This window comes from Myotis nattereri (genome assembly GCF_964212035.1).
Source record: "Myotis nattereri genome assembly, chromosome: 15".
NCBI lineage: Eukaryota > Metazoa > Chordata > Mammalia > Chiroptera > Vespertilionidae > Myotis > Myotis nattereri.
The window spans coordinates 6661995-7790951 of NC_138090.1; the positions used below are offsets into that span (position 1 = coordinate 6661995).

Below are 1128957 nucleotides of genomic sequence, written 5' to 3' on the forward strand. Positions count from 1 at the left end.
GGATGGTTGTAATGTGCAGAGGAGCTTGGGAAGGAGGGCCTGGCAGGCCCAGGGAGAGGCCTCCGCAGGCCCAGGGAGCCTCACGGTGGGAAACTCACCAGTCCTCCCTGTGGGTGCTGGGCCCAAGCTGCCAGGCCTGAGCGGGGGACACAAGGCCACTGTCTGGCCACCTGCTGACCCAGCCAGGCCAGGGCTGGCCCCAGGGCTCCGGGGACCCAGAGGAGGGTGAGTCTGGAAACCCTAGAACAGTGGTTCTCCACCTTGGCTGCACATTAGAATCACCTGGGAATCTTTTTAAAATCCTGATGTCTGGGCCTCCTCCTCCGGAAATTCTGTTTCTTTGTTACTGACATTGTGGCCCCGGCCCATCACAAAGAAACAGAATTTCCGGAGGAGGAGGCCCAGACATCAGGATTTTAAAAAGATTCCCAGGTGATTCTAATGTGCAGCCAAGGTGGAGAACCACTGCCCTAGAGGATCCTTTGGTAGGAAGGCCAGCCTTCCCAGCAGGGAATGGGGGGGAGGCTGGGACCCCGGCTCCCAGGCCCCCGTGACAAGAAGAAAAGGCCTTATTGGACTTGGGACAGGGGCCACCCGGGAGCGCCTTCCAGCCCCAGACGCCTTCGAGGTGAGGAGATGTTTGTTCCACTCCCAGCTCTGTGACTGGCGGCTGGGTACGCGGGCAGGTCCCCTGGCTGCGGGGAGCCTCGGTGTCTGCGTCGGTAAAGCCCTGTGACCACGCAGCTCCTGTGGCCTGCAGACCCTGTCATTGTGAGGGACAGGAAAGATGACGGTTCATCCGGTCGCCGCCCCCCATGGAAACGCGCTGTCAAGGCCCCCCCCGACCCCCCCCCCCCCCCGCCTGCTCTGTCAGCCCCGGTGGGCGAGGGAGGCGATGGCCGCCCACAGTTGCCTGAAGGTGCGCCCGTGGGCCCATGAACGGAGGGTGACTTCTGGGGCTGCGGCGGCCTCCCAGGAAGAGGCCGCCGGGTCAGTCTGGCCCTGCCTTTGCTGCTGGTTTGCTGAGAACGCCAGAAAGGTCTTCCCTCGCAGGGCTTCAGTGTCCCCGTCTGTAAAATGGACCTGGCATGGCCCCCGCTGTCGGACGCTTCCACTCTGTCCCCTTCCCAGCCTCAGGCCCTCAGCGGTGGCGAACCTTCTGAGCTCGGCGTGTCAGCATTTTGAAAAACCCTAACTTAACTCTGGTGCCGTGTCACACATAGAAATTTTTTGATATTTGCAACCACAGTAAAACAAAGACTTATATTTTTGATATTTACTTTATATATTTAAATGCCATTTAACAAAGAAAAATCAACCAAAAAAATGAGTTCGCGTGTCACCTCTGACACGCGTGTCATAGGTTCGCCATCACTGCCCTAGTTCAAGAGCCTCGGGGAGGCAGAACCTTGGCTTCTCCATGGGGGCCCTGGAGGGCTTGGCACAGGGGTTCGGGGGGGATTCGGAGAGGATGGCAGGGCCTCTGTGGGCGCTGGTCCCGCCCTGGTCCCCAGGCCTGGCCTGCTCACTTGGCCCCTAGAATCCAGCGTCGATGGCACTTACTCATCTTCAGAGATATTTCTGTCCAAGTGTTTATCGCGGCTGCCATGGCCTGGGGTGCCTTCTTATCATCCCCACCAACCAACCACACACTTCCCGACCCTGAGGTCAGCCCTCACAGCTCCTTACTCTGCCCCTCTCCTCCCAGTGCCAGTCCTCCGATGCCCTCTTCTGTCCTCCCTTCTGTCACCCTGGCCCAGGAGCCAGGGGCTGAATTCAGGGTCTGCCGTGGGGACCAGGCTTCCAGCCTCCCATGGCCCTTCTCCTCGGCCTGACCCCCCCCCCCCCAGACCCTTACCCAGAACAGGTAAGGCGGGTGATGCACCCCTTCTAGGAAAGAGGACACGGGTCCCCACAAACCTGGGGCCTGCTAGCAGCTGTCTGTCCTCACCACACAGCCTTGTGGGGGCTCCCCCTTAATCCAAGCCTGGGGAGTCAGGAAGAGGAAAGAGCCAAAGGAACAATGGCCAGGAGTCTGTGAGTCCAGTCATATCCTCCCCTCCATCCCTCCCTTCCTTCCTCCTACCCTGCGTGGGGGATGGGCTTCTGTGGAAACAATAACGCCTCTGGTAATGATAGCTAAGGGGTATTAATCCTTCCTCATGTGCCAGGGCCATGAGCGGTTTTGCCTCCTCATCTCCCAGCAACCTTGCCAGCTAGAGATGATTAGTACCCGCATAGCAGGCACTAGGCCTGCCCCCTCTCACCTCTGCTGGATCCCGTAATCGGCAGTGCCCCTCCCTCCACCCATCCCTCCCCCCCCCGGCCCCCCTGTGGGTGTGGACCATAATGGCTGCACCCTTTCCCCAGTGGACTGCCCCTTTACTGACTGTCTCTGGCAGAGATGCCTGGGCTGGAACCCCTCCCTCCCCCACCCACAGGCAACACCCATAGCCAGTGACTGGCAGATTGGCAGATATGGGTGTAATGGGCCAGTCCCCTGCTGCTTGGCAGGACAGACTCTTGAGTGAGACAGGCCATTACCTGGCCACCTGCGGCTCTAGGGAACCCTGAGAAGGGTGCATCTGGAAACCCTCGTGGTCCTCAACCTTCTGGCCCTTTACATACAGTTCCTCATGTTGTGACCCAACCATAACACTATTTTCGTTGCTACTTCATCACTGTGATGTTGCTACTGTGATGAATTGTCATGTAAATATCTGATATGCAGGATGGTCTTAGGCGACCCCTGTGAAAGGGTCGTTCGACCGCCAAAGGGGTCGCGACCCACAGGTTGAGAACCTCTGCCCTAGAGGGTCTTGGGTGGAGAGTCCTGTGGCTCATACTCCAGAGCTCCCCACGCGCACGGGGCAGGCTGGAAGCAGCCGTTCCTGAAGCCACATTCTTGTGTAGCTTCTCTCTCCACCCTTTTCTGCCTCCCTTACTCCTCAGTAAGTCACTTTTATAGACACTTGTCTTGGGCTCTGCTTCTAGAAGCCTCACCCAGAGCATCCCCATTCCACAGATGAGGCCACTGAGGTGCCAAGAGATGAAGTAACCTGATCAAAGTCCCACAGCGGTAACTGGGAGAGACTCAAACCCAGGGCCCTGGGGCCAAGGTGTTTGCTCTGATCCAGAATCAGATGCCGCCCCTGCCCTCGTGGTGCCCCCAGCCCGCTGAGGGGGAAGCTGCCCGCCGAGAGGGAATGGCCGCGCAGAGTGGCAAGACCTGGCGTGGAGGGAAGGAGAGAGCGGTAAGGAGGGCAGCCCAGTGGCGGGCCTGGCTTGGTAGGGAAGGCAGCCAGGAAGGCCTCCCTGAGAAGGGAGAAGGGGCGGGGTCTGGAGGGAGATGGAGGGGTTTGCAAGGTGGGAAGAAAGGGAAGGGCACTCGAGGTAGAGGCAGAGGATGTGCAAGGTGGGGTGTTGGGAAAGAGGCCGGGAGGTGGGGCTGTGAGTGTTGTCAGGGTGTGTGCGGGCCAGGGGGGGCCTGGAACCAGAGGGCAGGGACCAATCTGACATGCGACCTTTGAGCCTTTCTTGGACACCTGCTTGTGGAAGTCATAGGACATGGCACGACTTGCCCTTGGAAGCTGAGAGGAGGTTGAGAGAGAGAAAAGGCGAGACCAGAGTGGAGTCTGAGAGATAACTCGGGCCAGACGTGTGTGTATGTGTGCGTGCATATATGCATGTGTTCTTGCATGTGCATGTGTGCTTGCATGCATGCATGTGTGCGGGGTGCGCATAGGCATGTGTGTGGACTGGAGGTGGGGCTCTCCAGCAGAAGGGAGCAGCCAGCACCAACGCCCTGGGGCTGCAGTGAGGGAACTGGCCCCCTCCTCTATCCTCTACCTGCAAGGACTTCTGGGATAGCAGGAAGGAGGCTCCAGGAGCATAGCCATGGGGGCAGTGGAGGGGGTTGTCTGCTGTCAACTTGAAGCCCGGGTGAGTGACACTCCCATAGAGACCCCTCAGTGAGACCGGCAGCCCGACCAGGCCTCCAGGCCCGCCCCTGCCCTCTGCCCTCTGCAGCCTGGACCTGGGGTGGCAAGACCACTGGCCTGCAGATCCGCACGCTGGGCTCCCTGTGGGTGTGGCTGAGTGACCCTGGGCCTCTCCTGAGCCCCTGTCTGAGCACCCACGGATGCACTGGTGATTGTTAGAGGTAACCCTTGGTACCGAAGGCCAGGGGACCCTGTGCTGAAATGCAAAGATTAAGGCTTGAGGTTTATTAGGTTTTATTTTCTTTGTTCCGTCGGCAGCAGCTCTGCACTCTTGTTTTTTCATAAAAAGGTATACATTTGAGTAAGACGAACCTCCACATTCACGTGTAAATCAGAAACTGCTGGCCACGGGTGGGGAAAGTGATAGAAGCACAGCGACCGGAGATGTTTTTCTTATTCTTTGAAGAATACCCCGACCCAAATAACTACGAACACGGGAGATGAGCATGACAACCAGTAAAGGGAAGGCAATAGACATATGCGATTTTAAAATGAATTTGATCAGATAACACATGCATACAGTACGACATTCTAAAGCTTTGCCCAGCCGGTGTGGCTCAGTGGTTGAGTGTCAACCTATGAACCAGGAGGCCACGGTTTAATTCCCGGTCAGGGCCCATGCCCAGGTTTCTGGATTGATCCCCAGTGTGAAGCGTGCAGGAGCCAGCAGATCCACGACTCTCTCTCATCACAGATGTTTCTATCTCTCCCTCTCCCTTCCTGTCTGAAATCAATAATATATATATATATATTTAAAAAATAATAAAAGCTTCCCCTTCCCAGGGATAATTGCTTTTATGTTTCTTTCAGAAATCATCATGTATTTAGAAACACACACTGTTATTTTTTTTCTTACACAAATGCAGCTTACACTAGACGGTGATGGCGAACCTTTTGAGCTGGGCGTGCCAGCATTTTGAAAAACCCTAGCTAAACTCTGGTGCCGTGTCACATGTAGAAATTTTTTGATATTTGCAACCATAGTAAAACAAAGATTTATATTTTTGATATTTATTGCATATATTTAAATGCCATTTAACAAAGAAAAATCAACCAAAAAAATGAGTTCGCGTGTCATAGGTTCGCCATCAGTGCCCTAGACCCTGTTCTGCCCTGGTTCTTTTTTTACAAAATATATTATATCTTGGGCATCGATCCACATCATTCCACTTAGTTCTGCCGCTTGCTTTTCGCGGGCTGCGTAGGCTTTCAGTGTATAAATGCTCCACAATTGATGGCCATTTAGGTAGGTTTTTTCCAGTCTTTTCCTACTATAACTAAGGCCACAGTAAATATACTTGAGCATTCGTGACTATGCGAATTACGAAAATACCCATGGGCTAAATACCTGGGCATGGAATTGCTAGGTGTGGTTATGTGTTGGGAGGTACAGGTTGTATCTGTTTACACTCCTACAGCAATGCCTCAAAATGCCAGTTCATTCCCAACCTTGCCATGGAGCATCCTTGCCAGCCCACGGGCTGGAAAATCCGATACCTTCTTTAGTTTGAATGTGTGTTCCCTGTGAGGTTGGACACCTTTTCACATTTTGAAGAGCGATTTGGATTTCCTTTTTGGTAAACGGTTCGTGCTCTTTGCCCACTTTTCTATCAGGTGGTTACTTTTTTCCTTATTGATTTGTAGTGCGTCTTGAGATATTAAAACATTACGCCTTTGTGACGTAACTAGCAGATGTTATTTTCCAGCCTGTCGTCTGTCTTTTCACTTTGTGTGTGGTGTTCTTTGTCACTGCGACAATGCTGATTTATATCTGGTCGGTTTCATGCGGTTTTTCTTTGTGATCTCGGAGTTCTGTGTCATGCCTGGCTAGGTCCTCTCTACTCTGCATTATTTTTAAGACTTTTCCGCATGTCCTTTTTCAGCATTTAAAAAATTTTTAACTTTTCAGTTGTGAAATATAATTCAGGAAACATGCAAAGAAAATGAAAGATACAGCTTTATGAATTGTTGCAAAGTGATTATCTATATTCTCGTAATACTTTCATGGTTTAACTTTTTACATTATATCTGGCCCCCATCTAAACTTTATTTTGGTATACTTTGAGAGACAAAAATCCCTCTTTATTAAAAAAGAATATATTTTTAAATGTTCATGGAATAGAATATTTTTATTTATTTCAGAGAGGAAGGGAAAGGAAGAGAGAGATAGAAACATCAATGAGGAGAGAGAATCATGAATCGGCTGCCTTCTGCACACCCCCCACTAGGGATTGTGCCCAGCTGGGAACTGGACCATGATCTCCTGGTTCATTGGCTGAAGCTCAACCACTGAGCCACACCAGTCGGGTGGACCCAGAAACATTTTAAATGCATATGAGGCAATCCCAGAGTAGTAGTTGTGAGAATTAAAACAGAAGGTCTAACTAAAGGCACACGCCGGGCACTTAGCAAATATTCATTACGTGTGTTCAACTTGTGTGACCTCAGTTCTAGTGAAAATGTAGGTTTGTCCCTGGGACACACATAAAAACGTTAAACTAAAAAGTAGAATAAAATATATCCTCAAGATGTAGAAATTACTTTTTTATTGGAATTTTCAGACTCTGTCTGTCCTACTTGATGCAGATATTTATCCTCATTTGTTGCCTTCCAAAGTCCGTTTTAGGTATTATTCGAGTTGTGTGGGAACTTCCATTTCTCTTGGGCATTGCTGGTGATTTCTGTGCTTACTCATCATTGTGGATTTCTCTTCCTCACATATTGAGGAAATGTCTCTTCTAGTTTTTACTGTAAATATATATATGAAATTGATTTCAGAGAGGAAGGGAGAGGGAGAGAGAGATGGAACCACACTGGGGAACCAGCCTGCAACCCAGGCATGTGTCCTGACTGGGAATCTAACCATGACCTCCTGGTTCATAGGTCAGTGTTCAACTGCTGAGTCATGTCAGCCAGGCCATATATATATATATATATATATATATATATATATATATATATATTTAAATCAAAACACACCTTTTAAAAAGCTCAAATGGTATAAAGTGGTCCAAGAGTATGGTATAAAGGGCTCTCCTTGGCCTGTGTCCCCCAGGCCCCTCCCTAGATAATCCTGTCATGCTTCTCTCGTAGCCCTAGAGCTGGTCTCTGTATGCAAGGACACATACACACACCACACACATTTAAAACATACACGTGTGCAGCTTTTGAAATTTGAATTTACTTACTAATATACGTTGGGGCTTGATGTTTTTGTGGCTCACCCCTGTTGATGAATAATATTCCATTGTGTAGATCTACTGAAACGGAGGGTCCTTATGACTTGCATTAAATTTATTTTTATTTATTTATTTATTTATTTATTTTAATGACCTCTTTTTTTTGTTTCTTAATCCTCACCCAAGGATATTTTCCATTGATTTTTAGAGAGAGTGGAAGGGAGAGGGAGAGACACAGAGAGAGAAACATCTGTGTGAGAGAGACACATTGATTGGCTGCCTCCCACACACATCCCGACCAGGGCCAGGGATCGAGCCTACAACCGAGGTGCGTGCCCTTGACCAGAATCGAACCCGGGACCCTTCAGTCTGGGGGCTGACGCTCTATCCACTGAGCCCAACCAGCCAGGGCTTAAATTTCGTTTTAAATCCTACCTGTAGAAATAGAGCGCTCCCTCTCTCTCTTCACAGACCTAGCCTTTCCCCCAGATAATCAGCAGCCCCGGAGGCAGGAGAAGACAGAGTCCGGACCTGAGTCGTGGGCAGGCTAAAGGTCATGTCTTGTCCTAAATTATGTTCTAGCCTCGGAGCCCTAAGGTGGAGTGGGCCCCTGCGGGACACTGGAAGAGACGTCAGCAGGGTGCCGTGCCTCCAGTTGGACACGCCGCTTGCGAAGCTAATTGGACCCTGCTCGGATGTTGTCTGAAGCTGACCACTGGGTATGTTGGTTCTGGGGCCTCTTGGGAGGGACTCTGGTGCAGGCCAAGGTCAGACAATGCCTGTGACTGGCCCTGGACAACCTGTTTGGGGCCACAGAGCGATCCACGGTGTGCGGTGCCTCTGCTGGGCCTGGGTGTGTGTGGGAAGGAACCAAGCTGTGCACCAAGGCCAGCTTTTACCAGCCGGGTCCCGGGGGAGCTCAGCAAATGTCGCCGGGGACACCACGTCTAGCTGGGTGCTTGCGCACCTTTGTGGCGGGGCAGGGTCTCAGGGAGTCATCAGGGGGAGGCCGGGAGGGTTTATCAGGCCCAAGCAGACCAAGATTTGGCCGTGTGAAGGGAGGGCTCTGCACCAGTGGGGTGTGCGAGGGAAAAGGGCCCCGTCCTAGAGCCACACAAGTCAGTCTGTCCCAAAGTCTGCCAGGAGCCCAGGCTCAGCAGGGCGGGCCACTGGGAGTCAGGAGAAGGGGAGGTGCCAGTCAGTCTTGGGGGAATGTGGGCATGTGCCCCATCTTCCACTCCAGAGCCACACAACTCAGTTGCCCAGGATCCTGCCCAAACCTCAGCCGGGCAGAGCCCCCAAGACTCCAGAGGGGGCGGGCTGTGGGGAGTCAGAGTGTAGGGCTAGCGGATCTCCCGAGACGGGTAGGTAAGCAAGGCTTTCTCTCCACTCACTCTTGCCTCTCTCCATTTCTTCTGCTAGAATTTGACAGTTTTGTTTAAAGAAATGTCATTAGTGCCCCCAGTACCTCTTTTCTTTCTTTTTTTCCCATTGATTTTTAGAGAGAGTGGAAGGGAGGGGGAGAGACAGGGAGAAACATCTACGTGAGAGAGACACATTGACCGGCTGTCTCCTGCACATGCCCTGACTGGGGCCGGAGATCGAGTCTGCAACCGAGGTAGGTGCCCTTGACTGGAATGGAACCCTCCAGTCGGAGGGCTGACGCTCTAACCACTGAGCAACTGGCTATCATTTTTTTTTTCTCCTTATTTCTAACCGCAGTACTGACCTCTGTTAAATGGAACATGCCCCGTTTATGTGGCTTTATCTAAAGTCCTGGGACTTTGTAGTTACCTTCCTCACGTTTCTTATATAGACGATCAGTGCACAGACTGGTCCTTCTCCTTTCTTTGTCGTCCACCTACTTTTCCACCATCTTTTCTCTTGTCCATTCCACCTTGTCAGGCAAAATCCCTACAGCTGTATTCGGTACACATTTGTGCCAGGACGTGAGTGACCGATGCCTCTGGGTTTTCTTATTGAATAGAATATTAACTCTCAGTTGTTTAGAACTGCTTCCAGTTTGGCTCAGTGGATAGAGCATTGGCCTCGGGACCAAAGGGTCCCAGGTATGATTCTGGTCAAGGACACGTACCTTGGTTTCAGGCTCCTCCCAGACCCGGTTCCTGGTTGGGCCTCGTGCAGGAGGCAATCAACTGATGTGTTTCTCTCTGTCTTTCCCTCTCTCTTCCACTCTCTCTAAAAATCAATGGAAAAATATCCCTGGATGAGGATTAAAAAATAATAATAAATAAAACTACTTGCTGATGTAATGAGAAAGAGATAGCAAATCCTGACCTTTCTGGAATTTTATTGGGAAAGGCAGCTGGCATCCGTGGTGAGGATTATTCCATTTTCCTCCCAACAAGTGGCCTGTAGTGAGTCGGCCGTGTTTGAAGGGCTCACTGTGACACCCCGAGTCACTGTAAGGTGGATGTCCGAGTTGGGGTCACCTCCTCTGGGCCAGGTGTGGCAGGAGGTGACCCCGGGAGGTGAGCAGTGCTAGTCCAGGGACAAGAAGAGCAGGGTCTGTGCCCGAAGGTGAGGGGACTGTTTCAGGTCAGACGAAGGGCAGGGCTAAGGGCTGGTGCCTTCTCCACAGCATTCCCCTTGCATTCTGGGATGCTGTGGACAGCACCCTGTCTCCTCTCTCCTTAGAGGCCTGCCCTATGGAAACAACCAGCAAATCCAGCTCAAGGCACAGGACTCGGCCCAGGTACCCATGAGACTGTCTCCACGGACACCCTAGAGCATCTATGATGAACCAGGAAGCCAAGTAAGTCATCTTTCCCCTTTTCCTCTCTGTTCCTCCCGTTCACTCCTTCACTCCCCCACCCGCTGCCAGGACTGCTCCCTACCCAGATTGGCCCCACTGGGCCTGTCCCCAATACAACAAACCTACACTTAGCCACCATTCATGAGAGTGAACATCAATGGACACAAAATCAGCAAGGGCCTAAGATAGCATCTACTCTGCCTATTTTATAGATGGCCTAACTGAGGCCCAGAGAGGGAAGGGACTTGCTGAAGGTCGGTTGTGAGTGTGTATCAGCCAGGATGGGCTTGTTTATGCTGCATAACAAACAGCCTACAAAGTCCCAGTGTCTTATGAGAACAAACGTTTATTTCCTCCTCGTTCTTGTTGTGAATCAACTGGGACCTTTGTCCACATTGCCCTCTTTCCTGGGCCCGGTCTAAAACAGCTGCCACGACCTGGAGTACTGCCAGCCCCTGTGGGCTTCCACCTCATGACCCAATATGGCTGCCCAAGGCTCAGTCATCACATCATCATTCCAGCCACAGGAAGCAGCAAAGAAGGATACACAACACTTCCACCTACGTCCCATTGGCCAACACTTAATTACATGGCTGCATCTAACTGCAAGGGAGGCTGGAAATAGAGCCTGTTCCAGATGACCAGGGAATCTTCAGGGGTTCTGGGACTGAGGAAGAAGGGGAGGACAAATTTTGGGGGACAAGTGCTTAACTCAGACAGAGAGCATCACAAAGGGGTCCATGGGAACATATGAATAAAGCATTCCCAGGACACCATCTACAGGGAATGAACTAGGCCATTTCAGAGCCAGGACACAGGCACAGTTGGCTTCCCCCCAGCTGCCTTATCCCTTTGCTCACCTATCTCCCAGTTCACCTGTCCCCCCAGCTCACCTGGCCCCCAGCTCATCTGTCCTCAAGCTCACCTGCTCCCCAGCTCACCTGGCCCTAGCTCACCTGCACCCCCAGCTCATCTATCCCCCCAGCTCACCTGTCCCCACAGCTCACCTGTCCCCCAGCTCACCTGTCCCCACAGCTCACCTGTCCCCCAGCTCACTTGTTCCCCAGCTCACCTGCCTACCCTGTCCCTGCAGGGCCAGCTCCTCATGGACCCCATTAGCTTCCGGCTGGGCACCAAGAACCAGTGGGGTCGGCTCGTGAGTCTGCTCAGCAATGACCCAGAATGGCTGAGTGCCAAGGTGAAGTTCTTCCTCCCCAACATAGACCTGGGCTCCAGGAACAAGGACCCAGACCCCACACAGAGGGTCCTCCTACAACTCAGGGAGCTGCACACCCAAGGCCTGGCCACCTGGCAGGCCTTCATCCACTGTGTGTGCATGGAGCTGGAGGTGCCCCTGGAGCTGGAGGTGCAGCTGCTGAGCACGTGGGGCCATGGAGACGGTAAGGGCGTGCACGAGGGGTGCAGAGGGGCCCGGGGAAGACGCTGCCCCACTTGAGTCACACAATTGACTCAAGCCAGGAACACGATTCCTTGTTTCTGGACACTTCCTAGAGCAAATTCCCTACTGCCTCCACATCAGCTGGGGACCTTCCACCTCATACCATCCCAGTTGTCCAGGGAGGCGGGATGCCAGGAGAGAAAGAATAGGTGACTCCTTGCAGCCAGGAAATGCCAAATAGCCCATAATGCCCCAGAGCGTGCTTCTTGCAACGAGGTCAGAAGCAGGCGCAGGGAGAGCCCTCTGAGCTGTACTGCTGGTTGCAGATTGAACCTGTTCAGGTCCGGGGGCATTTCTCGGGCACCTTCTGCTTTTACAGCGCCGTGGGGAGATGGGGAGGACTCACGCCATGCCTCCACCACAAGGCAGCGTGCAGGAAATGCAGGGGGCTCACCGTGTGCACAAACACATGCACACGCGTGCATGCATGCATACACACATGTGCACACACATACCCGGCCGCGCCCAAACCTACATATACACCCACATTTCTGTCTCCGGCTGCCTTCTCGGCTCATCACCAAGCTGTGCCCTCCACAGATCGCTGAGTGTAAACTTGATTTCTCCCTCGCTGGGGACTCACCCTTTGGGGTGATCCCTGAGGCAGACATCAGAGCTGGTCCCAGCACATCCCATGTGTATTATACTCTCCCCCCTCTCTCTCAGGGTTTCCCGGTCCTTCGGAAACGGGTGCAGAAAGCCAACCTGAACCTCTGCTCCACCTCGGTGAGGCCTGGGGTTGGGGAGCAGGAGGGGGGGTGGTGAGCATGTTCGGTTCCCACGTCAAACCCAGAGGAGGCTGCTGGCAAGTCCCAGCCATTTCCCATAAACCATCCTCCTCTGCCCCTGATGCACCTGCACATGCCCCCCGCCCCTTTCCAAGCTGGATGCCTTTTATTTGTTTTTCTTGCCTCCTTGCTCTGGGTAGCAGTTCCAGGACTGTGTTGAATAGAGTTGGTGAAAGCGGGCATCCTTGTCTTGCTCCTGATCTTAGAGGAAAAGCTTTCGGTCTTTCACCACAGAGTATGATGTCCACAGTGGGCTCGGAACCTTTATTTCTATAGATGTGTGGACTCTTTACTTAGAGGTGTGCATGGCAGAAACATCAAGCTCTGACAGGAAACATCCAACCCATCATCCCAGCTCCCCCACAAAGCCAGACTGTTTGTCCTGGTCCCTGGTCCCTCCTGGCCCTTCTCACTGAGCTGCCTTCACTCAAACCCTGAGTGTGGGCCCACTTGTCTGCCTGCCTCCTCTTTGTGGAGCGGAGCGCCCCACAGTAGTGGGTACCTACCTCCTTGGCCCCGAAACCTCACCCCTTACGCTTTCCTTCATTCTTTCCAGGCCTCAAGCGCCCTCGTCAGAGCTGCGGGTCCTCACCCCGCCGGAAGCAGTTCAGGAGGCAGCAGCTTGGTGGGTGCCAAGGCGGGGAGGGACCTGAACACAGGGATTGGATGGCACTGGGGCCAGGACACAGATCCTGGACTCGGTCCCCTGCCGATGAGCCTCCAGGGGCTTCGTGGCTCTTGTAGTCCAAGCTTCCACGAAAGAAGGATCGAAGGTCCTGGGTGGGCAGAGGGGAGGGTGGCGTCTGGCCAGGAGGGGCCTCCCCAACAGGCCGCCCGGGGGGCTCCTCCGGAGATGGCTCAGCTGAAGGAGCTGGAGCAACCCAGCAGGTTGCAGCTTTATCATTTAGCTACTTCCAGGGACACCCTATGTCCTCAGGGCTGAGGGGCCCCAGGGAAGTGACCATCGTAACCTCAGGCCTGGGCCCTCATTGGCCAGTTTAGAGGTAAACAGGATACCAGGGAGAACTCCCCAAAAGCAGAAGCCCTGAGGCACACGGGGAGGAGACATGGGGGTGCTGAGGACTGGCCAAGGGGCTAGAAGAGACCGAACTTCCCTTGTTTTCCACCAGGTGTGCAGAAGAGTCCTTGTTCCCCACCAGCTGGGAGACCCAATGGGATATAACATAGACTGCTACCTCAGGTCCCCCAGCCAGGGCTCTCGCTGGCCCCCAACAGTGGCCCCAGTCCCTTCTCTGGTTCCACCCCAGATTTCCCAATAACTCAGCAATTCTAACGTCAGTACCTGGCCCCGTGGGGGGCCCAGTTCCCACAGTTCTGATTGGTCAGTGCTGGACCTACAGGTCGTTAGCACCGCCCTCCCCCCCTGCCCTGGGCATTACAGAACTGAAATGGTGGGGAGGGGCACAGAGTTCTCAGATATTGCAGGAAGAGGTTGTTCTGATCAGAAGTTGCAAAAAGAAGAAGTTGCAAAGGAAGTGCCCTCTCCCCTTTCCCTATCTTATTGAAAACTACGCCACCCATGCCGTTGCCAAACACAGAGCCATGATCCCCGCTTCGCACCTGGTTAAACAGCTGCCAGAGTCTGCTTCGGCAGAAGCAGTTCCTTCTAGGGATTTGGGTGGCACAAGAGCCCCTGGGTGCTCCTGCGGCCCCCCGCCCCCTCCCACATAACACAGCTGGGGCTGTAGGATCCCAGCAGCCAATACTGGGATGAGGTTGGGGGCGAGGGGAGGTCTCAGCCTCATGCCATCTCCCTGCCCCCAGCAGAACTGGCCAAGAGGTACCTACAGCAGCTGAGGACCTCGGCCCAGCAGCGCTATGGCGGCGAGCTCCCGGGGCCAGGGCAGCCCCTCACCTTCCACCAGGCCTACGTCCCCCCAATCCTGCAGTGGAGCCGGGCCACAGCACCCTTCAGCACTCAGGAGGGGGCCGTGCCGGGGAGCCCCAGGGCTGAGGATGGTGCTGACGTGAGCCTCCAGGACCTCTTCGGCCCCAGGGCGGACAAGGGCCCGAGGGTGATGGTGCTCCTGGGGAAGGCGGGCATGGGCAAGACCACGCTGACCCGCTGGCTCTGCCAGAAGTGGGCCGACGGCCAGCTGGACCGCTTCCAGGCCCTGTTCCTGTTTGAGTTCCGCCAGCTCAACCTGCTGGCGGAGGCCCTGACGCTGCCCCAGCTCCTGTTCGACCTGTACCTGCGCCCCGAGGAGGGCCCCGACGCCGTCCTCCAGTACCTGGAGAGGAACGCCAAGGGGGTCCTGCTCATCTTCGACGGGCTGGAGGAGGCCCTCCACCCCCATCCCAGCGGGGAGACCGCGGGCCCCGAGGCACCAGGCCCAGCCCTCGTCCTCTTCTCTGGCCTGTGCCGAGGGACCCTCCTGCCTGGCTGCAGGGTCATGGCCACCTCCCGGCCAGGGAAGCTGCCAGACTGCCTGCCCACCGAGGCAGCCACCATCCACCTGTGGGGCTTCGACGGGCCGCGGGTGGAGGAGTACGTGGGCCGCTTCTTCAGCAACCAGCCGGCCCGGGAGGCGGCCCTGGCGGAGCTGCGGGCAAACAGACACCTCCGGGGCATGTGCGCGGCGCCCGCCCTGTGCCGGATCGCCTGCCTCTGCCTCCGCCATCTGCTCCCGGACCTCTCTCCGGGCCAGTCTGCGGCCCTCCTGCCCACCGTGACTCAGAACTACGTGCAGATGGTGCTCGCCCTCAGCCCCCGCGGGTACCGGGCTGCTGAGTCCCTGAGGGGCCTCGGGGAGGTGGCCCTGAGGGGCCTGGAGACGGGGAAGGTGATCTTCTCTGCAGGAGACATCCCTCCTGCCATGATGGCCTTCGGGGCTGCCCTGGGCCTGCTGACCTCCTTCTGCGTCTGCACAGGCCCCAGGCAGCAGGAGCCGGGCTATGCCTTCACCCACCTCAGCCTGCAGGAGTTTCTGGCTGCCCTGCATCTGATGGCCAGTCCCGAGGTGGACAAAGACACGCTCGCCCGCCACGTCACCCTCAATTCTCGCTGGCTGCTGCGGACCAAAGCCAGACTGGGCCTCTGGGACCACCTCCCCATCTTCCTGGCGGGTCTGGCATCCTCTGCCTGCTGTCCCTTCCTCTGCCACCTGGCAGAGCGGGGTGAGGCGTGGGTGGGTGCCAAGCAGGCCGCAGTCATACAGGCGCTGAAGAAGTTGGCCACGCGCAGGCTCACGGGGCCCAAGGTGGTAGAGCTGTGTCGCTGTGTGGGCGAGACACGGGAGCCGGAGCTGGCCAGCCTCATGGCCCGAAGCCTCCCCTGCCAGCTGCCCTTCCACAACTTCCCGCTGACCTACGCCGACCTGGCTGCCCTGACCAACGTCCTGGGGCACAGGGAGGCCCCCATCCACCTGGATTTCGAGGGCTGCCCGCTGGAACCCCGCTGCCCTGAGGCCCTGGCAGCCTGTGGGCGGGTGGAGAGTCTCAGGTGAGGAAGGGTAGTGCAGGGACCTGGACTTTGGGGCGAGTGGAGGTAACCCACCTGGCAGACCCGCTGCGGGAGACTGGGTAGGACTCGTGGGTACCAGGGAGGACGGGCCCTTCCTGTCCCTTAGCCTGTGACGCAGTCAGGGGCACCGTGCCTCACCAGGACGTCTGGGGTCCATTGGGTCTCCTCTTGTCGTGGGATCTGGATTGTCAGTCTGCCTCTCTCAGCCATGGGCTGGAGCCGCTGATCCGGGCTGTGCTGCTCGAGGCTCTTTGACTTCAGTGTTATTTAACCTCTCAGCCTGAGTTTCCTCATCCCTCAAGTGAATCAGTAATAAAACCGACCTCATAGGGTTGTTGTGAGGTGAGATAAGGCATGAGAAACACTCAGCACAGCTCCTGGCCCACAGGAAAGGCTCAGTATGTGTAGCAGCTAGAGAAAAGGCTCAGCTGCAGGAACAAAGAACCCCTCACCCCACCCTCCCCAAAATAGAGTGGATTCAATACCGTAGCATTTTCTTTCTCTCTCCGGGAATACTCCGAGTCCAGGTCCGTGGGATTGCTCAGCTCCACATGGTCGCAGAGTCCTGGTTCCTCCCATTCTTGCTCATCGTCTCCTTGGGCATGCGGATCTGCAGGGTCAAAGCTGAGGCAGGGGCCTAGCTGTGCTCTGGCTTGGGGGAAGGGGAAGAGAGGTCACGGATTGGACGCACTCCGTGCGGTAAAGCTCATTCCTGGAAATAGGGCACATCTCTCCAGGCACATCCCAGTGGTGAGAACATGCTAGTAGCCAGATGGCCACACTGAGCTGCAAGGGAGGCTGGGAAATGCCGCCTCTGGCTGAGAAACCATCTTCCCGGGTATAGCTCCGTGCACGGGGGCTGGGTTTCCGTGGACAGTTAGCAGTCTCTGCCATGATATGTATTTGTTACTACTACAACCATTACAACAACAGCAATAACAGTCACTGCATTTTCCCCTGCTAATTCTCACCTGAGGATATTTTTCCATTGGGTTTTAGGGAGAGGAGAAGAGAGAGGGAAAGACCGAGAGAAACATCAATGTGAGAGAAACACATTGATCGGTTGCCTCCTGCATGAGCCCTGACCAGGGCCTGGGCCAGGGAGGAGCCTACAACCGAGGTATGTGCCCTTGACCAGAATCAAACCGGGGACCCTGCAGTCCACAGGCTGATGCTCTATCCACTGAGCCAAACTGGCTAGGGCAACAACTACTATTAACGTTACTGTATTCATTCGGTTCCTTCTGTCAGAGGAGGGGTGGGCGTGACCTCTAAGCCCTGCCCAGCATTGATTATCTGCCACCTTGCCTCCCCCTGTGGCAGCTTTAAGAGCAGGAAGTGTGGGGATGCCTTTGCAGAAGCCCTCTCCAGGAGCTTGCCGACAATGGGGAGCCTGAAGAAGCTGGGGTGAGCCAGGACTTGGAATGGAGAGGGGTCCTCCGCTGGGGATGCCAGAACTCTCCTCCCTTCCCTCAACCCTACGCAGGGCAGATCGGGCCTACCTCCCTTCCATCCCCGCTTCTCCCATCCATCTTTGCTTACCCTGTAGGTTAGCAGGAAGTAAGATCACTGCCCGAGGCATCTACCACCTGGTGCAGGCTTTGCCCCTCTGTCCACACCTGGAAGAGGTCAGGTGAGTGATCTCCCGGAGGGTTCACCGGCCGAGGGAAGAGGTCACGCCCAGGGCTCGCATGTTCAGGGGCCCTGACGGGTAGTTTTTCAGTGTGGCTCAGAGAGGGGAGGCATCAATCTAAGAGCTGGGTGGGGCTGGATCCAAGCTCAAGGCTCCTAACGACCCCAGACAAGGGCTTCTCTCATCCAATATTTTGGGCCATTTTGAAGGAGGTTGAGTTTTGAGGCCCCCTTCCCTCTTTCTGTGACCCTGAGCGGGGGATGGCAGTAAGTAGGCTGGTGTTAGGCACTGTGGGTTCACATAAATGCATGAATCATACGCACACCTTCACATTCATGCACAAATGCATGAAACATACACACACGTGCACTTGTCTGCTCTCTTAAGTACATGCCCCACATACATGCACACTCGAAGGTGTGCATATGTGCAGTGCACACACACATGCACACTTAGACCCACATACATACTCCTACCTGTGTCCGTGATGAGTGGCTGGAGAAGGGTGGGGCCAGGGCGCCTCCTCAGCAGCTCACAGGCGGACCCAGTGCCAGCTGGCACCTTTGTGAGCTTTAGAAAAGGCACCCCTTCATCCCTAGGTGCAGCCTAGCACTAGGGTGTGCCTCTTGCGTAATGGAGCATTAGCTGGGCCACAGGTCTGCTCTGTCCCTCCTGCTGGGTGTCTCCATGCATGCTCACTGTGCCCGATGGAAGAAAAGATCAAGATCACCCTCAATAATTAGAGAAGTAAATGTCAACAAATTCAGCATTTCCAAACATGTTTCCTGACCAGAGCGGTCACACACAAAGGCACCGCGAACTCTTCAGTTCTGTCCCTCCAGCCTGGAACCCGGGCAGGGCTGGGCTGTGGATGCCAGGAACCTGGGCAGGAGTCCAGGCAGGAACCCGGGCAGGACTGGGCTGTGGATGCCAGGAACCCGGGCAGGACTGGGCTGTGGGTCCCATTTGATGGGTGAGGCATGTGAGGTCAGAGAGGAAGGTGCTTGGCCTAGGGCTCTGGTGAGTCAGGGCCAGAGCTGAGGCCAGAAGCGGCATTTCCTGCATCCCAGCCTAGACCACTCATCACCTGGGAGGCAAGAGGCCCTGATGAACTTGAGCCTCAGGCACATCCCAGACGTTTTCCTGAGAGCAGGGTGCTGGGTCTCCTCATCCCACCTCACGAAGCCTTCCTAGTCCACCCGCTGGGTCCCTTGGGCCACCAGAGGGACTGAATGAGGACTGTATCGAGGCCGGCAGAGGGCCTTGCCTCCTAGCTGGACCTATTGAATCCCATGGAGCAGGTCACCAACTCCTTCTGGGACCCTGTGTTGTGTCTCCCCCATGAGGGTGGCCATGCCCGTCCCTTGCCAACTGGAGCTTCTAAGGGCCCCCACCCCAGAGCTGAGGGACTTGATCTCCCTTGTAGCTTTCAGGACAACCAGCTCAAGAACCAGGAGTTGCTGAGCATCGTGAAGGTCCTCCCTTGCCTGCCGACGCTCCGGAAGCTTGAGTAAGCGGCCTTTCCACCTGCCTGAGTCGCCCTCCGACCTTTGAGAGCAAAGGTCTGGGGCCCATGAGATGGGGGACTCACTCCTGACACCTTTGCCTCAATCATGCAGCCTGAGCCACAACAATGTCTCCATGGCGACCCTGCTGGGCTTGACCGAGGTGGCAGTCACGTGCCCGACTATCAGGATGCTGCAAGTCAGGTGAGCAGAAGACGTGGGAGCCTGGCCTTCAGGGTCTTGAGAAAAGAGGAGGGGCTGGGTAAAAGAGGAAGCCCTAGTGTGCAAGACGGCCATGCTTGAGTCTGTTTTACTCACATCGGTGTGTCCAGAGCCTAGCTCGGGCCTGGTACCTGGTACTCAACAAGTGAATGAATGGAAAGATGGATGGACGGACCAACAGAGGGATGAAGGAATGAATCAACGAAAGGGGAAAAAAAAAATCTAGGAAGTACAGGCATAGCCCGGAATGAGGCGCCGCGTTTCGCTCTCCGTGGTGCTGAACCAGCGCTGCCTGTTGGGTCACGGGCAGGTTCAGTGTTATGCCTCTTACTCCTGAAACACAGGAACTCCTATAAAATCAGTGCGTTCCTGGTTTCTATGATCTCTCTCGTGAAAGTTGTTTTCCTGGCTTTTTGAAACACTGGGTTCGTCAAGCAAGGGCATCGTCACCCTTGTACATGTCTGATTTGGGGCACCTTAGCCGGTTTTGTGATTGTCAATCACAAAGTCGGCTTCCTCTGGCGGTTTGGGACTGCACGGGGTGCGCAGGGAGGGGGTGAGGTGCTGGTTTCCAGCCCACGGGTTTCATGGCTTGGTGTCTGGCCCTGCAGGGAGGCGGACCTCATCATCCTTCTCTCCCTGCCCACAGAGACAGCTGCGGAGCTACCTGGGTAAGAAGTTAGGGAGGGAGCTGGTCTGGGCCCAGGCAGTTGTGGGGAAAGGTGGCCAAGGGAGCTGAGGGAGAGCTGGGATGTGGGGATCTTCCTTGCTGCTGCTGCTGCCCTGAGAAGTGACTGACTGCTCAGAGTTGGCAAAGGACTTCCGCTCCCAGAGTGAGCCAGCCCCTTGGGGTGGGGGTGGGGGAGGCGTGAAGAGACTTCAGATGGTGTTACTAAGTGGGGGAAAGTCTCCAAACTGCAAAAAATAAGGGGGGGGGAGGGGAAGGCTATTATGGTGCCTACATCTTACAGTTGTCCTGAGCATTAAACAAATTAATACATTAATGCTTAGAACCCTGCTGGCAGCCAGCTGGCACTCAAGTGCTGGCTCTTCAGCTGTGCATGGATTCCAGCTTGGCCAGCCCTGGGTGGCCAACGGAAGGGAAGTTGCCTTTCCGTGAAAGAACATTCGGACGGTGCTTCCCCACACCACTCCCAGCTGAGACCCCGAAACAGATGACCCTGTGTGTCCCTGAGCAAGTCCTTCCCCGGCTCTGAGCCTCACGTCCCCTCTCCCATACAGTGACTCAGTAGGACCACTGTCCTTCTCCCCCCAACCCCACCCCCGACTGTCCAGAGAGGTGGTACCCAGTACGGTAGCCGCATGGGACTATTTAAACTTATATGAGTTAAAATGAAGTAAAATGGGCATTTCATGTCATCACTCACATCAGCCACGTTTCAGGGGCTTGTTGGCCATAGGAGGCCAGTGGCTCCCACCACGGGGGGCCCAGATACAAAACCTTTCCATCGCCCCAGGCAGTTCTGTGGATGGCACTGATCTCCAAGTCAGTGTAAACGTGGCTCACACTGTCCCAGCTTCTCTCCCGCCCCAGCCCTCCCCTGGCCCAGGGGGAGGGAGCCTGGAGGTGCCGTGGCTTTCCACAGCCTGACTCACGTATGGCCTGTGTTCCTGGCCTTCTGAACCGCGGATGGTACATCTACACGTGGAGACCATGGCCCTTACACAGCAGCGGCTGCCTTTTGCTGAGCTTCACTTTTGTGCCTGTGGTCACCCCATTCAGTCCTTCTGTCACTCTATATGCCAGCTATTGTCATTTCATGTCAGAAAGGAGAAAATGGAGGCTCCCAGGGGTGAAGTGACTTGCCCAAGGCCGCACAGCTCTCTATGGCAGAGTCAGCATTTGAATAAAGGTTCCATTTGACTCCAAACCGCCTGCTCCTGCTGCGTCGCTGCATAGTGCCGTGAGCACCTCCAAGCAGCCGGCTTTGTTGCTCATTCACTGTGTGTCGTGCTAAGGAGTCTTCAGCCCCTAGAAGCCAAGAGCAGAGTCTGAGCTCCCCAGCCCAGGCCAATGTTGGACTTGTTCTTGCCAGATCCCCAGCCCTACGGGGAAGCGCCGGCCAGAAAGAGGCTCAGAGCAGAAGCTTGGCCCTCAGGTACCTCAATGGGATCCATGGCCTTCGGAGGAGGGATGTGATATGGGTGGAGGGTGTCATCCCAGGGGAAGGGCAGCGGGGAGGTGGGGAGGAGAAAGGGGAAAGCAGACCTGGGGCAGGGAAAGGACATGAATAACCCGTCCCGGCCTGAACAAGGAGCATCTGGCACAACAACGGCAACAGTAACTGTCATTTAATGGGCCCTCGCTGTGTGCTGGGCACGGTGGTATTTTATATCCATCACCTCGTTGTTATGCTTTTGCAAATTCTGCAAAGTCCACATTATTGTTCCCATTTGACAGAGGGGAACATTGAGTCTCAAATAGCTTACGTGCCTTGTCCGAGTTTACCCAGCGACTGAGAAGCAGGGCCAGGATTCAACACCAGGTCTGTCAGCCTCCTGGCTCCCCCAGGTCCCATGCCTCGTGGCGGGGCCAGGAGCTGGAGGAGGCATCGTGCAGCTTCTTGTCCTGAGCCCCTCTGCCCCCTACGCCACCCCAGGCTGCAGAAGTGTTGCCTAACCATCAGGGATGCGGAGATGCTCATAGCCCAGCTCCGGGAAGGCCCCCTCCTGGAGGAAGTAGAGTGAGTATCATGGGGCTCTCCGGGGCAGAAGACGGGAGGGCATGGCAGGGCAGGGTAGGAAGGGCCTCCGTTTGGGGTGAACAGTGTGGGGAAGATGCCTCCTTAAGGATCTGGGGGAAGCTATTATATAACAGCTACCGCTTCCACCTGGCCACCTCCACCTGGCAGGGTGTGACCTGTGTGTCACTCCTGCCTGTCCCCTTCGCTCCTTCCCGCTGCTCAGGATGAAGCCCGAATCCTAAAACCTGTGTGATCCGGAACCCTGCTCCCAACCCCCAAACCCCATCTGACCCCGCCCTCTGGTCGGTCTTCCCTCCAGACACACAGGCTCTCCCTTTCCGGTCCTCAAATGTACCCTTGGTGTACTGCTCCTCCGGCCCCATCTCTCTCCGCCCCTTGCTGATTGAACTAGTTTCACTAGCCTGCAGCTCCAACATCAGGGAAGCCTTCCCTGACCCCAGACCAGGTCATATGCCCCCATCATCATGAAGCTGGTCACAAGAAGTACTTGTGTAGGTTGTGGCATAAATTAGTGGTTGAGGGCAGGGCCGTGAAGTCAGGCTGCCTGGGTTCAAACCACAGGTCCGCCTTTGAGCAACTGCCCTAACCAGTCTGAACCTCAGCGTACTCATCAGTAAGATGAGGGTAACAATAGCGCCCACGTCCTAGGGCTGTTAGGGGGTGTAAAAATGCCATCATTGCAAAGGCCCCTAGGACAGTGCCTGGCAGGTCGTACACAGTCTTTTACACTCATTATTATGAAGGATCACTTACCCGAATGATGCTTTGCTGGAAGTCAATGAGGGGGGGGCGTGCATGTGGAGGGCTGGGGAGGGACCCCCCAGCAGCACAGGCAGCGGGCCCCTCTGTCTCAGCCTCTCAGGGAACCAGCTGGAGGACGAAGGCTGTCGACTGGTGGCAGAGGCTGCCCCCCAGCTGCGCATCGCCGGGAAGCTGGAGTGAGTGGCCCACCCCACTGTTGGGTAACAGAGCCCCGAGAGTCCCAGCGGGCCCCCATGCCTATCATCACTGAGGGAGCTGCTCCCCACTGCCCCCCACCCCCACCTTCTTCAAACTCCTGCAAAGTCCGAGTGGCTCAACCATGCCCTGCTTTTGCCTCTGACGTGAGCCAATTATGAAAACCCCTGGTAGAATGGGTCCCTTGCATTCTAGTTTGTCCTTACAACAGCCCCCGGTGGAGTGGGATGAGGTGGGGTGGAGTGTTGCGTTGAGCCAACGTTGGGGGATGGGGTGGGTGGGTGCTGGGGTGTTGGGATGGGATGGTGGGGTGGGAAGTGGTGTGTGAGGCTGGAGGTACAGTGTTGGGTGAGGGGTGGATTGTGGGGGTGGTGGGATGGAAAGAAAGGGTATTGAGCTGTGGGGCGTGCTACACTGTTGCACGGTAAAGTGGGGGTGCTGTCTGGGTGGCTTGTGTTGGGTCTTAGCATGTGGGCTGGGGTGGGGGTGTTGAGGTTGGGTAACTGATGTGGAACCTTGGCTTTGTATTGAAATCCTGGCTCTGTCATTTGGTAGCTTTGTGACCCTGGGAAAGTACTTTCACGTCTCCCAGCCTCCGTTTCCCCACTTGTTAAATGCGCTTAGAATGGTGCTATGAGCTATGAGCATCTCCACCGAGGCTCCGAGGGGCGAAAGCCGTGGGTCGGTTCTGGTCACTCAGCTGGAGAACTTGATTCTCTGAGTGGGGCGGGGTCCTGCGTCTCTCGGCTCATCCACCTGAGCTGGAATCCTTTGAGAGCCCCTGGCCAAGGACCCAGGACACCCCAAGAAGGCCAGCCCGGCAGCGGCTGAGCCAGGAGGAGGGGACTGGGGACTTCAGCCGCCTGCTGATGGCTGCCGCTCCTCCTCTCCACAGCCTCAGTGACAACGGGCTCTCGGTGGCGGGGGTGCCCTGGGTGCTGAGGGCAGTGAGCACGTGCCGGAACCTGGCAGACCTGCACATCAGGTGAGAGCTGGCCGTGGACGCCTGTCACCACACCCCCCTCCAGCCCAGAGCTCCGGCTCCTCCCATCATTCCCGGTCCCAGTTGCCTCCAGAGGGAGGGACCTAACAAAAGCACGATATGGCTGCAGGGTTAGTATGGGTGGTGCAGACAGCACACATAAGCATCTAACGCGGCATTTTTCTAACAAAGCTTTTCAAACACACTCCAAGGTAGGGAGCGCGGTATAACGAACACCAGTTCCCACCAATAATTACCCGCACTGTGTCACTCTCGCAGCATCTGTCCCTTGAAAACCTGATTTTTAGAAGAAAATTTGTCATTTTAATCCCATTTTTAAGAACAAGAAAAAGGAAAAGAACATTCACTGCATTAAAAAGCAAAATATTTTGAAGGACGCTCTCCCAAATGTAGTCAGTGGTCGTTGATACGTGGGAGAGACGGGGGTGATTTTCTTTTTACTTTATTATATTTTCTAAGTTCTCCATAGGGATGAAGTGGGACTTTTATAATGGGGAAAAATATACATAAAAAAATACATACATTCGGTTTGCAAGGCGAGGTTAGGGATGCTGGGCTATAAGTCACAGCCGCCTGTGGATTCTCAATGTCTGCCCTGACCTGGCAGCGACCTCCCTCTGCTGGGCAAGCAACCTCAGCCCAGGTGCCACCAGTGGACAGAGGGAGGGTTTCAGCCCGAGGCCCAAACCACAAAGGCCACAGCACTGAGGCTTTCTTTCAAGGGCGTGCCCGGAAGCGAGGGCTGATGATAGTTTGAAATCTGTGAAAGAAAGTCTTCAGGCCCCGGGGAGCTCAGAGGGTCAGGGGAGGTCAGAGGAAGTGACCGCAGCTAGAGGCTGGGGGATGGCAACCAGGAGGTTTCTCCAGGTCAGGCTAAAAAATGACCCGGGCCCTGGCCAGTTTAGCTCCGTGGAGAGAGCGTCAGCCTGCAGACGGAAGGGTTTGATTCCGGTCAAGGGCATGTACCCCGTTGCAGGCTGGATCCCCTGGCCCCAGTCGGGGTGCGTGCAGGAGGCAACCTCTCTCACATCAATGTTTCTCTCTCTGTGTCTCTCACCCTCCCTTCCACTCTAAAAATCAATGGAAAAATATTCTCAGCTGAGGATTAACAAAAAAACAAAAACAAAATGATCCATCGCAGCCGGGACTCCATAAGCCTCTTGCCTCCTCCCTCTCTTCTCTCCGCAGCCTCATGCACAAAACAGTGGTTCTCACGTTTGCCCCAGAACCGGAGGAGCAGGAGGGGACCCAGGAGAGGTAGGGCCCCAACACCATCCCGACCTCACCCTGGGCCAGGGCCACCCCCTCCCTGGCTCCCACAGCTGCTCAGTGCCGCTCAACTGCCAAGGAACCTTGGCATTCACATAGGCTCAGCAAGCCAGCGGGCACAGAGGGGGATGCAGCCCTAAGGGGAGGGTCAAGGGACAGATGCTGTCCCATCCCCTAGTGGCGCCTGAAGAGAGCCCTGTGATTCAGGATGGAGATGGCACCTCGCTGGGGCAGGCGCAGGGTAGCCCTTGGGCCTGAACCCGAGGATCGCTGGCCTACGCGTCTGATTTTGGCCAGAACTTCTGGCTTCCTTTGGCACAAGGACCCTTAGAGAGTGTTTGCCTCCTCCAGGGTGCCTTCCTGGATTGCCCCCAGCCCAGCACATAGGCAGAGACTCAGCTCTGTGCTCCTCAGTGTCCACCTGCAAGGTCTTCTGTAGGGTCTGAGCTTTCGGAGGCTTGCCTGAAGCTGAGGCTGGCATCTCTGAAGGCGATGATGATAAGGAGGAGGATATTAATGATGCTAACGGCCAAGGTTAATGGAGCACCAAGCACCAAACTAAGGCAACTCACGTACATTCTCCAGTAAGAGCCTAAGTGATTGTCCCAGGTGACACAGCCAGGACACAGAGGAGCCTGGAGGAACCAAGGTCTGGCGCTCTCCAGGCCTGGGTGGAGACTGCATGGTGGGAAGCGCGTTTGCTCAGCCTGGCCTGGTGTGTGTCTCTCCAGAGCTGCGTTTCTTGACAGCCTTACACTCCGCGTGTCCTCTGAGCTGCCCCCAAGCTCCCCGAGGATCAGGTACAGTGACAACCTGCAGGGCCTGGGCGTGGCTCCGGCTCCCTCCCTCCCTCTGCATGAAGCCTGCCCCTGGCCCCCAGCCCCAGCTGCTCCCTGGATGACAGGATCTGCTCTAGCCAGGAGTTGGGGCCTGGCTTCCCTGCCTTCCACTCTCCTGCCCAGCCCTCCACAGTCACCTTCCCCACCAGCCCCCCCTTAAGTGCCCCCAACTTCCAGCAGCTGAGGGGGTGTGGGAACTCTGGGCAGAGAGCATGGGGGGCTTGCAGCCCCTTCTTTTCCGGTCCTGAAGCTCAGCTCAGCCCCCCAGGACGCTCATCAGTTCTCCTCTGGCCTCTCTCTTCTCTGTCCATCTGCCTCTCCCTCCCTCTGTCTGTCTCTCTCAGATCATGTCTGTCTGGTTTTCTGTGGACCTTTTCTCATTGTCTGTTTGTCCTCCTCCGACACCATGCACACATGCGTGTGTGTGTGTGTGTGTGTGTGTGTGTGCGCATCTGCGCTCTCTCTCTCTCTCTCTCTCTCTCCTCTCTTTGTCTGTCCATCTTGGTGTCCCTCTCACTGTGCCTCTGACTCTGGTTTTCCTCTGCCTGTGTGTGATGTCTGTGTGTTATGTGTTGGTCCTTCTTTGTCTGTCTGTCTGGGTGCCAGATGCGTCCGCCCCAGTCCCTCCTGCAAGCCTGTGTGCTTGGGGCCAGGCCCGCTCTGGCCTCCGTGGCGGGGCTGCAGGGCTGTGGTTCTGCCTCCGCAGGCTGACACACTGCGGTTTGCAAGCTGAGCACCTGGAGCAGCTCTGCAAGGCCTTGGAAGGAAGCTGTCGCCTGGGCCACCTCGAGTGAGTGGCGCTGTCGGAAGGCGGGTGGGTGGGGCTAAGCAGTGAGTGAGAGCTGGGTTTTGTTTTGCTTTTTAAGATTTGGACCTCCTGCTGCAATAGAGAATCTGGTGAACGTTGTGCCTCTTCCCCCTAGAATATAGGTTCCCCCACACTTGACTCCCCCTGAAGCCCATCCCTGACCCCCTCGGAGTCACAAACCCCAGGATAAGAACCTGGGGGAGACCCCAGCTGACCTAGCGCCACCTGCTAAAGTCTGGCCCCACCACACCGTGTCCAGTTTCAGGAGAAGCGGAGTGATTGAGGGGATGGGATGGAGAGACAAAACTCCTGCTCCCCCCTCCCTCCACCAACCTGTTCTCCCCGCCCCTCCCAGCTTATCAAGGAATGCTCTGGGGGACGAAGGTGCGGCCCAGCTGGCTCGGTGGCTCCCAGCGCTGGGCGCTCTGCAGTCCTTGAAGTGAGTAGCTGGCTGTCCTCATGGCGATGAGGGGATGTGGCGGGGCGTGGGGGGGAGGGGCGGGCAGTGAGGGGGGCTCTTCTTATGTCCCATCTCTCTACCTCCATGGCTTCTCAGAAAGATTAAATAAGAAAAGGCATGTCTGTTGCCTGGCCCAGTCCCTGGCACGTGGTGAGTGCTCAGGAAAGGGCGTGATTCTCATTCATATCGAGTCTGGCATCGGTGACTCAATGGTCCAGCTTCTGATTTAAGGTTTCGCTTCCCGAATCTGTTCCTGGGAGGCCCAGTCGCCCCGGGCAAGGCAGGTGGGAAGTATGACTGATTGATGTAGAGGCTGGCAGCCATTCTGACCATGGGTGCAGGGCGGGGCTGTTGGCTGGGTGCAAGCTGGTAGGCAGAGAGGATTCGGATCCCACAGGACACCCAAGCAGGGTGCCCGGGGCATCCGGAGGACCTGGCAGAGATGGGAGATTCTCAGAGGGGAGGTCTGGTAGGAGGCCAGGAACCCCAGCCTTTGCCGGCAGCGACCAGACTTCCCGGGCCCTGAAAGCCTCCTGTGTTCTTGGCCCCACATCCCCTCCTCCCAAGCTCTTCTGGGACAAAGCTAGAGGAGCCCTGGAAAGCGGTCCCAGGTCCCAGGTCCCGGCGTGACCTTGAGCAGGTTCCATCACCTCCTGAGCCCTGGTTCCCGTCATTAACACATAAACAGTAGAGGGGCTGTGCTCTGGCTCCAACCTTAGAAGGAGTCTGTGGCCTGAGGCCCTTCCTGCTCCGACAGGCTCCCCGGGATGCTGGGAAGGAGAGGATGGGCGAGGAGGAGGGCCTCCCCACTGCAGGCAAATGCTGTGTGATGGGAGCTTTCGGGGCAAATCCCCATGTGACCTTCTCCACACAGGATGGATGCCGAGTCTGACCCCGGGCCTGCGAGAGCCTGCAGGCACCCACCAGGGCCCCCGTCCCGAGGCGGGCGTCCTTAAATGGCAAAAAAAGCCACCACGACAGGTGGACAGACATTGGTCACCGGGCACCACCCCCCTTTATCGGGGACAGACATTGGTCACCGGGCACCACCCCCCTTTATCGGGGACAGACATTGGTCCCCGGGCACCACCCCCCTTTATCGGGGACAGACATTGGTCACCGGGCACCACCCCCCTTTATCGGGCGCCTAAAGGCACTCCCCACGTTCAGAGGGAGCCACGGGGTCTAATGGCAGCTCTGTCACCCGTGTGTCTTGTAACTTTGGGGGAGACCTGGCTGCTTTATGGGCCTCGGTTTCCCCATCCGAGGGGGGGGCTGGAAGAGGCGCGCTCACCTATGAGAGCTCCTAGCGAGTTTCGCCGTCCGGACGCGGGGCCCGCCCTCCCCTGCCCTGTGCTCTGACCACACAGAGGGTGCTGTCAGTCTTGTCACTTGAAACAAGACTGGGTCCCCTGCCGACACCACGCCTGTGATTCCCCAGCCTCAGTGAGAACCGCTTGTCCCTGGACGCTGTGTTCAGTTTGGCCCAGTGCTTCTCTGCGGTGCCCTGGGTCCTCCAGCTGGACATCAGGTGAGTGAGCCTCAGGGCCCTGCCCGGCCCCGTCGTCTGCATTCACCACAGGCATCCTCAGGGCCCGCGGGGTCCCGGGTCAGTGTGTGTGGGATGGGTGGCTGCTGAATGAATGAATGAATGAATGAATGAGTGAATGAGTGAGTGAATGAGTCTGTGAATGAATGAATGAATGAATGACTATAGCCCCAGGACACTCAAATTTCTCCATGGGACACAATCCATGGACTCCCCCACTCTCTGGGTTATTCTGGGAGACTTTTTTGTATATATTTTTCTTGAATTCAGAGAGGAAAGGAGAGAGAGAGATAGAAACATCAATGATGAGAGAGAATCACTGACCCGCTGCCTCCTGCACACCACCCACTGGGGATGGAGCCCGCAACTCAGGCATGTGCCCTGACTGGGAATTGAGCCTCCTAGTTTATCGGTCAGTGCTCAACCATTAAGCCACGTGGGCCAGGCTGTTCTGGGAGACTTTTAAGAAAACTGGGACCACCCTTGTGACCACTGAGTGCTCAGGGACTCGCTTTAATTGTGGGGTCTCTGGAGCTGATGAAACTATAGAAGGGCAAATGCACCCAGCCACACAGCTCTGGGACATGCAATGTAGATCATGCATGCTTCCTTGAAAGGCCTGCCCATCCCTCCCCTCCCCCTCCCAAGAGTGGGCAGTGTGAGAGCAGACAGACCAGGTTCAAATCCAGGCTCACCGGTTCCCTGCGGCACAGCGTCTAGGAGGTCACTGAGCCTCTCCACGCCTCAGTTTCTCCATCTGTAAAATGGGGTAAGAACACTTCTTTACCTCACAGTTTTCGCATGAGACTCAGCGGAGATCATGTGGCTGGTGTGCTTTGTATGTGCCTTAATGCATGCAGCGGTTGTCATATAGTTACTGTGGTATTTGCTGAGAAAGAATGCAGGCTGCCCTCCAGCCTCCCCTTGACCTGGTCAGTCTGCCCTCGTGCCCTTGACCTGGTCAGTGGGCCCTTTGCCTGGTCTCTGATTGCTGCCTCCCTTCTGCCTGCAGCTTCGAGAGCCAGCACGTGGTCCTGAGAGGCGGCAGAAGAGCCAGGTGAGGGCGGAGAGCTCCGAGGGTGAGGCGGGCTCCCCTTTCCCTCTGCTCCCCATTTCCTGGAGGAGCCCCCCACCCCAGACCCATGCGGACCACTGTCAGCTCCAAAGTAAACCCCCCTCCATATGAATTTGCAGGAATCCGCTGCCTTCACCCTCTTGGAAGAAGCCAGCGCAGAGGGAGGGAGGGGACGCTGGGTGGCAGGCACCAGAATGGAGCTGGGCTGGCAGCTGCCGCTGTGGGGGAGGGAGAAGGAAGCGTCCGGGGGACTTTTGCAGCCTCTGCAGACTCACAGTCTCTTATGAGTCACTGCCCTTTCACACCCTGAGGAGCTAGGAGCGCATCTGAGAAGCCAAGAGCCGTTGGCGCTCTGAAAGTTTCCGCGTCTTTGCTGTGAACAAAGGGCAATAGTGACTTCTCGCAGGTGCTCCTGGCTGCCCGGCTGCCCCCTGGTGGGCACCTCGGTTTCGCTCAGCAGGTTGGCAAGCACCAGAGCCACCTGATGCGGGTGTCTGGGCTGCTGCGTCCCTTCCCCAGGTGGCTTCTGAAACCAGGGCTGGCCTCGGTCTAGGGCTTCTATTTCTGGGGATCCTCTGGGTTTTTGAGGCCCACAGTGTAGAGGCACAGGGAGACGAGTCATGTGACAGCCACATCTGTGATCAGAGTGAGGAGAGGCTCTGTCCTGGCTCCCCCTAACCTGTCAGGGCCGCCCCCGTGGACAGGTGGGCCTCAGATTCCCCATCTGTACAGTGAGGGGGTTGATTGTCTTGAGGGCCCCTCCCTGCCCCGACTGATGAGCCTGAGCTTCTAACGTGGATGATTTAAACTTTCCTCTCCAAACGTTTCCCTGCCCAAGGCGTCTGCCGGCCCGCAGCCCTCCGCCAGAGTCCCCCGCCCAAGCCCAGTCCTCGGGGTCCGGTCAGCGCTGCGTCCCCAGGAGCTTCTGGTACCTTCTTACCCACGTCTTGTTTGGGGGTAACCACAGTGGGGAGAGGGCTCAAGGAGTGAGGAGAGCCTGGAGGGTCAGGCGGGGATTGGGAGAAAGGAGAAAGGGAATTTGAGAGAAGGGGAGAGAGAGGGTGAGTGTGAGGGCTGTGGGCCCTGCACTGATTTCTCTGAAGGCTTCCAGCTCCCCCACGAGGGGCTATGGGACCTGGCGGGCCCCTCCCTCTCCTGGCCTCGATTTCTTTTCTTTGTTTTTAAATATATTTTTATTGATTTCAGAGAGGAAGGGAGAGGGGATAGAGAGGAACATCAGTGATGAGAGAGAATCACGGACTGGCTGCCTCCTGCACGCTCCCTGCTAGAGATTGAGCCGGCAGCCCCGGCATGTGCCCTGACCAGGAATCAAACCGTGACCACTTAGTTCTTAGGTTGATGTGCAACCACTGAGCCATGCCGGCCAGGCCTGGCCTCATTTTCCTCACATAAGAAGAGACACCCTGCCGAAACCGGTGTGGCTCAGTGGATAGAGCGTCGGCCTGCGGACTGAAAGGTCCCAGGTTCAATTCCGGTCAAGGGCATGTACCTTGGTTGCGGGCACATCCCCAGTAGGAGATGTGCAGGAGGCAGCTGATCCATGTTTCTCTCTCATCGATGTTTCTAACTCTCTATCCCTCTCCCTTCCTCTCTGTAAAATCAATAAAATATATTTAAAAAAAAAAAAAAGAAGAGACACCCGAGGTGGGGCTGAACAGGGTTGTCCTGAGGAGGGGGAGGGTGTCCAGGTGGCCGGCCAGCTTGCACAGAGGCCCCGAGGAGGGAAAGCTGGGCTTGTGGGCAGCATTTCAGTGTGGCCACAGCATAGACAGGGAGCGTGGAAGCGAATGAGGGGGGGGCAGGGGAGGAGAGGAAGGCTCTTTGCTTTTAGCCTAAGGGTAATGGGGAGCCACAGAGGGTTTCAGCACGGGGGTTGGGGGGGCGTTGGCTGGTCAGGTTTGCATTGCTTAAGCATAGGACGCTGGCAGGGGGAAGAAGGGTGGATGGGAGGCAAGCGGGGAGGCGGGGGGTGGTAAGTGGACCAGGTGAGTGGTGGTGGCCGGACTCAGGCAGGGCTCAGTGGAGAGCACAGAGGGGCTGGAGAGGGCAGCTGGGCACTCAGAGGGTCAGAATGGTGGGGATGGGGGGCTCTGGGAGACTTGGGGGTGGAGAGCGTACCCTGTGGGGGAGGAGCTTGCAGCCTGGGGAGGAGCTGAGAGTCCCTGGGGCTGCACGGGGCGCCCCCCCCCCCAGCCTTCTCTGACCCCCTGCCCTGCCTGCTGCTCCTTTTCAGCCTCAGGGAGTGTCGCCTGGAGGCCCTGAGCCTCACCCACCTCTGCGAGGCTCTGGAGAAGTGCCCGGGGCCCCTGGAAGTCAGGTCAGTAAGAAGGACGCAGCCCCGTGACCTGGGGGTGTGGGGTGAATCTTTTCTGGTTCCTTCCCACCAGATCTCACAGCCCAACCCAGCCGTGGGCAAACTACGGGCCGTGGGCCGGATCCGGCCGTTTGAAATGAATAAAACTAAAAAAAAAAAAAAAAAAAAAAAAAGACCGTACCCTTTTATGTAATGATGTTTACTTTGAATTTATATTAGTTCACACAAACACTCCATCCATGCTTTTGTTCCGGCCTCCGGTCCAGTTTAAGAACCCATTGTGGCCCTCGCGTCAAAAAGTTTGCCCACCCCTGGCCCAACCCCATGAGAGTTCCCTGGCCCATTGCTAGAAGCCTCAGTAATGAAAACACTTTCGTTCTGGAGACTACCAAGCACATGTACATCAGAGAGAGTCATGTAGTGGAGCCTAGTTCCGCTCTACCTACCTCCGTAAGTCGTCACTCCGTGGCCCAGCGCACACAGGGGCACACGCATGCACCCCAAACACCTCATTTTAAAAAAATATATTTTTATTGATTTCAGAGAAGACAGGAGAGGGACAGAGAGCTAGAAACAGTAATAATGAGAGAGAGTCATGGGTCAGCTGCCTCCTGCACACCCCACACTGGGGATGGAGCCCGCAACCCGGGCCTGTGCCCTGACCGGGAATTGAATGGTGACCTCCTGGTTCATAGGTTGACGCTCAACCACTGAGCCACACCGGACCTGCTCTCTATTTTTTTTTTTTTTTACAAAACCTATTGTTACAGAACAGAAAGGGTTTGTCCATCAGGTGCTAGCAGAGCCAAATACTGACCCCAAGAACCGCAGGGGAGAGAGATGGGGTATTTTATTCCGAGTGCCCCTCCAGGAGAACGGAGGCTAGTGCTCAGATGCAGAACTGCCCCGTGGTGTGTGGGTTACAGACCCTGTGGGACAAAATGACAGGACAGGGGCGTTAGGGTTGGGGCTGTGCTGGGAGCTGACTGGCGGGCGGAGATGAGGTAATGAGTCATTTCTCTGAGTCATTTCACAGTTGAGCACAGCTGTGAGGTGTTTCCCAGGGCCCCTCTGTCCGGTCTCATGGGAAAGCAGCCGGGGGGGTCTGTTCCACCTTAGGGCTCGGGGAGCCGAAACTTAGCAGGTCAAGGTGTGATTTTAGCCGGACCATTACCCAGCCTGGTTTCTGCTGCCTCTGGGGTGGCTGATTATCCGAGGGGACGGTCTCTTAGAGGAAGAGGGAGAGGGAGAGCCAGAGGGAGAGAGTTCTAGAGCTAGGATTTTCAACTAAATGTAGTCAACGTCATAGGACCCTAAAATAGCACCATTATTTTATGACCTATTAAAATCCTCAAATATCCCATCAATGTTTCATTGTCCCTGATGGCTTGTGTTTTGCACACGGTGTTTGCATAGTCGTGCCTTTTGATACTAACCCTCCAAAGTTTGCTTGTGCCACAAATTATTCAGACACACACACACACACACACCAATGTCAGAATCTAGATAGACATGCAGGCTGCTCCCAGTATTTTTTTGTTTTGGTTTAATTTATTATTATTGTTGTTGCTGCTGCTGTTGTCGTTGTTGTTATTATTATTATTAGCACTGCAGCCAATGCTGCAAAAAGCACTCTTCTTAGAAGTCAAAGAACACGAGTCTGGCATAACCCAGCATTTCCCATCGCATATGACCGTCCTCTCCCTCTAGCCTCCGTGATCAGCCAGGGACCTGGTGCTCAGAGGGAATGTTTGGGGCCCGGCTCTGGCTGTGTGGCCACGCTCCTAGCTGTCCCCAAGGCTTCCCCACGTCATTCAGATGTTCTGTCTCACAGATTGTCCTGCGTGGTGCTGAGCGACCAGAGCCTGGACGCCCTGCTGGGGCACCTGCCCCGGCTCCCCCAGCTGAGCCTCCTGCAGTAGGTGTTTCCCCCAGTTTGCTGTGCAGCCCTGGCTCCTGCATTGCAAAGCCACCCCTCCCTCCCCCGCCCTCCTTCTCCTGAGCTGTGTCATCATTATATCTGTCACAACTGGGTGCTCGAGTCTACTTGCAGCTCTTTCCTCTGACTTTATCCACCTTCGGGGGTGTTATTTGACCCCTCTGGGCCTCAGCTTCCACATCTGATAAGTGGGATTAATATTCCCCCAGGGATGGGACTCCAAGACAGTTGTTTCAAAGCGCCTTGAAGAATGACAGGCCTGTGACAGGTGGGCTGTGGGGCTGCTCCCCACCCACAGAAGTCACCTGCTTCTAGAAAGGGACTCTCCAGAGGCAGGTCATGCTCACGCCACACCACTTTTTAAAGGCCACCGTGCACATTCAGAAAAGGGAACTGGAGTGGCCTCCCTTACAGTATTTAAAATTCTGTGTTCTAGTTTCAGCTCCGACTGGTTAGAATTTAAAAAGGATTTACTTTCAATCTTCTAGCAGGTGGGAGAAGCTGCAGCGGAGACGGAAAAATACAACAGGAAAATAAATCGTGTCATTCATAATAGCAACCTAAGTTCTAGTGCTAAGGCTCCCGGGACACCTGAGCTGGCTCACAAACACCCAGGCTCTCCATCCTCCTGAGTCCTGTGGAAGGGAGGGAGGGAGGGAGGGGAGGAGGGAGGGAGGGAAGAGACGGTGGCTTTCCAGAGGTGGGCAAATTCAGCAGAGCTCACGCCAACCCCCACAGCACCCACTCTGGTCCTACCCTCAGGAGAGAACGGGTCCGGCAGGCTCCTTCGGACACAGAGGGTGGCGGGTTAAAATGAACAGGTGCAAAACTTCAGACCAGAGAGGGACGTCTCTATGCCCCAGTCACACAGCGTCTGTCTTTGGAGCCAGGTGGCCAGCCTGACTGTCCCCGGGTCTTACACTTTGTATATTACTCAGTCATAGTGCTTATGCACTGCTGTGGGCCAGGAGCTGTTTGGGGTGCTGGAGACACAGCGGGGGGCGGGGGGCCCGCTTGGGGTGCTGGACACACCACATCCTGCTCCTTGCCACCAAGACTCGCCTGTTAAGTCTGTGCTTGAGGGAGAAATCTATAATAATAAAAGCATAAATGCTAATTAGACCAGACGTCCTTCCAGACGAAGCCAGGGCTGCGAGGGAAGCCCGGGTCCCAGGTGCCAGAGGGAAGCCGGTGCCGGCAGGAGGGGGAAGGAAGGCCTACTCTTGCATGAATTTCGTGCACCAGGCCTCTAATATAATAATAAGGAGCTTAGGTATCGGTTAGGCAGTGCCCACACTCAATGTAATTAAACCCTCAGGACACCTACAGAGGAAGGTAGACCATGAGTAGAGGCCTGTGTTGTCCATGTAGGGAAACTGAGGCTCAGACAGCTTGAATGACTCACGCAGGGACACACAGCCAGTAAGCAGAGCTGGGGCTCAAACCCCAGCCTGCTTGACCCCAAGCCCTTATGTGTTTCTCTTGAGTCCCCGCTTCCTCATTGCGGTGCTGCCCTCCCTGCCCCCGGTTCCTGCCCGCCAACCTGTCCCGGCTCCTTGCCCACTGAGCCTGCCCGGCTCCAACTTGCTGACTTGGGGTCGCCTCTTCCCTCCTCAGGCTGAGCCAGACGCCACTGTCCCCGAGGAGCCCCTTTCTGCTGGCTCACCTCCTCGGCCTGTGCCCACGAGTGGAGAAGGTGGATCTCAGGTGGGCATTGCCCAGGGGCAACGGGGCTGGTCTTGGGGGCTGTGCCTGAAGCCTGGTGGGTGTGAGGGGTAGGATGGAGGCAGTAGGACCCACATCAGAGCCTGGGCTCCTGGAGGAGGGGTGCCTCCTGGGGGCATCCAAGGCTGTGGCCAGGTGGCTGACCCAGGTACCGTGTGCTCCAGGTCCTTGCATGATGCCACCCTGTACTTCAAGTCTAGCGAGGAGCAGAAAGGCGGGCGCTGTGGGTAAGTCCTGGGGCGGTGCCCTGGCAGCCAGTGGATAGTGGGACCAGGAGACCTGCCTCCTGGTAGCGAGAGGACAGACAGCGGAGACTGTGCAGAGAGCTCCCCAAGAAGGACCTGCAAGGGGACTTGTTTCCTCCAACGTGAAGAAGCAGGGCTCCAGCCTGGACAGGTAGCTCAGTTGGTTAGAGCAGTGGTTGGCGAACTGCGGCCCCTTGAGTGTGGCTCTTCCACAAAATGCCACATGCAGGCGCGCACGTACAGTGCGATTGAAACTTCGTGGCCACACTCAAGGGGCCAAAGAGCCACATGTGGCTCGTGAGCCGCAGTTTGCCGACCACTGGGTTAGAGCATTGTCCCGACGTGCCAAAGTTGTGGGTTCGATCCCTAGTCAGGGCCATATAAGAACCAACCAATGAATGCACCAATAAGTGGGACAACAAATTGACGTCTCTCTCTCTCTAAAAAAAAAATCAATATAAAAATAATTTAAAAAGGAAGCAAGGCTCCAGAGAGGGTGGGCTTTGTCAAGGGCAAAGGGGTACACGTCAGACTGGCCCAGAACTGAGAGCTGGAGGAAAGGGACTTCATAACCGCCCACCAGGCTTTAATCCCAGCTCCACGAGGCCTGGCACTTGGGGCAAGTTCCTTGACCTCTCTGATCCTCGGCTCCTGCTGCTGGAGACGGGAGACCCCGTGCTGCAGGGCGCTTGCAAGGATCACATGAGGCGACGTGTCAGGCACGGGTGTCACATGTGCCAGTGCCCCCCTGCTGACTCCGGGGCCAGTGCTCTGTGGTTGCGGGCTGGGGGGGGGAGGTGTTGCGTGGAGGCAGGCTAACGGGAGGGTGGCCTCTGAGGGCAGGGATGACATTTCTGCCACTGGCTCCTCAGAGCCCTGGACCAGACCCTCTGGCTGCACCTCAGCTGTGAACAAAGAAGCAGAAGAGCTGATATTTGTTGAGCTTCTGAAGGCACCATTCTTTAGAGGAGGAGGAGGAGGAGGAGGAGGAGGAGGAGGAGGAGGAGGAGGAGGGGGAGAAGGAGGAGGAGGAGGAGGAGGAGGAGGAGGAGAAGGAGGAGGAGGAGGAGAAGGAGGAGGAGGAGGAGGAGGAGGAGGAGGAGGAGGAGGAGGAGAAGGAGGAGGAGGAGGAGGAGGAGGAGGAGAAGGAGGAGGAGAAGGAGGAGGAAGAGGAGGAGGAGGAGGAGGAGAAGGAGGAGGAGGAGGAGGAGGAGGAGGAGGAGGAGGAGGGGGAGAAGGAGGAGGAGGAGGAGGAGGAGAAGGAGGAGGAGGAGGAGGAGGGGGAGAAGGAGGAGGAGGAGGAGGAGGAGGAGGAGAAGGAGGAGGAGGAGGAGGAGGAGGAGGAGGAGGGGGGGCGGGGTGAGGAGGAGAAGAAGGAGGAGGAGGAGGAGGAGAAGGAGGAGGAGGAGGAGGAGGAGGAGGAGGAGGAGGGGGGGGGCGGGGTGAGGAGGAGAAGAAGGAGGAGGAGGAGGAGGAGAAGGAGGAGGAGGAGGAGGAGAAGGAGGAGGAGGAGGAGGAGAAGGAGGGGGGGGGGTGAGGAGGAGAAGAAAAGAGAGACATCGACTTATTGTTCCACTTATTTATGCATTCATTGGTGGAGTCTTTTTTTAAAATATATTTTTTATGGATTTCAGAGAGGGAGAGAGAGATAGAAACATCAATAATGAGAGAAAATCATTGATTGGCTGCCTCCTGCACACCCCCTACTAGGGATCGAGCTCACAACCCAGGCGTGTGCCCTGACCAGGAATCTAACCGTGACCTCCTGGTTCATAGGTTGATGCTCAACCCCTGAGCCACGCCGGCCGGGCTTAGCTGTAGTTTTTGACTCCTGTCCTAGCCCAGCGATAGTTCCCAAGTCAGAGGTTCCCGAAATGTAGGACCCTGACCGGGGTGGGGTGGTTTTTAGGGAGTTGGGAAGATAGCAGAGTCAGTGTTCAAGTTCATTGACTCCTTCAAGTTCATTGACTCCTTCAAGTTCATTGACTCCTTCGTGAGGTCACGATTCCGTGTGTCTACGACCAGGAGGAGGTCTCGGTGGTGTGTTAGCGGGTGTTTAACACGTCTCAACACTAAGCTCCCTTTTAAAGAGAGAGAGAGCCCTCGGCAGGTGTGCGTCTCTGGCTGGGCTTTAATGCTGGGCTTTTGCTCTCGTGTGTTCTTACGCTTATGGCCTGTGTGTGGCACGTGATGCCAGTTTCCCATCTGAGTGGGTGACACGGGGTTTCCTTTCACAATAAAGGAATTAACCCAGAATGAGCTGACTTGAAAATAGAAAGTAAAAATAGGGTACAAGGGGATTTAGGACTGTGGGGAAAACAAGGAAGGAAAGTAACAGTGATAAAAATGTGAAATATGGATTTTAGGAACTTTCTGATTTTAAGATTTTTTTTTCCCTCAGTTGCTGGCTGGTCACAGGCTCTTCCTCTGCCTTGTTATATAGTTGAAGGTTAAGCCTTTCAAAGGCAGATTCGCCACTCGTTTTCATTCCAGCAACAATAGCCTTCTCAAGAGTAGATCTCACCCTGCTCCCTACCCCATGACTTTTCGTTAAAATGACTCTGAGTCCTAGCTTGTGTGGCTCAGTTGGTTGGGCGTTGTCCCGTGCACCGAAAGGTCGCCGGTTCAATTCCTGGTCAGGGCACACACTTGTGGTTTGGGTGATGTTTCTCTCTCTCTCTCTTCCTTCCTCTCTCTAAAAATATACACATATTAGTGGCCTGGCGCATGAAATTCGTGCACATTAAAAGGGAATTAAGTAGATCCGCTCCAGGCCTGCTCAAGCCACGCCGTGGTGGCTCAGGCAGGCCCCCCTGACTGTGTCCCCACCCAAGTCCCTGGCCCTGTTCCCGCCCACCAGCTCCTGTGCACATGCAGCCCGTTGACCGGACGTGACTGGGACACCGTTAGGACCAATTAGCATATTACCTCTTTATATAGAGATAGAATTTTTAATGACCCCAAGAGCTGGCGTTCTCCAGCTGGAGGTTGAGTCAGACAGCTTTGCCCCTAGAGGTGCTGACTCAGTGGGGCTGGCTGAGTTCGCAGACTTTGCATCTCAGCAAGTTCCCCCTTCGAGAGCCACCTCCCCAGAGGGAGCACAGGGGCGCCAGTGGGGCCGGCTGTGGGGAAGGTGGAAGTGGTGGAAGTGGATAGCCCCAGAGAGTCCAAGCTTGGGGGAGGCCACACCAGGACAAGCCAGGGCGGAGTGGGTCTGAGTGGCTCACCGCCCCAGCTCTGGCTCGTTCCCCCTCCCCCAGCAGGTTCACGGGCTGCGGCCTCAGCCAGATGCACGTGGAGCCACTGTGCGAGTTGCTGAGGAAGTGTGAGGACCTCAGCCAGCTGGAGTAAGTATGAGGAGAGGAGCAGGGAGAGCAGTCTGGGAGCAGACACCTGGGTGGCACTGGAGGTGTGTGTGTGTGTGTGTGTGTGTGTGTGCGCACTCAACCCCAGCCCAGGACGGTGGGTCACACCCTTAAGGTTTCTCTGTACCATGGTATCCCTCCCACCCACCCCTACTCCTGCCGTAGTGGAGCTAGTTCAGAGTGTGCCTGGATCTAAGTTGGGGAGCCCTTCATAAGGGCCACAGGAGCCCGTTGGCCTCGCGTTGAGCAAGGCATCGGAGCTCTGCTGGCTGATGGGGACTAAGCGAAGGGTCCATTGGTTTGCCTGGCAGGGGGTTAAAGGTACCACCTGCCTCAGCCTGAGCGGGGTCCCGGAGCCAGCTGGGCGGGGACTCGTGAGCCTTCGTGCTGTTGAGAAGCGGTATCCATGGGGCCTGCCTTGGGTGCCCAAATAGTGCAGCCCCCACGTGGGTAGAAAAATAAAATAATAATAATAATAGCAAACACTGTTGGGCACTTCTCCACTGGCCTAAGTGCCTTAGATCGTCTTTTCGTCCTTCCGACAAACCCAGGTACTATTATCACCATTTTGCACATGGAGAAGCTGAGGCTCAGAGAGTTTAAGGACTTGCTCAAGGTCACACAGCTAATACAATGTGGAGTCTTTTAACAGCGGGCAGGGAGTCCAGCTAAGGGCCTGCAGGAGTGAAATAGAGCTGTACAAAAAAATTAAATTAACTTCCTGTCATGAGGTGGCCAAGAAGAGAAATGTGGCTGATGAAAATAATGTATTTTATTTTTTTAAATATGTTTTCCATTGATTTTAATAATTTTTGTTGATTTTGGGGGGAGGGAGAGAGAGAGAGAGAGAGAGAGGGAAACATCAGTGAGTGAGAGAGAGAGATATCTATCGGCTGCCTCCTGCACGCCCCACACTGGTGATTGAGCCTGAAACCCAGGCGTGTGCCCTGCTTGGGAATCAAACCTGCGATCTCTTGGTGCATGGGAAAATGCTCAACCAACTGAGCCACACGGGCCAGGACAAAAATTATGTATGTCAGCGAAAAAGGACTAAGCAATATATCTTTTGAGTTTTTCTCTTGTTTGTTTGCTTTTTTCATTGTAGAGGGCACTTTTTCTTATTTTAAAGATGATTTTAAGGGGCTTTGTGAAACAAGCTAATTTTTACAGTATCTCAGGAAAAGACGAAATAGATAAGCCTCGGGAGTGTCAAAATCAGGGGCAAAATGAGTTCAAAGATGCAGGACAAAATCAGATACCGCAGGCAGGCCCGTTATATTGTTCCTACACTGTGGCTAAAACCCCAGGCTGCTCCAATGAAGGGAAGTAAGAAAGCACTCAAGCCCACTTTCCGATATTGCATTCCCAAGTTAAAAGAGGAGCTCTATTGGGTAAATACAGCCCCCAAATACCTTTTTTCTGAATTTACTCTGGTTCCAAATGGCAGCTCCCAACTGACGCGGGCCAAGGGCATAGTCAAAGCGAACTGGGTTTTCTTGAACTCCCGCAAGCCTGCTGGAGTCCTGGGAGTGGTCAGCAGCTATTGAAGGGGAAGATGAGGACTGGTTAACTGTGGTGCTGGTGAGGGGGATGGTGACGGGGACACAAAGCTGTTGCATGGTGGTGGTGGTGGTGGTGGTGATCATTGGCGATGATCCTAGTGGAGATGGTGGTGGTGGGGTGGTGGTGGTGGTGATAATTGGTGATGATCCTAGTGGAGATGGTGGTGGTGGGGTGGTGGTGGTGGTGATAATTGGCGATGATCCTAGTGGAGATGGTGGTGGTAGTGGGCTTGGGGAATTCAAGGAGTGACGATGGGATGAAGCTGGTGGTGGTGATGGTGATGTTGGGACGGAGCAGCGCTGACTGGCAGGGGTGATGTGAAGGTGGTGATGAGGGTGCTGTGTGGGTGGAGTGGCAGTGATGCAGCTCTGACCGTCAACCGCCTCCTCTTCCCTCCTACAGCCTGTCAGCCAACCAGCTGGGTGACGACGGGCTCAGGTGCTTGCTGATGTGTCTGCCTCGGTTGCCCATCTCGGGTTCTCTTGAGTAAGTGAGGAGCAGCCTCAAGGACAGCGAAGAGGAAGCCTTCCTGGGCCCAGAGCATGGGTTTGGAGGGATCTTTTTATATATGTGTATACATTTTTATTGATTGATTGATTGATTTCAGAGAGGAAGGGAGAGGGAGAGAGAGAGAGAGAGAGAGAAACATCAATGATGAGAGACAATCATTAATCGGCTGCCTCCTGCATGCCTCACACTGGGGATCAAGCCGACAACCCTGGCATGTGCCCTGACCAGGAATCAAACCATGACCTCCTGGTTCATAGGACAGTGTTCAACCCCTGAGCCACACCGGCCAGGCGGAGCGATCTTTTGAGGGGTCCCCAGAGAACTCCAGAGGACAAGGATTGGGAGGGGAAAGGGGTGATTCTTACCTTGACACCCCTAGTTGGGCCCTTTCCTCCTCCTCTCGTTGCCCACCCTGGGAAGAGACTTCATCAGACAACCAGGAGCGGCTGCGACTGAAGCTTGGTGACTCCCGCTGACTGTGCGGGGAGCGGCCATGCACCCCTACGCAGCTGACGCCATGCATCCCTACGCAGCTGCCGCGGGATCTCAGCTGTCCCAGCTCGTGGTCCACCCGTCCCTAAATCTCCTCTGACCAAATCCACGGGACACGAGTTTAGAGATGTCCCCACAGCAGGGAGGGTCCCAGGAACTCATCCACACTCTCCCCTGATCTCCCCAGGGAGCTGGGAGGCAGGCGGCCAGGGCCAGGATACAGCCCATTGCTAGGCAACAGAGCTGGGTGCTCTGTGTGGGGCCGGAGCTGCCAGCCTGGCCTGTCCCAGACCCAAAGGCCAGCAGGCCCAGAGGGTGCAGCTCTGGAGGACGCGGGGGCCACACTGCCCGTACGGAGATGGGGCCCTCTGGCCTCTCCCTGGACTCCAGTGCCTCCACCTGGGGAATGGACACTTGGACTTGAAGGTCTCTCCTCCTGGAAATGACAGCTGGAGGGGAGGCAAGCGGGGCTGGGAAGGGCTCGTGGAGGTGCTGCCCCCACACCCCAGCCCAAACCTCGTTTCTCTTCCAGCCTGAGTGGCAACAGCATCTCTCAGGAAGGTGCCCTATGCCTGCTGGAGACCCTCCCTTCCTGCCCATGTATCCGGGAGGCCGCCATGAAGTAAGACATTGGTGCCACTTGCAGCTGGTGGGGGGAAGCAAGGCTCCCACACGTCGCGGCCTTTGTCTGTGTGACTGGGGCTGGGGGCCCACAGTTTCCACGCTCTGAGCCCCGCATGCCAGGGGGCCAGGGAGGTCACGGGGGAAGGGCAGGCGTGAGTGTGCTTGCTGGTTGGGGTGGGGTCTCCTCTGTTCAGGAAGGGCCTCTCCCTCATGGCTCCCCCAGCCCCGGCCCCTGCACCCCAGCCCCTTTCTCTCCGGCGCCCCCTGGCGCCTGGGTGCTGAGGGTGCTGGCAAGCCTCTGGCTTCTCATACCCTCTCTCTGCAGCCTGGGCGCTGAGCAGAGCTTCCGGATTCACTTCTCCCGACAGGAGGAGGCTGGGAAGACCTTGAGGTAACTGCTGGTCTGGGGTGAGGGGGCCTGAGGGGTGGGGGGCTGACTCTGTGGAGGCTCCATGCCTCCTCCTTCACCGGGCCCTCTCCTCCTTCACGCTCTCTGCCCCTCGTGTGCTCCCAGTGCCCCACACTGTGCCTCTTGGCCAGGGGCTAACTCTAGGTCTGGAGGCTCAGGGTTAAGAGCTTGGACCCTGGAGCCACCTGGGGGGTAACTGCCAACTCTATCACTTACCCGCTGTGTGACTTTGGACACGGGACTTAACCGCTCTGTGTTTCATTAGTACAATGTTCCTCGTCTGCAAAATGGGGATATGGTAGGACCATCCCCCTTGGGGTTTTGTGAGGATTGAATGAGTTAATGGGTATAAAGTTCTTGGGAAGGGCCTGGTTCATTTGCGTGCTCTGTCGGCTATTGTTATTGTTATTATTATTACTAGAGGCCTGGTGCATGACATTCATGCACTCGGTGGGGACGGGGGGCCTGTGCCCTCTTGCAGGGCAGGAGCCCCCCCACCGCTGCTGCACTCGCCAGCTGTGAGCCCCGCTCAGGGCTTCTGGCTGAGCGGCGCCCCCCCGCCCCTACCCCCCCCCCCTGTGGGAGCGCACTGACCACCAGGGGCAGCTCCTGCGTTGAGTGTCTGCCCCTGGTGGTCAGCACGCATCATAGGGGCCGGTCGTTCCGCCGTCCGGTTGATTTGTATATTAGCCTTTTATTATATAGGATTTACCCCTCAGTAGCCTTGGCCTCCGCCTCTCTCCACCGCTGCCCTGGGTCAGTTCCTCTCCATGTCTGACTTCAGTGTGATCACGGCCTCCAAACTGGCCCCCTGGGCCTGGCCAGGCCTCCTCCACCCATTCACCCCCAGCACCGGGGTTAGCCAGTTTCTCGGTCCGTGAAGGTCACTGTTGGGATTCGGTGAGCTCCCGCGCTCCTGCTGCCACCCGGAGACTCACTAAGGGACTCACTTCTAGCACTTTCTCGGGGGGTGGTCTCTCAAAGAGATGGGGGCTCCCAGGGCAGGAGCTGCACCGTTGGCCTTTGCTCAGGCCCTGGTCCAGGCCTTAGCACTCAGTGGGGGCCCCCCAAAGGCCCTGGGGGGCTGGGAGGAAGCAGGACAGCAGCTGGGACAGAGTTCACCCAGGCTCTGCCCTCTGCCCCCTGCCCCCTGCCCTCAGGCTCAGGGAGTGCAGCTTCAGACCGGAGCACGTGCCCAGACTGGCCGCTGGCCTGAGCCAGGCCTGGCACCTGACGGAGCTCACGTGAGTTACGGGCCAGCCCGTGGGGGCAGCTGAGGGGCGGGGCTCCCTCCTAGGGCCACCGTCTAACCTACCTCTGTCCCAGGCTGAGCCGGTGCTGCCTGGGCCTGCAACCCCTGACCCTGCTCCTGCATCTGCTGAGGCGGCCGGAGGGGCTGCTCCGGCTCAGGTAGCGTCTTCCTCTGTGCCCCTGGGGGAGGGGGCGGGGGGCGTGAATGAGGGCAGGGCGGGCACTGGGGTATGGGTCCCCCCGGATCGTGCCCTGGCCATTTCCTGCACCCGGAACTCTGCCACCTGGACACAGAGCCGACCTGCCCATTGGTCCCAGAGACCCGCTCAGGCACACAGAGAACCTGCCTTCCCCAGGGCGAGGTCTAGGCTTGGGGCCTTCAGAAAAAATAAAAAAAGATGCTCGGCCAGTTGGGCTCAGTGGTTAGAGCGTTAGTCCTTGGGCCAAAGGGTCTCAGGTTTGATTCCCGGCCGAGAGCATGTACCTCAGCTGCAAGCTTGATCCCTGGCCTGGTTGGAGTGTGAATGGCAGGCAACCAATAAACGTGTCTCTCTCACATCGATATTTCTGCCTCTCTCTCTCTCTATACCCCCTCCTCTTCCTCCTCCACTTTCTCTAAAAAAAAATAATAATAATTTGGAAAAATTATCCTTGGGTGAGGATTAACAAAAAAAAAACAAACCTCCAAATGGCATCCAGTTGAGGTCAGAAATAACATCCAACAAATAGCGTGTTCGTATGTCCACTCCTGTCATTTTAAAACCTTCAGAAAGAGACAGAAGACACCAAAAAGGAGAATCATTTTGAAAACTCATATCCCATCACCTAGGTTCATATTTTTCCAAATTTGCTTCATTTTTTTATTTCCGCCAAAGTGTTTTATATATATCTATATAGATATATAGATATATAGATATATAGATATATAGATATATAGATATATAGATATATAGAGATATAGAGATATAGAGATATAGAGATATATAGATAGATATAGATAAATAGATATAGGTATCTATAGATACATATAGATATATAGATAGATATAGATAGATAGATATACCTATATATCTATCTATCTATATCTATATCTATATCTATATATTATTCATTTTAGAAAGGAAGGGAGAAGGAGAGAGAGAAACACCAGTGATGAGAGAGAATCATTGAAATATTGAAAACTAAAGAAGAAATAAAATAAAAACATCACGAGAACGCCACCATCTAAACAAATACCATTAACATTTAATATAGTTTCCTCATCTCTCTCTCTCTCTCTCTCTCTCTCTCTCTCTCTCTCCATACGTATTTTTCCTTTCCTCAAATAGGAAACTGCAATCTTGTTTTAGACACCGTTTTGTTTCCTTCTCTTTGCGATGTAACATTATGTGGACCTTCAGTTTAATCTAAAAATATTATTTAAAAATAACATTTTCTGTTTGCATCGTTGCAATAACAGCTGGGATGAGAATGGCCATTTCCTGTGCTATGCTTCTGCCTGGTTGTATAATGTTATAGTTTTGAAATAAGCAAAATCCCCCAAAGCCTCTAGGACTCCCTTGGCACTCTCCCCCCTCCCCCCTCCCCCCTCCCCCCTCCCCCTGCTTACCCAGGGGACCTTTGTCTGTGTCCGCTTCTGCGACAGGGTGGAGGAGCCGTGGATGGGCAGAGCGGGGGTGCTCACCCTGCTACAAGTCTGCGCCCAGGCCTCGGGCAACGTCACCGAGATCAGGTGGGTCCAGGGAGGAGGCCCCCTCTGAATTCTTCATCGCCCCATGGCTGTTGGGACCTTCCCTCACCTGGACGTTAGTCTCTTGTTCTGTGGGGTGAGAGCCATGTCACTAGTGAGTTCTCTGGGTCCCCACGGTGGCAGGCGCTCCAGGGGCACCTGTGGGGGGCTGCACCCTTGTTGGGACTGGCACAGAAGTCAAGCCGCAGTGCCAGGAAGGGGAAGGCAGCCCCAGATCAAGACAAGGGGCCGTTGGAGTGGGGAACCTCGGAGAGAAGGTGGGGGCGGGTGGGTGGGTGGGAGGTAATCAACCAAAGACCTTGTATGGACACAGACAATAGGGTGATGAAGGCCTACGGCTGGGGTGGGAGGGGTGGGCTGGAAAGGGTCAGTGGGGGAAAGGGGACATATGTAATACTGTCAGCGATAAAGAATTATTTTTAAAAAAAGACAAAGGGCCGTTGGCTCTCGGTGACACGGCTGGGAGCCCACACGCGTCGCCGAGAAGCGGCCCCTGGGTTACAGTAACACATCGCGGCGCTGTGACCCGGCGTGGCAGAACGATGTGGAGTCGCCAAGAGCCAGGGCTTTGGGGGCCCACTGACCTGTGTCCGGGTCCCCACCGGGTCCGGGAGCTCCGAGCCAGGGGGCTGAGCAGCCTGGATCCCGGCTCGGCCAACACGGGGAAGGTGCCGCGGCCTCACGCTGGCCCCTCCTGCCCCGCAGCATCTCCGAGAGCCAGCAGCAGCTCTGCCTCCAGCTGAAGTTTCCCCGGCAGGAGAACCCAGAGGCCGTGGCCCGCAGGTGGGACCCAGAACCTGGGGCCCCCAGGGAGCGGCTGGGGATGGGCTGGGGTCTGTGCTTCTGACTAGTGTTTCTCGTGCCCCCGCTTGGATGCCCGAAGTGTCTACCTGGCCCAGGAGGGCTGCTTGAATCTGCCGCTCCATGCTGTCCATCCGGCCCCGAACCCCAGCCTCAGCTCCAGGCCTCCCTTCCAGCTCTCAGTTCCCCGAAACCACCCTGCTCCCTTTGACCTCAGGGCCTTTGCACAGGCGGTTCCCCCGCCTAGACGTCCTCTTCTCTCTTCCCCTCTTCCTCCTCCTTCACTTGGCTAACTCCCTCTCGTCCTTCAGGTCTCAGCTTAAATGCCACCACCTCAGGAAGGCCCCTCTGGACCCCCAGACTTCGTCAAGTCCCCCCGTTATCCTCTCTTTTGGAAATTAAGTGTCATCCTTATGGATGAATGCAGCCTTGCCGTGTACAGACCAGAGCTGGACCCCAGCCCCAGCTCCCCTCCCCGGCTAGGTCCCCGGTGCCGTGAACAGCCTGCACAGCTGTACCAGCTCCCCTCTGAACCCCTCCTTCCCATAATTGAATAGTAAATGGTGGGACTTGATTTGATTGGCATTTATACGCCCCCTGAAGGGAAGGTCCTTGCCAGCGGGGGCTGAGTCCCTCATACTGATCCAGGTGTTCAGAAACGGCTGCCTCCCTCCAGGTTGGCTCGCTGTGACCTCGAGACCCACCACAGCCTTCTTGCCAGGCAGCTGATGGAGACGTGCACCTGGCTGAGGCAGCTCAGGTCAGCGCCCCGAAACTGTCTGGGCCCCAGTGTCCACTCCGGGCCACGTGTGAGAGGCTGGCCGGGCCCGGATGGGGATGGGCAGAGCCTGGGGTGGTGCCAGACCCTGGCATGCCTGCTTCCCGTGCAGGAGAGAATCTCACTTGGCCGGTGGGGGGCAGCCCTAGGGTGACATGGGGAGGGGGGGGAGGCGGCCCCACTGGGAGCTCTTGGTGGGCTTTTCCCCTTTCTGAGCCTCCCCCTCTCCATGGGACTGATGATCCCTGAGGTCGTCCAGCCTGACATGCCTTGGACTATGCTTGGCCCTTCAGCTTGTCCCAGGTGACCCTCTGCCACGCCAGCTGCCAGCTGCTGCAGAGCTCCCTGCTGCCCCTCGCGGAGCTGAAGACCTTCCGGTAAGCGGACAGGCCGGTCCCCAGGCCACAGCTCTGCCCACCCCGCACTCCCCACGCCTGAGCTCAGGGGGACCCGGTCCAGATCCCGGGGCAGGGACCCAGCTCAGCCCTGGAGCTGACGCCAGGGTGTGGCTGGTGTCAGGGTGTGTGTTCATAGACGTGGTCACAGGCAAGAAAGGAATCGCCCTTCCCACACCCTTTATGACAGTGGTTCTCAATCTTCCTAATGCCGCGACCCTTTCATACAGTTCCTCATCTTGTGTTGACCCCCAACCATAAAATTATTTTCGTTGCTACTTCATCACTGTGATGTTGCTACTGTGATGAATCGTCATGTAAATATCTGATATGCAGGATGTATTTTCATGGTGACAAATTGAACATAATTAAAGCATAGTGATTCATCACAAAAACAGTATGTAATTATATATGTGTTTTCCGATGGTCTTAGGCGACCCCTGTGAAAGGGTCGTTCGACCCCCAAAGGGGTCGCGACCCACAGGCTGAGAACCGCTGCTTTATGACTTGGAAATCATTGCAATCTAAGCGCAAAGCTGTGAGAAGACGGAGAACTTCCATGTACCATTCTCCCAAATTCATCCTTCGTCAGGATTCTTCTCACATTGGCTCTCGTCTTCCCTCCCTCTTCCCTCACCCCTCCCCTCGCTCCTTCCCCTCTCCCGCTTTCTCCCCTTTTCAAACATTTCAAAACGAGTTGCATAAGCATGCCCCTTCCTCCCTGAACATTTCAGTGAATTTCCTAAGAGGACAGTGTTTCCCAGGATCCAGAAAAAGCTTGAAATCTCACACTAACACGCTTCTATTATCTAAACTATAGTTCATATTCCAGTTTTGCCCATTGTCCCAATAACGATGTTTATTGCACCCCCGCCCCCCCCCCCCGCCCTGCCCTGGACCACACACGGCCGTGAGTTGCCATCTCCCCTTGGGCTCCTTCATGTGGAGCAGGCCCCTGGCCCTTGGGTCTTCCATGATATGGTCATGACAGCCACACGCCGGTTACTCTGTCCGCCGCCCGCAGCCTGGCTTGTCCGACGCCCCCTCGAGCTGAGATGCAGGCTCTGCATGTTGGGCAGGAGCATCTCAGAGGCTCCGTGTGTCCTCAGCTCGTCACATCTGCACGTCCGTGACGCCTGTTCGTCCCCTGACCGGGGACGTGAACTGTGAGCACCTGGTTTAGGTGGCATCGGCCAGGTGCCTTCAGTCCCACAGCTCCTGTTTGTTTTCTCTTTCTCGTCAGCAAGTGCCTTTGACGGAGCTGCGTTAAGTTCCTGTAAACTTCCTGTTCTGCCTCACACTTTCACCCACGGAGTTTTGGCATCCGTTGGCCATTCTTGCCTGAACCAAATAACCAGTGTGATGGTTGCAAAATGAGACTTTCCTAATGTTCAATTCTGTGTTAATCCCACTGTTTGCATCCCAGAGAAGGTCTCCTTTGCCAATATGTCTTTTTTTTTTTTAATACTTTTTTTTTTTTATTGATTTCAGAGAGGAAGAGAGGGAGAAAAACAGCAATGATGAGAACCATTCATCAGCTGCCTCCTGCACGCCCCCTACTGGGGATCAAGCCCACCCCCCCACCCCACCCCCCACCCCCCGGGCATGCGCCCTGATGGGAATCAAACCGTGACCTCCTGGTTCGTAGGTCGGCACTCAACCACTGAGCCACACTGGCCGGGGCGCCAATGAGTCTTTAACGCCGCTCCATACTTGCTTCTTTTGTTTGTTGTTGTTGTTTAAATAAAGGCGTAGAGCTCATGGACATGGGCAGTCACTAGCTAGAATGACAGTGACGCCCACTGATGGCGTAAGTTGTGAAGCTGCCCTCTGAATGATGATGGTTTAGGAAAACAACTAGTCCAGCCTCCAGGCAATCTCTCAACTTGCTGATTCCGGGGGAGAGATTTATGAAGGAAAGGAGGACCCCCTCCCGCTTCCCCCCACTTGCTTGCCCTCCGCCATCAGCATTCAGAGCCCCCAAGACCCAGAGCTCCTGCCTGACATGCTGCCCTCTGACCCCCACCAGGCTGGCCTCCAGCTGCGTGAGCTCCGGGGGCCTGGCCCCCCTGGCGTCTGGTCTGAGCCGCTGTCCCCACCTGGAGGAGCTGGAGTGAGTCTCGGGGAGGAGGGGTCTGGGAAGGGCTGGCCCGCTGAGGGCCAGGGGTGGAGAGGATAGGGAGGCGGGGCTTTGGGGAGCTGGGGAGTGGACATCAAGGGATCGCGTTCTCCCTGATGAAGCCCAGCCCCTCTGGGTGTGGCCTGGGGAAGGCTGGGCGCTGTGTTCTTGGTCCCAACTCCACCCCTCATTCAGAGTGTCCTGGGCACAAAGCTGCGCCTCTCCAGGCTTGCATGCCTCACCTGTAACCTGGTCATAACCCTCCTCTGCCCAGGCGGCTATGGATGAACAGAAAAGACCACTGTGGGTGGGGGGTGGGGGGGTTGTCCCTGGCCTCCTCTTTTGCAGCCCTCACTCAGGGCATCATTTCTTAGCCCGGTCAGTTGTGACGGCCATGCCCCCTCCTCAAGGACCCCGGAGCCTGACTGTTGGAGCCAGGAATGCCCCCAGGGAGCCTGGACGGGAGGGGTGGGCTAGGATGGGCTCCTGCGGGCACTGAGGGGTCCGGGGCTGGGCAGGCTTGTCTAACCCTCCCCTCGCGCCTGGTCCCCTCCCCCCCCCCCCCCCCACAGCTTGTCTAACAATCAACTTGGCGAGGAGGCCTCCACGGTGCTGGCGGGGGCCCTTGAAGGCAAGAGCTGGCTGAGGAGGCTCGAGTAAGTGCTGCGGTTCATGCCGGGAAGGGCTGTTGGGAGCAGGCCTAGCCGCCCTGGCAGCTTTTGTGACCACGAGCTGTCCGACCCCCGAATGGCCTGGTGAGCTGGGCGCCCTCCTCTTTACTCCCTGACCTGGCTCTGAGGGCTGTCACACGCTCACTCACCCCAACCCACCCGAGCCAGAGACGCACGGGCTCACGTCTCAGGATATTACAGGGCGGCTGGCTTCAGGCTTGGCTGGATCCAGGTTCTATGTTTGTTCCCACCCCACCCCCGCCTTTCTCTCTGGCTCTCTCCCTCCCCACCTTTTTTGTTTGTTTGTTTAAATCCTCACCCGAGGATATTTTTTCCCATTGGTTTTTGTTTTTTAGAGAGAGTGGAAGGGAGAGAGAGAGAGACAGAGAGAAACACTGATGAGAGAGAGAGAGACACATGGATTGGTTGCCTCCCGCATGAAACCCAGGCGTCTGCCCTTCCGTCCGCAGGCCCACGCTCTAACCACGGAGCTAACTGGCCAGGGCTCTCTCCCTCTCGACTTCGTTCTCAGGCAGGCTGTTCCTGCAGCTACAACTACGGGTACTTCCTCCCAGCACCTACCCCAAAGGCCTTTGGTTGGCGCTCACTGGACCAGGGCGGGTCACATGGCCATTCCTACACCCATCACTGTGGCTCTGAGCACGCCGTATTTTGATTGGCTCGATCTGGGTCACGGGCCCACCCAATGCTCTGGACTTCGTGGGGGGTGGTATTTCAGGGTGCTATTCACAGAGCAAAGGGAAACAGAATCTGGGCAGGAAAATCAATCCACAGATGTCCACTGCCGTTTGCCTACCGTCTTTTTTTAGGTTCTGGCAACTTTTATAATTTGGCATTTATAGCCCAGAAGTGGCCTAGAAGTTATAGTTTTGAAATAAGCAAAATTCTTAGAAACACCAGAAACAGCCTTGGTCTGCAGGCGAGGCCCCATCTCACACAGACTTAACAACATCTAGATGGAACATTTAACAGGGGATCTCCTGCTTTTAATCTCTGAGTTCTTCCCATGACCAAACATACACGCTCGCTCTAAAGTTCGTCATGGTAGAAATATGCAGCGGCGGACATGTGATCCCTGAGGGCGACATTCCAGGGAAAACGGCTCTGAAAGGACAGATGGTAACCTTTGCTCCAGATCACTGACCTGTGTTTTGGATACAGTGCAGAAGTGGCCTCCTGACTCGTTGCTTCTTCACAATGAAATTCCCCCCCTTTGGCCCAGGGATGGGGGTGGTATTAGGGCGACTTTGACCAGAAGGCTCACGTGTCTTCCCACTGAACTGTCCCCCTCCATGTGCCTGCCCTCTGCTCAGCCTCCCTGTCTCTGGGGGCTTTTGTTTGGAGGGTTGGAGGCCAATGAGGTAATTCATGGGCTCATGTATGCATCTGACAAATATGGACTCACCTGGGCACCTGGGCCAGGACCCGGAACTAGAGGTGCTGCAGGGAACAGAGCAGACCTGTGGCCCTTTCTCTTCTCTTTTTTTTTTTTTTTAAATATGTTTTTATTGATTTTAGAGCAGTGGTTCTCAACCTTCTGGCCCTTTAAATACAGTTCCTCATGTTGTGACCCAACCATAACATTATTTTCGTTGCTACTTCATCACTGTCATGTTGCTACTGTGATGAATCGTCATGTAAATATCTGATAGGCAGGATGGTCTTAGGTGACCCCTGTGAAAGGGCCGTTCGACCGCCAAAGGGGTTGCGACCCACAGGTTGAGAACCGCTGTTTTAGCGAGAGAGGAAGGGAGAAGGAGAGACAGAAAGAGAAACATCCATGTGAGAGAAACATTGATTGGTGGCCTCCTGCACACCCCCTACTGGGGATGGAGCCAGCACCCCGGGCATGTGCCCTGACCGGGAATTGAACCAGCGATCTTTCGGTGCACAGGACCGTGCTCAACCACTGAGCCACACCAGCCAGGATGGCCCTGAGCCTGGATATGTGGTCGCTCCGGTTACTGATCAGTAGTCCGGGTCCCGTGTGGTTCAGAAATGGAGCTGCTGCTGGGATGGCTGTCATGATTCGTGCCGGGAACTGGCGTTCGGCTTCCCCAGGGCAGTTTTGTGTGCGATACTTTGGCACCGTGTGGATGGAGGTGGCTGCCTGGGCAGCTGGCATTGCCAAGCACTGAGGCCTCAGGCAGCTGGACTGACGGGCCTCGATCTGCACGTGGGGCCCAACCCCAGCAATGCCAAGGCCTCCTCTGGCTCCTCCCCTCCAGCCTCAGCCACTTCCCCCTGGACGACTCCACCCTGGCTGTACTCCTGCAAGGACTGAGCCACATGACCCGCCTGCAGAGCCTCTGGTGAGTGTCCCAGCGGCCCCATGGGCGAGTGGGAGGATTCGATCTCCAGCTCCACAGGGACCACCGGCCCAGGATGCACTGAGCCCCTGACCTTGGGACATTCCGGCATCCTGCCAGCTGGTGCCACTCCCCTTGCCTTTCAATGCCACCAGCTCCCTCCTGGCTACAAAAGTGGCCTGAGGGGTGGGGGCCAAGTCCCAGAACAACCAGCCCTCCGTGTGCACAAACTCATCCTGCATCTGGTTCCCTGGGTCCGGTTCGCCTAGATCAGCGGTTCTCAACCTGTGGGTCGCGACCCCTTTGGCGGCCGAACGACCCTTTCACAGGGGTCGCCTAAGACCATCCTGCATATCAGATATTTACATGACGATTCATCACAGTAGCAACATGACAGTTATGAAGTAGCCACGAAAATAATGTTATGGTTGGGGGTCACAGCATGAGGAACTGTATTTAAAGGGCCAGAAGGTTGAGAACCACTGGCCTAGATTCTGCGTGTCTAACCAGCTCCCTCGAGGTACCTCTTCTGGGCCCCAGACCACACTGAATAGTGAAGGTCTAGACCAGCGAGTTCAACCTTTTCCATCGCGTGTCACACACAGACGAATTACTAACATTCTGTGGCACACCAAAAAAAAATGTTGATGTGACCCAAAAAAGTGTATAATTTTAAAAAATATGTTTTTATTGATTGTAAAGAGAAAGGAAGGGAGAGGGATAGCGAGATAGAAACATCACTGATCGGCTGCCTCCTGCACACTCCCTACTGGGGGTCGAGCCTGCAACCAGGGCATGAGTCCCAACCAGGAGTCAAACCGGTAACCTCTTGGTTCATGGGGCGACGCTCCACCACTGAGCCGCGCCCATTGAGCAAGGGTATAATTTTGATTCATTCACACCAGACAGATGTTATTGTGTTGGCTGTTGTCATTTTTTTTTTTTTTTTGACAATCTAACAGAAAAGAAGCCAGTGCCCTTGACTGCATAGTCAGGTATGGCCTGTTCTTGTATGTGCCCTGGCTGGGATTGAACCCACACCCCTGGCATATCAGGACGACGCTCTAGCCGACGGAGCTACCTGGCCAGGGCGGGTGCTGCGTGTTAAGCACTCCTGCGGCATACGTGTTGAAAATCTCTGGCCTAGACTCAGATCTGGTGACCTTGACAGTCTCCCCTGCGGCCCTGGCCACTTTGATAAACAAATATCACGCGCTCTTTCCATGTGATATTTCAAAATACAAAACACGATGACTAAAAACAAACCTAAGCCCTGGCTGGTTTGGCTCAGTGGACAGAGCGTCGGCCTGCAGACTGAAGGGTCCCAGGTTTGATTCCAATCACGGGCACATACCCCAGCTTGCGGGCTTGATCCCCGGGAGAGGGCGTGCAGGAGGCAGCCAATCAGTAATTCTCTCTCATCATTGATGTTTCTATCTCTTTCTCTGTCCCTCTCCCTTCCTCTCTGAAATCAATACAATTATATTTTAAAAACACACACACACACACCCAAGCATGACACCAGGCATTGCTGTGTTCTTATCCCCGTCCACGCCCCCACCCCTCCCTCCACCCCCCAGCACTGCAGAGCGCTAGGAAATGAGGTCAGAGGGTTTGGGGAGCAGAGCATGTGGGAGCAGGCCATTTCCCCCATAATTTAACGGAAGGCAGATGGCTAATTTTAATTTGCAAAAGAAAACAACCCTCAGACAAATAGCTAGTGTGGGGCTCAGTTTGCATGGGCTGCGTTGTTTAATTTTTTCCCCACTCCCAGGGGCAGGGCTCAGGCAGGGCTCAGAAAAGACACTCGTCGGGTTTGAGGATAAGCCACCATTTGCACGGATTAGCAGAAGATGCCTGGGGGACTGTTTGCCTGAGTGTGGAACCCACATGAACTTGGCACTTGGCGGGGCTGGCTGGAGATCCCTGATGTGGGGCTGAGGCCAAGTCGGCTCAGACCAGGCCACGTGGCCTCGGCCGCCAGGCCCGCAGTCCCTAGACATGTAAAGGCTTCACGAGCTGTAGAGTCCGTAGCACAGCCCCTGCCGAGGCCTTCACTCCTGACGATGGCCTCCTGGCCTGTTCCCTGCTTCCCCAGCCTGAGTGGGGACGACATTGGTGACGTCGGCTGCTCCCGCCTTGCCAAGGCCCTCAAAGCCGCCACCAGCTTGGAGGAGCTGGGGTGAGTTGCCTGTCCCCGCCCCCGGCCCCAGAACATGTTGGCGGGCGGGGGAGGGGGGGGGAGATGACAAAAGCAAGAGGCTCCTTGAAGACACTCCTCACGTATTGGTGACACTCGTCCCCTCGCCCCTTCCTGCGCGGCGTAACCCCAGCCGTAGGGCCCAGAAACCCAATGGTTAGGATGTGAGCGTGTTGATGGCAGCAGGAGGCAGTGAGGGCAGACATCAGGCAGGACGTCGTAAACACGGGATACGAGCTTGGAGTCGTCACCCAACATAGTGGGAGGGCCTTTATCAGTGAGCCGAGGCCTTTCTCCAGACGTTAGCCTCCTCCTGGTCTGGGATGGGGATGGGGATGGGAACCTACCAGCTGGGGGGCAGGCGGATGCTTCCGGTTCTGCTGTTTTTCTCTCCAAGCTTGAGCCACAACCAGATTGGAGACTCGGGTGCCCAGCACTTGGCTGCCGTCCTGCCCGGGCTGCCTGAGCTCCGGAGGGTAGAGTGAGTGGCCAGCCCTCCCCACAGGGGCCCTCGGGGGCCGCCCCATGGTCTGAGGAGACCCTGGCTTCTGCCTCGGGCTGAACTTCAGCTTCAGTGCCCAGCCAGTGGCGCTGAGCTACCTCCCGGCCTTGCTCACGTTGGGACCTCGAGCAGCCCAGCCCCTGCCCCTCTCTGGGCCTTTCTGCCCCACCGGGCTGGGAGGGTGTGCCGTGGGGATGCTGTCTCTTAGGGCCCCAGGAGATGGGGGGGTGGAGGAGGAAATGGGGGGTCCGAGGATCTGATGTCTGCCCCCCTCCCTCCACAGCCTCTCAGCGAATGGCATCTGCCCGGCAGGGGGAGTGCGGTTGGTGGAGTCCCTCGCCCTTTGCAAGCACCTGGAGGAGCTGATGTGAGTGTGCCCCGGGGGACTGGCCTCCGCCCTCTGTGTCCCCAAGGCCCACCTGGCCCTCATCTCCCCCGGGAGGTACAAGGCCGGGGTCTGAGGCATCCAGCCAGGGGCTCAGCCTCATCCCTTCTCTTCCTCCAGGCTCGGCTGCAATGCCCTGGGGGACCCCACAGCCCTGGGGCTGGCCCGGGCGCTGCCCCCGCGCCTGAGAGTCCTGCAGTGAGTGTTCCCGCCTGTGGTGTGTGCCGGGCTAGTGGGCGGGGCTCCCCCATGAGCGCTTGGGGGTCAAGGTCCTCGTCCCTTGAGCTGCCCTGCCTTTGGGCAAACTGGCGTGTACTGGGCTGGCTGCCCGCTCTCCCGCCTGTTCCTCCCCCCCGCCTCTGGAGTCTGGGGAGCCTAGCCCAGGCTCGGCCACCGCCCCTGTGTGCCCATGGCCGGACCCTGCCCCTCTGAGTCTGTTTCCTCATCTGCAAAAGAGTTACAAGGCTCCTGAGCGCATCTCTGAGGGTGAGCCAGGACGTGTCAGCAGAGGGCCGTGCGGGAGAAGAGCGTTCAGCCGCACGGCCAGCACTCTAGTGTGTGTCCACGGTCTCGCTGAGCCTCGCAGCGGCCCTGGGGGGCTGGGGCTTTATTTGCTACATTTCCAGGCAGCAGAACTGCAAGCAGGAGAGGGGTGGAGAGCTTACCTTCCTAACACATGGAGCCAGGCCTTGAACTTGGGATCTCGGACTCCAAAGCCAGGGTCCTTGATACGTCCTGGGTCCTGTGTGGCTGGGGATGGCTGTTACCCAGAGACCGTCTGAGGTCTGGCGGTATAGCCTGAGACAAGGCTGTGAGAGGGGGATCCAGCCCCCCAGCCCCCACATGGTTCCCCAAGACTCCCCTCCCCCCTCCCCTTTCCCCAGCCTGCGGTCCAGCCGTCTGGGCCCAGAGGGGGCGCTGAGCCTGGGCCGGGCCCTGGACGGATGCCCGCATTTGGAAGAGATCAGGTGAGTGGGCGCCGTGGAGCCTGGGCACGGGGACGGGAGGGGGCGTCGGGGGGCTCCTCTCACAGTGTCTCTGCCCCTCAGCTTGGCAGAGAACAGCCTGGCCAGACAGGTCCCCCACTTCCGTCAGGGGCTCCCGCGGCTGAGGCAGATAGAGTAAGTAACCCCGGACTCCCTGGAGCTGGGCGGGAGGGAGGGGGCAGCCCTCTCTGACACCTGGGAAGGCCTTTATTTTTATTTTTTAATGTTTTTATTGATTTGAGAGAGAGGAAGGGAGAGGGAGAGAGAGAGAGCGAGAGAGAGAGAAAGAGAGAGAGAAACATCGATGAGAGAGACATCGTTCTGCTGCCTCCTGCACGCCCCGTCCTGGGGATCGAGCCTGCAACCTGGGCATGTGCCCTGACTGGGAATCGAGCTGGTGACCCCTCGGCTCATGGGTCGATGCTCAACCACTGAGCCACACCAGCCGGGCGGGAAAGCCTTTGAAGCGACAGAGGCCTCAGGTCCGGGGGAGCCTGGGCCCAAAGGGGGCACTTTTCTAAGACTCCCCTGTGCCCGGCCCCTGGCTACTCCGCTCCCACCTGCTCCGGGCACAGCAGGGGGAAGGGGCTGGGGAGCTGCCCGACTCAGACACCTCCATCCCGTCCCACTCTTTCCCCAGCCTGGTTTCCTGTGAGATCGACGACCAGGCTGCCAAGCTCCTCGCTGCCGGCTTCATGCTCTGCCCGGCCCTGGAAGAAATCCTGTGAGTGCTGGGCACCGGGGCGTGGCCCTGGCCTGCTGTGCCAGGGAACTGCTCCCTTCCCCCCAGAGCCCTCCCGCGGCTAAGTGGGAAGGTCATTCTTGCTCAGTTCTCCTCTGGAGGCAGTTTTCACACTTGAGCTGCGAGTGGCACAGGTGGGCACTGTGTCCACGGCCTCGCGTGCCTGTGTCCCCGCCTGTGAGTGGCGGGAGGGGAGGTGGACCAGCTGGTCCCTAGGGGCTCTTTGCCCCAATCTTCCCTTTGGGAGGTGCCTGGCCTGGCTTATGGGACCTTGATTTATAAACCACCTGTTGGTAGTGAAGAGGAGCTGAAGCCAGCAGGCCCCCCACCTGCCCACCGGCCTTGCCCGCACCCCCACCCTCTTGGCAATCAGAGGCGTTCAAACCTTGCCCGACTGGCGTGGCTCAGTGGTAGAGCGTCGACCTATGAACCTGGAGGTCACGGTTTGATTCCCGGTCAGGGCACAAGCCTGGGTTTCAGGCTCCATCCCCAGTGTGGGGCGTGCAGGAGGCAGCCGATCCATGATTCTCTCTCACTATTGATGTTTCTATCTCCCTCTCCCTCTCCCTTCCTCTCTGAAATCAATTATAAATGTGTGTGTGTGTGTGTGTGTGTGTGTGTGTGCGTGTGTAGAAAAATAGGCAACAAATAATAACACAAGAGGTGCATGGATGTGACAAAAGTCACGATGGAGCACATGCATGCTGGGAGTTTGGACCGTTACAAACCACGTGTCCTGAACTCTGGGGACAGCCAGGTCCGGAGCTGCCTGGGTTCTGAAGGATGACCAGCCTGGGAACGGGTTTGGGGGAGGGAGGAGTCTTCAGGGAGGGCACACGGCGCCCATCGGGGACTCTGGAGCCTGTCGGCCCAGCCCTCCCCTCCCTGCTCTCCTGATGCCGACGGGGCCCCTGTCCTGCAGGCTGTCCTGGAACCTGCTTGGGGACGAGGCGGCTGCCGCACTGGCCCAGGTCCTGCCTCGGATGCAGCGGCTGAAGAGTGTGGAGTAAGAGGGGCCCATCCTGGGAGGCCAGGGGCGGGCGGGCCAGAGGGGACCTCCGTCCTGGGTGAGCCCAGCGGCCATGGACCAGGCCTCTGCCTCCAGGAAGCCCTCCTTGCCTAGCCCTAGCCTAACCCTAACCCCTAGACCCTAAGCCCTAATCCCGTAACCCTTAACGCTTAGCCCTTAAACCTTACCCTCACCTTCACCTTTGACCCCTGACCATCGACCACCTGACCTTTAGATTTGACCCCTGGCCTTTGACCCCTGACTTTGACCCCTGACCCTTGACCCTAACACTTGACAGCTCTAACAACCCTAACCCTAACCTTAGAGCCTAATCCAGCCGTGGGCAAACTACGGCCCGCGGGCCGGATCCGGCCCGTTTGAAATGAATAAAACTATTCAAAAAAAAGACCGTACCCTTTTATGTAATGATGTTTACTTTGAATTTATATCAGTTCACACAAACACTCCATCCATGCTTTTGTTCCGGCCCTCCGGTCCAGTTTAAGAACCCATTGTGGCCCTCGAGTCAAAAAGTTTGCCCACCCCTGCCCTAGTCCCTTGATGCTAGACCTTGACCCCTGACCACTGACCTTTGCCCCCTATCCATTGATCTTTGACCTTTACCCCCTGAACTTTGACCAGTGACCCTGACATTTGACCTGTGATCCATGGCCTTTGACCCATGACCTTTGACACCTGACCTTTGACCATAACCCTCAACAGCCCTAACAACCATAACCTTAACCCTAGTCCCTTGACCCTAGATCCTTAACCACTGACCCTGGACCCCTGACCTTTGACTCTTGACCCCTCATCTTTGACCATTAACCTTTGACCCTTGACCGTCTGTCTCTCCCCTTCCTCTGCTGTGCCTCGGGAAGTCTGGAGAAGAATCGGATCACAGCGGACGGAGCCTGGCTCCTGGCTGAAGGGCTGGCGCGGGGCTCTGGCATCCAAGTCATCCGGTAACGGACGTGCTGGGGCCAGGACGGTGGTGGGAGGCCTCACCGACCTCCAGTGTAAGGGGACCCGGCTGGGGATTGTCAGGGAGACGTGGCCACTCCACCAGGAAGCTGGCCGCAAGTAACCCTGTCAGGTTCCGTCGCTGCCGTCCCCACTTGTGCGACTGCATCAGTGATTCGACCTCCCCCAGCCTCACCCCCCACCCCCCTACCCCACCCCCACCCCCTGTCTATAGGATGGGGCTATGACCGCATTCGCCGCGGAGCTGCCGGGGGACCCGATGGCGGGATAAGGCACTGAGCACAGCTCTGGCTCATGGCCAGCACTCGCTGTGGGGGCTTTAACCAGAGGCACCGCGTCCGGTTGGGTGTGTAGGCTGTGCCCTGCGCAGGGGCCTCGCCTCTCAGGCACCGTGCACCCCGCGGGCACGCTAGACGGCTGGCAGACAACAGTGAGGCGTTTTGTCCTCCAAAAACCACTAGGTCGTGAGCATTTCAGACGATGCAGGTAAAGTGCCTTTAGGAAGGGAGCTTGAACCCTAGCCAGTCGGGCTCCGAGGACAGAGCCTCAGCCTGAGCGCTGAAGGGTCCCGGTTCGGTTCCGGTCCAGGGCACGCACCTCGGTTGCAAGATTGACCCCTGGCCCTGGTCAGGGCACGGGAGGCAACCAGCCGATGTGTCTCTCTCACGTAGATGTTCCTCCCTCTGTCTCTCCCCGTCCCTTCCCTTCTCTAAAAGTCAATGGAAAGATGCCCTCGGGTGAGGATTAACAACAACAGAAAGGGGAGCTTTCCCTTGCTTGGCGGGTGTCACATGAGCCGGGATCACCGGAGTGGACGTCGGGGTGGGGGTGGCGAGCACCTTCTCCCTGGGGGCCCTGCGGGTCTAACACCTGCCTCTGCCGGGTGTCTCTGGACACAGCTCTCCCCCTGCGGCTCGCTCTCCCGTCTGTGGGTGGGACGGAGGGCAGAGACGAGAGGACGGTCTGAGTGCCTGTGTCTGTGTCCCGCAGCCTCTGGAATAACCACATCCCCCCAGACGCGGCCCAGCGTCTGCAGAGCCAGGAGCCCCGGCTGGACTTCGCCTTCTTCCCCAGCGAGCGGCAGGCCCCTCGGGGGACTTGATGGCCCCCTCACACCGTTTGGATCCAGCCCAGTGATGCCAACGTGCACTCGCCTGGATGGAGGCTCAGGAAGAGCCTCAGCGGGCGCCCCTGTTCCCTGCCCCTGGAGGGAGGGCCACGCGTGTCCTGCTACAGTCTTCAGGGAGGACTTTCAGGAGCCTCATGTGGCCAACGGACTACCTTGCATCACACGTGACATGCATGACCGGGAGGATCATGTGGCCTAATGAGGGTGTCGTGATGTGATGCATGACACAGGAGGTCACACGTGGCAGAGTTCCACGTGACATTGCATGGAACCTGCAGGGTGGCCTGTGGGTCAGTGGTCAGGGGTCCTAGCCCCACACATGGTAGGACACATGATGGGTGGTTCGTAGAAGGCACATGACCAATGTCCATGTCATAGGACACGTGGCTGGCCCGATGCCCGCAGGCTGGTCCAGGAGCTAATTTATTACTTTTTACAAACCAGGTGTATATTTATAGATTGCACTTCCAGAGCAGCTAAGCCACGGCCTGTCTTCCACTCGGGACTGGGGCGAGGGGAGTGTCTGAGCACTGACCGGCCCCGTGAACCAAGCCAGGGGCTCAGCCGCGAGTCTTCAGGATGAGCCTCAGTTCCCCCATCAGTAAACTGGTGGCCAGTCCCCTTAAGTGCTGACCTGCGCGGACTGTGGGCCCAGGTCCAGGCGGAGCCAGCTTGACCTGTGGATGGAGGGGGCCCAGTGTCCGGTGTGAGGGACGAAGCCAGGTCTGAGCTAATGAGGCAAGGCCGTGGGGCCCAGCCACTACCTCAGCGGGACCAGGTGGGCTCCCAGGGGCCGCATGTGCTAACGGTGTTCCTGTTACTCCCAAGAGGGCGCCAGGATGTCCCTGCTACCCTCGAAGCCACGTGTGACCAATAAATGTGATGGCTTCCCGGCCTCTAGTCTGAGTCGGATGTGTCCCAGCGCCTCCGCGAAGTCAGAGTGGCTCATCCCCTGCCCCGGGGCCCGGAGAGCAGAGTAGACCACGGGGACGAGCACTGGCCCGGGAGTCAGGGGTCAAGTCTGTGCTCTGTCTGCATGTGGTCATTCGATCGTGGGCAAGTCGCCTCCTCTCGCCAGACCTCACCTGCCCCGCGAGGGTGTTAAAGAAGCTCCACGTGTCAGCAACCTTCTTTGTTTGGCTTGCATTCCATTTAAACTCTTTTCTGAATTCATTGCCAATATGTAGAGTCGGGAACTTGTATATCAAAATGCAGACTTTCAACTTGTCTTAGGGGCTAGTCCAGCATTCTCAGCAAAGGAGAGAGCTAGAGAGAAAAATGGGTTGCCTCCCGCACATGCCCCGACAGGGTGGGGGTGGGATGATAGTCAAGTGGTGGTGGGGGTCTAACCTGCAACTCAGGTATGTGCCCTGGACCGGGAATTGAACCCATGACCTTCTGGTGTGCCGGGCGGTGCTCTAACCACTGAGCGCTCCTTTAGATGTGGCACATATCCCTCCGTTCTCTGCAGTCCCATCCACTCTCCAATGACCCTCCCTCCCATTCGCTGCTTGTCTGGTTCTTGTTAGAACCTGGAAACTTCTGGCTTAGAGGGTTTCCACAGGCAGGTGGTACATTAGAAACATGTCTTTGAACGTCGGACGGGCATCGAATGGACTATGGTGTGACCCCAAAGCCGAGGCTATTTCTGTACAGAAGTTAGAAATAGTCCCTGAGCCCCGGGACCTTGGGAGGGGTCAGGGAAGCAAGGTATGCAAAGTCCCTAGTATGAAGAGGTAGCTTACATGCTAGTAGCATCCCCCTTTTAGGGTTCAGTACCATGTGAGAGGAAGAGATGCTTGGAATGATAGGAGAACAGCACCCCCTCCCGGTCACCTGTGGATCTCGGAGGAGCCTTCCTCAAAAGCGGCAACGCATTGTGAAAAGCTGGCAGGGAAAGTGCAGTTGCGGCTGAGCACCACTAGAGGGCAGGCTGGCCCAGGTTTCTGAGATCACTTCTTTCCCATTTAGACCCAGAAGGGAGTTGGATGCGGGGACTGCCCCCCGCCTGGTAGTGGCTCACCTGGAGGCTCAGCCCTGATCTTTGCCAACCTCCACATTGTCCTTTACCCCCCTGCTGAGTGTGAGGAGAAAGTCCTCTGGCCGAGTGCCAAACACCCACACCCTGTGCAGCGACACCCTAATGGGGTCAGGGTCAGGGCACACCGGGCACCAAGTGAGGCCACCAGCCTAGTCATGGGAAACGGGCTGGGCAGATCGAAGATCCAAGAAGTTTACCTGGAAACTTTGAGCCCAGAATTCCATCTCCCCTTCCCAGGAAATGATGCCAAGGTGACCTTGGGCCCTCAGGGTGCACCTTCATGCCAAGGGAGTTGTGCTGCCTTTGGTGCTTGCCCGAGACTGGAGGGTGAGCCCCTCAAAGCCTGCCCATGCCGTGCCCAGCCGGCGTGGCTCAGTGGTTGAGCATGGACCTACGAACCAGGAGGTCACGGTTTGATTCCCGGTCAGGGCACATGCCCGGATTACAGGCTGCACCCCCAGTGTGGGGCGTGCCGGAGGCAGCCAATCAGTGATTCTCTCTCATCGTTGATGTTTTTCTCTCCCTCTCCCTTCCTCTCTGAAATCAATCAAAATCTTATTTATATATTGAATTTTATTTTTTATCTTTATTGTTGAAAGTATTACATAGGTCCTCCCTCCCTCCCCCCATTAATTGCCTTCAGCCCACTCCCATTCCCCCCACCCAGGCAATGAAAAAATATATATTTTTAAAAAGCCTGTCGATGCCTTGACGGGAAGTCCTGGCTGAAGAAGGAACAGCACCAGCGGGAGCGCCAGGCCAGGGGAAAGGCACAGGCAGCACCCGGAGCTCAGGGGCAGCTCTTCACCTGTTGCTCATGCGTTTTACTTTCCTCTCTCCTTCTTTCCCTTCCATCTCCGCCCAGGCTCTCAGCTCCAAGACCCTTTCAGCAGCCGCCCGGAGAAGTCCCAGTGTTGTCAGCCTCAGGTCGGCGGGCTCTCCCCTTGTTCATTTTATTAAGAACCTGCCTCTCCTGCCGCCTGCCTGCTTGGAGGGCTGGACTCTTTCTTTTCTTTTGTTGCTTAAAATATATTTTTATTGATTTCGGAGAGGAAGGGAGAGAGAGAGAGAGAAACATCAATGATGAGAGGGAATCTTTGATCGGCTGCCTCCTGCACGCCCCCTGCTGGGGATCGAGCCCACAACCCTGGCATGTGCCCTGACTGGGAATCGAACAGTGACCTCCTGGCTCATACCTTTGCGGCTTTTCTCCCCTACTCCTCCCCCAGCCCCCAACCCCCACCCCAGTTTTACCGAGATACAATCAACACACACACTGTAAGTTTAGGGAACAACATGGTTGTGTTGTAGGCAGCAGGAAGGTGTCTGACCAGTGGGGTCAGACCAAACCTGGGTTCAGCAACCTGGGTGCTTGGGTTCTGGCTAGGAGAGAATTCAAAGTCTAGAGTCTCTAGACTCTAGAGACCCAAACTGTAAGAGAACATCTGAGGGGTAAGTTACAAGGTAGAAGAAGTAATTCCTGGAAGAAATGGGCTTGGCGAACAAGTTCCAGAGGTAAAGGAAGGGCCCCTGGAGCTTGGGGGCGAGGAAGCGACTGGTAAGGTGCCGGGGAGGGAGGGGGAGGGGGAAAGGGAAGGAGGGAGAGGGAAGGGTGTGCTCCCTGGAGGGAGAACACATGGCTCCTCCATCCTAAGGGTCTTAAGGGTGGAGTCTTTGGGGGCGGTCCCAGGGGGAGGCCTCGATAGAACATTCAGCAGCTTGGCCAGGTGGGTCCATTCAGGGCGGTGGTCTCCACTGGTTGGTTGGCCGGCACCAGGGCAGCTGGGCCTGAGGTCAGCCCTGGCTGCTTTTGTTGCTTATCTGAGCCCCGAGCTGAAAACCAACTGTAATCTCCAGGGAGGGACGGTCAGGGGGTCCCAACCGAGATTGCAAGGTCAGAGATATGCAAGGGGAGGAAAGGACCCTGGGGGCGAGGTCCCCCCTACATTTGTTCTTTGCTTTCTGCCCTGGTGACCTCTGCACCTGGCCCATCGTCCTTGCTCTGCGCAAGTCTGTCTAACTGCCTACAGCATCCCCCCCCCCGCCCCCCGCAAGGATCTTGCCTCTGAACTCTCTCCGAGAAAAGGGGCATCAGGGTCTTTTGTAGCTGCTTCCTGCTGAAAAGGGGGGGGGGGCATTTTATTTCAGAGCCAAGAGATCCTTGCTCTCTGTCGGAGGGACAGTGGGGCCTGGGCATGGAAGGGGGTGGCGATGGCGTCTCGAGGTGGTATTCCCTCGGTCCGAGTAGGCTTGCAAACCTGGTAGAGACCAGCTGTGTTATAAATCTTAGTGTTATTGGGGAGTCGATTTACATTTTGGGGAGGAGATTCTCCTGCCCGAGGATTGATTGGCGGCACCAGGCCAGGGGGCGTTATTCGATGCAGCTGGTCCTAGGTCAGCCCTGGCTGGCTTGGTTGCTTACCTGGGACTGGAGCTAAAAGACAGTTAACTGAGGCTCAGATGTTATCTCTGGGCCTTTCCATCTGGGCGACCTTCTGGACCTGGCCCATCATCGTCCTGGCTCTGCGCGCGTGTGTCTAACTGCCTATAGCGGTCTGACGTCCATGCATTGTGCAATGACTCTCACAAGAAGTTTAGTCGACATGTTGTAGGCAGCGGGAGGCCTCAATAGAACATTCAGCAGTTTTCCAGGTGAGTCCTTTCAGGGTGGTGGTCTCCGCTGACTGATTGGCCGGCACCAGGGCCTGAGGTCAGCCCTGGCTGGTTTTGTTGCTTCTCGGGGCCCGGAGCTGAAATACAGTGCAGCCTAGATGTTATCTCCAGGGACGAACGGTCAGGGCGTCCCAACCGCATGGCCAGTGATGTGCTAGGGGAGGAAAGGTCACCTAGGGTCAAGGTGCCGCCTCACATTTGCCCTTAGCTTCCTGCCCTGGTGACCTTTTTTTTTAAAAAATATATATATTTTATTGATTTTTTACAGAGAGGAAGGGAGAGGGATAGAGAGTTAGAAACATCGATGAGAGAGAAACATTGATCAGCTGCCTCCTGCACACCCCCTACTGGGGATGTGCCCGCAACCAAGGTCCATGCCCTTGACGGGAATCGAACCTGGGACCCTTCAGTCCGCAGGCTGACGCTCTATCCACTGAGCCACACCGGTCAGGGCCCTGATGACCTTCTGTACGTGTCCTTGCTCTGCTTATATCTGTCCAACCGCCTACAACAGACATCCATCATCTCACATAGACACAGAAATAAAAGGAAACATGTTTTTTCCTTGAGATGAAAAGTCTTAGGATCTACACTCTCTTAACTTTCAAACGTCGAGGCTCTTACTCCCACACGTGCAGCCCCAGCTTCCTCATCTGTACAGTGAGGAGATGAGCAAAATGAGGCAGGGCACCAGGACCCACTTTCTCCAGCTCAAAGCCGACCTTCCGGTTCACCCTGCACTCCCTCGGGGAGGGTCTGACTCCTGTCGCCTGCTTCGCCTGGTTATAGTTGTGCAGTGCTTCGCCATCTGTGGTTTCCTCTAGTCTCGACCCTTCCCCACAATTTCAGCAACAATCTCCCCGTTTCACAGATGAGCCCAGAGAGGAGCCACACCTGCCCAAGGTCACACAGCCAGTATTCAGTGGAGCTCAGGTTCCAATCCTGGAGCGAGAAGGAAAGGAGGATGTTGGGGTGGTCCAGGCTGGGGATTGAACTGGTTTGTGGGTCTGTGTGATCAGAGAGCAGGGTGCTGGGCAAGGTGGGAGGGCTGTGCACCCTTCCAGGCCCAGCTTCTGCCCGAGCCCCAGCCCCACCGCTGAATGGCTAAGGCCAGGTCTCAGGGTGGCCGCCCCAGGCACAGCTGGACACACCCTTGGGACACATCCGGAGCTTCCTGGAAAAGACCTCGCAGTGGCTGGTTTGGTAAAGCTCTTCCCGGGGCTGGGCTGGGCTGAGCTGAGGAAGTTTCCGGGCCAGCGGTCGTGCTTGCATCCCCGCCCCCACCCATGTGTCTCCCAGCCCTGGGAGCTCAAGTCCTTCCTCACGTGGCCCTTGGCAGCCACGCCTTGTTCCTTATCCCACACGGGCTGAGCCCGACCTGGCTGCCCAGGAGCCGACCTCTGCCCAGAGGAGAAAGTCACAGCAGAGGAGCCTTCAGAAGAGAGCAAAGGCCAGTGGGGTCCCCAGGTCCAGTCACTGGATTGGGAGCATCAGTCTCCTGGACCCCCCAGTCCACCACCCTACCCCCCGTCCCCAACACAGATCTCCAGGGCCAGGCTGGGGCTGACCGGGTCGGTGTTCCAGCTGACAATTCCAGCTGTGGTCCCAGCTGATAGCAGCCCCGATGGCCGGACGTGTGAGAAAACCTTCCAGAGAGCTCCAGCCCCTGTCATCTTCTGGCGTCAGCCGTGCGAGCAAACCTGAACAAGAACTGCCCTCGCAGAGCCCAGACGGCCTCCGGAGCCGTGAGAGATGCTTAGGTTTGGGGTGATGTGTGATAAATACTGTGTCGCCCTCCATCCTGCCCCCTCCCCCACACCCGCAGCGCACTGAAGTGTGTGTCCAGGCAGCCCTGTTATCCTGGCGTGTTTGTCCGGACAGCCTGGAACGTGGACACAAATACCCAGATGGCAGGTGCTTCACACACACACACACACACACACACACACACACGCCCAGAGATAGGCCTAGTTAGGGAAATTCAGGCCGCCCGCTGCTGCAGAGAGGCCTCCACCAGGGTCAGGAGAGACTGCCTCCGACCTCTGGCCGTAGCGGCCTTGTGTCGTGTGTGAGGAGAGGACGGTGTAAATCCACTCTCCTGGGCACTTGGACTTAAGCGACTGACCTCCGGGCTCTCCTGACCCCCGACATTTGTTCGCACAGCTTTATTGAGATGTGACTCCCAGGCGGGGTAGAAGGCACCCCTTGAAAGTATCCAAGTCAATGGTCTCGAGAATACCTCCATTTTTGTGCAACCGCCACTAGGATCAGATTTTAGAACATTTTTAATCATCCCCAAAGAAACCTCAGACCAGCAGCAATCACTCCCCACGCTCCCCGCCAGCCCCAGGCGACCACTTGTCTGCTTTCCGTCTCTGTGGACGGGTCTAGTGCGGGCATTTCAGACGTGGAATCATGCGTCTGTGGTCTTCTGTGACTGGCTTCTTTCACTTATGTCTTCAGAGTGCATCCATATGGCATGGACATCAGACCTCTCTGTGGCTGAGTCACGCTCCATGGATAGCTGGGCTGCCGATGTTTGGCCCTTCCTCGGTTGGTGGGCATTTGAGTCGTGTCTGCGTTTTGGCTATCCTGACTCCTGCTGCAATGAACGTTCACGGACAAGCGTTTGTGCAGCCACATGTCTTCATTTCCCTCGGGTATTTTCCTAGGAGTGGAATTGCTGTAACCTCTGGCCTTTATTCTCTGTCCCCTTGGCCAGGGATGGTCTTGCCCCTGGCCAACTACCTCATCCCCGGGTCTCCTAGAGGGAGCCTCACTGACCCCATAGCTGAGGGGGTCTTCTGTGCCACCCCACCTCCAACCTTTGCACTTTTCACCTGGTAATATGATTGCCTGAGTCATAGGGCTTGCCCCTGGGGTGGGAGGGGTTGGGGGGGGGGCAGGTGAGCGACTTGAGGGGAGGGACTCTGCTTGGGTTCACCATTGTCCATCTCCCTGACTGGCCCTCCTGCTTTGCAGCAAGGAGAGGAGAGAGGTTCAATCAGGTAGGGCTTCCTGGAGGAGGTGGGGCTGGAGCTGGGTCTCTAGGTTGGTTGGCTCCTTTACTGGGCTGAGGGCTTTGAGGCCTTTGGGTGGAAGAGAGATGAGGAGAGCTTGGAGAAAGGGGGGGGGGGGGTGGATGGGGAGCAGGCAGGCGGAGAGCGAAGCCCAGAGCCCCAGGGCTTTTCAGTGGCCGCCCCTCTAAGGCAGCAAAGGCCAGTGGCTCCGATGTGAAGGAAGGTTGCAGGCTGCGGGTGAGACTCCAGGTTAACCCTCAGCTGCCTGAAACGCAAACCCACAACCCCAGCGCGGCAAGTGAACTCTCAGGGCCTCGGGGCCACGGCTGTGGACCTGGCCTTGAGGTCTGGGGACAGCTTCTCCCCCCAGGATCCGGTGCAATGAGGCTCCGTGGTCTGAGACAATGAATGGGGGGGTGGGCACATCAACCCCGCTGAGTGGCGGGCAGCGTGAACGCCCCGCATTCTTAAATGGACGCCTCGTTTCTGAAATGAAGGCCTTCCCAAAAGGGGTTTTCAGCGCCAGGGTCTCCGGGACCCGCTTCCTGGCCCCCTCCTGACGGACGAGCTCCGGGCACCGTTCAAACGGCGTCTGTCTGCTTGGTCGGAGGAATACGTGTCCTCTTCCCAGTCTCCGGAGGCAAGAAAATGCCCAGCTCTTTTACTATCGGAAAGAAAAGAAAACACTGCGGTCCCCGTGCTGCCCCGAGGCCAGCCCTGCGGGGTCCCCCCACCCCCCACCCCCACCCCGAGGGCGCGGCGCCGAGCCCTTCAGCCCTGGGGCCCGAGGCCGCAGGCGGCGCCCTGAGCGCACGGCGTTCCGAACTCGGGGCGCCCGCGGCCTCGGGAGGGTGCAGAGCAGCGGCGTTCGGGTCCGCGGAGCCCCAGCCTGGCGCCATCGGACCCCGGATTCCCAGCCAGGCGCCATCGGACCCCGAATTCCCAGCCAGGCGCCATCGGACCCCGGATTCCCAGCCAGGCGCCATCGGACCCCGGATTCCCAGCCAGGCGCCATCGGACCCCGGATTCCGGCCTCGAACCTTCGGGCCCCGCGGCGCGGAGAGCCCCGAGGGCCAGGGCGCGCCCGCCGCGGGCGGGACAGTGTCCCCGCCACGCCCGTTGGGAGCGCTCACCCTCCAGGAAGCGCCCGCCTCGCCTCCCCGCTTCCCTCCCCACACCCGCCCCTCGGCCGGGGGCGGAGCCCGAGCCACGGCTGCCGCCCGCCCGGCCCCGGGGAAGGACCGGACCCCGAGCGGCGGGAGCGCACGGAGCTGGCCACGGCCGCGCGGGCAGCGCCCTGAGCCGTCCGGCGCCCGCGGGCCCGGCGAGCAGCGGAGCCGGCGATGCCCCGGCGCCCGGGAGCGCGGGCAGCGGCGGCCGCGCAGTGAGGGCGGCGGCGCCCCGGGACCCGCGGTGAGTGGGGCCGGGCGGGCGGGGCGCCCCGGCCAGAGCTCAAGTTCGGCCTTGGGGCTCGGCTTCGGGCGGGTGGGGAGGAAGCTGGGTTCCGCCTCGGAGGCCGGCGGTGCCCCGAACCCCGCCACCCGCGCGCACCCGGACTCCGCTCTGGGGTGACTCAGCTCCGACCCGGCCACTCGGGGGCGCTCCGGCTTCACCGGCTCCGCCGAGGGCAGGGGGCGGCCTGGGGGGCGGGGCCCGGCGGGGCCGGAGGTGGGGTGCGCCCTCGGGGGTCAGAGCCCCGCCGTCTTAGGGACCCTCCTAACCTTCCCGAGGGGCCTGGGGGCGTCCAGCAGTGGAGTCCCCGTCGCCGTCGCCGAAGACTTGAGGTCGGGCTGGCTCTTGCCTGGCGCGGGCCCCTCTTCTCACCCCCGTACCCCGCCCCCAACACCCCCACCCACCCGCACCCCAGGGAGCTGCCCGAGAGCCAGCTCCCAGCCCCGAAGGGGGAGCGGAGAGGGAGTGGAGCTGACAGCTTCCTAGAAGTCGAGTGTGTTTGCAAACTAGTTTTTTCGCCAAAGCTGTCTGACACCTGTGTGTTGGGGGGGGGGGGTGAAGAGAGACGGGGAAATGCTCTTTCTTCCTTCCTGTTACCCGCTCCCATGGCAGCGCTGCCTCCAAGCACAGAGGAGTCTTCCCTCTTCCCTTCTCTTCCCAGCCAGCCTCCAGCCGCCACCTCCCACCCCATTCCACAACCCGCTTTGGGGAAGGGTCTCCGTCCAAGGAGGGTGTGATTTGCCCAGGGTCTCAGGTGGCCCTGGAACCCAGGGCTCTGGTAGCCATTTGGGGTTCCTCTTGTTGCCTGTGACACCCCCTGCCACCCACCCCCCCCCCCCAGCCCTGTTATGTACTGGGTGTAGTGACAAGGGCAGAGATCTGAGAGGCCTTTTGTTTTATCTGTACTTAGTCTTTTTTTAAAATATGTTTTTATTGATTTCAGAGAGGAAGGGAGAGGGAGAGAGATAGAAACATCTATAATGAGAGAGAATCATGGATCCAGCTACCTCCAGCTCCTGCAGGCCCCCCACTGGGTACTGAGCGGGCAAACCGGGCATGTGCCCTGACCGGGAATGGAATCACATGCCCTGACCGGGAATGGAATCGTGACCTCCTGGCTTATAGGTTGATGCTCAACCACTGAGCCACCACGGCTGGGCACGCACTTAGCTTAGTTTTTGCTTGCCTAGGGTTGTGGGCTGTCACAGGTGGAGGGGGGCTTTTTCTGGTTCTTGGGGCACCCACAACTTCAGTCACTGGGGGGAGGAGCTGTAACCTTCCAGGCTGCAGCCTGTGTGGCCAGCCCTGCTGGGGAGCTTTGGGAGACCTGGGTCTGAACACGCACCCAGCAGTGCTGCCCCCCACGCAGACCCTCCCTCCCCTCCGAATCCCGGTCCTCATCTGTGAAATGGGCACATGGTCCAGGCCTGCGCCGGGAGGCTGCAGCCAACAGGACTCAGAGGCTTCATTGCAGTCCCTCTGGCACGGGGCCCAATGACCCCGTAAGCCTGGCACCGCCCCCGGTGGGCAGGCGACATACTGGCCGGAGCGGGAGGGGTCACCCAGGCAAATTTCTTTGTGCAGAGAACCTGGGGCTAAGACTGTGGACACAGGGTCCTTCTCAGCCGCTGCCACTTCCTGTCTGTGTGCCTTGGGCTGGGGGGCGGGTTGCCATCTGTAAAACGAAGCAGAGTATGACAGTCAGTTTACAGGGCTGCTGAGAGCTGGAACCAGGGCTGTGGGGGGCAGGTGTCCTGCAAAGTGGGGTGCGCTTCATGAAGCCGGTGTCTCTGGTGGGGTTTCCAGGGAACTCGGGGTCAGAGCCCAGCTGGTGTGGCTCAGTGGTTGAGTGTCGACCCAGGAACCAAGAGGTCACCAGTTGGATTCCCGGCCAGGGCACCTGCCTGGGTGGCGGGCGTGCAGGAAGCAGCCAATCAATGAATGATGCTCCCCCTCTCATCGGTGTTTCTATCTCTCCTCCCTCTCCCTTCCTCTCTCTCTAAAAATCAACTTAAAATATTTAAAGTGAAACAAAACTCAGGGTCATAAGAAGAGGGTCTGAGGAGAACGTCAGTTTCTATGCCCGTAAAGTCGTGAGAACAATACTCTACCGGGAGGTGCGAGGATGGAATTCGATGGCACGGGCGGGCTCATAGGCCGGCGCTGGGACTGGTCCACCATGAGCAAGCGCTCAGTAACCATTGGCCGCCGGTGTCGTATTCATGGGGATGTGAGTGCGCCTGAGGTGGGTAACTGACTGCATTTAGGATTCCTTCTGGGGTTTTCTCTGCTCCTCCCTCGCCCACCTCCTCCCTGGAGTGAGGCACTTTGGGATCCAGATGTTCGACTTGGGGCTGTGCCAGGGGCAGAGGCAGAGTGGGAAGGTGCCACCATGGGGAGATGCCCAGAGATGCCCACGGGGAGGGGGTGTGGTCGTTCAGTCGAGGGCTCCCATTTCCCCTCCTCGGGGCGGCCTCTCTGGGCTGAAAGGAGTGAGCACATCGAAGAGCAAAGAGCATCCTCTGAGAATTCCCTCCCTCCTGCAGAGCAGGGAGCCTTGTTGTCGCCAGGTAAGGTCCCCTACTGAGAGGCCCCAGGGTCCCATCTGCCTGATGCAGGTCTCCCTGGGGTCTCCTCCCTCCCTTACAGGGGCTGCCGAGTCAGGGGCAATCTTTTCAGGAGTCCAACCCCCGACTCCTGCGCAGCCCCCTGCTGGACACAGGGAGGGGGGGTTCTTGTGAGCTGGGGAGCAGCCACTGGAGAAGGTGGCGATCTTGTCCCACCCTCACAAATGGTGCGGTCGTTGGTTGTCACTCATCAAATAATCGAGCAGCTTCTCTGGGCCGGGGACTGTGCTGAGGAGGCAACCACGGAGCTCCGCGTGGAGTGTGGAGACAGGGCAGACAAGCAGGAGGCAAGCTGCCGCTGGGGGAAATGCCATAAGGAGAACGAAGGGGAGTGAAGTCATTGCGATGGGCAGGGGTGCCTGAGGGTCAGGGGGGGCCTCTTGAGGGGGAGACAGTGACATTGAAGCTGGGACGTTCAGCTGTGGCATTGGCCTCTCCTTCATGGCTGTATCTCAGCTCACCTGCTGCCCAGCAGCGGATATGAGTGAATGAATGAATGAGTGAATGAATGAATGAATGAGGGAGAGGAAACAGCACATGTAAAGGCCCTGGGATGGGAACATGCTCAGTGTATCCCGGGACCCCATTCTCCCCACAGCCCAGCTCTGCCTCTTTCGGGGGCTCTTGGGCATGGGGCCTGCCCGCTGTGCCCTGGCTGTCCCAGCACAGGAGGGGTACTCAGCTCCCAGCAGGTGATGCTGTCCAGCCCCCCTCCTGCTGGGCCCTAGCAGGCTTTCTGAGTCACACCCCGTGGCCCCTGGGAGGGGAGCAGTGTGCGAGGGAAGGGCGCCAAGCTGCCTGGTGTCTGGTTTGCCTCAGACTAGTTGAATGACGCTGCCAGAGCTGCCCTAACAAAGCACCACCACCTGGAGGGTCTAACCCAGCCGTGGGCAAACTACGGCCCTCGGGCCGGATCCGGCCCGTTTGAAATGAATAAAACTAAAAAAAAAAAAAAAAAAGACCGTACCCTTTTATGTAATGATGCTTACTTTGAATTTATATTAGTTCACACAAACACTCCATCCATGCTTTTGTTCCGGCCCTCCGGTCCAGTTTAAGAACCCATTGTGGCCCTCGAGTCAAAAAGTTTGCCCACCCCTGGGCTAAAACAACGGAGATGTCCTCTCGTGGTCTGGAGGGCCAAAGTCAAGGTGTTGACAGAGCCATGCTCCCTCGAGGCTCTAGGACAGCCGTGGGCAAACTACGGCCCAGGGGCCGGATCCGGCCCGTTCGGCTGTTCTATCCGGCCCTCGGAGCCGGAAGAGCGGAGGGTTCTCTTGCTCTCCCCTCCGCTCCTTCACCAGCAGCAGTGTTAACATGGCAACGTCAGGAAACAGGGCGCAGCTCCTTCTTCGGAGTCCAGTTTAAGAGCCCATTGTGGCCCTCGAGTCAAAAAGTTTGCCCACCCCTGCCCTAGGAGAAGGTACTTCCTCGCTCTTCTGGTAGCTGCAGGCATCCCTTACCTGGTGGCCGTGTCACCCCACCCCCAGCCTCCTTCTCCCGGCTGCCTTCCCTCCGTGTCTCACGCTGTCCTTCCCTAAGGACGCCAGTCACATGGGATTATGGACACACCCTCCTCCAGGGTGACCTCATCTTAACCAGTTACATCTGCACCACCCCCACTTCCAAATAGGACCACATTCTGAGGTCCTGGGGGTTAGGATCCCCTTTTGTTGGGGGGGCAGGGAGGGACACAATTCAGCCCCTAATGGGCAGGTGTGGCATCACCTCTCTGTACCTCAGTTCTCTGACCTGTAAAATGGGGCGATACTCACAGGGCCCATCTGCCGGGTTGCAGGGAGCCCAGGAGCTGGAGAGCAGATGGCGATGTCCTTGGGCAGAAGGACTTGCCAAGGAGGGCCTGGGTCCCCGGGTGTGGGCCTCTTGCCTGGGGTGCAAGAGTGACCCCTGCTCACTGGGTGAGATGGGGCGGGTGGGTGCTTTTCAGCGTAGCAGGGTGTTTGTGGGTGGCTGGCGTGAAAGCCAGCTCGCTGCCAGGAGCCATTAACAAAAGGCAGGAGATCCCATCTGCGGGGGATGCGAGCAGAGGCTGCGGGTTCGGGGAACGCGGAGGGGATTCAGGCACTGGGCGAGCACAGACGACTCTCAGGCCTCATTCACCTGGAGACGCTGGGCAGGAGCTGGGGCTGGGAGCCAGGCCCGCCCCACCCCAAGGTCCCTGTGTTAGAGTCCCCAGGGCTGGAAGGAGCCCAAGCCCTTGACAGGCAGGGGACCAGGCACAGAGAGGGGAAGGGGCTTGCGGAGGGGCTTGCGGAGGGACTTGCGGGAGCTCTCACAGCGCTGGGAGCCCCTGTCCCCTAGGCCTCCCCATGGTAATCCCCTGGGGGAGGGGGGCACCACAGGGTGGAGCCACAGGGCTGTGCCCCAGTCCCCAGTCTGAGGCTGCCCCAGAGCCCCCTTTGAATGAAGCCAGACTTTGACCCATGGTCACGGTCACCATGCCCTCCATCCATTAGCTGGTCCACCCTCCGAGCCTGGCCAGGCCCGCCCCACCCCAAGGTCCCTGAAGTACTCTCCGAATCCCAGAGCACATCCACGCCCTTCCCCGTGGTGTTTCCTGGGAAGCGGGAGGTGAAGGAGCCGAGGCTGCGAGGCTGGACGGGGAGGCCGTGGCAGAAGCAGGTCTGAACCCAGCACCTCGGGGACCCCCACCCCCAGAGGCAGAGCTTGGTGCTTAGAAGGGGGATCCAGAGAAGAGCCTCCCCCTGGGTGTGGCCTGGTGGAAGCCGGGGCCTCAGGGGGCATGGGGCCATCCCTGCCACAGCCTCCTCCCGTGCATGCGGCTGTGTCTATATTTATCCCCATAATGGCCCGGCTGCCTGTCGGGATCGCGGTGTCTTCTGAGCAGCAGCCTGTGCCTCGGCGAAGGTGGAACGGTGATTGGAGTCGAGATGCCGCCCCCCACCTTGATGAGAGCACCCGCCTGTTCTCTGGGGGCTGCGCCTGCCTGGCAGGAGCCGGCAGCATTAGGTACGCAGGGAGGCCCAGGGAGTATGAGCAGCTTGGGGTGCACCCCTCCCCCAGAGAACCAGGGCTGTGGGAGGTTGGGGTGATGGGACTGTGGCTGGCATCAGTATGTGGCTGGAAGGTGGGACCAGGTAAATGCTAAAACCTTTCAGCACAAGAGATTCCAAGAATCCATGATTCTGATCATTCCAAGATGCTTTGGTTCCTTTCCCCTTCACTCTTCCTCACTCTTTTTCTTTAAAAAAAATATATTTTTATTGATTTTAGAGAGAAAGGGAGAGAGAGATAGAAACATCAGTGATGAGAGAGAATCATTGATTGGCTGCCTCCTGCACACCCCACATTGGGGATCGAGCCCACAACCCAGGCATGTGTCCTGACCGGGAATCGAACCATGACCTCCTGGTTCATAGGTTGACGCTCAACCACTGAGCCATACCGGCCGGGCATTCTTCCTCACTTTCAACAAACGTTTGTCTGACTTCCATGCTCTGCCTCTGTGCTAGGAACAAGAGAGATGAAAATAAGATTCAGTCCATCTTTAAGTTCAAGCGAGGGTGACTTTTCCTAAGCTGGTATTCACAATATGGGGACGTCGTAAATGACTGGGGCTCAGGAGGGACTGTATAGAGGAGTCCCTGAGTTATTTTTAACATTTTATTCAAGTGCAACCTACAAAATCGAGCAGATTTCCCACAGGTACAACTCAATGTCCATTCGTAAACCCCAAACACCTGTGTTAGCAGCACCCAGACCGAGAAACAGGTACCTGCCTTCATTGTGGGCCTCCTCCGATCATTGGAAGGCCTTAAAAGCAAAGGCTGAAGTTTCGCCAAGAAAAAGGAATTTAGCGTCAATACTGCAACACAGAAACCTTGCCCAGTTTCCAGGCTGCCTGGCCTGCCCTGCAGATTTTGGAGTCAAGACCACTATATCAACAGTCCCCTGAATTCCCAGCCTCCTGTCTGGCCCATAGATTTCCGCTTGCCAGGCCCCACGATCACGTGAGCCAATTCCTTAAAATATATTTTGAGCCCTAGCTGGTGTGGCTCAGTGGATAGAGCATCAGCCAGCGGACTAAAGGGTCCCAGGTTCGATTCCGGCCGAGGGCACATGCCTGGGTTGCGGGTTTGATCCCCAGTCAGCGGCAGGCAGGAGGGCAGATGATCAATGATTCTCTCTCATCATTGATGTTTCTATCTCTCTGTTCCTCTCCCTTCCTTTCTGAAATCAATAAAAATATATTTAAAGTATACATATATACTTATTTAGATATCCTATTGGTTCTGTTTCCTCTGGAAAACCCTGCTGTCATTTGTCTTCCTGGATCTTCTTATCTGGGAAGTGGGGTGAAGGAGATAACTTAGATCTATCCCAGGGGTGGGCAAACTTTTTGACTCGAGGGCCACAATGGGTTCTTAAACTGGACCGGAGGGCGGGAACAAAAGCATGGATGGAGTGTTTGTGTGAACTAATATAAATTCAAAGTAAACATCATTACAAAAAAGGGTACGGTCTTTTATTTCAATAGTTTTATTCATTTCAAACGGCCCGGCCCGCGGGCCGTAGTTTGCCCACGGCTGATCTAGACTCATTCAAGACATGTTAAAACCCTGCAGGCTCAGTACATGCAGCCACCAGGACCTGTGGGACCGATATCTGGTTAATCGGGGCTCCGGTTGACAGAGTGTTACCATCTAGGCCGGAGGCTGTGAACTGACAGGTCTGGCCTTTGGGTGCTCTTAGCTCTCTGCAGGATCACCAGGCACTTGTGGAGGCACAGGGAGATCCGTGCCAGTCTAGGGGCTCCGACTGAGCCCGTCTGGGCGGGGACCCTGAGGCTGCCCATCTGGGAGCCGCATTTGGAGCAGGGAGAGCCTCGGGCCACCCCGGGGCCTCTGCTGTCAGTGATTAGATCCCACTGAGCAGGACTTGTGGGCGAGGACCCAGCAGCCCTGAGGGTGCTGGGGGCCACAGCCCAGGAGTGTAGCACCCTGGAGGGCTTGTGGGTGCGGGTCTGAGCCTCTTACTCCTTTCCTGCCCCCTGCCCCCCTGTGCATCACCTTGGCATCCCTGCCAGCTGAGAAGGGGAGCCCAGAGCCACATTTCTCAACCAGTTTAAGCACCTTGCCCCCATTACATAAACCATGCACTTCACACATCTCCTGAGGTTTTGACCTGCCCCTCCCCCCGCCCATACATCAAGAATCACGGATAAGAACACACCTTATGTAGTGTTCTGAGGGCTGTGCCTCACTTCATCCTCACAATGCCCCAAGAAAGCACTCTCATTGTTCCTGTTTTACGGAGGGGGAACTTGCTTGAGGTCGTGCAGCAGGTGAGCAGAGCCTGGGCTGTCTGAGTCCAGAGTCCATGTTCCTAACCTCTGCACGGTGCCGGCAGGTTCTGTCTGCAGAGCGGGGGGGCCGGTGTCGCTGGAACAGAGGGAGCGAGGGGAAGGTGGCATGAGGTGGGGTCACGTCAGGCCGGGGTGACGGGAAGCCACTGGAAGGTTTCCAGGTAGATCTGTGGTAGCATCTGATTTGAATATTTAAAGATTCCCCCTGGCTCTGGTGTGGCAGAGAGTTGGGACTGTCATGGGCCAGGGCATGGCTGAGCGTGAGATGACGGGGCCTGGCCGGGCCAAGGCAGGGACATGGGAGATGAGGTTGCAGCTTGGAGGTGGAATCGGCGGCAGCAGTGGGATAAGGGGGTGAAGGAGAGAGAGAGGTCAAGGGGATGGGTCCTGAGGCGGCTGGCTAAAACCAGAATATTCTGGACCTGTGGTTCAATGCTGTGCTTCTGCCTAAGTGACAAGATGTCCTCTAAGCTGGGGCCCGTGGACCCTGTGGGGGCCAACACCGGTGTCTTGCTTATTGCTGCTCGTTGCAGGGAGCGCAGGAATGTTTGTTGAGTGACTGAATGGGAACCCCTAAGCCCTGCCTTCTCTCTGCCTCAGTGAACCCATCTCTAAAAGAGACTACTAATTTGTTTCCCTGCCTTCCAGCCACTTCCCTGGGGGTCCAGTCACCCCGGAAGGCCTGTGCCCATCTGGGCCAGGAGTCAGCACCATCTGTGAGCAGGCCCTGGCTCCCCGTACCCCCTCTTCAGCCTGAAACCTCAAATTACCTGTGGGGTGGGTGCTGCACCCAGCAGCGTCTCCATCTCGCATGGCAGGCCCAGCCCTCCCTTAATGACACCTTGCCCGCCTGCCCTCTTTGCTGGGGTAGGAGGGGAGGGGGCCCGGCCGGCCTGAGCTGTGGTTTCTTTTTCCATTGCGTCAGGCCCCCGGGTCCCGCCCGCCCGCCTGCCCACCGCTGGGCTGGCGCAGAGGGGCCCACTCTGACCAGGCCCGCCCCAACTCTGGACATGATGTGCTCCCCGTTTCGGGGATCCAGAGGCTTCCAGCCAGAGGGTGAGTTGGGGCTGGGGGACCTGCCCCGAGCTGGGGGAGGAGCGCCCCTTCCCTGCCCACCCATCGCTGACTGGCTCAGCTCACTGGCTCACTCTGGTGCCTGGGAGCCGATCTAGGGAGTGGCAGTGGCTCAGGGAGCCCAGCCCAGCCAACCCTCCCTGTGACCTGCCCTCCTGCCCCTGCCCTCAGCCAGGCCCAGCCAGTGAGGGGCAGGAGGGCAGGTGAGTGATGATGGTGGCTTGGACCGGGTGTGGGGGAGGGGAGAAGTGGCCCCAGAGTGTTCATACAAGAGCTCGCCTTTGCATGTGCTCTTCGGGGACATGTGTGTACATGCCTATGTGACCATACACACGTGTATATATGTGCAAGGAAGTGCACGGACCTGAGTGTGTGTCCCTGGGACCCCTCAGGATGAAAATAGAGCTGTCTGACTTGGCAGCAGGGGGAACGGGGGCCCAGGTGGCATCTAGCATGCCAGGAAGGGGCCTGTGAGGTGGAGAGGAGGTGGGGAGCTGGAATGCACCCCATCAGTGATGATGGGAGATGCAGGGGTATAGACAGGGTGACCCTAGAGAAACTGCTGACCTTGGGCACCCTGCGCCCCTCTTAGCCTTTCGCCTGGCTGACTCCCCAGCTCTGCCCAGCTGGGTCCCAGTGCCCCCACCCTGGTATATAGAAAGCCCAGCGTTGGCCTGGGCGTCTGGAGACCCTGCCCACATCCTGCCTCTGCTGTTTCCTGGCACTGCCACCTCGGGCAGGTGACTTCTGTTCTCTCTTGGCCTCAGTTTCCTCATCTGTAAAATGGGTGACTGTCATGCCCCACCCCCGCCTCTGGCATAAGCAGGCATTCTCTCAGCCACAAGGCAAGATGTCCATTTTGGACATGGCTCTCCCCCACCCTCCGGGGGTCATGCTCACCCCTCCCCCACTGGGCACGGCACCCAGCTGCTCGTAGTGAAAGGGAGTGCGGCTTCCAGCCCCTCCATGGAAACTAATTTTTACACGAGGAGAATAAATCCTGCCGGCAAATTGCAGCGCTGCCCTGCCGCTCCGGGCTCATGTGATGATCATGAGGTTCTAGGGACAGACGGTAAGGGGAGGGGATGAGCACCGGCTTTGTCCGTGTCCAGATCCTCTCATGCGGGCAGGCCTGGAGGCGCTGTCTGGAGAGGGCCAGGGGCCTGGCGCCTGCCCCACGCTCACCTGCAGACGGCCTGAGACTGCCCCGATGCCCCCAGAGGGGCTGGCACTCAGAGAGTGGCCTGTGCCAGGGTCGGAGGGAGGGGGAGGGCGCAGCACTGCCGCTGTGGCTGCGTCCTCCCTGCCTGGATGCCAGCCACCTCCTCGCCAGCCTCCCTGCTGCCTCTGTTTAGCCTGACAGCCCTTTCTCCCCTCAGGGGCCAGAGGGAGCTTTTAAAAACAGAAATCAGATCCTGTCACCTGTCTGCTTAAACCCTGCCAGGCTTCCGTCAGGCTCAGAATTAAGCCCCAACTCCCTGCAGGGACTCCAGCCCCGGAAGCCTGGCTGCTGTTCCCACTCTCTCAGCCAGATGGGAGCTCGAGGGCTGCCCTGACAGTCTTCCCCCTGCAGGACCCCAGTGCTGGCACAGTGCTTGGACCGAGCAATGCTCAGTACACACTCTAGCGGGAGTGAGCGAGCCTCAGTGTCCTCCTCTGGAAAATGGGGCCATAATGGCCCCACACGACTGCAGGGTTAGAGACTGCAGGTCGAAGTCAGGGCTCAGAGCACAGAGAGTTGGATTCGTCGTCGTCCCCAAGGGAATACCCTCCTCTCACCTGCCTCTCGTTTCCTACTCAACAGCAAGGGGGCAAGATAGTAGTCAAGGAGTTGGAAGCTGGCCTTTGTAGGTAAGACAGGGGTCCTCAAACTTTTTAAACAGGGGGGCCAGGTCACTGTCCCTCAGACCGCTGGAGGGCCGGACTATAGTTTAAAAAAAACTATGAACAAATTCCTATGCACACTGCACATATCTTATTTTGAAGTAAAAAAACAAAACGGGAACAAATACAGTATTTGTATTTGCATGTGGCCCGCGGGCCGTAGTCTGAGGACCCCTGAGGTAAGAGTTACTCGTCCACATGGTGATGGGCCTGTGTTAGCTAAACATGTACCAGGGGAAATAAGATCTGATCACAGGCGTGTCCAAGACTGTGTCCTGCTGTCTCGTGGGCAGATGGGGAAACTAAAGCTCAGAGAGCCCAAGGGCGTGTCCATAGGGCCCGCGACCTGTGGGACCAGGGCTCCCTGCCACCCCTTGAGTCGGGCTTCTCCGCACTTGCTCCAAATGAACACCTTGCACTTGGAGAGGAAGAGCTGCTTACAGCGAGCAATGCCAGTCATTAGCCTGACGGTGGGAGAGGCACATAAGGCCCAGTGCATGGAATCTTGGGAAGTTGTGCACAATGAAAGGGTAAACTCTATGGTGAGGATAAGGACCAACTCATGGAAGATCTGAGGGTTTATTTGTTCATGATTTATACACTCATGCCTTTTTTTAAAAAAAATACTATTTGCCCTAGCTGGTTTGGCTCAGTGGATAGAGTGTCGGCCTGTGGAGTGAAGGGTCCTGGGTTCAATTCCGGTCAAAGGCACATGCCCGGGTTTCGGGCTTGATCCCCAGTTGGAGGCATGCAGGAGGCAGTCGATCAGTGATTCTCTCTCATCATTGATGTTTCTCTCTCTCTCTCCCTTCCTCTCTGAAATCAATAAAAATATATTTTAAAAAAATTCTATTGATCTTCAGAGAGAGAGGAAGGGAGGGAAGGAGGGGAGACAGAGAGAGAGAGAAACATCAATGCGAGAGGAAACATTGATTGGCTGCCTCCTGCACACCCCCTACAGTGGATGGAGCCACAACCTGGACATGTGCCCTGACCAGGAATAGAACTCCACACCGTCCGGGGCACACTCATGCTTTTATTTTTATTTGAATATATACTGCGTGCATCCTACGCAGCAGTCACATGCTTAGGCCAGGGGTACAGGATGAGCGAGATAGACAATGAGCAAGGTCAAGTTTTGGATAAGTTGCCAGAAGTGAGCTTCCGAGTGGCCAAAGCAATGAGGGACCCCTGTCATTACAAGCTCCACTTTAGCCACAGGCTGCCAGCGTGTGAAGTACTGGGGAGAAGCCCAGCTTTTCCTGGTAAAACGAATGTCTGGGATGCCCACGCCAGTGTGATTTGTTGCTGATCCGACGGGGGCAACTTGGACCTGTGTGTATCTCATAGGTAAAAACTGACCAGAGCGGAGAATAACTCCAAAGACACACTGAACACATTGACCAGAGTCCCTCATTTCCTGCGTCCTCCTTTCTCCGATCTTTTGCCCACATATACGCCCCTCACACACACACACACACACACACACACACACACACACACACGTTTCCTCATCTCTCTCTACCCACATCCTCTGTCTCTCTACCCAGGTGGTGTGGTAGATGTCGGTTCCCTCTCTCTGACACCCCACTCCTATCCCCGCAGACTGCCAGGAACTGTTGCCGCCACCGCCGCCACCCCCCATGGCCCACATACAGGGTCAGGGCGCCCCAGCCGCAGGGGCCGCCCCCATGGGCTCCCAGTACTGCGTGTGCAAGGTGGAGCTGTCCGTGAGTGGCCAGAACCTTCTGGACCGGGACGTCACCTCCAAGTCTGACCCCTTCTGCGTCCTCTTCACAGAGAACAATGGCCGGTGGACTGAGGTGAGCCCCTCCATGCGGGCCTGTGATGGGTGGGGGTGGCTAGGTGTCTGGGGAAGGGGCTTCTCCTGGATCCTGGGGCCACTCGGCCAGGCCCTTGGAGGTAATTGGAGTGTGGGCTGGGGACTTCTTAGAAAATTGTTAGTTACTCTTAAAATTAAATTTTAACCCGGCTGGAGTGAGTGGCTCAGTAGTTGAGTGTGAACCTATGAACCAGGAGGTCAGGGTTTGATTCCCGGTCAGGGCACACGCCCGGGGTTTCAGGTTCCATCCCCAGTAGGGGGCGTACAGGAGGCAGCTGATCAATGATTCTCATCATTGATGTTTCTATCTCTCTCTCCTCCTTTCCTCTCTGAAATCAATAAAAATGTATTTTTTAAAAATTAAAATTTATTTAAATATTACTTCAAATATATTTGTATTTAAATTACTATAATTATAACTCATAGATTTAGATTTATACATATACAATTCGCACACCGCTGGGGTCCCTCGGCCTGGCCTGCACCCTCTCGCAATCCAGGACCCCTCAGGGGGATGTCGGATGGGCCGACACTGGCAGTCCGACATCCCCCAAGGGATGTAGGAGTGTGAGAGGCGGCAGACGCCTGGGGCACCGCTCCTGCTCATCCCGGCTTCGCTGCACCTGCCACTACCAACCACTTGTCGTGCTGCCGCAGAGGCAGGAGAGACTCGTGCTGCAGCAGCTGTGCTTGCCAGCCGTGAGCCGGGCGTCTGGTGCCCGTTGGTCAGGTGAGCGGCACTCCCACTGTGGGAGCACACTGACCACCAGGGGGCAGCTCCTGCGTTGAGCGTCTGCCCCCAGTGGTCAGTGTGCGTCATAGCTACCAGCCGGTTGTCCGGGTGACTGTTTGACCGGTCGCTTAGGCTTTTATATATATAAATAATTTTATATTTATTATTTTATATTGTAATATTTTAATTATTATATATGTAGTTAAAACCTTAGGGTTTTATAAAGTGCTTGCTTCCACTTTTAAATAACGTACCCCACTTATTCCTAAAGGAACACACAGTGAGGGGCAAACAGGGATGGGGGGACCCAGGCTTTAGTCTCAATGCTGGCCCAAGGCCCAGTTCTGTCACTCCTTGCTGTGTGGCTTTGAGCAGGTGGCTGTCCCTCTCTGAGACTGTCTCATCTGTGAAATGTGGATCTCCCCCCCCCCCCGCCCCCGCCTACCTTGAGGAACCCAGAGCTGGGGATGTCAATGGGGCCACAGCCAGGCACGTCGGAACTGGCCTGAGAACTTTGTACTGAGAACTGGGGAGCGATGCAGGTTGAGGAAGGACATTGAGAAATCCAAACTGTTCAGACTTTCCAGTCTTAACTATTGCTTCGTTCCTATTCCCTAAAGGGTCTATGCTCATTGTAGTAAATTTAGAAAAGCCAGATGGACTGGAAGAAGAAAGTCAGAATAGTGGGGAGCCTGCCTGTCAGGGAGAGCCTCTGTTAAAAGTGGGCACTCCCACCCTGGCTGGTTTGGCTCAGTGGATGGAGTGTCAGCCTGAGGACTGAAGGGTTCCGGATTCGATTTCCGGTCAAGGGCATGTACCGCAGTTTCAGGCTCAATCCCTGGGCCATGCGGGAGGCAAACAATCGATGTGTTTCTCACATCGATGTTTCTCTCTCTGTCTCTCCGCCTCCCTTGCACTGTCTCTAAAAATCAATGGAAAAATACCCTCTAGTGAGGATTTTAAAAAAGCTAGGTACCCAGCTTCCAGATAGTTCTATATGAGTATAGGTTTTCCAAAATATGCATCTGTTTGTCATCGTAATTAAGCAGGCCACAGGGGACGTCCCACTGGACATACTGTGGTTGACAAAGACTTTCCACAGATGTTGGGTCCTTACGAAGCCAAGGAAATGTGCTGAGACTGTTGACCCATTTTACAGAGGGGCAACTGGGGCCCAGAGCCGGTAGGGACTTCTCTGCGTCACCCAGTGCTTTGGAGATGCAGCCAGAATTGGGAGGTGGGACGTGGGGTCAGTTGAGGACTCCTGGAGGGGGGTGGGTAGCTCCAGGCGTGAGGCCAACCCCTCTGGAGCATCCTGTGCCCTCTGCCAGGTCCCTAGAACCCGTGCCCCCCCACCTTCCTTGACTATCTCCCTCCCACCCAGGCCAGCCACCCTGGCTAAAAATAGCCCAAGATCAAGACCTCTGCCTGCTGGTCCAGCCCTTGAAAATGGACTGGGTGGGAGGAAAAAATCAACACAGCCCAAGCCCCAAAATAGACGGACACCCAGACTCCGCGGTTTGGGGCCTCCGTGTGGAGCGGCCAGAGGGCAGGGCTCCTGTCCCAGCCCCACCACTGACCCACAGTACCGGCCCTGTCCTCACCCAGGCCTGGTTTCCACAGTGGGTGGGACCTCTGGGGCTGCACAATTCCAGTATTGACATTCCAGGATTCCGTACAAGGCACAGACGTTTGCCCTCGGGGCGTGGGGAGCCCAGACCCTCCCCCTAGGGATCCCTCCTTCCTGTTGCCTCTCTCAGCTTCCATGTGAAATGTGGCTTGAAAGGGGATCCTCTCAAAATAAAAAGAACTAAAACCACAGAGAGTCAAAGCCTTCATCTTACAGAAGTGGAAACCGGGGCACAGATGAGGAGAGGGACTTGCCCTCTGTCCCTTCTGTAGGCAGGACAGGGCCCGAGCTCTTATCCTGGCACCTGGGTATGGAGCCAGGGCCAGAGAGTTATGCGTGTGGGTGCTGGAGTCAGACCTGGGTTCAGATCTTGGCCCTGCCCCTCTAGCTGTTCCACTTTGGGTCAGTCACTCAACCTCTCTGTGCTTCAGTGTCCTCTGTGAGCTGAGAGCAATGCTCGCTGCAGCCGTCCAGGTAACTGGCCAGGTGCCTGGTACAGAGTCGGTGTCCGCGAGTTGGCAGAGTGATTTCCTGCAGCCCGAGAGGGGTTGAACTCTGACCCCCGCTTCCCTGCCTCCCCGCCAGTACGCCAGGACAGAAACTGCCATCAACAACCTCAACCCCGCTTTCTCCAAGAAGTTCGTCCTCGACTACCACTTTGAGGAGGTGCAGAAGCTCAAGTTCGCCCTGTTCGACCAGGACAAGTCCAGCACACAGCTCGACGAGCACGACTTCCTGGGCCAGTTCTCCTGCAACCTGGGCGTGGTGAGCCGGGCCCTGCAGGTGGACAGACAGTCCGTACCCTCCCAGATGTCACCCTGCTCCCAAGGACAGGGCGGGCCCTTGGACAGAGTCTCTCCTGCCTGGCTCCAGAGGTGGCATCACAAAGACAGATAGCTTGAGGGGCCAGCGGGCAGAAAAGGGGGGCAGTAGCCTGGTGGGTTTGGGGCCAGGTGACGGGCTCGTATTAGAAGCCACTGAGCACAGTGCCAGCCAGATGTGGCCACACAGGAAAGGGGGGCCCCACGTGGCCAGAGCTACTGATTGTTAGAAGCCATCAAGCGTGGTCTTGACTCTGGGGTAGGAGGATCCCCCCAGAAACCAAGACACCCAGGGAAGTCCTACTCTGGGATGGGCTTGCTGTGTGACCTTGAGCAACTTCCTTTCCCTCTCTGGGCCGCACTTCCCCATCTCGCTCAGTCCTTGGTGAACTTATGGAGGGTGGGGGTTTGCAGGGCTAGGAGCCTCTGACACAATCATCCTTTGTGACTGTGGACACTTAGACAAGCCCCAGCCCCTTCTGGGCCTCGATGCCCCCCCCCCCCCCCCCCCCCGTATTTCACCTGGGGATAATGTTGACTGCCCAGCCGACAGGGATGGTGAGGGAATAAAATTAAAATTCCTTGGAGAGGTCCTAGTGGAGACTGAAATGCCCTGGGCCTTGCAAGAGGTGATGCTCAGTGAGAAAAGCAAGGGTCCCACAGTTATGTAAGAAGTGGGGTGCCTCCATCAGGGTTCCCGCCGGCCTGTGTGTCCACACCCTCAAAAGGTAACTGAGACCAGAGCTTAAGGCTGAGTGGTCAGCGGCAGGGAACTGACAAGGGAGGGGAACCCTTACGCAGGACCAGACACCAGCCAAGCAGGGCCACCCCAGCCTGGAGGGAGGGGCAGGGCAGGAAGTGTGGGCAGGGCTGGTGAGAGCTGTGGCTTCCACTGCAACGGAGCCAGGGCAAGGAAAACAGCTCCTGCCAGCCCTCCGCCAGCCTCCTCCCCGCCTGCTCTCCCGGCTCCTGCTGGCACCCCCACTGGCTGAACCCCCACAAGCCAGAGCACAGGGAGCCGGGTGCTCTGGGCCCCCAGGGACACAGAGAAGGCGGAGAAGCACAGGGAGGGGACTGGAGAGAGAGACCCGCGTAGGGGGAGAGGAACATGCTCGTATGGGCACAGGAACCCTGGCCTTTCCCCTAAGAAACAGAGCCAGGGTGGCCCCCGAAGGGTGTGGGTGGAGTGGGCAGAGGTGGTGGGAAGGCAGCTTGGCACTGTGGCCCCTTTTCCCTTCAGTGTGTGTGGATCACTGCCGCAGGTGTGACTGTATTTCCTGGGCAAACCAGTGAAAATACGGAGACAGTTGGAGCCTCTTCGTCAAGGGAGGGTGAGGTCGGTTGGATGGCTTCAGGGGAGGCAGTTAGGGAGCTAAACCTCCCACAATTGTCTCCAGATGTGAGCCTTTTCCTGGGGCAGCCCGGTCCGTGGGAGTCAGGCGTCAGGCTGCTGGGCTCCCATCCCAGCTCTGGGACCTCAGGCGAGTGTCTTAACCTCTCTGAGCCTCCATCTCCCCGGCAGCCCAGTGGGGTTAGCAGTAGCTACCTTCTGCCTCCCTTGAGCATCGCGCAGCGGGAGGTGTAGCCAGCGCCTGGCATGGAGCAGCCAGCTGTGAGTGCTTGAGCATCTTTCCTCCTCGCCAACCCTCACGGAGCTCCCCTCTCCCCTCTCTCCCCGCAGATCGTCTCCAACAAAAAGATCACTCGGCCTCTGCTGCTGATGAATGACAAGCCTGCCGGGAAGGGCTTGATTACGGTACCAGCCCCCCCTCCCCGCTGCACCCCCTCCGCTTCGGCCGGCTGCCCTCCCCCATCAATGGCTGCCGGCTGCCCTCCCCCATCAATGGCTGCCGGCTGCCCTCCCCCATCAATGGGCCGCTTCCCTGGCAGATAATTACCAGCTTTGTTTGGAGTAAAAAGGCCCAACTTACAACTTAGCAACAGGTCTCTTAGCAACGGGCTCCCAGCTCCACACATGATGCATAGGGGGCCGCCAAGCTGGGGGTAGCGGGGTTGTCAGAGGCCCCCCCAGCCTCCTACTCCCGGGGCAGGTGCGCTCCTACTCTGGAGGCCTCCAGAGCCCTCCCAGCGCCCCCTCCCAGCGCCCCCTCCCTGCCCTGGCCCCTGCCTGTCCTCCGTTGGGGGTCTTTCAGGGGCGCCTTGCCAGGCAGAAACGGGCCTGTGGCTGCAGCGCGCAGTGATTCTGCGATGCGCAGTGATGGGCGCGATGCGCAGTGATTCTCGGCGGTGCTCAATGATTCTTGCTCAGGTCCTTTTCGGGATGAGCTCCTGCGTCCTCCCAGATTCCAAGAAGGCGGAGAAACCCCCTTTGGCAGATGAGGGGACTGAAGCCCAGAGAGGAAGCGCCCTCGGGCGGGTCAGCTAGTGAGATTCTCTCCTGGAATGTCCCCTTCAGACCCCAGGTGACTCGGAGAACTGGCCACACAGGAGGGCGTGTCACTCTCCAGTTCTGGAGCCTCCCTGGCTCCTAAGGGCCGCGGAGCCTTGCGGTCAAGGCTGTGAGGGACTCGCCATCCCCACCTTTCTTTGCTGTCTTGGCTCTTTTACCCCCTTTGTGTATGCTCCTTGGTGTGGAGGCAACTGAATTCTTGCACACTTTGCACATGCCCCCCCCCCCCCGCCCTTATCCACTGTCCTGCCACCTGGCAAGGCCTCTCCCCACCTCCCTCCACCTCTTGGGGTTCAGAACCTCCCCACACCTGGCCTTCACAAGCCAGCTCCCCTCCTGCTGGAAGCCACCCAGGTGGACCCCACCGCCTGAGGTGCCATCCCCCAAGCATTTCCCCCTGTCCCAGCCAGGCCTCAGTTCCCTCCTCCGTGCAATGGGTGCAGCAATGAGGCCCACCCTACAGGGTGCTGAGCGTGTCTCAGCTGGAGGAGGAGAAGGGAGGCAGGCGCCCAGCCTGGCCGGTGTCTGTGGTTCTGCAAGCATGTTCGGGGAGGCCATCCTGGAGGTGGGGGGAGGGGAAGCCCTAGGCCAGAGAGGACCCAGCCCACTGCACTGCTGTGGACCCGAGGGCCTGCCCGGCCACGCGGGGGACAGGGAGAGAGAAAGGCCCGGAGAGGGCGCCTGGCAGTCCCAGGGAGACCCAGCTGGTCCGTCGCTGTTTGGCTGGGGCCAGAGAGCCATCACGGTGATGGGGGAGGCGTGGGGAATGGGTGACAGTGTGAGTGGAGAGAGCAGAGGGAGCTCAGGTGGCTTCCATCCCGGCCCTGGGCCTCAGCCGAGTAGTGAAGTGGCTGGAATTCCTGACACCGTGGTGTTTGGACCCTGGGGCGTGAGGGGGCCCAGGACCTCTCCCCAGGGCTCAAGACCACCCCTCCTGCCTGGTGCCTGCTTTATCTGCCCTCGCCATCCCTCTCTTGAGCCACATGGGGTCCCTTTTTGATTCCTCATATCCAGAGGGGTTACCCCACTTTCCAAAGATGGAAACGGAGGTGTTGAGAAGACAAGAGACTTGCCCAAGGTCACTTGGCACTATCCCTCCCCTCCGTTCCCCCTCGTAGCTCTGGAGAGTTAACTCCTGGGGCACCCTATGCCCACCCTGCCTGGCAGGAGGCCGGGGAGTCTGAGGCACAGGTGCTGAGCCGCGCCCCCCCCCCACCCCGATTCCTCTGGCCTCACAGATCGCTGCCCAGGAGCTGTCAGACAACCGCGTCATCACACTGAGCCTGGCGGGCAGGAAGCTGGACAAGAAGGTGAGGGGGGCGGAGGAGGGGGTTCTCCTTCCGGGAGCAATTGAACAACCCCAATCCCAGGGTTGTGGGGCCTAGACCTGGAACTTCTGGCCGCCACCGTCATCACCCCCCACCAAGGGACAAGCCCATAGCACAGGGCTGTACCGGCCACGCCCACGTAGGACCTCTTCACCATTAAGGTAGTGAGTTTCCCATCACTTAGAAGTATTCAAGACGTGGCTCCTTGTCAGGAGCCACTCCTTGGGAACTCCCTACCTCACTTTGTGTAAATGCTAGGATCCTTACAGTAACCTACGGGGCCCCACCTGGTGTGTCCGCAGCCCCAGACCCCCTGGCCTCACCTGTTTCACTCTCCTCATTGTCATTCCGCTTCTGCCAGATCAGCTCCTCCTTGTCCCAGAATTACACAAGGTGCCCTGCTGCCTCAGGACCTTTGCACATGCTGTTCCCTCTACCTGCAATGTTCTTTTCCTTGAATATTCTCATGGTGGCCCCTCGCCTCCATCACGCCTTTGCTCTTGTGTCACCTCCTCAGCAAGGTCTTCCCCAAAACTGGAATGGTCCCTGATTCCCCCCCACCCTTGCTTTACTTGTCTTCTTAATACTAATCACTGCCTGATGTACATTATTATTTATTTTCTGGCTCCCCCACTTGATTATAGACTCTTTAGAACGACACTCTTAACTTAAATCAATGGATTTTAAAAGGATAGCATATCCCATCGGTAATGTGCTTGGGAGAGTTGCCATTTTTTCGGATTCCCACTAAATAAATGAGAATCACGTCCTGCCAGGGGCCTCCTCTTGCCCTGGGAACAATCACCCTTTTGAAGTCCTGCCTGGTCTACAAAGCTGGCCTCCTGCTCCCGCAGCTCCACCCTCAGGGGCTCCGAGTACAAGTGTGGGAACCCGGGGTGGGGTGGTTTCTCCGGGGAGGCAGTGGGTCCCAGGGGCTGCAGCAGCTCTGGCCTCTCGCTGAGCCCCGCAGAGGCCAAGGGAGGGGGCCAGGCTGGCTCTGCCCACAGCCGCCCCCTGGCCCTGGGCGGTGGAGGCAGCCGGCCACAAACCCCCTCCTGGCTGAATGTGGCAGCTGCGCCCCCCTCACCTGCACCTCCCGCTCCCTCCAGGACCTCTTCGGGAAGTCGGACCCGTTCCTCGAGTTCTATAAGCCCGGGGATGATGGCAAGTGGATGCTGGTCCACAGGACGGAGGTGGGTGCGTGGGGACCGGAGGTCTCTAAGCCGGGGGGTCTCCAGTCCAGTCGCCCCCAACGGCCGAGAGAGGGCTGTGCAGTCACAGCCAAGCAGTGCCCAGGGGAGCGTGATGGTGCCTGAAGGACTTGTTCTCCCTGCCACAGGGATGCCCACTTCCGTCCTCAGAAGCGTGGCTGTGGGTCTCTCCATCTTGCCACTCCCTGTCCCCACTGGGCTGCTCTGACCCCAGCGCACTGCTGTCCCCTGGCCCAGGCCCACCCTTGCCCCTCACTGTCCTGCAGGTGATCAAGTACACGCTGGACCCTGTGTGGAAACCGTTCACCGTGCCACTGGTGTCCCTGTGTGACGGGGACATGGAGAAGCCCATCCAGGTGAGGGGGGCCCTGGGAGCCCTGCTCCCCACGCTGCCACTGCAGCCTTCCCGTCTACCCGAGGCGTCCTGGCTGCCCTGGGAAAGCTCTTTTTTCTTTTTTTAAAAATATTTTTATTGATTCCAGAGAGGAAGGGAGAGGGAGAAAGAGAAACATTAATGATGAGAGAGCTCCTACTAGGGATCAAGCCCACAGCCTGGGCATGTGCCCTGACCAGGAACCGAACCATGACCTCCTGGTTCATAGATCGATGCTCAACCACTGAGCCATGCCGGCCAGGCAGCTCTTTCTTACTCAGATGGAGAGAGAACCCATCTGGGGGGAGGGGGAGGAGACCCGGGTCCTGGCCCTGCCCAGCCCCTGAGTGACCTGGGCAGTGCTTCCAGCTGTGTGGGTCCCTTCTCTAAAACAGGGTGACTGCTGTTGTCCCCGAGGGGTTTGCTCAGGGAGCTGAGAGGGGCTGGAGGGCTCCTCTTTGGGGGGGTCAGCTCTGGGGTGACCTCACTGGACCCACCCCAGGTCATATGCTACGACTATGACAATGACGGGGGCCACGACTTCATCGGCGAGTTCCAGACCTCGGTGTCACAGATGTGCGATGCTCGCGATGGCGTTCCGGTAAGAGGGGCGCGTGTGTGTGACCCCAGGACCTCCGCAGGGGCCAGGGAGAGGGCACAGGTTTTGGAATCAGGCAGCCTGGGGCTCAGATTTTACTTCTCTGGCTGTATGACCTTGAATAAGACATCCAGTCTCTCTGGGCCTCAGTTTCCCCATCTGTCAAATGGGGGTGGAGTAGAGTGGGAATTAAATGAAATGAGACAGGGAAAGTGCCTAGCACATAGCGAGCACTCAGGAGCTGCCCATATAACTAACCCTGAGAAGCCAGGCCCTGGGTGCCAGTTCTGGGCTCATGAGTGGATATGACATGGATGTGTTGTCTTGGGGTCGGGGTAGAGGCAGCTCTCCTACCTTGGGGAGCCACAGCTTGGTGTGAACCCAGGGGGCAGGACCCATTTCTGGGTGTGGACATCCAGGAAGGCTTCCTGGAGGAGGCATGCTACCCCTGGTCGATGCTGTGGAGGGGATTCTGGGGTCCAGAGGAGGGTCAGTCCCCAGGCAGGCCCTGAGGTGAGCTTCTCTCCCTCCTCCCAGCTGGAGTTCGAGTGCATCAACCCCAAGAAGCAGAGGAAAAAGAAGAACTATAAAAACTCGGGCATTATTATCCTGCGATCCTGCAAGGTGAGCCAGCGGGGAGTGGGGGAGGCACAGGGCAGGGCCGGTTCTGCCAGTCCCGGTCCTGGCTCTGTGACTTTCGGAGCCGAACCTATGTGGGCCTCAGATTCCTCATCTATAGAATGGGGATGTTGATGAGGTAAAGCATGGGAAGGGTTAGTCTCATATCACATCCCTGGGTGGAGGTCTTGGAGGACATGAGATGACCCTATAACATTACCCATAACTTTACAGACCACATAACAGCTGGAGATGTTCTCTGTCATACAATTAGTAGGTGTAACTGATGCGCTGGGTCCTGGGACCCCGCCTGCAATCATTGTGTGTGCATGTGCGTGTGCGTGCGTGCGTGTGTGCGTGTGCATGTGTGTATGTGTGTGTGTGCGTGTGTCCCCACTGGGAACCCTTGCTCTGAGGGCTTTGTCCTAGAGGTCTGGGTTTTGTTGTAATCAGGTCCAGCTCTGTCCTCTGCCTGTTTTGGTCTCCTTGACCCTGCTAAGGTTTCAGGGTGCAGAGCAGCGGCTTCAAGGTCATCCGTGGAGAGTGTGGCCCAGTGGAGGGCCAGCCCTCGGGCAGGGCGGGGACCCACTGACTCCCCGATTCCTTGCAGATAAACCGGGACTACTCCTTCCTGGACTACATCCTGGGAGGCTGCCAGCTCATGTTCACCGTAAGGCTCCCCCCTCCCCAGTGAGGGTCATGCAAGAGGGACTTTCCGGGGCCCAGGGCTGTGTCTGCCCTGGCGGGTGGGCCTGAGTCCGGGCTTAGCTGCAGGTCAGCGCGTGGCTGCCCACCCCACAGAGTTTGCTGGCAACACCCCTTGGGAAGGAAAAAGCCAACTTCCCCCTCGCTGGCCACAGGCCTTGCTGCCTCACCTGCTCCCTCCCTCCCTCCTTGCTCAGCTCTTTCCACACCGATGCTCACTCTTCCCCCCACATGCCAAACCCCACTCTGCCTTAGGCCTTGCATTTGCTCTTCCTTCTGCCTGGAACTCTCTTTCCTGGAAGGCAGCTATGCTCACCACTATACCACCAACGCCTTCAGGAACTCTCTTTCCTGGAACCTTCTGGTGGCCGCCCTGCCATCCTGCAGGCGGGGCATGGAGGTCGCCCAGTGAGGGGACCTTGTCTTCCCTGTTGCTCTTTCTAGTTCATCCTTTTCAGGGCACTTGCCCCTCTAAGATGATCTGAAGCCTTTCTTGCTCATCCCTGTTGTCCAACCTCTAGCTTATGTTTCTGCTCCGACCTCCAGTGCCTAGCACAGAGCAGACACTCGATAAATACTGCTGTGGCCTGGAGTGTGCCCTGCAGACTTCTGTCCCGGGTCCTCACTCCAAGCGGAGCCTCGGGCCCAGGGGAGAACCTGCTGGTCCCATGCTCTGCCCACCTCCCCACCTGCCTCACGGCCTCCATCACCACCTCTAGGTCCCTGAGGCCTGGAGGTCAGCTGCAGGGTTAATGGGGTTGGGGGATTGGCCCTGTTGACTGTAATTGTCTGGTTACCGCTGCCCCCTCACCCACAGAGAGGCCAGGCAGTCCCATTCCTCCCGCATGCATGTGCCCACTCAGCAGATGGGCACTGAGCACCTCCTGGGTGCCAGGCTCTAGCTGTGCCCCTGCCGGGGTCCCGAGAACTAAGACATACCACCCTGACCTCAGGGAGCCAACCCGCCCCACAGCCACTGAGTCCTAAGGTGGCCGTCTCCCCCACAGGGTCCCTGTCCTAACCCTCAGCGCGTGGCTGCCCCTTGGTGCTGCCCTGCAAGGTCTGGGCTGGGCTTCCCTCAAGGCTGAGAGCTGGTAGAGCCTGGATCCCTGGCCACTGTCAGCCCCAGTCCCTGTGGGGCACCTGCCCGGTGCCAGGTGCCCAGCCCTGGACCCAGTCCTGCTGGGCATGCGTCTTGCCTGCAGGTCTGATTGGGGAGGTGGGCACTGCCCTACCTGGCAGCCTCAGGTCCCAGGCCTCTTAGTGGTCTGAGGGGTGAGGAGGAGTTGGCTTGGGGTGGGTGAGTGTCTGGGAGAAACGGCGGCCTGCCTGGCTCTGTAGGTGGCGGGAGCCTCAGGATAAAGGCCTGGAGATGGGGAGCCAGGGAGCTGGGAGGGTGAAGGGGAAGGAATTTGGGCTCTAAGTTGGCTTTGCACCCCGTCTGGATAATAGACTTTATGCTCAGGCCACGGTGAGCCACAGCTGGCGTGAGAGCCAGAGGAGTGACACAGGTGTCAGACGGCCTTATGGGAGAGGAGCGGGCTCCCCGTGTCCCGTCAGCCTCTCTGTTCCCCGTGGGTGAGAAGGGGAGCTGGGGTCTCTGCTCACACCGGGGGTGTCTCCTGCCCACCCTGCAGGTCGGGATAGACTTCACAGCCTCCAACGGGAACCCCCTCGACCCCTCCTCTCTGCACTACATCAACCCCATGGGCAGCAACGAATACCTGTCGGCCATCTGGGCCGTGGGGCAGATCATTCAGGACTACGACAGGTGAGCAGGGGAGGGACTCCGCACGTCCGTTCAGCTCGGCTCCAGCCTACGCAGCTGAGACGTGGCCCCCCGCCTCGGGGAGTTTCTACCTGAGCGTGAAGATGGGGGAGAAATCATTGGGGTTTCCACAGACCAGTTTACAAGTGAGGCAGGAGCTACGGGAGCTCCAGAGAAAGAGGGAGCCGGGGTGTCGGGGAAACCCCCAGAGAGAAGGGGCCATTTGAATTGGGCCTTAGCGGATGAGGAGGAGTTCGCCACGGGGAACAGATGGAGGAGAGGTGTTCCAGGAGCGGGCGCACAGGATTGAAGGTGGAGTGGCCAGTGGTCAGTGGCCAGAGCTGGGGGGGCAGGGTGTGAGGGAGGGCAGGTGGAAGGAGATGAGGCTAAGCGCCAGGGCCTTGAATGCCAACCAGGGTTCTCCTTTCGGGAGAACGTTCCCAGCCATGAAGGAGGGCTGAGTGCCTTTCACTTCCATCGTGCCTGGTTTAGTGGCTGCATGAGGCCCCGGTGTGAGAAGGATCTAGAAGCTGCATGCAGGCCCATTGGTGAGACGCTCTGTGTCTGCCACAGTGTAGATGGGGTCAAGCCACACCAGCCACCCAGAGGCACGTCTGCGCTCGAGGGTCCTTTGAACAGAGGTTGGCTAGAGGGGGTGAGCTTTCTCTGTGAGTTGCAGACAGAGGGCCCAGCTCTGGGGAGGGGCCTGGGAAGGGCGAGGGCGGGTGGGTGCAGCCCCTGTCCCGTAGTCTAATGGTGATTTTTTTTCTCTCTCTCTTATCAGTGATAAGATGTTTCCCGCTCTAGGGTTCGGGGCCCAGTTACCCCCAGACTGGAAGGTAGGTGAAGCCGGACTCCTGGCCGAGATGGGATGCGAGTGTATCTTCCCAAGATTTGCTTTGGAAAGGTCTGGCGCTCTGCCCAGCCGCCCTGCCTTTGAGTTGCCCCCAAACCCATGCTCCTTTCTCATCCTGAGCCTCCCACAGAGCAGGACAGGGACGCTGTCTGCCCCCCAGTACCCAACTCTGGCGGGGCGGGGGGAGATGAGGAGGATACCAGACTTAGCAAATAAAAACACAAGACACCCATTGAATTTCAGATGAACAAGGTGTGGGTTTTTTTTAGTATAACCATGTCCTAAATATTGTCTGGGAAATGCTTATACTAAAATATCCATTGTTTATCTGAGATTCAAATTTAACTGGGCATCTGTGTTCTGTCTGGAAACCCTAAAGACAGGCAGGGTCATGAGTGCGGAGATGGGACAGCATAGGCTAGAGGAGGGCCCCAACCCCTGCCTGGGAATATCAAGGAAGGCTTCCTGGAGGAGGCGTGGTCTAAGCCAAGAGGGGAAGGGAAAGTAGGGATTCTCAGAGTGACTGGGGGTGGCGCTGGGGCAGGGAGCGTGGCAGAGAGAACAGCCTGTCAAAGTCTGGGCGGCAGAGGAAGCAGGCCAGTTGGAGGAACAGAGGGAAGGTGGGCGTGATGGCCTGTCTGTGGAAGATGGGCAGGACGGAGAGAGAGGAGGCTAGAGAGTGGGGGGCAAGCCCTGCAGGGCCTCAAACGCATATTAAAGAGCAATGGGGGCTGCTGCGGGGTCCACGTGGAGGGTTATAATCCAGGTGGCACTTTTGAAGGCTGGCTGCTGGGCGGGGACTGGCTGGGGTGAGGGTGGGCAGGATGGAGGGATGGAGAGAAGGGACGATGGCCATTTTACAGGTGAAAGAACAGAGGTTCAGGTGACCTGCCCAAGGTCCCATTTGCAGCAGGGGCCTCGATTCCAACCGGGCAGATGGACTCTGAGGTTGATTCTCAGAAGCTGCAGCCCCTCTGATGAGAGGCCTGGGGGGGGGGGGTGCGCACAGGGGCTCCTGCCCCTGCGTGTCTGTCCCAGCCAGTGCGCCCGCCTGTCCACGTTGCATGCCCTCTCCAGAATGAGCGTTCGCTTCCCACCCTCCCCAGGGAGGATGATTTTCACCTGGAGCTTCAGAGAGTGGCCACGGGACCTGCTGGCCATCCTGCGGCAGGGGGCAGGGTCCTGCAGGACCAAAACGGTGCCGGTGCGGTGGGGAGAGGGGGCAGGGAGGGCTGGTGCTGGCAGGCCCAGCAGGAGCCTGTTGCTAGGACACCAGCCAGCTTTCAGAGAACCGCTCCGTGAGATGTTCTCTTGCGCAAAAGCCTCCTTGAAAATGTCACAGGGCCACTCTCGGGAGACCGGGGCTTGGCCAGGCTGGAGTGCCCCGGCGCTGCCCGGAGGGAGGCCGGAACCACGGAAACAGGCGGGGAGAGGACGGAGAACTCTGTCCCATCCTCCCTGCCGGGCCTGACCCCTCCTAGCACCCCCTCCCTCTCATTCTAACTGGCCTTGCTCCTGCCAGGAGCCTCTTTCCTTCCTTTCCACCCCAGGGCCTTTGCATGGGGCCTTCCCCAACCTGTTGCTCCCTTTCACTCACTTCCCACAGTGCTTCTCAGGGAGAGAGCAACCCCTACCCCATCGCCAGGCCTTCTGTGCTATGGGCCCCTCCTCCCTGCGGGGCACTGTCCTCAGGGAACTGTGGTCACTTCTGTCTGTGTGGGCTCAGTGCTGGGGGGGAGGGGGCACTGGCTTCCTCCTCGCTGTGCGCCTGCTCCCGGCATGCACTTGGGGTGTGTGTTTGTTGACAGTGAATTTGGGGCCCAGGGGCCTGTGTAGGCAGAGGTGTTCGTTCTGAAGCTGGGAGGAGCTAGGAGGACTCGCTCCCTGCACTGGGGTCTCCGTTCCTCCCTGACCTGGGCAGGGGCTGAGGGCTTGGACCTTCGAAAGGAGCCAGAGTTAGATGAAGGGAGAGATGGGGCAGAAGGAAGGCCTGGTTGGGGAAACGGAGGCTTACGGAGGGCAGCTCTGAGGTCGGCTCCCTCTACCATCTGAGCCTCCCTCTCCAGTCCTGCCTCTGCCAGGGCCCCAGGGAGCGGTGTCTTAAGTAACTCACGGAGCAGGGCCTGGAGAGGGCCAGGTGAGGTGAACGGGGACCATTGGTTGTCACGGGCCACGGGGAGCCCCAGGACAAAGACCTGTGCCCAGCCGGTCCCCAGGGGCCCCTAATCGGCTTGGTGTGGCCTCCGGGCAGCTGGTTGTTTACCGGCGTTTTTCAGGCAAACCAGGGCAACAAGCGTGGGAGGGGCTGTGCACGGGCAGCACGGACACCTGTCCCCCAGGCCTGTTCCTGGCCCCGCTGTGGCTCACTCATGTGACCTAGGCATCCCTTGGCTCTCTCTGAGCCTCAGCGTTGCCACCTGGGAAATGGAGCAGCTGCCGTAGGTAACCTGAGAGGCCCCAGGTGGAGGCTGACCTCCCACAGCCCCACCCACTTGACCCCAGGCCACGCCCTCCCCCAAAGAGGGGAAAGGAGTTGGGGATGAAGAGGTTGGGAGGCCGAGAAAGGTAAATATCTGTCCCCCGCATCAGGGGGGACTTTTCCCCCTTGGTCTCTAAAATCTCCTAAAATCTGATTTTGTAGGAAATCGTGGGCCCAAGGGAGACCTGTTTCCCTGGCAACCGTTTTCCTCTCTCAGCCCCCTCCATGCAAGCCCCCCTCCAGATCGCTGTAGAGGCTCATGAAGTTGCCATGGCAACGAGGACCTGTGGGGGGCGGCCCTACACCTGGAGCCCAGACTGGGGACAGAGGAATGGGGACCTGGGCAGGGCCAGGGCCCAAGAGGGGCATCCAGGGACTGGCTCCATGCCAGGCACTTAGGGCTGAAGGAGCAAAGAACAGAACCCCGCACCCCCAGACAGGGAGGGGTCTCCTCCTCAGGCCTCCTGCCCACCCTCCCCTCTTGGCGCAGGAGGGCTCCCTAGGGGCTGGCGTCCAACCCCATCTCGAGGCGTGAGGGGCCTGCGTCACTAGCCTTGGCCCCTGGCTGCCCCTCTCCGGGCCTCAGTGTGTCGGTCTGTGAAGTGGGGGCATTGGACTCCCAGCGCCTCCACTGTGGTGTCAGGAGCTAACGCGTGCGTCTGGGGTGGTCTGTGCCCAGACGGGAGCTCCCCCTGGGCCCGACTCTTCACCCTCCTAATTAAAACCCTCAACGCAAGGCAGGGGCACCTGCTGAGGTCCGTGGGTTTATGCAAAGTGAGCGCAGGAGGCGGCCTGGCCTTCCGTAGACGGGAGAGCATGGGCACATTCTAGTCCGCGCTGCGTCTGTTTCATCATCTAAAAAATGGGGTAATAACTGGCTTTTCCCCACTGGGCGATGCGAGGAAGGAACGAGGGGGTGACTGGGAAGCAGGAACATGGGGCGTGGCACGCGGTAGGGAAGGGGGCCGAGTGGGGAGTTGGAACCGGCTGGAGGAGGGAGAGTGGGGGGACCCCCTTCTGAGCTCTGGCTCTCCTGAGGCCTGGGGTTCTGCAGCCACCCAGTCCCACCTGCAGCCCCGATGGGGTCTAGTTCTGGTGCGTGCGTGTTCCCCAAGATCAGGGTGTAATGGTGACAGGGTGTGCGGGGCAGCCTGTGGTGCAGGGGAGCTCTGGTTCTGGCCCCAGCGCACGCGAGAGCTGGTGATGACGGGGCACTCTGAGCGCTCCTAGGCCCGCCGTCTCAGAGGCACCTCTCCCCACTCAGGCAGCCCCGATCCTGACGACGGTTTGGGGTGATGGGGAGGGGTCTCGGGGGCCCTCTCCGTGTGGCTCAGACCCAGCAGTGGAGGTCAAGCAGATGTGGGGGCATCAGTAGCCCTGACCTCGGGGAGGGGGGCAGTAAAGAGCCAGGTGCCCACAGAGGGAGTCTGGGTGCAGCAGGGGGGTGGCCTGGGACCAGGCTTGGGGCCAGGAGGCCGCCAGCTGAGCATCTTCTCTGCATTTCAGGTCTCTCATGAGTTTGCCATCAACTTCAACCCCACCAACCCCTTCTGCTCAGGTGAGCGTCAAGCCTCCCCACACCTGCCCTGGGTTTGCGCTGGGCCACCTTCCTGGGCGGAGGGAGGGCGGAGTACAGGTCTACAGGCTTCCGTACTTTCCTCCTCTCCCCTCCCCCTCCGGCTTTCTCAAAATAAGCAAGATGGGGGCTGGAATTGCAGGTTGGAGTCGGGCGGTCCTGGGTTCAAGAGTAGCTGCTGCCCTTTCCTGGCTGTGTGACCTCGGAGAGATCCCTGCACCTCTGAGCCTTTGGCTTCTCACCTGCCCTAGGAGATGTGATACCTGCTTAGCTCACATCACTGTGGTCAGGTGAGAATTCAGGAGAGCGCTGATCGGAAGCCCTGGGTAGACCAGGAGGGGGTAAGGGTGGCAGATTACATCCCTGCCTCTCACCTCCTGCCAGCTCTGGCTGGGAGGGCCTGGCCCTGCCCCACTCCGCCTTTCACGGAGAGCCTAGGCACCCAAGGGTTGAAGGTTGCCTGGGGCAGGCAGTGGGCGGGCAGTCTGTGCTCAGCCTGTACCCCAAGGCCTCAGAGGATTTCTGAGCCTCAGGGTCAGTCAGGAAAGTACTGGAGGAGGAAGAGGAGCTCCAGGTGGGTATGGAAGAGGGCGGTCCTGCCATCGTGGGACTTTCAGCCTAGGATTTGGCCTGGCTGAGGCACCCCCCTTCCTGGGGGAGCCCCAAAGCTGGCCTGGTTTGTACTTGGAAGGGAAAGGCATCAAGTCCCCAACTTGGGGACGATGCTGACTCAGAAGCCACATGACCCTGCACTCCTGTCTAGTTTGGGGCGGGTCTCCAGAGATATTTTGTCCAAGTGCCTGTTAGTCACCCTCACCGCTGGCCAGAGACCTGCTAGAGAGGACCACAGGGCAGGCGGGATATTCTCGGGCTCAGAATGGTGGCTGTTTACAGAGCACCTACTGCGTGCAGGGGCGGGAGAAGCAGCTCCGTGCCCCCAGCAAGCCCGAGCAAAAGCCACAGCGTGTCCCAAATGGACTTCCTGATGGCTCCCCGGGGCCCTGATGTGTCATCGCAGGCTTTTCCAAGCCTGCTGTACCCCCTCCCGCCAACTGCCCAAAGGTAGATTATCAGTCTCATGAACGGGAAACGGGCTCAGAAAGATTAAACTTGCCGCAGGTTCCACAGCTAAGAAGGTGCAAAGGCAAGATTTGAACTCAGGTCCATCTGACTCCACATTCGGGGCTCTTTATACGGCCCAGCCCCGCCCTCCGGGAGCTTCCAGTGGGAGCATTCGGGGTGAGCAATTGGGATGAGAGAGGGTGCGGGCTGAGGGAGCACCCGGCTGACCTAGACTCTCGTCTCCGAGGCAGGCGTGGACGGCATCGCCCAGGCATACTCGGCTTGCCTGCCCCACATCCGCTTCTACGGCCCCACCAACTTCTCTCCCATCGTCAACCACGTGGCCCGGTTTGCGGCCCAGGCCACGCAGCAGCAGACGGCCACGGTGAGTAGGGGCCCGAGACAAGCCCCTCCCCAGCTCTGAGCCTGTTTCCTTTCTGAAATGGGAGAGGGAAAGCTGCGGGGGTGCTGGGAGCATCTGGGGCAACCTGAATGGGACAGTGTCTGGGACTGGCCTGGGAGTGGCTTTTCATAAAATTCCTGGGGCTTTGGGCTGGAATTGTTTGGATGCCTGCAGCCAGCCAGGCCATTGTCCTGCCCAGCTATTATCCGCTGGAGCCAGCTTTCAAAGGAATGGAAAAAAGACCCGCATTCTTGTTTAAGGGAAAAACCAGGAGGGGGAGTAGGAAGGAAGCCAGCAGCCCTCCACGGCCCTTTCACCTGCTGAGAGCTGGTAGGACTGAGGTGGAGGTGGGGCCTCTACTGCCCTCTGGCTGGATCCTAGGTCTGTGGGGGGAGCCTGGGCCCCGGGAGGGCCAGGAAGGTGCCTGTGTGTTCTGGGAAACTGCTGAGGGCAGAACTGGCCCATTCTCTGAGCAAGTCTGCATCCTGACCAGCCCTAATCCTCCCAGCACTCCAGCCACTTTATGACCTGGTCCTCCCTTGGGAGCCAGCTCCCTCCTGTTGCCCACCCCAGCTCGGGCGTCTCCATCCATCTCTGGGCTGCAGGAGAGGGGCCAGGGCGTGTCTGTTGGCTCCTCTTACACCAAGAATGGCTACTAATAGGTCTCTACTTCTTCCCAGTCCTGGGTCCCGTCTCACCTTGCGCAAAATATGGGGACGGTGGGCTGTCCTATGGTTCGGCCCTGTGAGAAATGGCTCACCTGTCTGAATTCAAATGACGGACTCGGAGACGGAAGTATGGTGAAAATGAGACCTTCAATACCCTCTCGAGAGGGGGCGTCCGTCCCATTGTACAGGCACACCTGGTGCAGCCAGCATAGCCTATTAATTTAGTCCCTCCTCCGGTTCCTCATTGGCTGAGGAACATGTCGCCTAGGCCTTGCTGTCTCCCACTGGGCCATTAAAAAAAGAAAAATTGGGCTGAGGCCTTTCTAGCTGCCTCCACCTCCCCTGTCTAGCTGAGGCAGACGCCCCGGGGTTTCCACCATGATGCTGGCCCACAGGCAGTTCTTGGTTCCTCTTCCCTCCTCCCTCCATTCTGTCTGCCCTGGGGAAATTCAGCAAATTCCCTCAAAAGCCAGCCATGTGAAGATGGATCACAGAGGTCCATTTCCTGCAGTCCCAAGCTCTGGGGGCCCCCAAAACCCTGTTCATACTCCAGCGCCCCCACATCATGGCCGTGTGACCCGCAGCAGGTTGCTTAAGCTCTCGGACCTGTTTGCTCACCTGAACACTGCAGGTGATGGCACAGCACTTGCCTGCCAGCAGCACGGGGCGGATTCAGCCAGATGAGCATGCACAGCGTCCCACGCACAATGAGCGCTCGGAGTGTGGGTGGCTGCGTCTTCTGGGGCCGTCTCTTGGGCCAGCATTTGGTGATGCCGAGCACATTTAGGCCCGAGGCAAAAGAAAACAATCGGTGCATTAACTGATACTTTTATACAGCCGCTTTGGGGGGAATGCTTGGTGTGGCTTCACCCTCCCTGTTCCCAGGCACACGCACACGCATGCCCACGCACAGGAAAGAGAGCAGGTGGTAGGAAGTGTCTCTCTAGGCAGAGCTGTACTCCATTCATTCACACAACACATCTTTTGTTTTTAAATATATTTTTTATTGATTTCAGAGAGGGAGAGAGATGGAAACATCAATGATGAGAAAATCATCAATCAGCTGCCTCCTGCACGCCCCCCACTGGGGATCGAGCCCACAACCTGGGCAAGTGCTGTGACCGTAATTTGAACCATGACCTCCTGGCTCCTAGGTCGATGCCCAGCCATGCTGTCTGGGCCACACAACCCGTCTTTACTGAGAATATTTCTGTGTAGTACAGGGGGGGGGGGGGGGGCTCTGTGATACGCAAGACATGGCCTCTGTCCTCCCAGAGCCTACAGTCTGGGGGGGGGGGGGGGGCGGGCCAGAGAGCAGCAACCGAGATGTAAGGCGATTAAGCTACGGTGACAGAAGTAGAGTCATAAAGGTGGCACCCGACCCAGAGGGCGCAGGAAGGCTTCTTGGAAAAGTGATGTCCAGGCTGAGACTTGGAGGATGCTTGAGAGTTAGCCTCGAGTTGTGTGTGTGCACCTGCATGTGTGAACATGCGTGTGTGCATGCATGTGGAGCACCCCAGATGGAGGGAACAGCATGTGCAAAGCCTGGAGGCATGGTGTGTGGGCATAACTGAAGGAGAGTGTGGTGGGAGAGGGCTGAGCCAGCTCCCACAGGGCCGTGGGGAGCCACTGAAGGGTGTTAAGAGGTTCTGGTGGGGCCAGAGGACTCCTCCCACGGGCCTTCATTTTCCCCTCTGCTCTGGCCCATAAGACTCGGGCCATCTTGTCCATGGCCCATCCTGGTTGGCCTCCTAGGTGTCTGGTGTTCCCGTGGAGGGGACCTGGGAAGCAGCCTGGACCCTGGGAATTTCCCCCCTCCCACTCCCACCCCAGGGCCCTCGGCAAACCCACTTCTCAGAAATAAGCCAGGGAGTGCAGACTGACTAGAACTGTGTGGTCAAGTCAGGTTCTTATCAATCCCATCACAACGTTAAATGGGTTGGTGGCTGGTTACAGCCCTAGAAACCCAAAGAGCCTCCGGCAAAGGCAGAGGATGCAAGGCGGTCCCTGAAGGGTGCTGGGAGTCTGGGTTTGGGGTTCAACCTGACAGTGATGGGCTGTTTCTGGAGCACAGACAGGGTGAGATGGCCTGTGAGGTGGAGGAGAGGGTACAGGGGGCTATCCTGAGGATTGTTCAGGGTGTGGGGGAGGTAGGGGTGCCCCAAGGAGGAGCCCCATGGGCAACGCTGCAGTGGAAAGAGCTCACGGTGGGGGGAGACCCTCAGGTGGGTTTGGGAGCTGAGGTTGGGAAGGGTGTGCCAGGCGGAAGTAAACCAGAAAGGCTCCCATGGAGGTGGGACATCTTGGGGTAGCGCAGACCAGGACTGTCTGTGGGGACAGCAGAGCCCCTTCCCCCCTCCTACTGCCCGGCTCTGCCCTTCATTCTCCTCGTCCACAGCCCCTCCCAGGTCCCTTCTGAGCTATCTTGGAGGGTGGGGGGGCGTAGACCCCTGGGGTTGTAATGAACCCTAGAGGCTCCTGGACAACCTGGGCTCTGCCTACGATGGGCAAGGAGCCCAGGACTTCCATTGCCAAGGCTGGTGACCCCAAGCTGAGGACAAACGTGAGTGTGGGCATTGTGACGAGCTGGTTGGTACCCAGCAGGTGAAAGTCCAGTGCCACGGCTCTGGACCTCGCCCTGGGCTGCTATGTTGGACACTCTGGCCTCCTGACGCTAGGGTGCTGGGTGAGGGTGCAGGCCCCACTCCTGGAGAGACAATGCAGGCAAAGGAGGGCGCTGTGGGAAGAACCCCAACGTTGGAGTCAGCTAGGCTTGGTTCAGAACTGAGACTGGCTGGGAGGCCTGAAGTCACTTAACCTCACAGTGCATCTTCTCTAAAGGAGACTTGCAGTGGGAAGGTGCCAGGGAGGGCCTGTGCAGGCCCTGTGTTCACAGGGACTTCCTCACCCAGATAGTTGGTGCCCACTGCCCTGCAGCAGCTCAGGCCCTGTCCGTGCCCACCTCCCAGGACAGGGCTGAGGGAGGCTCAGGCCTGCGCGCTCCAGGTCTCCCAGGGCAGACGTGTGGCTGACTGCATGGGGAGCCAACAGGGCCGCGAGGGGTGGAGGATGGGAGGCCTCTTTGCCAGGCCTCTCAGTTCCTGTCTTCTTGCCAGCTGGGTGCCCGGGAATATTTCTGGTGGGATGGAAGCACCCGACTTAGGGAAGGGTTGCTGGGGTGGGGGGCTGGCAGCAGCAGCCCTCCACTGCAGGGGTTCAGGCCACCATCTCCATAGCAACAGGGATGCCCAGTCAAGGGTTTGATCTCTTAAAGGCACAGTGCAGGAGCCAGCCTACTGCTGCCAGGACTGGGATTAGGACCATGGGTTCATGCCTCCATGTGACTCACCCCCTCCTTCCTTCCAGTTTGTGCTTGGGGGACAAGCAGGAGAGCAAGGCATCCTAGGGGCTGAACTTGTATCCCCTGTACGTCCCTCAGGGAGCAAACGGGCGTGAAGGTGGCCAAATGCTGACCTGGGGGCTGACTTGGGCCTGCCGTCCACGACCTTGACTGGTCTGGGCCCCAACTTCCTCTCCTGAGAGGCGGAAGGGTCGGCGTAAAAGGCAGAAGCTCTAAGCAGAGATTAGGCAGCTCCGAGGGCTCCTCTATTTATGGAGGGAAAACCGAGTTCCCCCGGAAAGGGGCCAGAGGGTGCCAAGGACAGAGCCGAGTTGAAAACGAAGTCTCGGGCTGAGACTGGGTCGCGCTTTAAACGGACAAGAGGGCCGCAGGGGCCCCGGTACTGAGGTGGCTGGGACCCGGCTACAGCTGGGGACACTTCCTCCCATGGGTCCGAGGGCTGTGAAGGGCGGGGATGGGATGGGAGGGGGAAGGGGCCTCAGGGCCCTGTTGAGTGCCCACTGACCTCCCCACAGCAATACTTCATCCTCCTCATCATCACGGATGGCGTCATCAGTGACATGGAGGAGACGCGGCACGCCGTGGTGCAGGCTTCCAAGCTGCCCATGTCCATCATCATCGTGGGCGTGGGCAACGCCGACTTCGCTGCCATGGAGTTCCTGGACGGGGACAGCCGCAGGCTGCGCTCCCACACGGGGGAGGAGGCGGCCCGAGACATCGTGCAGTTCGTGCCCTTCCGAGAGTTCCGCAACGTGAGTGGGGGCCAGGCTGGGGAGGGGCGTCACTGGGCCCCAGGAGCCATAAAAACCAAGGATGAAGCTTGGGATTGTCTGCCCAGTCCTAGGCTCCCCCATCCTCAGCTCCACTGGCTGAGCATTTCCTGCGGGCCTACTAAGTGCCAGGTGCCATGTCAGGCCCTGCCCTGGACAAGACCATGTGATACTGTGAACACTGGCTTCAGAAGACCTGCCCTCTAACTCTGACCAGAAGTCAGTTACCCGCGTGAGGCAGATCTCAGGAGACAAAGGGGCAAGAGCAAAGGCCTAGAGGTGAGAGGCTTTCCTCATACACCTGGCCCGGCCGCCTCACGTCCCAGATGGGAACCCGGCCCCTCTCAGGACGGCTCCTCTCCCTCAGGGCCTCCGCAGGGAGGACTGGCTCCTGGAGGGACTGTGCCAAGTGCAGGTGACCCCAGGTCGGCCCGCGGGAGGCTGTGGCTGGGCCCATGAGGAGCCTCTCAGATGCCACCCTGTACTGCCAGCCTGGGGCCTGCCTTTTATCTGACCAGAGGCACACTGTGTGGCCTTGGACAAGTCCTTGACCTCTTTGGGCCTCAGTTCTCTCAGCTATAAGGCCCCCCTCCCCCTTCCCCCACGTGCTCTGGCTCAGCAAGTACCAGCAAGAACGGACCACTCTTGCCCTAGCCAGTTTGGCTCAGTGGATAGAGCATCGGCCCTCAAACTGAAGGTCGGGAGTTCAATTCCCGTCAAGGGCATGTACCCGCCCTGCTCCCCTGAAGGGCTCGTTTGGGAGGCAACCAATCAATGTGTCACTCTCACATCGATGTTTCTCTCTCTGTCTATCCCCCTCCCTTCCACTCTAAATATTAACAGAAGAATATCCTTGGGTGAGCATTAACAACAAAAGAACTGACCGCTCTGTTGTACCGGTGGTCTCACATCCCTGCCCAGTATCCTCCGGGTTTGCCTGAGACGGTTCAGTTCCTTCTCTGGAGCATTAGCCGTCTGAGGACAAATGCCGGGCACTGGCCCTCACTCATGCCCACCGCAGTGACCGAGCACCCCGGTGCCTGGGTGTCCAGCAGCGAACCAGTCACGGCCCACTGATGCCAGCCAAGGTGCTGGGGATGTGTTTGCCACACGAGTAGGCTGTGCAGCAGCTTGCCTCCCAAGGGCTCTTGACCCGAAAAGCCCCCCCCAGACAAATTCTTTCTAAAATGTTACTCCCAGGCACCCCAAGTGCTCAGGGTAAGAGTTACACTTAGTCCGGCTGGTGTGGCTCAGTGGTTGAGCATCAACCTATGAAACAAGAGGTCATGGTTCAATTCCCCATCAGGGCACATGCCCAGGTTGTGGGCTCCATCCCCAGTGGGGGGCGTGCAGGAGGCAGCTGATCAATGATTCTCTCTCATCAGAGATGTTTCTATCTCTCCCTTCCTCTCTGAGATCAACAAAAATATATTAAAAAAGAGTTACATATAACTCGAAGGTACTGCTAACGGTGGGACTTCAGGCAGGGCCAGGGATGAGGGACGCCAGTTTAGACAGCCTGGCCCCAGCCGATCTGTCCAGGGACGCCTTCGGGAGCAGCTCTCTGAGAAGAGTGCCCCTCACAACTTCTGCTCAGTAAGCCTTATTCTCTCCCTCTCAACCCCCCTCCACCCTGCAGGCAGCAAAAGAAACCTTGGCAAAAGCCGTGCTGGCGGAGCTGCCCCAGCAAGTTGTGCAGTATTTCAAGCATAAAAACCTGCCCCCCACCAACTCGGAGCCCGCCTGAGCCAGCCCCCAGCAGCAGCATGCGCCAGCCTCCCGCCCGCCCCAGGAACGTGCACGCTCGCCCTGCTTCCTTACGGGGGCTTTTTTTTTTTTTTTTTTTAACCGATCCACATTTATTTTTTACAATCGGACCTCCACCCCCGTGTCCCCCAGCCCAGCTGGGCTTCCTTTGTTGGAGTCGACTGGTGATGCTTCCAGGCCAAACGGGCCTCCTCTCCTCCTGTCCCCGCCACCCCTGAGTATTGAATGTACTTTGTATAATTTTTGTGGAATTATTACTGTTATTAAAGAGAATAAAATTTTTACAATCATGACTAGCTGCCGACTGAGAGAACGTGTCCCTGGCTCACACTCTGCGCCGCAGCCCGCACCTAGTTCCTGCTCCAACAGCATCTGCTCGTTACACTCGGGGTAATAAGGAGGCTCAGGCGTCCCTGTGTCAGCGCCTTCCTCAGCCGGGACCCAGTGGGCTCACTGCACAGGGAAATGAACAGGAAAAGTCCTTCCCCAGCAAGCCTTCTGTTTGGGGACCTGCATCCCACATGAACAGGAAGACTTCTGTTGAACTGGGACGGGGCCCGGCACAATGCACATGCTCAATAAACTGTGGGTGAACAGAATGCACAGGCCCCACCAGCGACTGGGTTTCCTGGCCCCTGCAGAGCCCACACCAGTGTTTCGGATGCTCGAAAAGGGCTCAAGGAGCCTGTGTATAACCAGTAACTGACATTCACATTAAGCACCATTTATACTGGAGTTCCCCCATGTTGGCCCAGCCAGCACCACATGGTCACCACCTTCTTCCTCTTGGTCCGAACCTACACACACAGGCCAGCAGTCCCTGCCACCCATCTGCTGCCCTTCCAGGCACCTCAGACACCGGTGTCTGCCTGTGGGAAAGGCTCTCTGGCCTCAGGATGCCAACAGGGCTGCTCTGGGCTCAGACCACGACACCAGCCAGGAGACCCTCCTCTGAGTCCCCTGCCACCCACAGTTCCCGGCCCTCGCCCACACAACGCATCTTTCTCTTACCCACCTCCCCTGGGGGCCCACACAGAGGCCTGTGTAGAACCAATAACGGACGTTGACAGTAAGCGCCGTTCCCCGCTCCGTGTTTAAGTGCTTCGCAGGCATAATCCTGATGAACCCTCCCAACAGCCCGTCCAGGACCATTTCAGAGACGCGCACACAAGCAGGCAGCTGGTCGCATCTCTCAGAGGCAGAGCCAGACCTTAGATCCGGGTCTGGCAGACTCCAGAGCCCACACTTGCCCGCTGCATTGAACGTCCTCCCTGAGCCCTCCAAGGGTCTCTGCTGCAGCTGTTAGTTTGTGCTTCCTCTCTACTGGACCTGGGAAGCCACTCACCTTGACCTCTCCCAGGTCATGCTTACTAGTGGGGGCTACACCTGGGTGGTGCACCAGGCAGGGTCCTTTCTATGGGTGCCTGGTGACCTCAGGAGCCAGTGTCTACCTGGTAGAAGTGAGTGAGGGATATCTCCATCCTAAATTTTCTTTGCTTTTTCATCCGAAGTTTTCAATGCGTCTGCTGATTCTGTAGCCACCAAAAGTCAGCTAAAATATCCTGTAGGGACACCCTTGCTTCTCCTGAGAGGGCTGCAGGGCTGCCTGGAGCCCTGATCCCCCCAAGGACATTGGGGAGTCACACAAAGGTCTCCTTGCTGTTTTTCTGGAGGGGCTGAAGATGACAGCTGAGCCATATACCCACGGCTAGGACACCCGAGCCAAGGAACCGCGTGTGCCTGAGCAATTAACATTTAGCTGAGAGGGAAGCGCACAGAACCAGCTGCTGGTGGCAGCTCTGACGACCAGATCTGACCCTTCGTCCTGTCAGTGTTCTCGCTACAACTGAGGAATGCCAGCAGGATGCACAGACCTGCCACAAAGCACCACAAAGCACCACTACCGGGAGCTTCGGCCCCCGCCTGCACACGGGGAGGCTGGCCTAACAATGCTGATGGGATGGCTACTATCCACTGAGCACTGTGCCAGCTACCACACCGAGGAGCTACCTAGGTGACCTCACCCTTGCTAGGAAGTTGGTGTCGCTGTTATTCATCGAGGAGGAAACAGGCCCAGAGGTTAAGGGCCTTGCTCAAGTGACCCAGGTAGTGCATGTCTGGTCCAAGCTCACAGCCACTGTGGCACCTCTACGGAAGGTAGAACCGGGCCAAGTTCCCAGGAAGAAGCAGGGGAAATGTCTTGGGCAAAGGAAGCGTCTCTCTTGGACGGAAAGAAGGCAGCCAGAAGGGAAGACCCTGAGGCAGAGAGTGAAAAAAATGCCAGGGACGAGCCTGAGACACATCTAGTTCGGGCCTGACTTGCAGTCCAGGATACTCCTGACAAAAGCTCGCGCACCCGCCCCACCCCCTGAATGCGAAAAGCCAGCCGTCCCTCCTCCCGAAAAAGACATAAACAGGTCACGGCCACCTCGGTAGGTCCAGTCACATCAGCCTCCCTGTTCTTCACCGATGCCGTGGTTGCTTTGAATTTCATGCTCCCCTTCTCCCCGCCCAGGTGGGTGACAGGGCCACAGCTAGAGAGGGCACGAAATGACACAAACTAGATCAGGGATGGCAAACCTTTTGAGCTCGGTGTGTCAGCATTTTGAAAAACCCTAACTTAACTCTGGTGCCGTGTCACATGTAGAAATTTTTTGATCTTTGCAACCATAGTAAAACAAAGACTTATATTTTTGATATTTATTTTATATATTTAAATGCCATTTAACAAAGAAAAATCAACCAAAAAAATGAGTTCGCGTGTCACCTCTGACATGCATGTCATAGGTTTGCCATCACTGAACTAGATAATCCAAATAGAGCTGGCAATAGGATTCCTCACAGATGAGCTTTCTCCCTTGCATAGTTCAAGAGCTGTGAGGATACTGCCAGTCAGGCCCTAGCCCGTGTGGCTCAGTTGGTTGAGCACTGTCCCATGCACCAAGAAGTCAGTCGCTGATTCAATTGCAGGCTTGTTCCCCAGTAGGGGGCGTGCAGGGGGCAGCCAATTGATGTTTCTCTCTGACTCTCCTTCTCTAAGATCAGTAAAAACGTTTTTTTAAAAACTTTGTACCTTTTATAAAAATATATTTTTATTGATTTCAAAGAGGAAGGGAGAGGGAGAGATAGAAACATCATGACGAGAGAGAATCACTGATTGGCTGCTTCCTGCACACCCCACGGTGAAGACTGAGTCTGCAACCTGGGCATGTCCCCCAACCAGGAATCGAACCGTGACCTCCTGGTTCATAGGTCAGTGCTGGTCAGGCTCAATAAAAACATTAAACATAATCATAATTATTGCCACTCAAGATAACATAAGCAAGTGTAAAGAAACCCACTCTGAACTTGGTTTTTATCCCTCAGGACTAGTCATAAAACCCGTTATCTATTAAGACAGGAGCAGTGCTTCCTCTGTTTTCCTGTTCTCTGGGTCTGAACCACACGGTCTCCACTGGATGCTTTACAAGGCTGCTTCCTCCACTGGACAGACCAGGTCCTGCTTTGCTATTCGGGATTCCCACAGAGCCTGTGTTTCATCCCAACGCCCCACACTAGCCGGTACAACAGAATACGATCAGTGATCACCGGCGATTCTCAGTCTCGCCTGAGACACACACGTGAGCAGAACTCTGTCTGAAGAGCCTCAGCCTTCGCCACAATCTAGCTGCTCTGGTAGATGGGGAGGGAGTTGGGAGCACAGATTCAGTGCAGCAAAAGCAAGAGCCTGTTATTAGCCCTCAAATTTAGTATGTTTTAAATTCCTGCAATGCTTTGTTAACTTCCTCCAACGTAACAGAGGCCGTGAGGCCGCGTAATGGCCTCTTATTCAGTCACACCACACAAAGAGGGTGCCTCTGATTCCTCGGTCTGCCTCCTGGAACGTTCTGTAATCCTGACAGCACGGGTCGCAGGGACAATGAAGCAGAGAAGCAGAAGGTGCCTACGTCAGCTTTACCTACACGCCTTGTTTGTTAGAATGGAACCGACGTGCCTGGGCAGCCGGTCAGGAACAATTAGCACAGAGTGGCTTCTAAAACGAGGAAGAAACCTCAGGCATCAGCTCCGGGTGAAGGGGAGCCGCCATCTGCCCATGGGCACTGGAATGCCACTGCACGGGAAGGGGGAAGGAGCGGGTTGGATGAGATCCAGGGCCTCTCTGCCCACGTTAACACCGAGCAGCTTCTCTGCCTGCCAGCCTCACAGTGTCACACATCCTGTGTGTCTCCGTCTCACACCCGAGGGGGGAGAAACAATTGGCGTAGGAAGCCGGGGGAAAGAACCCGCACAGGCCCGTTCTCCTGAAGCAGGGGGCCTACAGGTTTGGTTTGGTTAATCCTCACCTGAGGACATTTTCCCTTGATTTTTTAGAGAGTGGGAGGGAAGGGGAGAGACAGAAACATCTATGGAAAGAGACACATCAACCGGTAGCCTCCCCCACACACCCCGACCAGGGCTGGGGATCGAGCCTGCAACCCAGTTATATGCCCTTAACCGGAATCGAACCCGGGACCCTTCAGTCCACGGACTGACACTCTATCCACTGAGCCAAACCGGTAGTTTTTTTTTTAAAACTACCTCTGTCCTTGAGGCCTCCATACCAGTCTCCCTCCATCCTTTTCTCCCTCCGTCTCTGAGACACAGAGGTGGACCAATACCTCTAGGTCTTGGCGGCTCACCCGCTCGGAGCTGCTCTGTGTGGGAAGGGAAAGGAGGAGAGGCAGCAGAGAAAAGGAGGGAAGGACCAGGGCGGCACCTCTAAGCTAGACATAGCTCCCAGAGTTAGAAGCCACAACTATAAAAGTATCAACCAAAGAGGAACCTCGACAGAATACAGAGCATAGTCCGAATATGCGGGCGGGTCCCCTAGGAACCCAGGAGCCGCCAAAACTAAGCCATCTTGTCCACAGACCTAGCAGCACTTGTGATTTCTGCCTCTGATAAAATAAGGCCTACGTCTGCTTCTCTAAGGTTTAGTCTTTTTTTTTTCCTTTTAAAAAAATATTTTTATTGATTTCAAAAAAGAAGGGAGAGTGAGGAGATAAAAACATCAATGATGAGAAAGAACCATTGATCGGTTGCCTCCTACATGCCCCAGCCTGGGGATCAAGCCCACAACCCAGGCATGCGCCCTGATCAGGAAGTGAACTGTGACCTCCTGGTTCATAGGTCGACGCTCACCACTGAGCCATGCCAGCCAGGCTAAGGCTGAGTTTTAAATGGGATTAGCTAAAGGGAGGAGAAAGACTTTTCTCAGAGTAAGGAAACACCTCACAGTGAAAGATGAGTGCAAAGGGACACGCCCTGCAGATGTAGTTTTTAATCTTAGTCACACAACATCAAGAACTGGTTGGTTCCAGGGGAGTGCGCCAGTTCATTACCTGGACCAGTTCTCTCCGTCCCATCGCCACAATGCAGTGCCACCAAACAATGTGTTCATCTAGGAGAGAATGTTTAAAAGAATGGCCCTTGCTTCCCTGTGCTGTTCAGAAAGGAAAAAAACCAAACCAAACCAAACAAAAAACCACAAGAAAGCAACATAACCCAAACCCTGTACCAGCCAGCTGCCCTGTCTTCCCAGGGCGTTTCCAGTGGGGTTTCTGCCGGGCCCTGACCCCACCCCACATGAGTGAGGAGAGAGGCAGGGGCCGGACTGGGCATCTGCACCGGAGTGGAAAGAGAAACCAAACACAGGTGGGCGCCGGCACATTTTTAGACGCGGTTAGAATGTCCCGGTGTGCACAGGAAGCAGGCAAAGAAGTTTTCTGAGGGAGGCAATGCCTGCAGGCAGATGAGCCATCTGTGTACTCTCGGGGAGGAGCTCCCTGGATAAGGACACAGAAGCTAGGGGGCCTCGAGGAAGCTGTTGGTTCGGAAGATGGAGGAGACGATCTTGCCGGTGGCGTTGATGGTGCCTTCGCTGTCCGAGCTGGACTCGGAGTCGCTGCTCCCAGAGTAGGCGCCCAGGCCTGGGAGGATGCCGATACAGACCGCAGCCGAGGGGCAGTGGATGGAGGGACCACTCAGGGACGTGCTTCCAAGAGACACGCAAGACGAGGCTTCTGCAAAGGAGGAGGGAGGACTTTAGCTTCATCACCCTCTTCCACAGTTGATGGTCTGCTTTCCATGCGCCAGGCACTGTGCCAAGGGCTTTCCCAGGGAAGCCTCAAAACCAGCCTGTGCGGGCGACACTACTGTCACCCTCTAGCTCACCTCCTCCTTTACATCTGAGAGAGCGGAAGCCACAGCCAGAGATCATTTTAAGACCCTGGGGAATGTCACCAAGTGTGGGGCGCGGTTACGGTGTTTGGGCCAGGTTCAAGTCTCGGACTAATGAAAGGACAGGGTCCTCTCACTGGCACGTGCAAGTCCCAGCTGGAGGGCAGGGCCCACCCAGCACAATTATAGCCAACGGCTGTGGTTGTAAGCTTGAACCTATGGTCCAAACACGTAACCCCAAGTAGAGTTCAGGTGCATGTAGTTGAGTAGGGTTGGAGCTCACGAGAATGCTGTAAACAACGTGATCACGCCCCCGCTTTGCCTCGTGACACCTGCTATAAAATAAAGACACGGCTTGTGGGCGCTGGCGCGGTCTCCTCATCAGGGAGCAGCGTTCCACCGAGACCCAGCTTTCATTCTCTTATCTGTCTTTCCTTAATCCTTTCACCCCGCGCGCCCCCCCCCCCGACTCAGTTTACCTTTGGCTGCAACAACCAAGTAGGTCGAGGCCCTCTTGCCCCAGGACACCCCAGTTACACTGCCACCTCAGTGACAGAGAGCCTCAATCTAGAGAACGCAGGCCTTAAAGATTAAAGGAAAAGTTAAGAGGTCCACTCCTCCTTCTTCCTTCTAAATGTTCCCAGCCTCACTCAGCCATTACAACAACCGCCATGCAAGTTTGAGCCCTCATTTTACTGGTGAGGGAGGTCAAACCACCTGCTAGGTAAAGGCCCCTTAGAGGAGAAAATGTTAAACTAAATCTGAACCAAAAAATCATGCACTGAAAAGATTCCTGAGCTCTTCACTGCAGAGGAAGAGCTGGAGTTCAAACTTCACCATCTCAACTGACAAGGGTACTATATTCTAGGGTTTGTCTTAACGAAGCCCGAACTAATAGCTCATGTAAATACCGAAAGGATACATGGTTCCTAGTATATAAAATCGGGGGTAAGCAGGAAATACACTGAAAAGCTCAGAGAGATCGCAAATGCCCCGGCACAGAGGTCAGGACTAGAATATATCTCCTTTTCTTACTGGAAGGTCTAATAAGGGGGAAAGCTGCTAAGGTAGGCAGCGTTAAAAGAGGGAGAGATAGAAAAGTGGAATGAGAGCTGACAGTGCCTGCAGAGATGGCCGTAAGGCACAAGAAAGTAGAGGCAAGTATCTGTAACAAATATAAAAAACTTACAAGGTATAACAAGTTCTTCTGAAACCAACCAACCAATAACCAAATGGAAAAGTGGACAAAAGACATGAACAGTCACAGAAAAAGGAGATGAATTTTAAACACAGGAGAATAAACAATATGTAAGAAGGGAAAGGAAGGGGAACAGGCATCTTTCTATTTTGCTGGGGGAGGGGCGAGGGCAGTTCAGCAATGTCCTTCAGTCGTACATGACGTTCCTACGAGACCATGCCCCGCAGCACTGCCGACAGCAGCAAGTGTGCAGACCATCGAAACGTCCATCAATAGGGGATCATTTAAGCAATGGACCACTCTTCAGCTGCCAGGAAGAGTAAACATCTCTGTTTACTGTATCAAATGGTCCACAAAACACTGTGCTAAATGAGAAAGACAGGGGTGCGTGTAAGGTACAATTTGTGTGTGTGGTGGGACATGCCCAGGTTTATGCATGATAATGTCTGAAAAAAAGACATTAAAAATTGGTAACAGGGGCTGCTCTGGGGAAAAAAACTCAGTGTTTGGGAAACAGGAGAGACAACTTTCTACTCCACACTCCTTTGTCCCTTTAGAATTTTCTATTATGTGCATATACTACCTATTCAGGCAAATTTTTTTTAAAGGTAAATGCAAAAATCCAAAGAGCATCCTGGGCCACTTAAATTAGGGAGGATCAGTCCCATGTCTCGGAGACCACAGGCATCCAGTATTACAGCCAGGAGGGCGGGGGACCACTGGGCAGCCCTAGAGACAACAGGGATTGCTTGTCTATATTCTCCTCTAACCATGAGTCTCCGCAGGACAAGGGTTCTTTCTTCCCCATGCCACCCACTGGGCATACAGCACAGGGCCTGGCACAGAGCGGGCCAGTGCCCACAATGTGTGAGAATGCAGGAAAATGTGTTCAAGACATGGAAGCGTTTCACTGCAAATGGCAAAAATCTTTTTTGGGGGGTGGTAAAAATGTTGGGGGGTGGACATGACATTATACTGTATGCCATTCACTGTGTTAAGTTACATATATAATGTACTTTCAGTATTCTGTTAGAAAAATATTTAGGATATGAGTCAGTTACTTAGAAAAATAGCTGCTCAGTGAGATTTGACATTTTATTAAGTATTTCAGGGTGACTTTCTTAGAAAAGAAGGACAAGTGTAAAGTACCTGTGAGGACCAGAGCTGGCCGAAGGGAAGGGTGGACGGCAGCCTCAGAAAGGCAACCAAAGATCTAGAACTCCGTGGCATCAGCAGAGTTCAAGCCAAAAAACCAAATCTCCCAATTATCTAGGAGGTTTCAAGAAAGAAAAGAGACTACGCCTCTGACAAATTTCATTCCAAAAGCAGTTAACTGTCCAAAAAGAACAAAATGGTGCCCTCTGATCTCAGCCATTTGGTGAAGTTTCCTGCCAACTTCTGCAATTGCAGGACCACATTGTCACAGCAAATTAACACTGAAAATTACTAACAGAGAATGTGCTTGCGATTCAGACAGCTGCGTGACTTGAGAGGAGATGGGGTCAGCGTGTGCATTCTGCGCAGAGCTCAAGCCCAGAAGCTCCAGTGGGGGAAGCCTGCCTCTCCCTGGGGCCACAGAACTATCTTCTGGGGGACCAAGGGGACAAATCCTCCTACTGCTAAGGACAAGACCCTGAAGCAAGACACAGCAGACATTTCTCCTGTGTGGCCTTAGCTCCTAGCAAAAGAAGGTATTTCTTGCCCAGCTTCTGCTGTACGAACGGAAGGGGGAGGAAGAAGGCGTTTAGAATGCCAAAAAGGATGGCTCTGAACACGTGTGCGCCTCACTGTAAAGACCCCCCCGTTTTCCTTTCCACTGACTCACGCAAATACTTCCTACCAGGGACTAAGCACCAGATGCAGAGCTACGAATTACCTGGCTGAGATATGTTTAAGACTTCCATGAAGTATACACAGTATACACTTATGCTATTTAAGCAGCCACAGTATATTCTTTTTGACCTAATAACTCCATGTATTTAACCTGATATTTGTGAATATGAAAAACGATGCATGTATAGGATTATTTAATACAATATCATAAAAGTGAAAGCTATCTAAACGTTCATCAATAAAAAATGGGATAAATATACTATGTAAAACCATATGATGGAATACTAGACAGCCTTAAAAAGGAATGAAGAGCCTGGCCAGTGTGGCTCAGTGACTGAGCATCATCAACCCACGAACCAGGAGGTCACAGATTCCCAGTCAGGGCACATGCTTGGGTTGCAGGCTCCATCCCCAATGTGGGGCATGCAGGAGGCACCCGACTGATGATTTTCTCTCATTGATGTTTCTCTCTCTGTCCCTCCCTCTCCCTTCCTCTCTGAAATCAGTAAAAATGTATTTTTTTTAAAAACTAGATTATACAGCAAAAGGTATCAGCAACAGTTGGCCATTACCGGTGCTCAGCAGATACATATTTTAAAATATCCATTATTTTTTTGAGAGAAAATAAATTAAGCCCTGTTTTATGGATGACCCACTGAGTTTAGCTCAGACTCTCAATCCCACAGGGAGTCAGGGGTAGAACTGAAAACACTCTTGAATTTCCCATTCTTGATCCAGCACCCAGGATACACTCACCTTCACTTACAACTGTGCCACTTAATGCAGTGTCAGATTTGATCACATAAAAGTAACCACCAAAGAAAGTGTAGTCCTGGAAACTGTATTAAAACGAGGCTCACTCCAATCCAACCATCAGCAGGAGCCTGGCATCCTACCTCTCACTGGTAGCAAGCCAGGTGAAATCAAGAAACTTGACATTTGGGAAAACAGAGAAAAATGCTTTGTGAGAAGAGGTGATATGACCAGGGCTCTGGCTGTGGACGCACTCCTAGGGAGCACAATGGCCACTTATCAGTCCACGGGGTTCTAACACAGTACTTTGCAGGGCAGCTGACATACTCTTGGGTATAAATCCTGCTTGGTAAAAAAAAAATTGGTGAATTAAGTTTAGGTAGGCCTGCTTAGAGATAAACGCCGTCATTCGTAAGTGCAATGCATTCCAGCGCTTTACTATTTGGTGTTATGAGTAAAGAACGAAGTGAAAGCTGCCACCCACCTTGATTCTTGTCATCTGGGTCAGGGTCCGATTTCAGCCTTTTTACACTGTTGCCACTCTCTGAGCTGTAACAGAAAACAGGGTGATATGAGCTAAGTCCAATCTTGGGGATCAAAGCTTTGGGATCAGGAGCTCCAATAACCATTTATATGGCTCTGAGGCAGCCTCAAGGAACTAGAATAATCTGAAATAAAAAGTCTTCATTTCAGAGTCTCCCCCTGGTTATAATATTGGTTATAAAGACAACTTAAACCCCTGACCAATTCAAGGGATAAAGTGTTATATCTACAACCGTTTCCTACACTTCAGATCCTTTGTTGTCCTTATCATTCATTCATCTTGGATAGAACCACAGACGGATTTCAAGACTATCTGGACATGTTCATAAGTGACAAAAATTTAGTTTAACTTATTAAAGACCGAAGGAAGCATCTTTAGTTACATGCTAGAGATTCTGAAAGTCATCCAAAAGGCCTTCATTAAAAGATCATCTAAACAGTGTACTTCAACGAGGAAGGAAATAATCCGAGAAGGACTTAATTCCAGAAGGAAGGAATGGTGGGGGAAAAAACACCAAAAACCTGGCAAATACAAATATAAATCTAAACACAATGTTGTCTGTATAAACACACACACACACACACACACACACACACACACACACATCTAATTTGTGGTGTCAAACATGATCATACTAAAGTCCTAAGCATGTAAGAAAGGAAGAAGGTGATTATAGCTCAAAGTCCTAAGGTTGGTGTATAATTTTGCAGGGAAGTAAGATAGCGATTTACTTTAGGTTTTCCTAAGTATGCTGGTCAATTGCAAGGTTGGCCATCAAAAGAACAGAAATAGAATACCTAAATCCAAACTAGTAGTAGGAAGAAAGAAAAATTGAATGAAGTAATTTTTAATCTTAATTTTTTTTAAAGCAAGAAGAATACAAGAAAAAATTCTTTAAAGACAAATAACATTAAGATAGTAAAAACTGTATCGCCCTGGCTGGGTAGCTCAATTGGTTGGAGCATCATCCCAATACGCCAATGAATCAACCAATGAATGCATAATAAGTGGAACAACAAATCGATGTTTCTCTCTCTCTCTCTCTCCCCTTTTTCTCTCTCAAATAAACAATTTTTTTTAAAAACTATAAAAAATCCTAATAAATCCAACCCTACCAGTAAAAAGATCAACAGACTAAATTGTAAATCAGCTACATAGGACACACACCTAAAAACTTAACAAAATGAGACAATTCCAGATAGAGTAACAATCAGAAAAAAAAATACTAACAACTTTAGTTAATGTATTTGAAACAAGACAAAATGGGTGAATTCCCAGAAAATAAAACCAAATTAAACTGACTCAAAGATAATCTTAGTCCTATAATCATAAAAATTTTAAAGGGGAGACAAAAATGATTTTATCTAGTTCTACTAAGCTTTCACAAACTAGAACACTACCAACTTATACACACTCCTGAAGGGAAGAAGGAACACTCCCTGAATCATTCTCTAAAGCTAGTTTTCATTTTCATGTCAAAATCAGATAAAACTGGGGGGGGGGGAGGGGGGATACAGGCCAGTCTCCCTCAAGAACATAGATTCAACAACTGATACAAAATATGAGCAAAACAAGCCAGTGGAGTTAAGAAAAGTAACAATATATCACTGCCAAGCTGGGTTTCTCACAGGAATACAACATTAGAAAAATCTATAAGTTCACTTTTTCTCTGTAACAGAATAAAGAAAAAATTATTTGATCAACTCAAAAGCAGAAAAAGAATATGACAAAATTTAACCGTTAATGGCTACAAAAGAACCTCTTATCAAACTCCTTAACTTGCTTTCCAAAGGATATCTGAAACAAACAAAAACGATCAATACTAATCTTAGAAGTGAAAGTTATAAACATTGTGTTTAAACTAGAATGTGTGGAGTTGTTTCTAACATTTTCCCGGTGGTCCTAGCCAGTGAGGTCAGATAAGAAAAAGGAATTAAAAAACACAAGGAAGAGAATAAAACGGTCATTCTTTACAGATGGTAACTTTCTACATAAAAATTTCAAAAGAATCCACTGATAAATTATTAAAGTTAATAAGAGCTGGTGGCTGGATGTAAATATTCCATTGACTGCATTTTTACACACCAGCAGCAAAAATATACATAAAATACTTAGGAATAAATTTAAGAAAAAATGTGCACAACTTTTTTTAATATATATTTTTATTGATTTCAGAGAGGAAGGGAGAGGCAGGGGGGGTGGGGGGAGAGAGAGAGAGAGAGAGAGAGAGAGAGAGAGAGAGAGAGAGGGAGAGAGAGAGAGGAAAAAGCATCAATGATGAGAATCATTGACTGGCTGCCTCCTGCCTGCCCCCCACTGGGGATTGAGTCTACAACCCAGGGCGGAAATCAAACCATGACCTCCTGGCTTATAGGCCGACACTCAACCACTGAGCCACACCGGCTGCGCTATGCATAACTTTTTTGAAAAATAATTATAAGACTTTATAGAATGACATTAAAGGAAATCAATAAATGTAGATATATGCCACAACAGGAGGACTCAAATCCATAAAGATCTGTTCTCTCTATAAATTTATCATGCAATTTAAATAACATTCCAATAAAAATGTCTATAGAGATTTTAAAAGAACTTAAATCTAAAATTTATATGGAAGAACAAAGTGGCCAAGAATAGATATGACTTGCCCAACCAGATATCAAGATTTATTATAAAGCAACAATAATTACCCAGAATGGTACAGGTCCAACAGGTCCAACAGATCCAAGGACAAGGGAAAAAGACCCCTCAAACAAACCGATACAGCCAAAACTGGTTTGGCTCAGTGGATAAAGCGTCAGCCTGTGGACTGAAAGGTCCCAGGTTCGATTCTGGTCAGAGCATGTACCTTGGTTGCAGGCACATCCCCAGTAGGAGATGTGCAGGAGGCAGCTGATCGATGTTTCTCTCTCATCGATGTTTCTAACTCTCTATCTCTCTCCCTTCCTCTCTGTAAAAAAAATCAATAAAATATATTTAAAAAGCAAAAAACAAAAACCTATACATGTATGGAAACTTGTTATAAGACAGAGGTGATATTAAAGACTCCTGGGGGGAGCGGATACACATATTTAGTAAAAGCTGCTAGAAAATTTGCTTTTTGTTTCAAGAAAAAAATTGAAATGGGATCCCTACCTCATACCCTTCACAAAAATCAATGACAGATGGATTCAAGACTACCATGTGAAAGACGAAACCCTAAACTTTAGAAGAAAAACTATCTTATGACCTCAGGGTAGGAAGAATTTCATGAACAAAATATAAAGTGATCTAACCATAAAATAAGTGGTAGATTTGACCACCTTCAAACGGTACAAACTTCCGGTTATAAAGTAAACAAGTCTTGGGGATGTAATGTACGGTCTGGTGACTAGTTAGTAATACTGTATTGTATAGAGACTAGTTATAATACTGTATCGTATGTCTGCAAGTCGCTAAGAGAGTAGATCTTAGTTCTCATCACAAGAAAAAAAATATTGTAACTATGTGTGGTGATGGATGTTAATTAGACTTAAATAAACTCCCAGACTGACTCACTCAACTTATTGCACCAGAATTTGCGTGAGGCCTAGAAGCCCATTAACAAACGCCCAAGTGATTCTATAAACCCAGGCTGGAAACATTAGGAACTCCGGCCCCAGGAGACTCATTTATCACCTTGCTACACAAAACAATAAATGATGTAGTTTCAAAACCAAAAAGGGGTTATATGCATGTCACCGAGTACGCTAAGGACTGTATGGGAGACAGTTATAAGACCCATTCTGCTGGCTGCAGACACTGCTGAGGGACTGCCCACTGAGAAAGCCCTTTCTAATGGACTCAGGCCCAAATCCTGAAAGACACTGGGCCAAGCAGGAGAGCTTCTGTGAAAATGTGAAAGGAATAATTCCTAGCTCGGGCAATGAGCCTCTTTAGGCTGCTGATCCTCCTCCCTCTGCTGCTATCTCATAACGACATTTTTACACGTAAACAATGTTCTAGAACAACTGCAGCCGATGGTGTGCCAAACCACAAGACTGCATCAATACACTCTGTTCAATACACGTGGCTGGCTGACAATACACCATATTGATTTTCCTAATGGACTGCACTTAAAAACTTTATATCATTTTGCCCGTGGTATGGTGGTCAAATTGAAATAACCAGATTTAATCGCTTTGGTGCCATTGAGGATTTGGAAAGGGAGGAGCGAACATAACAAAGAACTTACCCAAATCTCTAGGCCAGCCGTGGGCAAACTACGGCCCCCCGCCTGTTTGAAATGAATAAAACGGAAAAAAAAAAAAAGACCGTACCCTTTTATGTAATGATGTTTACTTTGAATTTATATTAGTTCACACAAACACTCCATCCATGCTTTTGTTCCAGCCCTCCGTCCCATTGTGGCCCTCCAGTCAAAAAGTTTGCCCACCCCTGCTCTAGGCACTGCTGCCACCCCCCAGCAATCACGCGGAGCCCAGCCAGGTCTGTGACCCTATCACAGGGCCATGTTCTTACAGCCACAATGCCTTTGCTCAGGGGTGGGCAAACTTTTTGACTCGAGGGCCACAATGGGTTCTGAAACTGGACCGGAGGGCCGGAACAAAACCATGGATGGAGTGTTTGTGTGAACTGATATAAAGTCAAAGTAAACATCATTACATAAAAGGGTACGGTCTTTTTTTTTTTTAGTTTTATTCATTTCAAACGGGCCGGATCCGGCCATCTCCTTTCTAAAGCCTTCCTAACTTCTCCAGCAGGAGCACACGCCCTCCAGGCAGCCTCAGGTGTCTCTTCTTCCCTGCTCTTCTGACTCCCTGAACAAATCCTTTCACAGACCTTGCTGCCTCGTTTGCCTAGAAACACAAATGCCCGACTACTACCCTCCACCTCTCCCATTATTTTGTGGCCTTGGACAAAAGTTTTCAGCCTCTCACTCTCGGTGTCCTCACCTGTAAGTCACTTGTACTTCACACACTTGTGGAGGAGGAAGAGGTGAGATCATGCGCAGAAAGCACTTAGCACAATGCCAGGCACACAGCAGGCGCCCACGGCAGAGCAGCCATTACTATGCTGAATGAGCAGTCAGAGGCCAGGCTCAGAGGCGACAGACCATATGAAATTGGGAAGGGGGAGCCAGGGGAGGCTCCCGAGGGAACTTCACGGAGACTCACGCTTAGCTCTGGCTATCATTCCAAGAGGCATTTCAGAGGACACGGTCAGAGGGAGATTTAAGCTGTGCAAGTGTCGGCTGACCTCTTATGCTTCACAGCTCCCGCCAACAGCTTTGCCTGGGAGAACTTGTTCTTGGTTTCTATGGGTTTCATGGCCACTTTCTTCTCCACTTCCTTCTTGTTTTCTGGAGCAATTCCAACCTTGTTGAGATTACTGTGAGTTACAGGTTAAGGGTCCAACTAAGCAAACGGGAGAGCTGTGCCAGGACAATGATGAATTGAGAAGGAATGCAAATCTAATCCACCAGCACTTTGGCTCTGCCAAGTAATGTTTAGCCTACTGATTTGAAAAAGCCCTCCCCTTTATTCTGCCAGTCAAATCCAGCTGATTTCAAGAGAAATGAAGGTGAACACAGAGGAAGATGGCAAATCAAGCATAAAATAATATAGGCAAGGGAACTTCCCCCTCCGATTCTCTATGAAAATCTGAGTACAGCCAGAAAACCTGCTACTACCGAAGACATAGTCGTTATCATGCTCGTTGGGGAAAACAAAAATCTTAAGGAATATAAACGCAACAGAAAAAAATATGGCTTCCCTGAAAATGTTTGCTTTTCCAATTTTGCAGAATGTCCTATGACTATTAATGGCATCGATCTTAGACACGACGAAGACTACCTCCTACTCTGCTGGTGCAAGGCAACATCAAAACCACTTAAGTTCATTAAGAAACAGTCTTCGTGTCGATCAGTCACCACCCCCTCTCCTGTCAAAGCCTCCTAGATGCGGACCTCCAGAGGCCCAGGAACCAGTTTTAAATCCTCCCTCAAGGTGATTTTAACAAGAAACCCCTGTGCATATACAGCACAACCCAAGAACCAAAAAGTTGATTTTGAAGCATAACCTGTTCCTGGTAGCATCGCTTTTTTCATGCTTGATGTCAATCTCTGGCTTTCAAGGTCTGTCACTTTCTTTTGTTCTCTCTACCTGCCTCCTCTCCACCTTCCCTTCCATTCTCTCACAACCTATTATGCAATAGATAAGTGTTCCAACAGGGTGCAACTTCTTACTTAAGACGCAGTCGAGCCCTCTTGGAGCAATAGTGACATCTAGTGCCCAAGGAATCTTAGAAGTGTATATTATCAACCCCAAGAGGTGGGGATGGGGTGGGTGTATGGTCTAAGCTGCTTATTTGTCTTTAAACAATGGAGAACACTGGATACCAGAAATAAGGAAAGCCTAATTCTTATCATTTTCCAGGCACTATCTCTGTTCTTATGAACACCAGTTACCTTAAATATTTGCAATATTCAATGGGGATTATGCATTTGGTTCAATACTACTGTTTCATCAGTTTCATGTTTTTAAGGTCATTATGGGAACAGATAGGATATTAAGACTAAATGTTCATCCTTTTTAAGAATAAAAATGGAGAGAGAGAGAGAAGCATCAATCAGGTGCCTCCCGAATGCACCCAGACCAGGGATTGAACCCAAACCCAGGGATGTGCCGACTAGGAATTGAACCCGAAACCTTTCAAGGCATGCGAGGACGCTCCAACCGACTAAGCCACCTGGACAGGACTGTAACTATAATTTTTTAAAAAATATATTTTGATTTTTTTTACAGAAAGGAAGGGAGAGGGATAGAGAGTTAGAAACATCGATGAGAGAGAAACATCGATCAGCTGCCTCCTGCACACACCCTATTGGGGATGTGCCCGCAACCAAGGTACATGCCCTTGACTGGAATCGAACCTGAGACCCTTCAGTCCACAGGCTGACGCTCTATCCACTGAGCCAAATCGATTAGGGCTGTTACTATAATTTTTAAGTGCATCAATAAACAGTTTAAATTTGTAAAAAGAAAAAAAGAATAAAAATGAGCCCTAGACAGTTTGGCTCAGTGGATAAGAATGTTGGCTTACAGACTAAAAGGTCTCCGGTTCGATCCCTGGTCAGGGCACATGCCCAGGTTGTGGGCTTGATCCCCAGTGGAGGACGTGCAGGAGGCAATGGATCACTGATTCTCTCTCATCACTGATGTTTCTCTCTCTCCCTTCCTTTCTGATATCAATAAAAATATATTTTAAAAAGAAAGAGCATAACCTATAGACACAGACAATAGGGTGGTGAAGGCTTGGGGAGGGGTAGGTGGGGGAGGGCAACGGGGGGAATTACATATGTAATTCTTTCACAATATTTATATTAAAAAAAAGAACAAAAAGAAACAGATTTTATCTTTCTAGTATAGAATGCCAAAAACCATGAGCATGCTGTGATTTTTCCCTACAACTCCAACATTAAGGAATAGAAACTCAAAGAAAATTCTTAATATTAAATGTTGAAAAATAAAACAAATTGGAATTAACACAATGAAAGTACTCGTGTATTTATAATACCAGGACGCAGACAAAAAAAACAACACTTAATTTTTTATTCTTTTAAAGTGAAGAAAAGTGTTCATCCTTTTCTTTTGGGGGAGGCAGGGAAGAAGGGAGGAAGGTGGTAATATTATTTTTGATCCATATCCAAATCATAAGCCATTTTTTCCCATAAGTCCCTCTCCTGTAAAATGCTTTAAATACACAAACACACCTCAAAACTCTCAAGGAACTCATTAAAAGGCATTTTTTAAAAAATTACAATTCTTAACGCATAATGTGGCTAAAGGAAACTAGAGGTCTGCTGTTTATATGGCACAAACCACAGCTTATTTGTATTCACAAGTATCACATTATAAAATGTATCATATTATAAAGGTCAGTTAAAGCCAAGAGCCAAGAGCTTCCATAAACAAATGTCGAGTCCTCCAATTCCTACCTCAACATGTCTCTGGCTACAGTCACCCTTGGGATGAGTGCATATACACCAGTGAGTTGGAAGGCTTGCTTTTCTTCCGTTTTTCTAAATAGTCAGAACTTTCCAAGATTCTGACAAAAGCCAATACCCCTGAGGCCCCGTCAAGGTGGCTGTAACGTTACCAGGACAGGAAAGTTTCTTTGGCCTCACGGCTGCCGTTCATTCTTCCCTTTGAGTTGGAAACCGAAGGGCCTCTCATCCATAACCAGCACTGCTTTCCAGAATGCTGCTTTGGGAGGCACTCGGTCTTATTTGCTAGCCTAGCAAACTAAGCACATGAAACAGGACAATTCATGTGAGACATGTCATTAATGTCCTTCCTTAGCGGAAAAAGCCTGGTGCCTGAAACAATGCCATACACATTCTGCCCATGTCTGCAAACCCCAGTGTGTACTGCTGTTCTCGGGTCAACAGAGGGGAGCTTCCGAATAATCAGTCTCCATCCTCCAGTTGGGATTGAGGGGTAACTTTCCATCAGCTCCTATCTAAATGTTACACCAGAAAGCCACTAGGAGAACTAGGACGGGAAGCCAGGTCTCTTGCTACCAATTAAGAGGTTTTGTGACACCATGCTGCCACCTTATTTCAATCACCGTCGCCTTGATTTAAACCAAATCCCGAGGAGCCTTTGCACACTTTCTCCCATATAACTCTTTAAGAGAACCCACTGTACACTGTCTGCAAAAAAATATCAACACACACAGCAGTGTCACATCACTCGGAAGTGAAGCCCGCTCAATCGCACTAGTGAAGTTATTCAACATATAAGCTTTGAAATATTCAAATAAGATTTCTCATAGGAGGCCTGGCCAACATGGCTCAAATGGTTGAGCACTGACCTATGAACTAGGAGGTCACGGTTCGATTCTCAGTCAGGGCACATGCCCAGGTTGCCGGCTCGATCCCCAGTGTGGGGTGTGCAAGAGGCAGCCAATCAATGATTCACTCTCATCATTGATGTCCCCCCCCCCCCCCGCCTCTCTCTCTCTCCCTCCTTCCCCCTCTGTAATCAATTAAAAAATATATATTTTTTTAAAGAAACCAACCCTCTTCCCTTAAAAAAAAATTCTCATAGGAGAAAAAAAAACTAGGGTGGTCTTATTAACCTCTCCTATGAGTCATTCATTACTTTATCCAAATATATACCAAGAAACCACTACATACCAGGCACTGAAAAATCAGTGATGGCCAAGTCCCTGTTCTTATAAAGCTTACTTTACCTTCCAGCAGGTGAGAGGCAAAGAAACCAAGACTCAGGTAGTGACAAGTACTATTAAAAATGACATTATAGACAGTGATGGGAGGGGGTGCAATTTTAGGTGGGCTGCTTAGGGAAAGTCTCTATTAGGAAGGGAGATGTGAACTGAGATCCGAGGGCCATGAAACGAGCCTTGTAAAATCTGAGGGCAGAGCATTCATGGCCAAGAATGCAACTACAAAGGCCTTGGGATGGAAACACCAAGTTCGGTGAGAGGAACATAGGAAGGCCAGTGGGCTGCAGTACAGCAAACACTAGGAAGAGTGAGCTCAGATGCAATGGGGAGGGGAGTTGGCCTAAATAATGCTGAGCCCTGTAGGGCCTGGTAAAGAATGTAGACTTAAGTTTAAATGCAACAGGAGGTCACTAGTGCTCCAACAGTAAAGTGACATGATCCCATGCATGTTTTCAAATGTCCCTGAGAAATGACTATTGGAGACGAGAGAAGCAGCTGAGGCTAAGTTCACGGCCACAGCAGTCCAGAGAAGAGTCGATGACTGCTGCAATGGCAGTATAGAGAGCAAGAGCTACACAGATTTGGAGCACATTTTGGAGGTAATTTTTGACCCAGGTACCTGGAGGTATGGGAGTACCATTACTGAGATTGGGAAGACCAGAAGAGATTTGGGGGGGGGGGGGGGGAAGGGCAGTATGACGAGGGTGGGGTTGTGAGGTGTGGAATTAAGAATTTTGATTTAATCCAGTTACATTTGGGATGTCTATCAGGACATTCAAGTGGATGTTAAAAAGGTAATACTGAGCCAAAGCAGTCATCTTTGTTGCTGCCTCTACTCCTCTATGGGGACAGACCAGGGAAGGTTACTAAGGACACAAGAAAGTTGCTAAACATTTTATTTGAAAACTCAGAAGCCAGTTTTTGCCCTAGATGAGGTTTACTGCATAGCCCATCTGTTTCGGAGCCTAATCTCAAAAGGCAAGAACATCCTGGTACTGATTATTAGGATTTAGGCCTTTAGTTAATTCTAAAGGATTTGGATTTCTGATTGCAACAGATTCTTACATGCAACAGAACTCCGTAGATCAGTACCAGTGAGTTATTCAGTCATCAAAATATCACCATTGGAAAGGCCGTCGTGGCTCAATGGTCCAGCACTGACCTATGAACCAGGAGGTCACGGTTCGATTCTCGGTCAGGGCACATGCCCAGGTTGCGGGCTCGAGTAGGGGGCGTGTAGGAGGCAGCCAATCAATGCTTCTCTCTCATCATTGATGTTCCTCTTTTCCTCTCCCTTCCTCTTTGAAATCAATTAAAATAAAGACCTTCATTCTATTTATAAAGAAAGCAAAATCATAGCTGTTGACGGGAAAACTGACACCCTCTCTCAAAGTACAAAGGATATTCTGTATTCCTTCAGTTCTTTCAGTTCTTCTTCTCTTCGCTGCTTTTCTATTAATTCCTGCTGCCGAGAAACCTCATCAAGGAAGTTGGTCTCATCTTCATCTAAGCCTCTTACCATGTTTTCTGAGGAAATAATTTTAAAAGAACACTTAGCAGGCAGGCTTACGGGAAAACACAGGCAGATAAGATTTTTCCTTTTCCTCTTTTTTTTTTTTTAATAAACGGCAGATCCTTCAGGGGATAAGAGGAAGGATTCTGTAAACACCATGGCTTTGGGATAGATAGCATGGCATAAAATCAAGGCATTTCTCCCATTACTAGATATTAGCATAGAATGAAAATGGGTATCTTGAGCTCTAAACAAAATGCTCAATGTGATCTAGAAGGCAGAAGTTTGTCTCTTTCCCAGCAAACCAGCATTTAGAGACTAGATAATCACAATTCCACGGCTAGTTAGAAAAAGTACTGCATGAGGTAAACGTGCGTCAAAAAGCCCCCGCGGAGACCCTTGGACTCCGTGTTTTCTGAAGCTTACTGAATTTGAACTGCTCCTCATACTCCTGCTGCTTCCTGTCTTTCTGTTCCTGTAGCCTTTCATATAGAGACCGCGGGTCATACACCTCCTCTGGACATTCTGGAAGGGAGAGAAAGGGAGAGAAAGAAGGGGGAGGGGGATTAGCTATTTTAGAACTCTTTCATATTATTTTGGAATCACAAAGGATTATAAAGATCAAGTCAAGTCCCTGCATGAGCTGAGGGCATGGATGACACAAAAATAGTACAAAGTCTGTAGCTTCCCTTTGGAGCTCAGAGCCAACTGTCAATGTCACTGTCTCAGTGGTTCGGATCCTGGACCCACCTGTCTAGATAGAACAGACTAGTGGGGTAGAGTGAAAAGGGCAAGGGCATGATTAACATGGCTCTGCTTCCCGCTGTGGAGGCCTAACACAGGCTCCTTCACCCCTCTGAGCCTCAGTTCCTCTACTCTAGAGTGAGGACATTGGTACCTCCTCTGCAGGCTTGTTGTGAGGATTAAGACCATTATGTTGAATGGCCAACTGTAAGCCCATATACCTTCTGGATCTTCAGGTTTTCGAACTTTCTCCCATTCTTCTTGCCTCCTTTTGCGCCGTTCATCTAGTTCTGCCTCAGTCACAAACCTCTTTTTGATAACAAGGTTACCATCATCTCCTCCATCCATAATGGAACGATCAGTCTATGGAAAACAAACAAAATATTTCAAGTGAGAACTGCAATTAAAATTCTACAGAGAAACAAGAAGATTTAGCTCTCTCACCCAGCAATGGATTACCTCAAAATTCCCTTTGACCTTGAATTGAAGAAATCCCCAAATAGTCTAATTTATAGATCACTGATGAAAGCACTTGATTACATTTTCCCTAATGTATGAAGTAGTTTTAACAACCCTAAGTTATCTACAAAGTCAGCAAGAGGATCTGGAATAATTCTCATTACATGTTACTCCACAGTAAATCTTACACTGCAAATATTTCTGTCTCTCTAATCTAGACCGATTGGCCTCCTGGCCACCCTATTTCCCAGTTCGCATTGTCCTTTATTTCTGTAACATCTGACATTGTTCTTTCTTGAAATTCCTGTTTCCAGGACATCACACTACCTCGATCCACCTGTTCTTATTTTCAAGTAGGTTCAAAATGGAAAATCTCAGCTATTTAGGGAGCCTTAGAGATCAGGTCTGGTCTATAAAGCAGGAAAGTGATCTGCTTAGAGGCACACAAAACATGAATGGAGAAAGTGAGACTAGAAGAACCCAGATGTCCCAACTTCAGATTCAATGTACTCTGCACTACACTCAACTCCTCCTTCATCTCTTTCCTGACCTCCCTTCCTTCCTTAAGTTCCGTATCTGTGCCACTTAAGTTTCTATCTTCAATCCTGTTTTCTCATTCCCACGATGGCCTCAACCACTTTATGATTTCTTGATGCAGAAGACTTCCAACTCCCAATCTATATACCTCTACCTGAAACTCTCAGAAAGGAGCGGGGAAGGGACTAAAGCTATAGAGGAGTGAGCATTACTCCTTTTAAACAAAACTTTTCTGCTTTTCTTTGCTGGGGTCTTTCCTTTTGAAGAACTGTTTTGTGCTCTTCACAGAACCACATGTAACAAGAAAGCACACATTCTGCGCCACTGGCACGTCGATTCAATGTCCATTTCAAATTGATCCCTAATAGCCAACAAAATACGTCTGCTGGTAGCATGAAAATAAGTAGCAGCCATTTACTGAGCTCCACCGTGTACTGAAAACTTTTTATGTATATTACCTCATTTACACTCACAATGACACATGAGAAATATATCTCTTTACTGAGGAAGAAATTGCGGCCCTGAGTTAGGTCCGTTGTCTAAGGTGATACAGCTGGTGGATGGTAGAACTGAGACTCAAATCCAGGCCTGACATCAAAAATTCATACGCACTTCACCATACCCCTCTCCTCTCCAGAAACCAGGGCTCCTGGTTGAAAAGGACATGTCAATTTCAGCTTTCTTCCTAAATCAAATTCCAGTGCTGAGAATGTTCTTGCAACATTTTTCTTTAATAAAGAAAAGAAAGCTGAGAAAATAAATCCAAACATTCAGAACAAGAGAGTAGTCTCAGCCTGAATCCCACTGTTACTGAAGTTCAGTTTAGTGTAACAATGAGAGATTTTTTTTTTTTTTGAAAATTTACTAGAAAGAAAACTAAATCAACCAACAGAAGCTGTTGCTCCCACCTAGAGACCACAGCCTGGACACTTCGATGTTTCATCACTCCACCTCTCCTCCCAGAAGCCTGTTACAGAAACAGAATTATGCAATCTCTGTGAACATGCCAAACATTCCTCCATTCTGCAGAATGACCTCTTGTGAAACAGGAGCCAGCATTTTCTTAAACATTCCTGGCAGAGGCAACGTCAGCTATGAATGACTAATGGATGAGAGACTACTAGATCCTCAGTTTCCCCCTCCTTATCCTCTATTAGCGGTCGCTCTGCTCTCGTTCCCACCCTATATTGGCAGTCTGGTTTCTTCCCCTCACCCTATTTCCTGGTAAATAACTCAGAGTGGGATGGGTCCTTATCACGCACCTAATCTGATTCTCCATCTGGTATCTGAGATTTTCATCTAACTCATATTTAAAAACTTCAAGATGGGCCACCACAATCCCTCCTTGAGCAGACCTGATAGTATAGTTCTTCCTCAAACTCAAATTTGTCTCCCCACAAATTCTACACATTGGTTCAATCCTCTGGGAAATAAACAAAAGGAGCCAAATCTTTTTTCAACATGACAATACTTCAGTTCTTTGAAGACAACGCCCATGTTCCTCCTATTTTATCCCTTTTCTGGGCCAAACATCCCTAGTCCCTTCACTCTTATAAGTGGAGAAAAATAACAGTGTCTCAAAGCAGTGGCTTACTTTACCAGGTTGCATATGACTTAAACCTGGGAAATAATTATTAGAATCTGGTAATGCCACTGGCATCTCTACTCTCATTATACATTTTTTAAAATGAAAAGCTATCCTATATAAGGCTAATACGCAAATCGACCAAATGGTGGAAGGACTGGTCGCTATGACGTGCACTGACCACCACAGAGGCAGATGCTCAATGCAGAAGCTGCCCCCTGGTCGTCAGTGTGCTCCCACAGGGGGAGTGCCGCTCAGCCAGAAGCCTCCACGGCAGCGCTAAGGATGTCTGACTGTCGGACATACCCTGAGGGCTCCCGGACTGCAAGGAGGGCGCAGGCCGGGCTGAGGGACCACGCCCCGAGTGCACAAATTTCGTGCACCAGGCCTCTAGTGTATATATATAAAATGCTAAGTAACCAACCGTAGGTCCATCTGACCAGCCTGTACACATGATGCGCACTGGCAATTTAAAAATAAACGTTGACTTGTGCATGTACAATATATATAAAGCTCTCAGAATGGATATTATTGAAATCCCCCATGAAATGATTTGTAATGGATCTATTATTGAAGCTACCTTTGGAACTAGTATATCTATAGGTAATATTAAAAATATATCTAAACATGAGATTCTTTGTCCTAAAAATGAGCATGTTCATAAATTAAATGAAGAAATTTTGGATATACTTGATGGAGATTTTCACACCTATATGAGTGATGATTCCATTGATTCAAAATGGATGATGCCGAGAAGGAAAATTTTCCCATTGAATTTCTTAATAGTATTACTCCTTTGGGAATGCCGAGTCATAAATTAAAATTGAAAGTAGGTGCAATCATCATGCTACTGAGAAATCTTAATAGTAAATGGGGTCTTTGTAATGGTACTAGATTTATTATCAAAAGATTGAGACCTAACATAATCAAAGCTGAAGTATTAACAGGATCTGCTGAAGGAGAGGTTGTTCTGATTCCAAGAATTGATTGGTCCCCATCTGACACTGGCCTCCCATTTAAATTAATTCAAAGACAGTTTCCTGTGATGCCAGTATTTGCGATGATTATTGATAAATCACAAGGACAAACTCTAGACAGAGTAGGAATATTCCTACCTGAACCAGTTTTTGGACATTGTCAGTTATATGTTGCTTTCTCTTGAGTTCGAAGAGCATGTTACGTTAAAGTTGTAAATACTTCATCACAAGCCGAAACCGGTTTGGCTCAGTGGATAGAGCATCGGCCTGCGGACTGAGGGGTCCCAGGTTCGAGTCCGGTCAAGGGCATGTACCTGGGTTGCGGGCACATCCCCAGTGGGAGTGTGCAGGAGGCGGCTGGTCGATGTTTCTCTCCCATCGATGTTTCTAACTATCTCTCTCCCTTCCTCTCTGTAAAAAAATCAATAAAATATATTAAAAAAAAATACTTCATCACAAGGAAAATTAGTCAAGCACTCTGAAAGTGTTTTTACTCTTAATGTGGTATACAGGGAGATATTACAATAAGTTTAATCAATTTACCAGTCATTGTTTTTATCAATATTGTTTTTATATCATGTTTTTGTTATTTTTATGTCATGTTTTTATTGTTTATTAATCAATTTATATATTATTTTCATAAACATTTTACCGATTTTCTTTCATCTCTGACACTTCTATTATAGAGAAAGAGCGAATAGTGATATTAAAATATTTCTTCTAATTAATTTCCTTTCAATGTGCATGAGTCCATACACTGGGCCACTAGTAATACATATTAATACTGGAAAAAAATCTTCCAATGGGCCAAAATAAAATCTAGAATCTTACATGCTTTCTTCTAATTTAAAAACTCAGAGACTCTTAAAATTTATTCTTATAACTCAAAATTAAGAAAGGAAAATCATTTATTTCATGACCTGCTGAGTTTCTGGAAAGAGAAGACACTACCTTCATTTAACTTTAACAAGGATCCCTGAAACTCAGGGACAAAGTCTTTAGGATACTTGTCAAAAAGGGTTTGAACTTGAAACAGAAACTCTAGAGCAGCGATTTTCAACCGGTGTGGCACAAGAATTTTTAAAACATGCAGTACCTGACTATTTAGTCAGGGGCACTGACCTCTTTTCCCTTAGAGTGTCAAATAAAAAAATGACAGTAGCCAACACAATAGCTGTCCAGTGTGAATGAATCAAAATTATACCTATTTTTTGTCAGATCAACAAAAAACATATATTTTTGGTGTGCTGCAGAATTTTAGTAGTTTATGTATGCCATGAGATGAAAAAGGTTGAAAATTGATGTTCTAGAGAAATAAGGATCTTCCCACGAAATTCTTACTCTTTTTCCTCAATATCTTTCTTGTGTTAGAATTCAACTTCTACCCGAAGAGTTGAGTCTGTGCTGTTACCCATCTTTCACACACAGACACAAAATCAGGAATCATAGTTGCTTAATGAAAATAAGGCAAAAGCACAGCTCTCAATGGGTTGGCTTCCTGAAAACACAGTCAGCCCTAGCTGGTCTGGTTCAGTAGCTAGAGCGTCAGCCTGCGGACTGGAGGGTCCCACGTTCCATTCCAGTCAAGGGCACATGCCTGGGTTGCGGGTTCAATGCCCAGTAGGGGGCGTGCAGAGGCAGCTGATCAATGATTCTCTTTCATTGATGTTTCTATCTCTCTCGCCCTTCCTTTATGTCCATAAAAATATATTAAAAACCCAGTCAGTCAAAACTAATGAATACTTATGAAAGTCTGCTCTTTAAAGCTAATATTATAATCCTGACATTCTCTTGATTCCAAAACAAAGCTAGGTGGCCACCCCAATTATAATGAACTTGTGAGTTTAAAAGAGACAAGACTAAAACACAGGCTGCTTTATCCATCTCTTTCTTCTACCTGCATTCCTTCTGTAGGTCCTCGTTCCCTGGCCCAACACTATCCCTCTTTGCCTTCAATATAGCCTTCTGGCTAATTAATTTGGTCATCTGCTATGCTTGGAGAGGTCAAAGACAGGGACAGTACATGCTCATGAACAAGTGGCAATACTCCTGAATATTTTGAATATTATTCAGAATATTCTTTCTCCAGAAATATGCAGGTCTTTTCAGAATTCCAAACTTCAGTCAATAAATACTGTCAAGAAATAAGCTTAACTTCACTACAACCCAATGTAATTAAAATAAATATATAGCGAATACCTTCTTTTCCATCTTCTTACCAAGAGGGAGAGCAGGTCATGATAAAGAGTATAAAAGACTCTAAAATCAGAGACTGTGATTTGAAACCTGGTTCTGCCACGTACCCACTGTAAGACCCTGGGCAAGTCACTCAACTCCTGAGCCTTCGTTTCCTCACGCACAACTGCACTCACCAAAGGGGACTAAAAGAATACTGCACAACATAAAGCTTTTGTGAGAATGAACACCTAATTCATGTAAAGCACTTCAGTGTTTGGCACATGCTTAAAGATGCTCTGAAAGGCCTGCCATTACTACAAAGCACTACGCTAAGCTCTGGACAGGCTGTGGGAGTGAGAGAAATACTGTATGCACTCGTGGGGGGGAGACATAAATAAGTCAGTGACATAAATAATCCTGACACCTGAAGTGGGGAAGGGATCACATCAAACCGAGAGGAATCAGACATATACCCACACTCCCTTTTTCCTCGCTTTCTTATATAAGTTATATTGTTTCTACTTCCTAAAGACCTCTTTTTAATCCACTCTTCTTTTTCTTTTTTTAAGAGAAGAGTCCTTTCCTTTCTAATCTATTCCTTTCAGGGCCTACTCTTGCATGGACTACTGCAATAGCATTCCATTATTCTCCGTTTCTCCTCCCAGGCCTATCACAGCCATTTCCACCTCTCCTACAGCACTTACCCATTCATTTTATCGTTCATGACTGTTCCATCAGCTCTTTGTATCCACAGTGTAATAATAAGCACAGTGTCTGGCATATATTAAGCATGTAATAAATACTTACTGAATAAACCAACCATAGAGGATTGGAAGAATTTAAGTAGGGAAGAATGCTCTCACATAAATATTTCTAGATGTTGTCTGATGTAAGTTATAGAGAAGGGTAGACATAAAATAAGTGTTAGCTGAGGCTTCTATGTCCCATGGGAAATTCTATTCAAACATCGTATGATTTGTAAAGTAGGAAACACAGGACCAAAAATTAAATCACTTTATTATAATTGATGTCTTCTTCAAGAATAACTCTCATTATTCTCACTTCATTTCAACTGGTTGAAAAATGCTTTTACACAGGTTATTAAGTATTTCCCACACAAAGAGTCCAAAATTCATTCACTGTTTATTCCGCAATAGGAAGGTGATGAGTACCTACAATTCATTTACCTCCTTCTGGAAATGACAGAAAAACCGGAAGTTAAAAGTATTTATTTCTAATTCCTACTGCCCAGCTAAATTTTTACAAGTCTCATTTCTCTCCTTTGTTTGCTAAAATAATTGAAAACAAAACAAAATATAAATAAATAAAATCCTAGGGTCCAACTATAAAGATTCATGTGGGAATACTTGTTTTGTCCTGTGTTTAATTTTAGAAAGAATGTTGTCAACGTTCCTTTACTCACATAACTTTTTTCTTCAAGGTGACCTGAGTTAAAAGATCAAACTGAACATTACATTATTTTAAAAAGAAGTAAGTTCTTCAAAGAGGGAATTCATGGAAAAACCATACCAAAATCACTTTGTCCAAACTTCAAAGTGTCAAACTGATACAAATAAAGAACATAGTTTTCACATTTGTTTGACAGCCAAAAAAAACAAAGTTCTTATATTTCAAGCCAAGTAACCGTAATACACTGATCTACTGTGTTTGCACTGGAGACTGTGGTATTTAATTTCCAGGTTTGTGGGACAAAATGGGCTTAGTGTCTCACATAGCATGACACATAAGTTTTAAGATACAAAATTTACATTGCTGCGTGCAAAAATAATTGCTATTGCTGAACTAAAAAATTATTCCACTTAGCTAGTGCCATGATAGAAGCTAAAGAGATCTGGTTTCCTATGGAATTAAATTTTGTGATGGCAGACTACTTAAGTGTTTGCAGCACTGACCACCATACACCCTAATTCTGACATTATTTAGCAAGTGTAAAAATACATCAGGGGAACTCTGTGTTAGGGTGTTCGAAAGCTTCTCTCTTTGAGTAGCAAAAGCAACAGAACAATACACTTTCCTTTATTTCAAGAGGAAGGGTGAGGGAGGGAGAGTATCAATGATGAGAGAGAATCAGTGACTGGCCTCCTCCTGCACACCTCCCACTGGGGATGGAGCCCACAACCCAGGCATGTGCCCTGACCAGGAAACAAACCATGACCTCCTGGTTCATAGGTTGACAATCACTGAACCACACCGGCCAGCCAATACACTTTCTTTTTGTCAATATAGTTAAGCACTGCTCTTTCTATATTTCTACCCTAATGTTCAAGTCACAACTATGAGGAATTCTCCATCTGGAAAACTCAGCTATATTTCAAGTAAAGACTGCTTTCTGGCCATAAGGCTCTTCTACCAACTACAGTCATTTAGATCAAGCCAATTTTCCCCCTATTACAAAACTTCGGAGAATGACAACTACTAACAGAGAACACTCTGTTAGCATTTATTAGTAGACAAAGTAATCTTCACTTTTCTAACAATGACGCTTATTTAACCTACCCCAGTACCAAAGGAAACTAAAAGAACCTAAAAATGAGGGTACAACATAGCAATTTAATTCATATTTAAAATTATTATGAAGAACAATTGGTATAACCTTCTTATCGTTTAGGCATCTAAAAAACACATGCAATAAAGTTATTTTTTGCCATAGCTGGTTTGGTTCAGTGGTTGGAGCAATGACCCATGGACTGACTGAAGGGTCTCAGGTTTGATGATCCTTGGATCCCAGCCCTGGATGGGGCTCATGAGGGAGGCAACCAGCTGATGTTTCTCTCTCCCTCTCCCTTCCATTCGCCCTTAAAAAAAAAAAAATCAATGGAAAAATATCCTCAGGTGAGGATTAACAACAGAAAATTATTAAAACAAAACAAAACACACAACACACCTATATATGCATTTGTCTTCCCGTAACATGAGAAGTGAGTCTCATTTATATGTGCATTTACCTGAATTCATCTACATGCACTGGGAGAAAAAAAGAGAGAGCTTAAATTATTGGTTCCCTGAGCTGATCCTCGGTTCCCGAGTTCATGCGTGCCACTCAGTGTATAAACACTTCCCTCACTGTGTATGAGTCTAATATTAGTTGTATCTGTTACATATTGTGACTCCTAAATGTAAACCAACTACTTCATCTGGGGCTCACAGGGAGGAAAAACAGCATCTGTTCCAAAGCTGGAGGAAACCTGGCCATGGGGGAATTTTGCTGCGCTGGTATGCCTACACCCATCATAATGCTCCCCGAGATTTTCGAGGGTAGCTTTGATCATTTTGCATCAGGGCTGGCTTTGGAACCTAACCCACACTAAGTCATACCTCCCCTCCCCCAGGCTTTATATAACTCCTCTCAAGATCAAATTTTTTTTAAAAAGAAAGAAGTAAAGGCTTTGCATTACACAACCACACATAAGGTCTACTAACTCATTCAGTTGTATTTTTGAAGTCAGTTTTTACAGGGGACCTATTACGTGGAAGGCACAGTGCTAGGCACTAACCTGGCGCTCAACTATTAACAAGTGAGGAACTCGCATTCAGTAAGAAAGAAGGTTGGCACATGAGCAATTTAGAAAAGCAGAATAAGAGTAAATGCTGTAAGAAAATAGAAGCTTAGTTCAGAAAAGGGAGATTAGGAAAAGCATGAGGGAAGCTTAATTTTGATAGTAGCTGTGACACTGCGGTGAAAAGTGGTGGAAATTTGAGGCATACAAAGAAAAACAATCCGTAACTTGAGATTGCCAAAAATCACAAATTTCACATTCCAAAATCAAAACGAAAGGAAGGGTGCTTTCATTTCCAGAAATAGTGAGGTAATTGACACCAATCCTGTACTTCTATGATAAAAAATAAATTAAATAGCCTTAGCCCATTTGGCTCAGTGGATAGAGCCTGTGGCAAGAAGAGTCCTGGGTTCAATTCCAGACAAGGGCACGTGCCCAAGTTGCAGGCTCCCATCCCCAGTATGGGGTGTGCAGGAGGAAGCCAATCAATGATTCTCTCTCATCATTGATGTTTCTATCTTTCCCTCTCCTTTCCTCTCTAAAATCAATTAAAAAATATGTTTAAAAAATTAACTAATTTAATTAAATAACTGGAAGAAATTTCTAAAGTAATTCTTAAACAGAAAAGCTAACAAGATAGTAAAGAATTTGCCCAAACCTTAGCTGGGTTGGCTCAGGGGATAGAGCATTGGCCTGCAGATTGAAGGGTTCCAGGTTCAATTCTGGTCAAGGGCACACGCCTGGGTTGCAGACTCAGTCCCCAGTAGGGGGCGTGCAGGAGGCAGCGATCAAGGATTCTCTCTCATCATGGATGTTTCTCTTTCTCTCTCTCTCTCTCTCTCTCTCTCTCTCTCTCTCTCTCTCCCCCCCCCCTTTCCTCTCTGAAATCAATAAAAATATATTAAAAAAAGAAAAGAGCCCTAACGGGTTTGGCTCAGTGGATAGAGCTTCAGCCTGCAGACTGAAGGGTCCCAGGTTCGATTCCAGTAAAGGGCATGTACCTTGGTTGCGGACACATCCCCGGTAGGAGGTGTGCAGGAGGCAGCTGATCGATGTTTCTCTCTCATCGATGTTTCTAACTCTCTATCCCTCTCCCTTCCTCTCTGTAAAAAATCAATAAAACATATTAAAAAAAAAAAAAAGAAAAGAAAAGAATTTGCCCCAAATCCAAAACCAGAAATAGAGCCACTATCCAAACTTGTTTTCATCCTAAGGGTTTCTCTGACCTTAATGCTGTTGTTTTGGTGCCTTTGTGAAGCAAAAGAAACTAAACCCCAAATAGGATGTGAAGTCTGATAACCATCGATTTATTTCTCCATGTTAACTTGGTACGCCAAAGAACTACACCTTCAAGGTAAAAGTGAAGTGGGAAGAAAAAGAGCATAAATAATGAGCAACAGAAACAGACTCAAAGGGAATTCAGACAGTCGATTTAAAACATTCAGATTATAAAACTACACTTATCACGTGTAAAGAAACAAAAACCAAGCCTCAAAATTAATAACAGGGAACAAGAAGCTGTAAAACCGTGGTAGAGCACATTTGAAAAGACCAAATAGAACTTCATGGAAAAAAAAATGCAGTAACTGAATTTAAGATTTCAATGGATGAGTTTAATGGCACATTAGAAATAGATTAGAGAATTAACGAAAAAGAAATTATCCAGAATGTAGTATAAAAATAATAAAGTGAGAAGAGAACAGAGTAAAAAGGTCTCTGTTAAATCAGTAAAGAAGATAAAAACAATGGGGCAGAAGCAACAGATGGATATAAAATGGCCGAGAATTTGAGAGATCTAATGAAAGACACTAATCCACAAATCCAAGAAGTCTAACACCAAACAAATGCAGAAACCCGAAGATATAGACTGAACAATCTTTAAAACACCCCACAGTGAAGAGGGAAACAGGGCCTATTTAAGAATGAAGTGGGATCCAAAGGTGATCCCCAGTGAGCACACTGCCATTGCTTAATTCAGCTGCCACCCAGGTGTCATTCCACTATGGCTGAGCTGAGCCTATGGCTGAGCCAGGCACTTAAATTACTTTGTTTACCAGATATGTGGTTTTCCATTTCTGAAGCGGCATCTTGACTCTAACCAAACATCAAGATTCTTAGATGGTGAAAGGAAAGACTGCTAACCAGGTAGAAGGTCTTGAGGTGATTCTCCCTCTCTAAAATCCACAAAGAAACTGCCCACTGGGGTAAAAGGCACCAAGACTTCAGGTGAGAAAGATTAACTGGCCATCCTCTGCTTGCAGACCCTGAAAAACTGTTGACAGCTTAGCTCAAGCTGCATTTGAAAGACTATAGATGCTGCTTTGATCTCAGCTCAACTCTTGTATCAAAAAGGAGTCAACGCGCACGGACTCCTTTCCAGGATTTCAGAAGCACTGTCCTCCGAACCATTTTATGGGGTCCCTCTGAACACAGCAATACACCAAACAGCTGAAGAAATCAACACGTCTTACCTCGCAGCCGGTACCCAAGAAGTCATGGGGAAATCTGACCACCAGGCCCGGCACCTGGTTTCCTGCGTCCCACTCCGGACCTACTCAGTCAGACTATCCGGGGATGGGATGGGGTCCGAGCATCTGCGTTTTAAAAGGGCCGCAGAAGAGCTTGTTTTCTACTAGTTCCAGAACCACTGCTAAGTCCGAACAGGCGTCCTCCTCTAACCCCCGGGCGGACGTTGGCATCCACGTGGGCCACCAACTCTCCAGCAACGTGCTTCACCTCTCGGTCTCAGCTGCTTAAGTTTTCTGCAAAAACGAGCACGCTCCAGCGACTGATACTTGGTATATAATAAAAATGTGCCTCCCGTCTCACATGCTGTGAAAACACCATTTCCAACCAGGCCTCCCCACAGCTCCCGAGGAGCCGGGAGCCGTTCCAAGACCTTAGGAACAGAGCCAGCTCCTCACCTGGAGCCCTGGTGGCCCCACCTCGTAGAGAAGGTGCAGGGAAGCCAGCAAGAAGCCCAAAGTCCCCATTCCGCTGGAAACGGCCAGGTATCCTCCCCGACTCGACCTGGAGGCCACCCCGCGGGCTCCCTCGGCCCCCCTCAGGCTGCGTGCTGCAAACCTCTGGCCCCGGCGGCCAAGGACACTGGGCGAGTGCACAGGCTGAGAACAGGCCTGGCCCTAAACCTCAAGCCAGACACAGCCCCCCATCTCCTCGGCGAAGAAGCTGGAGCCCAGGTCTCGCAGCCTGGCCCGGGCCCAGGCCACACTCACCTACCGACGCGCGGGAGGCGGGACACCCTCTCCTCGGTAGCGCTCACCCCCGAACCTCCACCGCCAACGTCAACGCCGCTTACTTTTTAGGGGTTAATAAAAAGAAAGACCAGAAAAAGAAAATAGCCTTTGCTTTTGTATTCCTTTTGACCCTTCGGGGCTTCCTGTTCCTCGCCGCCACAACAAAAGTCCACGCCGCTTCCGGCGGCGAAACCCAATCCGCGACTCTCTTCCTCCCCGGGAGTCCGATGGAAATCCGGTGCCCGGAAAGCAGGCGGGAGACACTGGATTGGGCCATTCACCCCTCAGCCAGCGGATTGGCCAGCTCGCGCCTGGGGGGCGGGCCGGGCCGTGAGATCACGTGATGCCGCCCAGGAAAGATGATTGGTTGTCAGGGAGAGGGATTGCCACCGAGGAAGGGGCGTTTCCTAGGGGACTGAAGGCGGGCCTGGGGCGGTACGGAGCGGGGGTGGGCCCGGCACGTAATGGCAGCGCCGTGGCCCCGCGTCCATCTTTACCGCTCTCTCGGACCTGTCACAAAGGAGTCGCGCCGCCGCTGCCTCCCCCTCTCTCGATCGGACCTGGGAGCTGGAGCAAGTCAGTGCCGCAGCCCAGCCGCCGTGCCCCGGGAAGCCCCTGGGGACGCGGAGCGGGGGGAAGTCCGAGGGCAGGGGACGTCTCGGGGAGGGAGGGGACAGTCCCCGAGTCTGCGGCGGGGAGACCGGACTGGGGTCGGGGGAGGCTCGGGGAAGGGGCCCCGGAAGGGCGGCGTTTGGCAGAGCCCGGGGAACAGCCCGGAGATTCTCCACGGAGGCCCGCGCGGAAGGCGCCTGAAGAGAGGTTCCTGGAAGAGGGTGTTCCCCCTTTAGGGGGATGTTGACCGGAGGAGGTGCTCGGGGGTCGCCCTTCTGAGAAGGCCGCGGCGAAAGGGGCCCAGGTGAGAGGCAGGCAGCTCCCGGGAGGCTCCTGACATTTTAGGAGGGCTCTCAGGGGTGTCCGGGGCGGAAGGGGCAGATGGGAGGACGCTCCGGGAGGGTTTCCTTTTGTGGAGTTTGAGGTTTTAGGTGGCCCGGGTGCGAAGCAGACATTCCCCCGGGAGCCATAAAAATGCCGCGGGGTGGAGAGATGCCTCGGGGAGAGAGAGGGGGGCTAGGAGTCTGGAGCCCGAGCTAGCGGATTCCCGGAGGCCCGACGTGGAAAGCGGGCAAGGGCCTCGGCGAGAGGGGCTCGCTGGGCGGTTCTGGGAAGGAGAGACCCCGCTCCGCGGGAAAGCCTCGGGGAGGATCGGTAAGCGGGTAGCAGGAATGGCACGCCGGTCCCCTCGGAGCCTGACCCGGGGTCTTGACCACGGAATCCAGCTGCTTCGGGGCTTCGTGCAGGTGGGGTGGGAGGAGTCCGTTCCCACCGAGGCTCCCTGCGCGAGTCTAGATCCAGCTTTGGCCCCCTCCCGGCTGCCTCAGTTTCCCTGTCTTTGTCGGGGGGAGACATCGAGGCCGAGGTGGTTCCCCCGAGACTGCAGTGCTGCCCTTTCTGAACGAGGCTGACCTCCTCCGAGTGGTGCACTTTGAACTTTGAAGGGCTGGACGCCTCAGACAAGTGACTCCACCAACCCAGGTCTGTCCGGTAACGTCACACGGTGTGGCAAGGACCGTGATTGTGCCACCGGAGGGCCTGCTGTTGAGGAAGGAAAGTGGAGGCACTTTCTAAAGCAAAGCTGGGTCCAGCGGTTCTCAACCTGTGGGTCGCGACCCCTTTGGGGTGCCGAACAACCCTTTCACAGGGGTCGCCTAAGACCATCGGAAAACACATATAGAATTACATATTGTTTTTGTGATGAATCACTATGCTTTCATTATGTGCAATTTGTAACAAGGAAATTGGGGGTCCCCACAACATGAGGAACTGTATTAAAGGGTCGCGGCATTAGGAAGGTTGAGAACCACTGGTAGATGGAAGGGATTCGCGTTCACACAGGAATGGTCCATCACTTCGGGAGCCATGCGGGACTGAAAGCGTCCAGGTTCACAGCTGCGTAGGCACTATCATACTCCAACCCCAAGGTTCCCACCCCTGCGGCGATGGGGGTGGAGGGATTCCCAGTGTTTGCTCAGAGTTTTAATTTACTCTGAAATGCTGGTGGTGCTGGCAGGAGGCAGCCCTAGAACATAATCTTTTTCCTTCAGGAAGTTTGTCCGCTGACCGCTGACATTTTCTTCCATGTAATTTCATCTCAATAATGTAAACTACCTCCCCTTTTTTCATATATATATATATATATATATATATATATTGTATATATATAATATATATATTGTTTGTTTGTTTTCATGGCCTTTGGATGTCTACAGGTAGGAAATCTTTCTTCCTTCCTCGGGTGTGATTTTGTAAGTGAGACTTCCTTTTTCCTCCATGGACATTATGCCTTCCTATAGTAGTTTCAAACTAAAGATGAGCAATTGCTTTTAAATCCCTCTTCCACAATGGTTTGTTTTCCACCACCGGTAGAGTTTGCATTTCCTGGGGTGGCATCCTGCTGGGTGGCTCCTCTATGAGGTGAGAAGACACTTGTGTCCAGGTGTGACATTTTCCTGATGTCTAGTTAGTGGCATCTGTTAGAGTTGGTTTTCCAAATATTCACTCATTTATGATTTTTTTGAAGCTTGTTGCTTTTCAACAAAAAGCTGACTCGTGTTTCCTGTTTTTCTGGTCTTACATTTCATGGGTCTTTTAAAAAAGAATCACTGTGGTGATTTTGTAAGGTTTCTCATTTTCCAGGATACACGTTGTCCTGACCCACTGCCTAATGTCTGTCTGTGACCTGCTTTTGGCTGTTTACACAAACACTTCATTATTTCTGTACTCCGTGATTATTTTTAAGTTATTGATTATAGGAAGTTGTCCTAGCATACCCTATGTGGACTTTTTCTGCTTTGTCAGCAAAATAACTTTTCACTTAGTAAATTGGCTAAGAATCAAGAGGAAATAAAAACTTAACATTTTGTATAATTGTCTGCTACTCTGTAGTGAATGGGGAAGAACAACAACTCTGAAGTATGTTTTGGCAAGAGAACAACAACAAAAATCGTTGTGGGTTCCTGAAGTGCATTTACAACAGTTTATTTCAACTCATAAGCTTAATTCGGTCTGTCAAGAATTGCCTATACCAGTGATGGCGAACCTATGACACGCGAACTCATTTTTTTAGTTGATATTTCTTTGTTAAATGGCATTTAAATATATAAAATAAATATCAAAAATATAAATCTTTGTTTTACTATGGTTACAAATATCAAAAAATTTCTAACTTAATCAGAGTTAAGGGTTTTTCAAAATGCTGACACGCCGAGCTCAAAAGGTTCGCCATCACTGGCCTATACCTTCCCTAATAATAATTTGTTATAATGAAAGGAGACGTCACGTTGCATCCTTTAAAATACAACTCTCTTGGATACTCTAATAGCGATCTAGTTTGAGAAGTTATTAGGAATTCTTGAGGACGGAAATCACTACTTTAAATTGGAGATTTTCTGCTTTGTGGTGGGATCTTTATAAAGTAGGAGGTGATAGCCACCGGGTTGCACCACAGATGGGAACCACAGTGGAACCAGTAATGTATTTCAAAAGAGTTATTTGGGGAAGTAAGCTCTCAATTTAGCTTCTCTCAAATATTTGATATTTTCAAGGCATTTACCATTGAAATTGCATGGTTATCCCCTCCCACCCCCTGTATTCAAATTAGAAAATTGAAAAATAGAATAGTCAGGAAGTAGTGAACCAAAACTTGGGCCACAGCCTTTAGGAGACTTACAAGTTTTAGGAGTGTAAAAGAAAAAGCATTTTCCCTTTGGTTTATCTATTCAATAAGTCAGCTTCTGAAATAGTTATCTTGCCAATCTTTATGGTTAGAAAAAAAGCACATATTTGTTATACTTCACTCTCAGTGTCCATTCCAAAAGGAAATGCTTGCTTGCTGTATTTTTTTCAGCAAGCAAGAGCATGTTTAAGAGCATATTTAACTGTGGGTAACTGTGATACATACAGGGCTAAATGAGGTAAAGTTAATCTTATAAACAGTGGGGGGCTCCCCTTTCTCCCTTTCTGAGTTTTTGAAAACCAAGAATGCATTTTAAGATAGCAAAGAATTGATGCACTCCTTAAGTTTGTTAAGGAATGAACTCTGCTCATAGCTTTCTTATTGCTTGAAATTATAGTTTCCAGGCATAATTTCATGGGTCCTATACACATCAAATAGAAGGCTTGAAATACCTTACTTGGCCAGTTTATTATTACCTCATAGTTTAATGTTACAGTGTTAGCTTATTCTCACCCCTTCTACCTTCTGAAGAATCACGTTTTCTCTCCGGTGATCCCTTGGTGCCTTGGTTCCCAAAGTCTGACTCCTACCCTGCCCCACCCACCTTGTGGGAAGAGCAGCTCCTTTTTTCCGATTCTTATTGCTTCATAGTTATTCATACTTACACATGCCTAAGGGCTACTTATTCATAACCTACCAAGTGAATCATTAAGAGTTGCTAAAACATGGTGTTCAGAAACCAAAACCAGCACAGCAGAGCTTACTGCTGTCTGACACCTTGTTCTCCCAGGACGCCTGGCCTGGGAACCTTGGCACCGGGCAAAGCTGCTTGCGTGTCACGTGCTCATGCGCGGAGAGCGGTTCCTTCAGTCATCGGAATGGTGCTTGTTTTCCATGGCGCTTCCTCTTGTGGTTTTTGGTGGTTTTGTTTTTCAGCAGAACTACTATTAGCTTCGTTATCAATTTAATTTATGGGCTTTTGGTTTACCTTTCACCGTGGTCAGGGTATTTGTGCCAACAATCTCTGGCTTATAATTTAAGACATGAATGTGTGGCAATGCAAATATAAACCCTCCATACCCTTTTTGCTAACGCTGATATGTAGTCACCTAAAAACTTGCTAGGACAGAAATACTTGATGTTACTAAGTTCCATTTCCACTGGAAAAATGGAGGAATGAGAGGCCCGCTCCTGGTGAACCCGGGGATGCTTTACCCGGAGGCTCCATGGGCGGGATCAGGTTATGGGTCGGGCCCTCCGGGTGTTGTCTGTTGCTGTCCTTCGTCTCTTTGCCAAGAGCATGAGGGACCTTTTTTTTCCATCTCTGCTCAGGGCCTGGCATGTAAGCATTATAATCATATTTATTGAATGTTTTTTGTTTTTCAAAGTGGTAAGTATTTTGGAAACATTCTCTACTTTTACAAATTTTAGAATAAATTCACTTAATGTCGTTATTGAATACCTTTTAGCTTATGGGTATCCAACTGAGTGTTTTCAGACACCATTTTAAGTAGATTTCATTAAGCAAAGTGTTGCTATCCATGCTGTTTATACATTTTGTTTGCTTCTCTTAATAGTAAAGAGTTTTCTTTATTAGAAAAACCCTATCCTTCAGGTTATGAATCATCTGTTTTAATAACACATCTGTATGAGTTCCTATTATTTTGTCTCCTGGGGGGAAAATCCCGAGCACGGTGGAGTGTTATGTTTTTCTCCTTTGTGCTCCAGCCATCATTAGCACTTACCTCAGTTCTTCTGTAGTGTTTTCTTTTGGGTCCAAGGCAAAATTTTCAGTCTTGAGACCTAGCAGGGACTATTTACTTCTCCTTTTTTCTTTCTTTCTCTCTCTCTTTTTTTTAAACTATTATTTGCTTCTGGGAATTTCTTAATCTATCCCAACCCTAAATTTTACACTTTAATACATTTTTTGAATGCTGAAAGAATTCGTCTTATGTTTCATATAAGACTGTATTCTATAATTAATTCTTTTTTTTTTTTTTTTTTTTTTTTTTAAATATATTTTATTGAGTTTTTACAGAGAGGAAAGGAGAGAGATAGAGAGTTAGAAACATCGATGAGAGAGAAACATCGACCAGCTGCCTTCCTGCACACTCCCCACTGGGGATGTGCCCGCAACCCAGGTACATGCCCTTGACCGGAATCGAACCTGGGACCTTTCAGTCCGCAGGCCGACGCTCTATCCACTGAGCCAAACCGGTTTCGGCAATTAATTCTTTTTAAAATACATTTTTATTGATATCAGAGAGGAATGAGAGGGAGAGAGAGATAGAAACATCAATGATAAGAGAGAATCATTGATCGGCTGTCTCCTGCACATCCCCCACTGGGGATCAAGCCCGTAACACGTCCACCTATGAACCAGGAGGTCACGGTTCAATTCCCAGTCAGGTCACATGCCCAGGTTGCAGGCTTGATCCCCAGTATGGGAGTGCAGGAGGCAGCCGATCAATGATTCTCTCATCATTGATGTTTCTATCTCTCTCTCCCTCTCCCTTCCTCTCTGAAATCAATATATATGTGTGTGTGTGTGTGTGTGTGTGTGTGTGTGTGTGTGTGTATTTACATATATATTTTTTAAAGTTGACTATACTTCAGAAAAATAAAAGCAAAATAAAAATAAGAGCAAATATATTTCTGGATAAGGCTCTCTGTCTTGATAGGGTTTGAGTTACACAGGTGTATGTATTTGACAAAATTCTGCACATATATGCATAGCACTTATACATTTCATTATATGTAAATCTAACCTCTAAAAATATATTCAAGCCTGGTTAGTGATATGTATTCTGAACTATTTAGGGGGAAGTATACTGATGCCTGTAACTTACTTTGAAATGCATAAAAAAAAATGGGATGGATGGATGATGGGTAGAGATGGATAGATATGTGATAAAGCAAGTATAGTAAAATATTAATGGTAAAATCCAGATGGCGGGTATGTAGGTGTTCACTGTAAAATTCAACTTTGCTGTGTGTATGAAATTTTCATAAAAAAATTGGGGGCTAATAAACATGCACAAAGAACTATCACTCATAAGACTATCTTAGGAAAACATCCAAAACATTTTCTAATGAGAGAAAATCATGAACATTTCCGGTGCATTATCTATTGTTACTTTTTATGCTCTGTGATTTAGCCTTGACGGGTGAGAAGTGAAATGGAAAAAAAACACTGCATCCTGTAACACTATTTGGGAATGATAAAGCGAAGATGACAGCAACAGTAATTTCACGCCCACAGTTTGGTTTTTATTCCTATGGCCATTTATTTAACCAGCCTCTCCTTTCTTGGCAACATAATCCTGAGGTCTTATTTTCAGAGGAAAGAAAGTGTTCTTAATGTCACTGAGCTGTCTTATGATCAAATGCAAGCAAATATTTGAAGAGCTGAATCATTGATTCCTGGACCATTTGTTAGAGAGGATTAGACCAGTTGGCCAGATGTCTCTTGTGGTGAGCTGTTTATGGTGGTAGAGGTCTGTGTTTTGAGTACCAGACCTCATTGCTTTAACACAAAACTTACTGAGAACCCGAGTTTGATTTTCTTTCCTCTCAGAGCAGCTTTATAAAATATATAAAATACAAAAATCTAATAAATCATAAATAAGACAGAAGGGGAAGGAATAGTCTTTACTTTCTTCTTAAAAAAGAGTCAGTCCTGGTCGGTGTGGCTCTATTGGTTGGAGCGTCATCCCATACACTAAAAGGTGGCAGGTTCGATTCCCTGTCTTGACAGGTTGCACACTTGATCCCTAGTCAGGGCATGTGGCGGGGGAGGACAACTAATCAGTGTTTCACATCAACATTTCTCTCCCTTCCTCTCTCTAAAATCAATTTTAAAATAGAATAAATCAAAATTAATACTATTCAGAGAAATAGATTCACAAAGGAAATGCTTGATTATAATTATGCTCTTGCAGAAAAATTGCTGTGAACAATTTAATGACTTGAAAAGCATTACCATTTAGATGGTGAGAAGTCTTTCTGCTAAGCAAAGGCATCTGGGGGTATCATCATCATTAATACAATCGATAATTGCCATATCCATGGATGATTGCCATGGCCGCAGATTTAATAGTTGTGTGTGTTTAAATTTTGTGACTAGCTTGTCTTTGGCCTCAGATGGACTTGACTGACCATCTAATGCTAAGTAGTCTTCAAAGTTAAGGTGAAGGATGTAGGCATTACAGGTTTACATAATCTCTAGTCTTATTCATTTTCTCCTTCATTCAGTCTGTCAGCCCTTGGATGACCTTGCCCAGGAGCAAGGTACCATCTAGGTCTAGGTTCATTACGATGCTCCATAGGGTACATCTGGTGAGACATATGGGGAGCTGTTTTACTCATGTGTTGCTGTGCATTGTACATGATGACTAATGGAGGTAACTGTGTCCTAGTGGGTATTCTGGCTGGCCACTCCAAATATAGTCAATTCATTTTCCTGGAAAGAAGGTTAACTTTTTTGAACCCAGAAGAATCACCCATTCGTGTTTCAGTTTGTCCCTTCATCCAGTCAGTAGTAGGTCCTGCCTCCTGTGCCAATTCTTTGTTAGGTTCTATATGCAGTGATTTCCAGACCTGGTCCCAACAGAATCACCTGGGGAGCTTCTTTTTAAAAAAAAAATATATATATGTTTTTATTGATTTTTTAGAGAGAAAGGAAGGGAGAGGGAAAGAGAGATAGGAACATCATCTATCGGCTGCCTCCTGCACGCCCCACACAGGGGATCGAGCACACAATCTGGGCATGTGCTCTGACTGGGAATCGAACTGGCGGCCTCTTGGTTCCATGTTCAACAGGTGAGCTACACTGGCCGGGCATCACCAGGGGAGCTTTTAAGAAAGCACTTGCTTGGACCACATCCTAGAAATTCTGACTCTGGCTATTTGGAGTGGAACCAGGAGTTTGAAAAGAAGTACCTAAGGGCTTTGAATGCTCATCACCTTTGGGATGATTAAACTACAATCTCTTCCCAGGTGTAGTCTAGAAGTATAGCTAAGTAAAGGTTATTTCAGTACAAGGTAGATGAGTTCTAGAAAAGATAAACTATTTTGTTATCTTAGTGCTCTTTTTAAAAAAATATATTTTATTGATTATTTAGAGAGAGGAAGGGAGAGGGATAGAGAGTTAGAAACATCGATGAGAGAAGCATCGATCAGCTGCCTCCTGCACACCCCGTACTGGGGATGTGCCCGCAGCCAAGGTACATGCCCTTGACTGGAATCAAACCTGGGACCCTTCAGTTTGCAGGCCGACGCTCTATCCACTGAGCCAAACCAGTTAGGGCTATCTCAGTGCTCTTAAGTCAAGTCTTACTCCAGAGTCCCACCTCCCAGATTATTTTACCCCTGATTAGCTAGGTCTCATTTTCTAAGAACATCTTGCATTTGGGGATCCTTTAGGTATAGGCACTGTGCCATTTGTTTTATAAGCACTGTTTGATTTAATCCTCCCAGTAGCACTGTGAGGTGTAAGAAGTATTACTCTCTCCCTGTTGTAAAGTGTGTCTATAGTGAGGGTAATTAGAATGCTTAGCTGTCAACATTGCAGGCCGGGCCCTGTGCCCAGTCTTTCTGACTGCAAAGCCCCTCCCATGTGCTGTGGTGGCCTCTGGCATCCTGTACCAGCTCTGGAGCCTGAGTGTTACTGTCTTAAAACAATGGTCCACATGATGCTTTTGGAATGAGATAAAGCCTCTACAGAGTAATTGTTTAAGTTCACGGCCCAGGCTTTTGCCTGAAGTATTTATTCACAGTTTGTTCTCTGAGAAAAGTATCAGGAGTGACAGCCTTTTCTGGAGGAAGAGCTATAGGTTTTTAGTGCTGCATAAATCGGAAAGCTCATGCACTCTGCTTATTTATGTGCCCTGCCTTTGGCTGTAACTTCAAAAGCACTCGATATATGCTCATTTCAGAACGTTTCAAAAGATAATAGCTCATATTTTTTCCTTTATGTTTTATAGCCTTACCTTTGAAATGCCTCACAGCTTCTCCCACCTATTTCATCTCTTCTTTACACCGGGTCTTTACGGCTCGTTCTTAAAAAAGAAAGTCTTTGGTTTTGAAATATTTGAAAACTTTTTTTTTTTTTTTTACTCATTTTTCTTCTCTGACAAATTTGGTAGTTGACATCATTTTCTGGGTTAAATAAGGAAAGTGACTTAGAAGAAATTGACCCAAGCTACACTTGAGTTCAATTTGGAAATAGAAAAAAAAACAAAACCCACAGTTTTTGTCTTCTCACCTCCTAATTTAGTCATATTTTGAAAAATGCCTGTTTGTATGTATTGGATATCTTCCACTTACTTTGAGACTATACTAAATGGAGAGCTGCATAGATTAATTATTCTACATTCAGTTCATATAAGCCTTAGCGAAAAAGTTTTGGATAGAATAAAATTTAAAAATTTGTGATCCAACAACTTTTTAACTCACTGCTTTCCTCACAAGCACTCCCAATACTTTTTTTAACTTATTCCGAATAGCTTTACAAGAGTTGACATTTTCTTTGGATTACAAAATCCGAATTTTTAACCGGTTGATTGTTAATCCGCACTATTAACGGGTTAATGATTAATCCGAATTTTTAACAATTAATGGTTAATCCGCATTATTAACCGTAATAATTTGGATTTTGTAGTCAAAGAAAACTTGATAATCATCAAAAGTGCTTTATTCAAAGTAATGTCTATCGCTAGCTACACATTTCCCCCATCTTCCAGGTAATTTGCGGATACCATCCCAATAGAACTTTTCTTGTTTTGAGGCAGACCATTCAGAGACCCAGTTTTCCACTTCTTCGTACGTTTTGAAGTGCTGCTCAGAAAGCGCGTGTGCCAGCAATCGAAACAAGTGGTCATCTGAAGGAGCAAGACAACAAAATAGCATACATATCAAATCGCATATATATCAACATATGTGTAATTCCATCTATTGAAAAAAATCAGCATTATTTATATTTTATTGATTTTTCACAGAGAGGAAGGGAGAGAGATAGAGAGAGTTAGAAACATCGATGAGAGAGAAACATCGATCAGCTGCCTCTTGCACATCCCCCACCGGGGATGTGCCCGCAACCCAGGTACATGCCCTTGACGGGAATCGAACCCGGGACCTCTCAGTCCGCAGGCTGACGCTCTATCCACTGAGCCAAATCGGTTTCGGCAAAAATCAGCATTATTAACCGGTACACCTAGTGCACACATACTTTCTATCGCCATCTTATCTGTCTCTTTCTTCAAGCCCACTCCCACTTATGAGCAATAATTAAACTGGACAAATGTTTCAAATAATTTGTTGCAAAATCTGTTCAAATAATGGAAGTAATTTTTCTCTTGTTTCTAATCCCACCGAATTATACATTTAATTTATGTTTATTCCTGAGCCATTGCTCAATATCAGAGGACTTAATTGTAAATAAAGCAAATGTTTAGTGTCCATTTGAATCTTAATGGGTCCAGGTCTCGGCATGACTTTTTACTTTTTGCTACCAGCCCCATGTCAGTCTCCTGCTTCTAAATCTTTCTTTCTAGACCTAACCAGGTTTTTCAGTTTAATGAAGAGCTAGTTCTATCATTAGGTTTTCAGTGATAAACAGACTGTGTGGGGTGAGAATGGCCAGCCACGAATTTTTGGAGGACAGGGACCGTGCCTTGTTCTCCCAGGGCCACATGGTGCCTGACCCGAGGTGCTTGGTCAGTATTTTCAAAAACAGACGGTGCGTCCTTATTCTTAACTGTGCAGCAGCTATGTCCTACAACAAACTGATCATTGTGAAAATGCAACCTTGTTGCGTCTGCCTTTCCCCAAACAGAATCTGGCTTAGATAACAGAAAAACTTTGTAACTACTTGTATGATTTCTGTAAATTCTCAAGAGAGCCTCTATGGGAAACCACTGTATTTGGGTAACTTAAGTGGAACGCCCTATCTTTTCATTCTTCTTGATATCAAACGGGTGCTATCACAATTTTATCATACTTTTTAACAACAAACCTCTGTAATTAGATATTTTATTTGAAACATTAAATTTTCTCATACATGTAAAGTAAGAAAGGAGGCAATTGATTTTTTTATCCAAGAAAGGAACTCTTGAACAACTGTACACATTTTTCTAATGTAGTTCTATATATAGAACCACACATACTTTGTAAAAAAAATCAATGGTAACTCCTATGGTTTACAAGGATATGGTTTAGCAATCAATTTTATAATGTAATGATAACAGTGATTGATTGTTCATTCTCTCGTGCAGAGATACCTCTTTGAGTCAGAAACCTATAAAAATAACCAAAGACAATTCTTCATTGCAATCCTACTGTCTATGAAATCAAACTAGAAAAGTTTGAGTCATTGAATAGCCACAACCTTTGGTTCATTTTCCTTTTGTTTTTTTCTTTTTCTTTTAGAGCTGCTGCTGGATGACCAGGATTCCCTGTAATTGAGAATGTTGGAGATCAACTCCGCAACTTTCTTCAGCGATCAGTTGTTAAAAACAGATAGGATGCAAGTGTCTCAACCCCGGATTATGAAAACAATACTTGGAAAACCGAAAACTATCTAAATGATTGTCTTTGGTTGGGCCGTGTTCTTAGCAAGCAGAAGCCTGGGCCAGGGTCTGCTGTTGACTCTTGAGGGACACATAGCCCACTTCCTGGGGACTGAAGGTGCTGCCGCCGCCATGGGGAACTCCTGCATCTGCCGAGATGACAGTGGAGCGGAAGATAGTGTTGACACCCAGCAGCAACAGGCCGAGAACAATGCAGTACCCACTGTTGACATAAGGCACCAATCCCGGGATCCTGTTCGGCCACCAAGGAGGGGCCGAGGACCACATGAACCACGGAGAAAGAAACAAAATGTAGATGGGTTAGTGCTGGACACACTAGCAGTCATACGGACTCTTGTAGATAAGTAAGTATCTGAGTAACGGTCGCCCTCTATAATGAAAAGTGATCTGCCAGGAACCATAATTCTTGGACTCCTTCGCTTCACAGGATGTATTCGCCAAGCTTTGAGCTCATAAAGCAAGGGAGAATATTTTATTTTTCCTCTGGTGGCAGAGTATATTTTACAGTTGGGTGTTTTTACTTACTAACATTTACTCCCAACTGGAAATGTCTAAATATTTCTTTTTTTTTTCTTTTTCTTTTTTGTCAATCCTCATCCAAGGATATTTTTCCACTGATTCTTAGAGACAGTGGAAGGGAGGGGGAGAGACAGAGAGAGAGAGAGAGAGAGAGAGAGAGAGAGAGAGAGAGAGAGACATCGATGTGAGAGAAATACATCAATTGATTGCCTCCTGCACATGCCCTGACCGGGGCCTGGGATGGAGCCTGCAACTGAATTATGAACCCTTGACCAGAATCAAACCAGGAACCCTTCAGTCCTCGGGCCAACACTCTCTCCACTGAGCCCAAGTACTTAGTCTGACTAGGGCTGTCTAAATATTTCTATAGCAAAAAACACTAATTAAATCTGTGGTCTTTATAGGGAATATAGTAAATATGAAGTGAGTTTGTATTGCAGGCTACAATAGGAAATGGTTTCACGAAAACTCACTTTTATCCTGTCTACTCCTCTGACCAGAAATTCAGAGCATACCTGCACGCAACTTGTGTTGGCATCTTAAGAGCATAGATCAGCCAAAACCAGTTTGGCTCGGTGGATAGAGCGTCGGCCTGCGGACTGAAAGGTCCCAGGTTCGATTCCGGTCAAGGGCATGTACCTGGGTTGCGGGCACATCCCCGGTGGGGAATGTGCAGGAGGCGGCTGGTCGATGTTTCTCTCCCATCGATGTTTCTGACTCTCTGTCTCTCTCCCTTCCTCTCTGTGAAAGGTCAATGAAATATATTTAAAAAAAAAAAAAAGAGCATAGATCAAGGAGTGTTCATCTCCCTCCCCTTTTTAATCTCCCTATTTGGTCCTCTCAGATCCATTTGGGAAAGTTGTAAGTGGAAACTGCAGGACACACCTGTACCTGTTTTGCTTCCCTCTGCTTTGTCCAACTCTTAAATACGGCATCTCAGGTTGAATAATGGCGAAATCAAAGGGCATTGTTCAAACTGAAAAAGCATTTTAACTGAACCACAAAGTTCAGTAGTTAGGAGCAAAAGTTTTTGAATTTTTGATGAACCGTGATGGACCAAGATTCAAATTCTAACCCAGCCCCTTCACTAGCTACATGACCCTGGGAAGTGACTTCTCTAAGCCTCAGGGTCCTCATCTTTAGAAGGGGAATAATGCCTTTCTTAGAGGGGTTGTCATGAGATAATAACAATGCTTTTTATAAGTTATATCTGAATTGTTTTTCCTTCAAGCTCTGCTAGTAAATTTGATTGTCTAAATATTTGATAATCACGTTTTTAGAATGTGATTTTGTTTAGTTCCTCAAAAATCATAGCATAAAGCAAAGTATACCTGTGCATGTTATTTTAAGGTGGGTTTTTTGTTTTCCCTGGTAGAAAGAAATTTGTTCTGCACATCTTTTTAATGTATTTTTATTGACTTTTAGAGAGGAAGGGAGATGGAGAGGGAGAGAGAGAGATGAAACATCAATGATGAGAGAGGATCATCTATTGGCTGCCTCCTGCACACCCCACACTATGGATCGAGCCCTGACCAGGAATCGAACTGTGACCTCCTGGTTCACAGGTTAATGCTCAACCACTGAACCACGTGGGCCAGGCTGTTCTACACATCTTTTTATCTGCTATGGAACATGCTGGGGGAAAGTGTTTCTTATACATATTCTCCATAGTTCAGAAAGGCCTGACTGAGTTCATTAAAACCAGCCTTTGCAGTAGTTCTGAATTAATTTAATGTAATCTTAATATGTTTGTAGGAAATACCTATTGAATAAATCTATGCCATTTACATCTTCCAAACTCAAGCAAAGGACTAGAAGCTGTTATATAAAATTTCTTCATGGTGAAATTTAAAACATACCATAAAACTGTAGTGAAAAGTTGTCCCTCCCAAATAAGGAAGTAAACCATAAGCAATGCTATTTAAGTCCATTGGAAAAACCGATACAGAATAGATTTTGCCATATATTTTAAAAAGTGATTCAGAGAGTCTGGGGGCAATGTAGGAGCTTTATGTATTTTTTAAAAAGATATCTTTTTTTTTTAACATATTTTATTGATTTTCTACAGAGAGGAAGGGAGAGAGATAGTTAGAAACATCGATGAGAGAGAAACATCGACCAGCTGCCTCCTGCACATCTCCCACTGGGGATGTGCCCGCAACCCAGGTACATGCCCTTGACCGGAATCGAACCTGGGACCCTTCAGTCCGCAGGCCGACGCTCTATCCACTGAGCCAAACCGGCTTCGGCTAAAAATATATCTTTTATTGATTTCAGAGAGGAAGGGAGAGGGAGAGAGAAACACCAGTGATGTGAGGGAATCATTGATCGGCTGCCTCCTGCAGGCCCCACACCGGGGATTGAGCCAGCAACAGGGACATGGGCCCTGACCCGGAATTGTACCGTGACCTCCTAAGTTCACAGGTTGACGCTCAACCACTGAGCCACACCAGCCAGGTGCAAGGTAGGAGCTTTATTTCCAATCTTCAGCAAATTATAAGAGAACTTGCTGATAAAGCACATACTTCACTTCCATGAGGCAAGTGATATACACTTGAGTAATCGGGTAACTTGCACCTTAAACCTCTTGTGCTGAGTTACAACTTTTCTGAGGGTAGAAAACTGTGTAGAACAAATGTGAAGGGCCACGTTGGAGGATATAATGGCAAAGCAGGGTTCGGTCAGTCTCTAAACAGTCACATAGCTTGCTTTTTAGAAACTACTGGAGGAGAAGAATTTTATAACATAAAGTTTATAAGGCTTTTAAACGACATGAAAGATAGACGGGCCTAGTGAGAATACACCTAAAAGGGTGTCTGCAGTTGTAAAATGTATTTATTGTTCTCCTCGTTACTTAGGAAAGGGTGACGCTGATCTGACAGGAGAGCACCGTTCTTAATAGAGAGTTTCTGTAGCAGATACACTGTATTTTTTTTTTAATCATTCTTTTAAATAAAAGGTTTTTAATGATTTTAGAAAGAGGAAGGGGGGGAGAAAGAGAGAGAGAGAGAAACATCAATGATGAGAGAGAATCATCGATTGACTGCCTCCTGCACGCCGATTGAGACAGCAGCTCGGGCTCGGGCATGTGCCCTGACCAGGAACCGGACAGTGACCTCCTGATTGACAGATCAACACTCAACCACTGAGCCACGCCAGTCGGGTAGAGGGTAAACTTTTGTTTGGAATTGTCATTTCTCATTTCTTCAAGTCTGATGTCTTGAATGTTTGTTTTTCAGTGATCAGGAACCTCCCTATTCAATGATTACATTGCACGAAATGGCAGAAACAGGTATTTTTAAAGTTTTTTAAAAAAAATACTTCCTAATGAATTAATGATTATGAAATTAACAATTATAAAGAAATGTGACCACTTTTTAAATAAATAAATAAATAAAAGATCCCCCAAATACTTAACAGTATGACAAAGAAAAAAATCCCTTAGTATATGGAAATTTTCTTAAACAAGGGATAGGAAATGTATATTGCATCCTGAATATGTAGCTGTACCTCTCAGTAATAGTTTTATCTCATTGAAATTATTACCAGAAAAATTTTTTGGCATTGATGGATCTTTGACCATAACTCTTCTAGAATGGGAAGAATAATTTTTCTCCCTCAATTTGCTAAGTATAATTCTGAAAATAGAGCCAACTACTTCAGATACTTAATCTTCTTGATTAACTCCTATGTCATAAATAAAATGCCAAAAACTTTTAAAATCATATTTTGAGGCCCCAGGACCATAGCTTGAATTTTCTCCAGATAAAGCTGCCAAAAACATCACCAGACTCCTGTAAATTTGGATTCTTTGACTCTACCATGATTACTAGCAATTGATGACTATGTCCATGCCAGATGTTAGCTGCTAAAACGTTACAGGATGAAGGTCAACAGTGTTTCTATTTTAATGTGAAGTCATCTTGGGTCATAGGTTATATATTTTCACATTTTTAAAATAGTGGCTCCATCATGTAATCTTCTTGATTTGCTCTTAGATGAAGGATGGTTGGACGTTGTCCAGTCTTTAATTAGAGTTATTCCATTGGAAGATCCATTGGGACCAGCTGTTATAACATTGTTACTAGATGAATGTCCATTGCCCACTAAAGTAAGTTAATACTTATCTTTTATGAAACTGTCATCTGTGCTTAAACACAGGATGAATGACCACAAGGAATATTTGATGTAATGCATTTCCTCTTTATGCACTTGGTATCTGTTTTATTCAGTATTAATTTCATTATATAAACCAATGAAGTGCTACATTCTCCTATCAGTAGCTCACTATACAGCTTTAGTTTAAAATTTTAAAAATGTTAAAAATGGAGGCATTTAATCTAAAATACAGTCTTTGGAAACTAGAAGAGAGGAATCAGTTGCTGAGCTGATTTTCTTATATTTAAACAATTTCCTCGTAACAAAAATTTTACACATTTTCTATTAAGAAAATAACTGTTATACTGAAAGCACTTTTGAGTCTTACTCATACATTAAAGATTATATAACCTTGATTATCCCTTACATAGAACAAAAGTTCAAACTCTCATTGCCTTAGTCCATATGCTCTGTGGAACCCTTTTTTAAAATGCTGGGTTCTGGCATCTTTCATTTGTTTAAACCTCATACCTTAAGGTCCAACATTGCAAAACAGTGTGGACAAAGGGAAAAGTCTTTGGCCAAGTCCCTGATGAATTGACTTGCTTAGGCTTATAAGAGGTTTGTTTCTATCCTAATTTGTCTCAAAAGTTCTGGTGAGATTTATTCTTGCTTGGTAAAAAGATAAAAATTTTTAAAGTAACTTTTTACTTCAGCATCACTAGGCCCTGTTGTTATAAATTATAATGGCACTTGGGTAGATTTATTCTACCCAAAGATTTCATGATTCAAGAGTATATAGCATAAATTTGGTATGACTGTTACATTTTGAATGGAATAGAATTTAGCAATTTATGTGAGACAACTTTCAGGTTAATCAAATAATAGTTCCCATCAATAATGGTATATCGGGTACATTATATCATTTCTGTGTGGTTATTCTGAGTTAACACCTCATTATAGCTTTTGCCTATGAGGATTATCTTGGGGGTGGGGGGACCTAAGTAGTGTATTTATGAAATCCACTTGTTCATTTTTGATTTTAGGATGCACTCCAGAAATTGACAGAAATTCTGAATTTAAATGGAGAAGTAGCCTGCCAGGACTCAGGTCATCCTGCCAAACACAGGAACACATCTGCTGTCCTGGGCTGCTTGGCCGAGAAACTAGCAGGTAACTCTGGAAAGCTCCACCAAGAAGATCTTAAGTTGTTTGACAGTAAGGGGAAGATTGCACTGCAGGGCTAATAAGTTATAATGGTACCGGAAAGAAGAATCTCCCCCCATCGGCAAAATTGAGGGACAAGGATAACGATAAAAAGTACACAAAGGCCACGGAGGTGAATGCAATCTAATTAAGCTTTGAGGATTTTCAGAGGGAAATTTAAAAAAACAAGTAGTACGTGCTTGCTTTAAAATTAAGAATAGGAGAAAAGGCTGAACTTAGTATAACAAAGATTCTAAAAGCTTAGCTAGGTGATAGAGACATAAAAGGTAGGGGGAGAGGAAAAAGAACTTTAAATTGGAGCAGTTCCTGAGAAGAGAAACAGATATTTAACTTCTTTATGAATAGTACCCATTTTAGGAAGGTTAACATTCAAGTACAGGGGGCTAGCTGGCTATATCACGTGGTGGAAGGAGCAGTGGCTTAGAAATCAGAACAAATGGGTGCTGGTTCATACTCTGCCATGTGCTCCCCAAGTGGCCTGGAGTAAGTCGCTTCCCTTGGAGGGGGAAGGGCGTGGGAGGACTCAGTTGCTCATCTATGATTTGGGGATAGTACCAGTCCCCTACCTCGAGTGGGAGACTTGAATAAGATCATGGGCAGGAGAGTGCTTGGTAAGAGTTCTACCAAAACAATTGTATTGTAACTAGTTACTGTTCAAAAAATAACATGGAGCATTTAATTATACCCAGTGTTTGTTGTATTCGTCTAGGTCCTGCAAGTATAGGTTTACTTAGCCCAGGAATACTGGAATATTTGCTACAGTGTCTGGTAAGTGAGACATCAAAGCTAGTTATTCTTAGCTGTTTAGAATGGTGCATTTTTCTAAAATGGCCAGCTTAGCCATTGGCACAGAGAATGGAATCAGTTATAAATGTTATAAATTTTATTTGCAGGTGTTTCCTGAGTGTTTATTCCCTCCTATGTTAAAAAAAAAAAAAAATGAGGGTGGGATAGGAATTTATTACAAGCGAAAACAGCTGGGCTGGGCTGGTTTTAAATGTAGTCACAAGATAGCAGCTATGATTGACTTATTGTGTGTGTCCTTAGAGTCTACCAAATGGTAGTAGGGACACCGCTCCCCCCTTCCCACCCTCTACCCCGTGGAAACAAAATTACATGGCACTCCAAACCAGGAAACCTGCAGGCCAGATTCCCAGTGTATCTAAATCTCTAGTCCTCCGCCCCTCCCCTGTGACTAAGGCTCTTAAAACTGTTGTTGGGGATTTGATGTATTGTCGGGGAAGGTTGTGGTTTGCTGGTTGTGGTTTGCTGCGTCTCTGCCGTCAGACCTCACACTGCTGGGCTGCAGTCTGTATCTTTTTAGTTAATTTTGCAGGGAGCACTGGCCTTCAAAAGCTGAAAGACCTTTTTCAGTACTACTAGTATGTGATGTGGACTTAAAACATCAACATTATGTTAGGGAACCAGTCTGGGGATACGGAATTGTATACCAGTTCTTTGCCCTGGAGAAGTTTCCTGGTTAGTTGAGGGAACAAAACTACTCAGACAAGACAGTAAGCCTCCATTTGTGGCAGGATATGATCAAGGGCAAAATCGCTTCCTTCAGACCACATGCTGCGGGTTCTGAGGTGATAGGAGGTGGGAGCTATGGGTGGTGCTGGCGGGAGAGTCCTGGGCTACAGGCTTCCTGAGGAGGATGGGACTTCATGGGCCACACGCTGAGGATAGGAGTTGATTGCGCACACAGGGAGAAAAAAGTGAGTTTCTGGGCTAGCGACACATCACTGGCAGAGCCCAGAGATAGACAAGACCGTGTTCCAGAGAACTGTCTGCTTGGAAGATAGTGTTCAGAGACATGAGGACATAAACTGAGTTAGCCAGAGGGGAGGGCCTAGGGCCTGAAAAGCCAGACAGTGGGGTATGAAGCAGGGTGCTGAGCAGGCTTGCAACAGGGGAGGATGGTGGTTATATGAGCTTTGCAGAACCCAGTTGGGCACCAGGGAAGTGAGTGGACTTGTTTGATGTCCCAGAGCTCCTAGTAGCTGTGTGAAAGCATGGCTGTGAGATGCGATGTTAAGCCGATAGACCTTTCTCTATAGGTGAGCTCGTGGGACGTGAACTGAAATGTAACGGAAAGAGCTCGCTTGCTCTCCCGCCTGCCGTCAGCATGCGGCATTCCTTTCAGAGAACAGATTGACAACTAAGCCTCTAGCTGTTAATTTCATTATTATTTTAGAACCCAGCAATGATGAATTGTTCCTTTTAGGGTGCTGAATAAAAAGTCATTTTTTGCTACAATTCTAGGTTTCTGTTTGGCTTGCTTAAATGAATGTAAGAATCAGTATTCTTTTATTTAATAAAGCCCTAATATAAATGCTACTAAGTAAAATAACATAGTGCATTTAACCAGCTACTTCTGAAATTTCCATAACTCTAAGTGAACCCCGTAACCTCAAGACAATAACATAAGACTCAAAGAGACCCTGTCTTGGTTCTTCATTACTAACAGTATTAGCAAAGGGATAATGGAGGCCTGGAATGAGTAAAACCTTTCTGACTGCTCCAACCAAACTCTAGCACATATTGCGTAAGAAGAGGAAGTTGATAACTTGCCACCTCTGCAGGGAAATGATGTTTTTGTTTTTTGTTTTTTTATCTTTTGTTGTCTTTCAGAAGTTACAGTCCCACCCCACAGTCATGCTTTTTGCACTTATCGCACTGGAAAAGTTTGCACAGACAAGTAGGTATAGTGACTTCTTGCACTAATGATCTATGTATCGGTTGTTAAAACTCTGATTTTTCTCAGTTACTGGATGAGTTTACGCTTGGAACCCCATGGAACATGCATACATCCTGTTTTTGTCTGTGTAGACACCTCAAGGCCAGTAGATGTACCAGGGACAAAGGCAAGAGGTTCTCTCACCTGAGAATCAAAACTTCGTGACCATGATTACCCACTTTTTGTAGCTAAAAAGTTAGCGACGAGGTTGCTACTTTCTAGAAAATAGAGCTCTTGAGCAATGTCATTATTCTAGTCTCCAAGTTCTCTACCTTTCCTCACTCCTTCCCACCACTCATCTGTCCAGCAATTCATCTTACTCTTTCATGGTTCATTCAAGGTTTACATCTTTCCAAACAGGTGAAAATAAGTTGACTATCTCTGAATCCAGCATTAGTAACCGGCTTGTCACGTTGGAGTCCTGGACCCATGATCCCGATTATCTGAAACGTCAAGTTGGTTTCTGTGCCCAGTGGAGCTTAGACAATCTCTGTAAGTTTCCATTCCCAAACTTCCTCCTCCCCCCCCTCTCCTCCTCCTCCTCCTTCTTTCTTCTTCTTCTCCTCTTCCTCCTCATCGTCCTCCTCCTTCATTTTCATCATACATTTTTATTGATTTCAGAGAGGAAGGGAGAGGGAGAGAAAGATAGAAACATCAATGATGAGAGAGAATCATGGATCGGCTGCCTCCTGCACGCCCCCTACTGGGAATCACGCCCGCAACCCAGGCATGTGCCCTTGACCAGAATTGAACCTTGGACTTTTCCGTCTGCAGGCCCATGCTCTGTCCACTGAACCAAACCAGTTGGGGCCCAAACCCATTTCTTACATAGGGTCACTGGCCTTCAGTTTGTAACAGTGAGCATGAGCCTTTCCTTATAAGGACCTCTACTTGTAGGTTGGCTGTATTCTAGCAGAAACATATTCTAGGGGCCCTTCAGACAGGCATGATATGGAAGGCTTCTGGTTCCAGCACTCTCCCCTTCTAAAACTTCTACTGCTGCCCTGTTTCCTGCTGCATCAAGGCCATTCATCAGATGGCACCATGTGGTCAACTCTTCCAACACACTGTCTCCTGCTGTCCTACAAGCAGGTCCCCATCCTTCTACCTCTGGGCCTGTTCCCTCACTAGGCATTTCCTCTCTTTACTCTTCTCCCTGTCCCATCTTGGCTCTTCAAAACTCAAGTCATGGCCCAGCTGGCATGGCTCAGTGGTTAAGCGATGACCTATGAACCAGGAGGTCACGGTTCGATTCCAAACACTGGTCAGGGCACATGCCCAGGTTGCAGACTTGATCCCCAGTAGGGGGCATGCAGGAGGCAACCAATCAATTATTCTCTCTCATCATTGATGTTTCTATCTCTTTCTCCCTTTCCCTCTCTGAAATCAATAAAAATATATTTTTAACAAATATTTTAAAAAAACAAAACTCAAGTCATGTCTTATCTACACAACAGGGTTGCTCCTGAATTTTCTCTTTTTCTCCGCCAAGGGCTGCTAGAATAAAACAATTTTACCAGTAGCTCCTCACTTCCCATCCACAGTGAGCACTGTGCTGAAACGCAATTGGACATGTAACCCCTGCTGCTACCGCAACATTGTGGGGACTGGCTTAGCGCACAGCCTGTGTTCTGCCAGTTAAAGAATAATTCTGAAAAACTACAATTCAGATTTTGTTGCATATAAAATACAGGCAGACCTCTTTTTATTGCACTGGGAAGTCAGAAGATTCATGTGACTTGCTTTATTGCAGCATCTGGAACTTCATTGCAGTCTCGCTGAGGCCTTCCTGTAATGACTATGGGGAGAAAAGCATAAGTCCAGCAGTGCTGCCTTCCCCAGCGACATATGGTAGTGTAACCCCAAAGCCAAGGTTGTGCGTCCCCCTACCAGCCCTGCCACCCATGAGCACCTCCGCTTCTGAACAGGAATGGCGCTGAGCCATAACTCTGGTTTCTTCCCACAACAGTCGGGCTGAGCAACATGACACTTTCTCTTTTGCAGTTCTGAAAGAAGGTAGGCAGCTGACCTATGAGAAAGTGGACTTGAGTAGCATCAGGGCCATGCTGAATAGCAATGATGTCAGCGAGTACCTGAAGATCTCGCCTCATGGCCTGGAGGTAAAGCTGCTGCACGTGGACTATTGCGGGGTGGGGTATCTTATTCTCATTTTCATGCCCTGGTTCTGAACAAAAGCAATTTCCTGCAGAGGAGACAGAAATTCATTTCAGAGAGCGGTTAGAGGTCCAAGTGGCAGGAGAGAGAGTGTTGGGGTATCATTTATCCTTTAGATCCCACATAGTACTGTACGTATAGGAAGCACTGTGATATTTATTGACGGTTTGGTTTAAATATGTCCATCTTTCTTCTCTGCCATGTTATCCAGCTAAAGGTACAAAGTCTAGTGTTTCTAAAAGAGGCCCTTCCTTTTTTTAACCCCTGCAGAGCCAGTTGGATTGGGGCTAGTGCTTCCTCTCCCCCCTCTGTGTTGGAAATGCTCTGGCCTGTGGTGAAGGTTGATGAGAAAGCTGCTTATGATGAGGCAGGCGCCAGAGGCACCAGGCATGTCCAGATTGAAGAGCTGTTTGGGGAACGGCTGCAGACAGCTCTTTGATCTTCTGTATTGCCGAATGCTTGATGTAGTTTTCTGCTTTCAATTATTTTTAGGTACCGCATCTTATACCCTTCAGCATCCTTCTCTCCCTCCATATTTAGTACAGGTTAAGGCAATGTTTATGCATTTGTAAGAGATTCTACTGTGAGAGCGAAGCTCTGTAGGTATTTAAAAATGAAGCCAGGAGCCTTCCCTACCTCTTACCGCAGCCATCTTGGAGATCTTCCCATCCTGCTAGAATCCCTGGAAATAAAACTGCGATATGGTGTGTGCTCCAATCGCCTTCGCACTTTTTGTCACCGAGGTGCACAGAGAAGGAAGCAGTGGTCCACCAGGAGCGTTCAGAAGGAAAACACACGCAGCCTTCCGAGCTGCTGGTGTCTGATGGGCTTCAGGCATTGAGGGGGCCTCTCTTGCTCTTTGGTTTTGCCAGGCTCGCTGTGATGCCTCCTCTTTTGAAAGCGTGCGTTGCACCTTTTGTGTGGATGCTGGGGTGTGGTACTACGAAGTAACTGTGATCACTTCCGGTGTCATGCAGATCGGCTGGGCCACACGCGACAGCAAATTTCTCAATCATGTGAGTACCCGGAGGACTGCCATGGGTGTGGCGGCAGTTTTTAGCTGAGTGGGTAGAGACACTTATTTTTCAGATAGGTTTGCACATGCCGGGGTTGTGGGGTCGATACCCAGTAGGGGGCGTGCAGGAGGCAGCCCGTCAGTGGTTCTCTCTCTTTTGTTTCTATCTTTCCCTCTCCCTTCCTCTCTGAAATCAATAAAAATATGTTTTAAAAAAACCCAACAACACTCTTTCCCGAAACATAGCAGGCCTTGCTAATCTCCTGGGCCGTCTCCCTCCAGGAAGGCTACGGCATTGGGGACGATGAGTACTCCTGTGCTTACGATGGCTGCCGGCAGCTGATTTGGTACAATGCCAGAAGTAAGCCTCACCTGCACCCGTGCTGGAAAGAAGGTATTCATTCCTCTCCATCATGAAATTATCAGTTAGGTCAAGACGTTGCTTATTATGAAGCATCTATTATGTTAGGCCTTAAAATGTTCTTATGGAAGAATATTCAGTATGAAGAGGGTTAGTTCGCCTTCAAAGCTCCTGCCATGGATGGGAAAGGTATTCACCTGCTAAATTCACCTCTGGTGGAGCCCTTCCTTCAGCAAAAACATCTCAGAATATAAAAGTCTTAATTTAGTGGGAAGTGATCATCTTACAATTAATATGAATTCTAGTTTCCTCTCTGGGTGTATGTTTTGAATCAAAGCAGCTATGGAGATAGCGAAGATACTGAAAGTGTAATGAGGATATTTTACATTTAAATGAGGATATTTTCAGAGACCAGATGGCTGAGGAATAGGCACTGTTCAGTGGACACATGCTGGCACCTCTGGCGCAGCCTTTAAGGGCAGCTTGAGCACTTTCGGCCTCGAACACGTCTGCTCAGCCTCCCTTCTCCAGACGGCAGCCTCAGGCTGCTGCAGGGGACACAGACTTCCAGAAACTCAGTCATGGCTCTAGGATGTTTGCAGGAATGTATCTTAGCAACAGTATGATCTTTCTCACCCCATTCAATTTTTGTTCCATCCGCTCTGCAGTATCTAAGACCCTGGACCCATGAAAACATTTATTAGTTAAAGATTCAAGCAGGAAGTCAGAGCCACACAGTTGGTTTGTTTAACACTTAGATGGAAGGATCTAAGGTTATTGAGTCTTTTCACCCCTCGCCAAATACAATGAAAAGAGGCTTTCCCTGCCACAGCACCATTGCACTGGAGGTCGATACTCCCCGGGGGCCTCCTGATGCTGTGCCTCAACCATCACCACCACCACCACCCCCTCCACACACACACACACACATTGGTTCTGGAGACATAGCATCAAATGGTAGGGGATGGAGCCTCTGCAAAGATTTTATCCCCAGCATTGGACGAGATAGGGGATATACCCCAGCTCCTTCTCCAAGCCTCTCTCTCTCTCTCTCTCTCTCTCTCTCTCTCTTTCTCTCTCAGTTTCTTGCCCCAGTCTGCATTATAAATGTAAACTGAATTTTCAGGCATGCTAAGAGAGCAGGAAATTGACCCCTGCCGTGCAGGGTCGGGGGTCAGTTAATTAAAGTGATAGTGTAGGAAAGAAAAAAACCTTAAAAGTCAAATATAAGCCTTCATTTGAATGGCTTGCAGGTTCTTAAAGAAGGAATATGACACTTCATGTAACAGAGCATAAGATAGAGGCACTGTCTACAAAGACTGTGTAATTTGTTTGTTTTTAAATAATTTTACAAAGGATTACTTAAATAATGTGTTTATTATAAAATTTTGGAAAATAGAGGAGGGAAGCAAAATGAAACTAAAATCCCTTGTAATTCCACCATCCAGAGATTTTTTTTAAAAACACTTAAAATTTGATGTAAATATGTTACATAATTATACGATGTTAATACCTCAAGGTTGAATAATTACATTTTAACCTTTTTAAATTACTATTATAAAAAAAAATATGAACCATTCTGGATATTCTCAGGATAAATACTTAAAGTGGAACTTCTGGTAAGGGGGATAAAGAATTTCATTTTGTAAATGTTTTGCTCTATATTACCAGATTACCCTACACTAGCAGTGAGTGCCTATTTTTCTTATCATCGTTGTATAATTTCATGTGTTCACCTTTAAGAATTTAAAAAGCAAAAACTTGTCCAGCTGGTGTGGCTCATGGTGAGCGTTGACCTATGAACCAGGAGATCATGGTTCAGTTCCTAGTCAGGGCACATGCCCAGGTTGCGGGCTTGATCCCCAGTGTGGGGTGTGCAGGAGGCAGCCAATCAATCATTCTCTCTCATCACTGATGTTTCTCTCTCTCCCCCTCTCCCTTCCCCTCTGAAATATCTATATAAAACCCTGAGACACTTAGCAGAAGCCCAGTGCATACACCCTCACCCTAACACTGCTTTGCTTTCTCCTGCAGGAGATACGGTAGGATTTCTGTTAGACTTGAATGAAAAGCAAATGATCTTCTTTTTAAACGGCAGCCAGCTGCCTCCTGAGAAGCAAGTCTTTTCGTCTACTGTGTAAGTAGCTTTTCCCTTCAAAACCTTGAGGACATGCACAGAATGCACTTTTTACAAAAAAGTTAAGAGTTATTCTGAGAAAGCTCACTTTTTTAATTTAATTTTATTTATTTTCTTTAATATATTTTTATTGATTTCAGAGAGGAAGGGAGAGGGAGCGAGAGATAGAAACATCAGTGATGGGAATCAGTGACCCACTGCCTCCTGCATACCCCCCACTGGGGAGCAAGCCTATAATCTGAGCATGTGTCCTAACTTGGAATCTAACCTTGACCTCCTGCTTCATAGGTCAATGCTCAACCACTGAGCACACAGCCGGGCCGGAATGCACTTTCTCCAGAAAAAAAACTTTGTCCATTTATATAGTCAGGTGTGATGAGACACCATTTTATTTCAAGTAATTGGGGTTCCATCTGATCATACCTAAAGTCACCTCAAAGTTTGACATAGGAAGATAAGGGCAGGAGATCCTGTCCCCCTTTCCGCTAGGATGTGACTGATTCCAACTTCGGAAAACCACTTCACATGTGAGCGTTGCCTTGTTTTTATGAATTTTCTTGACCTCTTGCTTATTTTTTTCTGTAGATCTGGATTTTTTGCTGCAGCTAGTTTCATGTCGTATCAACAGTGTGAGTTCAATTTTGGAGCAAAACCATTTAAATATCCACCATCTATGAAATTTAGCACTTTTAATGACTACGCCTTCCTGAGAGCTGAAGAGAAAATCATTTTGCCAAGGTAAGGAGTCTGCAGACCAGCTCCAGACTTCCTCGTGTATCTCATGAGAAATTACAATCGTTTCTCAGAAGCTTTTTTCAGCTTCATACAAATAATTTTGAAAACCTGAGTAAAATAGCAACTTCCTAGGAAATAGAAATTACCAAAACACATCCCAGAAGAGATAGAAACAAAACAGTTATTACAAAATTAATTGAAAGAAATCAAGAGCTATGGTCCCAGAGAGCACCAGACCTAGGGGGTTTCGCCGGAGAACTCCACCAAATATTTGGGCAACAGATCACTTCTCTGCTATTTAAAATATTGCAGAACCCAGAAGGAAAGAGCACTTCCAAGTAATTGTTCTGAGCTGACTAATATTAGTTATAAAAATCAGACAATATAACACATTGCACACACACCAAAAACACCTGCGGGGGCGGCGGGGGGGGGGGTTCTGGGTTGGTAGGTACATAGGTACAGGATGGTTACCATTTAACATTTACAGTGACTAGAGGTTGTATGTGGGCAACAAGCCAACTCTGAGGAGTTGCAGATGCTCCACCCAGGAGTAAGAAAAGAAGATTACTCTAACATTTCAATTTCTGGTATCTCAGATGCCTAAGAACATGGGCAGGGCTAATTAAGGTACAGGTTAACCTGAGGAATCAATAGGCCTGGGATGTGACTACCTACGGTGACCTGCCCAGTGAGGAGTTTATGATCAGCTCATCCTGTGTGGATACTGTCAGTCACGACTTGTCAGGCCTGCCCTGTGCTCCCAAGCAGGTCATGTCTGCTGTGTAGTTCTTCTTTCATTCTTAGCACACACACAGCATTTTCAAAGCATTTCCTGGGCCTCCCTGCTCACGGGCCCACTTCTCTCTCACATGCTGTGTTTTCCACTCAGGCACAGGCGTCTTGCTCTGTTGAAGCAAGTCAGTATCCGGGAAAACTGCTGCTCCCTGTGTTGTGATGAGGTAGCAGACACACAGCTGAAGCCATGTGGACACAGGTAAGAGGGCTTATGTGAATAGTTCCTGTTTTGTACGTTATATTAGGCAGTTTCATCGTGTCCTTGAATTGCTTTTAGAGTGTCCAGTTTCCTAGCTGTTCATCAAGTTCACTGTGTGAAAGTGGGCTAAATAAGGAGCTCAGTCGGGCAAGGAGCGCATGGCTGTCTCCAGAGCGTACCTGAAGCAGAAGCAGCTGCTTGGTGCCGAAGGCCTTTCTTTTCTCAGTGCTGTTTTCAATAGTGTGCACATCACAAAACGTGAAACGTTTAATGCTATTTCTGATCTTCGCGGGCAGTCCCTCTTAGTTGTAGAGCCTCCTCATATATTTATTATTTATCCTCTTAACCACTGAGCAGGCAGCGCCTCCCTGCCATCTAACCACACATCAGTTGTCTGAGATGAACTCGAAGGGCAGCCTAGACCCTGTAGAACAGAGTGGCTAAACATCAGCAGGACCAGCAAGTATGACAGTCCCCAGGAAGGCCCTCCCAGCCCGGGCTAGAAAGGGGTTGGCAGTGTGCGGGCCCCCGCATGCATGCTGACTGTATGTGAGCAGCTCCCTGTAATTCAGCACAGCCCGTGCCCTACCTGGCTCTTATGTCTGACGTAGCTTTAGCCACCAGGCCTCCCAGGGTCCAGAGCCTGGAGTGACGGACCCGTTTGTCACCCCCAGTGTGCCTCAGCCTGAGCCCTGACTCTGCCGTCTTTTGAGATGTGTTGTTATCTAACGGCTGTTAAGGAAAGTGCATTCAGTGTACCTCACGTCACCCTTATCTGTACCAGTCTCTCTCCTGAAAGAAAGGTTCACTGGCTCCAGCTGCGGTTGCTCCTTGATGTCACCTCCGCAGCCAGGAATTCCTCACTTTGAGCCCCTTTGGAGGTTTTAGTTATCAGGGCCTCACAGGCAGATGCAGAGTTTAAAGGTTGGGTAGCTTGATACCCTTTTTGATCTTTGTAAGTATGTTAAGATCCCAAACAAACAGCGGGATCTGGTCTTCATATATATATGAAGACCTCTTCTATATATATATATATATATATATATATATATATATAGAGAGAGAGAGAGAGAGAGAGAGAGAGAGAGAGAGAGAGAGATTGATTTCAGAGAGGAAGGGAGAGGGAGAGAAAGAAACATCAGTGATGAGAGAGAATCATTGATCGGCTGCCTTCTGCACGCCCCCCCATGGGGATAGAGCCTGCGCAACCTGGGCATGTGCCCCAACTGAGAATTAAACCGTGACCTCTTGGTTTATAGGTCGATGCTCAACCACTGAGCCACACCAGTCGGACCAGGATCTGGTCTTATTCATCTCTGTGCTCTCAGGCCCTCTCAGTGGTTTTTGCACATAATAAGGGCTCATGAATGAAGGCTGAATCTTAAAACTTAGAACCAGCAATCTTAAATATGAGCACAGCTTCCTTAGTAGACAAATCCAAAACAGCATCGAGGAGGAAATGAGAGGGAGACTTGTTATTTATTTATATATGTACTTCATTTTATTAGCCATGAATTATTACTCTTTCAATTAATAAGCTTGTTAACATTTTCGATCACATCGGTCAGTCTGGCCTCTTGATGCGTTAACTTAACTGGCGTTTGTCTTTCTCCGCAGTGACCTGTGCATGAATTGTGCCTTGCAACTGGAGACCTGCCCATTGTGTCGGAAAGAAATAGCGTCTAGAGTCAGACAGATCTCTCATATTTCATGACACACGGGAAGAGACACACGGACTTATTTCTACTCAATTCCAGCCAGTGTGGAAAAGAAAAAGAAAAAACCCATCTCTAATCAGTTGTACGCACATTGAAACTTATAGCCATGGCCAGATTTTATGCTAAAAATGGTAGTTTGTCAAAGACAAAATTCACTTAGAATCTAACCCAACTTGCCAGCCCTGAGAAATTCCTTTCAAGGCCAAGGAAAGCTGAGCGCTAACAAGTGAGGCCTGTGGTACTTCCCTGAAGAGATAGGGGGCAGCACCCTCGCGAGTGCGGGGGCCACACTGGATTTCTCCACGTTGGGTTCGTTTGATTGTCTAACACAGGATGTTTTGTCTCATATTCTGAAGTTTTATTTGGACAGAAGGTCATTATGGAGAAGTAAACGGCAGCATTGCTGGGTTGAGTATAACTTCCCTTTGGTCAGAGATAGCGGTGTGTTAAGTGTGGCTATTGCACTGTAAAACTTGAATCTATAAAACTAGAACCACACAGGTCAATACTACGAGCAATTTGGAGAGCCTGAAAGAAGGTGCACAGACTGTAGAAAACTCCCCAACTTTTGATATTTCAGTGATTCCAAAGAACATTCTAGTTTTTTTTAAATGCAGAAAATCGGTGGTATTTTCACATTCATGGTGTTTCTATCCAACTTCAGTACCCACATTTCGTGAGGAAAACATGTTTTAACAATGCAGGATGAATTCTTGAATTAATTGCAATGTTTGGAGAAAATTTGGTATTTAAGGTATTTTTAAGGTACCATCAAATCAGGTTTTTGGTTAAAAAAAATTGTTTTTAATCAGTATTGTTTTTGAAAGTAACATACTTTGAAACGCTTGAACTAACAGTCTCAGAAACTCTTAGAAGACAGTCTGAGAGCACGTATTCCTGTTGTTTTGCATAAATAACATGTTTGAATGGTGAATTCAATCATGGATTGCTGGCTGTATCTCCATCAAAGTGTTCCTCCCTCTCAGGGTCTCTGGTGAAGACCTTCAAGAGTTTGGTTTTTTTCTCCCAGAAAATTGGAAGGTAGAATTGTAAATCCATAGAATTTACTTTATAATGGTGTACCTCAGCAGCTGCCTTTCGATTTATGCCAAGTCCTTACTGAGTTTATACTTGAATAGTAAATATGTCTTCTGAGTTTTACAGTGTCTTAAACTCAATGCACATTTTTCTCCCTTTCCTACCCTTTTTTGTTTGTAGTTCATTAAAATGTCCTCTTACAGTGCTGGTTTCTTCCTGGCCGTACTTGTTGGGGTGCTGGATTTTCCCATGTCGTTAGTCTTCCATAAATTCAAAAATATATATAAATATAAATATATATATATATGTTCTTTAGCTTGTGGTGAATACAGTAATTTGCATTGAAGAAATAAAACATTTGTTGCCTTTTTTTAACTAAGATTTCACAACTTTCATTGGTCCCTGCTGCTAAAGCTCTAAGACAGCATACTCTCCGGTGTAAGGGCCACTTTCCAGAGTAGGATAGAATCACGTGTTAGAATTAAGACGTGATGTTAATCACTGTCCATCCAGCAAATCTTTATTCTGGGCACTTGTATACAAAACAGATCTGTTCATGGAGCTTGCTTACATCTGGTAGTGGGAAGAAGACCACTGAGCAACACCAGCTGGGCTACTTTTCCAATTCTTCTAGACCAGTGGTCGGCAAACTGCGGCTCACGAGCCACATGCGGCTCTTTGGCCCCTTGAGTGTGGCTCTTCCTAAGCCTTAGGAGTACCCTAATTAAGTTAATAACAATGTACCTACCTATATAGTTTAAGTTTAAAAAAATTGGCTCTCAAAAGAAATTTCAGTCGTTGTTCTGTTGATATTTGGCTCTGTTGACTGAGTTTGCCGACCACTGTTCTAGACCATAAAACAAGGATTTCAATATTAAATTATTCAGGATGGAAGCAAAGTTGTAATTTAGGAGTTGCTTCAAAGGGAAAGACATTTACTCCACATAGAAGAGAAAAAATTGCCAAGCTATGTGGAAGAGGGTAAACAATGATCTATATTCTGTGGTCTGTAAGCATTTTAAGAGAAATGGAAAGCTAGGCTTTTGCTGATGGTATATTGTACCAGAGAGAACAATATGTAATATATATGTTTTTTATTATTTGTTTATCGTCAAGTCATTCATTAGATTGTTTTTTACCCTCGCCAGAGGATATGTTTTATTGATTTTAGAAAGAGAGACATCCATGCGAGAGAGAAGCATCAATGGGTTGCCTCCCGCATGGGCCTTGATCGTGTATTGAACCCTCAACCTTTTGGTGCACAGGACAACGCTACAACCAACTGAGTCACCTGGCCAGGCATGTAATTTATATTTTTTATTTCCTGGAAATACCCCCAGGATTCCAGCCAGCAAAAAAAAAAATGTTTCTAATGAATTGCCACTTTTTTTGAATGATACTGCTAAAGCAAGGTAAAGTCGTGATGCCATTAGCTGAACACCAGGAACAGGGACTTGGTGACAGAAACAACTTCACTTGCAGAAAATGATATTTTCAACCATCTCGAATCTGTATCCAAGAAAACAAACTATCCAACTAGGATCGTTCTTCTAAATAGTGTACATTTTTTTTGCTACTCCAATTATTAATACCCACAATCAAAGGATTTATGGAAAACATTTTACATATTCAAGTAAATGTATTTTTTATACCAGAAGGCCATCATTCAGGTTTTTTCCCCAGAAAAGTATCTTGTTCTGATTTCCAGTATTGTTTGACAACTTGGGGATTGGGGCCTTCCATAGGGCATGATGAGTAAGACAGGAGTGAGCCTCCTCTCAGATTCCAGCCCCATACTGTCACTTCGCACAAGTATGCAAGTACTTCCAAGCCTGGGTTTCCTGATATATAAAATCGAGATGGTAATTCCTCATGGAGTGTTTCTTTTATTTATTTTTTTTTAAATATATTTTTATTGATTTCAGAGAGGAAGGGAGCAGGAGAGAGAAGATAGAAACATCAGTGATGAGAATCATTGATTGGCTGCCTCCTGCACGCCCCCTGCTGGGGATCAAACTTGCAACCAGGACATGTGCCCTTGACCAGAATCGAACCCGGGACCCTTCAGTCCACAGGCCAATGCTCTGTCCACTGAACCAAACCAGCCAGGGCTGGAGTGTTTCTTTTAAATCAGTTTCAAGCATTTCACTTTTTTTATGCACTTCTATTGGATTTATTGGTCTAACACTGGTTAACAAAATTATGCAGGTTTCAGGTGCACAATTCCACAACACACCATCTGCACACTGAACTGTGTGTGCACCTTCCCAAGTCTCCTTTCATCACCATTTACGCCCCACCCCCACCCCCCACCCCATACTCTCCTCCACCTCCCTCCTCGTTTCAAATATTTCAAAAAGAGAGAATGTGTTTATAAACGTTTAGCACCAATATTTGGCACGTGCCTGACTAAGTGGGTACCTATGATTATTATCTTTATCCCCATTTGTTTTAATAGCCAGAGAAGGTGAAGTAGATTAAAGATGGTCACAAGTTCTTGAACATTCCTCCCGTCTATAAATGAGCTTTGTGGCCTCTCAAACTGGTGGGCTTCGTGCTTGACCAATATACTTCAGGGGAAGTGGTACTGTGCCAGATTCCTCGTCCCAGGCCTTTACGTGACTGGCCGCTTCCACTTCCTGCCTCTTGAGGTATTTGCTCTTGGACCCAGCCACCATGGTGTGTGAAAAACCAAGGGAAGACCTACATAGAGAGGAATTGGGGTCCCTCCACCCCAATCCTTTCACCACCATCCACACAGAGCTCCCAGCCAAGAGCCAGCACCAAGTTTGCAGCCATGGGAGTGAGCTTCTGGGAAGAGGCTCCTCTAGACCCATTCCACCTGCCCCAGCTGAGGAGGAGTGGAGCAGAGACCAGCTGTCCCTACCAAGTCCTGAAAGTGCAGATTCCTGAGCAAATTAATTGCTTTAAGCCACTAAGAGTTTTGGGTGGTTTGTAACAGTGATAGATGACCAGAACAGATGAAATCATCGTTTCCTCCTCCACTCTGATCCCATCCATGATTTAGCAGTAGAAAGGGTGAGCAGGCCTGGCCTGGGTAGCTCAGTGGTTGAGCTTCAACCTGTGAGCCAGGAGCTCATGGTTGCGTGCTCTATCCCCAGTAGGGGGCGTGCAGGAGGCAGCCGATCAGTGATGATTCTCTGTCATTGATGTTTCTCTTGCTCTCCTCTCCCTTCCTCCCTGAAATCAATAAAAAATATTTTTTAAAGAATTGTGGGCAAGTTCATTTAGTCCAAAAGAAATAAGTGGTTTATAGAGAAAGTAGGTCATGAGGAAATTTGCTGAGTTTGCTCCGAGCTGTGTGGCCAGTGCTTGACTTAAACAGAACTCGGCCCCGGTTATGCAGCAAACCTTTCCGGATGCCTGGCTTCTCTCTGGTGCTGCGCAGAGTTGGTGCCTCTGAGATACCATTGTCCTGATAACAAACCCCGGTACCCAGGCACCACACATTCGGCCAAGATGTATAAATGCGACCGGAGAGACGATGCCCAGTGGTCCAGTCATGAGGAATGTGCTCTAGGGAATCTTTTTGGCAAAATTTGGCAGCATTGGAGGGGACTTTTTTTCTGATTGCGTTGCTCGAAGGGGTTCTATCAACTTTCCTCTCGCCTAATTGGGCCAAGAGACCATTTACTGCCGAATCTTTATGATGTGAATACGCGTGACGTACAGACACCCACTTCTTGCGATGATGCTTTCCCTCCACGAGAGGGAGTAGCTGCCTTGCACATCGGCAATTATCTGCTTCCAAAACTAAGGACTGCCTCTCAAGACATCTGCTATGTATAGTGCTCTCAAAATCCGCTGTAAACTACTTCATCTCCTTAAGTCTTGTCACTTGCAGATGGGGAAACTGAGGCACTTGGCTTGGATTCCTTCCATAAAACGGGGGCGACGTGAGATGTAATGGCCGCACTGGGAGAAACCACGTCACCGAGCCCTGGGTGCTCACGGAGGCCCAGCTTCCACCCCCTCCGCCCTCCCCTCGCCCCACCTTCCGCGACTTCCCATGCTTTTCCCTCACTTCCTCCTCTCGTTTGTCCCGCCCCTGGCTCCGGGAAATGCGCGTCTGTGATTGGCTGGCGGGCGTTGCGAGGCAGCGGAAGAGGTTGCGGTGACCATGGTGACGGGAGGCGGGCGTCTGCGGCGGCTGCTGACGCTCGCGCGGAGGCCCGGCGGGCAGAGGTCCGGCCCGCGCGTGGCTAGGCCGTGACCCGCCCGTGGCCTCGGCGGCACGGCCTCCCCGATGCCCGTTGGGGCTCTGCGGGGCAGAACGGAGGTTGCGTCCGGGCCGCGGGCCGGGTAGGAGGCGGACGGGCCGGCTCGCCTGCGCGGGGTGGATGCGGCGGCGGCGGGATGGACACCCTAGAGGAAGAGAGCTTCGTGCTGTCTTCGTAGGTGACCCTGCCCGGGCCCGCTGGCGCTCCGTCTCGGCCTCTGCCCTTAGAAACGGGTCCCCTGGCGGGTGGGGGGCTGTCAAGGCGCCGCCCCAATCCCCGGGGTCGGTTCGGTCGCTGGTGCGACCCTTGGTTCCGGCCCGGAGGACTGGAGGGCAGGGCGGGTGTCACGCGTTGACCAACGCCTCCATCACAATCCCCCACCCCCGCCTCCGCTCTTCCGTCGTCGGCCAAACCTGGCGGTTGGAGCTGCCGAGGCCCGGCCACGGGAGAGGACCCGCCAGCACCACGGCTCCTGGTCTCCGTGCCCCCTCCCGGCCGGCATCGCCCGCGCCGGGTCCCGGGTCCGGGCACCAGCCGAGGGGTAGGCTGCCGGCCCAAATGTGGTGAGCGGGCCCCACGGGAGACGTGCGGAGCAGCCGTGAAGATGTCCTATGCGACCCTTTATTTGTCCCATTTTGTAATTCTGTGTGTCACATCGGGTTTTCTGGAAAGTGGAGGCATTGCTGTTCATCTTGGATGTCGCAGATGCGCCCAGTGGGTTTTATTCTCTTTGGAATTGTTAGATTAGACAGTAATTAATTCTGAAGCTGAGGGATAGGACGCCTATTTCGCTCTCCATTTGTGTGTGTGTGTGTGTGTGTGTGTGCGCGCGCATGCATGAAAATGTACATAATTTTTAAAAAACACGATTTGAAACAGCACCTAATCCAGGCTTGTTTTCCAGCTCCTCCGCCTCTGATGCAGAATTCGACGCTGTGGTTGGCTACTTGGAGGACATTATCATGGGTAAGCCTCTCTGCCAGCGTGGCCTGTGCGCTTACATCTCAGACCCGTGCTTTTAAGGACACAGAGTTAATTTTTAAGAGAGAAGACATCGAGCTGCGTATAGATTTTAACGTAGCACAGTGTAACGTTAAACCCTACTGTGATTTGTCTTAGAGGCAAACAGCCCATACTGCTGAACACGGCAAATCCCCACCGATTCTGGCCTCAGGAAGGAACTTTTCAGGAAAGTCGACACCTAGAAGTTACGGGGCTCTTGGCAAAACTTCAGGAAATATTGATCTACCTTACATCAGAGACGAAGAGCAATTCAGTTTTTTAGTTTTTCCTTTTAACGTTTTCATACGAAGTAATGCCATAACCGTAGCGCACATGCATGAATCAAACAAGGTATTTCCTGTTTGTGGGTTCATTTTGGCACCCATAATTCCTACTAAGGAATTGGCATCAAAGGTTTAAGGCACCTGTGGGAGGGAGAAACTTAAAATTTGAGACAATGTTGTCTATTGACTTCAAGTCCTCTGAGATTGAGGAACAGAAGGCTGCGATTTGGTGTGACTCGCTGTGTCTCTTACTCTAGTTTAGTCTGAAAATCACTGACCGAGTTTTTGTATGTCCAGGTAGGTATGGTAAAGAGTCATGCCCTTACCTGTAAATACAGGTGTTTCACCACTAAGCTCTCATTCCATGTGGATCTGAGGGTTTGGGGGGGGGGGGGCTACTGAGGAATACTTTGAGTTCTTTTGCCTTTTATGGATACCCTGTGCCCTGAGGGAAAATGAACTCCTGTAAGCCCAGACTATCACAGACTGGCTACGGCTGTTGTGTATATTTAAGTACAATTTTTAAAATACTAATAAAAAAGCCAGTTTGGCCCTAAACGGTTTGGCTCAGTGGATAGAGCGTCCCAGGTTCAATTCTGGTCAAAGGCACATGCCTGGGTTGCGGGCTCAGTCCAACGTGCAGGAGGCAGCCAATCAGTGATTCCCTCTCATCACTGATGTTTCTTTCTATCTCTCGCTTCCTCTCTGAAATCAATAAAAATATGTATTTTTTTAAAAAGCCAGGTGGCTAAGTGGGTCTCAGAGTGTCAGCCTGCGGACTGAAGGGTACCGGGTTTAATACATTTTGCCTTTAAAAACCTTTAGTGTTCTCTCCTGGAGACTAACTGTTGAGAAACCACTTCTGACATGTAACTCCTGCCTGTTTGTAAATCAGAATGGTTTTTAGTTTGCATTAAAAATACTGTTTTTTATTGTGGTTCAGATGACGAGTTCCAGTTATTACAGAGAAATTTCATGGACAAGTACTACCAGGAATTTGAAGACACAGAAGAGAATAAACTCATCTACACGCCTATTTTTAACGAATATGTAAGTGGATTTCTATTTCTCTTGCCAGAGATTACGATCTCATTAAAATGTGAATTTAGAATCAAAAGATGCTGAAATTTGCTTGATTTTCAAATCTGCCACCGTACCTTGCCAGGAATTCTGTTAGAATCTGGTTTAGTTCTCATCTCCTGTCACTTTCCCACACTCAGCTTTTGGGGCTGTTTTTCAAATATGTGATGATTTCATTAACTTCTATTTTACAAGCTGTTTGGCTTTATCATAATCCTGATTTCAGTTACAATACGTGGGGCCACCACACCAGGCATTTATTTGACCTTTTGGCTTTCACACACTCCTTTCCTATTACTCACCCAGGTATGTATGCCTGTCAGGTGAACTTGAAAGCCAAGACCAACACCGCTAACTAGTGGGTAGCAAAACCAAGACTAGAATCCAGGAACTTCCATCCTTGACCCGTGGGTCTCCCCCCTCTGTCAAGGTCAGGGCCTCCTGGAATGATACCATCTGGCTGAGAATGGGTTTGAGCCTCTGGAACCTTCTTTTCTTAACGTAGCAGCTCGGCAGTCCGTGCAGGTTCCCTCAGGCCAGGCCTCAGCTTCTAAGGACCCTGGATTGCCTCTGTCCAGAACTTCTGTGTCTGTTCTGCACAGATCCCACCTGCCCAGGAAGAAAAAGCCACTTCATTCCTCACTTGCGGCCAGGGGTGGGGGGAGCCCTGCTGCTGCCCCTACTGGTCGGAGCGCGTGAGTGTTGTTCCAGTAGAATGACCGAGCGCCTCTCCGTCCGTGGGCCAGGCGTCCACTAGGCCAGGAGCTGTGTTTTGGTCTCTTTGGTGTCCCTGGCACTCACCACAGGCCTGGCACATGGGGTCGGCTCTTAGGACAGGCTTTCTGAAAAGCAGTCCTGAGGCCTGACAAGATCTTTCTCACTTAGATTTCTTTAGTGGAAAAGTACATCGAAGAACAGCTACTGGAGCGGATTCCTGGCTTCAACATGGCGGCCTTCACGACCACCTTACAGTGAGTTGAGCTTGACTCTGTGTTTTGCCTTTTTCACCTCCCTCCTCCTTCGGTCTGGAAAAAAAGACCCTCTTTCTTCCAGTGCTTGATCATCAAGGCTGAGAGCGCTTGGTGGTTGGGTCCCGGGTAGAAGGGCCTCAGAACCTTTGACCAAAGCCTTGAAGAGACAGTGTTCACCATTCATTCGTGAAGCAGCCACCCTTTCCTTTTGCAGGCACCACAAAGATGAGGTGGCCGGTGACATATTCGACATGCTGCTCACGTTTACCGATTTTCTGGCTTTTAAAGAAATGTTTTTGGACTACAGAGCAGTAAGTCACCTGTTTTTCTTTTAATTTTGTGTTTTTAGTAAGTCACTCTTGCCTGTTCCGTTGGCCACACTGAACCACTTAGAACATTCTAAGAACTAACACAAACCACCTCCCAGCTTCTCCCTGTGAGCTTGGCCAGTGGCACCTAGTGGGTGTCAGCGAGCTGCTGTCCTCCTCCAGCCGGGACCTGGGATCCTTACCGAGGAATCCCATTCTGTGGTTAAGACTGACCGTGGCCAGTGCTGAGCAAAAGTGCAAATCACCCCCCCCCCCCCCCCCCCGTGCTCCTGGTGCCCCACACTCCCACCCTGAGCGCCTCCTTCCCCAGGCGGGCTCTGAGCGAGGGAGTTTTATGTCTTGCCTCTTGAAGTTTTTGTTTCCCTTGCAGGAAAAAGAAGGCCGGGGACTGGACTTAAGCAGTGGTCTCGTGGTGACGTCACTGTGCAAGTCATCCTCCCTGCCCACTTCCCAGAACCACCTGCGGCACTAGGTCCCTTCCAGCAACGAGATTGTTCAACATCAGCCCAGGGCACGGGGGAGGCGTCAGCTACAGCTAGCGACAGGATAGATCTTGGGGAGACCGGCTCTGTTCCGCAATCCTTCGTTAACATCAAGTATTGATGGAGGAAAAAAAAATGGTATGACCCTCCTGAGACCCGTTTCTTCAGAAAACCCTTGTGTTCAGTAACCCTAGTGCTCCTCCCTCGGTGGGCATCTCTCTCGGGGGCTTGAGTCAGCGCCTGTGGACAAGTCCACGTCCAGCATTCCACCTGGGGGCTTGCTTCCCCCGCACACGTGTTGGGGTGTCGCACCCATGGGTTTCCCTGGTTGGGAGCATTTATCTAGGGTGTTCCTCAAGCTGCTGCCGGACTTGAAACTTCTGGAGCTCCTATCACCGAGAGTCTTGGCTGTCAGAGTCACCGAGAGAGATGTCCTTTACCTAAAAGCTACATGTCCGAGTCAGCGCCTGGTCTCACATCCGCAGTCCCCGTCCCCGTGTCACTGTCTTCCGGTCCTGATGTAGCCCCCCGTTTCCAGAACTCTCCTTTAAGCATTTTTGAAAGAAACTATTTTTATAGATGAATACTCAGGCTAACCTAGTGGATATAATCTTGGAAGTTCCACGATTACCCACTTCAAGATCAAAGTATTATATGCTTTTTAGTTGTTAGTGCCCCGAAAGCGGAGGCTCCGTTGGCTCCGCAAGTGTGTGCTTCCGCTGGAGTAGGTCAGGCCCCTTTGCTCAGCATGTGTGTTCGTGCAGGCTCGCGCCAGCTTTTTCTGTATAAACCGCGTGGTTAGGTTTTCTGTTGGAACAGAGGGTCTGCAATGCTTTCCTGTCCAAACCTTCCCACCAGCGCAGTGTCTGCTGGTTAGCTCAGCTCCCGGTGTGCACCTTAGATGTTTTTGAAAATAAAAATAAGACTCTGTACTGACTTCATGTGGCTCTTCTGGTTTTAAAGGATGAGCTGTACAGAGGCTGTGTTTTCTGTACTGATGTGGCGCTCTCGTTAAGTGCTTTTGTATCGTTAAGTAAAATTGAGGTGTTTTGCAAGAACCAACTCAGACAAGTTCTTCTGTCTTTATTTTTGTAAAAAACAAAAAACAAAAAAAAATGAAAACAGTCACCACCAAGCATATGACAACTCACCAGGCAAGGCCTTGATGCCCCGCCTCCATGTCCCAAGTGTCCAATCAGCAGGGTCAGGGAAGCAGCCCTATTGACGGAGGCTTTCCCCAAACGGGCTGTTACAGACTCGGGCTTGGGAAGGGAGGGAGCCTCTGAGACAGGCTTTCATCATTGAGAAGTTGCTTAAAGCCAATCTGCTCTAAATAACCTTAAGTGTCCCTAGCTGGTTTGGCTCAGTGGATAGGGGGCCTGTGGACCAAGGGTCCTGGGTTCGATTCCGGTCAAGGGCATGTACCATGGTTGCAGGCTCCGCCCCAGCCTGGGCCCTGGTCGTGTGCAGGAGGCAACCAATCAATGTGTTTCTCTCACATCGATGTTTCTGTCTTTCCCTATCTCTTCCATTCTCTCTAAAAAATCAATGGAAAAATACCTTGGGTGAGGATTAACAAAAAAAATTAAAAGTCACTCTTTTAAAAAAATACCCATAAGTGTGAAATACAGGGAAGGAAGAGCACGCTGTCAGAAAAGTCTCCAACGACATGTTGGCTTGGGGGAGGGTCAGGTCGGAATTGTGTTTTAAGGACCCGGCACGGTTTCGTGAGCTTGCTCCGCGCTCCTGGATCAGAGGCTGTGATGACGATAAATACATGCTGCTGGTTAGGCTTGTAACCATAGGGTGGGCGGGGGCGGCAGGGCCGGGGCCCTTGTTAGTGTGCTTAGTGCTGGGGAGAAGGCGGGGCCCCGCCTCGGACGCTGAGGTCCTCTAGACGGAGCAGACAGCGAGCCCGCGTCCCCCGTCACCTTCTGCGGAATAAGGGGGACGAGTCTTGGCTGCTGGCTCGCTCCAGTCCACGCGCAGGCGACCCGGCCGAGCCGGAGGAAGGATCGGATGCCTTAGGAGTGTTGGGTGAGCCCACATCTGACGCTCAGACAGGAGCAAGTGTCTTCCCTTCTGGGCTGACCCGCGTGTGACCCGGCTGCAGCCTTCAGCCCCACGGCGGGCCGCGGTCAGGGGTTTAGGCATAGCCGCCAGCCATCTGACTGGTGGCCGCGTTGCTGCCGACTCCTCGCCAGGCCTGGAAGCTGAAGAAAGCGCTCAGTCCGTACGCGATCATCACTAAGCACGAGAAGAACTGAAAGAGGAGAGGGGACACCTCGGCTGAGTCATCCGCAGCGCGGCTCGGGGGAGGGGTGGTGGCAGTGGCGCCAACAGGAAGCGGGCAGCCTGGGGCAGGCACAGTGGGGCCCAGGGCTCCTCCATGACCCGGACCAGCTGCTCCGGCAGCCACACCCTCCCCTCAGCCGCACACTCATCGAGCTTCTAATTGCTGGGGGCTGATGGTGCTGACATTCCATTCCAGCGGGGGGACCCTTAGCCACGCAGACAGGTATGTGACAGGCAGCTGGACAACACGCTAACAAGCGTCATGAGGGGCAGGAGCTACGTTAGACACGAGGGATTTCGTTTTTCAAAAGGCAACATTCCAAAGCTACCCTAGGAGTCTTCCGGAATCCGTTCGTGGGAGAGCCTGTGACTCCCCCGAAGTGGTCTAAACCAAAAGGTCTGTGCATGTGCCCTTTGCAAGGTACGGACGGGGGCCATAGTTTTTAAGATTCTCTGGTGGGGGTGGGGTGGGGCTGCTTACAATCCTACGTCAGTGAGTTGCAATTGACTGACAGCCAAGTTCAAAGGTTAACCCAAACTTCCATGCACCACAAGGTATTTCCCAAGCCTGGTGCTCCTTCAGGCCTTTCTGTTAACTGGGGGGGGGATCGAAGGCTGGGCTCCCCTGAGACCTGCTGAGTTAGGACGAGAACTCGGGAGGTGGCAGGTGCCCGGCCTCAGACCAGGGAGCAGTGGGGTCCAGGGGCACAGCCCTCGCTCTGGCCAATCCCCGGTCACTGCTGAGCCCCAGGGAGTCGTACTCACGGAGGCGGCTGCGCGCTGGTTGTATTGCCGGGTGCCCTTCAGGGACGTCTGCTCCACCGACGCGGAGCAGGTGATGAAGGCCGTGACGTAGAGAACGGTGGCGCCCATGTTAAATGCCATCAGCTGGGGGCGGGAGAAGAGAGAGCTGGCTGGAGACACGAGACTTCCCTAACTGGGACCTCATGGCTCCCACCTGCACCCCCCCCCCCCCGGAGCAGCCAGAAGGGGCTGGCCCTTGAGGATGGGGATGGAGACACCTGAGCGGAGCACAAACATCAAGGCTGCGAGGAGCTGGTCGGGGTCAGCGACATGCCCAGCGGGCAAGACCCATTCCCCCTGGCAAGAGGCCGAACCCAGCCCGCCACTGAGTGCAGCCATCAGCTAAAGACTCCAGGCCGCTCCTCCATGTCCACGCAGGGCCGAGCCCAGGCCCCCTCCCCCGCCCCTTCCCACTGCAGGCCTGGGGGTGGGGGGTTCCACATCCCGCTCTGTCCCAAGTGGGAGGAATCTGTCCCCCTTTTGGCCACATTTTAGGCTCAAGGCCCCACGTCAAATGCCAGGGTCGGGACCCAGCAGGATCCTGAGCCAGACTGGCCAGGAGGACCCTTAGCGGACAGCCAGGCCCAGGGGCCTTTTCTCCAACCCGTGGCCCCTGGAGCCAGTCCATGGTCTTAACAGAGACTGCGAACTGGTGGGCCTCAGACATGCTCGGTTCATCCCATGGTTTATTTATAAAATCACCAACATTGTGAAATTCGATTTCATATGAAAACCTGAAGATTTCATAAAATCAATCATAAAATCCAAGGAGATCTGGCACCAGGCGGCCTGCTTCCCACTAACAGCCGTTGGAACCGAGTAGAGGGGGTCCCTGTGGGCCGATGAGTACTGGGCTCCCCCGAACCCACTCCTAACCCACTACACATATCTTTTTTTTTTTTTTTTTTAAATATATTTTATTGATTTTCCACAGAGAGGAAGGGAGAGAGATAGAGAGTTAGAAACATCAAAGAGAGAGAAACATCGACCAGCTGCCTCCTGCACATCCCCCACTGGGGATGTGCCCGCAACCCAGGTACATGCCCTTGACCGGAATCGAACCTGGGACCTTTCAGTCTGCAGGCCGACACTCTATCCACTGAGCCAAACCGGTTTCGGCCACTACACATATCTTGCCAGCCTGGTAAAATCCCAGAAAAAACCCCAACTCAGCAAGCCCAATCCAGCCTCTGGGAAAAGGCCTGGGAGTGTACGAGATGGCCTGCGTCATGGCCTGGGAAAGGAACCGCCTGCCATCAACCGTGAGGCTGGAGGCAGTGGGGCCCCTCCATCTCCAGGGCCATGGGGCGGGGGCTGGACCCCCTCCTCGCCCCAGGACGTTCCCTGCAAGCCCGGCTCCTGCTGCAAACGCTGCCTGGCTCCTGCCAGTGATGTCAAGATCCAACAAACCCGGTCTGTCTTGAGGATGACTCACGTTTCCTCGGTTTAAGAAGTCATTGAATTGCAAACAATGCTGCCTGGTCCCAGGCTTGCTTGTCTTACAATCATGTGCCTCTCTCTCCTCTCGGCTCGCTGGGAGCCTCAGAGCCCAGCTGCAGGGGTTTTCCGGGTCAGAGAAAAAAGCCAGCACTTTCTCTGCGTCCGGCCCAGGCGCTTCCTGTGCCCGCTCTGTCCTGAGGAGCCTGACCTGGGCGAACCTGGGACTCCACCCTCGCCCGCTGAGGGGCTTCACCCTGGAGGCAGCGGGTGGACACCCTGCTGCACCCGAGCGCATCCTGCACACCCCGCCCCGCGCGCGCCCCGTGCCCCGCGCACACCACATGTACACACCGCCCCGCACACACCAGGCAGCCTGGGTATTCCTGCCAGGCCAGCCCAGCCTCCAGAGACCCTCTGCCACACAGGCTCAAACTCCAACTGCCCCCAAAAGAAAAAATATATTTAAGACTCCAAATGGCCTCTGGTCTTTCCAGCCAACAGCCCCTGATCTCTACTCCCTTCCCCCCGAGAAAGCCAGGCCCATGAACTTCCTGGCTCCACTCCCAGTGCCCAGAAAAACTGGCCACCAAGCCATCCACCCCCGACCCCCCCACCCCCCACCCCCCACCCCCAGCTCTGCGGGCTAGCAGAGGGCCCCAGAACTGCAACCATCCCACCCGCCACCTCTCATTTCGGGGAGGTCACACCCACAGCTCAGCCTGGAGCCCCCCCCACCCCAGACTCACCACCAGCGGCCAGGGCACCCTGTACACTTTCATGTGCAGCTGGAACAGGTAGAGGACGAAGAGGGCGATTGTCACCAGCCAGAGGAAGACAGCGACGAACATCACCCAGCCGTAGGCCGGGTACAGGTGGTACGGGGTGTCGGCGATCAGGGCCCACACCAGCAGCCCCAGCGCCTGGAGCGGAGAGAGAGGGTCGAGTCTCGCGGAGCGCCCAGCACTCGGGCCTGATGCTGGCGGGCTCCCTCACACTTCCATTTAGTCGAGAAACATTTACTGGCGCCTCCTGCACAGCCCTGCGAACCAAGCCCTGGCCTGGTAGCGTCCTCCCCTTTCAGTCTCAGCCGAATGCTGCCGGCTCAGGGTCCCCTCCTCCACTCTGGGTCCCAGCACTCTCTTTGGGGCTCCCACCCCCCAGGATGGACATTCTGTTTCTTCCCCCGGACTGTGAGCTCCCCAAGAGCGGGATGCCTGTCTCACACAGAGCCAAGCTGTCGCCCCCCCACGGAGGGTGGGCCCTAACACCTGGCAGACTGTGTAGCTGCTACCAGCACGGACCCTGGAGAGACTGGCTGGTTTAAAATGTCCCTGCCCCTCCCTCCAACCCCCGCCAGCTGAGTGACTTGGGCACATCTGCCAGCTCTCTGCTTTGGTCGCCTCATCTGAGTGTAAGGACCACACCTGTGTCCTAGGGCTGCGTGAAGGACCCGGGATCTCTGTATGGAAGTGTTTGCTTTATTTATTCCCAGCTCTCCAGGCCACAGGGATCCACACAGCCCTTCTGGGGCGGGGACGGGGGAACGGACGGACAGTAAAGGGTCTGTCTGCTCTAAGGCAGGGAGCTCAGGGGAGGCCCCTCCAACCCTCTCTTCAGTGAGTCTTTATTAGCCCATCCCCCAAACAGAAACAGGGAAATGTGCCCTGGTTATCGGGGCCACCCCGTGGGTAAAGGGCAGGATTCGAACCCAGACCTGTCCTCCTCTGGAACCAGGCCCCTGAGAGTTACTTAGTGGTGTGTACAAATGAGGACATTTCAGCTGGCTAGAGGGCCAGGCCCCTGGGCACCCAGGCTTCCCACCCCGGCCCCACCCTCCCGCCCAGCCCAGCCCAGCACAGCCTCTGGGAGATGGAGCTGCTGGATGCGCAGCGGGAATTTCTCCTGTTCCTTCTGGCCCCACTGCCCTGGCCCAGGTCCAGGCAGCCGCCTCGGTTTCTGCCCTAGAACAAGGAAGGTCCATTCCTCCATCGGAACCAGACGGACGGGTTCCCTGCCACCCCCATCTCCTCCCTCACAGCCCCAAGCATCTGACGGGAGCACCCCCACCCAGGGCGCCAGGACACCCTCCTCAGGACAGGGCACCCCCACATTTGTTGACACCTCTGCCGGCCTGGGTGGCCCTGCTGGGGATCCATATTCCAGCGGGGAGAAGGGACCAGAGACTTGTCTATAAAACAGTAAACCCCACTGTTCAGAGGATGAGGGATGGACCCCAACTGCCATCTGCCTCCAGGGCTGCTCCGGCCCCTCTGCCCCGACCCCCCGGGTTCATTCATTCAACAGGTACCTGTGGAGCAGCCAGGGCTCTGACTGAAACAGACAAAAGCCCTGCTCACCGGAGGGAGAGGCGCTAAGAACCCAAGACACAGTGAGATGGAGGGGGTCCAGGGTAAGGGCTAGGGGAGAACCCCAGCTGAGAGGGAGAACCCCAGCTGAGAAGGGAGAAAAGGCGGCAGGGTCACTTGCAATTTTCGATGAGAGGCCAAGAAGGATCTCAGTGGGAAGCAGACACCTGAGCAAAGACGGAGGAGGGTGGGGGCGGGGAAGGGGGGGGGAGCCCTGTGGGAGGAGCAGAACTTTGCCTTTACACCTGGGACCCCGTCCCTGGCCTATATGTTCACCTGCCCCTACATGTTATAGGCAGACAGATGTGAGCAGAGCAAGGGCCATGGGCCACGTCCAGGTCACCAGGGTGAAAAGCCCCAGGTGCCCAGCAAAGGGCGATTGCAGGGTGGGACCTCGCCCCCAGGTGACCTTCCCTCCCCTAGCAGATGGCTGACCTTTCTTTCCTCCCTGCAGATGACATCCAGGCCTCAGTTGGATTTCAGCTCCGGGCCCAGATAAGCAACAAAACCAGCCTCGGGACCAGCTGCATCGGATAACAACCCCCTGCCTGGTGCTGGCCAATCAGTGGAGACCACAACCCTGAAGGGACACACCTGACAAGCTGCTGCACATGCGCTTGAGATCTCCCCCTGGGACCCCCCTAAAACCTGCGCCCTTGAAACCCTTAGGACGGAGGACCCAGCACACGCTCCCTCCTGCGAGCGCCCAGTGCCTTCCCCTCCCCCCCTCCCCCGCCACCCGCCTACCCGCCCTGCACGTTACCAGTCGCTTCCTCGCTCCCCAGCTCCAAGGGCCCTTCCTTTACTTCTGGAACCCGTTTGCCAGGCCCATTTCTTCCAGGAATTACTTCTACCTTGTAACTTACCCAACAGATGTTCTCTTACAGTTTGGGTCTTGCTCTGAATCCTTTTCTAGCCAGAACCCAAGCACCGAGGTTGCTGAACCCAGGTTTGGTCTGACCCACTGGTCCGACACCTGGTGACGTCCCCGCTGCCCACAACACCATCACACACACACATCGTCGAGGCTTACTCTTACACACAAACCTCCTGCCCTTACTCCTAAACTCTGAGGCCCCCGCAGCACCTCCTCAGCCAAGCGCTATCGATAGAGAGAACTCTCTGGAAATCTTAAAGGTGCAGCCCCTTCCCCCCTTTTTTTCTAAAAACCTAAAGATTTCAGGTTAGACATTTTCTCTTTAAATGAGGACTGTCAAAAAAAAAGGCACATTCACGTATGCCCCAGGACCTTTGCACCTCCCAAAGAATTTCTAAGCAAGTGGATAACAGAGATATTTTTGTTAAAGTCACCTGCGGAGACGAGGGAGATTCGTCACCAATGCCAGACCAAGAGGCATGCCTCCATGAGGGTGGGCCCTAATCCAGGGACTGGTGTCCTTCTAAGAGGGAAACTGGACACAGAGACGCAGAGAACGCCACGTAAAGACGGAGGCAGAGACTGGAGTGATGTGTCTCCAAACCAAGGACTGCCGGCAACCACAAGGGGCTGGGAGGCCTGAAGCAGACTCTCCTTCCGAATCTCCGGGAGGAACCGCCCTTGCCAGCACCTTGGTTTTGGACTTCCAGCCTCCAGACTGCGAGAGAAGACGTTTCTGTGGTTTTAAGCCTTCCCGTGTGGGGTGCTTTCGTTATGGCAGCGCTAGGAAACGAATACAACTCTCTTGGCTGCTCTCTGAACCTGCGGGCGGATGTCCTGGTCTGATTTAACTGTGGGACGCTGGCATCGGTTCTTGGCCTATTCACTCTCTGCGTTCAAGCTCTGATCCTGCCACCTTCCTGGCTGCACGACTTCGGGCAAGTTGCTGGACCTCTCTGCACCTCCATGTCCTCATCCTCAAAGCGTGCCTACCTCCTGGGGCAGTTCTGAGATGTCGATGGAGAAATATACAGGAGGTGTGCAAGAGCAGGGTAACAGTTGTTCATATGGAAAAAGACGGGCAGGTTAGGATTATTACAAGCGCTTTAATACAATACAAGCGCTTTATTACAAGGCAACTGTCAACATACCTTTGCCCACCTGCATATAAGGTACTTAGACCAGCACCCAACATAGACTTAACACTCAATACCTGTTCTACCGTCATTGCCACGCTAAGAGGTGTCAATGTGGTTTTCCAGTCCATTCTCTGTGCCTGGAGTCCTTGGGTCTTAATAGTGTGTGCAGTGCCCAGGGGTGTGAGGCCCGGCGAGATAATGAATGTATCTCAAGTTAAGCACCAGGCACGGTGCCTGGCAGATAAGGGCCCTGTGCCAATGTGGGTCCCACCCATTGGTCAGAGACGGGCTTAGCCGAAGGGGGCGGCCCAGGTGCCTCCTGGAGCTGCCCTCCTGCTCCCCACAGGCTGAGGGTCCCTGAGCAGAACGCTTTACACCTTTAGACTTCAGTCTTTCTCTCTGTACAGTGGGACCTCAGTCTGAGGCCTGACACCCCTCTACACAGGCCTCCTCCAGGATGGCCCAAAGCCCTCTTTCCCATCAACCCCACGAGTGCTAAGCTAATTCCTCTCTTGCCCAAAGAGGGTCACCCCAAGTCTGCCTTTAATCCTCCCCACTCCCTGGGCTGGGTCAAACCCTTGCAGATTCGCTGTGTGGCACTGGGGGAATCACCTAACCTTTCTGTTCTGTTTCGTCATCTGACATGTGAGGAGGTGGGGTGGGGGGAGTGGGGTGTGTGTGCTGTGCAGGACAGTTCCAAGCTGCAGTGGGCATGAGCGGCCATGGGGCGTTAGGGAGAGTAAACCTGTGGGAGGGACAGCGTCTCAGAGCCTGGAGGCGGACACTGGGGTTTTGAACTCAGCAGCCGCCAGGCAGGCAGGTCACAGAAGTGACGAAGGGGCTCCAGGGGGGTGGGGTCTGTGGCGCTGGTGTCTGAGGGAAGGCAGGCCTGAGGCAGCCAGAACTGCTAACTCCTCAAGCGACACTGGAATCTGAATTTCTAAAAATCTTCAGCTTTTTGTTGTTGTTGTTAATCCTCACATGAGGATATTTTTTTCCACTGCTTTTGAGAGTGGAAAGGAAGGATGGGGGTGGGTGGAGAGAGAGAGAGAGAGAGAGAGAGAGAGAGAAAAATACACTGACTGGTTGTCTCCTGCTCATGCCTGGACTCGGGGCCAGAAATCACCCTTAGGTCCTCGGGTGGACGTTCTAACCACTGAACCACCGGCCAGGACAAATCTTCAGCTTTTTAAACATTGAAAAGGAAACCAAATGTTTTAGAAAAGTGCAGGGGCCACCCAGCATCGCCCAGGACTCCCTTCCCCCCACTGCACCATCCGGGAACTGAGGCCCATGGGGAACCTTCTCCCAGGGTCCCCCCTCGCAGGGACACAGCCGGGCATCTGAGGACACTCAGCACTTGGCTGGCCAGGCCCAGCCTCCACCCCCGCCCTGGCCCTTCTCCCTAGAGTGAAAGGGACTTTATGGGGACAGAAAGCCACCTATTGTGCCACAGGAGACAAAGGCGCAGGGGACAGAGGCTCCAGGCCCCCGGGCTGGCCACAACCACCCCACAGGCCACCCCACCCCTGTGCCGCGGGGCCGGCGTGGGGGAGGCCGCTCGGAATTCCCGCGCTCACCCTGAGCATCTTCCCTCTGAGCATCTACACCAGCGGTTCTCAACCTGTGGGCCGCGACCCCTTGGGCGGTCGAACGACCCTTTCACAGGGGTCGCCTAAGACCATCCTGCATATCAGATGTTTACATGACGATTCATCACAGTAGCAACATGACAGTGATGAAGCAGCAACGAAAATAATGTTATGGTTGGGTCACCACATGAGGAGCTGTATGTAAAGGGCCAGAAGGTTGAGAACCACTGCTCTACCCTCTGAGCATCTACCCTCTGAGCATCTACCCTCTGAGCATCTACCCTCTGAGCACCCGAGAACCACAGCTGTGCAGGGGCCAGAGCAGCTTCACAACCTGCAGAGCTCACTGCCAGCCCGACTGCCAGGCCAGCACAGGGCATGCGGCATGCAGCTCCCTAAGCCTCGCTTTCCTTTGCTGCAAAGTGGGCGTGAGTCACCAAATCCAGTCCTTGGGTCATCGAACAAACACCGGAGGGCCGCTCCAGCCCGTGCCAGGCGCCCAGGCGCCTCAGGGTGCCCGCCCCGGGGAGCTCCCGGCCTAGGCTGTCACGGGAAAGGGATGACAACCGGTCGGTCACCTTCAGGGCTTTGCAAAGGCGGCCTTTGTCACACTACCTGCTATTCCCGACTCACGGGTTTCAGAACTGAGTTGTTTTTTGTTTAATTCGCAGAACCTGAACTTTGGCCCTTGCCTTCCTGCCCTGACCTCTCCGTGAGAGCCTGAGGTGCCACCCTGGCCCCTCCCCTTTGGGCAAACAGGAGGGTCCACCCCAGTCCAACAACAAAGGACCTGTTAGTATCCAGGCTGGAGCTCACGGGGCTGCCAAGAAAAGCAGGTTCGCCAGAACCGGTTTGGCTCAGTGGATAGAGCATCGGCCTGCGGACTCAAGGGTCCCGGGTTCGATTCCGGTCAGGGGCATGTACCTTGGTTGCGGGCACATCCCCAGTGGGGGGCGTGCGGGAGGCGGCTGATCGGTGTTTCTCTCTCATTGATGTTTCTGGCTCTCTATCCCTCTCCCTTCCTCTCTGTAAAAAAATCAATAAAAAAAGAAAAAGAAAAAAAAAAGAAAAGCAGGCTCACCGCCCCCCGTCCCCCGCCCCGCATCAGGTTCCCATACATCATGGGGACCAGGGCAGGACCCCTGCAGCTTCCCCAGACCACGTGTGAGCAGGACATGGGGACCCGGTCCTCACTGAATCCCACCACGAACAACTCACCAGCTGACAAGCAGTGGCCAGCACCTGGCCTCGCCATGTGTACAGAGCAGCGACTGTCCACCACCCGTGGGCAGCTCCCCGGCCCTCCCCCGCCGGCCCCAGCCGTGGGCCTTGCCCTCTTCCAGTTACAGATGATTAAGGAGACAGCCCAAGGTCACCCAGCCAGTAGCACTACCGCTTGCCGCTGTGTGAGCCCGGGAAAGTGCCTTGCCCTCTCTGGGCCTGAGGGACCTTCATGTGGCCCCTTCCTGGCTGTGGCGGTACCTACAAACTCCCTGAACGATTTTTTACTCAATTTTCATGTATTTGAAAGAGTTTTTGATAAGTTATTTATTTTTGAAATCTGTAACATATATGACTTTTAAATCACAAAAAAGTGGGAAACCTGCATCCTCTATCATAATAAAAAGCTGGCTATAAAATTAAGTACAACAATGTATAACATTACTATATCCTAGACCAGTGATGGCGAACCTTTTGAGCTCGGCGTGTCAGCATTTGGAAAAAAAAAACCCTAACTTAACTCTGGTGTCGTGTCACATATAGAAATTTTTTGATATTTGCAACCATAGTAAAACAAAGACTTATATTTTTGATATTTATTTTATATATTTAAATGCCATTTAACAAAGAAAAATCAACCAAAAAAAATGAGTTCGGTGTCACCTCTGACACGCGTGTCATAGGCTCGCCATCACTGGCCTAGACAGACACAGTTGCCTGCCAGGGCCCAGCGCACCCTCTTAGGAAGGGGGGAGGTGGGATGGGAAGGCGGAGTATGACAGCCTGGTTCTACACAGAATTCTTTCAAGTTCTACACAGAATTGCTTTATTACCTCGGGGTGAGAAAGTCCTCACTGGGAACCAATTGCCAGAAGCGGAAAAGAACAAAAGAAATTCAACAGCATAAAAACAAACGTGTGAGGCAAAAACAAAACAAAACACCATGAGCAGAAAATAAAAAACTAGGGAAAAACATCTGCAAATTTTGTCGGGCTTGTAGCAATGGGTAATACACGGCCCCACGAGGGCGAGGAATACAGACAAGGAAATACAAACGGCTCTTAAACGTATTTCAAAAGGCCAACCTCACTCATAAGACGACGACAGAATCATCTGCACCGACGACAGAAGAATGCTAACCCGATGCGCAGCTTCGCCCATCAGACGGGGGCACGTGAGAGGCAGGCTAATTCACCCCGGTGGGGAGGCCGGAGGACAGGCGCTGTCCCCGGAGGCACACTGGGGGGACAGGAGTGTCACCCCTACAGGGGGCATTTGGCAATCTCTGTCAAAATCATGAACACAGCCCTGGCCAGTTTGGCTCAGTGGATAGAGCGGTGACTGAAGGGTCCCAGGTTCGATTCTGGTCAAGGGCACAGGCCTGGGTTTCGGGCTCGATCTCCAGCAGGGAGCGTGCAGGAGGCTGCAGATCAAGGATTCTCTCTCATCATGGATGTTTCTATCTCTCTCCCTCTCCCTTCCTCTCTGAAATCAATAAAAATATATATTTTTAAAAATCACAGACATCCCCGCCCCCAACCCAGAAGTCCCACTCTGGAAACGTGGGGCACAGATGCCCTCGGGGGCTGGCCCAGCAGGGTGGGCTACAGCAAGAGGAAAGCCCAAGTGTCTATCATCGAGGGGGGCGGGCCGGCAATTCACACCTCAGCTGCACAATGAGACCCTCACACAAGCCCCCTTCCACACACACAGACCAAAGGACCGACAAGGCACATGTCCAAGGGAAAAGGGTGCAGAAGGGCGTGTGTGTGTGTGTGTTTATGTGTGTATATGTGTGTGTGCGTGTGTGTGTATGTATATGTGTGTATGTGTGTGCATGTGTGTGTATGTATATGTGTGTGTGCGTATGTGTGTGTATGTGTGTGTGTGTATGTATGTATGTGTGTGTGTGTGTGTATATGTGTGTGTGCATGTGTGTATGTATGTGTGTGTGTGTGTGTGTGTGTGTGGACTTATACCCCTTGGGTAAAATGGGGAGAGGCAGGCATCTACAGCCACATTTGCGTAGATCTCCTTAAAAACAAAAGGGCACCTAGCAAACTGAGAAGAGAGGGCCAGCTCTAACCAAGAGGGACGGGGATTTCTCACTGCGCTCTCCCACTCCATTGGACTCCGGAGCGTTGTCAATACATCACTTATTAAAGAAAGTAAATAAAGGATTAAAGAAAAGGACGCACACGGTGCGATGGGCACTGGGACAGAACATCTGGGTGTATTGCCTGAGGGTGGGGGGGGGAGCATGGCTGGGCACAGATTCTCAGGGTTCCCATTGGTGCTTTTTTAAGTGGGGATGCGGGTTCTGTGCAGAAATATTTACCAACTGGCCCTGGAACCCCACACACATATTGGTGGCTGCCTCGCAGGCCCGGCCAGGGAGAGACAAGAAAGACCAGAAAGACCGTATTTCCATGGACCACCCTTGGTGCCGTTTGAATGTTTGGCTTTTGTCAATCATTTTGCCAAACCATTTGTTAAATAGGTTCATCAATAGAGAACGGCTAAAAGAGAGGGGCTTCCGTGACGCTATGGGATACCCCCTGAAAGCGCGTTAGAAACGAGGGAGGCAGCTCTGCATGGCAGGCGCACTGGGTGTGAGAAAAGCAACTTCCTGAACAGAGGATACAGGATAAAGCCATCAATGTTTTCTTTAAAAGCACCGGAAAAAGATCTGCAAACACCCCACAACAGTGGTCCCCTTGGGGAGAGGGGTAGGTGATCCAAGAATAACTTTAGCCTTATCTGGAGTAGGTTTTTATATTTTTAAGGAGGGTGTGTTCGTATATTTATAACATAATTATAAATTAATTGGAAGTAAGTCAACATCCTCCTAGCCACAAGTGGGGAAGGTAGGCGGAGCTAACGATACCAAGCTTGGTTTGCTCTGCGACGGAGGAAGCCTGTGAGCTTGCAGGGCCTGGAAAGCAGCACCCAGGACACCGAACCCACAAATCCCAGCGCTAAGGAAAGCCCCAGGGGGGACCCCAACACTGCATTCCCATCGCAACCAACCTCTGCTCACACCTCTCAGACCTGAACAACCTCAGCGAGGCAGTCTCTTCCTGGAGGCCATTGACCTTCAGGCCCCGCCCTGCCCCGCCCCTGGAGACGAGCTGGCCTGCCTGCTGGGGCTGAAGGCAGAGCCAGGGTCAAGGAGGAAGAACTTTCTAACACTCCCAAGTGCCCCGGGATGGAGCAGGCCGCATCGAGAGGGACTGAGCTCCCTGTCTCTGGAAGCATGCAAGCTCATGTTGAGCATGCACCAAGGGACCTCTGGTAGCAAGCATAAGTGCCCTAGGATTCTATGACACTGTGAATCCTAAGTGCCCTCCATCCCAAAATACTCCACGGTAAGACCTTGGTAGACATTACCTTCCACGATCCTCACAATCCCACAGTCACCATTTTACAGCCAAGAAACTGAGGCTCAGGGAAATTAGGGAACTTACCCAAGATCACACAGCCAGGAAGGGGCAGAGGCAGGATTTGAACCAAGGGCTGTGCTCCCACCAATACTCTCAGCATCACCCGCCCTGGACTCTGGGTCATTGTGATGGAACATAGGTGAGGCTTCTGATCTGTTTACTCACCTACAAACCGGTCTCCCAAGAGGTAGGACAAGAGGAAGGATGGAAGGTGCCAAACACAATGGCACTGTTGCCACAGGACATTCACACGGCTTCTACATCTTGGGCCTGGAGGGTGCCCTGGCATGAGCCTATGGTCTGTTCTGACCCTCCTTCCTACCGCCTCCTCCTTCCATTTTACCACACCCTTTAGCTCGCACTTCTGTCAGGGAGCCTTCCCTGAGGGGCCCTGCTCCCCTTCTCCTCCAAAGCATAGGAACACCCATCCCCCAACAAAAAACAACACACTCAAAACGGGAAGCAGAGCTAAAGCCAGGCTTTGACTTTCCAGATCTGAGTGCAAATCCCAGCCCTGCCACCTTACCCCACAACCTCGGGTAAGTTCTTCACCCTCCCTGAGCCTGCCGCCCATCATCTTCCTTCCCAAGACTTGGGGAGGATCTTAAAAAATAATAAACATATGGTCACGGAACGGCATCCGCTTTACGCTTAGTCTATAAAGGCTTTGGGGTCAGCCAGAAGCACAAATTAACCCCACCTTCCACGACATTCTTACACCCTGTAGCCACACAAAAATCGATCTGCAGCATCCAACCTCCAGGTTTTTATCATCAAAAGAGTAGTCTCTAGATCAAACGTGCCTGCTTCCTTTTCCACGATGCTATCTGCGCAAATTCGCCAAGTTTCCCCTTTTGCCCAGGCTGCTAGGAAGCTCAACAAAGAATAAGAGCCTTAAACTTGCTGCAAATTGCTGGTACGATGGTCTCTTTGGGACTAATGTTCACTTTGGAACTAGATAAGGAGGGAGGGTTGATACATCAGTGAACATTGAGGTTGGTTCTTTAGGACACATTTCATACGAGGCAAAGAGAGTATCTCCTGCGCCCACGCCTCTCCTCCCAACACACACCTGGGCCACTTCATCACATCCCGGGAAATGGAGAAGCAGCTCTCATCTTCCCATTTCCCACCTCCTCTAGGCAGCCTGTCCTTCAACAGCGGCAGACCCTGTGCCTGGTGGGAGCATAGCTGAGTGTGATCCCCAGGGCACAGGCCAGAAAAGTCAGACCACTCAGGGCTAAGCTCCCCTAGGGAGGAGGGCTGTGAGATCTCGGCAAAGAACTGACCTCGGAGCCCCAGTTTCCTCACCTGTAAAAGGGGGAGGAGTAAGAGGATATAAAGCCCTTTGGGTCCCTGACTAGTGGGAGCTATTATTATGGATTCCCAGCAGATGGTGGAACCTGTTGAGTGAACCCCTCCCCCATCCACAGCCTCAGACCCAACGGAACTGCCCGTTGCCAGAGAAACAGCTCAGGAAGCAGCTTCTCCCAGAAGCTGATTGGTGAAGGCACTAAAAGGAGCGGATCTTCAGAACTCTGATGGGAGACCCTCATCCTCTGCACCCCAAAAGGCCACCCCAGTCACACCCAGGCCCTGGGAGTCTAGAGACCTGAGTGCCAATCTCCACTACAGGACTGCGTTCCATCGAGACCTCAGTGTCCACATCTGTGTGATGGGACCCAACTGTTCAAGATTGGTCTGCTGAGCCCACAGAAGACCCCCCCCTCCCCGCAACGTCAGAGACACAGGCCTCCCCTGGAGGAAGCCACAGGTCCTTGCAGGTGTTAGGTGTTAGGGACAGAAATAGAGTATTGAGGACTAGCTATAGTTACAAGAAATCATGCCCTGTTGACCGTGATGGCCGTGTTCAGATTAAAGAAAGGACATTCTAACCTGGCTGGGGGCTGGACGCCCCGGGGACCTGGGAGTCAACCTTGGAAGGAGTCCTTTTGCTTACTTCCCCATGTGATCTTCGTCCTACCCAATATAAGCTGCTGGTTTACGGGGGGCGGGGTGCAGAGCAGATTTTCGGGGCGACCTGCGGCTCTCCCATGCTGCCGGCATTATTGGATTCAACCCCCTGTCTCTGCTTAATTGGCCCCAGCAGTGCCAGGCAGCCTGCGCCCATTGGTCGTCTGGTTTCATGGGCACAGCAGGAGGCTCTTCTTATTGGAAATCCCTCTAATTCCACGTATTCCAATCCCCATTGTTCTAATGCAAACGGAGCGGATGCTTAGGTCCCGTCTTCCCAGAGCTAACCCTAGGCATCACCCCAGCCCAACGCCATCCCTCTGGGGTCCCACACCTCCTAAGCCCGCCAAGCACACGGCCACCTGCTCAAGGCCCTGGGCTTCTGGCCACCCCAGAAACAAATACTCCGAGTCCACGTTCACCAACCTGTTGGCGACTCTCCCCCACTTCTTTTCTGCTTTCGGGTCCCCACACCTTAGTTCACGGGGCACCCCGCCCTCTGAACACCCTTTCCCTCCCGGGCCTCGGATTTCAGGGAAGTCCTGCTCCACAGCCCCCTCTCCTCCATGACGCTTCCCGGACTCAGAACTGACCTACTTCTCCGCCCTTTCCCACCCCTGGGACCCGGCTCCCCGCCTGCCCCCGCCCCCCCCCCCGCCCCCCGCCCTTCGCAGCCACCCAGAGCCTCGCCCGCAGCCCTGCTCCAGATCTGAGGCAGTCCCCGGCCGCACCCCTTCTCCAAAGCAACTCCTGGAGAAGAATTAAAAAATGTAGATTTTCTGGGCCGCCCTTCCTGAGATTCAAATTCCAATTCCACATTTTTTCCGGGGGTGGGGACCAAGGAGCTACAATTTAAACAACCCCCGCCGGGAGAACCTGAGGCTGGGCTGCAGGAGGGGGGCTCCCAGGGAGAGGACCGAGAACCTGGGAAACCGAGACAGCACTGACCTAGGAGGCTGAGGGGCGCCAGGAGGGAGGTCTGTGCTCAGAGGACCCCTCCTTCCAGCCTGAGCCTGGCGACCTGCTAGGACGCAGCGGTGGGGGGCCGGCGGGGGAGACCCTAAGGAAAAGGGGTCCCGGCCCACCTCCGGGTCCCCCGTATTCCTCTAAAAATGGCCCGGGCCCTCGGTCTGGGTAGCAGCCACCCAGCTTCCCGAATTGCACCCGAGGGCACTTAGTGGAAGAGAGCTAAGCGCCCCACCCCCTCCGGCCAGGGACTAGTGTGGAGGGGGGACGGGCGTTCCCACCGGTCGGCCGTCAGAGAGTCTGGAAGGCACAGGTGTCTGGGCCCCGGCTTCCCGCAAGTCACCCCCCGGCGCTGGGCGCGGTATCTCGGTCCGCGAGGCCGGCCAAACCGGCTGCAACCCGGCGGCTCAGCCAGCGCAGGCCAGACGGGCCCGGCTCCCGCGGGGGCGCCCACAGGGCCGGGCCGAAGTTCAAGCGCTGGAACCGATGCGCCCTCTCGCTTAGACCGGGGTGTTCTGGGGTGCGGCCCCGCGGACAGAGCTGGCCGAGACGGGACTTGGATTTCGGCTGGGTGCCCGGGAGCCTGGGGCACTGTCCTCTCAAGGGCGGGGTGCCCGCGAGCCAACCCAGAGCCCGAGTCGTACGCGGGGATCGTGGCGTCTGTGAGCGCGTCTGGGGGTGGCCTCGGGGGACCCCCTGGGGGGGGGTGATGGGGCGTTGGTGGCCTCTCTGAACACGGGCGCACCGTGCGTGTGCGCGCAGGGACGGCGACGGGGACTCTCGAGGCGAGAGGGTCCCAGGGTGATCTCGGGGGCGTCGGTGCTCAAAGCGCCCCGGGGAGGACACGGCGTGTGGGGCGCGTGTGGGCCTGGTTTGGGGGGTATGCGGTGCTCAGGGCCCCCCCGGGGGCTCCCATCCCCTGGGGGCCCGGCGCCTCACCAGCTGCAGCAGCATGAGCACCCCGACCACGGAGCGCACGAAGTCCAGGTCCGGGCGCAGCGCCGACACCGAGGCGCCGGCGCCCTGCGCGGGGCTGCTGGTCCGCGTGCTCACTTTGGACGGGAACTCGGCCATCGCGGCTCCGCTCGCCTCCCCGAGGTCGCTTCGGCCGCCGCCGCCGCCCCTCCCGCGGTGGGTGCCGGCTCCGGCGCTGCTCCTCCCGGGGGAACCCGCTCCGGCCGCCGCTCCCGGCGCTACGCGCGGCGTCGAAGGAGGGATCCTGGAGCCGCCAGGTGCGGCCCCGGCCCCGCCCCGCCCTCGCCGCGGACCCGCCCCTTTAACCCTTCGCTCGCCGCCCGCAGGTCCAGCCTGGACACGCACGAAGTCGCGTCGTCCCACTTCACAGACGGGGAGACTGAGGCCGCAGTCCGTGAAATGGTGCCGCCAGATAAGCTGCGCGTCCTGCCCCGGGGGAGGCCGCCCGCGAGGACTTTGCACCGTGGCTCCGAGCCATCCTCGCGGGGAACAGCTACCGGCGCGCTCCTGGGTGTCTCCAGGGCGCTGGGCGCCGTTGGCCACCCCTGAGCCTCTCCTTTCTCTTCCCTTAAAGCGGGATCAGCATCCCGGGGGACCGAGCGCCTGCAGGGGAGGGTCTGTGTGAAGCGGGGGCGCCTGTGGCTCAGTGGATGTGGCTGTCACCTAGGAGCGCGCTGAGCAGTGACTTAGATCTCTCAGCCTCCGTTTCCGCGGGATGAGAAAGGACTCCCTCACCGAGCTGTTGTGCAGAATAAACGAAGCCCCTGGCACGCAGTGGGGCGGGGTGTCACTTAGAAGGTGGGAGATGATGGCCTGAGGCGGGAGGACGCCGGACAGTCTGAAAGGGGATCCCTGGTGGCTGGGGCAAAGCGAGTGAGGGTTCCAGGCGACACCTGGGCAGGGACCGAGTCACTGAGGGCTACTTGGTCTCCTGTGGCTGCCTGAACGCATGATCATGAACTTGGTGACTTAAAAGAACAGAACAGCCTTCTCACAGGTCTGGAGGCCAGAGTCTGAAATCAGTTTCCTGAGCCAAAGCAAGGTGTCAGCAGGGCGGCTCTTCCCCCTCGAGGGTGTAGGGGAGAGTCTGTGCCTGTCACTTCCAGCTTCTCGTGGTGGCTGCTGGCCTCCCTGGACTTGTGGCCTCATCACCTCAATCTCTGCCCCTGTGGTCACATTGCCTCCCCTTCTGTACCCATCCGATCTCTCTCTGGTAGAGACACTTGTGGGTGGATGAAGGCCCACCCCGGTGATCCAGGGTGATCTGCCCCATCACCAACCTTAACCTTTCTTTATGAAGAAGAAGGTGCAGGTTCCGGGACAGGGCCTGATGTCTTTTGCTGGCCATTGTTCATGCCACAGAACAGTGGAATGAATTTTATTTTAGGCCCGCAGTGGTTCTCAACCTTCCTAATGCCGCGGCCCTTTAGTACAGTTCCTCATGTTGTGGTGACCCCCACTTTCATTGTTACAAACTGAACATAATGAAAGCATAGTGATTCATCACAAAAACAGTATGTAATGATATATGTGTTTTCCGCTGGTCTTAGGCGACCCCTGTGAAAGGGTCGCGACCCACAGGTTCAAATTTAGGGCCTGACGGTTTCGAGGGGCAAGACCTGACTTGACAGTGTCACTGGTTGATGCTGACTTGAATGCTTGGCCCACTCAACCGGATGTTTGCTGCTCCCTCCTGATACACCTGACTCCCCCCACCCTCCCACTCCCATCCCCCTAGGAGGTGCTCAGGAAATGAGGGGTGCTTCTTGGTAGCTACAAAAGCATTACCCAGAGACGAGACTCTCTGCTCACTGCCCGAGCCCAAGTGCAGAACAAAGTGCCTGGGCAAATGCTTCATGTTATTACGACACAGAAAACAATATGATGATTGTTTCCCAGGCAGATTCCAAAACAATAGAGTGGTTTTGTGTTGGTTTGGGTTTGGATTTTGTTTTTTAGCTAATCCCACTTTCATTCCTTTCAAATGGCAGCGGGCGAGGCTCAATCCCGGCATTGTTTTTTACTGGGACGTTTTCTTCGAAGCCAACTTTGTTCACTGCTCCCCCCACCCCCAGTCAGAAAAAGTGGGAAGGGACCTGTCCGCAGGCGGGGGCCTGCCACCCACCCAGGGTCTCAGCTGGCGCCATGGGAGCCTAGATGAGGAGGTGAGGCCTGTTTATTCTCAGGGCTGGTGCCCCGCCCCAGGGTCTGAGCAGGCCATGGCCGTGATCACCTGAAGCACACGTCTAGTCTCAGTTCTCACTTCTGCACAGGCTCCCTACTCTGACCAAGCCCTGATGGGGCACTGGGCCTGCCCCACCTCGGGTGGGTGGGGCAAGCTGGAGGGGCCCTGAGCAAATGTTTACTGTGCACCTTGGGTGTACCAGGCACTGGGAGCAGAGCTGGGAGCCCTCCGACCAGACCCCACCCTCAGGGAGTCTGATGGGAGAGACAGTGTAGATACCCGAACCCACAGGTCAATAGATACATGATTACCAACTGTGATTACCTTACTCCAGGGAGAGAGCAGGGCACCTTGAGAAAAGAAGAGTAATTGGGGTTGGGGTGTCATTCACATAGCTGCATCAGGGAACGTCTACATATTTAAGCAGAAGTCTAAAGGACGGATGAGAATCAGGCAGGAAAAGAGTACTTCAGGCAGAGAAATGTGCAAAGGCCCTGAGGTCAGAAAAATTTGAAGAAAGACAGAGGTTATGAGTTGAGGGAATTAGGAAGAGATGAGGTTCCAGAGGCAGCCAGGGGCCAGATCACCTAGGGTTCAAACCCTCAGGAACGGAGTGGGTTTTATTATTTTAAAAAAACACACACACAACAACAGACCACTAGAGGACAGTTATAAAAATTAAAATAGAATTACAGTCTCTATCCCACCTCTGGGTATATAGCCAAAAGAATAGAAAGCAGGGCCTCGAAGATATATCTGTACACCTATGCTCATAACATTATTCACGGTCGCTAAAAGGCAGTAGCAACCCAGGTGTCCACCAGTGGATGGGTATATCAACAACACATGGTATATATGTATTCCACAGTGGAATACTGTTCAACCTGAGAAAGGGATGACATTCTGACACATGCCACATACAACATGAACTTGGAAGACATCCCAAGTGACATAAGCCAGTCACAAAATTACAAATACTGTATGACTCCACTTACATGAGGTATCAAGAGTAGTCAAACTCGCCCTGGCTGGGTGGCTTAGTTGGTTAGGTTGTGGGTTCCATCCCCGGTCACTTACAAGAATCAACCAATGAATGCATAAATAAGTGGAACAACAAGTTGATGTTTCTCTCTCTCCCCCCTCCCCCTTCTCTCCCTCCCTCCCTCCCTCTCCCCCTCCCTCAAATCAAAAGAAAGAGAGTAGTCAAACTCATAGACGTAGAAAGCAGAATGGCTGCTGCCAGGGGCTGGGGGAGCTGAGAATGGGGAGTTAGTGTTTCATGGGGACCAAGTTTCAGTCTGAGAAGGTGAAAAAGTTCCAGAGATGGGATGTAGTGATGGTTGCACAACAATGCAAGGGCCACAGAACCGTACGCTTAAAAGTGGTAAATTTTATGTTATATGTATTTTTTCGCAAAGAAAAAAAATGTTTAAGTCTTCCAATTAAAAAGCATTTTAAGTGCACAAGGGGTATGTAGATACGGAAAACAAGGTAATAAGTGCCTGAAGTTTAGGAAACAGTGATCTGGTCAAGCTCCTTCCTGTCACTGTTGGGACATCTGTCCATCTCAGAGGAGCACAGAATTTAGCTCAAGTTGCACAATGAACCGGTGTGACCAGGGGCCAGGTGGCTCTTCTTGTTACTGAGCATCTCCGTGGGGTTGGAAGTGGGTGTGCATGAACAGCGTTGGTGGGCTCTGTTGATGGCAGGCCAGCACCCATTCTCTGCACGGCCACCACGCCTGAGCTCCCTGGGATGGGAGAAGACGTGAAGCTCAGGGTAGAGGTGCCATTTGAACAGAGCCTTGAAAAGAGCAATTTGAGAAGGGGCATCATTCCAGGTGGGTGATACAAGAGCAAAGGGTGGGCCGAAACCGGTTTGGCTCAGTGGATAGAGCGTCGGCCTGCGGACTGAGAGGTCCCGGGTTCGATTCCGGTCAAGGGCATGTACCTGGGTTGCGGGCATATCCCCAGTGGGAGATGTGCAGGAGGCAGCTGATCGATGATTCTCTCTCATCGATGTTTCTAACTCTCTATCTCTCTCCCTTCCTCTCTGTAAAAAATCAATAAAATATATTAAAAAAAAAAAAAAAAGAGCAAAGGGTGGGTACCAGGATGCTGAGTATGTTGGCTGATGGCCTTTGTGATGTCTCCGTGTTGAGATGCAGCCAAGGCTTGGCCGGAAGGGGCAGGTGCCTGCAGGGCCCTGCCAGTCTCCTCTGGGCCAGTTATTTATCGGCTCAGAATGAGGCAAAGGTCAGACTTGGGGTTTGGTTATTTCCTCTGCCTGGACCCTTCTGCCTCTTGGAATAGGGGCGAAGGTTGTTTGGAATGGGAGCTCCAAAGAAAGGGCATTAGGATGAACTATTTGTTCAGTGATTCTGTGGCTCAAATTCCTGAGAGATGTGGCCAAGCCAGGGTTTGGGTGAATCCACCTCATTCTGCCCAGGTGCCAGCTGCACCAGGAGGTCTGCACCGGGACTTCCTGTTGTTTGCGTTCATTCATTATTCAACCTGCACTCCTTTAGCTCCTTCTCCACATTTTGTGTCCTAGACCCTAAGGATTTGGGGGCAAAGAAGACTCTGACAGCCCTGGCTGGGTAGCTCAATTGGTTAGAGAATCTTCCAGATGCACCAAGGTTGTGGGTTTGACCCCTGGTCAAGAGACAACAAATTAATCTCTCTCTCTCTCTCTCTCTCTCTCTCTCTCTCTCTCTCTCTCTCTCATCAATCAATCAATTAAAAAAAAAACTGGTTCAAAGGAGAATATATGTATACAGGGTGGAGCAAAAGTAGGTTTACAGTTGTAAGTACACGAAACACACAGTTTATTCTTGTATTATTATTTTTCGTATTATTTTTCACACGAACAACTGTAAGCCTACTTTTGCCCCACCCTACATATCTCACGATCAAGAATGCTGAAGGGAATTTGCTAATAGATGCAAAACTGGCTTCTACCACAGGGTGGAATCAGTCACATCTTACCAATGTTTATTTGCATTTTTATGACCTGAATTTTAAATGGTTTTAAATAATATATTTTACTTAACGCAAATATATTCAAAATGTTGTCATTTAAACATGTGATCAATATAAAAAGTTAATGAGCTCTTTCACGTTTTCTGTACTACGGTCTTCAAAATCCCACGTGCATCTTACTGCTCGGTAGACACACAGTTAGTGGCCACTACATTAGCACAGCTCCGGACAATACCTAATATTCCATTGAAAGAACGTCCAGGAAACATTTTGCCTTTTCCCAAGTCTTTTCCAATTTTTTTCTGACAGTTTTTTAATTAAAAAAAAAAAATGACACGAAGTGACTGTCCAGCCTTGTCGAATGCCTCCAGGGATGGGGAATGTCACCATCTAACGGGGACCCCGTCTCCTTTCCAGCAAGCCCATTCTTTAAGGATTCCTTCCTTTTCACTTACCCAACAATATCTCGATCCACTCCATCGATAATATTAGTCGTTAATAAACAATATAAAAACTTCAGGTTCAGAGGACTCGGCAATATAGTTTCGTTTTCGTTATATCTATGTTTATGGCTTTTTTTTTTACTGATGGCAAAGGAAACTTTCCGTTTTTGCTCAGGCTACAATGTTTCCGCTTAAAAACATGTTAAGTAGGAAAAAGACGGAACTAGTTTTAGAATAACGGCAGGGACCGTGTAGCTGAACTACCACAACTGATTCTCAAACCGAGTCACACTGCGCTAGAAACTACATCCTAATTACAGCCTCCCCTCCAAGCAAGTCAGGATGGCCGAGCGGTCTAAGGCGCTGCGTTCAGGTCGCAGTCTCCCCTGGAGGCGTGGGTTCGAATCCCACTCCTGACATTAGCTGCTTTTTTTTTTTTCTTTTCTTTCCTCCCAAACTCTTAACGAAAGTGTGTACATTGGACTACGCTATAAAAGTTTCACAGTACACGGAGCGGGACTTTCTCTTTACAGTCTGGAGTTTAGTAAATATCATTAGGAAGAAAATGCCTGTTAAGAAGAAAACAGCTGTTTTTTTAAGAAGATTAAAAGAGTATCCAAACGTGTGACATTTCACCTAGTTGATTTGGAGTTACCGCTGAAAAGCGGAAAAGGAGTCTTGTCAGGAGTGGGATTCGAACCCACGCCTCCAGGGGAGACTGCGACCTGAACGCAGCGCCTTAGACCGCTCGGCCATCCTGACTGCACGGCTTCAGCTTCTCCAGAAAACCTTTCCGGAAGATCTCTAGTCTACGCATGCGCACGTGTATGAAATGGTTGCGCTCGGGGAGAGGCGGAGCAGGGCGCCGAGGCGGCGACAGAGGGCGCGCACAACTCGTTGAAGAAGAATCTGAAAATCCCAGAGGCCCGGGACGACTCCGCCATGCATGCATTTGAGCTTCCGACATGCATTCATTCTGCATGCATGCATGTACTATTCACATCAGTTTTGAATCTTGCATGTCTGCAACATCCTGGATCTTTCCGCACAACATTTCCTTGTGAGTTTTCTACTGGCTAATAGATCTGATTGCTCCTGGCACCTGTACCCCATTCTCTTTCCAAACGTTCTTCAAAACCGCAGCTTCACATTTATATGTGTTTAACTCGCTCAGGCTCCGGGTTAGCTGAGTCCCACAGCCGCACGGCCGCACCCACCCTATTTCTGACCGTGACCCCGGTGCCCACACCGCGATTGGCGTAAGGCGGGCTCCCAGACAACGTCTGTGGATGAATCCCTGCTCGCCGCCTCCTGCCTGCATTATGTTATTTCGTGACTCCTGTCTCCCCCCATCCCGCTCCTAACTCTGGGGGATCCGGGGCCCCACCTTCCGCCCCTTCTTTTCCTAACCCCTTTGTACCCATCCCTAAAATATAAATTGCCCTGGATATTACAAAAGGCGGCAGCATTTCATTTCCTGCGCATTTCCTCTGTGCCAGGCACTCATTTAGTTGCTGTGTACAAAACAATTTCTGCCTTCAAGATACAGCCCAGCGTGGGGTGAAGGCAGAAAGAGAAGAAATAAGTGAATAAATAAATTCAGGTGCTGGTAAGTGCAAGAAAGAGGATGTGTGAGGATATTTGTAAGAGACTTTGGGAAAAAAAAAAAAAAGCCCAACAAGAGAGCCGGTGTCTCGGTGTCTCGGCTGGGGCACCAGTCCCAGCGATCTGATTCTATAGGGGTCTGCACCTGTCATCACCTCTGCATGCGTTGACTCCTGTCCCGGTGTCAGGACCCCGTTCCCTGCTCTGGGCATTCGTCCAGTTTAGGCGAGGAAAGTCCCCTGAAGTCAGTTGGGAAAGTCTACCAGCATCAGGGGAAGTCCCAGCCTGGCCCTTCCACGGCTTAGTTCCAAGCCGTACAGACCAAGTCAGGCCGCGGACTCGGGATCTGGTGCTCAGCCAGCCAAGGGGCCTGAAAGGAGGAGTCCTAGAATGCCCCTGATGTTGGCACAGTCTCCACCTCTGCCTGGGCTTTAGTGGATGGCTCCTTCACATCCACCGTTTCACTTCGTATCCTTAATAGCACCAGGGCACAGGCTATCACTGGCCTCATTGTATAGATGGGGAAATAAAGCTCAGAGAGACCAAGTAACTCACCGAAGTTGCACAGCTGAGCCGTGGAGCCTGATGTTTCTGGCTCAGTACCCTTTCTTGAGAACTGCTCTGGGTCTCAAATTGTCATAGGTGCTTTCTTTACATTTTCTCCTAAAAAAAAAAAAAAGAAAAGAAAAAAGCCATGAGGGCTTGCCAGCTCAGGTGGCAGCCTTGACTTTGAGATGTTATTTTTAGTCCTGTTTTTATTATTGGAGACTTAAAAATGAAAAGATTGGCTTTCCCCCGCAAGCCGGTCCAAGCAGCATGGCCACGTTCCAGGCTCTGGTTTCCTTGGCCATGGGTGGGGACAGAGGCCGCCAGGCGCCTTCAGCGAATCCCTGCCAAGGCCCTGGTTTGGGCATCTTATTCCACTGAGGGGAGACACCAGGGGTGCAGTGGGTAAAGCCGGCTAGATCTCTGTTGGGATGGCACAGGAACTGTCAGTCCCTCTGGAACCAGAGCCAAAGACCACAAGACCCCCATTTTGCATGGAGAGAGGTGGGCAGCCCAGTTCCCCGATCTTGAATGGGTCACGTGGACAGTGGTGACCAGAATGGACTGAGCCCAGGAGCTCACATCCAAGTTCTCTGGATTGCTTACCATGCCTCCTAGACTTTCGGTCACCCCAGAAAGAGAACCCCAGGAGTGGGAGAGACTGTAGAGCTTGCCACTCTGAGAAGCAAGGGGCACCAGCCAATTTTAACTTGAGGCAGCCTATAAGCGTGTGGATTCTGGAACCACCTGGGTTCAAATCCCACTTCTGCCATTTGCCAGCTCTGTGATCATAGCGGAGTTTCTTAGCCTCTCCGTTCCTCAGTTTCCTTATCTGCAAAATGGGTTTAGGAATAGCATCTGCCTCTGAGGGCTGTTGTAAAGTTACAGAGTTCCCTCATGCTGAGCATGCAGAGTGCCTGGGACAGAATAAATGCTTTCTAAAAGCTCAGGAAAATAAAGCAATGCACCATTTCTTGCGCCTGGTGAATATTGTGGGGGCAAGTTGTCACCTGCCAAACCAGGGGTGGGCAAACTTTTTGACTTGAGGGCCACAATGGGTTCTTAAACGGGACCGGAGGGCCGGAACAAAAGCATGGATGGAGTGTTTGTGTGAACTCATATAAATTCAAAGTAAACATCATTACATAAAAGGGTATGGTCTTTTTTTTTTTTTTTTTTAGTTTTATTCATTTCAAACGGGCCGGATCCGGCCCGCGGGCCGTAGTTTGCCCACGGCTGTGCTAAACTGACTTTGCGGAAAGAGTGTCTACAGCGCCTTTCCCGCAAGCGCAGTAGATCTGACTGCCCCATTCGAGCCAGCCTCGCTTACCTTTTCACCCTCATCTCCACCTCCAGCGCCCACCCCCGTCCTGCTGTGTCTGGCTTGTGTTATATTTTGATTGGACAGTGTGGGCCCCGGTGGCTCCCCTGTGAGGAGCAAGAGAGCAGAGCCTACCCAGGTAAGGGTGCAGTCCCACCAGAAAAGAACTCCAAGGATGTCAAAGAGGAGAAGGCTTGCTGGGAAAAGGTGGGCAAAGAAGGACAGGCCCATCTGCAGGGGTGCAGAGGGAGGGGGGCATTCCATGGAGGGGGCGCGGCATGAGCGCCGGCCCGCGAGTGGGACTGAGCAGACATGGGTCTGAGAGCTGATGGTATAGAGGAGCCTCAAGGGTTAAGATGAGCCATGGATTTCTCCAGGGAAGACGGGGATCTGGGGAGAGGGCAGTACAAAGGAACAAACAGTCCATTTCCCCTTCAGCCACCAGTTGTTTTCCGTGTGTGTGTGTCCTGAGGACCCAGCCTTCCGGGGTCTGATCTGGTCCCAGAAACGCAGGAAGCCAGCATCGCAGGCTCTGTCCGAGGCCCAGGCCCATCACGATGGGGCTTCTGAGGAGGGAGAGGGGCGCTCCGAGTCTGGCAGGGGCTGGAGCCAACGACCGCAGGCCTTTCCCACCGGCACAGAACCAGAATTTCAGTATTTCCTCTGGAAAATTCTCTCATCCTCAAATAGCCCCGTTTCCCTCTGAATTTCGGGTGCGCGCTAGCTTTCTGACTTCGCAGCGGTTCGCCGCCCTCCCTTTTGTGGCTGCTGGGTCCGCAGCCTGAAAAGCACGGTTATGTTTTTAGTCCTGGGAACCTCAGCAAGGGACAGGCCTCACATCGCATCTCGGTCGCAGGTTGCTCAGCCCTGGTAGGGCCGCTTGCGGGAGGCCACTGATCCATGTGTCTCAGTCGTTTCTCTACCCCCCTCCCCCGTCCCCTCATCCTTTCCTTCCACTCTCTCTAGCAATCAATGGAGAACATATCCTCAGGCGAGGATTCAAAACGAAAAGAGAGAGAGAGCATTGCCGACGCCTCCTTCGTTCCTGGAGGTTTCAGCAGGTGCACAGAGCAAGTGTCTCGGGTTATCAAGCTCCCCATAAACAGGAGAGAGCCCGACGCAGTACTTTGGGGGTCAGGCGTCTGCTTTGCCAAAGGAACTCAGTGCCATCACCTGGGGAGAGGGACTGAGAAAGGCGGTCCCGCTCTCCGGGGTCCTGGCATTTCTAATCATGAGCATGTGTGACGCTGATCGTGAACGAGAGATTCGAAACAGGCATGTGTGCCCTGGACGCCCTCGCCGCGTTTCTCAGCCTGGGCCGATGCCCATGGTTCTGATAGATGCCCGCGGTGGACATGGCCAGGGGCCAGGGCGCGGGGTTGTTTGCCAGGGCACAGGGCTGAGTCTGGGCAGGCTGAGGGGTGAGGGTAGGGGGGTGTCGCTGCCTAACTTCAGGAGGACAGGCTGCTGCGGCCTGGTCTGCATTCCTGGCCAAGGAGAATGGAGCCCAGAGACACAGGACGGAAATCACCTGCAGAAACAGCTCCTCGCAGCCGACAGGGTTAAACTGCAGGGAAACTTGCCTTTCACATACCTGCGTGTTGTCCTTCCTTTGATGTTTGTTTTCCTAGCCCGGGCCCTTTCCCAGTGAGTCACAAATGCTCTTATCAGAGGTTATTTCTGGCGAGGGAGGGAGAAGGATTTGGATTTCGTTTCCCTTTCTGTGCCTTTCAGCACAGGCTTGGCTTTTCAAACCTTATATGTCTTTCCGTCCTCCCCCCCACCCCCCACCCCCAACCACCAGCAGGAAGTCTCCCTTTGAACTCAGGGTGTTCAGAGGAACACCGCAGTCACTGCTACCTAATTTATTTTTCTAGGTTACCAGTTTATTACAGAGGATATGACAGGGCCCAAATCGACACCGCGCTGAAGAGATACAGAGGGTGGGGTCCAGAACAGAGGGGCTTCTGTTCCATGGAGTTGGGGCTGAGCACAGAGGTGGGTGGAGGCATTCTGGTTCCCAATGCGGAGACTCCTCAAACTCTCCTCTTTCGGGGTTCCCCGGAGGCTGTACGCATAGGCACGACCCACGAACTCATGGGCCATTGGGGACTGAGTCAGCCTCCATCCCTCCTCTCTCTCCTTGGCGACCAGGCAGTGGGACCTTCCTCTATTCATGTATCTTTATTTTTAAAATGTGTTTTTATTCATTTCAGAGAGGAAGGGAGAGGGAGAAAGAGATAGAAACATCAGTGATGAGAGAGAATCATGGATCAGCTGCCTCTTACAGGCCCCCTGCTGGGGATCAGGCCCACAACCTGGGCCTGGGCCCTGACTGGGAGTCAAACTGTGGCCTCCTGGTCCATAGGTTGATGCTCAACCACTGAGCCACACCAGCCAGGCACCAGGCTGTCGTTTTAACCACCACTGCTCTGCTCCTTGGTGCGGGGACGTGTGGCCCTAGGAAGGAGGGTGATGACGTAAATACTTCATAGCAGTTGTTATCCTCAATAGGATGCTGTTACTTGATGACGCTGCTCCTCGGGGCCTGGCAGGAAGAGGGGAGGTTGGGATACAGGGTTCAGGACTGTTCCTGGCCCCGCAGCAACGAAGGCAGAGCAGCCAACCGTCTTCCTCCTTCAGGAAGGTGACTCACGCCTTCCGCCCGGCAGTCCAAGTCCAGCTGCAGATCCCAGGCCCTTGGCTGGCATCGCCGGCAGCTCCCAGTTTCTCTCCCACCAACTGGGCGTGGAGGGAAGGTCCTGGGTGATTTCCCTGGGCGGGGATGGATGGGGATTTCGGCGGTCAGAGGAGACGCTCATGCCTGGGAACTCTGGAGATGGGGAAACTGAGGCCGGAGCGGGGCAGGCGTTTGTCTAAGTGGCACAGGAAGTCGGAGGCCGGAACCAGGAACAGCTCTTGCAGAGCTGAGTGCTGTGTGCTCGAGGCTGGCAGCACCATGATATGGGCCAGGCCCAGGGCCTGCCGGGAAATGGCTGTGGCTCGGTGTGGAGTGAGGTCACGACTGGGCACAGACAGCCCGGTGTGGCCACTCCACGGAGGAAGAGGTGGCAGCCTGGTGGCCAGAGGGCGGTGCCTGGGATTCTGTTTGGTGGGGGAGGCGAGTACATCCGGGAGAGCACTGGGGTGGGCCTGGAAAGACGCTCCGGGCCAGGTGGAGGGTGAGGAAGAGCTTTCCAGCAGGAGGGAACAGCATGACCAGAAGCTCAGCGGCGGGGTCTTGCCCAGGGACTGTGAGAGGCAGGCGAATGGAGGAGTTGAGAGCCTAGATCTTGGAATCAGACTCTCTAGGTCTGAATCTGGGCTCTCTCACAGCTGTGGGCCTTGGTAAGCATCCTAAGCTCTTGGTCTGGTTTTCTTCTCTGTAAAATGGGGGGGGGGGGGGGGGAGGGGGATTGTTCCCACCTAAAAGGACTTTTGTGAGCATTAAATAAATTAATCCGCATAAGAGAGCTAGGCCCGCAATGACCAACTGCTGCTGTTGACATCATCATTAGTCCAGGAGCGTCCCAGTGGGGTCCAGGGCTCTCTCTTCTGCACTTGGCTCCACCTTGCTCTTTGGGGCTCCAAGACCCCTCCCCCCACCTCACTCTGTATCTGAGACCTCGGAAGGGTGGCCTGGAGAGGGGGGTGGATTCTGGGAATAGGACTAGCGAGTGGAGCTTTCGGAAAATCCCAGCTGTAGTATTGGGATCCAGGAGTTAGGACAAAAGAGAAGCGGGGGAGGTGGAAGTATAGAAAGGGGGGCCACTCTAGACAGAGCAGAGCGACACCCCATCCCACGCAGTGGCCCTCTTGCAGGGCAGTCAGCTGGAGAGGGAGGTCACAGATTTATGGCCATTTGTGACACAAGGATTGGCCCAGGCCTCCCACGCGGGGACATGGAATGTCCAGAAACCACTGGGGTTGGGGGGCAGGAGGAGGGTGGAGCCGCTGGGGCTTCCTGGAGCAGCTCAGCCCCCAACTCTGGTTAGGGGCAGGCAGGGAGGAGCTCAGAGTCACCAGCCCAGCTTGACCCGCCCGGCCGTATGGAGCCAGAAGAGGCAGCCGCCTTCCCAAGGTGACTCAAGGTCAGTGGAAGAGCCCCATGCGAGCCCCTGTCTTTGAGGGGCAAGATGTGCTCATGGCTGGGGTGGGATACGTGACAGGGACACGTGGGAACGAGGATTTGAGGAGATGGAACTGTGTTTAGGGACCCATGGGGGTCCTCTGCTCTCAGAACAGGGGCTCCTGCTCCCGATGCCAGGCACTCGGCCGACCTCTGGGACGCGGCTTCTCTCTGGGTGGAGTTTTCTCTGTGGCTGCTGCTGCTGCCGTCTCCCAGGTCAGCCGTGGCTCCCACCTCCTCACACGCCTCCCTGGGCATGGCCCCTGCTCACCGCTCTCTTCTCCCTGTCAGAAGCACAGCGGGGTCTTGGGGGAGGGGCTGGCACCCCAACGTGTTCTCCAAGATGGGTGCTTTCCCGGCAACTGTCTTTCCAAGTGAGTAGTGACTTAATTTCAAATTGGTTTATTTATTTCAAAAGAAACAAGTACACCTACTAAATTTATCTTTGAAATCAGTATAACATGCTATCTTAGTCATCTCCGGTTGCTATGACAAATACTTGCTGGCTTATCAACAGCTAAAACGCATTTCTCATTGTCCTGGAGGCTGGAAGTCCAAGTTCACGGTGTCAGTATGGTTAGGTTCAGGTGAGGACACTCTTCCGGGTTGTAGGCTACAGACTTAGTTGAATCCTCGCATGGCGAAAGGAGGGAGTGAGCGGGCACTCTGGCTCCTTATAAGGGCACTAATCCCATTCACGGGGCTCCATCCTCAGGGCCTAATTACCTCCCAGAGGCCCCACCTCCAACATCGCAATGGGGATTAGAGTTCATAAAGGAAACCCTCCATGAAAAAACGTTTGATAAATCAGACCACATGAAGGCTAAAATTTGTGTTCATCAAAAGACACTGCTGAGAAAGTGAAAAGTCAAGTCAAAGAGTGGAATTTAAAAACTCTTGTCCAGAATATGTAAAAAACACACATACAAAAACTCCTTAAAAAAATCAATAAGAAAACAGACTACGTAAGGGGGCCCAGAAAGGTCAGACATTCTTGAACCCAACTTTCACTAAGAGGATTTTCAAGTGGCCAAAACACAAAACAAAGCCAATTTGAAGTGGTGTTCAATTGCCTTAGTCACCAGGGACATGCAAATGGAAATAATGAGGCACCTATATGCACCCATCATGGCTAAAAAGAAAATGAGACAGTGCCCGAGTACAACTGGAAATTCCATGCACTGCCGATGGAGATGTACCTCGGTACATTGTACATCTGGGAAAAGTCTTTAGCAGTATTTATGAAAGCAGAATGTATGTATGACCCAGAAATTCTACTCTAAGATACATACCTCAGAGAAATGTGTCTAACAAAAGACCTCTAGAAGAATGTCCATGTTAGCAGCATTTATAACAGCTCCAAACTGCAAACGTCTATCAAATGTAGGATGAGTAAATACCATACTTTGTATATTCTTTTTGCTTGGTTTTGTTTTAGCCGGGTCTTTTTATTTTATTGTTAAGCATACAGTTCAGTAATTTTTAGTAAATGTACCAAAAAGAGTGATGCAACCATCACCACCATTAAATGAATCACCTTCTCTATAGATTTGCCTCTTCTGGAAATTTCATCCGCACGGAACCACCCAACATGTGACCCTTTATGTCTGGCTCCCTTTGCTTAGCCTAGTGTTTCAGCGGTTCATCCATGCAGGTATCAGCACTTCATTCCTTTTCATGGCTGGATAACAAGGGCATTGTATGGGCATACTACGTTTTGTTTATTCATTCATCCATGGGCGGACATCTGGTTGTTTCCACTTTTTGCTATTATGAATTATGCTGCTATGAATATTCTCATTTAAGTCTTTGTGTGGACAAATGTTTTCTTTTCTCTTGGGTAAATGTCCCTAGAAGTGCAACTGCTGGGTCATGTAAAAATGTTATGCTTTCCTTCTTAAGAAACTGCCAAGCTTTTCCAAAGTGGATGCACCATTTTGCATTTCCAGCATCAATTTATGAACGGTCTAGTAGTTTCATCCTTGCTACCAGCTGTTATTGTGTGTGTGTTTTTATTATAGTCCTTTTTGTGGTATGAGATAGTATCTTATTGTGTTTTCCTTTTCTCTAATGACTAAAAACGTTGAACATTTTATCATGTGCTCATTGGAAGTTCATGTGCCTCCTCTAGTGAAATATCTATTCAGCTACTTTGCCTGCTTTTAAATTGGATTATTTGTCTTGTTGAGTTGTGTTTTATATTTTTAGGTACACATCTCTAAGCAGATCTAGAAGTTGCAAATATTTTCTAGTGATTAGATTTTCTTAATGGTGATACTTAAAGTTTTAAATTTTTATGAAATTCAATTTATTAATTTTTTATGGATTGTGTATTTGCTGTCATAGCTGCAAAATTAAATATTTTCTCCTGAGTTTTGCAGATTTAACTTTACATTTAGGTCTCTGATCCACTTAATTTTGGTGTGATGGATGGGATCCAACTTTATTCTGTTGTATGTGGGTACCCAGTTTTCCCACCACTATTTATTGGGGGGAAAACCCTATTCTTTTTCCATTGAATTACCTTGGCTCCTTTGTTGAAAAAATCAATTGGCTATAAAGGTAAGGATTTGTCTCAATTCTGTCTCACTGACCTATATGCCTATTCTTATTCAGTCCCATCCTCTATTACTATAGGTTTATAGTAAGTTTGAAATTGGGAAGTTGTGTCCTCTAACTTTGTTATTCTTTTTCAAGATCATTTTTGCTATTCTAGGACCTTTTCTTTTAATATAAATTTTAGAAACAACTAGTCAATTTCTGCGCACATGCTCGCGCACATGCTCGCGCACGCACACACACACACACACACACAAGCCTGCTTGGATGTTGCTAAGAAGTGAGTTGGACCTATGGATCAAATGGAAGAGAAATTCCCTATAGACAATGAGTCTTCCAATCCATAGACAGAGAATGTCTTTCTATTTATTTTTATTTCTTTAATTTCTCTTGGTAAAGACAGAATTTTTACTGTACAAATCTTGCACTGTGTTGGTTACATTGGTTTCAAAGTATTCTGTTCTTTTGGCACTGTTGTGAATGAAATTGTCTACCTAATTTTATTTTTAGATTGTTTGTAAGTAGTATGCAAAAATACAGTTGATTTTGTATATTGATCTTTTAGCCTGCAATCTTATTGTACTACTATTATTTTTTAGCATTTTTTTTGTAGTTCCTTTAGGATTTTTTGCATATAACATCACGTCATCTGCAAATAGGGATCAATTACTTCACTTTTTCTTTTCTTGTTTTTTATCTGAATGCCTTTTATTTCTCTTTGTTGCTTCATTTCTGGGCTAGAACCTCCCATAAAAGGTTGAATAAAAGTGGCCAGAGCAGAAATCCCTCTCTTCTTCCTGATCTTAGGGGGAAAGTCTAGTTCTTCATCACTAATTATGGTGTCAGCTGTGGGTTTTTCATAGATGCCCTTTGTCAGATTAAGGAAATTCCCTTCTATCTTTAGTTGTTGTGTTTTCTATCATGAAAGGATGTTAGATTCTGTCAAATTCTTTTTCCGTCTATCGGGATGATCATGGGAAGGCTATTTGGAATAGAGAATGAGAAAGTCTTTGGCCCCCAAACACCCTGGGAGGGGCAAGTGCCACCAATCGCCATGTCACAGAACTGGAGCCCGGGTCCCAGGGACACGAGGCTTGGAGGCCCAGGTGCCAGAGTCCCAGTGTCTGACACAGGCACAAGCCACGCGAGACACCCTCTGCCAACAGGCTTTCACGCGCCTCTTGTTCATGGCACAGGGACACGGCACACGGGAAACCCGGGAGCCAGGCCACATGGCCGAAGGGATCAATGGAAGGTGCCGGGTTCCTTGCTTTCCTAAGGGATTTCTTCTTGGAAAAGAGCAGTTATGATTTCATAATGGGACTTGCTCTCGGAGTCCAGGCCAGAGCGAGCTCCTCGTTTGGATAAATCCTCTCCTGGCCTGGCCACCGCTCCTTGGAGGACGCCCATGCCTCTCAAAGACTGGCTGGCTCGTCTTCAAGCCTGCGTCCCCCTTCTTCTTGGACACTCGGTTAGATAACGTTTCCCAGCCTTCCCTGCGGCCAGGGGAGGCCATGCGTCTGAATCTGGTCACTGAGATGTGAGCAGGACTCGCGCGCTCAATTTCCAGACCTGGACCGTAAAAGCCTCCCGGGCCCTGGCCCTGCTCCGTCTTCCCCTCCTCGGCTCCCTGTGGGTGAGCACAGTGACCTGTCAACGGCAGCAGAGCCGCAGACGGAAGGGGTCCCTGAATCTCACCGGAAAGGTGCCCATTAGTCAAGAGCACCCCTGGTGGACTTCACCTGGTGAGAAATAAACTCTTATGTCTGAGCTGGTTTGTCACAGCATCTGGTTAGCTTACCTGATTTTACCGGTAGGGTTTTGTGTTTTTTTAAACTGTAGGAGATCTTTTAAATATCTTCTTTATTGCTTTCAGAGAGGAAGGGAGAGGGCTACTGGGGATCGAGCAGCCCGCAACCCGGCATCTAACCGTGACCTCCTGGTTCATAGGTCAACGCTCAACGCTCAACCATTGAGCCGGCCAGGCCAGAAGATCTTTACTATCCTTCATGAATTTAATAAATTTTCCAAACCCACAGAAATCCAAACTATCTTCTTATACCTCTGTCAATGGGCCCAGTGTTTCATCTCCTCCCCCGCTCTGAAGGGATCCTCCTGCTGTGAATCTATCGTCACAGGGGATTCCAAAGGAGCAGAGGCATCGGAGACAGCAAGCATAGACAGTCCTTTGGAGTTTTCCTGCAAAGGTGCAGTAGCAGAGGCAGAGGTGGGGTCAAGGCACTGTCTCCTTAAGACGGGAGAAAGGACAGCATGTCCCATGCAGACGAGAGTGACACAGTAGACAGGGGGACATGTCGATAATGCAGGAAAGAAACGGGAGAACGGAGGAGTAAGGGCCTTGAGGAGGAGAGGGAATTAGTCAGGAGAGAGGCGGAGGCGTGCCGTGGGTAGATGCGGTGGTTGTTGCGGGTGTGATCTTCTGCAAACTTCTGTTTTCTCAGGGAAACAGGAGTCACCATCATCAGCTGAGCTGAGGGTCAGGGAGCAGGGGTGAAGGTGGAGGGGAGGGGAGGAAGAATGAGATGGTTTAGGACAGTGAGAGAGCAGACAGCCAGGGCAGCATAGCAAGACCTTCAGGCAGCCGGAAGGACCATTGGTGACCTCGCATTTTCACGTGGCCTGACGGGGGGTTTCTCTCCAGCCGTGTGCACCTTGCAGGGGCAGCGGGTGAGGCGTTGGGTTTCCCCCTGGTTGTGTTTTTGTCAGGAGGTGGCAAGAAGAATGGGAACTGATGTGATTTGGGCGAGAGAGTTGAGGGTATTGACACGAATAAGGAGAGAAGTAAGGGCCTGAGGGAAGAGCAAGGGACAGGGAAAGGGGGCAGGATCAGTCTGGGTGGGATGGAAGGACGATTGGAATTGGATACTCAAGATAAAGAGCTGGGAGGATAGATGGTGGGGGTTGGAAAGCGGGGGTTGGAAGCCGAGATTATGCAAGTGTGGCTCCTGGTAATGAGGTGGTCAAGGGTGTGAGGGGCTGAGGTAGGTGGAGGACATGTTCACAGGAGCAGAGGGAGTCAGGGAGCTGAGAGGGGGCGATGGCTGTCGCCGTGAATGTGACAGAATCATGTGGGAGAGAATGACGATGAGCCGGGAGCTAAGACTGTCCCCGGGGTGGGGTGACCCTGGGCGTGTGAAGATGGCTGCACAGGAGTGGAAAGGAGCCTGACAAAGGAATGACGGACGCACTGATGCGCGCTATGTCCTTGAAAACGCGGGCGAAGTGGAAGGAGAGTCACAAAGACCACACGGTGCGGGGTTACACGGAAATGTCCACGGAAGGCGGCCTCCCAGAGACAGAAAGGAGACGAGGGGTGGTCAGGGGCTCGAAATAGGAGGAAATCAAGAGTGACCGCTGATGGGGGCGGGGGACGAAAATACTTTGGAATTAGCCGTGATGCTCAGATACCTTGTGAATATATTAAAAACCGCTGAATCACATCCTCTGAAGAGGCGAGCTTTGCAGCATGTGAGTTACATCTCCATTTATGAGCAAAGACCAAAAACTTGGGGTCAAATACAGAGTCCTTCTGTGTGGCCCCGCCAGCTGGCTTCCGTTCTCTGGCCTTGGTGCCTCATCCCAGGGGACCGTTGCTCGGGCTGGGCCGCTGAGATGGAGGCCACACGTGGCTCGCCACTCCCACGTGCACCTCTGTTCCTAATCAGAGGGCAGGGAGCTGTGAGAACACAGCTGGGCTCTGGCGTCGGATCTGAGCACCAATTCGGGCCCCACCACTTGCTAGCTGTGAACTCTTCTCTCTGAGCCTCAGTTTCCTGGTCTGTGAAATGGGGATGATGATGGCGGTCTCTTCTAAGTGTTGCTGCGGGAGATGATGAGATAGTGAACATAAAATACAAGACACAGGTCTAGCATGGGTGTCTTCTTCTTCTTCTTCCTCTTCCTCTTCTCCTCCTCCTCCTTCTCCTCCTCCTCCTCCTCCTTCCTTTTTCTTCATCATCATCATTATTATTGTGGTGGTTGTCATTGTAGCCATTTATTCTCTCCCATTGTTTCCTTCTTCCTCTCCACCCCTCTCTTCCCATCCAGCCCAGGATTTCCCAATTGCCTCACAGTCTACTTGTCTGGCCCAGGTGGTGGTCTGGACTCAGCTTCGGTCTCCCCGGCCCTCTCTTGCCTCCCTCCTCACTCACAGGGTCCAGACTTGCCAGCCCTGCATCAGGCGCTCGGATAAATGCGCTCATCCTTCTCTCCAGCTCCTGGGACAAGAGGGGGTGCTGACCTGCTCCCACCCAAGGACACAGATGGCAGGATGCTCCCGGGAGGCTTCGGTAAGGCTCGCAGCCAGATGCTCAGAGAGAAATCAGGGGCCCATGCGAGCCCTCTCCCCGGGGGTCCCCCTACCTTTGCTGAAAAGAGGAAGCTCTAAGGCAGCTGCTCTGAGCGGGACTTTCTCTTGGCAAAAGCCCAGACTCTCTACTTCTAGGAATTGGCCCACCGGCCGCCCTCCCCAGGGGCTGTGCTGGAGGAGGGTTTTCGCCATGATTGAAGGCCTGGGGAAACACCCAAAGTGTCCATCAGCAGGGACTGGCCGCACACAACCCGCCCGGCCGTGCAGTGGAAAAGCACAGGCCGCTGGGAGCTATGGAGCTAAACACCGGTTTAGGGAACCGATCCCAAGTAAAAAAACACACGGTACAGAGCAGTATGAGCTCCGTGCTGCCCGCCCCCGCCCTCCCTCGCTCCCTTCCTCTTTCCTTGTCTCTCCTCTTCTTCCATTTCTCTCAAAGGAACACCTTCACAGATGTGCTTGCAGATGCATAGACCAGTGGTTCTCAACCTGTGGGTCGCGACCCCTTGGGCGGTTGAACGACCCTTTCACAGGGGTCGCCTCAGACCATCCTGCATATCAGATATTTACATTACGATTCATCACAGTAGCAACATGACAGTGATGAAGTAGCAACGAAAATAATTTTATGGTTGGGTCACCGCATGAGGAACTGTATTTACAGGGCCAGAAGGTTGAGAACCACTGGCATAGACTGTTCTGAAGGAGAAATCCTTAAGCCTGTCTGCCTCTGAGGCAGGGAAATGAAACAGGGTTGCGGAGGGGTGGTGGGGGCGGGGGGAGGTCGGTCAGAGGCGGGACCATGCCTTTCCAGCCCCCCCTTTTTGTGCTGCGTGAATTTCACATTTTATCCCTTCGAATAGGCCAGTTATGAGCGTGGAAAAAGGTCACATCCGACCGAAGGGTATTTATTTGGTGGAAACTAAGTCTCCCCTCCTCTGATGACCCCCCCCCCTCCCCGCCCCCCTTACCCTGTTGCCTTCCTCAGGGGTCACAATGCGGCCAGCTGTGTCTCTTTCCGGCTATACGCTGTGCATGTGTGTAAATGCGCGTTCATACGTAGCTAAGTACATTCTTATTGTGGTGAAATGCATACATCACACAATGGACCGTTTTGACCATTTCTAAGTACAGTTCAGTGGCACTGAGCGCGTTCACACTGCGGTGCAGCCATCGCCGCCATCCATCCCCGAGCTTTTCCATCTTCCCAAGCTGAAACTCTGTCCCCAGGAAGCACGAACCCCCCATTTCCCGCCCCCAGCCCCCGGCACCCACCATTCTGCTGCCTCTATGGACTCCGTGACCCTAGGGACCTCATGGAGGTGGAATCACACAGGATCTGTCTTTGCACCGGGCTTATTTCTCTCAGCATGATGGTCTCCAGGTTCATCCATGCTGTTGGCTGTGTCAGCGTTTCTTCCTTTTTCAGGCTGAGTAATAGGCCGTTGCATGGATTTACCACGTTTTTAAAATCTATTCCTCTGCCAATGGACATTTGGTTGATTCCACCTTTATAGACTTTTTTTTTTTTTTTTTTTGTCTTCACTGGAAGATATTTTTCCACTGATTTTTAGAGAGTGGAAGGGAGGGGGAGAGACAGAGAGAGAAACATCGATGTGAGAGAGACACATCGATCGGTTGCCTCCCACACTCGGGGCGAGCCTGCAGCCGAGGTACGTGCCCCTGACTGGAATCGAACCCTGGACCCTTCAGCCTGCGGGCTGATGCTCTATCCACTGAGCCAAACTGGCTAGGGCTCTATCCTTTTTAATGAAAAAAAAGAATTTAAACAAAAGGAGAAGGAAGTCTGGGGGGAAGAGGACCTGTTTGGGGAGCTTCCCGCGAATCGCAGCGAGCACAGAACGTTCCCGCCGCATCGAGCATGTGCAGGCAGAACATCCCCTTCAGGGGCACCCGCCGGTGCTTCCCCGCCTTCGCCGAGAGGAACTCCCCTTTCCTTTCTTTGAAAGCTGCCCCTGCATCCTGCCGGGGAGCTCAGGGCGCCCGAACGCTGTGCCTGCCTCTTGTCCAGCTCCAGGGGGGCCCAGGGCCCTGGGGAGCAGAGGTTGGCCGGTGACACTGTGGCTCCCCCAGGGGAAGGGGTGATGGTGGCAGAGGCCGAGGCAGCAGGAAGGGCCTAGGGCCCTGGGAGTCGCTGGGGACGCGGGCGCTGTCCGGGGGGGGGAAGCCCCTGAGCCTACCCCATGGAGGGCCTCAGCCCTGGAGGGCCCCTTGTAAGAAACCCCCATTTCAGACCAAGAGCCATAGACCAGTTCTCTGTCTGCATTTGCAGTCCTCCCAACACAGCCCACTCTTCAAAGAGGACTTCCACATTCAGAAATGCTTCCTCTTTCCTCCCCATGTTTTCATTAGGGAACATTTATATATATATATATATATATATATATATATATATATATATATATATTATTGATATTTTTACAGAGAGGCAGGGAGAGGGATAGAGAGTGAGAAACATCGGTGAGAGAAACATCGATCAGCTGCCTCCTGCACGCCCCCCCGACTGGGGATGTGCCCGCCCCCCCGACTGGGGATGTGCCCGCAACCAAGGTACATGCCCTTGACTGGAATCAAACCTGCGACCCTTCAGTCCGCAGGCTAACGCTCTATCCACTGAGCCAAACCGGTTAGGGCTCGTTAGGGAACATTTTTAAACAAAAGTTGTTGGAGTAGTTGAGTGATCACAGCCACCACCTACCTGCAGTACTGTTAATATCTTTCATATTTGTTTTGTCTCTCCCTTTCTCTCTATGGGATATTAATATACCCACACACACATGTACGCACATGTCCAATATATGCGTGCATGTACACATAATGTGCACATAGGCATACATGTGCACAGGTTATACAATATGCATGCACATATGCATATATGTATGTACATATATACACAATACACCTACACATTCATCTACACATACACATTTCCTCTGAACATGAACTCTTTGAAGATAAGGGCATCATGACCTTCATCCTTAAATACTTTAGCATCTCTTGGAACAAGAACATTCTCCTATATACTCTCTAAGTCTTTTTTAAAAAATATTTTTTTATTGATTTCAGAGAGGAGCGGAGAGGAGAAAGAGATAGAAACATCAATGGCCAGAGAGAATTATCAATTGGCTGCCTCCTGCATGCCCCCCACTGGGGATTGAGCCTGCAAGCCTGGCATGTGCCCTGACTGGGAATTGAACCATGACCTCCTGGTTCATAGGTCGACGCTCAACCACTGAGCCACACCAGCCGGGCTTAACATTTGAATAGAGCAGTGGTTCTCAACCTTCCTAATGTCATGACCCTTTAATATAGTTCCTCATGTTGTGGTGACCCCCAATTTCATTGTTACACATTGAACATAATGAAAGCATAGTGATTCATCACAAAAACAATATGTAATTCTACATGTGTTTTCCGATGGTCTTAGGTGACCCCTGTGAAAGGGTCGTTCGACCCACAAAGGGGTCGCGACCACAGGTTGAAAACCGCTGGAATGGAGTGTGTTCTCTACCATGTGGTAAAGCTTCTGAGAGTTCTTAGCCTAAAGTCTTGACATTTCCCCCAAGAGGAACTTCGGTTCTGCTTTAGAAGTTTCACGTAAGTTAAAAATCTTCATCAAATGTCACGATGCGGGAGGCGACGACACAGGACACCACACAGACGGGCCAGTGACCAGTTTGTATATCTAGAAACTACTTCTCCAAGGTATTTGTGCCGGGGTGCCTAGCCTGTCCTGCTGGACTGTACAGGTCCGAGTCGCCTGAACCTCGGCCAGACCTTAACGTTTCAGCGTTATTAACAGCTGCCTCCGGGGCAAGTCCAGGTGGCTGGGTTATGACAAATGTATCTTCACGGAGGAAAACCAGGGTCGTCAACCATCTTTAGGAATGCCCCCACCACGGCCTCTCTCATTTGTCACGCAGCAAATCCCACCTCTGTCCCCTGAAATTCCCCTGGTTTCATTCATTGCAAGGGGATTTAAAAGACAAAGACGTAAAGAGCACTTTACATGAGCACGCAGCTCCCCTGTGAAACACTCAGCATCTTAAGTATCACCTCCACGTTCTGTCTTCTTCTTCTAGTGCCTTAGACGCTGGCTTCGGGGTTTGTGCCACGTGTGGAGGTGGAGGAGTAACAGCCCATTCAGAACTGCGCTGTGAGCGGCTGCTTTCGTATCGCTCAGCAATAGAGCCCGTGTGTCCGTGAGGACTTCCCCAACCGCCTTACAGATGCCCCACAACACGTCTCCCGCCTTCTCCCTTTCCCGGCGTGTGAGACCAAAGGGCAGCCCTGGTGTCCTGCTGGAGCCCTGAGCCCGCTCTGCATCCCAGCCATCCTCCCACGGCTGCTCCGCCAGGGAGATGGCGCTGCCCTGAGCATCAGGGTTGTGGTGTTTAAATTCCTCCTGCAGTTGCTGTCCTGGTTGCTTTTTATCCTGTTTCCTGGCAGAGTTGTCACCTGCTTCGGTTTCCATGAAGTCTTTGGACTGGGTCCTGCCGTTGCATCGACCACTTGATTCTAGTTTTGTTTGTCTTTTTCAATACATTTTATTGATTTTTTACAGAGAGGGATAGAGAGTTAGCAACATTGATGGGAGAGAAACATCGATCAGCTGCCTCCTGCACACCTCCCTACTGGGGATGTGCCCACAACCAAGGTACATGCCCTTGACCAGAATCGAACCTGGGACCCTTCAGTCCGCAGGCCGACGCTCTATCCACTGAGCCAAACCAGCTAGGGCTGTTTGTTTGTCTTCATTCTGCTGGTGATCTCTTCCATCCTTCCCGAGCAGGACACAGGCATCAGAGGTGCCTCCTGGACGCGTCCCCTGCAATGCAAAACGGCCCTGGAAGTCCTCAGAGCGCTCGCTGCCAGCGAGTGGAGGCCCAGAGAGCCTCGCTCTGCACACACAGCAGCCTTCGGCACTTCACGGCACCTGTGGCTTGTGAAAACCAAGCATCTTCTCTTGTGAACACTAGCCTTCGAAAATTAGCCATTCTTCAGGGGCCGCATGCACGCCGACGATCGTCCCTCCTCCTCCTCCTCAACTGCCTCGGCTGGCAAGTTTGTCTCCTGCAGGTCTGCAGCTGCTGCCGCTGCCTGGGAAGGTGTAGATGCCACTTTCCCTCCGGAGGTCTCTCCCTGCCCCACCCCCTTGACCACATCACTCACCAGAGTGGTACATTCGTTACCATCAGACACGGCACAGCACAGTCCCTCGTGGTCCATCGTCTACGTTGGGGTCACTCTTGGTGTTGTCATTCTGTGGGTTTGGACAAAAGCATAATGGCGTGTCTCCGTCACGAAGGTATCACACGGAGTAGTTTCACTGCCTTAAAAAGCCCCTGTGCTCCTCCTGTCCATCCCTCTCTCCACCCCGCATCCCTAGCAACCACCAATCTTTTTACTGTTTCCATAGTTTCATCCAGAATGCCCCACCGCTGGCATCACGCCATACGCAGCCTCTTCAGATGGGCTTCTTTCACTTAGTACTACGCACCTGTGGTCCCTCCGTGTCTTTTCGTGGCTCCATCACTCGTTTCTTTTCAGCATTACGTACTAATGCCATTCCCTGGGCGCACCACGGTTTCCCGATCCATTCACCTACTGAAGGATGTTTCTAAGTTTTGACGATTATGAATAAAACTGCTACCGTGTGGATTTTCGTGTGGACATAAGTTTTCAGCTCCTTTGGGTAAATGCCAAGGGCCGTGATCTCCGGATTGCATGGTAAGAGTGCGATTCGTTTTGTAAGAAGCCACCAATTGTCTTCCCAAGTGGCTGTGCCATTCGCCTTCCCACCGGCAGCGAAGGAGGGCTCCTGTGGCTCCCCAGCCTCCCCAGCATTTGGAGTTGTCCGTGTTGCAGATCATGGCCGTTCCGATGCGTGTGCAATGGTACCTCGTTGCTGTTTTAACTTGCCTTTCCCCGGTGACATAGGATGTGGAGCATCTTTTCATTTGCTTTAGTTTTCTTTTTTATTGGCAAAATGTACATGGCATCCAATGTACCATTTTAACCATGTTTAGGTGTGTAATTCTGTGGCATTCAATACACTCAGATTCTGTGCAACCATCACCATCGTCCATCTCCAAAAACTGTTCGTCTTCCCCAACTGAAACTCTGTATCCATCGCCTAATAACTCCTCATCCCCGCCTCCCTCCAGCCCCTGGCAACCACCGTGCTGTTGCTATGAACTGATGACTCTAGGGCCCTCTGGGATGTGGGCTCACAGGGTGTCTGTCTGCTGTGATGGGCTTTGGGTCACACCTTCGACAAGAGGTTTTCCCAGGTGATGCTGTGCGCTTCCGATGCAAACCATCAGGAGGCCTGCGCGCCTCTCCCCTTAGCTGCCGGCCGCTCCCCACCCACTCTGCCCCAGCTGCTCAGCTGCCCACCCGCCAGGGCCTTCGCACGCGCCCTTTGCTCCCCGCAGACTCCTTCGTATCTTCCGGATTTCGGCTTCAGTGTCACCCCCTCGTAGATGCTTCCCTGCGTACCCCCAGCCTCTTCCCCATAGTCACCTTCTCTGTTTCATTTTCTTTACGACGCTCTGACAACCGGACATGACCATGTTTGGTAGTTGTTTGTCGTCTGTCTCCAAGGTAAACGTCATGGAGCAGGGGCCCGTTTCCCGCTGTGACCCCAGGTCATGGGCCGGGTCACGTGGCCGGGTTTCAGGCAGCACACTCTGTCGCTGGCACCCCATCTCCTGTCTGCGTCTGACCCACGGTGACTCCAGGGGGCCATTCAGATCATCCGGCAACTCTCTCTACCTGACTGGCCTCAAACACACTGCAAAGCCCCCCCACAACCCCCCGCCCCCGTTTTTTTAAAAATATATTTTATTGATTTCTTACAGAGAGGAAGGGAGAGGGATAGAGAGTTAAGAAACATCAATGAGAGAGAAACACTGATCAGCTGCCTCCTGCATACTCCCCACAGGGGATGTGCCCGCAACCAAGGTCCATGCCCTTGACTGGAATCGAACCCGGGACCCTTCAGTCCACAGGCCGACGCTCTATCCACTGAGCCAGACCGGTCAGGGCTGCAAAGCCCTTTTGAAATGCAAGGTCACAGTCACAGGTTTGGGGAATTAGGAAGTGGGCAGTTGTTGTTTTTTGGGGGGAGGGTGGGGGGGCATTATTCTGTCTGCTAGAGGACTCCGTAAATACTTGTGGAATGAATGATAAATGGACGGGCGGCTCCCTTCATGAATGGAATGCTGAGTTCTGAATCCCAGGCCTGGCTCAGCCACTCCCTGGCTGTGAGACCTTGGGCCAGTCCTCTTCCTCTGAGCTTCTGTTTCCTGCTTCATTAGCTGTCCCCCGGGCACCCACTGTGTACCCCACTCTTGGTAGACACTGGGGATGCCGAGACAAGGAAAGGAGACCCCTGCCTGCCGAGAGGTTGGCTTCTGGGGAGGGGCCTGGGATGGGAAAACCTGACAGTCTTCTCAGGCCCACAGTTAGGCCACCTCAGAGAACTGTCAAGTCAGAGTGGGTGGGCCCACCTAGCAGGTGACATTTCAAAGGGCTCTTGACGCATGAGTAGGAGTTTATGCGGTAGAGAAGTGGAAAGGGCATGGACGGCCTGGGGCAGGCCACTGACCTCTTTGAGGAACTGGGAGGAGTGTGGCTGGAGCCCAGAGGGGGTGGAAGCATGTCTGGAAACGAGGCCTGAAGGCCACGGTCAGGAGCTTTGGCTCTGCCCTCAGCTCATGGGACCACAGCAGGTCTTGAAGCACAAGAGATAGGGGTGCAGCTTGCCATCTAGACCACCACCAGGTAGAGAGGGGGCTGAGGGCCTAGGGCAGGGGTGGGCAAACTTTCTGACTCGAGGGCCACAATGGGTTCTTCAACTGGACCGGAGGGCCGGAACCAAAGCATGGATGGAGTGTTTGTGTGAACTAATATAAATTCAAAGTAAACATCATTACATAAAAGGGTACGGTCTTTTTTTTTTTTAAGTTTTATTCATTTCCAATGGGCCGGATCCGGCCCGGGGGCCGTAGTTTGCCCACGGCTGGTCTAGGGTCCGAGCCTGAGATGGAGGTGGCCTGGGCTGGGCAGGGACATTGGGGATGGAGCGAAGAGGACAGCTCAGCCGGCGTGGCTCGATGGTTGAGCGTCGACCTATGAACCAGGAGGTCACGGTTCGATTCCTGGTCAGGGCACATGGCCGGGTTTCGGGCTCCATCCCAAGTATGGGGCGCGCAGGAGGCAGCCAATCAATGACTCTCTCTCATCAATAATATTTCTGTCTCTCTCTCTCCCTCCCTCTCCCTTTCTCTCTGAAATCAACACACACACACACATATATATATATTTATTTATTTAAAGAGAGAAAGAGAACAGAGCTGAGATTTAGGAAGTGGGAAGTGGGACAGGGTGAGGGGTTGGGAAGGGCGGGTGAGGAAGAGCTCAGAGGCGGCTGCGGGGGAGATGGGCGAGATGGAAACATCTGTGGGAGCTCCTTGCAACTGTTGAGCGGCCCACGAGCTGGCCCGGGTGGGACTTTGTCAGAACCCCGAGGAGAGGCTGAGAAGCAGCCCGTGGTCTCGCAGGCCTCTCCCTGGAAGAGAGATGGGTCGTGACCGCCAAGGGCACAAGATGGCCTCAGTCTGCTGAGGGCTGGGGCCGTTGAGCGCCCGTCCACATTCTCGCATCATTTACCAACAAACACGGCGGCTCCCAGGTCGGGCTGTGGCGCCATCTCCCCATTTCCAGAGACACACGGGGACGTGAGCAGGGACACATGCGATGGACCTCAGGGGCCCGGCTCACGGGGGATTTTGCAAGTCCCTGGAGACCCAGAGGGTGGAGGGTGGGGGTCCCCTCTGATGGTTTCCAGCCACAGAAAATTTCCTCCGATCTGGAGGAAGCGGGAGTTCTTCTTTCAGAACATCGATGTCAATCTTCTTTGCTCACCGGTGACTAAGTGTGGCTGAAGCTGTGGGTGTAGACGGCGCTTAAATAGCAGACCTGTTGTCTTCCGGCGAGAGCAGACACCTGGCTGGGACACCGGACAGGAGCATGGCCGGCCTGCAGACCCCGCTCCTGGCTGCCCTCCTGCTCCTTGCTCTGGCTCCTCAAGCAACCGAAGCAGGTGAGGCTGGGGAGAGGGAGGGCTCCCTGCAGAAGCCTGGGTTGCACCCTGGGCATCTTCCTCGTGGAGTGGAAAGACACGGGACTGAGGGCAGACACCCCAGTCTGCCGCTGGCTCTTGAACTCGTCCCATTGCTTCTCTGGGCCTCCGCTTACACATCTGTTAAATGGGTCGTCTTGGAGGCTTGAGTGCAGAATCGGTCTCAGCAGGGTTGGGGGGTGTGGAAGGCATGGCCTTGGGGTCCTCTACTCCAGAGAACTGGAGCATAGGGCCCTTGGGGTGTAGAGAAGGCCCGCTGAAGACGGACACCTGGGGTGGAGGACAGAAGCTGGGGCCTGGGATATTCCCATGGAAAGGTAGCTGGCCCTGCCTCCCACCTCCCCATTTTTGCTCCAGAACCTGCCCTGGGATCCTGACTTCTTTTTTTTTCTTTTTTAAAAATTGATTTCAGAGAGGAAGGGAGAGGGAGAGGGAGAGGGAGAGAGAGAGATAGAAACATCAATGATGAGAGAGAATCATAGATCGGCTGCCTCCTGCACGCCCCACACTGGGGCTTGAACCCACAACTGGGGTGTATGCCCTGACCAGGAATGGAACTGTGACCTCCTGGTTCATACGTCAACGCTCAACCACTGAGCCGTGCCTGGGATCCTGTTTTTTTCACGCCAATGTACCTGCTCCTGCCCTGTGTGGGTAGGGAAGGAGCACTGGACGGGAGTCAGGCAGCGAGGAACAGTACTGCTCAGGGATGGGGTTCCTGTGCGTCCCCTGCCTTAGAGGCCCCCAGAGCCAGCGCTGTTATCACCCCCTCGGTCAGAGGAGGAAGTTGGGCCTCAGAGACGTTCAATGGCTTCCCTCAGGGGGCGGGTGACTCAGGGCAGAGTGGGCCTCGAACCTTGTCTCCAAGGTCGTGCTGTGCGACTGGGGCAAGTCCTCCCCCTCTCTGGACTCAGCCTGTCCACGGAGGGGCTGGCATGGCTGTGCACTGAGCGGGCTTCTGCATTCCCCGGGTCCGCACTGCCCGTTGGCTCAGCAGAGCTGGTGGAGCAGCCACCCACAGGCTCCCGGTGATGCTGGCGCCCACGGGGACCTCGCCTTGAAGAGCAAGGCCCCTGTTCAGAGGCTCTGGGTTCCGCCTGGAAGTGTAGGGCATTGTGGATGCTCAGCTGTTCTGCATCCCTCGCCCTTGACCTGACCCACCTGGAGTAATGACGTTGGGCCCTTCGTGGCTTCTCAGAGGCCCAAGATCGGGGACATTGAGGGCCCAGAATCTCCTGGACACCGACCTTCCACATGAGAACAGAAAAGCTGGGTCAGAGGCGGGGGCGGGGAGACCTCCCTGCGCCCAGCCTGTGTCCCTCTGAGCGCCCCTCTGCCCCAGGCCCTTACGGAGCCAACGTGGAGGACAGCGTCTGCTGCCGGGAATACGCCCGCCGCCCGCTGCCCCCGCGCCTGGTGAAGTATTACTACTGGACCTCGGACTCGTGCCGGAGGCCTGGCGTCGTGTGAGTGGGGCGCTGGGGAGGCAGGGACCCCGATGGATGCAGCCCAGGGGCTGGTGGGCGGGGAATGCAGCTGGGCATTTGTGGACGGGCTGGAGTAGGTGGCTCAACCCAGGCTTGGGTGTGCCAAGAAAGGAAGTCATGCGGTCATTCAAGAAATATGATGGGGCTCTGCTATGTGCCAGGCAGCGTGCCAGGCTCTGAGGCTGCAGAGCTGAAGAAGCAGGTGTCCCCATCCCGCGGGCGTGGTGGTGTAGGCAGTGTAGAAGCTATAGGACATGGGGTACAGGGTAGCTGGTGGGTGGAGCCAAGGAGGATGCTCTTATCAGCAGCATCTTGGACCCTCCCCAAGGCAGCTGATCTTCCCAGAACAGTATGAAACGCTCACACTTATGAGTGTTCGGCCTGGGCCAGGCACTGTGACCGCATGGAGTCCTTGCCCCTCACAGCAACCCTGCGGGGAGGTGTGCTTATCCCCACTTTATAGATGGAGAAACAGGCTCAGGGAGTGACTTGCTCCCCGTGGCCCAGACTGAGCCAAGATTCCCGGGTCCTTGTTCAGGCCTGAGCCTCACTTGCCCCATCAGGATCCCCAAATGACCACCTTTGTTTATTTTTGTGGATCACATTTGTAGAGAGTGCTTGCTGAGTGCTAGGCACTGTTATTAACACTTTATAAACAGTAACTCATTTAATCCTTGAAACAACCTTATGTGGGAGGTGCTGTTATGATCCCCTTTTTACAGGCGGGAAAGGGGCACAGAGAGGTTACTGGGCCTCTTGAGCACCGCAGGGCACAGTCACAGTAAGTGGGAAGTGTCATGCTGGCATATACTAGATGCTCAATAAAAGGCAGCACACGTGTGATCTTTGGACTTCGAGGTGGAGGAATGCAGCTTGACAGAGGGGGAGATTGAGGGCTGAACCTTGCCCAGCGTCCCACGGGAGGCGGGGCAGGCTGCCCACAGGCCCAAGACAAACATCGCAGCCTTCTTTGTTCTTCCTGCTCATTGGTGGTCTGTGGGATGGGGCAGGGCAGGGAAGTGGGGGAGCTAGGAGCCCCCCGGCCCCACGGACAGCCTCCTTTTTAAGTCATATTTTAATTCTATTGGAATCAAGTTATGGGTAGCTTGAGAGCAAATAAGCTAAAATTGAGAAAGTAGGTGTTTGAGGTCTTTAATCTGAAAACCAATCCCAGAAATATGATTTATCTACATCACTTCATTTAATTTATCTATTTATTTTTATTTAAATTATTTATCGTTTAAAGTATAACATAAGTCGCCTTTTCCCCCATTCACTTCTCCCCAGATGCTCCCCTCCCGCCCCCCCCCCCCCCCCAGGCTCCTCTTGAAAGTCAGGAAGGAAGTCCTGGGCTGAAGGATATCCTACCAACAATGGTGCGGGCAGAGTGCCCTGGGGCCCAGCATGGTGTTTGCCGCGGCTGGGCGAGGGTGGGAGCCTTTGCCCACAATTGCGGTGTGATGCTGGGCCAGTGTTCACCTCTCTGTGCCTTGGGCCTCTCAGGGGGGCCTGGGTGGGGACACTCACCAGAGACATTGCCCCTAGTATCCAGCTCACGGCGAGCACGGTGAGGCCGAGCTTACCAGCTCCGGCACTCGGGCAAGTTGCTTTGCCTCACTCCCCGCAGCTAGGAAGTGGATAGAATAATCTGACCTCATAGGATTGCTGTAAGGGTGTATTAAGAAAATTACTGTTAAGAATTCAGGCCAGCCCTAGCCGGTTTGGCTCAGTGGATAAAGAGTCGGCCTGTGGACTGAAGGGTCCCAGGTTTGATTCCAGTCAGGGGCACATGCCCGGGTTGCAGGCTTGATCCCCAGTAGGGGGCGTGCAGGAGGCAGCCGATCAGTGATCCTCTCTCATCATTGATGTTTCTCCCTCTCCCATCCTCTCTGAAATCAATAAAAATATATTTTTTAAAAAGAATTCAGGCCAGCACCTGGCACAGTTATATAGGGCCTACCATCTGCTGTGCATCCAGTTTATATTAACTCACCAAATCTCATCAGAATCCTATGAGGTTGGACCACAATGATCATCCCTATTTTACAGACGTGGGAACTGGAAGTTATAGGACTTGCTAACCAGTCACAGGGCTAGGATTTTAACCCAGATAAGTTGGCTCCAAAGTTCATGCTCTTGGCCCCTGCCCAATGCTCTCTCTCCCAAGGCAATGTTTGCAATGACCATGAGACTCCAGGGCATTCGGCTCCCTGGCCTGACCAGGCACTCAAGGCTGAGGCAGGGACTACCTGGGAAATTCTGATGCTCACACCCCTCCTCCTTAAAAAAAGTGTTTGCATACAGCAGGCAGCTCATAAATGCTAAGGTGGCTCATAAATGTTAAGCTGCTCTATATAGAAGGCATCTCTACATACAGTAGGTGACTCATAAGTGCCAAGCCTTCCGGGTGGGATGTGGCGTCCTCCCTGCATGTCTCATTGTCCCCCCCCCCGGCATCTCCTCCTTCCAGCTTGCTAACCATCAAGGACCGGGAGATCTGCGCTAACCCCAGGGTACACTGGGTGAAGAAGATTCTCCAGAAGCTGGACTAATGAGGAAGGGTCCTGCCCCGATGTCCATGGCCTTGGCTCCTCCGGGAAGGTTCACGGAGCCCTACCTTCCTGCCATGACAGCTGCGCCCCAGCCAGTGACTCTGTAACCCCCGATCTCCATCCCTACTCTCATCCCCGCTCTTACCCCTCCAACCCAGCCTCTGCCCCACTGTAGCCAGTGGGTCCACAATTCTGGTCAGTCACTCCCCTGCTCAAATCCCTCCCATGGCTCCCCATTGCCCTAGGCTGAGGTCAGAGCGCCCGAGCTTGGCACCAGGCCCTCTGGATCCTGGTCGCATCTCCGTCTCCAGCCCCATCTCACATCCCTTCATGCACGTTGGATTCCAAACCAGCGCCAATTACATTCCTACTTCCGGGCCGTTGCCTGTGCTGCCTGACACCCAGGATGTCCCCCCATCCCTGCAGAGCCCCACCAGCCCTCCAAGGCGTCACTCAGACTAAGCAGCCAGTAATTGAATTTCAATTATTTTATTTTTTTTCCTTTGATGCTACGTTGGCAGAGTCCGTGTCTGTCACTTTCTACCAAAGAGTCCTAAGTGACTCACTATTTCTGAGTAATTGATTTCATTTTTTAGACTTCCACTGGCCCTCTGCCCTTCTTAACAGCCCTGGTTACAGTCTGCCCAGAATCCTCGATGGCTGGACCAAGGTCCACCCCCGAGTTACTTTGTCTCCTGGCCTCCAGGACAGAGCACAGGGCCGGGCTCCAAATCAGGACCCAGCAGACTGAATCCATAAAAGTAAGGCCCCTCTCCCGCCCCCCAAAGGCCCTCATACATCAATGCCGAGGCCACAGGTCATCCAGGGAGCTGGGTCCCTTGTGAAGCCTTTAATTTGCCCAGGTGCACCTTTCTTTCCCCATTTTACCTCTGTGCTGGGTCTCTTTACCCTTCCTGCTTCCCTCGGGTTTTTACTGCTCCTCCAACCTCCCAAACCCAGGCCTGACCTTTTCAGAGCCCCTGACTTTCCCTTCCTGTTTCCCCAAATAGCTGACGACCGAATTCACGCTATGGTGTGAATGACTACCCTTGGCTTGGTATTTAACTCGAGTTAAATTTGTATATGAGAAGAAGGCAGCCTGGCCAGTGTGGGTCAGTGGTCGAACATTGACCTATGAATCAGGAGGTCACGGTTCAATTCCCGGTCAGGGCACATGCCCAGGATTTGGGCTGATCCCCAGTGTGGGGTGTGCAGGAGGCAGCGGATCAAGATTCTCTCTCATCGTCGATGTTTGTATCTCTCTCCCTCTGCCTTCCTCTTTGAAATCAATAAAAATATATTTTAAGACAAGAAGGCAAATGCTTAAGAGGCCATGTGGATGATTGGGAGGATTTTAGGAGCTGGGGGGAGGGGACAAACAGGCAGAGCCCTGGGAGTGGGAGGTGGGGTACAGTTAAGTGAAAAACCCCTGGGTGGAGGCCATGCTCTGGTGGCTGGGGCCAGGCTAGGGACTGGGACGGGATTAGTACACACTCCTCTTCCCTCGTGTCCACCCAGAGTACTTGTCTGCGGGGCAGGAGAAGCATCCGGAAGGGCACATGTCACGGATTCAGGCAACGGGAACTCTCACTGGCCGGGTGTCCGGAGCAAGTTGCTTTGTCCCGCTGTTTCCACCTCTGTGAACGGGGGGCATAAAAGCAGATGTCAGTGCCTGTGGCTGCGAGAATCAATGAGCTGAGAAGACACAGCAGCCCAGTCACAACATGAGCGGGACTGGGAGAGGCGCTTCCTCGAGGGGGACATGCAAATGTCAATAAACTCACAAAAAGATGCTCAACATGAGCTGCCACCTCACACCCATTAGGATGGCTATTATTAAAAAAAAAAAAAAAAAGCAAGGCTGTGGGGGTTCTTGTCCCGGCATTAAGAAGGGTTCAGCCATCTGGAGAAGGCTGTGCGTAGATTAATAAATAGGAGTCCAGAGACGAAGCATAATTTTGAAAGGCATTTGGGGGTCAGAGGAGCTTAGCTAAAGGAGCTAAGTTCTAAGGCAGTGATGGCGAACCTTTTGAGCTCGGCGTGTCAGCATTTTGAAAAGCCCTAACTTAACTCTGGTGCCGTGTCACATATAGAATTTTTTTTTTATATTTGCAACCATAGTAAAACAAAGACTTATATTTCTGATATTTATTTTATATATTTAAATGCCATTTAACAAAGAAAAATCAACCAAAAAAATGAGTTCGCGTGTCACCTCTGACACGCGTGTCATAGGTTTGCCATCACTGTTCTAAGGTCTTAAGTCTAAGGTCTAAGGCAGCGGTTCTCAACCTGTGGGTCACGGCCCCTTGGGCGGTCGAACGACCCTTTCACAGGGGTTGCCTAAGACCATCCTGCAGATCAGATATTTACATGACAATTCATCACAGTAGCAACATGACAGTTAGGAAGTAGCAATGAAAATAATGTTATGGTTGGGTTACAACATGAGGAGCTGTATTTAAAGGGCCAGAAGGTTGAGAACCACTCTGTTTCCTCGTCTCAGGACCCCATGCTTTGTATTAACACAATTTATCCTGAGGCGAGGCAGAGATATACACTTCAAAGAGTCAGGGTTTGGTACAGAGTCCATTGTCAGAATGGGGGAATTAGCCTAGTTCAGGTGTTTGGCCAGTAGGAGGCAATAACATGTAGATTAAAGATGCCCTTTAGCTGTCTGGCAGCCAAGAAATCAATTTAATGTATCCTATTCAGGTTTGGGGAAACGCCCTCAGCCATTCCCAGATGCAGCCCCGCTGTCATGCTGGAATTGGTCTCCGGCACAAGGCTGGCGAAGGCGTGGAGAAATTGGAGCCCTTGGGGTTGGCCGTGGGAATGTAAGATGGTGCAGTCGCCGTGGAAAACCACATGGTGGTTCCTCAAAAAATTGAACATCGCATCGCCATCTGGTCCAGGAGTTCCACTTCTGGGTCTACACAGAAAAGAACTAAAAGCAGGGATTCTAACAGATATCCCATGTTTACCTTAGCGTTCCCCACAACAGGCAAAAGGTGGAAACCACCCATCCAGGGGTGGATGAATCAGCAAGATGTGGTGCCTACCTGCAAGGAAACAGTATTCGGCCTGAAGAAGGAAGGAGACTCCTTCCCGCTACAGCCTGGATGGACCTGGAAGGCGTGATGGTAAGTGGAATGAGCCAGGCACAAAGGACAAATACCGTGTGGTTCCCGGAGCTGTCAAATTGTTCAAGACAAAGAGAGGAGTGGTGGTTTCCGGGGCTGGGGAGGAGGGGGTGGGAGTTATTGAATGGGCCCAGAGTTTCAGTTTTGCAAGAAAAAACAAGTTCTAGAGATGGATGTGGTGATGGTTGCACAACTGTGTGTGACTGTGCTTAATGCCGCTGAATGGTAACCTTAGAAATGGTTAAAACGGTGAAGTGTATGTTGTCCATATTTCCCAATAAAAAGGGTGTGGCTGTGTGTGCACACAGAGGGCATGGGGGCAGCCCTCCTTATGGGCCAGAATGTGAGCTGGGCAGAGCTGGGTGGGGCAGGGGAGAGCTAGGCCAGGCTGCCCCCACCTCACTGGCCCTCCCGCCGCTCCTACCATTCTGGGACCCGCAGGAGTGCCCTGGGCTCCCTGCCAGGCGCCCCGCAGCTGTTTCTGTTCTGCTTCCCGGGTCCGGGGGGAGAACCCCTCATGTCCCACAGACACGGGCCGGCTGCCTGCTCTCTGGGGCACCCGGGAAGGTGTGGGCAGGGACACCCCCATCCCCTCACCCCACTGACCCGAGAGGAAGCCCTCTTTGTTTTTTAAAAATATGTTTTTATTGATTTCCGAGAGGAAGGGAGAGGGGGAGAGAGAGAGAAACATCAGTGATGAGAGAGAACGATTGATCGGCTGCCTCCTGCACGCCCCACACTGGGGATCAAGCCCACAACCCGGGCGTGTGACCAGAATCCAACCGTGACCTCCTGGTTCAGAGGTCGAGGCTCACCCCCTGAGCCACTCTTTCCTACTGCCCCCTGCTGCTCCACTTTTCGTTTCTTTCTTTTTAAATATCTCTTTTATTGCTGAATGGCTCCACTTGTCAATCGGCCGTGTGGCTCTCCTTACGCCTCAGTTCAGAGCCGTCCCAGCTCCTCTGCCCAGCAGCATCCTCATCCCTCGCTCCAGCTTCAGTGTCCAAGGCAACCTCTCTGCCCACTCCTTCCTCGGAGCCGAAGCCATCGGGCCACTCCCCGCCCGCAGAGGTCTGGCACTTCCCACCTGGGGCGGCTTTCCCTCCGCCCGCAGTGGTCTGTGTGGCAGGTGAGTTGCTTATGATCACGAAGCAGACACCTCCAGCAGAAATCTGTTAGGAGAATAACATGTCAGAGGCTGATGGATGTAAGATGCCGCTTGAAGAACCCGGTGTTACTCACAGGGGATTCTTGCCAAAGTGGCGGAGATCTAATCGAGCCCGTGGCTCTGACTCCCCATTTACAGGAAACACGGAGGTTAGGGGAAGAAGCTAGATGACTTCACAAGGACATAATTAGATCAATTAAGAAAGAGAACAGAGTATAGGACAATGGCTTTGACTCTTCGGAGAGTCAAGCCATGAAAAATGAGTTGGGAGGGCCATTGCAGACTAAAAAGAAATAACCCTACGCTATGCATACACCTAGATTGGGTCCTGGTTCAAAACTTTACAAAAAGAAAGAGAGAAGGAAGGGAGGGAGGGAGAGAAGGAGGGAGGAGGGAAAAGAGGAAAGAGGAAGGGAGAAGCAACAATAAAACACATTTTGGGGGACAATTGGAGAGATTTAATGTTAACTGAAAATTACAGGACATAGAGGAATTATTATTCATTTTTCGGGGGAGATAATAGTTTACTTATAAAAGACACTATCTTTACACTATGGAGATGCATGCTGATGTATTTCGGGGCAAAGTCTCAGGCATCCATAATTCGCTTCGAAATGGAAAAGAGTCGGAGCCAAGATGGACAAATGCTAATCATTGAATTTAGATGGTAGAGATATGCTCTTTGTCCCATTTCTTCTGTATTGTCTAGAAGCTTTCTAAATGACAATGTGAAAGAAATAGAGCAAAGCTCGGCCCTCGGTCTCAGCGTCACCTCTCTCACTCTGCCTTCTCTGCCACCGACATAAGAATGAATGCTCTCGCCATAACCTGTTTGGCTCAGTGGACAGAGCGTCGGCCTGCGGACTGAAGGGTCCCAGGTTCGATTCTGGTCAAGGGCATGTACCTTGGTTGCGGGCACATCCCCAGTGGGGAGTGTGCAGGAGGCAGCTGATCGATGTTTCTAACTCTCTATCCCTCTCCCTTCTTCTCTGTAAAATAATCAATAAAATATATATATTTTTAAAAAGAATGAAGGCTCTCCCTCCCCCAGATCTGCGCCTGCTTCCCCCTGCTGAGCCGGGGCTCCTTGGGGCGAGGACGTTGGCTTATGGATTTGCCCACCGCAATGCCAGGCACGCCCCAGAGCTCAGTAACAAACACTAGTCGCTTCTGCGTGTCTCGCGGTGAAAGTCCGTAGTTGTATTCACTGCCCCAGCGGCTGATTTGCTGAGGTGACTATTGCATCCATTTCACAGGTGGGGAGGCTGAGGCTCAAACGGGTTAAGTCACTTGCCCACGGTTGACACCCCTCATAGGAGGTGGAGTCCGGTTTGACTCCAGGCCTGGCTGAGTGGAAAGCCTGGCTGTTGGGTCTGGATTGAATCTAAATACCACTAGTCTTTTCTTTCTTTTTTTAATCCTCAGCGGAGGATATTCTTTCCATTGATTTCTAGAGAGAGTGGAGAGATAGAAACATTGTCGTTTTTAAAATATATTTGTATTGATTTCAGAAAGGAAGGGAGAGAGCGATAGAAACATTAATGAGAGAGAATCGTTTTTCTGCTGCCTCCTGCACGCCTCCTACTGGGGACTGAGCCCAAAACCTCTACTGGGGATTGTGCCGTATGGGCCCTGAGTGGGAATCGAACCGTGACCTCCTGGTTCATAGGTCGACCTCTAAGCCACACGGGCCGGCCAAGCTACACACAGTTAGTCTTTAACACCCTGATGAGGTGGGTGGCGTGACCATTCCAATTTTATGGGAGGAAAAACTGGGCTAGAAGAGGGCAGGAGACACCCCCAAGGGCTGAACCAGTGGTTCTCAACCTTCCTAATGCTGCGATCCTTTAATACAGTTCATGTTGTGACCCAACCATAAAATCATTCTTGTTGCTGCTTCATCACTGTCATGTTGCTACTGTTATGAATCGTCATGTGAATATCTGATGTGCAGGATGCTCTTAGGTGACCCCTGTGAAAGGGTCGTTCGACCGCCAAAGGGGTCGCGACCCACAGGTTGAGAACCACTGACCGCTGAACAAAGAAAAGCCGTGCTGTTTTGACGCCTGTTTCACACCAGGCTCTGAAACCAGCACCTTGTGGGTATAAACTCACTCAATCCTCACAGCAGTTCTCAACGTGGGGGTGAAGAGAGGGGGGGCCATCTGGTGGTCATGAGCTCGGACCCCAGAGCCAACTGACTGGGGCAAATCCAGGCTCCCCGCCTCCTGGCTGGTGATCCTCAAGAAATTCCCTAACTTCTGCATGCCTCAGTTTCCCCATCCGTAGAAAGGACCACCAGGGCCCTGCCAGTCTGGTCCCTTCCGGTTTGCTGGCTGGCAGCATTCTCTATCCCTCGGCCCCTGCCCTTGGCTTATTGCCTGCGGAGGAGCTAGGGCCCCAGGCCAGACCCAAGGGCGAGTCCAGCAGAAGGGAAGAGAAGAGGCCCTTTGAACCTGAGCAGTCCTCCCGGGCAGGTTCCGGTTTGAGGAGCCATTCTGAGCAGCAGCCCAGGATCCCCAAGACCTGGGCCCTCTGTTTCTAAGGCAACATCCTGTGGAATCTGGCTGCCTGCCTCTCCCCTCCCACCGCCCGCCCGCCCGCCCGCCCGCCTGCAGGGGAGCCAGGGGCGGAGACAGAGCAGAGGCAGCGATCTCATTAGAAAACCCCGAGCGCCTGGCGCTAGAGACACAGTGCCCGCCTGGCCCCCTGCCTCGCCTCACCTGGACCTGCCTGGACCCCTGCCTGCCCTCGGCCATGGCTGTGCATCCGCTGTCCTGGCTGCTCCGCTTGGCTGTCCTCTGCCATCTAGCCCTGCCGCTGGCCGGTGAGTGGGGTGGGCGTAGCATGAGCAGGGAGGGGGCGCCCCAGCCCCACGCCTGCCCCTCAGGCCCGGCATCAGGGCACCAGACCCTTCCTACGTGAGGCTGAGGTCTGTGGCAGGCCCGCTTGAGGGATGTGCCTCGGGGCTAGGGGGGGTGGGGGGATGCGGCTCAATGAGGAAAAGATTTGGCTCCATGAGCAAGGCGGCTACTGCTTGGAGCGCGGGGGGAGGTGGCGTGGGAGGCACAGGGGGCCAGGTGGGTGTCAGGAGGCCGGGGCTCGAGCAGGGGAGGTGGCTCCTGCCCGGTAGGAGCCTGGTGGGACCAGGGTTAATATGTAACCCGAAGTCCTGAGCCGCAGCCTGGCCCTGGACTAGACCACAGTTGGGACTTTCTCCTGCCCTGATGTCAAGGCCACCCCAGGAGTCCGGGTCCCAGGACCCATGGATGTCAAGGTCATGGCAGCTCATGGGGTGGGCTCACCACTCTTGCTCTGGTCTGTAGCCTTATCTCCCCCCTTGTACGGTCTTCCTCCTCCAAGCACAGCTTAGAAAATGGTGGTCCAGGCAGGGTCCAGGGAGGGTGCCTCCAGTCACTTGCCTTCTGGAGCCTGGGACCTGGCAGGACATCCTCCATCCATCCCACCTGCCACGGGTAGGTTGGGCTCAGAAACTGGCCTGAGGGTACGGTCGGCAAATAGGGCCGGAGAGGATGGGCTGGGTGCAGGAGGGAGCCTGGATGCCGCTCACGCCTCTGTGGCCACCTGAGTCAGCCCCATCCTCGGGGAGTACCCAGGCCACCTGGCAGGTTGAAGCTCAGAGAGGGTGGCAACCCGCCTTAGGACACACAGCGAGTGTGGGAGAATGAGAACCAGCCTCCAGCTTCCAGAACACCTCCGGGCGAACACACCAGTGGGACAGGGAGGAGGCAGGTGAGGGTGGCGGAGGTGGCGGAGGCGTCGGAAGCCAAGTGTTGCTGGCTTCCTGCTTCCTGGTCTGGAGGCCAGAGCCCCAAGTGTTTGGGGATTGGGAGCCCGGGGAGGGGGAGTCAGATGGAGGCGCTTTGCCGTGACCTGAAGGGGGTCTTGCCCTCTTTGGTCCCAGCCACCGCACCTCCAGACCGAGTTCTTGCCTCTGCGTCCTGAGGTTCTGATGCCTTGGAGGGCGTTTTGGAAGTGGGAGGAGGAGGAGGATTATTTATAACAGTGCAGGGGCGGGGGGGGGGGGGGGGCTCCAAGGTGGGCGGAGAGGGGACCCAGCCTAGGGCTCCAGGACCACCAGGTTCCCGTCCCAATCTCGGTCCCTGACTTTGCTGGGAGATACTTGCGTTATTTCGACCTTTCTGAGCCTCCGTTTCTCCTCCCGGAAGATGGCATTGGGTCAGGCGCCCTCCGAGTCCTTACCCACGCTGACATGTGTGGCTCTGAGCAGCCCCTGGGAGCCCTGCAGGACTGGGGCGGGGGTGGGGGGTGGTCTACAAGCCAGAGAGGCCCTGGGGGCGGGAGGTGGGGGGGTGCCGGCAGCTACGTCAGTTCCCAAATGAGGGCTTGCGGGGCTGTGCCAGGCAGAAGGCTCCGCTTTACATAACAAACCTGCAGACACAAGTCACAGAAATTTTCTCCCTGAGCCCTGACGCATTCACTCCCACTCAAGCCCCAGCAAGAAAGAGAAAAAAAAAAATCGGCTTTAAGCTGCTGTAGAGAAAAAAAAAATCGGCTTTAAGCTGCTGTAGTCCGCCTCCCTGCTTAGCGGTGAGGGGCGGATGGGGAAGGCACGGGAGGATAAATGCGGGGTGTCGGATCCAGGCCCCCGTGGGACTGAAATAAAAATGTCTCTCCTTCTCCATTGGTTGAGATGGTCTATGTCACACGGTGCTTCTGGGTGCATTTTGCTGATTCATTCAACTAATATTTCTTGGGCACTTATTATGTGCCGGGCACTGTTCTTGGTGCTGAGACAAGATCAATGAGTAAAACCGCCCAAGATCCCAGGCCTCGGGCCGTGAACATTGATTGGTGAAGGTAGACAATACACAAAATAGATCAGTAAACAATTTGATCTGTTAGAAGGAGAAAAAAATGCTGTGATTAAAAAAAGGGGGGGGGAAGGGAGGGTTGAAATTTTAAGTAAGGGGCCAGGGAGGCCTCCCTGAGGAGGGGGCACTGAGGGAGGTTGGGAGGGAGACAGGTGGGTGCAGGGGGTGGGGGGGACGGGGGGCGGGGTAGGGCATGTGGATATCTCCAGGGCAGTGGTCCGCAGTGAGGGTTTGCCCCCAGGGGAATATCTGGCAATTTCTGGAGATATTTTTGGTGGTTCTAAATGCCCCACCATTTTTGGTTGGGGGGTGCTCCCACCAAGAGGATAGAGGCCAGGGATGCTGCCAAAGGCCCTACAGGACACAGGACAGCACCATGACAGAGGGCTACCTGGTCCGAAAGGTCAGGTGTTTGCTGTTGAGGGAACCTGCTCTGAGGGTCCAGATATTGGAAAAGCTTTATTCTCACAACCACCCTGTGAAGCGGGGATTATCGTGCCCATTTCACAGGCCAGGGAATCGAGGCTCGGACAGCCCAAGTGTCTCATCCAGGACACACACCTAGCATGGGCTCAAGCCCTCTATCGCCTCACTCAGAGACCCAGAACATTCCTGCCCCTTCCTGCCTGTGGCCTTTTCGAAGTCCTTGAGGACAAGCCTTAGAGGCACCTCCTCCAAGAAGCCTCCCGGATCACTTGTAGCAGGGAGTGGTCTGTCTCTCCCTCGTGTAACCCTCAGCACAATCGGGATATATGTGGAAACACGGTGTTTCACCCTGGAAAAGTGGGGTGTCTAGGACCTGGGAAGACAACCAGATCTGGCACTAAGCAGCTGTGTGGCCTCGGGCCTGTCATTTCGCCTCTGATTCTCAGCGTCTGCATCTGTGAAACGGGGATAACCACCCCCTCGGCAGGGCTGTTGAGAATTAATGAGAGCAGATGTGTGTGTGCTGAGCACAGGCTCTGACACACAGTAGGTGCCCAGTAGGAAGTTCTCTGGTACTTTGTGGGATGTCTTAGCTGCCCATCAGGCTAGGAGCTTCCTGAAGGCAGCGGCAGGCTTTGTTCAACCCGCTATTCCCGGCAAGATGGAGGCTTAGCGTTTGTTGGTTGCGTCAACACAGCGACCTGATAGCATTTATTGGGATTGAGGTTCTCTCTCCAAGTGCAGCACCAGCGCCTGTGGGAGGAAGTTTAGGGTTAAGGACAGAGGACCTGGGTCTTTGTAGATATTCAAAAGTAATTCAAACAAATGGTGGCTGAATCAGGACATGGATGGATGGATGGGTGAGTGGATGGATGGATGGATGGATGGATAAATGGGTGGGTGGATGGATGGACGGATGGATGGGTGGATGGGTGGATGGATGGATGGATAAATGGGTGGGTGGATGGATGGACGGATGGATGGGTGGATGGGTGGATGGATGGATGGATAAATGGGTGGATGGATGGATGGATGGATGGATGGATGGATGGATGGACAGATGGATGGATAAATGGATGGATGGATGGATGGATGGATGGATGGATGGATGGATAAATGGGTGAATGGATGGATGAATGGATGGATGGACAGATAGATGAAGGATAGGTGAGTGGGCTGATGAAGGATGGATGAGTGGATAAATGAGAGGAGGTGGAGGATGAGTTGCAGATGAAAGGTGGTAAGTGGGTGAGTGGGGGCTGTGTAGATGGATGGATGGGGTAAGCAGAAATGGGTGGGACGTAGACATGGGTGGATGTGGGATGAGTAAAGGATTGACAAGAGGGAGCAGATAAATGGACAGATGAATGGATGGATGGATGGATAGATGGATGGAGGATAGAGGAATAAGTAGACTGAGGCATTATTTCACTTAGTGAATCTTTATTGAGTATCCACTTTGTGCTGGAAGACATTATGACACTGAGACAGACAAGCTCCCGCCCTCCTGAAACTCAAGTGACAGATCGTAAATGACTGGCTGGCCGGAGGCACTGTCTCCATTGACAGGAGAGAAAACTTCAGTTCCAAGAAGGAAATAGGCCCCTCGGTTAGTCACCCAACCTTCCCTGGGCAGGCCCTGGAGCAGGGCGGGCCAAGGGCATTCAGGCACCATGGCAGAGGGTGGGGGCTATGGGGACAGGCTGACTCTGTGGCTCCTTAAAGCCCCCGAGGTGGACAGTGGCCTTCCCCCTCCGGGGAACTTGAGTCCAGAGAGCGAACTGACCTTACCTAGCTCCCCCCTCCTGCCCAGTGGGGCACCTTTTCTCTGCGGCTTTTCCCAGAAAGACACCTGCCAGGCCAGTCCAGGGAGCTGCCTCCTGGCTCGGCTCACCAGGGCCTGGGGGCGCTGCAGCTGGGTGGTTCAAGGTCCTGCCAGGGGAGAAGGAGGGAGACAAGGCAGCCAGGGGATTTTCCCAAGAGAGAAAGGCAGCCAGCCCATGACTCAGGGAGCAGCTGCTGGGAGCACCCCCTCCCCACCCCGGTGCATGTTTGCACGTCCACATACATGTACCTGTGCATGAGCAATGTGTGTTTTGGTGGAGCCCAGGCACCAGCTGGGGCCTGCAGCGCCCTGCAGAGCTAGACAAGATCAGCTGCTCTCTCCACTCCGCTGTGTGTGTGTGTGTGTAAGTCCTGACTCTGGATTTTTGCAAAACCTTCCAGGGTCTTGCTTCTGCTGCATATGACCTTGACCCAGAACTGAAACTCAGTCTCTTCCTCATTTTTGACATACCCCTGCCCAGCTTACACCAAACAAAGAAATTTTACTGAAGATTTTAGCGGGGGGAGAGGGGGTGTTGGGAATGCAATGCAAACCACTTCAAATGTTTTATATAAAATATTTGAGTTCTCAAGTGTCTGTTGAGTCACCCTCATCCTGTCTTGGGGTTTCTCTCTGACTCCATGTGGTTGGTAGCCAGCCATCTGCAGACCCCTGCTTCCCCAACTCTGCTCCCACCCCAGGCACCCCCTTCCTCACAGAGAAAGGAACTTCCATGTGAGAGAGAAACAGTAATCGGCTGCCTGCTGCACGCCCCCTACTGGGGATCGAGTCCACCAGCCTGGCATGTGCCCTGACCAGAATCAAACCCCGACCTTCTGGTGTATAGGACAATGCTCAACCACTGAGCCACACCAGCCAGGAGCACCTGGTTCTTAATGACAGAACAAAGGATGGTCTACGAAGCAGACCCCTCCCCACTGTTCTTAGAGGAGGCTGTACTTTTAAAAAAATGTTTTATTATATTATCTGCTACATGTGCCAGGTTGTATGTATTTGTATGTATGCCTGTGTGTGTGTGTGTGTGTGTGTGTGTGTGTGTACTAGAGGCTCAGTGCACAAAATTCATGCACTGGGGGTTGTGCAGGAGGGTGGTCTCTTAGCCTCGCCTGTGCCCTCTTGCAGTCTGGGAGCCTTCGGAGGATGTCCAACTGATGGCTTAGGCCCGCAGTCAGACATCCTTAGCGCTGCCTGCTGTGGAAGCTGGAGAGGCTCCTGCCACCACCACTCGCCAGCCATGAGCCTGGCTTCTGGCTGAGCTGAGCTCCCCCTGTGGGAGCACACTGACCACCAGGGGGCAGCTCCTGCATTGAGCATCTGCACCCTGGTGGTCAGTGAGCATCATAGCGACTGGTCATCCTGCTGTTTGGTCAATTTGCATATTAGCCTTTTATTCTATAGGATATGCCACTGTGTTTGTTGCTGTGTATGTGTGTATGTGTGAGCATGTCACGGATAGGCACATGAGATGTGATGGCAAGAGGGCTGGGTGTGTCTCAGAGGTCGTGGAAATCCATGAATATGGACACTTGAGAGGGACGGGGGAGGGGGTGTATGGGGGGGGGGTGATAGTTGAGCAGGTGACTTCCTGGGGTAAAGGCAACAAGAGTGGCATATGGGCAGCACCACAGGCCCAGGAGCATGATGGGAGCCAGGCCTGGTAGGAGAGCCTGTCCTATCACTTCCTGGCTGCGTGAGCTCCGGCAGATCCCTGTCAGTCTCAGACTCGGCCCCTCTGTTTACAACAGACCAATTATAGCAACTTAATTCTTGAAGCTAAATACTTACTATGCGGCAGGCCATAAGAGCTTTACCCTGTGAGGTAGATACTGTCATTGTCCCTATTTTACAGGTGGGGAAACTGAGGCATGGAGAGGTTTGGCCAGGGACGGACGGGGTGGGGGGCAGGGTGGAGGGCTGAGGTCAAGGGCCTTGAAGGCCAGGTGTGCAGGGCACTGGCTCTTGGGTGGTGTGGCTGGGACCAACTGTCATGGGGCTGAGAAGCCAGGTGCCCCCAGACAGTTCTGCTGACTGGAGGCCTCTGTGGGCTCAGGACAGCAACACAGTGTCGGAAAATGCAGAGACATGTGCGACGCAATGGCAATGACCCGGGAGATCCCCCTGAGACTCCTAGCCAGCTATCGACGAACGGAACCATCTTGCCGCACACCTGCCATCATGTAGGTACCACCCTCTCAGCCTCTGCATCCCTGTCAGGCCCTGGGGACCGCCCCCGACCTCTGATAATGCATGTCCACCTCCTCCCAGCCCCACCCGGGCTCCTGGCCAAGGGCCTCCTGCTTGCCCCCTCGTTGACCTTAATATCCGTGCCGCAAGCAAGGTGGGGAGCGGCTTCCTGCATGGCCTGTGGCCCGGAGCAGCCACGAAGGCTCCCTTCTCCTGGGCCAAAGAACGTTCTCTGCAGCTCCGGAGCCTGCTGGGCTTCCTGGGGGAGGTACGGCCTGGGGGTCTCGAAGTGCAGACTCCAGAATCCAACAGGTGTGGGCAAATCCTGGCTCGGCCACTTGCAGGCTGGTGGCCCTGGTCACAGAGCCCGCCCGCCGCTGCAAAGTGGGTGGTTGGGAGGATGAAAGGAGATAATGTAACTAACGTGCTTGAGAGGTTGCCCGGAAGCTGTGATGGTAAGATTGGCATCCCCATGTGACAGGCGAGGAAACAAGATCTCTATGAGACTCTGGGCAGGGACCCAGCCAAGCCAGCTCCCCTCGGCCGTGGGGACCCCTGGCCCCTTGGCTGCTTGCTCCTCTGGGGTCCCTCTTGGGTACTGCCCAGAGGCCTGGCAGCAAGAAGTGGGCCCAGCTGGCCTGGCTCAGTGGTTCAGCGTTACCCTATGAACCAGGAGATCACATGCCCAGGCTGCAGGCTCCATCCCCAGTGGGGGGCGTGCAGCAGGCAGCCGGTCCATGATTCTCTCTCATCATTGATGTTTCTAGCTCTCTCTCCCTTTCCCTTCCTCTCTGAAATCAATAAAAATATATTAAAAAAGGAGTGGCCAGTGGGCCTTTAAAATGCAGGCTTAGCTCGGAGAAGCCGTGCGCTCCCATCGACCGCCCATCGAGTGTGCAGTTGCTGCAGGAGCCCTCTCTGCCGCCCCACCCCCACCCCAGGCTTGCTGCCCCGGGCTCCCCCACATATTTGCTTCCGTTTCCTAGGGGCAGGGGAAGTGGGAAACACCGGGGAGGGTCTCAGCCGGGGGGCCGCACAGGATCACGCTGGCCTCCTGGACAGCTGTGGCGCCCAGCACACAGGGCCCGGGAGCGGTCCTGTTACCCTGGAGGCTTGATTTTCTCTGCAAAACAGGGATGAGCGCGGTAGCCACCTCGCAGGAGGGGCGAGAGGCGCAGGCCACGCACGGAGCAAGGGCCGGTCACCTCTGGGCCGTGTCCCGGCTGCAAGCCAGCCACACCGGGCTTCAGAGGACACTCAAGGTTTGGTGGCACTCGGGGCCCCAACGAGGCCACCACATACAGGACTGTAGCTGCTAGGTGTCCGTTCAAGCCGAGACACACACACGCTAGGAGAGAAGGGTCGCGGTCCAGAGGGAGGAGAGGGAGACGGCCCGTGACATCGGTTCCTCTCCAGGGTGAGGGGGTCCCACCAGGGAGCTTGCCAGTCACTCACCTGGCGGCAGAGAACACCTGTCACCGCTCCCTCCAACCAAGACTCCCAGCCCAGAGCCCCCACCCCAACGGCAACGACAATATTAGTAAGATATTAGCAAGATCGTTATTCCGCGGTTACGGATCTGCTCTGAGCCAGAGGCCTTGTTTTACTTTCGCTTGCTTAATTTTTTTTCTTTTTAAAAAAAGAAAGAAGAAGAAGAAGAGCTGAAGAGCATGATTTATTTGGTAATCCTCACCGATAATATTTTTTCTATTGATTTTTAGAGAGTGAAAGGAAGAGAGGAGGGGGGGAGGGGGATGAGAGAGAGTTAGAGAGAGAGACATCGATGTGAGAGAGACACATCGACACATCATCTGGCTGCTTCTGGTCCCGGTCGGGGATTGAACCTGCAGCCAAAGTACATGCCCTTGACCAGGAATTTAACCGGTGACCTGCAGGTCGGTGCTCTAACCACTGAGCAACCGGCCAGGGCCTGAGCCAAGTGCTTTACAAAATGTTTGTTTTTTATAATCATAAGACAGAAGCAGGGTGACCCACTGGTCCCCGTTTGCCTGGACTCTCACGAAGAGGCCTGCATCCCGGGAACCCCCTCAGCCCCTGTTGTCTGGGTGGCTGGTCACCCACAGAGAGCAGGGATCACAGTTCCACCTCCCAGGCGAGGACACAGAAGTTCCAGGGGCCGCGGTCCCCCAGCTAAGCTCACGGCCAGTAGTCAGTGGCCGGGCAGGACTTGCAGCCGGTCTGCTCGCCTGCGGGGCACTGGCTTGGCACCCCCACCCCATGGCACCTGGGCATCACAGGTCCCTGTCTTCTGTCCCCGCAGCTTTACGACCAAAGGGAACAGGACACCCTGTGCGGACCCCAAGGAGGACTGGGTGAAGAAAGCCATGGAGTATCTGGACCGCACGGCCTCTCCCTTCCACGAGAGACAGGTCGACCCCAAGACTTCCCCGTCCACCAGGGGGACAGACCGGTCTCCGGCCTCAGAGCCCACGGCCACCACGGAAAGCAGCAGCCAGGGGTCACGCTTGTCTGCGCCCACCTCACCGGCTCCGGATGGAGGGCCTTCAGGTGGGCCCGAGAGAAGGGAGCTTTCTGGTGTTGTTGCTGCCACCACTGCCACCACCACCACTGCCACGTCCTGGCAGAGCTCTTACCAGCCTACAGTGGACCTCGGGACTGAGGGAAAGGCCTTTGAAGCTGCCTCTACCCAGGCCCTCTCCACCCAGGCCCCCTCCACCCAGGCCCCCTCCACCCAGGCCCTCCCCACCGATACCCCCTCCACCCAGACCCCCTCCACCCAGCCCTCATCCACCCAGGTCCCCTCCACCCAGGCCCCCTCCACTGATACCCCCTCCACCCAGACCCCCTCCACCCAGGCCCCCTCCACCCAGACCCTCCCCACGGATACCCCCTCCACCCAGGCCAGCTCCACCCAGGCCGGCTCCACCCAGACCCCCCCCACCGATACCCCCTCCTCCAAGGCCCCCTCCCCGCAGGCCCCCACCATTTCACACACAGCCCCAGACCACGGGCAGGACCTCACGCCGGAGAACCCTCTAGGGTCCAGTTCAGCTCACACGGATGCTGTCACCGGGCCCGGCAGCACGCCCCGTGTCTCCGTGGCCCCCAGCAGGGAGCCAGTGGCCACAGGCAGCTGGGCCCCCACGCCTAAGAACCCCCAGAGGCTGGGCATCCTCAGCACCCCCGTCACCGAGGCCACCCGGAGGCAGGCGGTGGGGCTGCTGGCCTTCCTCGGCCTCCTCTTCTGCCTGGGGGTGGGCATGTTCACCTATCAGAGGCTCCAGGGCTGTCCGCGCAGCGCCGTGGGGGACATGGTGGAGGGGCTTCGCTACATCCCCCGGGGCTGCGGCAGCAACTCGTACGTCCTGGTGCCAGTGTGAGCGGCCCACCTGCCTGGGTCCAGATGTTCCACTCAAACAGCTGCCGGGGGTCCCCCATCCTCACTCCTCCTCTCCCCCAAGGGCCTGGCCCGAGCCGGGATGATGGAAGCAGGGAGGCAGGATCCCCCAGGGAGGACTGTCCCCAATTCCTGGCAGACACAGGGGGCCCCTTGGCCATCCATGACCTGCTGGAGGCAGAGGGGGTGGCTCCGAAACTCACCCCAATGCCCCCCGAGTCGGAGAACTCTTTTGCTGCTGGCTGCTTAAAGGTTCCCTTTGACCCTGTCCCAGCCCCAACAAACGATTATTTATTGAAGTGTCAGCCCCTCCAGCCCGTGTCCCCATGTAGGTACCACGGTCGTCCCTCCCACAAATGTGTCTCGGCCAGGCCCTTCTGCACACTCCCTCCGACCTCATCGCGTCTTGTGGCCCCGCCGCAGTCGCCAGTCACCCGGCCGCCTGCGGTGCTAGCCCCCCGCCCCCTGTACAGAGCCCACGCCCTAGCCGGGACCTGTCTTTTCCTGCATGAGGCGGGCGTGGTGTCTGCTGGCACTGCCCTCAGCGAAGGCTCAGCCGAGTTAGGCTCCGTGGGAACCGGAGACGAAGTCGCCTGGCTGTTTAGACTGCTTCCCTCCTCCGTCTGCTGAGCAGGGAGGGGACATGGACTCTGAATGTGAAGCCCGGGGTTCTAGGCCCAGGCCCACCACCAACCTGACGAGGCATCTGCCCCTCTGGCTTCCCCTCTGTGAAAGGACACAAGGACTGCAAATATGTGGCAATGACCTGTACCCCGACGGGCATCCCTACGTGGCCAGAGGCCCCTGTCCCCAGATCCTGGGTACAGCTTCACCGTCCGCCATCAACAGAGCACCTTAGCCCGTCTCCACCAGCCAGGGAGGCAGGCGCTGCCCTGTGACCCAGAGGGCCTGGCAGCCCAGGCCTGCCCTGTTGCAGGGAGTCGGCACTGTGGGCCCCAGAGTGGGGGCTGGGCTGCGGTACTGGGGGGGGGGGGGCAGAGACCAATCTTAAAGGCCCCTTCCTGACTTGGAGAACAGCCCCTTTCTGTGTCCACCAGGAGTACAGGAATACTGAGATGGCCCTGGTGACATGTGACAGGCTGAAGGAGGAGGGGAGCCTGCAGGCTCTGGGGAGGCTGAGGCACTGCCTGGGGGCGAGGAGGGAGGGCAGGGCAGGGTCCAGGAAGAAACTGCAGGGAGCAGTCACACTCCCTGTTAGGGACTCGGGTCCAGCTTTTGGTCTTTCTACCTGCAGCCCGGGCTCCCCTGCCACCTCTCTGGCTCCCTGTCCGCACGCTATCTCCTCCCTTCACCTTTGCCCCCACGGCTGGCAGGGCCAGGAGTGTCCGTGACGTTTCCCACGAGCTCAGAATCCACTGCTGACACCTGAGGTCCCGTGTTTATTCTGAAAGGAACTCTGCCCTGTGGGGAGGGACCCGAGAGGGGAGGGAATTGTGTGTGCGGGTGGGGTGGGGGGTGGGGAGGGGGGTTAAGGGGTTCCTTTTGGCCGCTGAGGATGCAGGCAGGCCTGGGTGAGGCTGGCAGCTGTGGCTGGCCAGCACCCCACCCAGAGCTGGACCTGCAGCCCTCCCCCCCCTCAGGGTCTCTGATGGCAGCTCCCCACCTCCCTCTGATTGTCCCCAAGACTGACCCTTGCCCTCCACCTGAGAAGCCTCCCAAGGGTGGGGCTCCCTCCAGGTACAGGTGACACATCCCTTTACAGACGGATGCTCAGAGGGAGCAGGCACAGCTCTGGTCCATAAAGGGAGGGCCGGGCCCGCCCGCACCCCCCTGCTGGACATGGCACCCCCTGATTGGGCCTGGCTTGAGTCGGGGGCACTTTTGGGAAAACAGCAGGTCTGAATGCACTTTTACAGGCTCCTCCCAGCTGGGAGCCTTCAAGGGGAGGGGCACCCATGATGGGGTTCCCCTCCTTTGTCAGAAAGCAGCTGGGGCAGCTGGTCCCCTTCCCACGGACCTTGTTAGCTCCCCCGCAACGGGACATGGACAAGGACAATTTGGGGAGGACTTTAGAAGGAGACGGTTGATCCCTTTGCTTTTCCAACCCCATCACCAATGTCTGTGCCATTTTGTATTTTACTAATAAAATGGGAAAGTCTTGTGGATCAAATCAAGGTGCTTTTTCTAGGGGGCGAGGGAGGGCTTAGAGCCTCAGCTGGGATGACACAGGGGAGGGGACAAGTCTCCCTGGTCAGTCCTGGAGACCCCTGTCTCCAGTCCCCGTGGGGCACGGCGGCAGGTACTTTTACAGTCAGCCCCGGAAGGGGCGCTGGGGACAGGGGTGAGGAGGGTGGAGCCCTGGCCTGGCTCTGCTCTGCGCAGCTGTGTGACGCTGGGCAGTGCCTTCGCCTGTCTGCGCCTATGCAGATGCCGGTGTGAGGCCCCTTTGGGTGGCTCCCATCCCTGGCGGGGATCAGAACCCATTATGAGGCAGCCCCCCCCCTTCCCCGGCCACACGCCTACTGAACCGCCATCCTGGTGACCTGGTTGGCGTCATAGGCGCTGCCATGAACAGCTGTGTAGGTTGGAAACTACACGAGATGCCCCAGGCCGACTCCAGCCTCTTGATACACAGTATTTCATGGGTCCCGAGACACACATTTTTTTCACATTGTGACATCTCTGGGATTAAGATTAGTCCTATAGGCCATGGCTTGTCATCATTCAATGAACAGGTCTCTCTTTCCTCATTAGTTCATTAAATATCAGAATGTCCTACAATCAATGGCGTCTTAGATCCTATGTCTACATGATGTTTTTAAAACTTAGAGCCCTGTCAGTGTGGCTCAGTGGTTGAGCATCAACCTATGAACCAAGAGGTCACGGTTCCATTCCCAGTCAGGGCACATGATCCCCAGTAGGGGGCGTGCAGGAGGCAGCTGATCAAACCATTCTCTCTTCACTGATGTTTCTATCCCTTTCTCCCTCTCCCTTCCTCTCTGAAATCAATTTTAAAAAATTGAAAGAAAATTAGAAGTAGAGGCAACATGCACGAATTTAGAAATTACACCCTTAAACCGACTTTTCTACCTTCTCTCAGGTGACTCAAAAGGTCTGCCCTCCACACAATGGACTAATGGACGGTAACTAGGGCGGAGCCTGAACAGCAGCCACCCCTTGAGATGGGGCCGGCCGGGGTGGCCCCAGGTCTCTACCATCCCCTCCACCCCAAAGACATTCCACCTGCCCTGCCCACTCCCACCCCCAGGAAGGAGTTCTGCCCCAGGCAGGGTTCCAGCCCCCACAACCTCTCCCCAACACACCCTTCCAGCAACAGGAAACACCCACTGACAGAGGCTCTGAAATGAAGATATTTGTCCCTGTCTTCTCATCACATGCTTAAGGAAGAGGCTGGCTCAGGGGAGTGTGCCTTCTGGCTCCGTCCCTTCCCCAGGGATCCTGAGGTATTTGTGATTAATTTCCTCTTTCAGTTACTGAGCTAAACTTTAGCTGACACGATTTCCACAATGAAAGCAGAGCTTGATGGAGAGTTGGGGCCTCTGAAATCTTTGCCAGGACTATCGGGGCTCTGAGATAAAGGAGAATAATAAAAATAGCCATTGTTTGTTTCCTGTTCACTATGGGCCAGGCAATGTCCTAAATTCTTTCTTTTTTTTTTTTTAATACTTTTTTAAATTGATCTCTGAGTGGAAAGCAGAGGGAGAGACAGAAATATCGATGGTGAGAGAGAATCATTGATCAGCTGCCTCCTGCACGCCCCCTACTGGGGATCGAGCCCACAACCTGGGCACGTGCCCTGACTGGGAATCGAACTGTGACCTCCTGGTTCACAGGTCAACGCCCAGCCCACACCGGCTGGCCTGTGCTAAATGCTTTATGTACGAGGGTCCCCATCGTACCGATGGTTAAAGTAAAGCTCTCGAAGGATATGCCCCTTGCCCAAAGGTCGCACAGCCTGTCCACAGCCGAGCTAGGATATCGACACCATTATAATTAGCTAGTTATTAATAATAGGAAAGGAGCGAAGGGAAGGCCAGTTATTATAGGCATGTTCCCTGGGGGGAGGGCACTGGGCAAAGGGAAGGTAAACACATGCCCAGGAAAGTCGGGGTGGCCTAGGGCTGACTGTCAGTCACACCTGGGAGCAGAAGCCACTGCAAACCCTCAATACTCAGGCCCCAAACAAAGGAGTTTGCTCTCTTAGGACTCGTGTGAGCCTGAGCTTGTGAGCGCTTTTGCTCCTGCTTCCCTGCATTTGCCCACAGGCCCACGGCCCCATGGACCCCACACACAGTGGACTGACGGGCGGTAACTAGCCTGATGCTGCACTGGACCCGGCTCCAACACAGAAGGGAAACTGGACCCCGGCATTGCCTCCAGCTCCCCTGAAGCTCCTGCGGCCCTTCCAGGACGGGACTACGGGGAATGGGGCTTTGGAAACCCAGGGGCGTCATTCCACGGAAATAAAGCTTTTTCCCGAATCTCATCCTCCACGGGGACCCCCGGGAAGGTTATTCCAGGGCACCCCAGAACCTCACTCCCCCTAGCGACGGGGAAAGACGGGGCATGTTCTTCTCCGTAACAGTGTGACCCCAAGTCCTCCTCCAGACCTGGAATCCTCATCACTGTTTCTGAGAGTGTGAGCCACTCGTTCCTGAAAGTACAGGCCCCTATGTCTCTCTTCCTCTCCTTTCCTCTCTGAAATCAATAAAAATATATATTTTTTTAAAAGTACAGACCCCCCGAGTCCCATTTCAGACCTACTGAACTCGGACTCCAGGCCGGGTGGGCTGGGAATCTGCACCTTCAAGCTCTTGCCTCCGTCCCCACCTGCTCCCTCTTCTCTCTCCCTGCCTCCGCCCTGCACTGCCCTCGACACGAGGAGATTTGGTGGCGCCCGAGGTGTTAGAGCCCCTGCACCAGGTCACCCCACTCCCACCTGCCCACGGTTTGCAGTCCTTTCAGCAGCAGCTCCCTATAGCCTTTTCATCTCTGCCCTTTGCCGTTAGTACCCCCACCTCTCCCTACCCCTCCCCTCCCCTCCCCTCCCCTCCCCTCCCCTCCCCTCCCCTCCCCTCCCCTCCCCTCCCTACCCCACCCTCGTGGTCTGTGTACATTCCCCAGAAAGGGTGAGGCCAGACAGAAAAAACAAAGAAATGAATAGCCGGGAATTTCCAGCGTAACGCTGGATTATAGGTGCTGGGAGCCACGGGGTGTGTGTGTGAGTGTGTGTGTGTGTGTGTGTGTGTGTGCTCGCGCACACACATGCCTGTTGTTCCCGGGTGTGCGAGAACACAGGCCTCATTCGCTTCTGCTCAGTCACATGCTTTCTTGGATACTGTGTTGGCTGCTGGGGTTTAAGGAAAGATCTGGTGCCAGGCTGGCTTTTCCTGCAAGCGTCAGCAGCCAGACACCTCTGGGGGCGGGGAGGTGTTGCCTCTGAACCCTGGAGAATTCCAGAGCGGGGTGTGTTTTGCAAGAGAGGCCCCTCTCCTACACTCAAGGGACCTGGTGCCCCCCGAGGACAGACTAGGCTTCATTTGTAGCAAGTATCTTGCTTTTTAGCGAACAGGAAGGGAATATAACATGGGGCTCTCTGGCTGGGTGACTTTGGGCAAGTTGCTTAACCCCTCTGGGTCTCAGGCTTCACCTCTGTAGAGTGGGAATAGTCACGGCTTACCTCGTGGGGGAGGATGTCATGAGATAATCCTTGCTAAACACTTAGTAAAAGGACATGTTGGCAGCGAGCTCTGGGTAAATAGAACCCACGATTGTGCAATGGTTATTCCCAGAGGGTTTGAAACATCCCATTCCCATCAGCTTTTGTTATTGGACAGCCGAACAAGACTATAAAATCATAGGGCTTCTATAAAGACATGCAGTCGTCTTCGTTTTCAGTAAAGTAGGGTGAAAACGTGTCACAGTGTCATTAGGCAGATAAGGATAATTTGTATACAGTGGGGCCTTGACTTACGAGTTTAATTCATTCCGTGACGGAGCTCGTAACTCAAATTACTCGTATGTCAAATCAAAAAGTGAACGAGTGAGACGCGTGATGCTGGGCTGATGTTGTGGTGTTCACTGTGACGTTCGCTGCGCCAACTAGCGGTGGGGTATCTGAAGCTGGCTCGTAACCCGAATTTTAGCTCGCAACTCAAAGCAAAAAATCGGCCGAGAGACGGCTCGTATCTCGAAAAACTCGTTAGTCGGGACACTCGTCAGTCAAGGCCCCAATGTATTTTTCCCCCTAAGCTAACCGTTGTTGTTCAAGTTGATGTAACTTTTCTTCTAAATTGCTTTGGAACTTGGCAAGGTCAAAACTCACGAGTCCCAGTTCATTAAAACCAGACCAGCAAGAGGTCTGAATCTGAGACTTGGACAGAAAGGAAAGTTTATGAGTTTTCAAATCCTGGGAGACTGCGGGAGTCAGGCTACCTGAGACTTTCTGGCTTCCTGCCCTCTGGGCACGGAGGAAGGGTGCTCTTTCTGCACCCTTGGGCGGTGGGGTGATGGCCTAATGACCACTTCTGGCCAGTGAGCTGGGAGTGGAAATAACATGTGTCACAAGATACAACCTTCAGTTGCTGGTGAGAAAACATCAGTCCCTCAGGCCCAGCCCCTGGCCTCCTGCCAGAAAGTGATGGCACCGTTACCCAGAGTTCCCCACTGAATGTGACTCAGGCGTCCAGCCATGGAAAGAGCCTCAGCTAACCTCTGTGGAAGCCACAAACCTGATGGTTTTAAGCCATTCCTATGAGGTGAGTTGTTATTGCAGCATAACCTCGCCTATCCTGACAGATGGAGCCACCAGGAAGAAAAAGTGTGTTGTTTCCTGTACTCAGTAGGAATGACTTGCCAGAGCCTGCATGATGCTGCTAAAAGGCTCGGAAACATCCCCACTGGGGGATAGGTGGGCTCTCCGTGATGTGATTGGCCCCCTGCATTCGCTCTCCTTGCAGACGGAATCAAGGTCAGCCTTCGCTTGGCGAGCTGTCTATGGGCTGACTTGGAATTCTCACTGAATTCTTACTGACTTGGAATTCTCACTGAATGGGGTTGGAAAGAAGAAACTTTCTGTGGTTTCTCTGAACCACATTGGCGTTCAGGTGTTCTAATGGCTCAGAGACGCTGCTGCTCACTTTATAGCAGACGAGGAAGTAAATGGGAGGGAATGTTGACAGTACTAAGCACCAGCTGTTTGCAGATGATCTGGATCAGCCAGTCCTTCATTTACCTCCCAAGCCCAGAAGCCTGACCAGGGTAACCTGGGCCTGTTGGCACAGGAATCTGGCATTTTTGCACCGATGACGTGCACTTTCTGTCATTGTTTTCCTGGAGGATTTCCATTGGTCCTCTGGCTCCAGCCTTGTTTCTCAGGACTCTGGTCCCCCTATTCTCACTCCCCAACACTTTTGGCCACACATTCGCTTCTGCTCTCAAGTCAACCTTCTCTCTCGCACCTCTGAGCCATGGTACTAGCTGTTCCCCTGTTGGAATAACTTCTCCCTTCCCTGTTCTCCTGGCCAACTCCTACTCATCAGCTTAGAGGTCGCTTCCTCCGGGAGGCCTTCCCTGACTTCTCAGCCTAATGAAGATTCTCTGCGATGAAGACTCACACCCTCTGTGCCTAGCAAAACCCTCAGGCCACTCAGCTATACCTGCTTGTTTCACTGCACTTCCGTAAGATCCGCGAGGGCAGGCATGTGTGTCTCTCGTTCCCCTTTGTGCCCCCATGACCACCACGTGTCCTGGGAGGAGTCAAGGAGGGGAAAGGCCACTGTGTCCATTGGCACGGGCTGACCTGGCGTCTGTCTCACGTGGCTTTCTAATTTATGGGAAGCCCACCCGTCCATGGGGGGACCTGCATTCCAACGCATATCCTGATGAAAAATACTTTACTACCGCAAAGGCTGTCAGAGACTGAAAGTGGCCGTCGGTACAGATGCGTCCACATCACCCCGGAACCCCTCTGACCCTCCACCATCACATCCTGGCCAAGAACTTGCTCCCAGGCCAAGCCTGGACTCTCCCCCCGCCCCAGGAAGTCTGCACTGGGTCAAGTGCCCTGGGGACAGTGCCCGCTCCTTGCAAAGTTCACTGTGCCCGTCACACACCACTGTGAGACTTTGAAAGAATTTTCTCATTTAATTGCAGTCCCAGCTCTAAGATAAGCCCTGCTAATCCCGAGGCACAGAGAGATGAGAGATTTTACCCGAAGTCACAGAGCTAGAAAGTGACTTAGTGGTAAGTCAGCAGGCAGTCCAACTCCAGAGACACCACTGTTTCCTGTAAATTGTAGTATAATAACATTATATAGTTGTATATTATATAATTATATCATTATTATAACTGTATAATCAATAGTATTGTATGGACTAGCTCACCATGGTGCAAAGAAAGAAATACACGGGCACCTGTCAACACACATGACTCTCAAGTTCAACACGGCTAGATGTGGGCATCCAGACATAGGAGGATAATATTACTATGAGGCTTAACCACACGCATAAACACGGCTATACATGCTTAAGGACACACACGCATTCGTTAGTAAACTATGAAGAAACGCATGGGGCTAATGGACGCCCAGTTAGTTCAGTTTCCATTAGTCCACGGAGGGATGGATGAGGAGGGGCCTCAGTGGACGGTAATAGTTACCTCTCCACCTGGCGGTGGGTACGGGGTGTGGATCAAGATGCTGGTGCCCCACGCACAGCCCCACTCCCTTCAGCTGCTTTCACGTCTAACTTGAACTCGGGCGCCCCCGTGTGGTCAGGCAGAAGCTACCTCCTGGGACGTTGACTGAGGTCACACCTTTGCTGGGCTTCCATCCCTTCCCCGCCTTCATGCTCCCACTCCATCTCTCTCGGCAGCACACCCCTAATGAACCCAACCTGAGACAATGCAGAGAGCCGAGCACCCCCTCCCCAGTCTGCGGCCCGTGGGGAGGGCAGGAAGGAGGAGGCGCTGGCTGGGGGAGGAGGGATTGGATGGTGAGAAAGACGCCAAGGCGTAGATAGAAAATGGAGGGGAAAGGCGGCCAGCTCCCTAAGTAAGTCTATACATTCGAAGGGATCCCCATGAAAACACCAAATCATTTGCGGAGCTAGATTAGACACTTTAGTTTCACTTAAAAATAAAAAAGCAAGGAGTCGGGAGATCTGAAAGGAGGCGGGCGAGGCAGGAAGGAGGGAGGACCCAGGGGTAAGCCAGTGGGGATGAGGGGGGAGGCCCTGAGTGTGGAAGGACAGGCCACAGCCCGACTGGCCCTGGCCGAGAGGCTACTGAGATGCCTGCTTCTCTCTGGAAACGGTGGGGGGCCTGAGTCTCCTCTGGGGGCCCCTGCTTCCCCAGTTGGACGGACCCCGCTCAGCAGCAGCCTGCACCCTCGGCGCCCCTGGGAGAGCCCTGATCTTGGTAGAACTGCGCCGCATGTCAGGTCGCCAAAGGCTGCAGGCCCTTTCCTTGCTGGCTTTTCTGCAGTGGCTGAGGTTGGACGGGAATGGGGGTGGGGGACCCCCAAGCCTTTTAAAAGGGCCAGATCCACAGGCTCCTTAGAAAGGGTGCCTTAGTCTCCTTCCTGTGGGCCGGGCTCTTAGCGCTGACCCTGGTGCTGAAAACACCTTCCTGGGAGCACAGAGGGTGCCGTGGCAGGAAGGCCCCCCACCCCCACCCCCACCCCGTCCCAGGCAGACTGCAGCAGACTTCTGACTTCTACGGTGGTTGAGCATCAACCTATGGACCAGGAGGTCAAGGTTTGGTTCCCAGCCAGGGCACATGCCTGGGTTGCTGGCTCGATCCCCAGTGCGGGGCGTGCAGGAGGCAGCCGATCCATGATTCTCTCTCATCGTTGATGTTTCTATCCCTCTCTCCCTCTCCCTTCCTCTCTGAAACCAATAAGAATATATTTATTAAAATAAATAAAGAAAGGAAGGGTCTGCTTTGCACCTTGAATCGGTCACTGGGCAGTGCAGCCTGAATTGTCCCAGTGGGTGGGGAGGCCAAAGGCCTGCCTGTGGAATAACTTGGAGCAAAAGGCCCCAGGAAAGGGTGAGTTGGACTCTAGCAGTGGGTGAAAGGAACGGGTTTACGGGGCTGGAGTGCGAGCCCAGAAGGACCCCTGAAGCCCAGGCTCGAGAGAGACGGAGACAAGCCCAAGGGGAAGGGGGAGGCTCAATGAGAAGTGTTTACAGACTCGGCTTCAGCCTGGTCCATTCCCCCTATCCGGTCTCATCTTGCAGCTCCCCAAAGTTCAGCTTCCGCGAGGGTCAGTGTGGTCTCTCACTAGTGACTCGCTTTGCTGCTCCTGTCCTCTTCTTTCTGGACTAGCCACCCCTCGAACCAATGGACCAGCCACTGATGCACCCACTCACCGAACCAACACGCAGGAAGGGAGGGTCTGCCATGTGGCAGGGAACGAAAGGGACAAAGGCCTCTGCCCATGGAGCTACATGCCGTGCAGGTGGGAGGCAGGCAGCGAGCAGCAGACAGAATAAGCAGATACAGTAACGGGTGGCAGGTATGGCAGCAAGAAAGAACAAAGAGAGCGGAGGAAGAGGCGGGGAGGTTGCGATCTTAAATAGGGTCGGTTCCATGGAAAGGTGACATTTAAGCAAAGATTTGAAGGAGGTGAACAAGCGAGTCAGGCAGGTATCCAGGGAAAGAACATTCTAGGCGGAAAGGACAGCGTGTGTGAGCATCCGAAGGTGAGAGTGTGCCTGGGTGGTTGAGGCACAGTGAGGAGGCCAGAGTGGTCCAGACGAAGCAGGAAGGGAAGGGGGGGAGCAGAGCATATAGGGTCTCCTGGCCACTGTAGGGTCTCTGGTGTTTCCTCTGAGTGTGATGGAGAGCCACGGGGTGTTATGAACAGAGCACACTCCCGTTCCCTGTGGCCACCGTGCTGAGAAGAGAGTGCAGGGGCGAGGATGGAGGCAGGAGGCTGCCAGGAGGCAGCGGAGGGGCCCCGGGGAGAGATGACGGGCTCTGGATAGACGCTGAAGGTAGATGGGAAGTGGGGGTGAGAGAAAGAGGTGTCAAGGATGGCACCCTGGTTTCTGGCTGGAGCAACTGGAAGGAAGGGGCTGGTACAGAATGGGGGAGGAGCTGGTGAGGGGGTGGACGGGGCTCAGAAACCCAGCTTCAGACTTGGTGGGTGGGAGACGCCTGTTCAACGCGTCGAGTAGGCGGCTGGTGAGAGAAATTTGGGAGTCACTGGCATAGAGACATTTAAAGTCAGGAACATGGACTATTTGCCACATAGATGCACTAAGGCAGCACCAACGGAAGCACCTAATGTAGTTGTGATTATTATGTGGAAACGGAGGCTTGGAGAGAAGCCACTTGCTTGAAGTCTCACAGCTCATTGATGACAGAGCTAAATTCACACCCAGTTGGTTATCTGGCTGAGGGTCTGCTCCTGGCCCCTGGCCTGAGAGTGACCTCTTGCTTAACCCTCTATGGCATCTATACTAATAAAAGCCTAGGTGGTCCTTGCGCCTTCATGTGTGACATCGTCACAAGATGGCCGCACGCACAGCAGAGGCAGGGCCCAGCGGCCACTCTGTGCAGTGAGGCCTGGGGGTTCCGTGGCTCTGTGGGGTGCGCGGAGGAGGCGGGTCCCAGTGGAGGAGGCGGGTCACGGCTGGGGAGGGCAGTTGGGGGCGATCAGGCGGGCAGGGGAGCAGTTAGGCATCAATCAGGCCAGTAGGAGAGTGGTAATGGGGCAATCAGGATGGCAGGCAGAAGCACTTAGGGGCAATCAGGCAGGCAGGCAGGCAAGTGGTTAGGAGCCAGCAGTCCCAGATTGTGAGAGGGATGTCCCCGATTGGAGAGGGTGCAGGCTGGGCTGAGGGACACCCCACCCCCCCGCACGAATTTCATGCACTGAGCCTCTAGTGTCATATATGAGCCATGGATAGAATTTGGTTCGAGGGGTGGCTAGTCCAGAAAAGAAGAGGACAGGAGCAGCAAAGCAAGTCACTAGTGAGAGACCACACTGACCCTCGCGGAAGCTGAACTTTGGGGAGCTGCAAGATGAGACCGGATAGGGGGAATGGACCAGGCTGATAGTAGGGCTTAAAGATGGGCCTGATGAGTTACGAGTGGAGGGGGAGAGAAGCAGGGCGCCATTGATGGTTCGTACGGAGGGCTGTATGCTGTGAGAGCAGCCCTTGAGGAAGACCTATAAGACACCCGCATACTGCAGGCTGACAGGGTCAGCAGGGACCAGAGAGGAGGCAAGTTGTAGGTACTGTGAAGGATTGGGGCCGAGCCACTGAGAATGAGGAAGTGAGGAAGCTGAGCATCACCCCAAGACATCACGAGCACAGTCTGGGCCTGATGCGCTGCGGGGGCTGGAGGCGAGGAATGAGTAAGGGCAACGTTCCAGACAGGCGCGGGGCAGATGAGGAGGCGAGGAATGACGCTGGCCTGAACTGAAAAAGGGGAAGTGGGTTGAGGCGGAACTTGGTCTGGCCTCTTTTGTCCTTGGGGTTGAGTGAACCGTGAGGGAACAGATTTCTACTCCTCGGGAGCCTACAGTCTGCTCAGAGCTGGCTAGACCCCAAGGTAGATAGACCTAAGGCATCTGCCGGTGCAGGCAAGAGGAGGCCAGGAGGGTGTATTTGATCAGTCACCAGTCAAGGCTGAGGACAGAGATTTAGGGAGAGTCCATCCCAAGGCCAAAGGCCTGCGTGGATGACGTCAGGGAGGGAGAGAGGGTTGCTCCAGGGGAAACAAAGCCCAGGACAGAGCGCCAGGCAAGCTTCCGCCACTTGCCAGCTCCGGTGTCCTTGGGTCGATTTCTTAACCACTGTGGTTGGTCCGGTTTCCTCATCTGTAAGCTGTGGCTGGTAGTTCTCACTGCCTAGGGCTGTAGTGAGGGCAATAGAGACTCATAGATGGAACTGCTGAGGACCCGCCTAATCCGCGGTGAGAGCTCAAGGATGGTACAGAGAAGAGACCACAGAGAGCTCACCTGGGGCAGAGCCACGTTCTGAATCCTGTGGGAGGGATATCAGGAAGGCAAATGGCCCAGCCGCAGTGGCTCAGTGGTTGAGCCTCGATCTATCAACCAGGAGGTCACGGTTCGATTCCCAGTCAGGGCATATGCCCAGGTTGCAGGCTCGATCCCCAGTAGGGCGTGTGCAGGAGGCAGCCGATCAATGATTCTCTCTCATCATTGATGTTTCTGTCTCTCTCTCCCTCTCCCTTCCTCTCTGAAATCAATAAAAGTACAGATGAGGAGAGTGAGGTGCATAGAATTGTCCTTGGTCACACAACCAGGAACAGGCAGAAGAGGGGCTGGGCCCACAGCTGTAGATCATGCTTCCAGAACATCTGCTGGTAACCACTGCCCCTCGGTGCCCTTTGTGAGGGGTTGGCATGTCCAGGGAGTGGCCGTCGAGGTTTGCGAGGCCCTTAGAGAGTGGTGTCCCTAGAGTCTCAGGGCCAGAAACCACATTACTAAGAATTAAATCACATGTAGGTAAAGAGGAAATAGCTGTGGGAGGTGTACACAACACATCGGAGGAGTTTGTTCATGAGTGAAAGGAGAAATAGGGGGGCAGCATGTTTGGTGTTAGGAGGAAGGGGTGCTGGGGTCAAGGAGAGGTGTTCTGGGAGCAAAGAGATGGGACCACGTCATCAGCAGAGGGGAAGGGGAACATGGGATGAGAGGGTGTGAAGAGCTGAGATGTGGGAGTGTAACTGAGGGGAGGATGCCCTTTGGGGGTGCAGAAGGAATGAGGAAACAGAGGAAAGTGGGAGCTGAAGAAGGACATGAGGGTTTAAGCTGCAGTCTGAAGGAGGAGAGAAGTGAAAAGCCACCGCTGAAACAATTAGGTTTGGCAGGAGGCAGAAATGGCCGAACCCACAAGGAAGCTGTGAACTAGATGGACAGGGAGCCAGAGTGCCGTGTTCAGGTTCCTCTACCTCATCCTTGGCAGAGGACTCAGGTGTGCCTCATGAACTGGTGGGAAGCACTGGACCAAAAATAATTAGGACTGGGGTGAAGGAGCCCCTGGCTGGAATGCAAGCTGGACTCCTGTTGTAGTTCAGAAGCTTGTAAGTGTCCATGCATCGATCCATCATCCATCAGTCCATCCATCCATCTATCCTTCCTTCCTTCCTTCCTTCCTTCCTTCCTTCCTTCCTTCCTTCCATCATCCATCAACCCATCAATCCATCCATCCATCTTTCCTTCCATCCATCTGTCCATCATCCATAAAACCACCCACCCATCCATCCATTCGTCATCCAAAAACCCACCCATCCATCCATCCATCCATCAACCCATCAATCCATCCATCCATCTTTCCTTCCATCCATCTGTCCATCATCCATAAAACCATCCACCCATCCATCCATCCATAGTTCCTTCCTTCCTTCCTTCCTTCCTTCCTTCCTTCCTTCCTTCCATTCATCCATCCATCCATTCGTCATCCAAAAACCCATCCATCCATCCATCCTTCCATTTATCTATCCATCCATCTTTCCTTCCATCCATCCATCCATCCATCCATCCATCCATCCATCTATCTTTTCTTCCTCCCATCCATCCATCCGTCATCCATCACCCCATCCATTCTTCCTTCCTTCCATTCATCTATCCATCTATCCACTCAATCACCTACCTCTGCATCCATTAAATAAACATATTTTATTGAGTACCTACTGGGTGCTAAGTCCTATAGTTACAAGTTGGAACATAAAAGAGATTCTATTTTCAAGGAGTTTGCAGCAATAAACCAACAATCACAATCCAATGGGAAGAGCGTGATAAGGAAGTTTGTGACCTGTGCGGACACTGAGGAAAGTGGGGACTGAAGGGAGGAAGTGAGGGTTTACGCTGCAATCCGAAGGAGGGTGGGAATGGAAGGAAGTGGGGTGTGAGAGAGTGTTCTAGACAGGAGGAACAGCCTGTACAAGGGCTTGGGTGTCACTGAGAGCCTGGCTTTCCCAGGAACTGAAAGAAGGCTGGCATGGCTAGAGCAAGTAACAGGGTGTGTGGGGGCAAAAGTTGATGCTGGAGAAGTTGGTAGGACTTCCATCTGTCCATCATCCATAAACCATGGATGGATGGATGGACTTCATCCTGAGAACACTGGGAGGCATTGAAGGATTTCTGAGAGTGGGGAGCCTTGCTCGGTTTGTGTTTTGGGCGTTAGGAGGAGGACAGGCTAGAGGGCACGCCTGGAAGCTGGGCGCTGCGTGGGGGGCCCTGTCCAGCGGAGAGATGGAGGGGGTGGCCATATGAATGGTGGGAAGGAGATGGAGTCAAGACACATCCAAGTGGCTGACTCAGAGGTCTTGCTGATTGAATGTGGGAGTTGAGGGATGACCCTTGAGGCTCTGACCTTGAGGAATCAAGCAGACTGACAATGAGTCAGAACAACGGACTCACCAGTGAGCAGGTCAGGCCCTTGGGACAGGGGAGCCGGACATGCTTTGGGCTCGGGGGATGGTAAAAACATTCGAGGCCTTCACATCTCAGCCCCCCTGGGTCTAGCTTCAGCTGGGAGAGGATGGAGCTGAGTAGACAAAGGACTAGATCCTCACCCAGATGCTACCTGAGACCCCCGGCAAGTGCTTGCACCCCCTGGAGCCTCAGCTGACCCGGCCGTGACCTGGGGTGACAACTTATGCCATCGCTGTTGTGTGGGCTTGGAAGGTGATAAGTTGCTTCTACCCCAGCAACCGGTCCCCTGCTCTGCAGCCAGGGGCGAAGTTCTTGGTGTGACAGCAGCATCCCTGGTCCCAGCCCAGCCCACAGGAGAGCCAGGGGTGGGGCAGGAGCCCTCTCTCCCTCCCTTTCAGGGTAAAGGACCAGGCTGAATGGTTGGGGGGGTGGGGATGTGGACTCCCACCAGTCAGAGGTGTTGAGACGGAGTCAGCATGGCCGCGTCCTCCCACGCAGGCCCAATTTCCCGCTGACTGTCCTCACAGGCCCCGTCTGGTTTGTTTCCCTGCCTGAGCCCTTATCTTTCCTCCACCAGGAGCTCCCCATCCCCGACAGCCCCTCCACAGACCTCTGGGTCACAGAGTCCACACAGCGCCATGAAGGCCTCGAGGCCTTATCACAGGCCCAGGCTCCAGGACACCCGTCTGGAAGGTCCCTTAGAATCCGTGTCATGGCGGGAGGAATAAGCCGGTTAATCCCTGGTGAGGAAACCACCTGAAAATGTCCCTGGTCTCCGCGGCCTCCCAAGGGAGGCCGGGAGGTGTGCTGGCCTCTGCGGTTTTTCCGAGGCCCCTGCTCAGCCTCACCTCCTCCTCCTCCGGTCCCCTGCTCGCTCTGCCAAGCCTCATGGAAAGCCCGCTGTGTGCCAGGCACTGTGCTGGGAGTGGGGACACAGGGTGGTGGGCAGAGAGACACGCCCCGTCCTCACAGAGCTTGCTCTCCTGGGGGCACATCCAGGCTCTTTCGTCCTCCAGCATTTCAAGTTGTTTCCCTCGTTTATCTCTGCACATTCTGTCCTCTGCACCTTTGCTAAGTCCTTTGCTCATGAGGAATGCCTGGCCCTCCTTCTCTTGGTATAAATCCTCCCACCCACAGCGCCCAGCTCAATGGCCTCCTCCTCCAGGCAGCCTCCCAAGTTGTCCAGTAGCATCCTCTCCCCACTCTGGGCCTCACGGCCCTTTATCTCACCTGCACATCCCTATGTGGACCAGGCCTTGCTCCTCCAGCCTCACCAGCTTCGAACTCCCCCAAGAGCAGGGGCTGCATCTGACCTCTGCCTGCCCCACAGCTCCAGCCCAGCCAGGCATACAGCAGGCGCTCACTGGCCCTCTTGCTGCTCTGTCCCTCCTCCCTCCCCAGCCAGGCAGCCTGCAGCAGCCCAGAGCTAGTGCAGACCTTCAGTTCCTGCTGCTGTGGCCCGTTCCCCTGAAGGGACAGGGGAATTCGGGTCCTTCCAGAGAAAAGTTCTGAGTCTTTGGCAGAACTGGGGGACTCACAACCCACTCGGGAGTTTCCCCGGCTGTGGGGGCCGGGGCCTTGCCATAAACAAACTGCTACTCCATCTCAACAGCCCCCTCTTGTCCAGCACAGGGCACCGTGCACAAAGGACCCCTTGTGGCAGGTGGAGAAGCCACAGGTGGTGGGCAAAGCCACTGGGCAGAGGCCACGGGAACAGAGAGGTCAGGAGACACTCTACCCCACAGGGCAGCATCAGCAGACACACTCCCTCTGCCTCCGCGTGGGACCCAGACCCTCCCCACCACCTCTGGCTTTTGTGTTTCCTCTGGGCCCAAAGCTCTGCCTCCAGGCAGGAGGCCCCTCTCCCCTCTCCTCCATTGCATGTGCAAATGGACAGCTGTCTGGGGGACACAGGCATGGCCCAGCCAGGCGGGCAGGGGGCCAAGAACCGGCCCAGACTGTGGCTTGAGGAGTGGGTGCGGTTAGGGGCCTCTGGCAGGTGATGAGGAAAGCAGAGAACTGTGCCCATTGTGACGGGCCCCTGGGCCAGCCCAAATGCCCCTCTGCAGATGGTGAAACTGCAGATGGTGAAGCTGAGGCCCAGGGAGGGTCTGTGAGCAGTGAGGCCGAGACCGGGAGAGGGGATCCTGCCCACAGGAGGCTCTGCCATGGACGGGGCGACTCCCTGCTCCCCGGAACTGAAGCAGCCCAGCCTCCCAAGGTGCCCTGGGGGAGGAGGAGCACCTGGCTCTCCCGTGGTCCAGTCCAGAGTCACGGTTTCCTCTCCAGGGTTCACAGCTGAGCACCTGGTCCCAGTGGAGTGAGTGGGTTTCACAAACACCACCTGCCGTTATCATCCCTGGTAATGGCATGTGATTGCAGGGGCGGTGTCATTCCGAGCTGCCCCCAGTCCCTCAGGGACAGGGTGGAGCCAGGCCTCGGTCCCAAGTGTCAGGATCAAAGTCCAGAGCTGCCCACCTGGAGGTAGGCGGGGCTCTCACCTAATGAAGGGGCTCTCCTGATCTGGCCCCGGGAGCCCTAAGCAGACGATTGGCCATTTTCTCCGCTGACCCGATGCACGGATGCCGTGGCCATTGGGTGCATGGGACTTCTTCTCCGGGCCTGGCGAGGGCTGGACCCTGACCAGGTGTCCCACGCAGACGCAGACTCGGCTCTACTGGGAGCCAGAGGCGTCCTCGCTCAGGTGAGACCCTGCATTTGGGGGAATGTGCCTTCCCAGGAAGACACATCAAATCTGCGCTAAAGGATGATTAGAAACGGCTAGACTCTGCCTTCTGTGGCTCAGGGGAAGACCCTGAACTTGAACTTGGGAAAGCAGCCACGACCAAAGTTGTCTGGGCCTCAGGCCTTTCTCAGAATGAGATGGTCCTCCCTGCAGGGAGTTGCCCGTGTGCACGTGCACCCGGCTGGTCCCCCGAGGAGAGGAGCCCCTTTTGCACCCGGAGCGCCTCCGGTCCCAGGTTAAGCAGCCTCTCTCGGCCCCTGCCTGGCTGTCCCCCTCCCAGGGCACCGTGCACAAAGGGGGTTCGAAGCAGGACAATTCCAGTCGAGGATCAAGCTTTTTCTGTCCTAAGAGGAACCAAGAAATGTCTCTGCAAAAGGAGAAGTGTGTCGCCGTGGCCCCCGGATGAATACCCCACCTCTGTCCCCACTTGAGCCCCTGTTCACTGGAAAGCCACAAACATTCCAAGCCTGGACTTCTACAGAATCATCTCAAGTTCTTCGAACTCCACTGGTCCAGGGAAGGATGGGAGGAAGCGCTGATGGGCGGGGCCAGATCCCAGCGAGGTTAAATAGGTCACCTCCACCCTGGGCGCCCATCCTGTCTCCCCCGGCTGAGGGACCGCACGCAGAGACCTTCTCTGGGCTCCAGCACCATGACCCCATGGAAGACGCTGCTCCTGCTCACCCTCCTCCTGGGGGCTTCCTTGCAGGTCGCCCGTGCAGGTGAGAGGGGTCGGGGGACAGGGGCGGGGAAGATGGACACACACACATTTGTGTGTTATTTGCAGCTCACTCATTCCTGCAAAGATGTGAGAGGTCAGCAGCAATAGGATTTTGAGGGAGGCGTTGAGAGAAAAACAATGATGAAGGGGAGGGGGAGGAGGAGAGAAGGCTTGGTGAGGGCTCCCACATCTCACACTCCGATGGTGTGAGCCGCTGGCTGTGATTGTGTTTCAACAGCGCAAAGTGAACAATTCTAAGAATTTGTCAGTGTGTGTTTAATGAATGGGTTTTCCATACCCCGAGGGAATCGGGTTCCCAGAAGATGTGAGGAGAGGTTTTTACATTCAGTTGGGAAAGGAAGGCTGAAATCAGACACAAGCTGGCGAGGGCCTGCCCAGCCCACGGGGCAGCCTTTGAGGTTATCTTGTCAGGGGCCACCTTCGGCGGCTGTGTATGTGTTCTCACTCCTGTGAAGCGAGCGCTGAGCACCTCAGCCCCGAGTGAGCCAGACCAGGTTACAGCCTCTGGATGGTCGAGGGCAGCCGGGCTTCTTAGGAAACACGCTGGTATGGTAGTAACGAAGCCACACGTCTCCAGCTTGTCTCTGTGCAAGTGTCAGATATTTGTCGCTGTGCAGAGATGAGGGAACTGAGCCCCTGGGCCTCCGTCTCACCATCCGTCCAATGGGGGATGAAGGCACCTGCCTCAGGTGTGCTGGGGGACCGTGTGAGCTGTGCGGAAGGCTCAGCCCGGAGCTGGCGTTGAGCGTGCACTCACAGATGCATACACAGACACGCATGCAAGTAAGCATGCACCACTCCCCCAAACACGCACAGGTACACACACTCAGGCATATGCACACACACACACCCTCCCAAGCACACACAGATACATGCACATGCACACACACACACACACACACACAGGAGCTCCCAAAGCCCACAGAGACCTTAGGCACATAAATGTGAGCATGTGACACACAGACACGTGCAGGCCCTCTACATGCTCCCCACACAGAAACACACTCACAGATCCTGCCATCAACACACACACACACACAGACGTGCACAGACTCCTCTCCAGAGACGGACAGACACACACACAGAGACGTGCACAGACTCCTCTCCACAGACGGACACACACACACACACACACAGACGTGCACACAGACTCCTCTCCACAGACGGACACACACACACAGACAGGCCCCTGCCCACAGCACAGGTCTCACACCTGCTCCCGCCTCTTCCTCTGCAGCTCGAGGGATCAACGTGGGCCGGGAGTGCTGCGTGGAGTACTTCAAAGGGGCCATCCCTATGCGGAGGGTGGTGCGGTGGTACCGGACCTCGGAGGAGTGTCCCAGGGCTGCTGTCGTGTAAGCCTGCGCCCCCGCCCCGATCCTGGGGGCTGAGCATGGGAGAGGGAGGTCCTGGAGTTTCCAGAAGGGCCACTGGGAAGGAGAGAGGAGAGTGTGGCCTTCACGTGCCCTCTGTCACCCAGGCCCTGCCCCTGAACCCACTCCCCGCCCCCCCCCCCCCCCCCCCAGTTCCCAGTTCCCGGGCTCTCTGGAAGGGAAGTCACTGAGGCAGAGCCTGAGGTCCCAGATTTCCTACTGACCCCGTGTGACGTCCGCAAGTCCGGCAGGCACAGGACGAGGCTGCTGGGCTCTGTGGAGCCTTCTGCCCTGACGCCCCCCGGCTTTCTCCCTCTGTAGGTTTGTAACTGTCCAGGGCAGGTCCATCTGTGCGAACCCCAAGGAAACCACGGTGAAGAAGGCGATCAAATACTTGCGAACCATCGTGAAGCCACATGACCCCAGGGTCCAGGAGTCCTGATTTCTCCCTGGACCATGTGGAAACTTCCGGTGCCTCAGTGTGCACTACCCCAACCCCCCCGCGGCCTGGGTCCAGTGGGGGCCGCCCAGGGACGGAGTACCATCCCTTTCCCAACTGGAACCGAGGCATGAAAGGCCCCCATTAAAGTCTTTCTGCCGCAGTCTGTGTCAGTGTGTCTGTCCCCCAGGCTGTCACATTGCTGGCCCCCTGGATGGTCCTGCCCCATCCAGGTCAGAAAGGGAGCTGAGGCTCAGAGGGACCTGGTGCAGGCCACACTCGGTGAGGGAGGCCCTGGTGTGAGAGGCCTAGGCAGGGGTGGGGCTGAGGTAAGAGCAGGGGGGGTGGACGAAGAGGCTTGGCAGACGCCCCCCCCCCCCGGGGGTGCATGAGCAGGGAGAGGTTCTGGGGAGCATTGTCTGGGTCCTCTCAGGTCTCTTGTCAGACCCCTGAAGTCCCCAATCTCCTCCCAGACCAGCCTGTGCTCACCTGTGACCTCTTGCCCAGTCCCCTTAAGTCTCTGACCCAATTCCGCAGACGTTTCCAGCTGGGGAGCTCCCTGGCCTGGGGGTTCCTGCAGCCCCACCCCCATCTTGCCCACCTCTCACTGCAGAACCTTTGCAAGACCCTCAATGGTCTGCTCTCGACTCCCAGCGGTTGCCTGCAGTCCCTCGCCCGGGATCTCACATCACCGCACTGGAGGCGAGAAACCCTCGTTCTCCGGTTCTTCTAAAGGCCCAGCACTCAGGCCAGGCCCACTCAGGATACTCCTTCACTGATGGTCCCTTAGGGACTTCACGCCCGCAAACCCTCACTTCTGCCACATGTGATCTCGCCATAGCAGTGAGGGCCCACCATGCTCACAGGCCCCGCTCAAATGCAAGGACAGGCATCCACTGGGCGTGGGGGGCTAAGGGGCGTCCTGGAACTCTACCCACCACAGGGGCTTCGCAAACTAGAATCTAGCCACACCCGTAACTGAGCTCCACCCGCTGGGACCAGGAGAAGCAAAAGCAAGCTTCGAGCACTAAAACCAAAGAACGCTTTTATTTATTGGTAAGATAGGAAAATCCAGGGCTCTCAGACCCACACTCTCTCCCAACTATTTGGCCAGACCCACTCCGAGTCTGTGAGGGCGGTAACGAGAAGGGTCTCCTGCGCAGAGAGGTGAACTGTGGGTTCAGGTCTCTGTCCTGCTTCCTCCAGCCAGGACTCTTCTAAAGGAGCCGAGAGGCCCGGTTCCTACAAGGACCAGCCCCACCGTGCGGGACACGTCTCCAAAACAGCAAGTTCTGTGGTGCAAGCTGAGTCTGCACGGCTGTCAGACACCACACACATCCCCTCGTCACAACTGATCCGTGGAAGTACACGAGTTTAATAGTAACTGCAGATGAACAGAACACAGGTGCAACACACGAAAACACGGGTGGGGATGAGGGGGACAGGGACTATGATCACAGCAACCCCTGAGTGACTCCCTTGGTGCCCTGAGGTGACGAATCCCTTGACTCACGTCACCAGGAACTGCACGGTGCGTAAGCCACCAACTCCGTAAGACACGTAGCGGAGCCCGCTGAGCACAGAGTAGGGCAGGGCCCTGCCACGGAGTTAATACTCGGGGAGCCTGGGCGCGGAGTGTTATGATCAGCACGTTGGCCCCAGGAGGGGGACCTCTCCAGGACACACCCGATTCCCTAACACTATGAGGAACCGGCCAGGACACCTTGGTCTTTTGATCCACAGCAGCACTACACACCCCGGCACCCCACAGCCGGCTTCACTCTGCCTAAGCCCCTCCCTGCACTGGGTCTCGGAGAGAGGGAGCCACTGCAGAGACAGGGTCTGAGGCAGGATGGCGGAGGAGCCGTGTGCCCGCGGGGCCCGCCTAGGCATCGCTGAGGTTGCTGTTGCTCAGGAGCACCTGCTCCCCGGGCTTGAAGGCTGGCATCCCGAGGTAGGGGCAGCTGGCGCAGCGGAAAGCGTCGCCCAGGTAACACTGTGGACATAGTAAATATACGATATATTGTAATATACTGGAGAGACCATCACACGGGGAGCTTATGCCAGGAATAGGGGCTAGGACGGGATCCCTAATTTCGTGTTATGGCCTCAGCGGCTGAAGGAAATGGCTGGGTGCATCTGTAGGTCCCCTGGGGGCCCAGACACAAGAGAGAGTTTTTTTGTTTTTTTTAAAATATATTTTATTGGTTTTTTACAGAGAGAAAGGGAGAGAGATAGAGAGTTAGAAACATCGATGAGAGAGAAACATCGATCAGCTGCCTCTTGCACATCTCCTACTGGGGATGTGCCCGCAACCCAGGTACATGCCCTCGACCGGAATCGAACCTGGGACCCTTCAGTCCGCAGGCCGACGCTCTATCCACTGAGCCAAACCAGTTTCGGCAAGAGAGAGTTTTAAAGATCTCTGCTCCTATGAGAACAATGGCCTAGAGAAGCTCCTTAGGCCATATTTCTATATTCTCAGCATTCAAGTACCAGCTGAGCTCAGCCAAACGGCTGAAAAACCTCAGGCCCACCAGGAAGTAGGAAGGGACAAAAATAAGAAGCAAGAGCCCCCGTCTGGGCATGGGCATGCTGACCCTCTCTTAAGAGATAACCGTGCTGCCCCATGAAGACCTACATACATGTTCTCACGTGTTCACCGATTATTGAAATATTGGGCAGGAAGTTCCTTACAGTGGGAGCTAGTCTGTGTGGCGTTCAGAATGACACCCGAGACCGCTAAGGATTGGGAAATACTAAGCAATGATACTTACGTTTCCACAAGCCGACTTGGGTTGGGAGCTCGTCTGTGCCCGGGAATTCTCTTTTTCCAGTTCTTCGGCAAGGCCACACGTGCTGGGGAATCAGTAGCTGATGAGTGAGACTGGCCACCCCCCAGAAACCCCCAATCCTGGCAGTACCAAATGTACGCAGACTTTCCTCTCCATTCCTTCCCACTGACTTCCCGGGAGCTGCTCTGCGAGATTCTCAAAGAAGCCGGAGCAGAGGACCCTGCCGATCTTTCCTCCCTGGGAGCCTTCTCAGATATGGAATCTCCATCTTTCCTTGTCTACTCAGGTTGGGGCTTCCTCTTCAGTTCTTCACAAATAATATATTGTCTGGGGATTCACATGTAGGTGGTTAAACTATCCACCTACATGTGAAAACTGGTTGAGCATCAACTTATGAACCAGTTTGATTCCCAGTCAGGGCACATGCCTGGGCTGTGGGCTCGGCCCCCAGTAGAGAGCGTGCAGGAGGCAGCTGATCAGTGATTCTCTCTCATCATTGATGTTTCTATCTCTCTTCCTCTCCCTCCCTCTCTGAAATAAGCATGCAGAGGCGGCTGCTAAGGTACCAGTAATATCTCTGGTTCTTAACCTGGTGAGGCGTACCTGGTGTTCATTTTACTGTTCTCTAGAATGCACCTGCAGGGAGGCCCTGCTGTAATCAGAGAGCACGGTGACTGCGGGACGAGAAGCCAGAAGCACCTGGACCCTGCTGCGGGCAGCACTCACCAGTTCTTGCAGGCCTTCCTCTTCTTCCCTTCTCCGCAGGAGGGGGCCCGCAGGGAGGCTGGGTCTGGCTTCTTCAAATCCTCTGGGTCCAGCAGCTCATCTGAGTCAATGAGATCCTGGGGAGTGTGGAAGCAGTGAGTGACACGGCCATACTCTCTGCTAAGGAGAGGCGGAGGCGGCCACGGGTGGAGGCAGCAGGGTTACCGCCTGTGTAAGGCGCCTGCCATCCTCCCTCCGGCTGATGCTCGAGTCGGGGCTGAGCACCACAGAAGATGCACTAGGCTGTGAGGGGACTGGGAACCAATTTACACTGGGAACAGCTGGTAAATGAAAAATACTTCAATAAACACTGCCTTTATAATTATTCAAAGTGTGTGGATACATTCCTGGGACACCCTGTATGCATAAGAAGGCCTGTCTGGTGGAAAGGGGAATAAAATATTTTCTCTAGAATTCCGGAGAAATGGGCCGATATGATACATGTGTTGTGTAATTCTTTGATAAACGCGTGGACAGGTAACCTGTAAGTTCTATGAGGGCACGGACCATAGCCTACTTTGCTTGCCACGAGAACTTCGATAGTTGGAGAAGTGAACAACTTTGTTATGGAAGCGCCAATCAAAGATGGAGCATGGCTTTGAAGACAGCGAGTGTCAGTGATTGGCCAAAGGAGCCAATAAAAACATTTCAGCTGACAACTCTTTTCAAGTTTGCACATGCCCACGAGCGTCTTTAATGTATCGCCTGAAGTAAGAACAAGAAAATCTGTGGGGAAAACATGCTGAAAAGAAATGTCAAAGGCCACTAATGGGGAGGTGCCTCCTAACTGAGAAATGCCGGTGACAGGCACAGCCTCAACGCTGGGCTTTAAACACCTTCACAGCCACGAGTCCCGAGCGGCCGCTCCCAACCAGAAATACGCATTCCCAATGTGGGGGCTAAAGGAAAGCCATCAACAGGTGCCGCCTCACCATGCTCTCATCCTCCATGTCATTGGCCGAGAGGGTCCAGAGTTTGGCAGCTGCAGGGTCCACAGCAGGCTTCACTGAGTCCAAGCAGAAAAAGAAAAAGAGCTCTATTAAGAAGCCTGACACAAACTACAAGCAAACCTAAGTGCTTTCTATTGAGAGATTCTGTGCAGAGAACATACTGGACTGAGAGTCAAAAGACACGGGTTCAAGGCCCAGCACCACCACTTACAAAAGGCAGGACCTTGGGCCGATCGCTCACTGTGATAGTCACAGAAGCCATCCTTTTTAAAAAAATTGCTCTGTACCAGACATTATATAAAGCATTTCACATACATCATCTCATTTAATCCTGCTAACAACCTTAGGAGGGAAGCCTCTGTCATCCTAACTGCATAGATAGAAAGCAGGTTTGGACACTTGGGCCACAAAGCCACACATGCCATTCTAATGCTTTCACTTCCACTCTACATTGCTTTCTCCTTTCTCTTAATTTCCATCCTCAGAACACGGACTGATGGTACTCCGTACACCTACTGCAGGTGATTGAAGATGAATGAGAATGTGACAGAAAGCATGAGCACACAGCTTCAGCCTCACATAAACCGGTTACACACAAGAAAACAAGCTCTGGAGCCAATGCTGGCAGTGTAACAAATCGGTGGCAGGAAACCTCACACTTCCTGAGTTCCTCTACAGGACAGGAGAGCCCAAGAAGGGCCAGAAAAGGGCTGAGATCCCAATTCAGTGTGAGGCCTGGCCTCAAATGGGCCTGGGGGTAAGAGCACCCCCTAGTGGTCACTGTCACAACTGCATGCTCGGACCTTCCACTGGGCAAACTGCTCATCTGAGCTGTTCCCACCATACGGGACTATGAACCCAAAGGTTACGATTCCCAAGGGTTGCTTGAAGGTGTAAGTAAGCTGGACAGTCAAAACAGAGCTGTGTGACCGGATGTATACGCCTTTGCACACCTCAGAGCTGGGACAATTTTCTCAACCTGGGCGTTAAAAAACAGCGATAGGAAATGCAAAGCAGGGTCGGGATTGTAATTTTCTGAGCAGAAGAAATGTTTTTACAAGTGTCTTAGGATCCTCAAAGGAAGAAAAGCTAACTCTATTGGCACAAAGACAGAGGACACATGGGAAGAGGAGCAGGGCACTCCTATCTATCATGACACCACCATGAGGTCTCCTGAGGATAAATATCAAAATTCTGGGGCCTGGAGAGACTTCAATAACTAAGCTCTGTGACTCAGGCCTCTAAAATCCGGAGGCCTTGCCCAGCCGGTGTGTCTCAGTGGCTGAGCATTGACTCATGAACCAGGAGGTCATGGTTTGATTCCCCGTCAGGGCACATGCCCAGGTTGTGGGCTCCATCCCCAGTAGCGGGAGTGCAGAAGGCAGCTGACTGATGATTCTCTCTCATCACTGATATTTCTCTCTCTTCCTCTCTCTGAAATTAATAAAAACAACAACATAATAAAATCTGGAGGCCTCAAGTGTCCTCCAGTGCAGAAGGGCTGAACTAGATAATATCTATGCGTTAGTTCTGTTGCGATCTGAACATGCCTAGGACAATAGTACAATAAGCATTCTTCCATTTTTAGAGGATTAGTCCTTCCTTATTTCTTCCATTTGGAAATGACAGAAATGAAGGAAGGACTAATCCTCTAAAAATCTATCACGTCATTCAGATTTCTGTCTCAATTCCTAATGTGTCCTTCAGGCCTATTCAGACAAGAACGTCCCGTCTTACCTGAAGGAGAAGACTTCTTGGCAGTAGAAAGCTTCAGTTGACTAGAAGAACCCACTTCAAAGTTGGGTTTTTTGCCTGTGATTTGCACAGAGACCAAACTGTCACTATGGTAACCCAGATGTTCTCGGACAGACTGTATCTCCTCAGGGCTCAAGGACTCCCGATGCAGCTGGAATTCAAGACATCAAAAGGATCAGGCCACACTCCTCCTACAAAATGATGTTCTAAGCCCACCTATATGGGCATCAAATCCTAATTTCTGTGTTTAAAGTCAGCGGTCGCCAACCTTTCGCACCTCACGGACCACTAGTGTCCACGGGTTGGCCACCACTGCTCCAAAGGTTTCCTTAAACCAGCGGTCACCAACCTTTCGGACCTCACGGACCACCGGCTGGCGACCGCTGCTTTAAGTAGTACATAGGGTAACAGCGGGAGTAACAGACATCACCTCATGGTCACATCAGTTTCTCACTGATCATAACCCTAGAGTGTAACTTTTGTGTCTATTTTTACTTTGGGCCTATTTTACTTAGAGTTTTAAAACTTTCCAAAGTTTTAAAACATTATCAAATATCTGTCTACTAGGCATAAGGCACTGTGCGATTCATTGTGAGGGTTGGGTGAGTATTGTGAAGATGAATCAGACATGGCCCTGTTGGATAGGATCTAAGCCTGTAGTGGGGAAGCAGACCCACCATAAAGACAGTGAAATTTAGATTCTGAGAGGAAAAGAACCACAGGGGGAGGGAAATGCTTTCTACGTGCCTTGGGAAGTAGCAGCAGACAGTAAAAATAAAAAAATGAGTGGGGGTGCTGTGTCTTTAAAACAATAATAACCTTGTGTCTAACAATTATAGAATGGTTAAACGAACCACAGCCCCCCTATAGCACTGACTACTGTTACATCATGAAGACGAACAAGGGATGATACACTCAGATGGGTAAATGTCCAAAAAGCTAGTGACCTAACAATGTGTACATATGACCTTACTGACATTAAGTAATGACATATGTATATACGTGTGTGTGTGTGTGTGTGTGTGTGTGTGTGTGTGTGTCTGCAAATACATAATGAATGGTTTCCTCTGGGGAGAGACATGTGAGCAAGGACTGGGATGTCATCACTTCATGTTCAATATTCTTCAGTATTAACTGAATTTTTGTGAGCATTCCTTATTTTAGAATAAAAATGGAAAACCTTAAACTAAAAAGAAAAATAAAGAGTGGGCATGAATAAATTAAGGTCTTCAGTCATGTAGCAAATCAGTGGTATAATGGCTCTCATTATATTATTCTTACCTCACATCTAAGAAAATCTCAACATCAGAGAAGAATGTAGAAATATAAACACCTCTATTTAATTAAAATATTCCTACTGAACTGTCAAAAATGGGGTTTCCCCTCCAACCTCCACCAGCCGCCCACCAAATATCTGAGGATGATCTAGGTGACTGCCCTTCCCTGGGGCCTAGGACTGGCGTCCACTAAGAGATCTGTGCTCCGCTCTGCGGCCTCAGCGGGCAGCACCACTAACCAGCACTGAGACCGGAATAGGCCCCACCCACCTGGGCCCCAGCCGAGCCTCTTCAGGGGGGACTATCCCAGAGGTTTTGTCCCTGGAGGCTTCATGTATCTCACATGCAAAGCACTTCCCAGCTTCGTTCCTAGTCTAAGCGAACTGACCACCTCCCCTTCAGGGCTGGTATTTCCCCGGTTCTCTCTGTATTGTCTACGAAGAGGTACGTACTAGGTTAGTGACCCAGGGTTAGGTTCCCGGCAAAGAAGGCTGTCTCCCAACATACCTCTTTCACCTCCACAAGACCAGACAGAGTCAGGGCCGAACACAGCTTAGACGCCGTCTTCACTTTGCTATCGTTAACTGCCAAGAGGAAAACCCCAATCAGCAGCTTTATAGGTGAAAGCAGGAAAAATAATAAAGGCTCTATCCTGTTTGGGTCATCAGGCATTAGAACAATAATAACCTTTTCTGTTTAATGTGCATACATTTCGGTGATATTTTAATTTGACTTGGTTATTCAAAATTCTCTTACCAGTACTCCTAAGTTTTAGATAGTAATTCCATTATTGTTTCTTATAGCTCTCTGCTTCTTGGAAATACCAAGCCTTCCAGGGTTGTTAATGATTAGAAAGAGGCTTAGAAACTCTAACGTAACAAGTATCGGGTTATCTTTTTATACTTCTGATGAAAGACACTGTGTTTATCACCCAACGTTTACATTCCCAGCAACGTTTTTATATCTCCACATAAACATCTTCATACACTTCAAAATATTTTCATTTCTATTGGTGAAATAAGTCATCACATTTTGATGCAAAGTCTGGTTAACAAATGTTAAAATTCAGAATTATATAATTCTTTGACACTTTACCACTTGAACAAAAAAGAAAGGTTTTTATTTCCTGAATTCCATCATAGTTTTCCATGAATCAATAATTACCTCATCACTCCCACATTTCCAGTCACTATATTTCAACTACAACTATGGATGTACAGGATGTTTAAAAAGTTCAGCGATGTCTCGAGAACCCATCAACCTCACTTCCCCCATGGTAACATCTTATACAATTCTAATACAATATGAAGACCAGGAAGCCGACACTGATAGTCCACAGAGCTTATCCAAATTTCACCAGATTTACATGCACGTGTGTGTGCATATGTGTGTGTGGTTCTTGGCAATCTTAGCACACATGTAGCTTAGTGTAACCAATTACCACAAGATATAGATTGTTCTCTGACCATAGGAGCCCCCGTACTAGCCCTTTACAGCCTCACACACCACCTCCCAGACAGTCACCAATTCGTTCTCCGTCACCTGTAACTTTGTATTTCAGGAATGTCGTATGAGCGAAATCAGACAGCATGTGACCTTTGAGACTGGCTTTTTCACTCAGCACGATTCCCTTGGGATTCATCCAAGGTGCTGCACATATGAAGTTTGTCCCTTTTACTGCTGCACGGTTTCCCATGGTACAGACATAGCAAAGGTTAACCATTTGTTCACCTGCTGAAGGACCCAGCCATGTTCAGATAGGCAGTTTCCTTCTATTTTACTACCTCCTGGGTCAGAGATCACACATTTCTTCAGATGGGTAGCTTCAGATTTTTTACAATAATGTATATCTAATGATAAGATCAGCTGTAAGAATATTGATTTCCAAATGGTAGCTCCTGCTCAGAGAGATGCAGCAAGCATAGGCACAGATGTAACCCTGCGAAAGTCCCGTCTTTCAGATGAAGGCTTCCTTACCTACAGCTGTCTCCACTGGCTCTTTCAGAAACAGACTTCCCCCAGGCCGAAGGATCCGGGCCATCTCAGCCAGAACCTCAGCACTGTGCAGAGTGCAGCTTCCAGGAATTGCACCGGCTAGAATAACGTCAAAGCTAGATTCTTTGTGTGCAGCTGAAAAGAAGGAAGACGGTGTCAGCAATCACCTGGACACCAGGAGCCATCTCCCAAGCCCTCCGAGCCCGCACCAACGCCACGCCTGGCCCTGTAGAATGCACACCCACCCGTCCAGCAAATGCGATTAGACCACCATTGCTAGTATGAGGGGAAAGGACACTGCTGCCCTGCTCTCCCTCAGTCTTACTACTTTCATATCCTTTGATACGCTCATGGGAAGAAGTCAAAGAGGAAGCTGAAGAGTAGGCTTTAAAAGAAAAAGTGGCGTAGCTAAGAAAGAAACAAGAACGTGCTATACCAGGGGTCCTCAAACTTTTTAAACAGGGGGCCAGTTCACTGTCCCTCAGACCGTTGGAGGGCCAGACTATAGTTTAAAAAAAAAAACTATGAACAAATTCCTATGCACACTGCACATATCTTATTTTAAAGTAAAAAAACAAAATGGGAACAAATACAACATTTGTATTTGCATGTGGCCCGCGGGCCGTAGTTTGAGGAACCCTGAGCTATTCAAATCAACCACACTCCTGAGTCCACTGTGTCTCAACTGAAAACAGCAGGGTGACAGGCCACTGCCATCATGTGCCACCCAAACAAAAACTCGGTTATCTTATCAGAAGTGCAGCACTCCCGTTGAAAGCTCCCTACTTTGCCCCACCCCGACCCTGTAAAGACAACCTGGGTAGGTACTTACATTGCAACAGCTGGTTGATGTTTTCCACAGACACTCGGCCCTCACTGCCGGTTATGGCCTGCAGCTTTTCCACCAGGTCTTTCAGAGCCTCAGGCGGGGAGGGCTCATCCCAGACCACCGCCACGGACTGGCCAGCCGAGATCCCAAAGTCTGCCATTCCTGCTGTGTGCACACCTAAAACCACCGGCAAAAGGAGAGTCAGGGATGAGCAGAGACGAAAGCGCAATTTCACCCACGAGGCACCATCGAATGTGATTAGAATCACAACCTAATTCTGACCGGGAATGCAGACCTTGTTAGAGATTCTTGCTGTCAATACCAGAGTTTGAATAAATGAACGAGCTCGTTACCCCAAGGTTTCATAACCCCAACATACCCAAAACGCAGGCAGCCTCCTCAGAGCACCCTGACTTGGCAGTCAAGTAAAGAGCTTGAAGGCAGAAAGTTATTTCCTCTCTGATATGAGACAGTTCAGCTTGACCAGAATATATAACAGGCAGCACACTAATTAGGCAGAAGTATGACTCAGCAAGAAAGGCAAAGAAATTGGCAGACAACCCAACCACAAGCTTAATGTGTGTGTTTTTTTAAAGAGACAAGTTATTAGGTTTGGCAAGTTGAATATTTTCCCTTTTAGCAAAATATGATCAACGTATCAGTGATCAACAGTATCTACTATGTCTTTCTTTAATATTTAGTATAGCCAGGGTGTTTAAAAACACGTTACATACATGATCTCAAATGAATCTCAGAAACACCTTAACGTAGGCATTATTCCCATTTGACAGCCAGGAAACAGGCCTCTGACTGTGCCCAGGTCACACACTAGTAAGTGTTGTGTGGATATTGTAAGAGCTGGGGTTTGAATCCAAGTCCACATGACTGTAAAGCCAGGGCTTCCATCCTATGGAAATTTCCCCACATGGGTCAACTTTCTCTTCCACTTGATACTCAGGCGAGTATAGAATGAAATCGGATCAGGAGATAGCACTCTACTTAGTTCCTCCTTTCTTTCTTAAATATTAATGCCACAAAGTTTCCGACTTAAAATAGCTCCAATAAATGACATCAGGACAGAAGCTGTGGTGGGGACATCAGGGTGAATCAGTCTTATGCTGAACACTGTCTTCTGCAGAGGTGGCTGTGACAATTATACCACCATCGACACTCTGGGACAGAATTTAAGCCGTGTCCATACGTTCTTCCTTCTTTAAACATGTTGACTTCATGCCCTGGCCGGTTTGGCTCAGTGGATAGAGCGTCAGCCTGCAGACTCAAGGGTTCCGGGTTCGATTCCGGTCAAGGGCATGTACCTGGGTTGTGGGCACATCCCCAGTAGGGGGTGTGCAGGAGGCAGCTGATTGATGTTTCTCTCTCATCGATGTTTCTAACTCTCTATCCCTCTCCCTTCCTCTCTGTAAAAAATCAATAAAATATATTTTTTAAAAAAATGTTGACTTCAAATGACTTGCTCCTCTGCCCCCAAAACAAGCCCAGGTTAGCCAGTCATCCTTCACCGCTGCAGCACTCTGGTTTTGCTGCTCACTTCTGAAAGGAGCTTTATCCGAAAGGTTTTCTTTTCCAGAGCAAAAGCAAAACTCCTTCGTCTTCGGGATTCAGGTTCTCTACAATCTGGCTCCACGTGTGTCTCCACCTCTCCAAAGTGAATTTTGCAATTTTGCTCTATCATGCCTTTTATCGAGTTTCTTCCGTGTGGAATGAATACTCTTTACTATCCTGACCTGGCTGCAAGTCGCAGTAAGAGGCTGCCAAGTGTTATTAGACAATCAGGATTCCTTAGTCACTGAATTATGGTTTTCAAATCCCTAAACAATGCACAATCATGAAATAAAAACTTTTATCTTATTTACTTTTTAAAATTCTTTTTTTAAATGTTATTTATTTCACACACAGAGAGAGAGGGAGAGACAGAAACATGAGTGATGAAAGAGAATCACTGATCGGCTGCCTCCCATATGGCCCCTACTGGGGATCAAGCCTGCAACCTGGGCATGTGCCCTTGACCAGGAATCAAACCCTGACCTCCTAGTTCATGGGTCAACGCTAAACCACTGAGCCACACCGGTTGGGCAATAAATAAAGACTTTTAAGGCTTTTACTGTCACATGATACACATGATACTGAGGAAGAAGCTTTGCAAATCTTTAAGGTGAGTGACTTGAGATCAATCTCCTCACATTTAAGAACCAGCCAGGGAAGACAGAAATATGGATTGCTGGGGACTGTTATAAGACACAAATGACATGTTTCTAGAATGATAATGGTCCTGGCTGGTATGGCTCAGTAGTTGAGCATTGACCCATGAACCAGGAGGTCATGGTTGGATTCCCAGTCGGGGCACAAGCCCAGTTTGCAGGCTCAACCACTGAGCCACATGGGCTGGGCTCAACCTGTGCCTTTAGAGGTGGAGTAGAAGTCACTGTCATGGCACTGGACGTCTCTGTTAACCGCCTCTCCAACTCTAACTGCTGCACACACATGCCCGTGGCTCTTCTAAAACGTTCCTGCAGGCAGTGACAGCAGATGTCTCAGAATAACTTCTGGAGATACACCTGCTTCTTTTTTTTTTTTTTTAATGTATTTTTATTGATTTCAGAGACGAAGGGAGAGAAAGATAGAAACATCAATGATGAGAGAGAATCATTGATTGGCTGCCTCCTGCACGCCCCCTATTGGGGATCGAGCCCACAACCCCGGGCATATGCCCTCAACTGGAATCAAACCTAGTACCCTTTGGTCCGCAGGGCACACCTGCTTCTTTTTAAGGTACCGAGTTAACATCAAATCTTGAGGCATTTGTCTCCTCTTAAGGAGGAACGGGGCCAAAAGAAAGAACTAAGGCCTGGCCGGTGTGGCTCAGTGGATAGAGCATCGGCCTGCGGACTCAAGGGTCCTGGGTTCGATTCCAGTCAGGGGCATGTACCTTGGTTGCGGGCACATCCCCCGTGGGGAGTGTGCAGGAGGCAGCTCATCGATGTTTCTCTCTCGTTGATGTTTCTGGCTCTCTATCCCTCTTCCTTCCTCTCTGTAAAAAAACCAATAAAATATATTTAAAAGAAGAAAAAAAAGAAAAAACTAAGATTGACGTTTGGGTATTGGTTCAAGTAAAAAATCAAATCCTTTTAAGTCAGGTGCATAAAAAAACCTGAGAATCCTTCCTGGGAGGTATGGCTCATCAGTTGAGCGTTGACCTATGAACCAGGAGGTCACAGTTCGATTCTTAGTCAAGGCACATGCCGGGATTGTGGGCTCAATCCCCAGTGAGGGGCATGCAGGATCAATGGTTTTCTCTCGTCATTGATGTTTCTCTCTCTCTCTCTCTCTCTCTCTCTCTCTCTCTCTCTCTCTCTCTCTCTGAAACCAATAAAAACAATATTGAAAAAAGAAAGAAAAGCCTTAGCCAGTTTGGTTCAGTGGATAGAGGACTGAAGGGTCCCTGGTTTGATTCCGGTCAAGGGCACGTACCTGGGTTGCAGGTTCAATCCCCAGCCCTGGTCAGGGTGCTGGGGGAGGCAACCAATCAATGTGTCTCTCTCACATCGATGTTTCTCTCTCTCTCTCTCTCTCTCTCTCTCTCTCTCTCTCTCTCTCTCTGTCTCCCCCTCCTTCCACTCTCTAAAAAATCAATGGAAAAGTATCCGCAGCTGAGGATTAAAACAAAAACAACAACAAAAACCGCCTGAAAATCCTGACACCAGAAAAAAAAATTTTAATTAAAATGAACTGACTGAAGCTCATGAATATATAAATACACACGCAGAGGGGGATAAAGGGGGATAATCAGCAAGGAAACAGGACACTCAAAGGAAAAGGAAGATTGTCACCAGGCAATTCGGTGTGTGTCAAGAGTTAAGGGTTACAAACGCTAGAATATCCACCTGTGGACGAAAGGAGCCATATGCTAAACCTGGACAAGCTTAGGGGAGGCCTGCATGGTGGCCTTGCAAACTTAGAGACCTACAGTAACCACAAAGGATGGTCTGAAATGGGAACTTCTTCAAACTACAAGCAGTTTACTGTGGGTAGTCAGGTCCCACGGCAGTATTTTTCCCTAGCAAAGGTTAACCTTCGCCCATTTGTGTCTAGAATAACATGTCTTTGCAAAAACAAAGTGATTTCCCCTTTTCCAGACCCCTCAAAGCACAGAGACCACAAATCCCCTCATCATCACTGTCGTCCTGATGGTTGTAGACTGTTGCACCCACAGAAGCACAAGAAGTGTGTCCATCCTTTTACTTTTTATCCAGTTCCAGAGGTTTCTGGCTGTGCTTTCTCCCGCCACCCCCCTAATCCATCACCAACGGATTTCGTGTAACCCGCTTAGGACTCCTCCTTTGATTGTAATGTACAAAACAAAGTGCAAAAGCGCCAGCCTCCGGAGCATTATCTTCAACCCACTGAGAGTCAGCTTCCCGGCAACTGTCAACAGTTTGGCTCAAATAAACTCACAAAAATTCTTCACAGGATTGAATGTTTCTTACGTGAACACACAGAAGAGGCTCATCTGAAGATAAATGGACAGAACTCAGGAAAAAAACAACCCATAGAGCAGTGTTTTATGGAACTGGAGAGATGGGTGTGAAATTTTAACATTTGGGGGGTTTTGGCTTAGGAGGGCTTCGCCCGCTCTCGTGCAGGGGAGGCCAAAGTGATAGGCAAGCACTCAGGTTGGCAAGGCGTGTGCAAAGCAGACAGAGAGACCAGGCGGGGTCTGACTGCAAACACAAACTTGACAGAATGACGTGCTCAGCTCCTGGCACCCCTACTCCTCCACCGATCGTCCTCCTAACGCGAAGCTTCCTGACAACAGAAACCCCCGCGCGGCTCTGCGAGGACAGTGGTTTGAGGCCAGTCCGTGACCTTCCGGGGTCACCCAGGGCTGGGCACCCCGTGTCTGACCTTCCGGGGTCACCCGGGGCTTGGCACTCCGTGTCTGAATGAACGCCGCCAGCCTTTCCCAAAGCTGCAGGTCCTACAAATCACCCAGAGTGGGGCTGGTGTCAGAACCGGGCTCCTAGAGGAGACCCGCATGCAATGAATGAACCAACCCTCCAGGAGAAAGGCCTGGGCGTCCGACCGACCCGCAGGCATCCCCCGTGGTTCCTCCCATCCGGCAAGTTTGGGAAACAGCTGATTAGAACCAACTCATCACCTCAGAGCAGTGGTTCTCAACCTTCCTAATGCCGCGACCCTTTAACACAGTGCCTCATGTTGTGGTGACCCCCAACCATAAAATTATTTTCGTTGCTACTTCATCACTGTAATGTTGCTACTGCTATGAATCGTCATGTAAATATCTGGTATGCAGATATTTACATTGTGACAAATTGAACATAATGAAAGCACAGTGATGAATCACAAAAACAATATGTAATTATGTATGTGTTTTCCGATTGGTCTTAGGCGACCCCTGTGAAAGGGTCGTTCGACCCCCAGGTTGAGAACCGCTGTCTAAGAGGTTCAGGAAAATCACTGGCTCCAAAGTACCACCTGGAGGTTCCCCCAACGACCGAAACGAAACGCCTTCCGTTCGAGACGTGGGACCGAGGCCCAAGGTCACAACAGCTGGCCACGGGCAGAAGGGGGTCTCCCACCCCGGCCTCTGGGACCCCGGCCCGGGCGCTTCCTCCCGATCGCGGTCCCTGGGGCCTCGGCCGAGGCAGGCGGTCCAGGAAGGACCAGGGCCACAGCGCCAGGAGCCCGCGGCCGACAAGACCGGTCCGGCCCCTCACGCTGGATTCTCAGGGCAAAAGCCCGCCATGGTCCTCGGGGAGGTGGCCAAGGCTAGTTCCCACCAAGTGACACGACTGGGACGAGGACATGGGAGGGTCTGGGGACGAGGGTGGGCCGGGAGGGGACGACCAGGGGAGGTCGTGTTCCTGGCGGCACCCAACAAGCGCTTACCTGGTACCCGGGACGCCCTCCTCGCGTCTCCGCAGCCGCCGGCTCCGCGCACGCGCTTCTCGCGAGAGGCGGGGGCTCCCGCGGAGCGTGAGGGCGGAAGTGGTTGCGCTGACGTCGGAGACGTGCCCGCTCCCAAGATGGCGGCGGTGTCCAGCGCGTTCGGCCGAGCGGGCTGGAGGCTCCTGCAGCTGCGGTGCCTGCCCGGTGAGGGGGCGGCCGAGCCGGGGAGCGGCGGGGAGCGGGGAGGGGGCGCGAGGCCGACCTGGGCGGGGTGCGGGGCGGAAGAGGCCGTGGCGGCGGCTCGCGAGCAAGGTGAGGTGAAGGGCACGGGCGCGGGGCCGCCGGCGTCCCGGGATGGAACGGGCCGTCTGGCTGGGCTTCTGCCCCGAGTCAACAGATGCGAGGGGCCAAGAGCCGCGGAGCAGGGCCTCTCCCTCCCATTTAATGGGCTTAACGAAGCCCCAGAGAGGGCTGTGGGTGCCCAAGGTCACCCAGCTCGTGGTTGCGGAACTCGGCCCCCGTCTCCTAAGTCCCTTCCGAGGGCGCGGGGCCGGGAACACGAGGGACAGAGGTGGAGGCGACCGGAGAGAGCACCTTGGCCTCCGTTTCCGGTCAGTCAGCGCCCCCCCACGTCGGTAATTCTGTGATCCCCTTGCACCGCCTTGGCCGCTATGTAGTCAGGATTTTTGTTGATACATCCGAGTTCTTAAAAAGACAGGCGTTTACTTAAAAGAGGAAACTTTGTATCGTTGGCATAAATGGATTACTAGACCCAATGTGACACATTAACAAAAATATATGGCTAATAACATAATAAACATTCTCCTGCATTTCACCTAAACTCTCCTAAATCACAGTGGTTCCTTCAGAACCTCCCTGTCCTTTTCAACGTACTATGGATAGTCGCTCCCTTTTTTCTATACATACACTAAAAGGCAGGTGTTTTCACGCCTATCGTGCTGTGTTTTTTAAATCATTGTTCCCGCCGAAACCGGTTTGGCTCAGTGGATAGAGCGTCGGCCTGCGGACTGAAAGGTCCCGGGTTCGATTCCGGTCAAGGGCATGTACCTGGGTTGCGGGCATATCCCCAGTAGGAGATGTGCAGGAGGCAGCTGATCGATGTTTCTAACTCTCTATCTCTCTCCCTTCCTCTCTGTAAGAAATCAATAAAATATATTTAAAATAAATAAATAAATAAATCATTGTTCCCTGAGGGACCCGGTAGATTTTTTTTAAAAAATGATGCCCTTTTGTTGTTTTTATACAAAACTCCACAAACAAAATATGATTAGTAAAAGCAATGCCTGTGACCCCGCAAATCCACTCCTAAGTATTTACAAATCCCAGAGGAAACGAAAGCATTAGGTCCACAACAAGGTTTGTACAAGTACGTGCGTAGCAACTTCACTGATAATAGCCAACCCCGAGCCAGCCCAGGTGTCCACCCGCAGAAGAGTGTATCCTCACGGAATACTACTCAGCAGTAAAAAGCAACCTGCTGGTTTACACAAAAAGCATAGCTCAACCTAAACAGTGTGTTCCACCAAAGAAGCCACATAAAAATGACAGGCTGTGCGGCTGTATTTAGACGAAGTGCTAGGACAGGCAAAACTAGACGGGAACATTCAGAACTGTGGGTAGGGAACGGCTGGGAAGGAACATGAGGGCCCTTGCAGGGAGGTGATCACCTCTAGATGGGGGTTCAGGTTATATAAGTATGCATTGTCAAAATTCAGCATTGGCACGTTTCAGACTTTTGCATTTCATTGTATATAAATAGCTCAATAAAGGAACAGAAGATATTAAACTCTGCCTCATAGAGGCACGGTGAAATGTTTAGAGATGAATAAATGTTTAGAGATGAGGCCTGCAACAAATGTATCAAAATACAAAACGAATTAAAGGAAGAGTGTGATGGCTGCATATAGAGTATCTGGATGGTGGATATAAGGGCATTCATGCCACAATTCTTTCAACTTGTTTGCAGTGTTTTATAATACAATGTTGGGAAAGAAAAAAGTATGAAGTGGTGCTTTTCCAGAAGCCCTTTCCTAATGTGAATGAAGGGGGTGTTGCAATATTGCAGATGAGAAAGCAAACATCATATAAACACTGGGGGTCAGTACTCAGACCTTCTAATTTGTAGTCCAATGCTCTAGCCATAATATCTATAATAATAAAAGGGTAATATGCTAATTAAACTGGACGTCATTCCGGACGTCCTTTCTGACGAAGCCGGGCCGGAGGGAAGCCAGCCCGGGTCTGGGTGCCTGCAGGTGGCCCAAGGGAAGCCAGCCGAGACCCAGGTTCCTGCCAGTGGCCAGAAGGAAGCAGCCCGGGCCCAGGTCCCAGGTGCCTGCTGGCAGCCAGAGGAGGGAAGCCGGAAGCTGGGGGAAGGAAGGCCTACTCTTGCACGAATTTTCGTGCATCGGGCCTCTAGTATAAACGTGAAACATTTCCAAGTCACTGTCACTTTTTGTTTCAGCCCCACTCCCATGGAGCAAGTAATGGAGATCATTCTTTTTAATTATTATTCTTAATTTGCCTCCTTTAAAGTCACGCTCACAGGGATGAAATGGCTTGCCCATTACCACACAGCTAACAAATGATGGAAACAGGCCTAGAAGCAGGTCTTCTGTTTTCTGGCTCAGACTCTTGTCTCCACGTCATGTCTCAAGGTTGCCAATTTACCCTGAATTTTGCCTGAGACCCAACACTTGGATAAGTGGTGCTGGAGGGGACTCTGCCCTCTTACTGTCCCCATCCCTGTACCACGGTAGGTCTCAAAGGGTCTTCTCTGGGGAGTGTCGCCGACTGACCAGTCCTGCTTCCGTTTCAGTGTCCCGCTGCCAGCCAGCCCTGGCGCCACGCGCCTTCCATGCGTCAGCTCTGCAGCTGAGGGCTTCTGATGAGCGGACGCCCCGACCTCCCCCTCCTTTTTCTCAGCAACATTCTGAGACGCAGGGGGCGGAAGAACCCAGTCCGGAGTCTTCTCGTCCACCCCCCAGGTAGGCACCAGAACCCTGTCGACCCATTTCTGGCCACTGCGTGCTTGGGTACATCTGTTCTCCTTCCTCTCTCCTCTCTTCTTTCTCACCTTTCATCATGATCAGACTATCTTTGAAAGGAACCTCCTGTTTTTTAATGAAAATGGTGCCTGTACATTGTAAAACATCTAAACAATACAAAGAAGTTCACAAAAATTACTGGAAATCACAGATCCAGAAATAACTCTGCCAACATTTTTGTTACTATCTTTTTTAGATGTTTCTGTAAGCATATTTCATATGTAAACTTACGTATATAATAATGGTTAATTACAGCCCTGGCCTCTATGGCTCAGTTGATTGAAGTGTCATCCTGTGCACTGACGGGTTAAGGGTTCAATTCCGGGTCAGGGCATATACCCAGGCTGCTGGTTCGATCCCTAGTTAGGGTACCTATGGGAGGCTACCAATCAATGTTTCTCTCACACATTGATGTTTCTTTCTCTCTCTCCATCTACTTTCCTCTCTCTCTCTCAAATCAATAAAAACATCCTTGGATAAGGATTTAAAATAACAGTCATAATAATTAATTATATGTGCTCTTTCAGAATCTGTTTTTTCACTCTGTATACATTTTTAATATCTTTTCACGGTCATTATTTTAGTAATTGCATAATATTCCAGCAAGCTGTGGTACCAAAGTTTGTTTAACCTATCTTTTATTGATGAATATTTAGATTTCCTTCACTGGTATGAAAAACAATGTGATAAAGTGTGTGATTCTCAGCAGTGGGAGCACTGAGTCAAAGGATATGCACATGTAGCATTTTGTTACATATGTGGGGCCAAATTGTCCTCTAGAAACATAATTTCCATTTCCATTAGATATTTTTTCTTAATCCTACCACTGAGAAGTTCCTCTAGCTCTGAAATTAAGTATCCCCAGTCATTATTCTGGTCTCCTGTTTAACATACTTTTCATTTCAGTTCAACAAATATTTTTTTGAGGATCTACTTTGTGCCAGACCCTGTGGATAATATGACCACTGTTTCAGACCTCATGGTGTTACCGTCTGGTGCAAATACAGATAAAGAAACTGTGCTGAGGGCTAGAAACAGGGAATCCTGGGAGCTGCAGGAGCACGTGTCCTATGGCATGACGTCCTCACTCACTGCTGCCTGCTCTCAGTGAGCATACGGGAGGGGAAGGATGATAGAGGTTTTACCGTGTTGGCACTACGATACCAATACACAAGCGCAAATGTCCTCCCAACATGTGCTTACTAACTAGTAGCTATGGTTTCTGCTCAGCCTCATTTTGCATTCGAGGCAGCAGGCAGGAGGATGAGGTGTGCAGGGCTCTGTCCCCATGTCTGCCTCGGATTTGGGTCTCAGGTACACAGACCAGGGCGGCGACGAGGAGGAGGACCATGAGAGTGAGGAGCAGCTGCAGCACCGCATCCTGACAGCAGCCCTGGAGTTCGTGCCTGCCCATGGGTGGACGGCAGAGGCAATTGCGGAAGGAGCCCAGGTGTGTGTAGGTGAGGGCAGGGCAGCCTGACCAAGATCAGCCGGGAGGGAGTTCCATCAGCCAAAGCAGAGGCCTTACATCAGCCAATGTACCGCCCAGCTTAGAACCCTCGCCCCTGTAGGATTTTCTGGGTGTTTTTTTGCTTGTTTTTTTTTGCAGGGGGAGGTTCTTTATTAGTAAGGTGAAACTAGGTTCATTATAAAACTTTTTACTATAAAAAGAATATAAGCTGGAGTTGGTTCTTAGGAGTAAGGTTCTAAAGGCAGCCCATGTAAAGAATTGCCTGTGACAAAAATGACCATATTTCATTGACTCTAAGATGCCAGTGGTTGTAAGAAGCAACATTGTTGTATGCATCACGGAAAAAGGTAAATGCCGCCTTTAAACTGTGACATCATCAGTTGTACAATTCACACTGATTGTTTAAAATGAAAAATATGTGCATCTTAGACTTGATGAAATACGGTGTTTGAAAACGCCCAAGAAGGCACCACTTGGGAGAACAACACGCTGTATTTTTCTCAGTAAGTCTAATACATTTGCTCCTGCATTGGAATAGACTGGTAGATTGCCCTCCAAGAGGGCTGTGTACTTCCACCAAAAGAGGCATTTCCCCACTCCCCACAGGGGGAGTTTCTAGTTAATGTTTTTATTTTGTTCCTTTTTCTCCTTCTGTCTCTGCTGCTGTCAGGGTTCTGCCTCCAGCAGATGCACAGCAGTTGCTGTAGATGGGGAGTAGCAGGGATCTTTGTGGCTTTGTTAACTTCTTGACAACTCATTAAGGAAAGCTTTGTTGTTGTTTTTCATTTTTATTCATTGATTTTAGAGAGAAGAAGGGAAAGAGAGAGAAACATCAATTTGTTGTTCTACTTATTGATGCATTCATTGGTTGCTTCTTGTATGTGCCCTGCCCAGGGATCGCACCCACAGCCCTGGCTTATCAGGGGAATAATTAACTGAGCTACCCAGTCAGGGTCTTGTTGTTTTTTGAACAACGAAGTGACTCCATTTCCAAGAGAGAAATTAAGTGAATTGGTAAAGGAAAGGGTTATGAGCATCTTCCCCAGCCCCTTATTATGTTAGTTAGGCCTCCAGGTTACAAGTGTCAGAGTTCCACTCTGACTGGCTCAAGCAAGAAGGAATGTTTTGGCTCATTTAGTAACAAAAGTCTGGAAGTAGCTTGGGCACAACATTCTTGGGTTGTGGGGCTGGGGACTTTCTCTCCAGCATATCTGCTCCGCGTTCCTCTCTGTGCTCCCAACAGCAGGGGTAATGTATGTAACGTGTTTTAAACACCCTGGCTATACTGTCAGTCAGCAGGGGTAATGTATGTAACGTGTTTTAAACACCCCGGCTATACTATCAGTCAGCAGGGATAATGTATGTAACGTGTTTTAAACACCCTGGCTATACTGTCAGTCAGCAGGGGTAATGTATGTAACATGTTTTAAACACCCTGGCTATACTGTCAGTCAGCAGGGGTAATGTATGTAACGTGTTTTAAACACCCTGGCTATACTATCAGTCAGCAGGGGTAATGTATGTAACGTGTTTTAAACACCCTGGCTATACTATCAATCAGCAGGGGCCTCCCATGCAGGACTAGGAGTGGCTCAGCAGCCCCCGTGGAGAGAGCTCCTCGTTCCCATCAGTCCTAGCCAGAGTCCCAAGGCGGTTTCTCCGGGCCTGGGGTTGCTCGCGTGCGCATCTTTGAGATGGCGCTGTGAACTCCCGTCCAAGTCTGCAGCACGCCAGGGGCTTGATGGAGTGTGGGTAGCTTCACCCACGTCTCGCGGATGAAGAATGAAGAGTGGGGTGGCCCCCTGAAAACAAAGCTGCTGTTACTAGAAGAGGCACCAGTGGCGAGCGGGCAGCACATGTCCACTACACGTGCCGCCCCCGTTCTGTTCTTCCTCCGTAGTCTCTGGGCCTCTCCAGTGCAGCAGCCAGCATGTTCGGGAGCGATGGCAGTGAGCTGATCCTGCATTTTGTGACCCAGTGCAACGCCCGGCTCACCCAGGTGCTGGAGGAGGAGCAGAAGCTGGTACAGCTGAGCCAGGCAGAGTAAGTCCTGTGGCGTTGTCGCTCAGGGTGGCAGCTAAGGCTCGAGTGACTCAGGCCCCACCAGCTGTCCCTAGGAGGCCAGTCCAAGCAGAGCCAAAAGGGGCATTCAACAGCCCTGCTGCGTCCAGGGGACTGACTCACAGGCAGCCGCCTGGCTCGGACAGCTGTCGGCAGGCCAGCGCCCGGAGCCAGCCGGCCTCTCCCCCTGTGCTAGCACCGAGCCATGCCTTTGACCCAGAGACGCATGTTTTCTTCTCCCTCTTCCAGGAAGAGGAAGACAGACCAGTTCCTGAGGGATGCAGTGGAGACCAGACTGAGAATGCTGATCCCGTACATTGAGCACTGGCCCCGGGTACAGAGTTCATATTCAGGCCCCCACGCAACAATGTCTTCAGATGGATACCTGCCAGCACCTTCCACTCGGAGCACTGGGCGCGGTCAGGCCTCAGCTCACTGACCCCACAGGCCCAGGGATGCTCCGGGCACGTGGCAGAGCTAGGTTTCAGATTGGGGGGGGGGGGGTGCCAAAGAGAATAACTCGGAGCCTTCTGTGTCTCGGTCCCTGGAGATGTGAGTGGCCTGGGTGCTGGATCGCGTCCTGGGTGGGGCCTTGGTGGCCCGAGTGTGCCCGCAGGTCTTCAGTGAGTAGGAGTCCATGAAGGAGATGAGGAAAGTCAGCAGATTGTATTGGCCATGTCGTGAACAGGCCTGTCGTGTTTCAGATCTCAGGGGACTGGCCTTCTTTTCAGATTGTCAGTGTGAGGCTTGAGGATTGGAGTTCCTTCCACGGGCTTTCCTGCCCTTCTCTGAAGCTTCCTTTTCCTCTTTCAAAGCGTGTCATAGGGTGCGCCCTGTTCTCAGTTAAGCAGGTCAAGTCGAAGCACATCAGAGGAACGCAGGGCCATCTGGGGCCCCGTCCAGCTGGGACTCTGTTGAACACGTCATTTCAGTCAGTCAGTGGACACACGGGAACAGCCAGGCCGGGTGTGTAGGGAGCACGGCCGAGTGGAGCCTGCCTCCTGCCAGACCTGGCGCCTCGACTCGTTCCTCCTCACGATTCAAGGGATGAAAACGAGTGCGTTAGGCCTGGCTGCCTGCTGGTGCAGCACGTTTCCTCCTGGGCTCCTGGCACCGAGAGGACACTTCCCAGCCCATCCAGGGCCTCTCTGTCCAAACCCCAGAGGCCCTGGCCGAGGACTTAAGTTGACAAAGTGGCAAGACCTTGTACTGTCAGGAGGTGGTGTCTGCTGATGGAGGAGTCTGGGTTGTGCCATTGCTGTATTAGTTGAAGGATTAGTTTCAGATAACATATCAACTTGAGTTGAGCAGAAAGTCACGGGGAGGAACTTACTGAGGCTGCAGTGGGACAAGAGGAGGAACGTGACCTAGAATTTGGACCTAGACACCACTCCCAGATTCCCTTCCTATCTCTGCTTCTTCCTCCATGTGACCTCCTCATCCTCACTCTCAGTACTCAGAGCGACCAGGCCAGACCCTCTGCTGTCTGCATTCCCAAGTCCACATGCTGGGGATTGAGGATCTGATTGGGCCAGGAGAGGAGGATGGGCCCTGGTCCCCATCGGCTGTGGTCAGGGTTGTTCGCTGCCGGGGGGTGGGAGGTGGGTCTCAGATGCGAGCTGGGCAAGCCCCCTCACGTAGGTCAGCGGAGAGGTGAGGCACCAGCCACCCAGGCGCGGTTGTCCCCTGTGTGCTGTACCTGTCCCCATCCTTCCCGCAGGCCCTCAGCATCCTCATGCTCCCTCACAACATCCCGGCCAGCCTGAGCCTGCTCACCAGCATGGTGGACGACATGTGGCATTACGCCGGGGACCAGTCCACTGACGTGAGTGCTTCTGCAGGCCCTCGGGGCACCGGGAAAAGCTTGGGTTGAGCATTTCTTCAACAAGTTTGTGAAATTTCTTTGATCACAAATCCCTTCAGGGGCCTGCAGCGCCATGCCCATCCTGGTAAGGAGAGGCTGAGGTGTGAGGGAGGGCCCTCTACAAGCCACAGTGGGATCTAGGTCACCCCATGACTGGAACCAACACTCCAGGCGCAAACCAGTGGTGCTTCCTCCCAACCTGCAGTGGTGACAAAAGACGTCAGAGGGCCTTGTGATTGGGCTGCTATTTTATAATGCCCCCCGCCCCCGTCTCCTCAAATTTATATTCTGCAGCAGAGTTTCGCCGTGTGACTTTCATGAGACTGATTTTTTCTTTTTAATGCCATGGAGACACCATTGCTTTAAAAGGAAACTCCCACCCCCAGCCCATCTTGGCCTGCTTTGCTAAGAAATCAATAAGCCTTTAAACAGGCACCAGGAAAGAATGTGACTTGTGAATGCTATTATATTTCTGTAAGGAAGTTTTTAAAATGTATACCTTTATAAAAAGAAATTAATATCCAGGCTGGGGAGGCAAAGAGATGCCCGCCCCCCCGGCTCTAACATAGTGCTTTAATAAACTCCCCCCTGCGGGAATATACCAGCAACAGAGATGGTAGCGAAATGAAATTAGAAAGCAAAGAAATTAAAGGAATAAAACACGGAGCAGCCGAGCCAGTGCTCTGAAGAGCAGTTTCCCCGGACAGTCGGCGTCGCTAAAGGACTTGCCTCTCAGCGTTTCCTCGCTGTTCCCATCGGTCCGTGATGCCCAGCCGTCACTTGCCGTGGAACACACTACAGTTTGCTCATAACTGGCTGACCACAGAGCCTCCCCGCACTTAGATGTCCTAAGACTGAGTCTTTTCGCCAGCAGTTCCAAAGGAACAGATGTAGCAAAGTCACCTGCATGCTTAGTAAGCTCCAGCCTCCTGGCACTCCAGATCCACTGACTGAACGCTAAGAGGCTGGGCCCAGGGGCTTGCTTTTTTTAAAACATTTTTTTAAAATCCTCATCTGAGGATATGTGTTTATTGATTTTTAGAGAGAGAGAGAGACATAGATGTGAGAAAGAAACATGGATCGGTTGCCTCCTGTACGCTCCCCAACCCAGGTATCGAACCCACAGCCTAGGTATGTGCCCTGACTGGGAATTGAACCCACAACCTTTTAGTGCATGGGACGACACTCCAACCAATTGAGCCACCCGGCCAGGCTGGGAGCTTGCGTTTTTAATTTCCCAGGTCATTCTGATGTACAGCCACGTGGTGAGACAATAGTGTTGTCCAGAGAGCCGTATGTATCTGTGAGGGAAAGAAGAAGTCAGGAGGAAGCCCATGCCTGCCTGTGGCTTTGGGCAGAAACCGCCCCGATTGCCCCGCCCGCAGCAGTCGCGGTGACCCGCCTGCCTGGGTGGTTTTCTTTGCAGTTCAACTGGTACACCCGCCGGGCTGTGCTGGCTGCTATCTACAACACAACCGAGCTGGTGATGATGCAGGACTCCTCCCCCGACTTCGAGGACACTTGGCGCTTCTTGGAAAACAGGATTAACGATGCAATGAACATGGGCCACACTGCCAATCAGGTAGTGGGGCTAGCCATTCGGGAAGCCTCCTCACCAGGCACCCCGTCCTCCTCGGGTGACAGCGGGGCACTGTCTTTCTCTTGCTCCCCTGTGGCCTCAGCTGACCGTCCTGAGGGCCTTCCCTGGGAGCTGGGCTGGTTCTTCCTCATAGCAGCCTCTCCAAGAGCCACACTTGGCCCATTTGTGGCTGTGTTGTCTGTAGGCTCTTCCTCCAGTACACAGCCCTCTTGACTCCACCTGTTGGGACCAGTAGGCCTGCTGGTTTGTCCTACCTGTCTCACCTTGGCTTGTGGTGGGGGCTAAGAGAACCTGACTCTGACTCCTCCTAGGTGAAGTCCACTGGAGAGGCACTGGTGCAAGGACTCATGGGTGCAGCAGTGACGGTGGGTACTTCCCTGCTTATCCCTGCCCTCCCCCATCCCACTCTGGCCCTGTGCTGCTTATTTACTGTATCCCTGACCCCAAGTAGTTCTGTAGCCTTAAACTGGAAAGCTTAAGTAATGAGACTGACAGCGGTGCAGTCCAACTCTCTTGATTCCAAATACAGTGGGGCCTTGACTTACAAGTGTCCCGACTAACGAGTTTTTCGAGATACGAGCCGTCTCTCGGCCAATTTTTTGCTTTGAGTTGCGAGCTAAAATTTGGGTTATGAGCCAGCTTCAGATACCCCACCGCTAGTTGGCGCAGCGAGCGTCACAGTGAACGCCACAATATCAGCCCAGCATCACATGTCTCACTCGTTCACTTTTTGATTTGTCATGAGTAATTTGAGTTATGAGCTCTGTCATGGAACGAATTAAACTCATAAGTCAAGGCCCCACTGTATCCTACCTCTTTATTTTCTACTGGCTGACTCCCTGGACCCCAGGACATCAGATCACAGCCATGTGTGCTGCTTTGAAAATCCTGACCTCTCCCACTGAAGTCCTGGGGCAGGGCACGGCCTTAGCACTCTCTGTTTCCACCCCTTTCTCAGCTCAAGAACCTGACAGGTCTGAACCAGCGCCGGTGAGCAAGAAGGAGTATAAGCTAGCGTGCCCAGAAGAAAACCTGCGGATATATTTAAAGGACATTGAACAGTATGAAGTGCCAGCACAGGACAGGACTCTGAGTCACCACCACAGCCACCTGGAAGCCACAGGGCACTTGATGATACAGTTGTAGCCCGGGAGTGGGCCACTTCCTCAGTTCCTAGTACCAAGCCCGGCTTCCTGATCTCTTTCTGCAGTTGTGTGATTGACAACTGAGGCTGTCATCCAGCGTTCAAGCCACAGAAACCAGCACGGCCTGTCTCACAGGCGCCTTGGTCATATCTTAACCTTCCTAGAATGCTCTCTGGGACTCCCAGGTCAAAGTCAGGGTCTCAAGCTACCCCTGTGGCAGCTGATCCACAGCACAGCACAGCACAGGCACGTGCACCCAGAAGTGTCCCTTGCGGCCTTTTTCCTCTCCAGCAGCCTGAGATACTGCACCTGGGACCCCCTCAGAAAGCTGCCACATGAGACAGGTGCCTGCTGGACAGTGGTTCACAGCCCGGCCCGGGGTGTGATCTCAGGCCTGGTGTCGCATTACACCAGCGTGCGTGCAGGCTTATTAGTGAACTTAGACTCTGTAAAAATAGTAATAAATATGTTTGAATCCATCTATTGTTGTGTAGTTAGTTTGCATCCAGACCATGGCAGGTATCCAAGAGCCCAGAGAGAGACAGCAGTGTGTGGGAAGGGTTTGAGGCTGAGTTCTGGGCCTGGTGCTGCCTAACAGTATGACAGCTCTGCATCTCTGGGCCCAGGCTTCCCATCAGTAAAATGGGAGTGACAGGGGCCTTTCCGCTCACCGTTAGCTCCTTTGGCTGCGCTTGTCACCATTTCAGTGATCCAGTCTAGCTTTAATAATTTTCTTGGCCTCCACTGGCTGGGCTCCTTTTGCAAGTCTGGTTAACTCATATTGGTCAGCTCAGGCTGCGGGCGGGAAGGGAAAGGGTATATACCTACCATTCAAGTTTGGTTGGCTAAAGTACACTTTTGTTTTTCCATAAATGTACCAACTTCATTCTTTTAAAAGACATAGTATTCCTGTGTGTGTATATTTCACCAGGCCTCTCAATGGACAATTACTTTTGTTTCTTTTTTGATGTTACAAACTGCTGCAGTGATCATCCCTGTAAATGTATCTTTGCTTAAAACTTCAAGCATTTCTGCAGGATGAATTCCTGGAAGCGTTATTGTTGAGTCAAGGGTGTATGGGTGCTTTGCCAAATCACCATCCTAGATTTGGCAAATCACCAACTGGTGCATTGAAACCAGGTGGTGGGATAGAAACCACGAGCCCGGGGCAGTCCCGGCCTCCGAGCAGTAGGCGGTGCTGTGGGCGCGTCTCCGAGGAAGCGGTGGGGGCCGCGCTGACCGACTTCCGGCACCTTCCTGTGACTTCCGGTGCGGGGGCGCGCTGCAGGGTTGACGCCGGCGGCCCGCCGGGCGGCGGAGCGCGATGCCGTATGCCAACCAGCCCACCGTGCGGATCACGGAGCTCACCGACGAGAATGTCAAGTTCATCATCGAGAATACGGACCTAGCGTAAGGCTGCTGCGGGGAGCCGCGGGGCCTCCGGAGCGCCGGGGGCCGAAGCCGGGTGCGGGGTGGGAGGGGGACGGGCCGAGCCTGCCGGTCCCCTGCGCCGTGCCATGGCTTTCGCTTTGGGAACGGGGGGAGGGGCGGGGGGCGGGGGGGGGGGGGTTGTCGAGGCTGCGGTGCCCTCACGCCGCTTGTTTTCATCCCTCAGGGTGGCCAATTCTATCCGGAGGGTCTTCATCGCCGAGGTGCCCATAATAGGTAAGCGACCCCCGCTTCCCAGACTCACCCCCACCCTGCGGTCCCCAGACCACACGCCCTGGGGCCTCTGCCTGCAGCCCTGGTTTGGGGGAGGGGGGAGGGAGTGTCGCTGAGAAAGCAGCGATGCTGGAGGCCGGATCGGACCCTGAGCCTCTGGCCACCTCCCGGGCCCCCAGGGGCCGCTTACACTCGGGTCCACGCGCAGTTTGCATTGGTGAGGAGCGTGGGTGCAGGAGTCTGCGAACTGGGGTTCGAATACTGTGTTCACTTACTGTGTCTGTGAGACGGGGCACGTTTTGAAACGGGGCGGTCCATTTCTCCGTAACGGTGGGACGCTAGTAGTACCTGCCATGGCAGGGATGAAGGAAGGTCATCGCTATTAAGTGCCTGACGTTTGAGGAGTGTTCAGTGCTGCTAGATGGCTTTTTTGTTGTTGTTAGTCCTCACCCGAGGATATTTTTTCCAGTGATTTTTAGGGAGAGTGGAAGGGAGGGAGAGAGAGAGAGAGAGAGAAACATCTATTGGTTGCCTCCCGGACGCAGCCCAACCAGGGCCAGGGATTGAAACTGCAACCGAGGTACGTGCCCTTCACCCGGAATCGAACCTGAGACCCTCCAGTGCACAGGCCGGCGCCCTAACCACAGAGCCACGCCGACCAGGGCTGCTAGGTGTCTTTTTCTGAATGTGTGTCTTCAGCTGCATTTATGGAACATATAAGTGCCAGGCAGCGGCTGGGCGCTGGGAATGCAGAGCTAGCTGCATAGTGCAGGGCTCTTGCCTTCATAGAGCCCACAGTGAAGGTGCAGGGGAAAGATGAGCCCACAGGCAACATGAATGCAGGGTAGCCTTGGACCAGTACTGGCAGAAGCCGAGCTCCAGTGCTGTTGGCTTAGAGGAGGGAGGATCTGTTTTCGCTCTGGTTCCAGCCACAATGCTCCAGGTATCTTGCAAATTTGCACACATACTACCAATATTTTCTGAGCGTCAGCTTAGAGAGTTTAGGAAAAGGAAATGGAAGTCAGCTGCTGCAGCAGGTGTGCCTGCTCCTAAGGAAATAAGCGGGCCAAATGGGTAAATGGGAGGATGTCTCTGGGCCCTAGTTTCATCAGGAGTAAAATGAGGGAGTTGCACTGTATGGTGCAGCCCTGACGTTCCAAATCTAAATGCCACTTTCCCACAAATTCAGTTCCGCAAATAAGTGAGAACCTGCTATGTTCCAGGCTAGAGCTAGGAATTACAAAAGTTAAGTATCTGAAGACCCTGCCCTAAGGGATTTTCAGAGCTTGAGGTAGAGATAAGACACGCATAAATATACACAAGGCACAGTATGGCAAGGGCCTTAAGAGAAATCTGGGCAGAATTTTTTAGGGAGGAGCTTATAGGGAGGGTGAACCTGAGGAGGGGCGGTGAAGGATTAAAGAAGACAGACAAGAGAATACAGTTGGGGCCAGGTAGGATCACTGTGCCTGGATGAGGAAACAGTGACACGGCCTGTAAGCCGAAGCTTTATTTTATAGTCAGATCACCCAAAGCAAAGCAAGGGGAGTGGTCAACATGTTTGCACGAGTTTCAAATCTATTTCGTTCCTCAAGCCTTGTTTTGGCAGCACTTGCTGCACCTTCCACAGCCCATTAGCTACCTAGGAACAAGGGAGGACTGTGAGGTCAAGTTTAATTGTGCCAGGAGGGCTCTGCCCTCCAAGCTGGGACTTGTATGTGGCTCTGCCACAGGTCAGTCCGAGGCTTGACCCTATAGCCGCTCCCTACAGGAGGGAGTGATGGTATCTGTATCATGGAGGCTCAGAGGATTTTAACCTTCACTGGAGAGGGCAAGGGCATGGCAGAGGGAGGTGCAGGTGTACCAGGGCAGAGACAGGAAAGATTGGCTTGTCCTTGTTTGACGTGGGTTGAGGGAGGGAAGCAGTAGGAAGCGTGGAACGAAGCAGGTGGCGCTTGGCTGTGTCTGGGCCTCCTCCCACCTCCATTTCCAGTTGCTTATACCTCTTATTTGACAGGTGGGCTCCAATGCCATTTGCTCTATGAATTTGTTTACATGCAGATGAGAATGAATGAATGAATGTGCTTAAGTCAATCAAATGTGTGTGAGCATACAGTCCTTCCCCTCCTGCTAGCTCATTGCTGGTGGGGACTGGGTTTTATACTGAGTATGCCTTGCCCATTGAAGGAATTCTGTCAACATTGGTTGATTGAGTAGTAATATCTATCTATATATATAAAAGCCTAAGTGACTGGTCGACCAGTCGCTTTGACAACACTGACCACCAGGGGGCTGACGCTCAACACAGGAGCTGCCCCCTGGTGGTCAGTGCGCTCCCACAGCCAACCTCCCACAGCTAGCCAACCTCTCTCGGTCCCCATTGCCCTGAGGGACCCCACCCATGCACGAATTCGTGCACCGAGCCCCTAGTAGTATTGATAAAGGGTAATCTGGTCATTATACCATAAAATGAGATATGGGCTAGATGTCTGTGTTACCTCTGAGGCTTTCCTTAGGATTTAAGTACCCAAATAGTTTGTGTTCTTGGAGTTCATGTTGGCATGAGTAGCAGACATAACGTGCTTCTCACAGGAATATTCAGCTCAAAGAAACGTGTTCCCACTCCTGTACCATTCACTAGGTCGTTGTTTTTCTCTGTGGTACAGGGACCCTGCATTAACCCCTCCTGAGCAGGGAAGGGGGGTGTGGTGCGTGGCGTTTGGGTGGTTCTGGTTAAAATGCAGGTTCCTGGACCCTGTCCCAGAGCTGAGTGAATCGGTCTGGCGGCCTGGCCCAGGCTCTGCTCCGTACACGCCTCAGGTGATTCCTGCATCTTGAGACCCACGGCTGTGCTGGTAAGTCTTGAGGTGAATTTGGAGGCTAAACTGCGTGTCTGCTTCCTTCACGTTTTAGCCATTGACTGGGTTCAGATTGACGCCAATTCCTCCGTCCTTCACGACGAGTTCATCGCTCACAGGCTTGGTGAGTGCCCTTTGGGAAGGTGGAAGGGTGGGGGCTGTGTCTGGTGTCAGAGAGGAAGCCTCCTCGCTGCCAGGGGACTTCTAGGCTCTCCTTTTGGCTTGGCTGCTTGGCCTTCAGAGTGCTTTTCTGTCTTCCAGGGTTAATCCCCCTCACCAGCGATGACATTGTGGACAAGCTGCAGTACTCCCGGGTACGCTGGGGGATGGGGTGGCCGGGGAGGCGGGGCCTTCCGTTCTCAGAGGGACTTTCCTGACGTCTCGCTTCTAGCTTTTAGAAAGACAATGTGGAGATGTTGTCTAGAGCCCACGGCAGGCTTTGGTCCTTGGTTCTGATGGGCCTCGGGCTGATTAGACCCACAGGCATCAGTCACACAAGGGCAGGGATACACTCGAATGCCCATGTACACAGCGGGGGCTGGTCCCTTTCAGTCTGATCTGTTCTGGCTCTGCTTTCCAGGGCATCTCTTCCCAGTGACGGGGGCCTAGGAGGTTAAAGGGAGTCAGCAGGAGGTTGGGGAGGATGGAGGACAGGAGAGGGAGTGAGACCTGTCCACAGAGCAGCACCCAGAGACCGGAGTGCTGGTGGCTGCCAGATTTGTGACTCACCCAGTAGGTGATGCTAGTAAACCTGGCTCCTTCCTCCAGGGAGAGAACGGGACAGGATAGGGTTACCTGCATCCCCCCATCAGGACTGCATTAGGTAATAGCTTGAGAGTATTCCCTTTTGGTGGCTTTGGGCCCATCTGCTAATTCCCAAGGGCATGTCATTTCTGTGGTGGCTAATTTGATATGTCCTATGAATACAAATGTATATATGTATATAAAATTCTTTAAAAGAAATACTCAGGAAAAATGTGCAGCTAATATAACAGATACTATGCTCTCATTTTGTCACATTTTGCCATATTTGCTTCACATCTTCAGATTTTTGTTTTTAAGAAATAAAGCATCAGATATTGCTGGGACAGGTGTGCAGCATGTCAGCTGAAGAGGCATTTGGCAATATCTCATATAAAGATAGGCACGCCCTATGGCCTAGCCATGCCCTCCATTAATTTGTTAATATATTTTTATCGATTTCAGAGAGGAAGAGAGATTGAAGCGATCAGAATCATTGATCAGCTGCCTCCTGCATGCGCCCTACTGGGGATCAAGCCCACAACCCGGGCACGTGCTCTGAGTGGGAATCGAACTATGACCTGGTTCATGGATCGATGCTCACCAACTGAGCCACACCGGCTGGGCCAGTGATGGCGAACCTTTTGAGCTCGGCGTGTCAGCATTTTGAAAAACCCTAACTTAACTCTGGTGCCGTGTCACATATAGAAATTTTTTGATATTTGCAACCATAGTAAAACAAAGACATTTTTGATATTTATTTTATATATTTAAATGCCATTTAACAAAGAAAAATCAACCAAAAAAATGAGTTCGCGTGTCCTAGGTTCGCCATCACTGGGCTGGACTATTAAATTTTCTCTAGTATTACATTTACTGAAAGATGGAATGGTCCTTTTTTTTTTTTTTTTTGCTTTTCTGAAAATCTGTAGAAAAGTTGAAGAAGCAGAATGATAAATTTCCAACTACTTTTGACCTTTGTTGCCAATTGTTAATATTTTGCTACATTTGCTTTATTTTACACATGTATGCGTGTATATGTGTGTGTGTATATATACATGTATATATGTATGTAAAGTTTTTTTGTTTTAAGAAAAGGTCAGTAGCCTAGAATTTGAAAGGTACTTCTTCCCAGTTGCCTTTATTTTAAATGACTCTATTCCCGAGCTAGTCCATGGAGGCTGAGCTAGAGGACGCTGCCGTTCTCTGGGAAGGACACGCCCAGGGCCAGGCTTAGATGTGGACAGTGCGTGTCCCAGAGGCAGCCCGGCAGCTGGCGGGTGTGGAAGGAACGTCCGGCACACACGGTTGTCTCTAACCTGGGAAGTGCCTGCGGTGGAGAAGGTTACCAGATTGACAGCTCCCAAGGGTCTGGAGACTGGTCAGCCCTTTTCTAGACGAAGCAGTAGGAACTGGGGATCGCAAGCAGGGAGCTCAGGATCCGCCCTCCCCACACTCAGCCTGCTCTCTCCCTGCCTCAGGACTGCACGTGCGAGGAGTTCTGCCCCGAGTGCTCGGTGGAGTTCACTCTCGATGTGCGGTGCAACGAAGACCAGACTCGTCACGTCACGTCTCGAGACCTCATCTCCAATAGCCCCCGGGTCATTCCAGTCAGTGTCTGAGGACAGCCCTGCCCAGGCCTTTTGCTCTTCTTCTGCGTGGGCCGGACTGGGGGGGGATTCGCCGAAGGCACCACCTTGCCCTGTGTTACCCCTGATGCCTGGACATGCTCATTCTGGGCTCCTGGGGTGGGCGGACATTGTTGGTGCTGTGTGTCCTCTGTCGCCCAGGCCCCCTTAAAAGGCCGTGGTATAGCCTTAGCTGGTTTGACTCAGTGGATAGAGTGTCGGCCTGTGGACTGAAGGGTCCTGGGTTCAATACCAGTCAAGGACACATGCCTGGGCTCGATCCCCAGTAGGGGGCATGCAGGAGGCAGCCAATCAATGATTCTCTCTCTCCCTCTCAGATCAATTTTAAAATAAATAAACAAAAGGGCACGGTACTGTTTTGACAGAGGACTGTCACAAAGCCGTGAAGCAGGGGTTGGAGCACAGGCACCAGCACAGATTGGTCCTAGTAGGCACTCCTGTCCTCACTCGTGGGCATCCTGCCCCTGGTTGGCAGGTTGCGATCTGGAAGTACTGGGAGGTACTTGCCAGAAGAGACCGGGAGATGAGCGGCTAATAAATGTCTCTGTTTGGGCTCCGGCAGGTGACATCCCGGAACCGAGATAATGACCCCAATGACTACGTGGACCAGGACGGTAAGGGGCTGGCGTGAGTGTGCAGATGGCTACTCGACCTGTTGGTTGGCAGAGACCAGACAGCCTCATGCTGCCTGGTCACCTCAGCTGGCCTTTGGTCTGTTTTTCCAGATGTGTGTGGCCCTCAGGGGCACTCCAGGTTGATGTGGGGGGACCTTGCCTCTGTGGCCCCCGCACCAACTCTCACCTCTCTCCACAGACATCCTCATCGTCAAGCTGCGAAAGGGCCAGGAGCTGAGACTCCGCGCCTACGCCAAGAAGGGCTTTGGCAAGGAACATGCCAAGTGGAACCCGACTGCAGGGGTGGCTTTTGAATATGACCCCGACAATGCCCTGAGGCACACGGTGTACCCCAAGCCAGAGGAGTGGTAGGTTCCCGCTGGGGATGAAGGCGGGCGGTTAGAGGGGGTGGGGTAGGGTGGACATGGCTCCTAGTCCACGTCCATGGCTCCTAGTGACCCAGATGGGCAGACTCACTACAGGCACAGGTGCCTGGAAGCAGCAGTAACAACCGGGTGCTGACCTGTGTTTGACCTCAGGCCAAAGAGCGAGTACTCAGAGCTGGATGAAGATGAGTCCCAGGCTCCGTACGACCCCAACGGCAAGCCGGAGAGGTAAGCGCCTGGGCCAGCACGATGGTGAGATGTGTAGGAACGTAGTTTGGTGCAGGCCCTGAGCTCCGTGGCCCTTTCCCTCATGTCCCGGCTTCCAGAAAGCTGAAGAGGGGCTGAAGACGGCTGAACCCAAGATGGGTGCGTCCCCCTGTAGTCACTGAAAAAGAGGGGCCTCCGGTTATGCAAGCGCTTCCTGTTCTGGTTTGCAGCATCCAAAGATGGGGTCAGATCAGGGCCAGAAACTGACCAGCCTTCTAGGGAGGAACAGACGCTGGCCCGTGCAACCCGCTTGTTCATTTTCCACTTTCTCAGTGCGGGACACGTCCATACAGAGGTGTTTGGGGGGTTTCACAGGATCTTTGTGAGGTGACTGTAGCCTCTTTGAGGTCCTGTAAAAAGCACTGTTTGTAAGAGGATGGAGGTCAACCCTGGGGCAAGGTTGAGTTCCTGGTGGGAAAGGAGCTAAGCAAGACTCAGGAGGGAAAGGGATGGCCCTGGCCAAGCTCAGGCTCACCAGCCCCTTGGGCGCCTCTCAGGTTTTACTACAACGTGGAGTCCTGTGGCTCTCTGCGCCCTGAAACCATCGTCCTCTCAGCCCTCTCTGGGTTGAAGAAGAAGCTGAGTGATTTGCAGACCCAGCTGAGCCACGAGATCCAGAGTGACGTCCTCACCATAAATTAGCCGCAGCTCATCCGCCTGAGCGGAAAAGGATCCGAGCAGCAGCTGTGTGCAGGTCTCCTGAGGCCCTCCTCGCCCCTGAAGTCCCGACAGCTGTACTTAACTTCTTGGCAAGCCATCAGCACCAACTGGAGGTAGCAGAGGGGAAGGTGCCCCTCCCAGCCTTGCTTGGTCCCAGGTCGATTACGGGGGTGCCCCTGGTATTTGAGGCAGGACAGTCCTTCACTGAGCATGCAGCATCCTGGCCCTGCCTGCTGATGGCGAGTCTCCCCAGGACCCAGACCTCCCTCCCCCTGGTCTGCTTGTAGAGGTTGTACTGCTTCCCTGTTGAAAACCACTGCGTTCGACCCTCCTCTTCTGGTCATTTCAGCTCTTGACTTCCTTTCTGTGTGAAAATTAGCATTTCACAGTTGTACCTTAGTTTCCGCTGTTAGGATTGAGTGTTCAAAGTCTCATTCAGGCCGCCTACAAACCCAGCCCCTCCCTGCCCATGGTCAGCCTACACTTCCCTCAAATTCCCAAGTGTCTTTAGACCCTGGCTGCTCCTCCCCACCCCACCCCACCCCACAATAAACCCTGTATTTCATTCTCTACCCATCAGTTATGACTTCGCTGCCAGTGATCTGCTTAATTAGTTTGGGGTGGGGAGGGAAGGGGAAGGGAGAGGGTGGGGTGGGAAAGGGCCTCAATGAAGGTCTGGCTTTGACCCCTTAGTCCTGTTGGGAGGAACATACCCAAAGCAGTTAATTAGGCAGCCTGGCGGGAGGCATGGGAGAAAACCGCAGATACAGTGCAGAAAGGAAGGGATATTTATTAACAGTAGAGTTTTTATTTTTGGCAATAAAGAGCACAACATAATCTCCTTCATGCGTCATCGTGCTGCTCGCTGAGCCAGCAGCTCCCCCCTCCAAGGCCTCAGCGGGCTCTCCTGCAGGCCTATGCCTCTGGTGGTCGCTCCCTGCTCCGTTCAGAGCTGAGCTGGCTGTGGCCACCCCCTTGGCTCCAGGGCTCTGCTGGAGGGGCCTCCTGCCACGACTTGGACAGTGGTTATTTACATCAGGGTAACAAGGTCTGTTCCCACAAAGCAGAACCCGAAGTATTTTTTTTAAAAAAAAAGAAACAACACACATAACCGAAGGTTTGATGTGGATAGAAAGATAGCCCTTCTGCCCAGTAGTCAATAAATACCAGCACTAGAAAGTCAATTGCTTTAATTGCATCTCAGCAGGGAGCCTCAGCACCATGTGGGGAGGAAGTGGAAGGGCTGGTTTCTGAGTCCTTTCTGGCCGGAGGGTGGCCAGACCAGAGAGGGGCCTCTCCTCTCCGCAGGGGCACTGCCGGCCCAGGTCAGTGAGAGGGGGCCGCAGGGCAGCTCCCCACTGCAGTCCTGCTGGCCCTCCCTCCTGGCCTGGCCGCCTCCCCGGCTGAGGTCACCAGCACTCCTGCCCACAGGGATCTTCTCAGCCTACAAAGCAGGGAGGAGCCTGGGCAGAAATGTTCTTTTTCAAACCAGCTTTTCACCTGAGGTGTCAACCAGATGTCAGCAGGTGGCACCGCATGAGTCCGGATCCTTCCGGTGCCACTGGGCCCAGAGGAACTGAGAAGCCACTTGCTGTCTTAGCCCTTGGCCCCCGGGAGAAGCCTGCCGACAGCACCGGCCTTGAGTTCTGATTGTCTGCCTCCGGCCCTGGCAGCTCAGGCGAGTCCTGGCAGCGGGAGGGCTGTGCCACGGAGGACATTCAGAGCCAGCCTTGGTGGCCCGGTCATGGGATTCAAAACTGTATGTGGTGGCAGGGAGGGACGGGGAAATCTCGTTAATACAGGATATGTCATAAGCCGTATATATTAAAATCATCAACAGTAAATAGTCCCACGGTAGCTCCAGCCCCTCACACATGCTCAGGCAGTGTGGCCAGCCCTCTGCCTCGGTCCAGCCTCCCCCGTGGGGGCAAGGAAGGGACAGCGGCTCCCTTTCTCCAGGCGCGTGGCCAGTAGCCCCCTGAGGCTGTCCTCAGCGCGCAGCGGGCAGCCCCGCAGTCATGGGTGCACGCCAGCCCGGCTGTCACTGGGCGGGGGTCCTGGCCTCGCTGCTGTCCCCCTGGCTGGGCTTTGGCTTTAGCAGGATGAATCTGTCGAGGAGGTCCGTTTCCGAGCTGGCCTGGGCTGCCCCATGCCCCTCACCTGTGGACACAGAGGCAGGCTCAGGACTCGGGTCCAGGTGGGAAGGTCCCTGCCCAGAAGGCCTCGCCTCCCACAGAGGCTCGCGGCAGGTGGCCAAGGGGCGCTGCAGGGACTCACCACCATAGCTGGAGGCCTCGGCGATGTTCTGGGAGCCCGTGATGTGGTGCCAGTAGGCACTGCGGGGCAGCATGGTCGTGGGCGTGCAGGGGTAGGAGTAATGTTCCGTGCCCTTGTTCAGCAGCTGGGGGCCAGAAAAGGGGGTCCCTCGCATTAGCCCTGGGGGCAGTGGCTTGCCTCCAAGCAGCCAGCCCAAGACCCTGCCTGCCTCTCCTGTGGGCACGCTAAGAGGAGACCCCCTGGCACACTCCAGGTGCTCAGCCTGCCCGCCTACCAGCCTCCCCCCTACCCTAGGCCGAGACGCCCACTGCCTCACCCTCACATTCTTCTCCATTTCTAGCAGGACCCGCTTGTGCTGCTCGGCGATGGCCAGGGTGGCACTGTGGACCCGCTGGTAAATCTGTTCCCCTTCCTGCGTCTGGAAGGTGTAGAGCCCTTCCCCAGCGTCACACATCCTGGGGACACAGTGGCATGGAAGGCAAGGTGGTGGGGACCCCCTGGCACCCACACGTGCTTGGTTGGGCTCTCCAGTACCCCGGGCCCTCTGGGAAACAGGCAGGCTGTCACCCTGGGGTCTGACCCGCGGCTCGAACATTCTGAGCGGTTTCGATGCGCCTGGTGGTGGTCTAAATGCTCTACAGGAATGAGCCCATTCATTTTCTCCCCTCTGCTCTGTACACCGTTAGTTTCCTCATTTCTAGGGGTTTTCTCAAACCATTTTGCAGTGAGGAAACAAGCATACAGACGGTAAGTAACTTCAAGGTTACACAGAGGATTACACAGAATTCAAGCCTAGGCACGCTGGCTCCGAGTTCACGCTGTGAACCCATCCTCTCCACAATCCCATGGAGTTAGGTACTTTCTTGTCTCCTAGGTGACAGACGAGGAAACAGGCTCAGGTCCACAACCCCGGGGCTGGTGTCAGTGCCAGCATTTGATTTGAGCCCAAAGAGTTTGATTTTGGTAAACTCGCACTTGACCTGCCGGCTGTGAGCCTCAATTAGTTCATCTGTAAAATGGGAATATTATGTTCCCTTTGGGGTTGTTACACCAATAAATAACTTCAGCTCCCAGCACAGTGCCTGACCTGGAGTGAATGGTGGCAACGGTCATGACTGTGGGGAGACAGGGTTGGGAGGTAAGAGGGTCCTACCGGCCAGCCTCGAAGGTAAAGCGTGTGGTGTCCCGGCCATAGCGGCGCAGTGAGCAGAGGGGCCACGAGACGAGCTTCACGCGGGGGTTGTGTATGTCCCAGAGGTAGATGTTCTCGTGGGTGATCTGCAGCTTGCACTCGCCATACACGTCCAGGTTTGGGCAGGGTAACAGGAAGACATTGAAGCGATCTGGAGGGGAGAGGATGAATGGGCCGAGCTTCCCGGGGAGGCCTCCTGTCCCCTCCTCCCCACCACCAGGCCTCACCTGTCTGCTCACACTGCACCCCTGGGGCCAGGAGGTCCGGCTCTCCCAGACTGATGTCGTTGAGCCGCGACCCCAGACACTCCACAGACAGGGTCTTGTACCACTCCTCCGCCTCCAGCTCTGGAGAAATGGTACCTTGTGAACTGCAGGCTCAGGGTCCCCGGAGCCCACCCCATCTACTCGGCCTGAGTTAGCCCGCCCTGTGAGGCAGGGAGGCAAGGCCAGTGAATTTGGCCTGTCTCCCCCTCATCCTGGGGGCCTGCTCACTCAAAGGCACCCCAACCCTCATACCAGCCAGAGCCAGCCCTGCCCTGCCTTCTCCAACTGGTCCACTAAGCACGGCCGGCCCCGTGGAGGCTGGAGCGAGGTCTGCGGCCCCAGCTCCTCACCTGAATCGCAGGTGAAGGTACGGGCCGAGTCGTCGGTGAAGATGATGGCCACCGCCTGCCTCTTAGTCTCCTTCGGGAGCCGTGTGACGCACTTGACATTACTGATCTCGGTCACCTGGAGTAGCATCCACAAAGGACTCAGCCAGGTTGGAGCCCCTCTCCCGCACCCCCACTGTTCTGCCACCCCCAGGCGGGTGCTCTTGGACCCACTGCTTACAGGTTAGGGGCGCTAGGGCCCAGGCCCCTCACCTTGGGGCAGCCTCGGAGGCACACGGACTTCTCATCCGGGTACTTCTCCAGCCGCTGGGGCCCCTTGCTGGAGGACTTCCGGAACACCAGCCAGCACCTGCGGTAGATCTGAGGGGCAAGACGACAAGGACCAGGGCTCAGGCTTTCGTTCCCAACATGGCCCTGCAGTGACCCTGCCTGCCGCAGGGGGCAGTGCCGCCCAGCCGTCCGGGAGGCCCCAGCCCAGGAGAAAGCCTGGGACAGCTGACACCAGCAGGACAGTCATAGGGAGAGTGTGTCCTGTCCCCCCCTCATTGAAAGGCAATGATTTCTTGGCTGCTCGGAAAGGCTGGTCCGCAGGTGCACTCGGTTTACTGTGAGCTCGGCTCGCAGTGAACAGTTGACCTTTGAACCACAGGTTTGTAGCACGGGGTCCACTTACACGTGGATTTTTTTTTTCCAATAAACATACAGCATATGTATCTGTGGTTGGGAATCTGGTGCAGAGGCCCGCCTGGAGGCACTGTACTCGGCCATGGGATGTGAGGGCCTTGGGCATCCGTGGATTTCGGTACCTGCGGGGGCCCTGGAACCAGTCTCCCGCAGATACCGAGGGAGAGGAAGAGTCAGGAGACCATCCTGTGACGGAAGGACCGACGTGTGTTTACGGAGCGCCTCTTATTGGCACGTTTTGGTATTCGCACTCTACACAGCTATTCGGGGTCACTCCTGAGGCCGGTTCTATTATCTCCACTTTGTAGATAAGGAAACTGAGGCACCAAAAAGTAAAGTAACAGCTGATAAACGGTAGTCAGGCTGTAACAGGCTGTCCAGACCCAGGGCCAGAACTCGGAGCCCACGCACACCAAGCGCTGCCCGGGCTCCCGCAGCACCAGCCACAGCAGCGGTGCGCCCGGCGCAGGGACCAGCCGCTTCCACCGCCAGCCTGCACGTCACAGCCCTTCACAGCCCTTGTTCTCGGTGCCGGGCAACACCCCCTCGACTCCAGGAGCTTCCACTCACACTCTTCATTCTCTAACCAGCCCTGGGTGGAGGGGGCAGGGACAGCTGCCTGTGCCAGCTGGGAAACCGGCGGCTCTCAAGGTAAAGGGACAGAGCCAGGAACCTGGGGTGACCCGGAGCACAGTGCCTGCCCCATCAAGGGTCCCTCCTTGTCCAAATACTGCCAGTGACCCTGTGCCCAGGGCCGAAGAGCCAGGGAGGGGCAGACCACTCTCCAGGGCTACAGGGCAACGTGAGGGGTGGCCCTCGCCACCTGCCCGCTGCGCCTCTTCCATGGCCCCTCCTTCCTGGCTCGGGCTCTCTTACGGCCCAGGGTCTGGCTGGAATGCCCCTCCTCTTTCAGTGGGCACTCCAGCAGCCTGCAGACCCACTCCCCAGAAATCTCTGGTCTCTCACTGGCAAACAGCAGGGAGGCTGAGGGGCAGAGCAGGGCAGAGTAGGAGAGGGCGCCTCCGGGCCATAGCCCCAAGCCCCGCCCCCTCCCCAGCCCTGCTCTGCCACACAGGCACCAGGCCTTTGGCGGGCAGAGTCCCAGGGTACAGGGGGCCTAGGCAGCCCCCATCCCATGGTCCTGGCTCAGCCCCTGGCCTATCTTCCTAAACCACAGCCGGCCTCCTGTGGACAAACACTGTTTTATTCTCAATCCTCACGCACATCCTGGTAGCCTCGTTAACAGAGCTCTGAATGGCCATATGACGGGACCCTGAATGAATGGATGGATGGATGCATGACCCAGATATGCCCTGCCAGGTTGGGCTCCGTGCAGCCTGCAGCGTCAGGGGCAAAAGGCCTGGGGGGCCTGAGCACCCTGGTTGCCTGGTTACAGGGAGACACACACACACACACACACACACACACACACACACAGCCCCAGGGAGCCACTGCGCTCAAGAGCCCTCCTTCCCCACTTCTCACAGGTCTTTGATCAGTACTTCAGAAAGACTGCAGCGCTCAGCCTGGAGGAAGGCCCAGGCAGGGAGGGGGCGCCTGATCTCTTCCAGCCCCTCCCCCTCACCTCTGAGCTGAGACCATAATGGCTGTCCTGAGGGGTGACTGCAGTCCCTCATATCAGTCTGCATAGAGAAGCTCAAATCGCTGAGGGGGGAGACCCCAGATTGGGCCTCGCCATGTCCCAGCTCCCAACCCCCCTTCCCCTGGCTGTGCCCACCTTGGAGGGTCCCAGTCTACCAGCACAGGTCCGACACTAAACCCCGTGGCTGCCTGCCCAGTGGCTTGCCCTCCACATGGGCTTTATCCTGAAGGCGCCCCAGCCCAGCTAGTGCCTGGGACCTGCTAGGTCTGGGCCCACAGGGAGGAGGAGCCACACTAGAAACTGGGCCCCTACCCACTCGGCCTTCCCACCTCAGCCTCAGTCTCTCTCTGCGTTCTGTGCTCCAAGTGGGCGCCAGCCCTCTCTCAGGGCAGAGGCAGTGGCTGAGAGCCACGGAGCCCAGGCTCCTGGGCTGGGGCCCAGGATGGGACACAAACCCGAATTCCAATAAGGCTGCAAACCCCCACCAGCTCAGCTGCTGGAGAGACAGACATACCCCCACGGGCCCTCAGGCAGGAGGGGGATCCCCTCTCCAAGGCCAGCGCTGCTCGGTCCAGGACCCAGACAGGGGAGCTGGTTTGAAGCCCTGCTCCTCCCCCACCCCACTCAGGCCGGGCCAGGAAGCTGGAGCAGTCTGATCCCACCCCCACCCCATCAAGGCCATGGGCAGGGAAGAAGGGAGGGACCAGAGGCCCAGGTAAAACACCTGTCACCAGGGTTTCCATCCTACTGGGAAGGGCAGCTGCCAGACCCCTCACTGGGGGGTGGGCGTGGGGTCTCAGAGGAAGAGGGGCAATTCCTGGACAGCCGCACCACGATCATGAAGTTGGTCCCTGCGGTCCCTGCCCATGCCCTCTGAGGGTCTCCGCGGCAGGGCGCGGGAGAGGGTGCACACCCAGGGGCCCGGGGCTTCATCTCCACGGGCCCTCCAAGCCCCAGCTTGGGGCCAAACACCGAGCACAGGCGAGCAACTCGGAGCCACGGGCCCCAAGTTCTCATTCACAAACCACACGAACATCAGCCTCCGCACCCCTCACACCAACGCGCACCCCCACAACCAGCCGCCGTCCTTTTCAAACACTTCTTTCACGGTGAGAGCAACAACCGAAGACCCGTAAATAAATACCCACACACAGACAGCCATGGGAAGCAGCGGCCGGGGAGGCACTTAAAAGAAAAGAGGCCAGGAGAGGGGAGGGGAGAGGCAGGGAGGCGGCCGGGAGGGGAGGAGAGGGGACGGGAAGCTGGTCTCAGCGCACGCAGCCCGGCATTTCCAGCGCTGCCGGCCCCCCCGGCCGCTGCCCTGGCGACAACTTCAACAATAGCCAGGAGCTGCCGGCACATCGGCCCATCGGCTGCCACCACTGGCCCAGCCGCTGGGATGCCAGCCATCCTGCTGGGGCGGGGGCTGCCGCAGGCAGGGCCGGGCCCAGGCACCCATGCCAGGCAGCCCACTGGCCAGAAGCCTGGAGGCAAATGCACGATGCCGGGCTGTGGACCCCCAACCCGCCAGGCTCCAGAGCAAGTCCTCCGCACCCCTGGGGCGCCCGTCCCTCGGCAGGGCCCTAGGAGGGGGGCTCACCCCGAGCTTCCTGCTCTTCATCTTCACGTAGCCTTGCTTGACGATGTCGTTGAAATTGGTCGCCATGGTTTCCCCACCTTCTCTGGGGGGCAGGGCCTGGCCGAGGAGAGGGGAGGGATGCCCGCCCAGGTGGCGGCCTCGGTTTCCGGCTCCTCCGATCACCTGTTCGAGACACTCCTTCGACGCTTCCTCGCGGTGAGAGCCGGCCGCTCCTCACCTCGCCCGCCTCAGCATTGTTCCAGCAGCTCCTGCGCCCGGCGCCGGCTGGAAGCGAAAATGACAGGGAGCTTAGGCAGTGACATCTTTCTCTTCCCTGGCTGTCTCGCTCTTTTTTCCTTCCTCTTCCCACACTCCTCCCTCCCTTCCCGCCCCCCCCCCTTCACCCGCCCTTCTTCCTTCCCTTCCCTCCCCACCCCTGGACGGCAGAACCATTCAGGAAAACCAAGGTGGAGGCGGCAGCGAGGAAATGGTCCAGCCCAGGCCCCTCCCTCGAGGCTGGGGCTAGCGGTTAACCCCTTCCTGGCAGGGCCGTGCTGGGGCCGCACTGGAGGCGGGGCCGGTGGCCGGGCGCTGCTGTCCCGCCCAATCTCCTGTTACAACTTTGGGGCGGACGCGGAGGGCAACTTGCCCCCTTCGTGCGCGGGAGGCCCACGGGCACCTTTCCAGAGATGGGGGTGGGGGTTCCCCAGAAGACGGCACAGAGTCTGGGGTCTGAGTGAACCCCACGTTCCCTGAGGTTAAGAACAATTTGCCGGGCCGGTCTCAGCAGATCCCACCTCCCCATCCCGCTCCCCCGGCCCTCCTATACCTGGTTCTCTCCAGCCCCAGGCAGGAAGCTGAGAATGGGCACCTCCAGCCCACTGAGCCCTGCCCCAGCCCTTGGAACTCTTCAGCAGCTCCTCTGGGTGTTGCTCCCTGGGTGGGAGGGCAGAGTCCAGCGGGCGGGCCCCCAGATAAGCCTGAGGAATGTGCTGGGCCTGCTGGAGGTGGCCATTGTAGAGCTGCTGCCTCGCCCTGGCCGTGCTGCTGGGAAGCTCGGGGTCTGGCCGCGACATGCAGTGCCCCAGGAGCACGGGCAGGAGAACTAGCCGTCACTTGGGCCTGGGGCAGAGGACACCGCCAGGATGACAGTGAGGGGTGCCCAGGGGAAGTCGATAATGGGGCGGGCAATGGGAGTGCCAGCAGGGGCCACTCCGAATCAGATAATGAACAGATAACTCAGACTCAGCCATGGGGTGGGGGTGTCCTCAGGGATGACCCAGTTCAACACCCATTTTACAGACGGGAAAATAAAGTTGCTCAGAGAGGCTAAGCGGCATGGCTGCGGTCACCCAGCAAGCCCGGGGCACAGCCAGGGACAAATGAGAAGTTTCGGGGTGGGTGATGGGGCCAGGCCCAGGGTGGAATGTCCTGCAACCACCTCTGGCTGCTCGCCACGACCTCAGCCCTTCCTGCCGTCCAGACTCAGGGCCAGGGCTGTGCCAGCCACATGCCCCCCATGTTTCCAGGACCGCTGGTGGGAAGGAGCAGCATTTCTGGAGTCAGCGGGGCATCTGTGCTGCCAGGACAGAGCCTGGGGCAGGCATGCTGCTGGATGTGCCAGCAGCTTGGCATTAATTAATCTCCTGGAAGCCTGTCTGTTAAGTCCCTAACAAGGGAACAGATGGGACGGCCCCCCTGGGCACACGCAAACAAGGCTGGCAACGAGGGTGACGCTCCCCGATCTTACCCTCTTACCCGCACACTGGCAGCCTCCTCAGCCCCACCTCAGCGCCTCCCTGCCAGGTCACTCCCTCTCTCCTGGCCCCCGGATCCAAGACCCTCCCAAGTGGGAGGCCCAAGTGGTCTGCTTCATCCTGTAAAGTCTGGTCTGGGGCCCGCTCCCTGGCACTGGCCCCCAACAGCCCTGCCTCACCTGGGCTCCGTCAGTCAGAGATGGGTCTCCACGGCCTGCCCGGGGGCTGCCTTGTCTCCCCCCACCCCCCAAGCAAGGAACAGCTCCACAGAGTCCCCTCCAAGATGACAGCAGGCTGGCCCCGGCTGTGGGGCCACAGCATGGAAGGCCCCTTCCAGAGCACACGACAAGGGAACACCAGCCCCGGGGTTCCCTCACGGCAGCCCGCAGGGGGGCACAGCCAGGAGCCTGAATCCAGCTGGATGGGTAGCTTGGGCAAGCCACGTCACATCTCTGTGCCTCAGTTTCCCCGTTAGTAAAAAAAAAACCGAGGATACATCACCTACTTTTTTTGTTGTTGTTAATCCTCACATGAGGATATTTTCCCATTGATTTTTAGAGATTGGAGGAGAGACAGAGAGAAACATCGATGTGAGAAAGACACACCAATTGGTTGCCTCCCGCACGCACTCCGGGCTGGGATCAAGCCTGCAACTCAGGTACATGCCCTTGACCGGAATTGAACCCGGGACCCTTCAATCTGAGGGCCGATGCTCTATCCACTGAGCAGAACCAGCCAGGGCAAACCCACCTGCTTTAAATGAGAAAATAAATCCACCAGGCTCCTGCCCGCCCACTTTGGAACCAGAGCTTCTGCCTCGGAAATCAGGGCCGTTTTCATTTCAAGAGCTGCCGCCCAGCCGAAGGCTGCGGAACCACCATCACCACCCATCACCCACCTGCCCAGGGTGGGCCTCTCCTTCCTGGCGCCACCAGCTACCTTCCCAGCGGCATCCGCTCAGTGACTGGGTTGCCACGCTCCCAGGAGCACCCCTGCCGTGTCTGTCCATAGGCCCACACCTGACCCTAGAACCAGACCCACAGAAATACCAGCAGACGAGCAACCTTCCATGGGAAGCCTGGGTGGCAAAGGGCAAGGGCAAGTACAGCAAAGGGGATTGGGGAGGGAGGGAGGGGGGAGAGCCAACAGACGGACCACAGATTTTCAGGCGATGGGATCAGGTGGGGCAGTGGGGGGCCTGGAAGCAGCCGGGCCCCAGAGGGAATGCGTGGTGTTAAGCTGGAGAAATGGCCCCAGGTGAGCTGTGCAGGCCAGGAACTGCTGTCTGGGGCCACTTCCCCTTGTCTCCTGAGCCCCCACCGGCTCAGCCTCTCACCAGCCTGCAGCAGAGAAGGTCTGTTCTGAGCACCCAGAGAGGCTAGGCAGGGTGACCAGCAGCCCCCTCACCACTGCAGGGGGGACAAGGGCCCCCATGTCCCGTCCCACCTGAGACAGCACCAACCCTGCCCCCCTTCACAGAGAGCAGGGCTGAGCCGGCCCTCTCCCCAGGAAAGGGCAGGTGTCCTGTGGGAGGGGGCAGGGGGACTCTGTGGTGCCCAGCAGAGGGAGGGCTGGGGCTCCCCTGCCCAGCTGCCCCATGGGGCAGCCTCCCTAAGCACCCCCTCTGAGCACCTGGATTCTGCCCGGAGGCTTTGGCTCCAGAACAAACGCTACGCCTGCTGTTGGCAACCAATGACAGAGCAGCGGTGCTGCCTGCCTGGCTGGGCTTCCCACCCGTGAGAGATGGGATCTTATCAGGGCTTGGGGACATCCCTACCTGGACACCTGGCTCCCGGTTGTCTCACTCTCTCCACCCCGCCACAGAGACCCCGTGGGCAGGATTCTCACCAGCACCAGGTCTGGCCCTCTCTCCCAGAGTGTGATTTATATCGGATCCAGGAGGAGTCCCCCTTCTGCCTCCCTCCGCCCCCTCCCCCCCCCCCCTGCAAATTCCCACAAGGAACCACTATCTAAAACACTGCAGGCCTCATCCAAAGGTGGGTGGCAAAGAGATCGAACACCCAGATGGGCAGAGGAACCATGGGGGACATCTGAACAGTCCTGTCTCCTGGCCCTTAAGTTAGAAAAGTGATGTTGTTTCCACACCAGCCAGCCGCTCTGCTCTCCCCTGGTCCCCGCCCACCCCACCCTTGCCTCCCCCTGCGCTGGCCTTTCTCCTTCTTTTTAATTTTTATTGATTTCAGAGAGGAAGAGAGAGGAGAAAGGAAGGGAGAGGGAAAGATAGAAACATCAACGATGAGAGAGGATCACTGATCGCTGCCTCCTGCACGCCCTCCTACTGGGGATGGAGCCTGCAACCCCGCATGTGCCCTTGACCGGAATTGAACCTGGGACCCTTCAGTCCGCAGGCCGATGCTCTATCCACTGAACCAAACCGGCCAGGGCCCTGGCCTTTTTTCTTTCTCAACCTGCCTAACTCCTGCCCACGCAGAACACTGCTGCTGTTCCCTGCCTACAACACTGTTCCCTCAGATGGTCCCAAGTTCATTCTGCCACTTCATTCAGGTCTCAACTCAAAGGTCGCCTCTTCGAGAGGCCTTCCCTGACCACCCTGGCCACAGGAGCCCCGCCAGTCAGCCTCTGTCACAACATCCGGTTTCACTGTCCACACTACGCACATCATGGAAGGATTTTCTTGTTCCTTCAACAGCTCATTGGCTCCTTGACGGCTCAGGCTCCTAGAACGCCCTCGAATGTCTGCTCCCTGATGCCTTGTTCTGTCTGGTTAACAGCTCCATCCCAGCACCTAGCTAGGATGGTGCCTAGTGTGGAGTGGGAGCTGGATATCTGGGAACCGAAAGCAGGCTTCTCTCCAGGACTTGTCCTCGTCCTGTCGCCCGCTACCCCCTGGCCGGATCCGCTCACCGTCCACAGGTGTAACTTCCAGGGTGTGAGGGGCCCCACCTCCCTGGACCCCAGGGCTTCCCCAGTGCCCATGGTCATGGCCAGCAAACTGTTGTTCCTGGGGAAGCAGCAGGGCACCAGACCCACAGCTGGTTCAACGCTGCCTGGGGGAGGAAACGCTGCTGACACTGGCCAGGCCTGGCTGGGAGCCTCTCCCCACCCCTCCAGCAGGGTGGCTGGGTGAGGTCATGACCAGCCCCGCTGTCCTGCCGGGAGGGAAGGGCTGGGAGTAGCCAGCTTCCAGGCACAGAGAGGCAAGCGGCTGGCCAGGAGGGGGCACAGCTCTGGGACCCACCCCTGGTGGGGGGACAAGAATGGCTGCATGGAGGCCCTGCTCTGCTCACATCACCCAGTTGCCCAGACTCCACCCCTGTCCCTCTGCAGTGACAGAAAGCATTGGACTGGAAGCAGGGCCTTGGCGGTCCTGGGGGAGGTGGACAGGAACCCCTAGGGCCAGGGGAGAAAGGTTCAAGGACAGCAGACAGCTGGCCAAGAGTTTAAGTTGTAGGTGGGCAGTGGGGACAGGTGAAGGTGGGCAGTGGGGGCAGGGGAGGTGGGGGTGGTCAGTGTGGGGGCAAGGGGGGTAGAGAAAAGTGTCCTGGGATTTGGGGGAGCTGAGAGAGCAGGAAAGTGGGGTGCAGAAAGTGGGGGCGGCCTGGCCTGGGTTATGCCCCTGGGGGACAGCAGACCTGGGGGCAGGGAGCAGAGGGTCTGGGCTACTCGGATGGGTGTATGTGGGGTCGGGGTGAGATCAGGACGAACCCGGGCCCTCTGCAGAGGGGGAGCTCAGGGGAAGTTTCTAGGGCCTGGGTTGACTTTGGGGGAGCGGGTCCCAGAGCTCCCCGCCCTCTGCCTCCGAATAGGAAGGGCTTCTGGGCCCCACCTCCCCGCCTCGCGCCCCTAGTTACCTGGGAGCCGCGGCCCGGGCCGGGGGCGCTTGCAGGGCGTCACGGCGGGGCCGGCGGTGGTGGCGAGGTGGCGAGGCGGCGGCGCCGGGCTCCGGGCGGAGACGGCAAGGAGGCGCGGCCGCCCGGCTGGGCTCCGGCGGGGACTAGGGTGCGCTCCCCCTGCGCCCCGCCCCGCCTCTACCCAGCGCCGGCCCTGCCCACGCCCCGCCCCCGCCCCGCCCACGCCCCCGGGGCCGGCCCCGCCCCCGCCCCGCCCCCGCCGTATTCCTCTGAGCCGCAGGGCACTCGCCGCCGACCTCCCTCCACCCCCTCCCCGCGCGCCTCCGCGACCCGAACGTCGCCCTCGGTGCGGGGCTCAGCCCACCACCCCTCTCTGGGCCCCAAATCCTGATCTCACAGCGCCTCTCAGCCCCTGGAAGCTGAACTCCACATCAGCTCCCCGCCCCCCAGTTTCATCTCCCAGCCTGTTCAGGACTCGCACCCCCCCATTGCTGCCCTACCCCCTACAGGACTCCCTGGACCCTCATAGCCCAGTTGCCCCCAGGACCCCCAGGGACCTCCTTAGCGCCCCGCTCGGGGCGCCCCCACTACACCCACCCCTCACACACGTAGCAGCATCAGCGCCTCCATCTGATGCCAGCTCCCCTAGAGGTGGGCCTCCTTGCCTCCCCCAGAGCTCCCATTCTGCCCCCCCACCCCCATCCCAGACTTTGCCGGGTCCAAACCCCATTCCCCTTGGTCACCCCCACACACACACACACACACTCGCTCACCTCACTGCCCCTCCAGTCCCTGCAGGTGCTGGGTCACTGCCCAATGGGCTCACACAGCCCAGGCGGGATGGGGAAGTCACAGGGGCCTCTCCTGGGGGGAATGCCTCACCTCCTAGTTTCCAGCCTGCGCCCTCTTACACCCGCCTTCTCACAGTGACGTCCTGGGCCGGAGACACCACATCACCTGAAATTGGTTAGAAATGCGAGCTCCCGGCCCCAGCCCAGCTATGACGTCAGACTGGGAGCAGCACCTGTTTTCCAAAGCCCCCAGGTGTCTCCCATGGCCGCTCACCGCTGCTTCAGACCAACTGCGCGGGACAAAACCATTGTCCAGGTTGCTCGGAGGGGCAGGCCTGATGCTGCCAGGGTCCCAGAACCTCGGCATCACCCATGGGGTCCAGGCCCCCGCCTCTGAGACCTGGGCCTCCTCCTTGCTCAGGGAGCTGCTTCTTAGGGAGCTGCTTCTCTTCCCCCCAATTTCCCTGGATGGTCCCCGTGACCATGAGGGGAGCCCCACCGACTCCTGGAGGCTTCCTGTCCTGGGCCTGAGCTCAGCAGCCCCAGACTTCCCGGGGAGGAGGTGGCCGCCCCAGTCCCTGCCGCCTAAGCTCGACCTCCTGGCCTCCCCAGGCCTCTTCCAAACTTGACCCCACCTGCTTTGCTTCAAACCACAGCCCATAAAGCCCCCAGCACTTGATCCATCAAAGAAAGCTGTTTCGCCACCAGGAACCTCTGGAGGAATTTTGGCCATCCCAACACACACACACACACACACACACACACACACACCCCCACACACACACCCCAAAAAACTGTTCTCAATAAAAACTTACCTTCTCTAGAGCGGCGTTTCCCAAACTTCCTCACTCTGTCATTCTCATATTATTGCTCAAGCCACTCTCCGTCTGTCCTATAGGCACCTAAATTTTTTTTTCATTAAACTTTTTGAGGTATTTGTAGATTCCCACGCAATTATAAGATAGGATACAAAGCATAGAGGGGATAAAGGGTGATGGGAAAAATAAAATGAAAAAATAAATAAATATATATATAATACAGAGAAATTCTGTGTACCCGTTCTAGTCCCTCCAGTGGTCACACGTTGCAAAACCAGAGTACAATATCACAGCCCAGATATTGACATTGAAACGGTCAAGATATTGAACATTTTCATCACCACAAAGTTGCCCTTTTACATCCACACCCACATCCCTCCCACTCTCACACCTCCTTAACCTCTGGCAGCCGCTACTCATTTGTAACATCGATGTGGTCGTTGGTAACATTTTCTCAAATGTTATAAAATTGGAGTCATAAGTGTGTAATCTTTGGGGGCTTCGCTTTTCTGCATTCAGCATAATTCTTTTTTTTTAAATATATTTTATTGATTTTTTACAGAGAGGAAGGGAGAGAGATAGAGAGCTAGAAACATCGATGAGAGAGAAACATCGATCAACTGCCTCCTGCACGCCCCCCACTGGGGATGTGCCCACAACCCAGGTACATGCCCTTGACCGGAATCGAACCTGGGACCCTTCAGTCCGCAGGCCGACGCTCTATCCACTGAGCCAAACCGGTTTCGGCTCAGCATAATTCTTTGGCGGTTCACCCCAGGTGTCACATGTATCAATAGTTCATTCCTTTCCCTGCCGAGCGGTATTCCATGGTATGGATGTGCCACAGTGTGTCTATTCGTACACCCATCGAAGGACATCTGGGTTGTTTCCGCTTTGGGGCTATTATGAGTAAAACTGCTATAAACACTCAAGTACAGGTTTTCATGTGAACATAAGTCTTGACTGCCTAGGACAGTTACTGGGTCCTATGGTCATTGCATGTTTCGTGAAAAAACTGCCAAATTGTTTTTCCAGAGTGGCCATACCATTTTACATACCCACCAGGAATGGATGAGCGATCTAGTTTCTTCACACCCTCGTCCGCATTTGTTATTGTCACTACATTTTTCCCCCCAGCCTTTCTGATCAGCATGTGGTGATATCCCTTGGTGGTTTTAACTGGCATATTCCTAATGGCTAATGATGATGTTGAACATCCTCTTGTGTGCTAATGTGCCACAGGTATATCTTCTTCAGGACAATATTTCTTCATGTCTTTTGCCCATGTTCTAATCTGAGTACAGTATTTGCTTTTTTACTATTGAGTTTTGAGAGTTCTTTGTCTATTCTAGATACTAGTCCTTTTTCAGATACACGGTTTACAAACGTTTTCTCCCAGTCCATAGCTTAGTTGTCATCCACCTAACAAGGTCTTCCACTAAGCAGAAGTTTTTCATTTCAATGAAGTTCAAATGATCAATTTTTCCTTTTATGGATTGGGCTTTCGATGCCATGTGTACGAATTCTTTGCCCACACCTTGATCCTACAGATTTTCTCCTATGTTTTATTCTAAAAGTTCTATAGTTTCATGTTTTGTATTTAAAGCCTGTGATCCCTTTGGAGTTACACTTTGTCTGAGGTGTGAGGTGTGAGGCTTGGGTTGGTGTTGTGTTTTTTTTGTTTTGTTTTGTTTCTTTTTGTTTTGCCTATGGATGTGCAATTGTTCCAGCACCATTTGTTGAAATGTCCCCCTTTCTCCCATTGAAATGCTTGTGCAGCTTTGTCAAAAGTCATTTGGGTCTGCCCTAGCCAGTTGGCTCAGTGGATAGAACGTCGGCTTGTGGACTAAAGGGTCCTGGGTTCGATTCCGGTCAAGGGCACATGCCCAGGTTTCGGGCTCAATCCCCAGTGGGGGCATGCAGGAGGCAGCCAATCCATGATTCTCTCTCATCATTGATGTTTCTAGCTCTCTCGCCCTCTCCCTTCCTCTTTGAAATAAAAAATATATATTTAAAAAAAAATCACTTGGGTCTATTTTGGGTTCTCTGCTCTGTTCCATTGATCTATGTGTCTATCCTCTGCTAAAAGCACACGGTCTTGGTTGTAAGTTATGAAATCAGGCAAAATGACCCCTCCCACCTTATGCCTTTTCAAAATCGTTTTAGCTAGTTTAGTTCTGTTGCCTTTCCATTTACATTTTAGAATCATCAATATACTTAGAAAATCTTGGTAGGACTCCAATAGAAATTACATTAGACTTATTTACCAGTTTGAAGAGAATTGACATTTTTACTATTTGAGTCTTTGATTCCTTTCATCAGTGTGAATGTAGTTTCATGCAAGTCCTACAGACGTTTTGCTAGATGTATACCCAAGAATTTAACATCAATTTTGGCAAATTTAAATGCTATTATATTTTTAACTTTGCTATGCATGTGTACGTTGCTAGTGTATAGAAATAAATGGTTTTGTATGTTTATCTTGTACTTTGCAACCTTGCTGAACTCTTATTAGTTCTAGGAGTTTGGGGACTTGGGAGTAGATTCCTTGAGATTTTCTACATAGGTAATCATGTCATCTAGAGTTTTCTTTCTTCCTTTCCTATCTGTACGTATTTTAGTTGCTTTTCTTGCCTTATTGCAGTGGCTAGATCTTCCAGCACTATCTATACTAATAAAAGGGTAATATGCTAAATAGACCAGGAGACCTTCTAGGAGACCTTCCAGATGTTCTTCCAGACAAAGCCATGGTGGCGTGGCCAAGCCAGAGGCGGTTAGGGGCAGGCGATCAGGCCAGGAGGGGAGGGCAGTTGGGGGTGATCAGGACGGCGGGGGTGGGAGAGCAGTTGGAGGAGGGCGGGCCGGCAGGGGAGGGCAGTTGGAGACAATCAGGCCAGCAAGGGGAGCAGTTAGGCGTCAATCAGGCTGGCAGGGGAGTGGTTAGGGGGTGATCAGGCTGGCAGGCAGAAGTGGTTAGGGGCAATCAGGCAGGCAGGCAGGTGAGCGGTTGGGAGCCAGCAGTCCTGGATTGTGAGAGGGATGCCGATTGGAGAGGGTGCAGGCCGGGCTGAGGGACACCCCACTGCCTCAGATTCGGTGCATGAATTTCATGCACCGGGCCACTAGTGTTGAATAAAAGCAGTAAGAACTGACATACTTGCCTTGTTCTTGATCATAGGGAAAAAGCATTTCGTTTCTTGAGTGGAGTGTTCTATCAATACCAATTACACCACCTGTTACCTGGTGGGGTTGTTGAGTTCTCCCATATTTTTGGTGATTACCTAGTTGTTCTATCAATAGTTAAGAGAGGGGGGTTGATCCTTCCAACCATGATTGTAAATTTGTCCATTTCTCCTGCAGTTCTAACAGTTTTTGTTTCACATATATTGCAGTTCTGCTGGTTGGTGCATACACAGGATTGCTATGTCTTCTTGATAGATTGTCCTTTTATTATTATATACTTTCCCTCTCTGTCTCTGTAATTTTCTTTCCTCTGAAGTCTAGTCACTCCTGCTTTCCTTTAGCGCTTGATTAATGCTTATATGATATATCTTTTTCCATTCTTTGATTTTTAACCTACCTGTATCATTATATCTGAAGTGAATCATTTGGAGATAACATATAGGTGTTTTTTTTTCCTTTTTTTTTCCCATATAGTTTTTTTTTTTTTTAATGTCATGCTTTTTAACCCCAATCTGCCAATATCTATCTTTTACTTGGTATATTTAGACCATTTGCAATGAATATAATTCTTGACATGGCAGAAGTTTCAATCTACCTTTTATTTTTTGTTTTCTGTTTGTTCTCTGTTTTTCATTTCTGTGCTTTCTTTTTTCTGCCTTCCTGTCAGCTACCTAAACATTTCTTGGAATTCCATTTGATTTACCTATTTTGGTTTTTAGTGCATCTATTTGTATAGCTTTTTAGTGGTTGCTCTAGGTATTACATTACGTCTATATAACTTTTCACAGTCTACTGGCGTGATAATTTTGCCAGTTTGAGTGAAGTAGAGAAATCTTACCTCCCTTTAGGTCTCTTTGCCTTCCCAAATTGGTAATATAATTGTCTTTAAGATTCGCTCTCTATACATTTGGAACCACATCAGATAGTATGGTCATCTTTGCTCTAACTATGGAACATAATTTAGAGAATTCAAGAGGAGAAAGCAAGCCTATTGTATTTAACCATATCTTCACTTCCCATGTTCTTTCACTTCCTCTAATGTTCCACGGCTCCTTTTATAGTTTCCTGTGTTTGTAGAATTTCTTTTAGTCATGTTTCTCTCTCATTGATGTTTCTAACTCTCTATCCCTCTCCCTTCCTCTCTGTAAAAAAATCAATAAAATATATTTAAAAAAAAAAAAAGAAAAGGAGTTGAGCAAGTGTTAGAGAGGTGCTACGCCCACACTGCCACCTGGCTGAGGCCCTCTCCTTAAGAACGGGGTCAGAGGGTGGGAAGAAAAATGAGTAGGGAATCGCTTTCTCATAGTTCACCCCATGTCCGTCCGGACCGTCTTGTGGAGTGTGACCCGCACCATTCTACTGACCATGGTGGTGGTGGTGTGAGCCCATTCTTGGGGAAACACCGTTCTAGCCTATTGAACCTCACGGTAGCAATCCAGGGTAGCCACCAGAACCCCCATTTCACAGATAGAAAAACTGAGGCAAGTAGCAGAATCTGCCCACGATGATTCTGGCAGCCATGCCAGGACTTGAAGAGGAGATGGTGGAGCCTCTGTTTCTTGGGGCCTTGACATAACCTAGAAGGACAGGGATCCCCAGTCCATGTCCATCCCCACGGGGCCTCCTGCAAGGTCCTCACTCCCCCCACCTCCCTCCCCTGCTCTTCACAGAGCAGAGTCCCCCGGATCCCACGTAAAGAATCCCAGGCAACCCCACCCCATCACAGCCATCAAACTGGTGGATTCTTTTCAATGGCTGTTGGTGAGAAGTTGGCGTTTGAGAGAGCCCAGGGCCCCTCCGCTGCACGGAGCACCGAGATCTGGGCCCGTTTGTCCATTAGGATGAGGCCCTGAACTGTCTCCCTCCCCCCAGCTCAACACTGACACAAACCAGCCTCCAGGGAACCTTCACATCAAAGGACTGACCCGGAGCGGGTGCAGAGGAAGGAGACGGGGCCCTCTTGCTCCCTCTGCTTCCTCCAGAGGCGGCTGGGGAAGGGGAGATTTCCGAGGGATGCAGAGAGCAGCTCTCGGGAAGGTGGGGCACCCAGCCCCGGCACCTCCCAGGGCACGGTGCTCTCTAGGCTGCTGTCCTGAGCGCAAGTGTGATGAGTGCTACGCGGACAGCAGGCCTGGCGAGTGTTCCCCGGACAGGCATGCCAGCCAGCAGCCTTCCCTCCGTCGCCGACTCACTGATTCAGTCAACAAACATCTGAGCACCGCTCTGTGCCCAGGCTCTGAGCGCTGGGGACGCCGTGGTTGACAAGAGCACCCTGTGCCCTTGAGTTCACGGGCGAGTGTCAGTGACAGGCATCGGCCTAAGAACCCCACAGCTGCAGGTGCAACTGTGGAAAGGGCAGCGAGGGCCGCCAGGTGCTGGAAGAGGCCGGGGAGGTCTGACCTGTCTGGGAAGCCAACGGAGGAGGAAGTGACTCTTAAGGTGAAAGCAAATGGGAGAGTTACCCCAGTGGAGACGGGAGGGAGAGTGCTGTGAGTCAGCGCGTGCAAAGGCCCTGGGGCAGGAGGGCCTGCGCTGGAGAGAGCGAGTGTGGGAGGAGGCCAGAGCGGCTGGAAAGCAGAGGGAAGAGGGGACGCAAAGCGCTCAGGGAGGCTGCCCACGAAGAGACTTGAAGGCCAGTTCAAGGGTTTGGTCTCCTTCCTGAGTGACGGGGAGCTAATCAGCCATTTCGTTTTAAACAGGAAACGGGAAAGAATCCAATTAGCATTTTTTAAAAATCCTTCAGGCTGCCCTTAGAGAATAGATGGAGGGCCTCAGTGGGCTTGTGGGGAGCCAGGCAGGAAGGGAAGGTGAGTCTTACAGGAGGGAGCTGGTGGGGCTGGGGTAGGGAGGGGGCTGGTGGCAGGGGCAGATCTGAGAGGGCCTCCGAATGTCAAGTGCCCCTGCTCCCCGGCGATTGGCCGCTGGGAGCCGGGAGGGTCGGGGATAAGAAAGAAGCAAGACGATGACCCTGAGACTCACATTATGGCTTTGATTCTTCCAGCCCACCACCTACACCACATTCAGATCTGACTTCTCACTCCCCCTCTTCTGTCTGAAGGTCAGGCCAGCCTCCCCCTGGAGAAACACACCCTCGTTTCGTCATTTATTTAACCAGCCCCGACCGCTGGCCATGTAGCTGTCTCGTTCTTGCCTTTGTAAACAGTGCCGCGATGGGCACTTGTGTGGCTAAATATTTGCACCCACACTTAAGCATTGCAGACTTCCTTAGGACCGCCTTCTAGGAGGAATCTGTCTTTGTTTCAGCAGCATCTTGCCAAGGGGATCTCTGCCCCGCTGCCCTCAGAGGCGGTGCTTGGAGGGAGCAAACCTCCCCAGAGCCCAGAAGGTCAAAGCCGTGCACCTTCCATATCCGCTGCCTGGAAAACAGCCTATTGACCGAAGGCGCTAGGAACCCCCGGATCATGGACATGAGTTTGTGCCTCGTTTGCTCTGCGGTGCCCATCCTTCCACTGGAGTGGCACTTGTCCAGGGGAGACAGAGGGATGTGAGGACCACCCTGCCTCCCCAGGATCTGAAATGCCTGGAGCAGTCATCCCCCCCTACCCCCTAAGCTGCTCATCCCCTGTGCTGCCCACCCCCCCCCCCCCAGCCCTGCATCAGGGAGGAGAGCCAGGGGAGTTTCTGAACTGGGGGACTGACCATGGTTAAAGGCGGGGCGCAGTCCTGGGACCCACCCTGTGGCCATTTCCTGAGGCTGGTCGGTCCCTTGATAACGAAACCCACTTACTATGGGGCCTGGTGCATTAAATGAAAATGTGGGACCCCCTTTAAAAGCTATTAATAATTTCTTGTGGTGGGGGAGGCGGAGGAGGGTAGGTGGAGGTGGAAGATGGCATAGAGCAGTGGTTCTCAACCTTCTGGCCCTTTACATACAGTTCCTCATGTGACCCAACCATAAAATTATTTTCGTTGCTACTTCATCACTGTAATGTTGCTACTGTTACGAATCGTAATGTAAATATCTGATATGCAGGATGGTCCTAGGCGACCCCTGTGAAAGGGTCATTCGACCGCCAAAGGGGTCGCAACCCACAGGTTGAGAACCGCTGGCATAGAGGGCTAAATGGTGATGGGAAAAATGAAATGAAATTTTAAAAATTATTAATTCCTTCTAGGTGGCAACAATAGAGCATCACACCCAGTGCGGAGCCCTGTGACCCCCCATGCCCAGGAGGCCCGCGCCTGCCTGGCCAGCCTCTCCCTCCCAGAGAAGAGGCCCCAGGAGCATGGGGTGGCAGAGAGAGAGCGAGGGAGGCCAGCTCACGGGCAAGACACGTATGAAAGGGCCCAGGCCCAGGCAGCCGAGGCTGAGCCCATTTTCGCTGCCGCTGCTGCCGCCGGGGACCCTCTGGGGCTCCGTGGAGGCTGGCTGGCTGTCAGGCTGATGCAGTGGACGGAGGGGTGGCGGAGACACAGACGCAGCCCGGACCTGCAGACAGGTGCACGCGGAACACCTTGCAGCCCCAGGCTTTGCAGCAGAGCGTGGAGCTGACTCAGAGCCGTCTGGGAGGGAGGGAGGGAGGAGAAAAGACGTGGCCAGGTCACCTTGGGGAGGGCTGGGTGGGCATCGATTCGAGGGCTGCTGCACAGCCAGGAGAGGGAGCCTAGACGTCCCGGTTCTGCACTCACAGCCGCCCCTGGAGACGGGCCAGTGTCACCCCCCTGCACAGATGAGGAAACCGAGGCCCAGAGAGGGAAAGTGGCAGAACCCAGAGCTCCCGACTCGCACTCACCGGCACTCCCTGGTCCACTTCCGGCAGCCAGGTCCGGATAAGGACAGAGCCGGAACAGACGCCTGGAATAGTGGGCGCCTGGCCTTTAGTGGGGCGGGGGGGGGGGGGGCGAGGGGCGGGGCCCAGGGGTCCCAATTCCCTGGGTGGGGGCTCTACCTCACAGCAGTTGCCCCCTGGAGCCCACACCTCCTGCTCCTCCAAACTCCACAAAGGCTGTCCCCTGGGGCGGGCGTGTGTGTGACAAGCCTGGTCTCAGGCCACAGCCCCTCTCCTGGTCCTGGGCGGCCCCCAGGTGTTTGTCCCTGGCGCCTTGGTTGCCCTTTTGGAAGCAGCCCTTCCACTCCATCTGGGTTTGATTGTCCATAAAAAAATTAATGGTGCCGGTGAATAAAGCAGCATAACGACAGAGGAAGGCTTTTTAGACAATCAATTAAAAGCCTAGCAGAGGGATTATCTCACTGAAATATCAATTTTTAATAGAGCCGCATCTCTGAGTTTCCTCTCAAAAAACCTGGCATAGTCCGTTTGCCTGCCCTGGGTTATAACTTCACCTCTTGTTGCCTTTGACCGACCTGAGCCTGCGGGCCGGCCTTGGGCGTGAGAGGGGGGCGTGGAAGGTCATTCCTTCAATTGGTTCATCCACTCGCTCATCGTGCATTCGTTCACCAGATGCGTAGCGAGCTCCTGTTAGGTGGCAGGCATAGGTGCTGGGGCCACCAAGGTGGCCACAAAGGACCACATTCTAGCCTTCAGGGGACTCGCGGGTTAGCCAGGGAGCGGAAAGCCAGCCCCAGCCAGGTGGGTAAGTCGGTAATTACACCGGGAGAAGCCAGCCATCTGGAACCATCCATGTCAAGGGACCGAGCGGAGGTTCATGGGTGTGTTACATGCAAAGCACAGAAGCCTCAGGTTTAGTAGTTACCAGCATCCGCGCAGGAGAGCGGGCGGTGGAGGCCCTGGTTCAGATCTGCTTCTTAGCTGCTCTGAGACCTCAGGATGCGGCTAAGGGTCTCAAGCTTGGTTTTCTCACCTGGAATCACCTCACTGGCTGTCATGAGCATCAAAGGAAGTAACAGGCAGACAGCCTGGCGTAGCATCTCTTTGCTCTCTCTGACTCTACCCTCACTGCTTGGCAGCTACCTCAGTTTACCCCTCAGGGACTGGGCGATCAGATAAACTTGATCTGATAGAGTAGTCTCACCGGCCAGATTCCCAAGGGATTTTGTTACGAACCTAACTCCCGTCTGTCAGTCGCTGGGGAGGGGAGCGTGGGGAGGGGAGGGTGGTCCAGGAACAAAGGGGCCTTTGGTCTCCCAGGGGTACCCCCAAGCCCCACCCCATCCTGGAATGACGATACCTGGGCCACTGGGCGAGTCATCAGGCGGAGGTTTCTGTTATTGGACTGAGAGCGGGGGGAGCTGAGTGTGGCTGAGGGGAGTGGTCCACGCGGGCAGAGTTAGATCCTGGACAAGGATCTCCCCCCTCCAGCGTGGATGGTGCGCCTCTCCTGGTCTCCACACAGACATGGCAGGCGACCTTGACGAGAGTGGACAAACAATACTGCTGGCTGCTGACGCCCATGCTGTGGGCTTGACAAGTGTCCTTTCTAATCGTCGGGGCACCGTGTGGCACAGGTGGAAACTCAGGCTCAGGAGGCGGAGCTTCTTGCCTGGCTGGGGGTGCAGGAGAACCTGCACCTGTTTGGCTGCTCTCTCTCTTGAGTTATTGTAATGAAGGTCAAAGGCGTGAAGGAGTAAGACCTTCCTTGAAGGATTGGGCTTCCCACGAGAGGGTGGCTGGGTGCCCTCGGAGGAGCTACTTTGCTCAGTGGGCCTCAGTGTACTCACCTAGGAAATGGGTCCCCTCCTCCTACCTGCCCAGGTGGGCGCGGGCTGACAGGGCCTTGGGGAGTGCCCTGCAGGGAAGGGGGCTGAGGACAGCGTCTGTCTGCACCAGCTCACTCTTCTCTCCCTCCCTCCCTCCCGTGAACATACGGAGACCTGCTCTGAGCCGGCTCAGGCCCGGGCCGAGGACTGTCGCCGAGAGCACGTGGCCTTTGCAGCCGTCCTGATTCGATGCCGGCCCTGTCATTTACTGGCCGGTCCCTTTCCTCTCTGGGCCTTGGTTTCCCCACCTTGTTGTCCACCTCCTGGGTCATTGTGGCGATGACAATGAAAGGCACCACCGAGGGGACCCGGGCTCTGAAGGCTCCGCTCCTTCCCGGGGATCCCAGAGTCCTGGAGGCGCCTAGACATCCAGAGGGAGCCTAGACTGTGCAGCAGCCCTCAAATCGATGCTCCTCTCAGGCGAGGAGCCACACGGTCATTGTGAAGCCATCACCCAATCTGACCACGGCTGCTCTGGCCCAGGGCAGGTACAAGGCGGTGCCGGGAAAGCCAGTCCCAGCCAGTGGGGGAGGGAGAGACGCCGACAGGGTAGCCAGGGGCTGTGCACTATATCCTAGATCAGCAGGGACCTGAGACCACGGCCGCTTGGGGAACGTGCTTAAGAGCGAATCTGGAGCACTCCACACACCGGATGTGGAGGAGGCTGTGTTTGCCCAGCGGTGGGAGCCCCGGCTGGTTCCTCAGTGGGGGAGGGGCGGCCAGGATGCTCCTCTGACGTGGGGGAAGCCTGGGAAATGGGAAAACCGGAGGAGGCCTCGTGTTTACACCTCTTCAGACCCCCTCTCCAGGGGCCGGGGGGCAGTCTGAGCACCGTGGAGGGCGCCCCCAGAGCATCTGGGCCTGTGGGCCGCCAGGACTGGGAGGCTTTCCAGGGAGCCCCGGCTCTACTGGGAGGCGCCCGCCTGGGGCCTGGGAGGCAGCTGGCATCGCCTAACCCTGCAATTAGCAGCTGAGGAGGCTGGGTGGTGGTGGTGGTGGCGGTAGAGTGTGTGTGGGGCGGGCTGACAGCTACAGCTGGTGCTGCCTCAGCCTCCGGCCCCCTCACTCACTGCCCCAGAGCGGAGGGGTGCCCGCGTGGCTGTGGGCCCCCAGGCACAGGGCACTGAGGTCTTGGGAGGGGATGCAGAGCATAAGGAAAGCCAGAAAAATAACAGTAACAGTAAAGTCATATTATTGGACGTGGGTTTGGACAAGCCGGTTGCTTTTGTTCCCATTTTACAGATCAGGAAACAACAGCCTAGAGAGTTACAGGGGCTTGCTAGAAAGCTCACAGCCCATCAGGAAGCAGCTGGGTCTAGAAGCCAGGCTTGTCTGGAGGGCTGGGGCGCAAGGGACTCACTCTTGGGTACGGGTTTGAGGCAGGGAACCCCAGGGCTGGGCAAAAACCACCTCAGCTGGAGAGCTGGGGAGGCCGAGCCTTTAGAACAGATTCCAGGGCCCTGAGCTTCAGGCTGCAGGGGGAGGAGGGGCAGGATCTGGCCGAGCCGGTTCTCCAGCCTGTCCAGGCACCTGAGGAGGCGGAGGCGGGACCGGCTACCCCCGGGGCGACTGTGGCTTTCTTGGAAGGCTTAGCTGACCAGCAGAAAGACCCAATAGAACCAGTCCAGCAGGTATTGCAGTGGGACTGGGGTGGGGAGCGGGGAGGTCGGGGGTGGGGGTGGTTCTGGCTTTAACCTTTAACCATCCCATCCATCCATCCATCCATCCATCCATCCATCCATCCATCCTTCTTTCCTTCCTTTTAGGATGCCCACTAGGCCCAGGGCACTGTGCTGGCTGCCGAGAGGAGTTTTTGCCCCATAGGACAGAGCATCTGGTGGGGCCGGAGAATCAGACAAGTGACAACCCACTAATGCTCTCAGAATGAAGTGAAGGGCTGGTGGGACCCTGGTGGGGGAGGGGCCATCAGGCTGGCAGTGAGGAAGCTCATCTTGGCTGCAGGGCCCTGGAGGGGGGCTGGAGTGGCACCGCGTGGGGCCTGGCCTTGGAGGGGCATCGTGAGGAGTGAGGGTCTGGCCTCGGCAGCTGAGCTGGAATGAGGGTGTCGCCACTCACCAGCTGTGTGGCCCTGGGGTCGTCACTCGCTCCTTGGAGCCTCTGCATCCTCAGTGGGAGCTGAGAGGATGGCAGTGCCTGCCTCACGGGTAGGAAAGCCCATGGCATGGCTCAGGACCTAGCGGCCGTCCCTGAGTGGTGACGAGGAACCTGTCAGAGTTCTGAGGTCCGAGTGACACGTGGACACGCCCTGCCGCTGTTCACGCTGCTCCTCTCACTGTTTCCTCACCTGGGCACAGCGGGAAAACACCCGCAGGCCTCCAGGGGCCAGGCAGTCACAGCAATGAGGTGGGTGTAGGGTGAGGCTGCAGAGCCTGGTGGGGACCTCGGCCCACGGGGTAACTGTGCCCAGGGCAGGGGGCACCCGCCGCTCAGCCCCGCAGCTGTGTCCGTGCGGGAGTGTGAGCTCAGTGCCTCCAAGACGCTGCCTTCTCAAGAGAAAGAAAGCTCTATTTTTATGAGAAAACCCCATGACTAATATTAGCGATGCATTCGTTTCTACAGCATCGTGCGAGCCAAAGCTGCCACTTCTGTTGGCAGATGCCGCCCCCACCACCATGACCGCAGGGAGGGGAGACCTGCGCAGGGAGGTAGCCCGCAGTCCAGGCCCGGACCATCTTGCAGCCCTTTGTCTGTGGCTGCCGCCCCTTGAGTCTTGGGTTTCCCTTGGATAAAGGAGGTGGGAGGCCAGACCCCCTCCTCACTGACATTCTCCGGAGCCGCCCCGCCCACAAGCAGGGGCTGGAATGGGGCCCCTGCTCAACACTATCTCGCTGGAGGTGCCAGGGAGTCTGGGGGAGCCAGCCGCTGGTCTGCTCTGTGTCTGGGAATGGCATGTCTGCCCGGGGGCCTGGGGCGGGGTGGGAGGGTGGGGGGCGCGGCTCTCAGGGCTGCTGTCAGTGAGGGCCTGGTTCCTAGCTCCCAGGGGTCAGAGGGCAGCATTTTCCAGCCTCTTCTGGGGCCCACTTCCTGTTTGGGAGAGAAAACAGAAAGACCCCTGGCAGGAAATGGTCTTCTTCCCGCAGCCCCTTTTCCAATGGCCCTGGCTTATGGGGAAAGACCCACTGCGGGGGTGTGTGTGTGGGGGGGAAATCCCCATGGCTGGGTGTCCCCAACTCCATCCGCTCCCCTTGGAGCACAGGAGGGGACAGGGGCCTCCCTGTCATGACAGCAACCGCCACCTCACAGGCATCGCTAGTTTAGGCCTGGTAACAGGCAAATACTCAATGCCCGGATTTGTGACCCCCAGCTGGGCTCCTGGGCCTGCCTCTCCCCGCCTGTCAGCCCCCAAGGCTCATGGCTTCCAATGGTTGTGGCCTCAGGGGTCCCTCAAAATCCTTGGATGCTGCTCCCCACCCCTAGCAGGGAGCCCAGCCTCTCCTTGCACACCCCTGACACAGGGAACTCACCACCTCCCGCCTGCTAGCACAATTCTGACGGAGCCTCCAGTCGTAGAAATCAGGCACAGGGGCTTCTCTAAAGGGTCTCATCACGGGCAGGTGTCTCGAATGCCACCTCGACTTGCCAAGGTTCAGAACTGTGTGCTGCTGTGTTAATAACAGTTCCCACCAGGTTTAATATAGGTCTGTTGGTTACAGAGGACTTAGAGATTAAGTATCCAAAATAAAATGAAAATTACCTATAATTTCACTACCTAGAGCAGGGCCGGGGAAAAGATAAAAGGATTTCTTATTTCTGGTGTTTACACTTACTTCTGGGTAAACTACCAGTCACCTGAACTTCATCCCTCCCAGCTGGCATATCCCTTCTCTCCAGGGCATACCTTCGAGTCCTTCAATAACAACGAACCTTTACTGAGCTCCAGATGACCCCACCTGATTCTCAGGATGGCTCTGTGAGACATCGGATTTACAGACAGAGAAAGTGAGGCTCAGAGAGGGCAAGTAACTTCCCCAGAGTTGCACAGCCAGGAAGGGGCAGAGCTGAGATTTGAATCCATCCATGCCAGACTTAAGCCTCCTCTTCTCCAGAGAACACGTGCACCATCCTGTCTCCTTCCCCTCACAGGAGCTGGATCCCGGACCATTCCGCAGCTCAGATGTTCATCCGTTCATTCTTTCTCACATTCATGCACTCATTAAGTCACTTGATCTTTTTGAACTTACGTTCGGTGCCAAGTGTAGGCCCATGCTGTCCCCTACACCGCCTGCCCAGATCTCAGGACTCCACCTCAAGAACCTCAACTCATTTATTATTACAAAAGACTGGGTTTATCACATTGTACTATGAACAGCTCCCGTCCAGTCCCCAAGGCTCAGAGAGGCAGCCTGGGTTGGGGACCCAGTGACTCTCTCTTGACACCCCATCCGCCCTCCATGGAAGTCCTGGCAGGTGGGGGAGCCTACACCAGGCCTTGGGGCGGTATAGTGTTTATAGCACCAGGCATATATATAAAAATATATCTATATATATAAACATAGGCCGTGGCTTCCCTTGGTAGGGGTGCTCCCAGGGTGAGGACAGGCAGCTGCATCAGTGAGTGGCCGGTCAGCCCGAGCACCCAGGGGGGCTGTGGCCTTGGGCCAGTCCTGCCAGCCCTGGAATTCTAGGCCACCTGGATCTGTAGGTCCTCGTCCTCGTCCAGGTCGCTGGCTCCATCCCCGGCCTCCTCAGGGCCAAAGCGAGCGCTGCTGCGGATCTTTCCGAAGAGGGGGGCGTTCTGCTGCTGCCTTCGGAGCCTGGGGGTGGGGTGGGGGTGACAGCGGGGTCAGGGCGTGGGACTCATCCCACCGCCGCTGCCAGGCACCAGGCTGGGCCTTTTACAAACATTACCTCATCACACCCTCCTCCCAGAGGTCCCTGAAAAGTCAGGAGGTGCTATTATCACCTCCATTTTACAGACAAAGAAACTGAGGCAGGTGAGCAATTCGCGAGCTGGGTGTGTGGGGGGGTGAGGGGGGTGGGGGGGATGGGGGGGGATGGGGGGGATGGGGGTGGGATGGGGGGGTGCTGGGGGCTGGGAGAGGTGAGCGGCTGCCCAAGGTCACACTGCTGGGAGTCCAACCCCAGCCCGGCTCCAAAGACCACAGGGGGGCCTAGGGGGGGTGTCTCCGCCCCCTACATCCCCAGTGTCTACAAGAAAGCGCCCCACCCCAGTTCCTCTCACATTAAAGTTCCAAAGCCAACATGTACCAGGCGAACCTGGGCCCTGGGAAGAGCTGCAGAGGCGGCGATACCCATCCCCCCGCAGAGTGGCTGCCTGGCGGCATCTTACAGGAAACATGAATTATTAACATGGCGGGAGGGGCGCAGCCAGGGGCCTCCATTACCGCGCTGTGATTTAGTGCGCCGTCCCCGGAACATTAAAGCACGAAAAGTTGGAAAAGAAAATGAGGCAGCGGTCCTGGGCGGCCGCGCCCTCCCCGATGGAAGCACTTGAGAGGCTGGGCAGCGCCTGCCTGTCCATTTTGGGAGTTTATGGCTCCCGGAGAATGCGGCCAAGGCGGCAGGAGAGCCCTGGGGCCAGGCGGCCTTTTACGGGGTGCGTGCTGGGGCGGGGGAGTGGGCAGAGCTGGCCAGACACAGCCAGAGGGACCTGGACTCATGCCTGGGCCCCGGCCCAACACTTGAGAGGTCACATCCCAAGCAGAAGGGGAAACTGAGGCTTGGTTGGCCATGTCACCCAGCTGTTAGGCCTGGCTCCATAGGCTGTACCCTTCCCAGAAACTCCGCACACAGCAGCACATAGTAGGCGCTTAGTACATAAGGGCTCAGATGGCAGATGGCCAAGGGTGGGGGTGTGGCTGTGGAAGGGCCGACCCTCTAGTGCCTTAGTTTCCTCATCTGCCGACCCCCTAGAAAAAAAGATCTCCCCCTTCCCGTCTTACAGGGGCTCGATTCTTGCAGCACAGTATCTGACCCACGATGAGCGCCCCCACCCAGGAGCCACAGTAACAGCAGCAGCTGGCAGTTGTCCAGCTTTCATGATGCGCCAGGTACTTTTACAAACACACACCAGCTCCTTTCATTCTAACAACCAAGAGGTAAGAGCTGCCATCGTCCCCATTTTACAGATGCGGAAACTGACACAGAGAGGGTCAGTCAGTGCCCCAGGATCACACAGCAAGGAGGGCCAGGGCCAGGATGCCCACCACCCAGGCAGCCTGGCTGCAGAGCCCAGGCTTCCTCTAGTGCATGAAATAAGAGGAGGGGGAGTAAGGGCCTGCCTGGGGCCCAGCCCAGGAAGAGTGGGTCAGGGTTGTGGTTATGAGGTGCCCCAGGTAGGGGGCTTGTGAAGTGGGGAGGGCTTGGACCTGGTGCTCCCTGATATCTTATGGCTCTCAGGGGTGTCAGAGAGAGGGTGCTGGGATGGGGGGTGGGGGGAGAAAGGCAGAATGTGCCGGCGGGTTCCCCAGACCCTGCGGTCTGTCTGAGGACTCGGGCCCATCATCAGGCTGGGGGTCCTCCAGGTCCTCTCATCCCAGCTGGCCTGGGGTCCACCCAGCCCAGGACCCTGAGGGCTGCTTGTTTTTCTTGTCAGTGGCTTCTCAGGCCCATGGGCCCTACCTATTACCCCACCTTGGCCCTGACCTGTTTGGCCACCCTTCCTGCTCTCTGGCTAGAGGAGACAATTCCAGGGTCCCAGCTGGTCTCACTTCCTGCTCTCATTCCCCTTCCCTGGTTTCCTGGCCCCGGCCCTTCCTGCCTGGAGGGGACAGGATTTTGGCCCCAGGGAGCCCGGCCCTCTTCCTTCTCCCCCTTCTCCTCTAGTTGAGCTCGGGACCCTGCCCCGGAGGGGAGGAGGGGGGGGGGGGGTTTCCTTTAGCTGGAAGTCTTTCTGCCCTGCTTCTGTGCCCTGGCCAGGAATCCTCTCCCTGATGGAGCCCCATCCCCCCGGGGGTGCACGTGGGGGCCCACCTGGACTGCACGTGCTCTAGCTGCACCTGCAGGTTCTCGCTCTGCTCCGTCTGCTCGTCCAGCGACCGCTGCAGCTTCCGTGCCTGGTTGTGGGCCTCGTCCAGCTGGGGGGCGAGCAGGGCCAACAGCATGGGTCACCTTGGCTGGGCCAGCCTGGCCTGCCTCCTGCCATTCGCCCGTGGGGCTGTCCTTCCTGGAGAGCAGGCCCTGTCCTCTGAGGCCTAGACCAAGGCCCACCTCCTCCAGGGAAGCATCCCGTGTGCGCCTCTCCACCCCTGTTGCCCCTCCCTCCTAAACCCTCCCCTCCTCCCATACTCCAAGCTACTGGCCCATCCATCAACCCACCTACCCATCTACCCTCATCCATCTGTCCATGTGACCATTCATCCATGGAACTATCCATCTGCCCATGAAGATACCACTTACCCACTCACCATTCATTAATCTACTTAGCCACCCCTTCACCTTGCCTGTCCACGTGTCCTTCCATTCTCCCAGACACACCTATCTCTCCATCTCTCCATCCTACTGTCCTTCTTTCCCTGTCCATTCATTCTTCCTCCCACGGATCCAGTCAGTGGTCTATCCATCTTTCCACTGTCATCCATCTTTGCATATACTCACCCATCATCATCCATCGATCCACCCAATCACCCAGCAGACATCTGTTGCCACATCTCATCCATCCATCCTTCCTCCCGCCTTCTCCCTCTCCCATTCATCTGTCCACCTGGTCCCTCATCCATCTGCTCATCCATTCCTGGAGTGATCCTTCTGTCTTTCCATTTAACCACCTACAGTCTACCCACACATCCACCCATTAATCTATTCAACCTCTCGTCAACCTCGTCTGTCCATTTTTCTTCCCACCCTCCTACCCACACACCGATCTACCATCCATGCACCCATCCCCCACCCACCCTCTCTACCCTGTGCACATCCTGAGAGTCAGGCTCACGCCGCGCGCGCCGGGGACTCAGCATGGAGTGACGCTCCTACCGTAGCTGGCCGTCTGGAGGCCGCCCTCCGGGCCCCGCGGCGCTCACCTCGTCCTCAGCCTGGGCCAGCTCCTTCTTGAGCTCCTCCACCCGCAGCCGCAGCTTCTTCACCTCCGCCTCGTGCTGCTCCACCCGCCGGTTGGCATGTGCCAACTCTGCCACCTTCTCCTGGAACTGTTTCTTCAGCTTGCCATGCACGTGCTTCAGGTCTGCCAGCTCCTGCAGGAAGCAGAGGGGAGGGGAGGGCTCAGTGTCCGAGGGCACCGTGTCAGGCAGGTCTAGGGGCGCTGGTGTCCCCTCTCCCCAGAATCTCTGCACCCGGTGTCTGAAATACCAGCACTAGAGGTCTGGCTGGGCAGCTGGAGGCTAGAGGTGCCATCCAGTGAGGTGAGAAGGCCTGGGTGGGTGACTCAGTGGCTCCATGTTGCACGTGTAACTTTGAGGTGCCCAATGGGAATGACATGGGAAGTCCAGCAGGCTATTGGAGCTGAGTCAGGTGTTTGGGGAGGGATGAGGTCTGGAGTCTTCGGTGCAAACATCTGTTGCATAAATAGAAGGGCTGTTGAGGGGATTGGACAAAAAGGGCTGTTGACATGATGGACAAAAAGCACGGGCATAGGGCCTACAGTAGGTGCTCAATAAATGCAGGTCTGCAGTGATCACTGAGCCTGACCCAGAGTGGGTGCCCAGGAGGAGCAGCTTCTGTCCTTAGCTGTCATTTCAGGGGTCCCCGGGTCCCTGTGGGCTGACACTGGACACGCAGTAGGGGCTCTGCCCTGGCTGGATGGGGAGGCAGGGCCACCCCGGTCCTGGCCACGCCACCCACTGCCCCACCTTGTTCTTCTCGAAGAGCGCAGCCTGGCTGGCCCGCAGGTCGCAGTCCAGTGCGCTGGCTGTCTGGCGCCGCCGGCGGGCCAGGGCCTCCTCCAGGTCCCCGACCTGCGCCCGCAGCTTCTTGTTCTCCCGCTCCAGGCCCAGCTTCTCCGTCTCCAGCCGCTCGCGGCGACCCCACTCGGCTGCGTTCTCCGCCTGCAGCCGCTCCATCTGGAACAGGACAGGACAGGGTGAGGGTCCCTGGGGAAGGGGCACGGAAGGGCCGGAGCTGGCCTCCCCCCACCCCCCACTCCTCCTGGAGTCATTTCTGGCTCCAGGAAGCAGGTCCAGCTGCAGTGGCTATAATTAACCTGGGCTATTTCACGTGTGCAGGATGTGAGGGCGCTTCTGGTCTCTGTGTGGGAGAGGAACTGCCCCCTGCAGATTGGGGTACCCCCTGGGGTGTGCCTGGACCCCTTAGAGCACAAGCCTCTTTCAAGGGCCCCTGGACCCCCAGTCCTCCCAGGTCCCAGGCAGAGGCCCCACCTCGCCCCTCAGCTCAGCCATCTTCCTGTCCATGCTGGACCTCGCCCCCAGCTCGTCCTCCAGGTCTTCGGACATGCGGCCCAGCTCGTCCTGGTGAGCCTCCTTCAGGATGCTGAGCTGCGGGAGACAGCCCAGCCTGGTTACGTGACCAGCACCCAGAACCAGCTCTGAGAGTGGGCACTGGTGCCCAGCAAAGAGGTGGTACCCAAATGGGCCACCGGGTGTGCAGAACGGACCTTGAATCTGACCACTTGTAGGAAATGACATCTCTCATTTCCTACCTCATTACCATCTAGCCGTCCAGTCTCCCCTCCTAGCCCCTCATCAACCCATTTTCCACAATAGTCGCCTAGCGCAGTGGTTGGCAAACCACGGCTCGCGAGCCACATGCGGATCTTTGGCCCCTTGAGTGTGGCTCTTCCACAAAATACCGACTTCTGCGCACGGGCCACGAAGTTTCAATCGCACTGTATGTGCACGCCCGCATGTGGTATTTTGTGGAAGAGCCACACTCAAGGGACCAAAGAGCCGCATGTGGCTCGCGAGCCGTGGTTTGCCGACCACGGGCCTAGAGTGAGCTTTTAAGAAGATAAATACAATCGTGTCCCCATCCCGGGTTCCTTAGGGTAAGGACTGACCCCTCCCTACGGTCTCACAAAGCCCTCCCACCTCTTTCCTCTAGTTCATTGTGTGGCCTCCTTTCTAAGCCTCAAATACACCCTGTCCACCCCAGGGCCTTTGCACATGTGGCTCCCTCTGCCTCATACACTTTTTCTGAGGTATTTTGCAGCACGGACTCTTCTCATTCTCAGGCTTTGGCCTAAATGCCCCCTGCTCAGGGAGGCCGCTGTCCTCCCCACCTGCAGGGGGTGCCTCCTCCACATGCCACCCTCCCTGCCCCACCAGAATGGGAGCTTGGGAGGACAGAGAGTTGTCTGTCCACCTTTGTACCCCTGTATGGCCTTGGCGTCGGGGAGCCCTCCATGGACACTGGCTGAACACAGTCTGCGTGTGGGGGCAGGGTTGGCCGCATCAGAAAACCCTGGGGCGCTTTGACATAATGCAGAGTCGCTGTTGACAGCAGGGAAAGCCAACAAACTACCACTCCGTGCCTGTGATGACAGGGATGGCCTTGCATACATATGGTGAGGGAAAGAAGTCAGATGGAAAAGCGAATCTTGGTAAGTAATCTGTGAGACTGCCCGTTTGTGTTTTATCACTTTCCGCAAATGATCACACTTCACAATTTGGGAAAATTAAGAAGACAGATTCCTAAACCCAAGTCCCAAAGAGGATGATCCAGGAGGATGAGGGTGGGTCTGGGAATCTATTTTAGGAGCTTCCCTAAGGCCAGGGTCCCTTCCCCGGCAGATGCAGGCCCTGAGGTCTGTGGTCCTCCCGCCTTCGGAAATGCACCCGATCCAGCCAGCTTTCTCGGGGTGGCTGTGCCCCCTGGTGGCCGTGGGGGCCTGCACAAGAGGCGGGAAGGGCTGCCTGCTCTGAGTCCGCCGTCCTGTGCTGGTGAAGCTGAGTCCCCTTTCTGCTGGCTGGAGCCTGTTTCCTCACTTATGAAATGGGGACAGCCCCCTGACGGCCACGAGGCTTCAGTGAGACCTCGCACACAGTAGGCACCCACTGAATGCACCATCGGACGCCTCCCCTTCGTCCTGGTCTACCAAGCTCTCCTTGCAACCTCACCTCTCACTTACTACCCTCCAGCCACGCTGGCTCATTTTCTGGACAACGATAGGCTTGTTCTGGCCTCAGGACCTTTGCATTTGCGGTGCCTTCTGCTCGGACTTTGCCCCCGTATCTTCTCAAGCGTGGCTTCTTCTAATCCTCTTAGGTCTTGCCTCAAACGTCACCTTCTTAGGCCTTTCCTGACCCACCACCCCATCGTTATATTGCTTTGACTACTTCGTAGCTCATGAATGTATGTATCTGCCTGGTTCCTGCCAGTCCTCCCCTGATCCTCTTCCTCAAGACAGGGACATTGCCCACCCTGGCACTCAGAACAGTGCGTGGCCGGTGCTTGACAATCAATGAATTCCCTTCTTTTATGCACTCCCACTGCTGAAATTCAACAGCACAATGCTGCTTCCTCCAGGAAGCCCTCCCTGGTCTCCAAGACTCACTTGCTTGAGCATCTCCTGCTTGGTCTTGCTCAGCTCCTCGTACTTTATCTTCCACTGGCTGAGTTCCCCCTCCAGCTTCTCAATGTTCCTGCTCAGTGCCAGTTTATCCCTGGGGAGGGGAGAGAGAGAGGCAGACATGAGGATGAGCCCACCGGCGCCCTCTGCTCAGAGTCCTCCTATGCACTCTGCACCTGCAGAACCCATGGCCAAAGTCCTTGCCTTGGCATTCAAGGTCCTGGCATCCCACACTGAGGCAGGCACCTGGTTTTGGATTTCTCCTGGAACTATACCCCTCCCACGAGTGCATGGTGTGAGGAGGTGACCAGGCCTCCATGGCCCTGACCACCCCTGGCAGATGCCTCCCTCTCCCTGGGACCCAGGATCATTTGCCAAATAGGACCCCGGCTGCTGTTTCAAGTACTGTGGTTCCCGGCCAGGCTTGGCTTGAAAACGTGGTTCTGCAGTTAGAAAAGCTGGAAAACACTGTTCAATGACCCTCGGATCTAGGGGTTCCCCTTGTCATCATCACTGGGTGGGATTCCCAAGTTCTCCCATGACCCTGTGCAGGAATGAGGCGCCATGGTAACAAGCACGATGCCTGGCTCCAGCACATAGTAAGTGCTCAACCAACAGCTGCACTTACCGTTACTCAGCACGCTGCGCTTCCCCATCCCACACCACGCCCGGCTCCCTTTCTGAGGGTCTAATATTTCGCGACTCAAACACAGTGTTCTGAGAGGAGACAATGCCACCCTCTGGGAGGCATGTTAGAAATCCATGGGGATGTTTTTCGTTGTCACGATGACAGGGTCATAGTGGGCAGGGACCAGGGGTACCTGATATCTGGCAGGGCCCAGGACATCCTGCCCATCCAGGAATTACGCTGCATCTGGTAATGTGTATATGACATCCTGGGGGTAAAAAGGATCTCGAACCTCATTCTGATTTGCATATTACATATTATTTCTATTAATCTATATATATAAAAGCCTAAACGACCGTGATGACCTGCTGGTAGCTATGATGCACACTGACCACCAGGGGGCAGAAGCTCAATGCAGGAGCTGCCCCCTGCTGGTCAGTGCGCTCCCACAGCCAACCTTCCGGGATCCCTCCCCCCCAGCCTGCTGGCTCCAGTCACCCCAGTTGGGACTGGGTGAGACTGTCCCAATCGCCCGGATAGCTGGCCAGGCTGAGGGACCCCACCTGTGCACGAATTTGTGCACCGGGCCTCTAGTAATAATAATAATAATAAAACAGAAAACTATCATGGGGTCCTTGGGCAGAGCACACTGTTCTAATGCTGCAGGATTCAAGCCCAAATAGAACCACTCCCCTTCGGCAAGTCTCACGCTCTGTGACACTGATGTTCATGCTGTGGTGCTGGGGGTGCCCAGCCCACCCCCCTGGCACCTGCCGGCCCACCCCTCTAGCACCTGCCTGCCCACCCCCCTGGCACCTGCCTGCCCCAGCACTCACTCTCGTTCCTTGAGCAGCACCTTCTGGGACTCATCCAGCCGCAGTCGTAGGGCAGTCAACTTGGAGGCCTCCTCCTCCATGGCAGCTGTGTCCTCCCAGGGCAGCCGGCTGCGCTCCTGGCGGCCTGAGCTGCCCCGTGGGCCCCCGGTCCCCGCACTGCGTGTCTCCCAGCAGCCCTCAGGCTCCTCTGGTCTGCTCTTCAGCAGGCTCTCCACCAGCTCCAGCTCCTGCGGGGACCAAGGTAGAAGCTGGACCAGTGGCAGCTGAGTCCTCTTGGCCTCTCCCAGGCCCTGGGTCTGGAATCAGCCTGGTGGGTAAGCTTGGGCAAGTCACACAGCCCTTCTGGGCCCCACATCCCTGTTTTGTAGCCTGCCCCTGCATCCTAGAAACAGGGGGACACAGCCTCCTCTGGGCCTCCCCTTTCTCCTGGAACTGCACAAGAGTCGGCCACTAGGGTTCCCTGCATCCTAGAAGATTTCCCAGGAGAGGTAGTAAGCTCCCTGTCACTGTAAGCATGCAAACATATGCTGGGGCATTGGTGTGGATCAGTGTAGAAGCAGGGGATTCCTACAACGAACAGGAACTGAATTTCTTCAAAAGGAATTCTGGCTTTAAGGTCCCATTTTTCAGGTGCAAACACGAAGGCATGGCGAGATAGGTGACACGGTAGAGATGCACAGTAAGGCAGCCCTGTGAGCAGAACCGGCTCCCAGACAGGAAGCGGCGAGGGATTATTAACCCAATGCCAAGCCCCTATCCCCTCTGCCCCCCCCCTGCTCTGCCCCTGTCCACCCCCAAGGCCTGCCTTGGCCACAAACCCCAGACACCCTGTTCCAGCCTGCCTTCCCCAAGGCCCCTCCAGACGAGGGGGCCACTCCCTTCCCTGTCTGGCTCTCCGTGTCCCTACTGGACTGGGACAGTGGCTCCGAGGATTCCCCAAGAACTGAGATTCTCCTCCTCCTGTATCTCAGAGTCTGGCGGGGGGGGGGGGGGGGGGAGGAGGGGGGCGCGGTCTCAGGTGCCACCTGGTCCAAAGCCCTATGTCACAAACAGGGAAACAGGGAGGGAAGGGACTTGTTCTGGTCTCAGAGCAAAGCGGCTGGGCTGGCAAACAAACTCAGTCTGCAACCCAGGGCTCTCCCCGCCGCACCTGCCACCTCCTGGGCTGTGACTGACAACCAGGACAAGGACAGGACAGGAGGAGACCTGAGGCTGGCTGGCAGGGGCTGTCATGGGCTGCCCCACAGCAGAGCAATGACTGCCGCCCCCAAACACCAGGCAGGCCCGGGGAAGAGGGGGCTTCAGCTCCCAGGAGGTAGCAGGGCCCACTCCAGCCTACAGGGGTGAAGGGAGCTGGGCACGGGAGGGAGGGGACTTGGCAGGAGAGGAGAGGGGCAATCAGAATCTTAGAGTCTGGGGATGGAGCTAGAAGCAACCCCAGCCTGGACTCTGTCCCTAGATGGCCTCTGGTGACAGGCTTGCTGGCTCAGGGGGACGCTGCCCTCCACACCCACCATCAACGCTCCAGCCAAACTGATTATTACCATGGACTCTGGAGTTCACCTGGGTTCAATTCCCCAGCAACTTGCCTCCAGCTGGGAGACATTGGGACTTAACCTCTCCGCCTTGGTGTGGTCCTCCATAGAGCAAACACCTCCGGGGGTTGCTGTGAGAATGAACTAGATCAGTGATGGTGAACCTATGACACGCGAACTCATTTTTTTGGTTGACTTTTCTTTGTTAAATGGCATTTAAATATATAAAATAAATATCAAAAATATAAATCTTTGTTTTACTATGGTTGCAAATATCAAAAAAATTTCTATATGTGACACGGCACCAAAGTTAGGGTTTTTCAAAATGCTGACACGCCGAGCTCAAAAGGTTCGCCATCACTGCACTAGATGATGCACACAGAGCTGAGCCTCCGGGTAGGTGCCCACTGACTGACAGGAGCTGTTGCTGCCAGTTCCCCGATGTACCAGGTGCGCCACTGCCACACCTGGAGGGCCTACCTGTCTTCACTTTTCACAGCCAATTCCTCTGCATCCTCTTAGTGACTTAGTCTCAGCTTAAACGGGACCGCTTTCGGGAGAGCCTGATCCTGGACTCTTCCATGTTCCTAGTGCCTCCCAGCCCCCCCACCCCTCGGCTTTAATTGATGCTTCTTGTGTTTACCTCACCCCCCAAATTCAAGTTGAACGAATGAATGGGCTCAGCTCTGCTACTGATGGATGCCTTCCAGGCAAGTACTTAGTTAGATCCTACTCTGGCTCAAATGGGCTGATTCCCTGGTGCTGCTGACCACTCAGGTGTGGGAATGGAGGGACCACCAGAACCCAGGACTCTGCCCCAGGGGTCTCGGGAACGGAGGTGACTGGAGCCCCCCACCAGGGTCAACCCACAGGAGTGAAACCTCTTAGGGCACCAGGCCCTCACCATTCCTGGCTCTGGGCCGGGCAGCCTCCATTTCTGCCCACATCAGCCAGCCCCTCCCACTTTCGGACCCAAAGGGCTAGAGCCCCGCCCGGCAGCCCCGCCTCCTCCACACACCTGGCTGCTCTGGGGCCTCTCGGACCCCACGTCGCGCACCGGCTCGTGCTCCCGCTCGGGCTCCGTCTCGGGTCCGTCGGGCGTCGGGTCGGCGGCTCCGCGGGCGCCCCGCAGCCGCGCCAGCTCGCGGCCCCGCGCCTCGCACTCGCCCTGCGCCTCCTGGCGCTCGCGGCGGGCGCCCGCCAGCTCCTTGGTGAGCGCGTCCAGGCGCTGGCGCAGCTGGCGCACTTCCTCGCGCGCGCGGTTGCGCTCGGCGCGCACCTTGCTCCACTTCTCCCGCCAGTTGGCCGTGCAGTCCGACCACCAGCGCATGGTCTTCTCCATCTGCGCCGCCCGCGCGCGCGCCTCCTCCAGCTCCCGCAGGCGCAGCTCCTCCCGGCTCTCCCAGTCCCCGTCGGCGAGCAGCGCGGGCGCCGGCGGCAGGGCCAGCGCGGGGGACGGGCCCGGGGAGGGCGTGCCGCTGGGCGGCGTGGGCGGCAGCGAGTCCACCGGCCCCATGCGCTCGGGTGACGGGCTGCCGAGGATGGTCAGAAGGCTGCCTTTGGACAGCTGCGGGGAGTCGGCCAGCCGGGGGCTCGGCCCGTGGCTCATGGTGCAAGCGGGCTGGTGGGCCCCGGACTTGAACTTGGGCTGGACTCAGGGGCAGCGAGGGCGACGTCCGGCAGCTGCGATACCACTGTGCATGATGACACCGCTACCCCCTGCTCTCCTGGCCACCGGGAGGGGGGTGCCTCCGGGGACCTGTGGGAGGGCGCACCGTTAGTAGGCTGTGGCACCGCCTGTCCTCATCTGTAACAGCAGCCATGGGGAGGGCATAACCGCAGAGGGAACAGCGCGGCAAAGGCAGGGGGAGAGGAAATGGTGGAAGAACCCTGTGAGGCTGGAATGGTGAGCAAGGGCCTGCAGCCGCCTTCTCACTGGTCTCCAGACTCCCTGCTTTAGTCCCTTCAACGTGCTGTAGTGGCAGCTGATCTGCAGTATTGATCTGCTGTCCCTGACCTTCAGGTCCCCTCTGACACACTGGGCAACTACTACTCCCCCATCTCCATCCATGCTGGCCCTCCTGCCTCTTCCTACACTGGGCCAACTCTTCTCATCCTTAAAACTTATCTGAGATATCACCTCCTCCCAGAAGTCCTCCTGGATCACCTCAGGTCAGGTGATCGACCCCTGACTCCTGCCTGCTCCCCATTCTCACCCCAGCCTGTGAGTTTGCTGAGGCCAGAAGCTGGTACCTGGCCACTGTTTTAGTCTTAGCACATGATGACAATGACATTTGTGGAGGGCCCACTTACAGGCCAGGTACCATGCCTTATGCGAATTATCTCATTTATTTATCTCAACAGACTCGAGAGAAGTGACTGACATTTACTGAAGAGGAGAGGAAGGCTCCACAAGGTTAAGACCCAGAGCTGACAGATATGGTATCTGGGAGTCCAAATGCAATCTCTGGGGAGGTGTCGGGCTCTGCAGTTCATAGGCCACATCCCCTTTAAAATAAATCAGACACATGGCCCTCCCTGTCCATAACCTGCCACATTCTCCCTCCAGGTGGCCTCCTGACCACCTCCGGCAGCCCATGGAGACATCGTGACCTTCCTTCCCCGGCTCAGCTAGCCTGTCCCTCACCCCAGCCGCTAAGGCCCACCCTGATCTCTATCCCTTCCTTTTCAGAGCGACCAATCGGAGCACTTCTCAACCCTGGCTGGTCCCCACACTGCCTGCCAACCCTGTGTCCCCTCTTCCAGTCTCCAACCCCCTCACTCTTGGCAGGTGATCGAATGTCAGTGAAAAGGTAAGCCACCAGATTGACATTCCCTCCCTGCCCTGCCCCAAGCCCTCAGGTCCTCTCTTCTCTGTCCCTAACAGGGTAGTTGCTTTAAATGCAGTCTCCGGGCCCCACCCCTAGAGAGTCAAGTTCAGTAGATAGGGGGCTGGGAATTGTATTTTAATAGTCCAAGTTTAGGACATTTGGGTATTTGTGATGCCTTGTCACCGCCCATGATCCATACACACAAATGTATACGTCTCAACCCCAGTAATATCTGCACAAAGTCATGCACCCAGACACAGCCATGCAGGTGAGGTTCCATTTCCCAGAATGCCACTGACTCCCCAAAGGACCCCTGGCAGGCTGAGTGCCCTCTCTGTGACTCAGTCTCTCTCCTGTGCAGTGAGGTAGCTGGCTGTGACCCCATGTGTGTTCACAGACAGCTGTGCACACCCAGGCACATTGGCAGGTACCATCCATCCCCCATCCCATACACAGAGACACAGGCAGACACGTGCACACTCAGAGATGGACCCGATGCACGCACAACTCTACGGATGCACAGAGAGATGCTCACCTGTAGAGAGTCCTGGACACACGTGAAGGCATACACATGCCAACACACGGATGGATACACACAGAGACAGGCAAAGACACTCACTGCTAAGTGGATGCACACACTCACACACACACACAAACATGCCTACGGACACTCACTCTCCTCTCCCCATTTTCCTGGCCAGACTCCACGTGGAGAAGCTCTTGGAAAAGCAAAACAATGTGAGAGCCCGCGGGGGAGGGGAAGGCGGCAGGAAATCCAAGTGCCAGCCAGGCAGCCTGGGCTGTGCTAGAAATGGGGGGTGGAGGCGGGGAGGGGTTCCTGGGGCCCAGGCCCTGTCTGCTGGGCCCTTCCTGCAGCCCCTAAACTGAGAGGGTAACAGGGAGGGGGCCACTGCCACACCCTCTCTGCCTCTGGGCGGGGCCAGGCCTGGCACGGGCTCGGCAGGGAGGGGGTGGCCTGCTCCTTCCAGGAATCCCAAGCCTGTCACAAAAGGGGCAGGGCGGCGCCACCCAGGCCCCTAATGGCTTCCAGGCGCCCACGATAAAGGCAGGGGTGAGCTTCAGGCTCAGCTCCTGTGCCCCTTTTTGGCAACCTGGTCTGGCCCTTCCTGGGGGTTGGGGGAGGAGGAAGGACAGCAGCGGGGACAGAGGGGATCTGAACAGCCAGCCCTCCTGCTCTTCTTCCAGTGGCCCCCGGAGGGTGCATATGCCCACGTGTGGGAAGGAGTGGGGGCCCGGGTCCCAAGGTTGGTTTTCTGGAGAAACCCATCCCCTAGCCCACCAGGAACCCTGCACACCCACAAATTCAACTGGACCCTGCGAAGCAACGCACCCCTCTTCTCACCCCCCACCACCCCTCTCACATAACACAGCCTTGGGGACAAAAGCTCACAGAGCCCTGGTAACGCGCACACTCACACACAACACAGGTCCAGCTTGGTTACGGAGACAGGCGGCCCTGCCCGCTGCCCTTACCCTCCAGGCTCAGTGTCTCCTTCCCATCGCTGTGCCTTTATGGGTGCAGGGTGGCTTCCTGAGCCCCCCAGGAAGCAGGTCCTCACCCCTCCAGAAGCAGGTCCAGGAGGTTCCAGCCACTGCAGACCACAGGGACACGTCCTCACTCCACCTTCCCCTCTCCTGCCTCCCACCAGCCAGATGGCTCTACTCCTGCTCTAACCCTCAGACTCTGAACGCCCCCGCCCCCAAATCCTTCAAGCTCAATCCCCTCACCCTCAGGAAATGCCTTGACCTTCCCAGCCCCACCGCCTGCCCAGGGAGCACAGCCCTACAACCCTCCACCGCCAGAGCTGGCCGGCTGCCCGCTTCTTGCAGCTCAGGCCTCCGCCCACCCAGGCGGGACTCTTGTGCCACCCAGAGCTTCTAGGACAGGCCCGGCATTGAGGACTGGCTTCAATTTGGCTGGGAGGGTGGAGAGCAGAGGCTGAACTGTAACCTGTGTACCCTTAGCTGGGCAACAGGGCTGAGTGGGACCCAGAGCTCCCCAACCCCAGCCCTCAGCCATCCTCACTGCTCCAGACAGCTGCTGGCCACACTCTAGAACGGAAGCAAGAATGCTTTCACATGATACTTGCTTCAGGCTAGGCCCTCATCAGGTTTGTCTACAGGAAGTGATCAGTGGTTCCTGCTGCCTGTGGACTGGTCTGGAACATCTCTCCCTTGTTTCTCTACCAGCAAACTCCTACACATCCTTCAAGACCCACCTTCAGTTTCCACTCCTCTGGGATGCCTTCCCTGACCTCGTAACAGATTATGTTAATGATCCCAAAGCACTGGCGCCTCCCTCTTTTTCAGCAATGGCACATTGTGAAGTCCACAAGGGCACCTTGGTCTTGCGGGCTGTCAGCACAGGGCCCTGCGAACAGCAGATGCTGCATTAATGCTTCCCGGGCTATGGACGGAAGATGGACAGGTAGGAGTCCCCTTGCGACCAGGGAGAGTTGAGTCATTCTAAGGATCAGGAGTCACTTTGTGGCAGGCTCCGAGACAGGTAGGTGCCTGAGCCTGCCTGTGGCCAAGGTCAGGGTCAGAGGTCATCTTATGGCCAAGTCAGTGGTCAAGCCTCTTACCTGAAGAAGCCGAATAGGCCCATAGAGGGACAACGTTGTGTTTTGTCCTAAGCATGTTTAGATGACTCTCAATATCCAATGAGGGGAGTGAGCCATGCTGAAGCCTGGATGGGGGCCAGCTGGGGGGACTAGGGGTGTGCCTGGTGGCCCAACTCCTCCCTCCAGCTCAGAAACCCCCTGTGTCCCCCCCAGAACCTTTCAGGTGGCGCTATGGGGCTGGCCCAGGGCCACAGGCCTGGCTGTGGGCAGGGAGCAGAGCCCAGCAGGAAACCGCAGAGGACAGCCTGATTGGATAAGTGCAGGGTCCCAGGCTGGTCAGCCACAAATTGTGGGCACCTGTCTCTCTGACCTGCTGCCTGGGCTCCAGCCACTGGACCTGCAGGAGAGGATGGAGGGAGGCAAGCGGAACCTGAGCCCTGGGGTGGGCACCCTTGGACTGTCTCAGATACCCCCATCTCAGACGGAGGAGCTGCAAAGATAGGCCGGGTCACTGACTATAACATTTCTTTACAAATGGCCCCTCCGAGTCCGAGGGGAGCAGCTACTCCCCACATCTACAGAGGACCAGCAGCAAAGTAGTGTGTGTGTGTGTGTGTGTGTGGGGGGCTGTTGGGGCACCTCTACAATGGGGTCCTCATGCATCTGGCCAAGCGGTCAACCATAACTGTTATGGAAGAGGGTGGGAGCCCTCGGTGGGGGTCTCAGCAGCTCCTCGATCTATTCATGTTTGCAGAGAAGACATCCCTCGAGTCCCACTCTGCCACCGCTATGCTGTGTGACATCTGCAAGTCCCTATCCTCTCTGGGCCGGGCTTCTTACCCGAACGATGGGGCAGGGCGCTAACCAGATTCCTAGAAGCTCTGTCCAACAAGTGGGCAGACCTTGTGCCAACTTGAACCAATCCAACGCCACAGCCCTGAACAACCCTCGCTCAAGAGAGAAGCCGAAACCCAGGCGGGGAGCTGGCTGGTCGGACATCCCCCGTGGGCACATCAGAGCGGCGGGCACCCGGGGCCCCCTCCTTTCTCCTGGCACTTAGCCGTCGCCCCACCTGCCCCGGCTCCCTACGGAAACTCGCTTTCCGCCTTTCCCCGGCCTGAATCCCCACTTCCTCGCCCCGTCCAGGACCAGGGCAGGGCCGCCCCGCACCCCCTAGCGGCGGGCGGAGGGGGCTCCCGGCCGCGCGGCGCTGTCCCGCCCACCACACCGCGAGGTCCCCATTGGCAGCCGGGCGAGGGGGCCCGGGCTCCGATTGGCCCGCGCCGCCCGTCCATCCCGCACTCGCCCTGGTGACTACGTTGTGTCCCCCGGGAGAGTTCCAAGTTCTGCCCCGCCCGCAGCCCCCTCCCGTCCGGCCGGGCATCCCGTGGGCGGCCCTGCACCCCCACCCCCCGACCCGCAGCCCCTCCGCACCGGAGGCCCAGGGGCCGGACGCGGGGGAACCCGGGGAGGCGGCTAGGAAGTTCTGCTCAGCATTTGCTGCGGGCGCAGGAGCCCCCCGCTGCGCCCCTCTCTCCAGCACGCCCCCAACTTAACCCCTGGCCTCCCGCGGAAGATCCGCGGCCTGGAGGGGGTTCCCGGGACGCGGGGACTTTCCGCCCCTGGCACTGCCGCTCCCCGCTCACCTCGGCCAGGGACCCGCGGGCTCCGGACGTCCGACCCGCCGCTGCAGGGCGGAGCGGGCGCGGGGCTGGCTGCGGCCGTCGCCGGGAGGGCCGCGGAGTCTCCTCCTCCCTCGGGGGGCGGGGGGGTGAGGGGAGGGAGAGGAGACGGCGGGGGCGGTGGGGCGCCCGGCTAGCTGCAGCCGGGCCGTGACCCTGGCCCGCTGAGATGCTGGGGTGGGGGCGCCCGCCCAACTTGGGGGCGAGGGGCGCGCGCCTGGGCGGCGGGGTCTGCTACAGAGCGGGCGGGACCCCGACGGAGGCCCCACCCCCGCATGGGGCCGAGGGTGGGGGGCGGGAGGCAGGGGCCGGAGACCCCGCGGGGCTGGGCTCCGCTTTCCCGCCTCAGGATCCCGAGCGCCAGCGAAGGACTGGGCACCCCCCGCCCCCCCCCCCCCACCCGCAGCAGTGGGCCCTGCGGGTCCCGGGCTCAGCACGTGGAGCCCCAGGATGACGTTCACTTTTGTTAACTGCTTTCTGCTCCCGAGCGGACATGGAGCGGCGAGGCTCGGCCGGCTAGGGCCCAGACGCCTTGAGAGTTTGGGGGGTGGGGGGTGGGGTGGGGGGGTGTCTGCGGATTTGGCGGGAAGGGGCGGGGCAGATCTGGGAGGGCCCCTCACCGTATACTGTGCCCTGGAGGGCAGACTGGGGTGAATCCTTCCAGAAAGAACCAAAAACTCAGAGATAGTGTGTGTGTGTGTGTGTGTGGGGGGTGGGGGGGGTGGGGGGGCGGGGACCTGGCCGCATTGGGACTTGACCTCGAAAAATAAACCAAAAAATGCCGAAGATATATTAGTTTTTAACCCATTGCACGCCTTAGAATGATGGAAGCATCAAAAAGGTCATTTTTTTGCAAAAAAAAATATTTGAGGGTTCCAAACCCAAGGATCACTCTGAGTCCTTTATTGCTCACGCAGTCCTCTCGGGAAGGTCAAGGACTTATCTTACAGAGATTTTCTTCCTCTGTGGTTAGCGGCTGCTCCTTTCTATGGCATTGCTTCCATCGGCTTTCCGAAACCCCCCACCTCTTTTGCAAGATCTGCAGTTTCACTCTTCTTCATTTGCTTTGCGTTCCTATGGTGAAACCTTGGTAGCTCCTGACAGCTAGAGACCGATTTCGATGGGGATATGCGATGTTTGAGAGGGAACTAACCTGTAAATGTTGCTGCCTGGGCTCCAAGGGCAGCTTAGGGTGCATCTGGGACCTGTGAGGTTTAGATAGAGAGGACGCAGAGGACCCGATGTCCCCATTTTAAAGCTGGGGGGATGCGCAGGGAGGCCGTTGGCTCAGACATACCCAAACCCCCAAAGCCACTAAGCACAGCCTTGGACCAAGAGCCCAGAGTTCCTTCCAGAGTTCCCAGAGGGGAGGCAGGGAGGAGGCGGAGGAGGTGAGTTGATGGTGACCCTAAGCTCCAATTGTAGCGCCATTACAGTTGGGTCTTCCCTCTTAAGAGAGGAAGCAAAAATACTTGTCCTAGCCTGAGCAGTGTGGCTCAGTGGTTGAGCTTCGACTCATGAACTAGGAGGTCACGGTTCTATTCCCTGGTCAGGGGTCAGGGTTGGGGGCAAAATCCCCAGTAGGGGGCGTGCAGGAGGCAGCCAGTCAATGAGTCTCTCTCATCATTGATGTTTCTATCTCCCTCTCCCTTTCTCTCCCTCTCTCTGAAATCAATAAAAACACACTTAAAAAAATACTTGTCCTGCCCTGACCGGTTGGGCTCAGTGGATAGAGCGTCGGCCTGCGAACTGAAGGGTCCCAGGTTCGATTCCGGTCAAGGGCATGTACCGTGGTTGCGGGCACATCCCCAGTGGGGGGCGTGCAGGAGGTGGCTGATCGATGCTTCTCTCTCATCGATGTTTCTGATTCTCTGTCCCACTCCCTTCCTCTCTGTGGAAAATCAATAAAATATATTTTTTTTAAAAATACTTGTCCTAGGGATGTCTCTTTCAGAGTGTGGGATTGGGGGAGCCACCCATTCTTGGAACCACGATGGGTGCTGACCGTAGGCTTGGCAGTTCACATGAATTACCTGTTTTACACCCACCCTGTGAGCTGGGCGTCGTTAACACCATCTCCTAGTGGAAAAGTGAGGAGCGGAAGTCAAGCGGCAGGCCCACGGTCACACGGCTGGGGGCTCAGAGCCCAGATCTGACTCAGTTTACCAATGTCACCCTGTTCCTAAAACCACACTTCCAGGCAGCCTTCAGATGAAGTGCTAATGGGGTGTCAGCCCCCAGGGCCCACCCCCCAGGAGTTTCTCTCCCCAACTCAGCTCCGTGGGGCTTTAGACTGAGGCTTGTGTCAGCATTTCCCACACTTCTCTGTCCTGTATCTGCCACCATTTTTGCCATCAACACTTAGCACTGGTGCCATTGGTTACTTAGCTTATCTTTTTTTAAATCGTTTTACATTCTAGAACATTACATGTATTTTAGGGATGGGAAATTTGTATCAGTTGGCATAAACAGAAGAAAACCATAAACATAAATATCATGTAAGCGAAACATCTTTAATCCAGCTAGAGACTTTTTCTTTGTTAAAAAGGGGCATAATATGTGCACCCACCTTTACAATGGCCAACAGCTAGAAGCAACTCGGGTCTGCTGGTGAAACAAAATGTAGTGCATACAAAGCAATATTGCTCAGCTTTAACAGGGGAGGAAATTCTGGCCCATGCTGCAGCATGGATGACATCATGCTAAGCCAGTGGTTCTCAACCTTCCTAATGCCGCGCCCCTTTAATACAGCTCCTCATGTTGTGGTGACCCCCAATTTCATTGTTACAAATTGAACATCATGAAAGCATAGTGATGAATCACAAAAACAATATGTAATTATATATGTTTTCCGATGGTCTTAGTCGACCCCTGTGAAAGGGTCGGTCGACCCCCAAAGGGGTTGCACCCCACAGATTAGAACCGCTGTGCTAAGTGAAGTAAGCCTGCCACGAAAGGACAAATACTGGATGTTTATGTGGGGTACCTAGAGTAGTTAGATGCCTAGACAGGAAGCAGAATGTGGTTGCCATTCCAAGTTATGTTATGCTAGATGCAAAAAGACAGTAGAGGGGTTCAATTAAGGTAAAGAGTGGCTTTTGTCAGGGAAGATCCTAGCCTCGGACGTGACTACCTGCCAGAAACTGCTTGTAGTTAACAAGTTTTAATTTCAGACCATCCTTGGTGGTTACTTTAGGTCTCTGAGTTTGTAAGGCCGCCACACCGGCCTCTGCTGAGTTTTAGTATGTGGCCCCTTTTCAACCAAAGGAGCCACTCGCTGCTGGCTTTTGAGCTGGGGGGTGTCTTGGCCTGAGTTCTCTTCCCAACTGAGCCGGAGCCAGGTGAGGCTGGCACAGATCCCGGAGGGAAAACTGGGCTTGGGTCTAGAGGACCTCCTCCCAGGCCCTGAGAGCAGCCGCCTGGGCTCGCACGCAGCCCGGGAGGAAGGCTGCCGGTGCTGCAACCCTGGTGGTAGCCAGGAAACCTCAGAAAGGAAGGGCCTGGAGGTCAAATCTGGGTGCTGGTCACGGAAAACTCAAGTGCAGACCCAGCGGGAGGGTGGGCCAAGGGTCAGGACACAGGTCATGGGGGACCCTGCAAAGCCTTTGCACTGCAGCTGGGGTTTGGGGGGGACCTGTGCTCCCCTGAAACCTCCCTGCCTCCCAGGGGCAGCTCCCCTCTCCTTCCCACAGAGGCCGCCTGAGCTCCCTGTGGGCTGGGCTTAGGCTGATGCTGGAAGGTCCCCGGGCTGCGGGCAGAGAAGGGACCATGCTGGGACCTGCCCTCTTCTCGTTGCTACACCCCGACCCCCAGGGGTAGGAAGCAGGTTTCTGAGTCAGAATTTTCCCAGGGAGTCTGGATGGGGCCCAGACAGGGGAGAGACACTGTCTTCCCACCAACGCATCGGACACCTCCCCCTGTCCCTTAGGGTCCCCGGGAGGAAGTGGCTGGTGGAGGACAGGCTTGTCCAGGCCCCTGGATCGAGGAGAAGCTGGCCAGCCTTCCAGCCCCACTCTTCTGGCCACGTTTGCTGAGCCCTGCCCTTGCTGAGTCCCTTCCCCAGGGGCTCTGTCCTTGTCCGTTCCAGGCCTCAGGCTCCCCACCTGTGGGTCACTGAGGGCTTATGGAGCACTTCCGGTGACTGCAGCATCGCCTTGTATAATAAGTCCCACACTACCCCATGCCGTGGTGCTGTCACTATGTCCGTTTTACAGGGGGAAACTGAGGTTTCAGTGCCAGGCAGGTGTCTGGAAATGGTGGGCCTGGCGTTTGAACCCAGGCAGTCTGCCCAGCCCTTGCCTGCGGTCCTTGCATCACCAATCTCATCGACTGTCAGGTCAGGCAGGGGTCATTCTCCCTTTCCTACAGATGGGGAAACTGAGGCTCAGAGAGGTGGCGCCCCTTGCCCACGGCTGCAGAGCTGAGGTGGGCCTTGGAGCGCGCTGGCCAGCCTTCCTCCCTCCCCCACAGACTCCGAGCACCCCCCTGCTGCAGGCCCCGGGTCTCCAGATCAAAGGCGGATAGCTGTCGGTGCAGAGGAAGCAAAAGGCCTCTGGCGGGAAAGAAGAAGTGAAGCTAGAGCGTGGTATGCGGTGGGGTGAAGAGAGCAGAGAGAAGTATAGGGGTTTGCGGGCGTGGGGTGAACAGAGCAGAGAGGAGATCCCGGCACTAGGTGCTACTTCCCCTTCCTCCTGCAGAGGGGAGAAGGCAGCGAGACTGCAGGCAGACCAGGCGGACGGCAGCCGATTCACAGGTCAGCTCCTCCTCTGGGCCTCTCTCTCCCCACTCCCCAGCTCTCTTCCTCCTCTGCAGGTTCCCAGCAGGCACTGGCCAGGCCCCGACCCCGGCGGTACTAGGCTGGGGACTTGCCCGGAGCTGCAAGCCTGGCACCTACCTTCATGCGGTTCACCAGTTTCTGGGCTCCCCGTGGCAACTTTGGATGGAGGGGAATGTAGAGATGGATGTTTTTTTGGGGGGGAAAAAAGGCAATTTAAATTAAGGGGTGGGTAGGTGCTGAGCTCAAATGTTAACTCTCCCCCTGTGGCCTGGGGCAAGCTATTGGACCTTTCTTTTCTGGACCTCAGTTTCCTCATCTGTCAAATGGGGCCAGTCCAGTTACCTGCACTTCAGGTGACCAGATCCAGTGCTGGCAGAGGGTTTGTTTGGCTGAGCAAATTGGAGCAGGGCAGTTCCTCTTGCAGGGGCCCGGACTGGAGCCTGGGGACAGAGCGTCCCAGGGAAACGGCTCCGGTGCTGTCTGGGTCTCAGACGCCCTGTTGGGCTTGGGCATGGTCTTGCTTTCCCTACCTGTGAAACGGGCCAATAGCCGCACCTGTCAGAGCTTGTCTGCAGAGACCATGAGGCCAGGGTGAGGCCGGAGGTGGGGCTCCAGCTGGTGGCTGTCAGGAGCAGCTGTTGGAAGCGATGGGTGGGGCTCTGCAGGCCCTGATGCCTTGGGGAGAGGGTGGGCTGCGGGTGCGGGGTCAGCTCCCGGAGGAAGGCAGGGGCTCCCGAGATGTACTCCTGGCCAGGGCCCTCGGATCAGGCGCTGATTCCCAGGCATGTGCCATGGGAAAGGTGGTTTGAGTCTCCCTCTCCCTGGGAAATGGGTCTCCGTGGCCTCACGTTACAGATGAGAAAACCCGAAGCGCAGGGAGGTCAGGGTACTTGCCGGGGGTTGTGTTGGCGTCACAGCTCCGGCGCTGAAAACCGGAACTGGCTGTCAAATTTGCATCCTCCAAAGGCTCTGCTGCATGGGTCTCCTTATCTCTCTGCTGGCTCAATAGGGCCTCACTCGCCCACACAGCAGCTCAGCTCCTGGGAGGCTGCCAGGGGCGGGGGCAACTTCTGACTTGGAGTCTGGAGCCCTGGGCTGGAGTCCCAGCTTGACCTCTGGGGAACACCAGGCACACCCCTGTGCCGTGCTCAGCCCCCCCCCCGCCCCCCGCCCAACCACCCCTCCACCCCCCACCCCCCACCCCGCCCATTGGAACCCCCTTGGAAGTCAGGTCATGGATTCCTGTTTCCCAAGGGCCCTCTGTTAGGTGGATGCCAAGAGGAACCAGCCCAGCTGAACAAAGTGAAAGTGAACGTGGTGGGTGGGGTCTGCAGGCAGGCTCACCAGCTATCTCAGCGGGTGATGAAAGAAAATGAGATTGGTTTAAGGGAAAGGGGGTGGGGGATGGGCTCTCCAAAGGGAAGGGCTGCCCAGCACCCAGCCAAGCGGACCCTGGGTGGGTGATGGCAGCAGCCAGGAGCTGCAGTTTCACCCCGATATGCAGTCCCTGGCGGGACACTTGTCCTGAGTGGGTCTGGGGGCTGAGTGGGTGGGCGTGGAATGCGGGCTTGGAATGCGGGTGGAATGCAGGTGATCAGGTGTCTTCAGGATAATTTCCGATCCTTGTATGGTCTGACTCCTGGAGTCCAGTGGGTTTTTTTCTGGTCTTTTGTTCTCCTGTGGCGGGAAGCTTACAAATGGCCGTTAAGGATTGTATTGCCCTACAGTCCTAACATCCTCTGTTATGAATTGCAGGGCAATGGGTAGATGGAGGTGGCCAAGGGTGTGGGGTGACAGGGATGGCGGTTGATGGAGATGGCCAAGGGTGTGGGGTGATGGGGGTGGTGGGTTGATGGAGATGGCCAAGGGTGTGGGGTGACGGGGGTGGTGGGTTGATGGAGATGGCCAAGGGTGTGGGGTGATGGGGGTGGTGGGTTGATGGAGATGGCCAAGGGTGTGGGGTGATGTGGGTGGTGGGTTGATGGAGATGGCCAAGGGTGTGGGGTGATGTGGGTGGTGGGTTGATGGAGATGGCCAAGGGTGTGGGGTGACGGGGGTGGTGGGTTGATGGAGATGGCCAAGGGTATGGGGTGATGTGGGTGGTGGGTTGATGGAGATGGCCAAGGGTGTGGGGTGACGGGGGTGGTGGGTTGATGGAGATGGCCAAGGGTGTGGGGTGATGTGGGTGGTGGGTTGATGGAGGTGGCCAAGGGTGTGGGGTGATGGGGGTGGTGGGTTGATGGAGATGGCCAAGGGTATGGGGTGATGGGGGTGGTGGGTTGATGGAGATGGCCAAGGGTATGGGGTGATGTGGGTGGTGGGTTGATGGAGATGGCCAAGGGTGTGGGGTGACGGGGGTGGTGGGTTGATGGAGATGGCCAAGGGTGTGGGGTGACGGGGGTGGTGGGTTGATGGAGATGGCCAAGGGTATGGGGTGATGGGGGTGGTGGGTTGATGGAGATGGCCAAGGGTGTGGGGTGATGAGGGGTGGTGGGTTGATGGAGATGGCCAAGGGTATGGGGTGATGGAGGTGGTAGGTTGATGGAGATGGCCAAGGGTATGGGGTGATGGGGGTAGTAGGTTGATGGAGATGGCCAAGGGTGTGGGGTGATGAGGGGTGGTGGGTTGATGGAGATGGCCAAGGGTATGGGGTGATGGGGGTGGTGGGTTGATGGAGGTGGCCAAGGGTGTGGGGTGACGGGGGTGGTGGGTTGATGGAGATGGCCAAGGGTGTGGGGGATCAGTGGGTGGTGCCTCTCGGGGGATGGCGACCGGGATGTTGGGGTTGCAAGCAGAAGTGAAGATGGTGGTTTGCTCCTGAGAAAGGGGGTGGAAACCACAGCTTCTATTTGGGGAGCCTGGAGAAGCGTCACTTCTGCTTCCGCCTGGTTTCCCCAGCTGGGTGGTGAGGTCAGTCTCTTCTTCCCTGTGTGGCAGCCTTGAGGCCCAGAGACCCTGGAGGCCATATCTACGCCACCATCTGGGCCTCACTTTCCCCATTCATACTGTGAGAGGGTGGACAAGATGGCTTAAGGCAGCGGTCGGCAGACTGCGGCCCCTTGAGTGTGGCTCTTCCACAAAATACCACGTGCGGGCGTGCGCGTACAGTGCGATGGAAACTTCGTGGCCACGCTCAAGGGGCCAAAGAGCCGCATGTGGCTCGCGAGCCGCAGTTTGACGACCACTGGCCTAAGGTCTTTTCTGCAGGTCCTCAGCTTTCTCACCTGAAACGTTTCAAACCTTCCTGTGGTTTCATTCAGTGGCTTCCTTTCACACCTTTCCCCTCATCTCCTCTCTGTACACACACACACACACACACACACACACACACGTTAATAATAACGTGAAGACAAATGAATGACCACCGGGGGCGGGGGGGGGGGGCGGGGGGGACGGGACACCCAGAATCCATACCTCACACTGTAGTCCAAGGCTCAATGCATATGGACCAGAGATTATGTAGTAAATAATGAAACCTTAAAAGTACTAGGAGAAACGTAAAGGAATCCCTTCATAATGTTAGAGTGGGAAGGCCTTTTTAGCAATGACTCAAAAACCAGAAGCCCAAACAGAACATACTAGTAATTTTTATTACAGCTCTTGGGGGTGTGGGTGAGGTGGTGGGTGTGGAGGGAGAGAGAGAGAGAAAAAAAAAGAAAAAAACTCATGGACATGGGCCAAAACAATTATATGTACGTGTACACGGCAAAAGGCAAAAATGACAAACCAGGATAAAGATTTGCAACTCAAATAATAAACAAAGAGCTAATTTTCCTATTAGGTAAAGATTTTTCTAGGAATTGACAAGGAAAAGTCTAGCCCAATATAAATGGTTAAACAAACTGGGGTCCATTCATGCCGAGAAATACAATTCAGCGATTGAAATGACTGATACACACAATAAGCCCCAAACAAGGGCAGTCCTGGCTGGGTGGCTCTGTTGGTTGGAGCATCATCCCATACACCAAAAGGTTCCGGGTTTGACTCCAGGGATGGGCACATGTCCAGGTGGCAGGTTCGATCCCTGGTTGGGACCCGTGAGGGAGGCAGCTGATTGAAGTTTCTCTCTCTCCAAAATTAAAATTTTTTTCCTCCAATTTGTTTCCTTGTTGTGAAGGCAATACATGTTTGTTATAGAAAATTCAACTTGTAAAAAAGAAAGTAAAAGCCCTCTTCTTTCAAATATCATTATTAACATTTTGGCATCCATTTTTCTGGGTTTTCTCATGGGCTAAAACATGCATAGGAACATAATTTTCCAGAAATGTGATTTTATTATGTGTGTTATTTTCAACTTTTTCTTTCCACTCCATGCTGCTTCTCTCTCTCTCTTTTTAAAAAAAGATGTTTTTAATTGATTTTAGAGAGAGAGGAAGGGAGAGTGAGAGAGAGAGAGATCAATGATGAGAGAGAATCATTGATTGGCTGCCTCCTGCACGCCCCACACTGGGGATTGAGCCTGAAACAAGGGCATATGCCCTGACCAGGAATCGAACCGTGATCTCCGGGTTCATAGGTCGACGCTCAACCAGTGAGCCACACCAGCTGGGCTCCCGTGGTAATATCGTGCATACCTCTAGTACAATATCAAAACCTGGAAATGGACTTTGGTACAATTTACACACTTTATTCAGATTTCATCAGTTTTATACACACTCATTTGCCTGTGCGTGTGTGTGTTTAGTTCTGTGCAATTTGATGACGTATGTAACCCAAACCACAATCAAGATACAAAACCATCACTGCATGGTTTCCCTGTGCTGTCCTTTGCAGACTCACACCCTCCAACCCTCTCTAACCCCTGGCGATCACTAATCTGTTCATCTCTATGACGTTGTTATTTCAGGAAAGCTCTCTCACTGGCGTCAAACAGTATGCAACATTTTGAGATTGGCTTTTTTGGGGGGGGCAGTCAGCATAATTCCATGGAGACCCATCCAAGTTGTGTGTATCCATCGTTTCAATTGCTGATTTGTCTTTCACGGCAGGAATGGACCCCAGTTTATTTAACCATCCCCCCATGGAAGGGACATTGGGAGCAGTTCCAGTGTGGGGTAATTGCGAACAAAGCTGCTATGAAGTTCCTATTGTGTGAACATGGATTTTTATTTCTCTGGGATAAATGCCCAGATGTGCGGTGGCTGGGTCATATGGTAGGTGCGTGTTCAGTTTTATAAGAAACTGCCAAACTGTTTTCCAAAGTGGCATTGAACTGTACCCATGTACCGGTTAATAATGCAGATTTTTTTCAATAGATGGAGTTACACGTATGTTGACATATATGCGATTTGATATGTTTTCATGCTATTTTGTTGTCTTGCTCCTTCAGATGACCACTTGTTCCGATCGATGGCACACGAACTTTCTGAGCAGCACTTCAAAACGTACGAAGAAGTGGAAAATTGGGTCTCTGAATGGTCTGCCTCAAAACAAGAAAAGTTCTATTGGGACGGTCTCCACAAATTATCTGGAAGATGGGGGAGATGTGTAGCTAGCGATAGACATTACTTTGAATGAAGCACTTTTGATGTTTCTCTTGAAATTATCGTGTTTTCTTTGATTACAAAATTTAACTGGAAAATGGTCAATCCTCATTATTAACCGGTATCTGTATTATTAACCAGTAAATGGTCAATCCGAATTTTTAACCGGTACCGGTTAATAATGCGGATACCGGTTAAAACATTAGATTGACGCTTTACCAGTTAATACTGAGGATTTTATAATCAAAGAAAATAGAAACATCAAAAGTGCTTCATTCAAAGTAATGTCCATCGCTAGCTACACATCTCCCCCATCTTCCAGATAATTTGTGGAGACCGTCCCAATAGAACTTTTCTTGTTTTGAGGCAGACCATTCAGAGACCCAATTTTCCACTTCTTCGTACGTTTTGAAGTGCTGCTCAGAAAGCGCGTGTGCCTTCGATCAGAACAAGTGGTAACAAGAAGGAGCAAGGTCTGGTGAATACGGCGGGTGGGTTCATACTTCCCAGGCTAAGATCTCTTTAACGTGTCTTTAACTGGTTTTGAAGTGTGTGATGGTGCGTCATCATGAAGCAAAATTACTTTGCTGTGTCTTCTGGCCCATTCTGGTGGTTTTATGTTCAAAGCGTGGTTCAAATTGATTATTTGTTGTTGGTAGTGATCAGTATTAACGGTTTACCTGGTTTTAGAAGCTCATAATACACCACACCTTCCTGATCCCACCAAACGCAGAGCATTGTCTTCTTGCCGAAGCGATTTGGCCTTGCAGTCGATGTTGATGGTTGGCCTGGATCAACCCATGATTTTGTGCGTTTGGGTTTCTCAGAATAAATCCACTTTTCATCGCCAGTCACAATTGGATGCAAAAAAGACTTTCTTTCGTGCCGTTGAAGCAACATTTTACTGATGACTTTTCGGTTTTCCATTTGTCTTTCGTTCAGTTGATGTGGCACCCATTTTCCTTCCTTTAAAAATCTTTCCCATTGCTTGTAAATGATCGGAAATTGTTTGCTGAGCAACGTTTAATCTTTCTGCAAGTTGTTTTTGAGTTTGACACGTATCTTCATCCAATAATGCTTGTCATTGTTGGTCTTCAAACTTTTTCGGTTGACCTGGATGTTCTTTGTCTTTCACATCGAAATCATCACTTTTAAAGCGTTTAAACCAGCGTTCACAAGTTTCTTGAGATGGAGCATGTTCACCATAAGCTTTCCCAAGTGTTCAGCAGCACTTTTCTTCAAAATAAAGTAATGAATTAAAACTTCCTGTAAATGCTCTTATTTTTGGCACGAAATTCGACATTTTTAAGCGTAAAAATATCTATAATGTTAACACCTTCAGAAATTTTGACATATGAAAGTTTTGAAGCTTATTGTCAATACAACAAAATAGCATACATATCAAATTGCATATATATATATATCAACATATGTGTAACTCTATCTATCGAAAAAAATCTGCATTATTAACGGTACACCTAGTAATTTATTTAACGATTTCTTTATGGGTAGACATTTACATAGTTTCCATTTTTTCTTTATGATTAACAATTGTATTTATAAATATCTCTCAATCGCCAGGCCAGCCTGGCTCAGTGGTTGAGCGTCAACCATTCCTGCTCAGGGCACAGGCCTGGGTTGCAGGCTCGATCCCCAGTGTGGGGCATGCAGGAGGCAGCCGATCCATGATTCTCTCTCACTGGGGATCGAGAGTAAGGGAGAAAGAGATAGGAACATCAGTGATAAGAGAGAATCATGGATAGGCTGCCTCCTGCACGCCCCACACTGAGGTTTGAGCCTGCAACCAAGGCATGTGCCCTGAGAGGGAATTGAACCGTGACCTCCCTGTTCATAGGTTGACGGTCAACCACTGAGCCAGGCCGACCAGGCGATAAAAATATATTTTTCGAAAAATGTCTCTCTATGTATACATTCCTGGCTTGCCCTATTATTTCTATAGGATAAATTCATAAAACTGGGTTTCCTGGGTCAGAGGATAAGCAGAATGAAAAGTTTGTAGGCGTCACCCACCGATTCCCTTGAGATGTTAGATTCTTTATTTGCATTTCCCTAAGGACCTCGCTTGGTGGTATTTCTAAGAATTTTTGCCTAACCCAAAGTCAGAAAGATTTTCTCCTCCCTCCCCAAGAAGTTTTATACTTTGTTTTGATATTTCAATCTATGATCCATTTTGAGTTAAATTTTGTTTATGCTGCAACGTATGGGTCCAAGTTCTTTTTCGTTTTTGGCATGGAATATCCATTTATTCCAGAACCACTTATTGGAAAGACTATCTTCTCTCCATCAAATTACCTTTGCATCTTGGTCAAAACTCAATTTATCATATTTATCTGGATATACTTTTGGACGCTATTCTGTTTCATTCATCTGTATGTCTAGCCTTATGCCAGGAACACACTATCTTGATTACTGTAGCTTTATAGTAAGCCCTGAAATCACTAGTGTGATGCCAACTTTGTTCTTCCTTTTCCAAATTGTCTTGGCTATTGCAGGTTCTTTTTGTTTGTTTGTTTTTAATCCTCTCCCAAGGATATTTTTCCATTGATTTTTAGAGAGAGTGGAAGAGAGGGGGAAAGACAGAAACATTGATGTGAGAGAAACACATCGATTGGCTGCCTCCTGCACGAGCCCTGACTGGGGCCCAGGCTGGGGAGGAACCTGCAACCAAGGTACATGCCCTTGACCAGAATCGAACCCGGGACCCTTTGGTTCGCAGGCCAATGCTCTATCCATTGAGCCAAACCGGCTAGAGCTAGGTCTTTTGCTTTTTAATATAAATTTTAGAATCAGCTTGTCAATTTCTGCAAAATACCCAGCAGGGATTTTGATTTTGATTTGATTTATATTCATGAGGGGTACTGATCTGTGGTTTTCTTGTGATGCCCATGGCTGTTTGGGCACCACACTAATATTGGCATAAAATAAGTTTGGAAGCGTTCCAGCCTCCTTTATTTTCTGAAAGGATATGTTTACGATCTTGTTATTTCTTTCTTTGCCTTTTACTTATTTTTTCTGGAAGAATTTTTGTAGAATTTGTATTATCATTAAATATGTTTTTATTGATTTTCGAGAGAGAGGAAGGGAGAGGGAGAGAGAAAAACATCGATGTGAGAGTGAAGCATAGATCGGCTGCATCCCTCCCATATGCACCCAGTAGAAAACGGTGGGAAGAAATAGACTCCCCTAGTATCTGGGGCCCCCAGGGGCCCCAAACTGCCAGTCTAGTTCACAGTCTTTAATAATTCATTACGATATCAGTTGTTTTCTTATTTTTTTCTTTTTCTTTTTTTGTGGCAACTTCCTCTCCCTCTGTCAAAGGTGAAACAGTTCATCCTTGAAGGGCTCGTTGGCCACAAGCTGGTTGGTGGAGAAGACCTGGCCGGGACATGGATTGCCGTGCGGTCCTTTTCCTCTGCCTGGGCCTTGTGACGTCTCAGAGCGGGGAAGAAGGTGAGAGGGCAGCCCTCGCCCAGACCCCTGGCTGGGACGGGAAAGGGGAGGCCTCGGACCAAGGGAGATTGAGAGGGCGGTGAGCCAGTCATCTCAGCCGGGGTTGGGGAGTCACAGGCCGTGGGGCCGGGGGCAGCTCCGGACAGAGGCTGAGGTGGGGGTCTGGCCCGCTTCCCACAGAGGGAGCCCAAGAACCCCTGCCCTGGATGAAGAGAATGGAGAAGGTGCCCAGGAGACAAACCTCAACTAACCCTGCCGAGTGAGTTGTGTGTCCTCCTCGCCTACCTAGAGGCAGCTGTGCCTCCCACTCCTCGCTTGTAGCTTGAATCAGTGGTCCAAGTGTAGACTATTATATATATATATATATATATATATACACACACACACATATACATACACACATACTGAGTGGCCAGAGTATTATGACCGGCCAGATTATTATGACCACCCCATCAGTACTTCATTGACACTTCCAAAAATACTGAATATTGAAACCTTCCTAAGCAAATACTCTCAAGGTTTTATTATTATTATTATTTGCATAACTAATTCACTTCATTGTACTGACGGGGTGGTCATAATAATCTGGCTGGTCATAGTAATCTGGCCTCTCTCTCTCTCTCTCTATACACACACACACACACACACACTGATTTCAGAGAGGAAAGGAGAGGGAGAAAGAAGTAGAAACATCAATGATGGTAGAGAATCACTGATTGACTGCCTCCCGCACACCCCCTCCTGGGGATGGAGCCTGCAACCCGGGGAAGTGCCCTGAGTAGGAATTGAACCGTGACCTCCTGGTTCATAGGTCGATCGATGAGTCACGCCAGCCTGGCTAGTGTAGACTATTAATTCATTTATTCAACATGCATTCATTGAGGGCCTACTATGTGCCTGACACTAGGCTCTGGAGGTGCATGATAGACACATCTCATTGCCCCCATCAAGTTTACTGTCTGGTTGGGGGCCCTTAACCAGGGGTGTCATGAAGCCAGGTGCAGAATCATGGACCTCTGTGCATATTTCTTGGAAGGGGCTCTAAAACTCAGGCTAGTCTCATGAGTCTGTGACCTAAAGGCCGAGCAGCTCTGGCTGAGAGGCCAATGCTGACGACTGGCCAGGGAAGCCTGGGGACTACGGGGCACTTCAATCAGTCAACATGGAGCAGCCAAGGAAGGCTTCCTGGAGGAGGTGTCAACACACTGGGACCTGATCCAGAGTTAATCAGGAGAAGGAAATGAGTGGGGTGGGGAGGTAAGAGTGTGCCAGGGACACTGTATGTGCAAAAGCCCACAGATGGGAGTGACATGAGTGTGGGTGGGGAAAGCCCTATGCTCTCAGGCTGTCTGGACCCCCTCTCAGCCTACCCGCTTTCCAAGATCTGGTCACCTCTCTCGCCCTCAGTCTCGTCCATGGTCTGGAGTACCGCCTGCTGAATGCCACCTTCCAGGGCTCCAACCTCACCTTGCAGACGTCCACCATTCAGACGCTGGCCTTCAAGCTGGGCTGCGACTTTGCCGGCCTCTCGCTGTACAGCGATGCTCTGGATCGCGTCCCCCAGGTCAGAGATGGCCAGGACATGGGGGGTGGCCAGGGCCTCCACCCCTGAAATCCTGCAGGGGTGTAAGGTCTGAACTTTCCCCAGGATCCATCCATCGGGGCTCTGTCCCAGTAGCTGAATTGCCTTTTCTGTAAAATGGGGCTGGTGTTCCTCATGTGAGTGACGGAAATGGGGGTGTTTGATGGCCCCTCTAAATCAGCGTCCTCGTCCTGCCTCTGCAGGGACGGTGGGCGGCGGCAGTGGCAGCCGTGGGAGAGGCCAGGGGATGGGGCTCCTTTGAGGATGCTGGTGTGATTCCTGCTGAATGCCTGGGTGCTGGGGGGTCGCTTGGGGGGAAGCTCCATCCTCTGGGGACCCAGTTGGTGAGGCAAGTGACCCAAATTCAAGGCCAGAGCTGCCCGGAGGGAAGACCTGGATCTCGGCAAGTTTGGAGGAGGTGCAGTCAGGAGGAGGGTTTTGCAGCGGGAGGCTCCGGGGAAAGAAATGCCGAGGTGAAGCCGGGAGGGCTTCACAGGGAGTGGGGGTCAGGGAGGGTATTGGGGCTGACCTGGAGGCCCTGGGACCCGAGCTCAGCCTCGCTGGCCCTCCGCAGGCCGCCAGGGCCAGGCACGCCATGCAGTTCCCCACTGAGCTGACGAAGCAGGCCTGCAGAACACGCCGCAGGGAGCTGCGTCTCATCTGCGTGTACTTCTTCAACACCAGGTTTTTCCCGGTCAGTGCCATGGGGGGCCCAGCAGGATGGCGCTGGCCTCTTCCTGAGGCCACTGCAGCATCCACGCCACCGCCGGGGTTCTGGGTGGGGACCAGCATCAGAGGGACCAGCCCACTGTGCCACCAGAACCGCCATGGCCTCTCTCTGGCCTCAGTGTCAGCAGAATGGTGGGAGGCAGTGATAATAATGTGCAAACGAGACCTAAGAAACCTACTTCTGTATGTGCATGTCCCTAGGCAGGAGGCAGAACAAGGCCCCAAGGTCCCTGTCCTCAGAGAACCCTCGATCTTGACAGTTACACTAGGACCTTAGAGACTTAATTTTAGCTCAAGGTTGATTATAACCACAGAGATGCAAAGTGATGGGTGAGGCAGGGTGGGGTCGGGGTTGTTCCCATGGGCAATCCGGGAGGGCTTCTGGAGAAGGTGTCTTTTAACCTTGGCATGGAAAGTGAGTTAGGATAGTGGTGAAGTGGAGGGTAGACAGAGGGGAGGTGGAGCAGGGGGTGGTCAGAGGACAGCTTTCCAGGCGGAGGGGGCGGCATGTGCAAAGGCCCGGAGGTTGGCTCATGTTGGCCATATGAAAGCATGCCGCTCCTCTTAGCCAGGGAGGAGGGCCTGGAGAAGGGGGGCTCTGGGACCTCGTCCAGGTGTCCTCACGTCCCCTCCAGTCAGCCCTTCTTCTGTCACCCTTCCAGAATGACAACTCATCTCTGCTCAACGACTATGTCCTGGGGGCCCAGCTGGGCAGTGAACACGTGGACAACCTCATGGAGCCCATCAACATCAGCCTCTGGCACAACCAAAGCCTGGTACCGTGGGGACGTCCCGATTTCCACCCCGTCCTGCCCCTTTAAGACTGTCCTGGTGCACACGGGTTTGCCAAACTCAAACCTGCGGGACCATCTTGGGAACAAATGGTTTTAAATCCATTACACTTTGAAAATTCTTTACCAAAGAAATAAGAGAGCGAAGCTTCTACTCATGGCATTAGTCAGGATTCTTTGAGTGGCAGGTGATAGAAAACCAACTCCAGCAACTCAAGCACAAAAGATAACTTATTGGCTCATGTACATGGAATGTCCAGGGCAGGGCTGGCTTCAGGCACGGCTGGATCCAGGGCCTGATATGGTGCCATCAGGGCTCAGTCTCTCTCCATCTCTCAGCAATGGTTTCCTGCCTTGGCTCTCCACTTGGTGGCACGAAGGCAGCTGAAGGGTCGGACTTTCTTCCCCTCTTCTCAGAGGGTCTTCCTTGCCAGGTCCCTGAATGGCGTCCTAAAGGTCCAGTTTGGTCACATGTCCATCCCTCAACCACCACTGTGTCCAGGAGGATGGACTGTGTGGATTGGCCAGGCCTGGGTCACAGGGCCCAGGGGCCAGGCTGGATTCATCTGACCTGCCCTTGTGGGAGGGGTGGGCCCTCAAGAGAAGTGCAGACACTGATACGGGAAGCAGGAGGTAGGGCTGCAGGCCGCTGCTCTTCTGTCCCTGGCATTCCGAAAAGCCCCAGAGCCTGTGTGCTCTGCCCCCATATTCCCATCAGCCTCCTCTCTGCATTCTCGATTTCACCATCATCCTTTCCTTTCATTCCTCTGGGCCTTGGCCCCTGTGGTCCCCTCCATCCTGTTGTAACCCAGCATGTCCTCCAAGACCTCAGTCCCCGAATCGTCCCTTGCCTCCTCAGGACTCCTCTGCCCCTTCTGTGGTTTTCCATGGCACCGTCTGTGTCATATCCCCATCCTCCACCCACATGACTTGGTGCCATGGTTGCCTGTGGACGAATCTCTCTCCCCGCACTGGGAAGGCTCTGGACCACCGTTATTCCCCACAGGGAGGAGGCAGAAGGGCACAGTTGATTATAGAGCACCAACTGTAGACGCCAGAGCTGGGCACTCAAGATTCCTCATTGCTTTTAATTTTTCCACTATACTGATGACTTGGTATAAATGGTCCCATTTTGCAGATGAATAAACTGAGGCTCAGAGAACCTATGTGACTTGCCCAAGTCACTCTTAGAGTCCATGGTGGAGGCGGGGCTAGAATCTGGGTCTGCCTGATGGCAAAGCCCAGCCGGTACCTGGTAAAAGGTTGACAAGGATGCAGTTGAGTCAGCTTTGGCCCCCACGATTTCCAGACCCTGACCCCTCCCCTGGACCCCTTGGATGCACCCAACTCCGGCATCTCCCCTTAGGAAGACTACAACGTGACCTGTGTCTTCTGGAAGGAGGGAGCCAGCAGGCTCCACTGGGGGCTCTGGAGCCCTGAGGGCTGTCGCACAGAGCAGCCCTCACCTTCCCAGGTGCTCTGTCGCTGCAACCACCTCAGCTACTTTGCTGTTCTCATGGTATGTGTGCTTGCAGCCGGGCTGAGGGTGGTCAGAGTTGCAGAAGGCCCCCGAGTTGCTTCTCAGGACAGACAAGCAGGGCAAAGGCTGGAAATCCAACTCAAATGAGCTTGGGGGTGGGGTGGAAAGTGATGGGTTTATGTTCCTGAAAAGGTTGGGTTAGGCTTCAGGTATGGCTTGATCCAGGGGCTCACTATCACCAAGACAGGCCTCACGTCCTACTAGCTTTTAGGCCAGTGGAATGATAGCCTCTCTGACTCATTTCTGCCGGTCACATTCTTGTGATTGAGTCCCACCAGCCTAGAGTGTGTCACCTGCCTATCCCTTAACCAATCGCTGTGGACAGGAGGAGGGAGGGCTCTCACGGGCCAGGAGTGGTGCACCTGTGCACAGCAGTGGGAGAAGCGGTGGGTCCACCTACGTGTATGGACAGTGAGGGAAGGGAGGCTCTCGCAGAGGCAGGGGAGATCTCGCAGGGGCAGTGGAGGTGGGAGACGGGAGTTGGGAGGTCGGAAAGCCAGTGTCTGCCATGGCTTTTTTTTCTTTTTTAAATATGTTTTATTGATTTTTTACAGAGAGGAAGAGAGAGTGATAGAGTTAGAAACATCAATGAGCGAGAAACATTGATCAGCTGCCTCCTGCACACCCCCTACCGGGGATGTGCTTGCAGCCAAGGTACATGCCCTTGACCGGAATCGAACCTGGGACCCTTGAGTCCGCAGGCCGACGCTCTATCCACTGAGCCAAACCGGTTAGGGCTGCCACGGCTTTTTTTCGAGCCAGGACCATGGTGAGGATTGTGGGGCAATGGGGTCGGACCTGGGGTCTTGGCAGGTCTCTCCGATTGAGCCTGGCGGCAGGCATTTCCATGCCCTGGTCTCCAGTCCCCCTTCTCTCCCACAGCAATTCTCCCCAGCCCCGCTCCCGGCGGAGCTGCTGGCACCTCTCACGTACATTTCCTTCGTGGGCTGCAGCATCTCCATCGTGGCCTCCCTGCTCACCCTCCTGCTGCACTTCCATGCCAGGTATGCCCCGGTGCCAGGCCTGCCCACCACGGCTGCTCAGCACTTCTCCTTCATTTCTGCTTGGTCCCCCGGAGTGGGATGGGTTTCTCCAGAGGGCGGAGGCCGCAAGGCAGGGGACCAGCCTCACCGCGTGGCTGCTGGTGGCTCCCTGCCCGCCTCGACCTGTGTCCCCGTCACTGTGTGTCTCTGAGCCCAGGCCTGGGTGGTGTCCCCAGGCCACCAAGGGCCACGCTCCCACCCACAGGAAGCAGAGTAACTTCATCACACGCATCCACATGCACCTGCACGCCTCCGTGCTGCTCCTGAATGTCGCCTTCCTGCTGAGCCCCGCGCTGGCCTTGCCCTCCGTGCCCGGGGCGGCATGCGTGGCACTGGGCGCCATCCTGCACTTCGCGCTGCTCAGCTGCCTCACCTGGATGGCCATCGAAGGCTTCAACCTCTACCTTCTCCTGGGGCGTGTCTACAACATCTACATCCGGAGATACGTGCTCAAGCTCTGCGCAGTGGGCTGGGGTAAGCCCAGCCTCCCCCCCTCCTGCTCCCCGAGACTTCCAGCTGCACTGAGCATCCGCCCACCTGTCCTTCTCCTTCCCTTCCTCCTCCTCATCGTGACCACTGCAGGGCCACCATCATCATCCCGCCAACACTCACCACCACTTCCTACGTTACTGTTCTTATCTCACGTCCACCTCCAACACCACTGTGTCTGCCATGGCTTTTACCTCCACCACCTCTACCCCAACACCACCATCACCTCCACCACCTCTACCTCCACCACCATCACCTCCACCACCTCTACCTCCACCACCAATACCACCTCCACCACCTCTACCCCCAACACCACCATCACCTCCACCACCTCTTCCTCCACCACCTCTACCCCCACCACCATCACCTCCACCACCTCTACCCCCAACACCACCATCACCTCCACCACCTCTACCCCCAACACCACCATCACCTCCACCACCTCTTCCTCCACCACCTCTACCCCCAACACCACCATCACCTCCACCACCTCTACCTCCACCACCATCACCTCCACCACCTCTACCTCCACCACCTCTACCCCCAACACCACCATCACCTCCACCACCTCTTCCTCCACCATCACTTCCACCACCTCTACCTCCACCACCTCTACCTCCACCACCTCTACCCCCACCACCTCTACCTCCACCACCTCTACCCCCACCACCTCTACCTCCACCACCTCTACCCCCAACACCACCATCACCTCCACCACCTCTTCCTCCACCACCTCTTCCTCCACTACCTCTACCTCCACTACCTCTACCTCCACCACCTCTACCTCCACCACCTCTACCTCCACCACCTCTACCTCCACCACTACCTCACCACCTCTACCTCCACCACCTCTACCCCCAACACCACCATCACCTCCACCACCTCTTCCTCCACCACCTCTACCTCCACCACCTCTACCCCCAACACCACCATCACCTCCACCACCTCTTCCTCCACCACCTCTACCTCCACCACCTCTACCTCCAACACCACCATCACCTCCACCACCTCTTCCTCCACCACCTCTACCTCCACCACCTCTACCTCCAACACCAATACCACCTCCAACACCTCTACCTCCACCACCTCTACCTCCACCACCTCTACCTCCACCACCTCTTCCTCCACCACCTCTACCTCCACCACCTCTACCTCCAACACCAATACCACCTCCAACACCTCTTCCTCCACCACCTCTACCTCCATCACCACCATCATCTCCATCACCATCACCTCCACCACCTTTACCTCCATCATCTCTATCTCCATCACCTCCACTACTTCTCTCTCCACCACCTCTACCTCCAACACCACCATCACCTCCACCACCATTTTAACTACATCTCCCCCCACCCCACCCTCCATCATCGCCACCATCCTCATCCTCACCTTCACCACTATCTCGGGCACCACTGTCATTGTTTCTCTAGCACCATCCTAGCCCCTCTATGACCTGTTCCTCAGCCCTCTCTCCCTTTAGTTCCCAGTCACCACGGCCCAGTGTGGCCCCCACTGCTGCCACCCCTGTCCCACCTCAGAGCCCTCACCCCCATCACCTGGGAGAACAGCCTTCTCTGAGATCTCCAGGCTGATTGCTCTGAAGCTGGACCACAGGACGGGCTGGGGGCTCGGAACAGACTCTCTCTACCCACCCCTCTCCCTTGGAGTTCTGTCTCAGCAGCCACAGGGACCCACCACCAGTCCGTCCCTGGGGTCTCCTGGCAGATGCTGAGCCTCTGTCGCCCTCCTCAGGGGTCCCTGCCCTCCTGGTGCTGCTCCTCCTTGCCATCAAGAGCTCAGCTTACGGCCGCCACACGATCCCTCTCTCCCACAGCCAGGGGAACAGTACGGGCTTCCAGCACATGTCCATGTGAGTGCGCGCCAGGCTGTGGCAGGCTCCTGGGGGCCCTGAGCAGGGTGTCCGCAGGCAGGGCCCTGGCTGTGTCTTCTGGAAGGGGGTGCCTGGTGCCCTGAGGCGGCTGCAACCACCTCCGCTACTTGGCTGTTCTCATGCTGACAGTCAGGGGCACAGGCTCTGGGCTCAGACCACAGGGCTTCAAGTCCCATCTTTGCCTCTTACTAGTGTGTGTTCCTAAGCCAGAGCCTCGGTTTCCTCATCTGTAGAATGGGGATGATTCCAGACCTGCCTCATGATAGAGTCATCATGAGGACTGACTGGGCTAATCTCTCAAAAGTATGTGACACCTTGTCTGACTGTGGCAAAGGCAACACAGGTCATGAGGGTGTCCTGGGGAGGCAAAGGGCTGGGAAGGAGGCACGGGGGGCTGCAGGCAGGGGCCCAGGTGGCAGGTGGGTCCTGTCCTGGAGGCCTGGCTGGAAAGCCGGCCCAGGACTTCACCCGTGTGCCGTCAGGCAAGGAACAGGAGGCCTGAGCTGAGACACTGGCCCGGGTTCAAGAGGCAGTCCCGAGGCCCAAGAGCCCGCGGTTTCCCCAGCCCCACAGCCACAGCGCCCTGACCTTCGCCCTCCCCTGCAGATGCTGGGTGCGGAGCCCCGGGGTGCACCACGTCCTGGTCATGGGCTACGGTGGCCTCACGACCCTTTTCAACCTGGTGGTGCTGGCCTGGGCGCTGCGGACCCTGCGCAGACTGAAGGCGCGGGAGGAGGCGCCAGGCTCGCGGGCCTGCAGGGACACCGTCACCGTGCTGGGCCTCACCGTGCTGCTGGGCACCACCTGGGCCCTGGCCTTCTTCTCCTTTGGCGTCTTCCTGCTGCCCCAGCTCTTCCTCTTCACCATCTTCAACTCTCTCTACGGTGGGTCCTGGGGGCGGCCTGGGGGAGGCGGGGCGGTGGCGTGCACACCTGGTAGGTGTTCGCTGCGGAAAGGCTCAGGTCCAGGGCGAGTCAGGGGCTGACGTCCAGCCCCAGGAGGAGCTGGTGAGGGGCTACGTCCTCCCAGAGCAGGAGGTGCTGCTTTGCAACCTGCACAAAGGCTCCCTCTGGACTAGCAGTGGCCGGTCCTCCCGCTCCCATGCTCCACCCCTCCTGGCCTCCAGCAGCAAGGAATCCCGAGAGTGAGTGCAGGGCCTCAGGGAGGCCCAACTCACCCAACCAAGGAGGATCCTGGGAGAGGCCACGATGCCCCCGCGACGCGCTCACTGACCAGCCCTTGGCTTGCAGGGTTCTTCCTCTTCCTGTGGTTCTGCTCCCAGAGGTGTCGCGCGGAGGCCGAGGCGGAGGCCGAGAAGGAGGCGTTCAGCACCTCCCAGATGATGCACTAGTCTGCACCGTGGCCGGATCCCCAGCCGCTCCGGCCCTGGCTTCCGCCAGAGAGGGTGGCAGGCCAGCTGCTGGACACCAGAGCCCTGTGCCCGCTAGGGAGGCTGTCCACCTCCGTGGCTTCCCCGGCCAAGACGGAAATGCCCAGACTGTGCCCTTGGCATTCTCCTCGGGGGCAGGTCCAACCCCATGGGGGGGGCAGCAAACTTCGCCCTGGTGCCCGGCTTATGGACAGAGCCCTGGCCTGGGAGCCAGGAGGCCATGCTACTCGGCCTGGCTCAGGGTCTTACTGTGTGACGTTGGGCCTGTCACTTCTCACGGACCCTCGGGTTCTGCATCTGACACGAGGCAGATGGCTCTGGTCATGCCTAGACTGAGAGCTTTGTGAAGCCTGAGGAAGGCCGGGGAGGAGGAGGGTCACAGGGGGCCCCGTTAACTGCATCGTCCGGCTGGGCCACCCCCCCTATGCGCAAGGCCTCTTTCCCTTTAATCCCCCCAAAACTATAATGACCCCAACTCCATGGCCACAGTTCTCAGAGATCGGGAAGCCCCGTCCTTCCCAGAGGCCTCCCCTCCCTCCAGACCTCCCAAGTCTCCAAGGCCATTTAGACCAGTGGCCGGGGCCACGGGGCTTCCAGGGGTAGGAGGGGATTGCCTCTTTGCCCTACACCTGAGCCAGCTGGGCCTCCGTGACCGGCTATTTGACAAGTGGGTAGAATTGGATTTCCCTCGCTAGGCGCGAGGGTGTGGGTTCTAAATCCAAGGTCAGGCCCTTGACCTATCTGTTCTACCAAGTGGGAGACTGATGAAGCCGGAGCCTTCCCTAGACTGCACACCAGGGGGCGCTGTTGACCTGCGCTCAGAGGCTATTGGCACCAGAACCGCTCCTGGAAATGCTGGGATGGCCTGTCTGGGAACAGGACCCACCAGAGGGAGGGGTTCTGCCTCCAGGACTGCGCCTGCTGAGTGCCCAGGGGGAGGGCTGTCAGCGCTGTTCACAGCCATTTCCCTCTTTACCCAACACAGCGGCCGCTCTGGCTCTTGGGGTCTTGTGCTCTGGGCACACCTCTCAGCGCCCAGCTCCGGGCCATGGGACAGATTTTAATGACTTTGAATGGCACAGGGAAGGAATGGAAGCTGGATCCCTCTGGTTATGCCCTCTGTTCATTCCTTGATGCAAACAGCCCTTCACGCGGTGGTCAGTGGCTCTGGAGCCGGCCTGGTGGGGCTCAAATGCCAGCTCTGCCACGAGCCATCAACCTCCTTGTGCCTTAGTTTCCCCGCCTGTAAATAGGGGCAACAGGGGGACTGATTTTGATGGTTCAATGAAATAATCCATATAAAGAGGCTGGGCACAGAGTAAGAGCACAATAAATGTTACTATGGTGACGGTGAGCACTTTGGCTATTATGACTAACGGCGTCAGCTGAGTCTCAGAGGCCAACCTGTCCAAGCCCCGGGTCTGCTCAGCATCCCGGGCCCAGCTCCTCGCGGGGTAAGTTCTGCCGCCCCTCGGCCTGGCCACCTCCTCCCCCTCCCCCAGAGTGCCCTCTGCTCCAGCCTCGCTGGCCTTCTGCTGTGTTAGGAACCTTCCCCACACAACGCAGCCTCCAGGCTGTTGCCACCTGTCCCCACCCTTCCATTCCCGGATCCTCCGCTCTACTTAAATACCTGACAGCCCTTGGTCACTTCTTCCAGGAAATCGCTCTAATTGCCCCGTAGAGAAAGTGTCTTTCCCGCTCTGACTCCAAGCAGAGTGTGCCCCCACCTCTATCAGGATGCTGCGAGCCCCCATTTGAGTCCCCCTAGTTTAGCCAGCCTTGACCTGTACAAGGCTCCCCAGGTCTTGGGGTGGCTCCCATGCTAATTAGGGTGCTCAGGGATCATGGAAACTCGCAGGCCCTCTCTTGGGCAGCTCCGGGGAGCGGTGACCTAGGTTGGGTTGGCAGCCTAGTGATGGGGGGGCCTTGCCCGGACCTCCCTTTTCACCCCTTCCTGGGGCCTGGGGTCTAAGCCCAGGGCTAGTCAAGAGAGGATGTGGCCACGGTGACACGAAATGGGTTTGGTGGTTCCAGGAAACGGCCCCAGAATTGTGGCCTGGAACCCCATTGGGGTCCAGGCTTTGGGGTGGGACCACTTCTGGGAAATGCCCCACCATATGTGGGGGCAGGGATGAATGAAATTTATTAGGTGTCAATTTACTTCAATAAAACCGACTTAAAAAAAATGATAGAAGAAAGAGAAATGCACAAATCTACCATCAACATGGGCTATTTCAAATGCGTCTCTAATTATTGATAGGAAAGCTGGAAAATTTGGCCAGACATAGATTTGAACAGCAGGAGTACACAGCTCGATCTAATGGACATTGATTGCAGCCTGCGTCCCACAGTCATATTGGTCTCAGCACTTATGGCCCATTTTAAAATATTGATTGCAGACTAGCTTAGAAAAGCTCCCAAAATTTCAAAGAATGGACATTATACAGAGCACATTCTCTGACGTCAATACAATGAAGTTAGACAGTAATGACAAAAAATAATTTAAGAAAAGCCCGTATATTTAGATACTTGTCCCAGGGATAAACAGATTGACCGGAGGACGGGAAAGGGAGTCTGGAGACAGACGGAGGCATGTTGGAAGTGGAAGCTCGCAGACCCGCGGGCGGGAGGGGCTGTTGGGCACACGGAGCGGCAGAATGGGTTGTGCACGAGGGGAAAATGTGCAACAGGATTGCTGCTCCACAGTATACTCAGCAACCAGCGCAAACACAGCGTGATGTGTGTGAACAGACTTGGGGGCGCGAAAACGCCACCTTTCATTGCTAATTTCACATTAACTCTAACGCCCCCATCCTCCGCCTGAGCGGGCCATTCGGTCAGTGGTTTGGAGAAGGCCCGTGAGTTCAATGACAACCTGGGAGGCCTCTGCTGCTCCTGGAAAGAATCTGGGGAGAAGGCCTGCGGCTCAACTTCCGTCCCTCATGGTCACTGTTGATGGATGTCCTTGGACTCAAGCCCAGGGGGTCTCTCTTTTTTTAAAAAAAAAAAATATTTTATTGATTTTTTTTTTTTTTTTTTTACAGAGAGGAAGGAAGAGGGATAGACAGTTAGAAACATTGATCAGCTGCCTTCTGCACACCCCCTACTGGGGATGTGCCCGCAACCAAGGTACATGCCCTTGACCGGAATCGAACCTGGGACCTTTCAGTCCACAGGCCGATGCTCTATCCACTGAGCCAAACCGGTCAGGGCGGGGTCTCTCTATTTTTTTAAAAAAATTTATTTGTACTTATTTTTTGTTAATCCTCACCTGAGATATTTTTTCCTTTGATACTTTTTAGAGCGTGTATAAGGGAGAGAGAGAGAGACAGAGAGAGAAACATTGATGTGAGAGAGACACATCAATTGGTTGCCGCCCACTGGGATCGAGCCTGTAACCGAGGTACGTGTCCTTGACGGGAACCGAACCCATGATCTTTCAGTCGAGGGCCGATGCTCTAACCACTGAGCCACCAGCCAGGGCCCACGGGGTCTCTTATGCTGCCTCCTGCCCAGCCCCTCCCCAGGTGTCCTGGTCCGGGGGAAGCTTTGCTGAGGCCCAGAAGCTGCCTCTCAGAGACACCCCAGACCTTCCTCCCAGCTGTCCCCACCGGTGGAAACCTCTGGTCTCAGGCAGGTCCTGGCTTCATCCCCTCCCGCCCCCCAGGCTCCCAAGGTTGCAGGAGCACCCCAACCCCCTCCCCCCCCCCGCCAGAGCTGGAGCCTGGGGCCTGGGGCTGGCTATTTCTTTGGGCGGGGGTGTTAGGGCAGGGTGGGGGGTGCAACCCCGCCTGGCAGGAAGCTTTCTTATGAGAGGGGACTACTAGCTGAGACCTCAATGTTGAATAGGATGGGCCAGGGGGTGGGGGAGGGGGAGAAGTGTTTTGGGCAAGGCTTGGATTGGGGTTGAGGTGTGAAGAGGAAAGAGAGAGCACGTGGGCTTGGTGGCAGTGGGAGGGGCAAGAGAGAAACCAAAAGGGTAAGAAGGGGCGGAGGGAGAGGCTCGGCTCTGAGAGGTGTTGGAGGTGGAACCCACAGGGCGGAATGCCTGACTGGACATCGGGTTGGAGTGGGGAGTCATCAAAGCTCGTACTTAGGGTCCTGGGTAGTTGGGGTGGCCTGACTCTAACTTGGGTGTGGAGCCCAAGAAGGAACAATAAGTGATGTGTGTGTGTGTCAGTTTTATTGATTTAATTATTTACTTTTATTTTTATTTTTTTGTACGACAAAAAATCGTACACCTATGGATGAGGACAGTGCGGGGTGGGGGATAAGGGCAGAGGGTAGGGTGGGAACCAAGTGGAGGGGAGCTATGGGGGGAAAAAAGAGGAACAACTGTAATAATCTGAATAAAGATTACAAAAAAAAATAAAAACTAACTCTCTATCCCTCTCCCTTTCTCTCTGTAAAAAATCAATAAAATATATATTTTTTAAAAAAGAAAGAATACCTTTCAGCATTTCATATAATCCTGGTTTGGTGGTGATGAACTCCTTTAGCTTTTCCTTATCTGTGAAGCTCTTTATCTGACCTTCAATTCTGAATGATAGCTTTGCTGGATAAAGTAATCTTGGTTGTAGGTTCTTGCTATTCATCACTTTGAATATTTCTTGCCACTCCCTTCTGGCCTGCAAAGTTTCTGTTGAGAAATCAGCTGACAGTCTTATGGGTACTCCCTTGTAGGTAACTGACTTTTTTTCTCTTGTTGCTTTTAAGATTCTCTCTTTGTCTTTTGCCCTTGGCATTTTAATTTTGATGTGTCTTGGTGTGGCCCTCTTTGGATTCCTTTTGTTTGGGGTTCTCTGCACTTACTGGACTTGTAAGTCTATTTCTTTTACCAGGTAGGGGAAGTTTTCTGTCATTATTTCTTCAAATAGGTTTTCAATATCTTGCTCTCTCTCTTCTTCTGGCACCCCCATAATTCGGATGTTGGTACACTTGAAGTTGTCCCAGAGGCTCCTTACACTATCTTAGTATTTTTGGATTCTTTTTTCTTTTTGCTTTTCCAGTTGGGTGTTTTTTACTTCTTCGTACTTCAAATCTTTGACCTGATTTTTGCGATCCTCTAGTCTGCTGTTTGATCTCTGTATAATATTCTTTATTTCAGTCAGTGTATGCTTAATTTCTAGTTGGTCCTTTTTCATATCCTCGAGAGTCTCACTAGACTTATTGAGGGCCTTACTAAATTTATCGGCGGTTTCTAGAAAATTCTTGAAAAACCTTATAAGTGTGGTTTTGAACTCTATATCCAGTTGTTTGCTTTCCTCCATTTCTGTCATTTGTGACCTGTTTCTTTGTCTCCGCATTTTTTATGCTTCCCTGTGTTGATAGAGTGGCTTTCTGTGCTAGGTGTCCTATAGGGCCCAGTGGCTCAGCCTCCCCAATTACATGAGGTGGACACTCTTGGTGCACCTCTTTGTGGGCTGTGTGCACAGTCTTATTGTAGTTAAGCTTTGATTGTAGTTGGTACCACTGGGAGGAATTGACCTCCAGGCCAATTGGCTATGAGAATCAGCTGTGTCTATAGTGGGAGAACTTCTGTGCTGGAGACACCCTTATGGGGCAAGACTTGCTTCAGTGGGGCTTTGGTGCTCACTGAGTCTGCCCCCTGAGTGTGTCCCTTATGGATCTGAGGAGTTGTAATCTGGATGGTCCCACTCTGACCACTGGGTACACTGGCACTTGGATCTCTAAGGAGGTGATAATTTAGCCTCTGCTTGAGGCTACCCAGCAGGAGCTACAGAGAGATCTGCAGATTCCTCTTCTTTGTTTGGGTTTTGGAGGTGCCCAGATGAGGCCCAGCTGTGAAGCAATGCAAGCTGCTGTGGGGCCTCGGGCCTTCTTTTGGGTGTTCTGGTTCTCTCTGACCCAGCTGCAGTTTGTTAGGTAATTTTAGATTGCAAAGGGCCAGTTCATTCATATGCAAAAGCCTCTGCGCACAGCTTGGGTGGGGTGGGGTCTCAAGGAATCAACAGGGCGGAGCAAACAGCTATGGCTGATCCTCAGCCCTGCCCTAAGAGGTCCTGGGTCTCAGTGTCCTGTGGTAATCGCTGCAAGCACCTCTGAGAGAAAGCCGCCCTGGAGTTCCGCCTGCTGCCAGACAGTCCAGTTTCTCCCCATATGAGTCTGGGTCCCCAGAGACTCGCCCGGAACTGGAGTCAGGGCTGTCGGGAGCTTGTGTCTCCCTCCTGATTGAAAAAGACAACCACGGCCTCAGTTGCCAGCCCTTTCCGCATGTGCCTCCGTACCTCTGCACTTTACTTCCGCACCTCATCTGAGTCTCAGTGTGCTTTTCTCTTTCCTTCTAGTTGTAGAATTTCCACTCAGCCAGCCTTACTGTGGTTCTGGATGATGTCTGTTTTGTCTTTTCGTTGTATTTTTGAAGTGGTTGTGCGAGGCAGCAATTTCAGGTGTTTACCTATGCCGCCATCTTGGTTCCATTTCCTAATTATTTACTTTTAAAGATTAAAAAGATTGTGAACTAGAGAACACGCACAGGGTATACACACAATTTCACAAACATTATAAAGCAAATGCCCCAGTCACCGCCAGCCCAGAACCCCAGCCCCTCCTCCATCCCACAGCTCCCTGCCCTGGCGATGGAAGCGTCCTGATGTGCGAGGAACCACTTCCTCACTTTTGATAGCTTTTCCACTTGAAGCTGCATCTCTGAACAATAGAGGTCTGGTTTGGCCTGTTTTGTAAACAGAACCCGCCTTCCTTCCACTCACCGTTCTGTTTGCCAGGGTCATCTGGGTCGCCTGTGTGTAGATGTCGCGTATCCTTGTCCCTTGCTGTCTGCTAATCCAGTGAGGACCTCACCCCATGGTGTGAGCCCAGTCTCCTGCTCATGGACGTCTGGGAGGTTTGCAGGCGGGACTATTACTGGGAGCAATGCTCCGTGAGCGTTCGCCTAGGTAAGCCCTCTTGCATATGTATTTATGGTTTTCTCTCCAAGCTATATATCTGGAAGCAGAACTTCTGGGCGACAGGCTGTAGGTATCTTCAACTTCACGGGGCGATGCCAGCTTCCTGAAGGGGCAAAACACAGTTGGAGTCCCACCCACCTGGTGAGGTTCCCAGGCTCCCGGGTGCCACACTTGGTACTGCTCACTTCTGGCAATCTGCTGAGTGTGTGGCGGTATCTCATTGCTTTTGCAAATTGCACATCCAAGGCAATGTATTAGAGAGAGCATCTCTTCGTTTACTTATTGGCCGATTGATTTCCTCTTTTTTTTTTAAAGTGTCTATTCAAATCCTTTGCCTGCTTTCTACCGGGTTGTTTGTGGTTGTGACAGATGCCTCGGGTGCCAGTGTCACTCTGACTTCAGCCACTGTGTGGAGGACAAGTCTCCCACTGTCAGAGAGCCAGGCTGTCTGCATGCTATCCCAGGGTCTTCTCCAACACTGTGGAAAAGACTGGAATCGGGGGGCGGGTGCACTAGCTGATGGAAAGGTACTCCAGCCTCCCGACCTTCCTAGCAAGGACTCCAGCCCCTCAAAGGTCACGGAGGCCCCACTGAGCAGGTGGGCTGTGAGCCAGGCAGGGTGCTCCCCTGAGGACCACCTCATGCCTCTCTCGGGTTATGAGAGGTCTCCAGGCGCCTGCTCCAGACAGCGCCTGGGCCAATGGGAGCGTGGTCCTTCGGTGGAGCAGCCAATGGAAAGCGCTCTTGGAGGGGTGGGCGGAGCATCTGGGTTGCACCTGGAGCGCATCTTGCTGGCCCACTGTCCCTGCAGGGGCGGCATATGCCTCTGCTCCCAACCAGCGTGAGCCCAGGGGAGGGGAAGTCTGTGTCCACCTTCGATGGCAGTCTGGGGAGACTAGTCCAGCCAGAGAACCTGGGCGATTAGAGGATAATTGGCATCTGATGGACCACAGTTTATGTATCCATTCTCCTATTGAATGATCTCTTTCTTTTTTTGATTTTTGTTAATCCTCACCCAAGGATATTTTTTCCACTGATTTCTTTTTTCTTTTTACAAATTGGGAGGGAGGGAGGGAGAGAGGGAGAGAGGGAGAGAGAGAGAGAGAGAGAGAGAGACATCAAGGTGAGAGACACATTGATTGGTTGCCTCCTGCACACACCTGACCAGTGAACCTGTGACTCTTTGGTGAAGGGGGAGCCACATGGGCCAGGGCAAGGTTACAGGTACTTTTTTTTAATACCAATATTATCCGGGGTTATCTGTGTGCCCAGTCAGATCACAGGAGCACTAAAAAAAAAGCACAGCATTTTCTCTAGCTGGTCTCAGAGATATGGAGGGTGTGAGGGACTTGACTTGTTGTTGCTGGAGGGGCCACACGGAAAGCATGAGAAGCATGCGGGCAGCCAGTAGGAGCAAAGACCAGGCTTGGTGAGAGCCAGCAAGAAAAGGGGACGTTAGTCCTCCAATGAACGGCACGGGACCCCGTATTCAGCAAAGAGCTTCGATGTAGACTTGTTCCCAGCGCCCCCAGAAAGCCGGGAAGCCCCGCTGAGCGGGTACCATGATTTCAACCCAGGCAGAGAGCCAGCTGAGCCAGTCTGAGCCCAATGGGTTTCCAGAACTGTGAGCTAACAGATGGGCGTTGTCCAAAGCCATTATGTTGTGATTCTTAGGGCAGCAGTAAAGATAACAAATACAATGTGTATGTGTGAAACAAATAGACTTGTACCCACTAAAAAAAAACACCAAAAAACAAAATACGCCCTTTATCAGATTTAGGAAGTTCCTTTCTATTTTTAGTCTGCTAAGCCGTTTTGTTTTTTTAATCAAGAGTGGATATTGAATTTTGTTGAGCACCTCTTTTGTGTATTTTCAATGGTGATTAGAGTATTTGCCTTTGATCTATTGATGTTGTGAATTACACATTTCCCCCTTAAGGTTAAATTTGCCTGGCAAAAGCCAATTTTAATTTTTGTTGACTTTCTTAATTGTATGTTTACTTTCTATTTTTATTAATTAGTGCTATTCTATTTATATATATTTTTGCCTTATACTTTAAGGTTTAATTTAATCTTTATTCTCTATTTTCTTGAGATGGATGCTCACCTCATTAAGGTTAAGCCTTTATTCTTTTGTAATATATGTTATATATTTCCTTATAAGTATTACTTTAGAAAAATTTACTACCAGTCTTGATAGGTGCTATTTTCATTACTGTTCTGTTAGAAATATTTTTATTCTGTAATTGCAATTTCTCCTTTGACCCATATGTTATTAAAAAAGCGTGTCTTTCACCATCGCCACCCCCTTCCATGCCCAGGCCTCATCGTCCCTATGACAGAGAGCAAGGGTCTCTTGGCTGTGAAGAAAAATGTTACCCATGATTGCCTTGTGTCGGTTAAAGAAAGGACAATCTGATCTGGAGTTGTATGCCCCCGGGACCTGGGAGTCAACCGTGGGATGCGGTCCATTCTCATGGAAAGATTAACCACCTTGTTGCCCAAGCAACGGAGTCCCTCCCCAGCCTCCTACTTCCCCGTGCCTGTAATCCCTACCTCCCCACACCTATCAGCCATGTTTCCCTGTGTAACCTTTGTCTTACCCTGTAGAAGCAGCTGGCTTCTGGGGGGCTGCAGAGCAGATTTTTGTGGATGGCCTGCTGCTCTCCCATCCTGCCGGGAGGATTGGAATAAACACACATATATGATTCAACCCTGTCTCTGCTGAATTGGCTCAAGTAGCGACAGGCAGCATGGATCCATTGATTGTCCGGTTACAGATGGGCCTGAAATGTGTACTTCACACTTGTGATGTGCAGGGTTCTGTTTATGCTCATTAAGTCCAGTTTATTAACTCAGCTCTTCAAATCTATGTCCTTGTCTCCTTTCTCTATGAAATTGCAACCGGTATCTTAAAACCTCCGATTATGACTTTTGATTTGTCTATTTTCCTATGTAGTCCTAGGAAGTTTTGCTTTGTCTATTTTGAGCTTATGTTATTAGGTATATACAAATTTAATATTACGTCCTTCTAGTCAAATGAACTTTTATCATTATCTTCTCCGCAGGTAATGCTTTTTGCCTTAAAGTCTACTTTGTATTTTTTAAAAATATATTTTATTGATTTTTTTACAGAGAGGAAGGGAGAGGGATAGAGAGTTAGAAACATTGATCAGCCGCCTCCTGCACACCCCCTCCTGGAGATGTGCCCGCAACCAAGGTACATGCCCTTGACAGGAATCGAACCTGGACCCATCAGTCCGCAGGCCAACACTCTATCTACTGAACCAAACCGGTTAAGGCTCTACTTTGTATTTCAGGAGTATAGCTGCATCAGCTTTCTCTTTACTACTATTGACTGTTATTACTTGAAACTCTTCTCTACTCTTATGTTTTAAATGTGTCTGTTCATTTTCAAACAGCATAATCCTTCCCCCCAACACATCTGAAAATCTTTGCCTTTTAACTAGAGCATTTTGTCCATTGATAATTAGTGTAAAAATATAAGTATGGGCCAATTACATGCAATGTATATCTACTACAAATATTTAGAATTAAATCCACCCTCCTGTTTTTTGCCACTTTTCTTACTCCTTTTAATCTTTTCTCTGAGCTTTAAAAAATTGTATTTTATCATTTCATTTCATTCCCTTAACTAGTGTGAAATGATATACCAGACTATTGCCCTTGGGGTGGCAAAGGGCATGAGTCGGTCTGTAGCTACTAGTTCTCCTTCCCCTTTGCTCCTGCTCTCCCCAGTCCCCCCGTGTTCGGGGCGGGGGGGGTGGGGGTGGGGGTGGGGTATGATTTAGTTCTGGCTCACTCTTTCCCTGAGGTGAAGGTCCCAATCTACATCGAGAAGCTTTGCTTTAAGACGCTCCGACCTTGACTGGCCCTTGGCCTTCACTTCCATCCTGCTCACCCTGAAAGCCCCCAAACCTGAGCCCAAGCCCCCGGCATCTACAAATACCCTGAATACCAGAAGGGGCTTTGGTGGTTCTGTCATTTCGCTTACATCTCTGGGTTTATATTTTCCCCTTGAATTCGCCTGCTGTTTCCCCATGGTCTTCCTTCCTTCCTTCCTTCCTTCCTTCCTTCCTTCCTTCCTTCCTTCCTTCCTTCCCTTCACTTTAAGATATTTTCCTCAGCATTTTAAACCGTGTTCGGGGGGGAAGCAAGTCTGCCATCCGGCCATGGGAATCTCAAGATCTGTTTTAGATGCACTGAGTTTGCGGGCCTAAGGGGACACATTCGTCAAATGGCCACATCACGTTGAGTTGCATGAAAGAAAATATTCTTCTTATAATGCTCGTTTCTATACATGCCCAACCTATATCTTCTCACCATTGCTAGGAATCGGTGCTCTCTGAGATGGGGTGAGCGGAAATGAGTTAGATACGGCGGACAGAACTCAGGGAAGGTCAGACGACTTCGTTCCTTGGGGAGACAGATAAGTGGGCAATTCCCCAACCACTGGCACGTCTGGCAGGGACCTCTCCTATGTCCGTCTGTCCTACGAGCCATCAGTTGCCCTAAGAGCCTCCTTTCTCGGCCCCCGTGGGTGGCTTATGAGACGGGGCCAGTGCGGTGGGCTGGTTGAGAGCATGGCCTCTGAAGCCAGGCTGGCCGGGTGGGAATCCCAGCTCTGCCCCCACTGACTGGCTGTGTGACCGTGGCCTGGTCTGTTTCCTCTCTGGGCTTCAGTTTCCCCACTGGTGAACTAAGAGGGAAGGGCCAGTCATCCCTCTGTCTGCCTCCAGCTCCATCTGACCTTTGGAGATGGGGGGTCTTATGGCCAAGTGCCCAAGTCTATATCGGGAGGTTATGACTTTGGGGATCATGGTTGCCATGGTTACCCAAAAAGGGCCGGGGGACGTGTAATGAAATGAGTTGAAGCTGCTCGCAGAACCCACAAGCTGGAGAACTGCGGAGCCTCAAACGCATGGCTCTTGAAAAGGTGTTACCCACCAGCTGGCTTGGGGAAGCAGCTTTGCACGGGAAGGGGTGTGTGACAGCTGCTGCAACCCTCTGGCTGTGGCTCAGGCCGGCAGGCCTTCCTCCCTTGGCCTCCACCTCTAAGTTCTGGATCCTCCCTCAGCTGCTCACCTACCTCTTTCGTATCTGTGGTTCTCCCCGTGAGGCAATAACAATGTGATCTTAGGCTGCTTCCTACATGCCCCACACCGGGGATTGAGCCCTGATGGGGAATCAGACTGAGACCTCCTGAGTCATAGGCCGACTCAACCACTGAGCCACACCAGCCAGGCAGGGAGATTCATTTTTCATTTTCGTCTCATTAATAGCCTTTCCTTAATGGTGGGATGTGACCTTGGCTATTTGAACACTGGGGCATTATGCTTTCTTTGAAAAGCAATCCTTTTTGCATTCAATTAAAAAAGATCCAGAGATCTAAAAGAACATATTAAGTAAATATTTGGCAGACTTGGTTTGTAGACTTGGAAAAAACCGCGAGAACGAACTTGCCTGCCTGACGTTGGGGAGACCTGGCCTGGGTTACCCACTCTCTTTGAACCAAACAGGTCCAGGGAGGTGTTTGTCACCCCAAGAGAGAAGTCCTTGTCTGGAGGGGAAGTTGGCCTTCCTTCCAGCCAACGGGCTCGACTCCTCTGACAGTGTTATCAGTGTACCACATGCACACGGTTCAAAAAAGAATGATGGATGCCTGGGGGTGGGCGTGGAGGGGAGGTTGACAGCAAAGGGGCACAAAGGAACGTTCTGGAAAGATAAAAATGTTGCATAAGTTGATTGGTGTTTGTTACATAAATGCACATGTGTGTCAAGTCACTGACCCGTTTTCTTAAAATGTGGAAGTTCCATTGTAGCTTTAAAAAGCTGATTTGAAAACAAAATAAAGCCAAAGACACCAATATTTATTCAGATCAGGAGCCACTCAGATTCATGGTCAGTTCTGAGATCTGGGACCTGTGCTTTGCTGCCCATACACCCCAGGGAGCCAGCCACACTGCGGGGGCAGAGCAGGGATCTGGTTGGAGTGTGGGATCTGGTTGGAGCGCTCTTTTGGTTTTGGTTTTTGGATTTGGGGGGGATGGTTTGCTTTTCTTGTTGCCTGTCACTGTGGGTTGTCTTAACGGCTGTGTTTTTAATTTGGAATATTGTGCTTAGAGAAATGTGCATAGGAATCACCCTGCTCTCTAATCGCATGCTCCTTCCTGTTTCGATCATTGCTTCTAGTATTTTGCAATTGGAGTGGTTTTGTCAAAGGCCTGGCCACTAGGATAAGATCTCCTACGTGCAAGCTTTCATGTTGCTACATCATAAAAATTCTACTCGGAAAGATCTGAATTGATGAAGGGGGAAGGTCTCACTGCCCTCCCAGAGAGTAAAAGAAAAATGTGATGAAATAAATCTTTTAAACACTCTGAATCCTCCTCCTAGAGACCCCTGGGAACAAATGGGGAAATTCAGACCACCCCCAAACCCTGTGCAGGCGGGGAAGCAGCTGGTGGAGAGGGGGGCCCGGGGGCCAGTGCCTCACCTCAATATAAAGGGAAACAAGTAGTACTTGCAAGTTCAAGCCTCTGGAGGTTGGGGGGTGTGGGAGGTGGGCGGAGGAGGGGCCTGCTATCTCCACCCGCCTATCGGCCCCCACCTTTCCTCCAGCCTCCTAAGAGTTGTCAAGGTCATGTTATCTCTGTTATGCCTCTTAAAAATGTAAGCGTTATTTTCCAGCGGAAAACAAGCCCGTTCCTGAAAGCTATGAAATGCGTTCATAAATTTGCCGATCTAAAGAATGCTAATTGCTTGCATTTTTTGGTTGTCACTAAAAATTAAGGTTTCTCAGAACTGAGAATTCTACTTCAGTCAAAAGGAAACGATATGGTTTTGGTCATTGAAAGTAGGTTGCCCTGAAATTGATTATTTCTGAAAGAGTTAAGAAGAAATAAACTGGCCCTGGCTGGCTCTGCTCAGTGGTGAGAGCATTGGCCCACCGATTCCTGGTCAAGGGCAGGCGCCTCAGTTGCAGGTTCAATCCCCGCCCGGGTTGGTCAGGGTGCATGCGGGAGGCAACCAGTTGATGTGTCTCTCTTACACCGATGTCTCTCTCTCTCTCTCTCTCTCTCTCTCTCTCTCTCTCTCTCTCTCTCACTTTTTTTGCTCCCGTCCACTCTCTCTCTGAAGATCAATGGAAAAAATATCATTGGGTGAGGATTAAAAAAATAAATAAATAAACAGAAAGGGACTAGGAAAGTTGCAGCAGGTTCGAGTAAGTTGCAGAGAGGGTCTGTGCAAGTGAAAGAAGAACCATGTAGAGGGAAGAATACTCAGGAAGGGAAATGGAAATGGGGGAAAGAGAAGAAAGAAAAAGAAAGGCACATAGAGAGCCAAGTGGAGGGTAATTTTCATGACAAATGAAAAGGCCAGGAAGCTCCCTTTGATGTTTTGAAATCAATGGTAATTTCCCCAAAGGGACACCAGGTACAATTGACAGTAGGGAACAAATTAATTGATTATTTTAGTCTGATGTACTTTCAGTTGTAATTCTGAATGTTATCTTAAAATGTTATTACAAAATAAGCAAATTCCTTTGTCAACTGCATTAAAATCAAATCCATAACCACGCCATTTTAAGTATTATTTTGTCATGTAGAGACAGTCATTGCCTTGCTCTGATACATTTGCAAAAATGTTACATCTTCTGACTTATTCTGAAATATGAATTCCTGAGAACAAAATTTCAGATAATACCTTTAAAAATAGATAAAAATGTATAAACTCTAAGGAGTAACTGGATTCGAAGAAATACTGGCAAATAATCAGAATAAAGAAGAATGGATTATGGGACTGAATGAACTGAGGAGGATTATTATTCTTATGATGTTCAAAATAATGCTGAATTTAAAAAAAACTTGTTTTCTTAGGGCAATTTGGTAAATTATACCTTGATAAGCAATATTAAAGCATTTATATTTTTCTCCCTGCTTGATCCCTCCAGAATTTGGAAACTCTTAATGAGTAAATATTATTACTTTGATGGCAATATGTTTATTTGCATGAATCCAAATAGGAAACTGATTGTTTCATAACAGGACACACAAGTCCAGTTTCTAATTGTTGTTTTATTAGCCAAAGCTTTGACTGGAATGTCATGTCTGAGAAAGACATACCTAGACTCTGGATGTCAGTGAAAGCTTTAAGGAAAGAAGATTGACTTTGAAGCCCTTAAAAACCTCTTGGAGAAATGGCCTGGTACCTTACTTATTCATTTGGTTCATGGCAGTCTTTCTATGAACGTAAGGGATGAAGGTTCTTTCCCGGGAGATGGCAAGGGAAGAACCTCAAGACATTTTGGGGACCTCGAGAACTTGAGGAATTTACCTAAAACTATAGGTATTTCAGGAAGATGAAAACCGTGAATTTAAAGTTGAATGTACCTACCTATATAGTGTAAGTTTAAAAAAATTTTGCTCTCAAAAGAAATTTCAATAGTTGTACTGTTAATATTTGGCTCTGTTGACTAATGAGTTTGCCGACCACTGGTCTATTGAGTTCGGTTTTTGTGGCAGCAGGCAGCAGAACTTGGGTTCCGGTAACAGTATGACTATGAGAAAATGGGCACATTGTTACAGGATTGGTGAGGATCTCAATTGGTATTTCACCACTTTTTAAGAGGGATAATTTAGCAGTATGTACAAAAGTTTTTTTTTAAATTGATTTTAGCTGTAGCTGGTTTGGCTCCATGGATAGAGCATTGGCCTGTGGACCAAAGGGTCCCAGGTTCGATTCTGGTCAAGGGCATGTACCTTGGTTGCAGGCTCCTCCCCAGCCCAGGTCCTGCAGGAGGTAACCAATCAATGTGTTTCTCTCACACCGGTGTTTCTCTCTGTCTTTCCCTCTCTCTTCCAATCTCTTTAAAAATCAATGGAAAAATACCCTCGGGTGAGGATTAACAACAACAACAACAAAATGATTTTAGATAGAGAAAGAGAGAGTGAGAAAGGGAAACTGCCTGCATTTCCTTCAATAGGAGGTTATGTATAAATACATTTTATATTCTGTGCAGTGGAATTCTTGCATCAATTAGAATGAAACAGAACTCTATGTACGGATCTGGAACAGTAGCCATAATGTCTTGGCAAGAAGAAAGAAGGCAAGTAGCACAAACTATGTATAGCTGGATAACCCTATTTTTATAAAAACAATTGCATGTATGAGTTATAGATATCCTATATAATAAAAGGCTAATATGCAAATGGTTGTGATGCCCTCACACCATAATGACCGATCAGCAGGAGGCTGCATGCACAGCAGGCGTGGGTGGGCGAGTCCGGGGAACGTGATGCTGTTATTGTTTATTTATTAATAAATTTATATTTTATTTTCATATACATTTCACTAATCTTCTTTCATCTCTGACACTTCTATTATAGAGAAAGGGCAAATAGCAATATTAAAATATTTCCTCTAATTAATTCCCCATTAATGTGCACGAATTTTGTGCACCAGGCCACTAGTATATAATAATGTCTCACAATCGCACACACCAGCACCATGGAGTTATTGTTATGCCTATTCTATTGATGAAGAAAATGAGGCCCAGAGTGGTTAAGTAACTTGCCTCAGGTGGCACAGCTGGTCAGTTGCAGAGCAGCCTGGCTCCACCTCCTGGAACACTTGACCTTATTTTGGGTTCACAGGCCAAAAACACTTCTGTTAACAGGGAGGGCCTCTCAAAACAACACTGGAGAGGCCAAAAAGTCACTTTTTAATACATACTTTTAGTGAAGAGATATTAATCAACCTGCAGTGGTGAAAATGACTTATCAAAAGGCCCAGGTTCCTGCAAACCCCCTCCTCAGAGGCCCCACTCTAACAGTTTTAGTTCACGTGGTGGTTATGTTCAGCGCAATAAATAAGCGGCTTCTACCTCTTCCTGATTTATTAACCTTGGACATGCTCTACTGACTTCTGTAAGCTCTGGGGAAAAAACAGACTAGCTTTTGTGTTTCTTTTCCTGTTGCGCTATTTGCTGCTCTGACTCTAGGCTGGTCCCTGGGCTGGGCACTGGACCGTTGTGTTGCTAGGACCAGGCCCCCCGAGGCTCAGGTTGGAGAGACTCGCACCAGGTCCCCGCGAGTCAGATGGAAGGGGCACTGGACCCTTGGTCTGCGTGTCTCCAGGGACCGGCTATTTCTGTGACGCCCTGTGGCCCACCTCCCTCCCTCAGGCAGCGGCTCAGCGTGGCCGGGTGGGGTGGCCCTGGCCGAGAGCCCGCAGGAGGCTGTTTGCGGAGCTGCGGGTGCAGCCTCCTGGTGTTTGGCCAGCCAAGGGTTTTGTTCTCTGCCTCTGACGGGCCCAGACTTTGGCCTTCTGGGCCTCTGCCTTCCAGATCTCTGCCCCCAAGTACGCTTACCTCCAGGGGAAGGGCTGAGCCACCAACAGAGGCTGATGGCGAGCCTGGTACCCAAGACCCTGGGGAGGAAAGCCCCACCCTCTGCGTTTCCTGACCCTGGAGTCACCTGGTGGGAGAAGCTTGAAAACAATTTCCCAAAGCTGGGCAACACCCCAAACCAGTTAAGTCAGAAGCTTCGCAGGGGGAGGCCATGGATCTGGACGGAAGGAGCCCAGAGCGGACAGTGACTTGCTGATGGTTGCATAGCAATCCGGGGCTGAGTACTTGGGAGTCGGGCCTGAAGGCCTGCTGAGCGTGGCGAGCGTGGCTGAGTGCGGGCAATGAGGGAATGCAGGGCTGTGGGGACAGAGGCAGAGGGAATGGCACGTGAAGTGGGTGGCAGAGCTGTGGCCCTGGCATGTGGGTTGTGGGGACGGCCTTCCTAGCAGCACCTGCCACGACATAGACAGGGGGGCGGTGGGCAGGGGTCTGTGCTCCCAGTGAAATGCGGGGTCCTTGGGCCGGCGTGGCTCAGTGGTTGAGCGTCGACCTATGAACCAGGAGGTCACCGTTCGGTTCCTGCTCAGGGCACATGCCCAGGTGGCGGGTCCATCCCCAGTGTGGGGCGTGCAGGAGGCAGGCGGTCCATGATGCTCTCTCATCATTGATTGCCGGGGTCCAACCCCAGCAGGTCCAGGGGTCCCCAAAGGTGTGGACCGAGTCGGCGAAGAAGGAATAACACAGAGACAGCGTTCAGTTGATCAGCAGCCTAGCCAGGATCTCTAGCCAAGTTCTGGTCAGGATCTCCAGTGACGTTCTGGTCAGGATCTCCAGCCAGGTTCTGTGTCCATGTTCTCTTGCTAGGTTCTCCAGGTTCTCCAGCCAGGTTCTGTAGCCATGTTCCCTCGCTAGGTTCTCCAGCCAGGTTCTGTCCAGGTTCTCCAGCCAGGTTCAGTCACCAGGTTCTAGTCAGCTTCTCTTGCCATGTTCTATCCAGGTTCTGTAGCCAGGTTCTCTCGCTAGATTCTGTCTCTAGGTTCTGTGGCCAGTTTCTGTCCAGGATCTTTTGCCATGTTCTCTCGCTAGGTTCTGTCTCCAGTTTCTGTCCAGGATCTTTTGCCATGTTCTCTCCAGTGAAGTTCTTCTGTCTCTAGGTTCCGTGTCTAGGTTCTGTGTCTAGGTTCTGTGTCCTGTTGTCTTGTTACATCTGTATTTATACCAGTTGATTCAATCCTATCAATCTCTATTCCAAAGGTTAGGGCATTTCTTATCTCCATTCCAGGGAGTAAAGATTATGTAGTTTAAGCATGATTGTTCATAGTTAAAGTGATTAATTACCCGCCTGGCACTTAGTTAAGGGGTTTTATTCCCTCCCTAACTTCAGGGGAAAATCCCTACCTGGGGAAACAACCTTTCTCAGAGAGGTGACCTTGGTTAAAACACATAGTGCCAAGAAGGTGAGCAAACATATTAAGAACAGTATGCCATATATGCCAGGTCCCTTGAAACAGCAAGGATGGACCGGCTCCCGGCAATTGATGTCTCTCTCTCTCTCCCTCTCCCTTCCTCTCTGAAGTCAATACAAACATATTTAATTTAAAGACAAAGAGATGCAGGGTCCATGGAATGGACAGCGAGCGCCTCCTTAAATTTTGCTCCCTCGGTGCCTCCGGGACCCACTCTGCACCAGACACGCTCACTGCTGGGGCGCGGCCGCCTGTTCCCTTCCGTGTGACTGGCCTCCCTCGGGGCTGCGGCAGGGCGGGGTGTGCACTGAGGGAAGTGAGTCTGCCGTGTGCTGGGCTGGCGCGGAAGCACAGACAGCCTCTCTGAGTCAGGAGCCGTGCCTGCCCGCCACCCATTTCCTCCCCTGGAGCTCCGGCTCCGGTTTTGGTTCTGCTATGAGTGGCCATAACCTCAGCGGCATCCCGCTCTCTCCCGTCAGCTGTTTTCTGAAGATGCAGCCCTCCGAGTGGCCTACCTCGGGGCTGGCCACAGCATCCGGGAGCAGCCCCTGCCGCGGGCCTCCACTGGGTTGCAGGCTCTATTTATATACATCACGTACAGAGACCGATGGGTTTTTGTTCTGTTTTGATTAGGCTATTGCATATAGCAGTAGGACAGCCACAGTGGAAATAATTGTAAAATGGAAAGAGACACCCGCCACCTACCAGCTGGCTTTGCTTTCTAATAGCATCGCTTCCCTGCTTGTGAGACGAAGCCAGGGGTGGGCCGCACAACCCCCCGCAATGAGGTAGCGACAGGTTACAGACAGGGACGCTGGGGCACCTCCTCAAGGTCATACAGCTGATGGGGCCGATCACAGGGCTGGCTCTGGAGCTGTGGGCTTGGACACCCACATCTGGCCATGGAGATCGCCTTCTTCCAGATGTGGCCCAAATGAAGGCAAGTTTTCCTGTTGTTCTAATGGAAGGAGCGGAGGCCAAGTCCATTCAACAGAGAGGACCACCAAAGACCAGAGGAGTTCCAAAGCTCAGTGATTGGCCCTGGCTGGTTAGAGCATTGGCCCGTGGACTGAAAGAGGGGTCACGGGTTCGATTCCGGTCAAGGTCACGTACCTTGGTTGCTGGCTCCATCCCTGGCCCAGGGCAGGGACCGGGCAGAAGGCAACCAATTGGTGTGTCTCTCTCACATCAATGTTTCTCTCTCTCTGTCTCTCCCTCTCCCTTCCACTCTCTCTGAAAATCAATGGAAAAAATATCGTGGGGTGAGGATTAACAACAACAACAAAAACACACCAAAGCTCAGTGATTGGGATGCCCTCTGCATTTGGACGCGGCAAACACTTCCTGAGTCCTTGCCGTGCGCGGCCACGACTGGGAGCCCGTCAGCATTTCCTCCCAGAACCTCACTGCGTCAGGGAGCGATACGCTATCACCCCCACGTGCAGATAAGCAAACCCAGGCAAAGCGAGGTCACTGCCTGGCCCGTGGAGCTGGGATCCCCACGCCCAGCCACAGCTCTGCTGCCTGCCCTGTGGGCAGTTTGTGTTTTCAAACACAAGGTCCTGGCAGCCAGCAGTTGGTTCTGGGAACCGACACAGGAGTTAGTACAAACTGGCCCATATGAACGGAAAATAACTGTAGAGCCCATTTAGTCCTCCCCATGAACGTGGCAGGTGGCTTCCCTGCCACACTCTGCCTGAGCACTTCCTTGCTTTCTCCTAGAAACAGGGAGCTCACTCCCTGAAGTCGTGAGCAGCACTGGCTCTCACAGGGAGCTTGGAGACTGAGCCTGAGGTCCTCCTGGAGGATGCGATGTCAGAGATGGGGGCCCTTCATGCCCCACCCCCCGACTTTTCTCATGCCCAGAGGAGGAAGGGGTCTGCACTGAGGGGGGGCGGTGAGCGAAGGGAGGCCTGGATCAGACTGCCTGGGTATGACCTCAGATGTGTTACCTAACATTCCCCCACTTTTTCGTTCTTGTTGTTAATCCTCCCCTGATGATATTTTCCCACCGATGTTTAGAGAGAGTGGAAAGAGAGAGAGAGACAGAGAGGGAAACATCGAGTGAGAGAGACACACGGGTTGGCAGCCTCCCCTTGGCGCCCCGACTGGGGCTGGGGAGCGAGCATGCAACCGAGGTACGTGCCCTTGACCAGAATCAAACCTGGGACCCTTCAGTCCGCGGCCCACGCTCTATCCACTGAGCCAAACCGGCCAGGGCAATGTGTTTCTTAATTTAATAGATGTCCTGTGGCACAGTGAGGTTAAGCAAACTTCCCAAGTGCGCCCAGCAAGTGAGGGCCTGAGCCCAGGGCTCCAGCCACAGCCCCCGCTGCTCACGTGGCAGGGCCTGGTGATTGCATCACATGCCAGGGGCTGAGGGCAGATGGAGTGGGCGGGGGGTGGAGTGTGGGTGTCAGGAGTGGGGTCACTGGGGCACTGGGACTCCCCTGGTGTCCTTATCAGGGTGGGTGCATCTCGGGAGCCCGGGGGAAACTCCGGGGCATCAGGAGGCAGGCGGCCTTCCTGTCGGTCCCTTTTGCTCTCAGACACTGTCTGTCCTGGTGCCCCCTCACCCGTGCCAGCCTGTGGGGGTGGGGGACGCAGCCTCTTGCTGAGCAGAGGTAGCATCAGCAGCTGGAAGTTTGCCAGGAGGAAGAGGGGTGGAGGGGGGGGATGTGAACGGAGGTGCCGGGGCTGGCCAGGCAGGGCTGGGGCCAGTGGTCCAGGCGGAGGCTGGCAAGCATCTCCGTGGGCACCTCTGGGAGGTGGAGGGCAGGCCCTGCCTGGATCACTCCCCTCAGGACCCTCTGGGAACCTGGAGCAGCTGCCCTGTCCCTGTCCCTGCCCCCACCCTGTGCCTGTGCCTGCTGTGTGCCCTGCAGGACCTGGATGTTCTGAGAACAGACGCTGTGTCCCACCCCCACACCCCTCTCCTCTCAACCCTGTGCCTCCTGCCTGCAGCGCTCTGTGGGCTGTGGCCTTGTTTTTATTGCAGGCAGGTGAGTCTGGGCCCAGACTCCAGGTGGGGCCAGAGCTCAGGGCGCAGGCAGGAGGGAACTTGCAGAGCTGGTATTTACATATGGGGAGCGGCACCCCCCAACTGCCCTGGGGGTGCTTCTGAGGCTCAGAAACATTCAATGACACCTCCCGACCTGCCACTCATCCTGGGGCCATTGATAGGCCCACAGTCCATGGGTCCATGAGTAGAGGTGCCAACGCCAAAAGCCCATGGAGGGTCCAGCCGGTGTGGCTCAGTGGTTGAGCATCGACCTCTGAACCAGGAGGTCACGGTTTAATTCCTGGTCAGGGCACATGCCCAGGTTTCGGGCTCGATCCCCAGTGTGGGGCGTGCAGGAGGCAGCTGATCATGATTCTCTCTCATCATTGATGTTTCTCTCTCTCTCTCCCTCTCCCTTCCTTCCTGAAACCAATAAATGTAGATTAAAAAAGAACAGCCCATGGAGGGCTGAGGGGATGGTGGGGTGCACCGCACCCAAGGGGCCAGGTGAGTCCTGCCTGGAAACCCAGGAGCGAGCCCGGGAGGCAGCAGTCCTGGCAGCGGGGCGGCCGGAAATGGTGCAAGATGGACAGGCGGGGCCTCCCGGTAGCCACCTGCCCGGACAAGCTCACACGGGAACAGTGAACCTGGGAGGAGCTGGAAGGGGAGGAGGCGGCTTCTGCTTAGACACAAAGGTAAGAAGCTGCTGGCCCTTTTGACCCTGACCTTCAGTTTCATGATCTGAAGGTGCGTCTGAGGCCTGGCCCTGAACCTGCTCAGGGTTCTGGGCTGATCTGGGGGCCCTGGCTCTCCTATCCCCTGAGTGGGAGCTGGGTGTGCTCACCTGGTGTCATTCTGGCCCAGGGAAGCTGGCAGGGTGGGGGGTGTGCTGCCAGTGCCCAGACCGGGGTGGGGGGTGGGGGGGCTGTAGGCGGTTGAGGGCCAGGGCGAGCTGTGCACCCTGACATGCATGCGGAGGCAGAGCCTGTGCCTGCTCTCGCTCCGGTGCCCAGAGCCTGCCTCCTGCTGGGAGACCCGGAGTGAACCGGTTTGGGAACAGGTTGGCCAGGGTTGTTTAACTTATGACCAGGAGGAGGAAGGCGGCCTGCGCTGGTGAACTGGGTGGAAGGGGCAGGGGCCAGGCCTGGGTGGTGCCTGCCTGTCTGGCCAGCCCGGGGTCCTCCGGCCTCTCCACAGCCCTGTCCCCCTTAGCACAGCCCTTCCCACCTTGGCTGCGAGAGGCCAGAGGGGGAAGGCAAATTGCTTTCTGACTGGCCAGGCCCCTGCAATGAGACTCCCGAGGACGCACCAGGACGGGGAGCCCCCCTGGAGGCAAAGGCCCGTGCGGCTGCGGGACCCTGGGCCAGGCCTTGTCTTTCTGGGCGGCTTCCTCATCTACCACGAGAGAGGTGGGCAGGGGCAGTGTCCCAGCTCCCCTCTCCTGGCCCCCCCGCCGCCCCCCCCCCGGCCCCGCTACCCCGCCTCCTGGCCCACCGCAGCCAGACAGAGGGCGGTGCTGGAGTCAGCGGCCTGGCGCCCGACCCGCTCTGCGCCCGCAGTGTGGCTCCCTGGGGTGTATGGGCAGCAATATGGCCCCCCACGTTTCTGCTGTTAATGAGGCCACCCTGCTGTCAGCCTTCCTCCATTATGCCTCCGGAGCCAGCTGCGCCCCGGCACTCAGCGGGGAACCCCCGGGGCTCCCTGGCTGCCCACGCAGAGGCACACGCAGAAGGAGGTGCTCCCGGTGGCATGGGCGGGGGTTGTCTCTCAGGGTGAGGCTCGGAGCTCTGGGGGTTTCCCCCAAGTCCACCCAACTCCAACTCTCATTCACCAACAAAGGAGTGGTGGCAGCTCTGGTTTTCATGGGAGGAAACTGAGGCAGCCTCTTTACGATCCCCCACATGATCCCCTGCAGCCCACACCTTAGCACAGAGCTTTGCTGGGCACCACTCTGGGTGTGTGTGTGTGTGTGGCAGGAGGGGTGGGGCATGGGGGGAGGTCAAAGTCAAGATCCTGGGCCCTGCCGACCCCATGGCAGTCAAGTGAGATGGCACATTGTCACCTCAAGATGATGCAAAGGCTGCCATCTCTGCACGCAGAGGGCAGTGGATAAACCCCCCTGGGCCTCACTTGCGGCCTCAGTGTGGGAGTGACAATGCCCCACTCCCTACCAAAGACACCTGGACCAAGGCTCGGGCATCTGAGCAGCCGCCCCCCCAAACCTCACAGGCCAGGGCCAGGAAGCTGCCGACAGGGCACAAGCGTGGTGGCACCGGCAGCAGCTGGCACGGCCGGTCTGGGACCTCCTGGCCGGGAGGGAGGCTCCTCTGGAGGAGTTAGAAGCCTCTTCCGCTTCTTGCGCTGGGGGGTGTGCATTTTAAAGAAACCCCAGGCCCGGCCGGTGGGGCTCAGTGGTTGAACATTGACTTATGAACCAGGAGGTCACGGTTCGATTCCCAGTCAGGCACATGCCCGGGTTGTGGGCTCCATCCCCAGTGAGGGGCTTGCAGGAGGCAGCCGATCCATGATTCTCTCTCATCATCGATGTTTCTATCTCCCTCTCCCTCTCCCTTCATCTCTGAAATCAATAAAAATATATATAAAAAAAGAAAAGAAATCCCAGGATAGTGGCAGTGCCCGAGCCTCCACTTACACCTGTGGGGACTGAGGCAGACAGTTCAGATCTGGACAGTTTGATGCCTGTTTGCAGGCTGCCCCATTTTAAGGGCTTTGGGGAAATGCCAGGAGGAGTCTAGGTGGGGGGAGGGGCAGTTTGGAGCCCCCCAGTCACGGGTCTCCCTCAGGCCTGAGCAGGGTGCCTTGGGCCCCTTGGGAAGACCAGCCCTGCCCCACTCAGCTCCGATCTCCTGACATTACAGGTGGCCAGGGCTCACCTGAGGGACCCAGGCCTCTGGATGCGCGACCCTGCACCAGTTCCCACGGCAGGAGTGGCCCAGGCTGACGGGCACGGGAATGGGGAGAGGGCTTGGGGCCCCATCTTTGGCGGGTCCATCCTGGCCCCGGTCTCAGGGACCCGGAAGGCTGGGAGGCAGGAGTGTGGCCGCAGTGACCTTCAGGCCTGTTCTGTCTGGATCCAGCCCTCCTGCCAAGTGCATGTGGGAGCTGGGCTGAGGTCAGACATTCCGTCATGCCTAGGAAGAGGGGGCGGCTGCCCTGTCTACCTTCTATCTCGGGCAGCCGGGCACCCAGGCGTGCCCGCCTCCTGGGAAGGTCAGCAGGGGTGGCGCTGGGAGGCCCAGCCAGCCTGAACTCTCTCTAAGCACCTGTGTTCTGTGGTGCCCTCTCCAGCTGGACAGGAACTGGGTGACTGTGGCGGGCGAGATGTCTGTGTGCCGGGCTGTCTGGGCTGGGCCCAAGGTCACTTCTTGTTGGCAAGTGGTCAAGATGCCACCGGAGCCCAGCTACAGGGGATCACTCTGGCTCGGTGGTTGAGCGTTGACCTATGAACCAGCGGCTCACAGTTCGATTCCTGGTCAGGGCACATGCCTGGGTTACAGGCTCTATGCCCAGTGGGGGGCGTGCAGGAGGCAGCCGATCTGTGATGCTCTCTCATCATTGATGTCTCTCTCCCTCTCTCCCTCACCCTTCCTCTCTCTGAAATCGATAAAAAACATATTTAGGAAGAAAATTTAAAAAGATGCCACTGGAACCAGGAAGGGGGAGGAAACTGACCTAAAGTCAGATCCTGGCTCAAACCCTGTGTGACCTGGGACTGGCCCCCATCCCTCTCTGAGCCTCAGCACGTGGAGCGAGGCTTCCTTGACAAGGTGTGGGAAGGTAATACCAAGCCATGTGCCTTCCGCACAGTCAGTGCTCAACAGGGACACAAGGGCACTGGGTCTGAACCTGCAGGGAGCGGGGAGAGAGGTCAGAGCTGGAGACAGGTGTGGACAGAGGAGCCCAGCGGCCTGGGGAGGGACTTGCTCTCCCAAGACCCATTGCTTTTGAAATCTGATCCAGGTAATATGGGCGGGGTCCCTGTCTGGGCCCCACCCCAGCGGGAGCCAATGAGGGTACGCCTGCCCTCGGAGCTCCAAATAAGGAATCAGAAAACAGGCTTGGACCTGGGCCTTGCATTCCATCATCGGAGCTGCACGAACTTCTTGCACCCCAAGCCCGGGCTTGACTCTCTGTTAGACTTGCCCCATTTTAATGGCCAACGCTTCTCCCCCTGCCCCCCGCTCCCCCCACGTCTTGGATTCGTCAGGCTCCCTGCTTCTTCTCCAGTTGGGGGATGAGCGGAGGGTGGGGGAGGCAGGCCTCAGGCACAGGGCACACAGCTCCCTTTGTGACTGTGGCTGAGTCACATGGGCAATGCCATCCCCCTGGGCCCTGGGGCGGGTGTGATGGGAGATGGCGTTATTGTGGGGCTGTGGCTGCCCCCACGCCTGTGGCCGGGAATCTTTCCCACGGGAATGAACGAACGGGAAGGTGGCTGGGAGCACTGGTTGAAAAGCCAGTGGTCTGGGTTCAAATGCTGACTCTGCTGATGACGTGCTGTGAAGCCTTGGGAAGGTTCTCTCTCTGGGCCTCAGTTTCCACGTCTGTGAAATGGGACCGATGGTGACTGTTTTGTAGAAGAGATCCTGACGTGAAAGGGCTTGTAAGCTTGGAGTGCTGGGCTTGGGGGCTTTGCGTTGACATTATGATAATCATCATGCCGTTGGCTCAGTATTTATTGAGCATCTACTATGTGCCGGGCATGGCACTCAATGGTTTACAAGGCCACTCTGCTCGCAAGGAGAGAACGTGGACTTGAGCTGCTCTTGTCCAATAAAAACTCACCTCCCAGCAGGCAGTGGTTGGCTGTGACCCTCCCACAGGGGGCACAGCTCCGCACTGTCTGCCAGGCTGGCTCACACCGCCCTGAATGGAGGCTCAGAGACAGAGGAGGGGAATCCTCCACTTGCCCAGGCCTCGGGCACAGCGGGCACCGTGGATCTGTTTTCTCACCCTGGCCTGGGGCCCACACATGCTCTGAACCATGAAACCCTCACAGACACATCAGGTGCTCACTCGTGCCTGGGCCGCGAGATTTATCAGATTTACGGACGTGGCCTTGTTTACTATTCCTGGTGGCGCTGCTACGGTCTGCAGTTGAGTCACCAGCTGGCAGAGCTGGGAGTGGAAGCCACTTGGACTGAGTCCAGAGTTTGGGCCTCTAACCTCTCAGCGGCAGCGCGGCCCCCACTCCTCCGTCCTTTAAAACGAAGGCCTTTCTGCCTGGCCGGCGTGGCTCAGTGGTTGGGTGTTGACCTAAGAACCAGGAGGTGACGGTTTGAGTCCCGGTCAGGCCGTATGCCCGGGTTGCAGGCTCGATCCCCAGTGTGGGGTGTACAGGAGGCAGCCGATCCATGATTCTCTCTCATCATTGTATTTCTATCTCTCTCTCCCTCTCCATTTCTCTCTGAAATATATTATATATATATCTTGTGAGCAGAGTGGCCTTGTAAACCATTGAGCGCCACGCCCGGCACATAGTAGATGCTCAATAAAATCAAATGAAGGCCTTTCTGCACTCCCCACCCTGTCTCTGGCCACTGTCCCCTCCTCCAGTAATGCTCATGACCTTCTCTGGTCCCGGGGACCTCAGCCCTTCACCCTGAGCCCCAGCAATGTGTATCCAGCTGCCTGTTGAGAGGCTCCCCTACATGTCACAGGCACACCCCCATTCCACTGAGCCCAAGGGCAGCCTCTTCTCTGTGCCCCATCTTGAGCCCCCCATTATTCAGGGCGGTTTCTGGCATCGTTTCCTCTCACCTGCGTGTGGGAGGTGGGGTCCTCGCCCTGCTCTGGTTTTCTGGACCCCAGCGCCTGCCTCCCTCTGCTTCCATATTCTCCAGCGGCCGGCTGGACCCTCCACCGTCCCAGCCCACCATCTCTGGTGTCCAGACCAGGGCACCTCCTGCTCTACTCCATGCCGGGTCCCCTGCGTACCTGGTTCAAATACACACTCTCACTCAGCAGGCCTGGGGCCCACCGGGAGCCGGGGTTTCCAATACGTTCTCGGGCCGCGCTGAGGGTCTGCGGGCCACGTTTGCGTGCTGATCACGCCCCTCCCGACCAAAGACCTTCCCTGGTTTCCCAGTGCCTTGGATGAAACCCCATTCAAAGCAAACTCCACGCTTCCAACATCTCCCAGAATCTGCCCCTACTCCCCTAACCAGATCCCACCTCCTTCCAAGACGGGCTCCCGTGTCCCAGTCCCCTCTCCACCTCTGCCGACGCTGTTCCCTCCACCTGGAATGCCCTTCCAGCTGGTCTCTGTTTATCAAAACCCCTCCTTCAAGACCCAGCCGGGGCTCTGGGGCCAACTGGCTTGGTTCAAACCCTGGCTCCATCCCTGAAAGGCTACACTCTCTCTGTGCCTGTCCTGCTTCTGTGAAGTGGGGACATGACTGTTGTGATACATACGAAGAACCTAGAAGGACCTGGCACCTAGTGGGTGCTCCCGGGCACACGCCAGCTGTGCGGTCTGGGCTGCGTCACCTGGTTTCTAACGTACCAGTGGGACCCCGGCCACGGAGCTGGGAGGGTGAAATTAGGATGGCCCAGGTCAAGCAGTGCCTTACACAGTGAACCCTACACAGCACCCTACTACATGAACCGCTTAGTAGGACTAGTGATGGGCAGTGTTGTGATTAATGATCATTTATGTGGATTCTGTCCTTTGACTCCCAGAGCCTTCTGGGAGTTCCATGGTGCCCATAACTGACTGGTGTCATCCCAATGTGAGTCATCCTTGGAGCTGGGGCCTGCTCCCCACCTTCGCCCTGCACATAGTAGGTCTCTGAGAAGCCCGATGGTGAAAGGGCGGCCAGAGCTTGGCAAGCCAACTCCTGCCCTGGCCAGGCTGCCTCGCAGGCCTTTCCTAGGTGGCAGCTGGCTCCAGGTCTCTGTGGCCCTGGCTTGGGCACCCAGAGAGAGGCACCTCCAGATCTCCACCTGTGCCCAGGCGGCCAGCACCCTCTGGGGGTGTGGTTGGGTCATTGCTGCCCTGCTGGCCGGATCGCAGGGAACAGCTGATGCTGCTCCACCTAGCCTGTGGCTCAGCCCTGAAGGACAGACCTGGGGGAAGCAGAGGCTTCGAGGGGGTGACTTGCTTGGGACACAGCATGTAAGGGACTCTCCATCTCTTCCTGGATAACTTGCTTTTGCTCTCTGTTCTCGTCCCACACTGGGGGCTCTGGCCCTGATAATGAGGGCGTGCCCACTGCAGCCCTGGGAGGGAGGACAGGCCGAGTGCCCACCGTGCCTGCGCCTGCCGCCAGGGCATCAGCCACAGTCTGGACAGCAGGGCTGACACCCGCCCAGGAGAGCACAGCGCTGCCTCCTGGAAGCTCTGGGTGGGGCCTCGCTGTACCCCCTACTGGGCAGCTTGATGGCCGTGCTTCCTCCTGGCAGCAACCCCCCCCCCCCCAGAAAGTCCCATTTACACTGCAGCAGGCGGCCTGAGCACCCCATGTGCCCAGATCTGGGAGGCTGTACTTGTGAGTGAGCAGGAGCCAGACTGCTGGGCGGCCTAACTTCAGCACTTCCAGCGGTGTGCCTTAGGCAACTTCATTCCCTTCTCTGAGCTCCATTTCTGGTCCTGCGCTCTCCCTGCCTCATCACCACATTCACAGCAGCTATGCCTTGAGGATTATCAGGTACCAGGCACTGGTCTGAGCGACACTCGCCCCTCACCGCTGTGCTCGCGATGGCAGTGCGGGAGGGAAAAGTCTGGAAGGTAGTAAACGGTCAGTAAGTGTAATCATCATTAGTGTCACTGTTGTGGCTATTTACCCCCATAATGCGAAGTCCTCACGGCACCTGTGACTTGGCAATCACTGACCCACGCGGTGGGATGAGGGAATGCAGGGAGCCCCGCCCCTTGGGGTGGCCACCACCGTCCGTCCGAGGCCTCCCAGGACCTCAGCAGCCAGCGAGCTGCAGGCAGTGACCAGCCAGGGGGCGGGGCACCGGCCCATCCCCAGACCCCTCGCTGAGCTTGGAGCCACCAGGGCCGCTGTTCTACTCGGCCTCCGTGTCCTCTCTGGCCTCGCAGATGGACTAAGGGGTGCCATCTCCAGAAGCCCCCCGCGTCTCAGAGCCCAGAACCTGCGTCTGGGATGTTGGCACTGTGTGTGCCTGGCGAGCACTGCGCTGGGTCCCTGTGCTGGGCGGACTGAGGCTCAGGGAGACTCAAGGTCAGGTGGCCAGTCGTGCATGGACTGGCTGGCTGCATGCCAGGCGCTTGATCCCCCCCCCCACCCCGAACCCCGTGCCTTCCGCTCTGCCGGTCATTGGTCATTGCCGGCTCCTGTCGGCTGCCAAGGAGGCTGGACACTCCTTCAGGAAGGGGCAGTTGTCGCCTGGGCCTGGCAGTGGGGGGGGGGGGCGGGCAGCATCAAAGTGCCCGTTGCCCTAGCAACCCTGGCCTCTGGGCACTTTGGGGAGAACAGCCCTGGGAAGCAGCAGATGGAGGGTGAGGAGGCAGCGCTATCCCTGGCTGGTGTCTGTCCCTGAAACCGGGCACCTATCTGCCCGAACCAGGGGTGAGGCTGCGGTGCCCCCTTGCCCAGTGCTGAGTCACAGGCATCCCCCAGGGTCCCTGCCTCAGCTCCCAGCCCTGCCCCCTTCTCAGCCTCCCTCTGAGAAATCCATGACTCACTAATGGTCCGTCATCCCTAGCCCAGCTAGGGAGGAGGGAGGAGGGAGGAGGGAGGAGTCATCTGGAGGGGGCATCCCCCCACCAAACACCCAGCACTTCCCAGGCTCCTCCTCCTCCACACTGGCAGCCTGCCCGCTGCCCTGCCCTGCGAGGAGGGGCTGGGAGCCACCACACACGCAGCAGCAGGACGCGGGCAGGTTAAGCCTCGGAGGTGAATCTTGAAAGGCCAATCAGCCGCCGGACCCTACCCGGACCCCCGCCTGGCACCAGGTACCAGATCAAGGAGGGAGGAGGGATGGGGTGGAATGGGGACTTGGGAGGTCTTGGTATCTGGGTGGGAGCCCAGAGGAGCATTGCTGTTGGGGGAGGTCTCTAGAGTTGGGGGTAGATGGACAGGGAGACGCCTGGGAAGGGGACGGGGCCTGAGGGGATGGAACCTCTCAGAACCACTAGCCAGTCCTGTGTTAGCTGGGGAAACTGAGGCTCAGAGTGGCACATTCACTGGGCACGGGAGGCTGGGCCCGCTCCCTGGGCGGTGAGATGAGTTACTCCTGCCCCGGTGGCACAGAGGGGGAGGCGGGCTCTGAGCGGGCAGGTGGCTTATTGGCGGTTCCCTAAGGAGAGCGAGCCAGGGTCCAGGCTCGGGGAGAGGCTGCGGGGGGTGGGCACCTGGCCCTCGAGGGCAGTGTCACCTGCAGCTGCCTGGGCTGGGTCCGGCCCCCAAGTGAGCTCGTCCTCAGGGGCGTCCTCGGGAGGAGGTGGTCTTGGCGTGGGAACCGGACAGATAGATGAGGAAGCAGAGGCTGAGGGCTGGGAAGCGCACTGCCAGTTAAACCACCAGACCCCCGGCTCCCGCCTGCGGGGCACAGATAGGGCCTTCCCACCCACCCTCCCACCCACCGGGGCGACCCTGTTCCATCTGGGGAAGCCGCTGGTTCCTGTCCTCCCGCCTCCCCACCAGCCTCCTTCCTGTGGTGCTGAGCTGGGGTCTCCCAGGGCCCCACAGGAGGGGGCGTGGGGGGGCCATGACCCCAGGCAGGGCCCCTCTTGCCCCGCCCCCCCCCGCCCCCGCCCCACCCCCTGCTCCCATTTCCCCTCCCTGCCTGGAGCAGCCCTGGCCTGGGGAGGCCGGTAGGGAGCAATAGTCTCTGTGCTCCAGAGGGCCAAGGGAGTTACACATACAAACATTTGTTGAGCACCTACTGTGTGCCGGGCACTCTGCTAGGGGTGGGGGACATGGCGGTGAATGGGATGAATGGGTGTCTTACAGTCATGGGCCAGCCCCAGGGGCCTGTGGGGACCCTGAGAGCAGAGGGTGGTTCCTTGAGGTGGAGCCTGAGTGGGAAGTGCCATCCGTCCGTCTGTGAGAGCCGCTGCTGGCTGCTGAGTTGTGTCGCAGAACTGAGGCCCACAGAGGTGGGACTGGCTCCTGGGGCCAGACCTGACCTCGTTAGCTGCAGGGACTCTGAGATCTCTCTCTGGGGCTCAGTTGCTGCAGCTGCTAAATGGGCGTATGAGGTGACAATAGCTGCACCGTGGCTCCGTGGCTCCGAGGTGTCAGGTCATGAGGGACACCCCCCAGGCAGGGTCTGTGGGGGAGAGGCCCAGCCAGGCAGCCTGCACTCTCGCTGCCCTGGGCCACGGGGCCGGGGCCAGTCACTTGGCTGGGACACCCACATCTTGTCAGGGACACAAACGAATAGGACAGTTGGGCTCTGAGGCTGAGGAGTGAGATAAGCTGGAGGGGGCGGAGGGAGCTGCTGCCTGGGAGCCTGGGGCTCAGCGGAGGACGACGGAGGAGCGGGGCTGGGCTTGGGGACTGGTAAGGAGGGAGAGAGGGTTTAAGTGCGCGTGTGAGGGGGGGGTGGGGGGGGTGGATTCCTGGCAGAGAAAACTGCATGGGGAAAGGTGTGGAAATAGCGAGGGCCTGGGGGAGTGGGGCAGGCGGTGGCACTGGAGACCTGGCACGGGGCATGTCCTGGTGGCTGGGCGCCAGGTGGGCAGCTCTGCTCTGCCCTGCGGGGGAGGATGGTGGGGGGACTTGCGCAGCTCTGCACACAGGGCCAGCTGCGGCCCAGCAGAACGGGGAGGGCAGGGTGGTGTGGGGCTCACGGTGCGTGCTTGGGGGACAGTGTGTGGGTGGTGGGAGCTGTGCCCATTTCAGGGGTGTGGGTGGGCTCCCACATGGCATGGGCGAAGAGTCAGGGGCAGAGCGGGTGGGGGCGTGAGGGGAAGGTGACAATAGAGCCCCAAATCCAATACCACCCCCTCCCCCCCCAGAGCTTAGCAAGCTCTGCACCCCCAGCGCCAACGAGGGGCTCTGCGGACCCCTCCTTCTGACTCACAGCAGATGGGGGCATCACGTGAGCAAACCTGGCAGCTGGGGGGCCGGGACCCCTGGGGACAGGCAGATGGCAGGGGCGGAGGGGAGGGGAGCAGGGTTGGCACAAAGGGGCCTCTCACACAGGGTGGGTGGGGTGGGTGGGGCGGGTTCTGGCTGGCTCTGCCTCTGCAGTGCTGCCCTCCCCCATCTGTCTCATGCCCCATCGGGAGCTCCTGAGGTTCTGGGGAGTCCTTTGGATTCTGGGGTCAGGCCTGGGCAGCTGGGCAGAGGGACCCCGGGTCGGGGAGGAGCGTGGCACGTAGTTTCTGACCCCTGCTCGGTCCCAGCCTGCCCTGGCATCCCTCCGGCCCTCAGAGCCTGGTCGCCGGGGCTCAGTGCTCCGCACGCAGCTTCCTTCCCGCGCAGCAGGTGTTGGTGCGGAGCCACCTAGAGACGAGGACACAGGCGCAGGAGGCTCACCTGTGGGTGACCCCTCGTGTTGGTGGCTCTAGAGTCTGGGCTCTTGTCCACTGAGCTCTCCTGGCCCCTCGGGGGGGAGGGGGCTCCTGGGCCAGGCCAGGTCTGTGCTGGGTGCCCTTGTCTCGAACCCCATCCCTGCTGCTGCCCACATCCTCCAGGACCCACAGGGAGAGCGAGGCCGCTTGTTGGGGAGAGCCTGGCTGTGTTCCTCTCTGGGTGTGTGCACTTGGGCGCCTGCCTCCGTTTCCTCACCTGGAAAGTATCTGCCTGGGCGCTGTTGTGAGGACAATGGGCTTGCTGTGGCCCGCGTAGATGCTGGCCTTACCACGGTCTCCCCATGGGCAGGTGGGCGCACGGAGGCCCGGGATATCTTATAATAGCTCAGGGACTTTCCCTGGCCTCCCACCTAGGAGAGTTGGGGCCACCTGGGCTTCAGGAAGCCCCCCTCGGCCCCTGAGTCTGACTTGAGCTTTGGTGGGGAGGCCTGTGGGTGGGCACATGTTCCTGGGCTGATACGGCTCAGATGGTTTGTGGTGAGTTTGGCAGCTCCAGGCAGAGATCAAAGCCGAGCCCCGGAGGAGCTGGCAGAGCGGGGCGGCCTCTGCATTAGAGGGAGCCGGCCTTGGGGTGGGGGCCTCACTGCCCGGAAGCCAGCCCAGCTCCAGTCCCTGAAAGGCTGCAGTTCTGCAGCTAATGGCTCCATGCGGCTCCCCAGGCTCAGGGCCACTTAGCCGACCTCCGAGCGAGCAGCAGTGGGAGGCCAGCCGCCTCGGCCTTCTCTCGGTCCCTCCCCTCCTGTCCTCCCCGGGAAGCGCTGGCCTTACCACTCTCGGCCCCCGGGGGTAAGCGGGGCTGGCGGACTGCTGCCCACCCTCCCAGCCTCCGGGGCCTCCCTGTCCTTACCTGCACACAGGGACGCCTGTGCCGCCCCAGGCAGGGTTGGTGCTGGAATTTGGGGGATAAATCACAGCACAGAGAGGACTTACTCAGCTGAAGGCTTTGTCTTTGAAGCTGGGGGTGGTTGAGTGAGAACTAAGTTCAAATCCTTGAAAAGTGACCTTGAGCCTGGCTGGCCTGGCTTAGTGGTTGAGTGTTGACCTATGAACCAGGAGGTCACAGTTCGATTCCCGGTGAGGGCACATGCCCGGGTTGCGAGCTTGAGCCCAGTGTGGGGTGTGCAGGAGGCAGCTGATCAATGATTCTCTCTCATCATTGATGTTTTTCTCTCTCGCCTCTCCCTTCCTCTCTGAAATCAATAATACATACATATGTATATGTGTATGTGTGTGTGTGTGTGTGTGTGTGTGTGTGTGTATGAAAAGTGACCTTGAGCAAGTGCCTTAAAATCCCTCAGGCTGTGCAATGGGGATGGAGAGACCTGAACTCCACTAGGATTAACTGTGACAGCCACATGCTGTAGGGACTCCAGGCAGAAGAGCCTTCCCCCACGTCCCAGACCTCGGCTCCTCCTTCGCCCAGCTCAGCTGTTCCCTGGGAGAGGCTGCACCAGGCGGGGCGAGCTTGGTGCGGCTTGGTTCTGTCCCGGCTCCATCCGCTGTGTGAATTTGGACAGGTGTTCTTGCCTCTCTGTGCCTCGATTTCCTCCTCTTTGAAATGAGGATGGTAAGGGCCCCTTGAGAGGGTTTCGTGAGCCACTAGGTCCTGGGTGCTGAGGACGGTGCCTGGCACACCACAGCGACGCTGTCACTGCCACCGCCCGGGCCAGCCCAGCCCTCTGTTGGGAGCAGCGGTGAGCGCACCGGGGCACCATGGCCTGTCCTTCCATGCCGTCACCGGAAAGGCACCAGGAACCCGCGGCCCTGAGCGCTCTCACCCAGTGAGGTCTCGATCGGCCCTATGGCTCCGGGCTGCTGCCCAGCACTGGGACTCTCTCCTGCTGCCTGAGCCCCAAGGCCTGACCGGCTTGGCCACTGTCCTGGCCTGCAGGGGAGGCGTGCGTCAAGTGGGGCCGGTTTCCTGGGGCTGTGTCCGCTGGGCTGAGTTCCCGTGGCCCCCGGGGGCTGCGCTGGGTGGCTGACCCCTCTGGCTCCCTGGCCAAGTCTGGCCCTCAGCGTGTGGCTGCATCTTGTGTCTCTGACCCTGTGTCGGGGGACAACTGCCCAGACCCACCTGCCTTGTGGGTGACAAATGCGCGGGGTGAACCCCAGGGGCCGGCTGGGGCAGTGAGTCACGCCTGGCCCAGTGCCCTCTGCCTGCTGCATCTCTGGCTGTGTCACCATCGGGGCCTGTGTCAGACCCTTGGGGCAACTCATGACCCAGCCCCCTCCGCCTGGGGCATCCGCCTCCATGACCAACAAAGACGCTCATTCAGTCCCAGGTGCTGTTAGGCCTCAGAGATTTAAATTTTTACCCTCCCTGGCACAGATGGGGAAGCAGGTTCCGGGTCCCCGGGCCAGTCAGAGGGTCCAGGGGGCCTAAACCCGGGTCTCCTGCCCCCCAGCCTGGACCTTTTCCCCATGACACCACCCGTGGAATTCTCCATCGAGGCAGTGAGTTCCGTGATGCTCTCTCATCCCTGCAGGTGTTACGTGTGGCAGGGAAGTTGTAGAGGGAACTTGGGCACATGCGGGACTCTTCATGGCCCTCAGGGAAAGGCACCCACTCCCACATTCGTCCTGGGGATTACATCCCTGGCAGTGCCCCGGCCACTCTCGCTGCATCGGCCAGTGTCCGTGGGCGGGTGGCGAAACCCTCCGTGGCCTTGCCTGTCACCGTGCTGGACTTCCCCATTAGTGCCCCTGACGCCATCTCCCGGGGCTCCTACCAGCCTGCTCATGGCTCAGAGAGCTGGATGGGAAGCCCAGGGGGAGTCAGGGCCTCAGGGGTGTGGACCGGAGTGAGGCTGGAGGGTGTGAGGGAGGCGTGGGGAAGGGGGGCCACCCACCTCCTAAACCATCAGGGAGCTGATGTGGGGCTCTCCCTATCCAAGGGGCCTGCACCTGGGCAGGGGTGTCCCTAACCTTGAGGGACTCCCCCCTCCACCCACCTGCACGTGACCTTGCCTTGGAGAGCGGTGGCAGTAGGCGGGGCCGGAAGGAATCCTCTTGTGGTTTTCTCAAAGCTGAACTTATCCTTTGTCCCCGTGACCGCGCCTGCCGCACCCGCCTGGGCTCTGCCACCTGCGAGCACATCCCAAACCAACGGGCAGTGTCTGCTCTCCAGCTTTCGGCTGGGAGTCGAGCATGCCCAGGTCCTGGTGCCTGGACTAGGGAGGGGGAGCTGGGCCCAGGTGCAGCCCCCATGGCCAGGACCAGGGGCAAGGGGTAGCATTCCTCCCTCCGGAGACCCTGCTGCAGGTGCCAGCATGCCTGGGAGCCCCGCTTTTGCTCCCCAACCTGTTTGGGGAGCCAGAGGGGCAGCTGCAGTCACTGCTGTCCAGGCAGGACGGGACCATAGGGGGAGGGGACCGGCCCCTATTCGTGGGCCTTTTGGTCCTGCATGCCCGCCTCCCCGAGGATAGGAAGGCTGGCATGCTGGAGCTGGCGAATGCCCAGAGGGTGGGTGGCACGTGGAGGAGGGAGTAGAGTGGGCCTCTAGCTTGTTACGTTGGCAGTCTTGCTGCCCTGAGCCGGTTCTGTGACTTCTGAAACGAGCCTCCTATTTTGGCCCCCGCCTCCGCGCTGGTCGGCCGTGTTGTGTTGTTAAGCGAGGATCGTTCATCTCTTTGGCAGAGACTTGGCTATGGGCAGCAAGGAGCTAGGAGCTATTGTAAGTACTTTTATTTTTTATTATTTAAAAAAATTTTTTTTTTACTGATTTCAGAGAGAGGAAGGGAGAGACAAGAGAGATAGAAACATCAGTGATGGGAGAGAATCATGGATCAGCTGCCTACTGCACACCCCACACTGGGGATCGAGCCCCCAACCTGGGCATGTGCCCTGACAGGGAATTGAACCGTGAGCTCCTGGTTCATAGATCGACGCTCAACCCCTGAGCCACGCCGGCCGGGCTCTTGTAGGTATTTTTGTTATTACAAGAGCCTAGTGCCTGGGGGTGGGACCTCGATGCTGTGCCTCGGTTTCTCTGTGTTGCTGGGGTTCACGAGCAGAAGTGTGTGTAAAAGGCCAGGGGTGGCCGAGACCGGTTTGGCTCAGTGGATAGAGCGTCGGCCTGCGGACTGAAGGGTCCCAGGTTCGATTCCGGTCAAGGGCATGTACCTGGGTTGCGGGCACATCCCCAATAGGAGATGTGCAGGAGGCGGCTGATCGATGTTTCTCTCTCATCGATGTTTCTAACTATCTCTCTCCCTTCCTCTCTGTAAAAAATCAATAAAATATATTTAAAAAAAAAAAAGGCCAGGGGTGTCCATGTGTGCCCTCCCTGGCTCCCCTGAGCCGCAGCCCCTCCAGCCCCTTTAAGCACAGGGGCTCTGGAGCCCACAGAGACTGCCTCCCGGCCCAGCAGGCCCTGGAATCTTTTCCAGGACAAGGTTCTACCGAGAACAGCAGCTCCTTTCTTTGCTTTCTCTTCCGCTTCCTCCGGGGGCCAAAAATAGTGCGTGAATGGGTCCCAGCTCTGGGCCAGCAGCAAGACAATAGCTGCCTCCTGACCCAGGCAGGCCTCCTGGCTCTGGGCCATGGAGTGGGGGTGGGGGGGCAAGGTGCAGGGGAAGGGGGTGCGTGGCCGCTCCGGCCTCATGGCCCCAAGCCCCTGCTGTCTTTCCCATGACCTCTGCCAGAAATCATCCCGCATCCCCTCCGTTCCCTTGGGGCTCAATGGCCAAGGGGTTTTCCCGCTGGCGCTGGGAGGGTGGTTGGAAGTGCTTGGCTGAAATCGGGGCCCTTAGCCCCCTGAGCACCCCTCCCGGTCTCCCGAGCCGGCTGTTGGTCTGGCGCCCAAGGCCTCGGTGGAGACAGCCCTGGTTCTCTTCTGTGCCCCGTGTGGCACAAGCGGGCCACCCAGTGGCTCTGATTTTCTTTTCCTTTTGACTCAGTGGGACTTTCTAGAGGTCAAAGGGATGTGCCCTCTGGGGAGGAAGTGAGCTCCCTGTCACAAAGGTGATCAAATAAAGTTTGCACGTCACTGGATTAGTCAAGCCTCAGATGGACATTGAGTCTTCATGTCTTCATGTCTCCGGGGAGATCATGGCTTGAATTCCATACCCCTCTCTTACTGGCTAGGTGGCCTTGAGCGAGCCAGAGCACTCCCTGAGCCTCTGTTTCCCCATCTGTAAGATGGGTTCGGCAGGGCTGACTTTTGCCGAGTGGTGGAAATGGACCTCCAACATGCTCAGTGCAGTGCCTGCCACACAGATGGAGTTTCAGAAGCGTGGCCTCTGCTCTCCTTCCTCCCAGGACTGGTATTTACTCTGGGACACAGAGGAGGGTCTGACCCCCGCTTGGCTCCCAGGGAGCTCAGGGGGGAAAAAGCAAGGAGAATCCCTAGCCCCGGAGCTCTCTCAGAAGGAAGGTTCCTGCTGGGCTGTGGCAATCTGGGAAGGCTTCCTGGAGGAAGTGTCTCCGTAAGACGCTTCTGGAAAAGGACGGTACACATTGTACACTATGGCAGCCCATGGTGAGGTTTAGAGAAGTGTCCAGCCTGGGTTGAGGTCAAGGCCACAGACTGGAGCTTCCACAGCCAAATGCAGCTGACAGGAGGCATTCTTGGTCACAGGGTTAGCTCCCCACTGGGCTCTAAAAAGATTTGGGTTTGAAGTGAATGTTGACAAACTTAGGCAAGTGTTCTCCATAACCTGCTTTCTTAAACCCTGCCCTTCCTCCCGCCAGCTCCCAGCCTGGCCTGGCCAGCATCTGAGTGAGTTGGGGTAAGAGACAAGTTAGGGGGCCTGCGCCATGTTGGGTCGGAGCCGGGCAGTGACGTAGTTGCTGAAGCTGCCAACGGTTGCCAGGGAACGGTTGCCAGGGGCTGCTGTCACCTGCGCCCCTTCTCCCCCGCGCTGGCTGGCGGGCTGGCGGCTCGCAGCCTGGCTTCCCATGCTACCCCCTTTGTTTGAAGCTCCATGAGGGTGAGGGAGCAGGGGCTGCGGTCTCCTCTGGCCTCTTGGACGAGAAGCTGACCCAGCACCCCAGCGGCTGTGCCTGCCAACGAGGTGAGCCCTTGGCTCACTCCAAGCTCTTTCCGTATTTACAGTCCACTTGATTCCCGGGAGGAGTCCAGGTAGGATTCTTCCTGCAACCTCCTCCCTCTCCCCTCCTCCCTCCTCCCTCTCACTCTGGGTCCTGCTCCCCCCTCTTTCCCCAAACCACTTCCCACCCCCTCTTTCCTTTCCCTTCTTCACCCCTCCCCTCCCTTCTATCTTTCTCCTCTCCCTTCTCTTCCTTACACCCCTCCATTACCCTGCCTTCCCCCTTCCCTTCCCTTCTCCCCCTCTTTCTCTTTTTTCCTCCATTCCCCCTTCCCTCCTCCCTCTTCTCCCCAACACTGATAGTGTAGCTGGTGGGTGGGGTGGGGGTGGGCCTGGGATGGCATAAGGGCCCGGGGGTGGGGGGGAAATCATACAAGTTACTGTAAGGGGACTCGGGTGTATTTAACACCCCCCAGAACAGGGAGGAAGTGGTTCGGGGTGAGATCTTCACAACTGCACCCCTCCCCTCAGTCACACTCCAGCTGAAATTATTTCCATCCCTGGGTCGAAGCCAAGCCTCAGGGGGTCGAGGCCTGCAGAGGGCAGAGCATAGGGGCAGAGCTGGGACAGGTCACCTGGGGGTTCTGACAGCCCCAGCACCAGGGCCCTGGGAGCTATTAAACTAACCCCAACGAAACACATTTTTTGTGTGTCATCTTTTACTGTGAAATTCACAGCCTCTTTTATTGCGAATTTCAAAGAGAAGCTTTTTACAGCCAGGTAAGACCCAGGGGAAACGGGCAGCAAAATCAACGGCATGAGTCCTGAGTGGGGAGCGGGCCCTGAGGTTGAGCACAGCTCCGCCTCTTGCTAGCTGTGTGACCTCCAGCTGGGACCTCAGTTTCCTCATCTATTAAATGGGTATAATGGCACTTGTCTCATAAGGGCTCGGGGAGCGTTAAATGTGTTCGCTGTGTAGAGAGCTTAGAATCGAGTCTTGCATTTTACAAGGGCTGAAGGAATGCTAGCTGTGTCGCTGGAGGTAGTGAGCACCCTGCCCATGGGGGTATGCAAACAATCTGGACCTGGTGAGGCTGTGCTGTGTGCTCCGTGAGCTGGATGGGATCTTGGTCTGCGCTTCCCTGGAGGGGGGCTCCGGGCACAGTGTCCAGGACTTGGGACTTGAGCCCGAGCCTGGCCCAGGCCCCCAGGCCTCGTGGGGGAGGACACCTGGCTGGGCATCCTGTCTGCCCCTGAGCCAGGGGCCAGGGACCTGGAGGAGGAGAAGAGAAAGGGAGGGCTGGCTGGTGGTGACCTTGGGAACACCCAGGGTCCTGTGCTTCAAGGACAGGTGCTCTGTGGAGCTCAGGGCCACTGAACAGCAGCCTCCAGGAAGGGGGGGGGGGTCGGGGGGGGTGTTACTGGCCTTGGGTGCGGTGGGAGCACAGATGGGGAAGGGGAACTGAGCCAGACAGCTGAGGTCCGACTGTGGTTCCCCAGAGGAGCCTGGCCAGGAGGGAGGAGGAGGCCGCCCAGCACCGTCGCCCTGGCTGCCAGCTGGAGGTGAGCCCTCCCTTCCCCGTAAGCTCCAGAGGCGCTGGCCGCTGAGAAGGCAGGCGGGGGCCCGGGATCGCACCTACTAACTCGCCAGAGGAGGCCCCGGAGGCCCCGGCAGGGACTGACTGCCCCGAAGGTCCAGGGACAGGTAGCCGCAGAGCTGGCTCCGGACCTGGCATGGCTCGCTCTTGCCACCCTGCCTGGGAGTGGGCGTTCCTGGGCAGGTGCTGACCGGTGCGTGCCCTGGGGTTTATGGAGTCCGGCCGCAGCGGCTCCTTGCGGGGAGGGCTGGGGGGACTTGGCCGTGGACTGAGCTGGCCTAGAGCATGGACTGACTCTGCACTGCTCATGAAGCAATCTGGTCCCCAGCCCCACACCAGGCTCGGCCGGATCGGGGACCCTCTTAATTCCTCCTCCTCCCTTAGGATCTAGGTCTCCTTAATCCACCATAAAATTCTCAGAGGCTTTGTTCTCAGCTCCCCAAAGTTCTTGCATCCTCATGTTCTCTTTCTTTTTCCCTCTCTTCCCCTCCCTCCCTCCCTCCCTCCCTGTCCATTCCACACTCTAAGTGTCTCAGCTGCTTGAGGTAAGGCGAGGGCCCAGCTGGCTGTGGTTGACTCTAATGGAAGAGCCAACCCGGGGACAGGGCTGGCAGTGCCCTTTCTCCAGGAGCTGGCGATGCCGGCCGGAGGGAGGTGGGATGGGGCGAGTGTACCCCAGGCTCTCCGGGGACCTCTTGCCTGGAAGTGTCAAGGATAATGATGAGCGGCCCTGGGGACCATCACCGCCTACAGGGCTCCTGCAGCCCATCTTGCGCCGGCTAATGGCCTTGGGGACCGCTCAGAGGGGAGCGGGCACTGGAGGCCGGGATCGGGGTGTGTGTGTGTACAGGCTTCCTATCCGTGTGGTGGCAAGATTTCTGAGAGCTTCTTTTCATGTGGATAATGGTTATCCATGCAAAAGGAAAAAAAAAAAAGGATGGTAATATTGAGCTGGGAAACCAAGGCCCATCAAGCTCCGTGGATTTCCTTCCTGCAGGACTTACCAGAACCTTCCGTGTGCTAACAGACAAGACCAGGTAGGGCCTGCATCCCTTCTCTAACTTGGGAAGTAATCCTTCTGAGGAAGTGCTCTGAGGGTAAACTCAGGGGACAGTCCCAGAGGAGGGAAGGAACTCCAGGGCCCACCGTGGCGGCAAGCGCGGCTTTTAAGGTGGGATGGACTGGAGTCCTGGTGGCTCGTTACTGGCTATGAGATCGGGGGCATCGCTCAGCCTCTTTGGACCTCATTTTCCTTCTCTGGGAAGCAGGGGCAGAGTAGCAGGCGCTGTACAGCGTTGGTGAGGGTTGAATGAGAAGCTGTGGACACGCTTTGCCCAGCACCAGCACGATTTGAGCACCGACCCAGAGGGAGCTGCCCTCCCCCTCCTCTTGCGGGGGCTCCAGGGTCCTTGTCACTGTGCCAGGGAGACCCCTATTCACTCCCATCACCACCCAGTGCTGCTGTTGTTTTTTTTTTTTTATCCTCATCCAAGGAGTAAGGATATTTTTTCCATTGAGTTTTAGAGAGGGTAGAAGGGAGGGGGGAGGAGGGGGAGAGAGAGAGAAAGAGAGACATCGATGTGAAAGACACACCGATTGGCTGCCTCCTGCATGCACCCCGACTGGGGGCAGCGATCAGACTCGCCACCCATGTACGCGCCCTTGGCCAGGATTAGAGGGCTGACGCTCTAACCACTGAGCACACTGGCCAGGGCACCACCTGGTGTCCTGCCCAGCACCGTGTGGCTGGAGTACGGAGGTTGTCAAGATGGGGATGTGGAGGCCGGAGGCTCAGGGCGTCGGGACCTGCACAGACGTGTCTTGAGGCCGGTATCCCCGCGTGTGCAAAGGCTCAGAGGTGGGAACCCGCAAACCCAGCTCCTCTCCGGGTGGGTGACTGTGTTGGCCCCTCTGGGGTTTTAAGCAAATGCTGCGGTTCCGATAGAGCAGCTGCAGGGGGCAGCCGGCTCCTGGGAGAACTCAGAGTCTCCAACTGGCAGGGGCGCCCCCCCCCCCCCCCACAGGGCCGGCCCGCTGGACTTGGCTGGGCCGGGCGGCCGCGAGGAGGTGGCTGCAGGCACGCGAGGCTCGCCCTGGGCCATGTGTGCGCCAGCCTTGGGCCTCCGCCTGTCTCGGGGGAAGGCTGCTCGCCTCATTTCTCTTCTCCTTTACTGTAGACAGATTCCTAAAACCTGAAGTCACTGAGCTTCCCCAGCAATGCCAGGTCACCCTTCCTGGCAGGAGGCCCTGTGTGGTCACCCGGCTTGGGCCTCGGTCCCCCCACTTGCGAGGGGGAACAGAGGGAGGAGAGAGAGGCTGGGTGTCTGCGAGCCGTGCTCCCAGGAGCTCTGGGCTTGGGGGGAGGTGGGCGCTAGGCTGGGAGTGGGGTGTGGCCCTGGGTCCCACCAGGGTGAGGGGGCACCTCCTTTGACACGTTGGGTACAGGTGTTTCTATGCAAGGCTGACTTACCAAACAGTTTGTAAACCGCGGGGGGAGGGTCCTCTCAGCCCCCCACCCATCCCCCCCAGGAAGCACCTGCAAGGGGTCCCCCCTGTTCTGCCCTAACTGCCGTCCCAGCTGGAGGCCGTCTGAGCAGCTCCCGGCTCCTCCTCAGGGCCAGCCCTCCCCCCTCGCAGCCTCTTCCCCTTTCTCCCCTCTGCTCCCTGCATGTGCACACGCGGTAAACGCGCTGGCATGCACACCCACACGCCCACCCACAGGCACCCTGACACTCTCCAGGTCTCACCCTCGCCCTCACCCACCCTCTCCCTGTCCCTCTCCCAAGGCCCTCTGCCCGGGGCTCAGGGGGACCCGCCAGCTGCTGATACTGTCCCCCCTCCCCGCCCCCCACTAGAAGCAGCTGAGGACCAGGCTGGGGCAGGGAAGCGGGCTGGGTCCTCTCCCCGTGTCCTCCCCCCAGGCTCATGCCGAAGCCCCACAGGGGGTCCCACCCTCCTTGGCTGCCTTCTCCCCACCCGCCGCCTCCTGCCGGCTGTCTTGGGAGGCCCCGTCTAGGTTCCAGAAAGAGTGACACATCTCGCCACTGGGGTGACAAGAGGTTCCGCCTGGACACAGTCTGCTGGCCCCTGGCCCAGGCTCTGCCACTTACCCGTGGAGTGATCTGGGCCGGGCACCACCCCTCTCGGAGTTTCTCTAGAAAACAGGGCTCCGGGTTTGATCCCAGGCTTGTCCCCACCCCCTACCCCTGCCCCCGTGGTCCCAAGCCTGCAAAGGTTGGCCACTGGGACTGGAGGGACACTTGCTAAAGCCAGCTCCCCAGTCCCAGCCCAGACCGCTGGGTCCTAACCGGGGGCGGGGGCGGGGGGGGGGGCGGACGAGAGAGGGGGGACGGGGGCTGTGAAAATGCATTTTAGTCAACTCCCTTGCGGGGTCTGGCCCACACCACAGGCAAGTTTGGGCCCCTGTGATGTGACCTCGTGACAACGGGGTTGGGTATCGGTAACCCCCACCCCCACTCCCAAGAGTTGAGAAGTGAATTCTGGTGGGGGATGGGGGGTTGGGTAGAGCTTCCAGGAGAGGGTGTGTGTGAAGTGACTCAGATGAGTGGAGCTGTCGCAGGGGTCCGGAGGCAGAGGGACAGGAGGTGGGTGAGGCAGTGTCTGCATAGGGAAGGAGGAGAGGGGCGGGGACCAGGCCCCCAGCATCCTCCTGGAGGGGTGCCTGCCGGGGAAGGCTTCACCCCAGGGCCGCCAGGTCCTGTCCACTCAACTTCCACCTCCGTCCTCTGAGGAAATGGCTTTTCCAGGAGCAGGGCCCGGGCTAGCGGTGACTCGTGGCTGGACACGGTGGGCAGAGGAAGTGACTCAGGCCCCGGGGGGAGAAAGTGAGCTGTGGGTCTCTGCCCATGGCCCCCTCCCCACCACGAGATGGGCAGGGCTGGGCCTGAGCTGGAGCCAGAGCCTGAGCCCCTCTCCTGGCCCAGACAAGCCCTGGGTACCCTCTGCTCCCCCTGATCCTTGGGGACCCTGTGACGGTGGCCCCCGTTGTGTCAGGCTGGGCCTAACTGTTCTGCTCTCTGCGTGTGTTTAGGGAAAGCCTGAGGTCAGGGACAGCTGCTCTGGGAGGGGAGCTGGGGGGTGGGGGCTCCCCGAGGGGCTCGGCCCCCAAACCCTCTCTCCCAGGCTGGAGTTCTCTGCACTGCCTCTACTGCCCCCCACTTTCTCTCCTTTGCTTTGGGGATCTTCCACGCAAGGGCATATGCATCCCAGGGAACTTTGTCTGCAAAGAGTTCTCTAGAGCGAGACCCAGGGCCCCGTCTTGACTCCCCCCGTGGTGATCATGGAACAGATAGCCCTTCCCTAGCCTGTTTCCTCATCTGCAAAATGGCCAAGCAGTGGGACCAGCCTCGCCAGGTGGCTCGGGGGATTTCATGGGCTAGTGTAGAGGGTGCTCTGCTGTTAACATCGAGCCTGGCCAGTGCTGTGTGAGGGTAGACGAGGGTCTGGCCTGGGGACCAGCGGTTGGTTGGCTCTAAGAGTATCTGATGGCCGAGGACTGTCCAGCTCTGTGGGTCCCCAGATCCAGAGACCGGGGACAAGGTTCTGGCCACGCGGCCCATGTGGAGGTTCAGGTATGGGGTTCAGCCTGCAGAACACAGACCCCCCTCATTCCCGCTGAGCCAGGTGGGGGCACGTGAGGTGGGGACCAGGGCATCCTGGAGGTGCTGGAGTGTGTGGCCTGCATCATGGGAACTGACTGTACTGCCAAGTGGGCAGTGTGGGGTGGGGACCAGGGCATCCTGGAGGTGCTGGAGTGTGTGGCCTGCATCATGGGAACTGACTGTACCGCCAAGTGGGCAGCTTGGGGTGGCAGACGTGCCCTCCCGCTGCCCGATCTGGGTTGGGGTCTTCTCCGGTCCCATCCGCTCTCCTGTCCCCCGGGTCCTGCGGGCAGCCTCAGGTCCGGCTGGAAGGAGGGACTTTTCTGGGTGGGGTTTCAGTTTTCCCGTTGTGCTCCGGGAAGGAAGCTTCACGCTCTGAGAATTTCCCGGCACGGTGCTGTGGAGGCCACGGACACGGGATGGGGCCGGGAGGGGGGGGGGAGGGGGAGGACACAGGAAGGGCCTGTGACAGCCGGGAGATAGATATTTATTTAATACATTTTTATTGATGTCAGAGAGGAAGGAGAGGGAGAGAGAGCTAGAAACATCAATGATGAGAGCGAATCATTGGTCTGCTGCCTGCTGCACGCCCCCGACTGGGGATCGAGCCCACAACCCGGGCCTGTGCCCTGACCGGGAATCGAACCGTGACCTCCTGGTTCATATGTCAATGTTCAACCCCTGAGCCACGCCGGCTGGGCATATACAGAGGTATTTAGCTGACACAGGTGGCTTCTCCCGCACACATGGCCCTGTTCTAAATCCTTTACGGCTATCAACTCATTTAATTCTTGCAACGACCGCTGAGGTAGCCTTGATTTTAGTGCTATTTACAATGAGGAAACTGCCACCCTGTCCTGGGACCTAGTCTACGGACAGCGGTCGCTCACTTCGAAGGTCAGTGTGCCAGAGAGGTGCGTGCCTGCCGGCCAGCTCCATCCTCGCCTGCTGTGCGATGCCAGGAAGTCGTTGGCCCTCTCTAGGCCTCAAATCTAAGAGCCATAACATGGTCGGGGTGAAGGGGTTCAATGGGGGGGGGGGGCAAGGGGACATCTGTAATACTTTCAACAATAAAGATACATTTAAAATAGAATAAAATAAACGCCATAACATGGAGAATGTGGGCCACCTTCTCCAAAGTGACGTGCGAACTACGAGTTCACAGCATAAAGCAGAGGTCACAGCAAGGGAGGCTGCCTGGAAGAGGTGGCATCTGGACAGGGAGTCAGAGGTAGACAGCGACAGAGGCTGGCTGAGAGGAGAAGGAAAGGGGGGGGGGGGCGCGGAGGGACATATTTCTGTCCTGGATGCTGCGTTTCCTTCCTCTGGTCTGGGTGGCAGAAGGCAGTTTCAAAAGGGGTCAAGATGTTCAGAGCGGCCACAGAGTGAAACCTTAAAAATCACAACCTCGGAAACAGTGGCCGTTCCCTAAAACACTTTCACATCCTTCTTCTAAGGGGTCCTGTGATGCCACCGGAGCAGGACGATGAGCCCGATTGATCAATGATGGGATTGATGAGACCCAAGAAATGAGGGTTCCATTACACGTAGAAGACTAGCTGTAACTCGAGGGGGGGGGGGTGGCGGGAGCAGGTTAGTTCGAGGAAGGCACGGCCCAAGCAGGAGACAACGAGCTCTTGCCTGGGTCACACCTCCCTTTAACACTACCCTCAACTAGGCCATTTAAATGCCACCTCTTCCTGGAAGCCTTCCTTGGTTTCCACCAAACTCTCACTCCTCCCGTGCGCCTAGGTTGCCAGGCTTCCCTTCGTCTGGCCTGTGGCAGGTGATTGCATCTGTCACCATGACCATAGGCAGTTCCCCACAGGATGAGGGTGCCTGTCTGCGTCTGGCACCACCCAACTTGGTTAGAGGGCCAAATGGCAGCGGCAAAGACCAAGCCACCTGGCATCTCTCTGTGCGTGCCAGGCACACCACAGGTTCTCTGCCAGGCTCCACAGTTCTGACCAGGCAGGAAGAACTCCTGGCTTCTGGGCAAGTCACTCAACCCCCTGGACCTCAGTATGGCCCACGTCACAGGGTTGGAGAGGATTAATATAGGTACGAGGGTGGGATGGGCCAGCACAGGCTGGCAGAGAGTAGGTGCTCAGCTAATAGAGGCCATGGGGGCTCAGAAGTGCCCCCTCCACCCCGGGGTGGAGGTGGAGGTGGAGGTGAGGGTAGTTGGGCCACCCCCCACTTGAGCCATAAGGTTGAGTGTCTCCCCTTCAGATTGGGACAGTCTCACAGCGGCACCAGACACCCAGAGCCCTGGAAACTGGCTCCCCCTGGTGGTCACGATGGGAAGCGCCCTTCCCCTCTGGCCCCTGTAGAGGGCGCCATGGACGCGCTGATTCTTCACTCTCCTTTCACTTGTCCACCCCACCTCCCTGCTCTCCGCTGTCCACAGAGATGGATTGGGAGGGAGCTCCCTGGCGGGCTGAGGAGGGCGTGCACCATCCTGCACCTCCTGGGAGGCTAGTAAAGGGCGCCCTGGCTAGTGGTGGGAACCAAAGGAGGCCAGGACCGCCAGCAGAGGGATTTGAGGAAGGCTTCCTGGAGGAGGTGTCCTCTGAGTTGGGTGTTGAGGATGGGGATGGTGAGGTTCCTGGGGAGGACTCTGTGAGCCCCCTTTCTCCTGAGTCGCCTCCAGGTGGCGCTGTGGAGCCTTCCCCACCAGATCCTAGCGAAGACGACCCTAGCCTTGCCCTGCTGGGTTCAGAGAGACCCCGTTTTCTGTGACTTCTACAGGGTCCTGTGGCAAGCAAGGTGTGCAGCCAGGGCTTGAACTTGGCCAGGCTCTGGTCAGCCACAGCCTTTTTTTTACCAAAAAAAAAAATTTTTTTAATTGATTTCAGAGAGGAAGGGAGAGAGAGATAGAAACATCAATGATGAGAAAGAATCATGGATCGGCTGCCTACTGCACGCCCCACACTGGGGATCGAGCCCGTAACCCGGGCATGTGCCCTGACTGGGAATCGAACCCTGACCTCCTGGTTCATAGGTCGATGCTCATCCATTGAACCATACCAGCGGGGCCAGCCACAGCCTCTTGATGCTCAGCTTTTGGCAGGTTTGGGGGGGGTGTCCGCGGGCTCTTTCCACACTTGCCTCCCCACCTCACACCCCCTGTGCTACACGGCCTTCCCTCTGCAAGGCTGGCTCAGCCTCCCTGTGGGTCAGGCCCCTGGCTAACATCCCTGCTGTCTTTCAGGCAGTGACTTCCCAGGGTGACTCCTAAGGTGGACGATGGCTGCCCCAGCGCAGGTGCAGACGGGGCCGCTGCTGCTGGGTCTGCTGCTCCTGGTTCAAGGTAGGCTTTCCTGGGATGGCTGGGACTGGCATCAAAGAGCCCCATGCCTAGGCCAGCGGCCAGTGCACCCCTAAGACTTGGGCAGGCACAGGCCTGCAGACACAGCTTAGCAAGTAGATGGTACCTTTGAGAAAAAAGGAAGGTTCCCCCCCCCCTTTTTTAAAAAGAATAGTTTATTGATTTTTAGAGAGAGGAATGGAGAAGAAAGAAACATCGATCGGCTGCCTCCTGCATGCCCCCTACCGGGGACTGAGCCTGCAACCCAGGCATGTGAGCTGACTGGGAATGGAACCAGCTACTTTTCGGAGCACGGGACAACCCCCAAACAACTGAGCCACACCGGCCAGGGCAGGGCACCCCCTTTTCTCTGGCAGATGTAGTTTGCCGATGCACAGCTTGGGGTGGGGATCATGGACTGGGTGTCCGCCCCACTCACTTTGGAGCCAGAGCTTCCTTGTGCAATGCCCAAAAACCTGTCTATAGCAGCATGGCCTCATCAGATACCCGATTGCTATTTTAAAATGCTTTGCCTTAGAAATGATGACTTTTGAGTTCCTTCTTTTCATATTTTGAAGCCAATGATTTCTGAGCAAGGCCACTCACATTTTTTGTAGGCCCTCTGAGGTGCTGACCTTTGAAGTGTGTGTGGGTCCCAGATACTGGGCCCTGTGTTCTGGTCCCCAGGCCTGCCCCTCCCACGGCCCCTGCCCCAGAGTCCCATCTGCGGTGTCTGCCTCCTCAGGTGCCCATGCTGGGGGTTTCCGGGAGGACTTCCGCTACTGCGGCCAGCGGAACCAGACGCAGAAGAGCAGCCTCCGGTACGAGCGGTGGACACAGCTGCGCATCTCCGTCGAGAACTCGGAGGAGGCCCTCACGGTCCACGCCCCCTTCCCTGGCGTCCCCGGGGCTTCCCACTTCTTCCCCGACCCCAGGGGCCTCTACCATTTCTGCCTCTCCTGGAACCGCCACGCTGGGGAATTGCACCTGCTCTACGGCAAGAACGACTTCCTGCTGAGTGACCAAGCCTCCCGCCTCCTGTGCTTCCAGGGCCAGGAGCCGATCCTGGCCCAGGGCCCCCGGATGCTCGCCACCTCGGTCAGCTCCTGGTGGAGCCCCCAGAACACCAGCCTGCCCAGTGCTGTGGGCTTCACCTTCTCCTTCCACGGTAAGCCAGGCAGGAACAGCTTGTGCAAAGGCCCTGAGGCAGGGAAGGCAGAAGAACGCAAAGCAGGCTGGGAAACGGACAGGCTCTGAGGTCTGCTCATGGAGCGGGGGCTTCGTTCACAGGCAGTGGGGAGCCACTGAAGGTGCCTGAGGAGGGGGAGGGTGTGATCCAAGGTGTGTTTCAGGAGATTTGCGGGAAGGGAGCGGTGAGGGTGGAGGGGGCCAAGTCCCATCCGGAGGCTGCAGGAAAGGCCCAGGTGAAGGAAGATGGAGTCTGAACAGGATGGGAACAGAGCGAATGGAAAGAAGGGACTGGCTGTCAGGAGCCAGAGGATGTTTGTCCCCATTTCACAGAGGGGGAAACTGAGGCACGGAGAGGCACAGAGTTGCACAGCCAGTAAGTGAGGAAGCCAGGGTGTGAACCCAGCAGCTGATTGGCATGGGGCGGGGTGTGGAGAAAAGCAAGAGAAATCAAAGTTCTGGAAAGCGGTGAGGCTGTCTCTGAGGGGTGAAGACCGTGTCGGCCCCCCCACCCCCACCCCGCCGGGTGTGACCGGTGTGATGTGGCCCCAACTCCCTTTAAGTACTGGATGGGGGGCAGGGAGGAGAGGGTGTTCAGAAGGAGCTGGAGGCTTTATTGGGGGGTCTAGGATTTCCCTGATTCTCTTCTTTCCAGGCAGATCTGGCTTGGGGTGGGGGCTCTCAGAGGTAGGGGCTGGGGGACATGACACTTTGAAGATGTTAGCAGCTCCAGGCACGTGAAAATGCTGGGCGAGCAGGCTGGCTTTTGGCCCAGGCGCTGTCCAGTGCAGCAGACCAGGCGGGGTCGTCAATGGGGTGCCTCACCCCCAGGCTGGGATTCTGTCCCCGCCAGGGAGGGTTTAAGGCCAAGCAGGCCCAGCTGCAAAGAGCAGCCTGAAGGACGGATCTGGCCTGGCCTCACTTGGCCTGTAGAGAGGGTTGTTTTTTGTTTTTGTTTTTTAAATGAGTCAAAGGTTGCAAATCACCTAAAAATCAGGCTTTCCTCCTTATAAATTCGGATGTGGCTCCCCAGGGCCTGTCTTCTTTGATGGCAGAGTATGTTTGTCCCCATTTCACAGAGGGGGAAACCTACGCACGGAGAGGCACAGGTCCCCCACCCCTCAACATGTGCCTGTCCCTGTTTAACCACCCAAGTCTGCAGCCCTGGGGTGCAGGGGACCCAGGCGCAGGGCCTGGAACCTGGTGTCAGGGAGGCTGCGGGTGTGGAGTCCCCAGAGCCACCACATGAGGCCCCCCCAATCCCTCTTGAAGGGACCCTGGCACGGGCTCTCCCAGCTCCTGTGTGTAGTCAGCAGGTCCCCTGGGTGGGGGTGCCCCATGTCACTCGGCCGGGGTGGCTGGAGGTTCCTGGCTGGCCGGCCGCCTCTCTGAGTGAGTGGGGAGCCCAGCCCACCTAGTAGAGCCTCCGTTTTTCCTTCCATAAAATGGGAATGAAGCTTTCCGAGTAGTGGGAGGATTGAGAGGCTCATGAGTGTGACAGGGACCTCAACCAATAGCCTTAGGTGGGTCTGTCTCCCCAGATCCTCCCCACACGGCCTCCCACAATGCCTCGGTGGACCTGTGCGAGCTGAAACGGGACCTCCAGCGGCTCAGCCAGCTTCTGAAGGCTCCGGGAAAGAGCCCAAGGAGGCCCTCGGCCACCCCCACCCACTCCAGCCAGTGAGTGTGCACCTGGGCAGGCTGGGGACTGGAGTGGGAGGCTGGGTGGAGACCTCGCCTGGGGCTGGAACTTTCTTCTTGTCTTTCCATCTCCTCGTGGAGGAGCTGGGATTCAGCCTGCAGGCCACGCCCCACCTGCCTGAGTGTGGGGCAAACACCACGCCTGCCGTCCAGGACAGGATGCCCAAGCCCTCTCCCCAGCAGTGAAGGACGAAGGATGGGCCCATTTTACAGTTCAGCAGACTGAGGCCCGGGGATAGTAGGGCTGCTCCACGGCCTCAGAGTAGGTCCGTCTAGGCAGAACTGGGCCCGGAACAGGCCCCCACCCCCACCCTCCTTTCCTGTTTGCCCGGATGTTCCCGCTTCCTCTCTCCCTCCTGCAGGTCATCCTCTCTGTTTTTCTCTCCTGCCCCCTCTCTCCTCTCCCCTGACCCCCTTTCCTTCTCCCCATCTGCCTCTTTCCTGTGTATCTCCCTGTGACTCCCTGCTCTCCAGCCTGGACACCCCCCCCCCCCCCCCCCCCCGCCCAGGAGTCACCACCTCTCTCCCCCCGCCAGGCAGCTGCAGAGCCTGGAGTCGAAGCTGACCTCCCTGAGGTTCACAGGGGACACGGTGTCCTTCGAGGAGGAGCGGGTCAACGCCACCGTGTGGAAGCTCCAGCCCACAGCCGGCCTGCGGGACCTGCACCTCCACTCCGGGCAGGAGGTCAGGGCTCGGATCTGCCAGGGCGGGGAGCAGGTGTGGAGGCCGGGGAGGGGCGTGCTAGATGTGTGCTGACAAGGAGGGAGCCAGGCCCAAAGAATTCCCTTGGTCAGGGGCTACCCCTTGGGGGGCGGGGGGCTGGTCCCTGCATGAGGGGCACATCTGGCGGACAGAGACCGCCCCCAGAACGCCTGTGCATGAGATGGTCTCTTGCGTGGGCCTGGTGAGCTGGGAGGCATCCACACCCCACACACGAGGATGCGAAAGGCAGGATTGGCGTCTGAAGCCCAAGGACAGGATACTGTGGGATTGTCTCAGGCCTGTTTGCCCCTGGGGGCCTGGGCTCTAACCAGAAGCTCCCGGCTAATGCTGGCGCCCACGAAGGAGCGGGGAGAAGGGCTGCTGGGAGTCAGGCAGCAGCCGGGAAAGTGTCCGTGTGGGAGGGAGTGGGGGGGCGTGGGGTGTGCCTCTGGCTGACCCTAAGGACACTCTGCTGCAGGAGGGTCCGGGGGAGATCCTGGAGTACTCGGTGCTGCTGCCCCGCGCGCTCTTCCAGACCAAAGGCCGGAGGGGGGAGGCTGCCCAGAGACTCCTCCTGGTGGACTTCAGCAGCCAAGCCTTGTTCCAGGTACAGCGCCCCCGCCCCCCCCCCCCCACCCACCGAAAAAGCCATGTCTGTTTAACAGAAAGATGGAAGGAAGCGTGGAGCCCAGCCCCTCCTCCAGGAGTCAGAGCCCTTCCTTACAAAGCCAGAAATTGGCCCGCACCGTGCACATCTCCCTGGGGGTGGGGGGGTGGGGGGGGGTCTGAGTGGCATTGTTCTCACTAAAGTGTAAATGACTACCCATGCAATCACTGTTCCCAACGGGAGACCCAGCATGCCAGCGACAGGAGCTAGAGAGCCTAGGGGATTCTGGGTCTTTCTTCTCAGCCCCAAACAACCCCCCCCCCCGGCCTCATATCTAGGACAAGAATTCCAGCCAAGTCTTGGGGGAGAAGGTCTTGGGTATTGTTGTGCCGAACACCAAGGTCACCAACCTCACGGAGCCCGTGGTGCTCACCTTCCAGCACCAGCCACAGCCGGTGAGTGTGAGCAAACCGGCCAGGAGACGGGGTCCCCTTTGGCCATGTTTTCCTTTCTTTCCTCTCCCCCTCTCTTCTGAATCACGGGTCTTCAACGAAATGATCGACTGGCCAATCAGCCAGTCAGGTCCAACTCGGGGGGAGGAGGCGTGTGTCCTAACACTGACTTCCTGTCTGGCCCACGAAGGGGTGGACTGTAATGGATGCACTCTCCCTTCTGGTCCCTACAGAAGAACGTGACGCTGCAATGTGTATTCTGGGTTGAAGGCTCGGCATGTGAGTGTGGAGGGGTCTGCCCTGGGCAGGTACCTGGAGGGTGGGGGGCATGGGGTTAATCCGGGAGGGCTTCCTGGACAAGGTGGGCTTTGAAGAGGGAGTGATGGCAGATGAGGGATCTGCCGGGTGGAACAAAGGCTCGGGAGAATGATACAGTCATACATTTGGGGGTTCAGTGGGGTCCTGGGAGACTGGACTTGATCAGAGCCCCTTGCTGTCCCCTCCCCAGTGACCGGCCCAGGGAGCTGGAGCAGCGCCGGGTGCAAGACCATCAGCAGAGAGATGCAGACGTCCTGCCACTGCGACCACCTGACCTACTTCGCAGTTCTGATGGTGAGCTCTTGCCGTGTGCCCGCCACCCCTCAGATAGTCTGTCACCCATTCCTCACAACAACCCCGAGGTGGCTCCTGTTCTCCCATTTTATAGATAATGAAACGGAGGCTCAGAGAGGTTAAGCAATTTACCCGAGGTCACACAGCTCCTAAGGAAAGGAGCTGGTCCCTACAACCCCTGCCGTGTATCGCCAAGTTCTGGCGCATGACAAAAATGCAGATTCCTGGCCCTGACCTAGAATGCCGATTCCTCGGGGCTGGGGTAGGGCTAGGAGAGTGTTTCTAAGGAGCCCTCGAGGGGGTACCGAGGTCCAGAGTGGAGGCCCTTGGATGGGCATGAGTTCCCCCAAGATCTCAGAAGCTTTGTGTCCGAGGTCCCCGTTCTCAGAATCTTAGAACCCAGAATCTGAGGGACCAGAGTGGCCGTCAGCTCTTCCTGGGGGCGGATGCTTTCTCCATCCCAGACACCTTAATCCTGCGTTGAATGTTGTAGAAAATTAATCAGTGCCCGGGCAGAAGAGGGTACCTGGTGAGGGCTCCTGGCCTTTGTGGGTCAGGGACCGGTTGGGGAATGTGCTGACAGCTATAGGCCCCTCCAGAAAATGCACTCACAGGACCACAGTCTGCTCAGTCTGGGGAGGGGGGTCACAGACCCTTGAGGCCCCCGCACGGACCACGGGCTCATGGAACGGGCACACCGAGGCAGCACTGACCTGTCTCGTGGACCCAGGTGGCCTCCGTGGAGGTGGACGCCATGCACAAGCACTACCTGACCCTCCTGTCCTACGTGGGCTGTGTCATCTCCGCCCTGGCCTGCGTCCTCACCATCGCCGCCTACCTCTTCTCCAGGTAGGACCGGGGAGGGCGGCAGAGGGGAGGGGGGCCCCCAGGCCCCCAGGCCAGGACCCACCACCATGGAGACCTGCCCTGGAGATGGGTATGGTGGTGGGAGCCGTGAGAGGTGCTGGCTGCTGGCCCCTGGGCACTGCCTTCCCTCCTCAGATCTGTGGTGTGTGGGTAACAGCATTTTCCCCTGACTTTGGGAGCATCTGGTGGGTTGTAGTGGCTGATTTGTCTATTTTGCTGTCTGGCTAAGGCTGCTGTTAAATGCACATAGTAGGTGCACAGGGACAAGTGGGGAATGGCTTGGCTGCAGTCAGGAGTCTGTGTGTATGTGTGGTTGTTTGTGTGTGTGTAGTCTGGGAAGGCTGCCTGGAGGAGGAGGAGCAGGTACTCCCTCCCTCCTTCCCACACTGGTCACAGGATAACCATTCCTCTTGTCCCCCCCAACCCCCCATGCAGGAGGAAGTCTCGGGATTACACCATCAAGGTGCACATGAACCTGCTGCTGGCTGTCTTCCTGCTGGATGTGAGCTTCCTGCTCAGCGAGCCGGTGGCCCTGACAGGCTCCGAGACTGGCTGCCGCGCCAGCGCCATCTTCCTACACTTCTCCCTGCTCGCCTGCCTCTCCTGGATGGGCCTGGAGGGCTACAACCTCTACCGACTGGTGGTGGAGGTCTTCGGCACCTACGTCCCTGGCTACCTGCTCAAGCTGAGCATCGTGGGCTGGGGTAAGTCGGTGCAGGGTGTTGGTGGGCCCCCAGACCTGCCCTGGCTTCTGGCCAAACCAGGCACCTGGCTGTGCTTCTCCACCCAGCTCTCTGGCGGCTTCCTCACTGCCTCCTTCCCCCTCCCCCATCCTCAGGCCTCACCAGAAGGCAGGGGAGGGGTGAGCCTCACAGGGTGGGGGATGGAGCTTCACCCTTTGCTGTCCACAGGCTTCCCCGCCTTCCTGGTGACCTTGGTGGCACTGGTGGACATTAACAACTACGGCTCCATCATCCTGTCTGTGCAAAGGACCCCAGAGAGTGTCATCTATCCTTCCATGTGAGTGGCTGCGTGTGGTGGGGGCAGGAGTTTGGGCCTCGGAGTGCCTCACCTTTGTACCATCTATATTATTACTTGCTTTCATATTTTCCTTTAAATCGTCTAACTGTTGATTTAAAGATATATTTTTTTTAAATTATCTTATCAACTACAAATTGGAAGCCAGCATCACTGTCAGACGCAGAGAGTAATCATACAGACAAACATGGGGACGAGGAAGCCCTGGTCCCAAATGCTGGCTGATGGCTGTGAGCCGGAGGCCGGCTCTTTGTTGACAAGGGAGGCTAGCGAGAGTAAGGGGCAATAAAAACACATCAGCACCCAACGGAGTGCTCCCGAGAAGGCATAAAGGAGACTTGAGGACAGAGTGACTTTTCACCCCATGAGCCCCTGGTGTTCAAAGCAGTTCCCCTGCACCCCACTGGGCCCCCCAGCCCGGCACTGAGCCCCCACCCTGGTCCGCAGGTGCTGGATCCGGGACTCCCTGGTCAGCCACATCACCAACCTGGGCCTCTTCAGCCTGGTGTTCCTGTTCAACGCGGCCATGCTGGCCACGATGGTGGTGCAGATCGTGCGGCTGCACCCGCACACCCAGAAGTGGCCCCACGTGCTGACGCTGCTGGGCCTCAGCCTGGTCCTCGGCCTGCCCTGGGCCCTGGTCTTCTTCTCCTTTGCTTCCGGCACCTTCCAGCTGGTTGTTCTCTACTTCTTCAGCATCATGACCTCCTTCCAAGGTAGGCGTGGCCTGGGGTCGTGGGTGACCGCGGGGTCACGTCGGTTCCGGGAGCCTGTGTCCAGAGGAGGGCAGAGGGCAGGGGGCAGAGCTGAGTCGAGGTGACTCTGGGAGGGAGACGTTGGGGGGATGCTGCCGCCCGCCTGCTGAGCCCCGTGTCCCTCGCCGCCCACAGGCTTCCTCATCTTCCTCTGGTACTGGTCCATGCGGCTGCAGGCCCCGGGCGGGCCCTCCCCTCTGAAGAGCAGCTCGGACAGCACCCGGCTCCCCATCACCTCGGGCAGCACCTCGTCCAGCTGCATCTAGGTCGCCAGCCCGCCACCCGGTGTGAGGGAGCGGCGATGCGGCCTCGCACCACTGCCGGCGCCCCTGCTGCAGGCCCCGGGATGTCAGGGGGCTGGAGCTGTCGCATGGCGGCCAGACTCCCAGGCTGGGCCTTCTGAATTGGCTCTCGGACCACCGGGCTCTTGGGCTCCCTCTCAAGGGGCTCACGAGTGGGACCATCCTCCTGGCCGCCCTCGCCTGGGGCTGAAGGCTGGGCTGAACTCGCCCGCCCTGGGCTCAGCCCTCGTGGCTGGGGGTCGGGAACCGCCGGCCCCGGAGTCAGATCGTGGACCTTGGAGGCCTGGCAGAGGCTTTGGCCTTGTGTCTCTGCCCAGGACGGAAGTGGGCCGTGGCTATCCTGTTTCTGGTGACCACCAGGAGGGCACTCTGCAGCCTCTGTCATTTTAACCCACGGGTGGCACCCAGGGTGAAAGGGATTGGGGCCGGGCTTCAGACCTCGGCAGGAGGAGACTCCTACCTCCACCCCTACCAGCAGCAACTGCCCTGCCGCTGAGCTCAGGGCTTTGTGCTCTGTCAGCTTCCCAACCCACCCTCTCCCCTCCCCTGTCCTCCACTCACAGCCCGGGGTCCCCAATTCTAATGGTGTATTTTGGGTCGTGGTTCCCCAGAGCTGCCCTGTGCCGGCTGCAAACCTTTACCTACTGCCCGGGCCTGTGCGGGCCCCTGACTCAGGCTTAGGATAGGTGTTCTGGGCTAGTTCCGTTTGTCCACCGGGGCCTCTCCGTAAGCTGCATCACCCTCGTTCACTGCCAAGCCCATACCTCTCGGGGGACCTCAGCTGCCCCCAAGGCCCACTGGTGGCAGGAACCGTGGCACGTGGTGGAGTAAGTCTGTTTCCACCCCAGCACGCTGCAGACGGAGGCGTATCTCAGCTGGTGACACCGGCCTAGAGCCCATCATAGTTCACTCTGCTGGACACAGAGAGTCAGACCTGGTCACCCCCACCCCCCTGTGACCTCCTAGCCTAGTGTGTGAGGTGCGCACGAGACCAGAGCTCCTGGAGCTACAGGCATGGGGTCGGGGGAGCCATCCGCCTGGCGGGAAATCCAGGAAGACTTCCTGCAGGAGGCAGCATTGGATCTGCATCTCAGCCTTACAGATGGGGAGGATTTTCTTTGTAGTTACTAATTCATTTGCCTTTGATATTAAAAAGGAAGTGATATTCATTGTAGAGAATTTGGAAAGCGTAGAAGAGTGTGAAGAAGAAAATAAAGGTCTGCTGTTGTCGTCACCTAACAAATGGATGTAAACATTTTGGGGCGCTGCCCCCGAGTTTTCTTCTCTGCTTCTGTTAAAAGTCACTGGTTGGGAAACGTGAATGAGAGAAGAGGACTATATGTGTGTGTGTGTGGGGGGGGGATGTGGGTGGGCCACAAAACAAAACACCTACTGGACAAGGGGAAGGATAAATGGCAACTGGGGTCAGTGTTGGGAGGCAGTGGGGAGCGGTGGGGTCTGTGGTGAACTGGACATGACACACCCACACCGAGGGGCAGCTGCTGCTCATCTCCAGCCGGTCACTGCCTCGCAGACACGAGAGCCTGTGTAGCCAGACACCTGCCTTTGATGAGAAACGGGAAATTCACCTTGTGGTGGTGTCAAATCCCTGGATTTTAAAATGGTGGCCGATCCAAAAAAATTCGCTGGCCCAGGGAGTCACACTTGAGGGCTGAATTCAGCTCTCGGCTGGTCCGCGTGGTGTATGTCACCAGGTTGTGGACCAGTGTGAGGCACCGGGGCCGCAAGGATGAAATGACTGAACGAGTCTCCCATCACCCACCGCCTCCAGCCTGGCGCGGCCAAATCTGCCTGCCCCATCCCGTGACACAGGTGAGGCAGGTCAAACACTCTGTCCGCGTGAGTTCTGGGAGCAGTCGTGTTGGATGGTTGCTATTCGTGCCCCGGCCTCCAAGGCCGGTGCAGGTCCACCAAGGTCTGCCTCCGAGCTTGCTGCCCTCCGCGGTCTGCTCCCTCCGCTCCCAGCTGCCCCGGGAGGTGTGTGTGAGGTGTGCCTGGAACCCTCTGAGGGTTTGGGTGCCCGGACGGGTCTCCGGGGGTGGGCTCAGCAGGTAACAATTCACAGAGCCCTTGTCCACGGCCGGGGACCTGGGGTGGGTAGGCCGGCAGGCTGCTGGGTGGGGAGGGGGGGCAGGCCCAGTGGCTCCCATCTGTCCTCCCAGGGGACATTCCTGGGGCCCCATGCCAGATTCCTGCCTGCCACCACACCCCACAAGTGACCCCGACATGCCCTCCCCAGCCCTCCTCAGGCCCAGAGAGCCCAGCTGGGGACCGAGTCCTGTCCAGACGCCATGTGGGAGGAAGTGGAAATAGAGGCCAGTCGGGGCTGGGCAGGTCCCCATGAGGCCCCCAAAGCAGAGCAGGTCTGGCTCTGGCCTGAGCTGGAGGGGGGACTGATCACATGCACCTTCTTGGCGGGGTGCCCTTTACCTTCTGATCTCAAAGTGGCGGTGGACCCATGCCAAGGGCCTTGGCCTCATCCGCAGGCTTCCTTGGGGCCACCAGAGTTGGGGACGAAGTGGCCAGCCCCTCCCTTCCTTCATGCCTGACCCCATGTGTGTTTGCTGCCCCGACTTCCTGCCTGGGCCACCGGATCATGGGACAGTCAGACAATGATAGAGATGATAATGGCCACGCCAAATGACCGAACAATTCACTGGCATCATCTCATGAGATCCCCACGCGCCTCTGAGAGGCTCAGAGTAACGGACAGCTCAGGAAAGCCAGGAAGTGGCCAGGACAGACGTCAGCCCAGGCCTGGCCAATCCCCAGAGCCCATGCTCCGGTCCCCGCCCCCTCCCGGCCTGCCTCTCCTGGTGAGAAAGGGCCCGGACCCCTGAGCTGGCTCCCTCTCTTCTCCCAGCCCCCAGCAGGCATGGATTTGAGCCTGGCTTTGTTCGAACCATAGGTACCATAGGCGTGAGCAAGAGAGCACAAGTTCCATCCACATTGAGCCTCATCCCTGTAGCCAGGCTGTGTGCCCACGTGTATGGGCCTCCTCAAACTCTGACCCGGTCCTAGGAGGCAGCCCATTGCCGTTTGCTTTACAGAGGAGGAGACAGAGGCTCAGAGAGGCCCCCAGCTTGTGAGAGGAAGGTCTGAGCTGGGTGTGCCTGACTCCAAAGCCCGTGCTCACCACCACTCCCCAGTGGCCGGCTCTTGTGAGGCCTCTGTGACCACTGGGCCGCAGCCCCACCGCACCCTCCGAGGCAGGGCCAGGAGCGCGTCCCCGGTGGGTTCAGCAGCTCCTGCCCAGTCGGGCTCCCTCTGCAGGTGGTCACTGAATGGGGCGAGACGGGAGCACTGCCCAGTTCCCCACACCTTTCACAACCCAACCGATGGCGCCATGGAGCAGGAAGGATTACAAAGAGGCCACAGGAAGCTCTGACGCTGCGGGGGAGGGTGGGGGCAGGAGGGCTCTGCAGAGCCGGGACCAGAGGATACACGGCCACAGGGCTCCCTCCAGAGTGGACAAGGCTGGCCAAGGATGGTGCCACCCAGGGCCCTGGGGGCACTGCTTCTCTTGCTCCTCCTGCTCCTGGCCTCAGGTGAGTGACTGGCTCCTCATGCCCTCCTGCCAAGCCCGGAGACCCCTTGCCAGGGGCGAGGGTGGGTAGGGAGGGGGCTTGAGTTAGATGCCATCCTGGTAAACTTTGGTTCTCCGGGCCTCAGGTCAGTGCCCTGGGGTTGGAGGGAGCATGGAGAGTGCTCCCCACTACGCCACCTGTGCTATGGCTCCCTGGCAGGCCTGGCCCTGGGACACAGGTGGGCTCTGGGACATGGGTGGACCTGGGACATAAATGGGCCTGGGACATAGATGGGCTCTGGGACATGGGTGGGCCTGGGACATAGATGGGCTCTGGGACACGGGTGGGCCTGGGACACAGTTGGGCCCTGGACAAGCTCTTCTCCAGCTGGCCTCTGAGCTCTGGGAAGCGGCAGGGGAGCTGTAGAGCCTGAGGCCTGGCAGGGCTTACACTGCCCTCCCACCACCCTCCTCCGGCCCGCCTCCCTGTCCCCACAATGGCCCCACAGTCCTCGGGCACCCAAACCAGGAACAAGACTCGTCCCGCCCGCTTCACTCGGCCTTGCACACATGCGGCCGTTGTCCAGGGGCAGTTTGAAAACCCCAGGCCCTGTCCTTGCTGGTCCCTTTCCCAGGAAAGCTGTGCTCCAGCCCCTGCCCACCTGGCCAGCTCTTATTCATTTCCCTGCTGCTCTGGGAAGTCCGTGGTGATCCCTCAGGCAGAGGGGGAAAAAACCTACTGCGGGGAGCTTTATCTGGACAAGGGGGAGGCAACTTGGTGTCGGTGCTGGGGAGGCAGTGGGGAGCGGTGGGGTCTGTGGTGAACTGGACTTGACAAACCCACACCGAGGGGGCAGCTGCTGCTCATCTCCAGCGGTCACTGCCTTGCAGGGATGAGAGCCCATGCAGCCAGGCCACCTGCCTTTGATGAGAAATGAACACCTACAATGGGTTATGTCCTTTATGATCTCTAATCTCCCCGCAAAACCCACTGGCCTCATTTGACTGATGAGAAGATTAAGCCTCAGAGAGATTGAGTAACTTGTCTGAGGCCACACAGCTTGCATGTGACCCAAAGCTTCCTCTCCAGCCCCTGTCCCAGGTGAAAGGGAACGGAACTGGAAGTCATGGAAGCTGGTTGCTAGTCCTGGAGCCATCTCCAGCTAGCTGGTGACCTTGCCCCAGTCACTATGCTACAGGGACCTCCGTTTGCTGCATCCCCTACTCCAGGAGGTCGCCATGAGGGTTGTAACGGAAATGGGGGAGAATGAGGCAAACCAAGACCCATACATTCATAAGGCCACAGTTGCAAGGGCTTTGGAAAGTCTGATGTAAAACAACTGCAAAAAGCCAGGCAGACTTCCTGGAGGAGGTGCAAAAGGGTACTATCACTAACATATTAAACCTTTTATCTACAGAGCCACATGCCCAAGCCCTTTGTACACACTTTCTCCAAAGCATCCCACTGGCCCTGTAAGAAGGAGTGGGGGGGGGGGGATGGAGTGAGGGGGAAGGGGAAGGGTCCTTTCACCTTGGACCCGAGGCCCAGGGAAGGTATGATCCAGCTCAAGTGCACACCGTCAGTGTGAATGGGCGGAGCTGGGGTTCCAGCCCATACCACAGACCCTGGAGCCCTTGCTGCCCCTTCACACTCTACATCCCTCCCTTAGGTGAGAACGATTTCAAGAACAAATCTGAGCAAACAACACAGGATGAGGAGCCTAGGAACGTCTGCCTGGGGCTCATCAATAAGGACCATTACGATCCCTTTGAGCTGATGAGCACTGCGAAGTGTTTCAACAGCTGCGCGCAGGCTGGGAGCTCCTCCTGTCATCTGGAAAACTTGCAGAGGTAACAAGGCCCTCTGAGCCGGAGCAGGGATCTGGGGTTCCTGCAGGGGTGGGGAGGAGGGACGGGACGGAGCTATCAGCCCCCACGACCCCAGAAAATGCTGCTCCCATCTTGCCCTTCCACCTTATTGTTGGACACGCATATCTCTCTGACCCTGAGACGCCTCTGACTCAGTGGATACAAAGATAAATCGGCCCCTGTCCCTGCCATTGGGAGTTGTGAAGGGACAGACACAGGCCCAAATGGTGATGACTCCAGAGTGTGGTCCTACAGAAGGGGGAACAAGGGACCAGGTTAGCTCAAAGGAAAAACGTCTGCCAAAGCTTCCTAGAGGAGGGAACCCAGGAAAGGGCTTTGAAGGTTGCATAGGAGTTTTCCAGTTGCACCCAAACAATGTTAGGAGATACGGGCAACCGACCTTCAGGGAGTATTGAGGAAGAACACCAGTGCTTTGAACTGTGAAAGAATAACGTGCTGGCGATGGAAGTAACAATGGGGAGGTGGGGCGGGTTGGGGATAGAACTGAAAATATAAGTCGGGACCAAAATATGAAGGGTTGTATAAGCTACACCAATGTGAGAAGGGGCGGGCCAATGCTGTATTTTATTTTTTAATATATTTCTATTGATTTCAGGGAGGAAGGGAGAGGGAGAGAGAGATAGAAACATCAATGATGAGAGAATCATTGATTGGCTGCCTCCTGCACGTTGGACCGAGTCGCAACCCAGGCGTGTGCCCTTGACCGGAATCGAACCCAGGACAACTTCGGTCCGCAGGCTAACGCTCTTTCCACTGAGCCAAACCAGCTAGGGCTGTATGTATGTCTTGTCTTTTTATTTCCCTAATGATATCTTTTGAAGATCCAAACATTTACTTTGAATGAAGCCCAGTGTAAATTGTGTGTGTGTGTTTGCTGTCATATCAAAGACATTTCCTCTAGCCCAAGGTGGCAAGGATTTTCCCCTAGGTTTTCTTCTACAAGTATATGGTTCTAGCTCTTATAATTAGGTTGTGCATTTGGAGTTACATTTTTGTGTGCAGTGTGAGATAAATGTCTAACTTTACATTATTATTATTACTACTGCCTTTACATTTGGATATCTAATGTTTTGGCACCATTTATTGAAAAGACGATGCTTTCTCCACTGAGTTGCTTTTGGAGGGCATTCCATTGAAGAGCTAAGTGGAGCCCTAGCCGGTTTGGCTCAGTGGATAGAGCATCAGCCTGTGACCAAAGGGTCCTGGTTTGATTCTAGTCAAGGATATGTATTTTGGCTGCAGGCTCCTCCCTGGCCCAGACCCTGGTCAGGGCGTGTGCAGGAGGCAACCAATCAATGCGTTTCTCTCACATCGATGTTGATGTTTCTCTCCATCTTTCCCTCTCCAACTCTCTCTTAAAAAAAAAATCAATGGAAAAATATCCTCGGGTGAGGATTAACAACAAAATAACTCCCCCTCCCCCCGCAAATCAAACAATGAAAGAGTTCAGTGGAAGCTCCTGGAATGTCTTCTCCCAAGCTGGTAAACCGGAAACGAAGCTACATCCCTGCAGAGAGTAATGCCCCTGTGACAGAGATTTGAAAGAAGCAGGGGTGGCGATACCTGTTCCATCTCCATTGAGCTCTCCGGAGTCAGGCTGGTCTCGGAGGATGGCTGTGGACCATCATGAACTTAACCGCATAGCGAGTCCAATGACAGCTGCTGTCCCAGACGGACGTGTTCACTCGAACCAATCAACACAGCCCCTGGCAATGGGTACCCAGCTATTACCTGGCGGATACTTTTTCCTCCGTACCAGTTCGCAAGGACCTGGCAGAGCCAACAGTATTCTGTCGCAGTGTTTCCTTGGGGCTGTGTCAGTTCCCCGCTCCTTGCTGTCATCATATGCTTCACAGAGACCTTATTGATCTTGACATTCAGCAAAGCATCCCTAGTCTGCATTATGCCGATTAGATTTGAGGAGCAGAAAGTGACACGTACTTAAGACGCCCGAGGAAGACATAAGTGAACTAGAGGATGGGAGATAAAGCCCACAAGAATTCAGGGGCCCATCATCTCATTGCATTTTCTGGGCATTCGGATGTCTGGAGAATGGCAAGATGTCCCCTTCAACGTAAAAGGCGAGTTGTTTAATGTCACACCACGTAACCGTGAAAAAACAACCACCAGCAGGCACAATGTGGAAAGATATGTATTCAGCAAACATGAAACTAAAGGAATCTAAGTAGCTATACTAATATCAGGCAGGCAAGATGGTACTTAAGTGGGTGTCGATGTTGTCATTAAAAATTCATTGGTATAGCGACGCTTTAGACTTTTTGAAAATGTTACTTTCACACCTAAAATAATTTTTTAAGTGCTCTGAGAAGCAGATGAGGAAATATTTCCTTGAGAAAGCAAATGGGGCTGTTTTAGGAGGCCACGGAATTTTTTTTAAGTGCATGAGGTGAAATATATAATGAAATACAATTCACGATTTTATTCGGTAATCATGACAATCACGATACTTCTTTTTAAAAATATTCTTATTGATTTCATTGATTTCAGAGAGGAAGGAAGAAGGAGAGAGAGATAGAAACATCAATGATGAGAGAGAATCATTGACCGGCTGCCTCTTGCACGCCCCCCCTCTGGCAATCAAGCCTGCAACCTGGGCATGTGCTCTTGACCGGAATCAAACCTGGGACCCTTTAGTCTGCAGGCTAACGCTCTATCCACTGAGCCAAACAGGCTAGGGCCTCAATACTTCTTTGTTTCCATTTTTAAAAGGTAAACAAAAGCTAGACTTCAATTGACGTGGTTTATTCAATGGATTTGGACAGCCTCGCCCCACTGCCTCTGGCTTGATGGTGTTCTAATTGCCTGCTACACTCAAGCACATTTGCACATCTCTGCCTGGCTTACTCTTTACATTACACAATATTTTTTCTGTGGTTTCTTGCTGGGGGGGGGGGGGGGAGGGGGGGTTTGCCTTGGTAACGGTGCGTGTTCAAAAATGATGTCAAAATAAGAGCCTCCTTTTGTGTTCCTGGCGAGCCCTCCATAGCTACTCCTTTCCAACAGCCTTGCTCTGGCTGTATCTGGCCGCCACCCCACCCCACCCCTCCCTTCCCATTGCTGTCTCAGGCCTAGCCGGAGCAGCAGATCTTAAGACCCTAGGTTTAAGAAAAACAACCCCCTGGCGTGCATGGAAGTTTCAGTACCACGGAGAGCGCCGCAGCCGGGCCTCACCTGGCTGTTTTAGCGGAGGCCAGGGAGCTGTGTAAAGTAAACGCCAATTAACGTCTATGTCCTGGGAGGTTCCACCGCAGCTCAGCTCCCATAGGTCAGTTTCCACACAGCTCCGTCCTCCAAGACCGAATTCCCGGTATGCAGTGGGTACTCCATAGATGCGAGGAGACGCTCACCCACGCCGCGCAATTCCCATCCCGCTGTTTAAAAGGCTCAGAGGAATTCCTCCACCGCAGATAGGCGAAGACCAGCACGCATAGAAAAAGATGCTCAGCATCATTGCACATCAGGGACATGCAAATTAAAACTGCAATGAGATGCCACTTTATACCCACAATGAAGAGCAAAACGAAAAATAAGCATTGGCAAGGACATGAGGAAATTGGAGCGTACCTCGTTGGCGGGAAGGTAAAATGGTGCAGGCTGTGGAAAGCGGCCTGACAATTCCTCAGAAAGTTAAGCAAAGCTTTACCACCGGCTTCACTCCTAGCTTTGTACCCAAAAGGACGGAAAACAAATCCTCAAACAAAAGCTTGTCTGTGAATGTTCATAGCAGCCCTAGTCACAATAACCCAAGCATGGAAATGACCCAAATGTCCATCAATGGGTAAATGGATAAACAAAATGTGATCTATCCATACAATGAGATATTATTCGCCCATAAAAAAGGAATGAAATACTTGTACAAGCTGCAACATGGATGACCCTTGAAGACATGATGCTAAGTAAAAAAAAAAAAAAAAGCCAGGCACAAAAGGTCAGGTACCATATAATTCCATTTATATAAAATATCCAGAATTGGCAAATGTATACAGAAACCAGATTAATGGTTGTCAGGGGCTAGGGGAGGAGGGAAGAGAGTGACTGCTTAATGGGTATGGGGTGATGCTTTGTACACCTTAGAAAAATATTTTTATTGATTTCAGAGAGGGAGAGAGAGAGAGAGAGAGAGAGAGAGAGAGAGAGAGAGAGAGAGAGAGAATGAATGATGATGATGATGAGAGAATCATTGATCGGCTGCTTCCTGCATGCCCTATTCCGGAAATCAAGCCCACAACCTGGACATGTGCCCTGACTGGGAATCAAACCATGACCTTCTGGCTCATAGGTCCACGTACACTTTAAAGTAGTGAAAATGACACATTTTATGTTATATGGAAGTTTTTACAAAAAGACAAACACGTGAAATACTCAGAGGGACTGCTGGCTGGAATCCCTCGGACAAGCTTGGGCTCTTCCCTCGCCACCCCTCTCCTCGGTGCTCCCAGGGTCTCCCCGCTGCCATTCTGAGTCACCCCTCCCGCCCCAAGAGCCTGATGATCATGGCCCATGGTCTCTCTCCTCCTTTCATCCAGGTTGGGGACCAGGTGAGTGGGGGGCTCAGCTGGCAAGGCCCCACATTGCCCCTGCCCCCGGCCCCTTGCAGATACTGGCTGGACTACGAGACCTATCTGGTGGAGAGGAGTCTGAGGGGGATGGTGGATTTGCCTTTTCTGAAGGCTTTTGTCAAGAACGTCAGCACCAGCATCGCAGAAGACCTGCACTTCTCCCTGAACCTCTCTCAGGTGAAGCGTCCCCGCCCCTGCTGGCTGCCTCTGGCCGGTTTCCTCAGGCATGGCTTTCGGAATTCTGTGGGAGTCACCGTCTGGGCTTGGTGCCCAGCAAAACCTAGCCCTCCTGTGTCCCGGCAGGGCCCCTCCGACTTGCTAATGGGCGCTGGTGAGTTAAGTGGATGAGTGGGTCCTGGTAACAGATTGTCCAGATTTCTAGGACGAGACCCCTGGGAGGTCTCCTTGTTACTCCCATTCTCCGGATTGGGAAACCTGAGGCCCCGTGAGTGTCCAGGGGCTCACAGCCTGAACAGAGCGGAGCTTGGGCTGTGCCCCCAGGTGTCCTGCCTCTCAGAGCGGAAGTCCTCAGGTGCCGCCTCTCCACCGGTGTGCCTCAGTTTCCCTCCCCCCTGGGGGAGTGGCAGGACCTGTGTTGGGGGCTGGAATCCTTGGGTCGAGAGGAGCCACTGGGTCTGTGGTTACAGATTCCGGAGGACAAGCACCAGTTCCCCGCCAGAGTCCGGCTGCCCAGGAGCCTGTTCGCCTCCCTGCAGGGCAGCAGGCCGGTGGTCCCCTTGGCCGTATCTGTGCTGGACATCGGCCCGGGGAACCTCTTTAAGGTGAGACGCTGGATGGAGGGCAGGGCAGCTCTGAGGCTCCCCAGGCAATGCTCGTCTTCTGGGGGGTCTTCCTCGAGGAACCCCCTGGCGATGGAGAAGGCGAAGAGCCTCTGCAGCTCACGGCCACCCCAGACCCGTCTCTAGAGCCTGTGGCTTTCAGACTCACACTGGTCCACACACTCAGATATTCGGACCCCACATACCAGTGACCTTGGACTGTACGTGTATCCCAAGTGTGCCCGTGTCCCTGTGGGTCCCTGTGCATGCACACACATGCATGTCTTTCCTATTCCTGGTACACACACAGTCCACATGAGCGAGTGTGCCCGTACCCATGCAGGTGTGTCCCATGCGTGTCCCAGAGGTATATATGTGCTCCCAAGCAGACGTGTGCATGCCCAGTGCTGGTGCGGCCAGGGCCTTCAGTGGTGGGGTACTTACCCCCATAGGCACCCACCGCCCCCCATTTCTGGGCTGATGTTTCTCCTGGCCCGTGCTCCTCCATTTAAGAGGCAGAGGAGTCTGGAGGCCAGGTGTGAAGAGTGCCTGGCTTTGTGACCAGCCCGAGCAGGAGGCCATAGGGAGCAGCAGGGAGGATGTCACCCCTGACCCCTTGGTCCTCTGGCCCCTGGTCCAGACTTTGTCTTCCAGGCAAGGACCATGGGTCCTGGAGGCTCCCAGGAACCCTACCATGGCTGAGTTGAGACAGCCCTTCTGCAGCCTGGCTCCCCATCTCCCTCCACAGGGCCCCCAGCTCAGCCTGGAGGATGAGGGCAGCGTGGTGAACAACCGCCTGGTGGGCTTGAGTTTGGGCCGGATGCATGTCACGGCGCTGCCGGAGCCTGTGGAGATCACCTTCTCACACCCGCACCAGCCTCCGGTGAGCTCCCACCCAGGCCGGCAGTGACGCAGGGGCAGACAGGCGGGTGGGCACCCCTGGGCACACAGACAGACAAGCACAGGACTCCGCACCGTCCGCCCTCCACATCCACCTAGGAGAAGCCGTTAGGACCGCACACACAATTGTGCCCAGGGGATGCGTGCCCACCCTGTGTGCGGATGCCCACATGCTTCCGGAACCCTCCCAGTCACGTGCTCAGAGGTGCACACAGGACCTGGCACACCCACATGCATGCACATGGCATTACACACCCACCCACAGACATGCAACCTTCCCACCCACAGCCCGTCAGCATACCCAGGCCCCTCATGTGCCGATCCAGGGGCCATCAACAGTGTGGCCCGCGTTCCTCTGTGACCCCGAAGCTCCCGTGTGAGCCTTGCACACACATGCTAGGAGGAGGGAGCACGCGGTCCTCCCCCTCCCCTCCCATGCCCTTCTCTCCCCTCTCCCAGCCTCCCCCTGCCTCTCTCCTGACTCCCATTCTCTGGTTTCAGAACATGACCCTCACCTGTGTATTCTGGGATGTGACTAAAGGTAAGGCCTGGAGGACTCCTCTGGGTGAGACAGGTGGCGGGAATCTGGACTCCCTTTGGGGTGCAGGGCTCTACCCACAGGGCCCCGCCCCTCTTCGCTCTCCTCTTTGTTCCCCTCCCCCCTCTCTGGTCCCTCCTCTTCCTTCTCCCCTCCCTCCCCTCCCTCCCCTCCTGATGGTCCTCTCCCCTCCTCTCCAGGGTCAACAGGAGACTGGTCTTCGGAGGGCTGCTCCACGGAGCCCGGAGCGCAGGCGACAGTCTGCCGCTGTGACCACCTGACCTTCTTCGCCCTGCTGCTGGTAACGCCCCTCCCCACCCCCAGCACGTCTGGAGGGGCCCAGACTCCTGTCCTGGGAGGGGCCATGGCCTTTGGGGGTAGGTGGGCCTGGCCGCCAGCTGATGAGGTCCTGGTTGTGGGTGTTGCCCACAGAGGCCGACCCTGGACAAAGCCACCGTGCAGGCCCTCGTGCGAATCTCCCAGGTTGGCTGTGGCACCTCCATGGTTTTCCTGGCCTTCACCATTGTCTTCTACGTGGCCCTGAGGTGGGTGACCCATCCCCACTCCCTCCTGTCCTCAAAGGCAGCACACGGTGCCGGGCCAAAGGCACCCTGGTCGTGCAAAATCATATTGACATCCTCTCCAAACCTTTAGTGTCCTCATCTGTAAAATAGGGCCGGAGGTTGCCATGTGCTGGGTCATTTCAGTTACAAGTGGCAGAGACTCAAAGCCCATGGCTTACGCATCCTAAGGTGTGTGGGGGCCAGGTAATGGAAAGACCCCAGTGAGCTCACGGCAGGTGCGGTTCGATCCAGGACCAGGTCCCCGGGAGTCGGTCTCCCTCTGCTTCTCATACTTCGCTCTCTCCTTTGTCAATCGTCCCCGGCAGCTTCTCCACCCCCAGGGGCCCCCGGGAGCCCAGGCTTGCATCACAGGCTCTCAGCTGTCCTGACGGTTAACATCGCACACGGAGCCCCAGAACTGAAGTCTTTCAAATATTTTTAAACAATTATGTAGCCCGACCGGCATTGCTCAGCGGTTGACTGTTGACGTATGAACCAGGAGGTCAGGGCTCGATTCCCGGTCAGGACACAAGCCCAGGTGGCGAGCTCGATCCCCCAATGGGGGGCGTGCAGGAGGCAGCCGACCAATGGTTCTCTCTCATCATCGATGTTTCTCTCTCTCTCCCTCCTGCTCTGAAATCAATAAAAATACATTTACACATAAATAAATAATTATAGACTCGCAGGAAGTGGTGAACACAGCACATAGAGTCCCCTGCTTTCTTCACCCAGTTTTCCCCAAAGATGGCATTTTCTATCCTCCTAGTACCATTTCAAAACCAGGCAAGGACAGCAGAATGCACCCAGGGAATGGCAAGTTACGCCGTTGGGCTGAAGCATCGAGTTGAGGGAGGGAGGAGACCGGCAGGATCCGGGTGGCCATGGGAGGGCTCCTGGGCCGGAACCGGAGGGCCCTCACTCTGGCCGCGGCAGGGGCGGAGCAGAGGAGGCGGGGAGGAGAGGCCCCTTGATGCCACAGCCCTTGTAGCCCCTCGCTGGCCCTTCTCCCCCAGGTTCTCCTGGAAGAGGTTCAAGTCAGAAGATGCCCCTAAGATCCACATGGCCCTCAGCGTCAGCCTGTTTCTCCTGAACCTGGCCTTCTTCATCGATGTGGGGCATGGCCCACAGGGGCCCCATGCTGCCTGCGTGGCCCGGGGGGCCATCTTCCACTACTTCCTGCTCTGTGTCTTCACCTGGATGGTCCTGGAATCCTTCCACCTCTACCTGCTCGTCATCAGGGTCTTCAACACCTACTTCGGGCACTACTTCCTGAAGCTGAGCCTCGTGGGCTGGGGTAGGTGTGGGCTGGCTGGGATAGGCGTGGGCGGGCCGGGGTAGGCGTGGGCGGGCTGGGCAGAGGGGCTGGCTCCGGGTGTGCGTCCCAGCAATGCCGTGCCTCCTCCCCCGCCCAGGCCTGCCAGTCCTCATGGTCATCGGCACCGGGAGTGCCAGCAGCTATGGCGTCTACACCATCCAAGACCAGGACAACAGGACCTCACTGGAGCTGTGAGTGGTGGCTGTGGGGGCAGGAGTGACGCCGGGTCCCTGGCTGCACACATGGAGGCCAGAGGGAGGTGGGGAGAGGAGAGACCCAGGAAGTCAAAGCGAAGGATCCTCCTATCCGCAGGGGTAAACTGAGGCCTGGAGAGAGGCTATGCAGTGTGCGAGGGGTCCTGAGAAGGAGAGAGAGACCCAGAGCAGGAGGCGGGATGCCTTGCTCTGGCCTGGTCCACCACCAGTCCATCTGGCACTTGGGGACATGTTTTTTTCTTTTTAAATATATTTTTTTTATTGATTTTTTACAGAGAGGAAGGGAGAGGGATAGAGAGTTAGAAACATCGATGAGAGAGAAACATCGATCAGCTGCCTCCTGCACACCCCCTACTGGGGATGTGCCCGCAACCCAGGTACATGCCCTCAACTGGAATCGAAACCAGGACCCTTTAGTCTGCAGGCCGACGCTCCATCCACTGAGCCAAACCAATCAAAGCTGGGAGTTGCATTTTGAACTCCCCGCCCCCCTCCCCGCCCCCGTCCCAGGCATGTGGTTTTACAACAGAAGCAGAAATCTGGGTGCTTATGCCAAACCTCCTACTTTTTAAACGATGGTCATTAATTCATTTTTTTTTTTTACAACATCATGTGGGGCATATCTTTTTTACAACATATCTTTGGGGCCCAATTGACCCTTTTGCACCCACTAGTCTAAAGAGACAGCAGAACCCTAGCCGGTTTGGCTCAGTGGATAGAGTGCCGGCCTGTGGACTCAAGGGACCCAGGTTCGATTCTGGTCAAGGGCACAGTGGGAGGCGTGGAGGAGGCAGCTGATCAATGATTCTCTCTCATCACTGATGTTCTATCTCTCTCTCCTTCTCCTTTCTTCTCTGAAATCAATAAAAATATATTTAAAAATGAAAATAAAATAAAAAAGAGACACCAGACCGGAGCCTCCCAGAGCCCCTCCCCCAGGAGAGGGGGTGGCTGGGTGGAGACGGAAGGGCGTCTTCTTGGTCGCTGAAGGTCAGTCCGGGGAGACAGCCCAGGGCTCGCTGGTCAGCAGGACCTGGCCCCGTCCCAATGGCCACCCCCCCCCCAGGTGCTGGTTCCAGGAGAAAACTGCCCTCTACGCCACCGTCCACGGCTACTTCCTCGTCACCTTCCTCTTCAGCGCAGTGGTGCTGGGCCTGCTGGCCTGGAAGATCTTCACTCTGTCGAGTGCCACGGCCGGCAAGGAGCAGCGGCAGCACTGGAAGGGGGTCCTCACCTTGCTGGGCCTCTCGAGCCTGGTGGGCATGACCTGGGGGCTGGCCATCCTCACGCCGCTGGGGCTGTCCACCATCTACATCTTCGCACTGTTCAACTCCTTACAAGGTGAGGCTCCTGGGCCCGGCAGGTGGCGGCTGCCCCGTCTGCACCTGGGGCGGGAGGTGGGGATGGGAGGCAGGGAGAGAGTGGTTGGCAGGAAACAGGATTCCATGAGGCCAGCTCAGGTCAGGGCTGCTGATGGTAAATATCGGACCCAGGCCTCTCCCCAGACCCTCGGGGCAGAAAGACTGGCTGGCCTCAGAGGAGCTGCTGCCAGGCTCAGGAAAAGCCCTCCAAACCAAAGCAGAGATTTTCTCCATCTTTCTCTCTGGAGCCACGTGCATCCTCTCACCTTCTTCTCTCTCCGCTGGCCCGTTCCTACCCGTGGCCCCCAATATAGTCACCTCAACCCAGGATGCCCTGCCAAGTCTAGTGACGACGGTCTGATTAGGTCTCTTCCAGTTCTTAGGAGCGTCAAGGATCTGATGGGGCCGCCTTAGACAGAGAGAAACATCAATGATGAGAGAGATTCATGGATTGGTGGCCTCCTGCACGCCCCACACTGAGGATGGAACCCGGGCATGTGCCCCCACCAGGAATCGAACCGTGACCTCCTGGTTCATAGGTTGACGCTCAACCACCAAGCCACGCTGGCTGGGCACCCTTCATATTTAAACCTGAACTCCAATATGCCTTTTTGGTTCTTTTTCCGGTTTCATTTTTGCCCCATTTCCCCATAAATTCTTGAACTTTTACGATGGGGCTATTTTTCCTTTGGGCAGCCGCCGCCAGGCCGCCCAGCTCCCTGTCCCCACCCCCACCCCCTCACTCCGGGCTCCCCCCTGCCCTCTCCTCCTCAGGTGTCTTCATCTTCTGCTGGTTCACCGTCCTCTACTTCCCGAGCCAGACCGCCGCGTCCTCCTCCTCCGGCACCGCCCGGGCTGAGCAGACCCACACGGCGTCGCAGTGACAGGACTCGGCTCTGACCCGCTGTGTGCACCTGGACAGCTCCCGGCCTCCCTCTGTGCAGTGTGGCTGGGGAGGGAGGGGGAGGGACAGGGCAACCACATGATCTCAGAGGTCCCACCCAGATCGGCTCTGGTATCAGAATCCCCCAATCCAGGATTGCAGGGGCTCCAGGTTCCCATAACCCTGAGCCTCCTCCCAGCACAGAATAGCACCCTCACCCCTGCCGCTCTGCACACCCCCACCCCCCACCCCACCCAACTCCACCCCACCCCTGCCTTCATAGAGAAGCAGCCTATCTCTGCCATTGCCCACCGTCTGGTCTCAGTAAGAGGAGAGTCTGTTGCTGGCACGGCCCCTCCAAGGAGCCCAGCCTCCCCTTCCTCCCTGTTGTCACTGCCTCTCCACCCGCTGGCTCCCCTGCCCGTGGTGAGGGGGAATTGAGGAGGCGTCAGCCCCTCAGGCACCAGGTCGTTGTGAACTGGAGGTTTGTTTGGGGGCTTGGGCCAGTCCCACCATGGCCTATTATCACAGAAGAACCCCCACCATTTGGGGGGCTGCCAGGACACTGACATCCAGAGAATGCCACTCATTGGGTGACACCCCCAGCAAGGCCCCTGTTCCCATTCTGACTGCCATGTGGGTGGCTTGACCTCTGATCTGCTGCCAGGGTAGGGGTCACCGTGAGGGTCATAGTGGGCTGGAGGTCCAAGGCAGGGGAGGGGGCTGGGCTGAGCAGAGAGAGGGAGCACATCCCCCAGCCTCCCTCCCTCCCCCCCACCCCCCCTGCACACCCCACCGGGAATCTGAGCACCTACAGCTACGAGCAGGCGCTTTGCCGGCCTCACTAGCCTGTCAGCCCAGCCCTGGTGCGTCTGGGCCCTGAGCAAATATCCGCCGCCTAGTAGGTGGATGTGTGAGCTCGGCAGCAGCCTGACAGCCCTGAGCCAGGGGTGTGTCCCAGGCCAGACCCTGCTTCCAGCAGCTGGACCTCTGGGTCACAAGCAACCGCCTGCTGTTTCCTCCATAGGAAACAAAAGGAGGCAGATAATAGAGATGGAGGAAGAGATAGAGAGATAGAGCTAGAGAGAGAATTAACAGATGAGCTGATGCAAAGGGAGAGATCAGAGAGGGACAGATGGAGAGAGACACAGCCCGCCTCCCCACACCCGCTTCCCCAGCCTGCGGACAGGAGGGCAGAGCCCTGGGACGGTCCCCCTCCCGGAGCCCCATCTCCACCATCACGTTCCCGCTCTAGCCTTGACTTACTAACCAGCGGGGAATCGCACCCCTCCCCACCCGCACCCTGCCAAGGGGGCTTTGCAGCCGGTCAGGCACATTCTACAGATGAGAAGTTAGTCCAATGAGACCCTCCCCACGGCCCCGGGGCTGCTGACCTGCCAGATGCCAAGTCGGGACCAGCAACAGATGAAAGACAGGAAGGGGGGGCCCTATTTTAAGCAAGTCACCGTGTTCCTGGAAGGGAAATCCTGGGGTGTGGACATCACAGCAGCTGAGCCACAGGCTTTGGTTTGGTGCACACACTTGGTGGGGCTGAGGGTTTATCCTCACAGACCTATGATTCTCATGCCAAGGATCTCAGCTCCCTCCCCCCAACGCCTTGGAGTTGCCAACCTGCGCTGAGGAAGAGCAGAGGGACACCAGGGTCTGAGGGCCTGGGTTCAAATCCCGCCTCTGCTACGAAGGGGCTGCATGTCACTGCGCCTCTCTGAGCCCGCTTCCTGCTCCGTAAAATTGAGATTGAGTCCTTGCCTCGTCCTGAGAGCACTAAGTGAGGTGACGAAGTCTAGTGCCCCGCACGATTCAGGGGGAGGTAGTTGGCTCCCCGAGACCCCCTTCCTTGGCTTGAAGAGAAACCAGGTGGAGCCCTTGTGTAAAGCCTGTATGTGAACTAGGAGGTCCGGGGTCCAGGTGTGAAGGTTAAGGCTCCCTTCTAGATTCCTTCTCAGCTCTGTCAAGTGCACAGCCCCGTGTGGGGACGAGGCATGGAGGCTCTAAGAGGCCCACCAACCTGCCAAGGATCAGTTCCTCACCCGCTGAACCTATAAGGCGGGGGTGGCAGCAGCTGCCCCACAGCGTTGATAAAGGATTAAATGAGACATTGGCTGAGAGGGCTGCCTGGTGCCCGGCCCGCCTGGTCCCTCAGGAATGTGACTGGGCCAGAACTTGGCCTTGGCCATCACCTTATCAGGCCCTGGGCTGCAGGGCTCATCGGGGTGCTGCAGGATGGGCCCCCCCACCATCACCACCATGGCTCCCCGATTCTCTCCACTCTACCCCAATTTATTTACTCCTAGTATGTTTTTATTACAATGTAACAAATATACAGGAAATTAGAAGACCTACTTATTCTGTGCTCTCTGACAGATAATATCAAAAGACAAAAATTATTCACAAATTAATTTAGGAATACAATGCAACTTCAATAAAGATTCCAAATGATTCTTTAAGACTTTTAAAAAGTTATTCTAAAATTTATATGGAGGCATGTAGGCCTCACATAGCTACCTCAACATATATGAAAGAGGGCATAGAAGGAAGACTTGAACTACAGATTCTTTAAGAAATTATTACAAGACCATAATGATAAATCCAATATGGGGTTTGTGCAGGGATAGGCATGAAGACCAGTGGAACAGAATAGAGGGCTCAGTGGCAGACTCATGTCCACTCAGGAGACATAATGCATGACTAAAGTGGCATCACCAAGAAGGATGAACGATCCGATGATGGCTTTGGGAAGTTGGCTCATTATATGGAGACAAATAAGACAGAATCTCTCCCTAACCCCTCAGAATTTGGACTAGGCTGGCTGACCCCAGGGGTGGGCTTCAGGCAGATTCAAGGTCTAAATGGAATGCCAAAATTATGACGTTTTAATGTAGGAACATATTTTGCAACCGAAGGGCAAAGAAGGACTTCTCAAGCAAAAATTCATAAGCACAAAACATCAGACTCAAACCTGGCAAATTTAATCACATCAAAGTTAAGGTTTTCTGCTTAAAGAAGGACACCCAGGGATATATTAGAAGACACGGGACAGAACACGGGAAGACATTTGCAACATCGAAAACCAGAGAGGAACATCTGGAAGTCCTGCCAATCAGAAGAAGGACGTCCCCAGTAAAGAGAAATGGGCTGAAGTCTTAAGGGACAATTCAAGAGAAGGAAACACCTAAAACGAACACATTAGTACATCAAGACACGTTTAAAAGCACGAGAGACACACGTTTAATAGGGATACCGGAAACTGGCAAACGTTAGGAAGCCAGATAATACCAACCGCTGGCAGGCGCGAGGGTTCTAGGCTCCCTCACGCATTGCAAAAGGTGGGGAGCGGGTAGGTTTCAACTGCCTGGAGAAAAAACGGGGTGCTGCTGCTCTCCCAGGTCTTAAAGGGACAGGCCCACGGCCTGTGTGGCACTGTCCGTTGTGGGAGGGAGTTGGTCCGTCCCTGTGAGAGCAGGGAGGTTATTCACGTGGATCCGTGCCGTGGACACACAGCAGCACAGATGGGTCTTGAACAAAGTGAAAATAAAAGAAACAGGAGGTCTGAATGCAATATTACTTACACAAATTAAAAACAGCAGCGTGCAAAACAATGCTCATGTGGGTGGAAAGAAAAACACCCAACAGAAAGGGTGCCTATCGGGAGCAGGGAATGGGAGTAGGTGTAGGGATAGAGGGAAGTAAATAAATTTACAAAGGAAATGAGATGGTGCACGGGGGGGGAGGAGAAAGAAGCCTGTCTATGTTTCATCCACCAGCCCAACGCGTCACTGGCTTCCCACCTCCTCGTCCCTCCTGCCTTCACCCCGGTGAGCTGCCCACAGAGCTAATCGCGGGGTGCGCACCGGGACTGAAGTCCGCACGCGGTCTCCTCCGTCTAATTTATCCTTCGCACGTTATTTCCCATGGCTGCCTACTGTTCCAGCTGGAAGAAAAGAACCCTTCTTTACTGTTGAGAATTGAGGTCAGCCCTACCGTTCAACCAGTCACAGCAACTATACACCCTTGTCAGGACGGCTGCAGTGTTTCCCCAGTATTTCACCCCCGAACCTCCACAGGGCGGCAGTGTGACTTTTGTGGGTCCCTTTTTCTCCAAAAACAGAAACGGGAAACGTTTTAACCATGGCTGTGCGTTTCAACTGGCTCGCCAACATTCCTGAAATGTTAACGATCAGCTCTTGGGAGCTGGCATAGGCTGGTTCCAGCCCACCGCTGGCCAAGGAACCTGCAGCCCAGGGCTTCCGGGCCCGGACCTGGGTAGTGACAGAAGACTACATTTCCCAGAAGCCTCCTCTCCCAGGAAGGCCCTCCGCTTCAGAAAGCCGTTACTATGGAGACAGACTAAACAGATAGTACAGGCTGTCCTAGGAGGGTGAGAGGGGAATAGGGGACTGAGGGTGGCTGGACCCTGCCTGGCAGGGAGGGTGGGGGAAGGTGCTGGTGGTAAAGGGGCTTCTTCAGCCCTGACCTCTGTGTGTGTGTGTGTGTGGGGGGGGGGGGGGAGAGGGGGCGGGGGCGGGGGCGGGGGGGGGGCGGGGGGGGGAGGCAGGAGGGGCTGGTGTTGGGGAAGAAGAGGTTGCTTCTGGGGAGGGTGTAGAAAATGACGTGTGGGATGGGGGACGCTTCTGGGCCTCGGGGCAGGGTCCAGGGCACTTTGAGGCCGGAATGCCCTCTCCCTCTCCAAACTGCACTGTGGCTGGCGAGGCGGCCTGATATGGGGAAGGAAGTCCTACCGGTTCTGATCCAGCTCTGCCTCTGATGACAGTGTTCTGTGACCGTGGGCTCAGGCCCCGTCTTAGCTCCTGCTCTAGCTGTAAGCCCCTGCTGCCCACCGACACCTTGGCCCTTTCCACATCCTGCTTCTTTCCTTACTTACCATCCTTCCCGCCCCGCACCCCCCCACCCCCCCACCCCCGCCCTGCCTCCCGCACACTCTTCTGGGATTTCCCCATCTCATTTAGGCCCTAAAGTGCATGGATTTCAGAAATATACCCAGATCGGCTATTTACTAGCTCTGTGACCTTAGGCTGTGCTCTTAACCTCTCTAGGCCTCAATTTTTTCATCTGCAAAGTGCGTATCATAATAGTGTCGGCCTCACAGAGTCATTGGAGGATAAATGACCTTATCTCTGTAAAACCCTTAGTTTGCATGGGAAACTGTAAACACCTGATTATTATCGCTGTCTCCGAGCTCATGGTCTCTGTGTCCAAGAAGCAGACGGGGCTGTGCTGCTTGGCTGCTGGGCTCAGTGGGAGGTTCGCCTGCAGGGAACTGGGGTCTTGAACGGGCCTGATGGACACAGGGCCTCAGGTGTGATATTGACCCCCCGGGACTCAGCTGGGTTGACCTCCAGAAAAGCAGCAGACGCGTTCAGCTCCTCCGGAGCCCTACAGAATGTCAGACCTGGATGGAAAACACCTGTCCCTCCTTTCATAGTATGAAGGGGAAACTGAGGCCCGGAAAGGGGCAGGGAATGGTTCAAGGGCCCTGCAGGAGCTGGGAGCAGAGCCTGGTTTTCCCCTCACAGCTGGTGGTCAGTGACTTGCCTCCCCAAGAGGCCCAAGTAGGGGTTGGATCAGGGAAGTGGGGCCCAGCCTTTACCTCCAGGTCCCTTTGCCCTCCTGGCCCTGGTCACCCCAGGGGGTGATGACAAGTCTGGGGAGACCTTGCTCTGTTCTCCCCAGTCCTCACTACCCCTCCACCACCACATTCTTTTTTTTTTTTTAAATATATTTTATTGATTTTTACAGTGAGGAAGGGAGAGGGATAGAAAGTTAGAAACATCGATGAGAGAGAAACATTGACCAGCTGCCTCCTGCACACCCCCTACTGGGGATGTGCCCGCAACCCAGGTACATGCCCTTGACCGGAATCGAACCTGGGACCTTTCAGTCTGCAGGCCGACGCTCTATCCACTGAGCCAAACTGGTTTGGCCCACCACCACATTCTGTGCATTGGGTCGATTTTCCTCCTCTTTGGACCTTTGCCCTGTGTGTTGTTAAAAAAAAAGAAAGAAGAACATCTTTGGGGTGGGGTAATGGAAAGCCATGAGCTGGGAGGCGGGCGCTGAGATGGTGTAACAGGAACTGACTTAAACAAGCAGAGGCTGTTTCCTCACACGATGGGAAGTCCAAAGGTGCTACTCAGGCCTCACGGCGCCTCTTGGGATCATGGCTCCCCTGCCTCTTCACTCTGGCAGCTTTGGTCCCCACGAGTGGTTATCTCACGGTCATGCATTGGCTGTACCCCTGCTTTATGACCCTGTCCCAGGCAGGAAGAGGAGAAGGGCCAAGCGTCTGTGCCAGCTGGGCTCACCTCTTTAATAGGTAGCAACTTGGATTCACATCTCAGCGCCCAAAACTGGGTTCAAGTCACAGCGCTGACGCTAGCTGCAAGGGAGGCTGGAAAGCTGAATATTTTAAATTGGGGCTCTGCTTATGGAATTGGGGGCTGGATCTTTGGGTTGGCAAGTAGCAGTCCACCTCAGCAAACCTTGGCTCTGGGACCATGGGAAGGCCTTTCCCAGGGTACATATGGCATCTCGGGTGGCTCTCAAATGACCTCATCCTATGGGCGACCCAGGGGAGTGAAAGCTGTATCAGCTCCCCCCACACACACACCTGCCCCCCACACACACACCTGCCCCTGGCCCAGGTGAATTGGTGGCAGCCCTGCTTTTGCCCGCTCTGTGCCTCAGTTCCAATTCTAGTGACGTTAACTTTTATTTTGTTATATTCCATACCACCACCTTACTATCATGAATAATTTCTTTAAGCCAATTCACTTATTGGCTTAATAAATATATTTAAGTAGGAAATTCTATAATACTACAGTAATCCCTTCAGCATTAGCATTAGCATCATGCTCCACAGAAAGGAGATACGGTGAGGCGTGGCTCAGTGGCTGAGCGTCAACCTATGAACCAGGAGGTCACGGTTAATTCCCAGTCAGGGCACATGCCTGGGTTGTGGGCTCGATCCCCAGTGTGGGGCGGCCAATCAATGATTCTCTCTCATCATTGATGTTTCTCTCTCTCTCTCTCCCTTCCTCTTTGATATCAATAAAAATATATTTTTTAAAAAGATGAGAGAATAAATATACGAGAAGGCAAGCAATGGTAGTAAGTTGGGCTAACTCTCTCCTGCCCTGACAGTGGTTCTCAGCCTGTGGCCTGCTTTTCCTTGTTTTAAGGGCAATTGTGATGCTAGGAAGGTGTTAGAGGCATGTGAGCACCAAGCAGACTGTCTCCTCCACGGAAAGGAAGTGTAAGGGAGACTCAATTTCCCTCTCCATCATCTAAGCCACCGAGAACACCCCCTCTCCCCCAGGGACACCGGTGGTCTTGGCCGCCCTTTCCTGGTCCGAGGTTGGCTGTTCTGAGTGCATCTATCCCTCCTGCAGAGACTTCACCTCTGGAAGCCAGAGGCACGCCAGAATGGAGGTCCTGAAGGAGAAGGTGGAGGAGGAGGAGGCTGCCGAGCGGGAGGACGCGGCGGAGAGGGGCGAGAAGATGGCGAAGCCACCGCCGGAGACGCGGAAGGAGGAGACCCCCATGACGCAGGAGATGCTCAGAGACCTGGAGAAGAAGTTGTCGGACATCAAGATCGCCATCCCGGATACGTGCGTGTCGGGTCGGAGCAGGGCTGGGCAAAGGAGGAGCAGGGCCGAATGAGGAACCTGGGCTGGGCGGCAGGACCAGGGCTTAGAGGGGGCTAGGCCGCTAAGAGCGCGGGCTCTGGCCCTAGTCGGTTTGTCTCAGTGGGTAGAGTGTTGGCCTGTGGACTGAAGGGTCCCGGGTTCGCTTCTGGTCAAGGGCATGTCCCTCAGTTGCCGGCTCCATCCCTGGCCCTGGTCGGGGTGCGTGTGGGAGGCAACCAATCGATGTGCCTCTTTCTCTGTCTCCCCCCTCTCCCTTCACTCTCTCTAAAAACCTTTGGAAAAATATGATTAACAACAACAACAACAACAAAGTGAGGGCTCTGTTTTCAGACTGCCTGGGCCAAGTCCCCACTCTGACTCTCTATAGCTGTGTGACCCTGGGCAAGTCACTCAACCTTTCTGTTCCTCAGTTCCCTTAGCTGTTTCAAAGGGCAAGCGCTGATCATGAGGATTAAACAAGGAGGGGCTAGAGCCCATGGCAGCCGAGGTGGATGGAGGGTTCCGGTCCAGGCCTCAATTCCTGAGGACTAATTAATGCCATCCCTCCTATGGGCACAGGGTCATTACCAAGGACACCAAGGTCACTGTCGACACCTCCATGCTGCCTGCCTCCTACCAAAGCAACACGCCCAAGGAGGAGCACCTGCTGCAGGTGGCAGACAACTTCTCCTGCCAGTATAGCCACCTGTGCCCGGACCGCGTGCCCCTCTTCCTGTACCCGCTGAACGAGTGCGAAGTGCCCGTAAGGCTGGGTTGTGGAAGGCGGGGGAGGGGGCCCCATAGCAGCGGGTGGAAGGAGGTGGGCCATGCACAGCCCTGTCCTGGGCCAGAGCTTAAAGATAGGGAAGGGCAGAGAAAGAAGACAAAATGCCCAGGACGGGCCCCAGGACCTGAGCCCTGGGCTCCTTCCTTCCAGCCCTGTAACCAGGGCATGTCCCTGAGCCTCCTCTCTGCGCCTCAGTTTCCCCATCTGTCGATGGAATGGCAGAGGATGAACCCCAAGGCTGCAAAACAGCAGCCCGCAGGCCGGCAGAGACGCACAGACTGTTTTATTGGGCCGCATGGCGATTTTTAACCTATGTCTGAGCAGCATTGGGGGCTCGGGGATTCTCCCCTTATCTCTTACCTGCTGATCCCAGGCCTGCACGCCCCCTGCAGCCGTCAGCAGGGCCTTAGGTGGGGCCGTGTGAGATCCAGTGCTGGTGGGGCCTTCCTGGAATCCATAGGGAGACCCCGGAGCCCTGGCCCACTGGCCCCGGGTGGCGGAGCAGCCCCTGAAGGACCCTAGTAGCACGAGGTCCCCCACACGGGGCAGTGGCCCAGAGCCAGACAGGCCCAGCTCCGCTGCCGACTGTGAACCTGAACCAGCCCGTTTCCCCTTGGAGCCTCGGTTTCCTCCTCTGTCAGTGGCACCTGCCTCACGGGGTCACAGGGGGTCGGGGAGGGGGTGCCAGGTGTGGCGGCTCTCGGTGGGACGGTGGGGATGGCGGGAGGCACCGATTCATCACGGGTGCCCCGGGACAGCACACGTTTATCCTGGATCTGGGCCGGAAGGGTTTGGAGGAGTCCCTTTCTCCAACTCCCAAGGCCCGGGGGGGGGGGGGGGGGGGGGGGGGGGGGGAGGAGCCCGAAGCCCAGAGAGGCCTCCAGAGCGCCCCCTGCCCCCAACCCGAGGTCTCTGGCTTCCTGGGAATGCCAGGCTCTCCCCCCAGGTGAAATATCTCCCCCCCCCCCCCGCCCCGCCCCAACCCCCCTTCCCCGCAGAAGTTCGTGAGCACAACCATCCGGCCCACACTGATGCCCTACACCGAGCTCTACAACTGGGACAGCTGCGCCCAGTTTGTTGCGGACTTCCTCTCCATGGAGCCCCTGGCCGACCCGCTCAAGCCGGTAAGCGCCACTCTGGGCTGCATCGCCCGCCCCCCTCCTCCCCCCGCCCCGTTCCCACCCCACCAGTGAGGCCTCGGATGGGAAGCCAGGCAAGGGTGGAAAAAAGGACTCAGCCCAGGAGTCGGTTTGGGGAGGGTGGGGGCAGGGCCCAGAGAGAGGCAGCCGCTTACCTAGGGTCGCACAGCAGGCCTGGTCTTCGGGCTCCCACCGCTTTGCCTCCTTGGCCTCTCTCTGCCTTTGAGCCTTCCCTCCATGACCCCAGGAAGCAGGGAAAGGAAAGAGGGAGGAGGCCCCGCTGCTCAGGGACCATGGCCTCATCTTTGCGCTTCTGGCTCAGTCGGCTTCTGGTTGAGAAAGGAGGGAGGGAGGGAGGGAGGGAGGAAAGAGAATAGGTCCACAGTGAGACTGAGGAAGGGACCAGAAGGAAAGGATGGGGAGAAGGGGAGAGGAACTTCGGGATAAAGCCATGAAATTGCCCATCAGAGAGCGTGAGACCACAGCTTCCACAGTCCCGGGGTCTTGCCCATCGGGGAGCCCACAGCCCCTGAGAACTAGAGGCCAGTGTGGCCGGCTCTCCCCGCACGCGGGGTCTGTGGTTCTCACCCCGTTCTCAGCGGGCTGCCCAACCCCACAAAGGAGAGGACCCTGTGGGGGTCTGGCCTGCATGGGTGCTAGTGCGCAGCCCTGATGCGTGGGGAGGACAGGCCCGGGGCTGCGGCCGGCGCTGCTGACCCCCCACCCCCGCCACGCCAGCCCACGCACCTGTACTCCCCGACCACCGTGCTCAAGTACCAGAGGGGCAACTGCTTCGACTTCAGCACCCTGCTCTGCTCCATGCTCATCGGCTCCGGCTACGACGCCTACTGCGTCAACGGCTACGGCTCCCAGGACCTGTGCCTCATGGACCTGACCCGGGAGGTGTGCCCGCTCACCATGAAGTCCAAGACGGTAGGCCAGGCTCGAGGGGTGCTTCGCTGAAGCAGCGTGTCCCGGCTCCTCCCCCTGCCCCGGTCACAGGAACCGGCTCCCTCACCACGGAGCTCGGGTTTCAAACCACCAGTGATTTCTCTGACCTCCGCTGCTTTTGAAAAAATTTGTTTTATTGATTTCAGAGAGGAAGGGAGAGGGAGAGAGAGATAGAAACATCGATGAGAGAGACACATCGATCAGCTGCCTCCTGTACACCCCCCACTGGAGAAGTGCCCACAGCCAAGGTACATGCCCTTGACCAGACTCAAACCTGGGACACTTCAGTCCGCAGGCCGACACTCTATCCGCTGAGCCAAACCGGCTAGGGGTAACCTCAGTTTCTTTACACACACAGCCCAAGTCCCCACAGTGGCTGTCCCTCTCCCCTTGTAACAGTTTCAGCTTCTGTGTTCCCCAGGAGGTAAATTTTGTGAATGCCACGTGGCTTATTTCAAATTCCTCCACATGTACCCTGCATATTCGATAAAAGTCCATGCAGGCACCTGGCCGACGTGGCTCGGTGGTTGAGCGTTGGCCTAAGAACCAGGAGGTCACGGTTCAATTCTCAGTCAGGACCCATGCCCAGGTTGTGGGCTCAATCCCCAGTAGGGGGCGTGCAGGAGGCAGCCGATCCATGATTCTCTCTCATCGTTGATGTTTCTATCTCTCTCTCTCTCCTGTTCCCTTCCCCTCTCTGAAATCAATAAAAAAATATATATTTTTAAAAGCCCATCCAGCCGTTTTCAGCTAAGGAGAAAACAGGTAAATGGGTATTTTGCTCTCCCGTCCCCAGGTTAAAAAAAAAAAAAAAAAAAGGCCCCTTTTTAACAGCAAGAAAAGAAAAAGTCACCCGCCCTTGAGCAGGCGGCGGTTGTTTTTATGTCTGTAAACTGAGATGCCAAATGACCCCCGGCTGCTGTGCACACAAGAAATGCCCTTCAGTGGATTTCACTTTAGGAACCACAAAAGCATCTCTTTCCTTTGGGGAATAGCCGCACGACAGGCAGATAGTGCTTCTCGTGACCTGGGTTGACACCAAAACTCGGTGATCAGTGTCAGCCCTGTGGATGTCTGCAGCTCGGGGACCGGGGCCTGGGCACCCAGCCTGAGACGCGTGCACCTGTGCGACACCCGGGCGAGCACCTGGCGGCCCCGGTGATGCTCTGGTGGAGGGAGGCACCAGGTGAGGGCCTCGCTCTCTCGGGCCCACCTCCTCAAGGAAGATGGAGTCTCCCATCCCTGCTTTTGGCTCCAAAGGCCTGTGAGCTCACACGCGGGCCTCTTAGCTGAGCCAGCATGTTGATGATTAAAATGTTACCAATGCTGACACAGGCAGAGGGCGTCCCAGCGTGTGAGCCACTTGTGCCCACAGACTTGGGCGTGCCTTGGGACAGCGTGGCACGGGCGGCCTTCTCATTTGATTTTACACGTGGCCAGAGTGGCTCGGCTCGTAAATGGAGACCCCGGGGCCGAGGCTCGGTCTGTCCGGCTCTAAACCAGGGAGGGTCGCGGTTTCTCCCTCCAAACTTCCACGAGCCCACTGCACCCACGTCTGCCGCCTCTGCGGTGTTCTCTCCCAGATATTTTTCTTGCCACTGATCTCTCTCTCTCACTTTCTCTCTCTCTCTCTCTCTCTCTCACACACACACACACACACACACACACACAGCAAACTCTTACTTTATGTCAAGATATGAAACCCTTGCCCAGCCAATGTGGCTCAGTGGTTGAGCATTCCCATCAGGGCACATGCCTGGGTTGTGGGCTTGATCCCCAGCAGGGACGTGCAGGAGGCAGCCGAACAGTGATTCTTATCACTGATGTTTCTATCTCTCCCTCCCTTCCTCCCTAAAATAATAAAATAAAATAACGCTATGAAACTCTCCAATGGCAAAATCTGGAAAATCTGACTCCTGACAGTTTGGCCCGCTCTCCAGATCACAGCTCATGCGGACATCAAGGCCGGGGAAGGGGGGCGGGGAGGGGCTAGATGTGGAGGAGAGAAAACCACATCTCCGAGTGCCGGGACTGGTGGGCACCTCCCATGGCATTTCCCTGTCTTGTCAGAAGACTCCTGGGAGAAGATTCTGTTATTCCCATTCCCATTTACAGAAGAGCCCGCGGTTAGGGACGCGGGAGGTCACGGAGCTGCAAGCGAGAGAGCTCGCAGGCTCCAGGCGCAGCTGTGATCGATCTCCTGGGCCCAGGGGTGGTGGTTCTCGGCCGCTGATGTTCTTCTCTTGCTCGGTGACAGACAGTCCAGAGGAAGCAAGTGGCGCCACCTAAGAAGTACGCCGTCAAACCCCCCAGGGACCTGACCAGCAGGTACGAGCAGGACCAGGAGAGGAAGAAGCAGGAAAAGATCAAAGCTGAGGAGGAGAAGCGGCTGAAGGAGGAAGAGGAGCGCCTCAAGGTGGGTCCACGGTCCTCGGCCCTCAACCCCTGAGCTCAGCTCTCGAGCAGGCGTTTCTAGGAACGGGAAAGACACAGGTCATGGAAGAGATATGTGTATGGACACCCAGGTCCAAATCCCCTCCCCTACCTCTCACCACCTCGGCCTGGCCACTGGGAATTTCCCGTTGGTGGTCAGCCAGCTTCTGGTGATAGATTTCTCATGGCAGAGCTTTGCTGCCTGAGCAGTTCTGGTGTCTGCCTCATTCCAGACTCTCTCACTAAAGACTCACCTACATATGCTCTCCCATCCATCCTCAACCATCCACCCATCCATCCACCTCTCCATCCATCCATCCATCCATCCATCCATCCATCTCTCCATCCATCCATCCATCCATCCATCCATCCATCCATCCATCCATCTCTCCATCCATCCATCCATCCATCCATCCATCCACCCATCCATCCATCTCTCCATCCATCTACCCATGCATCCATCTCTCCATCCATCCACCCATCCATCCACCTCTCCATCCATCCATCCATCCATCCATCCATCCATCCATCCACCCATCCACCCATCCATCTCTCCATCCATCCATCCATCCATCCATCCATCCATCCATCCACCCATCCACCCATCCATCTCTCCATCCATCCATCCATCCATCCATCCATCCATCCATCCATCCACCCATCCATCTCTCCATCCATCCATCCATCCATCCATCCACCCATCCACCCATCCATCTCTCCATCCATCCATCCATCCATCCATCCATCCATCCATCCATCCACCCATCCATCTCTCCATCCATCCATCCATCCATCCATCCATCCATCCACCCATCCACCCATCCATCTCTCCATCCATCCATCCATCCATCCATCCATCCATCCATCCATCCATCATTCCTCCCATCTCTCCATCCATCCTCCCATCTCTCTATCCATCCATCCATCCTCCCACCCATCTATTCTCCAATTTCTCTATCCATGCTCCCATCTCTCCCTCATGCATCCATCCTCCTATCCATCCATCCATACATACATACTAGTATATACATACATACAAACATACATCCTCCCATCTCTCCATCCTCCCATCTCTTCATCCTCCCTTCCTTCCTTCCTTCCTTCCTTCCTTCCTTCCTTCCTTCCTTCCATCTCTCCTACCCATCCACTTGCTTCTACCTCCTTTCTTTCCTTTCCTCCCATATGGTGTTTACTGAGCATCTCCTCTGGTTAGGCACTAGGGATACAAGAATGAACATGACACAGTCACCCTTCTCCCAAAGGGAGGCAGACAAGGAAGCCATATTGTGTCCCACTACCTTTCTTTGGATGAAATCTCACCACAAATCACAACACAGAAAGCCAGTAAATCCCAGCTACCCTAGCACTCCAAAGAGCCCAGTTATAAATCCCAGATCAAGGCAGTCCCTCCCACTTTATTGATAAGAAAACTGTCTGAAAGGTGGGATGATATTCTCATACAGCCAGCCAATGGGACAGTCTGGATCAGAACTCAGCTCTCCTGCCCATTCCCTAGCCCCGGGGAGATGACCCCGCCCCTTCCCACCCACGTGGCCCATAGTCACCCACCTGTTCTGTGCAGGAGGCGGAGAATGCAAAACCCGACCCCCTGTACGGCCTGCGGGTGCACTCGTGGGTGCTGGTGCTGTCGGGGAAGCGCGAGGTGCCCGAGAGCTTTTTCATTGACCCTTTAACGGCACGCAGCTACAGCACCCAGGACGACCACTTCCTGGGCATCGAGAGCCTGTGGAACCACAAGAACTACTGGGTCAACATGCAGGACTGCTGGAACTGCTGCAAGGTGCTGGGCAGGGGCCTGCGTGGGTGTGGCAGTCGGGTGGGGGGGGGGTGACCTGTGGCAGAGCTGGCCACCAGGCCTGCAGGGCTGCGGACTTTCCCCAGAGCTGAGTCTCCAGAGCCCACTCCCTTCTGCTGGGACCGTCTCTCTTTCGATCTGTGTATCCTGTACAGTGTGGATGGTTAGTTTGTCTGAATGACCTAAAAACATTGTATTGAAATGCAGCGTACCTGGCAGAAAAGTACATCCACCCTAAGTGTACAGCTCAAAGAATTTCCATAAACATATATGTACTAGAGGCCCGGTGCATGGATTCGTGCACCGGTGGGGTCCCTCAGCCTGGCCTGCGCCCTCTCTCAATCCAGGGCCCCTCGGGGGATGTCGGACTGCCGGTTTGGGCCCGAGGGATGTAGTGGTGCATGAGGCGGCAGGCGGCGGGGAGGAGCCCGAGCCCCGGCTAGGTGCTGAGCCACTCCCACTCATCCCAGCCCCGCTGCTCAGTAGCACCACAGCAGCGCTCGCCGGCCATGAGCCCAGTGTCAGACGCCCATCGATCAGCTGAGCTGTGCTCCTGCTGTGGGAGTGTGCTGACCACCAAGGGCCAGCTCCTGCATTGAGCATCTGCCCCCTGATGGTCAGTGCGCATCATAGCGACCAGTCAACCGGTCGTTCGGTTGCTTAGGCTTTTATATAGAGAGATATACTAGTATATAACCTCAGAGCCACTTACGTGAGTTGAAGACACACGCAGCTGTTCTGAAGCCTTTGCCCTCCCTCTGGGACCTGACTCTGGGGACAGCATGCCACCCTGGGGAGGTTGACTGGGATGTGGGGTGCTCCCCACCTGCTGGGAGTTACCTGGCAGGTGAGCCTAGGCACAGGTGGACTGGGATGAACAGAGGTGGGGGACCCAGGCCACGGAGGAGAAACCCCACCTGCCTCCTCTGTGCAATGCCACGTGTGCCTGCCTGCTTCCCTTCCCCCTGGTGTGAGTAACACCCTAAGGAGGGCTTTTTACAAGCCTGCCATCGCCCCTCCCATAACCTCTCACTGGCTTGTGTTTGCTCTGCACACTGCCTGGGATGCCCCAGGCAATGCAGAATCGCCCCACATCCAGACCTATCCCAGAGAAGACAGTGGGACTTCTTCGTGGGAGACTGAGCAACAGAAGGGGGGTTCCAGCCCCCCTTGGGGCCTCGGTTTCCCTGTTGAGATGAGGAGGGTGGGCATGGACTCACAGGGGCTGTCGGAGCCCACTTTGTGCCCCTCTGACCCGGGGCCCAGGCCCCTGCTGTGCCCTGTGGAGCAGGAGGGGGGTGTGAAGGCTGTGGGGTGTGCTCAGCTGGTCTCCTCCTCCGTCAGGACTTGATCTTTGACCTGGGAGACCCTGTGAGGTGGGAGTACCTGCTTTTGGGGACCGATAAGCCTCACCTATCGATCCTGGATGATGATGATGATAACCTGATGGATGATGATGACGTAGAAAACCTGGTGAGTCTCACCTGCCTAGGGGGCTGGGGGCAGGGGGAGGTGAGGGGCTTCATACTTGGTCTTGGTTCAGGCTGGCCTGACAAAAGTCCTGCTAGCATGCATGCGTATGGGAGAGGACAGTCCAGATAGACTGATTATAAGTTCCTCAAGGGTCTGGATTATGGCCTCATTTTATAGATGGACAAACTGAGGCCCAGACAGATCCAATGACCCAATGGGGTAGGGGAGGGCTGGGACTTGCATTCAGGTCCTGTCCCTGCCTCCCCCCCACCCACCCCCCCCCCCCCCCGCCCACACACACACATGATCCTGTTCAGGGAGTATGCCCTTGGAGCAGGCTGCTAAGACCCCCTTCACAGGCCCGGGAAGGCCCTCACTTCTGGGCCTTTCTGCAGAGCCACTGTGACCTCCCCCAAGCACTGCTAGGCCTTTCTTGTCCGTCCTATTAGTCCTTCTGAAGGTCACTCACCTCGGGCCTTCCCCCAGCCACCAGCATCCCTCCTCTGATCTCCTAGTCCTCCGGGCAGATCGGCAGGAAGGCCTGTGTGTGAGGTCAGGGGCCCAGAGGCCTTGGGGGTTGGCTGTGACACCTTGGGCGAACTCCCTGACCACTGCAAGCTTCAGTTTCATCCTCTGTATGTCAAGTGGAGAAGTGGGGCCAATGGGTCAGTTATAGTCATGGAACTAATAACAGGTGCATTCATTGGCTAGAGCGGCCATAACCAAGTACCACAGGCTGCGGGGCTTAAACCAGAGAAATGTATTGCCTCACAGTTCTGGAGGCTGGAAGTCCACGACCAAGGTGTCAGCAGGGTTGGTTTCTTCTTCTGGGCTTGTGGATGGCTGTCGTCTCCCCGAGTCCGCATGGGGTCTTCCCTCTGTGTGTCTTATGTCCTAATCCCCCCTTCTTCTAAGCATCCCAGTCAGGTTGGATTAGGGCGCATCCTAATGACCTCATTTTACCTTAATTACCCCTTTAAAGGTCCTGGGGGCGAGTTCATATGGATTCTGGGCGACGCAATCCTACCATAGTGATAGGTAACCCTCGTATGGCCCTTACTGAGTGCCTGTCGGTGCTGAACCTGAATTAACTTGTCTAAATCTCCACAACCACCGGGAGAGGTGGGTACTAGCCTTACCGTTCATGGTGACCATCATCCCCTTTTACAGACAGGAAGGCTTACACGCAGAGGGCTGAAGTAACTTTACCCAGAGTTACACAGCCAGTCAGTGACAGAGCGGGGATGTGACAGCTTGGCTCTGTACTCTGGGTTCTCCGCGGCGACTCTGTTCCATCTGCTGGAACTGCTCGAGGACAAGGGAGACCATCGGTGTGACGTGCGAGGCACAGCAGTGTAGACACCCGGGAAATTGTATCGGACATATTCAGTGTCCTCAGCTCTGGGGACCCGACAGTAAATCCGGTGCACAGGCGCCCCCTGCTGGCCACGAGGGGTGGCCCGATGAGAGGAGCAGGCGGCAAAGGCCTGAGCCACGTTTGTGGGTGAAAAGCTTTAAACTGAGAACATCTTTTTCAGGTTTCTGTGGTCCCCTAGGTAGAGGACCACTTGTCTAGGCCAGGCCTGATGGCACAGTTGGGGGAAATCAAGGCTCAGAGAGAAAGAACCAGCCAATAAGGACAGCCAGGCAGTGTCCCCAGCTCTCTGTGTGCCTTCTACCCCTGAGCCCTCCCAAGGCCCCAGTTGGGAAACGGAGGCTCAGAGCGGTTAAGACTTTCCAGGGACCCCTGAGCTGCTGTTGGGTGGAGGCTGGGGAGTGGGTCCACCTGACTCCAAGCCCCTCTAACCAAGGGCCATGGCCACATTGGTGCCTCTGACCACCGAGTGCAGGGGGCGTGCAGGGCAGGGGTGCTGCTGCCCAGCCAGGAGCTGCAGGGGTGGTCCCAGCCCCCCGGGAGCAGGCCGCTCCCCTTCCTCCCTATCTTGGGTCGCACCAGGCCAGGTCAGACCTGCCCTGACTTCTGGCTCCCCTAGGGGAGCGGACACGCCACCCTGGCTTGACCTTGGGCGAGGGGTGGGGGAGGTGGGGGGGTGGGCAAGACAGAGGCTCCGCCTATCACTTCTGACCCCGCCCCGCCTCTCCCAACAGGGCAAGGAGGACGAGGATAAGGGCTTCGACATGCCGCACTCCTGGGTGGAGCCCATCGAGATCTCCTCCGAAGGTGTGTCCGTGTGTGTTCGCTCCCCCTCCCCAGGGCCTGGGCAACAGTGACCCAGGGGGACGCCAGCCAAGGCTGCCCTGGCCCCTCAGCCCCTCACTCCCACCCCTTCTGCTTCCTGCTGCCCCCTCCTCGTCCTTCCTTCCTGCCACGCACACTCAGCTCTGCCGGGATGGAGGGCCCACCAGCCATAGGTCCGCCATCACTGCCCTAGGCTATTCCAACAGGGGGAAGGGCCAGAGACGTGTCATGAGAACCAGGGCGGGGAGCACCTGGCTCCTGGGGTGGGGGCCTGGGGTGGGTGGGGGCATCCAGGAGGAGGTGTCCTCTGAGCTAAGTTGTGACACTTCAGAAGGAGCCAGGTTAGGGCAGGAGGGGATGGTGCTTCTCCCAGAGAGATCTGCGCAGGCAAAGGCCTGGCAGTGTGTGTGTGTGTGTGTGTGTGTGTGTGTGTGAATGGGGGGGGGGGACGGGGCGGGGCGTGGGTCCTCTGGTCAGGCTCAGATCTGAGAACTCCGGGGCAAGAACCACTCCTGGAGTCCACTCTCCTCTGCACCCCCACCCCCAGCAGGCCTGGGGCCGGGAGGAGCTCAGCAGGCAGCTCAGTGGACAGGGGCTGGCTGAGGGCTGAGGGGGGTTGGCCCCCCTCCCCCTGATCTGGCGAGGTCCCTCACCCCAGCCCACCCTGTCCACAGCGTTCGAGACCCGCTGCCCAAACGGGATGAAGGTGATCCAGTACAAGAGGGCCAAGCTGGAGAAGTGGGCCCCGTACCTCAACAGCAACGGCCTCATGTCCCGCCTCAGCACCTACGAGGACTTGGAGTGTAAGGGGGGGCAGCCGGGCACGGGGCGGGGGGCAGGTCCCCCGACGTGCTGTGGGACGTTTGGCACATCACTGACGCTCTGTCGGTGTGAGTGCGGGCGGGCGCTGCTGGGAATGGGGGGGTGGAGGCCCGGGCAGCGGGCCTGGCTGCAGCCAGCACCACTCGGCCACACAGGCACCAAGTTGCTGGAGATGAAGGAGTGGTACCAGAACCGGGAGGACATGCTGGAGCTGAGGCACATCCACAAGGACACGGGCCTGATCATCGACTACTTCAAGCCGGGCCATCCCCAGGCTCTGCGTGGTGAGTGGACCCCATTGCCGGGCCAGTCAGGGCCCCCAGCGGGGCCTTCCACGCTCCTCAGAGCGGCCCCCCACGCGACTGGCGTGTGGCGGGAAGAACCCGTGTCTGTGTAGCCACAGGGGCCTCCTCCAGCCAACCAGGTGTGAGAGGTCAGGGAAGCACAGAAGGTGCAAGGACATGTGACAAATGTTCCTCCAGGAACGTGAGAGCAGGGCCACATGCTGATGCCGTGGTTGGGGTCAGGCGAACAGCAGGGCCACGGGTACAGGGGGGTCAGGATGCTGAGCAATAAAACCAGCAAATGCTCCGACGAGGGCGATGCAGTGGGCAGAGGCCGTGGAGGCCGTGCCCATGACCGTGAACGCTGGGAAGGGAGAAAACATAAGGTCAACATACTATCTCCTCCCCACACCCCTCAGAGAAAGGTCAGCCTCACTTGGTGGTTGAAATAAAACAAATAAAACTAGCCCACTAAGGGACCATCTTCCAGCACTCACGTCATCGTCAAAGATGAAGAAATGGCCGGCCCCACAGGGAGCGAGCAGGTGTGCAAAGCAGCAGAAGTCGCCCCTGTCGCTGCTGGCAGGACAGCAAATTGGCACAACCCTTCCCCAGGGCAGTTGGGCAAAGTAACCAACACGAGCCTTAACATATCCGTGCTTTGTGCACAGCAGTGCAACGGCTGAGAATTTGTCCCCAGCAAGTTATGGGCAAGAATGCACGCTGCAGATGTTCGTCACGGCGTCGTCTGGGATAAGAAAGAGGCTGGAAACCGCCTACCTACCCCACAGGGGGACATGAGTTCCAGCCCTCAGGCTCCTCCGTGAGGTCAGGGCTGGGGTATCCAGCGGGTGGCCAGAGCTCCTGATGCTGACCCCGCCGCCTCCCCCTCCCGCCGCAGTGCACTCCTACATGTCCATGCAGCCCGAGAACGACCGCGTCATGGAGTTCTACGAGAAGGCCCGCGTGGACGGCCTGATAAAGCGGGAGGAGACGCCCAAGACGATGACGGAGCACTACCAAGGGCGGCCCGACTTCCTCGCCTACCGCCATGTCACGTACGGGTCCAGGGTCAAGAAGGTCACGCTGAGCAGCGCGGAGTCCAACCCCCGGCCTATGATGGTAAGGGCTTCCTGGGCTGGGGACCGGGTGCGCGGACAGGCGGGTGGCCCCGGGATGGGGTCAGCCCCGGCTCCAGAGGGATGTTCCCCATCGGTGCCCTCAGCCACGAGGCCAGGGAGGTGTCGTTTCCTCACTCTTATAAGAAATGCACACTCAGACTAAACATTTAGAATATATGGGAAAATATAAATATATGGAAATATATAAACATAGAGAAAAAATATAAAGGGGAAAAAAGTAAAAAATATCTCAGAATGGCATCTCTCAGATATTATTACATAAGATAGGTTTGGTTTTATATATATATTATTGATTTTTACAGAGAGGAAGGGAGAGGGATAGTTAGAAACATCGATGAGAGAGAAACATCGATCAGCTGCCTCCTGCACACCCCCTACTGGGGATGTGCCAGCAACCAAGGTACATGCCCTTGACCAGAATCAAACCGGGGACCTTTCAGTCTGCAGGCCGACGCTCTATCCACTGAGCCAAACCGGTTAGGTTAGGTTTGGTTTTTAGGGTCTTTTCTAACTTAATTGAGATATGTGTGTGTATGTAGGTAGAATCCCTGCATCACCCACTTACTATTAAGTGGTGCATTTTTCCCCCTCCATATCATTACAAATTCTGTGACCACTGAATTGAATGGCTGCATACCAAAAAAACCAACCAACCAACCAACCAACAAAAAAACCTCTCTCTAGCACAGTGGTTCTCAACCTTCTGGCCCTTTAAATATAGTTCCTCATGGTGTGACCCAACCATAAAATTATTTTCGTTGCTACTTCCTAACTGTAACGTTGCTACTGTTATGAATCGTCATGTAAATATCTGATATGCAGGATGGTCTTAGGCGACCCCTGTGAAAGGGTCGTTCGACCGCCAAAGGGGTCGCGACCCACAGGTTGAGAACCGCTGCTCTAGCAGGAAGGGATGTCTAGTCATAGAGACGGCCACCTGGAGGGGTAGTGAGCTCCCCACCTCCGGAGGTGAGCAAGCGGAGTCCTGTGGCGGGAGCTAGAGAAGACATCCGGCAGCACACAGGCCTGGCGTGGCTTGGCACTGAAACCTACGGGGCCCCCAGAACCGTTGTCTGGCTGGGGGGGGGGGCTGCTCCCCAGGAACCCCTAACTGACCCCAGGTTCCAGTGTCCCCGCCCTCGGGGGCCACACAGAAATTCCCCTTCCCCGCCACCCACCCTCTGCACGTGCTGGCCTCACAGAAAATCACGGAGCGCTTCTCCCGCAACCCGGCCAAGCCCGCCGACGAGGACGTGGAGGAGCGCGTGTTTCTGATCTCGGAGGAGCGCATCCAGCTGCGCTACCACTGCCGCGAGGACCACATCACGGCCTCCCGGCGCGAGTTCCTGCGGCGCACCGAGGTGGACAGCAAGGGCAACAAGATCATCATGACCCCCGACATGTGTCTTAGCTACGAGGTGGGCCTGGGAGCCGTGGCGGGCAGGGGCGGCGGGCGGGTGAGGGGAAGGCCGGGTTCCCGGCCGGGAGTTCATCTCTGCCCCTGGGGAAAATGAAGAGCTCCCCTCCCGGGGTCCTTCTCTTTGCAGCTCTTCTGAAACTCTTACCCTTTCCCCAGAGAAAGACAACCCAGCAGGCCAAGACCACTCCCTAACCCCCCAGGCCCCGGCAGCGCACACCCCAGATCCCGGGACCAGCGCTGGAGGAGACGATCCTCTCACCTCCTGGGCCGGCTCTCCTAGTTCAAATCCCCACTCTCCTGGCTCATTCTTCCGAGTCTCTAGTTTCTCTTCTGTTATTATCTGTGTTTGTTTTTTAAAATAATTGAGTTGCCATCAATTTTGTTAAGGGCCTTTTAATATATATATATTTATTTTTTTTATTGATTTCAGAGAGGAAGGGAGGGGGCGGGGAGAGGGGGGGGGGGAGAGAGAGAGAGAGGAGACATCAATGTTGAGAATCATTGATCAGTTGCCTCCTGCATGCCCCCTACCAGGGATCAAGTCCGCAGCTCCGGCATGCGCCCTGACTGGGAATTGAACCATGACCTCCTGGTTCACAGGTCGATGCTCAACCACTGAGCCACACCAGCTGGGCTCATGTTTGTTTGTTTTTATACATGAGGAAACTGAAGCCCAGAGAGGTTAAGCAACTTGCTTGAGGTCACACAGCTAGAAAATGACAGGGGGAGATTTGAACCCAAGAGGTCTGGCTGCAGAGTCCGTCCGCGACCCCAGCCGTTGCTGCCCTTCTGTCACTGTGGCCGCTGTTGCAGGTGGAGCCCATGGAGCATACCAAGAGGCTGCTGTACCAGTACGAGGCCATGATGCAGCTGAAGGAGCAGGAGAAGCTGTCCAGACATCAGGCCTGGGAGTCGGAGCTGGAGGTAGGGTCCCCTGGGAGAGTGGGCAGGTGGGAGGTGGCAGGGGTAGGGGGGTCCCTTAACCATGCCCTCCCCCACTTGCCAACTCAGGTGCTGGAGATCCTGAAGCTTCTAGAGGAAGAGGAGGAGGCGCACACGCTGAAAATCTCCATCTACGACACGAAGCGCAATGAGAAGAGCCGGGAGTACCGGGAGGCCATGGTGAGCCTCGTTTCCCTGCCCGGCCCTGACTTTTTCTGCACCCCCTGGGCCTCCTGGTGATGAGGATGACTAGGGATTCTGCCGGGAAGCCTTCTCTAGGGGGCGAAGTCATTGACCTCATTGTGGTCATTCTTGCTGCTGAGCCGGCCATTTCTATGTTTCACCCCAAAGAGCACTCAGGACCCAGGCCAGGTCTCCCCCCACCTCCAGGGGCTGAGGCCAACCCAAGGCCTCTTCTGCAAGCGGGAGGAATGAGGAATGTGTGCCCACCTCCGCCTGGGGCTCCCCTCGAGCTCCAGACCTGGCCATGGGCCTGAGTTCTCCGTCCCTTGCCGCACGGGGCGTTCAGGTTACCCCCTCAGGTTGCACGGCCCAGCCTGGGTTCGAGGCCAGCTTCTACATCTCCTTCACCAACCAAGGAGAGATTTCTAAAAACAGTTGGAGGTTGGAGAAGCAGGACAGGGCATCAGATGGCCGGTTCTCAGACTCCCAGGGATGGGCACCGGCCCCCACATCTCGAGCCCTTGTCTCCCAACACGAGACAGAAGGCTCTGGGGTGAAAGGGGAAGAGGGAGAGCCTTACTGGTAGTTTTTGATTCAACATCATGAATAACAACCATTTCTCACCATTTACTGAGTGAGCACCGACTGAGCGTTAGGACGATAAATTCAAGGACATAAATTCAAGGACGATAGAGAGCTGGCTGCTACTAATCACTGTAGGTACAAGAGACAGCACCCAGGCTGCTCTGAGGCCTCGTCCCAGAGGCACCAGACACTGGGCTCTGGGTTTGAGGACTGGCTTTGTGTGGTCACATGTTGATGCAGAGCTGGCTGGGAGGTCTCTGCAGCCCCTGCTGGTCCGGCTGACTTTCCACCCCCCACCCCCCCCAGGAGCGCGTGATGCATGAGGAGCACCTGCGGCAGGTGGAGGCCCAGCTGGACTACCTGGCCCCGTTCCTGGCACAACTGCCGCCAGGAGAGAAGCTGACGCGCTGGCAGGCCATTCGCCTCAAGGACGAGTGCCTCATGGACTTCAAGCAGCGACTCATCGACAAGGCCAACCTTATCCAGGCCCGTTTCGAGCGGGTACGGCCGGGGCCCGGGTAGAGGAGAGGACCTTGGCATCCTCATCTTGAAAACGGGCACAGGGCTCTTTGCCCCCCACGTCATAGACGTGGGAGGGACCCATTGCTGGGAGTTTCCAGATGACCAACTTGTCCTCCCTCACTCTTGTTCATTGGGTGGAAGGGTGGATGAAGGGATGGATGGATGGACGGACGGACAGACAGACAGACGGGTGATAGTGGGTGAATGGATGGGTAGTGGATGAACAGGAGGATGGATGCATGGGTAGATGGAGGGCTGCGTAAATGAATGAATGGTGGGTGGTTGGATGGATGGATGGATGGACGGATGGTGCATTGTAACAACTTCCAGTCCTTGATGCATTTCTATTGGTTGAAAGTATACCACGCAGTTCCTATGCATTATCTCATTTAATCTTCACAAGGAGCTCTGTGTGGTGGTGGTGAGTGTGTACAACGGCCCTCGTTTGACAGACAGAAAATTGGAAGCTCTGAAAAGGTAGCTGTTCCAGAGCCACACGGCTGTCTCAGTCTTGAACCCTGCTCTGACCCCATGGACTTGATATCCTTCTAAACACAACCCCAGGGGCTCCCACTCAAGGCATTTTCTGGCCTCGCCTCTGCTCCTCTGACATCTGTGGATGGTGATTGCGGAGTCAACCCTCCTGGGTTCTCTGGTGACCGGGGGTCTCAGCCTAAGACCTGGGTGCGGGTCAGCCTGCATCACCCCTCCTGCGCTCTCCTCTCCGTGCCTGTGCCCGCAGGAGACGCAGGAGCTGCAGAAGAAACAGCAGTGGTACCAGGAGAACCAGGTGACCTTGACCACCGAGGACGAAGACTTGTACCTGAGTTACTGCTCTCAGGCCATGTTCCGCATCCGTATCTTGGAACAGCGGCTCAACCGGTGAGGGGGGCAGGGGAGCCCGAGGGGACCCACTAGGAAGCCGGAGCGCCAGCTCTGTAACCCCACCACCACCTCTCGCTCCTCCCTCCCATCTCAGACACAAGGAGCTGGCCCCGCTGAAGTACTTGGCTCTGGAGGAAAAGCTCTACAAGGACCCACGCCTGGTGGAGCACCTGAAAGTCTTTTCTTGATGCCCCTCCTGCACCTCTGGCCCTTAGATGCCCCTCCTGGGGCTTCAGCCTCAGCTGGCAGAGAGAGAAACCTCCCCCACAGCCCAGCCCGTGTTTCCTGCAACCAGCTAATGACCTCGGAATCAGGTGCCTGGCCTCACTGCCACTCCACCTCCCTGCGGCCCCATCTCTCCCTGCTTCTCATGATTTTTCTGTAAATAAACACACTTGTGATTTGCAATTTATACCTCATTTCACAAGCTCCAGCACCAGCCTTTCTCTCCTTCACTTCTTTATCTATATGTAGTCCGGGACCAACTTCCTCTACCCACCTTGTCCACCTTCCTCCTTGACTTCCTGTCCTGTCCATTGGGAATGCTGAGCCTTTGCAATACCTCCGCAGGTGATCTCAAGAATTATGTAGCCTAAAATGTCAATAATACTGAGGCTGAGACACCCCGCTTGGGCTCAGTGGAAACGAACAAATGACAACCACGTGAATGATATGGTTGCATTTCTCAGGGGGACTTCTGAGGACCTGAGTATGTTCAGATGGTGAAAATTCACCGACCTCGTACCCTTACAGTATATGGGGTATGTGTGTTATACTTCGTTATAAAGTGTTTCAAAACGGTGATCATGAATCTAATCATGCTTTGACTTCCATTTAACAAGAAATTCAGAGGAAAAGGAACAAGGTAAATGACGCTAGAAGGGAAAAGTCCGGCAAAATTATAATGTGGGACAGTCTACAAGGTAAACGGCCCAATCTCTTCAAAAGATCAAAGTCATTAAGTAAGGGGGGGGGAGGGGGAGATGAAATCGAATGAGCTTAGAAGAGCCAAGTGCCAAATCTTGATGCTTTCCTAATTAGGCAAAATGTTATTAAAAATAGTTTTGGGGATGATTATGAAAATCTGCCCTGGAAAACAACTGTTTGTTTTCTTGATACAATGATTATGCAGGAGATTTTTAAGAATTACACGCTCAGTAGCATTCAGTGTCAGGGTGAAATGTCTTGATGTCCACAATTTGCAAATGGTCCAGAAAACACACACACGGATAAAGCTAATCAATACAGCAAAATGTTAGCAAGTGATGAAATCCACACGGTACGTATATGGTCATCATATGATTGAAATATTACACTAGTGTATCATTATAGTATTCTTTCCAGTGTTCTCCACGACGTTTTCATATAAAAGGTTGAGAAATGCAGGGTGGGCAGTGCTGATCGGGTTTTATTCTGCTAATCTGGTCCTCTCTCGACAGTGCCCATAAGCCTCTGCAGTCAGCGTCCCCAAGTACAGTGTGATGGGTGGACGCTGCCTCTTCCTGGCAGCGAGGGTGCAGGGCAGTGGAGATTAAGGCCACCCCCACCCACGGATCACAAATGAGGTCGGCGTTTCTCGGGTTCCCAGTCGGTCAGCGCTTTAAGGAAGCGGCCATCCCATCCGCTGAAGACGTCGGCCGAGGAGGCAGCAATCCCGGGCTCCACGCCTGACTCGGACCCAGAATCAGGAAATCTCAGTTTCTCTCCCGGTCTCCGGTGGGAGATTCGAGCCGGTGTTCGAGCCAAAGCAGAAAGAAAAGTCCTCAGACCCGCGGATCCGCCCACAGGTAAAGGGAACGAGCAGGAACCCCTGCAAAATGCTGACTTAAGTACACCGCCCCGCTTTGCCCGACTCCAAGATGGAAGCTCCGCGGCTTCGCTCGGGTCCGGATGTCCCCTTCCCATTGGCTATCTGGGAGTTGGTTTTCCAATAATGTGAACGCTGATTGGTCGAGCTGGGACGGTTGCTAAAGCGATTGGTGCAGCAGCCATTGGAGGGCGTCTCGCAAATTTTTCAAACGCTAACGAGGTTCGAGGGCGAGTAGGCAAGGTGGCTGAAAGGGGAAGTTTGAGGCGAAGGCGGGACCAAGGAAACAGCAGCCCGCATTGGTTCATTAGGGGCCGAGGGGTGGCCCTTGAACCCTTCTTCCTCGTGATTAGCCCAATTCAGGAAAAAAGGGCGGGAATTTAGGAAAAGCGGCAGAAGTGCCTTCTTCGATTGGTCAAAACTGGAAAGAGGCGGAGCTCCCGCGGCAGCTGATTGGTGGGAGAGTTGGGGAGGGCGGGGCTCTGAGCCGGAGGTTTTGTTGTGAGGGTCGGTTGTCAAGCAGCGGCCAATCAGGGCAGGGGATGGAGGCAAGTGGGGGTCGCCCCTGGAGCAGAGCCTTGGCCTCGGGAGCCGCCGCTGCAGGTGGAGTGGGCCGGGGGGCGAGGAGGCGAGGGGACGGCCGGTGGGCCCCGGACCGGGCCGAGCCAGGTGGGGCCGGGCCGGGCTGCGGCGGAGAGGGCTGCGGCGCGGGGAGGTTGGCGCCCTTCCCCGCCGGCTGAGAGGAGTGGGAGGACCCGGGGCGGCCGAGGGACCAGCCTTGGCCTCGGGAGGGGCGGGACCGGCGTGGAGGCCTGAGGGCAGAACCGGGGAGGCCGGAAGCTGAGCTGGGGGTCCGCGGGAGGCTGGGGGGTGACTAGGGGCGCCGGAAGCAGGAGAGTGAATGAATGGGGATCCTGGTGGCCGAGGGGAACGCGGCGGAAAGGGGGTCTGGCGAGGCAGGGGCCACGTTAGGGAGCTCAGGAGACAAGATGTGTGCGAATGGAGGACGCGGGAGGCAGGAAGGGGTGGAGGACGCGAGGGGCAGGGCTGGGGGACCCAGGGGCGCAGGGGTGCGGAGGAGAGGTTTCCTGGGGAAAGGGCTGGAAGGAAGCAGGTCGGAGGCACCTTCGGGTGGCCTTTCAGGATTGAGGAGTCATACCGGCTCGTGCCCAGCACCGTCCTGGGGAATTTGGGGGACCAGGATTGGTTCCTTTGCCACAAACTCGGGGGGTTGGATCCTCGGGGCCCCGTTTGACATTCTCCCCGGAGAAGACTTAAGCCCCTGTCTCCGGGGTGCCTCTCATGGGCCCCCCAGCTTAGCCTTGACTCCACCCCCTCTGCATCGGGTCAGACCACACAGTGACTCTCAGAAATCTGTCTCATCTACAGCCAGCTCCTCCCATCATCCTGGCCTCTGGGAGGACCTTCCCTTCCCCTGGGTTCCAGGTCACCTTGTCTGAGGTGCCCCCGCTCCTGCTTCTCAAACCCAATTTGCAGTGCAGCTCCTGGCTTTGGTGGGTGCATGTCTGTCTGTCTGTCTGTATCCAGTGGCCTCAGGGATGCAGGGAGCTGCAGTCTGCAAATCAGGGTCACGCCGCCCCCCCCCCCCCCAGCTTCCCCCCTAAGTGTTTCCTAAAAAGCCATCCCCTCTGTTTGCGTTCCAGCCCAGTGTTGAGCTGAGATGGCCCGAGCCTGACATTCCATGATCCGGGATCCGGACAGGCGCGGACAGGCTGCTGCCGTGGATGATTTAAAGCGAAGAGTTGGTCCCCGAGAAAGGCATTCCCTCTGCCTGGATGTGTGGGGACTCCCTGCCGACTTGATTGGCGGATCTGGGGGGGATCCACCCCCACCCCTGGAGGAAGGCCGTCTGTTTCGTGGGTGGAGCTTCGAGTGCCAGACAGCCGGAGGATGGCCACCCCGGTGGTCACCAAGACGGCCTGGAAATTGCGTGAGTGGCTCTCCTGTTTTCTCTCTCCCCCCCCCCCCGTGTATCCTGTGAGCTGTTAGTTGCTGGGGGGGGAGCCTGAACCCCCAGCTTTGTCTTCTATTCTTGGCACAAGGGGAGACCCCCCAGGCCTTGCAGTAAGAGCAAGATGCCAATCCTGACCTTGGCACTCAGCGGGTCACACTGGCCGGGGGACTTCACCTCCCCGGCTTCGTTTCCTGTCTGCACGGCAAGATGGTCACGTCTACGTTGCTGTGAGACTCAAGTGAGAAAACACGTATAATCAAGCACTTAGCGCAGGGTTTCCACGGAGGTTGACAGGCGGAGGCGGCGAGAGTCCTGAAAGATGTTCTTGACGCTTTCAGGCATCTCACTAGTCAGATTTCCACCATCAGCTGAGGGCATCCTGGGACGGGGGGCCAGGGAGAGAGGGTCGGCAGAGGGACGCTGACCGGGCTCTGCGATGCGAGTGAGCGTGAGCACGACCCACCGCCGCCATTACTGCCTATGGCAGCGCCCGACCCTGATCCGAGGGCCTCTTTGTACTCCAATTACTGAGGACCCCAAAGGGTGCTTGTCCAGGGGAGCTCATTATTCACCACGTCGGCAACACCGAGACGTTTCCAAACAAGAACACACAGGGCAACATGCCCTTGATGATGATGTCATCACATCGAGCATCTTCTGGGAAACTATATTCTTAGGCGCAAACAAAGGCGTCAAAGTCAGATACCATGTTAGTGTTATTAGAAAAACAGTTTTGTTCTCTTGGACCCCCTGGAAGGATCTCGAGGATCCCATGTGAGGACCGCGGCCCTCCTCGCCGGTGCCTCTGGTGGGTATAAACCTGGTGCCCAGACTGGTGCCCTGTGCGGTGAGCTGTCCCTGGGCTGTTCTCAGGAGCTGGGGCAAGGCCTTCACTTTTCAGCTGCGGGAACTTGGGCGAAGCTCTTTGCTGGGCCTCAGTGCCCTCGTTTGTAAAATGAGAGGTTTGGACCATTTTCAAATCGTTCCTCTAAGCCCGAGAGTTCTGGGAGAATCCTGTTACCGGCTCCCAAGGAAGGTACACTTGGGACAGCGTGGCTTTCTGTTTATTAGGGTTATGTACCTACCCCTTCAGCAGCTGGTCTTTCCTGAGCATAGAACCAGGCACGAGGGAGGCGGTCAGGGGCAAAAGAGACAAAGGTCCCTGTGAAATGGGGTCCAGAGCCTGGGAGCACGCCCTCCATCTCCTTGAATTCTCAGCTGGGCTATGCTTTGAAGCGGTTACCTGGCGATGGAGAATGGGGTAGGGGAGTATGGTAGGCTGCCGAAACTGTGTGTGCAAAGGCCCTGAGGCAGGAGCTCAGGGCAGAACTCAGAGGAGGCCCCGGCGGCAGCACATCCTTGGGGAGAATGTGGTGCCACAGAGGCTGGGGAGGATCCCAGCCCTTCTGACGTTTCGCTTTATCTGAAAGGCAAGGCCTGGCCATCCAGTGTTCAGGTGGGAGGTGACGTGCTCAGGCATCTGAGTTTCAGCGCACAGCACTTTAGCTGACTGAGGCCTCCTCGTTGCCTCAGGGCGTCGGCATGGCAGGGTTTTCCCTCTGAGTGGGGAGACCTGTCTTGTCTGCTCCTCCCTTCCGGGAGGAACTCACTCAGGGATGAGCTGGGAGACCTGGGCGGCCTCTTGGTTCCTTGCCTGTGTTCTGTTTCCTTTGGAGCATTGATTCCCCTGGGGCTGTAGCCTGCTGCCCCCACTGCTGCCCCAGCCGTCCAGGCCAGGGGCCCTTGTGGCTGCCCACGGTGACCTATGTCCCTCTGTCTGGTCAGCCCTCCCTCCCACCCCGTCACACCCAGACCTCTCAGTCGGCTGCCTCTTGCCCCCCTCCTCATGCAGCCCACCCACCTCTGCCCACCTGGGTCCCCAGTGCTCACTGTCTTCATGGTGCCTAGTCCTTAGCCTGCCTAACAACCACAGAGCACTCACTCCCTACCCAGCAGCTCACAGGCACCTTCTCACTGAATCCTCAGCAACTCAATGAGCCAGGCACTGTTGTTATTATTATTTTTTATTTAAATAATATTTTTATTGATTTTAGAGAGGAAGGGGGAGAGAAAGAAATATCAATGATGATAGAGAATCAATGATCGGCTGCCTCCTGCACGTTCCCTACTGGGGATGAAACCCGCAACCTGGGCATGTGCCCTGACCGGGAACTGAACTGTGACCTCCTGGTTCATAGGTCAACGTTCTGGCACTGTTACTATTAACTTCACTTACCAGATGAAAAATCGAGCATAGTCAGTCAGTAATATTACCAGTTAATGTGCAGAAAGGGGAAGAAAATCACGAGGCCTAAGGGTGAGATAGGTGTCAGTGAAGTTGAGAAATAGTCATTTCTGTCTCAGGCCCAGGCCCGACCTTGTCAGCAGGTGTCAGAGGGGGTGTCTGGGCACCAAAGGGGAGCCAAAGGGGCAGAGCCCTCGAGAGGGGCTTCTGGTGCCAGAGCCGATGGCCGAGCAGGGCCAGGCCTTCCCCTCCTCCACGTGGCCCACCAAGCCCCCTGACTGTGGCCTGTCTTCCCCTCTGCCCTTTCCTGTGTAGAGGAAATCGTCGCCCACGCCAGCAATGTGTCCTCACTGGTGCTGGGCAAAGGCTCCGGGCGGCTGCTGGCGACAGGAGGGGACGACTGCCGCGTCAACCTGTGGTCCATCAACAAGCCCAACTGCATCATGGTGAGCCTCGCCGGCCAGGGGGGCAGGGGCGGGAGGGGACTGTGGGCAGGATGGGGTAGTGGTGGGTGAGGCACCCTGTCCTCTGGGTGCCCGTCCCGAGGGCAGGGGACACAGCACAACATCCATGCCTCCCCCAGCTGTCGGCTCAGGAAGGCCCAGGGCAACCCCAGATGGCAGCAACAGTGGCCCGTCCTCGGGAATGGGGTGTCACCTGGCTGTGGACAGCACGCCAGGGAGCCTGCGTGGGAGGCTAAATGAGTGGAGCCTGCCCCGCCCTGCCCAGGGCCCGTCCACCCACCGGCAGCTGTCTGTGGGGTGACTGATACATTCCCACCTCGTTCCACTGAAGGATTTCAGGCGCCTGCCTGGAGTGGGCAGAGAGCTGGTTCTTTATCAGACTCCCCTGGCTGCACAGCTACATTCAGTGCTGAAAACTGTTCCAAAACAGGAAACCATGAAGAAGGAAAAATATGAAAATGAAAGATACATAGTCCCGTTATCCAAGACCACTGCAGTTGGCTTTTGGTCTGTGTCCTTGTGGGTGATGGTATCCACAGACATGCACATGCACACATGTGCAGACTTGTGCATTTATGTCACATACACATGCCAACACATACACACATGTGCACACACAGAAATAAATAGCAGTATATTTCCAGAATGCTCTCTCACTGTCCTGTGGCCTGGTTTTTAAAAAATACAAAATGTAAGAATTTTCCTGTGTCAGAAAATCTCCTTTAATGGCATGATTTGTAATGGCTTTGTGGGGTGCCATGGAGTGAGCTGGCATTGGCGTGGCCCCGCCCTGTTCCCAGCATGGAGGTCACTTGCAGCCTTTCGGCTCTGCTCAGCCACGTGGTAAACATCCCCACCTGCTGAATCTGTGAGCAGATCTGTGATGGTTGCATTAAATCCGAGGGTGTGCACTTTTCACAAGGCTTTCAAGACCTGTTGTCAAATTGCCCTCCAGAAATCCATTCACATTCCCACCAGGAGCACGGGCCTCGCTCTCTCCCCACACAGCCCCACAGCACGGGGTGGTATCGCACTCTTGACTCTTGGCCAAGTCAGGATAAAGAATAAATAGGAGGTGGTATTTATTAGTAGAGACTTAATCAGCTCATTGACTTCGAGATTCATCAGAGAACCGAGATCTGACCCAGAACACAGCCAGGGGTCCAGACGACGGCAATTGAGTTCAGAATTGAAATCGTTTGTTTTGTTTCCCTTTGTTTTTAAAGTTTAAATGTGCCCTGCCCCTGAATGACAAAGTAACGTACACAATTTGAGAAAACTTAGCAAAGACTGACCAAAAATGGACATGAAGTGAGCCCAGGCGCTCATCCTCAGAGAAGCACAGGGGACAGTTTGGGGTCGAGACTTACCTCCTCACACCTGGTGCAGCCACAGGCCCCCATGGGCCTCAGCTGAGCTCCCTCCTTCCCCCACACTCTCCGCAGACCAGGCCTTGCAGGGCCTCAAATTTGCCAAGCTCTTTCTCACCTCAGGTCTGTGCTCTTGCGGCTCCCTCGGCGGCAGTTCACTGTGATCTATTTCTGTGCATTTTGGAGTGTGTGAGCTCATGTTCAACATCCAGATGATACTCGGTCAACAGTGAAACATCTTCCTTCCCCTACCCCCACCTCCCTCCCTGGAGGCAGCCTCGCTCCTGCTTCCTGTCCTTCCATCCTTCCAGAATGACTTCCTACATTCAGGAGCGGATGTTCATGTCTGCTTCCCTCCCCCCTTTATACCAGTGGCTTCACACTGTACACACTGTCTCCATCTCTTTCCACCTGTGCATGTCATGGAGGTTAGTCTGGACCACAAGCTGCGGTTGCCCCGTTCGTTTTCATGCTGAATGAATAGCATCCATTGCATGGGTGACCATGATGACAGTGTCTGGTGACGGGTATTTGTATTGTTTCCGGCCTTTGGTCCAAGAGATTCGCTGCAGTGAGTGACCTTGGGTGTGTTGTACATGTGTCCCGCGTGTGCGGGAATGGGCGTTTCTCAGTGTGGGTGGATGTGCCCAGTTGCCCTCCGTGGAGTGCGTACCCAGGGATACTCTGCCGGTGACATTTGAGAGTCGGACCAGCTGCTTGTAGCCGTCTGGCCTTGGGGAGGTTCCACTGAGGAGCAGTTTTCCCTACTGTCCCCAACCCCCAGGGGGAAGGGTCTCAGCAAACACTGATGGTGTCACTATGATGCCTTGTGGGGGGGGGGGGGCAGTGCTGGGTGGGAGTGACAGGCACCATGGGTTCCAGATCCGGCCTCTCCAGAAAGCTGGAAACGCCGGCACTTTCCTCCTCTCCCTCCTGGCTCAGCCTGGCCCAGCTCCCCAGCTCTGAGTTGGGGGAGACTCTGTGTTTGTCCGCAAAGTCACTCCCAAGCTGCGGGTTCTGAGAGCCCCCTCCTGGGAGCGTGGCTGGGTCCTCCAGCGGGGACAGCGCCCGGGGACCCAGGCATTTCGGGGGGAGAGAGGGGTGCCGCTGAGAGCCCGCCTCACTTCTGCCATGGTTCCCCTCCTGAGGGGCGTGGCCAGCAGAGCGTGAGATGGCACAGAGCCTGTGGGCCGTGGTTTGGACTCAGGCTAAAGGGTCAGCTGCCCCCCCCCCCCAGGGGGCCCAGGGCCATTTCTGCAGGTGGCGTCTGTCAGCACAGTGAGCAGTGGCGGGGGTGGGAGTGTGACGGGGTCCGGCCCACATTTAGCCCTGCGAGCTGAGGCCGGAGAAGCGGCTGCTCAGCCGTCCGTCTCTTGGGCCACTTCTCGCTGACACACTTCCTGGGGACCCACAATTTGGGGCAGCAGCTGGGGGTCTGTCCACGAAGTGCACTGAAGCTGCCACCCTCTCTCCACAGAGCCTGACGGGTCACACGTCCCCCGTGGAGAGTGTCCGCCTCAACACCCCCGAGGAGCTCATTGTGGCCGGCTCCCAGTCGGGCTCCATCCGCGTCTGGGACCTGGAAGCTGCCAAAAGTAGGTGTCTGCGCTCAACGCCCCTTCCCCAATGCCCGCTGCACCCTGCAGTCTCGGGCTCCTGACCCGTCGCTTCCTCCAGGAAGCCCGTCCTGACTAGGTGGGGTGCTTCCGTCCTGGGACACTGGCCAGAGTGGTGACCCCGCCTGCCCCCATCTCTGAGTGCTGGCACCAAGGAGGCAGGCGCCTGGTAAATGTCCGAGTGGACGGCTGTGTGGATGGGCGTGTGGGTATCTTTGTGGATTCAGAACCTGGAAGGACATCAGGTGCCACCAGGGGCCCCACAGGAGCGAGGTGGCGTGTGGGGCACACTGGGGAGCGGGTGGCCGTACAGGGCGGCCCCCCTCAGCGTCGGCTCACTGCCGCCTGCAGGATGGGGCTGGGCGGCCAGCCCTCTGGCTCCTGCGCTGTTTGTTGTAGTTTAGTTTTCGCCTTTATAGGAGTCAGAGTGTAAGGAGGCAGCTAGCGGTGGTTGTACAGACATTCACAATGAAAAGAGGAAGCCTTTCCCACTCCTTCCCCTTCTCAGAGGCCTCAGCCTCTGCCCTCTAACCTGGTGTTTTGCTCAGTCCCTCCATCTTTCTAAACAACATGGTTATGCTGTAGTTCCTTCCTGAAAGCACTGCATATGTTAGCACAGAACACTGTGCCGGCCAACCCTGAGAGGCCCAAGGAAAGCCCGTGGGCTCACGGTTCGCTGCTCGCCGCTGGTCTGGACTTGCAGCGTGCGGGTGGGGGCCACCGCTGGAGGGGAGAGGAAACAGTGGCGTGGGGGTGCCAAGGCTGCTTTTCCCAGAATTGAGCCCCCCCCCCCCCCCCATGCCCGGCTGAGACTTGCCGGTCTCCGGGCCCCTCCGGTGATGCGTGCTGTGCCTGTGCTGCAGGACGGTGGCCGTCAGCCACACACTCAGTGGCCAGGGCCATTCTGCCAAGGGCAGTGGTCTTGTGTAGGCGGCTCTACAGGAAGATGGCGCCCCGGGCCTCATGGATGCTGTTTGCCCCCTGGTGTGGGCTGCGTGCTTAGCGTCTCAGAACGCTCCCACTGCCTGGCCGCACGCGGGACCCACGGCGTCTGTGCTGGGGCATCGATGGACCCAAGGGGCCAGGGTGGAACCAGCAGAGACAGCAGAAAGGCTCGGTGGAAGGCAGTTCTCCACCTGGAAGCCTCTGCCCGGGCCCGAATCCCAGCGGATGGCACGCACCGTTCACCGTGCGCTGGGGAGCAGGGGACAAAGGGAAGACGGGGCGCTGTGCGTTCTCAGACACAGCCACTTCACGTGTAAGGGAAGCGTGAGCGCTCCCCAAGGTGGGCACGGAGTGGAAACGGAAGACCTCTGTCTGGAATTCCTGGGCGTGGAGTCCCCATGATGGCTGCTCGCAGGCTCGTTACAAACACATGGCCCAGACCCCACTCCCAGCGAACATGACTCAGAAGTTGGGTGGGCCCAGGACCTGGCTTTCAGTGAGCCGCCAGGGGACTCTGACGCAGAGCCAGGCTGGGAGGCCCCCTTATTTGTCAGATGGGCACACGGGGCCTCCGTGAGGACCCTCTGGCTGGGGGTGGCAGAGGCTGGGACTGGAATCCTGAAGTCAGAACTCCCATCCCCGCGCTCTCCACTGTCATCTGGTGCCTCAGTTTGGGGAGTTTCTCCAAAGGGGGAGCGGCTTGCCCTCAGCAGCCGCAGCAGGAAGAGCTGAGACCTCGGGCCCATCGTGGCGTGGCAGTGACAGGCCACAGAAGGGGTTCACGTCGGTTGCTCTGAAGGCAGCCCATCACTGGAGGGCTTCGGGAAGGATGAGCAGCTGCTTGGCTGGGAGGTTCCTGCATGGGGTACACACCCCAGAGGCCGCCTCTGCAGCTCCTGTGACCCGGCCTTTCCTCCTGGGACAGAAGAGCGAGGGCAGAAGTCACGCCGGAAGAATGTGGTCCTGCCTGCTTTCCATGGCACAGCCAGAGGGTGAGGGTGGGTCAGCTGGGATCCCACGAAGCTGGCCCACGCAGGGCGGGGCGCGCCACATCCTCTCGGGGCGGGGCAGGATTTCGGAAACCTTGCTGTGGGATGCAGAGCCCGTGGGCTGAAGCAGGAGCCAGCAGTCTGCCCCCCTCCAGGCCCTGGACCGGGCAGCGTGTGCCCGAGGCCGCCTTGACCAGAAACGCGGTGCTGAGCCCCGGTGGCATGTGACCACCTTGAAGAGAGCTCGCTGCCTCCCAGCACCCGCTTCACCTTGGCTCACACCTCAGGGTGGCTGGGCCCCTGTCCCTGTCTGCCCCAGCTCTCACGGGGGATCAGTTTCATGCAGACAGTAAATTATAAATCTTTTAGAAAGCAAGACACACGAGGCCAGAACGAGGAGACAAATTTGATTTGTACCAGAGACAAACACGGTTTGCCTGTGGGCTGAGTTGGGCTATGGAGCTGCCTACAGAACCTTGAAAGGTGGGAGTCATGGTTTCTTGGGGCAACAGGAGAGCTGCCCCCCACCCCTGAGGTTCTGAGGCCAGCATGTCCCCCGTGTCCTCTCAGTCCTCACAGCCTGTCCTCACAGCCACCTCCCTCCAGGGCCACACCTGGCGCACCCTCCACTCACCCTACTTGGGGGGGGGGGGGAGGTGCTTTGCCCACCACTGCCCTTTGCCTGATATCTCCCTCCCCCCTTTGCTCTCAAAAACACACTGGGACAAGCCCAGAGCAAAAGCTGGGGGTTGCGATGCATTTCCCGGAGGTTCAGGTAATATCAGAAATGGCTGTCGTCGCTCAGGAGGAAAATAGGAAAATTAGCTGTTAGGGTGGTAGGACCCTGGCTGATTTTCACCCCAATTTTTAAAATCCGTGTTATTCTTCAGTATTAAAGCCCCCACACAAGCACACCAGCCTTTCTGCACTAGCCGTCTTGTTTGCTCTCAAGCCAGCGTCTCTGCTTCTCTTGTTAGTTCTTCGCACACTCGTGGGACACAAAGCCAACATCTGCAGCCTGGATTTCCACCCCTACGGCGAGTTTGTGGCCTCGGGTTCCCAGGACACCAACATCAAGGTGAGACGCCCCTCAGCCCGTGTCTCCGCTGGCTGGCAGCGGGATGGCATGTCCTGCCTGAGGGGTGGGTTTTCAGCTCCTTGTGGGGGTGTCTTCTCTGTGCAGCAACGCTCACACCCTCCTAGAGAAGGGAGGTGTGACGTTTCTGCTTGGAATTCCCAGTTTCATTTATTTTTTTAAAAAAATATGTTTTTATTGATTTCAGAGAGGAAGGGAGAGGGAGAGAGAGAGAAAAACAATGATGAGAATCATTGATCAGCTGCCTCCTGCATGCCCCCTACTTGGGATTAAGCACACAACCCAGGCACGTGCCCCACCTGGGAATTGAACCATGATCTCCTGGTTCATAGGCCAACGCTCAATCAGAGTCACGCCGGCCAAGCGGAATTCCCAGCTTTAGTGAGCAGTTTCCAGACCTCTGTCATTTTGGGGTGTAATGACTTGGAGGCTCTGTTCACAGCCACACCCTGGCCTCCGGCCCAGGCTTTAGGCCCCCTACCCTAAGCCCAGCCTTGGTTGTACCTGTGCTGACTGCCCCTCTGCTCCTCTCCCCGCAGCTCTGGGACATCAGGAGGAAAGGCTGTGTCTTCCGGTACAGGGTAAGGAAGGCATGGAGCATGTGGTGCCCACTGGCAGGGGCTGGAGGGCATTGCCGTCCAACATGGGGGAGAGCGTGAGAAACGTGAATTGAGCAGAGCAGGGTGCTGTGCGTGGTCCACCTGGACCGCCAGTTCTCCACGAATCCCCCAGAACCCTGCTCACCAAACCACTGTGCTCCGTGCTTGGTTTTACAGGCAGGCAGCCGGTGTCATGGGAGGGGTGCCTGTTCATAGGGGTTTGGAAGCACTAAGTTTAACAGAATTATTTTTAGAGATTTTTATTTTATTATTTTATTTTTAGAGGTTTTTAGACCCTTTGACATGAAGAGAGGGCACTTAACTCTAAAAAGAAGCATAAGACTGACCATGCAGTCTTGGTTTCCTGGAGCCCCTGGTCCCCCTGGGAAGTGTCCCTCTGTGGCATCTCCTACATGTCTTCCCCTCATTGCCTGCACCCCAGGACGCACTGCTTGTCGAAGGCCGGGGTGGAGTGGGGTGGTGGGGAGGGAGGGTCCTGGGCCAGGCCCCGAGGGTGAGCCCGGTGCTCTGTCCTCCTCAGGGGCACAGCCAGGCCGTGCGGTGTCTCCGGTTCAGCCCCGACGGGAAGTGGTTGGCATCGGCTGCAGATGACCACACAGTGAAGGTAGCTCCCGGCCGGACCCGGGCCCAGGGCTGGGGCCTGGCGGCTGCTGGTCACACTCAGGCTGGTCCCCATCGCCCTCCTTGGGGCTGCTGTCCCAAGCTGTGCGGATGGGAAGGTGGTGTGTGGACAGAGCTTGGGCTGGACCGGAGGGAGAGCGGGCGGCTGCGGTGCCCGGGCTGGTCCTGACCTCCACCCGCCCTGCCCTAGCTCTGGGATCTGACTGCCGGCAAGATGATGTCCGAGTTCCCTGGCCACACGGGGCCCGTCAACGTGGTGGAGTTTCACCCCAACGAGTACCTCCTGGCTTCTGGCAGCTCTGACAGGTGAGAAGGAGAAGCAGGGCCGTCGCCTGTGACTGCCGCTCCTCACATCTCTGCCTGAGTGTATGTATATCTGTCCCCATCTGTCTCTGTCCCAGGGTGTCATATGCCTGATGGGCCTCTGTAGGCTGAGCAACTGCCAGCCCAAGATGGGACTTCGGTTCCCAGCCTGTGTCCTGGGCCTTCAAGGGCATGTCCAATCTAAGGCCCATGTTGGCCTCCCACTGTGTCCCCTCCCCCTGCCTGTCCAGGGCCAGCCCTGGCCCAAGGCATTGCTCTTATTGGCCCTGAGGGGTGCTGGGGGGGGGGGGGTAATAGGGGGAGAGAAGGCCTGTGTGGAGCCAGGGCTCTGGCTTCCCAGCACAGCCTGGCTGCCTTTGCAGGACCATCCGCTTCTGGGACCTGGAGAAATTCCAGGTGGTGAGCTGCATCGAAGGGGAGCCGGGGCCTGTCAGGTACACAGGCCACTGGGCGGTGGGCAGTCCTGCCCGGGAATGAGGTGTGGATGCGGGTGGGCTTTCCCTCTCGGCTTCTGCTCCCTCCTGTCCCGGGCTCCCCGCAGCCTCCCCGGGTTCCTGGGACCCATGGACCTCTCTCGCCTGCCCAGGAGCATCCTCTTCAACCCCGACGGCTGCTGCCTGTACAGCGGCTGCCAGGACTCGTTGCGCGTCTACGGCTGGGAGCCCGAGCGCTGCTTTGACGTGGTCCTCGTCAACTGGGGCAAGGTGGCCGACCTGGCCATCTGCAACAACCAGCTGGTGAGGCCGCCGCCCGCACCCGCCCTCCCTCTGTCTGCCCAGCTGCTCCCACAAGCCCAGCAGGACCCACTCCCACTGGCCCTGCCGGGATCCTGGCCACCCATCCCCTAGCCGCTGCTCTGCCGCTTCCTGCAGATAGGCGTGGCCTTCGCCCAGAGCAACGTCTCCTCTTACGTGGTGGACCTGACCCGGGTCACCAGGACAGGCACGGTGGCCCAGGACCCCGTGCAGGACAGCCGGCTCCTGACGCAGCAGCCGCCCCTCCCCACCGCCCCCCTGCGGCGCATCTACGAGCGGCCCAGCACAACCTGCAGCAAGCCTCAGAGGTGGGTCGGGGCTCGCGGGGCACAGGACACGGGTCTGACCCTGGGAAAGCTTTGGGGGACCCAGCCTGGCCTCACTGGCCCGTCCGTCCTCCTCGTGCCGCCCGCAGGGTGAAGCAGAACTCTGAGAGCGAGCGCCGCAGCCCCAGCAGCGAGGACGACCGGGACGAGCGGGAGTCTCGTGCGGAGATTCAGAACGCGGAGGACTACAACGAGATCTTCCAGCCCAAGAACAGCATCAGTGAGGCCCGGCTCCCCCCGTCCCCCCGTGAACCCTGGCACCCCACCTGTGAAATGATGCAGATGATCCTTTCTGGGGACGGCATCCATGCAGCTCCCTTAGTTCCTAACCCACACACACCGGGCCAGCTCTCTCCCCAGGAACTCTAGGCCCCGGCAGAGCCCTGGCAGCCACTCCGTGCCCTGCCCACCACAGGGGGGAATGGGCGGGAAGGGGCGGGACTGGGGGTTTGTGGGCCGGGACAGGGTCGCAGGTGTGCAGCTGCATGCCAGGAAACCACCTTCCATCCCCCAAGTCCTGACGGCCCTGGGGACGCAGACAGGATCCCTGGGCAGCTGACACGAGTCCCCAACCCCTCTCCCCTCTACAGGTCGGACACCACCTCGAAGAAGCGAGCCCTTCCCAGCACCCCCAGAGGATGGTGAGTCGGGGTGGGGCAGAGCTGGGCTCCCAGCTCCTCAGTCCTCTCCCCTCCGAGCCCTTGCCCTCCCCTGCGGCACCGATTCAGCCTCTGCTGCCCACTCAAGAGCGCCTACTATCTGCCAAGCCCCAGGCTCGTCCCTGGTGGTTGGAGTGAACAGGGCAGGCAGGTGCTCCTCTCAAGCCCACAGATGAGTCCAGAAACTGGACATGTGCTGTGGAGGGACAGGCTGGGCCCGCTGTAGATGGGGGCCTTGTGGCTCTCAGCCCCTTACCACCAGCGCCCCCGGCACACACACTCCTAGTGAGCTGGCAGATCGCCCCACCCTGGAGCTCCCTGGTCCCATCGACTCACAGGGCTAGATGCCTGCTTTCTGCCAAGCCTGGGATTGGGTAGGTAGAAAGTGGGGGACAGCCCAGCCCCTGCCCTTAGGCCTCCCCAGGACCCACACTGCTGACGTCTTCCTCCCCGCTGCCCGCTGGCTCCTGCCCTGCCCCCTCGGTTACAGATGGGGTCCAGAGTCCCACCCTGCCTTCTTCCTAACCAGAAATCTTTTCCTTCTGCCTCCAGACGTAGCCACAGCCAAGGAGGCAGCAAAGCCCAGCCCAGCCATGGACACGCAGTTCCCGGTGCCAAACGTATGTCTGGGTAGAGGGCGTGTGTGAGACTCGGAGGGGCTGGAGCCCTGAGCCAGGGTGAGGGGCCTCCCATCTGGGGGGCAGAGAGGGAGCCCTCAGGCTGGCTGTCCGCTGAGCCTCCGACCCCTCCAGCTCGAGGTCCCACCCTGGTCCCAGGTCGTCACTTCCACCCCCGCGCCCAAGGCTGAGCCTGCCATCATCCCTGCCACCCGGAACGAGCCCATCGGCCTGAAGGCCTCCGACTTCCTGCCTGTGAGTGTGGGCCCAGCCCAGGGTGGGGGGAGGCCCGTGGGCAAGGGCAGAGCTTCGCTGCCAGCATCTGGGCCTGTCCCACAGGCTGTGAAGATCCCCCAGCAGACAGAGCTGGTCGACGAGGATGCCATGTCGCAAATCCGCAAAGGCCACGACACCATGTGCGTGGTGCTCACCAGCCGCCACAAGAACTTGGACACCGTGAGGGCCGTGTGGACCACGGGCGACATCAAGGCAAGCGCCTGCCCCTGCCCTGGGCTGAGGGCAGAACCGAGAAGAGGACCACAGGAGCTGGCCGGTGGGGGGCAGGCGGCCCGTCACCACACTGTGGCTGACTTGATCTCTTCCATTCTCATCACAAGCTGCCATTTATTGCACACCTATGCCTGGGCCTGGCCTGTGCTGATCATCCCAGGTGGCTTTATCACTGCCCCCCAATAAGGCCATCACCGCTCACACCCGGCAGGGGCCCTCTCCCTGTCCTCTGTCACCTCAGGTGGCTTTATCACTACCCCACAATAAGGCCCATCACCACACCACACACACCTGGCAGGGGCCCTCTCCCTGTCCTGACGGGCGCTCTGTTTGCACAGACGTCGGTGGACTCGGCCGTAGCCATCAATGACCTGTCGGTGGTGGTGGACCTCCTTAACATCGTCAACCAGAAAGCGTAAGTGGCTGCAGGGGGTGAGCGGGTGGAGCGGGCAGGGCTGCGTGCTGAGGGCACCTGTCCCGGCCTCTCCCCAGCTCCCTGTGGAAGCTGGACCTCTGCACCACGGTCCTGCCGCAGATCGAGAAGCTCCTGCAGAGCAAGTATGAGAGGTACGCAGGGAAGCCCCGCCTCCTCACAGCAGGGAGGGGCAGAGGCTTGGGCAGACCCCCAGGGGGTGCCCACGGGAGGTGGCTGTGCTGCCCCCTGCAAGTTCCCGAGGCCAAGGTGGAAACAAGCCCGTGCTGCCTCTCATCCTCTGCCCCTGTCTGTGTACTTGCTGTCCGTCTGTCTGTGGCTCCGTCCGTCCGCCTGCCTCTGCAGCTATGTCCAGACGGGCTGCACCTCCCTGAAGCTGATCCTACAGCGCTTTCTGCCCCTCATCACTGACATCCTGGCAGCCCCGCCCTCTGTGGGTGTTGACATCAGCCGGGAAGAGAGGTGAGGGGCCAGGCAGTGTGCCTGTTAGGGCAGGGTTGCCAGGCCAGGTGAGGGCACACAGCCCACTGTTGCTGGCCCTGCCGCTACAGCTTATACAGGAGGTCACTGCCTGGGACAAACAGCTCAGGAGGGAGGGTGGGGTGAGCCGTAGCTTGGGTTCCTCCATAGCTGGCTCTGCCCTGAGCCCGGGTGCCGCCTGGCACGGCCTGGGAGCGGGGCAGGAGTGGTTAGTGCTGCCCCTCTGCCCACAGGCTGCACAAGTGCCGGCTCTGCTACAAGCAGCTCAAGAGCATCAGCGGCCTCGTCAGGAGCAAGTCGGGCCTGAGTGGCCGCCATGGCAGTGCCTTCCGGGAGCTGCACCTGCTCATGGCCAGTTTGGACTGAGGAACCCAATGGGTGGGGGCACCAGGCAACCCTCGGGGCCTGGCCTCCACCCCCACTCCTGTTACCTGTGCACCCACTGGCCCATGAGCTTCTGCCCTGTGGCCATCCTGGAGGCGGCGGCGCTGGCCCACTGGCCACCTCCACAGCCCTGAACTCTCAGACTTCTGTCCAGCTATGGCTGCCCAGCTTTGCCCAATTCTTGCTTCTTGGGGCAGCCAACCAAGCCTTGGGGCTGCTGCTGTAATTTATAAGACAGATTTTATTAAATTTGTAACTATTCCCTGGTTTTCTTGCCCGAAGGGGCATCTCTGGCCACAGGGCTCTCCCAGGTGCAGGATTGCAGGCAGAGGCCTGCACCCGGCTGTGTAGCCAGCAGGGGGCAGCAGAGTGCCAGGCCAACAGGAAAGGGCCGATTCAGACTTATTCTGGGGAAGTTTCCCCCCACGGCTGGGAGACAGGTGAGAGGCGGCCCCCCCATCCCCTGTCTCAGCCACACTCCCAGCTGTCCTGTGGATGCCTCCAAGCCGACAGCTGCAGGATGCCAGGACCCCACCTCACAGACACGGCCACCACTCTGCTGCCCCAGAGCCCAGCCTGCTCCCCGCCCCCGGAGGCCTTCAGGGACAGGACTGGACGAGCCGTCCCCCATCCTCCCCTGAGGGCTCTGAGCACACCTCACTCCCTGCAGCACCCCCAGTGCTGGTGGCCAGGACGAGCGACCCGACCCAGTGGGTTCAGCCCCAATCGGAGGGAGGACCCCACTGGGCACAGGCTCCCTCAAGGCTGGGACCAAATTTAGGCCCACACACCCCATGGCGGGGCGGGGGAGGGGGTCACCTGTGGCCAGCTCACTCACTCGGACAAGGCCAGGGCCCAGCCATGGTTGTGCCGAGCCGTGAGGAGCCTGCATGTCCCACCTGGAAGACGGAGGTGACGACACTGTCGATGGGTCAGTCGTGACGAGGGGAGGGGGGCACCGGCCCTACCCGTCGTGGATGGCCCTACCCGGCCACGCAACCCTTGCTCCGGCAGGTGTGGGGCTGTGGGCGAACCACCGGCAGCACCGGCCAACACCCTGCTCCTGGGGCTCACAAGACCTGTTCTTCAGACCACACGTGTGTAAAAAGGCTTTTATTTTAATATTAAAAATGGCTAAGCTTCCAAAAGTTCTTAAATAGGCTTTCAGAGGAGCAAATGCCAGGAGGCCAGTGAGCAAGGAGCGAGCCTGGTGCCAGGCGGATGGGGGAGCAGCAGAGGCCCCACCCCCTGGCCTCCTGCCAGCCATAAATAACCCGGCCGCCAGCAGGCAGGCCGCGCTATGTACACAACGAACACTACCCATGCCCGGTGCGGGCCCTGGAGGACTGCCCCCAGGTGCCCACCACCCAGCCCGGCCCACGGTTCCTGTGCCTGCCGGGCTCAGCCACCCACCGCAGAGGGCGCCCTGCAGGCTGGGAGGGGTGGGCCAGCCCAGGCGAGGGCCACCTCCTGGCACTGCCGCCCTCCCCACGAGGGACCACTCGGAGGGTCTGGGCTGCCCTTCCAGCCCACGTCGTTTGCGCCAAGAGCACAGCCGAGAGACACCGTTTCCTTGTGAACATGTTTCTCATCTCGGGAGACACGAGGGGCCGCCTCTCTGGCCTCCGCCTCCCAGGCCCCCAGCGCTGCGGCGGGAGCAGGCCCGCGAGGCCTCGGGACCCAGACCCTGGCACGGCAGGGCGGACGCGTCCATCACACAGGCAGCGGCCTGGACTTCCCTGCAGGGGGGAGGGGGCTCGTTAGCCTCCATTGAGAGCAGGAGGGAGGCAAGCGGAAGCACACAAGACAGACAGCAGGCAGCAGGACGGACCCAGCCCTGAGCAGCAGGCCCCCGGCACAGCCCGACAACCCAAGGCGAGGTCAGGCGCGGGCAGCCCTGGGCCACTGGCCCCCACTCACCTGGAGACGGCAGCCCCAGCCTCAGGCTGAAATCAAAGCAACAGGCGTCTCACTGGCGGGCTTGCCTCGGGCCAGGACCCCCATGATCCGCTGTCCCCCCCCTCCCTGCCCCCCGCCTTTGTACCCCAAGCACTGGCTGGGCCAGCCGTTCTCAACCTGTGGGTCGCGACCCCTTTGGGGGTCAAAGGACCCTTTCACAGGGATCGCCTAAGACCATCGGAAAATACATATATAATTACATTACGATTCATCACAGTAGCAAAATTAGTTATGAAGTAGCAACAAAAATAATTCTATGGTTGGGGGTCACCACAACACGAGGAACTGTACTAAAGGGTCGCGGCATTAGGAAGGTTGAGAACCACTGGGCTGGCCTTTCTGTGAGTGGGGCAAGTTGGGGGCGGGAGGCCTGGATCCCAGTCCTCTGGCCAGGCCCGCTCCTCATCGAGGACGTGGGGTGAGCCCTGCCCATCGGGGCTGGTGACGCAGACCTGCTCTGACGGGGGCATTGCAGGAGCCCAGCCAGCCCAGCCAGGGACACTCATGTCCTGGGCCCGAGTCACCAGCCCACTCGGAGCCCGTGGAGGGGGCTCTTCGGCTTCCCTCTGTGAAACAGACACGGCACCATCTGCCCCCGCTAACGCCCAGGGCCAGGGAAGGCTGTGAAACAGGCTCTGGAGAAGTTTTAGAAACTTTTTTTAAAAAGAAAAGTTTTTAAAAAGCCTGTCCGGGTAAGGGCAGTGCCGTGGCTGTGACTGGCCTGGGGGTGGCTCCCCGCCCGCCCGCCCGCCCCCAAATGCTCACCCGAGGGCTGCAGCCTCCTCCGGATGGAGCCTGGGCGGCTGGAGGGCCCAGAGCCGGGGGCCGAATGGGCTCGGGTGGAGCCCGGTGGCGTCTGGCAGGCCGGCTCCCACTGTGGGCAGGGGGAGCAGGTGGGTGGGGCCTGCTCCCTGCACCCGTCCACCACGCTTCCCTCCCCTCCCCTCCCAGCCTCCTGACAGGCTCCCGCGTCTGCAAAATGGCTGCCGTGACGGCACCACGCTGGTTATTGCGAGAGTTAAACGAGGTAACTAGTCAATGCCGAGCACCTGTGCGCCACCCCACGCCCCGCCCACCCCCAGCCGGCGGACGGCCCCACGGGCACCTCCAAGGCCAAGCACTACTTTTGCTACTGGGTTTGGGTTCAAGTTTTGGCTCCAGCCCCTCTGGCATCCCCCGCCCCCCGCCCCGCCCCAGGCTGTCACCCCTCCCAGTCCCTCCCTCCGGCCCCTGACCGGGAAGTGCCCCCAGCAGGCCTGAGCCAGCCCCCTACCTCCAGGTGTTCTTGGCTGGACCAGGACCCCAGCTCTGCCCTGCGGGCCCCGGGGCCCAGCTCCACAGAGCGCACCCTCTCAGCAAACTTGAGGGAGTAGAGGGTCTCGCTGGTGTTCTTCTCCACGGGGGACACCTAGGGGACACGAGTGCTCACTCCCCACCCCAGGCTGCTGCCCCCACAGAAGGAGGGGCAGCAAGCTCACCAGAGGGCGCTCACGGCCAGGGGACTCTGGCCCAAGCGAAGGAACTTGGGAGGCACACGGGGGGGGGGGGGGGGGGGGGGGGCCCTGTCGGGGTGCATGTCACCGACTTTGGAGCTGCTGAGGGTCCCTTCCCTGCACAGCCTGGGTACCCAGAAGGGGCCCCGGCCTTGGTGCTGGCCAAGCCCCCCCCCCCAACCGAGGCCTCACCTGCACCACCATGAGGGTCTTGCTGTCCCCGCTAAGCGAGTCCTGCAGGAGGTAGGTGAGCTTGGAGTTGCGGAAGGGCACGTGGCCCTGGCGGGAGCGCAGCGCCGCGATGACGTCCCCCAGGGCCGACAGCGACTTGTTGATGTGCTGCGCCTCCCGCAGGCGGCTGCCCTCGGCCCCCGACTTGCCCACGCGCTCCGAGCCGGCCAAGTCCACCAGGTTCAGCTTCCCTGTGGGAGGGCGCTGGGCAGGTCAAGGGCGCCCCAGAGGCGGGCATGGGGGGGGGGCTGGGCAGGCCGCCCCGGGCCCTCCCTCACCCGTGGTGCGGAGGCCGGTGCTGCAGTCCACGCCCCGCACGGTCACGATGAGCAGGGCGTGCGAGCGGGAGCTGTGCTCGTTCAGGTTGGTGAACTCCGTGGTGCGGTTGGTGTGGCCGAACTCAAACACCTGGGGGCGGGCAGAGGTCCAGACAGGGCTGAGCGGGGCCTTGGGATCGCCCGTCCCCAGTACCCGCCCCAGGGAGGGGGTCACCCTCTGCGTGGCACAGAGGCGGAAACAGGCTCAGAAAGCTCCGTGCGGGGGCTCCCCACACTCCCCGCCCCGTCCCCCCAGCTCCACACCTTGTTGATGTCGTCCACGCTCTGCACCCGGAACTCCGTCAGCCCTGGCACGTACAGCTGCCCGCTGCCGTCGGGGCACAGCCGGATCTCCAGCTTCTCCTGGGGCTCCTGCCCCAACAGGTCCCTGCCGGGGTGGGGGTGGAGGGGACTACAGTCACGCTCTCCTCCTGTGTCTGCTGGCTCTGTACCTGCCCCAAACCTGGAAGGTCCCCCATCCAACCACACCCCTTCCTGGACACTGGGCTAAGCCCCTCCTCCTCCTCCTCCTCCTCCTCCTCCTCCTCCTCCTCCTCCTCCCTGCACTCAGCCCACTGAAGGGCGGAGACCGACTGTCCCCCAAAAGGCCTGTGGTGGTGGTGCTCCTGCCCCCACAGTGCACTGGCCGCTGCGGACAGGCCCCCCACAGCCCACTCTCACTTATCACACCTGGGCAGCCTGCGGGTATGGGAGGAGCTTCCAGGGGAAAAGGAACTCCTCAGGTGGGCAGCCTAGGGCTAGGGAGCAGAGAGAGAGCCCTCCTCCCTGCCCTCCTCCCCTGCCCGCTGGTGGGGGAAGGGCCTGGGGCCAGCAGACGCTCCGAGCTGAGTCCTGGTGTACAGCCCCCCACTCCTTCCAGGAGACTCCCATTCCCATCCCACCTGGCTCGACACAGTCCTGAGACCACAAAGCTTCCCGGAGGCATGTGCCACCCCAGGGCCGCCCATCTGAGGGCTCACACCTGAGAACCGCCCACCTGAGGGCCCTCCACCTGCTGGCCTCCCCCCCACCACCACACCCCCCCCTCCCCCAGCCTCCAACCTGAGGGCCTCGTTGTAGATCTCGGCCGCGCTGACGGTGATGGTGAACTCCCAGTCGGAGGCCTTCTCCTGCACCTCGGAGAAGAGCAGCTGCAGGGCCCGCTGGTTGATGCCTGGGTTCTCAGGGGTTCCCTGGGGGCAGAAGCAAGGCCCCGTGAGCTGGGCCCCTCCCCACCATGAGGGGTGGCCCATGCAGATGCTCACAGGGTGCCTGTGGCCCCCAGCCTCCCTGCCGAAAGCCTCCGTCTGCAGGCTGGTCTGTCCCCAAACCCCCTCCCCCCACTGCAAGCAACTTCATTCACCTGCTTGGGCCTGTTTCCCACCTTTAAAATGGTACCACCTGCCGGACTGCCCTAGACAGAGCAGGGCGCCCAGGTGAAACGCCGGCGGGGGCAGCACACGGCTGCTGGGAGCCAGATGTGTACCTGGCCCTGGTGAGCCGCCTGGGACGGACACGGGGAACCCGATTTCCCTGCCGCTGCCCACATGGGGCCGATATCGGGGAGGCCGTGAGCCGGGCTCTAGGTGGTGGAGGGGAGGCCCAGGCAGAGCCGGCAGGGACCCTGGGCCCCTGAGCTCCGGCCTTTCTGAGAGGAAATCTCACCTGGGCTCTCGCTTCCCCTGAGGGCCCCTCCCACCAAAGGGCCCTCTCACTCGCCTTGTCCCGACACCAGGACACGTGCCCTCCGTCTCTACCCAGGAAACCGCCCCGTCAAGAGCCAGGGAAATGCTGACAAACCAAAGACCCCCGGGGGCCAGCCTTCCATTTTCATCTACAGACAAGATTCTTCCTCCTCTAGAGGCCGGGTCCCCGAGGGGAGGGGACAGCCGCAAGCAGGGAGGAGGCAGGTAAGAGCAGGGCTCCCACCCACGACAGTCTTCACCGGCCAGTCTCTCCCACGGGGGCCGGGACCCCCTCCAGGACGGAGACCTGCCCTCATCCATCCTGGTAGCCCCAGGGCCCAGCCCGGGCAGCCGTAACGCAGGAGCCCAATAAATGCGTGTGGAGCCCAATCCTTCCATGAAGACTGACTCTGACTTCAGGCCAGGACCCTTCTGTGAGGTGGCTGTCGCCACCCCTGCCCCTCCTACCACGGGGACCATCCCAGTGCCCTTGGGCAAGGCGCCCCCTCTTCGGGCCCTGGTGGCAGGGAGGTTGTGAAGACCGAGTGAGGCACAACACACCCCGCAGAACCCTGAGCCCCCACCCGTGGCAGCCAGGGGAGGTCCTCACAGTCTGAACCCCGCCCCAGGCAGCGGGCACCCACCTCCATCGTGTACGTCTTGCCAGCACCCGTCTGGCCGTAGGCGAAGATGCAGACATTGAACCCATCGATGCAGGAGGTGATCAGGGCCTGCACCTCCTGGAAGACCTGGGGAGGGCACATGGGATGGACGGTGTGGGGCTGCAGGGGCTGCCGTGACCAGGGTCCCCACCAGCTCCTCGTCCAGCCACCCCCCCCCCCCCCCCGCCGCCCCCCGTGCCCGCTCCCTCCTTCAGCAACAACACAGCACGTGACTGTGGACAACGGCTCACTGTGGAGCAATCCAGGACTAACGAGTCAGGGGCACTGGACACCGATGGTGACCTCGCTGCCCAAAGACGGACGGGAAGGCAGGGCCGGCTTACTGCCCCCAGCACCTGAGCAAGGGGCCGCCCGCCCTGGAGCGCAGGACACCCGCCCCCACCCCTAGAGGGCGCAGCCAAATAAAGGCAGAGGCCAGTCACATGCCTGGCGCCTCCTCGCCCGCCTGCCTGACCGTGGGCAGAGGACGGGGGCAAAGGTAGAGCCGGGCTTAGAGAGAGGAGAGCACAGGCCCAACAGGCCTGGCAGGTTGGCCCTGGCAGGCATGAGACACGAGCAGATGCTGAGACCCCACGCCTCTCACAGGCTGCAGGGACCGGGCTCAGAGCTGCCCAGGGTCATGTGGCTGTGAGGAGCCACGTGGGTGGGCGGAGCTTCGGGGTGGGCGGGGCCACGTGGTGGGAGGGACTGTGCATGGATCTCTCCTTCCCAGCAGAGGCTTCTAAGGCCCTCAGGCTTTGCCTCCCACCCTCTTCTCTCCAGAAGGAAGGAGAGAGGGACCCTGACACCAGGCCTCTCTACCCCGTCTCCCCCAGGCTCACCCTGCTTTCTGCCCCCGTCCCCCCTCCCCCATCTGTCCCTTTCCTGGTGAGTCTCTGTGTCCCCCTCTCCCCACTGCTCTGTGCCTTCTCCCCACCCCACCTGAGAGCCACACTCACGTCCTGCTGGGAGGCCCTCGGGGAGAAGACCTTGTCCAGCTCGAAGGACACAGGCTTCCCCTTGTGCAGCAGGTGGATGACGGAGTCGTCGTCAGGATCGAAGGTCACCGCGTTGCTCGCCTCGGGCCCGTCCCCATCCTCCTTGGTGACTGGCCGGACACGGGCAATCACCCGGATGTTGCCTGGGTGGGTGGGGGAGCAGAGAAGGGGACAGGCTGGGTCAAGACCAGGCGGCTTCCGTGCTGGTGCCGCTGGAATCCTCAGCAGGCTAATGGCTCAGGAGCCTCCTGCCTTCTAAGCAAGGCCCCCGGGGCCACACAGCTCTTATCAGTCACTCACACTGTAGTATGAATTCGCTTATTGGTACATTTTCTTCCTGAGCAAACCAGTGGAGGGTGGGAGCTTCCCCTTGGGGACAGGGAGAAAGGTCAGTTGTGGGATCGTGTGGATAGGAGGGGGGGACGCCCTGGGAATTGCTGGCAGACAGGCTGCCTTCGGGGGGCGGGGTGTGTGGAGGTGTGTATCTTCAACCCCTCCGGTGGGATCCCAGTGCCCCTGGAATGAAGAGAAAACTCCCCACCACAGCTCGCCGGGGCCCACGTCCCCCTCCACCTGTCCACGCCAACTCCCAGCCCAGGTCTCAGGTCTAGCTTTGCCTCCTCCAGGAAGCCCCCCCCGAAACCCCTCCTCCCCAGCCCTGGTAACGGAACTCCTGTCGGGGTTCTTTGGCTGCTGGAGGGTCACTGTCTGCCCTCCCAGCGGAAGTGAGCGCCCTGCGGCAGGGATGGCGTCTGTGGGCCACAGCCAGGTCTCCGCGTCTGGAGCAGCTCCTGGCACAGGACAGGCGGAGGCTCCCTAGGCCTTTGTGCCATGAACGGGTGAAACCTCAGGCGTGGCCCGGCCCTAGGTCAGAACAGGTGGCGTTCCAGCCCCTCGCCACCCAGGCCTGCTGTGGACACTGGCAAGGGCCTCGGGGTTGGACAGATCCAAGCCCTGACTGCTCTGTGTCTCCGTGGCTTTATCCTCAAAGATGGAAAGACAACAGCTCCTCCGTGACAGGGCATAGCTCCAAGGAGCGGTGCTGGGGGCCGTGGGGAGGGGCAGGATCACCCCTGCGCCAGGTAGAGGACCCCTGTGCCGGCACCCGCCCCCCGCCCGCCCGCAGTCACCTTTCAGCCGCACGAGCTCGTTGTGGCATTTCTTGCGCAGCTGCAGCTCCCGGCGGTACTTGCGCAGCAGCTCCTGGTTGTTGCTGTTGACCTCCTCGATGGCCTGGCCGATCTGGTGGGGGACACGCAGCACCGTCGGGGGGCAGCTCCACAGGCTGCCTGCCCCCCGGCTGGCTGAGCACTGTCCCCGGCCCTGGGCTGAGTCCCCTCTGGGGAGTGGGGGGGGGTGCTGCTACCAGTTCCATTTTACAAAGAAGGAAACGGAGCCCCCCGAGAGGCTGAGCCCATAGTTAAGGTTGCCCGGCTGCACAAGCAAAGAGCGGCATCTCAGCTTCACGCCACAGCATTCGCACTCGACCTCAGATTCCGCTGGACCCAAACCCCAGCTCCACCCTGAGTAGCTGGGACCCGAGGCAACAGGCTCCACGTCTTCAAGTCTCCGTTTTCCCATCTGTAAAGTGGGGCTAACAGCATCCAACTCGTGTGGATCCGTAGGAGCCGGTAGGCAAAGATCTCCACGCTGCGTTTCGCAGGGGAAAGCAGCAGGATGCCGGGCACACGCCCCTATGCTGCCCTGTGGGTAAGAGGGCACAGGACGCCCGGGAATTGCTGGCACAGAGGCCGCCTTCAGGGAGCAGGATGGCAGAGTCCTTTCCTTCTCTCTGATGCCCTTCTTCCTACCATGTCCATGTTGTACTGACATCATATTTTAAAGAAGAACTATTTTCTACTCCTAAAATACATCCGTCTCTCTGCCCTGCAGAGCCATCATTCAGATCCAGGGAGCCGGCGACTATGGAAGGCTCAGCGTGTGGGAGGCACGTGAGAGACACTGGCTGTTCTCACATCGCACAAGCGCAGCTGGCAACTTCACTTCAAGCTCGCAGATGTACGATGTAGGTAGCATGTCTGAGATATGAGGCTGTGACATGTTTGGGTTCAAGAGTCAGAATAGAACAAATGCCCAGATGCCTGCACCTGAGCAGACTTTTTCAAACAGGGTCTGGGTGGCAGTGTGTGTGTGTGTGTGGGGGGGGTGGGGGGGTGGGGGGTGGGAGTGGACAGTTGTCTGGGGCTCGGTCTGCATTTTGGAAGAGCTCTTGGGTGGATGCAGCCTGTGCTCAAGGGCTCAAGGCCTCTCCCAGCTCCACCCCCAGGGCTGGCACTCACCTCGGCCTTGACGCCCTTGAGGGCCTCCTGCAGCAGCAGGGGGAAGCCGCGCACCTGCCTCTTGAGCCCGTTGTAGTCGTTGGTGAGGGTCCGCAGCGCTGGCTGCAGCGTCAGCAGGTTGGTCCGGACGCCTATGGGACGGGAGGGGAGTCAGGCGGGCGGGGTGAGGGGTGCAGCGCGGGGCAGGCCGGGGCCCAGGTGGCGGCTCACCTGCCAGGTTCTCGTGCACGGCCTTCATCTCCACCTGGGCCCTGGCGAAGGCCTCCTCGATGGCCCGGTTCTTGTCCTCCTCCAGGGACTGCATCTCCTCCAGCATCTGCCCGTGCGCCCGCTCCAGCTCCGCCTCGTACATGGCGATCTGGCGGCCAAGGCCAGAGGCTCAGTACATGGGGCTGGGCTGGGGGGGGGGGGTGCCAGAAAGAAGCCCTGTCTCTTCTTACCCCCCTCCCCCTCACACACGCATGCACATGCACACGCAGGAGAGGGGTAGGATGGCCATCTCTCTCCCCCACGGAGCCATGAGCTCCATGCAGCTACTTCCCTACGTTGCTCTAGCACCAACCTGGGTCCTGGCACATAACAGGTGCCCCGGGAGCGTGTTTGCTACGACACTGACTAGAGCCCCTTTCAAGAGCGGGTGTGCTGGGCCCGAGGCCTCTGTGAGAAGAGCCTCTTGCGAGTCGGTCCCTGAGCCGCACTGTGAGGTGTGATCACATCATCTTATAGATGAGGAAACACAGACTCCGACAAAACTGGCCCTTGGTCACACGGTCAGCGGGAAGAGGAGGGACCGGAGCCTGGGTCTGTGGCCTGTACGAGAGGCTGCCCTCTGCTGCGTGCCCGTCCTGCCCCACAGCCATGCGCACCCCCACACGCACCCCCACACGCACCCCCCCACGGCCTGCGCACCTGGGCCCGCAGCTGTGCGGTCAGCTGGTGCGAGCTCTGCAGCTGCTGCTCCATCTCCTTCAGCACCTGTCTCTGCATGGCCACCTGCTCCTGCAGGTGCTGGTTCCGGGTCTGGGACTCGTTGAGGGCCTGCTTGGTCTTGGACGACTCCACCTCCACCGTTTTGATGACATACTGCGGGCGCAAGAGGGAGGGGAGCATGGGAGTGTGAGTGCGCCTCGACCTCACTCCGAGGCCCTGGGACTCAGCTGGCCTGGGGGGGTGGACCCTCAGGGACACCCCACCAAGAGCCCATGAAAAAACCAGCGACACTGCGAGGTCCTGGCTTCCCGGATTGCTGCCGGGGCCTCCTGGGACCTTCTCCTCTTTTTTTAAAAAAATATATTTTATTGATTTTTTACAGAGAGGAAGGGAGAGAGATAGAGAGTTAGAAACATCGATGAGAGAGAAACATCGATCAGCTGCTTCTGCACACTCCCCACTGGAGATGTGCCTGCAACCAAGGTACATGCCCTTGACCGGAATCAAACCTGGGACCTTTAAGTCCGCAGGCCGACGCTCTATCCACTGAGCCAAACCGGTTAGGGCACCTTCTCTTAATGAGCCACTATGAGCCCGGCTGTGGCCCCAGCCTTGGCACAGAGCAGAGAGAGCAAAGATGAGGGCACCCGGTGATGCCCTATGTCCATGCCTGGCCTGCGGTGGGCACCTCCACCATCGGTTGCCGGATGCCTACTGTGTGCCTGGCCCTGGAGAGCACGAGGGGTGGGGACAGGCCAGAGACTGCCTGAGTGCAGACCCGGAGCGCCGCCTTCACCACTCACACCTGCTCCTGCATGCCAGCCCTGCCCCGGGCACCAGGGCCCAAGCCCCGAGGCACCGCCCAGGCTCCCACCTTGATGGGCGGCGACTGGGCCCGCAGGCTGGCGATGGTCTCGTGGCTGTCGCGCAGGCGCCGGCTGAGCCGCTCCTCCTCCTGCGCCTTCTCGGCCAGGCAGTCCTTGAGCCGCAGCTCCACCTCGGCCAGCCGGTCCGTCTTCTGCTGCACCTCCAGGTTCAGCTCGGAGAGCATGCTCTTGTTCTCCGCCACCTCCAGCTGCAGCTGGGCCAGCCGGGCCCGGAGCTGGGCGCTCTCCTGCAGCCGGGGGGACGGGCCAGGACCCGGGTGAGGCAGACAGACAGGCGGACCAGCCGGCAGGGTCCCTGTGAGGAGCTGGGACCCTGTGAGGCAGGGGCCCTCGGGGACCCCCTGGCCCTGTGCTCACCTGGCTGTGCTCGCAGCCCGCGCAGGGGGCCGCCGGCTTGGCACGCAGCTCCTGCAGCTCGGCCTCGCAGCGCCGCATCTCCTGCCTCAGTCGCTCATTCTCCACCATCAGCAGGTCCCGGTGCTTCTCCAGGTCCGTGCCTCCCTGCGGAGTCAGCCCACATGTCAGGGGGCATGTGGCCGGGTGGTCACGGGGAAGCAAGGGGGGGCGGGCAGAGTGTGTGCACGGGCAGGGGGGAGGGCAGAGAAAGACAGAGGGGAGAAAAGGGAAAGGAAGGCGAGTGAGGGAGAGAAGGGGCTCAGGAGATAAAGATGAAGACAGGAGAGAAAGATGGAGAGGGCGGAGAGACAGGGACTGCGCCGGCAGCACCCCACCCCGGCATCCTACTTTCCTGAGTGTGAAAGTCACAAGTCGTATTTATACAGAGTTCACACTCCTATTTCCCATCGCAAGGGAGAAGTCACCTCCGCCCCAGGGGCGTCACGTGACCTCGGAGGGCCTAGTGAAGGCGGTAAGTATCCAGGAGCATTTCCCAGGCAGGACGCTGGCCCCCTTGGGCTGCTGGGCTCACACCCCTCACCCCTGCCTGGAGGCCAGACTGCGCATCCGCCCCGCCCGCCCGCTGCCCCTGCGGGAGGCGATGGTGGCCTCACCAGCTCTGATCGGAGGCGGCTCACTTCCTGGGCCTGGCTGATGAGCTTCTCCTTCAGGCTCTCCACCTGCCAGCACAAAGCCAGGGTCACAATGAGCCCTGCTCGCCTCCAGCCCACGCCCAGGCCTCGGCCCAGCCCTCCCTGTGTCCGAGCATCAGGCCACACCTGGGACTCCAGGTGAGAGACACCTGGCCGGGGCCTGCCAGCCTTCGGCACCCTCTCCCACCCAGGACCCCGCGGCCTGAGCTCCCAGGCAAGTCTGCGGGCAGATGCAGCGGGTGTTGCGACCCCTGCACCCTCCGGGCTCACGCCAGGGGCAGCTCACCGGGAGGCTCAGGGGGCTGCCCTTCAGGATGCGTGCCTTGCACAGGCCCCCGCGAAGGCCTGTGCCTACTTCTGTGTCTGTAACTTTATATTCTTTGCTCCTAAAAGGCTCCCCAGATTGTGCAAACGGCAGGCACTAGGAAGCCAGGCCATCCTTGCCAGCCCCTAGGACTCTCCATGTTGAGTGGTTCCTGGTGAGGCTGCCTGCGGAGGCGGGTCTGCCAGTGAGCAGGGCACATCTGGGGCCTGTGTCCCCAGCTCCCAGCCTGCCTTACAGGCAAGGGTGACCTGGCTCGGCGGGAGCCCTGGGCGGGAAACCAGCCCCCAGCGGGCAGATCCCAGGATGGCGACCCTCCCTGGAGCCGACCTCCAGCCGCCCGCAGACCCTCTCCTTGGAAAAGAACCCAAAATGCACACAAGGACTTTGACGCGAGCACGTTTGCCGTCTTCCTGGCAGAGCATTCTGGAATGCGCGCCCCACGCCCTGGACTCACCCTGAGGAGGGTTAGAGGTGGGGCTTTCACATCCGGCCACGGAACACTGTGCCCCATTTCTAAACAACAGGTGCCAAAGCCCCTGCCTCCAGGGCCACCAGGTAAGGCAGGTGAGGGGCAGTGTGGACTGCACCCCCAAGATCACCTGCAGGAGGCAGCCACCATGCCCCCTGCGGACGGGGCCAGGAGGACACGGGCTCCGTGTCGCCAACCTTCTGACCGTTCCAAAGAGGCCAGACATTGGGGTTCCCGGGGTGCACTGGTCTTGGAGGCAAAGGCCCTGACACCAGCGCTGTTGCTCATGATCGGGGACAAGGATTCCAAAACACAGACCCCGAGAGGGGCTGGGAGGCCCAACCTGGCTTCCCAAGTCCTCCTGGTGGACAAGCGGAGGGTGGGGGGCGCGAAGGGCACAGCCAGGAGAACACAGGACAGGACCAGGTGGTCCCGGAGGCTCCATTCCTACAGCCCCTTCCCCCACCCTGCATGTGCTGGGCCATGGGCCACGCAGGTGGCAAAGCCCATGCCACTCTCTGCACCATCCGGTACCCCTTCTGGTAAGAGCCTGGTGGGGGGGTGCTCAGAGCCGTGGCCCCACAGGGGAATAAGGAACAGTTTGCACTAGGCCAGTGATGGCGAACCTATGACACGCGTGTCAGAGGTGACACGCGAACTCATTTTTTTGGTTGGTTGTTCTTTGTTAAATGGCATTTAAATATATCAAATAAATATCAAAAATAGAAGTCTTTGTTTTACTATGGTTGCAAATATCAAAAAATGTCTCTATGTGACACGGCACCAGAGTTAAGTTAGGGTTTTTCAAAATAGCTGACACGCCGAGCTCAAAAGGTTCACCATCCCTGCTCTAGGCAGCGTTTCACTCCTTAGTCCCAACATTGGGATTCACCTGAACACCAGCCTGGGGGAAGGGCCAGCCTGAGGGCACACAGCCTGGCGTGCAGGCATCAGCTGTGTTTCCCGGGAGCTTTAAACGACACAGGGAAACGTGTCTCCACAGAGTCAAAGAAAAACCCAAAACGAAACTGTGCGGGAAGTACCACAAAGCAGAGGTCCCTGGACTACGGCATCATATGACCGATTCTTTATGCTTTTCAGTTATTTTTAAGTCTCAAAGAATGTGTATTCCTCTTGCACCTCCTTCACCCTAAAGCAGGCGGGTCTATTTCCTTTCGAAAGGTAGGGGTCCCCCTCCCCAAGGTCCCCCCACCAGCAATCACCCCAGCACGGTCCATTTGTGAACGGGCGGCCCAGACAGGCTGCGTCCTTGGTGCGGGCTGGGTGTGCTCTGACCTCGCTTGTCCTCAGCGCGCTGCCTGGCACTCAGAGGGAAGTGGGGTTTTCCAGCATTTATGGGGGCGGGGAGATCAGGACGCCCCCCCGCCACCTGCCGGCAGCCAGGCTCCAGTCTCCTTCTTGCATCACAATCGGAACCCGGGGTGCTCTGGGCTCTGCCTAGAACTCTGAGGGGTGCCCCAAACGGAGGTGCCTACAAAGGGGCCCGAGAGCTGGGTGGGGGGTTGAGGGAGGGGCTGTAAGTGACTCCTCTGGTCAGAGTGCCAGACACTCGGTCACCTCCTGGTTATCTAGGGCAGCAGGGGACACAGCTCCACATGGGGGGGGGGGGGGCTGGTCAGGCGCACACCCTCCATGGTGTGGGTGACAGCACCCAGCAGGCAAGCACCTGTGGGGCCTGGAAAATGAGAAGCTGCCCAGAGGGGTCTGCTTCGGGAAGGCTGGGGGGGTGGGGGAGGTGCCAGGAGTCCCCGACTCAGGAAAACAATGAGCAAAAAGAGAGACAGAGGCAGCCAGAGGGCCTCAGATGGGAGACGCCAGCAGGCTCAGAGCAGTGAGGGCAGAGAGTGGGGGGCTGAGGGTGAACCTCACCAGAGAGGAGGGACTCCCCAGGAAGGGGACCCTGAGGCACCCCCTTTGTGCACCCACCATGGCTCTGCATCCCTACAAAGAGGGAGGGGCCTTCTCTATTGCTCATCACCAGCCCCAGGCCCAGCAGGTGCCCGGCACAGAGAGGTCCCCATAGCCACTCCGAGCACCCGCACCGGCAGGCAGCACACCCCAAGTGCAGAGCCGCAGGACGAGGCGGGCGCCCGACAGGCGGCTGTGGGGCTCCAGGCCAGCTCGGTGTCCGCCCCAGGGTGGAGGCAGGGACCAGGCTGGGCATGGACCACACAGGTGTCAGCCAGAGAAACTGAGTCACGGGCCTGGTGCCGAGGAGCCTTGGGGTTGCAGGGAGCTGGGGCCTGACAATTACATCTCCTGGCGGAAGGGGCCGCCCAGAGGGCAGGGCTGCCCTGTGTAGGTCTGTTTTCTCAGCTGCCCCCCATCCACACCGCTGACAGCCTGCTGCTCACCTCCTGCCATGCAGCCCGGCCTCAGCTGCCTCCTAAAGGAAGGAAGGCTCTCCAGGGGCCAGGAGAGGCGTTACTAAGCTGGGGAGGCCAGAGGGCCTGGGGAGCCATTGGGCCTCAGGGAACCAGGCCAGAGGCCAGAGGGGCAGCCCCAGAGAGAACCCCACACTGTCCCCAACATGCTCCCTCTCCCAGGAGACCTGACTCCTGGCTCCGTGACCTCTGACCAGGCCTGGCCTGTCCATCCGGCTCTGCCTCCACTGCCACATTTCTGCATCCAAGTCCTTCTGCCACGGAGGGGCCGTGGGAAGCGTGGACCCCCCCAGGTCCGAGGGGCCAGGTGCCAGTACAGACACCACCCTCCCCTCCGGACAACCTTGGACAGTCTCAGCTTCGCCACGCCCCTGGGTTTCCTCCTGTTTGCTGGGCCCCGGCTCCAGGGACGGCCCAAGAGGAGGGGGAACTGGAAGCCACCAGGACATCACCTGGGGCTGTCGTTGCCGACGTTCAGGGAGGGTCGTCCTCTGTAGCCACAGCCCCCCTCGGTGGCCAGACCAAGACCCGTGGCCTCTGTGGCCTGGGTCAGCCAGGTGCTCAAGGACTGAGAAGGGGACCTTCGGCCCGAGGGCTCCCACAAGTCTCCATCTGACACTCACCAGGGGGAGGCCTGAACCGTCCCCTGCAGCCCTCACGAGCCCAGGCACCCAGTGATGACGGCAGCCCCGTTTACTGAGCCGGCTTCACCAGCGCGGCGGGTTTCTTCATAACAGCAACACTTTGAACCCCCCAATCCTGAGGTAGATACTGTTATTATGCCCATTTCACGGGAAGAAAAACTGAGGTTCCAAGAGATTAAGCCTTGGTTAAGCGACTTGCTCAAGGTCACCTGACCACTAAGTGGCAAACCTAGGATTGTAACTCAGCCCCCCACACCCCAGGTTGACCCCCCCCCCCCCCAGAGCCCTCAGTTGATTTTTTTGTTTTGTTAATCCTCACCTGAGGGTATTTCTTCATTGATTTTTTTTTTTTTTAAAGAGAAAGTGGAAAGGAGGAAGAGAGAGAGAAACATCGATGTGAGAGAGATACACTGATGGGTTGCCTCCTGCACAAGCCCCAACTGGGGCTGGGGAACAAGTCTGCAACCCAGGTACACGCCTTTGACCGGGAATTGAACCCGAGACCCTTCGGTGTGAGGGCCGGTGCTCTAACCACTGAACCACACCGGCCAGGGCCACGCCCTCCCTCAACCACCCTTAACACTGCCTGCCTCTCAGGAAGAGCCACGCGGGGAAAGCAGCCACGCTCAGACGGCGAGGCTGGGAGCCAGGCGCCAAGGGGACGAGGTGGAGAGGACCCCATGGCGGGCTTTCCTTAGAGGGCCAGCATGTAGAAGATCAGGAAGGTCACCGTGTGTCAAACCACAGGGAGGCTGACGGGAGACCAGCGCGCGCAGGAGGGACCCTCACAGGGCACCGCGCTTTACCGTTTACCGTCCATTTTCCTGTCCAGATTCACAACTGATCTGCTCAATCGCCGCGCAGCCACCCTTCTCAGCCTGTGTCGACCCTGGAAATGCAGGCTCAGACAGGAAGTGACCTCCTGTGGCTGCACAGCCAGCGCGTGGCAGAGCCAGGACCAGGATCCTGCCCCCGGACTCCAAACCCAAACTCTTCCGTTAAGGGGGTGGAGCACCCATAGCCCTGGACCGTGTCATCGGGTCCTGGTATCATGTCCGCTGTACAGAAGGGGAAACCGAGGTGCAAGGTGGTGGTTAGCTCATGAGGAGGGCCACCATCAGGACTCGAACCCAGCTCCGGGCCCACAGGGCTGGCCCCAGCTCCACAGGGCAGGACCCTGAAAGAGGCTCAGAGACTGGAGCTTGAGGGGTAGCCACTGAGAAATGAGCAGAAAACAGCTGACAGGATGTCTGAGGACAGCCCGGCTGGTGTGGCTCAGTGGCTGAATGTCAACCTATGAACCACGAGGTCACTGTTTGATTCCCGGTCAGGGCATAAGCCTGGATCGCAGGCCCGATCCCCAGTGTGGGGCGTGCAGGAGGCAGCCGATCCGTGATTCTCTCTCACCACTGATGTTTCTATCTCTCTCTCCCTCTCCCTTCCTCTCTGAAATCAATAAAAACATATTTTTTTTTAAAAAAAGAAAGAATGCCTGAGGATAAACCAAAGTGAGCAAAGACCAGGCACCAATCAGAATTCCGATTTCTCCAAAGGGCCCAGAGGAGTGGGGGTGGGGAGGCTGGTCGGGAGGGTGGTGGGGAGTCAGGGGTGAGGCCCAGAGTGCGTGCAGGGCTGGGGCTGGGAGACACAGAAAAAGCTGTGATGCTTCCCTTTAACTCCCCTCTAAGACGTAAGTAGATTTTGCTAATTAAGGGGGAAAAAAATGTTTGGGGAAAAAAAAATTTGCTGAAAGTCACAAAAGGCCACTATTATGATGATTTCATTTACATGAAATGTTCCCCAAACAGGCAAATCCATAAAACAGAAAGCAGATGGGCGGCTGCCAGGAGCTGGGGGGAGGGGGAGTGACTTAATAGGCCTTTTCGGGGTGATGCAGATGTTCGGCAATTAGAGGGTGGTGGTGGTTGCCTCACCACCTTCACATACTGCAGACCATTAGCTGTCCACCTAAAAAGGGGCCGATTTCATGGTGATTCTGTCTCAGTAAAGCTCTTTAGAAACAGAACACGTGTTTGAGAAGTGAAGAGCCTGGGCCGTCTACACTGGGGAAGATCAGGGAAGGGCTGCTGACAGCCCTCGGGGGCAGTGGGCCAGATGTGCGTGCTATGGGGTCCTGCACCAGCCGCACAGCCCCGAGAGCAGTGCCCGTGCCCCATGCCAGCTACTCGGGCCTCGGTTCCGCCTTCATCCTGTCAGCCCTCCGGACCCTCCGGTTCCCCATCCTCACATCAACCAACCTCAGATCAAAAATACTGGGAAAAGCCCGGCCGGTGCTGCTCGGTGGCTGAGCATCGACCTAGGAACCAGGAGGTCACTATTCGATTTGGGTCACGGCACATGCCTGGGCTGCGGGCTCGATCCCTAGTAGGGGGTGTGCAGGAGGCAGCCGATCCATGATTCTCTCTCATCATTGATGTTTCTCTCTCTCTCTCCCCCTCTCCCTTCCTCTCTCTGATATAAAAAAATATATACATTTTAAAAAATATTTTTAATTGGAAAAAAAACTCCAGAAAGTCTATCCCTAAACAATATAACAACTATTTACACAGCATTTGTATTAGGTATTATAATTAATCTAGAGATGATTTCAAGTATATGAGAGGAAGTATGTCGGTTATGTGCAAATACTAAGCCATTTTATATCAGGGACTTGAGCATCTGAGGATTTGGGCATCCCTGAGGGATGGGGGGAGGGGAGGTCTGGAACCATCCCCCAGTGGATACCACAGTCCCTTTGCACTGACTGACCTCACTCGGCTCAGAACACATTTCCTCTGCTCTGGGCCCCGCCTCAGCTGAGCGTCACTTTCTCAAGGAAGCCATCCCCGACCTCCCCAGCAGTCGTGACCTCCCAGACCAAGCCCTTATGCCCCACGTGTGCCCACCCTTGGAGCCCTTGTTACTCTTCCCACTTGACATGGGTGCGTGTAACCAACGTCCGTCCTCCGTGCGCCTGTAGCCCCCGCAGGCCAGGACGTGTCTGTCTCCCTGGGCATCCCCAGGACTCAGCTCGGTGCCTGTACATACTGGGCACCCAGCAAACATCTGGCAGGAAGGCAGGTGGGCACCGCAGGAGGCAGCAGCGTACAAAACTGCCACGGCACAGCCTGCCTTGGGGAACCCCTCTTTGCGGGGCAGACGGGCCCAGAGGCAGCAAACAATGGGGTCATGACCGCATGTAAGAGGGGGACCCGGGCACCAGGGACGCCCCAAGGAGGGCCGCCCAACCCAGCAAGGGGCTGAGAGTGGTTGGGACAGGTAGTTCTTGAGAGCAGGACACATCTGAAGGCTGGGGGAAATGCCACCTTTAAAGCGGGCATGAAAAGAATCCACCGCCCCGGGAACTGAGGGCAAGCCACGGCATCCATGATGCTCCGTCAAGAGAAGGGCCACGTGCTGGGGGACCACAGAGAAAGAACTCGCTTCACCCAAAGGCAGGGCTTTCCACAGACCAGGCCCAGATCCGATGCCGGGGAGGGGCAGACAGAGGGGACCGTGGGCAAGTGGGGAGGGTCAGACACAGGCACGAGACACAGACAGGACAGTGGGAGTGGGGAGCGGGGCCCAAGGAGAGGGGCCTGGGCGCCCATGCATGGGGAAAAAGACAAGAAAGCAGCCAGGCACGCAGAGGGGGGCTGGTGATCAGCGCCACCGGGCGTGCAGCTCGCGAGCTGAGAGTCCCCGAGCGTCCCCCTGGCCTTCGAACGAAGAAAACGATGCTCGCAGCCTAAACCTGTGGCTCCCCCTGGCCTCCAGCGGTTTGAGAGCTCCCTCCTCCACGTGCACTCACACCGGCCTCCCCTTTCCTGCTGGGTTTCCGGGGAGGGGGGGCGTGACCTCTGCAATGACTTGTGTCCACTCGGGCTGCCGAGCAGATGGGGTGGGCTCGGGGTGGAAGCCTCCCTGCAGCTCTCACGTCTGCACGTGCTGCCCGTCACTCTGGGGAGGCAGGTCCGGGCCCCGGGGACCGTGAGGAATGGGCACGAGGACGGCCAGGCCTCTGACTCTCGCCACCTCGCCCGCTCGTGCACTCCTGAGCCAGGAGAGGAGCCCCCAGGTGTCCACCAGGCCGGCGGCCTGGAGGGTTCTGGGTGCCTGGGGTGATGTCCTCCGACCTGCTCCGCGGTGGGCAGCGGCCTCTGCCCATCCCCTCCTCCCCAGGTACCTGGTTCTGCAGCTGGGTGGAGGTGGCTTGCTGGTCACTGTCTCGGGGGGCCAGCCTCTCCCGCAGGGCTGCCAGCTCCTCCTGCAGCTGGGCTTTGTCCTCCTGCAGCCGGGCCATGGCCTCCACCATCCTATGCACCGTGGGGGCCGCACCTGGCGGCCCCGACAGGCTCGAGCACCTCCCGCTGCCAAAGAGACGCCCACCTATGAGCAAAGTAGTGGCCGATCAGCAGGGCAGCAGAGGCGCACCCTGGCCGAGGAGAGGGGCCGTCCTGGCAGGGCCGACCGCACCATCGCACCATCGCACCATCGCACCATCGGGGACAGGGGGGAATGCTAGGGGAGGGGCTGGGGCAGGGAGAGGCCTGGGCAGCAGCGTGGGCAGCTGGGGGACTTCAGCCGGCAGCTTCCAGGGGACGGACCTGCCTGCATCGGGACTCAGGAAAGCAACTTTCACTGAATACTCCCTTCAAAGCATGGGTTCTAGGTCTGATGGGTGACACCTTCTCCATGGCCCGCCGGCCAGTCACGGCGGCTGAGAAAGAGCTGCAAGTTCTCTGGTAGCAGCTGGGAAGGAGTCGGGTTGCCTCCCCGTAAAGCACTCTTCTGAGGGGAGCATGCTTTCCTTTTAAACCCCAAACCCGCTCCAGAGTGAAATTGAGTGGGGGCTCCCTCCGCAGGGAGTAGTCACCAGCACACAGAGAGGGAGGACAGGGAAAGGTGTGCGGGTGCCAGGAACAGACAGACCGGGACGCAGAGACAGACAGACACGGCACGTGGACAGGAACACAGACGGGCCGCTCGGGGGCAGACACCTGCCCTGGGCGGGATTGACTGCAGGGACCGCAGGGGCGGGAGCACTTGTTAGTACGGGGTGGGCTGACTCCTGAGTCCTCCTCCTGCCACAGCCTCCCACTGTCCTGCCTCCAGGAGCAGGAGAGAGACAGACAGATGGGTGTAAGGGCAAAGACACGGAAAGGAGCCTGTGACCAGGCTTGCCAGAGCTTGCTTCGAGGGCACCGCGAACAGCTGTGAGCTCTGCAGGCCGGGAGCTGGCATGGAGCTCGGGAGAAGGGAGAGGGCGGAGGAGAGGGGCGAGGACGGGGGACTTGCCTCTTCTCTCCAGCAGCCCAATCCGGGCCCTGGCCAAAGCCCCCAGAGCCAGAAGGAGGAGTCCGAGAACGAAGTGGCCGGGAGGAAAGTAGAGGAGCAGCACCCACTGGCCGGGAGCCTCCGCTTGACCTCAGAGCCCAGGGCTTCTGGGCTCCCCCACAGGAGGCCCCCGGAGCCGCAGCCCTGTTGGGGGGACTGGGGGTCCCAGAGGCTGTGAATGCAGCCACCTGCTCCTGGAGTCGCACAGCCCGGCCTGGCCGGCTGGCAGCTCTGACCCACAGAGGCAGCAAGTGTGATCCCCGACTTCGGACAAGCCTGGGCTGGAGTGGGGAGTGTGGAGGGAGCAGGTCCTGGCTGGGCAGATGGGCTCAGCGCACTCCCCGCCTTCTGGGGGGTGGGGGAGGGGGTGAGTAGAGAGTGAGAAGTCCCTGCTCCCACTCTCATGAGGCAAAGTGCGCGGGGGCTGGCTTTTCCCTCCCTCACAGCCCCTTGGGACGACTTCGACTCAAGAGCTGGAGCAGGAGGGACCCTGGCTGGCTAGTGGCCCGGCCATATGGCCTGCACGTGACACCGCCTGCATGTCGCAGGCTGTCGGCCCAGCTTCTGCTCTCTGTTTTGGAGAGAGTGAGGTCAGAGGGACGCTTGCAGGCTGCACACGGGCGGCCACGGGCAGCATGGGCCCGGCATGGCCCTCGGCCCTTTGCAGGCTGCTATAGGGTAGGAGGGGTGCTGGGCTCCGGTGGGAGAGGCCCCTCAGGGTCTTCGTTTGTAAAATGGAAACAAAGCCCAGTTGGGGTGGCTCAGTGGTTGGGCATTGACCTATGAACCAGGAGGTCACGGTTCGATTCCCGGTCAGGGCACATGCCTGGGTTGTGGGCTTGATCCCCAGTGTGGGGTGTGCAGGAGGCAGCCCATCAATGATTCTCTCTCATCATTGATGCTTCAATCTCTCTCTCCTTTCCTCTCTGAAATCAATAAAAATATCAAAAAATAAAATGGGGACAATGGGCCTGGACACCAGGAGGGAGGCCCGGTGTGAGTGGGTGGTGCCCACAGCACATGGAAGAGCCTCCTTGTCCAGGACGCTGCTCGTTTCCCAGAAGGTTCTGGGAGACCCCCAGAGCCCACGCCTGCTGGGGTGCACCCTGTGCCGTGTGCCCGGGGAGCTGGGAGGGGCCTGGGGAGTGCTTGCTGGGGGGGAAAGGCCCTTGAAGGAGCTAAGGGACGGTGGGCGATCAGAGGACACCTGGGGACACGCTACTGAACACCCCTTACACGGAGGAGGTGCAGGCCGCTTGGCGTGTCCGTGTTCAGGACCGGCCGGGCCTGGGCGCTGCCCCTCAGGCACTCGGGCTCAGGGACACGCAGGCCCCACCCTGGCCCTGTTGACAGAAGTCAGGCCTCCCTCGTGCCTAGAACTGGCCTCTCCCTTCTCAGCCCACTGATGGGCTGGACGGTGCCTCCCTCCCCAAGGCCGGCTGCCCAGACCTCGGCCAGGCCCCACACCTGCCGCCGAAAGCCAGAGCGCCCGCCCAGACAGACGGGCGAGCGCGGCCCTGGCACGGACTCAGACGACGGATTAGGTGCTTCCACCGCGAGGCAAGTCCAGACGCAAATCAGCCCTGGTGGCAGGCGAGGAAAGCGAGCGAAAGACCGGCCCTTTCTCTCCATGGCTCGTGGCCTCCACCGTGGGCGCCTGAGGGTGCTCCTGCCCAGCGGTCACCGGGCCAGGCCTTCCTCGGGGGACTCGCACGAAGGGGCCCCTGGAGTCTCCCAGGAGTCAGCCCCGCCAGAGGAGAGAGGAGCCACCAGCTCCTGTGTCCCAGCCGCAAGCAGCAGAGTGGGGCCCTGTCCCAGGGTCTCTGGGTCCCGGTGGACCCACAGATGCAAGGGAAGGCGGCCAGGCCTCTCTGCAGGCGGTGGGGGGGCATCTTTGAGCTGATCCGGCCGCCCTGCTTTCGACAGGCGCTGGGGAGAGAATAAAGCGGGGAAATTCTACCCCAGCCCACGCTCTCGCCAAAGCCTCTTATCACCTGGGCGCTGGGAGGCGGGCCCGGAGGAGGCTGGGCAGGCTGGGGTTTGAGTTCCGGGATTTGGACGGGCCACCTCTGGCGAGGAGGACAGTGTGTGGGGACAGTTCCGACGCCACAAGCGAGGGCCTCCCCTCCGGCCAGCTCTCGCCAGGGCCGCTCCAGGTCAGCGCAGACCTCCGTTACCTGCTTTCTCTACATTCATGGTGCCACCAGCGTCCTGCGCCTCCCGGTCCCGCCCGGGGGCCGGCGCCTGCCTCTTCAGCAGCTTCTCTTCTTTCGTCCCCTGACTCTTGTTCTTGCACCCCTTGTCCTGCTGGGCCTGCTGCCAAGACACAACCAGAATCCTCACGTGAAGGGGGCTGCGGGGGGCGCCCTTGACCCTGAGAGCGCGGCACCCTTGAAGCTGGTGAGGACCTGGGCCCATAGGTCCACCCCTTGCCGTGCGGGTCGATGGGGACAAACAGGCCTGGAGTCTGGAAGGAAAGGTGCCCAGATCCTGCGACAACACAGGGGCGGTGTGTCCCCCGGCCCCCACCGGCAGCCGGCCCTCTCCACTGGGCGCTCAGAAAACCTCAGGCAACGTCCTCTCGGCCCTACGGGGCATGAATCACCAATGCAGCAGCCCCCTCGACTCAGGCACATGGCAATCTCAGGCAACTCCCCCAGGATGCCAACTGCCCCACCTCCAGATGGCACCAGCCAACGGCGCCCAAGGAGGGGGCACGCGGGTCCCAGCAAGCAGGGGAAGGGCCTGGCCCACCCCCCATGGCCATCTAGGGACCACGGGACCCCATCTTCTCATCAAAAGCATAAAGGCTGGGTAGAGCTGCCCAGTGGGCGGGTGGGAGAAGGGGAGCGGTAAGAAGTCCCCCCTCCCCCCCGCCCAGGAAATCAATCATTGCAGCTCACCGAGAACGCCGCCCGAGGTAAGAACCTCTCGTAACGTGCCATCCCATTTGAGGACCATGGAAATAAAACACGCCTCGAAAAAAAACCTCTGGGAAATATACAGAGAGAGGTTCTCTCTGGGAGGTCGGGTGAGAGGAAAAACATGCATCATTCAAGCTTTTGTGAGAATAAAAAGAAACAGAATATGGGAAGGAGGAAAGGGAGGCTTCCCATTTCACTTGGAACCTGTGGACATTTGGGGTTTTAACCTTACAAACATCTACAGTGTGTGTGTGTGTGTGTGTGTGTGTGTGTGTGTGTGTGTGTGAATCCTCGCCCGAGGGTGTTTTTCCATGGATTTTTAGAGGGAGGGATGTGAGAGAGACACATCGATTGGTTGCCTCCTACATGCACCCTGACTGGGGCCGGGGATCGAGCCTGCAACTGAGGCACGTGCCCTTGACTGGGAATCAAACCCGAGACCCCTCCGTCCTCGGGCCGGCGCTCTATCCACTGAGCCAAACCGGCTCGGGCCACCGGATTTTGTTTTTTAACATCAACCAGGGCTGTTATCTGGGAAGAACGGTTTGAGACACGTTGTGTGTGTCTCTGTGCCCACCGTATTCCAAAGAGACCCATGCTATGGTTTTAAACCGCTCCGGCCTCGAGTCTCCAGTCGGAAGGGCCCGGCTGGCTACCTGTGTCTTGTGAGCTGTGTGGCTCTGGGCAAGTTCCTTCCTCCCCCGAAGCGTCCTTCTCCCCACTCTTGAAACCGAAAAGATCACCCCCGCCCGCCTCGAGGAGCTGGTATAAAAAGTGACGGCGATGCCTTAGCCAGTGACGGCGAACCTTCTGAGCTCGGCGTGTCAGCATTTTGAAAAACCCTAACTTAACTCTGGTGCCGTGTCACATATAGAAATGTTTTGATATTTGCAACCATAGTAAAACAAAGACTTATATTTTTGATATTTATTTTATATATTTAAATGCCATTTAACAAAGAAAAATCAACCCAAAAAATGAGTCCGCGTGTCACCTCTGACACGCGTGTCATAGGTTCGCCATCACTGCCTTAGGCAGATACTCCAAGGGTCTGACACAGAGTGAGAGCTCCCTGCCAGGGACAGATACGGTATTTCTGTATCTTTTACTTTTATCCCCAAAAAGCCCGGAGAGAGAACCGACCAGAGGCGAAAGCGACGGCATCAGGCTCGTTAGCTCACCATCCGCTCCCTCCCTCCCGACCCCACCACCCCACCACGTTCCACTGGAGGAGGGAGGGTGGACGGCCCAGCCCTCATGCTTAGGAAAAGCTGCCGGCTTTATTTCGTCCCCGCCCTCGGACCCACTGCCACACCATCACGAGCAGGCTCGTCAGCGACGGCGGCAGCGGCCGGCAGCTGGAAGTTTCCATTTGCCGACCAGAGCAAAGGTTGCACTATTTCTGGCCCGTCGGCCAGACCACAGGAAGGGCAGCCGGCCCCCAGGGGGTTGGGAATTTCGAGGGTGCTCCAGAGGGACGCGCTCAGGTTCCAGCTGCGTGGGAGGCTGGCCGGGAGGGTCACTCCGCCTGCTGTCGCCTCCCTGCGCCTGGGTCCCTCCTTCGGCCCCACCTCCCGGACCCGGAGAAGCACCCGCAACCACAACAGAGCTTGGCGGGACCCAGACGGCGGGGTCACGGGCACCGGCTGCTGGCTGGAGCTCCACAGAGATCCTCAGCGGATCTGCTGAGTCCAGCGGATGGGCTGCAAGCACAACCCGACACCCCATAATCAAAATTCAAGAGCAGGGCCACCGCCCAGCCCCAGGCAGCCTGTTCTAACCACCTCCCGACTTAACTACCAGTGGCTCGACTCAGAGAGAAAAAAATGGCTTCTCTGGTGTCTTTAACTGTTCTCGCCCCGGCCCGGCCCGCTTTTCTCACAGAACCGACTGATAACAGGACCATCTGGTTGTGTTTTCAGATGAACCACACAATAAGGGCCACGGAAAACCTCTGAAGTGACAGCAAGCTCTGGGCCCGTGTTCAGATCATTCAGATCGAGTCTTGGAGCTCCTCAAAGTCACTGATCAGCAGAGAGATGCAAATTAAAACGACAATGAGGTGTCACCTCACACCTGCCAGAATTGGCTACCACCAGGAAATCAACAAATGACAAGTGCTGGCCAGGATGTGGAGAAAAGGGAACCCTAGTCCACGGCTGGTGGGAATGCAGGCTGGTGCAGCCATTATGGGAAAACAGTGTGGAGTTTCCTCAAAAAATTAAGTAGGAACTCCCATTTGACCCAGTGATCCCATTTCTAGGAATACATCCTAAGAAACCAGAAACACCAATCAGAAAGGATATATGCATCCCTATGTGCATAGCAGCACAATTTACCATAGCTAAGATCTGGAAACAGCCCAAGTGCCCATCAGATGAGTGGATAAAAAAGCCGCGTACATTTACACTGTGGAATACTATGCAGCAGTAAAAAAGAAGAATCTCTGACCCTTTGAGACAGCATGGAGGGACTTGGAGAGCATTAGGTAAGCAAAATAAGCCATCAGAGAAAGACAGGTATCACATGATCTCACTTATATGTGGAATCTAATGAACAAAATAAACTAATTAACAAAATGGACATAGAAGCATGGAACAGAGTGCGGAATCTCAGAGGGGAGGCGGGAGAAGGTTGGTGGGCGGGAAGAGATCAACCAAAGAACTTGTGTGATATATGCATCACCCATGGACACAGACAATAGGGTGGTGAAGGCCTGGGGCAGGGGGCAGGGCGGGCTAGAAGGGGTCAATGAGGGAAAAGGGGATCATATGTAATACTTTCAACAATAAATATATAATTTTTTTTAAAAAAAGACTTGGGGCCAGCCCTGGCCAGGCGGCTCAGTTGGTTGGAACATCATCCCGTGCATCAAAAGGGTGTGGGTTAGATCCCTGTTCGGCAACCCATCGATATTTCTCTATTTCTCTCCCCTTTCCTCTCTCTCTACAACTCAATAAAAGCATATCCTCAGATGAGGATGAAAAAACAAATAAACAGGAGAGTCTTATTTTAAAAAAGGAAATTGGGGCCAGACAGCGCCTGGGACCAGGACTTCTGTCTGCACGAGAGAGGACATGCTCAGAGGGCACACGAACGTCCCACTCCCCATCCTGCCCTCCACTTGCACGTGTCCCTTCAAGGCGGGGCCTCTCGTGCACAACCTTTCGTGGGATGGGGGTGGCTTGCCAACACGCCCCGGTCACCCTGATCCTTCATCCTCTGCCTCCGCATCCGTGGCCCTCGCCCGTCTGCACTCCTACGTCTGCAATCACCTGATTCCTCTCCGGCACCTCCACTAGCCTGTCGGGTGTATGTCTCTTCTTGGCTGTGCGTCAGCACCCACACAGCACGTGGCACAGAGTAAGCGCTTCATAAACATGTGGTAACAAACAGATTCATTGCAAAAGTGCAGAGCCAGCGCAGCCCTAACATTACTCAACGCTAGAACCGCGTGGACACGCAGATGTTCACGGAGCTCGCTGCAGTCACAAGTAAGACAGAGGGTCGGTTAGAAAGCCCAGGGTAAGCCCAGGAGTGGAATATTATGCGGCAGTTTAAAAGAGTGAGGCCTTTCTCTAAATATTGATGTGCGTGAAGAAATCACCAAGGTTTACTGCTGAAGGAAAGAGCTAGCCACAGGACAGTATGCGGACATAAATAATAAACACGTGTATAAATATGTTGAAGTGGATGCATGAGAAAGATAGACACTGAACTCTCACTAGTGGATTCCTCAGAGATTCAGGACAACGGGAGGCATTCGGTCCCTGGGTATCACATCTCTGCCCTGTGCGAACCCTTTACATCACGTCATAAAGCTTGTCATAGTTAGTGGGTCAGATCCCCAGCTTGCTGTGTGACCAGTAGCAAGTTACTTAACCTCTCTGAACCTCTATGACTTTATCCACAAAACTTCGATAAAACTGTAACCGTCTTGAGACTGTTTCTGAGGACGGATGTGAGATCCATCATGCATGGAACCGCGCCTGGCACAGAGTCAGTGTTCAGTAAACAGTAGCCATTATTACTGCTGTCATTCTGTATTTATTCCTGAAACTGAATATACATGTAGACGTAAAGTTTGTCTTTTGAAAGTCATTTGGTGATTACTCCAAGAGAAAAGGACCCAAGTTTTGGCCAAGCCCTCTGTCTAGCTTTGGATGACAGCTCTAGATGAGGAAATACAAGTATTGCCCCACAGACTCACGTCGGAGCGGGAATAAACAGCTACCCTAAACCCTGCCCGTCTTCCTAATAGCTTCTCAGAGCAGGCCCCGCACTTCCCACTTGAACACCTCAGCCGGGGTGTGGCTGGAAAGCTTCTGTCATCTCCTGATAGCTCCCTCGAGATAACCCAGCAAAGCAAACCTCTCCGTCCAGGCAGGCTCCCGGGCGCATGTGCTGTGCGGGGCTTGGCAACGACGCATGAGGCAGGTCCCCGGCCCTCCCTCGGAGCTTCTTTCCCCCGAGAAGCCTGTAGGGACCCAGCGCTACAGCTCAGAGGGCAAGACACACACGCCTGGCTGGACGCCTCGTGGTCTGGAAGCCCCCCGTGCTTACCTGCACGCTCAGGTAGAGCCGGCGGGGGCTCCCGGGGCCGGCGCGGTCCACGCTGAGGGCTCGGCACTGGGCTAGGGCCGGGCGTGCCCCGCTGCGGGCACCGGCGTCCTCATCACCGCCGACCGGGGTGTCTTTCCCACGCCCTGTCCCAGGACAGAAAAGATGGGTGAGACTCTGACTGCCGGCCGTGGACCACTGAGCAGGGCCGCAGCGGAGCTTGGCTGGCACACGCTCCAGCCAACCCAGCCGTACACGCTGTCACATGCCTGCCCTGCACGGAGGGAAGCCTGGCACCGGGCAGGGGCTGAGCTCCTTTCTTCCCAGAAGCTGCTCCCAGATTCTCTACAGGAGGGCGCCCGGGACCCTGCGGGGCTCCCCTCCCGCCTCCCTCAGGTGGCTTGGGAGCTCCCGCTACAGAGAGGAGCAGAAGAAGCGATGCCAACAGGGCTGTGCGCATCGGCACAGGGCCCGGCTCTGTTACCCTGGCTGCCTCTAGGTGGCAATTTCTCCCCTGCCTTCATTAGCACCAACCCCACGCTGGGTGGCCTGGCCCCTGCGGCCTCCAAAAGCATGTTCAGGGCCAGTAAAGCGCATCCCTCGGGCCGCTGACACACCGGATGGGGGAGAGAGCTACCTGGCAGCGACACCCATCCAACCCACCACAGCCGGTGGGACTGGATGGGTGGGAGGGGCTTGCCTCACCGGGCAAACGGCAGAACCACCACCCTGGGCTGGGAGGATATTCTGAGTGCCGGCCAAGTGCTTTCCAGACTCTCATGCCCTCCTTGATCCTCAGTTTCCTTGTCAATAAAATGGGGATAAAGGATCAAACTTTAAAAAAAAAAAAAAACACCCAAAAAAATAATCATCATCAAACTCACAGTCCTGTGGTGAGGACAAAATGGGTGACACGCATAAAGTGCTCACACACAACATAATAAAAATTAAAAATGAAGTGCCCACACCGTGCCAGGTTCCCAGAAAGGTGGGGGCTGCGGGGTACCATGTTGGCTGAGACCCTACCCAGTAGCAGGCACCAGGCTTAGCATTTCACACACGGGATCTCATTTGAGCTTTGTCTCAAATTTTAAAAGTGGGTAAAAGCGTGTATATAATAGTCACAATGCTCATCTGACAGACCTACACGCACACGCACACGCACGCACGTGCACACGCAAGGCTGGGGGGAACTGTACAGAGTGCTTAGTGACACGCTCACACAGGCATTTTCTTCCCGCGCTTCGCGTCACTGCATCCCACAGACACTGCATTTTTTACAAATCGAAGGCAAGACCCTCCACCAGCCTGAAGTTCGTGACTCGCTTTACTGCGACACTCCCTTTGTTGTGGCGGTCGGGATCCGAACCCTCTATATTTCCACGGTAGGTGATTTTTATTTTCCTTTTTTTTGTTTTTTTTTCTTCCCCAGACAGAGAAAAACATCTATGGGCTGCCTCCCGTACGTTCCCTGACCAGGGATTCAACCCACAACCTACGTACTAGTATGTGTCGTGACCAGGAATTGAACCTGCGACCTTTCGGTTTATGGGCCGACACTCCACCCCACCTGGCCAGGGCTTTTCTTACATTTTTTATACTTTGATTTTGCTTTGGGATGTTTTTTTTTTGTTTTTTTTTTTTTTAGTTTTCAAGGACACAAATTTTGGTGGTTGTTTTGGTGAGTTTTTTTTTTTTTTTCTTTTTCCAGAAAAGCAATGCTAGTTCCTATTCCATTTGCAATCCTTAAGACAATCTTGTGGGGTGGAGACCATCTTCAGTCCCTTCCAGCTTTTCCCGAAGGTCCCCAGGGCCACCCAGCCTCACCATCCCGTACGGAGAGACCCTGGAGGGCATCACTGCTGCTGCCAGTGACGGCACAAATGTGGTGGGAGAGAGAGCGCCCAAGAGGAGCTCGCTATGCGCCCTCCCTGGGCCTCGGTTTCCCCCTCCTTCCATGGATGGGCTTGGAGTTGACAGCAGTGAGGGACACAGCCAGCTCACAGGGATCTACACTAAACCCCTTTCCCTGTGGGTCAAGAACAAGAGACCACAGCACACACCTGAAGCCATCTTCCCCGAAGACGCCTCCCTCCCCTGGCACTTCTAGGAAGACCTGCCCAGGCCGAACTTGGGCAAGGGTCAAGGGCAGCTCCCCACCCCTGACAATCCAGACAAGCCAGCCCCAACCCATCATCAGAACCGCCACTCACTTCTCGCTGTCGGAGGCACCAGGGGACATGACCCAGAAAGCAGAGCTGGTGTTGACAGCTCCCCAGGGGGACAGCCAGTGGGGGACCCAGATCCAGGGGCTCCTTCGCTGCCCACCTGCTGTTGGGCACCTACCCAAGCCACCTGGATGGGTACCCAAAACCGAGCGCACGGCGGGCGCCCAAACCCTGCCAGGCCCCGCTCCAGGGCAGCCTCAGTCCACCCGCGGGCCAGCCCAGGCGGGATCAGGTGTCCGCGAGCGCGGGCAGCCGGGCAGCCACCTCACCTACCTTGTTGCCGCCGGTGGCAGGAACCAAAGGGAGAGCTGAGCCCTCCGCCAAGGACCGGCTGACGGCAGAGCCCCCGACCTGGCCGGGCTGGGACCGCGTGGCCGTGGGCAGCGTCCTCCCCCGGCTCCAGGGACCGCGTTAAAGTTTAACTCCGCGGCCGCCGGCGGCTCCTCTGCGCGCAGACGGCGCAGCGCGGCAGCCAGGGCGAGATTGACGCTCCGACTCCACGCCCGGCTCCCCGGCTGCCGGACCCTGTAATTTACCTGACAGCTCGGCCTGCGCCGGGGAACTTGCGAGAAACCTCGCTCTCATCCCGGGTGTCTGGAGGAGGAAGGAAGGGAAATCAAGAGGCATTTTAAAAATGCGGACTCACCAGTTCTCAACCTCCCCGGGCCGGTGTGTGGGAAAGGGCGGGCGGCCGGGCTGGCTGGGGCGGGGCGGGCCATCCCCCGCTCGGGCTCCTCCGGGGCCCGGCCCACTCTCCACAGGCCGCGCAGCGAGGGCGGGGCTCCCAGGTTCCAGGTCCGGCGAGACTGGACCATGGCCCGGGGATCCGCAGCCTCCCCCGGGCGCCCGGCAGCCTGCGGAGAGAGCACGGGGAGACGAGATTGAAGACCGCTGGCCGGACCGGATCTAGAGGGTTTGCGCCAACTCCCATGACTCGCGGGGGTGGGGGTGGGTCCTTATCTCCATTCGGGGTAGGGAGGCTCTGAAGGGGGCGAGGCGCCCTCCAGGTGTGTCTGCAGAACCCTGTGGAGATCCCACATCGCCACCCCTCCACTCGGAGCCTGGCAGCTTGCAGCCACGGAGGAAGCATGAGTCAGTGGCACCTCTGTAAATCTCATCATTGGGGACCCTGCCGGTCGCCGGTGACAAGTTGGGTTTATGTGTCAAATTCTCTTCAAGTCAGCTCATTCACGTATTCAAACTAGCCTTCCCTCCAAGCCTACAACACAGCAGGCAACTGGCTAGGAGTTGAGATACGACAAAGCTTCATTCATTCTTCATTTAATAATTATTTATTGGGTGCCTGCTGTGTGCCAAGCACCTGCGGGGGGCTGGGGGGGGGGTCTCTTTGATCAGGAGTAACAGGGCCTCAAAGCTCCCTGTGGGGAGGGTGGTAAACACTGCAACAAATGTTCCCAGTCACAGCAGGGTGCAGGGAGCGGTGGGAGAATGGGGGGGCGGGGAGCACAGGGCTGGATGGGACACTCCATAGGTCCCTTATAAACTGAGCAAATGCACAGAACAGATTTTCCGCATTCACGGCACAAGCTTTTATTGAGCACCTATTGTGTGCAGAGCAGCCTTGAGGGCCTTTACAGTGACTAAGCTATAGACCCAGACAAACGTGATACCATTTACAGAAGAAGCCACGTCAGCTCAAAAGAAGCAACTCTGGAGTTTGCTTTTGGTTTAAAATGGAGTTAGAGACGCCCAAGGGCTTCCTCCTGGCCCTGCCTGGGTTGAAGACCACTGTCCCTTGTCTATCACTGCGCTGACTGCTTGCTACCAAGCACTCAAGACATCTGTTGTGAACAAAGAGGGTGTCTATCTCCTCTGACCCTCTATGGCTCCCCAGCTCAGAGCTCACAGCATGCTCCTCTTTTTAAAAAATATGTACATATATACATACATATATATGTATATTTTTATTGATTTCAGAGAGGAAGGGAGAGGGAGAGAGAAATAGAAACATCACTGATGAGAGAGAATCACTAATCAGCTGCCTCCTGCAGGCCCCACACCAGGGATCGAGCCCGCAACCTGGGCATGTGCTCTGACCAGGAATCGAACCGTGACCTCCTGGTTCATAGGTCAATGCTTAACCACTGAGCCACACCGGCAGGGCAGCATGCTCATCTCTGCAGCCCCACAGCACCAGGCCTGGAGCTGCAGCTACACCGGATCAAATAGCCAGCGATGGCTTTTTGAACGAATGCCCTGAAGTAAACGCCCGCAAAGGCTCGCACTGACACCTGGGAGAGAGCAGGGCTGGACACGGAGACTCAGAGCTGGGAGGCCACCGTGCCACAGGCGAGGACACAATCGTCAGGGGTCACGCAAGACTCGGGGCGACCAGGAGGACAGAGCTCAGGGGAAGCTGGGGAAGGAAGGTGGCAGGAGCTCCAGGCGGGTAAGAGTCCTGAGGGGACGAGTAAGCTGGAAGGAGAGGATGGTTACTTCCTGGAGACATGCCCCCAAGGGGTCAAACTGGAACAAAGACCCTGGGGGCTCTTTCAGGGAGAATGTCCTTGGAGCAAGATGGGCAAACCAAGGGCTGGGCAGGGGCTCCAAGAAGCCCCCACTTCCTCCTCTTTGGGGAAGCTTGGCGAGGGTGGGAAGGAGAGGCTGGGTCCAGAGGATGTGGTATTGAGGAGCCATTGGAACACGCTGGGTAGATAGAGGGGCGGGAATGGTGAAGGCCCTGAGAGACAGAAGATGTGAGAGTGCAGGGACAGGTGGTGGCCCGGGGACACGGTGACCGATGTTCGTGGAGCTGAACCCTGGGAGAAGGCCAGGCTTCTGACTCGTGGTCCCCGCCTTCCTTGGCTGAGGCAGACGACCTGCAGGAGGAGGCTCCCAGGTGCAGTCTCACTGGGTTGGAGGCAGACTGTGGGCCGAAGGGTAAGGGGCAGAAGCTAATCCAGGTACGTGGGCCGGTTCCACTGAGGAACTGGAGATGGGCCAGAGTGGAGCGGAAGGAACCAGGGGGAGCAGCCAGACAGCCTCTTCTCCAGGCTGCTTGGCACCGAGCTGGGCACACAAGCAACCTGGATGACCAGCTGCCCGATGGGCCAGGAGGGAGAGACGGGCTCCGTCTGCTTGCCGAACAGGACACTGAAGGTCAATTCCACGGCTGAGGGGGAAAGACTTTTAAGGAGAACGGCTAAGTCTGAGGGGCAGGGACCGGAAAGGACAATATTCCTGTGGCTTTCTGGAAGGGAAGTCGGGGAGGCAACCAGGAAGATATCAGGAAGAAAGAGGAAGGGTGTGTGCAAGATCCTGAAGAGGAAAAAGCAGCTGAATTTAGCAGAGGGCAGCGTGAAGGCCAAAAGTACCAAGGATTTAAATAAGCCCAGGCTGGGGCTGCTACCCACCCGGGGTGGGCCGTGGGGGATTGTGCTGGATGGCAGTGACCGGAAGCTGGTCCAGAACCTGGCTCTGCCGCTCACTAGGCGTGTGACCTTGGGGAATTCACTTTGCCTCTCTGGGCCTCATTGTCTCCATCTGAAAATGGGGAGAACGCCACCACACAGGGCCGGTAGGAGGATCAGACAATGCATAGATAAAGACTTCAGAAACCAGGCGTATACAAAGAACTCACACATTTCCTTTTTCAGAACTCCCTTCCAGGCATGGATGAATGCAGAGGGGCTGGCTGGGGGGGGGGGGGGTCCCCACTCTGGGTCCAGGCCATGGAGGAAGAGCTGCAGCCCCCGTCCCTCCAGACCAGGGATATTGCAATGACTGAGGGACAGACCTGACAACTGCCCAGGGACTCCTGCTGGGGAGGGCTCAGTCTGCCTGGGAGAGCCGGCAGAACGTCAGGGAGGTTGGCCAGAGGCTAGGACCGCCCCTACACGCAGTCACCCATCCTGGGGTTTCCAGGACAACCCAGAGTTCAAAACCTCTGCTCCCTTTAGTGCCCATAGGACGGCAGAACTAAGCACCCTGTGTCCCTCAAGTCCAGGCACGGAGAACACAGGGCGCCATTCTGAGGCCGCATTCCTCGCACATGACTCTCCCTGGCCAAGGAGACGGCTGCTTTATCAAGGGCAAGGGGAATACGGTGGGCAAGGAGAGGCGCTCAGCCAGCCTGAGCCGGGTGAGCCAGGGAAGGTGACAGCCCCGGGGTGGCCGCCACCCACAAGCTGGACACACACGTGTTGGGGGCCGGGGGAGTTCTTGAGTATTTAAACACAGCTGCCTCTTTAACATCTCCCGGGCCAGGCCCTCCACTGCGCCAGAGTTCTGCCCTAACTCACAAGTAGGGGTGGGAGGAGGTGGCTTCTGGCTGCGGGGACACCCAGGCCGCCGCTGTCACTCGCTCAAGTCTCCCACTGCCCCGGGGGCACCGGCCCAGGCCTCCTTCCTAACCGCGGGGCTAGCCTGCACCCCCGGCCCTGCGAGGGGGGAAGCGAACTGCCCAGGGTTGGTAGGTGGTGGGAGGGCCAGAAACTGCAGCCTTCCAGGGAACCCTGGGTGCGGGGACCTCTGCAACCGGAGGGGGCGGCGCTGGCGGACACGCGGTTCCTCCGTAGGGTCCCGCATTGCCGGGCCAAAGAAAAAATAAAACGCCCCCCCCCCCGCCCGAGGCTGCTCGAGGGGACGTGCCGTGCCGCCCCATGCCCTGCCCTGGACCAGGTCCTCGGCTCCGGCTGGATTGCGCGGGGTGCGGGGTGCGGGGGGGGCGGGGGGGGCGTGGGAGGGGGGCGCGGCGGGAACCGCGCAGGGCTGGGTCTCCCTGGCCGGGTCTTCCCTGCGCCCCTCAGCGGGCCGGGCGCGCGGATCCCGCGGATAGGGTGGGCCCCATGCAGCGCCCGATCAGCGCTCGGGGCGGACCCCCAGCGCCCAGCCCGCCCGGCCCCCGACTCACCGGCCTGGCGGAGGCAGAATCTCCGCTTCGCCGCAGCGTCGGGGGCTCGGCTCGGCCCGGCCAGCCGGCGGGAGGCAGCTCCACGCCGCCGCCTCTACGGCCCGCCCCGCTCCGCCCCTCCCGCACACTTTCCACAGGAAATGATTAACTCGGGCCGCGGCGCGTTCCCATGGCAACCCGCTCCGACCAGAAGGGGGGCGGCGGTGCGCGTGAGCACGCCCTCCGCATACTCTCACGCGCTCCCGCGCCCCCTCCACGCTCCCGCACACTCTCCCGCGCGCTCCCGCGCACCCTCCGCGCTCCCGCGCACCCTCCGCGTTACCCGAGTTCCGCCCAAACCGTCCCCTGGGTGTCGGGGCTCCTCGATCTGCACACGCTAGTGCACACGTGCGCGCTTGCCCACCGCCGCACACGCATGCTCATACCTTCACGCATGGACTCACACACCGGTACACGCATCCCTCACACATGCTCAAACACATTCCCACCCTAGTTCGTACATACCTGCTTTTGCACTTAAACTTACTCTAGTGCACGCATCCTCAGATCCTAGGAGAAACTCGCATGCACTAGTTGGTACTCACATGTACAGTGACATGCCTCCTTGCTGTCCGCACACTCCCGACTCTAGTGCACAGTTTTTGACATTCCAGCACATGCTTTCACACACGCTCTTACACACTGTAGCTAGTACATGTATACACGTTTACATGCACACACTTGACACACGCGCCCACATGCTTTCCCACAAACGCCTCACATGCACCTTAACCTTAGTACACAGGTACCTTTCCACACGCTCACACGCATGGTCTCTCATGCTGTGGCTCGTTCCCTCGCACCCTAGTACACACACGCTTTTAAACCCGAGTACACACTTCCACGCGAGCTCTCACACACTAGTGAGTGCACACACATGCACTTTCACATGTCTCACACGTCTTACTAGCTCTCAGTAATAGAGAGGTCAGGCTGCCTTCCCAGACAGAGCAGCCCTCCCGCCCGCTCCCCCCTGCCCCCACCCCAGGCAAATTAATATCTTCCAGAGCAGGAAAGGTACTAGGGATTTTTAAGGTCAAGTATTCCTTTAAGCCCCAGTGAAAACATGGTTGGCGGGGGCAGGGGGGGCAGCAGCTCCCAGGCTAGCCCTGGAAGGCCGTCTTCACAGATGCCTGGGGGAGCCAAGGAGAGACAGCTGACCGAGGAGCCACTCTGTTCTTTGTCTCCCAAACAGAGGCGGCATTTTACTCCCAGTCAGCAGCAAGATCCCCCTCCAGGGTGCGGAAGGAGGAGAAAGAAAGAAGCTCAGAAGCCAGCCCAGTGCAGGCTGATGGTTTGGCAGATAATTAAGGCGGGTGGGCACTCTGCCCCTTCCTGCTCCGCAGGGGATGGCCCAGGAGGAGCAGAGAGGGGACTGTGAGAAGGGGGGAGGGGGCGCAGGGGGGGGGGGTCGTGCAGCTCCAGGGGATTCTGTCTCCTGCTGCTCCCAGGCACTGGGCTGGTGGTCAAGAATCTCCACCAGAGGCAGAGCCAAGCTTTGGGCATGTTCTAGAGGCCAGATCAGGACATTCGCAATCCCCCCAGGGGAAGTGGGCGAGTGTGTGTTTCATATTCTAACAGCGATGCCCCAGCAAAGGCCCAGGAGAGGATCAATGTCACTTTCCTGGAATGGGTCCCTGGAGAGTTAGAGGTTTCCAGGTAAGAACCCCGGGGAACCCTCCCAACGGGAGAGAAGGCCATAGTTTGCGAGTTACCATCCGGGAAGCCCCCTGCCGGCCCTCCAGACAGCAGTGGTCAGCGGACTGCAAGGTTGGAGGAGGGCGAGATTTCTCTAGACTCCTGACTAACTATCTCCCTTTGTTCCTGTTATTTGATTGAGGGATGGGGGGTGGGGGGGGGGGGGTGTCTGTGTTTAAAGTCCGGGTATAGAACTGAATGCCTTGTCTTACTTGCCCGCTGGTGCCCTGACATTAACCACAGGTTCCTTCCAACAAAGCCAAAGCCAGATTTTAAAATTCATAATAACATTTCTTGTTCTTTATCTCTGATCACAAAATAGATGTTCATTGTAACCATAATCCCACCCACTAGAGATAAATGCCAACATTTTAGGACAGTCTTTTTTTTTTTTTTCTATGCAAATAATAGCTACCATTTATTCAAAGCGATCACCGTGCCAGGCACTGCGCTAAACTCTTTATAAACAAGGTCCCATCTAACCCTGGATACCCGATGAGGTGGGCACCATCGTGTCCCCGTTAAGCCCAGTGTGTGACAGCTAAGATATAAACCCAGCTGGTGTGTGTGTGTGGATACACACATGCACAAACATAAACTGCTGTCCTATGTGTATAGGTGCAAGTTTATTAAGATCCAAGCACACCAGTGAAAGAAAAAATAATTTGCGGCACTCGGAAGAGGCATTTTCAGAATTCTAGAAAAACTCTGACCTGTCATGTAAAGACGAATTGCTTTCTGATGGTAAACATTTAATTTTAAAATGCACAGGCGGTCACGGTTCGATTCCCGGTCAGGGCACATGCCTGGGTTGCAGGCTCCATCCCCAGTGTGGGGTATGCAGGAGGCAGCCGATCAACGATTCACTCTCATCACTGATGTTTCTATCTCTCTCTCCCTCTCCCGTCCTCTCTGAAATCAATAAAAACATTAAAAAAAAAAAAAAAAGAATGTGCAATGTCACCAGGGACTACATACCAATGACATCCAGGTCATTTCTATGTTAGAAACTTCACCGATGGTTTGATGTGGAAATTGCCAGTTCTCCCCTGGCTACAGGCAACGTGGTGGATTTGCCAGGCAGCCAAGAGCCCCAGGGTTCTGCTCACAGGGCTGCAAAAAGTGGGATTTTGCTTGATCTGACTCTCATAGTAACCCAGAGTGAAGCACAAGGAGGACTTACACGATTTTCTGCTTTTAGTGATTTAGCTTGAGATTCAGTCACCACCAGGTCTTCGCGATGCTGGTCCCCCTTCCTGGAAGCCCTCCCACCTTCGCCCTGCTCCTACCTGCCTCCCCGCACCTGTACCTCACCGACTCCTGCTTGTCCTCCAAGTCCTTCAGGCAGAGAGGTCACCTTCCTGACCATCCCGGGCTCCACAGTCACCTCACTGCTCACCTCCCTGCCGCCCCCTCCCCACTGGATTGTAATGAATCAGCTCCTTGATCGGGGCCCTTTCAGTGAGTAAATACATATACAGTAGGGCCTTGACTTATGAGTGTTCCGACTAACGAGTTTTTCGAGATACCAGCCGTCTCTCGGCCGATTTTTTGCTTTGAGTTGCGAGCTAAAATTCGGGTTACGAGCCAGCTTCAGATACCCCACCGCTAGTTGGCGCAGCGAGCGTCACAGTGAACGCCACGACATCAGCCCAGCATCACGTGTCTCACTCGTTCACTTTTTGATTTGACATACGAGTAATTTGAGTTACGAGCTCCGTCACGGAACGAATTAAACTCGTAAGTCAAGGCCCCACTCTATGCCGGAGGGGAAGGTCGGGGCACCCAGACTTTCTTCCCGGGCAACGTCAGGATAATTCTTATCAAAAAAGAAGTAAGCGATGGGTCCTTAAGCAATGATTCCAATGGGCTCAGTAGGGAGCACGCTGCCATCGCGGATCCTTGCCTAATTCTGGGTAACAAATAGCTTCTTGGAGTTGGAAAACAGCATTCTGGACTTACCAGGCACATTTTAAGTAACCCTGACCCAGTTAGAACCCGCGTCGTTCCGTGCCCCTGAAGCAGCCCGCTGTGGACAGAGCAGAAAGAGCCGGGAAGGGTCTGTGGAGGGGACAGGCAGTCCTTGGAGCATGCGTTTGACCCCCGCTGCAGCAACTGGGCATTCAGCCCCGAGCCTGTGGGTGGGCTGGCCCCGGCTGGCACCTGCTGGCTCCCGGGAAGTCACGCCCCTCTGTGGACATGACGGCGTGGGAGGGCTGTCACTCCTATCACTCGCACTGGGTGCTCCATCGATATTCCAACAAATGGTACCTTTCTCCTCCCTCCGCTTCCAGCTGCCTCGGTGCCTTCCCCGGCCCTGCCCAAGGGTGCCTCGTTTCTAAGAGCTGTGTGGACGGGGGAAAAAGCTTCTCCCATTTCCACAGGTCTCTGCAGAGAACCACGGCAACCCTCCCCCCAGTGAAACCGCCTTGCTTTCAAATCTTAGACAGTGACTCCTTTCTGCATTTGCCAGGGAGACTGGGCTCAACGGTGCCTCCCTGGCTCTCCCTGGCTCTCCGGTGAGGGGAACCTAACACCTCTTATGACCTAAGAAAGAATTTGGCAGAGATAACCCCCTGCTGGCGCTCCAGGGTGGAAAGCAAACAGGGTTTTTTTCCCCCTTTATCACTTCCCCGTAGTCTAAAATATGAGAGGAATGCAAGCGCTGGGGAGGTGTGTACTTAAGCACTGACTTAGCAAGAATGAGGTGGGCGGACAGCCCTGTCCCCACCCTTCCTCTCTGAGTCTGCCTTTCGAAGAAGATAGTCCAGAAGCCACCTGGGCTCGGTCGCCCAAATGCTCCTGGCTTCACTTTTTATAAAAAATATATTTTTATTGATGTCAGAGAGGAAAGGAGAAGGCGAGAGAGAGAGATAGAAACATCAATGATAAGGGAGAATCATTGACTGGCTGCCTCCTGCACGCCCCACACTGGGGACCAAGCCCCGGAACCCGGGCCTGTGCCCTGACCGGGAATCGAACCATGACCTCCTAGTTCATAGGTCGGCCCCTGAGCCACGCCGGCCGAGCCCTGGCTTTCACTTCTCGCTCCTAAATCACCCATCTTCCCGTTCAAAGCCAAGGCATGCCTTAGTAACGCATTCCCACTTCCCCTCAGCTTCCCCATTCATTTTTCCCCATCGGCTGCAAATTCTAGGAGTCTGGGATGGTTTTTTCTTTTTTTCTTTTTCTGCACAAATGTAGGAGAAACCGAGAGAGGAAAAGGCCCCCAATCCCACACTCTTAACTTACTGTCATGGGCCCAGCTTTTCTCTTTGGTACTTGACTCTGAACAGACATTATTTCTGCGTGAAGGAGAGACAGAATAGAGTGACGGTTACAACTGGGTGTGGGGGTCCGGTGGTCCTGGGGTTGAACCCTGGCTCGGTCACTTCCATAGGAAGAGTACCAGCCCCTGACCCAGTGGGCACTAGGAACTAAGAGCAAGCACATAGATCCGTGGCACACCGTGGCGCCCCACAGACGCGAGCTAATTACAGTGGGAGGCAGATTTGTACAATATTCAACTCTGCCTTTTCTCACTCACATCCACATAATAAGCATTTCCGAGTTACATTTCCCCACGAAGGCCTGCTCTTTTCTGAACTTGAGGGCCCCCCAGACCCAGGATGAGACCCGGGTCCCCTTCCGAGTCGGAGTCCCAATGTCTGGGGACACACCCGCGCTCCCTAATAAATGACGGCGGGGGGGGGGGGGAATAATCGCGTTAAATGGCTGCATAATATTCTGCTGAACGGCTCCTCCCCGACCGAACTGGCCATTCCATGGGGTCAGACAAGTGAGTAGCTCCCACCTTTCCCACTTTCATGAATAAAGTTGCTGTGGACATCGCCTCCCCGCCCCACAGCCTGTCCAACCCCCGGGCAGGGAGGCCGGGAGCCGCGTGTTAATTCCACATAATCTTTCTGAAGAGTCTGGCGTTTTCTTTTCCTTACGCTTTCTAAACATGTGGCCAGATTGCCGTCGGGAGGGCCGCACCCCATAGACACTTCACACCGTCACCGGCAGCATTCTTGAGGAGAAGGCCCGTTCGCACGGACTTACAGTTTTTCTCCTGGGTCTGGAGTTCTGGCCGCCGGTTCCCCTGTGAGCCATGAGGCCGCATGACAAGCCTTCAGAGCCCTGACTGTCAGGAGAGGGGAGTGCCTGGTTCCCTTGCTGCGTTTCTGTCTGCTGGGCTGGGCGGGGCTGAGCACTGAGTCAGAGCACCCCCTCCCTGCCTGCCCAGGTGGGTTCTAGAACACCCCGGAAGATTCTGTCCAGGGTGACAGCAGCATGATCGAGATGATCCGTCCTCTGACACGGGCCTGGCACTTCCTTCTGGCTTCTTGCAATAAGAACATGCCTTCCAGGGGCTCTAGCGTCTGCAGTCACTTTCCGTCCCCGACGGTGCAGGCCGAGGTGTGTGTGCAGAGGGAGCGGCCAGGTAAGGGAAGCCACATGCTCCTGGGGAACCACAGCCATGGCTCCTGACCACCCTGCCAGCCGCTTGGCATGGCCAGCATCCCTCAGGCGGCCTCGGGGCCTCTCCCCGGACTCCGGTCCTCCTCCTCCGGGGGTGGCCCTTGTTTGCAAACAGCCACGGGAAGTTTGGATGCTGTTGATGAACCAGACTCCCACGGCTCTGGGTTCTTAGTCATCGTGACAAGTCTCAACCTCCCGCCCGCCCTGCTGACGTCACCGGCTTCCAGGTGATGGGGACGACGCGGCCAGGAGCTTCATGGTTTCAGCGGCTTCCATTCGTCATCCTCACTGAGAAGGGGGAGAACCTCCCCCTATCCCAAATAACTGGAATGTACGGGGCCTGGAATACGGGGATGGGACTTTAATCCGATTTAGCGTGGTCCTGCTGAGGGACAGGTGTGTCCCAAGCACTGGGCTAAATGCTGTGCATACAGGATTGCCTTTGATACCATTCACTTTTCATGACACGTGCAATAGATATTATCATTCCCATTGTACAGATGGAGAAACTGAGGCTCTACGTTATAAGCGCAGCTAAGCGGGAGGCCCATGATGAGTAAGGGCAGCTGTGGGAAGGCAGCTTGGGTGACTGACACTTGGGGACAGGAGCTGAGTCCCAGCCACTGCCTGGCCTGGGTCTCCCCTCTCTGGGACCCCCACCCTTCCCTCGGTAGTGAGGAGGGTGGCTGGGGCCGTCCCAGCACGACAGCAAGTTGGAGAGGAGGTCTGTAGATCTGAGATCTGCTTGCTGAGGGCATGGCCCAGGGGAGCGGTCATGTCAGCTCAGCACCTGGGCCTGTCTTCACTCTTGACAGTTGCGTCACCAAACACAGGCAGCACCACATGGGAGATCGGTGGTTGGGGGACGGGGGACGTGGCCCAGCCTGAAGGGAACAAAGGAAGGTCCATCTTGGACACCAGGACTGACTGCCTCTGAGGGTCCCAGCCTTGGGGTCAAACCCTCCTGCCTGCCAAGCACCCGCTTGTCAATAATCAGGATTTCCTTCTGTTCTGAAGACTTCCAGCCTGGCAGCTGCTTGTGCCAGCCACTCACCCGGCAGGCTCGGTGTCCTCTCAGCCCTTGCAGTGGACTTCTTCGAAGGGGAAAGACCCCGGGGGCTCGGGACACTCAAAGCAGCTGGGGAGTCACAGCCCAGACAGACCCGCCGGCTCTCCTGGCCTAAAAGCCACACCACGCCTGGCAGAGAGGTTGGCACTGGCTGAGGGTCCTGCCTCCTTCTTCCTGCTGAGGGTGCACGCCCTGCTATTGGCCCTGCTCTGTGGACTTGAACCACAGCATCACGCTGCCTCTCAAGGGTACAGTCGGGGGGGCGGGGGGGGGGGGCGGTCCTGTCACCCTGTGGCAATCCTCAGCACGCATTTGAGGCTCTTTGCCAGCGGCCTGCAAACCGACCTGCCCAGGCTTCTCTCCCACTGATCCCCCGAGGTACCCCTTTTCTGTTCCATGAGTTTACCATGTGTCCACGCCTCCCCACCTTGGCTCATGCAGTTACCTCCATGAGGACAGCCCATTCACCTTGTGAGGCCCAATGCAAAGATCACCTCCTCCATGGAGCCCTCCTGACACTGCCCAGTCAGAACTCTCCCAGGACCCTCTCCCTTTCCCTGAACTCACTTCATACACTGCATTGGAGCTTGTGAGGGATTCATCCGTCTCCTCCATTAGCCTTGAGCTGCCTGACTTCAAGCACCATGCTGTGTGTCCTTGGGAAAGGCCCTTAACCTCTCTGAGCCTCAATGTCCTCATAAATGGCAGTTTCAATAATAGTTGTCATTATTATTATTATTATTATTATTATTATTATTATTATGGATAGTATTAATTAAGCATTTACTGTGTCAGGCACTCTATGCTAAGTCCTTTATGTGCAAGATCTCATTTTGTCCTTACGACATCCTAAGAGGTGGGTATGATTGTTATTACCTCATGTGACGGATGAAGAAACTAAACCTGCTGTTAGGACTGCCACCATGATTGCTGCTATTCTTGCTTCTGCCACAAGGCCCAGCCTGCCGCAGATACGCAAACCCCGTTTGTTAAATTCAACTGTGGATGAACATGGTGGGGGACTTGACAGGAAAAGAGTTTCCGAGGCAGAGCCTTGCACTCGCTCCGGAGTGCTCAGGCCGACCCCTGGCCTGGGTGGGGTGATACCATCTTTGGAGCCTGATGCCATCAGATAGTAGAGTCTGGGGGACCTGGGATGGCCTGCTTTCGCTGGTTTGTTTTTAATCCTCACTTGAGGACATTTTTCCTATTGATTTCTAGAGAGAATAGAAGGGAGGGAGGAGGGGGAGAGATGGAAGGGAGGGAGCAGTGGGGAGAGAGAGAAACATCGATGTGAGAGAGACACGTCGATTGGTTGCTTCCTGAAGGCACCCCCACCAGGGCTGGGGAACCTGCAACAATGTACGTGCCCTTGATCAAATATCGAACCCAAGACCCTTTGATCTGAGGGCCGACACGCTAACCACGGAGCAACATCTCATGGTCAGGGTGCCTGGGGCTGTTGGGTGCAGGGCAGGGAGGGTGCCCTCCACTTCTGATGGCTCCTCAAGTCCTCAAAACATCCCCAAGTACAGGTGAGACAACCGAGGCCCTAAGCCATCAAGCGGCCAGTCCACGGAGGTGCCAGAACCAGCTGTTCAGAGAGCACTTCTCCCCACTGCCCACTCTGACCGGAAACCCAGCAGCTGTGACTAGCCCTGGCGGAAGTCGGGAGGTGGAGTCAGATCTGCTCGGGTGTCTGAAGGCCCCCCGAGGCCCCCGTCTCCCTCCCTCCCCGCTGAGGGAGGCCTCAGAAGACCCCCTCCACTCTCTGAACAGGAGCTGGAAGAAGGCCAGGGCTCTGCCTGCCACAGGGGAGACGGGGACTGCGGAAGCTGCAGCTGACGGTCCCCATCTGCACGTTACACCACGGCGGCTGTGGGGTGACAGCAGCTGCTCCGGGTGCCGGAGGAATGTTGCTGCCAGACAGGTTTATGAGGCGTCTGCCGAGACGGAATCCAGAAACCAGGCTGGGCTCCTGCCCCCCCAGGCAGCTCCCAGGAGGTTACAGACAGGGTCAGCCCGCACCCCTTCTCCACCTAGGGCTCCTGGAGACCTACCCTCCAAAGCTCCTGCCCCTCCAGATTCATGGGAGCCATCCAACACCCCCACACACAAAAGCAGCCACCCCTGCAGGCAAGGGCCATGCCACCCTCACCCCCCAATAAGGCTTGAGGCCAGGGAGATTGAGGGGGCTCTCCCAACCACGTCTGTAGCCATGACAACCCACCTTGATACCGTTACTAAGGGTAATTATAGTCAAACGGCAATGCTTTGGCCACCAACGGACCACATATACGACGGTGGTCCCATCGGATTATCAGATAGGAAGGTGGGGGCGGGGGGGACAGAGAGGGGAAAGGGAATCAATGATATGGTGACGGAAGGAGAAGAGACTTTGGGTGGTGGGCACATGGTAGAGTACACAGATGTCGTATTATAAGGATGTACACCCAAAACTCATGTAATCTTATCATTAACCAATGTCACCCTAATACATTAAAAAAAATTATCATGGAGCTGAAAAATTCCTAACGCCTAGTGACATCATAGCCGTCATGACATCATAGCACAACGCATGACATCATAGCACAACGCATTACGGCACAGTGATGTCCCGGCCTTCACGTTCACTCGCCACTCACTCACCGGCTCACCCAGTCCAGCCAGCTCCATTCATGGCGCGTGCCCTGTATAGGCGAACCATTTTTAAATGGTTCATACCATATTTTTACTGTACCTTTGCTGTTTAGATACTATTTTTTGTGGGGTTTTTTTACAATTGCCTACGGTATTCAGCACAGTAACATGCTGTACAGGCTTGTAGCCTGAGCCACAGGCTGTCCCATGCAGCCTGGGTGTAGTAGGCGGTACCATGTAGGTGTGTGCAAGTGCCCTCTGCGATGTTCGCACAACGACGAAATCAGCCCATGATGCATCTCTCAGAACGTATCCCCATCGTTTCGTAGCACGTGACTATAAGGTGATAACAGTGACACAGCGCTCACTACATGCCAAAGGCCGCACTGAGCACTTTTTCTGGATTAGCACATGGATAAGGTTCCTGCGGCTGCTGTAACAAAGTACCACACGCTGGGTGGCTTAAACAACACAAATGTATTCCCTCAGCTCTAGAGTCTAGAGCAGTGATGGCGAACCTTCTGAGCTCGGCGTGTCAGCATTTTGAAAAACCCTAACTTAACTCTGGTGCCGTGTCACATATAGACATTTTTTGATATTTGCAACCATAGTAAAACAAAGATTTATATTTTTGACATTTATTTTATATATTTAAATGCCATTTAACAAAGAAAAATCAACCCAAAAAATGAGTTCGCGTGTCACCTCTGACACGCGTGTCATAGGTTCGCCATCACGGGTCTAGAGTTTGAGTTCAAGGTGTTGGCAGGGCCGGGGTCCCTCAGAGAGGCATGGAGAGGAAAAGAGAGGTAGAAAGAAACATCAGTGATGAGAGAGAGTCACCGATCGGCTGCCTCCTGCACGCCCCACACTGGGGATCGAGCCTGCAACCTGGGCATGTGCCATGACAGGGAATCGAACTGTGACCTCCTGGTTCATAGGTCGATACTCAACCACTGAGCCATGCTGGGTGGGCTGACTTTATCTTAATTTGATTACATCTGCAGAGACCCCATTTCCAAATAAGATCACATTCACAGGTTCCAAATCGTCACAAATTCGTGGGAGGCACTATTCAACCCGGTAAATCGCTTGCAATCCTCCCAACGACACTCCTCCTGCTCTTGCCCCCACCTTACAGATAACAAAACTGAGGCTCAGAGAGGTTAAGGAATTTGCCTGAGGTCGCCCAGCGGGGGCTGACTCTAGAGCCCACACGATTGCACTTGCTGTTCCCTCTGCCTGCAATGCCATTCCCCCCAAACTCTGTGCATGCAGTTACTCATCTTTAGAATCTCAGACATCACCCTCGTCACCATGCCCGCACAGGGGCCCAGCGGGTGACCATTGGCAACGCTTCTCCTGGTGGTTATCATTTTTTCTTCTTGCCACCCCAACCTCGTCGGGCCTGGCTCGTGGTTTCCAGAGGAAACAGACTGGCGATTAACGTGGCCAAGGCCACGCAGCTGAAGGGTGGCAGGCCTCTTGACCCCAGGGCCAGCACACCGGGGGTCTAACTGGAACATTCCAAAGCTTTGCCAAGCCAGGGGGGGCCACTGACCCAGCGTGACCAGTGGCCCTGCTGTGTTTACTGAGAACACCTGCCAAGCTCATAAAAGCTATTGTAAATCTGCGGCTTACATTCACCTCCTCGGGTTTCAGCCCTCGTCCCTGGCTTCTCTGCCGGGAGCAGAGCCAGCAGTTTGGACAGTTAGAAGCAGAGAAAAACCAGGTCAGGAATCCACGCGGCTCACAGCTGAGCCACAGAACCTGGCGGCAGCAAGGGATGCGGCGGGCACGGTTCCTCCATTGCTCTGGGCCGAGAAAGGGAGAGACGCAGGCCGCCCACTGCTGGCCCCCTGCTAGGCGTGGCTCCAGGCACAGTCCTGCATTTTCTGTTGATCCTTGCATGCAACCCACAAAGTAGGTGCTGTTGGTGCCCCTAAGGGGCAACTGAGGCTCAGGCGAGGTCAGGCTAGTGAGTGGATTTGTAGCCGGGATTTGTCCCAGGTCTGCCTGAGCCCAGAGCCTCAGGCTTGGTCTCTGCAGGGAGGGCTGGAGGCTGCAAGAGTGGCCGTTGTGGTGGGAGCACCGTAGAGGATGCAGGGACAGGGTGGGCTGGAGGAGGATTTGAGAAGGAAAGGTCACGACTGAGGACCAGGAGGCCGAGGCCGGCCAGGGCACTCTGGAGCCAGACAGGGCAAAGGGGGGGACACCACTCGGCCCTGGCAGGAGGTGGGAGCCTGGGGGGCCTCCGGTCTGATCCACCGCCAGAGAGTCTGCGACATGCAAAGGGGACACAACACCTTCCAACGTTAAAAGCCTCCGTGGCTTTCCATGGAGCTTATAATAAAATCCAAAGTCCTCACCGGGGCCAACGAGGCCCCATGACCTCCCAGCTCACTCAGCTCAGCTCAGCTCTAGCCAGCAGGCTTCCTTCTTGTTCCCCAGACATGTTTTTGCACATGCTGTTCCCTCTGCCTGCAATGCCGTTCCCCCAAACTCTGTGCATGCAGTGACTCATCTTTAGAATCTCAGTTCGCCGTCCTCTCCTCAGAGCGGCCTTCCCTGGCCCCCCGTCGGCAGCCCCAGTTATTCTCTGCCTACTCCCCCCGTTTCCCTTCCTTCGTAGCACTTACTGCCCCTGAAACCGCCCTGTTTGTTGCGTGTTCCTTCATCACCTTTCTCCCGAGGAGGCAAGGACTTTGCCTTGCTCCCTGCTGACCCAGCACCTGGCACAGTGCCCCCCCGCGGTAGGCGCTCGTGGCTATGTGTGGACGGATAGATGAATGAATTCAACGGAGTCAGAAGGGGATCACCCAGGGGAAGGCTGGGAGGAGACTGGGCTGGCAGTTATGAGGTGATGAGAAGCAGCGAGAGCGAGGTCTGAGTGGGGAAATCCTGGGAGAAGAGGGGAGAGGAGTGTGCAAGCCACGCGGGGCGAGGGGTGAGGGGCGCCTGGCCACGAGCAAGGGCAGAAACAGACAGAAAGGAGGCTATTTTATTAAGAACAGAACAGATGAGTCCTCCTGGCCAACTAGTGGGCGTATGAGACCAGGGAGAGGCTGGTAAGAGCTTAAAGGCTACTGTCAGGGTGACAAGTGAAAGGCAGCCCCCAAGGCATTGTGGGCCCTTTCATTGTTTGTTCGTTCGTTCATTCATTCATTCGTTCATTCATCCATCCATTCAAATACCTATTATGTGAAGTGAGTGAGGAGGGTTGTTCTGGAGCGGGTAGAAGCAGGGATGGAGACAAGGTAAAGGAGGTGGGGCCGCCTGGGGCTGCTGAGCTTCAAGCCAGGAGGCCTTCCTGGAGGAGGGTGGCCAGACCCCGTGAGAGGATGCTCTGCCTCCAGCTATGGCTCTAGGCACAGGCCGGAGGCAGGAAGGGGAGCCAGGCACAGCCACAACCATACAGACCAGAGAAGATTTCTTAGTCCATGTTCTCCTGTTCCACCCCGTAGCAGGGACTCAGATCAGGAGGCAGGGGTTCTTGGACGCAAAGTGAGCTTTCAGCCTCTGCCCCCATTTGCTGGAAACCTCTCCAGGGCTCTGAAGGATAATTGCTTGCAGGCCTGGAGAAAGTGCAAGGGTCAACAGTCTTATCTCCATCGGTGTCTGGGGGCAGTTCTGGGTAGACAATGGCCGGGACCTTGACAACCATTTCCTGACCTCAGAATTCCGCAGGTCAAAGAAACAACACCTGCAAATAGAACACCAGGAAGATTCCCCAGGACACACTGGCCCCGTGGTTCGTGGTTCGGATCACGGCTCTGGGGTGAACATCCTGGCCCACCTCCCACTGGCTGCAGGACCTCAGACAAGCCCTGGACCTCCCTGAGCCTGTCTCCTCCTGTGCACAACGGGGGTAATCCTACCCCGTGTCCCTCAGAGCTGCTGAAGAGATGAGTGAGAGAATGTACATGACGAGTCTGGCATACAGTAGGCGCTCAATCCATGGCAGCACGTATTAGGGGCCAGCTGTGTGCCAGGCACTGCTGGAGGGCCCTTCGTCCCACAGCCTGACGGGCCTGTCCTCTTCCAAGAAGTGAAGGTCATGAACACAAAGGAAAACTTAGAAGAAACAAAACAGAGATGGAAGGAAGCTAACGAGACCTGACAACCAAAGGCCAGCCCTGAGCTGGCATGTCCTCTTGCCATAAAGGGCATTTTGGAAGTATTGCTCAAATCCCAGCACCGTCTGTAGATGAGACAGTAGAATTTACTTCAACATTAACTTGCTGACTGCCATCGTTGTACAGTGCTGATAAAACAGAATCTCTTATTTTTAGAAAATAGATACTGAACATTTAGGGGTAAAGAGGCATCATGCCTGTAACTTGCTCTTCCAGTTCAGAGAGAGAGGGAGAAAGGGAGAAAAAGGATAAAGCAAATGTACTAAAATGTAAAAAACACGGGGAATCTAGGCGGAAGGTATATGATCATTTTTGTATTTTTCTTGCAACTTTTCTGTAAAGTCTGTCATTATTTAAACAATAAATAAAAAAGGCAATGCAGGGCCCATGCCCTGGAGAGGAGGCAGCGAGCCCTGGCATGTCCCAGGCGTCCAGGGAGGGTGGTGGTCAGCCTCTGGGTTGCCCAGGACTGTTCTGGGTTTAGCACCAAAGGTCCTTCATCCCCAGAAATCCCACAGTCCTGTGCGAAGGGGGGTGGTGAGTCACTCACTCCCAGGTAAACCTGGCGGGTGAACACTGCGGGTGCACAGCGAGCCCCTGTGGGTCAGTGAGCCTCGCCTCCCTGTGGCGGGGTCCCCGAAGGCCGCATCTCCAGCCAGAGGCAGGGCTGCCAGGAGTGGGCAGAAGGCAGGCTGGGCACCTCGTCCCAGCCAAGAGCCACCCGGCGCCTTACTGACAAAATACCGTGCTCCCCTCAGAGAGCAAGATTTCAAAGTGGCCAAATGGCCTTTCGCCTGGATCGCTGCCCAGGCCCCAGCGTGGAACGAGGCTGATGGTGAGGCCGCCCCGCCCAGCCCTTGACCAGTTCCTCCTGTGCCTCAGGCAAGTAGTTAACCTGCATCCAAAGCTACTCAGCTATCGCGGTGCCGGGAACCTGAAGCGTGAAGGATGGACAGGCTGTTCATGGCCGAGGAATGCGGCGTACAGCTCATCTCACCCCGGCCCAGCCTGCCTGGCTGGTTGGCGGCTGCCAGGGGCTGGCCCCTGGGCACTCCCAGGCTGCTCTGCCACCCTGATGACCTCCTGGGGGACTTCCCACCTGAGTGCAAAGGGGCACGGGCACCTCTGTCGGCCCTCACCAGTCACTGCCGTCCCCTCCGCCCAGCCCCTCCGGGACAGGGCCGTGAAGGCCTCAGAGGATGGCTGGGGTTTGCACGCGAGCTCTGAGCTCCAAACGTGAAAGCGTCGTTACTGTGATGACGGCGAGGATACGAGCTTGCACGCGGCAGGCTATAAACACCGTGACGGAGGACGCCACTCGCTGAGCTCGCGCGGCCGCTGCGGGCCAGCTGTGAGTCAGGCCTTGACCTTGGCCGCCTTCTTAATTTAGAGGCGAGGCAGCTGCCCACCCGAAGTAGCCAACCCTCGTTCCGGCCCGCCTCTCTCCCCCCAGGTCCTTTTCAAAGTCAAGTTGGCAAGTGGTCCTGTGGGGTGTTTTCTTGTCGGGCTGTTTTTAAACCACACACATTCCAACAGTACAGGCTCGGGTGAACGGACGTCTCCACTCCCCCCGGACCTCCGTCCCCACGTCTGCCTCCCCTGAGACCGTCCCCCTGTGGAAGCCACGCCGAGAAACGCCTCGTCCCCCCACAGACGTCAGCACAGCTCCCCTCCTGCTCTGCGCTTGCTTTCCGTGGTCCGCCCTCTCGAAGAGCCCTCCACCTCTCGCCTTTTGCAACCACAAGCGATCCTTCTAGGAGGTCTCTGTACCTGGATCTTCGCTCTCCCTAGTTCTAATGATAGGTTGTCCTGAAAGTGAAATTGCTGGCATTATCGCGTTTCCATTTGGGGGAGGAACCGCCGACCTCTTCGAGAATCAAATGAAAAAGAAAAACCATCCTCTCTCCAGAAGAAAAATAAAAAATCCCGTGCAAGGATTTTGCATTCATCTTCTGGAGGGAAGCTCACAGGCCCCGCAGGAAGGCGTGCTGGAATAAGGGGAGAGAATGTGGAAGGCAATTGCAGCTGACCGTCACTTCCGTGCGTGTGTGCGTTTGCAGGCGTGTGTGCGTGTGTGTGCATGTGCGTGTGCGTGTGTGCGTGTATGTGCATGTATGTGTATGCATGTGTGTGTGTGTGTGTGTTTTGATTCGCTCATTTTACAGGAAGCAAGCAGTTGGTTCCACTGACAGCCAATGCAGTGCAGTTCAGGTTCCAGAAGTCGGATTCTCACCACGCCCACCCACAGGGTACATACCTCTCACAGCCGCCCTGCCCCTCGACGCCAGATCCCCAGAGCGAGGCTGTGGAGCCGGAGTGCCCAGCGGGGCTGCTACTCGCCGGCACGGAGGCAGGCGCTGGGACCCGGGGCTGCTGGGGACCCTGCCTGCAGCTGCCGCCTGGGGACTGTGAAACCAGACCCTGGCCTGAGCAGGCTCCGGAGCTCACACGCGCAGCCAGGAATTAATATTTTATGCCGCAGCCAATAGGACTCGGGGTAACAAAAGTCCCTGCAGGAAGGCACTGTCCTGAGCACAGACTGCATCTCTCACTCAGCGTCCACATCAGACTAAAGAGACTCCACGAGAGAGAAGCTGAAAGGAAACATCTGTGAGCAGCCGTGGCCGCTCAGAGTCTGGCGTCAATGGGCTCGGGGTCTGGCTTTGGTGCCCTTGGGAGCCAGGAGCTTCCCTTGGGCTCTGGCCACAGGACATGGCATCCAGCTGGCTCGACATCTGAGGGCACTGCCCACAGGGAGGACATGGGCCCCGGCTGACTGTCTACCAGGCCGCTCACCTGACAGAGCCTCACGCAGGGCCACGGCCACCAACCTGGAGCCAAGCAAAGAGTCACCTGGCGCCTGGCTCAGAGGAGAGGCTCGATGCCTGCCGACCCCCCTCCCTTCCCCTTCCCCTCCAGTTCCTGGGCTCAGCTCTCTCCAGGGCCTCGTGCTGCCCATACGACACCTCACAGGCATTTAGGACTACAGCTCCCCTGGTGACATAGCCACTTTCTGAGGCTGCGGAGGAGACATCAGCTGGGGCCTTCGCAACCGCACTGGTCAGAAACTCGCCTCTGCTCCCTGAGCTACAAACCTCCCAGTGGGTAGAGAGTGTGTGGCTCACCCATTGGAGAGGATGAGGCTGACAATTCTCACTCTCCAGGGGCGGCACGGGGCCCCCCCCCCTCCGCAGCAAGCCTCTCACCCCCCTGCTGAGGGCGGTGACGGCAGCACCTCTGATTAAGCGATAACTAGATGCCAAGAGCCATGGGGGCTACCTCTATGCGAGCCACTTGTTACAGATTATGGCAAATACTGTCACTATGCCCATTTTACAGATGAGGAAACTGAGGCTCAGGAAAATCAACCACGTGCTCAGAGTCATCCCAAACCCAGTAAGCACAAGGCCAACTCATGCAGTGGGTACAGTAGACACTGTGCCAGGGCCTACAGTACTTTCAGGGGCCCATGGAAATGTTTTAATTTCACTTAAAATCAGAAGGAAAATAAGCTTTCAGGGTGAAGAGCAGCAAATTTCTCTAACTGAAACGTGATGAAAAAATATTTTCATATGTAAGCTATAATTTATGTAACATAAATGTTTTATGAATAATATAATTTAATATATTCATTTTTATTACAATGTAGCTTTTTTTTTTTTTCAGAAAAAGAAATTTTATATATCAAAGAGAGGAAGGAAAGAAGAGAAACATTGATTGGTTGCCTCCCAAATACACCTGGACGGGGGATCAAACCCACAACCTGGGTTAAGTGCCCTCACTGGGAATCAAACCACCCCCTTCTGAGCCACCACGGCCAGGGCAGGTTTTGCTTTTTAATGGGGGAAGGAGCCCACAGAGGCAAGTGTGCGAAGGGCCCATGACACTCATCGTGCTGCCCTGAGTAAGCAGGACTTGGGCACCGATCTGGTCTCCGCTGAAGGCCAGGGCGGTCAGAGAAACGCCCAGCCTCTCCCCCAGGAGCACAGACACGCCCAGGGCAGCTCTGGGAGCTGAGTGCGCACCTGTCCCCGGGAAGGGACACTCGGCCTGCTGGCCGCTCTCCCTGGTGGGCAAACGGCACGGGCTCAACTCCTGGCCTAAAGCAGCCAGTACTGGAGCAGCCACCAACGGCACCAGAACTGAGGCAGCGCCAGGAGTCGGCCTCCTTTCCCTCCAGGCCTCTGAGGGGACAGTGTAGACGGAGGTAGTGACCGTGCTCACGGAAGGGGCGTGTTGCTTTTAATGAAGGCGTCACCAGAGTTGGAAATCCACACTTGAGCTGTGCAAGTTCAGGATTGCACAACCTGAGGCAGAAACCATGCAATGAGAACAGAGGCCTGAGGGACGAGCAGTCCTGGGTTCCTTCCAGGTGAGCGGCGCTGCTGCCCAGCAGGTGAGCTCTCCCCCACCAGGCTCCGTGCCATCCATCGTTAGAGCCACAGCTGCTCACCCCAGGGAGGCTGAACCCTGGGAACCAAACAGGGGAGCTTTTCAGGGAGGTTTTGTCTGTGCTGGGCAGGAGGCGGCCTCCTCGGAGGACAGCTCCCGGCCCCTCCCCACAGCAACGTTTTTTCAAACTGCCCTGTGCGCAGGTATCACGTGGAACGCGGTTAAAATGCCGCTTAAGATTCAGCCGTGTGCCTGGCCAGTGTGGCTCGGTGGTTGAGCATCGACCCGTGCACCAAGAGGTCACAGGTTCGATTCCCGGTCAGGGTGCATGCATAGGTTGCAGGCACCATCCCCAGTAGAAGGTGTGCAGGAGGCAGCTGATAGATGTTTCTCTCTCATCAATGTTTCTCTCTGACACTGAAATGAGACTATAACCCTGAAATGTGGAGACTCTATCCCAGGGGCTCCCCCATTCTGGTGATAGCTAGAGTCCCGGGGAAGGGCCCCAATGTCGTTGAAGAGGAATGTATGGCCACGCCTCCTGCAAGGGAGCTTGGGGACAGAACTCGAGAGCACCAGCAGTGATTTTTAAAGTGGTGTCATCTCCGCTGTAGATGCTTAGTTCAATGACATTCAATATTTAGGAAACCATTTACCATTTCACTTGTAAAGTAATGCGCGAGCCCTGCTTTAGGAACACGTTATCGAACACGTTGATAAAAGCGGCTGAAGGTTGCCATCTGTTAAAAAAAATCTGAGTGGAGCGCTCCTTGTTTCAACTGCTCTGAGCCTAGGAGACACGTTTCTCCCTGAGCATGCTGTGCCCCTTGACATGATTTAAACACACTATGCGTACGCGCACGCACACACACCCTGCACAGGTTGCAAATGTTCATTATTCAGTACAATATTCACCTTAAGCCCTAGCTGGTTTGGCTCAGTGGATAGGTCATCAGCCCACGGGTTCTACTAGTATTTCGGTCAAGGGCATGTACTTGGTTGCGGGCTTGATGCCCAACCCCGGCGGTGTGTGTGTGTGTGTGTGTGTGTGTGTGTGTGTATGTGCAGGAGGCAAGCAATCGGTGTGTCTCTCTCACATCAGTGTCTCTCTCTGTCTCCCCGCCTCACTTCCACTTTCTCTAAAAAATCAATGGCAAAATATCCTGGGGTGAAGATTTTGTCTATATCTATATCTATATCTATATATATTTTAAATATTAAAATTCTGAAATTTCTGTAGAGTAATAATACCTTTAGATGCCATCTAAAATAGTGTCTCTCTGCCTCCCCACATGCCCCTCTCCCCCGCAGAAGCAGCCACACGGGGGCAGTGCTCAGACCTCCTCTCTCACCACTGCCCCTCACTCTCCCCCAAGGACACCGATCGAGGAAACAGTGGGAGAGACCTGTCTGGGATAGTAGACTTCGGGGCAGAAACGCCACCAACAAGCTTCCCTCATTCCATTTCCTCTTCGCCAGGACTGCCTGGGCCCCTGCAGGGACTCGCCCTGTGAGTAAGAGCAGAGGGCATTCCTTCGTTGGTCTAGGCGCTCAGTCATGGGAGAAATGCCACCTCCTCCCCCAGGCACTTCAGCACCGACTCGGAGTTGATGGTAGACAATGTCATCATCAGGTTTGGCAACAGGAAGAAGAAAAAAAAAAACAACACCTCTCAAAATAAAACTCACAGAAACAGACACAGCATGGCGGTTACCAGAGGGGACGGGGATGGGAAGGAGAGCAAAACGGTAAGGGGATCAAATATGCAGTAACACAAGGTAACTAGACTTTGGGTGATGAGCACGCAGTAGAGTATACGGATATCGGATTATCGTGTCGTATACTGGAAATGTATATAATGTTATTATTAACCAATGTTACCTCAATTTAAAAAATTAGACACAAAAATAATAAAATAATTTTTTAAAAAATAAAAAAAAATTTACAAATATTCAAACCAAATCAGCTCCTTTCTCACCTGGGAGAAAAAAAATAAGTGAATGTTTGTTTACGGCAGCCCAGCCTGCACTGAGAGATGGAGCGGAACACGTTCCGAAGAGCAGTGAAGACGCGCGTGAGGAAGGTTCTAGCACATGGCTTCCAGCAGTGACCACCTGACAGCACCCTCTTCCTCTGTGAGCTTCCTGAAGTGACCAACGTGAATATGATAAGAACAATCACCGACTGGGTACTTCCTACCTGCCAGCGCTTATGGTGGCATTTCACCGAATTATCCAAACAGCCCAGTGAGGTTGAACTGTTCTTGTCAACCTTGGTTTCATAGACTGACAGAGGGAGTATGTGACTCAAAGTTTCGTGACTAATAAAAGTGGATTCCAACCCAGACAGGCACCTGCCTCCAGGCCCTTGCTCCTCCCCAAGCCGCTCAGAACTCCAGGGTGAAACCCAGCCCAGACTCTGTGAATGAGTAAGACACTCTTCTCAGGGGGAGAAGGTGGCGGGAATTTTCTTTTCTTTTTTCAAAAATATGTTTTTATTGATGTTAGAGAGGAGGAGAGAGAGAGAAACATCAAAGATGAGAGAGAATCATTGATCAGCTGCCTTCTGGTTCATAGGTCGACGCTCAACCACTGAGCCACGCTTTCTCAAGGGTCTTTATCAGATACCGGGTAGGGCTAAGAGCATATTTTCTCTTGATAAAGACCTAACCTCCTGTTCAAGAAGTTGGAGATCTTAGGTGGGCTCAGAAAGCGAATTAATGGTAGAGTTTTTCTGGTCTTGGGCTGAAAACTATATCTCATTAAACTATCCCAAAAAGGCACCAACACCACCCCCACCCCCTACAAAAATGTGTACCAGTACTCTTGCTCTGAAAGCACTCTCCAGGGTTCCATCTAAGCCCTTCTTAGATGCATCCTCCGCTCTGTTAGTCTTTACAAACTAGTGGGGATGGTATGTGAGTGCCTGAGTGTGTGTGTATGAGTGTGTGTGTGTGTGCTTGCGAACACACGCACGCGTGCAAGTATTTTGAAAGGGAGACAGACTTGGGGAAGGAGGCAACAACTGAGGAATTCAATCAACTCTATAAGGGCAAAATAATGATTACAACACTGAAAATGTAGCAGCCAGCAGGAGAGCAGGTTGCCATAGCAACCATTTAATTGACATTTTCATTTTCCCAGCATTTGTTCTGGGCAGGTATGGGCAGACAGTGTCCTCGGGAAAGAGTGAGGATGAGGGCGTGTGTGCCCATTTGCCGCTGCCTTTGTTCATAACTGTGGCGCGGGGGACTGGAACTGCCCCCAGATAAGGCCCTTGGAATGGGGGTCTTGGACAGTCAGTGCGCGGGACACCCTGGGTCTCTGAGCATCATCACCATGAAACAGAGCCGGGGGCGATTTTCTGTGGAACCGCCTCATTGCACGGATGGGACGCTGAGGCTCGGGTGCAGGGTCACGCGGGGCCCCCGACTGCTGGTGGCTGTCCCACACGGGCTTGCTAAACCAGGGCCAAGCAGGAGGGGCCAGGGGAAGCATGAGCTGAGGAGGCAGCAGAGCACAGCTTAACCCCGTCCACCGAGCAGGGCGGTCCTTTATCTTCCGGAGGAGCAGTCGTGATCTGCACCAAACCACGCACTGCCAGCCAGCGGATCTGCCCCTGAGGACAGAGAACAGGGACCTGGGGAGGCAGCACCTTCCAGCCCAGTGATCGCAGCCGGAATCCAGTGCAGATTCACCTGCAAGAGCAGCTGATGTGGTCGCTACCGTCCTCCCTGCAGCAGCCCCTGAGAGTCGGCCAACGTGTGCCAGTGTCCTGGCAGCCTGGATGCGCGCGGAATGCTCAACACGCCCCAGGGCTCCCCACGCGGCCACCTGGCTACAGCCCCGCCAGCGCCTGTCTGCAGCAATTTCTCTCAAGGGCGAGGCTTCCTGCCTTTGAGCATCTGCAGGCGAGACGGTGTGCGGGAAGGCGTCTGCGTGCAGGAAAACGGGCGCCGTCAGCACCTCGCCTTCGCGGGGCAGGAAAAGCTGGAGGTGGGAAATAATTGCTTCGATGATGCCCCCAGGAGGAGAGACCGGGCTGGAATGGCCAGGGGGAGGCAGCTTCCTTTTTTTTCTTCCTTCTTGTCTTTAAGCCAGATGCCTTCCAGAAGCCGCTGCAGGTTAGATGGTATCATAGCTTTGCTTCATTCATTTCTTCACAGGGTTGGCGTGGTCGTCTCTGCTCTGGAACCACGCCTGCCTCTTACCACAAACCTCGTCATGGAAAGATCTGCAGCGTCCGTGTGCGTGGAAACCAAACAATGGGCACCGACGGGAGCAGGTGCACGAAGCTCCGGGCGGAGGGGTGACCTGGTTGAAGTGGCCCCGGGAAATGTGGGGGCGGCGGGACAGTCCCAGCAGAGGGAGATCTCCCGGGCCTCTTCCGAACACCTGAGAACAGCATTCTGGGAAAGAAGCCTGGTTTGGGGTGGTATCCCGCCCCTGGAGTATGAAACCTTGTTTGTCATTGTCTCTGTAACTGAAAGGCAAAAACAGAAAATCCTACAAACTGGACACCTCCCCCGTTGTCACTCTCTTCATTTTACTTTAAATTCCATTGAAATGTGTTGGAAAGCTCTTCCTGAGACTTGAAAATAGGGGCATGTTGGTTCATGGTAGTATTTCATGCTTTGTACTTAAGTGTAATATACGTGTCAGGTTTTTGGATTTTTTATTCCCTGGATCGCAAATTCCATGGTGTGTGAACAGCTCACATTTGCCCGTGGGCCTGCTTTGCTACTATTTGAAGCACTTTCCTTCCCGTCATCATCTTTCCCCCTGGAAGATGCCAAGCTGCGCTGTCGCGTAGACGCCTGGCGTTGACTCTGACGGGCATGTCGCCTCCCTGGGCTGTTCCTCCCCAGCTTTCTGGTTGCAGGAAATGGTCACAGGTGCTCAAGTCAAAACCCCCGAGCAAGTCTGTCCCTCCTCAAACCCGCACCCTGGCCGTCAGCTAGTCCAGTGGACTCTACATTCGAGACGCTGTAATCCGGGCCATCTCCTGCCACCCTCATCCTAGGGGCTTCCCAGGTCGCCTCTCTAGACTCTCTGCGTCCCCAACACCCCCCCTGAGGTAGCCAGAGGGACCTTATGAAAGCATAACCCACAACATGTAACTTTAGTCAGTCTCGCAGTCAACAAATATTTGCACACGTTGCACCAGCACTGTTCTAGCACTTTCCGGGCCTTGCATTCTTGCCAGGGAGAGGACAATCAATCAAATTAAGGAACGAAGCCCTGACCGGTGTGGCTCAGTGGTTGAGCTTCCTCCCACGAACCAAGAGGTTGCCAGTCCTATTCCTGGTCAGGGCACATGCCTGGAGTTTCAAGCTCAATCCCAATAGGGGGTGTGCAGGAGGCAGCCAATCAATGATCCTCACATCAATGTTTCTCTCTCTCTTCCTCTCCCTTTCTCTCTCTCTAAAATCAATAAGAACATATTTTTTAAAAATTCTTCTCATCTCATTAAAAACAAATTAAGTGATGAAATGTACAGTGTTAGAGAGTGAGAAGGGCTGTGGAGGAATATCACCCAGAGAAGGAGGACCTGGCGTGTGGGGAGTGGCTGAATCCATTCCAGTTCCATCCAGAGGGGGTTGCAGCTTTAGGAACAGTGGTCAGGGAGAGCCTCGCTGAAGGGGGCATCTGAGACCTCAAGGAAGTGGGAGAGAAAGCCATCCAATACCTGAGGAGCGGAGAGGGAAGGGGGAGGGACAACCCTCTGATGGCTCCTCGTCACATTAAAATAAAACCTGAATTCCCTACCATCGCCCATGAGGTCCTATAGGATAGGAGCTGGGCCCTCCAACCCTCTGTTCTCCATCCACATAGGCCTCTCTCGAGTCTGTCACCAGGCCCGGCTCCTTCCCATTTCAGGGTGCTCCTCCACCTGGGGTACACCATTCATCCCTTCACACACAACCCCTGTGAAAGGATTTCAATCTGAAATGGAACCAGAGAACATGAAGTAGAGACTCCATACATGCACCCTCAGCAAACAATGGGATTTAAGAACCAAGAGACCAATCTCTTGTAAATGCCCCGATTACAGAGACCCCGCTTCTCTCCCGACCAGTGAACATCCGCCAAGAACCCCTCTTGTCCTCAAGCCAAGGGCCTTACTGCTTGGACTCTGGCTGGACTTCCCCCCACTTTTTGCACTCCTTACCCATAAACACAGCTCACCCCAAACCCTGAGCGGACGCGCACGTGGCTTGCTGCAGCATATGTGTTCTGAACTGCAATTCATCTGCTATTCCCAAGTAAACTCACTTTCTGGGAATTCAAGTGTGCCTCGGTTTACCTCTTTATCTAGATCGACACCCCCCCCCCCATTTTCCTTTTCTCAAGGCTGGTTCCTGTCCATCCTCGGAGCTTAAAGATGTCACTTCCTCAGAGAAGCCTTCCCTGACCACCCACAGCCCCCCCCATACCTCCCCCCCCCCCCCCATCACCTGCCCTCCTTCCGTGCTTCATTCTCATCACGGCTCATTTCACATTTCACTGTCTGAAATGACCTTGTTTTCCGTCTGCCTCCCCTACCAGGAACGCCAACTCCAAGGGAGAGAATGGTGCTGGCCTGTTCCCAGCCTGGAACAGGGCCTGGTACAGAGCAAACACCCCATACATATTTATTGAGTGAAGAAATCAATCCATCAAGTGGAGCCAGATAATGAACTTGTAAATAATTAATGCAACCCAGGGCAGCAAAGCGGGAATCGCTCAAAAACTAATCCAGTCCTGTTTCAGGCTCTGCCGTTTCATCAGCAGTAAGAACAATGACAACAACAGCAGTAAAAGCCATTCAAGAATAATTCAGTAATTTCATTTCAGAACTCAATTCAATGAAACAGCTCAACAATTACTCGCAACATGGGCGTCTGTTGGCGTTGACTATCGCTTTTCACCCTCTTAACAACACAGTGAGAGCTAGTCTGTCGTTCCCATGTTAATGGGTCCAATAAGTGAGGTTTGGAGACGTTTTGTGACAGGCAGTATGGGACGGAGTCGGGATACTAACACAAGGCCACACCATTATACAGAAATCCCTCTAAAGCAGCGGTTCTCAACCTGTGGGTCGTGACCCCTTTGGCGGTCGAACGACCCTTTCACAGGGGTCGCCTAAGACCATGCTGCATATCAGATATGTACATGACGATTCATAACAGTAGCAACATTACAGTGATGAAGTAGCCACGAAAATAATTGTATGGTTGGGTCACAACATGAAGAACTGTATTTAAAGGGCCAGAAGGTTGAGAACCACTGCTCTAGAGCAACATCATGAGCACCTATTGTGTGCAAGGAACCGGTGTGAGAAAGATTTTCAACAGCAGATGGTCTCACAGGCAACTGGGGGTGGTTCCGATAAAAGGATTTTTTATTAATTCTGAACACCTTGCACAAGATCCAACTACAGGACCGTCAGAATGCGAACATGAACCACCAGGTACTGAGGGCCCAGTGTCAGCAAGGCCTGGGCCATGCACTTTACATGCGTCGCCTCATGACTGTGTGCCATCACCCCAGTTAGCAAAGGAGGCGACGGGGGCACAGAGCCAAGAAGTAACTCACTCAAGGTCCCCTGGCCAGGAAGTGGCAGAGCCGAGCACTGGGCTCAGCCCTGGCTGCACAATCTCATGAGAAAAACCCAGCACTCTGGGGGGGGGGGGGGGGAATCTAGTCCGTTGGCAGGAGCTTCTGCGAGGACAGAAGATTCTAGAAATGCCCAATCGGGCAGCTTGCAGATATCCTTGCAGGACTCAAAGGACAACACCCATAACCATCCTGGAAAAGGTTCTTTGCTTTATCTAACGGCACTGGGAGCCTAAAGGCTAAGTGGTGAGCATCGACCTATGAACCAGGAGGTCATGGTTCAATAAGGTCAAGACACACGCCAGTAGGGGGTGTGCAGGAGGCAGCTGATCCATCGTTCTCTCTCATCACTGATGTTTCTCTCTCTTCCTTCCTCTCTGAAATCAATAAAAATCTATTTTTTAAAAAATATATTTTATTGATATTTTACAGAGAGGAAGGGAGAGAGATAGAGAGTCAGAAACATCGATGAGAGAGAAACATCGATCAGCCGCCTCCTGCACATCTCCTACTGGGGATGTGCCCGGAACCCAGGTACATGCCCTTGACCGGAATCGAACCTAGGACCTTTCAGTCCGCAGGCCGACGCTCTATCCACTGAGCCAAACCGGTTTCGGCAATAAAAATCTATTTTTTAAAAAAATAAAGGCACTGTGAACCCCTCGGCAAGGCCTCCTCCCTCCGCTCCTTACCTGTGAGCCATGGGCTGTCGTCTCTGAGACCAGGATGCTTCCTGGGGAAGGGGCTTGGAGTTTGGCAAGAACAGCTCCGTTGGAGGTGCTGAGGCCAAGCCAGTGCCATCCAGGGGCCTCCTCCTGGCCCGGGTCGGGGTGTCTCTGCACCTCTCCCCTCGGTTCCCTCCACAGGGCCCAGCTGCCGGAACTCAGGGAGCTCAGCCGCACCAGGGCCGGGACCACGAGCATGGCAGCCGTGGCTCGGCTCCCCGTCAGCTGTGGGAGCAGATTTTCCCTGACGGGAGCCTGTAATAGCCCGCGTCCTGGAATTTTCTGCTTGGTTCACCAATTCCTAGCCGGACCAGCAGCTTTGGTGATGAACAAGGCGGGCATTCAGTCCGCAGTCCAGCAATTAAAAGGCTTTGAGGGCAAGATCTCCCTCCGTTTCCAGGGGATGCCACAGGTCACAGGCGAGGGTCTTGAAATAGTGTCCTCTGCCGTCCACACGGTCTTGAGAAGAATTCAGATCGTGATGGCGGCGGCCTGAGGGGGCCAATAATAAAGTTAATTAGGCTCCTGACATTCAAAGGGGAACTTGAGATAGCCAAAGCTGAACCTTGATTTTCAAATCCCCCCAAATCCTGCTTCACCCCCAGCCTTCTCATCCCAGCTAACAGCAACTGCACCCTTCCCGTGACTTCAGTGGAGACGCGGCAGGCCCCGCATCCTACCAGTAATCACTCCTTCAAATACCGCCCAGGATCTGGCCACTCTCGGCCCCTCCACGTGCCCACCATCTCCGCATGGAACAGTCTCTGACTAGTCTCCCAGCTCCAGCCCTGGACTCACTCTCCTCGCTTCTCAACACAGCAGCCAGAGCATCGGGTTAAAACCAACGCCAAACATGTCGCTCTCGATGGGCCCATAATCACTCTGTGTCAAAGCCCAAGTCTGACAGCAGCCCTCGGGGCCTTTCAGCTTCACACCTTCCTCTGCTCTCCACTGAGCTCCTGAAACCCATCAGGCACCCCCAGGGCCTTTGCACAGGCTGTTTCCTCTACCCGGATGCTCTTTCCCCAGCCAGCCACATGGCTCCCTCCCTCCCTGCCTTCACACCTGCTCAAATGTCTTTTCCTCGTGGACGCTCATGCTCATTTATTAAAAGTGACAACTCAGCCCTAGCTGGTTTGGCTCAGTGGGTAGAGCATCACATCAGCCTGGCGACTGAAGAGTCCCAGGTTTGATTCCGGTCAAGGGCACATGCCTGGGTTGCGGGCTGGATCCCCAGTGAGGGGCATGCAGGAGGCAGCCGATCAATGATTTCCTCTCATCATTGATGTTTCTATCTCTCTTTCGCTCTCCTTTCCTCTCTGAAATCAATAAAAACATTTTTAAGAAAAATTTGTGAAATGGAGGGGAGGCCCAGCACCCATGGGATTTCTGTCGAGCGAAGAGGAGACAGAGAACAGAGGATTTGTTTGGGACCCTCCTGCTGGCAGGGAGATGAGATGGGGAGAAGACCATGTAGGCACTGTCCCCCCCATAGCCACTTGTAAACTGATGTCCATTCCCGCCCCAACAGAGAGGGGAGGCCCTTGACCGCTAGGGGCCTGTGGCTGGCTGGAGGGAGAGCCCCACTCCTGTGGCCCGCCCACTGGGTCCTCAGGACCCGAGAGCACCTTGGGGCGTCTGGCTGCGGGCTGGGAGGAGCAGGCAGAGCTGAGGGGCGTGGCTTCCCTACCTGTGACCTCCCAGGGGCCTCCAACCTGGATGCCGGCCTTCCCGGCAGGCACTCGGCTTGCTGAACGAAAACCTTGAATGCTGAGGACGAGTGGTAGACAGTGGTCCTAACAGAAGTGGGCTCGCTGCAGAGGCCGGGACACGGAGGACACACCACAAATCCTCTCATCAAACCCTCAGGGCCGACTCTAATGAATCTGGTCACAGACGGCCCGTCCCCTTCTCTCTCTCTCTCTCTCTCTCTCTCTCTCTCTCTCTCTCTCTCTCTCTCCCTCTCCCTCTCCAGCTGGGTGTTAAGGGGAAAGCAGATTAGAACGGTCACTCCCTGGCTGCTGCCGAGCCACACCTCCGTCCACATTGGTTCCATTTCCACGGGTCCGATTTCCTTCCCCAAACAAACTCTCGGGCTTGGGTTTGGAGAAACTTCCTACTTAAAATGAATTTCATGAGCTGGACTATGACCTGGGCTAACCTCTTTCATGAGCAAGACAAAGAAACGACGAATAAAAAGGAGTTTGTTTTCCTCAGTGATTCCCAATAATCTGTGTGTCAAACACACCCTATTTTTCATGCTACGCTGGAGAGGCGAGTCCCGTAAGGAAATCTGCAGATGCCACAGGGGGTCTAAGAGAAGACAGACTTCCTTCATCTCATGGTGTAAGAGTATCTGCTTTTATTTATTTATTAAGATATATTTTTAATGATTTCAGAGAGAGAGAGAGATCAATGATGAGAGAGAATCATTGATCGGCCGCCTCCTGCACGCCCCCCACTGGGGATCGAGCCCACAACCCAGGCATGTGCCCTCGACCAGGAATCAAACTGTGACCTCCTGGTTCACAGGTCGACGCTCCACCACTGCATGGCGAACGTATCTACTTGTAGATGCTAGCACAGTCTTTTGCAAAAATAGCATTGAAATACTCTGAGAAATCATTGTTGGACTACCTTTGTTGTTAAGAAGGTAATCTTTGTATAGAAATTAAGTCGAAGGCCACAGTTTTATCAGGTCATCATTTACGATCGAATGCCTTCAGCTGCAGGCATCTGGGGGAGCCACTAAGCGGAGATGCTGGCTTGGCCCACGGGGCGTCCGTCTGCCATGTGGATGCCCTTGGGAGGCCGGAGGTGCCTGGCATCAGCGCTATTCCGTCATTGTTTTCTTTCGCAGACAGCCGGGAGGAGCAGGGGTGACTCACGGCTGCAGAGGACCACACAGAGCGCTGAACCGCAGGGCCTGCGTGAAGCTGCCGTAGGAATCCCACCTTCAGCTCCGTGTCCCAGCCACGACAGCTTCTCTCCCACAGAAGCCCCGGGAACGGCTGCACCATGTGGTTGTGTTTTTGTGGGGTTTTTAAAATACATGTTTTTATTGATTTCAGAGAGGAAGGGAGAGGGAGAGAGAGAAACATCAAGGATGAGAGAGAATCATTGATCGGCTGCCTCTTGCACACCCCACACTGGGGACTGAGCCCACAACCCAGGCATGTGCCCTGACCAGGAATCGAACCGTGACCTCCTGGTTCAGAGGTCAACCCTCAACCACTGAGCCGCGCCAGCCGGGCACTGCACCATGTTGTTGACGCAAACATTCACCGTGTCTCAGGACGTTATGCTTGTGAGACCTCCAGGTAGCCTTAAAGAAAAGCACTGGTGGTTTAGACAGGCTTTTTCAAGGTCCAACAGATTCTGTTAGGAAAGAAAAAAAAAAAGCAAATGACGTTCGATTCCCTGGAGGCAGCGACCTGAAACCTGTTTTGTTTTCAAGGGAGAAAATATTCAGATGAAATTAGGCTTTGTGAGAGAATGTCTACAATGACTTACATTTTGTCTCTCTTTGTCTCCCCTCCACGAAGGATGAATCCTAGCACCCTAGAAATGGTCTCCCTCAGATATCACGGTAAGTCTCCCACTTTCATGCGCTGCTTAACTAGCAGGAAACAGCGGTACCCAGCCACCCGACGGCACAGCGATTAGCAGGGGCTTTCGCAATAAGCTTAAGAGATTTATATACCTGCCGTCTGAAATCGGGCCCCAATGTCGGAGACAAAAACCCCGTTCACCAGTTCAAGGCGACTCCCACGGCAGCTTCTTGGTAATTGGTGGCCTCGATCTAAGAGGTCAGTGGTAGATAAACAAGGAAACCCAGCTTGCACTGGTCAATCGACTCCCCACCGACCAGCTTAATTGAGATAAATTACCGTGCAGATAATGACAACGCAAACTCACACACACATCAGACAGCTGGAGATCAATTTCTCCGGGTTTGTACCTGCAAAGGCACTCACTTCGTCCTGGTTACTGACAGACTGAGTCTCCAGCCCGTACTGATTGGAGCGCTCGGTGAGTACGTGGTGGCGCTTCCCCAGGAATCTGTACGTCAGTAGACTTTTTCAGAAGAGGAAACTTTATAAAGGGAGGGAGACACTGTGTCTCCTTCGCTTCGTGGTGAAAATCCCCGAGTAAAACACACTGTGCGAGTACCCAGGCCTATGTGAGCTCCGAGACTCCTCGGAGAGCGCACCGTTCCCTGGCGAGGGCACGAGCAAGACATTTTCAATCCAGAACGTCGCCTGTTTCAGTCGGGGGGGATTTCCTGTGTGAGTTAATATTTTTCCCTCCCCTCCATGTTCTTGGTTCTCGCTAGAATTCTTTGGGGTCTGTTCTTTGGAATTCTTCATTCGGTGCTACCTTGCTTTTCTCTTCTATTTTTCACCTCTCTCCTTTTGTTCTAGCTCCTGGGAAACTCCCTCAGCTCGATCTTCCAACCCACCTATTGATTTTCCCCCCTCATGTGCTATTTTTAATTCCCCAGAGATTTTTCCTGTTGGTTTCCCCGCCGCCGCCCCCCCGCCCCCCGCCCCATTTATCAATAGCATTTCAAGAGCGAGATTGCATCCCATCTCTCTGGGACTATTAATAATAGGGTCTGTTTTTCCCCTCCCTCTCTTTTGCTGCCTGACTGGTCTGTTTTCTCTCCCTTTGCATCCTTTCTGCTATTTATTTATTCATTCCATTTATTTAACACAAAAACTGTTCACTCCTTTCTCCCACCCCCCACTTAGCCTAATGTCCCTGAGGTCCATCCATGCTGTGGTCCGACCATGAACGGTGGTTTTAGTTTCCATTTCCCTGATGACTAATGAAGTTGACCATCTTTTCAGATGCCAGTTTCGCTGTATGTTTTGCTTTGGTCTCTCCTTTTCACTTAGAGACTTCCGGTTAGATTGTTCTTGACTTCCTGTTCATGTGTAAGGATGGGGCACGACAAAGCCGATTGGAAACCATAAGCGTGGGCAGAGCTTGTGTTTGGAGCACTCCCCGCAGGTACTGGAGCGGGGACTGGGACCTTTCACTGGAGGGCCTTCTTTGGCAATTTTATGAGGCCTTTTCTCTTGAGCGATCAGTTTCCCCAGGAATGAAAAGTCCCACCTCCTGCCTAGGTTGGGGATAATCCCAGCTGCCAATATTCTGAGCCCTAAGAGAGGGAAGGAGGCTGGAGGTCTCACTATCCAAGTTTCACATAATCCTTGTTCATCAGCCCCCTTCTCTGTCTCTACGTCCAGATTCCTCAACATCTTCCATCTACTGCTGTTTCCTCTTCTATTATCTTCATTCTTGTAGATTTTTACTTTTTTGTTGTTGTTAATCAATGGATATTTTCCATTGATTTTTTTAGAGAGAGTGAAAGGGAGAGGGAGAGGGAGAGACAGAAACATCCAAGTGAGAGAGGCACATTGATGGGTTGCCTCCCGCAAGTGCCCTGACTGGGGCCGGGGACAAAATTGCAACTGAGATACGGTGCCCTTGACCATCAGTCCTCAGGCTGACGCTCTATCCACTGAGCCAAACCAGCGAGGGCAGGTTTTCACTTTTTGAATCCTGTACCGTCATTTCATTTGGGTCCAGGAATGGATGGAAATAAATCCCTGTGCTCCGGGCCCCCTGCCTAGCTAGGAGTCTTGCCCATTCGTACTTTACTTCAAGAGCTTTTGTGCAATGAACCCAGTGGGGGGAGAGTGAAGGAACGTATATGGTGAAAAGATTTCTACATTCCACCTGAAGCGATGAGAGGGGCAACCCATCAATGTGTCTCTCTCACATCAATATCTCTCCCTTCCTCTCTCTAAAATCAATAAAGTCAATCAATCAATCAATGGCATTAAATAAAAAAGAAATTGCCACTATTAGAAATGAAAGAGTGGCTGCAATTAGAAGCCTCAAACACAGGAAAGGATACTAAGGAAGTAATGCAAATAACTCTACACACATAAGTTTGACAACCTAGATGAAATGGACCAATTCCTTAAAGCCCAAACGACTAAAATGCACCCAAGAAGAAATGGATAGACTACACAGTCCTATAACTGCTGTAAAAAATTGAATTCACTGACAAATCCTTTCCATAAAGGAAAGTCCAGGCCCAGAGGGTCTCACGGTGACTTTTACCAACTATTTGGACAAGTTCCGCTACCAGTTCTTCACGATCTCTTCCAATAAACAGACAAGAGACACCTCCTGACTCATGGGATGAAGTCAGTACTACCGATACCAGTGAGCCCGATGTGTTGATATTAGTAACGCCGGTAACTGACCACGCATCACAAAATCCATCCGCAAAAGATGTGTCAGGGCCTTAGTTTAAAGGTAGCGCGGCACAGGCCACCCTCCCCGTGTGCTGTGTGCCTTTCTGAGGACCCCCAGAAGGAAGGGCATAGCTGCTGGTTGTTGCCAACCTCCCCAGAAAACAGTGAACTTGGAGGGCAGGCATCACCATCCCTAAGACGCCAGCCCTCCCTCCTGAGAAAGCCTTGCTCCGAGTCCCCTGGCCTCACCCTGGCCTGCTGAGCTTCCTCTCTCATTTCTCACTTCCCAAGGTCTCCCAGGCCCCTTCCCAGCATCCTCTCTCTCCCTTTGCAAATTTCTGGATACTTAGTAAGCAGAGAAATTTACCCACTTTTAGTCCCAGAGCCTCGTTGCCCACCCAAAGGCCCCTCAATAATGTCTCCCCACCCCACCCCCCTCCCAAAATCATGTCTCCCCAGGGCAAAGGTCACTTTGCCCCCTAGGAGAAGCCCTCTCCTCCCAGAACACAGAGAGAGGCGCCTGAAGCCAGTGTGAAGTAAGTTTTCGTTTGGGGTTGTTTTTGCTTCCTGTCTCACTTGCTCTATTATTTCCTTCCTGTCACACCTCAATAGCAGAAAGGCATGTGATGTAAGTTTCGGGGGCCGCTCATAGAAAAAGAGAATGCACACGATGCAGCCAGCATTGTCTCTGCCCGGTGATCTGTCCCACGTGTGTAATTAAATGCCGTTTACTTACTATTGTTCGCTCATTCACAAGCATGCCTTTCCGTGCCCTCCCCTCCCTTCACGAATTTAAATGAAAACACCTCTTTGAATTCTCAGAGCAGATTTAATCCCAGGTGTATCAAGACGGACAAATGCGTAGAAAATACCTTATGACGTATTCTTCGGTTTTATGACAAAAGACAGTAAGCAGCGCAGCTGGCCTGGCTCCGTGACTGAGCGTCAACCTATGAACCAGGAGGTCACCGTTCAATTCCCAGTCAGGGCACGTACCAGGGTTGCGAGCTCAATCCCCAGTGTGGGATGTGCAGGAGGCAGCCGATGGATGATTCTCTCTCATCATTGATGTTTGTATCTCTTTCTCCCTCTCCCTTCCTCTCTGAAACCAATACAAGTGTGTGTGTGTGTGTGTGTGTGTGTGTGTGTGTGTGTGTATATATATATATATATATATATATATATATATATTTTTTTTTTTTTTTTTTTTTTTTTTTAAGAAACTAAACAAAAAGGACGCTCCGAGCGTCTTAAAATAGCACGCAGGACCATATCCACCATCTATTTCAGAAGAGTCGGTTTCTATTCTGGAGAAGTCAGAGTCAGAGCTCCTTGAAGCTGCCTGCCTGCCCTACAGCTTCCCGCTGCGCTGGGCAGCAAAGACAGAATCAAAGGCCGGGTCCCAAAGAGGAAGGACAGAGCCTGCCCAGAAATATCTCAGCTAAAAACACTTCTTTTTCCACAAAATAGATGGCTTACTAATGTATATTCTCTGCTCTTTTCTCCTGTTTCCACTTCCAAATCTAAGAAAAGGCTGCATTCCTGCCCCCCCCCCCCCCCCCCCCGCAAATGTGGTTAGAGCAGTTCAAATGGCATGAATGGCTCCAGTTGGGAGTAAAAAGGGTGTTAGATACTAAATACAGCGATTTTCAGAAACTCCACCAGGGGCCCCACCCACTCCTACTGAGTTGCCACAGCCCCCAAGGCCACGTTGTCCACGTTGATCTCTACAGCATGATTCTCCCACACACACCCCTAAAGGCAGCTACAATGGGGAGGGTAACTGGGTAGGGGACTAAAAACTGAACTATTGGTTTCATTTCAAAACACATTACCTGTCCCTCGGCAGCTCCTACACTGAGCGTCTGCCCCCTGGTGGTCAGTGCACATCATACCTACTGGTCGGCTAGTTGCTTAGGCTTTTATATGTATAGACTAGAGGCCCAATGCACAAAATTCATGCAGGAGTAGGCCTTCCTTCCTCTGGCCGCCGGCAGGCATCCAGGACCTGAGCTTCCCTCACAGCCCTGGCTTTGTCCGGAAGGACGTCTGGAAGGACGTCCAGTCTAATTTGCATATGACGCTTTTATTGTTATAGATACCTCAGTAATGAAACAGAGCCCGTGGCTTGAGTTGCAGCTTCCTGCGCTGAGCCCCATGCTGAGCTGGCACAGAGGGGGGCTCTGGGGGCACCATGGGGAGCCAAGGAGGGCAGCTGAGCCAGGCTCTCCTGGCAGGGGAGGACCCTGGAGGACTGCCGACAAAATACTAAAACTGCCAGGCACGTGGGAAACTCTCAGTAAATGGGAGCCTTTATTTCTCCAAGAAAACCCCCAACTTGGACATCAACGCAGACAAAAACAAAGAAATGACCATGTGCTTCAAACATTTAAAGGGACCTCCTTCCCCCAGGACCTTGCTGCACCTCCTTGCATCACAGTCCTGGGGATACACTTGCAATACAATCCAACCCTCAGGGCTTTTCACTTGTGTTGCCACCTCCATGCGCCATGCGTAGCAATCACAGATGTAATTAGTGCCTAAGGGACAAAAGGAAAGCAGGATGGTTCTGGACTTGGAAATTCTTAAAAAGACAAGGTCCTCCGGGGAAAGTGGCCGTTCAGAGTCCCCCTCAACAGCCCCCCAAGTGCTGCTCTTCCAGCTTCAAGGAGAAGCACCGCTCCCCCCACCACCCCACCCCCCAACAGGCCACTCCAGGCTGGCCTTGGGGACCGGGTCCTAGAGGGTCCTCAGCCATCATCCGTGGAGGCAGCCAGAAGCAGCGGGCTCTGGTGACAAAGACCTTGGACAGTCAGAAGGAGCACGTCAGTGACGTGTCCCAGGACAGGAAGAGGATGGGGAAGGTGCCAAGGAGAGGGCTGCTTCTTCATACCCTCACCAGTCAGCGCTGAGGGTGGGCACAGGGAGGTGGGTTGGAGACCCCATGCGTAGGGGGAGGGTGCCTTTATTGGAGGATTTGATCTACCGCCACTTGGAATGCCATGAAGTTCTACTTTAAAAAAATAATTTCAAAGGTGCTATCCAAGGAATATATGCATTTAATTAAAACTTAATCTTTTTCGCCCGGCCGGCATGGCTCAGTGGTTGAGCATCGGCCTATGAACCAGGTGGTCACTGTTCAATTCCCGGTCAGGGCACTTGCCCGGGTTGCAGGCTCAATCCCTAGTGTGGGGCGTGCAGGAGGCAGCCGACCAATGAATCTCTCTCATCATTGATGTTTCTATCTCTCTCTCCCTCGCCCTTCCTCTCTGAAATCAATAACAATATATATTTTTTTAACTTAATTTTTTCAATGCTTTATGAGTGATTCAAGCACTGGAATCAGGACAACCGTCTAAGGCAGGGGTGGGCAAACTTTTTGACTTGAGGGCCACAATGGGTTCTTAAACTGGACCGGAGGGCCGGAACAAAAGCATGGATGGAGTGTTTGTGTGAACTAATATAAATTCAAAGTAAACATCATTACATAAAAGGGTACGGTCTTTTTTTTTTTTTTTTAGTTTTATTCATTTCAAATGGGCCGCAGGTCGTAGTTTGCCCACAGCTGGTCTAAGGACTCTGGTTACGGTCCCAACCACTGTTTCCCAGAGAGAAGCCTGCTGCTTCCACTCCTGAGATCTCTCACCCTCATGCCTTCCTCTCCTGCCCCCGCTGCCCCACCCCCACCTGGCCCTGCTCCGTGACACCAGCCTCCAGCCCGAGCCTTCCTGCCCCTGAGCCTGCCCGCAGCCACCAGGTGCAGTTTCTGAAAAGCCACCAGCCCGAGCCACCCGCCGGGATATAGGACTTCTTCCCGGGCTGTCCCAGGGCCTTCAGAATAAAGGGCACCTTCCTTAGGGTAACACCGTGGACCAGACCTGCCCAGTCTGTTCCCTTCTTCCAGGTCGCAGCCTCCCCTTTGCCCGGTGCCCTTGGGCATCTGCCACAACCAGCTGCTCTCCAGCGAGCCCTTTTCTTCTCTGCATGGAAGTCCTTCCTCCCATTTCTCAGCCTCCCAGACCCCACGTGTCCTTCAGCCTCTAATGCTATCTCACGGAAATCTCCCCTTTCGATGCCGCCTGCAGCTGGTTTCAAATTCCTCTACTAAGGGACCAGCGCGTCCTATAACCAATCACCTCTATTGCAGCATCATTGATTTAGGGTGCGATTTTCCCCCCCATTTCTGTATACCCTAAGAGAGTGTGAGTCCCTAAGGCCCTTGCTTCATTTTTAGAAAAATATATCTTTTTATTGATTTCAGAGAGGAAGGGAGACGGAGAGAGAGAGACAGAAATATCAGTGATGAGAGAGAATCACTAATTGGCTGCCGCCTGCACACCCCACACTGGGGATCAAGCCCACAACCTGGGCATGTGCCCTGACTAGGAATCGACGGTGACCTCCTGGTTCATGGGCCGACGCTCAACCACTGAGCCACACTGGCCGGGCTGCTTTATTTGTCTTTAATTCTCGGTGCCTAGCGCTGTGCAAAGCAAAAAGTACATATTGAAAACTGCTTCTTAGATGGATGGATGATTGGATCAGTGAATGAATGAATGAATGAATGAATGAATGAATGAATGAATGAATCAGTGAATGAATGAATGAATGAATGGATGGATGGATGGATGGTACCTGCAGCTGCGAGAGCTCTTTCTGCAAAGCAGATCTGAGTGCGTCCCTTTGAGCTGTATTCCTTCCTGGGCTCCTCAGATGATGAGGCTGCCCTGGGAGCTATTAACAAACAAGATGAAAGAAGAAGTGGAGGAGGAAGAAGAGGAGGAGGAGGAGGAGGAGGAGGAGGAAGGGGAGGAGGGGAAAATTCTATGGGACTCGAACAAATTATTTAATTTCACTAAGTTTGTTCCCTCATTTGTAAAACAAATGTGCTGCTCGGGATGAGCTTTGAAGGGATCAGCCAGTCCCTGAATTCCAGCCCCTGGGCTCCAGGATCACGAGTTCCTCTCCCGACTCCTCCCCCCGCCCCCGCCCCCAGGTTCTGGCAGCTATAACCCGAGTCTTAGCGCCACCTAGTGGTCACCAGGCACAGCAGCAGTGGGGAGAAAAGCGGGGAGTGGGCCGGGTAGACAGAAGGAAACCCCAAGCTTCCACCTATTAGGAGGCGGTAGAAATGAGGCCACACGTGAAGTTACACCAAGAGGCCTAACTCCAGTGACTTTGGGTCCTTTGTCCTCCTGGTAAATCACTGATGAGCCTCAGCGCCTGTAGGAGGCGCCAGTGAGGACGCCTGGCGCATGGAAAGGCAGCAGCAGTTGCCGTGTCCGGTGGTCCTCTCGTTCTCTGACCAATTTACTGTGTTTTCCCGGTTAAGCGTCTTCCTCGGGAGAAAATGTCCTTCTGAAGAACCCACTGCACAGAACTCTAATAATCCAATAAAACCTCAAATCAAGTACTTAATTAAGAGCATATATGTATTTTTCATATCCCTTTTTTATAAACCTTCACCAGGGTGTGATAAGAAATGTTAGAAATCCACATATGGCCAATTAACATTATGGAAAATGTTAAGGATGCTTCAGAGAGAAGCAGCAAAAATAGTCACAAAATACTTGTATGGAAATAAGTTCCATTAAAACTGACCTAAAATTTTTATTAACCTGATATCTGATTTCTAAGTGACTTTCTAATTGCCCAAAATAAGAGTAAGCCAATCCAATGACCAAATAAATTTTTTTAAAAAATTGAACATTTTCTGAAGGAGAATGACGCCGTTTTGACACTGTTTTGACGCCGTTTTTGCTATGATCTGTCCCCCAGGGCCGTGCTCCTGAGACCACTTTCTGGGCAAAGGGTGGATGTTCAGTAGCCACTTACATAAATAGGGCCTTTGGGGTGGGGGGAGGCATATCAGCCCTTCATTTACACCATCTCTCAAGGGAGATGCCATTGTGGTACTTAATTATATTAGCAAATAATAGCAACCTGCATCGAGTACATGGCTATATAAATCTGTTTTTATACATCACTAGAGGCCCAGTGCACAAAATTAGTGCATTGAGGGGACGGTCCCTCAGCCTGGCCTGTGCCCCCTCGCAGTCCGGGACCTCTTGGGGGATGTCTGCCTGCCGGCTTAGGCCCACTCCCCAGGCAGTCCTAAGCCGGCAGTTGGACATCCCTCTCGCAGTCTGGGACCCCTTGCTCCTTACCATCCACCTGCTCGCTGCTCCTTAGCGCTGCCACGGAGGAAGGAGAGGCTCCTGCCACCGCCACTGCACTCGCCAGCTGTGAACCCGGCTTCTGGGAGTGCATTGACTACCAGGGGGCAGCTCCTGTGTTGAGCTTCTGCCCCCTGGTGGTCAGTGCACGTCATAGCGACCAGTCATTCTGCCATTCGGTCTATTTGCATATTAGCCTTTTATTATATAGGATACCTCCTTGGGGTCTGATAGGGTCTCGGTGACTACTGATTGAAGCCTTACCCATGCATTCGGCATTACTGCAGGCCCCAGAAACACATATAACACTGAAACCGGACCATTTCCCTGGACCAAAAACAAGGCCACTTGACAAGAATGTGCACGCAGAGACAAAGGAGAAACTGAGATTACCAACACCTATCACCTCTAGGTTCTCTGTCTTGGGAAATTTATCAAGACGTCTTTGAAAGCAGCAGAAACTACAGAAGGAAAAACACATCAGTGCTTTTATGACTGGAATCAGAATCCAGTGGGAGCTCTGAAGGAAGGGGGTGAGACTCCAGGCACTGGCGTTTCAGGCTTTCACAGCATAAAAGAATGTAGCCAGTTATGAGTGATGGACTGTGAGGCAGGTCTGGGCCTGATTTTTATGTTCTACCTGCCCTTAAATCTATGCCTCAACCAGTAAGCTGTCTTTTCTTTTTTTAAAATTGATTTCAGAGTGGACGGGAGAGGGAGAAAGAGATAGAAACATCAATGATGAGAGAGAATCATTGACCGGCTGCCTCCTGCACGCCCCACACTGGGGATCAGGCCCACAACCTGGGCATGTGCCCTGACCAGGAATCAAATTGTCACCTCCTGGTTCAAAGGTCAACGCTCAACCACTGAGCCATGTGATGGGGCTCAACTAGTGAGCACCTCTTTTAAGCCGAATACAGTTACATAAAGAAGGATATTTTCTTTTTTTTATCTGGCAAATTCAAAAAGAGTGTCAGACATACAGAGCTGAAAGACAACGTTTTTATTCAGTTTATTGGGGTGACACTGGGTAATAAGATCATGTAGGTTCCACGTGTGCATGTCCATGACACATGATCTGTATGCATATTGCACATGTGCCCACCACCCAAGGTCAAATCATCTTCCATCACCGTTTATTTGGCTCCCTTGCATTTATTTAACAAACGTTAACTAAATAAAAATGCTAAAGTGTAATCACGCTTCCTCTGGGAGAAGGGTCCGGGAGCCCAGTGCGCCCAGCCATCAGCTGCCTGATACAATCCGAAAAAAAAGGAAAACGCTGCAATTAATTTCACGGTGATTTACTATGTATTAGGTTATAGTGGAAAATTACCTTCCGCACTGGCACCCATTGAAATGTAAATGTGTTCTTCTTCTCCAAACGCCACCCACCCCCCCCCTCCCCCGTTTTTGTTTGTCCTGAAATTCCGTTTGGAAATCCCGCGCGTACCCCCGGATGTCACCGGCATTGCCTCCGTCGCGTTGATAAGGGCGCTCTGCTTTGAGGTTGCCGTGCGAGTTATTTTTCCCCGCGATGAACACTCAGTTAGGGAAGCCCGTCTTTCCAGCTTGCGGGACGGAAGCGCCCCTTGATTAATGGGCCTGTCAACCCGATGAGCTGGTGTCACACCGCAAAGGCTCAGCTAAAATATGTGCCTTCTTATCCCGTTGTCCAAGCACTTCCGCTGTGTGAGCGTTGCGCCCCCGCCCGCTGTACCCAGCATTTCATTTTGCGTTCGGTTCAGAATGAGAAAAGTCACAATAGAGCAGATCATTGAATTATATAATTTGATAGGAATCATTTCTTTTGTTCAAATAATGTGCTTCGGGTGCAATTTTTTTCCTTTTTTTTTTTTTTAACTCTGTCAGCTGAACTGCTCCTCAACCATTGAGATCAATGTATAGATCAATATAAACACCATTAATTTTTTTTCTAGATTCTGCCGGGAGATAAAAGCCTTGCAAGAGTAGCTGTTGGAGAGGGGGGGAAATAATCCTTAAATAAAAATATTTTGCTTTAGTAAGTCAAAGACATAGGATAGGTTGTATGCTTAGATAGTTCACTTGGTATGTGCTGTTATGTTGTCAAATTCCACGTCCGTGGAAGAATCCAAGCACTCAGATTATAAATGCACAGAATTGTGACCTACTCCAAGCTTCTAGATAGACAATATTCTTGAAAAATGGCGAGACCACTTGGGTAGAATACATTTCAAGGGGATTATGAAGATTAGTAGTCCCAACGTTATAAAACAGTGGACTACCCCCAAAAACTTATTCCATAATGTAAATATAGGAAAGTACCAAATGTTCTGCAGGAGCCCAAATTTAAAAAAGCAAAAAATACTTCTTTCAATGCCTACGGAAATTATATATATACTAGAAGCCGGTGCACGGATTCGTGCACAGGTGGCGTCCCTCAGCCTGGCCTGCGGGGATTGGGCCGAAACTGGCTCTCTACCATCCCCTAAGGGGTCCTGGATTGTGAGAGGGCACAGGCCAGGCTGAGGGACGGCACTGGTGCACGATCAGGACCAGATTTCAGGGTCGATCCCTAGTAGGGAGCATGCAGAAGGCAGCTGATCAATGATTCGCTCTCATCATTGATGTTTCTATCTCTCTCCTTCTCCCTTCCTCTTTGAAATCAATAAAAATATATTTTTTAAAAAAGCATTAAAGAAAGGCACAAAGTATCTATAGCTGACCACTTCCTTATTTTGTCTGTTATCTTAAAAGAGTAATTATCTCTTCTGAGAGATATTCTACAAACATCAAAACGGAAAAACAAACTCAAAATGGTTAAAGGACTTAAATGTAAGACGGGAAACCCTAAAAATCTTAGAAGATTCCATAGGCAGCAAAAGAGCAGACATATGTCGTAGCAGTATCTTCACCAATACAGCTCCTAGGGCAATGGAAACTCAGGAGAAAATAAACAAATGGGACTACATCAAAAGAAAAAGCTTCTGCACAGCAAAAGAAACCATCAACAAAACAAGAAAGCCCACTGCATGGGAGAACATATTTGCCAATGTTATCACCGATAAGGGTTTAATCTTCAACATTTACAGGGAACTCATACAACTTAACAAAAAGAAGATAAACAATCCAATCAAAAAATGGGCAAAGGACCTAAATAGACACCTTTCAAAAGAGGACATACAGAAGGCCGAGAGACATATGAAAACATGCTCAAAGTCACTAATTATCTGAGAGATGCAAATCAAAATGACAATGAGGTACCATCTCACACCTGTCAGAATGGCTATCATCAACAAATCAACAAATGACAAGTGCTGGCGAGGATACAGAGAAAAAGGAACCCTCGTGTACTGCTGGTGGGAATGCAGACTGGTGTAGCCACTGCGGAAAACAGTATGGAATTTCCTCAAAAAGTTAAAAATGGAACTCCCAGCCCTGATTGGTTTGGCTCAGTGGATGGAGCATCGGCCTGAGGACTGAAGGGTCCCGGGTTCGATTCCAGTTGGGGCATTTACCTTGGTTGCAGGCACATCCCCAGTGGGGGGTGTGCAGGAGGCAGCTGATCAATGTTTCTCTCTCATTGATGTTTCTAACTCTCTATCCCTCTCCCTTCCTCTCTGTAAAAAATCAATAAAGTATATTTTTTAAAAAATGGAATTCCCATTTGACCCAGTAATCCCACTTCTAGGACTATATCCCAAGAAACCAGAAACACCAATCAGAAAGAATATATACACCCCTATGTTCATAGCTGCACAATTCATCATAGCTAAGATTTGGAAACAGCCTAAGTGCCCATGAGCAGATGAGTGGATTTAAAAACTGTGGTACATCTACACAATGGAATTCTATGCCGCCATAAAAAAAGAAGGAACTTTTAACGTTTGCAACAGCATGGATGGAACTGGAGAGCATTATGCTAAGCAAAATAAGCCAGTCAGAGAAAGATAAATATCACATGATCTCACCCATATGTGGGATATAATGATCAACATAAACTGATGAACAAAAATAGATCCAGAGACAAGGGGCGGGGGGGGGGGGGAGATCAACCAAAGGACTTGTATGCATGCATATTAGCATAACCAATGGACACAGACACTGGGGCAGTCGGGGCTTGCCCTCGGGGGTGGGAGTGCGGGGGGGGGGGGTCAATAGGGGAAAAAGGAGACATATGTCATACTTTAAACACTAAAAAAAAGATCAAAACAAAATTGCTAAGTAGGACAGCTCCAAGGCCCCAAGCATACATGGATTTGAGTGCTGTTTGTTAGTTCTGTCATTCAAAGTCATATCATCTGCTGACAAATTTAAGAGAAATATTCCTATTTTCATTCATATGAGCAATCTCATGCAGGGTCCTGCCATGAAAGGTGGGTGGGTGCCCTTTCATTCCCTCCGAAGGACACCTTGATTCAACAGGCATCATTCTTCATTTCAGTTCATTGTTCTCAGGGGGGAATATCATTCAAATCGGAATCACACAAAGTTTTGGATCTCCTTTTCTAGTCTTCAAATTTTTCTTCTCCACAGTCATCATGTAAGGTTTCTCTGGGGGTAATTTCAGACAGGATCTCCCTACATTCTCAATTCTAAACTTCTGAGTAAACGTAGATGCCGACAGCATGCAGCATGTCATTTCTTGGGGACCAACTTTTGGGGCTCGTACTCCTCCCTGGCAGCTTCTTTCCAGGTGGGGTGCTATGCATTGCTAATCTGCCAACAATCATCCGATACCCTGTCCTCCACGGAATCGAGGCGGATCTGATTTTAAAACTGTTTGCTTAACCTTCGGCTTCTATAGGGATGTTTTCGGTCTCGCCTGAATTCTTGTCTTGGTCCTGTCTGGAAACCCTTCTCGGTCTTAAAGGAGCAGGGCACTTCTGGTTTCAGAAATCTAGGAATGTGAGGGGTGGGTGACCCGGGGGTCTGCACGCACATTTTTATAGGGACTGACTGGGAAACAGAAGGGCCCTGGATTTCTCAGCGTCCAGCCTCCTGCAGCGACTGTGATCATTAGATCTGCAGCGGTTTGTCTAGTGAATTGCTCTCCTCCGAAAGGGTGATCCCGTTCCTCTGACGGTGGGGAGAGGGCCAAATGGCTGAATGGCTGCAGCTGGGCCCCGGCCTCCAGGCGCAGCACAAGGTGTCAGCAGCCCCCAGCACTGTCTCCATAGGTAATGACATCAAAGGGGGTGCAGTCCCAGGACTGGGAGACCCCACGAGGCAGGGATGGGGAGCCCCCCCACCCCCCACCCGCCGGGCTGTCTAGCTTCAGGGGAGATTGTTTACACACCAAAGAGTGGGAGGGAGGTGCCAGGCCCCAGGTTTCCGGGGAGAGCGCTTCGGGAAGGGAGGGGCCCGCGACCTCCTTCCCCTTCAGGAGCAGACAAGCTAATTTTCCGCGCCCCTCACCTATGCAGTGTTTGACTGCTCGCATGGGTCCTTGGCTTTTCGGATGTGCGGGTGGGGCGATGTATTATTTACATTAAGGTAACTCATAAGACAGGGATGGCGAACCTTTTGAGCTCGGCGTGTCAGCATTTCGAAAAACCCTAACTTAACTCTGGCGCCGTGTCACATATAGAAATTTTTTGATATGTGCAACCATAGTAAAACAAAGACTTATATTTTTGATATTTATTTTATATATTTAAATGCCATTTAACAAAGAAAAATCAACCAAAAAAATGAGTTCGCGTGTCACCTCTGACACGCGTGTCATAGGTTCGCCATCACTGTCATAAGAAATCTGTAGAACACCTCCTCTGTGCATTCAGAATAAAGTTAATAACGATGAATATTAAAACCCAAACACCAGCCAACAGAAGGGGGCGGGTCCTGTCCCTCCTCCTCCGCCAATCACGACCTGCTCTGGAGAAGGAGGGAGCGAGGCATCCAATCCGAAGCCTTTCCCGGCTGGGAAGAGCGGGAATGCCTCAGGGCCCAGGCCCGCCAGGAGGCCGCCACCCCAGCCCACGAGAGGAAAGACAAGGCACCCAGTTTAATGTGAATTTTGGATCGACAACAAATAATTTTTAGCATAAATATACCGCCAAATAGTGAGCAGGCCATACGTATGCAGAACAAGGAAAACCTTCCACCTACTGTTGATCTGAAACGGAGGCACCTGCATTTTTATTGGCTACATCTGGCACTGGTGACCTGGGAAGGCCCTGGCTGAGGACACCTCGTGCCTACCGAAAGGATAAAGGGAAAAGGGCGCTCAGCCCTCTCTCTTCTCTTCTGAAGGTGCTGGAGGAACCCAGCACAGAGTGACATGCACAGCGTGTATGAGTCATGGACGGAACGTGTGCCCACCCGCTCTCCCTTTCCTCCCTCCCATTGCCCTCCTGCCGGGAGGTTTTCAGCGGCGGGTAACAGAGATGGTGCCAGAGAACGGCTTCAGTAATAAAGGCATTTCACTGTCTACGGCAGTGGTTCTCAACCTTGGCTGCACATTAGAATCGCCTGGGAATACAGAGATGAGTGGGTTGGGGGTTGGGGTGGCAACTCACGAGTGGGTATCTGCGTCCCCCATCCTCTGGCTGCTTGGTGACGAGGCGGCTGCTGCAGCTCCAAGTACAGTCTCCCAGCGGGACTTCGAGCAGGAAAAGAGGCGGACAGCAGGAATAGGGGCTTTCCTTTTACTAGGAAGGCCTCCCAGCATCCTTCCCTTTGTAATCCATTGGTTGGAACCGGGTCAAAGGCCCACGCCCAGCCCCAGGATAGGCGGGGAAAGTGAGTATCGGGCATAAGGGGTCAGAAGAGCAGTGACCGGCTACACCAGGGCCTCGTTTCCAAGGCTGGGCAGTTGCCTTCCCAAAGCAGGGTTCCCTTAGCGAGGAAGTCACGCTCAACGTTCGATACCCAGCAAGGAGGCGAACTGAACGGGAGAGTCATCGAAAGAGGCCGGGGGGCCTGGCTGGAGGCGCCGTGTTTGAGTCACGATGCGTGATTGACAGGGACCATTTCCACAGAAGCAGGACCCTGTGGCTGGGAGGTGGGAGGTGGAGGCTGAGTGTGAGAGGCCCACGCTACCTCCTCTCCCGCTGGCCTGTCCAGACGGCAGGTGGTATTCCAGGAGGGGCCCTGGCGTCTAGAATTATCTAGAACTTAAAGATGGAGACAGCAGAGCACTCAAACACAGGACCCTTCGGAGCACCAGGTCGCCCACCCATGAAACCCGCCCTGGCCTCGCTCGGAGCAGAGTGGCCGGCCCAGGACAGGGAGCCTTGGTGAAGGCGTTTTAGGGTCTTTGGGGGTTGGGGGGGGGATGAAGTTGGATTAAATACATTCATGGCCAGTGGGGAAAGCTGTGAGTTGGATTGTTGTAATTAACATGTGCCCAGGCCTCAGCACTAACTCTCATTCAAGAGCAAAGAAAGAACCGATCTCGCCCTTTCTATGCGTAACCCAGGGCGGAGGCAGAAGTCAGAGAAGACGGGGCTCTCGGGGTTCCTCCCAGGGTAGCAGACGGGCGGAACCCCTGTCCCCAAGAAATGTGAGGGGGCATCCTCATGCCCATTCCGACGGACGATGCCAGTCTCTTATCTGATCGTCTCAGCGGCCCCGTGCGGTGAGTGTGTTATCTCCATCTTATAGATGAGGTTGTTGGGGCTCAGAGCAGCCCATGGTTGTCCACGGACATGGTCCCGCTGGGGTGGGAAGCTAGGCAGACTGCACCCACAGCCCGTGCTCGTCAGCACCCTGCACCCCTGAATGAGTCCAATGGGCTTAGTGAGGCCAATAGGTGAGACCAGATATAAAGGGGCTGGGTATTTGGGGGGAGGGAGGGTCTTAGGATCCTAGGGCCCAGGGGGGATGGTAAGGTATGGCACCGGGATGTCACTCAGCCACGGGACTGCAGGCGGAGGGCAGCCCCCGAGATGGCAGTGGAGACGGGCCAGGGAGCCCGAGCCAGGCCATCGGCGGAGGTCTCCTCACAAAAGTGTCTGTCGTGCATGGCCAGTTTCCGAAATGAATCCACCAGCCAGGGATGTCGGTTGAACCACTTTTAATTAAAACGCACGGGAATGGGATGAAAGCCAGAGCGTGAAAGGCGGGGCTCCCATTTGCTAAGAAAACAGCTGAAAATATTCCAGGGAGCTGAGCGCATTTTGATAATGGAATTTTAAGCAGCTTCTTGGTTTTAATTTTATTTAAAATGTTTATGTAGTTAGAAAAAATAGCTTGCTATTCATTTCCTACCCGAATGCAGGAAACGCTGAGACATTTTAAATTAGTCGAGATTCCACAGACATAAATATAGGTCCTGGTTCAGAGGCAGAATTAGTGTTTCTGAGTTGTTCCATCCACACCTGGGCGATCAGCCCACCCAATTCTATTTGGAGAATAATGCCAGCCTCCAATTCAATCTATCTAATATCCAAGGTTCTGTGATATTGTCCAGTTTAATGAGATGGCTCAGTGAAATTAAGACACTGTTAATCTCGTCTCAAAATCAATTTTCTTTCCAGGACAATTCTTGGGAACCTCAAAAATCTCTCGCTTTATATAATAAGCAGTATATACTCAAGGGTTGAGATCTAAAAGAATAAGTACATTCATATTAAAAAATCCTCATAGCCCAGCTGGCATGGCCAATGGTTGAACATCGATCTATGAACCAGGAGGTCACGGTTTGATTCCTGGTCAGGGCACATGCCCGGGTTGTGGGCTCCATCCCCAGTAGGGGGCGTGCAGGAGGCAGCCAATCCATGATTCTCTCTCATCATTGATGTTTCTATCTCTCTCCCTCTCTGAAATCAATAAAAAAATATATTAAAAACAAACAAACAAATCCTCATAAAATAGGATCTCACAGAGAGGGTGACCTTGAAACGTGTTGTCATCTACTGAAGGGCAATACGCTTACTGTGTTGATATATCTGAAGTACTTGCTCAAGATGAAAGCATTCTCTATGCTTGGACTTCTATTAGAATACCTAATGCAAATATGAGAATGATAAATGGGAATGATGATGAAGAAAAAGAATTAGCCCAAACCTCCAGACTTCTACTTAGAAATAGTGTTTACCAGTGAAATGATGTCTGTGTGCGATTTTCTATTGAAGCGTTCTGTTTAACGGCATAAGATGGGAAATAATGCAAATGCGTGTCAATGGTAGAGCAATTCAATGTTATGCTATTTCCAGATACGGACTAGAGTGCAATTATAACAAAACAAGCACGCCCTTTATGTGCTGAAACGGAAGACACTCCCAAATAAATCAAGTGAAAAGTAACAGTGGCTCACCCGGCCGGTGTGGCTCAGTGGTTGAGCATTGACCTATGAACCAGGAGGTCATGGTTCAGTTCCCCATCAGGGCACATGCCCAGGTTGTGGGCTCGATCCCTAGCAGGGGGTGTGCAGAAGGCAGCCGATTGATGACTCTCTCTCATCATTGATGTTTCTTCCTCTCCCTCTCTCTTCCTCTCTGAAATCAATAAAAAACATATTTTAAAAAATTCATAAAATAAAAAAGGACAGTACAACTGCCCACCTTTCTGCTGGACATTTCCTGTCCTTGGAACATGGAAGACAGATTCCTGAAGGGAAACCCCCAACATTCAAAACCCTTGACCTCCAGCAAAGCGTCCCCTGGTGTTAAAGCCCCATTCTAGCCGCTGCCTATGAATTTGCAAATTAGAAAAAAATATATTTGTCCTTGAAAATATTAGTCAAGGGAGGCAGGGTTCTCAGGTGACGGTGGGACTTAGGGACACTAGGAAAGTGGGTGATGTCAAGACCAGCCGGGAGAAGCTGGTGTGGGAGCAGGAATGTGGGCCAGCAGTTAGCCGAGGGCCCCCAGGCCACCACTGTGGACCAGCGTCTTGGCTGCTGGGCTGCTGGGCGGGGTGGGGGTGGGCCCCTCACTCCGCCTCTTTCTTCTCCTCCGGGATCTCCACCGACAGGATCTGTTCGCCAGGGTCCAGGCCGGGGCTCACGCGGATCCGCACCGAATGCTCCTCCTGGGGACCAGCCGCCTCCTTCTCGGCGCCCCCGGGCGAGGCGGGTGGCTGAGAGCCTGGGGCCGGGGGTTCCTGGGGCGCAGGCTGGTCGGGGGCGGCAGAGCCCACCTCTCCCGCCGTGTCTTCCGAGCTCTTGGCCTGGAATCCCAAAAGGGTGACTGGTGAGGCCGAGAATGTCCAAGGGATCTTAGCTACCTCTCTGTTCCCCTGCGTTGGACCCCACGGAAAAGGATGGCGAGCTCAGCAGGTGCAACTAGCGGGTGTGGGGCTGGGCGGAGCTGCGTCAGGGTTAGTTATGGAGACGCTATATTATGGGGGACGTTGACGGATTAAAATCTCTGGTTGGAAGGTCCTGGGGAGAGATGTTAGGTCTCTGCTGCGTCTCAGAGCTGAGCCTCTCCCTGCCCACCCAGTTCCCAGGGCTGCGTGCTCCTTGGGGGATGAGAAAAACTAGCCAGACGAGGGAAGGGCCGATGAGGGCTGGAGCAGCTGTGGCCTGCCCCCCTTTCTGGAAGGTCTCAAAGGCTGAGATCCACAGAGGCCCCTGGCATTAGGCTGGGCTGAGCCCCACGTCTGGGGACTTGGTGGGTACCTCCAGCCTCCAGCCTGCAGGCCCCTGTGGACACTGGCCATGGTCTGTGTATCATAGGGAATTGGTTGAAAACCCATGCTTTTGTGGGTACCCATGGCCCCTCCTGGAGGGAGCAGCCCCCAGACCAGGAGGCCCAGGGTCCCCAGATGTCCAAGTCCCGCTTGAAATGGTGCTGAGTTAAAGGGAGAGCAGTCACCATGCGGAATTAAAGGGACAGAGACTCCTGAAGTTGGCTCAAGTCACACGGTGTTGAAGGAAGGAGAGCAGGGGGTGGGGGACAAGATGCTCCTAGAACCCAAGGCGTCCTGGGGGACGTGTCCCTCCCTCTGTCCCATGTGTCTGCAGGCTTGTCACCCCTGTTCCCCTTCCTCTGCCCACGCTAAGCTCTGACAGGCACTCCCAAGGCGGGATGCCCAGATGGTGCCCCCTAGGGGGCCTCCTGAAGCATCCTGCTTTGATGGGACCCGAAGAATCATGGGACAGTTGGTCCAGATGCTTTTGTAAAAGGCATCCGGGTCTCCCGTTCATCCCTGGTACCCCATGTGGCGACCCGGAGGAACCAGGGGCTCGGGAGGCTTGAGGAGCTATACCCGTCGCAGCTGGCGGTGACAGGGCCGGGGCTTGGACCTGTGTCTTTGGACGGCTATGGAAGAGACCCTTGCACTCTGCCCTGGTTCTGAATTGCAGGGGAAATGCCTTTTATTGGAACACGCGTGCGCATGTAATTCCCGTCTCCGAGCTGCCTCGGTGAAGAGCTAACATTAGGAGCCCTTTTCGGATCAAGCCGGTCACTGTTCTGAGGACACTCGGGGAGCGCCTGTCAGCTCAGCCAGCCCTAGATAGAGACCGCAACCAGCCCACTTGATGCCACCCTTGCCAGGCGGCGAGCCAGACAGTCATGTCTGTCCTCAACCTGGGGCCAGTGTGACTGCCTCTGGAGACCCAGGCATCACTCCTCAGATCCCGCTGTCCCCTGGCTTCTGGCGGGTTCCCGGACTCTGACTCCAGCCTGCACTGAGCCCGAGTGCACTGGCCTCCTCCGAATTGTCTCCCATGGCCTGCTGCCCCCTCCCCTGCCACCGAGCTCCTGCCTAAGCCCATCCCCCCATTTCCCAGCAGCCTCCCTGCAGGACCGTAATGAGCAGCCATAATTAATGCAATCACTCTAATTGGCATTCTGGGCATTAGTCACAGAAAAAACGTCCCAGAACTAATTTGAAAATTCCCTTTAGATTTATGGGGGCGGGAGCAGTCTGCACAGTGCCTGTCGCCTTTCCAAATCTTTTAAATTGCAAATCTTTTCGACAGACACAACATGACCTAGGAGAACATCACTTTCATCTGGGGAGGGAGGGACATTCGCTGCCCACACCAGGACTTCCCTTTGGGAAAGCCACTCTACCGCCTCAGCGTAGGGCGGGGCATGTGAGCCAGGCCTCGGTGGAGCACCCACTGAATGGCTCAGGAATTGACAGGTGACCCAATTCTGCCCAATGACAGCGAGCCCTGGGATTTTTGCTGGAATTACTGGGAAGGAGGTGCTTTCTTCCTGTTGGAGCTGCTACACCTTCTGTTGGGGCCAGCCCGGGAGTGGAGTCATCTCCCAGGAAAACAGAGATGATACACCTCGCCCTGTTGGCATCATCTGAGCTCTGGACTCAGCCTTGTGATAGGGGGACTTATCACCTGAATTCATCTGAAAAGTAATAATATTTTAAATCTCAGAACACATATGCTTATGTGAATAGGGGGTTACGTTTCTTATATGAGAATAGGGAGTTAAGTTTTTCTTAAAGTTTCCTTTACAAGGCCTGTGCAAAGCGATGGAGGAGGTGACTCAGCTGTGAATCCAGCAAGCAGAACCTATAAGCATGGTCAGGCTGACCCAACAGGAGTCAAAACATCATCTCATCAACATCATCTCATCAATGACTGAAGACAATAGCTGATGTCTGTGGACCCCCGGGGCTGCACATAGCACCCTGGCCCCTTCCCCTTTATACTCCTGTCCCCTGCACCTTGCTGGAAGGCGGGGTTTGATGCTTGTAAGCACCCTGTCTTGGTTGGCTGGCCTTCCCAATAAACGCCTAGTATAATTCAACCCTGCCTTCCTTATTGGACACAGCGACAGGCAGCCCGAGCCCACCCGGGGGGTTTCCCGGTAACACTTGCCCGGACTTTTTAATTACTTCACCCCATAAACTCCGTTTTTCTCAAGTGAATATGAGCTCGCACTGTCCCTTGCAACCAAAGGAGCCCTGCGGACAGGAAGGAGGGAAAGCACCCCCCTAGGATGGACCGTGGGTCCCCTCGCGGAGGTCCCCGGCCTTCCTTCTGCCTGGCACAGAGGTGACGCGGATCGGCGGCCTGGTTACCGGCCACATTACCTGTTCCAGCAGCTGCTGCTGCTTGGCAGCCGCCTCCAGCGCAGCCAGCTCTTTGAGCCGAGCCCTGAGGTGGGCCAGCTGGCCGCCTTTCGCCCCCCTGGCGCCCATCTTTCCCGCTGCGGCCAGGGCGGCATTGAAGAGCTTGGGGGTGCCGGCCCGCGGAGGAAGGATGAGCACGCTCTTCTCCTTGGGCTTGCTGTTACTCTTCAGCATGCGCCTGCAAGAGAGCAGCGTCCGCTCATGTCCCCAGCACAGCGTTCACTCATGTCCCCAGCACACAGCACAGCGTTCACTCATGTCCCCAGCACGCAGCTTCTGCTCATGTCCCCAGCACACTCAGGGACAGAGGAAAAGTTTGCTTGTATAGTGCCTTTGGAGTTGGACTTGTATGGTGGTGGTTGTTTGGCGAGACCTTTTTTTAAAAATATATTTTTTTATTGATTTCAGAGAGGATAGAAAAGAGAGAGAGAGAGAGAGAGAGAGAGAGAGAGAGAGAGAGAGAGAGGAACATCAATGATGAGAAAGGATCATTGATCGGCTGCCTCCTGCACACCCCCTACTGGGGATCGAGCCCGCAACCCAGGCATGTGCCCTGACCAGGAATCGAACCGTGACCTCCTGGTTCATAGGTCGATGCTCAACCACTGAGCCACGCCAGCCGGGCTGGCAAACCATTTCTGAGTGTATTTCCTGAGCCAAGCACAGCCCTAAGGGCTTCGTGCATAGCATCTCACTGAAAGATCAGAACAACAGACGTGGGTCTTATTGTCTTCACCTTATAGAGGAGGAAACGGAGGCTCAGAGAGGTTGAGCAACTTCCCTGAGGTCACACAGGAAATAACGAAGGTACTTCAGTGTATGGAATCAGAAATAAGAGGCCCAGATGGAAAAGGACCCAAAGCTTTTTGCTTCTCTTTCTCTGGCTTCATTGTCACGTCACCAGCAGCAGCAGCACCACCTCAGCCCTTACTGAGCGTCTGTATATGTCAGGCCCTGTGCTCAATCCTCTACAGGCGCTCTTGGGTGGCTCTGCGGTCCCCCTTCCTGCCTCTGTCTGTGTGATTCCCGCCCCTTGAGGGGAGTGGGACATGCCACCTACTTTCAATCACTAGAACACAGCGAGGGCGGTCAACTGTCACATTTATGAACACGTTACACAGGATCATGATCTGCAAGGACAAGCCTTGCTGGCTTTGCTGAAGCCAGCACCCACGTCGGGGGGAAGGGAGGGGACAAGACCCTGAGGGCAGCCACCAGGCCTACAACCACGAGCACTGAATTCAGCCAACAACCACGTGACGTGGAAGCAGATCCTTCCCTACTTGAACTTGAGAGGAAACCCAGCTCTGGCAACACCTTGATTACAGCCCTGGAGTGGGCCCGCCCCAGCCCTCCCCAGACTTCTGACCCATAGAAACTCCAAGATAATAAATACGTGTGGCTTCAGGCTACTGCGTCTGTGGTAATACTGTTAGGCAGCAGTGATAACTGACAACGCACTCTGCCATTTAAGTCTCCCCGGGGTCCTCAGGTAGGTCCTGCTATTTCCCCTCATTTCGAACGAGGACATGGGAGTCCAGAGAGGGCGAGTAACTTCCCCAAGGTCACACAGCTGGGAAGTGGCCGAGCTGGAATTCAAACCCACACCCCTGACCCCAGCGTGCCAGGCCTTAATGATCGCAGCAACTTCATGGGCAGGCTCTTCCTGGATGCTGACAGCACTCCTGTGACACGGGAAGGGCTGGGATTACTGTGCCTGTGAGAGCTGGGGAAACTGCGGCCCAGAAGCGGGGGAGGGGGGACTGACGTGCCCAAGGTTGCTCGGAAGTGGCCGAGACAGAATAACAACCCAGAATAAATGCGGCATGTCACCCGGCTTCCCTAAACGAGGAGAGACTTTTCCATCTAACGGAGACGCCGCCTCTCATAAGGAATTCTTCACGCTGCTCATTTATGACGAGCGGTTTGGCTCAGGAACAAATGCATTTCGCCTGCGATCGAGCAGAGCCGAGGCTGCTAATTGGCCCATTCATTCCTCGGGCTTCCAGCAAAACGTGTTTGTTTACAAAGGAGGCCCTGGCTGGCTGCTTCTCTAATCAGAGGCAACGGATTGGAATTGTGTGTATCGATATTAATTGCCCAAGACGTGCATGTGCTAGCTGGGGCTGCCCGCGGAGAACACCCACGTGATCCTTCACCGAGGCCTCTTCCGAGCCCGGCACCGGCACCCGTGTTATTTGAGTCCGTAATTCCGCGCACACGCGTCTGCAGGAAGGCTCGGCGTGGGACGCAGGCGACACGAAGGAGCTGTCCACAGGACCTTCGCGGAGGGCCGGCGCTGGCTCTGGTTTGAAACATTGAGCGGGCTTCTGGGGCGCTTCCGGATTAAGGAAACGGAGCCTCGATTTCAGATGGCAAGCATTTCACTATAATTGAGCAAGCATTCACCCCTGAAGGAGGGGGCATGCATGAGACCTTTGGCCCCCTTTCTTGGAGAGGCCAAGTCCAAGAGCTGAGTGCCTCGCTTATTTGGGGCCACGGGTCTCCCATAAAGTGGGGAGCTCAGGCAGAACCCCACATGTGGCTTTCACCAAGTCAGACACCCCCAGGCCCTGGGGTTCTCAGAGTCCATCTCGCTCTCTTTAAATTGATTTCAGAGAGGAAGGGAGAGGCAGAGAGAGATGGAAACATCAATGACGAGAAGGAATCATTGATCGGCTGCCTCCTGCACGCCCCCTACTGGGGATCGAGCCAGCCACCCGGGCATGTGCCCTGACCGGGAATCAAACCACGACCTCCTGGTTCATAGGTCAGCGCTCAACCACTGAGCCACGCCGGCCGGGAGATCTCGTCTCTCTTTCGATGGGCAGCGTTCCTACATGGCCCCCTGCCTCTCTCCTCAAACTTGTCCAGAATCAGCCCTTCCTCCTTCCTCTGGCTGCCCCCACGCCCACCCCCTGTCCCGCAGGCAGGTCAGGAGCCAGGCCTCTGCAGGATCTGGCGATTTGGCAAAGCTTCACCTAACCCGGCCGGTGGGGTGGCATGCCACTTGAGCCTTCCTGCAGGGGGAGGAAAAGAGGGGGAGGGCCTGGGGGCCAGTTCTCAGACATAAACAGTCAGTTCCCATTACCTGGGTAAATTCTACAAAGTCCCTGCAAACACGGAATCAGTGACGCCCGAACCGTCGCCGCTGGGGGAATCGGGATGAGGGCTCTGTGTGCCTCTCAACACAACATCTTCATCAGCCGGTCAGTGCATTACCTGCCTCGGTGTGCTTCTGCTTAAAGCCAACTCACTGATCCTGTTGCCGACCCATTCACAACGAGCCCAGGGCCGGCAGCTCCAAACCCCGAGCCTGAATGAAGGCATGTCCCAGCCTTCTTTTAAGTAAGAGGTCACCAAAAAACTTCACGGAAATGTAAAAACCGGGGCACGGAGCAGACCCCACCCCAAAAAAGACACCTGAGTCCAGTAGGAGCTGGAAGGAGAGGGCGGAGCTCCCCTTGCTCCGGCTCAGCTTGGAACACGCGCTCTGGGCGACTCAGATGTTCCCCTGCTCCCCGGGGCCTGCCAACACCATGCACGCAGGCCCCTGAGTGTGGGTCTGGGTTGTAAATGAATGCTAGCGAGGAGGCGAGTCACAAATACAGGATCTGAGAATAGTGAGTGTTGACCACACTTCCCCCGGCCCTCAGGAGAGGAGGGGAAGTGGGGGATTCTGTGGGGAAAGTTCAGGTTCACCGGCCTTTGGAAGGGCCCAGTGGCTTCCCCACCCCCTAACCCCCCAGCCCCACCCCATTGCGGGCAGAGCCATCACCAGGCTTCACCTACAGGCCCGCCCCAGCCGCAGCCCCTCGCTCCTCCATCCCCATAGCAAGCTGTGCTCCTTTTCTTGCTGGCCTGCACACATACACACCGAGCCTGCACCTCCATGGGCCTTTGCACATGCTGTTCCCTCTGCCTGGCACGCTCTTCCCTGCGGGCAGCGCCCCAGCTCGCACCTTTCCTCTGTGCAGGTCTCCGTGGACATGCCACCTGCTCTAACGGCTTTTCCTTGCCGGCTTGTCCCAGCAGCTCCCTCCCCCAGCGTGTCCCCTCCCGTGGCTTTGTGTTTCCGCAGGGCCCTTGTCCCCGGCTGACACATCACCTGATCATTCACTTCTCCGTTGAGGGTCCCCCACCCCCGAATAGGATGCAGATAGCGGGTGACACGGTCGCCAGCTGTGTCCCCAGGGCTTCCAACTACGTCCTCAGTAAATGACTGTGCTGCATGGACAGATGTTGGAGACTCGGTTCCTTTTACCAGGACCACGCTCTGTGCGTGGCGTTGTTTCAAAGAATGAAGGGGAAAAGGAAATATGCAATAAATGGCAAGGGAGGGCAGCCACCAGATATGTGCATTGGAAAGTATCCAATGGGGAAATTATAGAGGGAATTGAACAGATAAAGAGGGACCATCACTATTCACCTTCTTACTGAGCCCTCCCACAGGCCGGGCACCCTGCTGGAGACGCACACAGTGGTGGAGTTATGGTTACCCTTCATTTACAGGGGAGAAGACCGAGACCAGAGAGGTTAAGAAACTTTCCCAAGGCCACACAGCCCGTACCACAGCTGGAGGAGATCTGAGCTCTATCAGCCCCCCCACACACCAACAGGGGTCCTCCACCGGACCACGTGGCCTCCGACCTTTTAAAAGCAAAAATACGCTTTCCTAAGAAATCACCTGCTCCCTGACAATCCCCGATACAGGTGGACAGGCTCTCACTGCAGCCCTGTTCCTGCTACAAGATCCTGGAAACGGCCCGAATGGCCACGCACAGGAGCGCTTTGCCGCTGCCCACGGGGGTGAGCGCGCTGTCTGTGGACCCACAGGGGCCGCGCGGCAGGGTTGGCGCCGTGTGCGAAAAAGCAACGTGCAGAGAGAACCCAGAGTGAGCCGCTCTCCGCGCAAGGCAGAAACAGCTCAGAACCCATTCGCGGACCGGCCTGTATTTGCCAAAGGAAACACAGAAGGTCCCAGAGCGATGGAAGAGGAAGTCTTAGTCCTCCAGGACCGCACACGAAAGCATCCATGCACTTTTTTTTTTAGAGAGAGAGAGAGGAAGGGAGAGGGGGAGACAGAGAAACACCTAAGTGAGAGAGACACATGAATCGGTCACCGCCTGCATGTGCCCCACCCCATCCAGGGCCAGGGATCGAGCCTGCAATGAGGTGCGTGCCCATGACCAGAATCGAACCCGGGACCCTTCAGTCCGAGGGCTGACGCTCCATCCACTGAGCCAAACCAGCCAGGGCTCCATGGACTTTGTCAGTAAAAAAAAAGAAAGGAAAGTACCTGGCCTTCTTCCGGAGCAACTTCTGAGACTCGGGATAATGCACCAGGATTTCATTCAGGTCCTTCTTGTCCAGAATGAAGAGGTTGGTGAAGCCGTGGGCCACCACGTTGGCCGTGCGCCGATTTCCGCCTCCGACCGCCAGCAGGCTGGGGTGAGGGAGGAAGGGGTGAGGCCCTTCGGGGCTGCGGTTCTGCTCACCCTGCAGTCTTCCTTTCCACCCCTGTGTCCGCCCCACCCGGCGAGAGCGTGTCACCTGCATCTGTCGGCAGGTGCCGGGGCGGCATCCACAGGGCTCCCTCTGACCCCCAGGGGCCCTCCCCTTCTGACCTTATTTCTCCGAATACGGATCCAGCTCTCAGCGTCACCAGCACGGACTTCCCGTCAGGGCCGCCCAAGACCTGCACCTGCCCCGCCTGGATGATGTACATCTCGCGCCCTATCTCCCCCTGAAACCGAGAAGGGGCACGTCCCTCTGTCATTGTCAAATCGGCCACAGACACAGCAGGACTGGGCCGGTGGCACGACCTGGTGTGTGTTGTGGGGCCTCCGTCTCTCCATCTGTGGACTGGGGAGAACGACCCCCCCTCGGCCTGCCTCAGTGACAGGGTGGCGGTGGGGAGTCAGTGGGTGACAGAAATGCTAGCTGCCATGGGGCAGGTGTAACGGTGCTCTATAAGTTCCCGTTATGCACCCCGATGCGGGCCCGGGCCTCGGACAGTCTCGCGGTGCCTCAGACAATAAACTGATAGCTGCCCGGCCGTGGTGGCTCGGTGGTTGCACATGGACCTATGAACCAGGAGGTCATGGTTCGAGTCCCTGTCAGGCCACATGCCTGGTTTGTGGGCTTGATCCCCAGTGAGGGGCGTGCAGGAGGCAGCCGATCAATGATTCTTTCTCATCATTGATGTTTCTATCTTTTTCTCTCCTTCTCCCTTCCTCTCTGAAATCAATAAAAAAAATATATTAAAAAAACAACCTTTAACAAAAGGTTGGGTGGAAAAACCCACAAACAGCCATGCAAGGGTATCATGTACAGCCTTGCCCTGCCCCACCTCTACCCCCGCCCCCTTTCCCCCCTTCCAGGACCAAGATCCCGGCAACAGTTCCATCCACAGCTATGGCCCTGCCCCTCTTCAGGCTCCTCACATCCCTTTTCTGTAAAGTGGGGCTCCTCGTCCTGGCCCCCATGATCCCGTGTCCAGGCACCAAAGCCTGAGACTCACCTGAGTTCGGTGCCTGGAGCCGGACAAAGCCTCTGGTGCCACGGAACCAGGATCCCTGCGGCCGGCTGACCAGCGCACAGAGCTATGGCCACTCTTCCCATCCCTGCCAATCCCACCCTACCTGTGGCCCCCCCTCCCTGGGCCCCCCCTCCCTGGGCCCTCACAGGCGCCCGCCCCCCCAGCCCAGCTCTCCACAGCCGGGGGCGGGGGGGTAAATCCCAGCCGTTGCCATGGCCGCCTCGGCCCTCACCTTCTTGCACACGTAGTCATTGGGCAGGTAGACGACAGAGCGCAGCCGCTTGAGCATGTCAAAGATCATCTGCCGGTCACAGCCCTGGTGGGGAGCAGCCAGGAGCCCGGTTAGAGGAAGGTGGGGGCTCAGGCCTCCCAGAGCCCGGAGGTGCGGGTGGAGGGGGGTACCTGGAAGAGCGCCACTTTGCTGACGATGTCGTAGTTCACGTCGATGGCCAGGTCCAGCCGCATCTTGTCTGGAAGCTGCACCATCAGCTCCGACTCATCTGCAAACGAGACCCTGGCGACAGTCAGAGGCTCAGCCAGGCTCCTCCCCACCTTGTGGACCTAGTCCACACGGGACCCGGCCCCGTCTACATTGTACCCGGCCCGTCCACACTGCAACTGCCCCGTCCACACGGCACCCGGCCCGTCCTTACTGTACCCGGCCCGTCCACACTGCAACTGCCCCGTCCACACGGCACCGGGCCCGTCCACACTGCACCCGGCCCGTCCACACGGTACCCGGCCCGTCCACACTGCACCCGCTCCCGTCCACACTGCACCCGGCCCCATCCAAACTGCACCTGGCCCCATCCATACTGCACCTGCCCCGTCCACACTACACCCGGCCCGTCCTTACTGTACCCGGCCCCGTGCACACTGCACCCAGCTCGTCCACACTGCACCCGCCCCGTCCACACTGTACCCGCCCCGTCCACACTGTACCCGCCCCGTCCAAACTGCACCCGCCCCTCCACACTGCACCCGCCCCGTCCAAACTGCACCCGCCCCGTCCACACTGCACCCGCCCCTCCACACTGCACCCGCCCCGTCCAAACTGCACCCGCCCCTCCACACTGCACCCGCCCCTCCACACTGCACCCGCCCCGACCACACTGCACCCGCCCCGTCCACACTGCACCCGCCCCGTCCACACTGCACCCGCCCCGTCCACACTGCACCCGCCCCTCCACACTGCACCCGCCCCTCCACACTGCACCCGCCCCTCCACACTGCACCCGCCCCGTCCAAACTGCACCCGCCCCTCCACACTGCACCCGCCCCGTCCAAACTGCACCCGCCCCTCCACACTGCACCCGCCCCTCCACACTGCACCCGCCCCTCCACACTGCACCCGGCCCGTCCACACTGCACCCGCCCCGACCACACTGCACCCGCCCCGTCCACACTGCACCCGCCCCTCCACACTGCACCCGCCCCATCCACACTGCACCCGCCCCTCCACACTGCACCCGCCCCTCCACACTGCACCCGCCCCTCCACACTGCACCCGCCCCATCCACACTGCACCCGCCCCGTCCACACTGCACCCGCCCCGACCACACTGCACCCGCCCCGTCCACACTGCACCCGGCCCGTCCACACTGTACCCGCCCCGTCCACACTGCACCCGCCCCATCCACACTGCACCCGCCCCATCCACACTGCACCCGCCCCTCCACACTGCACCCGCCCCTCCACACTGCACCCGCCCCGACCACACTGCACCCGGCCTGTCCACACTGCACCCACCCCGTCCACACTGCACCCGGCCCGTCCACACTGCACCCGGCCCGTCCACACTGCACCCAGCCCATCCACACTGTACCCGCCCCGTCCACACTGCACCTGCTCCCGTCCACACTGCACCTGGCCCCGTCCCCATCCAAACTGCACTTGGCCCCGTCCATACTGCACCTGGCTCCATCCACACTGCACCTGGCCCCATCCACAGTGTAGCTGGCCCCGTCTACACTGCACCTGGCCCCATCCACACTGCACCTGGCCTCATCCACGCTGCACCTGGCCCTGTCCACACTGCACCTGGCCCCATCCACAGTGTAGCTGGCCCCATCTACACTGCACCTGGCCTCATCTACACTGCACCTGGCCTCATCCACACTGCACCTGGCCCCATCCACACTGCACCCTTCTTTGCAATTGTCTGTACGCAATCTATCTTCAGTCCTCACACTATGACATCAGCAAGACCTCAGGTACCTACATAGAGCTAGCACTGTTTTTACGGAATGCTTTACGAAGATGATTCAGTCATTCTCCCAGCAACCCAAGAGGTGCCCACTACTATAACCCCCACTTTTCAGGCCAGGATGGGGAGGCTGGGGAAGCCCAGGGGGATGGACACAGGTGCCCACCCAGGCCGTGGGCGCCAGAGTCTGTCCCGGGAAGGGAAGGGCCGAGCCTGTTTTGCCCACCAGGAGGTCTGTGGTGCCCAGCAGAGAGCCTGGCATGGATGGCTGTTGGTCCCTGGAGACAGGAAATGCACTACCAGTCCCCACCGTGATGCCCCGCCCACTGCACCAATGATTTTTGGGCTCTGAGTGAGCCTGGGCCAGCAGAGCCCTCTGGCAATGTGCACCCCTGGGAAAGGGGGTGAGATGCCGATGTCACGAAGCTGTCACTGCGGGAAATGAGGTAATGAAGCATCCTTGTAAACTGTCGAGTCACAGCACTAGCAACCGAGAGTAACCAAGATCCTGGCCCTCGTGGCCACAGACTGCCACGACCTTAGGCACAGGTGCGGCTTCTTTGAGACCAGAGGCAACCCACAGAGGCAACGGGCCCTTTTATTTGGCTGGAGAAGTTGGGGGGCTCCAAGGCACAATAGGGTGGCTCTCGGGCTTTCCAGAGGCCTCCAAAATCATGTCTAGGCTCTGAGAACAAAATGACTAGCTCCCAGAGATAAAAGGGAAACTGGAAAATTTAAATAATTAACATATGATTAGCATATTCCGATTCCATTAAGGGTTCCCTTTAGAATCTGTGAAAACCTTTCTGCATCTGCAAGAAATTTCAGGTAAGATTCTCCCACTTTGTAAGAACTGCTGAGCACACCCCACACCCCGACACGGACAAGAATGCAGAAACAGCAGTGAATTAAACTAATTGTAGCCAAATAATTTCAGAAGCAAAGCATAACATCAGCAAATTTACAAAGAAATCTATACATACGTGTGTCTATATTTGGAGACAAAGAGATAGAGAGAGAGAGAGAGAGAGAGAGAGAGAGAGAGAGAGAGAGAGAGAGAGAGGCTTCCTCTTCTCCTGACTCGGTGGTACTCCCATGTCCAATGAGCACCCATTCCGAGGTGGGTGAAGTGAGGTGGGCAGAGCCCCCAGAAGACAGGCCCCTCGAGTCCCCAGGGCCTCCTGACGGCCCAGCCCCGGGCGACCCACCGGCCTCCCAGGCCCCTCTCACTTAAATGTAGGGACGCAGACAGCAGAGGCCCCAGGCTGGCCTCCGGGTCACAGGACGAGGGCAGGCCCAGGAGGGCGGGGTGCCGCAGGGGGAGTCTTACCCAGCATGCCTTGGGAGTGCCAGGTGTACTCGTACCAGGTCTTGACGCGGTTCTGCACGGACCTGGGGATCTTGTAGAAGTTCATGTACTTCACGGTGCTGTCCATGCAGCTGCGGTAGTAGGTCTGCCCGGCCGTGGCGGCCCCCACCACGTCTCTCATCTGGGGCCGGGGGGAGGGGGGGGGAGGAAGTGCTGGGTCGGAATGGGGCCGTTCCATGGGCTTCGGGGACGTGGGGCACGGGCATGTTTACTTCACACAGACCAGGGTGCAGTGGGGTTCAGAGAGAGGGAGGCCCATGTCCACCCGAGAAGGATTTGCTGGCGGGGAGTTCTGTCTCCAGCGGGGGGTGGGGGGCTAGGCTGCTGGCCCCCTGGGCGGCCTCAGGTCCCAGGGGCTGGGCTGATGCCAGGGGCACTTGGACCCCAGGCTGCAGGAAATATGCCCGGTGAGGGCGCGGGGCCTCAAAGGTAACTCTGAGGACGGCTGAGTGTCGCCCCCAGCACATCAGAACCCCCGCCCCAGGGGTTGCTCTCTTCAAGGGCCCAGTTCCTCAGCCCCTGCAGAAACCATTCAGCCCGCTCTCGGACCTCCCAGAGGAGGGGCATTTCCCAGGGAAGCCAGCTCCCGGAGGCGATGGGCCCCAAGCCCAGGCTCCCAGGCTCAGTCGAAAAGGCCCAGGCACGCGTGGGCACGCTCCCGCAGGCAGGCGTGGGCAGCCGGACCGTGACCCAGCTACCTGTCCTATCATCACGGAGAAAGCGAAGACGCCCGTGAAATAGTTCAGCAGCTGGAAGACGATTTCAAACAGCGTCTGGGGGTCGGGCAGCCCCCCAATGGTGATGAGGGTCTTCACAGCCCAGTAGTAACAGCGGATGTAACTAAGGGAGGAAGAGGAAGGGCGGCTCAGGCATCACAGGCCCCGCTCCCCCGACCCAGGTGGCCTGGCCCTGACAGACGTGCTTGTGTGAGAAAGAAAGCCCTGCCCAGCCGGGGTGGCTCAGTGGCTGAGCATCGACCTTTGAACCTGGAGGTCACGGTTTGATTCCCGGTCAGGGCACATGCCCAGATTCACGCTTGACTCCCAGTGGGGGCGGCGGGGGGGGGGGGGGGGCATGCAGGAGGCAGCCAATCCATGATTCTCTCTCATCGTTGATGTTTCTATCTCTCTCTTCCTCTCCCTTCCTCTCTGAAATGAATATATATATATATATATATATATTTTAAATGGAACACGGGCCCTGAAGCTGGACTTCCCAGGCGCAAACCCAGCACTGCCACCCTCCAGCTGCATAACCTGGACCAAGCCTCAGCTTCCTTCCCTCCAGTGGGCGTGTTCACAGAAAACACCCATCACAGGTGACCGTGAGGACAGCTGAGGTGCTAGAGCAGTGGCTCTCAACCTTCTGGCCCTTTAAATACAGTTCCTCATGTGGTGACCCAACCATAACATTATTGTCGTGGCTACTTCATCACGGTCATGTTGCTACTGTGATGAATCGTCATGTAAATATCTGATATGCAGGATGGTCTTGGGCGACCCCTGTGAAAGGGTCGTTCGACTGCCAAAGGGGTCGCGACCCACAGGTTGAGAACCGCTGTGCTAGAAGCACACCTGGCCCAGGTGGGCTCTCGGTAAGTGCCAGCCGTCACGTGCCTGCTCTGGGAACAATAGACTCCCGTGACCTCAAGAAGTTCACCATCTAGTGGGGACAGGCAAGCAAACACATAATGGGGGAGGGAAGCAGCGGTGGTCGGCGATGGTAGGGAGGGCTCTCTGGCTCTGACCAGCTGGAGGCCTGGGCAGGGCTTTGAGCCGCCCTGTCCCTCATTTCCACCTGGTGCAGGGGAATCGCCGGACAACAGCGGCCGGCCCTGTGAGGTCCCCTGTCCCACCAGTCCTGGCCACCAGAGGGCGCAGGAAAGGCCTTTAGCCAGCGGGACTGAGCAAGGAAGCAGGGAGCTGCTGAGCCAACAGGAAGAAAACAGGCGTGATGTCGGCAAGCCTCAGCCTCTCCCCAAACCCTTCCTGGCGGGAGGGACCGTCCACTGGCTGGCACATCTCAGGGGGCTCCCTGAAGCCTTGTCTTCCATGCTACCCAGTCTGTGGGGACCCTGCAGGATGAAGGGCCAGATATGTTGGGTCCTCAAGCCCCAGCCCATAGCAGACACTGGACAAATGGTCGCTGTTCTGAGTATTATAATTATCCATGGTATTGGGCTTCTGGACTTGTAGGGGAGTCCTCCTTCGCTGCTTGTGCTTTGGCCATGTATCGGGGTTCCCTGTAGGATTTCCTTTGGAAAAGAGCAGTGTTGCCAAAAAAGGGGTGCCCTCCACGCTGAGCACCGAGAGCTCCCGGGGGCCCTACTGGAGGAAGGCCCTGTTCTCCGCTCCCTGCTGGCCACTCCTCCCCTGTGCCCGCGATGGGGGTGCCAGGCCCAGCCCCAGGACGTGGGTCCATAGCTTATTGGGGTATAGACGCCTCTGAGAATCTTAGTAAAGCCAGGGACTTCTCCTTCGAAGAGCCAGTATGTCCCACACATCTCACTTGCACCTGCATCTCAAGTGCCCGGTACCCCGTGTGGCTAGTGGCTCCTAGTGGCTCCAGTATCGGACAGAGAAGGCCTAGAACAGCGGTTCTCAACCTGTGGGTCGCGACCCCTTTGGCGGTCGAATGACCCTTTCACAGGGGTCGCCTAAGACCATCCTGCATATCAGATATTTACATTACGATTCGTAACAGTAGCAACATGACAGTGATGAAGTAGCAACGAAAATAATTTTATGGTTGGGTCACAACACGAGGAACTGCTTTTAAAGGACCACAAGGTTGAGAACCACTGGCCTAAGAAGGTGAGGCTGGAACTGCTCAGGTAGGGAGGCTGCTGGGCAACCAGGCCCCACCTACCTTCCCTGGTCATTCCACACCCCGCCCCCTCGGAGGACACAGACTGCGAGCAGGTCCTTAACTCCATTGTCCCGCACCTTTCTTCACGGTGCCCCCTCCCCCAGGCAAGCTCTGCCCCTTCTCTCCACCTGCCAAGGCCAAGAACTGACCTCATTCCACCTCCGCAGCCCCAGGCAGACATTTGTGACACTGTAACCACCCTGCCTGGGCTCAAACCCCAGCTCTCTAACTTCGGAACTGCTTTGCCCTCAGAGGTCGCTGCACACCTGTTACCTCGTGTGAAAAGGGGCAATGCTAGCACCTCTCTTGTGTGATTGTTGGGAGGATTAAGTGAGTGACTGTGTTAGCAGGGATGGTACCTTATAACTGCACTGTGGTTCCTGCTATTATTATTATTATTATTATTATCATCATCATCATTGCCATCACCATCAGCAGCATCATTTGATCATGTCCCACAGTGTATGGCAGCCCTCTGGATGGGCAAGTAGGTTTCTTCTAATTTTTTTTTACAAAAAAAAATATTTTTTAAATTTATTTCAGAGAGGGAAGGAGAGGGAGAGAGAGATTGAAACATCAATGATGAGAGAGAATCATTGATTGGCTGCCTTCTGCACACACACACACACACACACACTGGGGATCGAGCCCGCAACCTGGACATGTGCCCGAAAGGGAATCGAACCGTGATCTCTTGGCTCAAAGGTCAACACTCAACCACTGAGCCATGCCGCCCAAAGGGAAGTAGGTTTCGCCTTGTTGGTCAACCCTCGAGGGGCCAGGGACGCCCCGGAGCTGTGCTGAGGTTTCTGCGGCCTCCTTCCGCTCAGCTGTGCCCTTAGGGCACCCACCCCAATGCACATGTGCGGGGACTCTGCCAACTCGGCTAGATTCCGGCATCCCGAAGGGTCTCTCCAATGGGTCTGGCTCAGGGCTGTGCCCCTCTGCCTGGCACGCGGCAGGGGCTCAGATGTTAGCTGAGCGAGGACAGGAGACTTGACCCCTCAACCTCATCACGGTGGCGGTTCCTCGGGATGGAGGAGGCCTGGGGAGCATGCGGGGATCGGGCTGTGTGGGAGTCCCTGGGCGGGCAGGATGGCCCGGGAGGAAGGCTGGCTCACCTGTTCCCCACGCCATCGTACACCCAGTGGGTGGAGCCAATGCCCTGATAGGCCGATGCCCAGTAATACAGGCACGAGTTCAAGTGCAAGCTGTAGAGCAAGTAGGCGGTGGTCCTGATCACCCTGCCAGGGAAGGAGAGGCGTGAACATGCAGCGGGAGGGTGGCCGTGACAGCTCACCAGGGGCAGGCGCACAGGGAACACGCCAACCTCCCCTCTCCGGCACCCACCCCACAGACGCCCCCGTGGGAGCTGCGTGGCCTCGCCCAGCTGCCTGGGGGCGGTCACTGGCCAATAGGGACAGCACAGGAGCCAATGCATGGAGCCGACTGGATGCTCTTTTGAGACTGAGCTCTGGGAATGGTGGCTCCGGACAGCGCTGTCAAGACCAGGGCTGGTTTGGCCCAGAGCGGCCTGTGCACACAGTCCTGGGCAGTGCGTCCGTGGGCAGGGGCAGAGGAGGGACAGGGTGTGCAGAAGTGCCAGTCCACGAGAGAGGGGAGAGGGCTTGTCCCCAACCTGCCCTGGCTGGCCATCCTTGGACACCACCCGATGGCCCGCTAGGTCCTTGCTCCCCGTCCCCCAGGATTTGAGCGATTGGGCGGGGGGGGGGGGGGTCAGTTCCCTGAGCTGAGACCAACATGAGGCTTCGCCCTGGAAACAGGGGTGAGGTATGCGTGCCCACCGAGGTGTTCCCTTCTCACAATCGCGGGAAACGGGACATCCCTGCTCCCCTGAAACACAAACATCCCCCGAGGAGGGCCAGGAAGGGGCCCGGCTTCCGGCCGTGCTGAGGCCTGCAGGCCAGGGGAAGCGTGGGTGGAGGGTGTGTGTGTGTGTGTGTGTGTGTGTGTGTGTGTGTGTGTGTGCGTGTGTGTGTGTGTGTGTGTGTGTGTCTCACCTGTAAACGTAGGCTTTGCTGAGGATGGATTCCAGGCGGTTGTTGAACTCGAAGAAGGCCATGTACTGGAGAGAGAACAAGGCATCAGGGCAGCCTGCGGTCCATGGGTGACACCCCGCCCTCACGCCATAGCCCAGTTCCCCCGGGGGTGCCAGGACTCGGGAGGGGGCTGGAGAGGGGACGTTCAAAATCACAGGTCCTGCCCAGCTGGTTTGGCTCACTGGATAGAGCGTCGGCCTGGGGACTGAAGGGTCCCAGGTTCGATTCTGGTCAAGGGCATGGACCTTGGTTGCGGGCACACCCCCAGGAGGGGATGTGCAGGAGGCAGCTGACCGATGCTTCTCTCTCATCGATGTTTCTAACTCGCTATCCCTCTCCCTTCCTCTCTATAAAAAATCAATAAAATATATATATTTTTTTAAATCACAGGCCCTGAGTCCTCGCAGGGTCAGGGCCAGAGACTGCAGTTACTAATCCGGTGGCAACCATGGCGCCTCTTCCTCTGAAATTTCATGCCATCATGTCCTGACAGCTTAATCTCAGGGGCCTCCTAGACCTTCTCACTCGGATCATGAGCCTTGGAGGGGCCCCTGTGTCCCAGGTAAGGAACCGCTGTCAGTGTTACCTTCGAAAGAAAACCATCTCATAGCGAACCGTGTCCCTAACGCCCTCACTTCCACCCTTTTTTTTCTAACAATAACAGTAACCACGCAGCCGCTTTCTGTGCTGAGCACCTTCGACCACCGCACCGTACAGTGACGAGCGTGGGGGTCGGGGTGCGGACCCCTGTGCAGCCGAAAATCCGTGTGTAAGTTTGGGCTCCCCACGAACTGAACTACTAACAAACAGCCTACTTTGCCCGGAAGCCTTGCCGATCACATAATCAGTTGATTGACACCTATTTTGTACGTTGTATGTATTATATACCGTATGTCTACAATAAAGGATGCTGGAGAACCGAAAATATTATTAAGAAAGTCGTAAGGAGGAGAAAATACGTTTGTAGTAATATATGTATTTATTTTTAAAAATCTGCATATCAGTGGACCCACGCAGTTCAAACCCGTGCTGTTCAAGGTCAGCTATATACGTGTGTATATATCTGTCTCTATAGCGATAGATATGTTACCTGAGCACGTGTTTTGCATGTGCGGTATGTATTAGCATTCTCCTTTTGCAGCGAGGAAACGCACTCAGCCCTTACCCAAAGCACACAGGCAGGAAGTGACAGAGCCAGGGCTCGAACCCAGATTGGACTCGCCCTGCCTCTCCGAGGGGGACACCCTCCCCGCGCCTCCCGCTCCCCGTGCTGCCGGGGCGAAGCCGCCGGTCCTACCTTCAGACAGCGGGGCAGCCGCAAGAGGGGGTTCACGCCGAACTTCAGGTAGAGCAAGTCCAAGGGCAGCAGGCACAGCAGGTCCATCTGCAATCCCAGCGGGCAGCACAGCGTGTGCAACAGGAAACCCAGGGCTGGGAGGGGGTGAGTGGTGGGGCCCCTCCCCTCAGCGGACAGGTGCGCTCAGGAGGCCTAAGCGTAGAGCAGAAGGCCTCCCACCCACAGGCTGCTGACTGCCCAGCCCGTGCCAGCCTGGGGAGCCACGTCCCACCTGCCCCGGAGCACCCAGGGCCCCCTGGGGTACCACCTTCATCCCTGCACACACCTTAAAGCGGGGAGACTTCAGGTAGTTATTGCGCATCTCCTTTTTGTCTGTCTGGAAGGAAATGGAATCATGACCGAGAAATGGGGAGCGGCGATGGAAGTCCCTAATGACCCCCCACCTTCCTATCAGAGTTGTAGCCCCTGGACGAGGAGCCAGAACAGAGCAGCTGCGCTTGGGGAGAGCCTCCAGGTTCCCAGGTGGGGAGGGGGAGCCCCCAGCCACCCGCTCCGCCTGCCGGCGACTCACAATGATGTCCCCTCCCCTGACAAACTGCAGGCGCATCTGGAACACAGTGATGTCCAGGAAGTAGATGAGGTCGCACAGGTAATCCATCAGCAGCCAGAAGTAGAGGTTGCCCGGCGTCTGGTAGGGGAAGGCCCAGCGCACAGGGATCAGCCAGCAGTTCCAGTTCCAGGCCAACACCACAAAGAACAGCCACAGGATGTACATCAGGTCTGTGGGCGGGAGGGGGCGGGGCGGGCCCAAGCCTCAGCCAGTGCAGTCAGGTGGGGCTGTATTCCTCTTGTCCGTCTGCACTTTCCTAGAAGCACTAAGTACGTGTGACACTCCTATAACTCGGAACGGGGAATCTAGTTCCTGCCTTAGTAAATACACAGTAGTACGTAATGGACAGAAGATGGACAGATGGATACACAGACATGTGGGTGAATGGATGGATGGATGAGTGGATGGATGAGTGGATGGAAGGATGGATGGATGGATGGATGGATGGATGGATGGATGGATGGATGGATGAGTGGATGGATGGATGAGTGGATGGATGGATGAGTGGATGGATGGATGGATGGATGGATGGATGGATGGATGGATGGATTAGTGGATGAATGGATGGATGAGTGGATGGATGGATGGATGGATGGATAGATGGGTGGATGGATGGGTGGGTGGGTGGATGGATAGATGGATGGATGAGTGGATGGATGGATGGATGGATGGATGGATGGATGGATGGATGGATAGATGGATGGACAGATGGATGGATGGATGGATGGATGGATGGATGGATGGGTGGATGGATGGATGGATGGACACCATAGGTCACCTGGTCATTTTAGAGGCCCAGTGGACACCAGTGTCCCCCAAATGACTGCCTGTGTGACCTTGGGGAAGTCCCTCTGTGGCTCCTGCCCTGCCCTGAGGCTCAGGCCTAAGAGTTCAGATAAGAAAGGCAGGAAGATTCTCTGTAAACTGTAGAGAGCCGCGCACACATGAAGGACTGTCAGTCCTGAGGAATAGTAAATGGGCTAAAAGAGGGGATTCCCTTCAGATGTGGGAAGAACTTCCCTTTTCTGCTCAGAGCAGCACCTCCAGGAAGGAGCCAGCAAGAACTGAGCAGAAAGACCTGGTCAGCAGTCAGGGGCCCAGCTGCCAGCACTAGCTGTGTGTGTCGGCGGCGAACTTCTCTGTGCCTCTGTTCCCGTGTCTGTCCGATGGCTGTGATCGTGCGTTCCCTTCCAGGGATGTGTGTGTGTTTGTTTCGGGGTCCCAGCCTTGGATGCCCACGGCCTCCCAGCCCACGTCTGGCTCAGCCCCTCCATCCCGTCCCGCTCTCCCATCCTCTCGTGTCACGTGGCGGCCATGCCCACGGCCCAGCCAGGACTCACTGGTCAGCGGGTCGATGCTCCGGGGGAACTGGTACTTCCGCCAGGGCCGGCGCTTGAACTTGCAGCAGAGCATGTCGCAGTAGTGCTCCTCCTCCGCCTGCGCCTCCCCAGCGGGCATCGTGCCCACGGCCGGCTCCGGGGCTTGCTTGGCGGGAGCTGTGGGATGACGCTGGTCACCCCTGACCCAGCCCTGCGGCTCAGGCAGGGGATGCAGGGAGAAGGCTCCCAGCTGCAGACCCCGCACTGGGGCTGAGGGACCCTGGCCCCGTCCCAGCTCTGTGGGCAGATGCCAGGGAGCTCTCCTGGAGGAAAACCCTAAGCTCCCTCCTCACAGCGACTGGGCCCCAGTCCAGCAACGCTCAGCAGCCACCAATCTGGAACTGCCCACAGGAGGCGCCTCTGGGCCATTTGGATGTGTCAGCTGAGTGTCTGCTTGTGCATCTGTTTGGATCATTTGGTTCCCCCAGCAGGGCAGGAGCGCCTCGGACCCAGGACTTCCACCCCCCAGGGTCAGAAACCAGGGCAACACTGCTCTAGGTTCCTCAGAGCAGGAAGCTTGGCTCCTTTGTCTCTAAAACAAGACACCGAATGGATGACAGTCAGTGGATGGCGAGGAGGGTGACCTAGAGATTGGCTCTTACAGGTGCAATTTGGCCATGCTCCTAGTGGTAGGATGGCAAAGGCTGGCTCTGCTGGCACCGTGAGTTCTAAGGCACGGTCCTCCTTTGGAAAGACCTAGAACCCTCGCCCCACCCCCACCCCCCCAGCAACAGAGCAGGCTCCTCATTTTCTCCTGGCACCTCGAAAGCAGAAGACGTCCAGGTAGCCCCATGAGAGTATTGCTAGTGAGGCATCTGAAAGGCCGTCTGGTTCCACAGTGAGTTATAGACACCATCTGAGTGTGAGACCCCGAGATACGCCCCAGGGGGGGCCACCTGACGCCAGGGGGATAAAGACAGAAGGGTCGCCTGGCCAGGTGTGGCTCAGTGGTTGAGCATTGACCTCTGACCCAGGAGGTCACGGTTCGATTCCCAGTCAGGGCACATGCCCGGGTTGTGGGCTCCATCCCCAGTAGGGGGCGTGCAGGCAGGAGGCAGCCGATCAATGATTCTCTTATCATTGATGTTTCTCTCCCTCCCTCTCCCTTCCTCTCTGAAATCAATAAAAATATATTTAATCATAATAAAAGAAGAGTCCATGAGGGTACTTGCCCTGTTGGACAGGGGAGCCAAGTACTAGATCATTGGTCAGAACTAGGACCTTCTCCCCTCCCCTGGGTACATAGCTAAGCCTGTACCTACAGGACCCCAAAATCCACGCAGTGGGGATGTGGCTGCTCTCAAACACCTCAGTCATTTGGGGGGCCACCCTCACCATGAGTCAACAGGCTTCAGGGGCCCCACCCGACCCCTGCTGGGTGGCCCCACTCTGGACTCACAGGGCTTGGGGCTCTCCTCGTCGGAGGTGACGTCCGGGTCAATGAGCTTCTCCTTCACCTTCTCCGTCCGCTCCTTGAAGAGCTTCACCAGCTCCTGCAGCCGCTCGTTGATGACGGCGCTGTTCTGGCTGGCGGAGGAGGACGCCCGGTCCTGGTCGCTATGGAAACACCACATGGGGAGGGATCCCTGTGCCCCCGGCAAGAGCTGACCCCACCTGGCCTGCGGAGGTGAACCCCTTGGGCGTCCGAGCCCACTTTGTCACCTCCTGGCAGGAAGTCCCGCCTGGGAGTGAGGCCCCGGGCCCAGCTTTCAGAAAAGGCGCTGCGCAGCCTGGCCAACGTGGCTCCGTGGCTCCATGGCTGAGCATCCACCTGAGGACCAGGAGGTCATGGTGCACATCCCAGTCAGGGCACATGCCCGGGTTGCGGGCTCCATCTCCAATGTGGGGGGGTGCCAGAGGCAGCCGACCAATGATTCTCTCTCGTCATTGATGTTGCTATCTCTCTCTCTCCCTCTTGCTTCCTCTCTAAAGTCAATAAAAATATATTTAAAAAAGAAAATATACTGTGCAGGCTCTAAGTCAGATGGGCAGTTCTGAATAAACTTTGATTCCACTGTGACTTAGAGGTGAACACAGCTCAGGGCCATCAGTCCTAGTGTGGGGTTCACCTGAGATACGAGTCTGGGACAGATTGGGGGGGCGGGGCAGGGAGGGCTAGTTATTTAAGCTTCAGAAATAGCTGGAGGTGGGGAAAACAGTACAGATATATTGTATATCTTTTTAACTTTCAGGAGTTTAAACTATGAACTCATAGCAAGAGAAAGAGAATGAATGAATGAATGAATGAATGAATGAATGAATGAGCCTGCCTGACATTCCACTCAGCGTGTAGCAAGGGCCCTGGGTGCCTGGACACAGACATGTAAGTCAGCTCTCCTCTGAGTGGCCTCCCTGTCCCCCTCGCTGAGCTGAGTGTAACACTGGTGTTTTCAGATCTGGAGACCCAGGCTCGTCCCACTTCTTGGAAGTCACTGGCAGAGGCTGCCTTGTGGTGTCCGGCTGGCGTGGCTCCGTGGTTGAGCGTCAACCCATAAACCAAGAGGTCACGGTGCAATTCCCAGCCAGGGCGCTTGCCCAGGTTGTGGGCTTGACCCCCAGTGTGGGGCGTACAGAGGTAGCCGATCAATGATGTTTCTCTCTCATGGATGTTGCTCTCCCTTTCCTTTCCTCTCTCTCTCTCTAAAAATCAATAAACACACATTTTAAAGCATCCAGGCCCCCCCCCCCCTGCCCACTCACCTCCTCTTGCCCACCCATCCCCCAGCTTTCTGACTCTCTGAGACCCCAGGCGAGGCCCCCACTCACTCTGTGCCCTGTGAGGTGGGGGCGTCGGGCCAGGCGACCACAGGGGTCTCGGCCGGCGATAGCTCCTTGATCTCTTCCGCTTCCTCATCCTGGGAGGGCAGCCTCTTCCTGCGAGGACACAGTATGGAAGAGGCCTTCAGCGAGGGCAGGCCCTGGGGGGGAGGGAGCCGACTTGGACCCTGGCAGATCACCCACAGCCAAATCCTGGGTGGGAATGGGGCAGGAGACGCTGCTGCCCAAGGGTCCTCAGGTCCCTGCAGGGACACCGAAAGGGAGAGGAGAGGTTTGCAGCTGCCCTCTGACCTCAGTCTCCACATCCGTTCAATGGCTGAGCATAAAAACAACGGCATTGACTTGGTCTCAGGCAGACCTGAGTTCGAATCCAGCCCTGCCTCTTCCCAGTGTGTGACCTTGGCAAGTGACTTAAACTCTCGGAGCCACCTCAGTTTCCCCTTCTGTAAAATGGCACTAAACCCACCCAGCACAAGAAGATCCGATCTCTCAGCCGGGACTCGGCCTAAACATCCTCCTCCCTTCCCACCCCAGTCTAAAGTCACTGCCCTCATCCGGCCAGCATGGCTCAGTAGTTGAGCATTGACCCATGAACCAGGAGGTCATAGTTCAATTCCTGGTCAGGGCACATGCCCAGGTTGTGGGCTCCATCCCCAGTAGGGGGCGTGCAGGAGGCAGTCCATCAATGATTCTCTCTCATCACTGATGTTTCTCTTTCTCTCTCCCTTTCCCTTCCTCTCTCTGTAATCAATAAAAACATATTTTTTTAAAAAAATTATTTTAAAAAGGGGAGGTAGAAATCAGGCTTGTCACATTCTACCCCCTTCTAACATGCAGTTGAGGGTAGTAGGGACCTTTATAGAGAATTAGGAGAACCAGTAAGGGAGGGCATAGTCCCGGTTCTAACCCCAACTCTCTGAGTGACCTCGGGCCAGCTGCTTCCCCTCTCTGGCCTCAGTCTCCTCATCTGCCAAATGGGCAGGTGGCACGGTGCTGCGGAAAGCCCATGAGAAGCATAAAAGGCCACCTGCGGGTCCCCGCGGCCGATCCCGGGACTGCGAGGGTGTCGGACTTGGCAGGAGACGGCGGCAGCCGCTCGGGTGGGGGTGGCTTGTCCTCCTCGATGAGGGGGTGGCTGTCAGCATCAGTGTCTTCCACCTGCACTTCCGGGTGCTCTTCTGTGGCAGGCACTTGGGGAGAGGAGGGAGGGGGCAGAGAGAGAGAGAGAGAGAGAGAGAGAGAGAGAGAGAGAGAGAGAGAGAGAGGCCATAGACACAGGCTTGGAGCAGCCGCCGGCAGCCACCTCCCAAAGGGGCCCACACAGACCTCCATGCAGGATGCACAAGGCACAGAGCCCAGAGGCCTCCGAGAGCCACGTGACCCCGGCCACCAGCCAGGACCCACAGAGGCAGCCGTGACTCCACAGAAGCCACCAGGGCCCCAGGACACGGCCTGGAGTCCAGGTCTCCAAAGCCCCACTGGGATTCCCTGGCCTGGTAAGCATCAAGGACCCAGGGTTGCAGGGGGTGGGGGTACAGCCTCAGAGCAGGCATGGGGAGCCTGGGGGGGCAGGGGGGGGCAGTCCCAGCGCCTGGCCTAGCACAGCCTGGCTCAGCTGCTTCCCTTCTCTGGGCCTCAGTTTCCCCATCCCAGGGAAGGGGGTGATGCCTTCCCAGGCCCGGGGGTGGGAGGAGAAGGCACCAGGCCTCAGGGAGCTATGTGGAGTGTCCTCCAGTCAAGGGTAACAGCCTGTCTTTGTCGTGAGCGTTACTGCTGTTGGGGGACCCGTTTGGGTATGTCTTTGTTTGTTTCTAAATATATTTTTATTGATTTCAGAGAGGAAGGGAGAGGGAGAGAGAGACAGAAACATCAATGATGAGAGAGAATCATGGATCGGCTGCCTCCTGCATGACCCACACTGGGGATGGAGCCCACAACCCGGGCATGTGTCCCGGACAGGAATCTAGAGTTAAGGCAGAAAACGGCAGGGGTCACCCCGGAGGGGTCGGTGTGTCCCTGAGCACTTGGTCATTAGACAGCAAGTAGCAGGCCTGCCGGCCGCGGAGGACACCTTGTCACAGTGGAACAGAGCCAGGCGGCCGCCCTCCACACTGGCCCCCGGGGAGGCCGCTCCTCCTGAGCTGCCTGCTCTGCCTGCCGGCACCTGGGGCCTCTGCTTCCCTGACATGGAATTTGCCGGGCAGATACCAACGGTCCTCGGAAATTCCAGCTCCCGGCAAACTCTCAAGGTTGGAAGATTCTGTCTGCAACAGACTCCACATTCCTCTCCTGCTCCCTTCCCCTCCACTCACCTCTCCCCCCGTCCCAGCTCCCTGCCCCCAGTCTCTGGGCCTGGGGATCTGAGTGGCTAGTTTACACTAGCGTGTGAGTGACTATTTGTACAAATGATGAAGATCTGGAGAAAGCAATGTTTAACCCAGTGATGGCGAACCTATGACACGCGTGTCAGAGGTGACACGCGAACTCATTTTTTTGGTTGACTTTTCTTTGTTAAATGGCATTTAAATATATAAAATAAATATCAAGAATATAAGTCTTTGTTTTACTATGGTTGCAAAGATCAAAAAATTTCTACATGTGACACGGCACCAGAGTTAAGTTAGGGTTTTTCAAAATGCTGACACGCCGAGCTCAAAAGGTTCGCCATCGCCGATTTAACCCCAAGACATGAATTGCTAACTGTGGGACTTGAGGCACAGGGAGAAGGAGAGTAAGGCCCCTCCAGTCACCACAAAGCATGAGGAAGGCATTGATCAGCAGCGGAAGGGTGGTTTCCCACGAGCCCAACTAGTGGTCGACGTGCTGACCGCGGCACCCACACTGGGAAACAGCCCAGGCCATGCAGAAGCACAGATCACGGGCGCGAGCATGCTGGGAGGGTGGGCTCACGCTACCTAGGCGACGGACGGAGCTCCTGGTCTCCTTGGCAAAGCTGGAGTTGGACAAGGTCGTCCTCCGGGAGACGAGGACGGGGATGCGGGTGATTGGGGGGCAGTAGCTGGGCACATTGGGGAGGTGCTCCACCGGGTTTAGGGGGGCCAGCCTGGGGGCCACCTGGCCAGGCGGCTGGTCCCGGACCCGGCCATTCAGTTCCATGTCCCGGCCTGGGGTAGCCATGGTGCTGGGGCCAGGGGGGTCTCAGGCAGAGGCGGGGCCCTGGGGACTGCAATGAGGAGCACAGAGTTGGGGAAGGCAGGGGAGCGGGGTCTCCCCACCGGCACCGACACAGACCAGCCCGGCGCCCGGCTGCACCTGCAGCAGCTGCTCCCAAATTCGGGAGCATCACTCTTGTCCCTGGAACTCGATGTCAAATGCATCACCACGTGTTGTGGCTGGTCCTCCCCACAGCTCCGAGGGACACCTGCAGCCCCTAACTCCCTGCACTCTGTTAACCAACCCCCGGTAGCATTTCCCACCTCAGGCTCAAAAAAGTCAGGATCAGCCGGGCGGGCACGGCTCAGTGGTTGAGCATCGACCTATGAACCAGGAGGTCACGGTTTGATTCCCGGTCAGGGCACATGCCCAGGTTGCGGGCTCGATTCCCAGTGTGGGGCGTGCAGGTGGCAGCCAATCAATGATTCTCTCTCATCATTAATGTTTCTCTCTTTCTCTCCCTCTCCCTTCCTCTCTGAAATCAATAAAAATATTTTTAAAAAAAAGCTCAGAGGGGCGTGGAGTCTAGGACGTGCCCTTGGCAGACTCTGGTCCTAATTTTCACTGTAATCTGTTACACGTTTGAGCCAAGCCCCTGCTGGGTGGCAGCCCGAGAGCTGGGCGGTAGGAGCGGGGCGGCTGGCTGGGAGCAGGCTTCCCCAGGCTGCTGGAGTCCTGGGGAGTCAGTGCAATCCCCCGGGCCCTTGAACTCCATCACCCGCTTTGATGATGTGGTCCCGGGCGCAGAGGGTGGTTTGCCTGAGGATGGGGCAGGTGGAGGGGGACAGGGATGGTGGAGACGGAGGGAGAGGACGGGGATGGCCCTTCACACTCTCTGCCATCTTCCACCCACCACCACCTACCTCCTGAGCTGGCGGCTGCGGCTTCTTCCTGCAAAATACACAGTGGAAACAGAAGCTGAGACCAGCATGCCACGCCCACCCCCCCACCCCCCCCAGCCCTGTCCAGCCTGTCTTCTGGGGCGTCCGGGGAGGCGGCCTCCACCTCTAGGGGCAGTGCGTACAGGAGCCCCAGGCCCCACCCCGACCTGTCACATGTAATGAGCCCTGTGTGTGGGGACACAGGCACCAGAGCAGCCACCACAGTCCTCCCCATGGACAGTGCACAACTGTGCACAGCCTGCAGGGGAGGGGATTAGCCCCATTTCACAGAGGTGGCCACTGAGGCCCAGAGTGGGGCGGTGACTGGTCCAGGGTCACACAGCCACGTGAGGACTGAAGTGCGGGTCCAGCAGCTCCCCACCCACTCCACCGAAGGCCCCTCCTCACACCGTCTGACCCCTAGTACCAGCGGGCTTTGCGGTCCCACCACCCTGCTCCCTCCGTCTGGCGGGCATCTCACACATTGAAAACCCCCCATAAACAAAGGAGTCAAGGTCTCTGCCCCTTCCACCGAGGCCAGCCCACACCCCAGGGCAGCCGGGGCCAGGCCGGGTGCTGCTCCATACCTGGCAGGAGGCCCTCTGGGTGACCGTCCTGTCTGTGCTGCCCAGGTCCGCGCCGGCCTCTGCCACCAGACAGCTATCCAGCAGGACACTGTGACCCGGAGGGGAAAGGGCTGGGTCAGGCTGAGTGCCCGCTCTGTGCCAGGAGCTGGGGCACCAAGATGCCCCCGAATAGGTCCTCCCCTAGTGAGACTCCCACATGGGGAGGCGGCAGACGCACGTCCTGCGAACGATCCCCGAGTCTGAGACATGTGCTGGGATAAGGGGACGTGAAGGCCATGGCCACAGTTCGGCCCAGGAAGGAGGGCTTCCCAGAGGTGGTGGCCTGTGAGCTCAACCTCAAGGATGATGAATGAACCACAAGGAATAGGTGGGGAAGGGTGTCCAGGACGGGGGAACAGCATGTGCAAAGGGAAGTGTGCAGGACGGCTTAGGAACTGTCCTCTGGGTGTGATCCAAAGGCACTGTCCAGTGTTCACAACAGATGCCCAGCATGTCCCTCTGAAGTCTCCCGGCTCCCTTGGTGCTGCAGGCAGGGCAGGGAGTCTGAGAAAAGGGAGGCCCAGAGAGGTGAACCGGCCTGGCCAAAATCACACAGCAAATTGTCACGCGCCACACAAACCCTCAAACACAGGCCCTGCGTTTGTTCCCACATGTGAGCTCAGAGCTCCACTGCAGCATAGAATCCCCTAGAAGTATTGTGGAAACTATTCCCTCCTTGGGCCTCAGAGCACACAGGCCCAGGAAATGCGCTTCCCACGGCCCAGTCAGGGGCTGCCCAGGGTCCTGGCCTTTCCAGAATCAGGCCGGGAAGTCAACGTGTGGCTGTGGGTAAGTCACTGGGACGCCCTCTGGCTGCCTCTATTTGCTCGCCTGTCAAATGGGTAGGACTTGCTCAGCCTGCACAGCCTGACTTACTTGGGTGAGCTCAGAGGGCCCCTGAGAATCTCAGGGAAAAGTGAAAAAAGATTCCCCATGTCAGGGGTCATTCTCGATTCTCTAACGACCGGTCAGCAGCTTGGTCTGGGGTCCCAAGTGTGAACGCAGAGCCAGCCTGACCTGGGACGGGCAGCTCTGCACCTGCTGGCAGACGCCCCTGTCTCAGAGCCTCGGGCCTCTCACCTGGGAGCTGGGATTAATGACAGACGCTGCAGTGGGGCGTCCGGCACAGAACACCAGTGCTAGTCCAATGGCAGCTGCTCTTAGGCTCGTCCTTGTCATCATCACCATTAGTCCCAGAGGAGCACCTTCTGCAGGGTTAGGAGTCACCCCCGTGGATTGGGGAACGTTTTGCACAAACATCTCCAGCTATAGAGACGCCTCACCAGCCCTACCCTGGCCCTGCCAGCACCACCAGGGCTGTTGGGGGACCTATGTACCCACAGTTTTGGTTGCCTCTGGCCCGCAGTGTGCTCAGTGCCTGCCACGACCCCCTTCTGCTGGGCCCGGAAGCGGCAGGCTATCAACTTCTGGAAGGTTCCCAAATCCCAGGGAATTCTACATGGAGGGTCAAAGAGACGGGCTAAGATGGGCATCCCAGAGGAGCCACCCCCCCTCCCCGCTCTCTATGTGAAAGGGTTAAAGGTGCAGGGAGGAGCCAAGGCAGCCAGCAGGCTGTGCCCCCAAATTAAGGTCCTCACAGTCCCCTTCCGCCTTCCGCAGACTCTTCATGGCACCCCAACCCCAAAAGAAGGAAGGGGGAGCCCTTAGGAGATGCAGGCACCTACTTGGGTCTCACTGGCTTTGCTGACCAGGACAGCCATGGTGCAGGAGCTCAGCGGGGGGTGGTGCCATTCATCCCAGGGCTCCAGGCAGCACGAACAAGTGGAGAATTGGACAGTCTACCAGCCCACCAGCCCGAGCCCGTGAGCCTGCGCCTGCCAGGCTGGCTCTGGAGCCAGTGCGACCCGGGTGGCGGATGAGCCACCAATTCTTCCTGCTTCTAATCAGATTGTGCGGGCGACTCTGCAGAAGCGCCCCCAGGGAGGCCAGGTGGGGACCAAAAGGCTGTGGTTGCTAGGAAGAGCCGAGCTGTTGCCGGCAGAGACCTGGTCGCTAGGCGACCATCTGCCAGCGTCATCAGTCACCCCTGTGGCTCCACAAAGCTGGCCGAGAGCATCCTTCCCCCACCAGTGACAGCCCAGCGGCTTGCCCACGCAGACCCCTCTGGCCCTGGCTCTGGGATCGCTCGCTCTCTCACCACAGAGCCCCCATCCCTGCCTGAGGTCCGGGCCCGAAACTTTCCTGAGTTTGAAACTCTGGGTAAACATTTGTGTAGGCGTGTGTATGCGGCTGCAGCGTTTGTGGGTATCTGTAGTCATGTGCTGTGTGCATGAGCATGCGTGCAGGGTGCCGTGTGGGTATCTGCAAGTGTGTACATGTGTGCCTGTGAGCACACATGTGCGAACATGTGTGTGTTGTGTATGTATGCAGACTTATGTGTCTGTGCCTGTGTGCTGGTGTGTGTGACAGTGCAGACACCTGTATGTACCTGTGTGCATGAGAATACATGTAGTTAGCGCATGTAGATGTGTGTGAGCACATTGGATCACTGGCCTCAAGAGCCATGGCACAGAAGCCATGGCACAGAAAGGGGTTTTCAGGCCTGAGTGTTGGGCGCGCAGGTGTAATGGGGAAACAACTTCCCCACTATGCGCCCCACACAGAGGCAGGTGGAAGGCAGAAGGCAAACAAGGCTGCACTAAGGGAGCTGGCAGCCTCAAAGGCCCTCACCCAGGGCAAGAGCCGTCACGTGTCCGTGACAGCAGCCTGGCTCAGGGGCCCAGAGGGTAGAATTAGGACCAAGTGACAGAAATCATAAGGAAGCATGCTTAGTTTTGGTGCAAGAAATCACTTCATAAGCCAGGGGTGCATAGGGACGGAATGGATGCACAGCCTCTGTGAGGTGGTGAGCTCCCCATCACTGGAGGAAAGCAAACAGCTGTGTGGCCTCTGGCTGAGGATGAAAAGATTACATGCGACCTGGGCAAGGGTAGACTAAATGTAGATGACCCTGAGCAGGCTCCTATGCTGGCCTCAGGGTTTAACTCTTTCCTGGCAGGGACTAAAAATGACCCTCGGTGGGGATTCGAACATCCTGCCGCCCCCATTCTCACAGCTGGGTGTGGGGAGAAGCTCTGTGCAGGGATGTCCTTGCCCCTAAGAGCAGCAGAGCCTGTGCCTCTCACACTCATGGGCTACCCTGCCCCAGGTTACGGCCAGAGGGGCAGGTCAGGGAGGAAGAATGTGGGCCAGGGGGTACCACAGAGGGCAGAGTGACTGGGAATAGTGCCGGGGGTGGAGCCAAGGGACCCATTCAATCAGTCTGGCCTGATGGGAATACAGGCTCCTCCTGCCTCAATCTCTCCACAACGCTGCTGCCAGATCATGCCCCTCCCCTGCTCACAAACCTGCAATGGCTCCCCATTGCTCCCAGGAAATTCAGTTCAAGGCCTTTACAATATGGCCCACTGCCTCTGAAGGATTATCACCTAGTAGCCCCACCTCCCTGGGCCACTCCTTAGCCCAGGGCATAGCGCCTTACTCAGGCTCCTCCTCCTCCTCCTCCTCCTCTTCCTCTTCCTCCCCATCCTCCTCATCTTCTCTGTCCTCCTGAATCCAGGAAAACTCCCTGAAATGAGATCAGAGGCAAGAGGTGAGCCTCCCTGAAGATGCACCCCGAGTCCACCTCCTGCTCCAATTTTCAGTAAGATGTCCTGTGACCCCTTGAGATCAGACCTGAACCCCTCAACCAAGAATCAACCCGGGAACCCCCACCCGAGGAGCCCCAGGCTCTCGCTAACAACATGGCACGAGGGGCCTGTCTCAGCCCCTGATCCTCTCTGGGCCTCAGTTTCCCCCTCTGTGCAATGCGGGGCGCGGGGCTGAGGACCTGAGACCTCCTGCGGATGCACTCACGGGCATGCACAAGGGTGCTTGTTGCAGAATTACTTACAACAACAAATTTTTGGAATCAACCTAAATGTCCATCAATAGTAGACAGGTTAAATCAACGCTGGCACATCCGCATGACGGAATAGGATGCATTTATTTAAAAATAAAAAGTGTGAGCAATCTCTATGTACTGAAGCTGGGAAGATCTCAAGATAAATGGGTAAATGAATATAGCGAAGTGCAGCTAGGTAGGTGCATGCTATGCTTTGTGAATAAAAATCAAAATAAAAGGAGGGGGAGGTCCAAGCTTGCATGTGCTCAGATGGTCTCTGGAATGGCACAGAGGAACCTGGGAAAGGGATGGGTGTCAGGGGGGAGGAGGGAGGGAGAGGCAGGCTTGGCCCACCCTCTGTGCCCTTTTAAGTCCTCGAGGTTCTGTACTAAGTGCCTGTCATCCTCCCAGTCATTCCTCAGGGCCTCCCCTGGCTCCCAGCTCCCACCTGGACATCTCTTCCCCGGCCTCATTCTCCTCCGCGTAAGCTGACGCCACCACTGCTGCTCCCTGCGGGCTGGCGCTGCCATCCTGAGCCTGGTCCTCCTCCCAGTGAGGGTCGACCTCTTCTAGGATGAGATCACCGGGCTCTTCTTGGCCTCCAGGGAGGATGCTGACTGCAGGGGACACAGGGTGTGGGGGAGAGTGAGCTTGGGGCTCAGTCCCAGGGACCATCCAGGGAGCCCTGGCCATCGCCAGCCATGCGCCAGCCCTCAGCCAAGCAGTGGACACGGCACCATGGTCAGCGGGACCGTTAACAACCGGATCGGCGCTGAGCGATGGGCTGCAGCCCGCGATCAGTCACCCTGTCTCCTGCCATTCGCTTTCCTGAGACCGAGCTTCCGTTACAGCGAGTCTGTGTCTCTCCTTCTTGGCGTCTGTGCAGAAGCAGAAACAACGCTTCTCACCACAGTGTGGCAGGTGATGCCAAAAGACCGAGGCCTGAGGTCCCCCTGCACACCAGGTGCAGGGAGCCTGAATGTCCCCACGATGCAGAGAGCGCTTGCCCGCTGCCTGCTCTCTTGACGCCGCCCCTTGGTGAGGGCACACTACACGCCTGACATCTCAGCACCTGCCTCTGGGCGTCTTCTTCTCCTTCCTGGACCGAGAGGCTCCACCCCCCCAACTTTCTCATGGAGGTGGTCCCACCTTCAGAGAGAATGTGCAGTTTTCAGCATTTCTCCATGTACCCTGTCCCCTGACAGTGAAAACTCTGTGCACTGTGAGTTTGGCGGACGTGGGTGCAGGGGAGACTCATCAGGAACCTAAGCACACCCCCAGGCAGGGAAAGGAGGAAAGGGGGAGGTTGCAGGGATACCAGGTGTTTCCAAAAAACTCAAGGGGTCTAGGTGGCGCTCACGTCAAGCACGCATGACTAATGGTGACTTACATGTTTTTTATTGATTTCAGAGAGGAAGGGAGAGAGAGAGAAGGAGAGAGAAACATCAGTGATGACAGAGAATCACTGATCAGCTGCCTCCTGCACATCCCACACTGGGGATCAAGCCCACACCCTGGGCATGTGCCCCGACCAGGAATTGAACCGTGACCTCCTGGTTCATAGGTCGATGCTCAACCATTGGGCCACACCAGCTGGGCTGCTTACGCTCTTTAATGTCAATGAGAGCATCTGCTGCTGTCCACTGGCAGTCCCCACCCTGAGGCCAAGCCTAAGAAGAACGGCTCCTGGGAAAACCTGTGTCCCATGGGGACACCAACTCCGTGACAGGCTCGGTGCTGAGACAGTCCTCTGTGGGCCTCCCCAGCCTTCCGGTGGGAGTCCTGCTGTCCAGCCTCAATGCCACAGGCTGTGCCCCCTGACCCTCCCCTGCTCTGGTGTCCCCGAAAGGCAGCTCTGGGACAGTGGAAGGGACTCTGATCCCCCCTCGTCCTGCCAGGAGTCACTGTTCAAGGAGGATTGGGGGATCAATGGCCACTCATTCCCGGTCCCTGCAGGTCTTCTCTTCAGGACACCCTTCTTTCCTTCCATCCATCCGTCCGTTTGTCCATCCGTGCTCTCCCAGGCTCCCTTCTCCCCTGTTTCAGAGGCCTCCCGCTGCTGCCACCCCTGAAACAAAGGAGAAGACAGGGGGGGCGGGGGGGGGCCAGGTGGCCAGGCGGAGGGGCTGAATGAGTGAGTGCCTGAGTGGGTGAAGGCTGGGGAGGCTGGGGCAGAGTGGCGAGAAGGGGGACACAGCCCCTCAGGACCCCCAAAGCATAACTCAAGCCCTAACTCCTGTCCCCTGTGAATGTGACCTTGTACCCTTATAGGAGAACACAGGGTGAGCGGACAGAGGAAGAGGCAGAGCCGGGGAGGCAGCTGCAAGCCCGGGGACCGAGTGCCCGCAGCCACCAGAAGCGGGGAGAGAGGCATGGACGGTGTGCCCCTCAGAGCCCCAGGAGGAGCCACCCCTGCCAGCCCTTTGACCTTGGACTTCTGGCCGCGTGAACTGGGGGAGGGCACGATTCTGCTGCTGGAAGGCACCCAGTCTGCAGCCCCGGCAACTCACACCGGGTCCCTGGTAGGGGTGTTGAGTTGCCCCATGGCGGCCCCAGGGCCCTCTGCTGACCCCTGACCCCCACGCTCCGGCACACAGGGAGGCCCTGTGTGGGCTGGCTGAGAATTCTGCCTCCCTCCAGAGGAGCAGAGAGAGGGTAAGAGAAGCCAGGGGGCCCAGCCGGTGTGGCTCAGTGGTTGAGCATTGAACCAGGAGGTCAGGGTTCGATTCCCAGTCAGGACACATGCCCAGGTTGCGGGCTCAATCCCCAGTGTGGGGCATGCAGGAGGCAGCTGATCAATGATGTTTCTCTCTCATCACTGATGTTTCTATCTCTCTCTCTCCCCCTCCCTTCCTCTCTCTGTCAATAAAAACATATTTAGGGGGAAGAGGAGCCAGGGGCCCCACCCTCAAAGCTCTCAGCCACCCCAGGGAGGGGTCTCTGTCCCAGGGCACGTTTTCCGTGCGGTAACCTCAGCCGGACTGAGAAGCTGCTGCCAGGCCATGTGGTCTCTCGTCTCCGAAAGTCCACAAGAACTTGTCCGGTGACCTTGGGCACAGCGCTACCTGCCCCGACAGGATGGGGGTCCCCGCTCTGTGTCCTCCAGGGCGGCCATGAGCACCACGAGACTGTGGAGTCCTGCTCTGAGGCCTCCCCTCCCAATGTCAACACAATCACACAGACCCCCTCGCCCCCGACAGCCGCTGTCAGACCCGAGCTCCACAGTCAGTTGGCCGGTCTGTGCCCCAGGCCACAGCAGCCGTTCCAGCCTCGAAGTTCTCATAAAGACCACCACCGGCCTAGTGGGACTGGGGTGGGACACAGCCTCACAGACACTGTGAGGCAGCCCTGGGAGGCCCTGAGCCCTGCAGTCGCAGTGCCCGGATCCAGGTGGAATAGGGCCACCACCCTCAGGGCCTGAGTGCCGCTTTGCCCACCTGGAGCATTCATCACAGGCCTGGCACATAGCAGGCCCTCCTTTACATGTGTGAGCAAGTGAATGAGCAGATGAATGAACGGATGGATGGATGGATGGGAGGATGGATGGATGGATGGATGGGAGGATGGATGGATGGATGGATGGATGGATGGATGGGAGGATGGATGGGTGGATAGGAGGATGGATGGATGGATGGATGGGAGGATGGATGGATGGATAGGAGGATGGATGGATGGATGGATGGATGGATGGATGGATGGATGGGAGGATGGATGGATGGATGGATGGATGGATGGATGGATGGATGGGAGGATGGATGGATGGATAGGAGGATGGATGGATGGATGGGAGGATGGATGGATGGATGGATAGGAGGATGGATGGATGGATGGGTGGATGGATGGATGGATGGATGGATGAATGCCCTGTCCTCCACAGGCCTTTCCTGAGGCCACAAATTGAAAGACGAGCAGATTTTGGGCCCTAGCCCACCCCTCCTGCCTCAGCCTCTCCCCGAGTCCCGATGCAGGTCTGAGACAAAAGGCAGCACACTCACCTACCTAACCTGGCCACAGGTAAGGGGATACCCTCCCAGCTCAAGGCAGCTGAAGTCTGTGGGGTCCAGTTCCCTGTCCATCTCCCCTCACCCCTCAACCAGGAACTTTGCTCAGCCAAACCCTCCGGCCCAGCTGCCAGGGGCAGTGGGGAGCTCTTTCTGGGTGTCCCAGCAGGACGAGCTCCTCTGCATGGAAGCTCAAGACAGGCCAAGTTCATCCCCTCCTCCCCCTTCCCAGCCTCCAGCAGGGCCTCCAGCCACCATCTGCTCTGGGCCCAGCTCTGGCTCCCTGGCCAGGCTGACCTGAGGCGGGGCCTCGGAGCACAGGCTCCCTCAGGAAACCCTGACTGTGCCCCCCAAGCGAGTGCAGGCCTGGCAGGGGACAGCCCACGGCCCCTGCGCGCTCAGGCCAAGCAACCCTCCCCGAGATGCACAGGAGCACCCACCAACGTGTCACTTACTGGTCTGCACGTCACATGTCCCCGGGCCATCAGGCTCCTGCACGGGGAGAAAGGGGAAAACCATGTGGCCTCCCCACCAGCTTCCCCGGTTCCATGGTCCCTCCCGCACACGCAGGGGCAAGAGGCCTTCCTTCTCCCCGCCAGGACACTCCCCCCTCCCCCCCCCCCCCCCCGCCCCCAGGACAGGCAGAAGATCCCCTTGCTCCGGCCCCACGCTTCCCTGCCTCCGAAGTCGGCTCTGCTCCAGCCGCTCTCCACCCCCTGCCCTCCACCCCCTACCACAGCAGGACTGGACCCAGGCCGCCCACCCCCAGTTCCAGGTGCTTCTATGAAGGTGTCCAGTTGTCCCCAAGAGAGAAGGGCCAGGGGCCAGGTTCTTGGAGGGGAAGAGGCGACCGGTCCCTGCTCCCCAAACCCACCCACGCTGGAGTCCTAGGCTGTCAGGAGGCACACAGAGCCTCAGGCTTCCTACAGCCCATTCTCCCAGAACGTGCGGGTCCTCTCTTACCTCTGGCCTCTGCACATGCTGGTCCTCTGCCTGAGGGCCCTTTCCAGTCGCCCTCATTCACTGTCACCCACCCACCTCCTACTCCTTCAGGGCTCAGCTCGCAGGCCACCTCCACTGGGAAGCCTTCTGTCATGCTCCCGGGAGGCTCCTCCTCTGCACCCCACATCCTCTCTGCTCCACCACGGTAGCACCTCCCCCACCGACTGTGACCTCTCGCAGGCAGGGCTGAGCCGGCCCGCTCAGCCCCACAGACACGGTGCCTGAGAGAGTGCAGAATGGCGGGGCAGGGCAGACAGGCGGCCTGGGCGGGCTGGGCTCCCGTGGCCGGCACCCTTCTTCCTTCTGTATGATGGCCCCCCTGAGACAGACCAACCATCCCACTCCTGCCCCCATCCGGCCCTCCCTCCCCTAGCCCAGCACCCACCTGCTCCCCAGCCTTCCCACGGAGCACGGGCTGCGGCAGGGCCATCTGCAGTCTATGCAGGAGCCACGCCACCAACCTGTGGGTGGGAGAGAGTGGCCATGTCCAGGGGGGAAAGTGACACCCCAGGCAGACAGCAAGCCCCCCAGAAGGCAGACCAGAACCCAGGCCTCCAGCCCCAAAGACCATGGTCCCCCTCCCCCACTCCTCCTTAGGCAAGTCTCAGGCTACTGCTCAGGCACCAGCAGGTAGCTCAGGCTCCCCACCCCCACCCCAACCCGCTGCAGGTGCCCCTAGGCCCCTCGCCCATTGCCAGGCGGGGAACTGGTCAGTACCTCGCCCGATTTTATTTTATTTTTTGTATATATTTGTATTGAGTTCAGAGAGGAAGGGAGAGGCAGAGATAGAAATATCAATGATGAGAGAGAACCATGGATTGGCTGCCTCCTGCACGCCCCCGACTGGGGATCGAGCCCACAACCTGGGCATGTGCCCTGACTGGGAATCCAACCGTGACCTCCTGGTTCATAGGTCAATGTTCAACCACTGAGCCACACCGGCCAGGCCCTAGCCCAATTTTAAATGCATGTGTCCTTTGGCCCAGGCTGAGAAGGTGCTGCTGGGGTGGCCCTGGGCAGGGGCCCTGGAAACCCCTTTGAGTTTTCTCCCAGGGGCATCTGTCACTTTTATAATTTTAAAAAGAGTTTGGTGAAGGTTGGGTGTTGGGCTGCTCCCCACGGGAGTGTGGCATTTAGGGGGGCTCACCTGGCAGTGTCCCCGGGGGGTGGCAGGGAGGAAGCCTGGAAGCCAGGCTGGGGCTCCTCCTGGGGCTCCTCCTGGGGCTCCTCCTCGGGCTCCTCCTGGGGCTCCTCCTCGGGCTGCGGGGGGCCAGGAGTGGGCAGGGGGGGACTCTCCGGGGCCTGCAGCACGGGCTCCGTTTCCAAGGAGCACCCTGGGGTCTCTAAGCAGCAGGGAGAGAAGGAGATTCAAATGACATGGGACCCCTTAAGGGCACAGGGGACCAGACTGAGGGGTAACCATGACCGAATGGGGAGCCCCTTGGGATTCCCCCAACCATCCCCATCAGCAGACAGACATGGGACTGAGGCCCAGGGAGCAGAAGGACTTGTTCAAGACCTCGCTAGGCTGTCCTAGGCCACTGGCTTCCCAGCCTGGCCTGGGGAGGGGGTCCTAGTGCCCCCACAATAGGCCAGCAAGCCCTGACCCCCCCACCCCCACCCCCAGCCGGGATCCCTAGGCCCCAGTGCTACCCCACCCAGCCTGTGACCATCTCAGACAGCCCCTTCGCAGGTCCCCTGTGTACCTGGGCCCAAGGCAGCGTCTGCAGGCTCGTCTCTGCAGCCCTGGATCATAAGCAGGGAGAGAGGTCACGGAGCAAGGCTGGCCCCACGCACCCCTCCCCTGGCCAGCTGTGCGCCCGCCCTCCCTTCCCCTGAATCCAGCCCCTCCTCCATCACTCCTCCCATCAGGGACCCTCCAGGGATGGGGTGGGGACAGACGGCCTGAGACCCCAGAAGCCCGCCCAGGTGGTCAGCTTCCTGCCGCCCCTTTTCCTCCACTTACCTTGGAGCTTTTTGGAGGCTGAGGCAGCACTTTCTCCAGGTGCTGCTCCAACCACCTGAGCAGCCAGGGCACAGGCCTGCAGAGCGGCCGGTGGTCAGCCAGGCGGCCCAAGGAATGGCCAGCCATGCTGTCCTGACCGTCTCACCCAGCCCCTCCCAGCCCTCGGCTCCCATTCTGCCCAGTGGGAGCCTTGTACTGAATATTCTCAAAGGACCTCAGGCCTGGCCTGTGTGGCTCAGTGGTTGAGCATCAGCCCAGGAACCAGGAGGTCACGGTTCGATTCCCACAGAGGGCACAAGCCCAGGTGGCTGGCTCAATCCCCAGTGGGGGTTATGCAGGAGACAGCCGATCGATCAGTGATTCTCTCTCATCATTGATGTTTCTATCCCTCTCTCTCCCTCTCTCTTCCTCTCTGAAATCAATAAATATATATGTATATATTTTTAAAAGAATGAATGGAGGTGAACACCTGACTGGATTTCCCGTAGAGTTTGCGAACTGGAGGCTTCAGGCTTTTTTGGGGAGCCCATGCCGTTCTGACAACTTTTCAATGACTTGGCAGTTTGACATTAAAGCCTACATTTCCAGCATCTCCCTTTTTTTGCAATTACAGTTTACATCCAGTATTATTTTGTATTCGTTTCAGGTGTACAGCGTAATATGCTTTACACAGTGCTCCCCCCATACCCCCCGTACCACCTGCCACCATACATGGTTATTACAATACTACTGCCTATCTCCCCTGGGCTGGCCCATGACTACTCTGTAACTACCAAACTATACTTCCCAATCCCCCCACCTTTTCCACCCAGTCCCCCAGCCCTCCTCCCCGCTGGCCACCAACAGTCTGTTCTCTGTATCTATGAGTCTGTTTCTGTTTTGGTTGTTCACTTATATTGTTACTAGAGGCCTGGTGCACAAAAATTTGTGCACTGGGGGGGGGGGGGGGGGAGTCCCTCAGCCCGGCCTGTCCCCTCTCACAGTCTGGGACCCCTCGGGAGATAACGACCTGCTGGCTTAGGCCTGCTCCCGGGTGGCAGAGGGCAGGCCCAATCCCTAGGTGCAGCCCCTGGTCGGGCTCAGAGCAGGGCCGATTGGGGAGTTGGGGCACCGCCCCCTGTCATGCACAGAGCAGGGCAGATTGGGAGGTTGTGATGCCACCCTCAGTCACGCTCAGGGTAGGGCCGATTGGGGGGTTGGGGCACCGCCCCCTGTCACACTCAAGGCAGGGTCAATGGGGAGGTTGCGGCACCACCCCCTGTCACGCACAGAGCAGGGCAGATCAGGGGGTTGGGGCGCCACCCTCTATCACCCACAGAGCAGGGCCGATCAGGGGGTTGGGGTGCCACCACTGTCACACTCAGGACAGGGCCGATGGGGAGGTTATGGCTCTACCTCATCACACACAGAGCAGGGCCTATTGGGGGCCGGGGTTGGGGCGCCGCCCTCTATCACCCACAGAGCAGGGCCGATCAGGAGGTTGGGGCGCCACCACTCTCACACTCAGGGCAGGGCCGATGGGGAGGTAATGGCTCTACCCCGTCACACACAGAGCAGGGCCCATGGCGGGGGGGGGGGGGGTTGGGGCGCCGCACCATGTCACACACAGAGCAGAGCTGATCAGGGGGTTGGGGAGCTCCCCCCTACCAGGCACAGAGCAGGGCTGATCAGGGGGTTGGGGCGCCTTCCCCTGTCACGAACAGAGCAGGGCAGATAGGGAGGTTGTGGCCCTGCCCCCTGTCACACACAGAGCCGCAGGGCGATCGGGGGGTTTGGGCACTGCCCCCTGTCACGCTGATCCCGGTGCTGGGAGGCATATTACCCTTTTACTATATAGGATAGAGGCCTGGTGCATGGGTGGGGGCTGCCTGGTTTGCCCTGAAGGGTGTCCTTGATCAGGGTGGGGGTCGCCACTGGGGTGTCTGGCCAGTCTGGGTGAGGGGCTGAGGGCTGTTTTCAGGCTGGCGGGTGACTGAAGCTCCCAACTGCTCCTTTTTCTCTTTTTCTTTTTTTTCTGGGCCAGCTTTAGCTCTGACTCCAGCTCTGAGGCCTCTGCTGCTGAAAGCAGGTATCTGGTTTGTTTGTGTTCTATAATCGAAACAATGTATAACTCCAGCTCTGAGATCCCGGGCCAGCTGAAAGCAGGTTTCTGGGGTTTTGTTTAGCGTCTATATTTGTAACTATGTTTCAAACTGTAGGCTCAGAGGCCGGCAAGGCAGGCGGGGAATGTTGGAGTCCTCCATCACTGAAGCAAGCAAGCCTCATGTTAGCTTCAAGCTGCCTGGCTGCCGTCCGCCATCTTGGCTGGCAGTTAATTTGCATATCGCCCTGATTAGCAATGGGAAGGGTAGCGGATGTACGCTAATTACCATGTTTCTCTTTTATTAGATAGGATTCTGATTCCACATCTAAGGGAAACCATATGGTACTTGTATTTTCTAGCTTCTCTTGAAAAACTGGAGGATCTGGCCTCCCTGGGCCCGCACTCCTACAGGGCAGAGGCACCTGGAACTGAGCAGGCCCCTCCCTAGAGAAGGACACAGGCTCCTCACCCAGCCTGTCCCCCTGATGACAAGGCAGCCACCCCCTCAGCCACCTCTGACAAGTTCCACACTGTTGACAACTATGAGGCCAACCTAGGTGCCCCCATGTCCCCCACAGTGGCCCAGGCTCTGCCTCTGGGCTCCACACGGCATCGCCTACACCCGTGGTTGGCAAACTGCGGCTCGCGAGCCACATGCGGCTCTTTGGCCCCTCGAGTGTGGCTCTTCCTAAGCCTTAGGAATATCCTAATTAAGTTAATAACAACGTACCTACCCATATAGTTTAAGTTTAAAAAATGTGGCTCTCAAAAGAAATTTCAATCATTGTACTGTTGATATTTGGCTCTGTGGACTAATGAGTTTGCTGACCACTGGCCTACACGAAGCCCACCTTGGGAGGAGCTCACCCACACCTCTTCCCGTCCTCAGAAGGTGTCCCTGCCTGGGGATCTCCCAGGAATCAACACAACCAGCCATGGGCAGCACAGGACCCATAGCCCCATTTTGTGGATGAGAAAGCTGAGGCCCAGAAGAGACCAACCGCATGTCCAAGGTCACACACTGAGGTGGTGGTGGACCCTGCTCTTAAACACAAGACCCTGGGCTGTGTGCACACTAGCTCCCCCCTCCCATCCCCCTCAATACCGCCCCCCTCACACACACACACACACACACACACACTACAGATGAGGCTCAGGGGCACCCAAACCGGCGCTCAGGGCTGGGGACTCACCCAGTGTCCTTTGCCCTGGAGGCCTCGTTGGATCCATCTGCAGAAGAAGGCATGGCGGTCAGCAGCAAGAGGCCAGCCCAGAGCCCCCCGGTCACCCCAACTCAAAACCAGGTTTGAAGCCTGGGCCAGGCCCAGGCCAATGGCCCCTCAGCCCCACCTCTGTAAAGCTATCCTCCCTCCTGGCCTTACCTGAGGCCCCAGTGCTGCAGTGCCCAAGGATCTGAGCTCCTGCCTGTGGGGACGGACAGACGGACAGCTGTGGGCAGAGAGCCCAGGTGCGCCAGCCTCCCAGGGCCCCCTCCGCACCCGACCCTCCCAGTCCCAGCAGTACCTGACCGGGGCCCTCGAAGCCGGCTGCAGTGCTATGGACGGGCTGTGGGATGACCTTCACCACGCCCTTCCTCAGCCAGGTCAACACCCAGGCGCTGGGGCTGTCGGGGACAGAGGTACACGCCCACCTTCAACCTCCCCAGCCTGGTCTGAGTGGATGTACAACTAAATAAAGATCCTGGGTTTTCCAACCTACAGCAATTGGTTGGAATTGCAAACCTCTATCTACCCCCCTGGGAGACTTCAGACATGCTGTCGTCCCTCCCTGGGAAGTGGGGGCACCAAGTCTCTGTGAGTTGGGTGTGCCCGGTGCCATCCTGAACCCATGCCTGAGAGCAGCCAGCTCTCACCATCATCCTGCCTCCCCCTCATCTGGCTCAGGGGTCCCCACCCTGCGCTTGGCACACATCCCATGCTCTAGAGCAGTGGTTCTCAACCTCCCTAACGCCGCGACCCTTTAATACAGTTCCTCATGTTGTGGTGACCCCCAATTTCATTGTTACAAATTGAACATCATGAAAGCATAGTGATTAATCACAAAAACAATATGTAATTCTATATGTGTTTTCCGATGGTCTTAAGCGACCCCTGTGAAAGGGTCGTTCGACCCCCAAAGGGGTCGCGACCCACAGGTTGAGAACCACTGCTCTAGAGGGTGGAGGGTTTCTGGTGGGCGGGGGGTGGGGGGGGGCGGTTTCCTTGTGGCCGAGACTGGTCATCCTAGATATGAGGGTTCTGGGCTCACTGCCCGGGCCAGCCCCAGCCGCAGACGTGCTCACTTGGGTAACTTGTGAGCAGAGATTTCATGTAAAAATCGGAGGTTCTGGCCGCGCTGGCCATTTCACTCCGGCACTGAGAATCCCACCCTCACTTCTCCTGGTCGCGTGGCCCGTGTGGCTAGAGACGGCCCCCCACTCCTGAGGCTTTCTTCAGCCAATTCCCCAAATGCCCCACACTGGGCCTGGGGGTGACCGTGGCTCTGAGAACAGTGTGGGCCCCACCCCAATGGCTCCCCAGCTGGGCGGGGGGCGGGCCCTCAGGAGGGGGAGGGGTACAGCACCTGTTCATTCCAGGGTCCACAGCAAGCTGGGCCTGGAGGGATGAGGGCGGAGCAGAGGCGGCTTTCTGGGTCTCTGGAAAAAGAAGCCCCCACACTTCATATTCATTTTTTAAATATACTTTTTATTGATTTCAGAGAGGAAGGGAGAGGGAGAAGGAGAGAGAGAGATAGAAACATCCATAGTGAGAGAGAATCATCGATCAGCTGCCTCCTGCACACCCCACACTGGGGATCGATCCCACAACCCGGGCATGTGCCCTGACCGGGAATCGAACCGTGACCTCCTGGTTCATAGGTCGGTGCCCAACCACTGGCCGGCCAGGCAAGTCCCCCACACTTTAAGATCTGGAGCCTTGGAGAGCCCATTTCTACCCTGTTTGGGAGGTCAAGTCAGAGGCAGGGGAACCCCAAGCGGGTCAGGAGGCTGGGATTCCAGCTCAGCTCAGCCTCAAAGTGCCCAGAGCCCAGCGGGCATGCCAGCCTTGTGGCTCCTCTACAGGCTGAGGGGAGAACACAGTCCGTCCCACTGGGCCCTGCCATCCTGGGCGTCAGCACTCACCCTGTGGGCCGGGGGCAGCCACAGCTCCTTCCTCCCCTTCCAATGGCTCCTCCGGAGGCTGGAGGGTTCAGATAGGACCATGTAAGCCCTCGAGAGGCCAGTCTGGTTCCGGCAGGGGCAGCCCCTGACCCACCCGTAAGGGACCCTTCCACCTCCCAGGGGACCAAACAATTCTACCCTCCTAATCGTCTCTGTAAATCCTGGCGGCCTCACCTTCCCCCTGGGACACGCCCTTCCTCCCAGCCCCAAGGGCCCCTCATCCAGGGCGGGGCCCTCACAGCCCCAGTGGTCCCCAGGCCTATCACACCCCCGACTGAGACAGTCTTACCACCGAACAAATACCAACTGAAATAAGCAGCACGCTCAGTGGCGCAGTAGACTCATTCCAGAAGCTCCTAGTCTCAGGGTGGACTGTAGCAAACAGCCCATGCCCTGGCTACTTGGGCAGCTCTATTCTAGACTCTCGAGGCTGCCAAACAACGCCCGTAGGCCAAACCCAGCCTGCTGCCCATTTTGTAAATAAAGTTTTATTGGAACACAGCCCTGCTCATTCGTTGACGTATTGCCGATGGCTGTTTTCACACGTCAGTGGCAGAGTTAAGTAATGACCAGAGATGGCATGACCCGCAAAGCCTGAAATCTTCCCTGTGAAGCATGTCCTCCCTCGCCTTCCCTTCTTACCAGCCACTCGCCTTCTAGCTTGGCCTCCCGGGGGGCTGTGTCAGGCTCTGGCGCTGGTTCCAGCTCCGCCTCCAGGTCGGGCTCCGGCTCTGGTTCCGCCCCCTCCTCCTCCTCCATCCTGGTCTTCTGTGGGGTCCCTGGGGGCTGAGGCAGCACCCTCTGGACCCAGCCCAACATCCTGACACCTGGAGAGCACAGAGTCCTCAGGCCTCCCCACCACGTGGGGGCCGCTTTGGTGGGTTACAGATTTCCCTTTCCTCTCCTCTTTTAAAATATGTTTGCATGCCAAAACCGGTTTGGCTCAGTGGATAGAGCGTCGGCCTGCGGACTGAAGGGTCCCGGGTTCGATTCCGGTCAAGGGCATGTACCTTGGTTGCGGGCACATCCCCAGTGGGAGATGTGCAGGAGGCAGCTGATCGATGTTTCTCTCTCATCGATGTTTGTAACTCTCTATCTCTCTCCCTTCCTCTCTGTAAAAAATCAATAAAATATATTAAAAAAATATATATATGTTTGCAATTATATCTCCAAGTAGCAATAGTCAGGCCCACAAACACATGTGTAGAAAGAGACTGATCACAACAGTGTTACAGCAGCAGATGAAAAAATTCACATATCCCTCAGCAGGAGACTGGTTATTGGAAAACACCTCAATGTGCACCTGTTGGATAAATTACACTCCGCGCAGTAACGGACTATTGTGGATCTGTCTGCACTAACATGGGAAGTTTTACATGCTCTAGTCATGAGCAAATCAGTTAGACTCAGAGTCCCTCAGTTTGCTTGTCTGTAAAATGGGGTATAAGTGCCTACTTTGTCGGGGTGACTGGAAGGATGAAATAAACTGGTTAGAACAGTGAGTTGCACACACTGGAAGCTTGATAAACGGCTGTGACTGTTATTTGGAGTAAAAATGCTTGTTGTGGAATATCATGTTCAGCATAACCCCCTTGCAAATTTTTATAAAAGCATTCTAATCGGTAAGTGGGAAATCTGTTTGAATACAGACAAAATTAACCTATTTTCATGATTTCAATGTTTTAAAGTAAAATGACAGGGAAGCCCCTTCTGCATGGTTTACTGGGACAGGTCAGCCCTGCCTTATATGGGTTCAGTTTCTGGTATCATTTTTACCTTCGGGGAAGAGGGAGCCCCCTCCCTCGTGATCAGATCCCCGCAGGAGTGTCTAGCCTAGCGGCGCCACACAGGTGAGGCTGTGCAAACTCCCAGCCCTGAATGGTCCCTTCCGGGTCATGCCCGCCCCAGCCCTGGGCAGCCGCCTCTGTCCCTGCTCCACCAAGGACCCCAGCCCCTGGCTGAAAAGGGCAGGCCCGGGCCCAGGATCCCTGCCCCAGGGCCCCGCTCCCTGAAGCCCATGGCCATGCTGCCTCCTTCTGCTCACAGCTCTGACTTCTGTCCCCACTCGGCCTCAGCAGCCAGCCTCCCCTACGAGGGGCTCAGCCTCCAAAAAAGTGAACTTGGGCAAGACATGACCCCTCCAGGCATCCATGGCCCTGCTGGGTGGGGTATAGACAGTGGCTGGGGCCCAGGCACCACTGTGGTCCTAGCTGTCCCTCTCAGGGCCCCCTTCCGACCAGCCTTTCAGAATCTTTTGAGGAGCTGGTGAAAATGTTGGTTCCTAGGCCCCAAGCCCTCTGCGGGCCTAGAATCTGCATTTCACCAGCTGCCCTGGGAGTCGGATGCACACTAAGGTTTGAGCCGCGCGGGGAGGGCCGGGGGAGGGAAGCCCTGGGTGCTCAGCCTCGCCTGGTTCTCCGTGTCTAAAGGCCTCGCTAGCAGGAGAGCATGGGGATCCCATCAGCAGGCCCAACACCACCTCATCCCCACTTACCTGCTCTGAGGCCAGCCACCAGCCAGGAAGTGCCTTCTCCCCACCACTCACAGCTGCCCTCTCAGACACCGGGATTAATTGACAGCACCTGGCAGGCGGGCCCTTAATTGACAGCACAGCACAGGGCCGTGTGCAAAGGATTAGCAGGTGCCAAATGGGGGTGGGGAGGAGGCTGATGCTCAGGGAGCCAACAGCAGCCCCCTAGAGGCCAGCAAGGAGTCTCGGGGGGGGGGGGCAGATTTGGGAGCCTCGGGGGACCCAGGGGCCTGGCTCCCACATACCTTGGCCAAGCTGCAGAGTGGCTGGTCAGAGAATGACAGCTTGGGGTCCCCGGGTGATCCTGGGAGACTCCTCCAAGTGGCAGGGGCTTGTCCACTCTCGGTCATCAGTGGCCGTACACCCCAGCCCCCCAGTGCCAAGGCCGAACTCAGGCGGAGTCTCTCTGGTCCCGAACCCTCGAATCCCGAGCAGCTGGGATGGGGCGGGGCCCCAGCAGCTCCTGCCGTGGGCTCTGCCCGAACCGCTGTGGCCCCAGGGCCAGGCCTTGAGGAAGGATCGAGGACTGAGGGGTGACTGACGGTGGGTGAGCTGGCCCCCTGAACTGAGGTGGGACCCTAGAGGGGAGACAGAGATCTCGGGAGGAGGACAAGAGGGACAGAGGCCTGGGACAGAGGGACGCTGAGGTGACAGGACCTGGACGGGCGGTGGGGTAGAGGGATGTTCAGCAAAGGGGTGGGAGCCTAACTCGATCTTCCACAGTATTTCTCGAGCTCTTCCTCCGCGCCCAACAGCGTGCCAGCCTTGGCCCATTGAGCAAGACAGGCATGGGGCCTGCCCTCCTGGAGCTTCTATTCAACGGAGGGGACAGAAGTAAACCAGATTAAGGACGAGTAAAGAAATATTGCAGCCCAGCTGGCGTGGCTCAGTGGTTGAGCATGGACCTATGAACCAGGAGGTCATGGTTCAATTCCCAGGTTGTGGGCTCGATCCCCAGGAGGAGGTGTGCATGAGGCAGCTGTTGATGTTGATGTTCCTCTCTCATCAGTGTCTCTATCTCTCTCTCCCTCTCCCTTCCTCTCTCTCTCTAAAAAAAAAATCAATAAAAACATATTTTAAAAAAAGAAATATTGCAAATGTTGCTGATTCCATGAAAGAAGCAAACAGGGCAGGGAGTAAGGGCTGGCAGGTGTCTGTGAAGAGGTAGACATGTGAGCTGAGACATGAAAAGCAAGATCTGAGTGAACGGTGGTGCAGACAGAGGATGCTGCCAAGGTGAAGTTCCCGCGGCTGGAATGACCTTGAATGCACCTGAGGAGGAGAGGGGCCGGGGCCGGGGCTCAGTGGGTGTAGGGAGAGTGGCAGGAGGTTAGGCCCAGAGATAGGCCCAGAGATAGGCCCAGGCAGGTCATGTCGGCCTGTAAGCCATGAGAAGATTGGGTTTTAGCTGATGGCCGCATGAGCCTGTCTTGTCTGTGGCTGCGACCATCGGTAAAGACAATCCATGGTTATACTACGTAGCAGGAAAACGGGTTACCGCTTGTAGGAAGTTGGGGCTGTGACTTGGAAGAGGTACTGGGAGCTCCTAGACTCTGTTTTTTGCTTTCTTCAGTTGGCATCTATTTTTTTAGAACAACTTCAAGAGGTATAATTTACGTGCCATAAATTTCACCCGTTTTAGTGTACAGTGATTTTTTAGTAAAATGCCTAAGCTAGGAAATTAGCACCCTCTAGTTTTAGAACATTCCCATCACCCATTCCCCCCCCCCCACTCCCCCCCAAGATCCCTCCTGTGACTTCCCATCCCACCCCAGCCCCAGGCAACCACTAATCTGCCTTCCGTCTCCAGGCTTTGCCTTTCGCGCACATTTTATATAAATGGATCGCACAATCCGTGGAGTGTTTTCGTGTGTGATTTCTTTCATAATGTTCTAGGCATCATGTTTTTGAGGGTCAGCCACATGATAGCACGTATCTTGGTTTCTTTTTCATTCTCAAGAGTATCCCCTGGTGTAGCTATAACACCGTCTGTTTATCTGTTCACCAGTCAGCAGACACTTGGGTTCTTGCCACGCTTGGGCCATTATAAAAAATGAACATTTGCGTGAAGTGTTTGTGTGGCCATATCTTTTCATTTATCTTGGGAAGATTCTTAGAGGTACAATTGCTGGGTCATATGTCAATTTATGTTTCCCTTTTTCTTTTTTAAGCTCAGAGCAGACGGGCGAAGGAGAGAGAGATAGAAACATCCATGATGAGAGCGAATCACGGATCAGTTGCCACCTACAGGCCCTCTACTGGGGATCAAGCCTGCAACCCGGGCATGGGCCCTGACGGGGATCAAACCGTGACCTCCTGGTTCATAGGTCGACACCCAACCATTGAGCCACACTGGCCAGGCTCTGTTTCACTTCCTGAGAAACTGCTAAACTTTTTTTGCAAAGTAGTGCCCCATGTCTTGACTTGCGTGGTAGTTACATGAGGTCTCATTCTATAAATTTTTGGTCACATTATTTATGCACTTTCTGTATTTTGTTACGTTTCACAGCTTTAAAATAGAAATAAATGGGGGGGAGGGGGGTGTGACTGAAGTCAACTCTGGGAGAGTTTTCCGTGAGCTGCGGGCTTGGGGATGCTGCCCTGGGGCTGTATGGAGCCCTGCAGGAGGAGCAACTGGGGAGCCAGATCCTACATGATCTCACAGGCTCAGCACCCACTCAGCACCCGGGCAGGCATATGCAAAGTACATATGCAAAGTATATGCAAATAGGTCAGGCTCTCCCAGGGGTCCCCCACCTTAGGGTCTCTCTCTACTGGTTGTGACCAAGGTGGTCACAGGCCCCAGGGCTTGGGGGTGCTGGGCTTAGGCACTTGTGACCTTGCTTTCTGGGAAGGAGGGAGGGAGGCTGCAGGGGGCTGGGATGATGTATCACCTGCTAATCCCTGTCCTGCTGAGGCCACAGCTCTTCCTGATCCCCTTATGCTGACCCTGGATACGGCCGCCACTAATCCCCGCCCCTGGAGCCCCAAGGACTGGCAGGCAGGGCAGTGCCCTTGTCTACGAGGTTTTCAAGGAGGGAGGGCCCTCCCAGACCCCAGACACCCCTCATGGCAGGGCCTGGGGCCCTTGCTTAACACCGATGGGAGCCTTGAGGCCCAGAGAGAGACAGTAACTAGTCCAGGATCACACCGCCTGCCCTGGCCAGCCCTGGCATGGCCATCCCCAGGGAGCCCGGCTCCCTGTCTGACATTTCCCAACAAGCCTGGCCTGTGCTGTGGCCCAGGGGACAGCAACCTTCAGGAAGGCTGAAATGGGGGGCAGGGGGGGCAGACAGAGGACCCCTGGCAGCAGGCTCTTCTCCCCAGAACCTGTGGTTGCTAGGGTTGCCAAGGAGTGCTGCCCTCACAATCAGGTTGCAATGGGCATTGTGTCTGCAGAACATTCTTTATTCCCCTACTGTCTTATAAGGCACTGGGCTTGGCCCACCTCCCTATCTCTTCCCCTCCCTGAGCAGCTGGAAGAAGAGAAAATCCTTATAAGCCCGAGCACTTGGGGCCTGAGCCCTGCAGATCAGGTAGCCACTGTGGGTGGGTCAGGGGCAGAGGGTCCTCCCTTCCCTGCTCTACTCCCTGTCCCTCCCCCTGCAAGCCCATCCCTGTGCCCTCTCCCTGCTCCTCCATGGTCCTAGGTCCTCGCCTCCTGCCCACCTACCACCACCTCCATCTCTCACCTCTAACTGGGCTCAGGAAGGAAATGAGCTGAGTCAACAAATCCTCACTACAATTGAAAAGGCGGAATGGCTCCTGGGAATGCCTGCTTTTTAAAGGGAGGCGCTGCCCAGGGAGCAATGTTTCCCCAGCTCCTATCTATCTTGTCTCTTCCCTTCTTTAAAATGCCTTTGCTCCCTGTAGAATTTTAAGTAAATGCCAGAGGCCTTAGCTAAGGCCAAAAGTCCATAATTAGTTCTCATTCTGATCTAAATCTGAACCCAGTTGCTGCTGCTGCTTCCTGCTCCTTATTTAAGAATAGGCTCAAATGCCACCTCCTGTAGACCATTCCCCAAATGCCACAACCCCAGCCTCCCCAGACGCACACACCCCTGTCCTGACCCTGTCAGAGCCCTTAGCACATCCTGGGTGTACCATGTTGTCCGATTGCCCCTGCCACCACACAGGGAGCTCATGAAAACATAAAAAAGATCTGGCATACAGTAGGTGCTCAATAAATGTCAGGCCAGAAGACAAATCCGCACTGGCCAAGGTGGTGTTCCGATGCTGAAGCGTGTCTGGCTGACCTGAGCCCAGGGTGAACCCCTTTGTACTCCTTGCTCCCCAGCTATGGCCCGCATCATCGACCTGGTGCCCTGGGACGATGGCTCCAGCCACGTGTACGCGTCCCCAGCCATCCTGCTCCCGATGGAGCGGCAGAGAAACCAGTTGGCCGGCGTGAAGCAGCAGCTCTACCACCCGGCCCTGCCCAGCCTGCGCCGCATGGACATGGATAATGCCAGGGCTTGCCTGTCGGACGAGCACTGCCAGACCACCACCTACTGCCGCAAAGGTCAGGCCACCTGGCCCGCTGCTGGGGCCCCTGGGTCTTTGGCAAAGGGGTGGATGGTTTGGAGGAGAGAGATCTGGGAGTGCAAGGCCATGAGTGGCAGGTGGAAGCAACCAAGGGGCTAGTCCCAGCTCTGCTACTTCCTACCCAGGAAACCTCACAAGGTCTGAGCCTCTGTTTCCTTATCAGCAAAATGGGGTTGATAATGGGACCTGCCTCCCAAGGCCCAGTGTGAGGTTCAAATGAGATAAGGCAGGAAAACCAATTAGACTAGTGCCTGGCACCTAACAGGTCTCAACGCGTGGCGCATATTGATGTAGATGTTATTATTATTCATGGAGAACAACTGTGCAGAGGTCAGCAGTCGCAGCAGCAGGAATTAATAATAAAAGCACTAATAACAACTTCTGCCCAATCCTCTCTCCATCTGGGAAATACGAGGAAATATTTTTTCCATTTGTCTTTTGACTTCTCGTGTTGTTCTTTGCAATGCAGAAGTTTATTTTTATGTAGCCAAAGTTATCAACTTTTTCTTTAAGGCTCCCAGATTTAGAGTTGGCACAGCCTTCCCCACCCCAAGATTAGGAAGAAATTTACCCATGCTTTCTTTCTTTTCTTTTTTCTAAAGATTATTTTTAATTGATTTTTTTAAGAGAGAGAAAGGGAAAGGAGGGGGAGGAGGAGGAGAAGGGAGACAGAGAGGCGGGGGAGATATCCATCAGCTGCCTCTTGCATGTCCCCTACGGGGGATCAAACTAGCAACCTTTCAGTGCATGGGATGATACCCAACCAACTCAGGCACACTGGCCAGTGCTACCCATGTTTTCTTCTAGTACTTCTATAGTTTCTTTTCTCTTAATATTGAAATATTTGATCTTTTGGAGTTTATTCTGTTGTAAGCCATATTAAGTAAAAATCCACTTTCTCTTCGTTTTCTTAAAGTTGTCAAATATTTTCCCTCAACAAAATTTTAAGCAGGGTGGGCCAAACCTCTTCTGGTGCGGGCCTGCGACTGCTGTGCAGGAGGCATCTCCTCTCCCTTCCTCTTCCTTCTGCAGATGACTTTGACAACGCACACTACACACTCCTCGGTGTCCCCAACAAACCCCTGCAGTGCTTGGTGAGTGAGTGTCCTCTGCTCCTGGCCCTGGGTTTGCTCAGGGGAAAGGAAGAAGGCCTCGCCTGCACCCAGCCCCAGGCGCCTCTGGTCTTGGGCTCTACTCCGGCCGCCGCCTGGGGACCCTGGTCCCCTTCCCGTCTCCGTCAGGGGCTTCAGGAGCCCCTCGGTCAGATTAGTGCCAAGTGTCAGCTTCGCCCTCCAGGGTAGTTTGCGTCGGCCCCCCAGGCTTCTGCATCTGCCCCTGGGGTCCTGACTCCCATCGCCCGGTCAGGACATCACCGCCACTGGCCAGAAGATCCGCCACAGGAGCCGCGAGGGAAAGCTGGCGCCCATCCCCCCGGGCATCAACCGAATCAGCTGGCCCAGCTTCACACGCGCCATCGAGGACTGGTCCCGTTTCGTGTCCTCTGCCGGCGAGTTCAAGCTGCCCTGCCCGAGCCAGAGGGGTAAGTCTCCCTGGCGCGGAGGATGCCCTGGGGCGGGAGAGGTAGCAGAGCCGCGGGAGCCTGGAGTCCGGGATCCGCAGCGCTGACTACGGACAGGGGAGGGGGGTGGGGGTGGCGCTCCAGCAAGGACAGGGCGGGGAAGCTGGGGAGCAGTGCGGGCACTGAGAGAGGGAAGGGCTGAGACGCATTGAGGGACATGGAAGCGAGGTTGGTCGTAGGGACAGGGTGGAGCCAGGTACGAGCCAGGAGCCCTTGGGCTGAGGCTGAGGCTGAGCCCAGGGTGGGTTCTGCGACCCGCGAAGAAGGGTCTGGAGGCGGGGCTTGTTCCCCCCGCTCAGTGGAGGTGGGACAGGTTCTAAGCAGGTGTGGGCGGGGCTTGGTCTAGGGGCGGGGCTCAGGTGAGCGAGAGGGCGGGGCTTGTCCTGGCCATGCAGTTCAGGCGGGACCTGTTCTAGGAGCAGGTGTGGGCGGGGCGGGGCCCAGGGGCGGGGCTCAGGTGAGAGAGGGCGGGGCTTGCTCCGAGTGTGCTCGGGGCGGGAGATGGGCGCTCTCTCCGCAGCCGAGAGTTTCAGCGGCTACGCGGTGCGCTATTTGAAGCCGGAGTTGACCCAGAACTGGCGGGTAGGCAGGGCTGCGCTGGCCCGTCCTTGGGGCCCGGCAGGGTGGAGGGAGGAACGGCTAACCCGGGATGGGGCGTGGGCAGAGGGAGGGTCTCCCAGTCCTCAGGGTCGAGATCTCCCGCAGAGAGCGCTGTGTGGGGCGTGAGCGGGGTGGGGTTGGGGGGTGCGTGTCTCCCGGCTCACGGACCACCCCCATCCCTCTGGCCTGCCCCAGTACTGTCTCAACCAGAACCCCAGCCTGGACCGCTACGGACAGAAGCCCCTGCCTTTCGATTCCCTGTAAGTGAGGCCACAGCCTTCCCCCCACCCCTCCCCGCCCTGGACCCCTGTGAGACGAGGGAAAATTCGTTGGCTCCACTACACCACAAGAAAATCGCAATTTCAAAATGAATAGCTGTTGAACTTCTGCCGAACGGAGCCCCCTGTCCCCCAGTCCCTGGCAACCTCACCCTTTCGGGTGGGCGAAGGTGCAGCGTAATCCTGGTGGCCTGGAGGCTCCCGAGGTGGGAGCCAGGTTTCCGGGGAGCGAGGTTCCCTAAGATGGGAATGCGCCTCCCCACCCCGGTTCACCCTCCTCCCTCTCCCACAGGAATGCGTTCCGACAATTTGGCTCCAAATACAGGTAGGGAACTGCCCCGCCCGCCCCACACCTGGCCTTCCCTCCCTCTGCCTGGGCTCCTGGGCGAGGGGAGGCTCCAAGGGTTAGAGAGAGCCGCTGCCTTCCAGAGACCCGCCCAGGCAGGAGCGCAGCCCACCTGGAGGGGGGTGTGGGGAGGGAGGCAGAGAGCTTGTCCCACCCAATGTGCCCCCGGCCATGCAGGGTTGGAAGGGTTACCCAAGAGGAGAACAGGGGCCAGACAAGCAGACAGATATAAGAAACATGATGGAGAGGGTCAGGGCTGCCCTCCGGGATGCAGAGCTGGCAGGAGCAGGCGCAAGTGTTCTCAGCCCGAGTGTGCACGACATTCAAGCGTCTGCCTCATTTGGCCGGCTCCCACCTCTCCAGCCCCATTCTCTTCATCAGTCCGCAGTCTCCTGGACGTGCGACCCAAGCCACCAGCACAACCACATGCTCCACACCTTCGCCTGTGCTGATCCTTCTGTGCCTGAAAAGTCCTCTTCAGTCTTTACAGCCCAACCCAAGGATATCCCACCCTTGAAGTCGCCCCTCTGCCTCTCCCCTCCAGTGCAAACCCCCTCCCTAGGGGTGGTGTCCCTATCTGATGGTGCACAGGCTGCTGTGTCCTAATGATTGATGGGAAGCTGGCTTCTCTCGCCCACCCTGCACACACGCAGGGAGCACGTGCTATTCTGTTACTAACATATAAGGCCTGCCAGCGCGGTTCACTAAAGGGTTGAACATGAGAAATGCGGTGCATGGTTGGGGATCACAGGGAGAGAAAGGTGAGGCAAACCGGAAGGGAGTGGGCTTGGAAGTCAAGCAGAGCAACTGAAAATATAACAAGGGAAACAGGGAGCCATTGAAGGTTCTTGAGCCAAAGAAAGGCAGGCGGAAGCTGTGTTTTCAGAGCTTTGAGGGCAGGAAGGTGGGTTGGGGGCGGGGGGTAGACATCCTGATTTTCCCCCAGGATGCCCCAGAGGCGCCCACCTCACCCCAGTTTCTCTCCACAGTCGTGTCAACTACCTGACCCCCTGGCACTAATCTGTGAAAAGGAGGCCGATGCCCAGGCTGCTGGACCATGCCAGCTCAGTTTCCCAGCTGGACAGAGAGGGTACGGTGGCAGCCCCCATCTCCCCAAGAGTTCATCCTCACTGGAAATAAACCTAATGCTCCCACAGGAAGGCACCAGGCTCATATCCTGTGTGTGTGAGTGAGTGTGTGTGTGTGTGTGTGTGTGTGTGTGTGTGGCAGGGGCTGGGAGTGGCCAGGACCTGCAGATGACAATATCTTACCCTTTCCTGCCCCTACCGACTCCTGCAGGACTGGTGGGGTGGGAGGAAAAGTCTGGCGACCCCGGGAAAGAGCCAGGATCTAAGCCCCGAGGCCCAGCTGGGGGTGAGATGCAGAAGCAGGCTGAGAATTGGGGTTTCCTTGTGCCCCTATCCCCTGCTTGTAGCCCCACAAGCAAGTCCCCTCCACCTCGGACTGTGAACTTGAGCCCTAAAGAGAAAAGAAGAGGTTCAAAGGGGATTTTTAGACACCATACCAGTATGCCAGGAGTGGGGGGAAGGTGGCGGGGGGCGGGGGGGCTGGGGCTGGAGAGGTGGAGGCAGGCTTGGAGGGCTGGCTGGGCCTGGGCACTCTTCCTGGCACAGCAGAGAGTAGAAGTAAGATGAGGGCCCCAGGCCACTCAGAGAAGCAAGTTTCCTGCTCCACAGGCACTGCCAGTGAACATACCATGTGAGCAAACAGTTGTCTGCTCTACCCAGTGCTGGCGGGTGAGCAAAGGCAGGCATGCAGGCCGGTGGGGACGGACGCCCACCGTGACGAGGAGACCCACAGGCCCTCCCCACCCGGCCCTCTTTCCACCTTCTCTCTGGGCCCTGAGGAGGGCCAGGCATTCCAGCGGAATCTGTGAATCTACGGAAGGTCAGGCTTTTCCTGGATGCATGACCTTCAAGGAACAAAGAAACCCGCCAGCGTGAGGATAGCAGCTTATCCCAGGGAGCCTGGCCCGCCCGGAGAGAGGGGGAGCAGGGGGTGGGGGCGGGGGTCTGAGAGTCAGGAGGGAGGACTGGAGACCAGAGAAGGCCCTCCACCAGGTGCCTGCGGAGGCCCGGGCTCTTTATAAAGCTGCTCCGCACAGATGGGAAGACGGAGCGGCTTCAACCTCTGAGGAAGCGGAGGGCCGGCCGCCCCCTCTGCCTGCTGGGAAAGAGCTTTCCTGCTCCCCTGGCCAGACCCAGCGCCAGCTCCAGTCCCGGCCATTGTTCCGGCTTCCTGGTCAACTGCAGTGGGTGGAGCCAGAGCCCCAGGCTCCAGTGGCTGGAGCTGGAGGCCTGTGAGGTCCCAGCCCCACTGCCCGTCCCCCACCTGGTCAGCCCCAGCAGTGCCAGGCTATTTTTATCACTAACGGCATGGCTTTGGGCAGCCCCTGGATATCTCAAGGGTCTGCCCTGCCCATCTCACGGGGATGGCATGAGGCTCAGGCCAGCTGGGGGGTCGGACGGGTCTGGGGAACAGGGTGTCGGAGGGGAGTGGGACACCCCTGACACTCAGATGGGAGAGCTAGTCCGGCTCCCTCTCTCCTCTGCCCTCCCCGTGCCCTGCTTTCCTGAGTGCCCACTACGTGCCAAACACTGCACACAGTGAGGGCAATGTCACCTCACCGTGCCCTCGCCCTAAGCCCAGAGGAGAGCATTACTGGCTCCATTTCACAGATAAGGAAAATGAGGCTCAGAAAGTCCAACAACCTGGCACTGATGAGCGACAGCGGCGGGACACGAGCCGGCTGTGACTGTGTGCTCTTCACCACGCCACCACGCCACTGCCACCACAGCTCATGCGCACAGGGGCCCCTCCCACTGTCCCCTGTGGGGCGGAGCACAGAGCCAGCCACACAGTGGGAGTTTGACAGAGCTGCCAGGATGATGGGTCCCAAGGGAAGTTGTCTTTGGTGGCCCTGCCTGCCCCGGCGATGACCTGTGGACCCTGGGAGAACGCCCCCACCCCCACCAGGGCAGTGCCTCTCCCCAGCCAGCGGGAATTACTAACTCCAAAAGGCAGAGTTTATGCCAGCCTCCCCCTCTGGCTCCTCCCAGCTCTGGCTCTCATCCGTATGTCCTCCTCCCCACAAGGTACCACTCTCTTGCCGTACCGTCAGTGGTTGGGGCGAAGGGAATGATCACCCAGAGACTAAAGAAGGCGGCGCCAGTGTGCCACCCTGGTCACAACGTCTGAAGTTCCCCTGTGAAAATGCTACTCTCTAAGACAGGGGTGGGGAACCCTTTTTCTGCTGAGGGCCATTTGGATATTTATATCACCATTTGCTTAATATAATTCACTTAATATAAATTTATGTTGCTATGAAAGGAAGCTGCTAATTTATTGAATTTTGAGTCCCGCATGCAGTTGCCTTGGCAGGGCCAGACCAAATGGTTTCCCAGGCCTTATACGGCCCACAGGCCGGACATCCCCCACCCCTGCTCTAGGAGGAGGACAGTCGCATCAGATGTGGGACAGGTGAGAGAGGGACCTGTGTGTGTGGCCGGGTGCGTTGCGCAGCTGCGTAAGCCAGTTTGTGCCGTTCCTGTCACTTACAACCAAGAGAACGCAGACGGAGACAGGCGGGCAGCAGGCTGGAGGCCAGGAGGGACGCGGAGGGAAAAGGAGATGTGGATCGATCCTGTCACCTTCCCAGAATCAGAGCCTCGGGTCTCTGAGGGCCTTCGGAGATCAGGGGTCAAGACCCCTGCTTCGGATGGAGAATTAAGGCCCCAAGAGGAGCAGAGAAAGGCCTGTGGTCCCTTGTTCGCAAAGGGCTAGGACTTGACACTGAGCCTCCGGGCTTCATGCACAGTCCTGGTTGGGCCCAGGCTGGAGCGCAGAGGCTGAGGGCCAGGTGGGAGCTGGAGGGGCCTCGGTGGTTTGTGAAGGGAAGCAGGGGTAGTGACAAAGGAAGAAAAGGTCATTGCAGGCTCCACGTGGGCTCAGCCTTTCCCAGCAGGGGCGGGCTGCTCCTACCTCTGGTGCACGCAGACCATCCTCCGTTCGGGAAGGAGGACCTGAAGCTATAAATCACCAGGCACATGCCAGTGCTTTCCAGGCATCTCTGGGGAGTGGCTGGGGTTTGCCTGAGCTCATGCAGCTACAGGGGAAGCCGGGATCCGAGCCTGGCACAGGCACCAAGGACCGGGTGTCCTCTAGCTGAGTGGTGGCCGCCGGCAGAGGAACCACATGGTTTCTCAGTCTCGGGGGCGGGGTCCTCCTGTGGCCACACACAGAGGAAATAAGAGAAGTGTGAGGTCCAGGTCATATCTGGGGTCCCGTCCCCCCCAGCCTTTCCACTAAGCCTTCTGTACCCATTTTTGAGCCCCTGCATTGTGGGCAGCTCCCTGTCTTCTTGATTTTCTAGCCTCAACTCCCACCCCCACCCCCAGGACAGCGTGTCTTTGCTGACCGCCCTCCACTGGCTCTCAGATGCCCCAACCTGGGGAGGTTGTTTCTCCCTCTCTATCCCCGCCTCCGCCCTTGCCTTTGAGAAATGGAAGAAGTTTGAGCTGGAGTTGGGCCGCTGGGAGGCAGGGATGGGGTACAGGAGAAAGGGGGTGTAGGAGGGCTGAGACGGGAAGCAGCTGGGTTGGGCATGCAGACGGATCACAGGCGAGTGGAAGCGGGTGAGAGCAGGCACTCCTCTGGGTCCGTCGCTGCTCTCGGCAGGCGCTGGTTTTCCACTGGGGCTGAGCAAGCGGCTTCTGACCATCCATGACCTGCTCGTCCTGGCGACCCAGGGCTGCAGAGCCATTTCTGAGGGTCCCAGGTATCCTGCGATTGGTATTGTCAGCATCTTCACAGCTCCCCCACCAGGGCCTCCATACACGACTCCATTTAATTCTCACAACAGCCAAGCAAGGGAAGGGTTAATCTCCCCATTCTACAGATGAGTCCCCCGCGAGGGAGTTTCCACAGTGCCTTGCCCAGTCACACAACCACAAGGTTCAAAACTCAGGATCCGAACCCAGCCTATGTCCCAGGCTCAAGCCTGCCACCCTGGCTCGCACCCCTCCCTCCCTCTCCACGTCCTGGCATGCCCCCGTGGAAGGACGACCAGAACACGCAGTGCTGGGGTCTGCGATGGGCAATGTCTTTACTTCTAAAGCATACATTGGACTCACTATATATTAACATCCAAAGGGGCTATCTAAAATGGAGACGTTCTTTTTAAAAATCCAAATTCTCACATTTTTATATAAGATTCAAAATGACATGAAATTAAAATATACGATGTTATGAAGAGTATAACAATAGCTTTTAGAAAGCAAAAGGAAAAGAAAAAAAAGTAGCAGTTGGGACTGCTGTCAGCCTGGGGTCGATGTCTTTTGAGGCATTGAGACTGTCTTTTGGGACCGGCCCTTCCTGGGGGTCGGCCCAGCCCCACGGGAAGGGAACCGGGTCAGATGGAGGAGGTGGATGTGCTTTTCAGATGCGTTAAGGGAGAGTGGGATGGGGGGGGGGGGGCGCTCCCTGCTCCTCTGGGTCCTTGGTGCATTGATTAAAGTCTTCTTTTAAGACCCATGACCAGGGAAGGGGGCTGGAAGAGGCAGGGGCAGAGCTGGGGCCTAAATACTCATCTCCATGATAAAGGTCCTCGGGCTTCCCAAGGGCCCCGGGCATCCAGTGACATCAGTGGACTCCATCCACCTATTGATCTCCTTAACCCCCTTCCCCGCCTGCTCCCTCTGCCGACACCACGGCTCCAGGAGCAATGCGGGCAGCCAGAGACAGGGAGGGTGCAGGAGGACCCAAGGGAGAACTCCCTGGCCTTGGAAGTAGCTGGATGTCGTCCAGGGCATCTGGGCAATGCGAGATGGCTGCGGTCCCTGATAGGGGAGGGTTCCCAGGGGCTGGCCATTCGCACGGTCCTTTCACCTGCCCCACCCTGGGTACACAGGCCTGGCCTGGGCCCTGACGCAGGGCCGGGAGCTGATTGAGGCCACACCCTTGACACTGTGGTTCACACAATTCAAGGGGGAGGGCACTTGTCCACAACCACTGGGAAGGTCATGGGCGTGGCCCGGGCACCAGGTGGCCTAACCATCCCCGTCACATCGGCAGCTCTGTCTGGCTGAGAGCACACTCCCCAGCAGAGCTCGGAACCAGGTGGCAAAGGTGGGAGGGGCGCTTCTAAAGTATCGGGATTAGACCTCCTGTCTCTCCTCCTTTTCCTGTAGACGGCACTGTCCTGGGCCCTGTCCCTGGCTGAGTGTCCTCCCCTGGGGACTTCTCGGCCTCCTCCCTCTGGCCAGGCCGATTGCTCTCCAGGCAGACCCAGCCCACAGGTGTGCGGCCCGCCTATCCATCTCACCTGTCAGAAACCCCTGGCCGGGGCAGACAGAGAGACCTGCGGCTCACGGCGTGCCCTCCTGGTCCCCAAGACTAATCACGAGGCCGGCCTTCTCCCTCAAACAGCAACTTGAAGGAGGGTGCCCTCCACCCAGCCCACCTCTGGAGTCCAGCCCTTCGCCCAGGCCCTTCCATGACTGTCCTCTTTCCTAACCATCTGGTTTCTAATTAGGCTACAAGGTTTGGGAAGGTCGGGCTGGCACCAACCCCTCCTTGGGGAGGAGAGAGGCCACCTGACTTCCAGTCTGGTTCCAGGCCACAAAGACAAAGGAGGCCGATGGCTCCCGAGAAAACGAATCCTCTCCTGGGAAAGAGGTTTGTGGTGTCGGGACCAGCCAGGGCAATCTGGCTCCCCCACCTCTGGGCAGGTTCCAGAAGTGCCAGGCCTCTCCACCTGCCCGGGGCTCTCCTGTCCTCCTGCCCAGAGCCTCTGCACATGGAGCTGGGTGGAGGGGCCTCTGAACCAGGAGGCCGGGCCTGGCCTGGGGGGCGGGGGGGGGGGGGGGGGCACAGCAGGGACTCAGGGCAGGCAGGCGGCCACCTGGTAGGCGCCCTCAGCGGCAGCGGCCGCCGCGCTGTGCTGCGCGCTGTGCTCCTGCAGCAGGGCCACATCCAGGAAGCGCTCGCCGCACCACACGCACTTGAACTGCTGCTCGCGGGCGTGCACGCCCTGGTGCTTGTTGAGGTGCTCGCGCTGCTTGAAGGCCTTGTCGCAACTGGGGCACTTGTAGGGCTTCTCGCCGGTGTGCACGCGCCGGTGCCGCTGCAGGTCGGACGCGTACTTGAAGCGCTTTTCGCAGTCCGGACACTTGAGCGGCTTGTCGCGGGCCGGGTCGCAGCGGTGCTGCACGAACTCGGAGGACGAGAAGAAGCGGCGCTCGCACAGGGTGCAGCGCAGGGGTTTCTCGGCCGGGGAGCAGTGGGCCAGCTGGTGCTTCTGCAGGGCCGACGCCCGCTTGTAGGCCTTGTTGCACACCGAGCACTTGAAGGGCCGCTCGGGGGCGCTCGGCAGGCACTTGTGCCGCAGCAGCTCGGCCGACTGGTCGAAGCCCTTCTGGCACACGGGGCACTTGAAGAGGGTCTCGAGGGTGTGCACGTGCTGGTGGTAGAGCAGGTGGCTGGGCTGCCCGAAGCCCTTCTCGCACAGGCCGCACTTGAAGGGCTCCTCGGTCTTGTGCGTGCGCCGGTGCCGCATCAGCGCGTACTGCTGCTTGAAGCCCATGGGACACAGGTCGCACTTGAAGGGCCGCTCGGCGCTGTGCGTGCGCTCGTGCTGCCGCAGGTCCGAGGGCCGCTTGAAGGCCTTCTGGCACTCGCCGCAGCGGAAGGGCCGCTCGCCGCTGGGCGTGCACGGGTGCTGCAGCAGCTCCGAGGACTCCTTGAAGTGCAGCTCGCACACGTTGCAGCGGAACAGGTGGTGCTCGCCCGAGTGCGCGTACATGTGGCGCACCAGGTGCGAGCGGTGCTTGAAGGTCTTCTCGCACACGGCGCACTTGTAGGGCCGCTCGGAGCTGTGCGTGCGCTTGTGGTGCACGAGGTGGGACGACTGGCTGAAGCTCTTGTCACACAGCGTGCACTTGTACGGCTTCTCGCCCGTGTGGATGCGCTCGTGCCGCGACAGCTCCGATAGGTGCTTGAAGGGCTTCTGGCAGACCGGGCAGCTGTAGGGCTTGTCGACCTGCTCGGGAGGGACGACCGCGGGCGGCGGCGGCGGCGGCGGCGGGGGCAGCGAGGGGGCCGCCGTGGCCGCGGGCTCCGCCGCCTCGGCCGGCTTGTAGGTCTTCTCGCAGATGGAACATTTCACGAGGCCGCCGGTGCCGCTGTGCGCGCTGTGGTGCTGGGCCAGCGAGGTGAGCAGCGAGAAGCCCATCTTGCAGACGCCGCAGACGAAAGGCTTCTGCTCCACCTGCACGCACTGGTGCTCCAGCAGGTCGGTGGCCTGGTGGAAGATCTTGAGACACTGCGTGCACTGGAACGAGCGGTCGTGGCCCACCAGGCACTGGTGCTCGTGCGGGCTGGACAGGTGTGCCAGGTCGTGCCCGCACACCCCGCACTTGGGGCCTGGCTCCCCTGCCGCCTGCAGGGGCTCGTGCTGTGGGGGCTGCAGGCCCGGGTCGGGCTGCAGGAGGATGCCATAGACGGCACAGCCCAGAGGGTTCTCGGCGGAGCCGGGGGGCAGCGCGTGCTCCGCGAGGGCGGGCGGCGGCTCCGCGTGGTGCTGCGGCTGCGGGGGCTGCGGCTGCTGCGGCTGCGTCTGCGGCGGCTGCTGCCAGCTCTCCGACATGCTTGGGAAGATGAAGCAGGGCTTGGACAGTAATGGCTTCAGTTTCCCCGATTAAGATGACCCAACCCAGAGAGAGAAGGTGCCGGGGATCAGGGGTGGATGAGGACCTCAGACAAGGCACAGAGGAGGGACTTCTGGTCAGATGGCCCCAGTCATTAACCACGACAGGCTACAAGGCTCTGCCTCCAGCACCGGGGGCTCTTCGGGGCAGGGTGCCAATAATGCCCGGGAGGCTCTGCCTTCCCGGATGATGGGTTCTGTAGAAAAGAGAGAAATCGTGAGATTGAGGCAGAGTCCCGCCACTGGGCCCTCTCCCTGTTTTTCCTGCACTGGCCACACTGACATCAGCCACACCAGGGAAGGGGGAGGCTCGGGCTGGGAGGTCTGCTCCCTTCACACACCACCAGAGAAGTCTGTTGGCAGCTCAGCGCCTCCGGCAGAAGGGACAATAGCTGTCTCCACCCCACCTGGGCCAGGACGTCCCAGCCCCCCACGTACTGCCAGCCTTCTTTCACCAGCTGCCTCGCAGGTGAGAGTCCGGGGTGACCTGCCCGCCACACAAAGAAGTCACACATTCTGCTCAGGCTCCAAGAAAAGCTGACCAGTTTGGGCCACAGTATCCAAAACAATGATTTTAGCAGCATAACTTTTTTTTTTTTTTTTGCAAATAAATTCTTACTTGGAAGCCCAGTATATAAGATAGATAAAAGCAGAGAGGCTCCGTTTGGGGCCTCCCTAAGGCCTGCCAGCTCCTCTCCCGCTGCTGCCCTGAATTCCGACTCGGAACATCACTGCTCAGAACAGCCTGCTGGGTCAAAGAGGCCAGGCCTCCCAGGTGTGAGGGCCCCACAGCAAACGGCCTCCATCGGTCAATATTTCAAACAACTGCACGGAACAAAGGACCCTCTCAAAGCCTTCTCTTGTGAGGGGCTGGCCCACATCCCTTTCAACTATCCCCTAGGCCCTCCACCCTGACGATGCAACTGCTCTCTCTCCCTACACGCAGGTTGGATGGTCTTGCGGGGACCTGAGCCAATGCATGATGGGATTAAATGATAGGTCCACTGACCCACCAAGCTTCAATATCTACAGGAGAATTTCTACTAATTCCACAGAATATCAAAAAAAAAAAAAAAATACTGCTAAATCCTCTGATGTGACTGTGCCGAGGCCTGCAGGCAGATATAAGCAATTATGAGCTTGCCTCTGCATTGTGGGGAGTAACCTGCTAAGCACAGAGCCTTTCTCCTCATCGCCTTCCCAGAGACCATCCTGCTCCCTGGCTCCAAGTCTACAACTTCCTGGGTAAAGACCACCCGGTCCAGGCAAATCTTCTAACTCACCACTTTGTGGCAGCATAAGGTAATGACAGCGAGAGGGAGGAACTTTTAGAATCCAATGTAACCCACGTACAGGTTCCCAGCTCTTCTGCCTCTAAAACTGAAAAGTTTCAAAGTTTTCTCCTGAGGGAAAGAGAAGTGGATGCCTTCCCCGGCCAGCCTGGCCTCTAACTGTTCTGCCAAAGCAACGTGAGAGTCAGGCTGAAAGCTGTCACCCTCCATCTTCTGGGAAGAGGGGGAAAGAGCCGTTGGGCTGGGTGAAGGCAGCAGGTTGCACGAGCTGGCAGGTGCCAAAGCCTCCCCAGAAGAGAGGGAACGGGCTCCTCCAAGGGCGGCGTAGGCTAGGCTAGGCTGCGCCAACACAGCTGTTTTTTTCCTGCATGAATGGCTGCCAAGCATAAGGTCCCTGGCCCAGGGCCCCCAGCGCCACTGCCCACCCACTCCAGGAAGGTGCAGCCATGAGGCCTCCCTGATCGCCCTGCGGAGAGAGTGGGGTAGGGAAGCAAGGGGGGGGCCCACCCCTGCGCCCCACCCCAGCCCTTCCTCCTCCCGGGGAGAGCGAAAGAAAGCCCATCACCTCCCCACCCGCAGTGCCCGCCGGCTCAGCTCCGCAGCGCCTGTCAGCCTTCGCCCGGCACCGCCAGGCCGCTGCAGCCCGGGCGCTGGCCCCGCGGGCGAATGGGCCCCAGGAAGGCCTGGGGGCGCAGGCCCGGCCCGGGAAGCTGCTGCGCCGCGAGGCCGGCCTGGCCGCCCAGCTCGGAGGCCGCCGGGTCGGGCTGGATGGTTGGGGGGGGGAGGGGGCCGGGCGGGACGGCTGGGGAAGGGGTGCGGCGGGCGCGGGAGTGGCCCCCAGACTCAGCCGCGGGCGCCCCGCCGCTCACCTGCTCCAGGCCACCCGCGGAGTCGGGCGCCGGGCGCGAGGAGACCCGCTGTTCTCGGCCGCCCCTTTATTCCGGCTCGATCGGCCGAGGCGCGGCCTACGCGCGCTGCCGATCCCCGGCCTCGCGTAGCGGCGGCACCGGCCCGGGAGCGGGGGACGGGCGATCGGCGATCGGAACCAGGGAAGCGGCGAGTGCGGCCGGGATAGCGGTTCGGAGCGGAGGAGCGCCGGGAAGACGAGCGGACGGACCGATGGCCTTGCAGAGACCGGAGGACGGGCGGGCGCGCGGGGCCAGGGAGGCGGGGCTGGAGGAGGAGCGGCGGCCCGGGCGGTGGCGGCTGCGGGAGGAGCGGGCCGCGCGGAGCGAGGCCGCCCCCTGCCGGGGACCTCGAAGCCCGGCCGGGCAGGGTCGGACCGCCGGGCGCGCGGAACGCTTGGCAGGCGCCCGGCCGTCACGCCTCAGCTGACTCGGGAGGGTCCTCCGCGGCCGAGCACCCCGGCCCGACCCCTGCACCTGAGAGGGGGGCCCCTAGACCCCGGGTCCTCTGCCAGTGACCCGCCTGACCGCTCAGCGGGCTCTTAGGGGCGGGGCCGGCCTGAGCGGGGGGCTCGGGGACCTCGGGTCCGGCCGGGGCGGCGAGGGCAGGATCTCCGCTGAGTCTAGAGCGCGGCCCGCTGCCTGAGGGACTGTCGGTAGCCGGGACGTCTGCTCCCGGTGGCTGCAGACAGAGCTCCCGCGCGACCTGTGACATGGGCACACGGAGGCTGGGGGCACGCGGAGGGGCCGGGATGCCCCGCACCAGCAGCGAGCCGCAGGCAGGGCGGTCTGGGTGGGGAGGGAGGGTGCTGGGAGGCGCTGGCCCCGCCCTCCCTCCAGGCCCCGCCCCGAGGCGGTGCTAACGCAGGCCCCGCCCCCTCCAGGTCCCTCCCCCCCCCAGGGGGCACTTCCGGCATCGCGGAATTCCGGGTGCTGAGAGCAGCGAGCCGGCCACCCTGTTGTCGCCCAGGAGGCCCCATGAGCGCGGCTCCGCTGGTGGGCTACAGCAGCAGCGGCTCGGAGGATGAGGATGAGGCCGAGGCCGCGGCCGGGGGGCCGGCCAGGCCGGGGGCCGGATGCCGCCCTCGGTGAGGAGCAAAGAAGTCTTTCTGGGGAGGTTGCGGGGTTCACGTGAGCCCCCGAGGGGAGGGTGGGAGATCCCAGTGAGAAGCGGCTGGGCAGGGAAGGAGAAGGGACGGGGGGGGGGGGGCGCGGAGAAATGGAGATTCCAGGAGACACCCCTGGACAAAGCCCCAGAATGACCCCCTCCCCCCACTTCCGACTAGACCCAGGTTAAGAGGCAAGAAGCCTGGGTTCGGGTCAGCCTCTGCCACTGGCTGACCATCTCCTGGCGCCCATCCCTGCACCGCCCTAGGTCTGTTTCCTCGTTTAACACAGTTGCAGAGTAATAAGAGCTAAAGCGTGGAGAGATGTTTTCATTCATTCAGTGAAGATTCATTGAGCGCCCGCTCCGCGCCAGGCTGGGGACTGGGGACCCAGCAGTGAGCAGAACCAGCGGAGCCTCGGCTCCGAGGTGCCAGGCCTGGTGCCGCCGAGTGCTTTTCCAGCAGCAGCTCCAATGGCGCCGTCGGGTCGAAGTATACTTTACAGATGAGGAAACGGAGTCCCACAGAGGGCACAGGGCCGGCCCAGACCGCAGAGCTGGGCAGTGCTGCTCCAGCTCAGTCTGATCCAAACATTGCTGCCTGCTCCCTGCTGAGGTCTGACTCTGAGTCGCTGGGGGACCCCAATGAGACAATCCTGGGGGGAGAGCTTTGCAGCTGTCTAGACGCGGCTTGCAGCACCTGGTGGAAACAGATGCACGGTCCCCCCGTACGGAGGCAGAGGATGCTCGGAGGACACAAGTGCTCACTCATTTTCTTTTTCTTTTTTCCTCTTGCAGTGTCCAGAGCCCCCTTCCCAGCCAGAGGCTGCCAGTGCCGGACAGTGTGCTGCACATGTTCGCAGGCACCGAAGAGGGCCCTGAGGATGACAGTGCAAAGCACGGGGGCCGGGTGCGCACCTTCCCCCACGAACGGGGCAACTGGGCCACCCATGTCTACGTCCCATGTGAGTAATGTGTGAAAGGCAAGTGGCTGAGACCCATAGGTGCCTCTTATTTTTTTTTTTTAGATTTTTAAAATATATATTTTTTAAATTGATTTCAGAGAGGAAGGGAGAGAGAGAGATAGAAACATCAATGATGAGAGAGAATCATTCATCGGCTGCCTCCTGCACTCCCCCTACTGGGGATCGAGCCCACAACCCCGTACATGTGCCCTGACCCGGAATCGAACCATGACAAACACGTCCCTCCCCCATGCCACCCCCGGTTCATAGGTCGATGCTCAACCACTGAGCCACACCGGCCGGGCTGAAATATTAAAATACATAGACACGGGCTGCTGTCACGGTAATTTTCTCCTAAAAGCCAGAGTGAAAAGGGCCTTTGCCTTCTGGGATCCTTCACTCAGCCGTGCCCCCCTGGCTAAGAGAACGGCCCACCCTCTGCACTGTGCCCTCCAGACGAAGCCAGGGAGGAGTTCCCGGACCTGCTTGATGCGTTGCTGCCCCACGCCCAGACCCGCGTGCCCCGGCTGGTGAGGATGGAGGCCTTCCACCTCAGCCTGTCCCAGAGCGTGGTCCTGCGGCACCACTGGATCCTCCCGTTCGTGCAGGCTCTGAAAGAGCGCGTGGCCTCCCGCCAGAGGTGAGTGCCCAGCGCCCCCCTGCCTCTCCCCTCCCTCCCCTCCCAGGCTCCTCTTCCTGTCCTGAGCCTCCTGGGGCATGGAGGTGTGGGGTGTGTCACCCCAGCCAGCAGGCCAAACGTCTGCACCTCATCCTGTGTGAGCTCAGCCCCCCACGTAAGCTCTGGAGCCTTCGCGTCCTACTGTGTGCTGGTCATGGGCGTGGTGGTGGCTGCTCAGAGGGGACTTGGGAGAGTGACAGGAGATCCGGGGTGCCCTTATCATGGCACTTCGCGAAGGATCGGAACTGGACCCCACTTCTCGTCGTATCTGCCGTTCTGGGACTTTTATAAAAACTTAACTGTTTCATACATTGGCCTGCCAGGAATGCCTTTTCTCCTAGACTTGGCCAGATCATAGTCCTGCTCTTCACTGCTCTCCCGGTTGGCGTTTCCCCCAGAATCCCTCGGGGCAGTCCCAAGGACCATCCATCCCATGGCTGTTTACACCCTACACTCATTTCACTCCTCCTCAAACCCAGTCCTTCCCATGTCCCTTCGGAGCCCAAGTTCCTCTAAGCCAGTGGTTCTCAACCTCCCTAACGCCGCGACCCTTTAATACAGTTCTCATGTTGTGGTGACCCCCAACCACAAAATTATTTTCATTGCTACTTCATAACTGTAATGTTGCTACTGTTATGAATCATAATGTAAGTATCTGATATGCAGGATGTATTTTCAGGGGTCGCGACCCACAGGTTGAGAACCGCTGCAAGCCCAGGCGTGCTGCTTCTCTCGGAACTCCCCTGTTTCCAGGCGCTCTGCTCACTGTAGGCATCCTCTGGACATACAGTGAGTGAGTGAGTGCGCAGGCCAGAGAGAGTCCCGAGATCATCCCTGGGTCCTCTGGTGTTGGTTCTAGAAGAAGCAGATGGAACCTGTGGAACTGATCTGAGTGGCGGGAGCAAGTTTCTGCCCCAATTTTATACCCAAACCACTAGGCATCCGAGGGGAGAGCAAGGACTTTGGAATCAGGCACACTGAGCTCAAAGTGTGGCTCACCACATCCAACCCCCTCAGCTTTCTCGTCTGTGAAATGGGCATCATTATAGTGCCTGGCACAGGGACTGTTCCTGTCATTGCTTAGGTGAGATCAGAATTGTCTTCTTTTAAAAAATATACAAGGAACACATGATCCCTTCCATGATCTGTTACCACCTACTTGACGAGTAAGACTCTCTTGGTTCCCGTCGGTAAGTTGAGATGGTCTCAAACCACTTAATGGAATGACTGGCTATTCCTAAAGTAGAAATTTTGCTGGCACCTGGATGGAACTGGATGTCACTTGAACTGGGTGATTATTTAAGGTCTTGTCCAGCTCTAATATGTTAGGGTTCAATTCACCGCCTGTATGATAGGGGGACAATACTAGTGCTCCATGAGTTCACTGTATTTTCAAAGTGCTATTTTTTTTTCCTATAAACTATTTTTTTTTTCTGATTTTTTTCCCTTATTCTTCCTGAAATGTGGTCTTTTTTTCTAAATTTCAGATTCTGCTTTACAGCCGACCGGGTAAAGATTTATACCAATGAAGAGAAAACCAGGTGGGTCTTCCCCCTAGGCCCCGTCATTTCCAGAAGATTCTCTAGAATAAAGATTGGGGGGGCGGGCGGCGGCTTGGTTTCTGGCCTTGTCTGTCGCAGTTTTCCATTTGCTTGTGTTTTAACTGACTCTATGACTACAAAGGCGATTGTTCCCAAATCTGAGCCTTTCTTTCATTAAGAGAAATAACAGAGGGGTTGGGGGGAGGGGCAGTGGTAAACATCTAGGTGTACTGCAGAAAGCCTGCGGCCAGAAGAAAACCTGAGTTCCTGCCCAGCTCAGCCCCCAATTTAACACTTAGCTCACAGCTCCAGCTCTGTGGCCTTCTGTTTCCACCTCACACGCCTGTCCTTGATCCGTTCATCACTGGACACTTGTGAGGCTCAGGTGAGCCAAACGAGTTTTTGATGGCCCTGGCCGGTGTTGCTCAGTGGTTAGAGCATCGGCCCGTGCACCAGAGGGTCTTGGGTTTGATTCCCGGTCAAGGGCATGTACCTTGGTTGCGGGTCCGATCCCCGCCCCCCAGGCCAGTTGGGGTGCATGTGGGAGGCAACCAATTGGTGTGTCTCTCTCATATCGATGTTTCTGTCTCTCCCCCTCCCTCCCACTCTCTCTAAAATTGAGGTGGGGGAAATATCCTCGGGTGAGGATTAAAAAATGAAAGAGGACATGTCTGAGTGCTGAGGGGAGGGTAGCCGGTGCCACGGAGCCAAGTCCTCGAGAAAGGGGCAGACTCCAAAGTGATGATGGAGAGATGAGTACGGGGGCTTTCGGGTCTGTAGACTCGGCAGTGGCCGGTGAAAGCACTCCTGTAAGTGTTACCAGACCCTGGGGAGGAAGGGAGGCGTGTGGTTAGCCCCGGGGCAGGAAGGTTTCCAGCCGGAGGAGGGAGGATGAACAGGAGACGGTGCGCGAGCACTCATGGTCCAGCCTGCTCGGCCATCCGTCTGTCACGTCCTCCACCCCGTCACAGATGCTCCCGTTCTCAGTGGCTGCGTCTCATGCCCCTGTGGTCTCCACTTGTGTCTCCTCCCAGGACCTTCGTTGGGCTGGAGGTCACCTCTGGCCACGCCCAGTTCCTGGACCTGGTTTCAGAGGTGGACAGAGTCATGGAGGAGTTTGACCTCACCACTTTCTACAAGGTAACCCGCGGGGCCTTTCCTTCTCCGGCGGCCCCTTCTTCTGCTCGAGTAAAACCCGCCCCGGTTAGAGGCACACCGAAGAGCCCTCCAGAACTTTCCCACGCCAGGTGTCCCCAGCGCCAGCCTTCACGCCCCCCTGGAAGCTGAGGGGTCTGTGATGTGGTCAGGTGCAGCCCATCCGAAGGCCAACATTCCTTAGAATTCTTTTTTTATGCATCTTAAATATGCACAGGAGTTATGCCTTCTACTCCGTAGTTTTTTGTTTATTTTTATATTTTTGTGAGAGGCAGTTTTCCTCAGTTTTGACACCCCAAAGGGTATAGCTTCATATATCTTCCTGCACCCCATGGTCTCCATGGGGTTCTCCAACTCCAAACTGAGTATCGGGGCTTGAAAGGGCCGCTGGTTTTGCTTAATATCTTCTTTTCAAATCATGCTGAGACAGGCAAGTGTGAACCTGAATGGAGACAATGGTTGTTTCTTCTTCATCGTTTTAGACACTTTGATTTTTGTTCATCTCACCTTAAAAAGTGTGTCATCTGTCGAAGCGTTTTAGATCAGGACACAGGCTCAGAGCCTGGGTTCCCTCCCGCGTCCCAGATTCAATGACTCCCCCCATAAGTAAAGGAAAGTCTCTGCGAACAGGACTGTCTCCGCTCGGGCTGCCACGACAAAACACCTTGCACTGGGCGACTTAAGCTCCGAAATTTATTTCCTCCCAGCTGTGGGGCCTAGACGTCCAAGGTCAAGGTGTCCGCACGGTCAGTGTTGGTGAGGCAGCTCTTCCTTGTTTGCAGACAGTCGTCCTCTCACTGTGTCCTCACATGGTGGAGAGAGAGGGGAAGCAAGCTCTCAGGGGTCTCTTCTTATAGGGCGCGTATCCCATCATGAGGGCCCCACCCTCTTGGCTAATTATCTCCCAAAGACCCCACCTCCAAGTACCATCCTATTGGCGGGTAGGGCTTCAGCATAGGAACCCGGGGGAACACAGTTCGGTCCAGGGCTATTTTGTTTACCTGTAGAGGGTGCTTGGGACCAACTCGGATTAGCACTGAGGGTCTCTCCCGTGGAGCCTTCCAGGGATCCAGCGAGAATGCCATGTCGCAGATCTGCTGTGATGCCCAGGCCGGCCTTGGCACCTGGTGACCGCCCGCCTCCCTGCCCTTCCCCCGCAGGACCCTTCCTTCCACATCAGCCTGGCCTGGTGCGTGGGTGATGCTCGTCTCCAGCTGGAAGGCCAGTGCCTGAGGGAGCTGCAGGTGAGTTCCCAGAGCAGGAGCCCCGAGGGTGCTGAACTCCAGAGCGAGGGGTATCGGGAAGCGGGAGGTGCTGATTGGCCCTGGGGGTGAGGTACGCAGCCCTGCAGACTCTGAGGCCCCAGCCCAGACCCGAGTTTCAACAAGCTCCCTCGGGATCTGTGCGCGCGATAAAATCTGAGCAGCGCGGCCCCAGAACACGAATCCGAGAGGACGCTGCGGGCCTTCCCTGAAGTCCTAGCCCCTTGCCCGGAGGTCAGAGGCCGGGATGCCCCCAGGGGCCCGGCAGGTGTTGGAAATGAGTGAACCGTGCCGGGTGTAAGGAACATCCACCTTCGTGGCCTTTCTCGTATTGTGATGAGGAGGTGAACTAGTTCCCTCTCCCGTCGGTCCGTCGAGCTGCGGGCTCGCCTCCTCGGGTCAGGGAGGCGGTGGGAGTGTTGCCGTGCAGGAATGTGGCCTCATGCTGCTACCACTCCTGTTTTTCCAGAGAAGCCAGAAACCCAGATTTTTATGTATCGTCTCCCTAGTTCCTAATGTTGGCAACCAATGTGTATGTTTTTCAAAAACATTTTGCAAGCCCAACAAAACCGGCATGCTAGGTGCAGCCATGGACCTGCATCAAGCAGCCGCCCCTGCTCTTGGCCCGATCGTGCTGGATGGAGGTGGCAAAGAGCTTGCTGGGGGCTCCAGCAGACCCGGGTGCCCATCCTGGTTTTATTGGATTCTGTCCTGCAGGGCCCTGAGCAGCCACTCCCTCCTCTGCACAGTTGGGATGGCAGGGTCGACCTCACAAGATTGTGGAGCTGATAGGGCCTGGGGTCTGTGTGGCCTGGGGTCCCCCTTCAGCACCACCTCTGAAGGACCTCAGAAAGCTGTTTGTTTGCAGCGCCCTCCGGTCCCCCGAGTCCCCTAAAGTGACTGTCCCCTCCTGGCTCCCGGCTGTAGGAAATTGTGGACGAGTTCGAAGACTCTGAGATGCTGCTGCGTGTGCACGCTGAGCAGGTCCGCTGCAAGTCCGGGAACAAGTTCTTCTCGGTGCCTTTGAAGTGAGCGCCAGAGGCCGTCCTCGTCCCAGGTCCCGCCGCAAGCCAGGCAGAGGTGGAGGAGCCTGCGCAAACCGGCCTGGGAGGCCTGGTGGTCCCCGGGCCTGGTCCTCTCCCGCCCTTTTGGGTTGCCGGTCCAGAGCTGCTGTGTTGTGGTCGTTCCCAAAAACCACCAGTAGAGGGCAGACCGGGCTCCCTAGCTCTAGATCTGTGGTTCTTATTCAAAAATATAGATAAAAATGGGGTCACCCAGTGAGCCCACCCATACTCAGCCAGAATCCCCACTGTAGTCCCGCCAACAAATGGCCCCTCCCCACCCCCCCACTCCCACACACCCCACAGCTCCCTCAGCTGTTTGCACTGCAATGCCCTTGGCTTCAGACCAGCCTTTTCAAAACCATGTGTCCTGGCTCATCCCTGCTCAAGCCAGGACGTAGGGTCCTTCAAGGGGTCTGTCACTCTCCCTCGCTGAAGCCTGTCCCTTTATCGCTAGTCCCAGCCCTTCCTATGCCAGCGAAGGCCATGTCAGGGCCAAGGCACAGGGTGCTAATTTGAGGTTCAGCATCAGCTTTCTCCATTCCTTCCTCCCACTCGCCCCAGCCAGGTGCCTGGGGAGGCTCCAGCAGATGTTTCATTTTGGCCTCGCTGGCGGCTTCCAGCCAGGCCTCCAACGCTCTGCTGTGACCTCTGGTTTCCCAGCAGCTTTTCCCAAAGAGGCAGAGGCGCCTCCCCCATCCAGGGCTCGCTCTCTGGGACACGGACAGAGGGCCAGAGGCTGCCCAGGGGTTTTATTCTCCCAGCCCTCACGAGAGCAAAGGACCGGTCCTCTCAGGTGGCCATCTGGATTCCCAGTGATGGATAAGGAGATATTTTTATGTTACAGTTTTAAATTATGTTTAACAAATAAAAATTACAGTTTGTATTTTGGGTTGCTTCTATCTAACTATGTGAAAAGATGATTCTTCTCCACCCCCCCCCCACCCCCCCCACCTTCTTCAGGTGTTTCACAGTTTGGGGGGACCCTGGAAGTCCATTACGACTTCTAACATGGCCACGCGAGACATTCATGTTGGGGTGGGGTCACCCAGCCTGCCAGGCCCGCACGCCAGCGAGGTCACATGCCACATCGAGGCCAGGGCCAGGCATGAGGCTGGAGGTCGCCACCCCCATTCGTCATCGGTGTAAGAATAGACACTTAGATACTAAAACGATTTCAAAGCCCTTTCTGGGACCTTCTCGTCCGTTCCTCCCAATAAGCCCCCTGAAAGGTGAACTGGGGGGAATGATTATTCCATTATAGAGAAGAGCAGGGTCACGGGAGAAATCAGAGGCAGGCCCCGCCTCCACCCTGCCCTGGTCAGGCCCGAGGGAAGGTGGGGAATGGGGGCCAGGCCTCTTGCCCGTGCTTCCCAGTCGCTGTGCCGAAGGTCCCTGAAGTCGCGTTCTGTGCCTGGTTCCCCAGCCCCACCACACTGATCTGCTGAGTCAACTCTGACTGGTCAGTCTGTTCTGGCTTTTGAGCTCACGCTGGAGATGGAGGAGCAGCAGCCAAGCGCCTCTCCTGGCACGGAAGGAACACGGCAATCCGGCTGTGCTATGCAGTCAGCAGTTACTGACGCCTGCTCTGTGCCAGGCCCTGACCTGGGCAGCTGGGTGAATCAGGCTCATCCCGGCCTCTGGATGCTCACAAGGGGGGGCAGGGGATGCACAGGCGGGGTGCACCGAGCAGAAGCCCCCTCCCCAGCTCTGTATGGCTCAGCCACCCCATTTCCTGCAGGCTGCCGGTTCAGGATGGAAGCCGGCCTCCCACAGGCAGGTTCCATGGGCACAGACCAGCTGACTTTCCTCATCAGGGACACTGTCTGGGGTGCCTGCTCTTCCTGGGAGGGGTTGGGTGTGATTAGCACCTCCATCCACAAACTGGGAGGACTGGACCTTGGTGTGTGTGTGTGGGAGGGGGGGGCGCGGGGTGCGAGAGGATGGGGTATGGATGGAATGAGCGTGGGGCAACTTTGAGAAACGGGCCAAGATCAATAACCGGCTCGTCAATGGAGAATGGAAGGTGGTGACAGAGGAAGGAAGTAGGAGATTCACTGGGGGAGGGGCGGAGGCCAGGCCGGGGCAGGGCGGCAGGGGCTTGGCAGGCGCCCAGACCTGGAGTGCGCGCTGACAGTGCAGAAGCCGCTGGGGCGCTTCCTTAAGAGGCGATGTGTCTGATGCTCCGATGCTCCGGACTCTGGCAGGACCAGAGCGGCCGGTCCGCCCCAGGCAGGCCGATCTGCCCCAGGCCAGGCTGGCCTGGAGTAAAGACAAGCTGGAGATGGGGATGTTATCACACCAGGGAGGGTGCAAAATCAACACATCTGGCCTCGGTGTCCTCAGATGTTCCCCGCAGGGCAGGGAGAGGATCCTCCCTCGCCTGCTTGGCCCGCTTCCACCTGGCACTCTGGGCTCTCCACCCCGCCACGGAGCAGACCACCCGAGCTCTGCTTCCCAGGGCGAGAGAAATTACCTCGTCTTGTTTGTTGATTCTTTGTCTTGTGGTACCCCGAGCCTGAGAGGCCTGTGGGGGTGCAGGGTGGGGCAGCCGGGGGTGGGGGTGGGGGCCCTGGGCCTGGTTCCCATCCACAATGCTTTGCTTTACCAAACAAGGGGCCTCGGCCACTCCCTGAACCAGAACCTTCCCTTTACCAATGGGGAGACAGCCCCACAGAGGGGCAACCAATTGCTCGCGACTGAATCCGATGGAGCCGTAAATCAGTGCGGGGCAGGAACCCTGAGAACCCGGTGTCTACTCCAGAGCTGTTCGGGCACCCCCTCATACCACCAGGGTCTCGGAAGGAGAGTGTGCCGTGAAATGCCATGTCTGGGCTTTAATTCAGAAGACTCCACGGGAAAGGGATGGGGGAGGCTAAGCTCTAGACCAGTGGTTCTCAACCTTCCTAATGCCGCGACCCTTTAATACAGTCCCTCATGTGGTGGTGACCCCCAATTTCATTGTTACACATTGAACATCATGAAAGCATAGCGATTAATCACAAAAACAATATGTAATTATAGACGTGTTTTCCGATGGTCTTAGGCGACCCCTGTGAAAGGGTCGTTCGACCCCCAAAGGGGTCGCCACCCGCAGGTTGAGAACGGCTGGTCTAGATGAACCGATATGGTAAAATGCGGATAATGCTTAGAGCTGGCTGACTGAAGGGCTGGGGTTCACACCTCTCGGTCCCTCTGGTCCCCTCAGGCCTTGGGTGCTGGCCAGACCCTGGAGAGCCACAGAGCCCTGTGATGGATGGATGTACAAACTCACCTTGGGCCCCGAGCTACCTGTAGGACCCAGCACCCATCACTGGGAACTTCAAGGTCTGGTCCCAGGGATGCCATCGCCTTCAGATAGGACTTATACTAGAGGAAGCTCCAACCAAGAGAAAAACAATGACCAAACTGCTTTCCCATAGGCCCCTAAGCGCATGGTTCCTAGGCACCTCTCTTTACTACGTAGCAACCTAAATTCAAACTTTTTAAAAAAAAAAAATTGGCTGCTTGGGAGTACATAGTGTGAAAGATGGCAAGGCGTGCAGTTAAACTGGGACGACCCTGTTGTTCACATCTGACGTCTACTGTACATTTCCCAAAAGGAAATTTCAGAGCAAAAAACAACTTGGAAATCCATTTCCCAAAGGAGGGACCCCCATAGAGAAGTTTGTCCGTGGAAAGGGGTGGAATTGCCCCACCTTTTCTCCAAACCCCGACTTCCTCTCCCCAGGCAACCTCTGTCAAACACCAGGTAATGTCCACCCATTGTTGGTGCTGACAACGATTCTGCCTTTGACCAAACTTCAGCCTGGCCCCCTGAGCCCTCCACCCAACAAGGCCCAGGCATGTACTTCCTCTAGAATCCAGTTTCATCTAGAATCCTGCTGATCAGATTAGCAAGAAACCCCCACCCTTGGTTACCTGATCCAACTCCCCATCCCCACTGGCCCCCTGCCACGTGATCTGATCACCCTGATGACCTGCCTTCGGCCAGAATCCCCCTGGGCCTGACCTCGCCTCCTCTGGGTGAGTTCCCATTCATCAATGCCCCCCCACACACACACACACAATTTGCTCCTAGTTGATAAATCCCCACTTGTTCTGGTTGTATTTGGAACTGAACCCCATTCTACATTGGAATCTCTCCCCTTTGCAATGGTCTCTCTCTCTCTCTCTCTCTCTCTCTCTCTCTCTATTTCTCTCTCTCTCTCTCTCCCTTCTGCAATAGATTTTTGAGTAAAATCCATCTTTACCACTTTAACTTCTGTCAACTCTGGTTCTCTTTAACAGTTCTTCGTGCCGTTACTGGGATCTGGATCATAACCACCATCGGACAGTGCGACCTAGACCTTTGCCTCCATCCAGTCTGCTTGCCCCCACCCCCACCCATGATTTCCCAGCGTCATTCAAAGCCAGAAGGACTTGAGGGACTGACTCTGCCCAATAACCCAAGGTTTGTTAGACAAAACACGTCTGGTCCCCCCCACTCCTAGTCTATGCAATACTCCCCTTTTGGCTGTCAAAAAAACAAACAGGCAAGGGCACGCATTAGTCCAAGATCTGCGATCTATCAATGAAGTCGTCAAACCCAGATGTGCCTCGGCACCTAATCCCAACACTATCCTGTCAGATGTCCCTTCCAACACCCAGCGTTTCAGTCCTTATTCGTGTTCCGTCTGGTTTAGGACCCCCTTTGTACGGCATCCCAATACTTGTTTGCCTTCACCTGGGATAACCAACAATGTACTTGCACTGTTATGCCCCAAAGATTGACGGAGGCTCCTCCTCCTTCCTTCTTGCGCACCCTAATTGCCAAGTGGAGGGACTTGAAGTTCCCAGGAGCCTCCACTGTAAGCCAATATGCAGATGACCTCCTCCTCTGTCCTCACAGTCGTGACAAGTCCTCGGGACACGGAACACCTTCCTAAGCCAGCAGTGAGAAAGGGCGACAAGGTGGCTAGAGACAATCTCCAACTGTTCTCTCTGTATCTGGGTCATGATGTTTCAGCTGCAGGTAACCTGTCTCCACAGACAGAGCCTCTACAATCCAACATTTTCTTCTCCCAGAAAACGACAACGGAGAAGTGTTTTAGGTCTTGTGGGGTCCGATGTGGATGCCTCATTTCTCCATGATTGCCTCACTCCTCTATGCCATGACTAGGGAGCATCCCCAGACCCAGGAGACGAAGGGAGAGGGACAGAGAGATAGAAACATCAATGATGAGAGAGAATCATCCATCAGCTGCCTCCTGCAGGCTCCACGCTGGGGATCGAGCCCGCAACCTGGGCATGTGCACCGACGGGGAATCAAACTGTGACCTCCAGGTTCATAGGTCAATGCTCAACCTCTTCCACCTCCCATCCTTGGACTTCTCAGTTACTCCCTGCCTTTGGCTTGTGCATGAAGCAGAGGGTCATGCCCTTGGAATGTTATCCCTGAAACATAATGGACACCAAAGACCCCTGGGATATTACAGTTTGGTCTTTGACCCAGAGGCCAAGGCATATCCCCCTGTGAGCCATGGCTGCAACCACCACACTTGTCTAAGCTACCTCTGATGTAGTATTAGGTCACCCGCTTGACATACACATTCCGTAGGCTATGCAGACCCCGTCGCCTAATAAAATATACGGCACTTTTCTGCATCTCAGCTTACCTCCTATGAAATCTTACTCCTTCCTCCCTCTCCCATCACCATACATCACTGTCACTGTCTTAACCCTGCCTCCTTTGCCCACAGGTGGGACGCCCCACAACTATATTATTCACACCAGATCATTATCCTGTCCTAGGCTAGCTTTACCAGAAAACCCCCTCTCCCAAGCTGACCTTCCTCTTCCCGTCCATGACTCTCACCTCCCGAAGGAGGCTGGATATGCCGTTACAGTCCAACATGAAGTTCTAGGACACCGAGCCCTGCCCAATGCCAAATCAGCCCACGTCACTGAATTCGTGGCTCTTACCCGGCTTGCACAGGAGCAGAGGGAAGGTTAACATTCACGCTGATATCCGCTGTGCCTTTGGGCTGGTACCGGTTTGGGTATGTTATAGAAACACGGAGGATTCTTGACAGCAGCTGGTACCCCAGTAACTGATGGACCCCAAACAGCATAATTTCTAGAGCATTGTTATTGCCCCAGCAGATCACTGCAGTTAAAACTGAGGGACAGCCCTGGCCAGTGTGGCTCAGTTGGTTGGGCACTGTCCCATGCACCAAATGGTTGCCAGTTCGATTCCCAGTCAGGGCACATGCCAGGTTTCGGGCTCAATCTCGTGCAGAAGGCAGCCAATAGATGTCTATGTTGTGTGTGTGTTTTTTCTCTCTCTCCCTCTCCTTTCCTCTCTCTCTAAAAATCAATTTAAAACCTTTAAAATAAAAAGAAACCTGAGGGACATAACACAAAAAATTCAGATGAGGCCTGAGGAAATAGGTGGGCTGATAAATATGCTAAATTAGCAGCCTCGTCCCCCACCACCCAAGAAATCTAAGTGGTTCCCAAGCCTGGGACCATGCCCCATGCATGATTCACGTCCCTAGCAAGACAGAGCAGGACGGCACGAGATTTTATCACGCTACTCAGAACGATGGCAACTTAAAATATACACCTTGTTTTTTTAATCCTCACCCCAGGATATTTTTTCCATAGATTTCTAGTGAGCGTGGAAGGGAGGGAGGAGGGGGAGAAAGAGAGAGGGAAACATTAATGTGAGAAAGACACATCGATTGGCTGCCTCCCCCACATGCCCTTACTGGGGCTGGGGAACCTGCAACCGAGCCCTTGACCCCCGGTCCACAGGGCAACATTCTAACCACTGAGCCAAACTGGCCAGGGCACGTATGCATTGTTTCTTCCTGGAATTTTCCACTTAATATTTTCAGACCACGACTGACCGCAGGTACCTGAAACCATGGAAAGTGAAATCACAGATAAGGGGGGGGGACAACCACATTCATGGCTTAGGCAGTTGACCTTGCAATCCACCTTGTCCCTGGTTTACCACTGGCCTTGACCTGGTGACTCCCCAACTATGAGAAACCAAGCTCCATGTTCTCCATCCTGGCATCGCCCTTCACGGGACCCTGGCTGCAGAAGGGGGCACTTGCACAGTGATCGGAAGCGACTGCCGCACCTCTGACCCCTGCAACCCACCTGACATCTTTGCCGTAACAGAGAAATGGCCGCATCACCGCGGAGGAAGGGCAACAGGTCACGGACTTCTTCCAGTCTGTCCATGAAGGTCTACGAGGCTGGGGCACACGAGCCGGTTCAGCCTTTAATCTTCGTCTTTCCGTTTATCTTCAAAGCATCCCTCCCATTACATGGCTTGTGGGTCGTATAGTACAGCCATCATCCACTGTCGCCAAGTCTCAACAGATGGTCCAGCTGGTTCTAAGGTAACAAAGGCAACCAGATGAGACATGGACTTACGTTGTTCAGAGCAAAAAAGAACGGTTCTTCCCTTGAACAAGAGGGGGACTGCAAGGATTCTTTGCTAGATCAGCCTTTAGTGGCGCCCCTGAGCCCTCTCCCCAGCAGCGTCCGTGCCTGTACTCTCTGTAGGATCCAGTTGTAGCAAGAAACCTGCTAAGTCAGTTTAATGAGAAATCCTCACCCTTAATATCTGGTCAACCTCTAGAACCCCACTGCCCCCCAGGTGATATCTGATCGCCTCGGCCAGAATCTCCCCCAGGCTTGATGTCTCCTCTTAGCCATTTGCCATCACCAATGCCCCACCCTTTGCTCCTCAGCTGTACATCCCCACTTGTTACTGGTTGTGTTGGGAATCAGGCCCAGTTCTATACTGAGTCTCTCTTCCTCTATTGCAATAGTTTTTTGTTTTCGTTTTCTTTATTTTTTATTGATTTCAGAGAAAAGTAAGAGGGAGAGAGAGAGAGAGAGAGAAAAAAACATCAGTGATGAGAGAGAATCATCTATCGGTTGCCTCCTGCACACCCCACACTGGGGATCGAGCCTGCAACCCAGGCAAGTGCCCTGACGGGGAATCGAACCATGACCTCCTAGTTCATAGGTTGATGCTCAACCACTGAGCCACGCTGGCCGGGCTTGTTTTGTGTTTTAAATTCTATCTTTGCCGCTTTAACTTCAGTCTGTTCTCTTTAATGGTGCTCTTTTTTCCCACCTGGCAGGTGGGTGAACAAGCCAATTTATCAAACTCTGCCAGATCTCTGCCCATTTCCGGGAGGTGAGGCTTGTGGGGGTGGGGGGCGGAGAGTTCAAGAGAAAGCTCCTGTGGTGAGGAAAGCTCCCATTTCCGGGCTGGGAGGTGGCAGAGGGGAAGGAAGGTCTCAGCCCTCCTGCCCTGCGGGGCGCCTTCACATCCAACCCCTGACACCGATGTGTTGGGCCAGGGCTGTGCTTGCCGTGGGCACACAGCCTCTTCAGACTCTGGACTAGGGACCTCAAGGCTTTTGATTTTTGAGGTCCACATGGAGGGCAGGGTTTAATCTCGCACTGCAAGCTCCACTCTGCGGCGGGAAGATTTGCCCCCCAGCCCAGCACCTTGTCAGGCCCAGCTGGCACATTTCACTGGCACAACAGTGTCCTCCACTTGGGAACCTGAGGTGTGCCAGGCCCGAGACCGGAAGCACACGTAACCCTCGGCCCACGTCCCAGGGAAGGACACGGAGGCTCAGGAAAGTGAAGCCACGTGCCCACGTGCCCCAGGTCAGAGGGAAGGCAGGTCGCTACCTGCCCCTCCTAAACGCGTGCGTGGCCTCCCTGCAGGCACACGCAACATACCCAACCCCTCCCTTTGCAATTAAGAAAAGTCACTGGGAGAGGCAAAGACTTGAGGGGTTTTGAGAAAACAACAAATCCCTAGATTTTGTTTATCTTTTGTTGCTGCTGCTGCTGCTTCAGCCTAAAACAGGATACTGGGTCCTTCCTCCCAGCCCTCCTTCCTGCCCACCCGTGGCCTCAGTAGCCCCACCCACCCCCCGGGTGGGAGCAGTGGGAGTCTTCGTTTCTCCTTACCCGCTCGGCGGGAGGTCACTTTAGGGATCCACCCCACTTTCCAAAGGCAGGGATCGGAGTGAAGGAGGTGGGCTGGGGAGGATTCCCGCCGCCTGGAAGGGGTGAAAGGACCGCCTGTCCGGCCCCACCGCCGGCACCTGCTACCAAGAAGCTTCCGCCGAAGACACCGCCCCCGGCCCCCGCCCCCCGCCCCCGCCCGCGGCCGCGCGCAGACAGAGCACTGGCCCTTTAAGAGCCGCGGCGACCGCGCGCGGGGAGGAGGGCTGGGAGCGCCCCAGCTGCGCCGAACTCGCCGGGGACGTCGGGCTCCGGCTCCCTGGCTGGCTCATCGCTCTGACCGGCTCCCTGCGCCTCCTCCCGGGACTGCGCGGGGACCCGGGCCCGATCGGGCGCGGGGCGAGCAGGGTCCCCGGGCGGGAGGCGCGCGCTCTGGGCAGCGCCCGGCCCCGGGCATGGACAGAGAGAGCTGGGCGCGCAGGGGGCGCCGCAGGACCGGGCGGCCGGAGCGCTGAGCCAGACAAAGGCTCGGGAGTTGCAATTGCTCTCGGGAGCCGGGCCCCGGGCGCCCAGGCTGCGGGACCCGGCGGCTGGCGGCTCTGGCCGGCCCTCTCCCCCGTGGGCCGGCTCCGCGTGCCCGGATCTGCCCTGCCCGCTTCTCCGCGGGCGTGGGAATTTGCCGAGGGGACCTCTGCGGCTTCGGCGGGGACCGGGACCGGGAGTCCGCCTGCCGCGCGCCCGCCGGGCGGGGAGCCAGGGAGCGTCGCAAGTTTCCGAGCCGCGTGAAGGGACACGGAGCGGGCGAGCCCCGCGTGCGGCGCTCCCGGCCGGGCTGGCCGCGCCGAGCATGGGCAGCGAACGGAGCGCGCCCGGACGGCCGTCCTGGGCGGGCAGCCTCCCTGGCGGCCGGGAGGCGGCGGCGCGGCCGCGACTGCTGCCGCTGCTCCTGATGGCTCTGGGCTGCCTGGGCCCCGGCGCAGCGGAGGACGCAGAAGTCAATGCCGAGGTAAGGACCCCCGCCCGCACTTCGCCGGGGGCTGGGAGACTTGGGGGGCAGGGAAGGAGCCACGCCCGCAGGCTGCGGCCGGGAGGTAGAAGCGAGGAGACGAGCCCCCCAGTCCCTAGGGATGGGGGGGTCGCAGAAAGGGGCCAGGCACGCTGGCCCTCCCCAGCTCTCCCGGTGCAGTGCCCCTCTTCCCAAACCCTGGGGGCGTAGGGCTTGCCTCCCCTCCCTACCACTCCCCTGCCCTGGGCGCTGCTCCGCCCCAGCCCCGGTCCGGGAGCCGCTTCTGACGCCCCCAGCCCTTGCTCGCCTCCTTCCTCCCTCCCTCCCGGCGGCCGATTCCTCGAGAGCCCTGCGGGCGCCGTGACGTTTTTTGCGAGTGGGGTGGGGGCTGCCCTGGGGGAGCACGGGCTGAGCAGGCGGCGCCCCCGCGTCCCCGCCTAGAAAGCATCTGGTCTGGGGGACACTGAGGCACTCGCGGGGGCCGGGATGAGGAAGGGGCTGCGAACCTCCGAGGCCGCAGACTCGGGTGGAAGGGGCGCTTTGGCGACTTTCTTGGGCTCTTGGACCGAAGCCGCGCCACGGCCAGGTTGAGTCCGAGAGAGAAACCCAGGCTCCCCGGCGCTTCCGAGCCACCGGAGTTTCCGCGCCCGAGGCTCCTTTGCGCAGAGGACGGGCTCCGCACATCTTTTCACCCCAAGCCCGTCTGACGTCTGACGGGGCCCCCCACTCTGGGTCGGTCCGGTGGGTGATCAGGTGCGGCCTCCCGGGGAAGAGCTGGGTCTAAGTGCCAGCGGCTCCATGGAGTCGCCCAGAGCCATCCTTCGGGGCAGGATAGTGAGGGCACCAGCTCCATTGCCCCAAATTAAAAGTGGGGTCCACTCTTTCCCGACATATATATATATATATATAATTGATTTCAAAGAGGGAGGGAGAGATAGAAACATCCATAAGAGAGAATCATGGATCGGCTGCCTCCTGCAAGTCCCCCACTGGGGATCGAGCCCACAACCCGGGCATGTGCCCTTGACGGGAATCGAACCTGGGACCTTTCAGTTCGCAGGCCGACGCTCCATCTACTGAGCCAAACCGGCCAGGGCCCGACTTCTAAGATCCGGTTCCCTGCGGGGACTAGGAAGGGAGAGTGGACGGATGGCAGGGGAAGACCGCCGCTGCGCTCGCCGGGTAGGCTCCGGCCTCGGTGCCCTTGAGCCGGCCTGAAGCCTCCCGCTGCCGCGCTGAGCGCCGGTTCTCCCAGCCCCCAGCGGCTTCCCCACATCTCCCTGCTGCCTGGGAGATTTTCCGATGGAAGTCTGCCTCTCCCCGCCCGACTTTAATAAAAGCTTGGAGGAAGGGCAGGGAATTCCTCCCGGCTCAAGTTACACCGCTCCGCCAGTTCCCCACCTGCTCTTCCCTTGCTCCTCGCCTGGCCAGGGAAAGCTGCAGGGAGCCGGGTGCTGGCAGGAGGTGGAGTGGGAGCCCAGCCCATGCCCGGTCCAGCTGCCATCCCCCCTTATTCATAGGGGCAGGCACTCAGGGGGCTTCTGCGGGTGGGGCTTGCCCCTCAGCCTGTGAGCCAGGTACCCAGTGAAGTGTCTGGACCCACCTGCCACTCTCTGGAGGGGAGAGCTAAAGGATGGCCAGTCACAGACCCGCCCTGGAGCCGCTTTTAATCCACTAAGGCAGTGGTTCTCAACCTTCCTAATGCTGCGACCCTTTAATACAGTTCCTCACGTTGTGGTGACCCCCAATTTCATTGTTACAAATTGAACATAGTTAAAGCATAGTAATTAATCACAAAAACAATATGTAATGATATATGTGTTCTCCGATGGTCTTAGGCGACCCCTGTGAAAGGGTCATTCGACCCCCAAAGGGGTCGCAACCCACGGGTTGAGAACCGCTGCACTTAGCAATGGCATGGCGGCACAGGAAGCGATTACGGACCACGTGGGAATTTGGTGGCCATGCATGATGAAGTGTTATCTTAGATGGCCAGGCGATAGGTCCTGGGACCTGTGGTCTGCAGGACTTCCTTCTCTCCTTCCTTTGCTTCTGCTCCTCTATCACCCCCTCCTCTCCCAGGGCCAGACAGGGGTCACAGACCATGGCCCTCAGCCTTTGGTGGCATTAGCTAGAGCAGTGGTCGGCAAACTGCGGCTCGCAAGGCACATGCGGCTCTTTGGCCCCTTGAGTGTGGCTCTTCCACAAAATACCGACTTCTGTGCATGGGCCATGAAGTTTTAATCGCACTGTACGTGCGCACCCGCACGTGGTATTTTGTGGAAGAGCCACACTCAAGGGGCCAAAGAGCCGCATGTGGCTCGCGAGCTGCAGTTTGCCGACCACGGAGCTAGAGATTCTGAGAGTGACCTGCAACCTCTCTCTGGGGGAGAATTATGGGTTGGCTGTTGCTAAAAGAGACTGGAAGGTTTAGGGGGCCCAACGTGGAAACCGAGGTAGATGGAGGGCTAGAGACAGGGGGCTTGTCCCTGCTCCTGGGATTGGCTTTGGGGTACAGACTGTTCCTTGGAGTTGCACCAAGTTTGGCCAGATCTAGGCCCAAAGAGTTGAATGGCTTCAGCAGCCAGCGCATTTGCCAGGAGGCTTGGGAACAATTGTCCACGCTCTCCGAGACCAGCCTCTGAGACTCCTGGGCCTGGCCTGCACCCTGTGTCCAAAGCCTCCCTCCCCTAGGGAAGGGCTCTGGTCCTCGCCCCAGAACCCCAAAACTCCAGGCTTCAGGTCGGGTCATGGCTGGCGCCTTCTCTGAGCATCCTGGTAACTGAGCCAAGGCCAGCCCCTCCCCCTCCCAGGCAGAAACCACAGGAGTTTCACTAGACGGAGGAACCAGGAGTCTGGCATGTGCTAGGAGCTGGCAGGCACCTGCAACCTGCCAAGCCCCTGCCTGGAGAAGGCTGTCTTTCTTTTTTTTCTTTTTAAATATATTTTTATTGATTTCAGAGAGGAAGGGAGAGAGAGATAGAAACATCAGTGATGAGAGGGAATCATTGACCACTGCCTCCTGCACGCCCCACACTGGGGATTGAGCCCACAACCTGGGCATGTGCTTTGACCGGGAATCAAACTGTGACCTCCTGGTTCATAGGTCAGTGCTTAACCACTGAGCCACACCAGCCGGGCAAGGCTGTCTTTCTTGAAGAAGCCACCGCTGAGTTACTCTACCCTGTCCCACTCTCTCCCTTGGATGTCAGGTGCCAGTCTCCAGCTGTTCTGGGCTGGAGCCCGACCCCCCTGCCTACATGCAGGCCTCACCTGACTGAGGTAGCAGCTGTAGCTCCCGGCCTCTCCCCCAGCCCCCTACCCTCACCCCTAGAGTCCAGGCCCCCTTTCAGATCCGTCCCACTCTTGCTGGCTATGGCACCTGGCCTGCTTACTAGTAAATGCCATTGGTTTCACCAGAGAAGCTATGGTCTCTTCCCACTGGCCCCCTCCTCCCCAGGTATAATCTCAGGCCCTCAGCCAGCCCCCTACAGGTGACTCAGGCTGCCAGAGGTCACAGGTATGATGCAGCTGCCACGAAAGCATGGGCACACTCATCTTCCCTGGACAGACTCCTTCCTGTGTACCTTTCTTGTCCCTACCTGGCTGCTGAGCAGAACGAGCAAAAGGAAGGGTGGGGGGTCAGCTTGAATTCTGGTTTTGACCTTCAGATCCGACTGGGGAGCCATAGCCCCAGGTGTCCTGTGCTCCCATCTCTGCGGGCACTTCCATGCTAGCCACCCCCTCCTACACTCTGATTAACCCCCCTTCTTAAATACGGAGCAGAAACTCCAGGGGCCTGGGCCGGCCCTTGAGGAAAGTGAGCCTTATCATTGGCAACCCTTCTCTTCTCCCACCCATCCCTTCTTTTCAGTCTGTTCTCTCTCTACCAACAAACCATCCCTCCATGGTGTATCTGCAAACCCCCAGAGAACTGGGTTGATGGATGCCGCCAGGGGCCCAGGATCCGATTGGGCCGTGCCCCTCATGCCCAGCCCTTTGCCAGGTCCCTGCTTTGGGGCTGCTTTGGGGTCCCCTCAGTCAGCTGCCTCCTTGAAGGGTGCCCTCCTTGTTTGAACAATGCATCCGTCCGACCTGCACATTCCAACCTTTGGACAAACACCTCACCTTGCTCCACCCAAGAAGGGCGGAGAGGAAATGACATAGAAACACACCCAGAAATGACATAGATAGAAACATGCCCCCCCCCCCCCAAGAAGCCTTCCTCTGAACCCCAGCACCCACTGCCCAAGTTCTCTGATGCCAACTCAGAAAGGCAATGCTGGCCAGAATGGAAAAGCCCCTCCCTGCTAAGTGCTGGGTTCTGGCTGCCCCCTCCATTCCCCTTTTGTTGCTGCTCCAGATGTGCCCTGCCATCGTTACCTCTGCCCAGCTGGGAGCTGGACTTCTGTGAGGCCAGCTGTGGTCAGCGGACATTAAAGTTGGTGCTATAGACTGAATGTGTCACCAATGCCCGCCCACCCCCCAAATTCATATGCTAAAATCTAACTCCCAAGGTGATGATATTAGGGCCTTTGGGAGGGGGTGAGGTGATGAATAGAGAGCCAGCATGAATGAGATCAGTGCTCATATAAAAGCTGGCCCCAGAAAGCTCCTTGCCCCGCCCACCATGTGAGAACAGTGAGCAACCAGGAAGTTTGTAACCAGGAAGAGGTCCTGCATGGATCCTGAGTGTGGACTTTAGTCTCCAGAACTGAGAAATAAATGTCTGTTGTTATGATATTTTTGTTATAGCAGCCCAAGTCAAGTCGACTAGGATAGTTGGCATCTTCAATATCATCCCAAGATCTATGTGGCTCACTTGGGCCTGGAGCTGTGTTCTCCGAGTCACAGAAGCAGAGAGGGGTCAGGGGCTCCCGGTTTGGAGCCTTCTCCATCACCAAAAGGGTCCTGGGAAGACTCCATAATGAATGTGAGGACCTGGGACCCCGAAGGTGGCTGAACACTCTAGGCCTGTGGCACACAGTAGGTGCCATCTGGCAAGATGAGCCCCAGAAAGACCTGGTTCCAGGATGCCTGGGCCCTTTGCGGGAGGGAGCACAGAATTTGCAGCCCGGAGCAAGAACAACAGAGAGTTTGAGAGGGACATGAATCGGAGAGACAAGGAGGGATGCCTCGGGCCGACCCCATTCCCCATGGGGGGACAGCAGGAAACAAGACATTCAACCTCCAGCATCTGGACTGACAGGTGAGGGCCTGGGTCCCAGCCATGAGCCAGCCTTGGTGGACGCCCCCATCCCATTGCCATGTGATGGCTGAGCTACCGGAGCCATGGCGCCTGGAGGCCAGAGTCCAGATCAGCTCTCCAAGCTGGTCCTTGGCTCCGGACACCACCCTGTCCTTCTCCCAGGAGCGACTGCACCCTCGAGGGTGAGAGCCCAGCTTCCTGTCCAACACTTGTGGGCATGGCCCCTGGCACATAGGAAGTGCTTGCAGAATGGTGGCAGGGCAGTGACAGTGAGGAGCAAACGGCATTGGCTACCGAGCAAGTCGCTGAACCCATCTGAGCCTCAGTTTCCCTATCGCCAGAATGAGACTAGTGAGCGCATCTCCTGGGTGGAGTCAGTGGGGAGAGGCCGCGCGTTAACGTGTAAAATGCTGACCAACCGCCGTGCGCAGTGGCCTCACCTGGGCCCAGCAGGCTCCCGTGCTTTTTTGAGCACCTTCCACACATTTGGTTCTGTCCTGCTGGGCCCCAGCCGGGTGGGAAGGAGATGGTGGAGGTGGGATGGCTGAACCTGGAGCCCTCCCCCTCTCCAGTCCGGCCACCCAGGCTCTGCCCTGTGGACATCGCCATCTAGGAGATGAACACCTGTGAGGGTTTCCAGGTGAGGCCCAGGCCTGGCCCCGCCGCCAACCGAAACCATAGCAAACAGGCCTTTCACCCCACCCTGCCCCCCCACTGGCCAGAGGACCCTGCTGCTTCTTGCTCTGGGTTAAGGAAAGCCCCGCAGGCTGGGAGGCCACAAGGTAAGGAAGGGGCAGGAACACAGGCTGCCAGCCTCTTTCCTGCTTCTCTGGCTCACAGCCCTGCGCCCCCCTCCCCAGAGCCCCTTCCCCCACCCGCAGCTTTCCCTTCTCGAAGGGCAGTTCTAGAATTGCTCGAATATGGACCGTGCTGCTTCTGAAGGTAGTAAATCACCTGCCGAGGACGGGGTGGCCTGGCCGGCGCCCCCTTTCCTCAGCGGCCTTGGGGCTGGGTAGGTCACCTGTGCTGTCACTCCTGTGCGGCCGAAGCAGTCCGGACCAAGGGGCAGATGGCACGGGCAGGTTTCTGCTCTGCCTGAGGAAGGGCTAACCATCAAGGCTGCCTGAAGATGGAACGGGCCACCTTGGTGGCAGCGAGCCTCCCATCTTTTCAGGGGAACAGGCCTGATGGGACCCTGGCCCAGTGGTGGCCCATGGAGGTTTCCGTGAAGTAGTTGGATTTGATGGCTTTGAGGTCCCTTCCAGCCTGAGCCTGGGGGAGCCTAGGCCTGGCTCAGACCCCCGCGCAGGTTTGGGCCCAGCGGGCCGGGGTGCATGCCCTGCCTCTGCAGCGTCTGTGACTCCCCCAGGCTCATCATCCCGCTCTGTGCCTGGCATGGCCTTGGCTGGCTCCCAAGAGCCCTCAGACTGCGACAAGAGGTGGGGAGGAGCACAGCAAGGACGAGCGCCCTGAAGGGCCAACGAGATGCCTTTGTGCCTGTCTGGGCAGCCCCGCCAGGGTGACACGCCACGGAGAGCCATGGGTGACAGAAGCAAAGCAGAGCCCTGCGGACTGACCTTATCGCACAGGTTCTGATAAGGCCGGTGGGAGGACCTGGCTGTGGTGACAGCCGCAGCCCTCGCCCCCTGCCCCCACGGCTGTGCTTAATGCACAGTATTGATCGATCTGGAAGCTCCTTCCCAGACACACCCTCCCTGCAGGCCTGCCTTGGCATTGTCTCTGCAGCCCCGGGGGGGCAGCCCAGCTGACATGGCCCAGTGCCCAGACCCAGCCCGAGCTGGGGAGCGTGGGGAGGATCAGACGCCCTCCCCCAGGGCTGTGCCCCAGGGCTGTGCGGGGCACTGTTCCTGGGAAGGGCCGGAGCCTGGTGCCCGGTGTCCCCAGCCTCCGGCCAAGCGGGGCTGGTGCTGCTTCGCAAGCAGCCTGGTCCAGTCGTTCTGCTTGTGGGCTCGAGCTCTAGCCAGATCAGCTGTGCGACCCTGGGTGGGCCACGCACCCTCTCTGAACCTCACTCACCGTTTGTATAACGGGAATGGGGTTCTTGTGAGCATTGACCGGATGGCCAGCCCACAGCAGTCTCAGCCCTGGCCTGCTGCATGTATGGCTTCTCCTAGGGGCAGGGGGCCAGGGATCCCCTCTCAGACACCTGATGGCCCCACACCTCCTTGCCTGGACCCGCCACTCACCTGAAGCATCTGTGCACACATGTGGAGCTCAAGAAAGAAATGGCTGAAGGAGCCAGGGTGGGCGGGGTCTTTGGGATGGGCTGCAGGTAGGAGGGGCCTCATGGCTCCAGAGTTCGCTTTAGAACCTTCCCTGCCTCCCACTGAATGACCCTCGTGGTGGAGGTCCCTCTGTTCTGCTGCTTGCTGACCTCCCCAAGCCTCAGTGTCCCCAGCTGAGAAACCAAGTTCCACCCGCTTGGCCCTCCACCTGTGAGACTAGGTGCCCTGCCGGTGTGGCTCAGTGGTTGAACGTCGACCTATGACCCAGAAGGTCATGGTTTGATTCCCAGTGGGGGGCGTGCTTTGGTTCTCTCTCATCATTGATGTTTCTGGCTCTCTCTTCCTCTCCCTTCCTCTCTGAACTCAATGAAAATATATATATTTTTTAAAAGGCCTCCCCCATCCCATCCCCTCTGCTGGGCTCTGAGCTCCTCCCTGCAGACAGGCCCAACTCGCTCCCCTCCCCCAGCCCAGGGCTCCAGCCTGAGCCTCCCCCTCCCTGCCCTCCTGTCACTCCCGCAGACACTGCTAATCAGCCCGGGGTGCCTGTGATTGAGCTCCCGGAGATATTTTTACCTTATGCAAATAAGTGATGTCAGGTGCCCTCGCTGTAGGCAGCAGCCCCACCTCCAGCTGATCCTTTCCCTGTGGAGCTGAGCATCATGACCTGACCTTCTAGATCTCTCCACGCTTCTTCGGGAAAATCGTCCATTAAGGGTGGCGGGTGTCCCCCCTTAGACACACACCCAGGAACTTTGGGAGCAGTTTCCTGTGATTGGAAAGAGCAGGAGATGAGGGAAGGTGCCCAGACTGTGCTTATGTCTGGTGGAGCGGAGGGAAGTGCCCTGGGCCACACCGCTGGGCTGGGCTGGGCTGGGCTGGGCTGGCAGGGGAGGCCACCCACCTCCTCCAGCTGCCCGGCCCTCACCTGAGATGCACAGCCCTCAGGCCCTGCTGGAGCCTGGAACCTTCAGCCCTGTCGGTAGAAGCAAAAACCTGCCCCTCCAGGGACAGCCAGACAGCCCCCGGCCTCTGTCATTAATGGCACGTTTATTGAGCACGTTCCCCTGCCCAACAGTGCAAGCGCTAGTGTCCCCACTTAGTCCTCACAGAAACCCAAGATGTGAGGCAAGTCCTCGGATAACAGAGCCACCCCTCAGCGAGGCTTGGCTGGCTATGTTCCCAGCCCTGTCTGTCCCCAGAGCCATGGCTGTTTCTCATCTGCCCCCGGCTCTGCCTCCTGGTTCTGTGGCTGTTTCCTGGGCCTGAGAAGCCTGGTGGTTCTTTCCGTGTCTCTGCGCTGCCCTCCTGGGCCCAGCAGCGCTCCCTCCAGCGGCAGTCTGGGTGCTGCTGAGCCTGGGGTGTGGCCGGATACCGGGGCTGGGCTGAGGGTGGCACTGAGGGAGCAAGTCCCCGAGGAGCTAGCTGGCTGTGACACTGGTGGCAGACAGATGGGGGCGTGGCCCCGGCCAGCTGACACCTGGCTGTCAGCCCAGAGCAGCCACCATGTTCGGTCATCATCCTGCCTTATGGGTGCACAGCAGGCCTTCAGGTCCTGTACACCTGGGGGTGCACCCAGAGACCCAGGGTGGCCCAGGAAAGGTGCAAAGGACCCCTTTCCATGTGGCCAAGGCCCACAGAAGTCCCTGGCCTCTGTGCCCCAGCCTTCTACGGTGGTCATCGTGCACTCGTGGCCATGGGGCCATGAGGTGGGCAGGCCAGAGTCCCCTTTCTCACTACAGCTCGGCCAGGCTCATCAGGGATCCCGTCCTCCTGTCATCCTAGTGGCGGAGACAAGTGGTAAACACCTAAGTGACATATGCGGTGTGTCAGATGGTGACAAGTGCAAGAAAGGAGGAGAGGGGGTGCAGGGTACAGCAGATGGGGTTTTTTTTTTAGTGTTGTCAGAGAACACCCTCCAGTCAGGTGAGGCTGAAGCGGAGACCTGAAGCACACGGGGTGGGAGTCGTGCAGACATCTGGGAGACCGCAGCACGTGCAAAGGGCCTGAGGCAGGAGGGTGCCTGGCTGGGTGGATGGTAGGAGTGAGGGCTGAGAGCTGAGGTGGGGTCAGGTTGCGAGGGCCTGGTAGCTTCTGTAAAAATTGGCTTTTTCTCTAAGATGAGAAGTCTTTGGAGACCAGACCTGACTTGTAAAGGGCTTTTGATTGGGCGCTCGTGTGAAAATAGACCCAAGGGCCCTGGTCGGTTGAGTGTCGTCCCATGCCCAAAAGATTGCCAGTTTGATTCCCAGGCAGAGCACATGTCCAGGTTTCAGGTTCGGTCCTGTGCCAGTCAATGTTTCTCTCTCTCTCTCTCTCTCTCTCCCTCTACCTTCTTGTCTCAAATTCAATAAAATCATTTTTTTAAGAGATGATAAAAACCAGCGCAGGAGGTGAAAGCGGGGAGGTGGTGGCGGCTCTGGGCGATGGTGGTGGGCGGCTCTGATGCTGGCTGTGTCTCCAGAGCCAGCCATGCTGACCACCGTGGTCTCTCCTTTGCAGAACTGGCTGCGACTCTACGGCTACCTGCCTCAGCCCAGCCGCCACATGTCCACCATGCGCTCGGCCCAGATCCTGGCCTCCGCCCTCTCCGAAATGCAGCGCTTCTACGGGATCCCTGTTACCGGCGTGCTGGACGAGGAGACCAAGACGTGAGTCCCTCTGTCGGGCCCTTCCCAGACGCCCCTGGCCCCCGCCCTCCTCCGGGCCTGCTCTCGGGAGGTCTTGGCACACGGAGTTACCAGAAAAGCGTGGTCTCCGTACGAGACGACAAATAGTTTGATCCTCTGTGCCAGCTCTGATTGGTATGGAGGGGCTGCCTGAAGCCTTGTGTTGAGAAAGCTCCTGAGGCCGAATCCCAGCTTGGCCGCAAGGAGCACAGGATAGATGAGTGATGTCTGCCATCACTGATAGGAGTGGAGGGACTCGGTGGCATACATGCCTGGGATGGGACAGCATCGTTCGGCTTTGCTCTGAATGGGACAGAGCTTAGCTGGTCTCCCACCACACCCTAAGCGGCAGCTGAAGGCCAGAGGTGGGAGGGTGGAAGGCGCTGAAGGCCAGAGGTGGGAGGGTGGAAGGCGGGGGGCTGCCTGGAGGAGGCCGCGTGCTCACCCCTCCCCGCCCGCGAGCCAGGTGGATGAAGCGGCCCCGCTGTGGCGTGCCGGATCAGTTCGGGGTGCATGTGAAAGCCAATCTGCGGCGGCGGAAGCGCTACGCCCTCACCGGCAGGAAGTGGAACAACCCCCACCTGACCTTCAGGTAGGGACCCCAGCTTCCCAGGGTGGCGTCCCTGCCAGGGCATTTCCCCATCACCTGGTCTGAGGCTTCAGGCTTCCCAGTGGACTTGCCCGGAAGGTTTCCTTTCTCAGCAGCCCCCCCCCCGCCCCCAGGGGGCCCAGTATAGACAGTCCAAACCCACTCTGGCTCCCATGCTGACCACGGCTGCACACCCCAGGCTGTCTTCCTCCTGAGAAGGTCGGGACCCTTGGAGCGGCTTCCGCTCTCTCCTCCTTCCCTCCCCCGGCCTCCCCTCCCCCTCCCCTTCCCCCCACCAGCTGCCTGGCTGGGCCTCACCGCACCGGCACCCACTGAGGGCCTCCACAGTGCGGGGATGGGGTGTCAGGCACCTGAGGGTGGGGGAGGGGAGGGGGCCGGAATCCAGGCGTCTGCGGGGCGGGCGGGCGGGCAGCAAGTCACCTGCCAAACCCTCAGGCACCCTCCTCCTTTGTGGTGAGTCCTCGGGCAAGAACCGCCTTGTGGCGGTCCCCAAGGGCCCCTCTTCCTGTGTCGGTCCAGCCACGGCCCCACCGGGCTCCGTCGCCCGAGGAGGAGGAGCTCCCACGGCCGCTGAGACCCCGGGCCCCCAGAGAATTCACGGTCCAGCAGACACTTCCTCTGATTTAACGAGTTCGTTCATTCCACCTTCCCGGGGACACCACGATGAAAGCACTAACCTCTACCCCTTTTACAGACGAGAAAACTCAAGTTCAGAGAGATGACTCACTTGCCCAAAGTCACACAGAAACTGGCCTTGAACCCAGGTCAGCCTGACCTGGAACCCAACCTTCAGAACCCATAGCCCCAAACCTCAGGCATTCGCGTTGCTCTTTCTGGTTCTTTCAGCTACATATCCCCCGTACATTCATTTACTTAACGTTTTCTTCCAGAAAATAGGCATATTTGGCACCATGCAGCCTTATGTGGGAATATCCTAATGAATTCCTGGTTTTGACACGCCTCTTTTTCAAGTTCACCTCCAAGCAAACTAATGGTTGAAATTTCAGGCATTGTTGTTAAATCGGTTCAGATCTTTTCTCTTTTTTTTGGAGAGGGAGAGAGAAACATCGATCGGTTACCTCCCACACATACACTGACCAAGCGTCAAACCCACAACTCGGGCATGTGCCCTGACCAGGAGTCAAACCAGCAACCTTGCAGTGCATGGGACAATGCTCAACCAACTGAGCCACACCGGCCGGGGCCCAGCTCAGATCTTATGCACGTACCTTGAGAGCATGTGTCCTGGCCTCCAACCCAGTGGGTGCCAGCAGTGAGCAGGAGCCCCGGGCCCTGGGTTCACGGGCCTGTCTCCCCGCCCACCTGCAGCATCCAGAACTACACGGAGAAGCTGGGCTGGTACCACTCGCTGGAGGCGGTGCGCAGGGCCTTCCGCGTGTGGGAGCAGGCCACGCCCCTGGTCTTCCAGGAGGTGCCCTACCAGGACATCAGGCTGCGGAGACAGAAGGAGGCTGACATCATGGTCCTCTTTGCCTCCGGCTTCCATGGCGACAGCTCACCCTTTGATGGCACAGGCGGCTTTCTGGCCCACGCCTACTTCCCGGGCCCTGGTCTGGGTGGGGACACCCATTTCGATGCAGATGAGCCCTGGACCTTCTCCAGCACCGACATGCATGGTGAGAACAGCTGGCCAGGCGAGGGCAAGGGAGGCGGAGCTGGGAACGCAGGGTTGGGAGGGGAGAGCATTGACATTTGGTCTTAAGCTGTTGTCCTACCATCTTCAAAGGGTGGGAGGGAAGAAAAGGGATCATTGTACCCATTGCTCAGATGGGGAAGTTGGAGGCCCAGAAGTCAGAGCAGCTCAGCCTCTTCTAAGAGTGAAACAAGGACAGGCTCCCTGGCAGCCTCAGCCCACAGTCCGGGGGCCAGGTCCTGGGCCAGGCCAGAGCTGACCGTGCTGCCGTCCCACCTCAGGGAACAGCCTCTTCCTGGTGGCAGTGCACGAGCTGGGCCACGCGCTGGGGCTGGAGCACTCCAGCAACCCCACCGCCATCATGGCGCCGTTCTACCAGTGGATGGACATCGACAACTTCCAGCTGCCCGAGGACGACCTCCGGGGCATCCAGCAGCTCTACGGTGAGCGAGCGCAGGGACACGCTGGTGGACTCTGCACGCCTACCCTCAACCCAGCCCCACCAGGCACAGGTGCCACTGCTGTCCCATTTTATAGACGAGAAACTGAGGCCCAGAGAGGATTAGTGACTTGTCCATATCACTCAGACGGTGGTAGAAATCAAACCCAGAACCTATACCCAGAGCCCAACAGTGGCTCCTGCTGGAGCCTGCGGGGGGTGGGGGAGGGGGGTGGTTCCATCTCTGACCCCCTCTCTTCCCAGCTTCAGTGATAGTCTTATTGACCAGAGGTTCCAGGACCCCATTCCTCCCACTGTCGCTCCCAGCCCAAACCTGCCCTGGACTCTCTGCTAATATTGTCGGTTTATCACTTCCCAGTGTCCTCAGGCAGGAGGCACCCCCCACCCAGGCCCCACCCAGGCCCCAGCAGTGGGCCCTTCACCTGGGGCACAGGTTTTTCAGGCTGGGCCTGGGGTCGCAGGGTTCTGAGGAGGACAAGCCTGGATTCTGGGGCCTCCTTCTCACTTCTTTTTTTTTTTTTTTTTTTAATATATTTTTATTGATTTCAGAGAGGAAGGGAGCGGGAGAGAGAAACATCAATGATAAGAGAGAATCACTGATCGGCTGCCTCCTGCACGCCCCCTCCTAGGGATCAAGCCCGCAACCCAGGCACGTGCCCTGCCCGGGAATCGAACCATGACCTCCTGGTTCATAGGTCAATGCTCAACCACTGAGCCACCCCGGCCGGGCAGCTTCCTCACTTCTTGTTCCCCCTCCCTGGACTCTGCAGGCTCCCCAGACGGCCGGCCGCAACCCACCCGGCCCCTCCCCACGGTGACACCCCGGCGGCCAGGCCGGCCAGACCAGCGGCCCCCCAGACCTCCCCAGCCTCCACCCCCAGACGGGAAGCCGGAGCGGCCCCCAAGGCCAGGCCCCCCAGTCCAGCCCCGAGCCACGGAGCGGCCTGACCAGTATGGCCCCAACATCTGTGACGGGGACTTTGACACGGTGGCCATGCTGCGTGGGGAGATGTTCGTGTTCAAGGTCTGACCCTGCCCATGCCTCCCTCGGCCCCTTGGCCCAGACTCAGAGCCCGAGCACCCCGCCTCGCCCACCCCCAGAGCCGTGCCCCACCTGGCTGCTTGGCACCCCCACTTCCTCACTGAGCAGCCCCGGAAGCCAGGAGACTAGACTGCGGAGCCCCAGCCGGGGGATGAGGGGTCTCTCTGGAGTCCTACAGCAGGCCCAGGGTCTGCCCCACCCACTGCCCCTTCTGCCCCTTCCGCCGAGGGCTCCCCCGGTGTTGCCCTCAGTGCCTGTGCCGGACCCTTCCTGGTCCAGGCAGGGGTGGCCCCAGGTGGTCCCTCTCCCAGGTCGAGGCAGCGCACACGCTCTGCCCACTCACACCCCCGCCCTCCCCAGGGCCGCTGGTTCTGGCGGGTCCGGCACAACCGCGTCCTGGACAACTATCCGATGCCCATTGGGCACTTCTGGCGAGGTCTGCCCAGCGACATCAGCGCTGCCTACGAGCGCCAGGACGGCCGTTTTGTCTTCTTCAAAGGTGAGCTGGGTGGTGGGTGGGGCGGGGAGGAGGAGAGCGAAGGGCATGGCGCCCACTGTGTCCCAGGGCCCTCCCTGAGCTTCCGTGAGGCAGCAGCTCCCCCAGAACAGGGCTGGGCCCAAACCAAAAGTGGGGAGCCCTGGGCCGTGTGCTGGGGTGCCCCAGGGAACAGCCCCCAGACCCAGAGGCCAGGCAGGGGTGCATGTTCACATGGGAACGCAGGCCCTTAGATGTAGTGTGACTGGGTGTGTGGTGTGTGTTCAGGTGTGAGCGGTCACATGCGTGTGTGTAAACGAGTGTGTCACAGTTGTCCATGAGTGCAGAGTGGGTGTGACACAAGGGTGAGTTGCCTTGTGTGTTGTCGTGGGTGTCAGTGCCTGTCCTGTGTACAAGGGTGTGCGTGTGAGTGAGTGTGTGAGTGTGTGTGTGTGTGTGTGATGAGTGTGGCAGTGGATGTGAATGGATTTGTGGGCCCAGAATAACCTTCCTGTGCCCCCGCCCTGCCCACCTCTTCAGCCCCCAGCCCTGTTCTCACCACCTCCCGCTCCTCCCACAGGCGACCGCTACTGGCTCTTCCGAGAGGCGAACCTGGAGCCCGGCTACCCACAGCCGCTGACCAGCTACGGCCTGGGCATCCCCTACGACCGCATCGACACAGCCATCTGGTGGGAGCCCACGGGGCACACCTTCTTCTTCCAGGAGGACAGGTGAGTGCCCTCCCCAACCGGGAAACGCCCCCCTGCCCCCAGGCCCACCCAGAGAGCACCCCCGACCAGTGGGGACCAGACTCCAGGCCCCAGCGGGCCCACAGTCTGCGCTTTCGGTCACAGGTACTGGCGCTTCAATGAGGAGACGCAACGGGGAGACCCCGGCTACCCCAAGCCCATCAGTGTCTGGCAGGGGATCCCCGTCTCCCCCAGAGGAGCCTTCCTGAGCAACGATGCAGGTACCAAGGCCAGCACCCTGCCGTGGCCGCACTCACCATCCCCTCCCCCACACACAGGGGGCGGGGCTTTCCAAGGCCATCAGACCTTGTGATGACATGTGTGGGGGACAGGGTTGTGTCAGGCCCCGGGCTGCTGGGAGCTTCTGGCGCATGACCCTCTGGTCCTCCCTGCATCCTCACCATTCCGGCTTACAGACGGACACACTCAACCACGGAGCTTGAATAAAGGGCCCCAGACCCCACAGCGAGGAAGTGGTGGGGTCAGGAGCCCCACCCAGGCCCACCCGTGTCCAGCACTGGCACTCAGAACTGCCCTGCTCGCCAGGCAGCCTCGAGCTGGGCTCAGAGCCATGGGATGGGAGTCCTCCCTGGTACACACTCTCCTCCCTGGAAATGGAAGCCAGATCTCTGTCATTATAACCAAGCGACGGGGAGCTGTGGCTTTGTTTCTCCAGGGTGGTCTCTGGCGGGCTTAAAAGACCGTAGCCCTGGTTCTTAGGTTCCCTTCGGGCTTTGCCATTGCTCAGGGGATCACCCTACTTCTGTATGTGATGCCAGCACTCTGCAGCCGCTCTCATCTCCCTGCTCAGCAGAGTGTAGACTCACCCCGTGATTCTGGCCCTTCCTGGGGCTGACGGGACGTGGCCAGATGCCCAAGGCCGGAGAGCCGGGCCAAGGCGGTGCTGGGCTCTGCTCCAGGTCCGCTGCAGGCGGGCTGTGCGGCCTTGATCGAGACGCTGGCCAGTCTCGTGTGGGGTGAAGCCAGACCTCGGACAGGGGACAGTGTCCCCTGACTGAGCCTCCTGCCCAGCAGGCTGCAGGACCCTGCCCCCTGCACTGCCCTCATCAGTGTCAGCCCCGCCGGAAGCACAGGTGACCTTGACCCAAACCCTGCCCCCTCTCTGCAGGGTTTGGGTCAAGGGCACCTGTAATTGGGAAGAGGCAGATTTGAAAATGCTCAGGGAAGCAAGTAAAAGGAAGTTGTTCTGTGCGTTTTTTGTTGTGATTAATCCTCACCCGAGGATATTTTTCCATTGATTTTTAGAGAGAGTGGAAGGAAGGGAGAGAGAGACACATCGATTGGTTGCCTCCCACACGCACCCAACCTGGGGCCGGGGATTGAGCCCTCAACTGAGGCACGTGCCCTTGACCGGAATCGAACCCAGGACCCTTTGGTCTACAGACTGACGTTCTCTCCACTGAGCCAAACCGGCCACGCGGAAAGGAGGGTGTCTAAAGCCAGGCCCCCCTCTGACCCCTGCCTGCTTGCCCCGCAGCCTACACCTACTTCTACAAGGGCACCCGATACTGGAAGTTCGACAACGACCGCCTGCGGATGGAGCCCGGCTACCCCAAGTCCATCCTGCGGGACTTCATGGGCTGCGAAGAGCCGGGACCCCGATGGCCCGACGTCGCCCGCCCGCCCTTCAACCCCGACCCCGAGGCGGGCGCAGAGCCAGGGGCCGGCGGGGACGGCCAGGAGGGTGACGGGGGCCGCGAGGCCGGGGCCGGGCCGGAGGAGGACGGGGGCAGCCGCGTGGTGGTGCAGATGGAGGAGGTGACGCGGACGGTGAACATGGTGATGGTGCTGGTGCCCCCGCTGCTGCTGCTGCTGTGCATCCTGGGCCTCACGTACGCCCTGGTGCAGATGCAGCGCAAGGGCGCGCCCCGCATGCTCCTGTACTGCAAGCGCTCCCTGCAGGAGTGGGTCTGAGCCGCCTCCTGCTCCTCACGGTGCTAGGGCCAGGCTGGTTCTGAGACTGCCCCTGGGGCACCCGGCGAGAGCCTCCCGTGGCTCCCTCAGCCCCTGGGTGGGGCCCCCCAGGCCCTCCAACATCCCTGCCAGCCCTGCCCCCATGGTTTATTTATGCCCAGGTTTTTTTTTTGTTTGGTTTTTGCACACTAACTGAGCATTGGTTTCTACTTTCCTGGCCTGGGCCAGTCCCTCAGGGCAGGGGGTAGAGCTTTCTAAATGGAGTTTAGCTCCAGACCTGGAATTAGGCCCCACCCACCTTTGGCGAGGCCACAGCCAGCAGAGGAGAGGGTCAGAAGGCGCAGGTGGGAGCCTGGCTGAGCTGGGGAGGTTCTGCCCGCAGCCTGAGCCCCAGAACCTGACCGGGAGCTCCCCTGGCCTCCGCCCACCTACATCTTTCTCTGCCTTAGGAACAGCTAAGTGGGTGTAGGCTGCCAGGGCCACCCCAAGTCAGGGGGGCAGGAGGGGGAGGTGACCCTGACTGTGAGTCCATGTTGAGTTTGGTTCCTTCCCAACCAACCCCAGCAGCCTGAGCTCCTTGTGCCTAAGAACCCTACCCGCCCCTGGCCAGGGAGGGGCCGGCAGCCCCCAGCTCCCACGTACCCCTTCAGCCCATACCTCCTTATCTGTTTAGAGACGGGGTTCTGGGCCCGCCTTACCAAGGACCAAAGGGCGTCTGCCAAGGCCCCTCCAGCCAGGAGCCTCGCCTCCCTGTCTGGGCCTCCAGCCCCCAGTCCGCCTTCTCTTCTCTGAGCTATAGGACCCACCTGGGCCCCTTCCCTGGGCCGAATCCCATCCTCTCTCGCCCACACCTCCATCCTCAGGTGTCTCAGGCTCCAGGAACCAGTTGGCCAGCTCTCCTGGGAGAGAGGGGGCTGATGGGTGCCCAGGCTGGGGCGCTGGAGTCGCAGAGCATGCCCACCTGTGTGGGTGCCCACAGCCCAGCATGCACCAGGCTTGGAGGGGGTTTCTCCCCTGCAGCTCCCTGTCCTCCCCCCGCCCCCCCCCCGCCCTGGTGGGAGAGGCCAGCGGGAGCCACTGGGGCCCGGAGGCTGCCCGGCTCAGCCCTGAGGGCGAGCTGCTCCCTTCTTTTCCTTCCCAAACCGAGCAGAGGCGAGGCTGCTGTGGGAAATGGTACTGTATAGCCGGCTCTGCCCCCCAGAACCCCGAGGCCCCCAGGGAGGGACTTCTCATGGGCTGGCCCCCAAATGCGGGTCCAGCAGCTTCCGCCCCCTCCATCCTGAGAACGGAAAGCCAGCCAAGGGGGGACGGGGGTCCGTGTCCACCCCCATATGTGTCTTTCTGTAAATAACCTGCACTGATTAAACCGTATGGCCGGCGAGCGTGGCCTCCTTTGTAAGAGGCCTTGGGCCGGAGCTGGCAGCTGGAGGGGCTGCAGGTCCCCGGTGGGAGGGGGTGGGGTGGGGACTTGCTCCCACATCTAACAGGCCTTGCTCCCAGCTCTGCGGGTCTCCTTCCCAGGCGCCCCAGGAGGGAGGAGCTGGGGTAAGAGTGAGAGGCAGCTGCCCTCAGTAGCTGGGAGGAGGTTGGGGCAGGGGGCTGGGGTGGGACAGGAAGGGGTGGGGAAGATGTGTCATTCATTCCTGGCGAGAAAAGGCAGCCCAGAGTCCCACGCCCTGCACACCCAGGAGGAGTGGGAGGCCCCGGCCACCCATCCAGGCTGGGCTCTGAGCAGCCTGAGGACCAGCCTGGTCAAGAAGGATTGGGAAACGATGCCACTGCGGACTCCCCTCACCTCGTGCTCTGTCGGAGGGTGAGGGTCACCCCAGATCTGCCCTCGCATCTTTGAAGCAGCAAGAAGGCTCGCCCAGGAGGGCAGGGGACAAGCAGTGCCGGCCCTCAGGTCTGGGTCAGCCTTGGACCCCCCACCCCCCACCCCATAACCAGCCCCATCTGTCTTCTGGGCCGTCCTATTGGGCACCGGCCTGCACCCCCAGGAATGCAGTGATCAGCTGCAGTGGGTCCCACAACTCCTCCAACAGGGTCCTTCAACCTGTTCGGGGCTCCACCCTCCCCCACAGCTGCACGCCCCTCCCCAGCCCCCCTGACCCCTCCCTTTCCTCTCTTTGTATTGAAAACTGGCTGAAGAGAGTCGGAAATGCTGGCCCTAGGAAGCCCCAAGGCCCGTCAGGCTAAGTTTGGAAACCCTGTGCGCCCCCACACAGGGACCTTGGGGAGGGGGGGGGCGGGGAGGGGAGGGCCTGGGGGTCCAGGACAGACTCCATCTTATAAGCTTTTCTGTGGCAGAAGCCAAAGGACCCCCACCCAGGTCTGCCTTCTGCTGAACCTCAGGGTCACCCGGAAGCCCGAGGTCACCGGCAGGTGGGAGGCAGTGTGGGGCGCAGGGAGGGGGGGAAGGGCCTCTCACTGGGACTTGGCGGAGGGGTCACCCCGGCAGGAAACTCACACCCCCAAGCTCTTCGGTAAAATCTTAAGAAACCCAGTGGCCGAAGGGACAGCCAGCTCATCTCTGGAGCCCCTTCCTCATCCCTCGGGAGCCGGCTGCGTGAAGGAGGTCTCTGGGGAGGGACGGGTGGAGCACCCCAGCCAGTCCCCCCACCCCACCCCCAGACACTGGCTGCCCCAGCATTAAACGGGAGCCTGCATCTTTAAACTGGTTTTTTGATGAACACGGCTGTAACCTAAACACCTTGGGCCCCTCACAGCCCCCATCCATCCCTTCCTTTAGATCTTTTGTTCCTTTAGATTTTGCTAATTCCAGAGTAAGACAAGGAAGACACGACAGATAAAGAGAAGGGGAAGAAGATGAGTCCCATGAACTCCCCCAGCCAGTACGGACAGCCGGCGGGTTTTCTTCCAGCCCATTTCCCTCTGCGTTCGCACAGCGTGGAGCTGAGGCTTCAGCCCCGATGCTGCAAACTTAAACCTCAGTGGGAGGGGTAAGGCGACCTGCCTCGGCCGCTGCTGGGAAGATGGACAGAGGATGGTGGCTGCATCGCTGGAGACAGTGCGGGCATTTGGCGGCCTCAGGCGACGCGCATGCTCCCCCACTTACAATTAACCCCTGAGAACAATGGAGCTCAGAGAGGTGAAGTGACTTGCCCAAGGTCACACAGCCAGGAAGTGGCTGTGCTGGGATTAGAACCTACAGGACCGACTCCGCAGCAGCCCAATGCCTCCCCACCCTGAGACAGAGATGCTCAACCGCTGAGCCACCCTGGCCTTCCCGCCCCACACATTCTAGGCAGGGAAGACCCCAGGGCCACCAACAGAGCCTCCTTTCAGGCTGGGGCAGGGGCCAAGCCGGCCGCTTCCTCCCCCTCCGACTTGGCAGAAAGGCCTTTTTGTTGTGGCTCACACAGAGGCCATTCTCCTCCGGCTCTCGCGAAGGAATGGCCGGCTTCCTGCCCATCCACAGCCGCCCGAACTGGTGGACTCCTGCATGTAGGCCCGAGAGAAGCAGGGCTCCTGCCCCCTCCGCGCCCTCCAGTCCCGCCTCTGGGGCCCCAGGTTGCCAGGCTGTGCTTCCCAACCCATGAGATCACCCAAAGGGTAGAGGTCAGCCACTCCTCGGCAATTCCAGCAAATGCTGGGCATTCCAGGCCTCAAGATACTTTCAGGGCAAAGCAGTACCCGCCTCAGCCCACTGGTCCAGCGACCTCAGGACCCACAGAGCTCTGGCAGAGGCCCCTGCCGGGCGGCTTGCCCGTCCCACATGCCCCCTGAACTTGCTTGCCTCTGTGCCTTGGCGTATGCTGTTCCCTCCTGCTTGAAAACCCTTCCCTGCACATTTCATCCTGTCCAGGGTGCGCAGATCCTTCGAAGGCCCGGATGAAGGCTTGCCTTTCCACATCCCCTCCCGCCCTCCTCCAGGTGATTGCGTTTCTTCCCACCTCTGGTTTACCCAGCCCTTGCATCCAGGCCATTCCTTACCTTGGAGCCCAGCCTGGCCGGCCTTCCAGGCGTCCAGATGCTGACTGGCTCCCTTGCTCACCGGCTGTGTGTCCTTGGGCAAGTCGCTTCACCTGTCTGAGGTTCTCCTTCCCCAGGAGACTAGTGGCCACACCTGATCTCACACAGTCGGGAGGCTTGATCGAGCGGATCCTTGTAAACACTTAGATGGGCACCTCGCCCAGGGAATCGTGGTTTGTTACTGTGTGTCTGTTTTAGGCGCAGGGACCTGGTGGGCACTGAGGAGGAGGCATCCCTCCTCACCTTTCTCCCCAGGACTGTGTGCGGTGTGGGGTCAAAGGTCACCAGCCCGGGGACAGGTGCGGGGAGGAGGGACATTCAAGTCCCACCAGCTCCTCTCCCAGCTGCCTAGGCCTCTTCCTGTGACCCTGGCCCGGCCCCGCCCCACCCACAGCACCAGGCCCTGGGCAGGAGGCCGGCTCGGGTTTCCCCCCAAGTGTGCCTGACACCCTCCACCCCCACATGTTCACCCACCTCGGTCTTGGCCAGAAATAGCCTCCAGCCTCCACTGACAGCCAAGCGAACAGGCCCCGTCTGGAAAAACGATACCACGGCGCTGCCAGCACGCATCGCGGCCGCACACGGGCTCCGTCAAGAGATCATTCGGAGCCGGTGGGAAGGGAGGGGCGGCGGGAGCCCGTCATCTCCTCCAAAAACACACAGCGCCGGCCTGAGGCCCGTGGGCTTCGCCACACCAGCCCCTTTACGGGTGGGGACCCTGAGGCCCGGGCGCCCGCCCTGAACTGTCTCCCGGTCCCCAGGCAAGGCTCTCCTCCTCACCTGCCTTGACACCCCTCGACCTCCCCGCCCCACGTGGGGCTTCCTCTTCTGCTCTTCGGCAGAGCTGAGCACAGGGTGTGCCGATGGACCCAGCTTTCCTCCCGATAAAGGGCGTTTTCGTGCTTCCACACACTGTGGAGGGGAGCCCACCCTCTGGGAACAGCCCTACCCCACCCCGCAACACACACACACACACACACACACACACACACACACACTGTCCTGGGAGAACAACTCCTGGTTCCCTCTCAGTCCAGGGTCTGGCAGCGCTGACCCCATCCGATGGGTGGCCAGATGAGCTTGTGAACCAGGGCCAGCCAATCAGCACCCAGGGCATGGTTCAGGGGTGGGCAGGAAACCCAAGCCTAGCCAATCAGGGTCTCCTGGTGACTTTTTCTGGAGCTTCAGGGAGAGAGAAGCCCCATGTCTGGGGAAGGGGGGTGTCGCTGAGCTAGGGGAGCATGAGCCTAGAGCTGCTGATGGGTCATCGTGCCACCATACAGAGACAGCCTGCCTCAGAGCAGAGCCAGGACAGGGGAAAACAGAGCCTGGAAGATTCTGGAAGGCACCATTTGAGCACCTGGATCCAGCCATTCCTGAAGCTCTCTGGCTTGGGTTTTTCAGTTACATGTACCAATAAACTCCCCCCCCCCCGCCCTTTTTTTTTTCTTAAGCCAACGTGAGTTACTTTTGGTTATTTTAAAACATTTATCCCGGCTGATGCCCAGGGTACCCAGATATGTGTTTAGCTTCGTGCATTCTTCTTGCCAATCTAGGACTCTTCTCCAGAGGGAGCCCAACCCCAGGACCACAGGGCCCCAATCTCCTCCATCCTTGGATGTTTGCTAAGAGCCAGGGCTCACGCCGGGGTCCTGACACAAACCCCCAGCTGCCTAAGACCACGCAGGACACTTGATCTTCTCAAGAGGCCTGGGAAGCAAGGAGCCAGGTGGTGGCAGGAGGGGCGGGGGGCTCCATGAACTGTCACGTGGGTTTTTTTCCGATTGCAAATGGTGACACGTGTTGGCCAATGAGGACAGCACAGGAGAGCCAAAGATGTCTCAGAAAATGCCAGCCATCTCTACCCTCTCTTCTGCGTGACCTTAACGTTTTATTGTAAATCCCACAGGCTTTCCCTGACAAGTATATGTTAATATATTTTATTTGTTAAACATGAGTTCCTTGCAGTCATGCCTTTTTCATTTAGTATCGCATGAGATGCGGATGAGAAACGTGAGGTATAGGAGACTTTTTCCTTATTTGCTGCCTGAATTATTACGAGCATGCGTTCCATCCCCAGGATGGTGAAAGGCGTGACTACACAGCGTATCTCTTTTTTTCAAAATATATTTTTTATTGATTTCAGAGAGGAAGGGAGAGAGAGATAGAAACATCAATGGTGAGAGAGAATCATGGAGCGGCTGCCTCCTGCACGCCCCACGCTGAGGATCGAGCCCACAACCCAGGCATGTGCCCTGACCAAGAATTGAACCATGACCTCCTGGTTCCTAGGTCGACGCTCAACCACTGAGCCAGTCCGGCTGGGCTAAACAGTTATCTTTAACCCCCTTTCATGTCCACAGGTTGTTTCCCACAACCTCCTATTGGCAGACTCATGCTACGATGCTACGGAGAGGCTTCCTCAACCCACGGCAGGACGATCACAGATGATACCTTGGGAACATCCCTAATTATCGCTCGTTCTCACGGGCTCTCTCTGCACCGGATCTGGTGTGGTTTACAGGAGTAAATCCTGATAAGAAGCCCACGGGCAGTTCTTCTGTTTGCACTTCCCACCAGAGGAGCCCAGGGCTCAGAGAGGTGGAGGAACTTGCTTACGGTCACACAGCGAATCAGTGGTGGAGCCTGAACTCAAGCCCACACCTTCTTGTGACCCCAAAGCTCACGCTCTTAGCTGTTTGTTTGTTCAGTGAACATCTATGGATGTCAGGAGTCAGGCGAGGATCCAGCAGCGAATCATACAGGGACCCTCTCCCTCACGGGGCTTCTCTGTAAGGGAGATGAGCATCCGGACACAGGAAACAGCCGGTGCAAAGGTCCTGAGGCTGGGCCAGGCCTGGCATGTTCGAGGAACAGAAAGGCGACAGCTGGGTGCCCAAGTGGGTGAGAGAGAGAGAGAAAGAACGGGCGCAGGACCAGGCTATAGGGTCAGGAGCTGGATTTATTCCAAGCCCAACAAGAAACCGTCGGAGCATTTTAAGGGGCAGGGAAGAAGGTGGCATGAGCTATGATTTTAAGACTATTTCTCCGGCTACTGCATGTTTTGCTGAACTACCTTTGCAAATCTCCATGATTCTTGCCTTCAGAGAGAGTCTTAGCAGGGGAGCCGAAGTGCGATCCCCCGCCCACAATGTGCTAAGGCTTTTACTACACGAGGAATTACCCTCCAGAAAGGAAGTAGCACCTGTTTCTTCTCCTCCCCCAAGCGGCTGAGTGCCCACCCCGCCCCCCAGGACCAGGCCTGAGGTCACCGTTATCAGTGAAAGTCATGTTGCTTTGTTGGTTTTACTTGCAGTCCTTTGGTTGCTGCTGAGTTTAAACTTTCTCCCTTGTCAATTGTTAACTATTTGGGGATTTTTTTTTTTTAGGGGAGGGAGGATTGCCTGCTCGTTGCCTGGTTTGCTCTTGGGGTATCTCATCGTATTGATTTGTAGGAACTCTTCATAGTGTGAGGAACTCTTGATCAACTTTGTTATTTCATGAGATTCAGAGCTGCAAAGTTCTTAGCCCAAGCCCCTGTGTACGGATGGGTAAACTGAGGCCCGGACAATGGGTATTGGCTCCAATCGGGTTCCCGGGTCTCTGGGGCCACGCTGGTCCCAGGAGGAGGATTCTGCCGGCTGTGTGCCGAGCCTAGAGATCCCTGCCCCCCCTCCAGGCCCTGCTGCTGTCTATAGGCTTCTTCCCCTGTCCCCCCCACCACCCCCCCCCCCCGTCCCCGCCTCCACACACACACCCAGTTCCTCACCTGAGCCTCCGATCTGGTTCTTGATGGAGAGGAGACATTCTGCAGACAACTGAGTGCAGACGATGTCACCCACAGAGGATGGGTCCCGGGGAGCAGAGCTTCGTTTCTTGGGTGCAGTGGAGACTGGGAGGGGGTGAAGGGGTGGGGCCCGGTCCTCTCCTTGTCCCCAGATACCAGGAGGGGCCACGTGCTGTGATGGGAAGGCTGGCAGAGGCAGGCCTTGGACCAGGAGCGGGGCACGGGAGAAGGGGCAGTGGAGTGAGTCAGAGCAAGTCCTGATGGGGCTCAGAAATCCTGGGCCGGGGCCCACCTCTGCCTGGGAACTCACTGAGCTGCGGCCTTCGCTGTAAGACGGGCGTTCCGTTCCCAGAGCTGGTGCTAAGCAGCAGCGAAATAATGGATTTAAACGTGCAAACTGTGGCGGCGTCCGTGTCCCTGCCTACCCAGCACCCGTCCTCCCATCTCCTGGCTACGCACCTTGGTTTCCCTGGAGGGAGCCACTCCTGTCTCACGCTGAGTTCATCATCAGTTCCCCTCAGCTGTGGGGACCGGTGGTCCCAGGTGGAGTCAGCCCCTCTCCCCTGCTGATCCCTTCCAGGAAAAGGCAAGGATCCCAGTCACCTCTGGCCTCTGCCCCCACCTGGGAGCAGCACACAGGGAACAGGCAAAGACAAAGATGACATCGTTTGAGCCCCTGGATGCAGCCTGACCTGATGTTGTCGCCCTGACTCTTTGGTGAGAGCCGATAAATACTCCCTTTGGTCCCTCCAGTCTGACTTGGCATGTCTGTGTTTGTAACTGAAAACAACAACCACCAATACACCTGTCACTCAATCCGGCCCTTTACTGCCAACGTCTGGGGCTCAAGGGGCAGAGGAGACGGGTCCCAGGTCACATACAACTCAGCAGTGGAGTGAGGGCTCCGGAAGCGCAGACGCACCGTCCCCGGCCGCGGTGCCCAGCTCCCGGGGCCAGCTGCTTGCATGATGCGCAGCCCCCGTCACCCTCCCTCACGTCCAGGAGAACTTGCCGTTAACAAGAGGCTCTGCTCACACGTGCCCTCACGCGGGTTCATACATGCAAGGAGCCATTTGGGAATCAATACTGAGGAAGTATATTTTCAAAGCATGGGAAAGCCTGTGTGCACAAAGATGTGTATTGTTCTTCATTCGCAATGGGAACAACTGGAAACAAACAAAAGGTCCAATAACAGGACACGGGGTAAGTCGGTCGCGGCGTGGCCGGCCTGTGATGGGATACCACGACACAAGTCCATTCGGCAGCACGGGACAGGCCACCAGGGCTGAGGGCTCCGCTGGGACTCACAGAGGAGGGAGGGGCGCGAGAAGGGAAATTAGCCCCGTGGGGGGCGGGAGGGGGCCAAGGGGCCTTCAAGAGCATCCGGTTCATTCTCTTGTTGGGGAAACTGAGGTCCAAAAAGACACCCATTGGCTTGCCCAGGGTCCCAGAGAAAGTCCATGGCAGAGTTAGGCTCAGACGTGGTCCTCTGGCCCCTGGAGGAAGGTCCAGGTCACGACCCGAAACTCTTCTTTTTTTTTAAATATGTTTTTATTGACTTTTAGAGAGAGAAGAAAGGAGAGGGATAGAGAGACAGAAACATGGATGAGAGAGAAACATCATTGATCGGCTGCCTCCTGCATGTCCCCATCTGGGGACCAAGCCTGCAACCTGGGCATGTGCCCTGAACGGGAATCGAACCATGACCTCCTGGTGCATAGGTCGGCGCTCAACCACTGAGCCACACCGGCCAGGCCCGGCCCTCACTCTTACTTACTCAAGCACAGTGTGTGCGTACGTTCTGCATATGCAAAGTGAAAACACTGCCGAGGGGGCTAGAACCCAGACCTCCTCCCACTCCCCAGAGGTGGCTGCTCTCCCCTGGTGACTTCCATCGTCCCAGATCACTCTGTGCGGTTATATACTGTACATCTGTCTGTCCACAATAGAGACAGTATTTGTTGGTCACCGGTCTGTTTGTTTAATATAAATGTTGTCACACTGTGCGCAGTGCTCTGCCGCTGGCTTTTCCACCCAATAGTATGTCCTGGACCTCTTCCCGTGTCACCGTCTAAAGATCAACCTCATTCTTCTTCTTTTTGAAAAGCTATATTGTCTACTTTTTAAAAAAATATATTTTATTGACTTTTTACAGAGAGGAAGGGAGAGGGATAGAGAGCTAGAAACATTGATGAGAGAGAAACATTGATCAGCTGCCTTGGGCACATCCCCACAGCCAAGGTACATGCCCTTGACTGGAATCAAACCTGGGACCCTTCAGCCCACAGGCCGACGCTCTATCCACTGAGCCAAACCGGTTAGGGCTATATTGTCGACTTTCAACGTGCTCCCCAATTGCCCTTCCAGGTCACACGAGAGCGTGCCTGACCAGACCACTGGGCAGCCCTGCAGAGAGTTGGGGGCGGGGGGGGGGGGCGCTGGGTGAGGTCCCCCTGCATGGGGCTGGGGGGCTGGCTCCTGCCCTGCAATCTCAGGCTCTGGAGTCGTGTCCTGGGTGATCAGTGGCACCTGGGGCACCTGGGGCCGCCTCTGGCTGGATGTGCGCCCAGGAGCACGTGAGGGGCCCAGGCCCTGCCAGCCGCTGCCAGCCCCTGCCAACTGACACCAGCCTGGGGCACCTTCCCCTGCCCTGCTCGGCGGCAGGACAAAAACCTGCCAAGCGTGTTTTCCCCAAGCCGGGAGTTTCGGCCCCTCTCTGGGACTGTTTGTGTTTCGGGTCATGCTCCCGGCTGCCCCCACCCCTGCTTTCCTCTGCCCAAGTGACGTTGCCTGGGCGGCCAGGCCTCCAGGCTGCTGGCCGTGCCTGCCCTGAGCTGCCCAGGGGGAACCTCCTTGTCCTCTTCCGGGCCCTTCCGGACCCTCTGTCCCATTTCATCTCTCAGCGGAGTCTGTGAAGGGAGGTCGCTGCCTCCATCCTACAGACGGGGTGGCAGCTGGCCCAAGGTCACACAGCAAGTCAGAGGCTGGGGTGACGGGAAAACTGACCCCCAGCCCGTGTCCACCCCACCCACCCAAACCGAACCACCAGGCAGGGATGCGTCCTGGCAGCACCCCCTCCGGTTCGTTCATTCATTCATTCATTCATTCATTCATTCATTCAACAAATACTGAAACTTACCAGCATCAACTGCAGAGGGCTGGCCCCCGAGACCAAACTCTGCCACCGTCTGTCTGTGTCAACACAGCGAGACACGGCCACTCCCACCCTCTGGCTGGGCTGTGACGCCCTGTGCGGTCTCCAGGGCAGAGTTCACTCCCGCAGAGTTCACTGGCCCCACGCCTGACACACTTACAGTGGCCCTCCCCAGGAAACGTCTGCCCAGGGCCGTGTTATGACTTCTAGGCACTTTGCCCTTTCACGAAGCCCTTCCTTGTAAGAAAAAAAAAAAAATTATATGTGCATTATATAGCATATAACATATTTTATTTAATATAACATATGCTACATAATTATAATCATATAGCCTAAATATGTGACATAAAATAAATATAAAATATAAGTATCTATCATAGTTAACATAATACATATTATATATGATTATATTTTATGACTGTTGGTATAAAGACAAGTATAATCCAGGCTGGGTTTTATTCTGGTTTTTTCCTACTGTTTTTAAATGAATTCAAATATTTCCATGAACCCCTAGGACAGTGATGGCGAACCTTTTGAGCTCAGTGTGTCAGCATTTTGAAAAACCCTAACTTAACTCTGGTGCCGTGTCACATATAGAAATTGTTTGATATTGGCAACAAGAGTAAAACAAAGACTTATATTTTTGATATTTATTTTATATATTTAAATGCCATTTAACAAAGAAAAATCAACCAAAAAAAATGAATTTGCGTGTCACCTCTGACACGCGTTCGCCATCACGGCCCTATGACTACTGTGGACCCAAGCACTGCCCCCCTCAGGCTCGTGGAGAAGTGGGCGATGAGTGTGCACACGTGGGGGTCACATGACCAAGAGTAGCGCCCCAAAAGGAGACACCTCTGTGCTTAGCCCTCACTCACCTTGGTCCTTACCCAGGCAGTCGTGGGGCAGGGAGAGGTTTTGATGGCGTTGAAGGGAACCGCTCAGGGCTCCGACGAAATGACTGCCTACATTTCTTAGGATGAAGATTTTTTTTTTTTAATAAAAATATATTTTTATTGATTTTTTACAGAGAGGAAGGGAGAGAGATAGAGAGTTAGAAACATCGATGAGAGAGAAACATCAACCAGCTGCCTCCTGCACACTCCCTACTGGGGATGTGCCCGCAACCAAGGTACATGCCCTTGACCGGAATCGAACCTGGGACCCTTCAGTCCGCAGGCTGATGCTCTATCCACCGAGCTAAACCGGTTTTGGCAGGATGAAGATTTTTATTCCCTTTCAAATTCCTTTATTTTGTATTTTTCAGACTTTTCATTAGCCTTTGTTTTTGGAATAAATAATAGATGCACAGCCCAGCCTGGCATGGCTCAGTGGTTGACGTATGAACCAGGAGGTCACGGTTCGATTCCCGGTCGGGGCACATGCCTGGGTTGCTGGCTAGATCCCCAGTGTGGGGCGTGCAGGGGGCAGCCAATCAATGATTCTCTCTCATCATTGATGTTTCTCTCTCTCCCTCTCCCTTCCTCTCTGAAATCAATAAAAAAAAGTTTTTTAGAGAAAAAAATAATAGATGTACGTGGCTGAAGAACGTTTTGAATGATTTGAAGGGAACCCCAAATGATTTGTAAAAGAATATAACTCTCCTTCCCACCCCTGCACCCCGGCGCCTTGCTGCGCTGGTCTGGGCCTCTTCAAGCAGAGCTGTGCAAACGTGGTTCACCACATTCCTACAAGGAACATGAGCATATTCTTATGCACAAATGCATCTTCTCTTTGTTGAATGGCTCGTTAGGATTCCATTGAGTGAATATAAGACAATCGCGGCGCCTGGGCATTCCCAGTGTCTTTCTGTTACAACAGTGGAGTAGAGCATGCGCTCCCATTACCTGGTGCTTCCCGATTCCTTTATTTTAAACAAGGATGTGCTATTTACGGAAGACACGATAGCCCAAAACGACCTCAGCGCATTCTAATTTTGGATGTTTATGGCCGACACCCAACAGAATTGGCTGGAGTGTGGGGCGGGAAGGAGGCAGACATTTAACACCGATTTAGTAATTTTTCCCGGGGATATGACTTCACAATTGCAAGTGTTACATAAACTGTAAACAAACCTTTTAAAGGTTACTTGAGAAAGCAGGGCTTTCCAATGAAGAACATCTACTCACCAGGCGCCATTAAGAGAATGAAAAGGAAGCTGCAGAGCAAGGGAAGACGGGGCCATCTGCATGCCCAACAGGAGACCTGCCGCCATCATATGTAAAGAACTCCTACGGAACAATAAGAAAAGAGGCCGATTATCCCAAAGAAAAATGCATACAAGGCTTGGTCAGCACTTCGTTAAAACAAAGGGGATCCCACTGACCAGCAAACATATGAAAACATGCTCAGCCCCATCAGCCCTCAGGAAGACAGGCGTGCCGAGCTAGCAAAGCAATCAAACCGAGGAGGGCGCCCTGAGAACCCTCCATGTGTAGCTGCGTGGTCCGCAGCGCAGGTAGCCACCTGGAGTTTTGATTGGCATCAGAAGGGGAAGGGGCGGGCTTATAAGACTGAGCCCTTCACCCGTGGGAATCTAATGCTCTTTCTAGGTCAGGGGTGCCCTGCCCAGGGCCGCTGGGGTTTTTAATAACATCATTCACAGGCCCACACACAATGATCAGCTTAAAACCTAGCCTGCTCCATTTGGTCATTTACTTAACTCGGCCCTAATGCCCTGGCAGGGACAAACCGAACGATTTCTCGGGCCTTCTATGGCCCGCGGGCAGGGCGTCCCCCACCCCGGCTGTAGGTAGACGGTCTCAGAAATGAGTTCATTGCTTAGTGGTGCTGAAGAAACACGTCCGAATTGGTGTCAGAATCGTTCAGGGCTATTTGCAATAGCCAAGGATTGTGAGCAAAGCAGAGTCCCATGCATCTGCCGGAGACCCGGCTCTCGGTTCTCCCCGCATAGCCCGAGGTGGGGTCGCTGGGCCCAGGGGCAGCTCTGTTTTTCACTTGGGAAGAACCGTTTTCCAGTCGCGCCCACGGGGCACAAGGTCCCACTGTCTCCCCCTCCTCGCCAGCACCTGTTTCCCTCCCGGGTTTTGACAGTAGCCATCCTGGTGGGTGTGACGCGGGTTTTGCTTTGGTTTTTCGTCTCCTTGGGAAACAGGCGATTGTCACATATGTTATTCCCTGAGCTCCACGCGCACGGACTCATGCCTGTGGGGTACATTTCTAGGAGTGAAACTCTCAGGTCAAAGGATGTGTGCATTTTTTTTTAAGTCACCAAATTGTTCCCAGAGAGGTTGCCCCAATTCATAGCGCCACCGACCACGTCCCCCAGGCGCGCCGGGCCAGCGTGGAATCAGATGCGCCCTCCAGTCGCCTGGTCCCCTGTGTGCAGAGTGAGGTCCCTCTGCCCCTCCTCCAGGGCCACAGCAGCCACCCCCACACAGAGCCCTGCTTCAGGGCCCTTGCGGGGCTCCCCTCCCAAATCGCCTGCCCTCCCTAACACTGCTCACAGCTACTGGGGTTCTATGTCTCAATAGGAGTTTGCCAGTGATTTGCTTTGAAAACCGGATCAGCCCTGGCCAGTTCGGCTCAGTGGATAGAGCGTTGGCCTGCGGACTGGAGGGTCCCGGGTTTGATTCCGGTCAAGGGCACGTACCTAGGTTGCAGGCTCCTCCCCGGCCTGGGCCCGGGCTCTGGTCGGGGCGCGTGCAGGAGGCAACCGATCGATGTGTTTCTCTCTCATCGATGTTTCTCTCTGTCTTTTCCTCTCTCTTCCGCGCTCTAAAAACCAATGGGAACATATCCTCAGGTGAGGATTGAAAAGAAAACCCGATCAAAGCGGGGGCAAGGATTCTCCTGTGTCTTCGTTTGGGCTCCCCCAGGAGCCGCCCCGGGACTGGGATCCCGGGAAAGTACTGCAGTTGACTGCTGGTGGCCCAGGGACACGGACGGGATTGGGAAAGTGATGAGGGAAGACAAGACAGGAACTAAGGACGTGTTATCCAGCTGGTTGCCACCTGGGTGACTGAAGCTTGATCTCCCCCCTGCCATGTGTGTCTCCCCACTGTGTGTTCTGGGGTGAATGAGAAAGGGGAAGAGTTGCACCTGGTTCTGGGGAATGTGCACCCCAAAGCTCCTCTCACATTAGCCTCAGGCCTTGTGCCTTTCCTGCACCCAGTCTGCCTGCCCCCCATACCGGCCACCTGCCTAGGGATTTTCCTGGGGGGCGGGGAGTGGGGGGAAGGGATGGGGTTGGCCCCGCCTCTCAGATACAGGCTTGGCCGATCAGCAGTTCCCATCCCAGGAACCATTGTGATTGGCTCAGAGATGATCCTATGACCCCAGTAGGCTCATCAAAGGTAACCTCTGGACTTTGGCTGCTGCCTTCAGAAGGTCCAGCTCCTTCCCTGATGGGTTTGGGGTCTGGAGCTGCTTGCTGGCCGCCATGGGGAGGGGCATGTGTGTGTGTGTGTGTGTGTGTGTGTGTGTGTGTGTGTGCGCGCGCGCGCGCGCGTTGCTACCTGAGAGCCACTGCAGGGAAAAGCCAGCCTCTGGAGCTGACTGATGCCTGGCGTCACTTTGAGCCCTGGATGAATTTGAATTTAAGCCTAAAATGAGATCTACATGGGCCTATCCAGACCCCAGGCCAATAAATGCCCTTTTTAGCTTGCAGCCAGTGGAAGGCTCAGCAGGGCACCTGGACAGACATGGTCCTTGAGAACAGCCGTGTGTGGGAAACTGTTTATTGCCTTCACTACTTCACTATCTGATAAGCATAGACAGAGAACCCCCCCCCAACCCCCCACCCCCACCCCCAAAGGCTGGGTGCCTTTGAAGCCCTCCCAAAGGTCGGAGCTAGGCGCCACCTCTGTTTGTCCAGACAGTGGTAGCTGAAACTACTCCCCCATTTATTATTATGTAAATCCTTGCTGATGGGCTAGTCTGCCTGTTGCAGGGGGTCACCTGCCTAGGGCTATGCTATGGGTGTATCCTAGATCAATAAAAGCTTGGTGAGGCCTGAGCACAGGGAGAAGTCCTTTGGGACTTGCCACCTGGTCCCCCAATATTGCAAAATTATCTCGTGTCTTTTTCTCTCATTTGCTGTGCGGCTCCTCTTTCAGATACCGAACCCTACTCCACGCGAGTCGTGGAAGGAAACACTCAACAGCCGTGGGCTTCCCTGCCCAGGTATTTTGGGAGGATCATCAATCTGGGTCTCCCCTGGGGAGAGGCCTGGACGCGGGATGGTTTTCCCATCATAGGGGTCAAGGTAGCAAAGGTGGGCTCCTGCCTCACGCACACCACACTTTCCCTCTTCCCTGCTCCCTAACCCGCACCCTGGCCACACCAGGCTCCTCACCCTTTCCCAGTCACGCCCTGGGTCGTGGTCCTGCCCCTCCTGCCTCCGGGGGTCCCCACACCTCCCCACTGCCGCCTGACCCCGCTCAAATATACCTCCTTCAGAAAGCCTGCCTGGACACGACTCCAAACAGAACGCCTTTCCTTCCCTCCGCCCGGCTCCTATTGTGCGCCCTTCTATTAAAGCGGAGCGCGGGCTCACTGTGGCCATCGATTCATCCCTTCTTTCAACAGTTACTTACTGCGCGGCCCCTGTCCTCCCGGCACGGTCCTGTGCGTGAGGAAGACAGCAGAGAACAAAATACAACAGGCAGACAAAAACCTGTCTGGCCCGAGCTTACATGCAAATGGGGGAACAGACAATAAAAATCAATAAATCAGTAAACTGCACACGATGTGCCTGAGAGTAAGTACCAGAGAGAAAAATCCAGCAGAAAAGGAGGGAAGGGGATCTGGAGTGGGGTGTGCGTGTGTGTGCACACATTTTTTAAAAGAATGTGGCCAGAGAAAGTTTTTCTGAGAAGGTAACACTTGAGCAAAGGCCTGAAGGAAATTAAGAAGTGTCACGGATTAGCCCGGCTGGCGTGGCTCAGTGGTTGAGCATCGACCTATGAACCAGGAGGTCATGGTTCAATTCCCGGTCAGGGCACATGCCTGGGTTGCCGGCTACGGGTGTGCAGGAGGCAGCCAACCAGTGATCCTCTCTCATCATTGATGTTTCCATCTCTCTCTCCCTCACCTTCCCTCTCTCTGAAATCAATATTTAAATAAAACACCCCATATTAAAGAAGTGTAGTAGATTAAATGGTGGGCCCCAAGGGATATGTCCACGTCCCAGTCCCCAGAACCTGTGAATGGAACCTTATTTGGAAAAAGCGTTTTCGCAGAATTTCTGTTGTTCAGCTACCAAAGTTGTGGTGACTTGTCCCGGCAGCCCTAGGGAACTAACACAGGAAGTAAAATCCTGTGGAGATCGGAGGTGAATGTTCCAGGAAGAGAGAAGCTCAAAGACAACGGCTCTGAAGCAGAGATCACGCTTGGTTTCTGCCGTGGCCAGGAGCCGGAGCAGCTGGGGCCGAAGGAAGGAGGAGGAGGGGGTGGCAGGAGGGGAGGTCAGGGGCCTAGGGGACCGGACCAGGTGAGATTGTGTGCAGGCTGTTGGCTGTGACCCTGAGTGAGGTGGAGCCAGGAGCAGAGAAGTGACATGACCGGACTTCATCATTTAAATAAACTGTCAACCTTCAAAATCAAACAGCCAGTTATTTTGCCAGCAAAATGGGCTCCTTCAGCCACAGCGATTCCGGCCAATCGAGCTGCAGCAGAAACCACAGGCTCCTCCCACAAGCAAGGAGAGGAGTGTCCTTTATAGAGAAAAGGAGGAAGTTGGGAGGGGCTGTTTTGAAGGAAAGTCCATTGGAGGAAAGTGAGAGTTCAGGGTGGTGACGGCTTCTCATTGGTCGAGTTGCTGAGCAAGGAAGGGAGTCTGCCTCCTTCCTGCGGGAGGAGGAAGGTAATAATATCACTGGCAGGGAGGATTTCCCCGTTGGGGTCCGCAACTGACACCTTCCTATTGGGGTCTGTAATGGCCGTCCAGAGGTAGTGCGTGAGGGCTCCTGACTCTGCTTTAAATGAGGTTTCCTTTGATTGATTTTCACAAAACAAAGGACTAAATGAATGCCTAGCAGCCATCATATCACATCTTGATTTCATTTGTCTATGCTGATAAACCAGGAACAATTTAGGGGCAGGGACTATGTCTTAAATCTTTCTGAATCCTTAAGGGCCAGTCCTAATGAAAGAGGGCCTACAAATCAATAATAAAAACGGGACTTGGGGGGTGGAGGGAAGAGGCTCATTGATCAGAGATGTGTGAATAACGAGGCTCTATCTTCCACCCATTGCATCAAATCACACGGAGACTCCAACTGTCCCGCACGGCACCGCCAAAACTGTTCAGGACCTGCGAGACCCAGAGTTAGCAGGGGTGTGGGGATGCTCGTAGCGTAGACTGTAGGTGACGGGACTGTGGCGGTGCCCCTGCCAAGGCCATCGGCCCGGCCACGCTGCGAGCTTCCTTCCTGTCCCGTTGCTGCCCCGAGCATCTCGTCCCCAACTTCGATGTATACAGTGTTGTATCCTGTGTTCCCTCAGCACTGGATTATCCACATTTCCCCCGATTTCAAGACTCTTTGTACACATTGTACTTAAAAGAAAACAGGCACCGCGGGGTTTGGGCTGGTTTTGTTATGAGTGCAAAGTGTACTGTGGAAAACTTAAAACCAACCGGCCAGAACAAAGAGGAAAGTGCAAATCCCCGGAAACCTACCACCTTGACATTCTGTTGACCCTCCCTTCCTCTCTTCTGTGCACAGGTTTGGACGTGTGCGCATTTTAACAAAACTGGGATGCTACCGGACATTGTGTTTTGTTACTGGCTCTTCTCAATAAAATTCTTCTGAGCCGGGGTTTTACGGCTTCCTTTCTGATGGGGAACCATGTTACTTCTCCATGCTTAAGGCCCACATGGGGTCAGCCTGGTGCTCGCGAGGCCCTTGGTGAGCCCAGGGCAGGGACAGGCCCAGGGATGCAGGCATCAGAGGTGTGCAGGCTCCTGGGGTCGGACGGCTGGGCCAAAACACCCTTGATCTTGGGCAGGTGTGGGGAGCAGGGTCCTCGCCTGGGCCCTAATCTGGCTGCCCCAGCGGCTCACACCACCGCCTTGTGCCAGGATCAGCTGGGAGCTGAGCCCACAATTGCTGTCTCCTAGGGGTTCCGTTGCCTGTCTTGGCCCGTCCTGGACTGTCCTGAGCTGCCCTGGCAGGGCCAGGGGTGGGCGGAGTAAGACGAGGCCCTGAGGCCCCTAAGGATTGTGGGAAGAGAGGCGTGTGGGGCCAGCTGCCAGGGAGTTTTGCCTCAGTCAGGCTTTTGGCCCATGAAGCATCCTTGGTCCAGCCCTGAGCCTGGAGGAAACCCCTGCGCCCGGACCGCATTGTGTTTTCAGGATTTCCTGCTTCCTGGCCGCCTAACCTATTTATGGGCCACAATGGCTGCTTCCCCGGAGGCCCCTACTGTACTCTGGGCCCATCCTCTGCAGGCCTCTGGACTCGGCCCAGCCCGGCCTGCCTGGGCCAGGACTGTGAGGGGTGTCACCTCGCAGGCTAATTCAATGGATGAATGGGGTGCCAGGCCCAGGGCAAGGACCGGAGGCTCTCTCCGGGCTCAGCAAGAAAGAGTGTACAGTCCGTCCACCACGATGCGATGGTGCGATGGTGAGTGCGCGATGGCCACTGTGCGATGGTGAGTGACGTGAGCTGACAGCGTGGTGACGGCTCTGGCCCCAGCTTGCTTTCTTCTTTCACCTCCTCCCTCCGTTGCCTGGCCTTCCCTTGAGCCGCAGGTTCACTCTCTCTTTGGAACAGGCCCTGCCTCAGGATCTTTGCTGCTCAGGTCGCTCTTCTGGACTCTTCGCTCCATCCCGAATCTTCAGCAGGTAAATCAGGCAAGATTTAGCCAATGGAGCACCGCTCAGCTCAATAAGTCTTACTCAACCTGCAAGGCCCCACCTCCAATGTCCACTTCTGGGAGGCTTTCCTGCGCCCCCAACACTGGGTCACACACCCTCACCCCCCACACTCACCCCCAGCCCTGCTCACATCCTATAGGAAAGGCCGCGAGGTTAAGTTTGCAGGTCAAGCTCCCTAGAAGCAGAGCCAAAGAGCCCATGACGTGCAAGGGGTTAAGGGAGAGCCTCAATCACACAAGAGCGAGGAAAGCAGAACAGGGCAGAGGAGGAAGCCGAGCCAGACGTGGTTTCAGTGGTTTCGGGAGAAACCTGGCCTCTGCCTGGTCCCCGGGGAGCTTGGAATGGCACCAAAGACGTTGTGAGCTCACCCGGCCGGCATGGCTCAGTGGTTGAGCTTCGGTCCATGGACCAGGAGGTCACGGTTCTTTGATTCCCGGTCAGGGCACCTGCCTGGGTTGCAGGCTCGATCCCCAGTGTGGAGTGTGCCTTGCAGGAGGCAGCTGATGGATGACTCTCTCATCACTGATGTTTCTCTCTCTCCTTCTCCCTTCCTCTCTCTGAAATCCATGAAAACATTTGTTTAAGTGACGTCTCCAGAGGCAAGAGGACAAGGCTGCTATGGCTCCAAGACTCACGTCATGGAGTCATGGCTCAGAACCTCCCGGCGTCTCCAGGTAACGTGGCGTCCATCAGCCACAGGTAACCTCCGGTGGTGGTAGTGGTGGGGTCTCCAGCCTGGCCTCCCAGGGGCTGGTCTCAGGGATCTCGGTCATCCAGCCCAAGGCCACGGTGTTTACCTGGGATGGGCGGCCAGGTGTGGAGATGGGGTCTGGGTCCCTCTAAGCAGGTCCACTCCCGGGAAATGGTGGGTCCTGAGGGGTGTCCAGAAGCCTCAAGCACTCCTATCCCCTGGACCCCCTGTTTGGGGAGGACAGGGAAGGTGCGATGGGCCGGGAAGAGAGAGGGGAAGGGGCATGTGTCTGTCACTAGCCCCTCCAGGAACAGTCAGTGCTTGGCAGGAGGAAGAGAGAGCCCCAGCCACTGCCTGGAGCGGCCTCAGAGACTCCCTGAGTCAGGAGGGGCCCAGGCCTTGCACAAGGGGACAGGCAGCACCCAGGGGTGGGGGGTGGGGCTTCAGAGCCCCCAGGGAGGAAGAGGCCGTGGCTCCCTCCCCATCCCTGTGCCCCGGTGAGGAGGCACCTGGGTCAGGGACCCTGCGGTCGGTCAGACAGACCAGGCTCCAGTCGCGGGTCCACCACATGCCGGCGGTCAGCCATCCACACCCCAGCTCAGGCTTGCATCCCCTGCCTCTCCCACCCCCATGGCTAAGGCGATGGTGGCCAGAGAGCATGGTGAGTAAGCGCGCACACGCGCACACACACACACACGCACACACACACGCACACACCCTCCGCAGGGCCACCCTGGGCTCGGCAGGGCTAAGGGTGGGAGTTGGGAGCAGAGCAGGGTTTTTCCAGCTGCTGGGCTCCTTCTGCCAGAGAGAGAGGAAGAAGGCGCGGCGGAGGCAGGCGGGCGAAGGGGGCAGCGCCGGCGCCTGTGCGTGTTCCGTGTTCCACGGAAGCATCCGTTTTTCCCTGGAAACACTCAGCGGACTCGCCCGCCCCCCTCGCCCCTGCTGGCTTTTCCTGGCGCAGAGGCTGGGGGCGGAGAGCAGGCCCGCCCACCGAGGTGGGCCACGGAGGCTCCAGAACCCCGAGCCCCCCCTGTCCTTGAGCTCGGGCCCACCCACAACTCCGCCTGGAGCAGTGGTTCTCAGCCTTCTGGCCCTTTAAATACAGTTCCTCATGGTGTGACCCAACCATAACATTATTGTCGTTGCTACTTCATCACGGTGATGTTGCTACTGTGATGAATCGTCATGTGAATATCTGATATGCAGGATGGTCTCAGGCGACCCCTGTGAAAGGGTTGTTCGACCGCCAAAGGGGTCACGACCCACAGGTTGAGAACCGCTGGCCTAGAGGGAAACCGAGGCAGGTGGTCGGAAAGCCTTCCTCCACACTGGGTCCCCCCAGACCAGAGGAACACGGTGCTGCCCACGCCCTCAGGGGGGCCACGGTGGCCGGTCCCCTGCCTTGGGGAAGGCCAGGCGCCCAGGGACGGCACTGCTTCCCCGTGAGTCTGCGGCTGAACCCAGGGCAGGCTCTGCTCCTGTGCGACTGGGTCGGCCCATCCCCACTCCAGGAGCGGAGAACAGACTGACCCCCTCCCCCCCTCCAGGGAGGGTGAGGTGGGCCAAGGGCAGGGGGAGGGCAAGGCCAGCCAGGACAGGGGAGGAGTCCTCTGGCCTCTCTCTCTGCTTCCTACCCCCCCAGCTCTGGCCTAGATCTTTCTCTCTTCTCTTCCTCCCTTCTCCCCATTCCTCCCTCTCCCTCCTGCCTTCTCTCCTCTCTCCCTCTGAGTCATTTCTCTCGTGTTCCCTCTCATTCTCTCTCTTTCTAGCTCCTCTCTTAAAAAAATATATTGTTTTATTGGTTTTAGAGAGGAAGGGAAAAGGAGATAGAAACATCCCTGATGAGAGAGAATCATTGATCTCCTGCATGCCCCACACTGGGGATCGAGCCCGCAACCTGGGCATGTGCCCTGACCAGGAATCGAACCGTAACCTCCTGGTTCATAGGCTGACGCTCAACCACTGAGCCGCACTGGCCGGGCCTAGCCCCTCTCCTCTGTGGAGCTCTCTCACTTTCATTTTCCTCGGCTTCTCCATCACAAAAGCTCCCTTCTCTCTCTTTTTCTCTCTCTCTAAATCTCCTCTCCAGCACCCCCTGCCACCTAGTCAGCTGTCCTATGAGCACACCCCCAAGTTGTTCCACCAGCTCCTTGGCCTGCCCCCCACCCCCACCCCAGGGCTCCCAGCCCCATTGGGGCACCCCCAGCTTTCTGCTGCCCAGGCCAGAACCTAGGGCACTGTCCTGAGTTGGTCCCATTTATTCAACCCTTGGGCCTCATCAGGGGCTAAACCACCCACCTCCTCGCCACCCCGGATGCCCACTGGCCCTGCTCTTGTCTGCCGTGCTCCCTGGCCCACCTCCTGGCTTCCCCTACAGCCCCCTCTGCCCTCGGGCTCACATCAGAGCTAGTGAGGGCCCTGCTCCCCCACTGAGGCCCTTCTCTGGTGCAGGACTCGCCAGCCCCACCACCTCCCCAAGCACCTGCACCCACTCCTGCCCCACCTCCACTGTGGGCATCCCTCCTCCAGGCGCATCCCTCCTGGGGCCTCTGCAGTGGACCTGGTGGGGAAGGGGGAGAGGTGTCCCTGGAATTACAGCCCAACCCCTTTGCTTTACAGGCCCCCACTGTGGGACCCTAGGCGGGCACCCCAGACCCCGTGGAACAGGGCTCTTGGCTGGCGGCTGGCTGCGTGGAGGGGCTCCTGGCTGGACTGTAAATCACCGCATTGTCTGCTGGGCCTTCTCACCAAGACTGTACAAGGAAGGACAAGAATCTGCCGGCACCCACCCCTCCGCCCGCCAGGCCAGGGGCTGGCACAGCCGGAGAGAATGGGGGTCTTTATGCCCACGGGCAGGAGGGCACCACGTCCCCTCCCGGGCCCCCGACAATGCCCTCTGGTGAAAGGGGTCTTTGTGATGCTCGCAGACTGGCCGGAGGGGACACAGAGACCTCCCCAAGTGGGAGGTGGTGGCAGGAGGCTGGGGGGGGGGGGCGGGGAGGGGAGGGGGCCACAGGCCACAGTGGGGAGGCCTCTGGGCCCAAGGACCTGAGGAAGGAGCCGTGCGATGGCGGAAGGGAGCGAGGACACACTCCAAGCGCAGCACAAGGAAGTGGCTTGAGTCGCTGCGTCCTGTGTCCCCCGGGGCCCTGACCTTCCCCAGCTGCGGGGGGCAGGGTCACAGAGGAGGGCGGGCCCACCCGCGGGCCCTGTTCTCACGGCTGCTTCCATCACGTGGCAGAGTGCCCCTGGGGCTTTGCTGTGCCCTCTCCCCCTCCCCCTTCATCCCCCTCCCCCGCCCCCCCTCCCTCTCTTCCCTAAGAGTCTACCCCTCACCTTCTCTCAGGCGCCCACCTGGAGTTCCTTGATAACTCACACCCGTGTCTTCCCTCTGCCTCCTGCCCCAGTGCACAGCGAAGGCTTGGAATGACTGCCTAGACCCCTGGTCGGCAAACCGCGGCTCGTGAGCCACATGCGGCTCTTTGGCCCCTTGAGTGTGGCTCTTCCACAAAATACCGCGTGCGAGCGCGCACGTACAGTGCGATTGAAACTTCGTGGCCCATGCGCAGAAGTCGGTATTTTGTGGAAGAGCCACACACAAGGGGCCAAAGAGCCGCATGTGGCTCGCGAGCCGCGGCTTGCCGACCACAGGACTAGACCCTTTCATTTCACTTCCTGCTTCTCCTACCTGCGAGGAGGCCCAGGAGGTCTCCACCTGGGAACCGGGGACTTTCCCAGCGAGGCACTGAGAGAGGTCGCATTGGGTTTCAGATTCAAGGCTGTCCGACCCCCAAAGCCATGCGTTTAACCCACGTGCTCCCGACCTCCCTGTGCAGACACCCACACAGGAGCCCCCTGCCTGGCGGGACCCCAAGCAGAGAAGGGTTCAGCCCTTAGGGAGAGCTTCGGAGCAGCTCGATCCCTCCCCTGCAGGATGGACAGGGGCTGGGGCAGGTCCTCGGGCAGGCCTCCTGCTCCCTTAAAGTGGGGCGGTCACACCTGCCCAGCGGGTGCCTCTGTGAGGCGCACAGGTGAGGTTGTGAGGAGAGAGAGCCCCAGAATAAACGTGGCCCTGCCTCTCTCAGAGGCCTGGACCCGGACCCGGCAGGAAGCCAGGGGTGGGGAGGAGGCCAGGGCAGGGTCAGCCCCCCTTGCCGTCCGGGAGGAAGAGGCTGAGCCAGGGGCTGCCAACGCTGTGAGTCAGCGTCCTTGAGAAGCCAGGCAGCCCTGGGCCTGGCAGCGGGGAGGGCAGGGCTGGGTCCCTCTGAGGGTGGGGAGGGTGGGGGGGGTCTCCCCAGGGAAGAGCAGGAGGTGAGAGGTGCTCCCCCCTGGAACCGTGTGCCCATCTGCACAGCAAAGGGTCAGCTTGCCATTCCCTAACACCCTGTCCATGGCTCAGAGAGGCCAGGGGAATGTGGGCTGGTGGGGGTGGGATAGAAACGGGGGGCAGGCAGCCTGAGGGGGAGGCAGGCAGTCTAGTGGGGGGCAGGCAGCCCCAAGCAAGCTCTCTGCAAGGACACGCTCTGCAAGGAAGAGCAGAGCTACCCAGGCCGGAGCCTTTTGGAAGCCCCTGCCAGACTGTGGTCTCTGGAAAAGGGGTGTCCTTGCAAAGAGCTTGCTTAGGGCTGCCTGCCCCCCACTAGACTGCCTGCCTCCCTCTCAGGCTGCCTGCCCCCCCTTTCTATCCCACCCCCACCAGCCCACATTCCCCTGGCCTCTCTGAGCCATGGGCAGGGTGTTAGGGAATGGCAAGCTGACCCTTTGCTGTGCAGATGGGCACACGGTTCCAGGGGGGAGCGCCTCTCACCTCCTCAAGTTTCTGGGCGCCTCCAACTTCCTCCCTGGCGAAGGTTCCTTTGTTCTCCTGTCCTCCCCACAAAACTTCTCCTGGTCCCTCCATGCAGGCCCACGAGGGAGACCAGCCATGATGGTGCCAGGGCGGGTGATGAACCTCGGACAACCACCGTCACCATGACAACACTGGGAGCGCTGGGTCCTGCCCCAGCACGTTCATGCATTCTCTCTGTGAACCCCAGCACGCCCTGTGAGGTGCGTGTCCCTGCTGTAACTCCCACTTCTGCAAAAGGGGAGGCTCGGCGAAGGGAAGGGCTTAGCTACCGGCCACTTGGCTTTCCCAGGCCCGAGTGGTCATGTCCACTCATCTCATTGCCCTACAGTGACCCCAGCGGCTGGAAGGGCAGAAGCCACCAGAGGGCAAGGTCTCCACAAACTTGCTTTCTGCTGAGAGAGAGGGGCAGGAGGGCCTGCTGGAGGAGGGGGACTGTGACCACCAGCTGCCGGCCAGCCAGGCCCTATGGCAGCTCCTTCAGTGAGACACCCCTTCTTTTCCAAAGCCCCCACCATTGCCACAGGGACCTCCTTTTCCTCCCTCTGTTGCCAGTGGCCAATGTGGGGGTGCTGTGTCCACCTCCCCAGCTCCTCCTGCCAATCGGACTACGCTCAGGACACCGGCTCCGTTGTCTCTCAAGCCTGTTCCGTCCCTGGCCCATCACTGTCTCCTACAGCCCCCACCTCAGTGACGACCCCGTCCTGCGCCCCACACCCCCTATAATTCATCACGCGGCGACCTCCCTGCCAGGCCCACCCACCACCAGGCCCCCACACGGCCATCACGGCTCCTGGTCAGAAGCCAGTGGACAACTCAAAATAACTATTTCCCTTCCCTGCAGCACAACTGTCCCTCCTGGGCAGGGACAACAGCTGCAAGGGATCAAAGGGGGGAATGGAACCGGGGAACCCCCCACCCACAGCCCACAGCCAGGCCCAAACCCACAGAACTGGAGGCTGGGGCGTCGAACATAGGGGTGAGGAGCCTGCCCCTCCCAGAGTCCTCTTCCCTGGGAATAGGAGGGGTGAGTGGGGAGCGGGAAGGTGGCGGCCTCCCCAGCCCCACCCCCCACCACCTGTAGCCAGACAGGGCTTGCCTCCAAGCCTGGGATGCTGAGAAATGGCCCTGGCTGGTGTGGCTCAGTGCTTGAGCGTCGACCTATGAACCAGGAGGTCACTGTTCGATTCCTGGTCAGGGCACATGCCCAGGTTGTGGGCTGGATCCCCAGTGGGGGGCGTGCAGGAGGCAGCTGATGGATGATTCTCTCTCATCATTGATGTTTCTATCTCTCCTTTTCCTTTCCTCTCTGAAATAATATATATATATATTTTTTAAACAAATAGCCACAGGTGGCTAGTGGTTACCATAGTAGCACACTATTTAAACTCTATATTTTTTTTAATATATTTTATTGATTTTTTACAGAGAGGAAGGGAGAGAGATAGAGAGTTAGAAACATCGATGAGAGAGAAACATCGATCAGCTGCCTCCTGCACATCTCCTACTGGGGATATGCCCACAACCCAGGTACATGCCCTTGACCGGAATCGAACCTGGGACCTTTCAGTCCACAGACCGACGCTCTATCCACCGAGCCAAACCGATTTTGGCTAAACTCTAGTTTTTAAAGGGCCACAAACCTTTGCATTGCAGCCTGATCCCCTTTTCCAAGGGAGTTTGCACAGCCCTGAACGCCTTACAGGGCGATGGCGCGATCTAAGAAGAAATCTGTATTTTGGTCTTCCGCCCCAGCTCCTCACCAGAGCTCTTAAAACCTTTGTCATTTTCTAAGCAGTAAAAGGGGCTAGGAGCCTCTTTGGGCCTGGGGTTTGAACACAGAGCTCCTAAATCCTCTGGAATGTCCTGGGTGATAAGAGCCTTTTGTTCTAATCAGTGACTCCCCTCCCCCCCTTTGGATGGGGGCTGGTCACCAGAAGAACCGAGCTGTGATGAGAAGCTGGAATTTTCAGCCACACTCCTCCTCTGGGGAGGGCAGAGGGGCTGGAGCCTGAGTTAATCATTGATCCTGCCTACGTGATGGAGCCGCCCTGCAAAGCCCTCAAGTGCCGGCTTGCAGGCTGGGAGAGCTTCCAGGTTGATAAACATCCATGTGCCCGGGCGGTGGTGCGCCCCAACTCCACGGGGACAGAAGCTCCCGCCCTGGGGACCCTTTGGGACTGGGCCCTATTGCTCTCCTCAGCCGCTCATCTGTACCCTCTCATCTCCTCTGCTATGTAATAAACTGGTGGCCGTGTTTCCCTGAGCTGAGTGAGCCAAGACAGCCAGTGATCGACCCTACGGAGGGAGCCTGGCAATGCCCAGTGTGGAGCCCAAACCGACGTGGACTGGCAACTGGTGTTTGGTGTTCAGTCTGTTGGGCCCTTAACCTCGGGGTCTGGCCCTAACTCCGGGCAGATGGGGTCAGAATGGAATTGTAGGACAGCCACCCAGCAGGTGTTAGAGAACCGGTCCCTGTGGGCAAAGCCCGCGTCTGCTGTGGAAGAAGAAAGGCTCGCTGGCCGGTTTGTACTCGTATCTGCGATTTGCTCTCACAGCCCACCACCAGGCAGCCTGCTGGGAGGGGGGATGACACTTCCGCCTACCCTCTCTGATGGTGGGAGGCGCCTGAATCACCACGAATCTGACAGGTCGGTTTCCAATACCAAGAACAGAGGCCCCAGGCGTGGGAGGATGCTTTGTGGGGCAAGTGAACACGAGGGCAGTCAGGCGGCTTTGGAGGGGGACTCGGAACCCAAAGGCTAGAGTGCGTGGATCTGTCCCTACTGTGTTTACTGCCTTCCCTGTATTCCCTCCCCAAACATCAGGACTCAAGACTTAAGATGTAAAGGAAGAAAGCGATGACAGAGGCTTTATAGGTACACCCTCATGCAATAGTGACGCTCTCCACCCCTGTAATGAGGGTTCTGTCCAATGCGTTTCCACTCCCCCCGCAGCTTTTTTATTTTTTTGCTTTGCTTCAGACACCATGGAGACCAAGAGGCACATTTTTTCCAAGGCTCATGCTCCATCCAGATGTCCGCTGCCTTGTGGGTTTACAACTGGGAGCGCCCTGCGGCTTGCATTATGGGAAAACGTGTAGCGATGTAAGCTACCTGCTAGGCAGGGTTTTGTAGAAAGGGAACTGCAGGTGTTCCGGGAGGAGACCGGGGAGGTTGCAGATGTGCCCCGTGGGGGGGCTGCTGTATGCCTTCTCCCCTCCTAGCATCTGGCCTTTCTGCACTCGGAAGCTATCCCATCAATTCTTGTTCCCTCCAGTTTGGAGGAGCTTCTCAAGTGACAGAAACATCACAATCATCAGGGGAAGCTGTTAAACATGTAGATTTCTGGGCCAGATTTAGATCTCCTGAAAGAGAATCTGCATGTTAATGAGCTGGGCCCCACGAGCCTGCATTTTAATAGGCCAGGGCGCAGTCATCTAAATCGAACTGTTTTAAAATTGAGAAATATAATCAGAAGAATAGCTTGGTGTACGTAATTGAAATAGTAATGAAGCGCACACCCCTGTGTGAACACGACCCCGGTGAGGACACAGAGCCTCGGGGTCCCCGGAAGCCCCCTAAAGGGGGGTGGTCACTTGTGTCCCCAACCCCCCAACGCTAGGTGAAGCACTCTCCTGAGCTTCGAGACACTGTCCCCTGCCTCACTAGAGGCTGTCGTTATAAATGCATCCCAGAACAATATATTCCTTTGCCTATTTAAGAATGTTGTGGGGCCCAGCCGGTGTGACTCAGTGGTCGAGCGTCGACCTATGAACCAGGAGGTCAGGGCACATGCCCAGGTTGCGGGCTCAGTCCCCAGTGTAGGGTGTGCAGGAGGCAGCCGATCAATGATTCTCTCATCATTGATGTTTCTCTTTCTCTCTCTCCCTCTTGCTGCTTCTCTGAAATCAATAAAAATGTATTTTTTATAAATCCTGTAGAAATGGGATCGTCTTTAATATATTGTGCCTTGCTGTTCTCGCTCTGCATTATGGTTGTGTGGCCGCCCTGCGGTGCTGCCCCTCGCTGTACTTTGTCACTCTTCAAGGCTGCGTAGTATTCCGTTATGTGGAGATAACACACTTGATCTATTGTCAGGCTCATTTTGTTGATGAGGAAACAGTGGGCCAGAAAAGTCCAGTAACTAAAGGGCCCAGAGCTGGGGTTAAATAGGCTGACTTTGAAACCAGCTTCCACCGCCTGGGGCATCACTGTGTGAGCTTGGCCACTCTGATCTTTGTGCCTTGGTTTTCTATCTGTGAAATGACAATAATTGCTCCTGTTTCCATGTTGTGATGATTCAGTAAAACAAGTACATGGAAAGTCATTAAAACGTTGCCTGGCCACTCAAAACACTTTCAGTTCAGGAATGGGAACTGGGACTCTTTGTACAGTTTCAATTTCCCATGAGCACGTATTACTTTTATGTCCATTAGTTCAACACAAACCTTTGCCCCATAGCTTTTCTTTTTTTATTAAAAAAATATATTTTTTTATTGATTTCAGAGAGGGAGAGGGAAAGAAACATCAATGATAAGAATCATTGGTCAGCTGCCTCCTGCACACCCCCTACTGGGGATGAGCCCACAACCCGGACATGAGTCCTGACAGGAACCGAACCGTGACCTCCTGTTCATAGGTTGACACTCAACCACTGAGCCTCGCAGGCCAGGCTACCCCACAGCTTTTCAGCCTCAGGCCCTGGAGTTCAGCTAATGTGTGATCAAGGAGCGACAAACCAGGAAGCCCTCACTGCGAAGGCAGAGCTCAGTCTAGCCCAGCCGTGGGCAAACTACGGCCCGCGGGCCGGATTCGGCCCGTTTGAAATGAATAAAACTAAAAAAAATAAAAGACCGTACCCTTTTATGTGATGATGTTTACTTTGAATTTATATCAGTTCACACAAACACTCCATCCATGCTTTGGTTCCGGCCCTCCGGTCCAGTTTAAGAACCCATTGTGGCCCTCGAGTCAAAAAGTTTGCCCACCCCTGGTCTAGCCCCTGACCCCTCCTGAGGGGGACATGATCCGACCTAATGTCCTCTACAAAAGGGCACAGCCAACCCCGCAGGAGGCAGGGACGCCAACACCAGGGAGGACAGGGCTGGCCTCTGACTCCCGTCTTGGGATCGGGTCCTCATTCTGCCCCTGCCACTCTCAGGGGCTAGCCCGTACCTCTCAGGCAGCAGTGCCCTCATCAGGGCGCGAGGGGCTCAGAGGAAAGATCCAAGACCTTTTCCCGTGAGTTCCGACCCCGAGCTGTCGAGGTGCCAGGGAAACCCGCTCGGGTTCTCTGGTGCCCACTTGTCTCCTCCAGAGATGCCCAGGCAGGGGCTGGCCTGGCTGCAGGGAGGCAGCCCACGGGCCAGTGGCAAATAGGGGCCCTGGAGGGTCTGCCCTCCCCCAAAACGAGCCCTGTTGGGAGTGGCTGTGCACCTGTCCCCCCCCCCCCCCCCCCCGAGTTCATGCTGTGAACTCACTCCCGCTGGGAAGGTGGTTCCTCTAAAGCGCCATGACTGCCAGGAGCTAGATAGGTGCCTGCCCGCTCCAGCTTCCACAGTCTGAGGTCACTCTGGTCCCCACAGCCTGTCCTTCCCGCCCCCTCCTGTGGCCTCACCAGTCATCTTCCTGGTGAGCTGGGAGCCAAGGGCCAGGCCGGGCAGCCGCTGGTGCCACCATGCGCGCTGGCCCAGGGCCAGCTTAGATAATTCATGGCATCACCCTGACGCCCCCTCGCTTCCTCTCGGATGGCTATGAGAAGCATCTGGAAAGGCAACAGCTGCTGCCCTCCACCCCGGAGAGGGCGGTGAGGTAATGGCCATACATAGTCCGGCCAGCGCGGTGAAGGGGGCTGTGTGTGGAGGAGAGCGCGTTACTGTCTTTCTCGGGCTCCAGGGCACTTCGCTGACACCCGGCACCAAGGGGAGAGGAGAAGTTAACCCGCTTTCCGGCTCCACAAAAGCATCTTTCATCCACAACAGACTCCAGATTGGAGGGAAGACCTCACTCCACAGTGGCCAGAGACAAGCAGCTCTGTGAATCCCCGACCCCCCCTCCTTTTTTGAGGTTCCCCCTGAGACCCAGAAAGCTCCGGAGACACATGGAGTCTAAGGCAGGAATGGAAGCACGGAGACTCGGACAGCAATCAGATGTGACGCGTTGGCCCTGAAAGAGCAGTCACCTGGTCTGAACGGCCGGTGGCTCGCAAAGGAGAGGGCGGCCCCCAGGGGGAAGGGGCTCCAGTCTGGTCGTTAGCAGGAGACAAAGGGCCGAGTAGTATGAGCTGAGCCCACCTACATGCCAGGCAGCGAACGACTGAGGGGAAATGGAACTGAGCCATGAGGTAGAGAGGGGCACCTTTGTCCACCCTCCCCTCCCGCAGCCCCTGCCCCCTCACAGACTTGGCCGAGCTGGCCCGGAGCAGGCTCCGAAGAGGACGTGGAGCAGGTGCCCTCACCATTTAACTGCTCAGGAGGCAGGAATCAATGCCGACTGGCACTGCGTGCTCTCACCTCTCATCAAAGCCGAAGCGCTCCGCCCACCACCCTGGCCTCTCCCGGTGGAAGGGAGAGCGCAGTGCCTAGGATGGCCCTTCGTTCCTTCCGACTTCCACGTTTCTATTACATAAATGTTACCTTTTGAAAAATATTCTTCAGTGTCCAACAAAGCATCCAGGGGGTACCATAACCATTCTCTCCAGATGCAATCACTGTGCTGTGTCCTTCAAGGTCATCTAGGTGCATCTACATGTGCTCTTGTCTGCGCCCCAACTGCTTCCCCAGGCATGATCCACATGTAGCACGGGAGCGAAGGGTTTCACGTGCGTAAATTAATTACCTGTCTGAGCCAGCGTGCCCCAGAATGAGTGCGAGTGGGCAAGTGCAGGAGGTTTCAGGTCTCACGTGATTCGTGCTTAAAGAAGCCGCTTTCCCCGAAGCCCCCAAGTCCAGGCAGGTACTTCCTGTGGAGCCTGAGTGGGAGGTGGTGCCCGCCCCAGCGCTGGGGGCGCTGCTGGCACAGAGACAATCGGACTAGATGTGCTTGGTCTTCAGTGACTCAGGAAGGTGCCTCGCTTAGTCCTGCACCATTCCTGGGTTTTTCCACTTGTTCATCATGAAAGTTGTTCCAAGTCAGTATCTATAGCTCAGTCTTGTTCTAAGCGCTCACTGCCAGCTATTGCACAGCACGAATGCATGGGCCGGTCTTTGGAAAGAGTTCTATTTTCATCCCACAAAGAAAAGAGAAACGTCACCATTAAAAAAGACACAAACGAAGAACAAATGTACAAACCAAGAATATAACATTTTATTCATTTCCAGATTATGAGTATTACAAGCATATACATATATTTAGATAATATATAAAACAAAGAACAAACCGTAGAAAGAGATTTTGGTCTGAAATGGACACCTTTAATTCTGTAAGCTCGTGGGAAGTTATCTCCCACGCGCTGGGGTGGCAGCGGGAAAAACGCCAGGAGCCCCGCATCCCCACTGTACTTACGATGCGTTACGTACGGCATGGTCACTGTGTCCGCGACAAGGGACACCAAGGAGTAGACAAAAGAACCACAGCACAGTGAACTAATAGAAATATTTGTTTTTCTGCATTGTCCTCCAGATAGTTTCCTTTAAAACTAAGAGTCAGGTCCAGGGTCTATCCCTTGAGTTGCATTCCAGTTATTGCTGAAGGGGAAAAAGAGGCATCCATTCAAGTTATCAGAAATAGATGGTCAGTGCCCTGATCCCCTAGCTCTGTGGCACGCAGGATGCTGAGCTGCAGGAAATGCACACGTCAGCAGCAGGCAGGTAGCGCTGCCATCGTGTCAGAGGAGAGAGCAACGGGCTGATAAAGAGGTTCAATGGACCCTGGCCAGTTTTTCTCAGTGGTTAGTGTTGGCCTGTGGATCAAAGGGTCAAGAGCATGTACCTCAGTTGCGGTTTGATCCCCAGCACTGGTCGGGCATGTGCAGGAGGCAACCAATTGATGTGGCTCTCTCACATTGATGATTCTCCCCCCCTCCCCGCTCCCTCCTCCCTCCCTTTCTCTCTCTCTAAAAATTAATGGAAAAAATACCCTCTGGTGAGGATTTTTAAAACAGTGGTTTGATGGGTGCCTGTGACTCCCTGCACCCCGAACCCCCAGGAGGGGCAGGATCACCTGTGGAGGTGGAGGAGCACAATAGAACCTTCCAGGCTCATTCCTGACTCGGTGCTGGCGGCGGGAAGACTCAGGTCTTACGATGGAAAGGCACCCATTCTCCACGCCAATGCAAAGAGGCCGTGCAGCCGACCAGGGCAGAGCACTTTCCAGGACACAGCCTCCCGACCCACCGCCTGGCCTTCCTCAGGGGTCCTGGCTGCTTACCTTCCCCTTGTTCTGAACTGGGAGGTAGAGTTTGAACTCCGCTGGCAGTTCATCTTCTGAGTACAGTCTGTCTGAGAAGTAAACCCGGCGGATGCGGCAGTTGGCGTGGATCTGTGGGCGCCAGGCTTATTTTGAGAAACTCAACGTAACTGTCCTTCCTCATCTCCCGGTCCTCCTAGAGCTCCCCCACCCCATGGTGCTGTCCAAGCGTCATCCCCTGGGCGTCTCCTGCTTGGCCTGGGGTGGATTCTGACAAGAGGGATTTGCTCGCCATATTCTCCCGCTACCTCTGAGCAGAACCCCCTGCACTTGGGGGCCTGATCCAGAAACCCACTCTTCTGTCATGTGGACCCAAGCCAGTGACAGAGCACCCCCCGTCCCACAGGGGCTCCATCTGGAAAGGGCCTGGCACCTGCACTCTCAGGGTCTCGATGTAGTTGGTGCCGTACGCCCGCCGAGTGAAGTCGGACAGGTTGAACTGAATCTGGTTCCAGCCGTCATCCAGCCGCATGGGCATGGTGCAGATGAAGGGTTTCACCCGGGTGGTGCTCTGGTAGTTACTTGCCCGAAATCGCCGACGCACATTTTTGTCATCTAGTACCTGTGAAATGGAGACAAGAGTCACGCTCTCTCCACCCTGGAAGAAGCTAGCAGTCTGGGTAAGGCAAGGACCTGAACTTCCACAGCCCTGATTTCCAAGGCTGAGGCCCAAGGGAGGATAAACAGACCAGACACAGGTCACACTGGATGCAGATGGCCTGGAAGGCGCAAGTTTATCTTATTTGTTGCCAAGACAACACCAGCTGCTTATGACATATGACGCACCCACCCGCCAGGCTCTCAGGCCATAGAATGACTTCATAAACATTCTTCCCTTTGAAAATAAAAACTACGAGAAATAGCCTGGCCAGTGTTGCTTAGTGGTTGAGCGTGGACCCATGCACCACATGGTTCAATTCCAAATCAGGGCACATGCCCAGTTACAGGCTTGATCCCCAGTAGGGGCGTGCAGGAGGCAGCCACTAGAATAGAGACCAACAATAACTCAGTATTAAAGTTACTCCCCAAATGAACACTACTCTAACCCTTAAGTTTTGAAATCTTATCGCTATAGTTAAATTTACCGATTCTTTAAAAACTCGGCATTAAATTATGATTACTAATACCAAATGTATGTCAAAATAACAAGGGCTGAATCAAGTTTACGGCACAGGCAGTAAAGAAGACATTTTCCTACAGGCTGATGGGACACCTCTCTGGCACAGCCAAGAACATGTACATTCATGTGCGCACACTTACCTGTACTTCAAAAGTAAAGTATTTCTTCAGGTTTTTAATAATCATGACAAGGAATGGAAGTTTAATTCCTAATGTCTTCTTTGGGTCTGCAGGGCACGTGATGTATGTGGTGCTGTAGAGAAGGAAATGCCAATAAACACACTACTGATCCTTTCCTCTGTGTACGAACAGCAACAACCCACAGCCCAAGAGGATAAATCGAAAGGCAGATCTACTAGTTCCAGACACATCAGCCAATGAAGCCCTCAAACATTAAGTCAGCTAATGCTTTAAAAAACGCTGCGCCCTGACTGGTTTGGCTCAGTGGATAGAGCATCGGCCTGCGGACTCAAGGGTCCCCGGTTCGATTCCAGTCAAGGGCATGTACCTTGGTTGCGGGCACATCCCCAGTCGGGGGTGTGCAGGAGGCAGCTGATCAAAGTTTCTCTCTCATCAATGTTTCTAGCTCTCTATCCCGCTCCCTTCCTCTCTGTAAAAAATCAATAAAATATATTTAAAAAAAAATAAATTTAAAAAACGCTGGACTCTGGCCCTGGCCAGGTGGCTCAGTTGGTTAGAGCATTATCCCATACACAAAGGGTTGAGGGTTCGATTTCTGGTTAGGGAACATACTTGGGTTGCAGGTTCGATCCCCAGTCAGGACGTATACAGGAAGCAATTGATTGATGTTTCTTTCTCACATTATTGTTTCTCTCTCTCTCTCTCTCTCTTCCCCCCCTTCCTCTCTCTCTAAAAATCAACAAGAACATATTCCCGAGTAATTAAAAAAAAAAAAAATGCTGGACTCTGAAACAAAAGCTCAACATAGGACTAGACACCAACAATAAAATACCTGAAAAGCAAAACCAGACCAGTGGATCTGAGGCAGTTCTTCCAGTGAGAGAAGATCTACTTCTGGTCTAAGAGAACCAACAAATGATAGAAAGCCAAAACTAAGACCATTTTGGCACCAAAACCCACAATGGCCACCCCCAACACACACACACCTTGGTTAAATATTAATAATATCTAATATTTGCACAGCGTTTAACATGTGCTAAGCAGATTCTACTAGGAAGTGTTTTATCCACATTCACTCATTTAATCTGCACAATAACCCTTCAGGAAAGATGTACTGTTATCCCCATTTTACAGATGAGGAAAGAAAGGCCAAGGAGACGAGTAACTTGCCAAGTCACAGCTCTAAGTAGCAGAGCTGGATTCGCACCAGGTGGCCTGACCAGACAGCCTGTGCCTTCGCCTCATGAGGTACCGCCTCCTCGGACAGTGTCTCTCGGAAAATAGAGTTCAACCTACCTGACATTTGTTCCTTCAATCTCCAGCACCAGGGACTGGATGTCATTATCAGTGATTCTTTTGATGTGGCCATTCCGCACCTAAAAGGAAGAAAATTAAACTGGTTAGTACTGAAATATTTGGCAACAACTTTAAGATTCTGAGTGGGACCGTTTAAAGAAAACCACAGTGGGCCAGAGGGCGATAGCACGGAAGTCTGTGACATGCTATGCTGAAGCTTATGTGCAAGCAAACCAGGCTATTACTGCTAGGCCGGGTCCCATCAGCCACCACAGGAATCACAGGGAACTCAGCAACCTATAAATCAGGATCAACTTCTTCCCGAAGAAATCAGCTCCATTCACTCAGCTAACATTTAATGAGTTCCTGCTATGCATTAGAACATTCATATACATTCTCTCACTTAATCCCTCCCACACAACAAAAACCACAAGGCAGGTGGCACTGTTTCCACTTGACACATGTGGACATCGACACCCAGGGAGTGCAGATGCCAGCTCCTAAGTCAGAGCGTCAGGCCGGCGACCAGGCCGGCCACTGCCCCAGGCTGCCTCACTCTTCTTCAGCCAGAAAGGCAGGTGCTGAGTGTCACTGAGGAGGGGCAACCAGAACATAAGCGCTGCTCCCCCAGGTTTACTCCTACTTCATGCTTCCTTACCTTCTCTCCCCGGAGTTTCTACTTTTTCAAGTATGAGCTCAAGTCCCATCTGTGCCCCACACAGAAAGAAGCCTTCATTAGCATTTCCAGCCCACACTGACCTCTCCGACTTGTTTTCCTGCCTTAAATAGCCCACACTACACAATTCAGCTCTTCCTCCTACCTTGTTTTGTATTGTCTGCTGCATATGTAGGAGGTATATGAGGGGAAGGAATCAATATTCGATACAGGTGCCTCCTCTCAAAATATTTAGGAAAGAAGAATTACCTTCAAGCAATCAACTCTTAAGCACCTAATAGGAACAGAGCAGAGATGTGCAAAGATACCTCAGAGACAGGGCTGGACTGCTAGGGCTGAACATATTAACACCTGAAAAGGAGCAACAGCTTTAGAGCAGGACTCATCAGAAAGACAAACATGGTCTTTTTCTAGGGACGGTGAGACGGGCTGTGTTGGGCTGTTTGTCGAATTCAATAATTGTTCATTTGGCTTCCCATTAGATTCCCGTAAGGGAGAGAACAGTGTCCGTCTGATAGATGTATTTTTCTTTCCTTTTTTTGTTAATCCTCACTTGAGGATATTTTTCCCCCACTAATTTTAAGAGAGAGTGGAACAGAGGAGGAGAGACAGAAACATCGATGTGAGAGAGACACATTGACTGGTTGCCTCTAGTAAGCGCCCCGACCAGAGCTGGGCATGGAACCTGCAACCGAGGTACATGCCCTTGACCGGAATTGAACCCCTGACCCTTCAGTCCACGGGCCAATGATCTAACCACGAACCAAACCAGCCAGAGCTAATAGTTGTCTTTTTCACCATAGGTTATTAATAATGTCATCCTATTTTTAAACACCAGTCTCCGAGCTCTGTTACTGTGAACTTGATCCACTCGTGGTGTGCTTGGCGTTCCCCAGGTGACATCTGCTATCACTGGCCATCTTTTTCTACACGTTGCAACTGAGTCTTATCTTCTCAAAAAAGTGTAAGCTCAGGGTAGGGACCAAGTATTAAGCATCATTTGTATCGTCTACAATGCTTAGTACTGTGCTGGGCATACGGTAAGCACTCAAATATTTGCTGACTTCTGGACTTTGTCACTCTAAGAGCTGGCACATATGAATAGTTTCAAGAAGGATTTTAAAACATTCCTGGATAACATATCCACCATGAACTACTAACAGGAAGCCAGAGATCCTGGGTGCCTCACACCACAGAGCCCAGGAGGCTGCCAGCAGGAAGGCTTCCCCACAAATCATCCTTTGGTGCCCACTGTCAGAGACAGACTGCGAGGTGGACGGGCCCGATCTCTGCCAATGTGGCATTTCTTGGTTCTCAAGGCACAAATGTCACATTGACATGCTTCTCAAACGAAGCTGCTGACATCCAATGCCCTCCTGCTTCGGATTCTAGGCCTCGTGCCAAGGGAGATTAAGAGCACAAAGCTTGGATCTGTGTAGCATATGCCACCACTGCCCACCTCATCCCCCACAGGAACCCTCCCATCCAAGTGGCGATAGCCCTCTAGTTGCTGGCCCACAGCTGCTGGGGAAAAGCAGGCGGTGTTGTTGAAGGAGGACTTAGTCAGGAAATTATTTCCAAATCATGTGATGATAAGAGCTGGCAGTATTCTAACAAGATGCAAACACCAATTCTGTAACATACCGCTAATTATTCCCTGTAATCTAGCTTCATTCTTTCCTTAAAAGGTAACTAAGGCAATACTCAAACAGATGATTAAATTGAAAGGATTAAGTATTTAGTGCCCATGGGCTCTACTGCAAAAGTGCAAATTGTTGCAATTTATCCAACACTGTTTCAAAGCACTGGCCGCAGATCTTACATCCCCATGGCCTCCCAGGCCATCCCTCACTCCAGAAGGCCTAGCGGGCTTCACAGGGCGGGAGCGTTAGGGAAGCTGCCTCTATCATCTCAGTGTCGACTTTCAACGACTTCCTAAAGAGAACTTTCTCTCAGCCACATGGCAACAACCACACTCGCAAACTTATTTCTTACAAAATTAATGAATGTGGCCCCCAAACAAGAGAACTCAGGGGAACCGAGGCCGCTTTTGTGAAGGGATGCCGATCAGTCTGGCGTTTCAGCCTGGCGGGTGGTGAGACAAGCCTAGGAGAGTTTTGCTCAAGGAGCAAGCTCAGGCCTCAAAGAAGAAAACACAGTATTCTCACATCCCAAGCTGCCAGCGCTATGAAATCAAATTATGTTGATCTATCAGTGAATGATGATTTTTTCCCTTTATTGAAGTTCAAGGGCTGCAAATACAAACTCATGGGGAGAAAAGGATGGAGGTAGATGGAGATGCAATTAATCAGAGATGTGAGCACTGAGAGGGTGCGAAACCTCCCAAGCCTCTTCTCGGGGCCCTAGAACTAGGATGGATGGGGAAGGAGTGTGGGCAAGCTTCCTACCCGCCTGGCAATCCGGCTCATGTCTACTGCAAGGTCTTCCAGGAAGCAACCCCCTCCTCAGTCCCGCTTCTGACCAACACTGATAACAGGACACATGGCCTCAGAAAGCATCCACTTCCTGTCCTCAGCCCCTTCCAGGTCAGAGGTCGCTCGGCAGGCCGGCTTTGAAATGAAGATAAGATGAGCCGGTCAGCATTTACTGCTCATGGTGGAAGCAGGTTTTCTTTTACTTCCCTCTCTAAATTAGAAAGTGCCAATTATTTGTGACATTAATTCTTTTTTATTTCATAACACATCCCCACTATCAAAGTGTGGCCTATACGTGTTTTATTCCCCCAAATAAATAAGTAAATAAATAAAGCCAATCTTACAGTTGTTAAAAGTTCATCAACTCCCCAAGTGATGAGCTGGAGGTACTTTAGGAGCCTCAGCACCCAGGCAACTGACAAGTGCAGGTCAGAATGGTCCTCAGCCTCTGCCGACACCAGGAAGGGCACATCCAGCCCTTCGTGCAATCACTCTCCCAGGCTTTCCATCGTTGCTGGGGCAACTAATAAGCAACACTGACTTAAGCCCCAGGCAGGAGGGTCAAGCTGAGGGGGAAATACTACTGGGAGGAAGCTGGCCAATGTTCTCTATTTCTACAGGTGCGTTAAAAATAACATAGGAGTGGTTTCCATTTCCTACCCCCACCCATTTCTCTTTTTTTCTGGTTCCACCCACTTATCCTGGCAGACAGCTGAGCCCCCAGCCATCTGGTATCCTAGTCTAAACGACACATGTTCCAATTTACAGTGAGCCATTAGCGCTGTCCGTTTCAGCAAAACCAGCTCTGCTAGGGGCTGGGCTCCCTCAGAAAATGGGCAGAGGGAGACCTCTGTGGGGACAGCTGGGCATAACTCCGCCGCAAGGCCTTGGCCTCCCAGGCTCCAGCGGTCACTCCGCAGGGCAATCAGACAGCAGCCAGGCAACTCTGGGCGCGTGCAACACACCCTGAGCTCAAGTAAGGACAGTGGTGTGCGCTGTTAACCAGTACCTTTGGAACAGCGCCTCCCCAGGGCAAGTGTCACTAAAACCAGGCCTTTGCCCAATTGTAGGAAAAGCTGTTACTCAGAACAATGGAGAACACCATCAGGCTGACCCAGGGAAAGTCTGGAAAGAAGAGTTTTCCTACCTTCACGTCCGAGTGCTGTCAATTCTACCACTGGAAATTGCATCAGTTTAGCATGGACCAACAAGGTTCACGCATTAGAAGCTGGGGTGTGGGAGCTTCTTTCTGGAGACTTCGTTCACTTTTTAAATTAGGAACAGGAAATGGGAATCTAATACCATCCAGCAACAGCCACAGAGACTCTGGTTCTAATATTTAGCTTAGGAATAGGGGAGGAGCAGCAGCTGAGAGAGCCGAGGTGAGAGGAGACAGACAGAAGCCTGTAGCAATTAACATTTTCACCTACTAGGCTTTTAGGATATTACCAGTGAGGACAGAGAATGATGTGTTACACAGGCAGTCAGTAGGAACAAAGCTCCTGGTATTTTCTTTACAAACCAGAAATAATGTTTACAGTACACATAAGAGTCCTTTAATCAATGTAATACTTACTAGGCCCAGAAATTAAGGAAAACTTAAGAAACCCCTAATTTCTCCTAAGCTCTTGGTTTGAAAAATTGCAAAGCTTATTAGAAAGCTTCCAGTCTAGCCAGGAATACAGATGATAAGAAGCTAATTTCTATTGCCTAGCTGGTTTGGCTCAGTGGATAGAGCGTTGGACTGTGGACCGAAGGGTCCTAGGTTCGATTCCGGTCAAGGGCACATGCCTGGGTTGTGGGCTCGAGCCCCAGTTGGGGGTGTGCAGGAGGCAGCTAATCAATGATTCTCTCTCATCATTGATGTTTCTCTCTCTCTCTCCCTCTCCCTTCATCTCTGAAATCAATAAAAATATATATTTTTTTTTTTAAAAAAAGAAGCTACGCCCTAACCGGTTTGGCTCAGTGGATAGAGCGTCAGCCTGTGGACTCAGGGGTCCCAGGTTCGATTCCGGCCAAGGGCGTGTACCTTGGTTGCGGGCACATCCCCAGTAAGGAGCACATCCCCAGTAAGGATTGTGCAGGAGGCAGGTGATCAATGTTTCTCTCTCATCGATGTTTCTAACTCTCTATCCCTCTCCCTTTCTCTCTATAAAAAAATCAATAAAACGTATTTTTTTTTAAAAAAAAGAAGCAGCAGCAGCTAATTTCCAGTGTGATTGAGGGCCCTGGCCGGGTAGCTCAGTTGGTTAGAGCATCATCCCGATACACCAAGGTTTTGGGACAATCTATCTCCGGTCAGGCACATATAAGAAGCAATGGAAGAATGCATAAATAAGGGGAACAACAAATCAATGTTTCTCTCTGTCTCTCAAAACAATATATTAAAAAATTTTTAAAAACCAACTGTGATTGAGTATGATGAAAAGGAAGGAGAAATTCTGCAAGGGGACAGGCATTAACCCAAGGGAGTGCTTGTAAGCTGTGGCCTAGAGACTGAAGTAGAGGTGGAGGCACAGGTCCCAGCAGAGGGACCAGCAAATACAAAAGCCTGAATGAAGGTGAGAGAGAACACGGCTCCTTTCAGCTCAGTAGGTTCAATAGACGGGCGTCCAGGACAGGTGAGCCAAGGGCAGGTGAGCCTGGAGAACTAGGTAAGTAGGCTCTAGACCAGTGACGGCGAACCTTTTGAGCTCAGCGTGTCAGCATTTTGAAAAACCCTAACTTAACTCTGGTGCCGTGTCACATATAGAAATTCTTTTATCTTTGCAACCATAGTAAAACAAAGACTTATATTTTTGATATTTATTTTATATATTTAAATGCCATTGAACAAAGAAAAATCAACCAAAAAAATGAATCCGCGTGTCACCTCTGACACGCGTGTCATAGGTTCGCCATCACTGCACTAGACCATGCTAAGGGTTTTGGACTGGGAAAGCCATGATAAAATGATTAAATTACGTATCCTGATATCAGAAGTCTGGGCTTCCTATTCCTCAGCATCTGAATACTGAGCTCAAACATAAACTTTTTTACTCTTGAGCAAACCCCTCCGTTTCCTGCCCTATTTAATATTGTATGCTATAACTCTGTTGCTAAGCATTCATATACATCTTCATTTCATCTCCATAACCAGGAGAGGGGGGGGGCATTACTGTAAGATGGGAAAACGGAGGAGTTAAGCACTTGCCCAAGGTCACACAGCAGAGGACCTGAGACAGACCAGGCTACAAATCCAAGGTGCCCGATGACACTCCAGCACTGGGGTTTCAAGGTCAGAGACTACTCCTCCCCTTTAGGAACTTGTAGTCTAGAGGGAGATACCTCACTTACGCTCTCAATGAAATGTTTAAGTTGAGATCTGAGGGATGAGAAGGGGAGAGGGGCTGTGAATCTCAAAGAGCGGGATACAAATGTAACCACACCCACAAATAGGGAGTTTGCAAATTCACTCCTCACATTCATAAGGAGACACAGCGCCTAAACAGAAACCAAGCCTAATTTTTCCAAGATTATTCTTCGCAGAAAACAAATCACAGGAATTCTCTCTCCATAAACTCAGGAAGGAAAATAGTAAAATTCTGTGAAATCAAAATAATAATTGAAAATATGCATTAGAGCCAATATGATGTGCTTACTGGCAAAGGTTGGGATCATTTTGTTGTTAATCCTCTCCCGAGGATATTTTTTCCATTGACTTTTAGAGGAAGGGAGGGGGAGAGACACAGAGAGGGAAACACTGATGTAGAGACACATCGATTTGTTGCCTCCTGCACACACCCGACCCGGAGCCGGGGATGGAGCCTACAACCGAGGTATGCGCCCTTGACTGGAATCAAACCGGAGACCCTACAGTCGGAGGGCCAACACTCTAACCACGGACCCAAACTGGCTAGGGCCAGGGTCACCTCTTGATCAATGTGAACAGTCCTTTCTTTTCTCCATCAAGTTTTGCCCTCATCCCCAGCAGGGAAAATACTTCTCGAATTCTGTATCTCCTCAAATCTACACAATGCCTGTCACTTAGCTGTTGTTCAATAAATCTTTGATAAGTATATCAATTCCCAGGGTTCCCTGGACCAAACTGGATTCCCAACACTTCCTGAGGACCTTATGGTACAGCGAGAAAAGGCACATACAACAAAGCCTGTGCATCTGGACCCAAGCTTTCTCTTTTTCTCCCATTCCTTCCCTTGCCGCAGGGGAAGAATTTTGTTTAAAATGAGTGTTCTTCTACAGCAGCGGTTCTCAACCTGTGGGTCGCGAGCCCTTTGGCAGTTGAACGACCCTTTCACAGGGGTCGCCTAAGACCATCCTGCATGTCAGATATTTACATGACGATTCATCACAGTAGCAACAGTACAGTTATGAAGTAGCAACGAAAATAATTTTATGGTTGTTACAACATGAGAAACTGTACTTAAAGGGCCAGAAGGTTGAGAACCACTGTTCTACAGTTTTCTTTGCCAAAATTTACTCCATGTACTCCACCAGTTGATCTAGCAATGTTTTCACATGTGTTTGTGTCATTCGGGTCCCATCCGACCTCTAGTGGCGTTGTTACGGGACACGGTGTGCCATGGTTACTTTGCTTCTATGTTCCATGTGTAAACATGTTGACTCGTCAAAAAGCGGCATTAGAAAAATAACTACAGAAGAGCGAGCCCAGAAGGGTTCCATGGGCAGCTCTAATCCAGGTTTCACGCCACAGAACTGCTGAGGTCCGAGCACTGAATTCTCAGTGTAAGGTCTCCTCCACCGCGTCCCATTCTCTGTCTCATTGCCTTACACTGGCACTGGTTACAATTCCAAGTTCAAGGGGCACACAAGGCCACTCTCCCCACAACTGAGTCAAGCCACAGCAGAGAAGCCTTGCACAGTTCCGTTTCCTGGTCCCCTGGCTGCGGGTTCTCTTCGCGGAGTCTATGAGGTTTGATTCCACTGTGAACAAAAGCACGCACCAGAAGCCTTAGCGACGTAGGAAAAGGGTGAAGGAACTGCTCTCCTGTGCAATAAATACTCTGGGCATGAGCTCTGGGCAGCGGTGGTCCGGCTCCCGGCTCCCACGTACGCACAAGGCCCAGACCTGTTACACTCCAGTCTTTCAACGACCTTTTCAAAAGGACATTGTGAGCCGCCACCTGCCACCTGGAAGCTGCTCGCAGAACGCAGGGCTCCCCAGGGGTCGCAGGCAGCAGGCGGTCCCCGTTCTCTCCCAATCGCTGTGCAGCCCGACACGCTCACGGGCGGGTAAAGGAAGACAGAAAAGTCGTTCTGAGGTGAAATCCCCAGCTCTGGGCTTCACCACCAGTAAACCTCTTACTCCCGTTATTCCGCATTCACTCTCCCCCGGGGAGAGCATGCCCACGGCTAGACCCTCAGTGACCAGCCTCCCTCCCAGTGAGCGCCGGCCTTCCCGTCTATGAAGGAGAGGGTGCAGCCAGCTGGCTGTGAGGGAGTTTGCGTGAGAAATGAAATGTCAAGGTAACAAAACGCAGACCAACCCTCAGGCTGCCAGACACACACGCCCCCCACTGCACATCTCCAAAGAGTGGACGGGGCCATGGCCTCCTGGGTCAGTGTCGGGGCCATCCTGTGGATGCCCGAAGAAAGACCCTGGGCTTGGACGGGGCTGCGGGTTTATTCATGCCGACAAGACTCCATCACCACCCTGCAATTTCCCTGCTGGAGAAGGCAGGCACTGAGGGGGGGCAGGCCACAGGCCCCCGGTCACCCCGAGTGTGCAGCAGGTGCACGGTCTGACCCGTTTGGAATCAGTAGGGGGGGAGGGGGGGCAAGCGAAGGAAGCCCAAATAGAACTGGTTCTGGAACAAAAGCTCCGTGTCTGGCCCTGACCGGTTTGGCTCAGTGGATAGAACATCGGCCTGTGGACTGAAGGGTCCCAGGTTCGATTCCGGTCAAGGGCATGTACCTGGGTTGCGGGCACATCCCCAGTAGGGGGTGTGCAGGAGGCAGCCCATGATGTTTCTCTCTCACCGATGTTTCTAACTCACTATCCCTCTCCCTTCCTCTCTGTAAAAAATCAATAAAATATATTTTTAAAAAAGAAGAAAAAAAAAAAAGCTCCGTGTCTGGCGCCCAGCACCGCGCCTGGCACCGGGCAGGGTATCCGTCCATATCGGTGAGATCCGTGAACAGCAGCTGCTTTCATCTCTTCGTTTCCAAAACAACCGCCAGCAAGTGTGTGCCTGTCGGACCGTGCGAGGCCCTATGGACTCCGCCGGGTACAGACGGGGGTACAGACCGGGACACCCCAGCTCCGAGGAATGGACGGACCAGGTCAAGTCTGCGGCGAGGAACCCCTGAGCGAACCACACAGCTCGGCCCCTGGACACCTAGACCCCAGCCACTCCCACCCAGACGGCCCCCCGGCTGTTTACACGGCGCCCCGCCCCCGCCCCCCCAGCCCCGGCCTGGCCTCCCCCGGCCCCTGACCTTCTTGTCCCAGATCTGCAGCGGCTTGCTGCCGATGCTGTAGAGGATGGAGAGGAAGCCGCTCTGGAACGTGTTCTTGAACATCTCGCAGGCGGCCTTCTCCTCGGCCGCGCCGGAGCGACCTGGCTACGGACCCCAAGTGGCGAAACAGGGGGGGCCGGCTCGGGTTCGAACAAGGGACGCTGAGCGAGGGGCCTCGGGGTCGACAGCCACCACCGCCTGGACTCGGGGCGCCACGTCCGGGAGCTTCCGCTCTCACAAGAACGAAGCCGGGCAGGGACGGGAACCACTGCAACTGCCGCCCGCGCTGCGCTCCCCGCCTTAAGTGGAGGCGGCGAGCCACCCGTAGCTCAACGTGGATCCCTCCGCCCCCTTGGGCCCGCCCCCTGGGAGCGCGGAGCCAATCCCGCCGTGGGGATCGCGGACTTCCTGTTCCTTCCGCCCGTAAGCCCCGCCCTAGTTCCGCCTCCTCGTGAAGAGAACGCCTTTGCCAAGGGACTATTTTTCTCTCCGTCGTCATCGCACAGCTTTTGGAAGCGTAAGAATACGTGACGATAGAATGTGTTTTCGACACTTGCGTGCTGTCATGGGAACCCGGCGGCGGTGGGGTCAGAGGGCGGGAGGGCCAGGCCCCGCCCCCTGAGGAGCGCGGAGGAGTTACAAGCGGGAAAGAAAAGTGGAGCAAGGCGCTTGGGATGAGGTGCTTACCTGGAACCCCGCGATGCCAAGGAAGCTTGCTGGCTGAGGCCCAGACGAGTGAAAGCAGTAACCTGGGTTGGCAGTAACTGTACTAGGGACCTGTGTGCACCCTTGCTTTCATTGCTAACAGGGTTGCTATGAGCACACCGTGTATACGTGGATATGTGGGATGCAGTCAAAGCAACACTCTGAGGAAAATATATCGCCTTAAATGCATTATTATTATTAGCAAACAAGAAAACCTGAACAATCAGATAAAAGCAGAACTTAATAAAATGAAACAAAATGAAATCAAGTTGGTTGAGTTGAATAACAGCGGATTTTTTTTGTAAAAAAAAATCAATACTCAAAACAGTTTAAAAAAAAAGACATAAAATAAGCTATGGTATTTCGTATGGGAAAGATATCTGAAATGGTGGCGACCACTCACTGAGCATCTCCGTGCACAAGCTTGTGCTGGGTATGGTGGCTGACAGGGAGTTTGCAGCTAACTTCCTCCTCATAATCTATACTAATAAAAGGGTAATATGCTAATTAGACTGGACATCTTCCGAACATCTTCCAGACATCATCTGGACGTCCTTCCAAACAAAGCCACAGTGGCAGGGGCCGAGGCAGAGGTGGTTAGGGGCGATCAGGCCGGCAGGGGGGAGCAGTTAGGAGTGATCAGGCCGGCAGGGGAGGGGAGTTAGGGGCAATGAGGCAGGCCAGCAGAGTGGTTAGGGGCATTCAGCAGGCAGGCAGGCAGAGTGGTTAGGGGTGATCAGGCAGGCAGGCAGGTGAGCAGTTAGGAGCCAGCAGTCCCAGATTGCGAGAGGGATGTCTGGCTGCCGGTTTAGGCCCGATCTGGGTCCCAGATTGTGAAAGGGTACAGGCTGTGCTGAGGGATCACCCCCCTTGTGCACGAATTTTGTGCACCAGGCCTCTAGTAGCTAATAATAGCTAACATCAACTGAGTATTTATGTGTCAGGCACTATACTAAGCGCCTTAGCCTTTATTAAATCATTTAATCCTCACAGCAACCCCGTGAACAACTGAGCCAGAATTTCCAGACATTGGGTTGCGGGGGGGGGGGGGGGGGCGGGGGGGAATATGGATTTTATTACAGCAAAAAGTCAAAACATTCTATATGAAACTGTTATTCTTGAATTATTTCTGGGGACTCTGTATACTTTATGCCAGTGAACAATTTATCCCTTGATTGTTATTAAATTTCTCAAAATATCCTAGGGGGAAACGCGCTTAAGTGCCCTGAACAGATATCCAGCTCATCAGTGAGCAAGCTGGTGGGAGAGATGAAAGTGCTTGCTTCTCCTCATCCTCAGTGAGTGTCCACATGAACTGTGTTCAGTTCTTCCTTCTGTTAGGGTTCACAGCTTATTGTGATCACAAGCCTTGGCTATAGTAAAGATTATTCAATGAAAGGATTAAAGAACATGAATTAGTGTTTAGTGGACATGTTTTGCTCCTATTGTAGACTTAATTTTGGCATGCTTCTTCCAGATGCAGTACCGCCATCATGACAGGCACACAATAAATAAATGAATGAATGAATGAATGAATGAATGAACTAGAGCCGAATGTGCACTTTGACATTTTTCTTCATTTCAAAAGTAATGTAGACTGAAATTACCTAAAACTACAGATGTCACTCAAAGAAACACATTAAACACTACGTCTTCAAGATCGTTTTCTCTTCGTCAACATGAAGATGCGTAAGGGCAGAACACAAGAAAAATCTTGCTAATAAGTTGCTTCCTGCAATAATTATACAAGTCAGTTTTTAAAAGTAATAAATGAAAAGAGCAAAATCTAAAGAGGCAGCAACATTGCAATCTGGGCAGTAGGTACAGAAGCTCAACTGATACACATCAGGCCATTAAAAGTTGCAGAAAAGGTAAAGTAATTGCATGAAGTGCAAGGTAAGGGTGGTCTAGAGAATCCCATGACTACAAGAAGGGCTTTAGTTTGTTAGCCTGAAGTCCGAGTTGAATCATCACAGAAGTAGCATCCAGTCCCATGCCCGGCCCAGAATCTCTGACCATGAACAAACCCACAGCCCTGTGTTTGGATGGAATATGACATCTTGGTGGGGTGTCAAAATACACCAAGAGATTACAGCAAGCAAATCAAACCCATATCAGTAATCCATGTCAGATGAGGGAAAGTTTCTGATTATTGTGACATTTTGTTTGTTATTAAAGATATTTGAAATATTTAAAATAACTTAAAGTATTAGAGGATCTGATACTTGCAGTTTAATTTGAAATGCTTCAAGGAATTTGAAATTAGTTCTGTGATTTTTTAATTTAAAAGTGTCAAAGGAAATGTAATTAAATTTGTAAACGATGAATGTTTAACATTTTCGGTCTAGTGTTTGGATGCTTAGGAAGATTGCATCAGAATTTTGGTCTTCCATGTTAGCTATTGGAAGTGTTTGTGCACATCAAACAGATTGAATGTGTGGGTGACTGTGAAATGTCTAAGGAAACTAGATTGTGTGGGAGCAACGTTTATGGTTTAACCCGTTCCGTTTTTAATTAATCCAGCATCGATCAAAGATTAAGCCAGTGTTCATATTTATATACAAAACCACCCAGTTTGTAGTGATAACAAGATTTGTAAATTGATTTCAAAGACACAAGACAAATGAGATTTTTCAATGTACAACTTTAATAACTGAGATATTATGTAAAACACCAGCAACTATAAGAATCCTATTCAGTGCGCAAAAACCCTGGTCAGATGCTACAACCCAGTGGACAGCGTCTGTTCACGTCCATCCAAACCCATAAACTCGGTGCACCCGGCCTCTGAGACATGGGACTTGATACATACTGTAAGGCCAAGTTTATTCTTTCCCCCTCCTTGCTGATGGGGATGAGGAGAACAGCGATGGCTGGGGCGTTCAGCTGGCAGATGGAGGACCCCCGAATCCAGTGGCTGTACCCCAGCACCACCAGCCTTGACAACACCAAGTAAAGGAGCCAGCAGTGGGCAGATGAGGCTCCTCTGACTGGGAGAGCGAAGCTCAAATGGGACTGGGTTGGGCCCTTGCACATTATTGGTAGGTTAAAATTGATTTTTAAACTTACAGTAAAATGCACTCTTTTTGGTGTGTAATTTTGATGAAGGCACCGAGTCATATAACCATTGCCATGTGCAGGATGCAGAACAGCTCCATCACCCCCCAAATTCTCCCATGCTATCCCTTCGTAACCAGACCCTTTCCCCTCCTCCAACGCCCCCTGTACCCCTGGTGACCGTGGGTCTGTTCTCTATCCCTACTGTTCTGCCTTTTCCAGAACGTAACATAGACGGGATCATTCAGTAGACAGACTTTTGAGTCTGGCTTCTTAGCACAATGCGTTTGAAATGCACATTATTTTCACAGTTTGTGGAGAATTCCGCAAAGGGTTGCTCACCCATTCCACCGCTCAGCCCCCAAAGGCCAGGGGTGTTTGAACAAGTTGGCCGGCCCTCCGCATGCTTACTTTTGAAGGCCTCGCCGCAGCATTTCAAACGCATTCAAAGGCAGCCATTTTCTATATTCAAGATAACCCTTTTCTGTAACCTTGAAAAGATCTTGAGAATTTGCTTTTCAAATTATTTGATTTTGTGATTGTCTGACTCTTCACTAATTATCATGAGAAAAATACTTTTTTAAGCAAATACTGAATCTAACCATTAATGAAGTTCACAGGACTGGAAAGACATTTAATCACATTTATTTTTATCTTGCAACTTTCTTATGTTAGAGCCAACACTGTTTTTTTTCGGGTGGAAAACATTTCTGTGGGCCCCTGGGAAGTCTTAGGCCCTGGGCGCCATGCCCCAAATCTGACAGCACCCCACAAGATCCAACCACTAAAGGCATCACGGTTCCAACCCACACCAGTGAGAGAAGGGCTGGAAGACAGCTTTCTCTGAATCATAACAATGCCCTTTCTTTAAAAAAAAAAAAAAAAAAATCATATGGCACAGGAGTTCAAGTTTTCTAAGAGTTTATCTCACAAACATACATACTGTGTAAAAAAAATGTATGTGCAAATGTGTTCATCACAGCAATACTGACTGGTAATAGTACTGATAAGAGTCTATCAGTAAGCAATGGCTTCCGCTGTGGTACATCACATAATGGGAAACTAGGCAGGCACGAAAAGGGGTGAGGTAGGTCTATATGTGCTCGCAGTAGGAATTCACAATTAAGTAAAAACGTAAGTTGCAGAAAAAGAATGTAGAGTCTGATTACGTTTCTGTAAAAATAAAAGTCACTGTCGTTTTGAAATGTTAGTAAATGCAGAGGAAACAAACTGGAAGGTACATGCCAAACTTCACCGTGGTCACCACGTTTCTGTATGCCGGTGCCTGTGGGTGGGGAGGCTTTCGTTAGGTACTTCGCTGTAACATGACGTTTTTATCATGAGCATGTATTACTTTGATAATCGAGAAAATTCAGTATTACTTCAAACAACCCAGACACAAGCAGGACGACTGAAAGACATGACTTGATGTTCTGAATTTCTGAGCACATCATAGATGGACAATAGACTGCTCTTGAGTTAGCAGGTTCCTTGTCCCTTTTTTTCAAGGTCAAAACCACCAAAAAAAAAAAATCAAAAAAACCCTCCTCTTTCCCCTTCTTTCTACAACCACTCTCCCATCGAGCACATCCACAAAACACAAGATTCTCTTGGTTGAGAAGTTTCTGGAAAACAAGATGTTCACACCGAGAAGGGAAACTGGAGGACGAAGCTAGAGTCCAAGTTCTGCGTGGCATCTAAAGAACTCCCAAGCCAACGACCGTGCATCTGCTCCGAAGAGACCCTTCCTCCCGGCAGCAGCCCTGCAACCCCGCGGTCAGCACGGCGGTGACGTGCTATGTAGAGACATGCGCACACGAAGCACCACATCCACAGGAGTTCCAGGGACACGCTCATGGCAAGGAGGTCTTGAGATGCTGTCCCGGAGACCTGGGAGACCAACCGAAATTTGCAGAACTGTAAGTCCAAAAGGGCCTCGGGAGAGAGACCGCTTGGAGCTGGAAAGCATTAAGTCCATCCATTTGGTGCCCCGTGGGCCTCACAGTCCGCGGTCGATGGGCCTGCGGCCTCACTCGCTGGTGTCCAAGGGAGCGCATGGTCTTGAGCTCCCACACCCAAGGAACTGCTCGGATACGACAGAAGCTGGCCCAGGGGACACTGACCCGGTGACGGCAGAAGAGCCTCTCTGCTTCCCCCCCATAATTGCTTCAAAAACTGTGAGTGTCCACACCTGGATTGTCAGTCACCTGTTCTGGGCAAGCAGCAAAGTCCGGACAGAGGATGTTGTGCGGATCACGTGGCCTTTGTGGAGAACGGGGTGGGGGGCACCCAGCCGCCTGGGCATTGGGGTCTGCCTGTCGCTTCTGCTCTCTATAGGCAGTGGGAGGGCACAGGCCACCGCCAGACACCAGGCAGTGACACAGCTGTCCTAGGAGGGGAGGACTGAGGGCGCCAGGGAAGGCTCGTTTGTAAAATGGGTTGAGTTTGTTCCTGGATAAATACAGCCAGTGCTTCCACACCATCCTATTGATGCGACCAGAAACAGCCCCGGGATGGGGACCTGAGAGCCCGGGCCCTGCCCTGCCTCAGGACAGCGGCCTCCATCCTCCAAGGTAAGATGCTCTTTTAGAAGGGGGCTTGGGGAGAGGGAACAGGATTGGGAGGTGGGATAAATACGGAGACAGGAGCACAGGGAACGCCAAGGGGCTAAGGCACCTTCCTGACTTCACTGGAAGTGGCACGCCTACATCACGGTCCTTGCTTTGCAAGGACCAGTCGAGGGAGGCCAAATGCGTGTTGGAGGCAAAGCCTGGCTTTCTGGGCTCTCAAGTCTCCTTGAATCCGCTGCCTCTTTCCCAGGGGGAGCTCAGCACCCCTCCTCGACTTCCCGTCTCTGGAGAGAGCATCCTGAGCTCCTGCCTCTCCACCTCTGGGACTCCCCCCCTGTGCTCTGGCCAGAGCCTGCCACTGATGCTCTTCTGTGTCACTCAGCCGTCTGGCCATGGGTCTCCGTGAATGGCCCCTTCCATACTGAAAACTCTCCATACATTTCTTTTAAAACCTTTTATTCAATAATATATACTTTTAAAATTATAATATGTAACTGCCCATCATGCCATATAAGCCCCCGCGCCCCCGCTGCGGAGTCTGTGGTCTGCTGGAAACCAGGCGGCCACGGGACGCGTCCAGGGGCGCGGGGGAGCAACAGTAACCAACAACCATTTTGCATACCCTTCACATTTCCCATGCTTTCTGGGTCAGGAGGAAGTCAACCGGAAGCCAAAGGCGTGGGAACCTTTTACATTCGGAAGTGAGGTTTGATATACGGTGGTGGGCTGCCCTTCAGTTGGTCTAGTTCGTGCTCGCCAAACCCGCCACCGTTTGTGTCTGCTCACGGCACGTGATCTCTCTACACTCGTTAAGACGTTTGATTTGGTTCTTGTTCTGCTTATGGAAAAGTGAGAGGAACCGCCACAGACCTGGGGAAAGAGATGGGAGGAGGGGAAAGACGCATTAATCAATGTGACCGGGAGTGAGGACAGGCCTCCCCTGTCCGTGGCTTCCTCCTGGAGGGGCCGCGCAGTGTGTGCAAGCCTGCCTTTCCTGTGCCACTTTGCGGGAAACCTAGGGGGACCATGAAATCGGGTTTGGAGTGGTACCCTTCCCAAACCTGCTCTTCTGATCACCATCAAGAGGCAGGCAGCCTTTGCACGGCCTTGTGTGAGAGCAAGGGGAAGGTTCTGGACACCACGGGGGTGACCAAGTCTCTTCCTCTCCTCTCAGGTCCGGTTGCACAGGCCACCTCTGGAGCCCCATCAGATCTGATCCACGTCACTGAAGACAGCGTGGGACTAAGAGTTACATGACTGCATTTCTCTGTATGACAGAGAAAGGGCCAAGTCCACTAAAACGGGGAACTGGCTCATACAGGGGTGAGCAAAGTAGGTTTACAGCTGTTCGTATGGAAAAAGTCGTGCAGGTTACGATTATTACAAGTTTCATCAACTCAGAAGAATGGCACAATGGCAGTGTGCTCACAACTGCAAGCCTGCTTTTGCCCGCCCTGTATTTCCTCTCTGAAAGCGTGGCCTGAACACCGTTCCTCCTCCCATGTCCAGCGCAGTGGGGTGGGAGGCGAGATGCCAGCAGAATTCTGAGTCTCAGAGCGGTACCTCAGCCCCGAGGGGAAGGACTGCGCACCTGGGCGGCCACAGGAACATCGGTCCGTGAACTCTTGGGGAAAAGAGCTCTCTCTACTGCTCAGTATTTGAGAGGCCACGTGGTGCGTACGGCTAAGAAATGAGTTTGCCTTTCAGCGCTTCAGAAACTGATTTCCAAGCATCCAACTCCACAGAGGGACCAGCCGGGGAGAAAAAGAACATTAATTAAAGACACCACCATCTGCCAAACAGCAGCACACGCCCGCGAGGGCTGCAAGGAACGGGGTGGGGAGACGTTCCTAAACGCAGAGCACTGCCACCAAGGCTCAAGTTGTGGGAGAAAACAGGCCAGCCCCAAGAAGCAGGTGTCTGAGGGGTGCAGTTCAGAAGCAAGAACCAAGAGCCAGCAATAGGCCCCCTCGCCGACACGCCTCCTGCTGTCTTCACACCGAGCGGATGACTGCAACCACCACAAACTTCCCTGCAGTTCCAGGGTTACCCTCCTCTCCCCCGAGACAGGACACACAAGCTTAAGGTCCGTAGAGCAGGGGCTTGTCGCCCTCTGGGGAAGGCGGGTGACCAACATCTTTATTTAGGCAAAACAGGACTTCCCAGGGCGTTTTTCTTCCCGCTAAGGGCAGCAGCACAGAAATTGTGCATCAGCATCCAGTGCTGCACCGAGGGGGCCACCCACCACTGTGTCTGACGCGGTCATCTGTAAGGATCGCCGCCAGGCGGCGCTGCTTTTTGGCAAACGGAAGGCGAGTCGGCTCCAGGGGTCTTGATTTACCCAAGCTTTGCACGGGGTGCCAAGTTTCTGTCCCCACCTCTCAGTCACCATTCACAGCACGAAAAGCCAGCAAGTGAAAAAACGGTTAATTTATTGAGTCAATGAAAGTTGGTTTTTTAAAAACAATCCTCAATACATGTAGTTCAGGAATTAAGTATCACATTTGTAGCACATTGTTGAGTCTCCACACAAAAGTCCGCCCACCTGCACAGCCCCACCGCCTCACCTCACGGCCTGCGTGGGGCTGTTCATCAACACATCCATGTAGCTCAGAAGCACATGCCATCGCTGCTTTTCTCAGCTGGTGTTTCCCCACCACCTCCCCTCCCCGGTCCCGTCTTAGAGTTCAGCTCGCTGACAAACTTTGGCTTCCTGTGTGCTCACGTGGACCCTGCTTTTGCTTTCAAAAGGGTTTCTATCTCCGTGACTTCGCCAGGTTGTTACCCACTCCTGTTCAGTGGTAGGAGGGGAGTTTGCTTTCCCCGTGGGTGCTCATGTCGTAATGCAGGTTTCTAAACAAACCATTTCCTCTGACCTGGCATTAAAGGAAATATTAACTGGGCTCTTAGATCCACTTCAGTGCATATACAAAAACTCCTCCAGTTGTTGCTTGTGTTCCAAAGTAATTTTGCTCCCATCCTCAGCCACGCAGCACCTGGGAGAACCTGTCCTTTCCCTGAGTAGACCCAGGCTGAGCCCCCGCCGCCAGCTCGCTGAGACTCAGCATCTGCCTGGAGAGCACCTTGTGGTCCCACTGGCACCAATCCAGGGGGAGTGCCCGCCTCAGGGCGCACCCAGAACATGACCTTTGTGCCCCCAGGTCCTCTCCCCTCGGAAGTCACATTCTCTCTTTCAACTGTTATTGGTTCAGCTTCTCCATTCACAGCCGGCTGGCCCGGCCTCTCCCAGCCCCAAGGATTCCCAGCTCTGCTGTCTCCTCTAATGAATCCGTCTGAGCACCTTCCTCTTTGCAAGGGAGAACATCTGCTTTGAGCCTCGTGAGTACCGACGTGCTGGAGGGTCTGTCAGGAGACCCGGCGAGTGAGTACCGGTTAAGTGCCCACAGAGCTGGCCTCGGCACGAGCCTCACTGTGAGAGGGCCCACGAATGCTTGGTCTGCACTATACATGTGATGGCTGCTCCCGCCCAGCCCCCTGCCACGGGGACGGGAGGGGACGGGAGGCGACAGGAGCAGGCCGGCTGATACGACCCAGGGGAGAGTGAACTGCAAGTAAACCACAGGTGAAAAGATCGAGCGGCAGTTCTGCCCTCCCCGCGGCCGCCTCAGCTGGAGGAACCCCTGCAGCCCTGCTCGCGGGGGCCAGGCTGTGATACCCGCCTGGACACGGCACAGGAGCCATTCTCCTCACCGCACCACGTCTATGTTCTTAAACACAGGCAGTACCTGAGATGACACTGTAACACTACCCTGTTCCCCACTGTTTTTGCTTTTCTTTAGGAAATAATAAGTCCTTATCATAGGCACTTTTAACCTGTTATAAGGTAATGAAGCAAACAAAATATCAAATGAAAATTACTGAGATGAATTAAGAAATATAGCTAACTGAAAAGGATAGGGGGTGGGTAGATCTACCATAGCTTAGTCTAAATATCAGACACTCTCACACACACACGCGCACACACGCACACTCACCCCTCTTTCTCAGAACTCTCCAAGACCACCTCCTAACCCGGGGACATGCTCTCAAATACCAGCGGAGCCAGGTCCATGTGGACACACCATGGTTTGGGCATAGGTTAAGAGAAAAGGTCTGGACTGGACTCACTTGTTTAGGGAATAAAACACCCTATAGTGGCAGCAGCCAGCAAGCTGGTCGAGGCCAGACGAGAAAGGAGTGGGCGATTTAAACTCCGTTCTGCCGCATGTCTAAGGCATGAAGACAGGTAAAGGACAGGTGGGAGCCAAGGAAACTGCATAAAAGCAGCGCTGCTCCTGTCCAAGCGGCGGCTGCAGAGCCAGGGCAGGCCGGTGAGCGTCTGCACCGACCGAGTCACGAGCAAAGGAGAGCGAACAAGGGGCCCGCCGGCTCTGCTCCCGGTGCTGTCCTGCCTCTGGGGCCCCGCTGGTCACTACCTCACCAAGCCCTCTTCTGGGCTCCCGGCCTGGGTGACAGGCAACTCAAAGGTGTGGGAGGAGGGCGTGGGGACGGAGGGGCGGGGCGGGGCGGGAAAGACACACAGTGGCACATCTCCCTGATAATAAACAGCTCCGTGTTGCCTCAGAGGGCACGTGAGAAGGCTTCTGACAATCCCAGAGTTTTCCTGCCTGACACGGTGATCGAGGTTCAGCCAAGAGCTCGTGCCTTGTCTTTCATTTCCAGACAGAACAAATGCAGACATTAATACACAGAATGTGCAATGCAGGCAGGGAGTATATGTAGGAGAACCTTAGCGGGATTCATTTCCTGGCTTTGGGATCTTATTTTTTAATCTGTAAGCTCAACTCTATAAATAAGAGTTTTATTTGTATTTCAAGTTCCCACCAACCAAATGACAAAAATAGAAATCTACATTTAGAGATAGGACCTGCTACCAATACCAATATGATTTTATTGGAATATGGAATGTAAACAGATGCTTTCAAACAAACAATCTACCCTTATAAAAACGTATGGCATTATTAAATAGTTAATAAAGAAACCCTAATGTGACGTGGTGGCAGACCCCTCGAGCTCCAGCCTAGCTGTGCGAGTCCCCATAGCTGTGGCGCGGCTCTGCAGCTGGGGGGCGGGGACTGCTTGCAAATCAAGTTAATGTCAAGTCCCCCAAATGAAATCAGCACTATTTTTACTTTTTAAAACAAAATCTAGCTTCCTTTGCTAACGTGAAGGCTGGCACATGGATCCCAGGCTTTGCTACTCACTCTGGGAACTCCACTTCCTCCCCCAAGACCCTCGCCGCCTGGGCTGTGGGTGGCCCTGCCCACGTACCTGCAGGCGAGAGGGACTTGTTTGTCATTGCCATCACATTCACGTATTACCCATCAGAGCTTAGAAATGCAGAGTACCCTGATTACAGCGGGGAATTACTTCTCATGGGGATAAAAAGAGGCAAAAAGGGGGTGGGATGGGGATATATTTTTTTTTCTTCGCCCAATAGGTCATTCCTGAATAAATTCTCATAGAACCTTTTTCCTCCCTCTCCCCCCTGACCTGTCTAAAGACCGACCTCCCAGCTTTAGTTATGGTTGTGAACAAAACATCTTTGTTTCAGAGATGCGTTAAAATAGGTGCACACACAGGGATGTGCTGGGAAATGGTGAGGCTTCCTTACAAGGCTGCAAAAAAAAAAAAAAAAAGCTACACAAAAAAAAATAGCAACAAGATTTTATGGTTAGGCAAATCAACAAAGGTTATAGTGAGCTCCAAGTTATGCACTTAGCATCTAACTTCTGAAGAGACGATGGACCTGTTCGTGGCATCACAGGGTTTAAAGTGACGTCTGCTGACACCCAAGGGAACTCATGAGAGTGACTGCAGTTTGCTCCCAAATTAATAGGCTTAGAGGAAACTGCAGGGCTGAGGTACATTTCCTAGAGAGCTCATGTCATAAAAAAATACATAAAACATGAATTTGTAAAAGAGTTAAAAAAAAATACTGTCGCCGTTTTAATATCTCCTGTTCGTAAGTGAGGCTGGTGTGTCAGTACAGGCTGCTGACGTGTGGCTAAAACTTGAGCCTGAATCTCACCCGAGGAAACCCAGACCACAGTGGAATAGACAGGAAGTCAGATATTCAGAGCGGGGGTCTCCTGTGAAACACAGGTGAGCGTACGACTCCGAGTCTCCCGTCTCCCGTGCATTCCACGGGGAGAGGCCCCTCAGGTCCTGAACTAGGGGCAGCGTCCCGCTCGCTGCCGGAGCGTCGGCGCCCTGGAGACTAGGACTGGGGACTTTCTTTCTTTTTGACAGACTTTTAGGCCTTTACTCTTCTTTGCGTTTAGAAGGAATGACTAGAATTTCTTTGTGTCACACTGGAGTTTTCCTTCAAGGTTTGTGTTGTGTTGGTTGGTTTTATTGGCAAGCATCAATGCCGCATTACCCGTCGCTTTCCAGTCTTCATCGGGCCGCCGTGAGACCACTGGAAAGTACAGCGTTGTCCGCACAGGGCTGGGACTGCTCCTTCACCACGGGGTCTGCAAGGCAAAGTGCCAGGTCAGCAAGGCTGGGCGGGGGGGAGGGACATCACACCGAGCCCCGCCTTCCACAGTGAGCCAGAGGACACACTGCCGGGAAAGGCAGGACCAGGAGGGCGGGGGACATGGCAGCATATGGTTATAGAAGAACCAGGTACTGAAAAATGATCAGGGTGAGCACTCATACTTCCTCAGAGTCAAGTTCAATGACTCAGACTCACAAAGAGCGGCACAGACATCTCCCACTGCTCAAATTTCTACTCACTTTCTTATGTGCTATTTTCCTTGAATACTAGTATCATACCCAACCCCCAATTTCTTCAATGCATGCACAATAATAGGCACTTCAGAGAAAAGGGTGAATAAAAAGAGCCATTAGAAGACCTAACCATTTTGCCCAGTTGGTATGGCTCCGTGGTTCATGTCGACCTATGAACCAGGAAGTCACCGTTCGATTCCCAGTCAGGGCACATGCCCGGGTTGCAGGCTGGATCCCCTGTGTGGGGTGTGCGGGAGGCAGCCAACCAATGATTCTCTCTCATCATTGATGTTTCTATCTCTCTCTCCCTCTCCCTTCCTCTCTGAAATCAATAAAAATATATTTAAAAAAAATAATAAAAAATTTAAAAATAATACACACACACACACACACACACACTTAGATGACCTAACCATTTTAAGCAATAGTAGCTAAAAAAATTTTTTTTAAATAGAAGCATGAGTATTCAGAAAAGTAGACAGATGGTGAATTACATATTGTAAACATCAGTGCTCTGACTTCCATCAACTCAAAGGGTAGAAATAGATTTCTGTGCCCTGGACCACTGACGGGTGAGACCTTTCAAATCTGCTACCTTCTAATACTTATGGGCCAATAGGTTCCAAGACCAAAGAGCGATGTCAACTTCAGGGAAGTTTCAGTTAATTGCAGAGGGGAAAAAGAAGGAAAGATGGCAATTAGTCAAGCAACAGGCTGAAAGTGTTGGTCGACTCACACAGTGAATTGTGACAGGTAGCTTAACCTCCCTTATTCTGTCTCCTCTGACTGGCTTAAACCACCCCACACTGCTGAGAATAAAGTGTGAGACGTGCCTTATCAGTGCAGAGAACTGCACGGATGCAGAACAACAAGCAACCACATAAATGGAATTTATACACAGCCTCTTAATAATTCAGATAGAATTTTAGTGACATCTTTTCATACCTGCTTTCCTTTCTGCAAATTCTTTTTACTTATTTAACTTATTTCCTTTAAAATATACTAACAGTTACATTACTTTCAACTAATTACTTGTTTTTCTGTGTGTGCTGGGGGTGTGTGTGTGATATCTTTGATTAGTTTCCAAGAAAAAAGTATATATTTGAAAACTTGTGATCTACCAACTCAGCCACTGGGAAGGGTCTAACACAGCGGTTGCCAACCTTTTGGACCTCGCGGACCACCAGTTGGAGACCGCTGGTCTAACAGACCAGACTCAAGGGAGCTACGAGCAAATACCTCCGGGATCAAGAAGCAGACCTGCCAAGTTGTCTCAATGGTCTAGAACTAATGAGGCCGAATTCCAATGGCATTAATTCAAATACCTAGAATTCCCTTGACCAGCCTCAAAGATAAAGGGTGCAAGAACTTTTCCTTTAAAAAAGGGGCCTCTGCAAAGCGCCTGGAGACTCACAGAAGTACGGGTGCTCCATGGCCTCTTTGGCAGTCAGTCTCTGCTGATGGTCATATCGCAGAAGTTTGTCCAGAAGATCTAGGGCCTCGGGGCTGACGAGGTGTCTGTTCTCGCTATGTATAAAGTTTTCCCAGCGTTTCCGTGAATGTCTGTGAAGAAAAGGGGAGCATTAGCGTTCTGAAACAAAGTTCAACAAGATCCTTATGTAGTGGGGCCAAAACCAACAGAGAGTACGGCACTCGTTACAAGCTCCTTAAATCTCATTCTGGCTACCTGCCCCACCCCTACAGCTATGATCCCAGCCAGTGCACTTGCTAACATCTGTCTGATCCTCAAAAACAAAACAGTGCTCCATGACTGATGAACTAATTAAGACGTTTACATCTGATTCGGATGTAAAAGATTTAGATGGCTTTAGTTAATTCTGGGCAAGGCACAGAGGTGACTGAAAAATTGTTATTACTCAGTCATTATATTTAGAGCTGCTGGCCTTAGAAACATGGGTTTCATAAAATACTATTTGAAAAATTTCAACACATTTTCAACTCTATCTGAAAATAGGCTTTAAAATTACCTTATAAATAATCCATTACAGAGAACAAAAGAAATGGTTTCTTATTCAAAGAATCACAAATTTCTAAGATTTTTCCATTAAAATAAGCAGATGTTAAGCCAGAAAGCTCTTTTTCTGTAACATTATAATTTTCTATTGATAAGCAGGCGATCTCTTAGAAAAGTAAAACTATTAGAAGACACCTGTAAACAATGCCCAAATATCTCAAAATAAGTTAAGAAATGCACGGGGGGCGGGGGGGGGGGGGTAGTAGAAGGCTACTTGATTTTGATACAATTAGAAAGGGGAAGAGCTTTGGACAGTGATTTCGCCAACCTTTCCCCTCCTGCAGGGGGTGAGTTAACACCCCTCCCCTCCTCTCCCTCTTACTTACTGTCCCAGGATATCGTTGAAGTGCGGGTCTAGGTCTATGTGATACTTCTTCAGATACCCATACAGTTCATCTGTCCCCAGGACCTTGGCAATGCGAACAAGCTGAAACACAAACAAACTGACCAAATCACCGCACACAGAACTCCCTGCACGCCCGTGAGGACGCTGTGGCAGGGAACCAGACTTTCCACCCACGACTTCCCCAGGGACCAGGTACAGACCCAAGCCCGGGCAGACGGGCAGCAGACCCAAGGACACGAACACACATGAATGCAGATTTCCAACATGCCTTTGAAAGGATAAGGCAACTTACTACAGGAATCATCTAGAAGCTGACGATTCCTAGGACATCAAATTTAGTGACTAGAATCTAGTTTTATTAGGTAAGGAGGTGCCTGACTGCACAGGCTCACTTTGAAGTTGGGCATAAGATAAGCGTCATCTATCTTTGGAGACCTGGTAACCGCAGGCAAATTTTGTGAACTCTTTCACCCTGAAGAAAAGCGTGTATGAGGACACTGAGAGCGAACCAGTGGCTCAAGGACAGCACCCTATCAAGGGATGCCACTTTCTTGGCATCTGCCCCCAAGTGGATATGAGCCAGATGGTGTCACTCACCTGGTCATAGTTGTCCTGTCCGTGGAAGAAGGGTTCCTTTCGAAAGATCATGCTCGCTAACATACAGCCCAAACTCCACATGTCCAAGCTATAATCATACATCTGAGGAAATAAGGACAAGCAGTCAGTCACAGGTGCTCCATTTTCCTGAGCCAAAAAAAGAGGTAGCTGCAGAAAATCAGCAATGATCATTCTGGGATGGAACAAAGACCAGGCTTTGAATGTATCCAAACTGACTCAATAAAAACCAAGAAGCCCGGCCGGGTGGTTCAGTGGTTGAGCCTATGAACCAGGAGGTCACGGTTTGATTCCCTGTCAAGGCACATGCCTGGGTTGCAGGCTCAATCCCCAATAGGAGGCTTGCAGGAGGCAGCCAATCAATGACTCTGTCATCATTGATGTTTCTATCTCTCTCTCCCTCTCCTTCCTCTCTGAAATCAATCAAAATATATTTTAAACAATAACAACAAAAAACCAAAACAAAACAGGAAAAAGGAAAAGCCCTTATGGAAACACAAAAAGAGCCCAGCGGCACTCCGCTAACCACTTTACCTGGTAGTCCACAAGGAGCTCTGGTCCCTTGAAGTACCTGGAGGCCACGCGGACATTGTACTCCTGAGCAGGATGGTAGAACTCTGCCAGACCCCAGTCTATCAGTCGCAGCTACAAATACGACAGAAATACATGTGAAAGGAGCGTTTCTAGATGCCTGTGCCTGAGAACAGGGCCACACCACAGGAAATGGTAATTATTTGGCCGTATGAAAAAATGTCAGCAAGTGCACTGACAAAAAAATTGTACTTTCAGTAACTGCATACGAGGTCATTTCTGAATGGCACTCAGAATCGTATTTGCTTTTTCTTTTTTAATATTTAAATTATCCTGGCTTATTCTCTTGAGATCAATAGAGCTTAAGCTTCTCTCTGGCTCCATACAACCTGTATGTGTAGTACATGCCCCATCATCAACAGCTTTCATTATAAGCTGTAGTTGTAACAGCAAGGGTGGGGGTACACGCCCCATTCCAGGATTGAGGCATTGCTCTAGCCTCTCATTATCTACTAGGTGATTCATTTATTCAACAATCAGGGACGACCAGCATTGGGCATTGAAACTAAGAGGGATCGATTATATTTCTAAGGCAGGCAGATTGGTCTGAGGGTTCGTTAAGCAGCAGAAACCATCAGCAGCGGTTTCTTTCTTGAGGCTCCCTAGAAAACCATGACGACAATAAACAAGTGAGTACAGTCAGGCTCGGCTACGTTCCTTGTGTACTACACGTATGCGAGTAGGAACCCGCACCGGGAGGCTGGGAAATAACAGTATCACCAGTCTGCCAATAGCACGGGTCTCCAGAAACCACCTAAGTCCTGGCCAGGGGTTGGGCTACACCTTCCAATGGAAGGCTGGCGGCTGCCTAGCTGGTATGGTACCTTTTTCTGTTGGTGATCTATCATGACATTGTGAGGTTTCACATCCCTGTGCATGATTCCCTTGCTGTGGCAGTAATCCAGAGCCTATTAGGTAAGAAAGCACAGAGAAAGGTAAGCAAACCCTCTACCACCCCCACATGGCAATCATATTCGCATTTGCTTGACAGCTTGACTTGGATAGTCTCCCCAGGGGCAGCTTACTGTCTGTAACAAAAGAGAAGAAACAGGCCTCAGGAGGCAGCCCTTGCTCTCTGCAAACCACGCTGGCAGCTGGGAGAGGGCTAAGGAGGCGACATCAAGGCTTTGATGGCAGTTTCTTAAAATGGGGGAAATGAGCCCTGGCCAGTCTGACTCAGTGGTAAGAGTATCAACCTGTGCATTGAAGGGTCAAAGGTTCAATTCCTGCATGTACCTGGATTGCAGGTTCCATGTCTCTCTCTCTCTCTCTCTCTCTCTCTCTCTCTCTCTCCCCCTCCCTCCACCCCCGCCCCCTTCCCCACCACACTAAAAATCAATGGGAAAAATATCCTCGGGTGAGGATTAACAAACAAACATACAAAAACTCCTCTCCTACTTGCAGCTAGCCACCTGGGTTTAGAAATCATACATTAATCTGTTCTGATTTTATGTGTTTAAAATCAGACCTGGGAACCTCACCGGAGTCACCTCTCATAGAGGTTCAATGACACGCAGGAGTCCACGTGGACATGAAGCACGACACCCAAATATATATTTCAGCGTGGCTTGTTTTTTAGGTGTCTTATGGGGGTTTTCTAGGTTAACACACATTCTAATATTAGTATTACCCTAAAAAGCAATCCCTGAGCCAGTTGGTCTTTAAGAATTATGATTATAGCCCGGCAGGTGTGGCTCAGTGGTTGAGAGTCAACCTATGAATCAGAAGGTCATGGTTTGATTCCCCGTCAGGGTACATGCCCAGGTTGCGGGCATGATCCCCAGTGGGGGTGTGCAGGAGGCAGCTGATCAATGATTCTCTCATCATTGATGTTTCTCTCTCTCTCCCCCTTTCCATTCCTCTCAAGCTGGCCTTCACTCAATCCCCACGCCCCTCTGCCCTCTACTCCTCCTCCCATGCTCTGTTCCCAACCACTAACCTGCTATCTGTTGCTATGATCTATCTGCCCTTTAGACATTCATACAACAATACAATGAACAGTACTCCATCTTCATTCACTCAGATGTTTCTGAGAGTCACCCATATTGCTTTTCTTCTGGCTGAGCAGTATTCCACTGTGTGACTGTACCAGCTGGTGGACAGTGGGGTGGTTCCCACTTTTTGGCTCTTAAGAATTCGCTGCTTAAGTTCATGTACAAGTCTTTGAGGTGACACGAGCTTTCATTTCTCTTGGTGGAAGTGCCGGATGGCATGTAGGTTTTACATTAACCTTTCAACAAATCTGCCCCAGTTGTTTTCCAAAGTAGCCGCACCATTTTACATCGCATCCCCATCAGCAACGCGTGAGGGTTCCAGTTCCTCTACATCCTTCCCACACTTGTCCTTGTCCACCTTTTTGCTTATGGCCGTTCTAGTAGGTCTGCAGTGGTATCTCACTGCAGTTTTGATTTGTATTACCCTCATGAGTGATCAAGTTGAACATCTTTCCTTGTGCTTGTCAGCCTTTATCTTCTTTGGACAAATGTTGACTCAAATCTTTCATCCATTTTTTTATTTGGGCTGTTCTTGTTTTATTTATTTAGTTAGTTTCCCCGTGTCCTGGCGCTTGAGGATAGAACCGGCGGACTGGAAGCCATTGGCACCGGAGACATGCTGCCAAGGGGGCAGGAGCCCCTACCTGCTGCCTCCATACATTACGGGGACTGGGGCCACACCCAGGCCCCGCCAAGAAGAGGAGGGTTGTTTTTGTTTTAAATTTAAAAAAGGAAAGAAAAAAAAAGTGCTGCCAAGATTAATGTTCTTCCCCTTCCAAGAAAAAAATGACAGTGCTCATATCTGACACTTGCGTGATGGACTCTTATGACTGGAAAAATGGAAAGGGCTTGGTGTCATTCCTGATGGGTGATGGGATGTGTGTTATTTTTCATGCCACAGTTTGTGAATTGTAAATGCGGTTTCCTATTTGTCGTAACTGGGCAGAAATCTTTTAAAAATTCAATAAAAATACAAATGTTTAAGCAACTAAAAAAAAAAAAAAAGTTTTTGCTCCTGAACCTCCCTATTCTACACAATATAACTATTTTCATGAATTTCAATAGTAGGCCCTTTAGCTCGTCTTAAAAAGCACCTGAAGCCTGCCTGAGTCCCATAATATCCTCCGTGAGTGACAGTGACAGCAACCCAGCATCTCAGGGTGCCTACTCTGCTTGGCACTGAGGGCTCTTGGCGTTTTCCATGGGACAAGATGAGGGTTTCTCAACCTTGGTACTGCTGACATTTTGGACCAGACAATTCTTTGTTGTGGGGAGCTGCCCCACACACTGTAGGATGTCAGGCAGAATCCCCACTACATACCAGGTTACAATAGCACCCCTCCAACTGTGAAAACCAAAGACAGTTCCAGACTGCCAAATGACCTGGGTACAAAGCGGACCTGACTGAGAACCACTGGCCTAGGCTAGCAAGGGCACTGTACCAGGCATCCTTGTGTGGGAGGGAGGCCAGAAGCCAGGGAATGGTCCTTCGCACCAGCATCCAGGTATAAACCCTTTCCCTTTCCCTAGACACAAAAGAGGCTACAGTGTCCGATGCTTTTTATATGAAGGTCAGAAACAGGCAAAACTAAACGGTGGTGATTGCCCTGGAAAGGTAGCTCACTTGGTTAAAGCATCATCCCAATACAGCAAGGTTGTGGGCTCTGTCCCCGGTCAGGGCACACAAGAATCAATCAATGAATGCATAAATAGGTGGAACAACAAAAATTGATTTTAACCCCCCCCTCCTCTCTCTCTTGAAAAATAACTAAAAATAAAAATAAAAACTAAACTATAGTGGTAGAGGTCAGACTACAATCTTCAGCGAAGGGGACACTGAACAGAAGGGGGACAAGAGAGCCTTTATGGGTTTTCATACCATTCCCCACCAGCCCTGTGCAACAGAACTTCCTGCGATGCAGAAACACTCCATCTCCGCACTGTCCAATACGGTAACCACAGCCACACCAGGCCACTGGGTATGTGGAATGTGAATAACAAAGCTAAGAAGTTCACTTAATTTAAATGCCTACCTGCAGGCAGAAGCTACTATTCTGGATAGCATAGCTCTGTGTAGATTTGGGTAAAGGTTTCACTTAGGTGAAATCCAAAAAAACTGTACACTTAAGATTTAGGCACTTCGCTTATGTAGGTTCTACTTCAATTTGATTTTCTCTTTTGTTCTGTTTTAAAGCAAAGCTGTAGCAAGACTCCCGTGGCTGTGCCCTGAGATAGACCGGGGTCCTGAGGACAGACCTCCCTGAATCTGAACCAGACCCGACTCTGCGCAACTCGTGAGTCACGAGCAATCATGGCAGCCTTCAACCTGTTTCTACATTTTCAACGTTTAAATGTTGCCTCTTCTCCATCCCTGTCCCACCTCCCCCAGAGAGAACATCTAGTGAGTGCTGGTTCTGTTATCTTGCCTAGTCTTTGCCCAGATGAATTAGGACGCACACCTGGGATGTGAGATTCGCCCGATGAAAGGAAATTCACAAAGGGGATTAATTCTTTTGCCAAGTTTACTAGTCAGACTCCCTGTGGAGATATTGGGGGAATTCTTTCAGTTTTAAAACCTGGTCGTTTCTGACCACTAAGCATGAAGGACGTTTTCCCAATTTCATCCGGGGTTCCATGCCCCATCAGCAGAAAGTACGCCCCTACCACCTCGCTGCTGCCTCTGGAAAACGGAGAGGACACCAGACACCGGGCGCCGCCCGGGTGAGCAGCTGTGAAGACCTGCGTCACTGGACGTCTTACCTGGTCAATGGGCCACTGTGCCAGGTTTCAACCTTACCTTTGGGGTGCTGGCCTATCTCAAACTCTTGGTATTTTGTTCAAGCAATGATTCCCAACTCCATCAAAACTCCATCTTGGCATTTTTCAATAACGCCAACACCTCCATCACTTCTATGTTCTTTCAGAGGTTCTTAATTTGAGATCCTCACCCCTCCTAAAACTTACACAGGCACTTTTGGAGTGATTTCACTGTTTTCATTAGATTCTTAGTGCTCCGTGACACTAAAAAACTTAGGAAACATCGGTCCACTCCATTTCCTAAACCTTTTTAGAATTCTTTACCTAAACGTTTACCTAGACAAACTACAAGAGATCACTTCTCCATCAACCAGTAACGCTTGAAATTCTCAGTCTTGGGATTAGTAAGTCTTCTAGAAGGTCCAGCCATCACTCTCCCTGCATGTCAAGGTTACCTAGCCAGGGCTAGAGGCTGGGTTGTCTCATATAAGAAGGGGATTGTAAGAGACGGCAAGAAAGAGATGGCCAGGAATGCCTGCTAGCCTGGTATGCACGCCCTCCACAACGTGACCTCAATGCTCCGCCCATCGAGAGGTGGGATCCACTTCCCACCCTTTGAGTCTAGGCTTAGCCACGTGACTTGTTCTGGTCAACAATCAGAAACATGACACAGAAGAGTGCTTACGTGGCACTTACACTCTTGCTGCTAGACCTGCACGGGAAGGGCCCAGACTAGCCTCCTGGGGGACCAGGCCTCAGCTACTCCAGCTGCCATCCAGACATGAACGAGGCCATCCTGGACCACCCTAGACCACCTTGACCAACTGGCCCAGTTAAGTTTTCCCAGACCAAAAGACTCACCCAGCCAACCCACAGAATTATGGGAAATAATAAACTATCTGTCAAAAGTTGCTAAGTCTGGGTGACTTCTTATGCACTCAAATCAATAGTAAATATTGATTAAGCAGCGAAAGGAAACCCAGGGGCAATAAGAGCTCTGAAGACGGAGGCTCTAATCTCCGCTATGATGCCCCTGGCCTTGGCCTTCTCTGTCAGTTCCACTGGAAACTTTCTACGTAAAGATCCCATGATGGAGGCCTCATGGAAAAAAACACACCCCAAAACAACAAACAAACAAAACCTCCAAGTACTCTGGCTATCAAGAAACATCCTGCTCGTTCTCTGTTCTCTCAAAAACTCCCCCCTTAATGAATAAGGCTGAACAGAATTCACTGTCCACGGACGCCACTTACTTTAAGTAGTTCATACATATAAAACCGGATATCAAAGTCTGTCAGGATCTGGTAAAGTTGCTGAAACAGATTTCAGAAAACAAAGTTACGTTAGTATCATTACATCTTGTCATCCAAATGTTGGTCATTATTCTCTGTCAACTTTAAGCATGAGTCACTAAAGAATCCCAGAACGTTTTACTCCCTGACCTGCAACAAATGGGGACACAGACTACAGAGGGTCTAATACTTCAGCCTTCCAAAGAAAGAAGAAAGGAATTCCAGGGAAGAAAACCATTTATTCCAACCTGGATCCTTTAAAAACATGTTTAATGCTCCCTGATTTCAACCCCCACAATCGCACCGTCTTGGAGATGAAGCCGCAATTGTCCAACTGCACGTCAAACAAACCCGCCCCACTGCGGCTGTAGAGCAGTGGTCAACAACCTTCCGGACCTCACGGACCACCAGCGGCCCGCAGACCACTGGCTGGCGACCGTGAGTGTAGACGCAGTTCTGTGGATAGGAGACCCTGAAAAACTGCATCAGCCCATGTGGAAAAACAGTGGCAAGACAGCCTGTTCACGAAAGAAACACGAGGAAACCCAGCTGCTATAGCATTTGGAAATGGCGAGACTTAAAAAAATCGATACCCTCCACTCCTCCCAAACCAATACCAGGCTGGGAAGAGAACGCTTCATAGGCAATATTGATGAGAACTAACTAAATCAATGTTTTAGGGAAAAGAAAAAAGGAGAGGTGGAGTGAAATGTTAAACAACCGATTCACAAATGAACATTTTCATGATTGATAATCCAAAGACCCACCCACTGGGAGATTTTTGAAATTTTTCAATTTCTAAAAGGAAGAGTAGTTTTTATGAATCAGGTTCATTCAAACACGAACCCTTGTCAAAACTCTATTATTACTTTTGATCATCAATTCCAAGGAGATCGCATTCCCCACCAGGCCAAGCAGCACTGCCGATGAAATTAATCAGCACACCGTTATGAAATACTAGAGGCCCAATGCACGAAATTCATGCAAGGGGCTCGGCCCTCACAGCCTCGGCCGGCCCTCCCCCAGCTTCGTCCAGAAGGTCATCTGGCTGTTTGGTCTAATTAGCATATTAGCTCTTTATTATATAGGATGTTTTGTTTCTCCTTTATTGGAAGACTCAAGCAATAAAGAGAGAAGCTCTTCAGGAACAGAGAACAGTGTCTGTGTAATAAAGGGGGAGGGGTGGGGAATAAAACTACATACTCACACTTGCTTATATCTGTAAGAATGATGAGATTAATAAAAAGTGGTTTCATATATATGGGGCGTGGGGAAGGATGGACACTGAGGCACAGGGGAATAAAGCAGATTTTTCCTGCATACCAGTTCATATTTTAGATATAGGCAAATACATTACCTGTTTAAAACAATTTTTTTTTACTTGCTAAAAATCAAATTTAACAACTTCTAAGAACATCAGGACTTCTTTTTCAAATGTTCCCTTTTAAATCAGAGTGGCTCTCCCTCCAGCCCTGCAAGGCTATCTGATTTCATCAACCCCAGGCAGCAGCCAGCTCAGGCACCACAGAGAATGGAACCATACGTTACAGTACACATACCAGTGGTGCCCACTGGAGGCTGGCCCGGTTGGGCCCCAGCTGCACTCAGGCACAAACACCTCTGCACTATTTCTCAGGAGATTCAACTGCGTAGCAGCCCAACACTCAAGTTTTTTGTTCTCCCCAGCGCACCCCAATCTGTATGTACAAAACCGGGTGAAGATACCATCTCTCTGCGTGTCAGGTCAGCTTCTCCTGCGAGAGTTAAGGAGATCACTCCCAGAGATGATGCCAAGTTGAACCTCAAGTCAATAAATAGGCCATAAAAGGGAAAACAGCATTTACCACCCCTCAGAGGCCTGGGATAGATTATTTCCAGAAATGAATATGGGCTATTTTACTAGCTGGGTGTTATCTGTGGAAGGTGGTATCATGTGGTATCTATATCACACATCTGTGTAAATGAATGTCCTTGGTCTGCCAACACAGCATTCCAACTACTCCATCCAATATCAATTTTATATAGTACAAAAAAACACTAGCTGAATATAGTGCTTAGGCCTAACACATTCTAAGTATTACCATGTATCTTTTATTATCACTTTGACACACATGAAGTGTTACACCTGATGATTTCCAGGAGAAATCGACCAAAACAGTACCTCTACCATAAAGTGAATTATCAAGGGAAAAAATTAATAAGGCCCTAAAAGATCTGAACTAAATTACCAAGCTTGATATAAAAACTGACCATGTACTAAAGTCACAAGAATCAATCATCAAAAAATTCCAAATAATAAACATTATATGGATCAGGTTCTCTGGACACAGTGCAATCAAATTAGGAATCGATAATAAAATGATTTTTTTAAAAGTGGGTTCTGGATCATATGTTCACAACCATACAGCTGAAAAGGACATTCCGTGGACAGTAATCACTGGGACACCTTTTAGTATGGACTCTATGCTGTCTATTAGGTGGCACGACTGCATAAATATTAAATTTCTTAAGTGCGCTGTGGTCATGTAGGAAAATATCCTCCACCCAGTGCTAGCATATTGAGGAGTGAAGTAACGCAATGTTTGCAACTTACTTTAAGATGACTCCAGCAAAAAGACAGAGATAAAGAGGGGAGTGTGTGCGTGTGTGGGGGAGGGTGGAGAGAAATAACTGCAAATGTGACAAAATATTAACTGGTAAATCTAGACGAGTAAAATAAGGGCACTGACTGTGCTACTCTTTCCAATTCTCAGTCGGTCTACAAATGTTCAAAGAAAAGTTTGGAGAGAAAAACCCAAATCACAAGATGGGACTTTGTATTTCTGCTTTGAAAATGATACAGAAGTGAGTTCCATAACCATGAAATGTAGCGAAAATAGTGCTTGGGGTTTACAGACTTCAGGAAAGAGAGAGCCCGGCCGGGGTGGCTCAATGGCTGAGCACTGACCCATGAACCAAGAGGTCACCAGTTCAATTCCTGGTCAGGGCACATGCCCGGGTTGTGGGCTCCGTCCCCAGCAGGAGGCAGCTGATCAAGGTTGATGTTTCTGTCTCTCCCTTTTGCTTCCCCTCTTTCTAAAATCAATAAACACATTAAACACACACACACACACACACACACACACACACACACAAAAACTCCATGACATTTCAGATACATGTTTGAGCATAGAAACTCACCAGAAAAAAGAATTAGAAAAAGAGAGAAAAGGCATGAAGAAAACATAATGGGGGGAAAAGACACATTTTCTCAGTGAGAAAATAGAAGATATTACATAAAACATAAAAGAACAGGATACGATTTTAAAAGGTCCGGAGAACAAAACAGCTCTACGATAGGAAGTCTAACATCCGAATGAGTTTGAGAAAGTGAGAACAAAGAAGGGAAGAAAATCAAAGAACATGAAAAATACTTTTCTGAAACAGAAGGACACGACTTTCTAGATTGAAAACGCCCAGTTCGTATCCAGAACGAAGGATGAAAGCGACCCATATAAAAGCATGTCACGGGGCAGCCTCAGAGCCTGGGCAGGAAGGGAGACCCTGCAGGCTTCCAGAGAAAAACAAGTGACAATCACAGACGATGAAACCACAATGGCTTCAGTGGTAAGAGCAGAACAATCCCTTCAAAAGGCTGAGGAAATTATTAATTACAACCTAGAATTCTATACTGTGGAAAATATGTTAGTTGGGAGGATAAAATAAAGATGTTTTCAGATACGCAAGCCCCTAAAAACATTAAAATCCCATGATCCTTTTTGAAAAAGCTCCGAGACCATGTATGCCATCCAAACATCCCCTTTGTAAGAAGTCAGGTTTCTCTAGGGAAGTAAACACTGACCTTCTGCCACTTGTCAAATCCACCTGGCAATTTAGAAACACAAATGCTGAAGTGAAATTTTACATGTGGCTGGACAGCTGGTAAGAACTCATTAGGAAGCAGAGGCATTTAAAACTAAGGGATTTTAATATGAAGCTCCATGAAGATTGGCTTTGAAATGTTTGCATTAGAAAGATGTTTGGCTTCATGAAAGCCTGTTTATTTCTTCAGAAACACACACACACACACACACCTTGATAAACCGGGGTCACTCATAGCAAATTAATGAAAAAAATGTATACCCCACTTTTTAGAGTTCACTATTGGAGTCATAAGGAAACTTGTTACATACGAAGAATGCAACACTGTATATAAAACTTGCTTGTTGTTTTAGAAGTGCTTATTGTTCACTGATTAACTTTAGAGCCGCTGTAGAATGATTACCTAAGAAAAAAATTAAGTGCGAGGGTAAGGTTCTTTTATTTTCACCCAAAAGCATCACTCCCAACAGCATATTTCAACTGCTGATTTGATGTCCCTAACTTCCATCCCAACAAAACCACAAGCCTTTTATTCACTGGCAGAGTTGTAATCACCGAAAAATCTCTAAATGCCCCTAATATCAACACCGCTTTTGATTTTTAAAAAACTTTCTCTGCCGAAACCGGTTTGGCTCAGTGGATAGAGCGTCGGCCTGCGGACTGAAAGGTCCCAGGTTCGATTCCAGTCAAGGGCATGTACCTGGGTTGCGGGCACATCCCCAGTGGGAGATGTGCAGGAGGCAGCTGATCGATGTTTCTCTCTCATCGATGTTTCTAACTCTCTATCTCTCTCCCTTCCTCTCTGTAAAAAAAAATCAATAAAATGTATTTAAAAAAAAACAAAAAACTTTCTCTTCTCATATTGGTTTTCATATTGTGCTCTACCATGTCCATCATGCCTGGCCCCCAAACCTTGACATGAGTTAAGGTTGCGGTGTTTGAAAAACACTAAAAACAAATTCATGAAAAACCGGCTTAATACTCTGCTTTCGAAGAACACATCATAGTCTAAATTAATATAAATATAAGAACTGTATGAGGCTGCCTGGCACAGATGCCCAGGAGCCCCCAGGTGTCTGGGAGCACCCCAACCTGAATGGACCCAGGGGTAAGGACTGCTGCACCCACCCTCCCCTGCACCAAGGCAAAGGCTGGGGCTTTAGCGCTTCCTGCTGGTGAACTGGGGGGCTGGGAGCTCAGTCCAGGAGAGGGGAAATGAGTATCTTTTTAAATGTCTACAGATGGTGCATGTGTCTCTCCAGAGATGCTTCCAGTTAAGAAATAATTTAAGAGTCGGGTATCTTAATAAAATGTGCAAATGCAAAAAAAAAAGAAAGAAAGAAAGAAAAAGAAAAAAGAAAAGAAATGTAAATAACCAGGGCAGGGCTTTTCTGCGCCATCTGCTCTGTATACAGTGTGCATGAACACACACCATCTGAGAGTCTGACTCCAATGTATTGCTTCTTTTCACGAGCCCTGCACCCACTCATCACTTGCTATCAGCAATGTAAGTAAGATTCCTAAGAAAATCAAAGGTAACATCTACCTAAAGCTGTCCTCTCAAAGAGGAGTGGAAGCATTAGCTTAGACCAGCCGTGGGCAAGGGCCGGATCCAGCCCCTTTGAAATGAGTAAAACTAAAAAAAAAACAAAAAAAAAAACCGTACCCTTTTATGTAATGATGTTTACTTTGAATTTATATGAGTTCACACAAACACTCCATCTATGCTTTTGTTCCGGCCCTCCAGTACAGTTTAAGAACCCATTGTGGCCCTCGAGTCAAAAAGTTTGCCCACCCCTGGCTTAGACCCAGCCCAGCAGCTATTCCCAGAGCAAGCGAGGCAAAGGGCGATGAATAACTACACCGAATGCAAGAGCTCTAACCACTGTCTGCCTCCTGGAGTCATGCCAGAAGGAATCCAACGTGTGATTTCCTGCTCACCAATGACCTTTCTGCCCTCGTGTTCTAGAGTATCAGCAGTACTTATTGCCACCACCCACCCCAAAACCCCTGCAAGCAGAAAGAAAAAGTATATACGTACCTTAAAATCTGTATTATTGATATATTCAAATACCAAAGCTGGTGTCTTTGACTGCAAGAAAAAAATATAAATTAAATATTCAAACAATAAATGTAGTTTCTTCTGTCGTACAGCCCATCCTCAAATCCCACTTAGATGAAAAGGATTCACCCCCCAGGGAGAGACTAGCAAGAAAGTATCCTCTTGAAATTTTATGCCTGGAATTCGCTTCAAAATAACAGGATGGTGGGCAATGGGAGGGTGGGGGAGTGGGTGGGGGGTGGACGAAACGAAGTTGGCCAGGAGTGACTTAGTGCTGAAACGGAGTGCAGTGCGCAGGCGGGTTCATATTACTCACTTTACTTTTGTAAATGGTTGGAATTTTTCCTAATAAAGTTCTGTTTGTTTCTTTGTTTGTTTTTAAAAGGGGTATATTCTCTGACCAACCTGTCCACTGGGCCTGGCACATTATGCGAAGATTTATACTCTTGAGGTTTCAGTTTGCCAACTACGAAAGGAGCGACATGTTTTCATCTTGGTTTAGCGAGCCAGACGCATTTTATAGAATTATCATAGGTCTTGGGGCTCTAGCACAGGTCTTTTCAGGATCCGAAAGGAAATTATCTATAATTATCAGTAAGTCACAATGTGAAATTACTTCCTCAAGTATTTTTAAAGCACTATAATCTTTGATGCAATGAATACAAAATAGTCAATATTTCCTTGTTGTAAACAGACTTTCAAATGTCAAGTTTACTTAAGTGAGGTAAAATAATACGAATTGGCAGTAATAAGCTTTCAAAATTGGGAGAAAAGCAGGGGCTTAAGAGCATTATAGGAAGAAACAATCATCCAAGAAATCTCTCCAGCCGGAAGTTTTGCCGAAGGAAGCAGATGAAAGTTACCTAGGCGACAGGCCACAGTGCACCCACACGGGCCTTAGCCAGGATGAGCGGCAGTGCTGGCCAAAGGGTCCCCACCAGCCCACGCTGAGGGCTTCACCACCAGACCTCTCTACAGGTGGGGGGAGAAGGTTCCCTGGTTGTTTCGTCCACTTCAGTTACTGGTTACGTATGTGTAACACACACACACACACACACACACACACACACACACAGTGAGACAGCCATCACCAAGCTCCGTGTCACTGCAGGATCAATCTGAGCTGATCAGACGGGGATATATCTGTGCCAATTAGATGGGGTCTAGAACATGACCACCCTTCTCAGTCTTTTCAGGGACCAAAGTAAAAAACTTTCCTTATTCTTCAGGTTAGCAGCCCTGTGTAATTTTGGGCAAATTACTTAACCCCTGTAGACTTCAGTTTTCTTATCTGCACAGTGTGACAATGCAGACAACAGCACCTACCCCCCTGGACTGCTGTGAGGATTACAGGATGAGATAGTTAAACGCTCAGAACAGTGCTGGCACACACATGTTAGCTACCACATTATTATGAGGATGTTTTTAGCCGGTAGAAGCAAAGACAATAAACACAAGCTATCATGGGAGAACGGACATATTTGAGGTACAGCAGGTGAAGAACAGAAATGGGATGGGAAGCGATACCAAAAAAGCCTTAATCATAAACACTTAAGGTTAAGTCACTCCCGGGAAGAGACAAAAAAGTAAACAGCTCTACTAAAATGGCTCAAAATTAAGCATTTTAACAAAAATATTTCAGATGTTTCTGGATATACAATGTGGCCCCTAACAGTGGATGCTGAATTCAAGACCAGCATGAGAACCAGCAAGCTCGCCTCCTCGAAGGTCAGTGGGCCCGGGACCTGCTCAGCTCTCTACGCCAGGTGTCCACGTGGAGATTCTCAGTTCTTCCTTCTGTGACCCCAGATTTTCAACAGAAGGTAAAATAATGCTGATTGGTAGGAATAAGCTTCAAAACTAGGAGAAAAGCAGGGTCTTAAAGGAGACAGTCAGCAAACATCTGTAAGCTGAATCAGGAGAATGAGGTAATACACCTGGGCAGGGATGTGCCTATCTAATAGACAGGGTAGGTTCTATGGAAGTGGTGGTGGCTATTTGCACATTGGGCCACCATGATTTTTTTTCTGGTTTTCAAAATCATTCAGTAGAAAAGACAAACACGATCATCCTCATATATAATATTTCTCAGTATTTTAGGTTCTCTCTCTCTCTCGCTCTCTCACACATACACTCTCCCCCCCCCCCCACCCTCCCCAACCATCAGGCACCTACCACAGGGTCCTTCACAGTGTCAATCAGCTTAATGATATTTGTTCCACCACGAAGGTTCTCCAGAATCTTAACCTCTCGTTTTATCTTCTTTTTCTTCACTGGCTTAAATACACAAGAGTAATCAGAAGTAAGACTCCCTTGAAAATTATTAGAACTTTAAAACGACATTAGCTAATCAAATGGATAGTGCACTATCTTGTACATGGGGTTATGTTCAAAAGCAGGTCTAAATAGAAGAGAAAAAAATGGAGATAAAATGGATCTGCCCATAAGAGCTTATAGGATTAAGTTAAACAATTTACAGACTTATAGCTTATGTCAAATCTTTAAGTAGGGCACTTAAAATTTTTGAACACCATGTCATACTTTAAAAATAAAATGCTTACTGGGTTAACTGCCAAGTGGAAAATGTTATAGCTCTGAACAGCTGTATATCATGCACCCACAAATGGAAAAACTTAAACAAAATGGTGAGACACCTGCTCCTTCAACAAGTTACATGTAATTTTGTCTTCCAGGAGCGAAGACCAGTTCACTGACATCAAGTTACAAACTTGTTTCCCAGCTGCTGGCTCCCATTTCCTGTCGCCACTCCCATTTCCTTAATATCTAGGATCTGAAATCAGCAGATCCAGTAAAAATTCCCAACAGACCCCATTCCCAAAGAAAGAGATGATGGATCAGCAACAGGAGAAAGCTGATCTGATGCAGCAGTGATTGAAAACCTCTGCTACTGCTAATCTTTCAATCTGCCCGACAGGAAAGTTTCAAGACTTTAATCAGAAATATTGGCATTGCACGTTACTTATTTTTTCTTTTTAATATATTTTTTATTGATTTCAGAGAGGAAGGGAGATAAATAGAAACATTGATGAGAGAGAATCATTGATTGGCTGCCTCCTGCACGCCCCCTACTGGGGGGGAATCAAGCCCACAACCCGGGCATGTGCCCTTGGCTGGGATCCAACCTGGGACCCTTCAGTCCGCAGGCCGACGCTCTGTCCACTGAGCCAAACCGGCTGGGGCACACATGTTGCGTCTTATCTTATGGGGGCTAAAGAGTTTGAAGAAGGAAAATAAGCATATCACAATCAACAATGTTTTATAAAGCACTTAGCACAGCACTGGCACATAGTAAGCACCCAATAAATGCCAGCTTTATTATTTTCAAATTTGTAGTTAGTAATGTCATATTTCATCTTCACAAAAGTCCCATGTAGTAGATTCAGCCAAGCTGAGCTAGTTGCCCAAGGGTCACACGGCTAATAGTAAAGAGTCGGGGCAGGAATCCCATCTCGACAGTCTGACTGCAGGTCTCACTGGAAGCCACTGTGCTTTCATTTCCCTAGTGAGGCTACGTAACTAACTAACTAAGGGAAAGGGGCATTCCATCTCAGACACTGTTACAACAGCACAGGCAGAGGCCAGTGGATCTGCCATGAAACAGGATATAAAAAGCCCGTGCGTGTGTTGGTGGTGGAGGGGGAGGATATAACATAACACACGTGTCAGAGAAACCTCCATCTATTGTTGGTCACTAAGCTACAGCTTTGAACCAAACAGAGAGGGAGCAGATTATGAAACACAGAGCATCTGCCACACCTATAAACGCGGTGCTCAACTCAGAGACTGGATCTCGCTGCATCCTTCCATGGCAGCTGCCAGCGATCATGCCCACTCCACTCTGCCAGGCTTCCCAGCAGATCTGGCTACGGTGTCCCTTCCCCATCACCACTTCGCCATCTTAGTCCTTATTCCCAGTTTCATCATTAGGGAGGCTCAATACTTTGGGAAAATGAAGCATTCAAACCTGAAGCTACAGAAGGACATTCTACACAATAAGTAGTCTGAACAACTGTTCGACTAAAAAGATAAGACAACTGAATGCAACACATGATCTGGGATTTTCTTTTATATAAAGAACATTATAAAGACAACTGACAAATGTGAATGGGGACTACAGTTTCGCTAACAGCATCATACCAATGCTAATTTTTGATTTTTGATCCTGGCACTGTGGGTTATGTAAGAAGTTGTCCTTGATTTTAGGAAATACACACCAAAGGAGGGATGACTGCAATTTACTCTCAAGCACTTTTAAAAAATAAGTAAAGTAAGTATATATATATACACACACACACAGATGTGTGTGTGTGTGTGTGTGTGTGTGAGAGAGAGAGAGAGAGTGTGTGTGAGAAAGAGAACAGGAGAGAAGAATAAAGCAAATGTTAACATTTGAGAAATCTGGGTGAAAGATATATAGGAATTCTTACAACTCTTCTGCAGGTCTGAAATTATGTCAAAAAGTTTAAAGAAAACTAAAGGCTGGTTATCATTATCTATAAATTCTGCCAATGCTACCAGTATAGTGAATGTAAAAAAATTCTAGTTTTATTATCCACTTTAGGAAAGCAATTACAAATCTGTGGGAGTGGTAACAGGAAACAACAGACAAACAAAACAACCACAGCCCTGGCTGGGTGGCTCAGTTGGTTGTAGTGTTGTGCCGTACACAAAAAGTTACGGGTTCGATTCCTGGTCAGGGCACATATGGGAGGCAACCGATCAATATTTCTCTCTCACACTGATATTTCTCTCTCTCTCTCTCTAAAATCAATAACAACATATCCTCAGGTGAGGACTAAAGATAACAACAATAAAAAAATCAACCACCGCCAGAAGCCTGTATATACCAAAAGCCCTCCTTTTCTACCAGTGGACTGTACAGGGGTAATCCATTAAAAGAGTTGCTTTTATCACGGTGCCACATATAAAACTTTGCTTGGCTCTCCTGTTATTCAGCAACAGGTCAGACAGGCGCCTTGTTCCTGGGCAAGATGAAGATATCTTTCATTATGTCTAAAGGTAACTTACAGAGCACGCAAACATATTTTGCTGCTCAAACGTCACCTGTCTAACAACTTCCCAAACAAGAGATTGGGGACAGCAGGGCGGAGTCACGCAACAGCTGGAGTCCTAGCATACTGACGAGAGACCAGGGGATTGCGAAAGGCAGTGACCTACAGCCCAGGACATGCCCTCCAGAGCACGGGCACCTGTTCTCCACAGGAACAGACCCCAGCTAACTAACTCCCTTTAGCCTCAGCATGGTCCTCGGAACCTGGGAGATCCTTCAGAAGCTACAAAGGCAATGAGCTCTCAGGGAGTGAAAGTGATCCCTTTAATTCTATAAACAGAACTGGAGAGAAAAAGAAAGGATTTATAAGGAGGGACCCTCACACCCTAAGGAAAACAGATCATGAATTTTACAGGAACGAGGATGCTCTGACTTTCTAGACCAGTGTTTGCACTCATTCACCATCAGTAACGGCCAGCGGAGAAAATACATACATTTCCATGACAATCTCATCATTTCATCTCGCAGGCTAGAAAAAGTCTCTCCCAACTAAGGTTCATTTATTACAAGTCCGAGATTATGTGTTTAAGAGATTCTAACTGAATCAGCTTAGCAGTTTTCCAAACAACAAAAATTTGTTTTTTACTCAAAATCTAGTAGAGAAAATGGCACACAGCTTTTAAAAAGAAATAAAGTATAAAATCAAGTTTCAAAATAAATGAATTTTGGCATACACCTAGAGAGAATATTTAATGGGAAAACTCATTTAAAATTTTCTATACATAAGCTCTGAAAAGGAAGGGAGGGAAGAAGGGAGGGAGGGAGGGAGGGAGGGCGGGAGGGAGGAAGGAAGGGAAGAAGGAAGGGCCTTTTCAGGTTTCTGCACACACAGTGGAGTCCCAACTATTTAGAACCTTGTTGGATGTAATCCAAGACTAAGGTACTTTTTCTCTATTCTTATGTACCAACACTTCCAAATCTTAAAACAAAAGACGAGTTTAGTAATGGCATACTTGGAAACACAAAAGTTGACAGTTAGTAATCTCTCCTATTTAGTTACTCAGAGCTACTTTTAAAAAAGCCAGGCCCTAGCTGGTTTGTTTCAGTGGATAGAGCCTTTGGACTGAAGGGTCCTGGGTTCGATTCTGGTCAAGGGCACATGCTCGGGTTGTGGGCTTGATCGCCAGAAGGGGCATGCAGGAAGCAGCTGATCGATTCTTTCTCATCATTGATGTTTCTATCTCTCCCTACCTCTCTGAAATGAATAAAAATATTAAAAAAAAAAAAAGCCAGATCTGAGAATGATTTCAATTATTAGCATTTAATTATGATTGAACTAGAGGCCTGGTGCACAAAATTCGTGCAGGGCGGCGGGGGGGGGGGGGGGCGCGTTAAGGGGGGCGTGGGCACCGGCAGTCCCCTCAGTCCGGCCCGCACCCTCTTGCAGTCTGGGAGCCCTTGGGAATGTCCAACTGATGGTTTAGGCCCACTCCCCGCAGCAGTTGGACATCCTTAGCGCTACTGTGGAGGTGGGAGAGGTTCCCACCACCGCTGCTGCTGTACTTGCCAGCCATGAGCCCAGCTTCTGGCTGAGTGGCACTCCCCCTGTGGGAGCGCACTGCCCCCTGGTGGTCAGTGCACATCATAGCAGCCGGTTGTTCTGCTGTTCAGTCAATTTGCATTTATTATATAGGATATGTAAACTAACATCTACCATCAAAGGTATAAGAATAAATCCCAGCAAATACAAACAGGCAAAGTTCCATTTTAACTTCTTTACATCTCAAATTAAGTGATAATTCAAGACAGACAGGACTACAGCTCAGAACTTTCAAATCTGGATTTACTTTTATTCCATTACCAAAGCCACGATTGCCCCACTAAGTTACAGATTTCATCATCTGCAATAAATAATTACAAAGAACACTGACTGCCAGGAATGCAGGATAAAGTAAGGAAGAAAGTTCAGCCTGGATGGTGGCATTTACTTCATCTTGGTAGCATCTCTAAAATCTACTGGAACTGACTTAAATGTAAACACTATCTGAGCAATGTTATTTCTTCACAGCAACTTTCCCCCTAATCTTTCAAGTCTCATCTTTCCAATTATATTATCAGCTCCTTGAGGGTAACTGTTTATTCTCAGGATTTAATTTTTTTTTAATTTAAAAAAGTGACGCATACAGCAGGCCTTTTGAATCTCATCGTGAGAATGGTAGTCCTTTCTACTACTGGTTCTGTCCCCTAAAAACATTCACTTGCCCCAACTGGCATATTGTTATTATTTGTATTGCTTTATAAGTGCCAGGCACTGTGTTAAGCACATTTTAATCAACATTTAAGAGTACTGCCCTAGCTATAGAGCGTCAGCCTGTGGACTGAGGGGTCCTGAGTTTGATTCCAGTCAAGGACACATACCTCGGTTGCAGGCTCCCGGCCCTGGTTGGGGGCATGCGGGAGGCAATCAATTGATGTGTCTCTCTCTGTCTCTCCCACTCCCTTCCACTTTTTCTAAAAATCAATGGAAAAAATATCCTAGGGTGAGGATTAAAAAAAACCCCACAAACATTTAACAGTCCTCTGAGAAGAGTATTTTTAACACAGAGGCACCGTTTAAATAACTGCTCAAGAACACAGAGCTTCTATGTTTTGGCATTAACACCTGAATCCAGGCAGCTTGTTTCCCAAGCCTCGGTCAGGAAAGGAAACGACTTTGTAGATTACCAAACACTACCCTCCATACCTGCCCATTTCTCTAGATCTCATTTGATTCTCCCAACAACCCTGTTAGTTAAACAAGAAAGGCATACCCTTTTTACAGATGAGAAAAAAGTCAAGGGCGTGTAAGTTAAGCTGCTTCTAGAACCCATCTACTGCCCTCCTTTTTTAGCACTTCTCACGCTATACCACCCTGATTTGGAGGCAGCAGATCCTAAAAGTAGGCTCTAGAGCAGCGATGGCGAACCTTTTGAGCTCGGCGTGTCAGCATTTTGAAAAACCCTAACTTAACTCTGGTGCCGTGTCACATATAGAAATTTTTTGATATTTTCAACCATAGTAAAACAAAGACTTATATTTTTGATATTTATTTTATATATTTAAATGCCATTTAACAAAGAAAAACCAAAAAAATGAGTAGGCGTGTCATAGGTTCGCCATCACTTCTCTAGAGACTAGTCATCTGGAGCCATGCTGTACACATAAAAATGGGTATCAAGATATATCAAGATACTATTTTCACACATGGTTTACTCTCCCAAGAAATCTAATATATTAAAGGAATAAACCATCAACTAAAAAATGGCAAGTGGTCATGAGACTTGGAGGAACTGTATGGATTTAAAAATGTAAAAACACTGGCCGGAGGCTCCGAACCAAGAAAGTAAAGGAACATTTCACTTGTGCATTAAACGTGCTGCTAAGGATCCAAATCAGAACCCCATCTGTATCCACACTTCACCCAGCAGCCACCAAAGTCAAGTATTTCCTTTCAGAAGAGTACCCCAAAAATCACCAGCAACAAGTGCTCTGACTTCTGGTGAGTGTGCGTCCATCCTCCCAGTACATCAAGAAGCCGAGTATCCCGCAAACGTCCTAACCGTGCTCCTCCTGTCTCCCAGGAGGGGAACCGAGTCCTAAACCTAGCAGCGCCCCCTCCTGGCCACCTGACCCTACGCACACAGCATGCTCTCTCTGGGTCTTGCTTTTAAAAATACGGTACAGCTCTTAACTCCTAATTAGGAAATCGTTCAATTTAAAGGGTCCCCAGGACCCCGAGAAGGGCTAAAATGCACACACAAGTGGTGTTCACAAATGCTAAAAGTTGTCCAAAATGGACAAATGCTTTTCACTCTGTGTACTCCTTCCTAAGAAGCACTTCAAAGGAAGTGAAAAATGGATTTTTCAGAATCAGAAGATGGAATTTCAGGCACTAAAGTGGCTTTCTGCCCTGCTATGGGAACCCTTACGATCTCCCACCCCCATTTCTCCTCAAAACAATTTCTGTCAAAAAAGATATAACCAGCCCTGGCCAGGTAGCTGAGTTGGTTAGAGCATCATCCTGATACACCAAGGTTGTGGATTCTATCCCCAGTCAGAGCACATACAAGAAGCAACCAATAAATGCATACATAAGTGGAACAACAAATCAATGCTTCTCTCTTTCTTAAAAAAAAAAAAAAAAAAAAAGCCGAAACCGGTTTGGCTCAGTGGATAGAGCGTCGGCCTGCGGACTGAGGGGTCCCGGGTTCGATTCCAGTCAAGGGCATGTGCCTGGGTTGCAGGCACATCCCCAGTGGGAGATGTGCAGGAGGCGGCTGATCGATGTTTCTCTCCCATCGATGTTTCTAACTCTCTATCTCTCTCCCTTCCTCTCTGTAAAAAATCAATAAAATATATTTTTTAAAAAAAAGTGTATATGCCTCAGAATTTCACTTCAGGATAGAGATAGACGATAAAATTGTGCTCACCAATTTTTTTTTTCTTTTGAGAGGGAGGAAGAGAGAGGGAGAGAGAAAAACATCGACGTGAGAGTGAAACACTGATCGACTGGGAATTGAACCAGAAACCCTTTGGTGCACCGGACAACGTCCCACTAACTGAGCCACAATGGCCAGGGCTGCTCACCAATTTCTAAGTTCCTAAAGTCTCTTAATAACCAATTTGTTTAGATCAATAAAACACTTAGAAATCTACTACTGATGCAAATTAAATGATATAAAATTGCTGTGGGCATTCATCATCCAGCCATTCTCATATACTGCAGCTAAAATACACTAGGCCTACATGAAGAGGAAGCTTTTTCTAGATTTCTCCCAATTATGAGCAGCTGGTACTCTGTTAAGGACCTAATTTCCTATAACCAAACACAACAATAGTAGTTATTAGTCAAAACTTCAACTTCTTGCCCGAGCCGGTTTGGTCCAGTGAATAAAGTGTTGGCCTGTGGACCAAAAGGTCCCGGGTTCGATTCTGGTCAAGGGCACGTACGTCGGATGCAGGCCCCTCCCCAGCCCATGCCCTGGTTGGGTGCGTGCAGGAGGCAACCAATCGATGTCTTTCTCACATTGATATTTCTCTGTCTTTCCTTCTCTCTTCCATGCTCTCTGAAAATCAATGGAAAAATATCCTCGGGCGAGGATTAAATTCCCCCCCCCCCTTCCCTGAGTAGAGGAGCACAACTTTGGATAAATGCACTACTCTTAAAAATATTTTTTTTTTTTAAGTCTACTTAAATCCAGCCTGTCAGAACAATGAGAAAACCACAGCAACACCGTCAGTAGTTTCTCACCCTATCCTTCAAATAAAAATCTGGATAGAAATGCCACAGCGCTTTGAAAAACATTAAAGAAGTGAACGAAGTTTTCACCGGACCACTCCCTGAAAAGAACTTGCATCGAGAAGAAACAAGAAATAATACTTCACTAACTAGGGCTCCAAGGGGCCTCCCGTCTTATTCCAGAACACTGGGACTTAGAATGCTAAAATGAGCAGTAAGAGACAGGAAGAAATAGGAAACAAGAGTTCTGGCTAAGGGTCAGTTCAACATAGTGATGTTAGAGTTCTTCTTTGTGCTTCGCTTTCTCTCCGTAAAAATAAGCTTCGGCTTCCATATTGGGCTCCCTAAACAATGTATAGTGCAAATCCTCCCAACAGGGGACAACCATCAGCCACTGACTCCGTCAAGTCCTCTAAAAGGGTGACCGAAGGGTAACCTAGATGAACGTATACTTATGCGTACATGTGAATGCTGTTCCTTTCAAAAACAAAAAACGCAGGAAGTTGCACTCATTTGAAAAATGCTGCCCTCACTCAAAAGATTAGACATTGCCCGGCCGGAGTGGCTCAGTGGTTGAGCGTCGACCTATGAACCAGGATTCCCGGTCAGGCACATACCCAGGTTGTCGGCTCGATCCCCAGGCGGGGGCGTGCAGCAGGCAGCCGATCAATGATTCGCTCTCATCACTGATGTTTCTCTCTCTCTCTCTCCCTCTCTGAAATTAATAAAATTTATATTAAAGAAAGAAAAGTTTAGCCATTTTTCCGGATTTTGCTTTCAAGTAAGCAATTCATCTTTCTGAATGCACAGCAGTGGAATATGGATATTCCTAATTTCAACTTACGTCTTACTTCCTAGAAAGATTCTAGGTAGCTTACATTCAAAACATTTACGCTCATTACAGAGGAGAAAACTGTATGGTTTCCCCAGGTGACCTCTGGGGAAGGAACCTTTCTTTAAATATTTGTACTTGTGAAAAAAAAAAAAAAGGCCATGTGACTTTGTAGGTGCAATTCCCATTTAGGGAGGAGGGGAGGCAAACTCCACATCTTCAAACATCAACTTCTCTTCTCCCTCTCACCCCGTTGCTGACAGCACGGACAACTGCTCATTTCTTTCCACTCCTCATCCCCACGCTAGGAGGGTCCTAGGAGTCCATCACTTTTCTGAAAGGTGATTTTCAGAGTGTAAGCCTGACCCCCTCACACTAAACAAGGACACAGGCGCCCTGACGCTGTCCTTCAGACACAACACTTAACCCCATATTCTTACTCGGAGCGTCTGCAGAACAACCACACTGGAAATCGTGCGTCTGTAAAAGTGCTTAGGTGAACTACTCTTTAGTCTCAAAACGTCACTAAATTCCACGCACACGCACTACGTGATCTGGCAATGAGGAGGACCCCTCACCCATTCCAGGAATGACTTCTCAGTGCGTTCTCTAAAACAGTGAAAGCGACACCATCAGTTACCAAAAGAATTTAGCCAACTCTTCATGCTCACGAAGACCGCGTCTTCATCCAAGAGATGACAAGAGGTCAAACTTACGCTGCTAAGCCAAGCCCAGACTGTGCTGTTCCAATGACTATGTTAGCGATTATGAACGTACTCATCTATCGCTCCCAATTTCACTTTACCAGCTGATAAAATAACATAAAAAAATAAACACAATGACCCCTCCGGGGCAGCGGGCTCTCCATCCACCCCACCTGGAACTTTTATCCCCAAAGGAGAAATAAGCGATCGTCCTCAGGGGCATTTCCCTCCGTTTAGGCTGCAAACCTCATGTCTGAAGCTGCTGCCAGTTTCCCCAACTTTCCTTCCGGAATAACACAGCCACCAAGAGTAAGGAACAGCCAAGGAGGCCCCGGGATGGGATGGTGGGATCCCCCTCATCAGGCTTCCCTTTCTCCTGAATACGCATTTATTTTTATACCAAATGGAGCCCCTTTGGGATTTTCACTGGGGGGGAAGGGGGGCCGCCGGAATTACATTTCAAAACAAGGATGCTCCTGACGGATCATGCTTAGCTTTGAAACAGGCCTGCATCTTTTCTCCCAAGAAAATGGGGTGGGAGAAGGAACTGGGGGGACATCAGATGCCAGCGATGGGCGGTGAGTGCTGGGACTGCTCCCTCTAGAATGGGGGGGAGGTGGGGAGTCTGGCTCCTTCTGACCCGTTTGGGGGGGGGGGGGGGCACGGGGGTGGCAATGCCACTTGGTCAGACACTCACCTTGAGAATTTTTACCACCACTCTCTCATTGTTGGTGATGTTAATGGCCTCAAACACTTCACTATACTTCCCCCGACCAAGTTTCCGAACCAGTTGGTAATCATCTTGATTCCTGGGAAAGGCAAGGGGGACACATAAATGCCAGGACTTGGGGTTCACCCAGCACAGGCCCACCAGACGCCCCCACCGAGCCACGTCCATGCTCCCAGCCCTTAGAGGTGCCTGTCCGCCAGCCACCACTCACTCCCCACACGGAGGCCCCTGCACCCCGCACCGGGCTCCCCGCACCCCGCACCGGGCCCCCTGCACCCCGCACCGGGCCCCCAACCTCACTGTTCCCTCCTAAGTTGAGAGGAGGGCGAGAGGCCCTGCTCTGAGCCCATCGAGGTGGGGGAGCGCGGCGCCCGGCTCCCAGGGGGCTCCGAGAGGCCCCCCCGGCCCCCCTCTTCCCCGCGGCGCCCCGGCACCTGCCCCGCACTTCACACCCTCCGTGCCTCGTGCCTGCTCGGAGGATCGGGGCGTCTTTTTAAAATCTGGCCCCATCCAGCCTCACTTGGAAAAACTAAAACTGAGGCGGAGAACCGCCATAGCTCCGGGGGACAGCTGTTGCCTCCCCACCCGCCCCGTCGACCCCAACGTGGGAGAAGGGGCGCTCCCGCCCTCCCGCCAGGCCGGGCCCCGGACCCCGCACTTCTCCCCGCACCGAGGGCGTTCCTCGGGGTTCAGGGGAGCGGGGGGGGGGGGGAGGGAGAAGGGGCGAGCGCGACGGGGCCGGGCGCGGCCCCCCACCCCCCCGCGGGCCGGGACGCGCGGGCCCAGCCGGGGGGCGCGGGGGGCGGGCGGGGGGCGGCGGCTTTACCCCCAGCTCGGGACGTGAGCCTCGTAGTCCCAGTAGTCGCGGCTCCTCAGGCTGTTCACCTCGGCGTAGACCCGGGCCCTGCTGCCCGCGGCCGGGCCGGGCATGGCGGGCGGGACCGGGGGGCGCCGCGGGGCGCCGCGGGCGGCGGGGCGCGGGGCGCGGGGCGGCGGGCGGAGCAGGCGGCGGGCCGCGGGCCGGAGGAGGAGGAGGAGCGCGGCGGCGGGCGGCCACGCCAGGCCGGGCCCGCGGGGGCGGCGGGGGGCGCGGGGGGCGCCGGCCGGGCGGCCGGGCCCGGGGGCGGCCGGCGGGGCGGCGGGCGGGCGGCTCTCGCGCGGCGCGGCGGCCTCTGCTCGGCTCGCGGCCCGCGGCGGCGACGGCGGCACCAGCAGCGGCGGCCGCCGGCCGGGAAAGGGGCAGCCGCGGCGAAGGAGGAGGAGGAGGAGGAGGTGGAGGAGGAGGAGAAAGAGGAGGAGGAGGAGGAAACCCGGAAAAGGGGCCGCTCTCTCTAGGAGCGGCCGCCGCCCGGCCCGGCGCCGCCCGGCTCACAGCGCCCCCTGCCGCGCGGGGGGACCGCCGCCCCGCCCCCGGCGCCCCGCCCAGACCCGCTCCCCGGGCTCATCCGCGGTCGGCGGACGGGCTCCCGGCGCCTCCCCGACCTCGGGACTGCGGGTTCACAGCTCACCCCGCGTGCACCCTTTGGGGATCCCTGCCGCCGGCCCTCCACCCGCTGTGCTGGCGGAGTTGGCCCACCCGACCTCCTGCAAGGACCCTGTCCCGACCTCCTGTCCCCCAACCGGTTCCCATCAAGTCCTCTCCAATGAGGCGCTCTCGGGACTCGCCCACGTCAAGAGGTGCCCATGCCTCCCCGGGACACCCCCCTTCCCCACGGGGCCCGCCCCGTCCCCTACGGAGCCTGGTCCATCCCGAGGCTCCCCTTCCCCCCGCGGCGGAGCCCGTCCCGCCGCCCCGCTCTTCCTTCCGACCCTGGCCCAGCCCTGACTGTTCACACCGGCCCCTTGCTTCAGCGGGGTGGGGGCGGGGTGGGAGCTGCTGGCTGTGAAGTTCCTGTTTCCCCTTTGTCATGAAAAGGCCAGTTGTGGGCGTGGGGAGAGAAGGGGGTCCGGATAAACAGACGGTGACGGGAGGAGATTGGACTCTGGGGATGGACACCCGGTGCAACAGACAGATTTTGGAACGCAGAAACCCACACCTGAAACCAGCAGGCTCATGTTGACCAATGGCAGCCCACTCGGTGTAATAGATCTTTTTTAAGAGCGATGTGTGTGGGGGGGAAATAAAATTTAAAAATAAAAGCAGTTTGTGGGGGACACTTAGAGACCAGGTAGATTCCTCCGGGTTTGTTTGGGAGCAGGGAGAGCGGGAGGGTTGTGGGAGTCCTGCCTGCAGGGAAAGGCCGCCAGGCCCTCCAGGCAGGACTCAGCCTGTGGGTCGCGACCCCTTTGGGGTGCCCAACGACCCTTTCACAGGGGTCGCCGAAGACCATCGGAAAACACACATATCATTACATATTGTTTTGTTTTGTTTTTGTTTTTGTTTTAAAGTTGGGATTTTTTTTTAAATATATTTTATTGATTTTTTACAGAGAGGAAGGTAGAGGGATAGAGAGCTGGAAACATCAGATGAGAGAGAAACATGGATCAGCTGCCTCCTGCACAACCCCCACTAGGAATGTGCCCACAACCAAGGCACATGCCCTTGACCGGAATCGAACCCGGGACCCTTTAGTCCCCAGGCCAACGCTCTATCCACTGAGCCAAACCGGTTAGGGCATATAATTACATATTGTTTTTGTGTTCAATCACTATGCTTTCAGGATGTTCAATTTGTAACCATGAAATCGGGGGTCACCACCACATGAGGAGCTGTATTAAAGGGCCTCAGCATTAGGAAGGTTGAGAACCGCTGGGCTGGGGGCTGGCGTGGACGTAGGGCGGGGTGGCCAACCCAGCTTGGGCCTACAGCGGCACGCTGTCTCCTAGCCCTTCGCACTCTTCTCTCTTCCATCTTCTGGGCCTTCCTTTTGTGTTGTGTTCCTAACTCACACCCTTTATCAGAGAAGGTCCTCGCTCAGCCCAGGTTGCTCTGACTCCAGTCCCCTGTTCACAGCCTGTTGCTAGGTGAAACCCTGCTTTCTCTTTCTTCATATGGTTCAGCGCAGAGACTGTGGAGTCAGATCCACCCAGGTTTGAACCCCAGCGCTGCTACTCACAAGCTGTGTGACCTTGGGCCAGTAACTTAACTTCTCTGGGCTGCAGATTTTACAGCATAAAAACAATAACGGCACCTACTTCACAGGTCGATGGGGAGAGTGAGGCAAGGTAAACCATGTAAGACACTTCGAGCACTGTCTAGCAGGCATATTTTGTAATTTTTTTATTTGTTTCCTAACTTACTGTCTGCCTTCTTCACTGTAAAAACAGCGTGAGAGCAAGGACTCTGTCTGCTCACCCCTGACTCACCCAGCATTTGCCACAATTGGAGGCTTTCAATGAACACAGTGTAACCCCACAGCTCACTTATTAATTCCAAAGGGGAACCCAGAGCTCATCACCTTAACCATGAATCAAACTTACCTTCAGTAAGGAATCAACTGGCCCTCTGACATGATGTGCCAAGAAGGGACATGGCATCTGCCAGAACTGCCCAACTTGAATCTAATCACAAGGACACAATCAGACAAATTCAAACTGGGGGACACGCTACCCAACAGCTAGCCTGAACTCTTCAAACATGTCAATGTCATGCCCTGGCCAGTTTGGCTCAGTGGTTGGAGCATCAGCCCATGGACTGAAGGGTCTTGGGTTCAATTCCTGGCCCAGAGCATGTACCTCGGTTGCAGGCTCAATCCCCAGCCCCAGGGTGTGCGTGCAGGAGGCAACCAATCGATGTGTCTCTCTCACATCAATGTTTTTCTCTCCCTCCTCCCCCTCCCCACTTCCCTCCCTTCCACCCTGTCTGAAAAATCCATGGGGAAAAAATATCCTCGGGTGAGGATTTAAAAAAAAATTTTGTTTTTCAATATCACAAAAGAAAACAAAACAAAAGTCTGAAGTAGTGTCCTTGATTAAAGGAGCCTGAGAGATATAACAATGATGCTATCTATCTGGATTGGATCCTGGATTTGAAAAGGCAGGAAGGAAAGGAGGGAGGGGGAAGGAAAGGAAGGAAAAGCTAAAGGAACACTACTGGGGCTGCTGGGGAAATGTGAATCGGGGATATAGGTTACGTAACAGTATTGTTCCGTGTTGCCAGGGCGAGGAATATCCTGGGGTTATGCAGGAGAAACCCTTGATCTGAGAAGTTCCGTGCCAGGTGTTTAGGGAGAAGTGCCATGGGATCTGCAGCTTCCCCGTCAATGGTTCTCCGTAAACATATGGGTTCCTGTGGCACAAGTGTGCATGGGGAGCGGGGAGCAACCAGGAGCCATGCTGGCCACCGGAGGATTCGGTTGGACCACAGGAGCCTGCGATATTTCGGCAGATTTGACCGTTTTTAAAATAAAAACGGGAAGAAAATTGAGCATTTGTGAAATAAGTGGACTTTGGAATTTAATTCCCCAACCTGCAAACCTCCGAAAATCTGTCACACAAGAAGACACATTCTCAATCTCTTTTTAAATATGTATTTACTTATTTTGAGAGAGAGAGAGAAAGAGAGAGAGAGAGAAAGAGAGAGACATTTGTTATTTCACTTATCTATGCATCCATTGGTTGATTCTTGTGCCCTGACCAGGGATTGTACCCGAAACCTTTGGCGTATCAGGACGATGTTCTAATCAACTGAGCTGCCAAGCCAGGGCCATTCTCAATCTCTTAACACAGCCCTAGGATTTCTTCCTGACAAGTTCTTGCAAGCTAGTCAAGACCAGTTCTTCTTTTTTTAATCTTTACTATTGAAAGCATTACATATGTCCCCTTTCCCCCCACCCCGCACTGACCCCTTCCAGCCCCCCGCCCCCGCCCTACCCAGCTTTCACCACCCTACTGTCTGTGTCCATGGGTTATGTATATATGCATACAAGTTCTTTGGTTGATCTCCTCCCACCCACCCTCCCCCACCTTCCTTTTGAGGCTCAACAGCCTTTCATCTGGAATCCTTGTATGAACTTTCTGGGTTCCAGAAACCGCCAACCCTATATGCAAAATTTTATTCTTGTGCCCGGAGATTCTTTCCTTAGCATCCATGAGATTCTCAAAGGAGGCCATGACCTAAAAATGGTTGCAAACCACTGGTCTAACCACCAGGTCCACCCCCAACTGGGGCCCCATCCCTGGACTCCACCCTCTCCCACCTCTGACTCCATCCACCCTCCCTGCACCATCCCGTCCTCTCATCCTCACCACCGAACCCACACCCCACACCCATCTCACGTCACGTAACCTGCTCCACACCTGCAGCCATGCCCGAGGGTTCACCCACACACCACTCTGGTGCAACTCGCTCCTGGATTGGCCTGACACGTCCCGACCTCAGCCCTGAAACCTGCAGTCAGTCCTCCCACGGCCCAATGGAACATGTTTGTATGGTTTGTGGGTAGGTAGGATGGTCACCCCATGGGATTGGCGGAGACGCACCACCTCTCCTTATCAGCCCTCCACCAGTGTGCTTGGTGTGAATTAAGATGGGCAATTAGCCCAGCCGGCGTGAACTTCAGTGGTTGAGCATCGACCTATGAACCAGGAGATCATGGTTCGATTCCCGGTCAGGGCACATGCCCAGGGTGCTGGCTCGATCCCCAGTAGGGAGTGTGCAGGAGGCAGCTGATGAATAATTGTCTCTCATCATTGATGTTTCTGTCTCTCTCTCCCTTCCTCTCTGAAATCAATATATATATAAAAGATGGGCAATTAGAGATGGTAGCTTGCAACCCTCACTGAAGGAATAAGTCTCAAGGTGGCTCTGCAGGTGTGTGTGTGTGTGTGTGTGTGTGTGTGTGTGTGTGTGTGAGGACAGGGTTATTCAATGAACCAGAATCAACTTCTCTTAATTGCTCTGTGTGTGTGAGTTTGAGGGTGAGTATAATTCAGATTATATAGGAGAGAGTGAAAGGAGGCATCATGAGTCAAACAGCCCAACAATTTTATACCAACTTCCCCTATGACTCCAAATTCTACCCGAACACCCCTCCAAAAAACCAAACCAAAACCAAGGCGCACAAAAATGATAAATCCTCAGAAGAACACCTCCTATCTCCACAAGGCCTATTTCCGAAACATTTAAGAGGTTCTAAGAATATAGCCTAAGAAAAGAATGCCAATTATGATCAAAAAATTATTAATAGTGGTGACAATCTGTATGTTCAATATCATGGAGTCCTGCAAAAATCCTGAGGCTAAAAGCCATTGAATTTAAACGAATGAATTGTGTGGTATGTGAATTATATCTCAAGAAAACTGTTAAAAAAAAATTCGACAAGAATGTGTTTGTTGTAAGGGTTCCTTTTTTGCAGTGTAGGAACTAAGACTCTAAGGACACAGATAACTGAAGGGAACTGGATTTGAACTCAGGTCTTTCTGACTACCCAGTCCATTTCCTTAACCCTCTTATGATTCAATATACCCCCAAAAGACCCAAAGACGTTCATCATAAAAATCATCATCTTTAATCATGAAAATGTAAAACAACCTAAATATTCCAAATTGGTGCCAAAACCGGTTTGGCTCAGTGGATAGAGCGTCAGCCTGCGGACTGAAGGGTCCCGGGTTCGATTCCGGTCAAGGGCCTGTACCTGGGTTGTGGGCACATCCCCAGTAGGAGATGTGCAGGAAGCAGCTGATCGATGTTTCTCTCTCATCGATGTTTCTAACTCTCTATCCCTCTCCCTTCCTCTCTGTAAAAAATCAATAAAATATATTTTTAAATATTCCAAATTGGGGGGATCAGTTAAAGAAATTGTGGTATGTCCCTACAGTGAAGTATTAAACATCACCACTGGTAAAATTTATGATTATTGGGAATTTTTAGTGATGAGAAAAATGTTATTATATAAGGTGGGTTTATATATAGATATATTTTATTGATTTCAGAGAGGAAGGGAGAGGGAGAGAGAGAAGCAGGCACATCAATGATGAGAATCATTGGTCAGCTGCCTCCTGCACTCCCCACACTGAGGATTGAGCCCGCAACCCAGGCATGTGCCGTAAATTAGGAATTGAACCCGTGACCTTCTGGTTCATAGGTCAATGCTCAACCACTGAACCACACCGGCCAGGCTAATAAGTATTTTTATAAGTTAACACAAGTTAATTGTGATAAGCAGAATAATGCCACCCTCCCCACCTTTTTTACTCAATAAGGATGCATAACACCACCTATGTCTTTTGTCTTTTTAAAAATATATATATTTTTTATTAATTTCAGAGAGGAAGTTAGAGGGAGAGAGAGAAGCAGAAACACCAATGATGAGAGACATTGATCAGCTGCCTCCTGCACGCCCCCTACTGGGGATGGAGCCTGCAACCTGGGCACGTGCCCAGTCGGTAGGCCGGCGCTCTATCCACTAAGCCAAACCAGCTAGGGCTGGTCTTTTGTCTTGCTTTGCTTTGTTTCAAAGCAGGAAACCGAAGTGCCGGCTTACTCTTTTCGTCGGTTAAGTTCTCAGGCCTGTGACGAATATATAGGAAAAGAACTGGAAGGGAATAGATTAATTGCCTTTGGATCTTGGACTCATTTAGTCCAGAAAAACGAACCAATGTTGGCAGGTTGTTGACCAGCCCAGCCCTTTCCCACGATGGTCAGCAGGAGGGTCTTCGGTTCTCGCTGTAACCCCAGGAGTCCACTGGGAATGCCGGACTCCCGCTATGGGTGTCTCTAGTGCCCCAGGCAGGTTAATAAAGTGTGCCCATTGGAGCCCCACTGGCTGCCCTCCCCCTGGGGACATTTGCACACAACTTGCTTAGGGAAATCACTTACTGATTTTCTCCCCCCAAATCATCCTCACAGTGTGACCCATTCTGCCCTTCACCCAGAACAGGCCCTCGAGTGGGGAGTCGCCAGGAGGGGATGGGGCCCGCCCTGTCCACCCTTGAAGCAATAGAAACAGACATTTTCTGCTGGTGGGTCCCTTTTTTTTTCTTTTTCAGCCTTGTCTGATTGGGAGAGTTTGAGTTGATGGAGCTTCTGGGAAGAGGTGGGGGCTGGGCATGGGCGAGACTACTCTCTGGGAAAGATGGGTAAACTCATTCAAAGCAAAATGTAAATGAGAGCTCTTTAAAAGGGATTTGCATGTTGAGGGCCAGGACTAGGAATGCAGAATGGATCCTAAATCCTGGAGTGGTGAGTGCTCAGAAGGTGGAGGGGTATGAGGAGGGCAGGCCTACTCTCTGAGGGCCACGCCCACTCGGAAGTTTCTGGGGGCGTTTGGAGGGGAGTGGGCTGAAATCGACAGTAGCAGGCACCACTCCCCCTGGCAAAGCCATTGCACCTTGCAAACATGCACCCTCTCCCTGCCAAACGGCTCTTCCGAATTGTTCAGAATCACCATCCACTCCCACGTCCCAACCATCACCAAGTCCGCCTGGCTCTCTCTCCAGATGGCAGCTCACTGCCACCCATCTGTCTTCATGCCCAGCGCTCTTGCTCTGCTATCAGCCCGCATCGTCTCCTAGGACACAGATTTCTGTGGGTCCTTTCCTGCAGCGATATCTGGGCTGTCAGGCTTGCCAGGAGCTAACCCAGGGGCCCTTCACCTGGGTCAGTTAAAACTCAGCGCATTCATAAACTTGGATGAAAAAGATTACATCTTTTTTTTCACTAACCTCTATTTTTATTTTTATTTTTTGTCAGTCCTCACTCAAGGATATTTTTTCCATTTGTTTTTATTTACTTTATTTTATTTTTAATATATTTTTCTTGATTTCAGAGAAGAAGGGAGGAGAGAGATAGAAACATCAATGATGAGAATCATTAATCAGCTGCCTCTAGCACGCCCCCTACTGGGGATTGAGCTGGTAACCCGGACATGTGCCCTTGACTGGAATCGAACCCGGGACCCTTCAGTCCACAGGCCGACGCTCTATCCGCTGAGCCAAACCAGCTAGGGCTCCATTGGTTTTTAGAGTGGAAGGGAGGGGGAGAGACAGAGCGAGAGAAACATCGATGTGAGAGAGACACATCCATTGGTTGCCTCCCACACGCACCCCAACCCAGAATTGAGCCCACGACCCTTCAATCCGTGGGCCGACGCTCTAACCACTGAAAAAACCGGAGAGGGCTTCACTAACCTCTAAATAAAAGGTAGCATTTCCTTCCATTTATAACGTAGAAAGGGACAACGAAGCCCAGGATAGTATTAGCAGTACCTGTGAATCTGTCCCCAGTAGAAATCACAGATATTTGCCTGTCACTGTACAGTTGGTGTTATTTTAAGGCCGGAACGGTTGCTCTTCAGAAGGACCAGCTGCGGTGATTGTTGGAGGCAAATGAATAAGCAGTTATCCTCCCGACAGGGGCATCCCCCCCCCCACCCCCCCACCCCCCCACCCCCCGCTGTGCTCCACCCCACCCTTCCTCACCTTAGGACATGTGTAGAGAAGACTCTGAAACGGAGATTTGAGAGCTTGTAAAATGGAGATATAATTGACATTGTATTAGCTTCAGGTGTACAACACGATGTGTATCTATTGGGAAAAGATCACCACATTAAGTCTAGGGAACATCCATCAACCCAAAGTTAAAGTTGTCCTGTTTCTTTAATTCCTTTCAGTTTAGAATAGCTCCTCAGTTTCTTTCCGAAGATCATAGGCCCGTGGCTTTGCAGCCAGTTCCTTTGTTTGCAGTTATCTGATGTTTCTTCATGGTTTGACTCAGATTATGTAATTTTGGCAGAAATATTACAGAAGCTATGCTGTGTTCTCCTCACATTAGTGGGAGCGTGCAATGTCTATCCGTCCATCATACTTGAGGCATGAACTCCAATCACTGTGGCTATCACGGTCCCATCTGCCAGATTTCTCCACCATAAATTTACTTGGTGGTGTGTTTTTGTTTTTTTTTGCCCTTTTAAGAAATATATATTTTACGGGGGTATTTTGAAAATTGTGTAATTAGCCCAGTCTTGCTCAAACTTTCTATTTATTTTTTTACATTGGTGTGGACTTGTGCACTCTTATTCTATTCAATGAGCTATAATCAGTTATTGTCATTGGCTATTTTTTAAATATATTTTTATTGATTTCAGAGAGGAAGGGACAGGGAGAGAGAGATAGAAACACCAATGATGAGAGCAAACCGTTGATCGGCTGCCTCCCGCACACCCCCTATGGGGGATTGCACACCCCCTATGGGGGATCGGGCCCGAACCCGGGCATGTGCCCCTGACCGGAATTGAACCCACAACTCTTCAGTCTGCAGGCCGCCACTCTGTCCACTGAGCCAAGCCGGCTAGGGCGTCATTGGTCATTTTGATGTCCAGTTAGTCACTGTGATGTTTGGCTCTTCTAGCTGCTTCCTGTATCCTTCTGATGCGTTCCATCACCCTTTGGGCACTTTCTTATTTTTTGGTACAGAAGGCGCTCCAGGCCCATCTTGTACTTTCCCTGCCCCAGGCCTGGAATCAACCAGTTCCCTTTAGTGGAGGATAGGATTTAGAAGCCAAGATCTGGGCCCCGGGTATGCTCACTGTTCTTGGATTATTATTGCTGCTCCCAGGCCTTCTCCAGGAGACTGAGCTAGAGAAATATGTATGCACACACACACACACACACGTACACACACTGCCATCTGTATTCATGTCTATATATATCTGTGTCTATTGAAAACCATGACTTCACTCTACATCCCCAATTCCAATCCAACACCCTAGAACCCATGCTAGTTTCCCCTTCCTATTTTGTTTTTTTAAGTATATATTTTTATTGATTTCAGGAGGTGAGAAGTGGTCAAATGGGGGCATCTGTGATAAATCAGAGGGGAAGGAAGAGGAAGAGAGAGATAGAAATATCAATGATGAGAGAGAATCATCAATCGGCTGCCTCTTGCAAGCCCCCCAATGGGGATCGAGCCCACAACCTGGGCATGTGCCCTGACTAGGAATCAAACAATGACCTCCTGGTTCATAGGTCAACGCTCAACCACTGAGCCACACTGGCCGGGCCCCTTCCTATATTTGTAACCATCTTTTCTGACAGGGAGCGATCCAGCACATGCAGGACCCTTTCAGGTGGAGGATGGAGTGTTCAGAAAGATCTCTCCGAGGAGGTGACATTTAAGCTGAGACTTGAAGTGAGGGCATAAGCCATGCAGGTTCTGGGAGAAGAATGTTCTGGGCAGACACTGCGGCCTGCCCAGCGGCCCTGAGCACACACCAAGCACGCTGGTGTGTTTGAGGAACAGCAGGCATCCTGTGGCTGAGCCAGAGGGCAGATGATGTCAGCCAGGAAAGGGGAGAGTTCAGGTAGCAGCTTGTAGACCATTGTAAAGACTTTAGTTTTCCCCAAAGATAGAGAGCCACTGGGACATTTCACATACAAAGGATTGCTGTGACTAGAAGAGCAGTGGGGAGACGGGCAGTAAACCAGTGAGGGGGCACGGCTGGGCAGGAGGTGAGAGATGGTCAAATGGGGGCATCTGTGATAAATTAGATGCAGCATATAGAGTGTGAGAGGTAGGTAGTGGTGTGTGGTGCTACACAAGTGTTCGTTAAACAAATAAAATAGAAAAAAAATTGGCTGGGCGAGGTGGCTCAGTGGCTGAGCATCGACCTATGAACCAGGAGGTCACAGTTCGATTCCCTGTCAGGGCTCGATCCCCAGTAGTGGACCTGCAGGAGGCAGCCAATCAATGATTCTCTCTCATCATTGATGTTTCTCTCTCTCTCTCTCTCTCTCTCTCTCTCTCTCTCTGAAATCAATAAAATATAAAAATATATTAATATATTTTTATTGATTTTTTTACAGAGAGGAAGGGAGAGGGATAGAGAGCCAAAACATCGATGAGAGAGAAACATCAATCAGCTGCTTCCTGCACACCCCCCACTGGGGATGTGCCCGCAACCAAGGTACATGCCCCTGACCGGAATCGAACCCGGGACCCTTCAGTTCACAGGCCGACACTCTATCCACTGAGCCAAACCAGTCAGGGCCATATATATATATATATATATATATATATATATATATATATATATATATATAATTTTTTTTAAAATTGTATGCAAAGCACTTAGCACAGCAGGTGACATAATAAACTAATCGGTTGATGAATGAAGGTGAAAACCTTCCCAGCAGGCTCCTGTTCCCCACCTATTCACCTGGCCACCCTGGCATCCGGGAACAATGCCCCTCGCTCAGAGCTACCCCCTTTCAGCCAGACTCCCTCCCACCCCCGCCCCGCCACTCCCAATGAGTCAAAACTCCCACTTTCCCTGGGCCCTGTCTCTGCAGGGTGTGGGGCGGCATCTGATAAGTTCGTCACCTGTAAGTTAATGACTTCTTGCAAGAGGCCTACCCCTTCCGGAGGTATCCACATTTTTTAAAAGGCGGCACCTGACTTACTTGGCTCTGGGAATGTGGTAGGAACTCAGACAGCAGGGCCGCCTGGTGGAGGAGGTCATTGGATTCTGGGCAGCACTCAAATGACACCCTCCAAAGGTGTGGGGCCCGGAGGGGCCCAGCCAGACCACATTCCTCCTCCCCGCTGCCTCCAACAGCTATCCGGGCAGCATTTCCTGTCTCTACTTACCTCCAGAACGTGATCCACCTTCGGTCAGAAGATCACACATCCTGGATGCTTTCCCCAAGGTGGGCAGGGCATGGTGTGGCCACCCTGCACCCCTGGGAGCCCTGGCTCAGCCATCAGACTCCGCCCACTGACAGAGACTTGTAACCCTGAAGCCACTGCACTCAGGCCTCCATTGGGTGCAGAACTGGTTTCTGTGCCAGACAGGTTTAAGAAGCAAGGTCTCCTAAAACACCATGAGATGCCGCTTGACACCCTGCAGGGAGGTGATACTCAAAAGGACCCATCGCAACAAGTGATGACAGGCACATGGAGAAATGGAAACCTTCCTACACGGCTGGTGGGGATGTCAAATGGTGCGGCCACGTTGGGAAACAGCTTGGCAACTCCTAAAAGGCTTAGCCATGAAGTCACCATGTGACCCAGAAACGCCACCCTTAGGTACATACCCAGGAGAAATGAACACATACATCCACACACACAAAAAAGCTGGTAACTCGTGACTATAGCGGCATTTTTCATAACAGCCAAAAAAGTGGGAACAACTGATTAAAATGTGGCATATCTGGCCGATGGGATCTTATTTAGCAATAAAAAGGAATGAAATGCTGACATTTGGGACAACCTGGAGGGACCTTGAAAACATGATCCTAAATGAAAGAAACCAAATGCAAAAGGTCCGCATGTTCTGTGATTCATTCCACTTATAGAAAATGTGGTAGACAGTTACAGAGAGGCAGAACTTAGGCTATGGGTTGCCAGGGCCTGGGAGAAGCTGGGAGTGACTGTAAATGGGTATAGATTTTTTGGGGGGCGGGGGGTGATGAAAATGTTCTAAAACTGATGGCCCAACTATGAAACTATGGAATTGTACACTTTATTTTATTACTAATTTTAAAAGGTATAGAATAGTAAGCTATGCACAGGATCAATCAAAAATATTTTTATTGATTTCAGAGAGGAAGGGAGAGGAAAAGAGAGACAGAAACATCAATGATGAAAGAAAATCATTGACTGGCTGCCTCCTGCAGGCCCCCTACTGAGGATTGAGCCCCCAAAATTGAACCCGGAACCCTTCAGTCCACAGGCTGACGCTCTATCCACTGAGCAAAACCGGCTAGGGCTGAAATTGTACACTTTAAATGGGTGTATGGATTGTGAGTAATATCTCGTTAAAACAGTTATATATTTGAAAAAATGAAAACAAGGAAGAAGAAAGAGGAAGGAAGGGAAGGAAGGAGGGAGGGAGGGGGGGAGGGAGGAGGGGGTGGGAAGGAGGGAGGAAGGAAAGAAGAGAGGGAGGGAAAGAGGGAAAGAAGGAGGAGGACAGAGGAAAGGAGGGAAGAGGAGGGAGGGAGGGAGGGAGGAGGAGGAGGAAGGAGGGAGGAGGAGGGAGGGGGAAGGGAGGAAGGGAGGGAGGGGGAAAGAAGGGAGGGAGGGAGGGAGGAGGGAGGGGGAAAGAAGGGAGGGAGGGAGGGAGGGAGGGGAGGAGGGAGGAGGAAGGAGGGAGGAGGGGGTGGGAAGGAGGGCGGAAGGAGAGAGCAGGCTCCTATGGAAGGGAAACAGGGCCAGGCACTCTGACTAAGTGGAAACACCCAGGTCCGTGGGAACTGATCTCACCTCTCCAGAATGTGGGCAGACGGGACAAAGACGAGCAGTGCCAAAGGGACCACAGAAGGTATGGCCACTCTTCCTTAGGAAAATATCCCACAGGATTTGCTTGGGGAACCACGGGAAAGAATGGGGTTATTAAGAAAAATGATTCCGCACTTGGAAATAAGGCAACAGGAGGCTGTATGTCCTTTGAGCTCATGCTGGAGCAGACCGAGCCTGGGTTATTTGGTTATCTATGGGCTGTGCCTTTGACTTGAACTTTCCTGTGGATCAGGGCCCAGATTCTGTAAAGCTGTGTGCTAATGTATACAATTCTCCTCCATAGAGATGCAAGTGATCTTTTTGTTCTTGTTAGAAAGAATGGGAGAGGGAGAGACCGAAACATCAATGATGAGAATCATTAATGGGCTGCCTCCTGCACACCCCCTACTGGGTGGGGATCGAGCCCGCAACCTGGGCATGTGGCCTTGACCGGAACTGAACCTGGGACCCTTCAGTCGGCAGGCCGACGCTCTGTCCACTGAGCCAAACCAGCTGGGGCTGTTCATATTCTTTTTTTTTTTTTTTTAAATATATTTTATTGATTTTTTTACAGAGAGGAAGGGAGAGAGATAGAGAGTTAGAAACATCGATGAGAGAGAAACATCGATCAGCTGCCTCCTGCACATCTCCTACTGGAGATGTGCCCGCAACCCAGGTACATGCCCTTGACCGGAATCGAACCTGGGACCTTTCAGTCCGCAGGCCGACGCTCTATCCACTGAGCCAAACCGGTTTTGGCCTGTTCATATTCTTAAAGTTACACTCTGACGGGGAACAGAGATCCTTTCCTCTACAGCAGCCCCCCCCTTATCCACGGTTTCAATTACCTGCGGTCCCCTGTGGTCGGAAAATATTACATGGAACATTCCAGAAATAAACAATTCACAAGTCATCCTGCTCCGTCCTGCCCGCAACACGACTCGCCCCTTGGTCCAGCGTATCGGCGATGCAGACGCTGCACACCCACCCGGAGTCCTGGTTATCGGATGGACCGTTATGGGATAACAGGGCTTGTGCTCAGGTCACCCTGAGAATTGCCTAGCGCCAGGGCGCCATGCCTGTCATGCACTTCCCTAGCTCGTCACACAGACACGGTATCACCTCATCTAATCACAAGTAGGGTAAACACAGACACAGCACGAGGAGGTCTTCTAAGAGCGAGAGAAACCACATTCACGTTTATTATGGTTCACTGTTAGCACTGTTCTACGTTATTATTAGTTACTGTTGTTCATCTCTTACTGTGCCTAATTTATAAATTAAACTAAAAACAGGTTTGTATGGGAAAGTCCGTGTGCTGGTCCCTCCCGCCACTTGGCTGAAAGGATGCTGTCAGCCGGGCGCAAATCCTCACTATGGTGGGAGACTGGAGAGTTATTTCTGGAGAATCCCCAGAAAATTAACCTTTAGACTTTCGGAGTGAAGCTAAGTCTCCAAGGAGCAGCAAAACCTCAAGCGTGAGGCTTTTAACACAGACGTTAGCCCAGCCGGCGTGGCTCAATGGTTGAATGGCAACCTATGGCGTGGCTCAGTGGTTGAATGGCAACCTATAAACTAGGAGTCGTGGCTCAATTCCAGGTACGGACACACGCCCCCCGGGGTTGCCGGCTCGATCTCCAGTGAGGGGCGTGCGGGAGGCAGCTGATCCATGATTCTCTCTCATCACTGATGTTTCTATCTCGCTCTCCCTCCCCCTTCCTCTCTGATATCAACAAAAATCTATTTTTAAAAAACAGATGTTAAATCCCACTATAATTAATATCCTTAGTGAGAGAAGGCATTGTATCCATGCAACAAAAATAAGGTTCTTTTAAACATTGTGTTGTTGTTGTTGACAAGATTCTTTTTTGTTAAGTGTCTTGTTTGCAAAATGGCGATAACTCCTAGATACAGAGAACAGACTGATGCTGCCGGATGGGGAGCAGGTTGGAAGGTGGGTGAAAAAGGTGAAGGGATTAAGAAAGACAAATTGGTTGTTACAGGATAGTCACGGGAATGTAAATTACAGTGCAGGGAATACAGTCAATAACATTGTAATCACTATGTGTGCGGCCAGGTGGGCACTTGAAATTTTCAGGGGACCCCTTTGTAGAGTATATAATTGTCGCACCACGGTGCTGCACCCCTGAAACTAATACAGAATAATATTGAATGTAAAACTGTAATTGGAAAAATAAATAAATAAAAAGAGTCTTTTTGGGGGCTTCCCCAGAAGCAGACTCGAAGTAAACAATTTCAGTGCAAGCGACCGTTGGTAGGTAATCCCAGAAACTACAGGTTGAGGAGTTGAAAAGGGAGGCGGAGAAGGGAAAGAGGCCAGTCACAGGTTACTGCTGTGGTCACCGGAGCCAACTCCTGCCGGGACCCCAGGAGACAGCAGGGGACAGCCTCAGAAGTATCCCAACCAGCGCACGGGGACCCACAAGGGCTTCTGAGGGAAGTGACCTTCACCACTTCCAGTTCGCCCTGCACATCAGCTGCCAGTGTTACTTGGAAGAAAACAGCCCCTGGGCAGCGCTCTGCAGATATTTGCAGTAAACAGCCCTGGGCAGCAAGCAGGAGGAGGGGTGGGGAGGTGAATGCCAAGAGCTAGTGCCAACAGCCGCTGCGACAAGAAGCAATCAGAAACAGGAAAGATTCTTGTCAATTAAAAAAAAAAAGTAAATAAGTGTGAGAGCAGAAATAAAACATTCGAGGAAGGGTGAGAAGGAAAAGTGGAAGATAACTTGACTTCCTGGATCTGGGGTGCAGGGGGGACTTTGGGATTATGGGCTGCTCCCCGTTGCAGTTGAATTGAGAACCACTATTTGGCGGTCCTTCCAGGTCACCATCATGTAAGCAGAGAATTCTGATTTAACCAGAATATCATCATGTAACTGCATGGGAGGAAGAGAGAGACCGGAAGCAAGTGGGTGGGGGCGGTGAGTATAAAACATTCAGTCCACACCTGCCATGGGAAGACAGTAGACCCTGTGTCAGGTTGATAAATCAAGAAACAGCATATAAGCACCGCATTTTGAAATATGGAGGTAAATGCCGGAAGAAACAGCTGAAGGGTCAAGTAAGTCATCTACTCAGAGGAGCAGAGCTCAGAGAGAATTCACGTGTATGTGTGTGTGTGTTTGTGTGTTGAGGTGGGATGCGTTACTCATTTTTGCTACAAACATTGTAATATTACCTGGTTTTTAAATACCATGAACATTCATGAATTTGATCAAAATTTTATAAATAATCCTATATAATAAAAGGCTAATATGCAAATCGACCAAACAGCAGAACAACCGGTGGCTATGACACACACTGACCACCAGGGGGCAGACACTCAACGCAGAAGCTGCCCTCTGGTGGTCAGTGCACTCCCACAGGGGGAGCGCTGCTCAGCCAGAAGCCGGATGGCTGGCAACCGCAGAGGCGGTGAGGGGAGCCTCTCCGACCTCCTTGGCAGCGCTAAGGATGTCCGACTGATGGCTTAGGCCCGCTCCCCACGGACTGTGAGATGGCCGGGCTGAGGGACCCCCCCACCCCAAGACACACTGACCACCAGGGGGCAGACGCTCAATGCAGGAGCTGCCCCCAGCCTGCAGGCCCTGATTGGCTGATCGGGGCCTGCCAGACAATCTCTTGGTCCCTTCCCCCAGTTGCAGGCTTCAATTGCCGATGGGGAACCGGGAGCCGGGGGTGGGTGGCAGTGGACTCGGGCGGCACGGGGGCCCTGATTGCCCCACCAGTTGCTCCACACACAGAGCGAGACCAGCAGCAGTGGCGGCCGGGGACAGGGCCGGCTGCCAGCAGCCAGGGAAGATCGGCCTTGATCGCAGGCCAGGCCTAGGGACCCTACCCCTGCACGAATTCCGTGCACTGGGCCACTAGTGGATAAATAAACTGTGAAAGCCCTGGCTGGGTGGCTCAGTTGGTTGGAGTGTTGTCCTATACACCAAAAAGGAAGGCAACCAATCGATCTTTCTCTCTTTCTCTTTCTCTCTATCTATCTACCTATCTATCTATCTCTATCTCTCTATCACTCTCTCTCTGAAAAATCAATAAACATATCCTCAGATGAGGATTAAAAATAATTAATAATAATAAAATAAATTGTGATACTTCCATACAATGGAATATTACTCAGCACTAAAAAGAAATGAGCTATAGCCCTGACTGGTTTGGCTCAGTGGATAGAGCATCGGCCTGCAGACTGAAGGGTCCCGGGTTCGATTCCCGTCAAGGGCATGTACCTTGGTTGCGGGCGCATCCCCAGTGGGGAGTGTGCAGGAGGCAGCTGATCGATGTTTCTCTCTCATCGATGTTTCTACCTCTCTATCCCTCTTTTTCTCCCTTCCTCTCTGTAAAAAAATCAATAAAATATATTTTAAAAAAAGGAAAGAAATGAGCTATAAAGCCACAAAAAGATATGGAAGAACCTTAGACTGCACATGACTGGATGAAAGAAGCCAACCTGAAAAGGTTACGTACGGTATGATCCCAACTAGAGGACGTTCGGGAAAAGGCAAAACTACGGAGCCAGGAGAAAGATCAGGGGTTGCCAGGGGTTGCCAGAGGCCTGGCAGAGCACAGTGAAAATACGATACCGTAATTGTGAACACCTGTCATTTTACACTTCGTCTAAACCTTAGGCTGTACCACACCAAGAGCAAATCATAACGTAACCTATGGACTCTGGTGATAACGATGTATCCGTGCAGGTTCATCAGTTGTAAGCAATGTACCACTCCAGGGGGGGATGTTGGTAATGGGGGAGGCCCTGAGTGTGTGTGTGTGGGGAAGGGAGTATACGGAAACCTTTGTACCTTCCCCTCAATTTTGCTGTAAACCTAAAATTGCTCTGAAAACATCCTAATGAAGAACATTGACTAAGTATTATACAGAACCTGCATGGTCCACAAGGGGCTGTTAATAATGGTTTCCTCTGGGCGTGTGGATTGAGACCGGAAGGGAAGGAGGGAGGGAGGGAGGGAGGGAGGGAGAACTTTCCTTTTCCTCTGTGTCACTCAGTAATACTTGTCCTACAGGGACTGTGGTAGCCCCAGCGGCTTTGGGAAAGAATGGAGTTCCTGGTATTTCTGGCTGGCACTGCCTCCTGCTTTTGACAAGGGACAAGGGAGAAGGGAGAGGTCCTGGCTTGGCAAGGACGTGGCCCGCCTCCAGGGGGATCCGGCGGAGCCAGCGGTGACAGCAGAAGGGCATGTTGACAGAGTGACTCACTTTCCAGGAGGGGTGGAGACAGCGCCCTCCCCGCCTTCCAGGTGAGCTGCCAGGGCACCGGGCCGCGGAGTGCCTTGCTCCCGCAGTCCGAAAGGAGAAGTCCCTTCCCCGATCAGCAGAAACGAGGGGCCCTTGCCATCTTGCACAAAGCTCTCTCGGAGCCCGCCCAGGGGTGGGAGTTGGGGCTGGGGGATCTGGGCACCCTTGGGCCTGGGGGGAGAGGTTGTAGTTGGGGATAGTGAAAGGTTTTCATCATCCTTTTGTTTGCAGGGAATTGGATACACACTCGGAGGAGGCGAGGCGAGGCGTGGGGAGGCCCAGGAGCCAGGGCGAGTGGGAGGTCCCGGCCACTGTCAGCTGGAGGGGCAAGGGAACAGGTCACTGGGGCCCAGGGGCTGGGGCCACCTGCAGAAGCTGGAACCACCACAGGCCTGTCCTTGGAGCCATGGAGAAGAGCCAGCCACAACCAGAGGCGTTGCCGAGGCAGAGGGAGGGAACGCCCCCTCCCCCCATGCTTCTTCTATTCTCCTGCCTCCAGCTGACCCAGGAGCCTGGGAAACATACCCTAAGGGCTCATACCCCAAGCCCTCCCGCAACACAGGGAAGGGGAGGAATAGATCTCAGGGCGCATGGGGCCCAGACTGGCCCGTGGCCTTTCCACCTTGGCATTCCAATAGCCCATCCAGTGCCTGACACAGATCCAGGCTCCATAGCTGCGTGTGAACAAGTGAACGACTGGAGGGGGCGGAGGGCACAGTGCCGCACTCACTGACGGCTTTAAAAAGTGAAAGCCCGGCCCTGGCTGGGTGGCTCAGTTGGTTGGAGCATCCTCCTGTACACAGGAGGCAACCAATTGATGTTTCTCTCACACATCAATGTTCCTCTCTCTCTCTCTCTCTCTCTCCCTCTCTCTTTAAAAAAATCAATAAAAAGATATCCTCGGGTAAGGATTAAAAAAAAAAAAAAAAAGTGAGCCCTAACTGGTTTGGCTCAGTGGATAGAGCGTCGGCCTGCGGACTGAAGGGTCCCAGGTTCGATTCCAGTTAAGGGCATGTACCTTGGTTGCAGACACATCCCCAGTGGGGGGTGTGCAGGAGGCAGCTGATCGATGTTTCTCTCTCACCGATGTTTCTAGCTCTCTATCCCTCTCCCTTCCTCTCTGTAAAAAATCAATAATATATATATATTTTTTAAAAAGTGAAAGCCTGGTATAAGAACTGTTGAACGGCATCTACGGACGTGGAACATACTTTGACCTCACTTGATCCATGACCCCTTGAAATCTGGACACGCTGTATTTCTCTCCTGTAGCACCTCCCTCCCTGTCATTCTCCACGTCAGACTGGGAGCTCCTTGTGAGCGTGCTGCTCACTGCTGCGCCCCTAGGGCCAAGCACGCAGCAGGTGCTCATGTATTTGTTGACAGAAGAGAGGAAAGTGCTCTGTAGCCATCAGATGATGGGCCACCTCCCCCGAACTGGTCTCTGTTCTATGATATACAAATAGTCACTGCCCATAAGCCAGTTTCTTTATCTGACTTTTTTTTTTAGCAACTTCCCTTTGGGGGAAAAAGAAGCCCGGTACTTCTTTTTATTATTATTATTATTATTATTATTATTAAATATATTTTTATTGATTTCAGAGGAGAAGGGAGAGGAAGAGAGAGAAACGTTAATGATGAGAATCATTGATCAGCTGCCTCCTGCACGCCCCCTACTGGGGACCGAGCCTGCAACCCGGGCCTGTGCCCTGACTGGGAATCGAACCGTGACCTCCTGCTTCATAGGTGGATGCCCAACCTATTTGTGGTTGAAGCTTCATACTTTGGATGGATCTGACTATATCATTCTTAAGTCAAAATGCAGAGTGCTACAAAAACAATGCTAGGCAGGGGGCAGCGTCCACAGGGAGATACTCGAGGCGGTCAGGAAGTGGTCCCAGAGAAGTGGAGGTGAGGGTGGTCTCTAGACTTTAAGCTGCTCTGAGGCCCTTTCTCTTTGCAGCTGCCTGGATCCGCACAGGTGCATTCTCACTGCTCCCCAAAGGGGAGACGCCTCCCTCTAAAGCAGAGTTTCCCAGCCTCAGTGCTATGGACATTTGGGCCAGTTCATTCTTTGTTGGTGGGGGGGGGGGGAGGGAGCTGTCCCACGCATGAAAGGGTGTTTGACAGTGTAGAGGGTTGAATAGTGTCCTCCCCCCGCACCCCCCCAAATTCACATCCACCTGGAACCTCAGAACGTGACCTTGTTGGAAATAAGGATCTCGGCAGATGTAATTAGTTCAAGATCCTGAGGTGAACTCTTCTTGGATTTAGGGTTGGCCTTGAATCCAATGACTTCTGTCCTTGTAGGAAGAGGCGAGGGCACACAAAGGCTCTAAGAAGAAGACGCTGAGCATCAATCCACCCTGGACCACGAAGTCGATTCCAGGTCAGGGCACATGCCCAGGTTGTGGGCTGGATTCCTAGAAGGGGGCGTGCAGGAGGCAGCCAGTCCATGATTCTCTCTCATCATTGATGCTTCTCTCTCTCTCCCTCTCTCTTCCTCCCTTTCTAAAAATCAATAAAAACATTTTAAAAGAAGAAGAAGACAGCCATGTGAACATGGAGACAAAGTCAAGAAATGACAAGGATTGCCAGAAGTCACAGGATTCTCTCCCAGAGGCTTCGGAGGGAGTGTGGCTTCGCCAACACCTTGAATTTGGACAGTACCTTTCTGTGGTCTTAAGCCACCCCATCTGTGGTTGTTACAGCAGCTTTGGGAAACTGATACCAGCACAACCTCTGGTCTCTGTCCGCTAGATGACAACACCCCCCCCCCACCGCCCCCCTCGGTTATAACAAACAAAAATGTCTCCAGATCGTCCCTCCCCTAGGCCCTACCCCCAGCCACTGCTCTCACAGGGTGGATAGGACGAGAAGAAAGAGCCGAGTGGGATGAACCTGGGCTTGAATTCCAGCCCCACCCGGAATAGCTACGTGACCTGGAGAAAGTTGCTCAACTTCTCTGCAGCTCCGTCTCCTCCCGAGTGACATGGGGGTTGAGAAGGTATCAGCATCTCCTCGAACCACCAGGCCGATGCCGTGAGATAAGGTGTGGGACGTGCTCAGCTCAGCACGGCGTCTGGCGCGTAGGTAGCGCTCAGTAAATAGAATCTCAAACAACCGTTGTGATACATGTTTTTATTGAGCAACAATATCACCTGAGTGATGATAAATATGTTAGGAAATAACAATGGCAATTGGCAGTGCTGTTCTTTAAAGCTCGCAAGCTGAGTCAGGTTTCCACGTGATCATCCACTATGAATGGCTGCCAGACCGACCGGCCAGGAGCTGCTTCTCAGAAGGCATGACATTTCCTGCTGTGGTCCGTGTGGTCTTTCCCCACAGTTCCAGGTATTGCACTGTGATTCCCCTGGATCCTCCTTAAAGCTGTGTTGGAATGAACCCCGTGAATCACAGAAGGACACCTCAAGAAGTCGAATTAAAGAGTCACATTTATTGCAATCCGGGACTATGAGGGGTCATTCCCAAATCTCATAGCGATAAGATGGTGGCAAAACCAGACTTATATAGGCAAAGATCACAAAGATATTGACTACACCTCAAGGTTTGGAATGAGGAACCTGGTTTGCAAAAAGCAGTTTACAGAAGCAGAAGCAGCATGTTATCTAAATTACAGTTTTGGGTCTCTGGATCACTGAGTTGCCAGGAATTCATTACCTAGGGCCATCGAGGCAATTTAGAGTAATTGCGCTGTCCTGGTCTTGGGACCACTGAGTCAACTGGAACGCATTATCTGTGGCCACTAAAACAATTTAGGATAATTGCGCTGTCCTGTTTCCCAGGTACAGAAGAATGTGCTTTCTAAAACCAGTAACATAACAATCAATGGGATGGTCATTCAATCGAATGGGATGATGTATACAATTCAGAAAATCAAAATAACTTTTCTATTGTTAAGCAAAGCAAATAGGTACCATACTTCAGCTGCACGCTACATCTTTTCCCAGTTCCTCTTGGGACTGGCATCCATTTGTATGCCCGGGCCCACGAGAGCATGCTAAGTATTTCTAAAGGCGGTCTGCACTGCTCCCAGAGCCCGAAGAGCCTACCACCAGAGAGAAGGCGGGGCAGGGCTCAGGCTCTCTATCATCTTCAGTAATCCACTCTGGCCCCAAACTTGTGCCCCCTGAGCAGCAACACAAAAGCACTTTGGGGTTTAGTGACTACGTGTTCCTCGTGGGGGAAGGTGGCCGACCCTCATCCTAAGCAGCTGCTTCCTACTCACATCCAGCACCCCTCCCCCACCCCTCAGAGAAGTTTGCCCATCCTGCCCTCTTCTATCCCAACGGGGGCAGAAGAAAGCTACCCTGCTGCTCACCCAGGCCTGCCACGACCATAACGCACATCAGTGTGGAAGTTAAGAACTTGATTCCATTCATTAAAAAAAAAAAATTATTTTTTTTTACTGATTTCAGAGAGGAAGGGAGAGGGAGAGAGAGAGATAGAAGCATCAATGATGAGAGAGAATCATTGATCAGCTGCCTCCTGCACGCCCCCTACCCAGGATGGAGCCTGCAACCCGGGCATATGCCCTTGACCGGAATCAAACCCGGGACCCTTCAGTCCGCAGGCCAAGGCTCTATGCACTGAGCCAAACCTGCTAGGGCGTGATGCCATTCTTGTGTGTCCATGGGCAACTCACCTAATCTACTCTATCCCTCCGCTTCTTGGCCTGTAAGAGGAAGACAGTAATACCAATTCCTTAAGACGTTTGAGGCTTCGATGAGATGTTAACTACTAAACGGTGTGAGGCATAACCTCTCGGGTTGCAACGAGCTGATTTGGGAACTGTTTGCACCATTTCACTGGAAACTCCTTGAGGGTGGGCGTGGTGTGCTCCACGCAGTCCCCCGAGCTGCTCAGGACGCATTCGGTGCCTAAAGGTCTCTTGAATGTATATTCATTTAATAACCAGCCAGGTTTTTTTTTTCTTTCCTTTCAGGGATGCAGGATACTGGTATCTAAGAGAAAGTGCAGTTCGTATGCAAGAAGCACCAGGTGGTGAGCAGAGTAGAAGCCTCACAGCGAGGCAGAGGAAGGAAAACACTCCCAACAAATGGATTTCACTTTCTGCGTCTCCGTTTCCTCGTTTGGAGAGTAAAGAGAGTCCTGGATATTATTACAAGGCTGCTGCAAAGGTGGCAAGGGCATAGTAAGTGCTGGAGAAACAGCCCTTACTATTATTATCATCTTAAGAATTATTGTCGAGGAAGTAAAACCAAAGGCGCTGAGGTACCTGGTCAAGGCAGCGCGGAGATGGGCGGGGGAGCGCTGGGCGGGGCCTCTTGAAGCCACGCCCCTCCACGCCCGCGTCCGGTCGCCAGGCAACGCACTGCCTGGTTGCCCCCGGAGCGGAGCGACGCGTAGCCGCCAGCACCGGGCGCTCTGGGTTGGCCACACCTGACGTTGGCAAGGGCCGCTTCGTTAGCGTGATGACTGACGATGACACCGACACGACTGTCAGCGAATTTCAGATCGCGGAGGAGAACGATCTGCCTGTTATCCAGCTGTTCAGCCTGGTCGAGGAGCTCAGGTACGGGGCCGCTGGCTTCCGGGGCGGCCCTTACTCACCGTGTGGCCTTGGACCTCAGAGATGGTCAAGACCGCATTGAGCCCTAGCCGGCTTGGCTCAGTGGATAGAGCGTCGGCCTGCGGACTGAAGGGTCCCAGGTTCGATTCTGGCCAAGGGCACATGCCTGGGTTGCAGGCTCGTTCCCCAGTAGAGGGTGTGCAGGAGGCAGCCGATCAATGGTTCTCTCTCATCATTGATGTTTCTATCTCTCTCTCCTTCTCCCTTCCTCTCTGAAATCAATTAAGAAATATATTAAAAACAAAAAAAAAGACCATATTGAACACTGACAAAGTAGGGGAAATAGTCGCCTTTGCCTTTTACTGCTGCGTGTGCCCCGACACTGAACTAACAAGCCACTGATGGAGTGAGAACAATGTGGAGGTGTGAGGGCCTGGGGCCGGTGGAACGTAAGGGTGAAGCCAGAGCCTGGGCCTGGTGGTCTGCCTGGTGCCAAAATGTATGCTTAGCCCATCCTCTGCTCGGCGGTGGCTGGTTGGACCAGACGACCTCTAAGCACCTTTCCAATGCTAAGAATCTATGGTAAAATGAAAGTGGCAGCTGATATTTTTAGTAGGCGTCAAGTTATGCCTGGACCATCCTATAAGCATGGAGATGAACAACAGAAGAGTGACTGGCCCAGTATTCTGTATTTTTAGCAGTCTGTTTGCTATCGACTACAGAAGGTAAATTGGATGGCAAGATTCCATGATGTAGGAGAGGTAATTGTACCACTTATTGGTCTCACACAGAGCATCCTGGCTCTGGCTACACAGGTGTTCTGCTAGGTATCTATAACCAGTTTAGGTTTGAGCTGAGGTATAACTACGAATAGCTCTTATTATTTTTTAAATATATTTTTTGTTGATTTCAGAGAGGAGGGGAGAGGGAGAGACATCAGTGATGAGAGAGAATCATTGATAGGCTGCCTCCTGCACACCCCTTACTGAGAATGGAGCCTGCAACCCGGGCATGTGCCCTTGACCAGAATCAAACCCGGGACCCTTCAGTCCCCAGGCAGAGGCTCTATCCACTGAGCCAAACCTGCTAAGGCACTAATAGCCCTTATTTTTTGAGTGCCTATCCCGCGCCAAGTATTTCGCATATGTGATCTTAAATAATAATGGTGCAGTAACTCCCAAGGTGGGTGAGGAAACAAAGACAGAGGAAACAAAATTTTTAAAAAAGCCTGAAAAATTAAACCAAAGGAAACATCTGAAGATTATGCATGTGACTTCAAGAATGAATTAATTCGGAAGGAATTTCACAAATGGGTTAGAAGATGCTTGAAGATGAAACTTGAAGCTTCATCTCAGCCACAATTTTCAATGTGATATTATTGCTTTGGATTCTGTGGCTCATTAGACGTATTAAAAACATATCAAATACATAGATAGTACTTACTATGTGCCAGGCATTGTCCTGACGGCTTTACATTCCTTACTGCAACCCTAAAAGGTAGGTGCTGTGATTATTCCCATTTTACAGATGAGGAAACTGGGGCATTAAGAGGTTAAGTATCTTGTAGAAGGTCATGCCTAGCTAGGAAGTGCTAAATACTATGGATTTGGTGTTGACATACCTACTAATAGAACTTACTCAGGTACACTCTGTCTTGCAGCTACGGAAACTCTGCTCTCAAAACGGAGACAGAGATGTTTCAGAAATATTTAAATAAACTGGAATCCAGGGAACAGCAAACACTGCGGTTATCTGACATTAAAATATCAGGAACAGAGTTTTCACAGGTACACATTTGAAGAGTTGTTTCATTCAGTTTGTCCCTTTAGACTCTAAAGTTTAGAGGCAAGCGGTATTTGTGCATCTGCCTTTGGCCAAGTCAAGGACATATGACTTTGTCCCTGTTCTGATTTTGATTCTTCCTTCTCGAGGTTTCTCTTTTAAGGCAGTGTGAAGGCAATCAGGTTTAATTAATAGTGATTGACACTCCCAGAATATATCTTAGTTTGTTTGAAATCGTTCCCTTAAGTTGGGAGACTCAAAATGTTTACAGGGCCAAGCAAGGCACAGAAAGAGGTGAAGTGGGCCTGTGTGGGCACTGGAAAGTTCCTTCTTCATCTACGAGGGCCAACCAAGTGGCCTGGGGTTATCAAGAGTAGTTGATTTTTCAAGAGAAGCTGGAAATCTGAATTATTTTGGTGGAATTTCCTGATTTTCAAGTGTGGGTAATTAATTTTAAAAAAATATATTTTTATTGATTTCAGAGAGGAAGAGAGAGGGAGAAAGAGAAAAAAATCACATTAATGATGAGAGAGAATCATTGACCAGCTGCCTCCTGCATACCCCACACTGGGGATCGAGCCTGCAACCCAGGCATGTGCCCTGACTAGGAATTGAACCGTGACCTCCTGGTTCATAGGTTGATGCTCAACCAACTGAGCCATGCTGGCTGGGCTAATTAATTTTTTTTTTTAATTAAAAATTGTGTGTAAGCCTATCCTTTGAGAGCCAAGCAATCCCATCTTGAGGTCCACATATTTCCTGGGCCACCTGCGTGTGACCCGTGGCTCAAATGCAGAGGAGACCCAACATTTTTGTCTCTTTGTTTGTTTTTGCTGACTCCTGTGCCCCCGGATCCAATTTCTCTTCTGTGTTCCGCTCAGGAAGCTCTGAGCTCCGGGCTTTCCCTGGCACGGACTTGAATGCTAGTCCAGAGCAGGTTCACTCACCATCTCTGCATCCTGGAGACACTGGCCCTGATTCATTTTCAGTTCCTTGTCAAGCTTAGGCCTCAGGTTGGCTGGTGAAATAGGTGTCACCTCCGGCCTAGTGTCCAGAATCCTCTCACTTTGAGTTTGTTCTCTCCGGCTGTCATTCAAGTCCTTTCTAGCAGGTCAGAGAGGTCATGCCCATGCCCACCTCCAGCTGCTCTGTGACCAACGCCTTCATGACAGCGGCTTTGTTTTTCCCGAGGTGCAGTTGCGAGGCAGGCGCAAGTCCAAATCCCGCTCAGGCCCGGACCGCACGTCCAGCCTCAGCGTTGACCAAAAATGCGATCTCGTGCGAAAGGAGCTGGAAGACATGAAGGAGGAAATAAGGCACCTGAGGGCCAACGCCGAGCGGGACCTGCAGCATCACGAGGTAACCCCTTCTCCCTGCAGGCCCCCCCACTGGGGCTCCCTCCGCCCGGCCATCTTACCGGAAGCACCTATGGGATGTTCAAGTGATTGATTTCACTTTGAAAGAAATACAAGTCGATTAAGACAAATTGAGGCCCTACCTTTTTTTTTTTTTTTTTGTCTATTGATATGATGGGTTAGGTTAATTTATTTTATTTTGCAAAAATGTTTTTACTAGTATTGATTTATTTATTTATTTTTGAGAGGGAGGAAGGGAGGGGGATAGAGAGATAGAAACATCGGTGAGAGAGAAACGTCAACATCGATCTGCTGCCTCCTGCACGCCCCTCACAGGGGATCGAACCCAGGCATGTGCTCTGACCGGGAATCGAACCTGGGGATCTCTTGGTTCCTGGGCTGATGCTCAACCACTGAGCCACACCGGCCGGGCTTTTTATTATTTTTTAAATCCTCACCAAGGATATGTTTCCCATTGATTTTAGAGAGAGGGAGTGAGGAAGGGAAAGAGAGAGAAACATGAATCGGTTGCCTCTTGCATGCGCTCCGACCAGAGATCAAACGGAAGCCTGGGATTTATGCCCTGATCGGGAATTGAACCCGCCACCTTTTAGTACGTCTGGGACGGTGCTCCAACCAACTAAGCTACACCGGCCAGGGAGAGGGCCTACCTTTAAGGAACTTACCACCTCCTTGAAGAGAAAACAAATTAAAAAAATTTTTAATGGAAAATTTCAAAATTATACAAATGAACAGAGGCTAGCACAACGAAACCCCTATATACTTAGCACCCACATTCAACAGTCATGAGCATATGACCATTCTTGTTTCCTCCATATCCCTACCAACTCCCCCCCTGGAATAGGCAAGCGGGCTGTCATGAAATGAATCCTGGGCATCTTGTTCATCTGCAAATATTTCAGGATATGTCTCTAAGATATGGATTCTTTATTTTAAAAAAACCATAACCGCCCTAACTGGTTTGGCTCACTGGATGGAGTGTCGGCCTGTGGACTGAGGGGTCCCAGGTTCAATTCCGGTCAAGGGCATGTACCTCGGTTGCGGGCACATCCCCAGTTGGGGGTGTGCAGGAGGCAGCTGATCGATAATTCTCTCTCGTTGATGTTTCTAACTCTCTATCCCACTCCCTTCCTCTCTGTTAAAAAAAAAAAAAGCCAATAAAATATATTTAAAAAATAAAATAACCATAATAATCATACATACCCTTAAAATGTATACTAATAATTTCTTAATAATACAAGGGGGTTGAGGTTTAATTCAGTGAGTTGGTTGAAAGATCCCTAAGCCTCCCTCCCTATGCAACATGCATGACTGTGGTCCATGCCTTGTGGAGACCAACAAGGCCAGTTTTCCTCCCCGGAAGATGCGGGACTGTTAATGAGGTTGCCCATGGGATGAAGGTGTGGGCTTCTACGAGTATTTGAGAGCCGTGTTGTATGAAAAACAGATATTTCTTTTTATTTTATTTTATTTTTTTTTTAAAAAATATATTTTATTGATTTTTCACAGAGAGGTAGGAAGAGAGATAGAGAGTTAGAAACATCGATGAGAGAGAAACATCGATCAGCTGCCTCCTGCACATCCCCCATCGGGGATGTGCCCGCAACCCAGGTACATGCCCTTGACCGGAATCGAACCCGGGACCCCTCAGTCCGCAGGCCGACGCTCTATCCACTGAGCCAAACCGGTTTCGGCGAAAAACAGATATTTCTGTTCTAGCTCTAAATTGTTCCATTTCTGAACATGGGCGCGCACACAGGAGCACGCTCGCTGTCCTCAGAGGGACAGATCCGGGGATCCACGTCGCCATTGGTGTGCACGGGCCTGCCCCTCCTCCTCTCCCTCCCTCCGCTGTGCTCCCCCCTCCACCTTCCCTCTGTCTCTTCGCAAACGGGCATTGCTGAATTCTAGTAGTGAAAGGAGCCCAGGGTGTGGTAGCATCATCCCCACGGGCTCGGTCCTGTGATGCAAACATCACCGCGGGCCCAGGTGGTCGGCGGAGACTTTGTTGGGGTGGGGCTGGCGGAGGCCTTGGCATGGCCTCGGAGGAGGAGGGCATTCGGTTAAGGAAGCGGACCAAAGGGGCCCCCTCTCTGTAAGGTGAATGACAGGAGCCAGGATGTGAAGGTGGGGATGGTTCCTGACACAGGGGGCGGGCGTGATGACAGGAGAGGGTGTTTTAGAGCCTGTGTTTGGAAGCCAGGCTGCGTGGGGCTGTGAGACCTTGGAAGCCAGGCCGAGGAGTGTATCTTGGATGTCTTAGAAGGCAAGATCCCGCTGAGGGGGACTGAGCAGGAGATCGACCTGCCGGAGGTGGTGTTTAAGGTGGGTCGATGTTCCAGCAAGTGAAGACGGCAGGGAGGCACGAGGCTGAGGCCTGAGGCTGGCCAGGGAAGGACGATACGTTTGCTTCTTGGCGCCCAGTGAAAAGGTCTGAAGCTACCGATAGCTTCTCATTTTATTCTTGAAATTAACGTGTGTGTTTCTGTGTTTTCTTATTTATTTTTTTTTATTTTTATTTTTTTTTAAAAATATATTTTATTGATTTTTTACAGAGAGGAAGGGAGAGAGATAGAGAGTTAGAAACATCGATGAGAGAGAAACATCGATCAGCTGCCCCCTGCACATCTCCCACTGGGGATATGCCCGCAACCCAGGTACATGCTCTTGACCGGAATCGAGCCTGGGACCTTTCAGTCTGCAGGCCGACGCTCTATCCACTGAGCCAAACCGGTTTCGGCTGTGTTTTCTTATTTAAAGACAATTTCTATTTGTTGTAGCAAAATTTAAACACATGGGTAAGCTAAAAGAAGCACATTTGAAAACATATTCATATGCATATATGAACTTCTTTATAAAAAGATACATATTGTCAACTATTTTATCACTTAACCATCTCTTTCCATGTTGATACATATATTCATTTATAGCACCTTTTTTCAAATTACAGAGTGTGTAATAAGAGTTCTTTTTAAAAAAATATTGATTGATTGATTTCAGAGAGGAAGGAAGAAGGAGAGAGAGATAGAAGCATCAATGATGAGAGTCCCCCATCGGCTGCCTCCTGTATGCCCCACGCTGGGGAACAAGCCTGCAATCTGGCCCTGACTGGGTATCGAACCATGGTCTCCTGGTTCATAGGTCAACGCTCAACCACTGAGCCACACCGGCCGGGATAAGAGTGCTTCTTTGTCTCCCACTAATCCATCTCTCCTGCTGTGACTGTGGTTAATGTTTTGGTGCATATCTTCCAGATATTTTTATATCATATCATATCATATCATATCATATATATATTATACTAGAGGCCTGATGCACAAAATTCGCAAAAGAGTAGGCCTTCCTTCCCCTGGCTGCCGGCACCGGCTTCCCTCTGGCACCCGAGACCCAGGCTTCCCTCAAAGCCCCGGCTTCGTCAGGAAGGACATCTGGTCCAATTAGCATATTACTCTTTTTTTTAAAATATATTTTTATTGATTTCAGAGAGGAAGGGAGAGAGAGAGAGAGATAGAAACATCAATGATGAGAGAGAATCATTGATCGGCTGCCCCCTGCACACCCCCGACTGGGGATCAAGCCTGCAACCCAGGCACATGCCCTGACCAGGAATCGAACCGCGACCTCCTGGTTCATAGGTCAATGCTCAACCACTGAGCCACACCGGTCGGGCCAAGCATATTACTCTTTTATTATTATTTATTATATTAATGTTATAATTTTAATGGATAAATGTTTTAGACATGAAAATACATATTTATAAAGATCCCTGAGGCTCTGTTGTTGTTTGCCGCCTTTTTATGTTTACTGTTAAGTTTTTTGAGGCATGCTTTTGCATAATAACATTCACGTAGTCACATCTGCAGCTTAAGGGTATGATTCTCAGACTAAGAAGAAACAGTATATTGGGCACGAGGAGGCCTGAGAAGGTGGGATACATCCTGGAGAACCTTTGGGAACTGTCCTCTCTCTGTGCTGACTCCCCCAGGCTATCATTGAGGAAGCTGAAATTCGGATGACTGAAGTTCAGAAAGCAATGCAAGAGTTTGAAAAAGATATTTTGAAAACCATCGCCAAGAAGAAAGGGAGCATCCTGGCCACTCAGAAAGTGCTGAAGTACATTGAGGACGCGAACCGCCGGAGGGTGAGTTGGCGGGAGGCTGGCGCTTGGAAAGGGAGAGGAGTGTCATGGCAGGATGGCATGGACGGGGTCCCGGGCGGCAGCCCCCCTGCAGCTGGCCCAGCATCAGCGTTGCTCCATGTGAGGGTTTTTACATCTCCCCACGTGTGTGTGTGTGTGTGTGTGTGTGTGTGTGTGTGTGTGTGTGTCTGTTTCCTCCCTTCTTGGTGATGAATGAAATGCTATAGCAACACCAGCTCGCGTCGATGTAAAAGGACCTTAAAATAAGTGACTGATTGTTAGGGCTCAAGGTTTGGTTTGTAGCCTCAGACTTACCAACCGTTTCAAACCAGCAGGGAAGAAGAAGAGAAATGGATTAAAATGTGCTTTTGTTTTTCAGGATAATATGAAGGATAAATTACGTTTGAAAAATGTTTCTCTCAAAGTCTCGAGGAAAAAGATGCTTTTGCAACTGAGGCAGGTATGCGGCCTCTTCTGTTTTTTTAAGTCACGGTGGTCGGTAGAACAGTGCCCACCCGAAGATGTCTGTGTCCTCATCCCTGGAATCTGAATACGTCACCTCATACGGCAAAAGGGTTTTACAGATGTGATTTAAAGTCAAGGATCTTGAGATGGAGAGGTAATCTTGGGTTGTCTGAGAAGGTTCAACACAACCACAAGCGTCCAGTGAGGAGGAGGGAAGATGTGGTAACAGAAGCAGAGGTCAGAGTGATGTGCTTTTAAAATTTTATTTTTATTGACTTCAGAGAGGAAAGGAGAGGGAGGAAGAGAGAGGGAGAGAGAGAGAGAGAGAGAGAGAGAGAGAGAGAGACATCAATGATGAGAGAACCATTGATCTGCTGCCTCCTGCACGCCCCCCACTGGGGATCAAGCTCACAACCCAGGCAGGTGCCCTGACCGGGAATTGAACCAGTGATCGCTTAGTTCATAGGTCACTGCTCAACCACTGAGCCAAGTCAGCCGGGCTGATGTATTTAAAAAAATTATTATTATTTTTAGAGAGAGGACAGAAGAAAGAGGAGGTGGTCAATGTGTTGGTCCACTTATTGAAGCATTCATTGGTTGGTTCGTGTATGTGCCCTGACCGACCAGGGAGCAAACCCACAACCAGGGCGTATCAGGACGACGCTCCAAGACAGAGCTTTGACTAGGAAGGCAGAGGAAGGCGTCCGTCCAGTCAGGAGCGAAGGAAGGCAGGCGCCTCTAGAAGCTGGCAAGGGCGAGGCAGCGGTCTCCCCAGGGGCCTCCGGAAGGAGGCGGCCCTGCCAGCACCTTGATTGCAGCCCAGAGAACTGCCTCAGGCTCTGGCCTCCTGAGCCGTGAGGTAGTGGATTTGTGTTGTCTGATAAGCCACTGAGTGTGTGGCGATTCGTCACAGCAGCCGCGGGAAGCTAATACAGTTTCTGTGCAGGTGAATCCGTAGACAGAGTTGGCTTGAATTTAAAAGGCCCTCATCGCGTTGTACTTGTGGATGGTTGTGGGGATGTGGCCGGGGTGGCAGGGTTGTTGTATGCCTCGGTGGGTCCTTGGACAGCTCACCCGAAGGCGGTAGGCGGACGTGCGGAGGGTCTCCGGGGTGTGATGACAGGGCTCCGTCCTCTCCTCGCTCAAGGGGTTCATTGTGAGCTTGAACCTGGGCCCCGAGGCACGCATGTCTGAGGTGGCCCCGGACAGTGACGCAACATCAGGCAGGAGAATGAACACGTCCAGGGACGCGTGCTTCATTGACGTGGGATCTCGAAAGGCTCCACAAGCTGGGACGGCACAAAGTGACTGAGGACAAATGCAAGCTCCTCTACTTTGACCCCCAACATTTCTGCTCCGGTGCCAGATGGCTTAGCCATAGGTCACCTGCTGGAGGCAGCTCAGCTGGGGCAGTGCTGGGGCCCAGGACACACTCCAAGAACCAGAGCCCCCCCCGACCCCCAGGAAAGGATCGCGTGAAGAATAGTTCACATGATCTATCTTGCCCCAGTCTGTTCTGAAGTAGCCGGACCGGAGCCCTGTACATCCGTAGGAACTCCAGGCTTAGAGGATCGGTAGCTGGAGTTCACGGAGGAGAGGGAGCTGAGAGGGAGGGAAGCCGTGCCTGCCCCCGCCTTCCATTCTCCCTGGCCTGGCCCAGGGGCCTCCAAGTGCCCGATGCTCCTGCCCGTCCCACCACCCCGCACCTGTCTGTGAACCCTCACCGAGGATGCGCTCCGTGAGGCCAGGGAGTAGCCTTTACGCTCAGACCCCTGTCCCCAGGGCCACGCCTGGCCCCACGCAGATCCGCAGGCTGTGTTTGTTGAATGACTGAGTGAGGCCTGGCTTCCAGAATCTCACCCGGAGTCGCAGGGTGTGGGCCACACGCTCGGAAGTCACTCCCTCCTGTCGTTTCTCCCTCCCCTCTGACCTGCAGAAGGAAGAGGTGGGCGAGGCCCTCCATGACGTCGATTTTCAGCAGCTGAAGATCGAGAACGCTCAGTTCTTAGAGACGATCGAAGGAAGGAACCAGGAACTGATCCGGCTGAAGCTGGCGTCCGGGACCACCCTGCAGGTCCTCAACTCATACAAAGTAAGGTCCACCCCCTGCCGCAGGGCGGTTCCCACAGGGAGGAGGTGGCCTTCAGTCTCTCTCCCTGCCCCCCGAGTTCTCCTGTGAAAGCCACGCCTCCCGAATCACCCCAATGTTCTCACAGCCCTGGCTGCGCATTGGAACCACCCAAGGAGCTTCTACTTAAAAAAAATGTTTTTATTGATTTCAGAGAGAGGAAGGGAGAGGGAGAGAGAGATAGAAACGTCAACGATGAGAGAGAATCAGTGATCGGCTGCCTCCTGCACGCCCCACACTGGGGATAAAGCCCCCAACCTGGGCACGTGCCCTGACCCAGAATTGGACCATGACCTCCTGGTTCATAGGTCGACGCTCAACCACACCAGCCAGGCACTTCTACTTTTTTAAAAAGATGTAAGGACACCCTGGTCTCGCCCCGACCAATTGAATTAGGGGGTGACGGCCATGCATCTTTTTTTTTTTTTTTTAACTCCCCAGATGATTGTTATGCACGGTGAGTTTTGAGAGCTAACCACATTGAGGGACCTGCTTTGTTTAGGTGTATAAAAGCATCCCCTGCTTAACACCCTGCAAAGGAAAACCATCTTAGCTATAAATCAGAACAATGTTGAATAAGTCCTCATCCACACCGAACCCTTTTTGGAGAAAGAGAGGCGCTATTAATAACTAAGCAGGGCCATGGGCGTGAGCAGGGCCTGTCCCCAGCAGGCTGGGCTGGGGGTCACCCTGTTAGCAGCCGGCCGATGCGTGGTCAGCCAACCGTGGGCCCGTGGGCCCGGCCCACTAGCCGGTGAGCCAGGAATGGTTTTCACAGAACATTTGCAACCTGTTTGGTAGAGAACACTACCTTTGAAACCCAATTACACAAAACCAGTTTCTCCCCCAGAAATTCCATTCTTCTCCTTAGTAGACCTGTCGTCCAAAATATTGTACTTCATTCTGACATTTGAAATCTTATCAATAAAACACTTGTGGAAAATTGTGGCTTTTTTCCTCTTGTTCGTGTAACTAACTACATAACATCCTCAATTTTGCCTCTTGGCCTGCAAAACCTAAACTATTTCCTGTCTGTCTGGGAGCCAGGTAGCAGCAGTGGCTACCGGTGTCGGTGGCTCACATAAGGGCATCGTTTGGCCCACACGGTGTCACTTTAAAATGTGAATTGGGCCTGGCCCGCGTGGCTCAGTGGTTGAGTGTCCACCTGTGAACCAAGAGGTCAGGGTTTGATTCCCGATCAGGGCACATGCCCGGGTTGTTGGCTTGACCCCCAGTGAGGGGGCGTGCAGGAGGCAGCTGATCAATGATTCTCTCTCATCATTGATGTTTCTATCTCTCTCTTCCTTCTTCTCTGAAATCAATAAAATGATATATTTTTTAAAAAGTGATTTGGAATGTGTTCAGACTGGGCTGATGCTCGTCCAGTATTTTCAGAGGCCCAGAGGCAGGGTAATTGCAAGTTCAGACAGCAGGTTTGTGGCCCGCTGGGACTCCTGGCCCAGCGCCTGTCAAACTTAAGCACGTGTCTTGCCCCGGCGTGAGGTGTGCAGACCGTATGGTGCTGGATTCTGAAACTCCGTCACCCACGATGGTGTCGTAACCATGCAGCAGGTCGTCACCTGGAGCTTATCTCGCCCATCGTAGGCTTATCTGATCCCTGCTATTTGGAGACGGAGCCATCCTCTGGACTCCAGGCCCTCGCTGGGGGGCGCCGAGCAGCACCAGGTTACATCACGTCATCACATCGGACCTCGACCTTATCCTGCCCACCCAGCTGCATAGCACAGGGCCTGTCTGATCTTGCGGGGGAAGGCCAGGGCTCTGGAGTGGAACTTCTGGTTTATAAGATGAACCTGGCCGGTGGCAGGGCCGGCGCTCGTGGGGACGTGTCTGAACACACGGTGCAGGTGGTCGGCGTCTCGGTACCCGAGCAGCAGGGGCACGGGCTGCGGTGGGCAGAACAGGAGCCATTTCAGTCCGAACAGGCCACTGCGCTGGTGCCAGATAATCGTCAGCAGATGACGGAGCCGCTCCCAGGAGCCCTGCTGTGGACACAGCGAGGGCACCACTCCCTCCGCGGCTCAGAGCTCACCTCGGGGAAGGCAGGCCGACAGCTGTGCGTGGTGAGGTCAGGCCGCCCCTGGGGACCCGGCGCCATGCTTCCCGTCTCGGAGGTGGGTCTGTGTGCCCCGGGGCTCCGGCTGGTCGGTGCCGTGCCCCCAGCACCAAGGGCAGTGCCTGGCCAGCAGGTGCGCAGCTACCATGGTCCCAGGAGCTGTTGGCGCTTCAGGTGTGTTGAGGGGGTGGGAGGGGGGCAGGAGGGACCACGTCACGTGAGTATCACACACCACGTGAGCGATCTTGTCAAAAATATGCAGATTAACTTTCCTCTATTACATGGACTGAGCACCAGGCCAGGCACAGGGCTAAGTGCTGAGGGCACAGCCGGGAAGGAGGCAGACACGGTCACTTCTGCAAGTTTGGAGTGAGTCTCCCTCTAGGGGGCACTGCTTTCTCCCACTTTGTGCCCACAAGCCCCCAGTGGGAGGAGGGTCTGGTATGTTACCATCCTTTGAGGACAGCTGTGATGTGTCACTCTTCCTTTTTTTAGTAGATATTAATTTTTTAAATATATTTTTATTGACTCCAGAGAGGAAGGGAGAGGGAGGGAGAGATAGAAACATCAATGATGAGAGAGAGGCATTGATGGGCTGCCTCCTGCACGCCCCCCAGTGGGGATCGAGTTCACCACCCGGGCGTGTGCCCTGACCTGGAATCAAACCGGGACCTCCAGGTTCATAGGTCAACGCGCAACCCCTGAGCCACACTGGCCAGGCATAGTAGATATTAACTGGGTTTAAAAATTAAATGTATTGGAGTAACGTTGGTTAACAGCATTGTATCAATTTCAGATGTGCATTCTAATTCAACATCTGTATACTCTTGCTTCCTTTCGTTACCATACACTTGACCCCCCTGACCCACTTCACCTTCCCAGGTCACTCTTCACCGACTGTAAACTAGTGGTGCCCTGGGGTAGGGAGAACTCAAAGGTGTTCCCCAAACCCACCCCCCCCCCCACCCCCGGTATATCCACCTGCCCAGTCCCCAGGACTGAGGACAGCATGGGTTCTGATAACAGGTGCTGTTCTGTCCTATCATTAGAGGACTAGTGACCCGGTGCACGGATTCGTGCACATCGAAAGGAAATTAATTAGAAGGTGGCTGGCAGGGCAGGACTGGGCTAGACGGACCAGACACACCCTGGAGCCAACCTCCAGTGGTCCCTCCCCGGCCAGCCGCGGGGTCCCTCTGTCAAGTGGGGTCCCTCAGCCTGGGCTGCCGGGGATCGAGCCGAAACTGGTTCGTCGACATCCCTCTGCAGAGTTGCTGTTGTACAGGGTGTGGAACGCAAACGCTAGTGTGCGGGAAACCAGATTTGGGGCTGACAGCGCCCCAGCAACAACATAACCCACGGCCGAAGGTGGAATCGCAAGGCCCTGCGAGGAATCGGGCTCCCTCCTCTCTGGTTTCGGGTGTCACCCGAGAACCTCCCCTGCCAAGTCACTGCAGCTCAGCAGCTCCCGCATTGAGCGTCTGCCCCCTGGTGGTCAGTGCACGTCCTAGCAACCAGTCGGACGTGCAGAGGGACACTTAGTAAGTGGTGGGGTGGGAGTTGGGTCTCAGCATCTCGCCCCCTGCAGGTGAGGATGAGACTCCCAGGGCTCTCTCCTCCCCGCCACCTAGACACCAGGATGCTGAACACCTGGGCGCGTGAGAAGAGCCGGCCACGGTCCCACGGCCCTGCTCCTCTCCTGCCTCACAAACAGCCGCCTGTCCTTGGTGGCGCCCCCCCGTGGCCAGCTCTGCTCAAGGCGGGCTGTGCTGTTCTCTTTCAGACCAAGCTACACCGAGCCATGGAAATGTCCAGCAATCTGGAGAAGGAGATCCTGCTGAGACACGAGCTGCTTGAAAAAATTGAAAGAGAAATCCTACAAGTGGAGGAGGTAAGAGAGGGTTAAATGTGCCACTTCTGGTGTTTGCGAGGGCTGGAGTCATTGTCCACCAAGATCCAAGCCACCTGGATTTTTTATTATTAATTCTCACCAGAGGATATTTTTTCCATTGACTTCCAGAGAGAGTAAAAGGAAGGGTGGAGGGGGAGAGAGAGAGAGAGAGAGAGAGAGAAACACTGACGAGAGAGACACACACATTGATTGGTTGCTTCCCACACATGCCCCTACCAGGCCTGGGGAACCTGCAACAGAGATCCATGCCCTTGACCGGGAATCGAACCGGGGACCCTTCGGTCCTCAGGCCAACGCTCCAACCACTGAGCCAAACCAGCCAGGACAAGCCACCTTGATTTTTTAGAAAAGGCGACACCATAAAAAAAAATCAATATAATTCTGCCATAGGAGAAAGTGGTACCTGCAGGCTTGCAGTCTAGCAGAGCAGCCTTCCGCTGCTGGCTTAGATCCTAGAGTCAGCTCACAAGGTAGAGAAATCGTGTAGAGCCCAAATCCTCCTCAAGAATTCCTTAAATGCCCCATAAAATAAAATATTGAAAGTGTTGCATGTACAACCTTGCGAAAAATATGACACGTTTGTAACGATGTAACTGATATGAAGAAAGTACACGCCCCGAGGGGCAGTGTCCCGGGTGAAGGAGAAGGAGCCCCTGAGGCACCCGGCACTCATTCGGTCGGCGGATGCTTGGCCGGCAGACCTGACCTCCGTCCTGGGCTCACGCCAGGCCCTGTGTCACTGTGTGAAAAGATGTGGCATCATCCACCTTGTGATTGCGCACGCTCCGTGTCCTGCTGAGCACATCCAGTTGAATTTCTGCCAGTTAAATGCACCCAGGATGGGACTGGAGGAGGACTCCTTTTTACGAAAGTGGGGGATAAAGAGCATGGGCTTGGCCCCACTGGTGTTGCTCAGTGGTTAGAGTGTTGGCCTGCACACTGGAGGGTCGCAGGTTCGATTCTAGTCAAGGGCACGTACCTGGGTTGCAAGTCGGGAGGTAACCAATCGATGTGTCTCTCTCACGTCAATGTTTCTCTCTCTCCAGCCCACCCTCTCTCTCTCTCCCCCTCCTCCCCCTCGTCCACTCTCTCTAAAAATCAATGAGAAAATATCCTCACTCCTCAGGTGAAGTTTAAAAAAGAGAAAAAAGGACACTGGACTGTGTGGCTCAGTTGGCTGCGTGTCACCCCATGCACCAGGAGGCCGCTGGTTCCATCCATTCCCGGTCAGGGCACATGCTTGAGGCGCCGCCTCAATCCCCAGTAGGGGGTGTGCAGGAGGCAGCCAATTGATGTTTCTCTCTCTCTCTTTTTTTTCTTTATAATGGTTAACATTTATAGAGTATTAACTGTGTATGAGGACTCTTTTTTTAAAAATATATTTTAATTGATTTCAGAGAGAAGGAAGAGGGAGAGAGATAGAACATCAACGATGAGAGAGAATCATTGATCGGCTGCCTCCTGCACGCCCCACACTAGGGATCGAACTCACAACCCCGGCATGTGCCCCTGACTGGAATTGAACCCGGGACCCTTCTGTCGCAGGCCGATGCTCTATCCACTGAGCCAAACAAGCTAGGGCAATATTTCTCTCTTAATAAAGGAAGGAAGGAAGGAAGGAAGGAAGGAAGGAAGGAAGGAAGGAAGGAAGGAAGGAAGGAAAAGGGAAGGGATGGAAGGGAGGGAGGAAGGAAAAGAGACTTTTAAGCTATACTTGGTGTTTCTGAACTGGATGAAAACATGACAATCTATTAAAAAATGAGCGTTTTGTGATTCCCCCCACTCCTTTGAAAAGTTAAACATTGTTTTCAGAACTATGCTGCAACTGGGGAGAGATGGGAGGGCCAGCAAGTCCCAGTGGGCCAGATGCGGCGGGGATCCCGGTGACTTGGTCCTCCCCAACCCAGGACCGGGCCAAAGCCGAGGCTTTGAACAAGCAGCTGCGGAAGCAGATGGCCGAGTTCCGAGCGCCCCCCGTGATGACCTATGTCAGGGAGAAGATCTTCAACGGGGACCTGGAGAAGACCATCCGCGTCTGGGAGAGGAAAGTGGAGATCGCGGAGGTAGGGCCCCCCCCCCGCCCCCCTGAAGAGGCCCCAGGTGGGCAGCCTTTCATGCCCTTCCCATTTTTGTCTGCGAGTTTGTTTTTGAGCTAAAGATACAGATGTTTGGACTCGTAACATCTGAGAGGAATCAATCACCACAGTTGCTTTGAGCCTTATATTGAAACAAAGGATGACTTTCCTTTTTTTAAAAAGAATTTTTTTTTTGAATTATTGATTTCAGAGAGGAAGAGAGAGGGAGAGAGAGATGGAAACATCAACAATGAGAGATGAGAGAGAATCCTTGATCGGCTGCCTCCTGCACGCCCTTTACTGGGGATCAAGCCCGCAACCCAGGCATGTCCCTGACTGGGAATCAAGCCATGGCCTTCTGGTTCATAGGTGACACTCAGTGTGCAACCTGGCCTGGCTCAGTCTGTGCTTCCCGTAGGGGGCGTGCAGGAGGCAGCCGATTCTCTCTCATAATGGATGTTTCCCTCTCACGCTCCCTCTCCCTTCCCCTCTAAAATCAATAAAAACTCGATGGAAAAGAACGTTTCCTAAAAGACATACGGAGAGGACAGCCGCGCTTTTACACCTGGGCCCTGGCTCCCCTTCCCGCCGCAGGAAGTAAATTGGGAGCCAGCCTTGGGCCCGTCAGACCTGAAGCTGAGAAGTAGCAGGGCATCCCAGCAGGAACCTGCGACTTCTCGCTTCACCGGCCAGAAACCAGCTCTTTCAGAGCAGCGGTCGTCAACCGGTGATCCACGCACCACTGGTGCTCCCTGAGGTCCGAAGGGCTGGCGACTCTCCCAGGCGCCCCTGGGCAGCCACGCCCTGCCCCCCGGGCCCCCATCCAGGGCTGTGTTCTGACTAGTCACAGTCCGCATCTCCCAAGGGACCTCTCCCCTCTCCCCCTTTCCTTCCGCAGATGTCCTTAAAAGGCTACCGCAAGGAGTGGAATAAGATGAAGGCCACCAACGAGAAGTTGCTGCTCATCAGCCCCCCCCGGGAAGTAGCCGGAGAGAGGCCATGGGCTGAGGACCAAAAAGCAATCCATTAAAATAGCCAGCTCCTTTCTAGCCACAGGGACCCCTCTCTGTTCCCGGGGCCGGCTGGTGTCCCCCGACTCTCCAGCCAGGCCAACAAGCCACCTCCCGGGCCTTGGGCCTGTGGTGGGCGTGGCCCCAGCCCGGCCTCTGGTGGGCGTGGTCCCAGCCTGGCCCCCTGGTGGGCGTGGCCCCAGCCTGGCCCCTGGTGGGCGTGGTCCCAGCCTGGCCCCCTGGTGGGCGTGGTCCCAGTCTGGCCTCTGGTGGGCGTGGTCCCAGCCCGGCCTCTGGTGGGCATGGTCCCAGCCCGGCCCCTGGTGGGCGTGGTCCCAGCCTGGCCCCCTGGTGGGCGTGGTCCCAGCCTGGCCCCCTGGTGGGCGTGGTCCCAGCCTGGCCCCTGGTGGGCGTGGTCCCAGCCTGGCCCCTGGTGGGCGTGGTCCCAGCCTGGCCCCCTGGTGGGCGTGGTCCCAGCCTGGCCCCTGGAAACGCTGACACTGAAAGAACCACAGGGCACTCTCGCGGTTTGACTCTTCAGCCCACCTTTAGTTCACAAGCACAGATGACGGTGCCGTGGGAGCACGTGGCAGTGACACAGAGGAGGGCGGGCCGCGGGCCGGGGCAGCCGGGCGGGCGTGCAGCCATCAGGCCCCCACCTGGCGTGGCGGGCGCCCAGCACTCAGCATTCTGAGCCTATGCTCCCGTGGGGGGTGCGGGGGGAGGGTTAGCTCCCAGACTGTCTACTGTTCCAAAAGAAAACAAGCGCAGAGGAAAGCAAGAGCGTTTCTTGGGGCTGATGCAACCTGTTCTGACCCGAAATGGACGCCCCCTGCCCGGCCTGCTGGCTGTAATAGTCATAGTCCGGGGGCAGGGCCTCCTCGCCCTCCGGGGAGCTGTCCAACTCCCTCACGCCCTTCCCCCCGGGTTCCACGCCCTCGGAAGAGCCGTTCTCCGGCCACGGAGATCTGTCCATGAGGATGGTCACCTTTGCTGGCTCTCGGAGCTGCGTCTCCCTGGTGGGCGCCGAGGGGCCCTGGGCAGGGGCCGCGTTCTCCTGGTGGGGGTGGTAGTGGTGGAACACGGACAGGGGGAGAAGGCTGTCCATCCGCGTCTGGGACGTGATCCAGTCGCCGTAGTCTTCCACCTTGACGTACAGGAAGAGGCCAGGGCACCTCTCGCCCCCCTGCAACAGGACTCCTCGCAGCACCCACAGGTCCAGCCCCTGCAGCTGGCACATGAGCGGGTTTCCCGGGTCCCCCTGTGACAAAGGACAGAAGGCTTCAGGTCTTAAAGAACTTTTCATTTTTGTTTTCTTTTTTAAAAATATATTTTTATTGATTTCAGAGAGGAAGGGAGAGGGGAAGAGAGAGATAGAAACCTTAACGATGAGAGAGAATCATTGATCGGCTGCCTCCTGCACGCCCCACACTGGGGATCGATCCTGCAACCCGGGCATGTGCCCTGACCGGGAATTGAACTGTGACCTCCTGGCTCATAGATTGATGCTCAACCACTGAGCCACGCCGGCCGGGCTGAAAGAACTTTTCATTGTTAATACATCCTTGTGCAATTTACGGTTTGCTCCAGAAATGTTCTACGCCGGTTCTCGCTGGAAACGGGGCAGATGATAGGGTACTCTCTCCAATCTGGGCAGCCACCGCCACAAATCTCAACAGGACGACTCTTCCTTTCACTGTACAAATTTATTTGTCAACTTCTGCACTCTGCCTGTAGCTTCCTAGTTCACATTTCATTGTCTTGCCCCTTTTCAGTACTTGGACTGAATCCCTCTTTCGGTTTCTCATACCTCGAATGTTGATATTCCTTTCCTTTCTGGCCTGGAATGGTCACCTTTCCCCCCTCTCCTCTCTCTCTTGTTTCCATCCCTCACTGAAGCTGCTCACTCCCACCCACAGTCCTGCGAGGGTCAGGGTCACGCTGGACTAGGGTCGCCTGGGCAGCCGCCGGTCTCTGTGCGTGCTCCCGGCGTTCCCTGCTCCTGTGGGAGCGGTCGTGAGGCCACGGGCATTCTGCCACACTGACCTCTCTCTCTCTCCAGGTGCATGGGCGGGAGCTTGGCACACTTGGCTAGCGAGGTGACCCTGGCCAGTTACCTAGGTTTGAAAGTGGAATTGCCTGATCTTGTTCCACTGGCACCGGTGACTGGGGGGGTCCATTCTGCAGGCGTTTTACTGAGCACTTGCTCTCCGCCAAGTGCCAGCCCACACAGAGTCAGTCCCGACAGCCACACAGTAACAGTCCCTGCCTCGGGGGTCCCCCATCTCTGGAAGTGACACGATTCCTCTCTGCATTGAGCTTCTGCTCCGTCATGTTCTTTTTTTGTTAATCCTCACCCCAGGATATTTTTCCATTGATTTTTTTTTAGAGAGAGTGGGAGGGAGGGAGAAGGGAGAGTGAGAGAAGGAGGGAGAGCAGGAGAGAGAGATGGAGAGACAGAGAGGGAGAGAGAAACATCGATGTGAGAGACAGACATCGATTGGCTGCTTCCCACCCTGACCTGGGCTGGGGATCGAGTCTGCAACCGAGGTACATACCCTTGACCGGGAATCGAACCCACAACCCCTTCAGTCCGCCAGCCAATGCTCTAACCACTGAGCCACCGGCCAGGGCGAGTCCGCCATGTCCTTACCAAGCAGACAGTATCGGTCTCCTGCTCCACGTGGCTGCCACATCCTGTGTTCTGGAACTTGTATAAGGGGCACAGGTCGATGTCTTGCACGGAGATTTTCCTTAGGATACTCATCGTCATTTGCTCTCCCGTCTGCACCATGCAACAGAGAGCCCGAGAGTTACCAGCAAGAAGACAACCCCCGCAGCCACCGCAACTACGGCCCACACGTCCAGGTGGGGGTGAGCAGGCACCGTGCCGATCAACCCCCTTTCCTCCTAGACAGCAGGGCCCGGGGCTGCGATTTTTACTGGAAACTATGTGTGCTTTGAACTTGAAGGTGAATATAGGCAGAGAACATATGCATATCCCTTTTCAACATCTACAGAGTACATTTCCTTGTTTATTTCCCCAGAAAACAAGGATGGCTTAGACAAGAGGACAGTTCGCTCTGGTTCGGGGAGCAGTGTCCCTGGCCCCCCCGTAACTCGCGCTGATTTCAGGTTGTCAGCTGCCTATGTACTTGCGATTCTGGTGTATGTAGGGCTAGAAGGAAAAAGGGCCAAATGTACTAGTAAGGATGGCCACACAAAGGGCAAGCACTGGGGATCGTGCCTGATTAGCTGTGGTTCCAGCCCAACTCTAGAACCTCGAGCCACCTGCATTCTTAAGATAAGCCCTAGCCCGACCCACGTGGCTCCGTGGTTGAGTGTGGACCTATGAACCAGCAGGTCACGGTTCAATTTCCGTCGGGGCACATACCAGGGTTGCAGGCTCGATCCCCAGGGTGGGACGTGCAGAAGGCAGCCAATCAATGGTTCTCTCTCCCTCTCCCTTCCTCCCTGAAATCAATAAAAGTATTATTTTTTTGTAAGAAAGATAAGCGCTAGAATGGTCCGTCCAAGTCCCCCTACTGCCAGCACACTCAGCCTCCGCCAGGAGAAGGAAGGCATAACTGCGAACGTGGGGTTCCAGCCGGCCACCCAGCAGTTGCGTGAGGCCAGAGGCATGTACAGCTTCCTGCCGAGGAAGCAGATGGGCTGCACCAGGCTGGTGAACCGCATGGCGGTGTCTGTCTTCAGGAGGGCCAAGTCATTGGTCATCGTCTTGTTATCAAAGTCCTCGTGGACGATGATGGTGTTGACCGGGAACTCTTCGTGAGACACCACCGAGGCGTTCATCCTCGCGATGCCTACGATGGCCACGGCGTCCTTCCTGCAGGGAGAGCGAGGGCACCTTGAGAAGCCGAGGCGCCAAGAAGGCTGCGTTCTCCCCCGTTTTCATGATCACAATAATGAGCGGGTTTGGCTCGGTGGATAGAGCACTGGCCTGCGGACTGCAGGGTCCTGGGTTTGATTTCGGTCACGGGCGCTATATTTTAAAACAAGATTCACAGGGACCACAAGGACAGCCTCAACAAATTCCTAAATCACCACGCAGGATAACTCAAAATTAAATGGTGCGGAAAATAGAACAGAACACCTTACCACCTGGATATTTTAAAACTCTGTCTTTCACAAAACCCTGGGTCAAACAGAAAAGCAAACCAAAACAGCAGGCTAAACAGAAAGTAGCAATATCGGGAACCCCAACACAAAGCAGAAGCTCTCGAAGGGCTAGTGGCGATCCCTGTGAATGTCGAACCCCGTCTTCCACTCCCCGGTCACTCATGCTGCAAGATGCCCGCCTGTGTGGGGAATGACGTAGGTACCGCTCCACCTACTGCCGCGTTTTGGGCCCTGGGAAAAGGTCGAAAACCATGCAAATGTCTCTCATTAGAGGGCTGGGTGATGGTACCTCCGTCATGGGATACTGTGCAGCTGATGAAAAGAATGTTGCTCTTGCCCGGCTGGCGTGGCTCAGCGGTTGAGCATCGACCTATGAACCTGGAGGTCATGGTTCGTTTCCCGGTCAGGGCACATGCCCAAGTTGCAGGCTCGATCCCCAGTAGGGGGTCTGCAGGAGGCATCCAATCCATGATTCTCTCTCGCCCTCTCCCTTCCTCTCTGAAATCAATTAAAAAAAATGTTTTTGAAAAAAGACTTCCCAATACTCATGATAGAGTGAAAAAAGTATGGTGAAATACTGAGTATGGTGTGCTACTGGTTGTTGTCTTTTTTTTTGGTGGGGGGTGTTATAGACTGAATTGTGTTCCCCAAAATTCATTTGTGAAGCCCCAGCCCCAAAAGCAGCTGCATTTGCAGATAGGGCCTTCAAGGGGGTAATTAAGATTCAATCAGGCCATAAGGGCAGGAGTCTAGTCCAAAGGGACTGGTGTCCTTATAAAACTAGGAAGAGACACGGGACACAGCGGGAAGGCCATGTGAGGCCGCCCTGAGGGGGTAGCAGTCCGCGAGCCCACGAGAGAGGCCTCAGGAGACCCAACCCTGCCAGCACCGTGATCTCGGACTTCCAGCCTCCAGAACAGTAAGAAATAAACTTCTGTTGTCTGAGCCACCCTGTCTGCGGGCTTTTGTTATGGCCGCCCTAGCAGACGAATGCCGGGGGAAGAAAATTCCCCCTCTGTCGGTAGATATAGGCTTATAGGACCTGTGGGTATATAGCTATGTATACAGAGAGCCATACATGCGTTGGGTATTTAAGAAAGAATCCCCTAGAAACTGGTGACAGAGTTCAAGGGAGGGATACAGTAACTGACATGCCACAGAGGGAAGGGATCCCTTTCCTTGTATATCCTTTGGTTCCTCATGAACATTCTACTTTGCACATGTATTTTCAATGTAAAAAATATAAATCATAAGTAAAAAAATCAGCAGCTGCACAATATTCCATTGAAAGTTTATATTATAATTTGTTTTGCCAATTATAGTAATTGCTAGAGGCCCGGTGCACAAAATTTGTTCACTCGGGGGCCGGGGGGTCCCTCAGCCTGGCCTGTGCCCTCTTGCAGTTCCGAGCCCTTGGGGAGCGGGCCTAAGCCAGCAGTCGGACATCCTTAGCACTGCCGCAGAGGCGGGAGAGGCTCCTGCCACCACTGCTGCGCTCGCTTCTGGCTGAGTTGCGCTCCCCCTGTGGGAGCACACTGACCACCAAGAGGCAGCTCCTGTGTTGAGCATCTGCCCCCTGGTGGTCAGTGTGTATTGTTAGTAACCGGTCATTCCACCATTTGGTGGATTTGCATATTAGCCTTTTATTATATAGCATAGTCTCTCTCCATACTCTGTATATGTATATCTATATATCTATATCTATCTACCTATCTATAAATATATTTATATATATATATAAAAGCCTAAGCGACCGGCCAGCTGACTGGTAGCTATGATGCGCACTGACCACCAGGGGACAGACGCTCAACACATAGGCATGGGAACATGGAACAGACTGATGAATCTCAGAGGGAAGCGGGGAGGGGGGAGGGCAGGAAGAAATTAACCAAAGATCTATATGCAAACTAGAGGCCCGGTGCAACCCAGGCACTGGTGAGGTCCCCTGGCCTGGCCTGTGGGGATCAGACCGAAACAGGCTCTCCAACATCCCCCGAGGAGTCCCGGATTGCAAGAGGGCACAGGATTCATGCACCGGGCCTCTACTATACTATATAAGAGTAATATACTATGTTTCATTTCTCCATAATAATTGTATGTTATGTCCCAGTGTTTTATTAACTATCCCATGAACTCTGTGTATACAATTTTTCCAGTGGCTGAAATTATTTCCTGAATGTTGATTCCCAGAAGTGAAATCATTGGGTCAAAAAGTAAGATTTAAAAAAACAACAAAAGCCCTGACCGGTTTGGCTCAGTGGATAGAGCGTCGCCCTGCGGGCTGTACGGTCCTAGGTTCGATTCCGGCCAAGGGCACGTACCTGGGTTGCGGGCACATCCCCAGTCGGGGGTATGCAAGAGGCGGCTGCTCAATGTCTCTCTCTCATCAATGTTTCTAACTCTCTATCCCTTTCCCTTCCTCTCTGTGAAAAATCAATAAAACATATTGTTTAAAAAAAAACCAAAACAACAAAAAACAGTTATTCTTTTAATAACGTTTGCAGGGTTTTTTTTCTGGTTTAAAGAATGCACATTCTTTAAAACACAGGGAGGTTCAAAGAAGCAACAATCAGATCCCTGCGCTTAAATGCTGGCGTGTGTCCTGCACGCTAAGGCCCCAGGCGAGCTTTAACACCAGGGCTCCTACCAACGTTCGCGCCTCTGCGTCCCCGTAAAACGGGCAGGAAGGAACGACCTTCCTGCTGAGGATGAGGAGCACCGTTTTGCTGTGCAGGTGGGGGCGGGGGGGGGGGAGGCAGCGGGAGCTCCAAGGCTGGCATCTGGCGACCCGAGGACCCAGGACTCCTGGCAGGGCTGAGCCGGGAACAGGCCTGTCACCCCGACACCAGGAGTCCACCTTCCAGGCCTCCCCCAGCTGAGCGGGGGAACAGCTGCCACCCGCCCAGGGCGCCGTGAGGCCCCAGTCAGGGTACTGGCCTGTGCTGAAAGGCGGACGCGATGCTGAGGATCCAGAACTCACTGAGGATGCTGCCGAAAGCCAGGTGGGCGTGGTGGGAGTTCTGCAGGGACACCACCCACGGGAACTCCTTCTCGCTGACCAGACCCTCCTCGGAAGTCTCTATAACGTCGGCTTTCTGGATGCCACAACCTGCAGAGGGAGGTGCGGGGGACCTCACTGCTGGGGCCAGGGGTGGGCGGGCCTGTGGCCACCACCCCCACACCCGATTGCAGGTCCCCCTCCTACTGGCCGCCCACCCTGTCTGGCTCGCCATGGTCACCATGAACTCTCCCACCCCTACTTCTTTTCCTAGTTGGTTTCCTTCCCTATGAAAGAGAGGATGGTGCCCACACCGGGGGGCATGCTCTGCCTGGCCGCCCAGCGTCCTCCCTCACCGGTCGCTGTGTCCCTGGGGGCCCTCTCCTCCCCACCCCTGCAGAGTGGGGTGCAGGGACTCCCCACCTGGCTGCATACTCCATCCACCTGCCCCCGGCCCCCTCCCTGACCCCTGGTGACAGGGCCTGGGCACAGGCATTTTTGGGAAGCTCCCACGCCCTGGCCAGTTTGGCTCAGTGGACAGAGCATGGGCCCGCGGACGGAAGGGCCCTGTGGTGATGGGGAGAACGGGCACTCACTGGCAGCAGCGTGGGAGGCGCAGAGCAGCACCAAGAGCATCCCCGCCATCCCCGCTGTCCCCAGGCAGGGCCGCAGCAGACACCACAGGCAGCTATGGGGACAAGAGCGCGTTTCCTCTCCTCCCTGAGCAGTGCCTTCCCCCAGTGTCCGAGGCCCGGCCCCTTCCCTTCCCTTCCCTTCCCTTCCCTTCCCTTCCCTTCCCTTCCCTTCCCTTCCCTTCCTTTCCCTTCCCTTCCCTTCCCTTCCCACCGGCACAGCTTCAGGACGTGAGGGACACACCTGTCCTGTCCCTGTGGCCTGGTCCGGGGCAGTCCGGTAGCAGGGACCAGGCACCGGGCACCGAGACTCTGTTGGGACCCGGGAGACGGCCCGAGCAGAGGGGGCCGCCCCCGCCTGTCGATCCAGCCAGGGTCCCCACTTCCCAGACAGTCGGGGCTCAGAAAGGTGCTGGTGTTTGGCTCCTGGAATTCAACCCTTGCCTTAACGCTGTCGCTGTAAAATGCTGCTGAAAGGAAAAGGCAGGGGTTCAGTGTGAGTCCGCCCTGGTTTTGTCCCTCCTACTGAACGCAGCTGGGTTCCATGATGCTGGGTTTAACCAGGGACAGTTCCTGCTTTTACATACGGTAGCCACAGAGCTGGTATTTTGCTGCGTTCACTCGCACCATAACCCCGTGATGTAGACACAGTGATTAGCCCCATTTTACAGATTCAGAAACTGACCCTGGGAGACACTGAGGAGCCTGCCCAAGGGCACGTGGCTGCCAAGTGGGGAGGCTGGAAGCCAAGCTCAGGTGTGTCTGCATCCCAGGCCATGCAGCCCAGCTCGGGTAGCTCAGGGGTTGGGCGTCGACCTGTGAACCAGGAGGTCACGGTTTGATTCCTAGCCAGGGCACCTGCCTGCGTTGCAGGCTCAATCCCTGGTGTGGGGCATTCAGGAGGCAGCCGATCAATGATTCTCTCTCATCATTGATGTTTCTCTCTCTTTCTCTCTCCCTCTCCCTTCCTCTCTGACATCAATAAAAATAGATTTAAGCCCCAGGCGATGTGTCCTGGCCATCCGCCTGCCTTACCTCCTCCCTTTGCCTCAAACGATGCACAAGAGCCCGAGGAAGCCATGGGCGCCGTTCTCAGTCACCATGTCCCACTCCCGACACCGGGTGTCCCCTGTCGTCCGATTGTTCTCAGAGCTCTTCTGTGAACTGCTCCCGCTGAAGGAGAAATGAGCTCGCTCCGACCTGACGCAGCAAGAGCCCGACACAGGGATCCCCTTCTACCACCTCGGGAAGAATGTTCCATTGTGGCCTCACGGTTACCATGGCGCCAGCGGGCAGACGTCTGGAGATGGGGACTTAGGAGGAGCCAGGATGAAAAGCCGGCCTGTTTCCTAAGCTTGGCCGGACTCTTCTGGAAGCCTGGCTGTCCCCGGGGCTGACCAGGAAGGACATCCCTCTTGTCAGATCACAGAGTCCTGGCCGGTCGCGGCCCTGGTCTGTCCACCTCCTCAGCACCCGACTGCGTCTGCCTGTGTTTGTCAGACTGGGCAGAGGCAGCCCGCGGCCGGGGTGGGTTTGGTTTTTCCAGTCCCTGTCAGCATCCTCATACTCCCAGCCTGGCTTCCTGGGAGGCTCAAACCTTTTTTTTTTTTTTTTTAAATATAAAGTGAATTCTTTTTTAAAAAATATATACTTTTTAAAAATAGATTTCAGAGAGGAAGGGTGAGGGACAGAGAGATAGAAACATCAATGATGAGAGAGAATCATGGATCAGCTGCCACTTGCGTGGCACACGGGGGATCGAGCCCACAACCCGGGCACGTGCCCTGATCGGGAATGGAACCATGGCCTCCTGGTTTGTAGGTCAATGCTCAACCACTGAGCCACACTGGCCGGGCCTCAGCCCAGTTGTCTTTAGCGGCTCCAAACCAAGCCTCCCGAAGGCTCTGTCAAATCGTGGGGCCCGGTGGGGGCTGAACACAGGGTACACACAGTCTGCATGAGAAAGAAAAGCTGGCTGCCTCCTGAGGAGGACAGAAGAGTCCAAGGCAGGCATGAACTCTGAAGATGTCTAAGGCAGGAGGGCCCTGGGAGGCCTGGAGTTTATCTTCAAACGTTGGACCTAGGGAGACCTCCCGGCTGGGGTGAGGGTCTCCGATGCAGCATTAATCACAGTAGCCAAGAGGTAGAAGCAATTCAAGTATCCACCCCAAGATGAATGGATTAAAAAAAAAAAAAGTGGTGCAGACATACAATGGAATATTATTTGGCCTTCAAAAATGAGGAAAGCTTGTGGTACATCATCATCACACATCCATTGTCCGGGAGAGTCCAGCCAGCCCTAGCTGGTTTGGCTCGGTGGATAGAGCGTCGGCCTGCAGAATGAAGGGTCCCCGGTTCGATTCCAGTCAAGGGCACATGCCTGGGTTGCGGACTCAATCCCCAGTGTGGGGCTTGCAGGAGGCAGCTGATCAGTGGTTCTCTCTCATCACTGATGTCTCTCTCTCTCCCTCTCCCTCTCCCTTCCTCTCTGACATCAAGAAAATTAAAAAAAAAAAAAAAAAAAAAAAGTCCAGCCGGTGAAAACTTGGATTTCATCCCAGCCCAAATGCTACCCGGGCGTTTGTGTGCGACAATCATTTCTGCCGGTAGGTGGCGATCTTGCTGCGACAATCGACATGCACGGTTTCTCCAAGGGCAGCCAACTGGGGGCACTCAAAAAAAATAAATGATAACCTAAAAAAGGGCTTCTACGCTGAAGACTGCTCGGCAGAGAATTCGCCAACAGCAAGAGCAAAAAATGCTCAAAAGCAAACGTGTCTTCCCTGGCTTCTGATCACTGTTTTTAGAAAGAACTGGGTCTAGAAAAACACGCTGCCCGCCCTCGTTAACGTATCGAAAATGTTAGAACGTAAATTACGGTGCCGGTGTTTTCTCTCTTCTCCGTTGGTGTCAGCTGGCTTCTTCATCGGCCTCATTTCCCAAGGCGGCTCGGCACCTGGACTGTCTTTCAACGAACTCTCAAAGCAGAGGCTGCCCAGCCTGGCGGGCCCCCCAGGAAAGCGTGTCTGTCTGTGGGGTCTCCGCCCTGGGTGACAGCCTTAGACCTTGATTCCTGCGTCACTGAGACTTGGGGTTCCAGCTGCTCTTGGGTTTCCCTTGCAGCCTCTTACGGATGGACGGGCGGGCCGTGTACCCAGGAGTCTGGGAAGGGTCCTCTTTAGCCTGAATGCCTGTGTCTGCCCGGAGCTCAAAGGTAAGATTTTATTTGATAGAAAAACTCTGTCGCTGTCAAAACAAGCAAAACAGCCGCAAAAGCCACTATTTCACAAAGGCCCGGGGATATCAAGTGGCTGCGGATTACACTTCAACTCTCTCTTTTTCTTAAAAATGTGGTTTTTTAAAAATTGATTTTAGAGAGAGAGGAAGGGAGGAGAAAGAAACTTCGATGTGCGAGACACTGGTCAGCTGCCTCCTGCACGCCCCCTACTGGGGATCGGCCTGCAACCTGGGCATGTGCCCTGACCCCGAATGGAACTGACAGCCTTTTCACGCTCACCCAACCGAGCCACACGGGCCAGGACTCAATCACATTTTAGAGGTTGGAGGTGAAGATTAAAATGAATGTTTTCTTTCTTCTTGATGTTGCAAGCTATCCGAGTCCAAGAAAAACAAGTGTAATATATTTTTCATCTGCAAGTGGCAATGTTTCTACTATCAGCATTATCTTTATTACAGGGAGATCATTAGACATAATCTTTTCACAAAACAGTTTTGAAATTTTTCGCTTTGGAACATTTCAAGCATTAGCCCATTAGCCCCTTCCTCTCCAGCTGGGTAATTCTGAAAAACAAACAAACAAACAAAACCCAGACCATAAAAAAATTACAATAGAAAAATAAAAACACCTCCAAGGAATTCTAGAAGCATCCATGGGGCCCTAAAAAAATAAATAAATGGGCAACTAAGAAACGAATAAAAAGCAGCTTTCTGATTCTGAAGATGAAAGACATTGAACGCCATATCCTATAGAACACGGTGTGGTAAAACCTGTCTATCAAATGATGTAAGAGTGTGTCCGTTACATAGGCAGAGGGTGGGAAGGTGAAATAAACAGTGATACTTTGTGTCTGAAGAAGAGCTTTTAATTATTTTAAAAGCAATGGTGAAGTGACAGAGATGGCAAACTACGAAACGAGAGACGATGTGACACGCACATAACCTCGGGGTTAAAAAAGGGAGAAGACCAAGTGAGACGTTTTCGCAGAGTAATTGGACATATGGAGGGAATCCGAGTAAACAGAGGGAACGGAAAACTACCGACTTGTGAGCACACAGCAGGGGCAGCTGCTGGCTCTAAAATTAGAAATAGAGACACGACATTTTCGGAGCAACACCAACACATCACAAAGGCTCAGCCCGCCAGCGCCCATCAGAAGGGCATTAACCCCTAAACGATCGATCGCAAGGCGCACACGGCCATTGCCAGGTGGGCAACCGGTGGCTGCTCACTTCCCCAAACCTCGCTGCTCGCCGAGTCCAGGAACATTTCTCTACAGAGGGCTGCCCTTGAACCACCGCTCAAATGAAAACCAAAGTCAGAGAACCCAGCCGGCATGGCTCCGTGGTTGAGCGTTGACCTATGAACCAGAGGGTGTCACCAGTTCGATTCCTAGTCAGGGCATATGCCCGGGTTTCAGGCTCGATCCCCAGTAGGGGGCGTGCAGGAGGCACCGATAAATGATTCTCTGTCATCATTGATGCTTCTCCTCTCTCCCTTCCTCTCTCTGAAATCAATAAAGATACTAAAACAAATAAAAAAAATATTGCCCTAACCGGTTTGGCTGAGTGTATAGAGTGTTGGCCTGCGGACTGAGGGGTCCCAGGTTCGATTCCAGTCAAGGGCATGTACCTTGGTTGCAGGCACATCCCCAGTAGGGGAGTGTGCAGGAGGCAGTTGATTGATGTTTCTCTCTCATTTATGTTTCTGACTCTCTATCCCTCTCTCTTCCTCTCTGTAAAAAAATCAATACAATATAATAAAAAAAAAATTTATTAAAAACAAAAGTTAAAAGAACCCAGTAATGCTGGTGGGATATTGATCATCATAAACCCTGCAAACAGGCAACTGGGTCTATTTCTGAAAGGCCCTCAGGCATTCGCCGAGAGGATGAGAATCAGAATGGGCGGAGGGCGTTCCTGTCCCTGCCGGGAGCGTGGGCCTTCGCTGCCTTCAGCGCCCCCGCGACTCAGCATGTTAATACATAAGAACCCCTACGTGGCTGGGGCTGAGGGTTGACTTGCAGTGTTAAATTACGTGCAATGATATTTCAGAAGAGAGAAACTTCCCCTGGGACTGAGCCATGTGGCTCAAAGCGAAGTCACAGGGCTGTCTATACAGCCAGCCGCAGAACGTAGGCAAATGGGGGTGCCGCTGTCATTTCGTGGGGCGCAGGGACACCCCTCCCACCTGGAACTTGTACGTTAGGAGATGCAGGCGGCCTTGTCACAGAGCTGCCTGCTGCTGCCGCGTGCCCAGGATTCACCCCCTCCCAATAAAAGTCCTGCTTTGCCCCATTAAAAGGCGCCATCGGATCCTTACGGGACATAAAGGGATGGTTATAAGGGATCACCTTTGCTTTCACTACCAAAATATATGTTTATGTAAACTTCACATTTATTTATTTTTTAAATCCTCACCTGAGGATACGTTTTTATTTTATTGTATTGCTTTTAGAGAGAGAGGAGAGGAAAAGGAGAGAGAGAAACATCAATGTGAGATAAATATTGATCGGTTGCCTCCCATACACATCCTGACTGGGAATCAAACCTGTGACCCTGTGGTGCCCAGAATGATGCTCCAACCAACCGAGCCACACAGGCCAGGGCTGAGCTGTCAGCTGTCATCGCCTCATGTGACTACTCCCTCCACTGGGCACCAGGACGCAGCCCCTAACAGGCAGGGGAACACCTCACTGACAATTCTTCTCCCCCCACCAGTCTCCTCAAACCAATGAGTTCACTCGCCACTCCACTGCCCTTGGGCTGAGATGATGGCCCTCAGATCACGGGTTAAATTATGTAATAAATGATCAGGAAAAGGTGAACACACAGGGATGGGCAGCTGGGAACCCAGAAAAAGGAACACTGGGTTAAACCAGAACCTCTAGCAAAATGACAGGGTGGTTGCTGCTTTGCCAACCTGGGAGGGTCAGGCACACACAAACACAGAACGTCCCTGGCTACATAAGGTGGGTTTACCAAGCTGCTGCCACTGCCGGGGACCGTGGGCAGGATCTAAACTCGGCGCTACCCACACACCGGTCGCATCTGCCCGTCACTGTGTTTTGATCTCGCTGCAGGCGTCTTGGATCAGTGCTTGAGAAATAGCTCAGCCACAGGAACAGCTAAAGTGTGGAGCGGTGACCTCCAGTGGTTTAGTTCCACTAACCTCACATAAGATTCCAAACATCATACTCTCGTTTCCAAATACAAAAAAACAAACAAACAAAAATCTTCCTGCCAACATTGCTCAGTGGTTAGAGCATCTGCCTGGGCACTGGAGAGTCTTGGGTTCGATTCCAGATGAGGGCACGTACCAGGGTTGCAGGTCTGATCCCCACCCCAGGTCGGGGTGCATCGGGGTACGTGTGGGAGGCAACAATCGAAATGTCTCTCTCTCATCAATGTTTCCCTCTCTTCTCTCTCTTTCCCCCTCCTCCCTCCCTTCCACTCTCTCTTAAAAAAAAAAATGGGAAAAATATACTCATTCCAGCCCTAGCTGGTTTGGCTCAATGGATAGAGCGTCGGCCTGCGGACTGAAGGGTTCCGAGTTCAATTCCAGCCAAGGGCACATGCCTGGATTGCAGGCTCAATTTCCAGTGAGGGGCGTGCGGGGGGCAGACGATCAATGATTCCCTCATCATTGATGTTTCTATCTCTCTATCCCTCTCCCTTCCTCTCTGAAATGAATAAAAAAAAGAATGATAACTTTATAAAAAAATATATACTCATTCCAAAAACGACAACAATAAAAAACTTTAATGATTTGAACCCGTAGGAGAACTTAGCAGGAAACGTTGAAGAATCATATAATTTATCAAAGTACATTTAGGAACTTGAATTGGGAGGGGGGGGGGGTGCAGCCAAGCTTAGATGATCATGAATGAAGACAGTTATTTAACAAACGTTCATCGAGACTCTGCTATGTGACAGGTTTTGTTCGAGATGCTGAACAGACACGTATGCATCACGATGAGGAGAAGGACACGTACGAAGCCCTTCTACGGACCAGGCCCTGAGTAAGTGCTCTAGGTATGTGGGCTCATTTGATCCACCCGCCACAACCCTGTGAGCTACTATTATTTCCTCCACTTTACAAATGCAGAGACGAAGCTTCCAGTCAGCATGGCTCAGTGGTTGAGCACTGACCTATGAACCAGGAGGTCACAGTTGGATTCCCGGTCAGGGCACATGCCCGGGTTGTGGGCTCGATCCCCAGTGTGGGGCGTGCAGGAGGCAGCCGATCAACGACTCTCTCTCATCATGGATGTTCCTATCTCTCTCTTCCTCGTCCTTCTCTGAAATCAATAAAAAAAATATTTTTAAAAATAAAGAAAAAGTGAGCCTGGGGTGTTGAAGGATCACCATGGAGGTCATGGGCAAGACTAGGTGGGAGCTACTGCAAGAAAACAGGCAAGCGATCGTGGTGGCCTGGGCCAGAGCGACGAGAACTGGTCCATTTCTGGAGAAGTCATGACGGTAGAGCCAACATTTGCTGATGGTCCGGTCACAGAGTGCAGGGCAAGCGTATCAAACTCAAAGGCCAGCACAGGCCAAACAAACGAGGCATGCAGCCCGTGGGCCGCGAGTTTGACATGCTGGGCGTACGGGGAGAGGGTCAAAGAGAATCCTAGAACTTGTGGCCAGGCGAGCACCTGGAAGGATGGAGTCCAATACATTTCTTTTTCACTTTCTTAGGTCCTCACCCACAAACCCCACTGGGATTTCTGTCACTGTGCACGGCCTCCTCACTCGGGGGAAGAAATCTGGAAAGCACTGGCATTAAAAAAGCAAAACAAAAAACACACATTTAAAGCTGCTTGGGGTTTTGCTTGTCTGAAATCTGCATGTGCCACGCCCTTCTGTGACCTGGCAACCTTGAAACGATGATGGTGGGAAATTTACTCTTTTTTTCAGGGATCCATTAAGACGCCTTTCAGAAGACGGAAACGCCGTATATTTTAACTATACTGGATACACTCTGAATATTTAAGCATGCTGAGATTCTGTTTAGTGTAATTCTGGCGTGTAGACTGGTTGGCTGGATGCTAAGGAACACACACTTTCTTAGAGAAAAGCAGCGTTCCTGGCTTGTAATGTAGGGCATAAACAAACACATGCTTGATCAACTATGTACGCTCTTGTCAATATATCAATGCAATTATTATTTTTTCAAATATATTTTTATTGACTTTTTACAGAGAGGAAGAGAGAGGGATAGAGCGTTAGAAACATCGATGAGAGAGAAACATCAATCAGCTGCCTCTTGCACGCCCCTACTGGGAATCGAGCCTGCAACCAAGGTACATGCCCTCGACCCAAATCGAACCCGGGACCTTTTAGTCCACGGCCCGATGCTCTATCCACTGAGCCAAACCGGTCAGGGCTCAATGCATTCATTCAGGGGTAGGGAGCGTCCGGCCCTTGGACCATATAAGGCCGACGAAATCATTTGTTCTGGCCCTGCCAAGGCATTAGGGGTGAGTTAATGAAAGGTTTAACCAAATATAGCAGGCTAATTCTTAAGTTGATAATTGTGTATGGCCTGCAAAGGATGTTATAAATACCCAAAAGGCCCTGGGCAGAAAAAAAGGTTCCCCACCCCTGATTAAGTCATCAGTTCAAACTTTCACATGAATTTCATTTCTTCTGATTTCACTTATTAGTTTAAAAAGAGGACGGATTAAATAGAGTGAAAATATATGAGCAGTGACTACTTGCTTCATGGTGAGCCGGCATTCAATGAGAACAAGGCACTCTGATTTTATCTGAAACACGGGCCTGTTCCTTTCGTATTAAAATAACTGTGGTATTTGAGTTCAGAGCCAATAGTCTGGTCTCAGGACAAAAATATGCCTTTCTTTGGCGTTGACAGATCATGAAGCATCCATCCTAACCGTTTCAACACAGAAAACAGCTTTCTCTCTTGTCCGTAAACAGCCTGCACTGCCTTCAATTAGGCAAATTAATTTAGATTTCTATCCCAAATGGTATCCAGTACCATATACTCATTTCATCAGAGAAATGATCAATTCTGACTGTGGATTGCTTACTTTTGCATTGGAGAGCGCAGCAAAGTGAACATTTAAAACAAGATAAGGGAGCCCTGGCTGGTGTGGCTCAGGGGGCTGGAGCGTAGTCCTGTACACCCGAAGGTGGCAGAGGTTCGATTCCCAGTCAGGGCACACGCCTGGTTGTGTGTTCAGTCCCTGGTCAGGGCACGTAGAGAGGCAACTGATTGATGTCTCTCTCTCTCTCTCTCTCTCTCAAAATCAATAAACATATCCTCGGGTGAGGATAAGGAATTAATTTAAATATGATCAAAGAAGAAACTCTCGCCGAAACCAGTTTGGCTCGGTGGATAGAGCGTCCGCCTGCGGACTGAAGGGTCCCGGGTTCGATTCCGGTCAAGGGCATGTACCTGGGTTGCGGGCACATCCCCAGTGGGAGATGTGCAGGAGGCAGCTGATCGATGTTTCTCTCTCATCGATGTTTCTAACTCTATATCTCTCCCTTCCTCTCTGTAAAAAAATCAATAAAATATATTTAAAAAAAAAAAAAAAGAAAAGAAACTCTCACGTAACTACCTCTAAACAGATGCCTCCTGACTTCCAGGCTGCTTTCTCCACTGGGCTGCCGACCTGCCTGTCTAGCGGCTCCTGGACTCCAGGAATGCCAAACGGAAGGCATCTTCTGCCTGGCGCGGCCCCTATTCCTGTGCTCCGTACACATCTATTAATAACACCTTCACCCACCTGGTCCACCAGGTTAAGCACGTGAATCACCCTGGACCCCTCTCTCTCCTCTGCTTCCTACATCCAATCCGCTGCCAGGTGCTGCCCACGGAACAGCTTCGCAACTGTCTTTCCTGCATCTCCTCTCCCCCCTCTCCGCTCTGCCAGACTTCCCTTCCTAAAGCTCAGACTTACGCTACTACTTGTCTAAAAGCTTTACACGTTTCCTCCCATTTCCTATGGAACAGCCCAGACGCCTTAGAATAATAGCACCCAAGGCTTTCCATTCTTTGGCTCTGGCTTCCCCACTACCCCTTGTTGTGACGATACCCAGGCCTTCATTTATGGAGGTGACCGAGTGGTCGTCCCTGGAAGCTTGACTGCTCATCGTTGCCCGGAAGGAGACCATGGCCCAGAACCCTTCGAGTGGTTTCTCGGGGAGGGAGTGGACGAGGCAGAGTAGGCAAGTGGGAGCAGGCTAAGGACTGCAGGGTTTTTTGTGTTTTTTTTTTTTTTAAATATAGTTTTATTGATTTCAGAGAGGAAGGGAGAGGGAGAGAGACAGAAACATCAGTGATGAGAGAGAACCATTGATCAGCTGCCTCCTGCACGCCCCCTACTGGGGACTGAGCCCACAACCCAGGCCTGTGCCCTGACTGGGAATCGAACCGTGACCTCCTGGTTCACAGGTTGATGCTCAACCCCTGAGCCACGCCGGCCGGGCTCAGCTCCCTCATCTTTAAGATGGAAACAGAAGGCAAAGAAGGACCACAGTGGGTGGTTGCGAGGGTGAACTGAGTCCGAGGACTGCACGGCTTAAATAATGTCGGTGGACTCTGGGCGATAAAGGTGGTCTCTAATTATACAGTACGTGACCTTGAGACCTTGCTTTAGGGCAGTGGTTCTCAACCTTCTGGATCTTTAAATACCCAACCATAAAATTATTTTCGTTGCTACTTCATCACTGTGATGTTGCTACTGTTATGAATCGTCATGTAAATATCTGATATGCAGGATGGTCTTAGGCGACCCCTGCGAAAGGGTCGTTTGACTGCCAAAGGGGTCGCGACCCACAGGTTGAGAACCACTGCTTTAGGGCAAAGGGAACCAGTGTGAGATTTGGATAAAGGAAGTGGTTGGGGCTATGCCATAGCCGCTATGGGCTTTGGGTCGGTGGGTGTGAATATGAAAGGCGTATTCACAGGCAAGGTGCTTGTTACTCTACAAATCAGCTCATCCAGGGAGGGACAGTCCATCCTTAGGGCCCCACGGCTCCGAGATGTCAGAGTATACAAAACAGAAAAAAATGTAATGCCCTTTCGTAGGAAAAAAAGTTCAGTAGCGCATCGCTCAGCATGCTGCCACCACCCACAGCCCTGACTGAGCAGCACCCCATGGCCCCTTCCCCGCCCCCACCAGACCTGGGATGGTACCTGCCAGGTCCCCAGCCTACAGGCTGGCAAACTATGACCCCTGTGGTCTGCCTCACAACCAGGAGCTGAACCAACCAGGTTTCCTCCTTTAAGGGTTTGCATTAAGAGCCACACAGGAGGCAGCCCGTTTCCTTCACGCAGCCAGACCCACAGAGATGCACAGTGACAAACCGGTCGGTAGGTCTGCTCGGGCCAGGCCTGGGATGGGGGCTCCGGGCCGCCTTTCTTTAAGCCCCCACACGTGTAAGGTGTTTCTCATTTCATATACGCACTTACAGGACCACATAAACGCAACCTAGTGCAACTGCATCCTGCAGCTTTAACAGGCATTCCCAGCTTCTGCTAAAGATGGGCTACACTCGGCGAGAAAACCTCCAGGGGACCCTCTCCCAGCGCCCCCGCCTCGCCCCGCCCCGCACTAGACCTTATCGATTGCTCCTGCCTAGGCCGGCCCCGCTCCGCCCCGCACTAGACCTTATCGATTGCTCCTGCCTAGGCCGGCCCGCCCGATCAACTGCTCCTGCCTGGCCCGCCCCGAACGCGGGAGAAGAGTGCGCGGGAAGACAGTTTCGACCCGGCTCGGCGGCCGGAGCGACCCATTCAACCCCCACAATCCTGACCGGCCTCCGCTTCCTCCTGCTTTTGCACCCCTGACTCCCTGAGGTCTCCCGAATCACACAAGAGGAAACAAAGCAGCTCACGCCGCCGCCATGTCCGAGGCTTATTTCCGGGTGGAGTCGGGTGCGCTGGGCCATGAGGAGAACTTTCTTTCCTTGGACGACATCTTGATGTCCCACGAGAAGCTCCCGGTGCGCACAGAAATTCCCATTCCACGCCTCGGCGCTTTCTTCCCGGAGCGGAGCGGAGGGGCCGACACCGACAACACCATCCCTCAGGTAAGCCCCCGGGCTCGGCGCTGCGCGGAAAGACTACAATTCCCAGTGTGCCTTGCGACCCTGGGGCTTCGCGTATCTGTGGGCGCGCTGTCCTCTGGGATTTGTAGTTTTAGGGGCAGACGGGGTCATCTCGCCAAGCAGTTTATCCGCGGGTCGCGGTGCACTGCGGTGGTCTCCTCACCTAGCTGGGGCCACTTGTACGGAAACTAAATTTATCCCAGGTCGTCAGCCTCCGTCCTCCAACACGGATTTCATTTTTGAAACTACAAATTCAGCAGTGTTTTTCCCCCTCTCTCTCTCCCTTACCCTCAACATGCCTTAGGATTGGCTCCTACGGAAAACAACAGCTTTGGGTTCTGTAAGAGCGTGTAATGCGTCTGGGACCCACGAATTGCTAGATTCATCCCTGCATCATGATGATGGTGTCAGCAACCATTGACTGAGGGCTTTGGTGCCAACATGCATGGGGTGGGGAGAGTGTACTTTTCCATTTATTAGCGCCTTCATTCTGCAACAACCTTATAACTAGGCATTGTCACATACAAGGAAACTGAAGCCCAGAGACGTTTGGTAGCTTGGCCAGGGCCCCGCTGTAGGCGGTGAGCTGGGATTCGCACCTGGGGCTATATGACTTCATATACAATGTGTCCCAAAGAGAACAGGCAATATTGCTCATGCAATGCGAATTTTCCTTTTTGCCACACACACATTGACTTTGTCATTGTTCTTCAATCCTGTCGGACGCAGGGCTCAAAGCTGGAACTCCCCTTGTGGCTGGCAAAAGGACTTTTTGACAACAAGCGGCGGATCCTCTCTGTGGACCTTCCCAATATCTACCGAGAGGGTTGGAGGACTGTGTTCAGCGCAGATGCCAACGTGGTGGACCTCCACAAAATGGGGCCCCATTTCTACGGGTTTGGCTCCCAGCTCCTGCATTTTGACAGCCCAGAGAATACAGACATTTCCCAGTCTCTCCTCCAGGCAAGTAATTCATGTGGAAACCTATGGCACCGCACATGCCTCAGGAGCCAGCTTTGGCTGCCACCAGACATCACGCTTACCCAGGGAAACGTATGACATATACAATTAGTGTGTTATTATTCTAGGCCAGCCAACAGTTAGACTGCATTTGCCAACTACACACACACACACACACACACACACACACACACACTTAAATAGGACTTGTCTACTGTTATTCATTTTTGCTTGCTAAGAGTTGGGAGCAGCAGAAAGTCCTGGAAAGAAGAGGTGATGGTTGATTGCAGGCATCAGGCACTTAAATACACAGCCCCAGCCCAGCCCAGGACCGGTCTGAGGGTTCCTGTCGGAAATACACGTGGTATTTGGTTATTTGTTCCCTTTCCTTGCTTTGAGGTTAAGACCTGGCTTTGCTACGTACGTGACTTGGTCAAGCTACTTGACCTCTTTAGGCATCAACTCTTCACCTGTAAAAGGAGATAATAATAGTGTTAAAACTATAGAATCATAGTGAGCGTATGTGAAGCCATTTAATGTATGGTAACTATCACCACTGTCCATGGACAAAACAGTGTTATGTATATAACATCCTTTATGCTGGAATAACCTTACTTTAAATTTCATAATGACTTTTCATTCTGTTAAAACTAGAAGAACTCATCCTTTCTACCTGTTTTTTTACTTCCTCATTTCTTGCTTAATAAGAACACACTTGTCACCTGGGCTGTGCTGATACCCTGTATCGGGCGTCAGGGTTATTTGGCCTGACGCTTACCAGTGCTGTTTCTAACGTGATAGTTAAAAAAGAAAACAAAAAGCCATTGCCATCCACTCAGAAAAGAAGCCAATGGGCAGACTGTAGACAGTTTGAGCTTATGAAGCTCTTCTAAGCAGACATCACTTGTCTTATAACGTTGCCAGCACATGTTCTTGAATGGGAACGCTGCCCTTCTTAAGTGAGTTACCTGTTGTCTTTCTCCGTCTCTGCTTTGAAGTGCTGTAGACTGGAGTTGCTCACAGAGAAGGTGAGATTGCCAGGAGACAGTTGCAGAACGGAAGTGGGGCTTGTGGCTTGGGCTCAGAGCCGGGAACTGACACCGGTAGAGCTGTGTGACTCCATCTCTCTCTCTCTTTCTCTTCCTCTCTTTCTCTCTCTCTCTCTCTCTCTCTCTCTCTCTCTCTCTCTCTCGCTGAAAATAGAAACTGCATTCAATTAAATCAGGGACCTTTTCTGGTTGAAACCTGTCTGCATGTGACCACAGTACATTATCACGTCCTTTGTTACTATAACAATAATGGGGAATGCTTTTCGAGGAGCTTACTCTTGCTAGCCACTTGCTAGATGCTCTGTGGGTATTACTTTGTTGGATTTCCACAACAATCCATTTCACAGGCAAGGAAATCGAGGCTTGGCAGTGTGAAATAACTTACTCAGACCTCCTTCTGACTGAGTCCTGAGACCAGATTCTCCCCTTTTGTGCCATTTAAATGTTTGAGGATAAAACTGGATCTGGCTTGGCCAGCATGGCTCAGTGGTTGAGCATCGACCTATCAACCAGGAGGTCACGGTTCGATTCCCAGTCAGGGCACATGCCCGGGTTATGGGCTCGATTGCAATGCGGGGCGTGCAGGAGGCAGCCAGTCGATGATTCTCTCTCATCATTGATGTGTCTGTCTGTCTGTCTCTCAAATCAATAAAAATATACATATATTTAAAAAGTGGCCCTGGTTTCTCTTGCTCCCTCTCCTTCAGACGTTTATTGGACGTTTTCGCCGCATCATGGACTCCTCCCAGAATGCGTACAATGAAGACACTTCATCACTGGTCGCCCGGCTGGACGAGATGGAGAGGGGCTTATTCCAAATGGGGCAGAGAGGCCTGAACGACTTTCAGTGTTGGGAGAAGGGGCAGGCTTCTCAGATCACAGCGTCCAACCTGGTTCAGAACTACAAGAAGAGAAAGTTCACCGACACGGAAAACTGAAGGCCGCGGACACAGCATCGCCCCTCGTAGACTCGTCCCTGTGTGGCCTTGCGAAGAGCCTGGTCGGCCCTGGAAAGGGCCAGCCTTGACGTGGCTTGTTCCCTGCAGCTCTCTCGGGAGCGGTGTCATGCAGTTGGGATAGGACGTGCTGAAGGATGTCCCTGGCCCCGGAAGTCTTCCAGGACTGTCCCACCCTGCCGACCCCAGCCCAGGCCTCCCTCACCCAAGAAGCCACAGCTGAGGAGCCATCAAAGTCCTTTATCCATAAAGATCGGAAGACATAGGTTGCAGTAGAGTTGGAACTGGAGTTCCTGGTGCCTGGAAGGGACTTGACAGCCTGAGATGCCCACCTCCCCTTGCTCAGAGCCATCTGAGTCTGTTCACAGAATGCTCTCGCGCGGAATTGCTTCATCTTCCTGGTTGTGCAAAGGGCAGCGCCCCCAGGATGCTGGACGTGTAAATATCTCTTGCCCCCTGCCTGTGGGGAGTTACCCCAGTTTCCAAAAACAGCCATGAAGAAAGAAGGATGCCCAGCCAATGTGGCTCAGCGGTTGAGCATTGACCTATGAACCAGGAGATCGCAGTTCGATTCCTGGTCAGGACACATGCCCGGGTTTCAGGCTCAGTCCCCAGTAGGGGGCAGCGTGCAGGAGGCAGATAATCAATGATTCTCATCATTGATCTTTCTCTCCCTCCATCTCCCTCTCTGAAATCAAAAAAATATATATTTTTAAAAAGAATAAGGAAGGGAAAGGCAGGCGAATGGCACGGATTTTACTAAAGAGGAGACGGTGCCACCTCCTCTGTGACCAGGAATTCACGGAATTCTGCAGCCGCCCTAGAGGGGAAGTGCTGCACTGAGCTTGTTTTTGCCTCAGATCTTCACAGCATCTCCTTGCTGTCAGTGGTCCAGTTCCAACGTAGTTATCAGCCGGTGTGAACCAGCCCTTATTTGGTGAAGTCAGGACCTGGGGTTGCTGGTCAGGGAGAGCCCTGTTGGAGAAGCACAATTCACAGGCGCCTGTCAGTGGGCAAGAGGCCGTGGGTATGTGTTTCCTTTAGTCCATTTTGTACATCTTTACATCGAGGCTTCCTGACCAGTTACTGAGAATCTAAGCAAACACAGAACTTCCCCTGGAGATCAGGCGGGCACCTGAGCAGGAGACGGCATACCTGGGGCCGCCGGCCTGTTTTGAAGGGCAGTGGTCGCCACACCACTGCCCCCCACAACCAGGGAGAACGGCCTTTGTCGCTGGAAACGAGGAATTTGGGCATCCAGACTGCAGATGCCTCAGTGCCAACTTAGAATGTCAGGAGGGCTTTTGAAATGCCTGTTTTAAGATGGAACCCGTGTTTTTATCGTTTGATTTCGGTGCTAAATAAACGACCCGCTTTGCACTTGGATACAGTCTGTGCGAGTCCTTCAGCTGATGCGGCAGAGCCATCCCAGACTTCTGTCTTTGATCGTGTTTGACGATAAAGCCCAAAGAAAGCCATGCGTTAGCAGCTGCTCTTTTGTTTGCATGCTGTTCGTAAATAGGAGTGACAGTCTGTAGGGAAGGGCTGTGTCCTACAAAGGTGGGACTTCCATGGCGACCACGGCGTTTTTTAAGCATATTGATTGATTTTAGAGAGAATGGGGGAGGGGGGGGAGGAGAGAAACATTGAGTTGTCCCTGCCGAGCAGCCTTCCTCGAGGTCGTGAGCATTCCTCCTGTGATGTCGCCGGGGATGGGGTCTAAAGGACGGTGCAGATGAGGCTCCCCCAGAAGCCAGAGGCCTCCCATCTGCCTGCTTTTCAGAGGGCAAAGTCAAGTCCACTACAAGGAGCATCATTTCATTAAACTTTATTTGAAAATAGTTTTAGATTTCTGGGACAGTTAGTTGTAAAGACAGTACAAGGCGTTCCCATATACCCCTCCCCGGCTTTTGTCCGGGCCTCAAACAGTTCACCAACCACAGACTTTATTCGGATTTCACCAGATTTCACCCTGGCGTCCTTTTCCTGTTTCAGGATCCAATCCGGCGTGGCATTTAGGGGGCAATCGTTTTTTAAAGCAAAGCAGAGCGTCAGACTCTTCCCTGCGTTAACTTCAGAAGTTAAGCTTATCCTGGCTGGCCTGGCTCCGTGTTTGAGCATCTACCTATGAACCAGGAGGTCACGGTTCGATTCCCAGTCAGGGTCCATGCCTGGGTTTCTGGCTTGATCCCCAATGGGGAGCGTGCAGGAGGCAGCCAGTCAATGATTCTCATTGATGTTTCTATCTCCCTCTCTGAAATAAAATATATATAAATATATATTATTATTATTTTTAAGAAGTTGAGCTTATCGGAAAGGATTCCCTGCATAGGGTTGGGTAACGGGCTGACTAGGGCCCTCTTTGGCCTCCCCAGGAGCAAGCTGCTGCTAAGCTCAAGGAGGGAAAGAATATTTGCATTTCCCCTGAAAATGAAACTTCCCCCCCCCAGTACTTGTATCTGATGGAGAAGGGCCTCTGATTTGCCTTAAAACTTTCAGCATTCTCTCTCTCTGATAGCAGCCCCTTGATCTCCTCCCCTTTCCCATCTGGCACATCCCAGCTAATTCTCTTGGTGTCTAAATGAGTTTCAAATGAGCACGCTTTCTACGCCAACGTTATTAACAAGTGTCAGCGCAGCTCCGAAAATAGCGCCTGGGAACTGCTAACGTTTCCGCCGAAGCCGAAGCCACAAAGAGAACGCACAGAACCAGAGGCTCCTTGCCCAACTCTGGCCAATTAAAACCAAAAAAAGCCCCGAGCTTTAGATCTTGGTGATGTTTTCTGCTCCCTCTCGCCCTTGAAGAGAGAAGTTTACGTGGCTCCCACGCGATTCGCGTGACTCCCCTTTTGCAAGTAAAGTTCATTCCCTGCAGCCAGCGTGCGATTTTTATTTTTTTTTGGATGCAGAAAAGCAAATGAACAGCTAAGGAGTATATTCCATTGCAACAGGGAGAGAAGAATGCTGTGACTCAGTGAAGGAAAAGTGTGGTGAGTCCAGGCGGCGTGGCTCAGCGGTTGAGCGTCGACCTATGAATCAGGAGGTCACGGTTCGATTCCCAGTCAGGGCACAGGCCCGGGTTGTGGCCTCGATCCCCAGTGTGGGGCGTGCAGGAGGCAGCCGATGGATGATTCTCTCTCACCATTGATGTTTCTATCTCCTTCTTCCTTCCTCTCTGAAATCAATATATATATATTTTTTTATTTTTTAAATATATTTTATTGATATTTTACAGAGAGGAGGGGAGAGGGATAGAGAGTTAGAAACATCGATGAGAGAGAAACCGATCAGCTGCCTCCTGCACACCCCCTACGGGGGATGTGCCCGCAACCAAGGTACATGCCCTTGACCGGAATCGAACCTGGGACCCTTCAGTCTGCAGGCCGACACTCTATCCACTGAGCCAGACCAGTCAGGGGTATTATTATTATTTTTTTTTTTAAGTGTGGCAAGAGTGCATCTCAATGCCCCAAGAAAGACTGGAGACAGAAGCCAGTATTGAAGCCAACACTGCCAGACTCACAGGAGGGACGACACCGCAGTTGTTCCCGGAGAGCGGCCTTATCTTAATGGAACAAGAGCACGTGGCACTTGGCTGTCTCTCAGGTTCAGGACTGAAGCATTTTAAAAACTTCTCAAAGGACACTGTCATTTTCTAATTTAGCATTTCATGCCCACACACTGCTTTAGCCAAGATTCCAGGTAAATATTAAGCAATGTGCTCCTTTTTTTTTTTTTTATGTACATATTTTTTAATTGCTTTTTTTAAAGCCTGGCTGGTGTGGCTCAGTGGTTGAGCATCGATCCATGAACCATTCGATTCCCAGTCAGGGCTCCGTCCCCAGCAGGGGACAGTTGTTTAATGATTCTCTCTCATCACTGATGTTTTTGTTCTCCCTCTCCCTTCCTCTCTCTGAAGTCAATAAAAACATTTAAAACGGGAGAGAGAAGGAGAGAGGGAGAAATATTCATCGGGTGCTTCCTGCACACGCCCTGACGGGGGATCAAACCCGAAACCTGGGTATGTGCCCTGATTGAGATTCAAACCCACCACAGTTTGGTGCACGGGAGGATACTCCAACCCACTGCGCCACACCGGCCAGGCACTGTGCTTCTTTTCAAAGACCCGAGCAGTCCAGGAAGCGTTTTCTCAGGTTTGGAGCCCGCTCAGGCCTTGAGCACATTTCAGAGGGTGCTACTTGCTGAATGTCCAGATCATTTCAGAGATTCTTAGGAGGAGCACACGGTCGGACAGGGAGCATGTGTCCAGGTATGGCCTGCAGTGAAAATCAAGTTTCCAATGTCGAAGGCCTTTTTAAAAGAGATCAATAAAAACGGAGAAACCCTCCCTCTGTTGTGAAAGACTGTTATTTCTGCAGGCGGCTGTGATTTTGAAAGGCTTTTCTGCCAATAAAACCAGTCATAGGAGAAGAATGTGCCTCGGGTGGTTGTGTGTGGAGAGAGCCATGTTTGGCCGAGCTCAGTGGAGGTGCGCGCATGGCCTTGCTCAGTCACAGCCCACGTCCCCCCGCCTCCCGGGTGTCCTCGCGCGATGCGACAGGGTCCCTGGGGACTCCGTTGCCGAACAAATCTCCGGAAAGCGGTCATGTCCTCAGGCCCCAGGGATGGACATGGGCTCTGGAAGCCAGAGCGAGAGAACTGGTTTGGGGGTGACTGCTTGACAGTATTCTCTGTGGGGCCTCATCACTTAGCGCTAGCACCTCTGTTTCCTTCTAGAAACGTCGATGCCCATGTCTGCCTGACTTGGGCCAAAGCGCAGGAGGGCGCAGGCCCACCGGCTCTCCCGGTCCTGGGAGCTGGCCCAGCCTCAGCTCAGCCCAGCTTCCTCCTGTCCGAGATCTTTCTCTGTGCCTCCCCTCCCGCCCCCCACCCCCACCCGCCCGCCTCCTCCGGGTTATGTGCCCAGAATTTGTTTTGAAGGCCTCAAAGGCAGTGACTGGCCTGCTCCTTCAGATTCTTCCCAAATAAGCAGATGACGGAGTTTCTTATCAGAGCTCCCTAAGCTGGTAGCCGCCGCAAGAGCTTACTAGCGGCGGTTCTCAACCTGTGGGTCGCGACCCCTTTGGCGGTCGAACGACCCTTTCACAAGGGTCGCCTAAGACCATCCTGCATATCAGATATTTACATGACGATTCGTCACAGTAGCAACAGTACAGTGATGAAGTAGCAACGAAAATAATGTTATGGTTGGGTCACCACATGAGGAACTGCATTTAAAGGGCCAGAAGGCTGAGAACCACTGGCTTAGAGCCTGTTTACAAAAGCTTTTCATCCCGTTGTATGGAATCCACGGGAAATGTAACACATCTTGAGATTATGAAGTGTGGTAATAGCGTGACCGCCCATGAGCTTCCGTTGGTTTAGGTGCTGGAACACAGGCAATGCTTCCGTGTGGCTCCTGCCAGGCCCCCTCTCCTAGACTTTGCGTTTCTTTCCCCGTTGCTCTGTCTACCTAATGTGTGTATATTATTTTGATGAGCTTTTGTGCATCTTTTTTTTAAGTATAGTTTTTATTGATTTCTGAAAGGCAGGGAGAGGGAGAGAGAGAGAAACATCAACGATGAGAGAGCATCATTGATTGGCTGCCTCCCGCACCCCACCCCACCCACACACACACACACTGGGGATGGAGCCGGAATAGGAGCATGTGCCCTGACTGGGAATTGAACCGTGACCTCCTGGTTGATAGGTCGAAGCTGAACCGCTGAGCCACACCGGCCGGCCTGGGCTTCTTTCGCTTGGTTTTACGTTGTGACTTTCGGCAATGCTACTGCAGTTTGTTTTTATTGCTGAAGGATATTCTATGGTGGGAACATGGCGCAGTTTCTAGGAGCATTCTCTTATCACTGGACATTGGGTTCGTTTCCAATCTTTTATTTTTCTATTACACAGGGTGGGGAAAAAGGAGGGTACGCTTTTTACCACAATTCAGAAAATCTTTTGAAAAGGTGAAGTGCTCTAGCTACAATAGCTATTGTTCATGGAGCACTTACTCTGTGCCAGGCACCGTGGTCCCAACTTCATAGGCAGTACCTCATTTACTCTTCACAGCAACCCTGAGATAAATCCCTACTTTGCCTCCTTTTCCTGAGAAAGAGACAGGCTCGGTGAGGGTAAGTAACTGCTAAAGCAAGTGCCGAGCCCCGGGCCGGAGCCCAGGCCCCGCTGGTTCTGAAAGTTAGACTCTCTCAGCCGCTCTTCGGCTGTGGTCCTTCCCACGCTGTTTCTACAGGCACCGCCACACCGTCACCCCTAAGCGCCTCCTTGGGAGAAACTGGCCCAGCCTGTGCCCTTGTCCCATCACATAACCGTCATCTGCGATACAAATCAGACTCCTTCTGGTTCCAGTCCCTGCTCCTGTCATTGACAGTTCGTGCTCATTCCTCAGATTGCAAGTTGCTATTTTCGAGAAGTTATTTCGCGTGGCCTCTCCCCCAGGGCCCTTGGCCGGCGTAATCTGGGCATCCCAGTTGGCAGAACACAGTGCAGCCCTCTGGGCTCGAGTAGATGGGTGTCATCTGCAACGTTGGCTGTTCCAGGGGCTCCCTGCCTCTCTCCATCCGCACTCCACCCCTGGCTCAAAACCAAGTGCGAGGAGCCTGCTGGGAAGGGAGGTCGGCAGAAAGAAGAGCCCACAGGACCAGGTTGGCTGGGGGCCAGCCTCTCCCAGTGTGGGTTTCACCGAGAGAAAACCTCATCCCCATTCATTCACGGGCCAGTGCTGGGCACGGGCCCGGGCCCGAGGTGGAGGGCGGAGTGGTCATTCCTCCTTGCCCTCTGGGGGTTGACATTCTCCAGGGGCTGGGGCCTGACAAGACCTGTGATGGGAATTAAAGGGCATGTGACGGGAACCGCCTGGGGCGCCGTCTTTAAACCGTGTGTTGACAGAAGGCCGGTCTGTGTTACGGTGCAGCAAGTACCAAGGCCCTGGGGCAGGAAAGGGCAAGGTCTGTGGCTTGGCTTGTTCTGTCGAAGGAAAGCAGGCCTGGGTGACAGGAGCTTGAAGGGCAAGGTGAAGTGGGGGAAGGAGGCAGGGGGCGGGGTGGGGGGCAGACCACCACAGCAAGAGCCCAGGAAGGGCCATGCAGATTGAGCGCCTGTGGCAGGAGCGGCTTCCCAAGCCAAGGCACACCTGTGTGTGTGTGTGTGTGTGTGTGTGTGTGCATGCACGCATCAGCCTCCAAAGGGAGTGACGTTTAAGCAAATTCCTACAGCAGTGGTTCTCAAAGTGTGGCCCCTAGATGGACAGCATCGCAGCACCTGTCAATTTCTTAGCAACCCAAATCCGAGGCCCCCAAACCCACGGCACCCCCCTGAGCACGGAGCACCGAGCTGCCCCACGGAGGGGCTTCATCCCTGGGTGGGTGAACTGCAAGCTGTGTAGCCCCAAATGTGCCCCGTGGCATTACAATGCAGGCGTGTAGGGGGGCACAGCACAGCCTGTGGGTCGCACTCCCCGGCCTGGATTGGGGAAAGATGGCCCCGCTCACTCACGTGAGTTTGGCTGATTTCAAGGTGCGAAGGTAGAGACACAAGTGCACCCCTCTAGCTCCACGTGCCCTGGGGCAGTGCTTACATCCTGACAAGGCGCAAAAGGGATTAACTATGGATGCTGCAGGTTGGAAGCCTTTAAACTAGTCTGAAGTTACAAAAATCAGACAAAAAAAGAGAGAGAGAGAGAGAGAGAGAGGAGGGAAATTGTGTTATCTTCAACCTCAGTTAAGTCAAGACCTGCTGCGGGGGATGTTACCAGATTATGTGCCAAGAAAACCCACTGTGGGGCTGAGCAGAAGCCTGAGACCTCAAACTCCCACCACCCCCTTTCCTTTGGACAAGAAAGTTCTCCTCCCATGAAGAGCTGAACAGCTGCTCGCTTCAAAATAAAGCCGACTCCTCCACAGCACCCAGCTTCAGCGTGGAGCTGCTCCGACAGACACAAGTTAACGGGCTTTTAATAAAAATAGAACCCAAATAGGCCTTGGGCCCCCTATTTTTGCAACCAGCAGCTCTGTCACCTTCAGTTCCCAGTGTCAGGGCCGGTCCCTTGATGCCGCGGGCCCTGCTGAGAGTTACGTAAGGGCAGTGGGCTGGGGGAGCAGAGCTTTGAAAGTCAACACAGCCCCAACCGGTGTGGCCAGTGGTTGAGCGTCAACCCATGAACCAGGTTCGATTCCCGTCAGGGCACATGCCCGGGTTGTGGGCTCGATCCCCAGTGGGGGGCGTGCAGGAGGCAGCCGATCCATGATTCTTTTTCATCATTGATGTTTCCATCCTTCTCTCCCTCTCCCTTCCCCTCTCTGAAATAGATTTTTAAAAAACCCAAAAACATATGTTTAAAAAGCACAAATAAAGGTTGGCGCTCATCCAGCTTAGCTAACCCCTAGGGTGGTTAAGAATATGGCTCCCCATCGGTCCTGGCTGTACTATGTATTGGGCCGGTCCTCCGCCCGTTTCCTCGCGGGTAAAATCCAGACAATAGGTGGGTCCTCGGGTTGTTGTGAGGTTTAAAGAGTTCAAATGCATAAAATGCTGAGAACGGGGCCTGGCACATGGTACGTGCTACTTAAATGTCAGCTCTTCTCATCCCCAGTGTTTTGCTTTCGTAACGCTTCTAACTATATCTTTGCACACATCTGCAATTACCGCCCAGGGATAAATTCCTAGAAGTAGAATAGCTGGTGGGGTCATTAGCATACTAGTATGTATAAGGTTGTGGGTACATAATGCAAAACCCCTCTACAAAATTCAGATCCCATAATTATTCCAGGACTACGTTTAAATGGTCAGCACATGGACATTAAATCCCTGCCCTTGCGGGGTTTATGTCAGAAAGGAAGCGGACAGTAAACAAAATAAAGCCGTGATCTATTTGAAAGCGACAGTGCTATGGAGAAAAATAAGTCTGGGGTGGGGGTTGGGAGTCTTGGAATGGGGTGCAGTTCTAAAGAGGGTGGTCCGGGCCCAGCCAGCGTTGCTCAGTGGTTGAGCATCAGCCTATGAACCAAGAGGTCATGGCTCGATTCCTGGTCAGGGCACATGCCTGGGTTGTGGGCTCAGTCCCCAGTGGTGGTTGTGCAGGAGGCAGCCGATCAATGATTCTCTCTCACCATTGATATTTCTATCTCCCTCTCCCTTCCTCTCTGAAATCAATAAAAAATACATATTAGAAATAATAGTAATAATAAAGAGGGTGGTCCAGGAAGCCCTCCGAGAAGGTGATGTTGGAGCAGAGACCTGATGGAGGGAGGACATCTGGGGGAGGAGTGTCCCAGGCAGCGGGAACAGCATGTGCAAAGGGCCTGGGGCAGAGTGCACATGGAGGAGGTAAGGGGACGGGGACATGTCACCTAAAACTACGCCTTGGGAGCAGTTTGAATTTTGTCCAACTTCAGGTCCAGGAGGGATGCCGTTCAAGGAGACAGAACACACGGAAACTGCTTTTCTTCTTTCGGGAGCGCTGAAGGGAAGGGACAGCTCTCACGGTGTCCCAGCGAGAGCACCAGAGGTCCCTTGTGCTCTGAGTAAAGCATGTGACCGTTTCAGATGCTCAAGTCGTCTTTTTTCCCTAGCACAGCAAGCACCGGGAGGAAAACGAGACGACACAAGCTTGTTTTGTTTGTTCCTGGGCCGTGTTCCCGGACAGCCTGTTAGCCAGGTTTGCAATTTTGAGACAGTATTTATCAGGGGAATTTAGTCCACGAGGTTGAGATGACAGGGCCCAGGGGCCCAGGGCCCCACAGCCACAAAGCATCAGCCCCAGAGACAGAAAGGCAAGCGCAGAGGTAGCAAATTCAGGGCAAAGAAGGAATGAACCACCACACGTTCATCTTGGGGACCACCCTGGCAGAAATACGCCACCTGGGACTTCCTCCCACTTCCTCAGACTGCAGAACCTCTCAAATAAATCAGGAGGTTCCAGGGGCTCGGGAAGACCAGGCTCTGAGCCAAAATGGTTATAAGTGAGGGAGACGCATCTGGGTGTAGAAACGAGGCTGGTGGCTGTGCCTGTCGCCACCCGGGGTCGGAGAGAACCCTGGCCTGACGCTTCTCTCGTTTACCCATCGTCTGCCTCTTCTGATTGTGACTGGGCTTGCGGACAGTAGGTCCCTGGCCACCTGCCCTGAGCAGGCTGGGGGTTGGGTGCCAGGATTTGTGTCTGCAGCAGCTGCCCCGAGGGGCTTGGCTAAATGCCCCCCACCCAGGCTCTGGCTCCTCTAAGTCCACATGAATCAGCTTGATCTTCCTTTTTCTCCCCTTTTCCTTCCCTCCGTTCTTCCCCCTTCCCCCCAATCTCTCCTTCCTTCCTCCCTCTTTTTTTCCCTTCCTTCTTTCTGTTTTGTGGATGGTGTGGTTTCATCATGAGGAATTGGGATTAGACATAATAGAAAACTTGGCCCAATAACTGTCCCTTAGTTCATTTTTTGAGCAGAAATAAGAAATACTTGTTGAAAAAATAAAGCAAGCTGAGACCACCCAAGGCAAAGGGCCCATCCCCGTCACTCCCACGGCAGCACGTCCTCTCCCAGGACCCTCGCCCAGTGTTTCCTTTCCAGAGGAGACCTGTTGTTCACGCACACACGTGTTTCTGTAGACGGACTGTACATGGGAAGGGACTCTAACCCCTCCTGTTTCATTCACGGCTGTGTTCCCAGCTCCTGGTACATGGCAGACACTGAAAATATCTGTGGATCAAATAAATGATGCATTTGTGAAATTTGTTTCTCTCGTTCAAAAATTATGCCATGGAGCCCTAGCCGGGTTGGCTCAGTGGACAGAGCATCAGCCCTCAGACTGAAGGGTCCTGGGTTCGATTCCACTCAAGGGCACGTGCCTCGGTTGCAGGCTCCCCGGCCCCTTGTCAGGGCGTGTGCAGGAGGCAACCAATCTATGCGTCTCTCTCACATCAATGTTTCTCTCTCTCTCTCCCTCTTCCTTCCACTCTCTCTAGAAATCAATGGAAAAACATCCTCAGCTGAGGATTAACAAAATAAAAAATCAATATGCCAGGGACATCCTTTCATGTCCTCTGTCTTATGCTTTTTTAATATATATATATTTTTTAAATATTTCTCTGTTGATTTTAGAGAGTTGGGGAGAGAGGGGGGGGGAGAGAGAGAGAGACAGGAACATCAATGTTGAGAGAAAATCATTGATCGGCTGCCTCCTACACGCCCCCATGCTGGGGATCAAGCCCGCAACCTGGGCATGTGCCCTGACCGGGAATCAAACCATAACCTCCTGGTTTATAGGTTGACGCTCAACCACTGAGCAACACCAGCTGAGCTCAATTTTTTAAGATAAACCCTAACCCGCTGGCTACTATGACCATCAGTGTACAACTGTCTCTTCAAGACCCTGCCTTCAATTCTCTTGGGAATCTATCCAGAAGAGGACTTGCTGGATCATATGGTAATTCTATTTTAAATTTTTGGATGAATCTTCATACTGTTTTCAAGAATGGCTGTCCCATTTTACATTCCCATAACAGTGCACAAGACTTTCCATTTCTCCACATCCTCGCCAACACTTTTTGTTCTTTGGCTTTTTGATAGTAGCCGTGTGAATGGGTGTGAGGTGGTATCTCATTGTCGTTTTCATTAGAATTTTCCCGATGGTTAGTGACATTGAACATCTCTTTGTGCTCATGGGCCCTATTATGTCCTCTTTGGAAAACTGTCTATTCAATTCTTTCACCTATTTTAAAATGAGATTTTGTTGTTGAGTTTTAGAAGTTCTATATGTATTCTGAATATTAAACCAGATTTGACCAGCATGTTTGGGAATCTCACATTCAGCTAGAAATGAACAGAACACCTCAATCTCCTGTCACATAGCTTCTGTCCTGCTCTTGTGTCCTTGGTTTTTGACCTTGGGGCTGGACTTCCCTTCTAACAACATCAAGCTACTGACTGGGTCTTTGTTGCCATTTCAGCTCCACGTGCTTTTGGAGAAGTTGATGGTGGTGTCATCCCCATTTTACAGATGAGAAAGCCAAGGATCAGGCAGGTCACGTGGCAGGTTGAGGGTCTCCCACGGCTGGTCGGCTGGTCGGTGCGCAGCTGGGGTTTGGAACCGCAGCCTGGATGCCGCCCCGCTTCCCGCCTCCGTGGGGCTATGTGACTTGGAACAGGATGGCCTCGCTCAGACTTGGGAATCAAAGGCTCCAGGGGCTGGAGCGGCTAAAAATAGCCTCCACCCCACCCCACCCCCAAGCGGGGTGTGCCGGGTGGAGGTCATCTCTCTCTCTCTGCAGCCCAGGAAGAGCGTCAGCATTGCCCAGGGAGAGTCTGCGAGGGCAGCCCCTGGGGAAAGCCCCGAGCTGGCTGCAAGTCCTGCCTGGGAAGGCAAGCCGGCCTCCCGAGCCCCTGGCCTTGTTCCCTCTCCATCTGGTCTGAGAACACAGGGCCACCCCCACCCCCACCCCAGGACTTCATGGGCCCCTCGGGCCGCAGTGGTCAGGAGGAGGTGAGTACGTGCAGCGTGATTCCTCTGGGGAAAACACACACACACACACACACACACACACACACACGTACATATATGGCTGAAGGACACAGCCCCCCAGTGTTACCATGTTAACACTGGTTGTTTTTATGTTACGGAATTAGGAGAGGTTTTTGTTTTCCCCTCTGCATCTTATGATTTTTCTGCATTGAGCATATAAGACTATTGGGATTTTTAAAAAATATTGTCAGATCCACCAGTTGCCTTGACTCGGTGTAAACTGGGGCTCTGTGTAAAGCTCCCAGGACAAGTGAAGGGGCTTTTTCATTTTTTTAAATATGGTTTTTATAGGTTTTTATGGATTTTAGAAAGAGGAAGGGAGAGGGGGAGAGGAAGAGGGAGAGAGAGAGGTGGTGGGGGGGTGACATCAACATTGATTGGCTGGCCGGGCACATGCCCTGACCAGGAATCAAACTGGTGACCTCTCGGTGCCTGGGTCGATGCTCAACCACTGAGCCACACCAGTCAGGCAGGCCAGGCGTAAGGGAGCTTTTCCAACGGGAACTGGAAGTGCTTCTGCTGTCCTCTGAGATGGGGGAGGAGAAGGTGAAGGGTCTGGAGTTACTGGAGCACAAAGAGCCGGCCCTGCAGGAGGGCGATCCTACATGTTATGGGAGAAAGGGGGTGGGGACATAACCTGCAAATGGCCCAGGTGGCCCACGCCCGCCTGCCCGGGGCAGATGACCTGGTGGCTGGTGAGTTTCCAGAGCCAGGCTGAGGCCAGGCACTCCGCCCTGCTCACTCCCTCATTCCAGCTTCCTCACCATCTGCTCCACCTCCTTCCGGGAGCCCCTGGCAGGGCTGCAACAGCTCAGCTCTGTGCCTCCCTGAGCTCAGCACAGGGTCTGGCTGACCCAATGCATGATGGATGGATGGACGGACGGACGGACGGATGGACGGATGGTACTCTCCCCCAGTCATCCCTTTCCCATCTCCATCTACTGACTTTATTGACCTTCCACCCCTCTCTGCGAGCTCTTCCTCCAGGAGGCCCTTGCTGACACACCCACCTCCCCCTCCCCCCAGAACCTCAATCACACGTGTGAGCAGAGCCCGCCCCGCACCTGCATTATGGGACTCTAAGCTGGTTTCCTTCATCCAGGCATAAACCCAAGGTCATGCCCTGGTCAGCTGCAGTTCCCCAGTGCACCCCACAGCATGGCAGGGCTGGACCCCCCAGAGGCACTCAGCCACTCCGATAAAAGATGAGGAAGGATCCACTCTTCTCTCCCTGGGGCCCTGTGACTCATGATTAGTGAGTGGGGAGTGTGACTGGGGAGGGGGATGGTGCCTCCCCTCCCCTCCCCTGCTACGAGAGGAAGCTTCCAGGGCTCCAGGCTCATCTGCACCTCGACCCCACCTGCGAGTCCCTTTTTATTTGCTCTCAGTCGTGGTCACGAGGGGACTGGAGAGGGAGGGTGACTCAGCCAATTCATCAGCCCGATGGAAAAACCCAGTCACCTGTCCTGCGGGCGCTGGGACCGGAGCCCTCTGCATCTGGATGGGCAGCCTGCCATACTGTTTTCAAGGTCCTTTTGTCTTTCACCTGCTGAAAAAAAACAAAACAAAACAAAACAGACTGAAGTATGAAGCAGCACGGCCGGCTGACGCTGGATTCGTGGTGCGGCAGGAACCTCGGCGACCAGTGGTCATGTGTTCCCTCCGCGCCAGGCCCCGAGTTGAGTGCCCCTGTGTGAAATCTCATAGCAGTTTCCCAAGTCCATTGCTTTCTGGGGTGGGTGCTGGTCACTCTCTTGGCCACCAGCATCTGATAGGCCCTTCCCGGGGCGGAGCCCGCCTCCCGCCAGAGGAGCTGAGAACACCTTTGCCCTGCCTCCCTTGCAGCTTTGGCAGAGTACCTGGTCTCTAATCAGACACACCCATCCTTTTTCTTTTTTAATTAAATTTATTGGGGTAACATTGGTTAATAACATAAATTTCAGGTGTATGACTTTCCAGGACAACATCTGTATATTTAACTGTGTGCTCCCCACCGGAAGCCTAGCCTCCTTCTGTCACCATATGTGTGACCCCCTTTACCGTTCCCTCCCCCCCCACTCTCCCCTCCGGTATCCACCACTCTGTGGTCTGTGTGTATGAGTTTGTTTTTTGTTTGCTCCTGTGTTGTTTCTGTGTTAGCGCCCGCAGAGGAGTGAAATCATAGGGGTCTTGCCCTTTCCCGTCTGATTGAGTTCACTGAGCATAATCCTCTCCAGATCCACCCAAGTTGTCTCCGATGCAGACACGCCCATTTTTGACTGTGAATTGGAAGCTGGTGACACAAGGCCACGTGGAATCCACTGTGGCGAGGTGGCAGCGGTGGCAGCCACACCCCCTCGGGCTCCAGAGGCAGCTGTGGGCCCGATGGCGGTGCCCCTGTGTCCTTGCCCAGGGGCGGCGGCGGCTGCAGGTCTGTGCCCCGGGGTGGCGGCAGTTTTGACACCAGACCAAGGCTGCAGTGTTGGGTGTGACTCCTGAGGTCCCGAGAGCTGCACCCTCTTTTAACGAAGCCCCTTTTCTGCTTAAACTAGCCAGCGTAGGTCCACTGTTTCCTGCAACCGTCCCGACTGGCGGTAAGTTCGCCCGAGTTCCCCCGTGAGGAAAGGAGGTTCCGAGAGATCTTCAGAAAGGCAGTCTCCTCTCCAGCGGCCATGCAGGCCAACCTGCCCGTTTCACAGATGGGAAAGGCAAGTGCAGACGAGGCAGTGAGCCGGGCAGCATCTTTCAGGTCATCAGGAGCAAGGCTGGAGGGCACGTCTCAGGGCCCCCCCCCCCCCCCCCCCCCGCCAACAGCTTGACCCGGGGTCGCGCTCTGCTTCCCTCTGTTAAAAACCCTGCCCTCCAGCCTGTCCCCAACACCATGCCCCCCTTGCAGGGGTGAGGAGCCTGTAGCAGGAGGGGCTGAGAGCTTGCCTTCCATCATTCCTAGGGGACCCCGCATTGCCAGGCCTGACGGATCCTCCACAAGGGGCCAGGGCCCCTCTACCTGCCTCTCCCCTGAGCACCTTTTTCTTTTTTTTTCACAGCAGCCCCCGGAAGCGGGGTGTCCTTACAACCACATTTCCCCATCATCTACTGTCTCCACTTTTAGGGTGCAAATCTACAACCTAACCCGCCTGAACGCTCCCTTGGATTCGTGGATTATCTGAGCCAAGCGGATTCTCTGCATTAGGTCAAGGCCGTGGCAGACGCCATCCCACACGTGGACAGATGAGTCATGGTTTCAAAGCTCTTGTTAGGCAGCTTCACGCACCCTCCTGGGGCCTGGATTCCTCTGAGGCGTTCAGAACAGGCTGCGCCTCGTGGAGTCTGTCGCTAGAACATCAGTAATTTGTTTGTTCAATGACTAGGCCTGAAGTTACTGAAAAGGGTAGAACTCAGGAAAGCCTGACAGAGCCTCTAATGCGATGATAACAGCTTCATGTTCAATAATGAAGGCAATCTCACTACACCAAGGTCCGGTCTCTGGTCAGGGCAACCAATGAATGCAGAAGCAAGTGGCAACAAATCTCTCTCTCTCCAATCAATCAATACAAACATTTTTTTAAAAAATAATAAAGATGACCGTTTACTGAACATTTCAACTGTGTGCCTGGCACTATACTGAGCGTTTTATGTTCCATCATTTCATCCTTAGGGGAGCCCTCTGAGGTCGGCATCATCCCCGGTTTCACCCAGTGTGCATGGAGGCTCAGAGAGGCTCAGTCACCCGGCACCACTCAGCCAGGAAACTGTAGAACCAGCCTGTGTCCTCGAGGGCTGGCTCCACACTTGTACACACACACACAGTCTCCTGGATGTTTGGACATCGGAGTTCACTCTGTCCCCACGGACTCCCTCCCACCCCCTTTTACAAAAGAGGAAATGGGGAGGCAAGGCCATCTATCCCCAAGGTGAGCCCCCAGAGCTGTAAGGAGAACCCCAGCTTGCTGCCTCCTATAGTTTATGTTCTGCACCTCCAGCAGGGACGTGCACCCCATCTGAGGCCACCAAACCTAGCAGCTTCCTCAGTCAGCACTGGTGATCGGATCACTCAGAAACCAGCCCAGGTAGAGGGGTTCGGGGGGCACTGCAGAATGCTCTTGACCTCCCACCCCACTGCCATCGGGACCCCCCAGACGACGGTCTAATCCATTCAATCTACACCAAAGGGCTGGATCTGGGAGGGGCAGAGCCCGGCCCAAGGTCACAGGCAGGGCCTGACTAGAACCGGGCCCAGGAGCCCTCCCAAGGAGATGTTTCCAGGTCATGATTTCCATTCTGCCTGCAGGAGGCTTGACCCAGGGACTTGGTGGGAACCACGCCCTGGGCCAGACACAGTGAGCTGAGGACGGCAGGGGTCTCCCAGAAGGTGGAGATGAACCGAGGGGAGCAATGACCTTGCCACCCGGCGGGGGAGGGGGGTCCCTCTCGCAGGAGTCCCCCAGGGAACCTCGGGCTCTGAGACGGGTGACAGGACCCAAGGCCCCAGAGCACCCGGTTCTTCCTGACCCCCCAGGGGCCTTGCCCAGCGGTGCCCTGGCAGCGGAACGGGTGGGGAGGGTGGGGGAGGGGTGCTGCCTCCTCCGAGCTGGGGTTCCCCCTGGTCATCTAAACAAAGACTGAGGCGGAGGTCGCCCCCCTCCCCCGGGAACCCCACGCCGCGCTCCTGCAATAAGATCGGAGGGACGGGCGGGGCCTCCCTCCGCACCCGGCGGAGTCCGAGAGGCGGGGACCCTTCCCCCCGGCGCCTGCGGGGGGTGAGGAGCGAGAGGGGAGGGGAGGGGAGGGGCGGGCATCCACCGAGGGGCTCCGCTAGAATTCCACGTCGCGGGGTCTCGGCCGCCCGCCAGCCATCCACCCGGGGACACTCCCACCGCGGCGGGAGGCAGTGCTGAGCGCCCGGGACGGCCTCCCGGGGCCAACCCACGCCCGCGGGCGGAGCGCCCACGCCCACCACACCCACGTGGCACGCCCCCCGCGCCGCCCCCCGGCCTCCGCCCCGGCCTCCGCCACCAGCTGCGGCGCGCGGGGAGGGACCCCGGGCGCGGACACCTGCACCCGCGCGGCGGCGGCGGCGGCGGCCAGGTCCTGTCCCCGCCTGCGCGTCCGTCTCGCTCGCGTCGCCCTCGGTGAGTTGGCGCCGCCCTCCGCCCTTTCCCCTGCTCCCCGGGTCCCCCTGTCCTTGCGGCCGCGGCCGAGCCTCCGCGCGCCACCCATCCCTGCGAGCCGGGCACCCCGTCGCCGGCGCGAGGGCCGCACCCTCTCCTCCGCCCGGGGCTCTCCCTCCTCTTCCCAGCCAGACGCGGGGACCCGCGGGGCCACGATCCGGCCGCCGCCCGCGCCTCCCCCACCTCCACACCCGGTGGCGGGGCCTTTGTCCCCGGCGGGCGCACGGGCGCCTCCTGTCGCCGCACCCACCCCGCGCGCTCCCCCGCCTCCCGGGCTTCACCCCGACCAGGTGGCGGCGGGCGCCGCGGAGGGGTGCGCGGCCGTCCCATTGGTGGATTTGTACAAGCGTTTTAGGGGGGAGCGCGCGGAGGGGGCGGCGAGAGCGCTCCCGGGCTCCTGAGCTCCGCGCCGCCCGCCATCCTCTCCCGGAGCCGGCCGCGCTGGGCGCCGCGATGAAGCTGCTGGGACACAGGATCGAACTGCTGACAGGTACCCGGCCCCGCGCCCGCCGCCGTCCGGGTGGAGAGGGGCGCGGCGCCCGGGTCTGGCGGCTCTGGTGGGAGCGGGAGGCGGGGGAGCGGAGCCAGCGGAGTCCCAGCCCGTGCGCTGCCCGGCTCTGCCCTCGGGCCCCGGCGGGTGGAGCGCACGGCCGGAGCGCGGGGCGGGGGCGGCCTCCTCGCGTCCCCGAGGGGCCGAGCTCGAGTCGGGTCCCTCCAGTCAGTGTCGCTCGGTCCCCAGAGACAGGGGCTCCCGACCGCGGCCTCTGCTCCCGGCTCCCGGCGACAGCCTGCGCTCCTCTCGGAGAAGTTTTCTGCCCGGAGGAGAGCCCAGCGCCTGGGAAGTGGGGAGCCAGGTGGACCCCGTGGCTGGGGACCCTCAGCCGGGAGCCCCTCTGGGGGCTGGAAGCCACATGCAGGGCGCTGTGGCCGGCGGTCCCCAGAGGACACTGGGTGTGCCCGGAGCGGGAGGCAGGAAGGGGAGGGCGGGGGCCGGGGGGCCGGGGCCGAAGGTGGGACACACTCTCCCAGGCACAGGCGGCCCCTGGTGGGGGCTGTGGAGAGACGGGGCCGGGGCCGGGGCGCGGGGAGGAAAGGGAGCCGGTGCGGATCCCACCGCCTGGCGGGGGAGGCGCTCCATCGCTGCCTCCGGACGGACAGAGGCTTCCAGTAAATTCCTCGGCCCCGGGAGGTCTGGTCGCGTCCTCGCGGGCGCAGGAGAGCGGAGCGAAGGGCCCTGCGGGGAGAGGGCAGGGGCCGCGGCGTGGGGTGCGCCGGAAGCAGGCTGGAGCCCGCGCGGGGGCGAGAGACGTGGAGAGATCGGAGCACGTGGCAGTGTTTGAACCGGACCCTGAAAGGCAGGCTTTTTCTATTCCTGGAGCGGGAGGTGGCGTTGCAGGCTGCAGGCTGGGGGGAGCCGCGGATGCAGAGGCCCGGGGTGTGAGAGCGGCTTGGACTGGACGGGGGGGGGGGGGGGTCTAGGGGGGGGGGTCGGGGGGACGGAGTGGAGGCTGGAGGCCGGGGGAGCGAGGGGCGGGGCGCTGGGGGAGGGTTCGGGCCGTGAGCCCCGCCCTAGCCGGTGTGGCTCAGTGGAGAGAGCTTCGGCCTGCGCACCGAGGGGTCCGCGAATGCCCGTTAAGCAGCAGGGACTGGTGCTCCTGTCCCGGGCCGGCTCACCGGCAGGGGGCGCTGGGGGGCTGTTTTGGAAACTCTGCCAGGTCCTCAGAGGTGCCCCATCTGAGCCCAGTTAGCCACGGGGCCGGCACCCCTTCCAGTCCCTTGCCCGCTTTTCCGTATAGAGCTCACCTGAGGCAGGCCTGCCCACCTGGTTTCACAGGGAGCGGCCAGGCCCGGCCAGCATGGCTCAGTGGTTGAGCATCGACCTATGAACCAAACCAGCTGGTCTGGGTTAGATTCCCAGGAGGGGGTGTGCAGAAGGCAGTCAATCAATGATTCTCTGTCATCATTGATGTTTCTATCTCCCTCACCCTCTCCCTTCCTCTCTGAAATCAATAAAAATATTTTTAAAAGCGGTTGGGGCGGCGGTAAGGGGGTAGCGGGGGTGCAGCCCTGGCTGCCCAGCTTGCTAATCCCCGAGGGGAAGTGTTTCCAGCCGCATGGGTTTTGGGAGCCTTGCATGCGGGACTGAACTCCTAGGTCCCCCTTCTGCTCTCCCAGCCGCAGAGGGCTGGGGGGGGCGGGGGTGCTCTCAGGAGGCTGTGCAGGGCTCCAGTGGAGCGCCAGGCTTTGGGGTCCCCTTCAGTGTGGGGACCCTCATCTTCTGGGTACAGGGCTCAGGGCCCTTCCCCATCAGACAGATTCCAGCAGACTCTCTACGCCAGCGGTTCTCAACCTGTGGGTCACGACCCCTTTGGGGGTCGAAGGACCCTTTCACAGGGGTCGCCTAAGACCATCGGAAAACACTTATATAATTACATGTTGTTTTGTGATTAATCCCTATGCTTTAATGATGTTCAATTTGTAACAATAAAAATACATCCTGGCCGAAACCGGTTTGGCTCAGTGGATAGAGCGTCGGCCTGCGGACTGAAAGGTCCCAGGTACGATTCCGGTCAAGGGCATGTACATGGGTTGCGGGCACATTCCCAGTAGGAGATGTGCAGGAGGTGGCTGATCGATGTTTCTCTCTCATTGATGTTTCTGACTCTATCTCTCTCCCTTCCTCTCTGTAAAAAATCAATAAAATATATTAAAAAAAAAAATACATCCTGCATATCAGATATTTACATTATGATTCATCACAGTAGCAAAATTAGTTATGAAGTAGCAACGAAAATAATTTTATGGTTGGGGGTCACCACAACATGAGGAACTGTATGAAAGGGTCGCGGCATTAGGAAGGTTGAGAACCACTGCTCTACGCCCTCATAACAACCTGCGAGTTGTGTCTATTATTTCCTCCTTTTTACAGATGAGGAAAAGGAGGCACAGAGAGGATAAGCCACCCCTGTCATTGACCGCAGTTGCCCTGGGAGTCAGGGCATCTCAGTCCTGTCTGTGGTTTTTGCAGCTTCCCCTCCCCCACACACACCCCCCTTCAGCTCCCTCCTGTCCCTGTCCCCCTCCCACAGATCTGGGTTCAAGCCCAGCCCACCTCTGGCCACCTGTGTGGTTTCAGACAGGTGGCTTCACCTCTCTGACTTCAGTTTTCTCGTCTTCCCCGTGGAACTGTTGAGCCCTCCCTGGGAGAGGTGGAGTGGCTCGCTGAGATAGCACAGGTGACACACCCGGCTGGGACTGAGCCCCGGGATGGGGGGGCACCTCTCGGGCTTCGTCTCCCCTCTTTACAAATGTGTGATCTGTGTCTTAGCAGTTAGATATTTAGGAACAAATAAAGTGGTTGAGGGTCGAGCTATGAACCAGGAGGTCACGGTTCGATTCCTGGTCATGGCACATGCCCGGGTTGTGGGCTCCATTCCCAGTAGGGGGCGAGCAGGAGGTAACTGATCAATGATTCTCTCTCATCATTGATATTTCTATCTCTCTCCCTTTCCCTTCCCCTCTGAAATCAATAAAAAATATATATTAAGGTGTTTATATATTTTTAGAGGTATATATATATATATATATATATATATATAGAGAGAGAGAGAGAGAGAGAGAGAGAGAGAGAGAGGTATTTGTTCAAGAATGGCTACCCTGTAGTTAATAGAAGAAAAAGAAAAACTGGAAATAATAACCTCCGAGAGGAGGTTAAATATAGGGTGTCCTCCCAAAATGTATACATACACTCTGAACAATTATAAAGGCAGTGTTTATTAAAGTACATTTCATTTTCAAGATTGAGCTAGCAGCTGTTACAGTGTGTATACGTTTTTTGGGCCACCCTGTAGATTCCCATGCATTCACATCAGGGAACCCCAGGCAGCTGCGAATTTTGCTGCCAAAGTTATTTATTCACCTGAACAGATGTCCCCTTATGTAATAATAATGTCGTAATGATGGTGGTGACAGCTCGCGCTTGCATGGCATCTGCACAGTCCGGAGTGCTTTCTATATAGTCACTCACCATCATAGCCACCTGTGAGGTGTGTGCTATCATTTCCTCCCTTTTCAGATAAGGAAAGTGAGGCACAGAGAGGTTAAGCAACTGGCTAAAAGTCACACAGATGGCAAGCAGCGGCTGGAATGTGAGCCAGGGTCTAAACGATGTTTCCAAACAGTGTCTTGTTGCCATAACCGGTTTGGTTCAGTGGATAGAGTTTTGGCCCACAAACTGAAGGGTCCCGAGTTCAATTCCCATCAAGGGCATGTACCTTGGTTGCAGGCTTGATCCCCAGTAGGGGGTGTGCAGAAGGCAGCTGATCGATGTTCTAACTCTCTATCCCTCTCCCTTCCTTTCTGTAAAAACCAATAAAATATATATATTTTTAAAAACGTGTTTTGTTTTTCATCTTTTTCAGTGTATAGATTAGCACTGGAAAAGGAGTCAAAGAAGATAATAAAAAAAAGTTAACCGTGGTTTTCTCTGGTTCATAGGATTCTATGTGCCTTTCACTTCTGTTTGCTTTTCTGATTTTTCCAGTGAGCGTATATTACATGAAATTCAAGTTTTTTTTTTTTATTTAAATATATTTTATTGATTTTTTTTACAGAGGGGAAGGGAGAGGGATAGAGAGTTAGAAACATCAATGAGAGAGAAACATCGATCAGCTGCCTCCTGCACACCCCCTACTGGGTATGTGCCCGCAACCAAGGTACATGCCCTTGACGGGAATCGAACCTGGGACCCTTCAGTCCGCAGGCCGACGCTCTATCCACTGAGCCACACCACTTAGGACCAAGTTTTACTTTTTAAAAACAGAAAAGTGGCAGATGTGTAGGGGGAAGTGGCCAGTTTTGGGGTTCTGAAGAAGCCACTCCATGGGAATCCTGAAGAAGTGCACAGTAGGGGCGACTCTCCGGAAATGCTTCACAGCGAAAGGTCTTGGTGTCAGAGGAGCCAGGATTGCCTGGAAAAACACAGGCGGCAGCGACCTCCAGACAGAGGAATTCAGACCCCCCCACTCACCACGTGAGGGGCCTTTAGGATACCTTAAACAACTTAATTCACTTATATTTTCCTTTTAAAGAATTAACACGGGTGGTAAATGCTTTTAAAAACCTGGGTCTTGAGTCTGAAAGGGTCAAGTACAAAAAAAAGTAGAGTCCCAAAAATTCTCAGTCCCTCATTCTGCGAGTAACCGTTCTGAAATGACTGTGTGTCTACACGGGATGAACAAATCAGCAAAAGTATCACGGAGACTGAGAGCCACGCTTCTCATCCTGGGAGAAAAAATCACAAATAAGGAAAGAGGGAAGTTTGACTACACGGTGTGGAATGGATTGAAGGTATCCGGACGGCTCGTTTCTTTCCAACCCGGGCCCGGCAGAGGCTCCCAAAGGCGGCCTGGCGAGAGGAAGACGGGCTGTTGTGCCGTCCGCGAGGCGGCGAGCACAGGACACGCCATCTCCACGCACACGCGCATCCGGGAGTGGGGGTCAGGAAGTGTGCCCAGCGGGACTTGGAGAACCCGGATTTGCCCTCAAGGAGATGGGAACCCCAGGCGGGCGCACTGACACCGGACTCCACAAAGCTGCCCAGGCCAAAGGAATAAGAAAGGTCCCGTTCGGCACCCAGGTGCCGTTGTCCAGAAAACGAGATGGGGATGAAGATTCCCCCAACCAGCTCTGTATGTGGGTCACCCATGTACCTGCCACTACTTCCAAAAATCTACACAGCTCACGTGGCTGAGAACTAACTGCTGATGGTCAAATAAAGTTATCAATCTGCAAAAAAAAAAAAAAGGATCAGTATAAATTCCAGATTTTATGATACATACAAATGGATAGATAGAGAAGTGTGTTTATTAGTATACTCATATATTTTATCTTTTTAAACATATTCTTATTGATTTCAGAGAGGAAGGGAGAGGGAGAGAGAGATTGAAACAGCAATGATGAGAGATAATCATGGATCAGCTGCCTCCTATACACCCCACGGGGGATCAAGCCCGAAACCTCGGGCATGTGTCCTGACCCCGGGAATCAAACCGTGACCTCCTGGTTCATAGGTCGACGCTCAACCACTGAGCCACATGGGGGCGGCAGGCGATCCTGACTCTTTTTAAATCATAACTTTCCTAGGGAGAAACTTCTCTGCCCCTCCCCCGTGAGCCCCGGGTACCCCAAACCCCACATCCCCACCTGCTGGGCCCCGGCTGCCCGTTTTCCATGGGCGGAGCCATTCCCACTTCTCTGGATTCTGAGGTTTCTCTCCAGCCCTCTTCCCCTCCGCCCTCCATCCCTGGCCGTCTGTCCCTGCACGGCCCTCTCAGCCCTAAACATAGCACCATCCTTGGGGTCATGGTCTCCTGGGTGGTTTCAGAACAGGCCTGGGTGAGGACGGGGACACCCCAGTGCTGCCGGCAGATAATGGAACTGGGTGCTCGGGGAGGCTGGCGGCTAAAAAGTCCTAATGGGGGAAGTGTTTTCCAGGGCGGGACCCTTCTGCTAGCCCCCCACCCAGATGGCTGGCTGAGCCCTCAGAAAGGCTGGAAGAGAAAGGGGTGGGGGCGAGGGGAGGGAGGATGCCTTGCTAAAAATACCGCCCATCTGGGTTGTGTTAACTGGTTTCCCAGGAAACCGCTGGGAACCAAACGCTGGGGCATGGCATGGGGATGCAGGGACCCGGGGCCCTGGGTGGGCACGGGGCCCCCTGCCTGGCCTCTGGGGGCGAGGCTCTCCCAGGGGCTCCCCCGCTCTCCTCCTTCCAGGAGGCTGGTGACCAGCAGCTCCCAGCCCAGCGTCCGCATATCCCAACCCCAAACTGGACTCGCGGGGTTGAGGCATTGAGGCGTCATCTTTGTGCCGCTCCGGGGAACTGAGGCTCCGCGCTTCTGGCGGAGGGAGGAAGCCCAGGGAAGGCCTGGAGCTGCAGCCTGGGCTTGCGACAGCCCAGCCTCAGAAATGGGTCCCCTCCCCGGGCCCCAGGCAACCACTGGGCCTACTGCCCAGGCCCTGGGCCTCCCACAGGGAGAAGCCAACGCAGCGGGGTGGACAGGGGTGGGATGTGGCCGGGGGAGCGGGGTGCGTGTTTGGACCAACCAGGCCTGCAACAGAAATACGTGCTCTTGGCTGGAATCGAACCCGTTACCCTTCAGTCCACAAGCCAACGCTCTAACCATTGGGCCAAACTGACTAGGTCTTGCTTTTTTTTTTTTTTTTTTTTTTAATGTTGTTCGTCCCTGATTTCAGATCCCAGGCTGCCGTTTTCAGTCTTCCACCGGAGATAATGCCTGTTAACGTGAGGATATACATCCTCCCGGGCTTTTCTGTGGGGCTGTTTGTAAAGGGTGTCCCAAAATTCACGCAAGATTTGAATTTTGCGTGAGCATTAACAACAACAAAAAATAAAAGCCTAATTTTACTTGGTTTATTGAATCAGATTCTAATATCTGTTGCCCTTTGATTGCAATCCCTTCAATTTGATCAGCATTACCAAGTACCAGTTATGGCCCAGGAGCAGGGACAATGAAGACCAATGAAGATCGCGGCTTTGCATATGTGCCAGCAACGCCGTGGAGGCCATTTACCCGATGTGCTATTCCATCCATAACCCTATACTGTATACTTTATGAATCAATTAAAAAATTTACATTTTTTAATTATAAACCTGTGTTTTCTATCAAAATTACTTCTTGCGTGAGTTTTGGGACACCCTTTATTTCTCGTCATTGGGATAATATTGTATGTTTTATCATTGCCTTTTCTGTTTATTGTGACACAGCATTTTCCCGTTAGTAAAAATCTTTTATAAGTCACTGGCCCGTCGTTTGTCCTAATTCCCTATTCCTGGACACCTCGAGTCTTCCCGTTTTCCTCTCATTTCATAAATGGTGCTGTGGTGAGCATTCCTACAGATCAAATCATTTAGGTCCCTCTCTGGGCTCCTTAAGAAATTTCTCCCAGGGAGAGGATTGCCGAGTCCGAGAGGATGAAGCTTTTAAATAATTTTAATTCATCCTGCAAAGCTGCCCTCTGGCAAGATGTATCCTTTATACACCCACGAGCAAGATGAGCAAAGTGCCGGCTTCAGGACGCCTCAGCCAGCACTGCAGCCTGCCAGGGCCACCGGCCAGAATACGGGGTCTGGTTCTCATCTGCTTTTCTTTTAACTTCTAGTGAGCTTTCCTGTTTTCTTATGTATTTATTAGCCAATGTTAATTTGTTCAAATATATTTTTATTGATTTCATAGAGGAAAATAAAAACAGCAATGATGAGAGAGATCGGCTGCCTCCAGCACGCCCCCCTCCTTCCAGCACGCCACCCCCCCCCCTCCCCTTCAGGCCTGCAAACCCTGCATGTGCCCTGACCAGGCCAGGAATTGATCTATGACCTCCTGGTTCAAAGATGGACGCTCAAACCACTGAGCCATGCCTGGGGACAATGTTTTTTATGAATTTCCAGTTCATGTCCTGGGCCCGGGCCAGGCAACCGAGGTACATGCCCTTGACGGGAATTGAACCCGGATGCTCTATCCACTGAGCCAGACCGTCTAGGGCGAAACATGTTTTGACTTTTAAGAAAACAGATACTACCGTGAGCCAAGCAGGGAGCCCTGCAGACGGAGCCTTGCTGCCCTGCGAGGTGCCGCGACGGGCCCAGGCTTGGGGACCGGGCATGGAGCCGGCGGTGGTGCCCTGGCTCCTGCCGCAGCCCGGCCTCGTGCTGGGAGCGTCAGGGCAGGGACCGGGCGCCCCGCCGCCGCAACCCCAACCTCGTCCTCCCCTCTCCCAGGGCTCCTGCTCCACGACGTGACCATGGCCGGGCTGCAGGAGCTGAGGTTCCCCGAGGAGAAGCCGCTGCTCCGGGGCCTGGACGCCACCGAGCTGGTGAGTCGCCCCCTCGCGGTCCTGGGGCGGAGAGCGCCCCCTCGTGGCCGAGCAGGGAACCGCGTGTCTTCCCTCCGGTCTTGCCCCCCTGACCCTCCAGGGAGCCACCCGCAGGCCAGGAGCACTCAGGCCACCTGCGAGCCTACTCCCCTCCTGGGGGGTGTCCCGTGCGACTGACACCCCGCCAGCCTCGCTGCGGCCCTGGCTGTCTTTGCGGCTGGGAGGCTTTTTAAAAAAAATTTAATGTTTTTATTGATTTTGAGAGAGAGACAGAAAAAGGGAGAGGAAGAGAGAGAGAGCAACATTGATGTGAAAGCGAAACATCGATGGCTGCCTGGGAGGCTCCTGGGAAGTGTTATCCCCATTTCACTAATGAGGCCACTGAGGCACAGAAAGGTTAATTCACTGGGCCACGGGCACACAGCCATCAGGGGGTGAGGCTGAACTTCACCCCTGGTTCTGGGAGGCCCAGGAGGGTACCCGCGGGGCAGTGCTGTGTCCAGCAGGGCACAGCGCTTCCCCACCTGCTGGGCCTTTCCTGGTCCCAGCTTCTCTGTCTTTTCTGCGCAAGCTCTGAGGTTGGAGGGCCCGTCTCACCATCAGGGTGCCTCCAGGGGCAGGGGGACCGAAGCCGCTGAGGTGGTCATTTTGTCCCATGAGGCCTAGGGCTAGATTCCAGAGTTATTTCTACCCTTTACTTCCATTGAAAGTGGAAGAAAGAGGGAAAGACAGAAACATCGATGTGAGAGAAACACATCCATTGGCTGCCTCTTGCACACGCCCTGACCAGGGCCCGGGCCGGGGAGGAGCCTGCAACCAAGGTACGTGCCCTTGACCGGAATCGAACCCGGGATCTTTTGGTCCACAGGCCGACACTCTGTCCACTGAGCCAAACCGGCTAGGGCTACCCCCTGCTTTCTTGTTGTGGTGACGCCTGGCACCCTTCCCCTCCCTGCAAGGAAAAGCTGTGGGTCCGCACTCACAGATTCCACACCGTGTGGCCTGTGGCTCGGTCTCTCTGAGTCCCACCCTTCCCTCCTGTCGCGGGAGCCCTTCACATTTTCCATGAACAGGGAAACGGATGTGAGCAGCTGCTCATAGACTCCTCCGCCAGGCACTTGCAGCCCTGCGCCCGGCCCTTGGGAAGCCCTGGGTCACTTTCGTTAACATAAAGGTGAGTGGGGTCCTGGCCGAGGTGGCTCAGTTGGTTGGAGTGTCATCCCATGCACCAGAAGGTCTCGGGTTCGATTCCCTGTCAGGGCATATGCCTAAGTTTCGGATTCAGTTCTGCTCTGGTGCGTGCAGGAGGCAACAGATCCATGTGTCTCTCCCACATCGATGTTTCTCTCTCTCTCTCTCTCTCTCTCTCTCTCTCTCTCTCTCTTTCTCTCTCTCTCTCTTAAAAAAAAAAGAATGGGCGCCCTACCTGGTTTGGCTCAGTGGATAGAGTGTCGGCCTGGGGACTGAAAGGTCCCAGGTTCGATTCCGGTCAAGGGCATGTACCTTGGTTGCGGGCACATCCCCAGTAGAGGGTGTGCAGGAGGCAGCTGGTCGATGTTTCTCTCTCATCGATGTTTCTAACTCTCTATCCCTCTCCCTTCCTCTCTGTAAAAAATAAAAAATATATATATATATAAAGAAATATTTATTTAAAAAAAGAAAAAGAATGGGGAACAGGGTGCTAGTCTGCTCAAGGCCAAGCCCGTGGGGGCCCCTGGCCAGCCAGGGCCTAACGCCCACCCCTCTGGTTGCTCCCTCAGGAGAACTCCGACACCTTCCTCTTGGCCGAGGACACAGACTGGAAGGTAGGACTCAGCCACCTGATGTGGGGGACTGACAGCTGGCCGGCCCCTGGACCACCCAGCCTGGTCCCTGCGGAGGGTCACACCCTTCCATGTGTCTGAAGTGACAGGGGCTCAGCACTGAAGCCTCCGGGGCCACCGTCACTGTCTACAGTGGCTCTACCTGCCCCCTGCCCCCTGTCTCCTGCCCCCTGCCCCCTGCCCCCTGTCTCCTGTCCCCTGCCCCCTGTCTCCTGTCTCCTGCCCCCTGCCCCCTGTCCCCTGTCCCCTGTCCTGAACAGAAGGGGGAAGGGAGGCCTGGGGGAGTGAGGATGGAGACAGGAGGGAGGGATGCTGTCATCTGAATCAGCATTTTCCTCCAATGAAAGCCAGGCTGATGCTCCAAAATAGCTCCCTGTTTCCATGGCAGCTGTTGCCGGGACAACCATGTCCTCTTTAGCGGGATGCCAGCTTCCCTGTGAAAACCGAAATCGCCCTTTGTTTTTATTCCTTCCCACCATGATTTCACTCACTCAGCCAGTCATTCCTCTGCTCTGAGTTGCGTAGTGGCTCTTTACTCCCGGGTCTCGGAAACCGTCTGGCAGCAGACACAGTGGGAGCCTCTCCAGCTCCGGGGCCCCGCTGGCCACCAGCACACGCTGAACCAGCTCAGACCCTTCTGGGCCCTTCCTCCTGGCTCCGTGGAACTGGCCCCCCAGGCCTGGGCCTGACTGCCATGTGGGTCAGTGTCCAAGCCCCAGGACAGCCCCAGCCTCGTGGTCTGCAAGGGTGACGTGGCGGTGGGGCGACGTGCTGGCTCCTCCCCGGACGGCAGCTCTGCAGCCAGGCTCCGCGTCTGTGAGCCCGGCCTGGGTCACGAGCCCCTTCAAGGACGCAAGAGCGAGCTCGCGCTCCAGTCCCCCAGGAGTTCCAGCTCCAAATACAAAGGCTCTGGAGCTGGGCAGGAGGGAACAGACAGGAGACCTGGGAGGGAGAGAGGGGAGGGGTGCGGCCATGAGATAGCGAGGCCCAGCCAGAGGTCTGGGCAGGCATGTCCTCTTTGTCCTCCTGCCCCCGAGAGGGAGGGTGGGAATGGGTGGACGCCCCCCCCCCCCCCAGGAGGGGCCGGTGACATCAAACCCCAGAGCAGCCAGTCCCTGCCTCATCTTCCTCAAGGAACGTGTAAAGCATTTGAGGAGTAGATCCTGGCATGTGGAGATATTTCAATATGAATTTGCTACTCTTTTTTAAAAATTATTTTTTTGTATTGATTTCAGAGAAGAAGGGAGAGGGAGAGAGAGAGAGAAACATCAATGATGAGGGAGGAGCATTGATTGGCTGCCTCCTGCACGCCCCACACTGGGGATCAAACCGGCAACCCGGGGCCTGTGCCCTGACCGGGAATCAAACCCTGACCTTGTGGTTCATAGGTCAACACTCGACCACGGAGCCACGCCAGCCGGCGCATTTGCTACTCTGACTGATGCCCAAGGTGCTAAGGTGTTTGTAAGCTTCAGCTTCCTGATCCTTTCTCATAGGTTTGTGCGCTTCATGTGCTATCCACGCAGCTACCTGTGCACAGGCACTGCTGCTTTCCCACTTACAGAGGTGGAGGCTCAGAGAGGTTGACTGGCCTGCCCAAGGTCACACAGCAGAGATGTGGCAGAGCTATGTAGCCGGACCGGGTTCAGCTAGCAGGTCCAGAGCCTGCCTTGTTCAGCCACAACTGCACAGGCTCCAGGGAAGGGGCCAGCAGTTTGGGGCGGCACATGGACTGTCCCATGTTTCCAGACATGGGCGGGGCCCGGGCAGGAGTGGGGTCAGGCCCAGAGCGATTGATGCAACTTTTTCTCATTCTCAGAGCAGCTCTGTGTGGAAGGCACAATTCCCGTTGTACAGTTGCGAGGCCTGGGGCACAAGGAAGTTAAATCTTGCCCAAGGTCTCCCAGCGAGTGGGCAGGGAGCTGGGACTTCACCACAGGGCTGTGGATGTGAAGCAAGTGACTGAGCAGAAATGGGGCCACAGCTTGGAGTGGGCAGTGTCTGAGGTCAGCTTCTCACCTGAGCCCAAGGGGAAGGCCACGCAGCGGTCAGAGGCTGGAGGGGGCATAAGATTGGATGGGGACCACGGAGGAGCAGGGTTTGGTGGCAGAGAAGGTGGGAGGCCCCCTGTCCCCCACTCCGAGTAGCAGCTGGGGGGGATCTTGTGGGCTGTGCCTTTGCAGCCGCCTCAATGACTGGAGCCGCTTCCTGTGTCCAAGTGGCTGCAGGGAACAGGGAGAAAGGCCAGGACATGAGGGGCCCGGGACACCCCGTTCCACACCCTGGCTGCCCTGGGCAAACGCAGGGCCCAGCGCTCTGGGCCAGGCCTCCGAGTGAGAGGTCAGAGAGGGGGCAGGGAAAGTTCTCAGTGCCCACCCCCCCAGGCACAGGCCCGGGCCAGGAATAGCATGCCTGGCAGGTGTTGACCAGGTCACTAGGCACCCTAGAGGGGAGGTAACTGCCGCCCCCAGCACAGCCAGCCAGTGTGCAGCCTGGGGCGAGTGGCGCGGTCCTTCAGCAAAGAGACAGAATGGGGGCACAGCGCCCCGCACCCCTCCCTCCTCTGCCGCCTTCTTGTCCTTGGGCTCCCTCCTCTGCCCCCTCCCTGGCCTATTTCCTCTCATCCTCTGCTCTCCTTTGCTCCCCGTCTCCTGTGTCTCTGCCTGCCCGTCCCTGGCCAGCTCCCCAACCAAAGCCTTGTTTCTGGGGTGGGGTGAGGGCATGGGACCTGAGGGGGCTCATGTGTCCTGCTCCCCTGAGATCTGGGAGCCAGGCCCCATGCCGGGTGGGTCTGCGGGGAGGTGGGCAGGACGTCCGTCCTGGCTGCAGGATGGGGGGCGGGGGGAGGGCAGAGCTGGTGCGTGCCCCACCAGACTCCTGGGCCTGCAACCTACCCAGGCCCCTGTGCCCGGAACCCCCCCTCTGCAGTGTGGACAGGTGCTGGGTGTGCATGTGGGCAGCGTGGGGGCTGCCCTAGGGGAGACCCTGGCAGGTGGAGAAGACGGGAGTGACTCCCCACATCCCCTGGAGGCTGTGATCCAGGCCCTCCTGCTGTGGAGGCTGGGCTTGGGGCCCCCCAGGTCCCTCTGTGCTCCCCAGGCTATAGGTCAAGGGCACACCTGTGTGGTCCCTGAGAGGCTCGCGGGTGCCTGACACAGGGCCCCCCCTTCCCAGGACCCCGTGTGCAGCGGGCTGCAGCCCTCCCCGCGTGTCCCGTGTTGCTAGGGGCTTGGGGATGCGGCGGAGGCTGGGGACCATCCGGGATGATGCGTTGCTGGGGGTGGGGGTGAGACAGGCGCCGGGCTGGGTGAGCGAGGGCCTCAGCAGCCAATGGGAGCCAGGTTTGTCTCCCGACAGCCAATCTGGAAGCCGGGGCTGCGGGCGGGCGAGTGGCTGCTCGGAAACCCCGCGGCGGGGAGGGACCGGCCTGGGGCGGGCGGCTCCGCGTATAAACGGTGGCGGCGCGGCGCCCGGCCCCAGAGCTGCTGGCTTCCCGCTGGAGCCGCCCCTGCCTCCGACTCCGGTGACTCAGGCCTTTGTCTGCTCTCCCTGGCGAGGCTGTCACCTCCCTCCCCCGGCGAGATGCCCGAGAGCTGGGATGGGGTGAGTGCGGGCGGCGGGCGCGCAGGGCGTCCGGGAGGAAGGCGCACCCTCGGCCTCGGGTCGGCTCTGCCTCCAGCCGCCGCGCCTCGGGGAGAACTGGGCAAGGCCGGCGGGTGCTGGTCTCGCGGCGACCCGGGCCCTCGGAGCCACGGGGCGGGAGGGGTAGCGGCCAGGCGGGTGCGGGGGGCGGGCTGGCATCTGCAGAACACGCACTGGGCGGGGACTCGGCTGCACGTCCGTGCGGACGCGGGCCAGCGTGTGTGCATCTCCCTGGCATGTGCCCTTCGCCTGGCCCCTGCCCGGCTGGTGGCGGCCTGGCTCCTGTGACCACCTCAGCCCCGGGCAAGCCGAGTCCCTGCGCGGGTGCGGGGGTCGGTGCGCGCAGGTGTCCGGGTTTGATTCCCGGCCAAGGTGTCTGCGCGCACGGGCCCTGGCGCTGTCCCGTCTGCGTGGCTGCACCTGCAAACCGCAGCCTCTTCCTTTCTTCGGAGGCGCACGCAGCCCCCCCGTGGCCCCCGGGGCGCTGCGGGGAGGTCTGGGGCGAGTGCTAGCCGGGCCTTTAGGCCGGGTTCCTGCAGGGGCGGGGGAGGGGGCACGCGGAGGGTCAGAGGGGTGGTCATGCCTTATTTGGGGGGTGAGGGAAGGCAACGGGCGCCCCCTCCCACCTGGCAGCAGTGCCCAGGGTACTGTTCTTCCTCAGTGATGGGGAGACGGGGGCGCACGCCCGGGCTTGCCTTGCCTGGTCCTTGGACCATCGCCCGCACCCAGACAACACGCAGCGCGGCCGGGTCTGCGGAGCGATCGGTGCGGGAGACGGGGCATCGCGGTAGCGCTCCCACCACCCCGCACCCCGCACCCCGCGCACTGAAATGCAGCTCCCAGGGCCGCAACCCTCAAGGTCAAGGGCGAGGGGAGCGCGCAGGCCGAGGGGTACCGGCTGCCGCAGCGCCTCCCGCGGCGCCCACCTGGGGGCGGGAGCGGTGACGTCACCAGGAGCCAATGGGAGAGCTCAGTCCTGGGTGGGGGGCTCTGAGGGTGCCCGGCTGCCGCCTTTGGGGCGCCCGCTGTGTGCAGCCCCCCTCCCTCCCCGCCAGACTGGGAGCTCGGCTAGGTCTGCGCTCCTGGGTGGGCGGGAGGGTGCAGCCAAGGGTACCGGGCTGCGCGAGAGCTCCCCTAACTCCCCCCCGCCCCCCCCCCCACGAGCCGAGGCCCTGACTGCGTCCCTGTCCCTGGGGAGCTGGGCCTCAGTGGGGCAGGCTCTGCAGCCGCCGGGGATAGTGATGGGGAGGCCACACCGGAGCTGGGAGAGGACAGGCGCCCCCTCACTTGCACCCACTGTCTGGGTGTGAAAACTGCCGCCCCGCGCCCTGACTTCTGCCTGAAAGGGCGACAGTGACCCGTGCGCTCAGGAACTGCCCTTCATGCCGCAAGCGCATTGCAGCTCTTGTTCAATGGGCACCCCTCCTGCCCCCAACCCCGCCCTGCATGGGGGGCACCCCTCCTGCCCTCCACCCCTCCAGCCCCCCAGCCCGCCTTCCATGGCACTGTGCACCCCCCCAGCCTCTAGAGCTGAGGGTGGGGAATTGGGGGTACAGTATGGCGGAGTATCTCAGAAAAGGCAGCCCCCGGCTTACCCCCGAGGTCTGCACCTGGCAAGGCCTGCCCTCCCTCTCAGGCCTTGACCTTGGGCACAGCATTTCTCCTTTGCAGCCTTCGTGTGCTCCTCTGTGGCTGAGGTCCCTGTGAGCATGCAAAGTGTCCAGTCAGTGGTCAGTGAGCAGGAAGTGTGGCTTGTTGGTGGCCCTGAGGGAGGACAGGCCTGGGACGGGGGAGGCTGTGGTGAGCCTGGGCCCACCCAGAGGGTGACAGGGTGTCTCTGACAGGACCTCGAAGCAGAAGGGTGGCTCCCAGGGTGTGGCCTTTGGCCGTGAAGCTGGTACCACCTTGTCACTCCCCGCTGAGCTCAGACCCGAAAGGCCAGTCCCCAGGAGGCTGTCTCCTACCTCCCGAGTCTGTCCCTTTCCTGTCGGGGGAAGGAGCTTTGGTCCTCTTTGAACCTAAGTGCCCACCACGTGCAAACCCCTGGCACACAGTAGGTGCTCAGTCACGTGCTGTTTCCTTCCTGTCCCGGCCCTAACCCCACTTCTAGCTCAGTGGCCAGCTCCAAGGCTCCCGTGGCCAGGCAGGGCTGTGTGTCCAGCTCCGGCTGCCCCTGGGGACTCTTCCCATGGAAGGGCCAAGACTGACCGGCTTGCAGAGGGACCAGCCAGCAGGGCCCCTCCCAGGCTCCGGACAGCCCAGCCCAGCAGCCCCCTTTCTGGGCGCTCTCCAAGTGCTAGCCACCCCGCAGACCGCGGCTTCTTTAGTTCTCGGAGTCCCTCCCAGAGGGCTGGGCCGGGGCACAGAGAAGGGGTGAGCCTGGCCCAGAGTCACACAGTAAGGGGCAGAGCAGGTCTCCAGCACAGCGCCCAGCTCCTGCTCCTGCAAGACAAATGAGCAAAGCCAAGGGCGTGAACACGGGAGCAGCCCAGAGCAGCCACAGCTGAAGGCAGGGGTTGGGGGGAGAGGGGTGGGGGGGGCGGAGAGGAGGGGTGTCTAACTGGGCCCTTCCTGAAGGAAGGCCTTGGGTTCGCAGGGAGGGGCTTCAGGGTGGAAGGAAAGGCCGGAGCAAGAGCCTGCAGGTGTGGGCGTTGGAGGCGGGGCCTGGTCGCTTGGGGTAGTTACTGAGGACTGAGGGGAACTGAGCAGCAGCCCTTCGAGGTTCCTAGTGGGGGAGGAACAGGTGAGGGTGGCCCCGGGCGGGGCTGGAGGGGCAGAGCTGTCCCCGGAGGCCGCGGCAGCTCCCCCACTGGCTAGTTTGCGAAGGGAACCAGGACCTTCCCATCCCTTGTCCCTGTGCCGGACTCCCCTGCCCTGGGAAGGGTGCTCCGCCCGCTGCGTCCTCCCTGCCTCTGTGGTGAGAATGGGATGTCCCGCCCCGTGGGGCCGCTCCTCGGGCCCAGCAGCTCCCGGCTGCCCCCCAGCCCTTCCCCCAGAGGAGCCAGGAGCGGGGACTGCCCAGAGCATCTTCCGGTCTCTCCCTCCAGGAGCATGACATTGAGACGCCCTACGGCCTGCTGCACGTGGTGATCCGGGGCTCCCCCAAGGGGAACCGCCCGGCCATCCTCACCTACCACGATGTGGGCCTCAATCGTAAGTGTCCCCGGCCGCACCGGCCGTTCCCCACCTCACATCTGCCCTCCTCCCCGCGTAGGTCCCCACACACTCCGCTCTGTGTCCTAGCCACTGGGGCCTTGATTTCCCCACTGGAGCGCGAGGCTGATCACCCTCCCCCTCGGAGCCGGGGCCTCCCCCCTCCGCTCAGCCACAGGTGTGTCTCCGCAGACAAGCTGTGCTTCAACACCTTCTTCAACTTCGAGGACATGCAGGAGATCACCAAGCACTTCGTGGTGTGCCACGTGGATGCGCCCGGCCAGCAGGTGGGGGCGTCCCAGTTTCCTCAGGGGTAGGTACCCGAGCCCTCCCCCGCCCCCCCACCTCTCCCCAGCTCTGCGCCCCAGGACACACCTGGGCCTGACCTCCTGCCCCTCCCGCAGGTACCAGTTCCCGTCCATGGAGCAGCTGGCCGCCATGCTCCCCAGCGTGGTGCAGCACTTTGGGTGAGTCCCGCCCAGCCATCCCTGTGCCCACCGCCACCACATGGCCACCAGGCTCTGGCCGGGGTCCGAGGGGTGCCCACCGCCCCCACACGGCCACCAGGCTCTGGCCGGGGCCCGAGGGGCGCCCACCGCCCCCACACGGCCACCGGGCTCTGGCCGGGGCCTGAGGATGCACCCACCGCCCCCACATGGCCACCAGGCTCTGGCTGGGGTCCGAGGGCTGTGGGTGGGGCCTGCTCGGATGACATTTAGGGGAAATGGCACCGCTGGCCCTAGAGCAAGCATGTCAAACTCAAAGGCTAACACGGGCCAAATAAATGAGGCATGCGGCCCGCAGCTGCGAGTTTGACGTGTTTGCCCTAGAGCAGTGGTTCTCAACCTGTGGGTCGCGACCCCTTTGGCGGTCGAACGACCCTTTCACAGGGGTCACCTAAGACCATCCTGCATATCAGATATTTACATGACGATTCATCACAGTAGCAACATGACAGTGATGAAGTAGCAACGGGAATAATTTATGGTTGGGTCACAGCATGAGGAGCTGTATTTAAAGGGCCAGAAGGTTGAGAACCTTCTAGAGTGACCAGCCTCGCTCTCCTGCAGGTTCAAGTATGTGATTGGCATTGGAGTGGGAGCCGGAGCCTATGTGCTGGCCAAGTTTGCAGTGAGTTTCCCCTCACCCTCCACCCCCACCCCTAGGGCTGGCCTTCCTGGGGTGGCCCTTCAGCCACAGTGACTTTCCTGCTCTTCCTTCTTCTCCTCCTCCTCCTCCCCACTTCCTCTGCACTTGGAAAAGCCTTCTTTCCCCTTAGTCCCTACGGACACTGTTTTTTAAGGTTACTTTTTCCCCCTGGCTGGTTTCTCAGTGGTTAGAGCATCAGCCCCCGGACCAAAGGCTCTTGGGTTTGTTTCCCTGTCAAGGGCTCGTACCTCCATTGCAGGTTCAATCCCTGGCCCTGGTCGGGGCTCGTGCAGGGAGGCAACCAGTCTCTCTCTCTCTCTCTCTCTCTCTCTCTATCTCTATCTCTATCTTTATCTCTCTATCTCTTTCTCTCCCTCTGCCCCTCTCTTCTACTCTCTCTAGAAATCAATGAAAACAATACCCTGGGGTGAGGATTTTTTAAAAAAGGTTACTTTTTCCATACATTTCCTCGAGTATAAACTATAACTTGCTTAACTATTATCTAAAACCAAAATTTCTGTTATCAGCAAACTACAGAATTGCTCTAGCCACAAAATAAGGATTAGCCTAACCACTCATCCACCAATTAGGGTAATATTTAAACGTTTAAACCAGCCCTGTTTTAACCAAAAATGACACTTATGTTCAGTTGGCGAGGTTTTAATGAAAGTCACATTTCAAAAACATCGTGTCCGGCAGGAGCCACCAGCTTTTCGTCCTTAAGAACAAAAACTTCATTTTCCAGGATCCAAAGGATTTCTTTCTTCCAAAGAAATGACCAAGAATTTTCAACTCTCCTTTCAGTTCCAACACGTACACATTTTGTTAACTGTAGACCGGGCCCCGCCACCCCACACTGGGCAGCACGTGAGCCCTGTATGCAGATGGCCCCTGAACACGGGCAGACGGTGCGCCCGACAGTGTGGGTCCCACGCCTAACGAAACAGGCTTCGGTTCCCCGTGACCAACATCACCAGGGCTTCCTTGTCTGTAGCCGCAAAGAAACAAGATGTTCTATTGAAGATGTTTAATGCTCAGTTTTGCAACAGCAGCCATTCCAACGATATATTAAAAGGGGTGAAAAACAGTGATACAGCCCAGCCGGTGTGGCTCAGTGGTTGAAAGCCCTCGACCTATGAACCAGGAGGTCACAGTTTGATTCCCAGTCAGGGCACATGCCTCTGTGACGGACGCCCCAGTAGGGGGCGTGCAGGAGGGGGTTGATCTGTGATTCTCTCTCATCATTGGTTTCTCTATCTCTCCCTCTCTCTTCCTCTCTGAAATCAATAAAAATAGACTTAAAAAAAAAAAAAGAAAAAACCACAGTGATATAGGCATAGATTCAAAATAAACCCACGAATTTTGAAAGCTCCCAGCAGGGCAGGCTGAGCCGGGCAGCTGGCAGCGGAGCCACGCAGGTCCCCAGCTGTCCGGGTTGGGCCATCGGTGGCATCTTGAAGCTGTCACTGACCGTGTCCTCCTCCTCAGACCCTCCCCTCCCCCTGTGAGAGGGACAGGCAGGGCCAGAATTCCACAGCCTGATGAGTGGGTGGGGAGTTCGGGGTTCCCTGCCCCCGTCCCGCTCCCCCAAGCCCTGTCTTCCTTTCCCGGCAGCTTATCTTCCCCGACCTGGTGGAGGGGCTGGTGCTGATGAACATCGACCCCAATGGCAAAGGCTGGATCGACTGGGCCGCCACCAAGGTGAGCGTGGTCCCCCTGGTGGGGTGGGCGGGGCGGGGGCAGGGGTTGGGGGGACGGGCTCACACTGACCCCACCTTGGCCTGCAGCTCTCGGGCCTCACCAGCACTTTACCGGACACGGTGCTATCCCACCTCTTCAGCCAGGTAAGGGCGTGGGACCACCTCACAGGAGTGGGGCTGGGGTGCGGGCGGGGGGGCCTCACAGCTGCTGAAGGGCCGGTTCTGCCCCTCCCAGCCAGGCAGGAGGAGGGCAGGGGCTTATGTGGCGTCTGACCTGCCTCGCTCTGTCCTCTGCTGTTGGCCATGAGGCTGGGCCCCTGAAAGACAGGTGTGGGGAGACTTCCTCCCACAGCTCCCTGGAGCCCCCTCTCCCCTCCCCTCCCTGGGTCCCGCCTTCCACCTTGGGGGGGTCTCCACCTGCCCCCACCCCGCCAGGAGCCGCCCCCTCGGAGCCCGCCTCCCCATCCTCGCTCTGTCTGTCCCGTCCGCTCGGGCCCAGGAGGAGCTGATGAACAACGCGGAGCTGGTGCAGAGCTACCGGCAGCAGATCGGGAACGTGGTGAACCAGGCCAACCTGCAGCTCTTCTGGAACATGTACAACAGGTGTGGGCGCGGGGCGCAGGCCCGGGACCCCTCAGTACAGCCCCCCCCCCCGCCCAGGGGCGCAGGCAGATGGGCCACACCGTCCCCAGGGTGCAGATGAGCAGAGTCAGCCTCCGAGAGGAGTCGCTGCCTGCCCAGGGTCACCCCCGCGAAGGGCACAGGGAGCCGGACTTCATTGCTCCTCCTCCCCGGGCATGGCCGGCAGGAGCCATGAGGATGCGGGGAAGCCCGACCCCCACACCCTGAGCCTGGCGTGTACAAGGGGGGAGGTTGGATGGTTTTCATGCTGTGCTCCTTGGAGCCCCTTTGGGGGGTAGCCCTGCAGGGAAGTGGCCAGGCCCCCTACTCGCCACCTTCCCTTCTTGTCACCCTACACGGACTTACTAAGCCAGCTGCGTGCAGGGCGGGAGGATCGGGGAGAATGGGAGGCCCGCATCCCACCGCACAGGGGGTGCTCATCCAAGCAGCACTTAGTGGGGTGGGTGGGGCCCAAGGTGAGGGCCCACCCGGCATGCGTTTGGGTGTCCAGGAAGAAGTTTGGGGGTCACACATGAAGGGAGCCCTGAGGCCCCGATTTATGCAGCGCAGCCCAGGCCTCCAGGGATGTGGGGCCCTAATTGGGGGGTGGGGTGGGATGGGGGAGGCTTGGGAACACCCCCATCCGGTCCTGGAGTGACTGTTCTGCCTCTCCCTCTCCCGCAGCCGCAGAGACCTGGACATTAACCGGCCTGGGACGGCGCCGAATGCCAGGACCCTCCGGTGAGCGCCCCTCGCCCCCAGCCTGCCCCTGCTGCCCCCGCCTCCCCCCACCTCCCCCCAGCCTTGCCCAGGCCAGACAACCCTTCCCCTCTGTCCACAGCTGCCCCGTGATGCTGGTGGTCGGGGACAATGCGCCGGCTGAGGACGGGGTGGTGAGTGAGGGACTGTGCTCGGACCCAGGGTTGGGACAGGAGTGAGGGGGCCACTGGGCTCCGGTCAGCGGCCAGTCCTTGACCAGCCCAGGGACCCCTCAGGGACGGGGTGGTGGCTCTCATCCTCCTTCCCCACACCCCCTCCTTCAGCTGAGGGAGGCCTGGAGACCCAGGGGAGCTGGGTCAGGGCCAGGCCGCCTCCCCACCCCCAGCAGTGCGACCCCATCTCCGCCTCCACCCACCTCAGGCCGGAGACTCAGACCTCTCTTTGCTCTAACAAGTGGCCCCTTCTCTCTGGAACAAGTCATTCCTGACCACGACTGCACCAGTGCGGGTGGGGACCGTGTGGCCTCTCCTGTCGGATCCCGGGGAGCAGGCGGCCTGGGGGTGCCAAGCTCTGGGGAGAGCACTTGCATTAACACTTGGGGCAGGTGGCTCCCAGGCCCCCCAGGGGCTGGGTCCCCTCCCTCCGCTGCATCTGGCTCCTCCTCCTCAGGTTGAGTGCAACTCCAAGCTGGACCCCACCACCACGACCTTCCTGAAGGTGAGACCCTCCTGCCCACCCTGGTCCCAGCCTCAGGGAGAGGCCTGCCTGGCGTCCTGGCTGGGCTGGCAGATCTGGTCAGCCGAGCCTGTCCAGGTGTTTGGGAGCCAGACTAGGTTTGGGGGGGCCCTGCTCTGCTCACTCTCCTCTCTCCCTGCAGATGGCGGATTCCGGGGGGCTCCCGCAGGTCACACAGGTGAGACTCAGTCCTCTTTCTTGCCTCGGCTGGGGCAGGGGACCTCCTCCCTCCAATGCTAGACGGTCAAGCACGTGCCTGTCTCCCCGCAGCCCGGGAAGCTGACTGAAGCCTTCAAGTACTTCCTGCAAGGCATGGGCTACAGTGAGTACCTGGCACCCCGCCCCCAGCACCCACAGGCGGCAAGGGGGCCGGCACCGCCAGGTGTGCTGAGCAGCCTGTGGGCCGGGCGCCCTGGATGGGGGCCTGGGTGGGGGGTTGCTCTCTCCACACGCCCCCCTGCTGCCAGGGCGTCTGCACCTCCGTGCCCAGCTCTCCTGGGCCCTGGGGAGGCTTTGGGCACCGTGGCATGGCCAGGTCCCGCCTGAAGGTGTCAGACACCCCCCACCCAGGGCTTTGTCACAGCTGGGAGATGGGCACAGAAGAGCGGGCTTGCAGTCTGGGCCGCGGAAGGCACATGGGCCATGTGGGTGTCAGGAGAATTCCCAGCAGCACCCAGCCTGGGCCTGGGCCCCCGGGGCTGGGAGAAGAGCTCCTCTCCCCGTAGGCAGCTGGGCCCGGGTGGCATTCTGCACATCCTGGGGCGTAGCGGCTGCGGGCAGCACTGGCCCCCGACACGCCCCTCCCCCCTCTGTCTCCAAACTTCCCCTGTGCTCAGATCCAGACTGGGCTTGTGAGCCCCCAACACGCGCACACACGTACACGCACACACACATGCACTCACCTCCTCCACCCCTCTGCTGCACACACCTGGCTCCTGGTGGAAGCAAACTTCCTCTCCCCGACGACTTTTTGTCCCTCTCCCTGAAGCTTTGTGCCTCTGGACCTGGGGGTGGGGGGGGAGGACAGGCCTGTGCTGGGAGGGGAGGCGGGAGCCCCGTCCAGGGACAGCTCTCCCTCCAGCCAGGGCCTCGCCTCTGTGAGAAGTAGGCAAGCAGGCCAGTGGTGAGACACAGGACTCGGAGCTGGAGCGGAGCCGGCCTGGAGCACGGAGTTGCCCAGTCAGCATCTGTGGGTTGGGGGGATGGGCAACGCCTGTCAGGGCCCCGGGAGAAATGCCACCAGGCAGCCAAGAGCTGGGGGGACCTGGGAGGTCGTGCAGGACTCCCCCCTTCTGTCCCTGGGGGGACTGAGGCCCAGCAGAATGGTGAGGGGGTGAGGGCGCTGGGACAGATATGGGCCCAAAGGCCTTGCTGACATGAGCCCCGCAGAGCCCGAGAGGCTGGGGGCGGGGGTGCGGGGGGCAAAAAGTGCCCCCTCCCTGCTGTCGGGGCTCCAGGGCCAGGCTGAGGTCAGTCTGTGCTGCGTGGTTCCTTCTGTGGCTGCTGTGTGGTGGGTGGGCAGGAGTGGGCTCCCCGAGGCCCTGGCCCTGCCTCCAGCCCTCAGCCTGTCCTTCCGTCTCTTCGGTCCATCTGACCCCTTGCCTCTCGGACCCCGCTCCTCACCGTGTTCTGTCTCCCCTCCCGGCTCTGTCTTCTCTCTCAGTTGCGTACTTGAAGGACCGGAGGCTGAGTGGAGGAGCAGGTAGCCCTGGAGCCCCTCCCCTGATGCATGGCCCGCCCGGGCTCCCCTGCTCCTTCCTCTGGCTGCGCTGAGCCAGCGCATCTCGCTGTGGTTTGGAACCTTCTCGTGTCCTGCTCGTGCGCAGATCCTGGGTGGCACAGGCTTTGCCCCTTTTTAGGGCTCTGGATTGGCTGGGTTCGAGAGCAGCCTTGCTCCGAGGGAGGCTTCCGGAGCTGTGGCAGCTGGAACCAGACCCTCTCGAGGGCGGGCCCAGGCCCGGCCCTGCCCCAGCTGAGCAGGTGGCCCGAACAGGTGGCCGGATAAGTGAGCAGGGCCGAGTCTCGCTTGTGAAACGCAATGAGGCAGAAATGGGATTTAGGGCAGTTTGGCCTCCTTTGCAGAATCACCCCCCTCTCCCAGCCCCCCCATCCTCTCAAGGCAGGCCACGCTGAAACAATGCCCCTTCCTTCCCCCAGCTCCGGGGGAGCGGGTCAACTTCCGCCATCCTGGCCTTGTCTCTGGCCAGCTGTGGCGAGAGGGTCCTGCTGGCGTCTGCGGACCCCGGCCCGGCCCTGGCTCGCTCACTGTCGCTGGCTGCATGCCTCGGGCTGGCAGAGCTGACGCCAGAGCCCTGGCTTGGGACGGGCCTCTGTGCCATCGGAAGAATGGGTCTCGCTGGCCGCTTTGCTTGCGTGAGTCCTTCTCCCGCCTGTGGTGCCCGGCCCTGCCCGCTGGCCCTCATGCCCGGCCCCACCTCTGTCCACAGTGCCCTCGGCCAGCATGACCCGGCTCGCCCGCTCTCGGACCGCGTCCCTCACCAGTGCCAGCTCGGTGGAGGGCAGCCGCCCGCAGGCCTGCACCCACTCGGAGAGCAGCGATGGGCTGGGCCAGGTCAACCACACCATGGAGGTGTCCTGTTGAAGCCCTGGTCCCCTGAAGACGCCCATGTGCCCCCACCCGCGTCGAGGTCCCACTGCCACCCTCACGCCCGCCGGCTCCTTTTCTGTTTTATTTCTTTCTGTGAGGGCGAAGGGAGGAAAGGGGGTTACAGGTCTCATGCTATAGCGGAACAGTCTCCAGGGGGTCCCCAGGCCCCACCTCACTAACCTTGTTGACCTGGCTAACTTGGGCCCGTTCTGCCGAGTCCCCAGCACCTGGGCGGGAGGGGGACCAGCTAAGGGAAGGCTGAGTCCCTCTCTGGCCAGGATCCGGGATGATATCCTGGGTTAAAGAAAGAGCAAGGGATGACTCCTGGGGCAGGCAGGTTTGACGGTGGGATGGACTGGTGAGGTGATGGGTGCAGCTCAGGCACTGGCATGAGAACCAGGAGAGGCAGCAGGGAGCCCTGGAACCCCCCACCCCCACCCCCACCCCAGCTCCCACCAAGCACATCTGATTCTGTCACATAGCACATATGACAATCATCTGAACAGTAGCCACAAGGGGGTGCTCCCACAGGCCTCTTGCGGGTACTGCAGGGCCAGGCAGGCAGGGGCCAGGCAGGCAGGCAGGCAGGGGCTGAAGGGGATTTCTCTGTCCAAGGAAAACAAAAGAAAGGACCTTGAGGGCAGGAACCCCACAGACTGTCTCTTCCGGCTCACACACCCCGCCACCGCCTGGCCCTGGCCCATGTCTGCACGAAGGCCCCGAAGCAGTTGGTCTCCTGGTCTTCCACCTCCATAGGGACCTGGCTTGGGGCTGAGGTTAAAGGCTGGGATAGCCAGTGAGGACGGGGTGTCCCTCTGCCTGCCTTTGGGAGCCAGCATGTGGCCCCAGGGGGCAGTGGCTGAAAGTCCCAATAGATCCCTCTTTTGCCCCCCAGGTTCCACGAAGGACAGTGTGGCCAAGGCCGCCAGAAACATGGTATTTCTAGGAAGAGTCCTGGTAGAGTTATGCTGGCGTTTCACCCAGGCATCCCTAAGCAAGGCGAGAGAGTTCCTGTAGAACTGGTCCAGGGTGTCGAGACTCCCGCAGGCCCCATCCCATCTCAGCCTGTGGAGCGGCTTGGACTGGGGCTTTGCTAGATCCGGGGGTAGGAGGGGAAAGTTCCCGCAGTGAACAAGGACCAGGCAGAGGAGAGAGGCTCCCCTCCCCCCCCCGCCCCGCCCCCTCCTGCCACCTAAAGCCCAGGACTGGGCCGTGTATTTCCCATCCACCACCTTATCAGGTAGAATCTCTGGGCCCAGAAACCAGAAGCCATTTGTCTCAGAGCCTGAGTCAGTTGCCACAAACCCCCAAACGAGTAAAAAGAAAGGGGAGAGAGCTATGAAAATCGGAGGGCCGGGGTGTGTATGTTGGGGAGGAGGGGTGTGCTCTGAGGCTGGGAGGATACCCATATCCATGTTTCCTCTGCACATATTACCCCCCCCCCCCCCCAATAATCTTAAGCCATTGTTAGACTTCTCTAGAGCCTGGTGGAGTGTTAGTCTGTGCCAGTTCTATTCACTCACGTGCTTCCTTTGAATATCGAATGTGACCGTTTGAAAAGCTGGTAGAATTAATCCCTCTTACTGTAGATAGTGCTGCAAGTTGGATTTCTCTTGTTTTGCTGTGTTCTTTCAGATGAGATATCTATAAATATCTATACATTATATATACACGTATGTATATCGGGTCCTCCTGTGTGTGGTTTTCCATCGGAGGTGGTCTCTTCTTTCGTCAAAGTGAACTTTCAATGGAGTTTATTATTTTCCTCTCTGTACAGGGTGGAGAGCCTAATTTTGTGTATTCTAGTGGCTAATGTCATGAGACTCGGAAATGACAAAATGTAAAACAAGTAAAAACCCTTGTCAACATAGAAAGAGTTAACTGTGCCGAAAACCAATAAAGAAACTAAAAGGAATTTGGGTATGGTGATGCCATGCCCACCGTGGGAAGCTTTGGAAGAGACAAAGTTTAGGCTGGCAAAGCTGATGCCTGTGGGGGTGAGGGCGGGGGAGCGTGCAGGGTGAGGGTGGGCACTTCCATCTCCATGTTCCCACTTCTTGTCCCATGCATTACGCTGCCAACCCTTACATGAACTCTGCAGGATAGATATCCATTATCTTAGTGTCACGGCGGAGGAAACAGACTCCGAATAAGGGATTTGCTGTAATAAAGCCAAGTGGGAGCTGGCATTGGCATCGTTGGACTTCCAAACACAAGCGTTGTAACCTCTATGTTCATTCGTTGCCTTGTTAAATTTAACAGCAGGCTCCTTCCCCAGGTTTAGCCACTTATGATTAACTCAGCCGTTTACCCAATAGGCATTGAGTTCCTGCTGTGTGTCAGCTAACAAAGCAAGTAAATAAAAATTAAACCCACTGTGTGCTATGCAGAAAATGAAAACAGGAATATCCTAGCGCGTGTGACAGGAGCTTATCCTAATTCTGTGAGCCCTGCCCACGCCGGCATGCAAACTGCTCTAATTGAGCAAATAAAACCGGCGGTGACCACAGCTAACGAGTGGCGGAGATGGAGTGGCGGAGATGAAGGCAGGCCGGCGCCCTCCCGGTGCGCCCACAGCCGCAGCCGCGAGGCCCTCAGCTTCGCATCCAGAAAACAGATTTTGTCCCTCACCCGGACGTGCACCCGAGGTCTCAGCAGTCGGAGATCCCAGGGGAGGGTTGTGCCCGGCTCAGAACCAGGCTCGAGGTGGCACGGGGACACGTCTTCCTGCACTCGACCGCACGTTTTCTAAGCCCAAATGGGGACACCCTCACAGAAGGCCGCTTTCAGGACTGACTGTACCAGGTGCCAATCCCTAATCGCTCTGACACTAGCCCCACGTGGTCCGCGCGGCGGGTCGGGCACGTGGCCCCGCCCTCAAAGCCCCGCCGGGGGCGTGTCTAGGGACGCCGGGGGCGTGGCCAGGGACGCCGGAAGCGCGGCGCGGCTCCACGAACTGGCGAGGTCGCACGCTCGCGGACCATGGCGACTCGGGTGAAGCGCCGGCGGGTAAGTCGCGGGCGGCCGGCGTGGGGCCCACCTCTCCCCACTGCGCCTCGCGCTGCTCCACCCGCATCCGTCCCGCGCGGGGGTGTCCTCCACTCCCTCGCTCCCGCGGTCGCTTCCGGTCCCCTCCCCCACTCGGCGCCCCCTCCGTGCGGCGCCGCCGTCTCCACCCCCTGCGAGCTCTCGGGGGCGGGGCCTCGCCAGCGCGCCCTGTTGTTTTAGGTGGCGGGACCTGAAGGCTGTGGCCACGGCCTCGACCGGGACCCGGACCCAGTGGCCGGCTTCCTGCGCTGGTGCGGGCGCGTGGGGCTGGAGCTGAGCCCCAAGGTGAGTGAGGTGGGCGGAGACGCGGGCAGGCTGGGCGCGGGCGTGCTCTGAGCCGCTGCTTCCCTTTAGGTGGCGGTGAGCCGGCAGGGCACGGTGGCCGGCTACGGCATGGTGGCGCGGGAGAGCGTGCAGGCCGGGGAGCTGCTGTTCGCGGTGCCGCGGGCCGCGCTCCTGTCGCAGCACACCTGCTCCATCGGCGGCCTCCTGGAGCGAGGTGCGCGCGCCGGCGGGTGGGGCGGGAGGAGGGGCCGCGGGCCGCGCGCGGGCCCTCACCTCTGTCTCCCGCAGAGCGGGGCGCGCTGCAGAGCCAGTCGGGCTGGGTGCCGCTGCTGCTGGCGCTCCTCCACGAGCTGCAGGCCCCGGCCTCACCCTGGAGCCCCTACTTTGCGCTCTGGCCCGAGCTGGGCCGCTTGGAGCACCCGATGTTCTGGTGAGAGCCGTGCAGGGGTGGGGGACAGGCTGTCTCCGGAGCCCTGGTCTCGGTGGGGCGTGTGAAGGGAACGAGGGTTTCCCTGCAGGCCGGAGGGGGAGCGCCGGCGGTTGCTGCAGGGGACAGGGGTCCCCGAGGCCGTGGAGAAGGATTTGGCCAACATCCGCAGCGAGTACCATTCCGTCGTGCTGCCCTTCATGGAAGCCCACCCCGACCTTTTCAGCCCCAGGGTTCGCTCCCTGGAACTCTACCAGCAGCTCGTGGCTCTCGTGATGGCCTATAGGTCAGTGAGCAGCCTGGGAGGCCCCTTTTCTTTAGAACGCTATTGAGGGACAGGAGGGGAGACAACAGTGGACCCCACCCCAGCCCCTCCCCCTGCCCTGGGCTTCAGCCAAGTTCTCTCTGGTAGCTTTCAGGAACCCCTGGAGGAAGAGGATGATGAAAAGGAGCCAAACCCCCCCTTGATGGTGCCTGCCGCAGACATACTAAACCACGTAGCCGATCACAATGCCAATCTAGAGTACTCTCCAGTGAGTGGACACCTCCCAGTGCGTTCGTAGGTGTGTTGATGACTGGGCATGATTCAGACCAGTGCCTGTCATTTGTGGCTGTTTGGCCACTAGGCTGAAAAGGAGTAAGTGAAGTTAGCGCCTCCTATACGTGCGTCTCCCAGTGAAATAGTTTGAGCACAGAACTTCTCATGTTTGTGGTTAATCTTCTGATGAACTTGACTGCCATCATTTCTTTGGTGCTGGAGGTGGGCTGCTCTGCACAATGCCAGGGTGCGGGCAGCAGGGCAGCGGTGTAAGATGATGCCGGGGCTCATTAAATTGTTTACTGTGTGGAAGTTTCTGTTGGTGGGCACAGCATCAATCCCATCGCTGAACAGGCCTGCTGGAGGGTCTTCCTAGGCGGGGAGTAATCATGGGGCGGGGAAGGGAAGGGCCTGTTCCCAGCTGCTTCCTTCCACTCCAGAACTGTCTGCGGATGGTGGCTACTCAGCCTATTCCCAAAGGCCATGAGATTTTCAACACTTACGGGCAAATGGCCAATTGGCAGCTGATCCACATGTATGGCTTTGCTGAGCCATACCCTGACAACACAGATGACACAGCTGACATTCAGATGGTGACAGTGCGAGAGGCAGCATTACAGGGTGAGTGCCCGATTGACTCAATCCTGGACACGTGGATGTGCCTCTTTCCCCTATCCGTCCCAGGTGCTTTGCTAATAGTTGCTTTTTGCAGACTAGGGGTAGACTAAGAAACGACCTTTGATATACTGAGGCTTCACACTACTTTTCTATCTACAGGAGCAAAAGATGAAGCTGAAAGGCTCCAGCTGTGCGAACGCTGGGATTACTTATGCGAACTAGAGATGGTAGGGGAGGAGGGAGCCTTTGTGATTGGGCGGGAAGAGGTGCTGACTGAAGAGGAACTGACCACCACACTCAAGGTAAAGGGCCCCAAACTGCTATTTAATGCTCAAAGCAGCCTTCGTATTTAGAGCTATAGAGCCAGGTGAGGGAGGAAGGGAGGGATGAAGGGAAGAGGATATTTGAATGCTACCAAGATAGGTTGTCGTCTCTACATCAATTTCAGAAACACACAAGTGGCAAATCCTAATTAAAGGGCCCATGGTTGCTTCTAGGTCCTGTGCATGTCTGCTGAGGAGTTCAGAGAGTTGAAAGAACAGGATGGATGGGGAGATAAAAGGGAAGAGGACAGCCTGACGATCACAAATATCCCCAGGCTCAAAGAATCATGGAGACAGCTTCTTCGGAACAGTGTTCTGTTGACCCTGCAAGCCTATGCCACAGACTTAAAAGCTGAGCAAGATTTACTCGGTAATAAGGACGTCTACAGCAAACTCAGCTGGAGGGAGCAGCAGGCCTTACAGGTTCGTTATGGGCAGAAGATGATCTTACACCAGCTGTTGGAACTGACGGGTTAAAGCTAAGCGGATTCCCTGCTACCTGAAGGAAATCCCATGAGAAGGACTTTTCTAAGCTGGTATTCATGGATGCTTGAAAAGGAGGAAAATTTGGATCTTTCCTTTTGGTGGTTAATAAGAAAAGCCAAAGGAGCAAAGGTGTGCTAGGATGAACTCTGAGGTAATGGGACATGTCTAAGGGTTGGGAACAGCAGACTTGGGAATCTCTGCTAATTGTCACCAAGACCAACCCCCCTTCCCCCCCCTTTTTTAACTTCTTAAAACCAAAACACTTTATAGCCGTTTTGTTCTCAGTTTGGACCAAAGTTAGCAGAAATTTGATTGTGATAATAAAAGGTCTTATAGTCTAGTGTAGTGTTTAATAACACGACCTTTGAAAGTAGACCTGGTTAAAATTGAGTCTATTTGGAACAGAAAAGACATCCTCAAGTGGATTCCCACCCGCCAAAGTTTAGGCCTGGTAACACTGTGTGTCGCTTTGACAACTGCTGCCTTAACTTATTTTTATAAGGATTTAATAAGCTATGTCACTGGCACTCAGAGCATGTTTTAACTCCTCAGCAGTCTGAAGTTGGCTCTAGATGGGACAACTCACCCTCAGGGAAGAAATCCTGAGACACCAATGACATTCAGGCCCGCATCATGCAAGATTTTCTAGTTAATTTTGGACCTTTTTGTCCTCTGGCCATAAACTTGACAGCCATTAAAGGTGTAAGTTTCGCATATACACCTACTCCTTTCTTTTAAAATTAAAGGGCATTTTGTAATTGTTTAATCATAGAAACCTGCTCTAACAATTTTCCATTGAAAAGGAACAGGAAGAAACACTAAAAAAAAAAAAAAAAAAAAAAGACTTTTTTTGCTTGTTTGAACAGGCCAAACAGGCTCAAAACTAGTGGGAAAGATCTACCGTTTAGCAAAAAGCTGGTTCCCAAAGTCCCCAGGCTTTGCAAGGGTGGACTGTCAGCACTGGCTGCTGCTCCTGAGGCAAGGCACAGCGGACTGCATGTGTGTCATGACTTTAATGCTGCACTGACTATGACTAGTCGGCACCCACAAGTAGTAGGGGAGCTAACGGCCAAGAACTGGGAAGGCTACAGAGTATAACACTGGACCAATAGGTATCCTTACAAAAGAGGTTGTGTTGGTCCTTTTGACTTTTTTGTTACTCATCTTAGCCTGGGATAAAGGGGGAGGGCAGTTGATACTATTTGGTTCCCTTTCCTCAGTTTAGAAGCATCAGGAGAGATTTGGGGTGGCGGGTGTGGTGGTGGTGGCAGTGCACGCTTTAGCCCTGGTGTGTTTCCCTTTGTAAAAAGAGCATGTTCTCTAGCAGTCAACTTTAGATCTGGGGCAGGGACAAGGCAAATTGTATGCTAAATTCTATCATACTCACCAACTTTTGTGATTTTCAAGGTCCACATTAAAGAAATGTTATATAATATTTAAATTGGCTTTTTTGCTTCTTCTTTGGGACACCAGGAATGTCAAGATGTGGAGCTATGCCCCCAGGCAAGTACATGGCAGCAGCAGCCTCTTCACATGAGATGGGCAGTTACCAGTTTATGTACGTGCCTTTGACACTTTTTGCACAAACCCAAGAAGTTCCAGACAAAGGTTTTCTCTTTCATGTATTTACACAAGTTCAAAATGATATTCACAGCATTTTCTAAATTTTGGCCAAGAGTCAAAAAAATGCATTTAAACTTTGGAACGTGCCCACATAGACAGGAAGCTGGCCCAAACTAATTGGGGCAGGTTCCTGAGAACCAAAGGGCTGGGAAAGTCAGGAAGAGCTGAAAGGATTCCTCAGCCAGTTTATGGACTTGGTGCTGTGGGACATCCAGGCTGACACATTTACAACAGAAATGCAGTTCCGTCTAACTGGCACCTGTCCCTTCCATTACTTGCTGAGCCTGCTTCTGTCCCATGCAGCACTGTGCGACGGACTGGAATAACCTGAAGGGAAAGAGTTAAGTTTGTGAGAAAAGTTCAGGCCTGGCCAGTGTTCTCAGTGGGTAGAGCATCAGCCTGCACACCACACCAAAGGATCTCAGGTTCATGTCCCACCCCCATCTGTATGTGTGTGGGAGGCAACCAGTCAATATATCTCTCACATGCATCTCTCTCTGGAAAGCAATGGGAAAAAGACATCCTCAAGTGAGGATTGACATTCCCCACCCGCCAAAGATCAGGCCTGGCAACACTGTGTGTAGCTTTAACAACTGCCTTAACGATCCACCCAGGCTGAAGCCATCAAATGATTCTCATTCTCAGACAATTAAAAAATCTTTTAACTTACTTTTCAATTTCTGGGGCACAGTGTACAAATTCATGGTTCCAGAACTTAAATGCTGGATTTTTAATCAGCTCAATGAAGGTAATAAGTAGACCCCAAGGATGTGGCCTATTTACAATCAACCGTTCCAAGAGAACCCTGGAGAAGGGAAGAACGAGTGAGTTAATGCACTGAATTCAGGATCCCTAACTCTTCTCCCTGATTAGTAAAGCTAACAACTTTTAGTTTACTAAAGACAAGTGGATTAATCTCTGTACTCTATATAGCATGGTTAATAACCCAGGTGGATTCTTGAGAATAGGCTGGATTCAAACCCAGATTTCCTGATTGATTACTGAGCCTAGAAGACTAAGTTAAGGTGAAGGTTAGGATAATATCAGACCACATGGTGCAAAAAAGTAATCACTTAAAGTATGCACTAAATGAAAGGAAATACGAAGCAAATTCTAATACTGAATGGCAGCATTGACTGAAATACTCATTTTTTTACCTAGCCAACCGTACTTCTAAATTTACCAAGAAAATAATAAAGCACAAGAACACAGATTTAAGTACAAGGAAGTTGACTGCAGCTTTATAAATAATTACAAGATAGGACATTATCACTAGTTAGTTTTTGGTATATAAATCTAAGGAATACTGTTGTCTAATACCCACAAACTACTATTAGGGGAGAAGGCAACTTTAAAAAACCTTCTAAACTATAGGCGGTAAGTCGATGTGCTTTAACATGGGCTGGCCTGTATAACGCAGGACTGGTTAAAAATTGCACCACCACCACATGATCTTAAACTAAAATGCTGGTGTCTTTTATTGAAAACTACTTTTTATTTCAGCAATGATTATGACCTGTGATTCAGACTAATTATTAGACAGGAACCATGTCCATTTTGTTCAGAACTACATCCCACATTGAACACATGTAAAAGATGCTCAATGCACAGGAAAAACATTCAAGAGAATGCACAATAAAGGGGTAGAAGCACCTGGAAAACAAACTTCTCTCTTACCTTGTGATCTGTTCTTGGATAGCTTCAGTGTTGGCCTCTGCAAAAAGGTACAGCATGGTGCAGCTGAAGTAGTGAGTGTGGCTATTTGGGTACCGCAGCTGGTTTGCAATTGCATTTAAGAAGAGATACCGACCTAAAAAAAAAAAATCAAGAAAACTCAGTTTAGTGAGGACTTGCTCTGTAAGACCAAAATAAGAAGGCAAGTCATTCTGATTGGCTGGGATTTGGATTTCTTCTGCTATAAGCTTTCAAATTATCCTTTAGTCCTTTTTCATTGCTGTGGATCTTATTTCAGTATTTCCACATTAAAAAGTTTTAAAGTATTTCCCTAAAAAAACTTAGTGAAGTATGTCACTGTTTTACATTACATAATCTCTTTAATATCACTTAACAGAAGATGGCTGAATTCTCATTTTTGCCTGTCCCATCTGTTCCAGTGTTACATTTCATGTAACCTCTGGAAAACTCCACTGCACCCTCATTACAAAATAAGTACAAAAAAAGCCAAGATATTATGAAAATAGTTTTGACCTCACAGCCCTTCTAAAAGGGTCTTGAACTCTATCAGAGGTTCACAGACCACACTTTATCTATTAACTAGGTTTGGTTGTCTGCCTCTGTTTGATATTACTCATGTTTATAAGGCTATCACAGTTTTAAGGTGTCCCTAAAGGCTACCTTCTTTTTGCTGGGCTCTGAACATAATGGTAACCAATTTTGTTAAGTCTTGATTTTAATCTGCCTCAAATCCCTTCTACAAATAGGCCAGCAGTATATGCATACTCAAGATTAGCCCCTCAAGAATCCACAGCAAAGTTAATAGTAGGCAGGCATCCCTTGGTTAGCACCTACTAGAATATAGAAAAAAAAAAAAATGCAGTTCAACCAGGCAAAATGGAACCTGTAGTAGGAATTATATTGTAAGCTTTCTGCAGAGCAAGTAGGGGAAGTCCTATTCATTAAAGTTTATAATGCCTAATATTAAAATGCTGCCTACCAAATAGGCACTAGCAGGTGATGAGGAAAAGGCAGGTTAACAAAAACAATGTATCAAGCCTATTTTTAAAGAGAGGCTAATAAAAGGAACATGTTTATTTTTCACATTAAAAAAATACTGCAGCCGAAACCGGTTTGGCTCAGTGGATAGAGCGTCGGCCTGCGGACTGAAGGGTCCCAGGTTTGATTCCGGTCGAGGGCATGTACCTTGGTTGCGGGCATATCCCCAGTGGGAGATGTGCAGGAGGCAGCTGATCGATGTTTCTCTCTCATTGATGTTTCTAACTATCTCTCTCCCTTCCTCTCTGTAAAAAATCAATAAAATATATTTTTAAAAAATTCTTAAAAAAAAAAAAATACTGCAGTTATATACTGAAATATTAACTGATATGGGAAGAATTCTGGATGATTCTTTTCTTTATAGTTTTCTGCATTGAGCAGATACTATCCAATTAAAAATAAAATAGCCAGACAGAGCCATAAACACTGACAGAACATTATTTCTCTAATGTATTTTTATGACTGGACTGTAGCTTAAGGTGCAGAAAACTTGACTCTGAGAACTTGCTGGCTTCACTCACCTTCAGTGTCCAAGTCTACAGCCAGGTTCTGGAATATGTCCATGTGAGCCGAGTGGGTGATGGTGCTCATTGAGGGTGTGCTGCCCTTGTTGTGGATGTGTGCAATGGCCTGAGTCCCGACATAGAGCACCAGTGCATTGATGAGCTGTAGGTTATAGCGATTGCCAGGTTCATTTGATACCTAAATGAATAAAACAAAGCACCTGACTTATTCTCAGAGGGCTGATTCATGCCTTTTTATGCCTTCAAATAAAAGGTGAACTGCTTTCAATATTCTTTGTCATTTACACTTCAGATAAATTTCCTTGAGTTTGTTGAGGGTATTTAACAAATACACAGCTGCCAAACATTTCCCTTAGGAAACCGAAGCTCTTTAACAGGTACCAGCATAAAAGTGAAGTTTATAAAGTGAAAATATGCACTACACTTCAATTACAGAAAAGATTTGGAGAGGGAAAAGGCTTCCTCCTTGGTGTGGAAAATTAATACAACTTCAAGTCATTTTCTATAGAGCAAATTAGACCATTTCTTTAGAAAAATCTTGGAGTACTGGCCAGGAATAGTTACTAGCAGTCTATTCTTATAGAAAATCAGTCCATTCCCTGGTCGCCTCTTCCAAGGTTAGTTTTTTGTCGCTAAGATGAATTAGTAAAATGTATAATCTAGTTACTCTCACTCAACCATCAGAAATGACTTGGGGTGGTGAACACGTAATACAACATACAAATCATGTATTATAGAATTGTGCATTTGAAATCTATATCATTTTATTAACCAATGTCACCCTAAGTTCAATAAATATTAAAAGAAAAAAAACCAGTATGTATTTAATCAAGTTGAAAAGACTGACTCCTAATCAGGCCACACATAAGGACTGCATAGAAAGTGCTTTTTATGAAAGACATACAGCTAAGAATTAAGCCAAACCAATTAACCTGTAGGTTGCTGCGCAGATCAGATAGAAAAGTGACTGGTGACCGAGTTTTAAGATAGGAATCCAAATCCTTTTTGAACTGAGGTGGCATCACTCCAGTAAAATTGGTGAGAATCCGGGGCGCGATGTTAATTTCACTCAACATATCCACCTGCCAGACAAATACAATCAAAACCAGAGCATTTGTAAGAGTTAATTGTAGTATCTATGCTACAAAGTGGTAGAAATGTTTTTCTAAAACTATACACATTATAAATATCTCAAAGAGTAGAGCTGCTTTTTATCAATGCTTAGAAGAACTGAAATGCAAAATTACAGAAATTATCTCTCTAAAATGAAAGCAGGTTAGGTACCTTTTGTGGAGAGGTCTTGTATCACTAACTGTTTTTCCCCCCTGGACTTGGACTTCAAAACCAGAGTACAAAATTAGATTAATCACTCACCAAAACCTCTGGTCTTGGAAAAGACACCCCAGCAGAACAGACATTATACTTGCTACTTTTAAAAACATTTATGTGAAGGGAGGGTAGAAAATACATAGAAATGACAGTACCCACACCACAGTGGTATGATTTTACACGGTCCCTTTTCTCCCTTACAACAATCTAAACAAAACACCTGTGAAATGTGGGCATGCAAAAGGGTCTGTCTGTTCTGCAACTCTGTGCTGTGGGGCCACCCAGCAAATGACTGGCCTGACACCTACTTACCAGAGAACTATTAATATTAAGACATAGTCTTCTTTTCCTTGAACTGTTTGAAACTTTACCTTCAGATTAGGAGTGAATGGGTCTGGGAGCCTCATGTTTCTTGGGAAGGCACTCAGGATCAGGTTTCTTAGCTGAATACAATTGGGTGGGATCACATCACAGAATCCATAATGGTAATCACAAAGGAACTCCGGGAAATCATGCAGAAGAACCAGCAGCACTCTTAAAGTGCCCTATTAAAAAAGAAAAAAGCATTTGCTGACTCCACACTAAATAAAATGGGAGTAATAGTTTTACTATCATGATTTTTAACTCAAATAAAAGAGGCAGAAGTATACTTCAGTGACAAAGTTACAAGCTTTAACAATAACATCACAAGTTATTTAACAAAATATTTACATCTGCAAATTATGAAAAGCTAGGTGTCAAGAATTTATAACCTTAAATATATATGCTAGAAGAGGCTGGACAAAACAAAAAATAGAACAATGATGTAAGTAAGCTATCTTCAGAAGTTGGAAAAAGAACAGCTAATTAAAAACAAAAAAAAAGTAGAGAAAAAAAAAGCAAAAAAAATTTTTTTTAAAAAAGCACTGAAACAGGGATAGGGGGTGGAAGTGGCAACTGAAGTTAGAAGTTGGTTCTTTGAAAAGATTAATAAAAGGTAAACACTTCCAAGACTGATAGAAAAAACACAATACTAATATCAGGAATGAAAAAGAACCATCACTACAGACATGAAAAACAGTTTAAGAGAACCTTAATTATATGCTAATAAATTGGACAATTCAAGTAAAATACACAAAATATTCAATTTTTTAAACCTACATTTAATTATTCAATTTAAATGTTCTATTTTTTAAACCTAAACCAAAAATGAAAATCTGAATAGTCCTTTATAATAAAGAAGTATAAGCCGAGACCGGTTTGGCTCAGTGGATAGAGCGTCGGCCTGGGGACTGAAGGGTCCCAGGTTCGATTCTGGTCAGGGGCATGTACCTGGGTTGCGGGCATATCTCCAGTGGGAGATGTGCAGGAGGCAGCTGATCGATGTTTCTAACTCTCTATCTCTCTCCCTTCCTCTCTGTAAAAAATCAATAAAATATATTATAAAAAAAAAAAAAAGAAGTTTAAAATGTTGTTAAAACCTTTCCCATAAATGTAACTCATGGCCTAGGTGGCTTTACTGGCAAATCCTTACAAATATTTAGGAAAAAATTAACAGTATTTTCACAATCTTATGAAAATAGAGAACATTTTTCCACTCTCAATTGCAGTAGCATTTCGCTGGTAACAAAACCTGACATGAAAATTATTCAAAAATCCTAAATGTTAGAAATAGAAATCAGTGATATATCACAACCAAATGGTTCAGAAATGCAATGGTGATTTAAACGCATTTGAAAATTAATGAATTACAACATTAACAGAAAAAAATTTTACAGGGTCTTGTATGCCAAAAAAAAAAAAAAAAATCAATACCCATTTAATGATTTAACTCACAGCAAATTATAAGTAGAAGGGTATTTCCTTAATCAGATAATAGTATCTATAAAGCAAAACTATAGATTCACAAAACCATTATACTTAATGGTGAATTACTGAGGGCTTTCCCCAAGATTACTAATGAAACAATTACGCAATTATTGCTATCTCCTATTTAACAATGTTCTGCAGTTACTGGTCAGTGCAAGAAAAAGAAAATGAAAAACCCACTGTTACAGGTAGATGAAATGATCTGTACTTAGAATATATAATATATCCCTTAGAAAAAGTAAGTTCAGCAAGGTGGCTAGATACAAGGCAGATATACAAAATCAATTTTATTTCTCTAGACCACTAAACGAAATGAAAATTTTAAAAAGATCTCCCTTACAATTTGACAAAAAACATCAAATATATAGGAGTAAGTTTAAGGAAAAATATTTAAAACATCTATGCTGAAAACTACAAAGCACTGCAGAGTAAAATTAAAAGCCTAACTAAATGGTGACATACACTTTCAAGGGTTGAAAAGCTCAACACAACTTACACCATACACAAAAATAAACTCAAAATGGATAAAGGACTTAAACGTAGATGGGAAACGATAAAAATCTTAGAGGAATCCACAGGCAGCAAAATCTCAGACATATGCCAAAGCACTATCTTCACTGATACAGCTCCTAAAGCAATGGAAACTAGAGAGAAAATAAATGGGACTACATCAAAATAAAAAGCTTCTGCACAGCAAAAGAAACCATCAACAAAACAACGAGAAAACCCACTGCATGGGAGAACAAATTTGCCAATGTTATCTCCAATAAGGGTTTAATCTCTAACATTTACAGGGAACTCATACAACTTAACAAAAGGAAGATAAACACAATAAAAAAATGGACAACAGACCTAAATAAATACTTTCCGGAAGAAGACAGAAGGAAGGCCAAGAGACATATGAAAGAAAACATGCTCAAAGTCACTAATCATCCAAGAGATGCAATTAAAACGACAATGCGGTACCATCTCACACCTGTCAGAATGGCTACCATCAACAAATCAACAAATGACAAGTGCTGGTGAGGATACTGAGAAAAAGGAACCCTCATGCACTGCTGAGTGGGAATGCAGATTGGTGCAGCCACTGTGGAGAACAGTATTGAGTTTCCTCAAAAAACTAAAAATGAACTTCCATTTGACCCAGTGATCCCACTTCTAGGAATACATTCCAAGAAACTAGAAATACCAATCAGAAGGAACATATGCACCCCCATGTTCATAGCAGCACAATTAACCATAGCTAAGATTTGGAAACAGCCTAAGTGCCCATCAGCAGATGAGTGGATTAGAAAACTGTGGTACATCTACACAATGGAATACTATGCTGCTGTAAAAAGGAAGGAACTTCTACCATTTACAACAGCATGGATGGACCTGGAGAGCATTATGCTAAGCAAAATAAGCCAGTTGGAGAAAGATAAATATCACATAATCTCACTCATTTGTGGAATATAATGAACAACAAACTGATGAACAAAAACAGATCCAGAGACAGAGAAGTATCAATCAGACCAGCAAGCCTCAGAGGAAGGCAGGAGTGGGTGAGGGAAAAGGGGAGAGATCAACCAAAGGACTTGTATGCATGCATATAAGAATATCCAATGGAAACAGACACCAGGGGGGTGAGGGCGGGAGTGGGCGTGGGAGAGGGGGTGCGGGGGGGGGGGGGAGGGGCGATAAGGACACACATGTAATACCTTAATCAAAGAAAAAAAAGGAGGGGGGGGGGAGGCTCAACATTATTAAGATGTCTATTCTCTCCAAATTGATCTATAGACTTAAGTGCAATCTCCTTTTAAACTCCTGCAAGTTTTTAGAAGTGAAACTGATTGCAAAGTTTTTAAGGAACTGCAAAATGGTACAGACCAACCAAAAAAATAAAGGTGGCTCAGTCAGTTGCAACTTTGTCCCGTACACCAAAAAGTTGCAGTGCTATTCCTATTCCTGATCAGGGCACATATGATTGATGCCTCTCTCTCACATCAATGTTTCTCTCTCTAAAGTCAATACAAAAATATTTTTAAAAATGTAGTCAATTCTTTTGACATAAGTGCCAAATCAATAGAAAGTGAAGGACTTAAAATAAATTTGAGATACAGCACAGACTTAAACTTGGGCAGGCACACATATAACAGAATGCAATTTGGGATTGGCAAATATTTCTTAGGCAAGACACACACAAAAACAACATTTAAAGGAAGTAAAAAAAATTGCTAATTTCTACTACACTAAATTTAAAACATCTGTTCCTTAAGACACCTTACTTTAAGGGAGTGACATGAAAAGACAAGCTACAAGAAAAGTGAGTGTGATATCTATTAACCAAGGGCTTACATACAGAATGAATTAAGAATTCCCATAAGACATAAGAAAAATGCAGATAATCCAATAGAAATATGAGCACAAGACTGGAAAAGGAACATCACAAAAGGAGACTGTCCAAATGGCCAATGTATACATAAAAACCTCATTAAGAATTCAAGGAAATGCAAATCAAATCCACAATGAGCTATGCAATCCTAATGCATAATTGCCAAAAATGGCTAGAATGAAAACCAGACAATATAACCAGAATGAAAAGAATGTGAACAGTAACTCTAATGTTGCTGAAGAGTTAACTGGTACACACATTTTATAAAACTGGTAGTATCTACCAAAGTTGAACATATGAATATCGTATGATCCAGTGCTGGTTATGCAAATATGTTTGAGTTTCGCACTTTTCTGAATATATGTCATGCTTCAACGGTTCTCAACATGTGGGTCGCGACCCCTTTGGGGGTCGAACGACCCTTTCACAGGGGTCACCTAAATACATCCTGCATATCAGATATTTACATTACGATTCACAACAATAGCAAAATTACAGTTATGAAGTAGCAATGAAAATAATTTTATGGTTGGGGGTCACCACAACATGAGGAACTGTATTAAAGGGTCACGGCATAAGGAAGGTTGAGAACCACTGCTTTAAAAGCTTAATAATAAAACAAGTATTAGGCCTCATATTTCCAGTTGTGTGGTGTTTTTATTGTTACATTTTGATTATTTTTAATCTATAACTCCAAATTAATTACCTTGTAGAGGATTTGCATAGGTTTGGTGAGTTCCACATTTCTAAGGAAAGGTGCTAAATATTTGAATAAATCAATCAGTAGCTGTGCATACATAGGCCATCCCTGAAAGAAAGAAATGTACATGAGTCTTACTCAGCTGCTATTCTGCAACCAAAAAACTGCTGAATGAGCTATACTGTGATTTCTTCTTCATACTGATTTAACTATAGAATACTGCCCTAAGTACCTCTCTTAAAGACTGATTGGCACTAAAAGGAACATAATCATGTTGATAGTGACAAACAAGCTGACTCCAGAAATTCCAGGACATGTAGGTCCTGGTGCCTGTAGCAAAATTTAAAGAACAGGAGAGAGCCGAGCTGGTGTTACTCAGTGGTTGAGCTTCGACTCATAACCAAGAGGCCACGGTTCCATTCCCAGTCAGGGCACATGCCTAGGTTGCCGGCTTGATCCCCAGTGTGGGGCGTGCAGGAGGCAGCCAATTAATGATTCTCTCTCATCACTGATGTTCCTATCCCTCTCTCCCTTCCTCTTTCTAAAATAAATATTTTTTTTTAAAAAAAAAGAGGAACATGAGTAAATTTCAGACAGACACAAAACGCTTAGCCAACTGAGAAACTGACAGCTACATCTCTTTCTTAATTCCTTCTTTTAATTAAGTAGTGGATCTGGACCATTTCTTTGCCCACAGCCAACTCCTCAACTCTTGGCAAATAACTTTATCCAAATTACATGAATCCCCTCTATTAGCCAAACTTGGCTTGCTCATCACCCCCCAATTATACCAATTATGTTCATTCTTGGGATAATTTTATTCAATATATTATGTTCCTCCTCCTGGAAAGCACTTCTCCACCAAATAAAACTAACTCCATTTAAGAATTATTTCACTCTCTTTTGTGCCAAACATATACATAAGTAGTCACATTTTCCTGATCTGAAAGGCCAGTCAAGGGAAGTCAGATATGCCCTAGAAGGTTTGGCTCAGTGGATAGAGCATGGGCCTGCGGACTGAAGGGTCCAGGGTTAGACTCATCAAGGGCACATGCCCAGGTTTGTGGGCTTGATCCCCAGTAGGGGGAGTGCAGGAGGCAGCCAATCACTGATTCTCTCTTATCACTGATGTTTCTCTCTCTCTCTCTCCCTTCCTCCCTGACATCAATAAAATATATTAAAAAAATAAAAATTAATAAAAACAAATTTAAAATGGTCATTTATCATACTGCCAGATGGAAGAAACTTTTCATGTTAACTGGGTTTATTCACAATTACATTAAAACCTCTTTACTAAAACTTGATCCTAATTTCTTCAGATACAGTGACCAGTGGTCTTCAACCCTGAGTGTGAGGGCCTTTCCATTTATAGTGTGAAGCTGTAAAATAGGCAAATTCCATCGCTCCATTACCCAGAATTTTATACTGATGTCTACAGAGGTGGTCCAAATTTTCACCTTGTTTTTAAAAAAGCCCGTAAGAAATCGACATAGGTAGCTAACAACAGACTGGGAGTCACAATCCCATATTGTCACCAAGGAATGTGATTCAGGCAGGGGCAGTCAAGTAATCCCCATGACCTGACTCCACATTAAATAGAAGAATTCCCAACTAAACCTGGAAGAAGTGTAACTGGCTACTAATAAATGACTAATAGTGCTAATAAGCCCTAGGTAGTTACAGTCTTCGTCTGTAGGAGATAAACTGCAGCCACACCTTCTGCTGTGGCGTATGTGCCAGCATTCTTGCAATAAATATCCGATGGGAGATCAATTCAAGCCACGCATACACAAAGCCGGGAGCTTTGGTAGGCCTCAAGATGTGGAATGTATTGCTGAAAAAAGAAAATCTTTGTCAGAAGCAGTCAAACTTACAATGAACACACAAACAGACGTAGACAAATTGTACTATGAATAAAGCATGCCTGAAACCCATAAGCTTACTCTACTTCTCAAATTTTAGTATACCAAAGCAGCAATCTTTACTAGGAAATCGCTATTGAACACTACTCACCAGAAAGCTGTAAGTGTCTGGAAATTAATGGTTTCCAATACATGTTCAGGTGCATTGAGTTCCAAGAGCAGCATGATAAAAATGCGATGGTAGGGAAGCTGCTGAAATTCACTTTGCCGGACATCATGATCCTGTAGGAGAACTCCCACTACTATACCAAGAACCTGTAGAGCACAAAGATCAGAGCTTTAAATAATGAAGATAATCCACTTACCACTCTCTATGATCATATACCATCTATCCTATCTAATAAAAGAGAACCACGGTAATTAGCGTATGACCGCTACCCTTCCCATTGGCTAATCAGGGTGATATGCAAATTAACTGCCAGCCAAGATGGCGGCCGGCAGCCAGGCAGCTTAAAGCGAACATAAGGCTTGCTTGCTTCAGTGACGGAGGACTCCAACGTTCCCCGCCTGCCGCTGCCAGCCTCTGAGCTGCAACTCTAAGCAACTATGTTACAAATATAGAAGCTAAACAAAACCCCAGAAACCTGCTTTAGTCGCTGGGCTTCAGCCAGCAGGATCGCAACATTGTTTCAAATACAGAAGGTAAACAAAGGCCAGAAACCTGCTTTCAGCAGTGGAGGCCTAAGAGCTGGAGCCTCAGAGCTAAAGCTGGCCCAGAATAAAAAAAGAAAAGAAAAAAAGGAGCGGTTGGGGGCTTCAGTCACCTGCCAGCCTGAAAACAGCCCTCAGCCCCTCACCCAGACTGGCCAGGCACCCCAGTGGGGACCCCCACCCTGAAGGGTGTGTGACCAGCTGCAAACAGCGATCATCCCCTCACCCAGGCTGGCCAGGCACCCCAGTGGGGACCCCCACCCTGATCCAGGACACCCTTTAGGGCAAACCAGCTGGCCCCCACCCGTGCACCAGGCCTCTATCCTATATAGTAAAAGGGAAATATGCCTTCCAGCACCGGGATCAGCGGAGCCGCGAGGCCTCCCGACCAGGGGCTGCACCTAGGGATTGGGCCTGCCCTCTGCCACCCGGGAGCAGGCCTAAGCCAGCAGGTCGTTATCTCCCGAGGGGTCCCAGACTGCGAGAGGGCACAGGCCGGGCTGAGAGACACCCCCCCCACCCCCCAGTGCACAAATTTTTGTGCACCGGGCCTCTAGTCTACATATAAAAAGGCTAATACGCAAAGTGTCCCCTGGGGAGTTCAATGGCTCGCTATGACATGTGCTGACCACCACGGGGCGGGGCGGAACAAAGGAAGGACCCAATCAGCCTTGATCGCTGGCCAGGCCTAGGGACCCTACCTGTGCATGAATTTCTTGCACTGGGCCTCTAGTTTGAAAATAAAATTATATACTGACAGCCAAAGGGGCCATACACTGATTCGATTTGGCCTACAGTTTTGTGTGTTTTCTTTGAATTTCAATACTCTTCTACCAGACATGTACACTCTCCACAGATGCCCAATGATTTTTCAAAAGCTCTAGAAATTAGCATGGTACATCGTATTTTATCACATTATTACAATCTAACAACCTAAGTTTTCTAGTCTGACATGAAGTTTACAAGAGGCAAATGGTTTCTAGTTCTCTTATCACTTAGTAAATGGGCACCAGGGAAGCAGTTAGGCTGCAGAAATGTCCTGCATTTCCTATACAAAGAACTGCCCTGGGCTCCACTTGATTTTCTCACTTAACAGTGAAGATTAGGATAACCTATTTGATAATGATAACCCAAGACCATATTCTCTTTTTGTACTCTTATATTATGCAAATTCCTAAGAATTGCACTGTATAAATCAAAAGAAAACAGTACTTTGTTCCTTTTCAGAAAAATCAAGACAATGATTGCAATGTCACTTGTGGCATCTGAGTTGCCAATCTGTGTTATCAGTGAACATGTATAGACCATCTTGTTCAGCAATTCTGCATATAAAATAAAATCTCATACTAATAAATACCTTTTAGTTAGCATTTGAAATATATTATGATTTTTTTTTTCAGGGTCTTTCAGTTAAAGGATCATACTCTTAAAATTTGGTGATTGTTTCATATTATCTATAAATTCAATTTCAATACAGAAAAGGGGATATTACAAAAAGTTTTGGAAAAGAGTTGGGCCCCTACATTTTAGAAGCACCGATATAGGCTTCCAGTGTACCAAGAATAAGGCAAGGAAAGATTTCAGACCTTGTTCAGCAGGTTAATCTTTGTGACAGTGTTGGTGGCCTCCCCTGAGTGCTTCACTAACAGGGCAATGAGTCGGACAAAGGCATCCAGGTTGTGATAGCACTTGGCTCGGATCATGGTGGGATTAGCAGCAGGGTTGTGCTGCTGCTCTGCCTGGGCACGGTAACTGATTTCAACACACATTTCAGTGCAGAGACGGAAGAACCTTGTTATGAGGTCATCAGTCTTCAGGATTCCTTGCTGATGCATCTACCAAGGGTACAAAAATATAAAGACACAATGAGATAATACACACAAACTTTTCATTTTCATTAAAAAAAAAAAATTCTCTCATTTATTCCTATTGTCACATTTCTAATTTTTACTTCGTAAAAAAGCTGCCATGAAAACGACTTAGCCTTTAAGGTCCCATGACAGAATCGTTCCAGTTTTAAGTTTAATGAAAAACAGAGAAGGTGGAAACCGAGAAAGATAATATGGCAATTTTGAACAGTAGTCCATAGCCAAATAATTTGGAAAATTAACTATGCAAATTAAACCAACTTTCAATAGCTCACAAAAGTCATAATAAGACATTTTGTCCAAGATATGTTTCCCCCACAAGGAGATGAAATTATATATACTTTATTTTCTCAAAGATAATTTCTTCCAATTGACTTAACCAAAGTTTTTGAAATTCCAACTAGCTTCACCAGGAAAATCAAGGAATAATCTGTATAAGTAGGAACCCAATGAAAATACCTGCAGGACATACCCAGTTATTTTAATGTACATTAAGCCATTTTAATATAAATTAAGTTAAAATAAAGTGAAAAGGGCAAGTTTATTTTTTCAAAAAGGATAAAGTACAAACTTTATGACATATGATCTGGAAGTGAAGCAGCAGAAGTTATTTGGCTAGTAGGAAAGAAGACAGTGGAACAGCATTAAGGCAACAGAGGGAAGAGGTCAGTGCTTACTAAACAAAGAAACCAAGCCCAGAAGAGACACTTGACTGTTATCTTGGAAACGTTAACTGTCTCTTGATAAGCAATGAAACAGCTGAATTGACAATCATGTACCCTAGCCAAGACAGAAGGCCAGCAAAGGGACTTGTGTACATTGAAATCTGAAAAATTAACAGGGGAGAGAAAAAAAGGACAGACTGCTATAATCAAGATGGAGCATAAGAAAGAATTCTCAAAAAGATGCCGAAGAGAATAGAAAAGTAGAATACATTATCTTTTACAAATGGAGAGAAGAAATGAGAGCTAATAAATAAGCCAGCAGGAAGAGCTGAGACAGGTGCCACATCCATACCCATGAAATACCGATAATCTCAAAAGCCAATTGATTCAAAATTCTTCCATCCAAATCAGAAATCAAACTATAAACATGCAGTAACAGCTTTTCAATAGGTATGTTTTTTTTCTCATTCCCTGAATTCTTGAAAGAGAGGAAGTTACTTAGTATGACTAAGTAACATTCGTCTTGAAAAGTAAATCCAATTTCTATCTCCTTAAATTCAAATCAGCTCTTCCACATTCAATTGTCATTTATTTGATAACAAATCTAATCTGTAATCTTTCATTGCTGCACACCGAAGCTTTGGTCTCAGTCTGAAGAAGTATAATGGCAAGTCCGCAGATATATCTCCCTGAACAAACATGACAAGAGTTCTACTAAAGGAATTCTAAGGCCAGTTCAGGAAAAAGGTTCCACTCTTGCCGGCCAAGTAATGTGATTAGGACACACTGACTACTGGGTCTGAATCCCTCCATAGTGGCTGAAAGCAGCCAGTGAGATAAAAAACGGAACGCTAAATGATACTATGGCTCTCTTCCTACATTTTTTCCTGTTCATCCCATTCACAACTATTCCTGCCAAACCTAGTTTTTAACTACAGACTTCTTTCCTAACACAACACTTCAACTCAAAGTTCAGTTTAGATCAAATTGAGTGAATATAAATACTGAAAATTATTTCCCAAAAAGAACATGTTAATCAGTTTTAGTTAGATAAGCTACTTACTTTAGAAAATACAATAAAAAGTGCTACCATTTAAAGATTTAAGTTCTGTTTTGTTGTATTTTATTTTATTTTTAAAACATGGGTTGTTATGAGGACTTTACTTATTAGCTCATAATCTCATCACTGATGATTTGAAAGCTAGTAAAATTACTATATACACACCTGGCAATTTCATGATTCATTATTTGACAATTGAAATTAGATAAATAGAATTAAAGGGGACAAGTAGGAATGTTGACTTTAGTGCTTAGTGATCGATGATGAAACAAACGAGCTGTATCAATTTAACAGGGTAAATGATGATGATATTTTCGGTTTACATGAGTATGGAGGTAACTGTCTGATCACAGGTACATAATACTGAGTTTTAATATTGGAGGTATCACATCCTACTTATGTTGAATAAAAAGCACCTTTCTTTCCAAAAGCTCTACCTGTCCAACAAACGCAGAGAAAGCTTTGGTACTGTCACGGCCAGCTGCTGCTGAATGGTAGAGATTCACCCATTCCCTCAGAAGATACTCTGCCTTCTCCCTCAGGCCTGGAGGATCATCGTACTCTGAGGCTTGAGAGATCCCAGAATGCATCATAAAGTTAGGGCCTCCATGAGCACGATCAATCATTGCTTCATAGTTGGATCGCACTACTTCCATCAGCTGGGGCAATCTAGTACAATAAATCCAGAGTGAAAATCAGTCTACTCATGGTTGTGATTTCACAGACATACAGTTGGACAATTTGCTCATTTAGAAACCACAAGAGTGATGATCACTTTACTATTTCCATATTTAAACAAAACTATCCTTGGTCTCTTCCTTTCTATTTACTCAGGAAGACACAATAAGCAAATGACGGACCTTTTTACAAAAAAACAACAAAACAAAAACGGTGCCCACTGAAATGGAGCTGATGTTCATTGTCAACAAGTATTCACTGCATACCTAGTATATGATATTCAGTACAGTGTACCTACTATATGACATGACTTATGTTACTATCTATCTTAATGCTCAACAGCTCTTTGAGATATTATTTCCATCTTATACAAGAAACAGGTTTAGGGAGGGTAACTAAACTTGCCTAAAACCAGATAGATTTTAAGTGGCAGAGCCAGGACTTAAACACAGGACTCTGACACCAAGTCTAATAATAATAGTGCACGTATTGCTCTACAGTAAGAAGGCTTGGCAGTTAGTTAAGCTTTCATACTTCAAGGGACAATATTAGACCTCTCTAAAGTTACCCATATGTTGTAGGTAAAGCAGTTACAATAGGTAATGTTAGTAAGTCTGCACATTCATTTCCAAAGCTTTCTTAGAATGCTGAATCCACAAATCCCAAGCATTTCATCCTCACCCTTCTGGAGCATTGCCTCTGGAGTGAGCATTAATTCTCATGAGGGTTTCAATGGTGTGGAACAGATCAGCCTCAGTAATATGGGCAACACTCCTTTCATCCACCAGCAGGATTTTTACCAATTGCATAGCAAATGCAACAGCCATGTAGTTTAAACCATTCTCCATTGACTGGAAACACAGAAAGCACAATGTAAGAAAAACACACTTCCCAACTACCAGAGCCCCTTCTCCTGTTCAGGAAAACTCCTTCCGTACCTGAGCTAGGTGAAGATCATACTGCTGCATATTGACCAAATGATTGCGAATTAGCAGCTCCACTGCCTCCACGTTATATTTATATTCATCCCGACATTCAATTAGGCACCTAGAAAAAGTCAGTATTTATTTATATAGGCTTAACTAAACTGTATCAGATAAAACAGCCCATTTTATTCGATGATAATTTATTCCAAATTAATAATGTGTTGAGATTCAACTGCAAATCAATATCCAAGATTCAAAATAGCCAGTAATGAAGTAGAAGAGACAGGTAAATGATGATATTTTCGGTTTACATGAGTTATGGAGGTAACTATCTGACCACAGGTACAGTGTTAAAACACAAGCTTTGCTTTCAAAACCTAGAAAACAAAGTCCAGCCCTGGCCAGTGTGATTCAGTTGGTTGGGTCCTCCCGTGCACCAAAAGGTCGAATGTTTGCTTCCTAGTACGGGCAGTGCCTGGATTTCAGGCTCTATCCCTAGGTAAGGGACATGTAGGAGGCAGCTTTCTCTCCTTCCTCTCCTTCCTTCCTCCCTTCCTCCCTCCCTCCCTTCCTCTCACTCTCTTAAAAAAAAAACAATAAAAACATTTAAAAAAGAAGAAAAAAGCATTCCACTTAAGACATTAAAATATTTATATATCAACACCACTGTTATAAAATCAATGAAGCCTTTTAAAACCAACGATCTACAACTTATTCCCCAAAGCAAGGTACTGGTTTTCTGTATCCGTCATGGGCAGCAGATGGAAAAGGACAACCATTCAATAATTCTCACTACCCAGAATTAGAAATTCCAAATGTCCCATTTAGCCTCCAGGTTAAAAATAAACCTCTAGACCTAAACAGGGTCAGGTATATCAGAAGGCAGTCCAATAAACATTACTCTTCTGAGATGGCTACTGACCTTGTGATCTGTTTGTTACACCACGGCGACCCATACGCCCGGCCATCTTGAAGAGCCTTCAAGACCAAGAGGTGGCATTCCCTGTAGCGCAGCAGCAAGTCAGCATCAGCACCACTTGTGGCATCTAGTAAGCCCTCTACAGCCTATGGAAGAAAGAAAGGGTTCAGGACCATGAAAATATAGTGTGCAGCCTGACTATCGAAGCCAAAACAAACCTGAATGCAAACTACAAGATACCAGAGTTAACAATCTCTCCCCTCACCAAAGTCCTTTTCACTTACCTAACACGCATACTAACTAAATTCTAACTGGTTTATGCTCACTTTATGTTCTTCACTATCATCTAAGACTCCACTGTCCCTTCATAGTCAAAATCCAATGCTCTTCACCTACCCCGTACCCCATTACCCAAATACTTGGATCAATGTGTCCCTCAAAATCTAAAGGGCTATCTTAAAGTTTCTTGAGTAATCGTATTTCCAAAAAAAATCGTGCCAAAAGAGATGTTCCACTTCACTGTTTTTAGCTACCATGACTATCTTTTATTCTGGAGAAAATCACACGCTTAGTGCAGAAGAGACCTTGCTTTTTATTAACTTTTAAAATCTTTTTTTTTTTTTAATATATTTTATTGATCTTTTACAGAGAGGAAGGGAGAGAGAGAGAGAGTTAGAAACATCGATGAGAGAGAAACATCGATCAACTGCCTCCTGCACATCTCCTACTGGGGATGTGCCCGCAACCCAGGTACATGCCCTTGACCGGAATCGAACCTGGGACCTCTCAGTCCACAGGCCGACGCTCTATCCACTGAGCCAAACCGGTTTTGGCTAACTTTTAAAATCTTAAACGTAACTTAAATAGATAATAGTGCAGGTCTCTGGATATTTACAAGCCTAGTTTCTTCTGAAAGTCATAGTTTAAGAACTCACCTTCTGGAGCAATCCAAGAGCAGCTATGGCATCCCGAGAGTTTCGAGATAATACTACAACCTCCAAAAGACTTCTAAGAGCTTGAGCTTGAGGGTTCATGGCCAAAGCTGGTGGGATGGCATGTAGGTGCTGCTCTAGTTCTGTAATGCACTTGTCATAAATTTGAGCTACATCATCCGTTGCCCAAGCTTGCTGTTTTAGAGAAGAAAATAACCAAAAAAGAAATAAACATGTAGCAAGTTAAGTCTCCCCACCCCCATAGGCATATGTAGCTTCCCCACACACACACACCACCCCCCAAACCATGGAGGGTGTGGCTCAGTGGGCTGAGTGCTGTTCTGTGAACTGAAAGGTGGTAGGATTGATTTCCATTCAGGACACATACCTAGCTTGTGGGTTTGATCCCTAGTCACGGTGCATATGGGAGGCAACTGATCAATGTTTCTCTTTCTCTCCCTTCCCTTCTCGCTAAAGTCAATGGAAACATATTAAAAAAAAAAACAAAAAACATTATCAAGACACTTTTGTAAAACCTGAATGAAGTCAAAGGATTACATGGTAACGTATCAGCGCTACCTTTCTGATTTCAATGGCTGTACTAAGGTCACACTCTTTCTGTGTAGAGTGATTGGAACATCAAGGTCAGCAACATGTTTAAGTGGTCCAGGAGGAAAATGTTTCCCCCTAAAATTTTTACTTTTCTGTAACAATGGTTTAAATTTTCCAAAAAACTAACAGGGGAGCTATGTAAATTCCTCCTAAACATGAAAGAAAAATCAACCTCATGGATATTAGAGGGGGTGGGGGGAAATCTCCTGTATGCCATGTTGATCTGATGCAGAGAATATTTATACTCAACAAAAACTGGGTATTTTTTCCCCTTTAACTTAAGTTCCTAGGAAGCAAGTACAGATTACATAAAAACACTCAAATTAAACTATAAAACTCAATGTAATCCAAGGCAACTATTTACCTTCATGGGTTGAGCTAAAAATCCGGTGGGCTGACTTAAATCATTCGTAGGCAGGAAACCAGGCACATTGCGTGCAAATTCTTCATAAACAGCCAACTGCTTTGGGTCCACACCACCAACCTTGGAGAAGAAAACCTAGTTTGATAGGATCCTCACCATAATTAAAGGAAATTTTTTTGCAAGTGGCAAGTTTGCATGGAAGTAAGCACAGGAGTACAGTACGTAATAGCATGACTGAGTATGCATGCGCACGGACACACAGTTTCCCATTTCCCAGAATCCTGTCAGTCACCCTCATTTATAAACTTATTAAGTTTTTCCACTGGAACATGCCTCAAATAGGACCACACCACTGCCAATTTTCCAATGGAGCTGGTTTTAAAGATAAGATTTTTCATCATCTTCTTGTCAATAAGCAACTAGCAATAAAAACCAAGTACCCAAAAGGAAGACCAAGTTGGGACATATAAAAACTAACAGGCAATATGAATGCTTTACAGCAGCACTTCAACAAGTGGGGGCACACATCTAAGCTATGCCTATACCTTCTCCACAGGTTCATTCCCTTTAAGTAAAATTCTACTGAGGTGAGATACTTTCTCTAAAACCCTAACCCTAATCGGTGAAGAGTTTAAGCAACAAGAACAGAAAGAAAACAAAGGGAGAGACAGAGTCCCCGGTTCTCACTTTCAGTCTTATTTGTTCTGGCATCCGCTCAGCTTGGTATGTTAACACAACAGGATCACAGTACCTGCGCCCTTCTTGCCTAGCATGTTTTCTCAGCTCAAATTCCTGCAAATAAAACAAAGTCACTGAGGTTCTTGTTATGAGGAACTTTCTTAAACATAAAAAAAATAAACCCTTAAGAGGCAAATGCTAAACACTTACAGTTGCTAATCTCTTGTCCATCTCAGGGCCTGCTTTTTCCACTGCAGTCTTCTGAATAAAACAGCAAGCTAATTCACAATTGTCCTGAGCTAACTGAGCAGCTGCCTGATCCATCATTTCCCTTTGTTGTGGGGATGCAGTCTATTGGGAGAAGAAATTAAAGAAAAAGATTTCAAGTTTTCTGTGGACAAGACAGAGAGGGTAATAGGAAATTCAGTGCTTAGACATATGAATTTTAAAAGTTCTCACTTTACTTATGACCCATTAGCTATGAGCATGAAATAGTCTGACACTCCTCTTCAGCTATGAGATGAAAATACCACTCTCACCCAAAACATCTTACCAGGTTGCTGTGACGATGATAAAAAATATGAAAACAGAAAAGCAGTAAACAAAAGCAGTACAACCATAACATCTAAGACCCAAAGTTAATAACTAAGTTATTTGTGCTGTATGTAGGTACGTACAACATTACTTTAAATATTTTGTGCTGTTCTACTCCAAGTGCTTTAATTTAGATTCTTCACGGTAAACTGAATCAAGTTAACTTATGCATTTAAAAAGACCTTTTAATTATTTAAAGAATAAATATTTGGGTATCTACTATCTGTCAAACATTGTACTTAAGATACAGTAGTGAACAAAAAGACACAATGCTTCACCTAACAGAACTTCATCTATGAGAAAGGAAGACATAAAATAAATATGGTGACTATTAGAATAAGTAGAAATGCAAAGAAAAGAAACTCAGACAAGCAACAATCAGTTTTGTACTACAGCACAGAAATAATCAACTTACACGAAGGGCTGAGGCAAAACTGTTTTTCAGGTTGGTGGATATGCTCATGAGCAAAGGTTCCCTGCAGGTAATCATAGCCATTCCAGCTGTCAAGTTACGCATCATGTGATGAGCTGCTATTCGCATTCGAGATTCCTCAGAATCCAGGGCAAAATCCTTCCTGACTATTTGTTCACAAGTAGTCATGGCAATCTTAATTGATCGATCCACCACAGGATGGACCAACTCCTGAACAGCCCGTTCAATTGCTTGGCGCACACACTGCTTCAACTGTGGATGGGCCTGAAACAAGGGAATCTAGGAAGGGAAAAACAAGTCCAGTCAACAGCTTGTTTAAATAAGACAACCCAATTTCTATCAGTAAGCACACCCATGATTTTAGAATTACTTCAAAGTTAACCATTGACTACCAATTTCTACTTTAAAGTAATCAATAAAAAGCCCAGGAATCAAAAGTTGGGCTACAAAGAGGAAATAGCATTCAGCATACCTTGAGATGCAAGGTAATATATGTGTCTTTGATTTTTAAAAAGTTCTACTGTTCATTACAAGATACATTACCTACTTAAAGACACACTACTTGCTTAGTTCAAATATGTGACTCGAGTACTCTCTTAAAAAGTAACTTCTTTAATTGGGAAAATGGAAAAAGAATCAAGTTTACAGAGAAAATGCTTTCTACAAAATTTTTTATTGCTACAAATAATTCCTCAGAATAGCAAGAAATTTTGCATTATCATACACTGAAGCCTCTGCTTAAAAGATTTTCCAATCTTTTTTTTTTTTTTAATATATTTTATTGATTTCTTACAGAGAGGAAGGGAGAGGGATAGAGAGTTAGAAACATCAATGAGAGAGAAACATCGATCAGCTGCCTCCTGCACATCTCCTACTGGGGATGTGCCCGCAACCCAGGTACATGCCCTTGACCGGAATTGAACCTGGGACCTTTCAGTCCGCAGGCCGATGCTCTATCCACTGAGCCAAACCGGTTTCGGCAAGATTTTCCAATCTTTTCTCTGCTAGAAACTATGCCCTAATACTCACTTGGTCTCTTTCTTTTTTAAGAAATCTTTAAAAACATTCATGAACACAAAAGTATTCGGATTACTGGGAGTAATACAAAGAGGAATCACAATTTCTAGATCTAGATTTTTCTTTCAAAAACTAAGTGCACATCCATACAAAATAAGAAATACCAGGTCTCTTTAAAATGTTTCCAAGTCCTTTAAATCCAAATGGTCAATGGATTAATAATGTTACTCCTGTATTTGTGAATATTTTCTAAAAAGCAAAGACCATAAAACCTCCAAGTACCTGATTTTAAACTAAACAAATGTTAAGCATAATGAAAAGCAGAAGATAATTATCACTCTGAATATAGACAGTAAAATGCAACCTTTAAATAAAGGACCGATGGGAAGTTATTTATAAAGTTAGTCCAGACTGCCTTCCAGAACCAGGGCACAGAAAAAAGAATGAAGTTACTTCTGGGCTTTAACCTAGAGATTTGTACACACAAATGAATCAGCTCAGTTTCAGCTCCTGACTAAAAATGGCTTAATGCAAGGGTAAGGTGATATGCTAATGAAAATAGAGAGCAAAAAGCTATAGTATACACTGAGACTCTTCTGAACTCGTCTGCATTAGACACTCGTACAGATAGTGATTATACAGGGTGGGGCAAAAATGTTTATATGGAAAAATACAATAATTAATAGTTGTTTTTGTGTACTCACAACTAGAAACCTATTTTTGCCCCACCCTTTACTGCCAGCTTTTTTTTTTTTTAACATATTTTTATTGATTTCAGAGAGGAAGGGAGACATCAATGATGAGAGAGAATCATTGATCGGCTGCCTCCTGCACACCTGCTACCAGGGATCAAGTCCGCAACTCAGGCATGTGTCCTAACGAGAATTGAAACTGTGACCTCCTAGTTCACATGCTGACGCTCAACCACTGAGCAACACCAGCCGGGCACAGCTGTCTTGCGTTTTTGTTTTGTTTTAATAGTATCTAAGCGCATTTAATTTCATAGGTACTTAGCAAACAAGATGTAGTCACTGCAAACATTCACAACTTCCTCCCATTTGAGACAGACTAGATGTTAAGTGGAAGAAAAATACCAAAGGCCAGATCTTCATTAGTACTCACTTTTCCATCAGTCTCTTTGTCAAAATAAAATCTCATATATTGGGTTGAGGGTCATGGATGGCTACAAATTTTTACCATCCTAATAGGGCAGGGGGTGCCTCTCTGGTTTGTATAGGGAGCCAGCTGTATTGATTTTAATCATGGATCTGGATATGCTGAACCAATTTAAACGATACCTAGTCCCAATGACTACTTTTAGAGTAGAAAACATCCCAGTTGTACTACACAGCAGTGCCCAATCTCTGCTCTCTGCACAAAAATCTACAACCTAGGAATCCAGGAAGGGAAAGGGAAAGGGGAAGGTAACCAGTGACACAAAGTAGAAGTTTGGGGATGGGATGGTGTTTACTTACTGTTGGGTTTAGAGTAATATGTGGTGCCAGGCCTGCAAGGGAATAGACATTGATGTCATGATAGCTGTACTGTGGCTGTGGTGGAACAGTGGCTGTGCAGGTGGTACTAGTAGCTGGTGTTGTAGAAGTTGCTAAAAGTAAAGAGACAAAATAAGAGCTAATAAAAAAAGCATGTTTCTTGACTTTACTATAAAATTAGCAGGGCATCAAGCAGCTTTTATTTCATTAAACTAATTGGATTAGAGGATGGTGGTATAGGGGAATGACAAAGGCCGCATCTTCCCCACCCTGAATTACCATAAGAAAAATTTTGTAATTTTAACAGAGATTTGAACAAAGTATGTAAAACTATGTGTGGCAGTACCCATAGCACAGAAAGCAATTAAGAGGTTATGCAGCATTTAGCAGGCCTAAACCTTGGATTATTCCTTATTATAGATGTCTATTTTCAATCTAGGCTGTTCCCTGGTTTCACCTGGGAATTTTTAGCTACTGAGGGCTGAGAGAGAAAGAAAAGCTGGTTTATTCTAACCATACCTCCCAATCATCTTTATTGCCCCAGCACTTATAATCACCTTGACCTTCATAAAATAATCCAATCCCCTAGAAGGTCTACCTGGTCTGGTCATCCCCAGATCTGAGGAATAACACCGGCTGTCATGCCACAGACTTCTTTCTGAGACCTCACACAATATAAATAACCGGTTTAATTAATACCACCACATGAATTACTCAGATACACTCTAATATGGTACGACAATGTCTAAACATTGCTAACATTTCCTTAATAATTAGAATGCACACCAAAAAGTACACAAAAGTTCCAGGACACATAATGTTGAACAATTATAACTTGCTATATGCATGCAAATGTACCATTTAAGAGAACATTCTGGCAAGTAAAGGGCAGCTAACCATTATACTTACTTGTGGTTGTGATGGGAGGAAGTTCTTCTGGCTGCTTGACATCTTTCTTTGGAGCAGAGAGCTGCTCATCTAAGTTCTTTAGGCGATCTTTATCCTTTAGGAGGTTTCCAGGTTTTAGCTCGTTGATGTCTAATGCAAGGTTCTTGCAGAGGACCTCAATCTCAAACTTCAAGTTTAACTGCATAATTCCAATAATCGATTAGAATTTTAAAAATAACATTTTAGCTTTATTCATAACATAAATGATTTACCGGATTGTTACAATGCCTTCCCCCCAATACTCTACCTCTCCTATAAATTTAATAACGTGAAAACAGAGAATGTTCCAAAGGATAATGAAGCAACAAATTTACCTTTAAGTCATGTTCCTGATGTAGCTCAGCTAATACATTCATAATTGCCATTGTCCAGGGGTTGGGTGGCCTAAAAACCTAAAGAAAATCTATTATGTTAAACTGGACCCCACATCACTTCAATTTGTATTTTTAAAATAGTTAAGCATGTATACTTATGTGGCTATAAGTATAAGTGCTCCCGCAAAACCCCTAGCCTCGTACATAAAATTTCAGAAAAACACCAAAACTCAAAGCCACCTATTAGATATCAGTCCTTTAATTTACTTAGCCTCTCTCATTAGAAATACAACTTTATCTGAGGAATACTGACTGAACTAGTGCTATTCATAAGAACTAAGGACACAATTTCTTGACCTTGTGCTGAAATTAACTCTTAGAATTTAGCCATTAATAAAATATTAAAATCTACTCACCACGCTACGAATGCTAGACTCTAAAACTTTGGCAACGAAGGGCACCACATAGAGCAATTCTTGCTGTCCTTTAACATAAGCCTCTAGCAGCAAAGACTTGACATCCAAGTCCTAGGGGGGGAGAAATAGTATTTTTTAAAAGCTAAGAATATACTTCAAAACTCTTCACAAAGACACTGTGCCAAACTTATCCTCAAAAGAGAAATCAAAGTAATATTTGACTTTTGCCTTACAAAAAAAAGAAAGGAGTGACAATCATAACTTACTGGCTTCTGTGCATCCTGATAAATGATGTGGGGCCATGAGCATGCAATTAGGGATTCAAAACATGGACCAAACTCTTACATGTACCCATTCATTAAAATAGCCCCAAATAAAGACTTTTAGACATAATAGCTATATGAACATTCTCAAATTTTACATGAACTTTTAGCTGGAACTCACAGTATGTAAGATGGGTTTATTTTTAGCTAGTGTGATCATTCCTAGCCAGTGTCCCAAGTTCTTCAGCAAAGAACGATCTGAAAAATTGGCTGCAGCTTTATCAGAGGTCAAGAGCACCTGGGGGGGGAAAAGAGGCAGAATTAAGAAAGATATGAAAATGGGCTTATGGGGAAAAAAAACCTCAAATAAATGTTTGAGAATTCCATTATTCAATGTTAAAAACAAGCCATCAATCATGGACATGGACAACAGTATGGCGGCAGTGGTGGGGGGGGGGGGGGGGTTGAAGAGGGCATAGAGGAGATAAATGGTAATGGGGAAAAAATAATAAAAAACCCCAAGTCATCAATTATGAGACCATGCCCCCAAAGTAGATCTACTTCATACTATCATAGCACTATTTTGTTGTGTTCAGTGTCCTTTTTACCTTTTCATGCCTTTCTTTACATTTTATTTTTAATAGGTAATAAAACTGTATCACACAAAATACAAGTATACACAAGGTTAAAAGTGTGATTGATGTATGCTCCCACAGAAAAGTATTTTAAAACTCTGAAAATGTTAGGTAGCCTGAAGCAGAGATCCAACTGCAATTCAAATGAACACTCTAAAAAAAAAAAAAAAAAAAGATGACGGTCCATGCTTTTAAGTCCTTCAAGATGACAGACAGATGGAGAAATGTAACCAAGATCACAATCTCTATTGCAAATTGCTTTCTCTCATAAGGGGGACAGAACCATCACATAAATTAAAATTTGTAATTTAAAATTCCGTTTGAAAGTATCCTGAGATTTTGCTTTCAAGCGTGTGGAAGTTTTCATATATCCCAACCATTCTTACTATCAGGTAATAAAGGCTAAATACAGTTATGTTCCTTAGCTCCACCCAGCAACAGCAGAATGGCATAATGTCAGCTGTGCAACAGAAAAGAGCCAGGAATTCTTTTGCACTACAGCGTAACCTAGAATGGGGAGAATTCCCATACACAGGTTTAAATATAGTGCCGGCTCCTCAGCTAATGTCCCCAGTTATTCAACAAAGAATGATCATAGATGTATGCTGGTTCATGCAGTGTATTCGAAAAGTTATTCCCCCTAAGAAATAAAATACTTGAATTTTATGGAACAAGCATTCACTTCAGAAGAGCTTGACCTTAAAATAAACTGCTGAGAATCATAAATAGCAGATAGTACACAAACAGGTGTACAGTTGAGAGATATCTGGCACTTAAGACATAAAGAAAAACATTCACTGCAACACTGTTTCTGTGATAGTGAAAGTTAACAACCTAAATAACCATATACCCATACAATTAATTTCTATTAAGACTATTAAAAAACAAAACAAAGGGACTACAGCTAAGAGCATATTGCAAATATGGGGGTTTGGGGGAACAAGTTAAAAACATTCAGAGGATAAAGAAAAACATGAATAACGAAAACAAACTCAGAATAGTAGTTACTTCCAAAGTACACACAGTGTGTCTGTAACACTAAATTCTTCATGATATTTAGTTCTATATTTGAAGCAAATGCTAGAGCAAATTTCATAGACATGTACAAAAAGAGCAACACCCCCCCCTCCAAATTCTGCCTGTACAATCAATTATTTCCAAAATCAAAACAGAAAAAGAACAGAAAAGAAGTACAAGAACTAACTTACTTTGATGTTTCTGTAGGTCTCAGTTAGAACCATCTTATTAAATTCAGGATTCTTCAGTGTGTCAAGGAAGTTTGAATACAGGCTGTGAAAGTTTGGCTCAATACTGACTCTCTTCATAACCAGGTATTGTGAAACCCAAGGCATGAATTCTTCCTTCACTGTTTCCTTTAGTTCTTCAACCTAGCCAACCAATGACACAGAAAATATATAATTAAAAGATGATAAAATACGGTTATGTGTTTTGTTTCTGAGAATAGTACTATAGCATATGGCTCCTTGCAAAATTATGTGCTAAATCAAATCACTATGCTACATCTCTCCCCCACATCAGACAGACGCTATGATGTACAGTGTGTTCAATTCCATAAACTGTGGGTGATTAGGACAAACATCTATGGTAGCTTTCAACTTCAAATTATAAAACATGTAGTCCCTCATCCACATCTTACCCAACTCTCCATTTGACCAAAAGAGGATAAATTACTAATCTACAACCTGCCATTAAAAGACCTAACACCAGAACTATGTTTTCCTATATTTCCATCTCCAGGTATCATCTGTGAAATTTGATACTTCTTTTCCAAAAAGGATAGTAAAAACTTTAGTTCCTGCCCCTCCCCCCCAACCAATTATGGTGGGATTTTAAAAGATAGTACTTGCATATATCGCAAACCCACTTTAATCTAATCCTACTGGCTAAGAGGCATTTCTAAGTATTGTCTTAGCATATAATCTTATAAGGGAAGCATCATTCCTTATGCTTTTCACAAGGGCTACCTGTTATTAGACTCCTAATAAATGCTCTGGTCTCTGGGAGGGACATGAGTTGTGACTAGAAGTACAAAAAAACCTTCCACCATCATGAGATCATGAAGTTTATTTTTAAATGCCTGTAACTCACTGCAAAACAATACATTTAAAACTAGTTCTATTTAACGTCTACAAAACCACAAACACTAGTTATGTACCCACCTTCCCTTTGTTTTGATTCTATTACCTCTACCTTTAAAGTTAAGTGAATATTTAAAAAAAGGATGCAGAATGTGACATATAAATCGCTAACCCATTAGGGATACCAATAGAGAGCACCTGCAGTGATATGTAAACTATTACATCATGCTCACCTTTTGTGTCATATTCGACTGTGAGAGATTGTTGAAGATAAAAGCAATTTTCTCTTGGACATTTTCGGGGGGCTCTACAATTCTTTCAGTTTGATCTGTGGCCACAAGCAAGGTATCTATATTTGTAGTATTAATAGAAGGCTAAAGAAATAAAGTACATAAACAGATTAAAATGCTTAGTTGACAAATACCAGGAAAAAAATGTATGCAAATTCCTTTAGTATAAAAAGTACACATGGTGTATGATTGTGCACTGAAGTTGGCAAGAATATATATTAAATTATTGATAGTGGCTGCCTCTGGGAAATCTGGGGGAGATACGAAGGGAGAAATGCTGGTCTTCACCTTTTTTAGTAGACATGTGTTTATAATATTAAAATACATGCTCACTAATGCATATATTACAACATAAATCTTGGAAGAGAAAAAAGATAGACCTACTTACTGGCACATCTTTCTTAAAGCTGACTCCAGTAGGCCTGGTGACTGTAACCGTTTTTGCAACAGTAGTGGTTGTTGAGGTGGTTACCATAGTGCTAACCTGCCCAGCAAGAGGTGCTTTTGTGGGAACCTGGGCCTGAGCCTGGGCCTGAGCCAGTGCAATACTTCCAGGGGTTGTGATAGAGCCCTGCATTTTCACAGGAGGATCTCTCGATTGCTGTCCATACTCGATATACTATAGGGGTAGAGAGAGGAAAACACATGAAAAGAATTCTCAAAAAAAAAAAAAATTTTTTTTAATTACACTACCCTTATTTCTGAGAGACTAGAAGTCATTAGAGTACTCTTTTGGTTCATCTATCCCCCTTACTCCTTGAACCATAGTCCCAAATATATAATACTTATGTGTATATACCAGACTCTGTGGGTAAAATATTAATATTTATAAAATAATTAGCCCAGCAAAATAAAGAAGGCAGCAACAGCACCTGCATATGAATTTCTTTAAATCCCTTTAACATTTACTTATATTTATATAACAGACTGGTCTTTTTATTGGATGCTGGTGAGAAACCTAAGGCCTAAAATACACACTGCAATGTGAGTTACCATTCTGTAAGCTATAACTACAAAACAAAAACACACTACATAATGCCAAGCCGACTAGAGAGTAAGCAATGATACTGGATGGATGTCCCAGGACTGGTTTGGTGGTTCCCTGCTCCCCTTCATTTAGAGGACTGACATAGGGAGGACTGACATAGGGTTCTTGATACTATTTCCAACAGTCTATTTCTGACAAAACAAAAACTACTACCTACATATTTGAAAAGTACAGAAATACAAACAATGACCTCTCCCCCTCCTCTGGCTCTCTTGCTATGGTGGGTACCAGAAACCACTGTTCTGTGTGATCACTTCCATGCCACCTCTCTTGAGCGCCAGTCTTCCAAGATCCATATTCCTGCCTCTTAATTCCAAACACATTTGATTGTGGTAATCCTCTGACCTCACATCCTTGGTTTTCAAAACTCTGCTGTCCTCTACATTTTTCAGTACTACAATTTTGGCATTCACCCCAATCTCCTGTGAATGAATACACTCCTGCCTCCCTCTCTCCATGGATCTCCTAGGTTAAGCCATCACAATAATCCTGCCCTCCTACAAACAAACCCATTGGGATGAGTTTGGCAGATGGGACTAGACTACTAGATTAAATTATAATCCTATATAATAAAAGCCTAATATGCAAATCAACTGAACCACAGAACAACCAATTGCTATGACGCACACTGACCACTAAGGGGCAGACGCTCAACACAGGAGCTGCCCGCAGGCCCCAGACCAGCCAAGGTGGGTGCCAGTGGGGGCCTCCCAATCGCCCCGCTGGTCGCCCCACAGATCGGTCCTGATCGCCGGCCAGACTTACGGACCCTACCCATGCACGAATTTCGTGCATTGGGCCTCTAGTATAGAAATAATAGTAGGTTCAAATTCTGATCCGATTCCTTAAAATATAATCTTATAAAGTCATTTACCTGCTTTGTGTAAAATAACTTTAATCAACTTTCTTGTGCTCTACAAGTTGAATTTGACGAAAGGCAAGACAACTAAAAATCAATCACTAAAACAGTGGTTTAGAAATTTCAAGAGTCACATAAGATGGCTTAAAATGTATATTCTCTATCAGTGGTACTCAACCTTCCTAATGCCACGACCCTTTCATACAGTTCCTCATGTTGTGGTGACCCCCAACCATAAAATTATTTTCGTTGCTACTTCATAACTTTAATTTTGCTGTTATGAATCGTAATGTAAATATCTGATGTGCTATATGTGTTTTCCGATGGTCGCGACCCACAGGTTGAGAACCGCTGCTAGGTCCTTTTCCTCAGGGACTGCCTCCCTTTTTAAGTACCTCAAAGGAATCAAAGCAGGTGGTAAGAAGGCTGTATTTTGAAGAAACACTGGTTTAAGTCCTATATGAAACAGCTTTGAATCATACTTAAATCAGATAAACAACTTTTCATATTTTTATCCAAGATTACAATTCCAAATCCTTTTTAAAACCCAACAAAGTTTCTCTTAGTAATATAGTAGCCAAAACCGGTTTGGCTCAGTGGATAGAGCGTCAGCCTGAAGGGTCCCAGGTTCGATTCCGGTCAAGGGCATGTGCCTGGGTTGCAGGCACATCCCCAGTGGGAGGTATGCAGGAGGCAGCTGATCGATGTTTCTGGCTCTCTATCTCTCTCCCTTCCTCTCTGTAAAAAAACAATAAAATATATTGGGGGGAAAAATATAGTAAAAGTTGTCTATTCTTCGATAGAATTATCAGGCTAACAGACTGGTAAAAGCCTTCTATTAAATCAAGCGAAACCACTGCTTAGAAAAGATTAAAAATGCAATTTTTTCACAATCTACTATTAAGCTGCAAAATAAGCAACAAATAATATGTATACCTATAGTATGCAACTCCTTAAGAAATCTTAATGCCAGTTCCAACATCCAAAATCAAACTAAAATATGCAAACCCTCCAACTACTAGAAAGGTTTCAGGTATGGAAGATGCTTACCTCCTGTAAATGATGTGGAAATTGCATAAAGTGACTGATAGAAGCCAAGTGCTGACAATACTGGGGATAGTCCTTCAATCTGCCAACAAAAACATTTATTCACTATTTCATATAAGAACAGAAGCAGCACAATTAACAAAAACTTTCTTCCCAATGCTAATCTAGGCCATTTCTCCCATTCTGCCTGTGAACTACCTTACTTAAAGAGAATGCCAAAGCGAAGAATACAGAAGGAGGAAAATATTTATAAACTTCACCTCCTTTTACATCAGAAAACTATGTGTTTTAAAAGGTCATATTTTACTTAAAATTGATTACAATAAGCCACTAAAACTGCTATGTGGAAACAACCTCAAATGTTCATCAACAGGTGAACAGAAAACAATTTGTAGTTGATCCGTACAACAGGATAGTAGTTAGCAACAAATAAACCCTACTGAACCATGCAATAACATGGATAAATTTCAAAAGTACCATGCTAAATGCAAGAAGTCAGGCTCATACACATTGTGCTTGGTTCAATTCAAATAACAATCTGAAAAAACTAGACCAAATCAAATCAGTGGACTTCAATGGGAAAATAAGAGAACTTCTTGGGGATGATGGATACATTCAGTATCTTGATTGTGATAGTTACACAATTGTAGAAATTTGTCAAAATTCAAAGAACTGTGCGCCTAAAATGGTGACTTTCACTGTGCAAAAAGTATACCTCAATAAACAATCTCCCCCTGCGATTTCATTTTATACTGTTCTTACCACTTATTTGATAGGTGTAATTAATTGTTTTCACTTCTTCCTCATCTGCATCACAGTCATTAAGATTAGTTAACATATGTATAATAATGGGACTTGGCAAGAATTAGTTGATAAATAATAGTTATTATTTCTCCTTATATTTAAAAGTTTCATAGGAAACCTATCCACTTACCTATTTTTAAATCTATCTAGTGCAGCAATCCCAAAATAATACATTTTGGATCCAAAAGGCTTGCGTAAGGCTTCAAGAACATATCGCAGGGCCAGGCCTAGCGCCATATAAGTGACCAGTCCTTTTTCAATTATCCCACCAAACAGGCAGGCTGTTATATGTAACTCTTTATCAGGGTACTGGGGGAAAAAACGATATTCTTCAAACAAGTTCCTTAGCATACAATTAAATACTTCTCGTTCCCTCTTTATTGTAGAGTCTTTAAACCTCTGTAGCATTTCTAATACCTGGAAAAGGCAAGACAAAACAATACACACATAAAGGAAACTATTATTAAGAGCCTCCCTAAAATACCCTTAATAGATTAAGCAGAATTATTTCACAATAAACTGAGCGTAAGATAAATGCTAAGATTTTAAATGATGCACAGACATATCAACACACTTTGGGCTGGATTTCTAAAAGTTTTGCAAGGGGCATTTAAGATTTACCTAGACCATAAAGATTTTCATCATCCTAGACACTCACCTCATCAACAGACATGGTTGGATGTGGTGGGTGATTATATATTCTCTGGAAATAGCTGTTTGCTTCATCATCTATCTCTTTACTAAAGTGCTGATTTGCCTCTGGCCACACCTGAGACAAGTCCGCTGTTAGAAACAGAAAAGCAACTAGTGGGCATTTAGGCTCTCACTTCACTCCCCCATAACACACATATAGAGCCAGAGAGACCAATATAGTTTTAATTTTAAGGGGAAAAATAAACTGAAGAAAGTTTTAAGTGGTCAAGTTTTAATACTCAGCTGCTCTAGGTACACATAAAGGATTTTAACAAAACTGCCTTACAACTATGGTTCTAAATATTTTCTTGATCAGGACTTTAATTACACCATGAAGGACCACTAAGTTCAAATTCACAATGAATTTACCCTTAATACAACCTCACTCAAGGTTAACAAGTCTTAACTACTTCATAATAAAAATCATATTTAACATATTAAGAATCACCAATGCATGTGCATGACATACTGATATAAACACAAAGCATGCTACAAAACATTAACATTCAAACAATCCTTTCACACTAAAATACTGTCAAATTTTGCCTAGTGAATACTTAGTCCCAACCACAAAAAGGATATTAAGAAGTAAATAATACCTATGTATTTACAAAGAGGACTTCTCTGACTTTGGGATAACTAAGGAGGCGAAACTTTTTTTACATCATGTATATTATATGGCAATATTTATTTTATTAAATATAATAAGGTTATATAATGTCATAAAGTGTAACCTTAAAATAAATTAAAATAATTATTTTATAAACTTCCAAGCTAAAATAGAAATAATAAAACCTCCTGGCTGCTCTTGATTAGTTAAAAAAACACCACCACCTTACCCGGCCAGTGTGACTCAGTGGTTGACCATCAACCCATGAACCAGGAGGTCATGGTTTGATTTCCGGTCAGGCCACATGCCTGTGTGCAGGCTCAATCCCCAGTAGGGTTGTGCAGGAGGCAGCCAATCAATCTCTTTCATCCTTGATGTTTCTATGTCTCTCTCCCTCTCCCTTCCTCTCTGTGAAATCAATAAAACAAACAACCAAAAAAAAAAAACCACACCAAAAAAACTTAGGATAAGTATATAAGTCAAATCTAAGTATAAGATTTTACTTTTCTCTTTATTATTCATCATACTTTAAGGATAATAACCCTAAGGAGGCTAACCCTCACTTTGTCTGACAATCCAGATCAAAGGTAGAATGATACATCAAATTTTCATTTTAGTAACTCAAATTCGTGAATTTGCTCCTCCTGATCTAAGAATGACATCAACATATGGCTCTAAATACCTGAAGTCAATGTTATTGTCCATGTAACTACAGACAACAAATTGGACAGAAGATAAAAGTTTGTGTTCTTCAGTCACACTTCACAATCACAGACAACACTACCACTTACAAGGTTTCATCTTACTCTGCTGGAATGTAGGCTGGTTCAGTCCAGAGGTGCCCAGTTTCCTCTGTACAAAAGGATCGTTATTCACTGCAGGGAGTCCAAGCGCCCCAGTTCCTATACCAGTCAGGCTGCCTGTGCCAAGACCACCTACTAGAAAGAACGAAGCAGCCAGAAGTCTTATCATTACTCATGTTCTTAACTTTACTTACATCAAAAATATAAGTTCTTATTTAAAAAACAAGGTCTTTGTTAATTATCTTACAATGTCTATTTAATTTTGTAGAGAATCCAAACTAGTTAAAGTAGACAAAAACAGACTGCCAAAATTTAGTTAGCGTTTAGAATTATTCGTTTCTTTATATTCTTGGTAACAGATTAAAATGCAAAAATTTAACTATATGCTCTCATATGTGATATGAGATAGAAGGTAGCCAAAATAAGAAGAACTGACTGACTTTCCTCAATGATTACAACTGAAGAATTTCATGCTAAGTTAGCATACGTCGGGACTTCTTTATTTCCCACAACTCTAGCAAACAAAATTATTCTAATAACTAGGACTTTGCTAAGGCCTTACTAAATAGAGTAAATTTGCTTTAAATGAAAGAACAATCAGGGCTAGAACCATATAGCAGCAGTGTTAACTAGGTTACAATCATTACATTTCAGTCCTTAAGTTTTAATACTCTAAACTTATAGTGTGAAAGATAAAAGGTGAAGACAGCTGAAAAGAAACAAGTGGGTCCAAGAAGGGGGAAAAAATGTAACATTTACTTCAATATAAAGTTAAAAGACTAAGAATTTTAAAAGCTTGAAAACGTTGTAGAATCTATAATAATAAAAGCATAACATGCTAATTATACCAGAAGTCCTTCCACACAACCTCCCGGAGGAAGTTGGTCCCAGGTGCCAGAGGGAAGCCAGTGCTGGCACCCAGGGGAAGGCAGGCCAACTCTTGCACGAATTTCATGCATCGGGTCTCTGGTTTACTATAATTTCCAAGGTAGGTTAAGTAAAAGAAAGCAGAACATACACCTGAATCTGATGTGTGAAATATTTTCTACCTTGATTAAGCCAACCTTGTGTAATTCATAAAGCTGTGAGTTCTTGATCTAAGCCTAAGTCCTTTAAAATGTGTCCTATAAACATTTGTCACTATTTATACTATCATTTGGTAATACAGAATCCTCACTGAATTCAACTAACTTTACAACTAAAATATATTAACTGCAATTCAAATGAATATTATAATAGTATCATTGTTTTTCTCTTCCCAACTATGGATGTTGAAGCCAACTTTTATAATTCAAGCGGTTTTCCTTATCACAAGTCACTCCAAACCCTTACCACAAACTAACACACAGTGAATATTATAGATAACTTGCGTCCTCACCCACCCCTTACCTGGAAGCTGTGATGAAAGTCCTCCGATACCACTGAATGCAGTTGTTTGATTTGGAGTAGAAAGGGGTGGAAATGCTTTTGCTGGTGACTGGGGGGTACTGAATGCAGAACCCAAATTTGGAGGAAAACCCTGCATACTCTGGGTGTGAGGGGCAGCTGAACCACCTATACTAAGAGATGCCATTCCAGCAAGAGGGTCAATCTAAAGAAAAACATTATAAAAATGTATTAAACATATCTCAAGCAATGATAAATATATGACACAAGTAAAGCAATCCTTAGCAACAGCTCTTTGTATGCTTAATAAGTAAACCACAAAATTCCACACAATTGTGATGATACTTGAATCCCAAAAATCAAGTCAAGTATGCCCGTCTTTTTTCTTACTATTAGAGATGGAATACAGTAAAAGAGTAAGCCCGGCCACAGTACCAAAGTCATAATATGAGGGCTACAAAAGTTCAAAACCTTTAAGATGAACTGGCCTGTGGTTGTAATGCTAAGTAAGCATTTAGTAGTGACACAGGACAGTTATTACATTAGGTCCTTACAATTTCCAATAAGCCCCTTTAAAACAAAAAGAATTTCTCTGGCATATTTAACTTGCAACACAATAAAAGCATTAGAAAGCAGAAATCATCCAGTCAAAACAAGCAAATCTAGTCAAAATTTGAAAATCTTGGGGGTTGGAGAAGATTAGCTTTAGTTTAATTTTAAAACACAAACAAAACAACAAAAACAAGGTATGCTATTCACCAATCTTTTAAACAATATTTTATAGCTGCACTTCCAAGCTTCTTAGTTTGTGGCATTATTTCAGATCTTCATGACTACAGAAAATGATACACCAAATGCCTTTCAGAAAATGGCCACTGAAGAATCACTAAATTTTCTTCCTTTTCTTAAACCCCAATCTGCCATTCAATGCAGCTGAAAACAGAAGCGGAATGTGTTGCTCCCAGAGAGAAGGGGGTGGTTGGTGTCAGGGAGTAACTTAAATGTACCTTGTTTTTAAAAGAGCAGTTCAGTTGAGAGCTGAAGAGCCCCAGTTATAACAAGTCCTTATGCTCTAGCACTGTTGCTTGGCCCGAGAAGCTACAAACAAGACACATCAGGTTCAAAGGCAGTGCTTATTTCTCAAGTCTAAGTTATTCTTATTTTAAAAAGAAGCCCTTATTATTTACCTACGTAAGTTATTTTGTATCTTTCCTCTCAGAGTCATGTTCTATTTCATGATCAAAATATATTCCCAAATACAATGCCTATTTATGGACCTCCTTTAAAATGTAGTGAATGTTAGACATGCAGTTATCTAAAATGTGATAAATTCAAATTTTCCTTTGTTAATGATGATGTAGAAGTTTATTCTATTCCAAGTCTACAAACAAATGCGGATATACCAATTGTAGAATTCATTTACCTGAACAGGAGAAATGGCATCTAAGCTGCTAGCACTGGGAGGGCGTCCTTTTGGCATAACTCCAGGTGGCGGTTGTCTGGCCTTATTCATGACATTGCTGCAATTGGCTACCATGGTGAGGATGGTTTCTGATAATTCCTGAGAAACACTCCTAAAGAGAAAAGAAAAGTGAGAAAGATCACTTGTTATCCCACAGAACACCTTAATGAAAAAAATTTGCTAGAACACGTGGTTAAATTTCCACTACATCTTATGTCTTTCCACCTGTCATTAATGACTAGGATTTCCTAACAATTGGCTTTCTCTTGCAAGTCTAATTTACATCTCTGAAACTAAACTTTGTACACAGTACAACCAATATGTTAAATATTCCAAGAAACAATCCATATTCTCAACCCCTTTGTCAAAAATTATGCGCAAACCTGGAAATATCAAAGCAAATAATTTTTATACAAGTTTCCCATAGTCAAAAGATCAGACATTTATTTAAATACAGCTAAGAAATACCATAAACGTAATCGGTAACTACATTTGGCAAGTACATATAAAATTGACTGACTCCTAAAATATCAAGTTCTAGGAAAAATGTTTAACAGAAAAACCCACCTTCCTGTCTTAGGGTTGCCTCATAAAACTGTGGAACACTTCGCAATCATAAACTCTATACAAACTTGATGCTGTCTTAGATCTTTCCTCCTAAATTCAGAATCTTACTTCTGGCATTAGGAAGTAAAAGTAGCCCTAGCCCAGCGGTCGCCAACCCTTCAGACCTCATGGAACACTAGGTTGGTGACCACTGCCCTAGCCCAGTGGTCGGCAAACCGCGGCTCGCGAGCCACATGCGGCTCTTTGGCCCCTTGAGTGTGGCTCTTCCACAAAATACCACGTGCGGGCGCGCAAGTACAGTGCGATTGAAACTTCGTGGCCCATGCGCAGAAATCGGTTTTCAGAAAGGAGATGGACAAAACAAATATACAAGACGAGTGTGGATGGGAGAGTTGGAAGGGGTCGACCTCAGCGAGCGTACCTCAATCAGATTGAGGACGTTTTTAGCAAAGGCCAGCTTAGGAAGACCCTAATTAAGTTAATAACAATGTACCTACCTATATAGTTTAAGTTTAAAAAATTTGGCTCTCAAAAGAAATTTCAATCATTGTACTGTTGATATTTGGCTCTGTTGACTAATGAGTTTGCCAACCACTGCCCTAGCTTGTTTGACTCAATGAATAGAGCCTGCGGACAGAAGGGTCCCGGGTCAAAGGCACATGCCTGGGTTTCGGGCTTGATCCCCAGTAGGGGGCGTGCAGGAGGCAGCTGGTCAATGATTCATCATTGATGTTTCTATCTCTCTCTCTCTCTCTCTCCCCTCTCCCTTCCTCTCTGAATCAATAAATATATATATATTTTAAAAAATTAGCATGTTAAAAAAATCCCTAAGAATCTAACTTTCCATTTTAACAATTTTTAAAGTTCAAACTACCCAAAACAGTTTAACAACCAAAGTTGGTTTTTTTCTAAGTCAACAAAATTGACCAAGAGAGACACAAATTATTAAAATTAAGAGGACCTTACTATGAACCTTACGGAAATGAAACTATAAGGATATAATATAAAACAATTTTATGCCGACACATCAGATAACCTAGATAAAATGGACAATTCGTAGAAAGACACAAACTACCAAAACTGACAAAAAGAAATAGAAAGTCTGAATAGACCTATACCAAGTAAATATATTGAATTGTTAATAAAAAAAATGAACACCAAGAAAAAGCACAGGACCAGATGGCTTCACCGCTGAATTCTATGAAACACTGAAAGAACTAACATCAATCTTTCCCACAAATTTTAGAACAGTTACGAAGTAATTGTATAAGGCCAGTATTACCCTGATATCAAAATCAGACAAAGACAAAAGAAAACTATAGAACAATACCCCTTAGGAATTCTATATAATAAAAGGCTAATATGCAAATTGACTAAATGGCGGAACGACTGGTCACTATGACATGCACTGACCTCAGGGGGCAGATGCTCAATGCAGAAGCTGCCCCCCAGTGGCCAGTGCGCTCCCACAGGGGCAGTGCTGCCCAGCGAGTGCAGCTGCGGTGGCAGGAGCCTCTCCTGCCTCCATGACAGTGCTAAGGATGTCTGAATGTGGGCCTAAGTCATCAGTCGGACATCCCCTGAGGACTCCCAGACTGTGAGAGGGTGTAGGCCGGGCTAAGGGACGTCCTGAGTGCATAAATTTCGTGCACCGGGCCTCTAGTCTAGAATAAAAATGCTCACCAAATACTAGAGCAAATTGAATTCAGCAACATATAAAAAGCATATGTAAAGATAAATCTTTCATCTTTTACTAAAGATTTCCATGGAAAGACAAAGTGATATTTAGCCCAGGAATACAAGGTTTTTGTTACATCCCCAAATTAATTAACATTACACATCAATAGAATGAAAAACAAAAACCACACGATCATCTTAATTGATGCAGGTAGAAGGATAAAAATGCTTTTGTGATAAACTACCCGAAGAACTAGAACTACACAGTAAGGAAAACTCAACCTGAAGGACATCCATGATAACAACATACTTAATGGTGAAATAATGGATACTTTCCTCCTAAAATCAAAAGACAAGGATATCTACTTTCTACTTCTAATCAACAATAGACTGAAGGTTCATGCTAGAGAAATTAGGCAAGAAAAAGAAAAGGCATCCAGATGAGAAAAGAAGAAATAAAACTGTCTCCATTCACAGATGACATGACATATAAAAAACTTAACTAGTGCAAGACTTATGTAATAAAAGTAACAAAACATCACTGAAAGAAATTAGAGACTTAAGTAAATGGATAAATATCCCAGATTCATGAATTAGAAGTCTTGAGACTTCTAATATTAGGATTACATATTTAAATATTAAGATTACATATTTAACATAATCAAAAGATTCGTTTGACACAATCATTATCAAAATACCAATGGGCTTCTTTCCAGTTTCTTTGCAAAAGTTGACAAGCTGATCCTAAAATTCATATGAAAGAACAAGGGACCCCAAATAGACAAAACAATCTTGAAAAAGAACAAAATTGGGAGTCATATACCCCAAGTTCAAAAATTACTAAAAAGTTATAGTAATCAAAACTGTGATACTGGCATAAAGACAGACAGATAGATCAATGGAACAGAAATAAGAGTCCAGAAATAAACATATACATTACAGGCCAACTGATTTTTTTTTCTTATTAAGACAATTCAAAAGGGAGAGACCAGCCCTAGCCTGTTTGGCTCAGTGGATAGAGTGCTGACATGCAGGCTGAAGGGTTCCAGGCTTGATACCCAGTAAAGGGCATGCAGGAGGCAGCCAACCAATGATTCTCTCTCGTCACTGATGGTTCTCTCCCCCCAACCCTTCCTCTCGGAAATCAATAAGCGTGTGTGTGTGTGTGTGTGTGTGTGTGTGTGTGTGTATATTTTTTTTTTTTTAATGGAAAGACCAGCTTTTTCAACAAATGGTATTGGGACAAATATTCACATGTAAAACAATGTTAACAGGGACCCTATTACACACCATATATGAAAAAAAAAAATGGAGTATGTATTTTAGGTAGTACAATACTTTAAATTTTAAACGTATTGGATTATCTGAAATGCCATTGCTTTTAATCATTCAACCTTTCTTCCCCAAATCAACAATTACCCATATAATCCAATCCCAACATTGAATGGTCATTTTCAAGCATGCTCTTCTTACCCTGCACAAGCTTGTAAACAGGCCAACATTGTTGCCAGAGTTTCCGGAGGAAGTTGAGCACTTTTGGGCTGATCTTTCTCTGGGGCAAGTCCACCCAAAATAGAAGGACACCGCCTCTTTAAAAAAGTCATGCATGCCTGGATAAAAGGCTCCTGAGAAAGAGAAAAGTCTCTCAGTGTATTTGAAAGTGATCTTAATTGCTTTTGGATTAAAAATAAATTGATTTCAGATTAAAGACTAAGCACTATAACTAAAATCCAGAATAACATCTTAATTGCCATTTACATAATTATTTTTCTTCAGCTATTTTAGCCATCAATATTTAAAATTAGTAATAAATGGACAAATCCTTACTCCATGCTCTCGAATTTTATCTGTGAGCCACTTGTCAAGTTTGAGGTATTCACGACGTGAAGCAAGTGCAGCAAGGTCAATAACAAAGGCAAATGGAGTACCATTTAGCAGCATTGACAAGGCCTAAAGAAAAAGAATATTAGAAACTGTAAGTCAAACAATTAATTTTCTATCTGTCTGTCCTATTTTCTGTTGCCTGCTTTTATTTTCACAAATAAGTCTAAATAAAACATACTGCTAACATTTGCTTGGTCATAATGTTTTAAACAGGTTAATCCCACAATAGAAACATTAGTCCCTACTTAAAATAAGCTGAACATTTCAACCGGACTTTACCTTCAAAATAAGCTTTATCCTATGCTTTTTCAAATAACTAAATCTAAAGCAGAACAAGACAAAAAGAATGAAAAATAACCCCAACCCAGTTTAAAAAAATCTTAAACTCGGGCTTATTTGAACCGTAGCAGAACTATTAACAACTAATAGTATGTCTGTAGTTATCAAAAGACATCAAGAGTCAGACTATTTCTCAAAAGGTCCTGTCAATGCTAATGAAATTTGCAAAAGGGTTGAAACCCAAGCAGCTTTCCCAAAAATTACATCTCCCAGATTACATATGAAAAGGTCAATTATGACTTCCTTTAAAATAAAATCGATTTGCAAATATCATTGAAAGACTAAACAAAATTCAATCCAATATAAATTAATTTTGCCACTTAAATTAGATATTTTCACATTAAACCACTCTGCTGCCCAGCTGGCATGGTACAGCAATTGAGCATCAGATTATGAACCAGGATTATCATGGTGAATTCCCAGTCAGGGCACATGCCCTGGTTGTGGGCTCAATCCCCAGTGCAGGGGGCAGCCGATGAATGATTCTCTCTCATCACTGATGTTTCTATCTCCCTCCCTCCCTCTCCCTTCCTCTCTGAAATCAATTAAAATATATTTAAAAAACAAAAACAACCACTCTGCTTCCAATCCCTTTCTACTTACAAGACAAAATTCGTATCTCAACTCAACTCATTCTAGCTAAAAGCTAGTTACATATGAATTCTTCATAAGGCATATGTTATATTAAAAAATGTTAATTTTTATAATTAATACATAAAAGTGTTATTCTGTCCCTCCAAACTCACCTTCAAGTCCTGGGCCACATCAAGTATTCGAGACAATTTGGCCTGGTCATAATGCTCTCCTCGCATGTACCATTCTGCCATTGCATGCATGATAAGTTGGCGGATAGAGGGAGACTGTCCCTAAGAAAAGAAAAGGAGAGCTAAATAGCAATCCTGAAGAACACTGACAGGCACTATTCCAAATGCCCAGCTAAGACTGACAATTTTTCACACTGAACATCATCCAATGAAGAAATGGTCATGTCTTACCTGCCCATGCCATGCATAGTGCAAAATAATAGCTGAGTTAGGATGGTTTCCAAGGAAAATTGGCATCAGAGTAGAGATGAGTTCATGGCGCAAGCTGTGCCAGGAGCTGTTGATTTGTAGTAAGGCCATTACCAGCATGTCTGGACAGTGTTTGATAGGGAAGCTAAAGAGCTGTTTGACTTGCTCATATTGTCCCACCTCTGCGAGCCTCAGTAGAGATTCAACCAAATCCAAGCTCTTCCTAACAAGAATGGAAGTAAAATACTCCATCAATGATAAACAAAATTCACTTTACAAATAAGTGATACCAGCTATCACAATAAAACCAAGTTGCTGTCATCATTTAATATTTGGAAAATATTTAAATTGGTGTTCACCTGAAAAATATATGCTGCTATGCTATCAGACTAATTTCAAAGGCAATCCAAATTAACAATGCAACATTATGAAGTAGATGCCTTTGGGGACCAATCCAGCCCATACACACTCCTTTCAGTGGCTCTCAACAGTAATGAAGGTACTTTCACCATCCTTACCTCACATCCCCGAAGAGAAGTGATTTGAATTCCAGGAGAAACCTACTAGGCCAGAGGCATATTCTCCCTCAGAAACTTAAAATTGGAACTCAGAGAAAATAGATACTTTTGCTGAAAATACTAGATTTGATGGGTTGGTCTTCTTGAGCTACTCTTAGTAGAAAGCAAATCTATAGACAAGACAGGGATCTAAAACATTAAGGGAGACTTACGAACCTCCTTCCAATATTTAATAGTTTCAGAAACTAATGGCAGCCCTTACAAGAGATGTAACTATCTCCTGATACGAAACTAAAAGTATATTTATCACCCTCTATAAAAATTTAAGATAACTAGGCTCATTAAAAATACTGTTACACTGAAACCTTTTAACTATGTAGTTGCTCACTACTAATTTCATTTTTTTTTTTTAATATATTTTATTGATTTTTTACAGAGAGGAAGGGAGAGAGATAGAGAGTCAGAAACATCAATGAGAGAGAAACATCGATCAGCTGCCTCCTGCACATCTCCCACTGGGGATATGCCCGCAACCCAGGCACATGCCCTTGACCGGAATCGAACCTGGGACCTCTCAGTCCGCAGGCCGACGCTCTATCCACTGAGCCAAACCGGTTTCGGCTACTAATTTCATTTTTAAAAAAAGTAGAAGTAACCCTTTCAAGAAAAGTGAGATGATTACTTACCAAGTGGCAATTTCTCGATTGTCATCCTCTGGTGGTGCTTTCAGAATGTCAATGACAACAGTATGACAGGGATAGTCAGCAAAACAGAAGATCTCTGGATTTATAAGGGAATGCTGAATAAAGGAGAGCTGGAACAAGAGAAAAAAGTCCTTACCACCATAAATAATAGTGAATGCTATAAAAATCTGAAACATTTATTAGGCTACCCTCAATTATAAGGTTATTAGAATGACAATTTCCCTTTAAAACCTAAATTATTTGCTCTTTCAAAATCACAGACAATTCAGACAGATGAAAGCTGTAGGATGACATGGCCTTGGAGATAAACATCATTAACAGTTTTGATTGCTAAACTTCAACTCAGTATAATACTAAACTATGACAGTGTTCCTTCAAATTTATGAGTCTGCTTTTCGGAGCCATGCAAAACTCTACTTTAAAAAAATATTTTAACCAATGGATAGATGGCACTATATAAGAAATGTCATTTCCCAGTACACTAAGGTTGAGGGTTCAATCCCAGGTCAGCTAGAGAGTATCATGTTAAGTGAGATAAGTCAGTCAGAGAATGGTGTCACATGATCTCACTCATATGTGGAATCTAAGTAACAAAATAAACTGATAAATGGAGTGTATCCAGAGACATGGAAGCATGGAACAGAGTGTGGAATCTTGGGAGGGTGGGTGGGAGGTAATCAACCAAGGACCTTGTATGCATATATGCATGGCCCGTGGACACAGACAACGGGGCAGTGAGGGTCTGGGTTGGGCTAGAGGGGGTCAATGGGGGAAAAAGGTGGAAATACGTAATACTTTCAACAATAAAGATTTAAAAAAAAAAAAAATCCCCGGTCAAGAAACATACAAGAATCAACCAATGGCCCAGGCAGTGTGGCTCAGTGATTGAGTGTCAACCTAAATCAGAAGGTCATGGTTGGATTCCTGGTCAGGGCACATGTTGGGGGTACAGGCTCAATTCCCAGTAGCGGGGCATGCAGGAGGCAGCCGATCAATGATTCTCTCTCATTACTGATGTTTCTATCTCTCTCTCTTTCTCCTTTCCTCTCTGAAATAAAATAAATATATAAAATGTAAATATAGAAGAATCAACCAATTAATGCATAAATAAGTGGAACAAATCAATGTCTCTCTCTCCTCTCACCCCCTTCCTCTCACTCTAAAAATCAATAAATTAAAAGAAATAGTCATTAGTTTGTTCCCCTTCTATAGCTAATCACCATTCATTTACCTGGCCTTCTGCGTTTTTCCAAGGTCTATATATGAGGTCTACTGGGAAAACATCCATACCCAAACCCCTTTGAATGCCATAAACCACATTATGAAGTCCTTTACTGTCACGAATTTGAAATCCAGGATGATCCAGTTCATAAGTTACTTCCTTGAAATTCAAACCCGGGTTCTAAATAGAAAAAAATTGCAAATTTGAATGAACAAAAGTGTACATATTTCATATTAGATGCTTTATCCAAAAAGCCAAATTGAATCTGAAATTCAATCAAGATGTTCCAATTATAAACTCAAAATCATCTAAATCTATCTGACATTTCCAATGAGAATTAGAAAGGTAAATTCTTGATATTTAAACTAAACTGTCTCTACTAGCGGGGTACTCTAACCATGCAGTTCATGACATACTTCTGACCATATGAGTACACAAATGGAACTCTCTTCCCCTACTTAAGTGCAATGAACACGCCCATCCCAGTATGGCAAATAAGTAACTCTTCACTCAATGTCTTTTCTTTATATCGAGATTCTACTATCTTGGAACAAAGATGCAAAAATAAATACATTGTGCTATAACCGGTTTGGCTCAGTGGATAGAGCATCAGCCTGCGGACTCAAGGGTCCCAGGTTCGATTCCGGTCAAGGGCATATGCCTTGGTTGCAGGCACATCCCCAGTAGGGAGTGTGCAGGAGGCAGCTGATCAATGTTTTTCTCTCTCATTGATGTTTCTAACTCTCTATCCCTCTCCCTTCCTCTCTGTAAGAAAATCAATAAAAAATATATTTTAATAAATAAATAAATCAATAAATCAATAATAAATACACTGTAACAAGCACCATTCTTCATTAACTAAGTATTTCCCCTAAAAGCCTACCAATGTGTGCATCAGGAAAAGTCTAGATTATTTATAAAAAAGTGACAAAATTACGTTAAAAAAATGTTCTATGAAAAGGTATTCAAAAAAAGCTTGAAACTCCTTAAAGAAACACAAAGCAGCCCTGACCGGTTTGGCTCAGTGGATAGAGCGTCGGCCTGCGGATTGAAAGGTCCCAGGTTCGATTCCGGCCAAGGGCATGTACCTTGGTTGCGGGCACATCCCCAGTAGGAGGTGTGCAAGAGGCAGCTGATCGATGTTTCTCTCTCATCGATGTTTCTAACTCTCTATCCCTCTCTCTTCCTCTCTGTGAAAAATCAATAAAATATATTAAAAAAAAAAAAAAAAAGAAAGAAACACAAAGCAAAGGAAACAAGTGTATAGAACATAATTTACCAAACACTGCACAAAGTACTAAGTATATTTTATGCTTGAAAGAAAAAAGGCTATGCACATTTTGTATTTAAAATCTCCAATTAAAGCATCACAGTCCGTTTATATTTGCCCTAAAATGACTCCTGTTAAGCCATGAAAACTTTTTTCTTTTTCTATTTTATTTCATCCCATGCACCAAGAGGTCACGGGTTCGATTCCTGGTCAGTGCACATGCCAGGGTTGCGGCCTTGATCCCCAGTGGGGGGCGTGCAGGAAGCAGCTGATCAATGTTAATGTTTCTCATAGATGTTTCTATCTCTTGATGTTTCTATCTTCCTCTCTCTAAAAATCAATAAAAACTTTTTTTTTAAAAGTTTATAAAATACATTGTTGCACTCATTCAGCTGGGCATTTTATTCATTAAAATTTACTTTCTGGCCCTAATCGGTTTGGCTCAGTGGATAGAGCGTCGGCGTGCAGACTCAAGGGCCCCAGGTTCTATTCCAGTCAAGAGCATGTACCTTGGTTGCGGGCACATCCCCAATAGGGAGTGTGCAGGAGGCACCTGATCGATATTTCTAACTCTTTATCCCTCTCCCTTACTCTCTGTAAAAAATCAATAAAATAAAAAAAAAAATGTACTTTCTGTGGGCTACATCATACTAACAGCATGAATATAAAATCATGATTACATGTATTTACCAGCTCTTTGAGAACATCAATCAAGACTTCTACATTCCATGTGTGTGCCTGTGCGCCATCACTTTTATCTTTTCCATCACTCCAGATCCCACTGCCAGGAGCAGAGATACTCTGTGGAAGTAAAGTTTGAATTAAATAAACCCAACTACTTAATGTGCTCAGCTCTGATTGGCAGAATAACCAATCATAATGTAATTTAATAAATAGGGAAGGGAAGGGGTGCACTTCATTCATGTTGTTTTAAAATAGCTGATTTCTACACTTACCTGCAATGGAATTCCATCTGTTAATCCTGAATGAGTTCGAGCCATCATTCCCAAAACCCTTGCTACCTGGCCAGCTGTAACCTCCCGAACACCAAACTGCATGATTATATTGCGACATTCTTCAATACTGAAACAGAAATTAAACTTCAGAAAAACACTACCACCATTAATATCAAGGCTAAGAAATGCTAACATAAAATGAGCCTTTGAGTGAAATCCCTAGCTTTACCGATATAGGCAGAGTATAACGCTTCATTCTTATTACTTTTATATAGGTGTGGGGGGTGGGGAGGGAGAGGTAGGAGGGGAAGAGAGGGGGATAGGGAGACTGAGGGGGGAGGAAAGAGGGGAGGGGGGTAGGCATCTATGTGAGAGGAAAACATCGATTGGTTGCCTTTCGTATGTGCATGGACCGGGGATCAAACCCACAACCCAGGTATGTGGCATCACCAGTAATTGAACAGGTAACCCTTTGGTGCACAAATAACTGAGCCACTCCAGCTGGGCTGAGTAAGTTCCTCTTTAAAATACTGATATTCACCCTAGCTGGTTTGGCTCAGTGGACAGAGCATTGGCCTGCGGACCAAGGGCACATACCTTGGTTGTAGGCTCCTACCTGGTTGGGGCTTGTTCAGGAGACAACCAATCGATGTCTCTCACATCGATGTTTCTCTCTGTCTTTCCCTCTCTCTTCTACTCTACCTAAAAATCAATGGAAAAATATCCTCAGGCGAGGATTAGCAAAAAAAAAAAAAAGAGGAGGAGGAGGAGGAAGAAGGAGGAAGAAGGAGGAAGGAGGAGAAGAAGAAAATACTCATATTCAAGATAAGTTTAATTGTTACGGTATGTACAAAGCCTTAAAATACATCCTAACTTTTCACTTTGCATCTTGAAGTTTAATTAAACAGAAGTTTTATGCCAGGTACACACACACACAACAAATATACATACTTTCAACCTTAAGTGTAAATGTGGTTTATAAGAGTTTTAAAAACATTACAAAAATTACACATAAAGCGAAATCAAAGTACATTAATGCCCTTAATAACTTACTTTCACAAAAATATTAGCAATCTATGATATTACAGTTGTAAGTCCTACTCACTTCCTTTGGTGACCCTGGCAGGTGAGAAAAATGTGCAAGAGCAGGGTATAAAAAAGGCAGAAAAGGAAGGAGGTAGAAGGTGGAAGATGAAGCTACAGGGAGGAAATTCCATGTGGGGGCAGGGAGGAGAAACAATTGCCTCAGGAGACACACCTCTCTTGGCAACTAGGTTAGGCACCTGTGGTGTCTACATTTGAGGAGGATAGGAAGAGGCGAGAAGAGAGAGAAATTTGGCCCCCGGGATATTTACTGCTGCCACCAAAACTAGTATGTGGAAGATTAAATTTTAAGCAAATTCTTTTTTTTTTTAATATATTTTATTGATTTTTTACAGAGAGGAAGAGAGAGGGATAGAGAGTTAGAAACATCGATGAGAGAGAAACATCGATCAGCTGCCTCCTGCACACTCCCCACTGGGGATGCCCCCGCAACCAAAGCACATGCCCCTGACCGGAATCGAACCCGGGACCCTTGAGTCCACAGGTCAACGCTCCATCTGCTGAGCCAAACTGGGCAGGGCTTTAAGCAAATTCTTGAGAGGAAAGTTGGTAATACATTAAGTAATCTTAAGAGCTTGCTTTAAAGAATTACACTGTGATTGACACAAGAGTAATCAATTTAGTGTTTTGCTACCAACCTTGCACAAAAGCCATAGCCTACTTCTTGCATGAAATCAGCCAAAGAGCTCTCCATCATGGTTTTAGCTACCCCTCCAGAATCAGGCAGGATCCTGTCCATTAGAATGTCCCGTTTTTCAGGGTATAAAAGTGGTGCAAGCACCACGGGACAGCGTTCCTGGGGAAAATCTAAGGAAGGAAAAAGAAAAAGGTTACAAGTGCTATGCTAGTTAAAAAACCAACTATTCTCTTTCACTCTCTTAGTCCTTCAAACCTGACTCTTCCACAAACTTATATTCAAATCAAAAATCTGTTCAGTTTTTCCACACCACCTAGCCCAAGCTATGACTTCAGCTTCAATTCCAAAATTTGAGTGTTTTTATAGCACAGCAATTAATCAGTGTATTTTCCATTTTGTATATTATGGACCCAGTATCTACTGACCAATTCACTCTAAGTATTACTTTAAACTTTCATGATATAGCTATCAATTCCAATACAAGGAAGGCATCAGAAATAAATAATTCAAATATCAGAATCTATTTAAATTAAGTGGAAAACTTGAATATTAAACTATATAAACAAATTAATAGGAAAAATGGATACAGGCTGGTCCACTATCAAAGATTTGCCTTTTTTAGAAAAGACTACTTTTCTCTCTAAAAGAAGAATCAGACAAAGAAAGGATGGTGATAGAAGGAGCTATCTTAGCCTAACAATGCCGGTAGCCAAGGAATTAAAGTATGTCAAAAGTGACTCATTTTTCAAACTAAAAAGAATGACAGATATAGTCTCTGTCTCCCCAAGGGACAAAAAAGCCTATATGGAAATATACCACTTCTTAAAACTGAGGCTGTATTTATATAACAAGATTATTGATGAAGTTAGGTTCATTTTATACCTTTCCTACGAGGCTTTTATCACTGTCATATTTTAAGTTATACAATATTCACTTCCTTATAAGATTACCAGCTTAAGAACAGAAAGGTAAATCAGCCTTCACCTATATCCTAAACTCATCATCCAAAGAAATAAACCTTTACAGGCTACAGGCACTCCTTTACCTCTGCGCAGTGTCTTAAGAAAAGCGTCTATCTGCTCCTGTCCAACTCCGAAGGCTCCCTTCTGCCCGAAGAGGAGATGGGAGAGGAGGAGGTGTAGCACCTCTATTGCTATATCTTGGAAGCCACCTTCTTGATTTCCACTGACGTCTGCGTCAATGTAAGAACGCAGAAGGTCTGGGAGCTTCTGTTTGATAAACTGGGCAGCTAGAAGTCAGGTAAACAAAAACCCACAAGTTATTTTTGCACCGTAACAGGAAAAAGATCACATACCATCAAAATATAGATGACATCATTATCATTCACCAACTCATTCTTCACCCTCTAATGTTTTCATAGATCTAATAGGGTAGGTATTAAAATAAGAGACCAACTGCCAGGGACGGGAGGGAGGGGAAAATGAAGAGTTATCTCATGGAATATAATGTTTCAGTTTTGCAAAATGAAGAAATTCCCAACATCTGTTACACCACAGCGTAACCATAGTTAACACTACTAAACTACACACTTAAAAGTGGTAAATTTTATGCGTTTTTGCCATATATGCATACATATATACACAAGACCAAAAAAATTCTTACATTATCCTTATTCTCTAAATCTACAACTATGCAACCTTAAGATTCAAAAAACTCATGGACTTTAAAGAATCTAGGCTCCTTAGGGAAAAGAGAACTTACCAAAACCTCTGAGATCTGAGCTGGAAGAATTCAAGAGGGCAAGGCCAAAAATTACCTGAAATAGTAAGGGTTAGATTAATCAGTCAAATAGCTGTTTTAAATTTAATTTTGCCTACATCTCTTTTCTTAAATCACTTACCTCTTGTACTTTGCTTAACTTGAGAACCTTACTTAGCTGGGCAAATAAGTGGGGTGCAGGCTTTAAACTCTGAAACAAACCAAACTTTATTTTAAAACAAGAACTTACAATTTTCAAAAAGTTTATGAAAGCACCTATTCACCCAATTATAGAACTACATGGAGTCACATAATTCTGTAGTGCTGCTAGAAACAAGACACCATGTCCCAGAACTGTGGAATGACGAGCTTAAGCCTTCGTATGATCTGGTTTTAGTAAGATTTTCTATTTACTATCAAACTATCTAGAAAGCTACAAAAACCCCAACTTAACTACTTAAAATTTTTAAATTAAAGTATGACATTATGAGAACATGGTTTATGGCATTTTTAGAAGCCTACTAAGAGATCACATTTTTAGGACTACTAAAGACAAAAACAATACCAACCTTCTGATAGTGCAATGGATTATCAATGGCATAGGACAACGTAGAGATAAAATTTGGCTTTGTAATCAGCGAAGCACACTCCTGAATCAGAAACTGAGTCTTTAAAAATAAAAAAATACATTTTCATTAGCATTAACAGTTATATTGCAAATAGAAGCAGAGGTACTCAAAACATGAAAGTATAATCCAGTATTATGCACTATTTCTACATTATCAAAAGCTGCTCTTTAGAAATCCCTTTAAACTACTTAAAGTATATTAGCAACAAGTGTTAAACCAAACCAAAATCTCTACAGAATAGAGTACACTGACAGGATAATTATAAGGACAGTTCTGACAAACTGTTACCAGATTGAAAATAAAGCCCAAGAAATTCAATCTAAAACAAGGGATCTCCGCTCTGCCTCATTTACTTGTCAAGCAAGACTTCCCCACATTCCTGCTGTTCTTCAGGCAGATCTGATCTCCAGCTCGCTAAGCCTCAACTAGGTGCTGTCAGGGTCTGCAACCAGGCAGGAGAAAGGAGGCCAAAAAGGGGGGAAGTCCCAATAACTTTTAGCCATTCAGCTAAGATTACTTCTGGATGCTCTTTGATGAGTTTCTACATACACTATGCTCAAAATGCAATTCATTCAATCTAAGTCAACAAACTTGGTAAGTCCCAAATACCTGATGAAAATCTTTGCCACTGCTTTTACCATCGCCACTGAAATCCACATGAGAAAATAGGCAGCGTAATAAATGCCTGTCTGCCTCAGGACCGTGCCGATTCACAATCTAAAATGACCAAAAGAGTTTGTACTCAACATTGAGAGATTAAAAAAAACAACACAAGCTTTAGGAGAAAATCCCAAGTTACATTAATGCAGCGGTTCTCAACCTGTGGGTCGTGACCCCTTTGGGGGTCGCCTAAATACATCCTGCATATCAGATATTTACATTACGATTCATAACAGTAGCAAAATTAGTTATGAAGTAGCAATGAAAATAATTTTATGGTTGGGGATTACCACAACATGAGGAACTGTATAAAGGGTCGCGGCATTAGGAAGGTTGAGAACCACTGCATTAATGGTTCATTTTGGAGTAAGAGTTATAGGAATTACTGAGATGGTGTTACCAATATTTTAAAATTAAACATTTCTAAAATGTTTCTTACAGTCACTGGCAGGAAGTACAGAAGAAAAACTACTAATAAATAGCCCATATAATTGCTTTGGTCAACATCTACTCTGAAAAAATCAAGTAATATAAATGACATGTAGTAAGAATACTTTTGAGGTTGTAAGGCAAAATTTTTTAACAAACTGGACTCACAAGAGCATCACTTTTTCCATGCACTACTTTTACCTTAAAAATGTAACCTGAAACCTAACACAACTGTGCCTCTTTACAATAGCCTAGAAGGCAAGGGACTAAGGAATTGGTCTGATTTTAGTACTTTAGATGCTGCTCCTGTGCTCCATTAGTTTCTTGCTGTTCCTCAAATTTACCAACATTTGTACTTGCTCTTCCCTCTAACTGCAAAGCTCCAAATAGCTTCAGGATTTGCTCTCTAACTTCCTTTGGTTTCTGCTCTCCTCTTCAGTGAGGCTTTTCGTAATTACCCTCCCTAAAATATCAAGACAACCCCTTAACCTGCTTCACCCTTCTCCATAGTACTTACCACCACCTGATTTTTTCTATGACCCTCACTTTAGACTTTTAAACTGCATAAAAACAGGGAGTTTGTGCAGTTGTGTCTGCTTATTTACATCTAGGCTAGAAAAGAGCTTAGGACACTGTATGTGCAGAGTAATCATTTATTAAATGCTACAATATAACTAAATATTTAAATACCTATTTTGGGCTAAATTGGTACTGAGCCCTAATCTTCAACAACCCTGCCAAAAATGACTTTCTAATATATATATACATACATACATACATACATACATATTTTATTATTTTTTATTGATTTCAGAGAGGAAGAAAGAGGGAGGAACATTAATGACGAGAGAGAATCATTGATCGACTACCTCCTGCACCCCCTACTGGGATCGAGCCCACAACCCAGGCATGTATCCTTGACCAGAATCCAACCTGGGACCCTTCAGTCCGCAGGCCTACACTCTATCCACTGAGCCAAACCAACTAGGGCAATGACTCCCCTTTTATAGATGAAGAAGTGGACACCTATACCAGACTCCATGAGCCTAAAATTCAATTGTCTGTGAATTGGATAATCTGAATTCACAGTCCAATTCCAAAGCCGATGCTTTTTCCACTGTATCATGGTAATTATGTGACAGCTGGCAAAGTTAACTTATTTTAGTTTCAATTTTCCCAATCCAGAAAAATGTAGGAGTTGTGTAAAACCAATTTCTACATTTCCCCACAGATATCTTAAAGTTAAATTCACGTAATCAGATAATAAGAACCTCTGACCCTAACCAATCTGGCTCAGTGGATAGAGCGTCAGCTTGCGGACTGAAGGGTCCCAGGTTCAATTCTGGTCAAGGGCATGTACCTTGGTTGCGGGCACATCCCCAGTAGGGGGTGTTCAGGAGGCAGCTGATCAATGTTTCTCTCTCATCGATGTTTCTAACTATCTATCCCTCTCCCTTCCTCTCTGTAAAAAATCAATCAAATATATATTTTTTAAAAATAAATAAGAACCTCTGCAATTCTAAAGATTATTGTGAACCTATTTCCAATGATGGTTTTGTGGGTTCTTACCATTGCTTAAATTCTATAAAGGCAGAGAATTTTCCTATCTCCTGGAATGCTGAAGACATTATCTTAAAGAGTCAATTCAAATTTAAAAAATTTACCTATGCTCCAACCAAACAGACCTTACCCTCAAAAGAGCAAAAATATCTGGTTTAACAAATATTTGAGTACGAGCCCAATACCACCCAAGATACAAGCAAATACAGCAGTAGAGGAGATCAATTGGTTCCATAGCTCTCATAAAGTACATTTTCGAGGGGAAAGAAAAGCACAGGCAAAGAATTTCTGATAATATTAACTGTCGTATGGAGAAAATAAAACGGGGATATGTGATCTTGATGGGAGAGGGGCAGTACCTCAGAAGAAACCTTCCCTGAAGACGTAACTTGTAAGCTGAGATTTATAATACTGAGGTGATAACCACAGAAGAGCTAAAGGAACAGCATTTGAGAAGAACGCCAAAGGGAATCAGGGGACCAATCATGGTTAACGAGCATACTGACTTCTCTGGCACTGTTATACCAATCAAAACAATGGAAGAATCATTCCATTAGTCTGCCAATAATAAAAAAAATCATCATTGAAGTTTTCGTTTTAACTAGGATCAGCAAAATTTCACAATTATCCCCTTTTATCCTTACATTTATTTTGATATTTTATAATTTCACAATAGCTTTTACAGCCCCTCAATCACCACCACAACCCTAACATATATGACAATACCAGGTTACTATACATTAAGTGGGTGTTTTGTTTTTTAAGTCAAGGTTGCAATGACTAAAGAGAAATACCACACATATCCTGCTGGCTAATGGTAGGGATCACAGGGTGTGCTTTATGGCTACTAGGGAAATGCAATATTCCTTCTGTGATATCATGCAGTCTGTCCTTCACTATGAGCAACTGTTTTTCTTCTACAACCAAAGTGGTATTATAAAAACAAGATCTTGGATTACAAATATGCTGAAATAAGATTTTATTGATCCCATATGATTAAGCCCTAGACATTTTTGCTTAAAATTACACCATTCCACCCACTGGGCAAGGGAAAGGAATGAAATAATTCCAAGTTTTAGGTAAGTAGCTACCTTACAGTCTATTAGTAAATCTTTAGGCTATATTAAAAATAAAGTAACTATATCAAAAGCATTCTACAGTACTTCTGTAGTGATCTGATCTGTGGTAAGAGTAACACATTCTCACCTAGGAATCAAATATTATAAGAGAGACAGTAACAAATAGTGCATCTAGTCAGAAAATCATATGGAATGGTTGGGAAACTGGGGCACTATTTGGCCTAGAGAACACACATGAGGGAAGATTAAAGACAATTATGTGAAGGGTACTTGTATGAAATATTAAAATTTTTAACCCACATATTTTAGCTCATTATAAAGAAATTTCGGAGAAACTAAGATGGCGGCATAGGTAAACACCGGGAAATTGCTGCCTCCCACAACAACTTCAAAAATTCAACGAAAAGACAAAACGGACATCATCCAGAACTACAGGAAGGCTGGCTGAGTGTAAATTCTACAACTAGAAGAAAAGAGAAAAGCACACTGAGACTCAGAGGAGCTGCGGAAGTAAAGTGCAAAGGTATGGAGGCTCGAGCGCACGCTGAAAGGGGCTGGTACCTGAGGACGCGGCTGTCTTTTTGAATCAGGAGGGAGTCACAAGCTCCCGACTGCTCTGAACTCCGGTTCCGGGAGGGTCTCTGGGGACCCAGGATTCATACGGGGAGAAACTGGACTGTCTGGCAGCAGGCAGAACTCTGAACTTGAGGGCGGCTTTCCCTCAGAGGTGCTTGCAGCAATTATCGGGACACTGAGATGCGTGGCCCCTCACGCTATGGACTGAGGACCAGTCATAGCTGCTTGTTCCGCCCTTTGATTCCCTGAGACCCTGCCCCACCCAGGCCACTGCTGAGGCTTTTGCACATGAATGCCCTGGCCCTTTGCAACCTGAAAATTACCTAAAAAATTGCAGCTGGGCCAGACAGACCCAGAACTTCCAAGAGAAGGCCCAAGGCCCCACAGCAGCTTGCATTTCTTCACAGCTAGGCCTCATCAGGGCACCTCCAAACTCCAAAAAAGGAAGAGGAATCTGCAGTTCTCTTAGCTCCTGCTGGGTAACCTCAAGCAGAGGCTAAATTAGCACCTCCTTAGATCCAAGAGCCAGTGTACCCAGTGGTCAGAGGGGAACCATCCAGATTACAACTCCTCAGATCCATAAGGGACACACTCAGGGCGCAGACTCAGTGAGCACCAAAGCCCCACTGAAGCAAGTCTTGCCCCAGAAGGGTGCTTCAGCACAGAAGTTCTCCCACTGCAGACACAGCTGATTCTCACTGCCAATTGGTCTGGAGGTCAATTCCTCCCAATGATCCTACAACAATCAAGGCATAACTACAACAAGACTGTGCACAAAGCCCACAAGGGGGTGCACCAAGAGTGTCCACCTCAGGTAACTGGGGAGGCTGAGCCACTGGGCCCTACAGGACACCTAGCACACAAAACCACTCTACCAACACAGGGAAGCATAAAAAATGCGGAGACAAAGAAACAGGTCACAAATGACAGAAATGGAGGAAAGCAAATGACTGGATATAGAGTTCAAAACCACATTTATAAGGTTTTTTCAAGAATTTTATGGAAACGGCCGATAAATTTAGTGAGACCCTGGAGGATATGAAAACAGACCAACTAGAAATTAAGCATACACTGACTGAAATAAAGAATAATATACAGAGATCCAACAGCAGACAAAAGGATCCCAAGAATCAAGTCAAAGATTTGAAATATAAAGAAACAAAAAATACCCAACTGAAAAAGAAAAAAGAAAAAAGATTCCAAAAATATGAAGATAGTGTAAGGAGCCTCTGGGACAACTTCAAGCGTACCAACATCAGAATTATAGGGGTACCAGAAGAAGAGAGAGGGCAAGATATTAAAAACCTATTTGAAGAAATAATGACAGAAAACTTCCCCTACCTGGTGAAAGAAATAGACTTACAAGTCCAGGAAGCACAGAGAACCCCAAACAAAAGGAACCCAAAGAGGACCACACCAAGACACATCATAATTAAAATGCCAAGAGCAAAAGACAAAGAGAGAATCTTAAAAGCAGCAAGAGAAAGACAGTCAGTTACCTACAAGGGAGTACCCATACGACTGTCAGCTGATTTCTCAACAGAAACCATGCAGGCCAGAAGAGAGTGGCAAGAAATATTCAAAGTGATGAATAGCAAGAACCTACAACCAAGATTACTTTATCCAGCAAAGCTATCATTCAGAATAGAAGGTCCGATAAAGAGCTTCATAGATAAGAAAAAGCTAACGGAGTTCATCACCACCAAACCAGCATTATATGAAATGCTGAAAGGTATTCTTTAAGAAGAGGAAGAAGAAAAAGGAACTCTTACCATTTGCCACAGCATGGATGGAACTGGAGAGCGGATAAATACCACATGATCTCACTCATTTATGGAATATAATGAACAACATAAACTGATGAACAAGGACTGATCCAGAGACGGAGAGGCATTGATTGGACTGTCGGGCCTTGGAGGGAAGGTAGGGGAGGGTGGGGGTAAGGGGGAAAGATCAACCAAAGGACTTACATGCAAGCATATAGGCCTAACCAATGGACACGGACAAGGGGGGGGGGGGTGAGGGCATGAGCCGGGGGGGGGGGGGGGGGCAACGTGGGGATAAGGACACATATGTAATATCTTAATCAATAAAAAATATATTTTAAAAAAAATTTCTACTGATACCTAGCTCTCTTAATATTTTTCTAAATCCTTATCTGGGTGGTATATTGATAAAGCCAAAATTATCTGAGAAATCATGCCTTTAACCCCAGCTCCTAAAGACAGATTTAAAAACAAAAAACAAGAACACATACATGGGCATTTTCACATAAGCTCAAGAAAAATACAAAATCTAGCCTAACAAATGATGTCAAAGGTGCCAAAAATGTCCAAGAATCTATATAATTATACAGTACTAGATTGTTAAAGTTTAAATTGAAGATATTAACTTCCTACATACATTACAATGATTACAGTTATAGAAATTGGAATAGACTATGTTTAAATATATATATGTGCTCCATACAAATAATGAAACATTTTCGTAGTTGTTAAGCTTGTTAAACATATTAGAACTCTTTAAAATATTCATTCCAGGTTTTCATTGTATTACATGGATGAATACTTCGAGCTATTTTACAAAAAACAGTGCATCTATTCAAAACAGTATAATATACTGAAAAGAACATGAAAACAAATTTTGACAGCAAATATAAAGGGTTACTTCTAACACATAAAACATTAATTTAAGGACAAAAATGTCCAACTTGTAAATAAAAGATGGTAGAACTAAGAGTACTTCTCTCTATTCTAATCTCTCAAATTTTTTAAAAATTCCATTTTCAACAAAACATTCTATTTTAAGAAATGGTCCAGATGAGGTATGACAGATAGCTCATTTTTACCACCTCAAATGACAGACCAAATGCAGACTTCCACTTGGGGCTAATAAATCCAGAAATAAAAATGTTTAGAGACATAATTATGCTTTGTTCAAGAGATGAATCTGGAGCACAAATGAACCTTAAAAAATAGATTGTCCATTTAGAGACACAGATCAATATACAGAAGTTGCAGAAAGGCACAGGAGACAGAGCTGAGGGAACAACCAGGTTTAAGCTGCCTCTTTTAATGTCTGTGAGCAAACCAGCTAGCTAAAGGAGAATGCTGAAGAAAAAGAATAAGAGGCACCTATTACCAAATATGAAAACAGAAATTCAGACTAACCCAACACACTTTCCCACATTTAAGTATCCTCAAGACTATGTTGTGTGTGTGTGTGTGTGCATATATACATGTAAACTAGAGGCCCTCGCAGCCCCAGCTTTGTCCAGAAGGTCATTCGGCTGTCCGGCCTAATTGGCATATTATGCTTTTATTATTATAGATAACTGAGCTGGTTTAAAGATGAGCAAAAACAAACACTCAACATGGAACCTATTTGAAGAAACTAAAACAAAGAAATACAAGACAGGTAAAGAACAACATTTCAAATAAACAGAAAGAGTTCAGACATATAGTATTCCATACTCTCAAAGTAATTATAGAACTGTTTTGTTTTTTAAGAGGAGAGTCCTCAAAAAGGTATAACACTGGTTCAAAGATAAGATGACAAGAAAATGAACGCAAACTTGCAGTGTTTAGTAAACATAAGGCAAAAATCTTACAGAAAAGATAATCTCCGAACAATTGATATTCAATCCACAAGAGAAGAAATGAAAAATACTAAAAAACTAATGGATCAATAAAACATGGAATACCCACAGAATGGACTAAAAGGAACGAGGTACTGACTGAGTCAGGCTCCAAGATGATGACCCTTGAAAGGAAGCAAAATGAAAGAAGAGACACAGAAGTCCACTTTTGGAATGATTCCATTTATATAAAATGTCCAAATCCACAGAAGTAGAAAGTAGGTAAGTGGCTGCCAGGGGCTGGAGTGAAGGGGAAAAGAAGAGCCAACTGCTAATGGATTGAGGTGTTTCTTTTTAGGATGATGAAAACAGTCTGGAGTTAGATGGTGATGGTTGAACAACAACTATGTGAATCTACTAGAAAATACTAAATTTTATATTTTAAAAAGGTTGAGTTTTATAGTTTGTGAGGTATATCTCGTTTTTAAATGTAAAAAAAAGGAATAGATCAACACAAATTAGATATGTAATAATTTTTAACCAAAAATAAATCTGTGAATTCCATTAAAAAATGGGATAAGATTATGTATTAAGCTGAAGTCACCTGAAATAAGGGGCAAAAGTTAGATATTTCTCATGCAACATACCCACATAAATTCCCAATTTTCTTTCTAATGAGTAATCATTCCTTTAATGATACTTGTGTTTACTTACATGCTGTATTTCCTGCTGGCTGGCTCGGTAGTTTTTCTTGGTTAAATTGTCCACCAGGTAGCTGATTTGAGACAAGGCCAGCGAGAGCGAGTCAAGATTCATTGCTGGTTGGGGCGGAAGCAGGCGGCCGAGCCCGGCGCAAAATCACCATTATTCCCCTTTAGTCACCTCAGAGGCAGGTTAATGCTTTCCTTGTAATTAGCCTATATCTGGTGTCGTACAGTGTCGTCAGTTCTTCTTTACCAGGGGTCTTACTCTGTTCTGAAACATGGCACCTGTTTAAAAAAAAAATTCAATTTTTAAATTATATTTAATTATATTTTTATTAGGGGAAAAAATGGTTAAAAACCTTCACCTCTCCATCTTATTACCTGTAATACTAAGAAAGAAAAAAGTGAATTAAGATGCCTCAACCACTACCAATTTTAAAATCCAAGTTTTAAAATCAGGTGGGGCCAATATAAAAAGAAAATGCACGTTTACCCTCGCCCCCGCCCCCCCCCCCAAAAAAAAAACTGCTACAAGAAAACATAGGGAAGAAGCTCTTGGACATAATTTTTTGGATATAACACCAAAAGCACAACAAAAGAAAAAAAATCAACAAGTGAGACTAGATCAAATGTAGAGGGTTCTACACAATGAAAGAAACAATGAAAATGGAAAGTCAGCCTATGGAATTGGAGAGAACATTTGCAAACCATGTTTCAGATAAGGGGTTAATCCAAAATTTATAAAGAACTCACACAATGCAATTAAAAAAGCAAACTCAGATTAAATACGGGTGAAGAAACTAAACAGACATTTTTCCAAAAAGGACATCCAATGGCAAACAGGTACATGAAAGGTACTAAACATCACTAAACATCAGAGAAGTGCAAATCAAAACCAGGATGAGATATCAACTCACACCTGTAAGAATGGCTATCAACAATAGATGTCTTCGGTCTGATTCTTGGTCAAGGGCACATACCTGGGTTGCAGGTTCAATCCCGACCCTAATCATTGTCTGAGCTCTCGCGTGCGTGGTGCATGCGTGCATGGTGCATGCGTGCGTCTGTCCCCACCTTCCTTTATCACCCGCCCTCTTCCAACCTCTCTTAAAAAAAAATATCCTCCACTGAGGATTAACAATAAAAGAATCAACCAATGAATGCATCAATAGGTGGTTAGGTGATAAAGAAGTTGATGTGTGTGTGTGTGTGTGTGTGTGTGTGTGCGCGCGCCCTTGCGCCTCTCTTTCAAATCAATTCTTTAAAAAATGAATGTATCCCTGGCCAGTCTTTTGGCTCAGTGGTTACAGCACTGTCCCTTGGACCTAAGGGGCTTGGGTTTGATTCCCGGTCAAGTGCATGTACCTCAATTGCAGGTTCAATCCCTAGCCTGGTTGGTGCCCAAGCAGGAGGCAACTAATTGATGATGTGTCTGTCTCTCTCGCTCTCTCTCTCTCTGCCCCCTCTGTTCCCTCCGTACCTCCTCCCCTTCCCTCCCCGCTTCCACTCTAAAAATCAACAGAAAAAATATCCTCACTCCTCAGGTGAGCATTTAAAAAAAAAACAACGTATTTAGCCCTTCAAAGCATAAAATCAACATAAACCTAATTATAGAATGTAGCTCAAGTTCATTAAACTTTGAAAAAAAAATTTTTCTTTTAATCCCCACCCGAGGATATTTTCCCATTGATTTTCAGAGAGAGAGGGAAAGACAGAGAAAAATATCCATGTGAGAGAAATACATCAATTGACTGCCTCCTGCACGTGCCCTGACTAGTGTCAGGGAGGAGCCTGTAACCAAGGTACATGCCCTTGACCAGAACTGAACTTGGGACCCTTCGATCCGAAGGCCAATGCTCTATCCACTGAGCAAAACTAGCTAGGGCTAAAAATATTTTAATTGAAAAATTTTACCATTGTCATCCTTCATTTTATCAGGATTATATAAAATGCCCCAAATCATCCTCTACCAGTTTACTCCAGTGTACCATATAAACATCATCTGCTAAAGGTAGCCCTCTTATCAGTTCCAACATACCAACCTAACTATATACATTAAATGCTATAAAACACACACACACAAAAGGAAACACTCACCTCAAATGCCTAATAGAATACAGAATTTATTATAATGCTATGCAACTAAGACAACTGTGTATAAGAGTGGGGAAAGAGGCCAGCCGACGTGGCTCAGTGGTTGAACATCCACCTGTGAACCAGATTCGATTCTGGTCAAGGGCACATGCCAGGTTGCGGGCTCGATCCCCAGTAGGGGGCATGCAAGAGGCAGCCGATCAATGATTCTCTCATCATTTATGTTTCCCTTTCTCTCCTTTCCTCTCTGAAATCAATAAAAATATTGTTTTTAATAAATAAAAATTTAAAAATATAAAAAATAAAAATAAATAAAAGGATAATTTTTTTAAAAAGAAGACTCAGACGACATGCTTCTGGGTCAGGGTTTCATAGATAGCAGAGCAGGCTGCCTCGCTGCGATCTATTAAAAGGCAGCCCTGACACAAGGGTTTGTAAAAAAAATTTTTTTAAAAGAATGGGGAGGAGAGAAGACCTATTTAAAATGCTGATTCCACACCCTATTTGGTTTGGCTCAGTGGATAGAAAAATGTCAGCTTTCGGGCTAAGGGTCCCAGGTTTGGTTCCAGTCAAAAGTATGTACCTCCATTGCAGGCTGTTCCCTGGCCGGGGCATGTGCAGGAGGCAACCAATGGATGAGTTTCTCTCACATCGATATTTCTGTCCCTCTCTCTTCCACTCTGTCTAAAAATCAATGGGCCCAGCTGCCATGGCTCAGTGGTTGAGCATTGACCTAGGAACCTGGAGGTCACAGTTTGATTCCCAGTCAGAGCACATGCCCGTGTTGTGGGCTCCATCCCCAGTGGGAGGAGTGCAGGGGGCAGCCGATCAATGATTCTCTCATCATTGATATTTCTATCTCTCTCTCCCTCTCCCTTCCTCTCTGAAATAAATAAATATATAAACCAGAGTGGGCCACATGTGAGGACTACCTCCCATTTTTCTTAAAACCAAATAAATAAATATAAAAATCAATGGAAAAATATCCTTGGGTGAGGATTAAAAATAATATTTTTAAAATGCTGATTTCTAAGCACCACCCTACATCAAAAGAATCAAAATCCTGGTGGGAAGTACAGGACATGGTATTTTGAATACACTCTGCCGGTGATTCTTAGTGCATTTTACATATTTTTTCAAAAAATATTTCTATTGATTTGAGAGAAGAATGGAGAGGGAGTTAGAATCATTAATGATGAGAATCATCAATGGGCTGCCTCCTGCATGCCCCTCACCACACACACACACACACACACACACACACACACACACACACACACTTGGGATTAAGGCCGCAACCGGGGCATGTGCCCTGACCAGGAATCAAACCACGAATGACCTCCTGGTTCTTAGGTCAACCCTCAACCAATGAGCCACACCAGACGGACTTAGTGCATTTTAATGTTTAAGAACCACTGACCTGCCCTAGCCGGGTTTGGCTCAGTAGATAGAGCTTGGCCTGCGGACTGAAGGGTCCCAGGTTTGACTCTGGTCAAGGGCACATGCCCAGGGTGCAGGCTCAGTCCCCAGCAGGGGCGTGCAGGAGGCAGCCAATTATTGTTCTCTCTTATCACTGATGTTTCTATCTCTCTCTCCCTCTCCCTTCCTCTCTGAAATCAATAAAAAAAATTGTAATAAATAAAATAAAATAAACCCAATGATCTCTGCCGAATACTTACACCCTTATATAATAACAATCCCCTTCCCTTAAGTGTGGGCAGGACCCTTAATACATATGGCTTTGAAAGAAGATAACAGAAAGTCATTCCAAGATTAACTTACAAAAGACTGACACTGGCATCTGAGAATTAGAGAAACAATAATAAACATCTTATGCCCTGACCAGTTTGGCTCAGTGGATAGAGCATCAGCCTGCAGACTCAAGGGTCCCAGATTCGATTCCAGTCAAGGGCATGTACCTTGGTTGCGGGCACATCCACAGTGGAGGGGTGCGCAGGAGGCAGCTGATCAATGTTTCTCTCTCATTGATGTTTCTAACTCTCTATCCCTCTCCCTTCCTCTCTGTAAAAAATCAATAAAATATATTTAAGATAATAATAATAATAATAAACATCTTACAAGAAAGGACAGCAGCACCAACAAAGAACTACCCTGCCCAAACACCAACAGGACCCTTTTTGAGAAAAATGGCTTTTGCATCTACTTTCTGTAGGGTGGATTCCAAATATGGTTTTCCACAAACTTAACACAAAGCCAAGCACAACTTAGATCTACCAAACGTAAGAGTATATGGCTTGCAGTAACCGGTTTGGCTCAGTGGATAGAGCGTCAGGCCTGCAGACTCAAGGGTCCTAGGTTCGATTCCAGTCAAGGGCATGTACCTTGGTTGCGGGCACATCCCCAATAGGGAGTGTGCAGGAGGCAGCTGATCAATGTTTCTAACTTTCTATCCCTCTCCCTTCCTCTCTGTAAAAAAAATCAATAAAATGTATTTTTTTAAAAAAAGAGTATATGGCTTATGTGAAGTGGCTACCACTTCTCAGAGCAAATTTTAAGCGTTACTATTAATTCAATCAAATATTTGTTGAGTGCTGGCTATGTGTCAAATATCTGAGGTACATACATCCCTGCATTCCCACTGTAAGGGAAAAATAGTAATCATAAGAAATTATGAAGCATTTTAGGAGATGCTAATATGAAAAAAGAAAAACTATAAGGTAAAGGTGAACCAAATGTGTGTGGGGGTGGAAAGAGGGGGGTGCTGCTATTTAAGTAGGGTGGTCAGAGTGAGCCTTATTGGAAAGTATAGTATTCGAGCAGACTCGAAGGAACTGACGGTATAGCCATACACACATCTGAGAAAAGAACGTTCCAGGCCCTAGCTGGTTTGGTTCAGTGGATAGAGCGTCGACCTGCACACTGAAAGGTCCCAGGTTCGATTCCGGTCAAGGGCACATGCTGGGGTTGCAGGCTTGATCCCCAGTAGGGGGCATGCAGGAGGCAGCTGATCAATGATTCTCTCTCATCACTGATGTTTCTGTCTCCCTCTCCCTTCCTCTCTGAAATCAATAAAAATATATAAAAGAAAAAAAGAATGTTCCAGGCAGAGGGATTGGTGGTCAGTCACTACTAAGGCTTCCTCATGGCATGTACAAGGAAAAGCAAGCAGGCCAAATTGTAGCCAAAGTAAACTTAGTAGGGGTGGGGGTGGGGGGGAGAGTCAGTTGAGGGAAAATAATGCCTGAGGAGGTACAGGGCAGGACTATATCCTGTAGGTGATGAAAGGACTCTGTTTGGCTTTTACTAAAGACAAATGGAGAATCAATGGATGATCTTGAACAGGATGACATGATATTGCTTTTAAAATCACTCTAGACCAGGGGTGGGCAAACTTTTTGACTCGAGGGCCACAATGGGTTCTTAAACTGGACCGGAGGCCGGAACAAAAGCATGGATGGAGTGTTTGTGTGAACTAATATAAATTCAAAGTAAACATCATCACATAAAAGGGTACGGTCTTTTTTTTTTTTTTCTTTTAGTTTTATTCATTTCAAACGGGCAGTAGTTTGCCCACGGCTGCTCTAGACGGTGAACTGTGAATAAACTGTAGGGGAGAGCAAGGGTAGAAATAGGGTAGGCAATAACACATTAAGAATTAGTCACTGCCAAAACCGGTTTGGCTCAGTGGATGGAGCGTCGGCCTACGGACTGGAGGGTCCTGGGTTCGATTCCAGTCAAGGGCATGTGCCTGGGTTGCGGGCACATCCCCAGTGGGAGATGTGCAGGAGGCAGCTGATTGATGTTTCTCTCTCATCGATGTTTCTGGCTCTTTGTCTCTCTCCCTTCCTCTCTGTGGAAAGTCAATAAAATATATTAAAAAAAAAAAAAGAATTAGTCACTTAGGGAGGTAGGAGGGGCAGGGGGGTCAATCAGGGATAAAACAAGACATACGTAATACTTAAACTTAAAAAAAAAAGAATTAGTCACTTAAACCCAAACATAAAATAAAGAACTCTATACGCTATCTATCTATATATATAAAAGCCAAGTGGCCAGAACGACAGAACAACCAGAATGACTGAAACAAACGGTTGCTATGATGCACACTGCAGCAGCCAATCGGCCCCCAACCTCCCACGGTCCCTACCCCCCCTCCCCCACCCAGATTGGTCCCCATTGGGATGGGCAGCCAGACCCCACCCGTGCATGAATTCATGCACCGGGCCGCTAGTATATACTATTCCAAAACTAGGTTAGTATATTGAAGTTATCACATCAATGTTTTGTGCTTGCGAAAGTACTTGGAAACTTACTGATTGGGAATGACTAAAAATTTAAACTGAAATACAAGTAATTTTTACAGTTTACCTTCAGACAAACAACCTCAACTTCTGTAATCTTTGGTATATTTGTCGTTATGTAAAGGGAAGAGAAAAATCCTTTAAAAATCTATGCCACTGTCCTGGCCTGTGTGGCTCAATTAGTTGAACGCCATCCCGTGCACTGAAGGTTTGCTAATTAGATGCCTGGTCAGGGCACATACCCATGTTTTGAGCTTGATCTCTGATGGGGGGCGTGCAACAGGCAGTTGATTGATTTTTGATGTTTCACTCTCATACTGACCCCTCCCTCCCTCTCTCTCTCTCTCTCTCTCTCTCTCTCTCTCTCTCTCTCTCTCAAAATCAATAAAAACATTTTTTAAAAAAATCTATGGCATAAGAGTCAATATATACATGGTACACTTGCCTCTCCATTATCCAACTAAAGAATAAAAGCATTAAGTATGAATAATCCAAATCATGGGCATCCCAAACTTATGTATTCCTGGACTTAGAAAAACCTAGTGTAAAAACGTGTGGTTGTGGGGTTTTTTTTTTAACCCAGCTGGCAAGGGATAAGAAAATACTCAAGGGTAAAATGGCCAACAGGTAGTCAATCAGTTTGAAATGAAAGCTTTGCCAATAATAAAAAATGGATCAAGAGTTGATCCATTATGTCACTAGAGGCCCGATGCATGAAATTCATGGAAGAGTAGGCCTGCCTTCCCCCAGCCTCAGGCACCCGGGGTTCCCTCACAGAGGGAGGCCCTGCCAGTCGTGGCCTGAGCCTCCCCCTCTTTCGAGCAATCGTAGATCCCCAACTGATCACCCCACCGGCCAGTAGCCTGAGCCTCCTTCTGCAGGGCAATCATGGGGCTATGGCTGGGCCCCCAACCAATCGCATTGCACCTGCCCTGGCTGGCCTGGCGCCAGTGGGTGTCACAGCGTGGTCCCGGATAGTCATTCCACTGTTCAGCCGTTCAGTCAATTTGCGTATTACGCTTTTATTATATAGGATATAGGATATAGGATGTCACTTTAAACAAGCAATTTTACTTAACGCAATGAAACTTTATACTAACTTTTTAAAAACATTTAATGTTCTTATTGATATTAGAGAAAGGGAGAGGGATAGAGAGGTAGAAACACCAATGCCAGAGAAACATTGATCAACTGCCTCCTGCCCCTCCCCTACTGGGGATTCAGCCCGCAACCAGGGCATGCACCCTGACCAGAATCGAATTCTTCCCCGCCCCCCCCCAAGGCGATTTATTTATTTATTTATTTTTCCTCAGTTTATTTATTTATTTTTTTAATTGCTTAAAGTATTACAAAGGGTATTACATATGTGTCATTTTTTTTCCCCGCCCTTGACTATCTCCTGGCCTCCCCCACCCCCCAGCGTCCCATGTCCATTGGTTATGCATATATGCATGCATACAAGTCCTTCGGTTGATCTCTTATACCCCTTAGAATCGAATTCTTGATTCGTGGGTCCACACTCAATGACTGAGCCACACTGGATGGGCAATACTAACTTTTAAAGAACACTGAATAGCCTGTGTGAATATTTTCTGAATTTTATAAGAATTAATACAACCCATACATCAGCATAGTACAAAATATTGTTCATGTTAGCAAATAAATCCCTTATTTTTAAAAAGGGAAAAAGTGAAGAGAGCCAGAAAGCATGCTTACCAAGTTCCTGGTCTGAAATCTGAATATTCAGAAAAAGGGTCCCAGTAGTATTTGCAAAATTATAAAGCTGTGCAGTATATAATATACTTAAGACTAAAAGATAATAATGGGGAGTATACTTAAGCTACTTTAAAGATAACTACACCAGCCCTAACTGTTTGGCTCAATGGATAGAACATTGGCCTTGGGAACTGAGGGGTCCCGGGTTCGATTTCAGTCAAGGGCAGACTCGATCCACGGTGGGGGGAGTGCAGGAGGCAGCCAATCAATTATTCTCTCTCATCATTGATGTTTCTCTCTCTCCCTCTCACTTCCTTTCTGAAATTAATAAAAATGTATTTTTAAAAAATACCTATGCCAAAAGAAAACTTAAATTATGTCAAAATTCAATTTATAGTGCTGAAGAACATTTTAAAACTTAAGTCCCTCCATCCAGTGCACATCTCTCAACAGAAGTGCTACAAGTTTTATTACACTGAAGATAAGTAATGACCATTCACAATAATTATAACAGAAAAGACCATCTTGTTGTTGTTTTTTTTTTTGGGGGGGGTGAGGGTGGAGGTAAAAGAATGAACAGAGGGGATAAATGGTGATAGAAAAAAATAATTTTTATTTTTAAAGACCATCTTTTTGTCAGGGTAGAGTTTTATACTGTCACAATGTAGAAATGAAAAAATCAAATCTTGTATCTTGTCCTCCAAAAAATTGCTAGGAAAAAAACCTGCATTTTCTTTGGTCACAACTAAGAAAATTTTGTCCAACAAAAACACTGGGAGTATTTCGCAAGGTGTTTGTCAAGTCATTATGCTGTACATCTAAAACTTATATAGTGCTGTATGTGAATTATATTTTAACTGGAGGCCTGGTGCACGAAATTTAAGCACAGGTGCAGTCCCTAGACCTGGCCAGCAATCGAAGCGCGAGTGTCTGCCATGGAAGGGCAAGTCCCTGCTGATCTCTGGGCCCTGGGCAGCACCTGGGCCTCCACACACCCCCCTCCACCTGAGCCATGGAGCCCAAGTCCCCACGCAGTGATGCAGGGCGCAGCACGGGCCTCTGGCCGCCCAGCAGCACCATACAAAGCCAGGCAGGCAGCGCGCTCTCTCCCAGCCGGCTTCACAGACCTGCTCCTGCACAAACCCACAGGGAGCTCGACCGGCCCCTGCTGTCCCAGCAGCTGCAGCTGCAGCTGCGGCCTGGCTCAACCGGAAGAGGCTGTGCAGGGGAAGATGCCATGGGCTCCTCACGGGTGCCCGGCACCTGAGCACAGGGGACTTCCCCAGCATGTGAGCCCTGCCATCCCTGAAGAGGGTAGCAGAGGGAGTGAAAGTGAGCTCAGTGGACACCCTGCATTCTCACCACACCTCCGAACCCATCACCCCTGCCCCCAGGTAGCCAGCGAGAGGTCCCAGCACGTTGCTGTGCCCACCATGTTCCATGCCACCCCCTGGTGGTCAGTGCACATCATAGCGAGTGGTCAAACTCCAGGTTGAATGACCGCCCAAGGGGACAATTTGCATATTAGGCTTTTATTATATAGGATAATACGGGGGGACCCCCACATTGGGAGTAAAAAAAAACATCTCCCTAGGTAATTCAAGAAATTGCCAATTTCTTGAATTGGCATTAATTCAAGAAATGTGTAAACATTAATTCTGTAGAACTATTCATGGAGATAGTCATGATGTTCTTTTTTTAAAATATATTTTTATTGATTTCAGAGAGGAAGGGAGAGGTAGAGAGAGATAGAACCGGGCATGTGCCCTGACTAGGAATCGAATTGTGACCTCCCCTCCTGGTTCATAGGTCGACAAAACCACTGAGCCACGCTGGTGGGGCAGTCATGATGTTCTTAAAAATTAAATCCACTAAAGTAAAGTGAATCCTGAACTACAATATTGACCTCAGGAGATTTTTATTGCATGATGAACTTTGTCTTTAAAAAAAAAAAAAAAAGTGGTTGACCACATTGCTTATTCTCACTTTTTTGGTGAATGATCCAATTTATAGATCTTTCTTTTCCTCGTATTGAATTCAAGCAGTGTGGGAGACAGAATGAACATTAGAGCTAGAGTAGAAAATCTGATCTAACCTTAAACGAAGGAAGTCCACCTCACTTTCCTGGACTTCAGTTTCCTAAAGGATGATACGCTAATTCTGTATGACTAGCTTTCAAAGTGTAACCATCTAAAGACGTCAACAATTATAAATATGTAGCTCCAAGAAAAAAAGTCTGTGCTCTCAAAGAACAAAATTCAGGGTGTACTCTTTTCCAGGAATGCCATTGAGTGTACAAATGAAGCATCATTCAGTTACCATTCAGGGCAATGGGATATGTGTTTGGGGGAAAGGACAACTCCTTACCCCCCATAAAATGAGACAGAGAACTTAAAAGGCAATATATGGCACAGCTAAGTAAAACTGGCCAAGAAGAATATAAGAAATCAATTTTGCTTAACATCAGAGAAAATATTTAAGCACACTTGAGTTTGAGCTCCTAGGATGGATAATGTTTTGGTATGTACAAACACTGACATTCCAGTTAAAAGAGGCAAAGATGTACTTGGAAACCACTGTAACAGTCTTGATACAGCATAAAATAGCAACAGGTAGGAAGGAATCAACACTTATATAGCTCCTGGCCAAGGTACTTGAAGGACTTTTGAGCAGAGGCTGGCTATTTTCAAACCAATGATTTAGGTGGCAATTTGGCAGTAAAGAACTGTATTCCTGGAATCATTCACAATTAAGATGCATTCACATATTACTTATATAATAAAAAAAACCAATACACAAATGATGGGGAAAAGATACCAGAGATTAGTTAGGAAGCTATTGCAACAAAGACAAAGGGTATGAAACAAAGAAGTAACTATTCTTATGATGGGTCTACATCAAATTTAAAAGTAACTGCATTTCTAAACTAGGAACTATAAATAAGTGACAAACTTGCAAATTATCTAAAAGGGAAACTGTTGAGCTCTTAACATGAAGCTTAATAACAGTAACATGGTGTGTTTCAAAATATGCTTTTATTCCACTTAGTTCATATAATTAGTCCAACATCTCAAAAAAGCCCTCTCATTCAACATTTCAGGAATTTCCTTCTAAATGCTAGAACAAAATTAATCAAGACATGTTATCCTAGAGGTTTATGCTAACCTTTCCAGTCTTAAAGACAGAAATGCATTTCTTAAATCTATACCCTACACTCCCAAAGGCTGCATTTCCTTCCATCTCAAGACAGGGTTTCAGATAAAGTCTGCACCTCTAATTACTGACTTCTCAAACAATGCTTTTTAATGAACAATGTCTTTTATTTGCTTCAGCTACATTCTTACAAATGTATGAGTAAAAAGTACATTGAAATAAACTATTGTGTACCTATAGGGCACAAAGGGTTTTGAGCCCATGTTAGCTTTGAAACATGGTTCTTAAAAATTGTGCACAGAAAAGGAACTGCAGGACTTTTCTATATACAGTAGAAGGTCTTAAAAAAGACTCAGTGGGATGCCATTTTGAAACTGCACAGCAGGAAGTTCAGTTTGATCAAAGGGCCATTTAAAAAATGCTTTGGCTAGTATTTTTTTATAATGACTAGAAAGTTAGCTTTCGGGTGTTTTGTTTTTTATAAAAGAATAAATATACTACATTCATAAAAGATAGCATTTCAAAATGGCAGGCTACAATTTTTGTTAATTCAAGAATCATAAACTTCTTACAAAAATTAATGACTTGAAATATTTGAGCATTTAATTAGAATTATTGCGGACAAATTCCCTTCAATGGCATTGAGTGACAAAGGTTTGTTACCTTGTGGAATAAAGGGAAATAAAGACTCAAATTCATAAATTTAAGCTGGTTAAAAAGAAAGCTTTTCGTAACTAGACCAGCATCTCACCAAAAACATACTCTCAAAGAGCAACAGGAATAATTGGTCTTTGAGCATGTTTTGAAGAGCTAACCAAGCACTTCCTCTTCTGTTCTCACAGGCTTTTTGTTTTGCTTTGCTTTTTAATGACTTAACCCAAAGTTATGAGGATGTCACAGTACTCAGCCTGACAAGATACACGTTTAAAACCCCAGTAGAAATTTAGAGACTAGAAGTAAAGAAACTAAGCCAGGAATCCACTGAATGAGTTAGAACCAACAGCACTTCAGTTCTGTTCCACCTGTGGCCAAGCCCTGCCCCCCTAACACTTCCAAGTTACAACCTTAGGCAAGAAAGGGATATCTGGGCAGTTATTAATGGTCAAGTTTTGTGCCTTGGTTCTAAACTTAAGTTTCCGCTCAAGGACTTGGGAACCACACTTGTTGAAAAGTGACAAACTCTCCAAGCGATTTTTACCAACAAATTCCAATTTAGTCAGAGCACAACTAGATGCCTGAAACTGTGTGTACCAGCAGCCCATTTCCTCCTTACACAAGGTAACAATCTGCAGCGTCCTAAGACATTATTACTTAACCTGTTACCATCTACCTTATTAACAGCTAAAACACCAGGCCGCCAATCTTTGAAGGGAATGTCAACTTGGGCCACACATCACTAACGTATGAAAACCCAAACATCGCTAACGAAAACAAGTTTCTTCTTAATCTGTGTGACCTACCTCCTAACTTTTTACTTGTCCTCCCATTTTTTTTCACCCTTATTCCCATCAAATGGATTGTCATAAAGGCAATGTTCAGAATTCCCCCCACACACGCAAAAAAAAACCCCACAAAACACACACACACACAAAACAACACTCACATTACATTCACTTCATTTTTGACTGTTAAAACAAATCCCGCCAAGACGATCCATTTACAGAGACATGAGGAGGGAGGGAGATTAAGTACTGTTACTCAACTTTCGGGGAGAAAACTGACTTTTTTTAGCAGCGTCCTGAGAAACGTGACGATGAATGGGAGTGACTACGAGGGCAAAAGTTGACTTCTCAGAGTTTGTCTTAGGCCCTGTCTCCAACCCCAGGATCAAGCGTGTCCCTTTTCTGCCCTGCACAGCTCCCTGCTAGAGGGGGCATAACTAGGAGGGTGAACTCTTCAGAGGGGGGCGGTCCTAGGAGGGGGTGAAAAAAAAAAGGACTATTTCCGTTTGCAAATTCCCAATGTTGTGTTTGGCCTGCGGGAACCCCCTCCTAGACCTGCCGTTGATCCCTCGCCGGCACCGAGGCCTCCGAGGGCTCGGCTCACTCGGGGGACCCTTCCCACGGCCGAGCACACCCGCCACGGCCGCACAGACACTGGGCTCGGGGGGTGGCGGCCGACCGCGGGGCCGAGTGCGAGCGCCCGGGCCCGCGAGCGGAACAAAACCCGCGGCGAGAAGTAACGAGGAAGTGCTCGCTGCCGCCCGCCCGCCCCTCCCACCGGCGGGCCCCCGAAAACAGCCGGGTTTGACAACGTGCCGGGGGCGCGGGACGGGGGAAGAACCGAGGACCCGCAACTCCCCGCAACCACGTCCCCCTCGCCCCAGGAGCTAGGCCTCGGGGGCCACTCGCCCGCCGCTCGCCCCCGGGAGCCCGGGGAGGAAAAGGCAGTTGGGAGCAGCTCGTGGAGTCACAGGAGGGGGCAGCCCGCGCGATGCCAGGCCCAGCCGCCGGGATGAGCACCCCCGCCGCCCTCGGGGGGTCTCCAGGCCCCGGGCCGGGGGGCCACCCGGGCTCACCCCGCGCTCTGCCCTCCGAGTCGTGGGGCCCCGACCCCGGCCTCTGCGAGCCGACGAGGGGCCCGGAAGCTCCGCGAGCCGTGGGTGGGGGGAGAGAGTCCGCCCGCGGCCGCCTCGCCACTTCCCCGTCCCGACTGCCCCTCACTCGGCGGGGCTCCGGCAAACGCTCCCCCTGGCCCCGTCGGGACCACCCCCGGCGCCTCAGCCGCCGGCACCCGCGCTCCGCGGCTGACACCGCCCGCCGGCCCCGGCCCCCGGCCCCGCTCACCTCAAGCGGCTCCGGCGACGCTGGACACAGGAAACTCCTGGGTCCCCGACTCCGGCTCTCCTCGACCCCCCTCTTCAGTTAACTCCGCTTGTTTCTCGACAAAATGGCGCCGGAGGTCGCGCGCTCACGTCGCGGCCTTTCCCCTCCCCGTTCTCATTTCATCATTCGCTGCCCGCTCGCGGAGGGACGGTCCCGGCAGCGGCCAATGAGTGCAGCCCGGCCGGGGCCCCCACCCAATCACCGCCGGGTGCCCGCGGGTTTCAACCAATCCCACACTATCCCTGGCCGAAGTCAAGGAAGAAACCAGGCTCCTGCTAGCAACGACCAATCCGGGCGCCGACTCCGCGGGCTAGGGCCAATGGCCGCTCGCCAGTCCCCAGGGACCGAGTCGGAGCCTTCGCGCCTGCGCCCCGACCGAGGGCCAATGGGAAGACGCGCAGAACTTCGATTTGGGGCTTCTCCGACTTCCCACCTGCCCCGAGAAACAATAAATAAGGGGGGGGGGGAGCCCCCGTAAGCCCTCGCCACTCTGCGCGGGAACTAGTTTGAGTTCGAGGGGAACCTCCTTCCGTCACTCTCCTACCTCTTTCGAAGTGTCAAGTCCAGCAGACTGCGGGGCTTCCCACGCTTAAACATTCCCCTCCCCTCGGGTCCCCCTGGCGTGGAACACCAGCCATCAAAAAGCAAGCCAACCTGTAACTAAAAGGGGTGACGCTCGGCATCCCGGGATACATTAGTGATGCCCCCCCGTCCCCCCGCCCGCCGGACTCCTGTCGCAAAAGGTATGGCTCTTCTTCCGTCACTTACGGCGCCCTAGGGGAGCAGTTGCATGCTGGGAAATGTAGTCTCCTAGGCGCCACTTTACATCAAGACAACTTTTTCTTCTAGTTTTGCCTGTTAAAGAAGGGATGCATTACAGAGAGGTTGGAAGCTAAGGTTCTCTTTTTGGCTTACGACTTGTAAGTGATATCAGAAAAGAAACCTACGCTCTTTACTCTCAGGGGAATAGCACAGGAACGTATCTTTGGCTATAATGTATTATATATAGTAGATGGTAGGGTTTTATGGTCATAACTTTTGAAAAAACCTATCCTCCTCATCATCCCCCCACCAACACCACCTCCCATTCTAAGGCTAGGCTCAGAAGCACTACCTTTTGTGCCTAAAAATACCTTTTTTCTTTAATTGTGGTAAAAGCACAACATAAGATTTGCCATCTTAACCATTTTCAAGTATACCATACATTAATTAGTGTTAACTACATGCATATTGGTGTGCAACTGAACTTGTTCGTGTTGTAAAACTAAAACTCTAGGCCTGGCTGGGTAGTTCAATTAGTTAGATCCTCCTTCGGGTACCCCAAGGTTCCGGGTTCGGTTCCAGTCAGGGCACATACGGGAATTATCCAATGAATTGCATAGATCACTGGAATAACAAATCAATGTTTCTTTCTCTTCTTTTCTCTCTCTCTCTCCAAAAATAAAAAGAAGTTTGAAAAAACAACAAACAAAAAATTTGTTTCCTTCCTCCAGTTCCTGACACACACTGTTCTACTTTCTGTTTCTAATAGAGTTTGAGTCCTTCAGATACTTTGGAATCGTGCACTATTTGTCTTTTTGTGACTGGCTTATTTCACCTAAATATGCTTTTTTATACCGGTCTTTCCTTGGTTAGAGGCCAACTCTTTCAGCAAATATTTACTGAGTGTCTTGTGTTTTCAGTAACTGAATGAGACTCAGGAACCCCACATATAGGGAGCACAAAGATTCCTTCAGTCTCATTCCTAGCTGTATTCCCAGCACCTAGCACTGTGCCTGGCACATGGTAGACATATGAGCAAAGAAATGTTGATAAATCAGGAGAAATGGACTTACAACATTATAATGTTACTGGTAAAAGGCCCCTTAAACAGACCAAGGATGAGGAATAAGGCCCATCTATTCATTGTTGCGGTGTGAAATTGCTAAAACCTCTATAGATAGCCCTGGTTGGTTTGGCTCAGTGGATAGAGCATCGGCCTGTGGACACCACAACTAACACCAATGGTTATCCCGGGGGAGGGAAGAGGAATGAGGAAGGGTAAAGGGAACTTTTGCTTTTTATTCCATATGTTACTGTCCTCTTTGAACTTTTTACAAAGAGGATCTATTCATGTTTTATTTGTGTAACTTAAAATATTTTGTTTTTAAAAAAACGCACAGAATGCGATACCCATAAAGGTCAACTATCCAAGGTCAACTCTGTCATTCTGCAGCTAGTTCAGGTCTCAAATGCAGATCTCCTAAAACAAGATGTGTTGAGATAAAGCTGAGTTGCCTTTACCCACTTCAGCCTGTCTTGGCCAAGAAAGTGCTTTGCCACTTTATACTGATGTTGCTCCGAGAGACCCTGGAGCCCACTGCCAGCCCCTCCCCTAGAGCTGCACCAACAACATTCCAGGATTTTACCTGCCTTGGGGCCTTAAGCAAATACTTGCAGGATTCCACAGTTGGCTGAAGATCAAAGTCCTTCTACTGTGTGTTTAGAATTCATGGTGGCATGCCCTGGCCAGGTGGCTCAGTTGGTTGGAGCTCCTCCAGTACATCAAAAGGCTGCAGGTTTGATTCCTGGTCAGGGCACATACCTAGGTTGTGTGTTTGATCCCCCTGGAGGCAATGATGGATATTTCTGTCACATCAATGTTTCTCTCTCTCTCTCTCCCTCTCCCCCTTCCTCTCTCTAAAATCAATTTAAAAAAAACATATCCGTGGGTGAGGATAAAAAGATAGATCGATAGGTAGATAGATAGATAGATAGATGAAAGAAAGAAGAAAGAAAGAAAGAAAGAAAGAAAGAAAGAAAGAAAGAAAGAAAGAAAGAAAGAAAGAGAAAGAAAGAAAAAATTCATTGCTGGAAAGCAAAGAGACTGCTTACAAACTGGAAAGGGTATGGAAATCACCTGGTGCACTTTCTGTCATTTTACTGAATGACGTAGTTCGAAATCACAGCCAGACCAACTATTTTACTAGAGACCTTCACGAAGGATTCACAGAATCACCTTTTAACTCAGCAGTTATGTGCCCTGAGGTTCAAACATATTTAGAAACAGCTGTTAATTACTCACCTGCTTCCAGTCCTCAGTTAATTGTGCATCCAAGATTCAGGAAGAGCTTGATAAACTCTTTTCAGTGTTTCCTAAAATAGCCTGGAGAGGGAAATGTAGGTGCCGGGGAAACAACAGCTTTAGGGAGTTGGGTTGGGGTGGAGGTAAAAATACTTAGAAGAAAGGGACTTAGAGACATTGAGATCTGTGCAAGTTAGGTTCTAAAATGCTTGGAGGTGCCAGGGAGAAGGGTGAGCAGAAATACAGGACCTTACTATTCCATGTTCCTGATTTTCAGTCCCATGTATCAGATGAGGCAGTGACTACAATTTACAATAGTTTTGACGACCATCTGATCTCTGTCCTAGCCAAAGCCACTCACGGACAGCCTAACTCTAAATTCTGATCTCTTCCCAGCGCCGTACCGCGGCCAAGCCTTCTGACTCCCTGGGCACGTGGGCTTCAGTGTGACTTTGATGGCTCTGTGTTGAGGAGAGGACATCTAGGCATGCGTATTACAAAAAGCCTGCGGAGAAATCCCAAAACCCAAGACCTAAACTGGGCTGTGGCCCTAATTCTCTGAGTAACCTTGGAAAAGTCACTTCCCCTCCCTGAACTCTTTTATTATTATTATTAAATGTATATATATTTTTTATTTCAGAGAGGAAGGAAGAAGAGATAGAAACATCAATGATGAGAATCATTGATTGGCTGCCTCCTGCACCCTCCCTACTGGGAATCGAGCCTGCAACTCGGGCATGTGCCCTTGACCAGACTCGAACCTGGGATTCTTTGGTGTGTAGGCCGACGCTCTATCCACTGAGCCAAACCGGCTAGGACCTGAATCTCTTTTTCCCTCTTCACTGTTTTGATGATACTGGACAGGCATTACGTGGCTCCCAGATTGTGGACTGTGAAATTCTAGGAAGCCATGGACTTATTGTGGGGCCCTGGAATTCTTCTATGCATGAGTTGTTCTTTTTTAAGTCAAACAATCTAGTCTAAAAGTACAACTCTGCATGCTTTATCTCATCCACAACTCAGGACCCTGTGACCTAGAGACTGAGTTATATGCCCCATTGTACAGATCATAACAGTGAGGCTTAGAGAGGTGAGTCACTTACTTGCCCTAGGCCACATCCCCAGTCCTGGCAGAGCAAGCTGACTCCCAGCTCACATTCTCAGCCACCGCCCTAAGCTGTGCTTTGGAAAGCCCCCAGCCTAGGTGACCTCCCAGCTGTTACGTTCAACGGCCCATTAGTCAGTAACCAGATGGCTTCCCACCAAGCGATGTGATGCCCCGTGCAGCGGGGTGTTATCCGTCAGTGAGGCAGGCTCTCAGGACACTGCTGTGTGTTTGGTGTTTTCCAGCTGAGTTTACATTTGAGGTCTTATATTCTCCCCTGGAAAAGGAAAATGAGAGAAGCAGATTGGGGTTGGGGAATGGGAGACTCCAGCCTCTGGGAAACCCTACCAACAGCTGAGGAAATTCCCAAGAAGGAGCCTGAGCAGGTCAGTGTGGGGCACCATGGGTCCTCAGCCTTGTGCACAAGAGAGATAGGCCAAAGAGGACTAGTTGTCTTGATAGCATCTGTTTCTGTAGAGCAGTGGTTCTCCAAGCGTAGTCCCCTGACCATCAGCAGCTGCACCATCTGGGAACCTGATAGAGGGGCAGGGGGGTGGGGGGGTGGGGGGTACATTCCAGCTAAGAGCTAAGCCTCTGATCCTCCTATCTTTAGGCATCTTTGAGGAATTGAAAGACCAGGAAGGCTGGAGCCCAGAGGTATCCAGCGACCTGCCCCCGCCTCCCCGCCCCTGCCTTCAGGGTCAACCCTGTCTCCTAAGGGCTCTGGGAAGCCTTTGAAGGGTTGGGTGCCCAGCGGAAGAAATTGCTGGGGGACTAACCAGCAAGCTACTACAGGAGCCCAGGAGAGGTGGTGGCCTTGAGAATAGAGGCAAGTGGAGCCCAGAGAGGTGGGAGGTAGAAGTGTAGGGCTTTGGCCACGGGTGGAATATGAAAGGTGAAGGAGAAAAAGTGGATTGTCTGCCAATGGGTGCCTCCCCGCCATGAAGCAGGGAAACTGGAGGAGCAGGTTTGGGGGCAGAGATGGTGAGTTCAGTTTTGGGTTGAAGGTGCCTGTGGTTCACCCAAATGGAGAAGTTGAGTGCCCAATCCCCCCTCCCCCCACCCGCCATAGGCCAAGGCTGTGCTGGTGGAGAATGGAGTCACTGCCCAGCGGGTGGCCCTGGGGGAGCCTTCAGAGAGCAGAAGTCCTGGGCCCTGAGCAAAGCTGTGCTTATGCCCCTGGTTAAGGAAGGAATGGTCTCCAGCTCCTGGGAGCCGTCCAGCCCCTGGGGCCCGAGGACTGCTGGAGGCTGAGTAGGGTCCAGAGGCCGGGAGAACTGCGTGACTCAGTGTGTGTGTGTGTATGTGTGTGTGTGTGTGTGTGTGTGTGTGTGTGTGTGTGTTTAACCTTACCCAAGGGATTTTTCCATTGATTTTTAGAGAGAATGGGAAGGAGGGTGGGAGGGAGGGGGGGAGAGAGAGAGAGAGAGAGAGAAACATCCATGTGTGAGAGACACATCGACTGGTTGCCTCCCACACTCATCCCCACCAGGGCTGGGGATGAGCCTGCAACCAAGGTAAGTGCCCTTGACTGGAAAGGAACCCAGGGCCCTTTTGAGCAGTGGAGCAAGGAGGGGATTGACAAGGCCTTGGGCTGTGTGACAGGGCTGTGCGACTTTGGACATTTTTTGAGGAGGGAGGGGGCAGAAGCCAGATTGGAGTGGGCTTCCCAGTTGAGAGAGGGAAGCCGTAGCTGGAGGGGAAGGGAGGGTTTTTTCCTTTCTTCTTTTTTAAGATGGAGAGATTGGATCACATTTAAATGCCAATAAAGTCCTTTTGATGTGATCTGGGTGGAGCTCAGCTCTAGATAGCTGGAGGGACAAAGTCTCCTTCTTCATTTCCCTAAAGAAATACCTGGGCTTTGATCTTCTCTCCAGCCCGCCTCCTGCGGACGGACGGGCTGTTCTAGTCCCAGGCAGAATCTGTCCAGTGCCAGCCCCCTGGAGGGCACTGGGACCCACTCTTCCCCAGGCTGCTGATTCCTACCCCCCACGCCACCCAGCCCTCCTCAGGGTTCTCCCTTCCCCGGGGCACCATGTCCTCCCTGGCTGCTTGGGGGGGGGGGGGGGCCTCCACAAACCTCCACCCGGGAATTTGCAAGAAAGGTCAGTGTCCTGCTGGGGACAAGGGCTCAGAGGTCGTTGCGCAGCATTTCCAGGTGGAAAGGGGCCCTGGGAACTGCGGGGAGCAGCCGCTGAGGATGCCCAGGCAGGCCAGTCTGTTCTGAGGCACTGGGGCCTGGAACGCCCGAGGCCCCTTTTCCACCCTGCCTTCCACCCAGCAAGAAGTTGCCACTTAGACAGGAGCCGGCACATCTACTGCAATTGGAAGCAGAGGCTCGCTCCCCGGGTCGGTCTCGGCTTCCAATTGCAATAGGTGCCTCTCTCCCGTCCATTTCTTTGTTCAGCAGATACTGGAGGCCCTGGTGGGGTAGCTCAGTTGGTTAGAGCATCATCCAGATACACCCAGGTTTCGGGTTTGATCTGCAGTCAGGTCACATGCAAGAATCAACCATAAACGTAACCAATGGAGACAGACAGTAAGGGGGTGGGAGTGGCCGGGGAGAGGTCAATGGGGGCAAAAGGAGACATATGTAATACTTTAAACTAAAGAATTTAAATTTTTTAAAAAAAAAGAAGAATGAATGAATCAATAGCCCTGGCCAGTTTGGCTCCATGGCTAAAGTGTCGGCCCAGGGACGGAAGGGTCTTAGGTTCGAGTTCCAGTCAAGAGCACGTACCTTTATTGCAGGTTCTCCAGCCCTGGGTAGGAGCACGTGCAGGAGCCAACCAATTGATGTGTCTCTGTCACACTGATGTTTCTCTCTCTCCCTCTCCTCCCTCCTTTCCATCTCCTTCCCTCCCTCCCTTCCACTCTCTCTAGAAATCAATGGAAAAAATATCCTCGGGTGAGGATTTAAAAAAAAAAAATAGAGTCAACCAGTGAGTGCATAAATAAGTGGAACAACAAATCTCTGTTTCCCTCGAAATCGATCTTGCATTTTAAGGGGGGATTAGCAATAATAAATAAGTAATGTGGGTAGTAAAGGTGCTGTGAAAGGTAATGAAACAGAAGCAGCCCTGCTGGAGGGTTGGGCAGCTGTGTTTGTTTGGGGAGACCTCTCTGGTAGAGGATCTAGGCAGAGACCTAAATGGAGGGAGGGGGGAAGCCAGGCAGAGATCTGGTGGCAGAGGGTTCCAAGCCAGGGGACCAGGATATGCAAAGGCCCTGAGGCTGAAGTTTGGGGAGTCTGCAGATGAGCCTGAAGCAGAGCAGCGGTGGAGGAAGAGAGTGTAGAATATGAGGTCAGAGGAGCCAGAACTGTGGTGCCCTGTGGGCCGTGGTGAGGGCTGTGGCTTTCATCCTGGTAAAAAGCGCAGCCATAGGGAATTCTGAACTGAGGATATGAGCTGACCTAGTTTTGAAAGGCGGCTGCATGGAGAGACTCTAGGAGAGTGAGGGTGGCGGCAGGACTCTCCAAATTAGAAGGATGTTGTAATAGTCCAGGCCAGAGATGATGTGGGTTGGACTAGTTGCAAAGGTGGAGAGAAGCCCTAGCTGGTTTGGCTCAGTGGACAGAGCGTCAGCCTGAGGACTGAAGGGTCCTGGGTTCGATTCCTGGTCAGGACACATGCCTGGGTTGCTGGCTCCATCCCCACTAGGGGGTGTGCAGGAGGCAGCTGATCAATGATTCTTTCTCATCGTTGATGTTTCTTTTTTTTTTTTAATATATTTTATTGATTTATTACAGAGAGGAAGGGAGAGGGATAGAGAGTTAGAAACATCGATGAGAGAGAAACATCGATCAGCTGCCTCCTGCACACTCCCCCACTGGGGATGTGCCCGCAACCCAGGTACATGCCCTTGACCGGAATCGAACCTGGGACCCTTCAGTCCGCAGGCCGACGCTCTATCCACTGAGCCAAACCGGTTAGGGCTCATCGTTGATGTTTCTATCTCTCTCTCCCTTCCTCTCTGAAGTCAATAAAAATATTTTTTAAAAAGGTGTTGAGAAGCATTATCTGTACATAATGATGTTAAAGCACAAAAAGTCAATCTAGCAAATTGGAAGATGTAATTGGCTTCATTGAGCAATTCATGAATCAGGTAGCATCCCATCCTGCAAATATAGAGCCCTGGAGAAGCTGTTCAATGAGAACAGGATGGAAGGCTATTATGGGCAGAAACTGGGTGGGACAAGAAGGTTATTAGCAAAAGAAAAGAAAGGATTGCCCTGGCAGGTGTGGCTCAGTTGGTTGAGCTCCTCCCATGCACCAAGAGGTCACCAGTTCAGTTCCCGGTCAGGGCACATCCCTGGGTTGCAGGCTTGATCCCCAGTAGGGGGTGTGCAGGAGGCAGCCCATCAATGTTTCTCTCTCCCTCTCTCTCCTCCCTTCCTCTCTCTAAGATCAATTTCAAACAAAGAAAAGAAAGGATTGTTTCAGGCAAGGTTACCTTCTCTCATACCTCAGCTTCCTGGGGAGAGGGAGCAGGGACGGAGGGGACCCAGTGACACATTACCCCCTCATACTGACCAGAAAACTCCAGGCTGATCAATGAGGAGTACATTCCTGGAGAAGTTAGAAACTGCAGTTTAGGGTCAGGTATTCAGTCTTGGTTTCACGCCACAGGCTTTAGCATAAGTGACTCCATGTTGGGCCTGTGGTTTTTCTCTTTCACGATAATTATTTCCAAAACACAGGGCACAGCCTTCACCGTCTCACATCCCAGACAGACTGGGTATGTCAGGGTGGTATGGCCATAGACCTCAATAAGTTTAATTAAAGAAAAAAAAAACTATTAAAGCTAATAAATAAATTTTAAAAATCATACAGTGCTAAAGTTTGCGTAAGTCACTTTTGTAATGAAATCAAAGCCCTCGACTAACTCTCAGTCTTTTGCATTCAGATATGCACACCCCCCTGAGAGGAAGAGCCTGGGGGCTGTGACAGCAAATACTGCAGGAGGAACTGAGGACAGCCCTAGGTCACCAGGCAGAGAGAATGTTATCTCGGATGTGGATCAGGGCCTATCTCTCTGCCTCGTGTTTTGCCGAGGGCTTTGTAGGTTTCTTCTTGATTAGGGCAGGGTAGGGACGGGGTTGAGGGGCCCTCTGAGATACTGTACCACCAAGGAGACAAACCCTGCCCTAGGGCCCAAAACAATCTGAATTCTAGTCCCCACGCTGCCTTTCATTGGCTGGAAGGCCCAAGAGTAAGTTTGTTTTCCTGAAAGATGGGGATACGAGTACCTATTCTGAACAATAAAACTAAGTCTGCAGTACACCAATTTGATTTTTTTTGAAAGGTGTTTTTATTGATTTCAGAGAGGAAGGGAAAGGGAGAGAAAGATAGAAACATCAATGATGAGGGGGAATCATGGATTGATTGCCTCCTACACGCTCCCTACTGGGGATCGAGCTGGCAACCCCCGGGCACGTGCCCTGACTGGCAATCAATAGTGACCTCTGGTTCATAGGTTGATGCTCAACCACTGTGCCACACCAGCCAAGCCACAATAAATTTAGTAAACATCCATCACTGCACATAGTTAAATATTTTTGTGTGTGATGAGAACTTTTAAGATCGACCCCCTTTGCAACTTTGAAATATGCAATACAGTATTGTTCACTGTCGTCACCATGCTGTACATTACATCCCCAGAATTACTCCTTTTATAAGTGGAAGTTTGTACCTTTTGACCACCTTCACCTATTTCCCCCAGAAATAAGATTTTTAAAAAACATATTTTTTTTATTGATTTCAGAGAGGCAGGGAGAGGGAGAGAGAGATAGAAACATCAGTGATGAGAGAGAAGCAATGATCGGCTGCCTCCTGCACGCCCCACAACTGGGGATCTAACCGTGACCTCCTGGTTCATAGGTCGATGCTCAACCACTCAGCTATGCCAGCGGGCAGATTTTGTGTGTGTATGTGTGTGTGTGTGTGTGTTTTTAATTTTATTATTATTATTATTATTATTAGTTAAGGTATTACAAATGTGTCCCCATCCCCCCCATTAACCCCCAACCTCCCCCCCCGCCCCCCCAGATTTTTTTTTTTAGACAACAATGTGGATTCCACCAATCTGCCTGCCTCACCGGGTTCCTATAAACTGAATTGGGAGTGTGTGTGTATGTGTGTGTGTGTGTGTGTGTATACAGCACTGTGCCCTGGGGCTCTGAGCTCCCTACCCCCCGTTTTCCTTTTTCTGTGGCCAGCTGAGGAGGAGAGGGGAGCCCTCCTTCCAACCCTCATTGAGGCGAGGGGTGACTCACCGGAGTGAAGCCGCTGCCCCTGTGTCACCACAGAAGTTGCAGGCACCCTCAGAGCAGCAGGAGGTGTTGACGGCGGCTCAGAGGCTGTGGGCAGAGAGCAGAGAGTCAGCCAGAGAGGGTGTGGGCTCCCTGGACTCACCGCCATTGCATGGCAGACACCCCATTTCCTGCTGGATTGGTTACCCCTGATCAAGCTAAACTGGCCTGCCTAGTGGCTTCGCCTGCTTCTGGCCTAAGGAGGGCAGAGAGCCACGTGCCTCAGCAGTAGATGCGCCAAGGACTGGAAGGAGACGGGACTCACTCATTGCCAAGGAGGCCGTGGTCGTAACCAAAGTTGGTCAAAGTATCATCTTCCAGCTGCTCATTCCATTTCTCACTCCAAAGCTCTGAAACAGGACACATATACGGGCTGAGAAGCCCCCTCTTAATATACCAGGTATATGTAATTTTTAAATTGATTACATGTAATTTTAAAAAATTGATTTCTGAGAGAAAGGGAGAGAGAGAGAGAGAGAGAGAGAGAGAGAGAGAGAGAGAGAAACATCAATGATAAAAGAGAATCATTGATCAGCTGCCTCCTGCACGCCCCACATTGGAGATCAAGTCCACAACCCGGGTATGTGCTCTGACCGGGAATCAAACCGTGATCTCCTGGTTCATAGATCGATGCTCAACCACTGAGCCGCACCAGCTGGGCTGAGAGCCCCCTCTTGATGGTAACAGTGGTAATGGCTAACCATGATGCAGTGCTCACTGTGCCAGGCCCTGCTCTGAGCCCTTCACACTCATTGTCTCCTGTATCACCCTAAGCCTGTGGAACAGGTACCATTGTGTACATTCCCATTTTACAGATGAGGAAACTGAGGCACAGAGAGAGGTGAAAGAGCTTGCTCAAAGCCACACAGCCAGTCAGTGGCAGAGCCAGAATTCAAACCCAGGTTGGTGCCACATCCAGTCCTACCCTCCAAGCCACCTGGCATACTGTCTCCTGCAGGATGAACCCAGAATCTCAGCGAAGTTGACATCTTTCAGATTAGCCTTCCTTACAGACAGGGAAGCAGGGTAGGGGGGATAAGGATCAAGGTCAAGCTCTACCCTCCAGATATATTCCAATGTTTTCCATTGATCTCCATTTCCAATGCGTTCATTCTAGTCCACGTGTCACTGTCATCTCTGCCTGGACCACCACAACAGGCCCTGCTGGTCTCCCTCCTTCTACTCTGCCCTCCCTCCCCCAAATCCCATTCTCCTGCTGAAACTCCTCCAATAGAATCCTTCCCATGGCTTATGGCCCTCATGATCCTGCTCATCTCTCCGCTTGCTCTGGGTCATGTCCCACCTGGTTATTCTGCCTCAGGCTCATCTCCTTGTACTGGAACAGTCTGATCTTGGCAGCTGGCTCAGGAATGATGGTCAGATAGCTCACACCGAGTGCTCCCAAGATCCTAGTGCTTGGTGTGTATTCACTTCCTTCATCCCTTCCACAACCTTATGGGGTAGGTCCTATGACTGGCATCCTGTGTGACCGATGAGGGAAGGGAGGCACTGGACATGTATAGGAACTTGGGCAAGGTCATGTAGCTGGGAAATGGGAGAGCTGGGATTTGAACCCGGCAGTCTGACTCTTAGCCACTACTCTGAACAGCTTGCTCAGTATCCAGGAGGGAGGCATTATTATTATCATTATTATTATTTTTAAAAAATATATTTTTATAGCCTGGCCGTGTGGCTCAGGGGTTGAGTGTCAACCTTTGAGCCAGGAGGTCATGATTCCATCCCGGTTGGGGCACATGCTTGGGTTGCGGGCTGGATCCCCAGTGGTAGATGTGCAAGCTGCAGCCTGTCAATGATGCTCTCTCATTGATGTTTCTATCTCTCTTTCCCTCTCCCTTCCTCTCTGAAATCAATTTTAAAAAATACATATTTTTTAGCCCTAACTGGTTTGACTCAGTGGATAGAGCGTCGTTCTGCAGGCTGGGGGGGTCCCAGGTTCGATTCCGGTCAAGGGCATGTGCCTTGCTTGCAGGCACATCCCCGGTGGGGCGTGTGCAGGAGGCAGCTGATCGATGTTTCTCTCTCATCGATGTTTCTAACTCTCTATCCCTCTCCCTTCCTCTCTGTAAGAAATCAATAAAATATATTTTAAAAAATACATATTTTTAAAAAGTGATCTTCTGGTACCATGTCCCAGGGTGGCCAGGCGGGGCCAGCTCCATGGTGCTGTGACCTGTGCAGCCACACAGGGGCGTGTGTTTAGAAGGCTCTCCCTATTGGTTGACTACTCCGCTGCCTTGAATTCTTAATCACTTTTGAACAAGGGCCCCACAAATTATGTAGCAGGTCTTGGGGGCCAGGAAACAGGCCAGCTGCTTGGCCTCCCTTGCTCCTACCCCCAGGAGGCCTGTATTGGCAAGGGAGGTTAGCTTCCCTTTGTGTTGGAGGGTCTTCAACTGAGGACCGAAGCTGCCTCGTTCTTGTAGCTGGTCCCTGGCCCGCCTTCAGCCCTCTCAGCCTTTTGTAATAGGCTTGGGGTTGGGAAGGGCCCTGAAGGACGGGTGGTGGTGAATTCCACCGGGAACCGTGGGGTTTCCAACTCAGAAGGACCCCACCAAATCCTCCCATGGAAAGGAAGGGACCCTGAGGCCCAGAGGGGGAAAGAGACCTGTATGAGGCTGCACAGCAAGCAGACTGCCAGAGCGATTCTTCCCTTAGGGCCTGTACCCTGCGAGGGGCCAAGGGGCCGGCAAGCAGAGAAGAGAGGAAGCGCTCATTTAACGCTGGGCTGGGCCTTGGAAGACTTCTCTCTCATCTTAATTAAACTGTGAAGTTAGGTTTCAGCTCCTGGCAGGCAGGATCAGTGCAGGCTGGGAGCAGCCTGCTTGCCTTGGAAGCCAAAACCAACCATAAGCTCCCTTTAAAATGATTTTTTTTTTAAAGGAAGGGGGGGGGCAAGAATTTTAAAAGGAAGAAAAACCCTAAAACCAAAACCTGTCTCCCCAGCAGAGCACACCTCGGCAGGATACTCTTGGGTGGAGTGGCTTGTCCTGGCCACCACCCCCGCTGTGCACACACCCAGACCCCAGCCGGCCCTCGCCCTCGATGAGAGCTCTCTGGCACTGAGCTTACTTCATCCACCCAGCAAACCTGTCTGATGCTATTTTCGTTACCACTCAGCAGATGTAGAAATTCAGGCTCCGGAGGCAGAGGGCCTGCCCTGGGATTTCTTTTGCAATGCTTTTAGAGCTCACTGAGCAAATGAGACAATGCGTGGGAAGCGTTGAGCACAGGGCTGCGTGCGTGCATAGTAAATGCTCAATAAGGGTTAGAGATGTAAGACCCCACCAGCTGCAAGTGGTAAAACCGAGATTCAAACTCACACCTATCCATTTCCTGTGCTCTATTCCCATTATCTATCTGTCTAGGGCAGTGGTTCTCAACCTTGGCTGCACATTAGAATCCCCTGGGAATCTTTTTAAAATCCTGATTTCTGGGCCTCATCCTCCGGAAATTCTGTTCCTTTATTATGGGGTGAAGCCACAACATTAGTAACAAAGGAACAGAATTTCAGGAGGATGAGGCCCAGAAATCAGGATTTTAAAAAGATTCCCAGGGGATTCTAATGTGCAGCCAAGGTTGAGAACCACTGCTATAGATGCTTAAAGATGACTTGTGTGGCTCAGTGATTGAGCATCGACCTATGAACCAGGAGACCGTGGTTCGACTCCCTGTCAGGGCCCATGCCCGGGTTGCAAGCTCGATCCCCAGTGTGGGGCATGCAGGAAGCAGCTGACCAATGAAATGACTCTCTCTCATCATTGATGTTTCTATCTATCCCTCTCTCTTCCTCTCTCTGAAATCAGTAAAAACATATTTAAAACAAAACAAAAAAACGACTTGTGGGCGAAAGGCGCTCTCTACCAGATCTCAAATCAGCAAGGAAAGATTCAGTTACATTTATGAGCTATTTTTTGCTCAAGAAGGAAGGATTCCTAATGCATTTTAGACTTTTGAATTTTAAACATCAAAGGATATCTAGGTTTGGGAGTTCACTCTTCTTGATCAGGAATGCGGTTCAGCAGGATGGTTGGTCACTGGTTCCTGTCACTTGGGGGCCAGCTGTCACACCGCAGCACCCAGAAGCCTCCCTTCTGCTGATATACTTGGTGCCCAGAGGCCTGGCTTAAGAGAAGACAGACTCAGCCATTCTGTTAACCACAGCAGCCAGACGGGCAGGAGGTTGTTGGTGTCGGTGAATGCCTAAAGCTCCTGGTGCAGCTGGGAGGCTCAGCGATCTCCCCTCACTCGCTACACAGACCTGGTCTGGTGGTTGTGCCTGGCCAGTCCCATCCCCTTTGCCAGCCTGAGCTTCTGGGCAGAGGCTGGCGGGACAGCTGGCACCTGCTCTCTCATGGGCATTTTGGAGCCCCAGGGCAGATGCGAGGTTGCAGGAAAGCATGGGAGTGGGTTGGGATTGGCTGGTTTAGTTGGAGGTTAACTGCAGGGCTCCAAACCCCCTATGTCCCCAGGGCCCAACAGGGACCATCGCGTACATGAGAGAAGCTGTAGTGACTGGAACCAGTGGTACTAGAAAGTCCAGTTTCTCAGGGAAACTGTATGTCCAGAGTTTTTTGTGTAACAGCTCTTAATTTTAAAATTCTGCTTCCTCCTTTTTTCCTCCCTTTCTATTCCTTCCTTCCCCCTCCTCGCTCTCTTTCTTTCTTTCGTCTTCCTTTTTTTTTTCTCCTCTTCCTTCTTCTATTTAAAATGCAGGGTGGGTCCCTGGCCGAGTAGCTCAGTTGGTTGGAGCTTTGTCCGGATGCACCAGGGTGGTGGGTTCGATCCCCTGTCAGGGCACATGCAGGAATCCAGTGAATGCATGGATACGCGAAACAGCAAATCAATCTCTCTCTCTCTAATCAATACATTAAAAAAAAAATTGCCCAGACGGCATGGCTCCGTGGTTGAGCATCGACCTATGTGAACCAGGAGGTCACGGTTCAATTCCCCGGCCAGGGCATAGGTCCAGGTTGCAGGCTCAATTCCCAGTGTGGCGCGTGCAGGAGGCAGCCGATCAATGATTCTCTCTCATCGTTCATGTTTCTATCTCTCCCTCTCCCTTCCTCTCTGAAATCAATACAAATATATTTTTAAAAATAAATTAAAAACGCTTTATAAATAAATAAAGCACAGGGCGGGGGAAAGTATGTCAATAATTTGCTAGAATGGCTCACAGAACTCAGGGAAACGCGTTTGCCGGTTTGCTACAAAGGATAAAGGATACAGATGAGCAGCCAGATAAAGGCGTACGTACATCAAGGGAGGAACAGAAGGACCCCGGGGGCAGGAGCTTCTGTCCCCGTGCGGCTGGGGTGCGTCACCTTCCTAGTACATGGCTGTGTTCACTAGCTCAGACGCTCCCAGCCAGGCACTCAGGACTTTATGGCAGCTCCCCCACGCAGGCAGGATCAATGATTAGCTCAGTCTCCAGCCCCTCTCCCCTCCCCGCTGCCCGGAGGACAGGACGGAGGATGGTTCTGAAAATCCCAAGCTTCTCTTCCTGGCCTGGTCTCTCTCAGGACCAGCCCCGTCCAGGAGTCCAGTCCACCGGGAGCTGCTGTATTAGAACAAAGGCACTCTTTCCACTAGGAAATTGCGAGGGTTTCAGGAGCTCTGTGCCAGGAGCTGCTGGCAGCATCTGTCTATCTTCTATTGTTTCACAAGCTCTATGGTTATCAAAGAATGGGGAAAGGCCCAGGCAGTCTCTGCCACAGCAAATATTGTAATCTACGGATCAGGAAGTCAAGACCCGAGGAGGACTGCCTAAGGCAGTGATGGCGAACCTTTTGAGCTCCGCGTGTCAGCATTTTGAAAAACCCTAACTTAACTCTGGTGCCGTGTCACATATGGAATTTTTTTGATATTTGCAACCATAGTAAAACAAAGACTTATATTTTTGATATTTATTTTATAGATGTAAATGCCATTTAACAAAGAAAAATCAACCAAAAAAATGAGTTCGCATGTCACCTCTGACACGCGCGTGTCATAGGTTCTCCATCACTGGCCTAAGGCCTCATCATACGCAGAAAAGCTAGATTAGAACATGGCCTATAGTAGACATTCAATTCATATTTAATAATAATTATAAGCTTCAAACATCAAACTACTCATGTATGTAGGTTTTTAAAAAAGATATTGATTCTTTTTTTTTAGAAAAAGAGAAAGAGAGAGACATTAACCTGTTGTTTCATCTATTTGCATATTCATCGGTTGATTCTTTTTAAAAATATATATATTTTTATTGATTTCAGAGAGGAAGGGAGAGGGAGAGAGAGAGAGAAACATGAGTGATGAGAATCACTGATGGGCTGCCTCCTGCATGCCCCCCACTGGGGACCGAGCCCACAATCCAGGCATGTGCCCTTGACTGGAATTGGACCTGGGACCCTTCAGTCTGAAGGCCGAAATTCTATCCCCTGAGCCAAACCAGCTAGGGCTGATTCTTTTTTTATTATTATTTATTGATTGATATTGAGAGAGAGAGAGAGAGAGACCTGTTGTTCCACTTATTTATGCATTCATTTGTTGACTCTTGTATGTGCCCTGACCAGGGATTGAACCTGCAACCTTAGCATATCGGGACAATGCTCTAACCAACTGAGCTACCCGGCCAGGCGAGTTTTATTTTTCCCCTGGAGAACTTTCTTCTGTAGCTCTCCATATTCCTGCGACAACTGAGTGGCTACCTTTTGGTCGGCTGCCCAGCAGCCTTTCTGGAACCACCCTCATAGGTCATTCTTGTGAAGCTGACTCTGCTTCCTGGATGCTTTGCCTTCTGCTTTCTTCCTTTACAGCTCTGTTTTGTGGAAGCATGTTCTCCAGTAACTTTCTAAGAAAGGCTGCATAGGATACACATTTATATACTCCCATGCTTACCTGGAAATATTTTTATTTCAGCCTCACACTTGATTGACAGTTTGGTTGTATACTGAAATCTAGGTAGAAAAATTTCACTTACAATTCTGAAGGCATTGCTATCTTCTAGCTTGCAAGGATGCTAAGAGGAATGCCTCTTCCCCTCCTGGCCCCCACGCCTCCCCTCTGCCACTCTCCACCCCCCTCGCCATTCTCCCTCCTCCCCCCATCCCTTACCATCTCAGAAAATCTTTGATATTCTCTTTATTTCCAGTGTGCAGCTCTTAAAATTCAATGTACTGGCCTCAGTATGGAGACTCATCTCTTTCAGTTTTGGGAACTTTTCATGAGTTATTTCTTTGATAATATTTTCCTCCTTTCCTCCCCGCTCTTAGCCCCCCTTTTTTCTGTTCCCTATTTCTGGAGTTCCAGTTAGACAGATGTTGGACCTGAGTTGAAACTCTAGTTATCTTATCTCTTTTTTTCCATCTCTTTAGTTTTTTTGTTCTGCTTTTTTTTTCTTCTGGGAAATTTTCTTAACTTTTCAACTCTTCTTTTAATTTATTTTTTAATTTGGTTGTCACACTTGTAATTTCGTGGTGCTAGATTTTATTTTGTTCATTTTTCAAAGCACTTTTTTCTTGTTTTATTATTGTGATAATCTTCTTTATCTCATTTTCATTCTCTCTAAAGAACTTCTTCAGACACTTCTTTTTTGTTGCTGTTTTAATATATTTTTATTGATTTCAGGGAGCAAGAGAGAGGGAGAGAGAGATAGAAACATCAATGATCAGAGAGAATCACTGATTGGCTGTCTCCTGCATGCCCCACACTGGGGATCTAACCCACAACACGGAGTGCCCTGATGGGAAATTGAACCACAACCTCCTGGTTCATAGGTCAACGCTCAACCACTGAGCAACATTGGCCAGGCTCTTTAGACACTTCTTTCAAAGCAAATCTACTGGCAACAAATTCCTTCAAACTTTCCCCCTCAATTTTGGTTTGTCCGAGAATGTCTTCATTTCTCCTTCACTTTTGAATCATTTCACGGACCACAGAACTCTAGGTTGGTGTTTTTTCTCTCTCACCTTTGAAAATATTTCACTCAACCCTCTTCTAGTTATATGGTTTCTGAGGAGTCAGATGTAATTCTTTGCTTCTCTATAAGTAAGGTGTATTGTTTGTTTGTGTATGTATGTATGTATATGTGTCCTGGCTTCTTTCAGGTTTTTTCCCTTTATCTTTGCTTTAAAAGAATTTTTTTAATGACTATGTGTCATATTTTTTGGCATTTATCCTGCTAGGTTATCTCTGAGCTTCCTGGATCTGTGGTTTGGTGTCTGACATTAATTTTGGGGAAATTCTCAGCCAGTATTATTTCAAATATATTTTCTGTTCCTTTCTCTCTTCTCCTTCTGGTATCCCCATTATACATATGTTACTCTTTCCGTCCTTGTCTCTACTAAAAGTAGTTACTCTTTCAGTAGTTGTTTCTTTTCTGTTCTTTTTTTGACTTTTTTTTTCTATTTGCTTTTCAGTGTTGAGATATCCTGAGACGCAGATTCTTTCCTAGAATTTCCACCTGTCTGGTTCCATTGCCCATCTACTTTGCCAATTAGAGCCCTTAGCATTTTAATCAGAGTTGTTTTTAATTCCTGGTCTGATAATTTCAACATCCCTGCAAGAAGCCTAGCTCTGATGCTTGCTCTGTGTCTTTAAACTGTGTTTTTGGTTTTTTTTTTTTTTTTTTTGTGGGTTGGTTTTTGTTTTGTTTTGCCTTTTAGTATGTCTTACAATTTTTTCTTTATTTTTCACAATGTAAAGAAATTTTAATAATACACTTTATTTAACCCGATACATCCTCACAATTTTTTCTTGATGGCTGGACTTAATATGCTGGGTAAAGGAACTGCTGGGCCTTTACTGAGGTGGTGGTAGGGTGTGGGGGCCGGGGCAGTGTTCTACAGCCCGATGATCCGATCAGTCTTTCAGCGAGCCTGCATTCTGCATGTGAACTTCACATGTGCCTCTCAGTTCCCCTCCCAGTCCCACCAGATGGCTAGAGCGGGCTGGAGCTGGGGACTCCCCGCCCCCCAGCTGGAGGGCTAGAGCTGGCTGGAGTTGGGTCTTCCCCTGCCCGTAGGTCAGTTAAGGTCTGATAAAACCCCACTTCTCCTGAGGACAGATCCTGTGAAGAAGGGAATGAATGCTAGGGCACTTTTCAAAGTAGTTCCTTTCATCCTTCTGCCAGAAGCACGAAGGGGATTCTTCTGTTTACAGTGAGAGCCAGGTGGAGCTCCGGGAGGTAAAGTGTGGCCACCTCCCCACCCCCTGTGGCTGGGTCCCCTGGAGCTTGTATCTCTGACTTGCCTGAGTGAGCCTGCGGCAGGTCATAGATGATAGTTCCGGCTTCCGCGCCCTGGCACTGGTTCCCGTGGAGGCTTCTGCTGGTGAGTCTCTGCTCCATTATTTGTCTGCTGCGCTTGCTCCTTCCCATCCAGGTACACCGTAACCTGACTTTTCTTACCTATCTAAGAGTTGATGGCTTTCCAGCTTGCTGTCAGGATGGAGTGAGCATGTCCGCGCTCCTTGCATGTTGGAGTGGAAATACATCGGTTTCATTTTTAATGGAAAAATGACCCAATGGGTGGGTCCTGTGCCTGTCTCCCTTCCCTCCCCTCTCCCCCAGGAAACAGTGTTTGAAGGACAGCGTGTCTGCTTGTTTTCCTGGCGACACTCTTTGGCCTTCTGCCACACCGACGGAAAATTTTCTTTTATTTTGAAAATCTACTGGCTTTACCGAGCGATTTGTGAACCTGCCAGCGTCCCATCTAGCAACTAGAAGGGCACACCCCTTATTTTATATATATAAATATATATTTTTAGAAATTTTTTTCATTGTATCTTAGCAGTGAATTGTTACCAAATCTGGATTTGCAATACCTAACCTCCACCTAGCACACTGTTAGTCCACCCACCACTGCTAGTTTCTGTGATGGGTTGGTCTGAGTCCCCCTCCAGACCGCAGGCCCTGCCCGGGTGTAGGGATTCCACTTAGAATTTCTAGGCAGCAGTGAGATCACCAGGAGCCCTGCTGACCCAGAGGCCGGGGTCACTCCTCTGAGGCTTGGGCGCCTCACTTCCCCAAAAGCAGACATTACACAATGGTGACCTCCAGTGGCCAAAGGGAGAAACTGCAGTGGCACACTCCTTCCTGGAGAGAGCTGACCAACATAACCCCTGCTTTCTTCCAGGCGCGTCCCAGAATTGGGCCGTTTGTCTTTCAGGTTCAGAATATCGACATCGACAAGGTGGACACCCTCATCCCGGCTTTAGAGGTGAGGAAAGCGGGGTTCAGAGAAGTGAACGGGTTCCCCGAGTTCCTACGGTGTCAGGGCAGTGCTGAGACCCCACCCAGGCACCCCTGGGGCCGAGACCTTTGCCCCCCAGTCCCTGCTCCTGAAGGTCTGGTCCCGGAGCCAGAGCGCGGGCGGCACTGGGAGCCTCGGCTGCGGACCCCCGGCCCCACCCAGACCCAGCGAGTCAGAGTGTGTGCCCTAAGCCGGTAGAGCTCAGTCTGCGGGCCCCAGGGCCCCGCGCTCTGCAGCAGGTGAGGGTCGGGCTGGGGCCGAGCCGAGGACCCGGAGCTGCCCCGCCGCCGGTCTGCGCGGCTGCCCCGGGGGCCCGGGGACTCGGTTCGTCCGTCCCTGCGCGGCGCGCTGCTCCGGGGCTGCGTCCCGGCCCGGCCCGCGGGGTGCGGGGCGGTGGGGCCAGGAGGACGGGGAGGGCCGGGACCGGGACCGGGACCGGGCGGCTAACCGAGTTCCCCGATCGGCCCATTCGGCGGAGGCCTGGCTCATTCTGCCCCCAGGCCTGCCCGATGGCCGACGTGTTCGTGTACGGGACCCTGAAGCGAGGCCAGCCCAACCACAAGGTCCTGCTGGACGCCACCAACGGCTGCGCCACCTTCCGGGGCCGGGGCCGCACGGTGGAGCCGTTCCCCCTGGTGATCGCCGGGGAGCACAACATTCCGCGGCTGCTGAACCTGCCGGGGCGCGGCCGCCGCGTGTTCGGGGAGATCTACGCTGTGGACGAGCAGATGCTGCGCGTCCTCGATGAGTTCGAAGGCTGCCCCGACCTGTACCAGCGCGTGCGGGTGAGCGTCGCGGTGCTCGGGCCCGAGGGCGCCCCCGAGGAGCCCCCCGCCGCCGAAAGGCGCCTGCAGTGCTGCGTGTACATCACGGCCACCTACCCGCCCGAGTGGGCCCAGCTCCCGCACCTCGACAGTTACGACTCGCAGGGGGCGCACGGGCTCCCCTACAATCCACGGGAAAACAGATAAAAGCCCAAGGCAGGCTCCCCAGCCAGGGGACACACAGGGCCCCGAGGATAAGACCTGGGGAAACAAATATCTGTAAAACTCCATCTGCGGGAAAAGACTCTCTTTCTTTTACTAGTCAGCCAATTTCCTAGATAATTTTGACATACCAATAACCAGATTGTGCCCTTAAATCTATCCATCCCATACTGCTTTATTGCTCGCTGCTTAAAGAGCATTAGGTTTTTGAATGTCCTGGGTAAGACAAATTTAGGATTTTAATTCCCCTAAATGGCATTTCAGGAACTCGTATGTTATCACACTTTTCTTGCTTCTCTCTCTGCTTTGCTTTAATCTGAAGATGACATTTAAAATGAATGTGAAGACTTTGTGTTGCAGCTAGATTTCAGCAGCCCTACTCTATTGATTCTGACCTGTATCGCACCAAGAAAAAAAAAATGCTAAGCTGATCTTGGATGTCTCAGTGTAATAAATAATAAAAGAAACTCAAGAAAAGCATGTTGCATTTTAGAGTAGTTTTGGAGGACATACAACATTTTTCTTCACAATTTTCAGATCAAGCTTATTAAAGAGACTATTAAAGATGATCATTTAAAATTAAATGTTTTTAAAAAAAAATAAATAAATAAAATTAAATGTTTTAGAAAATCAAATATGTATATATAAAAGAACTCAGTATGCGGGTTAAAGATGGAGAAAGCACCGCCTTGTCCTCCCAAGGGGAAACTGAGTTTTCATATTTCTTCTCTAAACATGGATTTCTGGCTATAAAACACTCTGTCATTGTCATGAGCTTTATTTTTTTAAAAATATTTTTATTGCTTTTAGAGAGGAGGGGAGGAGACAGAAAAATCAATGGGAGAGAATCATCCATTGGCTGCCTTCTGCACCCCCCCTCCCCCCCCACTGGAGACCGAGTCCACAACCCGGGCATGTGCCCTGATGTGATCTCCTGGTTCATAGGCTGACGCTCAACCACTGACCCACCCCGCCAGGCATCACGTGCTTTCTTTACACTGGCTGCCTTCTCCCCGGCAGGTAATGAAGTCAGTGGTTACCATTCTACTTTAGAGATCGGGAAATGAGCCCAGAGAGGTGAAGCGCGACTTGCCCAGAGCTACTTGCCGGCAGACAACGCACCATGGAAGTGGACTGGCTGGGAGAGCGACCCCAGGGCTCCCCGAGATGTGGTGCTGGTGCCCGCGTGGGGGTTGTAGGTTCCTGAGCTTGCCTTCTGGGGTCCGCTGAGAGCGCCTGTCACTTGTTCGTTCACGTATGGGAGAAGGCTGTCTGGCTCGTTTTCCTAGCTCTGTGTCCCTGGGCCGGCTATTTAACATCTCCCAGCTTCCGCTCCTTCAGAGCTGTGAAGCCCAGTGATGAACCAGGAGGCCACGGTTCGATTCTTAGGGCACATACATGCCCAGGCTGCAGGCTCAATCCCAGTGAGGGGTGGGCAGGAGGCAGCTGATCCATGATTCCCTCCCATCATTGATGTTTCCAGCTCTCCCCCCCAAATCAATAAAAACATCTTTAAAAAAAAAACATGACTAGGCCCTGACCAGTTTGGCTCCGTGGATGGAGCGTTGGCCTGTGGACTGAAGGGTCCCAGGTTCGATTCCAGTCAAGGGCATGTACCTTGGTTGCGGGCACATCCCCGGTGGGGTGTGTGCAGGAGGCAGCTGATTGATGTTTCTCTCTCATCGGTGTTTCTAGCTCTGTCCCTCTCCCCTCCTCTCTGTAAAAAAATAAATAAAATGTATTTAAAAAAAAAAACATGACTAGGATTAAAAAAACACCACTCGTAGTTTCCAACTTGGTAAAGAAAACAGGATGGTGCCCATTCCTGAGACAGGGGTTATAGACAATAAAGCTAGAGGGCCCTGCCTCACCCCATCCTCCACCTTCACCCCTCCCCACCCCACCCGTCAGCAGTGGCCTGGACTCTGTCCCCAGCGCCAGACACAGGTCACACGGCTCAGTAGCACAAGCTCCTTTTTATTAACCACCTTCCCTGGTCTGAATGTGCCCGAGTAGAAAAGAAACAGTAAAATGCCCCAGCAGGGAGGGTCGGGGCCCCTGAGTTTGGGCTGAGGCCGGATTCCAGCCTCTTTCCCCGACGGATGCTGTGCAATGACTCCCTTACCTCCCTCCACCCCTGAAATCCAGCGTCAGGAGGCTGAGCGGCCATGCTGCCTGGGACACCCTCCCCACCTTGTCAGGGATGGGTGCTGGCGGGCCTGGTGAGGTGCAGCGGGGCTGGGCTGAGAGGAACCAGCAGAGGGGCTCCGGCCCCAGGGGCCAGGAGGTGAGGAGAGGCGGGTCCCCAGTGTGGGGGCTGGGCAGAAGCCTATGGGGCCTCCCGCCAGCCTGTTTCCTAGATCTCACTGCCCTGACTGGTGGGCTGCTGGCTGGGGTTCCAATACCCGGCCCAGGACAGAGGTTTGGGGCAGGAGGGGCCGGGGAAATGCTGGGCGTTCCGGGCACGGGAAGCCCGATGGGCATGTGCAATGGGAGAAGGGCCCCCCTCACCATGCCTGGGGCATAATCCAGGTGTGACCTCAGTGTGACTGTGTGGAGCTGAGGAAGTTGACAAGGGAGGGTTTGGTATCCTGCCCCCCCCAATACTTAGGTGAGCAGGAGATTGAGCTACATAGACAAATGGGGTGGGGGGTGAAGAAGGGATGGGGTGGGGGAAAGGCAGACAGGATCCAGGTTGTAAGTTCCAGGCTGGCGGAGCTGCCTTCTCCTGCTGCCCAGTCAATGACAGCTCGGCACCCTGCGTGCCTCTGGGCTACCCCATGGGGGACGGCAGAGGAGGCAGAGAGCAGCAGTCATCGGAGGAGAGGGTAGCAGGCAGGTTCACCTTGACCCTGGCCAGCCCAGCCTGCACAGGTCCGAAAGGTCCCCAGCCTTCTCCATCACCCACTTTTGTGCCTCTGAAAAGAGGGGCCCATCTGGAATCTGAGAGAGAAGCACCCCCCTCTCCCCCTGCCACAGGGAAAGCTAAGGAGGTGGAGTGGGAGGCGGAGTGCTCACAGCACTGAGGCACGGACGGCCCCTGGTCCCTGGCTGAGCCTGGTCCCTGGCTGAGCCTGGCGGGCACCGTTTGTAAACATAAGACTTGGTGACGTCTGGGGATGGAGGAGGAGGGGGACGCCCGGACCCTGAGGTTTGGGGAGAGACACTCGGTGAGGCCCCGAAGCCTCGGGGAATGTCAGTCAGCCGTGGGAAAGAGGGCTGCGGGCTCACCATGGGCCCAGGAGGGAGTGGGCGAGGCACGGACTCTACCTGCCTCTGTGCATCCGTGTGAATTCAGCGCTACCTTTGGGACTGGCCGGAGCCCAGAGGAAGCCACTGCTGGCTGGTCCGCGGACAGACGGAGCAGGCGTGAGTCCTGGGGAGGGAGCACAGCCCCTGCTCTGTGGAGAGGGCGCCCCCATTTCTCCCGAGGGAAGTCATGCTGCTGCCTTCTCCTGAGACCTGCTGAGCCTCTTCACCGTGGGCTCCAGGCCTGGAGGAGCTGAGAGCTGGAGGCAGCGGGGAGGCTCCTGTGGCCCCCCTCCCGCCATCCAGGGCCCCGCCAGGACGGGGGAGCAGGAAGGGAGCTGGTGTGTTCAATTCCCAGTCAGGCCACATGCCCGTGCTGCAGGCTCCAGACTGTGGGGTCCGATTTCAGCCCAGATCGGTCCCTGGAATCACCCCACCAGGAGAGGGGAATGAAGCCCGAGTCAGCGTGGCCCCGCAGCTCTGAGATGGGTTCCTGGGTGCCAAGGAGGCCGTGGTTATGCCAACAGATCCACGAAGACGGCGTTGGCTGTGGTCTGGCCGAAGATGAAGGCTCCCAGGGTGACTAAGAGGACCCCGTAACTGACCAGCGCCCACCAGCTGTAGGCAGAGGGGGAGACCGGCCTGTCAACCAACCCACCCGTGGCTGCAGACTTCGATACACACACACATTCATCACCATAACCACCTACACCAGCGGTCGCCAACCTTTCGGGCCTCACGGACCACCGACTGGCGGCCACTGACCTAAACCACTTCTCCTGTGGGGAGAGCCCTTCCTACTTCGCAGGGACTTTTCATACAAAGGTGTGCGCTGCCGGGGGTATGACCCCTGAGCCACAGGTAAGGAGACCAAGACCTAATGGGATGGACTGGTCATAGGAGGTCAAGGGCAGGACCAGGGTTGGAATGCGTGTCTCCTGACGGAGAGATGTTTCGGGGAAAAGCAGGTCACGGTGTGAGCCATTTCATTAAAAAAAATAAACAAAACAGCTCGGCCAGTGTGGCTCAGTTGCTGGGCGCTGACCTATGAACCATGAGGTTGCAGTTCAATTCCTAGTCATGGCACATGCCCGGGTTGTAGGCTCCATCCCCAGTAGGGGGCCTGCATGAGGCAGTCGATCCATGATGTTCTTCTCTCATCGATGTCTCTTATCTCCCTCTCCCTCTCCCTTCCTCTCTCTCTAAAAATCAATAAAAATATATTTAAAAAACAAACAAATGAAAAAACACATAACTAGACCCCGAACCCCACGTGTCTGTGTACACATATTCACAGCTGTGTGCACACAGGCAGGCACACAGGCAGAGTCCGGGAGGGCGCAGACCCTGCTGGGACATGGAGCTGGGGTGGGGGAGGGTGGCATCTGGGCTGTGGAGGAGGGGGGATTCCACTCTTCTCTCTGAGGTCCTTCAGGAGGGCTTGCACTGTCCTAACTAGCACATTACCCATTTTTTAAAAGGAATTTTAAAACACTCCCGTTTTTCAAAGTGGGCCAGTCTCCTGACCCCTGTGACTTTAGGGCCCCCTCGAAGGCTCCCTCCCGTGTGGCGCCTCCCCTGAGGACCAGGCTGGCGCTGCTTTACCTGGCTGGCTTGACCTCCTCCATCTCAGACAGTTTGGCTTGGATGAGGCACAGCCCTGGAAGAGAAGAGGCGGCCCCGAGAGCTTGGCTGGGCCCCTTCCCCGGGCCCAGCTCCCCCCTGACCACGAGGCAGCGGTGGATGGAGAAAGGCCTGTTGGCTTTTCCAGATACTCCACCACTGCCCCCACACCCAGCCCGAGGCCTGGCATGGGCTCTCCCAGGAGACGCCAGCACCCACAGGCACACCGTGAGCCGCGTGCAGCACTCGGGGCTAACGGGGCAGCACGCCCGGGCCCTTCCCGGTGATTGCTGAGCGGACGTGGCCCCCTTGCTCCGCGCCGAGTGGCAGGGGCTGTCAGGGTGGAATAAACTGGGTACAAGTGGCACTCATGGCTGGGCAGGTGGAACAGCTTCCCAGGGACCTGGTGGCAGACCCGTCTGACACTCAGGGCTCCCGGCTTCTGGGTCAGGGTGCAGCCACAGACCCCACTGCCCTCTGGGGACTGACCAGGCACAACCCTGATCGCCAGGGAGCCACAGAGACCTGAACGCGGGACTGAGGGTACAGGTTGAGGACCTAGACAGGCTTGGCGTTGGAAAGGTTGTGACCCGTTAGCTGAATTCACGTCATGAACCTCCCATCGCCTCGTCAGGAAGTGGAGAGAACAGCATCTTCCTATCAGATGGTGCTTGGGCCCGGGTCAGCCCAGAGCCTGTGGCGGGTGACCACACAGGCTGGTGGCTCCTCTCCCCCGGAGGTGAGACAGGGAGGCGCTCTGGCCGGGAGGGAGGCAGTGCTGCGGGGGCGCCAGGGGTCCGCACCTGGGAAGACGAAGATGAAGCAGGCGGCCAGGCCTCCGATGACCGAGATGACCTTGCCGATGTCGGGGATGAAGAGCGCCAGCAGCAGGGTGAGCAGGAACCAGACCACCGTCTGCAGCACTCGCCGCCGCTGCTCCCGCCCCACGTCCTCCTCCACGGGCATCTCCTGGTAGCGCAGCCACAGGCCTTCGACCACCGCCCTGCACACAGGGAGGGGCTCAGAGGCTCCCCTGCTCACAGTCCCCCCACCCTGCACACAGGGAGGGGCTCAGAGGCTCCCCTGCTCACAGTCCCCCCACCCTGCACACAGGGAGGGGCTCAGAGGCTCCCCTGCTCACAGTCCCCCCACCCTGCACACAGGGAGGGGCTCAGAGGCTCCCCTGCTCACAGTCCCCCCACCCTGCACACAGGGAGGGGCTCAGAGGCTCCCCTGCTCACAGTCCCCCCACCCTGCACACAGGGAGGGGCTCAGAGGCTCCCCTGTTCACAGTCCCACCACCAGCTCCCGGAGCCAGACCCCTGACTGGGTGGATGGGGCGAGCCTGTTCCTCTCTGTAAAGGGGCCCAGCAGCGATCTCGGGGCTGCCTGGGGACTGGATGGGGGTGAATATGCAGGGCTTAGCGCCCTGCCTGGCCCAGGATGTGGTCACCGGGGGAACCGATTCTATTCTCCTGAAAGGGAAGGGCCTGGGACACCCAGAAGGCTGGTGTTCAGGAAAGGATCTGGACTAGAGGTTCTCAGAGGACTCACAGAATGTTCTGGGGACCATGGGACAAGCCGGAGGGAAGACCCGGCTGGGGGTAGGCACTGACTTTTCCCCACGGGCTTCAGTTTCTCCTTCTACAAACAGGGTCCATACAAGGTCAAAGGACCACGGGATAAAGGGTTATCAGGGGCCCCGAGGGCGCACCCCCGTGGGCGGGGGCTCACCGGCCACAGAAGTGCAGGATGGAGTAGGAGGTGAGCACGCTCAGGATGATGAAGGCGCGCGCCACGGCCACGGCCACGTCGTTGGAGGGGTAGGACAGGAGCACGTCGGGGTCCACAGACGCTCCAAAGGTCAGGAAGCCACAGATGCCTGAGGGTAGGGAGCAAAGGGCTGGGAAGGCGCCACCCTGGCAGGGGAAGGCGGAGGGACTGCCCACCGCTGGGTGGGACATCAGACAGGGAGGGCGTTGGAGCAGCTGTGCAGGCTGAGGGTGGTGGGCTGGTGTCAAAGCCTCCTCCCCGGCCTTCTCACGGCTGCCCCCACTGCCACCTCTGATCTCACGCTGCCCGCACGTTGCTCTCACAGCCAGCTCTTCATCCGACCACTCAGGCCTCGGCTCCATGTCCCCTCTCTAGAGACGCCTCCCCACCCGGCCTGCCCACAATCGCCCCACCCCCAGCACTCTCACATCAGCCTATTTCCTTCAGAGCCCACGTTCTCTCTGAATTCTTTCTTTCCTTTTCTTTTTTAAAATATATTTTATTGACTTTTTTACAGATAGGAAGGGAGAGGGATAGAGAGTTAGAAACATCGATGAGAGAGAAACATCCATCAGCTGCCTCCTGCACACGCCCCACTGGGGACGTGCCCGCAACCAAGGTACATGCCCTTGGCTGGAATCGAACCTGGGACCCTTGCATCCGCAGGCCGATGCGCTATCCACTGAGCCAAACCGGTTAGGGCTCCTTTTCTTTTTTAACTTATGATCTGCTTCTCCAAGCAGAACACGAGCCCCAGGAGGACAGGGCCTGCCTGGTTCCTGGCTGTGCCTTCAGAGGCAGAGGCCCCAGAACTGTCTGTGGAGGAATCACTGGGCCATCCTCCAGGTCTCGCAGCCCTGCTCCCTATCCCAGCCGTTCCCCACAGCACCCACAGCCATCTCTCACGGACACACCTGCCTGCGAGCCTTTCGCTCTGGCTCCCAGCAATCCTCCAGACCCCAGGAGACCTGGCCCTGTCACCCCCCCACCTTGCTCCACTCCAGCCACACACACCTTTCATCAGTCCCTGCTCAAGGACTCGGCAGTTTCTGGTTCCTCTGCCTGGAATGCTCTTCCTCTGCCCCTTCCGACTCTGACTCCGTCTCATCATGTGGGCCTCCCCAAATGCACCCCCTCAGAGAGAAGGCTTCTGTGAACCATCCCCCAAAGGCGCCCCTCCCAGTCTCACTCACATGTCCTACTGTTTCACTGTGGCCCTCAACTGTCTGAAATTCCGGATTCCTGCTTTTCTCTCGATAGACTCTCTCCTAAACCGTCCATTCCACAAGGGCGGGGCCAGGCCTACGCCACGGCACCCCCATCTGAGAACAGTTCCTGGCACTTACCAGGCAGAGCTGCTGAATGAATGGATGAACCCGTTCCTCTCATTTGGGCAGGGGGAGGCCCATGGCAGCCCCACTTCAAGCCAATGCCTACAGAAGGGTCTGACACGCTAAGGGTGCAAGGCTGTCCCCGGGAAAGCTGGGCTGGAGCGCTTAGGAATGGAGGGAAGGCGGGAGCGCTCACCTGTGCCCATGTACACAGCGAGGGCTATGACCATGGCGGCCGTCACCACCCCGCCCCAGGTCTTCACCTCGGGCTGCCGCATGCTGTTGAAGATGGGCACGCTGCTCACGTGGCACTGTCAGGGCGAAGGTCACAGTTATGCTGGGGAAGTGACCTCACTCCCCGTTTCCAGAGGGAGGGACGAGGGGCGAGTCCTGGGGTCCCCTCTCCATCCTTCCTCCCAGGATCCCCCATCCTGCCCGTGATGTGGGCTCCATCCCAGGGTGGGGAGTGAGCTAAGGGGGCCGCAGGGACCTGGCAACTGGCACCTGAAATCCAAAGCAGATGGTGGGCATGGCATTGAACACGGCCATCCAGGAAGCTGGCCTGTGGATAAACACAAGAATGTGCTGCCTGGGGACCCGACACCGCCACCAACTCCCCCCACCCTCATGCCCTTACCCTTCCTCCAGCCAACCATGGCCTCCACCAGTGAGCCTTCTACACACTCCACCCACAGAAGTCTGGGAACGGGGAGAGGGCACATCTCCATTTCACAGGTCAGTAAACTGAGGCTCTGCAAGGCCCTCCTGGGACCGAAACCCTACACTGGGCCTTTTACTTTTTTTTTGGTTTGTTCCTTTAAAAAAAAAAATAAACTTTTTTTAAAGAAAAAATGACCAAATAGATCCATCCTCATGTAGAAGATACAGACATTACAGAGATGCACAAGTTGGAAAAATGTGGAGCTCCATCCTGGCAGGCTCCACAGCCTGAGGCCTCACGTTGGCTCAGTGGTTGGGCATTAGTGGCAAACTCTCTCCTGTCTCTGGTTCTCACTTCCCTTCAGCGGAGAGAGATGAGGACCGCTTGCTCCTACGATGACCGATGCGCGAAGCCCCACTGAGCCTTAAGATGAGCCCCTGTGTGGCCTTTCGATGTCTGACTCGGCACCTTCCGGGGCCCAAGCAGCCGATCCTACCCCACGTGTCTCTTGGGGGTCCGCACCCACCTGGTCAGGATGTCCCCTGGGGTCATCTCCTTGTCCGGCCAGATGTACTTGATGATAACGATGGCGGTGACGTACCAGGTGCCCACAACGCTCAGGAAGCTGCGGGAAGAATGGACGGAACTCCTTCCTCCCCAGCCCCAGCCCCCCTTTCTCTGCTCCCACCCCAGGGGCATCTACCCTTAGTTCTAGTGGCCACAAGTGTCTACTGAAAACTTGGGAGGCTATTTCCAGCAAAGACTCCAGAAATGCATGAGAAAGAAGTTTTGGAGAAACTGGCCACAGCCAGGAGGGAGCTGGACCCCACAGGGGACCAGACCGGCATTTCTGACCATCAGGAAATGCACTGGCTCAGCTCCAGGGCTTGGAGGGCTGGGCTTCAATCAGAGTGGCCCACATGTGGCGAGGGCTGCAAGGAGGGCCCTTGAGAACTAGGAGATACTGGAGGTAAAAGGGTTGAAGGTACAAATACTGGAATGTCGACATTACAGGGGACCTTGGAGACAGCTGAGTGCGACCCTGCCGATTACGGATCACAGGAAACAGCTTTTCAGACCCTGAGTCAGGCAGCCAGTCTCCTCCCTTTATAACAAGCTGCTGGGAAGGTGCTGCCCGGATGGCAACCCCAACTGATCAAAAGTCCCATTCTCTCCGGGAAAGCTAAGGTCCAGGCCCAGAGGCTGCCTTTGCCCTCTGGTTGCTACCTGTCCCTTTGACAAGGACACTGAATATCCCACTGATGCTCAGGGCCACTGTCTCCCTTTGCTGCTGACAGCAAGGAAAGCCTTCTGCTGGAACCCGTGCAAGCCCTGGCTGGCCAGCCTTGCCCGCTCTTGCCGCCCCAGGAGTTGCATGGAGGTGGCATGGAGGACAGGGTTCCCTGGCAGCCCTTGGGTCTCCAGGGTTCTGTCTGGCCCAGGTTGGGGTGGGGCCTCCGAACCTGGCATACTTCTGGAAGCCGATCTCCCTGGGGATGGACAGGGGCAGGATGAAGAGGAAGGCGGTGAGGCTGATGGTAAACTTTCGGTCTGTGTACCAGGGGCTGCCACCGGCCCCCTCAGGCTCCTTTGCCAACACAGCTATAACTGCACAGGGAGGAAGGAGGGAACGTCAGGCCAGGCCACTGCAAGGTGCGGCCCTCCTGCTCCGATGGGCCTCGGGGCTTCCATCTGTCTAATGGGCCCAGCAGCCGGGAGGAGGATTCCCAGGGGAAGGCGTTCCATGCCCTTTCCCTCCACCCCTAGGGTTCCCAGGCCCAAGGGGGAGGGATGAGGTGGCTACAGAGGGAGCCTCACTTTTGTCCTGCTGGTCCCCAATGATGATGAGGAAGGCGATGCAGGTGCCGAAGGTGTAGACGGCAATGGACACCTCGCACAGCACGCCCGTCAGCTTGCCACACACAGCCCACACCACCTCCTGATAGGTCCGCTCGTTGCTGGCCTGGGAGCAGTAGGCGAGGATGACGAGGCCGCTGATGATGAAAACCAGCATGCCCTGTGGGCAGGGGCAGAGCAGGAGGGTGTGGAAAAGGCCTGGACAGCAGCAAAGGACAGCCTGGTTTTGCTCAGTATTTACGGGGCCCGTGCTCAAAGCTGGTTTGGCATAGAGACCTCACCTTGCAGGGAAACTTTAAAAAATATATTTTAATGATTTTTTACAGAGAAGAAGGGAGACGGACAGAGAGTTAGAAACATCGATAAGAGAGAAACATCCATCAGCTGCCTCCTGCACAGCCCCTACTGGGGATGTGCCCGCAACCAAGCTACATGCCCTTGACCGAAATCGAACCTGGAACCCTTCACTCCGCAGGCCGACGCTCTATCCACTGAGCCAAACCGGTCAGGGCATTGCAGGGCAATTTTAGTAGATTACTGGAGACTTGAGATTTTCTTTAGAAACAAAAGCTTTGTAGAAAATTTCAAATGCACACAAAAGTAGAAAGAATGGTATAATGGACCCCCATGTCCTTATCACTCAGCCTCAAAAATGATCAATTCATGCCCAATCCTGTTTCATCTATTGTTTCACCCACTCTGGATTAATATTTTTTAAAAAACGTTCTCTCTCTTTTGTAAAAATATATATATATATTTTTAATATATTTTATTGATTTTCCACAGAGAGGAAGGGAGAGAGATAGAGAGTTAGAAACATTGATGAGAGAGAAACATCGATCAGCTGCCTTCTGCACACCCCCCACTGGGGATGCGCCCGCAACCCAGGCACATGCCCCCGACCGGAATCGAACCTGGGACCCCTCAATCCACAAGCCGACGCTCTATCCACTGAGCCAAACCGGTCTCGGCTGTAAAAATATTTTTTAATTTATTTTAAAGAGAGAGAAAGGGAGGCCTGGGTGGTGGGGACGGAACAAAAATAAATAGAGAGAAAGGGAGAGGAATGGAGAGATAGAAACATCGATAAGAAGCCCCCTCTTGGGGTAAAGCCCACTGTCTGGTCACATGCCCTGACCGGGAATCCATTCAGCGACCACTTGATTCATAGGTCGATGCTCAACCACTAAGCCACATGGGCCGGGCTCTGGATTATTTTGAAGAAAACACAAGTTCTCATATCACTTCATCAGTACTATTTCATGTGGTTTTAAAAGATGAAGGCGGCCTCTTTTTTAAACATACCACAAGATTGTTAAGTATGCAACTGATGTCCAATTTCCCTGATTGCTCGCAAGGCTTTTGAAGCCTCATCTGGGCTCAGAGGAAAGAATGCTGGGATAGATGGGTAACATCTGCCTTGCGTGAGGGTGGGGAGCGTGGTAGCTCTGATCACCCCTCATCCAGAGCCTCCCCTTTGAGGCAAAGAGGCCAGACTCCCCAGCTGAACTGCATTCCTGCCCTCTCGGCCCGCACACTCACCATCTGCAGGGTGACGCCCGCGGCCACGCCCCCGGCCGTGCTGAAGGCTGCTGGGAAGTTGAGCAGTCCGGCCCCCAGGCAGGCGTTGACTACAATGAAGATGGCCCCAAACGAGGACGTGGTGCCTCTGCTCAGACTTTCAGGGGAGGCCTCCCCCTCACTCTTCGGGTCCGAGTCCACACAGGGACTCTGCAGGAGACGGGCCCGCTCCCCAGCATCCGTGCTGAAGCCCCACTCGCCAAGGTCACTGTTGATGCTGACCTGGGCCATGGCCCTGACAGCCCTCTTCCGGCCGGGTCTGCAGATTCTGCCTCACCACCACATGCCCTGTTCAGAGCTGTTCTCCCAGGAGGCCTGTGGGCTCTGGCTCTTCCCAGCCTAGACAGGAAAGGCAGGTACCACTGTTATGCCAAGGTGGGCACAGAAAGGCAAAACGACTTCCCCCAGATCAGATGGCTGGGACTGGAACCCAGGTGCACCTGTGTGCAGAATACTGCACTGGGGGCAATAGTGTGGGGTGGCAGAGACAGAAATAGGTCCGAGGCAAATCCTGCTTGCTTCAGGCTTACAGGCCCAGGCGGTATATAAGACAAACATAACACAGAGGGGCAGTAACCTGCCAGCATTAGAAAGAGGCCATGTATGGGCAGGAGTGTCATGGACATATCTCATTCCATTCTTACGACAGGGGACATGGGGCTTGGAGAGATCAAATCAGTGATCCAGGGTCATATGTTAGCAAGTTGCAGAGTAGGGTTTGGATACCGATCTGTCTGCCTTCCCAGCCTGTTTCTACACCGCAGGGTTCCAAGAGCAGCCCTCACTCAGAACCAGCACACCGCCCTCCAGCCGCGAGTCTGGATCAGGGGTGGGCAAACTTTTTGACTCGAGGGCCACAATGGGTTCTTAAACTGGACCGGAGGGCTGGAACAAAAGCATGGATGGAGTGTTTGTGTGAACTAATATAAATTCAAAGTAAACATCATTACATAAAAAGGTACGGTCTTTTTTTTTTTAGTTTTATTCATTTCAAACGGGCCGGATCCGGCCCGCGGGCCGTAGTTTGCCCACGGCTGGTCTGGATTCTCCCTAGCTTCCGAAGTCCTTCAAAAGTCAGGCCAGCTCTCACTCATCTCCCACATGGCTCACCTAACTACTGCCCACCACAGAGCCATCCCCGCTGATGCCCTCAACATGCCGGGGGTTAGAACGGCAAAGGAGGCCCCCTGAGTACTCAGATGGTTCCCACTGCTCCTCCTGGTCCTGGTCCAACAAGGTCGGGAATGGTACACTCACAAGAAGGAGAAAGGAAGGTGATGATGCTCTTAGACATCGGTCACCACGCCTGCAACCAAGACACCAGCCCCAGAGGAAGTATCCCTCTGCTGGCTCCAACTCCAGAAAGATCAGCCAGGGGACACCCACCCAGCCACTCAGCCAAAAAATCAGAGCAGTGAGTAGCAGAGAGAGAGTCTTGGGCTCCCAGGCTCCCAGCAGAGCTCCAGGCAGAGCCCCGCAAAGCTAGTGCTGCCAGAGCTGTGGGACCTCCCTCTCAGCCCTGCTCACGTCTCAGAACAGGGGTGTAAGATCGCTCAGCCGTCCCTCCCCCCAGTTACTCAGCTCCATCCTCCCCGGCTTACCTGCTCTTCCCACCTGGTAAGGGCTACGGTGGAGGGGGTGCTGCTCCTTACAGCTCCTTCTCCCCAAACGCCTGGGATCTGACTCTCCTCATTTCTCCCTCTCTGGCCCCAATTTCTTCTTTTCTCTTTGCTAAAAGGCCGCCGTCAGCAGAGTGATGAGTTTGAGCTGTTTTGTGCTGGTCAGCAAATTGAGGCGAGCTGGGCCGCTCGGACTCTAAGTCGTAGAAGGGAGCACCAACCAGGTCAGTCAGGTAAACAGGCGCACGGAGGGAAGACGCTGGGCTAAAGTCACAGCGGGCAGCCGGCAGAACCAGAACTAGGAGCCTGGCGCCCTCGGGGAGCTGGCATCACTGCAGGAGGCCCCTCGGTTCCCAACCGGAGCGGGACCCCACTCCAGCCCGCGGCTGGATCCCCGAAATAGGAGGGGTGGGCTCACTGGGAGGTGGACCAGGGCGCACCCCGCTCGGAGGGGATGGCCCCAGGCATGCAGTGAGGCGAGTGGGCTACTGTGGGGTAAACTGGGCGGAGGCACCGAGATTGATCCGGGCCTAGGACTGGGTGGAGACGGCAGGAACCGGCCAACCGAGGGCGGCCGTGGGACCAAGGACACCGGGCTTCTGATCGCCCTGCGGGGAGTGGGCAGGGCTCTGCTGCGATCGGGGGTTTGGGTACCCCAGGACCTAAAGCTCCCACCCTCCAGTTTTCTACTTTCAGCCACCTACCCACGGTACCTCATGTCCCAGCCGGCTGGGGAGACACGTGAACAGAGGTCACGTGACAGTCGGGCTACGGAGCGCGGGGCACTCTGGGAGTTGTAGTTTCCGCAGGTAGTCTCCACGGTATGTGTGTGCTGTTCTGGTTTGCTTAACTGGTCTATCCACGGTATGTGTGTACTGTTCTGGTTTGCTTAATTGGTCACTTATTGAAGGATGTCTGAGCTGTTTGCAGGTTTTAAAAGTAATAGTTTTATATTTTTGAGCTTTATGCACTTTATCCTCAAATCGATCCTTTAAAAATGTCCAGTACACCTGGCAGGCATGGCTCAATGGTTGTGCATTGACCTATGAATCAGGAGGTCATGGCTCAATTCTGGTCCGAGGCACTTGCAAGGGTTGTGGGCTGGATTCCCCGTGTGGGCGTGTGGGTGGCAGCCAATCAATGTTTCTCTCTCATCATTGATGTATCTCTCTCTCTCCCTCTCCATTCCTCTCCGAAATAAATTAAAAATATATTAGAAAATAAAATTGAAAAAAAAGTCCAATACAGTGGTTTTTTAGTATATTTATAGTTTTGCAACCATAACCATTATCTAATTTCAGCATTGTTATCACTCCCCCCACCAACACACCCTGTAACCATTAGTAGTCAAACACCCCCCAGCCCCATTTCCTCTCCCCCAAGCCCCTGGCACCACTAACCTACTTGGTGTTTTGGATGAGCTGTTATCAAGTTTCATCCATGTTGGAGCAAGCATATTGGTACTGCATTCCATTTTATTACTAAACTAGAGGCCTGGTGCACGACATTCGTGCACTGGAGGGGGGGGGGTCCCTCAGTGCAGCCTGTGCCCTCTTGCAGTCCAGGACCCCTCGGGGGATGTCTGCCTGATGGCTTAGGCCTGCTCCCCGCCTAAGCCATCAGGCAGACACCTCCTGAGGGGTCCTTAGCACTGCCGCGGAGGTGGGAGAGGCTCCCGCCACCACCACTGCGCTTGCCAGCCGTGAGCCTGGCTTCTGGCTGAGCAGCGCTCCCCCTGTGGGAGCACACTGACCACCAAGGGGCAGCTCATGTGTTGAGTGCCCCCTAGTGGTCAGTGTGCGTTCAGTTGACTTACATATTGCGGGGTGGGGGCCTAAGCTGTCAGTCGGACATCCCCTGAGGGCTTCCGGACTGCGAGAGGGTGCAGGTCGGGTTGAGGGACTTCCCTCCCCAGTTCATGAATTTTGTGCACCAGGCCTCAGTATAGGATAATATTCCATGCTATGGCTATACCACATTTTATTTATCCATCAGTTGATTGGACATTAGATATGTTTCCACTTTGGGCTATTGTGAATAATCTGCTATGAACACTCATGGACAAGTGTTTGTGTGGATGTGTGCTTTCTTTTGTCTTGGGTAAGTGTATAGAGTGGAATTGCCAGGTCAGATGGTAAGCCTATGTTTAACTTTTTGAGAATTGCTGGACTGTTTTCCAAAGCAGCTCCACTATTTTACATTCCTATCAACATTGTGTGAGGGGTCCAATTTCTTCACATCCTTGGTGACCCTTATTATATTCTGTCCTTTTCATTACAGTCATCCTAGTGGGTGTGAAGTGATTCCCATTATGGTTTTTATTTGCATTTTCCGGATGACTAGTGATGATAGCATCTTTTCATGTGCTTATTGGCCATTAGTGTGTCTTTGGAGAAATGTCTATTCAGATACTTTTCCCAGTTATTAGTTGGGTTATTTTTCGTTTTATTCTTTTTTTTTATTTATTGCTTAAAGTATTACAAAGGGTATTACATATGTGTCCATTTTATCCCCCCGCCCTCTTTTTATTCTTGAAGTGTGTTCTTTTATATATTCTGGATACAAATTCTCAAGATTTAAAAAATTTCTCTGGTTGGTGTGATGTACACCAAAAGCTGGTGGGTTCAATTCCCCGTCAGGGCACATACCCAGCTTGCGGGTTCCATCTCTGGTTGGGGCACGTGCAGGGAGCAACCAATTGATGTTTTCTCTCATGTTGATATTTCTTTCTCTCTCTCTCCCTTCCCTCCTTCCTCTGAAATCAATTAAAAAATTATAAGACTACAAACATTGATTTTAGAGAGGGACTTGTTCCACTTATTTATATTTTGTTTGACTCTTGTACATATGTGCCCTGACTGGGGATTGAACCCACAAACTTGGCATATTTGGACAACTTTAAATGAGCTACCCGGCCAGGGCTTCTCAAGAGTTTTATAAGATTATCATTTTAGAAAAAGAAAAATATTATCTTCTATTTATTAGATACAAACCAACAATTTCTATGAAAAAAAGTTCCACAGTCCAAAAGGAAAAAGGTTAAAAAAATTCTCAGGTTGGTTGAGTGAGCTGGACTTTGATCATGTAGATGGAAGCCTGAGGCAGTTCAGTCCAATAGTATCCAATGGCTGGTCAAAGGATCGGGTGTTTCTGAACCTCCTAGAAAATTTTCTCTTTTTATTATTTGAAGAACAAAATGACTCCCAAACCTTATCTCAGACATATTGGGTCAGAATGTCCAGAGATAAGGCTAGGGAAACAGTATTTTTTTTTTAAAACCCAGATTTGGAAACTATTCTACTTTGAACTATAATAAACAGAGGCATGCCTGCCCAGTGAGGCTCAGTGGTTGAGTGTCAACCTATGAACCAGGAGGTCACGGTTCAATTCCTGATCAGGGCATATGCCCAGGTTGTGGGCTCAATCCCCAGTGGGGGGCATGCCGGAGGCAGCTGATCAATGATTCTCTCTCATCATTGATGTTTCCATCTCTCTCTCCCTCTCCCTTCTTCTCTGAAATCAATAAAAATATATTTTAAAAAGAAAAACAAACAAACAAAAAAACAGGGGCTATTCTGAGCAAACTACTTCCTCCATTGAGTGAACATGAACATATTCGACCCAGACTAGAAAACTAGGATAGGGTTGAAGGCAAACAGTCTGAACTGCTGAGAAAAACACACCCCACGTGACTGTTTGGTGAGGAAAGGGCCTTAGTCCAGGGTGAGCTGGCAATACCTGTGGTTAAAAATAACGAGGTCAGCAGGGTGGTCAGGTTCCCTTTCCTGCTGTCTTGGTGGCCAACTTTCAACCATGTGGTTCCATCAGGGAGACTTAAAGCTGCTTCTGCTAACCTGGGCAGTCAGTTCCTGAACGGAGCAGCAGAAGAACATGCTGTTTTCCTTTTAAGATAGCTTACCAAAGACATCAGGGAAAGCCCATTCCAGATAAGCTCACTTACTTATCCATTTACCACCTGGGTGCATCCGTTCCCAACAGGGACACAGAAGAGCCGGGGTCAGGAGGAAGCCTGCTGTGTCCTGTGCCCCTCGGGGAGTGAGCAACAAGAGGAAAAGAGCAAGCTAAGCCCGCTGCCCACTCCCAGGGACTATCCATGCACTGTGGATGGGCCTGGCCCACCTTGCATGGCTCCTAGCACTAAGCAGAAGGGGACAGCGTAACCTTGATGCCAAGCAGGCGCCATTGCTCCACGTCTGCTAAAGAGTAGATGACTTTAAGGTAGAGGTTGCAAACTGGTGACCTATTGTCTGCATCTTGCCTGTAAATCATTAAAAAAATTGAATCAGGCCAGGCCAGCGTAACTCAGTGGTTGTCGACCTATGAACTAGGAGGCCACGGTTCAATTCCCGGTTGGGGCACATGCCCGGGTTGCAGGCTCGAGCTCCAGTATGGGGGAGTGCAGGAGGCAGCCAATCTATCTCATCATTGATGTTTCTCTTTCTCCCTCCCCTTTCCTCTCTGAAATCATTAAAAATATATTTTTAAAAAGTTGAATCAGTTGCCAACTTTTAAGATGTTCCAGAAAAATAGGATTGTGGTCCAGTTGGTATGGCTCAATGGTTGAGTGTTGACCTATGAACCAGGAGGTCATGGTTCAATTCCTGGTTGGGGTCCATGTTTCAGGTTCAATTCCCTGCACCAAAAGGTCACTGGTCCAGTTCCCAGTCGCGGCACGTACCCAGGTTGGGGTTTCGGTCTCCATATGGGAGACAGCTCATCGATGTTTCTTTCACATGGATGTTTCCCTCTCCCTTCCTTTCTCTCTGAATTCAATAAAAACATATATAAAATAAAAACAGGATTTGTGTTATTTGAAAAATTGAAGACGTGCCATCCTAGACTTTCATTCTCGTAGCACCTCTCACTTCCCTATTTCTCATTACTGGGGATGAGGGTCTGTCCCCAGTGGTCAGCTTACATCCAGGTGGCATCACTCTTAACTTTACCTTCATTGTTTAGATTACCTACCTCACTCCCAGAGCCATCTGAAGCTGCCACCTCCCCTCCATCTCCTCTGCTCCCTGCTGACACCCACAGATCCTTTGAGGTACTCCACTTGTCCCCCATAGTCCAATGGATCATATCTACATTTTCAACATCTTTGGACTAGACAAGCTGAGTGAGAGCAAGACAAGGATGTGGCTTTAGTTTACATTCAGAACAGCTCACACACCCATTGGCTCATGGTCAGCTGGACATGACTTCAGGGTTCCGGGATATACACCCACTCCTGCCCTTTTCTCCCATTAAAGAGAAAATATAACATAGTCGACAGTGGTTGGGTCGCAGTAACTTTATTGTAACAGAGAAACCAGGCTGCAGTAAGTCTACACGATTAGAGTAGGTGGTGGTGATCTTTCTAAAGGGTGAATGGAGCCCGAGCCCAGCTGGAAGCACACGAAGGTTAAAACCAAAACCTGAATATCCTCCTGCCTGGCTCAACCCCACATCACCTGACCTGGGACAGGAGACGAGTGGCTGCACAACACTGCACTAGGGCACGAGGTCCACCTGGGCAGAGGCGACATCCCGGCGGGAGACAAGCAATCACTGAGGAGGACGCTGCAATAATCTGTTATCCATTCTCCGCTATTCTTTGTTGAGAAAGGTGAGGTGAGCAGTAAATTATCTTCATTCTTCAGATGAGTAAGTGCTACAGGGTGGGGTTGATGGTCAATCAAGCAGAAGAGGGTGAAAATCTAGGCTGGTTATAGATCTTTGTGTCTATGGAGAAGAGCAGCGCTGATAGAAGAGAAGGGAACATTGAAATGCCCACAAATAAGTACCAGAAGCAGAGCCTTCTTGCTTTTTCTTAAGTAAGACCAGAAACAGCATCTTTTCCTGTTCCTGGTCGCAGTGGCAGCCAACGCGCTAGCTTTCACGATGCTCGGTTTCTGCAATGTGGTCTGTTGGTGAGGCTGCTCAATCCGGGAGCACAACTGTGAGGCTGACCATGATTGCTGGAGCCAGGTCTTCTCACAGAGGCTCGAATACGTGGCATCGACACCATCCGGTGCTTCGGTTAAAGCTTCTGGAATATTGCAATGGTGCGATTGACAGGTTTTTGGCTATGACGTTCTTGTACATGTAAACTCTTTCGGAAAAGCTGGAGGTACACAGGTGAGGGAGATTTTGGTTTAGAGCCACAAAGTTCCACGCACCAGCCACAGATGCCTCTGCCTAGTTCCCTACAAGTCCTTTGCCGAGAAACCATTCCATCGCTGAGTTTGAAGTCCTGTGGTTGAAAGAAGTGATCCGCCCACCACCACCCACCCTCCCTCTCCCTCCGTGTGCAGCCCACAGCAGCGGAGGTCGGCAGGGGGGTTGTCTCTGTTTCCTCTCATCACGGACATTACTTGGTGACCTGGTGAATGGCATGGGCAAGGTAGCCCACGTTGCCGGAGGTGACCCCTGCCACGGAGATGCGGCCGTCCTTTGTCATGTAGACCGAGAACTCCTTGGTCAGCCGCTCCACCTGCAGAGAGAAGAATGCTTGGGCATGTCCAGCTCACGCGAGTGTGTGTGTGTCCCCAGCCCTGGCCTGGCACAAGAGCCACGTGTTAAGATAGAAAAATAACAGAGGCTCTGTGTTTTTTTCAATTAAACCCTAGTCCCAGAATTTGGTGTGTTAGCTTAATAGAGTGAAAGAAGAAAAGCTACTTTAAAGTAGGGTGATGAATTCTGAGGAGGAACGGGTGAAAAAAATGTTAAGAGTCAGCATTTGCAGGAAAAACAGATGCAGGATCCAGCTGTGGATCAGCTGTTTCTCTTTCTAATTTTCAGGTCCCTGCTTGTTCTGGTCTCTCTTAGAGAAGCAGTGGTTATCTGCTTTATAAAAAACGATGAAGACAAGTCCTGTTTTTTGGAAGTTTGCACCTCCCGGAGGATGCAGATAGGTAAATGGCTAATAAAAAACCAAGCAGAATGAATGCTACATACATACTTCATTTCCCTAAAAGCCTCCAAAATGACTGTTTTCGGGGTAATCCTGAACAGGAAGGTGCCCTAGGACTGAGTAACTGGTCTGCTACCGAGAGTCCACTCACCTGCTCGGGCTTCAGTCCTGTGAAACAAAACATGCCAATCTGGTCGGTGATGTGCTGCCAGTTGTGGGAGGAGCCCTCCTTCTTGAGGTTGGAGACCAGCTGGGTCCGCATGCTAATGATGCGGTCGGCCATGCCTTTCACTTCCTGCAACCTGTAAAAAGCCTGGGATGCAGCTCCATTCTGGCCAAGTCCCGTTACATACGCCACAGCTCACAGCATTTTCCCCTTCCTTGAGTACTCCCTAGAGGACCCTAGTGCAGTGACGGCGAACCTTTTGAGCTCCGCGTGTCAGCGTTTTGAAAAACCCTAATTTAACTCTGGTGCCGTGTCACATATAGACATTTTTTGATATCTGCAACCATAGTAAAACAAAGATTTATATTTTTGATATTCATTTTATATATCTAAATGCCATTTAACAAAGAAAAATCAACCAAAAAAATGAGTTCGCGTGTCACCTCTGACACGTGTGTCATAGGTTCGCCATCACTGCCCTAGTGTGTGTGTCCCTGACTGAGTCATATGCTGGTCCAGGAAGAAAAAACTATTTTATAGCATTCTGTTTTATACCCAGCTGGTGTGGCTCAGTGGTTGAGCGTTGACCTATGAACCAGGAGGTCATGGTTAGATTCCTGGTCAGGGCACATACCCGGGTTGTGGGCTTGACCAATGGGGGGCATGTGATGGATGATTCTCTCTCATCAGTGATGTTTCTCTCTCTCTCTCTCTCTCTCTCTCTCTCTCTCTCTCTCTTCCTCTCTGAAATCAGTAACAAAAATAATAAAAAAACAAACAAATACTGAGTAACACTACCTTAGAGCTCAGGTGCCAAGGTATTCAGATGGTATTAAAATAAAAACAAAACTATGATTTTCTTCAGGAAGTTTTCCTCTGTAAGGTACTTCAATATGAACTTGAATTTACTTAACCTGGAGATGATGGACTAAAAGGAAACACCATCTTTGCATTATGTTCGTCTCTCTGAGGGAAAGACCAATGTATCTATTGGAAAGTGCTAACAAAAGGCACTCTTCTCTCCCTGCCCCCTTCCACATGCGGTAGCTGTGTGATGCTGGGCGTCGCTAGTGGCTGATTATGAACAAGCTTTGAAGACTTGGGGGGGGAGGGGGTGGCTGGGGCGGCGACGTGTCTTTACCACTGCTTTCGCAGATCGGGGCTGTTCAGAACGGTGGAGGCGATGCGGGCCCCGTTCACAGGAGGGTTGGAATACATGGGGCGAATCAAGATCTTCAACTGTGACTCCACCTTTTTGGCCTCATCGGCATCTTTGCAGACCACAGTGAAGGCTCCCACACGCTCACCTGAAAAGACAGAATGGATCTTGTCATCTAGTTCTATCTAAAGCAAATCATGATTAAATGTGCTACACATTAGCTGTTTCCAATAGAAACACCACAAAAATAACTCTTATAAGTAAAAAGTTTTTAGCAACCAGGATGGTCAATCTGGGTACAACAGAAAGGTGAATACTCAAGAGTGTTTAAAGGTCTCCTTCTCTTGTGTCCATCTTTGTGGCTCATAGAATAGTCACTTTTTAGAGAAGCAGTCATCAGTTCTCTTTGCTGGGAAAATTCAAGGACACTAAAGAAGATGTGGCTAAGATCAGTACAATCCATTTTACCTGTCTTTCCTCTCTGGGGAAGGAGGGACAGGGACAACACCCACACCCACACCCGCAACCCCACACACGCAACCCCATACCTGTGTGGCACCCCTCCCAGCATTCCTCAATGTCATCAGAACACACGCGCACTGGGTCCTTCACTTTACCGTATAAGCCCATGTTCTTGGCATAGGACTGGCAGAGGCAGACATTAATGCCCTGCTCGATGAAGTGGCGCACAGCCCAGGCATCCTTGTTGCCATCGCCGCTGGCAAAGCCTTGGTAGGCCATGTCGAAGAACGCAAAGAGGTTGTTTTTCTGGAAGGAAAAGAGAAGAAGGTAAACTCCAGGCAGCCCCTCTCAAGATGCCCAGAGGGTCACTGTGTTTACCGGGCCCAGGCCTGCCTCACAGAGACAGAATCAACACAGTCTCCTCCCCAGGCAGCCTGACAACATTTCCGTTTCCTAAGAGTTCAGATATCAATGTACGTTTCTTTACTCCGGTTGGTATGGTCCCTCAAGAAGACACTAAGAAAGGAGAATCTTAATCTCCATCTCCCCAGGCAGCTGCTTACTCAAATGGGAAGCTCGTTTTAGGCCCTGAGTGGTTGGGTAATTATTTCAGTTTAGGCAGCACAGGATCAGCACCAGCCTTTTTGGAGCTAACGTCACCCTGGCAGACTCATCTTATACCCGGGGCTCAGGGGCTGACCACGTCAGAGCCATCTCATCCTGAAAGTGCTCTCCGAATGCTGCTTCTCTCTCTCATTCTGTTTGCAGCTGAGGTCTGACAGAATGTAAAGGAAGGGGAACCAAAAGGAGTGACAATGGGGATGCAGGCGACAGGAGTATCTTCCTCCCTAGGAATTCTGACCCCATGAGTGACAATGGCAATGCTGAGGGGAGTGGCAAGGATAGGAGGGGACATGGAAAAGTGGAAAAGGATGAACAAGTTTTACCACTGACCAGGACAGCTGGAGACCCCACCAGCAGACATGTGGGGCCAGTGGATGCCTACGATACAGGCCAGGCATCGACAAAGTCTTATCAGAATTTCCTAGACCCGGCTGAGGAACAGAAATTATCTCCACCTGCTCAGGTAGCATCAAGTACAGAATTGTTAATCTCGCAAATGCGGAGCCCTTTCCTGGCTGTTAATAAATGTGTGGACCTGGCCGGTGGAGCTCAATGGTTGAGGGTTGACCCCTGAACCAGGAGGTCACGGTTCGATTCTCGGTCAGGGCATATGCCTGGGTTGCGGGCTCCATCCCCAGCAGGATGGTGTAAGAGGCAGCCAATCAATGATTCTCTCTCATTACTGATATTTCTCTCTCCCTCCCTTGTCCTTCCTCTCTGAAATAAACAAACACATTCTTTTAAAAAAGTGTGGAAATTTCACATGGGCTCCAGGTAGTTGTCTGTTCAGCTGTAGCCAGTGAAGCGCCGAAGGCTAGTTACCGCACAGAACTGTCACCAGGCAGCTCGGCCCTCACCTTCACCACGGAGGCTATCTCCTTCCACTGCTCGGGGCGAGGGTCCACGCCCGTGGGGTTGTGGGCACAGGCGTGCAGGAGGAGGACACTCTGCTGTGGCATTTTCTGAAAAGACAAACCACCGTGAGATCGCTGTGCAGCTTGACAAGGAGACAATTCTCCCGAAATGCCACAGGGCCACTGTTACTTGGTAAATAACAAAAAGAACCCAAGGTCTGGAGCTGGCTCATCCTCCGTATTTTACGTCAGGTGTTGAGACCACGCTGGGTGACCTCAAGTCTCCACAAGGAGGTTTACTCCTGATCCCCCCCCCCCCAGAGCCACACTTACGGATATGTCCTCCATGGCGCCCGTGAAGTCAAAGCCGCACGTCTTGGGGTCATAGTAGCGGTAGCCCTGCAGCTGCATGCCAGCGTCCCTGAAGATGGGCGTGTGATTCCCCCAGGTCGGTTTGGGCAGAAACACATCTCGGCTGAACTTGAAAAATCTTTGCTGAGAGATGGGATGAAAGGGAATGAAAAACGGATGAACGGGGAGGTGAAAAAGTTGATCTATTTTACGGAAAAGACGTTTTTCTCTCCTGAAACACAGCTCCTCTCCCTGAGGGAGAGCCAGTACTGACTAAGCAGCGAGACTGCCCGGGGGAAACCCAGGCTCTGACAGTTACACGGCCGTGTGGCCAAGCACCTACTGGGGCCTCACTTTCTTCATCTGTAAAATGGTGTTAACTGAACCTCCTTCAGAAAGATCAAATGAGTTAAAATATAAAAGCTCCTAGTAACAGGATGTGCTCAATAAATTATATTCATTATTATTATATAGTCTTACTATAATTATAATGTCTGTGATTTCTTCTAAGTACTTTAATTATTAACCCCCAAGTTCATTTATCAGGAAATGAGAAGTCTTCCAAGGTTGTGGAGACAGGAAACACACGTGGTGTAGAAACCCCGTCATCCTACAGCTTTTTGCTGACGAAATTTCCAGACTCACCAGAAAGCTGGCTCCGATCCTTAGGGCCCCGGTTCCAGAGATGGTCTGCACGGTGACGTACTGCGGGAGAGACACGAGGCCAGTGAGGCACCACTCCCTGAGCTCAGCAGAGAGAGGCACAGAGGCTGGGACACCCCCAAATGAGCACCAGGAAGTGAGAGAACGGCACTGCTTCATCTCCCCATTTGCTCAGCCACAGACTGACTGGACTCTCCTCATGGGTCCCCACAGGGCGTCTCTTCCGTTTCCAACAGCCCTGCTGATGCAGAAGCTAATTCCTTACAGCCTGTTAGTAGCACCATCCCGTGTTACGTGAGACTTTCAGACACAAAATCCCCACCTCCCCAGTGGGGGGGAAAAAGACACTAAGAACAATTACCACATTTAAACATTATTGTAGAATTATACAAAATGGAGTGACCCTGAACATCAAAGGTCCTTGAAAAGTACCTCAGACTAACATTACTGCATATCAAAGGTTGTCCAAGAGGCTCCTTTTATGAGTTTTCAGAATCTGAAATGTTAATCATTTGGACAGATGCCTGAGTAGATCTGTTTCTTCACACCAGTCCATGTAGGAGATGAGTAGGAAACCACAGTGTTTTTTTTTTAAGGCACCATAGAAGCAAGGCTCTACAAAACACCAACCTGTTTTCCGGACTGGCGGGCACTGCATTAATGGGAGGAACCCAACCAACAAACTCTTTCCTAGCCAAACGTAGTCTCTGCAAACCTTGGTGTGATAAAAATAAACACCTGACTGTAGATATGATACCAATGATTCACAAAGGCACAGCAATTTGTAAAAGGCAAACTGATGTTATTTTTAGATAGGCCAGTCACATACTTAGGTAACAATTGACTAGAGGTACACAGACCAAGCAAAAGTTACAGAAAAAAAAAACCCCCAAAAAACTCCACAAGTTTTCACGAGGGGTTAACAGGTGGTTGACTGTATAAATATTAGTCAAACCATATTCTGCCCATGACTTATGGTCATTGCTCCATGCCCACTGGGTCAAGGTTATACATTTTACTCTGAGTCAATGAACTAACCTGTGGACTTAGACCAGTCTTGTCAATAAAATGTATTTACTCTGTCCTTGGAGGGGTGCGGAGGGGAGAAGTGTTGGCTTAGTTTTGCTACTTTGTGTGTTTTCCCCAGACTTAAACAGAAAAAAAAATTTAAACATACAAATGTATCCATTAGAGAAACATATATGTTTCAAAAGAAAGTAAACTATAAGGCACATGAGCCGTTGGGTCAGGTGAGCTGTTTGGTGGCCCGAATGCTTGATGCTAGTCTCTACTACAAGTGTGGGCCTGCATGTACGCCACGGTGCATACGGGAATCTGTGTGCAAAAAGCTTACGTGCAGTGACCTTCAGGGCCACCTCTCTTCCACAAGGGGCCCCTCAGGGAGCCGGAAGGAGGTAACTAAGGGACACTTGTGCTCCCCATCATGGCTGCAGTGACGCTCCCTGGACCTCAGAGAGGAGGGAGGCAGCAGGAAGGGAGCGGGGCTGTGAAGGACCAGCAGAGTGCCCGGCTGGTCCCAGCTGCCAGAGTCTACCTGTGGCTTGTTTCCTGCTTGCTTCCTCCATCTAAGCTGGAAGCTTAGGGCATGAGGGTGGGGGCTAAAAGTATAGGCCTGAAACTAGGCACAGTTTGGAGTTTCTAAAGCGTATTTAATGTAAAATGAACATAAGCACATGGAAACTAACAGAAAAGCAGTGTCAAATCTATCAAGTCACTACCATATTTTTTGGAACTGGTGTTATAGGAAATCTTTTATTTAAGTAGGGCCAATTTATTAGCTAAAGCAGAGATATTAGCAAAAGCGTGGCCACCTCAAAACCATCACCAAGCACAAAGTGATGTTTCTTAATTATTTGATTTAAATTGTTTGAATTATCTCAAATGTATCTGAATTATTACATTTAACGACAGACCCTGTATGACACTGGAGTCTGCTCTCTTACCCGGCCGCTTTTCAGCACTTCGCTGTTCTCGCCCAGGGCCAGCTCTGCAGACGCCTTACAGAACTCGGCCAGTCCCCCGATGGGCAGGTATTCCTTGTCCAGGTTTTTTGCAGCAATCTGGGCCTCTGCCTAGACAAGAGAAAAACCATCTGTTTAGCTCTTTTCACCTGGAATTATCTTGATTAAGACAGGTGGGGCAAAAGTTGGTTTATGGTTTGTTCATATAGAAAATAGTACAATAATTAATAAATAATAATACAAGAATGAACTGTTTCGTGTACTCATAACTGTAAACCTAACTGTTGCCCCAGCCTGTATTAAATGTTTTCTACTTAAATTTTGGAGGTAAAGCTTTATTTTTTTTATTTGGAGATATTGTCCCAGAAGAAGGATAAGTAGAATACTTTATATGTTGTATTGCAGAACAGAAATATTCAAATTAATTTTAAAGGTCAGTTTTATGTGGATGGGTATATAGTGTCTCTTGGTTACCATTTAACCTAAAATGGTATTCTTGGAATGCACCGTAACAAGATTTAAGAGCAACACTTAAAACAGATATTCTATGTAATAAAAGGCTAATATGCAAATTGACTGAACGGCAGAATGACTGATCTCTATGACACACACTGACCACCAGGGGGCAGACGCTCAACACAGGAGCTGCCTCCTGGTCAGTGCAGAAGCCGGGCTCACGGCTGGCGAGCGCAGAGGCAGTGGTGGGAGCTTCTCCTGCCTCTGAGGGACCTCCCCTCCTAAGTGCACGAATTTCGTGTACCGGGCCTCTAGTAAGATAATAAAAATCAAAGAAAATACATAAAAAGGAAGTATTTCAAGATATATGCCAGTCTAAGAACTTACTAGCTGTGTTGACCTGGGCAAATTATTAATCTTTCTGAGCCCGTTTCCTCATCTGTTGAATGAGGGAACAGCTGTTCCTACACCTCATATGGTTGAGGTGAAGAGCCGATGAGCTAATGTACACAAGTGTGTGGTGGGGTTCCAGCTTACAACAGCTACATTTGCTGGGTATTCTAAACTGATTTGAGACCAAAACCACACCCTGCTTCTTGAGTCCTTTTTGCTACTAAGAGACTTGTAGAGATGATACCTAAGATGCACTCCTATGTACTCAGAAATTTTTCTTCAGTGGTTCATTCAGCCCCCGCTCTATTACCGCAGTGGCTCATGAGGGAGTAACAGTTCGGGTGATGAGAGAATACTCTTACCTCAGAGTATCCTGAACTGCCACTCATGGTGCCTAGCTCTGCAGTACGGAGGAATGACAGACACATCACCATCCACTTTGGAAGTGGCAAAGCAGCACATTCATATTTCAATGGAGGAGGGACAGATGCAAAGGAAGACATACTTTCTTAAAAAAGAATTGTTCCGCCCTAACTGGTTTGGCTCAGTGGATAGAGCATCGGCCTGCAGACTGAAGGGTCCCAGTTTCGATTCCAGTCAAGGGCATGTACCTTGGTTGCGGGCACATTCCCAGTAGGGGGTGTGCAGGAGGAAGCTGATTGATGTTTCTCTCTCATCGATGTTTCTAACTTTCTATCCCTCTCCCTTCCTCTCTGTAAAAAATCAATAAAATATATTTTAAAAAAAGAATTGTTCCTAGAGGATTAGTTAAATTATAACTATAATAACCAATAGTAAGACTACTAATAAATATGCAACAAAAATAAAGAAAATTATTCTACAGTTCAATAGGAAAAAAGGACAGAGTATGTCTGTGTGAGAAGGTGGGCTTTATTAAGGCAATTAAAATGAGAGAAATGGAAAATAAGAGTAATGCCCATCCACAAAGGCCTAATTCTATGCGTGAGACAGCACTGAAATTCTTGGTCCTTTTGTGCACTCTCAGAATTACATATGACATTATGGCTCTTTCAGAGACAATCACAGAAATGCAACCTTAGGAAAGACCATGGCACTTCCAATGGCTCTCTCTTATAGCCAAGGGGACTGCAGCTCAGACAACCTAATGGGAACAGTTAGTACCAGAACCTGAGCCTGGGTCTCCTGGCTCCCCGTCCAGCGGTCTTTCTGCCGCTCCCTGGGAGCTCCCATCAGTGTACTTATCCCAACCAGGCAGGAGATGGATGGCACGCTCACCTTCCGGATACTAGGGAGCACGTAAGGCTTTCCATTATCATCCCGGTAGGCACCGACTCCCAGGTTCATCTTTTTGCTGTTGGTGTCTCTTTTAAAGGCTTCTGTGACTCCCAGGATGGGATCTGGGGGCCCCATCTCCACATGGGCCCACCAGGAGCTGAAATGGGAAAGACAAGACATCAGTTACAGAAGCAAGATTCCCATGGCCAGAGACATCTTGGATCTGCCACGAATCCACTTCAATGAATGGTTGCATGTTTACTGTGCACACGGTAAAGCCACAGGCACCATAGTTCAATAACGCATAAGACCTCAGAGCACCTCGCAGAAGGGCGGGGAAGACCAATAATTTCAATACAAATCCTGTAAGGAGCGGAAGGGGCCGCCTCCCTGAATCATCCTGGGGAGGACAAGATGCATGCGTAGGCTTTCAATGCAGTCCAGACCTGACCTGAATTCCCAGGCAAAGACTATTTCAAGTAATTCGGCGGTGAGAAGCTGAGAATGGTAAAAGATGAAACGAGAGAAGCCAGCAAGGACCAGGGTAAGAGGATAATGTGTGACAACTTCCCCCACCCCAAAGGGCTTGGGTTTTTATCCTGTTCCCATATTTGTTAAGAGCTTGTTAAAATGTTTCCTTGGCCCCACCTTGAATGTAGTAAAAATATGGGAATCATTACTTTTTTTCTGGGAGGGGGCAAGGCGTATGGTGATCAGGTAAGGGGAGTGACATGAATATACTTGCATTTTTTTTTTCCAAATATATTTTTTATTGATTTCAGAGAGGGGTAGGAGAAGAGATAGAAATATCAATGACAATGAGAGAGAATCAGTGATCAGCTGCCTCCTGCACACCCTCACTGTGGATCGAGGTCACACCCGGGCATGTGCCCTGACTGGAAATCGAACTGTGACCTCCTGGTTCATAGGTCGACACTCAACCACTGAGCCATGCTGGCCAGGCATAAATATACTTTCATTTTTAGAGCCAGTCTGTAAAATGAGGCACAACTCTGCCTATCTCACAGGGATTTTGTAAGAATGAAAGGAGTTATCCTATATAATAAAAGGCTAATATGCAAATTGTCCCCTCGGGAGTTTGACCGCTCGCTATGATGTGCGTTGACCACCAGGGGGTGGCGAGGAACGAAGGAAGGCCGGGCAGCTGGGGGAAGGAAGGCCCTGATGGGTCCTGATCGCCAGCCAGGCCTAGGGACCCTACTCGTGCACAAATTTCATGCACCGGGCCTCTAGTTAACTATAAAACAGAACAGAGCCTGGTACAGAGTGAGTACTTGATATTAGCTGGTATCGCTGTTACTAATTTATCCCACTACACTCTTATTTATAACCTCTGTGCCACTAAGCCTGGTGAGGAAAGTATGCAGAGAATTCAAGGCACACGTGGTCACAAGGCTTTATGATAAAATACAGGTCTTTCCTGCTTTTCAATAACTAAAGTCTTTTCTAGAGTCTCGGGAGATATTATCATTCTTCCTCCTCAACAGTCCCACTGCCAGAACACAAAAACACTCGCATTTTGTTCTAGGTGTCCTGGTTGCTCCAGTATCTCAGCAACAGTAAGAAACAGGTATCCCCAAGCAACTTCTAAACAGGGCCTAAAGCAAGCTTTTGTTGCTTCCTACCCACAATTCAGACCCTGGAAACACGTAGCCACCTGCCTGTCTATATCACTGTCATCAGCTGATGAGTGAAAGGAATACTCTGAATGTCAAGGACATATGATAGAGCTTCTAGTAAGCAATTTTCATTTTTAAAAAGATGGCTCTGTCTCCATGATTGTCAATCAATGATGACAGAGCCGTTGCCCCTAACCACGGGACAGACGTACCCTTGTTACATGGTGGGAAGGGCACGGATTTGTCACGTTCTTTAAAACGTTTATTTGGCATAGAAATCCTCTCAGAAACAGGGATAGAACTGAGAGTAGAATCTTTTAGGAAGAAGTCTAAAAGCAATTTGAATATATTCAACCTTAAAAATCTAAATACAGGAGCAGGGATACTCAATTTGATCAGTCCTACATCAGTAGTTATGTTCAGGTCCTCCATGTCCTTCATTATTCCACTCCATAAAAGGGCAAAGACTCTCTGTCACATTGTAAGAACTTTGATTTTTAAAAAAATATATTTTATTGATTTTTTACAGGGAGGAAGGGAGAAGGATAGAGAGAAACATCGATGAGAGAGAAACATGGGTCAGCTGCCTCCTGCACACCCCCTACTGGGGATGTGTCCGCAACCAAGGTACATGCTCTTGACTGGAATTGAACCTGGGACTCTTCAGTCCGCAGGCTGACGCTCTATCCAGTGAGCCAAACTGGCTAGGGTAGAACTTTGATTTTTTTATTTTTATTTTCATTTTTTAAAATATATTTTATTGATTTTTTAAAAAATATATTTTATTGATTTTTCACAGAGAGGAAGGGAGAGAGATAGAGAGTTAGAAACATCGATCAGCTGCCTCCTGCACATCTCCCACTGGGGATGTGCCCGCAACCCAGGTACATGCCCTTGACCGGAATCGAACCTGGGACCTTTCAGTCCGCAGGCCGACGCTCTATCCACTGAGCCAAACCGGTTTCGGCAATTTTATTGATTTTTTTACAGAAAGGAAGGGAGCGGGATAGAAAGCCAGCAACATTGATAAGAGAGAAACATCAATCAGCTGCCTCCTGCACATTCCCTACTGGGTAGGTGCCCGCAACCAAGGTACATGCCCTTGACTGGAATCGAACCTGGGACCCTTGAGTCCGCAGGCCGACGCTCTATTCACTGAGCCAAACCAGTTAGGGCAGAGCTTTGATGTTCTTAAAGACATAGCACTTGATAAAAACGAGTGCTCTAGGGATGAAGTCGAGACAGACAACCAGTGGCCTACAAAGTGATCCCTCTCAATGAACTTTGCACATAAGCTCAAAGCCTGAGCTATTAAGCAATACTGACCAGACAACCAAAATATGTTAGGTACAAAGTATTCCGATAAGCATTTGCAATTTAAAGCCTGGCCGTTCCCCTGGGAGTCTACCTAGCAATTTTTAGTTTTTGTGTTTTTTTAAAAAATCCACACCTGAGGACATGCTTATTAATTTTTAGAGAGGGGGTAGGGAAAGAGAGAAACATCAATGTGAGAGAGAAACATGGATCAGTTGCCTCCCGTAAGCACCCGGACTGGGGACTGAACCCACAACCTTGGCATATTGGGACAACACTCCAAGCGAGCTCCCTGGCCAGGGCACAAACTATTAAAAAACACACACACACAGCCCTGGCCAGTTTGGCTCAGTGGATAGAGTGTCGGCTTGCGGACTCAAGGGTCCCAGGTTCGATTCCAGTCAAGGGCATGTACCTTGGTTGCGGGCACATACCCAGTGGGGAGTGTGCAGGAGGCGGCTGATCGATGTTTCTAACTCTCTATCCCTCTCCCTTCCTCTCTGTAAAAAAAATCAATAAAAAAATATATTTTAAAAAAACAAACACAAAAAACAAAAAACACACACACACAAACATTTTGCATCCGCAGTTCCCCTATATGCTTAGGCTTTGATGATGTAAGATGCAATAGTAAAATGTCATATTTGTTTCTATTGCACTGATTAAAAAAAATCAAATCGTTGTCTAAAATAAAAATACTCAAACTGAAAGACATGCAGGCACTAGTCTAAGTGCTGAGATAGAACAGTGAACAAGGCTGGTCCAGTCTCTGCTTTCATGGAATTTACATCCTAATGGGCGAAAGGCGGAAAAGAAAAATGAGCCAGGCTCCCCAACTGAAACATGACTAAAAGGTCACACCCATAGGGATTTTCACTAAATAGTATAAATAGAACCGCAAAACGCCCAACCAAACCCATAAAACAAGAGAAAATTCTAACAGTACTACATGGGGTGCCCATAATTTTAGGCACCCCTCCCTCTGCTCCAAATTTGCTGCATAAATGATGATAACGGCTCCCTGATTCTGGGCCAGTCGGTAGGCCGACTTAAGGAGCACACCTGACAGTGAGCCAAGAAGGAACCAAATCAAGAAGCTCAGACAGTGTGAAAGCCTGGGAGAAACTACCGCCAAGAGTGCGGGGCTTTGTGAAGGTCAAATTGTTCTGCTGGCTTCACGTCATCATCCAACATCCAACGAAAAGGTCAAGGCATGGGAAAGGGGTCAAGGCTTTGCTCGCTGGAGTGAATATCTAGTTGCAACCAGAGTAGGTGGTACTTAAGGGCACTGCCCCCAACAGGCTTCTTGAGGGAATTAAGTCGCCTGGCTCAGGTCTCCACTAGGAAGCGATGACCAATGCGTTGAAGGCCCTGCACTTTTCCTCTGCAGACACGAGTGGGGGGTCATGTCCAGGACGGGGCAAAAATAGGTTTACTGTGGTGAGCGCGTGAAACCCAGTTTATTCCTGTATTATTATTTATTCGCGTATTATTTTCCCCTAGGAACAACCGTCTACCTACGGCTGCCCCGCCCTGCACATGTAATCTCCCGAGTGACACTGCTCTCGGGGGCTTCTTCCCCGCAGCGTCTATCAGCAGATTGATATCTGGTCCAGCGCCTGGCTGATCACCAGATTGATATCTGGCCCAGCGCCCGGCCGGCTCTCTCAAACTCCCGGTGACGAAATACCGACTAAATGAAAGAGCGGCCACGCCCCTCCGGCTGGATCTCCTAAGGGCTTCCAAAGAGAGGTGCGCTACACCCCCGCCCTTCTCCATCCAAAGGCCAAACGGCAGCGGGGAAGGGTCGCAGGTGAGGATGCTATGCGCCAAGGTCACGGGATGCGGACAGGATCGCCGGCCGGCTCTCAAAGCCAGGGTCCCGGGCACCTCCTCCCCGTGCACCCCCTTCTCCCGCACACACGCGGCAGCCAGCCGCCAGCCCGCTCGGCGCGGGGAGGCCACGACGTGTGAGCTCGCAGCCCCCCAGGTAGCTCGTCAAGGGCACATCGTTGGCGCATCCGGTCCCCCGGCCGGCGCCGCAGCCAATGGGCGCGAGGCAGCCCGGACCCCGCAGCCAATGAGCGCGAGGCCCGGCCGCGCCGTGGCCCGTGGGCTCTCCCTGGAACCCCCCATCCCCCCGCCCCTGCGCTGAATCTGCGCCTCGTGACCCCCACCTTGAATGGGAGTCCGGGTGCCGCGGAGGGCCACACTTCCTCACCCGGGGGAACGCGTTGGCACGCTCTCCTGCGGTCTCGGGGGCAGGGGCAGGGGCGGGAGGGGGCGGGATGTAGGACCCCGAGGGTCACTGTGAGGCGCCGCCATCAATCCGAGAAAGTGCGCGCGCGTGTGTGTCTGCGGGGTCCGTGGCTCGGGGGGGCAGGCCGGTCTCCCCGGCTCCGTCTTCCCCGCTTACCTGGCTCGGGCAGAAGCCACGCCCGCGAGGCCTGGGTGGAAGGCGGCGGCGGCCCCGGACAGGACGCGGCAGGAGTGCAGCAGGGCCATGGTGGGCAGGCGGGCAGTGGCAGCTGCAGGACGGAGCGAGGGCAGCGCAGACGCGGAGGCGCGGGCTCCTGCGGGAGGTAAGGACAGCGACTTCCCCGCGGGGCTAGAGCGGCCGGGCCGAGCCGCGCCACAGCGGACCCTGGCGGCCGGAGCCGGCGCTGGGCGGGCGCGGGGCCTGGGTTCGCCCGCCCGCCGGCAGGTCCGCGCCGCCGGGCCACGTGGTCCCGGAGAAGCGTGACGACACTGCGGGTCGCGAGGTGCAGCGCTGGGCGCGCGGAACTCCGTTAATCGCGAGGGGCAGCTCGGGAGCGGCGGCAACTATTATGCCATTTGGAAAGATGGGAACGTGGCTGATGTAGGTAAAGTCGTTTGCCTGGCATCATAAAGCCAGTGACAAGGTGGCCGACCCCCAGTCTTCAGCCCGATGCTCCCCTAAGTGCAAATCAGCTCACTTTCTTTCTATTTTATATATATATATACATATATATATATATATATATATAAATATAAATCAGCTCACTTTCTTTCTATTTTATATATATATATATAAATATAAATCAGCTCACTTTCTTTCTATTTTATATATATATATATATATATATATATATGCCTATATATATATATATACTTTTATTGATTTCAGAGAGGGAGAGAGAGATAGAAACATTAATGATGAGAGAATTGATTGGCTACCTCCTGCACGTTCCACGTTGGGATGGAGCCAGCAACCCGGGCATGTGCCGTTGAATAATTCCAACAACGTGTGCCCTGATCAGGAATCGAACCGTGACCTCCTGGTTCATAGGTCGATGCTCAACCACTGAGCCAGGCCAGCCGGGCCACCCCACTTTCACGAATGTTTCCTCATCGCAGTTGTGCAAGGTCTCCTGTGGGCACCCGGGAGGAATAAGTGAGATTAGCCGATTATGTTCAAAAACAGAGCCAGATTTAGTAATAAGCACAAGTAACTGTGGTTGTTAACGGCTGGCCTGCATTGGTCAAAGCAGGACAGTGTTGTGTGCAAGGATGAATTACATTTAAAGGAAAAAGCGAACGAGTCTGAGATTCTAGACGTTGAATAATTCCAACAACAGCCATTCCACGCTAAAGAAGGACCCTTTCGCCCAGCCGGCTGGCTCTGAAAGTGTCTCCAAACGCTTTTCTGCGTGTGAAACGACTCAGGAAAAGTACACCCACCTGCTTCCACCATAAGGATTTTAATAAATGATTAAAAAATACTTTGTGAGTGGCGTCCATCTGTGGCTCCCCGTGTGCAGCCCCTGCGTGTGTCTGGATTCCTTTCTTCTGCCGCTGCTCGCTCGGACTTTCCACCCGGAGGACTGCAATCCGTGACAGCAGAGCCACACGTTGGGGACTAGCCCTGGGTTTGTGCTGGCTGCTTGCAGGGGGCGCCTGCGTGTGCCAGCCCGTTCCAGGGGCTGTGGGGCGGGCAGGGGCCAGACACAGCCCCATCAGTGCTCAGAGTGGAGGTTCTGGGAGCCCAGAGCAGAGAGGGCTGGCTTCTGGCTGGGAACCAGGAGAGGGGCTAGGGAGCTGGTAGCAGGTGAGTGGGACCTCGAAGGAACAGGAGGTGTTTCAACATCGTCGTCACCTGTACTTCCCAGCTCTCAGTGTCTGGGAGGCCAGGCCTGGGCACAACAGTCTCCCCCACTCACACGTGTGTGAGCTCAGGCCCAGCCGTTAAGGTGACTTATCCAGGGTCACACAGAGCACCTCTGATCGGACCCCACCTTTCAAATAGTCAGACTGTTGTTTTTCCAGTCAGTCCCACCCCTTCCGGTTGCCTATGCTGGATCCACCCTGCCCTGCCCACGGGGGTGAGGACCGGGATCCAGAGCCGGCCAGGCTGAGATGTGAGGGCCTGAACATATTCCGTGCACAGATCCCAAGCATGTCCTCCTCCCATCTCTCTCAAGACCTGACATGCCCATCGTTGAGTCATTTCTGATTTATCTACCCATTTCCTTAAACCAGAAATCCAAGAGTCATCTTTTATTTTTTTAATATATTTTATTGATTTTTTTTTACAGAGAGGAAGGGAGAGGGATAGGGAGTTAGAAACATCGACGAGAGAGAAACATCAATCAGCTGCCTCCTGCACACCCCCCACTGGGTATGTGCCTGCAACCAAGGTACATGCCCTTGACTGGAATCGAACCTGGGACTCTTCAGTCTGCAGGCCGACACTCTATCCACTGAGCCAAACCAGCTAGGGCCCAAGAGTCATCTTGATCAGCTCTCCCTCACCTTCTATACACCCCAGTTCACCTCCAGAACGTATCTGGAATACTGCTACCAAGACATTTAGTTCCTCATTAATTCTGACAATGATGCTGAAGTCGGTGCCCAGAGTCCATAGCCAGGGAGAGGCAGTGACAGGATTCAGCCCCAGCGATCTCTCAGTACCACAGGAAGTAGAAACCACCTGCCCCTCTCCATCCACATGGCCGCACCTCCGGCCCTTTCCTGGGTCAAACCAATAGCCCCTCACTGGACCATTTGAGGCCAGGCTTGCCTCTCCGGGACATTCCCCATAGAGCAGCCAGCAGGATCCTTCTAAAACATAGGGCCCTCACATCTCGCTTAAGCCCCCTCCCCCCAGGATCCCTAGTGCCCTCAGGATAGAGCCGATCCCCTCCATGTAGCCCTGAGGCAGCCTTGCAGGATCTGCCCGCCGACAGAGGCAGACGCTGACCTCCCATGTCGCAGACGATGCCCGTGCTGCACCGCACATACCTGTTGGGTCTCTGCTGCCTTGGTACCTCCTGTTTGCCCTGTGCCTTCACGCTCCACAGCCATTAAGCACCTAGAGTAGCGTTAGCCTCCTTAGGGGGACATGGCAGGAAAGGGCAAGTACAAAAGAGCACGGTAAGCATTTTGAAGGTGGGAACAGTGATTTCGGGTCCACGAAGTGCAGTGGCAAACGTAGACACATGTGCCACCGACGGAGGAGTGCAGAATGGAGACACCCAGCCTTCGATGTCCAGAAAACCACCTGGAGGAGAAGACTGTTCGCTGGCGTCTAGAAAAATGAGCAGCAAAAGCAAGTCTAGAACAGTGGTTCTCAACCTTGGCTGCACATTAGAATCCCCTGGGAATCTTTTTAAAATCCTGATTTCTGGGCCTCATCCTCCGGAAATTCTGTTTCTTTCTTATGGGGCGGGGCCACAACATTAGTAACAAAGAAACAGAATTTCCGGAGAATGAGGCCCAGAAATCAGGATTTTAAAAAGATTCCCAGGGGATTCTAATGTGCAGCCAAGGTTCAGAACCACTGAGCTAAGCCTTTGTGTCTGGCCCCACTTCCAGGCCCAGGTGTAGCTCTCGTTGCTTTTGTGGGTTGAAGTAAATGCCTTCACATACATAAGTGAGGATTATTGCTGATATTTTTGAATTATCAAAAAAGAAGATATCAGGACCACAGAGTTCAGGCCATTGGTTCAGCGAACACAGACTGTCCCCAAACTGGAGACAGCATTTCCCCAAGAGGAAGGGCACGATGCCCGAGCCAGTTTGGCTCAGTGGATAGGGCATCGGCCGTCAGACTGAAGGTCCCAGGTTTGACTCCAGTCCAAGGCATGTACCTCGGTTGCAGACTCGATCCCTGGCCCTGGTTGGGGTGCGTGCAGGAGGTAACCAATCAATGTGTCTCTCTCACATCCATGTTTCTATCTCTCCCCCTCCCTTCCACTCTCTCTCAAAATCAATGGAAAAATATCCTCAGATAAGGATTAGCAACAAAAAGAGTAAGGCTGGCATCAGTGTGGGCATTAACCATAATAGCCATGTGGTGCAGCCTCCTTGAAAACACCCAGATGGGCTGACTGTTTCCATCTCCAGCTGTTGCTTGTTGGAGGCTAGAAACGCTATTGCACTGCCCTCGGGACCAGGTGGCTGGCTGCTGCACAAGGCTTTGCGGACACACCTTGGAGTTGCTAGATCAAAAGCTGCCTTTAGATGCCATCGATTCAGAATGAAACGACGATCTCCCACTGCGGGAGAACCCAGGGACCACCCAGCTCCACTTCCTCGCTTTCCAGGTGGAGAAATGCGGGATTTGATAAGGAAGGCGACTTTGCTTCTAACCAAGGCTGAGTTCCTGGTTTAGGCAGAAGCAGAATCCAAATCTCCCGGATTCCAGACCATCCCTCTTACTGCGTTTGGCTGCCTAGAAGACAGAAAAAGGCTTCTGGTTTCATTCTGCTGAGATCTTGATTCTGGGCATGTTCTCAAATATTTGGATTAAATATCTCTTATAAAACTTTTCTGTAGGTTTGGATATTCCCGGACATGGTGATGAGCCAATTTAGGTGCTATTGTGATTACTGAAAGCTGCATTTTATGCAATACCTGTGAGAATCAGAATTCTACACTTCATTCCATTTAATGACGGCTTGTGTATAGTAGGAAAACTTCTATTTAGCATTTGGCAAATTTTTTTGTTTACTTCAACTGGACCCTATTTGTAAAAGGAAAAAACCCAAACGACACTAATGTTTTTCTTTTTTGCTGTAAAAAGCTTTATTGTTTCCAGTTGGTCCGCAGCATGGGAGAGGGCTCCCGGGAGGTTAAAAGGATGCTTAGTGGTTGCCGGGAGAGGCTCAGGCAGAAGCCAGACACCAGGGGGACGCAGAGGGCCCCTCAAAGGCCTCTGGGCTCCACAGGCTCCTACTTGAGGGTGAGCCTTGCACAGAGCCAGCTGTCGCCCATCTTCTTGATGAGTTTCACCTGCTCACCCAGGAAGTGGTTCTCCCGGAAGTCACACCAGGGCCTGCAGGTCCGGAAGGGCCTGGGTCAGGTTCTTCTCCAGGTCCACACCGGCTTCCCTGGCGTCCCGAGTGTCACCCACTCATCGTGGGGCGGCTTCCGCACGTCCTGGAAGAGGGTGCGGTCGCCACGCTGGTTTTGCATCTTCAAGAGCTGCTTGGCACCCTTGAGCTTCTCCTCTGCCAGCTGGAGAAAGAAGTAGCCACGCCCTTCAGAACCACACCGTAGCGGTGGAAACAGAAGCCCCGAGAGAGGTAGGTGGAGGAGGCCGCAGATGCAGGGTGACCAGGCGGTTGGCGTAGCCTCCCCCTCGGAGGAATACGTGGCTGCTTGGCAATGACGAGTTAAGCTCAAAAAATGGTGTTGGCTGGTCTCAGAGGCCGAGGATGACCGAGATGGTTCTGAAGGTGGCGACTGGGAAAGAGGTTGGAGGTGGTTGGAGGCTGGAAGAAGGGGCATCCCTGGGTCTGTTCCGTCCAAATACCGTTGAAGCGAGAATAGTTCTGGGGGAATCTGCCAACATTACATTCTTTTCAGAGAACTGGATATTCTTGTCTCCCAGTATTGTAGGAAAAGCTACAACAAAGTAGATAAAAAGTACAATAATGTGGTAGTAGAGAGAAGGGGTCTTGTTACAACGGGGAAGTGCCGCCGCCGCACTGAGACCAGTCACCTGAAGTGAAATAGGGATCAGTTACTTCCCAGCGCCTGGCTCGGGGAAGTGCTCAGTCAGCGTCAGTGGTTCATCTGTTTGTGGTTTCCTGATGTTCCTGGCTATGCAGAGTACAGCCCCCACCGAGGGCGCCCTGGGTGACATTAAGGGCTAATATATCCTGACACTGAATCTGTTATTTAATGTGTGTCTTCTTCAGTGACTTCTGTGTTTCAAAAAGGAAGTAAGGCCCGGCAGCAATGGCTCCGTGGTTGAGCGTCGACCTATGAACCATGACCAGGTTGCGGGCTTGGTCCGTGGTGTGGGGCGTGCAGGAGGCAGCCGATCAATGATTCTCTCTCATCATTGATGTTTCTATCTCTCTCGCTCCCTTCCTCTCTGAAATCAATAAAACCATATTTTAAAAAATAAAAAAGGAAGTAAGGAACAGATGCAGGATTTTTGAGATTTTGAGATTTGGTGGTTCGGGAACTTTTCTCAGCGTGTGTGTGTGTGTGTGTGTGTGTGTGTGTGTGTGTTTTAAGTAGCCACACTTGTAGAGATGGTAGATGGACCTGTGTGTGTGTGTGTGTGTGTGTGTTAAGTAGCCGCACCTGTAGAGACGGTAACAGGACCTACTGTGTGTGTGTGTGTGTGTGTGTGTGTGTGTGTGTGTGTGTGTTAAGCAGCCACACCTGTAGAGACGGTAACAGGACCTACTAATTAAGCATATGCCAGTGTTGCAGGTGGGCTGGGCTGGCTGCGCATCTGTGGGCCGATGCTGCCCTCTGGTGGTAAACATGTAGGACTGCTCCCTGCAGGATGCGCAGTGGCTGAGCGTTTACCTGGGTCCTCAGCGGTCCCCATTCTGCTTTTGGAAGAGAATGAGGTGATTTTTACCAGAAAGTAATTTTTAAAAATTTATAAATTGGAAAAAAATGGATGTATTCTGGAGTAAAATGTATGTCATATCTATTTTAATTTTTAAAAGTCTATTTTAAAAGATTCAGAGCAGTTTTAGGTTCACAGCAACATCGAGCAGAAGGTACAGATGTTTTTCCATATACTACATGCTCCCTGCCCCTACACACGCACAGCCTCCCACATGATCAACTCCCCACCCAGAACGGTATGTTTGCTACACGTGACGAACCGCCACTGCACATCACTGTCACTCGCAGCCCATAGTTTGAGTAGGGCCACTCTTGGTGGTGTACATTCTACACAGGCTTGGACAGATTTACCGGCCACTGTGATATCATACAGAGTGTTTTCACTGCCCTGGTGCCCCCTACTCACCCCACCCTCCCTCACATCTTCATTGTTAACTTCAGAGAAACTTTACAAAATGCCAGGCCACGTAAGGCCATGTACCCAAGACCCTGTTAAACCCTTTCATTCTGCTTTGCATTGTGTTTATTATTTTTATAATATAGACGTGCCTCAATACTCTACTGTTTACACTTTTTAAATATGAAAATTCTAACATGGGTGTATGTTAATTGGAAAGGACATAAGATAAAGTGAAGAGCCCTGGCCAGTGTGGCTCAGTGGTTGAGCATTGCCCTGTGCACCTAAAGGTTGCCAGTTTGATTCCCGGTCGGGGCACATACCTGGGTTGCAAGTTCAGCCCCTTGTCTGGGTGCATGGGGGAGACAGCTGATCGATGTTTCTGTCTCATATTGATGTGTCTCTCTCTCCTCCACTTTTCCCTCTCTAAGAATTGTTAAAAATATGTTTTTAAAAAAATGAAAATAAGAAAAAGCTTCCCTCCCCCTACCCTGTCTCTTTCCCCAAAGAAAACCAACATAAATAGTTTCTTCTGGATTTAACATTAATAACACAGCATGTATATATGTGGGAAGTATGAATCTCAGTCCACAAAGATGTGAAACAAATAGGCCTTTATTTTAAAAACAAATATTTTTGCCCTAACTCATTTGGCTCAGTGGATGGAGCGTCAGCCTGCAGACTGAGGGGTCTCGGGTTCGATTCCGGTCAAGGCATGTACCTTGGTTGCGGGCACATCCCCGGTGGGAGGTGTGCAGGAGGCAGCTGATTGATGTTTCTCTCGCATCGATGTTTCTAGCTCTCTATGTCTCTCCCTTCCTCTCTGTGAAAAAATCAATAAAATATATTTAAAAAACAAACAAACAAAAAACCAAATATTTTCTATTTTAAGCCCACATCTTGACAGGCTGGTGGTAATGGTACCCTCCCCCCCCCCACCGCCCCCCGGCCCAAGAGTCATGTTGCATGTTATACATGTTATACTTCTGGGATTTGCTGAGGGGACATTTGGCCCTTGGTCTTCCATTCTCCCAGGGGATCTTTAAAAGTCCCTATTTCTGATGCTTCAGTGGCCCTCCACTGCTTCCGTGGCATGCTTAGGGCATGGGGCTCTGCCAACCCTGCCCATATCTTTGTTTGTCTAGAGCAGGGGTGGGGAACCTTTTTTCTGCCAGGGGCCATTTGAATATTTATAACATCATTTTTGGGCCATACAAAATTATCAACTTAAAAATTAGCCTGCTATGTTTGGGTAAGCATTTAATTAACTTATCCCTAATACCTTGGCAGGGCCAGACCAAATGATTTTGTGGGCCCCACCCCTGGTATAAAGGAACCACTGGGCCTGGCCTCTCTCATGTCCTGTGGCCTTCTGGGCATTGCTACCGGAACACAGGACTCTTCCTGACTTCCTGTCCACTTATTCTATCAATTATTGGCAGAGAGCTCTAGTTGGTTTGGCTCAGTGTATAGAGTGTAGGCCTGCGGACTCGAGGGTCCCGGGTTCGATTCCAGTTAAGGGCACATGCCCGAGTTGCGGGCTCAGTCCCCAGTGTGGGGCGTGCAGGAGGCAACCAATCAATGATTCCCTCTCATCTTTGATGTTTCTATCTTTCTCTTCCTCTCCCTTCCTCTCTGAAATCAATAAAAATATATTAAAAAATTATTGTCAGAGAGGTGCTGAAATCTCTAACTATAATTGTGGCTTTGTCTATTTTCACAGACCACACTTTGAGTAGCAAGTATGTAGGTATCTCCTGCTACTTACTTCCCCGGGAAGCTTTTCTGACCTCCCAGCTCACCCCCAGAATGAGGTGTTTACAGAGCACATTCTAATTTTCCTGCAGGAACACTTGAGCACTTAGCACAGTGTTGAATTGCCTATTAATTTTTCCATCGCCTCCACTAGATCGTATGTCCTAGACAACAGCAACTGTGTTTTGTTACATTCACGTTTGAAAGATTCAATAAATATTTGATGATGTAAGAAAGATATTTGAGGCTCAGTAGATGAACATCTGGCATAACTAAAATCAGGAACAAGAGCTCAGAGAATTCAGGAAATTGCAGCAAGGAGTGGCCGTCAGAATATAAGGTCCTTGGGAATTAACAAAAATTACTGGGGAGGGCATGGCTTTTCACATGATGAAAAATAGAGCAAAAGCGGCTGAGAACATCTGGCACTGGGTTTCATTAGCATCTACTCAAATTTGGAGGGTCATAGATTTGATTTGTTTTTTTGGTTTCCTTTCCTACCCTATTTCAAAGGATCCATGTAAAATGTTGACCAGCAGCCCGGCCGGTGTGACTCAGTGGTTGAGCATCGACCCATGAACCAGGAGGTCATGGTTTGATTCCCGGTCAGGGCACATGGCCGGGTTGTGGGCTTGATCCCCAGGGTGGGGCATGCAGGAGGCAGCCAATCAATGATTCTCTCACATCATTGATGTTTCTATCTCTCTCTCCCTCTCCCTTCCTTTTTGAAATCAATTAAAAAAAATAAAAGAAAAAGAGAAATAAAAAAGAAGTAGGAAAGAATTCATTCAGTAGCTTTCTGTTCAACTACTCTACCTTAGCCACTCACAGACTCACTTCGCTGGTTTACTGGTATATGAATTTGTTCAGATTTCTGTCTGCTAGGACAGTGATGGTGAGCCTCTGACACGTGAATCATTTTTTTTGGTTGATTTTTCTTTGTTAAATGGCATTTAAATATATAAAATATCAAAAATATAAGTCTTTGTTTTACTATGGTTGCAAATATCAGAAAATTTCTATCTGTGACACGGCACCAGAGTTAAGTTAGGGTTTTTCAAAATGCTGACACGCCGAGCTCACAAGGTTCGCCATCACTGTGCTAGGAGCTGGCAATACAGATATAACTTTGATGTGGCCTTTGCCCTTGAGAAGCGCATGGTCTAGTAGAAGAGAACAATAAATGGATTTATAAAAGGTATCTGTACAACAATTTATGATTTCTCATGAACCTGTGGGTTGGCTGTGGGTTTGCTGGGGCTCAGTAAGAAGGTTCTTCTACTTGTCTTGCTTGGGTTGGGGCTCTCCTGCCGATGCCTTCAGCTGGCTCTGGGGCTTGGGTGGAAGACCCAGTAGGGCTTTACTCAGGTGTCTGGTGCCTCAGCGTTCCTCCATGTGGCCCTTCTCTTGCCTTGTGGCGCCTCGGCATTCAGTAGTCCAAGTTCCTTTACAGCAAGTAAAGGAAGGAAGTGCCGGGGAGAAAGCGGAAGCTGCCAGGCTTCTCAAAGGAAAGGAGCAGAGATGGCATCCTTTCCGCTACATTTTATTGATCAGGAAAATCACACCACCAGCCCTGACTCAAGAGGAGGGGTAACAGAGTGAATGGATGAAGTAGCACACACTCAGAGGGAAGGAAGGAATTGATGGCAACCCTTTTTGTAGAGTCTCCTCTGCAGGTAAAAATAAATAAGAGCCACAGTTAAAATTCAACGAGCCCTTATATGTCAGACAGCAGGCTAATACCTGACATATTTCAGAAATGCTCATTTTATTGCTCAACCCATTGAAGTAGGAATGATTTAAAAATTAAATTTTTTTTTTATTGATTTTACAGAGGAAGGAAGAGAGAGATAGAAACATCTATGATGAGAGAGAATCATTAATCGGTTACCTCCTACAACACCCCTACTGGGGATTGAGCCCACAACCTGGGCATGTGCGCTGAATGGAAATCAAACTGGGACCTCCTGGTTCATAGGTCAACATTCAACTACTGAACCATGCCGGCTGGGCAAGTAGGACTCACTTTTTTTAAAAAAATATATTTTATTGATTTTTTATAGAGAGGAAGGGAGAGGGATAGAGAGTTAGAAACATTGATGAGAGAGAAACATCCATCAGCTGCCTCCTGCACACCCCCTACTGGGTATATGCCCGCAACAAAGGGACATGCCCTTGACCAGGATCAAACCTGGGACCCTTGAGTCCGCAGGCCGATGCTCTATCCACTGAGCCAAACCGGTTAGGGCAGGACTCACTTTTATCCCCATTTTACAACCAAGCAAATGGAGGCTGGTAGAGTTTAAATAAATGACCCCTGGTCAAAGATCTAATTAGTAGCTGAATCAAGAGATTGATTTGTTGCTGTGCTACGAGAGGAAGATGATTGAAAGGCTGAAGACTCAGTCTGTGGAGTCATCCCACTGTAATAAACGCAGAGGCCAGCAAACACGAGGTATTGACTTTTTTAGGAGTCCTGCGAGGCTCAGAATAGAAGATTCTGTAATGTCGCTATGATGAAGGACTTTCCTTCTGATTAGAATTACACACTGGCAAATGAGCAGGAACCATCAGAACTTAAGTAGCTGCTCAACAGAACAAACGCAGTCATTGCTGAAGTGGGTTGTTAACTTATTACTTGCTCTCTTCTCTTTCATTTGCTTCAGCTCCGGGTATGTGGATTCGGGGGGCCTTGGGAATGGCGGCTGGGATTAGGATATTTCACGTGGAGCGCTTCCCACCACTCGGCCTCATTACCGACACCCACACTCACCGTTCAGCCGAAGATTGGTGGCCCCTCTAGGAGGAGTGGGAGATTGTACTATATCTTTTCACATGCGCTTTGTCAAAGCCCCGATGGTGTGTCTCAGTTGCCTGTACATGGTCCCGTACTGAAGGGAAAGGACCCATGTGGGCGCTGGTTCTCATACAATTCATTAAGGACTTTCGAGGAGCATCTATCTGCTGCTCCCTGTGTCCATGCGCTAAAACAATATCACTCCTGCGAATTACGCATATTCACAATAGTAAGTGTTCAGCCTACCTCGCAATGGGCTGAGCAAGCTACGCTTACTGTTTTGAATCCGCACAGCAATCCCTTTTACAGATATGAAAACAGGTTTCTCAGCTCCGAAGCTCTAACTCTTGGTTCAGACACCAAAGTTTGTGCTCTGTCTTCTGTGATGCGAATTGAGAGCGCTGTTTCTGTCTTACACGGTGGGGACTAGGACAGTTAGGATAGGTTTTTTTGTTTTTTGTTTTTTTTTTTTTTTTTTTAAATATATATTATTGATTTCAGAGAGAAAGGGAGAGGGGGAGAGGGATAGAAACATCAATGATGAGAGAGAATCATTGATCAGCTGCCTCCTGCACACCCCCTACTAGGGATTGAGCCCAGGCATGTGTCCTGACCAGGAATTGAACTATGAGCTCCTAGTTCATAGGTTGACACTCAACCACTGAGCCACGCTGGCCGGACAGCATAGGTCTTTGAATACAATCTCTCGTTATTTCCATGCTTTCTTTTGGTGATTTCGGTGAAAGTGGGCAACCTGTGTGGATATAGTTCCCGGCCATCATGGTGTAGCCAGGTTAGGATGCTCATGGGAGTAATTCAGGTGGGGGCTTCCGGAAACTGGGCCAGGCCCAAAACAGACCAAAACACAGAGAATCTGGATTTACTTTGGATCATCCTCCCCTCTGAAGCTAGGCCGGCCTCCGCCAATTGGAGGTGAACATTTTGAAGCCCCGCGCAAATCAGTATTTAGCAGGCATAGCTTAAGGTAATAGTCAGTATTGATCAGAAGAATCTATTGCCTGTGTAGGGGAGTACAGCAGGCGAAGCAGGCAGCTTAGTGTGACGCAAAGAACACAGACTCTGTAGTCTACCAGGCACTGATTGGACTTTTGTCTCCACAACCAACCGTGTGACTTGGAGCAGTTCTCTCGATCATTCTGAGCCTCAGTTTCCCTGCCTGTGCAATACGCCCGCCGCCGAGGCTTGTTCTGAGGAAATAATTACAGCGAGCTGCCACGGCTTCTCACTCCTCAGGCACTACGATCGCTGCTTTATGTACAATCTTTGTGTGTGTGTGTTGAAGCTTTTATTGACGTTTGGATGCTCACAAATGTTTACTTTGGATATTGGGCCATCATTTTCTGCTCTTATATTTTCCTTCGCTTCCCCCCCATGTTGGTGGTTACTGAAGTGGTTTTTGTACTCACCAGCCGATCCTTGCTCTGCTCAAGACACAGAAGACATGTTGGGTGGCCATCGTGGGATTGTAAGAAGCGAGCGGGATACTCCTGGGTGCTATTGTGGGAAAAAAGCAAGGACTCCAAGGAGAAGGGAACACACAGAGCTCCTCACACAGCTGCGATGTTGCCGCCCTTCTCCCTGGGAGAACTCTTGGAGCTCTCAGCTCTCAGGGTCCAGCTTCAGAGGTCTTGGCTTACCGAATTTAACAGACTGTTATCTCTTACCCTTTGTCTGTATCTTGTCTTTGGACTTTATCAAATGTTACCTCATACTGTAATTATTCTCTAAAAGTCTTATCGCTGTTTTTGTATTAGGAAGTCATCATCAGTTCTGTTGTACCCAGTTTAGGGTTGGCACATGGTAGGTGCTTAGGTGTCCCCCCCTCATTATTTCTTTTGCTTGAAGGAGGAAGTCAACAGGAGGGAATTGCCATGTCAGTGAATCCCACAATATCATCTGAGGTTGTTATACAAATATGTTCAGTTAGATAAACATGTGAGTGTCTGTGCAAAGCTGGAATATGGGTATGCAAAGAGAAATAAACATAGTCCCTTGAGATTCCCATAGTTTGATGTGCAAAATAACGACACAATTGGAACATTTCCTAGTAGAGCACTGGCTGCTATGTGCAAAAAGGCGAGGAGTAATATTAGCTGGGGACTCGGAAAACTTCTGGACATGGCACCTGTGATGAACCTGAGTGAATGAATGAACGAAAGCCACCCAAGGGGTCTCTGCTGGTAGCTCAGTTGTTTAGAGCATCATCCAGATACACCAAGGTTGTAGGTTCGCTCTCCGGTCAGGGCACATGCAGGAATCAACCCATGAATGCATAAATAAGTGGAACAACAAATCTCTCTCTCTCCCTCCTTCCCTCATAAAAGGAGGGGCACATTCCTGGTAAAGAAAACAGCATAAGCAAAGCCAGGAGGTGTGAAACACCAGACATGTGGGAAATTTAGTGTTTCACCAGAGTTTGTGGGAAGCAGGTTGGAGTTATCGCACCATAAAGTACAAAGTGAACTATTTTGGAGATGAGGAAAGGAGGGTCAGTAGGGACCAAATTGGAACTGGCAACGAACTCTGTATCTCACCAAGATGAAGAATTTAATCTGTCAATAATGTGACATGGTTAAAATGTGATCTTGAGCTAGATCCATCTGGCTACTGATTGGAAGATCAATTTCCAATGTGCAGTTCCAGAAGCAGGGGAAATAATTAGAAGGTTATTGAAATGGTCCAAGTAAGAGAAACGAAGGGCCTAGAGTAGGTCAGAGAGGAGGCGGAGGATGAGGACAATGGAGGTACTTGTGCTACTATTACTACTGATAGGAGCAACATTTAAATAGTCCTTGTTATATTACAGGTGATGTTTGACGGATTTTATGTGTATTATTTCATTTAATTGTCACAGTGATCCCTTGCAATTGATATCAATATAATCCCCATTTTCCAGATGAGAAATCTAATAGTCAGAGGTTATGTAGTTCGCCTAAGATTCCATAATGAGAAGAGGCTGAGCAGAGGTCTGGCTCTGAATCTGTATCCTAAGAAACACTCCATGTGCTTCTTTTGGTCTAGAAACAACAACAGGGTTTATTCTGTTATTATTATTTTTTAATTTATATTTTTATTTATTTCAGAGAGAGGAAGGGAGAGAGGGAGAGAGATAAAAACATCAATGATGAGAAAGAATCCTTGATTGGCTGCCTCCTGCACACCCCCCACTGGGGATCGAGCCCACAACCTGGGCATATGCCCTTGACTGGAATCGAATGTGGGACCCTTCAGTCCACAGGCTGATGCTCTATCCACTGAGCCAAACCAGCTAGGGCTGTTCTGTTATTTTTATCAAAGGAATCTATTCCTTAGATAATTCTCATAATTAAATGCAGAACTTTGTCCTTTGATTAACATTCATTATAGAAGATTTATACAGTACTGATAAGCAAAAAGAGAAAAAATGAATGCCATTCCCAACATCCTTTAGGTAACCACTGTAAACAATTTATATATATATATATTTTTACTCCTTCCCTCCCTTCTACCTTATCCTCCGTGTGTGTGTGTGTGTGTGTGTGCGCGCGTGCACACGCTGTATATGAGTGTATGTGTGTGTGCCCACATGTTTTTTTAAGGTACAACCAAGGTACATGCCCTTGACCGGAATCGAACCTGGGACCCTTCAGTCCGCAGGCCAATGCTCTATTCACTGAGCCAAACCGGTCAGGGCATAATCCTCCCTTTTAATGGCAGGACTTAGTGACTGGATTGAGGTGGGCGGGGAAGGCAGAAGAAGAGTGACATAGGTAGCATGACTCTCAGCTTTCTGGCCATGTGTGTGGTGATGCAATGAGGATCGGAGAACTTTGGGAGATTGTATAGGTTCGCCGACGGGAGAATAGGGTCCAGACGTGCTGAGGTTTTAGGAGACTTATGCATCGTTTAGGTAAGGATGCCCCCAGCTGGCTCCGTGTCTGAATCTGAAGATCAGCAGCAATTACTTATTATTCCTGTTTTACACGAGGTGAACCTGAGACTCATGGTTCAAAGTCCTTGCCTGTCTGGCCAAAGCTCATATGTTCTTTACTATTACATGGGTAAATACATGAATGAAAGAACCTCACCAATGAGGTACATAGTCTTTTTCCTCCCAGTTTTTTTAAATAGTCCTTTTGGATGATGCTCCATGTTCAGCTCACTTCTCCTTCTGTTCATTCTCACCTGTCACTGTATTCCTCAAAGGAGCTAGAAGCGTAGTTTTGCCTGAGGAAGCTTGGAAACCGTCTTTGTTTAATATTTCTTTAAATAAGACCCAGCACCCCTTGGCTGTTTAAGATCATTTGGCTGCTTTGCTGTTATTTGGACAGAGAGGATGCTTTGAAAAGAGGGCAAAACAAACAAGGAAACAGACAAAACATTAAAACACCAAAAGCCCAATGAGACTGACAGGGTGACAGGATGGAAAGATGGAGGAGCCCCAGCTGGGCCACGGTACCTTCCGCACGTGCCTAGCACTGTGCCTGGTCTGTTCAGAAGTCCTGCTCCTGGGTTCTTGGTGGGGCCCAGTGGTTTTACTTTGCTTCCCTGTTCAGTCGTTGTTGCTGCTTCATTCCTGTGAGGCCAAGTGTAACTCATTGATTCCATGGGGGGCGGGGGGGTGCGGCGGGGAGGAAGACAGGAACTCACTTTGCAGATGTGGACGAATAGGTGTGAGTGTGGCATAATAATAACCAGCGTAGAAGGAGGGAATCAGAGCGTAATAAACCCATCAGGACAGTCCCCCTGGACCAGTTCTTTGGTCCTGGAATTGCTTGTTCTCTGGACGGGAGGGGCAAGTGGAACAGTTGATTTAAAAAAAAAAAAAAAATCTTCGCCCTATCCGGTTTGGCTCAGTGGATAGAGCGTCGGCCTGCAGACTCAAGGGTCCCGGGTTCGATTCCGGTCGCGGGCATGTGCCTTGGTTGCGGGCACATCCCCGGTGGGGAGTGTGCGGGAGGCAGCTGATCGGTGTTTCTCTCTCATTGATGTTTCTGACTCTCTGTCCCTCTCCCTTCCTCTCTGTAAAAAGTCGATAAAATATATTTAAAAAAAAAATAAAAATCTTCATTGTTGAAAGTATTCCATATGTCCCCCTTTTTTCTCCCATTGACCCCTTCTAGCCCGCCCCCGGGAACGGTTGATTTGTAGCGTGAAAGGGCTTATTGAGGCTTTTAAAAAAAACGGAAGGCAAATTGAGGCTTTTAAAAGAAACTCCAAGAATAATACAAGCCAGCCGTTTATTCTCCCTTGATGGATTTCTTTATATCGTCGAATTACATCATTTGCTCTCGCCACCAGTTAAAGGCTTCAGCGCCCTATCTGGCTGGGGCCAGACGCGGTCTGGAAGGTGACTCAAGGTCAGTCATCTGGGCTCTGGCTCCGGGGTTTCCACTCTGTGGAGATAAAAGGGGCCCATGAGCGCTGTAATCTGTTGAGTGACTTTCATTTAAAAGGGGTTGTCTGAAGGCTTACAAGATGTCCCAAGGAGGGAGGGTTAATATTCCGAGCGGCCGCCTGCTTCTCGAGCCGAACTCTTTTGTTGCTTCAACAAAAGTCAGAAAAGCTCTGGAGTTGGGGGAAAGGATTCTTGTTTTTAAAATTGCTTCTGAAATCACAGTGTTATTGCTAGAAAAATGCTCATTTTGTGGCTAATGGGGACATACTGGCCAGCCCCACGCCGGCCCCGCCCAGGGCTCAGGGCCTCCTGCTGCTTGCCACACAGTCATGGACTCTGCCTTCTTGATCTGGGCTCACGTGTGCCAAAAGCTCTCTTTCAGCTCAGCAGTCACCCTGCCGTGTGTTTTTAAAAGCTGCCTCTGTATCGTCCCAGCCTCCTTTTTCCAAAGGGCAGAAACCAGACACTTGGTGACCTCAGGCTTATGTCATTAATGCTGGGAAAGGCACGCTGTGGGGACCGAGACCGAGATGATGGCAAGAGGCTCCACGCTGGCGATCGAGCCCACAACCCGGGCACATGTCTGACCGGGAATCGAACCCTGACCTCCTGGTTCCTTTCCTTCCATACCTTCCATGGCACAATGCAGGGTTACGTAAGCCTGGCCCTGTTGCCATTTTGTGCTGGATAATTCTCTGCCCCTTGTAGGATGTTTAGCAGCATCCCTGGCCTCCACTCGCTAGATGCCAGTGGCCTCCTCTCTGCCCCCAGTTGTGACACCCGAAAATGTCACCAGAAGTTGCTAAACGTCCCCTGGGTGGAGGTGTGGGGTCGGGGGGAAATGTCATGACCAGTGGAGGACGGCTGGGGTACTGGTTACCGGCCGGGCCCTAGGATCGGCCGGCCTCGGTAAGGTGCACTGTCATCTCAGCCGTGGGACGTTCGTGCGGGAGCGTTAATGGGTCTTTGTGCCTCAGTGGCTCCGTCTGTGCAGTAGGGATGGGAGTCCCTGCCTCACAGGCCTGCTCCAAGGCTCCAGAGGAACCTGCCTGTGGTCCCTCAGTGCTGCGGACTCTTTTCTCCCCTCCCCTCCGCCCTCCCTAGATTCCCGGGGTCTTACTTCCCCATCAGCTCCTGCTGCCTCTGCTCTGAGAGTCCGCAGTCTTCTGAGTTTCTTACTGAAATCCGATGCTGTCTTTAAAAAAATTTTTTTAAAAAAAATCCTCGCTTGAGGATATTTTTTCTATTGATTTTTAGACAGGGTGGAAGGTGGGGAGGAGGGAAGGAGTGGGGGAGGGAGGAAGGGAGGGAGAAAGAGAGAGAGAGAGAGAGAGAGAGAGAGAGAGAGAGAGAACCGATGTAAGAGAGACACATTGATTGGTTGCTTCCCGCATGTGCCTCGACTGGAGCTGGGGATCAGACTGCAACGGAGGTACGTGCCCTTGACTGGAAATCGAACCTGCGAACATTCGGTGCATGGACTGAGGCTCTAACCACTGGGAAACCCGGCTAGGATGCTGTCTTGATTGGCCTGATTCCTGACCTGTGACCCGATGGCGACTCTTTAATTCCACTCTTAAGTACGTTTCCGAGATGAGAAGGTCAGGGTCGCGGTTGTGGGATGTGCTTCATCTCTGAACCACTGTGTCCGTCTGTTAGCCACCGAATTCAAAGGAGCAGGCGCACCAGGAGGAACCTCAGCAAGAAGTTCACGCCACCCTGGGAAGATTTGGGAGTGTCATGCTTGCATCTGCTGGAGGGAGTTATAGAGAGAGGACAGGAAATGGATTACAGATGAGCCTGTGGCTCCTGCTTGGACAATAAGGAGAATTAAAGTTCTCTTCTAATATTACTAACGGTGATACGTTTGCATAGGGCAATGGCATTAGGGAAATTACAGTCCAGAGTAGAGTCATAAATGGGAAGATGAATTGCAAGACTAGAGGCTAAGACCCCAGTGATAGGCCAAGTAGATAGGTTTCGCCCAGTGGTATTTAAAAAAAAAGACTGTGGCTCTGGCTGGTGTAGTTCAGTGGTTGGAGTGTCGGACTGCACACCAAAGAGAAGTGGGATTGATTCCCAGTCAAGTTTCAATCTGTGGGGTTGCAGTTTTGATCCCCGGTCCCAGCCCAGACATGTACGGGAGGCAATGATCGAAGTGTCTCTCTCACATTGATGTTTCTCTTCTCCCCTCCCTCCCTCCCTCCCTCACTCCCTTCCACTTTCTCTCAAAATCAGTGGAAAAAATATCCTCGGGTAAGGATTAACAACAACAACAAAAAAGACTGTGGACACTTTCAGGATTCCATGGCAAATGTAGGCGAAGTCCATGTGCAGGGAGTACTGTGGGAGAATGTAGAAGGGGATAATTCTTTTCTGTTGAACATGTTATTAATCTTATTGGGGTGACATCCTATATAATAAAGAGCTAATATGCTAATTAGACTGAACAGCAGAACGACCATCCGGATGACCTTCCGGATGAAGCCGGGGCTGCGGGGCCTGAGCCCTTTGCATGAATTTTGTGTATCGGACCTCTAGTTGGTTAATGAAATCATATAGGTTTCAAGCGTACACTCTATAACACATCATCTGTATATCACACTGTGTTCACCGCCCAAGAGAAGGGGACATGCAGATGGTGATGATTAGTTGCACATGTGTCCTGGGTTGGAAGGTTTGTGCCCCACCATTTCTACCTGCAGGTTTTTTTTTTTTTTTTTTTTTTTAATATATTTTATTGATTTTTTACAGAGAGGAAGGGAGAGAGATAGAGAGTTAGAAACATCGATGAGAGAGAAACATCGATCAGCTGCCTCCTGCACATCCCCCACTGGGGAAGTGCCTGCAACCCAGGTACATGCCCTTGACCGGAATCGAACCTGGGACCTTTCAGTCCGCAGGCCGACGCTCTATCCGCTGAGCCAAACCGGCTTTGGCAACCTGCAGGTTTTGAACAAGAGCAAGATGAATGTGAATTTCATCCCTTCTCAATGTTGTTTATGGGTGTTCAGAATGGGAGCAGAGACAGAAGGGGGAAGCATGTGGAAAGTGTATAAGGAAGGCCCTAGCCGATTGGCTCAGTGGATAGAGCATCAGCCTGTGGACTGAAGGGTCCCAGGTTTGATTCTGATCAAGAGGGCACATGCCTGGGTTGTGGGCTCAATCCCTGGTGTGGGGTGTGCAGGAGCCAGCCGATCAATGATTCTCTCTCATCATTGATGTTTCTACCTCTCTCTCCCTCTCCCTTCCTCTCTGAAATCAATAAAAATATATTAAAAAAAAAGTGTACAAGGAAGGACACTTATTTTTGATGTCTGAGGTCCAGACAAGGCGTAGGTTCTCTAATTCGAGGGAAAGGAGATTAATCATGTTCTAGGCAATTAGCAGGAGCGCCGAACCCTTGTCCACGTGTATACAAACCTTTAGCCGAGCAGAGTGCCAGCCGCAGGCAGGCGGCTTCCCCGCTCCTCCAGAGGATTCTTTGGGGATGAACATTTTCACATTTACAGGCTGCGTTTTTATGGGGGAAAAATTGGTTTCTGGGAAGTGAGCTTTAGCGCCACGTTTGGAGACCTCTGGGATTATACCAGTGTCTCCGTAGAATGTCCTCTGTGGTCTGTCTACTCATTCTCAGGCTCCTTTCAAATCCGTGTCTGCCTCTTTCAGCGTCCAGTTTTCTTCTCTACCACGTGTCTTTTCTATTTCCCTGGCCAGCCCAGGTCCTTCACAGTTTCTCATATCAGGTTTAATCTCCCAAGGACTGGGTCACCCTTGGGGAACAGGTATGTCAGCACCCGAAACTTTGGACCCTCTTTACCTTTCTTTTTTAAAATATATTTTTACTGATTTCAGAGAGGAAGGGAGAGGGAGAGGGAGAGGGAGAGAGAGAGAGAGAGAAATATCAGTGATGAGAGAAAATCCTTGATCGGCTGCCTCCTGCATGCCCCTTACTGGGGATCGAGCCCACACCCCAGGCATGTGCCCTTGACTGGAATCAAACCTGGGACCCTTCAGTCTGCAGGCCGATGCTCTATCCACTGAGCCAAACTGGCTGGGGCAATACTTGAGTCTTTGGGAAAAGGATCTTTTTTTCTGTTCTTGCTTCTTTCCATTCTTCCTGTGTTTTTGGCAGCTTTGAGTATCGCTGTGTGCTAAATTAATAACCATTTAGTTTTGAGGAGTGAATACTCTTCAAGTGTGGTTAAACTGAAACAGAGAAGGGTAAAAAAGTATCAAAAGAATACAGAATCCGCCTGGCCTGTGTGGCTCCGTGCTTGAGCACCAACTCATGAAAGGTTCTATTCCTGGTGAAGGCACATGCCCCTTGTTGCGGGCTCGGTCCCCAGTAGGAGACGTGCAGGAGGTGGCTGATCAATGATTCTCTCTCGTTATTGATGTTTCTATCTTTCTCTACCTCTCCCTTCCTCTCTGAAATCAATAAAAACATATTTAAAAAAATAATACAAGATCAGGCTTCATAAATATCTGGGGTCAGTAAGTCAAAAAGCCAGTGGGAGCGTCTTCTTCTGTCCCCTGTTAAATCCTCTCAGTTCTCATTAGACTGCGTGTTCTTATCCCAGGATGTACATAAACATTTCCCAGCTCCACGCCTTTGCTTGTGCTGCTTCGGCTATCAGTAATGCCCTCTTCCTTTCACATTATTGGCTATTGAAACCCTATCTACCTTTCCGTTCACTTTCATTCATAAAACTCGTCTAAGATCCTTTTGCAGAGGCATTGAACATTGTCTTCTCCATTAGACCACAGCGATCTGACCATCTAAATCATGTTTTAATGACCTTTGTGTCCTTCATCAGCTCTTAATACATCAATTAGCTTATAGAAGGTGCTTAGAATATTTGATAAATGGCTGGCTGCAGTAGCTAATACTTACTGTATACTTACCGAGTGAAGGTTGCCAGGCTAGGTATGGGGTGGGAGTGGCCAAAGAGAACAAGAAGTGGCCTTGGGCACTGTGTACTCCTCTGTCTGTGTTGTTGCTTCTGCCTACAAATCAAACAAAAAGTATTTTTTGTCTTCAAACTCATTCGAATTTACATGCCAACTCTGTGTTGTCCCCTAAATGCACGCAGGGCAGAGAGGGCGAGGAGGTGGATTGTGAAATGTAAGAGGAACAATGCTCTGGTCTGTTTGCTGTATTTCTCACGTGTGGCAATGGCAAGACTGGAGGGTGCGCCTGGTGCGGGATAGGGGTTAGCTGTGGGCAGTATTTATACCAACAATGAAATCCCAGTACTTTCAATACAAACCCTAAATGCATTCAGAGAAGCAAAGCAGAAGTTGTAGAGGCAGGTGAGCCTGATGTCCAAAGCACAGCTAGTGCTCAGTAGGTATTTGTCAGGAAGGAAGACGGAAGGACAGAAACAAGCCAAGGCAACGTACATGCGTCCGAATCAACAGAAGCTACTAAGAGCCAGACCAGGAGGGAGCTGACCAGTGTGAACCAACATTGGAGTCCAGCGAGGCCCGAGAGATATTGCTCTTATAATGAATATTTTATTAACAATAATATAACAACCCAATGTGCTTTTCTCCTTGCACTGGGCACCTCGCATATGTGAACACATTTATTACTTAGAAGAGCACTTAATTAGAGTTACCATTCTAATTACTTTACAGATGAGGAAGTGAAGGTTCAGGGGAGAAGAAGCTTGCCGGAGCTCCCGGAGCTAGTGAGTGGTCACTGTTCCCCGTCCTCCATGGAACAGGCTGCCCTATACTGTTTGGGCTGAGACTTCCTGATGGCACAGACGCCTGTCATGCCCAGGCCTGGTCCCCTCCGCTCGGCCTTGCTAGGTGGACAGTTCCTGTCCTTGCCGCCCCCCTCCTCCAGCATGTGTGCCCTGGTCTCCTCTGGTGTTCCGCTTAAGGAGTTTTGCTAAAGTCTCAGAAGGACAGCCGGTTTCTTTTTTTCCTTAAAATATATTTTTATTAATTTCAGAGAGGAAGGAAGAGAGAGAGAGAGAAAAAAAACATCAATGATGAGAGAGAATAATTGATTGGCTGCCTCATACACCCCCCCCCCCCCCCGCCTTACTGGGGATCAAGCCCACAACTGGGGCGTGTGCTCTGACTAGGAATCGAACTGTGACCTCCTGGTTCATAGGTCAGGCAGACAGTTGGTTTCTTACAGACCCAGCCCAGAGGTGTGAGGGAGCAGTCCTTCACCCCCAGACTCTGCCCTTTAGCTGGACAATTTAAAAAAAAATTCTCATCCGAGAATATTGTTTCCATTGATTTTCAGCAAAAAAGGGAGGGAGGAGGGGGGGGAGAGAGAGAGAGAGAGAGAGAGAGAGAGAGAGAGAGGGAGAGAGAGAAATATCCACATAAGAGTCTCATTGATTGGTTACCTCCCACATGCACCCTCACCTCCGTGCCCTTGACTGGGAATCGAACCTGCGACCCTTTGGTCCACAGGCTGACGCTCTAACCACTGAACAAAACCTCAGGGCCAGCTGGACAGTCTCAGATGCTTTCCACATGGCTTCTCAGAGGCTCCCCGGTGGCACTGAGCTGTGACTGGCCCAGCCGTAGGCAGCTCAATAACCATTCTGCAGTTTTCCTCCTCTGTCCACTCCCGCCCTTCCACTTGCCTGCTTCCGACGTCTGTCCCAACGTTGTGTGCCAGGCTCTGCTTTCGGTGGAGCCTAAATGTAGACACTAGTTCGTCAACCCTATTTGCTACATCCAGCTCAGTCTCCTCTGCGCATCTTAAAGGACCATCCGGTACCTGAAACTGTTAAGCCATTAACAGCATCGCTTGAGAATTATTCCTCATATGGTAAAGAAAGGGGTATTAAAAAAAACTTGCATCTTTTGGTGTGTTGATGGTTAAAGTCGCCTGGACCTTTCTCATTTGCTCATCTATGTTCCTGTAATGCGGAGAGTGGGATTAATTTCTGGGAAATGGTGCTTATTTCAGAAGAAAAGTTGAGAGGATGTAAAGGCAGCTCTGTGCTGCAACGTTAAGAAAACGCTTCTGATTGCCGAGTGGGTCATGCATGTGGGCGGACACTAGGGGGCAGCCTGACACCGGGCTCTGGGGAACACCGCCTCTGGTCCGCTGCTGCTTTCCCTCCATGTGTGCGCGGTAAGTAAAGCTCAACAGTTTTGTGGCAGCGGATTTTTTTTCCTTTTTCTTTCTGAAGCGCTGGGGGGAGGGAGCAGGGCTCACTCCGCAGCACGTCACAGAAAGGGTGCTTTTCCTGGCTCACCTCCGAGGGCCTTTCGATGACAGGGAAGAGGCACCAACTCCAAACACGATGCGTCCAAGGACAGGAGCGTCACCTCCCTTCCCGTGTCGTTCCCCAGTGCTGTCCAGAGGAACCCACAGAGCTCCTCCCCACAGGAGCGAGCCGACTGCTCCTCTGGAAAACTTCTCCTGCTGCCTGGCCGACCTCATCCAGTCCACGGTTTTAAGTAGCATCTCGGAGGAAGGTAACTCTCAATCTGCTGCCTCAACCCCGAACATCTTCCCAGAATCCCAGCTTTTGGTGTATTTCTATTATATACCAGTTATCTAGCCGATATCGCACATGGGCATCTAATGGACGTCTCAAATCTGGCCCAAAAGAACTATTTCTAGCCCCCACATTTGCTTCTTTCCCATGGGCCGTGTTTGTTTGTTTTATCCCAATAACAGCCAGATCCCCTCATCTAATTGCTCCAAACTCACCAACGATGCTTCTCTCCTCTCTTTTCTCACCTCCTCCCACACCTACCTCCATCTCCACTGACCTCCACTCTCATCTCTTACCTGGTGGCTGCTGCAGCCTTCTACCTGGACTCTGAGCTCCCATCCTGTCTCTCCACCTGTGCCAGGATGAGCTTCCTAATAGAACCCTCCGGCGAATTCTATTTGCACTTGTAATAAAATGTGTACACTGCGACGAACACGCAAGTTCCTACGTTCTTTACTGCTGGCTGCTGCTCTCGCCTCATCTCAGACCACTCTCCTCCTCACTCTGTGGTTCTAGACGCCTCGGCCTTCTCGCTGTTTTTAAGCAACCTTAGCCCTTTGCACCAACTATTTCCTCCTCCTGCTTTTAGAGCCTCATCTCGTGTCATTCATGTCTCAGCTGAAGCGTCACCTCTCAGGAAGAGCTCCCCTGGTCAGTTCAGTCATTTAACAGTCACCCACCCACTCTCATGCCCCTCCGCGTTAATTCTCTGTAAGCACGGAAGCCAGATGCACTTTTCTTGCTTACTTATTGGTTGGCTTATTGCCTATCTTTCGCCACGAGAATACAAGTTCCATGAAGGGTAGGGTCATGTCTGCTTTGGATACTCAACCACATCCTGGTGACGAAGGCCAAACACACAAAGATGCTCAATGAATATTTGTTGAATAAATAAATGACTAAATGGGTGGAAATACCATATCTGACCCTGCTGAGAGGGTGGGCTGTAGGATTCTTTGCTATTACCTTTCCGTAGGTGGGTTATTTCTTCTTTCTGAGCATGTTTTCTCTTGCAGATTAGTAACATTTTTATTCGAATCTGTAAATGTGATTCTCGTGAACGCCTCAAGAACTTTTTGATACATGAAGAGTGGAAAACCCTCTTGCTGTCTGAGAGTTTTGAACTCCCTTGAACTGGTGGGAGGCACCAAGACTTAACGGTTCCTAGTCATTCACTTTCACATAAAGAATCAAAACTGAGGTTGCCAGTTTTCAAAGTCTCCTCTGAAACCAATCCGTGTCCTGAGACCAGACTTACCCTGCAAGCTGGCGCTTCTTTGAATGTGTGAGCGCGAGGTCCGGCTGCCTTTGCTCTAAGCCTTGGCTAGTGGTACCTGGTTTGAAATTCTGGACTTGCTATTTCAGAAACAACTGAAGCACAGCATGTCCAGTCCATCTTCTTGTCCTTTAGGCTTGATCGGAACGAGGCAACAAGGACAGACCGGCTCCTAGGACACTAAAGTGCTGTTCCTACCTGGCCAGGAAAGGTCACCAAGGACAGACTTTGACGTCTGCTAAGAAGGGAGATTAATGAAAGCCTTGACTTCGTGTTCACCCAGATCCAAGGATGTGGGAGCCTTTTCATTTCCTTCCAATTCCTTTGTTGCTCTGGGATTCTGGTGTGCTTCCAGGCTTTAATTTCTTGACTATATGCTAAGATTCCCCCGCCCCCCTCCTACATTTGGGTCAGCCTGTACCAAAGGAGAAGGTTATCTTGGCTGTTAAACCTTTGGCTTAGTGTCTTTTGAAGAGCGAGCTTTGCATTTTGTTATGTCAGGATTGTAATTAGATCCGTTAATTAAGGGAAGAATGAACTTTTTCCAAACTCTGTACCTCTTTGAATTTTTGATAAGTTTGCTTAGGTTGCTGCTGACCTTTGCTAAGGGGTATGCCACTGCTCATTAATTGGCAAATTTTAATGAGGAGAGTGGATGAATGTGCTGGCCTTGACGATAAATAAAGCTGGCGACCGCCCCAGGCCGGACCACCTTCAGCTGCTTCAAAGTGTGTGGCATTTCTGTGTGTGTGTGTGTGTGTGTGTGTTTTAAATTATATTATTGATTTTTAGAGAGAGGAAGGGAGAGGGAGAGAAAGATAGAAACATTGCTGAGAGAGAAACATTGATTGGCTGCCTCCTGCATACTCCCTACTAGGTATCGAGCCCACAACCCAAGCATGTGCCCTGACTGGGTTTCGAACCCAGTGACCTCTTGGTTCCTGGGTTGATACTTAACCACTGAGCCAGACTGCCGGACAATGTGGCATTTCTTGATCAGTGACTATGAAACATGGGACCCTCAGTTGATGTTCTACCTTGTGACTGAGGTGGGGCCTCCTTAGCCGCGCACTGTCCTGAATGACTCCTCGTCCACCATATCATTTTGTTTTCATAGTAATCTCATGCCTGTTTCAGAGAGGGGGAAACTGAGGCACGGGGAGAGTAGTAACTTGCATAAGGACACATAGCTAGTTAATAATAATGAAAATAATAATTACTATTTAATTGAGTTTTAATTATGTGCCAGGCACTCTCTCCAGCTCTTTCTGTGTGTAGTATCACTTGATGCTCCGAACAGCCCTGTGAGCGAGACACTGCTTTTGTCCCCATTTGACCATGGGGTACTGGAGACAGAGAGAGGTGGAGTGATTTGTCAGAGTCACACAGGACTCTCAGCCATGCTCAGTGGGTGGCAGCCTGAATTCCAACACAGGTCTGCTCTGTTTTTTTTTTTTAATATATTTTTATTGATTTCAGAGCGGAAGGGAGAGGGAGAGAGAGATAGAAACATCAATGATGAGAGAATCATTGATCGGCTGGCTCCTGCACGCCCCCAACTGGGGATCGAGCCCATAACCCGGGCATGTGCCCAGCATGTGCCCTTGACCAGAATCGAACCTGGGACCCTTCAGTCTGCAGTCCGACACTATCCACTGAGCGAAACCAGCCAGGGTAGGCCTGCTCCGTTTTAGAGCCTTTCCTACTCCTCGTTGTCCATTTGCCTCAGTGATATAGATAAACTGAGGGTACGTGCGTGTGAGTTTCTGTGTTTGAACTTGCAATGTTTAAATGTTCTAATTCTTTTAGAGTTGTAACAACATCTAGAATATTCTCAGGTGATTCCAGGCATTTAGAATACAGAGAAGAATAAAATTCAGATAGACAGAAACACACACACACACACACTCCGCCCAAAGATCTCTTCCCATTTCTCCTTTTAAAATACAAGTCTCCGCTGCTCCTCAAGTAGCCTAGTGAGCTTATCGAGGTACAATATTCAACAGGTAGAGTTGAGTGATGAAAAATTGACTTCGTGATCAAAGTCTGAGATGTAAATTTTGGCTTTATAGCCGTACTCACGATGACACCTTGGTTTACAGTGAGCGGGGGATATCTCCTGTTGGGAGTGTTGTAGGAAAATAGAACAAATCATAAGTAACGCCTCCCTGCTCCTTTTAAAGGTCCTGTACAGCACGAGAGCTTGTAGCGTTTGTAAAATAGAGGGCTAACAGCACTTCATCCCTGGCTTAAACACTTACACTCCTTCTAATAATCTACAGCCACAACAATCCCCCCAAATAACTACTAAATACTCAGCAGTTTAAAATAAACACCAACATTCACAGTCACCACAAGCATTCCCTATTGTTGGCTAATGATATCCTTCCTAGCAAAATGTCACTATTATTAGAATTTCTCTCTGAACCTTGACCTAAGTGACTTCTTAGAAATACCTTTGAACTGTCAGCAGAGATAATTTGACATCGCTGGGTAGCTGGTTCATTTTGGGGAAAACCTGTTTACTTTTTTAAAAAATATGTTTTTATTGATTTCAGAGAGAGGAAGGGAGAGGGAGGGAGGGAGGGAGGGAGGGAGGGAGAGAGAGAGAGAGAGAGAGAGAGAGAGAGAGAGAGAGAGAGAGAAAGAAACATCGATGAGAGAGAAGCATTGATCAGCTGCCTCCTGCATGTTCCCTACTGGGATTGAGCCCACAGCCCAGGTGTGTGCCCTGACCTCCTGGTGCATGGGATGATGTTAAACCACTGAGCCACACCAGGCAGGCAAAGCTGTTTACTTTTCACCCTCCTCATGTTCTGTAGTGCTTGCTCTACAGAGAAGAGACACGGAGGCAGAGGGAATGTTGGTGTCTTGATCAGGGTTCTACTTAGTGAGTACTTTGTTGACATACACTGACTACGATTTGCAAATAAACCCGTGCATTTGAATATGTGCCCTACCCCTGCCAGTAGGGCGAAAGCCAATGGACCCACAGGACTATGGACGTGGACTACAATACCTGCAGGGGCATCCATTTCTCTCTTGAAATTAATGTCAGGGTCAGATTTGAAACTCGGGTGCCCGAGTCTCAGAAAACAGGGTTTCTGATTAAAAACATCTCCCGTGCTCATGGAAAAGGTGATTATAAACTGGGGCTGTGGGAGGCAGTGACATAAAAGCTCTCTTCTGCCAGGCACGGCCTTGCTCTTTGTTGGGGAGAATGAGAGTTGGTTGAAAAGCAAGGAAGGAGCGCTGAGGTTGTCATCTAAGCATGTTTTACAGTGAGGGCACTTCTGTGTGGAGCCTTGGAACCTGGATTATGTTTCTGTTTCTGGATCCTTCCCCCCTCTTGCTGAAATGTGAACGAAAAGTGTAACACGTCCCCAGGAACCAGGGGTTCAGATCTTCACGGTGTTCTGTCTTCTGAGCTCCTGCTGCAGGGTGAAGAAAGAGGGCATTTCATTTTAAAAGAAATCTTGAAAAGGGCAAAGCCATAAATGTGTTAGATATAAAAGAAAGTAAAAACAAAATCCAGGGAAATCTGTGAATATTTCCTTTCAATTCTAGATACTGAAAAAATCAGCAATAAATTGGTAATAGTAGGCTCCACTGTGTTTGCGGGGGGTGGGCTATTTTCCCAGACCGTTCTCAAGTTTAAAATGCTGGAGGGTTGCCCTGGCTAGTGTGACTCATGTTGATGCATGTACCAAAAGTTGGATTCCTGGTCAGGGCACATGTCCCGGTTGTGGGCTCAATCCCCAACTGGAGGCAACCGATCGATGTTTCCCCACCCTACCTCCCTCCCTCCCTCCTTCCCTCTCCCTTCCTTTCTCTCTAAGAAATCAATAAAAAAGTCTTTAAAAAATTGCAAGAGGGTTATAAAGACACATGGTTATTACTCACGGAACTCGGCAGCCCTGTCTTCCAGGACAAGAACCAAAAGTACTTATGAGTGCCGAATCAAGAAGTAAGGGCCAACTTTTCAAGTACTGAAATGTGCCTATTGAAGTTTATTAAAAACAGAAATAAAAAGCCCTGCCCCCCCCCTCCATGCTTTCTCCTTCAAATCCCTCTCCAGAATCATCATATAGACCTAGGAAACCCTTTTTGTCCCAGTCAGTATTTCAACTGAATTAATGTGGATGACACACATGACATTGTCTCTGGAAAATACACATTGTTTCTTGGAACTGAGCCTGGCATTTGGCAGGGGCCATGTCTTAGCTCTAATTCTCCCAATAAAGGCTCCGACATGAACTCAGGTGCATAGATGTCACTGAGAAGTGACACCTGGAAGCAGGAATGAGGGAGTGGGGAGAAAGAAGGAACGAGGAAAATCCAGTGCACGTGTTATCAAGGTCATTGCTGTGGAGGATGACTCTTCTAGAAGATTATAGAATGCCTCTTAGAATTTTTCATCTGAAAGGAGGGGTGCTGGAGTGTTCATCCACAGAGTTCATCCCCATTGGCTGAAGGTTGCTCCCAAGAGCTACCATAGGTCCTGCAGAAAGTTGAAACTCAATATTAAAAATTAATTAATTGAGGGACAGTAGTTTCTATACTGTTGGCTATAAAAAATAGAGCTACTATTGCCCAGCCAGAGCGGCTTGGTTGGTTGAGTATCGCCCTGTGCACCGAATGGTTGTGGGTTTGATTCCTGATCAGGGCACATACTTGGGTTGCGGGTTCAATCCCAAGTCAGGGCATGTATGGAAGGCAGCCAATGGAAGCACAGTGAACATAGTTGTGGTCTCATTGCAATGTGCTGTTTGTGTGTGTGTGTGTGTGTGTGTGTGTGTTTGAAATTGGTGTCTTACCTTTTACATCTGCAATTAGCTGAAGCTGGCAAACTCAAGGGTAAATCCCGCACTCAAACATGCTGCCACTTACCCCTGCACCACCTGCAGGCAGCAGCTAAGATCCAGACCTTTCCCTTAGAGCAGAAATTTCATTTAAAATGGTCAGAAACATGTGCACTCTGAGGACAAGTGCAGCCCCTGCACCTGTTCAAAAAGAGGGCCAATCTCTGAAAACTAGGAGTTGACCAACGTATACACATCTCATTTCCGGCTTCTCAAAATGAGCCAGTTATCTAGCTACAAGGACTGTCAGGTCAAAATCTAGCTGGATGACCTGGGGTGTCCCACCTGATCTCCTGGGACTCCATTTTCTAACCTAAAATACTGGCTTATTTGTTTAGATGATTTTTAAGTTTTTTCCCCATAATGCACCTCTTCTAGAATTGGTTGTAAGAAGCCATTGTGTGGTTCACTTTTCACCTACCCAATGCAGCTGTATTTTTGTTACGAGTGTTAAATATTTAATCAACTCCAAGGTGAACCCCAAATGTAATTCATTAGGCAACTTGGTGTTGAGTCAAATGTAACGGACATGACAAATGCCTTTTCATTAGTGTCCATGGGCTTCGCTGGTTCAAGAATTCTGGCTGATGGAATGAATAGCGAAACTATTCTCTGTTCGAACAAACTGAACGTGTGTGAGTAAAAAGAAAATAAAAGCCAGGAGGCTTCCCAATTGCCTTTTGCTAATTGTGATGTATTGATTTTCTATGCTACATTAGTGTCTACAGGGCTCTCCTTTGGTTAATCCAAAAGATGAATGCATTTAATGAAAGTTTTTACTTCATGGTATGCATAAATGTGGAGGTTGGAGAAAAGCACAGGTGCCTGTGAGTGTGTACATGCTCACACTGAGGCACGTACAGGATGTGGAGAAAAAGACACACATGTGCAACCTTTATATGGGGGAGTGGTGGAGACCACCATCAAGGAGTCTTTGTAATATGGTCTTATTTCATTTTTTAAGAATATATTTTTATTGATTTCAGAGAGGAAGGGAGAGGGAGAGAGAGAGAAACATCAATGATGAGAGAGAATCATTGATGGGCTACCTCCTGCACGCCCCACACTGGGGATTGAGCCCACAAATCGGGCATGTGCCCTGACCGGGCATTGAACCATGACCTCCTGCTTCATAAGTTGACGCTCAATCACTGAGCCACTCCGGCCAGGCTCATCTTATTTCATTTTATCCCTTGAGTAGGTCTTTAACAATTTAGTCTCTCATCAAGTAGCAATACTAAATTTAATAATAACTGTATGTTTCCATAATAAGGATTTGTTTTTCCTATTTCTCTATTAGTCAGAGCTAGGGGGAAAACCCAACAATTTAGATCTGAATTAAACATATTATTTCACACCAAGGTTGCAAAGTTGAAATTAGCAAGAGGAAGGAAGGAGGAAAGGAATCAAGTATTGGCAAAGCAGGCACATCACAGGTGACTTAAAATAACCCAATTTCCAGAAGTTTAGAGGGAGGTGTTGCCCTCCTGTTGACATCCTAGAATTCAGTGACCGTGGTCCTAATTAGGTCTTAGGAAGTTCATCATCCCATGGAATGGGCTGCCTTCCGATGGTGGCTGCTGCACTGGTTTCCAGCCTCCAGTCCTCAGAGGAGGGCACACTCCTTTCTCCTTCACTGCCTTACTCCCAGGATGACAGGTCTTGGTCTCTCTCTCTCTCTCTCTCTCTCTCTCTCTCTCAAAGAGGCCCTCCTCTTTAATTTCCTAAAGCAGGGGGCACACTTCAACTCAATGAGTTTATCATAACAGCTCTGTAGTGTTAAAGAACTTGTCCAGCCCTGACTGGTGTGGCTCAGTGGATAGAGCGTCGGCTTGCGGACTTACGGGTCCTAGGTTCGATTCTGGCCAAGGGCATGTACCTTGGTTGTGGGCACATCCCCAGCAGCGGGTGTGCAAGAGGCAGCTGATCGATGTTTCTAGCTCTCTATCCCTCTCCCTTCCTCTCTGTAAAAAATTAATAAAATATATTTTAAAAAAAGAACTTGTCCAATGTCACAAAGAGCACAGGTGACAGAGCTGAGATGTGAACCCAATTCTTTCAACTTCAGATTTTCTCTTTTCCTAATTCTACCTTAAAAGCCAAAAACCCCCGTGCCCCTAAAACATAAAAACAAACAAATGGGTACCCCTCCCCCCAAGCATTGAGTAAACCTAGGAGTTTCTTTCATGAGTAAGTGTGCGATTTCTACTGGACTTTTGGAAACATTGGCTGAGTTCGTAGATTTGCATATCATGGCACAATACTTGGGAACCTGGAGGGTACTTGGCAGCTCACACTCTGGAATCAGGGAGACCTGGGTTTGAATCACCGTTTACCCCTTGCTAAAGAAGGAAAGTCTCTTGACATCTCTGAGGGCCTCGTCTATAAAATCAGAATGATAATGGCACTTATAGAAAGTTGTATTAGTAAATAAGATAACAATGGTAAAACACAGAACTTAAAAAATGCTCTCTAACCACTGGCTACTATTTCATCCGAGTAGAATAAAAATGGTATTCCCATAGAGTAAAAGCTTATTTTTCTTCACTATGAAAGGCCTATTTCTCTAATATTCTTCCAGCTTTAATTTTTTTAAAGCTCAGATATGCACTCTTGAACTCCCCTTGAATTTTGCTGCCTGCCTGCTCCCCAAAGCCTTCAAGTGCATTTGATGGTTGCACTGGGGAAGGGAGACTTGAGGGATAGGAGGGTGACAGCCACTGGTGCTTTTTGACAAGGCATTGAGAGTTGGCGCTGTTCAGGGAAAAGGTGGCTTCAGAATGCTCTTCATGATCCATTAGGCACGATCATTAGCATGGCTCGGAAGCACAGAGGAACATTTGTAGGAGCCTGTACCATCAACAGCCCACAATGAGCCCATTCCTGACACGGCAGACTTTTAACATCTCTGTCACAAGAACTGCAGTGATGGCTGGCACTTTTCATTTCAAAGAGCAGCGTGAACACGCTGTTCTCTCTAAAGACATTAGCAGATATACTTCCAGAGTTTTAAGGTGTTTTCGGGGGAGGGGGGGGTGTACGGTTGTGTTAAAAAGCTACTCTGTGCATTAAGGCGCGCGTAAGAATATTCAGACGCGACACACATTTTGTTCCTTTCCTAATGGGCATATTTCCCCAAAGCTCTGCCCATCAGTCTACATGCACATCCACACACACCAGTGTCCAATTCATTGTAAGGTCTGTACCACTCTGCACAGGACCAGCAGCACGTAGAAATCACGTAAATGTATCCTTGTACTATTTCTAAACCATTTCTAGTGCTCATTTTCATATGATTCCCTCCTGCTGAAAAACTTCCTACGATGAACTCTAGATGGGGTTATCATCCCATCTCAGGATATCTGTGAGTGAGGGGGAAAATGTAAGAATTTAACTCACACCCCTACCCCCCAAACTTTCCTATGTAAATAAAATGAAGTCAGAAATATTGAACGTTCCCTGTCAATGTCCATACAGTCAATTTGATGGACCTGCTGAGGGGGAGGCGGAAAATTCATTTATTTTGCTCAACTAATAGTTTTAGCCAGTCAGCCAGATTGTCGGTCGCTGTGCTTAAAACGGACTCAGCTATAAAAGCAAACCATTTGTGTCTTGTCTGCCAAATTGTCAAGAAGAAAGTCAGTAAATAGCACATGAAGACTTCCTTTATCCAATCTTTTTCTCTACATAGTGGAGACAAATCTCTTCGATGATACAATCTGTCCGCATTTTACGAGCAATACTGCTATACCTTCTTCCAATCTCGGTGTTTAACTGGTTCCAGTTTTACAAGTCTTCACGTCACCCAAACTCTTTAGGTGCTGTCCTGGATAAGTAACATTTCCTCTTCACTTATATTTGGATCACGAAGTAAAACATTTCTGAATATAGAATACTTTAGTCTCACAAGCAAGTGTTAATGACTCCAGTCTTTTATTCCCAGATTCACATTGATGGCGATACGAGGGCTGGGTCTAGATATGAGGGTAGAGCCAACATTTCAAATTCAACAGCCAAAGTTAGGGTGCCTGATTCCACCTGACCCACTGTAATCTCACTTGCTCTGCCCCAAAGTGCCTTGCTTTGGAAATGGCATATTCACCCACCCCTCCACCCCTGTCTCTTACTGTTAACAAGTCAACTTTGACATCTCTCTGTTTTTACTTCTTTCTTATATTCAGTGACAGATGCTGTCTTTTCTACTTCCAAAATATTTCTCTATCTCACTATCATTATACTGAAGACACTCTCATTTCATGCCTTCTCTCCTTCAATGGTCTGTTCTGCCCAATTGTACTATTTCTCCCTTCTGAATCCTTTCCTACTCAGCAGCTAGATAAAGTATTTTAATAGACAGTTTTGATCATGTCACCACCCTGCTAAAAAAACTCCATGGGCTTCTTCGTGCCATGTAAAACAAAATCCTTAATCCTTCACATGACCCAGAAGACCTCATGTGGTCTGCCCCCATCTATTTCTTTAAAAAAAATTTTTTTTATTGACTTCAGAGAGGAAGGGAGAGGGAGGGAGAGAGATAGAAACATCAATGATGACAGAGAATCATTGCATGTCCTATCCTGGGGATTGAGCCCATAATCCGGGCATGTGCCTGGCTGAGAATCTAACTGTGACCTCCTGGTTCATAGATCGATGCTCAACCATTGGGCCACACTGGCCAGGCTGGCCCCCATCTATTTCTACAGACTCGTTTTCTGCCCTTGTCACAGTGCCCACCGTGTACTACCATACTTCTCCTTTAACTCACCGAATTCTCCTACCTTCCCCCAATGCTTTTCTGGCTCTGGTCTACTCACACTCTAGGTCTCAGAGTCTCCTCTGGCTTCTCTACCCAACTACACTCCTTGGTAAAGTCCATTCCCCTTGGGAGCATTTGAGGTAGTGGTTCTCAACCTTCCTAATGCCGCGACCCTTTAATACAGTTCCTCATGTTGTGGTGACCCCCAACCATAAAATTATTTTCGTTGCTACTTCATAACTGTCATTTTGCTACTGTTATGAGTCGTCATGTAAATATCTGATATGCAGGATGTATTTTCATTGTTACAAAGTGAACATGATTAAAGCATAGTGATTCATCACAAAAACAACATGTAATTATATATGTGTTTTCCGATGGTCTTAGGCGACCCCTGTGAAAGGGTCGTTCGACCCCCAAAGGGGTCGCGACCCACAGGTTGAGAACCACTGATTTGAGGTCTTGCTTCCCAGCATGTTGTGGCTCAAATAAACTCTAACTCTTATAAAGTAGGTTTCCCTGGTTTATTCCCTCATGACACGTTAGGTGTGTGTGTCTATCTTTCCCCCATTGCTGTGCGTTTGGGAGAGTATTGCTGGGTGCCTTTTTCCTACCAGCTCGAGCTCCAGGAGGAAAAACTACACTCTGTTTTATTTACTGCTGTTTCCCCAGCGCTTGATAAGACTTTGGCACACGCAGGACTTCCATTAATAATGCAGGGGATGAATTTTCAGACAATTAGACAAAATAGATGAATGCTTCATTTTGATCAATTCAAACAAATCACATCAAATTATACAATCAGAAAATCTCCCTAGTTTCGGGCTCCTTATAAACCCATTATAAAAATCATGCTATCACCGTCATCACCATCTCAGGGTGATCTCAGTGAACTTCCTGGATCCTCTCCAATAGCTAGGGTGGGCTCGCAGGCAGGGTTGTCCGATAGAAGACAGGACACTCAGTTAAATTTGAATTAAATAAACAATAACTATTTTTTCAGTGTATGCATGTCCCATGCAATATTTAGGACATTCTTACTGAAAATTGTTTATCTGAAATTCAATTTTAAACAAGCGTCCTGGCAGCCCTATTCCAGGGAAAGTGTCATTTGAATTTTTCAGTCAGTCCAATTCAGCAAAGTTTAGAGGCACCCAAAGGAGACGGACAGATAATGAAATCTTGGACGTCTTTGTGAGGGGAATAGTAACCAGATTTTAAATTCATTGCTATTGTAGGAGAGGGTTAGGACAATGGTTTAAATGAGCCAGCAATGCTTTGTTGATTGCTATTGAAGGGACTTGGAAATTGGGGTAATCAAGACATGTTGATCATGATCTTTTTTTAAAAAAAATAAATATTGTTGAAAGTATTATATGTTCCCTCCCCCCCAACATTGACCCCCTCCAGCCTGCCCTGCCCCTGCCCCAGGCCTTCTCCACCCTATTATTGATCATGATCTTTATTATTCTACAAAGCCCCTAATGAGAGTCCATCCTGAGTGACAGAATCAGCCTTGGTAATGTTTATCTTATCACTGGACATGCAGAACCAAGACTTATTTCAAATAACTAAAACCATGTGACTGTACACATGGTTGTTCCATTTAAGTGTTTTTAGGTATTCATGTTTTGTTTTAAACAGCTGAACTTGTCATGGAAGGATAAAGTACGTTTTCCATAAAATGAACTAAATTGGAAAAAATCACATTTCCTCACTATTTGTCTTTATTAAGTCATACTTAACACTGATTTTTAAAGATTACATATTTTATAAAGAATTTTGCCCCCAAATACAGGGGTGGGCAAAAATAGATGACTAATAACCTGGGTAGAAAACCAGGTTACCCGAATGACCAACTCTCTCTTTTCCTCTTCACGTTTTCAACATCCCTCGTTCTTTTTCTAAGCGTATGACCTCCCTTTTTATTTCACCGAAGCCAACTGAAGCCACCCGGAGAAGCGGAGAAGCGTGCCGCAGCTTCCCCAGGCAAACCTGCCACCAGCCGGCCCCTTCTCAGCTCCCTTTCATCGGGGAGGGAATGTCGTCATCTGATTTCCCCTCCACACGCCTTGTAAACTGGACCTCGTACCCATAACGTGCTCAAGAACTTCAAGCCTGCATTCACCCCTTTCTCTCCAGAATTGTCAGCGTTCCTCTTTTTTTGCTAGATTATTCGCATCAGCATAAACACATGGCCTCATGTCTTTAAAAAGTCCCGCTTCAGAGATTCTCAACTTTGTGCATTTTTTCTTCTTTAAAAAAAACATTTTTATTGATTTCAGAGAGGAAAAGAGAGATAGAAACATCAATGATGAGAGTGAATCATTGATTGGCTGCCTCCTGCACGCCCCACACTGGGGATCGACCCTGCAACCTGGGCCTGTGCCCTGACCAGGAATCAAACCTGGGATCCTTTAGTCTTGCCGATTGACGGTCTACCCACTAAGCCAAACCATCTAGGGCTGTACATTTTTTCTTTTTTTTTTCATTTTAAGTTTTTTTTTTTTGATGATTTTATTTATTTTTTTTATTGCTTAAAGTACTACAAAGGGTATTACATATGTGTCGCATTTTTTCTTTATAGCAAACGCCTCAAAAGTCTTATCTGTATTCTTTCTTTACTTTATATTCACTACATGTCCTCCATCCATTTGTGTGCCCTCCCAGTCCCTGGAACCATGCTTGTCATGGTTACCCATGCCTTTGTCTTGCTGATTGTCAGTCACGTCCGAAAGCTCATTTGGCCTCTGAGAAGCTTTGGAATGTTTGATTTTTCCTGCCTTGTTGGAACATTCCCTCTCCCCCTCCCACCATGCCCCCAATAATGCGAAGACACCCCACACTCCTGTTTCTCCTCCTACATCATAGCCGCTTCTTCTCATTCCCTCGGCTCGCCCTCTCTGTTGGGTCAGACCGAACACATTTTTCTTTCTTTCTTTAGCCTAGATGATGTCATTCACTTCCATGACTTGAGTCCCCACCCGCATCCCGAGGGCTCCTAGTTAGTTGTACGAACCTTGTTAGACCTCCTGTGTTCCAGGCTGCGGGTCTGAATGAGTGAAAAACATCACGCCTCCCTGTGTGCAGAAAAGACACAGCAAGCGCAGATAAGAGAGCCTGGGGGATCCTCACCTTCAGTGCTGATCCTCTTGTGCCCCTGTCATCACTCTTCTTCGTGGCGATGAGAGAGGGACTGTTCAGACTGTTTTAGGACTCCAGGTCCACCGACTGTTTTGGTCGACACACGCAGGGTGTATTTTGCATATAAATGTCTCTCCCCCAAAGAGCCCCGTGTAGCTCACATTGGAATGCTGCTGCCCCTGCTAGGACTTCAAACAATTTTAGGAAGATTTGAATTAAGAGCAGGAAATGAAAGCTGCTCATTGCAAATTGGCTTCCCTGCCTTGCCAGGAGTCAATTTCTACTTTCAAACAGTTCAGAAAAAAAAAAATCACGAATATTACCTTTTTGGTTATTAAATGGATGAGTGACACCAGAATTTCAGTTTGTGTTTTACTGAGGTTTGTGATTTAAAGCCTCAGATACTCCTGATGACCTGCATGGTCGTTTAAAAGGGCTAAAATATCTGCAGAATTATTTATCTCCTGGGAAAAGTAGATCAAATCAATTAGTATATATCAAAACACAATATGGCCAGGTTTTTGTGGATCATCTACAAGATTGATAGAGGTGCCTCCCGTTCTCTTATTATGGCAGTAAATTTTTACAGGTGGTTTAGATTTGTCCTTTTCAAACTTCAGTGGCCGTATTTGCAGTGGTTTAATATATTAGTGGTTTACAAGGGGGCTAACATTCAAGTGGGAAACAGGGCACATTGTCCTGGAGACCTATTTTTTTAATTGATTTTTTTTTTATTTTTTAGAGAGACAGGAAGGGAGAGGGAAGATTTGACTGTGGGTGGTGGGCACACAGTATAATATAAAGATTTTTGTATCATAGAAGTCTACAGCTGAAACCCACATGATCCTCTTGACCCGTGCCACCCAACACATTTAATAAAACACAAAACGATCTGGAATTTCTGACCTGAGAAAGCAGCAGTGCGGATTTAGGACTCTTACCGATTCTCCCAGTGTATTCGGCAGGAAGGGACCCAAGTCTGGCGTTGGCTTTGGGGCTTACTTCTTCCTTTGCTTGTCTCAGTCTGAAGGGGTGGTAGGACCCGCTGCTGTCTCTTGTTGAGAAATTGCTTTAATAATCACACAGAAGCCTGATGATAATTGGAAGGAGTTTGAAATTATTGATACGGGGGCCTTGTCCCAGCTTCCACCCAGTTTGCTCCAGGTGGAAGATGAATGCGATTCTTTGATTTCTTATATTTCTAGTTCAATGAATTGGAATCAGTTCCTCTTATTCCGTGGTAGGTAGTGTTCAGAGGGGTGAAGAAAACGTACTTTTTTCTTTTTCTTAAACATGGAATCAAAATAATATAGGATTTTTGATGGTGGTGTGGGACCAATTATTAAAGTCATGGGTTATGAGATCACCCTTCTTATTCGTGTGTGTGTGTGTATTTGTATGTGTGTGTATGCACCCCCATGTGCATGAGCTCACTTTTGTGTGTGTGTGTGTGTGTGTGTGTGTGTGTGTGTTATGTGGCCTGCCTGCTATGGAGATGCCGAAAGAAGTTACCTTTAAGGGATAATGAATTTCATCTCATAAAAGCTTTTTAAAATTAAAAATTTAACTGTAAAATACACATAACATAAAATTTTACCAACTTAACCATTTCTAAGCGTACACTTCTTTAGTGTCAAGTATATTCACATTGTTGTGCAACCAGCGGCCAGAGCTTTTTCAACTTGCAGCACTGCAGCTCTGTACCGGTGCCCCTGGCACGGGAAACAGCAGCTCTCCCGTGCCCCTGGCCACCCCCACTCTGCTTCCTGTGTTTATGAGTTTGACTACTCAGAGACCTCATGTAACTGGAATCAGATATTAAAACATTGTTGTAACTTTTCACTCTGAGCCTGGTTTAGACCAAGACGGTGACCTAAAATACTGATTGCGTGATGTTGACTGTAGAAGGCTGACTGGGCCATCCTGTAAGTTGTGATTATCAGCCGGCCCATAATCATCATGTCGTATTGTACTGTTAAGATCTTCTCGAATCCTTGGCTGACGGCATACGCAGCAGTTAAAGGGGGAACAGGATACTCATAGGCCCCGGAGGGCTTGAGGGCGTCCCCCGCAATCCATGCTCCTATCCCAAATGACAGAGGTGGATAGAGGGTGCAAGGTTAAACATTTATCGAGTGCCTGTGATATCTGGGTGCTTTTTGATATGCCACCTGATTTTTTTGAAGCATTTTTTTCTTTATTGTTGAAAGTATTAAAGATGTCCCCTTTGTTTTTTTGTTTTTTTCCCCAATGACCTCCTCCACCCTGTACCTGCCCCTCCCAGGCCTTCACCACTCTATCATGTCATCTGATTTCAGTCCTCACAATCATATTATGAAGTTGGTTATTATTGTGCCTGTTTGACAAGTGAGGAATCGAGAACTAAGAGAGCTGACTGATTTACCCAGAATCCCAAAGCTCATCAATGGCGGTGCTAGTATTTGACCTTGGTCCCTTTCTGCCTTTCTTTGCTTTCTGTCATGCAGAGGCAGCTGTAGGAACATATTCATGATATGCATTATCCTTATATTAGGGATGCACAAACTGAGCTAAGCTAGGCTAAGTAATTTCCCCCAAATTACACGTTTAGCAAGTGGCGAAATAGGAGTCGAAATCAGGGGATTATTAAAAAGAAGCTGCAAGCCCTTCTCAGATTTGGGGCCTATCTTTACACAAAAGTTTGCAAAAAAACCCAGCAGTTAAAAAAGACACCAGTGAGTGGGAAGTCTGCACGTCCAGCAAGAATACAGGTGTTGTGATATCTGGCAACACCTTCTTCACAGGAAATGAAGGCTGGGTGGTCGAACTGTGAAAAACCTTGAGTGAGCCACCTAAAGATTTGTTCCTCATTTGGTAGGCAGTCGGGGGCTTTTGAAGAACCTTGAAGAAGGTGATCAGAGCCGCGCTTTTAGAAAAATCAATGCGCACATTAGAAGGTGAAGCAGCTGAATGTAAGCTCACTCTCTCAGCTCCACTAAAATGGGGATGACTTTATTGCCTCTCTGCAGTCCCTTGACCTTTTTCCAATGTCATTTGGGAAACCTACTCTTATTTAACATGTAAAACAAAGCACTATCTCTACCCCCCCACCCCCCGGCCCCCAAGGCATTTGAACAGTGAGGCTAAAAAGATCTCAAACTTTTGCATATATATGAGTAAAGACTTTTAATACTAAATCAGTAAGTCAGAAGTCAGTATTTTACTGATAAAGGCTGAAATATAAAATCCTATATGTGTTTTGTAGGTGAATTTTAAACTGAGGAAAAGGATAATTATGTTGCAGTGAAGTGATCTGTATCTCTATATCTATATCTACATCTATATATCATCTATATCTATATCTTGTTATATACTAGTATATATGGACATATGTTTAGAATTTTGTACCTGGCTATTTCCTATTTCTCGTACTTCTTACCTTAGATTCTTCCCAGCAACACTAGAGGTCACTCCTGCCCTGTCTTTACTTTAGCTTTGCTATTGTTCATCTTTATTTAAGTTGCATCTGAATTCCTGTTGTGGACTTGAGTTTCTCTCTATGAATTATACAGCTTGCCCATCTTAACCTGCTAATGTTAGTTTGTAAGATTCTTTATTACACTGATAGTTTAATTGACAAATTAACTTGTGTTAGTTTGCCAGCCACTGGCACAAATGAGATTTTTCTTCATATACTCAATGGTTGATGTCAGCAATAGAGAGGCAGGCTGATTGAATGCAGAGTGGTTCTAATTTCAGAAAAATCAATCTTATAAGCATAGTGTTCAGACTGCACTTCTTTAGATATTATATGTCCAGTCATGTAAAATAGGCTCTGACTTTTGTTTTCAGCCAACTTTTAACATTTTTATTAGTCTGCAGACATATATTCAAAACATTAGTTTGTTCTTTGCATTACTTAGGTTGCTCATTCAGTTAATAATATTTTATTAAGTGCATTTTACATGCAAGAAACTAAATCAGGTTTTGAGAGCATGGAGGTGAATAATACTGAAAATAGCTCAGCAGACCTTTTTTTTTTTAAAGTATATTTTTTATTGATTTCAGAGAGGAAAGGAGAGGGAGAGAGAGAGAGACAGAGACATCAATGATGGGAGAGAATCATTGATTGGCTGCCTCCTGCACACCCTACACTGGGGATAGAGCCCACAACCCGGGCATGTGCCCTTGGTTGGAATGGAACCAGGGACCCTTCAGTCGACAGGCTGATGCTCTATCCACTGAGCCAAACTGTTCGGGCTCAACAGACTTTTTATTCATGTTCCCCTAAATGCTAAAATGTTGTGGTGCTGAAAATGAGCTTATTGAAGTTCTTTAAGAATACATTTAGTAAAAAATAGGGTGATTCATCTCCTTCTATTTCTTATAATTCCCCCCCCCCTTTCTAGCTTCTTCTATCAGGTACACTGGTAGATATCTGCTCTTGGGTTTCTGTGTAGCTGGCACCTAACTGTTATCTGGGGTAAATGACTTTTCTGGCAACCTGTACCTGTTATGGCCTCTAAGACACTGGTCATCAAAGGACTTGTCAAGACAGAACATTTTCATACCGTTTTTGTAAAGTGCTTGATTGGTAATGTTTTGTTGTGAACACAAGGCTGTTTTCTGAATGTGATAAAAGGAAAGGAAAGGAAAAGCATTCTATTTTAACGAAGGTTAAATTGCACTCTCTGCTTTTCCTCTAGTTTCCTCCATGAAAATCTCCTTGGGAAGGTGAAGACCACAGCTTTAAGAGCTGTGATTCTCCATTATGCTGAGTGCCATAAGCCAGTGAGTGGAAGACAAGTACCGTATGATTTCACTCATATGTGGAATCTAATGAACACATTGAACTACCAAGCAAAATAGAGACAGACTCAGAGAGAGCAGGCAGGTAGCTGGGGGAGGGGCGTGGGGGGTGGCAGGATTGAGCGAAAAAGAAAAAAGTGAGAGAGAAGTCATGGGCATGGACCACAGTGTGGTGATTGTGGGGGTGGGGGGGGGGTGGATGGAGGTAAAAGAGGGCATAGAGGGGATAAATGGTGACAGAAAAAAAAATAAAAGAGTAGTGGTTCTCAAATGTTAGTATGAATCATTTTGAGGGCTTTTAAAAACACATATTTCTGGGCCCCATCCTCAGCATTTCTGATTCGGGTTTGGGGTGCACACTTGAGAATATACATTTCGAACACTTTCCCATGTAATGCTTCATCTGTTGGTCCCAGGACCCCTCTCTCCGAACCATTGGTCTGGAGGATAGAACACCACTCTCGGAGTTGAGAGGCTCACCTTCTAGTTTTAGTTTTGCCACCAATTAGTTATGTAAAAATGGACAAGTGATCCTTCCTTGTGTGACGTGAATATTTCCTACACGTCTGCTTATAATCCCATTGTGCTAACTTCAAAATAAGTACAGCCTACAATTTATGACAACTGTTTTCCTACCTCTTTCCTCCTCACTCTCCCCCATCTCTCCTGGGTCCAATCTCATCTGCCTCCTTGGGGGTCCCTGAGCACCCTGTGCGCTTCCATACGTCCTTGCTTTCGTATGCGCTGTGTCCCGGAATCTTCACTTCCCATGGATCAACTTGCTAACTCCTGTTCACCCTTCACATCCCAGCTTAACAGCTGCAACTGTGAACTTGATTTAACTGTTCCTACTTCCAACACCCCCGCCCCCTCATAGGTCTGGTTATTCCTTTTAAGGTCTTCTCATGCTGCCTTGAACATAGTGTATGTCATATCAGTACCCGGCGATTGGTTCACGGGGTGGCTGCTTCCCTGTAAGAACACAGACCCTTGTTCATCCTTGTGCCTCTGTCACTTAGTGCAAAGCTGGCGTTTAATGACTGTTGAGTGCACGATCAAGTCTATACATGTATCTGCTTTCCCTTGTATATCGTGAGATTCCCCTAGATGGGTATTTTGATCATTTTCTTTTGAGAAATTCATGTCTTTACACGTAATAGTTCAATTTTAATGAAGGTTAAATTGCATACAAATGAAAAGGTCAGACTGAGAAGACCTTCTATGTATTTTAGAGTGTGCCAGATTCTAAGTGCAAAACGGACTGCATTTTTTTCATTGTGCAGTTATCATAATTGGATCTGATTTTAATAATGATAATATTTAAAATTTAGAGATGCTTTTGTGCCGGGGAATTCACTAAACACATTTCAGGGATCTTTGCAATTTTCATAACAATCTGCAATGTGTTCTTGCTCCCTGTGTTTTATGGAACAAAATGTTGAGGTTTGATGAAGCAAGGTCACATATTGTGTGATGAATCTGGGTTTCATACTCAGTAACTTATTATATTACAAGCAATTAGGAGAGGGGAATAACATTTAAAAGACAAGGAAAGTAGGCTACAGTGAATGTCCTTGTCCCAGAATAAAGATGGAGACAAGTTGCCCAGAGTTGTACTGAGACGGAAGGACTTTGTGAAGCTTTGACAACGTGTCGCAGCTTTGTGGCAGGAAAAGCCAGCACATGCATTACATGTCACTGGTCCTGTGGCCGAGCTCATGCCAAGCAGGAACGCTGATGTAATTCTTGTTCAGTTGTTAGGCTGTCAAAAACTCAGACTAAAAGGAGGCAGTTACTGTTGAATGAGGCAAGTCTTTCACGCTTGTTGTGTTGCTGGGATCCTGGTTCGTCAAGGCCAACAGTTGGAAAAAGAGGAGGTTTTGCCCACAGGCTGGTAAAAACACATGCTTGCTTTGTCTTGGTGCCTGGCACAGTCCTGTGTCCCCCCAAAAAGGAATTTCATGCCAGTTTCATTCTATCTGGAGGTGGCTTACATGTTTAATTTGGGCACCGCCTTCTAATAAATAAAATCTAGTCTGCGATGGTCATTAATGACACGATTGTCATTAGTGACTTGAAGCCTATTTTTAGGGATAGTCTTCCAGGAAGACTATTTTAGAAATTACAATATCATATGGGGTCCAGCCACACCTTCCTCCACCACTTAAGGCTGACCCTGAGCTAAGGACTTGATACAGGCAATTTATTTTGGAGATGAGCACAGGAAACAGAAGTATGGGAAAGTGGAGAGAGAGACAGGGAAGGAAGAAAAACAACAAAGGATATATTAATAGCTGGCTATTGCTGAGAATTGTCCCAGTAAAGTAAGTGAGTGTTTTACCCGCCCGTGGGCAAAACCTCCTCTTTTTCAACATTACCTGAGAAGCCAAGGAAGTTGGCCCATTTATCCATAGACTTTCATCCTTCATAGGTTGAAACTTTCTTTTTTATTTTTTTTTAAAATATATTTTATTGATTTTTTTTACAGAGAGGAAAGGAGAGAGATAGAGAGTTAGAAACATCGATGAGAGAGAAACATCGGTCAGCTGCCTCCTGCACATCTCCTACTGGGGATGTGCCCGCAACCAATGCACACGCCCCTGACCGGAATCGAACCCGGGACCCTTCAGTCCGCAGGCCGACGCTCTATCCACTGAGCCAAACCGGTTTCGGCGATAGGTTGAAACTTTCACTGGGGCATAGTCTCCCCCACATTTCTGGGCTGCACCTGCTTGAGCCTTTGGAGAAAGTAGCACAGAGAGGTACCCAAGATGCATGGAATTGTCCACCGAGCCATAGCTGAAGTTAGGTAGACTGAGGGGGGAATAGCATGGCTCACAGCAAGTGTCTGTTATGGCAAAAAGGGTTACCTAAGAATAATGGCCAGAATGATGACATACATTGCATAAGCTATAGTAATTCTTTTATATGTTTACGTATGTTTTTTTTTGTACGTTTTGAGTGATTACAATGATGTCAAGTGGTATTTGGCTTGAGGTTGTTTTTGGGATGTGAGGAGAGAGCAGAGTGCCTGAAGAATGGCTCTTCTGTGTATAACACATACAACAGTAACCAGGGCTGACTTCTCACGGGTGGCAGGATACTCTGACCTTCCTGTGACAAATTTTTTTAATTGATTTTAGAAAGAGAGGAAGGGAGAGGGAGAGAGAGATAGAAACATTAAAGATGAGAGAGAATCATTGATATCATTGATCAGCTGCCTCCTGCACACCCCACACTGTGGATCAAGCCTGCAACCTGGGCATGTGCCTTGACCAGGAATCAAACCGTGACCTCCTGGCTCATAGGTTAATGCTCAACCACCGAGCCACACTGGCCGGGCTATTGAATGCTTTTCATTTGCTGGAGATCAAGTTGAACAGTCGACACACCTTTCCTCATCCACTAGCCCCTGCACTGTTGGTGGTAGGAAGGCACCATCCCAGCCCCAGAGGTGGGTGAGGTGTGCTGGGCACTGCCCGGAGCCTGTCTCCAGTCATGAGGGGATGCTCTGTCTTCTCCAGGCTCCAAGTGAGCAAGTCAGGAAGGGTAAGGGAAGCCTGGCAAATGCTGGGGAGTGTTCCTTCTAATGAAAATGAAAGTGGGATAGAGAGAGGCAGTAGGAAAGAGAAATGTATTAAGTAAAGCAATGGGAAATAACTTCCTTGAAATTTATTTTCCTCCCAGCATGGTTACGTCTGTTTTTAGGTCTGCTCGTTCCAATGACTAGGCAGGTTTTTCTCAATTACACCATCATTTACAGCCCTGCGCATCCCAAACATGTAAACAAGCTTCCTTGGGTCTGTCGGACAGGCATTTGCTTTGCGTCATCTTTCGTGTTTTGACAACCTTTCCGGAGTTGAAAACAATTCTGTCGTAGTCCCAACTCCTTCCAAATGTCTCCCCCCCCCCTTTTATCTTTGATTCATTGGTGTAAAGAAATAAAACCTGCCCTACCCTGTCTTGCTTCTCCTCCGACTCAGGATTTTAATTTGAAAAGGGTTATATTTAGCCTTGTTCTCCACTGTGCCCAAGCTCTGTCCTTGCTGCTGCTGATTGCTGATAACACAGCTGGCTCCGGTGCCACCTGCAAACATGACCGATAAGATGGATTGAAAAGTGGGCTGCAGCTGACAGACCCCTCCCAGGCCGAGGAGGCAGGAGTCCTAAAGGGTTTGTTTTTTAGGGTAAAGCTTTGCAACCATCCTCTTGTGGGGTGGCGGGGGGGGGGAGAAGGCAGACATTACAAACTGTCCCTTGGGGAGTCTTGAAGACTCAGAGGTGAGCTGAGCAGTGGTGATTTTAGACAGTTGGGGACTCTGGGTCAGAGAAAGGGCTGTTTTTGAAACTGCGGGGGATAAAGAGTCAAGAGGTCTGAGGCATCAAAGGAGTACGCACAAGGCTTTGAGTGAAAGCAGAAGCAGGAGGCCCTCCCTGTCGGGTAACCTGTGAGACCTAAGTGCTCGGTGGATGGGTTTCGTTTTGCTTACAGTGTTTTTCTTTAACTGTGTTATTACTATTGTTATTTAATTACGTATTCAATATTTAGTTATATATTCAACATGAAATGGGATATTACGTGTTCAATTACTTATTACATATGCAAATATATATGTAAACACTTATTGTGTGCCAAAAACTGCTCCAATCTGCTCACAAATACCAAATAATTAACTTTAAAAAAATATTTTCATTGATTTCAGAGAGGAAGGGAGAGGGAGAGAGAGAAGAAACATCAATGATGAGAGAGAATCATGTCTGTTTAGAGTTATGCAGTTGATGGCTGAAACTGAGCTAAGAACGAAGGACCCAAGTCTGGGTGAAAATCTAATAGAACTTTTTTAAAAAAAATATTTTTATTGATTTCAGAGTGGAAGGGAGAGGGAGAGAGAGAGAAACATCAATGATGAGAGAGGATCAATGATTGGCTGCCTCCTGCACACCCCATACTGGAGATTGAGCCCACAACCCGGGCATGTGTCCTGACCTCCTGGTTCATAGGTTGATGCTCAACCACTGAGCCACGCTGGCTGGGCTGAACAGAACTTTAAGTCTAGTGCAGTGGTTCTCAACCTTCCTAATGCCACGACCCTTTAATACAGTTCCTCATGTTGTGGTGACTCCCAATTTCATTGTTACAAATTGAACATAATTAAAGCCTAGTGATTCATCACAAAACAATATGTAATAATTATATATGTGTTTTCTGATGGTCTTAGGTGACCCCTGTGAAAGGGTCGTTTGACCCCCAAAGGGGTCGCGACCCACAGGTTGAGAAACGCTGGCCTAGTGCAAGGCAATGCTGGTAATCAATGGCTAACACACATCATAAAGACGAGGGAGGATTCAATATTGTACCATCTGGGAGTCAGCTCTGAGGAGGTGGCTTTTGTTCTAAGAGCATGAGCTGACGTTAACCAGGCAGGAACAGGACATCACAGATGGCTGTGCAGATCGTGCCCTGAGAACAGCTGTCTGAGTGAGCACTAGGAATCGCTGGCAGCACCGGGAGAGCTGGGGAGAGCGGGGCAGGGGATGCAATGCACGGAGGACAGGTGTGGGGTGTGAGGGGACCAGAGGTGTTGGGGAGGACACTCATCAGCTTCGCCTGCTAGCGGAGGCATTGGTTTCTGAGGCTCAGATCTGTTGTTTTTGTAACGCGGGGATGCAAAAAAGTGCTGACCTCATACTTTTGCTGGGAGACTTAGTTGTGAGGGTACAGGTAATGCACTTGCAGAGAACGCGACACGTTGTAATTACTCAGCAATATGGCTATTTTGTCATATGAAGCTTTTGTCCTGTAGTTATTGGTGTTAATAGTAAAGATGAGGTTAACGGTGTTTTTATTGCTATTAGAAACTCCACTGGGTGCCGTGGGAAGAGAAAACATGTTGTTTCTATAAGATAGCCTGGCTCGAAGAACCAAAAAGCAGTGACATGGATGAAATGGTGTACAATGTAGTGACCCTGAGATGGGGGCAGGCATTGGGAAGGAGCAAATGAAAAGCAAAGCAAAGCAAAAAACGACAAAAAACCCACTCTAAGATGCTCTGATAAAATTTCTTCCTGCTATTAAAATGTAGCAAAACATTTCTCCATACTCATGGCCTTTGTATTTGATTGGAGAGATGAAGGGATAGAATTCTGGCTCAAATGGGTGGTTGATAACTTCTTTTTTTTAAAAAAAATATTTTTATTGATTTCAGAGAGGAAGGGAGAGGGAGAGAGACAGAAACAACAGTGATGAGAAAGAATCATTGATCGGCTGCCTCCTGTACATCCCTCACTGGGGATGGAGCCCGCAACCCAGGCATGTGCCGTGACCGGAAATCGAACCATGACCTCCTGGTTCTTAGGTCAACACTCAACCACTGAGCTATGCCGGCTGGCTGATATCTTCTTTCTCCTATCCAAAGTCAAGCCAGAGTCCGAAGTTCAAATCCCAGTTATGATTCTCTTTATGGCATCCAGGACTCAGAAATAACCTCATTCTTTGTGTGAATAATTCAGCTCAGTATCCGTGTGGCATCCTAAAGGAAAACACAGTAAGAGCCTCCTGCTAGAACAGCCCCACAATCCCTTCGATCATTGCAGTCTGGATCGGCCACATTTTCCCTCTATTAACATCTGATTTCACCGATCTCACAAAAGATTGAGAACAAATGTCCTTCTCCCTGTTAGCTGTTCCCTGACCCTCACTTTCTATGAGTTCTTCCCTCCAGGAGACATAAGAGGACGATGAGCTAAAAGGAAACAAGCCAAGCCCTATCCACCTGACATTTGGTTCAGAGATGTATTTTTTGCTCTGCCTCTGAAACTATGGATTCGATGTTCAAATTGGGAACTAAGGGGAAAGGTCTGCCTTTTTCTTTTCCCCTTCTCAGCATTTATTTGTTTTTCTACCTATAACAGCGTCTGGTAGAAGTAAACCTTCTCCTCTCTCGGACCATGAGCTGACCGACCCTCAGGTCCCAGGGTGGGTGAGTGACCAGCTCGCCGATCAGTTCATCTGCTTTCTGGACTGCAGTGCTTTCTTCAGGGATGGGCACATGCTCCAGTCAATCCAATCAGAGCTAATAGTTGGATGTTTACTGGGGAGTTTGGAAGGAAGTTGTTCTCCTTTGTACTGTTCTTATCTATATATATAAAAGCCTATGCGACCGTTAGGACTGGTTGACTGAATGACCGGTCGCTATGATGCACACTGACCACCAGGGGGCAGTTGCTCAATGCAGGAGCTGCTCCCCGGTGGTCAGTGCTCTCCAACAGCCAACTTCCCACGGCTGGCCAACCTCCCATGGTCCCTCCCCGTGGCCGGCCCCGATCGTTGGCCAGGCTGAGGGATCCCACCCATGCATGAATTCGTGCACCGTGCCTCTAGTAATAGTTATAAAGATGAAAGACTGAAGCTTCCAGAGGCCACACGGAGAGATTCTGTTTAAGCATGAACCACACACAGGGGGAAGCAGAGCCAAGGTATGGGGAGAGGAAAGAGATAGAGAGACAGGGAGATTTTGAGAGATAGAAGTAAGCCCTGCCTCAGTGGTTGAGCATCGACCTCTGAACCAGGAGGTCATGTTTTGATTCCCGGTCAAGGCCACATGCCTGGTTTACAGGCTTGATCCCCAGTTGGGGCATGCAGGAGGCAGTTGATCAATGATTCTCTCTCATCATTGATGTTTCTGTCTCTCTCTCCCTCTCCCTTCTTCTCTGAAATCAATACAAATATATTTTAAAAAAGAGAGATAGAGGTAGAGTGAGGAGGAAGGATGAGGGGAGAGGGCAGAGAGACATCAGTGGGTCTAAAATCATCTCTATTATTATTCTTTTCAGTTATATGATATAATAATTTTCCTGTTTTGCTTAACCCAGTTTGAATTGAATCTTCATTAATTAGCAACTTTAAGTAAGGGTATTGACTGGTAAATGTGTGCTCACCACCATCTGGGTCCCAAGCAAAGCAGAACCTTTGGAATTGGTTTGTTAACTCAGAAGGAAGAAGACAAAGGAAGGGAGCCATGAAAGCAAGTGGCCTAGAAATACAGAAACACACAAACATCCAAGCAGAGGGACCAAGCTCATTTGGAGTTGGTTCTGAGCCACTGGGTGTGACAGATGGCACGTGTGAATTTAAAGGGATGAAGTGAAAGGTTGCAAATCTCGTCAGTGACACTTTGTGACCGGAAAGCCCTGATATGACAGCCGAAGTCACACTTCCCGAGGGCGTGAAAAAACTCCCAACTTCGAATTCAGGGTCCCGTCCCGTCGTGTATCCTGTCCTCTACTTTCCGGATTCTTACATGCTGTCCACAAAGGCAGTGGTCACTTGGAGAGGTGAGTTTCTAATATTTATGTAGGGCTGGCAAACACACACACATGGATCTGTCTTAGGTTTGGGGAGAAGAGGCGTGATGATTGGTAGAAGGTGAGCACTTACACATTATTGCCTCTTAGGAGTGCTGTGGTTATAGGTGGTCTCATGTACCACCTTGTGAAACTCCCACTTACAATGTGACGAGTCAGGCAGGTGCTAGATAGAGCAGAGCTTTGTAGATAATTGCAAGGAGCGTGGAGGAAGCCACTTCTACATACTATTATATATTTTAAGACCAGACTCATGCTACCTCTGCCTTTTTCCCTTCCAAAGCAAAAAAAAAAAAAAATGAATTACTCCAAATAATCATCGTATGAAGTTATTTACCAAAAGTCCTTAAGTGCAAGCAATCAGTCTTTTTCTTTTTCTAAAAAAATATATATTTTTATTGATTTCAGAGAGGAAGGGAGAGGGAGAGAGAGAAACATCAATGATGAGAGAGAATCATTGATTGGCTGCCTTTTGCACGCTCCCTACTGGGGATCGAGCCCACAACCCGGGCATGTGCCTTGACCAGGAATCAAACGGTGACCTCCAGGTCCATAGGTCGATGCTCAACCCCTGAGCCACGCCATCTGGGCCAATCGGTCTTTTTCAAAGGTGACTTCCCAAATCTTAGCACACTTCCTGGCACATACTAGGTGCTCACTATGTTTTTAGGGTTGCAATGAAGTTCCTTACCATATCATCTTCGTTTGTATGTACTTTTGCTCACTCTGGTTCTCTTTCTGCAGGGTGCTGTTTTTATTTCAAGCACCACTCAATTATTCCTTTTCTGTCTGCACTTCTCACATAAATAGAGAGAGAGAGAGAAGTGCCTGTGTGGGAAAGGTAGATAGATACAGTTCTGGTTTTGTACCAAAAAGAGGAACTCAGTCCTGGTGGCCAGAGCCAATTGGTTCTTAATTAAATGAAGCATAGAATTGAGCCGGGATGCATTTGTTCTGATTCAAAAGCCATCGCTCCTTCCTGCCGGATGATTGTGTCTCTTTCAGCGTCGGCACAATGTGGGCAGGGAGGGACTCTGCTCTGTTCCACTCTGCGCAGGGATCAAGGGGGATGGAAGCACAGAACGCTTTGTGATGAAGCGGAGCCACTTGTGAGAGCGAGGGGGGATTGACAATAATAGGAGACCGCCCAAATGGAAAGGATGGATCACAGGCAGCCGTTCTTTCAGCACAGAAACGTTCCACTCCCCGAGAAGGGAAAGAAGCCAGCAGAGATGATTAAGCCAGTGATAAGGATGAAGAGCAGACCGAGATGCAGTCCCCGTGCAGCAATGGCTCAGCAGGCTCACCTGTGGCTCTGCGAGCCAGCCCCAGCAGTTCATCACCTGGAATCTGCCAAGAGTCAGGGCTGTCATTGATCTGTGGTCGTGGACACTGATCATCAGATATCCTGCTTCCACCCACTCACTCATTCAAGCTCTCAACAAAAATATATGGAGCGCCCTCTACAGGCCGAACCACTGCTAGACGGGGGATTTGTAGGTGATGAAGATGTTCTCGTTCATGGCGGAGCTCCTAATATTTTTCCTTTATTTTATTTTTTAAAATTAAATCTTTTTGTTGTTGTTGAAAGTATTACATATACCCCTGCCCCCTCCCATTGACCCCTTCCAGTACACCCCTGTCTCCCCCCTCCCGCCTCAGGCCTCCACCACCCTATTGTCTGTGTCCCTGGGTGATGCATATATCATACAAGTTCTTTGGTTGATCTCTTCCACCCACTCCCGCCTTCCCTCTGAGATTCCACAGTCTGTTTCATGCTGGAGCTCCTAATTTAATGGGGGGAAATGATGCATGATATCAGAGCAAACCCTCTATAACTAGGAGCTGTTATTTCCATGTGCTGGGGACCCAGGCAAACACTCATTCGTGATTATTTAATGTAATAACTCTAGGAGGTAAATCCTAGTTTTCTCTCTGCTTTTTTAGGTGGAAAGCTATACAATCCACGTTACCCCCAAACAAATGGCAAAGCTGAAGTTTGAATCCATGTGGTTATGAAGGTGGCACAAAATACTCTAAACACATAGGACTGACTGAGTCACCTTCTTTGGGAACATTTAGGAAAATGTTATCAAATAGGCACCTTTTGATTTGGGTCTTGAAGTATAACCAAGAGTTCACCTGATAGACAAAGACTGATGACAGGGGGCTATTTCCACATTTGTAATACTTGAGTGGGAATGGCCATAAGAAGTATTTCTGGATTCTTAATAATAATTTTCATTAAACTGGCTATTTTGGATAATCTGACTTAGATTTAGTTTAAGTCATGTGGTTCCACATAGGTCATTGCTCAACCACTGAGCCACACCAGTTGGGCTAGAATCCATTTCTTTCCACCCGTGTTTAGGAATGGCTGACATTTAGCTATTCAGGACCACCATGTCAGGGACTGCTGGGACCTGGTTGTGCTTTAGTTCTCATTTTCCATCTCAGTGAAAGTGCCATCTGCCTTTTGTCACTTGTTCTTTTTTAAAAAAATATATTTTATTGATTTTTTACAGAGAGGAAGGGAGAGGGATAGAGAGGTAGAAACATCGATGAGAGAGAAACATCGATCAGCTGCCTCCTGCACAGCCCCTACTGGGGATGTGCCCGCAACCAAGGTACATGCCCTCGACCGGAATCGAACCCGGGACCCTTGAGTCTGCAGGCCGATGCTCTATCCACTGAGCCAAACTGGTTAGGGCTGTCACTTGTTCTTAACAGACACGCCACCACAGACCATGCTGGATGTGGGAAGCAGGCAGCACTGTCTGATTAGAACACACATCCCTGGGAGTTTCACCCGTCCGTCCCCTGCCATACAAGTAGAAGCTTCTTTTTATGGCATGATTAGCCCTAAATCAGAATATGAGAGCAGCACATTGAGAAATATGGGGAAGAGGGCCAAATCTGTGTCTTGGTCCAGAGAGGAATCGTGTGTTGGTGTATTCTGCAATTGTTCATCATCCTCAGCAACGAGTCTTGATCTGTTTAGGAATAGAACACAGTTAGCTATAGTCTAGATCTAAATGTAAATCGAGCTTCTCCGAAACTGTGAGGATTTGGCAGCCAAGATGGTAATCGAATCAAAATCAGATTTTTGGTGTTTGATAAAAATATTATCTGGCTCAATGATTGCATCTCTGGTTCAGTGGATAATATTTTTGATTAGCATTAATTAAATAACTTTAAAAAATCCTCACTGAGGATATGTCTTTATTGATTATTTTTAGAGAGAGGAAGGGGGGGGGAGAGAGAGAGAGAGAGAAACATTGATGTGAGAGAGAAACATTGACTGGTGGCCTCCTGTACGTGCATCTACTGGGGATGGAACTCACAATTAGGTATATGCCCTGACTGGGAATCAAACCCACAACTGAGCCACACTGGCTCTGGCTAAATCAGATAACTTCTTAGCTTGAAAAGAATCTTAAAGATGGCTTACTCCAAACTCTTTTTAATTTACCATGAACGTGCCTCAGTTTACTCTCATGCCCCCTACCCTTCAGGGGTGGCCAGTTTTCACATGGCAGAGATAATGTGGCCCTTGGTCCTGAACTTGTGGAAGGATTTGGTATTCAGTGGAAGGTGCTCACTTTATCCTGCATATAGAAATGATTATTTTCTTTGACCTTCAAAAAAGTTTCTAAATACAAGATGTCCTTCTGTGAGCGAGGGGCAGAGAGTATGGGCAAAGACAGAATGGAAATGGATTGTGAAGTGGACCCAGAGCCCTGATCTTGAGTTGCTCTCTAGTTAGTCTGAGTGTGGGGGTCAATTCTTGAATGACCCAGAGGAGCTAAAATTCTTCTTTGTTCTGGGACCGAGACCACAAGGAGAGTTTTTATTGTAGTCCTTCTCTTCTGGTAATAATGAAAATGAAATATTAAAAGCTTTTCATTACAGGCCTTAGGGAAATACGCAAATATGTTACAACTTTCTAAACTACGTTCTGATTAAATATCTCATTTCTCCACTTTCATAATCGGGAGATAATAGACCAACTGATTGTGCTAAATGGATTCCAGCAAGCCTCACTATCTTGTTCTATCAAGGGGAATACTTATTTCTCCATTGTATCATCTTTGTCTACAAAGGATAAATCATTCCTACTATTCAAAGTAATTTTTTTAAAAAGAGAAAAAGACATATTAATCAGAGCTGTATTTCTGATATATATATATATGAATATCTATATCTATATATGTATAGATAGAGATATGTTGAAAGTGGTTCTTTTATTTTTTGGTTAGTGAGATTAAGGATTTTTTTGCATTCTTCATAATGCTTTTCTTCTTTTGTGTTTTTTTTTGGGGGGAGGTAAAGTTTTATAATAATCATGTGCATTTTTATAAGCAGAAGTAAGTTAACATTATAAAAATTTAGCACTCATTCCTGAATTACTAACATATGTTGTGATTTGTTTTAAACGAATACCTCCTATACCAAATACCTAGGTAGAAGAGTTCAGTTAAATGAGACAAATAAGGACAGAGCACTTACTGTATGCCAAGCATTGGGCTGAGATTTGAGTATAGAAGGATGAATAGGTTATGGTTGCTCAGTGTCAAGTGTCAAGACTATTATGTTAGTTCTAGAGGTCTGGTGCATGACATTTGTGCATTTGGGGGAGTGCCCCTCAGCCCAGCCTGTGCCCTCTCGCAGTCTGGGGGATGTCCGACTGCCGGCTTAGGCCCTCTCCCCATGGATCCTTAGCACTGCTGTGGAGGTGGGAGAGGCTCCCACCACCGTCGCTGTGCTCGCCAGCTGTGAGCCTGGCTTCTGGCTGAGTGGCGCTCCCCCTGTGGGGGTAGCTCCTGTGCTGAGCGTCGGCCCCCTGTCCTGTTGGTCAGTGTGCATTATAGTGACTGGTCATTTCACCGTTTGGTCAATTTGCATATTAGGGTTTTATTATATAGGATGCCTGCCTGTATGTCTTGTTTTATGCTGTAAGAGTAAAGATACAGATGAGGTTTTGGAACCAGAGAGGTTACCTTTATTTGGAACAACCAGGAGAGATCTTTCAGAATAACTTGGATGGGGTTTTGAAGGATTCATCATCCAGGGTTTTGAAATTTACCCTTCAGCACAGGTAGTGGGAACAGCATGTGCAAAGGAAGGAAAGCTTTTTTCTTTCCAAATTACATATGTCCTCGCCCCCCATTAACCGCCCCCTCCCCATGCTTTTTAAAAATTGCATCATGTGTAAGGGGCAATAGAAGTGCTTTTGGATTGTTGGAGTATAAGGGAGCAAGAGGGGGAAAAGATCAATATGGCTCAGATTATGTAAATCCATGAAGACCAGTCAAGGAACTTGACCTTTATCTTATAAAGAACTGGGGAACCAATGAAGGGGAGCAAGAAAAAAAAGGCAACTGGTTCCTCCCCAGACCTTAGTTTCACTGCTGTCCAGAGCTTTGCTACTTAGCCACAGGAACACGGGTGATCATACCTCAGAAGATGTCTGCCAGTCTTCATTAAGACCGTTGCTTAATCTCAACTGACAACATCAATGTCAAAACCAGAGCTGGGAGCTGGCAGTATTTCAGCAGAGGAGTCTTTGGAGCTTCCATGAACCGGTTCAATAAACAACCTTGCTGTGAAACACAGAGCTTGGTATTTAGAAGGGTTTTAGCTGGCATAGTCACAGAGTCGCGGCACCTGTCCACTGACTGATTCCACTGTGAAATGTGGAAATACAGCTCTTAGCTCCCAGAAAGCATGGAGGCTTCGATTTGCATGCAAATCGCTGCCAGTCATGTGTGAACTGCAGCAGGTAATGGCTCCGCCAGATGGAATAATCTGGGGTAGGGCCATCCTCCTTACTAAAGGCCACAGGTAGGCACACATGCTGCAGTGTGGCTCACTCCTTTCCCCCACATCACTCCCTGGGGAGTAATCATTGTCATAATGGGTGTCAAGGAAAGGAAACTCTATCCCACCCTGTCATCATCTAGTAAACAATATGCAACTAATCAGTGAAATACTGAGCTAATGTAATATGGGATGCAATTAGTAGAGTGAGTGATAGATATTGAGAAGGATAACAGGGGACATGATACATTGATGAGTCAAAAAAACTCCCTAGGACTTCGACAGGGTACAGAGCGTAGGCATCTTTCAAAGCGGAAACCATTGTGGTGATTAGGGGCGTGTCTCTGGAATTGGCATGCTTGGGTTTTAATGACCTCCCCACCTCTTAGTAGCTGGGAGATTCTAAATGAGGGACTTAAAACTTGTAAACATCAACGTTCTCTTCTATAAAGTGAAGATAGTAGATGATTGAATTTAGTCCTCTTATGAGCATATGAGGTAGGTCTGATATAAGTAGTTTAACAAATTGCCTGATACATAGTAAAGCTTAATAATAATACCCATAATAATCATTACTACTAATAAAATAGCCATCAAAGTTAGTTGAATCAAATTTATTTATCCGTGTAGCAGCTAAGGCTGCACTGTGAACACTGATTTGCGGATCTGATTTCTCCCGCACCAAGGAAGCTCTTAAGGCCTGAAAACCATGTCCCCTCTCCTTCCTGTCACTTAGTAGGTGTTCAACAAATAGCTCTTGAATGCACACGTTTCCTTAACCTTCACTAGTACTTGTGTTGTATTATTTATTTTTCTCTCCCCTCTTCTTTTTTCATATCTCCTTCTCCTCTATCATCATCATCATCATCATCATCATCATCATTATCATCATCATCATCATCATTGTCGTCACCTTTTATCCTCTCTGTTCCCAAAGACAAGGAAAATAAATTTGTCCCAGCAGGATTCATGCAGATGACATGGAAAGAAAGCAACGCTGCAGATAATCAGATACCTACTGGCTTGTGGATGTTGGATATGATTCATTGGAATCTGCTGGAAACCAAGATCAGCAGTAATTAGTCTTCCCCTGGTTTCCCCTCATAATTTCAAAATTAATTTCTCTTTTTCTTTTTTAAATATTTCATTGGTTTTTTACAGAGAGGAAGGGAGAGGGATAGAGAGTTAGAAACATCGATGAGAGAGAAACATCGACCAGCTGCCTCCTGCACACTCCCCACCAGGGATGTGCCCGCAACCAAGGCACATGCCCCTGACCGGAATCGAACCTGGGACCCTTCAGTCCGCAGGCCGGCACTCCATCCACTGAACCAAACCGGTTAGGGCAATTTTTCTTGTCTTGTGTGTCAATTTGTGCATCAGCTCTTTCTCTAAGCTTTTGAACCCGAAAGCCATGCTGGCCGTGGCCTTTCACAGGAATCTCTAGACCCACTCTTTATCCTTTCCCAGCCCTACTTTATGGGGTAATTTTCCCGACTTGGTCTAGCTGTTTTTGCCCCTTTATGCCATCTGTCTCCAGATCTCTGCTATGTGGTAGTTACTGATGCACTTCCTAAGCTGCCATGAGGTGATGGCATCCCTTCTCCTCCCCCATCTCCCCACTTTGCCCTGACCCTGATGTTGCTGGGACATTTGTATTCTCTTACCTGTTACCCTGGAAATCCTGTACCTTTTGTTGTCTAACCTCCAGTACCCACCTCTCTCTCTGGTAGATTAGAAATCACTAGCCCATTAAAAAATATTTTTTATTGATTTTTTACAGAGAGGAAGGGAGAGGGATAGAGAGTTAGAAACATCGATGAGAGAGAAACATCGATCAGCTGCCTCCTGCACACCTCCTACTGGGGATGTGCCCACAACCGAGGTACATGCCCTTGACCGGAATTGAACCTGGGACCTTTCAGTCCACAGGCCAATGCTCTATCCACTGAGCCAAACTGGTTAGGGCTCACTAGCCCATTTTTGTGTGCAACTATTACTTAGGGGAGCAAAACCCAGGACCCTTTCGGACACGGTTCTTCCCTTCCTGCCACCCAGGTTCCCGCTCCCTCAAGTGCTTCCTGCAGGCAGGCCACGGTGAGTTCAGGTGCAGGGACACATGGCCTGGCATCACTCTTTCCTCCAGTGCCTGCTCCGGGGACCAAGCGCCAGCCTTTCCTTTTTATTTTCTTCTTCTAATTTTTATTTTTTATTGTTGACACTATTGCAGATGTTCCCCCATCCCTCCTTTTGCCTCAAGGCTTTGGAGTGAAAAAGAAGTCAGGAGGGATTTTTTTTCCTTAGTGATAAACTTTGAAAACCATTATCCAGTTAATTTAAAACACTTTAAAAGTGATCCACTTACTATTCTCCTTGTATGAATATCCTGCTAATATCTAATAGAAGTGTCAAGGAACATTTTTTTTCCTGATCTAAAGCGTAAGCTTTCCTTTTCTTAATTTCACCCCATTACTTACATCTCCTTGTCATGTTAAATAGTCACTCTCCATGTCCTTCCTTGCACACTTCAGCAGTGTTTCTGGAGTTGGTGAACTGGATTACATTCTTGTGTCTCTCTCCTGGTTTTGCCCCTCTTTTCCCTCTTTTTCTTTTTTTTTTTTTTTAAAAAAAATTAATATATTTGTATTGATTTCAGAGAGGAAAGGAGAGGAAGAGAGAGAAAGAAACATCAATGGTGAGAGAGAATCATTGACTGGCTGCTTCCTGCATGCCCCCTACTGGGGATCGATCTGGAAACCTGGGCATGTGCCTTGACCGAGAATCGAACTGTGACCTCCTGCTCACAGGTTCAATGCTCAACCACTGAGCCACGCCGGCTGGGCTCCCTCTTACTTTTCTTGGGGCTTTCTCCAGTTTAACTACCAATTTCAGGAGTTACAGGGCTCAGTTCTGGTCCAGCAACCCATCTCAAGGCCTCCTGTCATGTGCAGCCAAGGTTTGCGGGACCAGCTTCTTAGTAGATGATAGCATAAAAATGAACATCTTTCTCCATTACCTTTCTTCTCAGTACAACCTCCCCCCACCCCACAATCCTGCTCTCAACTCTCGAATTTCCACGTTGCATTTAGGTTGCTCACTTTTGTCTAGAGATCTCACCTCTTTGGGTTTCTTTGGATAATATAGCAGTCTTTATCAGGGTTTGCAATGGCTTCTCATTTATTACCAGTTGTGAGTTTCATTAACAAGCTATTTGCCCCCTCCTTTAGGTCATTAATGAAGATGCTAAATGAAACTCAATCCATCAAGCCCCTGTGCTACCCCACAAGCAAACTAAGTACTCAAAGGTTTATGATTATTTCTTGTTCATGACTCTTGAGCCAGTTCCCAAATCAACTGAGAGGACTCATAGCCAAGCCAATTTTAATTAATTCTGCAAGGAGAATTTCATGAGCAAAGGCAGCACCTGCTTCTCTCAAAGTAAGATGGATCCCTTGCATTCACTTAACCTACTAAAATTGAAGTTGTGTCCAAGTGGCAATTATGGGACATTTCTCTGGTGATATGCAGCCTTTCTTTTTTGTTTGAATTTTTATTTACCTCATAATTTCTGTGACCAGGACTGTTTCTTAAATATGCCTGTCATTTCCATGTTTGAAAATCAGTATGAATATATATGTTCTTGTCTTCGTAATTTAGAAGATTGCTTGTTTTAATTTTGTTTCCTTCTCTACAGCTGCTGATAATTTTCCTGCAGACAATTTATGCTGAAAACAATCTTTTTAGCAGGATTGTGTAATAAGAAATGTACAGGCTCTGGAGTCCGCAGGTTTCAGTTCAGTGGAGTGGACATTTGACTTTGGACAAATCATAACTTCTCCCTGTCCCCACAAACCTCCGAATAATGTCACAGTGTAAGAGAGTTTACAAAAATGAAAACATTAGCCCAGCCAATGTGGCTCAGTGGTTGAGCATCAACCTATGAACCAGGAGGTCACAGTTCGATTTCCGGTCAGGGTAAATGCTTGGGTTTCTGGGTTCTCTCTCTTTCTCTCCTTTCCTCTCTCTAAGCATGTCCTTGGGTGAGGATTAAAAAAAAAAGTTAAAAGAACTTTATCCAGATTGATACAACTCGATAAATCTCAGAAGCACAATTTGAGTGAAAAAATCTAAGCAACAGAACAATATCATGATATAATACAGTTTTATAATAAAAAAAAAGACATACAGCCCAGCTGGTGTGGCTCAATGGTCGAGTGTCGACCCATGAACCAGGAGGTCATGGTTTGATTCCCAGTCAGGGGGCATGTAAGAGGCAGCTGATCAATGATTCTCTCATCATTGATGTTTACCTTTCTCTCCCTCTCCCTTCCTCTCTGAAATCAATAATAAATAAATAAATCCACAAAGTAGTCCTATCTGTTGTTTATGAATACTTTCATATGTATGAAAAATACAAAAAGATGTCTGGGAATCCTACTTGGGAGAGCAAGAGAGGGGAATAAGTCAGAGCAGGCTACAAAGGGGGTTTCAATAGTTTCTTTAATGCGTGATTTCTAAGCAAAAGTTCTGAAATTAAAAAATAATTATGGACATCTTTTGTGAAATTATATATTTTAGAGTTTGCTTGTCAGTTATCAGAGTTGAGTCTCATCTTTTAGGTGCCTAATTTCAAAGCTTTTCTGTTTTCAGAATCTCTTTTATTCCAAACTTCTTAAATATAAGAGAGTCGACCCTGAGGTGACTAATTAAATTGATATAATCATTTTCTGGGAATGAGATTTGCCATTTAAAATCTATAATAAATATTTTGAAGAAAAAAATACTAAGAAAACATAAGTAGGGTTTTGCTTTTAGCAATCTATTAAAATATTTAATTTTGAGTAAGAATGAAATAATTCCTTATGTTATCTAGTACCCTCTGCACTCTGATGTTCTTGTGGAGGAAATTACAAAGATGAAAACTAAATGGCATTTGATACAAGAACACAATTGTGTTGTTTTTTTTTTGTAGTGATATGTGTTGTGTTATAAAGCTGTTATGAGAATATATTGTTACACAGAAATGATAAAGCCTATACAATTCTTTTCCAATTCCTAAATCAAGTTGAAAGCTTAAAGCATTTACTGGCAGCAATAATGAGATGATAAAGGCTACTTTAACTGATAAAAGCATTTATTTATGCTGAGACTTACCCTTATAACTTTTACCATTTGTTTGCACATTTATTCAATAAAGTTTTATTAAACACCTTTTACATATGAGGTCTTTGCCAGGTCCTGGGACTTCAGATCTTATACAATTATTGCCCTGGCTCTTAAGGAGCTAATGGAAACAGAGACATGGAGAAAACTCCCCAAACACCCACCCAAACAATAAAAGTATCCACAAAAAGTGTTATAACAGAGTCAGAGGTTTGTGACTGCTTCTGGATGGGAGAATGTGAAGAATGTAATGACTGAACCAATCCAGATACCAGCAGGAAATGGGTGGCATGCGCCGAACAGGATAACTTGAGGTCATTGAACAAAGGGCCATTTCCAAAACGTGGCCGGGGAAGAAGGAAACGATGGCACTAGTGGGTATGCACCTCCCTACGCTCAGAGTGAGCAGGGGGGAGAAATGGTCCATCTCTTCCCACCTCCGACTTCTTGCCAGGGCTTGCCATTGGCTGAATACAACTGGAAGCCACAGGTCTCCGTCTCTCATAGGTGTCGGGACATGCAGTGACCTTTTTGGGAAAGAAAATAGATGGGGAAGAGTGGGCCTGGGGCAGAAACCGTACCTGGCAGTATAGTTTTAGCGGGACTTCCATGAACAAGAAGCAGCTCACGGAGAAAACTTGGCAGTCGGGGAGCAGGGTGGGGGCCGGCCAGTCACAGGAGACTGTGAGCAAAGGTACAGGGGAGTGAAAGAACCTTCTGTTTTTGGGTTTAATGTGGTTGGAATTTAGGGAGTGAATTAGTGTACTGAGGGTGTGTTAGCGACATTAGGGAAGACAAGCCCTCTTTTCCGTTTTGGGTGAGATGAGATATCGGGGGGGGGGGGGGAGGTCAGATTCCCTGAGTAATTATAAAATTTATAGACTCTCAAAATTATCTTTTATAATTTTAAAATATAATACACAAGGTTAAAAAGGAAACAATTGTGTTGAAATACTGTTAAGATAATATCTAAAAAATTGTGATGTAGTAAAATAGCAGCTTCTTTATTAGTGCATTAAGTAGTTTGTTCCTGTGGTAGGTCTCTTAACTTACAATGTCAACGTGATAATGTTAGGATAAGTATAGAAAAAATATCAAGATAACAATTGTAATGTTAAATGACAATTTCTTCTAGTGACAAAGTGAAAGAGGAAATGTTCACATTCACTTAGAAGTTAATGCAAATCCAGATGTCATTTTTCCCATCCAAGTTTGGAACTAGTGGTGGTCCATGGACCTCACATTAAAACTCCCTGTTTTAAAGCTCATTCACGATACCTTTAAACAAAAAAGTGAATTTTACAATCACTAAATTTATTAAACATGGGATGTGTGCATACCTTATGCCAAACATTGTGCTAAGGAGGTACATAGTGAGGGAAAATTTTTTCAACACTTTAAAATGTTACCTTTTTGCCCGGGTTGGTTTGGCTCAGTGGATAGTGTATAGGCCTGCGGACTGAAGGGTCCCTGGTTCAATTCTGGTCAAGGGCGCATGCCCAGGTTGCAGGCTCGATCCCCAGTGTGGGCCGAGGCAGACGATCAATGATTCTCTCTCATCATTGGTGTTTCTATCTCTCTTTCCCTTTCCCTTTCCCTTCCTCTCTGAAATCAATAAAAATATATTTAAAAATAAAATATTATCTTTTGTGACAGCATGGATGGACCTGGAGAGCATCATGCAAGTGAAATAAGTCAGTCAGAGAAAGACAAATACCATATGATTTCACTTATGTGTGGAATCTAATGAACAAAAATAAACCAACAAACACAATAGAGATAGACTTATTGATAGAGAATAGACTTGACACTGTTAAGAGGGGAGAGGGGTTGGATGGCTGGGTGAAAAAGGTGAAGAGATTAAGCAAAAAAACAACAACAACCCAGCCACATACACAAAACTCATAGACACAGACAACAGTATGGTGATTACCAGAGGGAAAGGGGGTGGGAGGGAGGGAAATAGAAGAGGGGTAAATGGGGGATAAATGATGATAAAAAGGAGACTTAAGGTTGGGTGGTGAACACACAATACTATGATGTTTTATAGGAAGGTACACCTGCAATCTATATAATGTTATTAACCAATGTCATCCCAATAAAATCATTAAAAATAATTAAAAAAAAGATTTTGTAGAAAAATGCAATTTCCCCAAATGACTAATCACAAAATATTAGAATGCAATAACTAAATATTTCATCTATTTCATGGACATAATTGGCAACAGTGATATTCATGGAATACTATACTGAGTTTAATGTAATAAAAAGTCCATGACGGCTAAATTGCTACAATAGAAAAACATAACCTCTTCTCATGACAGAGCTTTTGCCAATTATAGTCATCGTTAATTCTTACAAGCGAATGCATGTCATGCCTTGTTCCAGGGAATTGGTTGCAAAGATATGATCTTTTATTAAATGTTGCTACAGATGGACTACTTTTAAAACCTTCTTGTTAAAGTAGCATGTAAATAAAGACAAGTGCACACAACATGAATGTCTAGCTCAACGAACTTTCACAAACTGAACTTACCCATGTACCTAGGACCCTGATTAAGAAACAGATTACAGAAGTACCCCGCAGGCCCCCTCCCAGGCAATATGCTCTATCCAATGTCCGTGCTGTCCAGTAACACACATTCCTTGGACCTCTTTTTGTATTTTACGTCAATTGAATCACACAACGTGTACTCTTTTGTACCGGGTTTCTTTCCCTCAACATCGTGCTTGTGTGATCAGTCCATATTGCTTGCTACATGTGGTTGGACATTATTGATACTCACAGCTGCTGAAATCTCATTGAGTGAATCTACCACAATTGAGTTGTTCATGCTCCACCATCTTTTTTATTTTTTTTTTATTTTATTGATTTTTTACAGAGAGGAAGGGAGAGAGATAGAGAGTTAGAAACATCGATGAGAGAGAAACATCGATCAGCTGCCTCCTGCACATCTCCTACTGGGGATGTGCCCGCAACCCAGGTACATGCCCTTGACCGGAATCGAACCTGGGACGCCTCAGTCCGCAAGCCGACGCTCTATCCACTGAGCCAAACCGGTTTCGGCATGCTCCACCATCTTAAATGCATTATATCACTGTGCAGGGACTCACCCCTCTTTTTAGCCCTATTGCTTTTCTTAGCTTTCAAGTTTTCCCATATATTTTGAACTAGAGACACTTGGAAGGGACGAAGGCATATGCAGAAGAAAGCGAGTCTCCTGGGATAGGGGCACCTGACTCATTTTATCACTGAGTGTGGCTCCTGAGTCACGGGACCTCCCCTGGCTTGTCATTGCTGGGATTCCCTGCAGATGACGGTCCTGGTTTGGTAGCCCCTGTCTCAGTGCCCAGGCTTTCTTTGAGTTCTCACGTCTCTCTTGAGTCTTTGTAGGCATTGCAATGGCCTACGTTGAGATATTGATATGTGGCCTGCTAACCAGATGCCACTTTGCACTGGCACATTCACTTCTCCTTACGTTTTAGGATTCTCTTTAAAGAGGGTTGCATTCTTCAGCAAGACTTAGTCTAGTGTAACATTCATGCTGTTTAGTTCTGATTTTGTCGATTCAGAGTTCTGTGCTTGTGCTTGCCAGCTCTCCCACTATCATTTCTAATCAACCCCGTACGTCCTTCCAGGCCCGGATCTGTGTAATTACATTAACAGGATGACATCCTAGGGGATTTCATCTTGAAAGTGAAAAATCAGACTCGTGTAAGTCCCTGTTTCTCATGAAACCACCTTCAAAGGGTTGATCATATGCATATTGTCTTAGACTTTATTGGCGTATAAAACACTGCTCCAATGAAACTGATACCACCTTCACTTGGCAGAGCCCTAATTGGCTTTCTTTAAAAAATATAACCCAAGTCTTTCCAACTGATGTTAGATAAAAGGAAAGTGTGTTTAGAAAAATGTATTTATCGGTAAAAAGTAGGAAGATGCAGGTAATGTTGAGTTTGGACATATGGCATGCAGCTTATTAAAAGCGAGCTTTTCACCAAATCCTTTAACTATGTTTCAGATGGCAAGATTTCCGGTTCGACCCCCAGACCTCCAGGATTAGCATGTCTGTGGGTGGGAACTGGGAACCTGAAATGTGAATGACACACCCAGCCCCTGAGTTTCTGTCTAGTCCACAATTTGAACTTCATTTCATTGTTAAGAGTTCCTTTGGAGTGAGTTTTATCATATGCACAATGGAAGTGGAATACTTTTCTTCTTTTAAAATTAAAAAATATTTTCAATTACCATTGACATGAAGTTTTATTTTGTATTAGTGTCAGGTGTACAGCATAGTGGTCAGACAATTATATTTTTTGCAAAGTGATCCCCTGATAATTCTAGTAACCACTTGGCGCCATACGTGGTTATTACAATATTATTGACTGCATTCCCCATGCTATCCTTCACATTCCTGAGTATTTTTATTCTTAATTCAGGCAACATAACTGAAACTATAACTTTTTTATCCTCACCTGAGGATATGTTTTACTGATTTTAAAGAGGGGTAAAAAAGGAGAGAGCGAGAGAAAGAGAGCAATAGAGAGAGAGAGATGCATAAGAGAAAGGTCAACTAGTTGACTCCTGTTTGTGCCCCCACCAGGGATCGAACCCAAAACCCAGGATGCACCCTGACCGGGAATCCAGCCAGCAACCTTTTGGTGCAAAGAACAATGCTCCAAACAAGTGAGCCACACTGAGCAGGGTGAAGCTCTACATTTTTATTCTATAATACAATATTTTCCTACTAAGCAGACTTACTGAGAGTTTCAAGAATTAGGAATAGTAAGAGGAGACTTTATTCCATTAGGGGAAGCATTTATTCAAAGTTCATGCATTTTAAGCTGGAAGAGAAGGGCAGCCAGTAGCATTTTTGTTTTTTTTACAAGTAAACTTCCATATTTATCATAATCATTTATGTTTTTCCTTAGAGTTCTTTTCTAGCTGAAAATGGAATGTAAATGGGAAGGGTGTGTGCAGGTGAAAGGTAAGGAAGAGAACAAAACTAGATGTAGTACCAGCTGGTGTGGCTCAGTGGTTTAGCATTGACCCATGAACCAGGAGGTCACGGTTCGATTCTTGGTCAGGGCACATGCCCAGGTTGCAGGCTCCATCCCCAGTAGGGGGCGTGCAGGAGGCAGCCGATCAATGATTCTCTGTCATCATTGGTGTTTCTATCTCCCTTTCCCTCTCCCATCCTCTCTCTGAAATCAATAAAAACATTAAAAAAAAACAACGAGATGTAGGAATCAGAGAACTGAGGAGTGATCCATTTTGAAGCATCATAAACAGGAGAAACATTTCATTCAAGATATTTGGAGCTACAATGTTTGGGGGAAAAATAACGTTATAATATCAAAGCAAAAATTGGTTTGCAAAGGATGGTCCAGAGTAATAGTAAAGTCAAGTTGAAATTATCTTCAGGGTCATCTGGGGAAGATGTTTTTACTTGCCTTAATACAGTTCTAGAAAAACACACAAACGCCTTCCTAATAGCTTCTGTTAAGGCCCAGATCTAAAGAAAGAGAAGGAAAAAAAGGCGAACGAGAAGGAAAAAAATGTATTTATGCAAAAGCAAGGGGACTCTGCTGCTTTTCTTTATACAAGATTAAAGGGTGTCATATGCCAGTGACCTACTTTGGGAAATCAAGTAAAACAGACGCAGATGTAGATGTGTTTTGAGGCCTGGGGGTGGGACTCAGCTGGATTTCTGCCAGATTTTGATACCAAATTTTAGAAGCAGAATTTCCTCAGAAACCCAGGGAAGAAATGCCCCAGTGATTGTGAGCGATGCTTTCGGACACTTACAAACGATGTCAGAGAGTTTGCTGACAGTATTCTTAATTTGCATCTGTGAAACACAGACGTAATAGAGATATAGTGGTAATGACTATTAAATAGGAACTTGGGGCTAGCTACTGGAGTAAGTGCTTATTCCAGCATTTGTTGGGTTAACAAAATTATTCAGGTCTCGTGTGCACAGTTCCACAACACATCATCTGTACCCTGTACTGTGTGCGCAGCTCCCCAAGTCAAGTCTGCTTTTATCACCATTTATCATCCTTTACCCTCCTCCATCTCCCTCTACTCTACTCCCTCCCCGGCACTCACCGCACTGCTGTCTGTGCCCATGAATTTCTCTCTCTCTCTTCTTCCCCCCAAAATATATTTTTATTGATTTCAGAGAGGAAAGGAGAGGGAAAGAGAGATAGAAATATCAATGATGAGAGAGAATCATTGATCAGCTGCCTCCTGCACGCCCCCTACTGGGGATCGAGCCTGCAACCCAGGCATGTGTCCTTGACTGGAATCAAACCTGGGACCCTTCAGTCTGCAGGCCAATGCTCTATCCACTCAGCCAAACCAGCTAGGGCTCTCTCTTTTTGATTTTTTTCTCAATCTCTCCACAACTCCCCCCACCCAATCCCACAACACCCACTCCAACCCCCCGCCAGCTCTCAGTCTACTCTCTCTCTATGAGCCTGTCTCTATTTTGTTTGTTAGTTTATTTTGCTCATTAGATTCCACATATGAGTGAAATCATATGGTACTTTTCTTTCTCTGAGTGGCTTATTTCACTTAGCATAATGCTCTCTAGGTCCATCCATGCTGTCATAAAGGGTAAGATTTCCTTCTTTTTGATGGCTGAGTAGGATTCCATTGTGTAAATGTACCACAGCATTTTTATCCACTCATCTACAATGCATGCTTGGGCTGCTTCCAAATCTTGGCTATTGTAAATAATGCTGCAATGAACCTAGGGGTGAATATATACTTTCGAATCAGTGTTTTGGGTTTCTTTGGATAAATTTCCAGAATTGCAATCGCTGGGTCATAAGGCAGGTCCATTTTTATTTTCCTGAGGTAACTCCATACTGCTTCCCACAGTGGCTGCACTAATCTGTACTTTAATGATATATGTGAGTTTGAAAATTGTTTGATCTGCAGGAAGTTGGACAACAGACTTTCTTAATCTAGAATTCAAGGAGATCAGAGATCATGAAAGGGCGTTCATATCACTTTTTTTTTTTTTAAATATATTTTATTGATTTTTTACAGAGAGGAAAGGAGAGAGACAGAGAGCCAGAAACATCGATGAGAGAGAAATATCGACCAGCCGCCTCCTGCACAATCCCCAATGGGGATGCGCCCGCAACCCAGGCACATGCCCCTGACCGGAACCAAACCCGGGACCCCTCAGTCCGCAGGCCGACGCTCTATCCACTGAGCCAAACCGGTTTCGGCCATATCACTTTTAGATTATATTCAGCATTTTGTGTGTTTTTCCCCTGGATCAAAAGGATCCATTTTTTTCACTTTAATAGACTTATTTTAGAATAGTTTTTAGACTTACAGAAAATTGTAGAGGTAGTACAGAAAGTTTTATAGACCCCTCTCTCAGTTTCCCATATTATGAAGGCAATAGAAGTTCCCATTTTACATGCGTATGGCCCATTTATCACATTGAATGAACCAATACTGATACATTACCATTGACTAAGGTCCATACTTTATTCACATTTTCTTAGTTTCCACCTAATGCTCCTTTTCTGTCCCAGGGTTCCACCCGGGATAGCACATCACATTTAGCTGTAACGTCTCAGGCTCCTCTTGGGCACGACAGTTTCTCAGACTTCCCTTGTGTTTGAGGAGGACTGGCCAAGTATTCTGTACAATGTTCCAACGTTGGGATTTGTCTGATATTTGGTTGAGATGAGACAGGGAGGAAAACCACAGAGGCCGAGTGCCATTCTCACGGGGACCCACTTTTAAAAGTAGATTTTCTAAGCATGAACCGAACACTTCCCAGGCAATGGTAAGAAATGTTGCTCAGAGAGGGCCTATTCGGATTCTATTTTTGGACCCAGATTGTAAGTTTTCATTAAATTTACCATGATTGTTTTTCCTTAAAAAAAAAAAAAAAGCCTTTGCCCTAACTGGTTTGGCTCAATGGATAGAGCGTCGGCCTGTAGACTCAAGGGTCCCAGGTTCGATTCTGGTCAGGGGCATGTACTTTGGTTGCAGGTACATACCCAGTAGGGAGTGTGCAGGAGGCAGCTGATCGATGTTTCTCTCTTATCGATATTTCTAACTCTCTATCCCTCTCCCTTCCTCTCTGTAAAAAATCAATAAAATATATATTTTTTAAAAAAGCCTTTGATTATAATAGCTTTTATTAATTTTGGAATTGAAAGCTTTAGCATAGATAATAAAAAAAGCCTGCTACGGATCAGCTTTACTGAGAGATACTATGGATTATTAGCTTCTCCCCAGCTTCACTGAGGGAGAATTGACAAACCCAAATTGTATTTAACGTGTACAGTGGGATCATTTGAGATCAGCTTTGCTGGAACTCCTGAGCTGGAGAGGAGGCTGTAAGAGGTGGCCTTGCTAGTGAGAACAGGTTGGCAATGGTGACATTCTAACAAGGGAGAAGCCTGGAGAAGTCAGGAAACGGGCCTCGTGAAGTGTGCTGGTTTCCCTGGTGCCTGTGATGCACGTGGGGAATCTAGCCACTCATTATCTATTTTTTTTTGTCTTTTTAAAAAGATTTATTTATTGGTTAAGGTATTACAAATGTGTCCTCATCCCCCCACTAGCCCCCAACCTCCCCCCACCCCCACTCATGCTCTCATCCCCCTGTTGTCCGTGTCCATTGGTTTGGCTTATATGCATGCATACAAGTCCTTTGGTTGATCTCTTCCCCTTACCCCCACCCTCCCCTACTTTCACCTCTGGGGATTGATAGTCTGATCGCTGTTTCTCTGTCTTTGGATCTGTCCCTGTTCATCAGTCTATTCATTATCTATTTTTTTTTAAAAAATATTTTTATTGATTTCGGAGAGGAAGGGAGAGGGAGAGAGAGATAGAAACATCAATGATGAGAGAAGATTGAGCCCGCAACCCAGGTATGTGCCCTGACTGGTAACTGAACTGTGACTTCCTGGTTCGGAGGTTGATGCTCAACCACTGAGCCACGCTGGCCGGGCCCTGGGCATGTCTCTTAAGTCCCCTTTGCCTCAGTTCCCTCATCCACACCATGCAGGTAATAATAACATCTCCCTCATGGGTTGTTGTGAGAGGTAAATTTGATCACCAGCAAAACACTAAAAAAATGTGCTTGGCATAGAGGATGTGCTCAGTGATCATTTAGTCCAGATAATTTCATATTTCTGGGCCTCCCTCTTCTCTTCTGCAGAATAAGAGTAATAATTTACCAAGAGAGTTTTTGTCAGGCTTAAATGGAGTCAGGCATGTCAAATGCCTGGCATATAACAGCACCTGAATAGAAGTAATAATAAAATTCTCCTTTTGTCCTCTCTGAGTCCTAACTTTCTCTATAAAAACAAGTCTTCTCCTGTGTTTTCTTTTTCCCCTCCTGCCCCTGCTCACACATGAAGGACTTTTTCTGTTCCTGATGTCAGTCCCTGGACCCCTTTCACTCATGTCCTCCAATTAGACCAGCACCGATTGACCTGGGCCCTCGGCAATCCTGGTGCCTTCCACGTTAATTTGACATCTGCACTTCACCTTGAAAATATGCTAATTGCAACAGGGATCTGAAGACTGTGCAGAACACAGGTTTGCAAGGGTCTATGATATGCCAGAAATAACTGCAAATTTAATTCCCTTTGAGAAGATGTACAAAAACCTGGCCACTCCCATTAGCCCAGAAGAAATTAGAATCTCTGAAATCAAGTGAGATGAATCAAATGAAAGAAGAAAAGATTTTATTTTGAAGAAGAAGAAGAAGAAAAAGCTCCAAACTTCATTCTTTAAGATCTTTCAGAAAAACTTTGGTTCAGAAGCAGTGTTTTTCAACCCATTTATTTCCATTAGGCAATTCATTTTTCAGAATTAATATTCTGTAAAAATAAACTGGCCCAGTTTTATTTTCCAGACAAGTTTAATTTAAAAATATAAGTCAATAAACAAGAGTTGTAGGCAAAAATTCATCGTGTTTTTTTTATTATCAAAGGGGCACTGGCTTCAGCGAAGCATGCAGTGCCATGCATACAAAAGTAATCTTAAAATTTAAAAACAACTCTATTAAGGTATGTGTTATGCACCGTAACATTCACCCATTTCAGGAGTACGATTCAATGACTTTTTTAGTATTTTCACTCCCTCAACACCTCAACTCCCTCATGTCCATTTACAACCAATCCCCATTCCTAACCCTAGCCCCTGGCAATCATTAATTAATGTTCTCTCTCTATACATTTGCCTCTTCTGGACATTTCATATAAATGGAATTTCACAATATGTGGTCTCTTATTTATGGCTTCTTTCACTTAGCGTCATGTATTTAAAAATATTTTTTATTCATTCAGAGAGGGAGAGAGAGATAGAAACATCAATGATGAGAGAGAATCATTGATTGGCTGCCTCCTGCGCACCACACACTGGGGATGGAGCCCCCAACTGGACATGTGCTCTGACCGGGAATTGAGCCATGACCTCCTTGTTCCTAGCCATGATGTAGCAGGTGTCAGTAGTTTGCTCCCTTTTCATTGCTGAGTAGTATCCCACTGGATTGCCTGCCCACATTTCGTCTAACCTTGTGCTAGACAAGTATGTTGCTTTCAGTTTTGCCCATTGGGATATAACCTCGTTATTTCGAGACACAATGTGTTAACAGTCTGGTGGTCTGCTGGCCCTTTTCTGCTGAGCTCAGACAGCAAGCTAAGTTTTGGAATGGAGCAGAAAGGCATCGCCCGATATTACCAGCGGCTCTCGAGGCATGTCTACCTCAGTATTCTTTGTTCAACTCTGTTTAACATTTCTGCTTCAGAAGATGAGCAACAATGTCTGCATTTTGGGCGCCTAATTTAGCTTCACAACTCAAGAACCACAGATCACTTTAACACGCAACGAGGAGCGGGGACCGCGAAATGTTCCTTGGTGTACATTGGAGAGTGAGCGTTCAGGTCAAATCCCCCAGTCACAATGCCAAATTTCCCTCTCTGCCAAATTTCCTTCTCAGCCCAATTGAAGCAATACATCAAAAGTAAGTGGATGAGCGACTCCCAGCTTAAAATTATACATTCTGTCCATTCTCACCCATATTTTTAATATAAATGAGAAGCTATCAAGAAGAGTGGTAGGAAGTCAGCAGGTTGTACTTTCATGGTGTATGCTTTGCTGAAACAACATTATCCAGCTCGCCCAGGTTGGCTTCAGAATAGCATCGGAACTTTAAGTGGCTCCAAAGGATTCCAGTTAGCAAAGTGATATATTTCTCTCTGTATCGGTATCTATACATCTCTCTCTATCTATATCTCTTATTTATTGCTAGAGAGGGGCAGAGAAGGGGGAGAGAGAGGGGAGGGAGGGACACTAGTGTCAAAGCAAATGGATAGATCTAGAAATAGATCACCCTCAGGCATTTTCTAGTCCCTTTCTGCTTTTGGTAGAGTCTGTTTATTTCCGAGGAGCCAACCTTTATCAGGGGCCGATTGCATGCCGACTCCGACCTATTAGTGATAGATGCAGAGGTAAACATGTTCATCCATTTGATCAACGGTATTTATGGAGTTAACAGTTTTGTGCCATGTACTGGGGGCTCCAGCATTCAAAAACGAAGACCATCCTGGTGCCCGCCATTGTGGAACTAGCAGCCAGTTGGGGATAAAGACTGAGAAAGCAAATAAAGCCACATATAAAATACTTGTGCATAGTGACAAATACTGGGGAGGGATAAAGAAACCGGGCTATTGAGAGGCAGTATAATGAGAAGTGGCATGTGCACTGAGTCCTGAAGGAAAGGAGGAGAGCGATCAAAGGAGTGAGGGAAAGAGGTGCCAGCAGGGGTTCAGGGAGGGGAGGGTAAGGCTCTGTTCTTGGCCACACAGGAGACAGACACAGCACCATGTTCACACCCTCTGTGTTTGAAGGTGCTGTGAATAAAGTATGACAGGTCCTATGTGGACAAGAAGAAGTAACCCAGAAGGGCCCTTTGTATGTAGAAGTAGAAAAAATGAGAATTTAATGACCAAACGAGTGACTGAATGAATAAACGACAGGTGAACTGATGGGTGGATGACTGACTGATGGTCTGACAGAATGCGTGAATGCATAAATGGGAAGAAGCCTTTTTATTTTTTTTTAAATATATTTTTATTGATTTCAGAGAGGAAGGGAGAGAGAGAAAGAAAGAAACATCAATGATGAGAATCATTGATCGGCTGCCTCCTCCACCGGCCCTACTGCGGATGGAGCCCACAACCCGGGCATATGCCCTGACCTGGAATTGAACCGGGACCTCCTGGTTTATAGGTCGACGCTCAACCACTGAGCCATGCTGGCTGGACTAAAACAGTTTTTAATAGATAGGTAGAGAATTGATTATACGAATTTCATAATCCAGGGATCGTGAGAGAGAGGGCATATCGCACAAACAGGAAGCAAGGGAGACCGAGGGCTGAGACTATCTTCCAGCCTCACAATTTTTTCCCCTTCAGGGCCAGCTCTGAGTGGCTTCTTGGGTTTCCTAATCTGAAAAACCCTTCCCTACACAAGTTAGGCAGAAATGAGAACATCCTCTGCCTCCATGACAGCTGCCTGGCCAGTAAAGGAGCATTAATTAACTGGCGCGAATGGCCTGCAGGTCAGATTTCCCACACAAGTGATGCATAAATCACTTGTATGTTTTAAGATCAGATTCATCGTAAGTAGAGGAGGCAGGATATGTGAATCCAGAGTGATACAATGAAAATAATCAACTAAGGCATTTATACCTGGACACACACACACACACACACACACACACACACACACATAGTTGTTGACATTTTTTTTAAGATTTAGAGAAGAATTCTGTGTTAAAAGATTAACATCAGCTCCATGCTGCTGGATTGTGCAGCTCTGGGTTGTGACTTTGTATTTCCCTGATGATCAGTGCTGCTGAGCACCTTTTCACTTGCTTGCTGGTCAGTCGTGTGTCTCTCAGCCTTTTCAGCTCCCTCTTCCTTTTTTTCTCATGTGGTATTTCCCCTAATAACATTTTGAATATTTAATCTTGAATTAACACACCCTTTTAAAGTGATGATCTTGTGTAGAGCATCTTTAACCTGGGACTTTAAGAAGGACTTGCAAAAGAATGATTTTTTAAAAACTTAAAAAAATATTTTTATTGATTTCAGAGAGGAAAGGGGAGAGAGAGATAGAGAGAGATAGAAACATCAATGATGAAAGAGAATCATTGATTGGCCGCCTTTTGCACGTCGCTGACTGGGGATCGAGCCCATAACCCGAGTATGTGCCCTGACTGGGAATCTAACTGTGACCTCCTGGTTCATAGGTTGACACTCAACCACTAAGCAATGCTGGCTGGGCACAAAAATTGATTTTAATAATTTTACTTAAAAAATACATAATTTACGATGCCTTTAAGAAAGACTAATGATGAAGATCTAATTTTTCCCCATGGTTTTGTATTATTATTCAGTTATCATTTTTCCACACTGAGGAAATTGTTTCATCCTAAATTTGTTAAGTTTAATGAGTTGCCCTGAGGGACTATTCTGTTTAAGTTTTCCTGTTTGAAAATAAATTCTCTTAGAGGCCAGGTTTTAAAGACATCATTGATCTGGAGTAAATTGAAGAAATAAATTCTTTTCCACTGCTTATCTCACACAGAATCAAGTAGCTAAAACTACTTATCAATTGATCAATCGATGTCATTTATCTGTCATCATTCATTCATTTATTACTTTAAAGTTTGGGTTGATACAATCCAGAAAATGTAGTATCTTCAGTTGACTATCTTAATTTGGGATACAATTCAAGACTAATGCAAAAGAAAATCTGATTTATTCCAGGCAAGTCTGCAGGACAATGGGGGTGTGAGTTACTGTGGTAAGCAAAGGGAGTGTGATTAATGGTGAGTGAGTGCTTGGCTAGGCGTATCCTTTGCTCAGGTGGTCTCCATAGGCATGCTTGCCTAAGTTCTAATGAAGCTTGAAATTAACATGGCTCTGTTGGTCTAATTCCTGGTTTCTGCTGGCGTCCTAGCAACACTGTCCTGTCAATCTTCACCAAGGGGCCAGTCCATTGCTGGCAACATCTCCTGTTGCTGGGAATTTTGTCAGGAGCAAAATGCACAGCCATAGAGTTATATATGCATTTTTCTTCTGCCTGGCATGTTTACCGTGGTTAAGTAAAATTAACGTGTGTGCGCGCGCATGCATATGATGGTTCTGAGAGCAGTTACATCTCAATAAATATTCAGTTGGTGATGATAATGATGATAAACAGTCTCGGCATAGTATGTAAGAGTCCATAAATCATGCCCACATACATTGCGTATTTCAATCCCAACTATAACTCTGAGAGGTACATGTAATTATCCCTATTTTACAAATGGAGGAACTGAGGGTCAAAAAGTTAAGTAAGTTAAAAAGATCTTACAGATTATAAGAGAATATAAAGTTGTAAGGATGATTGTATTTCCATATTCTTACCAATTCACATTACTTCTGTTTTTGGATACATCTTTGATTGTGCGTGCAAAGCGTATTCAACTAGACATTCTGTGATTTTGGATGGCTAATTGTCATAAAGTTTGAAATTGGATCACTCTTTCTCTCTTATTAACAGGAAAGAAGAAAGAATGTTTGTTTTTCTAAACACCGGGTATTCCCAGATGGTCTCCCATGCAAGTACCAACCAGGCCTGACCCTGCTTAGCTTCCCAGGTGAGACCAGTCTGGGTGCGTTCATGGGAAAGAATGTTTTTGAGTGCTTATAATATGTTAGGCAATAGTTATTTATATATATATGATCTTCGCAATAACAGTTTAAGAACAAATCCTTTCCATTTTTAGAAAAACTAGCAGGTTTTTGTCAAATCCATTTCTGGAGTGGACTTCTCAGCGTTTTCAGAGACCATTAAGAGGAAAGCACAGACCATCGTGGAAGACTGTTTGTCGATCATAATATAGTTCATTTTCTTTCTAGTATGTCATTTATCTGCTCAATCTCACGAGGTAGGCAGCACAGGTCATAATAGTCCCCAATTTTAGAAAAAGGGGAATGAAGTATTAAAGACATAATGTGTCTCTCTAAGTTCTTGGATGCAGCTAATGGGAAGCAACAGGCTACCTTTTGAAAAAACGATAGCCTATTGGCAGGATGTTGGGACCCTGCAGCTTACCATGACTCACAAAAGGAGGGGCTTGCCTGGCCGGCGTGGCTCAGTGGTTGAGCATTGACCTATGAAGCAGGAGGTCACGGTTCAATTCCCGGTCAAGGCACATGCCCGGGTTGGGGGCTGGATCCCTAGTGTGGGGTGTGCAGGAGGCAGCCGATCAATGTTTTTCTCCCTCTCTTTCCCTCTGCCTTTCTCTCTGAAATCAATAAGAATATGTATTTTAAAAAGGAGGGGCTTCTCCAAAATGTGAAGGGGGTTCAGTTCTCAAATTTGGAACTATTAGCAACAGTGGTAACTTGCTCCATAGACAGGAGTATTATTTTAAAAGTAAATTTATCAGGGTGCACAGTTCTATGACACATCATCTGTATGTTGCATTGTGTGCCCACCACCCAGAGTCAAATCTTCTTCCTTAGATAAAAGTGTATTTGGTGCTCAGCTATTCCTTTTATTTATAATTTTAAACTCTAAAATTTATATCCATTTTCAAAGTAGAGTTATGTACCTTCCTCTTTTTTTTTTTTTTTAGGAGAACTAAAAATGTGAAGGTGCTTGTCATTAAGGGACTATGGATGCTTACTATTTGTAAAAAGTAGCTCTAAGTTTTGTGTAAAGTACAAAGAAATAGAACATACCTTTGTTAAGCTTCCTTCAAGCTTCCCTTGAGGACTGCTAAGCTGGGCTGGGAGGGGCAGCACTTGAAGCCACGACTGTGGGAACAGGTCTTGAGTGGCCAAATGGTTTTGGCAGCTTTGGTTTCAGACACTAGGTTGGAGAGGTGATTAAATGCAGAGATGGAGTTAAACTACAATATCTCAAATGATTTTTTTAAACATATATTTTTTATTAATTTCAGAGAGGAAAGGAGAGGAAGAGAGAGAGAGAAACATCAGTGAGAGAGAATCATGGATTGGCTGCCTCCTGCACGCCCCCTACTGGAGATGGAGCCCGCAACAGGGGCATGTACCTTGACCAGGAATTGAATATGACCTCCTGGCTCATAGGTTGATGCTCAACCACTGAGTCACACCAGCTGGGCAATATCTCAAATGCTCTGAATGGCCACAATGCCATTAATGACACAGAAAAGAAAGCCCATACTCTGTTTTAGGAGACAGATCATAGAAACCTTCAGTCCAAGAATGAATAGATTTATTTTGTTAAAAGAATTCTACAACTATTTGCTCTGTTGCACCACAAAATCCTTCTTCATTAATAACAGACTTCATTATTTAAATTTACTGCTGCAAATTTTACATATCAAATATCAAGCCACTGGTGAATTATAAGCCATTGTCTAAATAATAGTAACTAATATTTATTAATGAGGATTTAAAATGTGTGAACTACGTAGTTTCTTAATCTAATCCCAATGTGATGAAATAAGTAACACATGCGAGTCCAGCAGCACTTTGATCATATTCCCAACATTCTACACCCTTGGTTCCCTCTTTATTATTATGAAACAATCAATCAGTTTGTCATATGGTATATAATAAAATTGATAGTGCCCCTACCTGCCAACAGAAAACATATATTTCACTTTTCCTACCTGTTTTCTCCTTTCTCCCAAATCTTACGACATTGATTCATGACATACCATGCAGAATGGCAGAATAGATTTGCCATTATATAAATATTTTATGAGGTAATAAGTACAACAGTGTTGCTTTTTCCTTTTCCCTCTTTATTGAACTATGGTTTCAACTGTAGAATGGGCTTATTGGAGCCTAAAGTTGGGATATAAACAAGATTAAATTATGATTCAATTTTTTTTTAATTGGGAGAAATATTTAAAGGTATAACAATAGCCAAAACTGGTTTGGCTCAGTGGATAGAGCGTCGGCCTGCGGACTGAAGGGTCCCAGGTTCGATTCCAGTCAAGGGCATGTACCTGGGTTGCGGGCACATCCCCAGTGGGAGATGTGCAGGAGGCAGCTGATCGATGCTTCTCTCTCATCGATGTTTCTAGCTCTCTATCTCTCTCCCTTCCTCTCTGTAAAAAATCAATAAAATATGTTTTAAAAAAAAGGTATAACAATAAACATGGTGTTTGATTTAAACATTGGACTGTATCGGCTTATGGCATAGGCTTTCGTGCCAGAATGCTGCTTATGGCTTATGTGATTCCATGCAAGACTTTTGCTTCTAGGTAACGGGTATCAATTCATGGGAAACTTATAAACTACCTTATCTGAAGGAAACATCCTTGGATGGAGAGGAAGTGGGCTGTAGTAATTTATGTTCACATTACTGTCAATGGTATAAATGTCCTCTTCCTTTAAAAAAATTTTTTTTTTTTTATTGATTTTAGAGAGGAAGGAAGAGGGAGATAGAAACATCAATGATGAAAGAGAATCATTGATTGGCTGCCTCCTGCATGCCCCCTACTGGGCGGCAACTGGGCATGTGCCCTTGACCGGAATTGAACACAGGGCCCTTCAGTCTCCAGGCTGATGCTCTATCCACTGAGCCAAGCTGGCTAGGGCTAAATGCCCTCTTTCTTTTGGTGGAAGCTGGCCATGAGGAAAATTTGTTTCACATGAAAACATTATGTACCGTATTGAGATTTGCAGCCATGATCTTGTCAGAATTGATTATCACATGATTGTAGCAGTAAAAATAAAAATGAATCGGGGTTTAAACTTTTATGAAAAAGCAGTTATATCATGGAATACGACTTTTTAATGGAGTGCAGGCATTAAACAGCCCTTGTAGTAGGCTCTGAAATTAATGGGTCACTGTATAACTTTCTCGTTTTCATAGCTTGATAAGATTAATGCTTGCTTATATAGCAAATTCAATGGCTCATTTAATTTCATATGAATGTTTAAAGTTAAATTGCTTTTGGATTAAGGCTAAACTCATTACTCATTTTAATGTCTGAAAGAACTTTCATTTTTCTTTCATTTTATTTAATCAAGTGCATCATCATTAAGTGAAGGCTAAGGACCTAGAGAGCTAAAAATAATGTGAAAAGGAGATTTATTAATTTACACGGAAAAGAAACTTATTTGTTATAAAATTTATTTAACACTCTACCATGCTTACGTATGGCTGTATTTCAGAGAAAATGAGATATTTATAGGCCTTTTGTCATGTTTTAAAATACCACGTTGAAAAGCTGCCCATTTGGCTGTCTGATGTTCAATGCATGTTTTTTGAGCAAAGATTACCATTGACCTTTATTTATACATTTTTCATTCATTCTCTCAGTCAACAAACATTCATTCAGAGCCTACACTCTGCAAGGCATTGAGCAAGCATTATGGAGTATTCACCAATTGAAAACCCTCCGTGCCTGTTCTGAAAGAACCAACAAGTCTAAAAGGAAGGAACTTCACTTCAGAGGGCTGTGGAGTTCTCATCTGATGTGAGGGAATTTCATTCAATAACCTCTGGGATCGTCTTCAGTTCTCATAGCTATATCATCCTTTAGGTTATGGATAGGAAAGGGGAAAAATAAGCAAGTTTCAAATTTACAAAATTGGTCATAATAATATAATATCAATTATAACCATAAAGACAACTGTAATGATTAATTTTTTAAATTAAATCTTTATTATTAAAGTATTACATATATTCTCTCCCTCCCCATTGACCCCTTCTAGCCTGCCCCCACCACCCACCCTAGGCCTTCACCACCCTATTGTCTGTGTCCATGGGTTATGCATACAAGTTCTTTGGTTGCTCTCTTCTCACCCACCCACCCTTCCCTGCCTTCCCTCTGAGATTTCGCACTCTGTTCCATGCTTCTATGTCTCTAGATCTGTTTTGTTCATAAGTTAACTTTGTTACTTAGATTCCATATATGCGGGAGATCATGCGATACTTGTCTTTCTCTGACTGGCTTATTTTGCTTAGCATAATACTTTCCAGATCCCTCCATGCTGTCTCAAAGGGTCAGAGATTCTTCTTTTTTACTGCTGCATAGTATTCCATGGTATAAATGTACCAGAGCTTTTTTATCCACTCATCTACTGATGAGCACTTGGGCTGTTTCTAGATCTTGGCTATTGTAAATTGTGCTGTTATGAACATAGGAGTGCATACTTTCTTTCTGATTGGTGTGTCTGGTCTCTTAGGATATATTCCCAGAAGTGAGATCACTGGGTCAAATGGCAGTTCCATATTTAATTTTTTGAGGAAACTTCATATTGTTTTTCAGAATGGCTGCACCTGTAATTATTAATTAGAACATTCCTTTGAAATATAAAAAAGCATGTTGCCTTTAATTTGATCATTACATGTTGAGCTGGTAGCCATTATTATCTCCAGTTATTTGGATAATAGTTGTGATAAGCATTTCCAGAACTTTGCTAAGTCCTCTGGGGGCAGGGATGTGTTGGTCTCTCTTGGTCATTGCTCTGTCCGTATGGCCTATAACAGCACTTAGCATGTGGTGGGTGATCAATAAATACTTGTTAAGTGAATGAATAAAATAATGAATGAAAGAGTGAATGAATGCTCTTACTTTAGTTACTCTTCGTGAGTAACTGAATGCATTAGACATTTTATCCTCATTTTATCGATGATGAAACTGAAAGTTAGAGAGATGAAGTAACTTGCCCCATGAAATACATGTTGTATGATATGGCTGAGTTAGAACCCCAGTCACTCTCTGCTCTTTTCATGTTAACACAAAACAGAGATGTCGATTCACGGGAGCTGCAAAGCAAGTATGTTCATGTCTGTGGCAAGACTGAATATAAGAAGTGGAGGTGGCTTTAGAAATGGGTTTAAACAATGGAGAGGATTATCTTCGAAGCAGGATAGTGCCAAGGTATGGATGTGGAAATCACTTAGGAAGTTGGTTGTGGAGCAGCAAGGCCAGCATTTCCCTAATGCCGATTTTTCTTTAACAGAAAAATAAAAAGGTTTTGTGATGTTTCTTATGAGAATTTGAGAATTCGCAAGTCCTTACTTTTTCCACATAAAGAGTGCCACAACAGGTTATATGTCCCTCCCCACCCCCGCTTAGAGAAACATAATGAATTATTCAGGGTGATTTCCTAGGTCGGGGGAGAGACGCACCTGTCTGAGATGCTTATAGACTTGATTAGATAACATTTGTCACCTGCATCAGCCGCAGGTAACTCCCGATGAGAATTGTATTTCCCTGTAGGTAGTGGAACCAAGTGATGTTCCGAATTTCATGGGGTTGTTGAAGAGGTTTGCGGAGTGTCATGCCTAAGAGGCTGTTGTCAAGATAATCAGACTATTTGCAATCACCTTTTTCTGCTTCCCCCTCCCCAAAGTTCCTAAATAGGAATGTAAAATAGCCAAGAAGAGATGACACACTGGTATACTATAAATGGATCCTTTCCAGTCAAAGTGTAATAGATCTGTACTTTGGTTCGTAAATGCCTGTGAGTTCTTTCTTTCTTTCTTTCTTTCTTTCTTTCTTTCTTTCTTTCTTTCTTTTTTAAATTCTCATTTGTCTTTGGATACAATGTTTGAATCATGGATACATAATGAATCAAGCTTTTCCTGCCAAAATTGTGTCTTCATACACCAAACTATTTAAAATATGCACAGGAGATTTTCCATGTTCCTGAAAATATTTTTTATTATAAAAAGGTTTGTATATTGTATAAAGCTATCTTTTGGGCTTATTTTAAAATCTATCCCCCAGAAAAGCACATTATTTATTTTGTTGCGATAGAAACATCTGTGATTCTGCTCTTAGCACAGTCAATGAGAAGGTTGAGCTTACATCACAGCATGTGAGAAAGTGCTTGAGATTTGGTGGGATTTCATTCAAATCCAGCTCCCTCACTCGGTGGCTGTGGTAGAGCTCGGGACCCCTCAGATGCCGGCCTCCAACGAATTCAGTGGTGGTTGCCAGAGGGAAGAGGGTTGGGAGTGAGGGGAGTCCTAATATATGGTGACAGGAGAAGATTTGACGTTGGGTAGTGGGCACACAGTGCAATATACAGATCTTCAAACACCTGAAACCCACATCTATATAAAAGCCTAAGCGGCTGTTTGACCATCGACCCTTTGACTAGTAACTATGATGCACACTGATCACCAGGGGGCAGACGCAGGCATGGAAACATGGAACAGACTGATGAATCTCAGAGGGAAGGGAGGAAGGGGGAGGGTGGGAAGAGATTAACCAAAGATCTTATATGCATACTAGAGGCCTGGTGCACAGATTCGCACTGGTGGGGTCCCTTGGCCTGGCCTGTGTGGATCAGACTGAAACCAGCCCAGTGCACAGATTACTGGTGGGGTCCCTCAGCCTGGTCTGCAGGGATTGGCCGAAAACGGCCCGGTGCTCAGATTCGTGCACCGGTGGGGTACCTCGGCCTGGCCTGCGGGGATTTGGCCGAAACCCACAGTCTGACATCCCCTGAGGGGTCCTGGATTGCAAGAGGGCACAGGCCAGGCCAAGGAACCCCACCGGTGCACGAATCTGGTGTGCCCACTACCCAAAGTCCAATGATCATATTAACCAATGTCACCCCAATATATTTAATAAAAAATAAATAAAGCAACCATCCACCTACAAAATAAAATAACAGCCTGGCCAGTGTTGCTCAGTAGTTAGGAATCAACATATGAACCAGGAGGTCACAGTTCGATTCCCAGTCAGGGCACATGCCCAGGTTGCGGGCTTGACCCCCAGTGTGGGGCGTGCAGGAGGCAGCCAATCAATGATTCTCTCTCATCATTGAAGTTTCTATCTCTCCCTCTCCCTTTCTCTCTGACATCAATACAAATTTATTAAAAAAGAATAGAATGACATATGCAAAAGTGTTTTTGCTCAGTGTTAATGACCTCTTCCTGAATGTTAGTTTAGAGTTTTGGTAAAAGGTAGCAAGGTGGAGTGAGGAGCTTTAGGTGGGGGGTTGGGAAAGCTGCCTGTAAGATCCATGTCCATTTTTTTGTGAGTCCACAGTTTTTGCTCAATGCTAGGAAAGGTGTGATTGAATTCAATGGTTTCTAAGAGCTGCTGCAGTGACTGAAGCTCACTATTCTATTAGAAGAATAGGACTATTTTTGAGAAGAGAGTTGTGGAACTAGCTATTTTCCTCCCTTACCTTCATTTTTTTTACTCCCACTCCCTCTCACTGTCCTCATGTTATGTCTTTCCTCTGTCCTCAACATCACCCCAACAATTGTGGCGTTAGAGAGAAGAATCAATAGCGAAAATTGACTTTTTTCCTAAGAGGACTTACTCAGCAACCCCTTGCTACCTGGCCAGACACTGTGAGGACGTCGGGTTTGCATGAGAGCCGAATGGAAGTTTAAGAGGGACTCCAAATCCTGGGGTCAGTTTACCCAGTCAAGGGTAAGCATTCGATCTCCACCATCATGGGAACAAAGAAAAATGTCTGTCAGCTCTTCAGTGGCATCTCAGTATTAAGCCTCAAGGGTATGGATGGGAGTATCACGTCTAAGTGAATGATTCGTAAACAAAATACACGAACAACCGCAGATGGTGGGCTCAATAAACCACTAGATTTGTGGCACCATCACAAAAGACGCAGTAGGGAGAAAATGAGGTGGCTTTGGAAATGATTATGTCACGTCACTTTAAGGTGGCAAGTTAAATAGCCCGTGTCACTTTGTGTCAATTAAGAACGGTGTCTGTCTGTGAGATTGCAAGCAATGGCAAGCCATCAGGGGTTATTTCTAAATGCTAAAATCTTCAACAAATGCATTGCCATCCTTTCAGCATATAAACTTCTCACTTTAAAAAGATGGATAGAAATGTTAACATTTGTGATGAGAGAAAACGAAAGAAGTGTCAGAATCAGAGGCAGGCACTGCGCGCCATTCGAGGGAGCAATTCTGCGGACGCACCTGGCCCGGCTACAAGGACAGACAGACAGGTGGTCCCGTTTCCACCCAGAAATTGCCCTGTGATTGAGCTGACTCACCCTCCCAGAGCCCCCACCTGAGCGCCTCTCTCAGCCTCCGACCCCTCTTTTATCCCTCCTGCTGGCACCCGAGCTACCCCATGGCCGCCTCTGCCTCAAACCTTGCAAGCGAGTCAAGGAGACAATGAAGCAGCAATTCGAAGAGATAAAAACACGAAGAAATATCGCCTCAGATGAAAAAGCCGCCCCCAGATTTTCCTCCAGTGCTGCGGAAATGAAAGCAGAAAATTGCTCTGTGCCATGTCGGGGGCCCACCGCTATTAGAGACAGATGATAAACCTCACCCAACTGGCGCCCAGAGCCCACAGACATAGCCTGCCCTTTTTAAACCGAGCTAACATGGCAACAAGCTGATTGCAGCGCAATCAGGCCGGGCCACCGAGCTCTCTGGGGGCCCCCCGGATGAAAGGAGTGAACAGAAATCTGTATGTGACTGCGTCTCCGTTCCTGCAGCCGGGGTGCCTCCTGCTTCATCAGTTGGCATGTGCTTGCAAGTGACCCTAATTTTTAGGTGGATCTGGGGTTTCTTTCTGAATCTCCCGGTAGGGTCCAGTTTGTCCTTGGAATCAAACCTGTTTTAATCCCAGCTCCAGCGTTTATTAGCTGAGTAATCTAAGCGGGTACCGCCCTTCCCCGGCGTTCGTAGGAGGGATATGACTTATTATGCAGGGGTGGGCAAAAGTAGGTTTACAGTCGTGAGTAGGAAAACAGTTGATTTTAAAAAATAACTTTTATTGATTTCAGAGAGGAAGGGAGAGAGAGAGAGAGAAACATCAATGATGAGAGAATCATTGATCGGCTGCCTCCTGCACGCCCCACACTGGGGATCGAGCCCGCAAACCTGGGCATATGCCCTGACCGGGAATCGAACCGTGACTACTTGGTTCATGGTTTGACGCTCCATCCACCGAGCCATGTCGGCCGGGCAGAGTTGATTCTGATATTCTTGTTTATTCGTTGGTATTTTTCCGTTCGAACAAGTGTAGGCCTACTTTTGCCCACTCCTCTATTGTTAGTGTTGCTCTCCCATGGTTCCTGCAAACTGAATGGGTTTTTCGCTTGTTTTATTTTGGTTTGGTAGTTGGATTTCCATGGGTAAATGTGAGAAATGGATTGAGAGAGGGAGAGAGAGAGGGAGCCTGGAAGGGAGGGCAGGAGAGCACAATAAAAAGCCTAAATAAAGGGAAATAACAAAGAGGTGAAAGGAAAGAAGGAGAAAGAGGACTAGAGGGACTGGGGAGTTTGGGACAGTCCCATGAGAAGGTCTGCCGTGGCCACAAAAACCCCGAGATTAGACAGTGATGCTGGGAAGCTTGAGAGGCGACTGTGAATTAGGAGTTTGATTATTTTTAATGTACCCCCCCCCCCCCGCCCCGAAGAGATGAATTAGGAAGGGTTGCCTTTACAGTTCCCAAGTTTAATTTTATGGCTGGACAGCATGGAGACTGGACCACAGGGGCCATGGTTTACATTCTGATTATACATGCACAAACTAATTCTGACATCATAGGGTTAAAAATGCAGGTATTGGTATATCTGTTTTATACGTGATAATTCTGAGTATTACATATCAATGACTAGGTCAGGGAATCAGGTTTTGAATCCACATCTGTCTAGTTACTAATCCTTTCTCTTGGAATTCTAAATGAAGGTATATGACAAAAATGAACAACTGCTTTAAGCAACAGGAATCGTTTCACAGGGAAGCCTTTTGCCTTGTTAAATAGTGGAGGGCAAAGGTTCAGCTATTGGCTGTAACTGGGTAATTGCCAGGTATCCATCAGGCACACACCCATCCGGTCAGTATATATTTGTTGTATGGGACACACACTGTAAGGATCTGAGGAAACAAATATAAATTTAAAAAAACCCAACACCAACAGAGGTGTGATCGCTGCTCTCCTAAGAGCTTGTAGCCCTAGTGGGGAGATAGGCATTCATCTAGCAATAAATTCGTAAGTACATATAGACCAAGCTATGTGAGAGGATGGAATATGTTTTCCTGAGAGTCTGTGCTGAAGTAACTGCGGTTGGGGGTCAGAGAAAGACACGGGATATGCATTCGAACCTCTTCAGTCTGCAATGCTGCCACCGCTCTTTGTTCAAAATACCCATTGACTGTCTATTTTGCTCAATGTATTTAGTGCCTAGGATAATTCAATGCCAAGAGTCCCTGCATTGTGCAACTTACGTTTCTATAGAGGAGATGGACAGTAAACAGATAAACCAACGAGTCACATATTTTCAGGTGGTGATAAGGGAAAATAATAAAGAATAAGGAGGAAGAGTAACCAAAGGGGTTATTTTTGGTGGCATGTTTAGGTAAGAAATGTGAGAAGGTGACATTGAAGGAGGGACCTGAATGAAGGTATTGAAGAGGAAACCACAGGCCCCAAATTGCGTCACTTGTGCTAAAAACCCATGGCACCAAACCTAGATTTAATACTCAGTGTAGTTGCTGTTGCAACCTCGCCCAGCGATACAATCTTTTTAAAATAATTTTTTTGTATTGATTTCAGAGAGGAAAGGAGAGGGGGAGAGAGATAGAAACATCGATAATGAGAGAGAATCATTAACCGGCTGCCTCCTGCACACCTGCTACTGGGGATCGAGCCCGCAACCTGGGCATGTGCCCTGACCTGGAATGGAACCGTGACCTCTTGGTTCATAGGTCGATATCAGCCACTGAGTCACACCAGCCGGGGCAGGAATATAATCTTAATCCACCAGGTATGAGTTTTCCTGGTCAAGCACCAGTAAGGGAATCTGCCACATGCACCATCTCTGCCTTCCACTGGAAGAAGAGGCAACCGGCACAATGAAAACCCTTGCCATGACCTTTCCCCCAAAAGATGAGGTCCTGGTCTGAAAACATTGTTTTCTTTTGTTACTAGCTCACGTGCCTCACTCTCTTGCTCTAAAAACAGCCTTACGTTTTGTATAAGCCCTTGGAGCATCCTTCTAGTTGCTAGATGGGATGCTCCTCGATTCATGAGATGCTTCCAAATGAGTCAGTTTTGTTTTTTGACAAAAGCCAGGACTGAGCCATGCAACGCAGTGGAAGACAACATTTCACATCAAAGGAACAGCCAGAGCAGTGCCTTCCAGGCTGGTGTACTTTCAGTGTGCTCGAGGAGCAAGGATGCAAGTGAGTTTGGGCACTGAGTTAAGGACAGAAGATGCACTTGGAGGGGTTGGGCAAGGGCCACTTTGTAGACCGTGGTAAATATTTTGGATCTTATTCTTAATATGATGGGAAACATTTGGGTACTTTTGAGCAAGAGAGTTTTCTGATCTAATAGATGCACACACATAACTGTCTCTATATACCTATACACAGGTCTTATATATATATGTATCTCCTAGGAATAAAGGTGACTATTTCCATCACGGGGTGCACTCCACCAATTGGCAGAAATCAAAATGCTTTTGATTAAATTGATACCTCGATGGCATAATGTAAATGTTGAAAGGAAGGGATCCCATTTTGCCATTTTCTTTCCAAATATCAAGTTGTATGAAAGAAAACATTTTTCTCAGTCACAGGTGCAGATGGGGAGAAGGAGGGACACCTTGAGGTCCTCTCCTTCATAAGTCTTCTCCCTTGGCAGCTTCCGTGTACTTTTAGGAACGGGCTTCAATTTATCTTTCATAGAGTGGAGCTGTGTCTTGGGGCCAGCAGAGCTGCATTTAAAAGTGTGCTTCCAGCTCGAGATTCTCGGAGGAGCAGCAGAGCAGAGAACAGAATACTGCCCTGAGTGTTCGCAGAGCCCAGCTGGGGGCTGAGCCGTCAATGGAGCTGTCACCAACAATCCCTTGCATTTAAGTTTCCAAAAAACACTTCTTACGTTCACTCATTCACTCAATTTTTGGGACAATCCAATGTGATAATCAGGCCAAGAATATTTGCTTCAGTTTTATTGGTGAGTAAGGTGAGACTTAAAGAGGTGAGGTAAATGGCTAGAGGTGAGGGCCTGTAGGTAAGTTTGCAGATTTAAAATTATGTATGTAAAGTTCTTTTTCTTTTAAACACAGGCTCATGCAAGGACTTGCAGGTGACTATCCATAGCATGTTTTCCCCCCAAAATATGTTTTTAGTGATTTTTTTTTTTTTTAGAGAGAAAGGAAGGGAGAGGGATAGAGAGATTGAAACATCCATGAGAGAGGCACAGCATCCATCGCTGCCTCCCACACGGCCCCTACTGGGGATCAAGCCCACAACTGAGGCATATGCCCTGACTTAGAATCGAACCAGTGACTTCTTGGTTCCTGGGTCGACGCTCAACCGCTGAGCCACTCCAGCCGGCCGTGTGAAATTCTTGACACAATGATGAGCAGGGTAGGGTTTCCATTCCGTCTCCTTTCCCCACTAGCCAGATTCCATTACTTCCTTTTGTGTATTTTTGTGTATTTTTGTGTTTGCTTAATTTTGTCCCCAGAAGCATTACCTGCTTTTCTGCCTGGCATATTGGTAACAATACTAGTTAGTGTTATGATTAGATTTTCTCCCTCTGTTAGAGGGAGAGTCCAGGGATGTTACCTGATAAAACCCTGTTTTGAGCCTATAACTTCCTGAGATAATACACACAGGGTCCTATGGTACCAGAAACATCCTTGATGTTAAAAATTTCTAGTCTTAGCAGACATCTCTTCTACAAGCATCACATACTAACTTGGAAACTTGTTTTGACATTACCCCCCTTGGGCCTCATTTGGGATGTGAAGTTTATAGACACGCCCATTGTCTCAGATCAGAATGTTAGAAAACAGAATATCTTTGACGAAGAATCTGACACATCGCCAAACACAAGTTTTATTTCTATTGCAAAACGAGTGTTGCCTGTTTGGATTGATCACATATAATTAGGAGCTTACTGCAGTCTAATGAAGACCACCTAGGTCAGCACTATTGCAAAAATGCATCTTTGATAATCCATACTTTGTGCACAGAATAAAATTTAATTTTGTGTGTGGGAGAGATTTTGGTCTATCGGACATTTGGTTTTAGGAAGTTTGATGGGGTTACTGTGGACTTCATTCTTCAGATGCAAAGTTCAGAATAGAGTATAATGGAATTTGGAACCTATTCTATCTGCTTTGAATACAGTCCCGCTGTTATATTTATACCGAGATGGACAGAGCAGAGCTGGCGCTATGTGGAATTTTTCTTACCTGAAAGCAGGCTATGTGAGGAATTTTTAGTTTTGTTTTTGAAAAGTAGGTAGATTATATTCTTGGTTCATGTTGTTTCACAGAGGTAAAATTAGAGGCCTCAGCCTCCTGCTGGCAGAACAAGCTCTCAATTTCTCACTGTCGAAATTCAATCTGATTTCTATCTTTTTCACTAAAAAGCTGTCAACAGCAAATAAGCATTCCCCATCAAAGAGCCACATTCATCCCCGAGGTATACAAATTCGTCTCACGGGAGAGGATTCAAGTAATTTAAATTGTTTCTGACTTTTAATTTCTTTCCTGGGAAATGATATTAGCAGGGGCTCGAAGTGCCGTCCAAAATGAAAGGAGAAAAGACAGGCACGGGGACTCCTCAGTGTGACATCTGGGACCTTTGAGCATCACAGTCCAGCGTGTTTGCAATGCATAGAGCAGTGTTGCCATCTGCATTCTTGTCTGCAGCCAGTGACCTAATCAGAATTATAGCTTCATGCTCTTAAGATGAATCAATATGAACTCATTTTTTTAAAAAAGAAGCAGACTTGCAATAGTGGTGTATTGCCAGCATAAAAGTAGAAAATATCTCCAAAATGAAAAAGAAATATTATTCTTTCTTTTTAAAAAGATTTTTAATATTGATTTTTAGAGAGAGAGGAAGAGAGAGTGAGAGAGAGAGAGAGAGAGAAATATCCAAGTGAGAGTGTAATATCGATCAGCTGCCTCCTGCACGCCCCCTGCTGGGGATCGAGCCCGCAACCCGGGCATGTGTCCTGCCTGGGAATTGAACCAGCAACCTTTTGGTGCGTTGGATGACACCCAACCAACTGAGCCACACTGGGCAGGGCAGAAAGATTATTTTTCTCTTAGAATTTCTTTGAACTTAGTTTGGGAAATGGCCTTTTCTTTGGAAAAAGATGAAGTTCTAGGTATTGTCTTGTCTCCTTATGTTTACTTCTTTGGTTTGTTGGATTTATTTAGGGTGAAGGTTTAAGAGAGCGCATTGGTTTGTAGCTATACATTTGTGATGAGCACATGTATTACTTTGCTTGCAGAGTCTCTTTAAATAGACTTGTAAAAAATGCGAGCTTTTGGTTTCAAACCGTAAATTTCATGATCTTTCATTCTCTCCTGCCAGTTCATGCAAACATTCTCAATCTCAAAATCTCATTACTGGGATAAGAAGTGGTAGGCATGGTGTATACATACAAATGAATAAGCTACCTCTCACTGTTAAAGGGCCCCCGCCCCCTTCTGTGCAAATGCATCTGACAGTATTTAGAAAAGAAGCGGCATTTAAGAAGTGGATTTGAAGTGAGCTAGAAATCGACTGCAAGAGTTACCAGATGATTTCTAGGACTTTCAAAGTCCTCCCATTTTCTTAGGAGTATTTTGATTGGTCAAGGTCCCCTTAAAATGAAGATACCTAGAATCAAACTCATGGTTCCTCATGGCCCTGAACAAAATGCAATCTAACTATATTTTTGAATATATATATGTGTGTGTGTGTATATATATTTTGGAGGCATGGTGCATGAAATTCATGCAAGGGCCTTGGCTCCTGCCTCTGCCACCTTTGCCTCTGCCTCAGCCCCTGCCCTCCGCGGCTTTGTCCAAAAGGAAGGATGTCCAGTCTAATTAGCATATTATGCTTTTATTTTATATATTTATATGTTTGTATATCTATACCTATTCTACATCTATATCTATGTCTATGCTTATATCCAATCTATATATATGTGTCTACAAAAATATCCTGGCTTTATTCTTTTATTTATTCAATATAATTTTTGCAGATCTACCTACAAGGTTCCCACCAGTTAGCTAAGTACCATGCAGTATTGAAGGAGAATGAGCAAGGCTGAATCTTAGAGTACTGGGCTAGGGAAGATGCATGCTAATTAAATAGATACCAGCTCAGAGGTCAGAGGGCTCAGGCTAGAGAGACACTAATAGAGATGGACAGAAGTAAACTTGACCTCAGGCCAAACCTTTCTGACTCTAATCTGTGAAAGGATGAAATAGAACATCCACCTCATAGGATGTTGAGGGTTGCAGTCAAACACACAGAGAGCTTGCGTGGCATATATAGGAAGCCCAGGAACTAAGAGCTATCATCTTTGACTTTGCTTTCTATTTTAATATTTGCAGGCTCCTCATTGCCTGTTTATTTATTTATTTTTTTAATATATTTTATTGATTTTTTACAGAGAGGAAGGGAGAGAGATAGAGAGTTAGAAACATCGACGAGAGAGAAACATTGATCAGCTGCCTCCTGCACATCTCCCGCTGGGGATGTGCCCGCAACCAAGGCACATGCCCTTGACCGGGATCGAACCTGGGACCTTTCAGTCTGCAGGCCGACGCTCTATCCACTGAGCCAAACCGGTTTCGGCTCATTGCCTGTTTAAAAAATTTTTTTTATGCCTCCTTAATTGCCAGCGGTTTCCGTGTTTGTTTGTTTTCTGACTAAATGATAAGAAAAGACCAAATCTCTGCCTTCATGAACAGATGCCAGCCTTTACGAAGCTCTTTGGAGAACGAGACACAACAAAGCATTTCCTTTTGTCCATCTTGCTGTGTTTCCAAGTACCTGAGATATTCTCTGCTGCAGCACCCCATCCCCACGCCTTTATAACAGCACTTACGCTGATGGAAGGATTCTGGGTGTAATGGAGAATGAAACAGTAATTGCATCTGGTTGGAGATGGTAATCTAGTTAGTCACACTGCGATGGAACCCAAGTGAACGGAAAACTGAGCTTGGAACTCCGTGAGCTGATGGCCTTAAGAACACAGCCACTGAGAACTTGTCCAATTTTCTCTCCTCTCTGGGTTTCCAGGAGGTAATCAGGAACGTGGAGAATAGTGTATGGGGCTTGTACAAGCCACCACAGTCTTAATGTATTTCATTTTATTTAATCCTTTATGTAATCTCATATGGTAGTTAGCTCTGTCTCCATATTATGTGTGCACAGATAAACTTGCAGAGATTAAGTAATTTGCTTAATACTAGTAGTTAGTAGAGTCAAGATTTGAGTGAGTTATGTGTGCAGTGTTTGTTTTTCCTTTTTCCTTTTTTAAAATATTTTTTGTTGATTTCAGAGAGGAAAGGAGAGGGAGAGAGAGACAGAAACATCAATGATGAGAGAGGATCATTGACCGGCTGCCTCCTGCACGCCTCCTACTGAGGATTGAGCCCAAAACCTGGGCATGTGTCCTTGACTGGAATCGAAACTGGGACCCTTCAGTCCACAGTCCAATGCTCTGCCCACTGAGCAAGACCAGCCAGGGCTGTTCTTCTTTTTCCCATGTACAGGCAGAAAAAGGTGCAGGAGCAGGTCTGAGGTATTTGACCCTCTTTCCTACCTTCTCTAATTCTGTTAATCAGGACGCTTCCAGTCTCGGTGATTGAAACCCAAATCTAAACTGGCTTCAAATAAGAAGGGAATTTAAAGGTTGACAATTTACAATATTAGCTTCAGGTATAGCTAGATCTAGGTGCTCAAACGATATCATCAAAAGTGATTTCTCTACATCCCTAGATCCTGCAGTTCTGTTTTGGTTGAATTTTCCTGCAGGCTCTCAAATCAGGAAGGTTCCAAGACATGGTGGCTCACTTTTTCACTTTCCAAATCTGTAGAAAAGGCCTCATGTCCAATTGCTTTGGAAAAGTTCTGAGGTTGATTTTGGATTGATGTAGGTCTGTGCCAATCCTGAAATAATCACTGTGGCCAAAAAATGGAACTAAATTGATTAGTGAGACCTGTGACATAGGCCTACCCCTAGATCTTGGGGATGTATCAAGCCACATAAGCACAAAATAGAAAAGAGAAAAATATTGGGTTGCTATTATAAACATGGCATATAGACATTGGGTAGGGGAAAAAACAATGAAAGGCCAGTGTAATACTGTATTAATAGCATGTTAATAAAACTTTTCCCCACTTTTCTCCTATCTTTCTTCTTCTCTCCCTCCTTTCTTTCTATAATGTTTATTAAGTGTGTTCATATAAATTACCTTAGATCCTTCTTTGGACATTACAAGATAGGTAATAAGGATTTATTATTATTATTCTCATTTTATAGAGTAGCACATTGAGACCCAGAAGATGAAATGAGCCTCTTTTCCCTACATGAAAAATAGAGCTGGTGAGGTTCAGTGATATTTCTATGTCTAAACCAGAGAGGGGTAACTATTTGTGCTCATGAGAAATCAAAGCTGGGACCTTGACCTCATTAGCAGTGAGCTACTAGCTCTTTAGAAAAACAAGGCAGTGAATGGTATGAAAGTACTAATGCACATCCCAAATGTCTAATGTGTTACTAGACTGAGAAGGCCCAGGGGCAAATGCGGCTCATTCGGTGACTACAATATGAGCTATGTGTCATTAGGGGCCCTCAGAGAGGATTTATAAAGAAACACTATCTAGTTAGAAGTGAACCCTCTTCTTTATTCATTGTCAATTGGTTTTTAATGCTGAGGGAATTGATGCTTAGTCCAAAGAAGCTATAAATGTGTTTGAGGCATAGTCAAACGGGTTCCGTGGTTCTTCTGAAGGGTTACAAGTCACAGGTGCCATTAGCCTGGCTCTCCTTGATCAAAGGTGTGTCAAGTTGAGCTTAGGAAATGAACCACCATTGCCTAGGGCAGGGGTGGGCAAACTTTTTGACTCGAGGGCCACAATGGGTTCTTAAACTGGACTGGAGGGCCGGAACAAAAGCATGGATGGAGTGTTTGTGTGAACTAATATAAATTCAAAGTAAACATCATTACATAAAAGGGCACGGTCTTTTTTTTTTTTTAGTTTTATTCATTTCAAACGGGCGGATCCGGCCCGCGGGGCCGTAGTTTGCCCACGGCTGGCCTAGGGTGATGATGAATTTGGGTTTTAACAGGCTTCAGTGAATCATCAACGGCTTTTAAAAAATAATGACAGGATTTTTCAACTACAGTGGACAGACAATATTGTATTAGTTTCAGGAGCACTACCTAGTGATTAGACATTTAAATAGCTTCGAAGTGATCACCCCCATATAAGTCTAGTAGCCATCTGACACCATCCATAATCGTTATGATGTTATTGACTATGTTCCCTATGCTGCATTTTACATCCCTGTGACTATTTTTATAACTGCCCATTTGTACTTCTTAATCTCTTCATCTTTTTCACCCATTTCCTCAACCCATCTGTACCCCCAAATCTGGCAACCATCAATTTGTTCTCTGAATCTATGAATCATCTACACTACAGCTTTAAGAGATGTCTTTGTTGGCGGCTCATGCTTTCAATCAATACATGTCAAAAATTGAATGGCTTAAAAATATCATAACTATTAACTATTCTCCATTTTCTATTACGGTCAATCGATCAAAAGGAGGCAGTATCCTCCTTTTAAACAGTTATTCACTGAAGGCTTATTTCATAAATATTTATTGTATACTTCGTGCTTGTCGAGTAGTTAGGTTAAAATGAACACATGCGGTCCCTGTCCCCCAAAATCTTGTGCTCTAGATTGGAGTGGGGGAAAGAATAGAACAGGAAGATGGGCAGACATTAGGCCGATTTCTCTGCAAATGTTACACACCGTCTCTGGCTGCGGTTTCCTTATGAATGGGTAGGTATCACTCCTATAGAAATAAAACTAGAGACAGTTTCTCTAGAGTGCCTGTCATGTGGCAAAAATGAGGATGTCAGAGATCTTAGCACTTCTCCTCTTTCCACCAGTCTGTCTTGCAACGTACCTTTCTCTCCTGCCTCCCTTCCAACTGATCAAGAATTGGAAACAAAACTCCCCTGGGAGCTACGGAAGGAGTGAACCCTATTCCTACCCCATTAATTGCTTCTGGAGCCAGATTAGTGGGGGGGGGGGGAGGGGGGGAATCCTGAGGTTTGGGAGATTGGACAGGTGACTTGGCAGGACCAGATTTTGGGCCTCAGTTTTTTGCAGCGGAGTTGGCATATTGAGAGATGGCCCCCCCCCCCCCCCGAATCTCTCAATCTCATCAGCATTTGCACCATGCTGTGTCCTGTTTCTACTCCATAGGTTGCTAGGAAGTTGCAGGTGACGCCTCTCTTCAAAGGGGCTCGGCAGTTCCTGCTCATGGACCACATGCCCGGGACCAGGAAGATGCCTTTAGACATGATCTCATTGAGTTACCGCAACGTTTTCCCACTGTAGTTTCTCGCCGACCTTACACAGGGAGAGCCTGAGGGTCAGAAATTAGTGCCCATTGCAGAAGGTGGCAGAGCCCAGACTTGAACCCAGATCTTCCTGACTCCAAAGCCCGAGATCTTCTCTCTGAACCAGGTTGCAAAAGGGATTTGTAAACAGGGAAGGTGTGACGGTGGCTCTGGGCTCTTGGGCTCTTGGAGACACATCCCTCGGAAGAGGAGAGCCCGGGCCTTTTCTCAGCATCCCGGAAAGGACTGTGGTCCACCGGAAGTTCTTGCTACTTCTACAAATTCCTAACAAGTGCCAGTGTGCCTGGAGCCCATTTGGTGATCTCTTGCACGATGTCTGCCACTGCAGCTCCCGGCTGCATATCAAACAGGAAGCGAGGCCCTTGGGCTGAATAAACAGCCGAAGACAGAAGAGGGGGTGGTGGGTGGGTGGGTGGATCAGCTTCACACAGGGCAGAGGTGCCTGGGCATCAAATCAGCCGGCGCAGCTCCTTTCATTCCTGTTCATTTGGATGATTATGAAATGCATCGCTTTTTCATTTTGATTTTTTTTCCTTCTTGGCACGGAAGAGGGATATTTATCTCAGGATAGGATTTTAAAGCTGAGTGTCAGGTTTTGGGTCTCTAAAGGCCACTCCAGTATTAACTTCACAAAATACATTATATTTCAATGTATGTGCGGGGAAAAGCAAATCATACTAGAGACCCAGAGTTGAGAATAAGGGGCTCGGAGCTGTGTGCTCTCTGGCTCACTTCCCTAGTTTGCTTTGTGCTCTTGGCTGGCCAAATGCCATTCCCATAAGGGGAGAGATAGCTCGGACGTGGGGTGCTGGCAGCTCATTGTGGAGAAATGATGGATATTGCACCATCAAAGGTTTCAGCTACCACAGCCGACCATGTCTGTAAATATTAAATGGAAAATTCCAGAAATAAACCATTCATAAGTTTTGAAAAAAGTGCCATGCCTACACTAGCATTTTTCAAAAGTGGAATTTGGAGTCGGAATGGCCAGTGTCTAAATTCCTGCTCTTCCATCCACCAGCATTGGCACTTTAGGGAGTTTCAGTTTCCCCAAATGGAAAACAGGAACATCATGAAGATTCAGTGGGATGATAAGTCATGTAAAGTATTTAAATGCTGGGCACATGGGTGGTGCTCAGAAAATGCTGTTCCCTTTCTTCTCAGTTCCCTTGTTCAGGGCTGATCGATACGGTTAACAAGGAGGCCGAGGAAGACTTTTTGGCCTCAATCTTTATATTCCCTTTGAGAACTCTCAATGGGCAGAGAGAGATATGGGCTAACCAACTGAGGAGAGGAGAGGTGAGATCTGTCGTCAGCTAGAGTGATCAAGAGAAGAGAAAGGAGCCCAGCTGGTGTGGCTCAGTGGTTGAGCGTCGACCCAGGAACCAAGGGGTCGCCGGTTCAATTCCCGATCAGGGCACATGCTCAGGTTGCAGGCTCAATCCCTAGTAGTGGCTGTGCAGGAGGCAGCCTTCGATGATGTTTCTCTCTCATTGATGTTTCTATCTCTCTATCCCTCTCCCTTCCTGTCTCTCTAAAAATATCAATAAAAACGTATTTTACAAAAAGAGCAGAAAAAGGAGAAACTAAATCATTCAGTACATGCTGGGGGGATGGGACGTGGGAACAAGCGGAGGGTGAGGGGATGAAATGTGTGAGGCAGGGGAGGCTGAAAATGAAGGGTCTCTATCGGGCCCACCTTTTATAGGCTCTGGTAGAATTTTCTTGGATGGGAATCAAAGAGCCACACTCAGGATGAGAAAAAAGGGCCTGTCGGTATCTACTGCAGTATGAACTGTAATATTTTTAGATATTTGACCATCATCCCTTGAGAGGGAACTTAAGTACCCCTGCCCTGGGTTCACAGTTTAAGACCTGAACCCTCTCCAAATATTCTTATGTTTGCCTATTTTCAGAGTATTGTTCTCCCCCGCTCCCCTCCATGTCCCCGTCTCTGTCTCAGCCTGTGTCTTTCCTTCTCTAGTTTGGCCATGGTTCCCTTCCTGGATGTGGCCTGACACCTACCCCTGGATCCCATCTATTCCAGCTGCCCTGTGTAATCCCTCAAATGAAGGCGCCCTGTCACCTGGAACCAGCCAAGCCTCGGCTCACTTGACCGAGACCCCTTGCTAAATTAATGCTGCTCCCTGCAAAGGGGAATCTGAAAGACTTTTGTCTTTACCAGCCAGAGAATTTTGATATGGACATTGAACTTGACAATCAAAACAAACTTTAAGGGCCTCAGCTTGCTTCCAGGTGTAATATGTTTGAAAAGGCATATACTAAATTACAAATTTGTTTTTGTCTCGTTATCCAAGTATCGATGCAGAAGGAAACAACCTAATGGTAGAGAAATAAAATGAAATAATTAAAAAGTTGCAGAATGGCCCGGCCAGTGTGGCTCAGTGGACTGAGCTTCATTCTATGCACCAAGAGGTCACTGGTTCGATTCCCAGACAGGACACATCCCGGTTGTGGGCTCCATCCTGAGTAGGGGGTGTGCAGGAGTCAGCCAATCGATGTTTCTCTCTCATCGATGTTTACTTTCTCTAAAATCAATAAACACACACACACACACACACACACACACACACATACATTTAAAAAGTTGCAGAATTCGAAACCACGAAGTTAAAACCAAGCAAGCCCATCGGAGATAATGGTTATCTGTTTGCAGTAAATGTGAAGTGAGAACAGTTCATGACGTGTGATAACATTCAACTGAAAGAAAGTAAATTAGATGTAGATAGGCCAGGAGAGGATTACACACACATCCGGGGCCAGACAGTACAAAGGGAGGGTGGGGGGCAGGATTTGATCTTTATTAGGTCATTGAAATCCTGCTTTATATGCACAGTATGAGTTTAAAGGGAAAACCAGAATCAGGAGGCAATAAAAGAGGAGAGGGAGGGAGGGAGGGAGGGAGGGAGGGAGAAAGTGCAAAGATCACTAAAAACTATTTGGGTTGGGAGACTAAAGAATTTCTGAAGGCCTACTATGTGCCAAATGCTTTTGCATATAATCTCATTTAAGCCTTATGATAACCCTATAAAATGTGATTAGCAGTCTGATAGCTGATGGGAGAGTCCTCAGTCGTATAACTTGCCCAATTCTTTTTAACAAGTAAGTAGTGGAGTTGAGATAAAAGCTCAGGTGTGCCTGACTTTAAAGCTTTGTTCTCTATACATAGACCCACTAGCTCATAACTGCTGAGTAATATTGTGCCACTGAGATCCAAAAGACTGTTACAAACACTATGTATGTCTGGGCCAGTAAGGATGGTGAGCTACTCTTAAGTGTTTCTGACACACACACACACACACACACACACACCTTAGCTCCACATTGAGCTGCCCTGGCATAGAAGCTTCATGCCCGATAGGACCAGTATCTCTGGTAATAGGCTTGGGCATAGCTCTCAGGTCCCCACCAAGCAGATGCCCAGTTGTGAGTTTCTATATCCAAGAAACCACAGAGCTATGGCTTCCCTTTGGGTACTTACATGTCATTTACACTTTCTCGGGCCAGATGCAAGGTATCTATCCTGGGCCACTTTTACCATAACAATGGTGCCTGGTAATACAAACAGGATTCCTCCTTTATCAAGTTTTCAGTAGAAAGAGCAGGAAAGTTAACCTATACCCAGATTTGCTTTTAGAGAAGGAGAAAAGCATTTGTTCATCCTTCTCCACAACCTCACCTGACCTTCATCACAGCACAGGGCATAGTCCCAGCACCAGTCAGTATGCGTGCCAGGGCAGATAAGCCTTCTGGCAGGTTGTTTGCTGCCTAGTTCACCTGTTCTTTTCATGGCTCTGAATATGAGAGACGTTCGTTAATCTTTGTGATCCTGGGGGTAGTACAATGTCTTGAACATAGTAGATACTTGTTATGGTCTGAGCATTTATGTTTCCCCTGCCCGCCCTAAAATTCATATGTTGACATCCTAATATTCAGTGTGATGGTATTATGAGGTGGTGCCCTGGGAGGTACTTAGGTCATGAATGGGATTAATGTTCTTCTAAAAGAGACCCTATCGAGATCCTTTGCCCCTTCTGCCATGTGAGGACATAGTCAGAAGGTGCTGGCTGTGAACCCGGAAGAGGGCCCTCATTAAACTGTGACCATGCTGGCCCCTGATCTTGGACTTCCCAGCCTCCAAAACAGTGAGAAATAAATATTTGCTGTTTATAGACTACCCAGTCCATGGTATTTTGTTATAGAAGATGGAACAGATCAAGAACAATACTCAACAGAAAATTTAGTTTATTTAACAACAATAAAATTTAAATTGAGAAAAATCAGAATACACCCATGTTTCAGCCTGCTAACCATAACAATTGTAAATATTTTGGAATACTGTACTTCCTTCCAGTCTTTCTTACTATGTGCACAGGGTACCCATTGGTATGTATGAACATTCCACTGCAAGTTTCTTGTCTTTTTGAAAAAATTTCTTTTTTTTTTTAAAAAAATACATTTTTATTGATTTCAGAGAGAAAGGGAGAGGAAGAGAAAAATAGGAACATCAATGATGAGATAGAATCATTGAAAGGCTGCCTCCTGCACACCCCACACTGGGGATTGAGCCCACAACTTGGGCATGTGCCCTGGCCAAGAATCAAGTCATGACCTCCTGGTTCATAGGTTGATGCTCAACCACTGAGCCATGCCGGCCGGGCTCTTGCCTTTTTTATAGACATATTTAAAAAACAAAAAGATTATTATATTTTTAGGAGACCAATTCTCCCTCAACCCACCAACCTTCCGCATAAATACTCTGTTTTTTTGGAGATGCTCGGATGATGGGATATTCAACATTTGTTTTAAGTCTACCACCTGCCAGACCATGTGTAAGGCACCCGAGGAGGGAAAGAAAAAGAAAGTTTAGTTCTGCCCTCAAAGCACTTGCGTACCCTTCACAGGAAAGGAAGCTTTATATTTTATTTCCCACGAGGTGACTGTCTGATGGCAGCTTAAACTTGTTCTGTTTAATTGAGATGATGCTTTTAAGGGACCAGAAGAGGAAGTTAGACCCATTTAAGAAGTTTCTGCCAAGGAGCCACTTTCTCAAAAACAAATAATCCCTGCGGATTAGCCAGTCTCCGTAAAATAATTTCAACACAATATCCAGCAGATCTTCTGGGAGGCAGGCAAGTCAGCTGGTGGGGAGTGAACATTAGCGACTTGGTTGTCATGGAAACTTTTCTTCCAGACCAGGAAAAAGGCAGTCCTGGGGACACATGCCATGTGGAAAAATAGCCCATTTCTCCAGGATCTGTTCTCTCTGTCAGTCACAGGTTGATGTCGCACTGGGGCTGGGAGCGGAGAGAAATGCAGGCATCCCAGTCACACAGAGGAAAGAGACATTTCCCTTTGTGCAGAGAGAGACCCACGGCGTGTGGTGTGAACAAGAAGTGTGCTGATAGAGGTTCGAAAGTCAAGGTCATAAATGTATTCTATTTCTATTCTTTTACTGTTTTTCTTTTTAAAAAAAAAAAGATTCCTTGCAAGTTGTTAAGTGACATATTCTCAGTCACCCACAGGTTCTGGATGAGGGTGAGGAGCTCTGTTGATAGGAAGCCTTGACCAGCATTTGCAGCGCTGGCTCAGGACACATGACAGCATGTCTGCCCAGAAACGAAGTCTGTGTAACCTGTTTAGACTCATAAGAGAACAAACCAGAGTTAAGCTGTGATGGATAAGACAGGCAACCAGTTTTAAAACAAGGCGTCTTTAAACTGTACGTAGGTGTAAAAATTATTTTAAAAATTTGGCCTAACTTGGTTTATAAATGATTATGATTTTTGCTATTATCTCCCCACATTTCCCCCAAATTAATTTGAATTCCCATTTTCTTACTAAATAAATTATTTTTTTAAAGGTGGAGTTATAGCTCTAGCCAGTGTTGCTCAGTAGTTATTGTCCAGTGCACTGAAAGGTCACTGGTTCGATTCACGGTCAGGGCACATACCCAGGTTGCTAGTTCAGTCCCCTGGGTCAGGGTGTGTATAGGAGGCAACCAATTGATGTTTCTCTCTCACATTGATATTTCTCTCTCTCTCTCTCTCCCTTCCTCTCTCTCTAAAGTCAATTAAAAACATAAAAAAGGGAATTATACCTCCCCACTAACACATATCTCTCTTCAAAATGCATTATAGCTAGTATTTACATTTCCAAAGCTCTCTTAAACTGTGAGTTCTTCAGTGCTTTGGATGGTGTCTTGTTCATCTTTGTAAACTTAGCATTAGCACAGGGCTCACTTCATGAGTGTTTGATTCATTGAGCAACTTCTATGTACTAGACTCTGGGATGTGTCGACAAACAGAGTTTGTTTAATGAATACTTGTATGGCTGGGTGAATGGATGGTTGGCTATATTCTATATTTTCTTGGTTTTCTGTTTTGGAGAGCTAAACAGTTATTGCACAGGAACAAAATCCATCACACAATTATTTTCCTGTTGGCAGCTTTCTAAGCTGCAGAAAATAATTAAGATAGACCCTCAGTAGGGATTTTTTGACTCCTATATAGTAAAAAGAGAACAGCATGGAAAATGGAAATCTGGAAAGTAGCAGTATTTAAGGGATAAGCAGAGGGAAAGAGCCACTAATGTGAATCCAAAATTTATTGGAGGCATAAAATTAATTTGGAGAGGGAGGGAGGGAGGGAGAGAGAGAGAGAGAGAGAGAGAGCGAGCTGTGTAAGGAACTTGTCCTGAAGCTGTGTTCTCATCAAAGTACCTTCTTTTTACTCCGACTCTGTGTTTATGAGGGATGGTTGGTCCAGATTAATGCTGTTCCTCTTTCTTGACCAAACGAAGACAGACTCATTAAGGAGACTAAGCAGGCAGAGTCAGAGATAAGAAGAGAGTGGACATTGGTATCCAGTGTTGGAGAGCAGGCAAGCGCGATAAGGACTGTAGTTTGTCAGGTTGCCAGGAGGAAACAGATTGCACCCTTAAACTGAGTAATTTGAAGAGAGTTTCATAAAGAGACCAGAGTGTGGGCTGGGTGTAAGGAAACTCCATGGAACAGTGCCTCTCACCAGGACTCGTAGGAGGGTGATGCCATGACTGGTCCTCAGCCAAGAAGCAGTTACCAGAATCCGGCGTGGGAGAGCTGCGTGGGAGACGGCTGCCTGAGGACCTCTGACCTCTGGTTGAGGCGATTCGCAGGGAGGGGCTGGAGAGTAGCTACCTTGACCCCTCTCTTGACTCTTTGCCTCACTTCTCTTGCCTGTGCTCTCCATTGGCCACGCCCAGCCAGAAGGAAGTGAGTCTGGGAAGTAGTCTCTAGATCAGCCTCCAGGGTAGAGCAAGTTGGAAGAGAGATGTGAATGGATCCGAATGGGGCAGAAGGTAGATTGCAGAGAGTAAACTCAGGTTAGAACAGGAGTGAAGAAGAGGAGCTGTTAAGGGAGGAGTTTGGGGACTGACTGGATATAAGTTTTGAGAAATCGGTGGCGGATATGAGTTAAGATGGCAGACCCTTACTCATGAATATATGCTGAGCAATAGAAAGATACTGACTCAAAAGAGTGTCACAATTTCCCAAGATCTCTCTGTAACTTCCTAGAACTGTGAGGACGAAAAAGGCCAGATCCAGATAAAGAGGCAGACGTTAGGACCAACCAGTAAGAAGACCTCCGTCCTCCCGACTCCATGTTCAGTGTGCCCCGTAGCTGCACATACGCTCTGCACACACCTTCTCCTCCACTGCAGAGCAGGGACTCTGCTTTCACTGTCATTATTGCCCTGGCAGGTTTGGCTCAGTGGATAGAGCGTCGGCCCTCAGACTGAAGGGTCCCGGGTTCGATTCCGGTCAAGGGCACATGCCTCAGTTGCAGGCTCAATTCCTGGCCCTGGTCGGGGTGTGTGAGGGAGGCAACCAATCGCTGTGTCTTTCTCACATCCAATGTTTCTCTCTCTGTTTTTCCTCCTCCCTTCCACCCTCTCTCAAAATCAGTGGAAAAATATCCTCGAGTGAGGATTAACAACACTAAATGTCATTATAACCTCAGTGCCTAGTTCAGTGTTTGAAACATGGAAGGCACTCCGTGAGAATTACTGAGGGCAAAAACGTTCAAATGTTCAAAACCATACAAACATTCTGCTGGCATAATCTGATGCATGAACACAATTTGGGGATATTTACGAGAGCTGAGAAAACAATTTAGCTCTTCAGTAGCACCCCATCGGTCTTCGGTATCTACTATCCATCTCACTTTTGTCACCCTTTCTCTTCCTTCTGTAAGTGGTTTACCATAAATGAGTTTTTAACCCCCCATTATCAGGAGAGTGTTTGATCCTTCTTTGATAAATCATATCAGCTTTGCACTAGTGCTGGCACATTCCTCATGTGAATTTAAGTGCATTGCTATGCTGTTTCTCTCCTTGAATTTTCTTTGGAAGGCTTTTCTGGTAGTTTTCTCCTACCTTAACTTGTTCCATTTCCAAACTGATACTACCATGACTGACTGAGAAATAATTCCTCTGTAACTGGTGTAAGGGGGTAGAAAGTTGCTCTTACATAGTCTAAGACCGTGTTAAATACAGCTCTCTTATTTAAGAAGTCTTTTGACATATTTAGAAATTCTCAGGAAGAGAATTTTTGAAAGAAAAATGTGAAAAGAATCTTGGTTCTTCTAACTCTTTCATTTTTGACAATTTCATCTCTCTCTCCTAAGTTAGGTTATTTGAAACCAAATTCCACTTCTTAATTTTCATCCATGAAACATAATATTATGAAGTGCCATAAAAACAAACTAGCCTGAAAAACAAAATATTAAAATATAATGAAACTTAGAAATTCAAAGTTCTATAACAAAAGGTGAAATTAAAATTTCTATTATACAAAGGAATATGACATAGTTCAGTCTGACTTCCGGGGAGTCCAATATACAATAGGCAGACACATAATATAAAAAAGATAATCATTCAAATTGAGCTTTATGTTTCTCTGATTTTAATGGTTTGTTTTTAATCCTTAAGACCAAGCCCTCCAAATTGTTGTTTAAATTACTGTAGTAGGTATAGTTGTGCAGCAAAAGCATTTTAAAATGTGCATTGTTGCAAAATGTGTACTTTCACATGCCAAGGTACATAACATTTTTACTTCTTTGGGAGCATTTTCATTTTAAGCTTCCATGTTAGATCAGCTGAAATGATATACGTTTTGCACACAAATATTAGAAGGTTGAAATAGCCAATGCAGTTCTTGCATTGTGGAGAATAGACACATGGATTTGTGATTATAAAATGCATCCAATTTATAGGGTCTGTTATAAACAGGTTGTTCCTCTAAATACTCATTTAGCATTTTATTTTTATTAAAATATTGAAAAACTATCCAGTTGACTATTTGGATTTTTTCATTTTGAACTTACTTTTTTTTTGGTGTGCATAATAATTGTGCACGCTATTTAAATAATTGTGTTTTTTTTCCTAATAATTTTAGTGCTAAAAATTCAATCTATGGTCATTAAAAACAAATCTTTGAATTGAGCACAGCAGTTATTTTCCCATATACTTTATTGAAAGTGATAAAAATGGGTAAGATTTAACCAGTGTGCCTATTTCCTGTGAAATATCAAGGTTTCATTTCATTAAATTTGGGGATGTTTTTAAGGGAATAATATGATGATACCAAAAGAAAGGAAATAAAATTCTTAGAAAGGTCTCAAAAGATTATTAATAGATGAGATTTGAATACGACTGATCAGATGTTGGAATGGATGCTTTCTTTCTGATTACCCACATTGTCTGGAAGCTGTTCAGCAGAACAAAGGGTTTTATGGATGAAAGACTGGTATGAAGAAACATGAATGTCAACTCAGGCTCTGAAAGACAGCCTGCTAATGAAATATTCTAAAAGTCATTTTCAAGGTGGTTGAAAGTTCTCACTGTTGTGCACCAATGCTTTTGATACAAAAATTATATATATCAAATAATTATACAAATGTTGGATCCAGGGACAGAGACAATAACAAGAGCTCATCTGCATCCAAATGTTATGGAAAACTTGTGTATCACACCTTATTTCCACAAGTAAAAATGATCAGATGCCGGATAACATGAAACTTCTTACTTCTTACACATGGAAAAGACTTTTTCTGTTCTCTAGCTTATGCTAACTCGCTGTGATCCATGCTTTACTATCTTAATGGTTAGCTCTTCATGTGCAAAGTATAGAACAGAGATGATTTTCTTTAAAAAATTGAACTTTTCCAAAACATCCTTGAGTCAACTTTCCGATAAATGGAAGAAGTAATGACTTTTCCCCAAAGATCCATTGATCCACTCTATTAATATACCTACCTGCCCTTGACACCTACTTATACTCTATTTTACAGTATGGAACTTTGCATTAAGATGTCCTTGGAATTCATCTGTATCAGTTTTCTGTGACTTTGATTTTAATCAGGCAAAGGTGGTGAGGACTCTTAGCAGCAGGATAACAATGGCGCTGTGACATACACAAATTAATGGGAAGAATGGCTCATTTGTTTTTTAAACACGCCATATCAGGTTGCGTGTGGGACATCTACCTCTCCCCTGTCACAATCCCAGGTGACTGAATCGTAGTGGCCTCACAGCAGTGTTAACCTTTCTATGCCTGGGTCTGAGTTGGGCTTGGTTTGTAAAGGGTGAACTCTATCTCTATTCCATTTTATGTCTTCACAAATTAAATTGTAATTACAAGGGTTGTTGATAAAAACACCAGTAAGAATTTTGTATGATATTTAATGCTCTTTGGGACTGACCTGGTATCAATCTCTCTGACCCATCTGCTATTCTATATAATAAAAGGTTAATATGCAAATTGACCGAATGGCGGAACGACTGGTCGCTATGACTCAATTAGAAGCTGCCCCCTAGTGGTCAGTGTGCTCTCACAGAGGGAACACCGCTCAGCCAGAAGTTGGGTTCATGGCTGGTGAGTGCAGTGGCAGTAGCGGGAGCCACTCCCACCTTCGTAGCAGTCAAACATCCCCCGAGGCCTCCCAGACTGCAAGAGGGTGCAGGACGGGCTGAGGGACCTCCCCCCTGCCTCCCCGCCCAGCGCACGAATTTCATGCACCATGCTTCTAGTAGTATATAATGTGTGATTTCAATGTGGCTTTTGAGTTTTGGTTGCTTACTTATTTTTGCCTCTCTGTGAAATTTAGGGTTAGTGCTCTCACAAAAAGAACCTATTTATCCCTTCAAGTCCTTTGATAAGCCTGAGAACCTCAGATATATTTATAAGAAAGTTATGGTGTCACCACTTTGAAAATCTAAAAGGGTAATTTTTTGAAAATTATACTCCTTACATATTACAATCTTTAGGCAATCTCTTCATAGCCCCCATAATATGGATCAGCCCATGAATTCCCGAGAAAGATTAAAAATACATTTTCAACTTCTTTAAACTTTAAAAATCTTAAATGAAATGCTTAACTCTTTTTAAATGTGTGACGCCATCCATCACAATTTTATATTTAGACACATAATAACGTATAATCTCAGCTCACTGTCCACTTGTAAAAATGGGAAGAGACTTGGAGAAATAAGCAATTTCCCAACAGAAAATTGGAAATTCTGCCAACCAATTCCAGGTGACCTGCCATCAATCAGTGTTAAATTCTCTGGGGCTATTGTTGAAGGGCCTTGCTATTAGTGGGGGGCTCCACCTGGTGACTAATGGTATATAACACATACATTGAAGAGCTATAGAACCCTCCCGAATCTGTAATTGTCTGCTAACTTTCGGTAGAGACCTTTCCTGGCAATTGAGAAAGTGAGATTTAAAAAAAAAAAACTTCTCGCAGTTCTCTTATTAAAATACCTGTTTTTAGAGAAATAGGTGAAATGATTATGCCATGCAATTAAATTAGCTGACAAAATATTTCTTTATGACTAAACTGTTTAATGTAGGCATTTGGAAATATGTGGTATCATTTAGAATATGTGCAGATGTGACAATTATTCTGATTCTGAAGTTAAGTAAGAAGTCTTCGTTTGTAATAAAATTTCCTTGTTTGGCCTTATTAGGTAATTATGATTAATGTCTGAAATGTAATGTTCCACGGTTATAATTTCCTTGTTTGCTTGAGCGAGTACATTAGGAATTCATTAAAAATGCAAGCTCTTTCGGTACCTGGAAATTACAAATGGAGTGAGGACTTTGCTGGAGGTTAGGCAGAATTTTTCAATAAGAAACCATGAGTGGGGTGAACCAACAGCTGGCAGATAACGATGATGGATTTCTAGTACTGAAATGCAGGGATAGACAAATGGGTTTATTTGTTGATGTAAAACATCAAACCCATTCTGATGTAAAGCTCTAATTGCAAGGTATAGCTGTCATTCCTCCATCTCTTTAACTATAAAAGCTGAAGCAGATAAAAAAGTGGCTAGTGCTGATGGGTATGCTACGGATATATATGAAGGTAGCTAAGAATCTGATATTCTCAAAAAGAACTTTGTCTGAAAGTAGTGAAAACAGCAAAATCAATCAATTGATTGCTTGATCAATCAACCCAGCACTTCTGGAGCACCTGTCTGACCAGATGGTTGTGAAGCTGACATGAAGTGTATAAAACACCCAATCTTGTGTTTGTACTAACTGGAGAGTGTCATTTAAAGTGTTGCCCCATTTAAAGTGCAATTCAGTTGTGTTATGGTCAATTGTTTTTTGTCCATTTTGGTTAAAATGATGCAGTAAAAAGCCCTTGCATCCCCTGGGAATGTTGTCTCGGCCAAAGAAGGCTCAGCTTTGCTGTCACTTCCTCTTCTTCTAAGGACACCCATCGTTAGGGCTTCACCTGCATGACCTCCTAACACCATCATATTGGGAAGCACAGAGTCATGGGCTAGACTTGAGAAGGGAGGCTGAGTGATCCACACTGAGTCTTCAAAAGATTAAACCCATTTGGATCCCATCAGGAGAAGGGGAGATAAGACCAGAGAATGGGGCTCCCCAGTGTTTCAGTGCTGCTTCATATTTAAGTCAAATGGGAAGGAAACAGCCTTGAAATTCTGGAAGCCTCCAAAATAAAAAGGAGAGAAGCATGGAGGGAGCTAGGATGATCCCCCACTGCTGGGTTCTCCAGAATTTTTCTGATTGATCAGTCTTTATATGGATGGCATATGAAGCTCTTCAGTGCCAGACCCAGATCTAAGTTCGGAAGACCACTACCTCCATGGGAGTCTGATCTTTCCGTTCTAACACTGCCCCTACCATGTTCCCCATGAATCCTGTATTCATGGCTAGCCCGCTGAGCACAACCCTAGGCTCCAGTGATTCTCTGACTACCACTCACCCATTAACTAGGTCTCCAACCAGGACCGCCTAGAGCAGGGGTGGGCAACCTTTTTGTGAGTGTGTGCCAAAACCAGCAAAATCTCTGACTCAAAATTCTGTGTGCCAACCCTAATTTTTTAAGAACATGTTACGCCTACTTGATATCTCTTAAGGTGTACATATGTGAAGAACCTTGAAGAAATAATAAAATTCATTTGAGCGACAAAAACACAGTATATGATGATGAAAAATACATTTATTTTTTAATGTATACATGTACACTGATAGTCTGACAGAAAACTTTATGACTCCGTTTGATATTACCAGTGGGACTTTTGCTGCTGCATCACTGACGACAGAGTTTTGACATCAGGTTTATATTTCGTGACCTTCAGAGAGATGCATGAGCTACTACTGTCCCCCGTCAGGCTACTCCTATTACGAGACTTAACAAAATTCATCACTGAGAACAAAGATTCACAAGCGTATATGGATGAAACCAAAACACTGGTCGGATCTAGGAAGGCAGGGAGAGTTAAGGCAGAGGCATAGAAATTGCTCTTCCCCTCTCTCGTCAATCCATGTCTATGGTCTTTAAGATAACTTGTTATGTAAAATTATTTATTTATCTAAGATCCACCTCCACTGAATTTATCTGAAAAATAAAGAAGTCAATATTAAGAAAAAAATTGTAAATGGGAGATTATGAGAGGGTTTCGCGTGCCAGCAAAAGTTACTGGCCTGCCATGTTTGGCACGCGTGCCAGGAGTTGCCCACCCCTGGCCTAGACTATACTGTTTCCTTTAATTATCTTGAAAATCCCTACTTACCCTTTAAAAGTTGACTCCTGTGTGATTTCTTCCAGGAAGGCTGTCTCAAGGCCCAGTGTGATGTATGCCATGACTTCCATCTTTACTTCTAAAATGCTTCTTTGGCATTTTGTGCTTTTTTTTTTTTTTTTAAATCATAACTAACTTAATGGAAGTGTTTATTTACTGCCTGTTAAACCTGTTAAGCGGTGAGTCTCTTAAGAATAAGGAGTGTGACTTACCCCTTTCCATATTATACTCAGATAATAAGGGTCCAGCACCTAAGAGGTGCTTAATGAATATGTAAATGAAGAAGTGAATAAATGCGTGCACAAGAGCTACTCAAGTCTGAGGCCATGCTGCTGAAGCACAACTCTCTTTAGCATCATGCCTGTTGCCACAAGATAAACAGAGGAACTCCTCACGGCTTCAGTTTGATTAACACGTAGTTGTACCTAATTTAGAGAGGCCATGGTAAACAGGTTGGCAGTTACACACTTATCTTAAAAAGAAAGGCTCTTCTATACTTTCTGGTTTTTGAGAGCAATAGTCAAGTGGGATGTTTATTTTGAAAAGTGATCCCACATATTAATACTGTCACTGACTACCTTGCATGGGAGTCCTTATGCGTCGGGTGCTGTGCTAAGTACACTGGAACAGAATTAAATGCTTAGAGCCACCTGCTTGCATTTACAGAAGAGGAGATGGGGTTAGAAGAGTGAAGGGGCTTCCCCTGTGTCCCAGAGCCTGCACTAACCTCAGCCGGGGACCGAACCCTGGCTGGTCCTGCTCCAGAAGCTGTGCTTCTACCCATCGTGAAACCCTGCCAGATGTGGGCATCTGGGAGGCCTATAATGCTTTGCTCATTTTTATATTTTATTTATGCCACCCACTTGAGTCAGACTGTCTATAGCTTTAAGAGGGAAAAGAGACCATTGTAACAAATGGCCAACAGGGACAGGACCATTCCGAAGTAAAGCAGGATTCATATCATGTAGTTCTATAAGAGCAAATTCATGTTGCAACCTGGGTATGTGGCCTCACCAGGAATCGAACCCACAACCCTTTGGTGCAGCGGATAACAATCCAAGCACTGAGCAACACTGGCCAGGGCCTAAGTGTGTTATTGTTGCACCTCATAGCCGGCGATAGTGTGGGAGGGACTGGAATGGGCTTTGGAGCAGGCAGACAAATTTCATTCCTAGGCAGGTCTTCTACTTTCTAGCTTATTGACACGTAGGTCTGTAAACTCTCTTAGCCTCAGTTTCCTCAACAGGAAACGAAGAGTATCTAACTCTAGGTTGTGGGTACTAACTTCAGTTTTGTGGCAAAACACTTGGCACAGAAAATGCGCTTTATCGAATGAGCTGTAGTCATAGTTAATAACATTAACAATAATAATCCATCATAATGATAAAGATATTAGAATAGTAATGGAGCATTATTTTGTACATGTCACGTAATCATTAAACAGTATTACTTGTAATTTGTTTTCCATGAAGTGGTACAATGCGGAAAAAAGAAGCTTTACTTGAGTTTATCCCATTTGTGTACTTTATCTTAAAATGAGATATTCTTCCCTTAATAGATACTTAGTGCAGTTATGGATTGTGCTGTCTTCCTTCATTTGTTTGAATAATTACTTTATGACCGAGACTTATAGAAACCTGATTAAAAATCACCAATAATACTGTTTCTTTTACACTCTTCATGCTATTTAGGAGGCTGTGAAAAACGATTACACACAAATAAAAAGCTGACTGACTAAGCAGCTAAGTAGTTGGTATCAGTTACCCCCCCTTCCCCCCCCACCCCCCCCTTTTCTTTTTTCCTTGCCTGGATTTTCAAGATCATAAGTGGCCTCTTTTGGTAACAGCGAGTGATTGAGCTCTCCGTTGGGAACCTGAAAATGAAAAAATAGAAAAGAAAAAAGGAAAAGGACTTTAAAAATGCACACAGTCACAAATACTGGTCCTGCCTACGAATCCCAATCTCTGCCCCAGGGCACGCAGAGCCCTCCCCCTCAGGGTTCCTGTCCTCACCCCAGTGGCTCTCAGGAGAGCTGGGAGTTCAGAATCAAACAAGCATCTATGCTAATCACACTTTCCAGGCATTTAAGGAAACCATTTATCAGAATCAGGATGTTTCTAAAGTGGTGTTTGTCAGCGGAGACATTTAGATTTGTTCTAATGACCAAGAAGAATGAGGTTAAATTAATCAAGTAATCACCAAACTTTTGCTTGGGTAAAGAAATTAAACACAGTCTGGGAATCAGATGAAGGGTCTCTATAGAGCAGGGTTTATGAAGCCATTGAAAAAGTATTTCAGGCCTGCCCGGTGTGGCTCAGTGGTTGAGCTCTGACCTATGAGCCAGGAAAGTCACAGTTCAATTCCCGGTCAGGGCACATGCCTGGGTTGCGGGCTCGATCCCCAGTGTGGGGTGTGCAGGATGCAGAGGATCAATGTTTCTCTCTCATCATTGATGTTTCTATATCTCTCTTCCTCTCTGAAATCAATCAAATATATTTAAAAACAAAAAGAAAAAGTATTTCAGAAAGGAGGAGCAATGCCCAGTCCTCTAGAATGCCCATTCCCCTGGGAGGTTTCCCTCTTTGTAGTAAAAGCATAAAAGTCAGAGCAAGGTACCAAGTGTGACTCAGAATGATTTTTGCTTCACTTAAAAGGCACACATTTAGAGATTATATTATCTCTATCTCTGTCTATCATCTATCTTTCTCCTTATCTATCTGTCTGTCTATGTCTATCTCAAAATGTGAAGACAAGTCTACCTCATTCTCATTTAACTCTATAATTTGATTGGTCCTTGAAATCCCAATCCTAGGAACAGTGACATAGAGTCGAGACTTGGAAGATTACCTTGAAGCCCCAGGCCTACTGTTAATTGGCTACATAACCCTCTTGGTCACCTTCTCCACCTAAAACTCAGTTTCTCACCAGAGATTTGTTACCGTGATGTAGATAATCTGGCCCAGTGTTACACCAAGTGTGGTCTGAGGGCCAGCAGCATCCACACAACCTGGGAGCTTGTTGAACATCTCAGGATCCACCCTACACCTATCGAGTTAGAAATTCTGGCGATGGGTCCCAGAAATATGCATTTAAAAATATATTTTTATTGATGTCAGAGAGGAAGAGGGAGAGGGAGAGAGAGATGGAAACATCAATGATGAGAGAGACACATCAATGATGAGAGAGACACATCAATTGGTTGCCTCCTGCGTGCACCCCGACCAGGGCCAAGGATGGAGCCTGAAACCGAGGTATGTGCCCTTGACTGGAATCGAACCGGGGACCCTTCAGTCTGTAGGCTGATGCTCTATCCACTAAGCCAAACCGGCTAAGGCCAGAACTATGCATTTTAATAAGTTCTTCAGGTTATTTGTATATTCTCTAAAGATTGTGATTTAGTACTAACTATCCTACAGTGATAAAAAATGTGATTGACTAGATGAG

At 52.2% G+C, this 1128957-nt stretch overlaps 36 protein-coding genes across 59 annotated transcripts; 22 read left to right on the forward strand and 14 right to left on the reverse strand.

Annotated features, from left to right (window-relative positions):
* Positions 1–9918: 9918 nt before the first annotated feature.
* On the forward strand, positions 9919–950003 carry NLRC5 (NLR family CARD domain containing 5). The gene is made up of 49 exons (XM_081108345.1): positions 9919–9956; positions 11050–11356; positions 12082–12141; positions 12760–12828; positions 13992–15666; positions 17011–17094; positions 17237–17320; positions 18747–18830; positions 18940–19029; positions 19659–19718; positions 21105–21167; positions 21669–21752; positions 22628–22711; positions 23626–23715; positions 24922–24990; positions 25734–25802; positions 26548–26631; positions 27005–27088; positions 28551–28640; positions 29671–29715; positions 30572–30661; positions 31988–32071; positions 33903–33986; positions 35625–35714; positions 35897–35959; positions 39238–39324; positions 41308–41391; positions 42440–42529; positions 42857–42922; positions 44101–44184; positions 44267–44350; positions 45837–45923; positions 46647–46724; positions 47419–47502; positions 47814–47897; positions 49945–50028; positions 50607–50690; positions 52955–53038; positions 55134–55217; positions 55633–55716; positions 56021–56104; positions 56243–56320; positions 57007–57090; positions 57172–57243; positions 57749–57832; positions 58773–58856; positions 59741–59824; positions 60834–61872; positions 949853–950003. Exons 2-48 carry the CDS (start codon positions 11062–11064, stop codon positions 60943–60945), a joined length of 5604 nt encoding a protein of 1867 aa, XP_080964471.1. The 5' UTR covers positions 9919–9956; positions 11050–11061; the 3' UTR covers positions 60946–61872; positions 949853–950003.
* Positions 70062–108366, forward strand: CPNE2 (copine 2). The gene is made up of 16 exons (XM_081107585.1): positions 70062–70119; positions 82696–82913; positions 85882–86061; positions 87799–87873; positions 89766–89837; positions 90965–91048; positions 91333–91422; positions 91942–92040; positions 92575–92661; positions 93266–93325; positions 94998–95131; positions 95913–95967; positions 99970–100021; positions 101353–101486; positions 106049–106285; positions 107943–108366. The coding sequence occupies exons 2-16, from the start codon at positions 82734–82736 to the stop codon at positions 108048–108050; spliced, it is 1647 nt and encodes a 548-aa protein (XP_080963711.1). The 5' UTR covers positions 70062–70119; positions 82696–82733; the 3' UTR covers positions 108051–108366.
* On the reverse strand, positions 113353–142821 carry PSME3IP1 (proteasome activator subunit 3 interacting protein 1). 3 transcript variants are annotated; one of them, XM_081106665.1, is made up of 7 exons: positions 142596–142821; positions 130327–130468; positions 129788–129886; positions 129253–129375; positions 123856–123988; positions 118558–118622; positions 113353–114132 (listed from the first exon to the last, which is right to left on the reverse strand). In XM_081106665.1, the coding sequence occupies exons 2-7, from the start codon at positions 130451–130453 to the stop codon at positions 113915–113917; spliced, it is 765 nt and encodes a 254-aa protein (XP_080962791.1). In that variant the 5' UTR covers positions 130454–130468; positions 142596–142821; the 3' UTR covers positions 113353–113914. The 3 variants fall into 3 exon arrangements, with proteins under 3 accessions (XP_080962791.1, XP_080962793.1, XP_080962792.1); XM_081106667.1 differs by having other exon boundaries at positions 142600–142801; XM_081106666.1 differs by lacking the exon at positions 142596–142821 and adding an exon at positions 141831–142576.
* RSPRY1 (ring finger and SPRY domain containing 1) lies at positions 143030–173962 on the forward strand. The gene is made up of 15 exons (XM_081107586.1): positions 143030–143192; positions 154837–155341; positions 158756–158808; positions 159515–159627; positions 160661–160787; positions 161551–161609; positions 163476–163542; positions 163942–164073; positions 165586–165701; positions 166629–166772; positions 167054–167165; positions 169167–169269; positions 169855–170007; positions 170897–171001; positions 172619–173962. Exons 2-15 carry the CDS (start codon positions 154992–154994, stop codon positions 172713–172715), a joined length of 1731 nt encoding a protein of 576 aa, XP_080963712.1. The 5' UTR covers positions 143030–143192; positions 154837–154991; the 3' UTR covers positions 172716–173962.
* ARL2BP (ARF like GTPase 2 binding protein) lies at positions 177884–183217 on the forward strand. 4 transcript variants are annotated; one of them, XM_081107589.1, is made up of 6 exons: positions 177884–178172; positions 178903–178964; positions 180228–180334; positions 181250–181335; positions 181550–181646; positions 182035–183082. In XM_081107589.1, the coding sequence occupies exons 1-6, from the start codon at positions 178135–178137 to the stop codon at positions 182134–182136; spliced, it is 492 nt and encodes a 163-aa protein (XP_080963715.1). In that variant the 5' UTR covers positions 177884–178134; the 3' UTR covers positions 182137–183082. The 4 variants fall into 4 exon arrangements, with proteins under 4 accessions (XP_080963715.1, XP_080963716.1, XP_080963714.1 ...); XM_081107590.1 differs by having other exon boundaries at positions 177904–178561; positions 182035–183217; XM_081107588.1 differs by having other exon boundaries at positions 177904–178080; positions 182035–183217.
* On the reverse strand, positions 183210–201452 carry PLLP (plasmolipin). The gene is made up of 4 exons (XM_081107587.1): positions 201203–201452; positions 187432–187605; positions 185207–185329; positions 183210–184409 (listed from the first exon to the last, which is right to left on the reverse strand). The coding sequence occupies exons 1-4, from the start codon at positions 201335–201337 to the stop codon at positions 184293–184295; spliced, it is 549 nt and encodes a 182-aa protein (XP_080963713.1). The 5' UTR covers positions 201338–201452; the 3' UTR covers positions 183210–184292.
* On the forward strand, positions 230395–234545 carry CCL22 (C-C motif chemokine ligand 22; the record flags this gene model as incomplete). The annotated part of the gene is made up of 3 exons (XM_081106806.1): positions 230395–230467; positions 231849–231972; positions 234464–234545. 3 exons carry the CDS (start codon positions 230395–230397, stop codon positions 234543–234545), a joined length of 279 nt encoding a protein of 92 aa, XP_080962932.1.
* CX3CL1 (C-X3-C motif chemokine ligand 1) lies at positions 241481–253678 on the forward strand. The gene is made up of 3 exons (XM_081106972.1): positions 241481–241683; positions 248035–248161; positions 250450–253678. The coding sequence occupies exons 1-3, from the start codon at positions 241614–241616 to the stop codon at positions 251528–251530; spliced, it is 1278 nt and encodes a 425-aa protein (XP_080963098.1). The 5' UTR covers positions 241481–241613; the 3' UTR covers positions 251531–253678.
* On the forward strand, positions 269429–272409 carry CCL17 (C-C motif chemokine ligand 17). Its single transcript, XM_081106977.1, has 3 exons — positions 269429–270415; positions 271673–271790; positions 272130–272409. Exons 1-3 carry the CDS (start codon positions 270346–270348, stop codon positions 272248–272250), a joined length of 309 nt encoding a protein of 102 aa, XP_080963103.1. The 5' UTR covers positions 269429–270345; the 3' UTR covers positions 272251–272409.
* On the reverse strand, positions 273276–289155 carry CIAPIN1 (cytokine induced apoptosis inhibitor 1). 2 transcript variants are annotated; one of them, XM_081106974.1, is made up of 9 exons: positions 288542–289155; positions 282617–282790; positions 281767–281919; positions 280297–280373; positions 278495–278663; positions 276740–276813; positions 275769–275884; positions 275025–275106; positions 273276–274243 (listed from the first exon to the last, which is right to left on the reverse strand). In XM_081106974.1, the coding sequence occupies exons 2-9, from the start codon at positions 282771–282773 to the stop codon at positions 274133–274135; spliced, it is 939 nt and encodes a 312-aa protein (XP_080963100.1). In that variant the 5' UTR covers positions 282774–282790; positions 288542–289155; the 3' UTR covers positions 273276–274132. The 2 variants fall into 2 exon arrangements, with proteins under 2 accessions (XP_080963100.1, XP_080963101.1); XM_081106975.1 differs by lacking the exon at positions 288542–289155 and adding an exon at positions 282993–283073.
* Positions 288630–300229, forward strand: COQ9 (coenzyme Q9). The gene is made up of 9 exons (XM_081106973.1): positions 288630–288745; positions 291381–291549; positions 292924–293059; positions 294981–295123; positions 295391–295475; positions 296862–296966; positions 298432–298587; positions 298917–298970; positions 299564–300229. Exons 1-9 carry the CDS (start codon positions 288679–288681, stop codon positions 299597–299599), a joined length of 951 nt encoding a protein of 316 aa, XP_080963099.1. The 5' UTR covers positions 288630–288678; the 3' UTR covers positions 299600–300229.
* On the forward strand, positions 301007–309166 carry POLR2C (RNA polymerase II subunit C). Its single transcript, XM_081107029.1, has 9 exons — positions 301007–301160; positions 301366–301415; positions 304326–304394; positions 304532–304584; positions 306493–306621; positions 307223–307274; positions 307474–307642; positions 307814–307888; positions 308425–309166. The coding sequence occupies exons 1-9, from the start codon at positions 301075–301077 to the stop codon at positions 308567–308569; spliced, it is 828 nt and encodes a 275-aa protein (XP_080963155.1). The 5' UTR covers positions 301007–301074; the 3' UTR covers positions 308570–309166.
* On the reverse strand, positions 309354–322270 carry DOK4 (docking protein 4). Of its 4 annotated transcripts, XM_081107027.1 has the most exons (9): positions 322126–322270; positions 316557–316820; positions 312922–313029; positions 312673–312787; positions 312284–312403; positions 312018–312207; positions 311181–311319; positions 310865–310988; positions 309355–310747 (listed from the first exon to the last, which is right to left on the reverse strand). In XM_081107027.1, the coding sequence occupies exons 2-9, from the start codon at positions 316620–316622 to the stop codon at positions 310629–310631; spliced, it is 981 nt and encodes a 326-aa protein (XP_080963153.1). In that variant the 5' UTR covers positions 316623–316820; positions 322126–322270; the 3' UTR covers positions 309355–310628. The 4 variants fall into 4 exon arrangements, with proteins under 4 accessions (XP_080963152.1, XP_080963153.1, XP_080963154.1 ...); XM_081107026.1 differs by lacking the exon at positions 322126–322270 and having other exon boundaries at positions 309354–310747; positions 316557–316923; XM_081107028.1 differs by lacking the exon at positions 322126–322270 and having other exon boundaries at positions 309359–310747; positions 311187–311319; positions 316557–316923.
* On the reverse strand, positions 337826–349738 carry CCDC102A (coiled-coil domain containing 102A). The gene is made up of 8 exons (XM_081108514.1): positions 349036–349738; positions 346483–346709; positions 345004–345112; positions 342869–342985; positions 342344–342553; positions 341558–341728; positions 340512–340615; positions 337826–338332 (listed from the first exon to the last, which is right to left on the reverse strand). Exons 1-8 carry the CDS (start codon positions 349624–349626, stop codon positions 338200–338202), a joined length of 1662 nt encoding a protein of 553 aa, XP_080964640.1. The 5' UTR covers positions 349627–349738; the 3' UTR covers positions 337826–338199.
* On the forward strand, positions 368783–380473 carry ADGRG5 (adhesion G protein-coupled receptor G5; the record flags this gene model as incomplete). Its single annotated transcript, XM_081108009.1, has 11 exons — positions 368783–368846; positions 369027–369105; positions 370254–370410; positions 371003–371122; positions 371820–371933; positions 373315–373467; positions 374371–374492; positions 374737–375005; positions 376773–376890; positions 377518–377795; positions 378162–380473. 11 exons carry the CDS (start codon positions 368783–368785, stop codon positions 378260–378262), a joined length of 1575 nt encoding a protein of 524 aa, XP_080964135.1. The 3' UTR covers positions 378263–380473.
* On the forward strand, positions 408911–436595 carry ADGRG1 (adhesion G protein-coupled receptor G1). The gene is made up of 14 exons (XM_081108606.1): positions 408911–409013; positions 427027–427125; positions 427868–428290; positions 429852–429990; positions 430548–430695; positions 431192–431320; positions 431659–431775; positions 432006–432051; positions 432281–432384; positions 433115–433233; positions 433687–433955; positions 434163–434271; positions 434737–435005; positions 435180–436595. Exons 2-14 carry the CDS (start codon positions 427062–427064, stop codon positions 435308–435310), a joined length of 2067 nt encoding a protein of 688 aa, XP_080964732.1. The 5' UTR covers positions 408911–409013; positions 427027–427061; the 3' UTR covers positions 435311–436595.
* ADGRG3 (adhesion G protein-coupled receptor G3) lies at positions 438784–451918 on the forward strand (the record flags this gene model as incomplete). Its single annotated transcript, XM_081108683.1, has 12 exons — positions 438784–438915; positions 440564–440744; positions 445402–445540; positions 446011–446145; positions 446891–447025; positions 447544–447583; positions 447781–447881; positions 448013–448125; positions 449157–449437; positions 449556–449649; positions 450740–451014; positions 451809–451918. The coding sequence occupies exons 1-12, from the start codon at positions 438855–438857 to the stop codon at positions 451916–451918; spliced, it is 1665 nt and encodes a 554-aa protein (XP_080964809.1). The 5' UTR covers positions 438784–438854.
* DRC7 (dynein regulatory complex subunit 7) lies at positions 459367–477971 on the forward strand. The gene is made up of 17 exons (XM_081106807.1): positions 459367–459566; positions 460164–460347; positions 461370–461495; positions 462249–462443; positions 464719–464877; positions 466477–466695; positions 468055–468183; positions 470293–470365; positions 471058–471186; positions 471361–471489; positions 472391–472611; positions 473834–474049; positions 474865–474975; positions 475063–475173; positions 476068–476262; positions 477026–477165; positions 477263–477971. Exons 1-17 carry the CDS (start codon positions 459382–459384, stop codon positions 477354–477356), a joined length of 2616 nt encoding a protein of 871 aa, XP_080962933.1. The 5' UTR covers positions 459367–459381; the 3' UTR covers positions 477357–477971.
* Positions 478629–495665, forward strand: KATNB1 (katanin regulatory subunit B1). 3 transcript variants are annotated; one of them, XM_081108572.1, is made up of 20 exons: positions 478629–478955; positions 480640–480926; positions 483511–483641; positions 486507–486624; positions 489557–489657; positions 490215–490256; positions 490816–490899; positions 491107–491222; positions 491603–491674; positions 491827–491977; positions 492113–492303; positions 492411–492541; positions 492912–492962; positions 493533–493600; positions 493733–493852; positions 493937–494086; positions 494446–494522; positions 494600–494674; positions 494886–495002; positions 495254–495665. In XM_081108572.1, the coding sequence occupies exons 2-20, from the start codon at positions 480887–480889 to the stop codon at positions 495384–495386; spliced, it is 1968 nt and encodes a 655-aa protein (XP_080964698.1). In that variant the 5' UTR covers positions 478629–478955; positions 480640–480886; the 3' UTR covers positions 495387–495665. The 3 variants fall into 3 exon arrangements, with proteins under 3 accessions (XP_080964698.1, XP_080964697.1, XP_080964699.1); XM_081108571.1 differs by lacking the exon at positions 478629–478955 and adding an exon at positions 479504–479578; XM_081108573.1 differs by lacking the exon at positions 478629–478955 and adding an exon at positions 479520–479578 and having other exon boundaries at positions 493757–493852.
* On the reverse strand, positions 496492–531798 carry KIFC3 (kinesin family member C3). 6 transcript variants are annotated; one of them, XM_081108570.1, is made up of 21 exons: positions 531681–531798; positions 527454–527661; positions 524583–524725; positions 519273–519411; positions 515945–516147; positions 507877–507942; positions 507224–507367; positions 506854–507093; positions 505959–506132; positions 505260–505407; positions 505050–505180; positions 503880–503991; positions 502711–502892; positions 501734–501838; positions 500467–500597; positions 499669–499792; positions 499366–499495; positions 499049–499278; positions 498637–498771; positions 498129–498237; positions 496492–497143 (listed from the first exon to the last, which is right to left on the reverse strand). In XM_081108570.1, exons 2-21 carry the CDS (start codon positions 527620–527622, stop codon positions 497118–497120), a joined length of 2841 nt encoding a protein of 946 aa, XP_080964696.1. In that variant the 5' UTR covers positions 527623–527661; positions 531681–531798; the 3' UTR covers positions 496492–497117. The 6 variants fall into 6 exon arrangements, with proteins under 6 accessions (XP_080964696.1, XP_080964691.1, XP_080964694.1 ...); XM_081108566.1 differs by lacking the exons at positions 515945–516147; positions 519273–519411 and adding an exon at positions 497325–497350 and having other exon boundaries at positions 496503–497143; XM_081108565.1 differs by lacking the exons at positions 515945–516147; positions 519273–519411.
* On the reverse strand, positions 578902–626639 carry CNGB1 (cyclic nucleotide gated channel subunit beta 1; the record flags this gene model as incomplete). Its single annotated transcript, XM_081108346.1, has 31 exons — positions 578902–581014; positions 583856–584072; positions 589194–589340; positions 589522–589640; positions 590668–590751; positions 590838–590935; positions 593972–594131; positions 594709–594850; positions 598000–598122; positions 598900–598964; positions 600236–600322; positions 600561–600611; positions 600807–601015; positions 602186–602341; positions 603624–603781; positions 604991–605098; positions 606030–606192; positions 609040–609067; positions 609645–609732; positions 613186–613272; positions 614036–614204; positions 618044–618080; positions 618976–619051; positions 619738–619933; positions 620297–620336; positions 620557–620632; positions 623833–623869; positions 624022–624064; positions 624164–624263; positions 625223–625254; positions 626463–626639. The coding sequence occupies 31 exons, from the start codon at positions 626637–626639 to the stop codon at positions 580778–580780; spliced, it is 3510 nt and encodes a 1169-aa protein (XP_080964472.1). The 3' UTR covers positions 578902–580777.
* SPMIP8 (sperm microtubule inner protein 8) lies at positions 632650–636718 on the forward strand (the record flags this gene model as incomplete). Its single annotated transcript, XM_081108010.1, has 7 exons — positions 632650–632872; positions 633928–633989; positions 634261–634435; positions 634995–635056; positions 635270–635334; positions 635645–635677; positions 636688–636718. 7 exons carry the CDS (start codon positions 632650–632652, stop codon positions 636716–636718), a joined length of 651 nt encoding a protein of 216 aa, XP_080964136.1.
* ZNF319 (zinc finger protein 319) lies at positions 642600–644363 on the reverse strand (the record flags this gene model as incomplete). The annotated part of the gene is made up of 1 exon (XM_081108348.1): positions 642600–644363. One exon carries the CDS (start codon positions 644361–644363, stop codon positions 642600–642602), a length of 1764 nt encoding a protein of 587 aa, XP_080964474.1.
* USB1 (U6 snRNA biogenesis phosphodiesterase 1) lies at positions 647447–655293 on the forward strand. Its single transcript, XM_081107468.1, has 7 exons — positions 647447–647708; positions 648524–648690; positions 649147–649330; positions 650857–650910; positions 651945–652050; positions 653226–653309; positions 654255–655293. Exons 1-7 carry the CDS (start codon positions 647599–647601, stop codon positions 654357–654359), a joined length of 810 nt encoding a protein of 269 aa, XP_080963594.1. The 5' UTR covers positions 647447–647598; the 3' UTR covers positions 654360–655293.
* Positions 664157–682816, forward strand: MMP15 (matrix metallopeptidase 15). The gene is made up of 10 exons (XM_081108034.1): positions 664157–664388; positions 674346–674494; positions 674979–675104; positions 676452–676759; positions 677058–677219; positions 678007–678260; positions 678639–678777; positions 679334–679484; positions 679608–679723; positions 681001–682816. The coding sequence occupies exons 1-10, from the start codon at positions 664230–664232 to the stop codon at positions 681435–681437; spliced, it is 2001 nt and encodes a 666-aa protein (XP_080964160.1). The 5' UTR covers positions 664157–664229; the 3' UTR covers positions 681438–682816.
* CFAP20 (cilia and flagella associated protein 20) lies at positions 714039–727615 on the reverse strand. Its single transcript, XM_081108515.1, has 6 exons — positions 727288–727615; positions 717718–717797; positions 716422–716533; positions 715535–715723; positions 715123–715233; positions 714039–714440 (listed from the first exon to the last, which is right to left on the reverse strand). Exons 1-6 carry the CDS (start codon positions 727369–727371, stop codon positions 714435–714437), a joined length of 582 nt encoding a protein of 193 aa, XP_080964641.1. The 5' UTR covers positions 727372–727615; the 3' UTR covers positions 714039–714434.
* On the reverse strand, positions 734088–769456 carry CSNK2A2 (casein kinase 2 alpha 2). 2 transcript variants are annotated; one of them, XM_081107950.1, is made up of 12 exons: positions 769352–769456; positions 768493–768604; positions 758125–758226; positions 755929–755979; positions 749988–750047; positions 744808–744891; positions 743927–744037; positions 743375–743476; positions 742758–742858; positions 741811–741959; positions 740044–740137; positions 734088–734510 (listed from the first exon to the last, which is right to left on the reverse strand). In XM_081107950.1, the coding sequence occupies exons 1-11, from the start codon at positions 769453–769455 to the stop codon at positions 740061–740063; spliced, it is 1053 nt and encodes a 350-aa protein (XP_080964076.1). In that variant the 5' UTR covers position 769456; the 3' UTR covers positions 734088–734510; positions 740044–740060. The 2 variants fall into 2 exon arrangements, with proteins under 2 accessions (XP_080964076.1, XP_080964075.1); XM_081107949.1 differs by lacking the exon at positions 734088–734510 and having other exon boundaries at positions 739315–740137.
* CFAP263 (cilia and flagella associated protein 263) lies at positions 793336–810525 on the forward strand. Its single transcript, XM_081106808.1, has 9 exons — positions 793336–793520; positions 795178–795304; positions 796497–796658; positions 800661–800816; positions 801193–801273; positions 803215–803370; positions 807267–807374; positions 809303–809458; positions 810369–810525. The coding sequence occupies exons 1-9, from the start codon at positions 793420–793422 to the stop codon at positions 810498–810500; spliced, it is 1179 nt and encodes a 392-aa protein (XP_080962934.1). The 5' UTR covers positions 793336–793419; the 3' UTR covers positions 810501–810525.
* Positions 811007–819735, reverse strand: PRSS54 (serine protease 54). The gene is made up of 7 exons (XM_081106978.1): positions 819286–819735; positions 818495–818717; positions 818215–818306; positions 817558–817729; positions 814069–814327; positions 813134–813265; positions 811007–811741 (listed from the first exon to the last, which is right to left on the reverse strand). Exons 1-7 carry the CDS (start codon positions 819329–819331, stop codon positions 811208–811210), a joined length of 1458 nt encoding a protein of 485 aa, XP_080963104.1. The 5' UTR covers positions 819332–819735; the 3' UTR covers positions 811007–811207.
* Positions 830189–834922, forward strand: GINS3 (GINS complex subunit 3; the record flags this gene model as incomplete). Of its 3 annotated transcripts, none has more annotated exons than XM_081106979.1 (3): positions 830191–830553; positions 831301–831534; positions 833288–834922. In XM_081106979.1, the coding sequence occupies 3 exons, from the start codon at positions 830368–830370 to the stop codon at positions 833516–833518; spliced, it is 651 nt and encodes a 216-aa protein (XP_080963105.1). In that variant the 3' UTR covers positions 833519–834922. The 3 variants fall into 3 exon arrangements, with proteins under 3 accessions (XP_080963106.1, XP_080963105.1, XP_080963107.1); XM_081106981.1 differs by having other exon boundaries at positions 830368–830625; positions 833288–834915; XM_081106980.1 differs by lacking the exon at positions 831301–831534 and having other exon boundaries at positions 830189–830553.
* On the forward strand, positions 851079–877933 carry NDRG4 (NDRG family member 4). 5 transcript variants are annotated; one of them, XM_081107944.1, is made up of 17 exons: positions 851583–851700; positions 860008–860102; positions 861863–861907; positions 868615–868720; positions 868913–869033; positions 869125–869187; positions 869791–869851; positions 871484–871570; positions 871657–871713; positions 872069–872172; positions 872875–872931; positions 873032–873083; positions 873580–873627; positions 873788–873823; positions 873916–873967; positions 875309–875347; positions 876093–877933. In XM_081107944.1, the coding sequence occupies exons 1-17, from the start codon at positions 851664–851666 to the stop codon at positions 876245–876247; spliced, it is 1215 nt and encodes a 404-aa protein (XP_080964070.1). In that variant the 5' UTR covers positions 851583–851663; the 3' UTR covers positions 876248–877933. The 5 variants fall into 5 exon arrangements, with proteins under 5 accessions (XP_080964072.1, XP_080964071.1, XP_080964070.1 ...); XM_081107946.1 differs by lacking the exons at positions 851583–851700; positions 875309–875347 and adding an exon at positions 851079–851171; XM_081107945.1 differs by lacking the exon at positions 875309–875347 and having other exon boundaries at positions 851547–851700.
* On the forward strand, positions 877847–883413 carry SETD6 (SET domain containing 6, protein lysine methyltransferase). The gene is made up of 9 exons (XM_081107943.1): positions 877847–879262; positions 879482–879586; positions 879656–879800; positions 879875–880016; positions 880105–880299; positions 880426–880546; positions 880992–881172; positions 881329–881471; positions 881667–883413. Exons 1-9 carry the CDS (start codon positions 879236–879238, stop codon positions 881967–881969), a joined length of 1362 nt encoding a protein of 453 aa, XP_080964069.1. The 5' UTR covers positions 877847–879235; the 3' UTR covers positions 881970–883413.
* CNOT1 (CCR4-NOT transcription complex subunit 1) lies at positions 883588–958533 on the reverse strand. Its single transcript, XM_081107942.1, has 49 exons — positions 958434–958533; positions 944433–944707; positions 936447–936554; positions 935778–935876; positions 935351–935419; positions 935212–935266; positions 934535–934738; positions 933491–933659; positions 931749–931875; positions 931483–931593; positions 929532–929702; positions 928283–928410; positions 927061–927301; positions 926812–926931; positions 925670–925792; positions 925316–925467; positions 921560–921710; positions 920140–920341; positions 918739–918885; positions 917303–917427; positions 916775–917061; positions 915844–915922; positions 913275–913505; positions 912830–912970; positions 911706–911885; positions 910044–910160; positions 909600–909710; positions 909184–909261; positions 908831–909008; positions 907904–908034; positions 905394–905690; positions 904595–904735; positions 904394–904498; positions 903707–903826; positions 902734–902925; positions 901802–901944; positions 900892–901000; positions 900635–900804; positions 899713–899944; positions 897269–897517; positions 895123–895286; positions 894826–894943; positions 893116–893217; positions 888559–888732; positions 887791–887940; positions 886856–887036; positions 885279–885411; positions 884272–884406; positions 883588–883928 (listed from the first exon to the last, which is right to left on the reverse strand). The coding sequence occupies exons 2-49, from the start codon at positions 944532–944534 to the stop codon at positions 883850–883852; spliced, it is 7131 nt and encodes a 2376-aa protein (XP_080964068.1). The 5' UTR covers positions 944535–944707; positions 958434–958533; the 3' UTR covers positions 883588–883849.
* Positions 958534–979066: 20533 nt separating this feature from the next.
* Positions 979067–980633, forward strand: LOC308530237 (gamma-glutamylaminecyclotransferase-like). The gene is made up of 2 exons (XM_081106762.1): positions 979067–979174; positions 979708–980633. Exon 2 carries the CDS (start codon positions 979717–979719, stop codon positions 980176–980178), a length of 462 nt encoding a protein of 153 aa, XP_080962888.1. The 5' UTR covers positions 979067–979174; positions 979708–979716; the 3' UTR covers positions 980179–980633.
* A 1517-nt stretch (positions 980634–982150) lies between these two features.
* On the reverse strand, positions 982151–994610 carry SLC38A7 (solute carrier family 38 member 7). Its single transcript, XM_081106851.1, has 11 exons — positions 993870–994610; positions 992230–992607; positions 990649–990847; positions 990294–990438; positions 989357–989455; positions 988674–988731; positions 988366–988480; positions 986800–986947; positions 985869–986068; positions 985048–985102; positions 982151–984060 (listed from the first exon to the last, which is right to left on the reverse strand). Exons 2-11 carry the CDS (start codon positions 992497–992499, stop codon positions 983958–983960), a joined length of 1392 nt encoding a protein of 463 aa, XP_080962977.1. The 5' UTR covers positions 992500–992607; positions 993870–994610; the 3' UTR covers positions 982151–983957.
* A 4572-nt stretch (positions 994611–999182) lies between these two features.
* Positions 999183–1014728, reverse strand: GOT2 (glutamic-oxaloacetic transaminase 2). The gene is made up of 10 exons (XM_081108058.1): positions 1014541–1014728; positions 1009171–1009327; positions 1007047–1007175; positions 1005065–1005124; positions 1004402–1004563; positions 1004072–1004176; positions 1002746–1002896; positions 1002111–1002276; positions 1000955–1001105; positions 999183–1000383 (listed from the first exon to the last, which is right to left on the reverse strand). The coding sequence occupies exons 1-10, from the start codon at positions 1014627–1014629 to the stop codon at positions 1000261–1000263; spliced, it is 1293 nt and encodes a 430-aa protein (XP_080964184.1). The 5' UTR covers positions 1014630–1014728; the 3' UTR covers positions 999183–1000260.
* Between the last annotated feature and the right edge of the window lie 114229 nt (positions 1014729–1128957).

What these genes read in the sequence shown, in the direction of transcription:
- NLRC5 (XM_081108345.1), top strand. Translation starts at nt 11,062, where the DNA reads ATGGACCCCATTAGCTTCCGGCTGGGCACCAAGAACCAGTGGGGTCGG. An exon ending in CCACACCTGGAAGAGGTCAG is followed by an intron (nt 17,321 to 18,746) that starts GTGAGTGATCTC and finishes TCTCCCTTGTAG; the next exon opens with CTTTCAGGACAACCAGCTCA. An exon ending in CCGGCCCTGGAAGAAATCCT is followed by an intron (nt 57,833 to 58,772) that starts GTGAGTGCTGGG and finishes CCTGTCCTGCAG; the next exon opens with GCTGTCCTGGAACCTGCTTG.
- CPNE2 (XM_081107585.1), top strand. Translation starts at nt 82,734, where the DNA reads ATGGCCCACATACAGGGTCAGGGCGCCCCAGCCGCAGGGGCCGCCCCC. An exon ending in GCTGCCAGCTCATGTTCACC is followed by an intron (nt 93,326 to 94,997) that starts GTAAGGCTCCCC and finishes CCCACCCTGCAG; the next exon opens with GTCGGGATAGACTTCACAGC. An exon ending in ATCATTCAGGACTACGACAG is followed by an intron (nt 95,132 to 95,912) that starts GTGAGCAGGGGA and finishes CTCTCTTATCAG; the next exon opens with TGATAAGATGTTTCCCGCTC.
- PSME3IP1 (XM_081106665.1), bottom strand. Translation starts at nt 130,453, where the DNA reads ATGGATGGAGGAGATGATGGTAACCTTGTTATCAAAAAGAGGTTTGTG. An exon ending in GGAGCTGTGAAGCATAAGAG is followed by an intron (nt 118,623 to 123,855) that starts GTCAGCCGACAC and finishes TTTCTGTTACAG; the next exon opens with CTCAGAGAGTGGCAACAGTG. An exon ending in CCCAGATGACAAGAATCAAG is followed by an intron (nt 114,133 to 118,557) that starts GTGGGTGGCAGC and finishes CCTCCTTTGCAG; the next exon opens with AAGCCTCGTCTTGCGTGTCT.
- RSPRY1 (XM_081107586.1), top strand. Translation starts at nt 154,992, where the DNA reads ATGATTGTCTTTGGTTGGGCCGTGTTCTTAGCAAGCAGAAGCCTGGGC. An exon ending in GTGGAGCTTAGACAATCTCT is followed by an intron (nt 164,074 to 165,585) that starts GTAAGTTTCCAT and finishes TCTCTTTTGCAG; the next exon opens with TTCTGAAAGAAGGTAGGCAG. An exon ending in GCACCCGTGCTGGAAAGAAG is followed by an intron (nt 167,166 to 169,166) that starts GTATTCATTCCT and finishes TTTCTCCTGCAG; the next exon opens with GAGATACGGTAGGATTTCTG.
- ARL2BP (XM_081107590.1), top strand. Translation starts at nt 178,119, where the DNA reads ATGCGGCGGCGGCGGGATGGACACCCTAGAGGAAGAGAGCTTCGTGCT. An exon ending in AGGCTGCCGGCCCAAATGTG is followed by an intron (nt 178,562 to 178,902) that starts GTGAGCGGGCCC and finishes CTTGTTTTCCAG; the next exon opens with CTCCTCCGCCTCTGATGCAG. An exon ending in GCCTTCACGACCACCTTACA is followed by an intron (nt 181,336 to 181,549) that starts GTGAGTTGAGCT and finishes TTCCTTTTGCAG; the next exon opens with GCACCACAAAGATGAGGTGG.
- PLLP (XM_081107587.1), bottom strand. Translation starts at nt 201,337, where the DNA reads ATGGCCGAGTTCCCGTCCAAAGTGAGCACGCGGACCAGCAGCCCCGCG. An exon ending in TGCTCATGCTGCTGCAGCTG is followed by an intron (nt 187,606 to 201,202) that starts GTGAGGCGCCGG and finishes TCTCCGCTCCAG; the next exon opens with GCGCTGGGGCTGCTGGTGTG. An exon ending in GGGTGCCCTGGCCGCTGGTG is followed by an intron (nt 185,330 to 187,431) that starts GTGAGTCTGGGG and finishes TCCCGCCCCCAG; the next exon opens with CTGATGGCATTTAACATGGG.
- CX3CL1 (XM_081106972.1), top strand. Translation starts at nt 241,614, where the DNA reads ATGGCTGTGCATCCGCTGTCCTGGCTGCTCCGCTTGGCTGTCCTCTGC. An exon ending in TCTAGCCCTGCCGCTGGCCG is followed by an intron (nt 241,684 to 248,034) that starts GTGAGTGGGGTG and finishes CTGTGGGCTCAG; the next exon opens with GACAGCAACACAGTGTCGGA. An exon ending in TGCCGCACACCTGCCATCAT is followed by an intron (nt 248,162 to 250,449) that starts GTAGGTACCACC and finishes CTGTCCCCGCAG; the next exon opens with CTTTACGACCAAAGGGAACA.
- CCL17 (XM_081106977.1), top strand. Translation starts at nt 270,346, where the DNA reads ATGACCCCATGGAAGACGCTGCTCCTGCTCACCCTCCTCCTGGGGGCT. An exon ending in CTTGCAGGTCGCCCGTGCAG is followed by an intron (nt 270,416 to 271,672) that starts GTGAGAGGGGTC and finishes CTTCCTCTGCAG; the next exon opens with CTCGAGGGATCAACGTGGGC. An exon ending in TGTCCCAGGGCTGCTGTCGT is followed by an intron (nt 271,791 to 272,129) that starts GTAAGCCTGCGC and finishes CTCCCTCTGTAG; the next exon opens with GTTTGTAACTGTCCAGGGCA.
- CIAPIN1 (XM_081106974.1), bottom strand. Translation starts at nt 282,773, where the DNA reads ATGGCAGACTTTGGGATCTCGGCTGGCCAGTCCGTGGCGGTGGTCTGG. An exon ending in GCCAGTGGAGACAGCTGTAG is followed by an intron (nt 280,374 to 281,766) that starts GTAAGGAAGCCT and finishes TCCTCTTGGCAG; the next exon opens with TTAACGATAGCAAAGTGAAG. An exon ending in CCAAGTCGGCTTGTGGAAAC is followed by an intron (nt 274,244 to 275,024) that starts GTAAGTATCATT and finishes CTATGTCCACAG; the next exon opens with TGTTACCTGGGCGACGCTTT.
- COQ9 (XM_081106973.1), top strand. Translation starts at nt 288,679, where the DNA reads ATGGCGGCGGTGTCCAGCGCGTTCGGCCGAGCGGGCTGGAGGCTCCTG. An exon ending in GTACAGCTGAGCCAGGCAGA is followed by an intron (nt 295,124 to 295,390) that starts GTAAGTCCTGTG and finishes TCCCTCTTCCAG; the next exon opens with GAAGAGGAAGACAGACCAGT. An exon ending in ACATTGAGCACTGGCCCCGG is followed by an intron (nt 295,476 to 296,861) that starts GTACAGAGTTCA and finishes TCCTTCCCGCAG; the next exon opens with GCCCTCAGCATCCTCATGCT.
- POLR2C (XM_081107029.1), top strand. Translation starts at nt 301,075, where the DNA reads ATGCCGTATGCCAACCAGCCCACCGTGCGGATCACGGAGCTCACCGAC. An exon ending in CGCCGAGGTGCCCATAATAG is followed by an intron (nt 301,416 to 304,325) that starts GTAAGCGACCCC and finishes TTCACGTTTTAG; the next exon opens with CCATTGACTGGGTTCAGATT. An exon ending in CCCAACGGCAAGCCGGAGAG is followed by an intron (nt 307,889 to 308,424) that starts GTAAGCGCCTGG and finishes GGCGCCTCTCAG; the next exon opens with GTTTTACTACAACGTGGAGT.
- DOK4 (XM_081107025.1), bottom strand. Translation starts at nt 316,622, where the DNA reads ATGGCGACCAATTTCAACGACATCGTCAAGCAAGGCTACGTGAAGATG. An exon ending in TACCTTCACCTGCGATTCAG is followed by an intron (nt 312,404 to 312,672) that starts GTGAGGAGCTGG and finishes CCATTTCTCCAG; the next exon opens with AGCTGGAGGCGGAGGAGTGG. An exon ending in GGTGCAGTGTGAGCAGACAG is followed by an intron (nt 312,208 to 312,283) that starts GTGAGGCCTGGT and finishes TCTCCCCTCCAG; the next exon opens with ATCGCTTCAATGTCTTCCTG.
- CCDC102A (XM_081108514.1), bottom strand. Translation starts at nt 349,626, where the DNA reads ATGAGCCACGGGCCGAGCCCCCGGCTGGCCGACTCCCCGCAGCTGTCC. An exon ending in TGGCTGAGCTGAGGGGCGAG is followed by an intron (nt 342,554 to 342,868) that starts GTGGGGCCTCTG and finishes GTCCTGTTCCAG; the next exon opens with ATGGAGCGGCTGCAGGCGGA. An exon ending in CGCTCTTCGAGAAGAACAAG is followed by an intron (nt 341,729 to 342,343) that starts GTGGGGCAGTGG and finishes TGCTTCCTGCAG; the next exon opens with GAGCTGGCAGACCTGAAGCA.
- ADGRG1 (XM_081108606.1), top strand. Translation starts at nt 427,062, where the DNA reads ATGGCTGCCCCAGCGCAGGTGCAGACGGGGCCGCTGCTGCTGGGTCTG. An exon ending in CCTACTTCGCAGTTCTGATG is followed by an intron (nt 432,385 to 433,114) that starts GTGAGCTCTTGC and finishes TCGTGGACCCAG; the next exon opens with GTGGCCTCCGTGGAGGTGGA. An exon ending in CATCATGACCTCCTTCCAAG is followed by an intron (nt 435,006 to 435,179) that starts GTAGGCGTGGCC and finishes CGCCGCCCACAG; the next exon opens with GCTTCCTCATCTTCCTCTGG.
- DRC7 (XM_081106807.1), top strand. Translation starts at nt 459,382, where the DNA reads ATGGAGGTCCTGAAGGAGAAGGTGGAGGAGGAGGAGGCTGCCGAGCGG. An exon ending in AAGATCGCCATCCCGGATAC is followed by an intron (nt 459,567 to 460,163) that starts GTGCGTGTCGGG and finishes CTATGGGCACAG; the next exon opens with GGTCATTACCAAGGACACCA. An exon ending in CATCGAGATCTCCTCCGAAG is followed by an intron (nt 470,366 to 471,057) that starts GTGTGTCCGTGT and finishes CCCTGTCCACAG; the next exon opens with CGTTCGAGACCCGCTGCCCA.
- KATNB1 (XM_081108572.1), top strand. Translation starts at nt 480,887, where the DNA reads ATGGCCACCCCGGTGGTCACCAAGACGGCCTGGAAATTGC. An exon ending in GGACCTGGAAGCTGCCAAAA is followed by an intron (nt 486,625 to 489,556) that starts GTAGGTGTCTGC and finishes TTCTCTTGTTAG; the next exon opens with TTCTTCGCACACTCGTGGGA. An exon ending in GCTTCTGGCAGCTCTGACAG is followed by an intron (nt 491,223 to 491,602) that starts GTGAGAAGGAGA and finishes CTGCCTTTGCAG; the next exon opens with GACCATCCGCTTCTGGGACC.
- KIFC3 (XM_081108570.1), bottom strand. Translation starts at nt 527,622, where the DNA reads ATGGTCCAGTCTCGCCGGACCTGGAACCTGGGAGCCCCGCCCTCGCTG. An exon ending in CCGCACAGCTGCGGGCCCAG is followed by an intron (nt 505,408 to 505,958) that starts GTGCGCAGGCCG and finishes CTTGGCCGCCAG; the next exon opens with ATCGCCATGTACGAGGCGGA. An exon ending in AGACCCTCATGGTGGTGCAG is followed by an intron (nt 498,772 to 499,048) that starts GTGAGGCCTCGG and finishes CGTGTCCCCTAG; the next exon opens with GTGTCCCCCGTGGAGAAGAA.
- USB1 (XM_081107468.1), top strand. Translation starts at nt 647,599, where the DNA reads ATGAGCGCGGCTCCGCTGGTGGGCTACAGCAGCAGCGGCTCGGAGGAT. An exon ending in CACCCATGTCTACGTCCCAT is followed by an intron (nt 648,691 to 649,146) that starts GTGAGTAATGTG and finishes TGTGCCCTCCAG; the next exon opens with ACGAAGCCAGGGAGGAGTTC. An exon ending in AGTGCCTGAGGGAGCTGCAG is followed by an intron (nt 653,310 to 654,254) that starts GTGAGTTCCCAG and finishes TCCCGGCTGTAG; the next exon opens with GAAATTGTGGACGAGTTCGA.
- MMP15 (XM_081108034.1), top strand. Translation starts at nt 664,230, where the DNA reads ATGGGCAGCGAACGGAGCGCGCCCGGACGGCCGTCCTGGGCGGGCAGC. An exon ending in ACGCAGAAGTCAATGCCGAG is followed by an intron (nt 664,389 to 674,345) that starts GTAAGGACCCCC and finishes TCTCCTTTGCAG; the next exon opens with AACTGGCTGCGACTCTACGG. An exon ending in GGGAGATGTTCGTGTTCAAG is followed by an intron (nt 678,261 to 678,638) that starts GTCTGACCCTGC and finishes CGCCCTCCCCAG; the next exon opens with GGCCGCTGGTTCTGGCGGGT.
- CFAP20 (XM_081108515.1), bottom strand. Translation starts at nt 727,371, where the DNA reads ATGTTCAAGAACACGTTCCAGAGCGGCTTCCTCTCCATCCTCTACAGC. An exon ending in ATTGAAGGAACAAATGTCAG is followed by an intron (nt 716,534 to 717,717) that starts GTAGGTTGAACT and finishes CCTTCTCTACAG; the next exon opens with CACCACATACATCACGTGCC. An exon ending in TCGAGACCCTGAGAGTGCAG is followed by an intron (nt 715,234 to 715,534) that starts GTGCCAGGCCCT and finishes TGGCGCCCACAG; the next exon opens with ATCCACGCCAACTGCCGCAT.
- CSNK2A2 (XM_081107950.1), bottom strand. Translation starts at nt 769,455, where the DNA reads ATGCCCGGCCCGGCCGCGGGCAGCAGGGCCCGGGTCTACGCCGAGGTG. An exon ending in GCTCACGTCCCGAGCTGGGG is followed by an intron (nt 768,605 to 769,351) that starts GTAAAGCCGCCG and finishes TGCCTTTCCCAG; the next exon opens with GAATCAAGATGATTACCAAC. An exon ending in TGGTGGTAAAAATTCTCAAG is followed by an intron (nt 758,227 to 768,492) that starts GTGAGTGTCTGA and finishes TGTGTATTTAAG; the next exon opens with CCAGTGAAGAAAAAGAAGAT.
- CFAP263 (XM_081106808.1), top strand. Translation starts at nt 793,420, where the DNA reads ATGACTGACGATGACACCGACACGACTGTCAGCGAATTTCAGATCGCG. An exon ending in AGCCTGGTCGAGGAGCTCAG is followed by an intron (nt 793,521 to 795,177) that starts GTACGGGGCCGC and finishes TCTGTCTTGCAG; the next exon opens with CTACGGAAACTCTGCTCTCA. An exon ending in GGAAAGTGGAGATCGCGGAG is followed by an intron (nt 809,459 to 810,368) that starts GTAGGGCCCCCC and finishes TTCCTTCCGCAG; the next exon opens with ATGTCCTTAAAAGGCTACCG.
- PRSS54 (XM_081106978.1), bottom strand. Translation starts at nt 819,331, where the DNA reads ATGGCTTCCTCGGGCTCTTGTGCATCGTTTGAGGCAAAGGGAGGAG. An exon ending in AGGCCACAGGGACAGGACAG is followed by an intron (nt 818,307 to 818,494) that starts GTGTGTCCCTCA and finishes TTGTCCCCATAG; the next exon opens with CTGCCTGTGGTGTCTGCTGC. An exon ending in GCTGGAACCCCACGTTCGCA is followed by an intron (nt 813,266 to 814,068) that starts GTTATGCCTTCC and finishes TGCATGGTGCAG; the next exon opens with ACGGGAGAGCAAATGACGAT.
- NDRG4 (XM_081107944.1), top strand. Translation starts at nt 851,664, where the DNA reads ATGAAGCTGCTGGGACACAGGATCGAACTGCTGACAG. An exon ending in GCGTCCCAGTTTCCTCAGGG is followed by an intron (nt 869,034 to 869,124) that starts GTAGGTACCCGA and finishes CCCCTCCCGCAG; the next exon opens with GTACCAGTTCCCGTCCATGG. An exon ending in TATCCCACCTCTTCAGCCAG is followed by an intron (nt 871,714 to 872,068) that starts GTAAGGGCGTGG and finishes GCTCGGGCCCAG; the next exon opens with GAGGAGCTGATGAACAACGC.
- SETD6 (XM_081107943.1), top strand. Translation starts at nt 879,236, where the DNA reads ATGGCGACTCGGGTGAAGCGCCGGCGG. An exon ending in GCTCTCGTGATGGCCTATAG is followed by an intron (nt 880,300 to 880,425) that starts GTCAGTGAGCAG and finishes TCTCTCTGGTAG; the next exon opens with CTTTCAGGAACCCCTGGAGG. An exon ending in CCAATCTAGAGTACTCTCCA is followed by an intron (nt 880,547 to 880,991) that starts GTGAGTGGACAC and finishes CTTCCACTCCAG; the next exon opens with AACTGTCTGCGGATGGTGGC.
- CNOT1 (XM_081107942.1), bottom strand. Translation starts at nt 944,534, where the DNA reads ATGAATCTTGACTCGCTCTCGCTGGCCTTGTCTCAAATCAGCTACCTG. An exon ending in TGTTTACAAGCTTGTGCAGG is followed by an intron (nt 921,711 to 925,315) that starts GTAAGAAGAGCA and finishes TTTTCTCTTTAG; the next exon opens with GAGTGTTTCTCAGGAATTAT. An exon ending in TCTCTGCGTTTGTTGGACAG is followed by an intron (nt 897,518 to 899,712) that starts GTAGAGCTTTTG and finishes TACCCTTGGTAG; the next exon opens with ATGCATCAGCAAGGAATCCT.
- LOC308530237 (XM_081106762.1), top strand. Translation starts at nt 979,717, where the DNA reads ATGGCCGACGTGTTCGTGTACGGGACCCTGAAGCGAGGCCAGCCCAAC.
- SLC38A7 (XM_081106851.1), bottom strand. Translation starts at nt 992,499, where the DNA reads ATGGCCCAGGTCAGCATCAACAGTGACCTTGGCGAGTGGGGCTTCAGC. An exon ending in CCAGGGGACATCCTGACCAG is followed by an intron (nt 988,732 to 989,356) that starts GTGGGTGCGGAC and finishes GTTTATCCACAG; the next exon opens with GCCAGCTTCCTGGATGGCCG. An exon ending in ATCCTGCACTTCTGTGGCCG is followed by an intron (nt 986,069 to 986,799) that starts GTGAGCCCCCGC and finishes CCCTGTGTGCAG; the next exon opens with GGCGGTGGTCGAAGGCCTGT.
- GOT2 (XM_081108058.1), bottom strand. Translation starts at nt 1,014,629, where the DNA reads ATGGCCCTGCTGCACTCCTGCCGCGTCCTGTCCGGGGCCGCCGCCGCC. An exon ending in TGCTCCCTAGTATCCGGAAG is followed by an intron (nt 1,007,176 to 1,009,170) that starts GTGAGCGTGCCA and finishes TCTCTTGTCTAG; the next exon opens with GCAGAGGCCCAGATTGCTGC. An exon ending in GGATCGGAGCCAGCTTTCTG is followed by an intron (nt 1,004,564 to 1,005,064) that starts GTGAGTCTGGAA and finishes CCCATCTCTCAG; the next exon opens with CAAAGATTTTTCAAGTTCAG.